We start from the raw sequence: 1,023,204 nt of genomic DNA on the forward strand, positions 1-1,023,204 counted from the left end.
TTTTTTTCATACCCTTGACTTTGAGCAGCTCCCAAGGGAATGTTAGAATTCCCAATCCACAACTTTATAAGGGACTTCATGTTGAAGCACTGGGAGACTTCCTGCATATACCAATGGATCTATCCACATTGGATTCCCTTCACAGGGTACACTCCTTTCCTGGCTTTAATGGGCCACAATTGCAATTTCAATTTCTGATTGAATCTGTTTCAAAGAGATCTTCCAGCTCCAGATCATATGCTACTACACCTTCAAGTAGGGGAAGTCATACTTTGCATAAATTTGGTTGTAAGCTATTTCAAAATATAATGCTTACCAGTCATATCATTATGGGGTAAAGATCTGGAACAATTTATTATGCTTCTACTTAAATTTAGGAGACACCTAAAATATATATCTGTTCCTGAAGTACCTAGGTAGCTGATTTGTACAATCTTTCCCACAATAACTGATCTCTAGAGCTGTTAGTCACTAGTTTTTAACTTTGTTAGTTCTACTCAATTTGTAGCATTTTTAATCATTGTAAACCGCATAGAACTTCACGGTCCTGCGGTATATAAACTGTTATTATTATTATAAACTCAACTGTGCTTCCTATATGACATTCTATTTTAAGCACTTAGTTCAACACCTGTCTCATTCAGAACAATTCATTCCTGTAAACCAACTTTTTCATTTTCAGCAAACTTCACATGATCTCCTTGAGACCAGGTCATTCATGTCAAGATCACCCTTTGATGTTTTTGCTGTCACTTCTACAGCATCATCCTTGTCTATTGCAATGAGATGGAAAGCATACCTTCATGGATTAGGTTGAAACTCGCTCTTCAGGATTGCCTTGTTAATTTCCCTTGCTCAAGAGATGAGCTCATGTTAGAAAAACTATGCAGAATATCATCAGGCAAGGTCGCAGTATGATCTCCCCCCCCTCCCCAGCCTCCAAGTTGCATGATTCTAAACAGTAGAGTGCATCCCTTAAAAGGCGCTACACTATACCATCAATGTCTTCCACAACTCTGAGAGTGTTGATTTCTAGGGCACTTTGGAGCCAAACATCTCAAACTCCTATTTCATGGAAGTTCTTTCAACTTCTTGGCATCTTACACCTAATCAATGCTCTACATCCCCCATACATATCTATTAGATGTTCACTCACCCAATACCTCTAACACTCCTCAGCCTCACTGGGAAAACTTAAGGATATACTCTATCTTTACCAGAACTCCATTCAAACAAGGAGACTTCTCTATCAATTTCTGATATCAACACTATTGAGAGGTTCCCCACTCTTTCTGAGCCAAGAAGGGGGTCATCTGCTAATCCTCATCCTCCATACTCTTCCCATCTAAAACTAATAATTAATCATTCCCCTCAATGAGCACAACCAGTACCAGTGCTCTCCAAGTCCTCTGAAAGCCATAAGCAATACCTATAATTTCTGCATAGACCATCTAACTTTAGTTTTTGGCCTGGTCTCAGCGTACAAACTGTTGCACTTCATTTGATTGTTGTGCCTTCACTGCTTCATTCTTACACAGTTAATCTTGTTCATCTACTTGAAATTCTGGTTGACAAAGGTATCGTTACTTATCGTTACTTCCACCAGTCTAATTGCCACTGAACTATTACTGGAATCTGGCCACTATTTCGTCATTCCATCCTATTCCTCATCCTATAGGAAATTGTTTGACTCAACATCATTGGACCCTAATCTCCAACTGCTGGACCTTGCCGGTTTTCATCGAGGGCTATACTTTGTCTTCGCAACATACCGCTGCACGAGCCTCCAAGAAGATTTTCTTTTAATTTTTAGCATATCTCGTTTCTTCAACAAGAACTCTCTGATCTTACTGCCATTTCGGTGCTTATGTCTGAGGGAAGCCCTGGACAGCAGCTGGGCTCCTCTGTGAGTGCTGGTGTGGGTCAGCAGCAAACTTTGGGTTGGCTCATGGGAGAAGGGAGGCTCAGGAATCCTTTTCCCCAGGATTTGTTTTGCTGCTTCACCAGGCTTATCTTAAATAGGCACAGCCTACGCTTCTTGAGTCGTCTTCTATTCTAGACAGCCTGGAGGAATTGGCTGTGAAGAAACATAGCCTCCATGAACCTCTCTAAGGGGTCTCTGAGCCTCTAATTTTGCTTGAAGCTTCAGAGGCTGCAAAATCAGTGGGGTCCATTTCTGCTTCCTTTGTTGATGTGTTGGAAGAAATGGAGATAGCAGCAGGGGAACTCCAGTGACCCATCCGTGGTTCGGGTGTTTCAGAACTCCTGACTTTCATTGTTCGGGCTTTAGAAGCCCTTAGTATTATGAACAAAGAGGCTTCAGTTTCAGCTATTTCTAACCCTAAAATGATTGGCATTAGGTGGCCACTTAGGGATTTTCTGGTTCATAAGGCCAGCAGATCACAGCTCAGTGATCCTCTTCGGACTCCATTTAAAAGGTGGTGCATGCTATGGTGCGCCTTTATTCCCTTCATGCAGAGGAACAAGAGAACTTGAGGTTGCCTAGGGTGGACTTGCTGGTGGCAGCTATCATCAAGAAAACCACTGTTCCTGTTGAAGGCAGCATTTCACTTAAAGACACTTACAATCGAAAGCTACAGAATTCTTTTAAGCTCACCTTTGAGGTGGTGGCCCTGTCTTTGCAAGTGTCAGTGTATAGTTTATATGTTGTGAGCCTATCTTTCTTGGCGGAGTCTGCTGATGCATTTGGAGACCTGACTGGTGTTCTTGGCAAATTCCTTGTTTGATCTAATTTAGGTGTTGGTCAAGCAGATGGCCTTAACGGTTATGGCATGATGGTTGCTATGGCTGTGACACTGGGCAGCAGACACGGCGTCTAAGAAACGACTTACAAAACTTCCTTTTACAGGGAAGCTCTTATTCAGCAAGGAGCAATCTGTCAAGGATCTAGAGCAGACATGAGCAACTCCAGCCCTCGAGGGCCAGAATTCAATTGGGTTTTCAGGATTTCCCCAATGAATATGCATGAGATCTATTTGCATGCACTGCTTTCAATGCATTGGGGAAATCCTGAAAACCCGATTGGATTCCGGCCCTCGAGGACCGGAGTTGCCCATGTCTGATCTAGAGGACTCTTAAGTCCCAGCACTTGCCGGAAGATCAGCCAAAAGACTCAGGGCATCAGTCACAGGCATGGGCTTGGTTTTGGGACTCGACACGCTAATGGCCAGGATGCACCCAGGGATCTCAGAGGAATTGTTTTCAGCAGTGGCAGTCCTCTCGTCCCAGCAAGCGTCCTGCCTCTCAGTCCAAGCGCACAGCACAGTACAGTCTTCCCAATGATGGTCAGCCAGTTCACTCCTAGGAGATTCGGGCAGGTGGACAATTGTCCCTATTCTTTGAGGAGTGGACCAAAATTACCACGGATCAGTGGTAACTCAACATTATTCAAAATGGATGGAGTCTCCTATCACAGAAATCTTTTTGGAATCCCCCTGCTATGCTCCCAGCAAGCAGAAGGCAGTCCTCAACACCCTACACGCGCTGCAGGCTATAGGGCAGTTCTTCCAGTACTGTCAGAAGAGGCAAGTTCGGGTAGATATTCAATCTACTTCATGGTGCCAAAAAAAGGGGTGGGGTTCCTTCCATCCTGTTTTGGAATTCAAGCACATAAATAAGCTCTTAAGGGTCATATGTTTCCTGATAGAAACTCTTAATTCATTGATCTTGCAGTCCTGCCAGGGGAGTTCCTGATATTGTTAGACTTGAAGGAGGCTTACCTGCACATTCCCATTTAGCGGCCCCATCAGTAGTTTCTCTGTTTTGTAATTCTTCAAGGTGGTTGTGGCAGTGTTCCTCCAGAGGAATACTGCCACAACCACCTTGAAGAATTACAAAACAGAGAAACTACTGATCAGAGCTGCTTAGCGAAACTACTGATCAGAGCTGCCCAAGTCACTGCCCAAGTCATCACCTTGCTTCAATCTTTGAGTTGGTGTTCAATCTGCCCAGGGTCATCTGAAGCCCTCACAGACCCTGGAATATCTGGGAGCCCTATTTGACATGGCCCAGTAGACAGGATTTGGTAATTAACAAGACACGATAGCCTTACCTCCTCTTCCCCCCCCCCCCCAAGCCTCCTGATGAAAAACAAGAAAAAAAATGGGCTTTAAAACTAAAATGATAATCAATCCATACACCTAAAAATAGCTGAATTCTTCAACAGAATTCTGACAATTTGACATGTGGAGTAGTAGTCTAATGGTTAGTGCAATGGCCTGAGGAACCGTGTTCAATTCTCATTGCCGCTTCTTGTGATTCTGGGCATCGCTCTAGGTTCAAATAAATACCTGTATTTAATATGTAAACCACTTTGATTTTAACCACAGAAAGTTGGTATATCAAATCCCACTCCCTTTTCCCTTTTAACATTTTGACTTTATAAATATAAACTGAGAATACTTTAGGGACCAAAGATACCTTCGGGGTATACACCTTAAGCAGGTTTAATAGAGTATTGACAATGAATGTGACTATGCTGCAGCCAAAATTTATACAATCACTTTTCCATGATTTATGTGGTATCGTAGCAAATTGCCAACAGCTCTATTTCCAATGTTAGAAATAGGAGGGTAACCTGCAAACTGTGGTAGGGTGTGACTCTGGCCAACTTGTTGGGCAGACTGTATGGACCATGTGAGTCATCACCTGCCATTATTTACTACGTTACTATGTGACACAGAAGCATTATTTATTTATACATTTTTCTATACTGTTCTCCCAAGGGAGCCCAGAATGGTTTACATAAATTTATTCAGGTACTGAAGCATTTTTCCCTGTCTGTACCGGCGGGGTCACAATCTATCTAATGTACCTGGGGCAATGGGGGGGATTAAATGACCTTGCCCAGGGTCACAAGGAGCAGCGTGGGTTTGAACCCACAACCCCAGGTTGCTGAGTCTGTAGCTTTAACCTCCACTGCAGCACACACTCCTCCTTCTTGCTCTTGTTAATTATTAGGGCCCCTAATATTTTAATATAACTAGTACATTGCATGACTATTGCTTTCAATGTACAGTGGTACCTTGGTTTACAAGCATAATTCATTCCAGAAGCATGCTCGGAGAGAGCGTGCATGCGCAGATGCTCAAGGCCCAGCAAAGATGAGGACGCAGATCTTCAGGCACTGGCACCAACGCACCGGACATGCAGGTGCCAGTGGCCAGATGGGGGTAAGCAGCGTGTTCAGGTGGGTCTGGGGGATTTCAGATCAGGGTGGGGGGGGGGGGTGCCGGATCGCAGGGGGCGCTGCTCGCAAATCGAGGCAAGCTCGGTTTCCGAGGTGCCGATTTTGTGAATGTTTTGCTCGTCTTGCAAAACACTCGCAAACCGGTGCACTCGTAAACCGAGGTACCACTGTATTTATTTAATTGTAGTCACTAAGGGCCTGGTTATTTGCACTCTTATTCAGAAAATGTATCATTGCCATCAGTAGTGAAGTGCTCTGCTTGTATCTTTATCGCCATGCTTATATTTGTACTGGTTTGGAAACTTGAAGTGAAAGAATTTCCAACATGAAGAGTGAATGGGTATGTGGGTGTATGCATCTTTGAGATTTAGGGAGGCCAGCCAGTCATTGGGTTTCAACAGAGGAAGTATTATAACAGAGGAAGTGAGATAACAGAGATCTGGCATTGGCCAAAGGCCTTGAGTCTTTCTGGGGGTTAGGAAAAAAATTGGAGTAGAAGCCCATATTGTGCTGTTATTCGGCCACTCTTTCTATTGCATTGTTTTGAATGAGAAGTAATAGTTCCGCTGTATGTAGCAGAATGTGATGATGAGGGGGGTATGGGAAGATTGAGATATTTAAGAAAGTTGGATTTGTGATAGAAAGTTGAGACAATATCCTTGAGGATATAATAGTCGGGCCCCATCACTCCAATGTGATGGATTGCCAGGCAGGGAGGAAATGACTGAGTTGGCCTCCTACTGGTAACTTTTCAAAAATTTGGTGAAGCTTTGCTGTTTTCTCTCTCTAACAATTTTTTTTTTTAATAGGCCTGGGGTTGTGAACGTTGATATGTGGGCTTTTTATAAGGGAAGAATCATCGTTTAGGATAGAACTGCTGAAAAAATTGTTGCTAAGGCCTGCAGGAGAAATCATTGGCAGATGCAATATTATTGCGGTTGGTCTACAGCAGCGGTCTCAAACACGCGGCCCCCCAGGGACTATTTTGCGGCCTGCAATCTGTCCTTTCCACTTCACAAGTTTTCCGATTATGGAGAGGACAATCGCGTACAGACTGTGACTGCGGTTCGCCTAAAGCAGGGGTCCCCAATCTGCTTCCCTTCCCTTCTCACTGCCCTCCCTCAAGCCACCGCAATCGGGGAACAGGCCATCGCCAAGGTCTTAGCTCTTCCTGCTTATCTTCCCCAGCTCGGAGCCAACCAATTCTCGCCACCCGACGTCAATTCTAACTTCGGGGAGGAAGTTCCGGCCCAGCCAATCTCTGTCAAAAGACAAGAAGGCCCTGGAAACATAGTTAAAAGCACAGAAAAATAAAGTCACCAGCCAACAAAGATAGGGAAAATGATTTTATTTTCAAAATAGTGATTGAAATGAGTCAGTTTTGAGAAAGGAAAGATATTAAACTTTAAATGTGAGAGCTCCAGAAAAAATAGGGTACTTGGAGGGCCACAGAAAAAATAGTTTATGACAATTTTGCATACGGTAAAACTCTTTATAGTTTATAAATCTTTCCTTTAACAGTTAAAGGAAAGATTTATAAACTATAAAAAGTTCTACCTCATGCAAAGTTGTCATTTCTTTAATAAGACATTAACTATTTTTTCTGCGGCCCTCCAAGTACCTACAAATCCAAAATGTGGCCCCACTAAGGGTTTGAGTTTGAGACCACTGGTCTACAGGGAGTGCCAAGGACTCTCTGATAGCTGTGGAGTCTTCCTTAAGTTATGAGACAATATCTTTCACCTTCTTACCAAAGAAGCTGTCTACCAGGACAGCAGCTATCGTTATTGCAACACTCAAGGCCTCAGATCTCAGAGAGGATCTCTAAATACATTTAGCAGATGCACGTTGTTTGGAAATCGTATCATATAAACATCATAGTTAGATTTAATGAGTTCCTCTTTTTCCTATAATTTTCTCACCTTCTTTTACTTGTGAGCTTATAGGGGATTTAGCTATATAATTTTGCCTAAATACGATTGTATGACTTTTGGTTGTAATATAAGTGATTGTAATAGCTTTATTCTGTTTCCTGAGGCATGTAATAAGTTCAACATAAATTGAATAAATAAAAAAAAGATTTGATGAGGTGATATGTGGATTCCTTTAAAACATCCTGGAGGGTTGCTACAATATCAGAGAATATTCAAAACTTTCAAGGCAGCTTTGAACTTCTGGATGATTGTATGCTAGAAATGGAATATTTGGAGCTGGTGGGCTGTGATTTTGGATGCAGTTATACTGTGGCACCCTGGTAAACCTTTTTACCTACTGAGTTCAAAATATGGCAGTCTTTCCCTAGCGGAGTATTGAATTGTGTTTTTGATGTTTTAGCTTTTTTAATGGCTGATTTAGAGACCATAGAATGGTGTGGTAGCTGCTGTAAGTCATGGCCAGGGGGCTTTCTGCATCTTGTATTTGAGTTCCAGGTGTTTAGATGCAGTAGAAATTGATGAGTTTTTTTTGCCAATTGGAAATTTGGAGGTCTTGAAGTATTTAATGTATAGGAAGCGTTATTAGTTCCTTAGATGGTGTTTGACAAGACTGAAGTATGGCCTGAAAGTCATTCTTATTAGCAGGCATAGCATTCTGATTGAGGCTAAGAAGGGTGGAAATTTTTTTGAAGAACTTGGGATAAGAGTGTTTCCAAATCCTCTATCTGAGTAGCTAACTGTGCAGAAGTAGTCAGATTTTGGTTTGAAGGAATATTCTCTTCAGGGTCTGACCATGCTCCTGGAGATGCTGAGGGTTGAAGAGGGGAGGAACAGAGAGATGTGGAAGGACTCATCTGGTTCCTGAAATAGACTGACTCTCAGTTTGGGATGAGAGGACTAATCTACCTACAAAGGAGTCTGTTGCGCAGAGAGAAATGGCGGCACAAATGCTAGAGTTGCCAGGGCTAGAGAAGAGCAGCACTATCCTGAATGAAGAACTGCAAGAGTGTTAAAAATGAAGCTGATTGGGGTATTTGTTGTTGAGAAAAATTTTTGTGAGTGAGGAAAGGTATAGGGGGTAGTAAGGAGGGCTGTTTTTGAGGTATAGGGTTTACTTCTTGTAGGAGCTGAGGAGCTTTCCTTTTTATTTTTTGCCTGACCCTTGGTAGGAACTGAAGAGGAAGGAGAAGGTTTTTTTTTTTTTTTTGTAAGAGTGGGAATTAGTATCTGAGTTTCTCTGATGATGCTGGTCTGTGTTGGGGGAGGACAGCGAGGCCAAAGCTGGGCCCATGGGAGCCTTCCTTCCCTTCTGCTGGCACTTAAACAACTGGATAGGCTGCGAGCCAGCAGCTTATAAAGGAGCTTTTGAAGTCGGAGGTGAGGGGGTAATGGCTCTGTGTGTCCGATAGTCTTCGGTGCTTTTCAACCTGATCCCCCAACTTTTTCTAATTCTTCGACTTTGCGGATCTGGCAGATCACTTCCACCAGCCTCTGGGAGGAAGGAGAAATCAGCAGGTTCAATTCAGACATCTCCTTGTGTAGATCGCAGAGCCATGAAGCTGAATACTGCCGTTGCTGGTGCTGGCCTCTGAAAACGGAGAGACTCTGGTGGTCTTGAGCTGCTAGTTTGTTCAGCTAATAATTTAGACATTATTCTTTTGATCTCCTCATTGGGGGGGGGGGGGTTCTGAAGGCTTGGTGAAGAGATGTTGATTGGAGTTATTTGAAATAAGGGAAAGTTGCTTTCCCTTTTTGCTGTATCTTTTTCTTATTATTGGGTTTTCTAAAATTTATTTTTGAAAAAGTGTGTGAGTAAGAGTGGAGAGCTGTGACTGTTAAGAGTGGCTAAAGAAAAAACTGACAGGGTATGGGGAGGAACCACAGAAGGCAACAGTCCCTGCACATGCCCAGTAAGCTAAAAGCTTATTTTAGCTAGGGAAGAGCACCGACGCACAGGATTAGTCTAAAACAGGGATGTCAAATTCAATCACATAAGGGGCCGAAATCTAAAATATAGGCTAAGTTGTGGGCTGAATTTTTTTATTAAGGTACGCTAACCGATTTAGCATGTTCCCTCTGCTGCGGTCCTGCCCCTCCTCTGACGTACGGGACTGCAGCAGAAGGAATATGCTGCGGAGGTCAACAGCAGCCTGCTAGGTTCGCTACAGCCAACCGGCAATCCTCTGTAGGCTGCTTTGAAGGTGAGACCGGGAAGCCGGGATGGAGGGAGGGAAGGAAGGAACAGAGAGACAAATCTAATTACCCTGCAGGCCAAATTTGACCCGCGGGCCTGAGTTTGACACCCCTGGTCTAAGAACTTCACCATTAAGTGTGCCTGCATATCCCCTGCTTGTCTCCAGGAAATTATACAGTCACTGTTCCTTGATTGTGCCAAATATAATTGGTTGATATTGTAGCAAATTGACAACTGCTCTAGTTCTGAATCCAGAAATAGGTTAACTTGCAGACAGTGGTCAGTGTGGCTTTAGCCACCTTGTTGGCAGACTGTGTGGACCATGAGGGTCACTATCTGCCATCATAGAAGCATTATTTCTTGCATCATAGAAGCATTAATTATTAGGGTCTCTAATATGTGAGTATTACTAGTACATTGCATGATTATTTATTACTTTCAATGTATTTATTTAATTGTGATCACTAAGGTCCTGGTTATGTGCACTTTTATTCAGAAAATATATCATTGCCATCGGTGGTGATGTGCTTTCCTTGTATCTTTATCACTGTGGTTATACTGTAGACAAAATTGGGGGAATAAATTCCAGAACTATCCTGTTAATAGCCTTTTGTAATTTCTGTGCTTGTATTTTTAGGTTCCAGGATACCTAGTGAACAAAGGCTGATCTCAAGATTGTAGTATGAACAGAAGCAATTGTGGATCTGTGGATAGCATCGCTATTGTTACTGGACAAGCGAGAAAGTATGACCAGGCAACTTAAATGTGGAGATGCACTCCCATTCAGGCTCATATTTTTCTAAAATACTAATAATGATGGGAATGTCTTTAAGGCAATGGAATTTAGCTTAATACGTTCTCTTCCTTATATAAGGTAATTTTGGTCCCTGTTTCAGTTAGTGCAAAATTTTGCTAAGCCACTGGACATAAGAGGTGTATTTGAAGGAAGAGAAGGCCCATGCACCATGTCAGTTAACACATTCTGTCATCCAGCTGCAGATGTTGCACCCTGATTCCTTGTCCTACTACTGCTAACCTTCCAATTATACTTCTTGGCAAATGATATGATATGGAGAAAAAGAGTATGAGAAAACTTGCACATGTGAAGTGACTTTCATATAAACCAATTTTTACCTTGTAAATTCTAGACCAGTAGTGACAATTGTATTTTTCAAATTCCATGCCACACACCATTTATAATCATCGTACCTCTCTTCTCTTCCTGCACACATACCATCCTTTCATCATTGTTTAAATCTTTCTTTCTTTTTTTTTTTCTGGCCTCCCTCTCACCTATTATAGAGTGAAATAATGTGAAAGCTCTCCTAGCACTGTGGAATTGAGTTCTTTGATACTACAGATAAGGCTAGTCCAGTTTTGCTAGTTAGAATGCTACAGCACTTGAAACAGTCTTGCTAATAATACAGTCTACACTGTCTAAAAAAAAAAATAATTAATAGATTAATTCAAGGAGTAGTTTTTGGCTGAGGCTGGCTGGAGATGAGGAAGCTTTGGCAGCAGTTCCAGTCACTTCACAGCATCGGCACATACTGACCAGTTTCAGGGTATATGCTTGTCAGCCTGGTCAAGGAACATTATGGCAATACCTGAGATAGATAAGAGAAGTAGAGGATTACAAATGAGAACAATATTCTCCAACTGTGAATGAAGCCTGATGATATTCTGGTCTTCCTCCAGGATACCAGGAAAAAAGCAGGAGGAAGCTTCAGGGTATTAAAAAAAAATGCTTTGAGTATTTTCATTACTTTAAAAAATTTTAAATATTCCAAATACCCAAATGTGAGTTTCACTTTTATCATAAGAGAGCACCAAAGGTAAAATGAAATTTCTGCGAACTTTCAAGCAACCATTTTCAGTTGTCATTGCTAATATATTTATGCTTTTCCTGACATGTTCGTTTTTTTTTTTGTTTTGTAATTTAATTTAAAATCAGTGCCATGATATCTTTGTTTTTTGGCATGCATTTGAAGAAACATTACAAGATAATATTTTCTGTAACAAATGGTTCTGTGGATGATGTGTGAGGAAATTAAGTGCCCAGCTTTACAACACGACCTTCAGTGTTATATTGTAATTAAGAATGCAAATCTTTTTAAAATTAAAAAGTACTGTTTGCAAAAAAAAAAAAAAAGGATGTGCTTGTTTTTAAACAATAGTTATTTTAAGGCCCCTTTTACAAAGCTGCAATAGCAATTCTTGGCGCAGCAAATGCGACATCTCATTCAATTCCTGCGTTTGCCATACCAGAACTCACTACTGTGCCTTTGTAAAAGGGACCCTTAATGTGATGTTTGAAAGACGAGAGAAGGTCCAATTTTTGTGAATGTAGAGCTGGTAGATACAGTTAAGGGTTACATTGATTTTTGGTAGTGTCTGAGAAAGATGGAGGGCAACATAGTATCGTATGTACTCTATATAAGCTGAGGCAGCCCTGTCTTCTAAAAACAGGAAGAAAAAGGGTTAATTCGAATATAAGCCGGGGCGGGTGTGTATGTGTTAATATTCCAGTGCCCTCCCCCCTTGTGCCCTCTCCCACCTTCCCAATGCCTTGCAGGCCTCCACCGGGCCTGCCATAAGACTGGGTTGTCTAACAGTGAGCTGGGACAAGAGGGATCCCTCCCACCTCCTGACCCAGTCAACTCTAAAATCTTTTACTTCCTCCCACATGTACTTTTTGAATTCCCTGGTGGTCTCACAGTGGGCCAGAACAGGAGGGGATCCCTCCTGTCGTGACCGACTATGATGACCTTTACTTCCCTCCCGCCTCTCTTGCATACCTTTCAATTCCTTGGTAGTCCAGCAGTGAACCAAGCAGGAGCGATCTTCCCATGCTCCTGCTTAACAAAGAGTTGCTAGCTGAATGACTGAGCTAGAGAACTCATGGTAGTCATTTAGCTATTGGCTCTGCGCCAAGCAGGAGTGCGGGAAGATTGCTCCTATTCAGTTCACCACTTGACCACCAGGGAATTGAAAGGTATGTGGGAGGGGGAGGTAGGAGGGAGGTAAAAATTGTCACAGTCAGCTGAAGCAGGAGAAATTCCTCCTGTCCCGGCCCACCGCAAGACTGCAAGGGAATTCAAAAAGTACGTGGGGGGAGACAGAGAAGTAAAAATTTTTAGAATTGGCAATGAAAGGAGGTGGGAGGGAACCCTCCTATCCTGGCCCATCGCTGGATTGGCAGAAGCCTACAACAGGTCCAGAAGGGGGTAGCTGGTGGGCACTGACCCAAATTAACAGAAACCCCCATTTTTAGGCCATTTTTTGGGTACAAAAATCTTGGCTTATATTTGAGTATACAGTATATAGTAATCTCCCCCCCCAAAAAAAAAAAAATTGGTACCAAAAATACTCGCATACAAAAATAAAAAATGTGTCAACAATCTTTCTTTAACAATAATCCACAATAATGCAGTCCTTCATATTACATATTTATTTTTCTTTTCATACAAAACACCTTAAATACAAACATTTTAGAAAAAGTTATACTTAAAATGGGTTCATTTCAAAATAGCCTCTAGTACCAAAGCGTTTCACTACTTCATACACTCAAGCTTTACTTATTTTCCACCTTATTTTTTTCAACTTTTTATTCTTAAACCAAGAGCAACAGTTGTTAACAGTAACAAATAATGCAATTATAACAGGCGCACTAACTCTTCCTATACATCACCTCTTTCTCCCCCATGTGTGTGTCTTCTATAATGATGAACAAAAATAGTGGCCATAGAGTATTCCTCCACCCACCTTTTATATCGTTAACAAATTAATATGAGGTCAAAGGATATATATTCATTCTCTCAATGAGGCATCCAGGAATTCCATTTATGAAAATCTGTCACCTAAGGAAAAGTAAACATAAATAAAACCTGAAAGTTGGTATGCATGGATTGTACATCTCACCCATGCAGTGGCGTACCTAGCATATGTGTCACCCGGGGCCCATCATTTTTTGACACCCCGGGCCCATCATTTTTTTACACCCCCCATCTGTATGAAAAACATGATTTTTAGTAACAATCCACACGTCACATAAGAGTGTACCTAGGCATCTTACATACTGCAGTGAGCAGTACAACATCAATACACCCATTGTATAACTAAACAAGCCAGACTAGTACAGATCAATCCAACACAGTTAATCCTAACAGAAAACCATGTCTTTTCGAACACACAGAACACAGAAAACACCTTTGTCTAGTATGGAATATGTAATCACAAACTAACCCCTCCCCCTTTTACAAAACTGTAGTGTGCTTTTTAGCCACAGTGGTAACAGCTCAGATGATCATAGAATTCTGAGCATCAGAGCTGTTACCACCACGGCCAATACTAAAAAACGCTCTACAGTTTTGTAAAAAGGGAGGTAAAATAGAAATATGTAGACAAAGGTTAAATTGAAGCATCAAGAAGCTGGACTCTGCATACAATGCAGACAGAAACAGCGATGCATCTCCCCTAAAGCAAAAAAAATAAGTAAATATAATTTTTTTCTACCTTATTTTCAATGGTTTCTGCTTTCCTCATCTTCTTGTCACTCTTCCTTTCATTCACTGTCTACCCTCTCTCTGCCCCTTCTATATGGCATCTTCTCTCCTTCTATTCCCCTTCCAGAAACTTTATGCCTCCCCCTTCCATCTCTTCCTTCACCCCCATTGGTCTGGCATCCATCTTCTTCCCTCCTCCAATGGTCTGGCATCTCTCTCCCCTTCTTCCCTCTCCCACACTCCCATGGTCTAGCATTTCACTCTCTCCTCTCCCTTCCCCCCACTTCCATCAGCAACTGTCCCCTTTCTTTCCCTCCAACCCAATTCCATGCAGTATCCTTCCCCCTTATATCTCTCTCCCCTTTCTCTGCACACCAATTCCATCAGCATCTGCCCCCTTTCTGACCCTTCACCACCCTTCCATACCACCCTGACCCCCTTTCTCACCCTTCACCACCCTTCCATACCATCCGGATGCCCTTTCTCACCCTTCACCAGGCTTCCATACCATCCGGACGCCCTTTCTCACCCTTCATCAGGCTTCCATATCACCCTGACCCCCTTTCTCTCCCTTTACCACCCTGTGATGACTGCTTCTGCCGCCTCTGCTCCGGAAGAGGTAAGCGACGTCGGAGGGGGGTGGGCCGGCAAATGCAGGGAGTTGTGGCAAGGTCCCGCGATGACTGGCTGCCGGTCCACCCCCTCTGACATCACTTACCTCTTCTGGAGCAGAGGCGATAGACGCAGGCATCACGGGACCTTCCTGCACTTAAGCGAGGCTGCTGACTCTGCTCCAGAGTAAGTATGGCAGCTGCGCTGAGGTGCATTTAGGGCAGCGCAGGAGGTTCCGGACCCGGCCAGCTGTGCACCTCTCCTTGGGCTGGCACCCAGGGTGGTCTGCACCCCTTCAGCCTTGGTAAGCCACTGCACCCATGTCATCTCTGTGAACAGAGGCCTAGGACAGGGTTTGGTCAACTTCCTTAATCCAATTAGCATTGAAATATATCCACATTTTCTAAACTCATGCTATTCTATATCGCCCTGCACCCCTCAGCTTAGGATATTCTCCCACTTTTTCTCAAAATATTCCTTGATGCCTTTTAATGAGCTAGAGTTTTTATCAAATCTCCTGCTTCCATTCCCAAATAATTGTCATTTATGTTGCAAGAACAAGGGTTGGGACTGTATCCAAACCCCTATACCTTAGAACATTTTTCCACCCATCATTAGACAAAATTATGTTAATTCTCATATCTTGCCTCATCTATAATTTTATTTAGTCCCATATCTTACTGCAAAATTCTTTAATTTTCCTACAGCTCTACCATATATGCTCAAATGTGTCTAATTTCCAACAGTGCCTCCCCTCAGTGCTTCTTTCCCTTTTTGTAATTCTTCTTTCTCTAAGACAGAGGTAGGGAACTCCGGTCCTCGAGAGCCGTATTCCAGTCGGGTTTTCAGGATTTCCCCAATGAATATGCATGAGATCTATTTGCATGCACTGCTTTCAATGCATATTCATTGGGGAAATCCTGAAAACCCGACTGGAATACGGCTCTCGAGGACCGGAGTTCCCTACCCCTGCTCTAAGAGGTGTCCAGTAGAGCCTGTTTACTATCATGTATTGAAGTTAGTGATAACTCATGAGAGGAGAACACCTGTGGTTGTTTGTATTTGTGCCCATAATTCTGCATCTGCACATAAAACCATCTGTTCTTATCAAGCCTCTATATCAGTGGTTCCCAAACCCTGTCCTGGGGGATCCCCAGCCAGTCGGGTTTTCAAGATATCCCTAATAAATATGCATGAGAGATATTTGCATACCTGTCACTTCCATTATATGCAAATCTCTCTCATGCATATTTATTAGGGATATCTTGAAAACCCGACTGGCTGGGGGTCCCCCAGGACAGAGTTTGGGAACCACTGCTCTATATGAGGCCTATTAGGCATTTCTTCTAATGCCAGTAGTGCTTTGTAAGCTATGGCCAAAAATTTCTGCTTAGAGGCTTCCGTCGCATCTCTAGCTAAATTGTTTCAAATCATCACTGTGTACAAAATGGCAAAGTTGGAAATACTGGAAGAAGGGAGCCCCTTTCTCCCAATAAGTCCTTAAGTGATTGCATAGAAATCATCTTTCCCTCAACAATAAGCCTTGACAGAAATAGATTCCCAGTGAGGGACTGTAATCCCTCAGGGAGCAATAGGGGATGTATGTGCATAGGCACAAAACAGCCATACTGGGTCAGACCGATGGTCCATCTAGCCCAGTATTCCAAGTCACAAGTACCTGGTAGAAACCCAAATAGTAGCACCATTCTATACTATTGATCCTAGGGCAAGCAACGTCTTCTCCCATGTTTGTCTCAATAGCAGACTAGAACATAAGAATTGCCACTGCTGGGTCAGAATTGCCACTGCTGTGTCCATCATGCCCAGCAGTCCGCTCATGCAGCGGCCCTCTGGTCTAAGACCAGCACCCTAACTGAGACTAGCCCTACCAGCACACGTTCTTGTTTAGCAGGAACTTGTCTAACTTTGTCTTGAATCCTTGGAGGGTGTTTTCTCCCATAACAACCTCTGGAAGAGCGTTCCAGCTTTCTACCACTCTCTGAGTGAAGAAGAACTTCCTTATGTTTGTACGGAATCTATCCCCTTTCAACTTTAGAGAGTGCCCTCTTGTTCTCCCTACCTTGGAGAGGGTGAACAACCAGTCCTTATCTACTAAGTCTATCCCCTTTAGTACATTGAATGATTCGATCATGTCCCCTCTCAATCTCCTCTATTCGAGGTAGAAAAGGCCCAGTTTCTCTAATCTTTCGCTGTACGGCAGCTCCTCCAGCCCCTTAACCATCTTAGTCGCTCTTCTCTGAACCCTTTCGAGTAGTACCATGTCCTTCTTCATGTACGGCGACTAGTGCTGGACGCAGTACTCCAGGTGAGGGCGTACCATGGCCTGGTACAGCGGCATGATAACCTTCTCTGATCTGTTCGTGATCTCCTTTATCATTCCTAGCATTCTGTTTGCCCTTTTTGCCGCCGCCGCACATTGTGTGGACGACTTCATCGACGTGTTGATCAGAGCTCCCAAGTCCCTTTCCTGAGAGGTCTCTCCAAGTACCGCCCTGGACATCCTGTATTCGTGCATGAGATTTGCTACCGACATGCATTACTTTACACTTATCCACATTGAACCTCATCTGCCATGTTGATACCCATTCCTCGAGCTTGATTATGTCACGTTGTAGATCTTTGCAATCCCCCTGCGTCTTTACTACTCTGAATAACTTCATATCGTCCGCAAATTTAATCATCTTGCTCGTCGTACCTATGTCCAGGTCGTTTATAAAGATGTTAAAGAGCACGGGTCCAAGCACCGAGCCCTGCGGCACCCCACTGGTGACGCTCTTCCAGTCCGAGTATTGTCCATTTACCCCCACTCTCTGTTTCCTATGGTCCAGCCAGTTTTTAATCCACGTGAGTATTTCACCCTCAATTCCATGGCTTGCAATTTTCCGAAGTAGTTGTTCATGCGGAACCTTGTCAAACGCCTTCTGAATATCCAGATATACAATGTCGACCGGATCTCCCTTGTCTATCTGTCTGTTTACTCCCTCAAAAAAGTGCAGCAAGTTCATCAAACACGATCTCACGATCTGCCTTTGCTAAAACTGTGCTGACTGGTCCTCATCAGCCTTGTCCATCAAGGTGATCAATGATGCTGTCCTTTATCAGTGACTCTACCATCTTTCCCGGTACCGAGGTCAGACTCACCGGTCTGTAGTTCCCCTGCTCTAAGAGGTGTCCAGTAGAGCCTGTTTACTATCATGTATTGAAGTTAGTGATAACTCATGAGAGGAGAACACCTGTGGTTGTTTGTATTTGTGCCCATAATTCTGCATCTGCACATAAAACCATCTGTTCTTATCAAGCCTCTATATCAGTGGTTCCCAAACCCCGATCTTTGTCATAAAAATTGACGATGATCAGGATGGTATGGAGCTAAAGTAGAAGGGGAAACTTTTTTCTTGATACAGCCTTCTGGCGTAACATGTCGGAATGACAGGTCCCTTCCCGATAATTACTGACAAAGGGAAAACTCAGAAAAAGAAAAAAAAAGATAAGTTGAAAGATTATTTTTTTATTTACTGAAGTATTGAAGCACTAAAGCACTTTATATAAAACACAACGGTCTGATGAGGAGGCTAGTGCCACATAGTATTTGGCCACTCAGATCAATTGGCTAATACTGGCACTTCTGAAGACCAATGAATAAGTAAAAAGCTATAAGTAAACATGCTGTGAAGTACTGTTTTTTGAGAACACGAATCATAATAACATAAAACATAACATAAAAATTTATGTCTAGACCACAAATACCAATAAGTTCTATGCGGTTTACAAAAGATTAACTACTCAAACATAATCATGAAGAGAAACAGCAGCTAAGAAACTTCAGAAATAAAACAGTTTTCAGTTGTCTCCTAAACTGTAAGTAAGAAGTAGACATAGATAACAACCGTTAGAAGTCTTTGTCACAAAATGCTGCCTGGAAAGAGAGAGTTCTATCGTGATATCTTTTAAGTCTACAATTCTAAACCGGCGGAAAAATGAAGAAAACTTTGGAACTGCGTGAGCAGTGTTGAGTGGAATAACAAAACAATTCTATCAAATAAAATGGAGCTTTGGCCTGCTGCCACCTTATAATAGATGCAGCCCAGTTTAAAGATGACCCATTTCATACAAAGAGCAAACTACTGTCAAACCTTGGTTTGCGAGTAACCCGGTTTGCGAGTGTTTTGCAAGACAAGCAAAACATTCTCGCAAAGCTTGTCTTGCAAACCGAGTGTTGACTCGATTTGCGATCACCCACCCCGAGACCCGGCATCGCTCCCCCCCTCGCTCGCAAAGGCCCCCTCCCCCGCTCGAATCATCACCCCCTCCTGCACGAACCGGCACCCCCGCCCGACCAACTTTAACTCACCCCCCCGGTCTGGCACCGGCATGCAGCCCACAGGACGTGCCGGTGCCATTTGAAGATCTTCTTCCTGCCTCTGCACGCTTTGAGCATGCATCTGCGCATGGTCAAGCCCTTCTAATTCTCCCTCTCGCCGAGATTCTTGGAGACGTGCTTGTGTTTTGCTGAAACGTCACCAGCCCATGCCCCTGGGCTCCCCGATGCCATTTTCACGGGAGTTGGGGCAAAAGGTGCTAGAAGACCTTCCTTGGAGATTGAAGGCACTGAATACAGGCAAGCCTCACACCTCTCACAGGCCACAGCGCACTTGGAACATGGCTGCGCATCTGAGAGACATCCAACACAAATGAGGCATTAATCCATCTCATCCTGCCCTGGGGACACCATCTATATGGTTTTCTTTCAAAAATGAAGCTTGGAAGTATAAAAAATATGTTTTAATTCAAATCAGGAAAAATCTAAGATGGCCACCATGGATGCCGATTTTCACTAAAAACAACATGGGAAAACCAAGGAGAACCCTCAAATGGTGATTTTGGGATTTCAGAGGTGGGGAGGGGGAGGGCATGCAGGGAAACCATCCAAACCCCTCTTTAAGTCCCCCCAAATCACTAATTCAGGCTGTCAGCCTGTACTGTGACATATGCTGAATAGAAAACACTGCAGACAGAGCTGAAACGGTTCACAGAGAGATCCTCTGCCTCAAAGAACTGGAAACTGGATTACAAATCTTCTGAGACCTCTGCCACCCTCGGACACACCGTACAGATGCCTGACAGAGGAACGCAGTCTGGCTCCAATATCAGTCATGCCTACACAGAACCGCTCAGCCTGTGCTCTACTCAGTAGTGGACGAACCTGGACTGAGGAAGCTCCCAAGGGAATGGTCCCTGAGCCCTGATCTGATGTGCAGGCTGTCCAGGGGGCTTACTGACAAGCAGGGAACCCCCTAGAAGCAGACTTTTCCAAAGGTCTGCAATCTCCCACAGTAAAGGATGTCCCTGCAGGGAACCGCCACAGCACGAGGGTGAAAACCCGAACGCAAAAACTGAAATTACCTGATATGAAACACGAGCAGAAAAGATAAGCTCTTACAGCCTGGCTTGTAGGAGGGAAGACCAAGGATACAGGAACAGTGATGAGGTAAGAGGGGGGAGGGATTTAAGTCTCTGAAGTTGAGGCTTCCAATAACGTCCTGGCGGTTAGATGGAAATAACCCACTGGTCCTGGAATAAAGTAGGATTGTACAAGAATGTAAATTAGTAAATGAATCTACAAATTTGATTGTCAAAACCCTAAAAATGTCACCAACTCCAATTCATTCTCAAACTTTGCTGTGGACCCAAAGTTTGATGTTTGTGAATTGCAGTTAGCCACAAGTTTTGCATATTATCTGAAAAAGGAGTTGTCACTAGGCCAGCTTATACTTTTCTGGCCTACTTGGTAGTCTGTCAGATAGTGACTGCTTATCTTTTCAAAATACTGATGCTGCAAGAAGTCTCATATCCAAAAAAAATCAGCTACAGTTTAGAATACAGGAAGTCAAGTTTCATGTGACTGATAGAATAGTATGATATGAAAGTAGGTAAGTGATAAAACATTCACATTGCACAATATATTAAAAGCACTTTATGGAGGGCCAAATTCCATATAATGTGTCCTCCATTGTCCCACTACAAAATAAATATCTATATACCACACAAAGGTATATCATATCCCATCCCTTTCATAAGCAGTTTAATGCTTTATAAGCTAAACAAATTCAAAATCTGTAAAATGGGTAAGGTAATTTAGGAGCAATAAGTGACAGGACTCTAAATGTAGAATATCCATTGCATGTTTTTCTCAGCATGACTTTCACTATTTAGGAGTTAGGGCCAGAGGCACTAAAGATTCCAACTCGATCGCTGTTGGCCGATTCTCCAGCAGCAACCAATGCGCTATGAAGTGTGCATGCAAATGCAACCAATCAATCGCTCAGTGAGCGATTGACACAAGCGCAGAGCCCTAACAGCAGTGACAGGGAAGCAGCCTCCAGTCACTGCTGTTAAGGGCTTTTTTTTAATGGTACAGATGCGTGCATGTTACACACACACACAATCTGTTCCATTAAAAAAAAAAGCCCCAGCACCAGGCACCTCCCAGCCACCGCTCCCCCCCTCCAAACCCAACAAAATAGCAGGAAGGATGTCCAATCACTCCTGTCATGCAGAACATCACTGTGCCATAGCCCCCCCCCCCCCCCTGCTAGGCACCCCGGAGCCACTGCCCACCAAATATGGGAGGAGGAATGCCCACTCCCTCCTGCCACCAGACGCCCCCCCCACCCTGAACTTCTCACATAACTTTTTAAAATGTTGGAAGCGGGAAGCCCGCTCTCAGGCTCCTGCTTCGAGCCTGCCTTCCCCTTCCCGGTACATCATGTGAAGCACGAGGAGGGGCCAAAGGTCCTGATTTGCCTTAGGTACCTCCCTCTGTATCCAATCAGGGCCTTTGGGAGGGGCATATTTGTCAGATATCATTGGGGAGGGCCGTCAACAGCAGTGGGGGACTTCTTTTCTTTATGGGACAGGTATTTTGCAAAATATTTGTGCCATTGAAAAAAACAAATCCCAAAAACCCAGGCAGATCTGTCGGTAACACAGTTACCAACAGGTCTAGACAAATTGGTTTTTACGATTGCTAAAACCTTTTTTTTTTTTGGGGGGGGGGGGGGGGAGAATAGCCAAGCAATGTTAGTGCATCAATCACTTGGCTATTTTGCATGGTTGGATTGTAAAATAGGCAATTGAGGAGAAAAACATGCGGTAGGCCGTTGGGTGTGCATTGGGTCAGTTACAGCGATCGTTGTTAAAGCTGTGAAAACAGATTTAACGATGATTGCTGACTTTAGTGCATCTAGCCCTTAGTGATATATCACAAGATTGTTGGATTGGAATGTAGAGTTAGTACCTGAATGCTATTTTTTTCCCATCTGAAAACAGTCCCAGGAAGGATGGGGTTCATGATACACATCCTGAAGTGATTTCTGTGAGCTGTTAGGGATGAAGTCTTGTCTTGGAGGCCAGGACACACGAAGGAAAAATTATGCCTTACCTGATAAATTTCCTTTTCTTTAGTCAGTGAAATCATTCTGCACAAAAGCACAGTTACTTACCGTAACAGGTGTTATCCGGGGACAGCAGGCAGATATTTTCACATGTGGGTGATGTCATCCACTGAGCCCAGTACTGACATGTGGGACTCCCTAGCTGAATATAATGGGATGGAGGGAGAGTTGGCCATTAAGAAGAAAATAAATTCTGTAATACGTTTGGCTGAAATGACCATCTTACCTAGAATAGGTATCCAGATAGTAGTGAGATGTGAATTGAGGACCAAGAAGCTGTTTTGCAAATTTCATCAATTGAAGTGGAACGTAAGAAAGCCACTGATACTGCCATAGCTTGGACCTTGTGTGGTGTAAAGTGTCCCTCGAGCTACAGCCCAGCCTGAGCATAGCAAAAGGAAATGCAGGCCGCTAACCATGTGGTTACAGGCTGGCCCAGGTTAACCATCTTGGTTACAGGCCGGCCCAGTCTTAGGAACAAAAGAGATGAACAGTTGAGGTGAAGTCCTGTGTGGCTTAGTCTGTTGTATGTAGTAAGCCAGTGTTCTCGGTCTCAAACTCAAACCCTTTGCAGGGCCATATTTTGGATTTGTAGGTACTTGGAGGGCCGCAGAAAAAATAGTTAATGTCTTAAAGAAATGACAACTTGCATGAGGTAAAACTCGTTATAGTAACTATAATGGGTTTTATGTCGTGCAAAGTTGTCATATAGTTGTAATATAGTTTATCCCAGGACAAGCAGGCAGCATATTCTTGACTGATGGGTGACGGCACCGACGGAGCCCCGGTACGGACAATTTTAGAGTGATTGCACTCTAAGAACTTGGAAAGTTCTAGCAGGCCGCACCGCGCACGCGCGAGTGCCCTCCCGCCCGACGGAGGCGCGCGGTCCCCAGTTTCTTAGTTTCCGCGGAGCTAAGAAGTCGCACTTTTCAACGGCTGTTGAAAAGATTTTTTTCTGTCGCCTTCCCGCTTGTGAAATCTTTTTGGAAATTATATTTCCTTTTTTTCTTTTATTATTTTCTTTAAAAAAAAAAAAAAAAAACCCCAGTTTTTTTCTTTTTTCTTCATTTCGTCGGTTTTGCCCCGGCAGGGCCTGCTGCCGCCATCGAGGCCTCGGCCTTCGATTTGGCAGAAGCCGTTTTTCCTTTCATGCCCTCCCAGCCAGGTTTTAAAAAGTGCCAGCGGTGTGCACGGCCTATCTCTCTTACGGACCCGCACAATTGGTGCTTATAGTGCCTGGATCCAGAGCATCAGGCTTCTACCTGCACCCGCTGTGCCACTTTGAAAAAACGTACATTAAAAAACCGACAAATCCAACAACGTTTGCTTTTCGGTGCCGATATGTCTGACCCTGCGACATCGACACCGGCACCCACTTCGTCGATGCCGCGCGACACCGCGCCGGCGTCGCAACATTCAGGTAAGCCGGCTAAGAAGCCATCTCCATTGGAGCGTCCTCCGGTCTCAGTAGCAGCGAGTCAAATCCTGCCGACCTCGAGGCGCCCACGGAAGCGCTCCGCTCCTATTGAGGTGAGCCCCTCGACATCGGGTTCCTCATCCTCGGAGCGTAGAGCGGCACCACAGGTACCGCAGAAGAAAAAGGCGGTACCGGTGCCTTCGCTTGACGAGCGGATTGCTGCTGTCCTGCAAGTGCAACTTAAGGAGCAGTTGCAACAACTCCTTCCCGCACTTTTGACACCGAGCCTTCCAGTCCCGGTCCGGTCTAAGCCACCGGTACCGACAGTGGAGCGCCCTCCTTTATCGGCATCCACTTTGTCGGTACCGGTACACACTGCTTCCTCGACTTCGATGCCAATCTTAGCACCAGAACCGAGAGCTCAACACCAGGCGGTGCAGACTTCGGTACCGACGCAGCATGTCACATCTCCTGGTACCGTGTCTATGAGGTCGGGTAAGTCGGTGCGCAAAACCCGACACCTGGAACCCTCCACTCCGGAGTCTCGAGACCGTGGCTCTCAGATTCGGGACCCTGATTTGTGGGGTGACTGAGGAGCCCTTTCTGTCTGAGGGTGAGTGTTCCTCTGATGAAGAGGATCAACTTGTTGCTGATCCCTCTTCTAAGCAGGATTCCACATCTTTTACCTCTTTCTTAAAAGAGATGTGTGAATCTCTTTCTATTCCCTTGGAGGCTGAGTCGAAGAAATCCAAGGCATTCCTTGATGCTCTGGACTTTGACCAGCCTCCAAGGGAATTTCTCAAACTCCCTCTCCATGACATCTTAAGAGAGACTTTTTATAAAAATTTAGAGACTCCCCTGACTGTACCGGGAGCTTCTCGTAAATTGGACTCCTTATACAAGGTTATCCCTATTCCTGGTTTTGACAAACCTCAGCTCCCGCATGAGTCTCTTTTGGTAGAATCCACACTTAAGAAATCAGCGGGAGCTAGTGTGTATGCCTCAGTCCCTCCTGGCAGAGAAGGAAAAGCCATGGACAAATTTGGCAAACGTTTATATCAGAATGCCATGTTAGCCAATAGGTCAGGGAACTACGCTTTTCATTTTAATTAAAGCACCTCATTCAAAACATGGCTGCTTTTGAAAAGTACCTCCCTGACCGCAAGAAATCTGCATTTCATGCCTACTCTTCCTCTCTTCTCCAGTTACGCAAGTTCCTAGTTCGGTTAATTTATGACACATTTGAATTGACTTCTAGGGCCACAGCTATGTCTGTTGCCATGCGTCGGTTGGCATGGCTCAGAGTCTCAGAGCTCGATGTAAATCATCAGGACCGCCTAGCAAATGCTCCCTGCTTGGGTGATGAGCTCTTCGGAGAGTCCATGGATTCCACTACACAAAAGCTGGCTGCCTATGAGACTCGGTGGGATACTCTCCTAAAGACTAAGAAAAAGACTCCACCTGCTCGGCCTTTTCGCCAACAATCTGCCTACCAGCGCCGCTATGCTGCCCGTCCCTTGCCACCGGCTACTCAACAGCCTAGACGTCAGCGTCAGCAACAGCGACAACCACCTAGGCCAGCCCAGCAGCAACAGGTGAAGCCTCCTCCACCACAAAAGTCTACCCAACCCTTTTGACGTGGTTCTCCAAAGCATAGCCAGTATTCCACCATCTGCCAATCTCCCTCGACCCATAGGAGGACGTCTTTCTTGTTACACCAGCCGTTGGGAGAACATCACATCGGATCAGTGGGTCCTCAACATCATCCGCCACGGCTACTCTCTCAACTTTCAGACACGTCCTGCACAAAATCTGCCAAGAGAGTCTGCTTTGAACACCTCTCAGTCTTCTCTCCTTCTTCAGGAGGTTCAATCCCTCCTCCTCCTGAACGCCATAGAGAAAGTTCCTCTAGACCAGAAGGGGCAGGGATTCTACTCCCATTATTTTCTGGTCCCCAAAAAAACAGGGGATCTCAGACCCATCCTAGATCTTCGCGATCTCAACAAATGCTTGGTCAAGAAGAAATTCAAGATGCTTTCTCTGGCAACTCTTTATCCTCTTCTCCATCAAAGCGACTGGCTATGCTCCCTCGATATCAAAGAGGCATACACTCACATTCCGGTCAATCTGGCCTCCAGACAGTACCTCCGCTTCATGATCAATCATTGTCATTACCAATACAAGGTGCTGCCCTTCGGTCTTGCCTCCTCTCCAAGAGTGTTCACCAAATGTCTGATTGTGGTGGCTGCCTTTCTACGCTCTCACCACCTTCAAGTCTTTCCTTATCTGGACGATTGGTTAATCAAGGCCAATTCATCTCAAACAGTGCTCCTGGCCACCAACCAAACCATCCTGTTTCTACAGCTTCTGGGGTTCGAGATCAATCTACCCAAATCTCATCTCATCCCCACTCAGAGACTTCAATTCATTGGAGCGGTGCTGGACACAGTCCTCATGAGAGCATTCCTGCCATCCAACCGTCTTCAAACTCTTCAATCTCTATGTCAGCAGGTGCTTCCACAACGTTCCATCTCTGCCAAGCAAATGATAATACTCTTGGGTCACATGGCCTCCACAGTTCATGTCACACCCCTCGCATGTCTTCACCTGCGCACTCCTCAATGGACCCTAGCTACCCAGTGGTCCCAAGCGACACATATCTGTGACATCATCTCTTCGTCAATCTCTACACTGGTGTTTGATATCCTCAAATCTCTCCAGAGGTCTTCTGTTTCATCTACCTCCTCATCAACTTGTCATCACCACCGACGCCTCCCCTTATGCCTGGGGAGCTCATTTGAACGAATTCCAAACTCAAGGACTTTGGACAGCCCAGGAAATGAAACATCACATCAATTTCCTGGAACTCAGAGCGATGTTTTATGCCCTCAAGGCCTTCCAACATCTTCTCTTTCCTCAGGTCCTCCTGCTGTGCACAGACAATCAAGTTGCGATGTACTACATCAACAAGCAGGGTGGGACAGGCTCTCGCCTCTTGTGCCAGGAAGCCCAGAAGATTTGGGCTTGGGCCACAGATCACCAACTATTCCTGAAAGCTATCTACATTCAGGGAGAACAGAATTCCTTAGCGGACAAGCTCAGCAGAATTCTCCAGCCTCACGAGTGGACACTCGATTCTTTAACTCTACAGTCCATCTTCGCTCAGTGGGGCACTCCTCAGATAGACCTCTTTGCAGCTCCTCACAATCACCAGCTGCCCCTATTCTGCTCCAGACTCTACTCCCCTCACCGTCTGGCAGCGGATGCTTTTCTCCTCGATTGGTCCAATCTGTTCCTGTACGCTTTCCCTCCTCTGCCTCTCATGTTACGAACCTTGTTCAAGCTCAAGAGGGAACGAGCCACCATGATTCTGATTGCTCCACGGTGGCCCAGGTTCTCCCTTCTACTTCAACTCAGTTCCAGGGAGCCTTTCCTTCTTCCACTGTTTCCTTCTCTGCTTACGCAACATCAGGAGACCCTTTTGCATCCCAACCTTCCATCTCTGCACCTGACAGCTTGGTTTCTCTCGGGCTGACTTCTCATGATACACTTTTGTCTCAGCCCGTTCGTTCCATTCTGGATGCCTCCAGGAAACCGGCCACTCTGCAATGTTACCATCAGAAGTGGACACGGTTTTCTTCCTGGTGTGTTCTTCATCATCATGATTCCACGTCCCTTGCAGTGGAGACCTTATTGGATTATCTTCTTTCTTTGTCTGACTCTGGCCTCAAGTCTACTTCCATCAGAGTCCACCTCAGTGCTATTGCTGCTTTTCATGAGCCAGTTCATGGAAAACTTCTCTCGGCTCATCCCTTGGTGTCCAGATTCATGCGGGGTCTTTTCAATGTGAAACCACCTCTCAAAGCCCTTCCGGTAATCTGGGATCACAATGTGGTTCTTTCCGCCTTAATGAAGCCTCCTTTTGAACCTTTGGCTACCGCTCCTTTCAAGTTTCTCACTTGGAAGGTACTTTTCCTTATTGCTCTTACCTCTGCCAGGAGGGTCAGTGAGCTACATGCACTAGTTGCTGATCCACCTTTTACAGTCTTTCATCATGACAAGGTGGTTCTGCGTAAACATCCAAAGTTTCTCCCTAAGGTTGTCTCGGAATTCCATCTCAACCAATCCATTGTTCTGCCTGTCTTCTTTCCGAAACCTCACTCTCATTCTGGAGAACAAGCTCTGCATACTTTGGACTGTAAGCGGGCTCTGGCTTACTATTTAGAGCGTACTAAGCCCCACAGATCAGCTCCCCAACTCTTTCTGTCCTTTGATCCGAATAAATTGGGACGTCCTGTTTCTAAATGTACGTTGTCTAATTGGCTGGCAGCGTGCATTTCTTTCTGTTATGCTCAGACTGGACTGACACTGGAAGGTTCTGTCACGGCCCATAGAGTTCGAGCTATGGCAGCATCTGTGGCTTTCCTCCGCTCCACGCCTATTGAGGAAATCTGCAAGGCTGCTACTTGGTCCTCAGTTCATACTTTTACATCTCATTATTGTCTGGATGCTTTCTCCAGACGGGATGGACACTTCGGCCAATCTGTTTTGCAAAATTTGTTTTCCTAATGGCCATCCTTCCCACCATTCCTCTTTTTGTTAGCTTGGAGGTCACCCATCAGTCAAGAATATGCTGCCTGCTTGTCCTGGGATAAAGCACAGTTACTTACCGTAACAGGTGTTATCTAGGGACAGCAGGCAGATATTCTTGCGTCCCACCCACCTCACCGGGTTGGCTTCTTAGCTGGCTTATCCTAACTGGGGACCGCGCGCCTCCGTCGGGCGGGAGGGCACTCGCGCGTGCGCGGTGCAGCCTGCTAGAACTTTCCAAGTTCTTAGAGTGCAATCACTCTAAAATTGTCCGTATCGGGGCTCCGTCGGTGCCGTCACCCATCAGTCAAGAATATCTGCCTGCTGTCCCTGGATAACACCTGTTACGGTAAGTAACTGTGCTTTATAAATCTTTCCTTAATTGATTCTGATAATTTCAGCTTTACACAGTTGAAAGCAGTGCAACATGCAGAAAGTGAAAAACGATCAACCTAGCAACTGCAAGAGACAAGATTTTGGACCAACTATTTTGAAGCTCTCAGTATTTATAAAGAATGATTCTGTATGGAAAACTTGTGCCTTAAGTGTCTGGTGGTGCATGTCAGCTCTCATCTCCTCCAGCACTGGACACACGCACAAGCTCCATTACATCCAATGGTTACCTTATGGTCTGGAACGTTGCCCGCCTCACTGCTGTAAACCTCACACAAGCGCTTTCCTGCGTCTGCACACAATTGGACTCCACCTCACAATCGCGTACAGACACAGGAAAGCGCTTGCGTGAGGTTACAGTGACCGCTGGACACTTAAGGCACAATTTTTCCCATAAACAATCATTCTTTATAATACTTAGGGCCTCAAAATAGTACCTGGCGGGCCGCAAGTTTGAGACCACTGTAGTAAGCCAAGGTATGCTTAATGTCCAATGTATGAAGAGCTGTTTCCCCAGGGTGAGAAGGAAAAATTATGTTCTTACCTGTTAATTTTCTTTCCTTTAGACGCAGCAGATGAATCCAGAGACTAGTGGGATAATACACATCTACCAGCAGGTGGAGATAGAGAACTGAATAACAGGTGGTATCCAGAAACATGGTCCATATGTAAAAAACTTCTTTCCCATAACAAAGTGCAAATAGAAAAATAGAGAATACAACTACCATCTCAAACAAAATGCTGAAACTCGCAAAATACACACAGCGATCAAAGAGCCAGAAAGGGTGGGGCTCTGGATTCATCTGCTGCATCTAAAGGAAAAAAAATTAACAAGTAAGAACATAATTTTTGCTTCTTTATCAACAGCAGCAGATGAATCCAGAGACTAGTGGGATGTAGCAAAGCAATCCTCGATCCGGGTGGGAAGCGAATGCTGCCTCCGCAATAACCGAAGCCCCAAAAGCAGATTCCGCACGCATCGCCACATCCAAACGGTAATGCTTTGAAAACGTATTCCAAGAAGACCAAGTAGACGCACAACAAATCTCCTCCAAAGAAAAACCTCTGGACTTTGCCCAAGAAGTAGACATTGCTCTAGTGGAATGAGCTTGAAGCTTGTCCGGCAACCACTTAACTGACGTCAAATAAGCAGAAACAATGGCTTCTTTGACCCATCGAGCAATGGAAGCTTTGGACACCGCCATATCCTTGTTGTGGCCCGCAAACAACACAAAGAGGTGATCGGAACATCGAAAATCGTTAGTAATCTGAAGATAATGTAAGAGAATCCTATGTATATCTAGCAAACGCAGAGAAGAGAAACGCTCCCCCCAGTCCTCCTTCCGGAAAGCCGGAAGGAAGAGAGACTGGTTCAGATGAAAGGGGGAGACTACCTTAGGAAGAAACGAAGGTACCGTTCTGACCGACACACCTGAATTCAAAATTCTCAAAAAGGGATCTCTACAAGATGACGCCTGTAACTCAGACACCTGCCTGGCTGAAGCCATTGCGACCAGAAAACCGCTTTCAACGTCACATCTTTCAGAGAAGTATTTGACAGAGGCTCAAATGGAGGCTTTTACAACTCCCCAAGGACCACCCTAAGACTCCACTCTGGACAGATCTTTTTAACAGGAGGACGAATATGTTGTACCCCTTTGAGAAATCAAATGACATCTGGTTGCGACGCTAGGGAAGAACGAGACATACGGCCTCTAAAGCAAGCAATAGCGGCCACTTGAACTTTTAGAGAATTATAAGCCAATCCCTTGGTTACTCCTTCTTGAAGAAAATAAAGAATGTTAGAGAGAGAAGCCTGGAAGGGCGACAGACCCTGAGCAACACACCAAGAATCGAAAACCCGCCAGACTCGAACATTTGAGGCAGAGGTAGATCTCTTTTTTGCCTGAAGAAGAGTGGAAATAACCTGTTCAGAATATCTCCTATGTCTCAGTCGCGACCTTTCAAGAGCCAGGCCGTAAGACCAAAGTGGGATGGATTTTCCATGTTGATTGCACCCTGAGTAAGCAAGTCCGGAGTCACAGGAAACATCAACTGATTGCCCGCTGACAGATGTATCAGGTCCACATACCATGGACGGCGCGGCCAATCCAGAGCCACCAGGATCACCATGCTGGAAAACTGAGTTATTCGATGTAACACACGACCTATCATCGGCCATGGAGGAAACACATAAAGGAGACAACTCTGAGACCAAGCAAGAGCCAACGCGTCTACCCCTTCCGACGCCTGTTCCCTGCGTCTGATGAAGAATCGAGGAAGCTTTGCATTGTTCGACGAGGCCATGAGGTCTATGTCCGGGAGACCCCACCTTTGCACTATGAGGTCGAACACCCGATCGGAGAGTTCCCATTCTCCAGGATCTAGAAGATGTCTGCTGAGGAAGTCCGCCCAAACATTTTCCTGACCCGCAATGTGAGCCGCCGACAGCAGAGGCAGATGAAGTTCTGCCCATTGAAGGAGAAGCATTGCTTCGTTTGCCAGCTGAGGACTTTGAGTACCGCCCTGCCTGTTGATGTACGCCACTGCTGTGACACTGTCCGAAAAAACCCCTCGTCGGTCGGTCCCGAATCATGGGCAGGAAGGCTTGGAGCGTGAGCCTGGTCGCTCTAAATTCCAGAAGATTGATGGGCCACTGAGCTTCCTCCGGAGACTAGACTCCCTGCGCTGAGGATTGAAAGCAATGAGCCCACCAACCCAACAGACTGGCATCCGTGGTAACTATCATCCATGCTGGAGTCGCCAGAGGCATGCCTTTGAACATATTGAAATCGCTGAGCCACCAAGCCATGCTGGGTGATGCGGGTGGCGTCCATTGCAGACGACGATTGTAATCCTGCGACACTAGGGACCACCGAGAGAGAAGAGAGTGCTGCAGTGGTCTCATGTAAAAACGCGCCCAAGGCACAACTTCCAGCGTTGCCACCATGGATCCCAGAACCTGCACATAATCCCACACTCTCGGTCTGAGCGACTGGAGAAGTATTCGAACCTGAGACTGTAACTTCTCCCCCGGTCTTTGGGAAGAAACACTTTCCCTACCTTCGTGTCGAACAGCACCCCCAGATGTTCCAACGACTGGGACGGGATAAGAGAGCTCTTTGGAAAATTGATGACCCACCCCAAGGATTGAAGAAGAGAGATCACCCTGTGGGTCATCGACAAACTGTCCTGCATGGAAGATGTCCTGATCAACCAGTCGTCCAAATAAGGATGTACTCTAATTCCTTCCTGGCGAAGGAACGCCAACACCACAACCATGACCTTTGAGAATGTCCGAGGAGCCGTGGCAAGGTAAACGGCATGGCGCGAAACTGATAGTGCTGTCCCAGGATCGCAAAACGAAGAAATTTCTGATGCAGCGGCCAGATGGGAATGTGCAGATAAGCTTCCTTGAGGTCGAGAGCTGTAAGGAATTCCCCCGGCTGAACAGCCGCTATGACCGACCTCACTGTTTCCATCTGGAAATGCCTGACTCAAAGAAAGCGGTTGACCCTCTTGAGATCCAAGACTGGTCTGACCGAATCCCCCTTTTTGGGCACAACAAAATAAATGGAGTACCATCCCTGCCCCGTTCTGCCGAGGCACTGGAACCACAGCCCCAATCTCCAAAAGAACCTGAAGAGTGCTCCGCACTGATTCTCTCTTGGCAGCCCCTGAACAAATCTTTTACCAATTTATCCAAATCATCCCCAAATAACAAGTGACCCTTAAAAGGAAGCCTCACGAGCCTAAGCTTGGAAACTGCATCCGCTGCCCAGTGACGGAGCCACAAGGATCTTCGAGAAACAACAGAAAGACATTTGCTTCCCTAAAGCACAAATAATATCATAGAGGGCATCCGTCACATATGCAAGACCCGTTTCCATATCAGGAAAGTCGGATGGAACAGAAATCCCCGTCTCCATCATTTTATCTGCCCATTACAGACAAGCCCGTGCTGAATAGGAACTGCACACCGCTGCTTGCAGGGTAACTGCCATAATATCAAAGGACAGCTTAAGTGACGATTCAATCTTCCTATCCTGAATGTCTCTGAGCGCTATACCACCCTCAACCGGCAAAGTAGTCTTTTTTGTAACTGCAGCCACTAAAGCGTCCACCTTGGGGTTCTTAAATTTGTCCAGCTCGTCCTGAGAGATGGGATATAACTGGTGCATAGCCTTCGCCACACGGAGACCAGCCTCCGGAGTGTCCCACTGAGCAGAAATAAGCTCATGCATTGCTTCGTGGACTGGAAATGCCTTAGCTGGCTTTTTGTGCCTACCATAAGAGGATAAGCAGATCCCATTGCCTGCGGATCCTGCTGTGAGATATGAAGGCCTTGCAGCGCTTTGGAAATGAAAGAAGGCAATTCCTCCCTATGAAAGACGGAGCGCTGTAGGATCATCCACCTCCCTAGCCAGCGCATCCTCAAACTCCAAATCCACCACTTCGCTATCCTCCAGAGATTCCGGAAGATCCAGAGACAAGGCGGAGCCTGACGGAGGGTCATCCGCGTCCACAGGCGCCATTCTGTGCCGTTTTGCTGTTAGAAACTCCAAAGGAGGCCTACTGGCAAAAGACACGAGAAACTGGTCCAAATTACCCTCCCGTTGTTGCGCAGGCTGAAATCTGCATTAAAAAAGCCTTATGCATCAACATAATGAACTCCGGGGGGAAACACCATCGGGTTAGATTGTGCTGGCGGCGAAATAATTTTCCCCTGCCCAGAAACCGGCCCCACAAAGGCAGGAGAAGAAGAAACACCGCCTACTGCCTGAAGCAGAACAGCAGCAGCCGCGAGTGCAGGAGAAACAGGCCAGAGTTCAATCGCGCGGGAAACTTCAGGCGCGATCTGCATTTCTTCCCCCACGGCGTTGGCACAACCCGCTGAACAGAGGCCCGATGGTGTTTGCCGCTTCCCACAGCGGGAACACCGTTTAACTGCCTCTGCCGCCATTTCCTACAGCACACACCACCAAGCAACTCAAAACTGGCAGACAACTCACAACACCGCGTGTCAGAGAAAACTCCAAATTCAAACCGGCAGACCCAATCACCAATGCACAGAAGTAAGAAAATAAGTCCTTACCCGAGTCAACCGTAGCTAAAGCTGGTAGTTGCAGACAGGAACTGCCAGGACAAAACCATCCAGCAACAGCACTCTAGCCCTTTTTTTTTTTTTTGATTAGGTTGTGGAAAGAAGAAAAATAGAGAACCAGGAAAAAAGCCTCAATCCATCGGAGAGGAGGGTGGAGCAGGGAGCTGGGGGGGGGGGGGGGCCCAGGTCTAACCCCCAAAGTTGGCACCGTTCAGCCAAACACCCCTATCTACCTGAAGAGACAAAATCTCAACAGAAGAGGAAATAACAATCCAGCCAGAATCCAGCAGCTAGTAGAAAAGCGACCATCACCTGCTGGGAGATAGAAAATACTGAAGATACAGAAAGTGTACCAACCAATGGGACCACCTGTTATTCAGTTCTCTATTTCCACCTGCTGGTAGATATGTATTATCCCACTAGTCTCTGGCTTCATCTGCTGCTGTTGATAAGGAATGAGGCTTTGGGAATAAGACTGGAAGCACAATGATGAAACATTGTGTACGGTGGCTCGGAGACTAATATTTGAAATTCACTCACTCGAGTGGAAGTGAGTGAAATCAAGAAGACCACTTTCCAAGGGAGAAACTTAAGATGAGATGCCAGTGGTTCAAATGGTAGCTTTATCAAACTGGTGAGACTGTCTTCTTTGTGATTCTGTATGTCTGGTAATGCTAGAGAAATAATAATAATAATGGTAGTAGAAACCCCTGTCCAGGACATCCAGATGGCCCTTGCAGACGCTCATGAGCTTCGTTCTGGGGTTTTGCGGCAGTGCCATGACTGTGCTTTGCCAGGGTCACACTTGCACTGCTCCCCAGCTCAAACTTAGACTTTTTCTCCTGGCTCTCACTCCAGCTGGGTATTAAGATCCCTGAGGGACTAGGGGACCCTAAGCAATTGGCTCCTATCCCTCTCATGTGCCACATGGATGATCCTCAGATGGCCATCCATCGTGAATCTAGTCTGAATCCAAGGCCATCACACCTGTTTTTAAGTAAAATCGAGGTGTTGTGAGGCAGGTAGACTTTTATTTTCAAATTGGGAAATTCAAGATGGCTGCAGCAGCAGCAATTTCTAGCTCTAAAAACGGCCTGGGGAGCTACACTGGGGGATTTTAGAGGTGGGGGAACCTAGCTCTAGCCCCAGAACCTTAAAGTTAGTTTTACAGGCCCCCTCGATGTTGTTTGCCAGGTTGTTAGCCTGTTACTGTGCTATACTGTGTGCTGAGAGATACAAGAATGGAAGATGCAAACAGCTTACAGGAAGAACCTGTTCCTCAACAAGACTGGAATCTGGACTTCTTGTGTCTTCTGACTGCCTCTCAGCCCAACAAACTGAACGGTGATCTCAACCCCCATCAGTTCACGCACATGCAAACGGTGGGGGTGGGCAGGAAAGCAGATTGGCCCTGATCCTAGAAAAACTACCACGGAGTCTGCACTCTCCCACAACCAGAGCTGTCCTACAAGAGGGATCCTCTGCAGCACCAAAAAGCCTTACAAATGGTAAGCGAAAAAGACTAAATTTAAAATGAAAAGGAACTGGAGGAAAGCCCAGGAGAATGGAGGCAGAGCAAAAGAATGCAAATGAACCTTCCTCGAAGAATTCTTACGAGAAGGGATTGACTACCTACAGGTTGAGGAATGGAGTGTCTTGTTGCACTAGAAGTGTATTAAATGATATTAGCATGTAAACATGCCATGTGGCATGTTAATACATTTTAACAAATCTAGTCCCAAATGTCTTATCCTCCTTGGGTAGCATTGAAATGTAATTTCAGAATCGTGAGTTTGAGTTTGAGTTGATGGAATGGTATGTCCCTGTATATTCTTTGTAGTGTATTTGTGTTCATGGTGGTTTATTATGGTCATTAAACAAGGAAGGGGATGTGATTAACAGATGCCAAAGTAAGAGTTGTGCACATTAAGCCACACCAGCTGTTTTAAGGTGACGATTGATATTTTATTGGGTGATAATAAAGGGGGGGGGCTTACTTAATGTTAAAGGTTCTCATTGGGACTCTGCCAAGTTAAAAATACCCTGAAATCGAACATAAAATTGTGCTACATGATAAAAGCTGTTTTAGGATTGCGTAAATATCCTAATATGGGCAGTTTTTAAGATGTATCGCTAAACTGTAAGAAGCAACAGAGGAGAAATTTTTGATGATGAAATGGTAAGATAAATACCTTGTTTTTACTTATCTATTAAATTTCGTTAATGTTCACTCATAAAATTCTTGGATCAAAATGTGGACTTGAGATTGTTAGAAGTAAAATTATTTTTGTATTTTCCTCTCCTTTTAATGTTATGTTAACAAACAATCTTTCTGTACAAAATGTTCAATTTTGATAAATGTAAAATTGATAAATAAAGGAAAAAAAAAAAAGAAATGGTAAGAAAAATTTACACTGGTACTGCCTTTTCTATTCTGTAAATATAGGACTGTATAATGGTTAGATTTAGTACTATATTTGTATCATATAGATACTGGTCTGTGTTTAAGGGCTCCTTTTATGAAGCCACGTTAGCGGCTTTAGCGCACGCGACTTTTAATCATGCGCTAACCCTTGCGCTAGCCAAAAACTACCGCTTGTTCAAGAGGAGGCGGTAGCGGCCAGTGGTTTAGCACACGATATTACATTTGTAAAACTGCAAGCGCGCCTTCGTAAAAGGAGCCCTAAATGTGTTTTATTGTATGTTTTGATTTTTTTCTTGTTTTTAATTGTACCCTGCCTATATTTTTAGATAGTGTGAGTAATAAATGTTTCACTAAACAATTTAACCAATTTATTACTATTCTAATGCATTTTACTAGGGTACGGAGGCATTTTCTCCTTCAGTCTTTCCCAAGCCATTGAATAAAAATGACACCTTTGTTTGCCTATGTGGGGCAGATGCTTCTTGATTTCCAGACTGTTATCTGCTCAGATTAATGATTTTGAATTAATTGTCTTATGCTAGTTGTGTATGCTTAGTTATTCCTCAATCAGAATAATAGCTTGAGCTTACAAGTTGTCATACTATAGCTGATGTCATCAGACAATAAGAAGGCCATTGTCTAATAGGAACAGCTGCAGAAAGAGCACAGCCTGAGCTTGCTGTTATATGACTGAAAGTGGAGAAAGGCAGTTTCAAAACAGCAAATTAAACAAATATGGTTTAAGACCCAAACAGCAGCAAAAGACAGGCCTCTCAAACGGCCTTATTTTTTGCACACAAACTTCATCAGTGGTGATACATTTTAAAGTACAGTATAACTGCATTAGTACATTGCGATTCCTTCCTGGTATACAGTACACAGTACAGCAGGGGTATCCAACCTTTTGGCTTCCCTGGGCAGCTTTGGCTGAAAAAAAATGTTTCTGGGACCGCGCAAATGCTGCAGCAAGACAGAGGAGGGAGCCGGTAAGACAATAAACACCCGTGGGCAGCAGAGGAAAACACCGCATTGCCCTCGACTGGGACTGCACAAAATACTTCACAGGGCCACATGCAGCCCTCGGGCCACAGGTTTGACACCCCTGTAGTACAGGAATAGAAAGCTTTGTGAGACTGTACACAAATATTCCCAAATTGTTTTCTTTAAACCCCATCACTGTACAAAATGCCTTTACTTCTCTGCTGACTGTAGCGACTACTAAGAAACTTTATTTAAATAATAACGAATTTAAAGTTTTCCTGCTCTTGGCATCAGGCAATACTGATCTCACTTGAAAATATATTTTTTTAATATTAAGATTCTGCTTTATATTTACTTTGTTCTGATAGCTACTGGATATAACAATCAAGGGAGACCATGGAAATGGATATGAGAGAATCCCAACACCACATAGGCAGTATCCACACTCTATTCCTGGACTAGGGGGTTATTTTCCTATTGTTCTCAGACAGCTTGTAGGGAGCTCATTGTTCAGAGTCTTGAATCTCTTCCCTCAGGACTGCCCTCCATGAATGCAGTTTGTGACAAAGCAGCCAGAAACACCTGTAGAGGACAAAGGCAAAAGAGAGAGGTACAGGGATACTCCTCGAACAATATGTCTAATCTGCTCATAACATGAAACCTGAACAATTGAAACAAGTCATTAAAAATTAGAAACCTGAATAAAAATAACTGCTATAAGTAGGCACAGCCTGTACTGATGGAAGGGGGTACTGGGACTAAGGACCCCCGAGACAAAGTACTAAACCTATACAGATGGCATGCTTAGAATAAATCAGAATACCCAGTACTTGTAAAGGCAGACAATTGGCAAACCAGCAGTTTCTAGGGCAGAGGTGGGCAACTCTGGTCCTTGAGGGCCAGAATACAGTTGGGTTTTTGGGATTTCCCCAATGAATATGCATGAGATCTATTTGCATGCACTGCTTTCAATGTATATTCATCGGGGAAAACCTGACTGGATTCTGGCCCTCGAGGACCGGAGTTGCCCAAAACTGTTCTAGGGTGAGTTCTGGGAATAGAGTGTGGAATTACAAGAAAAGATTAGCAATCCCACCCTATTCCTGGACTAGTGGGATGTAACAGAAGAGTCCCGTAGATGGCACTGATGAGCCTGCTGACAAAATGGAGGAACCAAAAGCAGAATCCTGCTTGGCCACCTCATCGATCAAGTAAAACTTGGTGAAAGTAGTCAAGGAGGACCAGATATCAGCCCTGCAAATCTTCTTCAATGAGATCACTGAGGACTCAGCCCAGGAAGAAGAAATGCCTCTAGTAGAACGAGCCCATACTGAAAGGGGGGGGGGGGGGCCTTCTCAATGGCCACTATGTAAGCCGAGGAAATATCCAAACAGATCCACCTGGAAATGGTGGCCTTGGAAGCCGGCCTGCTCTTGTGGATCCACCAGTACAAACAGATGGTCAGAGACACAAAACTCATTTGTGACCTCCAAGAATCGCAACAGGATCCTACACACAGCCAAGGACTGCAACACCTGGTCCTGCTCTCTAGAACAGAGGAAGTAAAGGAAGAAAGCTGGACCTCCTGATTAACGTGGAAGGCTGAGACCACTTTGAGAAGGAGGAAACATTGTGCAGAATCACGGCGGAATATGTGATACGCATAAAAGCAGGAAAGAAGGTAAAGCTCAGAAACCCTGCAAGCGGAGATAATGGCTACCAGAAAGACAGACTTGACTGTGAGATCCCTTCAGGATGCATGTTCCAGATGCTCATAAAGTGGACAAGCCAAAACACAAAGGACTGGGTTGAGATTCAATGACGGATAAGGCAGCCACAGGGGGAAGACAAAGCCTCTGTGCACCCATCAGAAAATGGACAATATCTGGATGAGAGGCTAAGGAACCTCTCAGAGGTTTGGGGCCTAGACAGGAAAGACCAGCAAGCTGTACCCTGAGAGAAGCCACAGCCAGGCCTTTTGCCAGGCCATCGTGGAGGACCTTCAGAATCTGGGGTGAACCGATGGAACGGATAGATCCTTGAGTTTCCGGACACACCATCCCTGATAACCTCTCCAAGATTTTGTGTAGGCTGCCACTGTGGATGACTTCTTGCTAGGGATAAGGGTGGCAATCATGGACGAGGAATATTCCCTGTGAACTAAGGCCACGCACTCAGTAGCCAGGCCGTAAGACCCAAACAGTCTGGATCCTGAAGCACAATCGGGCCCTGCATAAGGAGATGAGGATGACAGGTTAGTTTGAATGCCTGGTCAAGTTGAAGCCACACCAGGTCAACGTACCACAAGCACCTCTGCCAGTTGGGTGTGACGAGAATCACTCAACCCCTGTGGGTCGCTGCTATTCTTAACAGCTAGCATATTATGGGCCACGGAGGGAAGACATACAGAAGACCCTCCCTTGGCAAGGGTTGAACCAGAGCAGCGAGGCCCTCGCTGTCGGTCTAGTGACGGTAGCTGAAAAACTGGCCGCTTTCTTGTTGGCCACCAACGCCATGAGGTTGAACATGGGACGGCCCCAGTGTTCCACAATGCAGTCAAATGCCCTGCGGGACAGCAACCACTCTCCGGAGGCCAGAGTCTGATAACTGAGAAAGTTTGCATTGATGTTGCTCACTCTGCCCACATGCGCAGTTGAAAGCACCATGTGCGCATCAGAAAAGAAGCTGGGCCTCCATGCTCAGGGAGGCGCTTCTGGTGCCCCCTGGCGATTGCTGTAGGCCACTGCCATGGCATTATCCAAGAAGACGTGGAGGGTTCGATGCCAGAGACAAGCCTTGAAATGAAGAAGAGCCAATTGAATAGGCTGAAACTCCATGCGATTGAATGACCACTTCTGCTTGGAGAGGGCCCACTGGCCCTGAACTGGAGCGTGCATGCACACACCACGCCAGCTCTGGACTGGCATCCATTGTTAACATCACCCACTCGGTAATCTAGAGGGGGAAACCTTTGGACAGCAAAAGAGGACTCAGCCACCAGGCTAGACTGCCCCAAGCCACCGACAACCAAGATAGTGGGGAATGCAACGGATCCCTTTGCGGACTCTAGCCCCAAATCAGAGCATCCTGCAACAGGTGTAAATGCGCCCTGGCCCAAGTGACCATATGGATTAGACTTCCCCAGCTTGAGAACCCTCCACCTGAGCCCATTGAGGCCTTAGGCTCCTCCTAGTACATCATCAGCATTCACTAAGAGGAGTCTTAACCCCCCCCCCCCCCCCCCCCCCGGAAGCTGGTGATGCACTAGGAGGAATCTAAGGCCCCTCTGCTAAATCAGAACCTGAGGCCTCTTCCAGTGCATCCAGGATGCATGCACTGGGAGGGCCACCATTTTGAAGAGGGGGCCCTTCAAGGCATGCAGGACTGGCTCTCCCTCCTGCCTGCTTTTCCATGAAAGGTGGAGGGGGTCTGATCTGAACCATTCTCCCCCCAGCATGTTGTGGGAGGGGTGATCGGAAGGCAGGAGGCACGTTAAAGTACCCTCACTTTTACCAATGAACTCATTAGTCCAGGAATAGTGGGCTTGTTAATTTACCCCCTCCATTACAAAGCTGCACTAGCATTTTTAGTGCTGCCACGGTATTAACAACTCAGGCTCATTGGAATTCTATGAGCTTTGAGGTTGGAGCCGATAGTGTGGCGGCCGGCGCTAAAAACGCTAGCGCGTCTTTGTAAAGGAGTCAAGCAAATCCTGTTAAGACAAAAAAAAAAAAAAAGCCTATGAAGAACCAAAAGGTATAATTAAGGGAAAAGGGAGGACATTTATAGAAACTAACAGAATGATAAGGCGCTTTTCAAGTGCAATAAACACTGGAGCATAATATCCACAAGTATTTATTTTTCTTTAGATCGTGGCCAATCGCTTCTTTGCTGAAATAAACTGCTGCAGCTTTGAAAAATATGGAACAAGGTAAAGACAGGATCTCCCGGATTTCCGTTTTGCCCAGCTCTTTCACATCTTTGCATTAAATAATTTGGCGACAGGAAAACAGATGTGCAGCAATTCACAAACATCAAATTACATAAAACAAAATTGCTATTTATAAAAATGAAACTTTTAAAATATTATTATTTAGATACGACCTAGCAGTTATTGAGTTTGAAATATTTCGTTTATATATATATATCGGTTATTTCCAGGCACATTGAAATAGATTCGAGTATTTTGTAAAGTACTTGTTGGTTGGGGAGCAACATTGCTCGCGAATGTCTTGCCTGTCAATTAGAGAATAAAACGTTTGGGATAATCCTCCAGTAATAGCTATGAAAAGGTATTATGACAGTCAATTTCACAAGTAATCCATTTATCCATAACCCTTCCAACAATGCGACAAACTCCTTAAGCTTTCTCCAGGAAAGTCTCTACAACATCCTCTCCCCCTCTTCTTTTTTTTTTTTTTTTTTTCATAGCTCACTGTTACTTAGAATAGGAGGATTTTATTTTGAGGATAACAAATATAACCAAATAAGCCATATAAGTAGTAACCCGCATAGATCCTCACGGTTATGCGGTCTGTAAGTTGATTTTATGTTATGTAAAAACAGAATGAGAAGACATCCTAAGGAACAGTCAAAACCCAAGAGATCAAATGCATTTCCCCGTGTCCTCCCATCTCCGCTAACCTCCTCACCCCAGAACTGGGCGCTGCCTCACACAAATAGAATCGTGCATGCCTTTCAACTTTCAGCAAGCACGAACTATTTTATCAGCTTTGCGATTCACACATCTATCCTCCCGCTACTCGACATCCCTGGCTTCTATCGCTTCCAAAAGGATTACGCGGAAGGATCTGGCTAAGCGCGTGCCGAGGTGGGTGCTGAGTAGGGAAGCGTGTGGAAGGAGGAGACGAGGAGGGTGGGGGAGTGTAATGCGGCTGTGGCGACTACTGACGTTCGGAGGCCGTTACTTTTTGACGTCGTGGAGAGCCGGTGCCGCGCTCTCCGGCAGTAGCAGCCCGAGCGGCTGTTGCTGCTGAAAAAGGCGGGGCACAGCGGAGGGGGCAGGGCACAGTCGATCCCCTGTAGCGGGGCGGAAAGCAGAAGGAAAAGAAATCATTTTTTTTCTTTGTTTTACTTCTCTGTTGGAGGAACGGATTTTACAGTATACAAGCACTCAAATAGACCAACTGGTTATGGGCGGTTATTTTATAGAGGGTGATACATTTCTATCAAGTGTTGAATTTTTGATCGTAGCATCTTTTTTAAAATTTTATTTTTTAACCCGTTGAAAGCTGGCGGCGATATCCTGTGTGAGATTTTTCTAGTTGCCGTGGATGCTGCTTGTGGTTGAGTACAGTATGAGTAATTAGCCTGCGGACTTTCATTGGAATTTCTCGTCCTGTGAGCTGCAGCCAAAGCCTAGAGGCGTTTTTTTTTGTCCCCTAATTTTCTCTGCTAAACTGATGTAGAGCTGAGAATTGTGAAGAACAGGGTCTCTGAAGCCTGGACCAAAAGGAAGTGTCATGCTTTAAGACGGATCGGATGAGACTATTATGTGATCGTTGTCGCCGTCAATTTCTTGCTTTTGAAATGGGTTTATTTACAGTATTTCTTTTCATTTACTAAGCATTTGGGAAAATACTGTGTATAAAATTCAAGGATTTCTTTATTTCTAAACAGTCAGTGTGTAGAGATTTTATAAAATGGAAAGTGAGATATTTACACCCCTACTGGAACAATTTATGTGCAGTCCTCTGGTGATTTGGGTAAGTATTTCCTTGAGTTTATTCACTTTAGTGGATTGTGAAAATAATGATTGCGGGTAATGATTACGCAAAATAGTATTGTAAAATATTTCTATTCTAGGTCAAGACATTTGGTGCTATGGCAAAAGGAAATGGTACAAACCTTGATGAATATGTGGCATTGGTGGATGGCATATTCCTAAATGAGGTCATGCTTCAAATGTAAGTTTTCAGGTTGATATTTTTGCTTTTTATCTTTTGTTAAATCCTCATTTTGAGCTATTATTAGTAGGACTGTGGGGATTGATAAACAAATTTTCTTGTAAATTCTTGCTGCCCATGTGTTATAGCAAAGAGAACTGGATTAAAATATTTGACACCACAAATTTTTATTTATTTTGAAACAAAGCTATAATAAATTTATGTAACAGTTTTCCATATATGTGTTTTTTTAATGTCATGTACCTTTGTATTTCAGTCAATGAAATACAGACTTAATAACATTAGTGTGTTCTGTGGGCCTTATTTACTAAAAAAGTATTTTATATAACTAAAATGAGGTAAATTTGCATGGATTCAAACCTTCCAGAGCTTAGGCCTGTTCCCTTTCTTCATCCATCATGGTTTTGGCCTTCAAGAAGCCAGATGTCTGGTTTTCTCAGATATGTAGTTGGAAAAAGAGATGTTAGGTATCTCTTCAGGCTATTTACAAACTTTCTTAAATAATTTTAAAAAGCTTAAATGCAGATACAGGTACTCATACGACCTATGTGATTTACGACTGTTTGACTTTAGGACAGTTTTCCCTGCCAGCTGTTAGCAGCGCCAGTCTCCTGCACTCCCAAGTCTTGCTACGCAGCAGTACTAAGCAGCGTGAGAGTAAGCCGACATTAACGGCTGGTCGCCTCTTTTCTGTCGTCGTGTTCCTGCACATCGCTTGGCAGCTAGCGAGAACATTTGCCTAGACATGAAACTTTTTAAACAAATGCACGAGCTCTGCTAGCCAATGAAATGAGTGAACAGGGAAGCTGGTATCGCGCCACAGGCTGGTCTGGGAACTTCTTCTGAAGTTTAGAAGGGGCGTGAAGTAACTTGTTGCGATCACTCCCTTCAGTATTTAAAGGGCGTGCGAGCTGTCAGTTCGAATCCGTTAAACATATGTGTTGGTGATGTGAGAGCGGGAATGTGGGCCTTAGGCAGAGTCTCTTGAGTACAAGAAGAGAGGGTAACGTGCTCTCCTCCTCCATTTAACCTATATACAGTATTCATAACATAGGCCGACATATGTCCCGATCAACTTACGACCTGTCAGTTGGAACCAATTGCGGTCGTAAGTCGATGGTATACAAGAAATAAAATTATTATTATTATTATTATTTGCACCAGTAGGAGGAGCTTGAAACTGCCCTACATTTTTCACTGATAACATAGGTGCCATATGATTCAGCCCTTCTGATCTGTCTAGATCAGGGGTGGGCAACGAGGGCCGGAATCCAGAAGGGTTTTTTTGATTTCCCCAATGAATATGCATGAGATCTATTTGTATGCACTACCTCCCATTGTATGGATCTCACGCATATTCATTGAGGAAATCCTAAAAACCCAACTGGATTCCGGTCCTTGTTGCCCACACCTGATCTAAGTCCAAAGACTTCTCAGCTCTGTTGGGTGTTTTCAGCTCACAACAGTCCTAGGACTTAGGAGAGGCTTACTGGGGTTAGGCAACAGCCAGCATTTATCCTTCCCCAAAGGGTTGCCTCTCACCTAAAACCCATTATATTATATAGTTTTTATAGAGAATGACATAGGGACAAATTTGTCCCTGCCCCTGCTCCATTTCTGGAAGCTCTATCCTCATCTGCACAAGCCTTGAACACTTTAAAACCGTAAGTGTTTGAGGTTTGTATGGTTAAGACAGAGCTCCCAGGAATGGGACAGGGACAGAACTTGTGGGACAGGAAAATTGAGTTCCCGCGGGGACGGGACAAATTTGTCCCCATGTCATTCCAAACCACACTGTGAGTGGTTAAGGTAAGACAAAAATGGATTAGCACCTTAATAGGTCCAAATCACAAATAGTCATCCCATGTGATACTTAAGTCCAGCAATTCAGTAGTCCTTAGCCCCTTTTTTGGTCTTGCAAAAACTATCACATATGCAAATTAGTTCATGTGCAGATTTCCTCTTGGTTTCACCCTGAGCTATTTAGGAGTCATGTAAACCAAAGCTTTCTTCACAGAATATTGAATAACTTCATTTATTGTGACCAGGAAGGGATAATTTGTGTTGTATTTATCCACCCCAATCATTTTGAAAAGTTGGTACCTATGCACTGATGGCTGTTTATTTAATGAGATAAAGGAATCGGAGAATGTCAGTTCTATAACTGTGCATCAGTAGTTAACCATGCTTTGCATATGTAAATGAAGTAAAAAGTACCACTTACTAGCTCAAGCACCTTGAGTACTATTCTCAATGTGTGTAAATGGGATAGCATGTAGTTATAAGGAGGGGTATACACACTAGGATGTCTCACTTTAACATGCACAACTTATAAGAATACTACTGTATAAATTGCACAAACTGCTGGTCGAATTTAGTTCAGTCATTTACACCTAACATTGATTTGGCATAAGTGGGCATGCCTGTATTTGGGCACGATGATGTTGGTTTCTGCTAATATTCTACAACAGAATCTGGGAGCCCTGAAGTCATTATAGAATAGGCACTTCCCATGCTCATCTAATTGCCAATTTATAGAACTGGCCTGTAAAGTGATTCATCTTGTATAACACGTGTCAAACACAAGGCCCGTGGGCTGAATCCGGCCCACCTGGCTGTTTTATGTGGCCTGCGTGTGCTTGAAACTACACTCTCCAGGAACCTCCTTGAGTCCTGACATCCCCAGCACTGAAATTTAAACTCTTTGGGCAGCCGACGCAAAGCTGGCCTCCTACTGTCGTCCTGCCTATGCGAGAAGAGGAAGTGATGCAGAAAGAACACTTCCGGGGCAGGCAGGCAGACAGCGGGAGGCTGGTTTTGCGTCGGCTGTCTGAAGATTTTAAATTTCAGCGGCAGGGAGATGGTAGGTGGGGGAGTCGGGAACTGGGGACTGTCTTACTGTAAAATCCAGCTGAGATGGGGAGGGCTAGGGTTGGGAATGAGGGAAAGAAATGCTGCACAGGCTCCGGGGGGAGGGGGGTTGGGACAGCAAGAAGGACAGATATTGCACGGGCAGGGAGGAGGTTGGGAAGGACAGAGGTTGCATGGGCTGGGGGTTAGGAAGGGAGGGAAAGAAAGAGAGATGCTGTCGGTGGGTGTGGGAAGAAAAAAAAAAAGAAAATTATTGGACATAGGTGTGTGCAGTGGGAGGGAAAGAGAGATGGTATACCTGGGGAAGAGGGAGAATTGTTGGATATGATAGTGGTGGAGAGGAGGGAGGGAGAAATGTTACACTGGGAGAACATAAGAAGTGCTGCTGCTGGGTCAGACCAGTGGTTCATCGTGCCCAGCAGTCCGCTCTCGCGGCGGCCCTTAGATCAAAGACCAGTGCCCTAACTGAGTCTAGCTTTACCTGAGTACGTTCTGGTTTAGCAGGAACTTGTCTAACTTTGTCTTGTATCCCTGGAGATGACTCGAGAAGGGAGAGATGCCAGATTTCGGAGAAGGGTGATGGAAGGAAGGAAGAGAGAGATGTCAGACCATTGGAATGGAAGGGAAGGAGAAGAGAGAGAGATGTCAGACTGCATGGAGGAGAGGAGAGGAGAGAAGGAGAGAGATGTTAGACCTCAGGAAGAGGGAGGGAAGGAGAGAGAGATGCCAGACCATGGGAGAGTAGAGAGATTTCAGGCTATGAGAGGAAAGGGAAAAGATGCCAGACCATATGAGGGGGGAAGGGGGAAGACAGAGTTGCTTGACCATGGGAGAGGGATGAGATGGTGCACAGGGATGGAGGGGAAGGGGAGACAGAGGGAGGAGATGATGCATAGCAATAGGTGTGATAATGCAAAGATAAGAAGAAATGCTTCTTATGGATAGATGGGAATAGGGGAGAAGAAAGTGGGAGGAGATGATACACACAGATAGATGGGAAGGGAAGACGTGGAAAAGTAGATAGATTTTGAGAATAAAGTAGAAAAATGGAAGAAAGATGAATGTTAAAAGTTAATGCTAAAGAAGGATTTAATGTTAGAAAGTGAAGGAGAGAAAAACAGCAAATGGATAAGGTGGCCCTTGATACACAGTTAAGAGCACAGACAGAAGGAAGTACAGATAGAGACTGGGAAAAGGTGGTTTGAAAACCATCATCACCAGACAACAAAGGTAGGGGAAATTATTTTATTTTCAATTTAGTGATTTAATTGTGTCAGTTCTGAGAATTTACATCTGCTATCTATATTTTGCACTGTTCAGGAAGAAATGCATTTGTTTCTATTTCTTTGGGGTTGTACTGCATGCATAGTTTTGCATCTTATGGTTTTGTTTGTATATATTGGTACTTTTAGTCTGTATTTGCATAGGGGTTATCTGTGTTTTGGTAGGAATGAATGTTGAGAAGCATACAGTGTGCTTTGTGTAGTTTAATTTTGTGGTTAACCATTATGTGGTGTTAATAAGATTATATTGTGTGAATATATGAAAAATGAATGGAAAAATGGTATTACAATTAGTAATATTATGGGGGCAGGGTTTGGTGTAGAGATTGGACGGGGTCTGGGATGGAGCTTTATCCCCCCCCCCAAGAAAAAAGCATTCTACTGCCTATGCCTAGAATGACTAGTTGAATAAAGGGATTTATGTTAACATCTATGAGGTGAAAATAACCAGGTGAATCACTGAAATGGTGTCTCAGGATGAGAAAGGATCTATACCAGAAAACTACTAAGACTGAACATAAGAACATAAGCATCGCCTCTGCCGAGTCAGACCACAGGTCCATCGTGCCCAGTAGTCCGCTCTTGCGGCGGCTCCCCAGGTCAGTGACCTGTAAGTGATCCGTTATTGAAGACATTTTGTCCTGTATAGTACCCCCTTTAACTATAACCTTCAATCCCCTTTTCCTTCAGGAACTTGTCCAACCCCTTCTTGAAACCCAAAATCGTACTCTGCTCTACCACCTCCTCTGGAAGTGCATTCCAGGCATCCACCACCCTCTGAGTGAAGAAGAACTTCCTAGCATTCGTTCTTAATCTGTCTTCCTTCAATTTTCTTGAGTGCCCTCTTGTTCTTGTTTCCCTGGCCAGTCTGAAGAATCTGTCCCTCTCTATACCCTTTATGATCTTGTAAGTTTCTATCATGTCCCCTCTAAGTCTCCGTTTTTCCAGGGAAAAGAGCCCCAGTTTCTCCAGCCTCTCAGCATATGGAAGGTTTTCCATGCCCTTTATCATTTTCGCTGCTCTTCTTTGGACTCTCTTGAGTGTTGCCATATCCTTCTTAAGGTACGGCGACCAGTATTGAACGCAGTACTCCAGATGCGGGCGCACTATCGCCCGATATAGCGGCAAGATAACTTCTTTGGTTCTGGTAGTGATTCCTTTTTTGATAATGCCCAACATTCTGTTTGCCTCCTTTGAGGCCGCTGCACATTGTGCCCCCGGCTTCATTGTTTGGTCCACCAGAACCCCCAAGTCCTTTTCTAGGTTGCTTTTCCCCAATACCATCCCCCTCATGCTATAGTTGTACATCGAATTTCCTTTCCCTATGTGCAAGACTTTGCATTTCTCTACATTGAAGCACATATGCCATTTATTTGCCCATTCATTCAGTTTGTTCAGGTCCCTTTGTAGCTCTTTATATTCCTCAACAGTTCTAACCCTGCTGGAGAGTTTTGTGTCGTCTGCAAATTTTATAACCTCGCACTTCGTCCCTGCTTCTAGGTCATTAATGAATATATTGAACAGCAGTGGTCCCAGCACTGACCCCTGCGGGACACTGCTCGTAACTGCTGCCCATTCCGAGTAGTGTCCCTTTACTCCCACCCTCTGCCTCCTGTCCGCCAGCCAATTACAGATCCATCTGTGCACGTCTCCTTCCACTCCGTGGTTCCACAGTTTTCTTAGCAGGCGCTCATGGGGTACCTTGTCGAAGGCTTTTTGGAAGTCCAGATATATGATGTCTATGGGGTCACCTTGGTCCAATTGTTTGTTTATCCCCTTGAAGAAGTGCAGTAGGTTCGTTTGGCAAGATCTTCCTTTACAGAAACCATGCTGGCTGGTTCTCATCAGATTTTTTCTCTCTATATGCTCATTGACTGAAATTTAAAAATCTGTTTCCGCTCCGTCCCTGCAAACCATCTGATCCCATCCTCACAAGCCTCAGTTATGATTTTATATTGAATGTATTTTATTAAAGAATAAAAAGAAACAATATTCGGTACAATTGTAATTTTATAAATACAAATAATACAGAGCAAGGATCAACAAACCCCTGTCTCCCCTCCCCTCCCCTTCACATATATCCCCTCTACTATCAAGAAAACTGAATAAGCTAAATTATTACAGAATGCTACCCAGAAATATTATGCTAACAGAATACCGCAGTCACACATGACAGGAATAGTGTTAGGGGAATGTAACTAGGGCATCTGCCCCCTGGTCAGAGAGAGCCCTAAGCCAGCTGGAAGCTAAAGAAGCATTGCCTGGGCTTTGCAGTCTCCAGTTATGTTTAACACCAGCTCATTTCAAATCTGATATATTCTAATCGCAAAATAGAAATAAAATTCTTTTTTTTACCTTTTGTCATATCTGGTTTCTGCTTTCATCTTATTTTCACTCCCTTCCAGCGTCTACCCTCTCTCTCTCTTCAATCCAGCATCTGCCCCTTCCATCCACTGTCTGCCCTCTCCCCCTTCCATATGGCATCTGCCTTCTTTCTATGCCCCTCTCCCCTTTCCATCCAGCCTGTGCCTCCTCTCTCCTTTTTACGTGATTCATTCCAGCTTCACTACTCTCTTCATTTTTATCTCTCCTACACCAGATCTAGCATCTTTGTCTCTCTCTTCTTATTGCTCTGCTGACCCCCTTCCCAGCATCAATCTCTCTCTACTTTCTCATTCATGTCTCTCCCCTTTCCCTCATCTAATCTCTCCATTCCACCCTGACCCATTCCCCTCCTCTAATCTCCCTGCCAGCTGTTTTCTTCTTTTTAATCTCCTCCCCTGTCCAGCAGTACCCCTTTTCTCTTCCCTCCTTCCCCTTCTCTCTTCCCTTCCCTCTTCCACTTCCAGCAGCATCTCTCCTTCTCCCTCCCTCCAGGTCCAGTAGCAGCCCTCCCTTTATCCAGCAGCTTCCCAGCCTCCAATAATGGCTTCCTCTCCTTCCCTCTGCTCCCGTCTCAGCAGCTCTCAGTACTTGCCTGCAGCAGCGATTCACTTAGGCAGCCTTGGGTCCTTTGATGGGTCGCGCCGCCTTTGAGGAAAGAGGAAGTTGCATCATCAGAGACGGGCAGCATCTCAACAAAAGCCCCAAGACTGCCTAAGTGAATCGCTGCTGCAGGCAAGTACTGAGAGCTGCTAGGAGGGGAGCGAAGGGGAGGAAGCTACTGTCGGAGGCTCTCACCGGCCCTGCGTGGACTGGCAGGAATTTTCTGCAGACCGGCACCAGTCCACAGACCGGCGGTTGAAGAACACTGATCTATACTTTTAAGACTACCGTATATACTCGAATATAAGTCAATCTGAATATAAGTCGAGACCCCCATTTTCCCCCCAAAAAGGAGGAAAAATGGTTGACTTGAATATAAGACGGGGGCTTAATATTCAAGTGCCATGCCCTTCCAGGATCTGCACCCAATGCCCCTCCCTCACGGCCTCCCCTGCCTGGTTCTGCATTCAGCCCCCCTCCCTGCCAAGTTCTGCACCCAGCCCCCTTCCCTCCCTGCCCTGCAAGGCTCTGCACTCAGTCCCATTCCCTACCAGGCTCTGAACCAAGCTCCCTTCCCTGCCAGGCTCTGAACACTGTCCCCCCCCTCCCTACCAGGCTCTATACCAGGGGTGTCCAACCTTTTGGCTTTCCTGGGCCGCATTGGCCGAAAAAAATGTTTCTGGGGCCGCACAAACACACAGACATTGCAGCAAGACAGATGAGGGAGCCGGCAAGACGGTAAACACCCGGGGGCAGCAGAGGAAAACACTGCATCGCCCTCGACCGGGGCCGCACAGAATACTTCACGGGGCCGCAAGTTGGACACCCCTGCTCTATACCCTGTCCCCCCTCCCTGCCAGGCTTTGCACCCTGTCCCACCTTCCTTCCCTGTACCCTCTTCCCTCTAAAAAGAGCCATCCTCATCAGTGATGTCATAATAGCTTGATTGCCCCATACTCCCCTCTGCCCTCCAACCCAGCTAGCAGATTAACCCTTACCCTTAACTGAAACCACTTAATGGTAGGCAAGGACAAGAGGGATCCCTCCCTGCTCCTGCCCCGGCCATCACTAATAATTACCACCCTCCCTCTTGTATCTGTTCCTAGTGATCCAACGGTATATCCCTCCTGCTGATTGCGAAGGTAGTAGCCAGCGGCGCACCCAGGCCGGCACGCAGGAGCGAGCTTTTTATGTTCCTGGCCGGCTCTGCACCGCTCCTTGATAGGCTGCCACGAGAGCTGCAAGTCCCATGAGAACTCGCGGCAGCCTATCAAGGAGTGGTGCAGGGACGGCTAGGAGCACAAGAAGCTCGCTCCTGCGTGCCATCCCGGGTGCACCGCTGGCTACTACCTTCGCAATCAGCAGTACACCGCTGTACCAACAGGGAACAGGTATGCGAGGGAGGGAAGGAGGAAGGGTGATAATTATTAGTGTCGGCTGGGGCAGGAGACGGGAGGGATCCTTCCTGTCCTGGCTTAAGGCAGGCCTGCAGGAAGTCCGGGAGGGTTTCGGGTGGTCACTGGGGGATGACCAGAATATAGGACGGGACCCCCCATTTTTGGGCCCTTTTTTTGGCCTAAAAATCTTGTCCTATATTTGAGTATATACGATAAGTATCTTAATAAAACATTCAGCCCGCGACTTAGCCTGTGTTTTAGATTTTGGCCCCTTATATGATTGAGTTTGACACCCCTGTTCTATAACTTGAAATACATGAGTGTTATTTGCTTTATAGAATCCTCTATCCTTGTTGCCTTTACCTCAGATCAAGATGAATGTGTCTCTCTTCCCTTTAGCTTGAATAGCTCCCATTTATATCCACTTGAAAGAAAAGTCAGATTTATTTTTCTTTCTCCCATGGAAAAAATCACAGGAGCCAACTTGTGATGTACTGCTTTGCTATACCCTATGCAATTAGATTGAAATGGGAATTGGAAAAAAAAAGATTCAGGCAAGAGTACTTATGGTAATATTTTTAAACCATTTTTTAAAAAGAAAACCAAATGTTCAAAATAATGCCAACAATCGTCCAACTAAATATAATAATGAATTCCAATATCCTTAGTTGAACACGTATGTGTAATAAAATGAAATAATGTAATGAGAAGAGAATTCCTTAGATGTAAACAATTCACCAATGCAGTGGCATTGAACAAAAGCTAGAGGAAAAGCATCCTGTACAAATGGAGTTTTGTTGATGAGAAAATGAAAATCTCAGCAGAGTAAACCCAAGCTTCAGGAAATGGCAAGTCGCTATTTTAAAGCAGAGATACGCCAGTGCAACTCATTCAATCCCAGCTTGCTTAAGTCACTGAGAAAGCTGGTATTGCTAAACCCGCGGCATTGGGTGCTTACAAGGGAGCGACTGTATTGATTATACATTTCTGACAGGGAAGAAATTCCTCATTTGAAGACTTTATATGCCAACTAAGTATCTTTTACATATATTTTCAAGTAGCTGCTTGTTTAAGTAGCTGCTTGTTTAATATCCAGCGGTCTTAGGAACTTTATGCAAACAATTTGTAAAAAGCTTTGTAGTGGGCAATTGCACAGTCTAAATTGCACAATTTGAACCATGTTGTACTAAAAATGGTGGGAAAGAGAGATTACTCTATGAAAGATAGTTATATGTTCACCTACTTAGTGGCTTTTGGTATTTGTGCCACTGCATTAGTGAATTGTTTACATCTGAAGGATTATCCTCTCATTACATTAGTTCATTTTATTACACGACACTTTTTTAACTAAGGATACTGTTGGTGGCATTATTTTAAATTTTGGTAATCATAAAATCAAACATCAAAAAACAAAGTTTATAGCTGAGGTTTACACATATTTTTTAAAAAGCTATTTTTTTTTACTTTGGTTCAGAGGCAGCTACTCTAACCATTAGGCTCCAGCTTACAATATTTTTTAAAAGAGATAATATTGTGTTTGCAGGATGATATGGCAATTGTCTGAACAGCAATGTCAACAGACCCTACCCTTTGCAGACTATCCACATTTGTCTGACTCTTCCCACTTCGTATCTTTCTTGCAATCATTCTCTCTCTCAAGGATATGTAGGGGTAGGGAACTCCGGTCCTCGAGAGCCGTATTCCAGTCGGGTTTTCAGGATTTCCCAAATGAATATGCATTGAAAGCAATGCATGCATATTCATTGGGGAAATCCTGAAAACCCGACTGGAATACAGCTCTTGAGGACCAGAGTTCCCTACCCCTGCTATGGAGGATCAGGCCAGGATTAGCCTTTTGGTGAGCCCTTACCATAAATACCGTATTTTTCGCTCCATAAGACGCACTTTTTCCACCCCCAAAAAGCAAAGACACAAATTTAAGCCCGCCGCTGCCGTCACTGCTATATATTTTAAAACCCTCTGCTGCATATTTTTAAACCCTCCCGCTGCATATTTTTTTTTTTAAAAACCGCCGCTGCATATTTTTAAACACCGCACTGCCGCCGCCACATATTTTAAGAAACCCCCCCACAACTGCTGCAACTTTAATCTCACCAGCCCACTTGCTGCCGTCGTACCTGGTGGTCTAGCGAATTTCCCTGCCAGAAGTGCAGAGATCAAGAGCAAGCCCTCCACGCTCCTGCCTGGGCCCGCGCCAATCTCCGAATGGCTGCAGTCGGCTCTTGCGAGACTCTCAAGAACTGATTGCAGCCATTCAGAGATCGGCATGGGCCCAGGCAGGAGCGCGGAGGACTTGCTCCTGATCTCTGCGCTTCTGGCCTATGCGCCGCTGGCTTGGAAAGATGGGAGGAATTAAAAAAGGTAACGAGGGAGGATGATTAAAGGTACGGGGGGATGATTAAAAAAGGTACTGGAGGGGTATGTGGAGGATGATTTAAGGTACTGGGGCAAATGGGGGGTATGGGGGATGATTTAAGGTACATGGGGGTGATTTAAGGTACTGGGGGCATGTGGGGGTATGGGGGGATGATTTAAGGTACTGGGGAGGCATGTGGTTGTATGGGGGATGATTTAAGGTACTGGGGGCAGTGGGGATATAGGGGATGATTTAAAGTACTGGGGGGCACATGGGGGTATGATTTTTTTTAAATATTTAATATTTTTATTAAGCTTTCAAGATATACAAGATAACTGTAAAGCACATATCTACTGTACATGACAACAAACAGAACTACACAGTATCTCCACAGTAAGAGAAAAGAAAAAAAAAGGCGAAACATACCCAACCAGCAGACAAAATTGAACAAAATCCTCTGACTAGCCTGCTAAATAGCGAGCAATACAATAACATCCTTTCCCCCCTCCCCAAAGAAGAACTCCTAGCCAATCGCAGCCCCCAGCCCCCTCCTAAAGCACCGTACAGCAAAGAGAATAGGTTCACCCTATTTGCAAAGACAGCAGTTTTTCAGAAATTAAAGCCCAGGTTCCCACTGAAAGAACATAATATCCTCTGTGTCGAGCCACCATCAGCTCCCTATGTCCCAACTGTAGTAATCTCAAACACCAGGCCTCCCGGCTGGGTGACCCAGTGGTCTTCCAAGAACCAGCTATTAAACATTTAGCCGCCGCTAAACCTCATCGCAGTATCTTAGTTTGCCACTTAGAATATAATCCCAATAAACAACCCAATGAAGTAATCCCCACCTGAGCTCCCAGCAAGCGAGACAATTCCTCTATTACTAATCTCCAAAAGAGTTGCAGCACATGGCAGTCCCACCAAAATATGTAAAAAAGATCCCAAACCCTGCCAACACCTATCTGATGCTGCAAGATACATGATATGTAACCGTTCAGGTGTGTAAGAACTTTATATTGTTTATTGTTTATTGTTTAATTGTTTAATTAGTTTCTTGATTAAACGCTTTATCGATTCTGCAAAGCGTTGTACAAAGCACTTGATAAAATAACATTGTAACAAACAGAATTACCATTAAAACAGACTTTTTTTTTAAAAAAAACGAAAATACAAAATTATTAGACGAACTACAACACGTACTAGGTTAAATAAGGACGCACTAACAAACGATACATGAAGGAAAAAGGGAGGAAATACAATAATTATAGTAAATGAGAGAGACATTAAGGGAAAAAAAACAAAAGGGCAGGACTTAATGGAGAAAAAAGAATGAGAGAAAAGAGAAAAGAAAAGAAGAGAAAAAAATGAAATAACTTCAATTAAAAGCATCTTTAAAAAGGAAACATTTTAAGCTACTTTTAAACGTTTTTAAATTATTTTCTGTTTTTAGATAAAGCGGAAGAGCATTCCAAATAGTAGGAGCTGTTACAGAGAAAATAGAGGTTCGACGTGTACCGATTATTTTTAAGGAGGGGATATTTAAATTGGATTGGGTTATGGATCTTAACGATCTTGGTGGATCATAGGGAATCAATATTCGATCAATAAAAGCTGGGGAATTAGTCTGCATAGTTTTAAATGTCAAAAGGGCAATTTTGTAAGTTATCCTGTGTGAGATAGGTAACCAGTGGGCATCTTTTAACAGAGGAGTAACGTGGTCATACTTTGTTGCTCTGTAGATTAACTTAATTGCCGTATTTTGAATTAGTTGCAGACGTTTTAAATCTTTGTGAAATATACCTTTTAAAAGCGAATTGCAATAATCTATTTTTGAAATTATGAGTGAATGGATCAAAATGTTGAGAGAACTGGTTTCAAGAAAAGGGGTCAATGATCGAATCATTCTTAGTTTGTAAAAACAGTTTTTAACCAGAGCACTTATTTGCGGTCGGAAAGTAAGCTTGTTATCTATGAGGACCCCTAAGATTTTTATGGTTGAAGTTGTATGTTGTCGATGATAATTGGGGAAATTAATTTAGCTCCCTCTTTACCGGGGAACAGAAGAGTATTAGTTTTTGAGATGCTTAATGAAAGTTTATTGGAATTTAGCCAATCGTGAACTTTATTTAATTTGTTATTGATTTCCTGAATTTCAGAATGAATTGTTGATTCGATTGGGTGTAGCCCTACCCACCTCAACACAAATAGCCGTCCATTCCCTGGAAGTAAAACTCCATCCCAAATCACTCTCCCACTGAGATCGAAACTTAAAAGTGGGAAGAACACTCCCCTTCCAATATTGATACATAATAGAAATAGGCCGTGGCACTGTCTGTAAAGTAATCAACAATTTTTCCAGATGTTCCCCTCCCAATGGTGATAACTGATCCCAACCTTTAGATCCCAGAAAATGTCGCACTTGAAGATAGGCCAAATAATTACCCTCAGGGAGTCTATATTTAAGTTGCAAACTCTGAAATGCATAATTCCAGTTGGGTTGAAAAGATCTCAAAAGGTTCTCAGGCCCACTCTCTCCCAAAGCTCAAAAACTAGATTATTAGCTTCTGCAGGAAATTGAGGCTTCCCCCAAAGGGAGGCCAAAGAAGACACCACCAATCCCCCATTGAACGCTCTCCGAGCCTGATCCCATACCCTAAGTAGATGTAACAGAAAGGGGTTAGCCATCAGCTGCTGCCTGCGGCGGTCTGCCATAGAGGACCGCAAAACACTTCTAAGCGGCACACCCTTTTCATGCTCTGTTCCATATGCACTCCCCATTTCTGGGTTCCCAGCTCCCAGTCCAGTAACATGTGCAATTGGGCAGCACTGAAGTACCAAAACAAATTAGGAACCCCTCTCACCCCCACCCCCCGTCCCCTCCACAACACCCCCTGTGAGATGCGTGGCGGTCGTTTCTGCCAAATAAAGCTCCTAAACATTCCATGCAGTCTCCGAATAGTAGCAGCCGGTACCTGACCGGAAGTGTTTGAAAAAGAAATAATAATCTAAGCAATTCTCCCCCACCAGGAAAACCAGAGCCCATGCCATCTCTGGAGGTCTATTCGCACTTTACAAAGTACGGGGCTATAGTTAACAGCATACAGACAAGAAAGGTCACTCGGAATATGAATCCCCAAATAACGCAATTCCTGTCTAGCCCACTGAAAGGGAAACCACTCCCTTAAATAGCTAATTTCCTCCTCCGTCAACGTAAGGTTCAAGAGCTTCATTTTATCTAGATTGATTTTAAACCCAGATATAGCTCCATGGACCTCAAAAATAGATAACAAAAGCAGGATAGAAGATCTAGGCTCAGTAATATATAGTAAAATGTCATCAGCGAAAAGCGCAATACGATGATCATATCCTGCAAACTGAATGCCCTGCAAAGACGTATGCTGTCGAACATACTGGGCCAACAGCTCTATAGATATAGCAAAAAGTAATAGGGAAAGGGGACACCCCTGCTGAGTCCTCATTGCAATGGAAAAAAAATCAATATAACTGCCATTGATCCTGAGACACGCTCATGGAGACCGATAGATAACCCAACCACAGAAAGACCCTCCCAAGCCCATATGCTCCATAGCTGCCCATAAAAACTCCCACGAGACTCGGTCGAATGCTTTCTCCGTATCAACCGCCATCAACACTGTCGGCTCACATCTGTGCTGTATCTGCCACATCAAATGCAACTAATATTATCTCCAACTCTCCATCCTTGGATGAAACCCGCCTGATCTTGATGAATTAAACCCAGAAGCACTCTCCCCAACCGGAGAGCCAATACTTTCACAATGAGTTTAGCATTGACATTCAATAGAGAGATCGGTCTATAGGACCCACAGCACAACGGGTCCTGACCCAGCTTCAGCAACAAAGAGATGCTGGCCTCCCCCATAGATCCAGGTAACGCCTGACCCTCCCTGACACCATTCACCACTCGAACCAAAAGAGGGACCAAGAGATCTCCAAATTGCTTATAAAATTTGGCGGTGTAACCATCGATGCCAGGCGATTTGCCAGTTTTTGCCAATTTAATAACCTCCAGGATCTCAGAGAGGGATATAGACTCTTCAAGAAGTCCTCTATCCTTTGGTGTCAGAGTGGGCAATGGAGCTTCCCTGAGAAAACCCTGCATCTCCATCGAACTCCCTAACCCAGTGGTCTCAAACTAGAGGTCTGCACGGGAACGGGGATCGTGGGAATCCCCCCAACCCACGGGACTCCCATGGGGACCCCCCTCTAGCCAACGGGACTCCCACGGGGATGGAAGGCTTTGGAAGCAGGGTTCGTCTATATAATATAATGGACACTTCAGCCTTAGTAAAAGAGGGGGTTTATAAGTTAATTACCTGAACAGAAAACAAAAAAAAGGTTCCACCAAAGAGATTCCACAAGGAAAACAGCAGCGCAAACACAAAAGAAACTGTGGAATTGTTGATCCTGTCAGAAGTAATTGCTGCTTTTTATGGGGACGGGCAGGGATGGAGGTAATTCCTTGCAGGGATGGGTGGGGACAGAGAGGATCCTGATGGGGACGGGTGGGGACGGAGAGGATCCTGGCGGGGACGGGCAGGGATGGGTGGGATTTCTGTCCCCGTGCAACTCTCTATCTCAAACTCAAACCCTTTGCAGGGCCGCATTTTGGATTTGTAGGTATTTGGAGGGCCGCAGAAAAAATAGTTAATGTCTTATTAAAGAAATGACAATTTTGCATGAGGTAAAACTCCTTATAGTTTATAAATCTTCCCCCCCTCCCCCGAAGGCCTGCATGTTCCTACTTCTTTGCAGCGTCCTCCAGCTTCCCCCCTGGCCTCCCAGTCTTAGTTTCAGCTAATTACTGCAGCCTGAAGAGAGGATCACCAGTGCTGTAGCATTCCTTGCAGGCTGCCCTCGGCCTATGCAACACATTCCCGCTGCCGCAGTCCCGCCCCTCCTCTGGCGTCAGGGGAAGGATTGCGGCAGAGGGAAAATGATGCTGAGGACCACGGCAGCCTGCAAGGATTGCTGCAGCACCGGCAATCCTCTCTGCAGGCTGCGGTAATTATCTGAAGGAAAGAGTGGGAGGCCAGGGGGAAGCCAGAGGACACTGCAAAGAGCGAGCAGCACTAGTAGAGGATGCGGGCCGCGAGTTTGAGACCACTGCCCTAATCCCTCCCAACCATATGGTTAAATATATTTTATTGAGCAAGCAAGAACACAACATAGTAGCACAAAGTACAAAAACAGCTCAAAATTTTGTTTTTTTGAAACAGTCCCCAAAAGAACCACCCCCCCCCCAAACCCCCTTCCCTACCATACCCACCCCTGGGTCCTCCTTCGAGCACAAAGTAACAAAGAATTGAAGAACAAACTATACAAAAAAGCACAAAAGGGAAGTACAGACAAAGCATCAATTAAGTATCCGGCTACGAGCCAGAGGGGTCAAAGTATTCCAGAAAGGTTCCCAAGTGGTCTGGAAAAGACGACCATGTCGAGAAGCCAAGTCAGTCACATCCCGTCGCTCCCACATCAAAAGAGCGATCATGCGGCTCCTCCAAAGGGAATAGTCCGGTGCCTCAGCTTCAAGCCATTTCAGCAGGATGCATTTCAAGGCAATCAGGATAGACCACTTGAGGAAAGCTGCAACTCCCTTGAAACGTGGAAAATAGTGAGGAACAGTCCCAAATAAAAGCAAAGGGGAACTGCGAACAGTAACATGCCAAATAGACTCCACAAAAGTAAATACAGCAGTCCAAAAAAGTTGTATCTGAGGACAAGTCCAGAACATATGGCCTAAGCTGGCTTCCGGAGCCTGACAACGAAGACAGGCTGCATGGGGACGGAAGTGAGCCAAATAAGCCCTTCTAGGAGAAACATATAAACGAAAAATCAATTTAAAATGCTGCTCCCAAAAGGTAGTGTATTTACGAAAAGCAGGCAGGCGCCGGACAGCCTGAAGAAGGACATCAGAAGGCAAATCAACAGCAAGATCACCGGACCAAGCATCTCGCAGCTTAGAATGGTCAAACAAAGGGCATTCATCCTTCAAGTGGCGGTGATGAAACTTGAGAGGGACCGATTGTTGAGAACCAAGGGTAAAGGCCGTGGACAAAGTCTCATGACAAGCGGCCTTCAAGGAGCTAGAAGGTAAGGAAGAGATATAATGATGGATTTGCATGTAAGCAAAATAGTCAGTAGCAGGGAGATCAAATTCAGCTCGCAACTGAGCAAAGGATTTAATGGCACCTTCATCGTTAACCAAGTGAAATAGATAATGAATGCCCCTTGTTTCCCACCGAGCAAAACTCGGCCCATCAATCCCAGGTAAGAAAGAACCATTGAAACGAATAGGAAGGAAGGGAGAGACAGAAGGAGAAAGAGAGTGAAATTTACAGACCCAACGCCAAACCTTCCTTAAGGGTCGATGTAAAACTTTCAGAGAAAGAGATTCATGTTCTGAAGAAGAAACAGAATGAAGATATGCACTGAAATGAGTAGAAGAAAAGCAGGAAAGTTCCAGAGCTGAGTTAGTGAATGCCGAAGTACCCCGTAAAAGATCATTAATATGCCTCATTCCACAACCAACTGTCAAATAGCGGAGATTCAGTAATCCCAAGCCACCCCTATACCAGGGAGTTGCCGCCCGCTTATAAAGCAAGCGAGGCCTCTTCCCTGCCCAAAGAAATTTCTGAACCAGTCGTTCCAAGCGGCGCTCGTCCCGAAACGTCAAATAAAGGGGAAGGACCTGGAAAACATAAAGCCAACAGGGGACCAGTAGCATGTTGTACAGGTGTACTCGACCCAAAAGTGAGAAAGGAAGGGACTCCCAAAGGTGCAACCTATTCTGTAACGTCTGAAACAACGGGGCTACATTCAACCGGTACAAATTAGACAAGTCGAGTGGAATAGTAACCCCCAAGTACCGCAAAGAAGAATCTGCCCAACGAAGAGGGAATACACCCCGCCAGGAAGTACGTAAATCTAGTGGAAAAGGTAAAGCCAAGGATTTATCTAAATTAAGAGACAGCCCTGAATAAAACCCAAATTCAGAGATGAGATCCAGAGCCGCCGGAAGAGAATCTTCAGGTCGGGTAAGAATGAGAAACATATCGTCTGCGTACGCCAGGGTCTTAAGTTCGAAGTCACCGACCGAGAGACCTCGCACCTCCGCAAACCCCCGAAGAGTGCATAACAACGGTTCCAAAGAAAGAAGAAACAAAAGAGGGGAGAGAGGGCAGCCCTGTCGGGTGCCACGGAGAATAGGGAAGGAGTCAGTACAAGTCCCATTAACAAGCAATGATGCCAAGGGATTGGAATATAGGGAACGCACAGCGTCTAGAAAGAATCCCCCGAGCCCCACATACTCCAAGGTACGAAATAAGAAGGACCAGTGGATACTATCAAATGCCTTAGAAGCATCCAAGCTAACAAATAAGGTCGGAATCCGGAAAGATTGACACTGGGCAAGAGCAAGAAGTACCTTGCGAACATTATGTACAGACTGTCGGCCCCGAACAAAGCCTACTTGATCCTCATGGATAAGCTGAGGTAAATGAGGAGCAAGACGATCAGCCAACATACGAGCAAAAAGTTTAAGGTCCACATTGATCAATGAAATGGGACGATAAGATTCCGGCAAATCAGCAGTCTTACCAGGCTTCAAGAGTAAGGTAATAAGGGCCTCGTTTGCAAAACGTGGAAAAGAACCACGGGCCGAAGCAGCATCAAAATATGCCAATAAAGGTCCATAAAGTGTCGGAGAAAGAAGCCGATAGAAATCACCCGAGAACCCATCCGGACCCGGAGCCCGGTCAGAGCGGAGCGATTTAATAGCAGACTCCAATTCAACCGCCCTAAACGGACTATTAAGAGAGGCAATCGCATCCGCTGACAAACGAGGCAACCCAGAAGAGTGAAGATAGTCCGAAATCATATCCAAAGAAGCGTCTTCCGGAGCTTCATATAACTGACTAAAGAAATCAAATAAGACCCCAGAGATCTCAGAAGTCCGAGACACCACACCTCCGCCCTGGGTACGCAGAGATAAAATCGGCTTCCTGCCAGTCGTAGCGTTAACCAAACGAGCCATAAGACGGCCGGGTTTGTTACTGTAGCGAAGGAAACGATGATGATAAAAGGCTTTACATTTTTGGGAACGAGAATGGAGAAGGGAGTTCAGGGCCACCTGAGTAGACAAATAGCAGTCCCGAGTCCCCGGAGAAGGGTGAAGAGAAAAAGACCGCTTTGCCAAACGCAAAGCCCGTTCCAGGGTAACAATCCCCTGATTAATACGCCTACGACGAGCACAGAGAAAGGAAATGATATGCCCTCTAATCACCGTCTTTCCAGCCTCCCAAAACAAAATAGGATCAGCCATGTGGGAAGCATTATTTGTAGAATAATCGTCCCACTGGGTCTGCAAAAAGGCACGAAATTCCTCATCCTTAGCAAGATAAAAGGGAAACCTCCAAGACGGCGCGCGGAGGTAGGTAGGATCCAGGACAACATCAACCCAAATCGGGGCATGATCCGAAATCGACACAGGTCCAATCTCCGCCGAGTGAACAGAAGAAAACAAAGAGTTAGATAAGAAAATATAATCGAGACGGGACCAAGTACCATGGGCACGAGAGAGATGGGTATAGTCACGAACTTCAGGGTGGAGAAGACGCCACGAGTCTACAACCGAAAGTGAGTCACAGAAATCGAAAAGAAGATGACTCTTAGAACCCAAAGAAGAAGCAGAAGAGCTAGACTTATCCTGATCGGGATGCATCACCAAGTTAAAATCTCCCAAAAGAAGCAACGGGTCATCAGGAAAACGAGAACGAAGATGAAGCAATCGCTGTAGGAAGGCTGATTCTCCAGAATTAGGGCCATATACCACAAGGAGAAGATAAGAGCGACCACCCAGAGTAAGGCGAAGAAGCAAGAAGCGACCGTCTGGCGACCTATCCAGAACCTGGACACCTATTGGAGAAGACTTACGAACCAGCACTGCAATGCCCCCATGACGACCCGAAGAAGAAGCAAAAAACACCTCCCCCACCCAAGAACGACGCAACTTAAGATGTTCTGCATCAGTTAATCTAGTTTCCTGTAGACAAGCAATATCAGATCGGTAGCGTTGGAGAGCAACAAGTATTTTGGATCTCTTGACAGGCGACGTGATCCCCCCAACATTCCAAGAGGTGAGTCTAAACGGGGTACTCAGGTCCTAAATTAGAAAAAGGCACAGAAGAGAAGAAAGAAGAGACTGAAAAACCACCCCAAGGGCCCAGCCACCCCCCAGAGCAGGAACACACAATAGTAATAATCCAAGAGGAAACCCACAATAACATTCCAGACAGTAACAAAAGCAAACCCCATAGAAGGAGGACCCCCCCACCCCCCCAATCCAACCCACCCCACCCCACCCCAATACCCGTCCCATCACCCAACCCATCCCAACCCCTCCAACCCCAAGAAAGAAACCGCTCCACAGAAGTGGAACAGAAAGGAGTCACACAAAGATGGTTATGGGGCCCCAAATCCCCAAACCCACACCCAACACAAGCACCCCAAGCTCTACCACACGCATCCATTCAATCAAACAAACCTCAGCAATAGGCAGCAGACACAGGTGCCACAACTGCGACAGGGCAGAAAGCCACAGGAACAGAGAAGCCCTGGAACTGCCAATAGTACAGCACTCCCTCGCATCCCAGCAGCACGCCAGAGACCCAACAAACAAAAACGGAGAAGCGGCCCCCAAACCATGCAAAGTCCATTTAATCCAAGAAAAACAAGCAGACTCTACCCCCCAACAGACACACCAATCAAACACATTCACAGCCGGACCAAAGCCACACCAGACCCCACGAGCAGCCCAACCAGACAGGATCTGCGTTCAAACTAAAACCAACAAGAAGCCAGTACCCAGAGGCCCATCAAAAGAGGAAAGGGTGAGTAGAAGGCTCAGGAAAACATTCCAAAGCCGATCATTCCCCCAGGCAAGCCCAAGAGAGGTCACCCTCCTACGAAGGTGTCAGGAGCGAGGTATGGCAACGGCCCCCTCAGGCCCCACACCCAGGCAGCCGGCCCGCTAGATCCCCAAGCAAACCTTAGAACAGAACAGCCAACCAAGCAAGGAGAACCGGTGCTGCCAAAGTGCGGGGCCGGGTATAGTAGAAAGCGACAACATAGAAAACAGAGGGGCAAAGTAAATGTCGCAACTAAATCAAACATGGAAGTAGAATCCATCAAACACGGGCCAGCATGCCAGAGGACACGAAGGGAAGCAGGAGGCCAACCCATTCTCGAGGCCAGGACTGTTGATCTAGAAGAGAAGCGCTCCACAGATGAGTGCTAGGGAAGCTCAGCAGCCAGGACCAGAAACTCAGGGGGCCGAAGAGGGCCCCGCTTCCCCGGGTAGCGCGTCAAGATAGTGTTGCGCGGCTTCAGCAGTGGGGAACATACGCCAGCCCGAGGGAGTCCAAATCTTGAGCTGCGCCGGATAAAGAAGCTGAAATCGAACTTTCCGGTCGTAGAGAGCTGAACACACCGGTGAGAAGCGCCTCCGGCGTTCCTGGAGCGCAGGGGAGTAGTCCTGGAACAGCCGCACAGGGGAGTCCTCAAACGATAAGGTATTCCGCTTTAGCCTGTACTGTCTCATCAACTCCGCTTTAACAGCCGAGTTATGTATTTTGAAGATAGTAACCCGAGCCCGCTCCCGATCATCCGAGCGCCGACCCAGGCGGTGTGCGCGGTCCAACCGCAACGGTCCCACGCCAGTTGGGAGCGGCAGCGCCGCTTGGAGCCAGGATTCCAAAGTGGAGAGAAGTCGGGCGTCGGGGACCGTCTCCGGGAGACCCACCAGGCGCAAGTTGTCCCGCCTCGAGCGATTCTCGAGGTCCTCCAGCTTGTCGGCCTGGCGCTGGAGCTGTGCCTTCATGGAAACCAGATCGGCGGCGGAGGCCGAGCACGTGTCCTCAACTCCCGAGACACGGCTCTCCAGCTCTCCCGTGCGCCTGGTGGTCTCCCCCAGCAGAGCCTCAAGGGACGTTAACTGGCTCGAGAGATGATCAAAGCGGGAGTCCAGCGCCCGCACCACCGAAGCCGAAAGCGCCGCTATATGCGCCTCAGACAAGGGGAGCGCGGAACCCATGTCCCCCGCCGCCATTTTTGGATCCGGCCGCGCCGAACGGGTCTCCCTGTCTTTAGAGGCACGACTCGATTTGCTGCTCATGACCGGGCTAGTCGGTTGCACAAACCGGTCCATGCACGGTCCAAAAGTTCCGAAGATGCGCGGGCCGACAAAAATCAGAAATGTCAGGGTTTGAGAGATTCGGGGCCCCGGAGCACGAGCAAGGCACGTCTTGCTCGGCTCAGCACATCACGTGACCTCCCCTCCCAACCATATAATTCCCTATAGTACTGCAGAAAAGTCCTACCAATTGCGGAATCCGTAAACTGAAACTCTCCCTTAGCATCTTTCACTCTCATAATAACTGTTTTAGTTTGCTTAATACTAATATAACAAGCTAAGGAAGCACTAGCTTTATTACTATGTTCATGAATTTTAAGCCATTCTCTCACATGTTCATAAGCTGCTAATTGAAGCAGTTGCAACTCAGAATGGACCTGCTGCAATTTCCCCCATAGCCTAGAGCAGGGGTAGGCAATTCCGGTCCTCGAGAGCTGGAGTCAGACCAGGTTTTCAGGATATCCACAATGAATATGTATGAGATGGATTTGCATGCACTGCCTCCTTGAGATGCAAATCTATCTCATGCATATTTATTGTGGGTATCCTGAAAACCTGACCTGGCTCCGGCTCTCAAGGCCCGGAATTGCCTACCTCTGGCCTAGAGTCATGTGTGCGCTTATGTTCCAACTCCAAAGAGATCAGCTGTTCCCGCAATTGTAAGGACTCCCTACTGCGCCTCTTGTTAACCCTAGCCCTCCATTTAATAATTACCCTTTGCACTACGGCCTTCATAGCAACCCACAATACCCCGTCGGACACCTCCCCATTATCATTAAGGTCAAGATAATCTTTAATTGTCGTCCGAATCTCATCAATCACCTCAGTAATACCCAACAATGATTCATTAAGTCTCCAGTATCGAGTACCTCCACTCTGCAAGACTCCTACACTCTGCACCATCACCGGGGCATGATCAGACACCTGAATCCCACCTATATCCGCTTCTTTGATAGTATCCCATAAATTTCTATTAACCCAGACCCCATCGATACGGGTATATATCTTCTGAGCATGAGAATAAAAAGAGTAATTACGCTGCGTACCATGGAGCAGGCGCCAACAATCTATCATTTGGAGAGACTGCATTAAAGTTTGAAAAGCTCTAATGGAAAGCTTATGCGTCCCTCTCCCCCCTTTAGAGTGTTCCAGCTGGGCATCAGGAATAACATTGAAATTCCCTCCCACATATATTGACCCCCATAAGGAAGCCCTGAAGGTATCCCTGAAGTTGGGGGTAGAAGCGATCCTGGTCGGTGTTGGGCTTATAAATATTTACTAAGGTCACCACTCTTCCCTGAAGTAGACCCTTAAGAGCTAAACAACGTCCCTGAGAATCTCGATAAATATGGTCAATAGAGAGACCCAACCTTTTCCGTACTACTACTACTACTACTAATTATTTATTTTTATATACCGCCTAACCAGCAGTTCATAGTGGTTTATATAATAGGTACTCATATAACATCATATATAATAAAATTCTAAGTAACTAATGCAAGCATTAAAACTAATGAATAAAAAAAACACAATACAAACTAAAATAAGTATAGATAAAAAGATTAAAAGTACATTATAACTACATGATAATATGAAAATCAGTAATGTATATTATATTGTTTAAATAAGTGGATTTTAAGATCTTTTCGAAATTGATAGTAAGTAAGAAATGGAGAAACAAGAAGATTTAAACATGAATTTATTAATACTGCTTGGAATGCTAAGGTCCTATCACAAAATTTTTTGTATCGACTTGCATTTGCTGAAGGAAAATAAAACCAACCAGATCTACAAATATTTTTCTTAGAAATAAAAAAACAAAAATAAGAAACAAGGTAAGCCAGCGCTAAGCCAAATAAAACTTTAAAACAAATGCATCTAAATTTAAATAACACTCTAGCCTCAAACGGTAGCCAGTGAAGCTTTTGATAATATACACTGATATGATCATGTTTTGTCAGATTAAAAATCAAACAAATAGCTGTATTTTGTATGATTTTTAGTCGGCTAGTAGTTATTTTATACGATTTGAGATAAATTGAAAGGACTGAAGATTGAACCAGTATTTTAAATGATATAAAATCAAAATATTTCCTAAAAGTATACAGTTTCCAGAGGACAATAAAACATCTCTTAACCAGAGAATCTGTAAGGGCCTTAAAAGATAAGGACCGATCTAAAATAACCCCTAAAATTTTCAGCGGAGGAGATATTGAACAAGATTGACCATTTAAAAAAGTTGTTTCAGTAATTTTTTCATTAGGACTAGCTAGAAAGAATTTTGATTTGCCCGGATTTAATTTCAATCTAAATGTAGATGTTCAAATTTCCACTTGTGTATGAATAAAAGCTATATGTATGTTTCTATGATTTTGTACACCGCCTAGAAGGTTGATTGAGCGGTATAAGAAATTTCAAATAAACTTGAAACTATTTAATTTAGCACTTCTGAAGTGAGTTTGGTTAAAGGGATGAGTATTGAAATGTCATCTGTGTAAACATAAAATTTTACCTGTAAACTATGTAATAAATAACATAAAGGTGCTAGGTAAACATTAAATAAAGTTGGAGAAAGTGGTGAACCTTGAGGGACTCCACTTTCATTTACCCATCTGGTAGAGTATTGACCAGCATGACTACCTGGTAAGACCTATTTTTCAAAAACCCTTGAAACCAATTCCATACCCTACCTGAAATTCCAATAGAATCCAAACATGCTAGTAGTATATCATGGTCAACTAAGTCAAAAGCACTACTCAAATCCAGTTGTAAAATAATTGCGCTTGAACTCGATTTGAATAGGCTATGGATATGATCTACTATTACATTACATTAGTGATTTCTATTCCGCCTGTGCCTTGCGGTTCTAAGCGGATTACAAATTAGTATTCTGGACATTTCCAGGAGAGTTACAGAATAAAGAAACAGGTATATAGCAGGTTACAAATTAGTAGTCTGGACATTTTCAGGAGAATTACAAAACAAAGAAGTAAGTAAGTATATAGTAGGTTACGATGATGAATAATAATACATTCGGGATACAGTAGTGAGTTACACAACGTTGAAGGAAGCAGTTGAAGCTATAACTATTTCAGTGCTATATCCTGAGCAGAAGCCAGATTGAAAATTGTGTAAAATTTCAAATTTATCTAAATAATTTACTAATTGCAAATTTTCTAAACCTTCAATCACTTTTGTAAATAAGGGAATAGAAGCAACTGTGAGGCTGCCTCCTGATGTGTCCAAATCTGATCAAAATAAGGAGATCATAATAAGGCTGCATCACGAGGTCTCAAATGGGTCTCCTGGAGCAGACAAACATCTCACTTCATCCTTCTTAATTCCTGAAAGACCACACTTCGCTTACCCGGGCTATTTAACCCATTTACGTTCCAGGAACCACCCGTAGTACAGGACTCTCTGCTGCCTGATTCCCTCCTTGCTGTGACTATCTATGCCCTGCCCCCTCACCCACTTCCCACTCCCCTGGTGAACCGATCCCCCACTAGTGAGATCAGACAGAGTAAGAATGAGGTCATCCCCAGAAGGCAATTCCCTCTACCACTCCCCATATCAACATCAGAAAAGCCTAAAATAAAGCAGAAATATCCCCCACACTGGAATTCCCATATGCACAACCCAAATCAGAGCCCATACCCCTACAATCCCGTTTCCAGCTTGTCAAAATATCCCTCCCCTTCTCAATTTGCCCTCAAGTCCAAACCTCCTCTCCCCAATCAACACAGCATGGCATCACACCCTCTCCCCATCACCCAACATAACACTCGAACCATACAACCCATAACAGAGCTAGAAATCTTATCCTAACTATCCCCACATGGCTAACCATTTAGGAACTCAACAAAAGTCTGTGATCTAACTGTAAGCATTCATCAAGTGGCAGATTTGGTATGCTTCTTCCTTCCTCAGGTAATCAGCTGCCACGGAGTCAGCTTGATTGCTCCACCCGAAGAAGGACCAGAAGAGTCTTGTGTCGGTAATCCACCGCATCCTAAGTGTTTAAGCGCCAGCCACGCATCAGCCACTTCCTTCACTTTCCTTGATCTCCCATTCACTGTGATCCATAGGCCAAAGAGAAACAGCCAGCAGTAACGATGGGCTTCATGCCGGAGCACCTGCGTAACTTTGCGAAAAGCCCTCCATTTTTGCAGCGTGACTAAATCCAAGTCCTGATAGATTGTAACACCGCTCCATTCAAACTGCTGGTGACGCCTTGCCTCTTGAAAGATACGTTCCTTGAGCAAGTAATCCCCAAAACAAGCAATGATGTCTTGGGGTCCATTATATCGGGTAGGGCCAAGGCTTCTATGCACCCGTAGTAATATTATATTGGAGGGTTCCAACGGATTCTCAGTCCCTAAGAGTTTACTGCAAAGGTCTTGAACTACCTGCTTGCAATCCTTATAACAATCAGAGTCTGGGATTCCTTTAAATTTCAGATTGCAGCACCTCGATCTATTCTCTAAGTCCTCTAGTTGATTCTGCACCTCGACCAAACTAGACGCTGTTTTCTCAGCCGCTGCTGCTGTTTCTTCCACCGTGGTTGCCAATCGAGACATGTGCTCTTCTGACGCTGCAACCCAGCCACCCAGCTCCCCCACCTTCCTCCGAAGCTCGGCCAGATCTGTCTTAACATCATCTTGCAGTCCCACCATTTTAATAAAAGTCTAATTCAGGAACATCGTCTCTCCACAGTGTTTGGTTTTTTTTGTTTCTCTTGGATTTTTTTCTCTGTGGGCTTTCCAGGGTCAATTTCTTTGCATCTTGAATTTCTGCCAATTTACTCAAAAAATGTGAAAAATCTCATAAATAGGAAAGCCCTTGTGTTACAATGGGATGGAAAAAATGTCAACAAAGCTAGACAGGGGTTCAAGCAGTGAGCCTCTGCTAGAAATGATTGGACGTCCAGGAGGATTTACCAAAATTTTATGAATTTTGGGCAAAATGTAAAAAACAGAGACTCTAGGGTCCTCGGTGTTCAAATAAGCAAACTCATGTTTGGTACAACACTTCTCTAGGCTCACAGCGATAATCTCCTTGATTTCTTCAGCTAGTCAGTGGGAATTTTCAATTGTCTCAGAACTTCTTTGTCATAATCATCTATATTAAGGACCATAAGTGTCTTCAAAGCCCTATGTTCATTTGCAGATAAATTGAACAGTTGATAGACCTTTTTATGCATAAAACCCCTGAGGTCTTGCAACACCAAATCCTTAAAAACTATTAAATGAAGATTGGGAGGTGTAGCTGGAACCCATCTAGGTCTTTTATGGATCATTGAGTCGTCTCTGCTTGTCATTGGATGTTGATCAAAGTATTAATGTAAATGCAGTTAATAAAAAAAACAACTTTCAAGGTCCACTCAAGTTAAAAGAATCCCTTATCATAAAACAAATAGGTAAAAGGTATGGGACTTGATATAACGCTTTTTCTGTGTGGTTACACAATCAACGCAGTTTACATATTTTAGACAGGTACTTATTTTGTACCAGGGGCAATGAAATGTTGTCACTTCCCCAGGAGCTGCAGTGGGAATCGAGCTCATAACTTCAGAGTACTGAGGCAGCTATTCTAACCACTAAGCCATTCCTCCACACCAGGACATAGTAACATAGTAGATGACGGCAGATAAAGACCTGAATGGTCCATCCACTCTGCCCAACCTGATTCAATCTAAAAATTTGTTGGGGTTTTTTTTCTTCTTCTTAGCTATTTTTGGGCAAGAATCCAAAGCTCTGCCCGATACTGTTCTTAGGTGTGGTTCTCATTGCAGAGGAGGAAAAAGCAGATAAGAAACACCAGACCCAGTTCCTGCTGACTGGAGGGTCTTGCTCTTGGTATAGTGAGAATAAACAAGTCTCTGAGGGTGGCGGCAGCAGCAATCCTGACTCACCTCTGTTTCCCACTTATTTCTTCTGCAAAAATCTGCTTTGAGAGCCATTGAGTTGGCACATCTGAGAGGGCCCTAGGTGCTTGTCTAGTTTCTGTGACTTAATTCTGCTTCGATAGGAGCTCATATAACTAAATATGAGAAACCATGCAAGACACCAATTAAAAAAAAAAGCAAAAAGAGAAAATAAATCTATTATTCCTTCCTCCTATGAAGGAGCAGCAAAATATATCAGAGTTAAGGAATGCCTAAGGAGTAAAAGTCTTGACTTTGCTTATAGAAGGCTTGCTGCTTACAGAGGTGGAGCATGAAAAGACTGTCATATGGGATGCCTTCTAGACAAATCAACAAAGCAGCTACAAAGCAGGAAAGAAGTTAGTAGATACAACTACACCTCCATTAGGAAGCATCTGTTCCCTTAAGGCACTGGTGACATGTTTGTGTTCAGGATGCTTGGCGTTTGAAGTTGCTACATGCTTGGGGATGGTCAGAGAAAAAAAACCTCAAATATATGGAGGTTACATTTATATTAAGAAGCATGAACACACAAGTGGATCCAAGATGGCCGACGGTCCCGGACGCTGAACAGCATGCCGGAGGAGACTTTCTGAAAAAAAGTTTCTGCCGAATAGGTTTACCTACCTAGAATGCCGAAGAGGAGAGGTCGCAGCGCCGCTGGAGCCTCGTGGCGTTCGGCGGTCCCCTCGTTCGGCAACATAGAAGAACTCCTGCGTCGGATGCAGGATATCCCGGCAGCGTCGGCACCCCCGCTGGAGACGCCTCAGAGGGGCGGAAATGAGGTGATATCCCTGGGGCTAGAGACAACGCTGAGCCCCGACGCTAGGGCACCTCCCCCACCTCCTCAGGTTACCAGCTCCCCACGAGTGGAGGAGCTGCCGGGAGAAGGCAGGCATCTACCCTCGGAGGCCAGGGAGAACAGAGAGGGGAGCGTGGAGATGGACTCCCTGAGTTTTCAGGTGAGTCCAAGAAACACCGAGGACTTTGAAACATCAAGGTCTACTTCAGGCCAGCAGAAGGATTGCCAGGAACAGCTGAAAACTGGTGAGACTATTCAAACTTTTAATCCTTCATATGTTATTGAAAAACCCAGAGAAGTAACACTGGATTCAATTTGGGATTTAGTGGCTGACCTGGCCAAGTCTGTCAAGCCCCAGCTTTTGCAGCTGGAAAATAAAATTACTCTTCAAGAAACTGAGATAAAAAACATAAAAGTTGAAATTGGTGAATCTAAGAATTCTATTGAGAATATACAACAGGAGTTAAAAGTATCAAAACAGCTTAATGAAGCAATAATAAAAGATAATACAAATATGCGTAGAAAACTGGAATCTTTGGAGAATTTTTCTCGTAATAATAATCTCCGACTGATTAACTTTCCTAGGATAGCCTCGGTGACACCTAGGGATATGTTGAAACGTTATATGTTGGAGATTTTGGGTATTCCAGAGGATACATTACCACCACTTACTCAAGTATATTACCTACCAATGAAAGCTATTAAATCACCATCTAAACAACAGGAGAATAATCAACCACTTAATGTTTCAGCAATCTTGGAACTTTCGGATAGAGAGCTTGCATCTCCGGCAACATTGCTTCTTACTGTGGCTCTTGCTCCAGATAAAAATTGGTTGCGCGCTTCGGCAATGAGGAGGCCGATGACGAGGCACTCACCGAGATCGGAGTGGAGCGTTTACGGGATCTGCGGGACGCCGGAAGGACCGGTGTCGCCGCTGTGGCTGGAGGGCGCTCAAGGGAAGTGGAAGGCTTCTTAGCCGGCTTACCTGGCGCTATCGACCCCGAAGAAGGGTCAGGCGGTGTCGATGTGGTCGGTGCCGATTTAGGCGGCGCCGTCTACGTCGGGGCCGGATCCATGGCAGAACTGGTGCCGAAGAGGAGATTCTGCTGGATTTGCCGGTTTTTAAGTGTGCGTTTCTTGAGAGTAGCACAGCGGGTGCAAGTGTCAGCCCGATGCTCTGGACCCAAACACTGCAGGCACCAATTGTGTGGGCCCGTTAGGGAGATCGGGCGTGCACACCGCTGGCACTTCTTGAAGCCCGGTTGGGGGGGCATGAAGGGAAACACGGCCTCCGCAAAATCAAACCCGGAGGTCTGTATGATTACAACAGGCCCTGCCGGGGCCGGTTGAAAAAACAAAGAAAAATTAGAGAAAATTTTTTTTTTTTTTTAAGTAGAAAAAAAAAAAGAATCCGAAAGGGAAAATGAGAAAAAAGATCAAAAAAAGCGCGAGCGGGAAGGCAAAAAGAGAGTTTTCAACAGCCATTGAAAGCACACGCGTCTTCTTCGCTCCGCGGAAACGAAGAAACTGGGGACCACGCACTCCTCCGTCGGGCGGGAAGACACTCGCGCATGCGCGGTGCGGCCAACTAGAACTTTCTAGTTAAAAAGGTCCGTACCGGGGCTCCGTCGGTGATGTCACCCATACGTTAAGAATATGCTGCCTGCTGTCCCTGGATAACACCTGTTACGGTAAGTAACTGTGCTTTCTTTGAACCATTCCAGTTGACAGCCTTTTTGGCAGGAACTCGGCTGGATGAAGGAAAATCAAAATCAAAGTGAAGTACATTTGAATAATGATATCCTTTCTCAGCCAAGGGATCTTGTTTTCCTAATAGTTGAATTGATAGTTGTTAACAGTTGTTAGCATTTGTTAATATGTCCGCCTTATCCTTCTTGGATCTATTGTTGAGGACTTGAGCTGAATTTAAGCTAAACATTTATTTTATTTTATTTGATTATTATGTATTTTACCTTTGAGTATTATTTTCTTGCTTTTCTTCAACTTTCTGTACAAGTGGATACTTGATTTATAACATGTAAAAAATTTGATAAATAAATAAATTAAAAAAAAAAAAAGAAGCATGAACACACATGGAAAACAGAGAGGCTATTTACATTTGTAAACTCTGAAAGTCAAAGGCAGTGTATCGCAGACTTTGTGCCGCCCGAGATTTTAGGTGCGCCGCGAGACTCCGGGAAATAGGAGAAGCACCAGATGACTGCCTACAGCAGTGGTTCCCAACCCTGTCCTGGAGGAACACCAGGCCAATTGGGTTTTCAGGCTAGCCCTAATGAATATGCATGAAGCAAATTTGCATGCCTATCACTTCCATCATATGCAAATCTCTCTCATGCATATTCATTAGGGCTAGCCTGAAAACCCGATTGGCCTGGTGTTCCTCCAGGACAGGGTTGGGAATCACTGGCCTACAGGATGTGCCTCTCACGACGAGAGATACATCCTTTAGGTAGTCAGCTGGTGCTAGCGCCTCTTCTCTTCCAGCACCCCCCCACTGGCGGCTCAGGGCCCCAACTGGAGGGCCTTTGCGCAAGCACATGATGATGCCATGTATGTGCGTGACATCATTGTGTCCATGTCCACGCACTTCCAGATGCCCTTGAGCCATGGCCACGACGTGTAGTATGCTGTGGCTTCACAAAGTGTGCGAGACACTGGTCAAAGGCAAGTAATACTGTATGAAAGATGCTGCTTAAGGAATACACAGTCTATTCTTGCCTAAAATAATATATAGAAAAATATTTCTTCTGAGTGAAGCTGTAAAATAGCTACAATAAATAGTTGCCACATTCACTATCAAAATCAATCCAATTATTCAATTATTTGTACTTAAAAAAAATAAATATATATATATATATATTGCAGTGCATAATTTATAATGATCTCAGCGGCTACACTCAAGCATCATATTTCATGTAAAGCTTGAGTCATACCGTAGCCAGCCTTCTCATTGGTCATAATTACTGTTTTTACATATATGAACTTATTTAATTTGTAAAATTTTAAAGCCTAAAATGACTTATCTTAATAATGGAGCCCCAAGCACTTTTTCATTATTAAGATAAGTCATAGTTCATAGCTGTGATTGGCGGCTTGTGCATGCGGCCTGCTGACCCAGAAGCCTTCTCTCTGATTCAGACGTAATATTAACCCCAACACTGCATTAATGGCTAGAGAACTTGGGGGCCAGAGATTTGATTTATTTGGCCCTTCCAACTAAAAAGCTTTCTGGCTGCTGGAGCTTTGTCTCACACAGGCATCCTTAATTTTTTTGGTCTGTGTAGACCATAACACTAATGTAAAGACTGCCATTTGCATGGTGTGTGGCTAGAATCCTGTGACTGCTGTCTCTGTGGTAATTGAAGGATACAGACTGAATTCTCTGTAGGTTAGGAATATTGGACACATGTTGGCTTTATCTGCCAACAATTTTTCCTGCGTAGCATTAAGTGTTTTATGTTCTGCTATAAGAAATGTGTGTTTTCTGCATTTCTAAGTGTTGCTCTTTCCCCTGTTGTTTCCTATAGTTTTATTGTGAATAACTTTGTTTTGATGAGCATTCAGATGAGATAAAAGATCATGTTGACATTGTAGTGTTCAAAAGCTCACTGATTTCATGCCCTTTTATGTTTGTTTATAAGGGTCTGGGGTCAGCAGAGCAACTTTGCATGCCTGAAAAAGAATAATGAAGCTTATGATAGGGAAATGAGGCAATTAATACTTCCTGTGGCTGGAAGCTGAGCGGGACTGAAGTACTTTATTAAATGTCATTTGACCTCCTGAACAGTCCCTGTTCTGGGTTTGAATAGCAAATGTTATATTCACTAACTTGCCTTTATTCTTATCACCTCTGACTGCTTTCTGACAGAGAAATGGGTGAATCAACCATTATGTCTTAAGCATTAAGATTGATTTGCTGACAGTATTGTTGGGTAATTGCTTTCTTTTCCCATGTTAACTCAGAGCAAACTTAATGTAAAAGAATATCTGTTTTTAATGAAGACATTCAAATTCTCTCTGCTTTGAGATTTCTAGATTAGAATTGTTCAGCATTATGCAGGATGTACTTTTTTTGTTTCTGCTGAATAAAAATGTATTTTTCAGTTTTATTTCTCCCTACTAATGATGTCATCAATTACTCATATGTTCTGAAGTCATATCATGATCGTCGAGAACCTTGAGATCCAGAAATGGATAATCTATTCGACCAATTTGATAATAATAATAACAGTTTATATACCGCAGTACCGTGAAATTCTATGCGGTTTACAAAAGATTAAGCAAAGGTACAAATTGATTGACTTTAAGAGAGGTGGAAGAAAGAAAATTAATAGGACAGGAAATCCATTGTTGAGGAGAAAGTGATCTGGAAGTGATTTCAGTAGGTACAAAAACATGTCAAAAAATGACATTATCCCAGGACAAGCATGCAGGTATTCTCACTAGTGGGTGACGTCATCCAATGGAGCCTTGATGCGGACATCTCACAAGCATACTTGCTTGTAGAAACTTTAGAAGTTTTGAGCTGCCCGCACCGCGCATGCGCGAGTGCCTTCCCGCCCGATGCACCGGGTGCGTCTCCTCAGTTCTTACTCTTCCGCGGAGCTGAGAAGTCCGTCTTCGACTCTCTGCGCGAAGTCCCTTCACTTGTGCCTTCTGTGTCCGCAGTTTTGGGTTTTATTTGCTCATTATCGTTGGTTCACGTTGCGTTTTCTTGTTTAAAAAAAAAAAAAAAGTATTTCGTTCGTTCGACCGGGCAGGCCGCGTGGCCACGGCCCCGCGGCTTCGATCTTGCGGCGGAGCTTTTTCGACCTATGTTCCAGCCTGTCACCGGTTTTAAAAAGTGTGTCAAGTGCCAGCGCACGATTTCGTTGACAGACCCTCATCGACACTGTATTCAGTGTCTCGGGCCTCAACATCTTCCAAAATCGTTCCGGCCTTGCTCCACACTTACAGCACGTGCTTTCAAGCGTCACTGCATCTTGTGGGAGTCGCTGTTCAGCATGGAGGCGTCGCCCTAGCTGCCTTCATCGCAGAACGCTGCGCCTTCGGCTTCTGCTTCGAACTCTTCGGCCTCGAGTCTGCTCAAGCCTGCCTCGTTCGTGCCGGCTTCGACTCCGACGCATACTGCGGTGCCTTCCGCTGTCTCCTCAGGTCAGGTAACGCAGCCTCCCATTCCTCCAGTGGTGCTCAAGATGCCCAAGGCTTCTAAGCCCAAGCCCCTTGGCGGTTGAGTAAGCGATGTCCGTACAGGAGGTCCCATTGCGGATGCGGAGCCCTCTTTGCCGGCTTCGTTCCATGCCATGATGGAGAAGCGATTTATCAAGCTCTTTACTAAGATTGAGCCGACACTTCTCTCCCAAATCCAGCCTGGGCATGCAGAAGCCTCCCGCGAGGTCGAGCCGCCTCCGGTGCCTCCTCGACGCACACTCTCACTGCTGAGAGCTGAATCCCGGCGAGTGTCTGGTCTGGCTTCGGGGCATGCATCGCAAGGAGTAGAGTCTTTGCCCATGCCGCCGTCAATTCACTCGATGCATGGCGCTGAATCCTCCACCCTGCCTGGAGCGGAACCTTTCTCCTCGATGCCGAGCCTCAAGCCTTGGGGGGTGCCTCAAGGGGCTTCTTCTCAGCCTCCTCTGCTTCGATCCACTGCCTCCAGCCCCATCTACTCGCTGGATGCCTGGTCTGGGCCTCGCTCGCCTCGACGTTCGAGGCCTGCTTCTAGACACAGTTCGGGTCGTCGCTCGAGGCATTCATCGAGGCATTCTTCGAGGCATGCCTCGCCTCATCGTAAGCAGCCCTTTAGGGAGTATTCTCCGCTGGATTACTGGCCTCCTCCTCCTATGCCGGAACTCGAGGACATCGTGGGATCGTTCTCTCCCTGCCGATCCTCGGCCTCGGCGGATCAGGACGCCTCGACTTCATCGAGCCCTTCTCGAGGCCCGGCCCTGGCTGACCAATTATCTTTCTCATCTTTCCTACGTCAGATGGCGGTGGATCTGGATATTACCCTGGATACGGGTTCCAAGTTTTCTAAGGAGTATTTGGAGACGATGCATCTTCCCCAACCTCCTGCTGAGTCTCTCCGACTGCCTCTGCATAAGCTTCTGGACCAGACCGTCATGAGATGTTTAGAGACTCCTTACTCCATCCCCACTGTCCCCGGGAAGTTGGATGCCAGGTACCGCACGGTACACCATAAGGGCTTCGACGGTACACAGCTCTCTCACCAGTCCCTCTTGGTTGAATCCTCCTTGAAGCGGTCTCATCGCTCCCAGGTCTATGCCTCCACTCCTCCTGGCTGGGAGGGCAAGACTATGGACAGATTTGGCAGGCGCATCTACCAGAACTCAATGATGACCTCTCGAGTCCTGAATTATAGTTTTCACTTTGCGACCCACTTTGAATTTTTTCTTTCAATTCTCCAAAAATTTTTGCCATATTTGGACTCTCAGGCTCGTTTCGAGTACTCGGAAGTCCTAGCGTCATTGTCACAACTTCGTCTGCAGATGATGCAATCGTCTTATGATGCTTTTGAACTCTCTGTGAGAGCTGCTGCTTGTTCGGTGGCCATGTGAAGTCTGGCGTGGCTCCGAACAATTGATATGGACCCGAATCTCCAGGACAGACTGGCGAACGTTCCATGTGTGGGTGCCGACCTATTTGACGAGTTCATCGAGGCGGCGACGGAGAAGCTGTCAAAGCATGAAAAGTCATTTCAGTCTATTCTCCGCCAGAAGCCCAAGCCTGCTATTGCTCGTCCGTCTCGCCCGCCTATGATCTATCAGTGGCGCTACCCACCGAAGCAGGCGCCTACCATCTGTCAACCTGTGAAGAGGCAGCGCCAGCAGAAGCCCCCACAAAAGCCTCATCCTTCTGCTGTCCCCAAGGCCCCTCAGCTTTTTTGACTGTCTCGTAGAGAGCATAACTTCCATCGTTCTGCCCTCCTCGGTTTTTCCCATCGGAGGTCGTCCCCATTATTTTTATCATCGATGGACGACTATTACCACCGACCTCTGGGTCCTTTCCATCGTAAGAGAGGGATACTCTCTTCAGTTCCATCAAGTTCCTCCGGAACGTCCTCCAAGAGAGTATCCTTCCAACTTAACCCAGACCGCCCTTCTTCAGGAAGATCAGGCTTTGCTCCGGCTTTGTGCCGTTGAGCCGGTCCCTGTGGGCCAACAGAAGAGGTGTTTTTACTCCCGATACTTCCTTGTTCCGAAGAAGACGGGCGACCTGCGTCCTATTTTGGACCTCAGAGTGCTCAAAAAGTTTCTGGTCAGGGAGAAGTTTTGCATGTTGACCCTGGCTTCTCTCTATCCCCTCCTCGAGCAGAACGACTGGATCTCAAGGAGGCCTACACTCATATTCCCATCCATTCGGCCTCCCGTCAATACCTCAGATTTCGGGTGAGACATCTTCATCTTCAATACAGAATGCTCCCTTTCGGCCTGGCTTCATCTCCCAGTGTCTTCACCAAGTGCCTGGTTGTAGTGGCCACAGCACTCAGGAACCATGGTCTTCAGGTGTTTCCCTACCTCGACGACTGGCTCATCAAGGATTCCACGTCTCAGGGTGTCATCCAGGCGACCCACAGGACGATCTGCTTCCTGCAGAGTCTGGGATTCGAGATCAACTTTCCCAAATCCCATCTGCAACCTTCCCAGACTCTTCCCTTCATCGGAGCTGTTCTGGATAATATTCAACTCAGAGCGTTCCTTCCTCCTCAACACCTGGCGGCTCTGCTTCATCTTTGTCGCTCAGTCTCCTCTCGCCCGTCCATCTCGGCGAGACACATGATGGTGCTTCTGGACCACATAGCCTCTACAGTACACATGACTCCTTTTGCCAGACTTCACCTGCGGATTCCTCAGTGGACCCTGGCGTCTCAATGGTCGCAGATCTCCGACCCTCTGGCTCGACACATTCAGGTCACTCCTGTTCTGCTACAGTCTCTTCGCTGGTGTATGCTCTCTTCCAATCTCTCCAGAGGTTTGCTGTTTCACATGCCTCCCCATCAGAAGGTCCTCACGACCGATTCCTCGAACTATGCTTGGGGAGCTCATCTGGACGGTCTCCGCACCCAGGGCTATTGGACGAGTACGGATCGTCTGTGCCATATCAATCTACTGGAACTCAGGGTGATTTTCCATGCTCTCACTGCTTTTCAGCATCTGCTTCACAACATGGTGGTCCTCATTCGCATGAGCAATCAGGTCGCCATGTATTATGTCAACAAGCAGGGAGGCACGGGATCGGCCTCCCTTTGTCAGGAAGCTCTGAAAGTTTGGATTGGGCAATTCGCCACAACACTTTCCTCAAAGCTGTCTACATTCAGGGGGTGGACAATGCCATGGCGGACAACTTGAGTTGTCTTCTTCAGCCTCACGAATGGACTCTCCATTCCACGCCCCTTCATCACATCTTCTCTCTGTGGGAAACGCCTCAGATAGACCTCTTTGCAGTCCCCCACAACTTCAAACTGCCTCACTTCTGCTCCAGGTTCTACACTCCTCATCGTCTCGAGGCAGATGCTTTTCTTCTGGACTTGGGGAATCTCTTTCTGTATGCGTTTCCTCAGTTTCCTCTCATTCTAAAGACTCTAGTTAAGCTCAAGTCTGACCGGGCAATCATGATTCTGATTGCTCCTCGGTAGTCCAGGCAACCTTGGTACTCCCTTCTTCTGCAACTCAGCAGCAGGGAGCCCTTCCTTCTGCCAGTGTTTCCATCTCTGCTTACGCAGCATCACGGATCTCTGCTTCATCCAAACTTGCAGTCGCCACACCTGACAGCTTGGTTCCTCTCAGCGTAACTCCCCTTCAGTTTTCACAAGCTGTGCGGGATGTTTTGGAAGCTTCAAGGAAGCCTGCTACTAGACAGTGCTATTCCCAGAAATGGATTAGATTCTCTATTTGGTGTTTTTCTCATCACAAGGAGCCTCAACATACCTCCTTGTCCTCTGTTTTGGACTACCTTTTGTACCTGTCTCAATCTGGCCTCAAGTCTTCATCGATAAGAGTCCATCTTAGTGCAATTGCTGCTTTCCATCAGCCTCTTCAAGGGAAACCTCTTTCTGCACATCCTGTGGTTTCCAGATTCATGAAAGGACTTTTCCATGTCAATCCTCCCCTCAAACCGCCTCCAGTGGTTTGGGACCTCAGTGTTGTTCTTTCTCAACTTATGAAGCCTCCATTTGAACCTCTTAACAAGGCTCCTCTGAATTATCTCACTTGGAAAGTGGTGTTTCTCATTGGCCTCACTTCTGCTCGTCGAGTTAGTGAGCTTCAAGCATTGGTTGCAGATCCACCTTTACAGTGTTTCATCATGACAAGGTGGTCCTTCGCACTCATCCCAAATTCCTCCCCAAGGTTGTCTCGGAATTTCATCTGAATCAATCCATTGTTCTTCCTGTGTTTTTTCCAAAGCCTCATTCTCATCCTGGAGAATCAGCTCTTCACACTCTGGACTGTAGACGTGCTTTGACTTTCTACCTGGAATGCACCAAGCCTCACAGAACTGCTCCTCAACTTTTCATCTTCTTCGATCCGAACAAGTTGGGACGCCCTATCTCTAAGCGCGCCATCTCCAACTGGATGGTGGCTTGTATCTCTTTCTGCTATGCCCAGGCTGGATTACCTCTTCACAGTAAAGTCACAGCCCATAAAGTCAGAGCAATGGCAGCCTCTGTAGCTTTCCTCAGATCGACACCGATTGAGGAGATTTGTAAGGCTGCCACTTGGTCCTCGGTTCACACCTTCACTTCTCATTATTGTCTGGATACTTTCTCCAGACGGGATGGACAGTTTGGCCAAACAGTATTAAAAAATTTATTCTCCTAAGTTGCCAACTCTCCCACCATCCCATTGTGGTTAGCTTGGAGGTCACCCACTAGTGAGAATACCTGCCTGCTTGTCCTGGGATAAAGCAATGTTACTTACCGTAACAGTTGTTATCCAGGGACAGCAGGCAGCTATTGTCACATCCCACCCGCCTCCCCTGGGTTGGCTTCTCTGCTATCTATCTGAACTGAGGAGACGCGCCCGGTGCATCGGGCGGGAAGGCACTCGCGCATGCGTGGTGCGGGCAGCTCAAAACTTCTAAAGTTTCTACAAGCAAGTATGCTTGTGAAATGTCCACATCGGGGCTCCGTTGGATGACGTCACCCACTAGTGAGAAAAGCTGCCTGCTGTCCCTGGATAACAACTGTTACGGTAAGTAACATTGCTTTCTGTTACATCTACTCAGGAGTCCTTACATTAGGTGATCAACCCATTCCCATGAACAGGGTTTTGCAGAAGTGGGATACTTACAGCTTTCAGCATCTCCCACATTGCCATTAGAGTGTAATGACCTCTTCAGTTTTTCCTTCTGGAAGTGAACTGTGCAGAGGTGTTTCTGATCTGCTTCGCTTAGTTTTTCTTATTTTCGGCTTTGGAGGTGGGGGGGGAGGGGGTTTCCCTGAGGCTTTAGTGCCCTGAAACATAACATAAAATTTTATTTGTATACCACAATTTACTGTGAACAGAAGTTAACTGAAAAATCGTACGTAAGAGTTGATGGTACAAGTACAAGTGACGTAGTAGCAGTGGCGTACCTAGCATATATGACACCCGGAGGCCATCATTTTTTGACCCCCCCCCCATTTGTACGAAAAACATGATTTTTAGTAACAATCCACATGTCACACAAGAGTACCTAGGAAAAGGCAGCATCTTACATACTGCAGTGAGCAGTATAACATCAGTGTTCTCCTCAGAAATTTTTTCCAGCCGGGTGGCATGAAAAAGTAGCTGGGTGGGGCGGGATGGGGAAATTTGGTGGTGGGGAAAATTAACCCCCTCTTTTACTAAGGTGCGCTAACATTTTTAGCACGCGCAAACTCCCACGCTACACGGGAAAACTAACGCCAGCTCAATGCTGGCATTAGCGTCTAGTGCGTGTGGTAATTCTGCACGCGCTAAGCACATGCTAAAACCATTTTCACAACTTAGTAAAAGGATCCCTAAATGTGTACTATTTTTATTAGTTAATTATTATTATTTTCCAATGCTCAATATGACTTCCTTTTTTAAGGTTTGACACTTGTGCCAGAATATTTTTACAAAATTTAAGAAGCATCCAATGCTGGAAGGGAATAATTAGATATTTGTCCTCTTTCAAATGGTATAGAGATTTAAAAAAAGGGAAAGGCGTTAATGACGTCATTAGGTTCAATCTAGCCATTTATTTCTGCTTGAATTTAAACAACTAAAAAAAAAAAAGATAAATTTAGCTCATCCAGTCATACAAGGATGGCTGTACAGCAGGAGTGCCCACACTTTTTGGACTTGCGAGCTACTTTTAAAATGACCAAGTCAAAATGATCTACCAACAATAAAATTTAAAAAACACAAAGCACACTGTACACAGAGAAAATGTTAGTTATCATTTATATTCTGCAGGTTTTCAAAGAGGTCAAGGCAGATGACTTTATGCAATGTCACCTCAGGAACAACTATACAAAAATAGACAAATATACCCCCTCCCTTTTTACTAAACCACAATAGCGGTTTTTAGCATAGGGAGATGTGCTGAATGCCCTGCGCTGCTCTTGATGCTCACAGGCTCCCTGCACTAAAAACTGCTATTGCGGTTTAGTAAAAGTGGGCCTTAGTGCAAAATATAGACAGCAGATATAAATTCTCAAAACGGACACATTTTGATCACTAAATTGAAAATAAAATCATTTTTCCTACCTTTTTGTCTGGTGATTTCATGAGTATCTGGTTGCACTTCCTTCTTCTGACTGTAAATCCAATATTTCTTTCTTTCTGCCACTTCCCTTTTCTTTCTGTCTCTCTTTCTTTCTCCCTCCCCCCCTGACTGCCTGTTTCTCTCTCCCCTGCCCCCTCTTTATTTCTGCCTTTCTTTCTTTCGCTCTCTCTCTCCCTATGCCTGTCTTTCTTTCTCTCTCCCCTGCCCATCCAAGCCATCGCGACGATTTCTCCACTTCCCCGATTCTTTCCCTACCCTCTAAGCCACCACTCCGATTTCTCCCTGCTGCTTCCCTGAGCTAGGCCTGGTACGTACAAGCGCCGGACTCACAAGACTTCACCTCTGACGTCAATTCTAACATCGGAGAGGAAGTCCAGGCCAGCCAGGCAGCGATTGGCTGTCCCAGAACTACCTTTCCAACGTCAGAATTGACGTCAGAGGTGAAGTCTTGTGAGTCTGGCACTTGTATGCGCCTGGCCTGGCTTGGGGAGGCAGGAAGAAAAAGATTGCAAAGGCAACGCAATCGACTCACATTGCCTTTGCGATCTACTGGTCAATTGCAACCGACCATTTGGGCACTCCTGCTGTTATGGTATCCTGTCCTGACCTGAGGAAAGGGGTTTAGTCCCCAATAAACTGCCTTATTTCAATTTCCTATTTATAAACTTTAATTAATACAGTTACAATACTACTTGATTCTATCTAAAGCAACAAAAAATTTTTTTTCTACCTTTTGTCGTTTCTGCTTTAATCATCTTCTCTTCGTTGTCTTCTTTTTATTCAGCATTTGTCCTCGCTCCCTTCCATGCAACATCTGTCCTCTATTTGCCCCTTCCACCCAGCCTCTGCCCTCTCTCTCTCTACCCCTTCCATCTACTGTCCACCCTCTCTCTGCCCCTTGCATCCTCTGTCCACCCTCTCTGCCCTTTCCATCCAGTGTCCGCCCTATCTCTGTTCCATTTGGCATCTTCCCTCTTTCTATGTCCCTTCAATAAACTGTAAATCCTGTGTCCTTTCTCTCCTTTGTACATGGTTCATATCAGCTTCACCCCCTCCCCTATGCTCTGGCATCTCTCTCTTTTCCTTTCCTTCCTTTCTTCCTTCCCACTCCCCCCATACCCTGGCATCTCCCTCCTCCCCCTTTCCCATATGTGCTGACATCTCTCCCCCCTCCATGGTCTGGTAGCTCCTTTCCTTTCCCTCCCTCCCATGGTCTTGGTGTCTCTTACCTCTCCTCTCCCTTCCCTGGTCTTCCTTCTCCCCTCTCTCTCTCCAATTGGGTGCTGCTGCAGTAGCATTTTTCATTCTCCTCCCCCTCCCCAATTGGGTGCTGCTGTAAAAGGGGGGATAAAATAGAAATACATAGACAAAGGTTAGATTAAACCAGCAAGAAGCTGGACTCTGCATACAATGCAACACCACAGAAACAGTGACACATGTCTCCTAAAGCAATAAATAAATAGAAAATTTTTGTTCTACCTTTGTCTTCTTTAGTTTCTGCTTTCCTCATCTTCTTGTTACTCTCTTCCTTCCATCCACTGTCTGCCATCTCTCTGCCCCAGTATGGCATCTTCTCTCCTTCAATGCCCCTTCCAGAAACTGTATGCCTCCCCCTTCACCCTCATTGGTCTGGCATCTCTCTCCTCACCTTCCTTATCCCACACCTCTCTTCTGCAATCCCTTTCTTCCCTCATTTTCCTTTTCAATTTATTTTCTGCATCCATCTAGATTACGTTCTTACTACCCTCTCATCAATTTCCTTTTTTATTGTCTACCTACAGCTTGCCACCTCTTTCCCTCACCCCCTCCAGTATTTCCCTAACTCAATCCTTTTCCCCCCATCATGTGCCTTCCTTTTATTTATCCCCTCCTTCCATCATGTGCCCTCTTTCTCTACCCCTTCCATCTAGTACCTTCTCCGCTCTCTGTCCACTTCCATCGTCTGCTCCCCTCTTTCTCTCCTCCCATTTCCTTCCTGCATTTGCTCCCTTATCTCTCCCATCTGCACTTCCATCCAGCATAGGCTCCCCCTCTACCTGCCACACTACCATCCAATGTCTGCCCTTTCTCTCTCCATCTTTCCTTCACTCCCTCCAGTATTTCCCTAACTCAGTCCTTTTCCCCCATCATGTGCCTTCCTTTTATTTATCCCCTCCTTCCATCATGTGCCCTCTTTCTCTACCCCTTCCATCTAGTACCTTCTCCGCTCTCTGTCCACTTCCATCGTCTGCTCCCCTCTTCCTCTCCTCCCATTTCCTTCCTGCATTTTCTCCCTTATCTCTCCCATCTGCACTTCCATCCAGCATAGGCTCCCCCTCTACCCGCCACACTACCATCCAATGTCTGCCCTCTCTCTCTCCATCCACCCCTCTTCAATCAGCATCTGCCCCCTTTCTTTCCCTCCAATCCAATTCCATCCAGTATCCTTCCCCCTTATGTTTTTCTCCCCTTTCCCTGTACATCAATTTCATCAGCACCACCCTTCCATACCACCCTACCCCCTTTCTCTCCCTGCACCACTCTTTCATTTCAGCAGTTCTGCTCCTTTCCCGCGATGACTGTAGCTGCCGGTCCACCCCACTCCGATGAACTAGCTGTGGAGCAGAGTCGGCAGCCGAGTGCTGGAAGGTCCCGCAATGACTCATCTGCAGGCTTTGCTCTGTAAGAAGTAAGTTACGTCGGAGGGGGTTTGACCCGGCAGAGGAAGGGAGTTGCGGCAAGGTCCCGCAATGACTGCCTCTGCTGGGTTCACCCCCTCCGACGTAACTTACTTCTTCCGGAGCAAAGCCGGGAGACGAGTCATCGGGCGACCTTCCTGCACCTCAGCGCAGCTGCCGACTCTGCTCTGGAGCAGTGTTTTTCAACCTTTTTACACCCGTTGACCTGCAGAAATAAAAGAATTATTTTGTGGACCGGCAAACTACTAAGACTGAAATAAAAAACACACATTTCCCCCCTGTCTCTGCAAGCTCGGTCCCCGCAAACCATCTGATCCCATCCGCACAAGCCTCAGTTATGATTTTATATTGAACGTATTTTATTAAAGTATAAAAAGAAACAGTATTCTGTACAATTGTCATTTTATAAATATAAATATACAGAGCAAGGACCAACAAAACCCCTGTCTCCCCTCCCCTTCACATATATCCCCTCTACTATCAAGAAAACTGAACAAGCCAAATTATTACAGAATGAAATACAGAAATATACTAACAGAATACTGCAGTCACACATGACAGGAATAGTGTTAGGGGAGTGTCCCATGGTCCGAGAGAGCCCTAAGCCAGCTGGAAGCTATAGAATCACTGCCTGGGCTTTGCAGTCCCCAGTTATGTCTCTAGCAGGATATATATTTCAAATCTGATATATTTTAATGACAAAATAGAAATAAAATGATTTTATTCTACCTTTTCTGTATCTGGTTTCTGCTTTTATCTTCTTTTCACTCTTTTCCTTCCAGTGTCTGCCCTGTCTCTTCAATCCAGCATCTGCCCGTTCCATCCATTGTCTGCCCCTTCCAGAAACTGTCTGTTTCCCCCTGCCATCGCTCCTCTAGACCTCCCCCCTCTTTGTTCTGACATCCATCATCTTCCTTCTGTTCCCTCATGGTCTGGCATCTTTCTCCTTTCATCTCTCTTTCCCTCCCCCCCTGTGGCTTTTAGCATTTCTCTCTTCTCATTTCCCCCACTCAGATCTGATATCTCTGTCTCCTTCCCCGTTTTCTGGCATCTCTCTCTCCTCTCTCTTCCCTTTCCTTCCTTTTTTATTTTCTGCCTCCGTCTAAATTAAATTCTTTCTTACTATGCAGTCCTCAGTTTCCCTCTTTTCACTGTGTCTACCCACAGCATGCCACGCCTTTCCATCTCCCCTCCACTATCTCACTAACTCTTATCTTCTTCCCCCATCCAGCACATGTCCTTTTTCTTTATCCCTCCTTCCATCCAGTATGTGTTCTCTTTCTCCACTTCCATTCAGCATTTGCTCTTCCTGCTCCCCACTTCCATCATCTGCCCTCCTCTCTCTCCCCACTTCCATCATTTGCCCCTTCTCCTCACTTCCATCATCTGCCCTCTTCTCTCTCCCCCTTCTCCCCACTTCCATCATCTACCCCTTCTCTCTCTTTCCCCCCACTTGCATCATCTGCCCCTTCTCTCAATCTCTCCATCCACCACAGGCCCATCTCTCTCCCTTCCTCTCACCTTTCCGATTTTGGCAATAAGATTGGCAAGGCCCCCTCCCCCCCACCCACCCCCGTGATGACACTCAAGTTCGTCAACGGGCTTCCTTCTCTCCCCCGGCATCAACAGTACTTCAGATCGGCAACCGCGGTGCTCAGGCCAAAGCTTCCCTCCGACTCGAACTGCCTGGGAGGAAACAGGAAGCTGAGTCAGAGGGAAGCTTTGTATTGAGCACCGCAGTTGCCGATCTGAAGTGCTGTTGATGCCAGAGGGAGAAGGTGGCCCGTTGCCGAAATTGAGTGCCATCGCGGAAGGGGAGGAGGCCTGTTGCTGATCTTGAGTGCCAGGGGGCCCGTTGCCGATCTTAAATTGCGTTGCGGGGGTGGGGCGCCAATGCAGCCCAGATGCTGCCAATGGCCCCAATCCGATTTTGCCGGCCCTATGCGGACCGGCAGGAATTTTCTGCGGACCGGCACCGGACAACCCGGACCTGGCTGGCTGTGCACCCCCCTAAGGCGTGCACCTGGGGCGGACCGCCCTCCCCTTGCTAGTAGTACAAATAACAAAGGATCATAGTAAGGTCGGTAACCCCATATTTGGGGATTATCTGCCTGGGAAAGGATGCAGGTTCCATGGAGCCAGACTGCAGCTTGCAGGGCAGATCTTCAGGTGGACCTGTGAAACTAGCCTGCTGTGTGCTACTTGAGGGCTCGGGCTCGGGCTCGAGGTCCATTCCCCCTGGGAGCCAGCTTGTCTTTTGAATTTTTCAGTGGCTTGAGCCCAGGCTATGGGCACCCTTGGGGTATCAGGGAGCCAACTGTGTAATTGTTTGCTGCCCGGTGTCATCATCTTTCTGTGCGCTTTTAGTCTTCAGTTTTTTGGGGAATTTTTCAGTTACGCAGTTGCTGTCAAGCATTTTTCTGCCATCCTATTTGGATTTCTGTAAGTCCTTTTCACTTTTCCTAAGATGTTTTGCTTGCAAAGCTAGAGTTGCTTAGTCACTGTGACCGGGTCGCTTCTGCCTTCTGTTTCTTGCGGCATTTTTTTCTCAATCACGCAGCCTATGATGAACCTTTCTTTGCCATCTTACTGAATTTCACTAGTCCTTCCACCTTTTGCTTATGGTGTCTTTGTTTTGTATCCATAGTTATGATGGCCCTATATGGAAAGCGTGTTTGTGTTATAGATTTACATTTTCATTGTACACACTTTTATTATACATACGTACATTTCCCATCACATATTTTAGTTGATTAATTAGGAGGATGTCTTTTCATATTGCTGCATCCAATTAGCCCACTTTTTTTGCTGGCATTCTTTTGTGTATAGTTTTTATTTTTTAGGTTCAATCATAGTAGCGCTTTATGTTGGATTACACCTACACACAGAGTTTTTGATATGTGTAACTAAGGGTTTTAGCGCGCGTGCTAGACGCTATCGCCTCCATTGAGCTAGTGTTAGTTTTTCTGCGTAGCGTGGGGGGTTAGCGCGCGCTAATCTGCAGCACGCGCTAAAAACACTACTGCAGCTTAGTAAAAGGAGCCCTAAGGAAAAATTATGTTCTTACCTGTTAATTTTCTTTCCTTTAATAATAATAATAATTTTTTATTCTTGTATACCGCCATACCTGAAAGTTCTAGGTGGTTTACAACAATCGAATGCAAATACATACAATGCAATATAAACAGTACAAATGCAAACATCAGATTTGAAGTTCAGAAGGACCTACATGATAAAAGTTGACTATTTTGAGAAGTAAGAACGATTTAAGGATAGTAATAAATTAAGAAACAATATTAGGATCCTGGCTTGTTAAATAGATAGGTTTTTATCTGTTTTCTAGAGTCTAGATAGAAGAAAGTATCTAAAGTAATTTTAGCAAACCAAGTTTTCATTTTGTCCGACTGGAAAGAATAAGTTCTCTCTAGGAACCTTTTATATTAATAATAATTTTATTCTTATATACCGCCATACCCAATGAGTACTAGGCGGTTCACATCAATTAGGTTAGGATCCGCATTGACATGCAGTTGACATAGACGCAGCAGATGAATCCAGAGACTAGTGGGATAGTACACATCAACCAGCAGGTGAAGATAGAGAACTGATTAACAGGTGGTCCTATTGATTGGCATGCTCTCTGTATCTTCAGTATTGCTCCTTGGCCAAGCATCCGGATCCAGAAATATGGTTAACATGTAAAAAACTTCTTTCCCATAATAAATTGCAAATGTAATAAGAGAGAATACAACTACCAACTATAAAAAACTTCTGAAACTTGCGAAACAGAAACAATGATCAAAGAGCCAGAAAGAGAGGGGCTTTGGATTCATCTGCTGCGTCTAAAGGAAAGAAAATTAACAGGTGAGAACATAATTTTTCCTTCCTTATCAACAGCAGCAGATGAATCCAGAGACTAGTGGGATGTAGCAAAGCAATCCTCAATCTGGGTGGGAAGTGAATGCTGCCTCCGCAATAACCGAAGCACCAAAGGCAGTCTCTGCACCATCGCCACATCCAATCGGTAATGCTTAGAAAAGTATCCCTAGAAGACCAAGTAGCTGCACGACAAATCTCCAAAGAAAAACCTCTGGACTTCGCTTAAGAAGTAGACATCGCTCTAGTGGAATGAGCATGAAACTTGTCCGGCAACTGCTTACCTGACGTCAAGCGGAAGCAATGGTTTCCTTGACCCATCGAGCAATGGAAGCTTTGGACGCTGCCATACCTTTGTTACGGCCTGCAAACAACACAAAGAGGTGATCTGATCATCGAAAGTCATTAGTAAGCTGGAGATAATGTAGGAGTACCCTACATATATCTAGGAAACACAGTGAAGAGAATTTTTCCCCCTCAGTCCTCCTTCCAGAAGGCCGGAAGGGAGAATGGTTCACATGAAAGGTTGATACCACTTTAGGAAGAAACAATGGTACAGTCCTAACAGACACACCTGAATCTGAAATTCGCAAAAAAGGATCTCTACAAGATAACGCCTGCAACTTAGAGACCCTCCTGGCCGAAGCCATAGCGACAAGAAAAACCGCTTTCAACGTCACATCCCTTCAGAGTTGCTTTTGACCGGCTCAAATGGAGGCTTTTGTAACCCCCCAAGGACTGCCTTAAAACTCCACTCTGGACAGATCTTTTTAATAGGGGGATGAATATGTTGCACCCCTTTGAGAAATCGAACTACATCAGGTTGTGATGCGAGTGAACAACGAGCCACGTGGTATCTATAACAAGCAATAGCGGCCACTTGAACTTTAAGAGAATTATATGCCAGTCCCTTGGTTACTCCATCTTGAAGGAAAGAAAGAATTTTAGAGAGAGAAGCCTGGAAGGGCGACTGACCCTGAGCAGCACACCAAGAATCAAAAACCCTCCAGACTCTAGCATACGAGGCAGAAGAAAAGTAGAAATAACCTGTTCTGAATATCCCCTGACGCATCTTCCGGTTGCGTCATAGGAGAAGCTTCTTCCCACACACACGCGACTGCAGGCAGACTTGGCCGGCTTGAGCAACTAACTTTACTGACGTGCCGCAAAGGTAAGGGGGAGGGAGGGAGATTCTCGGGCCCGCGCAAGAAGGTGCTGTAGGGCGGTGAGGTGGCGAGAGGAAAGGGTTGTGGTGGGGAGAAGATGCTGGAAGGGAAATGGGGAAGACATGAATGGGGAGAAGATGCTGGAAGGGAAATGGGGAAGACAAGAGTGGACAGAAGACGCTGGAAGCGAAATGGGGAAGACAAGAGTGGGCAGAAGACGCTGGAAGGGAAATGGGGAAGACAAGAGTGCAGAAGATGCTGGAAGAGAAATGGGGAAGGCAAGAGTGGGCAGAAGACGCTGGAAGGGAAATGGGGAAGATAAGAGTGGGCAGAAGACGCTGGAAGGGAAGAAGACAGAGATGCTAGACTATGGGGGGTAGCGGAGGGAAGAAGATGGGTGTCAGACCAATTGGGGGGGTGAAGGGAGAGGCACAGTAACAGAGCAAATGGAAGACGCTGAGAGAAGACAGACAGTGGATGGAAGGAATTGAATGAGAAGATGAGGAAAGCAGAAACCAGACAACAAAGGTAGAAAATTTTTTTTTATTTATTTCCTTTTTTTTTGGCTTTAGAATAAAGTAGTATATTAGTTGGGGACACAGGGGGACTGGGTGGCATAAGGGCGAAAGCCGAGGGTAATATAGAGGTACCACAAGGCAAGGGGGATCAAACAGAGGCTCAAGGGATGACAGCCCAGGAGGGGGCCGGTAGGGCTAGAAATCCCAGAGGAAAAGCGGGAAAGTGGGGTGGCAGGAATGTGGGGAAGCTGAAAGCTAAGAGGGTAAAGGCTGAGGGTAAAGCAGAAACACAGAGAGCGGGAAAACTGCCAGAAATCCAAGGGCAAGTGGCCAGGTAAATGTAGAGGTGGGAAGAAAAACGACGGGACCTGCGGTGCTTATACGCAAATGCAAGAAGCCTCACGGCCAAGATGGGTGAACTAGAAGTCGTCGCCAAAGGGGAGGACCTAGATATAATTGGAATTGTAGAACCTGGTGGACAGAGGAAAATCATGGGATGTAGCGCTGCTGGGGTTCAAGCTCTATAGGAAGGGACAGGACCACAAAAAGGGGGGAGGCATAGCACTATAATATAAAGGGACTCTATCCACTCGGTCGGGATGGATATGGCAACGAAGGCAGAGGGGATGGAATCGCTGTGGGTCAAATTACCGGGAAACAAGGGTGCGGGCATAAAACTGGGGCTGTACTATCGACCACCTGGTACACCAGAGGGAGTCGGACACGACTTGGAAGCAGAATTGAGACAGGAGTGCAGGACTGGAAGTGTAACAGTGATGGGGGACTTCAACTACCCAGGGATAGACTGGAGTACGGGACACTCCAACTGCACTAGGGAGACAGGATTTGTAGAAGCTGTGAAGGACTGCTTCATGGAGCAACTAGTCAAAGAACCGACGCGAGGGGGTACTACTCTTGACCTCATCCTAAACGGATTAGGGGGGCCTGCAAGAGGGGTAGAAGTGGGAGGACCACTAGGCAACAGTGATCACAACACGATCAGATTCACATTAGAAAGAGGGACACCCATAGTTTGGAGGACCGCAACAACTGCGCTGAACTTCAAGAAAGGGAACTACGTTGCGATGAGGGAAATGGTGGGGAGGAAGCTCAGAAACATCTTTAGGATGGAGACTGTGGGAAGCGCCTGGACCCTATTCAGGAACACCCTGCAGGAAGCACAGAGAATGTACGTCCCCAATTTCAGGAAAGGCTGCAAGAACAAGCGATCAAAGGACCCGGTTTGGATGTCAATAGAAGTAAAGAGGGCGATAAAGGACAAAAAAGTATCTTTCCGGAGATGGAAAAAGGACCCAACAGAGGAAAATCACCAGGCGCACAGGAAATGCCAAAAGGAATGCCACCGGGAGGTTAGAAAAGCATAAGGGAAATACGAAGAGGGGCTGGCCAAGGAGGCGAAAAACTTCAAGGCATTCTTCAGTTACATTAAGGGGAAGCGACCAGCGAGAGAGGAGGTAGGGCCGTTGGACAATGGGGATAGGAAGGGAGTGATTAAGGAGGATAAAGAGGTAGCTGAGAGGTTAAACACGTTCTTCTCGTCGGTTTTCACGAGCGAAGACACATCTAATATACCAGACTCAGAGGAGCTCATGAGTGGGGAACAGGCTGAAAAATTAGAGCACATAGAGGTAAGTAGGGAGGATGTCCTCCAACAGATAGACAGGTTAAAATGCGGCAAATCACCGGGCCCGGACGGGATCCACCCAAGGGTTCTGAAGGAACTAAGACAGGAAATAGCGGGCACAATCCAACATGTTTGCAACCTATCCTTGAAAACTGGTGAGGTGCCAGAGGACTGGAAATTGGCAAATGTCACACCCATCTTCAAGAAGGGATCGAGGGGTGACCCCGGGAACTACAGGCCGGTGAGCCTGACTTCAATTATAGGGAAGATGGTGGAAGCTATGATCAAGGACGGCATTTGCGAGCACATCGAGAGGAATGGCCTACTGAGAACAAGCCAGCACGGATTCTGTAAGGGAAGGTCGTGCCTAACGAACCTTCTGTACTTCTTTGAGGGGATAAGCAGTCGGGTGGACAATGGGGAGCCCATAGACATCATTTACCTCGACTTTCAAAAGGCTTTTGACAAGGTGCCACATAAAAGGCTACTTAGGAAGCTGTGGAACCACGGGGTGGGAGGGGATGTGCACAGATGGATCAAGCACTGGCTGTCGGATAGACAGCAGAGGGTTGGAGTAAAGGGTCAGTATTCTGACTGGCGGGGAGTCACGAGCGGTGTGCCACAGGGATCGGTGCTGGGGCCTTTACTCTTTAACATATTCATCAATGACCTGGAAAAGGAGGCAAAGTGTGAGGTTATAAAATTCGCAGACGATACCAAACTGTGCGGCAGAGTTAGGACCAGGGAGGAGTGTGAGGACCTACAAAGGGACCTGGACAAGCTGGAAGACTGGGCAAACAAATGGCAAATGCGCTTCAACGTGGACAAATGTAAGGTCATGCATATAGGGAAAAAGAACCCGTTGTTCAGTTACAAATTAGGGGGGGTATTGTTGGGAGACAGCAGACTCGAGAGAGACTTGGGTGTGCTGGTGGATGCATCACTGAAGCCATCTGCACAGTGCGCAGCAGCCTCGAAAAAAGCCAACAGGATGCTGGGCATCATAAAGAAGGGCATAGCAACCAGAACACGGGAAGTCATCATGCCATTGTATCGAGCGATGGTGCGTCCACATCTGGAATACTGCGTTCAGTATTGGTCGCCGCACCTCAAGAAGGACATGGCGGTACTTGAGAGAGTCCAAAGGAGAGCAACGAAAATGGTAAGAGGGCTGGAACACTGCTCATACGCTGAGAGGCTGGATAGGCTGGGGCTCTTCTCTCTGGAGAAAAGGAGGCTCAGGGGAGATATGATAGAGACCTTCAAGATCATGAGGGGCATAGAGAGGGTGGATAGGGACAGATTCTTCAGACTGAAGGGGACAGCAAATACGAGGGGGCATTCGGAGAAACTGAAGGGAGACAGGTTCAAAACAAATGCAAGGAAGTTTTTTTTCACCCAAAGGGTCGTGGACACTTGGAATGCGCTACCGGAGGAAGTGATCAGGCAGAGTACGGTACAAGGATTCAAACAGGGATTGGATGGATTCCTGAGGGATAAAGGGATCGTGGGATACTGAGGGAGGAGCTGGGATGTAACGCAAGTATAGGAAGTTAACCAGGTAATGAGTATAAACCAACCTGGTCGTGCATGTGCAAGACCGGAGGGCTAGGACTTTGATAGGAAGGCAGGACTTAAATGAGAAACCAAGGTGGCAAGGGAGCCCCTTCTGATGATTCAGACAAGTCTTGACCTGTTTTTGGGCCGCCGCGAGAGCGGACTGCTGGGCAGGATGGACCTGTGGTCTGACCCGGCAGAGGCACTGCTTATGTTCTTATGTTCTTATGTTCTTAGTTGTGTTGATAAAAATTTACAAACAAAGCCCTGCCAGCTGAACATCTCTTTCTCTAATTCAGCAGGCAGAACTTTAATTTATAAGGAAGGAATAAGCTAAATATTGCACTACTGAGGCTTGTATGGATGCTGCGGGGATGGGGCGGTGAAGGGGATGGCGGGGACGAGGCAGTGAAGGGGACAGCGGGGACGGGGACGGGGCAGTGACGGGGACAGATTTTTTTCCCCCGGGTCATTCTCTACCTAAAACACAAGGTATATCCTGCAATATTCTCCCAAAATAACAGCTATAATGTCACACGTAAGGCAGTTACCACACTTGTAATGACAACCCATGCCTTTGTTCAGCTTTACTGATGTCAGATGGACTTAACAATTCTTTAAAGTTCTTTTGTCTAGAACAGACATGTCAGACTCTGGCCCGTGGGCCAAATCTTTCCCACAAGCCAATTTCAAATCTTCCCCAAAGCTGGCCTACTGGTGCAAGCGCTGCAACATTTGTAGGTTCATGTGGCTTGCAGAAGATCGCTGGTCGGCAGTAGCGATCCTTGCAGGCCACCGTAGCCTCAGCTGCAAGTCCCTCTAGTGCGGTCCCGCCCTTCCTCTGACATATGGGACCGCGAACGGGACCGCGCTAGAGGGAATATGCAGCTGAGGCTACAGTGGCCTGCTAGGATCGCTGCTGTCGACCAGGGATCCTCTACAGGCCGCGTGAACCTACAGATGATGCCGTGTGAACAGGTCCCAAGCAGACCTGCAGCTGAGGAAAGGTATTTGGGGGGTTTCCTAAAGGGAAAGAGAGAGATCAAGGAGGCCCACAGAGAAGCCCACATTCCATTTTCTATTCATTTATTACAATGGTGTGTCCAGGAGGCCTCATGCATTCCAGGGAACAGTTTTTATTATTTCAACACCCACCTGCCTGCATGCTTCTCAACCTTCTCTGCCCTCATCCCCCACCTCTACTCCCTTGATACCAGTTATATTATTGAATAATAATGCACAACACCCTCTCATTCACCCCCGCCTCAACAAGAGCACTCACATATACATAAAATCAGAACAGACTGCCTAATCCAAAATTTGACTCCCATGCCTGTCTAGGACCTAAAAGAGAGAGGAAAAGTCTTTTTTATTTATTTTGTTTACATTACAGAGCCGGCTTGGGGTTGGAGAGGTTGTAACCCTATACTTCTGCTAAGACTAAGGGGTCTTTTTATAAAGGTGCACATTTAGTGTGGGCTAATTCGTTTAGCGTACCTTAATAAAAGGACCCCTAAGTATCTTTAAAAAAAAATTTGGCCCGTAACATAGCCTTTTTTTCAGATTTTGGCCCCTTATGTGATTGAGTTTGACACCCCTGGTCTAGAATATACTATGCGAAAATGAGTGTCTTTAAAAGTAGAATTGTGTCCCTGCACCGGAGTGCTGCTGGGGGGAGGAAGGAGCAAGTCCGGCTCCAACAAAGTAACAGGGTCGGCTTTGGGGGTGGTACAGCAGACCAGCAGACAGGGAGGGAGGCAGAGTGGGATATGACACCTTCTTCAGCATCGGGTGGACAGGGAGGGATCCCCAGCGGAGGCCAGGCTACGTATCCCCAGCAAGCAGACCGCGTAGCCCCAAGGGTACGCATATTGCATGTTGAGAAACACTGACTTAATCCTACCATTACTCCAGGTATATTAGATAGATTATGAGCCCGCGAGGACACAGGGAAAAATTAATGTAAACAGTTCTGAACTCCCCTGGGAGAACGGTATAGAAAATTGAAAAAATGATATATTTCCATCAGCTTTGTTGAAATGTTTCTACACTTTATATTGCTGGAGAGTTATTTTGTCACTGCTTTTCTTTATAGTTGTTCCATTAGATTTTTTTGGGGGTGATTTTGTAGTTTTGTCTGTTATTTTGTTAAGATGTTTTGGAAACTGCCTATGCATAGGCAGTGTATAAGTTTTAAAATAAATTTATAAAATAAAAAAAGCTCAACTTTCAAGGTTTGTTTGTTTTTTACATCACTTGCATGCCAAATCTTATTCACATCAGCTAATATGCTACACAGCAATGAACATTTAATGCTCCCAATATTTACCAAGGTAGAAATATACTGGCCATTTAAAAAAGAATCGTACACATTCCAAGCAAGACAGCACTCACCGATTAGACGCCACACTGCCTCCTTACTCGTGTACACGCTAAGGTCGGGCCCGGATACATTGTGGTAGCCACCGCTCTTACTATACAGAGAGTAACTGACACTAGATCTCGCCTGGTCCCGCATCACGGGCAGTTGCTGACACAGCCTCAGATCGCACACGAGGAGCCGAGGAGGCCCGCAGACAACTGCAGCAAGGGAGCCGGCCAGAAAACTACCTGCTGAAGGGAGGCACAGAAGGGAGGGAGAGAAGGAGAAGCTAGGCCGCATACGGCCCATGGGCCGTGGGTTGGACACCCCTGTAAAGATAACATTGTGCGTGCCAGCTTCCTTTCTCTTCCCTTCCCCCCTCGGGACGTAACTTCCGGTTTCAGAGGGGAATAAGGGAAGCCGGCATGCACAGTGTTACCCTTAGAACCCTGCCTGATTTTTTTTTTCTTTTTAAAGTGCCAGCAGAGGCGGGAGTCAAATGTTCAACTTCCAGTGGCTCTTCAGGCTGTGCTGAGTCAGCCCGGGGAATTGTGTTTTTAAAAAATGTTTGAGCAATGGCAGCAGCAGCAGGATTCGCGACCAAGATGACAGCTGGGTAGTCATTAAATTAGCTGGGCGGAGCGCACTGTTAAAAGGCTATAGGGAGAACACTGTACTCTCTCTCAAATTACCCATGAATGGTATTTTTTCTCAAACCTTCAAAACAAATCTTGAGACTCCATATTCTGTTCCTTCTGTGCCAGCAAAGTTGGAATCTTGCTACAGGATGGTCCACTGTAAGGGATTTGAAAAGTCTCAATTATCCCATCAGTCTCTTCTCAAGGAGTCATCTTTAAAGAGAACCAATCCTGCCAAGGTTTATGCCACCGTCTCACCTGGAAGAGAGGGCAGGGCTATGGACAAGTTTGGTCATCGCCTGTATCAAAATTCAATCATGACAACCCGAGTTTTGAACTACAATTTTGTCTTCACCTCTTATCTCAAGCATTTGGTTAACACCGTGCCTGATTTTTTTCAAATATCTTCCGCAACATCGCCTTCCAGAGTTTCAACAACTGCACAATACTCTGGGTGAACTTCGCATGCATCTCGTTCAGTCAGCATATGATGCATTTGAACTTTCTTCTAGGGTCACCGCCTTTTCGGTGGCTATGCGTCACCTTGACTGGCTTCGCACTGTGGACATGGATCCGAATCTGCAAGATCGACTCGCTAACATCCCATGTCAGGGCAATGAGTTGTTTGATGACTTTATTGAGGCAGCTACTAAGCATTTATCTGAACCTGAGAAGGTCTATGCCTCCATAATTAGACTAAAGCCAAAGCCTTCTATGGCCAAGGGCTATAGACCTGTTCCATCCTACCAGAGGCGTTTTCCTCAGAAGGCGGCTCCTTAGTTTGGGATCTTAATGTGGTATTTGCTAGACTGATGAAGCCTCCATTTGAACCATCTCAAATATCTTACTTGGAAAGTGGTTTTCCTCATTTTTCTAACTTCTGCTCGCAAGGTCAGTGAACTTCAAGCATTAGTGGTGGATCCACCATTTACAGTATTCCATCATGACAAGGTGGTGCTCTGCACTCATCCAAAGTTCTTACCGAAAGTTGTCACTAAGTTTCATCTCAATCAATCTATTGTTCTTCCAGTAATTTTTCTCAAGCCTCATTCTCATCCTGGATAAACAACTCTTCATACTCTGGATTGCAAACGAGCATTGGCCTACTATTTGCAACGGACTAAATCACATAGATCATCTCCCCAGCTTTTTGTCTCCTTTGATCCTAAGTTGGGGCATCCTGTCTCCAAACAGACGATTTCCAATTGGTTGGCTGCTTGCATCTTGTTTTGTTATGTTCAGGCTGGGCTGCAACTGGAACTGTTTCATAGCCAGGAGCATTATGAAGGCTAGATGAAGAAATGAAGTTATAAGCATTATAAAGTGAAGCAGTGGAAAGTTCCAAGAATAAGATGCCTATGTATTTTGTGCCTAGAGAAGCATTTCTAGGAACTGTGCTAAGAGGATTGCAAGCTGATGTTTTAAAGGGTAGTGATTCCCTGTGAACTGTAACATTGAGGATTACCAAGTTAAGGGCTTTATCCTTTGAAGAAGCAGCGCTGGAAACGCTGAGCATTGTGTGCAACCAGAACTGTGCTTCTGTGAACTGTGTACTAGAGAATGACACAGGGGAAAAAAATTTGTCCCCGCTCCATCCCCTTGAGTCTCAGTCTTGAGTCCATCCCCGCAAACTGTCTGATCCCATCCGCACAAGCCTCGAATAGTTATGATTTTATATTGAACTTTATTTTATTAAAGTATAAAAAGAAACAATGTACTGTACTGTACAATTGTCATTTTATAAACACAAATAATACAGAGCAAGGATCAACAAAATCCCTGTCTCCCCTCCCCTTCACAAATATCCCCTACACCAGTGTTTTTCAACCTTTTTTGGGCAAAGGCACACTTGTTTCATGAAAAAAATCACGAGGCACACCACCATTAGAAAATGTTAAAAAATTTAACTCTCTGCCTATATTGACTATATATAAAGTAATTCTCTTGAATAGGAATCAAATAAACACAAAGAAAGTATTTTATAATTACTTTATTACGAAATAAAAATTATAAAATACTTTATTCAGTGCGAAACCTGGGCCTGTTTGGCTGAACACAAAGCTGATATTCTGGCTGGAATCGAAGAAAGACACACACGTAGCTCTTCGTCAACAGCTCTCAGTCTCTCTCTGTATTTGGATTTTATAGCATACAAAAATAGACAAATATACCCTCCATCCTTTTTATTAAACCACAATAGCAGTTTTTAGCGCAGGGAGCTGCGCTGAATGCCCAGCGCTGCTCTTAAGAACATAAGAACATAAGAAGTTGCCTCCGCTGAGGCAGACCAGAGGTCCATCTCGCCCAGCGGTCCGCTCCCGCGGCGGCCCATCAGGCCCATTGCCTGAGCAATGGTCCCAGACTATCCCTATAACCTACCGCTACTCTTATCTGTACCCTTCAATTCCTTTATCCTCTAGGAACCTATCCAAACCTTCTTTGAAGCCTTGTAACGTGCTCCGGCCTATCACAGCCTCCGGGAGCGCGTTCCATGTGTCCACCACCCTCTGGGTGAAAAAGAACTTTCTGGCATTTGTTTTAAACCTGTCTCCTTTTAATTTTTCCGAGTGCCCCCTTGTACTTGTGGTTCCCCGTAATCTGAAAAATCTGTCCCTGTCTACTTTTTCTATACCCTTCAGGATCTTGAAGGTTTCTATCATGTCTCCTCTAAGTCTCCGCTTTTCCAGGGAGAACAGCCCCAGCTTTTTCAGTCTGTCAGTATATGAGAGGTTTTCCATACCTCTTATCAGTTTAGTTGCTCTTCTCTGGACTCCCTCAAGTACCGCCATGTCCTTTTTGAGGTACGGCGACCAATATTGGACACAGTACTCCAGATGCGGTCGCACCATTGCACGATACAGTGGCAGGATGACCTCCTTTGTCCTGGTCGTGATACCCTTCTTAATGATACCCAACATTTTGTTTGCTTTTCTTGAGGCTGTGGCGCACTGTGCCGACGCCTTTAAAGACGTGTCCACCATCACTCCCAGGTCTCTTTCAAGGTTACTTACCCCTAGCAGTGATCCTCCCATTTTGTAGCTGAACATCGGGTTCTTTTTCCCTACATGCATGACCTTGCATTTCCCTACATTTAAGTTCATTTGCCATTTTTTGGCCCATTCTTCTAGCGTCGTTAGGTCCCTTTGCAGATCTTCGCAGTCTTCCATGGTTTCAACCCTGCGGTAGAGTTTGGTGTCATCCGCAAATTTAATAACTTCGCAATTTGTTCCCGCCTCCAGGTCATTAATAAATATATTGAACAGGAGCGGTCCCAGCACCGACCCCTGCGGAACTCCGCTCGTGACCCCATGCCAGTCTGAGTAATGGCCCTTCACTCCAACCCTCTGTTTCCTGTCTGCCAGCCAGTTTTTGATCCATCGGTGGACCTCCCCTTGCACCCCGTGTCTCCACAGTTTTTTAAGCAATCTTTCGTGCGGTACCTTGTCAAAGGCTTTTTGAAAGTCAAGGTAAATGATGTCAATGGATTCTCCTTTATCCACCTGTCTATTTACTCCCTCAAAGAAGTACAATAAGTTTGTGAGGCATGACCTACCCTTGCAGAAGCCGTGCTGGCTCGTCTTTAGCTGTCCATTGTTTTCTATGTGTTCACAGATACTGTCCTTAATCAGTGCTTCCATCATTTTTCCCGGGACCGAGGTCAAGCTCACCGGCCTGTAGTTCCCTGAGTCCCCCCTTGAACCCTTCTTGAAGATGGGCGTGACATTTGCAATTTTCCAATCCTCCGGGATCTCTCCAGTCTTTAAGGATAGGTTACATATTTGGCGAAGTGGCTCTGCTATTACGTTCCTTAGTTCCTTTAGTACCCTTGGGTGAATGCCGTCCGGACCTGGCGATTTGTCGCTCTTTAGTCTGTCTATCTGCCTGAGGACATTCTCTTGGCTTACCTCTAGTTGGACCAGCTTTTCATCCCGATCCCCATTTACGATGTCCTCCGGTTCCGGAATATTGGATGTATCCTCCCTCGTGAAGACTGACGTGAAGAACTTATTTAACCTGTCTGCTATCTCTTTTTCCTCTTTTACCACTCCTTTTTTGTCTCCATCATCCAATGGCCCCACTTCTTCCCTTGCCGGTTGCTTCCCCTTCACATATCTGAAGAACGATTTGAAGTTTGTTGCTTCCCCCGCCAGTCTCTCCTCATATTCCCTTTTAGCTTTTTTAACCACACGGTGACACTTCCTTTGGTGTTCTTTGTGTTCCATTTGGTTGTCCTTTGTTTGGTCCTTTTTCCATTTTTTGAACGATGTTTTCTTGTCACTTATCGCCTTTTTCACTGCAGTTGTTATCCACGCTGGGTTTTTTGTTCGGTTTTTTTTGCACCCCTTCCTGAATCTGGGGATGTACAGGTTCTGTGCCTCTTGCACCGTGCCCTTGAGTAGGGACCAGGCTTTTTCTACAGACTCCATCTTCCTTTCGCTACCATTGAGTTTCTTTCCCACCAGTTTCCTCATGCCATCATAATTCCCTTTTTTGAAGTTGAGTGCTGTCGCTGTGGATCTTTTCACCTTTGATGGTCCAATTTCCAGCTTGCACTGGATCATGTTGTGATCGCTGTTTCCTAGGGGTTCTAGCACCGCCACCTCCATTGCAGGTCCCCCTAGCCCATTGAGGATTAGGTCGAGAGTTGCATCCCCCCGTGTTGGTTCCGTGACCAGCTGTTCCATGAAACAGTCCCTCGTGGTTTCCAGGAATTTGGTCTCTCTTGACGCTCATAGGCTCCCTGCGCTAAAAACCACTATTGCGGTTTAGTAAAAGGTGACCATATTGTAAAATATAGACAGCAGATATAAATTCAGAACTGTGCATAGTAAGTGAAGGGAAGTTTTCATCTCTGGGAATTTACCCAGTTAACTATTAAGTTATTTGGGCAAATTCCTTTGAAAACTGTGGTAATACTGCCTCCACTTTGCTAAATTTAAAATAAAATCATTTTTCCTACCTTGTCTGGTGATTTCTGGTTGCACTTTCTTCTTCTGACTGTGCATCCAATCTTTCTTCCCTTCTATCAGCCTGTATGCTTTCTCTCCTCCACACCTCATTCCCTCCCCCAACTTTTTCTTCCTCTCTCCCTGACCTTTCTTTCTTTTTTTCTGTTTCTCTTCTTTCCTTCTGTTTCCCTGCCTGCCCCCTTTCTTTCTTTCTTTCTCCCTGCCGTTCCCCAAGCCACTGCCACTGCCGCTGCCATCGGGGAACAGGACCCACCAATGGATAACAGGCCCCAAAGCCGACGCCGACGCATGCTCTCCCTGACGTCAATTCTACAATCGGAAAGGAAGTTCCGCCCAGCCAGGCAGCGATTGGCTGGCCCGAACTTCCTCTCCGACTGTAGAATTGACGTCGGGGAGAAGAAGACTTATCGGCGAGCTACTGGCGCCCCTGCCTCGGGCCCCCTGTCAGCTCCGGGCCCGGCGGCCCTGCGGCACACCAGGCAACATCTCGCGGCACACTAGTGTGCCGCGGAACAGCGGTTGAAAAACACTGCCCTACACTATCGAGAAAACTGAATAAGCCAAATTATTACAGAATGTTACACAGAAAAATCATGCTAACAGAATACCACAGTCGCACATGACAGGAATAGTGTTAGGGGAGTGCAAATAGGGCAGCTGCCCCTGGTCAGAGAGAGCCCTAAGCCAGCTGGAAGCTAAAGAAGCACGGCCTGGGCTTTGCGGTCCCCAGCTATGTCTAACACCAGCTCTAGCATATTTTAAATCTGATATATTCTAATTGCAAAATGGAAAATAAAATTATTTGGGGGGGAAAGCACCCGACCAGCTGAGGACTCTGTGTGGCATCACCGTGAAGCAGAGGATGGCAGCAGCAGTTGTCATACTTTGCCGCTGGGACCAGCCAGTTTAAAACTCTGCTGTGTTAGTTGCCCAGCAGGAAAGCACCCGACCAGTACCACCACTGGAAGGCAGAGGGCAGTAGCAGCTGACGTCATACACTACCCCTGGAACTTAAATCTCTGCGGTGCTAGTGGAGCGCGACCAGTGGCATGCCCTAAGTTTTGTGCCACAAGGGGCATGACTGGCCCCTTGAGAGCTCCAAAGGAGCCAGGAAGAACTTGAAGAAATTTGGTGCCTGGAGCCTAAGGTACATTTCTTTTTTTTTTAGTTTTTGCCTTTCTGCTGAGCTGAAGCAGTTGTGCATAATTAATGGATTGGAAGCTACTGGCCATATCCTGCTGATGGTGATATTTTTTGTTGTTGTTGTTTAAAGAACAAAGTGAACTGTTTAAACCAAGCCTTGGACTATTCTGACAAGTTTATTTGCTATTCTGACACTTATTTTGTTTTTCCTGACTACTTGAAGCTATGGGAATCCGGTGTTGGGAGTTTATCATGTGCTCGTCCAACTTTCCTAATTCATAAGTGACCGCTAGCAGCACAATATTCAGTGTCTTGGTCCTCCTGAGCATCAAGTCAACTCTTTTACCTGCTGCTCAACACTGCAAAAGCATTCCTTAAAGGCTTTACATCTCCAACAGGAGAAGCTATTCGGTGGCTCCTCGTCGATGTCCACCATGGATACTCTGGGGCCTTCGACATCAGTACCATCAGTTCTCCAACCTAAGAAGCCAACTTCACCTTCCCATCAAACATCCATGGCCTCTTTGGCATCGAGTAAGTCGATCCATGCCAAATGTCAATGTTGGCAGTGTTCCCCATTGGTGCAGGAGCTGTTATCTTTGAGGTGTGCCTCCTCATTGAGGTCCCCAAGACCTTGACACCCTGCCGCACCGTTGGTACTGATCTCAACTTCGGTACTGGTGCCATCTAATTTATTTATTTATACTAGTCTTATAGCCCGTTACATTAACGGGTGCTAGAATATATGTGTGTGTGTCTGTCTTTATTTCTTTCTCTCTCTCTCCTTAGCCGCTTTCTTTCTTTCTGTCTTTCTTTTTCCTTGGCTGTCCATCACCACCCCTTGCCTGCTCCCCCTGTCCATTCTCCCTTCCTTTTACCTCCCCTGTGTCCACCACCACCCCTTCACTGCTCTCCTTATGCAGCAGCAGCCCTTCTCCCTTTGTTTTACCTCCCCCCTGTCCTGCAGCACCTCTTTCCTTTTCTCCCTGTCCAACATTAGGGCTCCGTTCCTTTTTCTTCAGTCCCCCTGTCCATCAGCACCTCTTTCCTTCTCCCCCTGTCCAGCAGTAGGCGACCCTTCCTTTTTCTCCCTCCCCTCCTTCTTATCCCTATGATACACTTACCTTGCTCTGCCCCTGATCAGAGGTTCCCGACAGCCGCCCAGTTGCACCCATTGGAAAAGTTCCCTCTGCCGCATTCCGCACCCCTGCTGATGCAACTCCCGCTGTCTTTCTTTCTGTCTGTCTCTGTCCCTGGTCCCCTTTGTCTTTCTGTGTATCTCCCTACCCCTGTGTCTTTCTTCTTTTCTTTCTATCTCCCTTCCTCCCTCTGTCTGTCTGTCCAAAGCAGCATTCCCTCCCCCCACACCAGTTCCCTGCAGCAGCATTAGCGTTTCCTCTACCCCCCCTTTCCCTTCCTGCGGTACAGACTACGAACCTGGCGATTCCAGCGTGTGCAGCAGTCTTCACACGCTGCTTCGGGTCCTTCTACTGGCCTGATTTACTCTGGCACGTCACTGATGACATCATCAGAGACACGGCAGAGCAAATCAGGGCAGTAGAAGGGCCCGCTGCTTGAATCGCCAAGGTAGTCGGATCCGCGGGAAGGGAAGGGGCGGGCAAAGGACTCGGGTCCCGATCCGAGGCGGAAAGTTGCTGGGCTCCTCGGTGGGGGCGCTGAGCGGCCGCGATTCCTCTCCTCCGAGACACCCCCCCCGCCCGTCCGCCCGCTCGCCCGCTGGAGGAACAGAGATCGGCGGCTGGCTGCGGTCCCGGCTTGTGAAGGCATCGGCGGCTGGTGACGTAAGCGCGCATGCGCACTCCTACCTAAGGTGCCCTACATCTCATGGAAAACGGACGCACGCAGATGGGAGTGCGCATGCGCGGCCTAGCATTTTATTATATTAGATAGCACTTATAGCCTAAGTGGTTTACATTCAGGTACTCAAGCATTTTTCCCTATCTGTCTCGGTGAGTTTACAATCTGTCTAATGTACCTGGGGCAATGGGTGATTAAGTGACTTGCACAGTTTCACCCACACAGAGCTTCAGCATAGAGAATGACATGGGGACAAATTTTTCCCCGTCTCCATTGGAACTCATTTTCCCATCCTGGCAAGTTCTTTTCCTGTCCCTGCTCCATTCCTACAAGCTCTGTCCTCATCTACACAAGTCTCAAACACTTTAAAATCATAAGCGTTTAAGGTTTTTGTGGTTAAGGCTGAGCTTACAGGAATGGGGCAGGGATAAGGACAGTGACAAAACTTGTGTGAATGGGGAAATTGAGTTACTGTGGGGTTGGGGAAAAATTTGTTCCCGTGTCATTCTCTACATCAGCATCAAATTGTCATTCACAGTGTATCCTCTGGGCACGATATTTGTAAGATTTGTACTAGCATTTTATGAAGTCACACAAGTTCTTGTGTTCCTTTATAAAATGGGCAAAAAAAAAAATATAGGCATTTTTACCTCCAAACATGGGTGCCTCATTTGTAAAATTACAGTACCTTCTAGCTGTGAAATGATTATTTTTTGAAAATTTTATGTCTTCTATTACTATTTGATGTACAGGAGACCATATTTTAATTTCTTCTGGCATATTATAGGTTAGAAAACCAGTTGTATTTAGCCATTTGTCAGTGTTTGGAAAGAAGGAAAAAGGAGAAATTGAGATGAGTTACCGTTTGACTATAATTAATTTGGAGGGGTTTTTTCTTTCTTTGTTTCAGTAACCCTAAATCGGCTAATCAGAGAATAAATAAGAAAGTCAACAATGATCCATCCCTTAGAATACAAAATTTATCTATTTTGGTGAGACAAATTAAAAATTATTATCAGGTAAGTTACTATTTAATCTTTTTTTTTTTTTTTTTTACATATATGATTTATTCTTTATTAGCTATTTTGATTTTTGAAAGTGAATTATAAATGTTTGTCCTTAAGGAGTTTCCCTTTGAAAATGTGCCTGCAGATCTTGTACTAAGGGTTTTTTAAACAAATTTTCCCATGTTTGTTTTATATTTATTTACATGCTTGATATACTGCCATTTCTGAGAGGACAGATTTATTTATTTATTTATTTATTTATTTGGATTTTTATCCCGTCCTCCCAGTAGCTCAGAACGGTCTACAAATGAACATACACAGTGGAGAGTAACTAGACATATAACATACATACATACATACAACATACATACATACATACATACATACATACAACATACATACATACAACAGGTTTAAGCGATTGGACTTATAGATTGTGGAGATAATTAAATACAGGGAGAATACAGCAGAATGAGAGAAGGGGGAAATACAGTAGTTTAGTTTAAGGAAAGTTATATGTGTTTAGGTACAATTTGTCAGTGGAGAGAGTAAGAGAGGATTATACTGGAGATTGGGGAGGAGATAGGAGAGAGGAGGGGTGGGGCGTAAGGGGGAGAGAAGACAGAGGAGATCTTTAGTTGAAGAGGAGGGTCTTTACCGATTTACGGAATGTTAATAATGAGTTCTGTTGTCTGAGTTGAGGGGGGAGTTGGTTCCAGAGGTGTGGAATGAAGTGGCTGTAGGATCGTTTGTGGGCAGTTTCTGTGAGCAGGGATCTTCCGGGGGGGGGGGGGGGGGTGCATAGGCGTATCTCTGATTTTGAGCGGAGGGTGCGAGTGGGGTTGTAGATGGGAAGCTTGGATTTTATGTAGGAGGGGGTGGTGGAATAGATTCTCTTGTGGGCAATTGCCAGGGCTTTGAAAGTACAGCGTTGGCTAATTGGGAGCCAGTGTTCAGCATGGAGTGCCGGGGAGATGGGATCGTGGTAGTTGAGGTTGTGTAGGAGGCGGATGGCTGCATTTTGGACCCGTTGGAGGCGTTTGATATTATTTTTGGTTAGTCCATTAAATAGGGAGTTACAATAATCCATTCTGGAGAGGACATATGCGTATAGGAGTTGGGCGAGGTCTGGTGTGGAGATGTAGGGTTTGATCCTTTTCAGTTGGCGAAGGTAGTAGAAGGAGGTGGAGACTACTTGGGATATGTGGGCAGATAGGGATAGGTGTCCGTCTAGGGTTACTCCCAGGCTGCGAACTTGATCTGCTGCCGTTAGTAGAGTGGAATCCCATGTTAGTGTAGGTCGCCGGTATTTGGTGTTTTTGTTTCTGATCCATAGGAGTTCGGTTTTGGAGGCGTTAAGTTGAAGTTTGTTGTTTGACATCCAAGTTTTCATGTCAGTGAGGCAGAGTTCGAGGTTAGCAATTTGGGATGGCCGGTTTTCGCCTAAGGGGAGGAGCAGCTGGATGTCATCTGCATAAGAGTGGATTTTGATGTTATATTTTTGCGCTATATCGATGACGGGTTTGATGTAGAGGTTGAATAGGAGGGGGGATAGAAGGGCGCCTTGAGGAACACCATACTTGATAGGCTTAGGGTTATATTTATGTGTCCCAAATAGGACAGTTTGGGTCCTTTGGTGGAGGAAGGAGGTGATCCATTGGAGGGCTGTGTCTTTGATTCCAAGGTCGTGGAGTCTAGATGTGAGGAGGTGGTGGTCAACTGTGTCGAAGGCAGCGCTAAGGTCAAGTAGGACTAGTAGGGCGTCACTGCCTTTGTCGAGTATTGACCAGCTGTCGTCGATGATATCAAGGAGTACTGATTCTGTGCTGTGGCCTTTACGGAAGCCGGATTGGGATGGGGATAGGGCAGCTTGTTCTTCAATGAAAGGGTGTAGACGGTGGAGCACAATTCGTTCAAGGAGTTTGGAGACAATTGGGAGGTTGGAGACTGGGCGATAGTTGCCAGGTTCGTTAGGATCAAGGGAGGGTTTTTTGAGAGTGGGCTTGATAATAGCTGATTTCCAGCTGAGGGGGACAGTTCCAGTAGTTAGAGAGGTGTTAATGATGGGGAGGATGGATTCTGCCATGGCGTCTCCGGCAGACAGCAGGAGGCTGGACGGGCAGGGGTCGAGGATGGTGTTGGAGGGTTTGAGTTCTCTCAGATGACAGCAATTTACAATAAAATTACTCATTAATTAAAACAATCGGAAAAAGAACGCCAATCAATAGGATAGCAATCACTTACGTACATCATGCATACAAGTAGTCAATCATACCAGGATACATAGCCATCATCTCCATCTGCACTTCACACCACTCCAATCAGTTGTGAGGTGAGTGTAGCCAAATATCAGTTGAAAATAACGGAGTTTAAATTAATACTTAAACTTAGGGGGTCTTTTACTATGGCGTGCTAGCCGATCTAGTGCGCGCTAAATATTAGCGTGCCCATTATATTCTATGGATGCGTTAGCATTTAGTGCCCGCTAAATCGGCTAGCAAGCCTTAGTAAAAGACCCCCTTAGTGAAGAATAAAAAGGCAGACTTTCTTCTTGACTCAGTGTGATCTGAGAACAAGCAGGACAACAATTAATATAGTTGGGTGATGTCATCTGCGGATTCTGCCCAGTATTCCTGTTTTTTAGAAGTCTTTGCAACCCCAACTGCATATGCACATGTACTTTCCCACCTGCCTCAATCATATGGGACCAGCAGTTTTTTTTTTTTTTCTGAAGAGTTAAAGGGACTTTTTTTCAGTGTGCTGACAAATGCAAATAGGGCTGGAGGTATGGTAGACCCTGATCGATTTTCAGAGGCTTGTGTTCATTAGGAGCTAGCTAAACTAAAGGTGAACAAAGCGATGGGACCAGATGGTGTACATTAGAGAGTTGTGCGGGGACAGAAATCCCACCCGTCCCCACCAAAATCCCACCTGTCCCCGCGAGGAATCCCCTCTGTCCCCGCTCATCCCCATGAGGAATCCCCTCTGTCCCTGCCCACCCCCCCATAAAAGTTACCTGTCCACATAAAAAGCAGCAATTACTTCAGAAAGTTTTGATTTTTTTTAATCCTTAGTTTATTTAAACCAACAATAAAATACAATCATTTTTTTAACACCTCCCCTCCTTTTTTTAATACCCCCTATTCTCTATAAAAAAATATTTTTAGTAATAATCCATGAGTCACAAAGCAAGGGTAAAGGGAGCATCATAAACACTGCAGTGAGCATTAGAATATTAATAGCCCATTGTTAAACTGAAGCCAGATTAATACAGATCGATCCTGCACAGTCAATGCTAAAAGAAAACAGTACTTTTCATATGAACACAACCTCCCTACCCCTCACACTGACCCACTTGCTTCCTTGTCACCATCACCACACTCTCCCTTCCCCTGATCCTGTCACCATCATCTTTGTACCCCTTATGCCTGTTCCTGTCATCAGTTTCTCTCCCTTTTCCTTCACCCCATCCAGCCTGCCACTTCACTCTCCCTACCTCTCTCTCTGCCCAAGGTGGAAGGCTTGGCTGGCCTGTCTGCCACCTGCCATGCTCTGTGTCACCATTGCCTTATTCTTCCTACCCCTCATGATGGTCGTCACCTGTCCCTTTTGCTAGTTCTCTTATTAGCCATATTGCTTGCTTACTTGTCTCTGCTATCTTGTGCCCCCCCCTCCCTGTCACCTCACTCTCTCCCTTCATGCTAGCTCTCACTCTTTCTTCTCCTCACCCTGGCCTGCCTGTCATTTCTCTCTCCCTTCCCCCTAGCTGTCCCCTACAATACCAAGCCACCCCTGCCTAACCTGTGGGCCAAATTGACTCTCCTCTCTTTTCTCCCCCACCTGTAACATGCATAGTCCAAGTCCCAGCACCCACTAAGCCTTTCCCCTTCCCACCCCCCACTAACTTACCTCAGCAGCCCAGCCAGCTCCTGCCAAGTAGTTTGGCAAGGGGAGTAGGCCCTCTCCCAGCAGCCAACCCAGTGTCCAGGAGCTGCAGCCACATTCACTACGGCAGCAGGGAGCCGTGGTAGGGGGAAGTGCATAGGTTCTGGCCTGGCCCTCCCTCCCCCCCTGAGGTCCTTCCCTTCCTCTTCAGACCCCAGTGCCCACCAACTTACCCAGCACAACTTTGGCTAGCTCAGGTGGGGGGCAAGGCAGAAGCTAGCTGGGAGCCAGAGAGCCATCCCGCTCCTCGACTCGGTCGGCGGCTGCTCAAAGGCAACGGAAAGTGAAGCACCGCAGCTTCCCAGAAGCAGCAACTCAGCTGCCAGCTCTCCCTCCTCTGGAGCTCATCACGTAGGCAGTAAGCTCAGCACAGGCACACATTGGTTCAGCTGCATGCACAAGGGCCAGTCACAAACGACCTTAGAACTCTGAGGTCATTTGTGATTGGCCCGTTGTGCTGCAGCTGAACCAATGTGTGCCTGTGCTGAGCTTACTGCCTATGTGATGAGCTCCATGCCTACGTGACATGCTACTGATTCATCGGGACTAGGAGCTCAGTGCAGCGCCAGAACGGAAATAAGGTCGGCCTTGAGTTGGGATAGGAACCCTAGTTCCATCCCATGGGCCTGGGAGGGGACCCCGTGGGAGTTTCATTGACCTTGGGGGGATCCCTGCAGGATCCATGGGATTCCCATGATCCCCGTTCCCGTGCAGACCTCTAGTGTACATCTGAGAGTACTGAAGGAATTTAAGGAAGTTCTGGTGACTACGCTGGCTGACCTTTTCAATGCTTTTCTAGAATTGGGATTGGCACCAGAGGACAGGGGAAGAATGGATGTGGTTCCTCTCCACAAAAGTGAAGTAAGGAAGAATAGGAAAACTAAGGTGAGGTGGTGTATCCTGCCAGAGCTGGTGTTAGACCGTGAACGTGAGCTAGGATTTAACAGAGAGGAAAAATCTTTTTTGTTTGGTTATTTTGTTTACACCACAGCGCCAGTGTGGGTAGGAGAGGGCAAAGGGGGTAAAGAGGCTATAAAATAAACCTGTAAAGGTCTTACTGCCGAAACTTTTATATCCGCTCCAAACGATCCCTTTATGGATCACGAATAAAGATGCACAGACCTTTGAGTCTCTCCTTATTTCCTTTCCTGTGGCGTAACAAACGGGCCCAAATCAGCTTCGCAACCCTATCCTTGGAGAAACTGCAGGGTGGACTGAATCTTCCTGATATTCGCATGTATAATGTCACTTTCCTGATGGGCTTTGTCCATGAGGGCATCTCAGGCTATTATAAATATTTCTCCCCACATGGCTGGTTCACTGAATGGTGCGCACCTCATTCCTTCGTCTCTTTGCTGCATGTGCATCCATGGTCTTCGCCAGGGGTAGATTTCCAATTTCATTTTCTGAAACCCCTTCGCCAGGCATGATGGTGGTGGCGGAGAAAACAGCAACATACTCCTCAGGCATCCCCATTCTTGCCCCTGGTGGGTAATGTAGACTTCCTCCCGGGGATGGGCACCTTGGGGTTTCAACTATGGGAGTCCCGGGTCTGTGTCAGCCTGAGGCATCTTTCTGATGAGGGCCCGGGGATTTTCTCTACCTTCACACAACTACAGTCCTATTGGGAGCTCCCTGCCACGCAATTATGGTCTTACTTGCAAGCACGGCATTATCATCTTTCCTTATCCCTCAGGTGGGGCGAGCAGTGGTCTTTCGGAAGGCTGGATGCCCATTTGGCTTTGTTACACTTTCAGATGAATACCTTAGCCACTTGGTATCGGATCCTTAAGAATGCTCTCCCCATCTCTTATTTGACCCGGATTGTGGCCCAGTTGTCCCGTGACTTGGCTCTTGATTTTACCAACGCCCAAATTTTGGACCTTTTCACTAACCTTATTCAATTAACGGGATCTACAGATCTCCGGGAGATGCAATTTAAGATCATCCACCGTGCTCATATCTCCAGGGCTCAGGGATGGGCCATGGGCCTTTGGGATGATGCAACTTGCTCCCATTGTCGGAGGGCCACGGGAACACTGGTACCTATGTTTTTGGAATGCCGCCATGCGGCTCTTTGGCTCAAGGTTCTACCTTTTCTTGATGACCTGCTTGGCCGAACAGTACCCAAGAATTATGGATTCTTGCTTTTGGGAGACCAGAGGGAGGTATTATCTGCAGAGTTTGTCCTACCATACCGGAAGTTCCTATACACTGCACTCCTAGTAGTAAAAAAGCTCTTGCTCCTGCACTGGGTGGAGTGGCTCTGGCCTCCTTCAATCAGTGGCTTTACCACATTTGAACTACAGACCTACACAGCTCCTCTGAGTAGCGACAAAAAGCTTTATGTTTCACTGTGAAGGGCGTTTCATGTTGCGGCCAACTCTGTTGTATCTGTTGCCTCGACCTAATTTTGTCTTTATACCCTATAGGACCTTAACTTACTGGCACAGCTGGTTGCTCTCGAGCTAGTGTGCTTGATGTCTGACTGTGGCATGCTTGGTGTATGTATATTGTGGTCCGCGTGTGCTGCATGGGCTGGAATGTTCTGAGGAGAGGAAGGGTGGGTGAGTGCTGTGAGCGGGGTTTATAATTTTACGAAAATGTTCTAGCAGTCTTAGTTACATTTCAGAGGTCGACTTCCTGCTACGCCTTCTAGGACCCATCTTTGGAGGTTTTCCCTTTCTCATAGACTGTTTCAGTATTTTTCTCCGGTGGGCGTTCTGTTTGCACTTCCTCTGTTGCATTGCATTTGTTCACATCTCTGCTCTATTCTTCTGCTGCACCAGTTCTGTTGTTTCACGACTGGAGTTTATTGTTTGTATTGACTGCTTTTCCAATAAAAATTATTTGCAAAAAAATAAATAAATAAATAAAAATAATCCCGTAAAAAGTGGATTTCTTGCTAGACCTCAAACACCCAAGGCACTACTTTGAATTCTATTTGTGCCCTTACTGGGGTGGTGTTTTCATCATTGGTCTTAGCAAATAGCATGTGCAATAAATATTTTTATTAATTTTCAACATGCTCTGCATAAATTATAAAGTGCATAGAGTGCCATAAAAGTGCTATAATAGTGCTCTAAAGGGAAGGCACTTATCTTTGCACCCGAAGGCTGCCCAACCATTTCACTTCTAGTTTCGTCAGGGGCTATGCCTCCTTAGTTAGAAGCATCAACATTTTTAGTTAGAAAAGCCCATTCTTTGAGCTGAAACCACCGCTACTCGTGGCACTGTGATAAAGGCTGAGTGCAGTGCCACAAGTAGCGGTGGTTTCAGCTCAAAGAATGGGCTTTTCTAACTAAAAATGTTGATGCTTGTAACTAAGGAGGCATAGCCCCTGATGAAACTAGAAGTGAAACGGTTGGGCAGCCTTCGGCGCAAAGATAAGTGCCTTTCCTTTAGAACACTATATAGCACTTTTATCCCAGGACAAGCAGGCAGCATATTCTCTACATGGGCAACGTCATCCACGGAGCCCTGACGCGGACAGCTTTTCAAGCAAACTTGATTGAAGATTTCAAGTTTGTTGGTGCTGCACCATGCATGTGTGTGCCTTCACGCTCCACTAGAGGGCGCTTCCCCTCCTCGTGGTCTTCAGTAATTAGTTTTTCGCGGAGCCAGAAAGCCCTGTCATTTTTCTCTCCGTGTTCAAGTGCCTTTCTAGTACCGCGGCTTCTTTGTTTTTTTCATCGAAGTCGCTGTGCGCCTTTTTGCCTTCTGGTTTTGTTAAAAAAAAAAAAAAAAACTTGACTTCTGTGATTTCGGCATCCGGGAGCTCCCGGTTTGCCGTGGCTGCCTGGCCTCGCTTGGCCGCGGCCAGTTTTTTCCTTATGTCCCGGCCTCTTACCGGGTTTAAGAAGTGCACCCAGTGCGGTCGGCTGTCGTCCCTCACCGACCCGCATCGATGGTGTATCCTGTGCCTGGGGGCTGACCATCCGACCGACGCATGCCCTAGGTGTGCTACTTTTCAGAATCGTGCCCTGTGACATCGTCGGGCCCGCATGGCTGAACTGTTTGCTGTGGATCCTGCCCTGGCTTCGGCTGCGGTCTCAGCGTCGACCTCGGCCCCAGCCTCGATGTCGGCCTCGAAGACCTCGGCCCCGAGTAAGACCTCGGCCTCGAAGGGCTCGATCCCGGCCTCGAAGACCTCGGCTCCGGGTAAGTCCCCTCTTTCTTCCCTTTCAGGGTCAGTGCTGGCGAGGAAGCCAACCTCGGAATCTTCGGCTGTTCATGGTGGGGGTGCCCTTCCACCGGCCTCGTCGAGACTGGCCAAGCCCTCGAAGCGTGCTTCCACCTCTAGGGAATACTCATCTTCGAGGTCGCCCTCGGTGGAATGCACTACTGCACCTGATATGCCCTCGATGCTTTCGGTGCCCGTGTTCCAGGAGATGTTATGGGCTTTGATCTCCTCGGAGCTTACCTCAGCTTTGGCCCATTTGACCCCGGCCTCGACCTCCCGTGCTCCGGACCAGCCTGAGCATCGCGTCGACGCCTCTGGGGGCAAGGTGCGTCGGTCTCGGCGCCTTTTGTCCTCGGACTCCTTGCCTCGGGGCGACCCTCGCCCTCGGGGTGCCCGAGGTCGAAACATGGGTCGGAACGTGCCTCGACCCCGTCTCGACAAAGCACCCCCGGGACTCTTCCCTGAGGTGGGGTCGGTCCCCGGGGGTTCGCACTGAAAGGGCTCTCCGGGTTCCATAGCTGTCTCTCTCCAATCCCCGGCTGTTCAAGTCGCCTTCCAGGTCCGGGGCTCCGGTCCGGGAGGCCCTGACCTCGAGGGGTTCTCCCGCTTTTTCCCGGGGCTTGTCTCCTCGGCGTCAGCGGGCCACGGTGCCTTGGACCACGGGGTCTTCACCTCAGGGGTCCTCGAAGCGCCGCCTGTCCTCGACCCCGCCGTGTTCCCTCAGCGGGGCATCCTGGGGTTCGGGTCACGGGGATACTGATCAGCTGCCACATTATTCTTGGGAGGCTTCTCCCTCCTTTTCGGCGGCACCTCGGTCTCGTTCGACCCCCCCCCGGGGGTCGGTCTGAGGGTCGCCCCTCCTCCTTCACAAGGTTTGTTCAGGATATGGGGAAGGCGCTGGACCTTGATCTCCAGGCCGACTCCAAGTATACCAAGGAGTTTCTGGCAGAGATGGACCTGCCGTGTCCTCCGCTGGAGTCTCTTCGGTTCCCGTTGAACCTGATCTTGCGCCAAGCTTTCTTCCGGAACTTGGAAACCCCCTATGCAGTTCCAGCTATTCCGTCCAAAATGGAATCTAAGTACCGGACTGTCCCCTGCCCGGAATTTCAGAAGGCTCAACTGTCTCACCAGTCTCTGTTGGTGGAGTCTTTGCTTAAGAAGTCTCATCCATCCAGGGTCTCCGCGGCGGTTCCGCCGGGATGGGAAGGGTGGACCATGGACAAATCTGGCAGGCGTCTCTACCAAAATTCTATGATGACCATCAGGGTCTTGAACTATAATTTCACCTTTACATCGTACCTTAAGGTCTTGATCAAGTCCCTGCCCGCTTTTCAGGGTGACTTACCCACCTTCCGCCAGGCGGAGTTTGGGCAATGGGTGGACTCTCTCAGCTTCGGTTGCATCTTTTCCATGCAGCTTACGATGCTTTTGCGCTTTCCTCCCGGGTTTCTGCCTTTGCGGTGGCCATCGCCGGTTGGCGTGGCTCCGCATCGTGGACATGGACCCCAACCTGCAGGACCGCTTGGCCAATCTGCCCTGTTTGGGGAATGAGCTCTTCGCTGACTCAATCGAGGCCGCCACTAAGCGCCTCTCGGAGCATGAGCGTTCCTTCGCTGCTTTGGTGCGGCCTAAGCCGAAGTCCACTCCTTCTAAGGCCTATCGGCTACTGCCAAGGCGGTACCCGCAAAAGTCTACTCCAGCTTTCTCGCGCCCGCCTCCTTGCCGACAGCAGCTGCAGCGGGCTGCTCCGAAGCCTCAGTCCCCAGCGGGGTCTAAGCCGGCGCCATCTTTTTGACGGGCTGAGCAGATGGGGGCTGGCCCCCTCCGCGATGGTTTCTGCCCTCCTTCCCATCGGAGGCTGTCTCCGGGCCTTTTACCCACTCTGGGCTCGTATTACCTCGGACGCTTGGGTCCTGACCGTGGTCAGGGAGGGGTTTTCCTTGAACTTTCGGGAGTTACAGCCGGTCAGTCCTCCCGGCATGTCTCTTTCCAATCGGACACAGCTTCCCTTGCTCCTTCTGGAGGACCGGGCGCTTCTTCGCCTTCGTGCGGTGGAGGTGGTTCCCCCCTCCCAGAGGGGGCGGGTTTTTTTATTCCAGGTACCTCCTGGTCCCCAAAAAGACTGGGGTCCTCCGGCCGATTCTGGACCTCCGGAGGCTCAACAAATTCCTCGTTCGGGAGAAGTTCCGGATGCTCTCCCTTCCCATTCTGTACCCCTTGCTCGACGAGGGGGATTGGTTGTGCTCCCTCGATCTGAAGGAAGCTTACACTCGTGTTCCGGTGCATCCATCTTGTCGCCGGTTCCTTCGTTTGCAGGAAGGAGATCTGCATCTCCAATACCGGGTCCTCCCGTTCGGGCTCGATTCATCCCCACAGGTCTTCACGAAGTGTCTCGTGGTGGTGGCGGCGGCCCTACGGTCTCGGGCCTTCAGGTCTTCCCCTACCTCGACGACTGGCTAATCAAAGCCCCGTCAAGGGAGGGGGTTATCTCAGCGACCCGACAGACTATTACATTCCTTCAGAGTCTGGGGTTCGAGGTAAACTTTCCAAAGTCTCAGCTATGCCCCTCTCAATCCCTACAGTTCATCGGGGCCGTGCTGGACACGGTTCACCGCCGATCATTCCTGCCTCCTCTTTGGCAGGCCACGATAGTCTGGCTGAGCATGCAGGTTTCACTGCGGGCTACGGTTTCGGCCAAACAGATGATGGTCCTCTTGGGTCACATGGCCTCCACCGTGCATGTCACGCCGTTCGCCCGCCTTCATCTAAGGGTCCCTCAGTGGACTCTGGCCTCTCAGTGGCGACAGGATCGGGATCCCGATTCTCATCGCATTGTGGTGACCCCTTCCTTGAAACGCTCCATTGGTGGATCAACTCTTCCAATCTTTCCAAAGGGTTGCTCTTTCTCGCTCCTCCACATCGCCGTGTCCTCACGACGGACTCCTCGGCATATGCTTGGGGGGGGGGGGGGCACATCTCGACGGTCTGCATACGCAGGGCCTTTGGTCGAGTGCAGACTGGCGTTGCCACATCAAAGAGCTTCGGGCCATTTACAATGCAGTGGTGGCCTTTCGCCATTTACTTCACGATCAGTTAGTCCTGGTACCTACGGACAACCAGGTGGCGATGTATTACGTCAACAAACAGGGAGGTACGGGTTCCCTGTCCCTCTGCAAGGAGGTTCTGCGCCTTTGGAATTGGGCGTTGCGCCACAATGTCTTTCTTCGTGTGGTTTACATCCAGGGTGAGCGAAACTGCCTTGCGGACAAGTTGAGCCGTCTTCTGCAGCACGAGTGGTCTCTTCACTCCCAGACTCTGTGCCAGGTGTTCCTTCGGTTGGGGACTCCGCAGATAGATCTATTCGCTTCTCCCCTCAATCACAAACTGCCTCTGTTCTGCTCCAGGGTTTTCTCCCAGGACCGTCTCGAGGCCGATGCGTTCCTTTTGGATTGGATGGTCAGGTTCCTGTATGCATTTCCTCCCTTCCCGTTGATTCTGAGGACGCTTGTCCATCTCAAATCGGCCCGCGCCTCCATGATTCTGATAGCTCCTCGGTGGCCTTGGCAGCCCTGGTTTTCCCCGCTCCTTCAACTCAAGTGTCAGGGATCCTCTGCTTCTGCCTGTGTTTCCTTCTCTGCTGTCTCAGAGTTGGGGTTCGCTGTTGCATCCCAATCTGCAGTCTCTACATCTGACGGCTTGGTTCCTTTCCACCTGACTCCTTCCTTTGAGTTGTCCCAGTCGGTGTGGGATGTTCTGGCAGCTTCTCGGAAAGCTTCTACTAGGCAGTGTTATGCCCAGAAGTGGACTAGATTCGCCACGTGGTGTGCTTCGAATCAGGTGGAACCTTTGTCTGCTTCTCTATCTTCGGTTTTGGATTATTTGCTTCATTTGTCTAGGTCTGGTCTCAAGACCAATTCGATTCGTGTGCATCTCAGTGCGATTGTCGCCTTCCATCGGTAGCTTGATGGGAAGTCGCTGTCTGTCCACCCCTTGGTTTCTCGTTTCATGTGGGGTCTCTTGAATGTCCATCCTCCTCTCAAGCCTCCCCCTGTGGTTTGGGATCTAAATGTGGTCCTTGCTCAATTGATGAAACCACCGTTTGAGCCCATGAACAAAGCTCATCTGAAGTTCCTTACTTGGAAGGTGATCTTTCTGCTTGCTCTCACCTCTGCTCGCAGGGTTAGTGAGCTGCAGGCTTTGGTTGCGGACCCGCCTTTTACTGTTTTTCATCATGACAAGATGGTCCTCCACACTCATCCCAAGTTCTTGCCTAAGGTGGTGTCAGATTTCCACCTTAATCAGTCTATTGTTCTTCCGGTGTTTTTTTCGAAGCCCTACTCTCATCCTGGGGAGGCGGCACTTCATACTCTTGACTGTAAGAGGGCGTTGGCGTTCTATCTCCAGCACACCCAGTCTCATCGGAGGGTTCCTCAGTTGTTCTTGTCTTTTGATCCTAATCGGTTGGGACATCCTGTTTCCAAGTGCACCTTGTCCAACTGGTTGGCTGCTTGTATTTCCTTCTGCTATGCTCAGGCTGGTCTCTCGCTGCATGGTCGGGTCACGGGACATAAAGTCCGTGCGATGGCGGCTTCTGTCGCTTTCCTCAGGTCCACGCCAATTGAGGAGATCTGCAAGGCTGCCACTTGGTCTTCAGATCATACCTTCACCTCTCACTACTGTCTGGATACTTTGTCCAGGAGCGACGGCCGGTTTGGCCAGTCGGTTTTGCGTAATCTGTTTTCCTAACTTGCCAACTTCCCTCCGTCCCTTTTCTGGTTAGCTTGGAGGTCACCCACATGCAGAGAATATGCTGCCTGCTTGTCCTGGGATAAAGCACAGTTACTTACCGTAACAGGTGTTATCCAGGGACAGCAGGCAGATATTCTCGCAACCCTCCCAACTCTCAAGGGTTGGCTTCTTTGCTGGCTATCTGAACTGAAGACCACGAGGAGGGGATGCGCCCTCTAGTGGAGCGGGAAGGCACACACATGCGTGGTGCAGCACCAGCAAACTTGAAATCTTCAATCAAGTTTGCTTGAAAAGCTGTCCCCGTCAGGGTTCCGTGGATGACGTCACCCCCATGTAGAGAATATCTGCCTGCTGTCCCTGGATAACACCTGTTATGGTAAGTAACTGTGCTTTATGGCACTCTATGCACTTTATAATTTATGCAGAGCATGTTGAAAATTAAAAAAAAATATTTATTGCACATGCTATTTGCTAAGACCAATGATGAAAACACCACCCCAGTAAGGGCACAAATAGAATTAAAAGTAGTGCCTTGGGTGTTTGAGATCTAGCAAGAAATCCACGTTTTACTGTTTTGTCTTCATTATTTGGCATTCATATTTATTGGACATTTCTTAAAGTTTCCTTATTTAGTTGATTTATAAAATAAACCCACCAGGATGTTTGAAAAAAATACCCTATTGGGCAGGAAAATCAAATCGAATTGAAAAATCTATTCAATAGGCTGAATCGAATCAAAATTTTTTTTCCTGAATTGGGCAGCACTGATCCCTATCCCCATCAGCACTCCCTAAAAACCCTAAGCTACCATAAAGTGGAACCCTTCGCTTCCCTGCCGAACCCCCACTTCTAGTACAATCTCTCTGGAAGCTGAACGGATGGGATCTTGTATCTCTATTAGCTTCAGCTGCAGAGCAACTAAAAGATGATCCCTCCCCTTTGGGCTACCTGCCCGAGAGCTTCCTATCTTGCCCATTTTGTTCCTGGTATCATATCAGTTAATTCTGCTCATGATTTGTTTTCACTCCCTAGTCTTTAAAAAATTTTATTTTATTTTTTTTTTTTGCGGGTTTGCCCACGTGCTGCAGATCAACTGTGTGTGACTGATCCTTCAGCGGGAGATTGCAGACATTTTAAATTTCGTCTGCTTCAGGAGGGTGCTCTGTAAGCCTGAAACTGCAGTAAACCCTCTGGACAGCCTGCAGATTGGATTGGGTCTCCAGGTTTGGGAGCCATCTCTTCCCTGGTTCATCCGCAAAGGGGTAGAGCGCAGGCTGCTGCGGTTCCAAGGAGGTACGCTGGGATCGGAACCGCGCCGTGTGTCTTCCCTGATTCCCTGAGAGGTCCTGGTGGTCGTGATCTGAGTTGGCAGGGAAGGTGAGGTGGTCAGAAGACCTGAAAAATCCAGTTTATTCAGCTTCTTAGGGTACTGATCTCCTTGCTTATACTGTGTATAGCAGGCTGCCATAGACTTTCATTGCAACTGCATTTACATAAATGGTCTGGATGTTGTATTGTTAATCGTGTGAATATATAATATTAGAAAGGACGCCTCAGCCCCACCACTCCACCGCAAAAAAATGTTTAAATCGCGGGAAGCCTCGTGTGGTGCTTCATCATTGGCTGTCTTTTCCAACTTTAGTGTTTTTGCTTTGCTTTTATATTTTTGATCTAGTTTTCTAATGAATACATCGTTATTCTATTGCACTTATTAATAGTAATCCAAATTTTGAATAGTACTTATCTCAGCCAAACCTGGGGAGCCAGACCCGACATGTTTCGCACATAAACCGTGCTTTCTCAAGGGTCTCCCTGGAAAATATAGAAACGGAGCCGTAAACATACAATTGTGTACAGTCCCCTCCCTATCAAAAGTTGCAACGTTAAAAACCAATGTGATAAACTGCACCTTACCGAGGTCGCCGCCGTCATCCGACTCCAAAAATTTAAATGAGCAAAAGATGGCGCCGGCGTCCTCGGAACTCAATTTAAATACTTCCTTCTCTCCTTCAAGTTCACGCCCCCCTGCAGCTTATTGGCTGAACTTGTGGGTAGTTCACATCACAGAACTCCATTCGATCATGCTGTTTAACCCGCGGGGTTCAACTGTATCAACCTTAAAAATGTACCTCTGCTCCTCTTCATTGAGCTGTCTCAGATCTCCCTCCCCCTCAGTGTCATTGATCTTATAAATAATACGCCATCTCAATTCTTCCACAGAATGTTTATGTTTAGCCCAATGTTCCACTAAGGGAGCCTGGGCTACCCTATTTACTATGCGGGACTTGTGTTCGTTGAGACGTAACTTGATCTTACGATTAGTACGACCGATGTATATAAGGTCGCAGGGGCAAATTATTGCATATACAACCCCCTGTGAGTTGCAATCAGTGTCAATTCTGGATCTTAAAATCAGATCTCTCCCTGGAACCTGCCAACTGTCGCCCTGGATGGTGAGTGGACACCACTGGCATCTTCCACAACTGCCGTGGCGTCCACCCACCATTCTCTGTCTCTTCCCATATCTTTGAAAGTTACAGCATTGACCCAGTGATCTCCCCCGAGAGTAAGCAACTAAGGGGAAATTTTCCAAAGATTTATGACTGAACTATATACCAATATTTCTTGAGCATGTCTACCAGGGCTGAAGTTGCCCTGGAAAAGGGCAAAACACAAGTCAGTTGGTTGTAATCTCCCTGGGGAGTATCTCTCGGTTCTTGCAAAAGGAGATTCCTCTGCGCATATTTCCCCCTTATATACGCCTGTCTAATTGAACCTTCAGGATAACCCCTAGTCCGCAATCTATCCCCCAATTTTTTAGCTTCCACTTTGTATTGAGAGACCGAGGAGCAAATCCTGCGAATCCGCAAGAATTGCCCAATGGGCAAATTGTACCTTAGTTTATAAGGGTGAAAACTATTGTAATGCAGCGTAGTGTTTCTAGTCGCTGGCTTTCTGTAAAGTGATGTGGAAATCAAACCCTCCTGTACCTGGACAGAAATGTCTAGAAAGTCGATCATGGTTTGATGACATACCATGGTAAATTTGATATTGGTGTCAACAGAATTCAAATGCTGATAAAACGCTTCCAATTCTTGTCTCGTACTATCACAAATAAAGAAAATATCATCTAAAAATCGGCCCCAGAATAAAATATTGGGGTACCATATAGAGGTATAAACCCAGGGCCTAATTAATATAACTTGCCAGATTGAAGTGGGAAACCAGGTAAGTGGAGGCTAAGCCAAATATTGATTTGTAACATAGACAGGAGAACTTAAACAGGATTTGCGCCTCTAGGGGCAGCCAATGGAGTTTTTGATAGTAGGGGCTTATGTGTTCCCATTTCTTCAGCCTAAAGATCAGCCGAACTGCCGAGTTTTGAATGATCCCAAGTAAATAATGTTGCAATAATCGAGCAGGCTCAGGATGGAAGATTGAACCAGTAAGCGGAAGGATGGAACATCAAAGTATTTTCTTATGGTTCTGAGTTTCCATAGTACCGAAAAGCATTTTTTAACTAATAAATCTGTGTGAGCATTTAGAGTGAGGTGGCGGTCTAGGATGACTCCCAGGATTTTAATGGAGTGGTCAATAGGGAAGACCTGACCATTCAAGGAGATCGATGGGTCACTGATTTTGTCATTGGGGCTTGCGAGGAAAAATTTAGTTTTGTCGGTGTTGAGCTTCAATTTGAAGTCGGTCATCCATAGTTCGATTTCCTTTAGAATGGATGATAAATGAATCTTAATCTTGGAGGTCAGAGTAGTAAGGGGAATAACAATGATGATATCGTCTGCATAGATGTAGAATTTAACCTTTAGGTTTTGAAGTAAGTTTGCCAATGAGGCAAGGTAGATGTTGAACAGAGTGGCGGAAAGGGGAGAGCCCTGCGATTTTTTATTGTCACTGTAGACTTGATATGACCGTTTGCTCAAAACCCCCCGAAACCTTTTTAACACGTTACCTGAAAGACAGTCAATCAGAATAGTGTGGTCAACTAGATCGAAGGCACTACTTAGGTCTAGTTGCAGAATAAGAGCGCTGGTACCCTGGCTGAATAAGGTGTGGAGGAAATCCAGTAGTGATGCTATGACAGTTTCGGTGCTGAATCCAGAGCGGAAACCAGACTGATTGTCGTGCAGTATGCTAAATTTCTCCAGATACATTACTAGTTCCTGGTTGACCAGACCTTCCATTAACTTGACGAAAAAGGGAGTGCTCGCAATTGGTCTGTAATTAGATGTCTGTTTGGTAGATTCTCTAGGATTTTTTACTATTGGGGTGATCAGAATCTGGCCTAGATCCTCAGGGAAAGTACCGGTTAGTAAGAGAGAGGAGAGCCAGTTGTATAACTTGGCTTTGAAAGAGAGTGGCGTGACTTTCATAATGTTTGGGGGGCAGCAGTCTAATCTGCAGTAGGAGACGGCGTATTACGTATAATATTTGGAGAATAGGTACAGCTATACGATGGGAGGGCTGTTATTGAGTGAGAGTTCCCAAGAAAGGGACTTGGGGGTAATAGTGGACATGACAATGAAGCCGTCGGCACAATTCACAGCGGCTGCTAAGAAAGCGAATAGAATGCTAGGTATAATCAAGAAGGGTATTACAACCAGAACGAAAGAAGTTATCTTGCCGTTGTATTGGGCGATGGTGCGTCCGCATCTGGAGTACTGCGTCCAATATTGGTCACCGTATCTTAAGAAGGATATGGCGATAATCGAAAGGGTTCAGAGGAAAGCGACACGATTGATAAAGGGTATGGAAAGTCTTTCATACACTGAGAGACTAGAGAAACTGGGGCTCTTTTCCCTGGAGAAGAGGAGAATTAGAGGGGATATGATAGAAACTTACAAGATCATGAAGGGCGTAGAGAGGGACAGGTTCTTCAAACTTTCAAAAAATACACGAACGAGAGGGCATTCGGAAAAGTTGAAAGGGGACAGATTCAAAACCAATGCTAGGAAGTTTTTCTTCACCCAACGGGTTGTGGACACCTGGAATGTGCTTCAAGAGGGCGTGATAGGACAGAGTACGGTATTAGGGTTCAAGAAGGGATTGGACAAATTTCTGAAGGAAAAGGGGATAGAGGGGTACAGATAGAAGACTACTACACAGGTCCTGGACTTGTTGGGCCGCCACGCGAGCGGACTGCTGGGCACGATGGACCTCTGGTCTGACCCAGCATAGGCACTTCTTGTTCTTATTTTAGCTAGCTCAAACACATCCCTCTGAAAATTGATCAGGGTCTATTACTCCTCCATCCCTATTCACATTTGTCTTCTACGGTCCCGCTCCCGGCGCTTCAGCCGTGAATACAGTACAGAAATATTTGTTAAGCAATTCGGCCTTTTCTTTATCAGCTTCTACATATTCCTCCCCTTCACCTTTGAGTCTCACAATGCCACTTTTGCACTTCTTCCTATCACTAAAAATGTCTTGTCTCCCTGTTTTTACCGGGTCAGCTATTTTTTCTTCCATTTGCATCTTTGCTTTCCTGACTACACGACCAGTCTCTCTTAACGTTTCCAGATATTTTTGCCTGTCTCTTTCTGCAATCTTTTGTAGTTTATCAAAACTAACCTCTTATTCCTTACCTTCTCAGCTACTACTTTTGAGAACCAAAGTGGCCTTCTTTACCTCTTACTTTTACTTACTTGCCTCACAAAAAGGTTACTTACTTGCCTCACAAAAAGGTTTGTCGCCCTTACAATCGCTCCTTTCAGTTTTGCCTACCTTATGGAGGATAAGTCCTGGAATATCTCCACCTTACAGTTTTTCCAAGAAATAGTCTCAAGCTCTCGCACCTTCTGAAGCAACCTCTTCTGCTCCTTGAAGTTATGCAAAGATGCTATGATATCTTTAGGATATTCACCGTGCTGGGGTTCTTGCATTCCCTCCTCCTCCGTCCCAAGAACGTGTATATATACTACTTTCACCACCTGCTCCACATCCTTTAAAGTAGTCACTATCAGGTATGCCCAGTAGGTGAATGTTGTTTTGTCAAGACCTATTCTCAAGATCCTCGACCCTGGTAATACAGTCCAACAAATCCTTCTGCGTGTAAGTAGTTAGAATTTGCAACTCTTGCACTAAATCCTCCTGTTCCCCAATCCTCTGTTCCGTATCCGTCACACGATGAACCAAATCCGCCAGGTCTTGTTTAATTTCCCGCACAGCATCCTTAATTTTCCCTTTAACACCCACTATTTCCTTCTTAATTTCAGCTACCTATTGCTGCAAATCTGCTTTGGTAACTGAAGCCGATGGGGACCCATATATCACATCCTGCATTGACTAGGACTCAAAGTTGCTGTCGCCCGAGTATCTTGCCGTCAGCACCAACGCCTCTCCCACATGGCACAGGGAACTTTTCTTCACTCCCTGATGCTGAGATTTAGAGCCCACAGGTTTCTTTTTCGCCAGCATCCTAGTCGCAGTACCATGTTTCCCTGAAAATAAGACCAGTATCATATATTAATTTTGGATTCAAGAAATGCACTAGGGCTTATTTGGGGGGATGTCTTATTTTTTTCATGTATAATGATCATTTCTGCCTTCCTCTCCTCCACTCCAATTCTTCCTCTTTCCTTTCTGTCCCCCACATGTGCAACATCTTTCCTCCCCTCTTACCCATCCTCTTGTGCCTTCCCTCTGCAGCATCTTTCTATCCCTCCCTCCCATCCCTCCTGTACAGCAGTACCCTTGAGCAGCATCTTTCCCTCCCATCCTCCTGTGCAGCAGAACCATGCCGACCCTCCCACCATGAGACTGACATATCTCCCGCCAAACAGCAGCGTCGTCAGCAATCTAAACAAGCTGCTGCCACTGGTGAATCCAGGGATGGAGTTGGGGAGTGTCGAGGATATTTGGGAGGAACTACGGACAGCTACTCAGGCATAGGAGGGGATGTGCACAAAGCATATAAGGAAGACAACACAGGAGCAGAAAGAAATACCGTAAAAGAACCAAGGGAGACTGCTAAGCTTAAAGAGTCCAAGAAGGTAACACACAGGGAACTCAAATGTATGTATACGAATGCAAGAAGTTTGAGAAACAAAATGGGAGAATTGGAAGCAAAAGCAAAAAACGACGAACTGGAAATCATTGGCATAACAGAAACCTAATGGAATGACGAAAACAAATGGGATACAGTACTACAGGGATACAAACTGTACAGAAGAGATAGAGTGGGGCAAAAAGGTGAAGGTATTGCCCTATATGTTCGTGAAGAAATAGAATCTGTGAGAATGACTATGACGAAAAAGAAAGAGAAGCTGGAATCCCTCTGGATAAAAATTCCCAGACACAACGGTACTGACACAAAGATTGGCCTTTACTACCGACCGCCAGGACAGGGGGAGGAAACAGACTCGGAAATGATAGAGGAAATTAAACACGAATGTAAGACGGGTAATGTTGTAATCTTGGGGGATTTCAACTTTCCAGGGATAGACTGGGACCTGGGAACCTCAAATTGTGGCAAGGAGGCAATGTTCCTGGAAGTGCTAGGGGACTACTTCCTGGAACAATTGGGAGAGCCGACAAAAGAAAATGACACCTTGGACTTGGTCCTAAGCAGCATTACGGGGCCGGCTAAGGAAGTAGAAGTCACAGTCTTGCTGGGGACGAGTGATCACAACAGGATCAACTTCAAACTCGATGTCGGGAAGGGGAAAGGTACTAAAACCTCAACCACGACTTTAAACTTTAAAAGGGAAGAAAAGATAGCATAAGAACCATGGTGAAACAACGGATCAAGAAAAAAATGGGCAAAGTCAAAACAGTAGAACAGGCATGGTCCCTACTGAAAAATACTATCACTGAAGCACAAAGCCTTTACATTCTGCGGATGTCCAAAGCAAAGAAAACCAAAAGCAAAAGAGAGCCGGCGTGGCTTACTAAAGAGGTTAAGGAAGCCATAAAAGAAAAGAAGGACTCCTTCAAAGCATGGAAATGCACGAAAACAACCGAAACTTGGAACAAACACAAGGGTGATCAGAAGAAGTGTCACAGGGCAGTGAGGGATGCCAATAAGGACAATGAGGAGAAAATAGTGCAAGAGGCCAAAAACTTCAAGCCCTTCTTCAGGTACGTGAAAGGGAGAAAACCCGCAAAAGAGGCAGTGGGACCGCTGTACGACCATGGAAGAAAAGGGTGCATCAAGGAAGACAAACAAATCGCAGACAGAATAAATTCCTTCTTTGCGACTGTCTTTATAAAGGAAGACACTGCAACAATTCCAGAAGTGGTAAAAGTGTTCAAAGGAGCAACAGAGGACAGCCTTACAACAGTAGAAGTGGACTTGGATCGGATTTACTGCCAGATTGACAAACTCAAAAGTGACACTATTGCAAAAACTTGCCAACCTGTCAATCAAAACAGGACAGATACCGGACGATTGGAAGATAGCGAATGTCACGCCGATTTTAAAAAAGGATCGAGAGGAGTACCGGGCAACTATAGACCTGTGAGTCTCACGTCAGTCCCTGGGAAGATGGTTGAGGCGCTGATCACACACGACCTGATGAAAGCCAGCCAACATGGATTCAGGAAAGGGAAGTCATGTTTGACGAACCTACTTCAATTTTTTGAGACAGTGAACAAACAAATTGATAATAGAGAACCGGTGGATATTATATACTTGGATTTTCAGAAAGCATTCAACAAGGTTCCACATGTAAGACTCCTCAGGAAACTGCAAGGTCATGGAATAGAAGGAGACATACTAAGATGAATAGGCAAATGGCTGGAAAACATAAGGCAGAGAGTGGGCATAAATGGGAAATTCTCAGACTGGGAGACTGTGACTAGTGGTGTGCCCCAGGGCTCTTTACTTGGGCCCATCTTATTTAATATCTTCATAAATGACCTGGAGGATGGAACATCCAGTGAGATCAAGTTTGCAGATGACACAAAATTACGCCGGGCAATCAAATCGCAGAAGGACAGCGAGGAACTCCAGAGCGATTTGAGCCGATTGGAAAATTGGGCTGATAAATGGCAGATGAAGTTTAATGTGGAAAAATGCAAAGTGATGCACTTAGGCAGAAAAAATAAGGAACACAAGTATAGTATGTCAGGTGCAACTTTGGGAAAAACCAAACAGTTAAAGGGACCTGGGCGTATTAATCGATAGGACCCTGAAACTGTCGGCGCAATACGCGGCGACAGCGAAGAACGCAAATAGAATGCTAGGCATGATAAAGAAGGGAATTACGAGTAGGTCGGAGAAAGTAATACTGCCGCTTTATAAAGCGATGGTCAGACCACACTTGGAATACTGCGTCCAACATTGGTCTCCATACTTAAAGAAGGATATAAAAATACTCGAGAGGGTGCAGAGACGAGCAACAAAGCTAATAAAGGGCATGGAGAACTTGGAATATGAGGAATGACTTAAGAGATTGGGATTGTTCTCCCTTGAGAAGAGGTGACTGCAAAGGGATATGATCGAGACTTTCAAAATACTGAAAGGTATCGACAAAATAGAGCAGGAAAAAAAATTATTTACATTGTCCAATGTGACACGGACAAGAGGACATGGATTGAAGCTAAGGGGGGACAAGTTCAGGACAAATATCAGGAAGTTCTGCTTCACGCAACGAGTAGTGGAAACCTGGAATGCTCTCCCAGAAGAGATAATTGCGGAATCCACCGTTCTAGGATTTAAGGGTAAGTTAGATGTACATCTCCTTATGAGTGGCATAAGGTGACGTAAGTAAAGGTAAGCTAGAGTGATATGGGGACTAAAACTATGCCAGGGTACACCTGGTGGGGCCTCCGCGTGTGCGGATCGCTGGACTTGATGGACCTAGGTCTGTTCCTGAGATGGCACTTCTTATGTTCAGGGGTGATCTAACTAGGGCTTATTTTTGGGGTAGGTCTTATTTTTGGGGAAACACATTAGGTTTTTAGCATCCAGTAACCAGCTATATATTTGTAGGAAGGTAGAAAACTTGCTCATTAAAGGGGTTTTTCAGCTCAATCAGGTCAGAGCTCAGGCTCTAATCAGCCATTCAGCTAGGTGACGTCACTGGAAGCCTCCCCACTGCTGAAAATCTTTTACACCTCATGAACCATTTCTTCGATGTACCTCTCATTCTCACTGATGCTTCTCAGTCTTGCCACCTCCTCTCTCAGTTCCTTTACTTGCTTCATGAGAGATTCAAGCTGAAGACAGCTTGCACATGGAACCATTCCCTCTGCCTGGGTAACATTTTCTGTCTGCACAGAGACAGAAGTTATAACCTGAGCAGCAGCTTTGATGATACGATGTTTCCCAGCCATACTGTGGTGCAGATCTACTTACACCTGGAAGAATAAAGAAAGGGCAGAAAAATCCTATCAAAGTAATGCCCTGTTCCTGGTTGGCTGAAGAGCCTATTAAAAGCTCTGCCTTGGGGTGGGCAAGAGGATATTAATTTAACACCAGAGCCTTTCCTCAACAACTATTTATATCCTAATCTGATATTATGCCCTGAAATGCAACCTAAAACACTAATATAGGCTAAAATACTTTTGTATTAATCCCTAATAGAGACTCTAAAGGCTACACTATTGCCTAACTGATTTTGCTGAGCTAAAAAGAGAACTACGATGATATAACCTACTGAAACCAAAGTTTACTTTTCCCAGACAGTTCTTCACAGGTTGCTGTGAAAAACTATCTTTAATGCTGAGCCTAGTCTACAACCTCTCTTTTAGAACCAGGCTTACTGAGGGCTAGGCACTAGGCCAGCATTCTTTGAGCGATGGATTGAAATTATGTATGAAATATCTGTAAGGGTTGACAGGTTGGGCTTATGGGTGGTTTTGGGGTAGTTTATTTTTAGCAGATTGAGATATTTTATGCTTTCTTTTATGGTTATTTTAAACTGCATTGACTTGATTTGTAATGTATAATAATGGCACAAATGCAGATGAAATTAAAATGTTTGATCTATTTCTACAGGAGACCTTACAACAGCTGATTATGATGCCTTTACCAAATGTTTTAATAATTGGGAAAAATCCATTTTCAGGTAAGTTACATATCAGTATATTTTTGTGTTTTATCAGTAATTGGAAATTAAGTGGAGTATAGAGAAAATGAAATCTTATGCCAGGCATTATTTGACGTATTTGTATTTAAAATTTTTAAATAGCTGTGTATGTAAGATTGTAAGCTTCATTAATTCTCATTCCAGTGCATTAGGTGAGACATTCTAGACCAGGGATGCCCAATACGTCGATCGCGATCGACCGGTAGCTCAGGAAGGCAACGTGAGTCGATCGCAGAGCCCATCCCGGGCTCCGTGATAGACTCGTGTTGCCGTCCTGATCTACCGGTCAAAGATGCCGACGCCGGGCATCCACTTTAGGCTGTTTTTGTCATTTCGGGGGGGGGGGGAGGGGAGCATGGCAGCGGCAGCAGCAGCCTGAAAAAGAAATCATCCTGGCTGGGGTCAGTGGCATGCTCAGGAGCTTCTACAACCTTCCTATCTCCCTCTCCCTTCTACCTGCTTCCGGCCACACCCCTTGCTCCGCGGCTCTCTTCGGCAACTCAGCAGCAGCGATCGACACAAGCTTCTGACGTCGGGGCCTACCCTCTGCGAGTCCCGCTTGTTTTAACTTCCTTTTTCCACAAAGGCGGGACTCGTAGAGGGAAGGCCTCGATGTCGGCAGCTTATCTTGATCACCGCTGCTGACGAGTTGCTTAAGAGAGCCGCGGAGCAGGGGGGTGTTGCCAGGTGCAAGTAGAAGGGAGAGGGCCAGATGCAGGACTCGTGGGTGAGGGAGGAGAAGAGAGAGAGAAAGAGAGAGGGGAGGGAAACAAAAGGAAATATTTCATACTGGGCTGGGCCGGAGTGGAGGGAGGGTGGAAAGATTCTGGCTACCGGGTGCAGTAACAAAGGAAAAGGGGGGACAGCTGAAAATGGAGATCGTGATACAAAGAAGAGAAAGAGTAAGCAGGATCTACTGAATAAGGATAGAGATACAGAGGGGACATGAAGAGGAGGTGAAATAGAGACATAGAAGTAATGCTGAAAAAGTGTGTGGGGGGGGGAGATAAAGACATTGAAAGGGCAAATGGTGAACATGGGGTAAAGACAAGGACAGAGACAAATGAAGATTCTGAAAAAGTGGTGAGATAGGGATATAGGTGAGATGGACACAAAGAAGGGTGATGCTGGAAAATAGGTGGAATGGTAATTCTGACAGACACAGAAGGGAAATGCTGGATCAAGGAGAGATGGGGCTCAGGCTGGATGGAATGAGGAGAAATGCCTTGTTGGCCTGGAACTTCCTCTCTTGATGTCAGGGAGCGGAATGCTGGTCAGCGCGATGCTTCTGCAGGGAAAGCTTGGGACGGCGGTGGCTTGGGGCTGTTCCCCGATGGCGGTGGCAGCAAACCGAGTGGCTTGGGGGAGGGCACGGAGAAAGAAAGAAAGGGGGCAGACAGGGAGACAGAAAGAAGGGGGAACAGGGAGACAGAAAGAAAAAGTTGGGGGAGAGAATGAGGTCTGGAGGAGAGGAAACATACAGGAGGCTGAAAGAAAGGAAGAAAGATTGGATGCACAGTCAGAAGAAGAAAGTGCAACCAGAGACTCATGAAATCACCAAACAGCAAAGGTAGGAAAAATGATTTTATTTTCAATTTAGTGATCAAAATGTGTCGGTTTTGAGAATTTATATCTGCTGTCTATATTTTGCACTATGGCTCCCTTTTACTAAACCGCAAGAGCGTTTTTAGCGCAGGGAGCCTATGAGCATTGAGAGCAGCGTGAGGCATTCAGCGTAACTCCTTGTGCTAAAACCTACTGTTGTGGTTTAGTAAAAAGGGAGGGGGTGTATTTGTCAAGTTTCAAGTTTATTAATTTTAATATACCGACCATCAAACAAATATCTGGCCGGTTAACAATAGAATTTAAAAAATAGGAAGGCTAAAAATTTAAAGGTAAAATAATTGGTATATTAAATATATAGTGTGGACATGAATAATTTTGACAGGACAAACTAGAGAGTGAGGATAAATGGGAGGGGAGGGGAAAAGTTACATATTTAAGAAGAAAAAGGAGATAGAGGGAAGGGATAAAACATATGGGGTGGGGTCGCTTTATTAAAGCGGTTGGTTGCTTAGAAAGAAAAAGGAAAGAAGATAAGTCTAATCACTGGTAAATGCGTCACAGAATAAGAAGGTTTTTAGGCCTATCTTAAATTTGTCTATTTTTTTATTTTGTTACTGAGGTGACATTGCATAGAGTCATCTGCCACCTCTTTGAAAAAACCCGGAATATGAATAATTAACATTTTCTCTGCCTTTCAGTGTGCTTTGTGGTTTTTTTTTATTTTATTGTTGGTAGATCATTTTGACTTAGTCATTATAAAAGTAGCTCGCAAGCCCATAAAGTGTGGGCACCCCTGTTCTAGACCATAGGGTGTATTCTGCTCTCTTCATTTTATTGTTTTTAATTCAATGTAGTTCCGTTACTTTCATGGATATTTTTGCATTTAAAGTGGATTTAAAGGTCTGCCTATTTGAGAATTCACAGACTTTGGTCTGTAGCTGACAGGCTGATCCCTTCAGGAGTACCTGTTATCCAGTCTGCATAGTGTTCCATGGAGCTCAGGGCTGTCCTTGACCTAGTCTCACCTTCTGTTAAGCAGGGGTTGAGCACAGACTGTTAGGCATGCTTAGGGAGCTCAGCGGTGTCCCGCATTGTGCCAGCTGCATTGTCGTGCCTCCGCTGATCCTGGTGTACATCCGGTGGTCCGAGGGGTTGGAGGCATAGTCGGACAGTAGAGTCTGACCAGCAGCCTGAAGATCAGTTTGGAGAAAGCATTTTCAGGATTGTGGCAGTGAATTCTGAACCAGCTACTGAAAAGGGCTGGGAAGCAGGTAAAGCACAAGTGTCTCTGGTCAGAGTGGGAGCTAATAGGCTCTCAGAGGGATCGAGAAAAGTTAAAATAGAGAGGTTTTCTTTGTTTCCAGGTGTTACTCTGTGGTCCCCCACCTGAAAAATCCTAAAATTGCTGTTTGTTTGTTTTTATTTTCAGGAAGGGTGTAAAATAGTGCATTTTTGGTGTGAATTTGGTGCTGGTGGCCATCTTGGATTTTTTATCAATCTTTTTTTTCTGCTTTTCCTTGCTTCTTGGAAATTGGAATTTTTGCCAGAAAAACTGCTGGGATCGAGTCCTCAGGGTCTCTTCTTGTGGATTCATGTAAAGTTGGCGCATATTTAATGCTTTTGGAGTGTCTGTGTGCCACATGCCGCATAGCGCTGTCGGGGAGGGGGGGAGGTGACGGCTAGTTCAGCTTCCCCCTTACTGAAGCAGGTTATTTCACACTCAGCTAGCCCATTACTTTTAGGGCTTGGCTCTATGGGTTCTTCGGTCAGCCAGGCAGCATACCTGCCGGAGCCTAAGAAACGCAAGTCTAAGTCATCTAAGGGTGACACTGTGCCCCAGGGAACAGACAACTTTTCTGAATTCATGCAATTTTTGTGGTTTGAATTTCAAACCAGAGGTCCGGCTGCTGGGTGCTCTTCTGGCCCCCATTCGACGTCTCTGGGCAGTGGGGTGCCCTCGGGGGTCTCATTGCCTCCGGCCATACCGACTGTTAATCCTTCCACATCTGTTCAGGGGGATCCAGTGGCTGATCCGGACCTTGTTGATCATTTGTTTGATAGTGCAGCCCATCTCAGTTTGGGGGATCCAGACTTGAGTACTGGATCCGCGGATCCTTTAGGGCAGGGGCTTTTTTAGCTTGCGAGCTACTTTTAAAATGACCAAGTCAAAATGATCTACCAACAATAAAATTTTAGAAAAAACACAAAGCACACTGAAAGGCAGAGAAAATGTTAATTATCATTCATATTCTGGGTTTTTTTCAAAGAGGTCAAGGCAGATGACTCTATGCAATGTCACCTCAGTAACAACCATACAAAAATAGACAAATATACTCCCTCCCTTTTTACTATTTCCATGATAGCAGTTTTTAGCACAGGGAGCTGCACTGAATGCCCCGCGCTGCTCTTGATGATCATAGACTCCCTGTGCTAAAAACTGCTATTGCAGTTTAGTAAAAGGGGGCCATAGTGCAAAATATAGACAGCAGATATAAATTCTCAAAACAGACACATTTTGATCACTAAATTGAAAATAAAATAATTTTTCCTACCTTTGTTGTCTAGTGATTTCATGAGTCTCTGGTTGCACTTTCTTCTTCTGACTGTGCATCCAATATTTCTTCCCTTCTTTCAGCCTCCTGTATGCTTCCTCTCCTCCAGACCTCATTCTCTCCCTAACTTTTTCTTTCTTTCTCCCTGCCCCCTTTTTTCTTTCTGTCTCCCTGCCTCCCTTTCTTTCTTTTTCTCTCTCTCTCCATGCCCCCTTTCTTTCTGTCTCCCTGTTCCCCCTTTCTTTCTTTGTCTCCCTGCCCTCCTTCTTTCTGTCTCCCTGCCTGCCCCCTTTCTTTTTCTCTCCCTGCCCTCCCCCAAGCCACTAGGTTTGCCGCCACCGCTACAATCGGGGAACAGGCCCCCAAGCCACTAGCCCCAAGCCCTCCCTGCAGAAGCGTCGCACTGACCAGCTCTTCCTCTGATGTCAGAGAGGAAGTTCTGGGCCAGCCAGGCAGCGATTGGCTGGCCCAGAACTTCCTCTCCGATGCCAAAATTGACGTCAGGGAGAGAAATGCTGGTCAGTCCAACGCTTCTGCAGGGAGAACTTGGGGCAGCGGTGGGGGACATCAGGGAGATGAAGGCTGATCGGCCCAGTAGATCAGGACAGCAACACGAGTCTATCACGGAGCCCGGGATGGGCTATCTAGATGATTGGTTGATCAGAGCTCCATCATTGGCAGAATTCGCGGGAGCCAGTAAGGATGCCTTTCAGTACCAAGCAGCAGCGCCAAATCGCGCTCCTGCTCATGTAGCTCAGCGCCAAAGGAAATCGCGGCAGCCGGTTGTCAGCAGGGCAGGAACTTGGAAAGTTTGCTCCTGCCCGCTGCACCTCCACCGCGGATCGCTAAGATGAGGTACCATATGAGGCTAGGGCAGGGAGGGAGGGTGCAGAGTCTGACGGGGAAAAGAAGGAAGGGTGCTGGGTGCAGAGTCTGACGGGAACATAAGAACATAAGAACATAAGAAGTTGCCTCCGCTGAGGCAGACCATAGGTCCATCCTGCTCAGCGGTCCGCTCCCGCGGCGGCCCATCAGGCCCATTGTCTGAGCAATGGTCTATACCTATCTATACCCCCCAATCCCTTTTTCTTCTAGGAATCTATCCAAACCTTCTTTGAAACCATTTAATGTTTTCTTGTCTACAACAGCCTCTGGAAGCGCGTTCCATGTGTCCACCACCCTCTGAGTGAAAAAGAACTTCCTAGCATTTGTTCTAAACCTATCCCCTTTCAATTTCTCCAAGTGCCCCCTTGTACTTGTGGTGCCCCTTAATTTAAAAAATCTGTCCCTGTCTACTTTTTCTATGCCCTTCAGGATCTTGAAGGTTTCTATCATGTCTCCTCTAAGTCTTCGCTTTTCCAGGGAGAAAAGTCCCAACTGCTTCAATCTGTCAGAATATGGGAGATTTTCCATTCCCTTTATCAGTTTGGTTGCTCTTCTTTGTACTCCCTCAAGTAACGCCATGTCTTTCTTGAGGTACGGCGACCAGTACTGGACACAGTACTCCAGATGCGGCCGTACCATTGCACGATACAGCGGCATGATGACTTCCTTCGTCCTGGTCGTAATACCCTTCTTAATGATACCCAGCATTCTGTTTGCTTTCCTAGAGGCTGTGGCGCATTGCGCCGATGCCTTCAGTGTTGCGTCTACCATCACTCCCAGGTCTCTCTCCAGGTTACTAACCCCTAGTGGTGTTCCCCCCATTTTGTATGTGAACATCGGGTTCTTTTTCCCCACGTGCATGACCTTGCATTTCCCCACGTTGAAGCTCATCTGCCACTTTTCGGCCCACTTTTCCAGCTGCGTTAGATCCTTTTGGAGATCTTCACAGTCTTCCTTGGTTTGAGCCCTGCTGTATAGTTTGGTGTCATCTGCAAATTTAATGACTTCACACTTAGTTCCCGCCTCTAGGTCATTTATGTAGATATTGAACAAGAGTGGTCCCAGCACCGACCCCTGCGGAACTCCGCTCGTGACCCCTTTCCAGTCTGAGTAGTGGCCCTTTACGCCAACCCTCTGCTTCCTGTTTGCCAGCCAGTTTTTGATCCATCGGTGGACCTCCCCTTGTACCCCGTGGTTCCATATCTTTTTAAGCAGTCTCTCGTGTGGCACCTTGTCGAAGGCTTTTTGGAAGTCAAGGTAAATAATGTCTATAGATTCCCCTTTATCCACCTGGCTGTTCACTCCCTCAAAGAAGTACAATAAGTTTGTGAGGCATGACCTACCCTTACAGAAGCCATGTTGACTCGGTTTTAGCTGCCCATTTTTTTCGATGTGCTCATAGATGCTGTCTTTAATCAGTGCCTCCATCATCTTTCCCGGGACTGAGGTCAGGCTCACCGGCCTGGGAAGGAGAAGGAAGGAAGGGGGCTGGTGCAGTGCCTGACAGGGAAGGGGAAAGGAAGGGGGCTGGTGCAATGCTTGACAGGGGAGGGGGAAAGGAAGGAAGGAAGGGGGCTGGTGCAGTGCCTGACAGGGGAGAAAGGGAAGGGTGCTGGGTGCACAGTCTGGCAGGAAGGGAGGGTGAAGTGCCTGACAGGGGGGGGAAGGGTGCTGGGTTCATAGCCTGACAGGGGAGGGGAGGATGGAAGGGTGCTGGTGCAGACCCTGACAGGGGAGGAAGGAAGGGGGCTGGGTGCAGAGCCTGACAGGGGAGGGGAGGATGGAAGGGTGCTGGGCGCAGAGTCTGACGGGGCAGGACATTTGAATATTAAGCTGCCCGACTTATATTCGAGTATGTACAGTATCCTCTGAGAGCTTAATTGTCATCCAATTTAACATCCAAAGAATGGAATTAAATTGGAATGAAATTAAATTAGAATCAATTGAGATAAATTTAATTAAATTAAAATGTCCCCATATAGTAAAAGAGAGCTAGAACATTTTGGAAGGCCATTCAATTTCATGGTTAAGACCTCATGGCTCCACTGTGTGCCAGCCATATATTAATTTTTGTTCTTTATAAAGCAAAGATTGAAATAAATCTCATCCATGAGGTAAAGTTACTTTTATCAGAACTGTGTATCTTAATTCATTTAAAGTATGACCAGCTGTTATCCAATGTTGAGTCAAGGGAGCCTCCATTTTGCTTGTCCTAATGGTGCTCAAATGTTCCATAATTCTCAATTTAATCTGATGTTGTGTGTGACCTGTGTAATATAGGCCACAGGGACAAACTATGGCATATACTACCCCCTGAGATTTACAGTTTGTGGAAGATCTGAATTTAAACACTTTTTGTGAATGTGGTATTGTTATTTCAGTAATGTGCATAGATGCATAACAAACTGAACATTGCCCACAAGGGACGTGTCCCGGGAAACGTTCCATACTATAAGATTGAGTTTTTAATATTTCACCCAAATTTCTAGCTCGCTTGAAAGCAAATCTTGGGCGTTCTTTTAAATTTCGATGAATGTCAAGTATATGCCAATGTTAGTGTATTGCTTTTTGTATAAGATGTGCTTTGGTAGAATAAGGTAATACACAAACCAAAGGATTTTTGTGCCTGACGCTTATTTGATTTACCCCATTGAGTATGAATATACTTAGTTCTTTTGAAAGCATTTTTTACAATGGGTAAAGGGTATCCTCGTTGGCTAAATTGAGTGGCAAAATTTAAAGCATTATGTATTGTCTCAATTCATATTTGTCTCTTGTTTTGGGATGAATAAACATCTTTGTTTTCACATTTACATAGCACACAGAGCAATGTGAACATGGATAGTGTTCCCAGACCTTGTCTTTAGTACCTGGAACAGGGAGTGATGAAGGTGCAAGATGTCTTTTAAATTCTTATTGGTAGCACTACATCGAAGGAGACAAAAACCACTGATCTGTAATCCGATCAATTTATTAGTTAATACAACAAGACTCAACACGATTCATGCTTCGGCCAAAGGCCTGCATCAGGAGTTTAAAAGAAAATATAAAAATATGCAAAAATATATATAAAAATTGAAAATTGACAAATAAAGGAATGAGACCTAATGAATGTCCATCGAAATTGAAGTGGTGAAATATACTATAAAAACAAAAACAATATATGAAATCAATAATAACTAAAAGAATATTTCATAAGTTATAATTTATGTAAGGGATAATTAAAAGTTAGTCTCTACAAGGCATGAGAATGACAATTTGTAGTCAGAACAGTAATATTGCATTGTTAAAAAATGAAAATGACCAATTTATATCTATATAGCTATATATAACTGTATATATTTGTTAAATAGATGAGCATTGTTACCTGAAGCTTGAAACTGGTGGATAGCTCAACTGGTTTGATATATAAATGTGAAAGTATCCAACTAAACATAAAGTAGTATTCATAAAATTTAAAAAAAAAAAAAAAAAAGAATGTTAAAATGAAAAAAAAAAGTTTAAAAAAATTAAACTAGAAAATATACAGTAATAAAAAAATAAAAAGAAAAAAGGAATTAAAAACCCTAAAAAAAAAAGAAGGAAAATTTAAAAAAAAAAAAAAAAATAGACAAGTGAAATGTGTAAAGTAAATAACACAAACCAAAAGGAAAATAAAATGACTGTGGAAACATACATCTGATTACAAAAAAGTAAATTATGAAATAAAATAACTTTGCAAACATGAACGAGATGGTGTCAATTTCAGTAGCGTTATATTTATATTGTCAAGTCATTGAAATAGTTGGTTTTCGCTTAGGGCTCCTTTTATGAAGTTGCATTAGCGGCTTTATTGCACGCACATTTTTAGCACACGCTAACCCCCGCGCTAGCCAAAAAACTACGGCCTGCTCAAGAGGAGGCGGTAGCGGCTATTAAGCACATTAAAATGCTAACACGGCTTTGTAAAAGAAGCCCTTAATTTATTATTTTTTTTTTGTTCATAATGTAGCCCTATCAACTACTAGCAATGTTTATTACACATTTGTGTATTTTTGTGGCTAGCATGCTCTTCCACGTAGCTTAATTTGGCTTTTTTATTTAGGCATTTTGTGTTTTGTTTTCTTTCAATGCCACATAATTAGTGTTTATCAGTTAAACAAAACTAAACCTTAAGTTTATATACCACATCCTCTCGATAAAGATAGAGCTTGGCATGTTTTACAGGAACTTTAAAATAAGGAATAAACCCTAAAATAAAATAAGGATTAGTGATTATAAAGATAGCATTGAGATTTACATTTTTGAGAATGTGAATACAAACTTTGATTCGTTAGTTTTGTTAGTTGCGAGATTTAAGCTCTTTGGCTTTTACATTTTTGAGAATGTGAATACAGATTTTGATTCGTCAGTTTTGTTAGTTGAGAGATTTAAGCTGTTTGGCTTTCACATTTAGCAATTTTTTGTATTCACTTTATCATATTGACATTATCCCTTTTTTAAAATGTATTTCATATGTTGAATTTTGACTTAGTTTTAAAGATGCAGCGTTCATGCTTCCTCTATTCATTAAATTTTTCTAGCTATTACACCATTGCTTTTTTTAGTATATTTACAATTATTTATTATTTTCTCTCAACTCTTACATGGTTCTTGGTTACTACCAGTTCTTACTATACTCTTTAGTATAGGCTGGTATTTGCTCATTTGCGCACTAATTACCTTTTGGCCATTGAATCCAGTAGCATTTTTTTTTTTTGTTCCTACACACATCTTTCATTGCATACATTTATTATACATATTCTATTTAGTATCTTGTATGGATCACTTATTACCTTCAGGTTTAACTTTGTTTTCAGATTTTATGCAGTTGCATGTTTAAATCAGGTTTGACTAGGATCAGCAATTATCCCAACCGGTCTTATGTTAATATTCATTCATCGATCACTTATTTTGATAATTTTGGCATTTTATTTATCATTGTCATTTCATATATTTGTTCCCATCAGTATAACTTCTTAATAAGTAGAGCCCTTTCATTTATTTTTAAAAAAATATTTTACACATCTTTCATTTTTGCAAAGTTATTTTATTTCATAATTGACCTTTTTGTTATCAGACTTGTATGTTCCCACATAGTCATTTTATTTTCCTTTTGGTTTGTGTTATTCGCTTTACACATTTCACTTTTCTAATTTTTTTCAGGGTTTTTTTTTTTACTTTTCCTTCTATTTTTCTGTTTTTTCCTCTTTTTGATTTTTTATTACTTTATATTTTTCAGTTTTATTTTTTAATGTTTTTTATTTTAGCATTCTTGGGTTTTTAAATTTTTTTTTCATTTTATTGATTAATACTACTTTTTTATGTTTAGTTGGATACTTTCACATTTATACATCAAACCAGTCGAGCTATCTACCAATTTCAAGCTTCAGGTAATGTTACTCATCTTTAACAAATATATACAGTTATTTATGTATAAATTGGTCATTTTCATTTTTTAACAATGCAGTATTAGAGTCCTGACTACAAATTGTCATTCTCATGCCTTGTAGAGATTAAATTTTAAATATCCCTTATATAAATTATATTATAACTTATGAAATATTCTTTAAGTTATTATTGATTTCGTATATTGTTTTTATAGTATATTTCACTACTTCAATTTCGATTGACATTCATTAGGTCTCATTCATTTATCTGTCAATTTTTAATCTTTTATATAATTTTTTATATTTTCTTTTAAACTCCTAATAGAAACATGATGGCAGATAAAGGCCAAATGGCCCATCCAGCCTGCCCTTCCACAGTAACCATTATCTCTTCCTCTCTCTAAGAGATCCCTTGTGCCTATTCCACGCTTTCTTGATATCAGACAGTCTCTGTCTCCACCACCTCTACTGGGAGACTGTTCCAGCATCTGCCACCCTTTCTGTAAAACAATATTTCCTTACATTACTCCTGAGCCTATCACCTCTTAACTTCATCCTATGCCCTCTCATTCCAGAGCTTCCTTTCAAATGAAAGAGACTGGCAAACAGAATGCTAGGCATAATCAAGAAGGGTATTACAACCAGAACGAAAGAAGTTATCCTGCCATTGTATCGGGCGATGGTGCGTCCGCATCTGGAGTACTGCGTCCAATATTGGTTGCCATACTTTAAGAAGGACAAGGCGTTACTCAAGAGGGTTCAGAGGAGAGCAACGCGTCTGATAAAGGGGATGGAAAACCTTTCATATGCTGAGAGATTGGAGAAACTGGGTCTCTTTTCCCTGGAGAAGAGGAGACTTAGAGGGGATATGATAGAGACTTATAAGATCATGAAGGGCATAGAGAGAGTAGAGAGGGACAGATTCTTCAAACTTTTGAAAAATAAAAGAACAAGAGGGCATTCAGAAAAGTTGAAAGGGGACAGATTCAAAACGAATGCTAGGAATTTCTTCTTTACCCAACGTGTGGTGGACACCTGGAATGCGCTTCCAGAGAGCATAATAGGGCAGAGTATAGTACTGGGGTTCAAGAAAGGATTGGACAATTTCCTAGTGGAAAAGGGGATAGAGGGGTATAGATAGAGGATTACTGCAGAGGTCCTGAACCTGTTGGGCCGCCGCGTGAGCGGACTGCTGGGCACGATGGACCTCAGGTCTGACCCAACAGAGGCATTGCTTATGTTCTTATGTACTAGACTCATGCACATTTACGCCACGTAAGTATTTAAACATCTCTATCATATCTCCCCTCTCCCGCCTTTCCTCCAGAGTATACATATTGAGATCTTTAAATCTGTCCCCATACTCCTTATGATGAAGACTATGCACCATTTTAGTAGCCTTCCTCTGGACTCACTATCCTTTTTATATCTTTTTGAAGGTGTGGCCTCCAGAATTGCACATAATATTCTAAATGAGGTCTCACCAAATCTTATACAGGGGCATCAATACTTCCTTTTTCCTACTAGCCCATACCTCTCCCTATGCACCCTAGCTTTTGCTGTCACCTTTTCAACCTGTTTTTGACCACCTTAAGATCATCACATACAATCACACCCAAATCCCACTCTTCTGTTGTGCACATAAGTTCTTCACCCCCTAAACTGTACTGTTCCCTCTGGTTTATGCAGCCCAAATCCATAACCTTGCATTTCTTAACATTAAATTTTAGCTGCCAAATTTCAGATTATTAGGTCTTTCTTCATATTATTCATACCATCCTGGGTATCAGATTTTGGTATCATCCGCAAAGAGGCAAATCTTATCCGACAGCCCTGCAGCAATATTGTTTATAAAAATGTTAAAAAGAACAGGCCTTTTGCTAAAACACGAATCGTGTAGACTCTCGTTGTATGAACTAATAAATTGATTGGATTACAATTCAGTGGTTTGTATCTTCCTTGCTGTGGTGTTACCAGTGTGTTTGTTGCGTAGGATTTGTGTTCTTCTGTTTTTGTCTATCCTTTCTTTTAAATTCTTAGAACATTTAAAGACAATCATCAGGCCTTTATTTGCAAAATATGGGATGTTCTGTATTATTGGCCAGTACTTTCTCAATGTTTTAATTATCAAGTTTCAAGTTTATTAAAATAATTTTTTAGACCGCTTAATCAAATATCTAAGCGGTTTACAATGTAATGTTACATAAAAACATATATCATTATAAAAACAAATAAAAACAGGGGATACTGGAAGACAATCCAAGTATTAAAAGCACAAGACGTACGGACCTACTGCAAACAATAGGAGAGTGGGGAAGAACTACAATTTTTATAGAAAAGGTGCAACATGAAAGGAAAATACGATAGGCTAGGGTCAATTTTCAAAGTTTTTTTAAAAAAATATTAAAATATTATAGTATTAAAAACATTAAAATTTTAAAATATTAAAATATGCCCTTAACAGGACAGTTGTTATCCAAAGGCATCTTGGAACATATATGACAGTCATAAAATAGAGGACAAACAACCTTATCATTATTTCATTTGCTTTTGGTACATAGTAAAGAATCCCTACCTTGTTGTGCAGTTCTTTTTAACCTTCCTTTATATATTTCTCTGGATAACTCCTATCTTCAAATCTAGAGGCCATAATACTGAGCTGATGATCTCTATCCTCCTCCCGGTTAGTGTTTGTGGGTTTTTGATGTAAAGTGGTTTCCAAACCACCATCTATATTGTGACAGGGAAAAGCCAGAAACCAACATAATGGCCAAGTTTTAGTCTGAGAATAAAGAATCATACCCTGTCACTGAGGAGAAGTCCAGGAGTAGTATTACTCAGATTAAACAAAAGGCTACATGAATCACAAATGTTCCTGTGTCAATAGCTTATTTGCCCTTGTTTGAGAATCCTGTAAACCAGATCCATTTCCATGTTTCATATCTATTGGTCCAGATAGAACTAAGAGAGGGGGTGGGGTGAAGAAAACTGCACTTGAGAACACACTGAGATAGGCTTTAATGAGAACAGGCAGGCTATCTAGCCAATGAGAGCCTCAGCTGCACCTGAGGGTGTAGTTAAACGGGTGAATCTGAAGCTAGGAGAGGTGGCTTCATTCCCAGGCAGAGCTTCATTCCCAGCATGGCACAGAGGCAGCAGAGCAGTCGCCAAATGCTCTCAAAATATCCAGCCACTGTGAGGAGAAAGACTGACCAAGGAAATCAGTCAGAGAAACTTTCTAGACCTAGTCTGGCAGATAAGTCTCTCTAGGGCAGTGGTCTCAAACTCGCGGCCCACTAGGTAATATTTTGAGGCCCTCGGTATGTTTATCATAATCACAAAAGTAAAATAAAACAGTTTCTTGATCATATGTCTCTTTATAAATTATTTATTATTATTAAGACTTAGCTAAAATGAAAGATTTACAAACTATAAAGAGTTTTACCTCATGCAAAATTGTAATTTCTTTAATAAGACATTAACTATTTTTTTTTGAGACCCTCCAAGTACCTACAAATTCAAAATGTGGCCCTTCAAAGGGTTTGAGTTTGAGACCACTGTAAGCCAAGTACCAGGAAGTCAGAAGATAGACATGCTATCTGTATCTGGGGAATGTACAGCTGAGCCAGAGTTTGTAGGTATGAGTTGAGTGAATGTGCTTCATTAAGATCTGAAGGAAGTGGAAAATGCAATGAGAGCCAGAAACTGATATATGAAGTGTGATTTTGTTAGTATGAGTGCTGTGCTGTATGTTAAGCTTTGAGGAATAAGGCTAACACATTTCAAAAGGAGTTTCAGTTACCTGAGGGAGAGCTTCACAATGGGGGAAGGGAGTCCTTAACTCTTTCCTACCTTACTTCTCTTGTGCCAGCTATAACAGCGCAAAGGCTTAAGAATACAAACCTTGATGCTTGATACAAAGCTTATTATAGGGGTTTGGGAGGGACACAAATCTTGGGAGGTTTGCCTCTTTCCCACTCAGTCCAGAAATATCCTTAAGGCTCAGTGGATAGCTGATTTATCGATGTTTGAAGTGCATGGGTGATGTTCAGCTCAGTGCATGGTGGTGAAAGAATGATTAGCAAAGCATAGAAATGTCTTGCAATTTCAGATAGTGGCAGGTTACCTTTAAGGAAGTAAAAGGAGATAAAGCCACACAACAGTCTAGAGCAGGGCACAGCCAAGCCTCGAGCCTAAAGAGGCTGAATTTAAAAGCCTACAATGAACTGTTTTGTACAGCTTGTTAGAATAAAATTTGGCAAGAAGCCACAGAGCTTAAAGAACTCAATATTTGGGGGAACTGTATTCAGTTGCTGCTTTCTGAAACCCAGGTTTACTTTGGGACTGTGTCATGAACTGTTATTTTGAAAGGAAAGGAAGGAAGTCAATGTTTTGATTTTGAAATTAATAGTTTTGAACTGAGTTGGTGCAATGTGAAGACACCTGATTGAATTTTGGTTTTGCTGAATTACCCCAAGAGTGGGTTTTGATATAAAATAAAAGTTCACATTTTTAGCAGTTGAATATTTTATTATTTTGAGTTATTCAATCCACTTGGCTGGTGCAATGCTACTCGCTGTCCTTACTCCCTGCCACAGCATAGATAATCTTAATATCTAGAAATATCATCTGGGTTCTGCTATAAGTCATCTGAAATTTCAAATTATTGTCTCTGGTGTTTAGCCATGTATAAAATTTCAATAATGTTTCTTGTTCTCCTGTCCAAATCATCAGTATGTTATCTATATAATGACTCTTTAGATACTTTTAGCTATGTAAAAGTTCACCAAGGAAGGGGCAATCATAGCTCTCATGGCTTTTCCTTTGGCTTACATATAAAAGCATCCACCAAAATAAAAATAGTTTTCCTTAAGTACTAATTTGGCAAGTTTAATTATATACTCATGGGGATCCTTAGATTGCTAGTCCTTGCTCTTAATGTGTTATGAATAATGTCTAAAACTTCAGCTTGTGAGGATTCAGCATCTAATTGACCAAAAATAATTCTGTAGATTAACCTTTAACCCATTCTGAGCTCGTTGGGGAGAACAGGATATAAAACAAATTAAATAATAAAATAAAATTCTTGAGCATGAGTTTCTGTGCTGATCATGTTTTCATTTCTTTATAGAGCTCTCATTTATGTTAGTGGGAAAGGGTGTGTGTGTGGGGGGGGAAGGTATGTTTTTTTATTATGTATGTTATTATGATATTTTATTATGTATGTTAGTACCCTCCTAGAATTGTAGGATATGCGGGCTATAAATTTTTAAATAAATGCTGGATGGGGAGGAAAGAGAGAAAAGAGGAGGAGATGCTGTATCATGAGAGGGTGGCATACTGTTCAGCAGTGTTTAGTGTGAGGGGTTGCAATGCACCCCTTTGTCTCCTCAGAATATGCCCATGTCACCAATGTCAACAATTGCAATCTGGAATGGTACTTCCAGTGCAAAAGGGATGGTATGCTGAACCATAGGGTTGTCCACGCATGCTCATGAGCAAACTTCAGAAGATGTCAATCACTGCTTTTCATCCTCTCCTCCTTCTCCCCGGTCTCTGCTGCCCCCTTCAGTTTTTCCTTCTGTAGGCGAGCATGAAGGTGTCGTTCTGATATGATTCCTGCAATGTTTTTTGATTGTTTGCAGTTTTTACACAGCTCAAGGAACTGCTGTGACTGCTTGGAGAGAAGCAGGCTTTAGTCTGCAGCTGGCAGGTGAATCCTTCAGAGACTTGTGCATCCAGTTTGCTGATTATTTGTGAAGCTCAGGGTTCCGGGCCCTCAGCTTTTGCTTGCTTCCTTGACTTGGTCAGGACCTTCAGCATAGGCTGTTAAGTATTAATAGCATCCTTTGGGATGCTCACAGTGCATTTATTGCATCTCAGGGTGTGTGTGTGTAGGCTTAGTTTGACTAAGGTCTAACTGACAGCATGAAGAGCTCAGCGTGGCAGCTGACTGGTGGCTTGAGGCAGAGAATCCCTCCAGTTCTAGCTACTAAAGAGCTTTGTTGTGCCAAAGAAAGGCTCAAAGGAGTGGAGGCCCTTCCTGGATTTCAAATATGTCAATGCGGCTCTGAGAGTAACTTGGTTTTGAATGGAGACCATTTGGTCCGTCATTGTAGAGGTGGAGCCAGGAGAGTTTTTGCCAACCTTAGATTTGACGGAAGCTTACCTTCACATCCCCATCTTCCCAGATCATAGGAAGTTCTTACATCTTAGAAAATCACTATCAATTCTCAGGGCTTCCCTTTGGGCTAGCAACAGTGCCCCAAATTTTCACCAAGATTATGGTAGTGGTGGATGCTCATCTCTGCAGAGCAGGTTGGCAGTTGCACCCATACATGAACAATTGGCTCACCAGAGTGCCATCCCAATTGGAAGGAGAAGAGGTGATAGCGGCAGTTGTGGGAACCCTGCAGAATCTGGGATGGATTGTGAACTTTTGAAAGAGCCACCTGGTTCCAACATAGTCCCTGAAATATCTGAGAGTCTTATTCAACATGGTAGAAGGCCGAGTCTTTCTTCCAGAAGCACACAAACAAAAGCTTCGTGGTCAGATTAGAGACCTGTTGACTAAGCCAGAGCCTACTGCATGGCATTATCTTCAGTTCAAGTCCTTGGATCAATGGCGGCCATGATAGAAGTAGTACCCTGGGCAAAGATACACATGTGTATCTCCAGGACGCCTTGCTGTCTCGCTGGTTGCTTCAGAAAGACTTCTGCAAGTTCTGTTCCCATGGACTGCAGCAGCCAAGCACAGCATGAGCTGGCAGCTCTGTCCACGGTCTCTGGTGAATGGGTTCCTGCCTCGGATTGATTTCTGGGCACCTAGACAACAGATGCTAACTTATTCGACTGTGGTGGCTCATTGCAACAGTCACCCAGTAAAAGGCCAGTGGATTCAATCTTAATGAAATTGGTCTATCAACAGGCTGGAAATTTAAGCAGTTCAGATGGCACTTCTCCAATTGCAGGTCTTTGCTGGAGGGCAAAGAAGTCAGTCTTCTCCGACAATGCCATGGCAGCGGCTTATCTCAACAGGCAAGAAGGCACCATAAGCATTCCACTCTGATAGGAGGCGAAGGCATTGTTCTATTGGACAGAAATACACTGTCAGTCAATCTCTGAGGTGCATGTGGCTGGAGTGGACAATGTTCAAGCAGATTATCTCATAAGACGGACATTAGACCCAGGAGAGTGAATGTTGTTTCTGATAACATTCTAGGCCATTGTGGGAAAATGGGCTCGTCTGATTTTCGACCTCATACCAATTACAAAGAAAAAGAAGGCAGATTGTTTTTTCAGTTGCAGATATGATCCCCAGGGTTAGATGCCCTGGCTAGAGACCATGCTACTATATGTGTTTCCCCCATGACCCATGACAGGCCAGATTATCCACACAGGAATGATAGTTCTTGTAGCACTAGATTGACCCAGGCACATGGATCTTGTATGTCTACAAAGGGAGTGAGGTCTAAATTGCTTCCAGACTTACTCACACACGAACTGGTTGCCACAGATGATCCAGGACGCTTTAGTCTTTTTACAGGTCTCTTGAGCGCGCAGTGCTAGTCCAAAAAGGATACTTGGAAGTGCAAAAAACTGACAACGGTTTCAGCATATGCTAAGGCACAGGAGACATTTCAGGTCTGGTGCAGCAAAGAACAGTTGGAGCCGAGCAATGTCTCCATCTCATCTGTACTGGCGTTCTGTAGAAGGGCTTTGACAAGGGAATGGCAGTAGCATCTCTTAGAGTTCAAGTAACATGACTCTCCTGTTTCCGGGGCCAAGAGAAGAGAGCTTCACTAGCAGCCCACCTGGACGTAGTCAGTTTCCTGAATGGTGCCCTGAGTCTATGGTGTCCGATTGGAGAACCATTTCCATCCTGGAACCTTAATATAGTCTTGCAGGGCCTCAGTAGTGCCCGTATGAGCCCTTTCAGGAGTCTTCCCTCATGGATCTGACAGTTAAAGCAGTCTTCTTGGTGGCAATTACTTTTGCAGAAGAGTCTCAGAATTGCAGGCCCTGTTGCTCAGAGCACCATTTCTCCAGGTCTCAGAAGTGGGTGTGACCTTGTAGACAATTCCCTCCTTTCTGCTGAAGATCGTATTGGTGTTTCATGTCAAACAAGAAGTTAGACTTCCAGCATTGCTCAAGATCATTACTGAGTCCCTTTAAGAACTGAAGATAGACCCTCCGCAAATTCCACCCTCTGTGTTCTCTTCTGAGCAGGGAACTTCTGTTCTGTGGTACTTAGACATAAGGAGAACCTAATCAGAGTTATGGGAGATCTCTGAAGGCTCCCTGAAGGTGGCTAAAACCATGACTAAACTGTATCCCATGGATCTGGAAGTCCAGCACATGTTTGCTTTATCAAAGGTGGATTCCCTAGTAGCCCAGATGACCAAACACATTTCCCTGCCAAACGAAGAAGGAGTAGTTCTAAAGGATTCGCAAGACCGCAGAGTGGATATGGTCCTCCAGAGGCAGTTTGAGTTTTTAGCCTTAGGAGAAGGCTGCAGCCATGGCCTCCTTCGTAGCACGTGCCTGTCATTCCAGGTTATGAAATCAGAACTTGGCAAAAGCTGAGGCTCTGTCACAGCTTGTGTTAGATGGAGTGGACTACGTAGCGGTTGCACTCTGATATAATCGGCCATGGGGAAAATCTTCACATTCGATCTCTGTCTAGCATATGCTATGGATTAAACAATGGGCAGGTGATTCAACCCCTAAAGTGACACTAAGCAGGCTTCCTATTCAGGGGACAATGCTATTTGGAAAAAGCCTAGTTGATCTTATAGCCAGTGTACAGGCTGGCCAAGATCTTTACCAGACAGCAGACCCCGACTGGCCAGAGCCAGGGATACTTTCATTGGTCACAGTGCTCTCACCAGTACTCAGTAGGAGCCTTTCAAGGATCCAGCTAGAAATTCTCCAGGAACTGGAGGAACCAAAGTTTAGGTTCCCACTCTACAGTGCCAACCAAAAAGGCACAATAATGCCAACCCTCAAGCCATTCCTCTGAAAATTGAAGGTCGGCTCTCAAACTATCTGGATGCCTGGGAATAGATAACTGACTGCTGGGTCCTGGAGATTATCACAGAGGGTTACAAGATAGAGTTTGTGCACCCTGTCTCCGACTTGTTCATGGATTCCCTGGTAAGCTGGCCAGAGAAGGCAGAAAAGGCCTGGGTAATGTTATGAAAGTTGCTAGATATTCAAGCTATAGAACCAGTTTCTCCAGTAGACTCGGGCTCTGGCAGACACTCCATATACTTTGTCGTGCTCAAGAAAGTTTCAGAGGAGTGGAGACATATCCTGGATCTGAAACATGTCAGTGCGGCCCTGAGAATTCCTCGGTTCTGGATGGAGACCATTCATTCTGTTATCTCAGCTTGAACGGAAATAAAGCCAGTTTTTAAGAGTGAAAAGAATCTGTTCAAGGGAGGTGGTGATGGCTGCTCATCTCCACAGAGTGGGTTGGCAAATGCACTTGTACTTGGACGAGTGGCTAGTCTGAGCACTATCCTGAATGGAAGGAGAAAAGGTGGTTGCAGCAGTTGTGGAGATGTTAGAGTCTGGGATGGATTTTGAACTTTCAAAAGGCGGCAAACAAGGAAAATCCCAAAGTTTCCACTGTCAAATAGTATAACCAAGAAACAAAAGAGGTCTGTGGAAAAGATGTTCCTGATGTAGGCTTTATTGGGTCAATCAATTGTAGCAATCAATTTACAAAGCAGAATCTATATGTGTATGAGAAGGTATGGACTCAACATGGTTCGTGTTTCGGCTAGAACGCCTGCTTCAGGGGTTCTAAAAAGTGTTAAAAGATGTATGAAAAATTGAGTCTAAAAGTAAATGATTGGATAAATGTGACTAAAAGTGAAAGAAAAAAGTGATACTCAAATGGGATACTCAAATATGTATCACATGATATGCGATTATGATAGGGTGAAGTGTCTAATGTGCACTGAATTATACTAATGGAAAAGAAGCGATGAACATGATGAGTGTGGAGCGTAAACATGATAATATTTGAATGGGGTGAAAGTATTAAATGTATTACTTTCAATTCTCACCCCGTTGAAATATTATCACGTTCATGCTCCACACTCATCATGCTCATCATCCACACTCATCATGCTCATCGCTTCTTTTCCAATAGTATAATTTAGTTCACATACTGGAGCAGCATTTCCAATTCTCCTCTGTCCTCTTTGGCCTTGCCACAGTGCCTCACATCTTTGCCAAAGTAATGGTGGTGGTAGCAGTGCATTTGTGCAAGGCAGCGATCCAAGTGCTCCCATATTTAGATGATTGGCTAATCAGGGCCCCATCCAAGGAAGAGGGCGAACTGGCAGTCTTGAGAGTGGTCCAACTCCTGCAGGACTTGGGATGGATAGTTAACTTCAAGAAGAGTCACTTAGAGCCAATTCAACACTTGGAGTACATGGGAGTTGTGTTTGACACAGCTGTAGGCTAGGTTTTTCTTTCAGAGCACACAGACAGAGGCTCCATAAGCAGATATCGGACCGACTCCTGAGTCCAGCTCTGATGGCTTGGCATTATCTGCAGATCCTGGGGTCAATGGCGGCAGCCATAGAGATGGTTCCTTGGGCCAGGGCACATATGGGACCCCTTCAAGATTCTTTCCTATCCCTCTGGCCTCCTCAGACATATTCTCTTCAGCAATTGCTTCTGTGGACACCGGAAGAAAAGAATAGCTTATGGTGATGGCTGCAGATAGCTTCCCTCTCAAAGGGCATGCCACTCTGAATATCCTCCTGGGAGATCCTAACAACCAATGGCAGCCTTTACAGTTGGGGAGTTCATTGTAATGGACACCCAGTTCAGGGTCGTTGGTCCCTGACCCAGCAAAAGTGGTCCGTAAATCACCTGGAACTCAGAGCTATTCAGCTGGTGTTGCAGACATTGGAGAAGTCCTTGGAAGGCTATGCAATAGTGGTTGCATATGTCAACTGAGAAGAAGGCACCTGGAGGACCCTGTTACGTCTAGAGCAGTGGTCTCAAACGCAAACCCTTTTGCAGGGTCACATTTTGGATTTGTAGGTACTTGGAGGGCCTCAGAAAAAAAAGTTAATATCTTATTAAAGAAATGACAATTTTGCATGAGGTACAACTCTATATTTATAAATCTTTCCTTTTGGCTAAGTCTTAATAATAATATTGTAATTTATAGCTAAAGAGACATATGATCAAGAAACTGTTTTATTTTACTTTTTTAATTATGGTAAACATACCGAGGGCCTCAAAATAGTACCTGGCGGGCCACGAGTTTGAGACAACTGGTCTAGAGGCTTAGCTAACTGATTTCACCACATTCTCCAGCAACAAATTCCACAGTTTAAATTAAGAACATAAGAATAGCCTTACTGGGTCAGAGCAAAGGTTCATCAAGCCCAATAGCCCGTTCTCACGGTGACCAATCCAGGTCACTAGTACCCAAACCCAAAGAGTAGCAACTTTCCATGCTACTGATCCAGGGCAAGCAGTGGCTTGCCCCATGTCTTTCTCAATAACAGTCTATGGACTTTTCCTCCATGAAATTGTCCAAACCCTTCTTAAAACCAGCTATGCTTTCCACTCTTACCACAACCTTTGTCATGCGTTCCAGAGCTTAACTATTTTCTGAGTGAAAATTTTTTTCCTCCTATTGGTTTTAAAAGTATCTTTCTGTAACTTCGAGTGTCACCTAGTCTTTGTAATTTTTGACTGTGTGAAAAATCAATCCACATGTTGTGTGAAGAAATATTTTCTCTGGTTTGTTTTATGTAGAAGCTTTTTCATTGAAAAAATAAAACATAATACAATGAACAAGCTGAATTATACAATACTGTACTTCAAAAAAGTTTTTCGAGTGCAATAGGCGAGACATTCTAGACAGATGGGTTATTTCCTCATAGCCATGTGCTGCTGCAGAAGGAATCCTCTCAGGATTTTTCACTCTGCCTTTGTTGTACTTCACTGGGTTCTCTAGTTCAACCTACAGTTTTTACCTTCTGCACACGTGTTTGCAGGAGTGTTCTCTGCCCAGTTAATTATTTTTAATTCAATGTAATTTCATCCCTTTTTTGGCTAATTTGGTGCTTGGAATGAATTTTAAGCTCTGCCTGCTTTTGAATTCAGTGACTTCCTTCTGTAGCTGACAGGCCAATCCCACTGGGTACCTGTTAGCCAGCCTACATTGTTTTCTCTGGAGCACAGGGCTGTCCCCGATACGGTTTTGCCTACTGTTAAGCAGGAGTCAAGTGTAGTCTGTTAGGCACCCTTAGGAGGCTCAGTAGTGTCAACTGCGTCTTTGCACCTCCGCCCATCCCGTTGATCCGTAGGGGTGGAAGTGTAGTTAGACATAAGAGTCTGACTGGCAGCCCAAATATCAGCTTTACAGAACCATTCCCAACATTGTGGCAGTTAATTTTCTCATCCAGCTACTGTGAGAGAGCTGAAAACAGGTTGCAGCACAGATCCTGTCAGGTCACAGTGAGTACACAGGGTCACAGCCTGTGAAAGGAATTGCGGGAGGTTGGAAAAGTCGGATTTTGAGTGTTTCTGAATATTTCTCTGTGTTCCCCCTCCTAAAAAATTCTAAAATCGCCATTTTTAGAGTTTGGGAAGTATGAAAAATATTGCAATTTTGGCATGAATTTTTGACAACGGCCATCTTGGATTTTTAGCAATATTTTTTTTTCTAAAGCTCCCTGCTTCTTCAAAGCTGAAACCTGCTGGGATGGAGTCCATGAGCTCTCCTCATGTGGATTCTTACCAGGATTGTGCAAATTTAGTGTTTTTAGAGCATTCTTGTGCCACATGGTGCAGTGGGGGGAGGGGGCACAGCATCCAGCTTAGCCTCTCCCCTACTGAAGCAGATGACCAAACGCTCAGCTTGCCCAATGGGGCATCCTTCATTGCTTTTTGAGCTCAGCACGGCTGGTAATTCTGTTTGCCAGGCTGCGGACCTTTTGCAGCTTAAGAAGCGCAAATTTTAGTTACCTTAGGCTTATTCTATGCCCCAAGAGCCAGACACTTTTTCTGAATTTATGAAATTTTTGTGGTCTGAATCTCAGAATCAGTGTTCTTCCCCTGCACAGTCCCAATCCGCCTCCACGATGTCTCTAAGTGGTGTTGGTCCTTTGGACATGTTTTCGATTCAGCCTGCCACTGAGTTTCTGCTGCCTGACCCTTACCTGGGGGATCCTGATGCGGATGACTAACGTGCTGACTCCTTATTTGCATGGAACAGCGCTTTCCGGAGCGGTAGATCAGGGACTGTGTGCTGGATCTGTGGATCTCTCTGGGGTTTTTGGAGCCTGGGGATGCTCTCACAGTCCTGCTCTTATTTAAGTCTGCGGCTTTGCAGGACCTTATATCTGAATCTTTGCAGGAATTCAGTGTAGTCACTCAGCTGGTTCCGTCCACTTCTTCCTCCTGGCTTTGTGGTGTCTGCTTGTAGTTTGCTACCTTTCCCTGGCACCCTGACATGAGTGTTCTGGTCTTTAAGCAGTTTGATTTTCTGGAGGATGCTCTCGAGACTACAATGGGCACTCACGGCAGCCATTTTGATGATGCTAAAATTATTTGCGATTTTCTCTATTCGCGGGCCGGCTCTGCACCTTACCCTCGCGAATACAGAGGGAGAAGTGTATGCTCTTTCATGCTTTAAGCGCCTCTAGCGAGTCCAGAACTCTGCAATTTGCTTCCTACATGACCTCGACTACCACGACTCCATCTCCCCAGCCCTCCATGCAGAACACTGGCTACTAGTTAACAAGCACTGCATATTCGAAGCCCTACAAGAGATTCTACTTCATCACATCCAAACTACTTCAATACACTTCCGCCCATCCACTCCGAAGCTGAGAGATAAATATACATCCCTGCAGAAAGATCCCTCCTAATGGAAACAACTTGTAAACTCTCATTCAGCCACTTCATCCCCCATCTTTGGAACAATTTGCCTGCCCAGATAAGATCACAAGACTCACTTATGACCTTTCTGAAAACGCTGAAGACCCTCCTCTTCAACTGTACAGTTCCAACAGCCTCCTCCTTGCTCCCCTTCCTTAACTCCTTGCTCTCCTCCTAATCTGTGCTCCCCTTCCTTGATTCCTTGTTCTCCTCCTTGCTCCCCTCCCTTTCCCTCTTAAATGTTTTTACTTCTCCTTTCTCTACTATGAATGCCTTTGTCCTGTAATTTACTGTGAATGTCAATTGTAACCCGTTCTGAGCTCCCAGGAGAACAGGATAAAAATCAAATAAATAAAACGTTAGCCACCAATACGAAGGCTTGGAAGTGCTTCCAGATCTGGTGCACACAGAGGAGTTCAGACTAGAAAGTTGCACAAAAGGACAGAAATCAAACTCATCCCTGCCGGAAATCAAATCCGCCTGTTCCCGCTGGAATCAAATCCGTCCTCACAAGTAATCTTTTCCGTCCCCTCCTGTCCCCATAAACTTCAAACATAGTTATTTTATTTAACTATGCTATTGAATTAAAGGCTTTTGTAGAGACCCATGTACAAATAAGCAAAGATACTTTATTCATTTGGAAATAGTAATTGAGAAGAATACATAGTTTACAAATGGGTTTTCCAGAGCCTCTAATGTACACATAAAATATAAATACTCCAGTTGATGAGGACCCTCAAGCTATGTCAGCTGAGGACTTCCTCTGAAGGTGGCCGAGGGTCCCATTTGCCAAGCTTGACAGGCAAAAGTAGCCGTCCCTGAGTCACAGATTCTGGCACCTCAGTGGCTCAGGAATGCTCCCAGAGGCAGCTTCATGGAGGGAAGTTATGGCCACCTTTGGAAGCAGTTCTCAGCAGGTGGTGCTTGGGGATCCGCCACAGCAAGAGTCAACAAGTACCTCAACACTGGAGAAGTAAAACCAGAAATGCATTTACATTCAAACCTCAGTTTTGCGAATAACCCAGTTTGCGAGTGTTTTGCAAGACGAGCAAAACATTCTCACAAAATGTGTCTCGCGCCGGTGCCGCTAGAAGATCTTCCTGCCTCTGCCGGGCCTTGAGCATGCATCTGCGCAGGCTCAAGGCCTTCTAATTCTCCCTCTCGCCGAGATTCTCAGAGATCTCGGCGAGAGGGAGAATTAGAAGGCCTTGAGCATGCACAGATGCATGCTCAAGGCCCGGCAGAGGCAGGAAGATCTTCTAGCGGCACCGGCACGTCCTGTGGGCTGCTTGCCGATGCCAGACCGGGGGGGGGGGGGATAAGTTCAAGTTGTTCAGGCGGGGGTTCCGGTTCACACGGAGGGGAGGGCCTTTGCGAGTAGGGGGGAGCAGAGCCACTGGCCTCTGGGGGGTGGGAACGTATCAAAGTGAGTTTCCATTATTTCCTATGGGGAAACTCGCTTTGATATATGAGTATTTTGGTTTACAAGCATGCTTCTGGAACGAATTATGCTCGTAAACCAAGGTTCCACTGTACTTTTCTGTTGAACCTGATACAAAAATATCTGCTATATACATTTTCCAAAGCTAACATATTTCAATCAATAAATTCCTTTTTTTTTTTTACCTTTTGTTGTTTGGAGATTTATTTTTCTATCAAATTGGTTCTAGTTTCTCTTTTTTTCTACTTTCCTGTCTTCTTTAAGTAGTTGCTGTCCATTTGTTCTTCCTACCATGGTCCAGCATTTCTCTCTTCCCTCCCTCCTGTTGTACAGCATCCTTCTATCTTGGATCATTCTCCTTTTTTCCCCCTTCCCTCTCCTACACAACATTTCTTCCTCTCTCCTCCACCCCTACGTACAACATGTCTTTCTCTCTCTCTCACACTGTCCAGTATCTCTCTTTCTCTTATTCCCTCCCTTGCTGCAAAGGGAGTGGGGAAAGAGAGGGGGGATCCAGGGTGCATCTATCCCACCCCCTCTACTACCACATCCAACATTTCTCCTTCTCTCATCCCTTGGATCATGTGCAGCGTCTTTCATCCCTGCTCATCAGTCCCATGCCCAACATTTCTCCTTCTCTCATCCCTCTCCAGCACCATGCCACATCTCTCCCTCCATTCCCTCCACCACTATGTCCAACATTCCTCCCTTTTCCACCCTTTCAATCTGTCCCACTGTTCTCTCTTCATCACCATATGCAACATTTCTCCCTCTCAACCTTCTCTTCCCCATGCATCTGTACCTCACTCCTCTCCCACCCTATGTCCAACAATTCTCCTTTTTCTGTTTCCCACACTCACACACTTATGCCCAGTGATTCTCCCTTTCTATTCCCTCCCCCACCTCAGCATCTCTTGCCCTCCCTCCCTCCATACTACATCCTAAATTCATGCCCCCTTTTTTTCTCCCTTCTATGTCCCAAATTTGCTCCCTCCCTCCCTTTTGTATCCCAAATTCATGCTCCTAAGTTTCCAAGTTTATTAATTTCTTGACATATCATCCATCAAAATATATCTGAACGGTTTACAATCAATAAAATAGTTTTAAAAGCAAATGTTAAAAAAAAAGGAAAAAAAATAAAAACCCATCACAAAATTTAGTAAGTGTTGGGGGTGTTACATGACTTAAAACTGACCACAGGAGGGGAAAGAACAGGAAGAGGTAAAAAAAAAAAAATGCATCAGATAAAAATAAATATAAATGAAGGAAAGGTGTGGAAAACACATTAGGGGTTAGTTTGCCTCTAGTTGAGGCGCTTGGAATTGATACCCTGAAGTGAAAATTATTTAAGGGAAAGTAGATCTGATCCTGAATTAAGTATCATAAGCATCCTTGAATAAAAAGGTTTTGAGTTTTGTCTTGAATAATGGGCGAGTGGACTCTTGCTTTATGTGCAGTGGAAGTGTGTTCAAAAGTAAGGGTGCCATGACTGAGAAGATGGAATTTCTGGTAGTATCGTAGAAGATTTCTCAGATGGAGGGGACAACATGAAGATCCTGATGGTTAGAGCCTTTGCCTAAAGTTTGTTCCCCTTCTTTTGTCTCAACTTCATGACACCTCTCTCTCCCTTCCTTGTCTCAAAGTGCTCCCTTCCCTCCATTCTGTGGCCCAAGTACTTCTGCCCCCCTCCCATGAATGTGTGACAGAGCCTCCAGGTAAGCTGCCTCCTTCCTGCCTTACTCGCAGGACTGCAGGCGGTGGTTCCTGTAGGCTGCACTTGGCCTAATCCGGAAGCCTTCCCTCTGATGTCGGAAGAAAGACTTCCGGATTGGCTGCAGGCAATGTGTAGGGAACATTGCACGTGGCTTTGTGGAGGAACAAGTACAGCTAGAGGGTAGGAAAAAGGAGGCAGTAGTGAGGTAACACTTGGCAGCCCTTTGAGGTGCCTCCATCTCCATGGGATCCCCACAAACTCAGGGGGAACCCTGCAGGATTCCCATCAGCCCTGTACCCGTGCAGCTCTCAAGTTCATACCTGGTCATGGCCCCAATCTCCATAGTGTTAGCATTTCTGCAAGAAGGGCTAGAAAAGTCCTGGCGGTCGTCTCCCTGAAAGTTCAAGTGTTTCCAACTCAATGTTAATAAAAATAGGCTGGCTGTACATCCAGATGTGTCTAAATTCCTGAATGGACCATTATGCTTGCATCCTCCAGTAAGACAGCCTTTTCCTATATGGAGTCTTAAACTGGTCCTGCGCATGCTCACCAGGGCTCCATATGAGCCTCTAGAGCAGGTCTCATTGATGGACCTCATAGTCAAGACAGTGTTTTTAGTAGCAGTCTTTTTGACTTGATGGTTGTCTGAACTGCAGGCATTGTCATGCAGAGAACCCTTTTTCAGAATATCAGAGTCAGGAGAAGTTCCCATCACAGTTCCATCTTTCTTGCTTAAGGTAGTCTCATCTTTTCACATCAACCAGGAAGTCTGGTTGCCTGCCTTCACACCCTCGGGGTCTAAGAAGAGTGACAAGGTCCTAAGATTGCACGATGTTCACAGGGTACTACTGCATTATCTGGAATTGACAAATGAGTTCCACTTATCCGATCACCGCTTTGTACTAGCATGTGCTGCCCTTAAAGGCTGCCTGGCTTCCAAAGTGACCATTTCCAGATGAATTTGTATGGCCATTTCTTCTGCCTATATCAAAAGTGGGAAGTGTCTGTCCATATCCTTGAAGGCGCAATCCACTAGAAGTGCAGCATTGCTGTGGGCAGAGTCTAAATCATTACCACCTGAAGAAATATGCAGAGTGGTGGATGTAGCAGCCAAATTGGATTCTGCATTCAGGTCATCCATGCTTTCAGCAATCTCATCTGCCCTGCCCTAGATTCCAAGGACTGCTTTGATACATCCTGAAGGTTCAGGAATTATGTGCCTGTTGAAGTAGAAGGGAATATTAAGTATATACCTCGATAATCTTTCTAGCAGATAGGCACATCATTTCTAAACCTTCAGGACATATGAAAGCAGTCCTCGAAATCTAGAGCTGGGCAAATGAGCCTGATGAAGGTGCATCCATGCTATCGGATACCTCTTAATTTTTTTCAGTTTTTATTTGCCTGTTGACATTCTGTTTTTCCTTCTTTTTTTTTTTTCTAAGACAGTCTATAGCTAAGGATTATTGTGTGGGAATATCAACAATAATGATGATGATATTGGCGGGATATAAGACTTCAAATAACATATCGTATCATAATGCTCATTTTCAAGGAAAGCAAAACTACTTACCTGTAACATGTTTTTAAAGTACAGCGGGATGCCAGTCTTCACAAACGTTGCTCACTTTCCTTAGAGTTGTTTCTCATAGTAATAATAACTTTATGCAGAATTGAGGTAGCTTTGTGCAAAAGGTGCAGACAGAGAAAATTCTGCATGTGTGTGATGCACCACTGCAGAAAGCTGTTACAACTTTATTTTCTTTTCTGTCCTCGGTTCTCTTTTTTAGTAAATCCTTTGCCTTTTATCCCCCCTTCCCTGTAGACATGATGGTAGAAGCAAGTGATGAGCTTGTGTGTATAGAAACATAGAAATGTGATGGCAGATAAAGGCCAAATGGCCCACTCAGTCTGTCCATCCGCAGTTTAGTTTCAATTTTGATAATTGTCTTGTACTGGCTCTTCTAGGCTTTTCCATGGCTGTGCTGGGTGAAGGGTGGGAAGTATGATTATAAAGTACGAAAAGTGCCTGGGTGTCATATAAGGATAGATAAGGTAAAGGAAGAGTTACCAGTCAACCAATACAGTAATGATGCTCTAATTGGTTGCAGAGAGCAGGATGGGTCATGACAATATCTGGGATCTGACTAACACATTTAGAACTTGCATTTGCACATTCATGGAGTTTGCTTCTTCATAGGACATTTCCTTTTCACAAAGCTGTTAGTGCTATGCTTTTTTATTTGAAAATTTTTTGAAGATTCTCAAGAATTGATCCCAACCCGGGCTACTTTGTTAATTACTTGTGTGAATGAAATAGATAAAACTTTAATCCTGAAGTTATATTTCCAAAATAGAGAGGCAAAATTCTGTGGAGATAAGGTTTTAATGTTTCTTGATGTGGCAAAGGCTATTCAGTATAGGAGGAAAGCCTTTTTGGCTTTACGTCCTAAAGCTCTTGAAATTGGTGCAAAGTTTTTTCTTAAATTTCCTTGCAAATGTTTGTTGCAAATTCAAGATAAAGACTATGTTTTTTGAATTTTTTTTTTAATAGCAGTAATCTGCATTTACTAAAATTATCACTTTCTTTTAAAGAACAAGGTACTGAAGAAATAAGAAAGCTGCTACTCCTGTTACTGGGCTGTGCTGTTCAGGTTTGTATAAATGTGTGTTCTTAAAATTTTGGAAGTGTCACTGTTACAGATGCATGATTAATAATAGCAATATCTATGACTTTTCCATTTTCTGTATAAATTCTTATTTATCCCAGGACAAACAGGCAGCATATCCTCACAGATGGGTGACATCATCCACAAAGCTTGGTACAGACAGTGCTAAAGTTGTCACACCCGTGCCCCTGAGATGCGCAGTGAGCCCATGGGATCATGACAAAACTTCTGGCCCGGCGTGTCCCTTACAACCAAGGGACCCTTCAGGACTTTATCTGGCTAGTTAATAGCCTAACAGGGTCATGCAAATAATGAGTCTTAGTCAGAAATGGCAAAAACAATAGCTTTATTTCAGCCACTGGCCAAATAAACCAAAATACAGGATTCAGCCTTGCAGTTTAAAAAAAACACTCATTCCATGAAATCATATATTTCTCATACAGAAACAAAGCACAAAAATCAAAGGTTCCAAGTTTGTCAATAATGGCTTAAACACAGTCCCCTGCTTCTGGGCTTTAACAGTAGAATATAACACAGTCCTCTTCACCAGAGCAGTTAGTTTATATATTTCAGGCTTGCAATATTCCCACAGATGTTTATTCAAAAGGAGCAATGCCAGTCCTTGATAAAAACCTCCCAGCAAACTGGGTTGCAAAGCATGGCTTCACTTCAGCATAACCTTTCTTTAAATAAGTTCTTTCTTTATAATCAAAACTAGTGCTCAAAAAAAAAAAAAAAAAGCACTTTAAGGAAAAACTTATAACAGCCCAGCATGTAAAGAAGTTTAATTCAGAGCTACTCTTCTGGTTTAGTGCAGAGCTTCCAAGGACGTTTCCTTCTAAATGTTGCTGTAGCAACTATATACAGCTGTGAGAGAGGAACGTAATTGCCTAGCCTGGCAGGGAAAAGCATACAAACATTTGTTTGAATAAAAACCAATGTTTTAAGGCAAAATTCAAAGTTCAGAATTCTAGGAGAGGAAACTAAACTCTCCTCAAAGAAAAACAAACACAGCTTATCTTGTAGTTCAAAGTCTGCAGGCAGAAAACAAAACTCATTGTTTCATTGCACTTCCATATCCACAGGAAAAGTTTCAGTTCCTACCAGACTCTCCTGAATGTCCATTGCTTCTCCTTGGTTCTGCTCACCAATTTCAGAAGAAGAAAACATCTCCTCTGCCTTTGCCATATGCCAATCCGTTTCACCAGCCCCCTCTGGCTGGAGAGAGAGAATCTCACTCTCTTCTTGGCTCTCTCCTGTTTGTCTCTCCCCCCTTCCTATTCTGGACTGCCTCGCTTTAAACTGTGGAGAGAGACACACCCTGAGCCTGGATGGGGGAAGGGCTCTCCATACACTATCTTGGTCTGTTTGTCTACAAACAGCTTTCTTTTCAGCCCTGGCTCTTATAGGGACAGGCTGCTGGAAAAGTAGTAATCTCCTAGCAGTGTCAGGGACAGGTTTAAACTGGGTAAAGCTTTCCTGCCTGTCCTCTTACTGCCATTCCTCATCTGATGCAATCTCTCTGTCTAAGTAGTAGTCAGTTAATTCTGCAGTCTGAGTTTCAAGTTGATCAGCTCTCCTGCATCTGGGTTTAGTGAATTTCCTCCCTATTTTTGCGAAAAAAACAGAAATGGACTTGGGTTTGTCACAAAGTGTACTGTCACTTTAAGCTTTAACAAAGCTTCAAGACTACCCGTACCACCCATGTGCGAATGCCTTCCCGCCCAACGTCGGCTCGGGGTACCTCAGTTCTTCATTTTTCGCGGAGCAAAGAAGTTATGTCTGGACTTTGTCCATGCGAGTTTGCCTTCCCGCTTTAAAATTGTTTTATTTTTTCCCTTCAGGTTTCATTTATTTCTTTCATTTTACAGTGAAAAAAAAAATTAATATATTTTCTTTTTCATTGAGTTTGTTTTTTTTGACATCTTATTCCTCCCTCATTTAGGGCCTTTTACCCCCCATAGCCTTCAGGCTCTTCGAACATTTTGAATATTTTCTGGCGGTTTTCCTACTTTTGGACTTTTGGAAAAAGAACCTAAGGACTCAATGCAGGGGACCCGGGCCAAAGATATTGAGCAAGGACACTGTAAAAGAGGGCTCAGGTCTGAGTGGGAACTTTTTGAAAAAGGACCTAAGGGAGAATTGCAGGGGTCTTGTGCACAAATAAAACTGGCAAGCAGCACTAATAGAGAACAACGGAATCCAGAGGGACAACCAAAAACAGGTGAACAGGCTGATGACGAAACAGACACACCACAGGAGGAGGATGACCGAGACGAGGCTTGGGGTCTGGCAACTCACGAGGGGGCCAGGAGCGCCAAACCACGAGGAAAAACAGCAAGAAAGGCAAACAAACGGGACTTACTTTGCCTATACACTAATGCTAGGAGCCTAAGGGCTAAAATGGGGAGAGCTGGAAATCCTAGCCAGCAAAAAGAGCCTAGACATAATTGGAGTCACAGAAACGTGGTGGGACTGATGACAATGAATTGGGATGTGGCTTTACCAGGATTCAAACTCTACAGGAGAGATAGGTCACACAAAAAGGGTGGAGGAATAGCGCTATATATAAAAGATTCCATACCTTCAACCAGAATGGAAACAACAGTAAGGGCGGACGACTTGGAATCACTATGGGTTAAGCTACCAGGAGGAACTGGAGCAGACATAAAATTGGGTTCTGTACTATCGCCCACCTGGACAAACGGAAGAAATCGACCAGGATCTGGAGGCTGAACTGAGGCAGGTATGCAAATGTGAAGTGTGGTGGTGATGGGAGACTTCAACTACCCGGGAATAAACTGGAGTATTAGGGCACTCAAACTGCATGAGGGAGACCAAATTCCTGGAGGTCACGAGGATTGTTTCATGGACACAGCTGGTCATGGAACAACACGGGGTGATGCCACTCTTGACCTAATCCTCAACGGACTAGGGGGACCTGCTAAGGAGAGGTGGCGATACTAGCCCCACTAGGAAACAGCGATCACAACATGATCCAGTACAGGCTAAAAATTGGATCATCAAAGGTGAAAAGAACTACAACGACTGCACTTAACTTCAAAAAAGGGAATTATGATGCCATGAGGAAAATGGTGGGAAAGAAACTCAACGACAGCGCAAGGAAGATGGAGTCCGTAGAAAAATGCCTGGACCATACTCAAGGGCACAGTGCATGAAGCACAGAACCCTGTGCATCCCCAAGTACAGGAAAGGGTGCAAAAAAAATAGAACAAAAAACCCAGTGTGGATAACAAATGCAGTGAAAAAGGCGATAAGTGACAAGAAAGCATCATTCAAAAAATGGAAAAAGGACAAAACAAAGGAGAACCAAAAGGAACACAAAAACCACCAAAAGGAGTGTCATCGAGTGGTTAGGAAAGCAAAAAAAGAATATGAAGAGAGACTGGCAGGGGAAGCAACAAACTTCAAATCATTCTTCAGGTATGTTAAGGGGAAGCAACCAGCAAGGGAGGAAGTGGGACCCTTGGATGATGGGGACAGAAAGGGAGTGGGAAAAGAGGAAAAGGAGATAGCTGACAGGCTAAATAAGTTCTTCACGTCAGTTTTCACGAGGGAGGACACAACCAACATTCCGGAGCCTGAGGAGATCGTAAAAGGAGAGCAGGATGAAAATCTGGTCCAGCTAGAGGTGAGCAAGGTGGATGTCCTCAGGCAGATAGACAGGCTAAAGAGCGACAAATCGCCAGGTCCGGATGGCATTCACCCAAGGGTACTCAAGGAACTAAGGAACGAAATAGCTGAGCCACTTCGACAAATATGCAACCTATCCCTAAAAACCGGAGAGATTCCGGAAGACTGGAGAATAGCAAATGTCACGCCCATGTTCAAGAAAGGCTCAAGGGGAGACCCAGGAAACTACAGGTCGGTGAGCTTGACCTCGGTCCCGGGAAAGATGATGGAAGCACTGATTAAAGACAGCATCTGGGAACACATCGACAACTATGGGCAGCTAAAGTCGAGCCAGCATGGCTTCTGCAAGGGCAGGTCAGGCCTCACGAACTTATTATACTTCTTTGAGGGGGTAACCAGCCAGGTGGATAAAGGGGAATCCATAGATATCATTTACCTTGACTTCCAAAAAGCCTTCGACAAGGTGCCACACGAAAGACTACTAAGGAAGCTATGGAACCATGGGGTGCAAGGGGAGGTCCACCGATGGATCAAAAACTGGCTGGCGGACAGGAAACAGAGGGTTGGAGTAAAGGGACATTACTCAGACTGGCAATGGGTCACGAGCGGAGTTCCACAGGGGTCGGTGCTGGGACCGCTCCTATTCAATATATTCATTAACGACCTGGAAGCAGGAACAAAATGTGAGGTTATTAAATTTGCGGATGACACCAAACTATATCACAAGGTCAATAACATGGAGGACTGCGAAGATCTCCAAAAAGATCTGACAACAATGGAAAAATGGGCCAAAAAGTGGCAAATGAGTTTCAACATAGGGAAATGCAAGGTCATGCATATAGGGAAAAAAACCCCGATGTTCACTTACAAAATGGGGGGATCAGCGCTAGGGGTGAGCGACCTTGAAAGAGACCTGGGTGTGATGGTAGACACAACATTGAAGGCGTCGGCGCAGTGTGCCACGGCCTCAAGGAAAGCAAACAGAATGTTGGGTATCATTAAGAAGGGTATCACGACCAGGACAATGGAAGTCATCCTGCCACTGTATCGTGCTATGGTGCGCCTGCACCTGGAGTACTGTGTTCAGTTCTGGTCGCCGTACCTCAAGAAGGACATGGAGGTACTTGAGAGGGTCCAGAGAAGAGCAACTAAGCTAATAAAGGGCATGGAGGACCTCTCATATACTGACAGACTGAAAAAGCTAGGGCTTTTCTCCCTGGAAAAGCGGATGGAGACTTAGAGGAGACATGATAGAAACCTTCAAGATCATGAAGGGCATAGGAAAAATAGACAAGGACAGATTTTTCAAATTAAGGGGATCAATAAGTACAAGGGGGCACTCAGAGAAATTGAAAGGGGAGAGGTTTAGAACAAACGCCAGGAAGTTCTTTTTCACACAGAGGGTGGTGGATACATGGAACGCGCTACCAGAGGATGTGATAAACAGGAGCACGCTAGAGGGGTTCAAAGAAGCTTTGGATAGGTACATGGAAGGCAAAGGGATTGAGGGGTACAGATAAGAGTAAAGGTAGATTATAGGGATGGGATTAGAGGTAAGTTGCAAAATTAATCAGGGACCACTGTTCAGGCACTAGGCCTGATGGGCCGCGGCGGGAGCGAACCGCTGAGTAAGATGGACTTCTGGTCTGACTCAGCGGGGGCAACTTCTTATGTTCTTATGTTCCACTTTGGTAAAATTGAGGCATTTCACTTTGCCACTGAAATTTTCCCTTCAATGTTGAAACTTTCTGGTGGGTTCAAGAAGTGCATTCGTAACTGGGCCATCTGTATCACTGATTCGCATAAGTGGTGCATTCAGTGTCTTGAGCCTGGAGCATCTAGTGGACTTTTGTACCCACAGTCTCATGCTGCACAAGTGTTCCCTTAAGGCTTAATGTCTGCAGCAGGAAAAACTTTTCAAGGAACCGTTGACATCCATGTCATCCAAAGACAAGACTACTCTGACGGTACTGGCAGTACTGACATCAACGCCTCCCTAGATGTCAGATTCAGTACCGGCATTGGCTAAACCTACTAAGAGGCCATCTTCACCATTGCAGCAAGAATCACAGGAATCCTTATCGAGTCATTTGATGCATGTCAAGCGTTGACACCACCACCAAGTTTCCAAGTTTATTTACATTTTAATATATCGACCATCATCATGTATCTTGCTGGTTTACAAAGCTAAAAACGTTAAAATAGATTTAAGAATGGGGATAAAAAGAAAAGGTTGAACATAAATTAGAACGCAATTTTGAGGGAGAGGGGAAAAGGAAAGTTTATATAATTGCATCATAAAATAAATGAGGGGAAGAGGGGGTGAGGAAAAGACACCAGGAGAGGAGGTTGCTTCTTAAAAGCGGTTCTTTTTGTATACTGAAGTGCTGTTGGAAAGGGGTATTGTCAAACATTATGATACGCGTCTTAGAATAAGAAAGTTTTTAGTTTAGTTTTGAATTTATCAAGAGAATTTTCTTGGCGAAGGTGAGATGGCATGGCATTCCAAAGGGTTGGGGCTGTAACAGAGAAATTAGTGTTTCTAGTGTAATAAAGTTCCTTGATTGGGGGGACAGTCGTTAAGTTATGGTCAGCTGATCTGAGGATCCATGGAGAAGAGTAAGGAATGATAAGTTTATCAAGAAAAGCTGGTGCAGGCTGTGTCACCCCTGAGGCGTATCTCTTCATTGAGGTCACCAATGCCTCGACGCCCTACTGCACCAGAGGTACCAGCTATACAGCAAATGGTATGGTGCCGTCCATTCAGTAACATAGTAACATAGTAGATGATGGCAGATAAAGACCCGAATGGTCCATTCAGTCTGCCCAACCTGATTCAATTAAAATTTTTTTTTTTTTTCTTCTTAGCTATTTCTGGGCAAGAATCCAAAGCTTTACCCGGTACTGTGCTTGGTTCCAACTGCCGAAATCTCTGTTAAGACTTACTCCAGCCCATCTACACTCTCCCAGCCATTGAAGCCCTCCCCTGCCCATCCTCCTCCAAACGGCCATGCACAGACACAGACCGTACAAGTCTGCCCAGTAACTGGCCTAGTTCAATCTTTAATATTATTTTCTGATTCTAAATCTTCTGTGTTCATCCCACGCTTCTTTGAACTCAGTCACAGTTTTACTCTCCACCACCTCTCTCGGGAGCGCATTCCAGGCATCCACCACCCTCTCCGTAAAGTAGAATTTCCTAACATTGCCCCTGAATCTACCACCCCTCAACCTCAAATTATGTCCTCTGGTTTTACCATTTTCCTTTCTCTGGAAAAGATTTTGTTCTACGTTAATACCCTTTAAGTATTTGAACGTCTGAATCATATCTCCCCTGTCTCTCCTTTCCTCTAGGGCAGGGGTGCCCACACTTTTTGGGCTTGTGAGCTACTTTTTAAATGACCAAGTCAAAATGATCTACCAACAATAAAATTAAAAAAAAAACACAAAGCACACTGTATGCATAGAAAATGTTAATCATCATTCCTATTCCAGGGTTTTTCAAAGAGGTCAAAGCAGATGACTCTAAGCACTATCACCTCGGTAACAACCATACAAAAATAGACAAATATACCCCCTCCCTTTTTACTAAACCACGATAGCAGTTTTTAGCGCAGGGAGCTGCGCTGAATGCCCAGCGCTGCTCTTGACACTCATAGGCTCCCTGCGCTAAAAACCTCTATTGCGGTTTAGTAAAAGGGGACCTTAGTGTAAAATATAGACAGCAGATATAAATTCAGACACATTTTGATCACTAAATTTAAAATAAAATCATTTTCCCTACCTTGTCTGGTGATTTCATGAGTCTCTGGTTGCACTTTCTTCTTCTGACTGTGCATACAATCTTTCTTCCCTTCTTTTAGCCTGTATGCTTCTTCTCCTCCAGACCTCATTCCTTCCCCCCAACTTTTCCTTCCTCTTCCCTGCCCTTTCTTTCTCTCTGCCTCCTTTTCATTTTTTTCTGTTTATCTTCTTTCCTTCTGTCTCCTTGCCTGCCCTTTTTCTTTCTTTCTCCCTGCCCTCCCCCAAGCCACTGCCACTGCCATTACCATCGGGACCAGGACCCAAACGCCACCAATAACAGGCCCCAAGCTCTCCCTGCTTCGGCCAACCAGCATTCCTCTCCCCGACGTCAATTCTGCCATCGGGAAGAGGAAGGCTGATCAGCCCAAGATCTTGATCAACCTATTGGGGGAAATGCTGCCTACAAAGCCCTACATGGCCTAGTTCCTAACTACCTAACTGCTCAATTTTTGTTCTCGTCACCAAACCGCTCCATACATTCCCAATAATTTTTACCTACTCTTCAGTCAAAGGCTATACTCAGAAAAGATTCATTAACTGACTCTTATCATACCAAGCCGCTTCCAGGGATCCTGAACTGGGCCAAATGGTTAGAATATAAACATATATGTATTTTAGAAAGCTATTAAAAACTCATCTGTTCTCAAAATTCTTAGAATCCCTTCAAAGCAGCATACTGATGTGAAACTATTGTTAACTTGTTGATGCCAATATTCTATCTATTGTAGCTCACTGACAATGGTAAACCAATCTCTTTTGTAAACCGCATAGAACCAAAAGACTTTTGCAGTATATAAATAAAAATTTGTTATGTCATGTTATCTTTCCCATGGTTATTTGTCCTTCAGACATGTTTCTATTGGGGTCACAAGAAGTTGAAACTTATTTTATTATTATTTATTTTAATAATTTATATTCCACATAGCCTACAATTCTATGCGGATTACAAATTATTCAGGTACTCATGCATTTTTCCCTAACTGTCCCGGAGGGCTCCCACTCTCTATAATGTACCTGAGGCATTGGGGATTAAGTGACTTTCCCAGGGTCACAAGTGCAGTGCAGGATTTGAACCCACAACTTCAGGGTGCTGAGGCTGTAGCTTTAATCACTACACCACACACACTCCCACACTTAAGTTTGCATTTCTGGTAGGCTCCTGAAGACAAGAGGGATTGGGGATTCCTCAGTTTGGGAGATATAATTTGGCCTGTTTGTTGCACCATTTGAAGCACTGGGTGCTTGCTGAAGACCAACACTCTTCTCCCCACCTTTGCCATCTGAAGGAAACCTTAGATGCCCCATACTCACTATACTCATTATTGCATGAACCTTAGGGCTCTTTCCCTTTGGAACTCCGGCAGAGTATTCTCTTGCAATTGCTTTAGGTGGCTTGGCAGAGTCTGGTTGGTTTGCTGAAGGAGATCCAGCAGTGACTGACCAATTACCTATTAGAGGGAACCTGGCTTTCGTTCCGGGGAGGGATAATGTTGCTTTTCAATATTGAGAAAGATTGGGATTGACTTTGGTAGAACGTGGTAGAAGAGTCCAGATGTTTGAAACCTCTTTCACAACTCCAGGGGATTTTGGTGTGTTCTGGGGGGGATACGTTCACATATTGCCAGATTGAACGTTATCAGCTCGCTCTCACTGAACTTTCTGGGTAAGAGCATTGGAAGGTGTGTGAGAAGTTTGGGTTTTTTTTTTTTTTAAAGGAATGGAGGCTGCAAACTATTCAATCTCATCCCTTTATAGAACTTTGGTTACTTTAGAAAGAAGTTTGGATGTGTCAAGAATTAAATCCTTGGGAGAAAGAGTTCCAATTGGATCTGGGCTCATGGGAGATTTTGAGGAATGTTAAGGGAATTCCTAGTTCGGTAGAAGGAGAGAGTTTGCGGGAATTTTACTTCCATGTCCTTTATCAGGCTTACTTGCCACAGTCCCAGCTCTTCAAGATGGGTGGAATTGATATACCACTTTGTATCAAGTGTGGTGGGGAACCCAACATGCTAGCCTACTCTTTCTGGTGCTTTAGGAATATCCAACAGTTTTGGTACCTTATAGCACATTATCTAGGTAAATTATTCAATTGCTCTATCGGGGGAACAGTGGACAAATTTGTGTTGGATATCTCAGGGGGTTTTCAGGGACTTCCTCGAGGGGGAGTTCTGGTATGTCGAAAGGTATATTTCCTGGCTCACAAGAGCATACTGCAATCTTGAACCTCCTTGGAACTGCCTTCTTATTGACAATGGGAGGCCTGAATGGTGGAGGGTTATCTAAAGAGAAGGGTAACATTTTTACGTAGTTGGAGTTCTTATCTCGATTCCTTGACCCAAGAGGTGGAGCCTCATAATGAACTCTTTGTAGAGAAGTCCTGTTGACGGTCTGTTAGGAGGAGGGCCCTATTGGGGTGGGAGTTCTCCCCTTTTCCTTTTTTTAAATTTGCTTGTTTAGTTTTTGCTTAATTCTGATGTGAGGGGGGAGGGGGAAGGCAGTCCTGGAGGCTATAAGAGTTAAAGCCTCTGGCATAGATATTAGGCTGCACAGTGCATGGGGACGGGACGGGGGACTTTTGGCTCTAGCAAAAAAAGAATATGGTCATCCATGCTACCTTGCTGTTTCACTGGAAACACTCATCTTCCTTTCCTTGGTGGCAGGGTTGGAATTTAGTAGGTAGGGGAGGAGGGAGAAGGTGGAATCTATGTGCTTCTTTGGACACCATGTGGGGACTAGTAGGATGTTGGCTTCTTTTTGTTTTTGCCCATAGCCCTGGCTTAAAGGGAGATTTGTTGTTATAACGGGGGTGGAGGGGGGTATACGGTTGGGTTATACAGTTAAAAACGATTGATGACTCTGGATGCTTTTTTTCACATATGATGTTGTACATTGTTGTATACCTTTTGTTCTGATTGTATGGATTGATTCTGGTTGTATGGATTGTCATCAATAAAAATTGTTCAAACCTAAAAAATAATGGTAATAGAGTTGCTATAAATTTCACATCAGTTCAGAGAAAAATGCTTTTTAATGTACATATGTGAAGAGAAACTTTTTGTGAGGTCTGGGGCAGCATAGAAAGGTTGGTTAAGAGGAATTGGTGTTTTAACTGTACCCTCTTTGCCCCTCCCCCCAACCCAATCACTCTTTCCAATCCTTTGCCTCTGAAACTGAGGAGAAAAAAGTTCCTGATAGTCTGGTGACCCGCTGTTTCCTCCCTCTGTGACCTGATTTAAAAAAAGACCCCCCCTTCCCTTGACTTAAAAAAAAGAAACTCTGGCTGTAGTCACCCCACTCCCTTCCCTAACCCAACCCAACTTTCCTTCCACTGCCTTAAAAGAATATTCAAATCTCTTGTGTCTAGTGTCACCAGATCCCCTCTCTGATCCCTGCCGAGTCATACCTCAGTGAGAGGTACAGCCCTTCAGTTTAATCAATTTGTGTGAAAAAATGAAATTGACCATTCTCCATTACTGTTGTCAGCTATTAATATTAGAAATGTACAATCTTGAACACACACTTCATTTGAGTGCCTAAACATGTAAACTACAAATAGATTTCTTGTATGCATACATACCTGTGAATTAACATGTGTATAATGCATGCCAGTATGTAGAAACAAACACAAAACTTTGTTTAAAAATTGAACTTTTTTTCTGAGCATGTACAACCTCAATTGACTTTATATTTATTTTACATTGCTGTCTAGGAGCCTACTTAACACAGGAAAAAATGACCTAATACAGGACACGCTAAAGTGTTCTGTTTTGTCATCTGCATGTGTTAAGCACACAGTATTTATTTAGTAAAACTTTTTAGGAGGGAGCATGTCAGGGGCGGAGAACAGGCATGGTGTGATGTTCAGCTACTGCACCACAGGCCTACCAACCTATTAGCACATCCACAGTAGACAGTAAGTACTTACATGTTGATCTTTTTTTTTCTAAATGTCACTAATGCTAATAGCACAAGGTCAGTATTTTAACAAATAGAAAAATGTCCCTTTTATGGCCGCACTAGAAATGGGCTTAGAATGTGGGAAAAACCCACATTACAGCATGCTAATCCCATTTACTAGCGCAGCTTAATAAAAGAGCCATGTAATTTTGTATTATTTTTAGTAGACATCATTCTTGCAGTTGCAGATACTTTAGTGCTATAGCGTTCTTAATAATCAGCTATTTACTAGCACCACGAAATAAAGTATATATGTTAAGATCTGTATATAATTTGTTAAATATTAATATTTTTTTTCAGTGTGAGAGAAAGGAAGACTTCATTGAAAGAATCCAAGGATTAGATTTTGACACAAAGGCATCTGTTGCAGTTCACATTCAAGAGGTAATTGTTATATTAATTTATTTTAATGGAGTGTGTGTGAACAATAAAATATTACTGTATTTTTTGCTCCATAAGACGCACTCCCCCCCCCCCCCCAAATGGATGGAAATGTCGGTGCATCTTATGCAGGAAAGATACAAATTTTTACCATCAATACCTACTCTTCATCCTTACCCCGGCAGCCTACACCGCATTACTAAACTCTTTTTCCACCTTCTTTGATGATGTTTTGCATTTTCGTCAGCTCCACTCTGTCCATTCTCTGGGTCATGCTGGACCAGCAGCATGTTGGGCCAGGGATCGGCCAGCAGTGTGAGCGGCATGCTGCAGTGGTGCACTTCTTTTTCCCGACGCAGAGATGGTACTGGAGGCTGAGCTCCTCACAGCCTTTCTCGGCGGCAGAGGCTCAGACTCGGGCTGCCCCTCTCCTCACTCGCTCCTCGCAGGTTCCTCACAGTGCAACCTGCTTGGCGCACAGCGCTAGCCGCGCCTAACTGGCACCACCCACCAAGTACTTCCCTCAGCCAGAGCATTCATACCCTGCTTCCCCTGGCTCGTGCCAATCTCCTCCTTCCTTCCTGATTGCTCCTCGCGCCAGGCTCCCCTTGCCTCCCACTTGCTGCTCGCGTCGCAATTTTCCAGACCAAAAGCTGGGTAAATAGAGGAGGTGCATACGCAAAGGGTTAGCTGCACGTGGCCAGAGCTTCCTGGTACCCCATTTTGCAAAAATGAAGGTTGAGAGTAGTACTGAGCTGCTGTGGTTAGATTTGTGCTATTTCTCCTCTTCCTCCTGCATTCCATCGGGGCGCAAGGCTTGAAGAAGATGGGACCCACCATGACATACAAGATGGATTTAAAGTCATTTAAAGTTGATATTAAAAAAAGTAGGAGCGGGCTTAATATAAAGCACTGCTTCCGTCTAGCACAGTGGTCTCAAACTCGCAGCCCTGGGGGCCACGCCAGGTACTATTTTGAGGCCCTCGGTATGTTTATCATAATCACAAAAGTAAACTAAAACAGTTTCTTAATCATATCTCTCTTTAGCTATAAATGACAATATTATTATTATTAAGACTTAGCCAAAAGGAAAGATTTATAAACTATAAAGAGATTTACCTCGTGCAAAATTGTCATTTCTTTAATAAGACATTAACTGTTTTTTCTGCGGCCCTCCAAGTACCTACAAATCCAAAATGTGGCCCTGCAAAGGGTTTACATTTGAGACCACTGGTCTAGCAGCACTATAGAAATGATAAGTAGTAGTAGGGTATGAGGGGTTTAGAGGCGATTTTCGAATTCCCTTTCCTTAATCTTCAGATGTCTAGCTACAAACTTCGGTGCACCGAGCATTCTCAAAGAGTTTTAAGAGAGAAGATGATGAGCAAACTTTCTTGCTTGAAAACCTAAATAATCTAGATACAAAACAGATAGTCGAATGGAGGCTGAGCTTCAGTTGATTTTGGATCTGGAGGATACGCTGTGGCAGGGGAAAGACATTTTAAATGAAAGAACTAGGGCTTTCTTTCAAGTAAGTTGTACTATGGGCGATATTAGTGAAGTTCAGTGTTTTGTCAACTGCCTAGAAATGTTTTAATAGGCAGGTATAAATACAAATGAATGGTACTGGGGGGGATTTAAAAAGGCACTGGGGGTGTAAAGAACTGTTAGTCAGCTGGGACTAATCAGAGGGGGGACAGGGTGCAGAACCTGGCAGGGAGAATTTGATTCAGAATGTTTTTTTTCTTGATTTTCTCCTCTAAATCTTATGGTCAGGTGCTTCTTATGGCGCGAAAAATACTGTATTTTAATGGTAAAAAGTATTGTGTCCAGATGAAAGTTAAAATATAGCTCAGTTCTCGGACCTTGGGGCATTCCTCCAACAAAAGATGGAAGGCCATTTGACCTTTGGGGGGGGGATTTTAACGATGGATCCGGCTCTGGAAAACTCGGGAGAGGTGGGGGGAGGGTGGCAGGACCGGGGCCCAATATGGGACTCTGGATAGGAAACAATTGTGGATTTTTTTTACAGCCTGGGGTCTGCAATTACATCTGACTGAAAGAGATTATACCTATTTAACCCAGGAAAAGCATATTCTCTCTCACACATGGTGATGTCACCGACAGAACCCCCGGTATGGACACTTTAAAAGTGCATTGCCACTTTAAGACTTTAGAAAGTTCACGATAGCCCGCACCATGCATGCACGAGTGTGTGGTTTAACAGTTGTTAAACTTTTTCTTGCCTTCCCCCTCTCGCGGTTTTCTGGCATTTTAGTCAGTCCCCTTTATTTCTTTAGTGTTGCTTTCTTGTCTTTGAAAAAATAAAATAAAAAAAGCAATGTTAGAAATTAGTTTAGTTAGGTCGTCTTCAGGTTTGACTCCACAGGGCCTATTTGTTCACCTCCGACTTCAATTTTGCTGGGGTGCTGTTCCCGTCCATGTCAGGCTGCTAACTTGAGTTTCTTCAAGCGACGCTGTGTTCGAGCTTCTTCGGACCTTTTGGGGCTTGTACGCTGTCTTGAATTTTGTTGCTGTTTAAAAAAAAAAAAAAAAAAAGGAAGAGGAGTCTTTATACTTTTCTTCAGCAACGAACTTCATGTCGACACTGTCTTTGGAGTTCCCCGCTTCGGATGTGTGGAGCCAAATTTTTGACACCTCAGGATCCTTTGACACCGCAGAATCTACGACACCACAGGATCCAGTGATGTCGACTTCGGTATTATAGTTTCCTTGAACTTTTTTCAACAAGGACTAATCGATGTCACTACTGACTTCAGTGCTTATACAGGTGACACTGCATATATCGACACTGGCAGTAACATCTGACCTGCCTTCAGTGTCGCACCATATTGTCTCTGAGTAAATTAGCTAGGAAGCTTTTCCTTAATCTGTTTGGGACTTGGGTCAAAATGGCATTGAGTCAAGTCATGCTGACCTGAAAAAAATCCCGTAAGTGTCCGATCCCACTCTTGAGGTGTGGCTCGACATCGGCCTCATCCTTATGGAACTTGAGCGCGACACCGTTGGTACCGGCGAAAAAGCCAACAGTACCGGTGATTGAAGAAGTTCTGTAAGTACCCGGTCCCGACCTTGAGGAGTGACTCGACATCAGCCTCATTCTTGTGGGACTGGAGCACGACTCCGATGGTACCGGCAAAAAAGCCAATGGTATAGGTGCTTTCCCTTAAGTTCAAACCACTGGGACTCAGCTCAAAGTTCATGTTATGCTAACTTGACGAGGGGTTTGACATCGGCCCCATCCTCATGGGACTGTAGCGTGATACCGATGGTACCGGTGCTCTCCCTTAAGCGAAACATTGACAATTTGCTACGGGAGGAAATGGGTGAGTGTTTTTTCAAATGTGGGTACTGACACAGTCTGTTTCTGTGTCGACACCACTCCTCTCGGTGCCGGTTCAGTCTGAGCCAGTTACGGCACCGACAGCAATCTTGAGACTTTGGCATCGATTCTCCGGCACTGTTCTCATTCAATCCAGAATTCTGACTTGGTTGGAGATTCTGAGCAGGAACCATTCTTTACTGCAGATGATGGTGATTTTTCAGCACCAGAACATTCTCTTTCTACAGTTGTTGTCCTTCTGAGTAGTCTTCTTTATCGAAACTCCTCTGTCAGATGTCCACAGAATTTTCTCAGTTGTTGTCTTCAGCATTGCCTCTTCAGACTTTAAATATAGTAAAGAGTTCATCCCAGGACAAGCAGTCAGCCTATTCTCACATGTGGGTGATGTCATCCATGGAGCCCTGATGCGGACAGCCTCGCAAGCAGATTTGCTTTTAGAAAACTCAGAAGTTTCGAGTCTGCCGCAGCGCGCATGCGTGGGTGCCTTCCTGCCCAGCACAGGGCGTGTCTCCTCAGTTCTTAGTTTTCTGCGGAGCTGAGAAGTCCATCTTTAACTCTCTGCGCTGAACTTAGTTTGCTTCATGCCTTCTCTCACCATGGCTCGTGTTTTATTTTCATATTACCGTTTCGCTGTGTTTTTTTCTTTTGATTCTTAAAAAAAAAAAAGTTTTATTTTTCGTCGACTAACTGGCGGAGCCTGCTGCACACCCTCAGTCTGCTGGCTTCGACTTTGCGGCGGCTATCTTTCCTTCTATGTCCCGGCTGGTCATGAGCTTCAAGAAGCGTGAGATCTCCCTCACTGACCCCCACACCGCTGGTGTCTTCAGTGCCTGGGGCCTGACCATTGCCCGGAGTCGTGCGTTCGCTGTGCTGCCCTTCATCCTTGAGGCCTCAAACATCATCTGAATAGCTTTGCGTCCCGCGAGAACTGACATAAACTATTCTGAGAGCAGCGCGGGACCAGGCAGGCCGCGAAAAGCTCATGCCTGCCTTCTGCCCCGCTCTGCAGCTGCCGGAACACATCAGGAGGCAGCGGTCTATGGAGAGAAGGGCAGGAGCATGGAAAGCTCTTGCCGATAAAGTGCAATTAAAAGAGGTACCCGGGGGGGCTGTATTTGCTCCATAGAACGCACCCTTTTTTCTACCTACTTTTTTGGGGGGAAAAAGTGTGTCTTTATGACCCGAAAAATATGGTACTTCCTCACTAAAAACTTGATATGTGCAGTTTTTTAAGAAGCTCTTGAACCATCTCAGAACCTAACCAGAAATTCCTATGGTGTCTAAGAATTCAAGCAAGATGTCATGATCAACCAAATCGAATGCACTGCTTAGATCGAATTGTAAAATCAGTGCATTCTTTCCTACAGTAAATAATTGAAAGGTATAGTCTACCATAGAAGCTAAGACAGTTTCAGTGCTGTAATTCGATCAAAAGCCTGTTTGAGATTCATGTAAGATATCAAATTTTTCCATGTACTCCCATCAAAACAGCATTCACCAGGCCCTCCATAAGTTTGAAGAATGGAATATTAGCTATAGGTCTGTAATTGTCCATTGCTGAGATGGATTCCTTATAGTTTTTAACAATAGGAATAATGATAATATGACCTAGTCAGTGGCGTACCAAGGGGGGGTGTGGGGGGTGGTCCGCCCCGGGTGCCAAGCCCTGAGGGGGTGCTCCCGGTCCAGTCAGGTTCCCCTCCCCTGCGCCAGGTGTCGCGTCTGGAAACAGCCTGCAGCAAGATCGCGATGTCAGCATCAGAGGAGGGGCGGGACCGCGGCGGAGGAAACAGCCGAAGCAAGCAAAGATCGCTAGCATCGCACGATCTTGCTGCAGGCTGTTTCCCCAGGGAAATGAAGCGGGGAGGCCGGGGGAATGAGCAGTGCTTCGTGGTGGTGGTGGTGTTGGGGCCGAGCGGTCCTTCAAGGTAGTGGGGGGGGGGGCAGCAGGCCTTCAGGGTGGGGCGGGCAGGCAGACCTTGTGGAGGGAGGGAGACAGGCCTTCAGGGGACAGGCCTTCATGGAGAACAGGCAGGCAAGCCTTCAAAGGGGGAACAAGCCTTCGGGGGGGGGGCAGGCATGCCTTTAGGGGGGGGTGACAGGCTGTCGGGGGGGGGGGTGCAGGCCTTCGGGGGGGGATAGGCCTTCAAGGAGGACAGGCCTTCAAGGGAGGGCACAGGCCTTCAAGGGGGGGACAGGCCTTCAAGGGGAACAGGCAGGCAGGCCTTCAAGGGGGATAGGCCTTCGAGGGGGGTGCAGGCCTTCTGGGGGAGTGCAGGCCTTCTGGGGGGGCAGGCCATCAAGGGGAACAGGCAGGCAGGCCTTCAAAGGGGGGACAGGCCTTCGAGGGGGGTGTAGGCCTTCGGGGGGGGTGCAGGCCTTCGGGGGGATGCAGGCCTTCAAGGGGTGGTGCAGGCCTTCGGGGGTGCAGGCCTTCAAGGGGGGGACAGGCCTTCGAGGGGGGTGTAGGCCTTCGGGGGGTGCAGGCCTTCAAGGGGGGGGACAGGCCTTCAGGGGGGGGCAGGCCTTCAAGGGGAACAGGCAGGCAGGCCTTCGAGGGGGGTGTAGGCCTTCGGGGAGGTGCAGGCCTTTGAGGGGGTGCAGGCCTTCGGGAGGGGTGCAGGCCTTCAGGGGGGACAGGCCTTCAGGGGGCAGGCCTTCAAGGGGAGCAGGCAGGCAGGCCTTCAAGGGGGGGACAGGCCTTCAGGGGTGGGATGCAGACCTTTAAGGGGGGGACAGGCCTTCAGGGGAGGGGGGCCCTGGTGTAGAAGTACACGGAGGGAAGGGGGAGGGTTCAAAGAGACGTGCATATGCCGGACTTTGGGTGGGAAGAAATAATGGGTCTGAAAATAGAGGAGAGAGAGAGAGATGATGGACATGGGTTTTAGGGAGGGAAGGAACAGAAAGGGAGAGAAGTTGGACACAAGGGATGGTGTAGAGGGGGGCTAGAGATACTGGATAGGAGGGTAGTTGGGAAAAGAAAGGGAGAGATGGTGGACCCTGGGGTGGTAGGGAAGGAGGGAGAGCTGCTGGATGAAAGGGTAGTTAAGAAAAGGTGGATCTGTGGAGGGAGACAAAAAAGGAAAGATGCCAGATATCCGGGGGAGAGAAGGGAAACGGAAGGGGAGGACAGAGATGGCAGATGGATGGTTAGCACGGAGAAAGAAGGAGACCCTGGCAAGCAAGCTATCAGAAGACAACCAGAGCCTTGGACCAACAAGATTTGAAAAATTACCAGACAACAAAAGGTAGAAAAACTAATTTTATTTTCTGTTTTGTGATTACAATATGTCAGATTTGAAATGTGTATCCTGCCAGAGCTGGTGCTAGACCGCAAACGTGAGCTAGGATTTAACAGAGAGAGGAAAAGTCCTTTTTGTTTCTTTATTTTATTTACACCACAGCGCCAGTGTGGTTAGGAGAAGCCAAAGGGGGGTGAAAAAGCTATAAAATAAACCCACCAGGATGTTTGAAAAAAAACACCCAATTGGGCAAGAAAATCGAATCGATAAACCAATTCAATAGGCTGAATCGAATCGAAATTTTTTTTCCTGAATCTGGCAGCACTAGTTTGCGCTACTGTCTTAGACTTTAGGACCTGGGATTGGGGAGAGATGGCATCCTCAGTACTTTATAATGCAAGTGAAACGAGGATTTGGTCAGATTTTTGAAGGGTCTGCAGAAGAAAAATATTGTATAGGCTGGGGACATGAGACAGCAGGAAATGGGAACTTTTCTTCCTTCTATTTTTGTGAATGGAAAGGCTGAGGATGTCAGAGAGTTCAGTTAAAATATGTGCTTTATAAGAAAATATAATAATGTGTTTTATAAAGTTTATAGCATTGCTGGCCTACCCGGTGAGGAGTTCCTAGTGGTGGTAGTGGCAGCGTGTCAATGTGTTGAGAGGAAGAGGTGATCTGGGAAATCCTGCTGAGCAAACTCCGGGCCCATTTCCACCCCCCAGTTAGTCCACTCCACTCAACTAGTTCACACACTGAGTGGGTCTTTGGGTGTTGTTCCTGGGTAGTTGTTTTGGGATCTCTTCCAGTGGTTTGTCAGTATCTCCTTCTGGTCCAAGGAAGGAAACTTTGTTAACCTTAGCACTGACCTACAGAATATGTTTGTAACAGCGCTGCTTGTGTAGTATTAGTCTATGTAGTGATCGAAAGAAAAAACCAGACCTTTGCACATTTTTGCACTATATGGTGGGTGTATGAGGAGATTCACATTTCCTGCACAGCTAAGTCCGTGTGAAGTTACCTTGTGCTGTATTTGACATCTAGCAAAGTCTCTGTTTGGAAGGAAAGATCTCAGCTTAAAAATGAAGTGGCCAGAAGTTATGGTAAAAGCAGATAGCGTAGCTGGTTTTAAGAAAGGTTTGGACAAATTCCTGGAGGAAAAGTCCATAGTCTGTTATTAAGACATGGGGGAAACATCTGTTTGCCCTGGATCGGTAGCATGGAATGTTGCTACTCTTTGGGTTTTGACCAGGTACTAGTGACTTGGATTGGCTTCCATGAGAATGGGTTATTGGGCATGATTGGTCTGATCCAGTTAGGTGATTGTCCTCTCCACTCCACCTCACAATCTTGTACAGATGCAGGAAAGCGCTTATGTGAGGTTACAGCAGTGAGGCAGGCAACTTTCCAGAACAATGGTAACATACCAAGGTCCTCAAAATAGTACCTGGCAGGCTGTGAGTTTGAGACCACTGGGTTAAATGGTCAATATTCTCAATAGAGAAGGATAAATAGTGGGGTTCACAAACCAATACAACCTCTCATAAATAGCATTCAAAAAAGTAAACCACAATTGTTCTAGTCCAGATCCGCTTGGGGAAATAATAACTATTCCAGTGCAATAGGTGAGACATTCTAGACAACAGGGTTATTTCCCCATACTTGCATGGACTGCAGAAGGAATGCACTTTGGATTTACACTCTGCCTCCAGTGTACTTCACAGATCAGTATAGCACCCTTTAGCAGTCTTTCCTTTTGCACGCATGGCTGCAGCTGTGTGTGTTCTGCTCTCCTCATTTTTGTTGTTTTAATTTGACACAGTTCATCCCCTTTTCGGGAATTTTTGCATTCAAGGTGATTTTGGAGGCTCTGCCTGCTTGTGAATTCACAGACTTCTGTAGCTGACAGGCCGATCCCTTTTTGGATACCCGTTAGCCAGTCTACATAGGATTCCTTGGAACTCAGGGCCGTCCCTGAAGTTGGCTCATCATCCATTAAGCGGAGGGTGAGCGTTGAAAGTTTGGCGCTCTTAGGGGGCTTTGCGATATCCCACATGTTTCTCGCCTCCGCCTGTCCTGATGCACAACCAGTGTCCGCAGGAGCGGAGACATAATCAAACAGGGGAGTCTGACTGGCAGCCTGAAGATCAGCTTTGAGAAAGCATTCCCAGCATTGTGGCAGTGAATTCAGAACCGCCCACTGAACAGAGCTGAAAGCAGGTGTCTCTGGTAACAGTGAGTATAGCAGAACTGACAGGCTCTCACAGCAATTTTCAAAAGTTAATTTTGAGAGGTTTTCTGAGATTTCAAGTGTTCCTTTCTTCCCCCACCTGAAAAATCCTAAAATCGCTGTTTTTTATTTTCGGGAAGTGTATTCTTTAGTGCGTTTTTGGCATGAATTCGGTGCTGGTGGCCATCTTGGATTTTAAGCGATCTTGTTTTTTCATCTTCTTCCTTCTTCAAAACTCAAATTTTTGCCAGGAAACTACTAAATGAGGAAGAGGTAGAGGATAAAAGGACCTACATCAAACTTTCAGTGTGAACCTGCTGACTTCAATTACTTTTCAGAAGCAATGGTGTTCACATCTCCTGACTGCTGTAAATATACCAGAATAGACAGTAAGGAAGTACTCATTCTCAGAAGGCAGTATATGACCATAAATAAATTCATTTTCAATTTGCAAGCTTTTCATTGGGGACATCTGTTTCTGTTCTAGTTATCAATGCCTAAATGTATGAAAAAAGGTAATTCTTATTTCCATAATAATAGCCACAAAGACTCAGATATTGTAGAAAACCAAATATAGTAGAAAAACACTTCTACAAAGGTTAGATGTAAAATGTCTGATGGTATAATAAAGACAGAGTGCAGGTTAAATGTTAGTTATCAATGGAGGAAAAAGCCTCAGACAAGGGCCCTCCCACCTCCACAATGGTGGAATAGCGGTGGTAAGGTGTTCACCTCACTGGCTCAAAAAAGCTCTGGAAAAAACCCCAAATACAAATGATAATTAACATTTTCTCTGCATACAGTGTGCTTTGTATTTTTTTTTAATTTTATTGTTGGTAGATCATTTTGGCTTGGTCGTTTTAAAAGTAGCTTGCAAGCCAAAAAAGTGTGGGCACCCCTGTTCTAGAGAGTATATTTTCTCTGGTCTTGTGCATTCTTTTTTTTTTTTTCCCCAAATCTTTATTCATTTTAACATATACATCAAGTGTACAATAAATATAACTCATCATATTACATTATCACTTGAAATTCTATAACAATATATTTCCCAAAAAATTTTTCCCTACCCCTTCCATATCCATACATACATATTATATTATAATTCCTATGTGTATTAATCAGTTAAAATATGCAATTATTTCTTTAGATTATCATAACCCCCCCACCCCCCCATTCCTTCAAATTATCACATAAGGAAAAAGAATAGTAAATTAACCTTAATCATTATAATATTCTATTTATGGCCTCCACACATCCTGAAACCTTTTAAAATGACCATTTTGTACTGCAAGTAGTCGTTCCATTTTGTATAGATGACATACTGAGTTCCACCAGAAGCTGTAATTCAATCTAGAACAATTCTTCCAATTAAACGTTATTTGCTGGATCCCCACACCGGTAAGGATCATCAAAAGCTTATTATTTGCTGCAGATATTTGGCATTTAGCCCTCATACACATTCCAAAAGTAACCGTATCATAGGACAGTGCCGTATCATAGGACAGGATAGCATGGCCACGCTGACTGACCAGTTCAGAGTCCTGGGACGAAAACTGAAGCGGAGTACCCGGAGGATAGCATTCTCAGAGATCCTGCCTGTTCCGAGAGCAGATGCAAAGAGGCAGGCAGACCTTCAGGCTGTGAATGCATGGTTGAGGAGATGGTGCCAGGAGGAGGGCTTCCACTTTGTGAGGAACTGGACGTCCTTCTGGGGAAAGAGTAAGCTCTACCGGCGGGACGGCCTGCACCTGAGCACGGAGGGAACTAGACTACTGGCTGCCAATATGAGGAAAGAGATCGAGAGGGCTTTAAACTGAGGAGAGGGGGAAAGCCGACAGCTGATCTGACGCTTCGGACAACAGTATCCAGAACAGATGCTGAACGGGCTGACTGCACGGAGGAAGTAGAGAGACCAGTGGATCTTATGATCAGACAGCGAGGGAAACAACAGGTAAAGGGAGCTTGCTGGGAGGAGACTAAAGGGCATGGAGACACAGGGGGACTGGGTGGCGCGAGGGCAAAAGCTGAGGGCATTATAGGGGCTACACAAGGCGAGGGGTATCGAACAGAGGCTGGGGCCCAGGAAGGGGCAAGAAAACCCAGAGGAATAGCGGGGAAGTGGGGTGGCGGAAATGTGGGGAAGATGAAAGCTACAAGGGAAAAGGCTGAGGGCAAAGCAGAAGTACAGGGAACAGGAGAGGCGGCCCAGGTGAATGCAGAGGTGGAGGAAAAACAACGGGACCTGCGGTGCTTATACGCAAATGCAAGAAGCCTCATGGCCAAGATGGGTGAACTAGAGGTCGTGGCCAGGGGGGAAGACCTGGATATAATTGGAATTACAGAAACATGGTGGACAGAGGAGAATCAATGGGATGTGGCGCTGCCGGGGTACAAGCTCTACAGGAGAGACAGGACTCACAAAAAGGGGGGAGGCATAGCACTATATATAAAGGACTCTATCTACTCAGTCGGGATGGATATGGCAACGAAGGCAGAGGGGCTGGAATCGCTATCAAATTGCCGGGAAACAGGGGTGCAGGCATAAAACTGGGGCTGTACTATCGCCCACCTGGTACGCCGGAAGGAGTCGGACACGACTTGGAAGCTGAACTGAGACAGGAGTGCAGGACTGGAAGTGTAACAGTGATGGGGGACTTCAACTACCCAGTGATAGACTGGAGTACGGGTCACTCCAACTGCACTAGGGAAACAGGATTTGTAGAAGCTGTGAGGGACTGCTTCATGGAGCAACTGGTCAGGGAACCGACACGGGGGAGTGCCACTCTTGACCTCATCCTGAACGGATTAGGAGGGCCTGCAAGAGGGGTAGAAGTGGGAGGACCACTAGGCAACAGTGACCACAATGCGATCAGATTCACATTAGAAAGGGGGACACCCATAGTAAGGAGGACCGCATCAACTGCGCTCAACTTCAAGAAAGGGAACTATGTTGCTATGAGGGAAATGGTGGGGAGGAAGCTCAGAAATATCTTTAGGATGGAGACTGTGGAAAGCGCCTGGACCCTATTTAGGGACACCGTGCAGGAAGCACAAAAAATGTACGTCCCCAGTTTCAGGAAAGGCTGCAAGAACAAGCGGTCAAGGGACCCGATTTGGATCTCAGCAGAAGTAAAGAGGGCAATAAACGACAAAAAAGTATCCTTCTGGAGATGGAAAAAGGATCCAACGGAGGAAAATCACCAGGCGCACAGGAAATACCAAAAAGAATGCCACCGAGAGGTTAGAAAAGCAAAATTTATTTATTTATTTATTTAGATTTATATCCCGTTCTCCCAGTAGCTCAGAACGGTCTACAAGTAAACATACACAGTAGAAGTAGTTAGGCAAATAAATGTGCAATAGGTTTAGATGCTTGGACATACAAGATTGTGCAGTATTTATCAGGCTACAGACAATTTTTCAGAGTACAGACAATTTATCAGAGTACAGACTAAGAGAGGACTATACTGAAATTTAGGAGAAGTTAAATAGGGGAGAGAAGAGAGAGGTGGGGTTTAAGGGGGGGTGTAGACTGAGGGAGACCTTTAGTTGAAGAGGAGGGTCTTTACCATTTTACGGAATGTCAATAAAGAGTTCTGTTGCCTGAGTTGGGGGGGGAGTTTGTTCCAGAGATGTGGGATGAAGTGGCTGTAGGATCGTTTGCGGGCAGTTTCTGAGAGGAGGGACCTTCCAGGGGGAATGCATAGGCGTATTTCCGATTTTGAGCGGAGGGTGCGAGTGGGGGTGTAGATGGGAAGCTTAGATTTTATGTAGGAGGGGGTGGTGGCATAAATTCTCTTGTGGGCTACTGCTAGGGCCTTGAAAGCACAGCGCTGGCTAAAAGGGAAATACGAAGAGGGGCTGGCCAGGGAGGCGAAAAACTTCAAGGCATTCTTCAGTTACGTAAAGGGGAAACGACCAGCGAGGGAGGAGGTGGGGCCGTTGGACGATGGGGATAGGAAGGGAGTGATTAAGGAGGATAAAGAGGTAGCTGAGAGGCTGAACACGTTCTTCTCGTCGGTTTTCACGAGAGAAGACACATCTAATATACCGGACTCAGAGGATCTCATGAGTGGGGAACAGGCTAAAAAATTGGAGCACATAGAGGTAAGTAAGGAGGATGTCCTCAAACAGATAGACAGGTTAAAATGCGGCAAATCACCGGGTCCGGACGGGATCCACCCAAGGGTTCTGAAGGAGCTAAGACAAGAAATAGCGGGCACAATCCAGCATGTTTGTAACCTATCCTTGAAAACTGGAGAGGTACCAGAGGACTGGAAATTGGCAAATGTCACAGCTATCTTCAAGAAGGGATCGAGGGGTGATCCCGGGAACTACAGGCCGGTGAGCCTGACTTCAATTATAGGGAAGATGGTGGAAGCTATGATAAAGGACGGCATTTGCGAGCACATCGAGAGGAATGGCCTACTGAGAACAAGCCAGCACGGATTCTGTAAGGGAAGGTCGTGCTTAACGAACCTTCTATACTTCTTTGAGGGAATAAGCAGTTGGGTGGACAATGGGGAACCCATCGACATCATTTACCTCGATTTTCAAAAGGCTTTCGACAAGGTGCCACATGAAAGGCTGCTTAGGAAGCTGTGGAACCACGGGGTGGGAGGGGATGTGCACAGATGGATCGAGCACTGGTTGTCGGGTAGACTGCAGAGGGTCGGAGTAAAGGGCCAATATTCTGACTGGCGGGGAGTCACGAGCGGTGTGCCAAAGGGATCGGTTCTGGGGCCGTTACTCTTCAACATATTTATCAATGACCTAGAAAAGGAGGCAAAGTGCGAGGTTATAAAATTTGCAGACGATACCAAACTGTGCGGAAGAGTTAGCTCCAGGGAGGAGTGTGAGGACCTGCAAAGGGACCTGGACAAGCTGGAAGACTGGGCAAACAAATGGCAAATGCGCTTTAACGTGGAAAAATGCAAGGTCATGCATATAGGGAAAAAGAACCCGTTGTTCAACTACAAATTGGGGGGGGCATTGTTGGGAGACAGCAGACTTGAGAGAGACTTGGGTGTGCTGGTGGATGCATCACTGAAGCCATCTGCACAGTGCGCAGCAGCCTCGAAAAAAGCCAACAGGATGCTGGGCATCATAAAGAGGGGCATAACAACCAGGACGCGGGAAGTCATCATGCCATTGTATCGAGCGATGGTGCGTCCACATCTGGAATACTGCGTTCAGTATTGGTCGCCACACCTCAAGAAGGACATGGCGATACTTGAGAGAGTCCAAAGGAGAGCAACGAAACTGGTAAAAGGGCTGGAACACTGCCCATACGCCGAGAGGTTGGATAGGCTGGGGCTCTTCTCTCTGGAAAAGAGGAGGCTCAGGGGTGATATGATAGAGACCTTCAAAATCATGAGGGGCATAGAGAGGGTGGATAGGGACAGATTCTTCAGGCTGAAGGGGACGACAGGTACGAGAGGGCATTCGGAGAAACTGAAGGGAGATAGGTTCAAAACGAATGCAAGAAAGTTTTTCTTCACCCAAAGGGTCGTGGACACTTGGAATGCGCTACCGGAGGAAGTGATCAGGCAGAGTACGGTACAAGGATTCAAACAGAGACTGGACGGATTCCTGAAGGATAAAGGGATCATGGGATATTGAGAAAGCTAACCAGAAAATAAGTATAGAAACCCAGGTCGTGCATGTGCAAGACCGGAGGGCTAGGAAGGGAAACCAAGGTGGCATGGGGGCCCCTTCTGGTGATTTAGACAGGTCGTGACCTGTTTGGGCCGCCGCGGGAGCGGACTGCTGGGCGGGATGGACCTGTGGTCTGACCCGGCGGAGGCACTGCTTATGTTCTTATGTTATGTTCTTATGATTTTCAGTCATTAGGTTAACTTGATCCCAGATTGATAACCAAAATGCCTGAATATATGGACAATAAAATAAAAGATGATCCAGAGTTCCAACTTCAATTTTACAATGCCAGCACCTATTAGACTTAGAGCAATCTAATTTTTGTAATATAGTAGGGGTCCAGAATGCTCTATGCCACAGTTCTTCAACCGCCGGTCCGCAGGAAATTTTTGCCGGTCCGCGCAAGGCCGGCAAGATTGACTTACTTCAACTTCCTGCCGGTCCGCGCAGGGCCGGCAAGATCAACATCTGACGCTTGCGCTGGACCGGAGAGATCTTGGGGAGCCTCCGACAGTGGCTTTCTCCCCTCTCTGCAGCTCTCCTTTACTTCCCAGCGCAGCGATTCACGAAGGCAGCCTCGGGGCTTTTGCTGAGTCGCGGCTGCCTCTGATGATGCAACTTCCTCTTTCCTCAGAGGTGGCGCGACCCAACAAAGGACCCGAGGCTGCCTTCGTGAATCGCTGCGCTTGAAAGTAAGAAGAGCTGCTGGGAGGGGAGAAAACCACTATCAGAGTCTGGGAAGCTGCTGGGCAGGGGAATAAAGGGACAGCTGCTACTGGAGAGGGAGAAGGAGAGATGCTGCTGGGAGGGGAGGATGGAAAGGAATCTGGGAAGCGGCTGGGCAAGGGGAAATAAAGGGACAGCTGCTACTGGAGAGGGAAAAGGAGAGATGCTGCTGGGAGGGGAGGAGGGAAAGGAATCTGGGAAGCTGCTGGGCAAGGAGAAAAAATAGACAGCTGCTACTGGAGAGGGAGAAGGAGAGATGCTGCTGGGAGGGGAGGGAAGAGAATTACTGCTGGACAGGAGGAGGACGGAAGGGAGAATGAAAAAAGGAAGGAAACAGCTGGCAGAGAGATTAGAGGAGGGGAAGGGGAGACACAGGCATGAGAAAGTAGAGAGATTGATGATAGGAAGGGGTCCGCAGGAAAATAAGCAGAGAGGGACAACGATGCTAGATCTGGTGTAGGAGAGATAAAAATGAAGAGAGCAGTGAAGCTGGAATGAATCATGTAAAAAGGAGAGAGGGGGTACAAGCTGGATGGAAAGGGGAGAGGGGCATAGAAAGAAGACAGATACCATATGGAAGGGGGAGAGGACAGACAATGGATGGAAGGGGCAGATGCTGGATTGAAGAGAGTGAAAAGAAGATTGACAGCAGAAATCAGAGACGACAAAAGGTAGAAAAAAATAATTTTATTTCTATTTTGTGATTAGAATATATCAGATTTGAAATATATATCCTGCTAGAGCTGGTGTTAGACATAACTGGGGACTGCAAAACCCAGGCAGTGCTTCTTTAGCTTCCAACTGGCTTAGGGCACTCTCTGACCAGTGGGCAGTTGCCCTAGTTGCACTCCCCTAAAACTATTCCTGTCATGTGTGACTGCAGTATTCTGTTAGCATGATATTTCTGTGTAGCATTCTGTAATAATTTGGCTTGTTCAGCTTTCTTGATAGTAGAGGGTTTATATGTGAAGGGGAGGGGAGACAGGGGTTTTGTTGATCCTGCTCTGAATTATTTGTATTTATAAAATGACAATTGTACAGAATATTGTTTCTTTTTATACTTCAATAAAATACATTCAATATAAAATCATAACTGAGGCTTGTGTGGATGGGATCAGATGATTTGTGGGGACCGACTCGCGGAGATGGGGCAGAAACGGGGTTTTTAAATTTTAGTCCTAGTAGTTTGCCAGTCCACAAAATAATTCTTTTTTTTCTGCCGGTGTAAAAAGGTTGAAGAACACTGCTCTATGCAATAAGAGGAACCATATTTACCTTTAATTCTCCAAGACCAAATACGTGGCCATTGAGATGCATTAATCTGGTGCTTAATCTCAATGCTCCAAATATCTCTTAATCCATTTTTAGGTTTCTTTTTCAAATAATTAGATAAAATTTTATACCACTTTGCGGCCTGGTGTCCCAGAAAATCTGCCTGGAAATATAGGAATTCTAAGCTATAATGATTATTTAAAGATTTCCATTCAGGGAACCCTACCTGAATAGCCTGCTTCAACTGCAACCATTTATAACTTTGTTTTTTATTTAGACCATATTTATGTTGCAATTGTGAAAAATCAAGCAGTTTACCATTATGAATAACTTCATTTAAGGATCTTATATCTGCTTTAATCCAATATTTCTAGACAACCTTAAACCCGCCTATTTGTATCTTGGAGTTTACCCAAATAGATTGATGTGTAGATTTTCCAGTAGACTCAGGAGTTAATTTGTCTACAAATCTTAATGTTTTCCAAGTATCCATTAATACTCTATTGTCTTGTGCATTCTTAAGCTTCCTTAAAGTAAATTGAAATAAATATTTGTATTTCCTGTCTCCCCTTGGCATCGTAGAGTCAGCTTTTAAAGCCAACAGTGATTACATTGTTTTAAACACTGGCTCCATCTACGAGATAGACAGTGAATGTAGTATATACTGTATATCAACCTCAAAACTATACACCAGGGGTGCCCACACTTTTTGGGCTTGCGAGCTAATTTTAAAATGACCAAGTCAAAATGATCTACCAACAATAAAATTTTTTAAAAACACAAAGCACACTGTATGCAGATAAAATATTAATTATCATTTATATTCATTTTTTTTTCAAAGAGGTCAAGGCAGATGACTTTAAAATGTGCAATTTCACCTCAGTAACAACTATACAAAAATAGACAAATACACCCCCCTCCCTTTTTACTAAACCACGATAGCGGTTTTTAGTGCAGGGAGCTGCGCTTAATGCCCCACACTGCTCTCGACGCTCATAGGCTCCTTGCACTAAAATCTGCTACTGCGGTTTAATAAATGGGGACCATAGTGCATGAAATGAAGCTAAGGGGGGGCAAGTTCAGGACTAATATCAGGAAGTTCTGCTTCACACAGAGAGTGGTTGACATCTGGAATACTCTCCCAGGGGAGATTATTGCGGAATCGACAGTCCTAGGCTTCAAAAGCAAACTAGATGCATATCTCCTTGAGAGAGGCATATAAAGATATGGTTGGATATAAAATAAGCCAGGTTGGTGTATACCTAGCAGGGCCTCCGCGTGTGCGGATCGCCGGACTTGATGGACCGAAGGTCTGATCCGGAGATGGCGCTTCTTATGTTCTTATGCAAAATATAGACAGCAGATATAAATTCTCAAAACGGACACATTTTGATCACTAAATTAAAAATAAAATCATTTTTCCTACCTTTATTTGGTGATTTCATGAGTCTCTAGTTGCATTTTCTTCTTCTGACTGTGCATCCAATATTTCTTCCCTTCTTTCTGCCCCCTGCATGCTTCACCTCCAGACCTCATTCCATTCCCCAACCTACATCTCTGCCCTTCCATGAGTCCAACTTTTTCTTCCTCTCTCCCTGCCCCCTCCCCTTTCTTTCTTTCTTTTTCTCTCTGTCTGTCTTTTTGTATCCCTGCCCCCCTTTCTTTCTTTCTGCCTCCCTGTTCTGCATTCCTGTCTGTCTCCCTGTCTTTCTGTCTTCCCTTTTTTTCTCCCCAAGCTACTGCCGGGGCTCTCGTCTGGGAACAGGCCCCCAAGCCACTGCCGACTTCTGGGCTCCCAAACCACCGCAGACACCGCCATTCCGAGTTCTTCGGTTTCCAATGCTGCAATTCTAATGTTGGAGAAGAAGTTCCAGGCCAGCCAGGCAGCGATTGGCTGACCCGGAACTTCCTCTCCGACGTCAGAATTGATGTCGGGGAGAACGCTTCTGCAGGGAGAACTTGGGGCGGCGGTGGGGAACGTCGGGGAGAGGAAGGCCGTTCGGCCCGTTAGATTGCAAAGGCAACGCGAGTCTATCACGGAGCCCGGATGGGCTCCGCGAATGACTTGCATTGCCTTCGAGATCTACCGGTCGATTGTGATCGACGTATTGGGCACCCCTGCTGTATATAATACAGTTCCTACTGCTGCTGGCTATATGGAGAGGTGTGACGCACAAGCACCATAAGAGTAATTCTGTAATTGGGCACCTCCATTTAGACTCCCCAATGCTCAGCAGTGAGAGCTTATTCTATTAATGATATTTATAAGTTGAGGCAAAAAATAATAACCTCCTAGAGATTTTTGATATTTTCTCAACTGCTTTGAATTTTACCTCGAAATTATACATATTTATTTAGTCATCCTACTTACATGTTACTACTAAACAACATATAATTATCTTAAGCTGTGTTGGTGTTACTGACATTTTAGTGTTACTATCTAGCAGTTGCATGTTAAAAATATTTGAGCTATAACACAGTAAATAGCATATGGATCAAGAGCAAGAAAGCACTTTTTTTTAAACCATAGTCATATAGTCTGTGTACAGGTCTTGCCTATCTCAGGGGAGAGGGGAAAAGCATCTTATAGTGGAACTTTACAAGTAAAATGAATAATTACTGGATTGTTTGTGTTAACATTGCCTTAAAAATGAATGGGACTGCTGGGCAGACTGGATGGAAATATAGGTAATGGAAAAGGAAAGATGATGGAACATGAAATTTACAATCAAAGTGGTTTTCATAGTAACATAGCAGATGACGGCAGATAAAGACCCGAATGGTCCATGCAGTCTGTCCAACCTGATTCAATTTTAATTTTTTCTTCTTAGCTATTTCTGGGTAAGAATCCAAAGCTCTACCCAATACTGTGCTTGGGTTCCAACTGCCGAAATCTCCATCAAAACCTGCTCCAGCCCATCTACACCCTCCCAGCCATTGAAGCCCTCTCCAGCCCATCCTCCCTCAAATGGCCATATACAGACCGTGCAAGTCTGCCCAGTACTGGCCTTAGTTTAATATTTAATATTATTTTCTGATTCTAGATCCTCTGTGTTCATCCCACGATTCTTTGAACTCCGTCACCGTTTTCTTCTCTACCATCTCTCTCGGGAGCGCATTCCAGGCATCCACCACCCTCTCCGTAAAATAGAATTTCCTAACATTGCTCTTGAATCTACCACCTCTCAACCTCAAATTATGTCCTCTGGTTTTACCATTTTCCTTTCTCTTGAAAAAATTTTGTTCTACGTTAATATCCTTCAAGTATTTGAATGTCTGAATCGTATCTCCCCTGTCCCTCCTTTCCTCTAGGATATACATATTCAGGGCTTCCAGTCTCTCCTCATACGTTTTCTGGCGCAAGCCTCCTATCATTCTCATCGCCCTCCTCTGGACCGCTTCAAGCCTTCTTACGTCCTTTGCCAGATACGGTCTCCAAAACTGAACATAATACTCCAAATAGGGCCTTACCAATAACCTGTACAGGGGCATCAACACCTTCTTCCTTCTACTGGCTACGCCTCTCTTTATACAGCCCAGTATCCTTCTGGCAGCAGCCACTGGCTTGTCACAGTTTTTTCGCCTTTAGATCTTCGGACACTATCACTCCAAGGTCCTCTCCCCATCCGTGCATATCAGCTTCTCATCTCCCAGCATATACGGTTCCTTCCAATTATTAATCCCCAAATGCATTATTCTTCATTTCTTTGCATTGAATTTTAGTTGCCAGGCATTAGACCATTCCTCTAACTTTTGCAGATCCTTTTTCATATTTTCCATTCCCTCTTCGGTGTCTATTCTGTTACAAATCTTGGTATCATCTGCAAAAAGGCACACTTTTCCTTCTAACACTTTAGCAATGTCACTCACAAACATATTGAACAGGATCGGCCCCAACACCGAACCCTGAGAGAGTCCACTAGTCACCTTTCCTTCCTTCGAGCGACTTCCATTAACCACCATCCTCTGGCGTCTGTCCGACAGCCAGTTTCTAACCCAGTTCACCACTTTGGGTCCTAACTTTAGCCCTTCAAGTTTGTTCAACAGCCTTCTATGAGGAACCGTATCAAAGGCTTTGCTGAAATCTAAGTAAATTACATCTAGCATATGTCCTCGATCCAGCTCTCTAGTCACCCAATCAAAAAATTCTTTTTTTTTTGTTTTATAAATCTTTATTCATTTTCTTATGTTACAACAAGTGTTTTACATAAACTCAATAAAAACTTGAATATACACACTTGATAAACTCATATATTATTATCACAGTTAGCATTTCTTTAGAAAAATTAATATAAAGTTATATTATTATGTCAGAAATCTAAATTTATATAATTCTTATTTAATATAGTAATCCCCTACCCCCATCCCCTTCCCTCCAATCAATAATACATAAATTCAGTTTTATTGCAAATTTCTTCTAATGTTGATATATTCATTCAAGTATTGATATATTATGTAATAATCAGAAATGTGTTCCTACCCTAATCCCCTCTAATCAAAAATCTAATCATGGGAAAATTAATCATTCTTTACAAAAATCTGTTAATGGTCCCCAGATTTTATGAAATTTACTCACATATCCTTATTGTGTTGCAATAGCAAGTTCCATTTTGTATATATGACATACAGAATTCCACCAGAAATTGTAATTTAACCTGTCATGTTTTTTCCAGTTGTATGTTATTTGTTGTATTGCTATTCCAGTTAAAATAAAAAGAAGTTTGTTATTACTTGACAAAATTTGGCTTCTTGCTCTCATAGTTGTTCCAAATAATATAGTATCATTTGACAAGGCTACCGGATTTTCTAACATCCTATTAATTTGAGGCCAAATTAATTTCCAGAATGATAAAATAAATGGACAAAAGAATAAAAGATGGTCTAATGTCCCGACTTCAACATGACAGTGCCAGCATCTATTAGACTTAGAGCTATCTATCTTTTGTAAACGAACAGTGGTCCAAAAAGCTCTATGCAGAAGAAAAAACCAAGTTTGTCTCATAGATGCTGACACCGTACATTTTAACCTCGAAGACCAAAGTCGTGGCCATTGAGATGCATTAATTTGATGCTTTATCTCAATGCTCCAAATGTCTCTAAGACCATTTTTTGGTTTTATATTTAGTAATCCAGATATTAATTTATACCACTGTGCGGCTTCATGACCTATTGAATCCATCTGGAAACACAAGAATTCCAAACTATGATAATTAGTAAGATTTTTCCATTCAGGGAACCCTACCTGAATGGATTGCTTCAATTGCAACCATCTAAAATATTGTGACTTATTAAGATCAAATTTATGTTGCAATTGTGAAAACTCCAGCAACTTACCATTTTTTATTACATCATCCAAATACGAATACCTGCTATCATCCAATGTTTCCAGATGATTTTAAAACCGCCAACTTTGATCTTGGGGTTTAACCAAATCGTTTGAGTTGTTGATTTACTTATTGGAATAGGAGTTAGATTACTTATATATCTTAAAGTTTTCCAGGTATCCATAAATATTCTATGTTCTTTATATACCCTTGGCATTTTGATACTAATTACATGACTAAGACGTAAGGGAAACATAAGTCTCCATTCTAACCAGAACCAGTCTGGAATATTATCAGTGGGCTCTGGGAGGATCCAATACATACCTTGACGTAAAATATAGGCTTTATGGTACCTATAAAAATTGGGAAAATTTACCCCACCCTCCACAATTGGCCTTTGCAACGACACTAAAGCAATTCTGGGATTTTTACCAAGCCAAATAAATTTTGTCAATACCCTATTTAATTTTGTATAAAAAGATTCTTGAAAGAAAACTGGTATCATCCCAATTTGGTAACAAACTACTGGTAAGATCATCATTTTAACAGTTTGTATTCTTCCCCACCAAGATAAATGCAAAGGATTCCATTGTTCACACATCTCTGTCACTTTTTGTAATAAATATTTTTCATTAATTTTTATTGTTTCATCCATTGTTTTTGTAATCCAAATTCCAAGATATTTAATAGCCTCCTCTTTTCAAACAAAAGAGAATGCATCAAATAAACCTTTTATACAATGTACATTTAATGGAAGAACTTCTGATTTATTCCAATTTATCTTATATCCTGAAAACTTTCCAAATTCCTCAATCAGCTCAAGTAAATATGGAATGGTAGATTCTGTATTCCTCAAATACAATAGTAAATCATCTGCATAAGCAGATACCTTATATTCTCTATCTGAGTGAGGTATACCTTGTATTTCCTTTACTTGTTGGATAGCTAATATTAAGGGTTCTAAAACAATATCAAACAGTAAAGGAGACAAGGGACAACCTTGTCTAACTCCTCTCTTTAGATTAAATTTTTCTGAAAACGTATTATTAATATATAATCTAGCAGAAGGGGAACTATACAATGTTTGTATCATTTGTATGAATCCAGGACCTATACCAAACCATTCCATTGCCTGATACATAAAGGTCCATTCTACTCTATCAAAAGCCTTTTCTGCATCCAAAGAAATAGCAAAAGTAGGCTCATTCATCTTCTTTGTTAAATATAACATATGGAATGCTAATCTGGTATTATGAGATGAATGTCTTTGAGCAACGAATCCTGTTTGATGCATACCTATAATATGGGGGAGAGCATTAGCCAATCTTAACGCTAGTATTTTTGCTAATAATTTTCCATCTACATTTATTAAAGATATTGGTCTGTAATTTGAAACCAAAGTGGGATCTTTATTTGGCTTTGGCAAAACAATAGTTAAAGATTCTGCTATAGTGCCATTAATATAACCTTTATTAAGTTGGTATTGATAAAGATTTAATAAATAGGGTAATAGAAAATTTTGAAATGTTTTATAGAACTCCACCGTATATCCATCACCACCTGGAGCGGATCCAACTCTAAGGGATTTCAAAGCTGTTCCTAATTCTTTTAGTGATATTGGCTCTTCCAAACTTCGTTTTACATGTTCAGGAACTTTTGGACCCTCTAACATTTTCAAAAATTCTAAACCATCTTTTTCTTTATCTAAATAAGTCTCGGAAGAATAAAGAGATTTATAAAATTTTAGGAATTGTTTTAAAATAGGTTCAATTTGTGTAAATGTGGCACCATTTTCATCTTTAATGGCAATTATTTTTGATTTCCTTTTTTTCGCTTTAAGAAAATTTGCCAATATTCTTCCCGCCTTATTTGAGTTACCATAATACAATGCTTGTTGGGAAAATAAATCTTTCCTTATCAATTTTGATGAAATCTCATTATATTTGCCTTTGAGTTTTAACAATTCTTGTTGAATAGAATATTCCCATTTTTCTATAAGTTTTAATTCTAAAATTTTTATCTCTTTTTCTAAATTTAAAAATTGTATTTTAGTCTGTTTTTTAAGATAAGTCGAATAAGAAATTACTTGTCCTCTTATTGATGCTTTAAAAGCATCCCATAATATTTCTCTAGAGATCTCATCTTTATCATTTATTTGAAAATAATCTTTCATTTTTGTTTGAAGATTTTCACAAAATATTGGATCAGCAAGCAATGTATTATCAAACTTCCAGATAGGTCTATTAGTATTTTGGTCTACGATCTTAATTTCAATCCATACTCCACCATGATCTGATAAAATGATTGGATCAATGGCAGCCTGTGTCACCTGATGTGCCAGATGTTTTGAGATAAAAATATAATCTATTCTTGAAAAAGAATTATGAACATGAGAACAAAAAGAAAATTCCCGTCCATCAAAATGAAGTATTCGCCAAATATCTGTCAAATCACAAGATTGTACTAAATTATCTAATCCCATAGATTTCTTAAATCTACTTGGGTTTTTATCCAATAAAGGATCCATAACAGCATTGAAATCCCTAGCCACTATTAGATTCGAAGTAGCCAGTGGTAAAATCAGTTGTTGAAGAGTCTTAAAAAATTCATTTTGATTCGAATTAGGGGCGTATATATTAAACAACGTCATGGTAGTATTTCCCATGCTCATTTCTACATTAATCCATCTTCCATGAATATCTGTTGCCTTTAATTTAAATGAAGCTGAGCATTTTTTATTCACTAGAATAGCAGCACCCGCTTTCTTCCCTATTGCTGGTGAGAAAAAACAATGTTTGACCCAACCTCCTTCCAGTTTACTAGATTCAATATTTGAAAGATGGGTCTCTTGTATAAAGTATATATCCGCATCTTGCCTCTTTAAAAATAATAATGCTTTTTTCCTTTTTATCATATGATTCAGACCATTAACATTCAAAGATAGTATTTTAAGATTCATTTGTAATTTTAAAGTACAATTTTCTCAAAATTAAATAGTAAATGATTTTTTAAAATAAATTTTCCCAATATACTAAATATTTTATAATGTCCCCACCCCCACCCTCTCCCCTCCCTACATTATATATTTCCCTCCCTTTCCCTCCCAACCACCCCCAATTAAATACGAAAACTTGGATTTGCAGATTGAGGTTAGGTATAAAGAACTCCCACAAGCTATCATCAAATTTAACTAAAATTACTACTAGAATTTCCTCATTATCAAACCTTCCTGTCTCTTTATCCGGAATCGGAATCGGAGGAATCTATATAAATTCGAGGTCTCTCTTAAAATTATAAAAGTATCTTATATAGTTTGGATGATTCAAACCATAATAAAAATTATATATAAAAATATATTAAAATACAAAGCAATGTATTACAATGTATTTAAACATATTAAAACAGTATATGAAAATTAAATAATATATAATTGAAATATATATAGTTGAAAAGATGTTTCTCACCATTTAGATTCATACGCTTTAACTCTCTATTCGGTGATATAATTTAAGATCCTGTCTATAATAGAGCTAGGTGTGTTTTTTTTGTTTTGTTTTTTAATTTAAATAGGTGACTTCAGGAGAAAAGAAATATTCTAATAAATAACAGTACTACAGCTCTGAGGCATCAGAGTAATGTACTCTTGGACCAACAAATGTAAATAATTATATGAGAAATAGGTATGAAGCATAAGAGAAACCCTAAATTAAAAACAAGGATCTTGCCAGGAGAGTCTGTAGTTTAGAATTAGATCGCCCTGCATATATTCTTTCCTAATGTAGTTGGAACGCAATCTTCACCGGAAGTACCTCTAATAGGAAATCATACAATTTGACCAATCGTATTCTGTTTTTAAACACACCCTTACGTTTCTCAACGTGATTGAAGGACCATCTCCCTTCCCTTCTAAACTCCTCCTCCAACAAACTTCTAAACCAATCAACAATCTCTTTAGTCTCAGGTTTATAAAAAATCATTATTCGTCAACATCTCATTCGGATCTCTGTCGATTCCACGAACCCAAACGTAAGTTTATTATTCTTAAAAGTTCCAGAATTGAGTCATGAAGATCATTTAAGAGATATGTTTTTTCTTTTGCTTCTTATTAAGAATGTTCCAAGCTGTTCAAATTTTAGTTCCATCCTCGTGCGAATTTTTTTTTTTCCGTTGCAGTAAAAGTTTTGAATTTGTAACCGATGTTTTCCAATATATTCTATATCAAAAGTCAATAGTCAAAAGTCAGTAGTTATATTAGAATTTATATAAAGTTTATAATAATTGAAAGTACTCTTCGAATATATTTAAGATGTCATTGGCTGATCATATTGTTCGAGAAATTCCTGTAGTTTTTTGGGGTCTGAAAAATTTTGAGTTTTATTAGCAATAGTAACTTTCATTACCGCTGGGTAAAGGAGCCCAAACCTAGCCCCTAGGGTTCTTAATTGGGGTCTCAAGTCCAGGAATTGTTTTCTTCTTGATGCCGTTTCCTTCGCAAAATCAGGGACAATGTGTATTTTTGCATCCTGACATCTAAGGTTTTTATTCTCTTTGGCTAGTTGACAGATTTCTATTGCTTGTTGATGTCTTAGGAGTTTAAATATTAAAGTCCTTGGACCCGATTGAGAGTTTTTCCTTTGAGATGGTATCCTGTGTGCCCTTTCGATTTCTAATGTAGTCTTGAATTTTAATGGCAACACTTTAGGCAGAAATTGTTCCAAAAAAGCTATAGGATTGTTTTTTCCACCCCCTCCGGTATTCCGATAATTCTTAAATTGTTCCTTCTTTCACGGTTTCGGCTATCTTCAAGGTCTCTTTTAATTTCTGCCACCTCTTTCCATATTGTTTTACTGTGTCTCATATCCATATTTAGTTGCTCTGAATTGTCTTCTAAAATAGATATTCTATTTTCTGTCATATCCACTCTTTTAGTGAGGATTGCAGCATCTTCAATTGCCTTTTGTAATTTTTTATTACTCTCTAAAACAATTTCTTTAATTTGTCGCAATTCGTCCATAACGTGTTGTCTTTCTTCTGATGGCAACGGCACTTTAGAAGGCGTATTCGGCTCCGGTTTTGATCTTTTGTTGCTTCCTGTACCAGATCCACCAGCCCCCGAATCGCTTTTGTTTTGTTTACTAGAAGCCATATTCTGTTATAATTCGGTATTTTTTCCACTTAGAAGATTAATTATTATGTAGTATTTTCTATAAATAGAGCTTGTCTGCACGGAGCTAACTCCTCACCCAACCATCAGAGTTCGCGTCCAAGCCACGCCCCCCAAAAAAATTCAATCAGGTACATTTGGCACGATTTACCTTTTGTAAAGCCATGTTGCCTCGGATCCTGTAATCTATTAGATTCAAGGAAGTACACTATCCTTTCTTTCAGCAACACTTCTATTATTTTTCCAACAACTGAAGTGAGGCTCACCGGCCTGTAGTTTCCTGCTTCATCCCTGTGACCACTTTTGTGAATAGGGACCACATCCGCTCTCCTCCAAACCCCATTCCTGTCTCCAGAGATTTGTTGAACAAGTCTTTAATAAGACTCGCCAGAACCTCTCTGAGCTCCCTTAGTATCCTGGGATGGATCCCGTCTGGTCCCATCGCTTTGTCCATCACCTTCAGTTTTTCAAGTTGCTCATAAACACTCTCCTCCATGAACAGTGCAGAATCTACTTCATATTATATACAGGTACTTAATTTGAGTCTGGGTAATGGAGGGTAAAGTCTTTATCTGCCGTCATCTACTATGTTACTATGTTATTCATACTGTGTCTGGATTCTCATTTTGTTTGCTATTTGCCTATAACTGCTGTTCCAATCTGAAATGCTTTTAAAGAAATTTATAAATTATCATATTAACAAATACATGCACTTGTTGATGGATTTGAAAATGAATAAAGAATTTAAAAAAAAAACCAAAAACCAAATACAAATTTTCAAATAATGGTAGTTTTATATTGCAAACATTTTAAAATGTGTATAAATTGCTGAATGATCACATTTAAAAGTCTGCAGCTAACCCATGTTTAAAGATAATCTTATTACACTCAGCATATAAATGTAGGTAGTAACAACACATGTAAAATGTAAAATTTCACATTGAAATTCCAAGTGGTGCTGAGAAAACAGCAGAAAAAACCCCAAAAAAACAAAAAACCCCAATCTCCAGGGGGGTTACTTTTATTTTCCTCACCATGTGTGTAACCCATTATTAGCCACCTTATATTTACATACCCGTAATTACCCTAGCCATAGACCTGGTGTCAATGAGGTAGTGTGAATGCAGCAGGAACATATATAACCTATAATATTCTGTATGTTACACATGTGAGTAGGAACCCCGCCTTCCATTAATGTGCTATGCTACTTATGAACACTTTTCTAGAATAGCACTTAGGTACTCTGCTGGAACTTCTACAAGTGAGTGTGCACTTAAGTGCTAGGGGCAGGTAAATTTGGATGCCCAGTTTTGGAATTCACATGTAATGTATAGCTAAGCATTTTAAATTAGGATTGCTTTTTTGCAGGCCAAAATTAAACCAGCTAGTTGTAAACTTCCGGTATCTTTTGCTCCATTTAACTCTACCCTGGGAACTATAGTTCTGTGACAGTTGGGTTTTTGTTGACACTAGCTGGATAATACCACTGAAAATCCACAAATAAAGGACTAATGTGTTTATTTTTGACCACTAAATATATGTCAGTTTGTATATCACAGTGTATTGCAAATTTTGTGCTACGGCAGATTCCAGGTGTGCTGTGAGACAGCGGCAAGAAGAAGAGGCGCTGGCTGACTGCTGCATGCTTCTTGCAGTGAGAGGCAGTCAGCTGGTGCCGACGACTCTCCTCCTCACCGGCATCTCTCCTCCTCTCCCCATGTTGACATCCATGCACTTCCTGATGCCTTCCGACCATGGCACCAGGTTTAGTGTGCCGCGGTGCCCAAATGTTTGCGGGGCACTGATATATCAGGTCTATTCATCTTTATACTATGTACAGTATGCTACTGCTTTAAGCATGCTAAGAAAAATGTCATAAAATGAGGTGTAGTATTCATTTTATGTAGAGAATAGTTGTTGTTTTTCTACATTTATTCTTGTTTCCTTGTCAAAATTTAATGATGTACTTAATGTTGATCACTTTGCTTTCTAAAGGTAACTCATAATCAGGAAAATGTGCTTGACCTGCAATTATTGGATGCTGCAGAATTGTCATCAGAGGATCTTGAGTCGCTTTTGAGAAATACAGTATTCCATTTAAAAAGACTTGTAGATGAGAGAGATGAACACAGAGAGGTATGAACTCATTTCAGAATTTGTTGCAGTCAAATCTTATTTATTTATTTTATATTTATATACTGGCTATAACTAGATGGTTTACATATGAACATATATAAAAAGAAAACAATAACAAATGAAAAGCTATGGGGCTCATAATCGAAAGAGAAAAACATCCAAAAACCGGCCTAAGTCGGCACTTGGACAAACATTTCTCAAAAACGTCCAAGTGCCAATAATAAAAACGGGATTTGGACGTATTTCTAAACGACCTAGGCCACAGTTCTTCAACCGCCGGTCCGCGGACCGGTGTCGGTCCGCAGGAAATTTTTGCCGGTCTGCGCAGGGCCGGCAAGATTGACTCACTTCAACTTCCTGCCGGTCCGCGCAGGGCCGGCAAGATCAACATGTGAAGCGTGCGCTGGGCCGGAGAGATCTTGGGGAGCCTCCGACAGTGGCTTTCTCCCCTCTCTGCAGCTCTCCTTTACTTCCCAGCGCAGCGATTCACGAAGGCAGCCTCGGGGCTTTTGCTGAGTCGCGGCTGCCTCTGATGATGCAACTTCCTCTTTCCTCAGAGGCGGCGCGACCCAACAAAGGATCCGAGGCTGCCTTCGTGAATCGCTGCACTGGGAAGTAAGAAGAGCTGCTGGGAGGGGAGAAAACCACTATCAGATTACAGTGTTCCCTCTAAGGTGAGCGCATGAGCGATCGCTCACTATTTTCAGTGGCGTCGCTCATGCTTCTTCTGGTGTCGCTCACTCGAGCGGAGGTGAGAGGAAGCGGCGGCGGTGGCGGTCTGCCCTGATCGCCTAAGATGCAGCAGCGGCGGCTCCTTTCATGATCCCCGTAATCAGTGGCGTATTAAGTGGGGGGCGGTCCGCCCCTTGTTCTCATTGGTGTAACGCCGGCCCTGCAGCTCCGGACTTCCCCACACCTGCCCCCCCTTCGGATCGCTATTATTTTAAATGTTATAGCGGCGGCGCTGTATCCATCAGTGGAGACGTCTAACCTCGGCCTGCCCCGGAACTCTTACTGCAACAGTGACTTCCTGTTCCTGCCTAGACGGGCGGCTGCTGCAGTAAGAGTTCAGGCCGAGGTTAGACGTCTCCACTGATGGATACAGCGCCGCCGCTATAACATTTAAAATAATAGCGATCCGGAAGGGGGGGGGAGTCCGGAGCTGCAGGGCCGGCGTTAGAGGGAGTAAGAGCTGATGGTGCCGCAGGGTCCTGCGGGGGGAGGGAGGAAGGAAAAAGAGGAACCGAAGCATGGCAATTTTGGGAGAGCAGGTGTGGGGAAGTCCAGAGCTGCAGGGGAGAGTGTTGCGGTACCCAGCTGGAGGGAGAAGGAAGATGAGGGAGGGAATGAAAGGAGATGCCAGGGCTTGGAGGGAAGGAGGAAGGTATGCCAGACTAAGGGAAAAGGAAGGGGGAGATGTGAGAGCATGGAGGGGGAGCGAAAGATGGAAGAAAAGGAAAGGAGATAGATGCCAGAGAATCAGGGAAGGGAAGATACCAGACTATGGGGTGCAAAGGAAAGAAAGGAGAAGAGAGAGATGCCAGAGCATAGGGGATGGGGTGGTGACAGAGAAAAAAATGGAGAGGTGGCAGAGCTGGCTGGCTTTGGGGGTGGGCAAAATCTGGAAGACAGTGGGGGGACATAAGAAAGAGACAGAGAGGGCAGACGCTGGAAGGAAGAGAGTGAAAAGAAGATTGAAAGCAGAAACTAGAGACGACAAAAGGTAGAAAAAAATAATTTTATTTCTATTTTGTGATTAGAATATATCAGATTTGAAATATATATCCTGCTAGAGCTGGTGTTAGACATAACTGGGGACTGCAAAGCCCAGGCAGTGCTTCTTTAGCTTCCAGCTGGCTTATGGCGCTCTCTGACCAGGGGGCAGTTGCCCTAGTTGCACTCCCCTAAAACTATTCCTGTCATGTGTGACTGCAGTATTCTGTTAGCATGATATTTCTGTGTAGCATTCTGTAATAATTTGGCTTGTTCAGTTTTCTTGATAGTAGAGGGGATATATGTGAAGGGGAGGGGAGACAGGGGTTTTGTTGATCTTGCTCTGAATTATTTGTATTTGTAAAATGACAATTGTACAGAATATTGCTTCTTTTTATACTTTAATAAAATACATTCAATATAAAATCATAACTGAGGCTTGTGTGGATGGGATCAGATGATTTGTGGGGACCGACTCGCGGAGATGGGGCGGAAACGGGGTTTTTAAATTTTAGTCCTAGTAGTTTGCCGGTCCACAAAATAATTCTTTTTTTTCTGCCGGTCCACGGGTGTAAAAAGGTTGAAGAACACTGACCTAGGCCTTCATAGTGCCGCTGAATGACCAAAGCTAAACGGGGCATTTCAGGAAGCGTGTCGAGGGCGGGAGTTGGGTGGGACATGGGCTGGCTTAGACTTGTTGTAACCAAAAGTTTTACAACAGAGCCTAGACGGAACTTGGATATTGTGACTTAGACCATGTAAAACATGGTCTAAGTCACAAAAACCCACCTAAAGTCACCAGGTGAGCACTGCAAACACATAAAACAGACCCCCACACACTACCCCAGTGATCACCAACCCCCCACCCCATAAAAATTTTAATCATAACTTTAAAATTCAGCCTCCAGACCATCATCACCTGGCCGCCTAGCATAGGAAAGCCTAGTCATCCAGCCCAGAGGCAGCTTAAGTCGTCTTGGGGGTGAGTTAGGGACTCATGGAGAGGAGGACCCTTGTCCATAAGCCCCTGTAATCACTGCATTGATACTTAAACATGTGCACTCCTCTATACACCCCCCAAAACTCTTTTGTACTGTCATATAAGTGGCTCCTGCAGCCATAAGGGCTATTGGGGTGGTAGATAAGTGGGTCTAGGGGATTGTGGAGGTGGTTTGGGGGGCTCACCCCCCAAAACTATAAGGGAGCTGTAGGGAGGAGAAGATATGGCACCCTTTTTGTGAAGTTCACAGCAGTGCCCTGAAAGGTACTCCACTGTTTAGTTGACATGTCTGGGTGTGCAGTCCATCACTTTGCAGACCCACCCCTTCCACATCCAACAGGGCTTATTCTAGGTGTTTTGGACTTGGACGGAAAGTTGGACCAAAATGTGGTATAAAAATGGACGATTTAGTGGCTTGGACGATCAGATCGGTAGGACGTATAATTAGACGATTTTCGAAACGAAAAAAAAGTTGAACGTATCTTTCGAAAATGTGTCTTAAGCTCTTATTAACTTTGGACGACTTGCGAGATGGACATAAACGGACTAGATGTCCCTTTTGATTATGCCCCTCTATAACATATTCCCCCAGATTAACCTATCACTTGAACAGGGTAAAAGTTGCCTTACAAAAATGCTGATACAAGAAAATGCGTTTTCAGTAATTTCTTCAACTTCGTCTTATCAGCACACAAATGCAGTTGACCCAACAATACAATCCACATTTTCTTCTAATACTTTCAGTGGAAAAAGTGTCTAATACAGTATTTAACTTCAACATCAGGTTTCGTAGAAATAATTTTCTATCTGTTAACCAATTCCCAACCTAGAACAGAGCATTGCATTCTATCCTTTGATTGATTCCCAGAAGTCTCTCATGAGGGACTTTGACAAAAGTGTTAAGAAAATATAGATAAACCGCATCAGCGATCTCACTTTTATCACACAATTCTTTCACAATGATTTTTACTTCAAATTAAGTTAGAATTTCATATTTACATAATGCAGAGATCTGACTTGTAACCATATAATTGAGGATGGAACCTTGCCAAGAGGCACTAAAATTACAATGATTTAACTGGAGCTAATAAAAATCTTTATACTATACCATAGTTTCTTATAGCCTGCAATTTTCTACAAGGATTCATTGCAGCTTAACGTTGGGATCAGTTAGAACAGGGGTGCCCACACTTTTTGGGTTTGGGAGCTACTTTTAAAATGACCAAGTCAAAATGATCTACCAACAATAAAAATTTAAAAAACACAAAGCACACTGTATGCAGAGAAAATGTTAATTAACATATATATTCCGTGGGTTTTCAAAGAGGTCAAGGCAGATGACTTTATGCAATGTCACCTCAGGAACAACTAGACAAAAATAGACAAATATACCCCTTCCCTTTTTACTAAATCATAATAGCGGTTTTTAGCACAGGGAGATGCGCTGAATGCCCTACGCTGCTCTCGATACTCATAGGCTCCCTGCGCTAAAAACTGCTATTGCGGTTTAGTAAAAGGGGACCATAGAGCAAAATATAGACAGCAGATATAAATTCTTAAAGCAGACACATTTTGATCACTAAACTGAAAATAAAATCATTTTTCCTACCTTTTTGTCTGGTGATTTCATGAGTCTCTGTTTGCACTTCCTTCTTCTGACTATAAATCCAATATTTTTTTCTTTCTGCCCCTCCCCTTTTCTTTCTGTCTCTCTTTCTTTCTGTATCCCCCTGCCCTCCCCAAGTCATCGCGCCAATTTCTCCACTTCCCCGATTCTTTCCTACCCCCTAAGCCACCATGCCGATTTCTCCCTGCTTCCATGAGCCAGACCAGGAATGTACAAGCGCCGGACTCACAAGACTTCACCTCTGACGTCAGAATTGACGTCGGAGGTGAAGTCTTGTGAGTCCGGCGCTTCTACGCGCCTGGCCTGGCTCAGGGAGGCAGGAAGAAAAAGATTGCCAAGGCAACGCGATCGACTCACATTGCCTTTGCGATCTACTGGTCGATCGCGCTCGACCATTTGGGCACCCCTGCTGTTATGGTATCCTGTCTGACCTGAGGAAAGGGGTTTAGTCCCCCTAAAAATGCCTTATTTCCATTTCCTATTTATAAACTTTAATCAGTAGATACAATACTACTTGATTCTACGTAAAGCAACAAAAAAAATTTTTCTACCTTTTGTCGTTTCTGCTTTAATCATCTTGTCTTCACTCTTCTTTCTTGCCAGCATCTGTCCGCTCTGTCTTCCTTGCAGCATCTGCCCCTTCCATCCACTGTCCGCGCTCTCCTCGTTCCATATGGCATCTTCCCTCTTTTTATGCTCCTTCAATACCCTTCTTTTCTCCTTTGTACATGATTGATTTCAGCTCTGCCACCTCTCCATTTTTCTCTCTCTCTGTCAACACCCCGTCCCCTATGCTCTGGCAACTTCCTTCCTTCCTTCCTTCCTTCCCTTCCCTTCCCTTCCCTTCCCTTTCCTTTCCTCCTTTCCTTCCTTTCCTCCTTTCCTCCTTTCCTTCCTTTCCTCCTTTCCTCCTTTCCTTCCTTTCCTCCTTCCTTCCTTTCCTCCTTCCTTCCCCTCTCTGCTCCCTTTCCTCCTTCTGTCACCCAAGGCCTGGCGTCATGAACTTCTTTAGGCAGCAGCATTCATAATTTGCTGCTGTTGCCAGCTTTGGCCCTTCTTCTCTGTCGGGTCCTGCCTTCATAGAAACAGAAGTAGGTAGGACCCGGCGGAGAGGAAGGCCTGAAGTTGGCAACAGCAGTGATTTGTAAATGTTGTTGCAAGCCGAAGAAGTTCATGACGCCAGGCCGAGCACCCGGGGCAGACTGCTACTCTCCCCCCCCCCACGACCCTCCTATCTCTCCCTCCCTCCCATCATGAGACTCTAAACAGCACTGCTCTACTCTAAACAGGCTGCTTCAGGGCTTTCTCCTGCCGTGATTCCCTCTGGCACGTCACTGATGAGGGAAGGAGGGAGAGATAGGAGGGTCGGATCGGGTTTGGGGGGCACCCAGAATGATGATAAGGCTGCTGCTGCTACCAGCGAATCCAGCAAGGGTGAGGCCCCAAACACAGCACTGGCGGCCCCCCCTGACCATTTCAGGCCCTAGGCCTGTGCCTATTGGGCCTATCCTTTAATCCGGCCCTGCTTCCCCCCCCCATATGCCCTGACATCTCTCTCTTCCACTCCATGGTATGGTATCTCCTTTCCCTCCCTCCCATGGTCTTTGCATCTCTTTCTTCCTTTTCCTTATCTTCCTTTTCCCTCCTTTCCTCTCTCTCCCCAATTGGGTGCAGCAGCATTTCTCTTCCCCTCCCCCCATTGGGTACAGCAGTATCATCAGCATTTCTCTTTCCGCCCCCCAATTTGGTACAGCAGAAACAGCATTTCTCTTCACCCTCCCCCCTAATTGGGTACAGCAGCATGACTCTTCCCCCTCCCCCTATTGGGTACAGCATCATCATCATCAGCATTTCTCTTAACCCCCCCCAATTGGGTACAGCAGAAGCACCAGCATTTCTCCTCCCATTCACCCCCCCACCCCCGTCTCACACACCCGGCAGATTCGCTACAGACAAAGGCAAGTTGCAAGTTTCCCTTCGTTGCTGACCTATCTCCCAAAGGTCAGCGACAGAGGGAAGCTTACAACTTGCTGCTCTTGGCAACGAGAAAGGCCCGAAGTAAGCAAGAGCAAGTAAGCTTCCCTCCGTGGCTGGCCTATCTCCCGCATGCTCCAGGGCTCTAATGGTCCGTGCCGGCTTCTCTTCCCTACCCCCCCCCCCCCGAACTAACTTCCGGTTTCGGAGGGAAGCCGGGTTCGAGTCGCTTGCTGGGTTTGGTTTTGTTTAAAATCCGGCGGGAGTTTTTCGGCGGCTCTTCAGGCTGCGCGTTAAGCAGTGGTGGCAGCAGGATTCGGCACATGACAGCCGGGCGGAAGTCTAAATTTGCTGGCCGGAGCGCCCGGCTGAAAAGCGCTGGGGAGAACACTGCATATGCTTGTATCTAACTAGAGTTACCCAGAATCATACGAAAAGCAGGCGCTTTTGTAGAAAAACTCCTCAAAATACTACACCATCATATCCTGACGTCCATTCCATTACTGTCCCATAGATATTGCCCCCTACTGGCCATGACCCACTGTTCCTCAGGATGCAACTCAAATGTTCTGCTACCCGAACTTTAATTTTACGTTTTGTGTGTCCAATATAGTATAATCCACAAGGGCATATGATGCAGTATATAACTGCTTTTGTATTGCCCATAATATTAAAGTTTTTTCCTGTTTTAGGTATTATTAAAGATTGAGCTTGATATACATTTATGCAATATTTGCATTGACCACATGCTTGATGTCCCCTAATTTCCTCATTATTATTTTGTATACTGCTTATGAATTTACTATTATTTAGCATCTCGCCTATGTTTTTCCCCCGTGTATATGCAAATTTAGGGTATTCCTGAAATTGAGGGAATACTGATAGAATTGGCCAATATTTTTGAATAATCTTACTTAATACTCTTGATTGTTTAGAATAAGATAGTACACATACCATGGCATTGTGCTGAACTTGATGTTTATTCATCGTGTACCATTCAGGATGATTGTTAGCTGCTCTTTTATATGCCGTTTTAACTACTGTCTTCGGGTATCCTCTTTGAAGGAACTTATTACTCATTATACGTGCTTGGTTTTCTGAGTAGAACAAAGTCTTTTAATTCTCAGGAATTAACCTGTAGGGATATTATTACGTAGTGGATGATAACTCGAGTAATGTAGTAGTGTATTTCTATCTGACGTTTTACGATACACAGTTGTTTCAAATGTAGCTTTATTTTTGATTATATTAATATCCAGAAAGGATATTTTGTATTTCTGAAATGAATAAGTGAATTGTATATTCTTATCAAAAGTGTTCATCTCCATCAGAAATGCCTGTAGATTTTCTTGTGTACCTTCCCAAAAGAAGAGAACATCATCTATGAACCTTTTCCATAATCTGACTTGATGATAATATATGGATTTATAGATATAGTTATCCCAGGACAAGCAGGCATGATATTCTCACATGTGGGGGTGATGTCATCTACGGAGCCCCGATGCGGAAGCATTTTCAAGCAAACTTGATTGAAGATTTAAGTTTGCTCTGCTGCTCCACGCATGCGTGCCTTCCTGCTCCACTAGGGGGTGCATCCCCTCGTGGTCTCCAGTTCAAAATTTTCCGCTGAGCCTAGAAGTCGTGTTTTTTCAGGCTCTGCCCCAACTGCCTTCTAGCACCGTGATTTTTCTTGTTTTTCATCGTTTAAGTCGCTGTGCGCGAAATTTTTTCTTCTTCAACTTGATTCCTGCTTCGTTTGACCGACCCAGAGGCTTCCGGGTCCCCCTGGTCGCGTGGCTACTCGAGCCGCGGCCACTTTCGATTCTATGTCCCGGCCTTTGACCGGCTTTAAAAAGTGCACCCGGTGCGAGCGGCTTCTTTCCATCACAGACCCGCATCGCCGGTGCATCCTCTGCCTGGGGGCCGCTCATCCAACCGACTCCTGTCCCCAGTGCGCTACTTTCCAGAACCGGGCCCTCCGTCGAAGGAAAGCCCACATGGCGGATCTTTTCGCCCCAGACCAACCTTCTACCTCGGCCTCGAGGTCGGCCCCGGCCTCGGCCCCAGCCTTGACCTCGGCCCCGAATACCTCGGCATCGCCTCGAGACTCGACTCCGAAGTCCTCGGAACAACAGAAAGCCTAGGCTCCGGGTAAGTCCCCTCTTCAGGTTCTGTACCAGCGAAGAAACCAACCTCGGGGACACCGGCGACGCATGGCGGAAGTCCCATGCTTATAGCCCCGATGAAGCCCTCCAAGCCTTCGGGCCGTGCCTCCACCACACGGGAATACTCTGATACGAGGTCGCCCCCGGTGGAGTGCACCGAGGCAGGGGACATGCCTTCGATGCTGTCCGTGCCCGTCTTCCAGGACTTACTCCGAGCAATGATCTCGTCGGAGCTGTCCGTTGCAATGGCCCATCTACAACCGGCCTCTGCCTCGACCTCGACCCCGCATGTGCCAGACCAGCCTGAGCCTCGCGTCAAGCCACCTCGGGGAAAAGTGCGCAAACTTCGCCGCATCTCATCCTCCTCGGACTCCTCGCCGAGGCACCCGAGGCGCTCTCCCTCCACAGACCGCCACAGGGCAAAACGTCAGGCTGAACCAACAGAAACCTCGAACCGCCGTACCTCTAAGAAGGCCCGGGGTTCCCCCACTCTACGAGGCCGTTCACCTACACCTCGTACGGGACCGCTTAAGGTGGCAGAGTTATCACTCTCCAACCCACGCATCCTCCGAACTCCCCCTCGGACCGGGGCTCCGATCCGAGGTTTCGGGCTTTCACCAAGGGAGTCCGGGTCGAGGTCACCGACTCGACATTGATCGGTACCCCGAACCCCGGCATCGTCTCCGAGGGGCTCCTCGAGACGTCGGAGATCCACGACCCCGGAACACTTTCACAGTACTTCCCCGGTCTCGGAGCTTGGATCGGAACAGGAACCTCGCTACTCGAGGGAAGCCTCCCCTTCCTTCTCCACCCGACGGAGGTCTTGTTCACCGACCCCCCACGGGGCCTCGGGAACATCCTGACCATCCTTCTCACGCTTTGTCCAGGACATGGGCCACGCTTTGAATTTAGTCCTCCAGTCCGACTCCAGATACTCTAAAGAGTACCTAGCGGAACTGGATATGCCATCACTACCCAGAGAGTCCCTTCGCTTACCGCCTAACCCGATACTCCAACAGGCTCTCTTCAGGAACCTGGAGACTCCCTATATGGTCACAGCCGTGCCCTCCAAAATGGAGGCCAAGTACCGTACAGTACCCTTTCCGGGATTTGAACAACCATAGCTCTCCCACCAGTCGCTGTTAGTAGAATCCTACTTAAAAAAGGCTCACCCCTCCCGGGTCTCAGCGGCGGTCCCCCCAGGCCGAACCCTAGACAAGTTCGGCAGGAGACTATATCAAAATGTGATGATGGCCTCTAGGGTGCAAAGCTACACTTTCACCTTCACATCCTACCTCAAACATCTCATTGGACTACTGAGAGCCTTTGAGACTGACCTACCGGCCTCCCGCCAAGGAGCCTTTAGACTGCTTTTGGAATCCCTCTCCAACCTACGCCTCCATCTATTCCACGCGGCCTACGATGGCTTCGAACTCTCCTCCAGAGAGGCAGCGTTTGCTATCGCCATGCGCCGACTAGCTTGGCTACGCCTGGTCGGCATGGACCCCAACTTACAGGACCGGTTGGCTAACCTTCCCTGTGTGGGAAAAGAACTGTTCGATGACACTATCGAGGCGGCTACAAAACGCCTCTCCGAACACGAACGCTCTTTTGCCTCCCTCGTCCGACAAAAGCCCAAACCGCCCGCGTCCAGGCCGTATAGGGCCCCTCCGTGCCGCTACCCACAAAAATCCACTCCTGCCTTCTCGCGGCCTCCACCCAGGCGTCCGCAAGCCCACCACCGGGCCATGCCCAAGTCCCAACCGCCTGCGACTACCAAACCATCCCCGTCCTTTTGACGGGATACGCGGAAGGGGGCGGGCCCCCTCCGCCATAGTCCCAGGCCTCCTTCCCATCGGGGGTCGCCTCAAAGCCTTTTACCCTCGCTGGGAACAAGTCACGTCGGACGCATGGGTCCTTGGCGTGATCTCATCAGGATACTCTCTCAACTTTCGGACCATTCCTCCGGAAAACCCCCCAAGGAATTGCCCTCCCAACCGGACGCAGCTACCCCTACTCCTCTCCGAAGCTCGAGACCTGCTTCGCCTGAGAGCAGTGGAGGAGGTTCCCCCCGACCAACGGGGGAAGGGCTTCTACTCCCGTTACTTCCTGGTACCGAAAAAAACGGGAGGCTTACGCCCAATACTAGACTTGAGATGCCTCAACAAATTTCTGATACGAGAAAAATTTCGTATGCTTTCCCTACCGACCCTCTACCCCCTGATCGACGAGGGCAACTGGCTCTGCTCCCTCGATCTGAAGGAGGGGTACACACATGTCCCAGTGCACCCCGCTCACCGCAAGTTCTTGCGTTTTCAGGTAGGGGACTGGCACCTACAATACCGTGTCCTTCCCTTCGGCCTAGCATCGTCACCTCGGGTCTTCACCAAGTGCCTCGTGGTGGTCGCAGCAACCTTACGCTCCCAGGGCCTCCAGGTATTCCCTTACCTGGACGACTGGCTGATCAAAGCCCCGTCCAGGGAAGCGGTTATCTCAGCGACCCAACAGACTATTACCTACCTACAAAGTCTGGGGTTCGAGATAAACTTCCCAAAATCCCAACTACGCCCCTCCCAGTCCCTACAGTTCATCGGGGCCACGCTGGACACGGTTCGCCTCCGTTCCTTCCTCCCCCCTCCGCGTCTAGAGGCGTTAGTAAGCCTGAGTCGAAGGTTTTCCCTGCTGACCTCGGTATCAGCTCGGCAGATGATGACTCTTCTGGGCCACATGGGTCCACGTCACACCCTTCGCCCGCCTCCATCTGAGAATTCCTCAATGGACCCTGGCCTCTCAATGGCGTCAAGACCGGGACCCGATCGACCGCCCTGTGACAGTGACGCCTTCTTTGCAACGATCGCTCCGCTGGTGGGCCGACTCTTCAAATCTTTCCAAAGGTTTGCTCTTCCTCACCCCACCTCACAGCAAGATACTCACCACGGACTCGTCGGAGTACGCTTGGGGAGCCCATCTGGACGGCCTACGCACTCAAGGGATGTGGTCAGCAGAAGACCGTCGCTGCCACATCAACGTGCTAGAGCTTCGGGCCATCTATCTCGCAGCTGTAGCTTTTCAACATCTGCTCCACGACCGAGTGGTTCTCATCCGAACCGACAACCAGGTAGCAATGTACTACGTAAACAAACAAGGGGGAACAGGGTCTTGGTCCCTTTGCCGGGAAGCCCTGCGCCTCTGGAATAGGGCAATCTCCAACAACACCTTCCTTCGAGCGGTGTACATACAAGGAGAACAAAACTGTCTGGCGGACAGACTCAGCCGCCTCCTCCAGCCACACGAGTGGTCACTGCACTCTCAGATCCTACGACAGGTGTTCGAAAAGTGGGGGACGCCTCAAATAGATCTATTCGCATCCCCCCACAACCACAAGCTGCCTCTCTTCTGCTCCCGGATGTACTCCCCGGACCGGCTCGAGGCCGACGCCTTCCTCCTCGACTGGGAGGGAAGGTTCCTATACGCGTTTCCGCCGTTTCCTCTGATACTGCGGACGCTTGTCCACCTGAAAACAGTACAAACCACCCTGATCCTGATTGCTCCTCGCTGGCCACGCCAGCCTTGGGTTTCCCTTCTACTTCAACTCAGTGTCAGAGATCCACTGCCTCTGCCTCTGTTTCCCTCTCTACTATCATAGGGTTAGGGTTCGCTGTTACATCCCAATCTTCAATCTCTTCATCTGAATGCTTGGTTCCTCTCCCCGTGTCTCAATCAGTCAAGGAGATATTGGAGGCCTCTAGAAAGACCTCGACGAGAACCTGCTACTCCCAAAAGTGGACCAGATTCTCAACCTGGTGCTCCTCCCACAGCCAGGACCCGGTGTCAGTCCCCGTCCCTCTGGTCCTTGACTATTTACTTCAATTATCTCATTCCGGCCTAAAGACCAACTCCATTCGAGTACACCTCAGTGCGATTGCGGCCTTTCATCAGCCCCTGGAAGGGAAAGCCCTCTCGCTCCATCCCTTAGTCTCTCGCTTCATGAAGGGTCTTCTGAATGTCCACCCTCCTCTCAAACCCCCTCCGGAGGTTTGGGACCTCAACGTGGTTCTGGCTCAACTAATGAAACCTCCATTTGAGCCCCTAGACAAATGCCATCCAAAATTCCTCACTTGGAAGGTAATTTTCCTGCTTGCGCTCACTTCCGCTCGGCGGGTTAGTGAGTTACAGGCTCTGGTAGCGGACCCACCCTTCACGGTATTCCATCACGACAAGGTGGTACTCCGCACCCATCCAAAGTTCTTGCCTAAAGTAGTGTCTGATTTTCATCTCAATCAATCCATTATCTTACCTGTGTTTTTTCCCAAGCCCCAATCTCACCCCGGAGAGGTGGCGCTCCAAACTCTTGACTGTAAGAGAGCGTTGGCCTTCTACCTCCAACGTACTCAGTCACACCGGAAAGTCCCACAATTGTTTTTGTCCTCGACTCAAACCGGTTAGGTCACCCAGTCTCCAAGCGCACCTTGTCCAACTGGTTGGCCGACTGCATCTCCTTCTGCTACGCTCAGGCTGGTCTCACGCTGCATGGTCGAGTAACAGGACACAAGGTCCGAGCGATGGCAGCCTCCGTAGCGTTCCTCAGGTCTACACCTATTGAGGAAATCTGCAAGGCTGCCACGTGGTCTTCGGTTCATACCTTCACCTCCCACTACTGTCTGGACTCACTGTCCAGGAGCGATGGCCGGTTCGGCCAATCGGTTTTACGAAATCTATTTGCTTAAATTGCCAACTTCCCTCCATCCCTTTTCAGTCAGCTTGGAGGTCACCCACATGTGAGAATATCATGCCTGCTTGTCCTGGGATAAAGCACAGTTACTTACCGTAACAGGTGTTATCCAGGGGCAGCAGGCATATATTCTCACAACCCGCCCACCTCCCCGAGGTTGGCTTCTTTGCTAATTAAGTGAACTGGAGACCACGAGGGGATGCACCCCCTAGTGGAGCAGGAAGGCACGCATGCGTGGAGCAGCAGAGCAAACTTAAATCTTCAATCAAGTTTGCTTGAAATTGCTTCCGCATCGGGGCTCCGTAGATGACGTCACCCCCACATGTGAGAATATATGCCTGCTGTCCCTGGATAACACCTGTTACGGTAAGTAACTGTGCTTTCTCTTCGAACTGTGACATATACAAGCATGCTATGGTGGGTGCTACTGTTGCACCCATCGCTACTCCTTTAACTTGGAGAAATGTCTTGTTCTCAAAATTAAAATAATTGTTATATATTACTTGTTTTGCCATTGAATTTAATAAGCTTTTTTTCTCATCAGATATAGTATTGTCTAGTAGTAGATGATAATTCACTACTTCCATGGCCTTCTCTTGAGGGATGTTAGTGTATAACGATGTGACGTCTGCTGTTGCCATAATCAATTCATCCATTCGTTCACAATTCATATTTTGTAATTGTTGAATGAAATGCATAGAGTCCCATATGTAAGATTGTACTTGAGTTACTTTGTGTTTTAAATTAAAATCCACGTATTGGGATAGCGGTTCCATAAGAGAATTTCTACCTGATACTATAGGTCTTCCCAGAGGTTACTCCTGGGACTTATGTATTTTCAGAATGAAATATATATGAGGAATAACTGGATGTTGTTGATATAATTGTTTATATTCACTGTTGGTGATAGTGTTCTCGTATTTTGCTTTGGACAGCATATCCTCTATTTCAATTTGCAAACTATGTGTTGGATCATTGTATTTCCCTATAAAAATCTTCTTTGGCTAATTGATTCATGGCTTCTCGATGATAATCTGATTGATTAAGGTTTACTATCCCTCCCCCTTTATCAGCTCTTCTTATAACCTTATTTCTATCTTGTTTGAGATTTTGCAAGATTTTATTTTGTTTAAAAGAGAGATTATAATGTGTTCGATCTTGGTTTCTTTCTTGAATCTCTAACTCTTTCATTACTACTCTTTCAAATGCTATTATGGAGGGGTCCGTTGGGCTCGGAGGGGTCCAAGTGGATATGTATTTATCATATCTAAATTTAATGTTAGTGTCTTCTGGTTGTTCTTGAAATGAGTTTTCAATCTTAAAGTACGAAAAAATTGTTGTAATTTCACCCTAGTATCATAACTAATGTGACCATTTATTTTTTTCATCAAAATGGGACATTTGTTAATATTCAGCCCCGCTCCCAATCCCGCCCTAGCCCCGCCCCCAATTTCTTCCATTAATTTTTCATGTACATACAATATCTGATTATTTCATAATGGTAACCATAAAATTTTTTTTAAAAACCACAAAGCACCCTATACACAGAGAAAATGTTAATTATTTATATTTGGGGGGTTTTCAACAATGTCACCTCAGTAACTATAGAAAAATAGACAAATATAGTGCAAAATATAGACAGCAGATATAAATTCTCAAACTCACACATTTTTATCACTAAATTGAAAATAAAATCATTTTTCCTACCTTTGCAGTCTGGTGATTTCATGAGTCTCTGGTTGCGTTTCCCTCTGACAGTGCATCCTATCTTTCATTTCTTTCTGCACTCAGGCCCAACAATTGTCCCTTTCTATTCCCTCCCTCCTTCCTTCCTATGTCCTTAGTGCCCCCAATACCTTCCTATGTCCTTAGTGTCCCCAGCGCCTCCTTCCTATCTCCTTAGTGCCCCCAGATCCAGTGTCAGTTCTCCTTTGTACCTTTGTTCCAGGTCTCCTTTTCTCTCTCTCCCTCCTCTGTTATGATCTTGCCTCTCTCTGCTCTACCTCAGGGGCTCTCCCCCTCTGTCTGCACCTCCCAAAGTCCTGCTTCTGCCTTCTGTCTTTCCCCTTTGGTCCAGGCCTTTATCTCTCTAGTCTTTCTTCTACTTACAACCCCCCCCCCTTCTCTGCTGTTTTCTCTCCTTCCTTCATCCCTCCTTCCTATGTCCCCTCACTGCTTCCAGCCTTTGTCACACCCCCTCCCAAAAAGCCTGCCAGCCTACTTCCCCCAGAGCCAGCCTTCCTGCCTCCCCTAGAGCCAGCCTGCCTGCCTCCCCCAAAGCCAGCCTGCCTGTCTCCCCCAAAGTCAGCCAGTCTGCCTGCCTACCTCTCCCAGAGCCAGCCTGCCTACCTGCCTCCCCCAGAGCCTGCCTACCTGCCTACCTCCCCCAAAGCCTGCCTACCTACCTCCCTCCCCCAGAGCTAGCCAGCCTGCCTGCCTACCTCCCCCAAAGCCTGCCTACCTCCCTCCCTCCCCCAGAGCCAGCCAGCCTGTCAACCTGCCTGCCTACCTCCCCCAAAACCTGCCTACCTCCCTCCCTCCCCCAGAGCCAACCAGCCAGCCAGCCTGCCTACCTCCTCCCCCCCCTACCGCGGAAAACGAAAGCCTCCCTCCAGGCCCGATTTAGGTCCACCACCGCTGCTCCTCTGCTACAAACTACTCAAACTCGGAAGCCTTTCCGACGTCAATTCTGACGTCGGAGAGGACGTTCCGGGCCAGCCAGGCAGCGATTGGCTGGCCCGGAACATCCTCTCCGACATCAGAATTGACGTCGGGAAGAAGGCTTCCGGGTTCGAGTAGTGGCAGTAGAGGAGCAGCGGCGGTGGACCTAAATCGGGCCTGGAGGGAGGCTTTTTAAAATTTTTTTTTTGGCGCGCAGGGGAGGGACAGGACAGGAAGCGAACGCCTGTCCTGTTGTCCCCACGCACAGCTTCCGGACGCTGTCTCTGAAAACGGGACATTTTGGGCGTCCCGAAGCTGTGTGTGGGGACAACGGGACAGGGGATCCGAAAACGGGACTGTCCCGTTCAAAACGGGATGTATGGTCACCTTAATCATAACCATCATATGCTGTAGTGAGGACAAAAGATAGTCCCAATTGTAAAACTCTCTCTTCATCTTCAGTTATCTGTCTATTGGATAAATTGAAAATACCCGTTATTTGCATGCTCCCTTCTTGATCCGAGCGTGTCTGGGCTCTTGTGGTTGTGTTAATTCTACTTGTACTGTTGATAGAGGTAAAGGAAGTCTTATAAAAGAATCTGATAATGTGTTTTCTGTTGTAATATTTTTATTGGATGTCGTCAGAGCCAATTCTTCCGTCGAAGATTCACTAGATGTTAAAGGAAAAGCCATCTTTTTTTCCTTTTAATCTATTCGGTCTGCTCTTTCGATTCTTGTCCATCCAGGGATATATATATCCTCGTGTATAATCATATTCATCCCTTTTGTATTTCTTAATTTTAATATTTCTTTGTTCTGTTCAGTATATTTCCATGTTTTTATTGTGTTCAATATGTTGTTGATTAAATTCTTCTGTTGTTTGTGTTTGTCCTAGGATCTTAAATTTCTTCTTTAGTTCTTTTTGTTGGTCTTCTATGATAAGTTTTAAAGCATTTATGGTTAATAACATAAGGTCTAAAGAACACTGAGATATGATGGTGTTCCATCTGGATACATATTCTTGATTGTCTAGAAATCTAGGTGCTCTCCTTATCCTTAACCCTCTAGGGATTCTTTCTATGTGGCAATATTCCGTTAATGCTGCTGAGTGTAGTTGCGCTCGAATGAGTGCTTTGTGTAAAGAATTTACTTCTTCCCATGTATGAGGTAGAATGGGAGTATTGTTGTCAAATAGTCTTTCCCCTGCCAAAAGTGTTTGTAATCTTTCTGCTGACAAACCCAATTTCGTCTCCCAACCTAAGGTTGCCATTACTCCTCATGTGCCATAAAACCTAATATTATAAGGAGTTTAAAATATCCTATACTGGTACTTCTGTGTAGCTAATAATAATAAAGTATTGCTCTTTGTATCGTTGTATTTGTATTGTTCTTTGTATTATATTGCTTGTATTGTTCTTTGTATTGCTGATAAATTTATTCTACACTTTCTTTTTCAATAAAAATTTATTGATACCAAAAAAAAACTTCCAGATTCAATTTAAAGATTAGTCACAGCACCAGAGCTATCTACAACTCCACGAATTGACACTTTCGATCGAGGCTGAACAAGTATGAAGAAATAACGCTAAGCATATAATTACGATTCAGTATTAAATAAAGTTGTGAATAATATTAATTAAACATGATTTTAGTTAATGCATTTGAAATCTATCAACATTTTGTGGTTTTTGAGTTTTTTTGCGGATTCTCATTGGAAAATTAGTCCAATTTGGTTCATTTCCGTACAATTCTTCCGTGGGCTGGATAAAATCATATCACGGGCTGAACTTTGAAGACCCTTGCCCTACAGTATAGTTAACCAGCTCAAGCTGTGGCTGCATTTGCCAAGTTTTCCTAGCATACTTATCAGCTATGGCCAACTTTGTCCAAGTACTTGAGAAATGCTATTTTATAGAGAGAGCTTTTGTGTTAAATTTAATTGTATTTCTATTTCATAATTAAAGTATGCAAAATATCTTAATATGTTCCTTTTTTGTTGTTTTTGTTAGACTATTATAGAACTCTCTGAAGAACGGGACTGTTTACGTTTTCAACCTTACCCCTCTGGGGGACATTCATCTGGTGATTCTCCAGGCATGAGACGTACAGAAAGCAGGCAGCATCTGTCAGTGGAACTGGCAGATGCCAAGGCAAAAATAAGACGACTTAGACAGGAATTGTAAGTACTTTTGTTACTGACAAGTAAATATAGCTAAGAGGATGTGAAAGTAAATTTTGACAGGCTTTAATGACCAACTAGCAGACATGCTCTTTATCTAGGTTTTAAAGTATACAGTAAAATAAAAGTTTATTTTTAAATTAAAATTTCACAAAAATCATGAATCAAGCACAAACTAAACTTAAAGATGTAAAGGTTTGCTTAATACACTTCTACTAGGAGGTGCTGGATTATCACTTAATACCTAATAAACAAAAAAACAACCTTAAACTACCCGGCATGATTATACTGAACTCATTGAGTCCAGCTGTATCAGCAGTTTCAACAATACAAATACAAAAAAAAGGAACAGTAGAGAAAAACTCTACCACCCAAAAAGTTGGAGAAAAGCCAATTGTTCTAACCCCCCGCCCCGCCCCGATTTCTAACAGTAAAATTTAAAGTTGTAGATATGGTCAGAGCCCTCTAAGAGTACCAAAAAAAAGTATATCCAAAGGCTATGTACAGAAAAATAACCAAAACTCATAAATCTCACCAGTGGTGACACCTGGAAATTGTTTCACCAGTGTTAACAGCTCTCAATTTATAAGTTATAAACTATAGCACTGGATGACCTTAATGGCCTGATTGAATGGGAAGCATTTTATAAGTTTTATTTTAATTTTATGCTTTTTTGCATTTATGCTTTATATAAAATAATTTTCAATGGGAATTTCCCTTTAAATATGTTTTTTTCTGCTTGGCTGTTTGGCCTGCTAGCATTTTTTTAATCCCCTCCACCATCTTGATGCTTTTACTCATTGAGAAGTTCCACCTACTGATGCAGCATCTAGTGAAACAAGTGGCTCATGTCAGGGTTTTCTATTTGAGAGATTATGATTGTTATTGTGGAGGGTTCTAAGCTTGGTTTGTTTGGTTAGTCTGGAATCAACTATAATTTTTCAAAAATGGAGTGGGTAATATATTGAATTCCTCAGTATAAGAGGACTGGTATGCTGTACCATAGGGTTGTTCATGCCAGCTCGCAAGCATTCTGCAGAAGAAGTCAATCACAGCTTTTCAGCTCCTCCTCTCTAGTCTCTGCTGCCTTCAGTTCTTCCTTCTGCAGGCAAGCATGAAGGTGTCATTCTGATCTGCTCCCTTTATTTATTTTTGCATTGTTTTTTGTCATTTTTGGTTGTTCGTGGTTTCTATGCAGCTCTAGGATCAGCTGTGGCAGCTTGGAGATAATCAGACTCTGCTATTGGCAAGTGCATCCTTCGGGGACCTGTTCAGGCAGGCTGTTGAATATTTTTAGAGCTCAGGGTTCTGGGTCCTCAGCATTTACTTGCTTCCTTAACTTGGTCAGGAATTGAGAGCAGGTGTCTTTCGGGGCACTTACAGTGCCAGCTGTGGTTTTGTCCCCTCCTTTCTCTTTTCAGTTGTCGCTATGACTTGGGGAGATGGAGATTCAATCTGACTGAGGTCAGACTGACAGCCCGAAGATCTCAGGATGAGAGCTGACTGATAGATTGAGGCAGAAAATTCCTCCAGATCCAGCTACTCTCTCAAGGAGCTGAGACAGGCTGCAGGACTTTTTTCCCTGCACATTATCTGTGAGTACAGGCTATAACAGCCTATGGAAAAAAATGGTGGTGGTGGTGGTGGTGGAGTTCTGAAAAATTGTGATTTGACTGTTTTTACAGGTAAGGCCTTTAACCCAGGACAAGCAGGCATGATATTCTCACATGTGGGTGACGTCATCTACGGAGCCCTAGCGCGGACAGCTTTTCAAGCAAACTTGATTGAAGTTTCAAGTTTGCTATGCTGCACCACGCATGTGCATGCCTTCTTGCCCACTAGAGGGCGCATCCCCACCTCGTGGTCCTCAGTTCAGTTTTTTCCGCGGAGCCAGAAGCCCTGTGGAATTTGTGCTCTCTATTTTTGCCTTCTGTCACCGCGTCTGAGTCGTTTTTCTCGGTCGCTGTGCTTGCTTTATTTTTTTATTCGTTCGTGTGTTCGGTAATCGTCAAAAAAAAAAAAAGTATTTTTTCGTTCGGCTCCGGGGGCTCCCAGTAGCCGCGGCCGCGGGACCTCGTTACGTTCCCGGCCATTTTTCGATTTCATGTCCCGTCCTTTGACGGGCTTTAAAAAGTGCACCCGGTGCGATCGGCTGCTTTCAATCACCGATCCCCACCGGTGGTGCTTACTTTGCCTGGGTCCCGAGCACCCCACCGACTCCTGCCCTCGGTGCTCGACTTTTCAGCCAAGAGCTCTCCGCCGCCGTCGTGCCAGAATGGCGGAGCTCTTTGCTGTGGATCCCGCGGCAGGGCAGGCCTCGACGTCGGCCTCGGCTTTGGCCCCGGCCTTGACCTCGGCCTCGACTCCCTCGACCTCGCCGCGACATCCTGCTTCGTCGAAGCCTGCGTCATCGACTTCGAAGTCGACGGGGGGGGTAAGTCCTCACTTCCTTCTTCAGCTCCAACCTCGAAGAAGCCATCCTCGGGATCCTCGATGGGGGCGGGTGGGTTGTCTTCGGCCCCGCCCCGAGCGTCGAAGTCGGGTGCCCCACGGGAATACTCGAGACCGAGGTCGCCCTCGAGGGAGCACCCGCCGGCCCCGGATCTACCAGCCATGATGGGGGTTCCTGTTTTTCAAGACTTGCTCCGTGCCCTCATTGCCTCGGAGCTATCCAGCGCCCTCGCGCATCTGCAGCCGGCTTCGGCCTCGAGTGCCCCGGCTTCGGCAGCCTCGGTCTCGGTGCCCTCGACTTCGGCCCCCGGGGTGGCTCTGGCCTCGACCCCGACCTTGCCCTCGACCTCGGTCGACCAGCCGGAGCGGAGTGTGCGGCCTCGGGACAAGGTGCGGAGAGTTCGGAGGATCTCTTCCACTTCTTCCTCGTCGAGGTCCTCCCGGGGCTCCTCGCCCTCGGGTCGGCCTCGGGCGAAGCGCCGGCCGAGGAAGCCCAAGCGTTCTCGGGGTTCTCCTCGGAGACGCGGTCGCTCCTCGCCGACCGGGGCTGAGACGCTGCGTGTCTCGGAGCTCTGCCTCGATAATCCGAGGCTTTTCCGTTCCTCTGAGGGAGGGTTATCGAGAGACTCCTCGCCGAAACGGAAGGGGCAGGCCTCGGTGCCTCGTTCCCAGGGGACTTCCCAAAGGGGTTCCTCGGGGCATAGGCGGTCCCCGACCCCGTCGAGGTCGCTCGGGGCGTCGTCGTGGGGTTCGGGGTCTGGTACTGGTAGGGAACCTCGGTATTCCCGTGAGGCTTCCCCTTCCTTTTTGGCGACGCGGGCCTCTCGATCTCCCTCCCCGCCTTCCAAGCCCTCCTCCTTTTCGAGATTTGTGCTTGATATGGGGAGGGCCTTGGACCTTGATCTGGTGTCCGATTCTCAATATACCAAGGAGTTTTTGGAGGAGCAGGATTTACTTTCTCCCCCGAGGGAGACTCCTCGTCTGCCTCTTAATAAAGTCCTCCAGCAGACCTTCCTGAGGAACTTGGACTCCCCTCTTACAGTCACGAGTGGTTCCATCGAAAATGGAGTCGAAGTACCGTACCATTCCATGCAAGGGCTTCGAGAAAGCACAACTGTCTCACCAGTCGTTGCTGGTGGAGTCGGCGTTAAAGAAGTCCCAGCCTTCTAGGGTCTCGGTTGCGGTCCCTCCCGGGCGGGAAGGGCGGACTCTGGACAAGTTTGGTCGCCGCCTCTACTCCAATTCCATGATGGCGGCCAGGGTCCTTAATTATGCTTTCACTTTTTCATCTTATCTGAGGCAGATGGTGAAGGCGTTACCCCGTTATCATGGGGTCATGCCGGATTCCCATAAGGGGGACTTTGGCAAATTTATGGCCAACTTGTCACAACTGCGTCTATACCTTTTTCATGCTGTTTACGACGCATTTGAGTTGGCCTCCAGAGTCTCCGCCTTTGCAGTAGCGATGCGCCGTCTCGCATGGCTCCGAACGGTTGATATTGACCCGAACTTGCAGGAGCGCCTAGCCAATCTGCCATGTGTTGGATCGGAATTGTTCGATGAGTCCTTGGAGGCGGCGACCAAACGCCTGTCCAAACATGAGCGCTCCATCGCCTCCTTGGTCCGTCCTAAGCCACGGGTACCGCCACAGAAGCCATTTAGACCTCCACCGCGGCGATACCCTCAAAAGTCTACGCCAGCATTCTCTAGACCTCCGCCCCGGCGCCCCCCGCAGCAGGGCAGAGGGGGCCAACCTAAACCTCAGGCGCAAGGGGCGTCTAAGCCGGCGCCGTCTATTTGACGTGATGAGCGGATGGGGGCGGGCCCCCTCCGCACTCTCGCCGGACCCCCTGCCCATCGGGGGCCGGCTGCGGGCCTTTCATTCGGCCTGGACTATGATCACATCAGACGCTTGGGTGCTCCGTCTCATCTCCGAGGGTTACTCGCTGAACTTCTCGGCCTCGCCACCGGAACAACTGCCAGGGACCTCTCTTTCCAGTCGAGCCCAGCTTCCTCTTCTCCTCTCGGAGGCCAGGGCCTTGTTGAGCCTTCGGGCGGTGGAGCTGGTCCCCCCAAACCAACGGGGGCGGGGGTTTTACTCCCGTTACTTTTTGATCCCAAAGAAGACCGGGGACTTACGCCCCATTTTGGACCTTCGGAAGCTCAACAAGTTCCTGGTCCGAGAGAAGTTCCGTATGTTGTCGCTTCCGGTTCTCTACCCTCTGTTGGAGGAAGGGGATTGGATGTGCTCCCTGGACTTGAAGGAAGCGTACACTCATGTTCCGGTGCATCCTGCCTTCCGCAAGTTCTTACGGTTCCAGGTGGGGGAGTTGCACCTTCAGTATCGGGTCCTCCCTTTCGGCTGGCGTCGTCGCCTCGAGTCTTCACGAAGTGCATGGTGGTAGTCGCGGCTGCCCTGAGATCTCAGGGGCTACAGGTCTTTCGTTACCTGGACGATTGGCTGATCAAGGCATCGTCCAGGGAGGGGGTTATCTCAGCGACCCAACAGACTATCACCTTCCTTCAAAGTCTGGGGTTTGAAGTGAACTTTCCCAAATCTCAGCTGTGCCCTGCTCAATCCCTTCAGTTTATCGGGGCCGTGCTGGACACGGTTCGCCTTCGTGCATTCCTCCCCCCTCCGAGGTTGGAGGCTCTGCTTCGACTGTGCCGTCAGATTTCGCTGCAGCGCTCCGTCTCAGCGCACCGTCTGATGATTCTACTTGGCCACATGGCGTCGACGGTTCATGTCACACCGTTCGTCCGATTGCACCTGAGACTTCCTCAGTGGGCCTTGGCCTCCCAGTGGTGTCAAGATCGGGACCCACTCTCCTTTCCTGTAACAGTGACTCCTTCCTTGAGACGCTCGCTCCGTTGGTGGACCAACTCTTCCAATCTTTCCGGGGGTTTGCTCTTTCTCGTCCCTCCGCATCGCAAGGTCCTGACCACGGACTCTTCGGAGTACGCGTGGGGGGCTCATCTCGACGGTCTGTGGACTCAAGGTCTATGGTCGGCGGAGGACCGTCTTTGTCACATCAATGTGTTGGAGCTTCGTGCCATTTTTCTGGCTGCTCGAGCGTTCCGCCACCTGCTGCACGATCAGGTAGTACTCGTGCGGATGGACAACCAAGTGGCAATGTATTATGTAAACAAGCAAGGGGGGACGGGCTCTTGGTCCCTGTGCCGGGAAGCCCTGCGCCTTTGGGAATGGGCGGTCTCCCAGAACATCTTCCTGCGGGCGGTTTACATTCAGGGAGAGAAGAATTGTCTGGCCGACAAACTCATTCGTCTTCTCCAGCCGCACGAGTGGTCGCTAAACTCCCGAGTTCTGCACGAGGTCTTCGACCGCTGGGGGACTCCTCAGGTGGATCTGTTTGCCTCCCCAGAGACTCACAAACTGCCCCTCTATTGTTCTCGGATGTACTCCCCGGACCGTCTCGAAGCCGATGCCTTCCTTCTCGACTGGGGAGGGAGGTTCCTTTATGCGTTTCCTCCTTTCCCTCTGATCTTGAGGGCGTTGGTTCATCTCAAGTCGTCCAGAGCCACTATGATTCTCATTGCGCCTTGTTGGCCTCGTCAGCACTGGTTCTCCCTGCTCCTTCAACTCAGTGTCAGGGAGCCTCTGCTTCTGCCTGTTTTTCCCTCTCTGCTGTCTCAGAGTCGCGGTTCGCTGTTGCATCCCAATCTTCAGTCCTTACATCTGACGGCTTGGTTCCTTTCCCCTTGACTTCGGTTTCTGTTTCTCAGTCGGTCAGGGAGGTGTTGGAAGCCTCGCGCAAGGTCTCGACTCGGCTTTGTTATTCCCAGAAGTGGACCAGATTTTCATCCTGGTGTTCCTCGCACCATCTGGATCCGAGTTCGGTTCCGGTGTCCTCGGTTCTGGAATATTTGTTGCATTTGTCCAAGTCTGGGCTGAAGATGACTTCCATTCGGGTGCATCTCAGTGCTATTGCTGCTTTCCATCGGCATCTCGAGGGGCGATCTCTCTCTCTTCATCCTCTGGTGATTCGTTTCATGAGGGGTCTAGTGAATGTTAATCCTCCTCTGAAACCTCCTCCTGTGGTTTGGGATCTTAATGTGGTCTTGGCTCAGCTGATGAAACCTCCTTTTGAGCCTATTGACAAGTCTCTTCTTAAGTTTCTCACTTGGAAGGTGATCTTTTTGCTTGCGCTCACGTCCGCTCGTCGGATTAGTGAGCTGCAGGCTTTGGTTGCGGACCCGCCCTTTACTGTGTTCCATCATGACAAGGTGGTTCTTCGCACCCATCCTAAATTTTTACCTAAGGTTGTGTCTGATTTCCACCTCAATCAGTCCATTGTTCTTCCGGTGTTTTTTCCGAAGCCCCACTCTCATCCTGGGGAGGCGGCGCTTCACACGCTTGACTGTAAGAGGGCGTTGGCTTTTTATCTTCAACGCACCAAGTCTCATCGGAAGGTTCCTCAATTATTTTTGTCCTTTGATCCTAATCGGTTGGGACGTCCTGTTTCCAAGCGCACCTTGTCCAACTGGTTGGCTGCTTGTATTTCTTTTTGCTACGCTCAGGCTGGTCTCGAGCTGCATGGTCGGGTCACGGGACATAAGGTCCGAGCGATGTTGCTTTCCTCTGGTCTACTCCGATGGAGGACATCTGCAAGGCTGTCACTTGGTCTTCGGTTCATACTTTCACCTCCCACTACTGCTTGGAGTGACGGCCGGTTTGGCCAGTCAGTTTTGCGAAATCTGTTTTCCTAAATTGCCATCCTCCCACCTGCCCTTTTTTGGTTGGCTGGGAGGTCACCCACATGTGAGAATATCATGCCTGCTTGTCCTGGGATAAAGCACAGTTACTTACCGTAACAGGTGTTATCCAGGGACAGCAGGCATATATTCTCACAACCCGCCCTCCTCCACGGGGATGGCTTCTTTGCTGGATATGGAACTGAGGACCACGAGGTGGGGATGCGCCCTCTAGTGGGCAAGAAGGCATGCACATGCGTGGTGCAGCATAGCAAACTTGAAACTTCAATCAAGTTTGCTTGAAAAGCTGTCCGCGCTGGGGCTCCGTAGATGACGTCACCCACATGTGAGAATATATGCCTGCTGTCCCTGGATAACACCTGTTACGGTAAGTAACTGTGCTTTCTCCTCCCCCCTCTAAAATCCTATTTTGAGTGAATTTTGATCAGTCCTGAGGCATTTTAAAGCCAACTTTTGGCGCCAAAACACTGCCATGGTACCCATCTTCTCAAACTTTCTTAAAACATCTAGTCAAAATTCATAGGGATGGTGTCCTCAGACCCTAATATTTCTATATCATGCCTTATTTGCACTGGATGGGCAGCTGAAGAGCGCCTGTGAGCAATTTGTCATGCAGCATGGGAAGGAGGGGGGCGGAAGCTTTAGGCTTAGCCCCTATGCAGGCCTCTAGGTCTGGAGAAAAGCAGATGGGCCCATCTTTGGGAATAAAACACTTTCCAGGGTCCCGGGATAGCACTTCTATGCACCTCAATGTCATAGAAGCTTCACAGCCCAAGAAAAGGCATCTGCTTCTCCCTAAGCACTTATCTGATTCACCTGCTTTCTTTCTTCAGTTTCATGGTCATTCTCATGGAGATGATGCGGTATATAAACTTAAGGTTTAGATTAGATTAGATTAGATCTTCCCAGTTAAGATTTTCCTGTAAATCGGACTATGGGATTATGAAGAGTCTTTGTAAATACTTAAAAGGGAGGAATGTTTGAGCTTCATAAATGTTCAAGCTGTTATGGGACAAGGAGACTTGCCCTCTGAGGCCTTTACCCCAGAGTTTATTAATCTCCTCTGACAGGCTTATGCTTCCATAACTTTTAAGTGATTTTGGTTAATCTGGCATGTTAGTTGGACCGAGCTTTATTTTATCCTAGACCTGTCATCTGTGAACATATACGCCACAGTGACGCCTGATGCAGGCGTTCCTCAGATGCCGAAACACAGTGCTGTGTCGGGTTCACAGCTTCTGCTTGTGTCCTTTTCTGAAATAAACAAGTTGGTTTTACATCAGTGATCTTCAGTGGAGTGTTCATTGTCCATTCCCACTTCCTTTTGTACTACTACAGGCTTATGCACAAGGCAGAAATCCACCGATCCAGTCTGCAAGTGAGAAGATCAGTGCCCAGACCTCACTGGAGCCTCAGAGCACTTCATCCCTAAAAGTGGAGACTATTCTGGACTATGATGACCCTTCAGACAGGGACATGGAGGATGAAGGGTCAGATCTGATCCCTTTACTATTCCAAAGTAAGGCTTTCCTTTTGGGTGACATAGCCTCCCATTCAGAGGACCAAGAGTTATTGGCTATGAATGCAGAGAGCCATTTCTCTGGATAATGGTATTTCCTCATTTTGGCATTTCATATTAACCAAGAGGTTAGATTGCAGCATTTCACCCCATAGGGTCCAAAAAAAGGACAAGACCTTAAAGATTTTGGATGTTTGAAGAGTAGTACTGTATTACCTGGAAGTAACCAATGAGTTTTGTCTCTCAAACCATCTTTCTTTTCGTGTTAACTAATCAGGTGAGACGAGGCAGACCCGCCTCCAAGGCTACCATCTCTAGATGGATTCGTAAAGCTATATCTACCACCTACATCGGTTGCAACACACAACTGCCTATCTCCTTAACCCTTTCAGGACCATAAGGATCGTAGGCCAATTTTTGTGGTTTTGACGACATTTTTATGGTAAAAAGGGCTTGCAGATGCCAAAAAATTGATTTTTTTTTGTGAAATATCATTATTTTTATTTAAAAAAATCACACTTCTGGCTTATGGACAGTGTGGCAAGTGAATCTTCTCGTCAATCTAGCAACGACGCTAATGAATGAATGTCGGAACCAGTTTGTTTACATAAAGGCAGTATCATATGGAATCCGTACATATCAAATTTAGAACTGTAGACTATCCCAATCAAAATTTATAGGATTTTAAAGTTATGGGACAAATATGTCCCTTGGTCCTGAAAGGGTTAAAGGTTCATTTGCCAAGGGGAGTGGCCATCTCTTAGGCGGAAGCTCGGGCTATTCCACCCGAGGAGATTTGTAGATCAGCATCCTGGTCTTCCCTTCATGTTTTCACCAAATACTACAGGGTGGACGTGGCAGCACAAGAGGATGCCGCTTTTGGGTCCTCAATCCTATGAGCAGACTCCTCTTTCCCACTGAGAGTTTGGGGACTGCTTATGTATATCCCTACAGTTTAGCAGGTGAGCAATTTCATTTCCCTTTTGGGTTTGTGTTTTGTGTTATAGGATAGCCTGGATTTGGTGCTAAGGCCCTGAAGCAGTGGTTACCAGCCACGGAACGATCGTCGGCCTGGCCTGTTTGAGTTCAGTGGTTTTTACCATTAATCATTTTCGGCTATTTTTTGCTCCCACCTGCTAACTTTAAACTTGTGCGAAATTTTTTTGCCTGTGATGCTTTGGTGGAAGAGTGTGGGTACACCTCTCCATTTGTCTGAGGCTTTTCTTTCGCTTAAGTAATAAGCTACAGTGGTGCCTCACACAACAAACTTAATTGGTTCCAGGAGCAAGTTTGTTATGCGAAAAGTTCGTTATGTGAAACGCGTTTTCCCATAACAATACATGTTAAAAAAAATAATTCGTTCTGTAGCATAAAATATGCTAAGATGACATAAAAAAAGATAAATTTTTTGTTATTATTTTTATTTAGATACATCTAAAAACATAATTGTTTTTTAAAACAACACACATTTTTTAAATTTAAAGACAGACTAAGTAGAGTCTACCGAATCTTGCACATCTTCATCCATTTTCTGCTTTTTGGCCGATGGTTTCATGAAAAACTTGTCCAAAGTCGTTTGTTTTTCTCTTTTCTCCAACATCTGCCGGAAATAACGGACAAGAGTATCGGAGTAAAGATCGTTGATCCTGTTTGCTTCAGCTGAATCAGGATAGTGGGCATTGGTAAACTCCTGAACTGCTTTCCATTTGACCAGGATGTTCTTGATGTCAGCAGTTGGGATTGGTTGATTGTTTGATTGTTGCTCCTCGTCATCAGATGACGCTTCCCTTTGAGCATTGTCCTGTTGCTGGACCAGAAGTGCTTGGAGCTCTTCAGTTGTCAGCTCTTCTTCGTGTTCCTCAATAAGCTCCTCTACATCCTCTTCCCCTACCTCTAATTCCAACCTTTGGGCCACTGTGATGATGTCCTTCACCACTTCTGTGTCATCAACTACTGCTTCTTCCTGGGTCCACGAAGGCACAAGCATCTTCCAAGCAGAAATTAGGGTCCTTTGTGACACTTCTTCCCAGGCCTTCTTTATAAGTCATATTGCCATAAGGACATCAAATTTCTCCTTCCAAAACTTTCGGACAGTCATATTGTCTCCACCAAACTCGCATTCTTCAAACACCTTATTAAAGAGGGCTCTAGTGTAGAGTTTTTTAAAGTTCGCAATAACTTGCTGATCCATTGGTTGAATAATGGATGTGGTGTTTGGTGGCAAATACTGCACCTTAATAAAAGGATAATTTTCCTGCAATATTTCCTCTAGGTCTTTTGGGTGAGAAGGGGCATTGTCAAGTATCAGAAGGGCTTTGAGCGGCAGTTCTTTTTCCAGCAAGAATTTCTTCACGGCAGGAGCAAAGGTTTCCAGAATCCATTCGTTGAAGATAACTTGGGTCACCAATGCTTTTTGATTGGACTTCCAATGGACGGGCAGTTTGGACTTAATAACGTTATTTTTCTTGAAAATTCTTGGATTTTCAGAGTGATAAACCAATAGAGGTTTGATCTTGAGGTCTCCGCTAGCATTAGACGAAAACATAAGGGTAAGTCTGTCCTTCATGGCTTTGTGTCCTGGCAATTTCTTCTCCTCTTTTGTAATGAAGGTTCTGCTCGGCATTCTTTTCCAGAAAAGACCCGTTTCATCGGCATTGAACACTTGTTGTGGGCAGTATCCTTCATCCTTAATACATTTTTGAAAGTTAATAGAGAACTTTTCTGCTTCTTTCTTGTCAGCACTGCCAGCCTCACCATGCATAGTAACGCTGTGGATTCCACACCTTTTCTTAAATCTAAAAAACCACCCCCTGCTGGCTTTGAATTCTTCTTCATTAGCTTGATTGCTGCTACTTCCAGGGACGTTTTTCTTTAGATCGTCATAAATTCTCTTGGCTTTGTGACAGATAATATCTTGGGTTGTTACGTCACCTTTCACCTGCCTGTCCTTAATCCAAATTGCTAATAGCCTCTCCATTTCCTCGTGGATTGAAGACCTATGTTTTTCATGAAATAGTTTTGATACTCCTTTGGCTACTTTGGCTGATTTTATTGCATCCTTATTTGTCAAAATGGTGAAAATGGTGGTTTTGCTGAGGCCAAACTCTTTGACGAGGTCACACTGTTTTACCCCACATTCACTCCTTCTAATTATTTCCCGTTTCATTTCAACAGAAATCACCTTCCTGCTTTTTTTAGAAGCCATGATATATAAAAAATATTGAGTTTATCTTAAAAGGACGACTGTATACAGTGAGAGAGGGCAGAGTCTCAGTGGCAAAAACTGGGACTTAACTGTTTATTTTTTATTTTTTTTTTGTATGAATGGGAGGGAAGGGAGAATATTTTATTATGAAATCAAATTATGAGCTCAGAAATCAAGGACAACTTTGCTGTTTCTCTCTCCCTTGTCCATGTCGTTCTGCTGTTTCTCATAATCCTCTCTCTGGTAAACAAGGCGACAGATGGAATAGTCTATCTTTTGGATGGATAAGGTTCTGCTGATTGTTCTTGTATTTAGAAGAAGCTCAAATTCTCAGGTTGTAAAGGGGTCTGGATGTTCAGTTTCCTGCCTTTACTGTCTTTGTCCACAATTTCCAGTCGCAGTGTTGGGGCTTTCTTTGATTCTAGCCCCAGAGGGAGATTGTCTTTGGTCTTCAGGAGATTTTTGTCTGAATTGTCCACAGCGATACGCAGCGTGCATCCCCAGGGCAAGAAGTTCTGCTCATAGGCTGCAGCTAACTGGTTCACAACCCGGCGTTCAACCTCATGTTTTATGGATCGGGCTCCATAGTGCAAATTGTAGCCATCTGCTAATATATCCATCACTTCCCGATCCCACACATTTTTTTTTTCCTAGCATCGGGGAAGCGGCGAGAGTAGCTCCGCTCCCCCCAACGCATCAGCAGTAGGCGCCGGGCCCCTGCGAGCCGACGGTCCGCCACTGCACAGGGAGCCAGGCGGAGAGAGGGCAGTTAAGCGCAGTGCCTGCGCGGAAGGATGCAGCTCGGGCGACTTCGTTGTGTGAAACGAAGTTCGTTGTGGGAAGCAAGACATGAAGTTCGGTGTGCGCAGCGTTCGCTGTGCGAGGCGTTCGTTATGCGAGGCACCACTGTAGTTTTCTTGGCTTGTGTGGTTCTTTTGTTTTGGAGTGATATTTTTTAATTTTTGGACTATACTTCCCTCCATTCCTCCCTGTTTTTTGTGGTTGTATCCCTACAGTTCAGCATAAATTTTTTTGCCTGTGATGCTTTGGTGGAAGAGTGTGGGTACACCTCTCCATTTGTCTGAGGCTTTTCTTTCGCTTAAGTAATAAGCTAGTTTTCTTGGCTTGTGTGGTGCTTTTGTTTTGGAGTGATATTTTTTAATTTTTGGACTATACTTCCCTCCATTCCTCCCTGTTTTTTGTGGTTGTATCCCTACAGTTCAGCATACCATTCCTATTTCACTGGAAATAAAGATTAGGTTCTTACCTTGAAAATATATTTTCCAGTATATAGGAATGGTATGCTGAACCCCCTACCCAGCACTTATCTGATTCACCTGCTTTCTTTCTTCAGTTTCATGGTCATCTTCCCAGTTAAGATTTTCCTGTAAATCGGACTATGGGATTATGAAGAATCTTTGTAAGTCTTTGTAAATACTTAAAAGGGAGGAATGTTTGAGCTTCATAAATGTTCAAGCTGTTATGGTCTTATTTGATTCTTCTCAAAGGCTTGTTAATGTTTTACTTGCATTACTGTTTATTCAGTGATTTTGGTTTACATTTATCTGAGCGAATCAAACACTTGGTTCCGGGGAGTTTCCTGTATCCCTCCTTCTCCTGTTTCTTCCTATAGGGCTATCGCTGGCTTTGGTACAAACTGAAGAGGGTAGCAGAGACTGGGAAGAAGGAGGAGGAGCTGAAAAGCTGTAATCGACATCTTCTACAGAATGCAATCAGTCCTGGCTTGGTAGTCCTAGTAGTGCCTGATTGACCTCGCAGACCATGGTATTCAGACCTAGTTTGTATTCAAAGGGGTGAATACCTCAGATCTTCTCACTCAGGGACGAATTCCTATCGAGAATCTGGAACACTCTGGGCTTACAGCATGGCTCTTGAGCTTGTGACCCTGACAAGCAAGGGTTATTCAGGTATAGTCGTTACATGTTACTCAGAGCTAAAAATCCATCCACAGTATGCTAAGGCCTGGTGTTCGGTGAAAAAAGACCAGGAAAAAACTCTACAATCCAAATCAAATAAACCAACACAGTGGAGAAGATGTTGGTGTTCAATTTTATTCAACAAATCATCAGATCTTGTGCGATGGCTCAACATGCACGTGTTTTGGCCTGTGGCCTGCCTCAGGAGCCTATAATATACATATATAAAGTAATAGTAATTAATGATACAAGTCTATGTATTCAACATGCATAATATAGCAAACCATACATAATATGATTAAATAATAAAACAACCACATGTAAAAAAAATGACTAACTCTACACAATGAATGAATACTGAGGGCACCATTATTAACCATTAAAAATTAATGAGCAAAATGTAGTAATAGGTAATAATGCAACATACTACATAATATTAATAGATAAATTGATTAAAATAACAAACATAACTTTATGATTGTTAAAGAACAGATGGCTAGATTCAAATATCACAACAATATAAGTATATAAAAAGAACAATTGAACATCTCAAAACAAATCAAACTAAGAAAAAACTAGACTACAAATAACCTTAAGTATGGCAGAGTAGAACTTTAAAAATCAATACTGCACATTACATATAAACTCTTGCAAAAGCTAAAAAACAACAATATTTCGGCCAGAAAAAAATATACCATCGCACAAGATCTGATGATTTGTTGAATAAAATTGCAAACCAACATCTTCTCCATTGTGTTGGTTTATTTAATTTTATCTGGTGTGTGGTGAAGCATGTTGAACCCTGGCAAGCTCTAATTTCGATAGTCATGGATTTTTTTGCAGGAGGCACTTCAGAAGGAGCTTTCGGTAGGTTCTCTCTAAATGCAAGTAGCAGGGCTTTCCTGTTTCCAAGCTTGAGGGGAGTGAGGCTCCTTGGCCTAGACTAACCCTGATGGCGATGATTCGTTAACATAACATAGATGATAGCAGATAAAAGACCTGTGTGGTCCATCCAGTCTACCCAACAGTCACATTTATATCTAAGGCAATATTAAACCAGCATTGCAGTAATTATTCATTTTACTTGCTGTGTTCCACTATAAGATAATTTTCCCCTCTCCCCTGAGATAGGCAAGACCTAGTAAAAATGTGCATTCTTGTTGCTGTTCCATATTGTCACACAATGGGGACAGGCCATAAAAGCTTGCCCACCATTGGCCCCACTGCCCCACTGCTGGAGTCACCATTCAAGCTAACCAGCCAAAGGGGCTCTGTGTTCCCCCTTCCCTTCCTGGAGCCTTAACATTGTGTTGCAAGGTTTCAGTACTGCTCCGTATGAGCCCAGTACCTCAAAGTTACCAACAAGTTTTGCCTTTTGGATCACCTTTTTGTTCTTACCAGTCATGCCAAGAAAGAGAGGCCGGCATCTAAAGCCTCGATTTCCAGATGGATTACAGTGGCCATTTCCTCCACATATGTGGGCTGTGGTAAACAATCACTGATCACATTGAAAGCACATTCCACTAGAGGAGTTGCTGCCTCATGGGCAGAGACTAGGGCTGTCTCACCTAAGGAGATTTGTAGAGTGGCTACATGGTTTACCCTTCATACCTTTAACAGGTTCTGGAGGGTGGACATAGCAGCCAGGAACAACGATGCTTTTGGGGCCTCCATTTTAAAGGCAGGCACAATGCCCACCCTAGACTCTGGGGTCTGCTATGGTACGTTCCTAGAATTCAGGGTCACTAGACACATTGCACTAGAAAGAAAGATTAGGTTCTTTCTTCGGTAATCTTCTTTCTTTTAGATGTGTCTAGTGGTCCTGAAGCCCCGCCTTGTGTATGGACTTTGCCTGCCTTCTATCTGAGATCAATCTGGATTGGAAGAGTTTTTTGTCTCTCAGAGGAACTAAGAAAAAAAAGAAAAGAATAATAATAATAACTTTATTTTTCTATACCGCCATAGTCAGACGACTTCTAGGCGGTTCACATCAAAAGAAGGCTGGATATTCAGCGAATTACAAATGCGTGAGGGGAATGTTACAGAAGAAAAGGGTTGAAGGGAAGGGAATGTAAGAGAGGTTGAGAGGGGAGGGGATGTGAGAGGGGTTGGGATTGCCTGAGAGATTGCTTCAGGTTTGTAGGGGGAAAATGCGTAGAGCGAAGGTGATGAATTTATCAAACAGAGTGGTTTTGATTGATTTTCGGAATGCGTTGTAGGTCTGTCTGGTTTTATTTATGTAGTTTCCCAGCCAGGATTGTTGTCTGTTAGCTTGGAACATGAAGGTTCTGTCAAGGAAGGAAAGATGATGCATATCTAAATCATCATGGCCATACAGTCTGGTTTAAGTCTGTGCTTGTGAGCAGGACATGCAAGGTAACTACGAGCTCTATACATATTTGGTGCTGGTTACACACATTTGAATGTTATAATGTTAATTCCTATGTTTGTTACAGAGCAGAATAAAATTGTAGTGTTGGGGATTTTTCCCTGTTTTCCTCTTTCTTTGTCTTTTATTACAGTGCTACTTGATTGCTTTAGTACAAATTGAGGGGGAAGGAGCAGCTCCCTGAGAAGGAGCTGGAGTTGGAAAACCAAGATGATAAAGGGGATGGAGCTCCACTCATATGAGGAAAGACTAAAAAGATTAGGGTTCTTCAACTTGGAAAAGAGACTGCTGAGGGGAGATATGATTGAAGTTTACAAAATCCTTAATGGTATAAGTGGATCGATTTTTCACTCTCAAAAATTGCAAAGACTAGGGGGCACTTGATGAAGTTACAGGGAAATACTTTTAAAACCAATAGGAGGAAATTATTTTTCACTCAGAGAATAGTTACCGTATTTTTCGCTCCATAAGATGTACTTCCCCCCCCCCCCCGAAAGTGGGTGGAAATAAGGGTGCGTCTTATGGAGCGAATACCCCCTTGCACCCCTGTATCTTTTTTTAAAATCCTGCCGTCCAGCGCTGTATGGCAAGAGCTTTCAGCGCTCCTGCCCTTCCCTCCGCTGACTCCCGAACTCTTGCGTCAGCGTCAGAGGGGAGCACTTTTTAAAATCCTGCAGTCCAGTGCAGCACGGCAGGAGCTTTCAGCGCTCCTGCCCTTCCCTCAGCTAACTCCAAAACTTTCCCGGCAACGTCAGAGCGGAGCACGAGTCAGGCGCCTGCCTGGTCCCACTCCACTCTGTGAATGGCTGCCGCCAGTTCTCGCGGGGCTGACAGCAGCCATTCACGGAGTGGAGGAGGACCAGGCAGAACACGAAAAGCTCGTGCTGAGTAAGATGCAAGGAAAGGTGCGTGAGTTTCCCCCGGCTCCTACCTCAACTTCCCTGATGAAAAATTAATGCTGCAACAGTTTTGGGCTCCTGTAATGCTATCAATCTCCCTTCCTTAATCCCCACCTATAGTGGAAGCATCAGGCAGCATGTTGCTATCTCCATTATATGCAAATTTCTCATGCATGGTCCTCCAGTATAGAGTTGGGAACCACTGCTTTAGACACTTAGATGTGCTTTAGACATATAGGATCAAAAATAAGGATTTGTTCCGATTTGGCGAGAGAAATATAGATGAGGTGCAAGGCCTTTTTGGTGCTTTGGCCCTGAATATTTGGCCATGAGTGCCAACTTTAAGATTTCCTCCTTTTTGTATTTTTGTGGGTAAAGTATTTCAATTTTTTTGAGCCTAAACAACTGGAAAATTTTCTAAGGGCTAAAGATGTTAATATTGGGCTCCTTTTACAAAGCCACGTTAGCGGTTTAACGCGCATAATAGCGCGCGCTAATTTGCCAGCCGTGCTAGCCACTACCACCTCTTCTTGAGCAGGCGGTAGTTTTTCAGCTAGTGTGGGGGTTAGCGCGCACTAAAAAGGTGCTTTGCGGCTTTGTAAAAGGAGCCCATTATTGTATGACTCATATTCAAGTTTCAAGTTTATTTACAATTTGATTAATTGCCTATTCCAAATTCTAAGCGATGTACAAATCAGCAAAATACATAGTTAAAATATACATAAAATAAACATACATAACTAACAAAGGGACTAAGTTTGCAAAACATAATAAAAAACTCATTTATGAACACAATGAAACAATAGGCAAGCCAAGGAAAGAAATACATAAGAGCATAAGCGTTGCCTCTGCCGGGTCAGACCAGGGGTCCATCGTGCCCGGCAGTCCGCTCCCGCGGCGGCCCCCCAGGTCCATGACCTGAAAGTGTTCCCTACCTAACCTAAAATATCCATACCCTATTCGCTCAATGTCCTGTAAGGTAAACCTCTATCTGTACCCTGTTATCCCCTTTGCTTCCAGGAAATCATCCAGTCCCTTTTTGAACCCCAGAATTGTACTCTGTCCTATCACCTCTCCGGGAAGCGCGTTCCAGGTGTCCACCACCCTCTGAGTGAAGAAGAACCTCCTTGCATTCGTTATGAATCTGTCTCCTCTCAGTTTTTCTGAATGACTTCTTGTTTTAGTTGTCCCTGCTAGTCTAAAGAATCTGTCCCTCTCCACCTTCTCTATGCCTTTCATGATTTTATAAGTTTCTATCATGTCCCCTCTCAGTCTCCGCTTCTCCAGGGTAAAGAGCCCCAGCCTGTCCAACCGTTTGGCATATGAAAGGTTCTCCATACCCTTTATCATCCTCGTTGCCCTCCTCTGGACCCTCTCGAGTATTGCCATGTCCTTCTTGAGGTATGGCGACCAGTATTGGACGCAGTATTCCAGATGTGGGCGCACCATTGCTCGATACAGTGGCAGGATAACTTCTTTTGTTCTGGTAGTGATACCTTTTTTGATAATGCCCAACATTCTGTTTGCTTTTTTTGAGGCCGCAGCACATTGTGCCGCCTGCTTCATTGTGTTATCCACCAATACCCCCAGATCTTTTTCTTGGCTGCTTTCCCCGAGTACCCTCCCTCCCATCGTATAGCTGTACATGGAGTTCCCCTTCCCTATGTGCAAGACCTTACATTTCTCCACATTGAAGCTCATCTGCCATTTTTTTGCCCATTCACTCAGTTTGTTCAGGTCGCTCTGCAGTTCTTTGCATTCCTCAACAGTTCTGGCCCTGCTGGAGAGTTTTGTGTCATCCGCGAACTTGATAACTTCGCACTTTGTCCCCGTTTCTAGATCATTAATAAATATATTGAACAGCAATGGTCCCAGCACTGACCCTTGCGGAACACCACTTGTGACCCCTATCCAGTCAGAGTAGTGCCCCTTTACTCCTACCCTCTGTTTCCTGTCCGCCAGCCAATTTTTGATCCATCTGTACACGTTCCCTTCCACCCCGTGACTCCACAGTTTCTTCAGTAAGCGTTCATGGGGCACCTTGTCGAAGGCTTTTTGGAAATCTAGATATATAATGTCTACTGGGTCACCTTGGTCCAATTGCTTACTTATCCCCTCAAAGAAATGCAGTAGATTTGTCTGGCATGATCGGCCTTTACAGAAACCATGCTGGCTTGATCTCATCAGATTATTTTTTTTTATATGCTCATTGATACCTTCCCTGATCATTGATTCGACCATCTTCCCCGGAACAGAGGTTAAGCTCACCGGTCTGTAGTTTCCCGGGTCGCCTCTCGATCCTTTTTTGAAGATCGGTGTAACATTCGCTATCTTCCAGTCCTCCGGGATTACCCCTGTTCTCAAGGACAGGTTGCAAATATGCTGCAGTAACTCTGCTGTTTCATCTCTGAGCTCTTTCAGTATTCTCGGGTGGATCCCGTCTGGGCCCGGAGCTTTGTCCGTTCTTAATCTATCTATCTGCCTGAGAACGTTTTCGAGGCTTACCTCCATGCATGATAATTTCCCCTCTTGGTCTCCCCTGAAGATTTTTTCCGGTTCTGGCACACTGGATGTGTCCTCTATTGTAAAGACCGACGAGAAGAACTTGTTTAGCCTACCAGCCACCTCTTTTTCCTCTTTCACCACTCCCTTCCGGTCACCCTCATCCAGGGGCCCCACCTCTTCCCTCGCTGGCTGTTTCCCTTTCACATATCGGAAAAATGGTTTGAAATTTCTTGCTTCCTTTGCTAGTCTCTCCTCATACTCTTTCTTGGCTTTCCTGACTACTCGGTGACATTCTTTTTGTTGCTTCCTGTGCTCTCTCCAGTTTCCTTCAGTTTTGTCCTTTTTCCACTTCCGAAATGATTTTTTCTTGTCTCCTATCACTTTCTTTACTTCACTGGTTATCCATGCAGGGTCCTTTGTCTGATTCTTCTTGGAACCTTTCCTAAATCTTGGTTTTGTGCCTTGTTTACTGTGTCCTTGAATAGGGACCAGGCTTGCTTCACAGTCCGAGTTTCCTTGGAGCTGTTTTTGAGCTTCTTTCTCACCATTTGTCTCATGGCATCATTGTTCCCTTTCTTGAAGTTAAATGATGTTGCCTTGGTTCTCTTTCCCATAGGTAGTCCTACTTGCACTTTGAACTGAATCATGTTGTGGTCACTGGTTCCTAGTGGTCCTATGATCTCCACATCCTTCGCGGGGCCTTTCAGCCCATTGAGGATCAGATCCAGAGTCGCTGATCCTCTCGTTGGTGCCTCGACTAGTTGTTCCATGAAGCAGTCCTGGACTGCTTCCAGGAACTCCGTTTCCCTTGCACATTTTGAATTTCCAAGACACCAGTCTATCCCAGGATAGTTGAAATCTCCCATAACTATGGTGTTTGGGTTCTTGCATTCCCTTCTCAGCTCGGCTACCATTTCTGTATCTTCAGCTTCAGTTTGCCCAGGTGGACGGTAGAACAGTCCCATCTTTATCTCGGATCCATTGCTTCCTGGTACTTTGATCCACAATGACTCCAGTTGGGCATTTGTCTCTGCTGTGTCCACAGTGGTTGAGTGGATGGTATCCCTTATGTATAGTGCTATTCCTCCCCCCTTCTGGTACGTCCTGTCTTTTCGGTAGAGTTTGTATCCTGGCAGTACTATGTCCCATTTGTTTTCCTCGTTCCACCATGTTTCCGTGATCCCTATGATGTCTAGTTTCTCCTTATTGGCCATGACTTCTAGTTCCCCCATTTTGTTCTTTAGGCTCCTTGCATTTGTATACATGCAGTTCAAGTCTTGGCATTTTCCCTTCCTTTCTATTTTACCTTGCATTTCATGCTTCATTCTGTCCCCTTCCTGGCCTGTCAACTCCTGAGTATTGTCTCTTTTGTCCTCTCTTTGTGGTAGATTCCTATTGCCTTCCCCTTGTGGCGTGTTCCTATTGTCCTCCTCTTGTTCTTTCTCATCATCCAATCCCGTTTTGACTTCCCCTTCCAGTATGTTCATCCTTTCCCCCTCTCGCTTCATCTGACTCCCTTGTTTGCTCATAGTCTGTTGCTTGCCACTTGTGTCTTCCCCAAAATCTTTCCCCTCAGTACCCTCACTGGGTACTGTTTCCCGAACCATCGATACCAGGTCAACTGTCGGCTTTCCCCTTCTACTTAGTTTAAAGCTTGCTCTATCGCTCTTCTGACGTTATTTGCTAGTTGTCTAGTTCCCGCCTTGCTCAGGTGTAGACCATCCTTCTTGAAAAGCTTGTTCTTTCCCCAGAACGTTGTCCAGTTCCTCACGAAGAGAAATCCCTCTTCCTCACACCATTTTCTCATCCATGCGTTAATTGATTGTAGCTCCGTCTGCCTCTTCGTTTCTGCCCTCGGTACTGGCAGGATCTCTGAGAAGGCTATCCTCTGGGTCCTCATCTTCAGTTTCCTTCCTAAGATCTTGAATTGTTCAGTCAGTGCATTCCTGCTGTATTCCCTCCTGGTGACATCGTTCGTCCCAACGTGGACTATCACTGCTGTCTCTTCCGTCTCTGCTCCTTCCAGGATTCTCTCAATCTTGTCAACGATGTCCTTTGTTCTTGCTCCTGGGAGACAGGTCACTAGCCGATCCTCTCTCCCTCCTGCTATGTGACTGTCAACGTGCCTCAGGATTGAGTCTCCCACCAGGATTGCAGATTTCCCTTCTTTCAGCCTCCGTGTCGGTCGCAGGTCTGTGTCCTTGGTGTTCTTTGTTTCTTCCAGCAAGGTTCCTCCGTGGGTATCCTCTACCTTGGTGTCAGATGTTTCTTGTCCTCTGCTCTGTGTGTCTTACTCATTTCCGTGCTCCTGTTCTTCCACTCTCCTGTAGGCATCCTCGATGAACCTCTCGAGCTCCCTGACTTGTTCCTCGATGCACTCCTCTCGCATGGGGTCTTCGGCTGTCTGGAAGGGGGCTTCGGAGATGTAGAGTCCCTCCAGCTCCTGGATCCTGAGCTTCAGTCGACTGACTTCGCTCTTCAAGCTTTCCAGTTCCTGGCATCGTCCGCACAATATGACTGCTGCCCGGAGGGGAGGTAGTCATACATGTGGCAGTCCGTGCAGTACACTGGGAAGCTCATCCTTCGGGTTCCTTCCGCTTCCATATTTGTCCGCTCTCTAGGAGTCCTGTTGCTCTTTGCTAGTGTGTTCACTCCTGTGCCTGGCTCTTCCTTACCTTCTTCGTCTTTCGCTTCCTTTTACTTATGCGCTTGTGCTATTTGCCCCTTGCTTACCCTCTGTGGCTGCCTTTTCCTTTAGCTCGTGTTCTCTCTTTTCTTGTCCTGCTGAGCTTGTTACTGCTGTCTCTGTGTATGTGTGTGCGCTACCTTCTTAGCTTGCTTCTACCCTGTCTTCAGTGCCTTCTTGCCTGTCGTTCCTTTGATGTGTGGTCCTTCCTGGGCCTATTCCTTCCTTCTTTTCTGTGTTTGCTTCCCTCTTACTTGTGTGTGTGCGTGTATGTGTATACTTCCTTACCTTGCTGTCTTCCTTTCTTGGAGTCCTTGGATGTAGTGACCTGGCCTGCCCTCGCCTTCGCCGCGCGCCGAACAGCTGGGCGCCGTTGGCTCCCCTCCTCTTAAGGGTGAGTCCGGCCTCTGGCTCCGCTGGTGACACGGTGCGGGTGGGCGGAGCTTACACTCGCCGCTGCCCGCCCTCGCCGCCGCTACCTTCTCTGTCTCAGCCCTCCTTCTTCCTCCTGGCTACCTCTCTCCGCCGCTGCAACAAGCCTCCACGCGGCTTGTGCTGCCTTCGCGCCGCAGCTCCCCTCCTCTTAAGGGTGAGTCCGTCCTCTGGCTCCGCTGGTGACGCGGTGCGGGTGGGCAGAGTTTACTCTAGCCGCTGCCCGCCCTCGCCGCCGCTACCTTCTCTGTCTCAGCCCTCCTTCTTCCTCCTGGCTACCTCTCTCCGCCGCTGCAACAAGCCTCCACGCGGCTTGTGCTGCCTTCGCGCCACAGCTCCCCTCCTCTTAAGGGTGAGTCCGGCCTCTGGCTCCGCTGGTGACGCGGTGCGGGTGGGCGGAGCTTACTCTCGCCGCTGCCCGCCCTCGCCGCCGCTACCTTCTCTGTCTCAGCCCTCCTTCTTCCTCCTGGCTACCTCTCTCCGCCGCTGCAACAAGCCTCCATGCGGCTTGTGCTGCCTTCGCGCCGCAGCTCCCCTCCTCTTAAGTAATGTAGGAGTCAACAATTAGAGGTTAAGCACAACAGGAAGGGAAAGACAAAACTGAATAGAAGGTTTAAAAATAAACAGAAGAGCAGTAGGCAATTCAATTAAATATTGAATGCATCTTTAAAAAGAAAACTCTTAAGTTTGCTCTTAAACTTTTCCAAGTTCTTTTCCTCTCTTAAGTAAAGTGGGAGTGAATTCCAAGTCTGAGGCGCCGTAATAGTAAAGATAAATTGCCGTCGAGTATTGATAATTTTAAGAGAGGGAATGACCAATAAATGTTGGTCATTTGATCTCAATAATCTAGAAGAATTATATGATATCAATGCTTTATAAATAAAAGCTGGAGTTTTAAATAAGAGAGATTGAATGTAAGCAAACATAATTTATATAGAATACGATGAGACACTGGAAGCCAGTGAGCTTTTTGAAGTAAAGGAGTCACATGATCAAACTTCTTTGCTTTCATAATTAGTTTAATGGAAGCATTCTGGATTATCTGCAACCGCCTAATTTCCTCTTGAGCCATTCCCTTAAATAATGCATTGCAATAATCAATTTTTGAGATAATCATTGAATGAATTAATATATTCAATTATTTTGGACATAAAAATTTGGATAATGAGCGAATTTGACGTAGTCTAAAAAATGTAGCTTTAACAACATAGCTGACGTGGTCATGGTAAGTTAATTTTTCATCAAAAATCACCCCTAAAATTCTAATTTTATTTATCTGCTTAAGGGTGACACCTTTGATGGAAATTGGAACGACGAGCTTATGATTATCTTTCCAAGGGAAGAGCATAATATTTGTTTTATTGATATTAAGGGATAGTCTATTGGTGTCAAGCCATAAGTGAATCTGTTTTAGTTTCTCATTAATAGCTGATATTTCAGAAAAACTGTTGGGGTCCAGAGGATGTAAAAGTTGTATATCATCCGCATAAGCAAATACGGAGAAGCCAATAGATTGGCAAAGAGTCATGAGAGGAGCAAGAAATATATTGAACAGAAGAGGAGAAAGAATACCTTGTGGAATACCATACGTAACTGAAAAACTAGTAGAGGTTGAATCATTAAAGGATACTATTGAAGAACGATTGTCCAAATAAGATTTTAACCAAAGCAGGACCTGATCCGTAATGCCGATAGATTGGAGTCTATGTATTAAGAGATTGTGATCAATTGTGTCAAATGCTGACGAAAGATCAATTGAAATCAAAAGAACAGATGAGTGATAATCTAGGTGGTAGAGTATAGAAGTTGACATACCAATCAATGAATGTTCAGTAGAGTGATATTGCCGGAAACCTGTTTGATTTGGATGTAAAATATTTGTTTGTTCTATAAAATATGATACTTGGTTAAATACTATTTTCTCCGTTAGTTTTGCCAGATATGGGATATTTGAAATTGGCCTATAATTTGATTTGTCTTCAGTGCTTATTTTTTGGTCTTTAACAATAGGACGAATAATGGATGTCTTCTAAGCCATAGGCATAATGCTTTGCTGTAAGCTCTCGTTGATTAGAAAAAGTATTGAAGGTCCAAAAATATCAAAATACCGCTTAAGAATAAAAGGAGGAATTGGTTCAGATTGCGTACCCTTTGTGTTAATAGTCTTAATAAGAGATTCTAATTCTTCAAGAGAAGGAAGATGAAATTGCGCACATTTTGCGGATAGTGATAGTGTAGGTTCCAATAACTCTTGATCAATCGTCGTCTGTCTATTGAAGCTTTCCTTAATGTTTCTCCATAAAGTAAGTTGCAAGTTCTTGTGCTGTAGGCAGAGGATCAGAAGATTGAACTTGTTTTTTAACAGTAGGAGCCACCGATTTTAAAATATAGTAGAGCATAGAAACATTTTTGGCTTTCATAATTTGGTCTGAATAATATTTCATTTTGGCTTGGTTTATTTTTTCTTTATAGATATTGGAGTGTTCTTTAAATTTTTCAAAATTGGACTGACTCTTATCTTTTCTCCAACAACGTTCTAGTGACTGAAGTTGTTTTTTAACTAGAAAAAGTTCTGCTGAAAACCAGGGATTAGACCATTTTTGTGCAGAAATACATTTTGTTTGTATCAGTGCTAATTTATCTAATAAGAACTTAGTGGAATCATTCCATTGAGATAGAAGGTCATTTAAAGAGTTAGGCTTTGTGTCCAAGAGATTTAACTTAAAATTTGTAGCAATTGAATCAGGTGATAAATTGTTAAAATCTCTATATTTTATAATCTTGCTGGCTGCAACTAATTTAATAGAGGAAGTCAGGTAGGTTATAGGAATTAGATAATGATCTGACCAAGGTACTGGTAGATAAGACCCTATTAAATAACTATCTATTGAAGAGGATGAAGTTATAGCCATATCAATAGTGTGACCTGCTTGATGTGTAGGATTAGTTATGAGTGGACAGAAATCCATCTGACTAATGTGAGTAAGAATGTCTTTGGTATAATTATTGTTCAAATCGTCAAAGTGTATATTGAAATCTCCTAAAATCAGGGAGTTAGTAGAAGAAGATCCAAAATCAAACAGAAGTGAAATAACTGAGAGAGATTTTCACAATTGATAGGCGGTGGAAGATAGATTAGAAGAACATCTAATTTGGGTTTAGCTCTTAAGGTGAATTGTAAAAACTCAGTGGAAGAGTTAACTGAGGAGCATTCATTACTAGATAATAAGGAATCACGCAAAATGACAGCTAATCCTCCGCCACGTTTAGTAGGACGATGGTTATAGAGAAAGGAAAATCCAGGTGGACAAGCATAGGAAAGATAAGCTTTTTCCCCTTCAATAAGTCATGTTTCCACTATGCATAAAACGTCATAGGAGAAATGAGTGATAAGATCTTTGATGAAATGATATTTAGTTTTAAAAGAACGAACATTAATTAACCCTATTTTAAAAGAGTTATTAATTAGATTCAGTGAAGTATCATTCTTTGAAGGAGTCGAATAATGAGGAACTAAAGGAATATTAAAACATTCCATAGTTTGTGAAGAGATTACCCTATTGAAAGGCTTATGAGGTCGATGACCGCAGATGACTGGAATATTTGAAGCGTGGCTCTCCATTGATAGCAGACTATTGGGATATTTCAAATGGGCTAATGGAGTTTCTAAACAAGGAAGGGCCAAAGAATCGCTCAAGTTAAGGTAGCGTATTAACAGCAAAATTGGTAAAAGTCTTTTAAAAAATTTGCTTACTGAGAAATCTTTCCTAGGGAACTTACTTGGTAAAAAGCAATTACCTCTATTTCCTGTTGATCGCGCACAAAGGAGTGCAATAAGGAGCAGGACTGGCGCGCGCCAAAGGCGTGCGCCGCAAGGAGCCTGTTTATAAAATGCATGTACCGGGCTTATGGGGGTGGAGTCCACAGCGTGCCACCGCTGTGCGGCAGCAGAGATGTCGCAAAGAAGACTGCTGGAATAAATTAAGAGCAAAATAAGAAAACAAACATATACCAAATCATTAAAAACAATAAAACCACTTAAAAAAACAGTTTCTACAAAAGGTAAAGTGCAAACAGTGCTTCGGGTGAAGATAGCATGCGCCGCAAGGAGCCTGTTTATAAAATGCATGTACTGGGCTTATGGGGATGGAGTCCACAGTGTGCCGCAGCTGCGCGGCAGCAGAGATATCACAAAGAAGACGGGCTTATGGGGGTGGAGTCCACAGCATGCCGCCGCTGTGCGGCGGCAGAGATGTCACAAAGAAGACTGCTGGAATCAATTAAGAGCAAAATAAGAAAACAAACATATACCAAATCATTAAAAACAATAAAACCACTTAAAAAAACAGTTTCTACAAAAGGTTAGAATTGCCTGCGAAGAGTACTTAAGGAGTGATCGTGTGTTGTTATAATTTCTTTTATTATTTTTAATTTAATTTAATTCTTATATACCGCTAATAACTGTGAGGTTTCTAAGCGGTTTACAAAAATGATGCATTAAAAGATACAATAAATAAAAATAAATAAGATAGGTACTTGGAAATTCCCTAACTGTCCCAAAGGCTCACAATCTAACTAAAGTACCCGAAGAAACAATTTATGAAAAGTAAAGATAAAAATATAAAGACAGAGGTAGAGATAGAGATAGAAATGAATATTCCAACAAGATGGCGGCCAATTAGGTCATCTTCTGTGCTGTCTCCCTTGTCCTGCTTTTGTTTTTGTTTTATTTTGCCTTTGTTGATTTTTCTTTTAAATTTCTTTTTTGTTGTTTTTTTGTTCTATCCCAGTCATGGTTCTCTGTGAACCATTTCTCTGTGATAGCCGCTAAATCCATCACAGCCTCTAGATCCGGAGCCTGCATTGGTATATACAGCTTTCCAGACATTGCCTCCTTTTCCCTTTTGTGTAGAGGCATTTAGTGATTTACTTACCTGAGGGCTTATACTCACCTAGGGGTTTGATCACCCTGCCCCCAATGATTCTAGTATAAAACCCTCCTCAGCAGGTTAGCCAGTCTGCTGCTGAAGAAACTTCTTCCTTTCTTTGATAGATTCACACCATCCCTCCTCTGTAGCCCTTGGAAAATCATCCCATAGACCAGGAAGCTGAAACACTCTTGACGACACCATAAAACAGCCACTCGTTAATCTCCAGGATGTGAACTTCTCTGCCTGGACCTTTACTCAGTTAGCTATCTGACTTTCTGATTTTGAAATAGAATGACAATTCAGAAGAATTAGAACAAACAAATTAATAAGCTGTCACTATCTTTTGAATCATACAAACTGCTGATGTGATACATTATCAAGTAAAGGTGGAACAGTTTCTTGATGAGATGCTCAAAAAGCTTCTGAAAGAGTAAGGATCTAAAATTTCTGCTTTTTGGTTTGCATTTAATGCTTCTGTTCTATGAGCCTTTCTAGGATATTATTTGAACAGCTGCACTTGGGAAATTTAGCTAAAAGATTGCAGTTATTATTTTGATTGGCAGTTAATAGATAGTCTAAACATTGAACACTAGTATGTTCCTTATAATTTAGTGCAATCCTTTCCAGTCTTTATTTGAAACCTATAATTAGAACACTAATGATGGCTGTGAAACATTTCAGATTTTGCCCAGTATTTGAGTACAAAAGGTTATTGTCAACCCCTTGTAGGCCTTATTTCTAAAATAATAAAAATTACAGTATATATCAGAGGTAAAATATAAACTTATATTTGTTTTTAGTGCTGTATTATGATGGTTAACCATATAAGCAATATCAAAACTGATCCCATAAACCTTAGGTATTTCTAATCATGACATCACAATAAACCAAACTCACAGGGTCTTATCCTTTTTTCATAAGTATTTGGTATGTAGATAGAGGACAATTATGAAAGGGATCTAGCCAAGCAAATAAGTGGTTACCTGGCTATATTCCCCCAATTGTGAATTATCTCTCTCGCAGCATCAAAAGTATATAACATAACAAAAATATTTGTATACTGTAAAACCATATGGATCCTTGCGGTTAATTGTCAATTAAGAATAACTGGACATCTGTCAGTGAATTATAAAAAGAATTGTCAATTATATCTACAAATAAGATTTTAATTGTTTTCTAAAATTCATATATGATATGGAAGCAAAAAATAGTCCACAGAGAACGGAGTCCCAGATACATATTAACATAGTAGATGACGGCAGATAAAGACCCAAATGGTCCATCCAGTCTATCTAACCCAGGGGTCTGCAACCTTTAAGACATAAAGAGCCACTTTGACCCGTTTTCGAAAAGAAAAAAAAACTTGGAGCCGCAAAACCATTATAAAACAAATCTAACACTGCATATATTGTTTCTTATCTTAATGCTATATACAGGATCACTAAATTGAAAATAAAATCATTTTTCCTACCTTTGCTATTTGATGATTTCATGAGTCTCTGGTTGCACTTTCTTCTTCTGACTGTGCATCCAATCTTTCTTCCTTCCTTTCAGCCTCCTGTATGTTTCCTCTCCTCCAGACCTCATTCTCTCCCCCAACTTTTTCTTTCTGTCTCCCTGTTCCCCCTTCTTTCTGTCTCCGTGCCGTCCCCCAAGCCACTCGGTTTGCTGCCACCGCAATCGGGGAACAGCCCCCAAGCCACCGCCGTCCCAAGCTTTCCCTGCAGAAGTGTTGCGCTGACCAGCATTCCGCTCCCTGACGTCAATTCTGACGTAGGAGAGGAAGTTCCGGGCCAACAAGGCATTTCTCCTCATTCCATCCAGCCTGAGCCCCATCTCTCCTTGATCCAGCATTTCCCTTCTGTGTCTGTCAGAATTACCATTCCACCTATTTTCCAGCATCACCCTTCTTTGTGTCCATCTCACCTATATCCCTATCTCACCACTTTTTCAGAATCTTCATTTGTCTCTGTCCTTATCTTTACGCCATGTTCACCATTTGCCCTTTCAATGTCTTTATCTCCCCCACACACTTTTTCAGCATTACTTCTATGTCTCTATTTCACCTCCTCTTCATGTCCCCTCTGTATCTCTATCCTTATTCAGTAGGTCCTGCTTACCCTTTCTCTTCTTTGTGTCATTATCTCCATTTTCAGCTTTCCCCCCTTTTCCTTTGTTACTGCACCCTGTAGCTAGAATCTTTCCACCCTCCCTCCACTCCGGCCCAGCCCAGTATGAAATATTTCCTTTTGTTTCCCTCCCCTCTCTCTTTCTCTCTCTCTTCTCCTCCCTCACCCACGAGTCCTGCATCTGGCCCTCTCCCTTCTACCTGCACCTGGCAACACCCCCCTGCTCCGCGGCTCTCTTCAGCAACTCGTCAGCAGCGGTGATCAAGACAAGCTGCCGACATCGAGGCCTTCCCTCTACGAGTCCCGCCTTTGTGGAAAAAGGAAGTTGAAACAAGCGGGACTCGCAGAGGGTAGGCCCCGACGTCAGAAGCTTGTGTCGATCGCTGCTGCTGAGTTGCCGAAGAGAGCCGCGGAGCAGGGGATGTGGCCGGAAGCAGGTAGAAGGGAGAGGGAGATAGGAAGGCTGTAGATCTCCGGAGCATGACAACGACCCCGGCCAGGATGATTTCTTTTTCAGGCGTGCACCTTACAAGTTCAGCGTCGCGGCGGGAAATAGCCATGCTGAGCAGTGAGCTCAGCACTACACAGATGAAAGCCTTGCTTGCTGATTGGTACGGCGGCGGGGCGGGGCCGCCGGACCAATCAGCAAGCAAGGCTTTCATCTGTGTATGTGCTGAGCTCACTGCTCAGCATGGCTATTTCCCGCCGCAACGCCGGACTTGTAAGCTGCATGCCTGCGTGACACACTACCGGAGCCGCAGCAAAGGTGGAAAAGAGCCGCATGCGGCTCTGGAGCCGCAGGTTGCCGACCCCTGATCTAACCTGATTCAGTTTAAATTTTTTTCTTGTTAGCTATTTCTGGGCAAGAATCCAAAGCTCTACCCGGTAATGTGCTTGGGTTCCAACTGCCGAAATCTCCGTCAAAACCTACTCCAGCCCATCTACACCCTCCCAGCCATTGAAGCCCTCTCCAGCCCATCCTCCCCCAAAAGGCCATATACAGACATAGATCATGCAAGTCTGCCCAGTACTGGCCTTAGTTCAATATTTTATATTATTTTCTGATTCTAGATCCTCTGTGTTCATCCCACGATTCTTTGAACTCCGTCACCGTTTTCTTCTCTACCACCTCTCTCGGGAGCGCATTCCAGGCATCCACCACCCTCTTCGTAAAGTAGAATTTCCTAACATTGCTCTTGAATCTCCCACCCCTCAACCTCAAATTATGTCCTTTGGTTTTACCATTTTCCTTTCTCTGGAAAAGATTATGTTCTACGTTAATACCCTTCAGGTATTTGAACATCTGAATCATATCTCCCCTGTCCCTCCTTTCCTCTAGGGTATACATATTCAGAGCTTCCAGTCTCTCCTCAATACTTCCTCCCATCATTTTTGTCACCTTCCTCTGGACCGCTTCAAGCTTTCTTACGTCCTTCGCCAGATACGGTCTCCATAACTAAACACAATACTCCAAGTGGGGCCTCACCAATGACCTATACAAGGGCATCAATACCTTCTTCCTTCTTCTGGCTACGCCTCTCTTTATACAGCCCAGCAACCTTCTGGCAGCAGCCACCGCCTTGTCACACAGTTTTTTCGCCTTTAGATCTACGGACACTATCGCCACAAGGTCCCTCTCCCCGTCCGTGCATATCAGCTTCTCACCTCCCAGCATATACGGTTCCTTCCGATTATTAATCCCCAAATACATTATTCTGCATTTCTTTGCATTGAATTTTAGTTGCCAGGCATTAGACCATTCCTTTAACTTTTGCAGATCCTTTTTCATATTTTCCACTCCCTCTTCAGTGTCTACTCTGTTACAGATCTTGGTGAAATTTTGTAATTGTCTGGCCGTCCAAATTTTATTATACCGTGGGCCAGAGTTTGACATGTCTGAAGTAATCTAACAGAGATGCTAGTACAGTCTCTGTGCTGTATTGAGGATGCAGTATTGAGACAAGTGCAGGTTATGTTGATCCTTTAGCTTGATGCATTACCCATCGTTGTTGGGACTGCAATAGGTATTCAAATTTTATGCCAGCTTCACTGATACTGATATCAAATGCATTGGAAAGGAAGCTTCACAGGGATGTTGATGGCTAACAAGATGTGAACATAGACTTCACTCCAGTAGAGTATTTGAATTTGAATCAAAATGATACTTAGATCATGAAGGATACATAGATGAAAATGCAGGATCCTCCCCATCCCCACTACACATCCTGTGAGCTAGAAGGTAGACTTTAGAAAGTTCCTGGGTTTGAGAAGCATCGGCTTCCTCGCCTTATGGTAAGATGAATCCACTCTCAAAAAGGACAATATTACTAGAACCTTATTTTCAATGCCCCTGACCAGTGGCATAGTGTAGGGTGAGAGGTGCTCGGGGTGTTGGCGCCCTCTTCCCCCACTCTCCCCGCTGTGTGCACCCTTCCCCCATACCTCTTTAACTTCTGGCACAAGCAGAATCACCAACTTGCTACCTGCGTCAGCTCTCCCTCTTATGTTACTTCCTAAGTACGGGATGAGGAAGTGATGTCAAAAGGAGAACCAACACTGGCGCGGACAGCAGGTTGGAGTTGCTTCTCACGCCAGTGAAGAGCTAGAGGTACAGTGGAGAGAAGTGAAGGCACACAAGCGGTGGGAGGAGTGGGAAGGAGAATGGGGGGCAGAGAGGAGGATGGATGCCAGTGTCCCCACTAAGACAGCACCTGGGACAGACTGCTCCACTTACTATGCCACTGCTCACGCTTCACATCCAACACAGGTCCAACTTTCCAAGGATATAGTTTATATTCATCCCTGAAAACAAAAATTGTGGATACAGATGTTCTGGAGATAATTTATTAAACACTGACATATAAAACCATAAAAATTCAATTAAAAAGTACAATGATAAAAAATACAGTGATAAAAATCCATCCGGACCCTACACGGTCCGTGTTTCAGCGAACACGCCTTCCTCAGGGGTCCAATGGTTTGCAAACTCACATGTAAAGAATTGGACTGAAAACAGTCTATTGTCTTTAAACCTGTGAGCAAAGAACACCGCTTGACATCTTGTTTGTCTGTCTTGCCTGTTTAGATTGTAAGCTGTTTCTAGCAGGGACTGTTTTCATACTCTTTGTGACTCTGGGTGCGTCTGGTAGCAAGGCTTGAGGGTCAGTGGCTGTGCCCATTCATACTCTTGTTTCTTCCCTCTCCTTAAAGAATGGCATGGGAATGGTTTCCCGTGGTTATCTGCAGAGACGGAGACGGTGACGAATTCTGTCACCATTTCATTCTCTACAGCTGAGCAGATCATTGATTTTCACATATCCACCCTCCTCTTAATTATTGTACTAAATTGCACTGATCCCATGCCACATATACAGGTAGTTGGGAAGATGTGTGTTTGTATGGTTCAGCTTCTTAAACCTTTTCATATTAAAACTGGGGACCATGTCCATTCTGGGCTCTATCTGATATCATCACCCACAAGTGAGAACATTTCCTGCTGTCCTTGGAGAACATCTATTACAGGTGAGTAACTTATTTGAAATTACAATTGTTGTTGTTTTGTACTTTTTAAATCATAACATTTTGAAACTTGTGTATTTTTGAGAGGGATATTGAACATTGTCCATTTTAAACTTTATTAAAAGCTATTTTTTAATCAGCTTTTAAAAATAGGTAGGTGAGATTTGGAAACCCAATTTGGCTAGAGGTCAGATAGAAATTAACCAATTGAAATTACTAAAAGTCTTTGACTTCTGGAATTTTAAACAGAAATAATTTAATGTTTATATTGTTTTTAAATAACTTTAAAGAGAGGAAAAGACGGAGCAGTTCCTAGACTGTAAACAAGAGCTTGAACAGATGGAAGTGGAACTAAAGAGGCTTCAACAAGAGGTCAGTATCCTGCATTAATCATTTTCAAAGCTACTAATCTTAAGAATTACATTACACTCTTGTGAACTGACAGACAGCAGTTGATTGAGGTTTTTTTCCGGGTCTTCTCTTTTTAAAAAGCAACTTTTCATACACAAAGGGCTCCTTTTACTAAGCTGTGATAGCGGTTTTAGCGCACGCTAGACCTTAACGCCAGCATTGAGCTGGCGTTAGTTCTAGCCTTGTAGCGCGGGTTTAGCGCATACGAAAATCCTGTGTGCACTAAAAACGCTATCACAGCTTAGTAAAAGGAGCCCAAAGTTTCTCAAACTATCACTGTTATTATCCCAGGACAAGCAGGCAGCATATTCTTGACTGATGGGTGACGGCACCGACGGAGCCCCGGTACGGACAATTTTAGAGTGATTGCACTCTAAGAACTTGGAAACTTCTAGTAGGCCGCGCACGCGCGAGTGCCCTACCGCCCAACAGAGGTGCGCGGTCCCCAGTTTCTTAGTTTCCGCGGAGCTAAGAAGACGCACTTTCAACGGCTGTTGAAAACTTTTTTCCTCTTTCGCCTTCCCGCTCGCGTAAACCTTTACGGAAATTGTATTTCTTTTTTTTATTTTCCTATTTTCTTCTTTCAAAAAAAGAATTCTCTTTTTCTTCTTTTTTTTGGTTTCGCCCCGGCGGGGCCTGCTGCCACCATCGAGGCCTCGGCCTTCGATTTGGCAGAAGCCGTTTTTATGTTCATGCCCCCCCAACCCGGGTTTAAGAAGTGCCAGCGGTGCGCGAGGCCCATTTCTCTCACCGACCCGCACAACTGGTGCTTACAGTGCCTGGGTCCTGACCATCGGGCGTCCACCTGCACCCGCTGTGCCACTCTAAAAAAGAGAACCTTAAAAAACCGCCAGATCCAACAGCGGTTATTGTTTGGTACCGATATGTCGGATTCGGCGGCACCGGTCCCGACATTGGCCCCGACGCAGTCGGCACCTACCTCATCGACACCGCGCCGGCGTCGCATCCTCCAGGTAAGCCGGCTAAGAAGCCTTCCCCGCTGGAGCGTCCTCCGGTCTCAGTAGCAGCGAGCCCAATCCTGCCGACCTCGAGGCGCCCGCGGAAGCGCTCCACACCGATTGAGGTCAGCCCCTCGACTTCGGGTTCCTCTTCGGAGTGTAGAGCGGCATCGAAGGTACCGCAGAAGAAAAAAGCGGTGCCGGTGCCTTCGCTGGACGAGCGAATTGCCGCCGTCCTGCAGGTGCAGCTCAAGGAGCAATTACAGCAGCTCCTTCCTGCTCTTTTGAAACCGAGCCTTGCAGTCCCGGTCCGGTCTGAACCACCGGTACCGACAGTGGTACCTCTTTTATCTGCATCCACGTTGTCGGTACCGGTACATTTGGCTTCGTCGGTATCCATGCCGATCTTGGCGCCGGAACCGAGGTCCTTACACCAGGCTGTACAAACTTCGGCACCGGCACAACCCATAACATCTCCCGGTACCGTTTCCCAGAGGTCGGGTAAGTCGACACACAAAACTCGACACCTGGAACCCTCCACACCGGAGTAGAGAGTTTCGCGGGGACAGAAATCCCACCCGCCCCGCCAAAGTCCCACCTGTCCCCACCCGTCCCCGTGAGGACTCCCACCCGTCCCCGCGAGGAATCCCTCCGTCCCCACCCGTCCCCGTGAGGAATCCCCGCCCGTCCCCGCGAGGAATCCCCGCCCGTCCCCGCGAGGAATCCCCGCCCGTCCCCGCGAGGAATCCCCTACATCCCCACCCGTCCCTATAAACTACAGAAATAGTTATTTCATTTAATTATGCTACTGAATTAAAGGCTCTGGTAGAAACCCATTTAACGGTTTAATAAGCAAAAAGACTTTATTAATTTGGAAATATTAATTGGGAAGAATACATACTTTGTAAACGGGTTTCTACCAGAGCCTCTAATGTTTATAAATTTTTATCAACACAACTAATATACTACTTTATCCTTAAGCAAAAAAAAAAATAATAATAATTTTTTTCCTACCTTTGTTGCCTGGTTTCTGCTTTCTTCATGTTCTCATTCAATTCCTTCCATCCACTGCCTCTCTTCTCTCTGTGTCTTCCATTTGCTCTGTTACTGTGCCTCTCCCATTCTCCCCCCTCCCAAATTGGTCTGGCACCCATCTTTTTCCCTCCGCTCCCCCCATAGTCTGGCACCTCTGTCTTCTTCCCTGCCAGCGTCTTCTCCCCATTCCCTCTTCCCCATTTCCTTTCAGTGTCCTTCTCCCCCACCATCTTCCCCATGTCCTGTCAGGCAGCATCCTTCTCCCCCCTCTGCCTTCCCCATGTCCTTTCAGCATCCTTCTCCCCCCCCTGTTTTCCCCATGTCCTTTCAGCGGCCTTCTCCACCCCTGTTTTCCCCATGTCCTTTCAGTGGCATTCTCCACCCCTTTGTCTTCCCCAGTGCTTTCAGGGTCCTTCTCCCCCCCTCTGTCTTCCCCATGTGCTTTCAGCATCCTTCCCCCCTCCTCCCGTTTACCCCATGTCCTTTCAGCGTTCTTCTCCACCCCTTTGTATTCCCCAGTACTTTCAGCGGCCTTCTCCCCCCTTAAGCGTCTTTTCTTCTCCACTCCACCTTTCCTCCCTCCCTTTGTGGCGCTTTCGCACCCGACCGACAACAGAACAGGCCCGGTAGGACAAATCTCCCTGTCCTGTAGCTGCGAATCTAAATTACCTTCTTACAGCAGCTGGAGTAGTGAAGCTGCTGTAAGAAGTAATTTAGATTCGCGGCTACAGGGCAGAGAGATTTGTCGGCCGGGCCTGTTGTCGGTCGATCGGGGTCCTGACCGGCTGTGCACATTCTCCGGGGCGGACCGCCCCCTCCCCCCTCTTTCGTACGCCATTGCCTTCTTCCTACCTGCCCTGCCGCACACAGCCGCACACCTCCGACGTCAGCGCTGACATCGGGAAGACTTCCGTTCGGCTGTGTGCTGCGACAGGGCAGGTAAGGAGGAGGAGACTACCCTCGCGGCTCGAGTGCACTGCGATCCAACCCCGCAGGAACCCCGCGACCCTCGGAGGCGTCCCCACGGGATCCCCGCGACCCTAGGGGGCGTCCCCACGGGATCCCCGCGACCCTAAGGGGCATCCCCACGGAATCCCTGTGACCCAAAGGGGGAACCCGCGGGATTCCCGTCATCCCCGTTCCCGTGCAGCTCTCTACACCGGAGTTCCGAGACCGCAGCTTTCAAGTAAGGGATCCTGATCTGTGGGGTGACTCCGAAGAGCCTCTTCTCTCTGAGGGGGAGTGTTCATCGGCAGACGAGGATCCTTCTGTTTTAGATCCGTCCTCTAAGCCTGATGCAACCTCTTTCACCTCTTTTCTCAAAGAGATGTGTGACTCTCTTTCTATTCCCTTGGAGGCTGAATCCAAAAAATCTAAGGCGTTTCTCGATGCACTGGATTTTGAACAGCCTCCAAGGGAATTTCTAAAATTGCCTCTCCATGATATATTACGAGAGACTTTTTACAAAAATCTGGAGACGCCTTTGACCATCCCAGGAGCTCCTCGCAAACTGGACTCCTTGTATAAGGTCATACCCATTCCGGGCTTTGACAAACCACAACTCCCTCATGAGTCTCTCTTGGTGGAATCCACTTTAAAGAAATCCACGGGAGCTAGTGTGTACGCCTCGGTCCCTCCTGGCAGAGAAGGTAAGGCCATGGATAAGTTTGGCAAGAGGTTGTATCAGAATGCGATGCTAGCTAATAGATCAGGGAATTATGCTTTCCATTTTTCATTCTATCTTAAGCATCTCATTCAGAATTTGTCAACTTTTGAAAAATACCTCCCTGACCTCAAAAGATCTGCCTTTCGCCAAACTTCTTCATCACTCTTACAACTTCGTAAGTTCATGGTCAGGTCGATCTATGACACCTTCGAGCTGACCTCTCGAGCCACGGCTATGTCAGTGGCCATGCGTCAACTGGCATGGGTCAGAGTTTCAGAACTTGATGTCAATCATCAAGATCGACTGGCTAATGTACCTTGCCTGGGTGATGAGCTGTTTGGAGAATCCATGGACTCCACTACCCAAAAACTCTCGGCTCATGAGACTAGGTGGGATACTCTCCTCAAAACAAAAAAGAAGACCCCACCTACCAGGCCTTTTCGGCAGCAATCGGCATACTAACGCCGATTTGTGGCTCGTCCTTTGCCACCGGCCCCTCAACAGCCCCGGCGTCAGCGGCAGTAACAGAGGCAAAACCCTAGACCAGCACAACAGCAACAACAGGTGAAGCTTCCTCCTCTACAAAAGTCCTCACAGCCCTTTTGACTTGGTTCTCCAGGACATAGCCAGTATTCTACCATCTGCCCCTCTTCCACAGCCCATAGGAGGACGCATTACTCTTTACATAAGCCGTTGGGAACTTATCACCTCGGATCAGTGGGTCCTCAACATCATCCGCCACGGCTACTTTCTCAACTTTCAGACTCTGCCTACCCAAAGTCTGCCAAAAGAGTCTGCTTTGAACACTCCTCAGTCTTCCCTCCTTCTTCAAGAGGTTCAATCCCTCCTCCTTCTGAACGCCATAGAGGAGGTTCCTCTAGATCAGCAGGGTCAGGGATTCTACTCTCGTTATTTTCTAGTCCCCAAAAAAACAGGAGATCTCAGACCCATCCTAGATCTTCGCGATCTCAACAAATGTTTAGTCAAAGAGAAATTCAGAATGCTTTCTCTGGCCACTCTTTACCCTCTTCTCAATCAGGGTGACTGTCTATGCTCCCTCGATCTCAAAGAGGCATACACTCACATACCGGTCAATCTGGCCTCCAGACAGTACCTCCGTTTCATGATCCATCATTGTCATTACCAATACAAGGTGCTGCCCTTCGGTCTTGCCTCCTCTCCAAGAGTATTCACCAAATGTCTGATTGTGGTGGCTGCCTTTCTATGCTCTCACCACCTTCAAGTTTTTCCTTACCTGGACGATTGGTTAATCAAGGCCAATTCATCTCAGACAGTACTTCTGGCCACCAACCAAACCATTCTGTTTATACAACTTCTGGGGTTCGAGATCAGTCTACCCAAATCTCATCTTATCCCCACTCAGAGACTTCAATTCATTGGAGCGGTGCTGGACACAGTCCTCATGAGAGCGTTCCTGCTGTCCATCCGTCTTCAAACCCTTCAGTCTCTATGTTAGCAGGTGCTTCCACAACGTTCCATCTCTGCCAAACAAATGATGATACTCTTGGGTCACATGGCCTCCACAGTTCATGTCACACCCTTCGCACGTCTTCACCTGCGCACTCCTCAATGGACCCTAGCTACCCAGTGGTCCCAAGCGACGGATCCCTGCTCACGACACATATCTGTGACATCGTCTCTTCGTCAGTCTCTACAATGGTGGTTGATATCCTCAAATCTCTCCAGGGGTCTTCTGTTCCATCTACCTTCTCATCACCTTATCATCACCACCGACGCCTCCCCTTACGCCTGGGGAGCTCATTTGAACGAATTCCAAACTCAAGGTCTTTGGACAGTCCAGGAAATGAAACATCACATCAATTTCCTGGAACTCAGAGCGATGTTTTATGCCCTCAAGGCCTTCCAACATCTTCTCTTTCCCCAAGACCTACTGCTTTGCACAGACAATCAAGTTGCAATGTACTACATCAACAAGCAGGGTGGGACAGGCTCTCGCCTCTTGTGCCAGGAAGCCCAGAAGATTTGGGCTTGGGCCACAGATCACCAACTATTTCTAAAGGCGATCTACATTCAGGGAGAACAGAATTCCTTGGCGGACAAACTCAGCAGAATTCTCCAGCCTCATGAATGGACTCTCGATCCTTTAACTCTACAGTCCATCTTCGCTCAGTGGGGCACTCCTCAGATAGACCTCTTTGCAGCTCCTCACAATCACCAGCTGCCCCTCTTCTGCTCCAGACTCTCCTCTCCTCACTGTCTGGCAGCGGATGCATTTCTCCTGGATTGGTCCAATCTGTTCCTGTGTGCTTTCCCTCCGCTGCCTCTCATGTTACGAACCGTGTTCAAGCTCAAGAGGGAACAGGCCACCATGATTCTCATCGCTCCACGATGGCCCAGGCAGCATTGGTTCTCCCTTCTACTTCAACTCAGTTCCAAGGAACCTATTCTTCTTCCATTGTTTCCTTCTCTGCTTAAGCAGCATCAGGAGACCCTTCTGCATCCCAACCTCCAGTCTCTGCACCTGACAGCTTGGTATCTCTCGGGCTGACTTCGAATGATACTCTTTTGTCTCAGCCCGTTCGTTCTATTCTGGATGCCTCCAGGAAATCTGCAACTCTGCAATGTTACCATCAGAAGTGGACAAGATTTTCTTCCTGGTGTCTTCTTCATCACCATAATCCTACGTCCCTTGCAGTGGAGACTTTGTTGGATTACCTTCTTTCTTTGTCTGACTCTGGTCTCAAGTCTACTTCCATCAGAGTCCACCTCAGTGCTATTGCTGCTTTTCATGAGCCAGTTCATGGGAAACTCCTTTCAGCTCATCCTTTGGTTTCCAGATTCATGCGGGGTCTTTTCAATGTGAAACCACCTCTTAAAGCTCCTCCTGTAGTCTGGGATCTTAATGTGGTTCTCTCCGCCTTGATGAAGCCCCCGTTTGAACCTTTGGCTACGACTCCTTTCAAGTTTCTCACTTGAAAAGTGGTCTTCCTTATTGCTCTAACCTCTGCCAGGAGGGTCAGTGAGCTACATGCACTGGTTGCGGATCCACCTTTTACAGTCTTTCATCATGACCAGGTGGTTCTGCATACACATCCAAAGTTTCTCCCTAAGGTTGCCTCTGAATTCCATCTCAACCAATCCATTGTTCTGCCTGTCTTCTTTCCGAAACCTCACTCTCATTCTGGAGAACAGGCTCTGCATACTTTGGACTGTAAGCGGGCTTTAGCTTACTATTTAGAGCGTACTAAGCCCCACAGATCATCTCCCCAACTCTTTCTGTCCTTTGATCCGAATAAATTGGGACGTCCTGTTTCTAAACGTACGTTGTCTAATTGGCTTGCAGCGTGCATTTCATTCTGTTATGCTCAGTCCGGACTGACACTGGGAGGTTCTGTCACGGCCCATAGAGTTCGAGCTATGGCAGCATCTGTAGCTTTCCTCCGTTCCACTCCTATTGAGGAAATCTGCAAGGCTGCTACTTGGTCCTCAGTTCATACTTTTACATCTCACTATTGTCTGGATGCATTCTCCAGATGGGATGGACACTTCAGCCAATCTGTTTTGCAAAATTTGTTTTCCTAATGGCCAACCTTCCCTCCATCCCTCTTTTTTGTTAGCTTGGAGGTCACCCATCAGTCAAGAATATGCTGCCTGCTTGTCCTGGGATAAAGCACAGTTACTTACCGTAACAGGTGTTATCCAGGGACAGCAGGCAGATATTCTTGCGTCCCACCCACCTCCCCGGGTTGGCTTCTTAGCTGGCTTATCCTAACTGGGGACCGCGCACCTCTGTCGGGCGGGAGGGCACTCGCGTGTGCGCGGTGCGGCCTACTAGAACTTTCCAAGTTCTTAGAGTGCAATCACTCTAAAATTGTCCGTACCGGGGCTCCGTCGGTGCCGTCACCCATCAGTCAAGAATATCTGCCTGCTGTCCCTGGATAACACCTGTTACGGTAAGTAACTGTGCTATATCTGAATCTAATCTAATCTGAATCTAATCTAAGTCGGTGGCAAAAAATTTCATAGATGTACAATTAAAAGCAAGTTTGACTGATAAAACAAAATAAATTATACCATTCTCTGAAAATAAGCAACTTCAGTAAGCACACAAGTGTCACAATAATCTCTATATTGTTCTTCATTGTGGGGTACTGGAGAGCTTTCCAGAAAAAATCTATTGAGCATGGGAAAGAAGAGAATTGTGTAACATGGAAGAAAGTACTTTTACCAGCACCTGTGGAGTATTATTTCAGTGGACTTCTGCTCCCTTTCATGCAGTGTTACCCTAACAAATTTCCAGTGTAGTAAGTGAGACATTCTAGACCAGGGCTGCCCAAGTCTGGTCCTCGAGATCTACTGGCAGGCCAGAATTTCAGGATATCTACAATGAATATGCATGAGAGAGATTTGCATACCAAGAAGGCAGTGCAGGCAAATCTCTCTCATGTATATTCATTGTAGATATCCTGAAAACCTGGCCTGCCAGTAGATCTTGAGGACCGGACTTGGACAGCCCTGTTCTAGACAGATGGGTAATATCCCCATAGCTGCGTGCATCTTTAGAAGGAATCCACTCCAGATTTTTCCTCTTGCTTTGGCTGTACTTCACTGGGCTCCTTAGTGCCACCTGCAGTTCTTTCATTCTGCACACATGCCTGCAGGAATGTTTTTCTGCTCTCCCTGTTTTATTATTTTATTTGGCGTATTTTTTTGTCCCTTTTTCAGGGATTCTAGTGCTTGGAGCGTTTTTTCAGCTCTGTCTGCTTTGAGAACACGCAGACTTCGGTCTTTAGCTGATAGGCTGATCCCACTGGATACCTGTTAGCCAGCCTGCATAGTTTTCTCTGGAGCTTAGGGCCATCCCTAAAGTAATCTCACCTACTGTTAAGCAGGGGTTGAGCGCAGGGTGCCAGCTGTGCCTTCTCGCCTCTGCCCATCCCAGTGTGCATTCATTGTTCCTCAGGGGGGTAGAAGTGTAGTCAGGCATAGGGTCTGACTGGCAGCCCGAAGATCAGCTTTGCAGGAGCATTCCCAGCATTGAGGCAGTGAATTTCTCATCCAACTACTGTGAGAGAATTGAGGCAGGCTACAGCACAGATTTTCAGACAGGTCACAGTGAGTACAGGCTGTCAGCCTTTGAGGTGAATCAGGGGAGGTTGGAAAAGTGGAAAATCCGCCAATTGGCATTTTTTGCATTTTTAAATTGTAAAAAATACACAAATTTATTGACTGTGGCCATCTTAGATTTTTAGCATTCTTTTTTCCTAAAGCTCCCTGCTTTCATGGCTCAGCATGGTTGTTACATAGTAACATAGTAGATGACGGCAGATAAAGACCCGAATGGTCCATCCAGTCTGCCCAACCTGATTCAATTTAAATTTTTTCTTCTTAGCTATTTCTGGGCAAGAATCCAAAGCTCTACCGAGTACTGTGCTTGGGTTCCAACTGCCAAAAAATCTGTCAAAACCTGCTCCAGCCCATCTACACTCTCCATTGAAGCCCTTTCTAGCCCATCCTCCCTCAAATGGCCTTATACAGACCGTGCAAGTCTGCCCAGTACTGGCCTTAGTTCATTATTTTATATTATTTTCTGATTCTAGATCCTCTGTGTTCATCCCACGATTCTTTGAACTCCGTCACCGTTTTCTTCTCTACCACCTCTCTCGGGAGCGCATTCCAGGCATCCACCACCCTCTCCGTAAAGTAGAATTTCCTAACATTGCTCTTGAATCTACCACCTCTCAACCTCAAATTATGTCCTCTGGTTTTACCATTTTCCTTTCTCTGGAAAAGATTATGTTCTACGTTAATATCCTTCAAGTATTTGAACATCTGAATCATATCTCCCCTGTCCCTCCTTTCCTCTAGGGCAGGGGTCTGCAACCTTTAAGACATAAAGAGCCACTTGGACCCGTTTTCGAAAAGAAAAAAAAACTTGGAGCCGCAAAACCATTATAAAACAAATCTAACACTGCATATATTGTTTCTTATCTTAATGCTATATACAGGATCACTAAATTGAAAATAAAATCATTTTTCCTACCTTTGCTATTTGGTGATTTCATGAGTCTCTGGTTGCACTTTCTTCTTCTGACTGTGCATCCAATCTTTCTTCCTTTCTTTCAGCCTCCTGTATGTTTCCTCTCCTCCAGACCTCATTCTCTCCCCCAACTTTTTCTTTCTGTCTCCGTGCCGTCCCCCAAGCCACTCGGTTTGCTGCCACCGCAATCGGGGAACAGCCCCCAAGCCACCGCCGTCCCAAGCTTTCCCTGCAGAAGTGTTGCGCTCCCTGACGTCAATTCTGATGTAGGAGAGGAAGTTCCGGGCCAACAAGGCATTTCTCCTCATTCCATCCAGCCTGAGCCCCATCTCTCCTTGATCCAGCATTTCCCTTCTGTGTCTGTCAGAATTACCATTTCACCTATTTTCCAGCATCACCCTTCTTTGTGTCCATCTCACCTATATCCCTATCTCACCACTTTTTCAGAATCTTCATTTGTCTCTGTCCTTATCTTTACGCCATGTTCACCATTTGCCCTTTCAATGTCTTTATCTCCCCCCACACACTTTTTCAGCATTACTTCTATGTCTCTATTTCACCTCCTCTTCATGTCCCCTTTGTATCTCTATCCTTATTCAGTAGGTCCTGCTTACCCTTTCTCTTCTTTGTGTCACTATCTCCATTTTCAGCTTTCCCCCTTTTCCTTTGTTACTGCACCCTGTAGCTAGAATCTTTCCACCCTCCCTCCACTCCGGCCCAGCCCAGTATGAAATATTTCCTTTTGTTTCCCTCCCCTCTCTCTTTCTCTCTCTCTCTTCTGCTCCCTCACCCACGAGTCCTGCATCTGGCCCTCTCCCTTCTACCTGCACCTGGCAACACCCCCCTGCTCCGCGGCTCTATTCAGCAACTCGTCAGCAGCGGTGATCAAGACAAGCTGCCGACATCGAGACTTCTCTCTACGAGTCCCGCCTTTGTGGAAAAAGGAAGTTGAAACAAGCGGGACTCGCAGAGGGTAGGCCCCGACGTCAGAAGCTTGTGTTGATCGCTGCTGCTGAGTTGCCGAAGAGAGCCGCGGAGCAGGGGATGTGGCCGGAAGCAGGTAGAAGGGAGAGGGAGATAGGAAGGCTGTAGATCTCCGGAGCATGACACCGACCCCGGCCAGGATGATTTCTTTTTCAGGCGTGCATCTTACAAGTCCAGCATCGCGGCGGGAAATAGCCATGCTGAGCAGTGAGCTCAGCACTACACAGATGAAAGCCTTGCTTGCTGATTGGTCCGGCGGCACGGCGGGGCGGGGCCGCCGGACCAATCAGCAAGCAAGGCTTTCATCTGTGTATGTGCTGAGCTCACTGCTCAGCATGGCTATTTCCCGCCGCGACGCCGGACTTGTAAGCTGCATGCCTGCGTGACACACTACCGGAGCCGCAGCAAAGGTGGAAAAGAGCCGCATGCGGCTCTGGAGCCGCAGGTTGCCGACCCCCGCTCTAGGGTATACATATTCAGAGCTTCCAGTCTCTCTTCAATACTTCTTCTGGCGCAAGCCTCCTATCATTCTCGTCGCCCTCTGGACCGCTTCAAGTCTTCTTACGTCCTTTGCCAGATACGGTCTCCAAAACTGAACACAATACTCCAAGTCGGGCCTCCCCAACGACCTGTACAGGGGCATCAACACCTTCTTCCTTCTACTGGCTACGCCTCTCTTTATACAGCCCAGCATCCTTCTAGCAACAGCCACCGCCTTGTCACACAGTTTTTTTGCTTTTAGATCTACGGACACTATCGCCACAAGGTCCCTCTCCCCGTCCATGCATATCAGCTTCTCACCTCCCAGCATATACGGTTCCTTCCGATTATTAATCTCCAAATGCATTATTCTGCATTTCTTTGCATTGAATTTTAGTTGCCAGGCATTAGACCATTCCTTTAACTTTTGCAGATCCTTTTTCATATTTTCCACTCCCTCTTCAGTGTCTACTCTGTTACAAATCTTGATATCATCTGCAAAAAGGCACACTTTTCCTTCTAACCTTTCAGCAATATCACTTACAAACATATTGAACAGGATCGGCCCTAGCACCGAACCCTGAGGGACTCCACTACTCACCTTTCCTTCCTCCGAGCGACTTCCATTAACCACCACCCTCTGGCGTCTGTCCAACAACCAGTTTCTATTCCAGTTCACCTCTTTGGGTCCTAACTTCAGCCCTTCAAGTTTGTTCAACAGCCTTCTATGAGGAACCGTATCAAAGGCTTTGCTGAAATCTAAGTAAATTACATCTGGCATATGTTCTCGATCCAGCTCCCTGGTCACTGAATCAAAAAATTCAATCAGGTTCGTTTGGCACAATTTACCTTTTGTAAAGCCATGTTGCCTCGGATACTGTAACCCATTAGATTCAAGGAAGTACACTATCCTTTCTTGCAGCAACACTTCCATTATTTTTCCAACAACCGAAGTGAGTTGTTAGTTCCGTCGGCCAGGCTGTGGACCCTACGTAGCCTAAGAAACACAAATTTAAGTCATCTAAGGGTGGCTCTTTGCACCAGGAGCCACGTTTTCAGACTTTAAGAAATTTTTGTGGTCTGAATTTCAGAACAGGTGTTCTCCCCCTGAGCGGTCCCAATCCACTTCTGCGGCGTCTCTTAATGGTGTCGTTCCTTTGGACATGTCCTTGCTTCAGCTTGCCGTTGCTTTGGCGGATGTTTCACTCGCTGACCCCTTGTTCGCAGGTACAGCGCTTCCCGGGGCGGGAGATCAGGGCCTGTGTGCTGGATCAGTGAATCCCTCGGGGGTTTTGGATCCTGGGAATGATACTACGGTTCTGCGCTTGTTTAAATCTGCAGCTTTGCTGGACCTTATTTCTGATTCTTTGCAGGAGTTGAATTTGGTTACTCAGCCGGCTCCGTCCACTTCTTTCTCCTGGCTTTGTGGTGTGCGCTTGCAGTCTGCTATCTTTGCCTGTCATCCTGATATGGAGCAGTTTGACTTTCCAGAGGGGCTCTTAAAATTGCTAGATCCATGTCAGGCTTGTATCCTCTGGCAGAAGAGTGTCAGCAGCTTTTGGTCAGCCAAGGGTGTATTCTTTGGTAGCACAGGTGATTAAACACACCTCTCTACCCTGTGAAGGTGGTATGGTGTTGAGGGATATGCAGGACCACCGTATGGATGTGGTCCTCTGGATAATCTTTAACACAACTGCTTTAGGCATCAAAGCTGCTTCAGTGATGTCCTTTGTCGCACACGCCTGTCTCTCTTGACTCCGCACACTGGAAAGTGAGGCAGTGGATCCTCCATAACTTCTTTTGGCTGGGACAGATTATATTGTTAATACAATATATGAACTGATGAGGGTTTGGGCATATGTGTCTGGATCAGACAATGGGTTGCTGATTCCACTTCCAAGGCTTCTTTGACTAGATTGCCTTTTAAGGGTAAGTTATTGTTTGGCAAGGGTCTGCATAACCTCATGGATTCTGTGGTGGATCGTTGTCCTAAAACTCTGTCTGATAGCAGACCAAGGACTTCTAGAGGTCCTGGTTGCTCTAATTTTTGTGGCTTACAGCAATTTTGACCATATGCAGGTGCCATGTTGCTGAGATTTTCCCAGGGCTCCCGTCAACGGTATGCTGGCTACGGTATGTTTTTGCAACCTTCCACCTCCCATTCTGCGTCCTCTTCCAGAAGCCCACAGGTAGAAACTATGTCCAGATTTCTTCCCTTCTAGAGCAGCCGGCTATCTTCAAGTTCTGAGATCCATGTTTGCCACATTGGATGTGGTTCCTTCGGTGAGTGCACACATGTGTTCTCTTCAGCATGCTTTGTTCTCTTGCTGAGCTCCATGCAGGGATGCCTTACAGGCCTATCCTCCTTGGACTCTAAATGCTCGAGTGTTCATGGACAGTCGCTCTGTAGGGTTGTACTCCTGCAAATTGCCTCTTGGATCATGGTGATGACAGATGCAAGCTTTTGGGGCTGGGGAACCCACTGCAATCGTTATCCTGTTTAGGGGTGTTGGACTCCCTTTTAAAGAAAATGTTCAATGAACCGGTTGGAGCTCAGAGCTATTTGACTGGCTCTGGTGCAATTGCAGAAGACTCTGGAGGGCCAAGTGATCCGAGTCTTCTCTGATAGTGCAATGGCAATAGCCTATGTCAAATGCCAGGGAGGGTACAAGAGCAAACAAGTTCATGTCAAGAAGGGACAAATGAAAGAATAGAGATGCTAGATTAAATTAACATTAATAAAACATTCAAAACATGCTAATTAACTCATTTCTGCAGGTAAAGGAGATAAAAATAACATTAAACCCTTGTAACCTGACTTTTGAGAGTCCTTTTTAGAGGCTTCTTTAGAAGGGAAGCCTTCCAAATGTAATGAGTTAAAGAAAATATATTACTTAGCTCCAGATGTGACCAGGCATCTACAGGGAAATTTCAGAAAAATGGCCCTCCCACAGCCAAACCCCTGGGCTTTAGCTGAAGGAAAGTTTTACGCTTCAACTGAGTTGGGTTGGCCACATTCAGAAACATAAGTATATTTTGTCCAGAAAAGGACACATGTTTTGAAGAAAATAAGACTTCAGAATCTACATATTTTGCTCAACTGAGCCTAAAGACAATAACAACATTGCTCTTTTCATTATTGCATCCTGAGAAGACACTAGGGGCTCCTTTTACAAAGCCGCACTAGCGGTTTTAGCACATGCACCGGATTAGTGTGCGCTAGCCAAAAATCTACCGCCTACTCAAAAGGATGCGGTAGCAGCTAGCGCGTGCGGCAATTTAGCACGCACTATTCCGTGCGTTAAGGCCCTAGCGCAGCTTTGTTAAAGGAGCCCTAGGATTTTGGAAGATCCAAAATATCTGGAGAGTTTACATCATCAGGAGATTTCAAAACATCATATTCCTCTTTTGGACTAATATTTATTTATTTAGCTTCCTATTCCGTTCTCCCCAAATAGCTCAGGACAAGTATACATAATATACAGTTAACTAATTACAAGTTTTCCATAACTACAGTACAAGTTTTTTCTTCTGGTACAAGTTTTTATCCTAACTTGACACATACAAGGGATCTAATACGAATATCCATAATATACAGTTTACAGGTTAAATTTGTCATAGTTACAGTGCAAGATTTTTCAATAAAAGTTTTTATCCTAGCAGGACACATATTGAAGAACTTGTATCAATATACATTTCTTTGTAATCGGTCGGCGGCGGTGGGAGTTAGGTGAACAGATTTGTTTTTATTGCTTTCCTAAAGCTGATGCATTCTTCAAGGGATCTAATCTGTGGGAGCAGTTGATTCCAGTGGGTTGGTATAAAATAGGATGTCATTTGGCCGTTTGCAGTTAAGGGGCATGACGGGGGGCGTTTTGAGGCGTATGTCATCCTGGAAATGGAGGAACCTGTTTGGCACATAAGGAGGAAGCTTGGTTGTCACATAGCCCGGTCCCATATTGTGCAAGGATTTGAATGCTAGCATCGGGCCCTTGAAGATGCAGTGTTTGGCTATGAGCAGCCAGTGAGCCAATGGGAGACAGGGTTGTGAGGATGGAGGTTTTTTAGAAGGCTGATTACCGCATTTCATACATGCTGGAGACGTTTTACATTTTCTGTGCCGTGAGATCGTTGAATAGCGTATTGCAGTAATCCATGTGACAGAGGACTAAGGCATTGAGTAGCTGGGGGAAGTCGTACTCAGAAAAGTAGTTCCTTATTTTTTGGAGTTGATTCAGGTAGTAAAATGAGGGAGATACCACCTGAGAGATGTTTTTGGAAAGCGATAGGTTGGAGTCAAGGAGTATTCCTAGACTGTGTGCTTGGTCTTTTGCATTTATGGTATTTGAGTCCCAGCAAAGAGAGGGACAGATGTAGTGGCAGTGTTCTTTGCGGATACAAAGGAGTTCCATTTTGGAGGCATTTAGTTGTAACTTGTTGATGGACATCCAGGTTTTGATTTCTGAGAGGTAGTTTAGGAGTTTTGTGATCTGGACAGTTTGATTCCATCCATGAAGGAGTAAATCCTGTGTCTAGGATAGGTCTAATATAGAGATTGAATAATAGGGGGATAATAGAACCCCCCCTGTGGAATACTGTTTTTGATCAGTTTCAGTTTTGATAGTGCATCGTTGAGCAGTACGCTTTGGGATCTGTTATTCAGGAAGGAGGTGAGCCATCATAATGCAGCGTCTTCGATACCAATTTCAGAGAGCCTTTCAAGGAGGAGAGGATGATCAAAGATCCAGCAGCACCAAAAGGACATTGTTACCCTTATTCATGAGTTTCCAGCAGTCGTCAATGATGTCAAGAAGGACAATTTCAGTACTGTGGAATTTCCTGAATCCCTATTGGAAGGCGGATAGGGCTTCTTGTTTGTCGATGAAAGAGTGTAATTGGTTTAACACTGTTTTTTCAAGGATCCTGGAGATGAAGGATCCTGGAGATTGGAGAGAGGTCTAAAGTTGTCGGGCACATTAGGGTCGAGTGTGAGTTTTTTCAAGATCAGTCTGATGAGCACTGACTTCCAGTTTGTGGGCACTTTGTTTGTGGAGAGGTGTTGATGAGAGGAAGGATGGAATCTACAAAGGCATCTTTCACAGACACTAGGAGGCATGTCAGAAAGGGTTCTAGGTTTGAGCCAGATGGGCAAATAGTCTCAAGCATCTTGGTTATGTCGTTGTGGGAGACAGTTTCAAAGTCAGTTAGGTCCCCAGTTGTAGTTTTAATGATCTGTGTGAGTCACAGAGGGACGATGTCTGTAGCGCGGTGGAGTTGAGGTGAGACCATATTTTGTCTACTTTGTCTGCAAAGTAGTCTGAGAGCGTTTCGCTGTCGAGTTCAATGTTGTTTGAGTGCAATAAGGTGCCATCACCTTTCGCAGATCCGATACTCACTGAGAATAATCTTGAAAGACCAGGATCCACTGGCCCTCATAGGAGACCCCGCCTTTTGCCCTGTAACAAGCCATAAGCTGATACTTGTCTGCAAAGTTAAGGATGCGGGCTATTACTGGCCGCGGTCTATGATCTCCTTCCTGGCGCAGTCCCAGCCGATGTACCCGCTCGATCAGTAAGGGGGTGGCTCCTGTTTCCATGCTTAATTCCTTAGGCAGCCATGTAGACACCAGGTTTCTTAAGTCCTGCTCCGTGAGCAACTCAGGCAAGCCAATGAGCCGGATATTATTGCGATGGCTCCGGTTCTCCAGATCTTCCGCCCAGTCCTCCAGCCTGCGAACTTTGTCCTCCAGGGTTTGGGCCCCTGCTTCCAACACCACTGTGCGGTCCTCCTGCGCGGACACCCTCTCCTCTACCTGCTGTAATCGCGCGGCTTGCCGCTCCAGGGTGTCTTTGATTCCATCCACGGTTGTTTGCAGACAAGTAAGATTGTCATCCAAGTAGGTAGTTAGATAGTTTTTCAGTTCCTCAATCGTGTCAGAAGGCATTGTAATTGTCGGGCTGTGCAGGGCCCACCCAGAAGATGTCGGAGCTACCATCTTAGCAGGGGCGGAAGAGCCTCTCGGAAACCTAGCAGGCTTCGAGGCTCGAGTTGGCATACCGCAAAAAACTCACTGGAAACAGAGTAGGCAGGCAGGCAGCCCACGATATGCCCCAAAAGAAAAGGTAAATGGGGGACCCGCAGATCACAGATTCAGTCAAAAAAGGGTCGATTAAACAGCATCGGGATCAGGAGAGGTGCTGAAGCACGTCTGCTTAGGTTGAGTGCATCACATGACCGGGTTCAGTGTTAAGGCATCAGTTGTCTCCTTGCTACATTATAAGTATTTTTTTTGTTAGTTTAAAAAGGTTTTTTGATCTATTGGGGGTCTTTGATAGTTGTTGGAAGTAGTATATCTTTTTAGCCTCTAGGGTGGCTTTTTTATGTTCTTCATGCAGTTTCTTCCATTTTGGCCCTGTCACTGTTTAACCTGAATTTGTACCATTTTCTTTCTGCTTTCCTTAGTTCCCTTTTCTTAGTTCTTAAATTGTCAGTAAACCAGAGGGGTGATTATTTTCAGGGATAGTATTTGATCTCATTGACTGGTGCTAACCCTTCATATAGACTTAATTATCTAGGAAGATAAGATGTTTAATTTCAAAATTTTCAGAAATAAGATGCAAGACTTCTTTAAAAAATTTCTTAACTCCAAAGGTGACAAATAATGGGTGACTGGGAAATTTAACAGTCTAAATTGCATGTTCTTGAGGCATTTTACAAAACTTTTAACTGTCTTTAATAGATGCCACCAAAAGAGACTGACAAAGGAATTTGAGTGTCAACAATCTTCCTTTCCAAATTAACCAACCTTGTATCTTGTTCTATAAGCTTAGCAGAAACTTCTTTAGTAAAAGACCTACATAATGAAAGATTATCCTACAAATTCTTATCTTTCTGAACAATAGCAGTAAAGATACCTTTCAAAGATATGTCCTGTTTATCAAGCAATGATGTTGAGTCAAAGAATGTAATGTAATTGAGGCTTCATTCAAAGTTTTATAGTTAGACACTACAGGAACGGGTATCTTAATAACAGGTTGTAATGATTCATTTTCTATAGAGGAGAGAGAAATGTTTGACCTTTGGAATTTCTTGTTTAAGAACACTATTGAGATTGTAGCTCCTGTTAAAACTAAAGTAATTAGATCTACTAAATTTAATCCTTGGTATACTGAAGAACTAAGAAAACAAAAACAATAGAGAGAATCTGGCAAAAAGACAATGCAATTCAATTGAGGACAAATTGGTGAATAATAATAATAACTTTATTCTTCTATAACGCCACAGTCGAAAGACTTCTAGGCGGTTCACATCGAAGAAGGCTGGACAATCAGCGAATTACAGAATGCAAGAAGTGAGGGTACAACTTATTACACGAGAAATAGATAAAAGGACAGCATATTACATCGAGATTGACAGAGGGAAAGTATGACTTAGTAAGTGGTGAGGCTTCTGTTTAGGAGATGAATTTGTCAAATAATACGGTTTTAATTGCTTTCCGGAATGCGCCGTAGGCCAGTCTGGTTTCATTAATGTAATTTCCCAGCTAAGACTGCTGTTTACTTGCTTGGAACATGAAGGACCTGTCCAGAAAGGATTTGCATTTGCAGCCTGTGATCTTGGGATATGTAAATATGTTACGGTTTCTGGTTAGTCGTGTGGGGTTGTGTAATATGAAATGTAGTAGTAGGTAAGAAGGCACTAATCCCCAGACCTTCTTGAAACAAATACAGGCAAACTTGAATAGTATTCGTGCCTCCATTGGTAGCCAGTGAAACTTTTTATAGTAAGGGCTAATGTGGTCGTTTTTCCTCAGTCCGAAGATCAAGCGAACTGCAGTGTTTTGCACTATTCTTAATTTTTTTACTGTTTTCTTTGGGATACCTAGATAAATGATATTGCAGTAGTCCAGAATTGATAGGATCAGGGACTGCACCAGTAATCTAAAGGATGTAGCATCAAAGTATTTTTTAATTGTCCTTAGTTTCCACAGTGTACAAAAACATTTCTTCACCACTAAGTTCGTGTGGTCAGCCATAGTTAGGTGTGTGTCTAGTGTGAATCCCATTATTTTTATGGTTTTGGAGATTGGGTATTCGTGGCCGTTTAGTCGTAACAATGTTCTGGTAATTTTGTCCTTGGGGCTTGCCAGGAAGACTTTTGTCTTTTCTGTGTTTAGTTTCAGTTTGAAGTCGGTTGGCAATTAAATCTTATAAATCACATATATCAGATGCAAAAACATCCTATTGTGCATTAGAAAAAGGGACAGGTAAATGTAACTCTAAAAAACAGTTCAAAATTATGCATAAATTAACAGATCCTCCTTTAGTTGGAAGCTCCATAACTAAATCTCAACCTTCAGCCCATATAGAAGACTAAGGCCTAGATTCACTAACCTGCCCAATCCAGGCAGGTCCGCCGAATTCTTGAAACTTAAATATGCAGATGGGGGTGATCGGAGGAAATTCCCCCCATCTGCCTACCTGGATTGCTGGTGTGCGATCTCCGCGCATGCGCAGACCATCTGCTTTCCCTGAAGATGGTCTGCGCATGTGTTTTGTGTCTTTTTTTTTTTTAACTGTTTTTTTTCCGGGCTCCAACTCTCCTGCTCCTGTTCTCCACCGGCGGCAGCCTGTTCCCAGCGGCAACCTCTTTCCTCCTTCCCTGCAGTGCGAGCCTACGGGTTCAAAGTGGAGTTGAACTGCGGCGTGCAGCCCCGTTTTAAACCCGCGGGCTTGCACTGCAGGGAAGGCAGTAGAGTAGGAACTCTGGGCCGTAATGAGGTACTTGGCTGCTGATCTTGAAATATTAGATCCAGCTTCTCTGGTTGCATATCCAGGGTGTAATAAAGTCAAATCTCCACCTGCCGGTTCCCTAAAGTCAGCTTGCCAGGGTAATTAGCACCAGCGATCAAATCACCGGGGGCTGCTACGCACTGGGGAACATCACAGCTGGTTCTAGCATCAGCATGTGTCCCATCCGTGATTGGCACCGGCGATCTCACTCTCCAGAAGTTCAGCTCCAAATAAGCATTTACAGTAGAAGTGAAGTAGAAGCTCCTGAGAGTGATACAAAGGGTTCGGTACCGAAAATGAGTTTGAAACCCTGCCAAGTCTTCAACCTTTTTCTTCATACAAAAAGGAAAGCCAACAGACACTGCTCTCCCTCCTGCCTCAGGGCTTCTGCAGCCCCAGAAACAGGTAGCAAGATCAGGGCAGTAGAGAGCAGGGCAGAGTGCAGAGTGGCAATGGAGCAGGAGAGTTGGCAGAGAGGTGTGTGACTGGTTCCCAGCAGTTGCTTTAGGAATTAATTGGCCAGCCCAGTCAGATTTAGAATTTTGTGTAGTGAATTGCTACCTTCCCTACTTTTGAATGTCCCTCCCCTCATTTGCATGCACAGATTGGAGGATGGTCAGCAGAGAGGTAAGTGAATCGGGTTGGAGGAGAATTCGGTCGCTAAGGGGTCGCAAACTGATCGGTACATGATCGGTTTGCTTTGTGAATCTAGCCTTAAATACTAGTGCTGCCCGATTTCAGAGAAAAATATTTCGATTCGATTCACCCTGTTGAATCGATTTTTTGATTCGATTCACTGTTAATGACACAGCTTTTTAAGTTTAAACATTTTATTTAACCAAGGCAATATCATATCAAAAATTCCCAGCTTCCATCCCCAGCCCCCCAGACTCACCAGCTCCCCTGCCGATTCCCAGCTTCCATCCCCAGCCCCCAGACTCAACAGCCCCCTGCCGATTCCCAGCTTCCATCCCCAGCCCCCCCAGACTCACCAGCCCCCTGCCGATTCCCAGCTTCCATCCCCAGCCCCCAAGACTCACCAGCCCCCCTGCCGATTCCCAGCTTCCATCCCCAGCCAAGACTCACCAGCCCCCCTGCCGATTCTCAGCCCTCCCTGCCAATTCTCAGCTCCCCCCTGCCGATTCTCAGCCCCCCTGCCAATTCTCAAACCCCCCTGCCGATTCTCAGCCCTCACTGCTGATTCTTAGCCCTCCCTGCTGATTCTCAGCCCCCCTGCCGATTCTCAGCCCTCCCTGCTGATTCTCACCCCCCCTGCCGATTCACAGCCTTCCCCGCTGATTCTCAACCCCCCTGCCGATTCTCAGCCCTCCCTGCCAATTCTCAGACCCCCTCACCGATTCTCAGTCCCCCTGCCGATTCTCAGCCCCCCTGCCGATTCACAGCCCTCCCTGCTGATTCTCAACCCCTCTGCCGATTCTCAGCCCCCCCTGCCGATTCACAGCCCCCCCTGCCGAATCTCAGCCCCTCTGCCGATTCACAGCCCTCCCTGCTGATTCTCAACCCCCCTGCCTATTCTCAGCCCTCCCTGCCGATTCACAGCCCTCCCTGCTGATTCTCAACCCCTCTGCCGATTCTCAGCCCCCCTGCCGATTCTCAGCCCCTCTGCCGATTCACAGCCCTCCCTGCTGATTCTCAACCCCCTGCCTATTCTCAGCCCTCCCTGCCGATTCTCAGCCCCCCTGCCGATTCTCAGCCCCCCCTGCCGATTCTCAGCCCCCCCTGCCGATTCTCAGCCCCCTTGCTGATTCTCAGCCCCCTCTGCCGATTCTCAGCCCTCCCTGCCGATTCTCAGCCCCCCCCTGCCGATTCTCAGCCCCCCCCTGCCGATTCTCAGCCCCTCCTGCCGGTTCATATACTTACTCGACTGGATGTGGAATCGTGGGGAAGAGAGGAGAAATGCGAAGAGAGAGCCAGCAAAAAATACCGTTTGTTTCTGAGGTGTGCTGCACGAGGTATGCTCGCTCCCCCCTCAACAGTCCCACATCCTTTTGTTTCTTCTGATGTAACTTCGGGTTTTGCAAAACTGGAAGTTACATTAGATGGGAACGAGTCTGGCGGCCGGCGATAAAAAAAAATAATGAACTTCAATTGGGGCTGAATCGTTGAGTCCGGTTTTTCACAAAAACGAACCAATTCGAATCGATTCACCTGATTCGCGTGAATCGGGCAGCACTACTAAATACCGTTATTTAAAAAAGCTTTCTTCTTTATCAGAAGCTTCTATACCGCTACTGTGATAGTGAAATACCCGGGCCAGCCAGTAGAGGGAGCCTGTGCCCTGGAGCTCATTGAGAGAGCCTAAGCAGTGGAGCTGATTTCCATAAGAGCTGCAAATGCTGCAGGGAGCCACTCACTCTGAGTGAACTGTGGTGCTGAAAAGGACAGTTCCCAGGCTGAGAGCTAGGGGAAACAAGAACTCCTTCAGCAGTTGGGCAACCCTTGGAAGGAGGAATGCTGGCCTCTGGCCTAACTCCCTGGAAGGGCTTAAGGCCACTGTTGAACAGTGCTGAGAGGGAACCTGGTGCAATGGAGTAGAATGACCAGGCTGACCAGATACAGGAACTAGAAGGACTTTACACCATGGAGGACCCGACCAGGACAGCTAAAGACTTCATGAGTGAGAGACACATTGAGGAGGAAGTCAGGGAACTCGAGAAATTTATTGAGGAAGCCTACAGGAGGAGGGTGAAAGAGAACGAACTTCAGATGAACGATGAAGTTACACCAACACCAACATGGAAGGGAGAACAAGAAACAGATGACCCAGAAGAAGACGCCCACAGAGGAACACCACATGAGGGGGAGGAAATGACTAGTCGATGCCCGGAAGAAGAACCAGCGAAACACACCGAGGACATAGAAGAAGAAGCAGCAAAGTACTCCAAGGACATTGACCTGAGACAGAAGGGAAAGTCTACGATCCTAGTGGGAGACTCAATCCTGAGGCATGTGGACAGCCACATAGCAGGAGGGAGAGAGGATCTACTAGTGACCTGCCTCCCAGGAGCAAGAACCAAGTACATCGTCGACAAAATTGGAAAGATCCTGGAAGGAGCAGAGATGGAAGAAACTACAGTAATGATCCACATCGGGACAAATGATGTCAGCAGGAGAGAGACTACAGAAGAAGCGCACTGATAGAACAGTTCAAGATTCTGGGAAGGAAGTTGAAGATGAGGACTCAGAAGATAGCATTCTCAGAGATCTTACCGGTACCAAGGGCAGATGTGAAAAGGCAGGAGGAACTACAATCCATAAATGCATGGATGAGGAGATGGTGCAAGGAAGAAGGGTTCCACTTCGTGAGGAACTGGACAATGTTCTGGAGCAAGAGCAAGCTCTACAGGAGAGATGGACTACACCTGAGCATGGCGGGAACTAGACTTCTAGCAAACAATGTCAAGAGAGGAATAGAAAAGGCTTTAAACTAAGAAGAAGGGGAAAGCCGACAGTCAACCAAGCGTCGACGATTCGGAAGAAGGTATCTCGCGAAGATACTAAGGGGGAAAAAGGCTGGGAAGAAATAGCGGACAATTTACAGGAGTTGTCTAACCCAGAAGAGGAGGTTAGGAGGACTGTAGCACAAGAGAAGAAGCTAAAATTCGAAGCACAGGGAAAGGAAATGAAGACAAGAAAATACTGGGATCTAAATTGTATATATACCAATGCAAGGAGCCTAAGGAACAAAATGGGGGAATTAGAAGTCATGGCTAATGCAGAGGACATAGACATCATTGGGGTCTCTGAAACATGGTGGAATGAAGAAAACAATGGGATACAGAACTGCCGGGGTACAAGCTCTATCGCCAAGATAGGTCAGGACAGAAAGGAGGTGGAATAGCCCTATACATAAAAGAAAGCATACACTCGAATAGAGTGGACACAGCAGAGACGACCAACAAGCTGGAATTGCTATGGGTTAAAATACCGGGAAGGAAAGGGCCTGAAATAAAGATGGTTATCCCAGGACAAGCAGGCAGCCTATTCTCACATATGGGTGATGTCATTGACTGAGCCCCAATGCGGAAGCCTTGCAAGCAGACTTGCTTGTAGAAACTAGAAGTTTTGAGTCAGCCACACCGTGCATGCGCGAGTGCCTTCCCGCCCAGCACAGGGCGCGCCTCTTCAGTTCTCAGTTTTCCTCAGAGCCGAGAAGTCCCTCTTTGACTCTCTGAGTTCAGCTTACTTCGTGCCTTCTCTCACCTTGGTTTGTGTTATTTTTCTTCACGAATCACTATATTTAGTTTATTTCTTTTATCGGCTGCCGGGGCAGGCCGTTCAGCTGCAGCCCAGAGGCTTCGACCTTGCAGCAGCTGTTTTTCCTCCTATGTCCTTGCCAACAACAGGCTTCAAGAAGTGTAGCCAGTGTCAGCATGTGATTTCTCTTATGGACCCACACAGTAAGTGCCTCAAGTGCCTTGGGCCAGACCATCACCCGAAGTCGTGCAAGTGCTGTTCTATTCTTCAACCTCGAGCCCTTAAACGTCATCTGCTTTCAGTGGAGAAGCTCTTCGGGATGGATTCGACCACTTCCTCGACTCTGAAGCCAACCTCGGTCTCACCTTCGAATGAGGTTCCTCCTGCCTCCACTGCTTCGACCTCGAGTCTCATCAGACCTTCTTCGTTTGCAGCGGCTCTTTCCTCGACGACGTCTGCTGTATCTTCCCCTGTATCCTCAGGTCAGATAGCTCAGCAGAAAGTTCCAGCGGTGGTGCTTAAGGTGCCTAAGACTTCCAAGTCGAAGCACATTTCCACTGCCTCTGTGGAACTTCCAGCCAAAGCAGGTGGTCCGGTTTCAGACGCGGATCCATCCTTGCCAGCTTCTTTCCAGACCATGTTAGAGCAGCAATTCATTCAGTTCCTCACTAATATGGGACCGAAGCTTGTTACTCTAATCCAGCCTGGGCATTCTGCAGACTCCCGCGAGGTCGAGCCTCTTCCTATGCCTCAGACTGAGACTACACACTCTATGCAGGGAGCAGAGTCTCTGCGAGTGTCTGGTCTGGCATCTATGCACGTAAAGCAAGGAGCAGATTCTTTGCAAGTGCCTCGACAGGAATCCTCACACTCCATACAAGGAGCAGAGTCTTTGGGGATGCATCGAGGTTCCTTCATCAAGCCTCTGGAGCTTCGATCCACAGCTTCCAACCCCATCCATTCCTTGGTGCCATCGAGTGCTTCCATCTCCGGGGCGAAGTCTCCTCGAACTTTGAGATCTGCTTCCAAGCACCATTCTCACCGACGTTCGAGGCATACTTCCAGGCATAGCTCTTCTTCCAAAGAGCGTCCTTCTTCAACTAAGCCCAACTAAGCCTTAATCTATACCTTCCAATTCTACTAAACCACTGACTCCTCGATCGAGGTCTCTACTTCTAAACCTTGAGGACTCAGTGGCTTCGATTGCTTTGTCCAAGTCTCCCTATTCTTTTGATGCCTTTTTTCCGGCCGAAACTTCATCTTTGACCCAGGCTGCCTCGACGACCTCAAGTCCTTCTCGAGGCAAGGCATTGGCGGATCAGTTCTTTTTCTCCTCTTTTCTTTGTATAGATGTAGACCTTCAATTGGATGCTGGTTCCAAATATTCTTAAGGAGTATCTCGAAGTCATGCATCTTCCTCAACCTCCGGCACAGTCACTTAAGCTTCCTCTTCACAAGCTTTTGTCTCAGACTTTTACCAGATGCCTGGTGACTCCTTATGCAATTCCAGCTAAATTGGACTCCAGATATAAAACTCTCCATTGAAAAGGATTTTAGAATTCACAGTAATCTCACCAATCCCTACTTGTGGAGTCATCCTTGAAGAGGTCCCATCCTTCCAAGGTTTATACTACTGTTCCTCCTGGAAGGGAAGGGAAAACTATGGACAAATTCGGACGTCGTATCTATCAAAATGCCATGATGTCCTCTAAAGTCCTTAATTACAATTTTCATTTTATAACTTATTTTGAGTTCCTCATTGCTCTTTTGCCTAAATTTATCAGTTATTTAGATACTGAAAAGCAGTTTGAATTTCAAAAAGTTATAGCTTTTATGTTCTTTTCGTCTGTATTTACAGAATAGGACACATCCAACATACCGCAACCTGAACAAATCTTCAATGGAGACCAAGCAGAAAAATTAACAACCATGGAGGTAAACCTTGAAGATGTACGCAGACAGATAGAAAAATTAAAAATTGGCAAATCCCCAGGTCCGGACGGAATTCACCCAAGGGTTCTGAAAGAACTAAAGGAGGAAATAGCAGAACTACTGCAGCAAATTTGCAATCTATCCGTGAAAACAGGCATGATCCCGGAGGATTGGAAGATAGCCAATGTTACGCCCATCTTTAAAAAGGGATCAAGAGGTGATCAGGGAAACTACAGACCAATGAGTCTGACCTCGGTTCCAGGGAAAATGGTGGTAGCACTGATAAAAGACAACATCGATGAGCATTTTGAAAGGAATAAACTTCTGATAACCAGCCAACATGGATTCTGCAAGGTGAGATCGTGCCTAACGAACTTATTGCACTTCTTCGAAGGAATTAACAAACGGATTGGCAAAGGAGACCCCATAGACATCGTATATCCAGATTTCCAAAAAGCCTTTGATGAGGTACCCCATGAACGCCTACTTCGTAAACTGAAGAACCATGGGGTGGAAAGAGACGTAGATAGATGGATCAGAAATTGGTTGGTGGGTAGGAAATAGAGGGTAGCAGTGAAGGGCCACTACTCGGACTGGAGGAGGGTCACAAGTGGTGTCCCGCAGGGGTCAGTGCTCGGACCGCTGCTATTTAATATATTTAGAAATAATCTAGAAACAGTGACAAAGTGCGAGATGATAAAGTTCGCAGACGACACCAAACTATTTAGTGGAGGTCGACCTAAAGAGGACTGCTAAGAATTACAAAGGGACTTGAACAAACTAGGGGAATGGGCGACGAGATGGCAGATGAAGTTCAACGTTGAGAAATGTAAAGTATTACATGTATGAAGCAGAAACCTGAGGTACAACTATACGATGGGAGGGATGTTATTGAATGAGAGTACCCAAGAAAGGGGCTTGGGGGTAAAGGTGGACATGACAATGAAGCCGACGGCACAGTGGCCGCTAAGAGAGCGAATAGAATGCTAGGTATAATCAAGAAGGGTATTACAACCAGAACAAAAGAAGTTATCCTACCATTGTATCGGGTGATGGTGCTTCCGCATCTGGAGTACTGCGTTCAATATTGGTCGCGTACCTTAAGAAGGATATGGCAATACTCGAGAGGGTTCAGAGGAGAGTGACACATCTGATAAAAGGCATGGAAAACCTTTCATACGCTGAGAGATTGGAGAAACTGGGGCTTTTTTCCCTGGAGAAGATGAGACTTAGAGGGGATGTGATAGAGACTTACAAGATCATGAAGGGCATAGAGAAAGTGGAGAGGGACAGATTCTTCAAACTTTCAACAAATAAAAGAACAAGAGGGCATTTGGAAAAGTTGAAAAGGGACAGATTCAAAACAAATGCTAGGAAGGTTTTCTTCACCCAACGTGTGGTGGACACCTGGAATGCGCTTCCAGATGGTGTGATAGAACAGAGTATGGTATTGGGGTTCAAGAAAGGATTGGACAATTTTCTGTTGGAAAAGAGGATAGAGGGGTATAGATAGAGGATTACTGCACAGATCCTGGGCCTCCACGTGAGCAGACTGCTGGGCACTGCTTATGTTCTTAATTTCTGATTTGAATCGATTTACCGATTCAAATTGATTTGTTTAAAAAAAATAAAAATTAGCCTCTCGATTTGGTGATCGACCCTCCAACCTGTGCCTTCCTAAAGCAGGAGCGGCAGCGCTGCCTCTTGCTGACTGTCTACTGCTGCTTTAGTAGGCGAGGGAGGAGGATCAGTCAGGAAGTCTTGACACCTCCTCTGATGGCCTGCATGTTCTCCCAGCTTCCCCACTCTTACCTTAACATAATACGGCAGCCTGCAGGATCGCTGGTGCTGTAGCGATCCTTGCAGCTGCTGTCATTGTCAGCGGCACATTCCCTCTGCTGCGGTCCAACCCCTACTCTGACATCAGAGGCAGGATTGCGGCAGAGGGAACGTGCCGCTGACGATGACGACAGCTGCAAGGATCCCTACAGCACTGGCGATCCTGCAGGCTGCCTTATTATGTTAAAGAAAGAGCGGAGAAGCTGGGGGATGGGGCAGGCTTTCGGAGGGGAGGGGGGGGCGGAGCAGGCTAGGCCTTCAGAATGTATATTGCATTCATCCTTAATACAAGAAAGTTTTTCTGATATACCCCATTTTGGGATATATAATCTAATATGTTCCACCTAACCAGCTCATGTACATCTGGTATCAATTAGACCATGAGGTTCAAAGCGGGAAAAACTGAACAAAGACAAAGGACAAAGACAGACAGAAAGACAGAAAACCAAAATGGAGTCATTTAACAAAATGGAGTTTCTTAATACAAGATGGAGTTCTTAATCCCTCTAGAAGTATGTCCTGATTTCCCTTATGGTCTTGCTTCACCGAACAATTCACATAAATATAAAATTCCCATTTTCCTACGCTACACATCGATTTCCTGGTCTTTTGTTAATTATCCTGACTTTTTCAAAGTTTTAAATGTGTTTGCATATATATAAGACCTTTTGATCAGGACTAGGAAGGTCCTTGTCACACCCTGCTAATGCTTCTGTGCCGTGTGCGCCAAACCAGGCCTCTTCAGGACATGACACATGAAGATGTGGAAGACATTTTAGAAGAGTGTCATAAAGCCCAGCAATGAAGACCTGGACGAGATGGCACAACAAGGAATCAGAGACACTGATGATAGAGAGGCATCAAACATTCCAAAAATTGTGCCTCTAATATTGGAATAACTGTTTAGTGATATGAAGGAATATCTGACAAGCTCTGCGTTTGCCTTTGACACTTAAGGACTTGAAAAGGAAAGCCAAGCAGACAAGGCTGACTTTGAGTCAAGTTGCAAGACTCATGCTAGAGGTTGATGTGACAGAAGTCAACTTGCCAGCCTCAGCTCATGTGCCAGATGTTGATCAGGCTGAAGTTGACCTACCAGCACTGGCATCTCCATCTTCTACAAATACTGTCATTCTGGAGATGCACACCTGTCCCTCTCCAGAAGTTGATGTGTCAGTAGTTGACCCGCCAGCCTTGACTCATGCTCCAGAGGTTAATCATGCTGAGGTTGACCTATCAGTATTGACATTTGTCTTCTACTGTCATTCTGGAACTGCAAGCCTCTGCCTCTCCAATGGTTGATCTGATAGAAATTCACTTTGAGTGATACAGTACAGTGCACTGTATTTGTGTAAAACTGATTTTTGTCAAGCAATGTTTTCATAATGGTAATGTACCATCTCTTTATATACGAGGTCTGACAAGTTTGCGAACTTGCCTCCATGCATTTTGTTGGCGGCCCTGTACAAACAACTCGGTAAGGTTTATATCAGTGTCTCACAGCTGTGTTCGTGTTGACATGTGACAGTGTCATGCTGAATGGCGTTCATTATTGTTGGTGCATGTTTTTGTGTGTCATCATGTGAAAGTCAGAGTTTGAATTAGAGCAACGAACAAACATTAAATTTCTTGTTAAACTTGGCAAGTGTGAAAATGAAATCGGGGACATGTTAGTTCAAGTTTATGGGGATAATGCCATGAAGAAAAGGCTAGCGAACAAATGGATTAAACGTTTTTCTGAGGGGAGAGAAAGTGTCACCGATGAAGAAAGGTCAGGGCTGCCAGTAACAAGCAGAACTGACAAAAACATTGCAAAAAGGAATCGAATTGTTTTATCAAAATCTTCAGCTGACTGTGAGAAGCATAGCAGATCAAGTAAACATCAATAGAGAAATAGGAAAATCTTAACTGAAAATCTTGGCATGAGAAAGGTGTGTGCAAAAATAGCCCCAAAGGAGCTCATCGATGAACAAAAGCAAAAGAGTCGAAGTTTGCCAAAACCTTTTGGAAAAGCAAGATGATGTTCTGGGCCATGTTATCACTGGTGATGAAACATGGGTGTACCAATATGATCCTGAAACAAAGTGTCAAAGTGCACAATTGAAGTCAGCCAATTATCCATGACCAAAAAAGTTCTGCCAGTCCAAATTGAGTCCAAAAGATGTTGCTAACCCTTATAGATAATTAAGGGGGTTTATTATGAATTTGTACCAACTGGACAAACAGGTAAACACATTTACTATTTGGAAGTGCTGAAAAGACTCTGTGATAAAGACAAAAATGACCTGAACTTTTTGCCAGCAATTCATGGCTCTTGCATCATGACAGTGCACCAGCTCATAGAGCACTGTCTGTGAGGGAGTTTAGCCAGAAAATAAATACTGTAACTGTATTGGAACATCCTCCCTAAATCACCTGATCTGGCCGCAGTGACTTTTTCCTTTACCCAAAGATAAAGGAAATATTGAAAGGAAGATATTTTGATGACATTCAGGACAGCAAGGGTGATATGATGACAGTTCTGTTTGGCATTCCAGAAAAAGAGTTCCAAAATTGCTTTGAAAGGTGGACTATGTGCTGGCATTGGTGCATAGCTTCCCAAGGAGAGTACTTCAAAGGTGACCATAGTGATATTCAGCAATGAGGTATGTAGCACTTTTTCTAGGATGAGTTCACAAACTTGTTAGACCTTGTATGTCTGTTTCCAGTCTGTGCTGCATTATCCTACAATTTTGTCCTAATGGTGAGTAGACTAACGGGCCCCTGTTAGAAAGCCCAATAATGTGTCCCAGTGCACCTAATGCACCAAAGTCTATTCACTTCATTTGGGCTTTGGTGCTTTTGTCATAAGAGAATCGCCATGGTGGCTTTGTAAAAGAGGCCCTAATTGCTTACTGTGGCAATACCATACAGTACATTGCTGTGTTCTTGTATTTTCCAACACTGCTGTGTGCAGTTTTTTCATTTAACAACATTATTTCTAATGTTGGGAAAACCATAGTGCATTACATTGGTTGATGAGCAGACTAATTGTTTACTGTGGTTGTGCAATACTGTACAGTATTTATTTTCCAGCACTGTTCTGTGCAATTATTTTGTTTAAAAATCTTACTTCCCTCCAAAGCAGCACATTGATGTGAAACTTTTGTTAACTTGTTAATGCCAATGTTCTATCTATTGTAGCTCACTGACAATAGTCAGCCCATCTCTTTTGTAAACCGCATAGAACTGAAAGTCTTTTGCGGTATATAAATAAAAAAAATTATGTTATGTTGTATAAGCAGTACTGCAAATAAAAAAAATATGTTTGCAACATTCTAAATGTTCTACTGTGGTTTTTGTCAAATGCTGTCCAATGCAGGAATTTAACCCTGCTTTTCCTTTAGGATCCTTTATTCACTTTACGTGGTTTAGAGGTACAAAATGTACTACTGGAACCTAACTTCTGTTTACCCATACATGCAGCATTTCATTATTCGTGATTTCATGTTTTGCAAACTTTCCGGGAACCATACTGCTGCGAATAACGAGAATGGACTTACTCCTATTTGTAAGGAGGTATACCCACGAGCAGAACAAAGGTGGGGTCCTGCTTACATGGGCAAGTTATAGAATACTGTAAGCTACATGCATCCCTGCCACATTTAGGCTCCCGTACTTTCACCAGCTGTGGGGGGGATCTTAACTCTTAGACATGCTGATAACTGGGTTACATTCATATTCTGTAATGAAACCTAGTCTCCTACCATGCGTCCTCAGGACTAAGTAATTGTTCCAATGTTTGTTCTCTGATGATAAAAGCTCAGTGGAGATGCACTGTTCTCTTTTGAATGTTGTTCTTTGTTACTTTTTACCTTTGTTAGTTGTTGTACTAAGTGGTAGATGATCTCTTATCATTTGGGTCATTTTCCATATATGATCAGGAAATATTTCTCGAAAGAGTCTTCAGTAATATTTTCTGCCCTTTCAACGTGATGTTAGCTTCTTGTATAGTCACTTAAATGCCATGCTCCAGGTATTCCTCCTATAACATGCATGATGTACATCATGTGACTAATAAAAGTGACTCTTGAGCCTCTCTTATTAAAGAACAAGCATAGGTAAATGATTCCATTTTGTTCAATTTTCTGTATGTGTATCACATTATTTTTCTTTGTCATTTATTTACTAGAATATGAATCTGCTTGCTGAGGCTCGATCTGCCAGAGTATATCGTGATGAATTAGATGCACTACGAGAAAAGGCGGTCAGAGTTGACAAACTTGACAGTGAAGTCAACCGATACAAAGAGCGAATGCATGATATTGAATTTTACAAAGCCAGAGTTGAGGTACAGTGTTGAAGAAGCTGCCTTGTCCTTATTTGCTGTTCTGGTGCAATGTGTTTAGTAGTCCTGAACACTAGGGTTATGTTTCTGAACCCACAAGTTGCTTGCAGAAAGCTGTCAGTCATCTTCCAACTCTGCCTCCTTCCCAGGGAGCTGCTCCTGCCCCCTCAGTATTTTTGTGCAAGAAAGTTGCTCAGAAGTATTTCTGCTTTGCTCTGCAGTTTTGTTACTTTCAGGTTTTTTTTTCTTAGTGTTTGGTTGCAGGCTCAATGCCCAGAGGTTTCCACTTGTTGGAACCTATGCCTAGGAGAAGACGCAGACTCACATGGTAGAAGTCTGCTGCTAGCCGCACCAGCCCTTGGAGACACATAGCTAGCCAGCATGCTTTCATATTTTTGGAGCTTGGGGGCCATCCCCTGTGTAGCTGCTCACATCCCTGATTTATCAGGAGCTTGAGCAAAGACTGTTTGCCTCTGTCCCGGCTTGACTGGGCTTAATAGTGGACTGGCTGTATGGTCCTCCCCACTTCGTGGTGTAAAGTTTTCCAGGGGTTGAGGCTCAGTACAACATCAATCCGACTGGCAGCCTGAAGACCAAATTCATCATACAGACGTGTGAGGCAGAGTTCTCCATTTGTCCAAACTGCACTCCTAAGCTGAAGCAGGCAGGCACATGGCACAGTGAGTAAGACTATTATAGCCTGTTGGGAAAATTGGGGGGGGGGGGGTTCTCCAAAAGTAAGATTTGAAGGTTTCTGTAGCCAGTGCTAGGGTCCTCCACCTCTAAATCCCCTTTCCCTGCATTTTTTGTACCTCAAGGGAGTCCCCAAGTGCTGTTTTTGGTGCAATGTTGCTGGTGGCAGCTATCTTTTTTTTTTTTCTAAAGCCTCCATCTGCCTCAAAACCCCTTGATTTTGCTTAAAATTGATAGGGATGGACCCCTCAGGCCTTTCTACCTCTGTATCATGCCAGGTTTGTGCTGAATGGCTGGCTGAGGAGCGTCCATCTTCTGCTTTAGTCTGAGCACAGGAGAGCAGTGCTCTTTCTAAGGATTAGCTGGGCGCATGCAAATTTTTTCTCATGTGAACCAAAAGTTGTAAAAAAAATTTTTGTGTGAGTAAGTTTCCAGATTTACAAGTATTGCAAGTGAGTGACCAAGTGACCTAGAATTTGAGCGATTTCTCATGTGCTCAGCTTAGAGGGAATATAGGACAGGAGCCTTGGGCTCAACTTCCTCCAAGTCCTCTAGGATTGGGGAACCACAGGACACTTAATCCCAGGAAAAGAGACCCTTTCCAGAGTCCTCTGAAGGTACAATGGCAAAATGATGACATGTGATTGCTGCAGAGCCCAGGAGGACTGGCAGGAGGTCCTTGGGACCTCGGGACCCCCAGTACAAGACTTCACCCCAGATTGAACTGCCTGGGGTCTTCAAGGTCTGCATTAGGTGCAAGGAGGTGGTGGTGGCGACACAGGGGAACAGTACTCAACATATGCCCCGGTCAGAAGAAGACACAGAGCTGGACCAAAGAGGTTCAGTCCAACATAGACTGGGAAGATGTAAAGTCCGTTTCCATGCCATTATTGTTCCATGTTGCAGTTTCTCTGACATTCTTGTTCCCTGCATGAGAACAGTGGTCAAGAAGTGGTTGTGGCCCTAGACCATGGGAAAGACCCACGGTGTGCTGGTTGTTCAAAGCCTGCACGCTTCCAGACATCATATGTACCTTGCTGTGAAAATTGAAGCTGGAAGTTCCTCCAGCACTCTTGCAGTATTCAATTATGAGTGGCTCAGCTACTTTGACCACATTCTTTCCTTTGCTTTCAGACTTCACAAAGCTAGTCACTGACCACTTGGAGTTGCTAGATGGGTACCTGCGAATGGCTAAGACTATGATCAAGCTTTACCCTATGGCTTTGGATTTCTAGCAGTTGTTTGTTCAGCCAAAGATAGATTCACTGATGGTGCAGGTCACCAAATGAACTTCCTTGCCCAGTGAAGGAGGTATGATGTTAAAGGATACTCGGGACCATAAAGTGGATGTGGTTATCAAGAGACAATTGGAAGCTTTGCCCTAGGATTTAAGGCAGCATCCGCGGCTTCCTTTGTGACACATGCTTGCCTCAGAGGAAGAAGAGGACCCTTAAATGCTCCTATCTGGGGTGAATTATATAGATGCTGTGTACGATGATATCAGAGTCATGAACAATGTGCCAGTCTATGCTGTCTCTGCACAGCGGATGCTGTGGATCAGAGAATGAGCAGGAGATTCAACCTCTAAAGCCACATTGAGTAGGCTTTCCTTTCAGAGTCAGATTCTATTTGGCAAGGGTCTGGATGGCCTCATGGCTACTGTTATGGACTGTCTCCCTAAAGCCTTGCTGAACAGCAGACCCCAGATGGCTCGGGGTTCAGGTTGTGGGAATTTGAAGCTCTTGAAGATCCCATCCTTATTCATGAGGCCAAGCAACGCAGAGGTCCTTTCAGGGGTCATGGCAGAGGTTCAGCGGGACTAGAGTCAGCAAGCCTCTGGCTCTCGCTCCTCTCCAGCTTCCAAGAAAGCAATTATGCCAGGACAAGGGACCAAGCCCCATGGATAGGGACAGGCTGTTGGCTTATTGGTTGGTTTGAGTTCAGATTGGCGCAGACATCTGGATCCTAGTGGTTGTTCAAGAAGGCTACAAAATCAAGTTCTGTGCCTCCCTTCCTGACCTTTTTGTAGATTCTCCAGCTGGCTGGCCAGAGAGAGCCCTTGGAGTTTGGGAGACAGTGCAAAGGCTACTGAATCTTCATACCATAGAGCCAGTCCAAGACAAAGACTTGGACTTGGGCAGATACTCCATATACTTCATCATGCCAAAGAAAGACTCCGATGACTGGAAGCCAATTCTGAACCTCAAATAGGTCAATGAACATAAGAACATAAGAATTTGCCTCCGCTGAGTCAAACCAGAGGTCCATCCTGCCCAGCGGTCCGCTCCCGCGGCGGCCCATCAGGCCTAATTGCCTGAACAGTGTCCCTGACTAATTTTGTAACTGCCTCTAATCCTATCCCTATTACCTACCTCTACTCCTATCTGTACCCCTCAATCCCTTTGTCCTCCAGGTACCTGTCCAGACCCTCTTTGAAGCCCTGTAGCGTGCTCCTGCTTATCACATCCTCCGGTAGCGCGTTCCATGTATCCACCACCCTCTGAGTGAAAAAGAACTTCCTGGCGTTTGTTCTAAACCTTTCCCCTTTCAATTTCTCTGAGTGCCCCCTTGTACTTGTGGTTCCCCGTAATTTGAAAAATCTGTCCCTGTCTACTCTTTCTATGCCCTGCATGATCTTGAAGGTTTCTATCATGTCTCCTCTAAGTCTCCGCTTTTCCAGGGAGAAAAGCCCCAGCTTCTTCAGTCTGTCAGTATATGAGAGGTCTTCCATACCCTTTATTAGCTTAGTTGCTCTTTTCTGGACTCTCTCAAGTACCGCCATGTCCTTCTTGAGGTACGGCGACCAGTACTGGACACAGTACTCCAGGGGCGGGCGCACCATTGCACGATACAGTGGCAGGATGACTTCCTTCGTCCTGGTCGTGATACCCTTCTTAATGATGCCCAACATTCTGTTTGCCTTCCTTGAGGCTGTGGCGCACTGCGCCGACGCCTTCAATGATGTGTCTACCATCACTCCCAGGTCTCTTTCAAGGTTACTCACCCCTAGCGGTGATCCCCCCATTTTGTAAGTGAACATCGGGTTCTTTTTCCCTACATGCATGACCTTGCATTTCCCTATGTTGAAGCTCATTTGCCACTTTTTGGCCCACTCTTCCAGCGCTGTCAGATCTTTTTGGAGATTTTTGCAGTCCTCCTTGCTTTCAACCCTGCTGTATAATTTGGTGTCATCCGCAAATTTAATAACCTCACATTTTGTTCCTGCTTCCAGGTCGTTAATAAATATATTGAACAGGAGCGGTCCCAGCACCGACCCCTGCGGAACTCCGCTTGTGACCCATTGCCAGTCTGAGTAATGGCCCTTTATTCCAACCCTCTGTTTCCTGTCCGCCAGCCAGTTTTTGATCTATCGGTGGACCTCCCCTTGCACCCCGTGGTTCCATAGCTTCCTTAGCAGTCTTTCATGTGGTACCTTGTCGAAGGCTTTTTGGAAGTCAAGGTAAATGATGTCTATAGATTTCCCTTTATCCACCTGGCTGTTCACCCCCTCAAAGAAGTATAATAAGTTAGTGAGGCATGACCTGCCCTTGCAGAAGCCATGCTGGCTCGGCTTTAGCTGCCCAGTGTTTTCGATGTGTTCCCAGATGCAGTCTTTAATCAGCGCTTCCATCATCTTTCCCGGGACCGAGGTCAAGCTCACCGGCCTGTAGTTTCTTGGGTCTCCCCTTGAGCCTTTCTTGAAGATGGGCGTGACATTTGCTATTTTCCAGTCTTCCGGAATCTCTCCAGTTTTTAAGGATAGGTTGCATATTTGTCTAAGTGGCTCAGCTATTTCATTCCTTAGTTCCTTGAGTACCCTTGGGTGAATGCCGTCCGGACCTGGCGATTTGTCGCTCTTTAGCCTGTCTATCTGCCTGAGGACATCCACTTTGCTTACCTCTAGTTGGACCAGATTTTCATCCTGATCTCCTTTTACGATCTCCTCGGGTTCCAGAATGTTGGTTGTGTCCTCCCTCGTAAAGACTGAAGTGAAGAACTCATTTAGCCTGTCAGCTATCTCCTTTTCCTCTTTTACCACTCCCTTTCTGTCTCCATCATCCAAGGGTCCCACTTCCTCCCTTGCTGGTTGCTTCCCCCTGACGTACCTGAAAAATGATTTGAAGTTTGTTGCTTCCCCCGCCAGTCTCTCTTCATATTCTCTTTTTGCTTTCCTAACCACTCGGTGACACTCCTTTTAGTGTTTTTTGTGCTCCTTTTGGTTGTCCTCTGATTTGTCCTTTTTCCATTTTTTGAATGCTGCACTGAAGTACCACATGTCCGCATGGACACCATTAGGTTGATCATAGCAGCAGTGGTGCTGAGGGAACTTTTGCCTTACTCGATTTGACAGAAGCCTATCTCCATGTTCCCATTTTTTCAGCCCACAGGAGTCACTTGTGGTTTCATGTGCTGGAGCAGCATTTCCAGTTCTCTACATTCCCCTTTGGCCCAGCAACAGCACCTCATACATTTACCAAGGTAATGGTGGTGGTAGAAGTACACCTCTGCTATGCAGGGTTCCAAGTACACTCATATTTAAACAATTAACTAATCGGAGCCCCGTCCACAGAGGAAGGTGAGCTGGCAGTTTCAAGAATGGTCCAATTCCTCCAGGACCTGAGATGGATAGTCAGTTTCAAGAAGAGTTAACTAGTGCTGACCCAGAGTCTGGAATACCTGGGGGTTTTGTTAGACACAGCCTTGGGCCAAGTTCTTCCAGAGCCACACAGACTGAAGCTCCAGAAGCAGATTTCAGGCCTGCTATAGAGTCCAAGTCCCTCGGTGTGGCATTATTTCCATGTCCTGGGGTTGATGGCAGCAGCCATAGAGATGGCTCCTTGGGTAAAAGCGCACATGAAGTCTCTCCAAGACTCTTTTTTTCTCTCACCGGTCTCCTCAGATGGACTCACTTCAGCAGCTGCTTCCATGGTTACCAGAAGTGAGGAACAGCTTGCAGTGGTGGCTATAGACAGTTTCCCTCTCGAGGTACATGCCTCTACATTTCATCCTGGGAGATACTAATGACTGATGCTAGCCTTTACGACTGGGAGAGTCATTGTAATGGACACTTGGTTCAGGGTCATTTGTCACTGGTTCAGCAAAAGTGGTCCCTTAATTGCCTACAACTCAGAGTCATTCGGCTAGCACTGCTGGCCCTGGAGAAGTTTCTGGCGGGCAAGGTGGTCGAAGTTTTCTCGGACAGTGTGACAGCGATTAACTATTTTCCACAGGCAAGGTGGCACCAGAAGTGCCCCATTATCCCTAGAAACTCAAATCCTCTTTCAGTGGGCAGAATCTCATTTACAGACTCTCTTGGCTGTGCACTTATCAGGAGCATTACATAGATTGTGAGCCTTCCAGGATAGATAAAGCTGCTTAAGTACCTAATTGTAAACCACTTAGATTACCTTGATAGGCAGTATATAAATACCTAAAATAAAAATAAAATTCTGATTTGGCCTCCGCATCAACAATTTCTTCAATTAGTTGTCCTGAGTCAGTATTTTCATTTTTAGGCCCTTCCATTTTTTTCTTGGCACAGCTCCTCACACTTTCTCCATGGTGATGGTGGTGGTACCATCCTATCTGAGACAAAAAGACATTCAGGTGCATTCCTACCTAGACGACTGGCTCATTCGGGCCCTATCGTTGCAAGAAGCTCAGTGGGCTATGGACCAGGTGATAGCTTTCCTACAGTCCTTGGTCATCAGTCACCTCCAGCTGTCTCAAACCCTGGAATATATAGGGTACAGTTTGACACGGCTTTAGGAGTGTGTTTCATCCTCGGGCAAGAAAAGAAATACTTCAAAAGCACATTTGACAGTTATTGAGGATATCATGTGTCCAAGCTTAGGATTACGTGCAAGTGTTGGGGTCCATTGTGGCTGCCATGGAAGTAGTTCAATGGGTGTAGTTTCACATGAGGCCTCTTCAGCAATCTGTTCTGAGCTAGTGGCCGCCGGTTTCTCAGGATTATGATTGGTGGTATCATTGGGGCATGATATTGGCTCCACCCAGTTGACTTCCAGTGACAACTGACACGAATCTGTCAGATTGGGGAGCCCACTGTTTAGAGCACTAAGCACCTGACCAGTGGAACGTGGAAGAGCCCCAATGATCGATCAATTGAAGGAGTTAGTGGCATTCGGCAGAGCCCTGGTGGCCTTTCAACTTTGATTGGAGAGCAAAGTGATTTGCATCTTATGCGACAATGTTATGACCAGTGGCCTATATCAACAGGCCACGGGGCAGTGTTTCACTATCTGTGGAAGTGCACAGGCTCTTGAGCTGGGTGGAATCCCACTTGCAGATGATCTTGGCTTCACACATTGTGGGGAAGTTGAATGTGCAAACTGATTTCCTCAGCTGGAATCTGTTGAATCCCAGTGAGTGGCAGTTATTGAGGACAGAATTCCAGCTGATAATCCAAACATGGGGAATGCTGGCGATGGATCTGATGGGCACAAAGAGCAATACCCAAGTGGCTCGGTTCTTCAGCAGGCACAGAGAAGAAGCATCTGAAGGGAACAGTGATAGGCAAGGTGTTGGAGCGGGTGAACTGACACCCAGGGCTAGTAATTCTGGTAGCTCCAAATTGACCTCATCAACCATGGTAAGTGAATCTTGTCTGGTTGATGGCAAGTAAACCAGTTTGATTGCCAGTAATGTGGGACCTTCTCTCTCAAGGGCCATCGACATGGAGGACCCCTCCTGCTTTGGTCTTATGGCCATTGAGAGGGCAAAGCTCAAACAGAATGGCTACTTGGATGAAGTGATAACTACTCTCTTACATGCCATGAAGTGGTCAACATCCTCAGCTTATGCTAGTGTGTGGAGCGTGTTTGACTCATGGTGTGTTCAGTGAGGCAGTTCACCCTTTCACTCCCACATATCCTGGCCTTTCTGCAGGAGGAGCAAGCGAAGGGTCTTGCATACAATTCTCTTTGAGTTCAAGTGGCAGTTATGGTATGCTATAGGGGTCGGATTTCCCATTCGTCCTTAGCTTTGCAGCCAGATGTGGTGAGGTTTCTAAGGGGAGTGAATCAGCTGAAGTCTCCACTGCCCAGAAAGAAGCCTTAATCTTGTTCTGCGAGTGCTGTAATGCAATGTTCTTCAACCACTGATCCGTGGACTGGTGCCGGTCCACAGAAATTTCCTGCCGGTCCACAGGTCCAGCACGTGCATCAGGCCCAAAACAGTGTTCTTCAACCGCCTATCCACAGTGCAATCAATTCGGCGTTATCTTCGAGCCAGCTCCCTCTTCCTCACTGATTCAGTGCACAAAGCCAAGGGCAGTGGTTCCTACGCGCATCCTGCGCCTGAACCGGAAGCCTTCCCTCTGACTTTGCAACATCAGAGGGAAGGCTTCCAGATGAGGCATGAGACGTGCAAGGAGCAGCTGCCTGCAGCTTTGTGCACTGCATCAGTGTAAGAGTGAGCCGGCCTGAAGATAACACCGGGGGCGGCATAAAATGGCCAGGCGGGAGCAGGCCAGAAGGTAAGGCATAGCATGGAGGGAGGGAGACAACAAAGGGGAGAATGATTTTATTTTTGAATTTAGTGATTGAATTATGTCAATTTTAAGAATTTACATTGGCTGTCAGTGTGCTTTGTGTAGTTTAATTTTGTGGTTAACCATTATGTGTTGTTAATAAGATTATATTGTGTATCTGTGAAAAATGAATGGAAAAATAGTGTTACAGTTAGTACTATTATGGGGGCGGGGTCTGGGGTGGAGATTGGGTAGAGATGGGCGGGGTCTGGCCCACGACTTAGCCCAGTGTTCTTCAACTGCCGGTCCACGGACCGATGCCAGTCCACAGAATAATTCTTTTATTTCTGCCGGTCCATAGGTGTAAAAAGGTTGAAAAACACTGCTGTAATGAGCTCCATTTGATCCATTAAAGGATCATAAGATATCATAAGAACATAAGTATTGCCGCTGCTGGGTCAGACCAGTGGTCCATCATGCCCAGCAGTTTGCTCATGTGGTGGCCCTCCAGTCAAAGACCAGAGCTCTACCTACATACGTCCGTGTTCAGCAGGAACTTATCTAGCTTTGCCTTGAATCCCTGGAGGGTGTTTTCCCCTATGACAGACTCCGGAAAACGTTCCAGCTCTCTACCACTCTGAGCGAAGAAGAACTTCCTTACGTTTATGCGGCATCTATCCCCTTTCAACTTTAGAGAGTGCCTTCTCGTTCTCCCTACCTTGGAGAGGGTGAACAACCTGTCCTTGTCTACTAAGCCTATCCCCTGGTCAAGATGGTGTTTTTTGTGGCAATTTCCTCAGCTCAGAAGATTTCAGAGTTGCAAGTGTTATCCTGTAGAGACCCGTTCCTCCGTTTTTCAGAAGAAGTTCCTTCCTGCCTAAGGTAATGTCAGACTTTTATGTCAATTAATCTTTATTTTTGCTTTCCTTTAAGGAGCATGCCTTTGGTCAACAAATCCACATGTTGAGGCTTTTGCATGTCTATCAGGTTATGTTTCAGTTCCTGCAAGTCACCAATGACTTCCAAAGATCTGATCATCTCTTCGTGTTATTCTCCGGCAGGAAGAAGGGGTACACAGCCTCGAAGGCAATTGTGGCATAGTGGATTTGAGAAGCAATAGCTTTGGTGTACATTTTGGCATAACGTAAGCTCCTGGCAGTATTTAAAGAGTTACGCTGGTTTTCTCTGGAAGAGATTTGCTGGTCAGCAACGTGGACATCTGAGCAAACCTCGAAGACATTAGAAAGATGTGACAACACGAGTGGATGCCATCTCCGGGAGGTCTGTTCACATGGGGGCGTGTATGGGGTCTCTCCCAATATAAAGAGTGCTTTATTACATCCCCCTAATCTCTGTATTCATCTGCTGCTGACACTAAGGAAGGAAAAATTATGTTTTACCTGATAAATTTATTTCCTTTAGATTCAGAAGATGAATCCAGGATCCCACCCTGTGGTTTCTCAGTTAGTTAGGAGGAAACGTTTAGTAGAGATGGTTTCTTGTTTGAAAGTGTTGGCAGTTCAGTTTCTCTAATAGTTTGTTATTAGTTTTCCTCAATGTATGGAAAGGAGGTGTTTTGTTTTTTTTAATTTCTTTATTCATTTTATGTCTTACAATAAGTGTACAATAAATATCGAACAAATATATTACAATACCACTTGAAAATCTACAATATCATACAACAAGATTTAACCCCCACCCCCCTCCCAAATTCAAATACAACTATATTATATCTCAAGGTTTTTTTTTTTAAGCCAGTTTTAATAGCTCATGTTTTATTACAAGCAATACTGATTGACCAGGGGGCTTACTATCCAATAAGCCAGAGTACTCTGTCTCCACCTGCTGGTAGATGGGCACAACCCACTAGTCTCTTGATTTATGCATCAAAAGGAAGGAAAATGATCAGGTAAGACATTTTTCTCTCACCTGCACTGCAGAATATCAGCTCCTTTACTATTTTAGTTGCTTAATATATTGTGCCCTATAATTCCGCATTTTGAAACTGGGATTCTTGCTATAGTCTTATCTGAACTCTTTTTAGTAATGAGATTGAAATGGAGATCTCCTTTTGACATAGGGCAATTCAATTGTAGAGCCTGCTGGTGATTCCCAGGATATGTGCAGGAATTTCTAAGAGGAGCTACTCTGATCTCTTACACTATGACACAAAATTGTGTATGTTTAGCTTTCTTAAGTTTATTTTGTTGCTTTATTGATATCCTCATATTTCATGTAGGAATTAAAAGAAGACAATCAAGTACTTTTGGAAACAAAGACAATGCTGGAAGATCAACTAGAGGGAGTCCGAGCTCGTTCTGACAAATTACATGAATTAGAAAAAGAAAATCTACAGCTAAAGGCTAAATTTCATGATATGGAGATGGTAAATATATACTATAATTTATGATGTCTTTTTATTTAATACTTTAAAATGTGCTATTTTCTGAGGAAAATGGAGATTTCTATATGGTGAAAAAATGTAGTTTTTATTTACATTACATTAGAGATTTCTGTTCCACCATTGCCTTGCGGTTCAAGGCGGATTACAAAAGAATTACAAAAAAAATGTATTACAAGAATAAGATATCTGGTAATTTCTAGAGGAGATAAAAAGTAGATGAGGTTGCTTTGGGGAATCAGGAGGTATTGGGAAGTGGGAAGGAGCTAGCGGTATTAAGTTGTTTGCAGGAATTTCTTGAAAAGTAGCATCTTCTTTTCTGAATGTTTTGTAGTCTGGGGTCATAATTAGTAGATTGGAGATTTGGTTGTCGAGTTTTGCTGCTTGTGTGGCTAGGAGACCGTCATATAGTTTTTTTCCATTTGACTTCTTTGATTGGAGGGTGCATGAATGGAGTATGGGTTTACCTGTGTCTAGTTGATGTAGTTTGGATGAGGCGGTTGTTCAGGTAGGTTGGGCTGTCGCCGTTTATGGTTTTAAATAGTAGACAGTAGAATTTGAATAGTATTCTTGCCATAATTGGAAGCCAGTGTGAGTTGAGGTATGCCTCTGTGATGTGGTAGTGTTTCCTCAATGAATATATAAGTCTCAGTGCTGTGTTTTGGATTGTTTGTAGTTGTTTTATCGTTGCTGGGCAGGGGAGGTAGAGAATGTTGCAATAGTCTAAAGACAGTGGTTCCCAATCTATCCTGGAGGACCACCAGGCCAATCGTATTTTCAGGATAGCCCTAATGAATATGCATGGAGCAGATTTGCTTGCCTGTCACTTCCATTATATGCAAATCTCTCTCATGCATATTTATTAGGACTAGCCTGAAAACCCGATTGGCCTGGTGGTCCTTCAGGACAGGGTTGGGAACCACTGGTCCAAGAGACCTAGGACTAGGGATTGTACTAAGAGCCGGAATTGTGTTCTATCGAAGAATTTTTGAACTTATCTTAAGTTTCTCATAACTGCAAATAATTTCTGTATTGTTTTATTGATTTGTGGTTACCTGGTGCAGCATCTATCTATCGTCATTTCTAGTAGTTTTAGGGTGGGTTGAATGGGGTAATTGATTGAGTTAATTTCTATATTGGTTATAGTTGGGACTTTGTTGTTTTCGAGGAGGATGAATTTTGTTTTGTCTGGGTTCAGCTTCAGTTTATGATCTTTCATCCATGTTGCTACTGTTTCTAGTGTTTGGTATAGTGTGTCTGTCATAGAGGGCTTGGGTTGATCAAAAAGTATGAGAATGGTGATGTTGTTTGCATAGCTATATAGTTTGTCCAGGCAGGCACCGAGGGATCAATTATTTAATTGATTTGCTTAGTAGGTTGATTTTGCATAATTAGTATGGCAAGATGTATAAGGTTTCAATGAACAATGACTTTTGGACAATAAGTTAACCAAAATATGAAAAAGAGTTTTGCTTATTTAGGAATATTTGTTATCCTGCTTTCTATACATGAACAGTAAGCTGAGAACTAGAGAAACCAGGTTCAGATCCCATTAATGTTCTTTGTGACCTTAAACAAGTCATTTAATTTTTTATTTCTCAAGTACAAACTTAGATTGTAAGACTTCTGGTAACAAAGAAATACCTACTGTACCTAAATGTAATAATCTTAAACTACTACTGAAAGGCAAGAGCTAAATCTAATGGTCACAACCGCTTAAAACCTTTGCTTGCTCTGTCACACTCCCAACACTTCGTTTGGTCTCCTCTCATTCTCGACTGTCGCCTGCCTTACCCTTACCCTTATCTCCACCCCCCACAGCACAAGCAGCAGAGGTAGCAGTTGAGCCTGGAAGAAGCAGTGGTGCTACTAGCATATCAAAAACCAGTAGGCTACATTGCTGGTGCAGTTCAGGCTGCTGTGGAGCAAAGCCCATTAGAATTACACCATGGCACCATTGGAAATGGTGACAGGGAAGTGCAGGATGAGTGACACACTGAACAGCAGCTTTTGTTTACCCAACCTGCCAGTGATGAGGTGATCAGCAGTAGCTATTGCCCAAGATCAGGAAGCCTCTGTCAGGGCCCCACCACCATGCACAGCACAGACTCCTCCTGCAAGCACAGATCATGCTATCGCTCTGCACTAGAGAATGACACGGTGGCGGTTTACCCGCGGCCACCGTGTTTAGCCGCGGGTAACCCGCCGAAACGGGGAACGAAAACTAGCAGTCGTTGCGGGGACGGGGACAAGGCCATTCACCGCCCCGTGGAGCCCAACTCCACCCCCAATGGCCCTTGCGGCACCTTTTCTTCTTTAAAGTCTCCTCTTCAGGGCAGCTCCGTTTGAATCGGGAGCTGCCCCAACCCTGAAACACTGCGGCAGCCACAAGGGAAGGAGTTGTTTGGGTGTGGGAGCCCAACTCCACCCCCAACGGCCCTTGCGGTGCTTCTTCTTTTTTATCTAAAGGTTTCCTCTTTTCAGAGCAACTCTGCCTGTCTGACCTGACTAAAGGAGCCACAAGGGAAGGAGTTGGCCAAGTGAGGGAGTCCAAGGTGGGGGAGAGAGACCGGGAGAGAGACCGGGTCGGCGTGGGAGGCCAACTCCACCTACCCTACTCTCCCCTCCCCCCCCCCCCCCCCCCGCAGCCTCAAACTAATTCTTTTGATTCAGGGCAGCTCCATTGCTATCGGGAGCAGCCCCCAACTAACCAGGACACAGCATCCCACGGCTGGGGAGAGCGTCCGGGCTGGCATGGGAGACCAACTCTGCCTTCCGACGCCCCCCCCCCCTGCGACCTCAAACTAATTCTTCTGCTTCTGGGCAGCTACATTGCTATCGGGAGTTGCCCTAACCAAGACAAAGCGTCCCATGGCAGGGGAGAGAAACCGGGTCAACGTGGAAAACCAGCTCCACCTCTCGACTCCCCCCCCCCCCCCCCACAATCTTTGTGCAAACGTATTATTGGTAACGACGGGAAACCAACATAACAATTAACACAGGAAGGAATCACAACAACCAGCAAACATGAAGCTCTTATTGATCCTATTGATCTATTTATTAAGCAATAACGTTAGGGACGTTATCTCACTCTATCCAAAACTTCACTCCGTTCATTACCCTGACACACCCATTAGGCTTCTAATTAACCAACAGGAAGAAAGAGTAAATCATATTAAAGTAATCACAAGTAACGGTAGACCACACCGTACCCTCAAAAAAAGGACAAGGGAAATAAAACCCATCTAAATCACCACACTCACCATACCCATCACAACTACCTCTGTTCCCTGCGCTTACTTCAACACTAGATCAGTAAGGAACAAAGCTTTCTTAATCAAAGATTGGATCATCAGCAAGCAGTTAGCCTGCCTCTTTCTAACAGAAACATGGCTACTGTCTGAAGAGGATCCAATACTAAACGACCTTATACCAGATAACTATAAAATTCACATGTTAAACCGCAAAGACAGAAGAGGGGGAGGACTGGCAGTCATCCTTAAGGAAGAACTCGAACTTGACTTAGTAGATTCCAAGATAACCAACCAATTAGAAATACTAGCATGCAAAATTAGTAACAAGGAGCTAGAAGAGTCCCTCTCCTGCATTCTATTTTATGTCCCGCCAAAAAGCTGGTCAAAGGCCAAAGAGGACTTCTACAAATTCATTCTACAAAATTCAATTACTCCGTCTTACAATATTATAGCAGAAGACGTAAACCTACATTTAAAGAATGAGGACAATCCCGACACGAAAGATTTTAAAAACTTCCTATCCTCACTCAACTACAATCTCCCTTCATCCACACAAACTCATGAAAAAGGCCATCAGTTAGATTTGGTAGCTATGTCCACAAAGGAGATCCTAAATCCTTCTATTTCTTTATCCGACGGTATCTGGTGCCACGATATCTGGTCCGATCATTTCACCTACTACTTTAACTTAATCTGGAATCAACCAAAAGCAAAAACTCACCCAATGATAAAAAAAGAACATCTCACAAGGGGCCACATCAACCCAGAGGAATACTGGGCACATTACGTATCACGTGAGGAAATAGATGAAGAGGATGATTTCTGGGAACAGTGGACGAAAACAAGCACATCCATCTGAGATAAAATTGCCCCTAAACGAAACAGAACAAACCGCTCAAATAAATATAATAAATGGTTCGACTCTGAACTATTAAAAATGAAACAATCAGTAAGACGACTAGAAAGGATCTGGAATAAAACAGGAGAAATATCAGACCGGAACAATTGGAGATCCAACATAAAGTACTACAAACAATTGATAAAAGAAAAACGAAAAGCATTCTACTCATCCAAAATTCATACATCCAATATGAGTTCAAAAGGAGTCAACACTAAAGAACTGTTCAACTTGGTTACAAATTTATTTGATACCACACGTCACAATCAATCCATGCATGACACGAAACTTCCATCAGCAGATGATCTAGCACAACACTTTGACTCAAAAATTATGAACCTAAGGAACAATTGTCCAACAAACAACATACATGCACATCAAATAGCCAACATACATGAAAATGAAATACCAGTGGATATGTTTTGGAACTCCTTTCAGGATCTAGAATGGAATAATTTCATCAAACTCTATAACAAGTATACTAAATCACACTGCATTCTAGATCCCTGTCCCCCTGACATTATGAAAGCAGCCCCATTAGACTTTAAACTAACACTGTGGAGTTATCTGACCAATAAGTTCAAAAATGGAAAATTCCTAACGAATAACGGTCACATTATAATCACCCCAATTCCAAAAAATCATAAACAATCCCTAACATCAGTAACCAACTATAGACCGGTAGCATCCATTCCATTCTTCGTAAAAATAATGGAAGGTTTAGTACATACCCAATTGATGGACTACCTTGATCAGTTCTCTCTATTACATGAAACCCAGTCTGGCTTCAGACCTCTGTTTAGCACCGAGACGGTGATTGCAGCGACCCTAGAATACTTACGCAACTTATTCAGCAAGGGCCATAATGCCTTAATCATGCAATTTGACATGAGCTCGGCCTTCGACTAATACTAAGCCATCTTGATTATTGTAACATTGCCCATCTGGCAATCTCCCTGAAGCAAATGCAGAGACTACAACTGATACAAAATGCAGCAGTCAGGTTGATCTTCGGGTTGAAGAAGTCCGATCACATAACCCCTTCCTACCGACTCCTGCACTGGCTGCCAATGGAGGCACGTGCGAAGTTCAAGCTGGGATGTCTCTGCTTCAAGGTACTATCTAGTCTAGCCCCTAAATATATAACTGACCTCTTCTCCTTCTCAACCAATAGACATAAGAGAAGAACAAGTTCAAGTTTCAAGTTCACTTTATTTTTGATGAATCGCCTATTTAAAACATTCTAAGCGATGTACAGTTAAAAACAGATTATAAGGGAACACATAGTCATATTAGTAATACATTAATAACAGCTAAATAAATATTTGTTAAATAATTACATAAAACAGAAAAGATCCCTATATATAATGTTAAAAACAAACATGAAAAGAGGGGAAAAAGTTACAAATTTTTCTCTTGATGGAGGAAAAAAAACATAAATTAGGGAAAAAACAAAGGGAGGGGAAGAAGAAAAAAAAAAAAAAAAGGATATTAATTAATCAATAAAGGCATCATTGAATAAAAAAGTTTTTAAAAGTTTTTTAAAAGAGACAAGATCTCTATCTTTTCTAATAAAAAGAGGCAGAGTAGTGTTCCAGAGTTGGGGAGCTAAAACTGAGAACATATCGTTTCTCCTTGTTCCCACACCTTGTTGAACACACCTGAAGTTTGTTTCCCCACCGGCTAGAGGATGCAAATTTAAGAGACATCATCAACAACTTCTATCGTATCAAGCAGCCTTATGGGGCAAAGACCTGGAAAAACTAATTATTATTATTATTATTATGTTCTTGTATACCGCCATACCCAAAGAGTTCTAGGCGGTTCACATCAATTAAGTTAGGATCCGATCTGAACACGGATTTACAACATTCTATCGGGATTAGAAGCAACGAGGAAGGAAATGTTTGAGTTATAGCAGGAATTTATCAAAGTTGGATTGGGAGGAAAAGGGAGAGGGAGAAGAGAAGGGTGTTGGTATATTGCGGGAGTGTTGGTTTATTGCGGGGGGAAGGAGGGTCAAGGGTCCTGTTCGCGGAATAGGTATGTTTTGAGAAGTTTTCTGAAGTCGAGGTAGGTCGGGGCCTCGAGCATCATTTGGGCTAGCCAAGGGTCCGACTTGGCCGCCTGGAAGGCAAAGGTTATTGTCGAGGAATCTTTTGAGCTGGCATAGTTTTATGGAGGGGAAGGCGAACAGCTGAATTCTGCGGGATTTCTTATTGGTGCAATACATAGTGAAGTGGGAAGAGAGGTATTTTGGTGATAGACCAAATACTGTTTTGTAGCAGATGCAGGCGAACTTGAAAAGGACTCTGGATTCGAAAGGTAGCCAATGTAGTTGGCGGTAGAAAGGGGTGATGTGTTCCCATTTGTTCAGGCTGAAAATGAGGCGGACGGCTGTGTTTTGAATCAGTTTTAGTCTTCTGGTGGTTTTCTTCGTGGAGCTCAGGTAAATGATATTACAGTAATCCAATATGCTGAGAATAGAGGATTGTACTAGTAGGCGGAATGCGGTGTTGTCAAAGTATTTTTTTATGGTGCGGTTTCCAGAGGACCGAGAGACCTTTCTTTACAGTAAGGTCGGTGTGATTTTCTAGGGATAGGTGTTTGTCCAACGTGACTCCCAGTATTTTTAATGTTTGTTCTAGTGGGAAAACTAAACCTTTCACTTGGATTGTAGTGTCTTTGATTTTGTCTTTAGGGGTGGCCAGGAAGAATTTTGTTTTGTCCGGGTTTAGTTTTAGTCTGAAGGATAGCATCCAGAGTTCTATCTGACTGAGTATGCTGGTGATGTGGGCGAGAAGTTCCTGGGATAGAGTGGATAGAGGGATGACTATTGTGATGTCATCTGCATAGATGAAGAATTTGAGCTTGAGTTTGTGTAGGAGGTTGCTGAGGGAGGCGAGGTAGATATTAAACAGGGTGGGGGACAAGGGGGAGCCCTGCGGAACACCGCAGGAGTTATCCCAGCTGTAGGAGAAGTTGTCATTTTTGCGGACCCTGTAGGATCTGTTTCATAGGAACCCTTGGAACCAGTTAAGGACCAGGTCTGAGATGCCAATGTGGGCCAGGCATTGCAGGAGAATGGTGTGGTCGACTAGGTCAAACGCACTGCTCAGGTCAAATTGCAAGATAAGGGCGCTAGAGCCCTGACTGAAGAGTGTGTGCAAGTGGTCGAGTAAGGAGGTTATAATGGTTCCTGTGCTGTGGTCCGCGCGAAAGCCCGATTGATTGTCGTTTAAGATGTTGAATTTTTCCAGTTATGCGGAGAGTTCTGCTTTTACTGCCCCTTCCGCTATTTTGGTGAATAGAGGGATGCTAGCAATTGGTCTGTAATTGGAAGGGGCGTTGGGAGGTTCCTTTGTATTTTTTATGATTGGGGTTATCAAGATATGGCCTTGCTCTAGAGGGAAGTTTCCTGCGGATAGTAGGGAGTTGACCCATGATAACATGTTGGCTTTGAAGTGGATCGGGGCAGATTTCATAACGTTTGGGGGGCAGGTATCTAGTTTGCAAAAGGAGTTAGTGTATTTGTTATAGTATTTGTTGAAGGTTTTCCAGTCTAATGTGGTAAATTGGTTCCAGTTTAGGTCAGATCTAGACCCTTGATCAGGTTTAGCTATGTCGGTGTCAGTGAGAATGGGGAAGAGCTCAAGGGGATTGGTCGTGGTAGGTAGTGTTGATCTTAGTTTTAGGATCTTGGAGTTGAAGAAATCTGCTAGGGTGTTAGCGGTTAGTGTTGATTCTTCATGGTTGTTGGTGAGTGTTTCGATGTTGTAGAGGTCATTGACCAGTTTAAAGAGGCTGCTGCTGTTGGTTGTGATGTTGCCAATTTTGTGGGAGTAGAAGTTTTTTCGTTTTTCCTTGGTAAGGTTTTTGTAAGTTTTTAGTTTGAGTCTCCAGGCAGTTCTGAGTTCCTGGGTTCCGGACTTTATCCATAATCTTTCTGATTTTCTGAGGTCCCTCTTTATCCGTAGCAGCTCTGAGTCGAACCATCCCTCCTGATTTGTGGTTCTGATGTGGTGGGTTTTTATAGGGGCAATTTCGTTTAAAATATTTGTGCTGTCGTTGATCCAGGCGGACATGAGTTGATCTGTTTCTTCGTTTTGTTTTGTGTTAGTGTCGTAGTGGGACCAGAATTCCGCTGGGTCTATCTTTCCTCTGGTAGTGTGGGTTATGATGTTTCTTGTTTTGCTGTTTTTTGAGTATTTTTGTTGGCAGCCAATGGAAAAGTCGCATAGTCTGTGATCGGACCAAAGGGAGTCTGTCCAGTTGGATTGTTTCCAGTATAATTTGGGGTTGGTCGGCTCTTTGGAGGAGAATGTCACCAAGTCTAGCTGATGGCCTTTTTGGTGAGTTTTGATTGGGGGGGGGAGGGGGGGGTTGAAGAAGCCTAGTTGGGAGGTGAGTGACCAAAAGTCAGCAATTTCTGGTTGGTCTGCTTGCTCCAGGTGGATGTTGATGTCTCCGCATAGGATGTTGTAAGGACTTGTTAGGTAGTTAGTTAGTAAGGAATCAGCGAAGTCCTCTTTGGCTAGGGACCATTTTTTTGGTGGGATATAGAATAGGGTGATAGTTAGAGAGGAGGCCAGGGATTTAGAGGTGAGGGAGATGGCTAGTATTTCAGAGTTGGGAGAGGATTTGGTGTTAAGTACAGTACAGTTAAGCTGGTCTCTAAAGATTATTGCTAGGCCTCCGCCTCTTCCCCAAGTTCTGGCCAGGGAGAGAATCTTGTAGCCTGGGGGCAGACAGTCTTTGATTATGATATCCTTGTCTGAATGCAACCAGGTTTCAGTGAGTAGGACAAAGTCGGGGTTAGTTTCTGTCAGCCAGTCTTTGATAAGAATGGCTTTGTTCCTCATTGATCTAATATTTAGGTAGAAACCTAGTAGGTTCTGGTGGCTGGGGTGGTTGGCTGGGAACAGTGGGAGTAGGACAGTTTTTTTTTAGTACTCTAGGTTTTTTTGAGCAGGGCTTGGTAGGTTTGCGGGAGGGTGGCGGGCTAGGGTACGGAATCGTATTAGGGTGAAAAAATGGCGTGTGGGATGTGAGCGTAGGTACTTTGGGTTTTAATGGGCGATATAAGGAGAAGTGGACCGGGATAGTGGTTGCGTATGATGGGTCTGCAGTGCAGATCCTAAGGGTGATGAGATAGAGTAGAAGTAGTCCTGCACATTGAGGAGTGTTTGGCCATGCCATGGTGACGTGCTCGTAGGGGAAAAGTGAGTGTCGTTTGGGAGTTGCCAAGGGGGATGCTGAGGGGGGATAAATGGGGGGGATGTGCGTATATATATATATATATATATATATATATATATAAATATATCTATATACACCCCCCCTTTTTTTTTATTGATTTTTTTTTTTTTAATTATTATTTGGTTACGGCAATGGAGTAGAGTAGTGCAAAGTAAAACAGGTTAAACAGTGCAAAGTAAAACAGGTTAAACAGATTAAGCGGGTTCAAGCAGTGCGATAAAGCAGTACAGTATAAACTTTTCTAGGTTCTAACGGGTAAGCAGGTGCAATGCAAAAAACACTATGGTCAGGTTCCGTCTTGCACGGGGTCAGATAGTATCATTAGACCAGTCGCAATAGTGTAGGGTGACCTGGCTGTGTCTGGGCCGGGCTATGAAGACAGGACCCCGCGTGGGGGGCGATAGTGATAAGAACAAATAGTGCTCTCCCGGCATGAAAAGTAATAGCAGCCCGGGTGTTTGGAGGTTGGGAGTTGCTATCTGGCTCCGGGTGATGGGACTAGGCTCACCAAGTGAATAAGTCGTTTGCAGTCGCTTCGCAAAGGCACGTGCTAAGGCGCGCACACCTTAGACGTGTGCCTTTGACGGCACGCCGAACGGCTGCCCGCCGTTGGTGCAGCGGCTAAGAAGGGTCGGGTTCGGGAGGGGGCGGAGCAGAGTTCCCATGCTCCTCTCCTGTTGGCTCCCACGAGGCTCGGCAGCCCGCTGGCAACAGTGCGGGGGCCGAGAAAAAGAGGCCGTGCTCTGCTGGTGCAGCGGCTAAGAAGGGTCGGCTCCTGTCGGGTTCGGGAGGGGGGCGGAGCAGAGCTATGGTGAATTTAGGAAACACCTAAAAACATACCTGTTCTTGAAATACCTAGGTAACGAATCTGGACAATAGACCCCATCACAATCCCACCCCCAAATCTGATCTTGTAAACTGTTAAGCACTAATCTCTAACTATGAATGTTCCATTCAATTTGTAGAATCTTTCTAATTCATTGTAAACCGCATAGAACTTCACGGTCCTGCGGTATATAAACTGTTGTTATTATTATTATTAGTAGTAGTAGTAGTAATCCCTCTACTATTTAACCTCTACATCAGACCTGCCCTAGACATAACCCACAAACATCAAATCCCAGATTCACTCCTTTACCAACAACATCCAACTATATCTACCGCTGGGAGAAATCCACGACCCCCAGATCGAGAAGCTATAAAACTGCCTCTCAGAAATAAAAAACTGGATGTTCATCAACAAACTGCAACTGAATGCCTCCAAAACAGAACTCCTTTGGATCGGCAAAGAGTACTGCAGCTGCACCTATCACTCTCTAATCTAGGAGTCAACCACCATAACTGCTAAAGACCAAGCACACAGCTTAGAGATACTCTTCAACTCTAACCTATCAATAGGGTCTAATGGGATATCATTTTTTAACAGCCAGTACCAGGTAGACAATTTATTCAATACCAATGGTACTTTCAGTATCTGGGCATTAAGGGTCCCATAATTCATGGCATCTCCCCACCTGACCTTTAGCAAATAAAAATAGCTTTGCACCTAGATGTGTGCCCAAAACTGAGAGCATGGCACCTTCCATGTGGCCTGTACCTGACTAAATGTTGGGAAGTGCCCCTCTCCCCTCATCATCGTATGATACACTGAGCAGCAAACATTCTTGCCCATTCCTGAAACCTTGACCTCCCAATTCCCAGAGAGAAATCACCATCCCCTACCAGATTCAGGAATGGAGATGCCTTCCAGGGGACTTCTATATTCTCATCCACCATTTCCAATCCATCTTAAGTGATGATATGAAATGAAACTTACAGTTGTGTTGCAGAGTGTTGCTCTTGTTCATATAGTCATATGGTCCTTGAGAGTATGGGGCACTCCAGCTTTCCATCCATCGGGCAAAAATTTAGTTTGACCATTAACAGCCTCATATATAAGCCATATTAAAGCTGAAATATTATATTACCTAATATTTAGAAGTCCCAGATCCCCCCATATGTTTATCTAGGGTTAACTTTATCCATATAAAGGCTTCCACTATGGAGTAAAACATTTAGTCATCTTTTTTTCAACAATCCAAATGAGTATAGTCTGAATACCGCAGTGCCTCTTAAACTGTGTGCTCCTAAGAGATTCTGGGTGTGTTATGAGAGATTCCAGAATTTTACTTTATTTAAAAAAAATTCCCTTCATAATTATACACTAGAATAGATGACATATACATCATATACACAAGTCTGTCAATGTCATGAGTGTCTGTGTGAGTAAGGATACAGCCACCCAGACAAGCATCATTCTTTGATGAGATTGGTCCTTGAAAACTAACAGCTAGTAATGTTATTCTTATTTTTATTGATCAACAAAGCAATCAAGGCTTTGTTACCATTTGGATCTTCTTATCTTTGCAAACTTGGATTTTCAGCTCTAACAGAAATTAAATTGAAAAAAAAATGACTGCAGATGGTGGATAATGAAATGCGTGTATTTTTATCAACTATTGAGCTATGTTTTGAGTTAATTTGCACTCAATAAACAAACATATCCATCGCATTGATTAGCAATTCTATTTACTTTAGTTTCACTATTATTACCCATACTAGATAGTATACTAGATAGAGTTTGAGTCCGACAGGACAGATAGGGAATTGTGATAAAGTACTTGAATGTAAACCACTTAGGATATAAATGGTATATAGATAAATAAATAACTCTCAAATTTAATTTTTTGTTGATTTTGCAATTTTATAATTTCAATTCTGTTATGTCACTTCCGGATTCCATACACTAGGCGGTACATAATCGAATTGAAAATACGTCTAAAACCCCGCCTAAATCGGCACTTGAACGATCAAAAAGACAGGTCATCCAAGTGCCGATAATCAAAATGGGTTTTAGACATATCTAAAAACAGCTTAGGCCTTTTCAATGCTGAATGCCTTTTCAACCCAGAGCTGAAAGGGGCATTTTTGGAGGAATGGTTAGGGCAGGAGGAAGGCAGGATGTGGGCCTACCTAGATGTAGTTGTCCTGCAGCGATAATCAAAAGTTCAACGAGACTTCCTAGATGGAACTTATACATTGTGACTTAGGCGATTTAAAAACAGGTATAAGTGCCCAGGTATCAAAAGTGATCACTGACCCCCCCCCCCACCATAAAAATAGGAATAAAAAAGTACATACCTAATCTAATCTTCCTTTGTGCGTCGCACATACCTATACAGACTCAAGGCGACAGATCAAAGAGGAAGAGGGTATAGAGAAATAGAGGGGACCCAGAAGTAGGGGGAGTTATATAGAAACCAAGACTGTTAATTGTCAAAGAGGTGAGTCTTCAGGTTTTTGCTGAATGTAGTGTAGTTTTTCTTTGTCCTGATAACTTCTGGTAGGTCATTCCGGGTTTTTACACCCAGATAAATTAGCATAGAGTGGAAAATTTGCTTGAAGTGGAGGTTTTTTGTTTTTTGGTAGATTTAGTTGGATTCTGTTAAGGATTCTTTTTGATGTCGACCAAACATTAGAGAATAATTGGATGAGAGGGGCTGCTGAGCTTCCGTATAGGATCCGGTGTAGGATACAAGACGATTTGAAAATTATTCGGGATGATATTGGGAGCCAATGTAATTGCCTGATGAAGGTTGTGATTGAGTCAAATTTCTTTAATTTGTAGATTAATCTAACTGCTGTGTTCTGGATGAGTTGTAGTTTGTGGACGAGTGAAGTGTTGATGCCAAGGTAGGCGGAGTTGCAATAATTCAGTTGAGGTAGGACCATCATCTGAACGATCAGAGCAAAGTGGTGTGGGTGGAAGTATGATCTTGTGAGTCGCAGTTGACGCATAGTGTAGATGGGCTTTTTCCGAAGGTTAGATATTTGTGGTTCCATTGTGAGATTGTCGTCTAAGATGCAGCCTAGTACCTTGGTGGATTTTTCCATTATGAGAGTAATGCCTGATGGAAGAGTTAGGTTAGGTATGACATTCTGTTGTGCGGTGCGGAAACCAATGGCTTTGGTCTTAGTGGGGTTCAGTTTCAGCTTGTTGTTCGTTGCCCAGGTTTTTGACTTAACGATCTGGACGATCAAACAGCTGGACATACAAGTAGATGATTCTCAAAAAAAAAATTGGGGGATATATTTTTTGAGAATGGACTTTGGACGTTTCTACTTTGGGCGACTAGTGACTTAGGCTCAAAACATACTTAGACTTTTTTTTTTTTTTTTTAAATTACACTGCTGTATGTGTTCAATCCCATCTCACAATCCAGCAGTTGCAGAAATCCATAAATCAGGCAATTTGCAAGCAATTGGACCTCTAAAGCAACGCTGAGCAGACTCCCTTTTAAAGTACAGATGCTGTTTGGCATGGGCCTAGATGATATTATGGCCAGTGTACAAGATTGCCGGTCCAAATCTTTACCAGACCCCTAGTACCTAGAAGCCAGGGGGTCCTTTTGCAGCTCTCGCCCATATTCCACAGGAGCCTCTACCCAGAGAGCCTTTCAAGGTTCCAGAGATTTTCCGAGATGTCGACGAACCAAGGTTCAGGTTCCCGCTCAACAATGCTAGTTAAAAAAAACATGATAACGCTAGCCCTCAAGATACTCCTCTGAAGTTTAAAATGTTTTTATTTGCTGATACACTTATTGTAAGTTTTTAAAAATGAATAAAGAATTAAAAAAATAAAAAAGATTTCCCTTTCGGTCAGACTATGAGATTATGAAAAGTCTCTGTATATACTCATATTTAAAAGGGAGGAATGTTTGATCTCCATAAATGTTCTTGCTTTTATGTTCTTGTTAAACTTCTATTTTTCTTGCATTCATGTTTCCTCTCTGAGACTTGTTAATGTTTTCCTTGCATTATTGTTCATTCAGTGATTGTGTTACATGTATCTCAGCAGATCAGACACTTGTTGGGGGAGATCCCCTTACCCTCCTGTCTCCTTCTATAGGGAAGTCACTGGCTTTGGTACGAACTGAAGGGGGCCACAGAGATCGGGGAGAAGGAGTAGGAGCTGAAAAGGTGTGATTGACATCTTCTGTAGTATGCTGGCGTGCAATCATGGATAACCCTACAGTTCAAAATACCATTCCTATCTACTGATTTTTTTTTATTTATTTTTTTTATAAAATCATTGATGTTTTTTTTATCTTAAGGAGCGAGATATGGACAGAAAGAAGATTGAGGAATTGGTGGAAGAAAACATGGCACTGGAACTGGCCCAAAAGCAAAGTATGGATGAATCATTACATCTTGGCTGGGAACTAGAGCAGCTATCCAAGACAGGTGAAATCTGTGAGGGTAAGCAATCATATCTTCACTAGTGTTTCCCATCAATATTGTCCACTGATGTGAATTTTTACAGTTCTTTTAAACTTTTATCATCCAATCATGCAGCACCACAAATGTCACTTGGGCATGAAGTGAATGAATTAACATCAAGCAGGTTGTTGAAGTTGGAAATGGAAAACCAAAGTTTACTGAGGACAGTAGAAGAGCTGCGAAATGTTATGGGTTCTGCAGAAGGCAGCATTTCAAAAATACTGAAGCTAGAAAAAGAAAACCAAAGATTAAGCAAGAAGGTATTGATTCAGTGTTACTTTCCTAAAATATATTGTATAGTAAGAAATGATTGTGGAAGTTCATTTGATGAAGATGTATATATATATTTTTTTTTACAAAATCTTTATTCATTTTTAAATCAAATCAACAAGTGCATAAAAATATATCATAAAGTAAATTTTAATATAGCACTGTAATATCTAACACATAAAAACCAATAGTGTAAGATCCCCACCCACCCACCCTTCATCACATTCTCAACAAAATAGAATATACTATTTTATACAACATATTATAACATATCTTATTGAATTACACACCAAATCCACCCTCCCCCTTGAGAACTAAGAAAAAAAAGAAAAGGAAAATAAAAGAATTGATGCCTATTCATCACAATATTTTTCCAATGGCCCCCATATCTTTGCAAAGTTACTATATGTCCCTTTTTGTACCGCTATTGCTCTTTCCATCTTAAAAATATGGCATAACGAATTCCACCAGAATGTATAATTAAGATTTGTGAAATATGAAAGCCTAAGGTAGCTAAAAAAATATTTAAATCATTCACATCTGGATTAGAATCTATTTCCAGATTGAGATTAATATCACCTAACAACAGACAGTGGGGGGCAATTAATAAATTATCAATAATAATAAAACGCTAGAGCGCACATGCGCTCTCAAAAATTTGTGAGGTGTGGCGCCGTGAGGTGTGTTTCTGTGGCAACATTCTAACCTCACGGCGCATGCGGGGGCTGAAGGCGTGCAACTGTGCTGTCTCCCTGTCCTCGACACGTCACCGCCCGCCCTCACTCGCCGCTGCCTGCCGGCGTCCTCGCCGTGTCACCTCACTCGCCGCCGCTGATCATCCTCTTCAGAGCAGCCTGCGATCGTGGCCGGCTTTAAAGAACCTCGCAGGCCGCTCTCCAACCTCAGTAGCACGCTCCCTCTGACGCACGGGATCGCGTCAAAGGGAACATGGTACCGAGTTGGAGAGCGGCCTGCTAGGTTCGCTAAAGCCGGCCACCAAGATCGCAGGCTGCTTTGAAGAGGAGCAGGCCAGAAGACGCTGGGATGGAGGGGAGGGTAAGAAGGGGATCAATACCGGGAGCCAGGGGGAGAGGGAAAGGGGGCTGCTTTGGGGGGAGGGGTGTGCTGGGGGGAGACAGAAGGGGCCATGGAGAGGGAGAGGGAAAGGGGGCTGCTTTGGGGGGAGGTGTGCTGGGGCCAGCTTTGCTCTGGGAGGAGACAGAAGGGGCCATGGAGAGATAGGGAGAGGGAAAGGGGGCTACTTTGGGGGGAGGTGTGCTGGGGACAGACAGCTTTGCTCTGGGGGGGAAGACAGAAGTGGCCATGGAGAGACAGAGGGCTGCTTTGGGGGGGAGGGGTGTGCTGGGGGGAGACAGAAGGGGCCATGGAGAGATAGGGAGAGGTGTGCTGGGGACAGACAGCTTTGCTCGGGGGAGGGAAGACAGCAGAGGGCCATGGAGAGACAGTTAGGGAGAGGGAAAGGGGGCTGCTTTGGGGGGGAGGTGTGTCCTGGGGGCAGACAGCTTTGCTCTGGGGGGGTGGGGGGGAGACAGAAAGATACAGACAGCGGCCAAGGAGAGAGAGATAAAGAAACACAGACAGACAGACACATCTATTCTAGCACCCGTTAATGTAACGGGCTTAAAGACTAGTTAAAAATAAATTCATTAAAAAACTGTTTGGTCTGGGCCCAAGATCCGGGAGGGCGATAGAACAGTATACAGTTTAAAGAGTCTAATAAATCTAATCTATTAAGAGTGCAAGAGATTATCTCTAATCCATTTTTAATCAATGAGTCTTGTATTGTAAAATTGAAAGTCTCATGTAGTATAATGGCAGTGTCGCCCCCTCTTCTATCTTTTTGACAGAGTGGAATGATTTTGTAATGAGGGGGTAACACATCATTAATGATAGGATTTTCATCGGAAAGTAGCCAGGTTTCAGAGAGAAAAACGCATGCTAGGTTCTGATCAATCAATTGGTATGCAACTTAACAGTTTTCTCATGTTTAAATTCCTACTTCTGAGGGAAGTGTCTTTGAAAACTAGACCCCCTAATTAACTACTATTTTGTCAATAAGAAGTCACTGTGGAGCTCTGTTTCTAAAGTGCTTTAAGATTTGTGGTTAACGTGGCTTAATGTGAGATTTTTCCCTTACATTAATTGCAAGACTAATGTGACACTTTTATATATTTGTTTTCCATTTTTATGTTTGCAGGTCATAAAAACACAGGAGCACTTACCATCTCTTATTTAGGAGGCAGTAAGTGGTCCCATATTAACTCTGTATTAGCCAGTTCTGGTGCAGTGTGTCCAGAAGTCCTGACTGTTGGTAATATCCCCCTTCTCGTGAATTGTGTTGCAGAAGGATGAAATTTACAGTCTTCATCTCTGCCTCCTTCTCCAGTGATTGTAGTGTCCCCTTTAGTTTTTCCTTTTCCAAGTGTGTTAAGAAGGTATTTTCAGGTTTTTGTCCAAATTCACAAGTTTTTTGGTACTTAAGAGGTTCCCAGTGACCCTGGAATAGCTCTGCCTGGGAGAGGACATAGATTCGGGGAAAGAAGTCTGCAGCTAGCAGGGAAACCCTCAGGGAACCTGTCTGGACAGCCTGTGAGCACACTTGTGGAACTTGGCAACCATTCCCTAGGTAGCTGGCTCACAACCTTATTAGGTGCTTGAGTGCAGGCTGTTTGACCTCCATGGTGGTCCGGTCGGGCTTTGATAGGTGCTGGCTGCATTTTACTCCCCCCTTGTTGCATGAATCCATGGGAGTTGAAGTCTCAGTTCAACTCTGATCTGACTGACAGCCTGAAGATCACAGCAGGTGGACTTGATTGGCTGACTGAGGCAATGTGTTCTTCACATTCTAGCTTCTGTGACAGCTGAAGCAAGCTAGCACGAGTACAAGCTTTTGTAATAGGGGGTGTGTCTAAATTTGCAAGTTTCAAGCATTTCTGGGGCTGGATTTAGGATCTCCCATCTCCCCCCCCAAAAAAAAACCTTCCCAGAATTTCTTTACTTTTAACTTGGTTTTCCCAAACCATTTTTGGTGTGTCCACGCTGTTGTGGCAGCCATCTCGGATTTCTTGATTTTTGTTTAAAAACTTTCATCTGCCTCAAAACCCTTAGATTTTACAAGAAATCACTTGGGATGGACCCCTCAGGCTGTGATACCACTATATCATGCCAGATTTGCTCTGGATAGTTGGCTGATGAGTGTCCGTGTGCTGTGGGGCTCATGAAGGAGGGGCGGGAGCCTTGGGCTTAGCCTCTCCTAGTACTTCCAGGGCTGGGGGATCACAGATGGCTCATTTGGAGAAAAAAATCCCCTCCAGAACCTCTGGATAACAATTGGGTGAAGCACAGGTGTGTGGATGCCACGGAGCACAAGAGAAGACTGTGGGATAGTAACATAGTAAATGACGGCAGATAAAGATCCGAATGGTCCATCCAGTCTGCCCAACCTGATTCAATTTTTTTTCTTTTTTTTTTCTTCTTCTTCTTAGTTATTTCTGGGCAAGAATCCAAAGCTCTGCCCAGTACTGTGCTTAGGTTTTGACTACTGAAGTCTCCGTCAAAGCTCACTCTAGCCCATCTACACCATCCCAGCCGTTGAATCCCTCCTCAGCCCATCCTCAACAAAATGGCCATATACAGACACAGACTGAGAAAGTCTGCCCAGTACTGGCCTTAGTGCTTCAATATTTACTATTATTTTCTGATTCTAGATCCTCTATGTTCATCCCATGCTTTTTTGAACTTCGTCACCATTTTCCTTTCCACCACTTCTCTCGGGAGCGCATTCCAGGCATCCGCCACCTTCTCCGTAAAGAAGAATTTCCTTACATTGCTCTTGAGTCTACCACACCTCAACCTCAAATTATGCCCTCTAGTTTTACAATTTTCCTTTCTCTGGAAAACATTTTGTTCTACGTTAATACCTTTCAAGTACTTGAATGTCTGAATCATGTCTCTCCTTTCTTCTAGTGTATAGATATTCAGGGCTTCCAGTCTCTCCTTATGTGGTTTTTGTCACAAGCCGCCTATCATCTTCGTCACCCTCCTCTAGACTGCTTCAAGTCTTCTTATGTTCTTTGCCAAATACGTTCTCCAAAATTGAACACAATACTCCAAGTGGGGTCTCGCTAACAATGTGTATAGTGGCATCAACACCTTCTTTCTTCTACTGGTTGCGCCTCTCTTTATCCAGTCCAGTATCCTTCTGGCAACAGCCACAGCCTTCTCACAATGTTTTTCGCCTTTAGATCTTCAGACACTATCACCCAAAGGTCCCGCACCCCTTCCGTGCATATCAGTCTCTCACCTCCCAGCACATACGGTTCCTTCCGATTATTAATCCCCAAATGCATTACTCTGCATTTCTTTGCATTGAATTTTAGTTGCCAGATATTAGACCATTCCTCTAACTTTTACAGATCCTTTTTCATGTTTTCCACTCCTTCCTTAGCGTCTATTCAAGTTTCAAGTTTTATTAAAATTTTGATGTATCGCAATATCATTAATTCAAAGCGATTTACAATTTAAAACAAGGTCTTAATTATTAACTAAAACCAACACAAACGGACATGATGTACCAATACATAAGGGAAGTAGGGAGAACTACAATAAGTATAGTAAAGGATACATACAAGGAAAATACAAACGGAGGGTAAGAAAATTTAAAAGTATTGATAAAAGTATAATAGAAAGTTAAGAACTTTTTTTTTTTAATTCAATTTCTCAGAGCCTAAGACAGGACTAATGAGTTTAAGCAATGAATGGGATCAATAGAGACTCCAATAATTAGGTCTCAAAAGCATCCTTGTACAACCAGCATTTTAACAGTCCTTTAAATTTACTTAGTGCTTTTTCTTCCTTAATAAATGATGGTAAGGAATTCCATATTCTGGGCGCTGTAACTGCAAAGATCGTATCTTGTCTTGTATTTATTATATTAAGTGATGGAATTACTAGGTTTTTGTCGTCTGATCCAAACTTCTAGTACAAAACTAAGTATCATCCACAAAAAGGCAAACCTTTCCTTCTAACCCTTCAGCAATGTCACAAACATATTGAACAGGATTGGCCCCAGCACCGAACCATGAGGGACTCCACTAATCACCTTTCCTTCCTCCGAGTGATTTCCATTAACCACCACCCTCTGGCATCTGTCCAAAAACCAGTTTCTAATCCTGAAGCAGTCCTCTGGGCAATCTTGTCAGGGCTTTATCCCTGATTTTGTAAGTCTAATATGGGCAGCCTACCAAAGTTGTCAGGGTTTCCAAATTCAGGTGAAAGAAGCACCATTGGCTGCACAAGGTTTTTGTCCTCTGCAAATACACATCCTCCAGTAGAAGTCTCCAGGCAAGGTCCAGAAGCCCTGTCAGATATGGACTGGGGGGGACTGGGAGTCTGCTGTCCCAATGTGAATCTTCTCTTGTGAGAGATGAGGAAGCCCAGGCAAAGACCTTGAATTTAGAGGCAGTAATAGCACTGGACCAGGAGGAGAACCCTACTGTATACCATCTGTTCAAGTCAACAACCTTATTTCTGAGACAGAGAGAATTAAAACTGGATTTTCCACAGGCTACATAGTGCTTTATTAGTGCTTCCCATGCTCAGGTTTCTTTTTTTCCCCTCACATCCTGATCTTTCTTCCTTAATTATGGAGCATTGGGAGACCCCGGAGGACTCCCTATGGATGGCTAAGACTATGACCAAGCTTTACCCTATAGCTTCTGAATTTCAGCAGTTATTTGTCCAGCCAAAGGTGGATTTGTCGATAGCGCAGGTTGCCAAGTGTACTTCACCGCTAGTGAAAGGGGAGTAAAGTTAAAGGATGCATAGGACCGCAGGGTTGATATAGTCCTTAAGTGGCAATTTGAGCCTTAGCCTTAGTTTTTAAAGTAGCATTGGTGGCCTCTTTCATGGCATGTGCCTGTCATACATCCATCAAATTCCTATCAAGGATGACAACATTTACCCCCAGCTGGTATTGGTGGGGATTAATTATATAGCAGGTGAGGCAGGCAGGGATCCTCGGCGGTGCCTGCAGGTTCTGTGGATGGGTCGGCTTTGAGGGGGGGGAAGTGCGGGTGGGCGGGGCAGGCAGGGATCCCCAGCGTGCAACTTAATTTTGGGACAAAGCTGGAAGGCAGAGAGGGGGAGGAGGCACAAACTCGAAACAGAAGGGAAAGGGCATGAACATTGTACACGTAAGGGAGGAAATAGAAAGGGAGAATTGATGGGTATGAGTGTGTGAGTGAGAGATGGTGCTCATGGGGCAAGGAAGAAAGGAAAATTGGACAAAGAGAGAGAGGAGTGAGGTAGACATGCATGGTAAATAGAAGGATGAGAGGGAGATGTTGGTTGGGGAAGTGAATGGGGTCCGGAGGGGAGGAAGCGTGCAGGAGTTAGAAAGAAAGAAATATTGGATGCACAGTCAGAAGGAAATGCTACCAGAGACTCATGAAATCACCGGACAACAAAGGTAGGAAAAATAATTTTATTTTCAATTTAGTGATCAAAATGTGTTAGTTTTGTGAATTTATATCTGCTGTCTATATTTTGCACTATATTTGACTATTTTTCTATAGTTGTTACTAATTGCATATTTTAAAGTCATCTGCCTTGACCTCTTTAAAAAAAAAAGAATATAAATGATAATTAAAATTTTCTCTGCGTACTGTGTGCTTTGTGTTTTTTTAATTTTGTGGTTATTATTAATAATAATAAAATGTTAAGCGCGCATGCGCACTCGCGCCGTGTGTTCCCTGTTCTGTCGCGACGGCACGAGTGCGCATGCGCGCTTATACGTCACAGTCTCCTTTTTTTACAGCCCGGCTCACTGAGAAGGAGAGCGTCGCTGGCACCGGGGAGGGGTGGGGGACGCCAGTTCAGCTTGGCCGCTCCATCTCTGCCGTCTCAGCAGCCCCCGAAATTCCTCAGCAGCCTGTCCCGCTCCCTCGAGAAGGGCTCCCGATGGCGGCACTGCTGCTGGTGGCGCTGCTCCCGCTGCTGTGCGCGAGCGACGCGCCAGAGCTGGACCCCGCCTGTCGGCAGCGGATTGACCACATGGCAAAAGGCAGACAGAGGTGAGGATGGATTAATGGGAGATGCTGGACTGTTGGGGATAGACAGAGGGGAGATTCTGCTTTGGTGGGGGTTGGGGAAAGGAAGGGAGGCCTACTGCTGCACAAGGGGAGCAGGAAGAGGTGCTAATGGACAGGGGGGAAAAGGAAGGGAGGCCTACTGCTGGACAGGGGGATCAGGAAGAGGTGCTGATGGACAGGGGGTGGGGGGAAAGGAAGGAAGGGAGGCCTACTGCTGGACAGGGGGATCAGGAAGAGGTGCTGATGGACAGGGGGAAAAAAGAAGGGAGGCCTACTGCTGGACAGGGGGAGCAGGAAGAGGTGCTGATGGATGGGGGGAAAAATAAAGGAGGCCTACTGATGAATGGAGGGGAAAGGAAGGGAGGCGTACTGCTGGACAGGGGGAGCAGGAAGAGGTGCTGATGGACAGGGGGGAGGTAAACAAGGGAGAAGGGCTGCTGCTGGATAAGGGAAGGTAAAAGGAAGAGAGAATGGACAGGGGGAGCACGCAAGGGGTGGTGATGGACAGCCAAAACAAAGAAAGACAGAAATACAGAAAGCGGCTAAGGAGACAGAGAAAGAAAAAAATAAAGACAGACACACACATACATTTTAGCACCCGTTAATGTAATGGGCTATAAAACTAGTGTATTAATAAGATTATATTGTGTGTATATGAAAAATGGATGGAAGAAATTGTGTTACAATTAGTACTATTATTATTATGGGGTGGAGTCAGAGGCGGAGCTTGGGCGGGGGTACTCAGTTGGTATTTGTTAGGCTTAGAGGGTACTTGGCTTGAAGAAGTTGAGAAACACTGCTGTATGTGTTTCCCCCGTAGCACATGATAGGCCAGGTCAAATGGCGGACAGTGAATCATCTGGGGTTGGTAATCCTGGTGGTGCTGGATTGGTTTCCATAGGCAGGCCCTGACCTGAACAGCAGTAGCACGTCAAAGTTTGCATTGGCGACTTCAGCCAGATTTGTAGGAAAAAGGCTTGCTTTTCTATATATCCTCTTGGGTGATCCTGATAACAGATGCCAGCCTTAATGGCTGAGAGGGGTGTCAGTGTAAGGGTCACCTAATTCAGGGCCAATGGTTGTCTTCGCAGAGGAGTTGGTTTATCAACGGCAGAAGCGCATCAAAGTTTGCATTGGTAGCTTCATCTAGAGTTGTAGGAATAAGGCTTGCTTTTCCACATATCCTCTTGGGTGATCCTGATGACAGATGCCAGCCTTAAAGGATTGGTTTCCACAGGCAGGATTGGTTTCCACAGGCAGGGCCTGACCTGGATGGCAGAAGCATGTCAAAGTTTGTATTGGCGGCTTCAGCCGGAGTTGTAGGAAAAAGGCTTGCTTTTCTATATATCCTCTTGGGTGATCCTGACAACAGATGCCAGCCTTAATGACTGGGAGGGGTGTCATTGTAAGGGTCACCTAATTTAGGGCCAATGGTTGTCCTCGCAGAGGAATTGGTCTATGAACTGCTTGGAGCTGCAATCCATTTGTCTAACTCTACAGATGTTGGAGAACTCCCTATAAGGCAAAGTGGTCCAGGTTTTCTCAGACAGTGCTACAGTGGTGGCCTACATCAACAGGAAGGGAGGCACCAAAAGTGCTCCGTTGAAACTGGAGGTACAGTTTTTGTTTCACTAGGCAGTCACCCACCTGCAAACTATATCAGCAGCTCATGTATCCGGAATGAACTATCTCAGCCAGCAGACCCTAGACCCAGGGGCGTGATCCCTAAATCAGAGGGCCTTCAAAAGCATTGTGCATTGATAGGGGTGTCTAGCATTCGAGTTGATGGCATCGGCAGTTAATAAAAGGTCTCTTGATTCTTTTGCTGAAGATTTGAGCCCAGAAGGGCTGGCTTGGACACTCTAGTACAACAGTGGCCAGAGAAAGGGCTGTTGTACATTTTTCCCCTATGGCCCATGGTAGGCTGGGTCATTCAAAGAATAGCAAACCATCCAGGATTGGTAATCCTGGTTGCTCCAACCTGCAGTCACACTTTGGCCATGGTACGCAGATCTGGTTCGTCTACAGAGGGACAAATCTCTCAAACTACCACTACATCCAAATCTGCTCTTGCAGTGTCCAATTGTTCTGGAGGATCCAGAATTCTTTGGGTTTATGGCATGGCTCTTGACCATGCAGCCTTAGCGTGAAAAAGCTACTTGGAGGTGGTTTGTAGCTACCCCCCTCAGATCTAAAAATCCAGCAACTGTCACAGCCTATGCTAAGGCTTGGATGATGTTTCAGTGCTGGTTTGCTAAGGAGAATGTAGAGCCAGTGAAGGCTTAAATATCTGTGGTTCTAGCGTTTCTCCAGGATGGTCTCGAGAAGGGTTTCGCCACTGGCTTCCTCAAAGTTTCTTTGACCTCTCATTCAGATGTTGCCAGATTTTCAAAAGGAACATTGCAGCTGCATCCTACTCTGCGACAGCTGTTCCCAACATGGAACCTTAACTTGGTTTTGTAGGTCTTAAGTAAGGCTCCATATGAGCCTTTGTAAGAGGAGTCTCTGATGGATCTTATCATTAAGGCAGTTTCTCTAGTAGTGACTGCTTCAGCAAGAAGGGTTTTGGAACATGGGCGGAGAAATGGCAGATGAAATTCAATGTGGAGAAATGCAAGGTAATGCATTTAGGCAATAAAAATAAGGAATACGAGTATACAATGTCAGGTGCAACTCTGGGGAAGAGTGAACAAGAAAAGGACCTGGGTGTGCTGATAGACAGAACCCTGAAGCCGTCGGCACAATGCGCGGCAGCGGCAAAGAAGGCAAATAGAATGTTGGGCATGATAAAGAAAGGAATCTCGAGTAGATCGGAGAAAGTTATAATGCCGCTTTATAGGGCAATGGTCAGACCACACTTGGAATACTGCGTCCAACATTGGTCTCCCTACCTAAAGAAGGATATAAAACTGCTGGAGAGGGTGCAGAGACGAGCAACAAAACTGGTGAAGGGTATGGAGAAACTGGAATACGAGGACAGACTTATAACACTAGGATTGTTCTCCCTTGAGAAAAGGAGACTGCGTGGGGATATGATCGAGACCTTCAAAATACTGAAAGGAATCGACAAAATAGAGCAGAGAAGATTATTTACATTGTCCAATTTGACACGGACTAGAGGACATGTAATGAAGCTAAGGGGGGACAGGTTCAGGACTAATGTCAGGAAGTTCTGCTTCACTCAGAGAGTGGTTGACACCTGGAATGCTCTCCCAGAGGAGATTATTGCGGAATCTACCGTCCTAGGCTTCAAGAGCAAACTAGATGCATATCTCCTTAAGAGAGGCATATAAGGATATGGTGGAATATAAATTACGCCAGGTGTACACCTGGCAGGGCCTCCGCGTGTGCGGATCGCCGGACTTGATGGACCGAAGGTCTGATCCGGAGAAGGCAGTTCTTATGTTCTTATGTTCTTAGCTACAAGCTCTGTTGTGCAGAGAGCCTTTCCTCAGGTTTACAGAGAGCGGGGTCTCCCTCCACATGGTCTCTTCCTTTTAACCAAAAGTAGTCTCGGTCTTCCATGTAGATCAGGAAGTACAACTACCCGCGTTTCATCCCACAGGTTTAAAGTAAAAATATAAATAAAAGACAAAATTTTGACGTTACTTGATGTTAGTTCTTTTGCATTGCCTTGAGGTGACAAATGAATTTCGCATCTCAAATCATCTTTTTGTGTTAATGATTCCTAGTTGCTTGGGTAAGTCGGCCTCTAAGACTTATGTTTCTAGGTGGGTTCACTTAGCTATTGCTTCAGCGTATATTGAGAGAGCACACTCTGTCAGGTGTGGCTTCTTCAGGGGTGGAGTCCCGGGCAGTGTCGCTCGAGGATATAGGTAGGGGGACTACATGGTCCACCCTTCATGCTTTCATAAAATTTTACAGAGTGCAGCATAAAAGGATGCATTTTTTGGGTCATTGATGCTCATAGCAGGCTCATCTGCCCTAGTCTCAGGGAACTACTTTGATACGTCCCATTGGTTCAGGACTTGTATGCCTTTTGCACTAGAAAGGAAGATTAGGTTCTTACCTTGATAATATTCTTTCTAGTAGAAAGGCATATGAGTCTTGAAGAACTGCCTGTCTTGCTATCTTAGATATGTATGTTTTTTTCCAAATGTTGATGTCTATTGTCAGACAGATTTGAAGAGTACTGATTGATCTCTCTGTTCCAATGAGAAGAGCAAGAGGCTTGAGAGCTACATAAGTGTTAGTGCTGGTTGCACTCAGGTAGGTGGCTTGTTTATTTCCACCTTTTTTTCCAATTATAATTATATTGGCATTACTTTCTTGTTTTTGACTTGTTGCCAATCAGAACAGAATTTCCTGCCTCCTTATCTCATAGGAATTGTCAATTGTTTTGATACAAATTGAGGAGATGGGGCACAGCCCAAAGTTGCAGGAGGCAGAACTGAGAGAAAAAGATAGATGATGCTTTCTACAAACTCGCATGTAAAGGAGAATAACCCACTAATTCAAAAATCATATTCCTTTCTACTAGAAAGAAGATTATCGAGTTAAGAACCTAATCTTCCCATCTGGGGCTAGACCTGTTTTTAGCAAAGAATAAGTGCCAAAAAGATGTTCAAACTGGCCAGATGACCCCCTCACACTCCCCCAGTGATCACTGACCCCCCCTTCCATCCCCCCCCCAAAGATGTGAATGAAACACTATACTAGCCTATATGAGGGTTTCAGATGTTATGGTGTCCTATTAGAGCAGCAAGCAGGTTCCTCAAGTAGCCTAGTGGGCGGAGTAGTCAACCATAGATATAAGGCTCACTCTAACTACTTCACCTATGGTGGAATATGTGAGCCTTTTAAAACCCACCCAAATCCTTCTGTACCTATATATAGGTAACACCTGCAGGTGTAAGAGCTGTTAGTGTGATGTACAGTTCAGTCCAGTAGCTTTTGGGTGGATTTTGGAGGGTTCACCATATACTATAAGGGAGTTATGGTGAGATGTGAAGTTCACTTAGTGCCCATTAAGATGCCCTACTGCTTTCCTGGGATGTTTGTGTGGCCAGTCTACTAACAATGCTGGCCCTTCCTATATCTCAATGGCTTGTTTTGTGCATTTTTCATTTGGACTTGGGGTGGGGGGTCCCCCCCTAAAATGGTTCAAAATGATGCATATAGCACAAAACAACTGTGGATATTGATGTTCTGAGACAAATTTATTGTACACTTTTATACTTAAAAACATTAAAACACAAATATAGTAGTCCAACAGACCCTACACGGTCCGTGTTTTCTTAGTGTTTTTGGCGTCATTTTGGCTCGTCTGCAGTGATCTTCTTTATACGTTTAAAGACAATTAAACTGTTTTCAGTCCATCTTTTTATTTGTATAATTGAGATTGATTGGACCCCTGATGAAGGTGTGTTCGCCGAAACACGGACTGTGTAGTATCCGTTGGACTACTATATTTGTGTTTTTATGTTTTTAAGTATAAAAGTGTACAATAAATTTGTCTCAGAATTTCAATATCCACAGTTGTTTTGCTTTTATCACTGGATTTTTTCTACTGTGGAACATTGGGTCTCGTCCCCCCCCCTTCTTTTTTTGTGTGCATATAGCATAAAATACATCCATTTTTTAAAAAACAAGATAGATCTTTTGCAGTTTTGAAAATAAGTTTGGTGCTGGACTTGTATGTGTGCTCCGCAAAAAATCTAAACTTGGATTTAGATGTCATATCAAAAATGGCCTTCCAAATATCTAGCATGCTCATCTTGTATTTGTATGTAGCATGCTCATCAGGGTATTTGTATGGTGCAATATGAAACATCACTAAATTTTCAAAAAGAAAGTGCCAGCATTTAGAAAATCTGTTAACCACTTCAAAGTATTTTATTGCTGAGAAGATATATAAAATTCAGTTTGAAATCATGTTGTTCATTGTGTACATCGGGCAGGACTAAGTTAGAGAAAAGAAAGTACATGGTAGATGTTTCTTTTTGAAATCCCCGAGCATGCTTTTACATACTCAACCTTTCACAAATTTTGAGTTAGATATGAAGTTCTGCATTCCTCCACCAGCCCCAATTCTCTGTTATCTTGAAGGCTTTAAAAACTCTTTTCAAACTGCATCATTATATTTTCTTGAAAAAAACCCAACTTAAACCATTCATTTAAGATTTGTAAATCAATGTTGCTTTTTCAGCTGGGAAGACTTGAGAGTGAAATAAGCCATGAGAAACAAAGCCTTCAGAATTGTCAAGCTTTGAGCAATGACTTGATGAAAGAAAAAGCACAGCTTGAAAAGACCATCGAGACACTTCAAGAAAACTCTGAGCGACAGGTTTGCCTAGTTATTCCATATTTTGGTTTGTTTTAAATATTTATTGAATTTCCAGACTACAATTGTGCACGCAATTAACATCTATGAATAATATTAAAAGAAAAGCACAATGAACTTACAGAGAATAATAAACAGTTTTCTCCCACCCTCCCACCTAACAAGTAAAATAAAACTTAGAAACGATCCATAAATTCCCTTAATCCAATTCTAATGTAAATCCCCCCCCCAACCCTGGATGTGTACATTTAAAGGTCCATAAATAAAATCTGATATTATTCCTTAGAAAATTTAGTCAACGGTTCCCAAACATCCAAAAATTTCCTATATTGCCCCTGTTGTATGGCCATCAGATGTTCCATTTTAAAAAAAAAATCTTTATTCATTTTCAAACTTACAACAAGTGCACAAAAGAACACCATGAAAGACAATCATACAACACTTGAAATTCCTTCAATAAATTCATAAATATATTAATTAATTATTTTCCCTCCCCCCACCAATATACTCATTAAAGCATATCATAAATTATATTATAAAACACATTATTAAACCAAATTTTCCCCCATCACCCTCCTCCCTCCTATATATATCCATATTATCAAAGGAAAACGATGCCTATTCATTACAATATTTAACCAATGGCCCCCAAATCTTTAGAAAATTTTTATAACTACTTTTCTGTAAAGCAATAACTCTTTCCATTTTAAAAATATGACATAAGGAATTCCACCAAAATTCATAATTAAGATTAGTATAATTTTCCCAGTTGTTAGTAATATGTTGAATGGCAACGCTCGTCATGATCATTAAAAGTTTGTTGTTATGTGCTGTTAATTGACTTTTTTTCCTCATAAAAATACCGAACAGAACAGTATCGTATGACAGAGCAACATGGTTTTCTAATAAGCAATTTATTTGAGACCAAATTGAATTCCAAAAATTCATAATGCAGGGACAATAAAAAAGTAAATGATCAAGTGTCCCTGCTTCCAGATTACAGTGCCAGCATCTATTAGATTTAGAGCTATCCAACTTCTGTAAACGAACTGGGGTTCAAAAAGCTCTATGTAATAAAAAGAACCAACTTTGTCTCATAGATGCCAACATTGTACATCTCATTCTCCAAGCCCAAATTCGTGGCCATTGAGAAGCAGAAATTTGATGCTTAATCTCAATGCTCCAAATGTCTCTAAGACCATTTTTTGGTTTTTTATTAATAAATCCAGATATTAATTTATACCACTGCGCGGCTTGATGTCCCAGGAAGTCTGCCTGGAAACATGGGAACTCTAAACTATATTGATTATTAAGAGTTTTCCATTCAGGGAACCCCACCTGAATAGCCTGCTTCAATTGCAACCATTTAAAACTTTGTGATTTATTAAGACCAAATCTATTTTGCAACTGTGAAAAATCAAGCAGTTTACCATCTGAAATAACTTAATTTAAAGTTCTTATGCCAGCAATAATCCAATGCTTCCATAAGATTTGAGATCCGCCAATTTGAATCTTGGAGTTTATCCCTAGGCAACGGCACCTTAGAAGGAGTCACCGGTTCAATCTTGGATCTTTTAGCACTCCCCAATCCTGTGCCAGCCACTTCATTTTTTGCCTGTTTGCTCGAAGCCATACCAATATATGAATCCCAAAAATTTTTTAGAAATGAACTTAAAATAGAGGCTTAAAATTGGTCATCTGGCTGCGCTCCCAAGCCACGCCCCCAGACGTTCCATTTTGAAAATATGACTAAGAGACTCCCACCAAAAGGTGTAATTTAACCTATCCCATTTCTTCAAATTCCTCAATATCAGTTGTATGGCAACCCCTGTCATTATAAAGAGAAGCTTATTATTCCGAGCCGATATTTGGCTATTAGCTCTCATTAACGTACCAAATAGAATGATATCGTACGTCAATGCCACTGGATTTTCCAATAAATTGTTCACTTAATTCCAGATGGATCTCCAAAATTTAAGTATCAAAGGTCAATAGTATAATAGATGATCCCACATCCCCGCTTCAAGATGACAATGCCAGCATCTATTAGACTTTGAACTATCTAATTTCTGTCCAAAAAGCTCTAGTTATTCCATATTAATAAAGGTTAATAAAGTGATTTGTAAAATTTATTTTTGATTGAATATTACACACTTGTTGTAAGATATGAAAACGAATAAAGATTTAAAAAAAAAAATAAAATAAATTAAGGTTGCTTTTTAATAAGAAGTCCATTTCTAATTGTATGTAGCTCTAAGTTACTAAACTTTTTCCATGAATAAGCAGAACACGATATTCCCACATATAGTTGATGTCATCAGATGGAGTCCTGTGCAAAGCACTTTCCAGCAACTTTCTGGAAATCTTTGGAAGACCGCGCTGTGCATGCATACAGCTTTGAATATCTTCTAAGCTTGTCAGAATTGGGTCACAAGACAAACTCCACTAGGATTCACCTCAATACATTTAACTCTTATTGTATAGAAAATAAACCCATCTTTGCTCAGCCTTTAGTTGATCGCTTTATGCAGGACTTGCTTTATTGAAGCCTTCCTTAAAGTCTTCTACAGTGTCATGTCATCTCAACGTCATAGTAGACCAGCTAATGAAAGCGCATTTTGAGCAACTAGATATAATCATTTATATTCCGCATATTCTACAATTCTATGCTGATTACAAATTATTCAGGTATTCAAGCATTGTTCCCTAACTGTCCCGGCAGGCTCCCACTCTTATCTAATGCACCTCTGAAGTACTTGACCTGGAAGGTCCTTTGTTTGATGGTGGTCACTTAAGCCTGCAGGATAAGTCATCTGCAGGCCCTAGTAGCTAATCCACTTTACACTAAGGTTTTCAAGAATAGTCCTTGTGTGCTTGCAGCCTATGGGCTAGATTCACTAAGCTCACTGATCGTGTCCTGACCAGTTTGAGAGCCTTCTCCTACCCTGACCCGATTCACTAACCTGCCTGATCCAATCCGCACCTGAACTGATCCACACATGCAAATGAGGAGAAATGTCATGCATAAGTAGGAAGGCAGCTATTCACTAAACAGAAGAAGGAATACTGATTGGGCTTGCCAATCCAAAAAGAAGTGACTCCTGAGGACCAGTCACTTACTGTCCCTGCCGACTCTCCTTCTATCTGCTGCCCTGAAATCTCCCTGCTCTCTGCCAGGCCATGGTTTTAACCTGCAGGTTTAAAATGTTTTCTGTTCCGTAGTCTGGCTGCAAAGCGTGTTCTGTTCCATTCTGCCTGCACAATTTCCTTTCGGGACCTGTCTGTACCTATGCCACCCCTCCCCCTTTGTTTTGACCTTGCTTGTGTGGAGAGCGCGGATCACAGCTACAGGCAAAGTAGATGGTCTGTTCATGCGTCTGGTTCGCTCTGCAGTGATCCGTGGGGTCGGTGTGGGGCGTGCATCTGATCACATAATTTGCATGAGGACTGTTTCGTGAATTGGTCACCCAGCAAGACTCGGCCATGGATCGCCCACAGATTGCCCAACAACAGTAAGCTTAGTGAATCTAGCCCTAAGTTCCCTCCTACAGCAGCATTAGAATTCTGCCTTAACCAATCAGTTGCTCTGCCATCATTTTCCCCTAGATCTTATGCCCACAAAGGTGGAAGCACACTTTGGACTACAGGAGAGCCTTGGTCTTCTATCTGAAGCGGACTAAAGCCCTTAGCCCATCCACCTTTGTGCGGGTTTGTTTGTTTTTTAATGCAAACAGGATGGGGACTGTTAATGACAAATGCAATCTGCTGGGCAATTGGAAATAATGCATCTCCTTCATTTATTCCCAGGCTTAGCTGACTCTGTTTTAAATTTTTTATTCATTTTTCATACTACAACAAGTGTATCATAGAAAATTATACGATCTCATAAAATATACACTTGATTTTCCTTCATGTATCACTGTAAATATAATATATCATTCTAAATTCATGTACAATAATATCTGAAAATGTATGTATTACATAATATGTATAACAATTGTTACTAAAATTTAAAACCCTCCCTTCCCTCCCCTCCCAATACAAATTACAATTATAATAAAAATAATGACAAATACATATATATTATGAGATAAATAAAATAAAAATAAAACCCACCCACCTCCCTTCCTAACAAATAATTTATTATGGGAAAATGATATCATTCATTACAGAAATCTGCTAATGGTCCCCAGATCTTCTGAAACTTACCAAAATAACCTCTCTGTGTTGCTTAGCTGACTCTGGAGGATAATGCCATAGCTCATAAAGTTAGACCTATGGCTTTGTCAGTAATCCACTTGAGATTGGTCTCCACAGAGTTAATTTGCAGAGGTGCAATGTGGTCCTCGGTCCATTCATTCACATCTCACTACTGTTTGGAATAGGACTCTCCACGCGGAAGTCAGTTTGGTCAAACAGTCTTTTACAATCTGTCTAGGATCTAGATTCCAACTCCACCCACCTAGGTCCTTTTCTTTCAGTTTGAGTCTGCTTTAAAAAAATAAATAGGAGACTCGTGGAATCTAATTTCAGAACTGTGTAGGTCATGTTTTTTTGTTTGTTTGTTTTTAAAGCAGCCTAGTAGCTAAGGATTTCTGATGTAAGAATATATTCTGCTTGTCATCAGTGAAAACAATGTTGTTAGCAAGTGTTCTTCAAGGATAGCAGGATAAATAGTCTAACATACCTGCCTACCTTGGAGTTGAATTTTATAAGCTACAGACTAGATTGATTAAGTCCCACATGATGGCAGCAAGTGGGAAGACTAGTGCATGCATTGTACAATGTTCTAAAAAGTTGTAGTTTACAAGCTGGTGAGCATTCTTGTACAGGCTCCGTGATACGATATCATCCAGATATAACAAAGCATAAAAATGTATTTGTATCCTGCAAAACCTTGCAGTTCTATGCAGTTGACAAGTTAAGGACTGTGAAGTGCAAAGCATCAATTATCCAGGAATTTTACAAATAAATAAGCTTTCAGTAATTTCCTAAAATGTAGTAGTAGGACTAAAAAAATCTACGTGTCTTCAAAGAATACTTGCTATAGGTAAATAACTTTGTCCTCCCTGACCTCTACCTGATATCCTATCTATATATTTGTATCCTCGCACAATTTTCCTTGGTGTCTAGTGGGAAGGGGGGCAGGAACAGTCTCCAGTCACTCTTTATCATTGATTGCCTGGGTTCAAGTTGACCCTTGGAAGAATACTGCAAGTAGGGAGTCAAGCTGCCAAATAAGGGAGCTTGCCTTTGGCAACATGGCTCTTTGCGGTATTCTTGTGAAACTAATGCTTGGGGTAGCAACCGATGACTTGCTCCTGCCCAGCTACTAGATGCCAGAGTGGGGATTGAGAGATGGGTTGTCACGGGTAGATACAGATGTATAGATGGATTTTGAATAGGGGGTGGAGGTCAGAGGTTGGATTATGGCAGATTTTGAGAATGACATGGGGACAGAATTTATCCCCGTCTCCGCAGAAAACCACGGGAAACTATCCCGTGTCATTCTTTAGTGTCTATCTCAACCTGTACACCAGCATTCTTCAAAGCAAAGCTTGAGGGTCAGTGGCTGTGTCCATTCATACTCTGATTCTTCCCTCTCTCCTTATAGAATGACACAGGGGTGGTTAGCCGTGGGGATGGGGGCAGAATAGCCTGATATCTGTATACTGCAATCTGAAAAGCATGATAATCTTGGCTATAGCAAAGCAAATCTGTTTTTACTGCAGGAGTTATTAATTTGTAGTACTGAAAGTAATACAGGTTAGTAACATCTGCGGTAAATATCACTGTTGTAAAATGTATTATTGTATTGCAGTTTGGTAACTTTCTCTCTGGCTTGGCTGAATAGTACCCTTTAGCAGGCTAAATGCAACAGTTGTTGGGTAAAAAGAAGTATTTCAGAGATGTGATGTTTGTTGAAAGAGCAAAATAGCACTTGCTTTTTTTTTTTCAAATACAATTGATGTTTTGTACTCCTCACCCCCTGACAGCCTATACAGAGAGGAGGAACAAATTAAATATATGTTGTGGCTGCTAATTTTCAAAAGAATCACCACAATTGATATTCCTTTTCAAATTATCTGCAAAGTATATGGACTAAGAATGTCCAAGTACTTTGCAAACAGCTTTCAGAATTGGTCCCTAAAGGTCTAGTTTCTTTCTAAGTACTAGAAATGGTTTTGTGCCATTTATATTATATACTGTGATTCCCTATGTATGTTCCATTACAAAAATAACTTTTTATAATAGGGATTTAATTTAAAGGAGCCTGTATTATAAGAGTAATATTATCTAAATATCTTCATCTTACTACCTCTGCCTACCTACTCTGTTCTAAAATATACACATTCTGAAAAGTTAGCCTAATTTTTGTTTTTTTGTTTTTCTATAAATTAGATTAAAGGTTTGGAACAGGAGAACGAGCATTTGAATCAAACTATAACTTCTCTGAGGCAAAGGTCACAAATCAGTGCTGAAGCAAGGGTAAAGGATATTGAAAAAGAAAATAAAATTCTCCACGAATTTATTAAAGAGACTAGTAGTAAGTTGAACAAGCTGGAATTTGAAAAGAAGCAAATCAGGAAAGAATTAGAACATTATAAAGAAAAAGGAGAAAGAGTAGAAGAGCTTGAAACAGAGCTACATCATCTTGAAAAGGAGAATGAGACATTACAAAAAAAGATCACAAGTTTAAAAATTACCTGTGAGAAGATTGAAGCCTTGGAACAAGAAAGTTCAAACTTGGAATTAGAAAACAGAAGACTGAAAAAGACTTTAGATAATCTAAAGAATGTCACTTTTCAGCTAGAGTCATTAGAAAAAGAAAATTCTCAACTTGATGAGGAAAACTTAGAGCTGAGACGAACAATTGAATCACTAAAGTGCACTAACATCAAGGTGGCACAATTGGAATTAGAAAATAAAGAGCTAGAAAATAAAAAGGAACAACTTAAAAAAAGTCTTGATCTTATGAAAGCTTCGTTCAAAAAAACCGAACGCTTAGAAGTCAGCTATCAAGGTTTAGACACAGAAAATCAACGTCTGCAGAAGGCCTTAGAAAACAGTAACAAGAAAATCCAGCAGTTAGAAACTGAACTTCAAGACCTAGAGTCTGAAAATCAAGCCATGCAAAAAAATCTAGAAGAGTTAAAAATCTCTAGCAAACGGCTAGAACAATTAGAGAAGGAAAATAAACTATTAGAGCAAGAAACCTATCAACTGGAAAAAGACAAGAAGCAGCTTGAGAAAGAGAATAAAAGGTTGCGTCAACAGGCAGAAATTAAAGATGGTACATTGGAAGATAACAATGTAAAAATCATTAACTTGGAGAAAGAAAACAAATCACTTTATAAGGAAACAAATACTTTTAAAGAATCCTGCTTAAGGCTGAAAGAGATGGAGATGGAAAACAAGGAGCTTGTAAAAAGGACCTATATTGATAAAAAAACTCTTATCACCTTGCGTGAGGTAAGTTTCCATGTGATCAGTTTTTATAAGCTAACTGTATAAAAAACAGATATCTGTTTAACTTTATGTAGATTTTCAGGGATGCTATCGGTTTAATTAATGTTAATGAAAATCCACAGATAAAATTAAGATATATGTTTAATTTCATATTTGCTATTTGTATGGCATCACTTAAAGAAATAAGAACATAACATAAGAACATAAGAAGCGCCATCTACGGAACAGACCCTAGGTCCATCAAGTCCGGCGATCTGCACATGCGGAGGCCCTGCCAGGTGTACCCTGGCATAGTTTTGGTCCCCATATCGCTCTAAGCTTCTCATAAAGAGAAGTACATCTAGCTTACCCTTACCCATGTCACTTCATGCCACTCATAAGGAGATGTACATCTAACTTACCCTTAAATCCTAGAACGGTGGATTCCGCAATCACCTCTTCTGAGAGAGCATTCCAGGTGTCCACCACTCGTTGCGTGAAGCAGAACTTCCTGACATTTGTCCTGAACTTGTTCTCCCTTAGCTTCAGCCCATGTCCTCTTGTCCATGACACATTGGACATTGTAAATAATGTTTTTTCCTGCTCTATTTTGTCGATTCCTTTCAGTATTTTGAAAGTCTGGATCATATCCCCTCGCAGTCTCCTTTTCTCAAGGGAGAACAACCCCAGTCTCTTAAGTCTTTCCTCGTAAACCAGGTTCTCCATACCTTTCACCAGCTTTGTTGCTCGTCTCTGCACCCTCTCTAGCAGTTTTATATCCTTCTTTAGGTATGGAGACCAATGGTGTGGGTTAATTGTAAAAAAATATTTATTGTGTTTAAAGCCTGTTGCACACACAGAGATTCATATACATCTGCATATGAATCTAAAAAGAATGCGCACAGAAAATGTTTACCTACTTCTATGTGATCTGCATGTACAGTAGACATGCCTAAGGTTGTTTTTTGAGCAGAACAGAGGCTGAGTTGTGATGTACACATTGGGCCTGATATTCAGACTGTGGGAGGCAGCCCAACTATCAGCAGTGAACCAGGAAATTCAATGCTAGACTGTATCCAGCAACCTGTGTTGAATTTTTTTTTTTTGGGGGGGAGGGGATAAGCTGCTTTTGATTATAGCCTGTTAAGCCAATATTCATCAGCTGACAAGCTAGGTTATAGCGGCCAAATATAGACCTGCTATTTAGTAAGTCTATCTGGCCGCTAAATTTAGATGGTCAGCCAATGAATATTGGTGCTAACTGACTATGTCGTACAACATAACTAATGTCCGGGCTAGCTGCTAAGCAGTAATATTCAGCAGCCATCTTGTGCTGAATATTAACGTTTAGCTGGTTAAGTGCTATTTAACCAACCATGAGCCATTCCTAGCTGGTTAAATACAGTAGTGCTGAATATTGGGCAGACTGATTGTTTTTTAAAGAAAATATGCACTCGCACATTTATACCTTTTCCAGAGCAGGTAAAGATTATGTTAGGCATTTGCATGCTGATAGGAGCTGATTTTTATAAAGGCATATAGGCACCTGTGTTGCCTTTATAAAATGGCTTATAACATGTGCCTTTTTGGAACTCAGGCAACCTTAGTGGCTGGATATGGCCCCGTAATTAATACTTTTTTGACCAGCCCTGGAATAGGCCTACCTACACCTGCATTTAAAATAGATAACTTTTTCTGTTCTGTGATTTAAAATGGCTAGAGTTGAAGCTGGGAGTTATCTATACTGTAGTAATTGACAACAGGGTGAATTTAGGGCTCCTTTTACAAAGCCATGCTAGGGCCTTAACGTGTGGAATAGCACGGGCTAGATTGCCGCACGCGCTAGCCGCTACCGCCTCCTTTTGAGCAGGCGGTAGATTTCTGGCTATAGCATGCGCTAATCCGATGCATGCGATAAAACAACTAGTGCGGCTTTGTAAAAAGACCCCTTAGTCTGCCTGATTTAGAGAAATTCATTTAAGCCTGCCTGCTTCATCATATGCAGGATTGACTGATGGGTGGTGAAGTCCATATAACTCCATCATATGAAAAGGTCCATTTTGCTCCTTGGCACTTAAATGTTTGTTTGTTTTACATATGCGGAGTAAAGCGTTACCTCTTTTAGTACATGGAGCATTTTATTATCCCAGGACAAGCAGGCAGCATATTCCCACACATGGGTGACGTCACCGACGGAGCCCCGCAGCGGACAGCCTCGAAAGCAAACTTACTTGAAGATCTCAAGCTTTCGAGTGCTGCACCGTGCATGCGCATGTGCCTTCCCGCCCGAATTAGGGGGCGCATCTCCTGTGAGGATCCTCAGTTCATTGTTTTCCGCAGAGCTGAGAAGACTTGTGCTTCTGGCTCTGCAGCAATTTGCCTTCTCTTCACCGCGGTTGCTATTTGTTCGTTCGCTGTGCTCAGGGTTTATTCCCTTGTTTAATTTCTTGTTTTAAAAGTTTTAAAAAAAAAGTTTGTTTCTTTTTTGTTTTCTGAGTCCGCAGGCTTGGGCCTAGGCCCTCTTCCCTTCTTTTCGACGGACTCGTGCTTTTCGCCGCTGCTGCAACAGATTCATTCATCTATTCAACATGGAGCCTGAAAAAACCTCGGCCTCGACTGTCTCGACCTCTTCGGGACCCAAGACCTCGACATCGGGGGCGATCTCGGGTGGTAAGGCCTCGCCCTCGACACCTGCTTAGGCCTCGGCCTCGAAGATCTCAGGGTCCTCGGCCTCGAAGGCCTCCTTGATCCCGGCCTCGAAGCCTGCGTCTGGGGGTAAGTCTTCTGCTTCCTTTTCAGGTACCATGCCCAAAAAGCCTCCAGAGTCTCTTTCCATGCTATCCGGGACTCCGGGTGTGCCTCTGTCCTCTAGGCCTTCAGCGAAACGTGTCTCCAAGTCTCGGGAATACTCTAAATCGAGGTCACCCTCCTTGGAGCACACGGGAGCACCTTTGACGCCAAATCCTTTGGTCTCGGTGCCAATGTTTGAAGATATGGTCAAGTCTATTTTGACTCCTCAAATTTCTTCCATTGTGGCTCAGTTAGTCCCGTCCTCTACTTTGCCTCGGGTGGACCAGCCTGAGACCCTGATCCAGCATCCACGGGGCAGGTCTCGCAAGAGATTTTCTTCTTCAGACTCTTCGTCCGAAGCATCGCTCGAGGCCGTCGAAACACCTCGCTTCGAAGAGCTCGGGGCATATCGAAACTTCCTCTAAGAAACTTTCTCGTTCTGAGCCGAAAGTCGCCGCTTCTTCTTTATCTTCGAGGCATTCGAGGTCGAGGACTCCTCCCTCGAGGTCTTTGCGTCGGGATCTCTCTCCGGTTTCGAGGCATTCTAACCCTTGAACTCCGAGGACATCCCCTTCGAGGGGTCTGAAGAGGAAGCATTCCTTCACTCCACCACAAACTGGGAGTGGGGCTTCTTCAGTGATAGTGAGAGTGGAGTTGGAACCGCTGTCTCAGTACTCACGTGAGGCTTCACCCTCTTATTCCATGGCTCCTCGTTCCAGGTCTGTCTTCCCTGAGGAACCTTCTTCTTCCAAGTCTTCCTCTTTTGCCAAGTTTGTCTATGAGATGGGTCAAGCTCTTCATTTGGACTTGCATTCAGATTCCAAATATACACCAGAATACTTGGCTGACATGGAGCTCGCACATCCTCCCAAGGAGACCTGGCGGTTGCCCATGACACTGGTGCTTAAACAGACCTTCATCCGCAATATGGAGACACCTTATTCGGTCACGGCTATTCCATCAAAGCTGGAGTCACGTTATCGCACTGTCCCCTGTAAAGTCTTCAAGAAGTCACAACTCTCTCGCCAATCCTTAGTGGTGGAGTCCTCCCTCAAGAAAGCTCATCCATCTAAAATTTCTGCAACTGTCCCTCCTGGTCGTGAAGGTTGCACTATGGACAAGTTGGGCCGTCGATTGTACCAAAATTCTATGATGGCGAACAGAATTTTGAATTACAATTATGTTTTTACATCTTATTTTTTGAAGCTATTGCCATCCTTTTTTCCAGACTTGTCTAAGCACCGTCTGTCTGAATTTAAACAGATCCTTCAGACTCTTTCTCAGTTGAGGCTTTTTATGTTGCAGGCATCTTATGATGCTTTTGAGCTTTCTTCCCTAGTGTCGGCTTTTGCAGTTGCCATGCGCCGCCTTGCCTGGCTCCGCATAATCGACATGGACCCAAATTTGCAGGACTGTCTTGCCAACTTACCCTGTCAGGGGAATAAGTTGTTCGACGACTCCATTGAAGCTGCCACCAAGAGGCTCTCTGAGCATGAGCGCTCTTTTGCTTCCCTGCTCTGGTCTAAAACCAAGCCGTCTACTGCCCGGGCATATAAGCCTCCACCTCGTCGATATCCCATGAAAACGACTCCTGCCGGACTTGATGGACCGAAGGTCTGATCCGGAGATGGCGCTTCTTATGTTCTTATGTTCGACGTCCTCAGCAGCAGCAATGCCCTCAGAAACCTCAGGCGCCTGCTGCCACCAAACCGGTTCCGTCTTTTTGAAGTTCCGGTCCTGAGCATTCCATCCTCCCTGCAAAATTCTCTTCTGCCCATTGGAGGTCGCCTTTCCCTTTTTTCATCACGTTGGGAAAGTATTACATCGGACCTCTGGGTGCTGACAACGATCTGCGAGGGATACTCTCTGCGCCTGCTTCAGGTACCCCCAGATCACCCGCCAAGAGAGTGTCATTCCAGTTCCTCGCAACTCCCCCTTCTTCAAGAAGCTCGGGTGCTTCTTCGCCTTCGAGCGGTGGAGGAGATTCCTCCTTCCCAACACAATCTAGGGTTCTACTCCAGGTACTTCCTGGTACCCAAGAAGACAGGGGATTTGCGACCCATTCTGGATCTTCGAGCCCTCAACAAATTTCTTGTCAAAGAGAAGTTTCGCATGCTCTCGCTTCCGACATTGTACTCCCTCATGGATCAGGGGGATTGGATGTGCTCACTGGATCTCAAAGAGGCTTATACTCATATCCCTGTTCATCCAACTTTTCGCAAATATCTCAGATTCAAGGTGGGGAATCTTCATCTCCAATACAGAGTTCTTCCCTTTGGCCTTGCGGCCTCTCCCAGAGTTTCACCAAGTGTCTGGTCGTAGTGGCTGGCACTGTTCCCTCTAAGCTGAGCAGGAGTCCTCCACCCACAGTCTCACCAATAGAGGGTGCTGTTTTACTGTCACATTTTTCAATTGTGAGGGACAGGCAAGTTCTGCAGGACTCCAGGGAACATACCTGTCCTTAGCGACTGAAAATATTCCACCCGTTCTCGAGGGCTCCAGGTGTTTCCTTACCTCGATGATTGGCTTATCAAAGCACCTTCTCTTCAAGAGGTTACGACAGCGACCCATCAGACTATTTCTTTTCTTCAAAGTCTGGGGTTCCATGTCAACTTTCCCAAATCTCAGTTAGTTCCAGCCCAGTCCCTTCAGTTATTGGCGCAACTCTGGACTCTGTCAGCATGAGAGCGTTCCTTCCATTAAATCGTCAAGAATCCCTCTGTCGGCTCTGCCGGCAAGTGTCTTCACTTTCAACCCTCTCTGCCCGTCAGATGATAGTTCTGCTCGGTCACATGGCATTTACGGTTCATGTGACCCCCCCCCCCCCTTGCCAGACTTCACCTTCGCATCCCTCAGTGGACCCTGGCGTCTCAATGGCAACAAGCACTGGACCCGCCTTCTCGCCATATAACGGTGACTCCTTTGTTAAAGAAATCTCTCCGCTGGTGGATGCTCTCTTCTATTCTTTCCAAAGGTTTGCAGTTCCACAATCTTCCTCATCAGAAAGTGCTCACGACAGATTCGTCCACCTACGCATGGGGAGCCCACGTAGATGGTCTCCGTACGCAAGGGTTGTGGACGTCAACAGATCGTCAGTGTCATATCAATCTGTTGGAACTCAGAGCGATTTTCCTTGCTCTCAAAGCTTTTCTGCATCTTCTTCACGACCAGGTGGTACTGGTTCGGACAGACAATCAAGTGGCCATGTATTATGTCAACAAACAGGGAGGGACGGGATCTCACTCCCTTTGTCAGGAAGCTCTGAGGTTGTGGCAATGGGCGATTTCTCACAACATCTTTCTCAGAGCTGTCTACATCCAGGGTCAACAGAACTGTCTGGCAGACAACTTGAGCCGTCTGCTGCAGCCTCACGAATGGACGCTCAATTCCCCCACGCTTCGTCAGGTGTTTGTTCGCTGGGGGACCCCTCAGTTAGACCTGTTTGCGTCGCCCAGCAACTTCAAACTGCCTCTGTTTTGCTCCTGCATTTTCTCGCCTCGTCGTCTCAAGGCGGATGCCTTCCTTCTGGACTGGAGAAATCAATTTCTTTATGCTTTCCCTCCGTTTCCTCTGATTCTCAAGACTCTTATCAAGCTGAAGTTGGAGCATGCCACTATGATTCTGATAGCTCCTCGGTGGCCCAGACAACCATGGTACTCCCTTCTACTTCAACTCAGCACCAGGGAGCCTCTACTTCTACCAGTTTTTCCTTCTCTGCTCACTCAGAGTCAAGGGTCTTTGCTTCATCCCAATCTGCAGTCTCTTCACTTGACAGCTTGGTACCTTTCTACCTAACAGACCCTTCTCAATTTTCTCGGTCTGTTCAAGATGTTTTTCTTGCTTCCAGGAAGCCGTCCACTCGTCAATGTTACGGCCAAAAGTGGACTAGATTTTCTGCTTGGTGTTCCTCTCGTCAGCTTCATCCGATGTCTTCCTCTTTACCGTCGGTTTTGGACTATTTACTTTACTTGTCCCAATCGGGCCTTCAATCTACATCTATTAGAGTCCATCTCAGTGCTATTGCTGCTTTTCATCAGCCTCTGGATGGGAAACCTCTTTATGCGCATCCCATGGTTTCCCGCTTTATGAAAGGGCTTTTTAATCTGCATCCACCTCTTAAACCGCCTCCTGTGGTTTGGGACCTTAATGTTGTTTTGGCTCAACTGATGAAACCTCCTTTTGAACCTATTGACCAAGCTCACCTCAAGTACCTCACTTGGAAAGCTGTTTTCTTAATTGCCCTCACTTCGGCTCGCCTAGTCAGTGAGTTGCAAGCATTGGTTGCGGATCCTCCTTACATGGTCTTTCATCATGATAAGGTAGTCCTTCGTACTCATCCTAAATTCCTACCTAAAGTTGTTTCGGAATTTCACATCAACCAATCTATTGTTTTGCCGGTCTTTTTTCCAAAGCCGCATTCTCATCCTGGAGAAGTGGCACTTCATACTTTGGATTGCAAACGCGCTTTGGCTTTCTACCTCCAACGTACTCAGCCTCACAGAACATCTCCTCAACTCTTCATTTCTTTTGATCCGAATAGGTTGGGACGTCCTATCTCGAAGCGTACCATCTCCAACTGGATGGCTGCTTGCATCTCGTTCTGCTATGCTCAGGCTGGTCTTCCTCTGCAAGGTCGAGTGACGGGCCACAAAGTTCGAGCTATGGCAGCGTCGGTAGCTTTCCTCAGATCAACTCCTATTGAGGAAATCTGCAAGGCTGCCACTTGGTCCTCGGATCATACTTTCACTCTCATTACTGTCTGGATACTTTATCCAGGAGGGATGGCCATTTTGGCCAATCTGTTTTGCAAAATCTTTTTTCTTGAATTGCTAACTTCCCTCCATCCCTTTTTACTTAGCTTGGAGGTCACCCATGTGTGGGAATGTAATGTAATGTAATGTAATTTATTTCTTATATACCGCTACATCCGTTAGGTTCTAAGCGGTTTACAGAAAATATACATTAAGATTAGAAATAAGAAAGGTACTTGAAAAATTCCCTTACTGTCCCGAAGGCTCACAATCTAACTAAAGTACCTGGAGGGTAATAGAGAAGTGAAAAGTAGAGTTAGAGGAAAAATAAAAATAAAATAAACATTTTAACAAGACAGCATTGATCTAAATACTTTGGAAGGGAGAAGAGAGGAGAGAAAGGAATAGAAGCAGAAGGGGGAGCCGTTGAACAGTAGAATTCTGGAGAAATTTAAATGATAGAAATAGAACAAAACAAAGACAAAAGGCAAAACAATAGATAAGATTAAAGATAAATCATAAGCTGGAAAGAAAAATAAAATAAAACTTTGTCTTCAATCTACGGTTTCAGCGTCAGTGATGAAGTGGAGCAAGTAAGTTTAGGAGGAGCGATTGACGTTTCCAGAAAGGGTTTCTTCAGGGAAGAGACTTGGCAGACAGTCCCAGGATGCCTATGTCTCCTCCTCTGTGATGTTCTCCCATCCATGCATTCCCTCCCAGACACACTGCCCGTGCCCCAGCCGCTCCAAGGAGGCTGCCCCAGATGAGGCCCACGGTGAATGCAGGATTCTCTCCTCTGCGGGAAAGCCGCCCGGAGCCGACAGTCGATCTTCTTAGCGGATTGCATGGGGGGAAGAGTTCACACTCTTGGTAGGATCGGGTCTGTGTGCTCTCGGTGGTTGTGGCTGGTCTCGTTGCTGCTTAGGTGTAAAAGCAGTTGATCTCCACTGCTGCTGATATTTAAAAGCAGGCAGATTGATCTCTCCAATGGACTGCAGGGGGAGGAGTTCACACTCCTGGCAGGATCGGGTCTGTGGGCTCTTGGTGGTTGCGGTAGGTCTCGCTGCTGCTTGTATGTAAAAGCAGTTGTTTTTCTACTGCTGCTGATATTTAAAGCAGGTAGATTGATCTCTTAAACGGGATATAGGGGGAGGAGCTCACATGCCTGGCTGGATCGGGGCAAGGGCTCCTATTATAGGCAGCTGGTCTTGCTGCTACTTAGGTGTTAAAGCAGTTGATCTTCCTAGCGGACTGCAGGAGGTGTGGAGCTCACACTCCTGTCATGATCTGGTCTATGGGCTCTTGGTAGTTGCGGTTGGTCCCAATGCTGCTTAGGTGTAAAAGCAGTTGTTCTCCCACTGCTGCTGATATTTAAAAGCAGGTAGATTGATCTATCCAATGGAATGCTGGGGGAAGATCTTATATGTCTGGCTGGATCGTGGCAAAGGGTTCCCGGTAGTGGCGGCTGGTCCTATTGCTGCTTAGGTGTAAAAACAGTTGATCTTCTTATCGAATTGTAGGGGGGGGCGGATCTCACATTCCTGGCAGGTTCGGGTCTGTGGGTTCTTGGTGGTTGCGGATGGACCCGCTGCTGCTTAGGTGTAAAAGCAGTTGTTTTCCCAATGCTGCTGATATTTAAAAGCAGGCAGATTGATCTCTCCAACAAATTGTATGGTGAAGAGCATACACGTCTGGCTGGATTGGGACAAAAGCTCTCGATAGTGGCGGCTGGTCTTGGTGCTGCTTAGGTGTAAAAGCAGTTGATCTCCTACTTCTGATAATATTTAAAAGCAAGCATATTGATTTTTCCAACGGAATGCTGGGGGAAGAGCTTACTTGTTTGGCTGGATCAGGGCAAAGGGCTCTCGGTAGTGGTGACTGGTCCTGTTGCTGCTTAGGTGTCAAAAACAGTTGATCTTCCTAGTGGACTGCAGGGGGAGGTGGAGCTCACACTCTTGGTTGGATCGGGTCTGTGGGCTCTTGGTAGTTGCAGATAGTTCCGCTGCTGCTGAGGTGTAAAAGCAGTTGATTTCCCACTGTTGCTGATATTTAAAAGCAGGTAGATTGATCTCTCCAATGGACTGCAGATGGAGGAGCTCACATGCCTGGCTGGATCGGGGCAAAGGGCTCTTGGTAGTGGTGGCTGGTCCTGCTGCTGCTTAGGTGTAAAAAACAGTTGATCTTCCTAGTGGACTGCAGGGGGAGGTGGAGCTCACACTCTTGGCTGGATCGGGTCTGTGTGCTCTTGGTAGTTGCGGATAGTTCCGCTGCTGCTGAGGTGTAAAAGCAGTTGATTTCCCACTGTTGCTGATATTTAAAAGCAGGTAGATTGATCTCTCCAATGGACTGCAGATGGAGGAGCTCACATGCCTGGCTGGATCGGGGCAAAGGGCTCTTGGTAGTGGTGGCTGGTCCTGCTGCTGCTTAGGTGTAAAAGCAGTTGATTTTCCTAGCGGACTGCAGGGAGGGTGGAGCTCATATTTTTGCAGGATCGGGACTGTGGGTTTTTGGTGGGTTGGTCCCGTTGCTGCTTAGGTGTAAAAGCAATTGATCTCCCACTGCTGCTGATATTTAAATGCAGGCAGATTGTCCAGGGAGAGGAGCTCTGCACTCAAACTGCCATCCTCCTCGCCTCCAAGTTCCGGAATGTGCTGCCTGCTTGTCCTGGGATAAAGCATAGTAACTTACCGTAACAGTTGTTATCCAGGTACAGCAGGCAGATATTCCCACAACCCTTCCACCTCCCCTGGTTGGCTTCTTGGCTTGGTATCTGAACTGAAGATCCTCACAGGAGATGCGCCCCCTAGTTCGGGTGGGAAAGCAAGCGCGCATGCGCGATGCAGCACTCGAAAGCTCGAGATCTTCAAGCAAGTTTGCTTTCGAGGCTGTCCGCTGCGGAGCTCCGTCGGTGACGTCACCCATGTGTGGGAATATCTGCCTGCTGTCCCTGGATAACAACTGTTACGGTAAGTAACTGTGCTTTGTGGCATCTGCGAGACCTGTGACAACAATTGGTAAGATGCCATATGTTGATTTGGGTGTCCCTGTTGGGGGTCCCTTAGAAGTAGAGAGTTCCTGAATTCACTACAAGGAGAACTGTTCCAGAAGTTGGTAATGGAACCCACATGAAATGGGGACATCTAGCATCGAATGATCACCGCATGGTGTGATTTAAGGCAGTTGTAGAGAGGGTTCATTCAAAAGTAAAGGTTCTAGACTTAAAAAAAAAAACTTTGTTCAGATGGGGGATTACTAAACTAAACTAAATCTTGGGTTTATATACCGCATCATCTCCGCAGATGGAGCTCGACACGGTTTACATGGTTAGGGAAGGAACGGAACTCCAGTGGAATTATATAAGTAAGAGAGAAGAGAGGTTAGGTGTGAGAGTGCCAGGAAAGGGATTGTTATCTGGATGGGAACATCTGGAAGAAACAGGAAAGCAATGGAAAAAACTGAAAGGAGATATTGTAAGGGAAACAAACCATTCTGTAAGGAAAGTAAGAAAAAGAAGAAAAGGCCGCTTTGGTTCTCAAAAGTAGTAGCTGAGAAGGTGATGAAAAAGATGTTAGCTTTCAAAAACTAAAAAAGATTGCAGAAAGAGGAAGACAGGCAAAAATATCTGGAAATGATAAGAGAGGCGATTAAGTAGTCAGGACATCAAAGAGACAAATGGAAGAAAAAATAGCCAGCAAAGTAAAATGGGGAGACAAGACAGTTTTTAGATATATTAGTGATAGGAAAAAGTGCAATGCTAGCATTGTGAGCCACAAAAGTGAAGGGAAGAAATATGTAGAAGCTAATAAAGATAAAGCTGAATTGCTTAACAAATATTTCTGTTATCCTAGGACAAGCAGGCAGCATATTCTCACATGTGGGTGACTGTCATCCATGGAGCCTGGTACGGACAGTGGTAAAAGTGTACTTGCACTTTAAGTTTTCAGAAACTTTGCGACTGCCCACACTGCACATGCATGAGTGTCTTCCCGCTTGACGTCAGCTCACGGTACCTCAGTTCTTCATTTTCTTTGGAGCAAAGTGGTATTTTTCTGGACTCTGTCCAACACATGTTGCCTTCCCATCAACGTTCTTCTATTTTTGGCCCTTTTGCCATCGTTCTTATTTTTTTTCTTTATTTCTTCTTCGGTCTCTGTAAATACTAAAATAATAATATATATTTTTCTTCGTACTCAGTCGAGCCTTTCAGCCTTCTTTTTCCTGCCTCAGCATTTTTTTCCCTATATTTTCATCATTGAGTTTAACCTCATCACCGAGATTTTTCCATCCATGTCAAAACCATCGAGCAGTTTTAAAAAGTGCTATCAGTGCCAGTGCCCTATCTCAATCACTGACCCGCACAGTTGGTGTTTGCAGTGTTTGGGCCCTGAGCATTGAGTAGATAGTCGTTCTACTTTGCAGAATTCTCATTGACGGCTCGTCGCATCCAGCAGGAGAAGCAGTTCGGCTCAACCATGGACTCTGGTGATAAGTCTGAGCCCTCGTTATCGACATCGGACATTATTCCTTCATCGGGTAAGCCTGCTAAGAAGCCATCCTCTTCCCTGCAAGCGTCACAGATCTCTACAGCATCGCGTCCCTCAATACAGGCTAAACATCAACACCATTGCTCTCTTTCAGTGCAGGCTATGTCTCCAGGGCATGCATATTCATCGAGGTCTCCCACCCCTCGACACCCTGCCACACCAATGGTACCGGCTGTTGAGCCAAGGGTACCAGTGCAAATCTTCAGGGAACAATTTGGTGAGTGTTTCCGGAGGGAGATCGGTGACATGTTCAAGTTGCACTCGACACCGGTGCTTGCATCGATTCCCATGGTACTGGCCCAGCCTAAGTATAGCAGTCCGAGGCCATATGGTACCGATTCCAGGAGTACATTGAGATGCCAGCCTCCTTCCTATTGGCGAACTTCATTTAGATGTCGCTCCCAATCAAGACATCGACGTTCTCCATCGAGGCATCGATGCTCTGTATCGAAGCATAGATGTTCTACATTGATATATCGATGTACATCACATACTTCCAGATCCAAGAGATCCTCATATCATTTGTCTTCATCAGATTAGTATTAACATCATCGAGAAAGCTCTTCTCGATGCTCTCACTTATCTCCTCCAAAATCTTCATCTTACAGAGAATCACCTGGGGTTCCCAAGTTATTCTGATCTCTCTTGTCACCATACTGGTGAAACGTTATTTAGAATATTGTGTACAATTCTGGAGACCACACCTTCAAAGAGATATGAAAAAGATGGAGTTGGTCCAGAGGCGGTTACTAAGATGGTGAGTAGTCTTCATTATAAGGTGTATGGAGACAGACTTAAAGATCTCAATATGTATACTTTAGAGGAAAGGTGGGAGAGGGGACATATGATAGACCAGGGGTGCCCACACTTTTTGGGCTTGTGAGCTACTTTTAAAATGACCAAGTCAAAATGATCTACCAACAATAAAATTTTTAAAAAACCGCAAAGCACGCTGTACGCAGAGAAAATGTTAATTATCATTTATATTCAATGGTTTTATCAAAGAGGTCAAGGCAGATGACTTTACAATATGCAATGTCACCTCAGTAACAACTATACAAAAATAGACAAATATGCCCCCTCCCTTTTTACTAAACCGAGATAGCAGTTTTTAGCGCAGGGAGCTGCGCTGAATGTCCCGCACTGCTCTCGATGCTCGTAGGCTCCTTGCACTAAAATCCAATACTGCGGTTTAGTAAAAGGGGGCCATAGTGCAAAATATAGATAGCAGATATAAATTCTCAAAATGGACACATTTTTATCACTAAATTGAAAATAAAATCATTTTTCCTACCTTTGTTGTCTGGTGATTTCATGAGTCTCTGGTTGCATTTTCTTCTTCTGACTGTACATCAAATATTTTTTCCCTTCTTTCAGCCTACTGTATGCTTCCTCTCCTCCAGACATCATTCACTCCCCCAACTTTTCTTCCTCTCTCCCTGACCCTTCCCCTTTCTTTATTTCTCCCTGCCCCCCTTTCTTTCTGTCTGTTTCCCTTCTTTTTTTCTGTCTCCCCTTTCTTTCTGTTTCCTTTCTTTCTTTCTGTCTCTCTGCCCCCCTTCTTTCTGTCTCCCTGTCTGCCCCCTTTCTTTCTTTCTCCCTGCCCTCCCACAAACCACTGCCGCTGCGATCAGGGAACAGGCTCCCAAGCCACCGCCGTCCCAAGCTCTCCCTGCTTCGTAACGCAGAAGCGTCGGGCCGACTAGCATTTCTCTCCCTGACGTCAATTCTGACATCGGAGAGGAAGCTACGGGCCAGCCGGCAGCGATTGGCTGGCCTGGAACTTCCTCTCTGACGTCAGGGAGAGGAAGGCTGATTGGCCCGGTAGATCGCGAAGGCAACGAGAGTCTATCAGGGAACCCAGGATGGGCTCCACGATCGACTCGCGTTGCCTTCTCGATCTACTAGTTGATCACGATCAACCTTTTGGGCACCCCTGTAATAGACATTTAAATACCTACACGGCGTAAATGCACACGAGTCTCTTTCATTTGAAAAGAAGCTCTGCAATGAGAGGGCATAGGATGAAGTTAAGAGGTGATAGGCTCAGGAATAATTTAAGGAAATATTTCTTTAAGGGTGGTAGGTGCATGGAACAGTCTCCCAGAGGAAGTGATGGAAACAGTGACTGTGTCTGAATTCAAGAAGGCATGTAATAGGTACGTGGGATCTCTTAGGGCTAGATGCACAAAAGATAGCGACTTGATCACTGTTGGCCGATTCTCTGACCGATTCTCCAACAGCAATCCAATGCACTATCAAGTTTGCATGCAAATGATTTGCATGGAGATGCAAATCATTTGTATGCAAACCCATCGATTCAATCGCTCAGTGAGTGATTTGACACATGCACAGAGCCCTAACAACAGTGACAGTGGAAGAAGCCTCCAGTCACTACTGTTAGGGCTTCTGTTTGTTTGTTTGTTTTTAATGGCACAGATGTGCGTGTGTTAAACATGCACAATCTGTCCCGTTATTTTTTTTTTTTTAAACCACGCGCCATGCCTTCCCATCCTGCGCCGGCACCCCAAGCCACCGTTCACCCCCTCCCTGAACACAAAAAAAATGGCAGGAGGGATGCCCACTCCCTCCTGCCATCTCGACTCAACCCTTCCCCCATGCACAATGGTAGGAGGTATGCCCACTCCCTCCTGCCATCCTGACCCACTCCTCCTACTCAACCCTCACCCGCGCAAAAAGGCAGGAGGGATCTCTACTCCCTCCTGTCACCAGAGGTCCCTCAACACTCCCTCCCCTGTACCTTTAGTTGGGAGCAGGAGGGTTGCTCAATACCTCCTGCTCTGTGGCCGCATCAACAATTCTGGGCCTTAGACCTGATGCATCATGTGATGCACGGGGAGGAGCCTAAGGCACTCATTGGCTCAGACGCCTCAAGTCTACCAGGCAAATTTCCCTATCCATCCAATATCAATTAGCAAAATGATTGATCCAACTACCATTTACACTACAATCTTGTGACCACACTATCTCAGAAGACTTATAAAAGCATTTCTGTACCAAGACAGGGAACCAACCCTGAAGTAACTGAAAATTGTAATTGTAAACTGTCTAATGCAACTCCCAGGGCAAAACAAAGAACCAACAATAACCTACTTGTACTTGTAACTATATAGTTGAAATCATGACCTAACTGTATTAATGGTTATACTGATTTACCTGTACTAGCAACCCTATTGAATGTCTATCTCAATATGGCCATTGTAACTTCTGGAGAACTGATTCAATCTCTTGTAATGTAATCAGACCTTGAACTGAATAGGTAAAGGCAGAATAGAAAACTTGATTAGCATAACATATAGTGGCTATTCTATTTCTCACATTGAATCTTAAACACACTGTCTGCTGTGAGATGCATGAGTAGAATATTGAACTGCTAAAAACATAGCTTTTAATTAAAGCAGTTTATGGAATAGTAATAAAAAGACTAAAGAAGTTAAAGTTGGACCTTGTGGCTGAAAATGACAGCAGATTTTAATTTTCATTCACATTATATGGAGACAGTACCAGCATATATATACCAGAATCACTTCCTCAAGCTGGGAATGCCTCTTCAACACTGATCTTCTGGCTGCCAGTTGGGCACGGTGCCTGACCATACCACCACCATCGCAGATTGACAGGTGCGTTCAGGAAAGGGCAGAGGTAAAAAAAAATGCAGCCAGCACTCTGCAAGACACCGCTGAGTCTCCTAAGTATGCATAACCGCTTGTGCTCGAAAAACACAGGGATGGCCCTGAGTTCCTAAGAAATCAATGCAGACTGGCTAACAGGTACCCACTGAGATTGGCCTGTCAGCTGCAAATCGGTGTATTCTCAATGCAGGCAGAGCTTAAGAGTCTTCCGAGCACAAAGAAATCCTGAAAAGGGGATGAAAACACCAAATAAAATAAGAAAAAGAGGAAAGCAGAACAAAAGCACTCCTTCATGCATGTATGCAGAAAGGAAAAACTGCAGGTGGTGCTATAGCTCCCTGTCAAGTACAGAAGAGTCACATAAAAAATCTGGAGTGGATTCCTTTTACATATGGCACATGGCCATTGGGATACAACCCCCTTGCCTTGAATGTCTCACCTATTGCACTGGAAAATAATAATATGAAAGTTTGTGCAATTACAGTTATCTGAAATTAAGTTTGATTTAGCTATGTAATCACACTGAAGGCTCTACATACTAATTGTATGTTTATTTTGATAAGGATTTGGTGAATGAAAAACTGAAGACCCAGCAAATGAATAATGACCTTGAGAAGCTTACACATGAACTTGAAAAGATTGGGTTAAATAAGGAGCGCATCTTACATGATGAGCAAAGTACTGCCGACAGGTGAGATTCTTGTTTAGTTTCTGATACCACTTTATTTTTGATTTATCTGAGGTATATAAATAAAAATTTGTTATGTTATATCAAGGCTTCAAAATTGAGTGATGATATCCAATAGAGCCTTCCAGATTAAGAGGGGTATTTTTGATATGACATATAAATCTGAGTTTAGATGTTTTGCAGAACACGCAGAAATATCCAGTACCAAACATGCCCATTTTCAAAACTGCAAAACATCTATCTTGTTTTATCGAAAATGGATGTGTTTGTGCTCAGTTCAGCTATCATTTGAACCATTTTTGAAAAAAACACATCCAAAACAAAAACACACGGAACAAGCCATTGGGTTGTAGCAGGGACCAGCATTCTTAGTAGACTGGCCACACAGACGTTCCAGCAGAGTAGTGATGCACCCTAGGGGGCACTGCTGTGAATCTCGCATAAAAAATCCTGGGTACACATGTCACCATTGCCTTTTTGTATTGTGTTTTGCCTAACTCTACAGGTAGTGACAATATTCAATCATTCTATGTATAGCTGTGTGGTTAAAGATAGCCCTTTTGGCAACCATATAGCTATTCAGATATCCCATATTCTATAATTTATCCCAGGACAAGCAGGCAGCATATTCTCACAGATGAGTGATGTCATCCTTGGAGCCCAGCATGGACCGTCTAAAAATGTAGTATCACTCTTCAGAAGTCTCAAGATAGCTCATACTGCATATGTGCAAGTCCTTTCCTGCCCGATGTCGGCTCGCGAGACTATCAGTTTTTTGTTTTCCATGGAACAAAGAAGCTGTGTTTTTGGAGATTCTCCAATAGCACTTATACTTTTTTGAGTCTTCGTGCGTTCCTGTGTGTGTTTGGAGATTTTTTTTTCTTTCTTTCTCTTCAGTTTTACTTTTCATTCAGGTGCACTTTAGTTTAGTGATTTGGTTTTCTATTTTTTGCTTTCACATTATTTTATGTTTTTGGGCCTTCAGCCCTCTTTTCTTCTGCAGGTGTCGAGTCATTTTTGGAAGAACGTCTACCTCTACCTTCGGTAAAAATAGCTTCATTTGACCTCACTTTGGCTGTTTTTCCTTTGATATTGAAGCCTTCTAGTGGCTTTAAAAGGTGCATTTGATTCAATAGGATCATTTCAGTCATTGTTCCACACAAGTGGTACCTTCAGTCTTGACCATCAAGTGGACTCTTGTACATGCTGCCTCACACTTCAAACACATTCTCTGAAGGCTCAGTGACTCCAACAGGAAAAGCTTTTTGTAACTTCCTCGATGTCTACATCTTCCACAGTGGGTCCTGCTGCTGTACCGGTACCATTGGTACCGACATCAGCATTGAACCACCCTCAACGTTGGATTCTGTCCCGCCATCAGAGAAAAAGACTGAGAAGCATTCTTCCCCTTCGTACAATGCATCGTTGATTACATCAACATCAAGTAAGGCAATGAAGTCACAGCGACAATGCAAGCAGCGCTCCCCATCAGTGCAGGCTGTGTCACCTCTGAGGCATGCCTCTTCATCGTGGTCACAAATGCCTCGACACCCTACTGCGCCATCTGTATCAATTGCTGTAGACATGGTACTGATGCCATCCATACGTACCGGACCAACTTCAGGAGCTGCTTTAGAAGGAGTTGGCTGTCATACTGCAGATGCATTTGTCACCACTGCCTGCACCTCCTTCGATACTGGCCCAGCCTGAGCATGATTTTTCAAGGCCTCATGGTACCAGATCTCATTTTCCTCATCAAAAATTGAGATCTCTACTTTCCCGGCATTGAAACTCTACATCTTCGACCGACTAGGAGTTCTTCTCGACACTCCAATCGGCATCTTATCACCATGTTTCACAGTGCCAGACTCCTTCCACTCCATGCAGATCTCCGAGGACTGGCCATTTGGAATCACATCTGTCGATGCATACTGTGTCTGAGCTAGAGTTATTTCCTTCAGACCCCTCTCCTTGTCCACCCAGAAGGTGATCTCTACCAGAGAATTTAACCTTTATGGCTTTTATTGAATAGATGGGTTGAGCTCTCCCAGTCAATCTAGAGTCTGACCCTGAACCACAAGCTTCATTACTTGATGCTTTAGATTTTGATGAGGTTTGTAGAGTCTTACTCCAACTCCCATTTCATAATCTTTTACAGGAGACTTTGTTGAAAAATTTAAAGACCCCATTTCTCATTCCAGTGGCTCCTAAACACATTGACTCACTCTACAGGGTACAATCCTGTCCTGGGTTTCATCAGCCTCAGCTTCAGCACCAGTCCTTCCTGGTGGAATCTGTGCTTAAAAAATCTTCCAGTTCCAGGACACATGCCAGTGCACCACTGGGTAGAGAAGGGAGCATTTTCCTGAAGTATTTAAGCAACTGACCCATACAATCTTACTCCAGTGAGTAAACTTATGGAAACACTAATCAAACGCCAATTGGATACAATCCTGAACGAGGAGAATCTACGAGATCTCCATCAACATGGTTTTACGAAGGGAAGGTCCTGCCAATCAAATCTGATCAGCTTCTTTGACTGGGTAACAAGAAAGCTGGATATAGGGGAGTCCCTGGACGTCGTGTACTTGGACTTCAACAAAGCATTTGATAGTGTCCCACACTGCAGGTTATTGAGCAAGATGGGTTCGATGGGACTGGGTGAAACATTAACCGCATGGTTTAGGGACTGGCTTAGAGGTAGACTTCAGAGGATAGTGGTAAACGGTACCCTCTCCGATACGACGGAGGTGATCAGCAGAGTGCCGCAGGGCTCGGTCTTGGGCCCGATCCTATTTAACATCTTCATAAGAGACTTGGCTGAGGGGCTTCGAGATAAAATTACATTATTCGCCGATGACGCCAAACTATGCAACATAGTAGGCAACCGCACAACAGATGAAAGCACAGTGCCCGACAAAAGCTCAATGCCCGACAGTATGACGCAGGACCTACTCCTGCTGGAGCATTGGTCAAAGACTTGGCAACTAAGTTTCAATGCCAAAAAAATGCAAGGTCATGCACCTTGGCGGCAAAAATCCTTGCAGGACTTACACCCTAAATGGTGAGATCCTAGCAAGGACTGTAGCAGAACGTGACTTGGGGGTGATCATTAGCGAAGATATGAAGACTGCCAATCAAGTGGAGAAAGCTTCATCCAGGGCTAGACAAATCATGGGCTGTATCCATAGAAGTTTCGTCAGCCGTAAGCCCGAGGTCATAATGCCGTTGTACAGATCCATGGTGAGACCCCCATCTGGAATACTGTGTACAATTCTGGAGGCCGCATTATCAAAAAGATGTGCGGAGAGTTGATTCGGTTCAGCGAATGGCCACCAGGATGGTCTCAGGTCTCAAGGATCTCCCATATGAGGAATGACTGGGTAAGTTGCAGCTGTACTAACTCAAGGAACGCAGAGAGAGGGGAGACATGATCAAGACGTTCAAATATGTCACAGGCCGTATCGAGGTGGAAGAGGATCTCTTTTTTCCTTAAAGGACCCACGGCAACAAGAGGGCATCTGTTGAAAATCAGGGGTGGGAAATTTCATGGCGACACCAGAAAATATTTCTTCACCGAAAGGGTAGTTGATCGCTGGAATAATCTTCCACAACAGGTAATTGAGGCCAGCAGCATGCCAGATTTTAAGAAAAGATGGGATTGGCATGTGGAATCTCTTCATGGAGGTAGTTAGGGGGTGGGCCATTAGTGTGGGCAGACTAGATGGGCCGTGGCCCTTTTCTGCCATCATGTTCTATGTTTCTATCTTATTCCACAATAACTGATCCCTAGAGCTGTTAATCACTAGCTTTTAACTATGTTAATTCCACTCAATTTGTAGCATCTTTTAATCATTGTAAACCACATAGAACTTCACGGTCCTGTGGTATATAAACTGGTTTTTTTTTGTTTTTTTTTTAACGTTCTTTATTCATTTTCAAATTAAACAAGTGTACAAAAGAATATTCTATACAAGTTATTTCACAATAGCACATTAATCTCTACCACATAATATTCTAGTGATATAATAACCCCCCCAACCACCAACCCTTTATCACCTTTTCAGTAAGAATAAACACACATATATAGCATATTTTAACATATATAATGTATAAATTATTTCCAACTCCCTCCCCCCCTTCAGTGTGCTAACAAGAAAGAAAAGGAAAAGAGAAGAATCGATGACTATTCACCACAATATGTTGCCAAAGGCCCCCATATTTTTATAAAGTTAGTATATGTCCCTCTTTGTACTGCTATTGCTCGTTCCATTTTAAATATATGGCATAATGAAATCCACCAAAATGTATAACTAAAGTTTCTGTGATTTTTCCAATTATTTGTTATATGTTGGATGGCAACCCCTGTCATATTTAATAAAAGCTTGTTGTTATATGATGATATTTGACTCTTTTTCCTCATCATCATGCCAAATAACACTGTATCGTAAGAAAGTGCAACATGATTTTCCAATAATAAGTTCACTTGAGACCAGATTGAATTCCAAAATATCTTAATATAGGGACAATAATAAAGTAGATGATCTAATGTCCCAGGTTCCAGATTACAGTGCCAGCATTTATTGGACTTAGAACTATCTAGTTTTTGTAAACGAACAGGGGTCCAAAACACTCTATGTAATAAAAAGAACCAACTTTATCTCATAGATGCTGACATCTCATTCTCCAAGACCAAATTCGTGGCCATTGAGCTGCAGAAATTTGATGCTTGATCTCAATGCTCCAAATGTCTCTCAGACCATTTTTTGGTTTTTTATTCAAGTATCCAGATAATAATTTATACCACAAAGCGGCTTGATGTCCTAGGAAGTCTGCTTGGAAGCATAGGAACTCCATACTATATTGATTGTTCAAAATCTTCCATTCAGGGAACCCTACCTGAATAGCCTGCTTCAACCGCAACCATTTAAAACTTTGTGTTTTACTAAGACCAAATCTATGCTGTAGTTGTGAAAACTCAAGCAGTTTACCATCTGAAATAACATCATTCAAAGTTCGAATACCTGCAATGATCCAGTTCTTCCAAAGGACTTGAGCTCCGCCTATTTTAATCTTGGAGTTTATCCATAAGGATTGATTAGTTGACTTTTTAATTGGGATAGGTGTTAAATTACTAGTATATCTCAATGTTTTCCAAGTATCCATCAAAATTCTATTTTCCCTATATATCCTAGGCATGTTGATACTTGGAACATGAATTAAGTTCAAGGGAAACAAAAGGCGCCATTCCAAATACAACCAATCTGGTGCATTATCTATGAGTTCTGGGAGGATCCAATTATGGGGGAATTAAGACAGATTAAACAACTGCTTAAGGAAAATGCAAGTAACATGGCGGAAATGAAGGAAGAAATAATAAATATTCATAGACAAATTGAATTGACTAATAAAAGAACTACAGAGTTGGAATCTAAAATGGAGGTTTTGGGATGTGCAGAGAGAAGATGCAAAAGTGACAGTTTGGAGTTGAGGGAGTTAAAAAATCAGCTGGAAGATTATGAAAACCGAGGCAGAAGAAAGAATGTAAAACTTTTTGGTTTACAAGAAAATTTGGAAGGAGGAAATGCCATACAGTTTTTAGAGAATCTAATACCCAAACTGTTACAGTTAGATTTTAAACAGCCTATAGAAATAGAACGTGCACACCGGATTCCAATAAAACGTTTGGATAGTCAGGGGAGACCAAGACCATTAATATTTAAGATGTTACGTTATCAACAGGCAATTGATATATTAAATGCAGCTAAATGTGACAAAAATTTAAATTACAAAGGGTCCAAAATATGGTTTTTGCTAAAAATACAGCAAATATTAGGAAACAATTCCTCACAATGAGACCTCAAATAAAGGTAAATGGGTTTAAATACGGATTATATTATCCAGCAAAAATGAGAGTCTCTTGTGGAGATAAATCTTTATATTTTGTTGACCCGGAAAAGTTAAAGATCTTTCTCTCAAAATCAGAGCCTATGGCATTTTAGAGAGGTATTTGGTGGTTTGGTTGACTGACAGGACAATAAATAAAACTTACAGAACTGATACATGGAGTCAGATTTTGACTATATAAACTGTTATTGTTATTATTAGACAGGTTTGGCCACTGCCTCTTCCAGAATGCCATGCTCACCAGCCATGTACTAAATCAATGTTTCTCAACTGGGTCCTGGAGTATCCCCTCGACAGTCAGATTTTCAACATATCCACAATGAATATGCATGAAAAACATTTGCATATAATGAAGGCAGTGCATGCAAATTCATTGTAGATATCATGAAAATCTGACTGGCAAGGGGATACTCCAGGACCGAGTTGAGAAACACTGTTCTAAACTACACCATAGGGCTAGGTAGGAAACAGAATCAGTCAAGTTATCAGCTATGCAATCAGCTCAATATATAGTACAGGCAAACCTTTACCCAACCACAAGCATCTCCCAGCCCCAGATCCAACTGAAACTCACTCTCAAGAGAGAGAATTCTTGACCACCAAGCACATTTCAACAGCCTTCAGAAGAAGACCAAAGTAGAAAAGAGGCCCAATGAATCCCACCCCCCATCCTTTACCTCCTTCCTTTTCCAACTCTCCTATCCAAACAACTATAGCTAGTGGTTATTAACAAGAAAACCCTTCTCACCCTTCACCCCTCTTAAGCACCCACCTCTACAAAATTACCCAACCCCTTCCAAAAGCTGAAGAAAATTTAGCACTGCGCTGCAAGCCCTAGGAAGCAATCCTTGAATATATGGTTCCCAGATATTTCAAAATAATCTTGTTTGTTGATATGTATGAGATGTATCTCTGACTTCTAACAGCAGAAGTGCATGCAAAGCCACCCTCCAGTGCCAATAAGATGATGGGGAATCTAAAACCCATGATTTAAACCGGTTTAAAGACTCAGAAGTCACCACGTCTCAGCAGCGAATCTTCAGTTGCATGTCAGAACAGAAATTGTTTCCACCTTGAACTTGCTATAGGAACCTGTTAAGAGTATTCATATTCGGGTCCCCTGAAGCAGGGATCGAAACGGGGCCGCGTTAGGACCCCCTGAATCCTGCTTACAAGCTAAGTAAATTGCTCAAAATTTGCCACAGGTGCAGTGACAATCACAATTTGAAATGCAGTACCTTGTTTGGACACAATCTTTTTGAAGTTTTTAGAGATGAGCTTTCATATATACCTTTGAAGGAAGTGATCAAAGATTTTTTATAAAAGGACTATGACTGGAAAGTAAACTCTTTCTCCAAGGGAGGTCTCACAACCTTCCCTTCAGAGTTTCGTATCTCTGAGCTTTTTTATGAATCTGTTTGATCACCCTTCATAGGTTAGTTACCTATACAGGCCAGTTTTCTCCGGTGTTTACCTTCTCAACCTGAGCAGACCCAACCGGGGACCTGAGATCCTGTTCCCATCTGGACGCAATCTGGTCATAACTCTGGCTGTACGTTATAGACTCCAAAAATGTATAATAATATGAGACTAAAGTCATCCAATTCTCCAGAGAAGTAAACAACTCCCCTAATTTGCACCCCACACCCATTGACATGCCCCCTCGAGTTAAGTAATGAATGTAATACTCCAACTGCATGTATGCATAGTAATCACTCCTTTGTACTGCTGGATGTTCCAGAAGGTTTTCAAACGAGAGTATCCTTCATCCTCATCTACAAATGAGAATACATGCATAAGGTTTGCGGCAGACCATCTACGATATATTCATTTATCTAAACCCAGCGGAAAGTCTACATTTCCCACAATAAGGAGCACATTAGTAGAAGTACAATCATGGTTCCACAGATTCAGCAGGGCGCACCACTCCACCTTCTTATATGTAAGAAGAGGATAATATTTCAAATGTGGGGGTTAATCTCCATCCTGCTACTTGCATGAGATAATGCTGAAAGGGCCGAAACAAAGAACTTTCCAACTGGTCTGGAGTAAAATCCGAGGTACCCAAAATCCAGTCCCTTAAATGGTGTAAGCCACAGGCTAAGTTATACAGCGCCAAATTGGGCAGTCCCATGCCCTTTTGCTTCCACGAACCAGTCATAAACTGCAAATTCAGCCTATGTTTTTTCCCCCTGCGATATAAATTTCTGTAAAGCTGATTCCAATGTACACAGGTCCTTCTTAAGAATCCATATGGAAAGTTGTTGTAAAACATAGAGCCAATGCGGTAAGAGTACCATATTAAATAAAGCATTGCGGCCACTCACCGAGAGTGGAAGGGAGCTCCAAAGATCAAACTGACGATGTGTACTAGTCAAAAGATGCGCAATATTATGGGTGTACAGTTCCCTCAGATCCCCACTAATCGTACACCCAAGTAGATAAAGTCCTCCCCCGCCCAATGTAAAGGGAAATTCCCCGGCCAATTCTCACGGATAAACTCCATAGGAGCTACTGCCTCGAATTTGTTCATATTGAGGCGGAACCCCGAAAAGTTACCATACTCCTTCATAGTTTCCAGCAAAGCCTTTAACGAATCAACAGGTTAGAAACATAGAAACATAGAAAGATGACGGCAGAAAAGGGCTATAGCCCATCAAGTATGTCCACGCTACTGACCCACCCCGATAAGTCTAGATGCTAGTGATTCGTCCTACGTAGGGATCCCACGTAAATGTCCCATTTACTTTTAAAGTCAAGCACGCCGGTGGCCTCGACCCCCTGCACCGGAAGCTTATTCCAGTGATCTACCACCCTTTCCGTGAAAAAATACTTCCTGGTGTCACTACTAAACTTCCCTCCTCTGAGTTTAAGCGGATGCCCTCTTGTGGTCGAGGGTCCCCTGGGGAAGAGGATGACATCTTCCACCTCGATGTATTTAAATGTCTCAATCATGTCCCCTCTCTCCCTGCGTTCCTCTAGAGTATAGAGCCGCAGTCTGCTCAGTCTCTCTTCGTATGAGAGACCCTTGAACCCCGCTGAACCGACTCGATTCTAATCACGTCTTTACGGTAATGTGGCCTCCAGAACTGCACACAGTACTCCAGATGAGGTCTCACCATGGTTTTGTACAGCGGCATTATGACTTCTGGTTTCCGACTGACGAAACTTCTATTGATACATCCCATCATTTGCCTTGCCTTGGATGTGGCCTTCTCTACCTGCTTAGCAGCCTTCATGTCTGCACTGATGATTACTCCCAAATCTCGTTCTGCTGTGGTCGTGGCTAATGTTTCTCCATTTAGGGTGTAAGTTCTGCACGGATTTCTGCTACCGAGGTGCATGATCTTACATTTCATAGCATTGAAGCCTAGCTGCCACGTCGAGGACCAGTTTTCCAACGTACGAAGGTCCTGTGTCATACTATCCTGTAAAAAGCTTTCACTTACTATGTTGCACAGTTTTGCATCGTCGGCGAATAACGTTACTTTACCCTGTAGCCCTCGTGTCAAGTCCCTTATGAATATGTTAAAAAGGAGAGGACCCAGGACCGAGCCCTGCGGCACTCCGCTGGTCACCTCTGATGTTTCAGAAAGGGTACCATTGACCATCACCCTCTGAAGTCTACCACTCAGCCAATCATTGACCCATGCAGTTATCGTCTCACCCAACCGCATTGATTTCATCTTATTTAGTAGCCTGCAGTGTGGGACGCTGTCAAAAGCTTTGCTGAAATCCAAGTATACTATGTCCAGAGACTCTCCTGAGTCCAACTTTCCTGTTACCCAATCAAAGAAGCTGATGAGGTTGGATTGACACAACCTACCCTTAGTGAATCCATGTTGACTAGGATCCCTAAGATTCCCCTCATCCAAGATCGTGTCCAATTTACGTTTAATTAGTGTTTCCATGATTTTCCATACTATCGATGTGAGACTCACTGGTCGGTAATTCGCAGCCTCTGCCCTGCAACCCTTTTTATGCAGAGGAACAACATTCGCTGTTTTCCAATCCAGGGGGACTCTCCCCTTCTTTAGGGAGAGATTGAAGAGCATGGCTAATGGTTCCGCCAGGACCTCGCAAAGCTCTCTGAGCACTCTTGGGTGCAATTCGTCTGGACCCATGGCTTTGCTTACCTGGAGTCTTGACAATTCGCTTTAGACATCAGCTGGTGTGAACTCAAAATTCTGAAATGGGTCTTCCGCGCTTGATATTGCTTCCAGATGTGGCCCTTTCCCTGGTGCCTCGCAGGTAAAAACCGAGCAGAAGTATTCATTCAGTAGTTTGGCTTTATCGGAATCTGTTTCCGCGTAATTCCCATCCGGTGTTCTGAGGCGTGTTATCCCGTTTGTGTTTTTTTTCCTGTCGCTAATGTACCTGAAGAAGGATTTGTCCCCTTTCTTAATGTTCTTTGCTAGAGTTTCTTCCACTGCAAGCTTGGCCTCCCTGACTGCTGTTTTGACTGCTGCAGACCTGGCCCTATATTCAATGTTAGCTTCACCTGTTCCCGTACGTTTGTATGAAAGAAATGCTCTTTTTTTCTCCTTGACGAGGTACGAGACCTCTTCAGTGAACCATTGGGGTTTTTGTTTCTTTGTTGTTTATGTACCAATTTTATGTAGCGGATAGTTGCCTCGTGTAGGTCAATTTCAGGTTTGACCACATGGCTTCCACATTATCAGTTGCTTCTTGATCCTGCAGCGTCTGCTGGATGAAATCTCCCATACGTGCGAAATCAGTGCCCCGGAAATTGAGTACCCTCGTTTTAGTTTGTGATTTAGGGAAACCTTTCCTGTGGTTGAACCATACCATGTTATGGTCACTGGTAGCTAGCGTTTCTCCCACTGAGACCTCCGAGACACTCTCGCCATTTGTAAGTACGAGGTCTAGGATGGCCTCGGCCCTAGTGGGCTCTAGTACCATTTGTTTGAGCTGTACTCCCATCATGGACGTCAAAATCCTCCTGCTACCACAAGTTGTCGCTGAGAGTGTGTTCCAGTCTACATCGGGCATGTTGAAGTCCCCTAGCAGAACAGTGTCCCCCCGTAGAATAATATTTTCAATGTCTTCAATCAATTCGTTATCCTTGTCCTCTGTTTGTCTTGGAGGTCTGTATACCACACCAAGGTACAAGCACTTTTCTCCACCTCTGGCCAGGTTGACCCAGATGGATTCCCCGGTGTACTTAACATCTGTGATTCTGGTTATCTTGATGTTCTCTTTGATGTAAATTGCTACCCCTCCTCCTAGCTTACCCTTCCTGTCTTGTCGAAGCAGGTTGTATCCTGGTATAGTTGTATCCCACCCATGGGAGTCCGTGAACCATGTTTCTGATATTGCCACCACATCTAGGTCGGCATTCACAATTTCTGTTTCCAGTTCTAGAAATTTATTCCCTAAACTATGTGCGTTGACATACATAGCTCTCCACTCTGTGCGTTTGTTAAACCCCTGTACAGAGATTCCTATCTGACTCAAAGTGTTTCCTAGTGAACCTTTAGCAGTGAGGGTACTTACCTCGGACTTAGAAGCACAGTTTTGGATCACCACATCAGGATTGTTTCTTACTGCACTGGTATATAAGTGGGTACCCTCCCCTGACTTACCTAGTTTAAAGCCCTCCGAAGTAGGCGGGCTAAACGGTGTCCGAAGACGTTCTTACCTCTGCTGGTCAGGTGAAGTCCGTCTGGTCCCCTGGAGTCCCTGTAGTGCCTCTCCATGATGTAGGAATCCGAAGTTCAATTCTCGGCACCATCGTTGTAGCCATTCGTTTGTCTTCAGGATGCGTTCGTCTCTGTCCCTTCCCTTGCCCCTAACAGGAAGAATAGAAGAGAATACTACCTGTGCTCCTGTCTGCTTCAGCTTTTCTCCCAGAGCTCCGAAGTCTCTGGCTATGTCCTCCGGCACGTTCCTGGCAGTGTCATTAGTTCCGACGTGGATGAGCAGCATGGGAAAGTGGTCCCGGGGGCTGAGAAGCCTATCAAGTCTGGCGGTCACATCCCGTATTCTGGCTCCTGGCAGGCAGCAGACCTCCCTTGACTGCATATTCGGTCTGCAAATTGGTCCCTTGGTGCCTCTCAGCATGGAATCCCCGATGACTATTACTCTGCGCTTCTTTTGGGGGGGTCGATCTGTTGTGGCCGGAGATGGGGTCGTTTGTTGAACGTCGGTAGGCTCTTCCTGCTTCACGTCGATAGTCCCTTCTTGCAAGACCTGGAATCTGTTCTTCAGGTTGAGTTGTGGAGTCGAAGTGGAGCTACCCTGGTAAGAGAAAGAATAAGAAGGTGAAGAAATTGTAGATGGGGGGGGTTCTCCTACGTTTACCTGTGGAGGAGGTCACTAACTGCCAGGAGTCAGTGTCTCCAGCCATCTCCTGGATTCCGACAGTTGGACTCAGCGTCGACGGCCCTGGTGTCTCAGTGAGAGACCTGTCACGGGTCTGTTCGGTGATGTGGGACAGCTCCTGCACTAATCCATCGATGTAGGCCTCGTCATCTCTAATGTCTCTCAGGCGTTTCACCTCCTCCCTGAGGCTCTGTAATTCCTGCATGATGACATCTTCCTGTTGGACGACCTCCTCTGTTTGTGTAGAGGCTGTATTGAACTCCCGCGGGATGGCCTCAGTCTGCACGGAGACCTCCTTCCCCGGTATTACGTTCTCCTCCGTCTGTGTGTAGGCTGAGGTCACCTCCCGGATCACCTCTGTGTAGGGAATGGCAATCTTGCTTGTAGTCTTCACACTTCTTGTGCGGCCTGCCATACTTAAACATAGAAACATAGAAGATGACGGCAGAAAAGGGCTACAGCCCATCAAGTCTGCTTACCCACCCCCTGTCTATGCCCTAATGACCCAATTTCCTTATCTTGACCCTTGTAGGGATCCCACATGGGTATCCCATTTATTCTTAAAGTCTGGCACGCTGTCTGCCTCGATCACCTGCACTGGAAGCTTGTTCCAATGATCAACCACTCTCTCTGTGAAGAAATACTTTCTGGTGTCGCCATGAAATTTTCCGCCGCTGAGTTTGAGCGGGTGCCCTCTTGTGGCCGAGGGTCCCTTGAGAAAGAAAATATCATCTTCCACTTCGACACGTCCCGTGAGGTACTTACATGTTTCGATCATGTCTCCCCTCTTCCTACGTTCCTCAAGAGTGTAGAGCTGCAATTTGTTCAGTCTCTCTTCGTACGAGAGACCCTTGAGCCCCGAGATCATCCTGGTGGCCATCCGTTAAACCGATTCAATTCTGCGCACATCTTTACTGTAATGTGGCCTCCAGAATTGCACACAGTACTCCAGATGAGGTCTCACCATGGCCCTGTACAACGGCATTATGACTTCAGGCTTTCGGCTGACGAAACTTCTATTGATACAACCCAATATCTGCCTTGCCTTAGATGAAGCCTTCTCCACTTGATTGGCAGTTTTCATGTCTGCACTGATGATTACTCCTAAATCTCGTTCTGCTGAAGTCCTAGTTAAAGTTTCTCCGTTCAAGAAGTACGTCCTGCATGGATTTCCGCTTCTGAGGTGCATGACCTTACATTTCTTAGCATTGAAGCCTAGCTGCCAGGTTGAGGACCAACTTTCCAATGTAAGCAGGTCCTGCGCCATATAATTCTGTAAACTGCATTCACTTCCTATATTACATAGTTTGGCGTCATCGGCGAATAGTGTTATTTTACCTTGAAGCCCTTGAGTCAGATCCCCTATGAATATGTTGAAAAGGAGTGGACCCAGGACCGAGCCCTGCGGCACTCCACTGGTCACCTCCGATGTTTTAGAGAGGGTACCATTAACCACCACCCTCTGAAGTCTGCCACTCAGCCAATCATTGACCCATGCAGTTAGTGTCTCTCCTAACCCCATCGATTCCATCTTGTTTAGCAGCCTGCGGTGTGGGACACTGTCAAAAGCTTTCCTGAAGTCCAGGTACACGACTTCCAAAGACTCTCCCAAGTCCAACTTTCTTGTTACCCAGTCAAAGAAGCTGATGAGATTGGATTGGCAGGACCTACCCTTGGTGAATCCATGCTGACTGGGATCCCGAAGATTCCCTTCATTCAAGATCGTGTCCAATTTGCTTTAATTAGTGTTTCCATGAGTTTGCACACTATTGATGTGAGACTCACCGGTCTATAATTCGCAGCCTCTGCCCTGCAACCCTTTTTATGCAGAGGAACGACATTAGCTAATTTCCAGTCCAGGGGAACTTTCCCCTTACTTAGGGAGAGATTGAATAGCTCAGCCAACGGTTTTGCCAGGACATCGCTCAATTCTCTGAGCATTCTTGGGTGCAAATTGTCTGGTCCTATGGCTTTGTTCACCTTGAGTCTTGCCAGTTCACTGTAAACTTCACCTGGTGTGAACTCAAAATTCTGAAACGGGTCTTCTGTGCTTTGTGTTGCCTTCAACTGGGGACCGTGTCCCGGTGCCTCACAGGTGAAGACTGAGCAGAAGTATTCATTCAGTAGTTCGGCTTTATCGGAATCTGCTTCCACGTAACTTCCGTCCGGTCTTCTAAGGCGTACTATCCCGCCTGTGTTCCTTTTTCTGTCACTAATATACCTGAAGAAGGATTTGTCCCCCTTTTTAATGTTTTTTGCCAGAATTTCTTCCACTCGAAGTTTTGCCTCCCTAACTGCCATTTTGACCGCTGTAGACCTGGTCCTATATTCTACTTTTGCCTCTCTTTTCTCCGTGCGCTTGTAGGAGAGAAACGCTTTTTTCTTCTCCTTAATGAGGTGCGAGATCTCCACGGTGAACCATTGGGGTTTATTGTTTCTTTGTCGTTTATTTACTGATTTTATGAAGCGGCTAGTTGCTTCATGTATGGTTGATTTCAGTGTTAACCACTTAGCTTCTACATCATCGGTCTCCGCTTGGTCCTGCAGCGTCTGATGGACGAAATCTCCCATGCGTGCGAAGTCTGTGCCCCGGAAATTGAGTACCTTTGTTTTCGTGTTTGATCTAGGGAAGCCTTTCCTAAGGTTGAACCATACTATATTGTGGTCGCTGGAGGCTAGCGTATCTCCTACTGAGACCTCTGAAACGCTTTCTCCGTTGGTGAGTACCAGGTCGAGGATCGCCTGGGCCCTAGTGGGCTCCGTTACCATTTGTTTGAGACATGCTCCCTTTATGGAGGTTAAGAGCCTCCTGCTACCGCTGGTTGTCGCTGAAAATGAGTTCCAGTCTGCATCAGGCATATTGAAGTCCCCTAGCAGTACAGCTTCTCCTCGTAGAGTGATATTCTCTATGTCTTCAATTAATTCTGCGTCCATGTCTTCCAGTTGTCTTGGGGGTCTGTAAACCACACCTAGATACAGGCATTTTTCTCTGCCTCTTGCCAGGTTTACCCAGAGGGACTCCCCGGTGTACTTGACATCTGTGATCCTGGTGGTTTTGATGTCCTCTTTAATGTATAACGCTACCCCCCCCTCCTAACCTGCCCTCTCTGTCCTGACGAAGTAGATTGTAGCCCGGTATAGCCATATCCCACCCATGTGAGTCCGTGAACCAAGTTTCAGATATTGCCACCACATCTAGGTCGGCATTCCTTATTTCAGCCTCCAATTCTAGAATTTTGTTACCTAAACTGTGTGCATTGACTTACATGGCCCTCCATATCTTGTGTTTGCTAAGTCCCTGTGAGGCGTATCCTACCCGAGTCTGTGTGACTCCCAAAGAACTGTTTGCAATGTGGGTACTTACCTTGGACATGGAAGCGTAGTTTCGACTCACCTCATCAGGATAATTCCTTTCTGCACTAATATGTGAATGGGTACCCTCCCCCAACTTACCTAGTTTAAAGCCCTGTGAAGCAGGCGGGCTAGTCGGTGTCCGAAGACGTTCTTACCCCTACTGGTCAGATGGAGTCCGTCTGGTCCCTGAAGTCCTTGTAGCGCTTCCCCATGGTTTAGGAATCCGAAGTTCATATCCCGGCACCATCCCTGTAGCCACTCGTTCGTCCTCAGGATACGTTCATCTCTGGCTCTTCCCTTGCCTCTAACTGGGAGGATCGATGAGAAAACCACCTGCGCTCCTGTCTGCTTCAGCCTCACATTACTTAGGTAATGTGTGTGATCTGCCTGCAAATGAGTAAATGAGAAAGATTGATTAATGTCAATGAGTATGTGAGAGAGAACAAGTGAAAGATAGTAGATGAGAGAGAGATAGAGATAGTATGTTAGGGTAGGGCGTCTGATGGATAGAGTGAAATTTAGGATGTCAGAGAGGTCTAAGCAGTAGAGTGCTTAGGGTGAATGATTTGGAGGAACGGTTAGAGGGTAAAAGATGTGTGGTGTAAGATTGTGGTGCTTGTAGGATGTAAGATGTAAGATTGGGGTTAGGGTGCCTGGAGGACCGCTAATGTCCTATTGTCCTAGAATTGGCTCTCCTTTAAGGCTTCTCCTTATGGGCTCTTCGCAAAGGCGCTCTCGCTAAGGCGAGCGCCTTTGCTGCTCGCCTTCGCTGCGCGCCGTTGGCTCGCCTCCTTTAATGGAGGAGCCCGGTCGCTGGCTGCTGACGCGGTGGTGGGGCGGAGCTACTCTCGCCGACCACGCAAGCTGCCTCGTGTCTCCTGGCGCTGCTAGCGCCTTTCTCCTCCTCTTGCCTCGCTCACCACCTCCTCTCCTGGCTGAACCTTCTCCCGGTGCCTGCTGCCCGCGATCAGTGCAGTGCAGCGCCTGTTGGCTCGCCTCCTTTAATGGAGGAGCCCGGTCGCTGGCTGCTGACGCGGTGGGGGGGCAGAGCTACTCTCGCCGACCCCGCAAGCTGCCTCGTGTCTCCTGGCGCTGCTAGCGCCTTTCTCCTCCTCCTGCCTCACTCACCACCTCCTCTCCTGGCTGAACCTTCTCCCGGTGCCTGCTGCCCGCGATCAGTACAGGTTATGTAATATGTACCAAGAGATCATCAGCGAACGCGGAAATCTTGAAGATCCTCTCCCCTAGTGCAACCCCATGAATCTCCGGATTCCACCCTATCTCCCATATCAAGTGATCTAGCGTCAAAGCAAAAAGTAATGGGGATAAGGGACAACCCTTCCTGGTTCCTCAGTTGATCTCAAAGGCTTGCAAAACCAGGCCATCAATTCGCAGTCACGCCTGAGGTCTATCATAGAGGATTCTAATAGCCGCATTAATTCTCCCCATTATCCCATACTTGTCCAAAACAGCATACAGAAATGACCAGCAAACCCTGTCAAAGGCTTTTTCTGCATCTAAATTAATTAATAACAATGGCGTATCGGTGGTACGAACCTTCACCAGAGATGCTAATATAGTTTGAATATTTTCAACAGCTCGACGGCTCTCCTGGAATATGAGTCAAGCAGCCGAATTCTGGATGGATTGGAGTGAAGTGAGATGGCTAAGGGGAAGACCTGAGAGTAGCGGGTTGCAGTAATCTAAACGCGAGGTGATGAGGGCATGGATAAATGTTTGGTAGTGTGCTCAGAGAGGAAGGGTTGGGATTTTGGTAATATAGAGGAAGAAGCGGCAGGTTTTTATGCAGTATGTTGTATCTGGGTGGTGAAGGATAGAAAGGAGGTCAAAGGTGACCCCAAGATTACAGACTCTTTGAGATTCTTCGTTCTTTCCCTTCCTATTGTTTTCAACCATAAAGTGTCTTTTCTTCTATTAAGCAAATTGTATTTCTTTCCCCATTCCTTTCCTCATATTTTATTATGTTTGTAAAGTTAGGTCTTCCAGTATGTTTTGTAAGGTTCAGTTTTTTGTTAGTTTTGTTTGTCCCCCCAATTTTGTAATTTTATTGATTTGTTCATCGCTTAGAATTTTGAATAAGCGATTAATCAAATTTTATAATAAACTTGAAACTCTGTCTGCACAGATACAAGTGACCTCGGAGGTTCGTCAAACTCTTCATTGGTGGCTCACTTCATCCAACCTCTCTAGAGGCTTCCTCTTCCAGCTACTTCTGCATCAAAAGGTGCTCACCACAGATGCTAGGCTGGGGAACTTACATCAAAAGTCTCTGTACTCATGGAGCATGATTGTCTCAGGAGCAAGCTCTCCAGATCAATTTGCTGGAACTTTGAGCAATCCACACCTTCTAGAACAGATTGCAGAATGCAATTATTTTGTTCTGCATGGACAATCAGGTGGCTGTGTTCTATATACCAAACTTTTTTGACTCACTTCAAAATGTGGAACAATAGTAGCCTCAATAATAATTGTACTCAGGATACCATATACACTCCAATGGGAATTCAGATTCCACTGTTCTCAGAACAAGTCAGTGGTGTTGGAATTCTTCACCATTCCCCTTACATGGAGAGTACTAAATATCTTTTATGAAGATATATATATTTTCTCTTCTTTTTCAATTCTACTTTTTTTCTTTTTGCATCTTTATATATTCTACACCCAAATAACTTAGTATAGCTTAAATAGCTTATAAATCGAAAAGGTATTAAAAGTGATTCACTTAGCTTAAGATCCTTATCGGTTCCCCTTCCCGACGCGTTTCGGAATTCTTTTTCAAGGTCGGGGGAACTAAAAAACAACACACATAGCAATAAGTGAACACATCTAAATAATGTTAAATACATTTAAACCATTCTAAATCTTCACTCACCAAAAGATAAGGGTAGTCCTCAACCGTACATTTTCTGCCACTGGCTATCCGACAAGATGGCCGCGGCGTTCACAGAGGGAGATATATAGTCCCTCCCCCCTCCGTATCCTAGCAACCCAGACGATCCCAAAAAAAATTCACCATAAAAGCCCCTATTTAATAACCTCAGCAATCCACTTGGGCCATCCAATCCGAGGCTTCATTTAGCCCGGTTGGAGCCATAGTTTGAAGCTGGAACATCCAGCGCAACTCCCGCAAATTTAGAGTGCGCTCAATGTTCCCTCCCTCCCACCCCACTGTGATCTTATCTAGTATTCTCCATTTCAAGTCCTTCAAACTATGTTTACATATCTTCCAATGTCTAACTAGAGGAGAAACTTCACAGCTAGTATTCACTCTAGATTTGTGCTCTGTAAGGCGGATCTTAATGGCCCTAGTGGTCCGGCCCACATACAGTTTGGGACATGGGCACTGGATTAAATATATTACATAGTCAGAATTACAATTGGTGTTGTGTCGAGCTTTGTATTTGGTACCTAAAATGGGATGAATCCAGGTCTCCCCTGCCAGTACAAACGGACACCACTGACATTGGCCACAAGGTTCATGGCTCCCCCTACTTATAAGAGGAGAATCTCTAAGGATGTAGTGCCCTAAACTTTCCCCTAGATTTTTCCCTCGGCGATACGAACATATTGGATATTCAACCAAGGTGGGGATAGCAAGTTGAACTATATGCCAGTGGTTGTGTACAAAGCGGGCAATTTCAGGAGCAATTTCAGTCTGTCACTCTTCCCTTTAGAACTTTCAGACACGTCTGGCTCTTCATAGCAACATACTTTGTACCAGCTGTTAATTCACTTCATCCCTTCTATTCCTTCCCATTACTTCACTCCCAACCTGCACTTCACTCCCAACTGTTCGCCAGGCCGAAAAGCCTTCCCCCCCCCCCCACCCGACATCAATTCTGATGTCGGAGAGGAAGTTCCGGGCCAGATCTTCCTCTACGATGTCAATCAGAATTGACGTTGGGGAGGGGAAGGCTTGTAAAGTAGGGAGAATGTAAAGGCAATGTGAGTCAATCGCGGAGCCAGGAATGGGCTCTGCGATCGACTCACGTTGCCCTTGCGATCTGGTCAATCGCGATCGACCTTTTGGGCACCCCTGCTCTACATCCACTCACTTGTCTTTTGCCATCAGTCTTTGGACTATCTCTTTCATCTTAAAGCATGGTTAGTCCAAGTTCACCTCAGAGCAATCAGTGCATTTCATTCCCCATTGACAGCAAACCTCTCTGTACATCCCTTGATTTCCAGATTCATAAAAAGCCTTTACCACACTAAACCTAATCTAAATCTACCTACTCTTCTCTGGGATCTCAGTGTGGTTCTATCCATTCTAATGAAGTCTCCTTTTGAACCAATCTCGACTTCAACTCTTAAATATCTTACCTGGAAAATAGTCTTCCTAATAACTTTTATATCTGCACGCTGAGTTAGTGAGCTTTAAGCACTAGTTTCAGATCCACCATATACCAGATTTCTACCATGATAGGGTGGTACTTCAAACTCATCAGAAATTCCTTCCAAAAGTTGTCTCGGAATTTCACCTCAACCAATCCATTGTTCTATCAGTCTTCTTTCCAAGACCACTTTTTCTCCCTGGTGAAATAGCTCTCCATATCTTGGACTGTAAACGAGCCCTTGCTTTCTACTTGGATTGCACCAAGTCTCATAGAACTACAACTCAGCTTTTTGTCTCATTTTACTCTTAACAGACTGGGTGTTTCTGTTACCAATAGAACAATATCCACATAGCTAACAGACTATATCTTCTTTGCTTATGCTTGAGCTGGACTGAAGCTTAGAAGGCTGTGTCATTGCTCATAAAGTGCGAGCTATGGCAACTTCAATTGCCCATCTTCACTCTACACCTATTGAGGACATTTGCAAAAAAGTCACTTGGTCCTCAATCCATACTTTCAGTTCTCACTACTGCTTAGATCAACACTCTAGAAGAGATAGTCATATTGGTCAGACAGTACTCAGAAATTTATTCTCTCTTTTGAAACCACCTTCCCTCCATCCCTTTGGGATTTCACCAAGCTCATGATAGTTAACTTTAACCCTCTTCCTAGAGGCATGAGCCTGGCAACTTAGAATATGTGAGAATATGCTGTGTGCTTGTCCTTGGAGAAAGCAAAATTACTCACCTGTAGCAGGTGTTCTCCAATGACAGCAGATATTTTCACAACCCTCCCACCTCCCCTAATAGAGTTCTTAGCTCTTTTATGGAACTGAGGGACACATGAGCCAGCATCAGGTGGGAAAGCACAGGTGCAGTGCTAAAGGTTTTTAAAGTAACAATAAACTTTGGTACATATCCTTATGATTGACATCAGAATATCTGCCTGCTTTCCTCAGAAAACACCTGTTACAGGTGAGTAACTTCATTATCCACTGCACTGCAGGTTGAATCATTTTTATGTTTACCAAACAAGAAATAATTAAAATTAGTTTTTCTTTTATTTTGTTGAATAGTAGGTACAAGTTTTTGGAGTCAAAATTAGAGTCAGCCTTGAAGAGGTCCCTTGAAATAAAAGAAGAAAAAATTGCATCTCTAGAAGCACGATTAGAGGAATCTACAAATTTCAATCAGCAGCTTCGCCAAGAACTAAAAACAGTAAGCCAGATGACAAGGATATATATATATATATTTAGAAATATATATTCATAATTGAGCCTCTTGCAGCATAATTCAGGGGTCACTTGGACTTGAGAGGCATTCAGGTAGGTGGATGGGACCATAGAGTTGCTCTGTTTGCTGATGATTTCTTATTATATGTCAGTGTGATGGGGTATATGTCCCATCACATGAGAGACTAGTTCCTCGAGGGAGGGATACACCAGTCTCTACCCCTCCCAAGGATTCCCTAAAGGATGGGCGATAGGTAATCAGGGTTAAACTGGGAGTAACCGGGTCAACCTTGTTCCTATTGGGGTGGTTCTAGTCATAGTAGAATACTAGGTGGGTGGTGTTAGGAACCAGCTACCCCTGTTTCCCCAGAGTATTGCGTTGCCTAATAATAAAGAAGACTGGATGACATTGCCATTGGACTTGAATAACTGATTTGCATTCTAATTTGAATACAAGTGAATTGCAGAGAAGAGGGGCGATTTATAAAGAAAAAAGGATCCTAAAGCCTTAAACTGGACTCCTAATAGGAAAGGGAGTTTTAGCTTGGACCCCCTCAGCCCTTAGGAGACATTTTGAGGGGGGATTGAGAAGGACCTTACTCTGAACTGAAAGGGGTGGGCTGATAATGGACTTCCAGCAGAAAAGAGCATAGTTTGAAAGAAACAAGAACTCGGGCAACTCTCCTAACCCTTGGTAAACCTGCAACCTTTTCTGAGCTCAGAATGGTAGGTGGTGAACAGACACTCTGCCCTACACCCTTGTGAAAGGACATTTGGCCTACATTCTCGATAGGCAGGGAAAGGACACTCAGCCTACACCCTTGAGTAGGCAGTGCCAGGGGTGTGTCAGTCAGAGATCCAAATGTATTCCTCTGTGTTTTATTAGAGAGTAGTTTTTTTTTTTTTTTAGAGAGAGTATTGGTATATATTGGGATTTAAACTCAACATGTTTAAGATAAGTTCGAGCTTTTAAATTTAACACTAACTAAAGAGGAGGAGACCTGAATCTAAGCTTCTTTCCCCTTTAAATTGGCTAAATCAAATTTTTGAAATTTGGGAATTCAAATTCCTAGAGATCTGACTGGGTTATATGAACTTAATATTCTAGAATTATACAACAGGTGAACTCTGACCTTCAGAGATGAGAAGGGGTTGTGGCTGTCTTGGTTGGGGAGGATTGCTACCTTAAAAATGAATGTTCTGAGTGGAATGTGGGATCCAAGATGGCCGCGGTACAGACGTTCTGAGAGCTACGCTTCTGACCGCTCCACTCTGCTTACCTCTTTTCTCTGTTTCGTCGGCTTTGTGGCCCGATTTCCTCTTCTAATGCCGAAGAGAAGGGGCAGGAGTGAAGCTGGCGCCTCACGGCGCTTTGATATGCCCTCCCTCGGCAATATCGATGAATTGTTGCAGCGGATGCAGGGGGCAGCATTATCCACATCGGCAGAGAGCACCCGGATATGGCGAGACCGGAGTTGTCTCTCCTGGGCTGGAAACCACCTTAAGCCCCGACGTGAGAGCTCCACCTCCGCGACCCCGGTCCACCAGTTCTCCAGGGGCAGAGGAAATCCCGGAGATGGGGGAGGTACTTTCCCCTGAGGCAGCAAGAACACCAATGGAGACTGTGGAAGCAGTGCTCTCTGTTCAGGGAGTACCTGCAGGAGAAACCGGGGTAGAACTAGCAACCTGAGGTGAAGGATCCCAACCAGAACCAAACCAGGAAAGCTTTTCTTCCTCTGATGGTGAGCATTTTTATACACAGCAAAGGTTTCCTATATGGGGAAAACCAGCACAAGTGACCCTGGATTCATTATGGGATTTGGTTGCAAATTTTACTAAGACCATTAGTCCCAATTTCCAGTATATTGAAGGTAAATTGATTCAACATACCAGAGAGCTGAAGGATTTAACTGTAGATCTGACTGTTTCAAAGGCTTCAATTCAAAAGCTGGATCAAGATATGTTTTGGGTTTTGTTTTTTTTTAATTCTTTATTCATTTTTGCATATAACAACAAGTGCATCAAAAAAAAAATCAAATGAACTTATAAATACACATTTGATTATCTTTCATATAATACATCAAATACAATGTTCCAATCCATACTTATATTCCACAATATTTTGAATATTATGTAATACATCTAATATCTAAACAATTATTATTAGAATAGAAAACCCTCCCATCCCCTCCCCTCCCAAAACTTCTCTATATTCCATCCCTTAAAGATTCTTATTATACTCGCAAAACAAACTTCGCTATAACAGCCCCTACATTATGGAACTCACTTCCACAACACCTCCGCGACGAACAACAACTAGTCAAATTCAAGATCAATCTAAAGACTTTCTTATTTCGTGATGCTTTTAATCAAACCTAAAAGCATCTTCTCTCTCTTCTTTCGGCCAGCAAGCTTCCATTATTTTAACGCTCCCCTCCTTTTTGTTCAATCCTCCCCCCCACTCTCTCCTTCTCACCTATACAATGTAACTTTTTCCCTTTCCTCACTTACTGCCCTCACACTCCAGTACGTCAAGTCTTTGTCATTTATGTTAAACTTTAGACATCTTTTTGCACATACTACTACATTTAATTCTTTTTTTTTAATTTTATTGTTAACCGGCCAGACAATTGTTTGATGGTCGGGATATTAAAAACCAATAAACTTGGAAACTCCCGTTACAGAAAATTCCATCCCAAAATAGTAAAAATAGTGATATACTCATCCACCATATAAGATTAATAATACCCACCCACACCCCCTCCTATTCAATATCTTACTTTGGGAAAATGTTATTACTCATTACAAAAGTCTGTTAATGGTCCCAAAATCTTCTGAAATTTACCAAAATATATTTTCTGTGTTGCTATTGTGCGCTCCATTTTGTAAATATGACATACAGAATTCCACCAAAGTTGTAATTTAATCTGTCATAATTTTTCCAATTGTATGTAATCTGCTGAATGGCTATACCAGTTAATATAAATAAAAGTTTATTATTATTTGACGAAATTTGATTCTGTGCTCTCATTGTCATGCCAAATAAAATAGTATCATATGTCAAGGCAACCGGATTCTCTAATATCCTATTTATTTGAGGCCAAATTGATTTCCAAAATAATAATATGAATGGACAATAGAATAAAAGATGATCTAATCTCCCAGTCTCACGATGACAGTGCCAACATCTATTAAACTTAGAGCTATCTAATTTTTGTAAACGAACAGTTGTCCAAAAAGCTCTATGCAAAAGAAAAAAACAAGTTTGTCTCATAGATGCAGACACTGTACATCTCATCCTCCAAGACCAAATCCATAGCCATTAAGATGCATTAATTTGATACTTAATCTCAATGCTCCAAATGTCCCGAAGACCAGTTTTTGGTGTTTTATTCATAAATCTAGATATTAATTTATACCACGGTGCAGCCTGGTGTCCCATGAAATCTACCTGAAAGCATAAAAATTCTAAACTACCGTATTTTCACGTAGATAACGCGCACCCGTATAAAACGCACACACAGGTATAGCGCGCGAAAAACACAAATTTCTGTACAGAAATTTTTATATACCGCGCACACCCGTATACCGCGCATGCTGCCCGACTCTCCTTTCGCCCGCCCCGACTCTCCTCTGGCCACCCCGACACTCCTTTCGCCCGCCCCGACTCTCCTCTCCCCCTTGAAATCCTGTCCCCACCCTGAAAGCCTGATGCCCCCCCAACGTCCGATTCACCCCCCCCAGCAGGACCGCTCGCACGCCCACCCCGAAGGACCGCTCGCACGCACCCCCACCCCGAAGGACCGCTCGCACGCACTCCCACCCGCACCCCCACCCTGAAGGACCGCACACACCCCTACAGCCTCCTGATCCCCCCATCATGTAGAAGCTCCTACCGGTGTCCTGCTGCTTCCTCTTGGCGGTCCCGACTCCCCGACACGATCGGGGCAAGAGGGAGCTCAAGCCCTCTTGCCCCAGCCAACCGCAGCACCCCGACACGATCGGGGCAAGAGGGAGCTCAAGCCCTCTTGCCCTAGCCAACCGCGGCACCCCAACACGATCGGGGCAAGAGGGAGCTCAAGCCCTCTTGCCCTAGCCAACCGCGGCACCCCAACACGATCGGGGCAAGAGGGAGCTCAAGCCCTCTTGCCCCCCCCCCGACTCCCCGACACGATCGGGGCAAAAGGGAGCCCAAGCCCTCTTGCCCCGCCGACTCCCTAACTCCCCGACAATATCGGGCCAGGAGGGAGCCCAAGTCCTCCTGGCCCTGCCGACCCCCCCCCCCCCCGCTAGTTGTTCGAGCCAGGAGGGAGCCCAAACCCTCCTGGCCACGGCGACCCCCTACCCCCACCCCGCACTACATTACGGGCAGGAGGGATCCCAGGCCCTCCTGCCCTCGACACAAAACCCCCCTCCTCCCAACGACCGCCCCCCCAAGAACCTCCGACCGCCCCCCCAGCCGACCCGCGACCCCCCTGGCCGACCCCCACGACACCCCCACCCCCCTTCCCCGTACCTTTGTGTAGTTGGCCGGACAGACGGGAGCCAAACCCGCCTGTCCGGCAGGCAGCCAACGACGGAATGAGGCCAGATTGGCCCATCCGTCCCAAAGCTCCACCTATTGGTGGGGCCTAAGGCGTCTGGGCCAATCAGAATAGGCCCGGGAGCCTTAGGTCCCTCCTGGGGGCGGGGCCTTGGGCACATGGTCGGCAATAAGAAAAATTCATTCAGGAAATGGAAAAAGGACAAAACTGAGGGGAACTGGAAGGAGCACAGGAAGTATCAAAAAGAATGTCACCGAGTGGTTCGAAAAGCCAAAAGAGAGTATGAAGAGAGGCTAGCCAGGGAGGCACAAAATTTCAAACCATTCTTCAGATATGTTAAAGGGAAACAGCCAGCTAGGGAGGAGGTGGGACCGCTGGATGATGGAGACAGGAAGGGGGTAGTGAAGGAGGAGAAAGAAGTCGCAGAAAGACTTAACATGTTCTTTTCGTCTGTATTTACGAACGAAGACACAACCAACATACCGGAACCTGAGCAATTCTTCAATGGAAATCAAGCAGAAAAATTAACATCCATGGAAGTGAGCCTTGAAGATGTGCGCAGGCAGATAGAAAAACTAAAAACTGACAAATCCCCGGGTCCAGACGGAATCCATCCAAGGGTTCTGAAGGAATTAAAGGAGGAGATAGCGGAACTACTGCAGCAAGTTTGCAACCTATCCCTGAAAACAGGTGTGATACCAGAGGATTGGAAGATAGCCAACGTCACGCCCATCTTCAAAAAGGGATCAAGAGGTGACCCGGGAAACTACAGACCGGTGAGTCTGACCTCGGTTCCGGGGAAAATGGCAGAAGCGCTGATAAAAGAAAACATCGATGAACATTTTGAAAGAAACGAACTTCTGATACCAAGCCAACATGGTTTCTGCAGGGGGAGATCGTGCTTAACTAACTTATTGCACTTCTTCGAAGGAATCAACAAACAGACGGACAAAGGAGACCCCATAGACATCGTATACCTAGATTTCCAAAAAGCCTTTGACAAGGTGCCTCACGAACGTCTACTCCGGAAACTGAAGAACCATGGGGTGGACGGAGATGTGCATAGATGGATCAGAAACTGGTTGGCGGGTAGGAAACAGAGGGTAGGGGTGAAGGGCCACTACTCGGACTGGAAGAGGGTCACAAGTGGTGTTCCGCAGGGCTCGGTGCTCGGGCCACTACTATTTAATATATTCATAAATGATCTAGAAATAGGGACGACGTGTGAGATAATAAAATTTGCAGTCGACACCAAACTATTCAGTGGAGCTCGGACTAAAGAGGACTGCGAAGAATTGCAAAGGGACCTGAATAAACTAGGGGAATGGGCGACGAGATGGCAGATGAAGTTCAACGTTGAGAAATGTAAAGTACTGCATGTGGGAAGCAGAAACCTGAGGTACAACTATACAATGGGAGGGATGTTATTGAATGAGAGTACCCAGGAAAGGGACTTAGGGGTAATGGTGGACATGACAATGAAGCCGACGGCACAGTGCGCAGCGGCCGCTAAGAAAGCAAATAGAATGCTAGGTATAATCAAGAAGGGTATCATAACCAGGACGAAAGAAGTTATCCTGCCGTTGTATCGGGCGATGGTGCGCCCGCATCTGGAATACTGCGTCCAATATTGGTCGCCGTACCTTAAGAAGGATATGGCGATACTCGAGAGGGTTCAGAGGAGAGCGACACGTCTGATAAAAGGGATGGAAAACCTTCCATATGCTGAGAGATTGGAGAAACTGGGTCTCTTTTCCCTGGAGAAGAGGAGACTTAGAGGGGATATGATAGAGACTTATAAGATCATGAAGGGCATAGAGAGAGTAGAGAGGGACAGATTCTTCACACTTTCAAAAAATAAAAGAACAAGAGGGCATCTGGAAAAGTTGAAAGGGGACAGATTCAAAACAAATGCTAGGAAGTTCTTCTTTACCCAACGTGTGGTGGACACCTGGAATGCGCTTCCAGAGAATGTAATAGGGCAGAGTACGGTACTGGGATTTAAGAAAGGATTGGACAGTTTCCTGCTGGAAAAGAGGATAGAAGGGTATAAATAAAGGCTTTCTGCACAGGTCCTGGACCTGTTGGGCCGCCGCGTGAGCGGACTGCTGGGCATGATGGACCTCAGGTCTGACCCAGCAGAGGCATTGCTTATGTTCTTATGGGTATGCGCGGTATGTAAAAACCACGTATAACGTGCGCGTTATATGCGAGAAAATACGGTATATTGATTATTAAGAGTTTTCCATTCAGGGAACCCCACCTGAATGGTCTGCTTCAATTGCAACCATCTAAAACTTTGTGACTTGTTAAGGCCAAATTTATGTTGCAAGCAGCTTACCATTAGATATTACATCTTCCAATGTACGTATTCCCGCCATCATCCAATGCTTCCAGATGATTTTAAAACCACCAGTTTTGATCTTGGGGTTTAACCAAATCGTTTGATTTGTTGATTTATTTATCGAAATAGGAGTTAGATTATTTACATATCGTAAAGTTTTCCATGTATCAACAAATATTCTATGATCTGTATATAATCTTATAGCCAGAATATACACTTTCTTAAGGCTATGAAAACACCTTGTTCAAGTTTTCTCGACCCTCAGTGGCACCACTCAGGACTCAAACTTCTCATCGTCCTAAGCTTTATGTGTCGATTCGTCATCGGGTCTATTACTTTTTAATAGAGCTTAATCTTATTTATATTATTTGATAAATTCTTATAAAGGTGAATACTTAGCTTAAAATATGGCTAAGTCTTCTTGGTTAGAGATGTCAGCACTATTAAGGGATATCAAAGCCGACATGTTTCGCCTAGCTTGCTTTTTCAAGGCTCAATCCATAAAGAAATAACCAACATAACCATAAATTAAAACCTGTTTCAAGTCATTTATAACTAAACCAATGCTTTTATAACCATAGATTGAACTCAAAACAAGCTCTTTCTTATTCAGCATGTTACTGAAACGTTACTCACCCTTAGCCATCTATCTCCGGTGTAACAGTCAATACTTTACAGCGGGAGCGACAGCGTTCTTTTGTTTAAATATCTTGTGAGGTCCAATCAGCCGGAAGAAGCGTAATGACGTATCATCCGACGTCCTGGAGCTCCCATTACTGTACTTTTTTCTTTCAACTTTAAACTCCTCCCATCTTTCATCTATCGTACTGGGTCAAACTAAAGACAGCCATTCGAGCTCTGTGTCAAACTAAAGACAGCCATTCGAGCTCTGTATTCAGCCCATGTGGAATAACTGTATTTAATGTGTAAATCCACCGTTGTTCTTTATAGTTGAGTTTTTCTTCTATATTCACCATTCCCTCCCCCCCTTTATTTAACTGATCTATAACCCTCCATTTTAACTGGCTTGAGTCATGTTTTTGATCTTAAAATTGGTGTAGTCGGATGACACGGGCGTTCTTGGGAGACCCTTGATACAGCACTTTTATAGTGCGAAACATGCATGTCGGGTTTCACTCCCGGACGTTGGCTGATTAAACAAGCTAAGTACAAGCTTAATAAGTTTCTTTAAAATACTATATATCTATTATAAATACGTTTTGGATGGAAAATTCTTTTGATAAAAAACACTACAGGCAGCCAATGATGAGTTCTCACATAATTCTTCCCGCAATGAAACACTAATTTAGCGGTGGAGTGGTGGGGCTGAGGCTTCCTTATAGCAAGTTTAAAGAAATGGTGAATGTGACTTTAGCCTGGGTCTATTTAAAGACAATATCTTAAGATCCATTAGGTAATATCATAAATTTTTTTGTTGTTGTTTTATAAAAAATCATACTATGAATATAGTGTAACAAATCACTTTCCCAAAAAATAAGATCTACTAGAAACCCCCATCTTTCCCCCCACCCTTCATTATATACCCCCCTCCCTTCCCCGCTCACCCATCCCAAAATAAATACGAAAACTTGGAAACGCAAGTGAGATCAGGTATAAAATAACTCCTCACAAGCTATTATCTTAGTTTTAAACAGGTACTACCAAATTTATATATGATATGAAATAGAATCACCCATAAAACCTAACAAATAAATCTAAACCCCTTCCCTCATCTCTTTATTATTTACTAAAATATCAATATATGTAATAAATAAAAGAATATCATTATCCGAACATAAAAAGGCAATTTAATCTACAACCCGATGAATAGTAGAAAATATGTAAAATGGTATATAGAGCCACATTTTGCTGTAAAATTTCATAGCGTTACAAGGGTTAAAAAGATTAAAAATCATAATATCATATAAATATCATTCTCAGCAAATATAACCCAAATATTGAAAAGTTTATGCCAGTATTTAAAGTAAAGCAAAGTTTTATTACATCCAGAAATTACATGTACCTTTATAAATTCCACCAAATTATATATAGCAGTGAACCATACATATAACCAAACCCATGTTTACTCAAATCAACCATTTCACTACATTAACATGTAATTAAAATCAAAATGAATGTAAATTTATCTCTATCTCTGCCTGTTTTTATAATATACATGAATCAACACAGCTCCAAAATTTTATGAGCACTTGAAAGCCTCCCGGAGTACAATATACCCTACCATTATATTTAAATCAATATTAGATGTTAGCTGCAAACCACTCAGAGATATATATAAACAACTACTTGATGACTACACATTTATCAATTAAGGTATCAAACATTTTCAGCACATGGGGTAGAAGACCATAGTCATCTGTTTAACTACTCTGGATCCATTTAATAAAGTAACTGCTTTACATGCAGTATATATTAAGTATTAGTGCACCCATCTCAAATATAGCAGCCCCAGTAAGATAACTCCTATAATTAGGATCACAAATGACCATCGTGTTTTTTGTTTGGGTTTTTTTTGTAAAGGCATATTACGGCTGAATACCACTGTTAGTAAATGAGGCAAAACCAGGCATCCATGAAGATCACCAACTACAACCACGCACTAACCAAAAGGAAACACATAGTCAACTATATTCATTTTCATTTAGAAACCGATCCTTCGCTTAGATGAAAAACTGAAAACATAACTCCGTGTATCGATCCATCCAAAAACCCTCTTGGCTGGCTCGTTCCCAAAATCATTTCTCCACTACTCCCGAGTATCCACATCTAACTTTCAGCATAAGTAAAGGATCTCTCTGCTGAACATAAGAATTGCTGTTGCTGGGTCAGACCAGTGGTCCATCGTGCCAAGCAGTCCGCTCCCGCAGTGGCCCTTAGGTCAAAGACCAGTGCCCTAACTGAGACTAGCCTTACATGCGTATGTTCTGGTTCAGCAGAAACTTGTCTAACTTTGTCTTGAATCTCTGGAGGGTGTTTTCCCCTATAACAGCCTCCAGAAGAGCATTCCAGTTTTTTTTATCACTTTCTGGGTGAAGAAGAACTTCCTTACGTTTGTACAGAATCTATCCCCTTTTAACTTTAGAGTGCCCTCTCGTTCTCTCTACCTTGGAGAGGGTGAACAACCTGTCTTTATCTACTAAGTCTATTCCCTTCATTATCTTGAATGTTTCAATCATGTCCCCTTCTCAGTCTACTCTTTTCAAGGGAGAAGAGGCCCAGTTTCTCTAATCTCTCACTGTACGGCAACTCCTCCAGACCTTTAACCATTTTAGTCGCTCTTCTCTTTACCCTTTCGAGTAGTACTGTGTCCTTCTTCATGTATGGCGAAAAGTGCTGGACACAGTATTTCAGGTGAGGGTGTACCATGGCCCAGGTTTCAATAGAAGAAATTCTCTACGATGCTTTTGAGTTTCTCTAGAGAGGTCAGGAAACATTTGAATTTTGCAACCAAAAAACTCTTTCTGTTTGTTTTTAAAGAAAAGTCTCAAACATATTTTATCAATTGCAAGAGCTACAGTCAAAATCATTGTAGAAAGTACTGCTATCTCTCTATCTGATGTTTCTAAAAAAAGGAAGCCAAGAGGCAATTACAAGATTTAACAGCTTATAAAGTATTGCCGGAGAATCCCACTGGCCCATTAATGAAAGAGATCTTTTCATATATTACTCAACATTATGAATTGGGCCATGTGACTTTTAAGGAATATCAATTTCTCATAGAAAAGTATCCTCGGACTCCAGTAGGCTTGCCATCAGCTGATTGTGGCAGGGGAATCCCGACTCAGCTAATCATGGATTCCCCTGCCAGGATCAGCTGAACCGGCAGGGATAATGCAATTCCTTTCTCCCTCCCTCATACCCACTGATCCCCCCAGCCCCCTCCACATAGAGACGCTGTTCTCAGAACCTTCTACACCTCCCCCCCAACATCCCAGACACCCCTCCAACAGCACCTGACATTACTTGACATCACTTGACCCCTCCCCCACATCACCCGACATCAGACAACAACAACCCCCCAACACACACACATCGGCCATCAGCCCCATACCTTCCAATGCAAAATCGGCAGGAGGGAAGCCCACTCTGTCCCACTGATAGGGCCGCATCTTCAGAATGACAGCCCTTCCCCTTCCCAATATATCTTGGGATGCAGTGGGAGGGCCCTAAGGCCCTGATTTTAAGACCTTCCATTTAGAGCCATTCAGGGCCTTAGGCCACTTCCCCTCCCAGTGGTGGCCTGCGGAGCAGGAGGGACTGGGCATCCTTCCTGCTGTCATCATGCTTTTGTCGAGGAGGGGGGAAGGTGCAGTGGCTCATCATCAGTTAGAGCGGATTGGCTCTTTTTTAATGGGGCATTTGCAATGAAGCTCTGGAATGAAAGGGCATAGGATGAAGTGAAGAGATGATAGATTCAGGAATAATCTAAGAAAATACTTTTTTATAGAAAGAGTGGTAGATGCGTGGAACAGTCTCCTGGAAGAAGTTGTGGAACATAAGAAAATAAGAATTGTCGCTCCTAGGTCAGACCAGTGGTCCATCATGCCCAGCAGTTCGCTCACGCGGCAGCCCCCAGGTCAAAGACCTGTGCTCTAACCGAGACCAGCCCTACCTGTGTTCGTTCCAGTTCAGCAGGAACTTGTCCAACCTTGTCTTGAATCCCTGGAACATGTTTTCCCTTATAACAGCCTCCGGAGGAGCATTCCAGTTCTCTACCACTCTCTGGGTGAAGAAGAACTTCCTTACATTCATACGGAATCTATCCCCTTTTAACTTCAGAGAGTGCCCTCTTGTTCTCTCTACCTTGGAGAGGGTGAACAGCCTGTCTTTATCTACTAAATCTATTCCCTTCATTATCTTGAATGTTTCAATCATGTCTCCTCTTTTCAAGAGAGAACAGGCCCATCTTCCCTAATCTCTCACTATATGGCAACTCCTGCAACCCCTTAACCATTTTAGTCGCTCTTCTCTGGACCCTTTCGAGTAGTACCATGTCCTTCTTCATGTATGTTGACCAGTGCTGGACGCAGTATTCCATGTGAGGGCGTACAATGGCCCTGTACAGCGGCATGATAACCTTCTTCGATCTATTCATGATCCCTTTCTTAATAGTTCCTAGCATTCTGTTCGCCCTTTTTGCCGCCGCCGCACATTGCGCAGACGTTTTCATTGACTTGGGGATAGGCACATGGGATCTCTTCGAGAGAGGACAAGATAGATTACTGTGGATGGGCAGACTGGAAAGGCTAAATGGCCTTTATCTGCCATCATATTACTATGTTTCTATATTGTGCGTGTGTAACACACGCACAGTATCTGTGCCCATTAAAAGTTAAAAAAAAGGTATGGTATGTTATAAATATATTGGTCTGAACTGTGGGTAGGACATATAAGTGACCAGTCACTTTTTTTGAATCACTAAAAGCGATCACTTTTTTTGTGCATCGGGAAGCCATGTTAGAGCATCAGTCTCTCTGCTAGTTTACATGACATTTCAATATTAATGGCCTTATTTACATGACTGGATCAGAGAATGAGTGATCATGCACAAAACCATGCGGTGAGCCATTTTTTGTATCAGGTCAGCAAATCTGATTGTTGCTAAACCAATCAAAACGATCAGCAGCGATCATTAGACAATTGCTAATTACTTACAGCTAATCTGGGCCAGAGTTAGCTGTAAGTATGGTGGGGGTGGAATAGGAAGGAAAGATACTGCATGCGGGTTGAGGGGACAAGAGAAGGATTGTAGGACATGGATTGAGGGGAGGAAGATGGAGATGCTGCAAAGAGGTGTAGAGGGGCAAGAAAGGAAAAATGTTACATATGGAGTAGAGGGAAGTGAGGGATACTGCAAGGAGAAAGGCAAGAGTGGGAGAAATGTTGGGGAATAGGGGTGCATGGAGATAGAGGAAGAAATGTTAAAAATTATGGTGGAAGGGGGAGATGTTTGATTTAGGGCACAAGAGAAAGGAGAGAGATGATGGATAGTGGGAGAGAGACTGAGATGTTGGACATGGCAGAGAAAGGGAGATTTCCAAAAGGTTTATTGATGATCTAGTTCACATTGTAGTGTTTGGTGCTACATTTTCCTAAGGTCCTTGTTATGTTACTCGTGGATGCTACTGCTATTATGGTATGATAGAATTGTTCTTCAGGTCCTGGATGGCATTTGTAGTGTTCTATATTACTTCACAATATGCCTTTTCCTGGATTTTGGATTTAGATCACACCTTTCTCAGTAATAGCTTAAAGCAAGTTTTATTCAGGTACGCTAGGTATTTTCATCATCCTGGAGGGCTTGCAATTTAAGTTTTGTACCTGATTCAGTGTATGTTTTGGTGACTTATCCAAGATTTCAAGGAGTAGCAGTGACATCCCTGGTTCTCAGCCTGTAGTGCTATTAGGTACAACTAGTACAGATAACATATATTCCAGTGCAATCAGTGAGACATTCTAGACCAGGGGTGGGCAACTCCGGTCCTCGAGGGCCGGAATCCAGTTGGGTTTTCAGGATTACCCCAATGAATATACATGAGATCTATTTGCATGCACTGCTTTCAATGCATATTCATTGGGGAAATTCTGAAACCCCGACTGGATTCTGGATTTGCAGTCTGAATCTCAGGACCAGTGTTCTCCCCTGCACAGTCCCAATCCACCTCTACAGCGTCTCTCAGTGGTGTTGCTCCTTTGGACACAAAATCCTCAACTCAGCCTGCTTCTGTTCTTCCACTACCAGAGGCCTTCCATCATTACATTACATAAGAATATCCTTACTAGGTCAGAACAATGGTCCATCAAGCCCAGTAGCCTGTTCTCACAGTAGCCAATCCATGTCACTAGTATCTGGACAAAACCCAAAAAGTAGCAACATTCCTTGCTGCCGATCCAGGGCAAGAAGTGGCTTGGCCCCTGTTTTTCTCAATAATAGACTATGGACTTTTCCTCCAGGAAATTGTCCAAACCCTTCTTAAAACCAGCTATACTATCCCCTCTTACCACAACCTCGGACAATGCATTCCAGGGCTTAACTATTCTCTGAATAAAAAATATTTCCTCCAATTGGTTTTAAAAGTATTTTCCTGTAACTTCATAAAGTGCCCCCTAGTTTTTGTAATTTTTGATGGAGTGAAAAATCAATCCATTTGTACCCATTCTACTCCACTCAGGATTTTGTAGACTTCAATCATATCCCCCTTAGCCATCTCTTTTCCAAGGCGAAGAGCCCTAACCTTTTTAGTCTTTCCTCATACGAGAGGAGTTCTATACCCTTTATCATCTTGATCACTCTTCTTTGAACCTTTTCTAGTATCTTTCTTGAGATAAGGAGAGCAGAATTGAACGCAGTACTCCAGGTGAGGTCGCACCATGGAGCGATACAGAGGCATTATAGCATTCTTAGTCTTGTTAACCATCCCTTTTTTAATAATTCCTAGCATCTTGTTTGCTTTTTTGGCTGCCGTTACACATTGGGCGGAAGGTTTCATTGTATTGTCTACAATGACACCCCAGATCCTTTTCTTGGGCGCTAACCCCCAAGGTGGACTCTAGCATCTGGTAACTGTAATTTGGATTATTCTTCCCAATTTGAATCACTTTGCATTTGTCCACATTAAATTTCATCTGCCACTTGGATGCCAAGTCTTCCAGTTTCCCAAGGTCTGCCTGCAATTTTTCACAATCTGCATGTGCTTTAACAACTTTGAACAGTGGTGCACCTAGGACTGGGTGGACCCTTATTCAGCTCAGATATTGCTAATTTTTGCCTTAATTCAGGCTGATTTGGATAATGGCCTCACTGTGGCTTCTCTTTGGAACCAGGTGGCCAGGCTCTATTTTTGAACATGGGAACATCGATCCTCATCGACGTCTCATCCTAATGTTGCTAGATTTCTGAAAGGGGCTCTTCATGTCAGAATGACGTTTAAGCTACTTTTCCATTCCTGGGACCTTCACCATGTGCTGTCTAGGCTTATAAAGGCTCTTTTTGAGCCCCTTCAAGATGCTTCCCTCTTGGGCTTGATGCTCAAGTCTGTTTTTCTGTTTGCCATTGCTTCGGCACAATGTGTGTGGAACCTACAGGCTCTGTCTTGCAGAGAACCATTCCTCCTGATTTTGGAGTCTGGAGATTCCCTTCGGATAGTTCCTTCCTGCACAAGGTGATTTCGGCTTTTCATGTTAATCAGGAAGTGAGTTTGCCTACCTTTCAGCCTACTGGTTCCAGGACGTGTGGTCGACTTCTGAAATAACTGGACGTGTGTAGAGTTTGTTTGTTTGTTTTATTTTATTTATAAACTGCCTTTCCCAAGGCGGCTCACAATATAAACATACATAATAAAAAAACATAAAATACATATAAAACAAACAAGTTAAGCGACCAGTGCTTTCACAAATGCAAGTTTCTTAATGCCCATATTTCATCTTACAAAATAAATGCCTCTGCAGTAATTTTTTAAACACCTTGAGATTGCTTTGCTTTCTAATGTATAAAGGTAGCCAATTCCATTTCTGGGGACCCTTACAGGAAAACATAGTTACACGTGAGGTATTCAATCTCAGTTCTCTTACAGATGGTACAAACAAGTCGCCATGAGTTCTGCATTATCTGGAGGTCATTAAACAGTTTATTCTCTCTAGCTATTTGTTTGTGCTGACTAGTTTAGTTAAGCTCCCGCTTCCAAGGCCACGATTTCCAGATGGATCTGTAGAATCATTTTGTCAGCCTATACTCTTTCTGGGAAACAATCTCCTGTTTCCGTCAAGGCACATTCATCCACGAGTGTGGCTTCTTCGTGGGCCGCAGGAGGAGGAGGAGATTTGCAGGGCGGTAACATGGTATTCTTTTCTCATGTTTGACAAGTTTTACAGAAATGGATGTCAGGGTCAGTGCAGCAAGCCCAACTTAGCTTTTTGGGGACTGTTTTTGTACGTCCTATCTGTCTAGAATATCTCATCTGTTGTCCTGGAAAAAGAGATTATATACTTACTAGACCACCGCCCAGTCCTTACTGCACTTGTCTATTGTTTTAGTATGTTTAGGCTTCTCCAGGCTTATTCTTGGATGCCCATCAGCCCTTGAGGTCTTGGAAAACTTTGTATATATGTTTTGAGTTTACATGGGAGCAGTTTCTGAGCTCATTTACAGCCTGTGTTGGCAGTTAACATTACTGTTGAGTTAATTCTTGAGCAGAACCATTGGTATAGTTGCTAATAATCTCAGGGTTTTTGGTTAGTGCTTCCGAATATCACTATTTACATAGCCAACAGAAAGATACTGGAATGACAAGCTAAGTATTAAAATACCTCCATATATTTACAGAATGCTGCAAATGTTATTCTGTTCAATATGTTGTTGTTCTGTACATTATTTTGAATTTTTTGATACATAATTCCCTGGAGTGCATACAGTGTACAGAGTAGCTATAAACTACATACAAATAAGTAGGGAAAGCATGCATAGTACGGCATTCTTTCCAACTTTTCAGCAAGTGTTTTTCTATCTATCTAAAATAAAGTTTCTGCTTTGAGCAGGGAGATGCAGGGAAGAAAATTAAGACTGTGGTGATGGAGAGGGAACGGGAATGGAAATGCGGGGACAGTGAGAGGACGGGGACAAATCTTTGTCCCCGCGTCATTCTCTAAGATTATGTAATCTGCCTAGAAATGTTGTCTGTGAACTAGTGCTGTCCGATTCACGATTCGAATTGGTTCACTGATTCACTTTGGGTGAATCGATTTGAATCAATTCAAGACAAAAAAAAAATTGGCTTCCTGATTCGGACCTTTCTCCCTTGCCCCCTAAAGCAGGAGCACCAGCGCTGCTCTTGCTGGCTGGCCGCTGCCGCATCTGCTTTACAGGGCGTGGAGGGAGGGTCAGTCAGGAAGTGCTGCTGTCTGCTTCCCCCCTGGCCTCCCCGGGGGGGCAGTCCTTCAGGGGGGAACAGGCCTTTAAGGGGGGAACAGGCCTTCAAGGGGGGGTGCAGACCTGTAAAGGGGGGGACAGGCTTTCAAAGGGGGGACAGGCCAGGTATGGTGGCACAGGCCTTTAAGGGGGGGACAAGCCTTCAAGGGGGGGACAGGCCTTCAAAAGGGATAGGCCAGGGATGGTGACATAGGCCTTCAGGGGGGACAGGCAAGCCTTCAGGGGGGATAGGCCTTCAAGGTGGGGGACAGGCCTTCAGGGAGGAACAGACCTTCAGGGGAGAGGGGCCCTGCTGTAGAAGTACACAGAGGAAGGGAGGGAAGGGGGAGTTCAAAGAGACGTGCATATGCCAGACTTTGGGGGGGGGGGAAGAAATAATGGGTCTAAAAATAGAGGAAACAATGGGATTTAGGGAGGGAAGGAACAGAAAGGGAGAGAAGTTGGACACAAGGGATGGTGTGGAGGGTAGTTGGGAAAAGAAAGGGAGAGATGGTGGACCCTGGGGTGGTAGGGAAGGAGGGAGAGATGCTGGATGAAAGGGTAGTTAAGAAAAGATGGATCTGTGGATGGAGGTGAAAAAAAAAAAGAAAGATGCCAGACCTCCGGGGGAGGGAAGAGAAATGGAAGGGGAGGGCAGAGATGGCAGATGGATGGTTAGCACGGAGAAAGAAGAAAGAAGAAGACCCTGGCAAGCAAGTTATCATAAGATAACCAGAGCCTGGGACCAACAAGATTTGAATAATGACCAGACAACGAAAGGTAGAAAAACTAATTTTATTTTCCATTTTGTGATTACACTATGTCAGATTTGAAACGTGTATCCTGTCAAAGCTGGTGTTAGACCGCAAACGTGAGCTAGGATTTAACAGAGAGAGGAAAGTCTTTTTTGTTTGTTTATTTTGTTTACACCACAGCGCCAGTGTGGTTAGGAGAAGGCAAAGGGAGTGAAGAGGCTATAAAATAAACCCACCAGGATGTTTGAAAAAAACACCCAATTGGGCAGGAAAATCGAATCGAATCGAAAAACCAATTCAATAGGCTGAATCGAATCGAATTGAATCGAAATTTTTTTTCCTGAATCGGGCAGCTCTACTGTGCACTATCAATTGACATTATTGAGAGAAGATAGAAATATTTAGGCTATTAATGGATATAAATATAGAATTATATTTAATCACACTAAGACATCCAGAATATTTCTGGACTGAATTTACATGTAATTTTTTAATTTTTTTTTTTTTTCGTTTTAAATTTTTTATTCATTTTCATATATCAACAAGTGTAACATAGAAATTTTAAAAGATCACATAAAACATACACTTGAATTTCTTTCATGTATCACTGTAAATACAATATATTATTCTGTATTTATAAACAATAATACCTAAAATATCTGTATTACCTAATATGTATAATAATTGTTGTTAAAATTTAAACCCTTCTTTTCCCTCCCCTCCCAATACACATAACAATTATAATAAAAATAATGACAAATATTTTATGAGATAAATTATGTTCAAATCTGTTTTATTATGCAAAACAACAGAAAGCACAACTGCAATAGTAAAACATGGTATACAATGTTACCCAACAACAGCCGCGGAGGACTGGACTCTGATTTCCCCCGCGAGTGAACACCACCCCCCCTCACAGAAGAAACCCCCCCTCCAGCTCCCCCCATCCCACCCCACCCCTCCAATGAACATACAACTCTCAAGTAGGGTACAGCAATGGTGTCGAGAGGAACGGACTCACAAATGGAGCCTATTCAATACGCGGCTACGACTTTCAGGGGTCAAAATGTTCAAATATGGAGTCCAAGTTTGAACAAAGTCTCTGCTCCGGCGACGAGAAGAACAGGCCAAACGGGCCTCCCAGCCCATAAGTTCGTGAAGCCGATTCCTCCAGTGCCAAAAGGAGGGGGGCTCAAGAGAAAGCCAACAACATAAAATACATTTCTTCCCCAAAATAAAACATTTACTGAGAAACAATTTGTCAGAAGAAGTATACATAGACAGGAAAGAGAATTGGGCAAACAACATAGAATTCACGGAGACAGGCACAGGTGTTTTCAACAAGCCCTGCAAAAAGGAGGCCAGCGCCTTCCAAAAAGCCTGAGTCCCCTCGCAGCTCCAAATACCATGAAAATAAGTGTTAACCTCCCCCGAGCAGCGGGTGCAAAATTGAGTACCAACACACCCCATATAGTAAGCCTGACTTTGGGAAGCATAGGCCCGCAAGTCAGTGCGATAATGACATTCTCGTAAGTCCGCACTATGTATTAAACCCGAAGTACGTTTCAGGACGTTCAACAAGAAATGGTCCCCCAAATCCCTGCCAGGCAGCCAAAACACCAGGAAAAACCCTCGGTGGGCGAAGAGCCATTATCTGACCGTGAAAAAAAGAGATAGAGACCCTAGTATCAGAGTCAGCAGTCAAAAAAGCACTAAGCTGGGTCCCAAAATCCCCTTGCAGGGAACTCCCCGGGAGAGACGCCACGTAATGGCTAAGTTGACAATAGGCAAAGGGGAGACCAAGCTTGGGAACCCCCCGTCCCACTAACTCAGCACATGAGAGGAGAGACCCATCATCCTGCAGAACATGCCTCAACTGCTCCACCCCCCGAGCCCTCCAGCGTCCAAAAACTGAGGGGCCAACCCCCGGAGGAAAAGCCAGGTTCCCCACCAATGGCAACAGGGTACTAGTATGGGAATCCTGATTCCATAACCCAAGGAGTTGATGCCACACTGTCCACAAAGATCGGAACAGAAGGCTACACTTACAAGATCTCGGCAGTTTGGACAATGGGGCATGAAGGAGATACAACAGATGAAGAGGATAGAAATGATCCCTCTCCATTGAAAGATCCGTATAAAACGAGGTGCCCATCACCCAATCACCCACATGACGTAGCAAATAAGCCTGGTTATAAACCCTGATGTCCGGCACCCCCATACCACCCCTAGAAGCGGGCCCCACCAACAAGGACCATTTCATTTTAGGTCTCCGCCCTCCTCAACAAAACCGGGACAACATGGAGTAGAGGGATCGAATATCCCTCTGTAACAAGGAAAGAGGAAGAGTCTGGAGAACGTAAAGCCACCTCGGGAACACAACCATACGAAATAAATGAATTCTACCCAACAAAGACAGCGGCAGTGCCTGCCATTTGGCCAGTAACAATTTAGTGTCGACAAGGAGTTTATCTATGTTAAGGCGATACAAGTGGGCTACCTCCAAAGTCAGCCGGATCCCCAAGTACCGAAACGAGGAATTGGCCCAGCGCAACGGAAAGCGATCCCACCAAAACCGCTGAAGATGGGTTGAGGAGGCCAAAGCCTCAGATTTTGCAAAGTTCAGAACGAAGCCGGAGAAATCCCCGTATTCCCGCAAACTCTCCAGCAATATGGGCAAGGAACGCTGCGGGTCCGTTAAAAAGACCAAGAGATCATCCGCAAACGCCGCAAGTTTAAAATGGGAATCTCCCAATACCATTCCCCTAATATCCACATTAGCCTGAATCTCCCGGAGTAATGGATCCAAAGAAAGCACGAACAATAGCGGCGACAGGGGGCAGCCCTGGCGAGTCCCCCGGTGAATATCAAAAAAGCCCGAGAGAGTCCCATTGACCGAAATCCGCGCAGCTGGATCACTGTATAACGCCTGTATGGCCCCATAAAAGAAAGGGCCCAAACCGTACGTCCGAAGTTCCGCGAAAAGGTAACCCCACCGCACCTTGTCAAAAGCCTTCTCAGCGTCAAAACTAATAAGCATGGAGGGGCCATCCCCCTGTCCCGCTCTTTCCAGAGCCAACAAGATACACCGGATATTCTTAGCTACAGGGCGATCCCGCACAAACCCCACCTGCGAGTCCGAGATCACTGAGGGCAGGACGCGCGCCAGGCGGGTAGCTAGAATTTTAGCTAAAAGCTTCGCCTCGTAATTTAACAGTGAAATAGGACGGTACGATTCAGGTAAAAGAGGGTCCTTGCCGGGTTTCGGGAGAACTATAATAGTCGCCAAATTCACGTAACGTGGTAAAAAGCCCTTAGCAACACTCAGATTATAAACTTCAGCCAACACAGGCGCTATCTCCGTCACCAACAATTTGTAGAACTCACTCCTGTACCCATCCGGGCCCGGCGCCTTTCCCAACGGACTGACCCCTATCGCCCATTCAACCTCCTCAACTGCAATGGGAAGATCCAAAGCGGCAGCATCTCGCCGAGAGATACAGGGCAAATCGAGGCTATCTAGATAAAGTTGCCCATCCAAAATCTCTGAGCCAGGATCCGCATACACCTCAGCAAAAAACTCCCGCATCAACTCACAAATCTCCACCGGCCGATGATGCAGCAACCCACAGGAGTCCCGAAGTGCGGAGACACCCTCCCGTCCGCCCCGCGGGCGCGCCATGCGGGCCAACAGTCTGCTACTCTTATTCGCAAACCGAAATAATCGAAACTTAAAGTACGCCCGCGTCCGCAGAGCCCGGAGGTGCAACAATTCGTTCAATTCCTGCGGGACCTCCAAAAGCTGCGTACGAAGCAGAAAGGAGGGTGCCCCGCTGTACTGCCTCCTCAGCGCAGTCGCCTTTCGTTCCAAAGCCAAAACCGTCCTGAACCTAAGCTTCGACTCTCGGGCCACATAAGCAATGATATCCCCCCTTAATACAGCCTTAGCCGTCTCCCAATAGAGAATGGGCTCCTCGCGATGCTGCTGATTAGTGTGGTGGAAATCTTGCCAACGCTTCACCAGGTATTCCTGAAACCGAGCCTCCCTAAACAAATAACACGGAAACCGCCAGGGCCCTCTAGGGCATGCAGAGTCGCCCCAGGTCCACCGCAATCCCACCCATGCATGGTCAGAAACTTCAATGGGCCCCAGATCCACCCCCAACACCCGGGGAAGCAGGTCGCGGAAAATAAGAATAAAATCAATTCGAGAAAGCGTCCCGTGCGCCCTGGATATGTGGGAGTAATCCCTCTCCAATGGATGGAGCACCCGCCACACATCCAACACCCCCAGGGTAGATTCCAAGAGCTGGGCCCCAGTGAAAAGTTTAGAGGTCTCTCTGCCCAAAGAAGCAGAGCGATCTAACTTAGGATCCGGCACCTCGTTAAAATCCCCGCCCACCAGCATGGGAACATCACCAAACTGCAAAAGCTGATTGCGAAGCCCCCGAAAGAACCTGCCCGATGGATTGTTAGGAGCATAGATATTACATAACAAAAGGGGCCTATTATCCAGTAACACTAAGGCAACGATGTAACGCCCACGCGGATCACGGAGCACTCTCTGGGTTTGAAGACGAAGACCCTTTCGGATCAAAATAATAACACCTCCCTTTCCCCCCACTGCGGGCGCCTCCAAATGGGAACCCACCCACCAGGTACAGAGCTTAGCATGTTCCACTGAGGATAAACGTGTCTCCTGTAAAAAGGCTATGGAGGTTTTAGAGCGATTCAAACGCTGCAAAATTTTTGAGCGTTTAATAGGTGAATGAATCCCCCCAACGTTCCAAGAAGTTAAAGTATATTCCAGAGTTGCCCACTTAGTGGAAAAAGAGAACATAGAGAAGAAACCAGTAATGCACCAGAGAAGCGTCCCAGCCACCACTTCTCCAGTATCAAGCAGCCGCCTGCCCCAAAAGGCGAGCCATACCCCCGCCGCCAATCCAGACCCAGATCAATCAGCCCCCCCCACCCACTCCCACTAGAATCTACAATTACCCCAACCACTGAATCCCCAAACCCCTGCTCAACCTCCCCCCACCCCCCAACCCCTCCCCTCCCCTCCCCTCCCTCCCCCTGCCACAACCAACCCTCACCCAACTCACATCCCAGACACCCCAAAAAGGGCATCACTTCCAGAAAACCTTGACCACCCTCCCACGGGATCACTGACCAAGAACCCCCGGGCCTCAGACCCCCACCATAAAAAGACCAAAATGCAACCCCAGGAACCAAAGCTACCCCGAGCACTCAAACACACCCCACCCCTCCCCGCTCCCTACCACCACATCTCCCACCTGCGGTCACACTCTTCCAGCAAAGACCCCAATGGATACAGCACAATATTGAACAGGCCAAACACCACTGGGAAACCTCCGGGATCTGAAAAAAAAACCAAAAACGAAGAAACACACAAACCAAGAGACCCCATCGCCGGACACCAGCAGGACCAACATGTCAGTCTCCCCTCCAACCACACTCCCACCAGCCTCATCCACGCTTAGAGGGACCCATAGGTTCCAAGCATACAAAGCGTTAAAAGAAAGGAAAGGAAAAACAGGCCACCAGTCCATACATAAACTACAGGACAGTCCACCGAAGATAGGGTTCCTCAATCCCCGACAGCTCTCTGCGCCTGTTCTTCTGGCATCATCTCCGTCAGGAACTGCTGCGCTGCCTCCAGCTTGTCAAAGTGATGTACCCTTCCCAGGTGGGTCAACCGCAAGCGAGCCGGATACTGCAGAGAAAAGGCAATGTGGCGTTGGATGAGACGGGTGCACAAAGGTGAAAACCGGCGCCGTGCTGAGAGACTTCCGCTGAGTAGTCCTGAAAGCAAAGAACGGGCCTGTTGTCATACAAGAGTTTCTTGCCCTGCCGCAACGCACGCAAAATCTCCATCTTATGATGATAATTCAGGATACGGCAGATAACCACTCGTGGCCGGTCAGCATTCTCTCGCCGCTGCCCCAAACGATGCTCCCTCTCCACCCGCAGGGGGCCCGAGGAGGAAGATAAAGATAAGGTCTCCAGCAGCCAGCGTTCCAACAGCGCTCCCAGCTCCACATCTCGCACCGACTCTGGCAAACCCACAAAACGGAGGTTATTCCTGCGGGACCGGTTCTCGAGGTCATCCACCTTGGCTCTCAATGCAGCCATAGAGGCAGCCTGGGCAGACTGCTCCTGAGTAAGCTGCTGGACAGTATCCTCGGTAGCACTCACTCTTTGCTGGGTCTCTTTCACCTCTGAGGAAAGGGAAGCAAAACGCTGATCTAAACTGTCCAACTTGTCTAGTATGCGCTGCAGCTTGTCTCCCAGGGAACTTTCAAGCGCCGCCTGGACCTACGCAGACACCGCCGACACCCAGGAGGAGTTAGGAGCCTCCGGCGACGGGGGAGCCACGTGGTCCGCCATTTTGGAGTCAGGTGGCTTGCATCTCTCCCGCTCCTTACGGACCGTCTTCGTGGCCATCTCAGCGCGCCGACCCGTGCAATCTGCTCGCACACCTCCTGGGAACACACCACCTCCGTGGGGGGACCGAGTCCGAAGATCAAAATGCGGCGAATTTGCCGAGCCGCGGTCGGGTGGTGCGGAGCTGTAGCTACTCGCGGTCTACAGCTCCATGTTTCCGCCGGAAGTTTATGAGATAAATTAAATAAAATGAAACCCACCCCCCCTCTTCTTAATAAGATTTTTTATTATGGGAAAATGATTTCATTCATTACAGAAATCTGCTAATGGTCCCCAGATCTTCTGAAACTTGCCAAAATAACCTCTCTGTGTTGCTAATGCACGCTCCATTTTATATATATGGCATACGGAATTCCACCAGAAGTTATAGTTTAACCTATCATAATTTTTCCAGTTATATGTAATTTGTTGTACTGCTACCCCAATCAATATAAATAAAAGTTTGTTATTGTTTGAAGAAATTTGACTCTTTGCTCTCATTGCTGTGCCGAATAAGATAGTATCATAAGTCAAGGCTACTGGATTTTAAAAAATGATAAATATTATCGTGTTGTATTTACATTGAATTTTAGGTGAAAAAAAACTATGAAGCTCTCAAACAGCGGCAAGAAGAGGAAAGAATGTTACAGAGTTCTCCTCCCAAAGCAGGTGAAGAAAGCCAATCTGTCAATAAATGGGAAAAAGAAAATCAGGAAGCTACAAAAGAATTATTGAAGATTAAAGACAGATTGATTGAAATAGAAAGAAATGTAAGTGTATAATATAATTGCATATTTGTGTCATTCATCTGTTTTGAGACCCTCATTTTACAGTCTTATAATGTCTGCACTGTGAGTTGCTCATCTTCAATATGTCTTTTGATTTTAAAAGTTGACAATGACATATTGTTATGTTTACTGCCATAATACCAATATCTTACAAGTAGTAGTAATGACTTTATGTGTTGTACAGCATGCCTTGTGGTCTATTTTTATGCCTTTATTAGCTCATACACCATGTACGAGGTCTGACAATTATGTTGCCAAACTGTGCTGGGTGGGAAAGGAGGGAATTGAGATGAAATTGGGGCAGGGTTAAGAGGGAAGGGAGAGATGCTAACAAGGGGGAGGGGGAAAATAGAGATGCCAAACTGTGAGAGAGAAGATAGAGGGGGGAAGTGGAGAGAATGAGAGAGAGATGTTGGGCTGAGAGAGATAATGGACCTGGGGGTAGAGGGGAGGGAGAGAGAACTAGACCTGGGACAAGAGAAAAGAAGATACTGGGCCTTTAATAAGTAGCATAGCCACTGGAAGGGCCTTGGAGAGCTAGGCCCACCACTTTGAGCTTAGGCCCCTTCCAAAGCTACAGAACCTGGTCAATGTCTGGTGGGATAGCAGAAGCCCAACCAGCTGAAGAAATCTGCTGCCTGAGTTGCCCTCTTCCTTCTCGTACTGCCTCAGTAGTGAGGAAAATAATGGCATGCCTCCAGCCACTAAAGCTTGCATTCCCAAGCATGAACTGAGCATGCTTGGGAATGGTGGCACCAGTAACTAGAGATACCCCACTGACTCCCTAGCTCCTAAGACAGAGGAAAGGGAAGGCTTTAGCAGTGGATGTCTTCAACTGGCAGAGCTTTGGCATCCCCCACCAGCAAAAGTAGGTTAGGTTCTTACCTCGAAAATCTTCTTTATCCCAGGACAAGCAGGCAGCATATTCTCACATGTGGGTGATGTCATCCATGGAGCCCAGGTACGGACACTTTAAAAGTGCATCGCAACTTTAAGAAATTTAGAAACTTTGCGATAGCCTGCACCGAGCCCGAACCAATGCTAGGAAGTTCTTCACCCAACGGGTGATGGACACCTGGAATGCACTTCCAGAGGGAGTGATAGGACAGGGTACGGTATTGGAGTTCAAGAAGGGATTGCTTTGTTAGTCACCTTTTCTCAGATAGGTTAGTTGTTTTCTTTAAGTAAATGTATAATTATATAATTTTCTCTGCCCATTCAGAGTACACATTCATTTTTTGTAATAGTAATTCATGGTATTGGTTATCAAAATATGCCATGCTATAAACATGTACCCAGGCACTGGTTTCTGGCAGTTTGAAAACTGTAGATGCCAAAGAAAGACCATGATGAAGTATTTTTGGTGTAATTATGAACTGATAATGAATGCGACTGTTGGGCAGACTGGATAGACTGTTTGAGTCTTTCCACCTGATATTCAGCGCTATTTATCTGACAGGAATGGCTCCTAGCTGGCTAAATAATGCTAAGCCATCTAATCTCCAATATTCAATGGGAAATAGATGAATATCCCAGTCACTGTTTGTGTCACATGACATAGCCAGTCAGCCAATATTCGTTGGCTGACTGGCTATGTTGAGCGGCCAGATAAACCTGCTTAAATAGCAGGTCTGTCTTTGATTGCTGTTACTTAGCCAGTCAGTAGATGAATATTTGCTTGGTTGGCTATGTCAAGCACGGCTTAATGTAGACTGGAAATTCAGTTCCAATTGCCAGATACAGCACCAGCATTGAATTTCCAGGTTCACCACTTACTGCAGGAGGTAACCGGGCTGTCTGTCACAGTCTGAAAATCAGGCCATCTATCTGCTGTTATTTACTATGTTACTATATAGAAATTCTTGCTTAAATACATTCTATTTGCATATCTAATATGTTTTATTTCTTTGTAAAGAATGCCACCCTTCAGGCTGAAAAACAAGCGTTGAAGACTCAGCTGAAGCAACTTGACTCACAGAACAACAATCTCCAAGCGCAAATTCATGCTCTTCAGAAACAAACTGTTTCTTTACAGGAGCAAAGTACAACCCTGCAAACCCAAAATGCCAAACTTCAGGTTATGTTTGAAGTTCTTTATTTCATGTTCTTAAACAGGGGTGTCGATGTCCCTCCTCGAGGGCCGCAATCCAGTTGGGTTTTCAGGATTTCCCCAATGAATATGCATGAGATCTATTAGCATACAATGAAAGCAGTGCATACAAATAGATCTCATGCATATTCATTGGGGAAATCCTGAAAACCCAACTGGATTGCGGTCCTCAAGGAGGGACTTTGACACCCCTGTTCTTAAAGATGTGATGAAATTAAAATGTTGCATTAATATGACAATGCCAAGCTAACTTCTGGATCAGCACACATACCTGAATATGCATTGCAGGGAGCTGTACATTCCCCAACATTAAAGATCCAGGATCAGTTAAGTCCACAGATAGAACAAGCCGCTTACCACCACCACTGAATATTATCCTATTAATGTGTTATATGTATCCTTTATTTGAAATCTTATTTCCAGTGCAATAGGTGTGTTATTCTGGACAAGTGGGTAATCTCCTCATGGCCGTAAGTTTTTGCAGAAGGAATCCACTCAAGAATTTTTCTATAACCCTCCTACTTCACAGAGATATCTACTGTCACCTATCTTTTTTTTTTTTTTTTTTTTGTTATTTTCTGTTCTTGGAGATTTCCATTTTCAGTCAACTCAGCCTGCGTGGAAAAGAAGCAGACTGAAGTCTGCAGCTGACAGCCAATCCCTTATGATACCTGTCAACCAGGCTGCAGAAGTGTTTCATGGAGCTCAGGGTCTTCCCCGGTTACCATTTCTTACCTACTGCTTAGACTGTCAGGCTTCCGTAGGAGGCTCAGCGGTGTCTTGCAGGGTTCCGGCTGCATTTTCACCTCCCCCCCTTCTGGATGCACATCTGTTGGTCCACAGGGGTGGGGGTTCAGTCAGACGCTGTGTCCGACTGGCAACCTGAAGATCAGCATTGGAAGAAACATTCTGGAAGAGGCAGTGATTTCTTCTCCCTTTCCAGCTACTGTTCAGAGCTGAGGCAGACTGCAGCATATTGCCAGCACAGGTCACAGTGAGTAGGGGGGTGGAATAGTTGGGGTTAGAAAATTCAGTTTTCAGTGGTTTGTGCTTGTTCCCTTATGATTCCCCCTCCCAAAAAATCCTAAATTTGCCGTAATTTTTACTTTTATCATTTCTCAGGCGATTTTTGGCGCCAAAATCCTGACAGCAGTCATTTTGGAGTTTAGCAATCTTTTTTTCAAAGGTTTCCTGCAGCCCCAAAACTTCTTGTTTTGCCTCAAAACTTGTTGGGATAGAGTCCATGGGCTCTTTTACCCCTAATCCATTCCAGGAATTTGTAAATTGTGCACCTCATGAGTGTCCTTGCGCCATGGGCCACACCGCAAATGATGGAGAGGCAAAATTGTCTGGCGTAGCCTTTCCTTTGTGCTCTCAGGCTGCAGAAAGAATGGCTAGCCTGAGAATTTGGGCATTTTCCTTTTTCTGGACCTAGGAACAGTATCCAACCTGTGTGAAAGGGCACAGAAGCTGCAGAGTCCAAGAGACACAATTAAAGTTATTGGGTGACTCTATGCTACCTGTTATGGCTTTTTCACCTGAATTCATTAATTTAATGTGGAAAGCCTTTTAGGAAGGATGTCCTTCCAGAGTGAAGGCGTGCTGCGCTTTGGACACTGCACATGAGGGCACAGCCCCTCAGAGTGCATTTGCCTCGCACACTGCCCAGGGCTTGGGAGACCCTTTTTGATGGGGACACAGTTGATGTTGAGTCCCTCACTGTTTCCTTATTGTCTCAGGATGCGGCTCCCATTTTAGGGGACACAGGTCAGCAGTCTGACGCATTGGATCCTGTTGTGGCTGTGGATCCTGAGGATGATCCCACAGTCCTGCACTTATGTGAGCCCACAGCTCTGCTGGATCTCATTTCTGAGTCCTTGCATGAGCTAAATTTAGACTCTTAGCCAGTTCCAGCTACTTCCTCCTCTGTTATGAGTGGAGTAAGGGTTCAGTCTTCTGCATTTCCCTAACATCCAGACATTAGTATTTAATCACTGAGCAGTGAGAGTCTCCAGAGGGGTCCCTCAAGGTTGCAAGAGCCATTTCTTGGCTGTATCCTATGGCATAGGAGTGCCAGCAGTCTAAAGTGGATTCCTTGGTTACACAGGTTACTAAGCATACCACTCTTCCAAGTGAGGGTGGTGTAGTGATCAAAGATATGCAGGATCACCGTAGTTCTCAAGAAGCTTTTCAAGGCTTTGACTTTGGGAGTCATATCCAGGTATGTGTGTATGACTTTGGGAGTCAAAGCGTCCTCAGCAGTGTCCTTTGTGATATGTACCTGTCTTTCTAGGCTACGTACTCTGGAGCACGAGGGTGAAGAACTCAGAGAAATTGAAAGGGGAGAAGTTTAGAACAAACGCTAGGAAGTTCTTTTTCACACAGAAGGTGGTGGATACATGGAACGCGCTACCGGAGGATATGATAAACAGGAGCACGCTACAGGGGTTCAAAGAAGCTTTGGATAGGTACTTGGAAGACAAAGGGATTGAGGGGTACAGATAAGAGTAGAGGTAGATTATAGGGATGGGATTAGAGGTAAATTATAAAATTAATCAGGGATCACTGTTCAGGCACTAGGCCTGATGGGCCGCCGCGGGAGCGGACCGCTGAGCAAGATGGACCTCTGGTCTGACTCAGCGGGGGCAACTTCTTATGTTCTTATGTACCTCAGCTCCATTTGTCTGGAGTAGATTATGTAGCAGATGCTCTCTATGATATTATTCATGTCATGAGTATTCAATCTCTGCCTGCAGAATGCTCTGGATCAGACAAAGGTCTGGTGATTCCACCTCTAAAGATATTCAGCAGACTCCCTTATAAGGAGCAGTTTTTATTCAGAAAAGGTCTGGGTGATCTTATGTCTTGTGTGGTAGACCGTCAACCCAAGACTTTACCTAACAGCAGACCCAGAGTCTCTGGAGGCTCAGGTCACTTTAATTTTTATGACTGCAGGCAGTCTCGGCAGTATTTCAACTCCACTTTCCAGAGATTCTTTCAGAATTACAGGTAGAGGTTTTCTGGACCCAGATGCAACCAGTCTTCAACACCCCGTATGTCTCCCTCCACCAAGAAGTCACAATGATGCCAGATCAGAGGTGGCCCCTCTCAGGATAGGGGGCAGACTTTCAGACTTCCTACAGTCCTCAGATTTCATCTGACCACTGAGTTCTGAAAGTCATCCAGAGTGGATACAAATTGGAATTCTCCCAATCTCTTAACAGATTGGTTTGTGAACCCTCCAGTGGGGCACCCGGATAAAGTGTCCCAAGGCAAGCCACTGTGAGAAGGTTGCTGGACGTTCCGATCATAGAGGCTGTGCTACCTAAAGACTTGGACTGGGGCAGATACTCCATATACTTCATCATACCAAAGAAAGGCTTCGACGATTGGAGACCCATTGTGAACCGTACGCAAGTAAATGCAGTATTCGGGGTCCCCCGTTTTTTGTATGGAGACAGTTTGATCTGTCATAGTGGCAGTGACTCCGGGATATTTCCTAGTCTCTCTAGATCTGACAGAGGCCTACTTGCATATTCCCATTTTCTCAGACCACAGGAGGTTCCTAAGGATTCATGTCCTGGAACATCATTTCCATTTCTTGACACTGCCTTTTGACCTGGGCATAGTTCCCTGCACATTCACCAAAGTGATAATAGTGGTGACAGCCCTTCTGTGAAAGATGGGGCTACAGGTGCATCCCTACCTGGACAACTGGCTGATCCAGGCCCCCTCATTGTCCAAGGGTCAGCGCACAGTAGATCAGATGATCTGAGTCTTGGAGGACCTAGGTTGGATTGTGAATTACTGAAAGTGCCATTTGTCTCCGACATAGTCACTGAAGTACTGGGGATCTTGTTCGATATTACCACAGGTTGAGTCTGTCTTTCAGAGGCACACAGACAGAAGTTGTGCACTCAGATAACATGCCTCCTGACCAAGGCAGCTCAGTCAGCATAGGACTATCTTCAAGTCCTAGGTTCAATGGCTGCCATGATAGATGTGGTTCCTTGGGTGAAGGCCTACACATGTCCTTTCCAACAGGTGTTACTCAGGCACTAGTCTCCACAGACAGACTTGTTACAAAAGTATTTACCTTGGATGCTGGAGGCCCAGGCCAGCATAGATTGTTGGCTGTGCACTCAGTCCTTTTCAAAGGGCCTGCCCCTTCATATAGCATCTGGGTAGTCATAAGGATGTTCAGAGTTGTTGAAATGCATGTAGACTGTGAAACATTGCAGGAAAATGGAAAACTGGGCTTCCAAATGGCAGATGAAATTTAATGTGGACGAATGCAAAGTGATGCACATTGGGGAAGAATAACCCAAATCATAGTTACCATATCTTAGGGTTCACCTTGAGGGTTAGTGTCTAAGAAAAAGATCTAGATGTCATTGTAGAGAATATGATGAAATCTTCCATCCCATATGTGGCGGTGGACAAAACAAACAAGATTCTAGGAATTATTAAAAAAGGGATGGTTAATAAGACTAAGAATGTTATAATGCCTTTGTATGGCTTCATGGTGCGACCTCACCTGGAGTATTGCATTTCTGGTTGCCTTATCTCAAGAAAAATATAGCGGAAATAGAAAAGGTTCAAATAAGAGGGCGAAGATAATGAAGTGTGTGGAACTCCTTGTATGAAGAAAGACTAAAAAGGTTAAGGTTCTTCAGCTTAGAAAAGAGACATGATTGAAATCTACTAAATCCTGAGTGGTGTCAAAAAAGCACAGTTACTTACCATAACAGGTGTTATCCAGGGACAGCAGGCAGCTATTCTCACATATGGGTGACGTCATCCGACGGAGCCCCGATGCGGACGCCTCACAAGCAGACTTGCTTGAAGAAACTAGAAGTTTTGAGTCGCCCGCACTGCGCATACGCGAGTGCCTTCCCGCCCAGCACAGGGCGCGTCTCCTCAGTTCAGATAGCTAGCAGAGAAGCCAACCAGAAGAGGTGGGTGGGTTGTGAGAATAGCTGCCTGCTGTACCTGGATGACACCTGTTACGGTAAGTAACTGTGCTTTATCCTAGGACAAGCAGGCAGGTATTCTCACATATGGGTGACCTCCAAGCTAACCATAATGGGATGGTGGGAGTGTTGGCAATTTAGGAGAATAAATTTTGTAATACTATTTGGTCAAACTGTCCATCCCGTCTGGAGAAAGTATCCAGACAATAGTGAGAAGTGAAGGTTTAAACCGAGGACCAAGTAGCAGCCCTGCAAATTTCCTCAATAGGCATAGATCTGAGGAAAGCTACAGAAGCTGCCATTGCTCTGACTTTATGGGCTGTGACTTTACTATGAAGGGGTAATCCAGCCTGGGCATAGCAGAATGAGATACAAGCCGCCATCCAGTTGGAGATGGTACGCTTTGAAATAGGATGTCCCAATTTATTTGGATCGAAGGAGACAAAAAGTTGAGGAGCAGATCTGTGTGGTTTGGTGCGTTCCAAGTAGAAGGCCAAAGCACATTTACAGTCCAGAGTATGAAGAGCTGATTCTCCAGGGTGAGAATGAGGCTTTGGAAAAAACACTGGAAGTACGATGGATTGGTTGAAATGAAATTCTGAGACCACTTTAGGTAGGAATTTCGGATGAGTACGAAGAACCACCTTATCATGATGGAACACAGTGAATGGTGGGTCAGTAACTAAAGCTTGTAGCTCACTGACTCGTCGAGCAGAAGTGAGGGCAATGAGAAATACCACTTTCCAAGTGAGATTCTTCAGATGAGCCTTATCAATTGGTTCAAATGGAGGCTTCATGAGTTGAGAAAGGACAACATTGAGGTCCCAAACCACAGGAAGCGGTTTGAGAGAAGGTTTGACATTGAAAAGTCCTTTCAGGAATCTGGAAACCACTGGATGAGCAAAGATGGGTTTCCCTTCAATAGGCTGATGAAAAGCCGCAATTGCACTGAGATGGACTCGTATAGATGTAGACTTGAGGCCAGAATTGGATAAGTGCAAAAGATAGTCCAAAACAGAAGATAATAAGGAATGCTGAGGCTCCTTATGATGAGAAAAACACCATGTAGAAAATCTAGTCCATTTTTGGTGATAGCATTATCTAGTTGTAAGCTTTCTAGAAGCTTCTAAAATGTTTCTTACAGATTGAGAAAACTGAAGAGGGGTTATGTTGAGAGGTACCAGGCTGTCAGGTGTATAGACTGCAGGTTGGGATGAAGTAGAGATCCCTGACTCTGTGTAAGCAGAAAAGGAAAAACTGGTAGAAGGTAGGGCTCCCTGCTGCTGTGTTGAAGTAGAAGGGAGTACCAGGGTTGTCTCGGCCACCGAGGAGCGATTAGAATCATGGTGGCATGATCGTTCTTCAATTTGACTAGAATCTTGAGAATGAGAGGGAATGGAGGAAATGCGTAGAGGAAAAGATTCGTCCATTCCAGAAGAAAAGCATCTGCCTCGAGGCGGTGAAGAGAGTATATCCTGGATCAGAACTGAGGCAGTTTGTAGTTGTGGGGAGCTGCAAAGAGGTCTATCTGAGGCGTTTCCCACTGTGAGAAAATGTGATGAAGAGACGAGGAATGAAGAGTCCATTTGTGAGGTTGCAGGAGACAACTCAAGTTGTCCGCCAAGCAATTCTGAGCCCCTTGAATGTAGACAGCTTTGAGGAAGGTGTTGTGACGGATTGCCCAGTCCCAAACTTCCAGAGGTTCTTGACAAAGGGAGGCAGACCCTGTCCCTCCCTGTTTGTTGATATAATACATGGCGACTTGGTTTGTGCGGACGAGGACTACTGTGTCGTGAAGGAGATGTTGAAAAGCATAGATAGCTTTGAGGATCACTCTGAGTTCCAACTGATTGATATGACACTGACGATCCCTACTGGTCCAGAGGCCTTGAATACGGAGACCATCGAGATGAGCACCCCAAGCGTAGGTCGACGAGTCTGTCGTGATGACCTTCTGATGAAGGGGCGTTTGAAAAAGCAAGCCTCTGGAAAGATTGGAAGAGAGCATCCACCAACGGAGAGACTTCTTCAAAGAAGGAATGACAGTGATGTGTCGAGAAAGAGGGTCACAAACCTGTGTCCTTTGAGATGCCAGGGTCCACTGAGGTATTCTGAGGTGAAGTCTGGCAAAAGGAGTCACGTGTACTGTGGAGGTCATGTGACCCAGAAGCACCATCATGTGTCTCGCAGAGATGGAAGAGCAGGAAGACACTATATGACAGAGGTGAAGCAGAGCTTCCAGACGTTGTTGTGGAAGGAATGCTCTGAGTTGGACAGTGTCCAGAACTGCTCCAATGAATTGTAGAGTCTGAGAGGGTTGAAGTTGAGATTTGGGAAAGTTGATTTCGAATCCCAAACTTTGTAGGAACCAGGTAGTCCGTTGGGTCATTACAAGAACCCCTTGAGATGTGGAATCTTTGATGAGCCAGCCGTCTAGGTAGGGAAATACCTGAAGACCATGATTCCGTAGAGCTGCGGCTGCTACTACCAGGCACTTTGTGAACACTCTGGGAGACGAGGCCAGGCCGAAGGGTAGAACTCTGTATTGGTAATGCAGATTCCCCACCCGAAATCTGAGGTATTGACAAGAGGCCGGATGAATGGGGATATGAATGTAGGCCTCCTTGAGATCCAGAGAGCATAACCAATCGTTCTGCTTGAGAAGGGGATAAAGGGATGCGAGGGACAACATTCAAAACTTTTCTTTGACTAGAAATTTGTTTAGAGCTCTGAGATCCAGAATGGGTCGCAGATCGCCCGTCTTCTTCAGAACAAGGAAGTAATGGGAATAAAAACCCCTGTTCTGATGGTCCAAAGGAACTGGTTCGATGGCATAGAGACGAAGCAGAACTTGAGCTTCCTGAAGAAGAAGGGCGGTCTGGGATGGATTGGAAGGATACTCTCTTGGAGGAAGTTCTGGAGGAACCTGAGTGAAATGAAGAGAGTATCCCTCCCTGATGATGGTAAGCACCCAGAGGTCGGATGTAATTATTGTCCATCTGTTGTAAAAATGATGGAGACGACCTCCTATAGGGGGAAAAGGAGACAGAGACAGGACGGTGGAGGTTATGCTCTGGTGTAAACAGTCAAAAAGGCTGAGAAGTTAGGTGCAGCAGAAGGTTGGGATTTCTGTTGCTTCTGAGGTGGCTGTTTTTTCAAAGGAGGGCGAGTATAAGGAGCCTGCTTCGGAGCAAAACGCCTTTGATAGATGACAGCAGTGCATGCAGGCTTAACAGGAGCTTGCTTTGGTTTAGGTCTAGCGATTGAAGCAAATGATTTTTCATGGTAAGATAATTTTTTAGTGGCCGCATCGATGGACTCGTCAAAGAGGTCGTTGCCTAGACAAGGAATGTTAGCCAAGCGGTCTTGAACGTTAGGGTCCATGTCAATGGTATGAAGCCATGTAAGACGACGCAAAGCCACAGAGCAAGCAGCCACTCGGGCAGATAACTCAAAGGCATCGTAAGATGATTGCAGGAGATGGAGACGTAACTGAGAAAAAGAAGCAATGACTTCTTGAAACTCAAAATGCATGTGGTTATCCATAGAAGTCAAAAACTTCGGTAGAAGGGAAAGAAGAAATTCAAAATAAGTAATGAAATAAAAATTATAATTGAGGACTTTAGAGGATATCATAGCATTCTGGTAGATGCGATGTCCAAATTTGTCCATATTTTTTCCCTCCCGTCCAGGAGGGACTATAGCATAGACCTTGGAAGGATGGGATCTCTTCAAGGATGATTCAACAAGCATGGATTGATGAGATAACTGTGAGTTGTCAAAGCCCTTGCAATGCACAGTCTTATACCTCGAGTCCAATTTTCCTGGAACTGGTATGGAAAAGGGAGTCTCCATGCATCGAGCAAAAGTCTGGTCCAAAAGCTTATGAAGTGGAAGCTTGAGAGACTCTGCTGGAGGTTGAGGAAGATGCATGACTTCGAGATATTCCTTAGAATATTTGGAGCCAGTTTCCAATTTGGCATCCAAGTCCACAGCCATCTGTCGGAGGAAAGAGGAGAAAGATAGCTGATCCGGCGATGCCTTGTCTCGAGAAGGACTCAAGGACGTCGAGGCAGCATGCGTCGAAGAAGAAGCTTCGACATGGAAAAAAGTGTCATAGGAACCCGGTGACTTGGACGAGGCAATCGAGCCTGGAATATCCTCGAGGTCCGGCATTGGAGACCTCGAACGAGGAGTCGGTGGTCTGGTCGAGGTTGGAGTAGAGTGAGGCTTTGAGGAAGATGGTTTATCCTGCGAAGAACGATGCCTGGAAGATTGCCTCAATGAAGGTCTCGAATGATGGTGAGAACTGTGTCTAGAACCAGATCTCGAGGATCGAGGAGATTTTGCCTCGGAGACGGAAGCAGTCGATGCCAATGTATGAATAGGACTAGAGGCTGTAGATCGAAGCTCCAGAGGCTTGGAAGAGGAACATTGATGCACTCGCAAAGACTCTGCTCCTTGATGAGAGTGTGAGGTGTCCTGTCGATGCACTCGCAAAGATTCTACTCCTTGCTTTTCGTGCTTGGATGGCAGACCAGACACTCGCAGAGACTCTACTCCCTGCAAAGAGTGTGACTCCGACTGGGACATAGGAAGCGGCTCGACCTCGCGGGAGTCTGCTGAATGCCCAGACAGGATAATAGGAAGCAGTTTAGGACCCATAATGGTAAGGTACTGAAGAAACTGCTTCTCTAAAATGGTCTGGAAAGAAGCCGGCAAGGTGTGATCCGCGTCTGAAACCGGACCACCTGCCTTGGCTGGAGGTTCCTTCGAGGCACTGTGAGTGTGCTTCGACTTAGTAGTCTTAGACACCTTAATTACCACCGGCGGAACCGACTGCTGAGCTATCTTACCTGAGGAAACAGGGGAAGATACAGCAGATGATGTCGAAGCAAGAGCTGCTACAAACGATGAAGGTTTGATGAGGCTCGAGTTGGAAGCAGGAGGCGTAGAAGGAGGCTCGATGGAAGTCGAGGCCGAAGATGCCATCGAAGTCGAGGGATTAGTCAAAGACTCCATCTCAAAGAGCTTGTCCACCAGAATGCAATGACGCTTAAAAGCACGAGGCTGAAGTGTTTGGCAAGGCAGGCACGACGTGTGATGATGTTTAGGCCCAAGGCACTTGAGGCAGCGTCTATGAGGGTCCATGAGAGAGATTGCGCGCTGACACTTGCTACACTTCTTAAAGCCTGTAGCAGGCTGGGACATAGGCCAAAAAATAGCCGCCGCGAAGTCGAAGCTGGTGGGCTGCGGCCAAGTGGCCCGTCCCGGAGAACGGACGTAAAAAATATATTTTTTAAATAAAACAGCGATTCGTGAAGAAAAAACACCAACCACAGTTGTAGAGAAGGCAAAAGAGAACAAAGTTGAACGCAGAGAGTCAAAGATGGACTTCTCAGCTCCACGGAAAACTAAGAACTGAGGAGACGTGCCCTGTGCTGGGCAGGAAGGCACTCGCGCATGCGCGGTGCGTGCGACTCAAAACTTCTAGTTTCTTCAAGCAAATCTGCTTGTGAGGTGTCCGCATCAGGGCTCCGTCGGATGACGTCACCCATATGTGAGAATTCCTGCCTGCTTGTCTTGAGATAATGACAGTTTAGGGAACACTGAATGAACTTACAGGAAAACACTTTTAAAACCAATAGGAAATATTTTCACTCGGATAATAGTTAAGCTCTGGAATGCATTGACAGATGTTGTGGTAAGAGTGTTTAATGTAGTTGGTTTTAAGAAGGGTTTGGACAATTTCCTGGAGGAGAGAGACATTAGGGAAGCCACTGCTTGCCCTGGATCGGTAGCATAAGAACATAAGAATTGCCACTGCTGGGTCAGACCAGTGGTCCATCGTGTCCAGCAGTCCACTCCCGTGGCAGCCCTTAGGTCAAAGACCAGTGCCCTAACTGAGTCTAGCCTTACCTGCGTACGTTCTGGTTTAGCAGGAACTTGTCTAACTTTGTCTTGAATCCCTGGAGGGTGTTTTCCCCTATAACAGCCTCCAGAAGAGCGTTCCAGTTTTCCACCACTCTCTGGGTGAAGAAAAACTTCCTTACATTTGTACAGAATCTATCCCTTTTTAACTTTAGAGAGTGCCCTCTCGTTCTCCTTACCTTGGAAACCTGTCTTTCTCCCTACCTTGGAAACCTGTCTTTCTCCCTAGCTTGGAAACCTATCTTTAACTACTAAGTCTATTCCCTTCATTATCTTGAATGTTTCGATTATGTCCCCTCTGTCTCCTCATTTCAAGCGAGAAAAGGCCCAGTTTCTGTAACCTCTCACTGTAAGGCAAATCCTCAAGCCCCTTAACCATTTTAGTCGCTCTTTGGACCCTTTTGAGTAGTACTTTGTCCTCCTCCATGTACAGCAACCAGTGCTGGACGCAGTATTCCAGGTGGGGACGTACCATGGCCCGGTTCAGCAGCATGATAACCTTCACCAATCTGTTCGTGATCCCCTTCGTAATCATTCCTAGCATTCTGTTCGCCCTTTTTTCACTGCTGCTACGCATTGCGTGGATGGCTTTATCGACTTGTCGACCACTACTTCCAAGTCTCTTTCCTGAGGGGTCTCTCTGAGTACCGCACCAGACATTCTGTATTCGTGAATAAGATTTTTGTAACCAACATTTATCACCTTACACTTAGCCACATTAAACCTCATTTGCCATGTCGCGACCCATTTCTCAAGCGTGTTTATGTCACGTTGCTGGTCTTCGCAATCCTTCTGTGTCTTCACTACTCTGAATAACTTTGTATCATCCACAAATTTTATCACCTCGCTCGTCGTACAAATTTCCAGGTTGTTTAATTATTTTATAATTCTTTATTCATTTTTGACTCTTACAACAAGTGTACAATATTCAATCATATAATTTGTACAAATCACTTGACATTCTTAACAATTATTATCCATTACATACAAAAAAGACTCCCCTCCCCCCACCCTACCCAATCATCAATAATAAATTCATTAAATCACATAACATACCTCCCCATCCCCACACTAATTATATTCCTATGTAATAACAAGGTGTGAAAAGTGTCTAATCATTAGAATATGCAATCAATGGCCCCAAAATCTTTTTGAATCTATTATAACTTCCTTGCTGAAGAGCAAGCATTCTCTCTTTGTATCGTCTGCAAATTTAATCGCCTCGCTCGTTGTACCAATTTCCAGGTTTTTTATAAATAAGTTGAAGAGCACGGGTCCAAGCACCGAACCCTTCAGCACTCCACTTGTGACACTTTTCCAGTCCGAGTATTGTCCAATTACCCCCACTCTTTGTTTCCTATCCGCCAATCAGTTTTTAATCCACGTGAGTATTTCACCCTCGATTCCATGGCTCGCAATTTTTCGAAGTAGTCGTTCATGCGTGACCTTGTCGAAAGCCTTCTGAAAATCCAGATATACGATGTCGACCGGGTCACCCTTGTCTATCTGCCTGTTTACTCCCTCGAAGAAGTGCAGCAAGTTCTTCAAGCAAGATCTTGCTTTGCTGAAGCCGTGCTGGCTGGTCCTCATCAGATTGTGTCCGTCTAGGTCAGGGGTAGGCAATTCCGGTCCTCAAGAGCCAGAGCCAGGTCAGGTTTTTAGGATATCCACAATGAATATGTATGAGTTGGATTTGCATGCACTGCCTCCTTGAGATGCAAATCTATCTCATGTATATTTATTGTGGATATCCTGAAAAACTGACCTGGCTCTGGCTCTCGAGGACCAGAATTGCCTACCCCTGGTCTAGGTGATCAGTGATGCGGTCCTTTAACAGCACCTCTACCATCTTTCCCAGTACCAATGTCAGACTCACCGGTCTGTAGTTTCCTGGATCTCCCCTCGAACCTTTCTTGAAGATCAACATAACATTCGCTACTTTCCAGTCTTCCGGAATCTTTCCCAATTTGATGTTGTTTGTGCTTTTTTCAGTTTTTGTCCATTTTTTACCTTTTCCATTCCTTAAATGAAATTTTGTCTCTAATCACTTCTTTCACTGCTACAGTGAGCCACGCTGGTTCCTTGTTCTTTTTCCTTTGGATCCCTTGTTGATACGTGGTATATATACATTCTGCACCTCGGTGACTGTGTCCTTAAAAAGGGACCATGCTTGCTCTAGCGTTTTTGCAGTTCATATTTTGTTCCCCACCATGAGTCTCGTCCCTTCGTAATTCCCTTTTCAGAAGTTCAATGCTGTGGCCGTCATTCTGGATCGATGTTTTGCCCCTGTGTCCAGGTTGAAGCAGATCATATTGTGATCACTGCTTCCCTGCGTCCCTTCTACTTCTACACTTTGTGCCAATCCTCGTAGTCCATTTAGAATTAAGTCCAGAATCGCATTTCCTTTCATATTTTATTTGACAAGTTGTTCCAGGAAGCAATCGCCTACAGCATCCAGGAACTTGGTCTCCCTACTGCAGCCGGAGTTGCCTAGGTTCCAGTCTATCCCCGGATAATTGAAGTTGCCCATGATAACTGTGTTGCCTCCCTTGCAGTTGCGTTTAATCTCGTCCGTCATTTCTCCCTCAGTTTTCTTCGGACTGCCCTAAGGGTCAGTAGTAGATGCTGATCTTCGTTTCCATTCCATTTGTTTCTGGAATTTTGGTCCATAGAGACTACCTTATTTTTCGTTTCCGGCGTGTTCTCTCCGGTAGACTCAATTCCCTCTTACTTTGATGTATAGGGCAATACCCCCACCTTTTTGACCTACTTTGTCTCTGCGGTATAGCTTGTATCCCGGTAGCACAGTGTCCGAGACATTTTCCTTGTTCCACCATGTTTCCGTGATGCCGATAATGTCAAGGTTATCTTTTTGTGCCATAGCTTCCAATTCCCCCATCTTATTCTTCAGGCTCCTTGCGTTCGAGTTTGCGGCCTGTTACTTTCTTGCATTTCCTTCCCTCTTGTGTCCCTTTCAATCCATCAGGATTTCTGCCTTGCCTATGATCTGGTGAGTCTTCCCCGCAATCTTCCTGCACTGTATCCTCTGGGTATACCAGTTCCCAAACCATCGACTCTTGGTCGGCTGTCGGCTTTCCCTTCTTCCTGTTTTTTTGGGGATTTTTTTAATTCTTTATTTGATTATTCGTTACAGTACATTAATAACAAATATTCATGAATGACCACAGCAAACTCAATATAGAGAACATTAAAACATAGGCAATTAGTCAACCGTGTCCTAGTCCACATTATCATGGTCGCCAGTATCTTTTTAAAAAAGAAAGAAAAAATTCAAATCCATCAATCTACCATCTAAGGAGAGGCAAATGTCATTTATATTTTATACATCATCCTCCAAAAATAAAAAAATCAATAATAGAAATTAAACTTTCAGCAAAGGTTTCTCTTTAATAAAGTCTTCTAACTGGACTGGATCATAAAACACATATTTATCACTTCCATACGATATAAGGCATTTACATGGAAATTTCAAAAAGAAAGTAGCTCCAACTGCCAAAACGTTGGACTTTAGCTGAAGGAACTGCTTCCTTTTAAACTGGGTTTGTCTAGAGACATCAGGGAAAATTATCACCCATTGGCCACAAAACATCTCTTGTTTTTTCACAAAGTATAATTTTAAAATAGCTTGTTTTTCCAACTCTGTCTTAAAGGTCACAAGAAGAGTTGCTCGCTTATCTATTATATCTTTAGATGATTCTAAAAACTGTGAAACATTCAAACTATCAGGTGACACCATTTTATCCATTTCACCTTCATCTGCCATCTTCTCAATTTCTCTCTTGATGTTGCTTGCAAGTAGCCTCGTTCCATCTCTGCTGAAGTAGAGTCCATCCTTCCTGTATAGCTTGCTCTTCCCTCAGAATGTTGTCCAGTTGCGCACAAAGTCCTTCTTCTTCACACCAGTGCCTCATCCACGCATTGACTGCTTGCAGCTCCATCTGCCTCTTCTCATCGGCCTTGGATACCGGCAGGATCTCTGAGAACGCTACCCTCAGAAATAGCAGGTGCAAATACCTGTGGATACTTTTTCCTTTAGAATTTTCAACATAAAAGTTCTTATTTGGTTTGACTTTGAAAGCTGTTGCAGAATCCATGGGTAAAAAGTAACTGGGAATCTTCCAACTATAGAAGCAGTATGAAACATACCACTATGGGGCTCACTTTCAAAAAAGAATAGGTAAATGAATTCCCACGGAGCAATTAAGGCATAACCCTCCCCATACTCCCCAGAGAGTTCAGAACGGGTTACAAGGTAACATATAATAATTAAAAACGAGATATAGAAAACTAAGGCAGTATGGATTATAGTTATATTCATCTAGAACAGTTGTTCATCCTAAATTAGCAGCACACAAAATGAGGGGATGAAGACCCAATGTTCCACAGTAGAATGAATCCAACGATAAAAACAAAGAAGCTGTGGATACTGATGTTCTGAGACAGATTTATTGTACACTCTACACTTTAAAACCATAAAAGTACAAAAATAATAGTCCAATCAGACCCATATACGGTCCATGCTTCGGCAAACATGCCTTCCTCAGGGGTCCTAGAGGGATTGGAGGAAAGAGTAATATGAAGAATAATAATAAACTGAAAAAGGAGTAAAGGTGACTGTAGTGCCTAAATTAGCAAACATAGAATAAGGATTTTTAACATACAGATAGTTCATCTTACATTAGCAATTCCAGAGATATGTTAGTTTCATATATAGTTAGATCATCTTGAAACATGCACAGAGAGAGTCTAGATCAACATATATGAAGAATACATTAGTTTGGGAGTTTATAATGTATGGTCACTTAAGCTGCATCATGAAGATTAGTGGGTTGAATGCTCTGGTAAATAGTTGAATAATGATGATGTGCAGAGGGTACTGTACGGATACTAGGATAAGGGAATTAGGGGAAGAGGTAGGGTTTTATTGCTTTCCTAAAGCTCAAAAGCCCTTTGAGGGATTTGATGTGGAGGCAGTTGATTCCAGTACTTTGGTAAGAAATGGGAGTAGAATCGGCATCTGGCACTTTCTAGTCAGAGGCTCCAACTAGGGGGTAATTTTGTAGACATGTTTCTCTTGGGAGCAGAGGGGCTCTTCAGGATGTAAGGTCGGAGTTTGGCTGATATGTGGTAGGGCGCCATGTTATATAAGGACTTGAACACAAGTACTAAGCCTTTGAAGATGCAGCATTTGGCTATGGATAGCCAGTGGACTTGGAATACTGGATCGTGGGTGCAAAGGTTCTTTAGAAGTCTAATCGCTGTGTTTTGTACTTGTTGTGGACACTGAAGAATTTTTGCTGTCAGTCCATTGAGTAATGTGCTGGAGTAGTACATGCATGAGAGGTCGAAAGCAGAGAAGTTGGATAAAGTTGGGTTTGGAGCAGTAGTTTCTGTTACGTCCCTTCTGGATTCCATACTCTAGGTCGGTGGTCTCAAACTCGCGGCCCACCAGGTATTATTTTCAGGCCCTCGGTATGTCTATCATAATCACAGAAGTAAAATAAAACAGTTTCTTGGTCATATATCTCTTTAGCTATAAATTACAATATTATTATTAAGACTTAGTTAAAAGGAAAGATTTATAAATTATAAAGAGTTTTACCTCATGCAAAATTGTCATTTCTTTAATAAGGCATTATCTATTTTTTTTCTGAGGCCCTCCAAGTACCTACAAATCCAAAATGTGGCCCTGCAAAGGGTTTGAGTTTGAGACCACTGCTCTAGGTCAGTGTTTTTCAACCGCTGTTCCGCGGCACACTAGTGTGCCGCGAGATGTTGCCTGGTGTGCCGCAGGGCCGCCATCAGGGCAGTACTACCAGTCCTGCATTCAGGGGCCCGGAGCTGACAGGGGGCCCGAGGCAGGGGCGCCAGTAGCTCGCCAAGGCAAAGTGAGTCGATCACCCAGGACTCACTTTGTCTTGGCGATCTAATCTATCGAGCCGATAAGTCTTCTTCTCCCCGACGTCAATTCTGCAGTCGGAGAGGAAGTTCGGGCCAGCCAATCGCTGCCTGGCTGGGCGGAACTTCCTCTCCGATTGCAGAATTGACGTCAGGGAGAGCATGCGTCGGCGTCGGCTTTTGGGGCCTGTTATCCATTGGTGGGTCCTGTTCCCCGATGGCAGCGGCAGTGGCAGTGGCTTGGGGAACGGCAGGGAGAAAGAAAGAAAGGGGGCAGGCAGGGAAATAGAAGGAAAGAAGAGAAACAGAAAAAAAGAAAGAAAGGTCAGGGAGAGAGGAAGAAAAAGTTGGGGGAGGGAATGAGGTGTGGAGGAGAGAAAGCAATACAGGCTGATAGAAGGGTAAGAAAGATTGGATGCACAGTCAGAAGAAGAAAGTGCAACCAGAAATCACCAGACAAGGTAGGAAAAATGATTTTATTTTAAATTTAGCAAAGTGGAGGCAGTATTACCACAGTTTTCAAAGGAATTTGCCCAAATAACTTAATAGTTAACTGGGTAAATTCCCAGAGATGAAAACTTCCCTTCACTTACTATGCACAGTTCTGAATTTATATCTGCTGTCTATATTTTACAATATGGTCACCCTTTTACTAAAACCACAATAGTGGTTTTTTAGCGCAGGGAGCCTATGAGCGTCAAGAGCAGCGCTGGGCATTCAGCGCAGCTCCCTGCGCTAAAAACTGCTATTGTGGTTTAATAAAAAGGATGGAGGGTATATTTGTCTATTTTTGTATGCTATAAAAACCAAATACAGAGAGAGACTGAGAGCTGTTGACGAAGAGCTACGTGTGTGTTAGAGAATGACACGGTGAAAAAATTGGTCCCCGTCACCGCCCCGTCCCCGTCTCACCATCCCCGTCACCGCTCCGTCCCCGTCTCACCATCCCCGTCACCGCCCCGTCCCCGTCTCACCATCCTCTTCACCGCCCCGTCACCGCCACTGCCACCCCATTCACCGCCCCGTCACCGCCACTGCAATCCCATTCACTTTTCTTTATTTACGTATAAAGGAAACATTCTTTAAAACTTTAAAACTTAGTTAAATATTAGTTAATTAGTTAATATTAGTTAAGGCATCTCCCTTGTTGGTAAACTTGGCTCTTCCCTCCCTTTCAGAATCACTCAGCTCTGGAACAGTCTCCCTTCCCCTCTCCGCAATTTGAGCCCCCTTCTACCATTCCGTAAGCATCTGAAGACCTGGCTCTTCTCCAGAACGTAACCCCGTCCCGCTCCTGGCACTCTCACACCAACCTCTCTTCTCTCATACTTATATAATTCCACTGGAGTTCCGTTCCTTCCCTAACCATGTAAACCGTGTCGAGCTCCATCTGCGGAGATGATGCGGTATATAAACCCAAGATTTAGATTAGATTAGATAATAACTATACAAAAACAAAACACGCAGAGAAAAAATTAATTAATATAAATTCTCAAAACTGACACATTTTGATCACTAAATTTAAAATAGTTATTTTTCATACAGTTTTTCAATCACTAATCTTCCACCACCCCTGGGGCTAGCAATGCAAAAACAAACACGACATGTACTTTAAATGCTTACAATGTTAGCCTATATGGTAAGTAGACGCGGCCGCTGTACCTAATCGCGGCAAAGATCTCCCTGCCGTGATTAGCATAGTGACCGCGGCTACGGCTGCAAGTCTCCCCTCCCCCCAGCGATCACGGCAGGAGGGCACCCAACCCCTCCTGTAGACCCCCCCAACGGCCCTCCCGACAATCGCAGCAGAAGGGTACCCAACCCCTCCTGCCGGTCCTCCAATGGCCTCCCCTAAGATCGCCGGCAGGAGGGGACCCAACCCCTCCTGCTGGACCCCCCCCCAACGAACCCTCCCACCCGGAACCCCCTTAGTCTTACTTTCCAAGTTGGACCGGACGGCTCCTCACACGTATGGCCAGCAGGCTTGCCTCCGTCCAAATGAGGCGGACCCGCCCCTACCCTGCCCAACCCACAGGATCCTAGGGCCTGATTGGTCTAGGCACCTAAAGCCACTCCCGCTATAGGAGGGGCCTTAGGTGCTTGGGCCAATCAGGCCCTAGGATCCTGTGGGTTAGGCAGGGGAGGGGAGGGGCGGGCCCGCCTCATTTGGACGGAGGCAGGCCTGCTGGCCAGACGAGCGAGGAGCTGTCCGGTCCAACTTGGAAAGTAAGACTAAGGGTGGTGTTTCGGGATGGCGGGGTTTGTTGGGGGAGGGACCGGCAGGAGGGGTTGGGCACCCTCCTATTGGCGATATAGGGGGCCGTTGGGGGTGCCAGCAGGAGGGGTTGGGCACCCTCCTACCAGTGAGGGCGATCGTCGGGGGGGGGGCGGGTTCTATTGGCAGGAAGGGTTGATCTGACAAATGAGGAGCACGGTGAAAACACAGGTAAATTGCGGTTCCTAGAGGGGGGGACATTGGCCTGCGGGGACAAATCTATTCACCGTTTTTGCGGTCGGTGAAAGGATTTGTCCCCGCGTCTGCGGCGATTTGCTAATGAGGTCACCATAACCCGCAGCCAAACCGCAGCCACGCAGCGGTTCGCTGCGGGGATCGCTCCCCGTGTCATTCTCTAGTGTGTGTCTTTCTTCGATTCCAGCCAGAATATCAGCTTTGTGTTCAGCCAAACAGGCCCAGGTTTCGCACTGAATAAAGTATTTTATAATTTTTCACTATTCTGTTTACTTAATATTTCATAATAAAGTAATTATAAAATACTTTATTTGTGTTTATTTGATTCCTATTCAAGAGAATTACTTTATATATAGTCAATATAGGCACAGAGTTAAATTTTTTAACATTTTCTAATGGTGGTGTGCCTCGTGATTTTTTTTCATGAAACAAGTGTGCCTTTGCCGAAAAAAGGTTGAAAAACACTGCTCTAGTTGTTCAATCCCAACCTGCAATCTGGGTGTTGCAGAAATCTACATCTTTTCTGAACACATGTGCCACCCCCCCTAATGTGAGAGATAGTAAACAACCTTAGTTTCAATTTCTGCAAGCAGTCTAAGCAGAAGTCTTTTGCTGGTACTTTGCTTCTGTGTCTTATTTTTCCACTTAAAGTTCGTTTAACCTTCATTTCTCAGTGGCTTCAATGCCTTGAGACCCCTCCCCGGTGGTCTGCTGTTGGAGAAAAGGATGCAGTACTGCGGTGCTAGACTGAAGCTTCACAGAGAAACTCTGGTGGATCTATGAAGCCAGCCTGTTTTCTGGAAGTACCCAGGGTCCCTTCGCATGGAGTTTGCTGGCCAGTGACCCTGTCACAGGTTTCAAGCACAGGCTGTGTGTGTCTGGACAGAAACCCACCTGGGTTTCAAGGCGCAGTCTACCTTTCCCACCCCCAACTATGTGGCAGAGAAGGCTTGAAGATCTTACATTCCAGTGCATTTGGAGATGTTTCTGAGGCAGAAAGTCCTTTTTCTCCACACAGCTGCTTTAAAAACACTGACAGGCAAAGGCACTACAGAGACTGTGAGTACCTCCATTATTTCCAATGAGAACTTCGGGGGTGGCTTGTGGATCTATTTAAACTTTGTTTTTCACAGTTTCTTTGGATAGGGTTCAGGCCCCCATCTCCCCAGACCCCAAATCGCTATTTTTTTATTTTTGGATTTTGTTTATTTTTGCTGTTTTTGGCGCGAATTCGTAATGGCAACCATCTTGGATTTTAAAATCGACCTTTTTTCTAACTTTAATTTCTGCCTCAAAAACCCCTTGATTTATATTGGGATGGACTCCCCAGCCTCTAATCTATTGAATATGGGTCATTGGTTGTGCCAAATGGGTGCCATATCAGCAATTGCTTACAGTGTGCCATAGCGAGCTGGGGGAGTGAGGGAAGCTTCAGGCTTCACCTCTTCTGTGCCCTCTTGAGCTGGGGAACTGGCTTGGATCTGTGCCTTCCAAAGAAAATCTCACCCAGACACCGTTCTGGAGTCTGGCACAGTATGCCTGCATTCTGAGTCTGAGGACTCTTTTGCCATGACGCATGTATCTCAACAAAACCCTGCCATGGTTGTGGAGTGGGCCTTTTCACCAGATTTTACTCGGCTCCTCAAAATGGCATATCCTCAGACCCCACTCATTAGATGCAGCCAGCAAGTGCGACTGGGCTTTTTTGTTCTATGGCGTCTGTGGTGAAGCTTCCTGTTCGGGAGCCAGACCTTTATTGAAGTAGTTGCAATGCAGATTTTATGCTTCTTCTGTCTCCTGTCGCTATATTTAAATTGCATCCGGCTGCTGCCTTTGCTCATTCTAGTCTCCTCAGCCGCTCTGAGCATACAGATTTGGAAATGCTGATCCTTCTCATTTTCAGCAGGCTTTTGTTCACCTCTTTGTGGCTGATGTTCTGATGGAGCTCCATTTGGATTTTCCTCCTTCTAGGCTTCTGTCCTGGACATTCTCCTGTGCCTTTTCCATTCCGTCCATAGCTCCTGGGTCTGGTTTCAGAACAATGTGATCCCCGGACAGCTTTCTCCGATCTGCTAAAGCTATGTCTACACTTTATCTCCTGAATCCTGCTTTTTGATATGTTTGAACAGCCTGGTTTTCCAGTATGTAGCTCTTCGAAGTGATGGGGGAGTGAAGTTCAGGATTTGCAGAATCGCAGGAGACTGTTAGGATGCAAAATTTTCTAGCATCTTCAGGTAGCCAAGTGGCAGTGGCCCCTTCCTTTATGGTGCGTGCCTGTCATTCCAGCCTGTGCAATGCATCCCCTGTGTAAGTGCATGCCTGTCCTTTGTTGGTGCTGGTTAGTGTGGCTGTGATGCTGGACGCCATTTATGATCTCATGTGGGTTCTTAGTACATTTTCTGCTGGTGCAGAGTCTGAGAGCTGAACTCTTTGGATTGTCTGTGGATTAGGATGTCCTTCAGTGCCCATCTTTCGAGGGCCAGATTCTTGTTAGTTTAGGTCTGGATGGCCTCTACTCGGGGGTTGCAAACAATGCCCTATGTTATTCCCTATGCACCAGTTTTGCTGGACGTCGGGAGGAGATTGTAGTTCTCTTCGTTCCTCCCGCAGGTGTCATCAGGGATCCTCAGGATTTTTTCCAGGGCTACAACCATGTTACCACAGTCCAAATTCCAGGCATCCTGAGGTTCCTGTGCAAGGGCTACATCTCACAGGATTCCACCATGGGGCATAGAGCCTGTAAGGTGGCTCTTTCCTGTTGTTTCGATACAATTATAGCATGAAATGGTGGGATCTAACGGGTGTAGAGCCTGTAAGTTAGATTCCCGCAATCTTAGAACTGTTTTATCCTTGAATCAAGATCAACCAGATTTTTTTCTTGCAACATGTCTTCCACTGTTCCAGCAATGTTTATACATTACCTTCTAGAAGACATCCACTTACTTTAAGTCTTTTTCCCTACACCTGTTACTTAAATGAATATTTGCCACACCACTTTTACTCCATCTTCTTTTTGATGCCAAAGGTTTGGACATGGCTGTAGGGGAGGATGAGGCCTCTACATCTATTTTTTTTTTTTTTTTTTTAATTATCTTTTTTAGAACCACTTTTTCTTCACTTAATCATTATGCCTCCAGATCATCCTCCAAGAGAGTCTCTTTTAAAGACGTCTCTTCTTCTACAGGAGATGGTATCTCTTCTTCTCAAAGAAAAGTTTCACCTCTGCAGAGGAACCACGGTTTTTACTTCCAGTATTTCCTCATTCCAAAAAGGAAAGGAGGTCTACGACCAATTTTAGACCTCAGGGGCCTGAACAAATTTCCACTGGGGGGAAAAGTTTCATATGTTGCCTCTGATAACTTTATATTTCCTCTCAAGTGCTGGATTGTAGTAGCAGCAGCATTACAGATGCAGGGACTCCAGGTTTTCTTTGTCTGGATGATTAGCTCATCAATGAACCAACCTCATAATGGATTCTGGCAGTGACTCAGTTCACAATTCTCTTCTTTCAACAGTTGGGATTGAAAACCATTTTTCCCAAATCCCAATTTCAACCATCTCAAAATCTACACTTTATCGGAGCTCTGCTACACACCATTTATCTCAAAGTGTTTCTCCTTCAGCAAAGACAACAAAATTTGATTCAGCTTTACGATCAGACTTATCTTCTCCCATCAATCTTGGCCAGACATCTGATGGTACTCTTTGGACACATGGCTTTCATGGTGCATGTTACTCCATTTATGAGCCTTCTTTTCAAGACTCCTCAATAGACTCTTGCATGTCAGTGGTCTCAAGCTCTCGACCCATTATCTTAACACATTACACTTTGACAATCTCTGCAATGGTGGATGAGCTCTTCCTTACTTTCCAGGGGGGTTTTGTTCCACCCACCTACACATCAGAAAGTCCTCCTACGCTTGCAGAGTTTATCGGGACAGTCTTCACACTTAAAGTTTCTAGTCTACTACAACCAGTTTTTCTATCTCAGCACATTGTAATTAAGTCCTCCTAATCTCCAAGGACGATCAGGTTGCAGTGTATTACATAAACAAGCAAGGAGGCACGGGTTCTCTCCATCTTTGTCAAGAGGCCCAGAAGACTTGGAACTGAGCGATTGCTCACAACATATTTTTGAAAGCACTATGCATTCAAGAGAAGCAGAATTCTCTCGCAGACGGATTCAGCAGGTTTCTTCAGCCATACCAGTGAACGCTCAACTCTGCAGTTCTGCATTGCATATTCTCTCTTTGGGGGACTTCTCAGATAGACCTGTTTGCGTCCTCCCGCAATCACAAGTTGCCTCAATTTTGCTCCAGACAGTATTCTCTCTAATACCTGGATCCAAATGCAATTTCTTCTGGATTGTACACACAAGTTTCTTTATGCATTTCCTCCAATCCCTCTCGTCTTCGAGACGCTTGTCAAGCTCAAGCAGGAATCGGCCATGATGATTCTGATGGCCCCTCGGAAGCCCAGACATCCCTGGTTCTCCCTTCGACTTCAGCTCAGTGTTGCAGAACCAATGCCGCTTCATACTTTTCCATCTCTTCTAATGCAGAGACATGGATATCTTCTGCATCTCAACCTACAGGCTTTACATATGACAGCTTGGTACCTCTGACAGCTTGGTACCTCTCAGACTGAGGTTCATGTTCAGTGTTCTCCCCAGCGCCTTTCAGCCGGGCGCCCCGCCCGGCTAGATTAGGTGAGCGCCCGGCTGTCATCTTGACTGCAAATTCGCCTCCGCCTGACTTTTTTTATTTTTTTTTTTTAAGCGCCAAAAAAGGGTTTTCAGCTTTACTTTTTTAAACAATTTTCCTACTGCTGGTCGATTTTTACAGTCGCAGTTGGAGGCAGGGGCTGCAGGCTCATTATGACCCAGTGCACAAACAGGAAGAACCCCGACGTCGTGTTTACTTTTGTTCTGCAGCTTATCACACAAGACGCTCCTGCACAAAGCGAAACCAATCGGAAAGAGGAGAGGCGGAAGCTTGCAGCTGCGTGCTTCAGTAACAGCTGCTGGCTAACGGAGGGAGAAGGTACCGAAGAGAAATGAAGCAGGTCCGAGAAATAGATTCGCTACAGGCTAAGGCGGGAGATAGGGCAGGGAGGAAAGCTTACAACTTGGTGTTCTTGCTTGCTTCGGGTCTTCCTCGCTACCGGGTCCTGCCTACTTTCTGTTTAAATGAAGGCAGGACCCAGCAGCGAGGAAGGGCCGAAGCAAGGAAAAGCTCCAAGTTGTAAGCTTAGCTCCGTCGCTGACCTATCTCCTGCCTTAGCCTGTAGCGAACCTGCCGACCGAGGCGGGGGGGGGGGGAGAAGAGATGGGGGAGAGAAATGCTGTTACTGCTGCACCCAATTAGGGGGGAGAGAAATGCTGCTGCTGCACCCAATGGGGGGGGAGGAAGACCAGGGAAAGGAGAGGAGAGGAAAGAGATGCCAAGTCCATAGGAGGGAAGGAAAAGAAAGGAGATACCAGACTATGGGGGGGGGGGAGAAGGAGACAGATGCCAGACCAGGGGAAAGGAAGGAAGGAGTGGAGATTACAAGATAATGGAGGGGGTAGGGAGAGGAGTGAAATGCCAGGGCATGGGGGAAGGAAAACTAAGGAGACAAATGCCAGACCAGAGGGAAAGGAAAGAAAGGTGCCAGAGCAAGGAAGCAGAGGGAGACATAGGAGAGGAGAGAGATTCCAGGGCATGAGGGGAGGGATGGGAAGAGAAATGCTGCTGCAACATCCAATTAGGGAGGGAGGGAGAGGAAGAGAAGTGCTGCTGCTGCACACAATTGGGGAGAGAGAGGGGAGAAGGAAGACCAGGGAAGGGAGAGGAGAGGAAAGAGATGCCAAGACCATAGGAGGGAGGGAAAGGAGCTACCAGACCATGGAGGGGGGAGAGATGTCAGGGCATATGGGGGGAGGGGGAGGAGACAGATGCCAGACCAGGTGAAAGGAAGGAGAAGAGATGCCAGATAATGGAGTGGAAGGGGGAGATGGAAGGAGAGGAGAGAGATGCCAGGGCATGGGGGGAGAGAAGGGGATAGAGGTGCCAGAGCATAGGGGAAGTGGTGGAGACAAAAAAAATGGAGAGGGGGTGAAGCTGAAATGGAAAGGGCACAGGAGTACAAAGGCACAAAGTACAAAGGTCACAGAGTACAAAGGAGAGAAAGGGCAAAGGATATACAGTTTATTGGGACATAGAAAGAGGGAAGATGCCATATGGAACAGAGAGAGGGCGGACACTGGATGGAAAGGGCAGAGAGGGTGGACAGTGGATGCAAGGGGGAGAGAGAGAGAGGGCAGAGGCTGGGTGGAAGGGGCAAAGAGAGAGGACAGATGTTGCATGGAAGGGAGCGAGGACAACCGCTGAATAGAAAGAAGAGAGTGAAGAGAAGATGATTAAAGCAGAAACGACAAAAGGTGGAAAAAAATTTGTTGTAGAATCAAGTAGTATTGTAACTGTATTGATTAAAGTTTATCAATAGAAAATGGAAATAAGGCAGTTTTTTGGGGACTAAACCCCTTTCCTCAGGTCAGGACAGGATACCATAACAGCAGTATACTGTACTGTCTTGAAGAAAGAATTGGCCTCTGAAAGTTAATTACTACTAGTTGAAAAATGGATTAGTCCAATAAAATGGTATTTTCTTATTTCTCTCTTCCCTGTTTTATTTATATTTGTTAATTTGTAAAATGGTGATTGTTATGTAGCAGTTTTTTCAAATTTACATCTACTGTCTTTATATTTTGCACAGTATTAGTGTACGTGTCACTGTTTCTGTGGTGTTGCATTGTATGCAGAGTCTGGTTTATTGGCGTTTCAGTTTAACTTTTGTCTACATATTTCTATTTTTAGTTTGTGATTATTCCATATTAGGCGAGGGTGTATCTCTGTTCTGTGTGTAAGAAAAGGACATGGCTTTCTGTTAGCAATGACTGTACAAGATCAATTGACTGTGCAGGATCTGGCTTGTTTAGTTTTACAATGCATGTGTTGGTGTTCCAGTGCTCGCTGCAGTGTTTAAGATGCTGCCTTTTTCTAGGTGCACCCTTGTTGTGTAACTCATGGATTATTACTAAAAATAACTTTTTTATATAGAGGAGGGGGTTATTAAAAAATGATCAGCACTGGCTGTCATATATACTAGGTACGCCACTGGATTTAATGATCCTATGCTAACTTTACTGTTGATGTAGGTGTTGTCCCCCCCACACACACTATAATGAATTAAATTAAAGCTGTATTAACATCAAACAGCTTTCAAATGACATTATAAGCAAATAAAAATAAAATATTTTTAATACATTGCTAATTATTACCTGCATTTTTACCTAAACTGTTTTGCCTAGCTCTCACTTTGATTTTTATCTGCTACTTTTTTATTTTGCTGTAGTGCGATCACACAGGTCTCCTTCAAATTATGTGGAAGAGGTTTGGAAGTGGGGATTGCATCTATTTCATATCCTCAGTGAGACCTCAGGAAGGAATATAGTGATCAAAATATTATTAGAGGTGCTGTAGAGATGTTTCTTGTATGACTGGATGAACTATATTTATCTTTTTTTTTAGTTGTTTAAATTCATGTAGAAATAAATGGCTAGATTGAACCTAATGATTTCATTAACGCATTTCCCTTTTTTAAATCTGTATACCAGCAGTCTCAAACACACGGCCGCGGGCCACATGCGGCCCCCCAGGGACTATTTTGCGGCCCGCAATCTGTCCTTGCCTAAAGCAGGGGTTCCCAATCTGCTTCCCTTCCCCACTGCCCTCCCCCAAGCCACTGCAATCGGGGAACAGGTCAGCGCCCGAGGTCTTAACTCTCCCTACATATCTTCCCCAGCTCGGAGCCGACCAATTCTCGCCACCCAACGTTCAATTCTAATGTTGGGGAAGAAGTTCTGGGCCAGCCAATTGCTGCCTGGCTGGCCTGGAAGTTCCTCCCCGACGTTAGAATTGACGTCGGGTGGCGTGAATTGGTTGGCCCGCGCTGGGGAAGATATGCAGGGAGAGTTAAGACCTCGGCACTGGCCTGTTCCCCGATTGTGGCGGCGGCGGCCTGTTCCCCGATTGCGGTGGTGGCAGCCTGTTCCCCGATTGTGGCAGTGGCAGCTTGTTCCCCGATTGCGGCGGTGGCGGCCTGTTACCTGATTGCGGCAGTGGCGGCCTGTTCTCCAATGGTGGTGGCTTGGGGGGGGACAGAGAGACAGAAAGAAAGAAGGGAAACGGGACACAGACAGAAAGGGGCATGGAGAGAGAAAGGGCGGGCATGGAGAAAGAAAGAAAGGGGGAACGGAGAGAGAGAGAAAAAGACAGACATATAGAAAGAATGGGGGCATGGATAGAGAGAGAAAGAAAGAAGGGGGGCAGGGTGAAAGAAATAAAAAGTTGGGGGAGGGAAGGAGACAGATGCCAGACCAGGGGAAAGGAAGGAAGGAGGGATGGAGAGAAAGGAAAGAAAGAGATGCAGACCATGGAAATAGGGACAGAAGAAGAGAGAGAGAGAAGGGAAGGGAAGACATGGAAACATAGATTTTGAAAAGAAAGCAGAAAAATTGAATATTAAGTTAATGCCAAAGATGGATGCAAGGCAGAAAGCGAAGATGGAGAGAAAAACAGTCAAAGGACAAGAAGACCCTGGAAACATAGTTAAATGGACAGAAAAATAAAGTCGATGCACAAAAGGGAGAAACAAAGTCCAACGTAGTCTGTAGTAAACAACAGCAACCAGAAAACAACGAACAGACTGCAGATAATGTACAAGATGCAGGCATTGTTTATTAGTAAATGCAGTAACATATACCAGTGTTTTTCAACCGCTGTTCCGCGGCACACTAGTGTGCCGCGAGATGTTGCCTGGTGTGCCGTACGGTCAGGGCCGCCATCAGGGCAGTACCACCAGTCTAGGGAGAGGGGCGGTCCGCCCCACGTGGACAGGAGAGAGCTGGACGGGGGACCCGCGGAGTTCAATACAACTCGAGCCGCGAGGCTCGTCTTCTGTTCCTGCCTGCCCTGCAGCTAACATATAGCCGATCGCAAGCGTTCCCCGATGTCAGCGCTGACGTCGGAGGGAGGGCTTAAGCAAAGCCTGCCCTCCGACGTCAGCGCTGACGTCGGAGAATACTTCCGTTCGGCTATTTGTGTGCGGCAGGGCAGACAGGAAGCAGAAGATAAGCCTCGCGGCTTGAGCTTCGTTTTGCTGAGAAAGTTGCAAAGATGGGCTGGTAGGCAAACACGGAACACAAAAGGGGGGAGGGAGTGCGTTTTGGACACAAGGCATGAACTTGGGAGAGAGGAAGGGAGGGAAAGAGATGCTGAGGTGGGGGAGGGAATGGGTTTTTTGGACACAGAAGGCATGGACTTGGGAGAGAGGAAGGGAGGGAAAGAGATGCTGAGGTGGGGGAGGGAATGCGTTTTTGGACACAGAAGAAATGGACTTGGGAGAGAGGAAGGGAGGGAGAGAGGAAGGGAGGGAAAGAGATGCTGAGGTGGGGGAGGGAATGGGTTTTTGGACACAGAAGGCATGGACTTGGGAGAGAGGAAGGGAGGGAAAGAGATGCTGAGGTGGGGGAGGGAATGCGTTTTTGGACACAGAAGAAATGGACTTGGGAGAGAGGAAGGGAGGGAAAGAGATGCTGAGGTGGGGGAGGGAATGCGTTTTTGGACACAGAAGAAATGGACTTGGGAGAGAGGAAGGGAGGGAAAGAGATGCTGAGGTGGGGGAGGGAATGAGTGTTTGGACACAGAAGGCATGGACTTTGGAGAGAGGAAGGGAGGGAAAGAGATGGTTGTGTACACGGGGAATAGAAGAAAGGAGAATTTTTGGTCATAGGGAGGGAGTGAGGTACAGATAGTGGCATACCAGGGTGGGGGGGGGGGGCAGTCTGCCCCACCCCGGGTTTACGTCCCAAGGGGGTGCACAGCTGGCCACCCTCCAGTGTTGTCCCTAGGCCGGCAAACTGCGGCTCTTTAGCCACTTGAGTGCCACCACCGCCAACGGTGTTGTTGGCGGTGGCAGCATTATAAAATACTTTCTTTGTGTTTATTTGATTCCTATTCAAGAGAATTACTTTATATATAGTCAATATAGGCACAGAGTTAAATTTTTTAACATTTTCTAATGGTGGTGTGCCTCGTGATTTTTTTCATGAAACAAGTGTGCCTTTGCCCAAAAAAGGTTGAAAAACACTGACATATACAACCTTATAGCCAACCAAGGGACCCGACACGGTCCGTGTTTCGGATAACACGCCTTCCTCAGGGGTCCATGGTGGTTAAGGTATAAAGCAAACTGCATAAAAGATAACAAACACACGCCAATCACGATCAAATGGCATTGTGTAAGACTTGCTTGACCCCATTTGATCGTGATTGGCGTGTGTTTGTTATCTTTTATGCAGTTTGCTTTATACCTTAACCATCATGGACCCTTGAGGAAGGCGTGTTATCCGAAACACGGACCGTGTCAGGTCCCTTGGTTGGCTATAAGGTTGTATATGTTACTGCATTTACTAATAAACAACGTCTGCATCTTTGTACATTATCTGCAGTCTGTGCGTTGTTTTCAGAAAAATAAAGTCATTAGACAACAAAGATAGGGAAAATGATTTTATTTTCAATATAGTGATTGAAATGTGTCAGTTTTGAGAAAGGAAAGATATTAAACTTTAAATGTGAGGGCTGCAGAAAAAATAAGGTACTTGGAGGACCACAGAAAAAATAGTTAATGACAATTTTGCATAAGGTAAAACTCTTTATAGTTTATAAATCTTTCCTTTAACTGTTAAAGAAAAGATTTATAAACTATAAAGAGTTTTACCTCATGCAAAGTTGTAATTTCTTTAATAAGACATTAACTATTTTTTCTGTGGCCCTCCAAGTACCTACAAATCCAAAATGTGGCCCCACTAAGGGTTTGAGTTTGAGACCACTGCTCTATACCATTTGAAAGAGGGCGAATATCTAATTATTCACTTCTAGAATTGGATACTTCTTAAATTTAGTAAAAATATTCTGGCACAAGTGTCAAACCTTAAAAAAAGGAAGCAATAGTGAACATTGGAAAATAATAATTAATAAAAATAGTACACATTTAGGGCTCCTTTTACAAAGGTGCGCTAGTGTTTTTAGCGCACACACCGGATTAGCGTATGCTATCTGAAAAACTACCGCCTGCTTAAGAGGCGGTAGCGGCTACATGCGCGGCAATTTAGCGCATGCTATTCCACGCATTAAGGTGCTAACGCATCTTTGTAAAAGGAGCCCTTAATTTTCCCCACCATCAAATTTCCCTGTCTCGCCCACCCCACCCAGCTACTTTTTCATGCCACCCGACTGGAAAAAATTTCTGGGGAGAACACTGATGTTTCTCATCCTGTCAGACTTATCTTAGAAGCATCATGAAAACCGTCTACGCAGCAGTGTTACCGGCAGAATTGGACACGGTTTTCCTCTTGGTGTACTTTTCATCGTCATGATGCTATATCCACCTTTATATCTGCAGTTTTGGATTTCTTCTACACTTATCCAATTTAGGCCTTAAGACCACTTTGATTCGAGTTCATCTCAGTGCTATCAATGCTTTTCACAGCTGATGGTAAACCTCTTAACTGCTCATCCTGTTGTGTCCAGATTCATTAACAGATCTTTTCAAGGTCAAACCTCCTCTCAAACCACCTCCAGTAGTTTGGGCTTTCCATGTTATTCTCTCTAGACCTATGAAGTCTTCTTTTGAACCAGTATCTTTGGCTTATTTGAAATACCTCACTTTGACAGTGAACTTCAAGCACTGGTGGCGGATCCACCATTCACTGTATTTCATCATGACAAAGTTGTGCTTCGCACCCATCCGAAGTTCCTTCCAAATGTAGTCACAGAATATCTTCTAACTTGATCTCTTGTACTTTCTCATTCTCATTCTGGAGCTCTTCATACTCTCAACTCAAACGAGCCTTGGCTTCCTACTTGCAGAGAATTCAGCCACATAGAGCATCTCCTCAACTTTTTATCTCCTTTGATCCTAATAAATTGGGACGTCCTGTATCCAAGAGAACTATATCTACACGGTTAGCGGTTATCACTTTCTCTTATGCTCAGGCTGGGCTGCAACTGGGAGTTGCGTCACAGCCCACAAAGTCCAAGCTATGACAGCTTCACTTGCTTTACTAGGCAAATCTGTACAGCTGCTCTTTGGTCCTCAGTTCATACATTCACATCTCACTACTGTCTGGAATTTAATTCCAGATGGGAGGGTCACTTCGGCCAAGCAATATTGTAAAAATTATTTTCTTAATGGCCAAAATTCTCTCCATCCCTTTCTAGTAAGATAGGGAGTCCCACATGTGAGAATATGTTGCCTGGGATAAAGCACAATTACTTACCGTAACAGGTTTTATCTAGGGACAGCAGGCAGATATTCTCACAAACCACCCATCTCCCCTGGTTGGCTTCTTAGCTTGCTTACAAAACTGAGGAGCCATGAGCCTGTGTTGGGCGGGAAGGCACTCACGCATGCACGGTGCGGGTAGTCCATGAACTTTCTTAAGTTCTTAAAGTGGCGATACACTTTTAAAGCTGTCCGTACCGGGGCTCCATAGATGATGTCACCCACATGTGAGAATATCTGCCTGCTGTCCTTGGATAACACCTGTTACGGTAAGTAACTGTGCTTTATGGGCTGTCTGACTGCTTTTTTGTTCTCACTGCTGTGCCTCACTGTGGTAGGCATCGTCGAAGTCCTTTATCGCTCGATGGATTCAAAGGACCATATCTGCAACTTACTTCGCCCGTGGCACACAGCCGCTGATTTCGCTTACAGCATTCTTGATGAGAAGTGTGGTTGTGTCATGGGCAGAATCTTGCACGATTCATCCTGATGAAATTTGCAGGGCAGCTACATGGTCCTCTCTTCATACTTTTACCTGGTTTTACTGAATGGATGTGATGGCGCGTTCTGATACCATTTTTTGGGACCTCGGTTTTGTGGGCAGGCTCTTCTGTCCCTCCCTAGCTACTGTGGCTTTGGTACGTCACTTAGTGTATGGAATCCAGAAGGGACATAACAGAATGGAAGATTAGGTTTATACTTTTGATAATCTTCTTTCTGTTAGTCCCTGGACGATTCCATACAACCTGCCCTCTCTGTATTCACTTAGTTGTTTGGAGTAGCCTGCTCCTTTCTGGCTCGATTACTCTCATTACAGTCTTGAAGATTTTCCAGCCAGTTGCCAGATCCTGTGGGGAGTTTCTGTGAGTATACACATTACCTAAGGCCTTTCTTGGGGTGCTTGTTTCACACTGCAGCTTAGTACTGCATTGTTCCTCAATGTTTTTTTGAGTTGCCTTTGTGCCTATTTCTCACTTGTTAATGTTTGCAGTGCAAGCCAGTTCATGATTTACTTGTGTTGATGGAAATTCTCTCCCGTACCCCCTTGTCCTGGATTAGCAGATATGTGCTTGGCTTTGGGACTGAACTAAGGTTGTTTACTGTCTCCCACACTAGGGGGATGAAGCATGTGTTCAGAAAAGATGTAGATTTATGCAACACCCGTACTGCAGGTTGGGATTGAACACCTAGCGTATGGAGTCCTCCAGGACTAATTGAAAGAAGATTATCAAAGGTATAAATCTAATCTTCCATTCTTATTTTCCAAAGTTGTTGGAGATAGAGAATGTCACGGGGTCAAATTTGTCCCCGTCCCTGCAAGTTTTGTCGCTATCCCTGTCCCTGCCCCATTCTTGTAAGGTCTGCCTTAACCGCACAAGCCTCGATGATTTTAAAGTGTTTGAGGCTTGTGCAGATGAAGCCAGAGCTTGGCTTCTCTTTCAAGGTCTAGCTCTGATGGAGAATCTGGAATGCTATAGTCTTACAGCATGGCTTTGAGCGTGCAGCCTTGATTCGGAAGGGTTATTCAGAGGTTGGGTTTCGACTCTCCTTATGGCCAAGAAACTGGTGACAGTTGCGGCTTTTCTAAGACCTGAATGACTTTCCAATTATGGTGTGCCAATGAGTAGATAGAACCAGAGAGAGCTCCCGTTCCAGTGATCCTTGCCTTCTTGCAAGCTGGCCTCGAAAAGGAACTTGTAGTGTCACCCCTCAAAGTGCAGATAGCCGGTATCTCGTGTTTTCAGGCCTACGGTTTGTGGCTTCTCACCCAAACGTCATTTGGATGGGGGCTCTCAGACGGAGACCTCCATTGAGCAGACCGTTCCCATCTTGGAACCTCAATGTGGTCTTGAAGGGCCTGGCTCATGCTCCATACAAATCTCTTTCGGAGGCTACCCTACTAGACCTTATGGTCAAGACTGTTTTTGGTTGCCATAGTCTCGACAAGAAGGATCTCAGAATTGCAGGTTCTCGTCTGCAAGGAACCATTTTTCCATTTCACGAAGTTGGGTTTTCTCTGCACACAGTTCCTTCCTTTCTTCTGAAGCTGATTTCTGCCTTCTTTGTCAATCGGGAAATCCATTTGCCTACCTTTCAGTCGATAGGTTCTGCCAAACAGGACAATCTTTTGCACAAGCTGGATATGTGCTTGGCCCTGCTCATCTACCTGGAGAGGACTAATGATTCCAGGCTTTCTGATCACCATACCAAACGGACTCCAACCAAAACCGGCATGCCACTGCAAGCATCACACGATCTACCAATCACTCCAAACAAAATCAAATGTACTGTATTCAAAAACAATCCTACTCCCTGCAAACTTATCAGTAACACCCATTGGACCAAAAACCCTCCATGCCTCAATGATGCACTAACCTGCAAAGCTATTCGACCTTTATGTTAGGCTATGTCCATTCGGTAAATGATGTAATTTAAACCACCATATATCTGTTGGAAAATGCTGAAACTTTAAAATATCCTTTGTCCACTAAGCCTATATCTCCAATTCTGTATGTTATGACTACAGCTGTATGTTATGATTTCAGCTTTCTGTAAAAGCTGAAATTTGTACCTCTATGTCCACCAAGTTTGTATTTCCCACCAAAGTTTGTCCTGCTTATACTGTGAGTGTACTCTTTTAACCCGTTCTGGGCTCCTTTGAGAGGATGGGCTAAATAAATCCTATATAATAAAAGGTTAGCGGCGCATGCGCTTTTAAAAAAGCGTGATTATTGCCGCCATGGTGTGTGATCCGTGGCCGTGTTCCATTTTAGAACCCGGCCAATGATCACTCTGACCACTCCCCTCCTCCCACCCTCACTCACGCTGGAAGCCAGGCAAGCTCTCTTCCTGCCGCGTCCTCGGCAGGGAACACACCTCGGCCCTCATTCGCCGCCGCTACTGCTGCTGATCCTCTTGAAGAGCAGCCTGCGATGGTGGCCGGCTTTAGCGAACCTCGCAGGCCGCTTTTCAGCCTCGGTAGCACGTTCCCTCTGACGCGATCCCATGCGTCAGAGGGAACATGCTACCGAGGCTGGAGAGCGGCCTGCGAGGTTCGCTAAAGCCGGCCACCATCGCAGGCTGCTCTTCAGGAGGGTCAGCAGCGTAAGAGGAGCCACCACCGGCACTTTTAAAACTAACCTTCGGCCGTAGCAGGCCAGCCCGTGGAAAGGGAAGGGGGAGGGGCCGAAGGGAGCAGGTCAAATCGCATAAAGAGAAGGGAGGGCCGAATGGAGCAGGACAGCTCACATAAGAGAAGGGAATTGCTTCACAGGGACCTGGAGGGGAAGGGAAATACGCTGCTGCTTCTGCAAAGGAAAGTGTGTGTGTGGGGGGGCTTCACAGGGACCTGGAGGGGAACGGAAATACCGCTGCTGCTTCTGCAAAGGAAAGTGGGGGGGGTCTTCACAGGGACCTGGAGGGGAAGGGAAATACGCTGCTGCTTCTGCAAAGGAAAGTGGGGGGGGGCCTTCACAAGGACCTGGAGGGGAACGGAAATACCGCTGCTGCTTCTGCAAAGGAAAGTGGGAGAGGGGAGGAGAGACAGAAAGAAATACAGACAGACAAAGGAGGCCAGGGAGAGACAGATAGAAATAAAGAGAGACAGACAAAGGGTGCCAGGGAGAGAGAGAGAAAAATAGCAGGAGGGAGAGAGACAGAAAGGAAGGAAGAAAGAGACGGGAACAGGGAGAGAGACATAAATAAAGAAAGACAGACAGGCATATATTCTAGCACCCGTTAATGTAACGGGCTTAAACACTAGTGAATTAATAAAATCTTTTTGTACTAACCAGTCATTCGAGATGGGGCAGGCCAGCCTCTAGCTAAAGTAACCATTGCTAGATGGATCTGTATTGTGATCTCCTCTTCCTACATTTCTGCTAGGAAACAGCTGACAATTTCCCTGGCAGCGCATTTCACCAGAGGTGTAGCGGCCTCGTCGGTGGAATCCCAGGCCGTTTCACCTGATGAGATGTGCAGAGCTGCCACTTGGGCTACTCTTCACACTTTCACAAAGTTTTACAGATGTGTCAGCTTGAGAGGATGCCACCTTTGAATCATCGGTTCTGTGGGCAGGATCTTCTGTCCCTCCCTAGATGTATGACACTGCTTTGGTATGTCAGTTCAAGTATGGACTCCTGTGTATCCACAACAGAATGACAGATTAGGTTCTTATCTCGGTAATCTGGGTTCTGTTAGGATACACAGGAGTCCACACACTGCCCTCCCTGTGTGGACCTGTTTTGATTCATCTTATTTTTGCCTCGGACATTGCCAGTGTCAGTCTCGGGACCTCAGCTGTTATACCTAAGATAAAGAACAGATGTGTTTCAGTAATTGGGGGCTTCCCTTTCTCTTTCCTCCTGGGAGAGTACCATAGCTCCTGCTTGTTACCCTTAACAGGTTGGATCTGAGTTACTCATGTGAGAGTTTGTTGTTCACTGTTTACTTATTAAATGTCTATTGATCATTGTTCTATTTTCTAAGTTTTAGAGCAGAGCAGAATATGTTTCTTGCTGAGGAAGTTCCCCATGCCTTTACTTCTCTTTTCTTATGTTTAACTGGAGTTTGATTGCTTTGGTGCCAACTGAGGTGGGTGCTATGCTCCACTGTTGAAGGGGAAGAGTTCTCAAGTTAAATTAATATCCTTCTGCAGTTTGCGGGAAGTGGGAGTCAACAGCTCAAGTATGGACTCCTGTGTATCTTAACAGATTATCAAGATGATAACCTAATCTGTCATTAAAAATATTTATATTCATTTTCATGTGGTATAAATAAGGCCATATTTCAATTAGAAATTTTAATTACAGTTAATCATGTGATTTAAAAAACTCATATTAAAAACATCCTTTTCCACCTGGACTGTCAGCATCTCATTAGCCCCTGTGCCTAGCCATCCAACATGTTAGTATTTTATTTCCTCTCCCCCCTCCCATATCAACCCTGTAAGTATACCACATTCCTTCTCCTAACACCCTCCCCCCATCAAACATGCCAGCATGTTTTAGTCCAGCAGTCTCAAACATGTGGCCCGTGGGCCACATATGGCTCTCCAGGTTTTATTTGCGGCCCGCGGTCTGGACACGATCAACAGCATTTCTCTTCCCCTTTCCCTTTTGGAGCAGCAGCGTGTCTGGCCGGCTTGTTCCGTTCAAAGCTGCAGGTTGGCGGCTCCTCGCGCTATCCACTCCTGCATCGGAAGCCTCTCTGACGTCACAACATCAGAGAGGCTTCAGATGCAGGCGCAGATCTCGCAAGGAGCCGCCACCCGCGGCTTTGAACAGAACGAGCCGGCCAGACACGCTGCTGCTCCACAAGGAAAAGAACGGAAGGGGAGGGGAAAGAGAAATGCTTCTGCTACATAGGAAAGAGGGACCCTAGGGAAATGCTGCTGCTGCTGTACAGGGAGAGGGAGGGAAAGGGGAAGAGAAATGCCTCTCTTGCACAGGAAAGGGGGAAGGGAAATGCTGCTTCTGTTGCTGCTGCACCCAATTGGGGAAAGAGAGGGAAGGAAGGAGAAGGGAGAGGAGAGGAACAAGAGAAGAAGCCAAGTTCATGGGAGGGAGGGAAGGAAAGGAGATATCAGACCATGGAGGGGGAGGGAGAGATGCCAGGGCATGGGGGAAGGGAAGGAGACAGATGCCAGACCAGGGGAAAGGAAGGAAGGAGGGAGGGAGAGAAAGGAAGGAAAGAGATGCCAGACCATGGAAATAGGACGGAAGAAGAGAGAGAGGAAGGAAAGGTAAGACATGGAAACGTAGATTTTGAAAAGAAAGCAGAAAAATTGAACATTAAGTTAATGCCAAAGATGGATGCAAGGCAGAAAGTAAAGACAGAGAGAAAAACAGTCAGAGGATAAAAAGGTCCTGGAAACATAGTTGAAAGCACAGAAAAATAAAGTCACCAGACAACAAAGGTAGGGAAAATGATTTTATTTTCAATATAGTGATTGAAATGTGCCAGTTTTGAGAAAGAAAAGATATTAAACTATAAATGTGAGGGCTGCAGAAAAAAATATAGTATTTGGAGGGCCGCAGAAAAAATAGTTAATGTCTTATTATGAAATGACAATTTTGCATGAGGTAAAGCTCTATAGTTTATATATCTTTCCTTTTAACTGTTAAAGGAAAGTTTTATAAACTATAAAGAGTTTTACCTCATGCAAAATTGTCATTTCTTTAATAAGACATTAACTATTTTTTCTGCGGCCCTCCAAGTACCTACAAATCCAAAATGTGCCCCGCAAAGGGTTTGAGTTTGAGACCACTGTTTTAGTCCATATATTTTTTATTTTTTGGGGGGGAGAAATAAGCCACTTGGAGATCCCCGTGTCCAGTCCATCAGCATCTCGCATTCCCCCATCTAGCATGCTTTGGGCCAATTTAAGCTACTCACAGACTTTCCCCCCACCCCATGCATGGTCTGGCATTTCTTCCTCCCACCTCCCTGGATGTACCTGATATCGACTCTTTTCTCGGTCTTCTCTCAGTCCCCGGCAGCAGTATTCATTCCATGCCTGTGGCCTGCTTCAGAGCTTCATCTATGACCTGCCCTACACCTGCAGAAACAGAGGTTGGAACAGGTCAAAGGGAAAGCTCTGGAGCAGGCTGTAGGTAGCATATGAGAATCATTGCTAGGGACAAAGAGAAGGCACGTTTTCAGGTGCACCTGGGGGAGAGCTAAGGAACCTCATGAGGGGCAGAAGGAAGAAAAGCTATAATGTAGCTGGGAGGGCTGGAGGAAGAAGGGTGGGAAAGAGGGGGAGATGCAAGGGCTCCTCTGCAGCATGATCAGTTTTATTAGTCATGATTAACTTTTTTTAATCATGACAAAAACGTTAGTCATAGTTACTGCCTATCATGTTCTTCTGAAATTTTGCATAATAGAGGCTACCATTTCCCTGTTCATTTAATCTTCATTTCTTGTACTAATATGTGTTCTTTTTTCCCCTTCTATTATCATTTCATAATTGTAGGTTGAAAACTCTACTGTAAACTCCCAAAGTACTTCACTTATGAATCAGAATTCACATCTGCTAATTCAACAGGCTGGCTTGGAAAATGAAAATGAATCGCTAATAAAAGAACGAGAGGAGCTGAAGTCAGTGTATGATTTATTGGTTAAAGATCATGAAAAATTAGCACATGTTCATGAAAGGCAAGCTGCCGAGTATGAATCTCTCATTGCCAAGCATGGAAGCCTCAAGTCTGCACATAAGAATCTAGAGGTGGCACACAAAGATCTTGAAGATAGGTAATTTATTTGCTTAAGTATTAGTGTGTTCTATCTGTAGTTTATAGTTAGACCTTTGTTGAATTATTATCAATCATCAAGATACTCGAGACTACTTTCAGCCATAGGAAAAAACAGAAAATATATGAAATTGTCATATTTAATTTATAAAATATAGTTATCCCAGGACAAGTAGGCAGTGTAATCTCACAGATGGGTGACATCATCCACGGAGCCCGATAGGAACAGTGCAAAAGTGTACTGTCACTTTAAACTTCTTCAAAAGCCTTAAGACTGCCCACACCATGCATGCGCCGGTGCTTTCCTGCCCAACTTTAATTTGCAGGACCATCAGTTCTTCATTTTCTGCAAAACTGAGAAGCTGTGCTTTTTCCGTTTTCTCCAAAGTGCACCAACATTTCTTTTTTGTGCCTTCCCTTTTTTATTTTCCTCAATATATCGTTCTTTTTACATTTTTTCTTTGTTTATTGAATTTTATTGAATATTATTTTTTACTTTTGAATTTTGGGGCCATCTAGCCCCATGAAGCCTGTTTTCAGGCCGGGAGAGTCAACACATTTTCAGGCTTTCACTTACTTGACCTCCCCAGGACCATTGAGTCCTTCGACTTGGCATTGGTGTTTTTTCCTTCGATGTCTAGGCCTTCTAGCAGCTTCAAGCAGTGTACCCGGTGTAGCAGGACTATCTCGGGCACTGATCCGCACAGCTGGTGCCTCCAGTGTCTGGAACCTGACCACCGGGTTGAGACCTGTAAGCACTGCTCCCAACTACAAAAAAGATATTTTATCCCAGGACAAGCAGGCAGCATATTCTTAACGCATGGGTGACGTCACCGACGGAGCCCTCGGTACGGACCTTTTTAACTAGAAGTTTCTAGTTGGCCGCACCGCGCGTGCGCGAGTGCCTTCCCGCCCGACGGAGGAGTGCGTGGTCCCCAGTTTCTTCGTTTCCGCGGAGCGAAGAAGACGCGTGTGTTTTTTCAACGGCCGTTGAAACCACTTTTTTGCCTTCCCGCTCGCGCTTTTTTCCCTATTTTTTCCTCTTTTGCCTTCGGGTTTCTTTTTCCTTTGAATTGTAAAAAAAAAAAAAAAAAACTTTGCTTTTTTCCCCTTTTTTCGATTTTGCCCCGGCGGGGCCTGTTGCCATTATACAGGCCTCGGGGTTCGATTTTGCGGAGGCTGTTTTCCCCTTCATGCCCCCGCAGGTCGGTTTTAAAAAGTGCCAGCGGTGTGCACGCCCGATCTCCCTCACTGACCCACACAATTGGTGTTTGCAGTGTTTGGGTCCGGAGCATCGGGCGGACTCCTGCACCCGCTGTGCCACTCTTAAAAAGAGAACACTTAAAAACCGACAAATTCAACAAACTCTTTTGTTCGGCACCGGGTCGGCGATGGACTCCTCGACATCGACAGCGGTACCACAGAAATCGGCACCGTCTACTTCGACACCGCCCGACCCCGCATCGGCGTCTCTGGCGCCAGGTAAGCCGGCTAAGAAGCCTTCCTCTTCCCTCGAGCGCCCTCCAACTACGGTGGCGACACCGACCTTGCCGGCCTCGCGCCGACCCCGCAAGCGCTCCGCCCCGATTTCGGTGAGTGCCTCATTATCGGCCTCCTCATCGCCGGGGCGTGGAGCGGCATCTAAGGAACCGAAGCAAAAGAAAGCGGTTCCGATGCCACCCCTAGATGACCGTATTTCGGCCATCTTAAAAGTTCAACTCCAGGAACAGTTACAGCGACAGCTCGAGCACCTGTTGCCCACTATCCTGGCACCGCTCCTTCCGGTACCAGACCGGCCCGAGCCCCGTACCGAGCCCCCGGTATCCACCCCATCGGTACCTATCAACACCTCCATGCCGATTCTTTCGGCTGAGCAACTTCATACCCATCCGGTGGTTCACTCCCATACCACGACGGATCCTCCTCGGGACCAGGCAGGGCGTCATACTTCCCGGGACCGGGATCAACGCCGGTCCTCTTCTCCTGGTACCGTTTCGGTGCGCTCTGGAAAATCTTTATCCAAGACTCGCCATACCGCACCTTCCACCCCGGTGTCTCGACATGCACCAGAGGTCCGGGACCCTGACTTATGGGAGGAGTCCCCTCCCGGTACCGAGGAGGATCCCTCCTCATCTGATGAGGACCCGTCGGCACCCGATGCCACCTCCAAACCGGAGCAGTCCTCCTTTTCGAAGTTCCTCAGGGAGATGTCTGCAGTCCTATCCCTTCCTCTGGAATCTGACTCAAAAAAATCTCAAGCCTTCCTGGAGGCTTTAGATTTTGAACAACCTCCTAAGGAGTTCCTCAAGCTTCCCGTGCATGATATCTTACGGGAGACTTTTTACAAAAATTGGGAGAACCCCCTTACGGTACCGGGGGCCCCCCGTAAACTGGACAACCTCTATCGTGTCATCCCTATCCCAGGGTTCGACAAGTCTCAATTGCCCCATGAGTCCCTTCTTGTTGAATCCACCTTAAAAAAGACTCAGGGCTCCAGTGTCTATGCCTCTACCCCTCCTGGCAGAGAGGGTAAGACCATGGACAAGTTTGGCAAGAGGCTCTACCAGAATGCCATGCTGGCCAACAGGGCGAACAACTATTCATTCCATTTTTTCTTTTTATATGAAACATTTGGTCCAACAGCTGTCCGCCCTCCAAAAGTACCTGCCGGGAGCGCAAGGTTCCACTTTTCCAACAAGCACATCTCTGGCCTTCTTCAATTGCGCAAGTTTATGGTCCGCTCGATATACGATTCCTTCAGAGCTCACCTCCCGTGCCTCTGCCATGGCCGTAGCCATGCGCCGCTTGGCCTGGCTGATGAGTCTCCGACCTGGACATCAATCACCAGGATCGTCTAGCCAACGCCCCCTGTCTCGGGGATGAACTTTTTTGGAGAGTCACTGGATTCCACCACCAGAAACTCTCCCGCCCATGAAATCCAGGTGGGACACCCTGATCAAGCCGAAGAAGAAGACTCCACCTGCCCGACCTTATCGACCTCAGTCGTCTTATCAGCGCAGGTTCTCAGCCAGGCCACTCAATCCGCCTCCTCAACAACCTCGGCGGCCCCGTCAACAACAGCACCATGCCCAGGCTCGTTCTCAGGCCAATCAACCCTCCAAGCCTCTTCAGCCTGCAAAACAGTCTCAGCCCTTTTGACTCTTCTCTCCAGGGCATAGCCAGTCTTCCACCTTCGCTACCTCTTCCACAACCAATCGGAGGTCGTCTCAGCATATTCTCCAGCCGTTGGGAGGTCATCACATCGGACCAGTGGGTCCTCAACATCATCCGCCACGGCTACTCTCTCAACTTCCAGACTCTTCCATCAGACAACCCTCCCGTAGAGTCTGCTTCACACTCATCTCAAACCCCCCTCCTCCTGAGGGAGGTTCAATCCCTCCCTCCTTCTCAATGCCATCGAAGAAAGTACCTCCGGATCAATGGGGTCAGGGATTCTACTCCCGCTACTTCCTGGTACCCAAAAAGACGGGAGACCTCCATCCCATTCTCGATCTCAGGGACCTCAACAAGTGTCTGGTCAAGGAGAAGTTCAGAATGCTCTCCCTTGCCACGCTCTACCCTCTTCTTTCTCAGCACGACTGGCTATGTTCCCTGGACCTCAAAGAGGCCTACACTCACATCTCCATCAATCCGACTTCTCGCCGCTATCTGCGGTTCCAGGTACTGCACCGCCACTACCAGTACAAGGTGCTACCGTTTGGCCTCGCTTCCTCACCCAGGGTCTTCACCAAATGCCTCATAGTAGTTGCGGCCTTCCTCAGGTCTCACACACCTCCAGGTGTTCCCTACTTGGACGATTGGTTGGTGAAAGCACCTTCATCTCAACTTGTGCTACAGGCTACTCATCACACCATCTCTCTCCTCCACCTCCTGGGGTTCGAGATCAACTACCCCACCCAGCATTTACTTCCCATCCAGCGACTTCAATTCATCGGAGCTGTTCTGGACACCACTCTAATGAGGGCTTTTCTTCCCTCCGATCGTCAGTGGACTCTGCTCCATCTCTGTCGTCAGGTGCTCACACATCCCTCCATTCCTGCTCGACAGATGATGGTCCTCCTGGGACACATGGCCTCGACAGTACATGTCCTTCCTCTAGCACTTCTCCACCTCCGCATACCTCAATGGACTCTCGCCAACCAATGGTCACAGACTACGGATCTTCTTTCTCATCCCATCTCTGTGACTCATCATCTCTTTCAGCAATCTCTCCAATGGTGGTTGAACTCCTCAAATCTTTCCAGGGGTCTGCTCTTTCATCTGCCCCCTCACTCTATGATCATCACCACGGATGCGTCCCCCCTATGCGTGGGGAGCCTCACCTAGGAGATCTGCGCACCCAGGGACTTTGGACCCCACAGGAGCGTCGACATCACATCAATTTCCTGGAACTCAGAGCCATGTTCTACGCCCCTCAAGGCTTTCCAACATCTTCTCTGCCCTCAGGTTCTCCTCCTGTGCACAGACAATCAAGTCACCATGTACTACATAAACAAGCAAGGCGGACACGGATCTCGCCCCCTTTGTTTGGAGGCTCTACGCATCTGGACCTGGGCCACAGCCCACAATCTCTTCCTCAAGGCAGTCTATATCCAGGGCGAACAGAACTCCCTAGCCCGACAATCTCAGCCGCATCCTTCAACCTCACGAGTGGACGTTTGACCCTCCAACTCTACTCTCCATCTTTGCTCGCTGGGGCACCTCCGCAGGTGGACCTCTTTGCAGCACCTCACAATCATCAGCTGCCCCAATTCTGCTCCAGACTCTTCTCTCCTCACCGTCTGGCCCCGGATGCATTCCTGCTCGATTGGAGGGATCGATTCCTGTATGCCTTCCCTCACTTCCTCTGATGTTGCGGACCTTTTCAAGCTCCGCAAGGACAAAGCCACCATGATTTCTCATCGCCCCTCGGTGGCCTCGTCACACTGGTTCTCCCTCCTGCTCCAACTCAGCTCCAGGGAGCCCATTCCTCTTCCTGTGTTTCCTACTCTACTTACACAGCAGCATCAGTCTCTACTGCATCCTAATCTGTCTTCCCTCCACCTGACAGCTGGTTTCTCTCGGGCTGACCTCTCCAGAGAATCTATCTCAACGGTCCGCCTCATATTGGACGCCTCCAGGAAACCGGCCACCCTCAATGTTACCATCAGAAGTGGACCAGATTCTCCTCGTGGTGTCTCCGGCATCATCATGAACCCACCTCTTTAGCGGTGGAACTTGTATTGGAATATTTGCTCTCGCTGTCCAATGCTGGCCTCATAGTCTACCTCCATCAGAGTCCACCTCAGTGCCATCACTGCGTTTCATGAGCCTATCCTCGGAAACCCCTTCACGGCTCATCCTCTGGGTCTCCAGATTTATGAGAGGTCTCTTCAACTATCAAGCCGCCTCTAAAGCCTCCTCCTGTCGTCTGGGACCTGAATGTGGTTTTATCAGCACTCATAGTAAACCTCCTGTTTGAGCCTCTTGCCACAATTCGCTCAGGCTTCTTACCTGGAAGGTGCTTTTCCTAATTGACATCACCTCTGCCAGGAGAGTTAGCGAACTGCATGCACTGGTTGCTGACCCACCGTTCACTGTTTTTCACCATGACAAGGTCGTTCTGCGTACCCATCCTAAATTACCTTCCCAAGGTGGTCTCGGCTTTTCACCTCAACCTAGTCCATTGTGTTGCCCGTCTTCTTCCCCTAAACCTCACTCGCATTCCTGGGGATCAGGCGTTGCACACGCTGGATTGTAAGCGCGCCCTTGCTTACTACCTTGATCGTACCAGAGCTCACCGAGCATCCCTCAGCTCTTTTTGTCTTTCGATCCTAACCGTTTAGGTCGTCCTGTCTCCAAACGGACCCTTTCTAATTGGCTTGCTGCCTGTATTGCGTTCTGCTATGCTCGGGCCGGTCTCTCACTGGAAGGAGCTGTCACGGCCCACAGAGTCCGAGCTATGGCTGCATTCTGTGGCTTTACTCCGTTCCACGGCCCATCGAGGAAATTTGCAAGGCAGCCACTTGGTCCTCATGTTCACACGTTCACTACTCACTACTGTCTGGATGCTTTCTTCCAGACGGGATGGACACTTCGGCCAATCTGTGTTACAAAATTTATTTTCATAATGGCCCAACCATCCCTCCTCCCTCTTTGTTAGCTTGGAGGTCACCCATGCGTTAAGAATATGCTGCCTGCTTGTCCTGGGTATAAAGCACAGTTACTTACCGTAACAGGTGTTATCCAGGGACAGCAGGCAGATATTCTTACGTCCCACCCACCTCCCGGGTTGGCTTCTTAGCTGGCTTATCCTAACTGGGGACCACGCACTCCTCCGTTGGGCGGGAAGGCACTCGCGCACGCGCGGTGCGGCCAACTAGAAACTTCTAGTTAAAAAGGTCCGTACCGAGGGCTCCGTCGGTGACGTCACCCATGCGTTAAGAATATCTGCCTGCTGTCCCTGGATAACACCTGTTACGGTAAGTAACTGTGCTTTACGGTTCAGGCAGCTCACAACATGAGAAACATTTTGGGTCCTCGTCTGGAGCATTGAAGATGTCCACCCTTTCTGATTCGGAAACCCATTGCATGGGTATCGGCAATGAAGCAGATACCTCCATCAATGTCAGCACTGGCATCAACAACCCTGCTTTGTCTCCATCAGGGATGCCTTCCAAGAAAGCTAAGAACAAAAGCATGCTTCCCCTACTCGACGAGCATCAGAGTCTTCAATGACTTCTACTTCATCAACGCATGCTAAGCATCGATGTCTGGAGACTCGCTCTCCTTCCTTGCAGGTGGTGTCGCCTCTGAAGCATGCCTCGTATTCAAGGTCACTAACGCCTCGACACCCCTTGGCACCTACTGCACTGATGATCACCATGGTACCAGTGTCGTCCATCCAGGACCAGATCAGGGAACTGCTACAGAGGGAGTTGGCATCTATTCTGCAAACCCAGACAGCTCATGCCACCATTGTGATACCAGCGGTACCAGTCCAGCCTGAGCATCAATCCTTAGGGGCCTCAAGGACCAGGTCATGCACTCCCCATCAACACCTGTAGAGAACCAAGACAACCAGATGCTAGAGCTCTTCTTCGCAATCGATGTCCAATCTACATATTCAATGTTCCAGGAGCATTTCCAGGTGCTCACATCATCGACACCACCAACTCTTTTCTCATTCAAGCATACCTAGGCATCAAAGTAGTTTTCATCATCTCCAGGCATCGAGGAATATTATTTGGATTTATCACATTGTATCTACTCTGTCTGCTGTAACATCTCAGCTACAGAGTCTTTTTGGATCCATCTCTACCACCAACTAGAAGGAGATCTCTACCAGCATCATTATCTTTTAACTGCTTTATTAGATAAATGGGTGAGGCTCTTCCTGTCAGAACAGAATCAGACTCTGAGCTTAGGATGGAACTCGGGTTCCTGTACAACCCCACTCTGTTCTATTCATCAAATTTATGTCACTTGCAGACACTTCAAAATTCAGTAACTCATTTCCTCTATAAAGCAAAACTGTATGATCATGTCACTCCTCTACTGATTCAATTGCACTGGCTCCCTGTCCAGTTTAGATGTCATTTTAAAATCTTTATATCTAGCGTTTAAAGCACTTCACTTTTCTCAGTCAGTTTATCTAGCATACTTCTTCCTGTGCTTTGAAGTCAATTCATGCTAATAGACTTATTCTCCCCTCTCCCAAATTGGCTCAAAAATTGGCTCAAAAATCAGCCTTCTTTTTTATTTCCCCTTTTTTATGGAATAATCTGCCTCCCCTGATTTGGCCTGTACCGAGAGCAGATGCAAAGAGGCAGGCAGACCTCCAGGCTGTGAATGCATGGTTGAGGAGATGGTGCCAGGAGGAGGGCTTCCACTTTGTGAGGAACTGGACGTCCTTCTGGGGAAAGAGTAAGCTCTACCGGCGGGACGGCCTGCACCTGAGCACAGCGGGAACTAGACTATTGGCAGCCAATGTGAGGAAGGAGATCGAGAGGGCTTTAACTGAGGAGAGGGAAGGGGAAAGCCGACAGCCGATCTGATGTTGACGCTTCGGACAACAGTATCCAGAACAGATGCTGAACGGGCTGACTGCAAGGAGGAAGTAGAGAGACCGGTGGATCTTACGATCAGACAGCGAGGGAAACACCAGGTAAGGGGAGCTTGCTGGGAGGAGACTAAGGGGCATGGAGACACAAGGGGACTGGGTGGCACGATGGGCATAAAGCTGAGGGCAATATAGAGGTGCCACAAGGCGAGGGGGATCAAACAGAGGCTCAAGGGATGATAGCCCAGGAGGGGGCCGGTAGGGCTAGAAAACCCAGAGGAAAAGCGGGGAAGTGGGGTGGCGGGGATGTGGAGAAGCTGAAAGCTAAGAGGGTAAAGGCTGAGGGCAAAGCTGAAGCACAGGGAACAGAAAAAATGCCCGAAATCCAAGAGCAAGTGGCCCAGGTAAATGCAAAGGTGGAAGAAAAACGACGGAACCTGAGGTGCTTATACGCAAACGCAAGAAGCCTCATGGCCAAGATGGGTGAATTAGAAGTCATGGCCAAGGGGGAGGACCTGGATATAATTGGAATTGTAGAAACCTGGTGGACAGAGGAAAATCAATGGGATGTGGTGCTGCCGGGGTACAAGCTTTACAGGAGGGACAGGACCCACAAGAAGGGAGGAGGCATAGCACTATATATAAAGGACTCTATCCACTCGGTCGGGATGGATATGGCAACAAAGGCAGAGGGGCTGGAATCACTATGGATCAAATTACCCGGAAACAAGGGTGCGGGCATAAAACTGGGACTGTACTATCGACTACCTGGTGCGCCAGAAGGAGTCGGACACGACTTGGAAGCAGAATTGAGACGGGAATGCAGGACTGGAAGTGTAACAGTGATGGGGGACTTCAACTACCCGGGAATAGACTGGAGTACGGGTCACTCCAACTGCACTAGGGAGACAGGATTTGTAGAAACTGTGAAGGACTGCTTCATGGAGCAACTAGTCAAAGAACCGACGCTGAGGGGGGTACTACTCTTGACCCTCCTCCTAAACGGATTAGGGGGGCCTGCTAGAGGGATAGAAGTGGGAGGACCACTAGGCAATAGTGATCACAACACGATCAGATTCACATTAGAAAGAGAGACACCCATAGTAAGGAGGACCGCAACAACTGCGCTGAATTTCCAAAAAAGGGAACTATGTTGCTATGAGGGAAATGGTGGGGAGGAAGCTCAGAAACATCTTTAGGATGGAGACTGTGGGAAGCGCCTGGACCCTATTCAGGGACACCCTGCAGGAATCACAAAGAATGTACGTCCCCAGTTTCAGGAAAGGCTGCAAGAACAAGCGATCAAAGGACCCGGTTTGGATGTCAACAGAAGTAAAGAGGGCGATAAAGGACAAAAAGGTATCCTTCCGGAGATGGAAAAAGGACCCAACGGAGGAAAATCACCAGACGCACAGGAAATGCCAAAAGGAATGCCACCGGGAGGTTAGAAAAGCAAAGGGGGAATACGAAGAGGGGCTGGCCAGAGAGGCGAAAAACTTCAAGGCATTCTTCAGTTACATTAAGGGAAAGCGACCAGCGAGAGAGGAGGTGGGGCCGTTGGACGATGGGGATAGGAAGGGAGTGATTAAGGAGGAAAAAGAGGTAGCTGAGAGGTTGAACACGTTCTTCTCGTCGGTTTTCACGAGCAAAGACACATCTAATATACCGGACTCAGAGGAGCTCATGAGTGGGGAACAGGCTGAAAAATTGGATCACATAGAGGTAAGTAAGGAGGATGTCCTCAAACAGATAGACAGGCTAAAATGCGGCAAATCACCGGGCCCGGACGGGATCCACCCAAGGGTTCTGAAGGAACTAAGACAAGAAATAGCGGGCACAATCCAACATGTTTGCAACCTATCCTTGAAAACTGGTGAGGTACCAGAGGACTAGAAATTGGCGAATGTCACACCTATCTTCAAGAAGGGATCGAGGGGTGACCCCGGGAACTACAGGCCGGTGAGCCTGACTTCAATTATAGGAAGATGGTGGAAGCTATGATCAAGGACGGCATTTGCGAGCACATCGAGAAGAATGACCTATTGAGAACAAGCCAGCACGGATTCTGTAAAGGAAGGTCGTGCCTAACGAACCTTCTGTACTTCTTTGAGGGAATAAGCAGTCGGGTGGACAATGGGAAACCCATAGACATCATTTACCTCGATTTTCAAAAGGCTTTCGACAAGGTGCCACATGAAAGGCTGCTTAAGAAGCTGTGGAACCACGGGGTGGGAGGGGATGTGCACAGATGGATCAAGCACTGGTTGTCAGGCAGACTGCAGAGGGTCGGAGTAAAGGGTCAATATTCTGACTGGCGGGGAGTCACGAGCGGTGTACCACAGGGGTCGGTGCTGGGGCCGTTACTCTTTAACATATTTATCAATGACCTGGAAAAGGAGGCAAAGTGCGAGGTTATAAAATTTGCAGACGATACCAAACTGTGCGGCAAAGTTAGGACCAGGGAGGAGTGTGAGGACCTACAAAGAGACCTGGACAAGCTAGAAGACTGGGCAAACAAATGGCAAATGCGCTTTAACGTGGACAAATGCAAGGTCATGCATATAGGGAAAAAGAACCCGTTGTTCAACTACAAATTGGGGGGGGGTATTGTTGGGAGACAGTAGACTTGAGAGAGACTTGGGTGTGCTGGTGGATGCATCACTGAAGCCATCTGCACAGTGCGCAGCAGCCTCGAAAAAAGCCAACAGGATGCTTGGCATCATAAAGAAGGGCATAACAACCAGAACACGGGAAGTCATCATGCCATTGTATCGAGCGATGGTGCGTCCACATCTGGAATACTGCGTTCAGTATTGGTCGCCGCACCTCAAGAAGGACATGGCGGTACTTGAGAGAGTCCAAAGGAGAGCAACGAAAATGGTAAAAGGGCTGGAACACTGCCCGTACGCCGAGAGGTTGGATAGGCTGGGGCTCTTCTCTCTGGAAAAGAGGAGGCTCAGGGGAGATATGATAGAGACCTTCAAGATCATGAGGGGCATAGAGAGGGTGGATAGGGACAGATTCTTCAGACTGAAGGGGACAACAGGTACGAGGGGGCATTCGGAGAAACTGAAGGGAGATAGGTTCAAAACAAATGCAAGGAAGTTTTTTTTCACCCAAAGGGTCGTGGACACTTGGAATGCGCTACCGGAGGAAGTGATCAGGCAGAGTACGGTACAGGGATTCAAACAGGGATTGGACGGATTCCTGAAGGATAAAGGGATCGTGGGATACTGAGGGAGGAGCTGGGATGTAACACAAGTATAGAAAGCTAACCAGGTAATGAGTATAGAAACCAAACCAGGTCGTGCATGTGCAAGACCGGAGGGTTAGGACTTCGATAGGAAGACAGGACTTAAATGAGAAACCAAGGTGGCAAGGGAGCCCCTTCTGGTGATACAGACATGTGACCTGTTTGGGCCGCCGCGGGAGCGGACTGCTGGGCAGGATGGACCTGTGGTCTGACCCGGCAGAGGCACTGCTTATGTTCTTATGTTCTTAATCATTTATCAAATTTAAGTCTCTTTTAAAAACATATTGTCTCCTTAGGTTGTTTTTTTTAAAGTCTAGAACCTTTGCTTTTGAGCCTTCTCTATACCGTACCATGCAGTGATCACTGGATGCCAGATGATCACCCAATGTAACATCAAAAATACTTTCTCCGTTTGTAAGGACAAAGTCCAGTATGACCCCATCCCGTGTGGGTTCCATTCCCTCTTTCCAAATTGATCCACAGTGCCTCTTCCTTGCCCTGCAGATCCTGCAATTGTGTTGCTTTATTATGATCTTTAACATTATATAATAAAGATCATATTAAAGCTACACAGTTGCAGGATCTGCAGGGCAAGGAAGAGGCACTGTGGATCAATATGGAAAGAGGGAATGGTGAATATATTTACATTGTTGTGATATACAGGCCTCCTTCACAGTCGGAAGAAGTAGATAGAGATTTAATAGTAGACATTCAGGCCCTGATTCGACAAAGTGCTCCCGATTGTAGGCAGCTGTCTAAAAAAAACAAATGCTCCCTAGGCAGGCCGCATATATTGAAGGCGCCTCCAGGGAGCCTAGAGAGGCCCGCCTAAGCTCGCCTAAGGTAGGCGATAGCCTTAAGCGAACCTAGGCGGCCCTACGCGTCTCCCTAGCAGAACGGGAGACGCTTACAATGTAGGCTAGCAAAATGCTGGCCTTCATGGTAAGTAGACGCGGCTGCTATACCTAATCGCGGCAAGGATCTCCCTGTCATGATTAGTATAGCGGCTACGGCCGCAAGTTTCACCTCCCCCAGCGATCGCAGCAGGAGGGTGCCCAACCCCTCCAGCCGACCCCTCCTAACGGCCCTCCCAACAATCGTGGCAGGAGGGTACCCAATCACTCCTGCCGACCCCCCCCAACGGCCCTCCCGACAATCGCGGCAGGAGGGTACCTCACCCCTCCTGCCGACCCCCCTAAGATCACTGGTAGGAGGGTGCCCAACCCCTTCTGCCAGCCACCCCAACGGCTCCCCCAAGATTGCCAGCAGGAGGGTGCCTAACTCCTCCTGCCGGACCCCGGCACCCCCCTTAGTCTTTTCAAGTTGGACTGGATGGCTCCTCGCATGTCCTCCTACTGCGATTGTCGGGAGGGCTTTAGACTAGGGGTGCCCAAATGATCGATCTGAGAAGGCAGAAATAATAACTTCACCATTCTTCATCTAGCTTTGAGTCACTGTGCCATAAGGAATACATTGCTACAAGGACAATGCTAGAGAAATAGCCAGATAATTTTTTTTTCACACATCCATATACACAATGAATGTACCAAATTTTGCTGAATCAAACATAAATATATTGTAATTCTTTCTTCAATTTTCTATTATAAATATGAATATAATTTATAGTCTACAGTAAAGTGGCTTATCTGTAATAGATATTCTCTGAAGGCAGCATTCAGTTTACCAGTCAAGAGAATCACATGACTTTGCTTCATGCCAAACTTGAAATCCTTCTAGAGCTTTCCTGGAAGGGTCTAAAGCAGGGGTGCCCACACTTTTTTGGCTTGTGTCTGTCTTTTTGAGAGCGCGGCCTTGTTGTCCAGGGGCTGTTCTATTGCAGTGATAGCTGTGCTGCTTCACAGCTCGTGGAAGTCCACAGAGATGGGCTACACGGAAGTTTGGCAGTGCCACCAAGTTTGGTGCACTAGCCGTCAGGAGGATTTTAATGCTCCCTCAGTTCTTCAGCTGCTGGAGTCTCAGCAGGAGGGCCTGCGTGAGGGCCTTATAGTGGCTTCCCTGAAGGGTCAGTTTGCAGGTGTCCCCTGCCTGGTCACTTTTGGCTTGAGCAGTTCTGCAACGGTTCTACAGACGTCTATTTCATATGGAACGTGGCTCGTCTGAGGTCTTTCTTGCGTCTCACTTGTCTAACATATGATCTGCATCTGGTCTCTGCTCCCTGACTTGCTTGCCTTGTGAGCTCCTAGAGCTTGTGTCCGTGTTGGATATCTCTCTCTTTTTCAAGACGGTATTGTGTTTTGCAGGTTCTGGGGTGCTCTTGCGTGAGGTTCCTTCCTTCTTCAGAAAGGAGTTGCAGTTTCTATGTGTTTTGGGTAGTTCTCCTTTTTGGAGTTTGTCCCTTCCGGTTGCGGCCAGGGACCAAGTCCTTGGATGAGAGCAAGCTCTTGTAGCGGCCCTTGGAGGTATCCTCCGGGTTTCGAGTCTCGGACCACCGGTTGGTCTGGAGGGTCCTGCCAGCAAGGGCCAGTCTGCTTTTGGGACTTCCATTTCAAGGGAGATTTGAGCAACAGTTCCTGCAGCTTATATAGTGGCAGGAAAGGAGCCTCCCCTAGGATTGTGGCCCTTTCTACCAGGGGAGATTTTTTCCCCCTCCTGGACCGAGTAGTTGGATAAGATTTACTGGGCCAATATGTAGTTCTCTCTGCATGCCTTCTCCAGGTTTTGCAGGATTGGTGTGACAAGCGGGATGCCACTTTTGGTACTTCATTGTGGGCAACGAGCTCATCAGTCCCACCCTGAATTTTTGGGAGGACTGCTCTGTTACGTCCCACTGGTCCCAGAATAAAGTGGGATTGTACAAGAACGAAAGATTAGGTTTTTACCTCTGCTAATCTTCTTTCTTGTAAATCCACACTTTATTCCGGGAACCCGCCTGGAAATACTGGTAAGCTGGATTTATGTTTCAGTCCTGCTTTTAAGGGAGTACCATCTGCTAGATGTAGCAATATATTTGGGGGTTCTCTGAGTTAGCGCCCCCCTTATGTCAGTGCATGCTATGTCTCCCTATAGCACTGTTTTGTAGTTCAGGTTCTAATGTGTGATAACCTGCTTTACAATTTTCATTGTTGCTGTTTTGCATATGTTTATATGAGCAGAATTAATCATTTAGCGGGGAGTTCCCCATTTTCCCTCTCCCTCTTGTTTCTGTAGATGTTCCCGGCTGCTTGGATACTGACTGTATGCTACTGAGCATGCCTCAGGATGTGCTGGCAGAGAGGAGGGATTATGAACTCAATTAATTGAAGTTTTCTACAGTGCCTGGCGGCTAGAGATGCATAACCCACTGGTCCCAGAATAAAGTGTGGATTTACAAGAAAGAAGATTAGCAAAGGTAAGAACCTAATTTTTCGTTAGACTTAAATACTATAAAATCAGAATAAAGCAAATCTTATTTATGTTAGTCAATGCACAAAACGTGCAATAGAGCATACCACTTTAAATGGTTTTGATGAAAGAAATCATTTTTAACATCTTCATCTTGATCTATAGACAACCCATTGCCAAAGAGGTGGTAAACACGCATTTTTTATTAACCTTGTGTACAGATACAACCAGTTACTCAAACAGAAGGTTCGGTTAGAAGAACTGGAAAAAGCCCTGACTGCAGAACAAGAGAAGATGCTACAAGAAAACAAAAAGCATGAAACATTAGCTGCAGTATACCAAAGACTTCATGATGAAAATGAGAGGTACAGTAATAAAAATACAAATATGTGCTTTTTCTGTTTTAGCAAAACAAGCAGAGTTCAGAAACAAGGTGATATGTTCTAGAAGAAACATAAGAATTGCCATACTGGGACAGACCAATGGTCCATTAAGCCCAGTATCCTGTTTCCAACAATGGCCAATCCAGGTCCTAAGCAATTAGCTAGATCCCAAGTAGCAAAACAGATTCTATGCTGCTTATCCTAGGAATAAGCAGTGGATTTCCCCAAGTCATCTCAATAATGGCCTATGGACTTCTCTTTTAGGAAATTATCCAAGCTTTCTTAAACCCCACTAAGCTAATTGATTTCACCACATTCTCTGGCAACAAATTCCAGAGTTTAATTAAACATTGTGGGAAGAAATTTTTTCTCCAGTTTGTTTAAATGTACTACTCAGTAGCTTCATCGCATGACCCCTAGTCCTAGTAGTTTTGGAAAAAGTGAACAAGTGATTCACATCTACCCTTTCCACTCCACTCAGTATTTTATAGACCTGGGGCCGATCTTGTTCAATATGTTTGTGAGTTGCTGAAGAGTTAGAAGGAAAGGTTTGCCTTTTTGCGGATGATACCAAGATTTGTAACAGAGTAAACACCGAGGACGGAGTGGGAAACATGAAAAAGGATCTGCAAAAGTTAGAGGAACGGTCTAATATCTGGCAACTAAAATTCAATGCAAAGAAGTGCAGAGTAAAGCATTTGGGAATTAATAATCGGAAGGAACCGTATATGCTGGGAGGCGAGAGGCTGATATGCACGGATGGGGAGAGGGACCTTGGGGTGATAGTGTCCGAAGATCTAAAAGTGAAAAAACAGTGCGACAAGGCGGTGGCTGCTGCCAGAAGGATGTTGGGCTATATAAAGAGAAGCTTGACCAGTAGAAGAAAGAAGGTGTTGATGCCCCAGTACAGGTTGTTGGTGAGGCCCCATTTGGAGTATTGTGTTCAGTTTTGGAGACCGTATCTGGCGAAGGACATAAGAAGACTTGAAGTGGTCCAGAGGAGGGCGATGAAAATGATAGGAGGTTTGAGCCAGAAGACGTATGAAGAGAGACTGGAAGCCCTGAATATGTATACCCTAGAGGAAAGGAAGGACAGGGACGATATGATTCAGATGTTCAAATACTTGAAAGGTATTAACATAGAACAAAATCTTTTCCAGAGAAAGGAAAATGATAAAACCAGAGGGCATAATTTGAGGTTGAGGAGTGGTAGACTCAACCTCAAATTATGCCCTCTGGTTTTATCATTTTCCTTTCTCTGGAAAAGATTTTGTTCTATGTTAATACCTTTCAAGTATTTGAACATGCTAATACCTTTCAAGTATTTGAGTGGTAGACTCAAGAGCAGTGTAAGGAAATTCTACTTCACGGAGAGGGTGGTGGATGCGTGGAATGCGCTCCCGAGAGAGGTGGTAGAAAGGAAAATGGTGACAGAGTTCAAAAAAGCGTGGAATGAACACAGAGGTTCTAGAATCAAAAAATAATAGTATATATTGAAGAACTAAGGCCAGTACTGAGCAGACTTGCACGGTCTGTGTCTGTATATGGCTGTTTGGTTGAGGATGGGCTGGGGAGGGCTTCAATGGATGGAATAGTGTAGATGGGCTGGAGTGAGCTTTGACGGAGACTTCAGTGGTTGGAACCTAAGCACAGTACCGGGCAGAGCTTTGGATTCTTGCCCAGAAATAGCTAAGAAGAAAAATAAATTATTTTTTTTTAGATTGAATCAGGTTGGGCAGACTGGATGGACCATTCGGGTCTTTATCTGCCGTCATCTACTATATTACTATGATACCCCTATATAATGCCAAATTTGCAATGGATGGTCAATTGAACAATGGCCATGTGCCATGTACCAAAGGGCACATTAGATAGGGGTGGGAGTCTGGGGCTTAGCCCCTTCTGGTACCCATAAGTCTGGGGGATCAGAGAGGACTCCTTGTTCTGGGAAGAGAACCCCTAGAGAGCCTTTGGAGGGAGATCGGGCATAGCGCTAGTAAGTGAACGCTGTGGAGCCTTGGAGAAGTCAAAGAGTAGTCATGAAGGGTATTTTGGGGACCCCTAGTCAGGGATTTTCCATGAATTTTTTCATTTTACTATGGAAAGCCTACTTAAATTATCAGGGGTCCTCTGTATCCGGCAAGGGAGCATTAGTAGCTGTGCAAAGGAAACTGTTTTCTCCAAGTGCACTGTCTCCAGCAGAGATCCCTGAACAGGAACCAGAGGACCAGTCAGATAAAGACTACGGGGACTGGAAGTCAGATTCCATGCCTTTACTGTCCCAGAATGAATCATCCCTCCCTAGGGATTTGGGATCTTAGACAGAGACTGAAGTGCAGGAAACTGTAGTCCCTCTTGACCAGGGGAAGGACTCGACAGTACACCACCTACTCAAAGTGACAGCGTTACTGCAGCTTATTCCAGGGCTACTATGGGAGTTAAACCTGGAGTATCCACAGACTGAAGCTACTCAGTGCTTGATTATGAGCGCTTCACAGGCTCAGATTGCATTTATATGCCCTTGTATTCAGATATTACAATTTTAATTATGGAGCATTGGGAGGTCCCAGAGGGCTCTGTAAGGGGACTAAGACAATGACAAAGCTGTACCCCATATCTCCTGAATTTCAGCAGTTATTTGTCTAGCGTAAGGTGAACTCACTGGTAGTGCAGGTTACCAAGCGTACTTCCCTACCTAGTGAGGAGGGGTATAGTACAGGCAGTCCCCGGCTTACAAACATCCGATTTATGTCAGACTTGTAGTTACGAATGGGGGTCCTGCTTCTCTCTTCCATGTCCCAATGCGCCCCTCTCCCTCCTTCCCTTTTGCCATTCTGTGTCCCATGTTCGTGCCTCCCTCCCACTGTGTGTACCTGTTCTGGCTGGCTCCCTCCTCCTCTTCCTTTCCAGCTACATTTCTTTCTCTTCACAAAGCCATGAGCAGCAGGTCCTACATGCAGCCCACATCTGACCTGGAAGCCTTCCCTCCGATGGAAAGGAATGCAAGAAGGGCCTCAAGGAGGTGGAGAAGGTGGGAAAAATACTGCACCCTGCTGGACCCTCCCCCATACACATTTCTGGTCGATCTCCCACCCCAGTCTACCCTCCCTCCCTCTTCGTGGGTCTGGCCTCCTGAACCCCGCTCACCGAAGCAGCTGCCCAGGCAGGGCCTTTCCTCTACCACGTTGGAAGTGATGCATCAGAGGAAAGTCACTGCTGGGGCTGCCCACTAGCAGCCTGTTTCTAGCACTGCCTTTGCTGACCGACTGCCGCTGCTGCTTCAGGTGGGGAGTTTGTGGCTCAGGACTGCTACCGCTGCTGCAGGGCTGGAGGGAGGGGTTCACGGCTCAGGACCACTGCCACTGCTTGCTTTGGGGTCGGAAGGAAGACTAGAGGGAAGGGGATTTCATGGCTCAGGACCACTGCCACTGCTTCTGTACTTGCTTCAGGGCTGGAGGGAGGGGGGGTTTGTGGCTCAGGACCACTGTTGCTGCTTCATGACTGGAGGGAGGAGGGTTCGCGGCTCAGGACCACTGCTGCTGCTTCAGGGCTGGAGGGAGGGGGGTTCGTGGCTCAGGACTGTTGTTGCTGCTTCATGGGCTGGAGGGAGGATTAATTTTTTTTGCCAGTTGAGAGTGCCAGTTGCTTGAGTACCAGTTAATTGGGATTCTACTGTATAACCACTGGGATAGAATTTGGACATGTTGCCAGCTTCAGTGTTATCACCTGCTTTCACTCTGCTTGAGTTTTCATCAAGCTATATTAAAACAGAAACTGATGTCTTAGGAGTTACTGAAATGTTATTTCTAATAAAATTCCATATTTTATGAAGAAAAGTCTCAGTAGTCTTCCATGAATTAAAATTTATATTCTTTTTCACAGAGGAATGGAGGAGGTTCCATAAGTAACTATTTTGTTTGTAAATCTTTATTCATTTTCATATCTTACAACAAGTGTATAATAATCAATCAGAAAAAATTTTAACAAATTACTTGACAATCTTACTTATAATCATTAAAATATAAAAGAATCCCTTCCCACCCACCCATCTATTAATAATAAAACAATTAGCAATTATTATATTTCCCAATCCCACCCCACCTATATCTTATATAATACCAAGGTGTTTACGGTGGCTGATCATTAGAATATGTAATCAGTGGCCCCCACAAGTAACTATTAAATTTACTGCTCTCATTTTAAAACCATCCCTCCTCACCCAAAATTTAACAAAAATCCTTAATCTAATGAATGCATGTTCTATTATTTTCTTTTGAGCTATACCAAGTGAGAAGGTCTGTAGATGCTGAAGGATCTCGCAATAACCAGGAGAGCACTGTCATTCAGGTTTTTGTGAATGAGAGATATAAGCTGGTGTAATTCCTTCAAAATAAGCGTAATATGAGTGGACTGAGAAACATTAGTTGAAAAGTTGAGCAACTGCATTTTGGACAAACTGTAAAGTATGCAATTTATAAGATTGTAAACCTAAGTATAATGAATTACAATAATCTAATAATTGTATGATTAGGCATTTGAACCATTATCCTAAAATTCAGATAAGATAACAAATCTTTTAATCATATAATCTGTTTCAGTTTGAAAAATACTTTTTGAATGGTATTTTTCAACTGTTCAGTTAATGCAATGCTTACATATACAGGTATGTAAAATGGAGCAGTATTGGAAGTGTCAGCACTTAGACTTAGAAGTTACAAAATCACCACTTCCACAATAAGTGCCATCATTTCTACATGAAAACTGCTAAGTCAATGCAATTCATTTTTTTCGATACATGCTCCATTGCATTTGCTAGCAAATGTATGTGCACTGCTGCAGGTATTTCAGAAAGGGATATTTAAGAAAAGGCTTTGCATTGGCAGATCTTTTTCTAAAATAGCACACGAAATTAGCACATCATGGCCTGGACATCTCATTTCCGAACTCTACATTCTATATAAAATGAGGCTTTCTATAACTTAAGCTTCTGTGTGCACGGTGAGAAAAATTATAGGGCAGAACTAAACAGTTGTGCGTAGGAGTGACATATTGATTAACTAACATCTGTCCTAAAATTAATTTACGTATACCTCTGTGGCTAATGATACTACTTTTAGTTACTTGTGTGTAGAAGCAGTACCTCAATGCTAAACTTTTATTTCTTAACTTTTTAATTCGTTTGCAGATTGAATCACACATACAGTCAGCTTTTACGAGAAAATGAAGGTTTGCAAATTGACCATAAGAACTTAAAAAGCTTATTAAATAATGGTAAACTAGAGCAAACAAGACTGGAAGCTGAATTTTCTAAACTAAAGGAGCAGTATCAACAACTGGACATTACATATACAAAACTGAATAACCAGTGTGAAGTAAGCTATTAATCTTTACTATCTTATAATTTTCTGTTAGAATATTAAAATCTCAGGAAACGAATGGCACAGAGCAAAATCATTTTTTGTTTATTGTGACTAGTACAAAGAAGCAGTAATTTTGAGGTCAGGCAATAGGTATAATGATTGTGGAAACTGAGATGCTGTGAAATCTGCCAATTGCTGCAACCATCTGAAGGAGGGTAGGGCTCTTATGATGACTAATTTCATGTCCTATATTGACACCACTGGTATTGGTATTTTTTGATCATACCACCATTTCCATATCATTCTTTAAGGAGAGAGGGAAGAAGCAGAGTATGAATGGGCACTACCACTGACCCTCAAGCCTTGCATTGAAGAATGCTGATGTAGAAGGACTGAGGTTGAGATAGACACTAAAGAATGACATGGGATGGTTTCCCGCAGTTATCCGCAGGGACAGTGATAAATTCTGTCACCATGTCATTCTATACCTAACAGTGTACCTTAACTGTTTATTTTTTTCTCAGTAAAATATTTGTCAAAAATTTCACTCATGTTTTTCATTTACATCTGCATCCTAGTACAATACAGTATCAGTGGCATGTCATTAGGGCTTTCAAGGGATTCAGCAAATCCCTAAGCCCACAGCTGCCTGCTCAATCAATCAAATTGTAGTAACCAAACTGGACATGTCCTCAGGGTCTTCGAGGAAGTTTGTGAATCCCTATCCCACTACCAGAACCATCTGAAGAGATTGAGACTCATCCCCATTAATGCCCCACCTCCCAGACAGTTCCTTTCTCCCTCCTCTGACATGAGGGGAAAGAGCTAGAGAGCCAGGAGGTAGCAGCATGCTACAAGTGGTTGTTGGGAGAGGGGCAGCTGCCTCCTGTCCCCATGGTCCAGGAATCTTCTCTACTTCAGTAGCAGCAGTAGCAGTCAACAACTCACTGCTTTGTCTGGCATTGGGCCTTCCTATCTGCTGAGTACTGCCTTTGTGGAAGCAGAGAGGAAGGCATGACACCAGCCAGAGCAGCGAGTTGTTGAAGGCTACCACTTCCGAAACCAACGATGAAAAGCATTTTCTGGAGGAAAGATGACATTGGAAGACCCCCAGTGCAGAGAGGGAGAGAAATATTGGACTCTTGGTGGGGAGGGGGGGCGGGGAGAAGAAGAGTGCAATGCATTGGACCCAGTGGGCAGTGAGTAGGTGGATATGGAAATTGCTGGAATCTTTGGAGGCTGGAGGAAGACAGAGACTGGACCCTGGAAGACTGGACCTAGGACCTGGAAGATTGGACCCAGGAAGACTGGAGGGAGATGGAAATTGCTGAACCCTAGGATGGGTGGGGGACTGGAGGGAGATGGCAGAACCTGGGGGGGATGGAAGGAGACAGAGACTGCTGGACCTGGGGTGTGAAGAGGGTTAGAGGGAAGGACAGGAAATGGGGGGAAGGGGTTTGCCGATCATGAGGGAATGAAGGGGGGAGGTTCTGGCTACAGGGAGGGATAAGGGTAGGGTCATAAAGGTGAGATACTGGTGGACCTGAAAAAGGGTAAGAGCAAAGAAACGGATACTAGGCACAGGAGAAGATAAGGACAAGGACACAAGAAAGATGGATGGAGAGAGAAGAAATGCCAAATGAACAGGAGATACTGGGGAAAAGAGTTAAGAAAAGATAGAGAAACACAGAAAAAGACTACAGCAATACAATTGGAAAAATAACAGACAACAAAGGTAGAAAAATGTTATTTTCTATTTAGTGATTAGAATAAGTCAGTTTTTGGAATGTATAAAGCTAATGTCAGACATGGCTGGGCCCAGAGTAGAAATCTGGGATGAGACCCCAAACCTGTGCTTTCTTCAGTTTCAGTCAGGCTATAGGCCTCCTCTGGCCTGAGGGCCCAGAACATTTGCCCCCCTTTTCCCAAAGCCCTGGCTCTGATAATCTTTTTTTTCCACAGTATAAGGAGGAATATTTTAGTTTGGTTTTGTACTGCATGCAAGAGAGGCATTTCAGATTAATTTTTTTCTACATACAGTATTTCTGTTAGTTTATGGTCACTGAGGACAGATGCACAAAACTCCAGCAACCAGGTAAAAAATACCGGGTTGGGAGCAATTCTGCTTTCCCGAGCAATTCTCAGCACAAATAGCATGCAAATTTACTGCACACTATATGTGCTGAGTAGCCCAGTAAAAGAGGGGAGGAAATATGCTTGGTCCCTGCCTGTGCAGAAGAGCTAAGTGATAGACACAGCTCTCATGTTTTGTTGAGTCTTGCCAGCAGTGCCATCTCCCCCCTGCCAGCTCAGCTGAACGCAGGCTTGTTTTTTTGTTGATCAAGAAGAGAATCACGAACAGATCAGAGAAGGTTATAATGCCGCTGTACCGGGACATGGTGCGCCCTCACCTGGAGTACTGCGTTCAGCACTGGTCGTCATACATGAAGAAGGACACGGTACTACTTGAAAGGGTCCAGAGAAGAGCGACTAAAATGGTTAAGGGGATGGAGGAGTTGCCCGTACAGTGAGAGATTGGAGAAGCTGGGCCTCTTCTCCCTTGAAAAGAGGAGAGTGCGAGGGGACATGATCGAAACATTCAAAATACTGGGGGAATAGACTTATAGAGAAAGACAGACTGTTCACCCTCTCCAAGGTAGGGAGAACGAGAGGACACTCTAAAGTTGAAAGGGGGATAGATTCCGTACAAATGTAAGGAAATTCTTCTTCATCCATAGAGTGGTAGAAAACTGGAACACTCTTCCGGTGTCTGTTATAGAGGAAAACACCCTCCAGGGTTTCAAGACAGAGTTGGACAAGTTCATGCTAAACTGGTGAGACTGACTCATTTGGAGCACTGGTCTTGACCTTGGGGCCGCTGTGTGAGCGGACTGCTGGGCAGGATGGACCATTGGTCTGACCCAGCAGCGGCAATTCTTATGTTCTTATTGTTTATCGCTGGATTTGAGCTTATTAACTCAAAAGGAAAAATCTTGGCACCCCGTTACTTCATAAGGTCAAGCATACAATGAACAGTCTTTTAGTTCTAGAATCCTGAAGTGGCTGACAGGATCCAAGACATGAATCATGTTTTGTAACTGCCAAGCCCCAAACATAGTCTTTCAACAGCTTTCTTCTGTCAGTCAACAGAGTCTGGCCCCAGCCAGACCTCAGAGCAACTCTAAGTGTTCAGCAACAAAAGGAATATTGGCTTACCGTAGCTAAACAGAGTATCTAAGGATTGTAGTCAAGTTGAATACGGGAATCAACGCTTCCTCCTCCTTTCCCTTGGGCCTTCTATGGCTAGTTCTGGCCCAGCCTCTTATACTTCCTTTTTCATTCCTCCCTGACTCCTCCTTCCCATGTTACTTCCCCCTAAGTTGGAGCTACCTATATTAAGGTGGCTCTGACATTGTGAGGGAGTTTCTATCAGGGGGAGTGGTAGTGTCTTATAGACTTCCTCACATACCCTTCCCCTCAGCATTTGCATTTTTTCGGCCTGCCCGATGTCACACCTCAAAATTGAAGATGTGGAGGCGGAGGAATCATCTTATGATGCGAGCACTGGAGTCCTTATGGCGAGTCATCCACTGAAAGGGGAGCATGGTCTGTGATCAAATATGAAGAGATGACCTAGCAAATAGTACTGGAATGTTTGCAAGGCCCATTTGACAGCTAGGGCTTATTTCTCAATTGCTGCATAGTTCTTCTCTCTAGGGAACAACTTGCAGCTAATGTAAGCTACTGGGTATTCTTTCCCATGCACGTCTTGGGTCAGAATGGCCCCAAGTTCCAGCTCTGAGATGTCCATCTGTACCTCAAAAGGCACCGACTCCGAGCAGATGTCCTTCAAAGCTTGAAATGCCTTGTCCAACTCTGGTGTCTACCACACTTTATCCTTCTGTAGCCACTCTATCCTTCTGTAGCCACACATATTCTTCTGTAGCAAGCAGGTCAGGGGCTCCATGTTGTCTGCAAACCCTGGGATGAATCCCCTATAATATCTGATGAGCCCTAAGAAGGCTCACACCTGCTTCTTGGTATGGAGTACTGGCACCCAGGTAATAGCTTCCACTTTCCAGATCCGAGGTTTCACTAGACGGTTTCCATCTGAATACCCCAGGTATTGAACCTCCTATCCTTCCAAGAAGCTTTTCTATGGATTGGCTATCAATCCAGCGGTCCGCAAACTATCTAAAACTGCTTCCATTTGGACAAGGTGGGTCCTCCAGTCCTTGCTATAAATGAGAGTGTCATCTAAGTAGGTGGCTACATAGTCCCCGTGCGGCTTGAAGAGACAATCAACCAATGTTGAAACATAGTGGGAGCTCCATGAAAGCCAAAAGTGAGCACCATAAACTGGACCAGCCTTTGGATGTGGAAAAGGCTGTTTTCTCTTTGGCTACCAGTGTAAGGGATACCTACCAATATCCCTTGGTCAGGTCTAGAGTGTAGATGAACTGGGCTTCTCCCAGCCTTTCTGTAGCAGGAATTAGATGTAATAAAACAACATAAGAACATAAGCAATGCCTCTGCTGGGTCAGACCAGAGGTCCATCGCACCCAGCAGTCCGCTCATGCGGCGGCCCAGGACCTGTATAGTAGTTCTCTCTATACCCTTCAATCCCCTTTTCCTTCAGAAAATCATCCAATCCCTTCTTGAACCCCAATATCGTACTCTGTCCTATCACACCCTCTGGAAGCGCGTTCCAGGTGTCCACCACCCTTTGGGTGAAGAAGACTTCCTAGAATTGGTTCTGAATCTGTCCCCTCTTAATTTTTCCGAATGCCCTCTCGTTCTTCTAGTTTTCGAAAGTTTGAAGAATCTGTCCCTCTCCACTTTCTCTATGCCCTTCATGATCTTGTAAGTCTCTATCATGTCCCCTCTAAGCCTCTGTTTCTCCAGGGAGAAGAGCCCCAGTCTTTCTAATCTTTCAGCATATGAAAGGTTTTCCATACCCTTTATCAGTCGTGTCACTCTCTGCACCTTCTCGAGTATCGCCATATCCTTTTTAGGTACAGCGACCAGTATTGGACGCAGTACTCCAGATGTGGACGCACCATTCCCCGATACTACAGGATAACATCCTTCGTTCTGGTTGTTATACCTTTCTTGATAATACCTAGCATTCTGTTCGCCTTCTTTGAGGTCGCTGCGCACTGTGCCGATGGTTTCATCGTTTTAACTAGTACCCCCAAATCCTTCTCTAGGCTACTTTCACTCATTACCAGCCCTCCCATTGTATAGCTGTACATCGGGATTCTGTTTCCTACATGCAAGAATTTACATTTCTCTACATTAAAATTAATCTACCACTTTTTTTGCCCACTCTCCCAGTTTGTTCAGGTCCCTTTGTAGATCCTCACAGTCCTTTGTAGTCCTAACCCCACTAAAAAGTTTTGTGTCATTTACGAATTTTATAACCACGCACTTCGTCCCTGGCTTTTTGGGTATTTTTAAACTTCTTTATTCATTTTTAAATCTTACACAAGTGTACAAGATTACTTCCGTAACAGACATTTACAGAAACACTTGAAAATACTTTCTCTTATCATCATACACAGATAAAAAATTTAAATCCCTTCCCACCCACCCCTTCTCAGTTAATTTAAAGGAACATATCATATAGCGCATATATTTAATTATACAATACTGATTCATATCCAAGCCCTCCCCCTCAAAAGAAAAATTATTGTCAGTGAGAAAATTATGTCTACTCATTACAGTAATTTGCCAATGGTCCCCAAATCTTTATAAAATTATTATAATTTCCTTTTTGCCAAGCAATTACTCTTTCCATTTTATATATGTGACACAGGGAATTCCACCAAAATGAATAATTAAGATTGGTATAATTTTTCCAGTTATTGGTAATATTTGGATGGCAACACCTGTCATTATCAATAAAAGTTTGTTATTACTTGAAGAAATTTAACTTTTAGTTCTCATTGACATGCCAAACAGAATATTATCATAAGATAAAGCTACGTGATTTTCTAGAAGACAATTTATTTGAGACCAAATAGATTTCCAAAAGTTCATAATGCAAGGACAATAAAATATTAAATGATCCAACGTCCCCGCTTCCAAGTTACAGTGCCAGCATCTATTAGACTTAGAGCTGTCTAACTTTTGTAAACAAACTGGGGTTCAAAAAGCTCTATGTAACAAAAAAAAACCAAGTTTGTCTCATAGATGCGGACACTGTACACTTCATTCTCCAAGACCAAATTCGTGGCCATTGAGACGCAGAAATATGATGCTTAATCTCAATGCTCCAAATGTCTCTAAGACCAGTTTTTGGTTTTTTATTCAGATATCCAGATAGTAATTTTTACCACTGCGCAGCCTGGTGTCCCAGGAAATCCGCCTGAAAGTACAGGAACTCCATACTATATTGATTATTAAGAGTTTTCCATTCAGGGAACCCCACCTGAATAGCCTGCTTCAGTTGCAACCACTTAAATCTCTGTGACTTATTAAAACCAAATCTATGTTGCAACTGTGAAAACTCAAGCAGCTTACCATTTGAAATAACATCATTTAGAGAACGAATACCTGTAATAATCCAGTGCTTCCATAGGATTTGAGATCCACCAATTTGAATCTTGGAGTTTATCCATAAAGACTGATTTGTAGATTTATATAATGGAATAGGTGTTAAATTACTAACGTAGCGTAATGTTTTCCAAGTATCAATTAATAGTCTGTTCTCTTTGTACTTCCTAGGCATTTTAATACTGAGAACATGAACAAGATGTAAAGGAAACAAGAGACGCCATACCAAATATAACCAATCCGGGGCATTTTCCATGAGTTCTGGGAAGACCCAATACATACCCTGGCGTAAAATATAGGCTTGATGATACCTATAAAAATTTGCCCCACCCTCCTCAATTGGCTTTTGTAAAGATACTAAAGCAATTCTAGGCATTTTACCCAGCCAAATACATTTTGTAAGAATACCATTTAACTTTTTATAAAAGGACCCCTGAAAAAAAAAAAAAAATAGGTATCATACTCATTTGGTAACAAACTACAGGCAAAACCATCATTTTAATCATTTGAACTCTTCCCCACCAAGAAAGATGTAAAGGATTCCATTGCTCACACAATTCTGTTACTTTTTTTAATAAAAGTTTTTCATTCTCTTTCAATGTCTCTTCAAGAGTTTTTTTAATCATAATACCTAAATATTTTAAACCATCTTCTTTCCATATAAACGAGAAAAAATCAAACAGCCCTTTAGTACAATGCACATTGAGAGGAAGAATTTCTGATTTGCTCCAATTAATTTTATACCCTTAAAATTTTCCAAATGTATCAATCAACTCTAACAAACATGGAATGGTGGTTTCTGGATTTCTCAAATAGAGCAGAATATCATCTGCATACACTGAAACTTTATATTCTCTATCAGAATAGAGAATACTTTGTATCCCCTTTGCTTGTTGAATAGCTAATAATAGAGGTTCTAATACAATATCAAAAAGCAAAGGAGATAATGGATAGCCTTGTCTAACCCCTCTCTGCAAGTTGAAACAATCAGATAAACTATTATTAATATATAATCTTGCAGAAGGGGAGTTATACAACGTCTGAATCATTTGAATAAATCCTGAACCTATACCAAACCAATCTAATGCCTGATACATGAACGACCATTCGACTCGATCAAAAGCTTTCTCTGCATTAAGAGAGAGAAAAAGTTGAATTTTTTAAGTACCTTCTTACTTCTCATTTATAATCTTAATGTATATTTTCTTCAAACCGCTTAGAACCTAACGGATGTAGCGGTATATAAGAAATAAATTACATTACATTACATTACATCCGCCATATCCTTGGTTAAATTGGTATTATTAGAAGAATGTCTCTTAGCAACGAATCCTGTTTGGTGCATATCAATAATAAAAGGAAGAGCCTTGGCTAATCTTAAAGCCAATATCTTAGCCAAAAGTATTCCATCAACATTTATCAACGATATAGGTCTTTAGTTTGAAACCAAAGTAGGATCTCTGTTTGGCTTTGGCAAAACAATTGTTAATGATTCAGCTATAGTACCTGTAATGCAATCCTTATTTAATTGAGTCTGATATAAATTTAACAAATGAGGTAACAGGGAATTTTGAAATGATTTATAAAATTCTACAGTAAATCCATCACCACCTGGAGCGGATCCAACTCTAAGAGATTTCAACGCTGTTTCTAATTCTTTTAGTGATATAGGCTCATTCATACTTCTTTTATATGCTCAGGAACCTTTGGACCAATAATTAAGTTTAAAAATTCTAAACCATCTTTTTCCCTACCATCATAAGATAGACAGGGACAGATTCTTCAGACTGTGGGGAACAACAAGTACAAGGGGGCACTTGGAGAAACTGAAAGGGGACAGGTTTAGAACCAATGCCAGGAAGTTCTTCTTCACCCAAAGGGTGAACGCACTCCCGGAGGTTGTGATAGGGCAGAAGACACTATAGGGATTCAAAGAAGGTTTGGATAAATTCCTGAAGGATAAGGGGATTGAGGGGTACGGACAGAAGTAGTGATAGGTTATAGGATGAGGCAGGGACCACTTGACAGGTCATGGATTTGATGGGTCGCCGCGGGTGCGGACTGCTAGACGTGATGGACCTCTGGTCTGACCCAGTGGAGGCAACTTCTTATGTTCTTATCATAAGGCTCAGAAGAATATAGGCCTTTATAAAAATTTTAAAATTGACTTAAAATATTTCCAATATGGTTATGCATACCTCCTTTCTCATCTTTTATTGCTATAATTTTTGTCCTTCTTTTCTTTGCTTTAAGATAATTCGCCAATAATCTACCAGCCTTATTCAAGTTTCCATAATACAAAGCTTGTTGAGAAAACAAATCTTTCCTTATCAACTTCAAAGATAATTCATTATATTTACCTTTTACTTTTAAAAGAGCCTGTAAAGTGTCATGCTCTCATTTATCAATCAATTTAGATTCCAAATATTTAATTTCTTTTTCCAAATCAGAATATTGTTTTTTAACTTGTTTTCTAATATAAGCAGAATAAGAAATAATATTCCCTCTCATAGTAGCCTTAAAGGCATCCCAAATATTTACCACCTGGGCAGCCAAAATCCATGCAAGACTTACACCCTTAATGGTGAGATCCTGACAAGAACTGAAGTAGAACGAGACTTAGGGGTGATCGTCAGTGAGAACATGAAGACTGCCAATCAAGTGGAACAAGCTTCATCCAAGGCAAGGCAAATCATAGGTTGCATACTGTGACAGGGAAGCTCCTGTCACCAGTTTAAACCTGGTTTTAAACCCTGCCAAGCAAAGGGCTGTCCCTATTCCTAAGCCCAGGAAGCTGCCCATTAACCCTGTTCCTATTACAAAGAGCCAACAGGCAGGGCAAGGCAGAGAGAGAAGGGCAGACACCACAATATCTGATTTAGGGCACTATAATCCCTTTTATAATTCCTTGGGCAGTTCTCCAGTAAAGCCTCTGGTAAAGAAAACTAGCCCAGGAAGGGTTAAGGAAAGGGGCGGAGCTGACAGGCAAGACGAACCCAGAGGGAGAGTGGGAACGAGCCTGCAGCATAAAACCAACACACCTGGGAACACTCAGGGGAACTCAGGAACTGCAAGAGAGAGACGTGCCGTGCAGAGCAGGAAGGAAACAGCTGGGAGTTTTCTTTCCCAGTCCAGGGCTAAAGAACAGGCTGCCCTACAGCCCTCATGAATTAACAAACTTCTGGCTCCCAGGCAGAAGCTCAAGGGAGGAGAAAGGCTTCCAGAGCAGGGCTGGCTGGTAGCTGCCCCTGAAGGGAATTCCTATCCAGCCTCAGAGAGCGGGGAGTCCCTAATGGAGATAGATATAGAGGTCTCTGAAGGAAGTGAAATGGAGTGCAGTCTGGCAGCCTGGGATCTCCTATCTAATTACAGTCAATAAGGTAATGAATGGGGGAGGGGAATGAAAGTTAACGTCTTTCTGTGCAGCGTTCTTTCTCCCTTAGGCAGGACTGTAAGGAAGTGTGAATGGGTCAATTAGAGCCCGAGAGATAGGCCTTGCAGAGAGAGTGAAGGAGGTGGGAACCCTAATTAACCTCCAAGGAAAGCCTGAATGGGAATTCAGTGACCTGACATTCCATAGCCCTGAATAGGGGAACTTTTGGGTGGGGACTTACACCAGTCAGAAAAGGGTGGATGGTTCCCCAGCCCCTACCCCTAGAGCACAAGGGTAGTGGGGGCATTATACTTCAGGTGGGTCAGATGGGAAGAGCTTCCTGAAGTATCCTCAGGCACAACTGCTGCAGCCTGAAAGAAAGCGTTTTTGTATATTTTTGCTTTATTTGCCTGAAGGGCAGTTTGGACTCTCTCACAAAGGAGAAGCATTGCTAATGAATTGTTTGTTTCAAGTCCACTCAGCCAAGAGGGACTATTTGAGACCCAGTGCCTTGAACTGGGGAAAATAAAAAGAAAAATCTGAACTTTACCAAATGAGCAGTGTATGCTAGTGAAATTTGGCTAGGAGTGGGGAGATATGGTCAGACTTGCGTTTTGCAAAGATCAACTTGGCTGCAGTATTCTGGATTAGCTGGAGTCTTTGAAGACTTTTTTTGATAGGCTTAAGTAGATGGCATTGCAGTAGTCTAACTTGGACTAAAGAAGATCCCTTCCTACCAATAAAACAACAAAGAAAGAATATAGATCAATTGAACTATAAATTCCTTATTCCTATTAAAATTAATGCTATACCTTTGAAGATTTCCATAAATTCTGTAATATTTTTATATAAATACCAATAGTTAGTTAGATAAATAATCTTATATCTATCCTTGTCTTCCTTTAAAACATAAATTAATTGAGTATATTCTATATTTAAGAATAAAATCACAGGAATTTACTATATCTGTAAGACTGGAGGAAAGTCACGAGTGGTGTTCCGCAGGGCTCGGTGCTTGGGCCTCTGCTTTTTAATATATTCATAAATGATCTAGAAACAGGAATGAAGTGTGAGATAATAAAATTTGCAGACGACCCCAAACTATTTAGTGGAGCTCGGACAAAGGAGGACTGCGAAGAATTGCAAAGGGACTTGGACAAATTAGGGGAATGGGCAGAGAGATGGCAGATGAAGTTCAATTTTGAGAAGTGTAAAGTTTTGCATGTGGGAAGCAGAAACCCGAGGTACAATTATACGATGGGAGGGATGTTATTGAATGAGAGTACCCAAGAAAGGGACTTGGGGGTAATGGTGGACATGACAATGAAGCCAACGGCACAGTGCGCAGCGGCCGCTAAGAGAGCGAATAGAATGCTAGGTATAATCAAGAAGGGTATTACAACCAGAACGAAAGAAGTTATCCTGCCGCTGTACCGGGCAATGGTGCGTCTGCATCTTGAGTACTGCGTCCAGTATTGGTCACCGTACCTTAAGAAGGATATGGCGTTACTCGAGAGAGTTCAGAGGAGAGCGACACGACTGATTAAGGGGATGGAAAGCCTTTCATACGCTGAGAGATTGGAGAAACTGGGTCTCTTTTCCCTGGAGAAGAGGAGACTTAGAGGGGATATGATAGAGACTTACAGGATCATGAAGGGCATAGTGAGAGTAGAGAGGGACAGATTCTTCAAACTTTCAGAAAATAAAAAAACAAGAGGGCATTCAGAAAAGTTGAAAGGGGACAGATTCAAAACGAATGCTAGGAAGTTCTTCTTTACCCAACGTGTGGTGGACACCTGGAATGCGCTTCAAGAGGATGTTATAGGGCAGAGTACGGTACTGGGGTTTAAGAAAGGATTGGACAATTTCCTGCTGGAAAAGGGGATAGAGGGGTATAGATAGAGGATTACTGCACAGGTCCTGGACCTGTTGGGTGGCCGCGTGAGTGGACTGCTGGATGCGATGGACCTCAGGTCTGACCCAGCGGAGGCATTGCTTATGTTCTTATATCATAAATATTGTTAATCTAAAATTTGATGCAAATCGAATTGAAAACATCACTTTAATACATCTTTGACTACATCGAAGGAGTCTTTAAAAATATTTATCCTCAAAAATAAAAATTCAATGCATCAATGCAATTCCAAATAATAAATTATTTCATCCTTTAAATAATACCTTCTAGTTGGGAAAGACATATACCCATAAGCTAAATTTTCAATACTAAATTCTGAGAAACCAATAAAATATTTTTACATCACATAACATCCTGTCATAGAAGAACCCAAGAAAGAAGATCCTTCCCTCCAAGTGAAAACCCAAGAGCACAGATGAAGCCAATAACAATAAATGAGTCTGTGTTTGAGTTTCTTCGGTGATAACTTTAACTTTTTGCAGAATCAGACCAATCTCTCCTCATCCCACTGGTGAAACGAAACCAATCAGTGAGAGTGATATTACAGTTTCTTCAGCCAGTAGAATGCAGACACGCATTCATGAAGCAAAACCTCAAAACGATGACATAGCGACATTATCTTCATCATTTCCTAGCACTCCCCTTGTAGCTCCTCCCCTATTAAACAAGGGAGGAGGAAATAGGCTTGCGTCAACATCAGCAATGCAATCAGCCGCCCCAATCTACTTCTCAAAGAGCAACCAAAGAGCTAAAACAGCATGTGTTTCCCGAGCGACATCGAATCTTCGCTCGCCATGGAGCAAAAGGCCAGCCATAGAAAAGGTTCCATTTCTACTCCTCTTCATCTCTCCCATAGAGACAGGTAACGAGACAAGGCTGCCTGCATCTGAGCTGCCATTCACCACGAGCCCAGTAGAACTAGCAAATATTTAAAGTAACTTTGCCCAGTATTTTATAATAACAGCCGTTATTGACACATCAGAGATCCAAAGAAATTCAAGATATTACCTTCACATCCAAGAATAATGATGTAATACATTCCATATTCCAGTTCCATAAGATGAAATTTCTTCAGTTCACCACATGCCATGGCAACCATCTAATATGCATAAGACTCGAGCATTTTGTGAAGATTTAAATCAAGTACCATCTGTTAGCTCCTAGATTCAAACCATTAGTACAGTTACTTCAAATAAAAAAACCATCTTTCGAATCTTTCAAATTATAAATAAAAAACCACAGCTTTGTTCATAAAAACATTAAATACTATAAAAATAATTAAAGGATATATTAGATTCCCTTTTAAATTTTCTCTAGGAAATCATCGGTTGTTCACATGTATCCAAATTTCTCCGGATCCTCAAAGCTCATAGTTTTGTTGGCATAAGTAACTTTTATTATAGCTGGATATAGCAAGCCGTATCTTGCTCCCAAACTTCTCATTTGTGGCCTCAAATCCAATAATTTTTTCCGTGGTGACCTTAGTAAAATCAGACAAAATGTGAATCTTTGAATCCTGACATTTTACATTTCTATTCTCTTTAGCAAGCTGAATTATTTCCATGACCTGCTGATGCCTTAGAAGTTTAAAAATGGATGTGGCCCCTGTGAGCTTGCAAATCTTTTTGAAGGGATCTTGTGAGCTCTCTCTATTTCTAGAGGATATTTTGACTTCAGAGGCAGGATCTTCGGTAAAAAAATTTTCAAGGAAGGAGATTGTATCTTTTTTTTCAATTCCCTCCGGGATCCCAATAATTCGTAAATTGTTCCTTTTTCCTCTATTAATAACATCTTTAAGCTCCCTTGACAGAGTATCTACTTGTGCCCTATATGACTTACAAATCTGAATTTCAAATTCATTTGCAGTAATTCTCTGATCCATATTTTCAAACTTAAGATCAAGATTATCCATTCGTTTAGTAAGCTCTTGTAGTTTTAAGGAGTTGTCAGTGACAATTTCTTTAATTATTTTCAGCTCCGCGAAGATGTCACTTGGGCGTCGGCTCAATCTTTGATCTTTTTGCACTTCCCACACTAATGCCAGCCATTTCATTTTTCATCTGCTTACTCGTTGCCATTTACTCAACAGACTCCCCGATTTTCATAAAGATACCGACAGATTAAATAGCTTATAAACAACTTTCAAAAGCCTGTAATTGAGGAGCTCAGTCTTCACCCGACCATTCCGCTGCGACTCCAAGCCACGCCCCCCTCGTCCCTGTTTCTAGGTCATTGATAAATACATTGAACAACAGCGGTCTGAGTACTGACCCCTGCATTACACCACTCGTGACCCTTCTCTAGTCCAAGTAGTGTCCCTTTGCTTCCTACCCGCAAACCAATTTTTGATCCATCTGTGTACATCTCCTTCCACCCCATGGTTCTTCAGTTTCCGTAGTAGGAGTTCATGGGGTACCTTATCAAAGGCTTTTTGGAAATCCAAGTATACGATGTCTATGGGGGCCCCTTCGTCCATTTGTTTGTTAATTCCTTCGAAGAAGTGAAGTAAGTTCGTTAGGCACGATCTTCCCTTGCAGAAGCCATGTTGGCTTGTTTTCATCAGTTTATTCCTTTCTAGATGCTCGCTGATGCTGTCTTTTATCAGCGCTTCCGCCATCTTCCCCGGAACCGAAGTCAAACTTACCGGTCTGTAGTTCCCCGGGTCACCTCTCGATCCTTTTTTGAAGATGGGCGTAACATTTGCTATCTTCCAGTGCTCCGGGATCACGCCTGTTTTCAGGGATAGATTACAAACCTGCAGTAAAAGTTCTGCTATTCCTCCTTTAGTTCTTTCAGTACCCAGGGTGAATTCCGTCCGGGCCCGGAAATTTGTCAATTTTTAATCTGCTTGAGTAAGTCTTCGAGGCTTAACTCTATGGATCTTAATTTTTCTGCTTGATCTCCTTTGAAGATTTTTTCAGGTTCCGGCACGTTAGATGTGTCCTCTCTTGTAAATAATGAGGAAAAGAACATATTTAGTTTATCCACCACTCCCTTCCTATCTCACTCATCCAGCGGTCCCACCTCCTCCCTTGCCGGCTGCTTCCCTTTAACATATCTGAAGAACGGTTTGAAATTTCGTGCTTCCCTGTCTAGCCTCTCTTCATGTTCTCTTTTTGCTCTTCTAACCACTCGGTGACATTCTTTTTGATGCTTCCTGTGCTCTTTCCAGTTTTCCCCGGTTTTGTCCTTTTTCCACATCCGAAATGATTTTTTCTTATCTCCTATCGCTTTCTTCACTTCTTTAGTTATCCACACCAGGTCTTTTGTTCGGTTCTTTTTGCATCCTTTTCTAAATCTGGGGATATACTGATTTTGCGCTTCGCTCACCGAGTCCTGCAGGCTTGTTCCACAGTCTGCGATTTGTTTGAGCTGTTTCTAAGTTTCTTTCTTACCATTACTCTCATCTCTTCGTAGTTTCCTTTCTTGAAGTTAAAAGTTGTCGCTGTGGTTCTCTTCCCCTTTGATATTCCTACTTCAACTGTAACTCGTGCCTAGGAGAATTACACCTTCAGCTGCTAACCAGGTTCACTTTATCTGCACTCTTATTAGTATAAACAGGAGGCCAGAATATCTGAAATAGATTTTATTATAAAAATAGAAAAATATATATTCTTATATAGCCAGCAGTAAATAAACTAATAATTATTCACAATATTGCTGAATACAGTATATTGGGGCTATTTGGCTGTAAAAGGGAAATATTAGATTCCAACATACAAGATTGATTGTGTTGTGAGGGCTGCCCCTCCTCCGTTGTTGTTTGGCCTAAGCAACAAAGTTCATAATCTGCAGGCCCTAATGTTAGAGGCAGATATTGTTGCTATCACAGAGACATGATTCAGTGATCCCCATGGATGGGATACTAACATACCAGGCTATAATCTTTTTAGGAAGGCCAGGGATGGCCGAAAAGGTGGAGGTGTAGCCTACTTTTCGGGTAGATTTGGATAGGTATCAGTAGGCACCTTGGTGTAGACGCCTACATGGTGTCTACCGAGTTGGGTGTCTGCCCAAATATTAATTTTATAAATTGGTTTTAAAAGGTACTGTTCAATTAACAGTATCAATTAAACCAATTAAAAAATTAAGTTAAGCATCTACATTGGCTAGGCATGCCAATCTAGGTGCCTAACGGCAGACATGTTTTATAGAATCAGACTAATAGTGCTTAAAGTTATTAGGGGAGCTACTAAGGAAGCTTTGGAAAATTTAGAAAGCACAAGGTTCTACACTATACCATATTGTCTACATTTTCATTTTTATAGTGCATTAGTATATCTTACACACAGTATGTTGATCTGAAATTTGATTGATCACCACCTCTGTTTCAGCTGTTTTTAAAAAAATAAATAAATAAATAACATTCTGTACCAACAAATTAGAAAGCCCTACAAATTTTTGAATCTGTGATTACAACACCAAAAATGTTTATGAAAAAGAATTCTCTAGTTTTGCTAGAGCTTCCCATAATATATCCAATATTGACTACAGGTTTGAAAAAAAGATTAGGTTTGCTCAGTTCCCCTGAAGTGCAGGTAAATTGGCTTCTAGTCAAAGAACTTCTTCCACTCTTTAGCCAATAGTAGCCTAATATCATCTTCACAGATGGGGGCTCCTGAGTCTCTCCAGAATAAGCAAGTTCTGTTTCAGATTCCCTTCTTTCAACCTCAGGGAGAAGACTGGATCACCTGCAAATGTTTCTATTCAGCCAGATCTGTTTGCAGGCTCTACACATCTGGGCTCAGAGTGATGTCAGCCTCAAGCGGGAGGGGTGGTTTACCTCCCAGCACCTCTTCCTTCAGCTTATCAATGGCTTTGGTATTTTCACCATACAAGACATGACAAAACAAATATCACACCACTGGCAAAGGGAGAAGTTTGCACACAAAGGTTCATGCACAATTTGCTCTCTCTTATAGGCATGTTTGATAAATTTAAGATAGTCTAGTCTAGTCTTCAGTTTATATACTAGGTCATCTCCAGACAGAGCTCGATTCGGTTCACAGATAATTAAAGACCAGAATACATAACAAGATGCAAACATGAAAAAGAGAATGTTAAAATGCTGTCAGTTCAGTAGGTAAGCCATTAGGATATTGTGTAAACAGCAGAGTTTTTAGGATTTTACAAAATTGTTGTAACTGACCTATCAATCTAACAGAGTCAGGGAGTCTGTTCCAAGTTTCTACCAGTTTGAACACAAAAAAATTGGCTAAGCTTCCCAACAGATTGATTCCCCTAAAAGAGGGGAACAATAGTTCTTTAGCACTCTCCAGACCAGTAGAGGTTAATCTTTACGAATGGGTATATATCCAATCATGACCAGCAGGTGGAGACTGAAAACAAAACTGTGGGACAGTATATACTATACTCCCTTCTCTATTTCCCTCAGTCTTCTTTCAGTCTCCAGCAGGTGTTGATGTGATCTGTACCCATCTCCCTTGGTAGGGCTGTTGGAATTTGTTTAGGGGGTTTATAGTCCCTGTTTTTGGCCGGACGGAGCTTGGGCGGACCCTGTTTGGGGGTTCGTCCGACCTCGGGGGTGTCAAACCCGGCGGGTCTCGAGCGGGGTCCCTCCCCCCATTTCCTCCACCTCCCCACATTTTTTTAGAGGAGCCTCAGCAGTAAGCCTTGCCCCCTAAATCAAGCAAGGCATATTGCTTCGAGAGCCTGTGGAGTCTGTTCTGTAAAAAAAAAAAAAAATCCTGAGGTAGTGCTGGTCTGGAGGGTTGTTTCCCTTTAAGAAAACTGTATTTTACTGTATTTTTTCATCTAACCGGCACTTTTTTATAGCTAGGTCGCGTATGGAGCAATGAGCACTTCTAAAGGGAAAAAGTGCTCATTGTGCTCCAGGCGCGAGGCACTCGCGGCCGGCCTGTGCAAGCGGTGTTCAGGCCGGTGCGGTGGAGGAGCTCCGTCGGCAGCGGCTGCAGGCGCCCAGAGCTCCCCGCCGATGGTGCCTCGCGAGTCGGCTGGGAGCAGTGGGGAAGCCCGGTCTTCACCAACCGCCCACGGAGGGATTCCCCGAGTCGCCGACGGTCGGGTTGTTGGGGATTCCCTCTCAGCTGATATTTTGACAGCTGATGCCGGCTTGCCTGTTTTAGCGGCTGGGACTTTTCAGGCTTCTCAGCCGCTACAGGCTATGGAGGAAGCATTTTTGGCGGGAAAGTCGCCATCTTCTCAGTCTGGCCCCTCCATTTTGTCTTCCACCTCAGGTGACCTTCCCCCTGTATTGGAAAAACAGGGGCAGGTTTCGGCTGGGTCCCCTGCTGTGGCAGGGAGTCCCTTGGGACCCTCGGGGGGTTTTTCTCCTGATTTATTTTTTTCCTTGTGCAGAGCCTATTTTCAGGCGGCTGGGGGTCCCGGTTGCGCTCAGGGGGTTTCGGGGAGTGGGGTTTCCTCCGCGCTCCCTGCGGCTTTGCCTCTCTCGGCTGTTGTGGCGTCCCCTCCTCCTCCTCCCTTGTCCAAGCGTCCGCGGGTGTCTTGGGATGAGGATTTATGGTCGGAGGAGCGTGTCGGTCTGGATGAGGACCTGGACCTTTCTGAGGAGTTCCAGGACCCTCTCGAGGGGACGGCCGCTGGCGGCGGGTTTGCGGGTTTCCCATCCTCTGGCGAAGAGGCGTCCGTGGTGCGCCTTTTTCAGCGAGATGAGCTGCCGGACCTGATTCAACAGGTCTCTTCGGTGTTGCGTTTTGAGGATGCGCCGCCGGAGACTCCGCGTGTGGGGGACCCTCTGCTGCGGGGGATCCGTTCCGTTTCCCGCTCTTTTCCTATGCATCAGGATATTCGGGATATTATTCTGGAACAGTGGAAGACGCCGGAGGCGCCGTTTCGTTTGGCGCGCAGCATGGCTCGTTTGTATCCCATCCCAGAGGGGGATCGGGCTACTTTAGCATCGCCAGTCGTAGACGCGGTGGTCTCGGCGATTTCTAAGCGGCATACCGTGCCTGTTGAGGGCGGTTCTGCCTTGCGGGACTCTGAGGAGCGCAAGTTGGAGAACATCCTTAAGCAAAATTTTCAGGTCTCTGCCTTTAGGGTCCAGGCGGCTATTTGTGGGGGGCTGGTCGCTCGCGCTGTGTTTCGGTGGGCTGAGCGTGTCCTGGATCGGGAGTCTGATGACTGGTCTCTGGTGGATCAGGAGGTGGCGAAGATTGAGATGGCTGCCTCGTTCCTCTCAGATGCTCTATATGACTTGGTGCGGATCTCGGCTAAGTCTATGGCCTTTGGTGTGGCCGCGCGGCGTATTTTGTGGCTGCGCGCTTGGGCGGCGGATGCTGCGTCCAAAGCTAAGCTTACTAAATTTCCCTTTCGGGGGTCCTTTTTGTTTGGGGAGGAATTGGATAAGTTGATTCAGACTCTGACGGACTCAAAGGTGCCCCGTCTGCCTGAGGACCGTGCCCGCCCTGCGTCTCGGGGTGGCGCTGCCCGGGGGCATTTGCGGGAGTTTCGCAAGTATCGCCCTGGGCGTGGGGCTGCTTCTTTCCCGGCTCCAGGTTTTTCCCGGGGTCGGTTCTTCCAGCGCATGCAGCCCTTTCGGGGGGCCCGTCGGGGGGCAGGGAATCCCTCCGCCGGTTCCCCCACTTCCCGTCCTGCACAATGACTCTTTGTCGGCGCCCCCTGTGGTTCCGGTGGGGGCCCGGCTGCGCGAATTTTTCCCCAAATGGGCCGAGATCACGTCCGATCAGTGGGTCCTGGAGGTGGTGCGGGACGGTTATGCCCTGGAGTTCGCCCGCTCTCTGCCGGACTTTTTCCTTGCTTCTCCATGTCAGACTCCTGGGAAGACGCAGGCTTTTCGCCAGACCCTTCAGCGCTTGCTAGATCTCAGGGCAGTTGTTCCAGTGCCCCCTCCGGAGTGGGGCACGGGCAGGTACTCCATTTACTTTGTGGTGCCCAAGAAAGAGGGGACTTTTCGGCCCATCCTGGATTTGAAAGGGGTCAACAGGGCTCTCAAGATTCCTTCTTTCCGCATGGAAACCCTGCGGTCTGTCATTCTGGCGGTTCAGCCGGGGGAGTTTCTCACTTCTCTCAATCTGACGGAGGCCTACTTGCATGTTCCCATTCGGGCCTCTCATCAGCGCTTCCTTCGCTTTGCGATCTTGGGTCGGCACTATCAGTTCTGTGCGCTTCCCTTTGGGCTGGCCACGGCTCCCCGGCTCCTTGCGGTCGGAGGGCATCCTGGTGCACCCCTACCTGGACGACTGGTTGATTCGGGCAAAGTCGTTGCAGGAGAGCTACCGGGTTACGGCTCGGGTGGTGGAGTTTCTCCGGTCGCTGGGCTGGGTGGTCAACCTTTCCAAGAGTCGGTTGGTCCCGGCTCAGCGTCTGCTCGACACCTCCTTGGGGAAGGTCTTCCTTCCAGAGGCCCGGGTGAGCAAATTGCAATCTCAGATTCGCCTGCTTTTGGTGTCCCGGTGTCCTCGGGCGCGAGATTTCCTCCAAGTCTTGGGGTCAATGGCGGCGTCCCTGGACGTGGTGAGGTGGGCGCGGGCCCACATGCGTCCTCTTCAGTATGCTCTGCTCCGGAGGTGGTCTCCCCAGAGGCACGGTTTGGAGGTTCCTGTTCCCCTGCGAGGCTTGGCGCGCTGCAATCTGCGCTGGTGGCTCCGGACCCCTCACCTGGTTCAGGGGGTGGGTCTGGATCTCCCGCAGTGGACGGTGCTCCTTACGGATGCGAGTCTCCTCGGTTTGGGGGCTCAGTGTTTGGGTCACTCAGCTCAGGGTACCTGGTCCACGGAGGAGGCCTCCTGGTCGATCAACGTGTTGGAGACCAGAGCGGTCCGGCTGGCGCTGTTGGCTTTCCACTCCCTTTTGTTGGGCAAGTCGGTCAGAGTCCTGTTGGACAATGCCACGGCGGTGGCTTATGTCAATCGTCAGGGGGGCACCAAGAGCACTCAGGTGGTGCAGGAGGCGGCTCGGCTCATGGTTTGGGCGGAGTCCCATCTTCTGGACCTCTCGGCCTCTCACATAGCCGGGGTAGAAAATGTTCAGGCGGACTTCCTCAGTCGTCACTTCTTGGATCCAGGAGAGTGGTGTCTCGACGCCGTGGCGTTTCAGTTGATAGTGCAGGCTTGGGGGCAGCCCCTGATGGACCTGATGGCCACGAGTGGCAACGCCAAGGTGCCCCGCTTTTTTCAGTCATCGCAGGGACGGTCTGGCCGAGGGTCTGGATGCTCTGGTTCAACCGTGGCCAACGGAGGGGCTGTTGTATGTGTTCCCTCCTTGGCATTAGTGGGCAGAGTACTGCTTCGCATTGTTCGCCATCCGGGGCTGGTGGTTCTGGTGGCTCCGGATTGGCCTCGTCGTCCGTGGTATGCGGATCTGGTGAGGCATCTGGTGGCGGATCCTCTTCCTCTGCCTCTCGTGTGCGATCTTCTGACGCAGGGTCCCATTCCCATGTTCGACCTGTCTCCCTTTTGTCTTACAGCTTGGCTCTTGAAAGGGGTCGCCTTAGTAAGAAGGGATATTCAGATAAGGTGATCTCTACACTTTTGGGGTCCCGGAGGCTTTCTACCTCTCGGGCTTATGTGCGGGTTTGGCGTCTTTTTGAGGGATGGTGCCGGGCGTGGGGAGTGGTCTCTTTTCGCGCTTCCCTGCCTAACATTCTAGAGTTCTTGCAGGATGGCCTGGATAGAGGCCTGGCTTGGTCTTCTCTCCGGGTTCAACTTGCGGCCCTGTCGGCTTTTCGGGGGTTGGTGACAGGTCAGCGTTTGTCGGCCATTCCTGATGTAATTCGCTTTCTACGGGCGGCCAAGTTGCTCAGGCCTCCCCTACGGCCCTCGATTCCCTCTTGGGATCTCAATCTGGTTCTCTCGGTTTTGGTGCGCCCGCCTTTCGAGCCGTTGGATGGCTGTTCTTTGAAGGACCTTACTCTGAAGGCGGTCTTTTTGGTGGCCATTACTTCCGCTAGGCGTGTTTCTGAGCTACAGGCTTTCTCTTGTAGGGCTCCCTTCTTGGAATTTTCGAGGGAGCGGGTTGTCTTGCGGCCTGTTCCTTCCTTTCTGCCGAAAGTAGTTTCTCCTTTTCATGTCAATCAATCGGTGGTCCTCCCGGTCTTGGGTAGTCGGGAGGGCTCTTCTGAGCAACGGCAGCTGCGCAAGTTGGATGTCGGTCGGGTCCTCCGCTCTTATGTGCAGCGGACCCGGGAATTTCGGAAATCTGATCATCTCTTTGTCCTTCTGGCGGGTCCTCGATGGGGGGGCTGGCGCTTCTAAGGCTACTATTGCGCGCTGGATCAAGGAGACGATTGCTTCCGCTTATCTTCTGAGACAGAAGCCGGTTCCGGAGTTTCTCAAGGCTCATTCCACTCGGGGTCAGGCGGCTTCTTGGGCTGAGTCGTCGCTCGTGCCTCCAGTGGATATTTGTAAGGCTGCGGTTTGGTCCTCCTTGCATTCATTTGTTAGACATTATCGGGTAGATGTTCAGGCGCGTCAGGACGCGGTGTTCGGTGAGCGTGTTCTGGTATCGGCCCTTCGGGGGTCCCGCCCGTGAGAGGGACTGCTTTGATATGTCCCATTCGTAAAGATTAACCTCTACTGGTCTGGAGAGTGCTAAAGAAGGAGAAATTAGGATCTTATCTGCTAATTTACTTTCTTTTAGCTTCTCCAGACCAGTAGAGGTCCCCACCCTGTCTGTTGTTGTTGTTGGGGCTGTTTCGCGGGCAGTTTTTGTTTTTTGCTGCGGGTTCTAGTATTTTTCTAGGGCCGGGGAGAATTAAAGAACAGCGGCTGTGGCTCGGCTGGCTTAGCTGGCGAGCTGTGGGGACATTTTCCTTCGGGTATTTCTCCTCTGCATTTTCCAAAAGCATTTGGGTATGTTACTTGTTACTCCTGTTCGGAGTATTGTTTTCTTTCTGTCTTTCCAGTTCTTGGTTCTGCTTGGCTATTCGGCAGACTGAGTGAAATAGAGAAGGGAGTATAGTATATACTGTCCCACAGTTTTGTTTTCAGTCTCCACCTGCTGGTCATGATTGGATATATACCCATTCGTAAAGATTAACCTCTACTGGTCTGGAGAAGCTAAAAGAAAGTAAATTAGCAGGTAAGAACCTAATTTCTCCTTTATATTTCTGTGTAGTCCTCGAGTGGCAAGATCTAGAAGTATTCCAATATAAGGGGACTAAAGGGTCAAATGTTCCATAGAGAAATTTAAAAATAACACATGCACACTTAAACTGGATCCTAAAACGAACTGGAAGCCAGTGAATCTTTCTCAATAAAGGAGAGACATGGTCATACTTTCTTTTCCTGAAAATGAGTTTAGCTGCCATGTTTTGTATTAACTGTAGTCGTTTTAGACTACCCTGCTCGATGCCCATATAAACAGAATTACAATAATCCAGCTGGGCAAGCACAATGGACTGTACCAACACTGAATAATGCTCTTGATGGAATAATGATCTAACTTTTTTCAGCATACGCAGAGAATTTATCTGATCATGAAATGTGAGTGATGAGTCTAGGTAAATTATTTAAAAGGAAAAGAGAAACAATAGTTTATTTGCATTTGATATACCACCATTCAAAACATTAATCAAAGCACTTACAGAGAAATTCTATAACCAGTGCCTAAACTTAGGCGTCGATAAGCACCCTGTCAATGCATAAGTTAATTGAAAAATGCTGTCAGAGAACTAGTTCAGATTCTTTATTTAGCCCAGCTGAGGGCGACTTCCGGCGGAAGTGAATGGCTGACTAGCTTGGGGCCTGACCCGGACACCCCAATAAATTCTAATATTGGATTTGCTGGCTATACCTGAGGCTGACAGGACATCTCCGGGACACTTTTTTGCCCCGAGTGTACGAAGCTCCAGCGGAGAGTGCCTTCCCGCCGACGGAATCTGGGCCGGGAAGGGGCGGGCCCGCCTCATTTCGACGAGACTGGCCTGCCGGCTAGACGGGCAAGTCCCGTCTGGCCAACAAGGAAAGGTTAGTTTAGTTGGGGGGAGGTTTGAGGGCTGTTAGCACGGGGGGGGGGAGGGGTGCGGAGGGGGTGCGTCTTCCGGCAGGAGGGATTGGGCACCCTCCTGCCAGCGATCGGTAGTGTCGGGGGGGGGGGGGGGCGGTCGGTATACTTATAGCAGGAGGGATTGGGCACCCTAGGTTCGCCTAAGGCCCTTAGGCGAGCTTAGGTGTCTTGCAGGCCTCGCCTTCAATATAGAAAGCCTGCCTGGGGAGCATTTTTTTTTTTTTAAAACGTGCATCCCGATTGGCTGATTAGACAGCTGTAGGACGCCTACAGCTGCCTAAAATCGGGACGCACTATGTAGAATCAGGGCCTAAATGTTTAAATGATAAGTTGTATTATTTCAATAAGCATTTATTTATGAAATATGTTAATTTTATTAATGTAATTCATATTATGTATTGAGATTATTGTGAGTTATATTTTTTGGTAAAAATTATTAAAATAAAGAATTTTAAAAAAGAAAAATGCTGTCAGAAACGGCAAAAAATGACATTGTTGAAGTGCCTACCGACACCTAAATAAAAGGAGGCTGACATCATGGTTAGGTAGCCGCTTTAAGCTGTGGAACACCAAAATAGGCATAGCCAATGCCAGAAGTGGCACTAGGCAGGCTAAAGCGGATACCTAGCTGCAATTCATGGCAAGATAGATGGCTGAAATGTAGGCCCGGAAAACCCTGGCCTACATTTCAGTCATCTATCTATGCTGCTGTGGGATCCTAAAGTCAGGCCGCAGCAGCCATAAGTTGATCGCAGCAGGGGAAGTTATCCCCGATCAGCTTAGCCTGCAGTGCTCCCCAAAGCCAAGGCTTCAGTAAGTCATGCCGGCTCAGCTGATAAGGTGGGAAGGAATACCCCTGTCTCAATCAGCTGAGTGGTTGCAACAGAGGACCCCCCGATATTGGCAGGAGGGATGCCCACTTCCTCCTGCCGGAACTCCCGAACCCCCATTTGACATTCCGCAGCAGGAGGGATGCCTACTCCCTCCTTCCAGAACCCCCGAAGCATACCCCCAACTGCAGAAGGCAGGAGGGATGCCCACTCCTACCCATCTGAAGACCCTCCGAACCTATGACCCGCCCCAACTACCAATACCCCAACTCCTTCGAAGTCATGACCCCTTCAAAGTCATGACCCCTTCAACCGCCGATACTCCTGACACCCTTTAAGCCCCAATCCCCCCGACCTCCCCCATACCTTTTGCTGTAAGACCGGCCAGAAGGATGCCTACACCCTCGAGCTGGCGGACTCGCCTCTTCACAATGGTGGGCCTTCCCCTTCCTGATGCATCCTGGGATGCACCAGGGAGGGGCCTAAGGTCCTGATTGGGATGCACTGGATGCAGCCTAAGACTCCGATTGGCCAGATACCTGGAGCTTTAGATATCTGGCCAATCGGAGTCTTAGACCACTCCCAGTGCATCTCAGAATGCACTAGGAAGGAGGCCTAACACTCTGGTTGGCCCAGGCACCTATGTCCCCTCCTATGGGTGGGGCCTTATATGCCTGAGTCAATCAAGGCCTTAGGCCCCTCCCCGTTGCATCCCAGGACAATCAGTTTGCTGTTGGAGTTGGAGGTGGAAGTTGCTTTGAGTACTGCTGTTTGAGAGAACCAGAAGCCAGGGAAGGAAGGAGCTGAGCCTAGGTCTGTGCCCCAGGGTTGCCATGGATCCTGGGGTCCCTTCCCAGGGAAAGGCCTAGGCTGCGAACCCTAGGAAGGATGGAAGGCAGAAGTTTGGTGTGACTATAGTTGGAGGAAGGTTCCCTGAAGGTGCAGAGAAGGCAGGTGGTAGAACCCCAGCCTGGCAGCAATTCAGCAGGCGCTGGAAGGAGCGGAAGAGGCCTGTGAAACCTGCGGCCATGGAAGTGGAAAGGGGACAGGTCAAGGTCATGGGCAGGCCTGTCCTGGAGGCTTTATCTGAGAGTGCCTGCTCTTTGGAGTCAGAAGATGAGATGTGGTCTGATGATGATCTGTTTGAGGATGTGGTGGAGGTGCCGGAGTTGGAGGTAGAAGCCCTTGAGCATGGTCCTGGGGATCCTGCTACAAGGACAGTGAAAACAGTAAAACTGGAGTAAAACTGTAAAACAGTAAAACTGGGTGAACTGGAGAGAAGGTCTCAGGAGCTGCAGAAGAAGATAAAAATGGTCAGTTATGGGCAAATTGGCGCAAAATAAAGAACAGCACAAGAAGTACACCAGAGAAGAACAATTGTTGAGAAGGCAGATGGACATTTGTATTCATAAAATGACTGCCATTACCAGGGATAAGTCATTTCATGAATACAAATGTCCATCTGCCTTCTCAACAGTTGTTCTTCTTTGGTATACTTCTTACCAATAGGTGAAATATTTAGAAACTGGGAAAGGATAGCTGCTTCAAAGAATGGAGTACAGGGGTCACCGCCCCTGTCGATGATGCCTGAATCCTTGGAATCTACTCCTTGTGAAAATCCTGCTGGAACTGTAGCAGATACAGAAGAAAGAAAAGTTAATCTACATGTGCAGGGAATGTTACCAACTGGGACAGGTGGACTTCAAGTGGAAATGTCTCCTACCATAGCTGAAGACCAGGAGCTAATCAAACTGCCAGTACCTAATAGGGAGAGCAGTGTCCCAGGGGGTCTGCAATGACCGCAAATGAAAAATCCAGTGCTGGCACCTGTTTTGAGTTTGGGCCTATCAGAGTCTCCTGTAGTAACAGACTTTAAAAAATGCACCAAGTAGGACAAGTATGGGACGCAGAAAAAAAAATATAACCCAAAGACAAAAGTATAAAAAAAGTATAAACCTTGTAGAAGAAAATACAGATTCCTTTCCATTGCCCAGCCATTTGAGTCCATAGAGTGCGTCCGAGGGAGTGGGGCGGTGTGGCGGGACAAGTGGAGCAGCATTTTGAAGAACAGATAGAAAGTCAATGGTGAGATTTTCTTTTTGGAAGCCATCTGGAGCAAGATCTGGGGACCAAGGAGACAATTCCTGCATCTGAGGGAGTGGGAAAGCAGGATGCATAATGTCATAAGCAGATGACATTTTTCTCCTTATTCCCACAACCAAAAATCAATCGGACTTATCCAACAAAATCTCACACAATATAGAAAAAATCCAAAATTGGGCAACAACCAACAAACTGAAACTACATACAACTAAAACCAAAGTTCTATACTTCCACATGGCCCAGCAAACGGCACCAACAAGCATCACCCTTCAATCAGGCAAAACCCTCTCCATAGATGAGTCCTCCAAAATCCTAGGTTGCATACTGGACTCCACTCTAACCCTGGAACCTCAAATATCTAGTCTCCGAAAGAAATCCTTCTACACTAGAGATCTCAAAGTCCCTCCTTGAGGCCGCAATCCAGTCAGGTTTTCAGGATTTCCCCAATGAATATGCATTGAAAGCAGCACATAGATCTCATGCATATTCATTGGGGAAATCCTGAAAACCCGACTGGATTGTGGTCCTCAAGGAGGAACTTTGAGACCCCTGCTCTACACCCTGAGATAATTAAGACTAATCAGGCCATTCTTTCATCAACACCACTTTGCTTAATCGTACAATTGATGATCCTACCACAACTGCAACTCCATCTACGTGGGAATCAACAATGCTCTAATTCACAAACTGCAACTCATCCAAAACACTGCCGTAAGACTTATCTTCAATCTGAGAAAATACAACTCGGTCACAACCTTCATCAAACAATTGCACTGGCTACCCATCCCATCACGAATAACATTCAAAATAACTTGCATCATTTACCGCATACTTTATGGAAACTCTGCGGCTCCACTCATCCAGCTCTTCTCAATAGCATGGTCTACTTCTTGCAGAACCCTCAACTGGATGCTACTAAATCGCCCATCCACAAAAGACCTCCACTTGTAGCGGAGCCGGTACCTGTGCCTTCAGTGATTCCGGTCTCCGCTCACCTGAACGCCACCTCGACGTGCTTCCTTTAGGTAGGAAGTCCCGCTGGAACACTCTTCATAACTCAAGAAATATAAATGATACAAAAAATGAGTTCATGGAGCAAAATCAATTGCTTTATTGTGAATTGGAATGAGGGAGTCTGTTTTCACCCACAGTCCTGACTCCACAATTATAGAGAAAATCCATAAACAAAAATGTAGCTGAATCCAAACCACAAGGCTCAGCTATCACCTTAATGCAGGTAAGTAAAGTTATCATATAGTCCAAATAAACATCCAAAATGCTGGTTCATTAAACTTCAATAGTCTTTCAACAATATAGCAAGCACTGCTGGTAGTGCTGTAATCAAGCCCTGAAGTTCAGCTGGCTTCTTCCCACTCAGCTTAACTGAACTGATGTGGGGGAGGGGAGTAAGTGAATCCACTATAAACTTTTCTGAATAACAGAATGCCACGAATGGCCCCACTAACCCTCCTTGTATGGAAAGTGGATTCTCCCCAATTATCTCCTCACTTCCCTCAGGTAATTACCACAGCCAGAAAGAAAAATAATTAAACTTCTGGTCTTCAGGTACAAAAAGAAAAACGTTTTTTTTTTCCTTTTTTTTTTTCCTCCTGCTTCCCTCAAGCAGGGCAGTCACAGCCAGCACAAGTCATTTGAAGGAATACAAGAATCAAACATTCCTTCTCACACAATGTAAACCTAACCCAGGAGGTTTATAAATCTTACAACCCTCAGCCCTGCCACTTAACTCATTTCCATTGGCACCTCTTCAGGCAGACTGAAAGTTTCTCCAAATTCCATGGGTTCCTCACTGAGTAGCTGGCTGGCCAAAGGGTCTGTGTCAGGCTCCTGCATTTCCCAGTCGGGAACACCTTCAACAGGAGAGATCCTTGCCAGGTCTGGCCCTGAGTAGACTGCCCTCCTCCTTCTCAGAGCAGCCTCTAAAGTACCCAGGGGAATCTGACCTGCCCTTGGAGGGGGAGGAGCTTTCTGCCGATTTCCCCTAGCTGTCTTTGGGAGCCTAATCATTCCCTTCAGCTGGGAGAAGCCAGGGGAAGGGAGCTCTCTCAGGGGCTGTTGTGGGTTGTCCCAACTCTCCTCTTCTCCTCCCTGGAGCTCAGCCCTGACTGAATTAAAGGGCAAGCTAGGTTTTTCCTTAGGCTTGGTCACAATCCTATCCCCGTGATTTGCCCTCTGGGTCACTGGACCAGGCTTGACAATAGCCTGCCCTGGCAAAAGCTGCACTTTAGGGATAGGATTGTGACATACCCTCACCTTTAAGGGCTGCCCATCCTGGGATCCTAAATCCCTTTCAAAAGCGTTTCCGGGGTTTATTACCCCTTCTTTCCTGACTTAGGGGAGGTGGGTCTGGGTCTTCAAAATCTTCCGGCCATCGTAATAGGGCAACCTCCCGCTGCCCTCCTGCCGCTCCACTACTATGATCTTTAGGACCCTCTAGCCCCTCCACCCTTTGGGCTAAAGCGGCGATAACCTGTGTTATCCCCCCCAAGTCCTCCTTTCCTATTTGAGCAATTTGCTCCCTTAGTTCCTCCATCTCTTGCTCCATGCCTTTGAATGTGTCTAAGACCTTCTCAAAATGCTGAGCGTGTTGTTCCAATTGTTCCCCCTGTTCTTTTTGGGTTACCCCCCAGCTTTCAGCCTTCCCTGTTCTTACGGTTAGCTGTCCGCAAGTGTTTTTTAACTCCTTAACACAATGCTGCACTCCCTTCTGTTGGGCCTGATTTTCTGCAATCTGAGTCTTCACCTGATTTATTTGGGAGTCCATCTCTGCCAATAGTCCTCTAAGATTTTTGGACTCTTGTTGGCACACTGACAGAATTTCCTCTCCCAACTTTTCCCTAGAACATTCAGGTGGCTCTTTTGAAGGGAGGGAATTAGCGTCTACCTGCAATTTCAGCTCTAGTTCCCACTTTTTCCGTGCTGCTTCTAGTTCTCCCCTAAGGGACAGTATCTCCGCCCGCAGCGTAGCTAGGGTCCCCTCCACAGGATCTCCTTGTCCCCCACCCAAGGTTTTAGGTGCTAGCGGGGTCTCCTGAGAGTTAGCTCCTGATGACCCAAATCCTTCCTGTCCTCTTTCTGTGTCCGGGAGCCTCACCCGTTGCTCCAACCTGGCGTGCCAAATTCTCTCGCACACCATCTGGGCGATGCGATCCCCGGGTTGGACACTGTATTCGGCATCCCCCTGGTTAACCAATAACACCGCTAAATTTCCTCTAAAGTCAGGGTCGATTACTCCCGCAGCCACATCTACGGAGTGCTTCAACGCTAACCCTGACCGAGGAGCTATCCTTAAATAGGAACCTGGTGGGGGAGCTACCTGGATGTCGGTCAATACTAAAGCCCTTCCCTTAGCTGGGATGTTCTGTGACTGAGCTGCATACAGGTCAAACCCTGCTGCTCCAGCATAGGCTTGAGTCGGGAATGGGCCTTGCCAGAGAGAGGAACCCAGCAAATCGTCGGGTACCACTTCTTCTGACCCGCCCCTCTGGCTTGACGCCTCCTCTCTGAAGGGAGTCTAACCTTCCCCTTTACCTTGGCTCCCAACATACATCTGCCCTGGATCCCCGGGCTGCCGTTCCTTTCACTACCCAGGCCTTCTCCTTGAGTCCATACTCCAGCCCGGCTTAACCAGTCCCTCCCCAGGATAACGGGATAAAGGGCCGAGTTTAACACCGCCACTTCAATGCGCATGCTCTCCCCTTTATATTCGATGTTTATGGGCCGGAGTGGATACTCCTTGGACACCCCATGAACACACATAATAGGGACCTTCTCCACACTCTTCCCCAAGCCCTTGACTCCCACCACCTGGGTCCAAAACTGTCGGGATACTGCAGACTGTTCGGCCCCTGTGTCAACCAGGGCTAATACCTTCCTCCCTGCCACAGAGACTGACACCCGATATACCCTAGGGTGCTTGTCCGCTAGTCCCCGGGCGTACACAAAATCTCTTTTCTTTTTACAGAATCGTTGTGTATGCCCCTCTTTCCCACAGCAGAAACAACGTAGCCCCTCCCGTGAGACCTCCCTGGGCTTGGACCGCCCCATTTTATGGGTCTGACTCGGGGATCCTATATTCTTATTCCCCCGGGCCTGTTCCTTACTTTCTTCAGGGGCCTGTAAGGAGGTAGTCCTCTCCGCTACCAGGCTCTGGGCTGGCCCACCGGCCGTACTTGTGCATGGGCGTTGTAGCAGCTGAGCTAATAGTTTGGTCTGCTCACCCATTGCCATCACAAGTTCATTGTGCTGCTGCTTAGCTTGCTTCTGGCTGTCCTCCCATAAGTCCTGAGTTGCCTTCAGTAGTGTCTGTAGGTCCTCAGACTGTTTTTGTCTCTCTGCCGTCAGAAACGCCATCAGTTGCTGCGGCTGGTCCATCTTGGCCCGCCACCTGGGAAAAGAAACAAACAGAAAGACCAACCCAAGTGCAGCACCAAAATAACTGGGTAGCCAACCCCCTCACCCACCCCTGGTCAGGTACCTTACCAGAGGGCTGGGTGAGTCTGCGCCTTTGGTTTGTAGGCCTCCTTGGCCCCCAGTCGCTCACTGCGTCTCTGTCCTCTAATACAGACGTCCGGAACTCCTGAGGTTTCTCCCCCGACTCTGGTTCCCTGCCGGTATAGCTGGATTCGTCCGGACACTTGCTTCCACTGCACCGCTGATTGGAAGACGTCTGGAACTCAGCTCCTCGCAAACAGGAACCAACACAACAAACTAAAAAAACAAGCTAAAGAAATAAATCATTCAAAAGTCCAAAACTTTTTTTTTTTTTTAACTATCAAAATTTTTTTTTTTCCCCAAAAAAAATTTCACCGCATGTCCAGCAGGAGGCGAAATATCCCACCACTGCCACCACTTGTAGCGGAGCCGGTACCTGTGCCTTCAGTGATTCCGGTCTCCGCTCACCTGAACGCCACCTCGACGTGCTTCCTTTAGGTAGGAAGTCCCGCTGGAACACTCTTCATAACTCAAGAAATATAAATGATACAAAAAATGAGTTCATGGAGCAAAATCAATTGCTTTATTGTGAATTGGAATGAGGGAGTCTGTTTTCACCCACAGTCCTGACTCCACAATTATAGAGAAAATCCATAAACAAAAATGTAGCTGAATCCAAACCACAAGGCTCAGCTATCACCTTAATGCAGGTAAGTAAAGTTATCATATAGTCCAAATAAACATCCAAAATGCTGGTTCATTAAACTTCAATAGTCTTTCAACAATATAGCAAGCACTGCTGGTAGTGCTGTAATCAAGCCCTGAAGTTCAGCTGGCTTCTTCCCACTCAGCTTAACTGAACTGATGTGGGGGAGGGGAGTAAGTGAATCCACTATAAACTTTTCTGAATAACAGAATGCCACGAATGGCCCCACTAACCCTCCTTGTATGGAAAGTGGATTCTCCCCAATTATCTCCTCACTTCCCTCAGGTAATTACCACAGCCAGAAAGAAAAATAATTAAACTTCTGGTCTTCAGGTACAAAAAGAAAAACGTTTTTTTTTTCCTTTTTTTTTTTCCTCCTGCTTCCCTCAAGCAGGGCAGTCACAGCCAGCACAAGTCATTTGAAGGAATACAAGAATCAAACATTCCTTCTCACACAATGTAAACCTAACCCAGGAGGTTTATAAATCTTACAACCCTCAGCCCTGCCACTTAACTCATTTCCATTGGCACCTCTTCAGGCAGACTGAAAGTTTCTCCAAATTCCATGGGTTCCTCACTGAGTAGCTGGCTGGCCAAAGGGTCTGTGTCAGGCTCCTGCATTTCCCAGTCGGGAACACCTTCAACAGGAGAGATCCTTTCCAGGTCTGGCCCTGAGTAGACTGCCCTCCTCCTTCTCAGAGCAGCCTCTAAAGTACCCAGGGGAATCTGACCTGCCCTTGGAGGGGGAGGAGCTTTCTGCCGATTTCCCCTAGCTGTCTTTGGGAGCCTAATCATTCCCTTCAGCTGGGAGAAGCCAGGGGAAGGGAGCTCTCTCAGGGGCTGTTGTGGGTTGTCCCAACTCTCCTCTTCTCCTCCCTGGAGCTCAGCCCTGACTGAATTAAAGGGCAAGCTAGGTTTTTCCTTAGGCTTGGTCACAATCCTATCCCCGTGATTTGCCCTCTGGGTCACTGGACCAGGCTTGACAATAGCCTGCCCTGGCAAAAGCTGCACTTTGGGATAGGATTGTGACACACTCCATGCTTACCTTTCTAGGAGTAAAAACATGGAATGGCTTTACAGAAAAGACTAGAACTGAACCTTGCCACATCATCTTCCGAAGAAAACTGAAAACCCATCTGTGCGATTCTTAATCTCCTTTACCCTCATCTCTCTTCTCTTCCCTCCCACCTACACTCTCCCCATCCTCTCCCTCCTACCTATCCACCTCCTCTCTCTCCCTCCTCTTCCTATCCCCTCTTGCCTCTCTTTACAGTCGCCTTGAGCCTGTATAGGTATGAGTGACGCACAAATAGAAGATTAGATTAGAGTTAGAAGCCATTGTTGGAGCTGAATTAGGCTCAGTGTAAAGGGGTGTTAGAAGGGAGTTGGCATTCCTCCTGCCGCATGGATGTATGGGGATGATGGGAGTGTCAGGGATGTTAGGAGGGAGTGGGCATCCATCCTGCCATGCAGATGTGGGTGTTGGGGGTCCTCTGCCACCATCTATGCCGGCTCAACTGATCACAGCTGGGGGAGTCTTGCAGGCTCAGTTGATCTGTGATCAGTTTGCCGGCAGCAGTGAAATGTTGGCCAGGATTTTGCAGGCTTACATTTCAGGTACCCATCGCGGCTCTAGGGAGACGCAAAGGGACGCTTAAACTCGCCCAAAACCATTTCCAGGTGAAACTATGCCCAGCCTTGGACGAGCTTAAGTGTTCCCTTCGCATCTCCCTAGACCTACAACAAACTCTTACAGTGTAAATCTCCTTCCTCAGGAGATTTTTTTCTAAAAATGTTCATCCCGATTGACTGCCAGACAGCGGTAGGATGCCTACCACCGCCTACAATCAGGATGCCCATTTGTAGAATCATCCCCTAAATGTTTAGTGGCTGCCACTATATGGATAAAGATGAAGATCTGGTCCTATATACAGTATCTATTTACTGCTTTCTCTTGGCTTTTTATGACACTAGCTTTAATTCTGCAAATCTAGAATAATTTCCTTTACTTATTTCTGATCTCAGGCTACATGGCTAATGCATAATTTTCAGAAGCTGTAATTTTTGTAAAAAATTTGAAAACCATGTAACACTTTAGAAAGTCTGCTATTTAATAATTCTGAATAATTTCTGCAGAGCCCTGAACTTTAGGCATGTTTTTTTAAATTTTTTGTTTAAACAGTTGTTGAGCCAGCTTAAAGGAAACCTGGAAGAAGAAAATCGACATCTACTAGATCAAATCCAGACTTTGATGTTACAGAATAGAACACTATTGGAACAAAATATGGAAAGCAAGGATCTTTTCCACGTTGAACAAAGACAATACATGTAGGCATCATAGTAGAAATTTAAGCTCTCTCTTCAATAAGTAATTGGTAAACCAATCTTTTTATCAGTTTGTGTAGTTGAATAAGTGTCAAATAAGAATTCATTATCACTGGGTTTTACTAAATCCCGGAGAGTTCCTTACCACGGGCTGGCGAGGTAAATGCTCTGATACTCATAGGAATTGAATGAACATTGGAGCATTTACCTCGCCGGCCAGTGGTAAGAAGCTCTTCAGCGGTTTAATAAAAGCAGCCCTATAATAGTAGAAATGCAGTGTACTTATATTGTATAAATATTCAAAACTTCATCTCCTAAGTTTTGTACAATATCTTTTGTTTATTGATGTTCCATACAATTTAACATTCAAAATAAACAACCAGATTATTGTGGGACCCCAGTTATGGATTGCACTCCCAAAGGAATTGAGATTGATTGAGTCTGAGTAATTTTAGAAAATTTTAAAAAATATATTAGTTTTCACAGGCATCCTTATGAGATAAAAAAATGTTTTAGATAAGTCGGGTGTAAAACATCGAATACATATGTATTTGTGAATATTATGAGAAGTATTATGTATGTATGTTGTAAACCACTTAGATTTGTTGATTTGCGGTAGATATGAAATTTTTTAGATTAAAAGTTAAAGAACCAAATCTCTCTCAAATCCCCTATGTCGCACCCTTTCTTATCCAATAAAAAAACCATAATTGGAGGGGCAAAAAAAATGAAAACAAAACTTGGAGCTCCTTTTATCAAGGCGCGCTATGGGGGTTAGCGCCTCGGACATTTCATCACGCGCTAACCCCCACGGCAGCCTAAAATCCTAACGCCTCATCAATGGAGGCATTAGGTACTAGTGCGGCAGGCGGTTTAATGCGCGGTATTCTGCGCGTTAAACTGCTACCGCGCCTTTTTGTTTGTAAATCTTTATTCATTTTCATCTCTTACAACAAGTGTATAATAATCAATCAAAATAATTTTTACAAATCACTTGACAAACTTACTTATAATCATTAAAGTATAAAAGAATCCCTTCCCACCCACCCCATCCAATAACACTAAATCAATTATCAAATATCATATTACCCAATCCCACCCCACCTATATCTTATATAATAACAAGGTGTTTAAGGTGTCTGGTCATTAGAATATGTAATCAATGGCCCCCAAATCTTTTTAAAATTATGATAATTTCCTTGCTGTATAGCAAGCACCCTCTCCATTTTATAAATATGACAAACTGAATTCCACCAAAAGGTATAATTAAGTTTAGTATTCCTTCCAATTTCCAGTAATATGTTGAATGGCAACCCCCGTCAGTATTAATAGAAGTTTATTATTATTTGCAGAAATTGGACTCTTAAATCTCATAGATGTACCAAATAATATAGTATCATATGAAAGGGCAACATGATTTTCTAACAATGAATTAATTTGGGACCAAATTAATTTCCAAAAGACATTTATATAGGGACAGAAAAAAATTAAATGATCTAAAGTCCCAGCTTCTAAACTACAATGCCAGCATCTATTAGACCTAGAGCTATCCAACTTCTGTAAACGAACTGGGGTCCAAAAAGCTCTATGCAACAAAAAGAACCAAGTCTGCCTCATAGATGCTGACCTTGTAGTTTTTATACTTCAAGACCAAAATCGTGGCCATTGAGAGGCAGAAATTTGGTGCCCAATCTCAATGCTCCAAATATCCCTAAGACCAGTTTTCCTCGTCAATGGAGGCATTAGGTACTAGTGGGCAGGTGGTTTAACACGCGGTATTCTGCGTGTTAAACCGCTACCGCGCCTTTTTAAAAGGACCCCTTAGTCTCTAAGAAACATACCACCAATATTCAAACTGCGGTAGACAGCTGACTATCTTCCGTGGTTGTCAACGAAACCAGACATTCAATACCTGCGCCATATCTATTTATCAGCATTGAATTTCCAGGGGTTTTTTTTTAGCTGGATGAGACTTACTCGTAGCTGGCTAAGCTGATATTCTTTGTCAGGCTAAGTCTTAGCAGCCAAATATAGACTGCTTTTTAACAGGTTGACTGGCTGCTAAACTTATCCAGCCAGCTAGTGAACATTGGCGGTGGTTGGCTATGTTGTGGAACATAGTTGGTCACCAGGCTACTTGCTAAACTAGATATTTAGCGGGAGATAGCAAGATAAAGTCCAGATAGTGTATATTATCTCTTAAGTAGTCTACTTTTGGCTTATACTAAAAGGGCTCCCAAACATTTTGGAACTTCATCCATTGAGATTCATTTTTACCATCCATAGCTATCCTTTCCATAGCAATTTTTACTTGTACCCTCTGTTGTTGGATTGTAGAAGCCTGTGAGGTTGTCCAGAGTAATAATATAACATTTTTGGTGCAATGTGTCTAGGAGTCCTGATGATAGGTTATTTACCCCTGGTCGCGAATTGATTACAGAAGGTTGTCATTTATATCTTTCAACTCTGCCTCTTTTCCCAGAGGGTTGTACTTCCACCTTCAGTTTTTCCTTCTGCAAATGAATTGAGAAAGTGTCTTTCTGATCTTCTGTTAATTATTTGGGGGATTTTTAAAATACATTTTTGAGGCTTCGTTGCCCAGCTCTGTCTGGAAGAGGACGCAGACTCCCTGAAAGCAGTCTGCTGCTAGGGCAACTCTCAGGTATACCTGTGTAGCCAGCCTGCACTAATGGTTTTGGAGCTCAGGGTCCATTCCCCATGGAGCTAGCTCATACCCTAATTTATCAGGAACTTGAGTGCAGGCTATTTGGCTCCGGGGTAAGTCCGTTAGGCTTAAAGGGGCCTGACTGCATTTTTTCCTCCACCCCCCATCGTGGTACACGGTTTAGTGGAGTCTGAGGTTTCAACCAGGCTTGATCTGACTGGCAGCCCGAAGAACTGGATTTTTTGGACCTGTGGAATCTTTCCTGAGGCAGAAAGTCTACTCCAATCCTTTCAGCTGCAGTGAGGGCTCACACAGGCAGCCACCATGAGAGGGAGGAAGTCTGAATTTGGCCATTTTGAGGATTCCTAGGGCCAAAGGCAGGATCCCCCACCTCCAAAATCCTTATCCCTGAACTTTTTGAAATTCATAGTAGCTCCCCCGGTGGGAAATCGCTACCACAGCTGCCAAGTTGGATTTCCCGATTTTTATTTTAAAAACCTCTCTCTACCTCAAAACTCTTCGATTTTAATTAAAATCTTAGGGATGGACTCATCTTGCTTTGCTACCCCTATATCATATGCTAGATATCAAGTGCTGGAGGAATGTTCGAATGCTGTGGGGCATGTGAAGGATGGTGGAAGCTATGTGCTTAGCCTTCTCTAAGATCTCTAGGGCTGGAGAACCCCAGGGGAGCCCAGGTGTTAGGTAAAAATTCCCTTCTGGATCCCCTAAACCAGAGGTGTCAAACTCAATCACATTAAGGGGCTGAAATCTAAACCACAGGCTAAGTTGCAGGCCAGGACTTTCCCCTAATCTCCGCCCCCAGACCTCGCCCCAATAAAAGTACTAATCATAACAACATTTTTACCATTCATTTTTCATATATACACAGAATATAATCTTAACAACACAAAATGGTTAACCACAAAATTAAACTACACAGGCGCAGGCTTGCCATAATCTTTTCTGTACTTCATTAGAATCTGTCTTCCATCACAACTACACACATGCTTCCTTAGCTCTTTACTCGGGATTAGGCTATGAGTCATGAAATCCTAGTAGCCATTGATGTTCCACGTGTTCAAACCTGGGGGAAAAGAGAGAGGGGCTTCATTAGAAAAATGAGGGTCTTCCCAAGGTACCTTTGCTCTTATGTCTTCTGTGTCAATGCAGCCTTGGGAGATGGAGTAAGTTTTGAGAGTATTGACATGGATAACCTGGACATACAGATAATTCAACTGGACATACTGGCCTCACTTGTGTATGCTGGACACTACAGACCTATATTTTCACTTGTGTATGCTGGACACTACAGACCTATATTTTCCCATAGCCAGGCCCAGCCTGTACCTTGCTGTCTGTAAACACCTGCAGCCTTTGCAATGCTAACGTTTTTGTCTCCATTCCCTGCTGGGAGGATATTTCTCCAAGGTTCTGCTGAACTGTTATCAGTGCTGTATGACTTCATATGCCAGGCACCCTGGAAAGCCATAAAAAACTTTTATAATGAGCAAGGATCCCTGCAGGACGATGTGGGTGTAGCGAGATGAGAGAACTTGGTACCAAAACATTTGCTCCCTGTCTCTGAACCAAGTTATGGGAACCAAGCAGCTGGATTGTTGAAAGGTCACCTTTGCCAACTTTCAGCATACAAGGACACTATCCCGAAGATGCACAGAATTGTAAAAAACACTAATTAACATCTACAAAGTCATCTCAGCGCTGGAGAAAGAAAGTTCACCAAGAGTTCTCTGTTTCTGCAAGGCCCCCCTACTGGGAAGGGGGGGGTGGAGGTGAGAGAGGCGTGGACTGAGAGGAGGAGGAGTTAGGTATACATTATTTTATGTACCAATAGAGAATTACATAACCAGAATTCAGGGATGTACTTTTTGGAACAAAGGAAGAATTGCTCTGTATAAAAAAAAACAAACGTGTATTTTAGGTAGAGCCAGAGAGATTCACTTACTTATGCTACGGGGATCTGCTAGCCCCCTGCTAAGCATATGGGTGCAAGTTCTTCTCTCCATTGCATATTCTGAACTGACAATATATTTTTCTGATATGTCTCTGCTGCTGTAATACTGTAAGTTTTTATACTAACAATAAACGAATATTGTCTGTTTTGGAAGATACAATGCCGCCTTGTAGTTATTCCAATGAGGTAAACAAAGCAGCCTTTACTTCAGTATCTCCAAAGGTGATCAGGCCAGCCAGAAGCTTTGTTCCCATGCAGGCTTTGACAGATTGTTGTCCTGTGCTGGAAAGTACTTCCATAGCTTTCAAACAGTATATCTTCTGGCCGGCTCCCTCCTCCTCATTTCCACTGTGTGCTCTAAGCCGCAGGCAGCTCCTAAGCACGTCCTCACCTGAACCGAAAGCCTTCTCTCCGACGTCGCAACGTCAGAGGGAATGCTTCCAGATGAGGTGCGGGACGCACAAAGAGCCACTGCCTACATCTTTGAGCACACTGCGGAAATGAGAAGGAGGGAGCCGGCCAGGTGCGGCAATGAAAATGCTGCTTCGCACCGCGGACCACATAAAACAGCCAGGCGGGCCGGATTCACACACACACGGGCCTTGTGTTTGACACCAGTGCCCTAAACAGTAAAGTTGCTAAACACAAGTGCAAGTTGCATTGCCCAAGAGAGGCCTGTCTGAGTCCCTACAATGGTCCCTTCTGTAAAGGGTTTTATCCTGGACTTTGTTAATCTCCTACTTAACTGGTCAGGGGCCCCCTGTGCCAGTGCTGCCACAAGGAGAGAGTCCCCTTTAGCGTGCCCCTACACTGGAGAGGAGCCTGCTTCTGGGCCATCAAGATCAACTGGAGAAGGACTGGGAAGATTGAAGGTCAGACTCCATGTCTTTACTATCCCAGGTATCTCCTTACCTAGTGAAGGAGGCGTGTTGCTAAAGAATGTGCTGGATCGCAAGGTAGATCTGGTCTTAAAAGGCAATATGAGGCCCTGGCTTTGGGGATCAAAACTAAAGTGGCAACTTCATTTTTGGCACATGCATGCCACAGCAAATTACATTAGACTTCACTTCCTGGTGATGACATATGTCCTCAGCTGGTGCTGGAGAGGGGTGGATTGTGTGGCAGATGCATTATATGATGATATCAGAGTCATAAGCAAAGTTTCAATTTATGCTGTTTCCGCCTGCAGAATGCTATGGATCTGGCAATGGGTGGGAGATTCAGCCTCCAAAGCTACTTTGAGCATACATCCCTTTAAAGGGCAAATGATCTTTTGTAAAGGATTGGATGAGCTTATGTCCAGTGTGGTTGATCGCCGCCCTAAGATCTTACCAGATAGCAGACCGCATGCCCCTAGAGAGGCCAGTCAGAGTAATTTTCATGGCGCTCAGCGTTCTCTGCAATGCTACAGAGGCTCCTCTGCGCAGAGATCTTTTCAGGGATCCAAGCAGAGATTTGGCAGTACCAGATGACATCAAGCCTTTGGTTCTCAAGCTGGTGCAGCCTCCAAGAAAACACAATGATGCCAAGCCAGTAGCCTCACACCCGCAGATAAGAGGGAGGCTTGAGCATAGATTTCTTCAGACTACAGGGTTCTAGATCTTATTAGGAAGGGACACCAGATAGAGTTCTATCACCTCTTCCAGATCTCTTTGTGGATTCTCCTGCTAGGAGACCAGAAAAAGTGGCCAGGGTTTGAACGATGGTTCAAAAACTTTGAATACTCAAGCCACAGAGCCCATTCCCGAGAAAGTATTGGGCTCAGGCAAGTACTCCATCTATTTTATAGTACCCAAGAAAGGCTCTCAGACAACTGGAGACCAATACTAGATCAGAAGTCTGTAAATGTGGCACTGGAGTGCCTTGCTTCAGAATGGAGATGGTTCAGTCGTTCATTGTGGCAGTTGTTCCGGGGGAATTTTTAGCCTCCCTAGAGTTGACAGAGACCTTTCTTCACATTCTCCTATTACCAGACCACTGGAAATGTTAATATTCCATGTCTTGGAGAGACATTTCCAGTTTGCCGCACTGCCCTTTGGGCTGGCAACGGTACCACACATCATCACTATGGTGATGGTGGTGGTTGCAGTGCATCTCTGCAAGGCGGGGATCCAGGTGCACCCATGCTTGGACGATTGGCTGCTCAGAGCTCCGTCCAAGCTAGAGAGAGAGCAGTTAGTGAGGCAAGTCATAGTACTCCTGCAGGTCCTGAGTTGGATTTCAACTTCAAGAAGAGTAATCTGTGGCCGACCCAATGCCTGGAAACAGCTTGACATTCCCTCCAGGTACTTGGATCAATTGCAGCAATCATAGAAATAGTTCTCTGGGCAAAGATTCATATGCGTCCTCTCCACGACTCTCTCCTGTACTGTGGGTCTACCCAAAAAGATTCAAGCTGACGTTTCCCTGGAAGGCGGAAGCGTGGAACAGTCTGTGCTAGTGGCTCCAGAGGCTGGTGGCTCTTGTCGTCCAAGAGCATGCTGCTTCGCAACCCTTCATGTTTAATACTGATGACCGTCTGTATTTACCGAAGAAGATGTACACAGCATACTGGAACCCATCAGGCTATATGCTGGAAACAAAGAAGGAAAGCTGACAGGATTGACAGTCAGTCTAGAGGAGGTGTGTAGGCAGATTGATAGGCTTGATGGCATCAGGATGGGTCATCAAGGAACTGAAAGGGACCATAGCAGAACTGCTTCAACTAATAGCCAATCTGTCGATCAAATCTGGGAAGATTCTGGAAGACTGGAAGGTGACATAGTAACATAGTAACATAGTAACATAGTAGATGACAGCAGATAAAGACCCGAATGGTCCATCCAGTCTGCCCAACCTGATTCAATTTAAATTTTTTTTTTTTTTTCTTCCTAGCTATTTCTGGGCGAGAATCCAAAGCTTTACCCGGTACTGTGCTTGGGTTCCAACTGCCGAAATCTCCGTTAAGACCCACTCCAGCCCATCTACACCCTCCCAGCCATTGAAGCCCTCCCCTGCCCATCCTCCTCCAAACGGCCATGCACAGACACAGACCGTACAAGTCTGCCCAGTAACTGGCCTAGTTCAATCTTTAATATTATTTTCTGATTCTAAATCTTCTGTGTTCATCCCACGCTTCTTTGAACTCAGTCACAGTTTTACTCTCCACCACCTCTCTCGGGAGCGCATTCTAGGCATCCACCACCCTCTCCGTAAAGTAGAATTTCCTAACATTGCCCCTGAATCTACCACCCCTCAACCTCAAATTATGTCCTCTGGTTTTACCATTTTCCTTTCTCTGGAAAAGATTTTGTTCTACGTTAATACCCTTTAAGTATTTGAACGTCTGAATCATATCTCCCCTGTCTCTCCTTTCCTCTAGGGTATACATATTCAGGGCTTCCAGTCTCTCCTCATACGTCTTCTGGAGCAAGCCTCCTATCATTTTCGTCGCCCTCCTCTGGACCGCCTCAAGTCTTCTTACGTCTTTCGCCAGATACGGTCTCCAAAACTGAACACAATACTCCAAGTGGGGCCTCACCAATGACCTGTACAGGGGCATCAACACCTTCTTCCTTCTACTGACTACGCCTTTCTTTATACAGCCCAGAATCATACAGGTGGCGAATGTTACGCCAATCTTCAAGAAAGGTTCGAGGGGAGATCCGGGAAACTACAGATCTGTGAGTCTGACCTCAGTACTGGGAAAGATGGTAGAGTCATTGATAAAGGACAGCATCATTGATCACCTTGACAGGCATGGGCTGATGAGGACCAGTCAGCATGGTTTTAGCAAAGGCAGATCGTGTTTGACGAACTCACTGCACTTCTTTGAGGGAGTAAACAGATAGACAAGGGCGATCCGGTCGACATTGTATATCTGGATTTTCAGAAGGCGTTTGACAAGGTTCCGCATGAACGGCTACTTCGGAAAATTGTGAGCCATGGAATCGAGGGTGAAATACACACTTGGATTAAAAACTGGCTGGAGCATAGGAAACAGAGAGTGGGGGTAAATGGACAATACTCGGACTGGAAGAGCGTCACCAGTGAGGTTCCGCAGGGCTTGGTGCTTGGACCCGTGCTATTTAACATCTTTATAAATGATCTGGACATAGGTACGACAAGCGAGGTGATTCAATTTGCGGACAATATGAAGTTATTCAGAGTAGTGAAGACGCAGGGGGATTGCGAAGATCTGCAACATGACAATCAGGCTCGAGGAATGGGCATCCTAAAATTCTCAAAATTAGTTGCTTTTTATGTTCTTATATTGTCACCATCACACCCCTTAGGAAAGCATGATATATATTGATTTATGATATTGTGAAACTTGACCAGTTAGCATTTCTGTAGTCTAGGACTGAGTCCTCCAGCCGTAACATAATGAATTGAAGTTACTTCTGATTGTACTAGTATCAGAATGTATCTGTGTATAAATTATTCATGTGTTATAAATATAATTAAAATACATGTATTTTAATACCTTTTTTATTTTTTACAGTGACAAGTTAAACGAACTAAGACGACAGAAGGAAAAATTAGAAGAGAAGATCATGGATCAGTACAAATTTTATGATCCATCTCCTCCAAGAAGGTACCTCTGACTATAGTACCTCATCTGAACATATGTGTAAGAATACTATAAATGTAGCAAACTTACCCCCCCCCCATTACAAAACAGCGTGGTTTTTAGCGCTGGGCATGACAGTAACAGCTGCATCGATCATAGAATTCCTATGAGCATCTCGGAGCTGTTACCACCATGGCCGATGCTAAAAACTACGCTATGTTTTATAAAAGGGGGGATTAATAGTTAAACTTTTATTTTGAGTTCAAGCAGTACTGTAAAATCCTCACAAATGGTAATGTCACTGACGAAGTCTGGTGTTGGAAACAGCACCACAGCTTTTTCCAGAAGCATTTGAGATGTCTTACCACACATGTGTGCCTGTTCCTGTCTGCCCAGTAAAATGTTATCATTGACCTTGTTTGTTTACCTTATTTGTGATATTAGGAGGGGCAATTGGATAACTTTAACAATGAGGAAACTGATAAAATCGAAGAAAGATAGTAACCGTGAACGCCTGAGGTCTCTGACTCTGCCGTCTTCCCGGTCTGAATCTAATGAAGGATTTCTTCAATTACCCCATCAAGATAGTCAAGATAGCTCTTCTGTTGGGTCAAATTCATTGGAGGATGGTCAATCACTGGGAACCAAAAAGAGCAGCAGTGAGTACTTCTGGAAACTGTTGTACTTTAATGGGTAAGATTTTGGTGATAAACATTTTAGTTTGGGTTAATAGTTCAAAATGGCATCAAAGAAAAAACTTCACTTACATTTTGATATAAATAGTCATGCCAACCTCAGCTGACTAGAATATTTTCTTATTTTGGCCCATGAGTTACTTACTTCTTTTTAGGGCTTCCTGCATAGAAATGTTCTTTATTCATACGCCTTCATTTGCTATCACCTGGTTATTTTCCCCTATTTTTCTCTCCCCCTTTCAACTCAGCCCAGCCATTGTGATGATTGAGCCCTTCCTTGGGCCACAAACCAAAGCTCCTCCTAGAAAGTTATGAATGAAAGCTTATAGTGACATAACCTAAAAAAGGCCAGTTTTTATTTAACTGGATGAGAAGTACACTACAGACTACAGGTCTTAATATTCAGTCAGCAGCATTCAGCATTTTCCTGAACGCTGCCAGTATTAAACCCAGAAATTCAGTGCTGGGCCATAATCGGGCATCAGCATTGAATGTGGTGTGGTGAACATGTAGCTGGTTAAGTGCAATATTTAGCACTTAACCAGCTATGGGTTACCACATAAAAGATAGGACTGACTTTTATGTAGTCCTGTTTATGTGGTTAATCTGTCTAGTTAAGTGCTAAACTCTGCCCCTGGAACACCCCCCAAATAGCCGTTTTTCAGTTTAGCACTAACCGGTTATTTTCAGCACCGCTAACCAGTTAAGTGCCACTGAAAATTAACAGTTAACCCCAAGTAGGTGATTTAACTAGCCAGGAAATATTTCTGACATTTTAAATCTCTTTGAATATTGACCCTTACATTGCTAGATGTGTAATTGAAGGATCAATGCAGAGAGAAGCAGAAGCTATCAGGTTTAAATATTTTAAAAAGGTACAACTTTAGGTATGACTTATTTGTGATATAAAATGTAACTTCTAGAAAAGAAGCTTCTGATAGAAAAGCAAATTCCATATTTGATGAATCCACTTTTGACACAAGTGCTTTATTGCAAGAAAAGCTCCTCTATTCCCATAGTTTTGCACAATTTTTTAAAAGCTGTACAACTAATTGATTCTCTCACCCGTGAGCTGGAAGATCTTTCTAACCGAGAAAGGAGGTGCAATTTACGTATTTTGGGTCTTCTGGAGGGGGTGGAGAAAGGGAGCCCTATTTCTTTTTTAGAAAATTTGCTGACTAAAATATTGCCTGTCAGATCGAAGTTCCCGATTGAAATAGAGAGGGCACACAGAATTCCTATCAAGCGGGATGAAAAGCAAAAAGATCCTCGCCCGTTAGTATTCAAGCTCCTGAGATATCAACAAGTTTTAGAAATTTCTCAGCTGGCAAAACAAAACAGGAACTTGAAGTGCCAAGATGCGCGGATACATATTGTTCCAGATTTTGCCAGGAGCACTGCAATCAGAAGGAAAGCTTTTTTGGAGTTAAGACCTCAATTAAGAGCTATGGGGGCAAAGTACGGCTTGCTTTATCCAGCGATAATGAAAGTCACTTTTGAGAATAAAACTACAACCTTTGACAACCCGGAAAAGCTGAATGATTTCATTAACAAGCAGGAGCAGCCAATGACATCGTAAAAGGACAAGTTGAAATAATGAATGAAATATAAAGGGAAAATGATTTAAAACTTTCCTCTAATGTTTTATTTTGTGATTTAAGTTTATAAATGGATATGCTGATTGGTGATTATCCTTCTGAATACTTTAAAATATTCTTTTTAGTGATATGGAAATCCGTTAGAATCTTCATGATTCAAACTCAAATGGATGGAATGTATATTGCGGTTGATATTCCTGGGTAATATAACTCGGTAATTAATGTTTGATAGGAATGATAGGGCTAAATGGATATGTCTGATATTCTGAACTATTGGTAAATGGAATATGCACACTGGAATACATATAGAAGATTTTGACAGTGACAGTAAATAAAGAAATTGGAGAAGGGAGGAAGTAAAAAGGAGTGAAGGCGTAGCTGCGTCATGACGTGTAGCGGTGAGGAGAGTGCTTCAATCAACGTCAGAATTTGGGGAAATAGTGGCATACAACAAGGAAGGAGAAGACTTTGAATAAACTTTGGAATGCTTAAAGGTGAACAGTTCTGCAGAGACATTTCATCTACCATTTGGTAATACAGATGTGCAAATGGATATTATGCTAGACTGCGATGGGAAGTTTGCATTCAGAAGTGACAACACATAAATATGCCGCGGAGAGGAAGAAAGCAGGATGGAAAGAAGCGCAGCTATGAAGGGTCCTTGTATAAAGATGGCAATAGCTTTAATCAACATCAGAATTATTGGAAGTATTGAAAGAGAAAAGGAAGAAGATGAGTTTATGACTGTAACTGAGTTGGTTTCATTGGAATTTCATAGTATTAATCAACAAATAGCACAGGGTTATGGTTGGAAATAATTATCTTGACTTAGATATACTTCTATGCACCAAGTTTTGTTTATTTCACAGGTTATATTTTGTTTTATTCATGGGGTAATCTTTTACAACAGATGATGATGAGCATTAATTCATAATGGGTGCTAAATCCTTAGTAAAACATCCTTTCATATAGGGAATTTTAATACAGTCATGTGATTTAGCTGATATATGGCGTATTCTTCATTTTAATGATCGAGAATTTTCATTTTGTTCACAGGTCCATAATTCCTTTTCGAGAATTGATTATATTTTTGTTTCCAATAGTATAGTTCAAAGTGAAGAAAGCAGTTATAGATCCTATAATTTTATCTGATCATGGTGGTGTGTGGATTGAGTTGCAATTTGATGAACAAGAATGTCCTAAACCAATGTGGAGATTTGATAATGGTTTGCTTGCTGATTTAAACTTTATTGAAGATTTAAAGTTAAAGATGAGTGAATTTTTCCAGATTAATACTGCTGATGATATAAGTATTGAAACGTTATGGGATGCTTTTAAAGCAACAATAAGAGGGAACATTATTTCTTATTCGGCATATATTAAAAAAACAACTTAAAAAACAATTTTATGATTTTGAAAAAGAAATTAAGATGTTGGAGAATAAATTAATTAATAAGTGGGAACAATATACTTTACAAAAATTATTAAAAGCAAAAGCCAAATATAATGAGATAGCTTCCCAATTTGTAAGAAAAGATTTGTTTTCTCAGCAAGCTCAATATTATGGTAGCTCAAATAAGGCAGGAAGATTATTAGCAAATTTTCTTAAAGGTAAAAAAAGGAAAACTAAAATTATTGCAATTAAGGATATGCGGGGAGGTTCACACACTACAAATGATCATATCTTGAAGCAATTTCTTTCTTTTTATAAGGATTTGTATTCTTCCGAGTCTTATGAAAATAAAGAAAAGGATGGTTTAGAGTTTTTAAATCTTATTAATGGGCTGTAGGTTCCTGATCATATAAAAAGAAGTTTAGAAGATCCTATATCTTTAAAAGAATTAGAAATAGCATTGAAATCTTTTAGAGTTGGATCCGCTCCAGGTGGGGATGGATATACTGTAGAGTTTTATAAATCATTTCAAAGTACTCTTATGCCTTATTTATTAAATTTATATCAATATCAACTGAGTAAAGGTTGTATTAAAGGTACTATGGCTGATTCTTTAATTATTGTTTTGCCAAAACCAAACAGAGACTCAACTTTGGTTTCAAACTACAGGCCTATCTCGTTAATAAATGTGGATGGAAAACTTATTGCAAAAGTATTGGATAAAGCTCTTCCTTTTATCATTGATACTCACCAAACAGGATTCGTTGCTAAGAGACATTCTTCAAATAATACCAGATTAGCTTTTCACTCTTTAAATTTAAGAAAAAATATGAAAGATCTGGCTTTTCTGGTATCTTTAGATGCAGAAAAGGCTTTTGATAGAGTTGAGTGGTCTTTTATGTATCAGGCTTTAGAATGGTTTGGTATAGGTTCTGGTTTTATTCAAATGATTCAGACATTGTATAGCTCTCCTGGTGCAAGATTATATATTAATAATAGTCAGATAGATTTAACTTGCTAAGGGGGGTTAGACAAGGTTGTCCTTTGTCTCCTTTGCTTTTTGATGTTGTTTTGGAACCTTTGTTAATAGCCATCAATCAGGCAAAGGGGATACGAGGGATTCCTTATTCGAATTGGGAATTTAAACTTTCTGCTTATGCGGATGATATTCTGCTTTATTTGAGAGAACCAGAAATTACCATTCCATGTCTACTTGAATTAATAGATAAATTTGGAAAATGTTCTGGTTATAAGATCAATTGGAGTAAGTCTGAAGTTCTCCCGCTTAATGTTCACTGTACCAAAGGTTTATTTGACTCATTCTCATATGGAAAGAAGAGGGTTTAAAATACTTAGGTATTACCATTAAAAACACAATTGAAGACACAGTGAAGGAGAATGAAAAACTTTTATTAAAGAAAATAACAGAGATGTGTGAGCAATGGAATCCTTTACATCTTTCTTGGTGGGGAAGAGTTCAAACGATCAAAATGATGATATTGCCTGTGGTTTGTTATCAAATGAGTATGATACCAATTTTTTTCCAGGGACCATTTTACAAAAGGTTAAATGGTATCCTTACTAAATTTGTTTGGTTGGGTAAAAGACCTAGAATTGCTTTAGTATCTCTACAAAAGACAATTATGGAGGGAGGGGTAAATTTTCCAAATTTTTATAGGTATCATCAAGCCTATATTCTAAGACAGGGTATGTATTGGATCCTCCCAGAACTCATGGAAAATGTACCAGATTGGTTATACTTGGAATGGCGGCTCCTGTTTCCTTTGCATTTGTCTCATCTTATTAGTATAAAATTGCCCATGAAATATAAAAATAATATAATTTTTTGGATACATGGAAGACCTTACGTTTTGTTAGTAATTTATCACCAGAGCCAATTTCTAAATCATTAAATCAATCCATTTGGGTAAACTCCAAGATCAAAATTGGCAGGTTTAAAATTGTCTGGAAGCATTGGATTATTGCAGGCATACGGACTTTAAATGATGTTATTATAAATGGTTCATTGCTTAGTTTTTCACAATTGCAACATAAATTTGGTTTAAATAAGTCACAAAACTTTAAATGGTTGCAATTGAAGCAGGCTATTCAGGAGGGGTTCCCTGAATGGAAAGTTCTTAATTCTCAGTATAGTTTGGAATTCCTATGCTTTCAGGCGGATTTCTTGGGTCACCAAGCCGCACAGTGGTATAAATTGTTGTATGGATATTTGAATAAAAAACAAAAACTGTCCTTAGAGATATTTGGAGCCTTGAGCTTGGGCACCAAATTTCTGCCTCTCAATGGCCACGTTTTTGGTCTTGGAGAATAAAAACTACAAGGGCAGCATCTATGAGACAGACTTGGTTTTTTATGTTGCATAGAGCTTTTGGACCCCAGTTCGTTTACAGAAGTTGGATAGCTCTAGGTCCAATAGATGCTGGCATTGTGGTTTAGAGGCTGGGACATTGGACCATTTAATATTTTTCTGTCCCTATATAAATGCCTTTTGGAAGTTAATTTGGTCCCAAATTAATTCATTGTTGGAAAATTACATTACATTACATGAGTGATTTCTATTCCGCTTGTGCCTTGCGGTTCTAAGCGGATTACATTAGAAGATGGCTGGTCATTTCCAGGCGATAACAATACAATTCTTTACATTACTTTACAAACTTTGCATACCTTACTTTACATAACTTTTCGTACATAACGTTACATAACTTTACGTGGAATTACTTTGCATTACTTTACATTATCTTTACAGTACTTGCATAACTTACATTACATTATTTTACATAGCATAACTTTACATTGAATTACATTACTTTACATAGCATAACTTTACATTGCAGAAAAGCTAGATTCTGTTTTTAAGTTGATATATCTGACGTTTTGAGATATTTGGTGGTTACAATGTTTCCGGATATGAATTGACTGTCAATTGCGACTAGATTAGATGTTGCCTGTGGAGAGGAATTGCAGGAAGTTGCAAAGGGGATAGAAGATGATGGTAGATTATATTGTTGGGATGTGTTTTTTGAATAGTATGGTTTTGATATCTTTTCGAAACGCTTTATAGTCAGTAGTTGTGATCAGCAACTTGGAGATGGTGGGGTCAATTTTCGCGGCCTGTGTAGCAAGTAGGTTGTCATATAGTTTTTTGTGTCTTGTGCCTTTGAGTGGGGGGTAGGTGAATGGGATCTGGGTTCTCCTTACTCTGGGTGAAAGGTTTCGGTGTAGGCGGCTGTTTAGGTAGAAAGGTGCTGTTCCGTTTAGTACTTTGAATAATAGACAGTATAGTTTGAATTGGGTTCTTGCTCGTATCGGTAGCCAGTGAGAGTCGAGATAGGCATTAGTGATGTGATCATATTTTCCTAGCGAATAGATGAGTCTGAGAGCTGTGTTCTGTACTGTCTGTAATTGTTTGATCATGTAAGTGGGGCATGGTAGATAAAGGCTGTTGCAGTAGTCTACAAGACCTAGCACAAGTGATTGGACTATGATCCTGTAATGAACTTTGTCAAAGAATTTTCTTATTTTCCGCAGGTTGCGCATGGTGAAGAAAGCTTTTTGGATAGTTTTGTTGGTATGAATCTGCATTGTGCAGCACCTGTCTATCGTTACTCCCAGAATTTTTTGAGCGCGGGCTGTATTGGGTATTTGATTGCATTTGCCACCAATTCAGTTAAGGTTGGTTCTTTGTCTTTTTCTAGTAGGAGGAATTTCGTTTTATCAGTGTTCAATTTCAGTTTGTGGTTCGTCATCCATGTTTCTACAGTTTCCAATGTTGTTTTCAGTCGTCCTGATGAATTGGGGTCTTGAATATTGAAGGGGAGGAGGATTGTTATGTCGTCTGCGTAGCTGAATGATACTATATTTAGGGTGTCTAGGGTTGTGTCCAGGGAGGATACGAAGAGGTTGAAGAGTTTGGGCGATAATGGAGATCCTTGCGGTACTCTGCAGGGGTTTGACTAATGGTCCGAAATGAGATCTTTTGACTTTACTTTATAAGTTCTAGTTTTAAGGAAACCTTGGAACCAGTTGAGTACCATACCTGAAATCCCTATGGCGTCTAGTATCTGGAGTAGTATGGAGTGATCTACTAGGTCGAAAGCTGCTGAGAGATCTAGTTGGATGATTAGTATCCTGTTTCCTTTACTGAGGTGTTGTCGGGCTATATCCATTAGAGATACAAGCAGTGTCTCTGTGCTGTGGTTTTTTCTGAATCCTGATTGTAATGTGTGTAGTATTCTGTGGTCTTCTAGGTAGTTGGCGAGGTATTGTGCTACAAGACCTTCTAGTAGTTTGACATATAATGGGATTGAGGCGATGGGTCTGTAGTTGGCTGGGTTATTGATTGGGGCTTTGAGGTCTTTCGGTATGGGGGTGATAATTATCTCACCTAGTTCTGATGGGAACTGACCATCTGTGAGCGTGGATTGTAACCAGTTCATGAGGCTGGCTTTGAACTTGATGGATGCGGTTGTTAGCAGGTACGATGGGCAGTTATTCAGGTCACATGATGTTTGACTGTATTTGTTGTAGAGTCGGATCATGTCGGTCCATTGTACTTTAGGGAAGTTAGTCCACGTTCTGTCTGCTACTAAGGCTTCATCTGTTGTTGGATTTAATATAATCTCATCGAGGATGGTTAATGATTTGTTGAAGGTGGTTCTGATATTGGTGATTTTGTGCTTGAAGTGGTCTGCTAATTGGTGGGCTGAAGGAAATTGGTTTCCTTGAGTGGCTAGGAAAGGTTTAGTGTCAGTGAGTTTTCTTACAAGATTGAAGAGTACTTTTGAGTCTGGAGTTTCAGTGCCAATTAGTTTGGAGTAGTAGGCTTTCCTTTTTTCCTACTACTTTCATATGACACTATATTATTTGGTACATCAATGATATTTAAAAGCCCAATTTCTGCAAATAATAATAAACTTCTATTGATATTGATAGGGGTTGCCATTCAGCAGATTACTGGAAATTGGAAAGATTACACTAAACTTAATTATACTTTTTGGTGGAATTCAGTATGCCATATATATAAAATGGAAAGGGTGCTTGCCATGCAACAAGGAAATTATAATAAGTTTTAAAAGATTTGGGGGCCATTGATTATTTATTCTAATGATCAGACATCTTAAACACCTTAGTATTAGATAAGATATAGGGGGATGGGATTGTGAAAGGTAATAATTGATAACTGTTTCTTATTAATGTATGGATGGGTGGGATGGGACTCTTTTATATTTATATATTTGGGGGAATATAAGTAAGATTGTCAAGTGATTAGTTAAAATTTTTCTGATTGTTTATTATACACTTGTTGTAATATTTGAAAATGAATAAAGATTAAAAAAAATAAATAAATAAAAGCTGTACAACTGAGCTCATCCCAGCACTCCCTTCCCTTTGAGTGTGTGTACAATCTGTGAAGTGCAGCTGATTCAAGAACTCTTGCTGGTATGCAGACCACAAACAAAAATATGTAAAAAGCAGAGTTTTGCCCGTTTCCCTCCCCCCCTCCAAAAAAGTTTCATTTGCAACACCTGAAAGTGATCATATTTTAACATGGTGGCAATTAAAACTCATGGCAACCCCAGGGTATACAGAGATTGTTATGTTAATCAAGTTTTCTATTCCACCTTTACCTATTCAGTTCAAGGTTGAATTATATTACAAGAGGTTGTGTCAGTTACCCAGGAAGTTACAATGGACAGTTTGACATGGACATTCAATAGGGTTGCTAGTACAGTTAATGACTGGGGAGTCAATTCAGAGTGGTTTGGATGAGCTTCAGTAGAGGTGTTACAATACAGAGTTACAAAGAGCTTCTGTGAGGTGTTACAATACAGTTATTAATAGGGGGAGAGTGTGGCGCAGTGGTTAAAGCTACAGCCTCTGCACCCTGAGGTTGTGGGTTCAAACCCACACTGCTCCTTGTGACCCTGGGCAAGTCACTTAATTCCCCCATTGCTCCAGGTACATTACATAGATTGTGAGCCCACCGGGACAAACATGGAAACATGCTTGAGTACCTAAATAAATTAATGTAAACCGTTCTGAGCTCCCCTGGGAGAATGGTATAGAAAATTGAATAAATAAATAAATACTAGCACAATTAAGCTATAATCAGTCATCCTACTTATATACATATGCATCCTACTTATATGCATATGTTTATACCAAATCAATTTTCCTACGTATATTTACTTATAGTATTGCATCTAAGTACACAATATTTACACACCTCCTATGGAGTTTGGCCAATTCAACTAAATATAATCAATATAATCAGTATCTGTATCATGTTTTATGTTTATCTTTGAAATATCTTCCCCAGAGTCTAGTTTTCTGGGCTTTGTCTATTTATATTCCTATTGTGTTCATCCTATCGTGTTCCTGATGGGAAGAGGGAGTGGGGGTTAACCAACTGTCTCCACTACATTGTTTTATTACCTAAAGAAGTTTATGAAAAGAATGGTCTTTATCCCTTTTTTGGACTTTTCAGGATCCTTTTCTAGTTTTAAGTTCTTTCGGGAGGGCATTCCACCACCTTGGAGCCATCACTGAGAACATTATTTTCCTGATGCTTTTGTATTTGATGTCTCTGAAGGAGGGAATTTCCAGCAGGTGATTTTGGCTCGAGCATTAGTGTGCATGTTGTGTAATCTGGCCACGAGACATTGTGATTCAGAGAGATGAATGATTTTGTGTATCAGCAATTAAGATCTTGAATTTCACCCTGCTTTCAATCAGGAGTCAGTGTAGTTCTTTCAGTAGTAGGGTGGCACTTGTCTGCCTCGATTTTCCCAGCAGAAATCTTGCTGCTGTGTTTTGTACCATTTGAATCAATTTAATCATGTATTTTGGAATGCCCAGTAGAATTGCATTGCATTAGCCGAAGAATGACAGTACCAGGGTTATTATTAAGGAGTCTATCCAAGCCATGACATTTCTTTTGAGACCCAGGGCCATGCATCTTGATTTTAGTAGAGAAGTACAAGTAGGTCATCGTTGGTCCTTCATTTTGTCCAAGGAATTGCATTAGTTTAGAAATGGGCTTTTACAATTACCATTTCAGTTATTTCAGGGTTGGCACCCTGTCTTGGTACAGAAATACTTTTAAAAATTTTCTGAACCTGAGAATAGTGGTCACAAGATCATAGTGTAAGCAGTAGTTGGTTCCAGCATTTTGCTAATTGATATTGGATGGTTAAGGTAAATTGCCTGGTAGACTTTGTATTGTTGCATGCTAGGAATTTTAAGTTTTTTAGTGATCTCTTACAGTCATGTCCCAGATGTAAGGATGGTACTTATCAGGAATTTAAACCATCAGCATGCTAATACACACACAGAAGATTCTTATAATCTTCTGAATTATACTTTATTGAATAAATATAGTGAATGTACTCACAATTAGCAGGTTTCTCAGAGGCTGGTAGTCTTTGGCACAGGTTTCTTAGTTACAGTATGATGTAGAAATAGGCAAAGGTTTGGAGAGCAGGAATGAAGAAAAAGTAGGATAGTGAGGAATTCCGGATACCAGGGAAGAAATGCAGAGTTATCCATGCATGAGGTCAGATGCTTATGCATGGTGAATAGACAGTCCTAATCAAAAGGGGGGGTGTTCAGCCCTGTGGCTGATGCAGGCAGAGGCACAAGTGTGACCCTGAACAAAGGGACAGAGAGGAGTACCCAAGACAAAGGGGGATACAAGAGTTAGACCAGTAGGAACAGAGTTTAGCACCAGGTAACAGAAGAAAGGTCACACCTTGCTAACCTTGTCAGAGCAAAGGTATAGAAATGACAAGGAAGTGAGAAGTGAGACAAAGGATTTAAGTTTAGATGAGAGAAGAAAGGAGATGGTATTAGGAGAAAGACCACTGGCAGAGAAGCTTTTACAAATAATCAGGAATGGCTGCAGCATTTGTTGCTACAGCAATAAAGTTCTGTAAAATTACTGAGTTACATAAAGCCTATCTTGGAGTCATGTCATGACCAGGGTAAGACTGCCAGGTTATAACACTCCCCGCCTGGTATCAGTAGATACTACTATTTCTAATTACATGCAATAAAACCATATATAATCCATTCAAAGTTCATAATCACTGTAGCTTGAAACTTGATAACTTCTGGCTTTTCTTGACTTCTCTGCTATGTGCAGGCAAATTCTCTCTTATTAGTCTCGCAGGACCTGAAATGAGAGACTGTTAACACAGACAAACAACACATAAGAGAGAGAGGAAAAGAGAGTGTCTGTATCTCTGGGATTGATTGTGGCCATGATATCCTTGTCTCAGCTTTCTTCTCAATGGAAGATGAAGGACTTGGCTGTTCCTTGGTGTACTGTCTTTTTTTTTAGTTCAATAATTTTATTGAATATTATAAGAAATATACATAAAGCAGTTCAAACACATAGAATCTGAATAAAAAACATTGGTGTAGAGAAGAAAAAACCGTATCTACAGTCATTTGTGTACAACCAGACTAGTAAAAAGAGTCTAGAGTATTTGGAACTGCTAGTGAAAGGAATAGAAGAGATAGAGAGGCAGGAAGAATGAAATAAAAGAAAAAGGAGAGATAAAGAAAGAGAAGGAGAAAGAGAGGCAGAAGTGTCTACGAGGTAGAATGAACATATGAATCTAAGAATGACCAAGGTGATTTATTTCGCACCAAGCTTGTGGAGAATCGGGAAATCATGTTCTTCTCATATGCATATGATTCAAATCTGTGGTACATGCTCAAAGAGTTCCACCAAAAGGTATAGTCTAGTAGCGAGGATGACTTCCAGTTTTTCAAAATATGCATAAGAGCAGTCACAAACATGGTGTCAATGAGTTTAGGAGGACAGTTTGATTGTGCAAAACAAGGGTGTTGAGAATGAAGGATTACAATGTCCATGGAAATCGCTTCTGAACACTTGGTAATAGATTTTATGGTGTCCCAGATACGAACCCAAAAGGAATGAACCAAAGTGCAGTGAAAAAGCATGTGATCAAGAGTTCCAGATTCTTTCAAACAGTTCCAGCAGGTAGAGTCTTGTTTTAGATTTCGCTTTCCACATGCGAAATGGGGTCCATACTGCATTCCACATAATAAAGAACATTGATTGCGAGACTCTTGAGGACAAAAGAGGACGATTTGTGGAAGACCAGAAAAGTTCCCAATCTATTTCAGAAAGCGTGGTTTTCAGGATAGAGTCCCAATGGTTCATGGAGTGGGGTGAAAAAGTGAAGAAGTGATCTCTCAAAATACTATAAAAAAGAGATATCGCCCTACCTTTCAGTAAAGCCAGAGTAGACCAGTGGCGAACAGTGTGAATAGAGGTCATAAAATCAGGGCGCATATGCAGATTAGACAGTATTCCAGTAAGCATAAGCCATTGAGGATATACAGAGGATGGAAGTGAGTATACAGAACAAAAAGTATCAAAAGGGACAAATGAAATGGAGGAGATCATTTGGTGAACAAACCACACACCCACCTGCTGCCATCTCTTCCATGAGAGGGATCTACCATTAGTTTGAATTTTAGAGTTATTCCAAAGGGACATGAATGGGCTTTCACCAATAGAGATTTCAGCCGCTGCATCAAGAAGTTGAAAAGCATGCTGCGTTGCACTCAATAAAGAATACTTTCTCAAGTGCCTAGGTACTGACACTGTAAGGAAGCAGGAGATATGCAGTGGTGCGCATAAAAAGCGTTCCATTTCAAGCCATGCTGGCTGATCTTGAGGATATGAATCAACGATCCAGTGAGCTCCGTATTTGGCTAAAGACGCAATATAGTAATAATAAAAATCTGGTAAATTTAAGCCACCATTAATCTTAGAGGCTTTCAGCTTGGCGAGAGCAATACGAGGTTTTTTCTTGTTCCAAATAAATTCAGAGATTTTCATATTAAGCCAATGAAAAAGCGTTTTCCGACATAGAAGGGGAAGCATAGAAGTGTAATTAATTTGTGGGCCCAGAGTCATTTTAATGGAGGCTATTCTACCCCACCAGGACAAATAGAGCGGGGACCAGCGGGATGTAGTATTTGAAACTAAATTTTTGATTTTGGAAATGTTAAGATCCTGAGCATGTACTGGATCTTTATGTATTAGGACCCCCAAATATTTTACAGCTCCCTGCGACCATGAAAAAGGGAAATGAGCCAGATCTAAGGAGGAGATATGGTCATTGAGAGGAAAGATCTCTGATTTCTCTCAATTAACAGAATATCCAGAGAGATGAGAGACGATGTGGATAAGATGAGGTATAGAGTCAAGAGGATCTCTAAGAAAGTGAAGAACATCGTCAGCGTAAGCTGCTAATTTAAACTCTCGACTGGACGAGGGAATACCTTTAATTGAGGAACATTGTCGGATGGCTGACAGGAGAGATTCCAATGCTAAATCAAATAACAATGGTGAAAGGGGACAGCCTTGACGAGTACCTCTGTGGAGGGGAAATTTATTAGAGAGGGAATTATTAATCAGGATACGAGCTGTGGGTTGTCTATATAATGTTTCTATCCAGTCTGTGAAGAAAGAACCAAAGTTGTACCATTTCAGCACTCGGAATAAAAAAGGCCACTCCACCCAGTCGAAGGCCTTCTCAGCATCAATGGCTAGACCAATCACAGGATCCGATATTGTTTTTGCATGAGCATTGATATGATGAAATAAACGTAAATTATCTCCTATGTATCTTTGTTTGATGAATCCTGTTTGATCTTTATGTACTAGGGATGGGATCACTGTGGTGAGTCTTAATGCAAGCAGTTTTGCCATAATTTTGTAGTCCAAATTGAGGAGAGAGATAGGACGAAAATTTTTTACCAAAGTGGCATCCCTTTCTGGTTTGGGAATAACTACAATAGTGGCCTCAGCGAAGTTAAATTGCTTGTCCGGAGTGGAGTGGAGGAAATTATAGTATGTAAGAGTTGAGGAGCTAAGAAAGCTCGGAAGCTTTTGAAAAACTTGTTAGTAAAGCCATCTGGGCCTGGTGCTTTCCCAGTGGGTAAGGAGGATATAGCAGTTTCGATCTCAGATGTAGTTATAGGAGCATCAAGTTTTGCTTTAATAGATTCTGATATAGTCGGATGAACTAAGGAGGCAAGAAAAGAATCTAAGTCCGATTCGGGGGCTGAAAACTGTATCAGCTTGATACAGGGCAGTATAAAATTTTTCAAATTGGGAAGAAATCAGAGATCTGGTTATGGCTAATTGTCCTGAGGAGTCTTGAACAGCTGATATATGCAAACGTTTTGATTTAGTTTTGAGATACCTAGCCAAAGGGCAACCCATAAGATTATCTCCCATGTAGTGACCGGAGGTGGAAATGAAGATGTCACGTCGGGCTGTAGATGAGACCAGAGTATTATATTCATATTTAAGGTTCTGAATATGTTGGAATATGGATGGATCATGTAAATGGGTAGACATATGTTGTAGTTCTAAGTTTTTGATAGAGATTTCCAATTCTTTTTCTTTTTGCATGGATTGTTTTTTTTTCCAGGAGGCAAGTTTAATCAATTCACCTCTGAGAGAAGCTTTATAGGCTTCCCAAACAATAGAGGGACAAATTTCTGGGTCCTTGATTTCGAAAAATTCTGTGGTGAAAGATTTGATTTTATCCACTATTACCTCATCTAAAAGGAAGGCATTGTTAAGTCGCCAGGAGGGAGAATCTTTGCGTGGGGCAGAAATAGATAGATGTAAAGAAATAGCTGCATGGTCTGTAAGAGATATTGGGTGTATGATAGTGTTTGTCACGTCTTGAATGAGAGAGGAGGAAAGAAGAAAGAAATCAATTCTCGAGTAAGTGTTGTGTGGTGATGAGAAGTGTGAATATTCTCTACCTTTTGGATGCAGTAAACGCCATGGATCTATAAGGGAAAAGGCTTCTTTCAAAGCATGCAGAGCTGTAAAAGATCTGGATTTTGAGGGTCTGCAAGATGATGACCGATCTATATAAATGTCTTGAATTTGATTGAAATCCCCGCCCAATATTAGAGAACAAGAATCATATTCAACTAGCGCCAGCTGGAGATCTTTGAAAAAATCCAGATGATCCAGAACAGGAGCGTAAATATTAAGGAACACAAAATCTACAGAGTGCAACGCAGCATGTACCAGACACCACCTTCCGTCAGAGTCTGTTTTAACAGAGTGAATAACAGGGGATAGCTTGTCACTGAGAAGTACTGATATCCCATTTTTCTTCCTGTGAGTTGCAAGGGAATACAAGTGAGTGGAATATCCCTTCAATTTAAATTTTGAGGCGGCAGCGGGCGGGAGGTGGGTCTCCTGCAAATAAATTACATCTGGATGTTTATTAGACACATAGTTAGCTATCTTTTTCCTTTTAATAGGATGGTTCAAACCATTCACATTAAAAGATAAAACATGTAAATCAGCCATAATCTACTGTATGCGGTGGTGGGACATAGTAAATATCACCTTTATGAAGAAAAAACAAATACCATATCCAGGGTACTAGGTAGACACTCATGCCAGAGAGTAGAAAAAGAAATAAAGAGAGCATAAGAATAAGAGCAAATAGACTAGCAGTGACAGCATAATGCAAGGTCAGAAAAAAGAAAGACCATACTATCATGCATAAGACAAAACAGTTTAAGGGTGCTCCTGTGAGCACGGGGAAACAACGCATATGGAACAACTTACACTACTCCACACCCACTCAATTTAAGAAACCTAAAAGTGGTGTGCTTTTCCACAAAATCAGTGAATTATATATTCATGTATGTGTAGTTTATAACAGCAGAAAACAGAGGCAAACAAAGTCATCAGCAGCTCAGCATGTCAGTGCATTTTCAAAGAATCCAAAAATGCAGCCAGCTCTTCAGGATCAGTGTAGGAAGTAGTACGATTATTGTAAGTTACTTTCATCCTGGCTGGGTACATAAGACCGTATTTGGCTCTAATATCTTTAAGCTCCTGCCGGTGGGAAAGAAATGCTTTTCTCTTCAAGGCTGTGGTTTTAGCCAAATCTGGAACAATGAAGAACTTCCTGCCTTGGTGTAATAGCTGAGGTTTAGATTTAGCTGCTGTAAGAATTTGGAGTGCATGCTGAAATCTGAGCAGTTTAGCCACTATGGGCCTGGGAGAAGAGGCATGTGAAGAGAGATGAGACGGTACGCGGTGAGCACGCTCTATTTCCAGTGGAGGTGAAAAGACAAGTCCCAGGGTAGCAGGCAGGAAAGCAGAAAGAAAGGAAATCATATCAGAGCCCTCCGATGATTCAGGCAGCCCAATAATTCTTAAATTGGATCTTCTGCTGCGATTAGAAAGATCTTCAAAGTCTCTCTGTAAAGTAGTAATAAGTTTGTCATGCTTAGTTACCGTTTCTTGCAGAGAAGGAATGGCAGACGTTTTCTCCTCCAGGGCATCCAAACGATGACGGGCATCCACAAATTGAGAGTTGATTGCCTCAATTTCCACTCTTAAAAGCTTAGTTTCTTCAACCTGCTCCTGTATTATGCCCTGAATTGATCTTATTTCTTTTAGGAGCAGGTCAAGGGAAGCCTCGTCTGTTTTCGGCGCCATTTTCTCCGGCGTGCTCGGATCGGGTTTCAGCCTCTTCCTTCCAAGTGGCGCGGGTGGAGCGGTCTCGCTTTTCGCCGGTTTTGGAGGCGACATAGGGGATTTAGAGAGCAAAATCTTGGCGAAAATCGCGAAATCGTTGTGAGAAAAGCACTTTTTAAGATTGTTTTGAGTGCGGGTGAAGAGTAGCAGCTATGCCATGCACATGTTCGCTGCGGCAGTCAGGCCACGCCCCCCTTGGTATACTGTCTTAATTTCCAGTTTGTGAACTTTTCCATCCTCACTTGGGAAGGCTTTGGTAATGAGGCCCAGAGGCCAAATGTTACATTGAGTTTGGTTGTCCTTTAGGAGTACGAGTACCTGTATCGCAGGTTTGGATGGTCATCTTGCAACTTCTTTCTTGGTTGGAGAGTAGGAAGGTATTTTCTCCTCCCAACGCTTCTAGAAAATGTCTGTAAGATGTTGCACTTGCTTTCACTGGTGTTTGTAAATATTACCACCTTGTGGAGTAGAATTGGAGTTGGTTTTCTGTGTGAGAAGCATAGCTGGTGTCGGGATCAGTGGTGATTCTAGATCTTTTTTTTTTAATAATTTCTTTATTCATTTTAAATCACACAAGTGTACAGAAATACATCATTTATAACTTCTATATAACACTTGAAATTCTTTCTAATATTATCAGAAAAACATATATCCCTTCCCTCCCACCCTTCCTTAAATATTTCAAACAAAACTTATCATAAACATATTATGAACACTTAATGATTGTATACTTCTAAAACCACCCCCCTCCCCCCAGTGTGTACATATAGTATCCAAGGAAAATGATGTCTACTCATTACAATATTTTTCCAATGGCCCCCAGATCTTTATAAAATTATTATAAATCCCTTTCTGCATAGCAATTACTCTTTCCATCTTATATATATGGCATAATGAGTTCCACCAAAATGTATAGTTAAGATTAGTATAGTTTTTCCAATTATTGGTAATATGCTGAATGGCGACCCCCGTCATGATCAATAAAAGTTTGTTATTATGCGAAGAAATTTTACTTTTTTTCCTCATAGAACAGAACAGTATCATAAGATAACGCAACATGGTTTTCTAATAGACAATTTACTTGAGTCCAAATTGAATTCCAAAATAGCATAATACAGGGACAATAAAAAAGTAAATGATCCAACGTCCCCGCTTCCAGATTACAGTGCCAGCATCTATTAGATTTAGAGCAATCTAACTTTTGTAAACGAACTGGGGTCCAAAACACTCTATGCAACAAAAAGAACCAAGTTTGCCTCATAGATGCAGACACTGTAACTCATTCTAATCTCATTAAACAGACACATAATTCCTCTTTCTCTCGTAATCTAAATAATATAACTCTTTCCGCCATTCAATCATCTTTTACTCTAAATCTCACAGATTTCTCTTCCCTTCCAATTACAGAACAATTTTCTAATTGGGAAACAGCTACGAAAACCCTATTAGACTCATTAGCTCCCTCATCTGTCAAAAAAAATAAACCCACTCTCAACACTTCCTCAAGAAAACAACAACCCTGGTTTAACGAAAACCTGATCCTCCTCCGTCGACAGGTCCGGACGGCAGAAAACAAATGGCGTAAATCTCGTTATAACAGTCACCTTCTTTCTTATAAAGAAAAAGCTTCTCACTATAAAAAGACCATTAAACAGACTAAAAAGGACTACTATTCAAAACTTATCTCTACCTCTAGTAATTCATCCACTCTTTTCAGTATTGCCCAATCTCTCTCAAAGTATTCTAAAAAAAAACTTCCTCCTCCTGCTTCTAATATACCATCTGCTAACGAACTTTCCTTATTCTTTGACAACAAAGTCACTACTATTCGTACCAATCTTGGACCTTCTCTTCCTGTTTTTACAGTTCCTACTAATAATGATCTAACTTTCCTACCTCTCAGTTCTTTCTCTAATTTCAAAGTACCTTCACTAACACAACTATCCACTGTTTTACAATCTATAAATTTACCTAATAACATTACTGAAAGTTTCCCTCCTCATCTTATCAAAAGATTTTTTTCTTTCTTTGGACCTTATATAAGGGAATTGATCTCCAAATCCTTTTCTGACTGTTGTGTCCCTACCGCATGGAAATCAGCTCTAGTTTTTCCAAAACTAAAACAATACAACACTGATCCTTCTTTACCTAACAATTATCGTCCCATTGCCAATCTGCCTTTAATTTCTAAACTTATCGAAAAAGTGATTCATTCTCAATTATCAGATTTCTTTGATCAAACACATGCCTTACATCCTTATCAGACTGGCTTTCGAACTTCTCATTCTACTGAATTATCATTACTAGGTCTCATTTCTACTATACAATACTTTCACGATCATCTAAAATCGGTTATACTAATCTCTCTTGACTTATCTGCAGCTTTTGACACCATTGACCACTCTTTACTCCTATCTAGATTAGCTGACTGCAACATCACAGGTCCCGCTCTCAACTGGTTTATATCTTACTTTCATCAACGCAACTTTAAAGTTCATATAAATAACCAAACTTCTACTCCAGTAACTCAAACTTTTGGAGTTCCTCAGGGCTCTATCTTATCCCCACTTCTTTTTAACATTTTTTTATCCCCTCTTCTTTCTCTGGCACAATCGCTAGGTTTCTCAATTTTCGCCTATGCCGATGATATTCAGCTGCTCTACCCCATCAATACTTCAAACTCTTTGGATATTAATAATCTTAACACTAAATTAGATATCCTAAGTGATTGGTTGTTCTCTAATAAACTTTCACTCAATGTCGCCAAATCTTGTGGCTTACTCCTTCCCATTAAAAAATCTGAAACCTTACCAGGAACAATCTACATCAAATCCACACCCTTACTTATGGACACTAAAATAAAATTACTGGGAGTTACTCTAGATAGAGATCTCACTTTCCATGATCACATAAGTACAGTTGTAAAAACTTGTTTCTTTAAACTTCGTATCATTCGTTCACTTATTTCCACCCTAAATACTGACTCGATCAATATCCTTATTCATTCTTTAGTTATCTCTCACCTAGACTACTGCAATTCATTATTAAATGGACTACCCCAAAAAGAAATCCGCCGTTTGCAGATTATACAAAATACCGCAATCAAACTCATTTACCAAACAGGTAAATTCAAACACGTTACCCCGCTCCTTAAGGAGGCTCATTGGCTCCCTGTTACACACCGTATAACTTATAAAATTTTACTGCTCACTTTTAAAATCAAACTTTCACATCTGCCCTTATTTCTGGACAAATTACTAATACCCCAAAGTTCTCCCCGTACCTTACGATCTACTGACCAAAAACTCCTTTTCATTCCCTCCCTAAAAGAATCTTACTATACAAGGAAATCAAATTTTGCTATAACAGCCCCTACATTATGGAATTCTCTCCCTCAATTTCTTCGGGATGAAATTCATTTACCTAAATTTAAAACTAATCTTAAAACTTTCCTATTCAAGGATGCCTTTAACAAATCCTAATCTTTTATATCCACTTACTTACTCATCCTTTTCCCAAAAGATCTCCTTCATTTCTGCGCATATCATTTATACCTTGCACCCTTGTCCTTCATGTCCTATCCCTTCCCTCTATCTCATTTCCTCTAATATTATGTAACTTTTTCCTTCCTTCCCATTTCTCCTCACGGTCATGTTTGTCAGTATATGTCTAATATGTTTTTGTTAATTTTTCTAATACACCAATAACTAGTTCTTACTAGTTACACAGCGACAGCACTCAACTTCAAAAAAGGGAATTATGATGGCATGAGGAAATTGGTGGGAAAGAAACTCAACGGTAGCGAAAGGAAGATGGAGTCTGTAGAAAAAGCCTGGTCCCTACTCAAGGGCACGGTGCAAGAGGCACAGAACCTGTACATCCCCAGATTCAGGAAGGGGTGCAAAAAAAACCGAACAAAAAACCCAGCGTGGATAACAACTGCAGTAAAAAAGGCGATAAGTGACAAGAAAGCATCGTTCAAAAAATGGAAAAAGGACCAAACAATGGACAACCAAATGGAACACAAAGAACACCAAAGGGAGTGTCACCGTGTAGTTAAAAAAGCTAAAAGGGAATATGAGGAGAGACTGGCGGGGGAAACAACAAACTTCAAATTGTTCTTCAGATATGTGAAGGGGAAGCAACCGGCAAGGGAAGAAGTGGGGCCATTGGATGATGGAGACAAAAAAGGAGTGGTAAAAGAGGAAAAAGAGATAGCAGACAGGTTAAATAAGTTCTTCACGTCAGTCTTCACGAAGGAGGACACATCCAATATTCCGGAACCGGAGGACATTGTAAATGGGGATCAGGATGAAAAGCTGGTCCAACTAGAGGTAAGCCAAGAGGATGTCCTCAGGCAGATAGACAGACTAAAGAGCGACAAATCGCCAGGTCCGGACGGCATTCACCCAAGGGTACTCAAGGAACTAAGGAACGTAATAGCAGAGCCACTTCGCCAAATATGTAACCTATCCTTAAAAACTGGAGAGATCCCGGAGGATTGGAAAATTGCGAATGTCACACCCATCTTCAACAAGGGTTCAAGGGGGGACCCGGGGAACTACAGGCCGGTGAGCTTGACCTCGGTCCCGGGAAAAATGATGGAAGCACTGATTAAGGACAGTATCTGTGAACACATAGAAAACAATGGACAGCTAAAGTCGAGCCAGCACGGCTTCTGCAAGGGTAGGTCATGCCTCACAAACTTATTGTACTTCTTTGAGGGGGTAAACAGACAGGTGGATAAAGGGGAATCCATTGACATCATTTACCTTGACTTTCAAAAAGCCTTTGACAAGGTACCGCACGAAAGACTGCTTAAAAAGCTGTGGAGACACGGAGTGCAAGGGGAGGTCCACCGATGGATCAAAAACTGGTTGGCGGACAGGAAACAGAGGGTTGGAGTGAAGGGCCATTACTCGGACTGGCATGGGGTCACGAGCGGAGTTCCGCAGGGGTCGGTGCTGGGACCGCTCCTGTTCAATATATTTATTAATGACCTGGAGGCAGGAACAAATTGCGAAGTTATTAAATTTGCGGATGACACCAAACTCTATCGCAGGGTTGATACCATGGAAGACTGCGAAGATCTGCAAAGGGACCTAACGACGCTAGAAAAATGGGCCAAAAAATGGCAAATGAACTTTAATGTAGGGAAATGCAAGGTCATGCATGTAGGGAAAAAGAACCCGATGTTCAGCTACAAAATGGGAGGATCACTGCTAGGGGTAAGTAACCTTGAAAGAGACCTGGGAGTGATGGTGGACACGTCTTTGAAGGCGTCGGCACAGTGCGCCACAGCCTCAAGAAAAGCAAACAAAATGTTGGGTATCATTAAGAAGGGTATCACGATCAGGACGAAGGAGGTCATCCTGCCACTGTATCGTGCAATGGTGCGACCGCATCTGGAGTACTGTGTCCAATATTGGTCGCCGTACCTCAAAAAGGACATGGCGGTACTTGAGGGAGTCCAGAGAAGAGCAACTAAACTGATAAGAGGTATGGAAAACCTCTCATATACTGACAGACTGAAAAAGCTGGGGCTGTTCTCCCTGGAAAAGCGGAGACTTAGAGGAGACATGATAGAAACCTTCAAGATCCTGAAGGGTATAGAAAAAGTAGACAGGGACAGATTTTTCAAATTATGGGGAACCACAAGTACAAGGGGGCACTCGGAAAAATTAAAAGGAGACAGGTTTAAAACAAATGCCAGAAAGTTCTTTTTCACCCAGAGAGTGGTGGACACATGGAACGCGCTTCCGGAGGCTGTGATAGGCCGGAGCACGTTACAAGGCTTCAAAGAAGGTTTGGATAGGTTCCTAGAGGATAAAGGAATTGAGGGGTACAGATAAGAGTAGCGGTAGGTTATAGGGATAGTCTGGGACCATTGCTCAGGCAATGGGCCTGATGGGCCGCCGCGGGAGCGGACCGCTGGGCGAGATGGACCTCTGGTCTGACTCAGCGGAGGCAACTTCTTATGTTCTTATGTTCTTACTCTCCTATTTTAAAATTTTTTTTAATTGTTAACCGGTCAGATATTTGTTTTATGATCGGGATATCAAAAATCAATAAACTTGAAACACTGTACATCTCATTCTCCAAGACCAAATTTGTGTCCATTGAGATCTGAAAACACTGGTACTAGGGATCTGGCATTCAGAATTGCTGCCATGTCTGCTAGCATGTTGATTAAAGCTTCATGCGTCAATTTCTGGTGATCAGCCTCTGACAGCATAGCATTCAAGATCCGCCAAGCTATCCCAATCATACACTCCCATGCTTCTCCCATGTGTAAAGAGTGAGGCGCTTTAAAGACCGAAGTACACTTTTGGTCGTTTAGATACCTTTGTACAGTGGATTGGTCCAACTTGACAGATGAAATGTCCAGTTATCTGCAGTCTCCTACAAAGTTGGTTCCACAATTGGAACAAATTTGTTTGACTGGAAAGAATCTTCATAAGACAGTAATGAAACCTGAAGTGCCCATTGATTCAGTGACTTTGATGCTATTGAAACAGACATGGAGAAAGCCAATGCTTGCCCTGGGATTAATAGCATTCATAGTATGCAGGTCTCTTCTGGGTATGCTCAGTTTTGTGAAAACTGATTATGTGCAGGGGTGGGGTCCTTGCATAGCTGTGGCAGCCCAGGAAAAGCACCAGGCTTTGGTTGGAAGAGGGCTTCCATTGGCTGAGCTTGGGATCCCTGCCAGCTCAGGTATGCCAGAGTAGCCAAAGGAGGGCAGATATTTCTGTTCTTCCCCCCCCCCCCAAATACTCTGGACTCAAGCCCCTCCCAAACCTGAGCTCTGGCTACACCTCTGCTAGTGAATGGGTTGGGAAGGAGAGAGATGGAGGAAGGAGTAGTGCTAGAAAGGAGATGAGAGATTTAAAAAAAAGAGACTAATAAGAGGTGAAGAGAAAGGGAGAATGAGAGTAAAATCAAATGGGCAAATATATGTTTAAATGATTTTTATTTTTCCAGCAGTAAGAAGCAAATACAAACAGTAGTACCATTCAGGAAATAACATTTTCAATAACATAATCAGTTCCCCTCCCATCCCCCCCTCCCCTCCCCAAGAATCCAAGGCCAGTCCAACAGCTGAGAGTGGGAATAAAATCTTAAAGATTCAAAAGTCTACTGCGAGCACGCGGTCTGAGGTCCTGCCAGTAGTGCTCCCACACCTGACAAAATTTGCGACCCGGGCCAAGAGTCAAGTCTCCCACCATGCGTCTCTCCAGTGTTGCGTGCACTATCATTAGGGATCCCCATTGTGCATAAGACGGGGGATCACGGGAGAGCCAGTTGGTGAGGATGGCTTTTTTTCCCATCAAAAGGGCTCTGGAGATAAATGCTGACATTCCCCTGGGTTTGGGCGAGGCTATATTATAAAATCCAAATAACGCCCTCGGTTGCGGAAGCCATCGCCGTCCCCAAAGCGATGTGGTATATAGGCCCAGATGTCTCCAAAACTGTTGGATTGCGGGGCAGGCCCAAAACATGTGACTCAAAGATGCGTGAGCCTGATTGCATTTCGGGCAAGAATGTGACTCAGTAATCCCCATCCGGGCTGCACGTTCCGGTGGAATGTAAAGTCTCAGAACAATTTTCAATTGCATTTCTCAGTGAGTAATATTGGGTGACACCTTCTGAATGTTCTTCAGGACCCATTGTAACTGTTGAGCAGTCAACTGGCAATGCAAGTCCTCAGCCCACGCTGTCGCTAATATATCCAGATTCGTACTTGGTTGGCAATCCCGGATCCCCACAATATGAAATCGTAGAGGAATCCTCTGTTGTACTGAAAGGCTAAAGAGTTCCGAAAGCGCCTCCCTGCAGACTTCAGTAAGGGCAGCCACTGGGAGGGACTGAACATAGTGACGGTTCTGGTAATAGGCGAAGAGATCATTAGCCTGTAGGTCAAAAGTCCGTTGCAGCTTGGCAAATGTGACCAGGCTCCCCTCCTCCAAAAACAGGTGAAAAAGATATTGTAGACCTTATGCTTGCCACCTAAGAAAGGTGGCATTTTGCATGCCCGGCTGGAAAGCTCCATTGCCCTGTATAGGCAAATATAAAGACACCCTAGAAGACAATTTGGCTGTTTTACAGACCCATCTCCATGTCCTTCTGGCCGGCGTAAAAATGGGGTAGTGAGACACCAAAGGATCAAATGGGCAAATATAAACACAGAGAAGAGAAAAGTGAAAAAAAATTAAAAGAAAGCCATGCAGACAGATATAAAAGAGAAAGACAAGAAGAGAGAGAAAAAATGGAAAGGCAAATGTGGAAAATAATTTAGGAGAAGGGCACAAAGAGAGTGTCAAAAAGACTGGGACTTGCCCAATTAGAAAAGTAAAATGCTTATACCACAGTTCTTCAAGCGCCGGTCCGCGGACCGGTGGCGGTCCACAAAAAAATCTTGCCGGTCCGCAAAGGATTCGATCCCCGCTGCAACGAAAGGCCGGCGTCAGCTGACTTGCAACTTCCTGTTGCAGTCGCTGTGCCGTGACTCCTGCCTTCGCCGGGACTCCTGCATTCCACCGCGTTTGCCTCCTGCCTTATCTCCGCACCTCCAGACCAGCAGCGGCAGCTCTGTGTACTTTTAACTTCGGCACAGAGCTGCCCCTAAGCAGTAGTTTAGCGCGGTTTCATGAGGAAGCCTCGGGGCCTTTGCTAGGCCGGCCCACATCGCATCATCAAAGCGGGCCGGCCTAGCAAAGGTCCCGAGGCTGCCTCATGAAACCGCGCTAAACTACTGCTTGGGGGCAGCTCTGTGCCGAAGTTAAAAGTATACAGAGCTGCCGCTGTTGGTCTGGACTCTTGGGCCGCTGAAGGAAGGCAAAGAGCAGCTTCCTGGAGGTCACCCTTCCTCTCGCCTTTGCAGGTCCCTTTTTTTTTTTTCCTTCAAATGGCAACGGGCCCCAGCATGGACATCAATCAAGTAAGTTCCACTGTTCCTTGCAAGCGGTTCTGCTCGGCCAAAGCTTCCCCTCTGACATGAGCCACCCTCAGGGGAAAGAAAGTGACCCGTAAAGGTGAGGGGAAGGGGGGCAGATGATGGAAGTTGGGGGGGAGAGAGAGAGAGAAGGGGCAGATGATGGAATGGAGGAGATGAGAGAAAGAGAAGGGGACAGATGATGGAAGTGAGAAGAAGGGAGAGAGAGCAGAAGGCAGATGGATGTCAGTTGAGAGGGGAGAGCAGATGCTGAATGGAAGTGGGGAAAGAACACATACTGGATGGAAGGAGGAGATAAATAAAGGGGGAAGAAAATAGTAAGATAATGGAGGGATGAGGGAAAGGGGTAGACACAGTGAAAAGAGGGAAACAGGACTAAATAGTAAGAAAGAATTTAATTTAGATGGAGGCAGAAAATAGAGAAGGAAGACCAGAGAAGAAAAGGGAAGAGAGAGCAGAGAACGATAACAGATCTGAGTGGAGAAAATGAGAAGAGAGAGATGCTAAAAACCACAGGGGGGAGGGAAGGACAGAGATGCCAGACCTTGAGGGGAACAGAAGGAAGATGATGGATGCCAGACCAAATTGGGGGGGGGGGGAGGAGGAGTGATGGCAGGGAAAGACAGACAGTGAATGGAAGGGGCAGATGCTGGACTGAAGAGAACAGAGAAGGTTATCATGCCACTGTACGCCCTCACCTGGAGTATTGCGTCCAGCACTGGTCACCGTACATGAAGAAGGACACGGTACTACTCGAAAGGTTCCAGAGAAGAGCGACTAAGATGGTTAAGGGGTTGGAGGAGCTGCCGTACAGCGAAAGATTAAAGAAACTGGGCCTCTTCTCCCTCGAACAGAGGAGATTAAGAGGGGACATGATCGAAACATTCAAGATACTGAAGGGAATAGACTTAGTAGAGAAAGACACTATTCACCCTCTCCAAGGTAGGGAGAACGAGAGGGCAATCTCTATAGTTGAAAGGGAATAGATTCTGTACAAACGTAAGAAAGTTCTTCTTCACCCAGAGAGTGGTAGAAAGCTGGAACGCTCTTCCAGAGGCTGTTATAGGGGAAAACACCCTCCAAGGATTCAAGACAAAGTTAGACAAGTTCCTGCTGAACAAGAACGTGTGCTGGTAGGGCTAGTCTCAGGGTGCTGATCTTAGACCAGAGGGCTGCCGCGTGAGCGGACTGCTGGGCATGATGGACCACTGGTCTTACCTAGCAGTGGCAATTCTTATGTTCTTAGGGCAGACGCTGGATGGAAGAGAGTGAAAAGGCAATGAAAGCAGAAACCAGAGACGACAAAAGGTAGAAAAAAATAATTTTATTTCTATCTTGTGATTCAAATATATCAAACTTGAAATATGTATCTTGCTAGACATAACTGGGGAGTGCAAAGCCCAGGTAGTGCTTCTTTAGCTTCCAGCTGGCTTAGGGCTCTCTCTGACCAGGGGGCAGTTGCCCTAGTTCCACTCCCCTAACACCATTCCTGTCATGTGTGACTGTGGTATTCTGTTACATGATATTTGTGTAGCATTATGTAATAATTTGGCTTATTCAGTTTTCTTGATAGCAGAGGGGATATATGTGAAGGGGAGGGGAGAAAGGGGTTTTGTTGATCTTTGCCCTGTATTATTTGTATTTATAAAAGATAATTGTATAGAATATTGTTTCTTTTTATAGTTTAATAAAATATGTTCAATATAAAATCATAACTATTTGAGGCTTGTGCGGATGGGATCAGATGGTTTGTGGGACCGACCTCGCGGGGAAGGGGAGGCGATGGTTTTTAAAAAAAATTTCAGTCTTAGTAGTTTGCCGGTCCACGAAATAATTATTTTATTTCCGCCGGTCCATAGGTGTAAAAAGGTTGAAGAACACTGGCTTATACAATAAAGGTTTAAAAAAGAAATATAGTATTTAAGGCCCTCTTTTACTAAAATGGGAGGTAAATAATTTTTAAGATTTAGAATGTACATCTCTTCTATTTTTGTGTTTTGCCAAGTTTATCTTTTTATCAGCATTGCACTGCTTATACAAAGCTTTCCAAGATGGAGGGATCTCCATTCCATTACATGTTTTTGTTGTAATCTCCCATTTTGTATCAGGTGAGGGTATGTCCTTGTTCTTCATTTGGGACTGAGGTAACATGTAGTGTCTCTGTAGGAATCTGTTAACAATACAGCTTTTTCCAGTTTCCCAATGGTAGATATATTGGTACTCTAGAGCAGGGATGTCAAAGTCCCTCCTTGAGGGCCACAATCCAGTCGGATTTTCAGGATTTCCCCAAAGAATATGCATGAGATCTAGGTGTATGCACTGCTTTCAATACATATTCATTGGGGAAATCCTGAAAACCCGACTGGATTGCGGCCCTCAAGGAGGGACTTTGACATCCCTCCTCTAGAGCCTGGTGTAATATTAATAGCACTGTCTCTTCATAGGTAGGTTGGGGCTGTTATGGCTTGGTAAGCATGCCTTTTTGCAGGGTTTTATGTTGTTTTGCAAAGTGACTAGTCCTATATGAAACTAGGCCCTTGCACACAAAATAAAAATAATCAAGACCAGCGGTCTCCACAAGCTGTAGTCACCACACAATCAAAAATCCATCTGCTTTAAACAAAGCGTCTGCCAGTGGAATGAGTGTATGCTGTTCTTGAGGTGATAACACAACTGAATATATTTTATGTAACATTGTGAGGGAGATAGCTCCATTGTTGGAGATTGTGGAATTTGTAATTAAAAAAAAAAAACTGGAGGTGCAGAATTTATATTGGGATTCTGCTCAATTTTGTAGAGAATCCAACCTTCACTCCCTGAAACTAGTTGAAAGAAAAGTGTTTCTTTATGCATAGAAGGTCCTGGTGTCTTCTATTGCTAATTTTAAAAAGGGGGGAGGAGAGATGTAATGTGGTGGTGGGCATGATGTGTGGAAATGTTGCTTTGGCTTGCTGGCTTGCTCCCTATTGCAACCTCAAATATTTCTAGTGGCCTGTTTACTAACCCTCGGCAAAATAGGCCGATACTTAGTAAACCTTCCCTCCTTTGCCTTCTTCCTACTCTTTTTGATTTGCCTACTTGATTTTCCTAATAAAGGGCCCCATGTAGACATGAAGATTCATTCATACAGCATTGTTGAAATGTTATGTTGCATGAATAGAAGTTTATACAACTACAAAGAATCTAATGCCACAGTACTAAAAAAAATGAATAAAAAAAATTCAGTATAAAGTGGAGAGAAGGAAAAGTAGTATAAAGGAGACCAGAGGCATTCAAGTGTAAAAAGTGCAAAAAGAACAGTGTAAAATTAGAACTGAATGGAAAGATGAATAAAAAGTATCAGAAGCAATCAAAATGATTGAGTGACAAGTAATAAAGTTTAAAGAACCTTCTTTATTTATTTTTTTTATATAATTCTTTATTCATTTTTGACTCTTGCAACAAGTGTACAATATTCAATCATATAATTTGTACAAATCACTTGACATTCTTAACAATTATTATCCATTACATACAAAAAAGACTCCCCTCCCCCCACCCAACCCAATCATCAATAATAAATTCATTAAATCACATAACATACCTCCCCATCCCCACACTAATTATATTCCTATGTAATAACAAGGTGTCCAAAGTGTCTAATCATTAGAATATGCAATCAATGGCCCCCTTCTTTATTTTATGAAATCTCTCATCCAGAAGATTCTTTTCTTCTATCATTAAAGAGAAAATTTATACCAGATTGTATCGTCTTAACTGGACATTATACTGTTCTTCAAAATGTTTGCCTCCTTTTGGCATTTTGCAAGTTTCTGTGAGAAAAGCTTTCATTATTTCATTACCATTCAGTAGCATGGATATATTAGTTTCTGGTTTAGTATACCTACTGAAGCTGAAACTCAAACATATTCATTTCTGTCTTTAGTTTCAGCATTTAACTTCCATCTGTTCTCTCCCTTTTTTCTTTTACTTCCTTGTTTCTGTTTTTCCTCATGCTATGACATAAAAGTGGTTGCACTGAAAAGACTGCCTTTTTTGAGGAACAGACCGAAGGATAAAGACAAAATGAAGGCCTTCTACCGTCGCTCCATGTGTAAGACTTTAAGACAGTTCAGCTTCTTTCAACTGGCTGCACTGACTACCATTACTAATTTTGTACTAACATTTCCCTGGACTGCACTATTAAACCAAGTCTACAAGGTGCAAGTCTTGCTACAATTCAGGGATGTGGAGCAATCATGAGTATTTTGGCATTAAAATTAATTGTGCATAAATATGTGAATGTAAATCATTAATACATTGTGATTAGTAAAGACACATATATATGCATACTCTATATGTTAATTATAAATGTCTGTCTACAGTACATATATAAGATGTACTGCTTTTTAATATCATATACCGTATGTTAGTATTTTTAAACTAACAGTTAACAATAATAAAAGGACACAGCCATATGTTATAGATATGACTAGCATCATTACATTTTTTATTAGAAAACAAATCCAATTTCAGTTGATGTTCATATATTTAAAATGTGTAATGTAGAGCACCATCTCTTTTGATTTTTTCATATAATCTACAAACTACAGTATTCTTGCAGTAACCTGCAGTGAACATGGACCTGTCTTTATTTCTAGAATTAATATTATATTTTCATCTTTGCACATATTAATCAGCTATTTTATTTTGTCATTCCAGTGCAACATGCCCATGCATTTCATTGGAATAGTAGCATGGCAGACATAACAAAATTAATATGGCTAAGCAAGCAAAAATAAATCATGTACTGTGTGGAAAAATCTTTAGCTTGTAATATATCCATTCATTTAGTTGAATGCATGGCCTAATCTGAATGACCTTGTGACTGTAGCTTTATTTATTCATTATGCTCCAGTGCTTGATGTAGTGTTTTAAAGCATTGTACATTTCAAAAAACAAGACTGAAAATAAAAACACTGTCCCATGCTGATTCATTTGATTTCATTTGCATCCCAGCCATGAATGACTTGCTGCAGTCCATGGTCCTAGCAGGAGGACAGTGGACAGGTAGTTCAGAGAATCTTGATTGTCCTGATGATATTCCTACTGGGAAAAGGAGAAAGGATTTGGGATCTATGGCTTTCTCTACTACCGCTATCAACTATGCAACTGTCAACCTTTCTACAAGCTTCAGATCCAAGCAGTTGCTTGTAAATAAAGGTACAAGCAATGTAGTTATTGAGTTGTGGTGTGTGTTTTGTTTTGTTTTTCAACAGCTGTCTATGTAAATTTATTCTGGTCCTTTCAGGTTTTACATATTAATAATAAATAACCTAAAGAGCTGAGAGAATTTAAAATGTGTTTTGTTGTGACAACCGTGAAACACTTTGAGAGCTAATTTTTTTTGTGTGTGTATAGGGAGTGCTGCAGTATTGGATTGAAAGTACAGTCCATTCTTGTTGTTCACAGTAGTATGGTTCCTGAAAATGTTTGTGAACTGTGAATAACGAAACATTGAGCCTGTGGAAAAATAGAGGTCAAGTTCCAGCAGTACATGTTGCACCTCAGAATCATGAAAAGTGAACAGTACATCCTTTTGAGAAAATAGGGTTAGATTCCTGCATGGGACAGCACTGTAGATGCTTGTAATTCCCTCTCTGGACACTTAGGGGCTATATCTGGAAGCGAATGCCAGATATGAAGTGAAAATGAAAACATAAAAGCTGGGTTTTTTAAGAGCAGGTCTGCAAATACGTGAACACAGTGGCACAAATGGAGAATATTGGTGACAATAGTTGCAACCGTGGAACACGAGAATAAACGAGAATAGATTGTAAAGATAAAGATTTTCAAATGACATTGCAAAATTTTATATCTCACTTTTCCCTTCTGTTTTTATACCTTGTAGATACAATATCATTTGAAGATGTGAGTCCTCAAGGACCTAATGATGACTCGAGTACAGGGTCAAGAATTCATGGTAAGTCTTAATAAGAGATTTACCAAAATAGTAATATAATTTGAACCTGAAAATGGTGGAGTTTTGTACCTTATTAAATAGCAGTTATACAAACTAATGCATCTCAATGGCCACGACTTTGATCTTGGAGGTTAAGATGTACAGCTTCAGCATCTATGAGACAAACATGGTTTTTTCTTTTGCATAGAGCTTTTTGGACCCCTGTTCGTTTACAAAAACTAGATAGTTCTAAATCTAATAGATGTTGGCACTGTCATCTTGAAGCTGGGACATTAGATCATCTTTTATTCTATTGTCCATTCATATTATTATTTTGGAAATCAATTTGGCCTCAAATAAATAGGATGTTGGATAATCCGGTAGCCTTGACATATGATAACTTAAAAGCTTTTCTTTTTAAAGACGCATTTAACCTTTAACTTTCAAGTAATGTAGCAAACATCTCTGGAAACAAAAAGGAAAAAAAAATTTTATATATATATATATATATATGAGAGGGGGCGAAAGAGGACTATCTAGACAGATCTAAAGCTGTCAAAACAGCAGTCAGAGAAGCCAAACTCCAAATGGAGGAAGAGCTAGCACGGAAAATTAAGAAAGGGGATAAATCTTTCTTCAGCTATATTAGTGACAGGAAAAGAAACAAAGATGGGATAGTACACCTGAAGCAATCGGACGGTAACTTTGCGGAATCAGATTCTGAAAAGGCAGAACTACTAAACAAATATTTCTGTTCAGTGTTCACCCGCGAAGCGCCGGGAGCTGGTTCACAGCTGCAAACGGGAGATAACCAGAAAGACCCGTTTCAAGATTTCGAATTTACGCCCAGTAGCGTCTATGACGAACTATCAAGACTCAAAGTAAACAAAGCCATGGGACCGGATAACCTACACCCCAGAATGCTCAGGGAGTTAAGGGAAATCCTGGCAGAACCATTATCTGTTCTTTTCAATCTTTCCCTAAGCACAGGAAAGGTCCCCTTGGACTGGAAAACCGCCAACGTAATCCCACTCCACAAAAAGGGCTGCAGGACAGAGACAGCAAACTATAGACCAGTGAGTTTCACGTCTATAGTGTGTAAACTCATGGAAACACTGATCAAACAGAATCTTGACACAATCCTAGACGAAGAAAAACTGCGTGATCCACACCAACACGGGTTCACCCAGGGTAGATCCTGCCAATCTAATCTGATTAGCTTTTTTGACTGGGTTACTAGACAACTGGACGCCGGAAAGTCACTGGACGTGGTATATTTGGACTTCAGTAAAGCATTTGATAGCGTCCCTCATCGAAGATTACTGAACAAGCTGAAATCAATAGGATTAGGAGACACTCTAACTACATGGGTTGGGGGATTGGCTGAGCGGTAGACTTCAGAAGGTGGTGGTGAACGATACCCCATCTGAAGCATCGGACGTGATCAGTGGAGTGCCTCAGGGCTCGGTCCTGGGCCCGATTCTATTTAACTTATTCATAAGAGATATGACGCAAGGACTTAGAGGAAGGGTATCACTGTTCGCCGACGACGCCAAACTTTGCAACATATTAAGCAAAAGCTTATTACCTGATAATATGACACATGACCTACTGTTGCTGGAACAATGGTCAACTACTTGGCAAAAATCAAAAATAAGAGACCTTAGATATAGATACAGTTTATCCCGTTTAGGACCTCAGCGGTGCTAACTGTGGGAGAGTTTCATTCACAGATTACAAGCACAGAAGTCTTCATCGGTCATAATTTTTTATATTTTTTCATATAAGTTTCGATTATAGTACTTCATTTAATAAATAAATTTTTGAAAAAAGTACTCATCTCTTTGTTAAAGAAGCATAGCAGGGGTTCTTCACCTTCTTTAACAAAGAGATGAGTACTTTTTTCAAAAATTTATTTATTAAATGAAGTACTATAATCGAAACTTATATGAAAAAATATAAAAAAATTATGACCAATGAAGACTTCTGTGCTTGTAATCTGTGAATGAAACTCTCTCACAGTTAGCACCGCTGAGGTCCTAAACGGGATAAACTGTATCTATATCTAAGGTCTCTTATTTTTGACTTTTGTAATTAACCTTAGTATAACAGATATTTACTGCCTTATAAAACTGTACAACTACTTGGCAACTAGGCTTCAATGCTAAAAAATGCAAGATAATACACCTGGGTAAGAGAAACCCGCGTAGAACTTATGTACTAAATGGTGAGATCTTGGTTAGGACCACGGCGGAACGCAACCTAGGGGTGATCATTAGTGAGGACATGAAGGTTGCCAATCAAGTGGAGAAGGCTTCCTCCAGGGCAAGACAAATGATGGGGTGTATCCGCAGAGGTTTCGTCAGCAGGAGACCTGAAGTTATGATGCCGTTGTACAGAGCCATGGTGAGGCCTCACTTGGAGTACTGTGTTCAGTTTTGGAGACCACACTACCGAAAGGACGTGCTGAGGATCGAGTCGGTTCAGCGAACGGCCACCAGGATGGTCTTGGGGCTCAAGGATCTCACGTATGAAGAAAGATTTAAAAAATTGCGGCTGTACTCACTTGAGGAAAGAAGAGAACGGGGAGATATGATTGAAACATATAAGTACATCACGGGACGCATCGAGTCAGAAGATGATATCTTCTGGCTCATGGGACCCTCGACCACCAGAGGGCATCCGCTGAAAATCAGGGGAGGGAAGTTTCATGGCGACTCCAGGAAGTACTTCTTCACCGAAAGAGTAGTGGATCATTGGAACAGACTCCCACTCCAGGTGATAAAGGCCAGCAGCGTGACGGATTTTAAGAGAAAATGGGATACTCACGTGGGATCTTTAAGGGAGTAAATTCAGGGGAGGGGATACTTGGAATGGGCAGACTTGGTGGGCTATGGCCCTTTTCTGCTGCTTTTTTTTCTATGTTTCTATGTTCTTTCCATATACGGTTTTTTTATTTATCTAGCTTAAACACCAATTCTGTAACTTTACCCCTTTTTTCCTTCTGTATCCAGGTTTGTCAGTATGTTTGTTCGTCTAACCCGGGGGTCGGCAACCTGCAGCTCCAGAGCCGCATGCGGCTCTTTTCCACCTTTGCTGCGGCTCCGGTAGTGTGTCACGCAGGCATGCACCTTACAAGTCCAGCGTCGCGGCGGGAAATAGCCATGATGAGCAGTGAGCTCAGCACATACACAGATGAAAGGCTTGCTTGCTGATTGGTCCGGCGGCCCCGCCCCGCCGTGCCGCCGGACCAATCAGCAAGCAAGGCTTTCATCTGTGTAGTGCTGAGCTCACTGCTCAGCATGGCTATTTCCCGCCGCGACGCTGGACTTGTAAGGTGCCTGAAAAAGAAATCATCCTGGCCGGGGTCGGTGTCATGCTCCGGAGATCTACAGCCTTCCTATCTCCCTCTCCCTTCTACCTGCTTCCGGCCACATCCCCTGCTCTGCGGCTCTCTTCGGCAACTCAGCAGCAGCGATCGACACAAGCTTCTGACGTCGGGGCCTACCCTCTGCGAGTCCCGCTTGTTTCAACTTCCTTTTTCCACAAAGGCGGGACTCGTAGAGGGAAGGCCTCGATGTCGGCAGCTTGTCTTGATCACTGCTGCTGACGAGTTGCTGAAGAGAGCCGCGGAGCAGGGGGGGGTGTTGCCAGGTGCAGGTAGAAGGGAGAGGGCCAGATGCAGGACTCGTGGGTGAGGGAGGAGAAGAGAGAGAGAAAGAGAGAGGGGAGGGAAACAAAAGGAAATCTTTCATACTGGGCTGGGCCGGAGTGGAGGGATGGTGGAAAGATTCTAGCTACAGGGTGCAGTAACAAAGGAAAAGGGGGGGGAAGCTGAAAATGGAGATAGTGACACAAAGAAGAGAAAGGGTAAGCAGGACCTACTGAATAAGGATAGAGATACAGAGGGGACATGAAGAGGAGGTGAAATAGAGACATAGAAGTAATGCTGAAAAAGTGGGGGGGGATAAAGACATTGAAAGGGCAAATGGTGAACATGGCGTAAAGATAAGGACAGAGACAAATGAAGATTCTGAAAAAGTGGTGAGATAGGGATATAGGTGAGATGGACACAAAGAAGGGTGATGCTAGAAAATAGGTGGAATGGTAATTCTGACAGACACAGAAGGGAAATGCTGGATCAAGGAGAGATGGGGCTCAGGCTGGATGGAATGAGGAGAAATGCCTTGTTGGCCCGGAACTTCCTCTCCTACGTCAGAATTGACGTCAGGGAGCGGAATGCTGGTCAGCGCAACACTTCTGCAGGGAAAGCTTGGGACGGCGGTGGCTTGGGGACTGTTCCCCGATTGCGGTGGCAGCAAACCGAGTGGCTTGGGGGAGGGCACGGAGACAGAAAGAAGGGGGAACAGGGAGACAGAAAGAAAAAGTTGGGGGAGAGAATGAGGTCTGGAGGAGAGGAAACATACAGGAGGCTGAAAGAAAGGAAGAAAGATTGGATGCACAGTCAGAAGAAGAAAGTGCAACCAGAGACTCATGAAATCACCAAATAGCAAAGGTAGGAAAAATGATTTTATTTTCAATTTAGTGATCCTGTATATAGCATTAAGATAAGAAACAATATATGCAGTGTTAGATTTGTTTTATAATGGTTTTGCGGCTCCAAGTTTTTTTTTCTTTTCGAAAACGGGTCCAAGTGGCTCTTTATGTCTTAAAGGTTGCAGACCCCTGGTCTAACCCATTTTAAATAGTATGTTAATTTTATGACTTACTTTATATTTTGGTTGTAACTCGCTTAGTAAATTATGGATAAGCGATTTATCAAATTCAAATAAACTTGACTTGAAAACTTGACTTGATACTATTTTATTTGGAACGGCAATGAGAGCAAAGAGTCAAATTTTGTCAAATAACAATAAACTTTTATTTATTTTGACTGGAGTAGCAATTCAACAAATAACATACAATTGGAAAAATTATGACAGATTAAATTATAACTTTTGGTGGAAATCTGTATTCCATATATATAAAATGGAACGTACAATAGCAACACAAAAGGGAAAAGGGTGGGTATTATTTTTATTTATCTCATAATGCATATGAATATATCAATAGTCTCACTATATTTGTATGAAATTCTGTTACGGAAGGGGATGGGGATAAACATAAGAACATAAGAAATGGCTTCACCGGATCAGACTCTAGGTCCATCCAGTCCGGCGACCCGCACCCGCGGAGGCCAAGCTAGGTGTTCCCTGCTGAGAAACCTTGTTTACTTGTATCCCCCCAATGTGATTTGCAAGAAGGTGTGCATCCAACTTGCTCTTGAATCCCAGAATGCTGGTCTCCATCACGACCTCCTCAGGGAGAGCGTTCCAAGCGTCCACCACTCGTTGTGCGAAACAGAACTTCCTAATATTTGTCCTGGGCCTGGTGCCCCTTAGTTTCAGTCCATGACCTCTTGTCCGAGTCACATTTGACAATGTGAATAACGATGTTTCTTGCTCTATTTTGTCAAATCCTTTTAGTATTTTAAAAGTCTCTATCATGTCTCCTCGCAGTCTTCTCTTCTCGAGGGTGAACAGTCCCAGTTTTCTGAGGCGTTCTTTGTAGCTCAAATTCTCGATACCTTTAACTAGCTTCGTGGCTCGCCTTTGCACCCTCTCCAGTAGGGTTATATCCTTCTTTAGGTAGGGAGACCAGTGTTGAACACAGTACTCCAAGTGTGGTCTGACCATTGCTCTGTAAAGCGGCATTATGATGTCCGCCGATCTACTTGTGATTCCCTTCTTAATCATGCCCAACATCCTATTTGCTTTCTTTGCCGCCGCTGCGCATTGAGACGACAGCTTCAGGGTCCTGTCTATCAGTACCCCCAGGTCCCTTTCTTGTTCGGTCTTGCCCAGTGTCACACCTAACATTTTATATTCATGTTCCTTGTTTTTCTTACCCAGGTGCATCACTTTGCATTTTTCTATGTTAAACTTCATCTGCCACTTTTCTGCCTATTTCTCTAGCTGGTTCAAATCTCTCTGAAGTTCTTCTCTGTCCTTTTGTGTCCCAACTACCCGACATAGTTTTGTGTCATCCACAAACTTGATTAAATTACTTGTTGTTTCGTCTTCTAGGTCGTTTATGTAGATATTGAACAAGATGGGCCCATGAACCGATCCCTGGGGTACACCGCTCGTTACCTCTTCCCAGTCTGAGAACTTTCCATTTATGCCCACCCTCTGCAATCTGTTTTCTAACCATTTGCCTATCCATCTTAGTATATCTCCTTCTATTCCTTGGCTTTGTAGTTTCTTCAGAAGCCTTGCGTGGGGAACCTTGTCGAACGCTTTCTGGAAGTCCAAGTATATTATATCCACCGGTTCACCGCTATCAATTTGTTTGTTCACCTCCTCAAAAAATTGAAGTAAATTAGTTCTTGTTGCGTAGAATATTCCCATTTTTCTATTAATTTTGATTCCAAAATTTTAATTTCTTTCTCTAATTCAGAAAACTGCTTTTTAACCTGTTTCTTAAGATGAGCCGAGTAAGAAATGATTTGACCTCTCATAATCGCTTTGAAAGCATCCCATAAAATTTCCATAGAAATTTCATCTGTGGCATTAAATTGAAAGTAATCCTTTATTTTTACTAAAAAAAATTCACAAAAATTTGGTTCAGTAAGCAATGTATTATCAAATCTCCATACAGGCCTATTCATATCCTGTTCATCAACTTTAAGTTTAATCCACACTCCACCATGATCTGACAAATTTTTTTTTTTTTTTTTTAATTCTTTATTCATTTTATAATAATCATCAAGAGTACAGAAAATATCAACAATTAAAATAATACATCACTTGAAATACCACAGTTTCTCCATAAATAAGGTTTATCACCACCCCCCACCAAATTGATATTATATTAAAATATACAACCTAAAATAATACATATATCCTTCCCTTCATATATAATATTGAAATTCAACCCCCCCACCCCATTATCAATATACTGTATATATTAAATAGGGAAAAATGATAATTAGTCATTACAATAGTTCATTAATGGCCTCCACACATCCTTGAGTTTATTAAAATATCCTTTTTGAACTGCTAACGCTCTTTCTATTTTATATAAGTGGCACACTGAATTCCACCAAAAACAGTAATTTAATTTTGTCCAATCCTTCCAATTATATGTTATTTGTTGGATGGCAACTCCTGTCAGAACCATTAGAAGTTTGTTATTATTGGAAGATATTTGGCTCTTAGCTCTCATAGACATGCCAAATAAAACTGTGTCATAGGACAACGCCACATGATTTTCTAACAAACAGTTTACTTGGTCCCAAATCGATTGCCAAAAGGCTATAATAAATGGACAGCAAAATAATAAATGATCTAAAGTACCAGCATCAAGATGACAATGCCAACATCTATTAGACTTAGAGCAATCTAATTTTTGTAAACGAACAGGGGTCCAGAGTGCTCTATGCAACAGGAAAAACCATGTTTGCCTCATAGATGCAGACATTGTACATCTCATCCTCCAAGACCAAATACATGGCCATTGAGATGCAGAAATTTGATGCTTAATCTCAATGCTCCAAATATCTCTTAGCCCAGTCTTTGGTTTCTTATTCAAATAATCAGGGTTGCGGCAATTCGGGTAGAGGGGAGATCGCATCGCGGTAGGGGAGATGAGGCATCACTCCTGCCGCAATGGTTGTGGGCGGTGGGTGGGTGGGTAGGTTGCCAGGCAGCTGAACTGATCGCGCCAGCCGCCATCAGCTTAGCGGCTCCTTTTTCGGCACTTAGATCTGTTTTGACTTCGTCTAAGTCAAAAAGGTATAAGTGCCAACTAGGCAACCTGCCTAAGGTTTTGGTTATACCTGCTTGCACGCCTAGGTGTAGGTCGGCCCGCCCACCCTTTCCCCTCCTCTAAACACTTTCCCCTCCTCTTTTCTCTCTGTGCGTTTAGTGACAGGGGAAAGGCCTAAGCTGGTTTTAGATACATCTAAAACCAGCTTTGGTTATGGGTACTTGGACGGGTTTTGATCATTCAAGTAGCCATTTAGGACACTTTTTAGACATTTTTTTTTATTATTATGAACCCCTTAATGTTCTTGTAACATCCATTTCAGAGATAAATCCCCCTCTCCCCTTAAAAATTACCATGTCCATACATAAAATATCTAATGTTAGTCCATATCAATATTCAAAAATTCATTAACCTATCACCCTTCCCACCTCCCCCCTCCTGGATGTGCATATTTAACGGGGAAAACACTGGCTCTCAAATCTCCTGAAACCTCTTAAAATTCCCTTTCTGAATGGCCAATATCCTTTCCATTTTATACACATGACACAATGAGTTCCACCAAAAACTATAATTTAGCCTTTTCCAATCCTTCCAATTGCTTGTAATTTGTTGTATGGCAACTCCTGTCATTATTAACAAAAGCATGTTGTTCTTAGATGATATTTGGCTTTTAGCCCTCATAATCATGCCAAATAATATAGTATCATAAGACAATGCGACTTGATTTTCCAACAAACAATTAATTTGGCCTCATATTGATTTCCAAAATGCCATAATAAAAGGACAATAGAACAATAAATGATCTAAAGCAGTGTTTTTCAACCTTTTTATACCTATGGACCGGCAGAAATAAAAGAATTATTCTGTGGACCTGCATCGGTCCGTGGACCGGTGGTTGAAGAACACTGGGCTAAGTCGTGGGCCAGACCCCACCCATCTCTACCCAATCTCCACCCTAGACCCTGCCCCCATAATATTACTAATTGCACCTTGCATGTCCCATGCCTCATCTGGAAACCTTCCCTCTGACGTTGCAATGTCAGAGAGAAGGCTTCCAGTTCAGGCGCAGGATGCTTGTAGGAGCCACTGCCCGTGGCTTTGTGCACTGAATCAGTTAGGAAGAGGGAGCTGGCTCGAAGATAACGCCGCATCGATCGCACCATGGACCAGCAGTTGAAGAACACTGTTTTGGGCCTCATGCATGTGCTGGCCCTGTGGACCGGCAGGAAATTTCTGTGGACCGGCACTGGTTCATGGACCGGTGGTTGAAGAACACTGATCTAAAGTCCCTGCTTTGAGATGACAATGCCAACATCTATTTGACTTAGAGCTATCCATCTTTTATAAACAAACCGGGGTCCAGAATGCTCTAAGTAACAGAAAAAAACACGTTTGTCTCATAGATGCCGACATTATACATCTCATCCTCCAAGTCCAAATTTGTGGCCATTGAGATGCAGAAATTTGGTGCTTAATCTCAATACTCCAGATATCCCTAAGACCAGTTTTTGGTTTCTTATTTGCAAATTCAGCTAACAATTTATATCATTGTGCGGACTGGTGTCCCAGGAAGTCCACCTGAAAACATATGAATTCTAAGCTATACTGATTATTTAAATTTTTCCATTCAGGGAACCCCACCTGAATGGCCTGCTTCAGTTGCAGCCATCTAAAGCTTTGTGATTTATTAAGTCCAAATTTATGTTGCAACTGTGAAAAGTCAAGTAGCTTACCATTAGATATAACATCCTCTAAAGTACGTATTCCTGCTATAATCCAATGTTTCCAGATGACCTTAAATCTGCCAATTTGAATCTTGTTGAGAGCGGATTACGTTTATCCAGTGAAATGGCACATGATACCAACCAAAAAAATATGTAATCAAAGTGCAGACACAATACTTTCGGACAGAATTTTATTTATTATTGTGTCTCTTTTCATGTAGCTTCCAGACCTTCCAGCCTTGATAGTGGCAGAACATCCATTAGCAATAGCAATAACAATGCTTCTATCCATGAAGTGAGAGGTATGTTATAACTTTGGCTTCTGTTTTATGAGTTTGATTTTAGATGAAGGGGTAGTTGTTGCTGAAAGTACAAATATAACAAGTGTACACTGAGAATGAATCCAGTGTTTCAAGGTTTTCCCATAGAAAAAGAATGGGAGCAATCCCTCAGTAATTTTGACTTAAGTGATGTCTCTTTTTGTGTATGTTAATATTTGTAATTTTTAGGGCTACATGTTTAATTGCAGTTTAAAAATGTAATCATGATTAATAGTTAATCACGTGCAGCTCATTTTCTGCTTCCCCTCCCCAGCAGCCCACAGACAGTGGCCTACCTTTGAATCCAGTCTTTAGCCTTGTAGGCCAGCGGCAGCTATGCAAAAAGGCTGCTTGTGGCCTGCACTGGGCCTTTCCCTCTGACCTAGCCCATCCCTTCTGACTCAACTTCCTGTTTTCAGATGGGACAGGCAGGTCAGAGAGAGAGAGGTCTGGTGCAAGACACAGACAGCCTTTCTGTGTATGACTGCCACTGGCCTGCATAGCTGGAAACTGAATTCAAAAGTGGGCCAGCTGCATGGGGAAGATGAACAGCCATGTTAGGTGTGGGGGGAGAAGAGCTGCTATTACCCCGACTCCACCGGTACTGGCCCAGCCTGAGCTCACCAGAGATGCCGGTACTGTATCATTATGACTCTAAACACAGGTCATCAGACAGTCATGCTTCCAGGCATTGGACATCCAGACACCGTTCTAGTTCGTCGAAGCATCATTCTTTTTCTTTTCCTCGATGTTATCACATTAGCAAGTGCTCCTTCAAATCTAAACATCTAGAAAATAGCAGAAGCACTGCGTCATCTTCCCCAATGGATCAACCCCGTGCAAAGCGGCAACATCGATTACTGTCACTAGTTATTGACTCTGATCTTCAAATTGACTTTAATATTGATGCCTCTCCTTCATCAACTGAAGCCTATGACTCTCCTGAGCCACAATCTCCATGTATGTTTCCTCCTAGAGAGTCATCTCCTGTGGAGACACTTTCCTTTACTCGCTTCATTAGACAATTGGGGAAAGATCTCTCCATCAAACTTGAGGCAGATCTAAGTATAGTGCTGAATTTGTGAGAACTGTGGACTATAAACATCCACCTAAGGAGTTTATCAAACTTCCCTTGCATGGAATCCTGAAAGAAACCCTGCATAAAAACTGGGAATCTCCTCTCTCGGTTCCTGTCACTCCTAGGAAGTTGGACTCTCTTTATAAGATCATTCCCAGTCCAGAATTTGACAAACCTCAACTGTCATATCAGTCTTTGGTGGTGGAATCCACATTGAAAAATTCTGCCCCGTCCAAGGTTTACGCCTCAGTCCCGCTAGGTCAAGAAGGTCATACTATGGACAAGTTTGATAGACAGCTTTACCAAAACTCCATGTTGGCAAATTGAGTCATTAATTACAACTTCTATTTCACATGTTACATGAAGCATCTAGTCAAGCAACTACCTGCTTTTCAGAAATATCTTCCATCTCATCGAAAGACTCAATTGCAGCACATAGTTTCCACCCTTACTCAAACGAGACAGCACATGGTTCAGTCTGCTTATGATGCCTTTGAATTGTCTTCCATGGCTTCTTCTATGTCTGTAGCCATGAGGAGATTAGCATGGCTCAGAATTGCTGACATGGATGTTAACCTTCAGGACAGGTTACAACATTTCGGCCCTGATTCTGAAAAGTGCCATCCCGATTTTAGGCAGCTGTAGGCGTCCTACAGTTGTCTAATCAACCAATCGGGATGCACGTTTAAAAAAAAAAATGCTCCCCAGGCAGGCCGCCTATATTGAAGGCGCCTCCAGGATCCTAGATGCCTAAGCTCGCCCGCAAGATGCCTAAGCTCGCCTAAGGGCCTTAGGCGAACCTAGGCGGCCTTACACATCTCCCTAGTAGAGGAAGAGATGCTTAAAATGTAGGCCAGCAAAATGCTGGCCTACATTGTAAGTAGACGCAGCCGCTATACTTATTGTGGCAAGGGATCTCCCTGCCGCAATAAGTATAGCGGCCGCGGCCGACTGTCCATTACAGAATCAGGGCTTTCATGTCTTGGGGATGAGCTTTTTGGAGACTCAATTGAGAATGCCACTCAAAAGCTTTCTGCCCATGAGAAGACTTGGGATTCTTTAATCGAGCTTTCTGCCCATGAGAAGTCTTGGGATTCTTTAATCAAGCCTAAACTCAAGCCATCCACTTCCAGGACCTATAAACCTTCTTCCTATCAAAGGCATCTTTCAGCAAACCAATCTGCTACTTCCAGACCACAGCAGAGGAAACAAAAGTAACAGTGCCCTGAGAAAACTCAGGCATCTGCTTCTTCTAAGTTCACTCAGTCTTTTTGACCAGTTACTCGAGAGTATAGTTTCAATTCCTTTGCATCTTTCCATCTACTAATCAGTGGTCGTCTTCAATTTTATTTTCATCGTTGGGAGTTGATCACCTCCAACTTCTGGGTTCTGAACACCATTCAAGAGGGTTACTCTCTTCTGTTTCTCGCCATCCCTCCAGATCATCCTCCAAGAGAGTCTGCTTCAAACCCTCTCCAGTCTTCCCTTCTTCAGGAGATCAGTTCCCTACTTTTCCTCAATGCCATTGAGAAGGTGCCTCTGGAACAGCGGACAGGGGGTTTTAATCCTGCTATTTCCTTGTCCTGAAGAAGACGGGAGATCTTCGACCAATATTGGTTCTCGGGGCTCTCAATAAATTCCTTGTCAAGGAAAAGTTTTGAATGTTATCCCTGGCATCTTTATATCCCGTCTTGGAACACAACGATTGGCTATGCTCTCTAGATCTCAAGGAAGCTTATACTCACATTCCAATTGATCCAGCATTAGAACATAAAAAGTTGCCTCCGCTGAGGTAGACTAGAGGTCCATCTTACCCAGCGGTCCGCTCCCGCGGCGGCCCATCAGGCCTATTGCCTGAACAGTGGTCTCTGAATAAATTTATAAATTACCTCTAATCCTATCCCTATAACCTACCTCTACTCCTATCTGTACCCCTCAATCCCTTTGTCCTCCAGGTATCTGTCCAGACCTTCTTTGAAGCCCTGTAGCGTGCTTCTGCTTATCACATCCTCCGGTAGCGCATTCCATGTATCCACCACCCTCTGGGTGAAAAAGAACTTCCTGGCGTTTATTCTAAACCTTTCCCCTTTCAATTTCTCTGAGTGCCCCCTTGAACTTGTGGTTCCCCATAATTTGAAAAATCTGTCCCTGTCCACTTTTTCTATGCCCTTCATGATCTTGAAGGTTTCTATCATGTCTCCTCTAAGTCACCGCTTTTCCAGGGAGAAAAGCCCTAGCTTTTTCAGTCTGTCAGTATATGAGAAGTCCCCCATACCCTTTATTAGCTTAGTTGCTCTTCTCTGGACTCTCTCAAGTACCGCCATGTCCTTCTTGAGGTACGGCGACCAGTATTGGACATAGTACTCCAGGTGCGGGCGCACCATTGCACGATACAGTGGCAGGATGACTTCCTTCGTCCTGGTCGTGATACCTTTCTTAATGATACCCAACATTTTGTTCGCTTTCCTTGAGGCTGTGGCGCACTGCGCCGACGCCTTCAATGCTGTGTCTACCATCACTCCCAGGTCTCTTTCAAGGTTGCTCACCGCTAGCGGTTCCCCCCATCTTGTAAGTGAACATCGGGTTCTTTTTCCCTACATGCATGACCTTGCATTTCCCTATGTTGAAGCTCATATGCCACTTTTTGGCCCACTCTTCCAGCGTTGTCAGATCTTTTTGGAGATCTTTGCAGTCCTCCATGTTTTTGACCCTGCTGTATAGTTTAGTGTCATCCGCAAATTTAATAACCTCACATTTTGTTCCTGCCTCCAGGTCATTAATAAATATATTGAACAGGAGCGGCCCCAGCACCGACCCTTGTAGAACTCCGCTCGTGACCCATTGCCAATCTGAGTAATGGCCTTTTACACCAACCCTCTATTTCCTGTCAGGAAGTTCCTCAGATTTCATGTGGCCCATCACCACTATCAATACAAAGTTCTACCTTTCAGCCTGGCATCCTCTCCCAAAGTTTTCACCAAGTGCCTGGTGATAGTAGCAGTGGCCTTGAGGTCTCAGGGCCTTCAAGTCTTTCCCTATCTAGACGACTGGCTCATCAAGGATTCTTAGTCTCAGGGTGTGCTCTTAGCAATGCAACAGAATATAGTATTCCTTCAGAATTTGAGATTCGAGATCAGCTTCCCCAAATCTCAACTTCAGCTATTTCAGAAGCTCCAGCTTATTGGAGCCCTACTTGATACCATTCAACTCAGGGTGTTTCTTCCTCAACAGCATCAGGACATCCTAATTCAACTCTGCCATCAAGTTGCCCAACTTCAGTAACATAGTAAATGATGGCAGATAAAGACCTGAACACTCCATCCAGTCTGCCAATAAATTAAACCCATTAAAAAATACATGCTTAGATTAACTTGTCTCTTCTTTGATATTTCTGGGCCCGTAGACTGTAAAGTATGGTATTGTCCTAGGTTCCAAATGCTGAAGCTGCTGTCCAAGCTCACTCCAGCCTAGCCAACCATCCCGTTGTTTGCAGGATATCTAGCGTAAAGTCTGGCCAGTAACATCCTCATGTTACATATTAGTGGAGTTCACATTGATGCTCACCCCAGCCCATCCTATACTGAATCACCATAGAGATTGAATTAAAAGGCTGCTTACTTTACCTCACTGGGGATCTGTCATGAAGGAAAAAAATCCCAAAATAAAACCCACAAGATTACATTGTATATTCCAAAGCAAATAACTTTTCATTCTAGTAATAAGTATTATAGCAGCATTTGACAAATCAGAAATAAGTTTGGACATATACAATGGAGAGGAAAAAAAATCCCTCATACAAATAGTGCCAGCATATTTCTGTAAGTATGGTGCAGCTTCTCTGAAGAAACTCTGCCAAAGCATGGGGGTTTTATACAGAAAGTGTCTTTGTCTTAGATCATTCCCCTGGCTGAATATGTATCACCCTTTTGGAGCAGACAAGCTGCCTAGCTAATTCTCTCCTAGTCCACGCCTCCATTCTTCCTTGGGGGACCCTGGACAAGCATAGCTTCTGGAACTTTCTTCTTCTTCTTCTTGAAGTTTCCATTCTTCACACGGATACATCAGTATCAGTGCATTAGACTGGCATCACTTCTTAGGTTCCCAGATGGAGTTGACTTGCATTAGCTTTCAGCACTGTCAAATAGCTCATTGTCTTTCCAGCACTGGTTGGTGTCCTTGAGAAACTCCACAGCAAGAAATCTACACACTCACATGCCACACATTAGCATCTCAGTTTGTTGAAACTAGTTTGTACAAACCCGTGACTTCAGCAACTCCAGCAAAATGCAGGAATAGGTCTCACAACCTATCATAGGCTCCTGTCATCTATCTCAAGATCCTCTATTTTTATCCCACACTTTTTTGAATTTTATCACCATTTTCCTCTCCACCACTTCCCTCGGGTGGTCATTCCAGGCATCTACCACCCTCTCTGTGAAGAAGAATTTCCTAACATTGCTCATAAGTCCACCACCCTACAACCTGAAATTATGCCCTCTGGTTTTACCATTTTCTGGAAAAGATTTTGTTCTATATTAATACCTTTAAAATATTTGAACGTCTGAATCATAGCTTCCCTTTATCCCAGGACAAGCAGGCAGGTATTCTCACTAGTGGGTGATGTCATCCAACGGAGCCCCGATGCAGACATCTAACAAGCACACTTGCTTGTAGAAACTTTTAGAAGTTTCGAGTTGGCCACACCGCGCATGTGCGAGTGCCTTCCCGCCCAATGCACCGGGCGTGTCTCCTCAGTTCTTTCTATTCCGTGGAGCTGAGAAGTTTGCCTTTGAAACTCTCTGCGCAAAGTTCCTTTTTTGTGCCTTCTGTACCCGCAGGTTTGGTTTTTTTGTGCTCATTCTTGTTGGCTCTCGTTACGTTTTGTTGTTTTTAAAAAAAAAATTTTGTTCGATCGTTCGACCGGGCAGGTCGCGTGGCCGCGGCCCCGCGGCTTCGTCCTTGCGGCGGAGCTTTTTCGGCCTATGTCCCGGCCTGTTACCGGTTTTAAAAAGTGTGTCAAGTGCCAGTGCACGATTTCGTTGATTTGACCCGCATCAACATTGTCTTCAGTGTCTCGGGCCTCAATACCTTCCGAAATCGTGCCGGCCTTGCTCCACGCTCACAGCACGTGCGTTTAAGCGTCGCTGTATTTTGTGGAAGCCGCTGTTTGGCATGGAGGCATCCCCGGTGCTGCCCTCTTCCCAGAGCGCCACGCCTTCGACTTCCGATTCTACATCTTCGGCCTCGAGTCTGCTCAAGCCTGCCTCGTTCGTGCCGGCTTCGACCTCGACGCAGGCTGCAGTGCCTTCCGATGTCTCTTCAGGTCAGATAGTGCTGCCTCCTCTCCCTCCAGTGGTGCTTAAGGTGCCCAAGGCCTCCAAATCCAAGCCCCCTGGCGGCCGAATGATCGACGTCCGTGCAGGAGGTCCCATTTCTGATGTGGATCCCTCTTTGCCGGCGTCGTTTCACGCCTTGATGGAGAAGCGATTTGTCGAGCTCTTTACCAAAATTGGGCCAACGCTTCTCTCCCAGATCCAGCCTGGGCATGCGGAAGCCTCCCGCGAGGTCGAGCCGCCTCCGGTGCCTCCTCGGCACACACTCTCGCTGCTGGGAGCAGAGTCTCGGCGAGTGTCGGGTCTGGCTCCGGGACATGTCTCGCAAGGAGCAGAGTCTTTGCCCATGCCATCGATGGAGCCGATACCCTCGATCCATGGCTTGCCAGGTCCGGACCCTTCCTCTGCGATGCCGGGCCTCGAACCTTGGGGAGCGCTTCGGGGGGCCTTGTCTCAGCCTCTGATGCTTCGATCCACGGCCTCCAGTCCCATCTATTTGGTGGCTGCCTCGTCTGGGCGTCGCTCACCTCGTTGCTTGAGGCCTGCTTCTCGACACAGCTCCGGTCGTCGAGCGAGGCACTCCTCGAGGCATTCATCGAGACATGCCTCGCCTCGTCGGAAGCAACCTTTCCGGGAGTTTTCTCTGGAATACTCGCCCCCTCCTCCCATGCCAGAACTTGAAGACTGCGGGGGTTCATTCTCTCCGTGCCGGTCCTCGGCATCGGCGGATCAGGCCGCCTCATCGTCTTCGAGCCCGCCTCGAGGGCCGACTCTGGCGGACCAGTTGTCATTCTCATCCTTCCTGAGGCAGATGGCGATGGATCTGGATATCACCCTGGATTCGGGTTCCAAGTTCTCGAAGGAGTATCTGGAGATGATGCATCTTCCTCAACCTCCAGCCGAGCCTCTACGCCTGCCTCTACACAAGCTTCTGGACCAGACTTTCATGAGATGCTTCGAGACCCCGTACTCCATCCCGGCGGTCCCGGGGAAGTTCGATGCTCGATACCGCACGATGCACCATAAGGGCTTCGACGGGGCACAGCTCTCACACCAGTCTCTCTTGGTTGAATCCTCTCTGAAGCGGTCTCATCCCTCCCAGGTCTATGCTTCCACTCCTCCTGGCCGGGAGGGCAAAACCATGGACAGATTTGGCAGGCGCATCTACCAGAACTCGATGATGGCTTCTCGAGTCCTCAATTACAGCTTTCATTTTGCAACCTACTATGAGTTTTTTCTTTCCATTCTTCAAAAGTTTTTACCCTATCTGGACTCTCAGGCTCGCTTCGAGTACTCGGAGGTGCTGGCATCATTGTCCCAACTCCGCCTGCAGATGATGCAATCGTCTTACGACGCATTTGAGCTCTCAGCCAGAGCGGCGGCCTGTTCGGTGGCCATGAGACGCTTGGCGTGGCTTCGCACCATTGATATGGACCCGAATCTCCAGGACAGGCTGGCGAACGTTCCCTGTGCGGGAGCGGACCTTTTCGAAGAATCCATCAAGGCGGCACGGAGAAGCTATCCAAGCATGAAAAATCTTTTCAGTCTATTCTCCGCCAGAAGCCCAAGCCTGCCATCTCTCGTCCGTCTCGTCCTCCTATGATTTATCAATGGCGCTACCCGCCGAAACAGGCCCCCGCCATTCGGCCGCCAGTGAAGAGGCAGCATCAGCAGAAGCCCCAACAAAAGCCTCAACCTTCTGCTGTCCCCAAGGCTCCCCAGCCTTTTTGACTGTCTCGTAGGGAGCATAACTTCCATCGTTCTGCCCTCCCCGCTTTTGCCCATCTGAGGTCGTCTCCATTATTTTTACCATCGATGGACGACTATTACTACCAACCTCTGGGTCCTTTCCATCGTAAGAGAGGGATACTCTCTTCAGTTCCATCATGTTCCTCCGGAACATCCTCCAAGAGAGTATCCTTCCAACTTAACCCAGACCGCTCTTCTTCTTCAGGAAGCTCAGGCTTTGCTCCGGCTTCGTGCCGTCGAGCCGGTCCCTGTGGACCAACAGAACAGGGGTTTTTACTCCCGGTACTTCCTTGTTCCGAAGAAGACGGGCGACCTACGTCCTATTTTGGACCTCAGGGTGCTCAAAAGTTCCTGGTCAGGGAGAAGTTTCGCATGTTGACCCTGGCTTCTCTCTATCCCCTCCGCGAGCAGAACGACTGGTTATGCTCCCTGAATCTCAAGGAGGCCTACACTCATATTCCCATTCATCCGGCCTCCCGTCAATACCTCAGATTTCGGGTGGGACACCTTCATCTTCAGTACAGAGTGCTTCCTTTCGGCCTCGCTTTGTCTCCCAGAGTCTTCACCAAGTGCCTGGTTGTGGTGGCCGCAGCACTCAGGAACCATGGTCTGCAGGTGTTTCCCTACCTCGACGACTGGCTCATCAAGGATTCCACGTCTCAGGGGGCCGTCCGGGCCACTCAGAGGACAATCTGGTTTCTACAGAGTCTGGGATTCGAGATTAACTTTCCCAAATCCCATCTTCAACCTTCACAGACTCTCCCCTTCATCGGAGCTGTTCTGGATACTATTCAACTCAGAGCGTTCCTTCCTCCTCAGCGCCTGGCGGCTCTTCTTCAGCTTTGTCACTCGGTCTCTTCTCGCCCGTCCATCTCGGCGAGACACATGATGGTGCTCCTGGGCCACATGGCCTCTACGGTTCACGTGACTCCTTTTGCCAGACTTCACCTGCGGATTTCTCAGTGGACCCTGGCTTCTCAATGGTCGCAGATCTCCGACCCTCTGACTCGTCACATTCAGGTCACTCCTGCTCTGCTGCAGTCGCTTCGCTGGTGGATGCTCTCTTCCAATCTTTCCAGAGGTTTGCTGTTTCACATGCCTACCCATCAGAAGGTCCTCACGACTGACTCCTCAACCTATGCTTGGGGGGCTCATCTGGACGGGCTCCCCACCCAGGGCTATTGGACGAGTGCGGATCGTCTGTGCCATATCAATCTCCTGGAACTCAGGGCGATTTTCAATGCTCTCACTGCTTTTCAGCATCTACTTCACGACATGGTGGTCCTCATTCGTACGGACAATCAGGTCGCCATGTATTATGTCAACAAGCAGGGAGGCACGGGATCGGCCTCCCTCTGTCAGGAAGCTCTGAAAGTTTGGGATTGGGCGATTCGCCACAACGCCTTCCTCAAAGCTGTCTGCATTCAAGGGGTGGACAATGCCTTGGCGGACAACTTGAGTCGCCTTCTGCAGCCTCACGAGTGGGCTCTCCATTCCACGCCCCTTCATCAAATCTTCTCCCTGTGGGGAACGCCTCAGATAGACCTCTTTGCAGCTCCCCACAACTTCAAACTACCTCAGTTCTGCTCCAGGATCTACACTCCTCATCGTCTCGAGGCAGATGCTTTTCTTCTGGATTGGGGGAATCTCTTTCTGTATGCGTTTCCTCTCATTCAAAAGACTCTGGTCAAGCTCAAGTCCAACCAGGCAACCATGATTCTGATTGCTCCTCAGTGGCCCAGGCAACCTTAGTACTCCCTTCTTCTGCAACTCAGCAGCAGGGAGCCCTTCCTTCTACCAGTGTTTCCATCTCTGCTTACACAGCATCAGGGATCTCGAAGTCGCTCGAAGGAAGGAAAGGTGACTAGTGGAGTCCCTCAGGGTTCGGTGCTGGGGCCAATCCTGTTCAATCCTGTTCAATATGTATGTAAGTGACATTGCTGAAGGGTTAGAAGGAAAAGTGTGCCTTTTTGCAGATGATACCAAGATTTGTAACAGAGTAGACACCGAAGAGGGAGTGGAAAATATGAAAAAGGATCTGCAAAAGTTAGAGGAATGGTCTAATGCCTGGCAACTAAAATTCAATGCAAAGAAATGCAGAGTAATGCATTTGGGGATTAATAATAGGAAGGAACCATATATGCTGGGAGGAGAGAAGCTGATATGCACGGACGGGGAGAGGGACCTTGGGGTGATAGTGTCCAAAGATCTAAAGGTGAAAAAACAGTGTGACAAGGCAGTGGCTGCTGCCAGAAGGATTCTGGGCTGTATAAAGAGAGGCGTAGTCAGTAGAAGGAAGAAGGTGTTGATGCCCCTGTACAGGTCATTGGTGAGGCCCCACTTGGAGTATTGTGTTCAGTTTTGGAGACCGTATCTGGCGAAAGACGTAAGAAGACTTGAGGCGGTCCAGAGGAGGGCGACGAAAATGATAGGAGGCTTGCGCCAGAAGACGTATGAGGAGAGACTGGAAGCCCTGAATATGTATACCCTAGAGGAAAGGAGGGACAGGGGAGATATGATTCAGACATTCAAATACTTAAAGGGTATTAACGTAGAACAAAATCTTTTCCAGAGAAAGGAAAATGGTAAAACCAGAGGACATAATTTGAGGTTGAGGGGTGGTAGATTCAGGGGCAATGTTAGGAAATTCTACTTTACGGAGAGGGTGGTGGATGCCTTGAATGCGCTCCCAAGAGAGGTGGTGGAGAGTAAAACTGTGACTAAGTTCAAAGAAGCGTGGGATGAACACAGAAGATTTAGAATCAGAAAATAATATTAAAGATTGAACTAGGCCAGTTACTGGGCAGACTTGTACGGTCTGCGTCTGTGTATGGCCATTTGGAGGAGGATGGGCAGGGGAGGGCTTCAATGGCTGGGAGGGTGTAGATGGGCTGGAGTAAGTCTTAACAGTGATTTCGGCAGTTGGAACCCAAGCACAGTACCGGGTAAAGCTTTGGATTCTCGCCCAGAAATAGCTAAGAAGAAAAAAAAAAAAAAAAAAAAATTTAAATTGAATCAGGTTGGGCAGACTGGATGGACCATTCGGGTCTTTATCTGCCGTCATCTACTATGTTACTATGTTACTATGTATGATCTCTGCTTCATCCCAACCTGCAGTCGCTACACCTGACAGTTTGGTTCCTCTCAGCGTAACTTCCCTTCAGTTTTCACCAGCTTTGCAGGATGTTTTGGAAGCTTCAAGGAAACATAGAAACATAGAAGATGACGGCAGAAAAGGGCCACAGCCCATCAAGTCTGCCCACTCCAACAACCCTACCCCCTTGAATTTACCCCCCTAGAGATCCCACATGTGTATCCCATTTCCTTTTAAAATCCTTCACGCTGCTGGCCTGAATCACCTGAGGTGGAAGTTCATTCCAACGATCGACCACCCTTTCGGTGAAGAAGAACTTCCTGGTGTCGCCATGAAATTTCCCACCCCTGATTTTCAGCGGATGGCCTCTTGTGGCAGAGGGGCCTTTAAAAAAGAAGATATCATCCTCCACCTCAATACGGCCGGTGATATATTTAAACGTCTCTATCATGTCTCCTCTCTCTCTACGTTCTTCAAGTGAATATAGCTGCAATTTATTCAGTCTTTCTTCATACGGGAGGTCTTTGAGTCCCGAGACCATTTTGGTGGCCATTCTTTGAACCGACTCAACTCTCAGCACATCCTTTTGGTAATGTGGCCTCCAGAATTGTACACAATACTCCAGATGAGGCCTCACCATGGATCTGTACAATGGCATTATAACTTCGGGCTTCCGGCTGATAAAACTTCTTCGGATGCATCCCATCATTTGTCTTGCCTTTGATGAAGCCTTCTCCACTTGATTGGCAGTCTTCATGTCTTCGCTAATGATCACCCCCAAATCACGTTCCGCCTTGGTCCTAACTAAGGTTTCACCATTTAGTGTGTAAGTTTTGCATGGATTCCTGCTGCCGAGGTGCATGACCTTACATTTTCTAGCATTGAAGTTTAGCTGCCAAGTCGAGGACCAATGTTCCAATAGAAGTAGGTCCTGCGTCATACTGTCTGGTAAAGTGTTCTCACTTACTATGTTGCATAGTTTGGCGTCATCGGCGAATAATGTGATTTTACCCTGAAGCCCCTGAGTCAGATCTCCCACAAATATGTTGAAGAGGATCGGGCCCAAGACCGAGCCCTGAGGCACTCCACTGATCACCTCCGACGTTTTTGAAGGGGCACCATTTACCACCACTCTCTGAAGTCTACTGTTTAGCCAATCACCGACCCATGTAGTTAACGTCTCTCCCAGTCCCATTGATTTCATCTTGTTCAATAGTCTGCGGTGCGGAACGCTATCAAAAGCTTTACTAAAGTCCAAGTAAACGACGTCCAGGGACTCACCCACATCCAGTTTCCTTGTTATCCAGTCAAAGAAACTAATCAGATTGGATTGGCAGGACCTGCCTCTGGTAAATCCATGTTGGCGGGGATCCCGTAGATTCTTCTCGTCTAGGATTGTATCTAATTTATGCTTAATTAGTGTTTCCATGAGTTTACTCACTATGGATGTGAGACTCACCGGTCTGTAATTCTCAGCCTCTGTCCTGCAGCCCTTTTTGTGGAGTGGGATTACATTGGCTGTTTTCCAGTCCAAGGGGACTTTTCCCGCCTTCAAGGAAAGATTGAAGATCACAGACAATGGCTCTGCCAGGACATCACACAGCTCTCTAAGCACCCTGGGGTGTAGATTGTCCGGTCCCATGGCTTTGTTCACTTTGAGTCTTGATAGTTCGCAGTAGACGCTGCTGGGTGTAAACTCGAAATTCCAGAACGGGTCATCTGAGCTATGCCTTGCTTGCAACTGTGGACCGGACCCTGGCGCCTCGCAGGTAAAGACTGAGCAGAAGTATTCGTTTAGTAGTTCGGCTTTATCGGAATCTGATTCTGCATAAGTCCCGTCTGCTTTCCTAAGGCGTACTATCCCATTTGTGTTTCTTTTCCTATCATTGATGTACCTGAAAAAGGATTTATCCCTTTTCTTAATGTCCTTTGCTAGATTCTCTTCTATCTGAAGCTTGGCCTCTCTGACTGCCGTTTTGACAGCTTTGGACTTGGCCAGATAGTCTTCTTTTGCTGCTCCTCTTCCTGAATGTTTGTAGGAAACAAATGCTTTTTTCTTTTTCTTAACGAGGTCCGAGATTTCTGTAGTGAACCACTGGGGTCTGTTATTCCTCCGTCGTTTGCTTGTTGTTTTTATATAGCGATTTATTGCTTCATGTAGGGTAGATTTCAGGTTTGCCCACATGGCCTCTACATTATTGGTTTCGGCATGGTCTTGCAGTGCCCGATGGACGAAGTCTCCCATGCGTTTGAAGTCAGTGCCACGAAAATTTAGGACCTTTGTTGTTGTGGTCGATCTGGAGAAACCCTTTCGAAGGTTGAACCAAACCATGTTATGGTCGCTGGAGGCCAGCGTATCACCTACCGAAACTTCTGATACGCTGTCTCCGTTGGTGAGTACCAGGTCTAGTAACGCCTGGTCCCTAGTGGGCTCCAATACCAATTGTTTGAGCTGTGCACCCTTTATGGAGGTTAACAACCTTCTACTGCCGCTAGTTTGTGCGGTGAGTGCATTCCAATCTGTATCGGGCATATTAAAATCCCCTAACAGTACTGTGTCCCCACGCAAGGTGATGTTTTCAATGTCCTCGATTAATTCCATATCCTTTTCTACCTGTTGTCTCGGAGGTCTGTAAATCACACCAAGATACAGGCATTTTTCATTTCCTCTAGCCAGGTTCACCCAGAGGGATTCCCCGGTATACTTAACATCTGTGATTATGGTAGTTTTGATGTCTTCTCTAGTGTATAGAGCTACCCCTCCTCCTAACTTGCCCTCCCTGTCTCGACGGAGTAAGTTGTAACCCGGTATAACCATATCCCACCCGTGTGAGTCCGTGAACCAAGTTTCGGATATCGCCACTACGTCTAGGTCGGTGTTCATTATTTCCGTCTCTAAATCTAGAATTTTATTGCCCAAACTGTGTGCATTGACGTACATAGCTCTCCATACCTTATGTTTGCTAAGTCCCTGTATAGAGTTTCCCGCCTGAGTTAGTGTGACCCCCGATGTATTGTTTACAGTGTGTGCACTTACCTCAGACTCAGAGTGGCGACTCACCTCCTCAGGATAGTTACTTACTGCTCCAGAGAATGAACGGATACCCTCCCCCAACTTACCTAGTTTAAAGCCCTTCGAAGTAGGCGGGCTAGTCGACGTCCGAAGACGTTCTTACCTCTTCTGGTCAGGTGGAGTCCGTCTGGTCCCTGAAGTCCCTGCAGTGCCTCTCCATGGTCCAGAAATCCAAAGTTCATCTCCCTGCACCATCCATGTAGCCACTCGTTAGTCCTCTGGATACGCTCCTCCCGGGCTCTACCCTTACCTCTTACCGGGAGGATTGATGAGAAGACCACCTGCGCTCCCAACTGCCTCAGCTTCTCACCCAGGGCTCCAAAGTCTTTGGGTATGGTCTCCGGGGTGTTCCTGGCAGTGTCATTCGTCCCAACGTGGATGAGAAGCATGGGGAAGTGGTCCTGTGGTTTGAGAAGTCTATCTAGACAGGTGGTGACATCTCGGATTCTGGCCCCAGGCAGACAGCAAACCTCCCTTGATTGTATATCCGGTCTGCAAATTGGTCCCTCGGTGCCCCTTAACATGGAATCCCCAATGACCACCACCCTGCGTTTCTTTGAGGGGAGCTGTTCAGTCGTCCCTGGGACTGGGGTCATGTGTTGGACGTCTTCCTGTTCCTCAACTGCAATCCCTTCCTGTAGGATATGGAATCTGTTTCTCAGGGCGATTTGTGGGGTCGATGTAAAACTGCCCTGTTTGAGAGAAAAGGAAGAAGATGAAGAAGAAACTGAGAAAGGGGGGGGTCTCCTGTGCTTGCCTGTGGAGGAGGTTACCAGCTGCCAGGAGTCGGCGTCCCCAGCCATTTCCTGTACCCCAGTCGTTGGTCTCAAGGCTGAGGGTTTGGGTGTCACGAGGATGGATTTGTCCAGTGCCTGCTCGGAGATTTGGGACAGCTCCTGGACTACGCCGTCGATGAAGGCCTCATCCTCTCTGATGCTCCTCAATCGCCTCACCTCCTCCCTTAGGCTCAATAGTTCCTGTAATATGTCTCCTTCCAGCTGTCCCATCTCCTCTGTCTGTGTAGAAACAGAGGTGTATTGCTGGGGGGGGGATGGCCTCGGTCTGCACACACGCCTCTGTCCACCGTCCAGGGTCATCCTCCGTCTGTACATAGGCCATAGCCATCCCCAGGATCCCTCCGGTGACTGGAATGCTGGTCTTGATTGCAGTCCTGGTGCTTCTTGTTCTCCCTGCCATTTCAAATTGTTATTTAGGTATGCCTGCCTGTTAGTTAGTTGAGAAAGCCTGCCTGTTAGTTAGTTTGTGAATTTGAGAGAAAAGTCTGCCTGTTTAAGAGCTTGAAAGAAAGGAAAAAGTCTGCCTGAGAGTTTGAAAGAGAAATCTGTTTGCTAGTTTGTTGGTTTGAGAGTTTGAGGGATTGGGGTGTCTGGGAAGGTCTGCCTGCTGTGTAATTAGAGAGGATGTATAATTAGAGATATGTAGTTAGAGAGGATTGCCTGCTTGTTAGCGAGTTAGAAAGAAAGGTCTGCCTATTAGGATTAAAGATAGATGGAAAGTTTTGGATGTGTTTGAGAAAGACTGTTTCTATTGGTTGTCTGTGGTTTTGCTTACTGTTTGTTGTCCCCTGAGAGTTGTGATTTTGCTGGTGCTACTGTGCGTGCGGTTGAGTGTTTGTCTAGGGAGTGTGGTGTTCCCTGAAGCTTGTCTAGGTAACTGACTGATGTATTGCGATTTGGAACCCTCTGTGGGCTGCTTAGCTCCCTGGCTCCTTCTTAAGGCTCCTTCGCAAAGGCGCCCTCGCTAAGGCGAGCGCCTTTGCCGCTCGCCTTCGCCGCGCGCCGAACGGCTGCGCGCCGTTGGCTCCCCTCCTTTTAAGGGGGAGTCCGGGCGCTCTGACTCGCTGGGGGGTGGGTGGAGCTTCCGACTCACTGGGGGTGGGCGGAGCCTCCTCTCGCCGCTACCCCGCTCTGCCTGCCTCCGCCTGCTCTTTCCCTCGCGACCACGCTCTTACCAGCGTTTCTCCTCTCCCTCTCCTGCTGGTGCCTGCTTGAGCTGCTGCCTCCCCGACTCGGCCCGAGCAAGTTCCCTTGTGCCGCGGTTCTCCTCCTTTTAAGGGGGAGTCCGGGCGCTCTGACTCGCTGGGGGGTGGGTGGAGCTTCCGACTCACTGGGGGTGGGCGGAGCCTCCTCTCGCCGCTACCCCCGCTCTGCCTGCCTCCGCCTGCTCTTTCCCTCGCGACCACGCTCTTACCAGCGTTTCTCCTCTCCCTCTCCTGCTGGTGCCTGCTTGAGCTGCTGCCTCCCCGACTCGGCCCGAGCAAGTTCCCTTGTGCCGCGGTTCTCCTCCTTTTAAGGGGGAGTCCGGGCGCTCTGACTCGCTGGGGGGTGGGTGGAGCTTCCGGACTCACTGGGGGTGGGCGGAGCCTCCTCTCGCCGCTACCCCGCTCTGCCTGCCTCCGCCTGCTCTTTCCCTCGCGACCACGCTCTTACCAGCGTTTCTCCTCTCCCTCTCCTGCTGGTGCCTGCTTGAGCTGCTGCCTCCCCGACTCGGCCCGAGCAAGTTCCCTTGTGCCGCGGTTCTCCTCCTTTTAAGGGGGAGTCCGGGCGCTCTGACTCGCTGGGGGGTGGGTGGAGCTTCCGACTCACTGGGGGTGGGCGGAGCCTCCTCTCGCCGCTACCCCGCTCTGCCTGCCTCCGCCTGCTCTTTCCCTCGCGACCACGCTCTTACCAGCGTTTTCTCCTCTCCCTCTCCTGCTGGTGCCTGCTTGAGCTGCTGCCTCCCCGACTCGGCCCGAGCAAGTTCCCTTGTGCCGCGGTTCTCCTCCTTTTAAGGGGGAGTCCGGGCGCTCTGACTCGCTGGGGGGTGGGTGGAGCTTCCGACTCACTGGGGGTGGGCGGAGCCTCCTCTCGCCGCTACCCCGCTCTGCCTGCTTCCGCCTGCTCTTTCCCTCGCGACCACGCTCTTACCAGCGTTTCTCCTCTCCCTCTCCTGCTGGTGCCTGCTTGAGCTGCTGCCTCCCCGACTCGGCCCGAGCAAGTTCCCTTGTGCCGCGGTTCTCCTCCTTTTAAGGGGGAGTCCGGGCGCTCTGACTCGCTGGGGGGTGGGTGGAGCTTCCGACTCACTGGGGGTGGGCGGAGCCTCCTCTCGCCGCTACCCTGCTCTGCCTGCCTCCGCCTGCTCTTTCCCTCGCGACCACGCTCTTACCAGCGTTTCTCCTCTCCCTCTCCTGCTGGTGCCTGCTTGAGCTGCTGCCTCCCCGACTCGGCCCGAGCAAGTTCCCTTGTGCCGCGGTTCTCCTCCTTTTAAGGGGGAGTCCGGGCGCTCTGACTCGCTGGGGGGTGGGTGGAGCTTCCGACTCACTGGGGGTGGGCGGAGCCTCCTCTCGCCGCTACCCCGCTCTGCCTGCCTCCGCCTGCTCTTTCCCTCGCGACCACGCTCTTACCAGCGTTTCTCCTCTCCCTCTCCTGCTGGTGCCTGCTTGAGCTGCTGCCTCCCCGACTCGGCTACTAGGCAATGCTATTCCCAGAAATGGACTAGATTCTCTACTTGGTGTTTTTCTCAGCACAAGGAGCCTCAACATGCCTCCTTGTCCTCTGTTTTGGACTATCTTTTGCACCTGTCTCAATCTGGCCTCAGGTCTACATCGATCAGAGTCCATCTTAGTGCAATTGCTGCTTTCCACCAGCCTCTTCAAGAGAAACTTCTTTCTGCACATCCTGTGGTTTCCAGATTCATGAAAGGTCTTTTCCACGTCAATCTTCCTTTCAAACCGCCTCCAGTGGTTTGGGATCTCAATGTGGTTCTTTCTCAACTTATGAAGCCTCCATTTGAACCTCTTAACAAAGCTTCTCTGAAATTCCTCACTTGGAAAGTGGTGCTTCTCATTGGCCTCACTTCTGCCCGTCAAGTGAGTGAACTTCAAGCGTTGGTTGCGGATCCGCCCTTTACAGTGTTTCATGATGACAAGGTGGTCCTCCACACTCATCCCAAATTCCTCCCCTAGGTGGTCTCGGAATTTCATCTGAATCAATCCATTGTTCTTCCTATGTTTTTTCCAAAGCCTCATTCTCATCCTGCAGAATCAGCTCTTCACACTCTGGACTGTAAACGTGCTTTGGCTTTCTACCTGGAACGCACCAAGCCTCACAGAACTGCTCCTCAACTTTTCATCTCCTTTGATCCGAACAAGTTGGGACGCCCTATCTCTAAGCGCACCATCTCCAACTGGATGGCGGCTTGTATCTGTTTCTGCTATGCCTAGGCTGAATTACCTCTTCACAGTAAAGTCACAGCCCATAAGGTCAGAGCAATGGCAGCCTCTGTAGCTTTCCTCAGATCGACACCGATTGAGGAGATTTGTAAAGCTGCCACTTGGTCCTTGGTTTATACCTTCACCTCACACTATTGTCTGGATACCTTCTCCAGACGAGATGGACAGTTTGGCCAAACAGTGTTGCAAAATTTATTCTCCTAAGTTGCCAACTCTCCCTCCATCCCTTTGTGGTTAGCTTGGAGGTCACCCACTAGTGAGAATACCTGCCTGCTTGTCCTGGGATAAAGAAATGTTACTTACCGTAACAGTTGTTATCCAGGGACAGCAGGCAGCTATTCTCATGTCCCACCCACCTCCCCTGGGTTGGCTTCTCTGCTAGCTATCTGAACTGAGGAGACACGCCCGGAGCATCGGGCGGGAAGGCACTCGCGCATGCGCGGTGTAGGCAACTCGAAACTTCTAAAAGTTTCTACAAGCAAGTGTGCTTGTGAGATGTCCGCATCGGGGCTCCGTTGGATGACGTCACCCACTAGTGAGAATAGCTGCCTGCTGTCCCTGGATAACAACTGTTACGGTAATTAACATTGCTGTCCCTCCTTTCCTTTAGGGTACGCATATTCAGGGCTTCCAGTCTTTTCTCATATGTCTTCTGGCGCAAACCTCCTACCATTTTTGTCACCTTGTCTTATGTCCTTTGGCAGATACAGTCTCCAAAATGGAACACAATACTCCAAGTGAGGTCTCACCATTGACCTGTACAGGGGCATCAACACCTTCTTTCTTCTACTGCTCATGCCTCTCTCTATAAAGCCTAGCATCTTTCAGGCAACATCCATCGCCTTGTCACACTGTTTCTTTGCTTTCAGATCTTCGGACACAATCACCCCATGGACCCTTTCTCCATCCATGCATATCAGCCTCTCACCTCCCAACATACACAGCTCCTTCTGATTTCTAATCCCTAAATGCATTACTCTCTACTTCTTTGCATTGAATTTTAGTTGCCAGATATTAGACCATTCCTCTAACTTTTGCAGATCCTTTTTCATGTTTTTCACTCCCTCCTTGGTGTCTACTCTGTTACGAATCTTGGTATCATCTGCAAAAAGGCAAACTTTTCCTTCTAACCCTTCAGCAATGTAGCTCACTAACATATTAAACAGTATCAGCCCCAGCACCAATCCCAGAGGGACTCCACTACTCACCTTTTCCTCCTCCAAGCGAATTCCATTAACCACCACCCTCTAGCGTCTGTCTGTCTTCCAGTTTCTAATCTAGTTCACCACTTTGGGTCCTAACTTCAACCCATAAAGTTTGTTCAAGAGCCTTCTATGAGGAACCGTGTCAAAGGCACTGCTGAAATCTAAATAAATTACATCTAGCATATGCCCTTGATCCAATTCTCTGGTCACCCAATCAAAAAATTCAATCAGATTTGTTTGGCATGATTTACCTTTAGTAAAACCATGTTACCTCAGATCCTGTAACCCATTTGATTCTAGGAATTTCATTATCCTTTTTTTCAGCAATGCTTCCATTATTTCTCCAATAACCAAAGTGAGGCTTACTGGCCTGTAGTTTCCGCTTCATCTCTACGACCACTTTTGTGAATAGGGACCACATCTGCTCTTCTCCATTCCTCAGGAACCACTCCCATCTCCAAAGATTTGTTGAACAAATATTTAATAGGACCTGCCAGAACCTCTCGGAGCTCCCTCAATATCCTGGAATGGATCTCGTCTAGTCCCATAGCTTTGTCCACCTTCAGTTTTTCAAGTTGTTAATAAACACTTTCTTCCATGAATGGTGCAGTATCCATTCTATTCTTAGGCATAACTTTGCTGACCAATTGCGGTCCTTCTCCGTGGTTTTCTTCTGTGAACACCGAACAGAAGTATTTGTTTAGTTCATTTGCTTTTTCCTCAACACTCTTCACATAGCGGTTCGTACCTTTTTTCAGTCTCGTAATTCCATTTTTTGTCTTCCTCCTAATATACCTAAAAAAAGTTTTGTCTCCCTTACTTATATTCAAATATAAGAAAATCAAGCATATACACAAGAGGGAACACAAACTTAGCTCAAATTTTGTTGTATAAAAAACCCCCCAACCAACTCCCCCCCTATGTGACCATCCCTCCCCCCAAACAAGTCCCCCCCCCCAATACCTCCCCCCCAGGTCCTCCTTCCATGTACAACACCAACATAGGCAAAGATATAATACAAAATTATACAGGCATACCAACTGTAACATCGTGATACAGATAAACAGGAAATCAACAGTTAAGCAATCGGCTGCAAGCCAAGGGAGTCATGGTAGTCCAAAAGGGTTCCCAGGTGCGTTGAAAGACGCGTCCTGGGGGAGAAGAAAAGTCTGTCACATCTCTTCGTTCCCACATCAGGAGGGTAATCATCCTGCACTGCCAGATGGAGTAATCTGGCGCCTCACTCTCAAGCCATTTCAGCAGTATATTTCAAGGCAATAAGGACTGGCCACTTGAGGAAAGCGGCAGCCCCCTTTGACGAGGGTAATAATGGGGAACAGCTCTAAATAAGAACAAAGGAGAGCGTTGAATGGTAAGGTTCCAAATGTGCTCTACAAAAAGAAAATGGCGTTCCAAAAGGATCCGAATATCAGGGCAAGTCCAGAACATATGTCTCAAGCCCGCTTCAGGGGCCATGCATCTAGGACAAGCAGCTGACTCACAAAACCCAGAAAGTTAAGTGTGGTGACCTGGGAAACTATAGACTGGTAAGTTTGACCTCGGTTCCGGGGAAAATAGCGGAAGCACTGATAAAAGAGCATTGATGAACATCTAGATAGAAACAAACTGATGAAATCAAGCCAGCATGGCTTCTGCACGGGGAGATCGTGCCTAATGAACTTATTGCACTTCGAAGGAATGAAACAAATGGACAAATGGGACCCCATAGACATCATATACTTGGATTTCCAAAAGGCCTTTGACAAGGTACCCCATGAACGCCTACTACGGAAATTGAAGAACCATGGGGTGGAAGGAGACGTTCATAGAAGGATCAAAAATTGGTTGGCAGGTAAGAAGCAAAGGGTAGGAGTGAAGGGCCACTACTCTGACTGGAGGAGGGTCACGAGCGGTGTTCCGCATGGGTCGGTACTTGGACTGCTGCTGTTCAATATATTTATAAACGATCTAGAAACAGGAACAAAGTGCGAAGTAATAAAATTTGCAGATGACACCAAACTATTTAGTGGAGTTGGAACTAAAGGGGACTGTGAGGATTTACAAAGGGACCTGAAACAAACTAGAAGAGTGGGCGACGAGATGGCAGATGAAGTTTAATGTAGAGAAATGTAAAGTCTTGCATGTAGGGAAAAGAAACCTGAAGTACAGCTATACGATGGGAGGGCTGGTAATGGGTGAAAGTACTCAAGAAAAGGACTTGGGGGTAATAGTGGAAAAGACAATGAAGCCGTCGGCACAGTATGCAGCGGCCTCTAAGAAGGCGAATAGAATGCTAGGTATTATTAAGAAAGGTAATACAACCAGAACGAAAGAGGTCATCCTGCTGTTGTATCGGACGATGGTACGCCTGCATCTGGAGTACTGCGTCCAATATTGGTCGCCGTACCTTAAGAAGGATATGGCGATACTCGAGAGGGTTCAGAAAAGAGCAACGCGATTGATAAGAGGTATGGAAAACCTTTCATATGCTGAAAGATTAGAGAAATTGGGGTTCTTTTCCCTGGAAAAGCGGAGACTCAGAGGGGACATACAAAAAAAAAGGGCCCAGCGCCCTCACCCGACACAAGCCAGCCAGATCGGGACCGGCGTGGGAGCCCTGCTCCGCCCCCCCCCCCCCAATCCAGCCAGAGGACACACAATTGAAAAGGGCCCAGCGCCCTCACCCGACACAAGCCAGCCAGATCGGGACCGGCGTGGGAGCCCTGCTCCGCTCCCCCCCCCCCGATCCAGCCAGAGGACACACAATTGAAAAGAGCCCAGCGCCCTCACCCGACACAAGCCAGTCAGATCGGGACCGGCGTGGGAGCCCTGCTCCGCCCCCCCCCCCCCCGATCCAGCCGGAGGACACACAATTGAAAAAGGGCCCAGCGCCCTCACCCGACACAAGCCAGCCAGATCGGGACCGGTGTGGGAGCCCTGCTCCGCCCCCCCCCCCCCCCCGATCCAGCCGGAGGACACTCAATTGAAAAGGGCCCAGCGCCCTCACCCGACACAAGCCAGCCAGATCGGGACCGGCGTGGGAGCCCTGCTCCGCCCCCCCCCCCCCCCCCGATCCAGCCGGAGGACACACAATTGAAAAGGGCCCAGCGCCCTCACCGACACAAGCCAGCCAGATCGGGACCGGGGTGGGAGCCCTGCTCCGCCCCCCCCCCCCCCCGATCCAGCCGGAGGACACACAATTGAAAAGGGCCCAGCGCCCTCACCCGACACAAGCCAGCCAGATCGGGACCGGCGTGGGAGCCCTGCTCCGCCCCCCCCCCCCCGATCCAGCCGGAGGACACACAATTGAAAAGGGCCCAGCGCCCTCACCCGACACAAGCCAGCCAGATCGGGACCGGCGTGGGAGCCCTGCTCCGCCCCCCCCCCGATCCAGCTGGAGGACACACAATTGAAAAGGGCCCAGCACCCTCACCCGACACAAGCCAGCCAGATCGGGACCGGCGTGGGAGTCCTGCTCCGCCCCCCCCCCCCCCGATCCAGCCGGAGGACACACAATTGAAAAGGGCCCAGCGCCCTCACCCGACTCAAGCCAGCCAGATCGGGACCGGCGTGGGAGCCCTGCTCCGCCCCCCCCCCCCTCTCGCCCCCCCCCCCCCCCCCCCCCCCCCCCCCCCCCCCCCGATCCAGCCGGAGGACACTCAATTGAAAAGGGCCCAGCGCCCTCACCCGACACAAGCCAGCCAGATCGGGACCGGCGTGGGAGCCCTGCTCGGCCCCCCCCCCCCCGATCCAGCCGGAGGACACACAATTGAAAAGGGCCCTGCGACAACAAAACCAGCAAACATGAAGCTTTTACTGATCCTACTGATCTATTTATTAAGCAATAACGTTGGGAACGTTATATCACTCCACCCAAAACTTCACTCCACTCAATACCCGGACACAACCATCAGACTCCTAACTAACCTACAGGAAGAAAGAGTAAATCATATTAAAATAATCACAAGTAACACTAGACCTCACCGTACCTTCAAAAAAAGAACAAGGGAATTAAAACCCATCAAAATCACTACACCCATCATACCCATCCCAACTACTACTGTTCCATGCGCTTACCTCAACACTAGATCAGTAAGAAACAAAGCTTTCCTAATCAAAGATTGGATCATCAACAAGAAGTTAGTCTGCCTCTTTCTAACGGAAACATGGCTACTATCTGAAGAGGATCCAATACTAAACGACCTAATACCAAATAACTACAAAATTCTCATGTTAAACCGTGAAGACAAAAGAGGGGGAGGATTGGCAGTCATCCTCAAGGAAGAACTTGAACTTAAATTAGTAGATTCCAATACAACCAACCAATTAGAAACACTAGCATGCAAAATTAGTAACAAGGATCTAGAAGAATACCTCACCTGTATTCTATTTTATGTCCCGCCAAAATGTTGGTCAAAGGCCAGAGAAGACTTCTACGAATTCATTCTACATAACTCAATCACCCTGCCCTACAATATTATAGTAGGAGACGCAAACCTACACTTAGAGAACGAGGACAATCCTGACACAAAAGATTTCAAAAACTTCCTATCCTCACTAAACTACAATCTCCCTTCATCCACACAAACTCACGAAAAAGGCCATCAGTTAGACTTGGTAGCCATGTCCTCAAAAGAAATTCTAAATCCCACTATTTCTATATCCGACGGTATCGGGCACCACGACATCTGGTCCGATCATTTCACCTACTACTTCAACCTAATCTGGAACCAACCAAAAGAAAAAATTCACCCAAAGATAATAAAAAAAGAACATCTCACAAGGGGACACATAAACCCAGAGGAATACTGGGCGCATTACGAATCGTGCGAGGAGATAAACGAAGGGGATGAGTTCTGGGAACAATGGACGAAAACTAGCACATCCATCCTAGACAAAATAGCTCCTAAACGAAACAGAACAAACCACTCAAACAAATATAATAACTGGTTCGACTCTGACCTATTAAAAATGAAACAGTCGGTAAGAAGACTAGAAAGGATCTGGAATAAAACAGGAGATATACCAGACCGGAATAATTGGAAATCAAACATAAAGGACTACAAACAACTGATAAAAGAAAAAAGAAAAACATTCTACTCATCCAAAATACATACATCCGACACGAGCTCAAAAAGAATCAACACACACGAATTGTTCAACTTGGTTAAAAATTTATTTGATACCACACGCCACATCCAATCCAAACACGACACAAAACTTCCAACAGCAGATGATCTAGCACATCACTTTAACTCAAAAATTGTGAACCTAAGAAACAACTGCCCAACAAACAACACATATGGAAATCAAATAACCAACATACATGCAAATGAAATACCAGCGGATATGTTCTGGAACTCCTTTCAGGATCTAGAATGGAGCAACTTCATAAAACTTTACAACAAATATACTAAATCAAACTGCATCCTTGATCCCTGTCCCCCCCAATATTATGAAAGCAGCGCCATTAGACTTTAAACTAACACTGTGGAATAATATGACCAATAACTTCAAAAACGGAAAATTCCTAACGAAAAACGGTCACATTATAATCACCCCAATTCCAAAAAATCATAAACAATCCCTATCATTAGTAACTAACTATAGACCGGTAGCATCCATTCCATTCTTCGTAAAAATAATGGAAGGTTTAGTACACACCCAATTGATGGACTACCTTGATCAGTTCTCGCTACTACATGAAACCCAGTCTGGCTTCAGACCTCTGTTTAGCACAGAGACGGTGATCGCAGCAACCCTAGAATACTCACGCAACTTACTCAGCAAGGGACATAATGCCTTAATCATGCAATTTGACATGAGCTCGGCCTTTGACCTGGTGGATCACAAAAAATTGCTACAATGTCTAGACGCAATCGGCATCGGAGGTGAAGTACTTGACTGGTTCCGAGGATTCCTCACATCCCGCACCTATCAAGTACGCTTCAACTGCAGCCTCTCTAAAACATGGAGAAACCCATCAGACGTTCCACAGGGGTCCCCTTTATCCCCACTACTCTTCAACGTCTATATATCTTCACTAGGCATGCAGCTGGCCCAACAGGGTATAAAAGTATTCAGCTACGCGGATGACTTCACAATCATTATCCCATTCAATACTTCTCCCTCCGATATCACCCCCACAGCAACACAAGCACTAAACCTGATGGAACAATGGACCTCAGAATTTAAACTGAAACTCAATTCAGATAAAACTAAATTCTTTATAGCCTCGCCACTCTCAAATATCACGACAAAATCATTACGCATAAACAATCTTAACTACCCCATCCAACCAACAATGAAGGTTCTGGGGGTAATACTAGTCCAAGGTCTAACTATGAAAGACCATGTGGACTCCCTAGTCAAAAAAGGGTTCTTCACTCTCTGGAAACTTAGGTCCATAAGAGCATACTTCGACTCTTCAGCATTCAGAATACTGGTACAATCCCTAATATTAAGCCACCTTGATTATTGTAACATCACCCACCTGGCAATTTCCCAGAAGCAAATGCAGAGACTACAACTGATACAAAATGCAGCAGTCAGGCTGATTTTCGGGCTGAAGAAGTCCGATCATATAACCCCTTCCTACCGACTCCTGCACTGGCTACCAATGGAGGCACGCACGAAGTTCAAGCTGGGATGTCTATGCTTCAAAGTACTATCAGGTCTAGCCCCTAAATACATAACAGACCTCTTCTCATACCCAACCAACAGACATGAGAGAAGATTACACCTGAAATTCGTCTCCCCACCAGCCAGAGGATGCAAATATAAGAGATACCATCAACAACTTCTATCCTATCAAGCAGCCTTATGGGGCAAAGACTTAGATAAACTAATTACACACACAAACAACTATGGAGAATTCAGGAAACACCTGAAAACATACCTGTTCACAAAATACCTAGGCAACGAACAAGGACAATAACCCCCTTCGTAATCACTCCCCAAATCTGTTCTTGTAAACTGTTAACCCCAATCACTAACTTCCAACCCTGTGCAAACCGCAAGGTACTTCACGACCCTACAGTACATAACTGTTGTTATTATCATTAATGCTGTTACTATCAGATGTACATTGCAATATTCTTTGCTGTAAACTGCCTAGAAGTCGCAAGATTGTTGGCGGTATATAAGAATAAAGTTATTATTATTATTATTATACAAGACCATGAAGGGTATAGAGAAAGTAGAGAGGGACAGATTCTTCAAACTTTCAGAAACTACAAGAACGAGATGGCATTCGGAAAAATTAAGAGGGGACAGATTCAGAACCAATGCTAGGAAGTTCTTCACCCAAAGGGTGGTGGATGCCTGGAATGCGCTTCCAGAGGGTGTAATAGGACAGGGTACGGTATCAGGGTTCAAGAAGGGATTGGATGAATTCCTGAAGAAAAAAGGGATAGAAGGGTATAGATAGATAGAAGAAAAAAGGGATAGAAGGGTATAGATAGAGATCATTATACAGGTCCTGAACCTGATAGGCCGCCGCTTGAACGGACTGCTGGGCAGGATGGACCCCCTAGTCTGACCCAGCAGAGGCACTGCTTATGTTCTTATATTTGTAGCCATTTGCTCTTCCGCTTGCGCTTTCGCCAGTTGTATCTCTTTCTTGACTTCTTTCAGTTTCATCCTAAATTTCTTTCTGTACTCCTCTTCTTCAGTTTTTTTTTATATTTCACAAATACTAATTCTTTTGCCTTTATTTTTTTCACCACTAGTTTGGAGAACCATATCGGTTTCCTTTTTTTCTTGTTTTTATTTTTTTTCTTCACATAAAGGTCAGTAGCTCTATTTATTGCACCTTTCAACTTGGACCACTGTTTTTCCACTTCCCTTATGTCTTCCCATCCAATCAGCTCTTTCTTCAGGTACTCTCCCATGCTACTAAAGTCTGCACGTTTGAAATCCAGGACTTTGAGTTTTGTACGGCCATCCTCCTCTTTGGCTATTATATCGAACCAAACTGTATGATGATCTCTACTTCCCAGGTGGGCCCCCACATAGATCATCTTCCCAGCTTTTTGTCTCATTCAATCCAAACAAGTTGGGACATCCTGTTTTCAAGAGAACGCTCTCCAATTGGTTGGCTGCTTGCATCTCTTTTTGTTATGCTCAGGCTGGGCTGCTACTTGAGAGTTGGATCACAGCCCATAAAGTTCAAGCTAAGGCAGCTTCAGTAGCTTTTCTCCGCTCTACTCATATTAATGAAATCTGCAAAGCTGCTACTTGGCCCTTGGTTCATACCTTCACTTCACATTATTGTCTGGAATCTGATTCCAGATGGGATGGGCGCTTCAGCCAAGCAGTATTGCAAAACTTATTTTCTTAAAGGCCAGCTCTCCCACTATTCCATTCTGGTTAGCTTGGAGATCACCCATATGTGAGAATATGCTGCCTGTTTGTCCTGGGATAAAACACAGTTACCGTAACAGATGTTATCCAGGGACAGCAGGCAGATATTCTCACAACCTACCCACCTCCCCTGGTTGGCTTCTTAGCTAGCTTACTGAACTGAGGAGCCATGCACCTACGTCGGGCGGGAAAGCACACATGCATGCGCAGTGTGGTCAGTCGGGACTTTCTACAGTTCTTAAAGTGTACGCACACTTTAGCAGCTATCTGTACCAAGGCTCCGTGGATGACGTTATATCTGCCTGCTGTCCCTAGATAACACAAAAATAGAACCACCTTCTTCAGATGAGGTATTAGAAAATATATCAATATCAAAATAAGTGGATGAGGCAAAAAAAAAAGTGACCCTCTACAGCTTTTTGCAGTTTTCTCCGCAACCACTTTGAATTTCAATGAGAAATACTGTATACGGTACTTATTAATCATCATACTTATGTATTATTATTAAACATTTAATTATCTTAAAGCTGTGTTGATATTACTGACATTTTAGCGTTACTACCTAGCGATTTTTGTGCATTAAAAATGTTGAAACTAAAACACAGTAAAATAGCATTTAAACGATAACAATTAACAGTGTGTCAGAATTTTGCAGTCACTGTGAATGCACCTACCGTTAGGCACCTAGATCAATGAGCCTAGCTGATCTAGGCACCTAATAATTTTTTTATTGGTTCAATTGGCACTATTAATTGAACAGCATCATTAAAAACCATTTAAAACATTTATTTTTGTCTAGGCACCTAACTTAGTAGGTGCCATGTAGGCATCCACATGAATGTGCCTACCCAAAAAGTACGCATGGTTAGGGACAGAGCTTGGTTGTGGATTGCCTTAGGTGCCAGCAAATTAGGCCAAGAAAACCCTGGCCTAATATACCTGCTCCTAGGCATATTGGTGCCTAAGTTGAGTTAGGCACGTTTCTACAAATGGTGCCTAGCAGTTGATTAACAAATGTGCCAAGTGGCGCCGTTTATAGAATCTGGCCCAAAGTGTCCATTCCCAGCTTTAACACAGGCCTTCAGTTGCTTTGGGAAGTTCTTAGCAGCCTTATCAATTGGTCCCTGTAGCAAGTTGTCCCAAATCATCATCAATGCTTCTTTGAATTTGATGATTGTTTGCTGCTTTGAGTAAAACTTGTGATAAGCCTCCCCAGATATGGTAACCCAAGAAGTTTAAATCTAGCAAATTAATTTACAAAAGTTTGTGTCATTGTAACATCATTAACAGTAAGCTGGTATCCCCTTTTTTCAAATGGTAGTTTCTAGTGCAACAGACACTCCATTCCTGAACGTGTGGTAGTCAATCCCTTCTTGCAAGAATTCTTGTAGGGAGCTTCACTAGTATTCTTTTGCTCCATCTCCCATTCTTCTGGGCTGTCCTCCAATTCCTCAGTTGTCTCTCAACAAGTGAGATGGTAGGAGCTTGTCTTTTCTGTTCATGTTTCTTTTCATTTAAATTGGCTCTTTTTTGCTAACCGTTTGCAAGGCTTTTCAGTACTGCAGAGGATCCCTCTTTTGGGACAGCTCTGACTGTGGGAGAGTGTACACTTTCAGGTTGAGGGCTGCATGCAAGGGGCAGACTGCTTTGCAGTGCACCTACTTGGACAGCCTGCACTAACAGTTCAGGGGCTCAGGGACCATTCCCTTGGGAGCAAAACTCACCCCAGGTTCGTCTGCAATGGGCTTGAGTGCAGGCGGAGTGGCTCCATAGTGGTTTTTCCAGGATTGGGACCAACTACTTTCCTCCCCTCCCCTCCCCCTCAGATCTCAGACAAATTTGTTGGGCCCAAGAGGCAATCAGATGACACAAGCAGTCCAGATTCAAGGCTTTTTGAGGCAAAAGTTCTCCTTGTAAGCTGTTTGCAGCTTCCACACTTGCAGCTCCCAGCACACAGTATATCACAGTGAGTAACAGGCTGACAGCCTAGAAAACACAGTTGGGGAGAAGAGGGTTCTTTAAAATCAACTTTTTAGGTTCTGGGGTTAGAGTTAGGTAACCCCATCTCTAAAATCCTAAATTTGCTAATTTTTAATCCACAGTGTAGCTTCCCCAGGCCATTTTTGGTGCTAAAATTACTGCTGCAGTGACAATCTTGGATTTCCCAATTTGAAATTAAAAGCCTCTCTGCCTCAAAATATCTCAATTTTGATCAAAAACAGGTGTGCTGGATTCCTTAGGCAAAATTCATTGGATTCATGCCCGATTTACACTAGATGGCTTTCTGAGGATCGTCTGTGTCCCAAGTGCTGCACAGCGCATAGGGGGAGGGAGGGAGACTCTGACTTAGCCTCCTCTAGTCCCTCCAGGGGGGGGGGGTGTTTGTGCTGACATGGTGCGATGGCCAGGAAAAAAGTCCAGGTTCAAGCCAGGGAGCAGTGCAAGTGCATTCCCGGTGAAGCGCAGCTATGCCGCTGCTGCAAAACCCCAGAAAGGAGCTCATGAGCGTCCATAGGGGCCGTCTGGACATCCTGGACAGGGGTTTCTTCTCCCTGAATTCATCAATATGATATTTGAAGCGTAAATGATTAACAAGGGCTGCATGAAACCATTAGGGATCATGGCCATGCAGGCGCCAGGGATTACTCCCCCGAAGAGTGCAATTCCCCAGCAACAGTGCCATATGCAGTCCAGTCTAAGGAAGACTGGGACAAAGAGGGCCCTATGTCAGTGCCTTTACTATTCCAGTTGGGGTCCTCTGTAGCAGGAGATCCTGCTTCATCTCCAGGGGGGGCCGGATCCGGATCTGATGGAGGCCCTTGATCTTGGAGAGGACCTGACAGTGCACAGGCTGTTTAAATCCTCAGCGCTTTTGGAGGTGATCATGGTATCCCTACAGGAATTAAACAGAGACTCCATAGTGCTCTCTTATGAGCAGCAGACCTTATGTTTCCTCTTTCATCAAGACATTACAATGGGAGGTCCTGGAGGGGCCCCTTTGAGTGGCTAAAGCCATGGCAAAGCAATGGATGCTGAATTTAACCTGCTCTTTGTTTCATCAAAAGTGAATTCATTGGTGGCGCAGGTTACCAAACATATCTCCTTTCCCAGTAAAGGTGGAGTGGTATTAAAGGATGCCCAGGACCACATGCTGGATTTTGTTCATAATAAACTCTTCAAAGCCATGGTCTCAGGTTTAAAAGCATCTGCAGCATTGTCTTTAGTCACCCATGCTTACCATTCTAAGTTGTGCCATGATCCAGAGGCAATGGCCAGGAGGGATCACCAGTTTCTAATGTCGGCAGTAGATTATGTAGCTGATGCTTTGTATGATCTTTTCAGAGTTGCGAGCAAAATGTCTGCTTATTCTATTTCCGCTATGAATCAGACAGTAGGCGAGGGGTGACTCCTCCTCCAAGGCAACCTTGAGTAAATTACTATTTAAGGGACATTTATTCTTTGGGAAAGATCTGGATGATCTTATGAGCAGTGTGCAGGATCGCAAGCCGAAGACCTTACCAGACAACAGACCTCAGATTCCTAGGAAGTCAGGGTTCAGTAATTTTCAGACCTCAAGACAATATCACCAGTTTTTGGGAGGGCCTTTGGGCCAGATTTCATTTTAAATCTCGAGAGAAAAATTCAGAAGGGCCAGGCACACCCAGTCTTCAGGATCCCACTCTGCAACAGCTCCCAAGAAGCAGTTATGACGCCAAAGCCATCAGCCGAGCCTCCACGCATTGAAGGGAGGTTATCAGCCTATTGGGGAGTATGGACAGAGATCACTACAGACCCTTGGGTGCTGGACATTATACAAGAGGGATACAAGCTCATATTTTTTCATCCCCACCTGGACCTCTTTCTGGAATCTTCGACTGGAATGCAGGAAAAAACATCAGAATCTGAGCAACAGTGCGAAGGCTACTGGATCTGGAAGCCATAGAGCCCATGACAGAGGAAGACTTGGGCTCCAGCAGATACTTATATACTTCATAGTGCTCAAGAGAGGCTCAGAAGACTGGAGGCCAATTCAAGTCCTCAAGGCAGTAAATGCGGCCCTCAAGATACCATGTTTCCTGATGGAGACTGTGAGGATGGTAATTGCTTCAGTGGCTCCTGGAGAATTTCTTGCCTCATTAAATTTGACAGAGGTCTATCTGCACATTCCCATTTTTCTGGAGCACAGGAATTTCTTGCATTTCCAAGTACTGGAGCAACACTTCCAGTTCACGGCATTACCCTTTGGGCTAGTCATAATGTCATGCACCTTCACCAAAGTGATGGTTGTGGTTGTGGCACACCAGCACAAAGCAGGTATATTACATATCTGGACGACTGGCTGATAAGAGCCCAGTCTGAAACTGAAGGCAGAATGGTGAGGAAAGAGTGATTCAGCTACTACAGAAGCTGGGCTGGATGGTAAACTTTAGGCAAGTCAACTTTAGGAAAAGCCACCTGGAGCCAATGCACATCTTGGAGTATTTGGGAGTCCATTTCAACACAAAGGAGAACAAGGTGTTCCTCCTAGAAGCCTGCAGAGAAGCTCCTGAGTCAGATACGGGAGTTTCAGAGTGAGTTCTGATGGCCTGGAATTATTTGCAGGTGTTTGGATCAATGGTTGCAACCATGGATGTGGTCCTCTGGGCAAGGGTGCACTTGCATCCGTTCCAGGATACACTCTATTCCCAATGGTGTCCCCAGAAGGATGGGCTGTAGCAGCAGCTACCTTGAACAGTGGAATCTCATCGCAGTCTAGTCTGGTGGTTGGAACCCCAGTCTCTCACCAGAGTTCCTTTTCGCATCTCTTCATGGGTGACTCTGACAACAGATGCCAGTCTATACAGTCAGGGGGCACATGGCGAAGGGTGTCCAGTTCAGGAACGCTGGTCCACTTCTCAGAGGAAGTGGTCGATCAACCACTTGGAACATCAAGCCATCCATCTGGTGCTTCAGGCATTCAGGAACATGCTGTAGAGCAAAGCGGTATGAATTTTCTCAAACAACGCAATGGTGGTAGCCTATGTCAGTTGCCAGGGGGGGCATCAAGAATACTCCTCTACACTTGGCAGCCCAGATGCTGTTTCGATGGCCAGAGGTCCCAACTCAAGGTGCTCTCGGCAGCACATGTGGCAGGAGTGGACAATGCAAGCAGATTTCCTCAGCCAGAAGACCCTGGATCCCGGGAAGTGTAACTGTCTCAGGAAGCCTTCACCTGCAATGAGAGTTGGTGGGGACACCCAACTTTTGATCAGCGGACAACAAGAAGGCAGCTCGGTTCTTCAGTTGAAGATAAGAGCCAGGAAATGCCCTATTGCAACTTTGGACAACGGCAGGACTTCTTTACGTCTTTCCTCCATGGCACATGATAGGCAGATTTCTACGCAGGATCATGACGCACTAAGGGCTAGTAAGTCTAGTAGCACCAGACTGGCCAAGGCAACCATGTTATGCAAACCTAGTCTGCCTGCAATGGGACCAAGTTCTCAAACTCCCATGTCATTTGTGACTGCTCACGCAGGGCACAATTGCCCTGCAGGATCCGGAACATTTTGGTCTTACAGCATGGCTCTTGAGCACCCGGCACTAGCGCAAAGGCTATTCAGACAAAGTGGTTTCCACCCTTCTAAGATGAAGAAAGAAAGCGATTATGTGAAAGCCTGGAAGTATTTACAAGTTTGGTGAGCTTAGAGTGAGGATCCAAACTCAGCCTCAATATCTGTAGTGCTTGCCTTCCTACAGGAAGGACTGGAAAAAGGCCTAGTGGTTGGCTCCCTGAAAGTTCAAATTATGTGGCTCTTGTATTTTGAGCCTAAGGTTAATAAGAGCACCATAGTCACACATCCAGATGTGGCCAGGTTTTTGAAGGGCACTTTGCGCCTCTGTCCTTCAGTGCAACAGCCTTTTTCAGCATGAAGTCTTAATCTGGTCCTACATTGCTAGCTAGAGCACCCTATGAATGTCTAGAGCAGGTGTACTCAAAAGGTCGATCGCGATCAGGTTGCCTTCGCATTCTACTTGTTTCCCAATTCAGAAACGCCGAGCCGACCAACTTCCCCCACCCCAGTGATTGGCTGGCCCGGAACGTCCTCTCCGACGTCATAATTGACGTCGGAAAGACTTCTTGTCGGCGGTGGGAGGTAAGATTGCAGCAGTGCAGACTGGGGGAAAGGAAGGGGAGAGGCGCATTTTTTTTCCGCGGCAGGGAGGGAAGGATGTAGGCAGGCAAGCTAGATGGCTTTAGCGCAACAGGGAGGGAGGGAGATAGGTAGGTAGGCAGGCTGGCTTTGGGGGTAGACAAAATCTGGAAGGTAGTGGGGGGACATAAGGAGGCACTGGGGGCACTAAGGACACGGGAAAGGGGCACTGGGGGCATTATAGACACAGGAAGGAGGCACTGGGGGCACCATGGACACGGGACGGAGGCACTGGGGGCACCATGGACACGGGACAGAGGCACTGGAGGCACCATGGACACGGGAAGGAGGCACTGGGGCACTATGGACACTGGAAGGAGGCATTGGGGGCACCATGGACACGGGACGGAGGCACTGGAGGCACCATGGACACGGGAAGGAGGCACTGGGGGCACTATGGACACGGGAAGGAGGCATTGGGGGCACCATGGACACAGGACGGAGGCACTGGGGGCACCATGGACACAGGACGGAGGCACTGGGGCACTAAGGACACAAGACAGAGGCACTGGGGACACTATGGACACAGGACGGAGTCACTAAGGACATGAGAAGGAGGCACTAAGAACACAGGACGGAGGCACTGGGGGCACTAAGGACATGGGAAGGAAGGAGGGAGGGAACAGAAAGGGACAATTGTTGGGCCTGAGTGCAGAAAGAAAGAAATGAAAGAAAGGATACACAGTCAATTAATAGACGTCCCCTTGTGATGAAAAAAATAAATGGTCACGTTACCTCTGACTTACTTTCTCTGCAGCAGAGTCGGCAGCCGCGCTGAGGTGCAGGAAGGTCCCGTGATGACTCGTCTACCGCCTCTGCTCCAGATGAAGTAAGTTACGTTGGAGGGGGTGGACCTGGCAGACGCAGTCATTACAAGACTTTGCCACAACTCCTTGCAGGTCCACCCCCTCCGACGTAACTTACTTCTTCCGGAGCAGAGCCAGCAGACGAGTCATCGCGGGACCTTCCAGCATGCGGCTGCTGAGTCTGCTCCAGAGCAAGTACGTCGGAGTGGGGTGGACTGGTAGCCAGCAGCTACAGTCATCGTGGGACCCTGCTGCATGAAGGGAGAGAAAGGAGCAGGATTGCTGGAATGGAAGAGTGGTGGAGGGAAAGAAAGGGGGCAGGGTGGTATGGAAGGGTGGTGCTGATAGAATTGATGTACAGAGAAAGGGGAGAGACATAATGGGGAAGGATATTGGAGGGAAAGAAAGGGGGCAGATGCTGATTGAAGAGGGGTGGATGGCGAGAGAAAGGGCAGACATTGGATGGTAATGGGGAGCCTATGCTGGATGGAAGTGCAAATGGGAGAGAGAAGGGAGAAAATGCAGGAAGGAAATGGGAGGAGAGAAAGAGGGGAGCAGACGCTGGATGGAAGTGGACAGAGAGAGGAGAAGGTACTAGATGGAAGGGTTGGAGAAAGAGGGTACATGATGGAAGGAGGGGATAAATAAAAGGAGGGCACATGATGGGGAGAAAAGGATTGAGTTAGGGAAACACTGGAGGGGTGAGGGAAAGAGGAGCAAGCTTTAGGTAGACAGTAAAAAAGGACATTGATGAGAGGGTAGTAAGAATGTACCGTATTTTCACGCATATAACGCGCGCGTTATACGCGTTTTTACCTACCGCGCATACCCCTCGCGCGTTATATGCGTGAGCGCGGTATACCAAAGTTTTAAAACATAGTTCCCACCCCGCCCGACGCCCGATTCACCCCCCCAGCAGGACCGCTCGCACCCCCACCCCGAACGACCGCTCGCACGCGCTCCCACCCGCACCCGCATCCACGATCGGAGCAAGAGGGAGCCCAAGCCCTCTTGCCCGGCCGACTCCCCGACGTCCGATACATCCCCCCCCCCCCGGCAGGACCACTCGCACCCCCACCCCGAACGACCGCTCGCACGCGCTCCCACCCACACCCGCATCCACGATCGGAGCAAGAGGGAGCCCAAGCCCTCTTGCCCGGCCGACTCCCCGACGTCCGATACATCCCCCCCCCCCGGCAGGACCACTCGCACCCCCACCCCGAACGACCGCCGACTTCCCGACAATATCGGGCCAGAAGGGAGCCCAAACCCTCCTGGCCACGGCGACCCCCTAACCCCACCCCCTTACTACATTACGGGCAGGAGGGATCCCAGGCCCTCCTGCCCTCGACGCAAACCCCCCCTCCCCCCCAAGAACCTCCGACCGCCCCCCAGCCGACCCGCGATCCCCCTGGCGACCCCCACGACCCCCCCACCCCCCTTCCCCGTACCTTTAGTAGTTGGCCGGACAGACGGGAGCCAAACCCGCCTGTCCGGCAGGCAGCCAACGAAGGAATGAGGCCGGATTGGCCCATCCATCCTAAAGCTCCGCCTACTGGTGGGGCCTAAGGCGCGTGGGCCAATCAGAATAGGCCCTGGAGCCTTAGGTCCCACCTGGGGGCGCGGCCTGAGGCACATGGGCCCAACCCGACCATGTGCCTCAGGCCGCGCCCCCAGGTGGGACCTAAGGCTCCAGGGCCTATTCTGATTGGCCCACGCGCCTTAGGCCCCACCAGTAGGCGGAGCTTTAGGATGGATGGGCCAATCCGGCCTCATTCCTTCGTTGGCTGCCTGCCGGACAGGCGGGTTTGGCTCCCGTCTGTCCGGCCAACTACTAAAGGTACGGGGAAGGGGGGTGGGGGGGTCGTGGGGGTCGCCAGGGGGATCGCGGGTCGGCTGGGGGGCGGTCGGAGGTTCTTGGGGGGGAGGGGGGTTTGCGTCGAGGGCAGGAGGGCCTGGGATCCCTCCTGCCCGTAATGTAGTGCGGGGTGGGGTTAGGGGGTCGCCGTGGCCAGGAGGGTTTGGGCTCCCTTCTGGCCCAACTACCAAAGGTACGGGGAAGGGGGGTGGGGGGGTCGTGGGGGTTGCCAGGGGGATCGCGGGTCGGCTGGGGGGCGGTCGGAGGTTCTTGGGGGGGAGGGGGGTTTGCGTCGAGGGCAGGAGGGCCTGGGATCCCTCCTGCCCGTAATGTAGTGCGGGGTGGGGTTAGGGGGTCGCCGTGGCCAGGAGGATTTGGGCTCCCTCCTGGCCCGATATTGTTGGGGAGTCGGCGGTCCTTCGGGGGGGGGGGGGGGGGATGTATCGGACGTCGGGGGGGGGCATCAGGCTTTCAGGATGGGGACAGACCTTCAAGGGGGGACAGTGCACGGAAGTCAGGGGGGGTTGAACGGAGAGTCGGGACAGCGCACGGAAAGTCAGGGCGGGCGAAAGGAGCGTCGGGCAGCATGCGCGGTATACCCGTGAGCGCGGTATATCAAAGTTTTTGTGCAAATCATCGTGATTTCTGCGCGCTATATCCGTGTGCGCGTTTTATACGGGTGCGTGTTATTTGCGTGAAAATACGGTAATCTAGACAGATGCAGAAAATAAATTGAAAAGGAAAAAAGGGAAAGGGATTGCAGAGGAAAGGTGTGGGAGAGGGAAGGAGAGGAGAGTGATGCCAGACCATGGGGTGAAAGGAGAGATGGAAGGGGGACGCATACAGTTTCTGGAAGGGGCATAGAAGGAGAGAAGATGCCATATAGGGGAAGAGAGATAGCAGACAGTGGATGGAAGGAAGAGAGTTACAAGAAGATGAGGAGAGCAGAAACCACAGAAGACAAAGGTAGAAAATTTTTTTCTATTTATTTATTGCTTTATTAGACATGTGTCACTGTTTTTGCTAAAATCCACACTACAGTTTTGTAAAAGAGGGAGGGGTTAGTTTGTGATTACATATTCCATACTAGGCGAAGGTGTTTTCTGTGTTCTTTGTGTTCAAAAGACATGGTTTTTTTGTTAGGACTGATCTGTACTAGTCTGGCTTGTTTAGTTTTACAATGGGTGTATTGATGTTGTACTGCTCACTGCAGTATGGAAGATGCTGCCTTTTCCTAGGTACTCATGTGTGACATGTGGCTTGTTAGGGTTTTTAGCGCACGTACAAAATTACCACGCGGTAGCCAAAAATCTACCGCCTCCTAAAAAGGAGGCAGTAGTGGCTAGTGCGCTTGGGAATTTAATGTGCGCTATTTCACGCGTTAAGGTCCTAGCACACCTTTGTAAAAGGAGCCCTAAAATATGATGACCTTGTGTGTTTAAACTTCATAGTCTGTTACCATAAAATTAAAAAATATAGATTATAATTCATAGAAAGCTATTAATTTGAAAGAAAATGGAAGATAACTCTAATTGATTTCTAACATTATTTCATCTAAATCAATGAGACAGTTGATATCATAGTGAACCTCATTATATATGGATTTCTTATAAGCATTATTATATAACGTGTACCTGATTCTCCAGATAGATTGTAAAATCATCTTTGACATTGTCTAATTTATTGCTTTTTCACCAAATTCTTAATAATTCTCTTTTTCAAAGCAGATGGAGTTAATGACAAAAGTAGGCCACAAAGCCATAGCAGCGGAGAATTTAATCTTCTTCCAGATCATGACATGTGGTCGAGTAGCAGCAGCAGCAGTCCTATCCAGTATTTTGACCAGCGTCTGAAAAGGAGCACTAAATCTAGTCCTATGCTTCCAGGGAAAATGCATGAAACAGGAGAGAGTAAAGGATACCAAAAGACAAAAGTTGGTTCACCTGGAAGTGAGGTTGTTTCTTTAAAGCAGTTTCTAGAGGAAAGCAACAAACTCACCCTAACACAGGTTACTAGACAAAAATTATTACTTTTTTAAAATTTAGAAGCATTTGTAGTAATTTACCTAGGAAGACTAGCATGGTAAGGTAAAGAGTAACCTCTGCACATTAGCAGGAATGAAAAACATAGCCTTCTTCAATAAGAAGGCCTTTAAACATCTGAAAATGTGTCTGGGGGGATTAGAAAGCAACAGGTCAAAAAACAATTCAATATGATTTACAGCAGGGGTGCCCAACTGCGGCCCTCGCCAGGTCAGGTTTTCAGGATTTCTCAAATGAATATGCATGCGATCAATTGCATACAGTGGAATCAGTGCAGGCAAATAGATCTCTTGCAAATTCACTGGAGAAATCCTGAAAACCCCAACTGGATAACGGCCCTCGAGGGCCGGAGTTGGGCACCCCTGGTTTACAGTTTATTAATATTTATTATACCACTTTACAGCACAAATTTTATACTTTAGTAAAAGCAATGATTCATCTAGGTCACATGACTGCTTCATACTGATGCAATGACTTATACTAAAGTTTTCAAATAAGAACATAAGAATTGCCATACTGGGACAGACCGAAGGTCCATCAAACCCAGTATCCTGTTTCCAACAGTGGCCAACCCAGGTCCCAAGCACCTAGCTAGATCACAAGTAGCAAGACAGATTCTATGCTGCTTTTCCTAGGAATTAGCAGTGGATTTCCCCAAGTCATCTCAATAATGGCCTATGAACTTCTCTTTTAGGAAATTATCCAAACCTTTTTTAAACCCCGCTAAGCTAACTGATTTCACCACATTCTCCAGCAATGAATTCCAGAGTTTAATTACACGTTGTGGGAAGAAATATTTTCTCCGGTTTGTTTAAATGTACTGCTCAGTAGCTTCATCGCATGCCCCCTAGTCCTAGTATTTTTGGAAAGAGTGAACAAGCGGTTCACATCTACCCTTTCCACTCCACTCATTATTTTATAGACCTCTTATCATATCACACCTGAACCATCTCTTCTCCAAGCTGAAGAGCCCTAGCTACTTTAGCCTTTTATAGGGAAGTCGTCCCATCCCTTTAATCATTTTTGCTGCCCTTCTCTGTACCTTTTGTAATTCCGCTATATCTTTTTTGAAATATGGCGATCAGAACTACACAGGCACAGGCAACGAAACTTGACCCCGCCATCTCCAAGCTGAAGATCAAAACAACAGACATTAAAATGTTCCAAAAAGAAATCAAAACACTTCTATTCAAAAAACACATCCCATCAATCTAATCCCCTCCTATCGCTCCAGCTCCCCTTTATAGTACTGTAACTTCTAAAGTACTGCAACCTTCCTCTAAAGTAATAATAATAATTTATTCTTGTATACCGCCACACCCCCAAAAAGTTCTAGGCGGTTCACATCCATTAAGTACTGTAACCTGCTGACATACATCCCCAACATCTCAAAATTTCTGAAACCTCAACCAAGTAACCACTATCTATAACCAGAAACCTATTTCCTTCAACGTTATGTAATTCTGTTTTGTAACCAGAATGTGATGTTAAGCTCCTCCTTGTTATGTAACTCTCCTGGATATGTCCAGATATCTTCTAATTGTAATCCACTTAGAACCGCAAGGCACAGGCGGAATAGAAATCACTAATGTAATGTAATGTAATTCAAGGTACAGCCATACCATAGAGCAGGGGTGTCAAAGTCCCTCCTGGAGGACAGCAATCCAGTTGGGTCCCAGAGGGACTTTGACACCCCTGCCATAGAGCGATACAAGGGCATTATAACATTTTCTTCCAGTGCAATAGGTGAGACATTCTAGACCAGGGATGGGCAACTCCAGTCCTCGAGGGCTGGAATCCAGTCGGGTTTTCAGGATTTCCCCAATGAATATGCGTGAGATCTATTTGCATGCAGTGCATGTTCATTGGGGAAATCCTGAAAACCTGACTGGATTCCGACCCTCAAGGACCAGAGTTGCCCACCCCTGTTCTAGACCGTAGGGTTATTTCCCTTTACCCGCATGGGCTGCAAAAGAAATCCATTTCAGCTTTTTCACTCTGCCTCTAGAGTACTTCACAGGCTAGCTTAGCTCCTCCCATCAGTCTTTCTCTTCTGCTTGCATCGCTGCAGTTGTCTATGTTCTGCTCTCCCACATTTATTATTTTTATTTCGACGTAGTTTCATCCCCTTTCGTGGTTCTTTCTCGTTTGAAGTCTATTTGAAGCACTGCCTGCTTCAGAATTCACAGACTTCAGTCTGTAGCTGACAGGCCAATCCTTTCGGGGTACCAGTTAGCCAGTCTGCTAGTCTTCCTTGGATCTCAGGGCCGTCCCTGACTTGGTCTCACTCCCTGTTAAGCGAGGGGTCAAGCGCAGACTGTTTGGCACGTTTTGGGGGCTCAGCAGCAGTGTTCCCTCTAAGCGGGCGGGTGTTGTGAGCAAACTTTTTTCACCGTTAGCCAAAAATATCGGGCGCCAGCAAGTTATGAGCCAACTCGCCCGATTCTCCTCTCGCCGCCCTGCCATCTGCCGTACGCCTCTTCCGATCGTGCGCTGTGACGAGAAACGTGTGTGCTGCGATGTAATATTTTGTGCGCCAGCGCACGCCAGCGCAGCTTAGCGGGAACACTGGTTCAAATGGTTTTATTTATTTCCCCAAATTTATTTTTGTTATACGCATTGAAAATATTTGATATTGCGTTTAAATCAAAATCTCAATAAACTTGAAACGAGTGCCCGTGAGATTGTGGGAGGGTTAAATACTCAAAACTTAGAAGTTTTTGCTACGCCAGCTTTCTGGTATCTTTACATACAGTGGCGTACCTAGCATATGTAACATCCGGGGCCCATCATTTTTTGGCACCCCCCCCCATCTGTAAGAAAAACATGATTTTTAGTAACAAACCACACGTCACACATGAGTACCTAGGAAAAGGCAGCATCTTACATATTGCAGTGAGCAGTACATCAATACACCCATTGTAAAACTAAACAAGCCAGACCAGCACAGATCAATCCTACACCGTCAATCCTAACAGAAAACCATGTCTTTCGAACACACAGAACACAGAAAACACCTTCGCCTAGTAAGGAATATGTAATCACAAACTAACCCCTCCCTCTTTTACAAAACTGTAGTGTGGATTTTAGCTACGGAGGTAACAGCTCTGATGCTCATAAAATTCTGAGCATCAGAGCTGCTACCACCAAGGCTGGTGCTAAAAACGCTTTACAGTTTTGTAAAAGGGGGGATAAAATAAAAATACATAGACAAAGGTTAAATTGAACCAGCAAGAAGCTGGACTCTGCATACAATGCTTCACAGAAACAGTGACACATGTCTCCTAAAGCAATAAATAAATAGAAATTTTTTTCTACCTTTGTCTTCTGTGGTTTCTCCTTTCCTCATCTTCTTGTAACTCTCTTCCTTCCATTCACTGTCTGCCGTCTCTCTTCCCCTATATGGCATCTTCTCTCCTTCTATGCCCCTTCCAGAAACTGTATGCCTCCCCCTTCCATCTCTCCTTTCACCCCATTGGTCTGGCATCTCTCTCCTCGCCTTCCCTCTCCCACACCTCTCCTCATAGTCTGGTATCTCCCCTTCCCTGATTCTCTGGCATCTCTCTCCTTTCCTTTCTTCCATCTTTCGCTCCCCCTCCATGCTCTCACATCTCCCCCTTCCTTTTCCCTTAGACTGGCATACCTTCCTCCTATGCTCCAAGCCCTGGCATCTCCTTTAATTCCCTCCCTCATCTTCCTTCTCCCTCCAGCTGGGTACCGCAACACTCTTCCCTGCAGCTCTGCACTTCCCCACAATTGCCTTGCTTCGGTTCCTCTTCTTCCTTCCTTCCTCCCCCCCCCCCCCCGCGGGACCCTGCGGCACCATCAACTCTTACTCCCTCTAATGTCGGCCCTGCAGCTCCAGACTTCCTCGCACCTTCTCCCCTCCCCCTTTGGATCGCTATTATTTTAAATGTTATAGCCGCGGAGCTGTATCCATCAGTGGAGATGTCTAACCTCGGCCTGCCCCGGAACTCTTACTGCAGCAGCCGCCCGTCTAGGCAGGAACAGGAAGTCACTGTTGCAGTAAGAGTTCCGGGGCAGGCCGAGGTTAGACATCTCCACTGATGGATACAGCTCCGCGGCTATAACATTTAAAATAATAGCGATCCAAAGGGGGAGGGGAGAAGGTGCGAGGAAGTCTGGAGCTGCAGGGCCGACATTAGAGGGAGGAAGAGTTGATGGTGCCGCAGGGTCCCGCGGGGGGGGGGGGGGGGGAAGGAAGGAAGAAGAGGAACCGAAGCATGGCAATTGTGGGGAAGTGCAATCCCCCCAATGCGTCCCCTTACCTTACCTCCCCTTACCTTTGCGACGCGTGTGTGCGCTGTGAAGAGAAACTTTGCGCTGCAATGTAATATTTTGTGCGCGAGCGCAGGCCAGCGCACCTTAGCGGGAACACTGCTCAGCAGTATTCCGCTGCACGCCGGCTGCATTTTCGTTCCTCCGCTCGTCCTGGTCCACAGTCGGTCCGCAGGGGTGGAGGCATAGTCAGACAGTGGAGTCTGACCAGCAGCCCAAAGATCAGCTTGAAGACAGCTTTTCCGGCAGTGTGGTAGTGAATTCTGACTCTGGCTCTTAATCGGGACTAGAAAGCAGGAGCAGCTTGTGTGTCCAGTGTTTGTGAGCAAGAGGAGCTGGCAGGCTCCAACAACAATTTTCTAACTTCATTTTAGAGGGGCTTTCTGGGGGTTCTCTTGATCCTCTGTGTTCCTCCACCCGAAAAATCCTATTTTTGTAATTTATTGAGTTTGGGAAGTGCCATTTTTGGTGCAAATTTGGGTCCGGTGGCCATTTTGGACTTTTAGTGTGTGTGGGGGGGGTTTCAACTTCTCCCTGCTCTTTCAAACTTCAAATTTTTGAAGTGAAAACTGCTGGAATGGAGTCCTCAGGGTCTCTTGGTGTGGATTCATGCCAAATTTGTGCAAATTTGCCACTTTTGGAGCGTCTTTGCGCCATGTGATATGTGGTGCAGTTGGGGGAGGGGCAGTAACTTCTGGGTCAGCCTCTCCTTTGAGGAAGCAGGTCCTAACATACTCAGCTAGCTTTTCGGGGCGGACGCCTTTGCTTTCAGGGCTTAGTTCTGCGGTGGTGGCCAGCCGTGAGACGGAGCCTCCGCAGCCTAAGAAATGCAAGTCTGTGTCATCTAAGGGTGACTCTATGCCCCAGGGTCCTGATACCTTCTCAGAGTTCATGAGATTTTTATGGTCTGAGTTCCAATACAGGTTGTCGGCTGCTGGGTGTTCTTCTGCGCCTTCCCCCCAATGCATTCGCAGACTGACAGGCTCTCCTCAGGGGATTTCAGTGTCTGCACCCACTCCGTCCATTCCTTCACAGTCAGTTCAGGGGGCTCCAGTGGCAGATCTGGACCTCGCTGATAATTTATTTGATGGTGCTGCACTGCCCAGTTTGGGGATCTGGGTTTGGATGCTGGATCCGCAGATCCCTTAGGGGCTCCAGAACCAAGAGAGGATCTGCTTTGTAACGCTTGTTTAAATTTGCAGCACTGCTTGATCTGTTTGCTGAGTCCTTACAGGAATTGAGCTTGGATGCCAAGCCCGCTCCTTCTACTTCTTCCACTTCGTCTCCCTGGCTTTGCAGCATGTGCTCGCAAACTGTAACCTTTCCATGGCATCTGGCTATGTGTTTCATAGTTACGGAACAGTTTGACTTTCTGGAAGGTCCTTTGCAGAATGCTGGAGCTATGTCCTGCTTGTACCCTCTGGCACAGGAGTGTAAACAGTTGTTGAGCCAAGGTGGATTCCCTAGTCGCTCAGGTGCCCCAGCGCACTTCGCTGCCTAATGCCGGTGGAATGGTCTTGAAGGATATGCAGGATCGCCAGGTGGATGTGCTTCTCTGGAAAGATTTTGAGATGGCTAATTTAGGAGTTAAAGCTGCTGTGGCGATGTTTTTTGTGGCTCGCGCCTGACTAGCTCGGCTACATACGCTAGAGACTCATGCGGTAGAACCTCCTCCTCAGCTTCTGATGGCTGGAATGGACTACATGGTAGATGGTTTGTATGACCTTTTGAAAGTACTGGCTAAAGTCTCAGCATATTCTATTTCAGCCTGCCGAATGCTTTGGGTTCGGCAGTTGGCTGGTGATACCACCTCCAAGGCAACTCTGACCCGGCTACCTTTCAAGGGGCAGTTCCTGTTTGGCAAAGGGGCTGGATGACCTCATGAATTCGGTAATGGATCAGCGTCCAAAGACCCTGCCGGGCAGTGGAGCGAGACCTAGGGGTTCTGCGTGTCCCCCTTTTTGGGACTCCTGACAGAATTTTCATGTCTATAGGCAAATTCTCCTTCCTTGTTGTGGAGATCCTTTCGAGGTTTCAGGGATTGGTTTGCGGGCTACAGGCGCTCTTGGCCTGCCTCCACCCATGCTGCACGACCTGCCCGAAAGACACAATGATGCCAGGGAGCCAATGGCTCCTCTGCAGATAGGGAGTCAGCTCTCAGAGTGTCTGCTAGCCTGGATTCACATTACGTCAGACCAGTGAGTCTTGGAAATTATTCGATCCTGCTACAAGCTAGAATTTGTCCAACCGCTGACAGACTGGTTTGTGTCTTCTCCTGCTGGGAGGCCGGACAAAACACACAAAGCCCAGGCTATAGTTCAGTGCTTGCTGGATATTCTAATAATAGAGCCGGTGACAAGTGACCTTTTGGCTCAGGCAGATACTCTGTTTACTTTATCATACCAAAAAAAAGGATCTGAAGATTGGTGACCTATTCTGGATCTGCAACATGTGAATGCAGCTCTCAAGATACTTCGGTTCTGGATGGAGACCATGAGGTCTGTCATTGCAGCAGTGACTCCTAGGGAGTTTCTGGCCTCCCTTGATTTTACAGAGGTATATTTACACATTCCCATTTTTCCAGGTCACTGCAAGTTCCTGAGGTTTCATGTGCTGGGTCAGCATTATCAGTTTTTGGCTGCCATTTGATCTGGCAACAGCACGCTGGACACTCACCATGGTGATGGCAGTCATGGTGGCTCATCTGAGGAAGATGGGGTTACAAGTTCCCTGGATCTGGATGACTGGTTGATTAGAGCACCCCTGTTGGAAAAGGGGCACACCACAGTAGAAATGGTACTCAGGGTGCTGGCAGACCTGGGCTAGATTGTCATCTTCAAGAAGAGTCATCTTGCGCCCACACAGTGTCTGGAATACCTGGGAGTTCTGTTCGATATGGCAGTGGGACGTGTTTATCTGCCCGAGGCTCACAGACAGAAGCTGTGTGCGCAGATTTTAGAGCTATTGAAAAAGTCAGTGCCTTCGGTGTGGGACTACCTGCAGGTTCTGGGCTCCATGATGGCCACACTGGATGTGATCCCTTGGACGAGAGCGTACGTGCGTCCTCTTCAGTAGACATTGCTCTCTCACTGGGCACCCCACTGAGATGCCCTGGAGATGAAACTGCCATGGACTTTGAAGCTAGAGCAAGCATGACCTGGTGGCTTTGCCCTCAGTCGCTCTGCCAGGGCATTCCGCTGCACATTGCCTCCTGAATGTGGTCACCACGGATCCAGGAATTTACAGACAAAAATAATGAAAAACATAAAAAAACAAAATTATGGAACATGGTTTAATGGGATAGAATTAGCATGGGTTCAGCCAAGGGAGGTCTTGCCCTATCAATTTGCTTCATTTCTTTAAACGTGTGAATAAAGGTGAGCTGGTAAATGCAGTATATCTAGATTTTCAGAAAGCTTTTGACAAAGTTCCTCATGAGAGATTACTGAGAAAGTTACAGAGTCATGGGATAGGAGGCAATGTTCTTTTTTGGATTAAAAAATGTTTTTGGATCAAAAAAATTAGGGAAGGGTTAAATGGCCATTTGTCCCAATGGAGCAGTGTGAATAGTGGAGTGCTGCATGGATCTGTACTGGGACCAGTGCTATTTAACGGGTTTTTTGTAATATATTTTATTGAGCCAACATAGAGAAACGCATACATGTGTTAACAAATATCAAGGTACAGTAACTGAAAGATTCAATATATTGTGACAAACCCATTGCCGGCTTTGTCCCTGGGATTAATAAAAGCAGAACACGGCCCCTGGTCAGAAGAGCTGACCAGGTTAGGGGTAATGATATAGAAATGGCTGACTATCCCTCAGACAGTGAGGCAGAACCAGGAAAGCATGAGCCTGATATTACTGTAAAAAAGGTGCCATACCAGTTTAAATATGATAAAAAGCCTGTTAGGACTTTTACTGAGAAGTAGAAACCTGGCTCTTTAAGGTCTTATCCCAGTACAAGCAAGCAGCATATTCTCACTAATGGATGATGTCACCGACGGAGCCCTGGTATGGACACTTGAAAAGTGAATCGCAACTTGAAGTTTAAAAAGTTCACAATTAGCCCACATGCATGAGTGCCTTCCCGCCCAACATAGGCACGCAGTCCCTCAGTTTTCTAGTTTCCGCAGAGCTAGAAAAAAGCGTTTTTCAACACCTGTTGAATTTTTTTCTCTCGCTTGCTTTTCCACTCTCGCGGGTTGTGACTTTTTTGTCACAGTTCTTTCGGTTTTTTTATTTTATTTTATGTATTAAGTAAAAAAAATATATATATATCTTTTTTTCTTTTTACTTTGCCATCACGGGCTTTGGCCCAGCAGGGCCTGATGGACTCTTTTCGCCATAGAATTTGTCAACAGCTGTCTTCCCGTCTGCCACTGGTTTCAAAAAGTGTAGCTGCTGTGCTCGGGCCATTTCTGGGCACCATGCCGGCTCCTGCTCCCGCTGCTCGTCCTTTCAGAAGCTCACTCTCAAAAATCGGTTGCTTCAACAAAAACAACTGTTCAGCGCCGCAATGGACACAGAGTCCAGTTCATCTCCGACACTGTCCACACCCACCAAGACCGCACCGACCAAGACGACACCGAGGGTGGATCCACCAACTTTGACTCCGATGTCACAACTCACTCTGGTTAAGCCAGCTAAGAAGCCTTCCACTACCCCTTCTGGGACACAGGTTGAAGCTGCAGTGAGTCAAGTCCTGCTAACTTCGCGTAAGTCCCTCAAACGCACGGCTCCGATATCGGTGAGTGCCTCCTCTTCTGCCTCATCTTCCCTGGACCGTGTCGACCAGCCATCCGTACCGGCCAAAAAGAAGCAAACAGTACCGGCACTTTCCCTTAAGCAGAAAATTGACAATCTGCTTCGGGAGGAGTTAAGAGAGCATTTTACCCTCTTGGCGTCAGCTCATTTTTTAGCAAGCATGGCACCGACCCTCCAGGAGCCGGTCCGGTCTGAGTTGCTCATGGCACCGACCACTCCTCTTAATGCTATTCCACCATTGTGGACATTCTCAACCCAGAACTTAAGCATTCCACTTAGGAATTGAGGAGAGCGGGGTAAATTTTCCAAATATTTTACGTCAGGGTATGTATTGGATCCTCCCAGAACTCATAGATAATGCACCAGATTGGTTGTATTTAGAATGGCGCCTCTTGTTTCCTTTGAATTTAGCTCATGTACCAAGTATTAACATGCCTAGGAGATATAGGGAGAACAAAATTTTAATGGATACTTGGAAAACGTTGAGATATACTAGTAACTTAACACCTATTCCAATTAATAAATCAACTAATCAATCCTTATGTTTGTAAATCTTTATTCATTCTCAAATATTACAACAAGTGTATAATAATCAATCAGAAAGATTTTTAACTACCGTATTTTCACCCATATACCACGCACCCGTGTAAAACGCGCACACGGGTATAGCGCGCGGGGAACACAAATTTATGTAAAAAAAATTTAATATAGCGCGCACACGCGTATACCGCGCATGCTAAAACCTCCTCCCGCCTACTCCAAACCGGCATCCTTCCCCCTGCTCGCTTACCCGAGAGAGCATTTTTTTTTCATTCGAATCCAGCATTCCCCCTGCGAACCGGCATCCTCCCCCCCCTTCCCTGCAATCCTACATCCCCCCCAGCACTGCAAAGACAACTCTTACCCGATTGGGCACCAGCACCAATGCACAGGATGTGCCAGTGCCCGAAGATCCTCCCTCGTTGGGTTGGGCTGGGCTGGGCTGGGCGGTGCGGTGCGAGAGAGATCCTCCTTCCTGCGCCGGGCTGGACTAGGCTTTGAGCATTTGCGCATTCTCAAAGCCTTCTGGTCTCGCTCTCTCCAAGATAATCTCGGAGAGAGCAAGACCAGAAGGCTTTAAGCATTTGCACAAATGCTCAAAGCCTTCTGGTCTCGCTCTCTCCGAGATTATCTTGGAGAGAGCGAGACCAGAAGGCTTTGAGCATTTGCGCATGCTCAAAGCCTAGTCCAGCCCGGTGCAGGAAGAAGGAGGATCTCTCTCGCACCGTACCGCCCAGGCCAGCCCAACGAGAGAGGATCTTCTGGCATTGGCACATCCTGTGCATTGGTGCTGGTGCTGGTGCCGGTGCCCAATCGGGTAAGAGTTGTCTTTGAGGTCCTTGGGGGGGATGTAGGATCGCGGGGGAGGGGCGGGTGATGCGAGCAGGGGGGGGGGGGGAGGATGCCGGTTCGCAGGGGGAATGCCGGATTCGAATGAAAAAAAAAAACATGTGTACAACGCGCTCACACGTATAACGCGCATGGTTATGCACGGTTTGTAAAAATCATGTATAACGCGCACGTTATATGCGTGAAAATACGGTAATCACTTGACAATCTTATTTATATTCCTCCAAATATATAAATATAAAAGAATCCCACCCCACCCATCCATATATTAATAATTAACAATTAACAATTATTATCATTCATAATCCCACTCCCCCCTATATCTTATCCAATACTAAGGTGTTTAAGATGTCTAATCATTAGAATAAATAATCAATGGTCCCCAAATCTTTTTAAACTTATGATAATTTCCTTGTTGCATAGCAAGCACCCTTTCCGTTTTATAAATATGGCATACTGAATTCCACCAAAAAGTATAATTTAGTTTAGTGTAATTTGAATTTTTTTTATTTTAATGTTTATTTCATAGAGGTAATTAATTGATAAATATTTTTTAGATGAATTGAGTTTATTTTTAGTATTTGACTTTATCTAAAATGTTGTTTTTAAGATGGTCTTTATGGGGTTTATTACTGTCTGATCTAATATGCGTGTCATCAAGTTTACACTATTATTAATTATTTGGGGGGGTGGGATTGGGAAGGGGATAGAGTTAGGGGTAAGGGGTTTGATGGAATATGGGGTAATGAATTTTTTGTAGTAGATATGGGGATATACTTATTAGGTGTGATGGTGTCTGATCATTTCATACGTATCAAATTTATAGATGGGTTTTTAAGTGATATTTTAAATGGATTTTAAGGTTTTTTCTTTAAATGTCAATGGCCTAAATCATCCAGTTAAGAAGAAGAAAATATTAAATTTTTTACAAAAACAAAATGCGGATATATATTTCATCCAAGAGACACATTTGTCATTAGTAGAACTAAGAAACTAACAGGAGGTTGGGTTTTTAAGATTATTTTAATCAATCCTTATGGATAAACTCCAAGATTAAAATCAGCGGATACCAAGTCCTCTGGAAGTACTGGATAATAGCAGGCATTCGAACTCTGAATGATGTTATTTCAGATGGTAAACTGCTTGAATTTTCACAACTGCAACATAGATTTGGTCTTAATAAATCACAAAGTTTTAAGTGGTTGCAGTTGAAGTAGGCTATTCAGGTGGGGTTCCCTGAATGGAAGACTCTTAACAATTAATATAGTCTGGAGTTCCTATGCTTCCACGCAAACTTCCTAGGACATAAAGCCGCATTGTGGTATACATTATTATCTGGATACTTGAATAAAATCCCAAAATGTGGTCTTAGAGACATTTGGAGCATTGAGATTAAGCATCAGATTTCTGCATCTCAATGGCCACGAATTTGGTCTTGGAGGATGAGATCTTGTAGCGTGGCCGGCCCTCGAGGCTTGCAGTAACCGGCCCATGCTTAAAATATTCTCCCAGGGTGCTTCCTCAAGAGGGAGGAAGACCCTGTTGTGAATAAATTATCCTATATGAATAAAACAGAATGGCCTCACACAGGTAAGTAATGAAATAAAGAAATCAAATTTATTGTTCATCTGAACAGGTCCAAGCAAAAATGCATGAAATGAAAATGGACTCAAAAGGTCTTGGTCATAATAATGAAAACAAAATAATATTGCAATTACCAGCCTGGTCTGGATAAGAACATAAACATAAGAACATAAGCACATAAGCAATGCCTCCGCTGGGTCAGACCCGGGGTCCATCCTGCCCAGCAGTCCGCTCACGCGGCGGCCCAAACAGGTCCAGGACCTGCGTAGTAATCCTCTATCTATACCCCTCTATCCCCTTTTCCAACAGGAAATTGTCCAATCCTTTCTTAAACCCCAGTACCGTACTCTGCCCTATTACATCCTCTGGAAGCGCATTCCAGGTGTCCACCACCCGCTGAGTAAAGAAAAACTTCCTAGCATTTGTTTTGAATCTATCCCCTTCCAATTTTTCCGAATGCCCTCTTGTTCTAATATGTTTTGAAAATTTGAAGAATCTATCTCTCTCTACTTTCTCTATGCCCTTCATGATCTTGTAGGTCTCTATCATGTCTCCTCTGAGTCTCCGCTTTTCCAGGGAGAAGAGCCCCAGCTTCTCCAATCTTTCAGTGTATGAAAGGTTTTCCATGCCCTTAATCATTCGTGTCGCTCTCCTCTGGACCCTCTCAAGTATTGCCACATCCTTCTTAAGGTACGGCGACCAATACTGAACACAGTACTCCAGGTGCGGGCGCACCATTGCCCGATACAACGGCAGGATGACTTCTTTTGTTCTGGTCGTAATACCATATTTAACTTTCCCAAAGTTCTTTTACCATTGTCCCAGGTATAGCAGAGTCTCTGGCAGTCCTTGACTCTCAAAGAGTCTTCTTTGTAAATTGACAAACAAACAATATTACACTGCAATGTGCAGCACTGCCCTTTCAAAAGCAGTGGCAGAAGGCTGGCGGAGTTGCCAAATCGGCTCCTTGTTACCAAGAGCAAAATAACCCGCCAACCCTTCACTAAGGTGCTGGACAAATCTTGCCCCAGCTTTCAGGATATTCACACCTTATGAAAAGAAATTGCTGAAGTTCTTTTCACAGCAGCCATCTTGGCAAAAAGAAAAAAAAAACTTCCCATCAAAGCAAACACTTTGCTAGCATACATCCCTTTAGCTAGCATGCTGAAGGAAAATCCTTTTGCCCAGCAGAAATGGAAACATTCAAAAATCAACTCAGAAAGCAAATCAAAACTAATTAACATCCATTTCCTCAATCAATCCCACCTCTGGTAAAGCACTGCAATCCATTGCTTCATACTCCGGGTTTACCAGGGTTGTTCCTACTGGCTCTGTGTCCAGCATTTCAATATCCTTTGGCTCTGGAGGAATTGGAGGCTCCTTCCACCTGCTTCTCCTGTGTCTTCCCTTCTCCTGGACAGCCAGCTCTCCAAATGCTGCAAAGCTGCTGTACCACGCCCAGTCCTACTCAGGGGCTGGATTTCTTTCAGCTGAGGCTGCCTTCTACCCTGTTTAGCCAGCCTCTTACAAAATGGAGGATTTAAAGGGGCCCTGCCAGTTTTCACCAGGCTGTGTTCTAAAGCAGGTCTGAACACAGCCTGTGCTTCCTGGTTCTGTTCCTGCCTATCAGGGACACAGTGATTAGCCCGGACTAGTTTCAGGGGATGTTTTCTCCGGGGTTTAACTGGCACAAGGCCGGCATTGGGCTCGGGTTTGTGACAATCTACAGTGTCAGCATCTATGAGGCAAACTTGGTTCTTTTTGTTGCATAGAGCGTTTTGGACCCCTGTTCGTTTACAAAAATTAGATAGCTCTAATTCCAATAAATGCTGGCACTCTAATCTGGAACCAGGGACATTAGATCATCTACTTTATTATTGTCCCTATATTAAGTTATTTTGGAATTCAATCTGGCCTCAAGTAAACTCTTTATTGGAAAACCATGTTGCACTTTCCTATGATACTGTTTTGTTTGGAATGGCTATGAGGAAGAAGAGTCAAATATCGTCATATAATAATAAACTTTTATTAGTCATGACAGGGGTTGCCATTCAACATATTACCAACAATTGGAAAAATTACAAGAATCTTAATTACACATTCTGGTGGAATTCGTTATGCCATATTTTTAAGATGGAAAGAGCAATAACGATACAAAATGGGACATATAATAACTTTGTAAAGATATGGGGGCCATTGGTAAAGTATTGTGATGAATAGACATCAATTCTTTTCTTTTCCTTTTCTTTTCTTTTTTAGATCTATTTAGCACACTCAAGGGGGAGGGTGGATATGGAGTGTAAGTTAATAAGATATGTTATCATATGTTATATAATATAGTACACTCTATTTTAGTTGAAAATGTGATGAAGGTTTTTTTTTTTTTTACACTATTAGATCTTATGTGTTAGATATTATGGTGCTATATTGGAATTACTTGTATGATATATTTTTGTGCACTTGTTGTTTGATTTGAAAATGAATAAAGATTTTTTTTTTTTTTAAAAGCATTCCACTTCGGCACCGATCCTCCTCGGCCACATCTTGAGAGGCTACTCTGGCACAGTCAGGCAAAGTCTCCAATAAATCTAAACATTTGGAGACCTTGACACCGAGCCGTCAACACCAATCCCATTATTTCAGAGATTCAGATTTATTGGGAGATACTGAGGCTGAAATGCCATCTACTACCAATGTGGGCTCTTCTGCTTCTGGGTCACCTAGACGTTCACCTACCAGAGCTTCTTCTCCTTCAGAGAAACTTTCTTTTTCCAGATTTTTGCAACAGATGGCACATGATCTGGAGGTTTCGTTGGAGGCTGATTCCAAATACAGCAAGCAGTACTTGGACACACTTGATTATGATCTCCCTCTTAAGGAACTGTTAAAGCTTCCACTCCATGCCATTCTGAAGAAAACTTTCTATAAAAACCTGGAGACTCCTCTCTCTGTGCCAGCGGCTCCTAAACATTTGGAATCTCTGTATAAGGTGATTCCCTTACCCGGCTTTGATAAGCCTCAATTGCTCCTTGAGTCTCTTGTGGTTGAATCCACTTTGAAGAAATTCTCTGGAGCAAATGTGTACTCATCTGTTCCTCCTGGTAGAGAGGGTAGGACAATGGACAAATTTGGTAGACGTCTGTACCAAAACTCAATGTTGGCAAACAGAGCATCCAATTATACCTTTTTCTTTTCTTGTTACATGAAATATCTTCTTAAATAAATTTTATCACTTCAGCAATATCTGCCATCAAGTAAAGCCAAAAAATTTCAATCTCTGGTCTCTACCTCTCTGCAATTTTGAAAGTACATGGTGAGATCTGTTTATGATACTTTCGAAATCTCATTTCGAGCAGAAGCTATGTCGCTGGCGATGAGACATCTGGCCTGGTTACGTGTTTCAGACTTTGACGTTAACCACCATGACCGTCTAGCTAATGCTCCATGCCTTGGTGATGAGCTCTTTGGAGCCTCCACTAACACTGCCACTGCCACCCAAAAGCTGTCCGCTCATGAGACCAGATGGGATGTGTTGGTTAAGCCCCAAAAGAAGCCTTCACCTGCTCGGCCTTTTAAGCCTGCTTCCTCTTACCAACGCAGATATACTGCAAAACCTACTCCTCGGACACCTATCCAGCCTCGTCGATAAAGACAACAGCCACGTCAACAACCTAAACAACCGGCTGCTCCTCAGGAACCTGCACAGCCTTTTTGACGTGCTCCTTCAGAGCATAGCCAGCATTCCTCTGCCTCAACCCATAGGGGGATGTCTTCAGATTTACATCAGTTGCTGGGAGCTCATTACATCGGATGTTTGGGTCTTCAACATCATTCGTCAAGGGTACATTCTTCATTTTCACACCCTTTGAACCATCCTCCAAAAGAGTCTGCTTTAAATCTGACGCAGTCCTCTCTACTTCTCCAGGAGGTTCAATCTCTCCTCCTCCTCATTGCCATCGAGGAAGATCCTCCGTCTCAACACGACCAAGGCTTTAACTCCTGATATTTCTTGGTCCCCAAAAAGACAGGAGGTCTGCGACCCATCCTGGATCTCCGAGCTCTCAACAGATATCATGGCAAGGAGAAGTTTTGAATGCTCTCTCTCGCCCTCCTTTATTTTGGCTCAGAACAAATGGCTATGCTCTCTAGACCTCAAGGAAGCCTACACGTCTATACCAATTCATCCGGCTTCAAGGAGACATCTTCGCTTTCAAATCAGTCATTGTCACTACCAGTACAAAGTCCTTCTGTTCAGCCTGGCATCTTCTCCCAGAGTCTTCACCAAGTGCTTGATTGTAGTAGCAGTAACCCTCCGATCCCAGGGTCTTCAGGTATTTCCTTATCTGAATGACTAGTTGATCAAGGCTTCATTGTCTCAGGAGGTGACCCTGGCGATGACTCACACCATTTCTGTCCTTCAAACCTTGGGCTTCGAAATCAATTTCCCAAAGTCCAACCTCCAACCTACTCAACATCTTCAGTTCATCGGAGCTATTCTGTATACTACTTTCATGAGGGCGTTTCTTCCTCCAGATCACCTAGCTGCCTTGCTTCATCTCTGTCAACAGATGTTTCAGCTACAAGCAATCTCTGCGAGACGCATGATGGTTCTTCTGGGCCACATGGCCTCCACAGTTCATGTCACCCCACTAGCCAGATTGCATCTTCGCATTCCTCAGTGGGCCCTAGCTTCTCAGTGGTGTCAGGCGACAGATCCGCTCTCACAGCATATCTCTGTAACCTCATCTCTTCTGCAGTCGCTCCAGTGGTGGTTGACCTCTTCCAATCTATCCAGAGGTCTTCGTTTCCATCTTCCTCCACATCACAAGGTACTCACAGTGGATGTTTCTACCTACGCCTGGGGAGCGCACATGAACGGCCTTCAAACTCAGGGTTATTGGACTTCCAAAGAATGCAAATTTCAGTTTGCTGGAGCTCAAAGTGATGTATTACGCGCTAAAAGCTTTCCAACATCACCTGACTGACCAAGTTCTCCTCCTTCGCACGGACAATCAAGTAGTGATGTACTACATCAACAAGCAAGGAAGCTCGGGCTCTCTTCCCCTTTGTCAAGAGGATCAAAAAATTTGGCTTTGGGCGACCACCCGCAATCTTTTTCTGCGAGCAATCTACATACAGGGCGAACAGAATTCCTTGGCAGACAACCTCAGCAGAATTCTCCAGCCTCACGAATGGACACTCTTCAGTCCAACTTTGCACAATGGGGCACTCCTCAGGTGGACTTATTTACAGCTCCCCACAACCACAAACTGCCCCGCTTCTGCTCCAAGCTTTACTCTTCTCACCACTTGGAAGCAGATGTGTTTTTTCTGGATTGGACGCAATTGTTCCTCTATGCGTTCCCTTCCACTCCTCTCATCCTGAAAACTCTTTTCAAACTTAAGCAGGATTCAGCCACCATGATACTCATAGCTCCTCGGTGGCCCAGACAACATTGGTTCTCCCTTCTACTTCAACTCAGCACCAGGGAACCTATACTTCTTCTAATCTAATCTAATCTAAACCTTAAGTTTATATACCGCATCATCTCCATGAGTATGGAGCTCGACACGGTTTACAAGAACTTAAAATAGTGGGTAGAGAAGAAGAAAAAGGATTACATTAACTTATGTGTAGAAGGGGGGAGAGAAAGGGGGGAAGGATAGAGTTACAATTTGCTGAAAAGCCAGGTTTTCAGTTGTTTGCGGAATAACTGAAGGGAGCTCAGGTTCCGCAATAGGGTGGTGAGGTCGTTCCAAAGACCTGTGATTTTGAAGAGAAGGGATTTTCCCAGTTTGCCTGCATAGTGGATGCCGCGTGGAGAGGGGAAGGCTAGTTTATTATGCCTTTGGGCAGTTCTAGAGGAGTCGGGACTGGAGGAGTTGAAAGACAGTGGGATAAGAGGAGGGAGGATTCCGTGAATGATCTTGAAAGCCAGGCAGGAACATTTGAAATGGATTCTGGAGATTATTGGGAGTCAGTGAAGTTTGGCAAGGAGTGGGGAGGCATGTTCAGATTTGTGTTTTGAGAAGATCAGTTTGGCTGCAGTATTCTGGATTAGCTGGAGTCTTAGAATACTTTTTTTTGATAGATTTAAGTAGATGGCGTTGCAGTAATCTAGTTTGGAGAGGATGATGGATTGGACAAGGATGGCAAAGTGTTGTTGGCTGAAGTAGGATCTAGCTTTCCTCAGCATGTGAAGGCTGAAAAAGCATGATTTTGCCAAGGAATTGAGGTGGTCATTGAGGGAGAGAGAGGAATCGATAGTGATACCAAGGACCTTGCATGGGAAACCGCTCTCGGTCCATCCGGTAGTTTCCCGTTTTATAAAGGGCCTCTTCAATGTCCATCCTCCACTCAAGGCCCCCCCCCCCCCAGTGGTTTGGGATCTTAATGTGGTTCTGGCTCAATTGATGAAACCTCCGTTTGAACCCATTGATAAGACTCATCTGAAGTATCTCACTTGAAAGGTGGTGTTTCTGATTGCCCTCACGTCTGCTCGCAGAGTCAGTGAGCTGCATGCTCTGGTTGCGGACCCGCCTTTTACTGTTTTCATCATGATAAGGTGGTCCTTTGTACTCATCCTAAGTTCTTACCAAAGGTGGTTTCGGATTTCCACCTCAACCAGTCCATTGTTCTTCTGGTGTTCTTTCCTAAGCCCCATTCTCATCTTGGTGAGGTGGCGCTTCACACTCTTGACTGTAAGAGGGCGTTGGCTTTTTACCTCCAACGCACCCAGTCTCATCGCACGGCTCCTCAACTCTTCATATCTTTTGATCCTAATCGGTTGGAGCGTCCAGTTTCCAAGCGTACCTTGTCCAACTGGTTGGCTGCTTGTATTTCCTTCTATGCTCAGGCTGGTCTCTCGCTGCAGGGTCGGGTCACGGGGCGTAAAGTCCGAGTGATGGCAGCGTCTGTCGCTTTCCTCAGGTCCATGCCTATTGAGGAGATCTGTAAGGCCGCCACTTGGTCCTCGGTTCATACATTCATCTCTCACTACTGTCTGGATACTTTCTCCAGGCGCGACGGCCAGTTTGGCCAGCCGGTTTTACGTAATCTGTTCTCCTAAATTGCCAAATCTCCCACCGTCCCATCCTGGTTAGCTTGGAGGTCACCCACATGTAGAGAATATGTTGCCTGCTTTTCCTGGGATAAAGCACAGTTACTTACCGTAACAGGTGTTATCCAGGGACAGCAGGCAGATATTCTCGCAACCCTCCCACCTCCCCGGGTTGGCTTCTTTGCTAGCTATCTGAACTGAGGACCACGTTGAGGAGACGCGCCCTCTAGCTGAGCGGGAAGGCACACGCATGCGCGGTGCATTACTAGCAAACTTTAAGATCTTCAATCAAGTTTGCTTGAAAAGCTGTCCGCGACGAGGCTCCGTGGATGACATCACTCACATGTAGACAATATCTGCCTGCTGTCCCTGGATAACACCTGTTACGGTAAGTAACTGTGCTTTACCAGCAGGGCCTCCGAAGGTGGACAGGTTTCAGCTGAGATGTCAGACTAACAATGCATCACTCATCTGGGCAGCAGCAGATGGGCAATGTTGGAGGCAGAGGATCCAATAATGCACATTTGCGTATTAGTATACCATATCATGGTAGCACACATTAATATATTTAGCTCTTAATTTCCTATATGTTTGAAAATTCATAGAGAATGTTTGGTTATCATTGGACAATTTCCTGGAGGAAAAGTCCATAGTCTGTTATTGAGAAAGACATGGGGGAAGCCACTGCTTGCCCTGGATCAATAGCATGGAATGTTGCTACTTCTTGGGTTTTGGCCAGGTATTAGTGACCTGGATTGGCCACCGTGAGACGGGCTACTGGGTTTGATGGACCATTGTTTGACCAAGTAAGGCTATTCTTATGTTCTTATGTAGTACACTGTCATTTTGAAAGGGGGAAAAAATGGCACTTTATTGTGGCTTTCTGAGAGTCTGTTAATCTATCACGCTGATTTAACAAGTATGTGCACCACTGATCTAGAATGTCCATAAAATGAGGATTGACATTTCATTCCATTGGTATCATCCATAAGTTTTTCTGTGAATAAATAGTTCATCCATCTTGAATAGTGCCTGCCAGATGTACAGAGTGCTGCTCAGATGTAGAAGGTATAGTTGTACTTTACAGTACATTGTGATAGGCTGCTTAAAGTATGTTCATTTATTGTTACAGATTCAGTCAGCAAGCCAAGAAAATCTTTTAGATGAAGTAATAAAAAGTTTGTCACATTCTGCTGAACTGATGGGACGAGACCTGCCAAAAAAATCTTCAACTGGAAAAACATTTTATGACAAAAAATCAACAAAGCCTGAACAATTAATAAAGTGTAGCCTTCTTAAAACTGAAGGAAACTGTATTCCAGACACCCCCTTGAAGTGTACGTCGAGCACTCCAGGAAAGGTTAATTTGGAAGAAGAAAAAATAGATGCCGTTCAACCTCAACGACAATCAAAAGATCATAACCCTTATGCAACCTTGCCTCGTGCAAGCAGTGTAATCTCGACAGCAGAAGGATGTACTCGGAGAACAAGCATTCATGACTTTTTGTCCAAGGACAGTAGACAGCCTGTATCAATTGATTCATCACCCACTACGCCTGATACCAGCATTCCATCAACATCTAGTGAGTACTGTGTAGACCAACAGTCATCTCTTTTCTTTGCATGTACAACTCATAGCACAGATTCCCCTTTTAAAAAAGATGCAGGTCATACTGATGATCTTGAGTATAAATGTGTACAGTTTAACAATCCAAAGACTGAAAGGCCACACTTTTCTGGTACTGCTTCCCCATGGCCTTCAGTATACAATGATTTAGTTGGAATATCCTCCAGTAACAAGATAGTGTCATACCCTGTACCCTTTGTGTCCCAACCCTTTTTATCCATGAACGCTGAACTAGTAAGTAATATAAGTGGGTTGCCACAGAGGTCTACATCAAAAGTATATGATAAAGGATATTTTGCCCCATTTAAAGATGTTAGGAAAGATCATGAAATATTTTCTGATTCCCAGATGTCTAATAACATCAGTGTAAAGCAAACTTTAACTAACAATGAATTTTCCACTGCTCCATCTGAATCCCTATTAGAGGTGTCAGAGGATAACCAAAGTGTTTGGTATGAGTATGGTTGTATTTGATAAGAATAATGTTAAAACACGTTAGAGGGATAAGTCAGTACAGGTTGCCTATAGTTAAGGACTTGGAATGCTATGTACTGTGTGAATTCTGTATCGGCCACAGGTAATTGTCGTTATAGAATACTAGCATAAGTTGGTTTTTATGTGCCAACATTTAGGTGTGGCCACATATACCATGTCAATTGCTGGTATAAATGTCCATGCCTATATGTTACAGTTGCATGTGTAATGTCAGAAAGCTATAGCTGTAGTGCTAAGTGCTGGACACACATTAATCCACCTATGTCCCTACCACTGAAGAATTTACATGCTAAGGTTATAGAATACTGACTAAGTACAGTTATGCACGTGACTGCAAGTTAGTATCAGTGCTAGTTAACTACAATTATCAATGGTATTGGGTCATCAATGCCAATTAGCAGCTAATTTGTCAACTAATTTAAGTGTGTAACTGCAGACTAAGCATAAAATTGGGCACGCAAGATTTAGAATAAAGGGGTTTGGGGTCATTTTATCAAGTTGTTCTGTGAGTAAAATAGTGTATTACCTGCAGAAGTAGACATTTAGAAAATTGCCTAGAAATAGAAGTACATAAAAATATGGCGTATAGGTGATCCCAAGGTCATAGGTGCATAATATGCATGTATGTTATAAAATATGCACATATGTATCTGCACAAACTTAGGAGGACCATTTATACTTGTCTCAGAGCAAGTATAAATGTGTGCCTAATTTTCAGTGAGCTATTTTACAAAGGCATATATGGGACTTTATAAAGTAAGAGCAATATATGTATTTATATGCCTGTTATAAAATTGCCCTTATTATTAGAAGATCTGAATGTTCTTACTTCTTTTAAATGAACTGGGTAACACATTGCTATAAAGCATGTAATGTTTTTCTGCAAGACCATCTCTGCTTTTTAGATTTATGTAGCTGTACAGTTTTAATGATGTATTGCAGATGTATAGCCATACCAAAGCTTGCATGAAATATTAATTTCACTGTATAATTCCTGCATGTTTTCAAGAGCCTTAACTACACAAACCAAGGTTATGTATATGTTTGTTGATGTGGTATAAATTTTGTTTTTATTATGGAATGCATGTCAAAACAGTAGCATGCGGTATTGCCAAAATATGCCAAAAAGCTTTGTAACTCTGCATCCGAAATTGCTTTTGCTTGCAGTTTTTTCCAGCACATTTTTTTCTGTGAATCTTCTTGTAATTAAACTTTGCAACTTAGTGTAAAAGCATTTAGAAAAAGGTTGTAATTTGAGAGGGTTTTTATTATGTTTTCTGTAAGTGATAGTACTTCTTTTCTTTTTTTTTTTTTTTTTTAATCTTTATTCCTTTTTATTTCTTTCAACAAGTGTACAGTATTATTACAATTAATTTACATAACATACTTGGCATTCTTAAACAATATTATTATACATGTTTTTATTCCCCCCCCCACCTCCCACCCTTTTCCATATCAATAAAATATTCCTTCCAAATTTATATATAATTATACATCCCTTTTTTGATAATACAATTAATCTGACATGAAATCTGTCCCTCCCCCCATCCTTCTTCCTCAAACACTTTAAACATTTTATTATACCCAGTAATGCACAACAATAAATATCTCATCCTATTACATATATCTCCTTATTTTTCATAACAACATCTTTCCAATATTTTTTCCCTCCCTATCCCTCCCATCCCATCCCATTTCTATATATTATCCCCTAAGGAAAAAGAATAAACTTTACTCGTTATAATATTCAATTAATGGCCTCCACACCTCTTGAAATCTTTTAAAATACCCCCTCTGTATCGCAAAAAATCTTTCCATCTTATACATATGACAAACTGAATTCCACCAAAAATTACAATTCAATCTAGAACAGTCTTTCCAATTAGTTGTTATCTGTTGAATTCCCACTCCCGTAAGAATCAACAATAATTTATTGTTTGCTGCAGATATTTGGCATTTGGCCCTCATACACATTCCAAAAATCACTGTGTCATAGGATAAAGCCACATGACTCTTCATCAACATATTAACTTGATCCCATATTGATCCCATATTGATATCCAAAATGCCTGAATACATGGACAATAAAATAAAAGATGGTCTAGAGTTCCAATTTCAATTTTACAATGCCAGCATCTATTAGACTTAGAGCAATCTAATTTTTGTAATCTAGTAGGGGTCCAGAATGCTCTATGCAACAAAAAGAACCATGTTTGCCTAATAGATGCTGACATCGTACCTTTAATTCTCCAAGACCAAATACGTGGCCATTGAGATGCATTAATCTGATGCTTAATCTCAATGCTCCAAATATCTCTTAATCCATTTTTAGGCTTCTTATTCAAATAATTAGATATCATTTTATACCACTTTGCGGCCTGGTGACCCAGAAAATCTGCCTGGAAACATAAGAATTCTAAGCTGTAATGATCATTTAAAGATTTCCATTCAGGGAACCCCACCTGAATAGCCTGCTTCAATTGCAACCACTTATAACTTTGTTTTTTATTCAGACCATATTTATGTTGCAATTGTGAAAATTCAAGCATCTTATCATTATCAATTACTTCCATTAATGATCTTATACCTGCTTTAATCCAATCTTTCCAGACAACCTTAAACCCGCCTATTTGTATCTTGGAGTTTACCCAAATAGTCTGTTGTTTCGATTTTAAAATAGAATCAGTAGTTAATTTGTCTACAAACCTTAATGTTTTCCAAGTATCCATTAATACTCTATTGTCTTTACGTATTCTAGGCACCTTTATACCAAGCAAAAGATCAAGCCTAAGTGGAAAGATAAGTGATCTCTCCACCCTTAACCACTCTGGTAATTGTTCCAAAAGCTCTGGGAGGACCCAATACATACCTTTGCGCATGATATAGGCCTGATGATACCTATAAAAATTGGGAAAATTTACCCCACCCTCCTTAATTGGTCTTTGCAAAGACACTAAAGCCACTCTTGCAATTTTACCCAGCCAAATAAATTTAATCAGAATACTATTTAATTTTTTATAGAAAGACCCCTGAAAAAACACTGGTATCATTCCCAATTGATAGCAAACCACAGGCAAAATCATCATTTTAACAGTTTGTACTCTTCCCCACCAGGACAAATGTAAAGGATTCCATTGTACTCTTCCCCACCAGGACAAATGTAAAGGATTCCATTGCTCACACAATTCTGTAACTTTTTATAATAAAATTTTTTCATTTATTCTTATTGTCTCTTCAAGTGTTTTATTCAGCCAAATACCTAAGTATTTTATTCCATCCTCTTTCCATATAAAAGGGAAAGTATCAAGTATACCTTTTGTACAATGCACATTTAAAGGTAAAATCTCTGATTTAGTCCAATTTATTTTGTATCCTGAGAATTTTCCAAATGTATCTATGACCTTCAGTAGACATGGGATTGTTGTTTCCGGATTCCTCAAATGAAGCAAGATGTCATCTGCATAAGCAGATACTTTATATTCCACTCCAGCACATGGAATACCCTGTATGTCCTTTGCCTGTCGAATAGCTAATAATAAGGGTTCAAGAACTATATCAAAGAGCAAAGGAGATAATGGACAACCTTGTCTAACTCCCCTCTGCAATTTAAAAGCATCCGAAAAATTATTATTTATATATAAGCGAGCAGTTGGGGAGCTGTACAATGCTTGTATCATTTTTATAAATCCGGATCCAATACCAAACCATTCCATAGCTTGATACATGAAACTCCATTCTACACGATCAAAAGCCTTCTCAGCATCTAGTGAAACCGAAAAAGCCGGATCATTAATTTGTTTTGTTAAATAATACATCTGAAATGCCAGTCTAGTATTATTAGAAGAGTGTCTTTGAGCAACAAATCCAGTTTGATTCATTCCTATTATATGCGGAAGAGATTTAGCCAATCTTAATGCTAAAATCTTAGCTAATAATTTACCATCTACATTTATTAAAGATATAGGCCTGTAGTTTGAAACCAATGTTGGATCTTTATTTGGCTTTGGCAAAACAATAGTTAAAGATTCTGCCATAGTGCCTGATATACAACCTTTATTCAGTTGATCCTGATATAATTTTAATAAATACGGTAATAGGGAAATTTGAAATTCTTTATAAAACTCTACTGTAAATCCATCTCCACCTGGAGCGGTCCCAACTCTAAGGGATTTCAATGCCATTTGTAACTCTTTTAATGATATAGGTTTATCTAAACTTCTTTTTATATGATCAGGAACCTTAGGACCTTCAACTAAACTCAAAAAATCCATCCCATCTTTCTCTTTATTTAAATAAGACTCCGAAGAATACAATGATTTATAATATTTTAAAAATTGTTTTAATATATTTCCAATTTGAGAATGAGAATTTCCTAACTCATCTTTAATTATGCTTTTTTTCTCCTTCCTTTTCTTTGCTTTTAAATAATTTGCCAATAATCTTCCAGCCTTATTTGCACTACCATAATACACCACCTGCTGAGCAAAAATATCTTTCCTTACTAACCCAGAGGAAATTTCATTATATTCACATTTTTTTTTAACAATATTTGAAATGTCTCCTGTTCCCATTTATTAACCAATTTTAATTCCAAATTCTTAATTTCTTTTTCCAAATTCACATATTGTTTTCTTAACAGTTTCTTTTTATATGCAGAATATGATATAATTTGTCCTCTCATAGTTGCTTTGAAAGCATCCCATAAAATTCCAATCGAAATTTCCTCTAAATCATTAAGTCTAAAATATTCATTTATTTTATTTTGAAATTCTGTGCAAAATTTAGAATCAGCAAGCAATGTATTATCAAACCTCCATACAGGTTTGGAATTATCTGGATCTACTAAATTAACTTCTATCCATATACCACCATGATCAGATATTACTATTGGTTCTATGTCAGCTTTTATAACTTGCTGTACCATCTGATCTGAAACAAAAATATAATCAATTCTTGAGAACGATTGATGAACATGTGAACAAAATGTAAATTCCCGATCATTAAAATGAAGAATACGCCATATATCTTTTAAATTACATACTTGTACCAAATTATCTAATCCCATTGATTTCATTATTCTACTAGGCTTTTTATCCATTATTGGATCTATAACAGCATTGAAATCCCCAGCCACCACTAAATTAGTAGTAGCCAGTGGTAAAACTAATTGTTGTAGAGATTTAAAGAATTCACTTTGATTCGAATTAGGTGCATATATATTTAGTAACGCCATTGTATTACTGCCCATGCTCATGTCAACAAGTAACCACCTTCCTTGAGGATCTGCCTTAACCATATTAAATGTTGCTGGACATTTTTTATTAATCAATATTGCAACTCCTGCCTTCTTTTTTACCGCTGGTGCAAATAAACATTGTTTTATCCACTTATCTGTCAGCTTCATAGACTCTGTTCCAGACAAATGTGTCTCTTGCAAGAAACATATATCTATATTTTGTTGTTTAATATATTCCAATACCTTTTTCCTTTTTATAGGGTGATTAAGGCCATTTACATTCAAAGAAAAAATTTTAAAACCCATTTTACAAACAAAATATAAAATACATATATAATCCACTCAAACATAAAATATACATTTTTTCTTTTTCCTTAAACCAATATGTGAGTCTCCCCCCTCCCCTCTTTCCCCATCCCCCCTATTCCCATCCCCCACCCTCCCCTCCCCTAACACAAATGCAAACTTCGAAACGCACATATTACTGAGCAAAAATAAACTCCCCACAGGCAATAACATACTCATTTTTCTTTCTCTAATCTTTCAAACAACCAACACTAAATTCTCCTGCAGTCAATCCATTCTTCAATACCCTAAATACCCATATTTACTATAATTCTTTATTATATACTTCCCCTCTCATTCAAATTTCCAAACATTCTTCCATCCTATACCTCTAATATATTTATAAAAGTATATACCCAATATTTCGGAAACCATTTCTTACAATATATATCCCCCCAAGATTAATATTATTATTTTATTTTATTTTATTTTTTTGTATAACCTAAGTTTCTCACAACTTCAATGGAACATACATCACTCCATCCTATAATATTCATTTTTTTTTTTTTATCCTTACATCAAAAGAAGGATCAAACATTTCAACCAAGCAGACCTCATATTTTTTAAAACTCTCATTAATTTTCATTGCATCTTCAATCTATTACAGTCTATTCTCCATTCTGCACAACTGTAACACTTGTACATCTTCATCCTGCTGTTTCAGTCTCTTATTCCATCTTCTTGCAGATTGCTATTTCATCTTTCTCCAATAAAGTATTTTTGCAACATCATCCTTATATCTCAGTCAATTTCAGATGCAAATTGTAAATCTAAATAATGCTCAATTCATTTCCATCAGTCTATCTTCACATCTTCTTCTCTTTACATCAATAGTCTTTTGTATTTTTCATCTTATTATATTCTAAGTTCCCACATTTCTCCAATGCAGCATTTATGTGTCCTCATATTATTATCTCAGTCACGCTCAAATGCAAATTATAAACTCACATTAAGAAACCATCCAAATCTTATAATTGTTCCTCATATTTTTTTCTCTTCCTATATGCTCCATCCCTCTTCTTACCTTGTCAAAATCTTCTTTTCTTATTGTCTCTTTAAAATTTTCATTTCTATTCTTTAAATCTTGTTTGAAATGTTGATCCCCCTTTAATCTAACCTCAACAATTTTCTAGAAAATATTTTTCTCCTTTTCTATTTTTTTTTTTCCACTTTTACCTTCTTTATAAAATATCTTTCAATTTTCACTCAAAAATATAAACCAAAAATAATCTAAGTATATTATTTATTACATTTTCTAAATACTTTCATGAAACCATAGGCAAATTATATTGATCTAGAAATTCCTGTAATTTGCCTGCTTCTTCAAAATTATAAGTTTTATTCTCATAAGTTACCCTCATAATAGCAGGGTATATCAATCCATATCTTGCTCCCATTGCTCTCAGTTTAGGTCTTAAATCCAAAAGCTGTTTTCTTCTGTAGGCAGTAGCTTTTGCAAAGTCAGGTACTATAAAGATCTTAGAATCCTGGCATTTAAGATCCTTATTTGTTTAGCCAGCTTTATAATCTCTACCACCTGCTGATGTCTTAGCAGCTTAAAGATTATTGGACGGGGACCCTTCTGACTATTTGATCTTTTCATCGGTATCCGATGTGCTCTTTCTATCTCCAAAGGAAAAGAACTTTTAAATGGCAAGATCTTTGGGATAAAATTAGTCACAAATTGAATAGGATCATTCTGCTCAATCCCCTCAGGTATCCCAATCAGACGCAAATTATTCCTTCTTTCACGATTTGATAAGTCTTCAAAATCCTTTTTCAACGCCTCTATTTCTCTGTGATCTTTTTTACACACCAGCATCTCTGCCTCAGATTTCTCAGCATGCTTTTCTAACTGCTCAATTTTGAAGTCAACTGTCTGCATTCTATTTGTCAGACTCTCTATTTCCTTCTTCACATCTTTTATATTTTTAGCGTTATCACTTACTATTTCTTTAATTTTCTGAAGTTCATTCATCAAATCACTGTTATCAATTTCTTCCTGAGGCAACGGGACTGCTGTCGAGGATACCGAATCAATTTTTGTTCTTTTTTTATTTCCTGCTCCTGAATTCACCGGATTATTTTTACTAGTTTTACCCGAAGCCATTTCTTACTTCAATTCTCTCTTTTCCTTCACTTTTCTTTAATTTTAACTGCCAAAATCTTAATAAAATTTGCCTGTCACAACAGAGCTAATCCTCTACCCAGCCATCTTCGTGCGCTGCAAAGTTCTAGAATCTACTTCTTTTCTTTTACAGTGCATCTGTAGTGCAGATAAGTTAGTGGGTAGCTGACTGTAGTTGACATATTACATGGGGACCACCTTTAAATGAATTAAAATTAACACTTAAGTCTGTTTTCAAAGTCATTTATCCAGGTAAATATACTTATCTGAAAATTTCCACCCTCTCACTGGCTAGTAGCATGCACAGATTTAATAGCAAGTATAAACATGGTCATGGTGAAGTTATAAAACAGTACACAAATATGATTTTCAAATAGACCTGTGACATTTTGCCCAATCCAAGCTCCTGCACAAATTGCAGGTGCAGATTACAGGTGTGCTTTAGATTGTCTACTCTGTGGCTGATCATTTTGAAGAGAAGAAGCTGGTGGTGGTTTCCCATTCAAAATTGGCTGTAGTATATACAGGCTTTAAAAGTAACTACATGCATCATATACAATGTGCTATTCAGAATTACTCCCCTAAATATTAATAAGACTTGTTTCCGCACACAGTTCCTTTTCGGTACTTTGTGCCTGTGAAATCTGCTATACTTACATGATCATGGACATCTGTTGCTTAGAGCCTTGAGATAATGATTAAAATAAGTATGCTAATGGTGGTTTAAAGTGTTTCTTTTTAATTGATTGACTTTACTAATTAAATTATTCAGAATGAAAATGAACTGTTTCTTAAAAGCAATTTCTATTATTTTATTTTATTTTTTCTTAAATTTTATTAGTTTTTGAATAAGTAAAAACATAACAGTATGAACAGATTATTTTATTTAATATTTTATTCTTCTTACATATCTTTAAAAAAATCACACGTGTTTGAATATACCTTTGCCTGCCTACTTCTCTAGATACAAGTTCGCCCAAATTGTTAGATTCTGTACATACCCACAAACTATAATGTTTTTAGCTATGAATCGGGGAGGGGGGGGGTTAATTGTGAAAGCCTACTAGCTTTAAACGTGTTTAGCAATATATTTGAGACACAAAGAGGGAAAAGTTCTAAAACCTGGTAGGGTACTTTATATTAACTTAAAAAAATAGTTCTGGTAATTTTTTTTTTAAATTAAAATATGCATATTAAAAGCAGCAGTCAGACTATATTTAAACAAAAAATCACAGCATCACTTAGAAGTATCCATGTATCAATACTGGCACATAAGTGGCAATTTCACAACTTCTTCATATAAGTGCCATCAACTATGCATATAGGACCCCATTTCAGAATGATATAAGCGGGGCCAATTAAGGAGAGAAGCCATAAAGGTTTTTTCCCCTCTTCAAAGGTATTAATGCTCTCAATCTCTCATGTTAAACTCTAGCCAAAATATGGACTTTTTTGAGGAAAGGTTGGAGAGGGGAGATATGATAGAGAAATTTAAATACCTATGTGGTGCAAATGTGTATGAGTAGAATCTCTTTCATTTGAAAGGAAGCTCTGGAATGAGAGGTTATAGGATGACGTTAAGAGGTGATAGGCTCAGGAGTAATCTAAGGAAATACTTTTTTTACAGAAAGGGTGGTAGATGCATGGAAGTGTCTCCCGGAAGAGGTGGTGAAGACTGAGACTGTGTCTGAATTCAAGAAAGTATGGGATAGGCACATGGGATCTCTTAGAGAGAGGAAGAGATAATGGTTACTGTGGATGGGCAGACTGGATGGGCCATTTGGCCTTTATCTGCCATCATATTTCTGTGTTTCTATGATAGCTGTGCTCGCTTCAGAGAAGGTACAGAAACTGACGAGAAATGTTGTTGTTTGTACATGTATTCTAATTGTATATATTTTATTTGGTTTGCTTAGACCATGCCTATGACACACCCTTTTCAAATCTTGTGGCATCTACACTTGTAAATAAGCTACTTTCTGAAATAACTATTTACTCTTGTAAATGCTACTAAAATGCCTTTCTAAAGGTATTAAGAACTGAAAATATGCATACAGTATTAATATACAGTGTTTGCAAAATTACATGATTTCTTTCATGTAAAACCTTGGCTTATAAACACTGTGTCCTGGATTCTGTAACTCGCACCATTGTCGGTGGCTGCCGATCATGTGTCAATCACATAAAAGCGCCAGTTAGAGAATTATAATTGTGTCTGGCAAAGAAATGTAGACACTTACCTTTGATATGAATCACGCCTCTGTAGATACTTTACAGCACCTAACGCCACTTCCAGTGTTAGCCATGCCTATAGTGGTGTTAGGTGCCGTAAAGCACCTATAGAGGTGCGCTTTAAAAATCAGTGAAAAATGTAATTTAAACGGCGTTTTTCATTGAATTAGGGAGCCTACCAGCGCTTAAAAAACTGTTTAGAGATTCCGGGCCTGTATACTCTAACTTAAAAGGTGAAAAATATGGCTAAAACCCTTTCTTGACTAGCTTATATAGTACTCACACATTTATGCACCCATACATTCAAAGAACCTAGAGTACAGAAAAGTTAATAACCTGTCCAGGCATAAGCACAACCCCACCTGAGCCTGTAGGAAGGAATCTAGCTCTAAATGTTCATGGTAATGTCCTCATCTTTTTGCCGTTACATTATAAATTTTCAATAAAGAGGGCCTTCTAATTTTTTAATCAAAATAAATTCCAGTGTTATATGTAACACTTGCCTTTGGAAAAGCATTGTTTGGCCAACTTTTAACTACCTCATCTACAACATGCACACCAAACTCTTACCCTAATCCTAATCTGTATTTCTGGTGCAAAGGGTAACTAGTGGGTTATGCATCCCCACCCGCAAGTTTGTGTAGGAGGAGTTAAATTTTCTTTGGCTCCACCTCCTGCTCTTTGCTGTGCTTCAGCAAATCCTCAGCTCCTTCTATATGCAAGTTGGAAGGTGGTTTTCTGATCTGCTCTGATATCATTTTTATTATTTTGGGGTATTTTATCCAGATTTATTTATTTTGTTTTATATCCCTTCCTCCTAGGGGAGCTCAGAACGGGTTAAAAGTTTACATATTAAAATGTTTTTATACAAGGTGTTGGCAAACATGGCAAGGCAGGACATTGTCTGACAGGGATGGCAAAACACAACATAACACGATATGGTGAGACATAGTATGACAAGCATTGTATGACAAAATATAGCATGGTATACATAGCATGGCAAACCTAGTATTAGATATACAAAACATAACAATTGCAAATGTTGTGTCATTTAAAACCGATTTTGGATTTAGAAAATCTTACAGTTGATATAACTTGTAGGTCAGACTATTGGAACACCCTTTTTCTTGGTTCAAGTCAGGCCAATGTGCATTGGCTGCAGTTGATCCAAAATATTGCTGCCTGACTTTTGACTGTCAGCAAAAGAACAGATCATATCACTTTTGTATTGCACAAATTACACTAGTTGCCTATGGACCAGCATATAAAGTTTAAAGTGTTGTGCATATTATTTAAAGCTTGCCAGGCAAAATCTCCAGTGTACTTGGCAAACAAATTAACTAGATATTGCCCACAAAGATCTCTGCGCTCTTCTCAAAAGATGCAATATTTGTTGCCTGGTCTTAGTCAAATTAAACTATCTCAACAATAAGTTGAACCTTTTTTGTATGTGGGCCCTGCTTTGCGGAATTCCTTATTTAACAAGTTTTTAATGGCATGTCATATTTATCTTTCAGGAATTATTGAAAACAGTACTGTTTCAACAGCACTATAGTATTATAATGGTGAAACAGTATAAAAAAGGGGTTTTGTAATCAGTGAATCTACTATTTATTGAATGATATAGCTTGCAATGATATGTTTTTAATTGTACACTGAATAATTATGTCAATAACAGTAAATCAAGAATAATAAATCCAATCCAATCTTATACAGTGGCATTAATACCTCTTTTTCCTACTGGCCATACCTCTCCCTACGCACTTTAGCAACCTTTTTTTTAAAAAAAATTTTTTATTCATTTTCACTCGAAAAACAGTGCATACAAGAATTCATACAAGTTATTTGAAAAAAAAAAGCACTTGCATCTATCAATAAAATAAATGAGAATCATTTTCACCCCCCTGATTTCAGTGTATAAAGAAAGCCATACAATATTACTTTCAGATCATCAATACACCAGTCCCTATATACTATCCCTCCCACCCACCCCCTCCCATGGATGTGTAACTTATAACCAGAAGTAAAGGAAAAAAGCATTCAAGTAGAATCAATAAAATTGGTCAATGGACCACACATTGGTTTAAACCATTTGTTACCCCCTTGCTCAGAAACCATTTTTTCATATCTATAATATAAGCATAGCAAATTCCACCAAAAAGTGAAATTTAATTGGTCACAATTCTTCCAATTTCTCATAATAATTTAGATGGCTACCCCAGTCATTATACACAATAACCTGTTTTTATGTCTGTTTACTGAAGATGTAGGAGATAACAACGTCCCACATATTACTGCTTCATATGATAGCGGAACCACAGTCTCCAGAATCGGAGTAATATGTCCCCATATAGATCTCCAAAAGTTCAGTATCAAAGGAAGATAGAACAACAGATGTTCCAGTGTCCCTATGTCTAGATGACCATGCCAGCATCTATTAGATTTTGAACTATCTAACTTTTGTAATCTAACAGGTGTCCAAAAACTTCTATGCAACAAAAAAAACCATGTTTGTCTCACAGATTCTGATGCTGTACATCTGATCTTCCAAGACCAAATCCGTGGCCATTGAGTGGCAGAAACCTGCTGCTTAACCTCAATGCTCCAAATGTCTCTCAACTTGTTTTTGGTTTCTTATTCATATAGCAAGATATTAATTTATACCACTTGGCTGCCTGATGCCATAGCAAATTGTCTGAAAGCATAGGCCTGCAAGCTATTATTTTTAAGATTTTGCCAATCAGGGAACCCCTTCTGAATGGCTTGCTTCAACTGCAACCACTTATATATTTGAAATTTTGAAATACCGGATGATTGTTGCAGTCGTGGAAAATCAAGCATTTTCCCATTAGATATCACATCATCTAGCGTACGTATGCCTGCCTGCATCCAGTGCTTCCAGAGGATCTTAGACTCGCCAATTTGAATCTTGGAGTTCAACCATAAGGATTGACCCTTGGATTTTTCTACTGGAATATCTGTTAATTTATTAAGAAATTTTAAGGTGTTCCATGTGGCAAATAAGATACTATTGTCCTTATAAATTCTAGGCAATTTTATACTCACCATATGACATAGTAGCCTGTTCTGTTTGAGCAGTTTGGATGGGTCCATCATTGGAGGCTGTTTCTAGATAATCCCTTCCTGAGGAAGCACAAGACGAAACTCGAGTAGAAGGGAAGATAGATGTATTTTTTGGCTTCCAGAAATTATTATTAGTTGCACAAGCACTTTTTGACACCAGCTGCCCATCATGTGACCATCGGAGAAGTATCAACCACTACAAAAGATAAGTTAACTTTATAGTAAATGGAGGTTAGATTGTTGTATGGTGGTACAGACATCAATAGTGCCATGATGGTCTGACGGCAGCCGGTGTTGTGTGTTTTTATACTTGAATACTAAGGTTGTGGAGTCTGAGCACTATTTAAATTATTAAATTATAAAAATTGTGATATAAATATAGTTATTATAATCTTTTTTTATTCTTTATTCATTTTCAACATTTTCAATAAGTGCAATACAAATTAAATACATTTTATATTTAAGACATCACTTAATACTCTTTCAAGAAACAAATCAATCTATATCCCTCCCCCCACCCTATCCCAAAACTATTATAATCAAATCTTCAAAAAGCTCATTATGATATACATTTCATATCCATAAGAGATAATAAGCACTAATAAAGAAACCCATACATTAATTTTACAAGAATTCAGAGAATCATTTCAAAATAAATCTACCCTCCCTCCCCCTGGATGTGCACATAATATATCAATAAAAATCAAATCTACAATAAATCAACAAAAGACGTCAATGGACCCCATATTAACTTGAAAATTTTTATATTTCCTAACGATTCTGCAATCATTTTTTCATATTTGTATATCAAGCATAAATTTGCCCACCAGAATGTAAAGTTAAGACGATCCCAATTTTTCCAATTACGCATGATCAACTGTACAGCAGTACCTGTCATAATTGGGAACAGTCGACCTTTATATTTATCTAACAGATCCTTAATATGCAACACAGTTCCACAAATAACTACTTCATAAAATAAAGGGATTTTAGATTCTAAGATATTATTAATATGTCCCCAAATCAACTTCCAAAAAATCAGTATCCTAGGACAATAAAATAGTAAATGATCCAATGTACCTATATCTAGATGACAGTGCCAACATCTATTAGACTTAGAGTTATCCAACCTATTTAATCTAACCGGGGTTCAAAAAGAACGATGCAACAAAAAGAAAACATGTTTGTCTCATAGATGCTGACATTGTACACCTCATCCTCCAAGACCAAATACGTGGCCATCGAGACGCAGAAATATACTGTCCAATCTCGATGCTCCAAATATCTCTAAGAGCATTTTTAGGTTTCTTATTCATAAAATCAGATTTCAATTTATACCACCTGGCGGCCTGATGACCCATCATATCTGCCTGAAAACAAAGGAACTGCAAGGTATAATAATTTTTAAAAATTTGCCATTCAGGGAACTCTCTCCGAATGGCCTGCCTCAATTGCACCCAATTATAAAACTGAAATTTAGAAATACCAAAAGATTGTTGTAACCTTGAAAATTCAATAAATTTACCATTTGATATTACATCTTCTAATGTTCTTATACCCGCCTGCATCCATTCTTTCCAAGCAATTTTAGATCTGCCTATTTATATCTTGGAGTTCAGCCATAAGGATTGACATAAAGACTGTTCTATAGGAATTTCTGTTAACTTATTTATACATCTTAAAGTCTTCCAAGTATCCAAAATAATAGTATTATTTTTAACATAACTAGGAAGCTTTATATCCAATACATGAGACAACCGCATTGGGGACATAATTTTCCATTCCAAAAACAACCAGTCCGGAAGATGTTCCATGAGCTCAGGTAGGATCCAATACATAGCCTGACACAGAATATAGGCCTGATGATACCTATAAAAATTTGGGAAATTAACCCCTCCCTCCACAATCAGTTTTTGTAAAGACAGTAAGGCGATTCTAGGAATTTTGCCCATCCAAACAAACTTTATAAGGATACTATTCAATTTCTTATAAAAAGACCCTTGAAAATAAATTGGCAGCATTCCCATTTGGTAACAAACCACATTTTAACAGTTTGGATTCTCCCCCACCAAGACAAATGCTCACACATTTCTGTAATCTTCTGTACTCTCATTGTCTCTTCTTTTATAAATCCAAATTCCTAAATATTTTATACCCTCTTCTTTCCATAGAAAAGGGAATGAATCAAATAGGCCTTTTTGACAATGTACATTGAACGGAAGAATTTCCGATTTACTCCAATTTATTCTGTTTCCTGAGAATTTTCCAAATTTTTCAATCAAAACCAGCAAATGTGGAATGGTATTTTCAGGATTCCTTAAATGAAGTAAAATATCATCTGCATATGCAGATACTTTGTATTCCCGACCTCTATGAGGAATATCTTGAATCTCCTCTACTTGTTAAATAGCCAATAACAAGGGTTCCAGTACAATATCAAACAGTAGAAGAGATAAAGGACAGCCCTGTCTAACTCCCCTCTCCAGACGAAAAACTTCTGAAAATGTATTATTTATATATAATCTAGCAGAAGAGGAGCTTTGATCATTTGAATAAATCCAGAACCCATACCAAACCAATCCATTGCTTGATACATAAAGGTCCATTCTACCCGATCAAATGCCTTCTCTGCATCCAAAGATAAAGAGCAGGCAGGGTCATCCATTGATTTTGTTAAATTCAACATATGAAGAGCCAACCTGGTATTATTTGAGGAATGTCTTTGAGCAACGAACCCTGTTTGGTGCATGCCTATGATATAAGGGAGAGCCCTAGCCAAGCGTATAGCTAACAACTTAGTCAGAAGTTTTCCATCAACATTAATCAAAAAAATTGGCCTGTAATTTGAAACAACAAAGGATTTTTATTTGGTTTGAGCAAAACTATCGTTAAAGCCTCTGCCATAGTGCCTGAAATAGAACCTTTAAGCAATTGAACTTGATACAAATTTAATAGATAAGGCAATAAAGTATTTTGAAATGTTTTATAGAATTCCACCTCCTGGAGCGGATCCAACTCTAAGGGATTTCAATGCTGTCTTAATCTCTGTCAGTGTAATAGGAGCGTCAAGAGATATTTTTACATGCTCGGGAATTTTAGGACCCTTAATTAATTTCAAAAATTCTAAACCATCAAGTTCTTTAGTTGAATAAAGCTCAGAAGAATACAAGGTCTTATAATATTTCAAAAATTGTTTTAATGTATTATCAATTTGAGAATGAGTAACACCTATTTCATCTGTAATAGCCACAATCTTTGTTTTTCTCTTTTTTGCTTTTAAATAATTAGCCAATATTTTTCCCGCTTTATTCGAGTTTCCATAATACAAAGCCTGTAGAGTGAACATCTCTTTGATAGCCAATTTAAAAGAGATCTCATTGTACTTATACTTAGCTTTTAGGAGATCCTGAAATGTGTTTTGTTCCCATTTTACAATTAATTTTGATTCTAAATCATTAATCTTTTGTTCCAAATCTGAAAAATCCTTTTTAAACTGAGTATTTACATATGTCGAATATGAAATTATATGCCCTCTCATAGTAGCTTTAAAAGCTACAATGTTCCCAATGAGATCTCTTCTGATGTGTTGATTTGAAAATATTCCTCCATTTTAAACTGAAATTCTTCAATAAATTTTGTGTCTCCAAGCAATGCATTATTGAACCTCCAGACAGGTCTATTACACTCTTGTTTCGTCATTTCAAATTCAATCCAGACACCCTCCATGATCCGATAAAATAATTGGATCTATGTTAGCTTTCTTGAAATGCTGCACAAGATTATCTGAAACAAAAACATAATCAATCCTAGAAAATGACTTATGAACATGTGAACAAAATGAAAACTCCCGAGCATCAAAATGTAGAATTCTCCAGATATCTTTTAATCCACATACTTGAACCAAATTATCCAATCCTAACGATTTTAAGATTCTGCTAGGATTTTTATCTAACGGGATCCATGACAGCATTAAAATCTCCCGCCACTATTAATTTAGAGGTAGCCAGAGGTAAGATAAGATGTTGGAGTGTTTTAAAAAATTCTAATTGATTCGAATTAGGACCATAAATGTTAAACAGCGTCAGACTATCTTTACCTAAGTTCATGTCCACATGTACCCATCTGCCCATAGGATCAGCAGAAACCAAATTAAATATTGCATTAAATTTCCTATTCACTAATATAGCTACACCCACTTTCTTACCTATAGCAGGAGCATAGAAACAATGTCTAACCCAATCCCCTTCAAATTTAGCAGATTCTATAGCGGACAGATGTGTTTCCTGGAGATAATATATATTGGCATTTTGTTTTTTAAGAAAATTAAGCATTTTTTTCTTTTTTATAGGGTGATTAAGCCCATTGACTTTTAATGTGTACAACTTCAAATACATTCTTAAATTTTAGTTAAACATACCTACCATATAAACATAAAACATATTTATCATCTTAAATCTTGTATTATATCTTAAGCACATCCAGAGCCCTCCCATCCCAATTCTCTCCCCTCAACCCCTCCCCCCACCCAATTAAATAACACGAATACTTGAAAGCACTCATTAAGACTAATGAAAGAACAATTCCCCCCCAGGCACATTCTCTTAAACTCCCTCAAAACTTAGACTGAGAAAATTGAGAATCAATAAAGTTAAAACCAAATTCAGAAAATAATTGAACTTTTAAATAAATAAAAATTAAGTATAAAAAAACTTGAATGAAGCAGATTAATTAGGCATGAATTTACCACCCTTCACCCCTTTCATTTGATATAACATTAACCAATTTTAATACTACAATCAATTATAACAGATCAAAACATTTTTAATTCCTTTTTTATTTTAACCATCCTATCTATTTAATCAGTTTTAATTTTAATATACCTTCTACATACATTTAGTCATACATGTTAATCAAATAAAGTAAAATTAACAACATATATCCTATAAATATTATTCAAGGACCCAATTTTTCCCCTTTTTTTCTTTTTTTTCCCTCTTTCCCCCTTTCCCTCTTTTCATTTCTCTCTCTTTTTTTCCCTTATTTTCTCTTTTTTCTCTTTTCCTCCCCTTTTTCCCCACAGAGAAGTATTCATGGTATAGCGGTATACAAGAAATAAAATTATTATTATTATTATTAATTCCTTTTATTATGATATACTAAAATATGAGTAAAATCTTTAATAATATTCATAAAACAATAACTTAGTTAATTATATCTGACTGACCAAAAACAGTTATCAAATAATATCTAATTATTGATAATAACAATATACAGTTACACAGATATAAAATAACTTATATATAAGTTAATACTTTCATGAGAGAAAAACATTCAAAACTATATCATTGAATATAAATTTCAGGTATATTAGTAAATAATAAATCTTTATAAATAGAAAAGTTTTCCTTTTCTTTCTTTTTTCCCCTTTCCTCTTTAAAAAAAAAAAAAACTCCACAATTAATTTATTCTAGTTCATCATCAGTAAAATGATAAAAACCCAATTCAACATACCCCTTTCATAAAAGAAATTATGGGTAAAAGCAGAATTAATAAATTTAAGTATATTTGTATATATTGCAATCTTCTCCTGTAGTTTGGGTTATAACAGACAGTTTAAATATTATCTATTTAGATACATGACTATGACATCTTTAATAACCTGTAAAATCAATGGTATTTTGAGGGACTGTGAAATGTCATCCAAACCAAAGAAGAAAAGGGAGAGAACAAATTTATATTAAACCATTCCTATATAAAACGCAGAGACTCATTTCAATTCTTAAGTTTCTTTCTAAATCCATAAGCCACTGCGTCATTTCTCACATAAATATATATTAGTTATCGTTCAAGAATCTATCAAAGATCTTACACATCTATTATTATAATCTTAATGGGGACATAAGTTAACATTCTAAGTAAAGCCAATCTGTGAGATGTTCCATGAGCTCAGGAAGGATCCAATACATACCCTGAAGCAGTATATAGGCTTGATGGTACCTATAAAAATTTGGGAAATTTACCCCACCCGCTACAATTGTTTTTTGTAAAGATACTAAAGCAATTCTGGCAGTTTTAACCCAGCCAAATAAATTTACTAAGAATACTATTGAATTTTTTATAGAAGGACCCTTGAAAAAAAAACTGGCAACATACTCATTTGGTAACAAACTACAGGCAAAATCATCATCTTGACAGTTTGAACTCTCTCCCACCAAGAAAGATGTAATGGGTTCCATTGCTCACACATTTCTGTGACCTTCAGCAATAAAGATTTTTCATTTACTCTCATTGTATCTTCCAGCGTTTTTTGAATCCAAATACCTAAATATTTTATACCCTCTTTCTTCCAAAGGAAAGGGAAAGGGTCAAATAATCCTTTTACACGATTTACATTTAGCAGAAGAACCTCCGATTTACTCCAATTTATTTTATATCCAGAAAATTTTCCAAATCGGTCAATCAAATCTAGTAAATGCGGAATGATATATTCAGGATTCTTCAAATGAAGCAAAATACCATCTGCATACACAGAGACCTGCATAAGGAATACCCTGTATCTCCTTTGCCTGTTGAATAGCCAATAACAAGAGTTCCAATACAGTATCAAATAGTAAAGGGTAAGAATTTTAAAAGTATAATAAAAAAAAATAAAAGGAAACTAAAAGAATTTTCGTTTCTCAAGGCTTGGGATAAAGGAAACGAAAATTTCTGCAAATAGCAGGGTTAGTAGAGAATCACTTCCGATGCAGCAGAGGAAAGGCCCTGCCAGGGCTGGCTGGAAGCAGCTTGTTTACGGTGCTGCCTCTACTCACCGGCTGCCATTACTGCTTCAGGTGAGAGTGGGGTTGTCAGGATCAGCTCTGCTGCTTTGGGGGCCAGAGGGAGGGATGAGGGGTTGTCAGAACCAGTTGTCTGCTGCTGCTTCAGGAGCCGGAGGGAGAGGGTGTTGTCAGGACTGATTGCCACTGCTGCTTCAGGGGCTGGAGGGAGGGAGATTTGTGGCTGCCGATGATGCTTTGGGAGCTGGAGAGAGGGAGATTTGTGGCTGTTGCTGCCACTTCGGCTTTTTCTGCATCAAAACTAACTAATAAATATGGCATTTGGCGAAAAGCCACATATTCCAATGATGTTAAGATTTGGCGAATGTTGCGAGATACCCGTCAACCACGGACAAACCCCACTGAGAAGCAGCGATGAGGTCAGGAAGAATACTAGCCATGCAATTAGCCGAAATCATAGCAAAGAGTTTAGTTTCAACATTAAGAAGAGAAATCGGCTGATAAGTGCTCGGCAAGGTGGGATCCCAATCCGGTTTCAAAAGCACAATAATATGAGCCTCCCGCAAGGACGAAGGCAAGGACCCCCTGGCGACATAGGTATTAAAGGTGGAAGTCAGGACAGGGACAGTTTCCATCGAAAGCAGTTGATAGAACTTAGAATGAAAACCATCCGGTCCAGGTGCTTTCCAAAGTGGTCTAGATTGGATTACCAAAGTGACCTCATCCACCGTAATAGGGGCATTGAGCATCTGAAGCTGAGAGGCAGACACGCGAGGAGTATGAATATTATCCAGGTACAGCTCACTCGGTAGGTCAGGGGTCACAGAACTCATATACAATTGCTGATAGAAGGAGCGGAAAACTCTGTGCTGTCCCCCACCACCCAAAGCACTCGCCAAGAACTATCCGAAATGTGCACCAAATTAGCCAAAAGCCTCCCACCCTTATTATCATGTAAATAAAATTGATGTATAAATATTGAAGAGAACGGGCAGTACGGGCTTGCAAAAGTTCATTCAAGGAGGCCTGGGAGGCCAGCAAGTTGCTTCTACGTTGAGAATCAGGGTGGCAAGCATACCAAATTACCCTCCAGGTACTTTAGTTAGATTGTGAGCCTTCGGGACAGTAAGGGAATTTTTCAAGTACCTTTCTTATTTCTAATCTTAATGTATATTTTCTGTAAACCGCTTAGAACCTAACGGATGTAGCAGTATATAAGAAATAAATTACAATTACAATTACCAAATGCGATCCGCCTACACCTTTCTTTTTAAACGAAGGATGGCTCAATCCTGAGCTTTCTTTTTAAAACTAGCGTAGGCAATAATTTCCCCCTTAACACTGCCTTGGCCGCCACCCAGTATAAGATCGGATCCTCCAGATGACCCACATTATGGACCTAATAGTCCTTCCACTTGGTATGTAAATGATCAGGGAATCACCACCTTCGGGGACCCTTACACCCCCACCTCCAAAGTACACCAAATGAACGCGTGATCAGAGACACAATAAGGCCCTATCCCCACAGATCCCGTAGAGGAAAAGAGGACAGTAGGCAAAAGCCAATAGTCAATCCAAGATTGTGTACCATGGGCATGTGAAAGGTGGTATAGTCCCGTTCTCCGGGATGTAGAGTGCACCAAATGTCCAGGAGGTCTAATGGAGAGCACAGATAAGGAATACCCTTGTGTTGTATACAGACCACCTAGACGTGTTGTATACAGACCACCTAGACAAAAGGAGCAAGCAGACGATGAGCTAATGGAAGACATTGAGACCATCACACTGCATGGAGATACAGTGCTAGTGGGAGACTTCAATATGCTCGATGTGGACTGGAACAAACCTTCCGCTACAACCAGCGGCAGCAAGAGGATACTAGCCTCCATGCGAAGAGCATACCTCAAGCAGATGGTATTGGAACCCACTAGGGGTCAGGCAATCCTGGACCTATTGCTCACCAATGGTGACAGTGTCACAGAGGTATCGGTGGGAGACACCTTGACATCCAGCGATCACAACATGGTGTGGTTCCACCTCAAGAAAGGAATCACTAGGTCAAATACGTTGACTAAGGTACTAAATTTTAAAGGAACTAACTTTCAGGGCATGGGGGACTACATCTACAACGTGCTGCAAAATCAAAGCACGACAGACAATGTAGAGCAGTGTCTCAAACTCAAACCCTTTGCAGGGCCACATTTTGGATTTGTAGGTACTTGGTGGGCCTCAGAAAAAAATAGTTAATGTCTTATTAAAGAAATAACAATTTTGCATGAGTTAAAACTCTTTATAGTTTATAAATCTTTCCTTTTGGCTAAGTTTTAATAATAATATTGTAATTTATAGCTAAAGAGACATACGATCAAGAAACTCTTTTATTTTACTTTTGTGATTATGATAAACATACAGAGGGCCTCAAAATAGTACTGTTTTGAGGCCCTCAGTATGTTTATCATAATCACAAAGCTCACTGGCTTCCAGTTATTCACAGAATAACTTTTAAACTTTGTATAATCATCTTCAAAATTCTATATAATATGACCCCCGCTTTTTTATTTAAATTATTAATTCCATATTCTGCAAGGAGAATTTTAAGATCCAACGAACAAAACTTATTGTCTATTCCTTCATTAAAAAGTATAAATACGAGAAGGCAATTTATTTTTTCATGTACTGCACCTCAGACTTGGAATGTCCTCCCTATTTTTTTAAGGGAGGAGAAGGAATTCGGAAAATTTAAAAGTAACTTAAAAACTTTTCTTTTTAAAGATGCCTTTGCAAACTGATTTTTTTATGTTACTACTCCATTGTATTTTATTATATATATTTTTTTTAACTATTACCCTTGTGTTTTTTCCCTGAATGTCTCTTCTTTACTTTAATGAATTGTATTTCACCCCTCCTTACCTAATGTTAAGAGTATGTTAAACAGTGTAATTTTTTTTTTTTTTTATATATTTGTATGTATTGTACAGTTACCTAACAAATGTAAATTTTAATGTGTACATCGCTTTGAAGTTTGATTAAGCGATTCATCAAGATACCTAATAAACTTGAAACTTGATCCATGGTGTCCAATTTTGGAGGCCACATTATCAAAAGGATGTGAAAAGAATGGAGTCGATACAGAGAATGGCCACTAGGATGGTCTTAGGACTTAAAGACATCCCATATGAAGAACTGATCAGACTCTCGAGGAGCGCAGAGAAAGGGGGGACATGATAGAAACATTTAAATACATCATGGGTCACATCAAAGTGGAGGAGGAAATCTTTTTACTAAAGGGTCCCACGGCGACAAGAGGGCATCCACTAAAACTTAAGGGAGGAAGATTTCATGGTGACACCAGGAAATACTTCTTCACCGAACGGGTGATTGATGGAATGATCTTCCCTGCCAGGTGGTCGAGGCCAGTAGTGTGCTCGACTTCAAGAGTCAATGGGACAAACAGGTGGGAGTACTACAGAGTTATGCTCAAACGATAGATACTCTAGGGAAGAAGGGTTCTTGAGTAGGCAGACTAGTTGGGAGGAAGGGTTCTTGAATGGGCAGACTTGTTGGGCTATAGGCCCTTTTCTGCCGTCATATTCTATGTTTCTGTGTCTAATGGAGAGCACAGATAAAGAATACCCTTGGTGGAGTCCATGCGTTCCTGCAGGCAGGTTATAGATTTGTCCAGGCAAGGGTCATGAACCATATTAAAGTCCCCCCCTATCGTCAGAGGGATACCCAGAAACTGACTCAGAGCCGTAAATAAACCACTATAGAAAGCTTTCTCATAAACATTGGGTGCATAAATATTGCAGAGGAGCAGCACCATCCTATCCAAAATAATGTGAGCTAACACAAACCTACCAGAAGGGTCTGCATAAACCTCTTTCACTTGTCCATCCAAAGATTTCCGAATGAGAATCAAAACTCCCATCTTTCGATTCACTGCTTCAGCGCCAATTGCCCAGCCCACCCACCACCGATTGAATTTCTCGTGTTCTAGAGAGGTCAGGTGCGTCTCCTGTAAAAAAAAAAAAAAAAGCAATATCTGTTTTGTGATGATTCAATGTCTGCAATATCTTTTGTCGTTTAACAGAGGAGGTGACCCCCATTAACATTCCAAGACAAAAATTTTACCATGGAGGTCTGTGGTAGACCAATAAAAAAAAGAAAGCCAACAGTAGAGACAGAAAGGCGGTGGTTCCGTCCCAGCCTACAGAACCACCAGCCCAGCAGACAGCTCAAAATATAATTCAAAAAGATCCAAAGTCGAGAGAGAAGGCAGCCAACCCCAAGCGAACACTCCCCCGGCCACTCCTCACTCCAAGAACACAATCCATAAGAGAAACTACAAAAAACTTTAGAGACCCCCCTGTGTTAAGAGGAAAAAAACAAAGACCAAAAAAAGAAAGCAACCTAAGACAAGCACCCAATCCTCTCCCCCCTCTTCCCTCCCGCATCCCATGCCCCATATGCACCAGAGGACAAATCAAGGCAGCCCGTAGCTGCCCAAAACCCCTCTCAACAAAGCAAATATAGGGAAATGCCCCACAAGGAGCAACAGGAAGCAAACAAAAGAATGTCCAGCCTACAATCCTATGCCCATCTCCCAACCAGGAAGGGAGCGCTGACCAACTCCCACAAACCTTTCCACCAGAACCCGACTGAACCCAAAGCCCCCCACCACCCTCTCAAAGAACACCAGAAAACCCCACCAACCCATCCAATCCTCCAGCACAAGCATCCTCTCCACTAACTCAAACTAATATAGAAATATAAACAAAAACTTAAACCACCACTCAGCAACACAGCCATAACCCATTCCACACAGGCAATAACATAGCAATAGTCAGTCCCCCGCATAACCAAAAGAACTCTTACCCCAGCCCCATCATATATATATTCGAAAAAGTACATATAAATATGGTCCAACACATGGTGGAGAACCCGTGAGGGTCCAAAAGGCCTGTCCAGGTAGAACTAAAATAGGGTGAGTATGGGTGAGGTAACCTGCAGAGCATCAGCATCCCAGTGTAGAAAGCAGGTTCCAGGGAGCGTCCAAAAAACTCCAGCTACGCAGAGTGTCAGGCTCGACCACCACAGAAGCCAAAGCTAAGGAATCGAGGTGGGAGCCACCGCACCACTCCACAGAGCCAGGGAGTAGTCAGAAGATTCCAGTGGAGGGTCTAGAACAGAGAGTTGAAAGATCCAGCAGTCAGGCAGCGAGGTAAGCCGCTGCAAAGAAAGTGAAAAAACATGCAGGAACCGCCGTGCCAAAATTCTGGGATGGGCCCAAAAGGAGAAACCCAACCAAACTGCAAGGCCGGGGCAAAGACTAGATGTCTGAGCTGGTAGAGGGAACAGCCATCTGTGCCACAAAGCGGGTCGCATTTGCCAATGTGTCAAAAAAATGAGGTTTGCCCTCATAGAAGATCTTCCGTTTGGCGGGATATAGTAAGGCAAACTGGACATGTTTGCGATGAAGGTCCGCACATAAAGCAGCGTAGGTGCGACATTGAGTGGACACCCGAGGAGAGTAGTCCTGGAAACACAAAACATTCAGGTTCTCATATTTGAGGGGCTCCTTCCGCCAGATCACTCTCAAAATTTCCATCTTATGGACGTAGTTTAACAGCTTCAAGATGAAGCTCTCCTCTGGAGAGCATTTTACGCCAAGCCGGTGCATGCGTTCAATGCATACAGCGCTGGCCTCAGAACGCAGATCTAATGCATCTACCAACCAGCGCTCCAAGAACCTGCAAAGCTCAGCTCCCAAAATAGTCTCCAGCAAGCCCACCAGCCGGAAATTGCCCCGTCGGGACCGGTTTTCGATGTCATCCAATTTGTCCTCAAGGGTTCTGATCCGGGTCTGCATCTCGGCCTGTGTGCTGGTCACCTGGATCATGTTATCCTCCAGCACCGACACACACTGGCAAAACACCATAAACTCTCCCTTTAGAGATTCAAGACATCTGTCCATGACATCGAGTTTGTCAGTAATAGTTTGCAGCCGCTGGTCCAAAGAAGTTTTGATCGCTTCCTTTACTTCCGGGACCACCTCCTGTAACCAGACAGAGCTCACCGCAGGGCCCTCTGGGCTTTCCCCATCCACCATTTTAGGCTCCACAAGCTTCCCCCTATCTTTTTCCTTTCGCAAGGTTTTGGAAGCCAAAACCACAGAGCAGACCAGAAAATTAGTGGGGCACCCGATGCACTTTCCCAAGGTAGCAAGCGCAGCAAAGTTTTCCCCGAATTCAAGCAGGTAAAGTGCTAATAGAGAGAGAGGGGTTCTGGAATTCGAGGCACACACGTCTGCTCTCTAGCTCAGCATCACGTGACCCCCCTGGTTAACTGGGATTTTATTGTATCTTGTTGCCTGCTATCTTCTACTACTACTTATCACTTATATAACGCTGAATGGTCTACGCAGTGCTGTACATTTTGACATTTATAGATGGTCCCTGCTGGGAAGCAAAACATGACATAGAGGGTAGGAGATGCAGAACCCAAGGTCATAGGAGTTAGGAGTCGAAAGCACTCTCAAAGAGGTAGGCTTTCAAACGGGCCTTGAACACTACCAGAGACAGAACCCGCCATAGGGATACGGGCAGCTTGTTCCAAGCATAGGGCGCAGCAAGGCAGAAGGGATGGAGTCTGGAGTTGGCAGTTGAAGAGAAGGGCACAGATAGGATGGACTTACCAGCTGAGCGGAGCTCATGGGAGGGAGGGGGAGATCATAGGGGCAGATAAATGAAGAGAGATAGTAAGGGGCAGCTGAGTGAGTGTATTTGTAGGTCAGTAAGAGGAGTTTCAATTGTATTCGGAAATGGATGGAAAGCCAATGAAGTGACTTTAGGAGAGAAGTAATGTGAGTAAAGCAACTCTCCTGGAATATGAATCATGCAGCCAAATTATGGACAGATTGGAGGGGAGCAAGATGGCTAAGCGGAAGGCCTGAGAGTAGCAAGTTGCAGTAGTCTTAAGCACAAGGTGATGAGGGCATGGATAAGTGTTTTGGTAGTGTGCTTAGAGAGGAAGGGTCGGATTTTGGTGGTAATATAGAGGAAGAAGCAGCAGGTTTTAGCGATATGTTGTATCGGGGTGGTGAAGGAAAGAGGAGTCAAAGATGACTCCGAGATTACGAGCAGAAAAAACTGGAAGAGTAAGAGTGTTGTCCACATAGAGGGAGAATGAGAGAAGCGGAGAGTTCCGCAGTTTATATATGTCCTTTTATTGGAATAAACAAGACTTTTACATCAGTGATCCTACGTGGAGTGTTCATTGTCTGTTCCCACTGTTTCTTGCATATGTAAAGATGAAGCTATACAGACTTCATCAAAGCAGAACTGATGGAAATTGCTTTGAGGGAATTTTGAGTTATTGCTTTGAACTACTGCTATTTAGGGGGTGGATGTTAGTAGTCTTGCCTGGCACTAGATAGTTGGGAAACTATTTTGCTAGAACTTAGACACAGATATTTTTCTTATTTCTGTTATTCCAGTTCTTAAATCTCCATTATTTGTGCTGTGGCTATCTTTGATCATAAATAAGGGGCTACTCCCTATTATGTCTATCCACCCTAGGATAGCCAGTCAAGAGCCCCTTTAGAATGGTGGAAACCCTTAGTCAGTCCTCAGTATGATAACACTCCTCTTATGAATAGAAACTGGATAGCTCAAGTACTGTGTTACAAGCCTATCACTTCTAGGTCAACAGCTTAAATCTGAATAAGAAGGTTTGCTCAGGATGGGTTCTGCCTTCTTGTCATCCTTAGGTTCTGTTGCATCCAACACCATAAGAACATAAGCAATGCCTCCGCTGGGTCAGACCTGAGGTCCATCATGCCCAGCAGTCCGCTCACGTAGCGGCCCAACAGGTCCAGGACCTGTGCAGTAAACCTCTATCTATACCCTTCTATCCCCTTTTCCAGCAGGAAATTGTCCAATCCTTTCTTAAACCCAAGTACTGTACTCTGCCCTATAACGTCCTCTGGAAGCGCATTCCAGGTGTCCACCACACGTTGGGTAAAGAAGAACTTCCTAGCATTAGTTTTGAATCTGTCCCCTTTCAACTTTTCCGAATGCTCTCTTGTTTTTTTATTTTCTGAAAGTTTGAAGAATCTGTCCCTCTCTACTCTCTCTATGCCCTTCATGATCTTATAAGTCTCTATCATATCCCCTCTAAGTCTCCTCTTCTCCAGGGAAAAGAGACCCAGTTTCTCCAATCTCTCAGCGTATGAGAGGTTTTCCATCCCTTTTATCAAACGTGTCGCTCTCCTCTGAACCCTCTCGAGTAACGCCATATCCTTCTTAAGGTACGGAGACCAATATTGGACGCAGTATTCCAGATGCGGGCGCACCATCGCCCGATACAATGGCAGGATAACTTCTTTCGTCCTTGTTGTAATACCCTTCTTGATTATGCCTAGCATTCTATTTGCTTTCTTAGCGGCCGCTGCGCACTGTGCCGTCGGCTTCATTGTCATGTCCACCATTACCCCCAAGTCCCTTTCTTGGTTACTCTCATTCAATAATATCCCTCCCATCGTATAGTTGTACCTCGGGTTTCCGCTTCCCACATGCAATACCACCTGCCTAACAGCTATGTCTCCAAGTTGGAACATGCACAATCCCTTCATCCCTCTTCCCTCCCCATTTGTCTAAGAATACTGGAGAGTCTGCCATTAAGAAGAGAACTAAGAAGATTATACCTGCTTTTTTCCTGAGGGGGGAAGCATGCTTTAGAGAATGGCATGGGAACAAATTTTTCCCCAACCTCGTGAGAACTCATTTTCCCATCCCGCCCCTGCCCCATTCCTACAAACTCTGTCCTCATCTGCACAAGCCTCAAACATGTTAAAATCATAAGTGTTTGAGGTTTGTGCGGTTAAGGCTGAGCTTACAGGAATGGAGCTTGGACAGTGACAAAATTTGTGGAGATGGGCCGGGGAAATTGAGTTCCTGCGGGGAAGGGAAAAATTTATTCTCTTGCCATTCTCTATTTTGGAGCTTTTATTTAGTGGTTTGGAATTTACTTTAAAAATTATTGAGTAGTTTAGCATTTCTCAGTATTGCCCTAAATACCTTCTATAGTTTTATCCATTACAGTCTGCACATTCTCTAGTCCAGTGGTTCCCAACCCTGTCCTGGAGGAACACCAGGCCAATTGGGTTTTCAGGCTAGCCCTAATGAATATGCATGAAGCAAATTTGCATGCCTATCACTTCCATCATATGCAAATCTCTCTCATGCATATTCATTAGGGCTAGCCTGAAAACCCGATTGGCCTGGTGTTCCTCCAGGACAGGGTTGGGAATCACTGCTCTAGTCTATCATTCAGAGATCTTTTCTCATTCTCTGACCTGCATTGTATTGGTTCTCCCTACAATTCATGCAGATATCACTCCTAGCCATCTTTCTGCTCTATTGTTTCTTCTTTGAGAGAGATAAACAGCACTCTTGAGAAAATCAAATATTATCTGTTACCCTTCAGTTGGTACAGGATACCTTAGTACTGCATACAAACATCTTTCTTTAGATAATCCTTTCCCTCTGAAGAGCAAGATGGAAGGATGTTATTTCTGACTGACACCTCAACTCAAGGGAATACGGTGTTCCCACAGGAAACATAGATGGGGGTGGCTGTGGTGAAACTGGATTAGCAATTGAAGTCCTACAAACTCTTTCAATCTTCAAGTACTATCTGTCAGACATACCATGCTATTGTTTTGACTCTAAAGACAGGCCTCCACTGTGCTTCAGAAACCACTAGCTACTGCAGAATAATGCACAGAGAACCTGTAGCAGAAGGAAACCTGAGTGAAGCAGATATTATGGTTGTAGTAAGAGCGGATAGCATAGCTGGTTTTAAGAAAGGTTTGGACAATTTCCTGGAGGAAAAGTCCATAGTCTGTTATGGAGAAAGACATGGGGCAAGCCACTGCTTGCCTTGGAGTCTTGCTACTCTTTGGGTTTTGGCCAGGTATTAGTGACCTGAATTGGCCATCTTGAGAACGGTCTGACCCAGTAAGGCTATTCTTATGTTCTCATGGTCTCTTTCTGAGAAGACTAGCTTCTGAGCAACACTTTATCATATGTGTTAGAGACAGACAGAAATGCAACACAATTTTAAAAATCCACCTCTTACCCCCTCCTTTACTAACGCTTAGCGTGGGTTTTAGCATCGGCAGTGGTGGTAACTGCTCCAACGCTCATAGGAATTCAATGAGAAAGTTGCGATGGATCCAAGATGGTGACTATGACGGATGTGTAGCGCTGAGCTCCGCACTACCGCTGTCTGAATCTTACCCTCGCTGCAGTTTTCCAGCAGTTTGTGTTTCATCTTTGGAGGCGTGCTGTGTTTGCTGTACAGCCCAAATTCCCAAAAGGAAGGGAACAATGCAACCAGGACCTGCGGTGGTCGCAAGCTGCAGGCCGATGATTCAGATGATGCTGGATGTCAGATCGATGTGCCAGCCAATGAAGGCTCCCCAGACTCAGCAGACCTTAGTGTAAATCGGGCTTTTCCCAGCCTGGGAGCAGGAATTCTACACCGGAGGAGGTGGACCAGCTGTCCCAGAAGAGTGTGCAGCTGCTAAGCCCCAGAGGAAATGGAGCAGAGGAGAAGGGAAGACAAGCTCCCACCGTATCAGGATCAACAACGCCCAATGTAGAAATGAGTGAGATCTTACCTGCTTCATTTGAACAGTTTGGAGAGATTATTAAGCCTGATAAAGTCAGTATGGATGATCTGTGGAAGGCCATAGACACTATGGATTCCAACCTTAGAAAAGCTGTTAATATTGTTTGTTCTGACTGTGCTACTATTAGCTCCCAGGTTAATGTACAAGGAATAATTCCGAGGGAACAATCTGTAACTATTAAAAACATGAGGAGCATAATCAAAGGGCTAAAACCAATAGTTAATCTTTACAAAATTTTGTCAATGGATCCCAAACATCCTTAAATTATGCCTTTAAAATATTATTTGATTGTAATTTGTTGGTCTTGATCATTTGTATTATTCTTGCTTATCTTTATATTGTATGAAAGGATGGGTGGGTGGGGGGAAAGGATATGTATTTATTATATCATTTAATGGAATTAAGTGCTTTTTATTTTGTACATTGTTTGATAATATGTTGCACTTGATGTTGGTTTTTAAAAAGAGATGGAAAAAACCCAAAAACATGAGGAGCAAATTTCTCAAATAAAATCATTGGAGATTGAGATTATTAAAGAAAGGATTGTTATCCAGAAAAAGTTAGAGTATATGGAGAACAAACAGAGAAGAAACAATCTGTGATTATGTTTAAATCATTTTTATTAAAGCACAAGCATAGCAAAGAACAAAGCATGGCACAATTTTCAAATAGCACACAAAGCCAATCCCCAACCAGCCAACCCCCCTCCCACCCTCCCACCCACCCTGGCAGCAGCGGTAACAAAGCAATAAAGAGAAAGCAAAAAGGGGAAAGAAAAAGAAGTCAATTAAGTACCCCAAAGTTGGTTCTGAATGTAGGGTGTAAAAGTCAAGCTAAAAGGGTACCAGCACTGAGTGTACAATCGTCCAGCTTTAGTCGACATATCCATCACTTCACGTCGTTCCAGTAACATTTGGTGTAACATTAATGCTCTCCATTGAGGGACGGTCGGAGGTTGTGGTGAAAGCCATTGCAACAAGATACATTTCCGTCCCAGCAATACAGTTTTCCGTAAGAATGCTGCACAACCTGGTCTTGGTGGATGAAATCGAATCTGCATCGTGAAAAGGAAGTTTGGGTGTAATCTCCAGGAGCAATGCCAAAGTCGTGCCACCAAAGACACTAACTGTAGCCAAAAGGAAGATATCATGGGGCAAGACCAAAACATATGTCCAAACGATGCCAGAGGACCAGCACATTTCCGGCAGCAGTGGTCCGCACTGATCCCTATCACATGTGCTCTCTTGGGCGTACAGAAGGCTCTCAATATAAATTTATAATGTCGTTCCCTCTCAATCGAGGACACAGTCGTGACCTTTCCCAAGCGAATGCCTCTGTGAATCACATCCGCTGCAATGGGCAATTGGAGATCATCAGACCACCTCCGAGCCAAGGCGATAAAGTCTAATTCACCCGCCCGTTTCTGTAGCCACTTGTGAAAGAATCGGAGGGACATTGACTCATGAGCTGTGAGTGCAATCGCTTCTTGCAATCTGTCTTGCACATCCTCCTGCAACCTCACCGGAGTCAAGCACTGTAAATAATGTTTAAGCTGTTGATACGCAAACCAGTCCGTAGATGACAGCCGAAACTGTAGTTGTAGATCACTGAAGGAGATCGGTGAACCATTATCTTGTACAGTCTGTGACACATATTGTAGGCCCACACGAGACCACCGTTGGAACACTGCAGAATCCATGCCAGGTAGGAAGTCTCCATTGCCAACTAATGGAAGGCAAGGTGTATGATGTGGAGAAATCTGCAAGCCCTTGCACAACAACTTCCATGCTGTTCGCATTGCAGGCAAGAGTGGATGGGACTTCAGCTGAGGTAAATCTGGCAACTGAGGAGCATGGAGAAGATAACTAAAATGATATGGCTGTAAGGAAAAACATTCAAACACAGGCATAGAAAAATCAGAAGTGTTACAAAACCAGTCATGGATATGATGTAATTGACATGCAAGGTTAAACCGAGAGACACATAGAAGTCCCAGTCCCCCTCGATCCACAGGAAGCATTAACTTAGCCAAAGAAATCCTCGCTCTTTTACCCTGCCATAAATATTTAGAGAGATGGGAGCTATGAAGTGCAGTGTGAGCTGCGGTTAACATGAGAGGGAGCATTTGCAAGACATATGTCCATTGAGGCACTACCATCATGTTATAGAGAGCTATTCGGCCAGACAGGGAAATAGGGAATGTCCGCCAGCCATGCAATGTACTAGCTGTTCGATGTAGCAAGGGTATGATATTTGCTGAATAAAGTCTATTCAAATTTTGGGGAATAATTACTCCCAAATATGTCAACGAAGAAGTTGCCCATTGTAGTGGAAAATCACCCGGCCAAGTGTGTCTCACCTCTAAAAGAGTGGGGAGTGCTAAAGATTTTTGCTTATTCAACTCCAGGCCAGAATAAATGTGAAACTCATCCAATAGTTCTAACGCTCTTGGAAGTGAGCTGTGAGGGTTATCCAATGCAAGTAAGAGGTCATCCGCAAAGGCCAGCACCCGTAATTGCGACGTGCCCTCAGGCAAACCCAAAAGTATATCATCCCTTTGGATAGTGCGCAGTAATGGGTCTAAATATAGCAGAAAAAGCAAGGAAGAGAGAGGGCAACCCTGTCTTGTCCCCCTACCTATGGCAAATGGAGAAGATCTCACTCCATTAACCAAAACTGAGGCCGTCGGACTATTGTAAAGTGCTTGTACCGATGATAAGAAGCCCGCGGTGATCCCTATATAGTTTAAGACCTGAAACAAGTAGTGCCAGTTTACTTTATCAAAGGCTTTTGCTGCATCTAACCCGACAAGCAATCCAGGACGGCGTTCTAATTGTGCGTGGGAAAAAGCTAAAAGTATGCGCCTGACATTAATGGTGGAATGTCTGTTGCGAACAAATCCCACTTGTTCAGGCACTATTATGGAGGGCAGAACCAGGGCCAATCTATCCGCCAAAACTCTAGCTAATATTTTAACATCAACATTCAGTAAAGATATCGGTCGATATGATTCAATGTCGTCTGGGGGTTTAGATGGTTTTGGAATCAAGGTAATCAGGGCGTCATTACTATGGCGGGGGAAAACCCCTTGTTCCTGTATAGCTAGGTAATAATCCAAAAGAGGGTTACTTATACAGGGGGATAAGATCTTATAAAACTCGGGTGAATAGCCATCCGGACCCGGTGCTGTACAAGATCTCAGTTTTTGAATTGCCAGGGCCACCTCCTGAACATGTAACGGCCTGTCTAGTCGGGACGTCTGGGCCACTGTCAGTCGAGGCAATCCCGCATCCGCCAAATAGTCCCGTACTTCAGGACCTGTGTACAAACCAGGGGATGCATAAAATGCCTCAAAATATTTCTGAAAACCAGCCGCGATATACACCGACGAGGTCAAGAACCTCCCTGAGCTCTCCCGTATCATGGGTATGTATCTGGACCCCTTCCAACTTTTTGTTATAGCCGCGAGCAATTTCCCCGCCTTGTTACCATATTTATGAAATTGAAATTTACGGTAAAATAAAAGTTTCTTGGTGCGTTCGTGAATTAGGGAATTAAGCTCCACCAACACCGCCCTATATGCCTCGGTATTAGCCTCCGATGGATCACGCAATAAGTCCTGTTTCAACATTGTCACCCGTCGTTCAAGATATATTATGCGATGTGCTATTCTACGGGTTCTAGTAGTGACATAAGCAATAATATCCCCGCGCAATACCGCCTTGGCTGTATCCCAAAATAAAGTGGTTTGGGCAACATGTTGGGCATTGTGTGTACAGTAAGCCTCCCATTTTTCTTTTAAGAATTCCTGAAAGTGAGCATCTTTGTGTAAATAGGAGGGAAATCGCCATCCAGCCCCCGGACCCCGTTGACCCCCCAGTGCCACATCAATCCAGATCATATTGTGGTCCGATATCTCCAGAGGGCCTATCGTGGCCTCCGATACCTTAGGAAACAAGGTCTCAGAGAGTAAAATGTAGTCTAGTCTAGAAAAAGAGCCGTGTGCTCTAGACTGGTGCGTATAATCCCGTTCAGAGGGATGTAATAGTCTCCATGGGTCCACCAACCCCAGGGCTCTACACAAATAAGGAATGCCCTTCGTTTGTTTCACTCTGGCCATACACGTCGACCCAGAGCGGTCCATAGTGGGATTATGTACCTGATTTAGGTCACCCACCAAAATTAGAGGGCAGCCCAGATCCTGCACACAAATATTCACCAGATTCTGAAAAAATGCATGTTGATAGCTATTTGGACCATAGCCCACCAATAGTCTGAATTTCCCACCAGGTCCCTCCACCCTTACCAATAGATACCGGCCCTGAGGGTCACGTCGCAATACCTGTACTGTACCTAAGAAGCCCTTGCGAATCAATATGGCCACCCCAGCTCTCCTCCCTGGTGCAGAAGCAAAGTGTAGATCTCCGACCCATCCTCTCTGAAGTTTCCGGTGTTCACTATCAGTAAGCCTAGTCTCCTGTAAGCAAGCTATATCTGCAGAGTGGTGTTTCAATTGGGAAAGTATTTTAGTGCGTTTTACAGGGGACGTTATTCCTGAAACATTCCAGGAAAGAATACGTAATTTACGATCACCCTTGAGGGTCCCTGTCCCTCCCGGCAATGACACCACTTCCAGTAGTATTAAGAGTCCCGGGACGCCCATCCTCGCCCCGAGACCACACAATCCACTCCCGAGCAGACCACCCTCTCCGCTGGAAACCATTCAATAAAACAGAAAAGGCAATATACATACAAACATCCCCAAACCATACCGCTGCTGCCTCCAGTAAATCCCCAACCCCATCATCCCCGTTAACTAATCCCAGAACCCCCATCTGGAGGAACTAGAGGCACAGAAATTGTCACCCCCCAGGGCCTCCCTGACCTTCAATTATCTGTCTTCAACCATAAGACATAGAGAACACTGTCCCTGCAAACAACAGTTAGCACAAAAGTCTTATGCAGGCACCAACCCCACCCAGCCTGTATCCAAACACAGTTCAATCCGCTCCCGGCTTCGGGGCGCCCAGTTGCTTCATGTAGACATCTGCCTCCTCTGGGGTCTGAAAAGTTTTCCAGACTCCGTTGCAGTGAATCCGCAGCGTAGCTGGATAGTTGAATTGAAAGCGCTGTTTCAGATCCGCCAGGCGTGCACATAAAGGGTAGTAAGGTCTCCGCCGTTCCTGCAAAGCTACTGAGAAGTCCTGGCTCAGACGGACTGGCTGACCATCATAGTTCAGGTCATCCTTCTTAGCTCTGTACTGGCGCAACAACTCAATTTTATGTTGGAAATTTAACAATTTCAGGATCACAACACGCGGGCGCGTGTCTAGGCCAGGTCGGGGGCCCAGCCGATGCGCCCGTTCTATGCGTAAGGGCCCCAGTGAAGGTCGCAAAGTGAACTCGTCCCGCAACCAGGTCTCCAGTAATTCGGGTAAGGCTCTCTCCGCCAACGTCTCCGGAATGCTCATCAGACGCAGGTTAGAGCGACGAGATCTGTTCTCTAAATCATCAATCTTATCATTCTGAGCTCTAACCTGCGCCTGCAGCGTGCTAATGTCCATGTCCTGCGCCGTCGAGGAATCCTCCAAGTCAGACACTCTGCTTTCCAGCTCCGCTGTGCGAGCCGCCGCCGTAGCCAGCAAAGTCTCTATATTCGCTATTTGAGTGGTGAGTGCCTCCATTTGTGGCCCCAATACTTGCGAGAGCGCTGTTTTAATATCGCTCAGAGCCGACTCAGTCAAGCTGGAGACCGCCGCCGCGGGACTCGCCGCCATCTTGGGCTCCCCCGGTCTTGCACGTGGTCCGGTTTTTTTCGCTGATTTCGGCTGCATTAACTCTTGGGAGCGGGTAAGGTAACGGTCCATATATAGAGGGATCGTACCAGGCGTCTCTCGCGGCGATAAAGTCGGCAGGGTGTCAGCAATTTAGGTCAATTCGGCAGGGCTGCCCCGGAGTGAACGAGGAGACGTCCTCACTCGCTCATGACATCACGTGACTCTCCCCAATCTGTGATTATTAAATTTTCCCAAATCGGTGATTTCTCCTTTGGAAATGGTGAGGAAATACCTGAAGGAGATTTTGTTAATCTCGGAAGAAGGTTTATCACCAATAACAAGAGTCCAGAGTATTTCCATGGGTATTCAGAGCCAAACAGCTTCCACTCCACAAGAGAATAAATTAGATCTGCCAAATTTTCTGGAAAGCTCCTTGGATGTAATAACAGAGAGTGACATTTGCCCTGGAGTTTGATAGGGATTTAGTCTTTTGTTCTTACTTTCAGCACATGAAGGACACTTTCCTTGGTTCAACAGTAAGAATTTTTCCTGATATATATCTAAAGAGACACAGAAGTAAAGAAAAGATTTCTTCTCTTACCGCCCAAGGGTAATTGATTTGGGGGCAACATTTATTTTGAAGTTTCTCATTAAATGCTGTGTTTCATTTCAAGGGGAAAAAATTTCTATTTTATGAACCAAAGCAATTGCTAGAATTTATAGTAGCTAGAGAAGGGGGAGGGGTGACTATTGGTTCAATGGCTATGTCTGCAGTATAACGAACCGGCTATCTGGGGGAAAGATCATGTCTTCTAATCTGTCTAATTGAGATTTATAATTTTCCTTATTTATTTTTTGTATAGTTTTCCTTGTTCTTGGAACTTATTTGTGGACTAAATAGTTTGATTTTTCTTATCTTCTTTAATATGTTTCAACCTGGAATATTCTTCAAGATTAATAAGTAGACAAAGACTAATTCACAATACACACTAACCAAAATCCAGTGAGGTGGATTCTATTGACTGCGGGGTGTCAGATTGACCATATCAGCAGGTCTGTCAATTCCTCATTCATCCCCTTCAGACAGTATTTTTTATATCTTTTTTATATGCTTTTTATATGAGTATATTTTTGAACTTTCATTTTTAGCGTTTTTTCATAATAAATAGTGATAAGAACAATATTAAAGGTGACTTAGCTTATTTCTGTGAGTATATAAGTCATACTGGTTTGAAGTTTTTTTCTCCGATGTTATACATAGAACACTCCCCTCTGCCAACGCGTTTCGCCAGTCTTTCTCAAGGCATGGGGTTCTAAGGAGAAATTATGAGATATATTTTGAAAACCAATCATTTAAATGAAACAAAAAAGCTAAGCTTAAAAAGAAAACTACGGCACATACCTGATGCATAAAATGTACCTAGTTTGCGTATCAGCGGCATCGAAAAGATGGCCGCGGCATTATTTTCTCACTGAAATAGAGGTTATTTCTGACGTCAAGAATGACGTTAGTAATTGAGGTCAACTTGAGCAAGCCAGTCAGCTGTTTCATTTAACCCTATTGGAGCCATGGAGTTTAACATAAACATCCATCTGAGTTCTTTTAAATTAAGGTTCTTTTCTATATTACCTCCCTCCCACCCTGCTATGATACAGTCCAACACTCGCCACTTAAGATCTTTTAAAGTGTGATTGCACAGTTTCCATTTGCTCCAGAGAAAACTATATTGGTGAAGCTCAACGTCAATTAAATCAAACTCAATTCTATGAAAAACTTGAAGAGGATCCAGTCGTGGAACTTAAACAATCTATATCCAAGTTAATATCCAAGGCATATAAAGCTAAGATGCTCACTTTAAGAGAAGCTAATTTTTTAAATCCGAAATGGTATGTTACCCCCAAGCTGTACTTTCTTCCGAAAATACATAAAAATTTGACAAACCCCCCAGGTCGACCCATAGTATCGATGAAAAATTCTCCCCTGGAGCCTTTGTCAAAGTTTTTAGATATTTTTCTTCAACCAGAAATACAGAAAGTCAAATCGTATATTAAAGACACTACTCACATGTTGAGAATACTTACTGAAATCCAAGATGTACAAGATCAATGGCTGTTGGCTTCGTTTGATGTCACGGCCTTATATACGATGATTCCGACTGACCAAGCCCTCACGCTGCTTAATGAAATATTCAACTGTCAGACTATACGTCCGCACCTATCCACTGATATTCTAATGGAAATGGCAACCTTAGTTTTGACAAAGAGCTACTTTTGGTTCCATGAGGAGTTCTATCTACAACGACACGGCATTGCTATGGGGGCCTCTTTGGCTCCTTCTTTAGCTACCCTCTTCATGGCTCGTATGGAGGAAGAGAAAATCTATTGCATGCCACTGTTCAAACATGTGGTGGTTTGGAAACGATATCTGGATGATATCTTTTGCATCTGGTCATCGTCTGTAACTAATTTTCATAAGTTCGTGGAGGACCTCAATGTATTAGATGTCAACATTCAATTTACAGTTACCCATGACCTCCATGAGCTTGCTTTTTTAGATCTTCGAATCATCAAAGATCAAGGGAAATTAACTACTACCCTCCATCGAAAAAATACTGACCGCAACAGCTTGCTTCGGTTTCACAGCTTCCACCCCATTGGACTGCGGAGAAGCTTGCCTATTAGCCAATTTTTACGGTTACGAAGGATTTGCCACTCTATAGAAGAATTTCGCATACAAGCCAAAATCATGAAGAAACGCTTTTACCAACGCGGTTACCCTCATGATGTGGTCAAAAGAGCCTACACTCGGGCAAAGTATGCCCATCGTGAATGGCTGCTTCAAGAGAAGAGTGATTTGCCCATTTCTGATATGACGAATGGAATGTCTTGCCCTGAAGAGAACATTGCTTTCATCCAACAATATTCTACTTTGGCTTCTAAGATTTCTCATATTATTAAAAAACACTGGCACGTTGTTAAATTAGCTAATCCTCTGTTGAAAAATCATCCGATCTGCTCTTACAAGAGACAAAAAAACATAGGGGAATATGTGAATCACAGCATCATCAGAAACCCGACACCCAGGATTGAGGGTTGTCATCTCCCATGCGGTCGGTGCCAATGGTGCCCGTTCACGATTCCGGGAGAATCGTGGGTTCACCCTATTACAGGGGAGATGTATCATTCTAGGTTTTCAACCAACTGTAACTCCAGTCAGGTTATCTATTGCATTCAGTGCCCGTGCCCTAAACTTTATGTTGGTCGGACTTCAAGGCCTATAAAAGTAAGGTTGACGGAACATAAGTCCAGGGTTCATACTCGAAATGAAACGTCTCCTTTGGTTCATCATTGGAAACTGTGCAATCACACTTTAAAAGATCTTAAGTGGCGAGTGTTGGACTGTATCATAGCAGGGTGGGAGGGAGGTAATATAGAAAAGAACCTTAATTTAAAAGAACTCAGATGGATGTTTATGTTAAACTCCATGGCTCCAATAGGGTTAAATGAAACAGCTGACTGGCTTGCTCAAGTTGACCTCAATTACTAACGTCATTCTTGACGTCAGAAATAACCTCTATTTCAGTGAGAAAATAATGCCGCGGCCATCTTTTCGATGCCGCTGATACGCAAACTAGGTACATTTTATGCATCAGGTATGTGCCGTAGTTTTCTTTTTAAGCTTAGCTTTTTTGTTTCATTTAAATGATTGGTTTTCAAAATATATCTCATAATTTCTCCTCAGAACCCCATGCCTTGAGAAAGACTGGCGAAACGCGTTGGCAGAGGGGAGTGTTCTATGTATAACATCGGAGAAAAAAACTTCAAACCAGTATGACTTATATACTCACAGAAATAAGCTAAGTCACCTTTAATATTGTTCTTATCACTATTTATTATGAAAAAACGCTAAAAATGAAAGTTCAAAAATATACTCATATAAAAAGCATATAAAAAAGATATATAAAAAATACTGTCTGAAGGGGATGAATGAGGAATTGACAGACCTGCTGATATGGTCAATCTGACACCCCGCAGTCAATAGAATCCACCTCACTGGATTTTGGTTAGTGTGTATTGTCAACCTGGAATAGTCATTGTGACTTAGGGTGTTAATTTTCCAATCCTGTTTTAAGTTTATTTTGCTTGTTTGTTGTATTTAAAGTTTCAATAAAAATAAAGGGGGAAAAAAAAGGAATTCTATGAGCATAGGAGCAGTTACCACTGCTGCTGGCACTAAAACCCGCGCGACGCATTAGTAAATGCTTGTAAATTGTATAAAATTTTAGAATCAAATTTGACAGGAACAGAACCTGTTCAATCTTGTTAAAAGCAGATCTTTTATTCTGTCATTGAAACAAGTATATTTTTTTTATAAAACATATTCAGAGACAGATGGGAAGGTTTTCTAGCTTATTCATTTTAAATTACAATTTTTTAGTTTGCTTGAAGATTCATTATAACTTGATGTAGAAACCAGATCTTGCATTTTGCATGTTCTGCTGCATGCTGCAATCAATTCCACTCCAGCGAACAAAATGCTATACTCCAGTTTCTTTTAATAGTATCAGAGATTAATTAAATTAAGCTACATATACCAGTATACAATCTCTTATCCTGAAATTCTGAAAATCAAAAGGTTTTTCGTTAAGGTTGTTTATACACCAAAGATCACATTTGGTGCCAAACATGCCCCAACAATGACACACATTCAACCCTAAAGTGCTGCAGATTCTCCTATGGGTAACAGTAAGTAGTAGAAAATGACTAATGTTCACCAATTAATACTGATAAGCTGTGCAATACTTTCACTAAGCTCCTAATCCCTAATCATCCTGCCTACCATTCCAAAATCTGAAAAATTCCAAAATGCATCTGGTTCCAAGGATTTCAGATAAAGGATTGTGTACCTGTATTTTAGATATAATTTTGGTAAACAATTACATTTTTGGAGTTATTGTTTTTGTGATCTTATATAACTGAGCATATCTCTCAACGTTTCCTAAATTTTACTCCCAAATTTATACTTTAAATATTAGACTGTTTACCACCAAAGCTAATCATGTCAGAATTGGTGAAATTCTAAAACTGTTTATTGAAAACATTATGGGAAGGAAATTTGTATATTTCTGCAATGTTCTCCCCAGGACCTTTTGAATGGGCATATCACCTGACTGATTTTTACTGACCATCCAGCTAACCTAACAGAAAATTTTATAATACTGTGCAGTAATACCCCACCCCCATCTGGCAGGCAAAAATTTCTGGAGAGAACAGTTTTCCAGTGTCCTCTTGTTTTACATGAATTTGTATTTTCCAAATTTATCTCTTGACAGGTTGAGAGTTGTGCACATAAGCAGAAAGGATCACTTGTGTTAGAAACTTCACTCATTAAAAGAGCCAATAAAATAACCCAAATGACAAAATGTTTGTCTCCTGCAGATGTGGAAGCTACACAAGAAATGAGAAATTCAAAAGGCAGGTCTAGGGAGCAGCAAAGCTCCTAATTCTAGTCATTTCACAACATGTGATGTGAGCAGAGTGGTGAGTTTCCTGCCCAAAGTGTAAATGAGATTTCTGTAATCTCATTTAACAAAAACTAACAGCATTACATGGGAAAAATATTGCCTTGTTGCATTAACAGATGATTTACTTGCTTAATTGACTTTTCTGCCTTGTTTTCTAGTAAAGCTAGATTCATTTCTTATATATTTGCCTGCCTGGGCAGAGAATTTTGAGTCATCTTTTCTTTTCTTTTTTTTAATAGTTAAGACGCTTTTCTGTTGGATAAGACAATTTGTTTTAATCTTTAATATTCCTACAGTTTTCTTTCTAACTGTATGTTTTAGTGAAAAATCTGAATTTAACTTTGAGCACAAGTAAGAAGAACTTCCCTCAATTATACGTTAATACATTTTAACAAATGTTTCCATTCATTAGAATTTATTTTGTGGGAAAAAAAATGTTAAAATTATAGTGAAACTACTAATGGAGTTAGGCAATTACTAACAAGCGTAACATATGAGTTTTGCTATTTAACATGCTAAATAACAAAAGATGTGCATTATTTGTCATTGTATCTAGGCAGTGCAACACGAGCAAAATAATTGTGAAATGAAAAACACTTCATTATTATGCAAATCAGATAATGCATCCTGTATTTAATTTTGCAAGCTGGGGCCACAACAATCCCTAATCACTTTTGACCTGATTAAAAAAATGGCACTGGTCAAAAATTAAGTCCATTTATTGATTACCTGGGAGGCATATGAAGTTGCTGGCTACCCCAGAAAGAGGAAACAATTTTTATTAATTTAGGATGCTTATTTAAACTCATTGAGCCCTAGAGGCTATACTTACGGTACTTTTGAATAATTTATAAGAATGGAGCTGACTTTGATTTTTGTCAAGATTGGTGGTATTTCATTATGTTAGTGGGGGGAGGGGAGAATGCGGTTGATATGTACCTTGGGAAATTATAAGAATCCAGATCCTCTAAGGAAATTGAAGGTATTGTTAGGAGGGGGTGGATATTAGAGAATGACACGGTGAAAAAATTGGTCCCCGTCACCGCCCCGTCCCCGTCTCACCATCCCCGTCACCGCCCCGTTCCCGTCTCACCATCCCCGTCACCGCCCCGTCCCCGTCTCACCATCCTCTTCACCGCCCCGTCACCGCCACTGCCACCCCACTCACCGCCCCGTCACCGCCACTGCAATCCCATTCACTTTTCTTTATTTACGTATAAAGGAAACATTCTTTAAAACTTTAAAACTTAGTTAAATATTAGTTAATAACTATACAAAAACAAAACACGCAGAGAAAAAATTAATTAATATAAATTCTCAAAACTGACACATTTTGATCACTAAATTTAAAATAGTTATTTTTCATACAGTTTTTCAATCACTAATCTTCCACCACCCCTGGGGCTAGCAATGCAAAAACAAACACGACATGTACTTTAAATGCTTACAATGTTAGCCTATATGGTAAGTAGACGCGGCCGCTGTACCTAATCGCGGCAAAGATCTCCCTGCCGTGATTAGCATAGTGACCGCGGCTACGGCTGCAAGTCTCCCCTCCCCCCAGCGATCACGGCAGGAGGGCACCCAACCCCTCCTGTAGACCCCCCCAATGGCCCTCCCGACAATCGCAGCAGAAGGGTACCCAACCCCTCCTGCCGGTCCTCCCAATGGCCTCCCCTAAGATCGCCGGCAGGAGGGTACCCAACCCTTCCTGCTGGACCCCCCCTCAACGAACCCTCCCACCCCGGAACCCTCTTAGTCTTACTTTCCAAGTTGGACCGGACGGCTCCTCACACGTATGGCCAGCAGGCTTGCCTCCGTCCAAATGAGGCGGGCCCGCCCCTACCCTGCCCAACCCACAGGATCCTAGGGCCTGATTGGTCTAGGCACCTAAAGCCACTCCCGCTATAGGAGGGGCCTTAGGTGCTTGGGCCAATCAGGCCCTAGGATCCTGTGGGTTGGGCAGGGTAGGGGCGGGCCTCATTTGGACGGAGGCAGGCCTGCTGGCCAGACGAGCGAGGAGCTGTCCGGTCCAACTTGGAAAGTAAGACTAAGGGTGGTGTTTCGGAATGGCGGGGTTTGTTGGGGGAGGGTCCGGCAGGAGGGGTTGGGCACCCTCCTATTGGCGATATAGGGGGCCGTTGGGGGGGCCGGCAGGAGGGGTTGGGCACCCTCCTACCAGTGAGGGCGATCGTCGGAGGGGGGGGGCGGGTTCTATTGGCAGGAAGGGTTGATCTGACAAATGAGGAGCACGGTGAAAACACAGGTAAATTGCGGTTCCTAGAGGGGGGGACATTGGCCTGCGGGGACAAATCTATTCACCGTTTTTGCGGTCGGTGAAAGGATTTGTCCCCGCGTCTGCGGCGATTTGCTAATGAGGTCACCATAACCCGCAGCCAAACCGCAGCCACGCAGCGGTTCGCTGCGGGGATCGCTCCCCGTGTCATTCTCTAGTGGATATCTCTGATGTTTGGTTTGTTGGTAAGAAGGAGAGATTTGGCATTGTGCTAGGTGAGGGGGTGTGGGGGGCTTTGGAGAAGGAAAGGAGAAATATTTTAAATCTTTTGATGACTTGTTAACCGTTCTCCTTGTAATATTGGGGCAACAATGTTATTTGGCTTAGGTACCTTCCTTTGTCATCAATAAAAAGGTTTGAACTAAAACATGGCACTGGTTGAAACTTTACAGTAGTCTTTCAGGGTTGAAGCTGCTTGGCCCGAGACTCTGCTAGGCGTCAACTGATTCTATTTTGAACCCAGGCAGTTGATGAGACAGGAAGGACTAGGGATTGCCCTGGGATCCCCTATAGTCACTGGGTAGAGGATTCTGAAGGGGATCAGGAGATAGAATTTGACTTTGAGAAGGTGGGGTGTGTGGTTTGGGTTACTGTATTCCACAACTGGCCCAAGTTAGTAGACTTGACTTAGGACTTTTTTTCCTTTTTGTTTTTGTTTTTTTGCATTACTGAAGTCAGGAATAACCAGTGTTCTTAGCAGCAACATAAATTTATATTTAGCACAGGAGTCACTGTCCTGAAGCAGTGGCATAGCCATGGGTGGGCAGGAGTCCACCCACTTTAGGCTCAGATCCCACTCAGCAGTGGCGTACCACATCTGTGTAGCTGCCAGGGATCCCTAAGCCCTGCCAGCTGAAGATTTTCACTGGAACCCTTAGGCCATCTGAACACTCTGATAGTGAGTGGCCATGCACAGAACACCTGCCTTCACCTCTACACCTGTTCAGTCCATGTATGAAAACTGAGCATGTATAAGAGTGTGCTAGCATTGGCGGCTGAGGGAACCATTGCAGACCGCCATAGTGTTCAGATGACCCTGGTCAAGTCACTTAATCCTCCATAGCCCCAGGTACGTTAGATAGATTGTGAGCCCACCGGGACAGACAGGGAAAACGCTTAAGTACCTGATTGTAAAACCGCTTAGATAATCTTGATAGGCGGTATATAAAAACCTAATAAACTTAAACTTAAAAAAAAAAAAAAAATGCCCCAGAGATTTTAGTGAATGAAGTCTATAGCTGATAGGGCTTGGGGAAACTCACCAGCCAAGAAATTAATTTTTAATGTTTGGTACACAGGCAACAACTAGGGTGTGAAGAGGAAATGCATGGGCCTGTCCAGAAATTACCTTCTGGCTTATACCACTGTCCTAAGGGTACCAAAGGTTAGTGACACCTTTGGTAAAAGTCACTGTGGCAAAACGAGCTATTTTACTGAAGCTTAGTAACCATCCCTTTTAATATTTAGCATTTTGTTCATCTAAAAAATGTGTTGCATGTCATTAATTGAAGGGCTTATTTCTAAAACCTGCTAAGTCCACATAATTTGCATTCACCTTAGAGGATTTTAGAAATAAGCCATTCCTCCTTTCCAGTGTAATAGGGATGGTATACTGAACAAAAGGGTTGTCCATGCCTGCTCATAAGCATTCTGCAGAAGATGTCAATCGCAGCTTTTCATCTCCTTCTCCTCCTTCCTGGTCTCTGCTGCCCCTTCAGTTCTACCTTCAGGCAGGCAAGCATGAAGGTGTCGTTATGATCTACTCCATTTATTTCTTTATTATTTTTGTGGTGGTTTTTTTTTTCGGTTATTCACAGTTTTACACAGTTCAAGGAACTGCTGTGCCTGCTTGGAAAGGAGCATACTTTAGTCTGCAGCTGGCAGATGAATTGTTCAGAGACCTATGCAGCCAGCCTGCTGAAAATTTGTAGAGTTCAGGGTTCAGGCCCTCAGCATTTGCTTGCTTCCTTGACTTGCTCAGGAGCTTGAGTGCAGGCTGTTAGGCATCAATAGCGGTCCTTCACGGTGTTCATGGTGCCAGCTGCAGCTTCGCTTATGCATCATGTGTCATGGCCTGAGGAGGTAAAGGCTCAGTCTGCCTAAGGTCTGACTGGTAGCCCAAAGATCTCGGTGTGGCAGCTGATTGGTGGTTTGAGGCAGAGAATCCCTCCAGCTACTCTTTCAAGGAGCTGAAGCAGACTGCAGCATCATGCTGTGACAGTCTATGGGAAAATCCTGTGTTTTGACTGTTTCTTCAGCTAGGGCTTTGTTCCCCCCTAAAATCCTATTTTTATGTTGTTATTGGTCAACCCTGAAGCATTTTAAGTCGTTTTTTTTGGTGCAAAAACATTGCTGCCTCAGCCATCTTGGATTTCCCAATAATTTTTTTTTAAAGTTCTCAAACTTCTTTTAAACACCTCATTTTGCCTCAAAATTGGTAGGGATGGAGTCCTCAGACCCTAACATCCCTTTATCATGCCTTATTTGGGCTGAATGGGCAGCTGAAGAGTGGCCTTGCACTATGTGCCATGCGGTACAGGGGGGGGCGGGAGCTTTGGGCTTAGCCCTCCACAGGCCTCTAGGGCTGGAAAAAGGCAGATGGTCCCATCAAGTGGAATGAAACATCTTCTAGAACCCTGGGACAGTAGCTCTACACACCGTAAGGGCGTAAATGCTTCGCAGCCCAAGAAAAGTTATTTGCTCCACCCTAAGGGACAAGGAGACTTACCCTCTCAGGCCTTTACTACAGAATTCATTAATCTCCTCTGGCAGGCTTATATACAAAGCAGAAATCTGCCGGTCAGGGCCACAGGCAAGCGGACGAGTGTGCAGACCTCGCTGGAGACTCAGAGCACTTCCTCCCTGAAAGCGGAAGCTATGCTGGACTATGATGGTCCATCAGACAGGGATTCTGAGGACTTCTCAAATGTTTGCTATGCCAAAGGTGGACAACCTAGTAGCCCAGGAGTTTTAAAGAATCTGAAAGACCGTAGCTCCTCCAGAGGCAGTTTTAGGCTTTAACCTTTGGGATTAAGGCTGCAGCCATGGCCTCCTCTGTGGCATGTGCCTGTCATTCTAGGCTAAGAAATCAGAACCTGACGGACTCTGAGCCCCCTCCTCAGTTTGTGCTGGTGGGAATAGACTACGTAACAAATGAATGTTATGACGTTATCAGAGTCATGGGGAAAGTCTCAGTATATGCTTTGTATCAGGCAATGGGCAGGTGATTCAACCTCTAAAGTGATGCTGAGCAGGCTCCCTTTCAGGGGACAAATGCTGTTTGGCAAGAACCTGGATTATCTTATGGCTAGTATACAAGATTGCCGGCCAACATCTTTACCAGACAGCAGATACTGAGCAGTTAGAGGCCAGAGCTGGGAGTCCTTTCATGATTCCCAGCACTCTCGCTAGTATTCCACAGGATCCTCTACCCAGAGAACCTTTCAAGGCTCCAGATAGAAATTCTCTGGGAACTGGAAAAAACAAGGTTCAGGTTCCCACTCTGCAGTGCCAGCCAAAAAGCCACAATGTCACCAGCCCTCACACTGCACCTTTGAAGATTGTAGGTCAGCTCTCAGACTATCTAGATGCTTTGAAATAGATAACATCCAACCACTGGGCCCTGGACATTATCAGAGAGGGCTTCAAGATAGAGTTTGTGCACCCTCTCTCTGACTGGTTTATGGATTTGCCAGCAGGCCGGCCAGAGAAAGCAAAAAGGGTCTGACCAATGCTGTGGAGGTTACTAGAAATCCAAACTATAGATCCAGTTCTTCCTGATGTCTCAGGCTCTGGCTACTCCATATACTTTGTCATTCCAAAGAAAGGCTCAGAGAGTAGAGGCCATCCTGGATCTCAAACATGTCAACACAGCCCTGAGAGTTTTTGGTCACCTTAGATTTGACAGAAGCTTCACATTTTCATGCCTTCACATCTTCATCTTCCTGGAACACAGAAAGTACCTCAGATTCCATGTGCTTGAAAATCACTTCAATTCTCAGCGCTTCTCTTTGGGCTAGCAACAGTACCCCAAACTTTCACCAAAGTTATAGTGGTGAAGACAGCTCATCTCCGCAAAGTGGGTTGGTAGGTGCATCCGTACTTGGGCGCCATCCCAACCGGAAGAAGAAAAGACGGTAGTGACAATTGTGATGCTGCAGAGTCTGGGAAGGATTGTGAACTTTTGAAGGAACCACCTGATTCTGACACAGTCCCTGGAATATCTGGGAGTTTTGTTCAACACGGCAGAAGGCTGAGTTTTGTTCAACACGGCAGAAGGCACGCAAACAGAAGCTTCATGGTCAGATTACAGACCTGTTGACCAAGCCAGAGCCTACTGCATAGCATTGCTTTCAAGTCCTTGGGTCAGTTGCTGCCATGGTAGAGGTGGTACCCTGGGCAGAGGTACATATGCACCCCATCCAGGAGACATTGCTGTCTCGCTGGTCACCTCAGAGAGACTCCCTGCAAGTTCTGCGTACTAGACAGTGGCTGCCAAGTACAGTATGAGCTTGTGGCTCTGTCCACAGTCTCTGGTGAAAGGGATCCAGTTTCAGATTCATTCATGGGTCACCTTAACAATGGATGCCAGCTTGTTCGGCAGGGGGGCTTATTGCAATGGTCACCCAGTACAAGGCCAATGGACTCTGTCTTAATGGAAGTAGTCTATCAATAGACTGGAACTTTGTGTAGTTCAGATGGCACTGCTCCGACTGCAGTCTTTGCTGGAGGGCAAAGCAGTCAGAATCTTCTCTGACAATTCTACAACAGTGGCTTATGTTAACAGGTAGGGAGGCACCAGGAGCACTCCGCTCCAACAGGAGTTGAAGGCATTGTTCTCTTGGGCAAAAATACACCTGCAGGCAATCTATGCGGCACATGTGGTTGGAATGGACAGTGTTCAAGTGGATTATCTCAGCAGATGGACATTAGATCCAAGAGAGTGGACATTGTCTCTGAAAGTGTTCTAGGTCACTATGGGATCATCTGATGTTCAACCTCATGCCAACTGCAAAGAACAAGAAGGCAGATCAGTTCTTCAGTCTCAGAAATGAGCTTAGAAGTGTGAGGCTAGATGCCCTGGTTCAACCGCGACTAGAGACTGGGCTACTGACGGGTTTCCCCCTTGGCCCATGATAGGCCAGGTGATCCAATGAATAGCTCATCTTATATGAACAGTAGTTCTTGTAGCACCAGATTGGCCCAGGCGTTCTTGGTAGTGGATTTCATATAACTACACAAAGAGCAAAGTTTCAGACTCAACTGCATCCAGACTTACTCTCGCAGAGGGCCCTAGAAGATCCGGGACGCTTTAATCTTACAGCATGGCTCTTAAGCACATAGTGCTAGTCCAAAAAGGATACCCAGAAGTAGTCATTGCTACTCTACTTAAAGCCAAAAAGTCGATGATGGTTTCAGTGTATACTAAGGCATGGGAGACGTTTCAGCGCTGTTGCAGCAAAGAAAAGTTAGAGCCTGTCAATGCCCCCATCTCATCTGTACTGGCATTCCTGCAGGTAGGTTTTGACAAGGGACTAGCAGTGGCATCCCATAGAGTTCAAGTAGTAGGGCTCTCCTGTTTCTGCGGTCAAGAGAAGAGAACTTTGCTGGTGGCCCATCTGGACATAGGTCCCTGCCCTGAGACTAAGGCCTCTGATTCGAGAACAGTTTCTATCCTGGAACCTTACTATAGTCTTAGAGGGACTCAGCAGAGCCCTGAATGAGCTCTTATAGGAAGTACTCCTCATGTATCTGATGGTTAAAGCACTCATCTTGGTGGCAATTGCAAGCCCTGTCATGCAGAGAGCCGTGTCTCCAGATCACGAAAGCAGGAATGACCTTGCAGATGGTTCCCTCCTTTCTGCTGAAGGTTGTTTCAGCATTTCATGTCAACCAAGAAGTTAGACTGTCAGCATTTCACCCCACAGGGTCTATTAAAAAAGACAAGGCCTTAAGTTTTGGACGTCAGAAGAGTCCTATTGTGTTACCAATAAGTTCCATCTCTCAGATCATCTTTTTATGTTAATCAATCAGGCAAGACAAGGAAGACCCGCTTCCAAAGCTATCATCTACAGATGGATTCGTAGAGCTATCTCCTCTAAATTCATCGGATGTGGCTAACAGTCACCTATCTCGTTGAAGGCGTATTCAACAAGAGGAGTGGCCTCCTCTTGGGCAAAAGCAAGGGTGATTCCTCCTCAGGAGATTTGTAGGTCAGCAACTTGGTCTTCCCTTCATACTTTCACCAAGTTCTACAAGGTGGACATAGCAGCACAGGAGGATGCCGCTTTTGGGTCCTCAGAACTATGTGCAGGCTCATCTCTCTCACCCTAAATCTTTGGGACTGCTTAGGTACGTCTCTATGGTTCAACATACCATCCCTATTACACTGGAAAAAGAGATTAGGTTCTTACCTTGATAATATCTTTTCCAGTAGATAGGGATGGTATGCTGACACACACCCTGCCCGCCTGTCGTGGCTTTGGTACGAACTGAAGGCGGCAACAGAGAGACCAGTGAGAAAGAGGAGGAGCTGAAAAGCTGTGATTCACAGCTTCTGCAGAATTCTTGCAAGCACAAATGGACAACCCTATGGTTCAGCATACTATCCCTATCTACTGGAAAAGATATTTTCAAGATAAAAACCTAATCTCTTTTTTACTAACTTTACTCTGCTTTATACATCTCCAGCTCTTTATACTTTTCTCATGTTTCTTTCTTCTCTTTCTACCTTTAAACTAAAAACAGAGAGAAAAGTGTCCTTCAGTATCACAGGGAGAAGCCTTTATTTCTGAAGTAACAAGACACTCAACAATAGAAACGTTAAAAACATTGAGACTTTTAACAAATTGCCAAGAATAGAGCAGGCAAGAAATCCAAACCGTCATTCCTTGAATCAAGGAGCTCTACTGGAATCTGCTGCAGAAACATTTAGAGGGGCGTTTGCACATTGTGAATACAGGACAGTTCTACTTTTTACGAGGATTATGCATTTAAAAGTACCATAGACAACTCCAAGAATAAACATCTTTTTTCATTTGTACTTGAGAATAGTTGATTGTGTACTTTTTCTGCTAATGATTAACACTTTTTTAGCACTCTGTATTTAATTCTGTAAATTTAAATACATGCTGTTGTATTTATGGAACTTCATGTAAAGGACACAAGCTTACTAGCATGTTCACTGCCTTAAATGGTTACCATATGCCAAACGATCATGCTCTTTTAAAAGGACTATACTAATTAAGACTGTACTACAATTCAATGGGATTAATTTAAAAAGTACAAAATTTGTCTTAATTCCAGTAGAGAAATGTTTGTCTGCCCTCCAGTTCAGCTACATCCTTAATAGTAGCAGTTTTCAAACTCTGAATGAAGGATGAAAAGTGAGACCCATTGAGCATACAGATGGGTCTCATGGGAAAAAATCATTATGGTCACAACCAGAATATCAGCAGCACCAAACAGGACAGCAATTTGTAAATTACTTTAAACATACATTTCAGTTTATATTTTCATGACCTTATCTTGTAATAAGCCCTGCAAATTTATTAATGCTCAAAAGTGGATCCTTTATTAGAAAATGTGGAAACCACCATGGGTGAAATGTTTTTTTTTAATGTGACTGCATCTCTAGAATTATTTCTAAGGTGGTTTTCCTCAGAATATTAAGGGACATTCCCAAAATAGAGAAAAGTGATATATTTAAACATTTATGTTGTAACTTAATTTACAGTGCTTTTCTTGGTTTATGTTGCCTTCATGTTTCCTTCTGTAAGAGAACAATGTAAACAAGGTTGAAAAGTCTGCATCTTACCAAGCAATTATTTACCATTATAGCTGCTATTACGGTTATCATTTATTAATTATGTTTTGTTCTTTACACTTACATTAAAGTTGATAAATCTTACTAGCTTGTGCTAATTTATGATGTACAGGGTTTTACAAGGAGCATATTTAAAACAGTAAAATTTTAATACAAGATTCTTCTAGAATTATGCACTAGGACCTAAATTCTATATATGGCACTTAATGTTATGCACATATATCAGTGTGCATAGCCAATGTATGCACATAACTTAATTGATTAATAGGCCTAATTGATGCTAATAGTTGGCAATTAAGACCTCATAATTTATGCTAATTGGAGTTAATTAAAACTTATGCATACAATCTGGTAGGCGCACTTTCCAACATGTTATGCGACAAACTAGTACATGAATCTGGAAGAGGCGACAAACTAGTACATGAATCTGGAAGAGGCAGATTGTGGGTGTTCTTTTAAGTTATGTGCAAGTTTTGTGGTTATGCACCGATGTGCGCAGAACTAGACACAGGCATTTGGGCCAAGAAAAAACCTGGCCTAAATGAGTGCACCTAAAAGTTATGATGAATAACAGTGGCACTAAGCATGATTCTTGTACAATCCTATTTTATTCCAGGACCAGTGGGTTATTTCTGTCTACCCGCCAGGACTTTGTAGAAAGCCTCAAACTTCAGAGACTTAAACCCCACCCACTCTTTCCTCATCACTGTCCCTGTAAGAATCAGTTTTCCTTCCTACAAGCCAGACTATAGGAGTTTATATTTTTTGCTTGTGTTTTATTTCGATCTCATGGCAACTGCGGCCAACAAGAAAGCAGATCAGTTCTTCAGTCGCCATCACAAGGCCGGCAGAAAAGGCCTGAACGCTCTGATTCCAAATTGGTTCAGCTCCAGCAGGATTGGGGGCTCCAGCTACCTTGTCATCCTCTCCTTCTCAAGCAGGGTCTGATTGCACTGCAAGATCAGACCATTTTGGTCTTACGGCTCTTAAGCGTTCGGCCTTAACTAGCTGGGTCTATTCGGCTGTGACTGCCAAGTTGCTTCACAGCAAAAGGAAATCAACAGTGGCTGTCTATGTGAAGGCTTGTTATCAGGCCTGGTGTGTCTGAGCCAGGTGGACCTGTCTGTTCCGTCGGTTCCTTGTGTTCTGGAGTTTCTACAGGATGGCCTGTAGAAGGGCCTAGCGGTGGTTTATCTCAGGGTGCAGATTGTCAGGCTCTTGTGTATAGACCCTCCTTCTCTGAGGGTCTCTTTGGAAGCTCATCTGGATGTAGCCCGCTTTCTGTGGGGCACTCGGAGGCTTCAGCCTCCACTGTGCCTTGTGCTGAGCAGCCTATGCCTGCTAGTAGTGGCACAGTAGCAACAAGGCATTTAGGAGCTCACAGAACATTAGCCCCACATTTAAAAGCACATAGTGACCAGTTTGATGCTGTTCATGTCCAGAATACTAGAGGGAGCAGCTTTACTCCTTCACCTAGGTCACACACAGCACACTGCAGGTACTCTGCTGATTGCCAGAACACACTGCAGGAATTGCCTGCACCTGGAGCTTCGGGGCAGGGCTGCAGGTCCTTAAGAGAGGCAGGCAGGGAGACCGATGAGGAAGCAAGGAGGTTGGAGAAGGAAGTAACCCCGAGAATAGGCCAGAGGGCGGGTTACAGGTATGGGACTGACAGAGATGCAGCAACAGAGAGAGCTACACAATCAGACGCCAGGAAGGTAACTCATGACAGAGCTCTCTCACGGCTGAGGAGTCAGGCTGGCACAGATTCGCCTGCGCCTATGAAAGTACAAAAAGTGAGTACAGAAGCTACAACTTCTGAGAATCTACAGTTCTCACCTATGGAAGTGGAATCTTCCTGGGAGTCCACAGAGCAGCAGCCAGAAGCTATGGACATGTGTTGCTTTATTAAAGCGAGGTAGAAGCTGTTGTAACCATTTGAAACTTAAGAAAAGTTTTGCTATTGTTTTCTTACTTTTACTGGTAACTGATGTGAACAGTGTTTGTCTTAAGAAGCTAATTTTCTGTCAAGGCTGGGAATTGCTATTTTGTGCCTAAGAACTGTTTGCATGTTTCTCACGGACTTTGTTTTTCTCTTTTATCTTGGCGTGCTGGTGGGGGGAGGTGCACTAGTGTATATGGTGCTACCCCAGCACTCAGAACTGAATGTTTTGTGTTTGAATCTTTTGCTTTACTGCCTGTTTGAACTGACACTGATGCAGCCCACAGAGTTCCAGGGAAACTTAAACCTTTGTGCAGAACTTACCATTTTTGTATATTGAATTTTGAACTTTGTGTTTTCTTCTTTATTCTCTGTGCTGAGCGCACAAAGGGGCAAAGCACTGAGCCATTTGCTAGAAGCCTGAAGAAAAGTTCAGCAACGTGTTTTCCTTATGTTTGCTAAACTAAAGCTTAATGCCATTCTGACACACTGAAATTTATCACCATTCTGACTAACCATTTGAAGCAATTTTGATTAACTATGTTTTAAGAGAAACAGACTTTTGGAATTTTCACTTTGTGAACTGTTTTTTGTTTGTTTGATATTTTTGCACTGTTTGATTGCTACCTGAAAAGCCATATATTATCCTGAAGTTTGAATAAACTTGATTTTGTTTTGCTTGATGAACTTTTGTCACCGTGGTTTTACAACTGAACAAGCTCGGTGTCCTGATACCTGGTGTGCCTCTAGAGGTCACCAGGAAAATTGCCACTTGCCGCCCTAAGCAGTCTTCACCTTAGGGTGCTAGTGACAGCCTTCCCTGTCCGACTTGGAATCTTAACCTGGTTCTCCGCTCTCTTGCTCGACCTCTGGAGCAGATGTCCCTTATGGATCTTACGATCAAGACCATATTTCTGGTGGTCATTATGTCAGCCAATAGAGTTTTGGAGCTTTAGACTCTCTCCTGTCAGGATCCTTTTCTGCATATTACGGATTCTAGTGTGGTGCTGTGCATTTCTCCTGCTTTTGCCTCCACCAGCTCGAGGGATCAGGACTAGAGAATGACATGGGGAAAAATCTGTCCCCGTCACTGCACCGTCCCCGGCCCACCGTCCCCTTCACAGCCCCGTCATTGCCATCCCCTTCACCACCCTGTCCCATCACTGCCATCCCATTCTATGCCCCGTCCCCACAGCATCCATACAAGCCTCAGTACTGCAATATTTAGCTTATTCCTTCCTTATAAATCAAAGTTCTGGCTGCTGAACTGGAGAAAGAGACGTTCAGCTGGCAGGGCTTTGTTTATACATTTTTATTAACACAGCTAATATACTACTTTATCCTAAAGCAAAAAAAAAAGAAAATAAATAGAATTTTTTTCTACCTTTGTTGTCTGGTTTCTGCTTTCCTCATCTTCTCATTCAATTCCTTCCATCCACTGTCTGTCTTCTCTCTGCGCCTTCCATTTGCTCTGTTACTGTGCTTCTCTCTTCACCCCCTCCCCAATTGGTCTGGCATCCATCTTCCTCCCTCCACTCCCCCATAGTCTGGCATCTTTGTCATCTTCCCTTCCAGCGTTTTCTCCCCACTCTCTCTTCCCCATTCCCTTCAGCGTCTTCTCCCCCACTCTCTGTTCCCCATTTCACTTCAGCGTCTTCTGCCCACTTTCTGTTCCCCATTTCCCTTCAGCGTCTTCTCCCCACTCTCTCTTCACCATTTCTCAGCATCTTCTCCCCACTTCTTCCACCCCACCTTCCCCAGGTCCCTTCAGTGTCTGTTTTTCTCCACCTCACCTTTCTTCCCTTCCTCCCTGCTCCTTACCTTTGCTGCAGGCATTTTCTAAATATGTTTCCTATCAGCAGCTGGAGTGTTGAAATCGCGTGTGGCTACAGGAAAGGTCATCTCTGATGCAACTTCCGGTTGCGTCAGAGATGACCTTTACAGCAGCCACACGTGATTTCAATGCTCCAGCTGCTGGTAAAGAAGCACGTTTAGAGAAATTCCCTGCCGCAAAAGTAAGGCACGGATGGATATGCGATCAGGCTCAGGTGGCAGCGGCGATCAGGATGGAGGGAGGGAGATGCTTGGTGGCGATTGGGCTCAGGCGGCGGCGATCAGGAGGGAGGGAGGGAGCGCGATCGGTGACCGCGCACATTCCCTCCCTTCACTGCGGAGACAAGGCCATTCACCACTCCATGGGGCGGTGAATGGTCTTCCTGTACCTGCGGCGGGCACTTCCTTTCTCTCCCCCATTTTGGCAGGTTACCTACGGCTAGCTGCGGGTAACAACCACTGTGTCATTCTCTAATCAGGACCAAGCATTGTGGTCCTTGGACGAGGGTGAAATACTCACGTGGATTCAAAAATGGCTGGAGCATAGGAAACAGAGAGTGGGGATAAATGGACAATACTCGGACTGGAAGAGCGTCACCAGTGGAGTGCCGCAGGGCTCGGTGCTTGGACCCGTGCTCTTCAACATCTTTATAAACGATCTGGACATACGTACGATGAGTGAGGTGATTAAATTTGCGGACGATACGAAGTTATTCAGAGTAGTGAAGACACAGGAGGATTGCGAAATCTGCAACGTGACATAATCAGACTCGAGGAATGGGCATCAATATGGCAGATGAGGTTCAATGTGGATAAGTGTAAAGTGATGCATAACGGTAACAAAAATCTCATGCACAAATACAGGATATCTGGGGTGGTATTTGGAGAGACCTCCCAGGAAAGAGACTTAGGAGTTCTGATTGACAAGTCAATGGAGCCATCCGTGCAATGTGCGGTGGCGGCGAAAAGGGCAAACAGAATGCTAGGAATGAGAAAGATGGGGATAACGAACAGATCGGAGAAGATTATCATGCCGGGCCATGGTGCGCCCTCACCTGGAGTACTGCATCTAGCACTGGTCGCCGTACATGAAGAAGGACATGGCCATGGGTCTGGACAATATACACCCCAGAGTACTCAGGGAGTTGTGTGATGTCCTGGCGGAACCGCTATCCGTTCTCTTCAATCTCTCCTTCAGTACGGGGAGAGTACCCATGGACTGGAAAACGGCTAACGTCGTTCCACTGCACAAAAAAGGTTGCAGAGCGGAAGCTGCGAATTACAGACCGGTGAGTCTAACATCAATAGTGTGTAAACTCATGGAAACACTAATCAAACGTAAAATAGACACGATCCTGAATGAGGAGAATCTACGGGATCCCAGTCAACATGGATTCACCAAGGGTAGATCCTGTCAATCCAATCTCATCAGCTTCTTTGACTGGGTATCAAGAAAGCTGGACTTGGGAGAATCCCTAGATGTAGTGTACCTAGACTTCAGTAAAGCTTTCGATAGCGTCCCTCACCGTAGGCTGTTGAGCAAGATGAAATTGATGGGGTTGGGACTGCATGGGTCAAGGATTGGCTAAGTGGTAGACTTCAGCGGGTGGTGGTAAACGATACCCTCTCTAAAACGTCAGAAGTGACAAGTGGAGTACCGCAGGGCTCAGTCTTGGGCCCGCTCCTTTTCAACTTATTCATAGGGGACCTGACTCAGGGGCTTCAAGGTAAAATAGCCGACGACGCCAAACTATGTAACATAGTGAGCGACTCTGATTTACACGATAGTATGACGCATGACCTTTTTTTGTTGGAACGTTGGTCATCTACCTGGCAGCTGGGCTTCAACGCCAAGAAATGCAAGGTCATGCACCTCGGCAGTAAGAATCCGTGCAGAACTTACACCTTAAATGGTGAGACCTTGGCTAGGACTGTAACAAAACGAGACTTGGGAGTGATCATCAGTGCAGATATGAAAGCTGCCAATCAAGTGGAGAAGGCTTCATCTAAGGCAAGACAAATGTTAGGTTGTATCCGCAGAAGTTTCGTCAGCCGGAAGCCTGAGGTCATCATGCCATTATACAGAACCATGGTGAGACCACATCTGGAATACTGTGTGCAATTCTGGAGGCCACATTACCGTAAAGATGTGCTAAGAGCAGTCAGTTCAGCGGATGGCCACTAGGATGGTCTCGGGGCTCAAGGATCTCTCATACGAAGAGAGGCTGAACAAACTGTGGTTCTACTCTCTCGAGGAACGTAGAGAGAGGGGAGACATGATTGAGACATTTAAATACATCACTGGACGTATCGAGGTGGAAGAAGATATTTTACTTCTCCAAGGACCCTCAGCCACAAGAGGGCATCCGCTTAAACTCAGGGGCGGGAAATTTCATGGGGACACCAGAAAGTATTTCTTCACCGAAAGAGTGGTTGATCATTGGAACAAACTTCCAATACAGGTAATCGAGGCCAACAGCGTGCCAGATTTTAAAGGTAAATGGGATGCCCATGTGGGATCCTTAAGAGGGTGGAGTTAAGAATGGGTCATTAGGAGAGGGATCTCCAGGAGAGCAGACTCGGGGGGGGGTCTGTGGAGTGGGCAGACTTGATGGGCTATGGCCCTTATCTGCCGTCATTTTTCTATGTTTCTACTACTCAAAAGGGTCCAGAGAAGAGCGACTAAGATGGTTAAGGGGTTGGAGCCATACAGTGAAAGATTAGAGAAACTGGGCCTCTTCTCTCTCAAGCAGAGGAGATTGAGGGGACATGATTGAAACATTCAAGGTACTGAAGGGAATAGACTTAGTAGATAAAGACAGGTTGTTCACCCTCTCCAAGGTAGGGAGAACGAGAGGGCACTCTCTAAAATTGAAAGGGGATAGATTCCATACGAACATAAAGAAGTTCTTCTTCACTCAGACAGTGGTAGAAAACTGGAACGCTCTTCCGGAGTCTGTCATAGGGGAAAACACCCTCCAGGGATTCAAGACAAAGTTAGGCAAGTTCCTGCTGAACTGGAACGTACTCAGGTAGGGCTAGACTCAGTTAGGGCACTGGTCTTTGACCAGAGGGCCGCCACGTGAGCAGACTGCTGGGCACGATGGACCACTGGTCTGACCCAGCAGTGGCAATTATGTTCTTATGTTGCGGTACCTGGAGATCACAAACGAGTTTCGCCTCTAACCATCTGTTCGTTCTGGCGGGTAGGCCGGCTTCTAAGGCCACCATTTCCAGATGAATATATATGGCCATTTCTGCAGCATATATGATTGATGAGAAGAAGCCCCCCTCACCCCATGGTGCAGGTTCATTCTATCAGAGGTGTTTCATTCTCTTGGGCAGAGTAATCAGCTGTTTTCTTTGGACAAGTTATGCAGGCTACTACCTGGTCCTCCTTACATATGTTCACTAAGTTTTACAGGATCGATGTGGCAGCCAAGCTTGCTTATCAATTGTACCTTGATTCTCGTTACGTCCCACTGGTCCTGGAATAAAGTGGGATTGTACAAGAACGAAAGATTAGGTTCATACATTTGCTAATCTGTTTTGCAAATCCACACTTTATTCCGGGAACCTTGCTGATTCGCTGATTGTCTGCCTTTCCAAATACTGGTAAGCTGGATTTTTGTTGTCTGACCAGCCTTTCTAAGAGTGCCGTCAGAATGGGTTAGCAATTGATTTGGGGGGAGGGGTCCTAGTTCAGGTGCCCTCTTCTGTCAGCGCAGGCTGTGTCTCCTTATAATACAGTTTTTGTCATTCAGGTTTGTAATGTTTAATATCCTGGTTCTCTTGGTTTTCATTGATGCTGTTTTGCAATTGTTGATATGAGCAGAATAGACTTACTTCTCGGGGAGTATCCCCATTTCCCTCTCTCTCTTGTTCTTATTCTCTACAGATGTTCCTGGCTGCTTTAAAACTAACTGATTCTTACATAGTAACATAGTAGATGACGGCAGATAAAGACCCGACTGGTCCATCTAGTCTGCCCAACCTGATTCAGTTTTAAAATTTGTTGGTTTTTTCCTTCTTCTTAGCTATTTTTGGGCAAGAATCTAAAGCTCTATCAGTACTGTTCTTAGGGTCCAACTACTGAAGTCTCCGTCAAAGCTCACTCCACTCCATCTACACCCTCCCAGCCATTGAAGCCCTCTCCAGCCCATCCTCCACCAAACAGCCATATATAGACACAGACTGTGCATGTCTGACCAGTACTGGTTTTAGTTCTTCAATATTTACTATTATTTTCTGATTCTAGATCCTCTGTGTTTATCCCACGCTTTTTTGAACTCCGTCACCGCTTTTATCTCCACCACCTCTCTCGGGAGTGTATTCCAGTCATCTACCACCCTCTCCGTAAAGAATTTCCTTACATTGCTCTTGAGTCTACCACCCCTCAACCTCAGGGACAGTGATAAGGTAAGAGAGGGTGGGGTTTAAGTCTCTGAAGTTTGAGGCTTCCTACAAAGTCCTGGCGGGTAGATGGAAATAACCCACTGGTCCCAGAATAAAGTGTGGATTTACAAGAAAGAAGATTAGCAAAGGTAAGAACCTAATCTTTCGTTCTATAAGTTGTGCATAGTTTTTATGGAATAGTGCTAAGCACTGTACTAGTCGGCTAAGCACTGTACTAGTCGGCACCAATTTTTTATGTGCTATATATAGAACCAGGGTCGCATATATAACTATTTTACATTCTCTGAAACTGAGAATGCAGGTAATATCATCAAGTTTGTTGAGTTCATCATGTTACTTTGTAGTTTAGGATAGGGGTCTCCAAATTATGCCTCCTTACTGGATGCCATATTGCTCATGTTTCCATTCTGCCATGCACTTTTCACAACTGTCCAGCTGTGGAGGAATGGAGGAGGTTTCAATAAGGGTAAAACTGACTGGATTTCCCAGGCTCTGCCAATGGAAGAAGAGGCAGCTGGATTCATATATTGAAGAAAACCATGTTTGAAGGCCCTGCTAGCAGAAGATCAGATGATATTGAGCTAGAACGAGTGATGGGAAGGGAAGAGTGAAAGGGGGGGAAGGGAAGAAAAGCAAAAGGAAATGGAATAAATGGAAAGGCATGGTGAAAATTAGGGAAGGGTTGAGAGAGAGGGGTAAAGGAAGAGTGCCCACACATACCTTTACAATTCAGGGAGTAGAAACAGGGAAGAGGAAAGTTAGATGGCAGGGTTTCCAACTAATAAGAATTCATATGATTTGATGTCTTCCCTATTGCAGGGAACCCTACCTCTCCCCTCTTTCCTTTCTCAGCATTTGAAGTCATTAAATAGGCTAGACACGTTCTCCTCTCTTTCAGCAAACTTCAAGGGAGAGTTTAGCCAGGCAAAATTTAACCTGCTTTAAATGGACTGCTGGATACCTGGATACTTACTGCTATCTAGATAGTTAACTAGTTGAGTCTGGTCAGAAAAGTCATAGTCCTAAAATTAACTAGATGGCATTATATTAGTTCTAGGGAAATAATCACCCAGACAGTTCCAGCTGGATAGTTATCATCCACTAATTGCCATCTGGAAAATTACCACCTAGGTCGATTCCCACCAGTTTCCACCCACCCATGATGGACAATTCTCCTCCATGACCAGACATATACCCAATAATTTAAAAAAAAAAACAACAACAAACAAACCCCCCCAACACACCCATTCCACAAAAATTCCTTATCCTAACACTTGGGGGCTGCACATGCTCAGAGTTTCTCCCTAACACTCGGCTGCACATACTTAGGGTCTCCCCCTAACACTCAGGGGCTGCAAACAGCGCAGTCATGTCCAGAGCAAAACATGAGCTTTTTTTTTAAGGTAATACCAGAGGGGGGAAATTATCCTGGTGGGGGGTAGGGGCGAGTGTGTTCAGGTTGGAATTGACCTAGATGGTAATTTTCCAGGTGGGAACTCTCTGGGTTGTTACTGACTTGATACCCATTATACGGTTACCTAAAGGTGAGTATATTGTGCAAACCAACTTAACTGGATATGAACATCCAGTTAAACTTTAGCAAAATATTTTCCCACTGAATACCGGTCTGTAGATTTTCATGGTTATGTTTACATTTCTCAAATGTTCATCATCAGTACTTCTGAATTTTTTAGATCCTCTGTGTCATAAACATTAACTGTTAATAAGTTGTGTTTTTGCTAAATTATAACCAAAAACCCTCAGTGTCATGCTTGAAATAAAGAATAGATGAAATACAGTGCTGCATCTTCTCTTTCCAAGAATTCCTGCTCTTAAAACAGAACTTCAGAGAAGTACAACGTCTCAAAAATGTAGACTACCTTCTGAAGTGCTCTCATATTTTGGATCTTTTAAATTGGAGCTTCCCAAGCCTGTCCTACTACAAGCACGGAGAAAATTCTACTACGATATAGTTGTCCCCTGAGGAAGGCAACCATGTTTGCCAAAACCTGGATCCTGTTGGGACTTTCATAGGATTCCACTTCTTGGGACTTCAAATGGTCTTTTTAAAGACTTAGGACTTAATATTGCTTTTAATTAATACTGCTTTGAAATAAATGTGAATGTTGGTTGGTTTAGACATCTCTCTTGCCTCTTTTTTTTTTTTTTTTTTTTTGTTCCTGTGTTATAATCGAGGCCAGCCCCATTCTTTGTTCTATTGTCTATATATTCCACAATTTTATTTTTTATAATTGTTTTCACTATTTTGCCCGGCACCAAAGTCAGGCTTACCAGTCTATAATTTCCTGGATTTCCCCAGGAACCATTTTTAAAAATTGGCAAAACATTGGCCACCCTGCAATCTACAGATGTGTCACTGCTGACAATAATACCGTATATACTGAAATATAAACTGGGATTTTTGGGCCCAAAAATGGGGGTCCCAGTTTATATTCGGGTCATCCCCCAGTGACCACCCGAAACCCTCCCGGACTTCCTGCAGGCCTGCCTTAGGCCGGGACAGAAGGGAACCCTCCCATCTCCTGCCCCGGCCGACAATAATAATTACCAGCCTCCCTCCTTCCCTCCCTCATGTACCTGTACCCTGGTGGTCCAGCGTTTATCCTGTTCTGAAATACTCCTGAAGATTGTAAATGTATTAGCTAGCGGTGCACCCAGGCCGGCACGCAGGAACGAGCTTTTCATGCTCCCGGCAGGCCCTGCACTGCTCCTTGATAGGCTGCCGCAAGTTCTTGTGGGATTTGCGGTTCTCGCAGCAGCCTATCGAGAGGTGCAGGGCTGGCTGGGAGCACGAAAAGCTCATTCCTGCGTGCCGGCCCGGGTGCGCCACTGGCTACTACATTTACAATCTTCAGAAGGATTCAGCGCGGGATACACGCTGGACCACCAGGGATAAGGGAGGGAAGGTGGTAATTGTTAGTGTCGGCCGGGGCAGAAGACGGGAGATATCCCTCCTGTCCCGGCCTACCACTAGGTGGTTTAAGTTAATGGAAATGGTTAATCTGCTGGCTGGGTTAGAGGGCAGAGGGGAGTACAGGACAATCAAGCCATTGTGACATCACTGATGAGGTTGGCTCTTTTTAGGGGGAAGAGGGTGCAAAGAAGGAAGGTGGGACAGTGTTCAGAGCCTGGTAGGGAGGAGGGCTTGGTTCACAGCCTGGTAGGGAATGGAACTGAGTGCAGAACATGGCAGGGAGGGGGACTGAGTGCAGAACCTGGCAGGGGAGGGCATGACAGGGGGGACTCTGGGTGCAGATCCTGGAAGGACATGGCACTTGAATATTAAGCCCCCATCTTATATTCAAGTCAATCATTTTCCCTTCTTTTTGGGGGGAAAATGGGGGGTCTTGACTTATATTCAAGTATATAAGCAGAATATGCAATCTGTTTTCAAATACTCTAGCTGGCATATGATGTACAAGAAGTTAATGTTCTGTTTCACAAATTACATATTATCACCTAGCTATGAACATTATGATCTACTCAAGAGTATAAGCTGCCAGCTGCTCCTTACACATGAGAGGGAGGGGGGGATTGCTTAAACATCTGATAAAAAAGCAGGTAAAATCTCTTTCTACTTAGCAACTTCAAGCATTGTTAAGTGAGTAAATAACTGTTTACCCATGTAAAAACAACTGCTGAAAATCGCTCCCCTAGAATATTATTGAAATTTAGCTCATATCTTTCTGTAATAGCACAAGATGAGTTGTAATTTGGTGCAGTAGGTATTCCTCTGTTCCTGGAGGGCATAGTCTGTACCTTGAGGAAGGGATGGGTTAAGTGACTTAGCCAAGGTCACAAAAAGTATCAGTGGAATCTAAACTCTGTTTCGCATGCAACTGCTCTAACCACTAAAGGTCCGATTCTAAAATAGCACCAGAAGTTAGGCATCTCCAAAAGGCCGCCGTTATCCCGCCTAAGGAGGCTCCTTACAATGCCTAATGCAACCGTAACCATGGTTTAACACCGGTGTTAGGCATCGTAAGGTGCCTCCATTGGCACTATTCTCATGAGAGGTAGGCGCCAGAAATGTAGGCCTTTAAAAACCTGACTTACATTTCTGGAATCTACCTTTTACATATTTGGGTTCTTTAAATTTCACCGTTGCATGTTTGACAAGCATTCGGCGCCATTTTTAAGGTAACTGCCAATAACAGTGCCGTTTATAGAATTCTGGGCTTTAGCTATTACTCCATCATGTGTTAAAAGCGTGGGTGCTTTTTAGCAGCAGCAAAGAGGGAAGTATGTATGGGGCTTTCCCTTCCTTTGTGCACTGTCAGCCAATTTTAAAAAATCAACTTGCAGCCTAAGGCAGGGAGTCTCTTGTTCACAGTATTATTTTTTGTCTTACTAAACAAAGATTCTATTTTGGAACTGAAGGAAATTGTGTCAATTCTCCAAAGCTATTCAAGAAATAGTTACTCCAATTAAAAGGTTTCACCTTCCATATGTATTGTTAGGTAACTTTTATTTTCATCTATGAAAATAACATTTGCACAGATTGGAATCACTCTGTATGATGGATCTAAAAGTTTTAATCAAATTTTAATATTATAGGTTCATGCCCAGTTTTCTTCACAAAGGTCAGGAAGTCATCTGGCTTCAAGCCCATGGTTGCAGAATTGTCATTGGGTGGAAATAGACTTTTTCATGGCCACCCTCAAAAACCCAGAATCAAGTACAAATTTCACACTTCCCTTATCACAGAACAGGGCAAGGGGGTGTTACACAGCCTTGGGCAACTTGGAGCTTTTCTAGCATGTGCAGCTTCATACGGCAAACCTCAGGTTTCCACTTCCTACATTCAACTTCTTCGCAAGATCCCCCATGATTAACTTGTCTGTCATGAAGAACTGTTACCAACCAGAAATCTTTCTTCTTCTTATCTTTTAAAAATAGGTTTTTACTGTGAGCCCCTTTCAAGTGTTCAACATAAGGCATCATTTCTTCAACTGTGAAAACCTTAAAAAAAAAAAGATTATGACCTTAACTAATTTTATTAAGATCATAGTACACACAAGCACAGAGAAAAATACAAGGTTAATAGACAAGAATTGTCACCTATTTAGGCAAAATCACAAGCACGTGGATCATATGGGGCTGCTTAATGACAGTGAGCACATGATCAGATATGAAATAATCCCTGGAATAAGTTCTCACATGAAAACCCAATACAACAGCACTTAACTTTAGGTGAGTATGATAACATGATGAGAATGGTATAAAGAAACTAAAAGTGCAGCTGCAAAGGTCAAAATATACTTCAGTTATGAATATTATTCAAAAATACTATCCTGGAAGCCCAGACTAGATATATTCCATGTTTTTAAAAAGAAAGAAGGAAGATCAACGGCTGCTGGTGTGGTTAAAAAGTGAGGTGAAGGAAGCTATGAGTTAAAAGAGAATCTTTCAGAAAGTGGAAGAAGGATCTGACTGAAAATAATTGTAAACAGCACAAGGAATGACAAGCCAAATGCAAGGCGCTAATAAGGTAAAGACAGAACTTGAAAAGAAGATTGTGCTGTAAGCAAAAACACACAGTAAAAACTTTATTAGGTATATTTAAAAGCAAGAAGCCTCGAAAAGAATCAGACCGCTAGGCGACCGAGGGATAAAGGGGCTCTCAGGGAAGACAAGGCCATAGCGGAGTGATTAACTTAATTCTTTGCCTCAGTCCTCATCAAGGAAGATGTGAGGAAGTTACCCAGTGCCAGAAATTATATTCATTTCTGATGAATTTGGAGAAACTCAAACAAATCTCTGTAACGCTGGATAATGTAATGGGTCACTTTGACAACTTGAACAGAAGCAAATCACTATGAACCAGACAGTATACATACCAGAGTGCTGATAGAATAGAAAAATGAACTTGCAGGGGGGAGGGGGGAACATGGCTTGGCTGCAGGATGGAATGGAAGGATAGTCTCTGAGCTCCTCCATGAAGTGCCCTTTATAGTGTATTTTCAGTATTTAAAACCTTTAAAGTGGTTTTATTTCTTGCTGATTGAATGGCATCTGGAAGACAGACAAAATTAGATACGGCATTTGCTGCGAAAAGGACAAAACATGATCTGCCTACTCTTATCAAAGATCCCACTGCCTCAGGCTGCCAGTGAACATTTTGATCTGCTAATGGCAGAACTTAGATCAATAAAGGATACGTTACAAGAAAATCGGACTGAATTAAAGGCAGTTCAGGTGGAAGTGGCTAATATGTCCTTACTGCTGCAGATCTGTAACACCCGAACTGAGCAGTTGGAGAAGAAAGTATTGGAATCTGTAAAGTGGTGCACAAGACTGGTAACAGATTGGAGAAGGAAATTGAAGACCTGAATAATAGGAGCAGAAGGTACAATGTTCGGGTACTGGGATTGCCAGAAGGGTCAGAGGGAATTAATTTAATTAAATTCCTAGAAGAAAATGTACCCAAGCTGCTTTCCCTCAAATTACATTACATTACATTGATGTCTTCTTATCCCGCAGTTTACAACAAGAAATTAGCCTGGGCATTCCCAGGGAGATTACAAGGTTGATAGCTATAGTATGCGTCGGGATCTGGGAATGGTCGATGCGGTTTGGTTAGATCATTTGACAAATTTCTTGAATAGTATGGTTTTCAGTTCTTTCCTGAATGTTTTGTAGCTGGGCGTCGTGGTCAGCAGATTTGAGAGGTGGTGGCCTATTTTTGCTGCTTTGATGCCTAGTAGACCATCAAATATTTTTTTGCTTTGCATACCTTTGATTGGGGGGTGGGTAAAGTGTGCTTGAGTTCTCCTTGGTCTGAATGTGTTTTTTCCAGATTAGGCGGTTGTTCAGATAGCTTGGTCCATTTCCATTTAGGGCTTTGAATAGGGTGCAGTAGAATTTGTGTTGTATGCGTGCTTGTACTGGGAGCCAGTGTGAGTCTTGGAAAGCTGAGGTAATGTTGTATTTTTTCAGCGAGTATATTAGTTTTAGGGCTGTATTTTGGACTGTTTGTAACTGTTTTAGCATGTTGGCGGGGCATGACAGGTAAAGTATGTTACAGTAGTCCAGGAAGTCCTAGGATTGGCGCTTGAACTATGAGTTTGAATTGTTTGTTGTTGAATGTATTTTCGGACTTGTCATAAGTTGCGCATGATTGTGAATGCCTTCTGAACCATTTTGCTGATTTTGAAGTTGCATGGTGCAGTCTGTTGTCTATCATTATTCCCAGCAGTTTTAGGTTGGTGTTGTCATGTTGAAATAGAGAGAGCTCACTGTATTTCATCTAGAGCTAGGACTGCTCGTTGGGCCAAGACCAGTAATTTTAAATTACTTAGATTTCAACAGGCTTTGGAAGTCTTAATGCGGCCAAGCAAATGAAAACTATATTATCCCAGGACAAGCAGGCAGCCTATTCTCAACATGTGGGTGATGTCATCCACGGAGCCCTGAAGCGGACAGCTTACAGAACTCAGTGCCTTCCCGCCCACGCAAGGGTGTGCATCTCCTCAGTTCTCAGTTTTCCGCGGAGCCAAAAAGTCGTGTTTTCGATGCTCTGCGCTAGACTCAGTTCTAAAACATCGTGTCTTTTCTCACTGTGGCTCGTGTTTCAGGGTCGCTGTGTTTTTTGCCTGTTTTCATTTTAAAAAAAACAACTTTAATTTTATTTCTTTTGCCGGCAGGTTTCGATTTTGCTGAGGCCATCTTTCTGCCTATGTCCAGGCCGGTCACAGGTCCAGTGGAGAAATCTTCTGCAGTATGGATCCACTAGCCCTGGTCTCGACCTCAACCTCAGCTCTGGTCAAGTCTTCTGTGGGGTTTCCGCCTTCTACCTCACCTTCATCAAACCTTTCTCGTTTGGGAAGTCCTCGTCCTCGATCAAATCTGTCACGTCTTCTCATCGCTGTCTTCCTCAGGTCAGTAGCGCAGCAGTCTGTTCCAGCAGTGGTTCTGAAGCTGCCAAGAAGCATGTCTCCAAATCGAGGTATCATTCTTCCTCGGAGATTATAGCCATAGCAAATGTACCAGATCAAGTCTCGACCAGCACTCCCAAGTCTCTTTCCGGAGGGGTCTCTCCAAGTACCTAAACCGACATACTGTATTCGTGTATAAGATTTTTGTTACCGACATGTATCACCTTACACTTATCCACATTAAATCTCATTTGCATGTCGCGGTCCATTTCTCGAGCGTGTTTAGTCACGTTGCAGGTCTCCACAATCATTCTGTGTCTTCACTACTCTGAATAACTCATGATTGTAAATTTGAAATGTTAGGAAAAAATATATATAGCAGAATTAGAAAAGGTACAGAGAAGGGCAACAAAAATGATAAAAGGGATGGGATTACTTCCCTATGAGGAAAGGCTAAAATAGCTAGGTCTTTTCAGCCTGGAGAAGAGACGGCTCGGGGGGGGGGGGATATGATAGAGGTCTATAAAATAATGAGTGGCGTGGAAAGGGTAGATGTGAATCACTTGTTCACTGTTTCCAAAAATACTAGGACTAGAGGACATGCGATGAACCTACTAAGTAGTAAATTTAAAACAAACCAGAGAAAATATTTCTTCATACAGTGAGTAATTAAACTCTGGGATTCGTTGCCAGAGAGTGTGGTGAAATCAGTTAGCTTAGCTAGATTTAAAAAAAGGTTTGGAAAATTCCTAAGAGAAAAGGCCATAGGCCATTATTGAGATGGCTTGGGAAAATTCACTCTTTATTCCTAGGTTAAGCAGCATAAAATCTGTTTTACTACTTGGGATCTAGTTAGCTACTTGGGACCTGGGTTGGTCACTTTTGGAAACAGGAATCTAGGCTTGATGGACCTTTGGTCTGTCCCAGTATAGCAATTCTTATGTTCTTACCACTGTTAAAATATCAGCAAATCAAACATTTTATTATTCCACCCATGTATATCTGCAAACCAGACTGAGGGGTGGAGGCAAGTAGGGATGTTTTTTACCCCAGGCCAGTTTGGGCTAAAAAATATAGTAGATCTAAGGCAAACCACTTTGGGGTCTGTTTTATGAGCTTAGCAGAATCAGCTGAAGTTGGGGTTTGGATGGATGACTTTCTTTTTAATAGGCTACAAAAATTTTTAATTGTTAGGGGTTTTCTTTTTCAGAGGCTACAAAATTTTTTGATTATTAGGGATTTTTCTTTTTTTTGTATCAGATTTTTTTTTTTAATTGAGACCTGAACGGGGTGGAAGGGGGAAGAAGGGCCTTATTCTTTGGGTGATGGAAGGGAAAAAGGGGGCTTGTTTTTAGAGAGGGAGGGAAGAAGAGGACCTTATTTGGTTTTTAAACTTTAGGTTTTTATTTAGATTCAGGTAGTCCCCAAGATACGAATGTCTGACTCGCATACAACCCATACTTATGAACCAAACATGTTAACATAAGAACATAAGATTAGTCTTACTGGGTCAAACCAATAGTCCATCAAGCCCAGTAGCCTATTCTCCCGGTGGCCAATCTAGGTCCCTAGTACCTGGCCAAAACACAAGGAGTAGCAACTTTCTTTGCAACCGATCCAGGGTAAGCAGTGGCTTCCCCATGTCTTTCTCAGTAACACTATGGAAGATGTACTAAGCCAAATCGACAAGTTAAAAAGTGACAAATCACCTGGACTGGATGGTATATATCCCAGGGTACTAAAAGAACTCAAGCATTAAGTTGTTGACTTGCTGTTAGTGACCTGTAACCTGTCGCTAAAATTGTTTGTAGTACTTGAAAGATTGGAGGGTGGCCAGTGTTACACCAATTTTTAAAAAAGGGTTTAGGGGAGATCTGGGAAATTACAGACCAGTAAGCCTGACTTCAGTGCTGGGCAAAATGGTGGAAACAATTATAAAAAATAAAATTGTGGAACACGTAGACAAGCATGATTTATTGAAACAGAGTCAGCATGGGTTTAACCAAGAGAGATCTTGCTTCACCAATTTGTTTGACTTCTTTGAAGGTGTGAATAAACGTGGATAAAGGTGAGCCGGTTGATGTGGTGTATCTAGATTTTCAGAAAGCTTTTGATAAAGTTCCTCCTGAGAGGCTCCTGATACAGAATCATGGGCTAGGTGGAAAAGTTCAGTTGTGGATTAGGAATTGGTTATTGGATAGAAAACAGAGGGTAGGGTCATTATTCTCAATGGATAAAAGTAAACAGTGGGGTTCTGCTGGGAACTGTACTACAGAGTTGCGCGGGGACAGAAACCCCACCCGTCCCCGCCAAAGTCCCACCCGTCCCCACGAGGAATCCCCTCCGTCCCTATAAACTACAGAAATAGTTATTTCATTTAATTATGCTACTGAATTAAAGGCTCTGGTAGAAACCCATTTACAAATAAGCAAAAAGACTTTATTAATTTGGAAATATTAATTGGGAAGAATACATACTTTGTAAACGTGTTTCTACCAGAGCCTCTAATGTTTATAAATTTTTATCAACACAACTAATATACTACTTTATCCTAAAGCAAAAAAAAAAAAATAGAACTTTTTTCCTACCTTTTGTTGCCTGGTTTCTGCTTTCCTCATGTTCTCATTCAATTCCTTCCATCCACTATCTCTCTTCTCTCTGCGTTTTCCATTTGCTCTGTTACTGTGCCTCTCCCTTTCTCCCCCCTTCCAAATTGGTTTGGCACCCATCTTCTTCCCTCCGCTCCCCCCATAGTCTGGCATCTCTGTCTTCTTCCCTGCCAGTGTCTTCTCTCCACTCTCTCTTCTCCATTTCCTGTCAGCGTCCTTCTCCCCCTCCGTCTTCCCCATGTCTTTTCAGCGTCCTCCCCCCCGTCTTCCCCATGTCCTTTCAGCGTCCTTCTCCACCCCTCTGTCTTCCCCATGTCTTTTCAGTGTCCTTCTCCACCCCTCTGTCTTCCCCATGTTCTTTCAGCGTCCTTCTCCACCCCTTTGTCTTCCCCAGTGCTTTCAACGTCCTTCTCACCCCTCAGTTTTACCGTAAGCGTCTTTTCCTCTCCACTCCACCTTTCCTCCCTTTCTCCCTCCCTGCCCCTTACCTTTGTGGCGCTTCCCCTCCCGACTGACAACAGAACAGGCCTGGTCCGACAAACCTCCCTGCCCTGTAGCCGCAAATCTAAATTACCTTCTTACAGCAGCTGGAGTATTGAAGCTGCTGTAAGAAAGTAATTTAGATTCGCGGCTACAGGGCAGGGAGGTTTGTCAGACCAGGCCTTTTGTCGGTCGGTCGGAGGAAGCGCCACAAAGATAAGGGGACCTGGCCGGTTGTGCATCCCCCCTATGGCTGCACTGGGGGCGGACCGCCCTCCCTGCCCCCCTTGGTACGCCACTGCTGTTCGCAGCACACAGCCGATCGGAACGGAAGTTTTCCCGATGTCAGCGCTGATGTCGGAGGGAGGGAGGGCTTTGCTTAAGCCCTCCCTCTGACGTCAGCGCTGATATCGTGGAAGACTTCCGTTCCAATCGGCTGTGTGCTGCGGCAGGGCAGGTAGGGAGAAGACGAGCCTGCATCCAACCCCGCAACCCTCGGAGGCGTCCCCACGGGATCCCCGCGACCTGAAGGGGGAACCCGCGGGATTCCCGTCGTCCCCATGCAGCTCTCTAATCTGTACAGGGACTGGTGCTATTTAACTTATTTATAAGTGATCTGCAAATTGTAACAATGAGTGAGGTGATTAAATTTGCAGGCACTAAACTGTTCAAAGTTGTTAAAACACATGTGGATTGTGAAAAATTGCAAGCAGACCTTAGGAAATTGGAAGACCTGGCGTCCAAGTGGCAGATGAAATTTAATGAGGACAAATGCAAAGGATGAGCCCCCACCCAAAATGTAAGGTTTTGGAGGGGTAATGTTGAAGCAAACAAGCCCCAATTACATAATGTGGCGGCCTTACACTGTGCCTGGTCCTGGATTCAATACCCTTATAGAAGATTCAGTAGGAAGTGAAATCAGTGACAAGGACAGCCAAGATTGATCGCATAAAGAATATATTGTGTAGAAATAGGCTTAATATTACAGAAAGGCAATGTTTTGAAAGATACATCAAGCATATGCTGGGTTACAGATGTACAGAAAGAAACTGGAATAAGCTTTACAGAGTGGATTCAGAGACTGCTGGTGTGTTTGAGAGAGAGAGAGAACAGTTTATCTGCATTAATGTGTGTCTGTGAGAAGACCAGGAGATGAGCCAGAGGAAAAAGGATTTCATCTCGTATTTATAAGTTTGAGACCTGTTCTAAAAAGCACAGTTACTTACCGTAACAGGTGTTATCCAGGGACAGCAGGCATATATTCTCACATGTGGGTGACGTTGTCTACGGAGCCCCGATGCGGAAGCATTTTCAAGCAAACTTGATTGAAGATTTTAAGTTTGCTCTGCTGCTCCACGCATGCGTGCCTTCCTGCTCCACTAGGGGGTGCATCCCCTCGTGGTCTCCAGTTCACTTAACTAGCCAAGAAGCCAACCTTGGGGAGGTGGGCGGGTTGTGAGAATATATGCCTGCTGTCCCTGGATAACACCTGTTACGGTAAGTAACTGTGCTTTATCCCAGGACAAGCAGGCATGATATTCTCACATGTGGGTGACCTCCAAGCTTACTGAAGAGGGATGGAGGGAAGTTGGCAATTTAAGCAAATAGATTTCGCAATACCGATTGGCCGAACCGGCCATCGCTTCTGGACAGGGAGTCCAGACAGTAGTGGGAGGTGAAGGTATGAACCGAAGACCACGTGGCAGCCTTGCAGATTTCCTCGATAGGTGTGGACCTGAGGAACGCTACGGAGGCTGCCATCGCTCGGACTTTGTGTCCCGTTACTCGACCATGCAGCGCGAGACCAGCCTGAGCGTAGCAAAAGGAGATGCAATCGGCCAACCAGTTGGACAAGGTGCGTTTGGAAACTGGGTGGCCTAACCGGTTTGGGTCGAAGGACAGAAACAGTTGTGGGACTTTCCGGTGTGGCTGAGTGCGTTGGAGGTAAAAGGCCAACGCTCTTTTGCAGTCAAGAGTGTGGAGCGCCACTTCTCCGGGGTGAGAGTGGGGCTTGGGAAAAAACACGGGTAGGACGATGGACTGATTGAGATGGAAATCAGACACTACTTTAGGTAGGAACTTTGGATGGGTGCGGAGTACCACCTTGTCGTGATGGAATACTGTGAAGGGTGGGTCCGCTACCAGCGCTTGTAGCTCACTAATCCGCCATGCGGACGTGAGCGCGAGTAAGAAAATTACCTTCCAAGTGAGGAATTTTGGATGGCATTTGTCTAGTGGCTCAAATGGGGGTTTCATTAGTTGAGCCAGAACCACGTTAAGGTCCCAAACCACCGGGGGAGGTTTGAGAGGGGGGTGGACGTTCAGCAGACCCTTCATGAAGCGAGTGACTAAGGGATGGAGCGAGAGGGCTTTCCCTTCCAGGGACTGATGAAAGGCCACAATCGCACTGAGGTGTACTCGAATGGAGTTGGTCTTTAGGCCGGAGTGAGATAGTTGAAGTAGATAGTCAAGGACCAGGGGGACGGGGGCCGACACCGGGTCCTGGCTGTGGGAGGAGCACCAGGTTGAGAATCTGGTCCACTTTTGGGAGTAGCAGGTTCTCGTCGAGGTTTTTCTAGAGGCCTCCAATATCTCCTTGACTGATTGAGACACGGGGAGAGCAGTCAGGGGGAGAGAAACCAAGCATTCAGATGAAGAGATTGAAGATTGGGATGTAACAGTGAACCCTGACCCTGTGATAGTAGAGAGGGAAACAGAGGCAGAGGCAGTGGATCTCTGACACTGAGTTGAAGTAGAAGGGAAAACCACGGCTGGCGAGGCCAGCGAGGGGCAATCAGGATCAGGGTGGCTTGTACTGTTTTCAGGTGGACAAGCGTCCGCAGTATTAGAGGAAACGGCGGGAACGCGTACAGGAACCTTCCCTCCCAGTCGAGGAGGAAGGCGTCGGCCTCGAGCCGGTCCGGGGAGTATATCCGGGAGCAGAAGAGAGGCAGCTTGTGGTTGTGAGGGGACGCGAACAGGTCTATTTGAGGTGTCCCCCACTGTTCGAACACCCCTCGTAGGGTCTGAGAGTGTAGTGACCACTCGTGTGGCTGGAGGAGGCGGCTGAGTCTGTCCGCCAGGCAGTTTTGTTCTCCTTGTATGTACACCGCTCGGAGGAAGGTGTTGTTGGAGATTGCCCATTTCCAGAGGCGCAGGGCTTCCCGACAGAGGGGCCAAGACCCTGTCCCCCCTTGTTTGTTTACGTAGTACATCGCTACCTGGTTGTCGGTTCGGATGAGAACCACTCGGTCGTGGAGCAGATGTTGGAAGGCTACAGCTGCGAGATAGATGGCCCGAAGTTCTAGCACGTTGATGTGGCAGCGACGGTCTTGTGCTGACCACATTCCTTGGGTGCGTAGGCCGTCCAGATGGGCTCCCCAAGCGTACTCCGACGAGTCCGTGGAGAGTACCTTGCTGTGGGGTGGGGTGAGGAAGAGCAAACCTTTGGAAAGATTTGAAGAGTCGCCCCACCAGCGGAGCGATCGTTGCAATGAAGGAGTCACTGTCACGGAGCGGTCGATCGGGTCCCGGTCTTGACGCCATTGAGACGCCAGGGTCCATTGAGGGATTCTCAGATGGAGGCGGGCGAAGGGTGTGACATGGACGGTGGAGGCCATGTTGCCCAGGAGGGTCATCATCTGTCGAGCTGATACCGAGGTCAGCAGGGAGATCCTTCGGCTCAGACTTACTAGCGCCTCCCGGCGCGGAGGGGGGAGGAAGGAACGGAGGCGAACCGTGTCCAGCGTGGCCCCGATGAACTGTAGGGACTGCGAGGGGCGTAGTTGAGATTTTGGGAAGTTTATTTCGAACCCCAGACTTTGTAGGTAGGTAATAGTCTGTTGGGTCGCTGAGATAGCCCCTTCCCTGGACGGGGCTTTGATTAGCCAGTCGTCCAGGTAGGGGAATACCTGGAGGCCCTGGGAACGTAAGGTTGCTGCTACCACCACGAGGCACTTGGTGAAGACCCGAGGTGATGATGCTAGTCCGAAGGGGAGGACTCGGTATTGTAGGTGCCAGTCCCCTACCTGGAAGCGCAAGAACTTGCGGTGAGCGGGGTGCACTGGGACATGTGTGTACGCCTCCTTGAGATCGAGGGAGCAGAGCCAGTCGCCCTCGTCGATCAGGGGGTAAAGTGTCGGTAGTGAGAGCATCCGAAACTTTTCCCGTACCAGGAATTTGTTGAGGCGTCTCAAGTCTAGTATTGGGCGTAGGTCTCCCGTTTTTTTCGGTACCAGGAAGTAACGGGAGTAGAAGCCCTTCCCCCGTTGGTCGGGGGGAACCTTCTCCACTGCTCTCAGGCGAAGCAGGTCTCGAGCTTCGGAGAGGAGTAGGGATAGCTGAGTCCGGTTGGGAGGGCAATTCCTTGGGGGGTTGTCCGGGGGAATGGCCCGAAAGTTGAGAGAGTACCCTGATGAGATCACGCCAAGGACCCATGCGTCCGACGTGACTTGTTCCCAGCGAGGGTAAAAGGCTTTGAGTCGACCCCCGATGGGAAGGAGGCCTGGGACTATGGCGGAGGGGGCCCACCCCCTTCCGCATGCCCCGTCAAAATGACGGGGATGGTTTAGTGGTCGCAGGCGGTTGGGACTTGGGCATGGCCCTGTGGTGGGCTTGCGGACGCCTGGGTGGGGGCCGCGAGAAAGCAGGGGTGGACTTTTGTGGGTAGCGGCGCGGAGGGGCCCTATACGGCCTGGCCGCTGGCGGTTTGGGCTTTTGCCGGACAAGGGAGGCAAACGAGCGTTCATGTTCGGAGAGGCGTTTTGTAGCCGCCTCGATAGTGTCATCGAACAATTCCTTTCCCACGCAGGGGAGGTTAGCCAACCGGTCCTGTAAGTTGGGGTCCATATCGACCAGGCGCAGCCAAGCTAGTCGGCGCATGGCGATAGCGAAGGCTGCTTCTCTGGAGGAGAGTTCGAAGCCATCGTAGGCCGCATGGAATAGATGAAGGCGCAGGTTGGAGAGGGACTCTAAAAGCAGGCCGAACATTCCTTGCCGGGAGGCCGGTAGGTCAGTCTCAAAGGCTCTCAGTAGTCCAATGAGGTGTTTGAGGTAGGATGTGAAGGTGAAAGTGTAGCTTTGCACCCTAGAGGCCATCATTGCGTTTTGGTATAGTCTCCTGCCGAACTTGTCCAGGGTTCGGCCTTCTCGGCCTGGGGGGACCGCTGCTGAGACCCGGGACGGGTGAGCCTTTTTCAAGGAGGATTCTACTAGCAGCGATTGGTGGGAGAGCTGTGGTTGCTCGAATCCCGGGTAAGGTACTGTGCGGTACTTGGCCTCCATTTTGGAGGGTACGGCCGTGACCATGTAGGGGGTCTCCAGGTTCCTGAAGAAGGCCTGTTGGAGTACCGGGTTAGGTGGTAAGCGGAGGGACTCTCTGGGCAGTGATGGCATATCCAGCTCCGCCAGGTACTCCTTAGAGTATCTGGAGTCGGACTGGAGGTCTAAGTCCAATGCGTGGCCCATGTCTTGGACGAAGCGAGTGAAGGATGGACGGGATGTCCCCGGGGCCCCGTGCGGGGTCGGGGAACGAGACCTTCGTCGGGTGGAGAAGGATAGGGAGGCTTCCCTCGAGTATCGAGGTTCATGTTCCGATCCATGCTCCGAGACTGGGGAAGCACTGTGAGAGTGTTCCGGGGTTGTCGATCTTCGGCGTCTCGAGGGGCCCCTCGGAGACGATGCCGGAGTTAGGGGTACCAATCGATATTGGATCGGTGACCTCGATCCGGATTCCCTCGGAGAATACGTCCAAGGGGGAGTTCGGAGGATGCGCGGGTTGGAGAGTGATAACTCAGCCACCCTTAGTGGTCCCGTACGAGGTGTGGGAGAACGGCCTCGTAGAGTTGGTGAACCTCGGGCCTTCTTGGAGGTACGGCGGTTCGAGGTTTCTGTCGTTTTAGCCCGACGTTTTGCCCCTCGGCGGTCTGCGGAGGGGGAACGTCTCGGGCGCCTCGGCGAGGAGTCTGAGGAGGATGGGATGCGGCGAGGATTGCGCACCTTTCCTCGAGGTTGATCGGTGCGAGGCTCAGGCTGGTCTGGCACGTTCGAGGTCGAGGCCGATTGAAACTGGGCCATTGCAGTGGACAGCTCCGACGTGATCATCGCTCGGAGTAGGTCCTGGAAGACGGGCACGGACAGCATCGAAGGCATGTCCACTGCCTCGGTGCACTCCACCTGGGGCGACCTCGTATCAGAGTATTCCCGTGTGCTGGAGGCACGGCCCGAAGGCTTGGAGGGCTTAGTCGCTGTAAGCATGGGGCTTCCGCCATGCGTCGACGTTGTCCCCGAGGTTGGCTTCTTCGCTGTTACAGAACCTGAAGAGGGGACTTACCCGGGGCCGAGGCTTTCTGTTGTCCCGAGGACTTCGGGGTCGAGTCTCGAGGCGATGCCGAGGTATCAGGGGTCGAGGTCAAGGCCGGGGCCGAGGCCGACCTCGAGGCCGAGGTGGAGGGTTGGTCCGGAGTGAAGAGGTCCGCCATGCGGGCTTTTCTTCGGCGGAGGGCCCTGTTTTGGAAATTAGCGCACTGGGGGCAGGAGTCGGTTGGATGAGCTGCCCCCAGACAGAGGATGCACCGGCGATGCGGATCTGTGAGAGAAAGAAGCCGCTCGCACCGGGTGCACTTTTTAAAGCCGGTCAAAGGCCGGGACATTAAATCGAAAGTGGCCGCGGCTCGATTAGCCACGCGGCCACGGGGACCCGGAAGCCTCCGGGTCGTCGAAAACGAAGCAGGAATCAAGTAAAGTTGTAAGGAATTCGCGCACAGCGACTTAATCGAGAAAAAACAAGAAAAAAATTGCGGTGCTAGAAGGCAGTTGGGGCAGAGCCTGAGAAACACGGCTTCTAGGCTCGCGGAAAATTTTGAACTGGAGACCACGAGGGGATGCACCCCCTAGTGGAGCAGGAAGGCACGCATGCGTGGAGCAGCAGAGCAAACTTAAATCTTCAATCAAGTTTGCTTGAAAATGCTTCCGCATCGGGGCTCCGTAGACGACGTCACCCACATGTGAGAATATCATGCCTGCTTGTCCTGGGATAAATAGAATCTATTGATGTTAAGTACCCCTTTTGTAAACTGTTTGAAACAATGGTAAATAAAGTGAGTGGGGCATGAGAGACTGGAGAAGAAAAGAGGGAGAAACTGTCCCTCATAAACTGGAGTTACTGTTAAATTCCAGTATCACTCTGACAATGGTTTCTGATTAACCCTATCTGTGCCAGATCATGCAGCTGGGGCTAGTATGTATCTTAAGCACAGACATTAACACATCTTAGCTCAAGGTCTTTTGTTACTTTTAATCACTGATGCTTTATATGTAAATTAGGCATTCTGAGGCTGTCTGCACTGACATACCCCAAGATCAGATATAACTGATATGATCTCCCATAGGCCTTTGCTGACATTGGTAAGGCCAACAGAAAATGCTGACCGCTAGCAATGTACGGCTGGGCTAACAATGCACATTGGGAAGAACAACCCAAATCACAGATACCAGATGCTAGGGTCCACCTTGGGGATTAGCACCCAAGAAAAGGATCTGGGTGTCATCGTAGACAATACAATAAAACCTTTCATCCAATGTGCAGTGGTGGCCAAAAAACCAAACAGGATGCTAGGAATTATTTTTAAAAATGTATGGTTAACAAGAGAATGTTATAATGCCCCTGTATCGCTCCATGGTGTGACCGCATCTGGAGTATTGCGTTCAATTCTGGTCTCCTTATTGCAAGAAAGATATAGCAACAATACTAAAGGTTCAAAGAAAAGCGACCAAGATGATATAGGTTATGGAATTCATCTCGTATGAAGAACGACTAAAAAGGTTAGGGCTCTTCAGCTTGAAAAAGAGACAGCTGAGGGGAGATATGATTAAAGTCTACAAAATCCTGAGTGGAGTAGAACAGGTATAAGTAGATCGGTTTTTTTGTCAAAAATTACAAAGACTAGTGGATACTCAATGAAGTTACAGGGAAATACTTTTAAAACCAATAAGAGGAAATATTTTTCACTCAGAGAATAGTTAAGCTCTGGAATGCATTGCCAGAGGTTGTGGTAAGAGCGAATAGCATAGCTGGTTTTAAGAAAGGGTTGAACAATTTCCTGGAGGAAAAGTCCATAGTCTGTTATTGAGAAAGACATGGGGGAAGCCACTGCTTGCCCTGGATCGGTAGCATGGAATGTTGCTACTCCTTGGGTTTTGGCCAGGTATTAGGGCCTCCGTGAGAATGGGCTACTGGGCTTGATGGACCATTGGTCTGACCCAGTAAGGCTATTCTTATGTTCTTTCTTAAAACCTGCTACGCTATCCGCTCTACTACAATCTCTGGCAATGCGGTCCAGAGCTTAACTATTCTTTGAGTGAGAAAAATATTTCCTCCCATTATTTTAAAAAGTATTTCCCTTTCACTTCATCGAGTGTCACCTAGTTTTTGTAATTTTTCATGGCGTGAAAAATTAATCCACTTCTACCCATCCTCACCACTTAGGATTTTGTAGATTTCAATCATTTCTCCCCCTCAGCAGTCTATTTTCTAAGCTGAAGAACCCTAACTTTTTTAGTCTTTCCTCATATAAAAAGAGTTCCAATACTTCCTCTGACTAAAGACAACATTGGAGAAACAGCTGCCCCCCCCTTCCCCTGGAGAGCTGCCGCTGCCCGCACACAGAGAACGGCTGTTGACAAGGCCCCCCCCCTTGAGAATAGAGGTGGCCACTGCTGCCCACTTCCCAGAGAGCTGGCAATGCTGCTACTGCCCATGCCCCTGGAGGGTTGCTGCTGCTGTCCACCCTCCCCAACGAAAGCTGCCACTGCCCAACCCCTTCCCCCCCCCACACACACACAGCTACTATTGCTGCGCCCCTCCCCCTGAGAGATGCAGAAGGAGGAAGTTCTGGCACAGGTGAGGGTGAAACAGATTGGGAAAAATTGGTGGTTGCAGAGAGTGTTTGGGGAGTGAGATTGGGAAAGATTGGTCTGTGCAATCCTCCCTTGATGCTTTAGTTTAAAAATCAAATCCAGTAAACCCTGATTCTCCAGCAAGCTCATCTTCAACAGTAGCCATCTATCCATCATCATCCAACGAATACCCCTTCTGGTATGCAAGACGTCAATGGGACGAAAGTAAGTGTAAACCTCCTATTTAAACTATTTTAAGGGAAATCCGTTTCTCTACTAGATTACACCTATTGGTAAAAGCAGTATATTTTTGAAAAACTTTATCTTTCATCCGGATCTAGTCGCCTTATATGGTCTCCCATTGACACTTGAATGAAACTCAAGTAACCTCTTGAAGGATCTTCAATTTGGACATATTTAACTTCTTTTTTTAATATAAATCTTTATTGATTTTTAAACTTTGACAATGCAATACAATTATCTGAACATAAATATTTCATAAAATGCATTATTAAACATACAATTTATACTTAGAACAATCATTTTCTCCCCCCTTACCAAATTACTACAATAAGACAAATTATGTAATTATAATTAATTATTTTAATAAACAAAATATCTTTCCCTCCCCTGGATGTGTAAGGAATTCTACCAACCTCAAAAAAAAAATATATATATATATATATACCGGTATATAAATATTTAACTTCTGATGATCATCCTGTTTATTCTGTTTATTGTTACTTGTTATTCTTATAAATAAATCAATAAAAATATTGAACTAAACTATTTTAAGGACTGTTTCTTTATAATTTTTACAGACTATATTGAACATACACATTCTCACACATACATACAGATTCTCTCATAAGTCATATTCCAACTTACATACAAATCTAGCTTAAGAACAGCTTTTAAAATGTACCACGTTCGTAACCCAGGAACTGCCTGTTTTTTGTTTTTTTTCCAATCAGAAAACAGAATACAACTCATTTGAGAAACACCAAGACATATCCAGTGAAAAGTAATATTGAAACAATCGTCTAGGTAGGGAAACACATACACTCTCAATCTGTGTAGCGACGCTGCAACTACTGCAAGCAGGGCAGGATTAATTCGTCGAGGGCCCCTAGGCACACAAGTACACTGGGCCCCCCTGCCCCGCCCCACCATGCGTCCAGGCGTAAACAGGAAGCTGCGTCAGAGGGAAGCTTTGGGTAAGTAGCACCGCTTGCATAATTAGTTCCCATTGCCTTTCTTACTCGCATTGCTTGCTTGTCTTACTTTCCGTCGATGGGGGGGGGGGGCCCGCATTGCCGATCGGGTGGGGCCCACATTGCCAATCGGGGGGGCCCATTGCTGTTTGGAAAAAACAATGTTGATGCCCTCCTTCATTGGGACCCCCTGACCATTTCAGGCCCTAGGCACGTGCCTACTTGGCCTATTGGTTAATCCTACCCTGACTGCAAGACATTTTGTAAATACCCTCGGTGCGGACACAAGGCCAAATGGCAGGATGCAGTATTTGCAATGCTTTCCTACTAAGAATCTGAGGTTCTCCAGTAGCAGGGAAGTATCTGGATGTAGGTATATGCATCCTTTAAGTCTCGAGAGCATAGCCAATCATTTTCCTGAATTATGGGATGAAGAGTAGTCAGGGAAATCATCCTGAACTTTACTTTGATCAGATACAATATTTGTTTGGGGCCCTTAGGTCTATGGTGAGACAAAAATCCCCCATCTTCTTGATTACAAGAAAGTACCTGGAATAGAATTCCTGCCCTAATAGGACAGGCTTGACCACACAGGCTGAAAGAACTTGTTCCTTCCAGACACTGAGAAATTACACCCATGGAGGATAATTTTGAGGTCTTAGTTACCAATTAAGAGTGGATCCTAAGTGGACTATTTGCAAAACTCATTGGTTGGGGTTACATTGAGCCATCTTTCTTAGAAAACATTCAGCCTCCCCTATACTAGCAGGTTGTCCAGGACAGATAGCTTGATAGTGATTCTAGTGTCTGGATCCTGCACGTGTTTCCATGCCCCTTAACTCCCTTCCCGAGCTCTGCAGTTGGTAGACACAACCACCACTGACAGGAAGCTGCACCGACAAAGCAAGGGCATTAGCCTCAGTGCACTTATCGCAGGACAACAGAGCCGACCCCCCCCCCCCCTGTTTCTTGCGCGCAGCCTTGCCAGAAAGAATCATGACCTGGAAGGCTCCTCTGAATGCAGCCGAGGGATGGCATCAGAGCCAGAGGCTTTATCTTATTAGGGTCGGGGAGGAGGTAAAATGTGGAGACCTTATTTATTTACTTATTTCTCTTGCTTTGGAAATTGGGATAATACAGACAACATCCCCGAGAAAGAAAAGCATCCGGGGTTTACCCACATCTGCCGGGTCAGAAGATAATCGCGGACACTGTGCTGCTCAGGATTTTCCTTTCCGGCGTCGGAAAGCACCACGTGGACAAGTCTCACTCTACTTCTGCTACTATTATTTCTAGAGCGCTGCCAGAGATATGCAACGCTAAAGAGCGTAGAGCCTGAGCCTTCGGCTATGCTCTCCCCGCCCCGCCCCTTACCTCAGGGTGCTCCACACACACGACGGGAATATTCATAGCTTGCAGATACTCCTCTAGCTCCTGTCGTAGTTCCCTGTTCGCCATGCTGCCGCCTGCACTTTTCTTTCCGCCCCTTCCTCTACGCCAGTTTCTCCACTAGCAGCTGTTCCTCCCCTCCTCTGAAGACCTTGTTTGTTGTTGTTCTCTTCCCTGTCCAAGTAGGAAGTGGTAGCTTGGCCGGAGGCGCAATCCTGGCTTCCTGCTCAAGAAGAACATCACTGTCTATCTGCATTGTAAAGCTGTAATTTCAGTGACTTGCAGATTAGCCCTGCGAAAAGCAGAAAAGCTTAACCCTTATAGTTTGCCATGTTTAATGATAATCTCACATCTCTCCTATCACTGCCACAACTCATTCCCTTCCCACCCCTGTACCTCTTTAAATCTTTGCTAGCACGAGCAGCTTTTCCGGCTTGCTGCTCGCTCCAGCATTGGCTTTCCCTCTGGCATCACTTCCTGGCCCTGCGACCCAGAAGTGATCTCAGAGGGAGCCAGGCCTTAGTTGCGCTGATGAAGATTTTAAAAGGTATGAGGGTGGGGAACGGGGAAAGGAGGTTGCGAGGTGCCTACCAAGACACTGCACTGGGCGGACTGCACTCCCCCCTCCCCCTTGCTACATCATTGGCCCCTACCTTTAGCTGATAGCATCCCCTACTGCATCTGAAGTCTACTTTAAGCAGACTGCCCTTTTAATGGTCAGATGCTATTTGGAAAAGGCTTAGACAACCTCATGGCCAGTGTGGCAGATTGCCAGCATAAGTCTACCAGACAACAGACCTCACCAACCCACCAGGGGAGGCAGAGGCAATTTTTGTCCTTCACAACATTTCCACCATTACTACGCAGGCTTCTCCGAGATCTTTGGAATCCAGGCAGAGATTTGGAAACTCCAAACACCAGCAGCCCTCCGGGTCTCGCAGCAACACTGCCTCCAAGAAAACCAATGACACAAGAACAGCAACCGCACTCCTGCAGATTGGCAGGAGACTGTCGGCATTCTGAGAGGCATGGGCTCTAGACCTTATCCAAGAGGGTCACAAGATCAAGTTCTATCACCCCCCCACACACTTTTTTTTGAAGCTACATTAAGTCCTAACCCAACCAACTTGTAATTAGAGAATGACACAGGGATAAGTTTTTCCCCGTCCCTGCAGGAACTCAAATTCCCTATCCCGTACCTGTGAGTTTTGTTGCAATCCCTGCTCCATTCCTGTAAGCTGTGCCTTAACCACATGAGCCTTGAACACTTTATGATTTTAAAGTGTTAGAGGCTTGTGCAGATGAGAACAGAGCTTGCAGAGTCAGGAAAAAAAAAACCTCATAGGAACGGGAAAATGAGTTTCCGTGGGTAGGGGAAAAATTTGTCCCCGTGTCATTCTCTACTTGTAATGCACCCATATCTGCTTGTCATTCCCTGTATAGTTCCCTTCTAATTCCCTACCTGAGCAGTGTGTATAGATTTACCCTTTCTGTCCTGTGTGTCTGTTATAATCGTAGATTGTAAGTTCTTTCAAGCAGGGACAGTCTCTTGTGTGTTTAATGTACAGGACTGCATGCATCTGGTAGCACTATAGATATAATAAATAAGGGGAGAGTGTGGCACAGTGGTTAAAGCTATAGCCTCAGCACCCTAAGGTTGTGGGTTCAAATCCCCGCTGCTCCTTGTAATCCTGGGCAAGTCACTTAATCCCCCCATTGCCCCAAGTACATTAGATAGATTGTGAGCATGCCAGGACAGATGGAAAAAATGCTTGAGTGCCTGAATAAATTTGTGTAAACCATTCTCAGCTCCCTTGGGAGAATGGTCTAGAAAATTAAATAAATAAATAGGACTCAGCAAAAATATGTTCAGCAACATCTGTTTCTGTAGAGATCCCTTGGGGTGCGGTCACTGTGGTCTCCATGGCCTCCTTGTCCTAGTGCAGTGGTCGGCAAACTGCAGCTCTTTAGCCACTTGAGTGCGGCTTGCGGCTCAGCTAGTTATTGCAGGGGTGCCCAACCTGCTTCCCTTCCCCATAAAGAGGATGCTGAAGTACCGGGCCGACCAACCTTCGCCACCCGATGTCAGTTCTGACGTCGGAGAGAAAGTTCTGGGCCAGTAAGGATGCCTCCCAGTACAGAGCAACAGTGCCAAATCGCGCTCCTGCTCGTGTCGCTCAGTGGCCAAAGGAACTCGCGGCAGCCAGTTAGCAGCAGGGCAGGAACTTGGAAAGTTTGCTCCTGCCTGCTGCACCTCCATCGCGGATTGCCACGATGAGGTACCATATGAGGCTAGGGCAGGAAAGGAGGCGGGGGCAGAGCCTGGTGGTGGCGGCCATAAAAAAAAATTCTGGGAGGGGGCATTGACCCGAATATAAACCGGGACCCTCATTTTTGGGCCAATTGAAATTATAAAATTGGGAAACCAACAAAAAATTAAATTTGAGGGTAGTAAAATGGGCTCATTAATATTAAAACGAGCAGTCTGGGTGATTCTCTGTCATCGCCGGGTGATTCCTTAACCTCATTGTGATTACATTTGTGGGCAAAATTTTCCGGCAGGGTCTGAGCTTACTTTACGGTCAGTGCCAAAGCACTGATTGGCTGAGGCACTGACAGTAAAGAAAGGCTTGACAGCTCAGACCCCCCCTGATTAAAATGACCCCCGCTTCTTTGTTCTCTCCTACTGATTTTCTCTCCCCCCCCCATGGTCCTGTGATGCCCCCTTTCAGCAGGAGGGATGCCCACTCCCTCCTGTCGCCGGTGTCTCCTGCCCCTTTAAATTGAAGGACGACAGGAGGGATGTCCACTTCTTCCTGCTGCTGGGGTCCCACGCCCCCCAAACCCCTCGCTTCCCCATACTTTTAAAACAAAGGCTGGCAGGAGGGATGCATACTCTCGGCTGGCAGGCCTCTGTTCAAAATGGTGGGCCTTCCCCTTCCATCTTGGGATGAACCGAGGAGGGACCTAGATTGTCTCAGACACCTAAGCGTTGGATCATTTAGCGTTCGAGGCTGTGGTAGAAACTTCTACTGCGGTTTAGTAAAAGAGGGCTTATATTTTCAGACATTGTGTAATGAATCCTTTCTTGTTTATGTTCTAGTTTCCTTTACTCCATTGTTTGTTATTTATATACAAATATTTGTCAATAAAAATACCATGACCTAAAAAAAACATTTTTATATTTTAAATATTATGGGTGCGCATGCGCGATCGTAACACATGGTTGTTTACTTCAGAAGATCCCCCCTAACACTCCTTGCCGGTTTACTCTAATCAGCCTTTAAAACAAATATTTTATTGAATTTTTGTAATAAAATATAACAAAAGCATACGAAATTAATAAAATTAACTGACACTCGTTTTCAATTAAATAATGTTATCATTTGGTGACTTCTCTCCGCTCCAGAGCAACCCCGGATCTGTCGGGTCTCCTGCGGCTTTCAACGCATGCGCGCGAGACGTAAACGATGACGCCAGTGGCATGTTCCCGGCTCGGCCTAATGTAATGCCTAAACAAAGCCTAGGCTTTTCCTTCTGGGGCTAGAAGCTGCTGTTGGCTTTTATTTATTTATAGGTGATACGGAACGCTGTGAATCGCACTGCCGAGATCCATGCGAATTGTCTCCAGGAAGCCCCATAGGACTCGGGGATGCAGGTATATAAACTAACCTCTGGCCTATACCCCTCCTCTCTTCCTTCTCCAGCCCACTTTGCACTGGGCGGGCCTTAAGAACGTACGAATTGCCATATGTTTCCAATTGTGGCCAACCCAGGTCCCAAATAGCTAGCTAGATCCCAAGTAGTAAAACAGATTTTTTGCTGCTTATCCTAGGAATAAGCAGTGGATTTCCCCAAGCCATCTGTCACCTCTTCCCGTTTTCTACTGTAAGTCTGCTTAGAGTTGCAGCAAGAAAAAGCAGCGTTTGAGTGCGGGCGTGTACAGCCCTCAATCTTTTAAAACGTAACTACTGGTGCTGGTGTGTTAGAATGTAGGGGCGGCAGCCGCAGACCTGGTGGGAGCTGGTTCTTGCAAATCTGACAGACAGCCCTGACCCAACGCAGCAAAGGAATAAAAATCTGCACTAAAGACACAAATGCACCTTGCACCAAATTTTTGTGTAGTGTTTTACTTTCCTCTTGGCACTGTCACTTTACTACAGCCCTTGAACTGAGTAAAATGGTTGTTAAAGGGTCATCTGAGGTGAAGTGTGGCACTTTTTCTCAGATGACCCTGGTTGAAGATAAAAATTCCTGTTTTCCCCAGTGGGTCCCAAAGCATGTTTTCCTCCTTCTTAAATAAATTAATGATGATCCAAATGAGCCTGAATCACACTCTCCCTAGAAACAATCTATGGTGGTCCAGGTGGCCCTGAACATCCCTACCCTTCCCAAAACAAACACTGAAGATGCCCTCAACCTTCCAGAGACATCTGATCCCATCAACACAAGCCTCGAATAGTTTTATACTGAACTTATTATATTAAAGTATAAAAAGAAACAATATTCTGTACAATTGTTAATTTATAAATCAACGTCTTCTCCTCACTTTCTCTTCCCCATTTCACTTCAGCGTCCTCAGCCCACTCTCTCTCCATTTCCCTTCAGCGCACGCACAAAATCAAGCAAGCAATTTTATATCATTTTCATTCTATTCACTCATAGAAATTAAAGTCTAAATGCCAGTCACATAACAAAACATGATTTTACAAAAATAATTCCCTGCATAGTCAAGCCTGCAAGGATTACTAGATGTTTTTCAGCAGCTCCCCTCCCCTCCCTCCCCCTTACCTTCGTAGCCAAGTCAAAATGATCTACCAACAATAAAATTTTAAAAAAACACAAAGCACACTGTACACAGAAAAAATGTTAATTATCATTTATATTCTGCAGGTTTTCAAAAAGGTCAAGGCAGATGACTTTATGCAATGTCACCTCAGTAACAACTATACAAAAATAGACAAATATACTCCCTCCCTTTTTACTAAACCACGATAGTGTTTTTTTAGTGCAGGGAGCTGCTCTCGATGCTCATAGGCTCCCCTGCGCTAAAAACCGCTATTGCGGTTTAGTAAAAAGGGGCCATATTGCAAAATATAGACTGCCCCCCATCTTTCTTTCTTTCTCCCTGCTCTCCTCCAAGCCACCACCATTGGGGAACAGGGCGGCGGGGAATAGGCTACCGCCGAAATCAGGGAACAGGCCGCCACCGAGTTCTGAGCTCTCTCTGCTTCCCTTCACCGTAAAGAGGACGCTGAAGTGCCAAGCCGACCAACCTTCGCCACCCGACATCAATTCTAACATCGGAGAGGAAGTTCCGAGCCAGGCAGGCAGCGATTGGCTGGCCCAGAATTTCCTCTCCGACATCAGAATTGACGTCAGGTGGCGAAAGTTGATTGGCCCAGAGCTTCAGCGTCCTCTTTAAGGGGAAGGGAAGCAGATTGGGCACCCATGCTCTAGCTAGCTGAGCCACGAGCCGCACTCAAGTGGCTAAAGAGCCGCGGTTTGCTGACCACTGGGCTAGGAGTCTTCTGGATCTGAAGAGCTGGGAGGAGCTAGCTATGTATGTACGTACAAGATATGTTAGTTATTTTACTTTCCTGTCAGTGCATGAGCTAGTCCCTGTTCAGTATTCAATGTGAGGATTGGCTGATGCGCTGATGGGACATAGTGAATTTCCACACAATACAGAAAATTCTGGCATTTAACTGCAGTAGTGTTTGCTTTTTTTCTATCTGTGTGTATTTTTTAATGCTGCAATAATTGCATGCTATTAGTTGCATCAGGAATAAAACTATTTTAACATGTGTATTAGGAAACAGCTAAAGCTCAGTGCACAATTCTGACACATGGCTTGTTACTTTGGCCCTTTGGAGTGACAGTCCAGAAAATAAAGGGCTCTATGAGCGTCTGCGCTAATACTACTGTGGCTGGTGATAAAAAAAGCCTAATGCGGCTTTATAAAAGGTGTGGGAGGGAGTAATGTTGTATTATTGCACTTGAATGTACAGAAACAGAGTTAAATATAAGGACTGACTTTTGGTAGCTAACATCCTTTTCCTCAGCTCTAGACAGAATGAACTGAATATTTGACATATTTTCTAGAATTTTCATTGCACTGCAGGCAGCCACAAACGCTGGTTCTCCGAGCAACAGTCAGCAGTACACTCCAGTTCAAAAAGGAGTGGTGCTTTCATAGGATGTATAAAAAGATTCTGTGGATTATGTATGTCTTATCATGATTTGACCACAAGACTCCTGAAGCAGGCTCTAGTGGGCCGACACAGGATCATGTCCAGTCTATCATAATAAAAGAGATTGAGCACTAATTGGTCACCTTTTTTGTTTTGTTTGCTATTCACTGGTATTTTCTAGAATTGCCATAATGAAAAGCATTCACATACACTTCTCCCTCCGTATTCGCGGTTTCTGTGTCCATGGTTTCATTTATTCGCGATTTTTCGTCAGCTGACTTCACCCCCAAAAATTACATCACTCTGAAAATCGTTGCTTCCATGCTCTGCCTTCTTTCTTCCTTGCACTGAGAATTTCGTGTTTTGTGTGTTTGTTATTTTTTCGGAAGGTAGTGTGTGTGTGTGGGGGGGAGCGAGAAGGGTAGAGTGAAACAATTACCCCTCAGAGGACACCCCCCCTCTGTATACTGCGAGATGATTGGCTGGATTTTGATAGGTGTGGGCCGCCCATTGCTGCAGTCGCAGGGCTTCGGTGCTCCGGGTCACTGTCAGTGCCTCCCGATCCTTGCCGGAGGCATGTGCACGTGTCCCCCCACCTCTTTGTCCTGTGTGTAAAATCAGAGCGGACAGTGAATGGAGCCGGCCGCGGAGCACGGATTGGGGGTTCCCACCGCCGGCCTGGAGGAGAGAATGGAGAGCAAAGCCGTCCCTTTCCAGTGCATTCATGTGCAGCTGAAAGGGGGAGCACCGTGGGGTGTCATGTTGAAAGAAGGCCTGGAGCACGGGGAGCTGTTAATCGTGTCCAAGGTAAGGAAGGGGTGGGGAAGCCCGCCATGCACTCAACAGTGTGTACTTTCCCCCTGCTCAGGAGCTCTTTTAAATCCCCGTAGTACACTATTGCATTCGCGGTTTTAATGGTAAAAACGCTGAATTTTACAGAAAACTGCGAATAACATATTGAAAAGTTATTAGCGTTTTTCCATATTCGCGCCTATGTCCGGAACGCATCCACCACGAATACGGAGGGAGAAGTGTATACTGTATATAGCAACAGAAACAAAAAGAGGGGAGTCCAACCTTGTCTGCAGTGAACAAACCAACCAGGAAAAAACAAGCCAAAACTGCAGATGTGTACAACAATGTAGGCAAAATTTATTGTAAAAATAATTTTTACTATTCACAGTGACTCTCGGCGTTACATAACATCAGTTTGGCTTTATTATATACATTTGTTGTGACATATGTTTTTTCCTTTTTCTACCATGGACCCCTGACGAAGGTTGTCCGAAACACGGACCGTGTTGGGTCCCCTGTTTGGTAAAAAGGTTTTAATATATAGTTTGGTTGTCACAATAAATTTTGCCTACATCGTTGTACACAGCTGCAGTTTTGGCTTGTTTTTTCCGTGTATACTGTATATTCCAGTATTAACATCGTTGATCATTCTGTCCTGACCTGAGGAAGGGGTTTTAGCTCCAAAAAGCTAGTCATAAATATTTAGTCCAATAAAAAATGATTGATGCATAATCAGCATTGCTTATATATTTTTTCCTTTTATTTTTTAAAATTTATTACCTTTTATTTCTTTGCATTCACTCTGACAACCATTTGTGTTATTTTGTGTTGTTTGGAGATGGGTAGAATATTGTGTGCATCAGTGGTGTTCCATTAGGAGAGGTTTGAAAACGGATAGATAAGTGAATAAAAAGTGTGTGGGAGGTAGTGGGTACTAGGAGATCATGGATAAAATGAGATACTTCTAGGTTGTTGGATCAAGAGCTGGCATGAGAATCTTGTGCCAGATGTTTCCTATAAGTTGTGGACTTGATGCATAGCCATCAGACCCATGATAGATTGGGTGCAGACAGTGATAAATGCCTCTTTGTGTGAAGATGTGTACCTAGCAAGATTAAAGGAGCTGATTGCAACGGAGAGTTCCAGACCAGTCTTGTATTTGTCTTTTATGAGTGATATAGTAGAAAATAGGGTGGTCTTACAGCTTGAATAGGGCACTGGTCTTTGACCTAAGGGCTGCTGTGTGAGCGGACTGCTGGGCACGATGGACCACTGGTCTGACCCAGCAGCAGCAAATCTTACGGCAAGCTGTACTTGACTAGTTTGCATAATTTCTGGTGGCAAAAGCAATGTTGAGAATTGTCTTCTTTTTGTGCTTGGCATCCTACAAAGATCGCTTAACACCAGTACTATTGAATGTGATGATATTCAGATTCCACCCCCCACCTCCCCCCCACGCACATACACACTTTTATTAAGCCGCAGTATAGGTTTCTACCACAGCCCGGAATGCTAAATGCTCCAATGCTCATAGAATTCCTATGAGCAATGGAGCATTTAGTACCCTGGGCCATGGTTGAAACCTCTACTGCGGCTTAGTAAAAGAGGGCCTTATTTCCTGATAAACCAGCTGTTAATGAGGCAAACATATGCTTTGAGGCAGTGACTGGTCTAGTTGAGGGTGACAGGACAAAAGCGCGCGAGACATCAGCGTGCCGACATTGCAGCGCAGACAATTTGGTGCAAGACACCAGCGCGCCGGTGAAAAACTTACTTTTAAAGAGCTCCGACATGGGGTGTGAGTGGGGACCCCCCCCACACACTTTACTTCATACTCTTCGTGCTGCTGTTGGGAGGGGTGGGGGGGTGAAACCTCCCACATTATAGAGAAAACTTAACTTTTTCCCCCCAAAGTTTGCTCTATAATTGAGGGTTCTAACCCCCCCAAAACCCCGCCCCCCAACGGCAGCGTGAAGAGTATGAAGTAAACTGGGGGGGGTTCCCCACTCACACCCCGCGTCGGAGCTCTTTAAAAGTAAGTTTTTCGCTGGCACACTGGTATCTTGCGCCGAATTGTCTGCACTGCAATGTCGGCGCGCTGATGTCTCACACGCGAATGACTATGAACCCTAGTTGAGGAAAAATGACCTTAAATTGAATATCAATAAGGGCTTATTTTCAAAGCACTTAGTCATACAACATACCATAGGTTGTATGTCTATGTGCTTTGAAAATGAGACCCTGTATCAATTGATATAGGTAAACGGCAGATTGGTACAAGATTTCATGTGAGTAGTAAAAGTCTTGGAAGAATTTATTTTCTGTGTTGGTTTTAAACATTTTTTTCTGATACCTATTTACTCATTTATGTTTGAGTTGTGAATTGCCTAGGACTAATACACAGCTTACAATTTTAAATAAATGTGTCTGGTTCTTAAAACCTTATTAGTCATTCACACTACTCCCTCTTAACCATAGAACTTCTTGAGATTTGAGACTCCAAGTAGTAACATACAGCCTGTTTTACAAAGCCGCACAGCAACAGCCCCGAAGCCCTTTAAATCTCTATGGGCTTCGGGGCCGTTACCGTGCGGCTTTGTAAAACAGGCCCATAGTTTATTCAAAGATCCAGAATTGCTGGAAGATAGTAATTTGGTGGGCTTTTATCCAGGGCAGTGGGCTCGGTCAGTAAAAATGTACCAACTCCAGCTTCAAGATAAAAATTTACAGGATTAGACTATATGGTACAGTATACCTTTTGTTCAGGTTCTTTGTTCAGATTTCAAATAAATATGTATCATAGTCTATTAGTCCTAATTTTGTACATAAATATCTACTACTAATCATTTCTATAGTACCATATATACTCGAATATAAACCGAGATTTTTGGCCCAAAAATGGGTTCTCAATTTATATTTGGCCCAGTGCTCACCCACCCCCCTCCCGGAATTGTTGGCCTCCCCTGGGCTGCCAGGCTGTACCTTGTCCATTGTACCTCTTTTCTGCTGATATCCTGCATGCTGCCTTGCCTTCCGTGTGACCCGCATTCCTGGAATCCCTAGTGGTCCAGAGGTATAGCAGGCAGGAGCAAGCTTTCCGTGCTCCTACCCCGCTGCTGTGAGTTCTGGTGGTTAGGTGTACCAAGCAGGAGCGCACTTCCTGAATGGCTATGGCGAATCTCACGAGAATTTGTGGGAGCAATTCAGGAAGCCTCTCAGCGCTAGGCAGCAGCACGGCAAGTGTGCTCCTGCTCAGTACAGCTGAACTGCCAGAACTCGCAGCAGCAGGGCAGGAGCACAGAAAGCTTACTTCTGCCCACTACACCTCTGAACCACCAGGAATTCCATGTATGTGGGTCATACGGAAGGTGCGGCGGCATGCAGGATATGGGCAGGGAGGGAAGGGGGCTGGGTGCAGTGCCTGGCAGGGAGGGGGCTGGATGTAGAGCCTGGTAGGACACTTGAATATTAAACTGCCCATCTTATATTCAAGTCAACCATTTTTCCTCCTTTTAGGGGGGGGGGAATGGGGGTCCCGACTTATATTCGAGTATGGTATATGGTATTACTGGATGTATGCGCAGCACTGTACACATATATTCAGGTACTTTTTCTATCCCTAGTGGACTCGTACAATTTAAGTTTTTGTACATTGGGCAATGGAAGATTAAACTTACCTAGGGTCACAAGGAGCTGCAGTGGGAATTGTTCCTCAGGATTGCATTCTGCTGCACTAACCATTGGAATACTCTTCCATGCCTTCTTTTTTTTTTTTACAATTAAGGGCTCCTTTTACAAAGCCACAGTAGTGATTCTTGCTTGGCAAGTTCAGCATGTCCATTCAATTCCTATGGGCTTCATCGCATTTGCTGAGCTGGGAATCGCTACTGTAGCTTTATAAAAGCAGCCCTTTATTTTATTTTATTATTCAATTTTCTATACCGTTCTCTCAGGGGAACTTAGCCCTAAATTTCTCTACATAGTAAGGAAAGGGAAAAAGAATGGGATTTGATATACCGCCTTTCTGTGGTTACAATCAAAGTGATTTACTATTATATACAGGTATTTATTTTGTATCTAGGACATAGAGGGTTAAGTGACTTGCCGAGAATCACAAGCGACTGCAGTGGAAATTCAGCCCAGGAGTCAGAATTGAACAATAAAAAAATAGAAGAGTTGAAGGTTGGTAGGGTTACTATATTCTCCCAAATAAAAAAGAGAACGCATGGCCTTGCCCCCACCCCCCCCCCCAAACTGAGCCACACAACCTCGTCTTCTGTCCTCTCCCCTCCTCTCTCCCTCTCCCCGTGGAATGGGTACCTTGTGGCAGCAGGAATCACCCAAAGGAGGGAGCCATGTCAGTCACAGTCCCGCCATGGGTACTGGTGGTCCAGGGGCAGGAACTCCTGTTGAGAACCGCTCAGGGAAGAGAAGAAAAGAACCTAGAAAAATTTAAATCAAAACTAAAAAGTTTCTTGTCTAGAGACGCCTTTAATTAATTAGCCTTTTAAACTGAGTTACTATTCCCATTTGAAGTAGGCAAGTACTGATCTAATATAACATAACTCCTATTGTTTTATCCCTATTTGTTCTCTTTCCTATATGAAATTGTAGTTCTTCCCCGATTTTCCGATGAAATGTACCTGTCTATCCCTATACTGTATGTCTCCCTCTTTTAAAAATGTTTATTGTTCATCGCTTTGCAATCTTTGAAAAAAGCAATTTTATCAAATACGAAATAAACTTGAAACTTGACAGGAAAGACCCCGACTGCCTGAGTTCGCGGCAACATCAGGAGGGCCTCTGACAATGCACAAACGCAATGACATCACACTAGGGTTGTCCAGAAAAACCTAAAGTTGGAAAAAACTGTGCGATTTGAAGTTTTTCCCCATGAATTTGATTGTGCTTAATCAGAAAAAAAAAATTTAAGCCCATTTTGGGGTCGCTCAAAGCCATTGATTACATATAGCTCCATTTCTCTTAAAATTTGCTATTATTTTTGCTTAATGGAGCAAATTTCTTGGTATTATAGCTTGAGAGGCTCACAATCCAACTATGGTACCTGGGGCAATAGAGGGTTAGTTGACTTGCCTAGGGTCACAAGGAGTGAGTGGCAATGGGCTTGAACCACTCTTATTTTAAAAAATTGAAATAGTGCCAATTTGGTATCTTAAGAAGCAAGCACAACACACTATCATTCTGAAGGACCCACTTTGATTTCCAAGTTGCATCTTCCATTCCCTGAGTCAGCTAGGGCTGAGGATGCTGTGAAGGCAGTGTTTATAGTACCCAAGAGGGAGGGAGTTATGGTCATTGAAGGCTGACATGATTGAATTCGGAGCTTTTGATTGCAAGAGTCTAGTAGGATTCCTGGTGCACTGCTCCTAGCCCAGCACAGTTCTGCAGTGACCAGACTAGGTAAAATAGGAGACGAGTCAGATATAAATTAGCGAATTGCTATTTAATTGGTATTACTACTCCTATCATCATTGGCAGAAAATTTTAAACAGTGAGGCCCAAAACAGGGAGCAGACAGGAATAGACTTAGTAAATAAAGACAGGTTGTTCATCCTCTCCAAGGTAGAGAGAACGAGAGGGCACTCTCTAAAGTTAAAAGGGGATAGATTCCGTACAAATGTAAGGAAGTTCTTCACCCAGAGAGTGGTAGAAATCTGGAATGCTCTTCCGGAGGTTGTTATAGGGGAAAACACCCTCCAGGGATTCATGACAAAGTTAGGCAAGTTCCTGCTGAACCAGAACGTACGCAGGTAAAGCTAGACTCAGTTAGGGCACTGATCTTTGACCTAAGGGCTGCTGCGTGAGTGGACTGCTGGGCACAATGGACCACTGGTCTGTCCCAGCAGCGGCAATTCTTATGTTCTTATAGACAATGCCCTACAAGGAAACAAAGCTACAGCATTGTCTATGTGAAAGTGTTATTTATTTTGCTATTTGATTTTTACTATATATGTTATTTTAGAGAAGAGATAAGAGCCAGATAGGCCACCCACTGTGCCCAGCTATTCCCTTCTCTGCTGCTGTAGCTCAGGCTATCTCTTAGCTGCTAGCCATTCAAGCTTGACCACTCGCACCGCTCTAGGTCTGACCCTTCATTGCCCTTATTGCTTCCTATTTAATAATGGTATCTCTAAACTGTTATCCATACAAACCTGATGCTTTGATAGATGTCATGCTGCGTCAAACTCTGGGGTTGATTGTGTTCTGCTTTTTCCTGTGCAGAGGAGCATGCAATTCTCTGTACTCTGTTAATCCCCATTTCTTTTACCATGTCTTGAACCCATTCCATCGCTGTCTTCTTTTGCAGGCCATTCCAAGCATCTACTGGCATCCCCATGAAGAAATATTTCCATGTATTTTTTTCTGAGCCTTCCCCAGCCCAGCTTTGTATCATGATACCTAATTCTTGAATTTGATGTGGAAAATTGTATCTTCCTGTACTTTACTGAAGCCCATCTTAGTTCCTTTTTCCTTCCATTATGTCTGTAATTTATGTATGAAACAGTTTTCATAAATACAAGGATCTCCTTTGGTATCTAATCATATAAATCTCTCTGCTGTTTCATGTATTTTCCACAGTTAATTAAAAAAATGAACTTCAGAAACATTCCTCGGTTGGAGAACCTGGTCCAATTCCACAGTGCATGTTGCCAGTTTCACAGGCCCTGCTGCAGTAAAGCCCCCAGGACACAGGGAAAGCTTTTGCCCTCATCTTCGTACTCCAGAAGAGCTGCTCAATTGGGCCTGTTGCATTGGCAACGGGACACATTCATCAGTGCAGCGCTCTTACAGTATCGGCTGCTGGCCACAAAACAGGTACTCGCCAACTGTACAAAGAACTGCAGTGTACCAGGTAGAGCTGGGTTCTTGCCCAGAAATAGCTAAGAAGAAGAAAAAAAAAATTAAATTGAATCAGTTTGGGCAGACAGGATGGACCATTCAGGTCTTTATCTGCTGTCATCTACTATGTGCTCTCTGCCATCAGTCGGGACAGGCATTGCTGGGTAAAGTTGCCTGTGACTGAGATGGACTTTTTGGAAATGTGGAGAGGAATTATTTTGGTTTGTTAAAGGTTTACACAAATATAAATGAGAGCCTGTAGGGCTTATTAGAAAGAGCAGGGGTGAACATCCGCAGTCCTTGAAGGCCACAACTCAATTGGGTTTTCAAGATTTGCACAATGAATATGCATGAGATGATTTGCTTCCATTGTATGCAAATAGATCACATTCATATTCATTGTGGCAATCTTGAAAATCTGACTAGGTTGTGGCGTAACCTTAAAGACATTGTTGCCGACCCCTGACATTTTGGTCCCGATTCTGCAAAATGCGTCTAAAGTTAGGCACCGTTTAATAATAATAAATTTATTCTTTTATACTGCCATTACCCAAGAGTTCTAGGTAGGTACCTACGTTAGGTGTCCTTTGTAGAATTGCGCTCAGCAGAGTTCAGCACTGTTTAGGCTTCTAACTTTTTAGGTGTCCTTTAGAGCAGTGTTTTTCAACCTTTTTTTGGGCAAAGGCACACTTGTTTCATGAAAAAAATCACGAGGCACACCACCATTAGAAAATGTTAAAAAATTTAACTCTGTGCCTATATTGACTATATATAAAGTAATTCTCTTGAATAGGAATCAAGTAAACACAAAGAAAGTATTTTATAATTACTTTATTATGAAATATTAAGTAAACAGAATAGTGAAAAATTATAAAATACTTTATTCAGTGCGAAACCTGGGCCTGTTTGGCTGAATACAAAGCTGATATTCTGGCTGGAATCAAAGAAAGACACACACGTAGCTCTTCGTCAACAGTCTCTCTCTGTATTTGGTTTTTATAGCACACAAAAATAGACAAATATACCCTCCATCCTTTTTACTAAACCACAATAGCAGTTTTTAGCGCAGGGAGCTGCGCTGAATGCCCAGCTCTGCTCTTGACGCTCATAGGCTCCCTGCACTAAAAACCACTATTGCGGTTTAGTAAAAGGTGACCATATTGTAAAATATAGACAGCAGATATAAATTCAGAACTGTGCATAGTAAGTGAAGGGAAGTTTTCATCTCTGGGAATTTACCCAGTTAACTATTAAGTTATTTGGGCAAATTCCTTTGAAAACTGTGGTAATACTGCCTCCACTTTGCTAAATTTAAAATAAAATCATTTTTTCTACCTTGTCTGGTGATTTCTGGTTGCACTTTCTTCTTCTGACTGTGCATCCAATCTTTCTTCCCTTCTATCAGCCTGTATGCTTTCTCTCCTCCACACCTCATTCCCTCCCCCAACTTTTTCTTCCTCTCTCCCTGACCTTTCTTTCTTTTTTTCTGTTTCTCTTCTTTCCTTCTGTTTCCCTGCCTGCCCCCTTTCTTTCTTTCTCCCTGCCGTTCCCCAAGCCACTGCCACTGCCATCGGGGAACAGGACCCACCAATGGATAACAGGCCCCAAAGCCGACGCCGACGCATGCTCTCCCTGACGTCAATTCTGCAATCGGAGAGGAAGTTCCGCCCAGCCAGGCAGCGATTGGCTGGCCCGAACTTCCTCTCCGTCTGCAGAATTGACGTTGGGGAGAAGAAGACTTATCGGCTCGATAGATTAGATCGCCAAGACAAAGTGAGTCCTGGGTGATCGACTCACTTTGCCTTGGCGAGCTACTGGCGCCCCTGCCTCGGGCCCCCTGTCAGCTCCGGGCCCCTGAATGCAGGACTGGTAGTACTGCCCTGATGGCGGCCCTGCGGCACACCAGGCAACATCTCGCGGCACACTAGTGTGCCGCGGAACAGCGGTTGAAAAACACTGCTTTAGAGAATCAGGTTTTAGGTGAAATTTAGACGTCCAAACAATGTCCTTAATGTTATAATATTTCATTATTATGTTATTAGAATGGCGATTTTATGCTGTTTTTCATTATAATTGTAATACTAAGATTTGGATCTGTTTAATGCTTTTATTTATTTCTCTTCCATCAGACAGAGTAACTGGGGTTCAAATCAGCAACATTAGGATAGAAGGGTATAGGTTTAACCAGTGTGCTACAGAGTGAGCTTGCACACTGCATAGCAATTGTAAAACTGGGTCTTATAGGCATTGTAAGGAAGTCTGCTTTTGAGCACAGTTTAGGCTTCAGATAGACCTGAGTTCTATGGACGGAACTTAGGCACTCTTTGGACGTTCTTCCAGAACTTAGGCACAGTTTGGTTATCCTTAATGCGATCTGCTAAATAGCTCTCTGGGTTTTCAGTTTTGCTTTATTAAGCTCAAAATACATTTAATAAGGCACCACATAAACGGGGCACATCAAAACAGATATATTGCATGTAAAACCTATTTTTGTGGACAAACAGCAATGCTATTTGCTAATTAGAAAAAAAGATCCATTAACTGAAGCACAGCACATGAAAACTCTGCTTTAGTTTTCTTGCTAAAAAGCTACCCTTTCTTTTCTGACTAAACAGTGCTCTAATCAGCTCATGCTTAAAAGCAAAGAAAGAACATGACACAAATATATAGATTGCATGCGTAAGTTCATTTGCAAAAGCTTAAGAACAGAAAAAAACAGATACGGCTTCTACTTCATTGCAAATGGAGGTTTGCAGCTGTACAGTGGTGACCTCATTGTGAGATCATAAGAACATAAGAACTGCCATCTCCGGATCAGACCTTCGGTCCATCAAGTCCGGCAATCCGCACACGCGGAGGCCCTGCCAGGTGTACACCTGTCGTAATTTATGGTCCACCATATCCTTATATGCCTCTCTTAAGGAGATATGTATCTAGTTTGCTCTTGAAGCCTAGGACGGTCGATTCCGCAATAATCTCATCTGGGAGGGCATTCCAGGTGTCAACCACTCTCTGAGTGAAGCAGAACTTCCTGAACCTGTCCCTCCTTAGCTTCATTACATGTCCTCTAGTCCGTGTCAAATTGGACAATGTAAATAATCTTCTCTGCTCTATTTTGTCGATTCCTTTCAGTATTTTGAAGGTCTCGATCATATCCCCACGCAGTCTCCTTTTCTCAAGGGAGAACAATCCTAGTGTTATAAGTCTGTCCTCGTATTCCAGTTTCTCCATACCCTTCACCAGTTTTGTTGCTCATCTCTGCACTCTCTCCAGCAGTTTTATATCCTTCTTTAGGTAGGGAGACCAATGTTGGATGCAGTATTCCAAGTGTGGTCTGACCATTGCCCTATAAAGCGGCATTATAACTTCTCCGATCTACTCGAGATTCCTTTCTTTATCATGCCCAACATTCTATTTGCCTTCTTTGCCGTTGCCGCGCATTGTGCCGACGGCTTCAGGGTCCTATCTATCAGTACACCCAGGTCCTTTTCTTGTTCACTCTTCCCCAGAGTTGCACCTGACATTGTATACTCGTTTTCCTTATTCTTATTGCCTAAATGCATTACCTTGCATTTCTCCACATTGAACTTCATCTACCATTTCTCCGCCCATGTTTCTAACCGACACAAGTCGCTCTGGAGTTTCTCTCTATCCTCCTGCGATCTGATCACCCGGCATAGTTTTGTATTGTCTGCAAACTTGATGATCTCACTGGATGTTCCTTCCTCCAGGTCATTGATATAAATATTAAAAAGGATCGGCCCAAGTACCGAGCCCTGGGGTACACCACTAGTCACTTTCTCCCAGTCGGAGAACTTCCCATTTATGCCCACTCTCTGCTTTCGGTTTTCCAGCCATTTGCCTATCCATCTTTGTATATCCCCCTCTATGCCATGGCTTTGTAGTTTCCTGAGAAGTCTTTCGTGTGGAACTTTGTCGAATGCTTTCTGGAAGTCCAAGTATATTATGTCCACCGGCTTCCCACTATCAATTTGCTCATTCACGGTCTCAAAAAATTGGAGTAAATTCGTCAAACATGATTTCCCTTTCCTGAATCCATGTTGACTGGGTTTCATCAAGTCGTGTGCATCCAAGTGCTGGACCATGCTATCCTTGATCAGTGCTTCAACCATCTTGCCGGGGACAGACGTAAGACTCACAGGTCTATAGTTGCCCGGTTCCCCTCTCGATCCTTTTTTGAAAATTGGGGTGACGTTCGCTATCCTCCAGTCGTCCGGTATATGTCCAGTTCCGATTGTCAGGTTTGCAAGTTTTTGCAATAACTCTCCGATTTCAACCTTCAATTCCTTTAAGACTCTCGGGTGAATTCCATCTGGTCCAGGGGATTTGTCACTTTTAAGTTTGTCGATCTGATAGTATATCTGGTCTAAGTCCACTTCAACTGTGGTGAGGCTGTCTTCTATTTCTCCTGCAAACACTTTCTCCGCTTCAGGTATTGTTGAGGTGTCCTCCTTCGTAAAGACGGACGCAAAGAAGGAATTTAGTTTGTCTGCGATTTGTTTATCTTCCTTGATGTACCCTTTTCTTCCCTGGTCGTCCAAGGGTCCCACTGCCTCTTTTGCAGGTTTTTTCCCTTTCACGTATCTAAAGAAGGGCTTGAAGTTTTTGGCCTCCTGGGCTATTTTTTCCTCATATTCCTGTTTTGCATCCCTCACCGCCTTGTGACATTTCTTTTGATCATCTTTATGTTTGTTCCAGGCTTCGGTTGTCTTTATGTATTTCCATTTTTTGAAAGAGTCCTTCTTTTCTTTTATGGCTTCCTTCACCTGTTGGGTAAGCCATGCCTGTTCTCTTTTGCTCTTTGATCTCCGATCTTTGGAAATCCTCGGAATGTAGAGATCTTGTGCTTCTGTGATAGTATTTTTCAGTAGGGACCATGCCTGATCTACCGTTTCAAGTTTGTCCACCTTCTTTTCGAGTCGTTTTTCTACCATGGCTCTCATGCGATCGTATTTACCCTTTTTAAAGTTCAAGGTGGTGGTTAAGGTTTTGGCATGTTTCCCTTTCCCGATGTCAAGTTTAAAGTTGATTACATTGTGATCACTCGTTCCCAGTGGAACCATGACGTCCACTTCTGTTATCGGTCCCGTGAGGCCATTTAGGACCAAGTCCAAGGTGGCGTTGCCTCTTGTCGGCTCAAGGTGCATCTGCAAGGTAGAATGCCACAATTAAAATATGTGCTGGGGAGCTGGTTGGGATTTGAACTTATGACCTGTGGAAGAGGAGCACAGGACTTTTACTTATTGAGCAATAGCAGCTTCCAGGCAAGTGTCTCTGACTGCCCTGTGATATGATTGCTTAGCAGATCTCTAAGCTATCATATCACAGGGCAGACACCTACTTGGAAGCTGCTATAGCTCAATAAGTAAAAGTACTAGTCATGTTTTGCTTACTAGGCCTTGATTTACGTTTTCTGTAGTCTTATTTTACGCAGCCCTGGGGAGAGGGGGATACCATGTATTTGCACTGATTTCATCTTGTACCGGTTGGAAACTCTTGTTCTTCTGCTAGTTTTGCTTTGGTACAAAATTGTTGCACTTGTTTGTATTTTTTGACAAAATTTAATAAATATGATTTAAAAAGAAAACCCCAAAAAACAGAACAGGTAGATTTTAAAGGACACCTGGTCTACTGCGGTCTATACAGCAATTTTGCTATCTCAATGCCTGTCTCTCCTGTTTTGATGATCTCTTTTAAAGATATCTTGTTCCGAACCATGCTTTTTTGAAAGACTGTTAGCATTCCTCCATTTCTAGTTTAAAAGCTGCTCTAGCTCCTTTTTAAATGTTGACACTTACAGTCTGGTTCCACCATGCTTAAAGTAGATCCCATTTTTGTGGAACAGTCTTCCCCTTCCACAGAATATTGCCCAGTTTCTACTAAATCTAAAACCCTCCTCCCTGCACCATTGCTTTATTCATACATTGAGATTTCTGGAGCTCTTCCTGTCTCTTGGGTCCTGCGTGTAGAACGGGAAAGCACTTCTCAAAATGTTATCTTGGAGATTCTGGATTTTAGCTTCCTCCCTAAAGCCTAAATTTGACTTCCAGGAAACTTCTACATTTTCCTATGCCATTTGTACCCACATGTACCAAGACAGAGAAGGTTCCTCCCCATTACTGTCTAAAATCGTATCTAGGGTGACACATGAAGTCCCACCACCTTCTCACCAGTGTATGTTCATAAAATCATGTTTTTGAGTGAGATTCTTTAAAATGTCCTTTCCAGGTTATTCAGTAGTCAAGCTTTGCTCTTTTCAGAGTGATGCCTTACTAGAGCTCCTGAAGGGAATCAGTGCTGATATATTTAGATTTGTGGGGATCTGGTTTGCCTCTTACCACAGCAGTGGAACTGGAGACAACTTTTCCTTGGAAGACTAAGTGGCGCAGCTTTCAAGAACTGGAAACACAAATACGGAAATCAGATTAAAAAAAGAACATTCCTATTTTTTTTTCTTTTTTTACCTACAGAATTCTCTAAACGTGTTTGGTTGCTAGCTCTGCTGCTTTCTTAACTTCTTCCTGCAATGGCAGTGAATGGTACGGCCAGAGTATTGTTACTGACTGTTTTCCAATGTCGCCATATGCTTCCATTTTGTTTCAGGAACTGCAGCTCTGGCATTCTGTACAGTAATATTCAACAAAAGAAGATTAATATTTTCTACCTATTTTGTCATCACATTTCCTATTTTGATTCTCTGCATTGTGTGTTTTGACTTTTTACAGGGAAAAGGACCAAAGACCCAGAAATTATCTCCAATAAAACCTAAGCAGGAAAAACAGGAAGTAGAAATATGGCACAAAATGACAGTGGCAGACCTTGCAAATGCTATGGATAAGGGACCGTAGGTAGGTAGGTCCTGTTGCTTCCTAGCCGCACCTATCACTGGATTAACTTGGATACTCCATTGAAGGCAGAAGGCATTTTCCTTCGTTTATCATGTGGATTCACCACCCCAGCAAAAAACTGCACTGCTTCAGCCAGGCAAGTTGCTGAGGCAGAATTCTTTGTTGGTCGGAGTTACAGGGACCCTGATAAGAATCCTGAAACCTTCCTAATTCAGGTTTCTGTCACTTCTCCTGGGGTATCTTGCTAATCAGAGACTGTGCTACTTCACCTGTACTGATAATGGGTCTGGGCAGGGGACTTTGTCACTTTTTTCACTAATAGGCTGGTTACACAGAAGATGTAAATGCGTGAAATTTGCAGGCCTGGGAAGAAGTACAGTGGTACCTTGGATTACGAGCATAATCCGTTCCAGGGAGCATGCTCGTAATCCAAAATGCTCATTTATCAAAGCAAAGTTCCCCATAGAAAATAGTGGCAATACCGACGATTCATTCCAGAACCCTGGGGTCTGTACCTGTCGGGTGTGCCAGGTGCTGCAGCGCCGTCTCCTCCGTCCATCATCCGAAGAAGAAACCCCACAGTGCCACTTTGGGGGGAATGCCTCTAATGTCTGCCAGCCACCGGAAAAACCCCGCAGTGCCACTTCAGAGGGCTGCCTTCTCCATCTGCCGGCCAGCCCTCCACATCGGATTGCTCCCGGATGCTGGAGAGCCCCCACCCGAGCCCACACAGCCGAGCGCCGCCCCCCCCCCCACACGACACGCCACAACGCCGATGATTGACGCTGTGCGTATCAACACGCAAAGCGCAGGCGGGACGGCAAGCCCGGCCGCGCAGGCCCCAGACAGGTCCTCCAACCTGCGGAAGACACCCGACGTGGAAGGCTGGACGGAAGAGGAATCCCCACAAAGCGGCGCTTTCCTGGGCTGTAAGTGCTCGTTTATCGGGGCAGTGCTCGTTTGCGAGTCAAAAGTTTGCTGAGTGTTTTGCTCGTCTTGCAAAACACTTGCAAACCGGGTTACTCGCAAACCGAGGTTCCACTGTATATTCTGCACATAGTTATATTCTGCAGGAAGCTTTGGATTTTTCTTCCAAACTTTTGTGCTCATATAAACAGAACAAATGGGCTACCTTGCAGGGAATTGTCTTTTTTTTCAGTTTGCTAGTCATCTCTTTCATCCATAACTGTATGTCCTATTTTCATTATAATTGAGCCATGAAGATGGGTCATGATCCTTGTCCCCCCAGCATAAGTGCGTACTTGAGCAGGGCTCCTATACTACTTAGATCTTGGGTCACATTTTGCCACTTAATAGAAATGTCCTTATTCTGCAGTGCACTCTTTTTCGTTGTCCCTATGTCTCCTTGCTGCTCTTTTGACTTCATTTTTTAGCTTGTCCAGGAGCATAAATACAGCTACCTATTTGGCCTTCTTCCTTTCCTAAGAGTGCATAGCTCACTACACCCATGATAGTTTGCAATTATTCAAAGACGGGACCGTTCACTGTACTTTCCTTCTTGGTTCTGATCTGAATCTGAACTGCTTGAGGTGAAATTGTGATAGATCAAGAGGACCAGACTCCTGAATAAGAGCTGCACGGGAACGGGGACGACGGGAAATCCCCCTTCGGGGTCGCAGGGATCCCGTGGGGGACGCCCCTTAGGGTCGTGGGGAGATCCCGTGGGGGACACCCCCTAGGGGTCGCGGGGATCCCGTGGGGGACGCCTATCGAGGGTCACGGGGTTGGATGCGAGGCTCATCTTCTCCCTACCTGCCCTGCTGCAGCACATAGCCGATCGGAATGGAAGTCTTCCATGATGTCAGCGCTGACGTCAGAGGGAGGGGCTTAAGCAAAGCCCTCCCTCCAACGTCAGCGCTGACATCATGGAAGACATCCGTTCCAATCGCTGTGTGCTGCGAGTCCACAGTGGTGTACCAAGGGTGGGGGGCGGGGAGGGGCTGTCCACTCCCGGGTGCAGCCATAGGGGGGGGGGTGCATAGCCCGGCCAGGTCCCCTTACCTTTGTGGTGCTTCCTCCGACTGACCAACAACAGGGCCCGGTCCGACAAACCTCCCTGCCCTGGTAGCCGCGAATCTAAATTACTTTCTTACAGCAGCTTCAATATTCCAGCTGCTGTAAGAAGGTAATTTAGATTCGCAGCTACAGGACAGGGAGGTTTGTCGGACCGGGCCTGTTCTGTTGTCAGTCAGGGCGGGGAAGCGCCACAAAGGTAAGGGGGCAGGGAGGGAGGAAAGGTGGAGTGGAGAGGAAAAGACGCTTAAGGTAAAACTGAGGGGGGAGAAGGATGCTGAAAAGCACTGGGGAAGACAAAGGGGTGGGAGAAGGAACGCTGAAAGGACATGGGGAAAGATGGGGGGGGAGAAGGACGCTGAAAGGACATGGGGGAAGACAGGGATGGAGAAGGACGCTGAAAGCACATGGGGACGACAAAGGGGTGGAGAAGGATGCTGAAAGGACATGGGGAAGACGGGGGGAGGGATGCTGAAAGGACATGGGGGAAGACGGGGGTGGAGAAGGACGCTGAAGGGACATGGGGAAGTACGGGGGGGGAGAAGGACGCTGAAGAGGACATGGGGAAGACAGAGGGGGAGAAGGACGCTGAAAGCACATGGGGAAGACAAAGGGGTGAAGAAGGACACTGAAAGGGACATGGAGAAGACAGAGGGTGGAGAAGGACACTGAAAGCACATGGGGAAGACAGGGATGGAGAAGGACGCTGAAAGCACATGGGGAAGACAAAGGGGTGGAGAAGGATGCTGAAAGGACATGGGGGAAGACGGGGGGAGGATGCTGAAAGGACATGGGGAAGACGGGGGGGAGAAGGACGCTGAAAGGGACATGGGGGAAGAGACGGGGGGGAGAAGGACGCTGAATAGGACATGGGGAAAGACAGAGGGGGAGAAGGACGCTGAAAGGACATGGGGAAGACGGAGGGGGGGAGAAGGACGCTGAAAGGACAATGGGGATGTACGGAGGGGAGAAGGGATTGCTGAAATGACATGGGGAAGACGGGGGGGAGAAGGATGCTGAAAGCACATGGGGAAGACAGGGGGGGAGAAGGACACTGAAAGCACATGGGGAAGGACAGAGGGGGGGAGAAGGACACTGAAAGCACATGGGGGAAGACAGAGGGGGGGGAGAAGGACACTGAAAGGACATGGGGAAGACAGGGATGGAGAAGGACGCTGAAAGCACATGGGGAAGACAAAGGGGTGGAGAAGGATGCTGAAAGGACATGGGGAAGACGGGGGGAGGATGCTGAAAGGACATGGGGAAGACGGGGGGGGGAGAAGGACGCTGAAGGGACATGGGGAAGACGGGGGGGAGAAGGACGCTGAAGGGACATGGGGAAGACAGAGGGGGAGAAGGACGCTGAAAGGACATGGGGAAGACGGAGGGGGAGAAGGACGCTGAAGGGACATGGGGAGGACGGAGGGGGAGAAGGATGCTGAAATGACATGGGGAAGACGGGGGAAGAAGGATGCTGAAAGCACATGGGGAAGACAGGGGGGGAGAAGGACACTGAAAGCACATGGGGAAGACAGAGGGGGGGAGAATGACACTGAAAGCACATGGGGAAGACAGAGGGGGGGAGAAGGACACTGAAAGCACATGGGGAAGATGGAGGGGAGAAGGACGCTGAAAGGAAATGGGGAAGAGAGAGTGGGGAGAAGACACTGGCAGGAAAGAAGACAGAGATGCCAGACTATGGGAGGAGCGGAGGGAAGAAGATGGGTGCCAGACCAATTTAGAAGGGGGGAGAAAGGGAAAGGCACAGTAACAGAGCAAATGGAAGATGCGGAGAAAAGAGAGATAGTGGATGGAAGGAATTGAATGAGAACATGAGGAAAGCAGAAACCAGGCATCAAAGGTAGGAAAAATATTCTATTTCTTTTTTTTTTTTGCTTTAGGATAAAGTAGTTGTTGATAAAAATTTATAAACATTAGAGGCTCTGGTAGAAACCCATTTACAAAGTATGTATTCTTCCCAATTAATATTTCCAAATTAATAAAGTCTTTTTGCTTATTTGTAAATGGGTTTCTACCAGAGCCTTTAATTCAGTAGCATAATTAAATGAAATAACTATTTCTGTAGTTTATAGGGACGGGTGGGGACGGAGGGGATTCCTCACAGGATTGGGTGGGGATGGAGGGATTCCTCGCGGGGATGGGTGGGATTCCTCACGGGGACGGGTGGGACTTTGGCGGGGACGGGTGGGATTTCTGTCCCCGCGCAAATCTCTACTCCTGAACCCTTACTTAATGCCACAGTCTCACTTTCATTTACCATTACCTTTCTTTCCTTGGTACATCTCATCTCTCTTTTTTTTTTTTTCTTTTCACACTTTGCCTTTTTCTCCCCATCAGGACCAATACTTCCTTTAAGGACTTGGAAGGTAAATGCAAATTTTTTTTCATGTGAGCAACAAGTTCTAATTCTTTTTTTGTGTGTGTGAGCAACAGGTTCTAAAACCCAACAATTTTCCAGATTTGCAAGTATTTTTGTGAGCGACCATATAAAATCTGTAAGTGACACTCATAGAATGTATGAGCAATTGCTCATATGCTCAACATGACAAAGAAGGTGGGAGAATGTGACTAGCGGTGTGCCCCAGGGCTCAGTACTTGGGCCCATCTTATTTAATATTTTTATCAACGACCTAGAGGATGGAACATCCAGTGAGATCATCAAGTTTGTAGATGACACAAAGCTATGCCGGGCAGAAAGACAGTGAGGAACTCCAGAGCGACTTGAGCCGATTGGAGCAATGGGCAGACAAATGGCAGATGAAGTTTAATGTGGAAAAATGCAAAGTGATGCACTTAGGCAGAAAAAATAAGGAACACAAGTATAGTATGTCAGGTGCGACTCTGGGAAGAACCGAAAATCCAAGTATATAATATCCATCGGTTCTCCATTATCAATTTGTCTGTTCACTGTCTCAAAAAATTGAAGTCGTGTGTGTCTAAGTGCTGGGTTATGCTATCCTTGATCAGCGCCTCCACCATCTTCCCAGGGACCGACATGAGACTTACAGGTATATAGTTGCCCGGTACTCCTCTCGATCCTTTTTTAAATATCGGCGTGACGTTCGCTATTTTCCAGTCATCTGGTATCTGTCCTATTTTTATTGACAGGTTGTCTAGTTTTTGCAATAGTTCTCTGAGACCTCTCTCAGTATTCCTTCCCCACTTATCCAATACTGTCCACAGTGATATTTTTGGAGGGAGGAGGTGTGAAATTCCCTCCCAGACCAGAAATAGATCTTTTAGAAACTAATTTATTAAGTCTCTTTTCCAATTCTATGTCTGTGAGTAAAGAAACTTCAGTAAATCAGTCCCTGAAGCTACTAGTTCCCCTTCCCAGAGCATGCTATTATGTTTAAAACAATTTTGTTGACATTTTTACATCAACAAAACTATACAAACTTATACAACAGCAAAAAGGCAGGTAACAACCCCAATCCCACATCCCCGCTACAAAAAATAGCATTTCTAGTACAATGTGTCTAGTGGTCCTGAACATCAGTCTTGTATATGAACTAGCAAGTTGCTTGCAGAAAACTATTAATAGATGTTTTACAACATCCATCTCCTTCCCAGGGAGCTGCTTCTGCCTCCTCAGTTTGTTTTCTGCTGGCAAGTTGTTCAGAAGTGTTTTTGTTCTGCTCTGCGGTTTTATTATTTTTGGGTATATTTTTTCTTAGTGTTCTTTGGAGGTATAGTCCGAAGAGCCTGGGAGAAGACAGACTTGCACGGCAGAAATCTGCTTCTAGCAGGATCAACCCCTTTGGGGACACCTAACTAGCCAGCCTACTGCTATTTTTAAAGCTCAGGGGCTGTTTCCCTGAGTAACTGCTTGCATCCCTGATCAGAAAGGAGCAGGAACATAGACTGGTTTGCTTTTTGCCACCTTGACTGGTAATAACAGTGGGCTGGCTGCATGGTCCTCTTCCCTATTGCAGAGGGTTTGAGATTCAATCTGACTGACAGCCAGAAGACCTGGTTCGTCCAGCGAATCTGTGAGGCAGATTTATTTTCATTTTGATTTCCAGTTAAAATCCCATGCTGAAGTAGGCAGGTACCACATGGCATAGTGAGTAAGGCTATTGAAGCCTTTGGATAAAATTGTGTGTGTGTTGGGGGGGGGGAAAGGGGGCAGCTAAAGTTGAATTTGAGGGCTTCAGATCCTAGGTTACCCCTCCTCTAAAACTCCTTTCCATGTGATATTTTTTCCTTCAGGGAGGTCTCACAAGGGCTTTTTTTGGGCAATGGCCGTTTTGAATTTTAAATACTCTATATTTTTTTTTTCCAAACTTTTGCCTCTGTCAGTTTTTGTTAGTGGCCCCCACAATATATGGTGGTAGGGGTTAAGTGAAAGGTGTACTGACAAACGCTGGTACCCAGATTCAGTTCCCTCACATGAAGTTTCACCCAGGAAGTAGAATCAAATAATAGGCACAGCCAGAGGTGATTGCATAAAGAATATATTATAGAAATAGGCTTACAGAAAAGCAATATTTATAATCAATACAATTAAGCATTAACAATTAAATAGAGAGCAAAGCAGTTTCCCTGCCTTACATAGTCTAGAAACAAAGAGAGACATAGAAGCTTGCAGTTCTAGGAAGAGCCAGAGAGAGAGAAAAGGGGGATGGTCTAAGCTTCGTGTTCCATAGATAAAGGGAAAGGATAGACAGAGATAGGGAGAGCCAAGAGAGAACCAGAGTGCCAAAGCCAAGAGATAGCTATATAGAAAGAGAGATAGATGTGTGTTGCAGAGAGGAGGCTTTTATACCTTGGAATCTTATTCTGAATAAAGAAATTATTGTATGTCCCAGTATCTTTCTGTTTAGAATTTGTAAACTGTTTGAAACAATGGTTAATTTAATTGCTAAGGAGGGATGTGATACTTGCAAGCAATGGAAGATGGGATTAAGTCTCTGGCTTCTTTGTTTCTTGATCTGTGCACCTGGACCATTGTCCTAAGCACCCTCTTAATCAGACATTAACACCTTTTAGCTAGTCATGATTCAATCAGGGATACTTGAAACAGTTTCCCTGCTCTCAGGGTCTATCTGCATTCCATGCCAGAGTCAGATTGATATAATTTCCATAGGCTTCGCTGACATAAATAATGCCAACTAAAAAATGCTGAGTGGTAGCGATAGTTAGGCTGACAGCCTCCATCTGCCTCATAACCCCTTGATTTTGCTCAAAATCGACTGAGATGGACTCCAGTCTTTTTACCCCTATATAATACCAAGTTTGTGCTGGAGGATAGCTGAGAACGTGCCTGTGTCCCCACATGCAGAGGAGGGGCGGAAGCTTTGGGCTCAGCCTCCTCTGAGTTCTCCAGGGATGGGGATCCACAGGATGTGTGTTCCTAGGGAAGAGACCCTTCTCAGGACCCCCCTGAATCTGTATTGGCCAAGCAGAGATGTGTGGGTCCATGGAGCCCAGGAGGACCAGCAGGGGGGTCCCTTCTGGGGGTCAGAGATGCTCCCAGTACAAGGCTTCAAACCCAGATTTTGTGAGCCTTATGTGGAATGCTTATTTGAACTGCTTATGGTCCTCAGCAATCTGTTAGCAGCATACCAATGGCAGCGGCGCAGGGGTTTCTCCCATCCACAGGCACCCCGACGAGGCTAGGACGCAAACTTGGACCAAGGACGTTCAATCGGTCATGGACTGGGATGATTGCAAATCAGATTCCATGCCACTTTTATCCCAGGATGAAATCTCCCTGTTGGAGTCTGCTTCCATGCAGGAGAACAGCGGTCAAGAGGTGGTGGTGACACTGGATCAGGAGGGAAGACCTCACAGTACACCAGCTGTTCAGAGCCTCTGTGCTTTTGTGTGCTATTTCCACCTCTCAGCAAGCGTTAAAAGCTGAACGCCCCCGCCAGCTTCTTCTCAATGCTCAGTTTATGAGCAGTTCTGTGTTATGACCACAATTTTTTTCCCCTCACGGACATCACTAAGCTGGTCATAGACCACTAGGATTATGCCAAAGGGATTCCTTCAAGTAGGCTAAAACTATGGCAAAGCTATATCCGATGGTACCAGATTTCCAGCATCTGTTTGTTCAGCCCGAAAGTGGATTCACTAGTGGCACAGGTCACTAAAAAACATAAACATAAAATTGTATGTATATATCACAATATACTTGAACCGGGAGCAGAGGCAGAGCAGGAGCAGTGCAGAAGGCACTCAGGGTGTGGGAGCGTGCTCCACCCCTCCCCCTCGACTTTGCACCGTCAGGTTTCGCTTGATCTGTTAATTACTAACTCTCCCACCTCCCGACTTGAACTGGGAGCAGCAGAGGCAGTGCGGGAGCAGTGCAGAAGGCACTCAGGGTGTGGGAGCGTGCTCCACCCCTCCCCCTCGACTTTGCAACCGTCAGGTTTCGCTTGATCTGTTAATTACTACTCTCCACCTCCCGACTTGAACTGGGAGCAGCAGAGGCAGTGCGGGAGCAGTGCAGAAGGCACTCAGGGTGTGGGAGCGTGCTCCACCCCCTCCCCCCTCGACTTTGCACCGTCGGGTTTCGCTTGATCTGTTTAATTACTACTCTCCACCTCCTGACTTGAACCGGGAGCAGCAGAGGCAGTGCGGGAGCAGTGGCAGAAGGCACTCAGGGTGTGGGGAGCGTGCTCCACCCCTCCCCCTCGACTTTGCACCGTCGGGTTTCGCTTTGATCTGTTAATTACTACTCTCCACCTCCTGACTTGAACCGGGAGCAGCGAGGCAGAGCGGGAGCAGTGCAGAAGGCACTCAGGGTGTGGGAGCGTGCTCCACCCCTCCCCCTTGACTTTGCACCGTCAGGTTTCGCTTGATCTGTTAACTACTACTCTCCACCTCCCGACTTGAACCGGGAGCAGCAGAGGCAGAGCGGGAGCAGTGCAGAAGGCACTCAGGGTATGGGGAGCATGCTCCACCCCTCCCCCTCGACTTTTGGCACCGTCGGGTTTTGCTCAACTACTACTCTCAACCACAGCTTTCATTCACAACTGTTATGCCCAATCACAGTTCACTCCCCAACATATACTCACACCACCACCAAGGCTCTCTACAGCATCTACACTAAAGTAATTCTTACTCCTACCCATCCAGGTACAACACAAGAAGAACAACTTTCGCACAGCCAACTAGTCGTCTCCCCCCCTCCAAAATGAAGCTAATCCCACAAACACACACCCTAGCCACCCTACTGATAATCCTCCTCATTACCAGTTGGAAAGCAGTAGCCAAACAACTTATCAGCCCCACCCACATGCTCACACTGCAAACAAAATCCAACACCACAACCGGAGAACCCCAATAGTTAGAAGCTCAAACCACCAAACCAGCGCTCAAACATCCCATCACCTTAGCCTGGAGAAGAAGACCACTTCCCAAGACCAAACCTGAAACCTCCTCCTAAAACACTCATCTACCCTGAAACAACTCACAATTTCCAAACAGATATCACCACCCTAACATGTGCCTACTTAAACATCAGAGCCTTTAGGACCTAATACAGAACACATAAAAAAACTGGAATAAAAACCGAAATACCTAGACTGCCTTTTCCTCACAGAAACCTGGTAACCTCAGACGCAGATCCTAGAATAACAGAAGTTTGCCCTCAGGGATACAAAATAACAGTGAACCTGCAGAAGAGAAAAAAAAGAGGAGGAGACTAGCAATCTTAATCAAGGAGCTCCCTAACCCTAAATATACTTGAAAAAACTATCCACCCCACAAATGGACTTCCTTGCCTGCCATCTCTCAAGCACCACTCTAAAAAACTCACTAAACTGCATGCTCTGCTACATAACACAGGAAACTGGACACCAGTAAGACTTGAATTTGAAAACTTCATATACCAAAAACTCATTAACAGCAGAATTACATACCTCATCCTAGGAGACCTTAACATACCTACCTTGAAGACCAAGCAATCCAAACCAGCCGAAAACTGACTATCATTTCTCAATGTCTTACCTTCCAAATCCTAAACCCACTAACCATGCATGAAAAAGGACACCAATACTTGTCATTGCAGCCTTCATGACCCATCAACCATACATCCCAGAAATTCAAACAGCTAATGGAACCTGGTCCCCATCCCTCTGGTCAGACCACTACATATACACATTCAACATCAACTGGACCAAGAACGAAACCATACCTAAACCCAAAAAATAACTTACACTTCACACAAACACATCGACCCCCCCCCCCAAATTCTGGACAAAAATAGATGAAAACAATCCAGGGCTGTGACCCCAAGGATTTCATCTCACAGTGGAACAATCTGACTACCAACATCCCTTGATGAACTAGCCCCACTACAAACCAAACTAGAATCAGCAGAAGATCAGATCAATGGTTTGACAATGAACTACTCCTACTTAAAAGACAATGCAGACGACTAGAAAGAAAATGGAGAAAAACTAATCTAGATCACACGAAAACCGCCTGAAAAAAAACTAACAAACAATACAAAATACTACTAAAGGACAAGAGAAAAACACATTACACTAATCTAATAATAATAATAATAATAACAGTTTATATACCGCAATACCGTTAAGTTCTATGCGGTTTACAAAAGATTATTGGGGTACAAGTTGAGTTGACGTACAAGTTGAATTAACTTAAGGGATGTGGGGAAACAATTGGGAGAAAGAGCAAGAGAGGGGAAAGAGGGAAGTGGGTCAGCTGTCTAGGTATTTCGGGAATAGGTGGGTTTTTGATCGTTTCCTGAATATCTCATAAGTGGTGAGCAATAGGAGTTGTTCTAGGTTCTTTACCCCATAGAGCAGCTGATGTGAGAGAAGATGCTCATGGTGTTTTTAGTTTGCATCCTCTAGGCACAGAAACCCAAGATACCAAAAAACTATTCCAAATATTAAAAAGACCTAACAGACCACCAAATCCTACATGACCACTATAATACCCACCCCCCGTACAGCCACCCTCTTAGCAGAACACTTCAAGAACAAAATTACAAATGCCAGAGCCACCATCAATTGTACCCCATCCCACCTAACGAACTCACAATTCTTCCCACAGATAAGGAATCAATTGCAGCTGACAGAACATGGTCTTAATTCACCAACATACAATGGTCTGAATTCAAAAAATCTACAAAAAGTACAGCCATGCATCCTGTGACCTTAACCACTGCCCATCATTTCTCCTACAACCTCCAGCACAAAATTCCATACTCTGCTTCTGCAATGGATACAAACCATACTCACTGACGGCCTTTTCCCAACTGACCTCAGCAAAATCATCATCACCCCAATCCAAAAAGATCCAAAAGGACCAATAGACCAACCATCCAACTACAGACCCATTGCCTCAATACTTCTATATGTCAAACTGACAGAAGGACTAGTAGCCAAACACCTCACCAACTATCTAGAATGACCATAATATACTTCACCCCATGCAGTCCTGGCTTCAGATCCAACTTCAGTACAGAGACATTACTAGGCTCCCTCATTGACACAGCCAGACAACACCTCAGCAAAGGAAAAAAAAATGCTTCTCATACAACTAGACCTTACCGCAGCATTTGACCTGGTAGACCATAACATCCTACTGCAAATTTTGAATGCAATAGGCATCTCAGATAAAGTATACTCTTGGTTTGAAGGCTTCCTAAAATCCAGAACATATAGAGTAAAAATCAGATAAAAAAAATCTGAACCTTGGTTCAATCTTATGCGGCGTACCACAAGGATCCCTGCTATCCCCGCCTCTCTCAACCTATACCACTGCATCTCTCGGAATATACCTAGATAATCTAGGCATCACCACCTACAGTTATGCAGATGACATTACCATTCTCATACCTTTTGATGAACCAAAAGACCCGCCATGACGAACACTAGAAACAGTAGCAACCTGGATAAAAGATCACAAACTGAAACTCAACACAGACAAAACTAAATTCATCCTCCTCGAAATTGACAAAGTCCCAACCATAACCAATATAGAAATTAACACAATCATCTATCCCATTCAAACTACCATAAAACTACTAGGAATGGACTATAGACTGATGCTGCACCATGCAACCAGCAAATAAATAAAACTAATACAGAAATCCTTCGCAGTGATGAGAAACCTAAGACAAGTCAGGAAATTCTTTGAAAAAACACAATTCCAGCTTATAGTACAATCCCTAATCCTAAATCTACTAGATTACTGCAACATCCTCTACCTCCCCTGCCCTGCTACAATGACTAAACAACTACAAACAATCCAAAATACAACTTTGAGACTCATCTACTCATTGAGGAAAACACGACCATATTACAGAAGGCATACATCAACTCACATTGGCTACCAATCCAAGAAAGAATACTATTTAAATTCTACTGTATGTTATTTAAAGCCTTAAACGGAGACAGCCCAACCTACCTGAACAACCGCCTCATCCAAACCACTTCAATCAGACATAGAAAAACACACACCCCATTCACACACCCCTCGATCAAAGGAAGTAAAATGGAAAAAACTATACGATGGCCTCTTGGCCACTCAAGCAGCTAAACTAGATAACCAAATCTCTCCAAACTACTGATAACGACACCAGACTACAAGACGTCAGAAAAGAAATAAAAACTATACTCTTCAAGAAATTCCTGAAAACAGCCATAACTTCAGAAAATAAATAAAAACTACATTCTTCAAGAAATTCCTGAAACAGCCCTAACTTCAAACATTACCGTCCTTCCCCCCGCCTACATGAAACTACATAGCCATACTCTTTACCTCTCCAGAAAGGACAAATGTTCTTCCATTGTAACCCTCTGTTTTTTATTTCTTTTGTAATCCGCCTTGAACCGCAAGTTAATGGCAGAATAGAAATCTCTAATGTAATGTAATGTAAGTTTGACGTGTTTAACAGGAGTTAAATAGAAGACCATACATGAGAGATGAAGATACAAGTACAAATAACATAGGATCATGACAAGGTCAGAGTCAAATACAGTAATGGTAAGGTAATAGAAGAACAGCTTTTTAATATCTGTATGGCTATAGATATGGAGACCCAAAAGAAAGGAAGCGAGAAGAAGTTGATGGGGGGGGGCCCAATGGTAAGAGCTGAATGAGTCTATGCATAGAGCTTTTTTCCATCATTTTGAGGAGCGTGGGAGACACGCAGGGAGGGCACAGGGTTTAGTGCTCCTACTAGGAATTTAGTTGAACAAGTAGTAGGTTTTTAATCCTTGCCTGAAATATACAAATGACAAAGACAACCTTATAATGGTGAGTAGTTTCCTGACTGACGTGATCTGCTTGATTAGGATAGTAATTTTGTCAGGTAAGCTTTTTTAGGTTTTCCTTGCAAGGATGGGTAGGCGAAGATGGAGTTAGAGTGAAGGAGGGTGAGCTTAAAGGATGCTGTGGATCGCAAAGTGGACTGGCTCCTCAAGCGTCAAGTTGAAGCTTTTGGCCCTAGGAATTAAGGCGGCAGCCGTGTTTTCCTTTGTTGCACATGTTTGTCACATTTGCTTATCTCAGGCCTCGGACCTGATAGATGGAGAAGATCCCCAAATGCTCCTCTCTGGGGTGAATTATATTGTGGATGCTCTGTATGATCTTATCAGAATTATGTGCAAGGTCTAGGCCTATGCTATCTCCTCCTGATGGATGCTCTGGATCAGACAGTGGGACAGGAGATGCTACCTCTAAAGTTATGCTAAACAGACTCCCCTTTCAGGGGCCTATGCTATTTGGCAAGGGCCTAGAAGACCTGATGGCCAGTGTGATGGACCATTGCCCAGACAGCAGACCCTGGACGGCCCAGAATTCGAGTCAGGGCAATTTTTGAGACTTCCAAAGATTTTGTATGTAATTCAGGAGGCAGAATGACGTAAAGACCCTTTCAAGGATTGTGTTAGAGATTCAGTGGGGGCAGGAGAACAAGCCACGGGCTGTCGCTTCTCACCAGCCACTAGGAAAGTACTGTGACGCCAGGCTGGAGGCTGAGCTTGCCCAGATAGGAGGCAGACTGTCGGTCCTTTTGGTCTCAGATTGGCACAGATCACTGAGTTCTAGATGTAATCTGGGAGGGGTACAAAACTGAGTTACTGTGCCCAGGACCCTGTCTGACTGCTATGTAACTTCTCAAGGCTGGCTGGCTGAGAGAGAGCCCTCAAAGTTCGGGCTATGATAGAAAGGCTACTAGCTCTTCGGGCCATAGAGCATGCTCCTGGACGCAGACTTGCGCTTGGCAGATACTCCATATACTTCACTGTGCCAAAGAAAGGCTCAGATGACTGCAGACCGATTCTAGACCTACAAGTTGGTTACTGTGGCTCTGAAATACTGCACCTTCTGCATGGAGACGTTTCGGTTGGTCATAGTGGCAGTGGCACGGGGGAATTTGTCGCCTCCCTCATATCTGATGGAGGCCTATCTTTCCATTTTCCCCGGCCCACAGGAGGTATTTGTGATTTCACGGCTGGAGTAAACTCTGGATGTTGTGAGTTCCCTGTGAGTCTTGAAGCTTCTGTAGCAGCTTTTCTTGCTTCAAATTCTTCTCTTTTTTAAGCACCTCTTCCAGTTCCCCTGTATCCCCAGCTCTACCAGGCATATTGTGGCATATATACAACTCTACAAAAAAAAGTCACTCGGATCACAGAGCACATCTACCATGCTGCAATAACTTCCAAAACAAGGAACCCACCTATGAAAAGGCAGTGTTATAACTATTACAGAGGGCCCTAAAACATCAATAGGGTGGTAGATGCATGGAATAGTTTCCCGGTAGAGGTGGTGGAGACAAAGATTGTGTCTGAATTCAAAAAAGCGTGAGACAGGCTTGCGGGATCTCTTGGGGAGAGGAAGAGATAGTGGATTGGCCATTTGACCTTTATCCACCATCATGTTTCTTTATTTCTATATTTAATATTAATATACCGTATAATATAAACCGAGATTTTTGGTCAAAAAAATGACCCAAAATGAGGGTCTGCGGTTTATATTCAGGTCAGCTTCCCCCTCCCCCCTGGACCTATTGCAGGCCCTCCACTAGGCCTGCCATAAGACCTGGTGGTCCAGCATTGGGTTAGGACAGGAAGGATCACTCCCACTTCCTGTCTCAGATGACTCTTAACAACTCTTACCTCCCTCCTGCCTCCCCAATTAGTAAAAAGCATACCTTTAAAATCCCTGGTGGTCAAGCGGTGAACTGGGAAAGGAGTGATCTTCCTATGGTTCCTGCCCCATGCAGAGCCACTGTCTGAATGGCTGCCACGAGTTTGCAGTGGTCTCGCAAGAACTCGTGGCAGCCATTCAGATAGCGGGCTCTGCATGGGGCAGGAGCATAACGTATTGCCTATAGGGTATGCACACAGAATACAAATAACTAAATACAGAATAAGTGATTGTAGGGTTATACTAGATATACAAATATGTAGACATAAATTAAACTGAAACCTCAAGAAGTCAGACCTTGCATTTAGACAGCACCAGAGAAATAGAAAGAAGTGAATTTTCTTCCTGCACTCTTCAAAATATAACGATACCAGATGCAATTGCTGTGATTCTTTGCCTAGAGGGAGCCCAAAGCCTCCCTGAACTTAAGAGAGCATAGCCTGGTACTGAGCTTTAGGGTCCCCTCCCAAATTTCTGCCGTGGACCTCGGCCATATCCGACACCAGCTCTGGCAGTTGTACATTCCAAAAACTAATATTTTCTAATTACTATATAAGAAATAAAATTATTTTTCTACTTAGTTGTCTGGTCATTTGATATTTTTTTTTTCCCCCAGGGTCTTCTGTCCATAAGACATTTCTTTTTTCTCCATATCAGTTGGCCATCTTCCTTGTCCCTATACTATCTCCATGTTTAGCATCTCCCTTCCCTAATATCATTATCCCTGCCTCCCCATCTTCATAATCACATCCCTTTGTCCTTATCCCCCATGTCCAGCATTACCCTTCTTCCTGCCCCCTATCATTCGCCGAGTTCAGGTTCTTTTATTACTCTCTACCCTCCATGTCTAAATGGCCCAGCATCTCTTCTGTTCTTCCCACATAGGTCAGTATCTCAACTTCTCTCTCTTTTTTACCCTCCATACAGTATCTCTTTCTCTTCTATTCCCTCTCATCCTCCCAATTCCCAGTACAGCATGGTCCCTACCTCTGTACATCCAGCATCCCTGCCCCTCTTCCCTTCATCTCCCATAGTCCAGCTTCTCCCCTCCTTCCCAGCAGGTTCAGATTGTTTTTTGTCCCCTCCCCTACAAGTCTAGCAATCTCTCCTAACTCCTGGATCTAAAGTACTGGTAAATATAAAAGATCAGAAGAAAGATATTCATATCCTCTATAATAAAACCCTAAGCGCGCATGCACACTTAGGGTTTTTGTGATCCCTGACAGCATGCTGTGTCCTTCCGTGGCCGTATTCTATTTATGGCGCATGCCAGCTTGCGGTGCATGGGACAGCTTGCGACAGCAATTTCAGCGGCGGTTTGATACCTGCGTTGCTGGAACACGTCTTCTCACCCCCCAACCAGAAAATGCAGCAGCCGCAGGGCAATTTGCTAGGCCAGCCCACTTTGATTATGCGAGGTGGGCTGGCCTAGCAAAAGCCCTGAGGCTGCCCGGGCTAGCGGATGCTGGACAGGGGCAGCAGGGAAAGGAGAAGGGGTACTACTGGACAGGAGGATCAGGTAAGGGGTGCTGCTGGATAGGGGGGGAGGTAAAAGGAAGGGAGATGGCCTACTGCTGGACAGTGGGAGCAGGGAAGAGGTGCTGCTGGACAGGGGGTAAAAGGAAGGGAGAAGGCCCTACTGCTGGACAGGGGGAGCAGGGAAGAGATAATGCTGGACAGGAGGGAGGTAAAAGGAAGGTGAGAAGGGCTGCTGCTGGACAGGGGGAGCAGGGAAGAGATGCCTGCTGGACAGGGGGAGAGGTAAAAGGGCTGCTGCTGGACAGGGGGGAGCGGGCAAGGGTGGTGGTGGACAGCCGAGGAAAGAGAGAGAGAAAAATAAATTAAAGACAGACAGACAGAAAGCGTCCAAGGAGAGAGAGAGAGAGAAAGACAGACAGACACACACATCTATTCTAGCACCCATTAATGTAATGGGCTTAAAGATTAGTATAAGTATAAAATGATAAATTTACCATATGTTATATACATTTTTTATTTTGTAGCTAGAGTTGGAGTCATAGTTATATTGTCTGTAACTGCCCTCAAACTTGCTTCCGAATCTTGACTTCATAGCCTTAGTAACTGGGATGAATAGTGAAAAGGAATGGAATCTGTGCAGTGATAAAAACCATTGTATACATTATGGCTAAAAATAGAAAAGGTATTCAGCAAAATCAGAAAATGAAATTCAAAAAAGAAGGCTTACTCTCTAAACTTTCCCTTGTTTCTTGCTAGATCATGTGTATGAAGCGTTGCTGAACACAGATGTTGACCTTGATTCACTGAAGCCAGATCAGTCTTGGGTGAAGCATCTGTCAAGGACATTGTAAAAAAGTCTGGAATGAAGTTCAAGTGGGCAAAATTGAAAGAAGAGAAAGTCCGAGAAAATAAAGGATGCTGTTAATAAGGTACACAGCTCCCTTCTGTTCTTAGGGAGCAGAAGGGCAATCATAAATATGCAGAATGTGTGCTTTAAAAAGATTTATATTTGTTATGGAAATCTTGGCATTCTTTTTAATATCTTTATTCATTTTAAAGCCAAAAAATAAGTGCAACATATTATAGGGACAGTTTACACTTTAACAGCACTTAATTCTATCAAATTATATATTATGACAAATACATATATCATCCCCCCTTTCTACATATCCAACAATTGCACTCAAAAGTATCTCCCTACCCACCCACCCTGGATGTGTATGATCAAAGGGCAAAATCAAAAATTACTCCTTACAGAATTTTGTCAATGGCTCCCAAACATCCATAAATTTCCTATAATGCTCCTGTTCAATATCTACATAAACGACCTAGAGGCGGGAACCAAGTGTGAGGTCATTTGCAGATGACACCAAACTATACAGCAGGGCTCAAACCAGGGAAGACTGCGAAGATCTTCAAAAGGATCTAACACAGCTGGAAAAGTGGGCCGAAAAATGGCAGATGAGCTTCAACGTGGGGAAATGCAAGGTAATGCACGTGGGGAAAAAAGAACCCCGATGTTCACATACAAAATGGGGGGAACGCCACTAGGGGTCAGCAACCTGGAGAGAGACCTGGGAGTGATGGTAGATGCAACACTGAAGGCATCGGCGCAATGCGCCACGGCCTCAAGGAAAGCAAACAGAATGTTGGGTATCATTAAGAAGGGTATTACAACCAGGGACGAAAGAAGTCAATCATGCCGCTGTATCGTGCAATGGTGCGGCCGCATCTGGAGTACATGCGTCCAGTACTGGTCCCGTACCTCAAGAAAGACATGGCGGGTACTTGAGGGAGTACAAAGAAGAGCAACTAGACTGATAAAGGGAATGGAAAATCTCCTATACCGAAAGATTGAAGCAGTTGGGACTTTTCTCCCTGGAGAAAGCGAAGACTTAGAGGAGACATGATAGAAACCTTCAAGTATCCTGAAGGGCATAGAAAAAGTAGACAGGGGCAGATTTTTCAAATTAAGGGGCGCCACAAGTACAAGGGGGCACTCGGAGAAATTGAAAGGGGACAGGTTTAGAACAAACGCTAGGAAGTTCTTTTTCACTCAGAGGGTGGTGGATACATGGAACGCGCTTCCAGAGGCTGTTGTAGACAAGAAAACATTAAATGGTTTCAAAGAAGGTTTGGATAGATTCCTAGAAGAAAAAGGGATTGAGGGGTATAGATAGGTATTGACCATTGCTCAGGCAATGGGCCTGATGGGCCGCCGCGGGAGCGGACTGCTGAGTAGGATGGACCTGGGTCTGACTCAGCGGAGGCAACTTCTTATGTTCTTATGTCCCTGTTGTATGCCCATCATACGTTCCATTTTAAAAGTGTGGCATAGAGATTTCCACCAGAAAGTATAATTTAACCGATTCCAATTTTTCCAATTCCTCAAAATAAGCTGTATGGCAATCCCTGTCATAATAAAGAGAAGTTTATTATTATGGGAAGATATTTGACTTTTAGCCCTCATTAATATGCCAAATAGCATGGTATCGTACATCAATGCCACTGGATTTTCCAATAAATTATTATGCAGAATGTGTGGCTTTAAAAAGATTCATATTTGTTATGGAAATCTTGGCATTCTATACTGAGCCACGAGCCTAAGGCACATTAATTGGAGTAATTCTCAACAATTTTAGTTGAGCAGGAAGATTTGACAGGGCTATCCTCTTACAATTTTCACAATCTCCCCTGCTTTAAGTACCAGTGATGGAACCCTATTGACAAGTGTTGTTTGCAACAAAACAGGGACGAAGACCAATGTGTAACACAAAATTACAAGAAATACAAAAACAAAACCAGTGGAACCAGTGAATCTGGATTAAACAAATTTATTCAAACTGTGAGCAGTCACAAATGTTACAATTCCAAATGGAATATAATGTAGTTCCAATGGGAAACCCTATGATGAATACCAAAAGGACCCAATCAACCATATGAACAATCTAAGGTGAAATAAGGTAGGGTAATTCCATGTCAAGTGGTCCAATTTTGAAATATATCTCCAACATCTCAGAATTCCATGAAATTTTATGTATGAGCCACTTAAGGTCTTAAACTAAGACCCAATATGTATTTGTATATTACATTACATTACATTAGTGATTTCTATTCCGCCGTTACCTTGCGGTTCAAGGCGGATTAACAAAAAAGATCTATCTGGCCATTTCCAGAGGAATTATAGAATAGTTAGGGAGTAGTCAACTTGGTTCATAGAGATGAGGTGGTTCTTGTGGTGTTAGGTTGTTTTAGAGAGAAGGGAGGCGTTAGGTTGGTTTCGATTTTTGGGTATCAGGGGATTTTTTAAATAGTATGGTTTTTATTTCTTTTCTAAATGTTGTGTAGTCAGGGGGTCGTTATCAGCAAAGAAGAGTTGGGCGGTCTAATCTCGCTGCTTGTGTAGCCAGGAGGCCATTATACGTTTTTTTTTCCGTTTGACTTCTCTGATTGGAGAATATGTGAATGGAGCGTGGGTTCTCCTTTGTCTGGTTGAGGTGGTTCAGATTAGACAGTTGTTAGGTATATTGGGCTGTTGCCGTTCATGGATTTAAATAGGAGACAGTAGAACTTGAATTGTATTCTTGCTTGAATTGGTAGCCAGTGTGAGTGGAGGTACGCCTCGGTGATGTGGTCATGTTTCCTCAGAAAGTAGATGAGTCTCAGGGCTGTGTTCTGGATTGTCTGCAGTTGCTTAATCATGGTCGCGGGGCAGGGGAGATAGAGAATGTTACAATAATCTAGGAGACCCAGCATTAGGGTTTGGACTAGGATCCGGAATTGAGTTTTGTCGAAGAATTTTCGCACTTATCTTAGGTTTTTCATGATGGCGAAAGATTTCTGTATTATTTTATTGATTTGTGGTTGCATGGTACAGCATCTGTCAATCATCATTCCCAGTAGTTTTAGAGTGGATTGCATGGGGAATGTGGTAGAGTTGATTACTAGGTTTGTAATGGATGGTGTCTTATCATTTTCTAGGAGAATGAATTTTGTTTTTTCTGAGTTTAGTTTCAGTTTGTGGTCTTTCATCCAAGATGTTATTGTTTCTAATGTTTTATGTATAGTGTCTGTCATGGAGGGTTTTAGTTGATCAAAAGGGAGAAGAATGGTGATGTCATCTGCGTAGCTGTAGGAGATTATGTTTGATTTATCTAGACAGGTGCCGAGGGATATATTTGTTCCTGAATTAGAGCACCCAGTGTGAGGGGTACTCTGGTTCCGGATGCACACAGATTGACAAAAGTGGCTACTTTCGGTATCTACAGTGCATAAACCAAAACTGGTAGAAAGCTCAAATTTAGCTTATCTATACAGTTTTTGACACTGAATTCAGATATACTGATAAAATTACCCAAATGAGTTTAATTTTTTCATTATTGCCCAGCAAAATAGGTCAAACATTTAATTGCACAAAACGACTCACACTTTGGTCATCAATAACTTTGCAAATGTTTTATCAAATGCATCATAACTTTATAAGAATATTAGTAATGCAAAGGCTTAGTCTAGAAAAGGCCTTTTTCTACCAGTCAGGGGTTCTCTCTTTTGAGCCTCCTCATGCTTCCCTTTGTGCTTTTGAGGAAAAATAAGCTTATCTGGGCAAGGAATGTAGGACATTGGTGGGCTTTATCCCAAGGGACTGGGGTCTTGGACACCTTTGCACTACCCCTTTTGTGAAATACCCCTACCCTAAAAGACTTACTATTAGTTGACTTAGACTGTGGGGTAACTTGTTCATGTAGCCGTGACAAGGCATCTACATTAGTGTGGAGTTGGCCTGTGCAGTGTGCGGAATCTATAGCTTTGGAGAAGTATATACCATCGGATCAAATGAACATTATTGTTGCACATGCTGTCGAGTTATTTTAGCACAGCATGGTCAATTATCAGAGTGAATTTCTTTCCCTGTTGAGTAATGGCTCAACATGCCCACAGCCTACTTGACATTCCAGCTCCACTGTGGCATAGTGCCTCTCATTGGGATGGCGTTTTCTACTTAGGTAGAGCACTGGGTGTTCTTCTTCCCCATATTTCAGAGATAGAATAGCCCCCCAACACTGTTGCCGATGGATCCGTCTGCAGGATAAAATGGTTTTGGAGATCTATCCCCACTAGGATGGGGTCCGAACACAGACTCGACTTCAAATCCTGTAACACCTATTCCTGACCCTCATTTCCACTGCAATAAATTGGATTCAACTGCTGTGAGCATGTCCATTAAAAGGCAGGCACACCTCTTGCTGACCCATCACACATTTCTTGGTAAGTCCTCCTGCCTGCAAGGCCTCCAATACCTCCCTTAAATGACCAAGATGGTCTTGCCATGACTGGGAGTAGATTATAATATCATCCATATATGCAGATGCATGGTCCTGCTGACATCTTAAGACCTCGTTCAGGACTCTTTTGCAGGAAGCAGCAGCTCCATGCAGTCCTAATCTAATCTAATCTAAACCTTAAGTTTATATACCGCATCATCTCCACGAATATGGAGCTCGACACGGTTTACAAGAACTTAAATAATAGGTAGAGAAGGGTAAAGGTTTACATGGAACTTATGTGTAGAAGGGAGGAGGAAAAGGGGGGAGGATAGAGTTACAATTTGGTAAAAAAGCCAAGTTTTCAGTTGTTTGCGGAATAATTGGAGGGAGCCCAGGTTCCGCAACGGGAATGGTGAGGTCGTTCCAAAGTCCTGTGATTTTGAAAAGAAGGGATTTTCTCAGTTTGCCTGCATAGTGAATGCCGCGTAGAGAGGGGAAGGCTAGTTTATACCTTTGGGCGGTTCTGGAAGAGTCGGGACTGGAGGAGTTGAAAGATAGTGGGATAAGGGGAGGAAGAATGCCTTGAATGATCTTAAAGGGAGCCAGTGTAGTTTGGCAAGGAGTGGGGAGGCATGGTCAGATTTGCATTTTGAAAAGATCAACTTGGCTGCAGTATTCTGGATTAGTTGGAGTCTTTGAAGACTTTTTTTTGATAGATTTAAGTAGATGGCATTGCAGTAATCTAGTTTGGATAAGATGATGGATTGGACAAGGATGGCAAAATGTTGTTGGCTGAAGTAGGATCTTACTTTTCTCAGCATGTGGAGGCTGAAAAAGCATGATTTTGCCAAGGAATTGAGGTGGTCATTGAGGGAGAGAGAGGAATCGATAATGATGCCAAGGACTTTGGATGAGAATTCAAGCTGCAGTGTATCACCTGTGGGTAGTGCGAAAAGGGTGGGCAGGTGTTCGAATTTTGGGCCGAGCCAGAGTAATTTTGTTTTTGATTCGTTTAGTTTTCATCTGTACCGAGAAGGACCAGGAGCGGAGTCTCATTATGCAAGCTGTAATGTTCTCGTGGAGGTTGGTGAGGTTCTGGTCTGACTCAAGGAGGACAAGGATGTCATCCGCGTATGTGTAGATTGTTTCAAGGGGGGATAGTTGAAGGAGTTTCAGGGGGGATAGTTGAAGGAGTTTCAGGGAGGACATGTAGATGTTAAAGAGAATAGGGGAAAGGGGTGATCCCTGAGGGACACCGCAAGGATGGTGTCCAAGGAGTGGACATGGTGCCATTTGTATTGACGGTGTAGGAGCGGGAGCGTAAGAAGTTTGAGAACCACTTTAGGACGGTGGAGTCGATTCCGATCTCAGAAAGTCGGTAAAGTAGTATGTCGTGTTGGACGACATCGAAAGCAGCAGAAAGATCAAATTGTAGTAGGACAGCAAATTTGTTACGTGAATGTAGTTGTTGCACCTTTGAAATTAGGGAAACTAGGAGGGATTCGGTGTTGAAGCTGGGTCTGAAGCCATATTGGTAGGGATGGAGAATGGAGAATCTCTCGAGATAGGAAGAGAGCTGGGTAGCAACTATGGTTTCTAGGAGTTTGGTAAGTAGAGGGATATTTGCTATGGGATGGTAGTTTGACGGTAAGGAGGGGTCGAGATCGGCTTTTTTTCAGAATAGGTGACAAGGCAATGTGACCCATTTTAGTGGAGAACAGGCCTGATAGTATAGCAGAGTTAATAAGTCTCGTAAGGGAGGAGATGGCCTGTGCAGGAATGTTTTCATAAAGGTGGGAGGGGAAAGATGCATTTGCAGGATTTCAGTCTGAGACAGAGTTTAGAGATCTGGGGTTCAGATACGGGTTCAAAAGTCGTCCAGGATCTATCAGCCGGGATAGGATTTGAGTAGGGTAGAGAGTTGTAAGAGACTACTGGGGGGAAAGAGCTCCTTATGGTGGAAATCTTTTCATTGAAGAATTTGGCTAAGTCGTTTGCGGATGGGGGGATAGAGGAGAGGTGGAGTCAGTTTTTGAGGTTAGGTTTCACCAGATGTAGAACAGAGTACTATTTTGATTTTTTTATTATCTCCATAGAAATTCTTCCTTGCTTTTATTAATACTGTGTTATAGAACTTGATGTTGTCTCGCCAGGATTGTCTGTCTGAGGGGGATTTTGATTTTTTCCATTTCCTTTCCAGGGCTCGACATTTCTGTTTTAATTCCCTGTGGTATGGAAGGGCATTCTGTAGAATTGGTATAATCCCTGAGGGTTTGGAAGGCTGTTTTAGGGTAAGCATCAATTGTTAAAGAAATTTGACAATACCTCTTTTTCAAATTAAGAATAGTTAGAAACTGGGCTGTACCCAGACGATCTAGCAACTCTTCAATTCAAGGCATGGGAAAGCATCAAAAGTTGAGATCTCGTTTCTTTACAATAATCAATGCAACACCTAGGGGATCCATCTGCCTTTGGGACAATTATGAAAGGGCTACACCAAGGGCTCTTAGATTCTTTTATCACCTCCAGCTTGAGCATGTCCTCCACTAGAATTTGTAACAACAGTCCTTGTTCTTCGGAGATCCTATAAGGATGGACCTGCACTATTTTGCCTGGAGTGGTCTGGATGTCATGCTCTACCAGGCGAGTAACATAGAAACATAGAATATGACGGCAGAAAAGGGCTATAGCCCATCAAGTCTGCCCACTCTAATGACCCACCCCCCTGACTTTACTCCCTTAGAGATCACACGTGAATGTCCCATTTTCTCTTAAAATCTGACACGCTGCTGGCCTCAATCACCTGCAGAGGTAGACTGTTCCAATGATCGACCACCCTTTCTGTGAAGAAGTATTTCCTGGAATCACCACGAAATTTCCTTCCCCTGATTTTCAGCGGATGCCCTCTGGTGGTCAAAGGACCTATAGGACAGAAGATATCATCTTCCACCTCGATACGGCCCGTAACATATTTGAACGTCTCAATCATGTCCCCCCCTCTCTCTTTGTTCCTCTAGTGAGTACAGCTGCAATTTATTTAGCCTTTCTTCATACGTGAGATCCCTGAGCCCCGAGACCATCCTGGTGGCCATTCGCTGAACCGACTCAATTCGCCGCACATCTTTCCGGTAGTGTGGTCTCCAGAATTGAACACAATACTCCAAATGAGGTCTCACCATGGATCTGTACAGTGGCATTATCACTTCAGGTCTCCTGCTGACAAAACCCCTACGGATACAACCCATCATTTGCCTTGCCTTGGAGGAAGCCTTCTCCACTTGATTGGCAGCCTTCATGTCATCACTAATGATCACCCCTAAATTACGTTCCGCCGTGGTCCTAGCCAAGGTCTCACCATTTAGTGTGTAAGTTCTACATGGATTTCTCTTACCCAGGTGCATTACTTTACACTTTTTAGCATTAAAGCATAGCTGCCAAGTCGATGACCACTGTTACAGTAGTAGTAGGTCCTGCGTCATACTGTCAGGCAAAATGCTTTTGCCTACTATGTTGCATAGTTTGGCGTCGTCGGCAAACAAAGATACTTTTCCTCTAAGCCCTTGGGTCATATCACCTATGAATAAGTTGAATAGAATCGGGCCCAAGACCGAGCACTGTGGTACTCCACTGGTCACGTCTGACGTTTTGGAGGGGGAACCGTTAACCACTACCTTTTGAAGTCTACCGTGTAGCCAGTCCCTAACCCATGCAGTTAATGTGTCCCCTAATCCCAGCGATTTCAGCTTGTTCAATAACCTGCGGTGTGGGACGCTATCAAAAGCTTTGCTGAAGTCCAAATATATCATGTCCAGAGACTCCCCGGCATCCAGTTGTCTAGTTACCCAGTCAAAGAAGCCAATCAGATTAGATTTGCAAGACCTGCCCTTGGTAAATCCGTGTTGGTGGGGATCATGTAGGTTTTCTTCGTCCAGGATTGTGTCAAGTTTCTGCTTGATCAGTGTTTCCATAAGCTTGCTCACTATGGATGTGAGACTCACTGGTCTGTAATTTGCCGTCTCTGTCCTGCAGCCTTTTTTGTGAAGTGAAATAACGTTGGCTGTTTTCCAGTCCAAGGAAACTCTTCCAGTACGTAGGGAAAGATTGAAGAGTACGGCTAACGGTTCTGCCAGGACTTGGCTCAACTCTCTGAGTACCCTGGGGTGTATGTTGTCTGGTCCCATGGCTTTGTTTACTTGGAGTCTTGAAAGTTCGTAGTAGATGCTGCTGGGCGTAAACTCGAAATCTTGAAATGGATCTTTCTGGTTGTCTCTTGTCCGTAAACTGCGGACCGGCTCCCGGCGCTTCACAGGTGAAGACTGAGCAGAAGTATTCGTTTAGTAGTTCTGCCTTGGCAGAATCCAATTCTGCATAGTTTCCGTCCGTTTTCCTAAGGCATTCTATCCCATCTTTATTTCTTTTCCTGTCACTAATATACCTGAAGAAGGATTTATCCCCTTTCTTAATGTTCCGTGCTAGATCTTCTTCTGTTCGAGTTTGGCCTCTCTGACTGCCTTTTTGACTGCTCTAGATCTGACTAGATAGTCTTCTTTCGCACCGCTTTCCGAAATGTTTGTAGGCAATAAATGCTTCTTTTTTCTCTTTAATGAGGTTTGAAATTTCGGAGCTGAACCACTGGGGTCTTTTGTTTCTCCAGCGCTTGCTAACTGTTTTTATGTAGCGGTTTGTAGATTCGTGTAAGGTGACTTTCAGAGTTGACCACATAGTCTCCACATTGTCAGTTTCTGCTTGGTTATACAGCTCCTGATGGACAAAATCTCCTATGAGGTCGAAGTCTGTGCCTCTAAAGTTGAGGACCCTCGTCGCTGTGTTTGATCTAGAGAAGCCTTTCTTGAGGTTGAGCCATACCATGTTATGGTCGCTGGAGGCCAGCTTATCTCCTACTGAAACCTCCGAAACGCTGTCTCCGTTGGTGAGTACCAGGTCCAGTATTGCGTGGTCCCTGGTGGGCTCCAATACCATTTGTTTGAGTCGTGCACCCTTTATGGAGGTTAATATTCTTCTGCTGCCACAGGTAGTCGCGGAGAGTGTGTTCCAATCTGCATCGGGCATGTTGAAGTCCCCTAGCAGAACTGTGTCCCCACGCAAAGTAATGTTCTCTATTTCTTCGATCAGTTCTATATCTTTGTCTTCCTGTTGTCTTGGAGGTCTATATACCACACCAAGGTATAGGCATTTTTCATTTCCTCTGGCCAGGTTCACTCAGAGGGATTCCCCATTGTATCTAACATCTGTGATTCTGGTAGTTTTGATGTTTTCCTTAGTATATAGTGCGACCCCTCCTCCTAACTTGCCCTCTCTGTACACCCTGGTCGACTGGAAATAACATCCAGAAATTCACCTATTAACTCTTCTACTTCTCAACATTGCCAGGCATCTACATCGGGATTTAGGCATACTTTTTCCATCTTGGTCAGATCCGCCACTTGCAGCCCACAATGTTAAGGCTTGCCTCTCATTCCAGGGTTTTCTCCCGTTGCTGTCACGTACCAGATAATCGACAGCATTCAACTGCTGTACCTCCTCAAAGGTCCCTTCCATTGGGCTAGGAACTTAGGGGAGGTCATCAGGTACTAAGACTAGTGTCCTATTTCCAACTGCCTTTCCTTCATCCCTCTGTCAGTAATACTTCTGACCTTCTTGACTTCACTGTAAGTTCTCATAACCCTCCTTCCATACAGTGGCGAGCTGCTGTTTTAATGTGGCTAAATATGAAATTATATTAGTTGGTGACCCTTCAGGAGGGTCCCATGTATCTTTTAAGACATCAAGCAAGCCCCAAAGTACTCCCCCAAACATTTCAAAGGGGCTAGCCCATAAGGACGCCTGAACCTTTCCCAGGCAGAGTATAAACAAAGGTTAATAGGAGGTCCCAATTGATCAAGTTGTCCTTCCTCCCCCTTCTGGAACATTTTCTTTAAAGTTTGGCTAAAGTTTTCAACCATGCTGTTACATTGAGGGTGGTAAGCCGAGGTCTGAATGTGCCAAATCCCAAAGGCTTCCCACAGGACCTTCATGTCCTTGGCTAGGAAATTACTTCCCTGGTCAGTAAGTATCTCCTGAGGAAACACTACCAAACAAAACAACTTAATCAGCTCTGGAATGATTGCTTTAGTACTAATTTGCTGTAGGGGAAAGGCTCAGGGAAAGCGTGTTGCAAAATCCATTACAACCAGGATGTAGCAGTACCCTCTAGGCGTATGAACTAACGGACCCACAATATCCATGCCCAATCTATTCAGTGGTTTGTACACGGAAGGTAGGGGTATTAAGGGTGCCTTTCCTGGTTGAGTGGTCAATTTTGGCATAAGATGTAAATTTTGAAAAATTCTTCCACATCTTGCCCCACACCAGGCCAGGAAAACCTAGTCACCTGTACCCATGTGCCTTTTGCCGCTGCCTGGTTCTTTAGATAAATGTGTCCTTTTTTTCCCATCTCCTGGGAAACTACTACCAAGGACTTAGTCTGCAGAAAAGGCTTTTATCCCAGGACAAGCAGGCAGGTATTCTCACATATGGGTGACGTCATCGACGGAGCCCGGATATGGGCACAATCAGACTTGCTTGAAGAAACTAGAAGTTTTGAGTCGCCCGCACCGTGCATGTGCGAGTGCCTTCCCGCCCAGCGCAGGGCGCATCTCCTCAGTTCTCAGTTTTCTGCGGAGCCGAGAAGTCCGTCTTTGACTCTCTGCGTTTAACTTTGTTCACTTTGTGCCTTCTCTCAACCGCGGTTTGTGTTTTTTTTCTTCACGAATCGCTGTTTTATCTTATTTCTTTTATTTTTAGTTTTTTTTAAAAAATTTTTCTTCTTCCGTTCGTTTTCCGGGACAAGCCGCTCGGCCGCAGCCTGAGGGCTTCGACATTGCGGCGGCTATTTTTCCGTCTATGTCCCAGCCTGCTACAGGCTTCAAGAGGTGTAGCAAGTGTCAGCGCGCGATCTCTCTTGCGGACCCTCACGGACGCTGCTTCAAGTACCTAGGGCCGAAACATCATCTTAGGTCGTGCCTGCCTTGCCAAACATTTCAGCCTCGTGCTTTTAAGCGTTGTTGCATTCTGGTGGACAAGCTTTTTGAGATGGATTCTCCTACTGATCCCTCGACTTCGAAGGCGTCTTCGGCTTCGACTTCCACCGAGGCTCCTTCTGCGCCTACTGCTTCCACCTCGAGCCTCATCAGACCTTCGTCGTTTGCAGCGGCTCTTGCTTCAATGTCATCTGCTGTATCTTCCCCTGTTTTCTCAGGTCAGATAGCTCAGCAGTTGGTTCCGCCGGTAATGATTAAACTGTCCAAGACTCCTAAGTCAAAACACACTCACACTACCTCGAAGGAATCTCTAGCCAAAGCAGGTAGTCCGGTTTCAGATGCGGATCCATCCTTGCCGGCTTCTTTCCAGACCATGTTAGAGAAGCAGTTATTCAGTTCCTTACTAACATGTGACCCAAACTGCTTGTCCAGCCTGGGCATTCAGCAGACTCCCGCGAGGTCGAGCCACTTCCTTTGCCCCAGTCTGAACTTATACACTCTTTGCAGGAAGCAGAGTCTCTGCGAGTGTCTGGTCTGCCATCCAAGCACAGAAAGCAAGGAGCAGATTCTTTGCGAGTGCCACTAAGCCTCTGGAGCTTCGATCTACAGCCTCTAGTCCTATTCATGCATCGGCTGCCTACGTCTCCGAGGCGAAATCTCCTCGATCCTCGAGATCTGGTTCCATTCACAGTTCTCACCGACATTCGAGGCCTTCATCGAGGCATCCTTCCAGGTATCATTCTTCTTCTCAAGACAGACCATCTTCCTCAAAGCCTCGATCTACTCCAACCTCGACCAGACCACTGACTCCTCGTTCGAGGTCTCCGATGCTGGACCTCGAGGATGTTCCGGTCTCGATTGCCTCGTCCAAGTCACCAGGTTCCTTTGATGCCTTTTTCCCTGCCGAAGCTTCTTCTTCGACACAGGCAGCCTCGACGTCCTCGAGTCCTTCTCGAGGCAAAGCATTGGCAGATCAGCTATCTTTCTCGTCTTTCCTGCGACAGATGGCTGTAGACTTGGATATTCAATTGGATACTGGCTCCAAGTATTCTAAGGAGTATCTAGAAGTCATGCATCTTCCTCAACCTCCAGCAGTGTCTTAAGCTTCCATTTCATAAGCTTTTGAATCAGACTTTTGGTCGATGCATGGAAATACCTTTTTCCATACCAGCTGTTCCAGGAAAATTGGACTCTGGGTATAAAACTGTGCATTGCAAAGGGTTTGACAACTTACAGGTATCTCATCAATCCCTGCTTGTTGAATCCTCCTTGAAGAGGTCCCATCCTTCCAAGGTTTATGCCACAGTTCCTCCTGGAAGGGAGGGGAAAACTATGGACAAATTCGGACATCGCATCTACCAGAATGCTATGATGTCCTCTAAAGTCCTCAATTATAATTTTTATTTCATCACTTACTTTGAATTTCTTCTTTCTCTTCTACCAAAGTTTTTGGATTATTTGGATAACCAAATGCATTTTGAGTTTCAGGAAGTCATTAGTTCTTTCTCTCAATTACGTCTGCATCTCCTCCAATCATCTTATGATGCCTTCGAGTTATCTGCCGAGCGGCTGCTTGCTCTGTAGCTATGCGTCATCTTGCCTGGCTTCGTATATTGACATGGACTCTAACCTTTAAGACCTTTAAGACCACTTGGCTAACATTCCTTGTGAGGGTAATGACCTCTTTGATGAATTCATCGAGGCAGCCACCAAGAAATTATCTGACCATGAGAAATCATTTGCTTCTATCGTCAGACCTAAGCCAAAGCCAGCTCCTGCCAAGCCTGCACACCCTGCTCTTATCTATCAAAGGCGTTTTGCTCCAAAGCCGGCTCCTATACTTGCCCTCCTCTGAAAAAAACAGCAACCTCAGAAGCAACAGAAACCCCAACCTTCTGCTGCACCTAAGGCTTCTCAGCCTTTTTGACTGTTTACAACAGAGCATAACCTCCACCGTTCTGTCTCTGTCCCCTTTTTCCCCTATAGGAGGTCGTCTCCATCATTTTTACAATCGATGGACGATAATTACATCCAACCTCTGGGTGCTTACCATCATCAGAGAAGGATACTCTCTTCATTTCACTCAGGTTCCACTTGAGCTTCCTCCAAGAGAGCATCCTTCCAATTCATCCCAGACCGCCCTTCTTCTTCAGGAAGCTCAAGCTCTGCTTTCTCTCCATGCCATCGAACCAGCAGAACAGGGGGTTTTACTCCCGTTACTTCCTTGTTCCAAAGAAGACGGGCGATCTGCGGCCCATTCTGGATTTCCGGGCTCTCAACAAATTTTTAGTCAAAGAAAAGTTTTGAATGTTGTCCCTGGCATCTCTTTATCCCCTTCTCGAGCAGAACGACTGGTTATGTTCTCTGGCTCTCAAGGAGGCCTACACTCATATCCCCATTCATCCTGCCTCCTGTCAATACCTCAGATTTCGGGTGGGGAATCTGCATTAACAATAGAGTACCACTCTTCTGCCTGGCCTCATCTCCCAGAGTGTTCACCAAGTGCCTGGTAATGGTAGCGGCAGCTCTCCGGAATCATGGTCTTCAGGTATTTCCCTACCTCGATGACTAGCTCATCAAAGATTCCACGTCTCAAGGGGTTTTTGTAGCGACCCAACGGACTACCTGGTTCCTACAAAGTTTGGGATTCAAAATCAACTTTCCCAAATCTCAACTTCAGCCCTCACAGACTCTACAATTCATTGGAGCTGTTCTGGACACTGTCCAACTCAGAGCATTCCTTCCACAACAACGTCTGGAAGCTCTTCTTCAACTCTGTCATAGTGTCTACCCGCACTTCCATCTCAGCGAGACACATGATGGTACTTCTGGGTCACATGGCCTCCACAGTACACGTGACTCCTTTTGCCAGACTTCACCTCAGAATTCCTCAGTGGACCTGGCATCTCAATGGACGCAAGTTTGTGACCCTCCTTTTCGAAACATTTCAGTCACTCCTTCCTTGAAGCAGTCTCTCCGTTGGTGGATGCTCTCTTCCAATCTTTCCAGAGGCTTGCCTTTTCAAACACCCCTTCATCAGAAGGTCCTCACGACAGACTCTTCGACCTACGCTTGGGGCGCTCATCTCGATGGTCTCCGTACTCAAGGCCACTGGACCAGTACGGATCGTCAATGTCACATCAATCTGTTGGAACTCGGAGCGATTTTTAAAGCTCTCAATGCTTTTCAACATCTTCGCAACCAGGTAGTCCTTATCCGGACGGACAACCAAGTCTCCATGTATTATGTCAACAAACAGGGAGGGACGGGATCTGCCTCCCTTTGTCAAGAAGCTCTGAAGGTTTGGGACTGGGCAATCCGCCACAACACTTTCCTCAAAGCTGTCTACATTCAAGGGGTGAAGAATTGCTTGGCAGACAACTTGAGCGTCTTCTGCAACCTCGTCTCTTCATCACATTTTTTCACAGTGGGGAACCCCTCAGATAGACCTCTTTGCGGCTCCCCACAACTTCAAACTGATATACTCTCACCGCCTCAAGGCAGATGCTTTTCTTCTGGAATGGACGAATCTCTTCCTCTACGCATTCCCTCCTTTTCCTCTCATTCTCAAGACTCTAGTCAAGTTGAAGAACGATCATGCCACAATGATTCTTTTTTTTTTTTTTTTATAATTTTGAATACATTACAATATCCAATGATTCCAAAGGAAAATCACATAAAACAATACATAATCAAACCATATATACATAATTCCTTTTAAGCCCACATTAATGGGGAGCACATATTACTATTTCTAACCAAATAAATTCAAGAAAATAAAGGACAATAATTCTCGGTTCGCACTATTATTATTATGTTCTTGTATACCGCCATACCCAGTGAGTTCTAGGCGGTTCACATCAATTAATTAGGATCCGATCTGCACACGGATTTACATCATTTTGTCGGAGTTACAAGCAACGAGGAAGGGAATGTAGGTACATTTTAGCAGAAATTTATCCAAGTTACAGGCAGCGACAGGTTGGATTGGCCGGGAAGAGGGAGGGAAGAGAGAAGCACAGGGGGGGAGGAGAGTGGGGGGGGAAGGGAGGGAGTTGGCTTATAGCAGGGGAGTGAGGGTTAAGGGTCCTGTTCGCGGAAAAGGTATGTTTTGAGGAGTTTTCTAAAGTCGAGGTAGGTCGAGGCCTCGAGAATCAATTGGGCTAACCAAGGGTTCAGCTTAGCAGCCTGGAAGGCGAAGGTTTTGTCGAGGAATCTTGTGAGCTGACATAGTTTTAAGGAGGGGAAGGCGAACAGCTGAATTCTGCGGGATTTCTTATTGGTGCAAATCATAGCGAAGTGGGGAGAGAGGTATTTTGGTGATAATCCAGATACTGTTTTGTAACAGAAGCAGGCGAACTTGAAAAGGACTCTGGATTCGAACGGAAGCCAATGTAATTGGTGGTAGAAAGGGGCGATGTGTTCCCATTTGTTCAGGCCGAAAATAAGACGGACGGCTGTGTTTTGAATCAATTTTAGTCTTCTGGTGGTTTTCTTTGTGGCGCTCAGGTAAATGATATTGCAATAATCCAGAATGCTAAGAATAGAGGATTGTACTAGTAGGCGGAAAGCGGTGTCATCAAAGTATTTTTTTATGGTGCGAAGTTTCCAAAGCACCGAGAGACTTTTCTTAACAGTGAGATCGGTGTGATTTTCTAGGGATAGGTGTTTGTCTAGCGTGACTCCCAGTATTTTTAGTGTTTGTTCGAGTGGGAAAACCAATCCATTCACTTGGATTGTGGTGTCTTTGATTTTATCTTTGGGGGTGGCCAGGAAGAATTTTGTTTTGTCCGGGTTTAGTTTTAGTCTGAAGGAAAGCATCCAGAGTTCTATCTGAATGAGTATGCTTGTGATGTAGGCAAGAAGTTCCTGGGATAGACTGGTTAGAGGGATGTTAGTGTATTGTGATGTCATCTGCATAGATGAAAAATTTGAGCTTGAGTTTGTGTAGAAGGTTACTGAGGGAGGCGAGGTAGATATTGAACAGGGTGGGGGACAGGGGGGAGCCCTGCAGAACGCCGCAGGGATTGTCCCAGCTGTAAGAGAGAGAATCATTTTTGCATACCCTGTAGGATCTGTTTTGTAGGAAACCTTGGAACCAGTTGAGGACCAGGTCGGATATGCCAATGTGGGCAAGGCATTCCAGGAGAATGGTGTGGTCGACCAGATCAAACGCGCTGCTCAGGTCAAAATGCAAGATCAGGGCGCTAGTGCCTTGACTGAAGAGTGTGTGCAAGTGGTCGAGTAAGGAGGCTATAATGGTTTCTGTGCTGTGGTCCACGCGGAAGCCCGATTGATTGTCGCTTAGGATGTTGAATTTTTCCAGGTATTCGGAGAGTTCTGCTTTGACTACCCCTTCCGCTATTTTGGTGAATAGAGGGATGCTGGTGATTGGTCTGTAATTGGAAGGGGCGTTGGGAGGTTTCTTCATGTTTTTTATAATTGGGGTTATCAAGATATGGCCTTGCTCTGGAGGGAAGTTTCCTGAGGATAGTAGGGAGTTAACCCATGAAAGCATGTTGGCTTTGAAATGGATCGGAGCAGTTTTCATAACGTTTGGGAGGCAGGTATCTAGTTTGCAGAAGGAGTTAGAGTATTTGTTATAATATTTGTTGAAGGTTTTCCAGTCGATTGAAGTAAATTGATTCCAGTTTAAGTCAGATCTAGACCCTGGGTCTGGTTTAGCAATGTCGATGTCAGGAAGAATGGGAAAGAGCTCAAGGGGATTGGTCAGGGTAGGTAATGTTGACCTTAGTTTTTGGATCTTGGAGTTAAAGAAATCCGCTAGGGTGTTAGCGGTTAGTGTGGAATCTTCATGGTTGTTAGTGAGAGTCTCGATGTTGTAGAGGTCATTAACCAGTTTAAAGAGGTTGCTGCTGTTAGTTGTAATGTTGCCAATTTTGTGGGAGTAGAAATTTTTCCGTTTTTCCTTGGTAAGGTTTTTGTAAAATTTTAGTTTGAGTCTCCAGGCAATTCTGTGTTCTTGGGTTCCGGACTTTAGCCATAGTCGTTCTGATTTTCTGAGGTCCCTCTTAGTCAGTAGCAGCTCTGAGTCGAACCATCCCTCCTGATTTGTGGTTCTGATGTGGCGGGTTTTTATCGGGGCAATTTCATTTAAGATGTATGTGCTGTCATTGATCCAGGCGGACATGAGTTGGTCTGTATCTTCGTTTTGTTTTGTGTTAGTGTTAGTGTGTTTGAATCATTCCTTAAAATGGGATATTAATTGAGTTAATTCTCCTCATATTCTCAGCTAGATGAAACAAATCTCATTTCTATTCTCTTGCAACTAAAAATTGTTGTAGTTGTATAGGATCCCAAAAAGCGTACTCAATATCTTGTAACTTAACCAAACATTTACAGAGAAATTTCAGGTAAAAGGATGCCTCCAGGGCCAAAACTCTATCCTTCAATTTCAGAAATTCTTTCTTCCTCAATTGAGTGGTCCTAGATACATCCGGAAAAATCCTAACCAAATCCCCACAAAATTTCATTAACCTGTTTTTTCATTATCAACATCTTGTCCATCTCACTCATACATGTTATTACCAGGGTGGACCGACTCTGAATCACTTCCTGTGTATCTTCCAAAAATTCAGTCAAATTTACCTCTGGTGTGGTCAAATGGTCCACCTCCTGGGCAGATTCAACTTTTTTTGGAGGAATATAATAATAATTATTTATTGGAAAATTCTCCGCATTGGCCATTCCCAATACTTCTTTAAAAAACTTCCTTAATAAAATTTCAGGTGACAATAAATGAGTTACTGGAAAATTGACCAAGCGAAGATTTTTCACTCTATTCATATTCTCCATAGATTCAATTTTAGAATGTATCACTGTAGAATCTTTAACAGCTGATACCGAGACAGCTTGTAAATTATTACATTGAGTTTCAATAATGCCACAATGATTCTAATCGCTCCTCGGTGGCCAAGACAACCTTGGTACTCCCTTCAACTCAGCACCAGGGAGCTATACCTTCTACCAGTTTTTCCTTCTCTGCTTACACAGAGTCAAGGATCTCTGCTTCATCCCAACCTGCAGTCTCTACACCTGATAGCTTGGTACCTTTCTTCAGTTTTCTCAATCTGTAAGAGATGTTTTAGAAGCTTCTAGGAAGCCTACCACTAGACAATGATATCAAAAGTGGACTAGATTTTCTACGTGGTGTTTTTCTCATCATAAGGAACCTCAGCATTCCTCCTTATCTTCTGTTTTAGACTACCTGTTGCACTTATCCAATTCTGGCCTCAAGTCTACATCTATACGAGTCCATCTCAGTGCAATTGCGGCTTTCCATCAGCCTATTGAAGGAAAACCCCTCTCTGCTCATCCGGTGGTTTCCAAATTCATGAAAGAACTCTTCAAAGTTAAACCTCCTCTCAAACCGCCTCCTGTGGTTTGGGACCTCAATGTTGTCCTTACTCAACTCATGAAGCCTCCATTTGAACCAATTGATAAGGCTCATCTGAAGTATCTCACTTGGAAAGTGGTGTTTCTCATAGTCCTCACTTCCGCTCGTAGAGTCAGAGAACTGCAAGCTTTAGTTACTTACCCACCATTCACTGTGTTCCATCATGACAAGGTGGTTCTTCGTACTCATCCTGAATTCCTACCTAAAGTGGTCTCGGAATTTCATCTCAACCAATCCATCGTACTTCCAGTGTTTTTTCCAAAGCCTTATTCTCATCCTGGAGAATCAGCTCTTCATACTCTGGACTGTAAACGTGCTTTGGCCTTCTACTTGGAACACATCAAACCACACAGAACTGCTCCTCAACTTTTTATTTCCTCTGATCCAAATAAGTTGGGCCATCCTATTTCTAAGTGTACCATCTCCAACTGGATAGCGGCTTGTATCTCTTTCAGCTATGCCCAGGCTGGATTACCCCTTCACAGTAAAGTCACAGCCCATAAAATCAGAGCAATGGCAGCTTCAGTAGCTTTCCTCAGATCTACACCTATTGAGGAAATTTGTAGAGCTGCTACTTGGTCCTCGGTTCATACCTTCACTTCTCACTATTGTCTGGATACTTTCTCCAGACGGGATGGACAATTTGGCCAAACAGTATTACAAAATTTATTCTCCTAAATTGTCAACACTCCCACCATCCCATTCTGGTTAGCTTGGAGGTCACCCATATGTGAGAATACCTGCCTGCTTGTCCTGGGATAAAGCACAGTTACTTACCGTAACAGGTGTTACCCAGGGACAGCAGGCAGTTATTCTCACAACCCACCCACCTCCCCTGGTTGGCTTCTTTGCTAGCTATCTGAACTGAGGAAACGTGCCCTGCGCTGGGCGGGAAAGCACTCGTGCATGTGTGGTGCGGGCAACTCGAAACTTTGAGTTTCTTCAAGCAAGTCTGCTTGCAAGGCGTCCGCATCCGGGCTCCGTCGATGACGTCACCCATATGTGAGAATAGCTGCCTGCTGTCCCTGGATAACACCTGTTACAGTAAGTAACTGTGCTTTTCCTACCAGTCCTTACGCTTCCCTTTGTGCTTTTGGTGAAAAATAAGCTTATCTGGGCAAGGAATGTAGGTCATCGGCTGGGCTTTATCCCGAGGGACTTGGGGGTCTCAGACACTTTTGTACTATTCCCCTTTTGTGACAATATATATTACTACTATCTATTCAGTCGTGTCTAACCCTTGGCTACTCTATAGACCAGTCCTCACCATGCTTCCCTGTTTTCCGCAGCTTCTTTCAATTGCTTGATGTTTATTCCCATGTCATTCTTGATGGTATCCAGCCAACTGGCCTTTGGTCTCTCCTGCTTCCTTTTACCACTGACTATTCCAAGTAGCACCTCCTTTTCTAAGGAATGGTCAGTGGTAAAAGGAATAGATAGATAGATAGATATAAAATTAGGGGTTCCTGTTTGGGCCTTTATGTGCCAAGTTTCCAAGTTTATTTACTATTTGATATACCGACCATCGACAAGTATCTGGTCGGTTTACAATGCTAAAAAAATAAAGGAAATAAAAAGGGGGCAATATGTAAATTACATAGATGTTGGACAACACATGGACGATTTGATACAAAAGGGACTGGGGTACGGGTAAGATTCTAAATTATATTGAAGAAAAATAAAATTTAAAGGGAGGTAAGGAGGGGAAGGGGATGAATAAGAGAAAGGGGAAGTTGCTTCTTAAAAGCAGTTAGTGTTCATCGTTAATGTAAACGGGGAAGGGATTTTATCTTGTATTTTGGTAAGCATCTTGAAATAGGAAGGTTTTGAGTTTGATTTTAAATTTGTCAAGGGATTCTTCAAGGCGGAGGTGAGATGGCAGGGCATTCCAGAGGGCAGGGGCTGTGGCGGAGAAGATGGTGTTACGGGTATAGAAAAGTTCCTTGATTGGGAGAACAGTCAGAAGATTCAGATTGGTGGATCGCAGAACCTGTGAGGATGTGTTAGGGATGAGGTATTTGTCTAAGAAGGCTGGGGAGTGAGTGAATTTAATTTTAATGGCAAATAGAAGTATTTTATATGTTTGGTGGGAAACTGGTAACCAATGAGCTTCACTTATTACTGGAGTAATGTGGTCATATTTTTTTGCTTTGTAAATAAGTTTCATGGCAGTGTTTTGGATAAGTTGTAATCAGCGGATTTCTTTTCGAGCTATACTATGATATGAATTGCAGTAATCATATGTGAAATACAATAATTGGATGTCTTCTCTTTAGAAGGTGTCTTTTTTTTTTCTTCTTCTTCTTCTTTTTCCTCACTGCCAATATCCTAGAGAGCAGGCTGAGGTGGTACTGAGAGTCCTTACCATCTTGAGGGCTGGAGATGCATCTTCCTGAAGATGATGTCTCAGTGCTATGCTTTATGGCTGGAAGAGACAGTGACACATTCTCTCCTCCCTCTCTTTAAATGGAGCATGTTGTCTCTGCAGTACATCCTTCCCCTGCCAAACCTAATGGATTGGTTTTCTCTACCCAGGCCTCCTGATATATGCTGTATAGCTTGAGCAAGAAGCCTTAGCACTTCAGAGGCCTAATCTTGAGGTTTAAAAAAAAAAATATTCTATAATTTTAGGCCGCCGGCAGATTCAGCCTCATTGATTCCACGACCTCCAGTTGTTACAATAATGGGTCATGTGGATCATGGGAAAACCACGTTACTGGACCGGCTGAGAGAGACCCAGGTGGCTGCAATGGAAGCAGGAGGCATCACTCAACACATAGGAGCCTTCCATGGTATGGCAGGTCTTATGTCTCTCATTCTGTTTATTATAGTGCTTTTATAAAAATGTTACAGCTCAGGAAGTTTGACCAAATTATTTGTTTTCATTATGAAGACCTGAATACTGTACTTGGTGCTGTTTCACTTGCTGATGTTTATGCATGTATTGAAAAAAAAGTTTCTCATAAACTGTTCTTACTTTGTTGAGTTTAAACATTCTTGTTTGACCAATTCACAATTCTTACATCCTTCATGCATCGAATGGAGGTTATCGACCTATTGGAGAGTGTGGGCAGAGATCACTACAGACCACTGGGTGCTGGGCATTATACAGGAGTGGTATAATCTCGAGTTCTTTCATCCCCTCATGGACCTTTTTTTTTTTTTGACTGCTGGATCTGGAAGCCATAGAGCCCATATCCCACAACAACAAAAAAAAAAAAAAACAACCCCAGGTGTATCTTTATTTTTAATTTAATTATTATTTTTTTAATATCATCATTTTAATTAATATTTTGGTTTTGTACATACAATCAATACAACAACAGCAAACAGGAGAAAATAGCAGGAACAATCATGTCTTTTGTGTTATTCCTACACGAAGACCCACAGAAACTGAACCCCACCCCCACCAGGAAACCCCCCCCTCCTGAAAGGCTCCAGGGCTAAAATAAATAATAAAGGGGAGAGAGGACAACCCCGACGTGTGCCACGCTCCACCGTAAAATAACCAGAAACCATACCATTAACCAATACCACCGAGCTAGGAAGATGATACAAAAGACAAACTATGGTCAGGAAAGGACCTCCCAACCGTAGCCCTCGGAACACCACAAACAAGTACTCCCAATCCACACAATAAAACGCTTTACTGGCATCAAGACTAATCAGGAGACCCGGGAGGGAATAAGTAGCACAATGACCCAAAGCTGCCATTACCTTCCTAACATTCCAAACCGCCTGTCTACCCCGAACAAACCCCACCTGGTCTGCATGAATCAAATCCGGCAGAAAAACAGCCAAACGATTAGCCAGAATTTTAGCCAATAGTTTAAGCTCGAAATTATTCAATGAAATGGGACAATAGGAATCCACAAAAGCTGGGTTCTTATCAGGCTTGGGAATCAATATAATATGTGTCCAATTAACATGAGCAGGGAAGGCCCCCGAAGATGCCACCCTGGCAAAGTAAGCCTCCAAAGAACCAACTATACGATCCTGTAAAACACAGTTCTTCAACCGCCGTTCCGCAGGAAATTTTTGCCGGTCCGCGCAGGGCCGGCAAGATTGACTCACTTCAACTTTTTGCCGGTCCGCGCAAGGCCGGCAAGATCAACATGTGAAACGTGCGCTGGGCCGGAGAGATCTTGGGGAGCCTCCGACAGTGGCTTTCTCCCCTCTCTGCAGCTCTCCTTTACTTCCCAGCGCAGCGATTAACGAAGGCAGCCTCGGGGCTTTTGCTAAGTCGCGGCTGCCTCTGATGATGCAACTTCCTCTTTCCTCAGAGGCGGCACGACCCAACAAAGGACCCGAGGCTGCCTTCGTTAATCGCTGTGTTGGGAAGTAAGAAGAGCTGCTGGGAGGGGAGAAAACCACTATCAGAGTTTGGGAAGCTGCTGGGCAGGGGAAAAAAGGGACAGCTACTACTGGAGAGGGAGAAGGAGAGATGCTGCTGGGTGGGGAGGAAGGAAATGAATCTGGGAAGCTACTGGGCAAGGAAAAAAAAGGGACAGATGCTACTGGAGAGGGAGAAGGAGAGATGCTTCTGGGAGGGGAGGAGGGAAAGGAATCTGGGAAGCTGCTGGGCAAGGAAAAAAGGGACAGCTGCTACTGGAGAGGGAGAAGGAGAGATGCTTCTGGGAGGGGAGGAGGGAAATGAATCTGGGAAGCTGCTGGGCAAGGAAAAAAAGGGACAGCTGCTACTGGAGAGGGAGAAGGAGAGATGCTGCTGGGAGGGGAGGGAAGAGAATTACTGCTGGACAAGAAGAGGAGGGAAGGGAGAATGAAAAAAGGAAGGAAACAGCTGGCAGAGAGATTAGAGGAGGGGAAGGGGAGACACAGGCATGAGAAAGTAGAGAGATTGATGATAGGAAGGGGTCAGCAGAAAAATAAGCAGAGAGGGACAACGATGATAGATCTGGTGTAGGAGAGATAAAAATGAAGAGAGCAGTGAAGCTGGAATGAATCATGTAAAAAGGAGAGAGGAGGCACAAGCAGGATGGAAAGGGGAGAGGGGCATAGAAAGAAGACAGATACCATATGGAAGGGGGAGAGGACAGACAGTGGATGGAAGGGGCAGATGCTGGATTGAAAAGACAGAGAGGGCAGACGCTGGAAGGAAGAGAGTGAAAAGAAGATTGAAAGCAGAAACCAGAGACAACAAAAGGTAGAAAAAAATAATTTTATTTCTATTTTGTGATTAGAATATATCAGATTTGAAATATATATCCTGCTAGAGCTGGTGTTAGACATAACTGGGGACTGCAAAGCCCAGGCAGTGCTTCTTTAGCTTCCAGCTGGCTTAGGGCGCTCTCTGACCAGGGGGCAGTTGCCCTAGTTGCACTCCCCTAAAACTATTCCTGTCATGTGTGACTGCAGTATTCTGTTAGCATGATATTTCTGTGTAGCATTCTGTAATAATTTGGCTTGTTCAGTTTTCTTGATAGTAGAGGGGATATATGTGAAGGGGAGGGGAGACGGGTTTTTTTTTGATCCTGCTCTGAATTATTTGTATTTATAAAATGACAATTGTACAGAATATTGTTTCTTTTTATACTTTAATAAAATACATTCAATATAAAATCATAACTGAGGCTTGTGTGGATGGGATCAGATGATTTGTGGGGACCGACTCGCGGAGATGGGGCGGAAACGGGGTTTTTAAATTTTAGTCCTAGTATTTTGCCGGTCCACAAAATAATTCTTTTTTTTCTGCCGGCCCACGGGTGTAAAAAGGTTGAAGAACACTGCTGTAAAACATTATAAAATTCAGAGGATAAACCATTGGGTCCTGGGGCCTTGGAAAGCGGTGAGTCCCGAATGACCTGCTGGATCTCCAAAGCCGTAATGGGAGCATGCAAAGCTGAAATCTGGCCCCCGAAACCCGAGGTAACTGTAATGAATCCAAATAGGAAGCCACTGCACCCAGAGATGAAGTTCTTCCAGTGAAAAAATATCAGTGAGATGATCCCTATCTGTGACCAAGGAATTAATTATGCTTCAATAGCCCTGTACAAAAGTGGGGGCCCTGCCAAGGATGAAACATACGAGCCAATAATTTTTTAATTCATTTTTTATGTATGACTTATATGTATGTGTATATACATTTTTGCTGCTCTGTTTTATAAGCTTCAGTCATATACCCCTGAGGAAGACTGTTCAAGCCAAAACACAGACTGTGTTGGGGTCCAGGACAAAAAGGATAAAAGGACTCTGTTAGATTTACTATACAGTGGTGCCTCACACAACGAACTTAATTCGTTCCAGGAGCAAGTTTGTTATGCGAAAAGTTCGTTATGTGAAACGCGTTTTCCCATAACAATACATGTTAAAAAAAATAATTCGTTCTGCAGCATAAAATATGCTAAGATGACATAAAAAAAGATAAATTTGTCAAAATGGTGAAAATGGTGGTCTTGCTGAGGCCAAACTCTTTGACGAGGTCACACTGTTTTACCCCACATTCACTCCTTCTAATTATTTCCCGTTTCATTTCAACAGAAATCACCTTCCTGCTTTTTTTAGAAGCCATGATATATAAAAAATATTGAGTTTATCTTAAAAGGACGACTGTATACAGTGAAAGAGGGCAGTTAAGCGCAGTGACTAACGACTGCCTGCAGTGCCTGCGCGGAAGGATGCAATACATCGGCAGCTCGGGCGACTTCGTTGTGTGAAACGAAGTTCGTTGTGTGAAACGAAGTTCGTTGTGTGAAACGAAGTTCGTTGTGTGAAGTTCGTTGTGTGAAACGAAGTTCGTTGTGTGAATCAAGACATGAAGTTCGTTGTGTGCAGCGTTCGTTGTGCGAGGCGTTCGTTATGCGAGGCACCACTGTATATATTTTTGTATATGTTATATGTGTTGTATTTTCAATAAATTGGTTGTCCACAGTTGGTTGATTGTGTCCCTTCCCTACTTCTATTTTTATAGCATAGAGTCCATACCAGAGGAAAACTCGGGCTCCGGCAGATACTCGATATACTTCATAATGCCCAAGAGAGGCTCAGAAGACTGGAGAGCAGATTCTAGACCTGAAGGCACTAAATGCAGCCCTCAAGATACCCCATTTCTGGATGAAAATGGTGAGGTCTGTAATTGCTTCAGTGGCACCAGGGGAATTTTTTCCTTGCTGGATTTGACGGAGGCTTATTGGCACATTCCCATTTTTCCAGATTTCAGGAAGTTCTTGCATTTCCACGTGCTGGAGCAGCACTTCATTCTTGGCCTTACACTTTGGGCTGGCCGTGGCACCATGGACCTTCACCAAGGTGATGATGGTTGTATTACATAGTAACATAGTAGATGACGGCAGATAAAGACCTGAATGGTCCATCCAGTCTGCCCAACCTGATTCAATTTAAATTTTTTTTTTTCTTCTTAGCTATTTCTGGGCAAGAATCCAAAGCTCTACCTGGTACACTGCAGTTCTTTGTACAGTTGGTGAGTGCCTGTTTTGTGGCCAGCAGCCGATACCGTAAGAGTGCTGCACTGATGAATGTATCCCTTTGCCAATGCAACAGACCCAATTGAGCAGCTCTTCTGGAGTACGAAGATGAGGGCAAAAGCTTTTCGTGTCCTGGGGGCTTTACTGCAGTAGGGCCATTGCAACTGACAACATGCACTGTGGAACTGGACCAGGTTCTCCAACCGAGGAATGTTTCTGAAGTTCATTTTTTTAATTAACTGTGGAAAATACATGAAACAGCAGAGAGATTAATGTGATTAGAAACTAAAGGAGATCCTTGTATTTATGAAAACTGTTTCATACATACATTACAGATATAATGAAAGGAAAAAGGAACTAAGATGAGCTTCAGTAAAGTACAGGAAGATACAATTTTCCACATCAAATTCAAGAATTAGGTATCATGATACAAAGCTGGGTTGGGGAAGGCTCGGAGAAAATACAAGGAAATATTTCTTCATGGGGATGCCAGTAGATCCTTGGAATGGCCTGCAAAGATTGGCAGCACACCTGTGCTAGAGAATGACACGGGGAGCGATCCCCGCAGGGAGCCGCGGTGTGCCTGCGGTTTGGCTGCGGGTTATGGAGACTCCAAAGCCAAATCGCCGCAGACACGGGGACAAAAGTTTTCACCGCCCACAAAAACGGTGAAAAGATTTGTCCCCGCAGGCCAATGTACCCCCTTCTAGGAACCGCTATTTACCTGTGTTTCACCGTGTTCGTGACCGGGTGTTTGATGTCTCCGCCATGTTGTCTGTCTCCTCCAACTCTCGATCCAACTTGCACGTTGCCGCATTGACTCCGCCCCCCAATATACTGGCTCCTCATTTGTCAGATCAAAGTAGGGGACCAATCGCTACTGCCGCACATGATATTTAATGGCTTGTAGTGCAGCAGTAGCGATTGTGATTTCGGAGCCGAGCAGAGGATTTGGATTTCGCAGCTTCTTGAAAACCTGAAAACTTCGTCGGTTACAAGCTGAGGTAAGGAAAGGAATGTTTGTGTAAAAAAAAAAAACCAGCTCTGTGCTGAGGTCTGGCTGAGCTACTCTTTCCAATAGCATACACATTCTCATGCTGAAATTTTCATTTGCTCTGATGCAGGTGAGATTATTTGCTTTTAGGGTCTCTTTTACTAAGCCACATTAGAGACACACAGCTCAGCCCCCATTACCTTAATGAAGTGCAGAAGCCTAGTCTGTCTTCTCAGAACAATGGGATATTTACAAGTTTAAAGCAGAGGGCTGGTCTTTTGCACACCAAAGCAAGTAGTATTAGTTAGAGAACCTGTAGTCACTGTTGCACCAAGAAATCTGAGCAAGGAAAGAGTGACAAAATGAATGCATAACCAAGCAACCAAAAATAAAAAATGTTATTGATTTATTAGGATTTATTAACCTTTATGAAGAGATTGGATTGGATTTATTATTTTGGATTAACTTTACAAATCAGCAATAGAACAATTCCAAAGCAAATAACTAAAAAAAAAGTCATCCAATGATTTATCTAATTACATCAGACTAATAAACCAGTTGTCCATGCTGTGAAAGGGGTCCTAACCGATAGTGCTTGCATTAAATTGGTTAATAAAAGGACCCCAAAGTTGTTTTAAGTAATTTACACAAGTACAATTCAACATGAAACTTACAAACACAGGACCCCGGCTATGCTAGAACGATTCAAAAGCAAATTGAAATGCTATTTATTTAAGGATGCTACGTCCTTTCTTTTTCTAACTCTTTCCTTTTCCCCTACCATGTTGTTTTTACCTTAAGTGTTTTTCTTTCCTTCCTTTTGGTTCTTGTTGATTATTTTACATTTTTATGATGTTGTTGTCTGCAAGTTTATTTAATATTGTATATTCCTATTTTATCTTTTGTACATCGATTGCGACTTATCAAATTTTAAGAAAAACTTGAAACTTGAATAAGAATATTTAACTAAGTTTTACAGTTTTAAAGTTTTAAAGAATGTTTCCTTTATACGTAAATAAAGAAAAGTATATAAAATCGTACCCGTTTGAGGCTTTTATGTATGCAGCGGTGACGGTGACGGGGCGGTGAATGGGGTCGCAGTGGTGGTGACGGGGCGGTGAATGGGGTGGCAGTGGCGGTGACGGGGCGGTGAAGGGAATGGCGGTGACGGGGCGGTGCAGAGGATGGTGAGACGGGGACGGGGCGGTGACGGGGACCAATTTTTTCACCGTGTCATTCTCTAACCTGTGCAAGAGTGGGTTTACAATTACATCCTTACCTAGACGATTGGCTGATAAGTGCCCAGTCCGAATCCAAAGGCAGGCTGGCTGTTCGAAAAGTGATTCAGCTGCTGCAGAAGCTGGGCTAAGTGGTCACCTAGAGACGACACAAATCTTGGAGTACCAGGGAGTCCTGTTCAACACAAGGGAAAACAAGGTATTCCTCCTGGAAGCTCGCAGAGAGAAACTTCTATGTCAAATACTGAAGTTTTGGAGTGAGACAGCTCTGACAGCAGGTGCTGGGATCAATGGCTGAGACCACTGATGTGGTCTCCTTGGCATAAGTGCACTTGTGTCCGCCCCAGAAAGTACTCCTCTCCCGCTGGTTCTTCCTTGGATAGCAGAAATACGTTGCAGTCTGGCCTGATAGTTGGAGCTTCAGTCTCTAACCAGAGGAGTTCCCCTTTGCATCTCCACATGAGTGATCCTGATGGTTCCTGCTTAAGAATTTCAGATTCATGTGTGGTCTTGGATACAGTTCCATCTTTCTTACTGAAAGTAGTTTCCAATCGTCATATCAATCAAGAAGTGTGACATGTCTTCCTTCACTCCCTCGGGATCGAGGAAGAGTGATAAGGTGCTGAAATTGTTGGATGTGCATAGGGTATTACTTCAGTATCTGGAGGTTACAAGCGAATTTCGCTTTTTGTACTGGCAGGTGCTGCCCGTAAAGGCCGACCAGTCTCGAAATCAACCAAATCAAGATGGTGTGGTCATTTCTTCAGCCTATACAGGATGCAGAAAGCATCCACCTATATCCGTAAAGGCGCACTCCACTAGAAATGTGGCTTCCTCATGGACGGAATTTTTAACGGTGTCTCTGGAAGAAATCTGTAGAGCAGCCACATGATCCTTTCTCCATATATTCACACAAAGTTTTACAGGGTAGATGTAGCAGCCAAAATGGACTCTGCATTCAGATCATCTGTACTGTCAGTAGGCTCATATGCCCTCTACTCTGATGACTGCTTTGATATGTCTCAAAGGTTCAGGAATAATGTGTCTGTCACACTAGAAGAAAAGATTAGGTTCTTACCTCAGTAATCTTCTTTCTAATAGACAGACATATTATTCCTAAAGCCTGCTCTATTCCTTTATTCAGCCTTAACATGGATAAAAGATCCGACTACCGTGTTGAAGAATCTAGGAGGTATCTGTAGAATCTCTCACACTCTTAGTACAGGTTGCACTTAGGTTGGTGACTTGTTTGTTTTCAACTTGTTATGTAATGCAAAGGGTTCAGTTTTTATTTCATTTGTTATATGTTAATGATATGAGCAGATAAGTACAAAGAGGTCAACTTTTATAAACTACAAAAGATCGCAGAAAGAGGAAGACAGGCTAAAATATCTAGAAAAATTAAGAGAAGCTGGTCGAGTAGTCAGGAAAGCAGATACAAATGGAAGAAAAAATAGTTGACACAATAAAACCTGGGGACAAGACTTTTTTTAGGTATATTACTGATAGCAAGATGTGCAAAAGTGGTATTGTGAGACTCAAAGGTGAAGGGGAGAAATATGTAGAAGCTGATAAAATATAAGGCTGAATTGCTTAACAAATATTTCTATTTTGTGTTCATGGCTGAAGCGCTGGGAGCAGGACCGCAGAAGACAAACACAAATAGTAATAGAATTGTGACTGTGGTAGACTCTGATCGAATTTCAGAGGATTGTTTTCATGAGACGCTAGCTAAACTAAAAGTGGACAAAGCGATGGGTCTGGCTGGTGTACATCTAAGGGTACTGAAGGAACTTAGGGAAGTTCTGGTGGCTCTGCTGGCTGACCTTTTCAGTGCTTCTCTAGAATTGGAAGTGGTACTGGAGAACTGCAGGAGGGCAGATGTAGTCCCTCTCCACAAAAGTGGAAGTGAGGAAGAAGTAGGGAACTACAAGCCTAACTTATGTGGTAAGTAAATTAACGGAAATGCTTTTAAAACAGAATAGTGACATTTCTGGAATCCAGTGGATTACAGGACCTGAGGCAATATGGATTCATTAGAAGCAGTTCTTGTTGGACAAATCTGATCAATTTTTTTGACTGGGTGACCAGAGAATTAGATACAGGCAGAGAGCTAGATTTGGTGAATTTAGATTTTAGCAAAGCCTTTGACAGTATTCCACACAGGTGTTTAATAAAAAACTATAGAGAGTAGAGGTCAGTGGAGATCTCTCTGAGGAAAGGGATGTTCGGTTCTTGGGTCTGTTCTTTTTAACATTTTGTAAGTGATATTGCTGAAGGATTGTCAGGTAAGATTTGCCTCTTTGTGGATGATACCAAAATCTGCAATAGAGCACACATCCCTAATAATGTGAATAACATGAGGAAAGATCTAATGAAGCTTGAAGAATGGTCTGAAATTTGGCAGCTCAGAAATGCAAGGTCATACATTTGGGCTGCAGAAACCTGAGGGAACAGTACAGTTTAGGGCAGTGTCTCACAAACTTTCCGGCTGGCAGCACACTAAATCCAGTGCCCCGGCCAGAAGGCACCCGGAAGTGTGTGGACGTCGACGCGTCAATGTCTGTGCATGTGCGGAGGCCCATCTGGCTGCAACTTACTTTGGTGGAGGGATCTGGGAGGTGTAGGGAAAGGAGGAGAGACACTGGCCAGGAGGAGAGTTGTCTACACCAGCTGACTTCCTATAGGACGTGCCTCTCAGTCATCGTGGACGACTCTCCTCCTCGCCAGTGTGTCGTGGCACACCTGAAATCTCAGGAGGCACAGTGGTGTGCACTGGTTTAGGGGGTGAAGAATGAAAGAGGAGCAGGACTTGGGTGGTGGTCAAAACAGATTGAAAAGGTGACGGAAAAAGCTAGAAGGATGCTAGGGTGCATAGGGAGAGGTATAGCCAGTTGGAAAAAGAAGGCATTGATGCACCTGTGTAAGACTCTGGTGAGACCTCATTTAGTATATTGTGTACAATTCTGGAGACCACACCTTCCAAAAACATATTATCAGGATGGAGTTGTTCCAGAGGAAGGCTACTAAAATGGTCAGTGGCCTTCATCATAAGGTGTATGGGAACAGACTTAAGATCTCAATATGTATACTTTGGAGGAAAGGTAGGAGAGGGTAGATATGATAGAGACATTTAAATACCTAAGTGGCATAAATGCGCATGAGGGAAATCTCTTATTTGAAAGGAAGCTTCAAAACGAGAGGGCATAAGATGAAGTTAAGAGGTGATAAGCCCAGAAGTAATCTAAGGAAATTCTTTTTTTTTTTTTTTTTTTTACAGAAAAGGTGGTAGATGCATGGAATAGGCTCCCGGTAGAGGTGGTGGAAATAAAGACTGTGTCTGAGTTCAAGAAAGCATGGGACAGATGCATGGGATCTCTTAGGAAGAGGAGGAGATAGTGGATGCTGTGGATGGGCTATTTGGCCTTTATCTGCCATCATATTTCTATGTTTCTGCTGCATTATATCTCTTCATTTGTGGACAGTCTCCCGCTTGTTTCCACTTCAGGCTGGGATCCCTGAAAGTTAGACAGCTGATTTTTAATATGGCCCATTTTGTTCAGTATTTCCATGTTGGAGTTGTAGATCTTGCAGAGTATTGTGCTTATTGCCACTTCTGCCTCTTGTGCTGTGACCACACCAGCATCAGCTACCGTCTTCCTGCAGCTGCTGTTCATTGCGTTCCAACCCAGCTGGAGAAGAGCCTACCATGTTTGCCTTTGAATTTGAGTCTGGACTTCTACTGGCCTTCCCAGATTTCCTCTGGTGCACCACAGCATGCCCAACCATGCAATTTCAGGTTTGGGGGCCCCTGATCAGTGTTTGTATCTTAGCGTCTTTATTCAGGGAGCTGCATGAGCTCTCTCTTCATCTCTCACATCCTCCTAGTGGCCACATGTCCATCTGTTTCTGTTTTCTAAATGCTGGTGGTTGTTGTTTTGTTTTTCCTTTTGCTCTTGCTTTTTCTCCCACTTCTTTGATGAGCCACAGCCATCTCTTCTCTTCCTTTTCCAATTCTCAAAAAGCCAGTGCCCCAGGTAGATGCTTTGTGTGGTCACAGACAAAGAGGAAAGTCATAGTGCAGAAATATTCTCTGTGCCGACTTCCTCCCTTTCAGAATGTATTTGGTTGATGACTTCAACTACATTTACAGCCAAAGGTGAAACACTATTGTGTTTCTGTTCCCTTTCATTTATGGTACTGGGTAGTACAGTCTTTATTAGTAGTTTGCCCCTTCCTCTTTTGGTATCTGTGGTAATGACAATATTTAATGCAAAGAACTAGATAATACTGTATATTATCGCAGTTAAATATCAAAAATAGCACAGGGGTTTGGTGTTTGGGTATTTTAAATAAATGAGGTTTTTTTTTTGTTCTCTGTTCACAGTACATTTGCCATCTGGAGAAAAGATAACATTTCTTGATACTCCAGGACATGCTGCCTTTTCTGCTATACGGGCAAGAGGAGCACACGTTACTGATATTGTAATATTGGTTGTAGCAGCAGAAGATGGAGTGATGAAGCAAACAATAGAATCTATTCATCATGCCAAAAATGCCAAAGGTGATTTTTATCTTTTTAATTAAAAGAAGTATGGTTGCAAACCATTATTTCTGCAATTCTTTCTGTTTTGCTCAGTAACAGGCATTTTTCTAAGCTTGCAAGCAGCTATATTATGCAGGTGTACTTTTAACCATTGCAGCAGCCATCAAATGGAAATAGACACTCTGATGCAATTCCTGTTTCCTGAGATGCCTCCCATGTGATAATCCCCTCCAGGTCCCCCTCCCACACACACATACACACACTGTGGAACTGGGCTGGTGGGATCCAGAAACATAAAGATTGGCTGTGTGAAGTAGGATCTATACTTTAGAGGTTGCTCTAGGAGTTACACTGGAGCTCAATTACTGACTCTCAACAGAGTAGTTATGGTTCTTGCATCAGACCAGATGGTGCCACTTCTGAGTTGCTTGACCGATATGTCAGTCATCTTCAATGTGATAATGCATCAGTCTAGCAAACTTGGATATGAAACCTTTCAGTTGCAAGAACCATGATGCCAGCCACAGAAACCTAAGAGAAGAGATTTGTTTTCTTAAATGCAAATTGGGAAATCATTAAAAACAAAGTGGAAAACTGTGTTCTTGCCTTCCCTTTAAATTTTTTTAAAGAAAATATCGAAATGGTCAGGTAGAGCTATTTTCAGAGCCTTGCTTTTAATGTTCATGAAGGACTAGAAGTTACCTACTTGGTGCAGTAGTGAGACAAATTTTAGTTTTCCAGTGATACCTAGTGATCATCTAAAAAATTACAAAAAGTATTTCTGGATGCATCCATACTACTCAAACACACAAAACATCACTTCAGAGCTTCCTTTAGAAAAATGAAAACATTTCAGCAAGCTGGTTCACTGAACATACGAATAGTCCTACTGAGACAGACCAGTGATCTCTCTAGCCCAGTATTTGTTTCAGCAATGGCAGAAACTCAAATAGGAGCAGTATTCCAGGTTACCAATCCCAGAGCAAGCAGTAATTTCCCCCATACATAATTTCAATAACAGACATGGACTTTTCCTCCAGGAACTTGTCCAAACTTTTTCTTAAACCTAGATACGCTAACCGCTGTTACCATTTCCTCTGGCAATGAGTTCCAGAGCTTAATTATTCATCGAGTGTGAAAATATATTTCCTTCTATTTCTTTTAAAAGTATTTCCATTAAAGAATAATATGGGAATGGGTACCCATGATTAACCGAGGGGCAGGAACGGGAACAGTGCCCACAGGATGGGGACGGAGACGGAGACAGAGCCTGTGAGGACAGGGACAAACTTTGTCCCCATGTCATTCTCTAAAAACTTGAGACTAGTATCAATCAGTGCTCCCTCTAAGGATTGGCCAGGTGAGTGCAAATTTTTTCTCATGTGAGCAACAAGTTCTAAAAACCAAAAATTTTCCAGATTTACAAGTATGAGCGATTGCTCATGTGCTCAGCTTAGAGGGAACGCAGACCAATATGTAAAAACTTAACACATCTTAAGACAACTGGCAACTGAATTCAGTGATTAAAAATACTGCAGGAGTTGCTTTTGGATTTAAATGAGCTAGGAGAAGAAAAAAGCATTCATCTCTTACAAACAATCAGGGAAGCAGGACTCTAGAGCAGACTACCTGGCCAAATCAAAAGCCGTCAAAACAGCAGTCAGGGAGGCTAAATTCCTCATGGAGGAGTCTCTAGCAAAGAACATCCAGAAGGGAGATAAATCCTTCTTCAGGTATATCAGTGATAGAAAAAAAAACTCAGGCGGGATTGTACGTCTTAGGAATCCAGACGGAGACTATGTGGAAAAGGATTCGGAAAAAGCCCAACTATTAAATGAATACTTCTGCTCAGTCTTCACCCGAGAAGCGCCAGGGCTCGGCCCTCAGCTACAGACAAGGGTTGGCTCAGTTGACCCATTTAGTAACTTTGAGTTTACGCCCAGGAGTGTCTACGGTGAGCTGTCAAAGCTCAAGGTTAACAAAGCAATGGGGCCGGACAACCTGCACCCCAGGGTGCTTAGGGAGCTGAGTGATGTCTTGGCGGAGCCACTGTCCGCGCTCTTCAACCTCTCCCTTAGTACAGGCAGCGTCCCGTTGGACTGGAGGACGGCTAACGTCATTCCACTCCACAAGAAAGGCTCAAAGATGGACACAGCAAACTACAGACCAGTGAGTCTAACATCGATAGTGAGCAAACTAATGGAAACTCTAATCAAACACCAATTAGATAAGATCCTGGATGAGGAGAATCTACGGGATCCCCGACAACATGGATTTACTAAGGGGAGATCCTGCCAATCCAACCTGATCAGCTTCTTTGATTGGGTGACAGGGAAGCTGGATATTGGGGAGTCCCTGGACATCGTGTACCTGGACTTTAGCAAAGCATTCGATAGCGTACCACACCGCATTACTGAGCAAGATGAGTTCTATAGGATTAGGTAACACATTGACCAAATGGGTTGGGAGCTGGCTTGGAGGTAGGCTCCAAAGGGTGGTGGTGAACGGCACCCCCTCCGAAATGACGGAGGTGATTAGTGGAGTACCACAGGGCTCAGTCTTGGGCCCAATCCTATTCAACATCTTTATAAGAGACTTGGCAGAAGGGCTTCGAGGTAAAATAACATTATTCGCCGATGACGCCAAACTAAGTAATGTAGTGGGCAAATGCACAACAGACGAAGATTCAATGCCCAACAACATGATGCACGACCTACTCCTACTGGAGCGATGGTCTAGGACATGGCAACTCAACTTCAATGCCAAAAAATGCAAAGTTATGCACCTGGGCAGCCAGAATCCATGCAAGTCTTATACCCTTAATGGCGAGATCCTAGCAAAAACGGTAGCAGAACGAGACTTGGGGGTAATCATCAGTGAGGACATGAAGTCTGCCAATCAAGTGGAGCAGGCTTCGTCCAAGGCAAGACAAATCATGGGCTGCATACGAAGGGGTTTCGTCAGTCGTAAGGCGGAAGTCATTATGCCATTGTATAGATCCATGGTGAGGCCCCACCTGGAATACTGTGTGCAATTCTGGAGGCCGCATTATCGCAAGGATGTGCAGAGACTGGAGTCGGTGCAAAGAATGGCCACCCGGATGGTCTCGGGACTCAAGGATCAACCATACGAAAAACGGCTTGACAAATTACAGCTATACTCGCTCGAGGAGTGCAGAGAGAGGGGAGACATGATCGAGACGTTCAAGTATCTTACGGGCCGCATCGAGGCGGAGGAAGATATCTTCTTTTTCAAGGGTCCCACGACAACAAGAGGGCATCCGTTGAAAATCAGGGGCGGGAAACTACGAGGTGACACCAGGAAGTTCTTTTTCACTGAAAGAGTGGTTGATCGTTGGAATAGTCTTCCACTACAGGTGATTGAGGCCAGCAGCGTGCCTGATTTTAAGGCCAAATGGGATCGGCACATGGGATCTATTCACAGGGCAAAGGTAGGGGAGGGACATTAAGGTGGGCAGACTAGATGGGCCGTGGGCCCTTATCTGCCGTCTATTTCTATGTTTCTATGTTTCTACTGTTAAATGACATAATTTGTGTCTTGTCTGCTGATCAAACTCCTACCATCTGAAGTGTCCTTCCATCATGTCGCCAGATGCTTAAGCATCTTACTTTTACTGTTACAGATTTATCCATTGTTGCTGGTATCAAGGAGCATTTCCAATATTTAATAAGACACGTATTTTCCTATTTATCCACTATACAGTTAGGGTTCTCTTCTACACCCTTGTCTGAAAAACAATCCAATTACCATCCCAGATGATATAAAAACATAAGCAACTGAATCTTTGGGAATATGTTACCAAAATCAGATGAAAGTGGAAGGCTGTATTTGTGATTTATAAACAGTTATAAAGAATATTATTCATTTTTGTACTTTAATAAAAAGATTTAAATATAAAATCATAAGTGTTGAAGGCTTACGCAAATGAGGACGGAGTCCGTGGGGATGTGGACAGATCTCGTGGGAATGGGGTGGAGGCGGAGCCTGCGGGGATGGGGATGGGGACAGGGGACAATCTTTGTTCCCATGTCATTCTCTAATTTATTTTCATTATCCCCTAGTCTTTATACTTTTAAATCTAACTGAAGTCCATTAGAAAGGAGGAAGGAGAAGAGGCTTGGAAGAGAAGGAAGCCCAAAAGAAAGTTAAAGAATTTTGTTACAATAGTGCATTGCAGTACACGTACAGGTATATGTGTGAATTTCTGCAATCCATTTGAGCACCCAGAAAATACAGGACAAAGGATGGGCCATACCTATATATGGGTAGCACTGAGCTTAGATCTATACTTGCCAAAATCAGGGTCAGTTATGAAGGAATTTTGCTACAATAGATAGATTCAAAGGATCCAGTAGGCAGGCAAAATAAAAATGTTGTATAAAATAGTTTTTATTGGGTTTAGCTCACACCTTTTCAATAATAGCTTGAGGTGAGTTACATTCAGTTACCCCTTGGAGGGATTACAGTAGTCTGCACCTTAGGCAATGGAAGGTAGAGCATGACACAGGGACAAATTTTTCTCCGTCCCTGCGGGAACTCATTGTCCTGTCCCTGCAAGCTCTTTCCTCATCTGCACAAGCCTCAAATGCTTTAAAATCATAAGTGTTTGAGGCTTGTGTTGTTATGGAAGAGCTTACAGAGACAAAACAGGCAGGGATGGGGACAAATTTGTCCCCGTGTCATTTTGTAATCGAAGGTTACATGGATTTGCCCATGGTTTTGGTGAGAATTGTAACTTAAATGATGGATAATTGACCCAAAGCAAATTTCTTTCTTGCATTGTTCTTGCCCACAGTTCCCATCATTCTGGCAATAAACAAGTGTGATAAACCCAAAGCTGACCCAGATCGGGTGAAGAGAGAATTACTGGCCCATGATGTGATCTGTGAAGAATATGGGGGTGATGTTCAATCTGTAAAAATCTCTGCGCTTAAGGTAAAATGGCCATGGCTGAGAGGCAATCTTTACAATATGTAGCATAAATGGAGTGCTGGGAGCTCCTACTGGGATTTCCTTTGACTCAGGTGCAGCAAAAAGCTTCTTTCCTATCTCCCATAGATTTGTAACTTGTACTGTGACTATAAACAGTGCTCACTTTGGTAGGCTGGTTAATTCCAAGGCTAATTCATGTCTACTTCCTTTTACTTATCACCCCTGTACTTGTAAAGTATTTATAGTACCTGTTGGAAAAGAGTCATTGTACAATAGACACCTAGTGCCCTTATTAAGGCCTGTAATTACTGGGTTCCATAAGTTTTAAGCCTCTGGCAGAAGACTGTTACGGCAATGACTGGGATGTTGGTTGGAGATAAAACAGAATAACCAAAACCTATGAATGAAAGTTCATGGTGCTGTAGCTCAGCAGAGAATAGCTGTTAGAAACCCAAATGAACAGAAGGAAATGTCCAGGCCACAAAAAATAAAGTTACTATTTGTAATACAAGCTTGCATTTACTCAGAGTTCATGGACAGTACAGAACCTCTTCACTGTACATTTCTGGGATTTGGGACTGAAATATACTGTGAGCCTGTGCTACATATAGTGCCATTGCAAAAAGGGTGATCACCCTGGATATTGTGCCAAAGGGGAGCATTAAATTACTCTTGAGTCAGTTGATATGTTAGTCCAAAAAAGGAAGGAGGGTCTCAGAATGTTGCATTTGCCTTTGTGCCATTTGTCCAGGAAGAAGGAGTGGCCTAGTGGTTAGAGCTACAACCTCAGTACCCTGAGGGTTGTGGGTTCTAATCCTGCACTGCTCCTTATGACTCTGGGCAGGTCACTCAATCTTCTGTTGCCCCAGGTACATTAGATAGGGAAAATGCTTGAGTACCTGATTGTAAACTGCCTAGATAACCTTAATAGGCGGTATATAAATACCTAAATAATAAATAACAGTTGCAAATATATGCAAATCTCTTTATGATCACAATATTTCCTGTGAAACTGAAAAGTACAAGAACCTAATTGATTTATCTTCTATAAAAAGTGTTCACAATGCCATAATTTCATTAGATATTTCAACATAATTAATTCATTTTTCTCTTTTGCCCTTCTTTTATAGGGAGATAACCTGATGGGGTTAGCTGAGGCAACAGTGACTCTGGCAGAGGTGATGGAGCTAAAGGCAGACCCCAAGGGCCTCGTAGAAGGGACAGTCATAGAGTCTCGCACTGATAAAGGAAAAGGGTACAACCAAGAATTCACTACTCGTATTTCAGAAAATAGATTCTTTTTCTTAGTTTAGATGTTTCTATTGAATTTCAGAAACAAATTGAAGATGAACGTTACAATTAATCCATCCAACAGTGCTGAACACCAGTCAGTAAGTCTGTAAAGAATAGTGGAACTCACATGATCTCTATCAGAGACCAAATGCATTCATGTTGCTTTAACGTCCCTCTTTGTTCTGCTATGTTTTTTTCATATTTATGAGTTAAACAAACAAGGTTCCACCATTATTTACAGATACACTGGTATTATTCTTCTTCCAGTGACACAAAGCTATAGGGTAAATATATTAATATATCTAAATATTTCAGGGCTTCTCAAACTGTGGGTCATGACTCCAAATGGGGTTGCAAAGCCTGTGTTTGAGGTTGCATCCTATATGAACCCTCCATAAAGACTTTATTGGCCTGCACTTCCAGGGGTCATATGCGTTCTGTGGCCAGGTGAATGGGGTCATGCACAGAAATGATTGATAAGTGCTGACTTAGAGTATTTCTAGTTAAAGGGAAGCTGAGGTGATAATTGAAATCTTTGTTCATTTTAAAGCCAAAAATAAGTGCAACATATTATACAGTTATCTTACACTTTAACAGCACTTAAATTCAATCAGAATTATATTCCATGACAAATACATATATCATCCCCCCTTCTACTTATCCTAAAATTTGCACTCAAAATTAAAAATATCTTCCCAGCCCCCATCTCACCCACCCTGGACAGAATTTTGTCAATGGCTCCCAAATGTCCATAAACTTCCTATATTGTCCCTGTTGTACGTTCCATTTTAAAAGTGGGACATAGAGATTCCCACCAAAAAGTATAATTTAACCCATCCCAGTTTTTCCAGTTCCTCAAATTAAGTTGTATGGAAGCCCCTGTCATTATAAAGAGAAGTTTGTTATTCCGAGCAGATATTTGGCTTTTAGCCCTCATTAACGTACCAAATAGGATGGTATCATATGTCAGTGCCATTGGATTTTCCAATATTTTGTTCACTTGATCCCAGATGAATCTCCAAAATTTAAGTATCAAGGGACAATAGTACAATAGACGATCCAACGTCCAATTTCGAGACGACAGTGCCAGCATCTATTAAATTTGGAACTATCTAATTTCTGTAATCGAACAGGGGTCCAAAATGCTCTTTTTTTTTTTCCATTATATTTTTATTTTCAAATTTCATAAAAAGTGTACATAATAATAAAATATATTTGATACATGCATGTTATCACTTTTATATCTATCACAATATTTGTCTGAATTTGATTTTCCCCTTCACCCTCCCCCCACCCCTTCACCACTTTAATATAATATTTTCAAATTTTGTAAAAGTATATAACATGTTTGAATACAAATGATAATTATTCAATATCATATTTATGTCTATTACAATATATTCTAGATAAATTTTATTCATTTTCCCTCCCCCCACCCTTCTATTATCCCTTAATCATTTGTTACATTTTGTATCATATATTATAATATATTATATCTAAATTGTTTTTCTTACCCTCCCTATATGTGTGTCATAAGAAGATCTCTAAAAGAAGAAAAGAAGAAAAAGTATTCTATTATTTAATCATTATAGTATTTTGTCAATGGCCCCCATATTTTTATAAATTTATTATATGTCCCCTTTTGTATTGATATTGTTCTTTCCATTTTAAAAACATGGCATATTGTATTCCACCAAAATGTATAATTTAGGTTGTTGTAATTTTTCCAATTGTTAGTTATATGTTGAATGGCAACCCCTGTCATAATTAATAAAAGTTTATTATTTTCTGGTGAAATTTGACTTTTTTTTCTCATCATTGTTCCAAATAAAATTGTATCATATGATATTGCAATATGATTTTCCATTAATTTATTAATTTGTGGCCAAATTGAATTCCAAAATATTTTAATATAAGGACAATGATATAATAAATGATCTAATGTCCCTGGTTCTAGATTACAGTGCCAGCATCTATTAGATTTAGAACTATCTAATTTTTGTAAACGAGTAGGGGTCCAAAAAGCTCTATGTAATAAAAAGAACCATGTTTGTCTCATAGACGCTGACACTGTACATCCCATTCTCCAAGACCAAATTAGTGGCCATTGAGATGCATTAATTTGATGTCCAATCTCAATGCTCCAAATGTCTCTTAGACCGTTTTTTGGTTTTTTATTCAAATATCCAGATATTAATTTATACCACAATGCGGCTTGATGTCCTAGGAAGTCTGCTTTAAAGCATAAGAACTTTAAACTATATTGATTGTTTAATGATTTCCATTCAGGGAACCCAACCTGAATGGCCTGCTTCAATTGCAACCATTTAAAACTTTGTGTTTTATTAAGACCAAATCTATGTTGCAATTGTGAAAAATCCAGCAGTTTACCTTCTGAAATAATATCATCTAAAGATCTAATTCCTGCAATAATCCAGTTCTTCCACAGGATTTGAGCTCCGCCAATTTTGATCTTGGAGTTTATCCATATGGATTGATTAGTTGATTTATATATTGGGTTGGGTGTTAATTTATCAATAAATCTCAATGTTTTCCAAGTATCCATTATTATTTTATTTTCTCTGTATCTTTTGGGTATATTAATACTTGGTAAATGTACTAAATTTAGGGGAAACATAAGGCGCCATTCCAAATATAACCAATCTGGTGCATTATCCATAAGTTCTGGGAGGATCCAATACATACCCTGACGTAGAATATAGGCTTGATGGTACCTATAGAAATTTGGAAAATTTACCCCTCCCTCCTTAATTGATTTTTGTAAGGTTACTAAAGCTATTCTAGATGTTTTACCAAGCCAAAGAAATTTTGTTAAAATTCTATTAATATTCTTATAAAAGGACCCCTGAAAATAAATAGGTATCATACTCATTTGGTAGCAAACCACAGGCAAGATCATCATTTTAATAGTTTGAACTCTCCCCCACCAAGATATATGTAGTGGGTTCCATTGTTCACATAACTCCGTTACTTTTTTTAATACATATTTTTCATTTTCTTTTACAGTATCTTCAATTGTTTTTTTAACTTGAATGCCTAGATATTTAAATCCTTCTTCTTTCCATATGAATGGAAAAGTATCAAATAATCCTTTTACACAGTGAACATTCAAGGGTATAATTTCAGATTTATTCCAATTAATTTTATAACCTGAAAATTTGCCAAACTTATCAATTAATTTCAATAAAGAAGATAAGGTAGATTCTGGATTTCTCAAATAAAGCAAAATATCGTCAGCATAAGCCGAAATTTTATATTCCATATCTGAATATGGAATTCCTTGTATCTCCTTCGTTTGCTGTATTGCTAACAATAAGGGTTCTAATACAATATCAAATAACAAAGGAGATAAAGGACAACCTTGTCTAACTCCCCTCTGCAATTGAAAACCATCAGATATCTTATTATTAATATTTAATCTTGCAATCGGGAAGCTATACAATGTTTTTACCATTTGTATAAATCCAGAACCTATACCAAACCATTCTAAAGCCTGATACATAAAATTCCATTCTACCCTATCAAATGCTTTCTCGGCATCTAATGAAACTGTAAATGCCGGTTCATCCATTTTTTTTGACAAGTTTAGCATGTGAAATAATAGTCTAGAGTTATTGGAGGAATGTCTTTTAGCAACGAAACCCGTTTGATGCATATCTATAATATGTGGGAGAGCTTTGGCCAATCTCAAAGCCAAAATTTTCGCCAAAAGTTTATTATCAACGTTTATCAAAGATATAGGCCTGTAGTTCGAAACCAAAGTAGGATCTTTATTTGGCTTAGGCAAAACAATTATTATTGATTCAGCCATAGTACCTTTTATATTACCTTTTATAAGTTGTGTCTGATATAATTTTAATAATTGTGGGGAGAGGATATTTTGAAATGTTTTATAAAATTCTACTGTGTAACCATCACCACCTGGAGCGGATCCAACTCTAAGAGATCTCAATGCTGTTTCTAATTCTTTTAATGATATAGGCTCTTCTAAACTTCGTTTTATATGATCAGGAATCTTAGGTCCATTTATTAGATCTAAAAATTTTTTTCCATCTTTTTGTTTCTCCAAATAAGGTTCAGAAGAATATAGATCCTTATAAAAATTTAAAAATTGTTTTAATATTATATTTGTTTGATTTGTTATTATACCATTATCATCTTTAATTCCATTAATATTAGTTCTCCTTTTTTTTTGCCTTAAGATAATTTGCTAATAATTTTCCCGCCTTATTAGAATTTCCATAATACATTGTTTGCTTGGAAAACAAATCTTTTCTTATCATTTTTGAAGTTAATTCGTTATATTTACCTTTTACTTTCAAAAGAGCTTGCAAAACTTCATATTCCCATTTGCTTATCAATTTAGCTTCTAATATTTTTATTTCTTTTTCTAATTCTATATGTTGTTTTTTAATTTGTTTCCTAATAAAAGCTGAATATGATATGATATTACCCCTCATAGTTGCTTTAAATGCATCCCATACATTTTCTATAGATGTATCTTCCACTAAATTTATTTGAAAGAATTCATTAATTTGTGTTTTAAAATTTTCCAAAAATTTGTCATCTACAAGCAATGCATTATCAAATCTCCAAAGAGGTCTATTATTTTCTAATTGATCTAATTGTAATTCTATCCATATTCCTGCATGATCCGAAATGATAATAGGATCAATGGAGGCTTTACTCACTTGTTGCACTTTATTTGTTGAAACAAAAATATAATCTATTCTTGAAAATGATTTATGAACCTGTGAACAAAATGAATACTCCTGATCATTAAAATGAAGAATACGCCATATATCTTTCAAATCACATGATCGAACTAAATTATCTAAACCTAAAGATTTAATATTTTTACCTGGTTTTTTATCCAATAATGGATCCATTACAGCATTAAAATCTCCAGCCACCACTAAATTAGAGGCAGCCAGTGGTAATAACATATTTTGTAGCTTTTTGAAAAATTCTGATTGATTCGAATTAGGGGCATATATATTAAATAACGTCAGGGTATCATTTCCCATACTTATATCGATATGTATCCATCTTCCATGTGGATCTGAATTTTTTATCTTTATATTGGCCATACATTTTTTATTTATAAGGATTGCAACCCCTGCTTTTTTACCCACTGCTGGAGCAAAAAAACATTCTTTTATCCATCCACCTGATAATTTTTGTGATTCCTTCATATTAAGATGGGTCTCTTGCAGACAGTAAATATCTGCATTTTGTTTTTTTAAATATGTTAATATTTTTTCCCTTTTAATTACATGATTCAGGCCATTGACATTAATAGAATATATTTTAAAAGACATTATATATTTTAATACTTTTCATTATCTTATTCTTCCTCTCCTCTTTCATATTTAATAACCAAAAAATTTTCTTCATGACACACATATTAAACCCTAATGTATCTCCCTTAATTATTCTAATAAATATTCTTCTTATCCCTCCCTTTCCCACCCAATACATTGGCTGCTTAAGGATACACATTGGAAATATAATCCTAACATTCTCCCCATTCCAGGCAATCAATATTCAATTGTTTAAACAAATTTCCCTTCTATCTATCTATATTGATCTTTTATATTTATTTAATCATTTTCCATAACATTTTATTAATGTATCATTTTCCATTTAACAATGTGTTAATTTGTATTTCCTTAGTGTTTTGATTTCAACATATAATTATTTTAAACTTGTATGCAGTGTATTATTTAATAATTTTCATATATTCTGTTCTTTCTTTCATATAATTATTATTGTCTTTTCTTTGTATTGTTTTCCTCCATTTCTTCAATATTTCGATATGTTGTATTTCCTAATTTTTCATAGAGTCTTCAAAACCTTTTTAATATATTTTGTTAATATATCATAGGTTCTGGTTTAGATAGAAACTCTTTTAGTTTTTCGGGATCCTCAAAATATAACGACTTGTCTCCAGATGACACTCTCATTTTCGCTGGATAGTATAGTCCATATTTAAATCCTTTTTCTTTGAGTAGTGGTCTCATATCTAGTAGTCTTTTCCTTTTAGATGCTGTGTTTTTGGCGAAATCTGGTAAAAACCATAATCTTGATCCTTTATAGTTTAAGTTTTTATCTTTTTTTGCAGCATTTAGTATCTCTAGTGCTTGCTGGTATCTCAACATTTTGAAAATGATTGGTCTTGGTCTGTTTTTATTTTCTGAATTTTTTATTGGGATTCTATGTGCCCTTTCGATTTCAATTGTTTGTTTCAAGTCTAATTGTAGAATTTTTGGAATTAAATTTTCAAGGAAAAGGATAGTATTTTTCCCCTCTAGATTTTCTTGTATTCCAAAGAGTTTGATGTTCTTTCTTCTTCCTCTATTCTCGTAATCCTCCAGTTGATCTTTTAATTTGTTTAATTCCAGGTTGTCGTTTTTACATCTTTTTGATTCACATTCTATAATTTCCATTTTTGATTCTAATTCAGTTGTTCTTTTGTTGTTAACTTCCATTTGTCTATGTATATTTAAAATTTCTTCTTTCATATCAGACATATTAGTAATAGTTTCTTTCAGCATTTGTTTGATTTGTTTTAATTCTTCCATGACTTCAGCTTTGCTTAATGTGTCTGATTCTTCGATAGGAAGTGGTATCTTGCTTGGTGTTATTTGTTCTTGTTTCTGTCTTTTTGCAGATGTACCTGTCTCATTTTTGTTTTGTCTGGTACTTGCCATTTTATTGTTCACTTTTCCTTGGTTATTATTATTTCTTGTATTTAAATCTTTTATATTTGGTATTCTTAGGTTTTTAATCTCTTTTCTTCCAAGATTTTGTTATATCTTTGAATTAGAAAGTTTTCTTTTTAAGTTCTTTTCTTTTCCTTTACCTATGTTATTTTGAAAATTCTTTTCTCACTTTCACTTTTTCAATGTTGTAGGGGAACTTTTTCCTCTCCTCTTACAAGCCCAATCGCAGCTCTGATTAAGGAGAGCAACCCTTTATTAGAGTTATTTTTTCTATTTTGATCAGCTTTAAGCAATTTTCTTCTGTTTTTTCTCAGCGTCTTTCAAATTCCTCAATATCTTGCTGTTTCAGTTTTTTAGAGTTCCGTTGAATATTTTTTTCGTGTCTCCTCTCTCACAAGCCCAATCGCAGCTTTGCAAGAGGAAATTGATATTGAATTCAGTATTTGTTTTTTATTAGTAAGCTGACATTTATTTGTCTTCAGTGCTAAGGCACCCAATTTTTAAGAGAAATGTAAGTCCTCCTCTCTCTCAATTTTTTTTAAATCCCCTTTTTTATCAAAGAATAATTTTTTTTTTCAATATAATTGGTCAGAACACAAATTCCTTTTTTATATTTTTTCCAATCAATACTGATCTTTCACTTGTAATTTGCTAGTTTCAACACTGCATTCAATTTCAATGAAACCGCCAAAATCACAAATGGTTTTCTGTCTTCCCTTTTATTGTCAGCACTTATCCCACTTCAACTGCCGCAATTCAGGTTATATTTTTTTTTTTGGATATATTTGATCAGATCACCTTTTGGTTTTTCACATTCAACTGTATCAGTATTGCTGCTCGCGCTAAGCTGTAAAGTCTCTTAAATCAGTTGAAATACAGGCAGTTCTCAACTTTCCTGAATTTTAACAGCTTCCTTTTTATGTTTCAGTATATATTTGTTCAGAATATAAACTTTTCTCCTCTATTTCGCCAAACTGTTCAATCACGTATATCACGCGGTTTCAGCGCTGCATTTAAACTTCAATAAACTGTCAGCACAAACGGTTCTATGTCTTCCCAACTCTCATCCGCACAAATCCCGCTTTAAATATAGCAATTCGGCTTTTTTTTTTTTTTTTTTCTTTAGTTATATTTTGTCAGAATATATTCATTCTTTACTTTTCTCAATTTAACATATATCTCAAAGTCTATTGAAAACGCCGACACTGACAGCTCTCTGCTTACCGATTCCCTTCAGCCTTTTTTTTTTTTCCGTTTACTTTCGTCTCTCCGTCTCAGCGCTGCTTTCAAGCCTCTCCAAACATCCGGAATCACAGACTACTTTCCCGATTCCCCTCAGCTTTTTTATTATATTTGATCAGAATATAAACACATACTTCGGTACTGTATTCAGTTCTATGTAACCGTCAGTTCAAACGGCTTTCCGTTTTTCCGTCTCCTGTCTGCACATACCCTTCTTCAAATATCGCTATTTAGGATTTTGTTTTGTATCTTTTACTCAGCTTTCCGTATATATATTTATATATAATTATTTTGAAGGAAAATAAATTTTTTTCTTTATTTCATTGCCCGATGGAGAGGAGCTTCAGGATCACACCTCCATCCGTGCTCGCGCTAAGCCACGCCCCCCATAATTTCAATTATAGTGTCGGGTCCAAAATGCTCTGTGTAACAAGAAAAACCATGTTTGTCTCACAGATGCCAACGTCATACATCTCATCCTCCAAGTCCAAGCTCATATTTAGAAACAATTGAAAATCAGCATTATAGGCTGGAATACTTGTTTGTAACCAGTAGGCAGATAAATGAATACAATGAACCAGCATTTGAGATTATGAGCCTCAAAGTATCAGAGCAGCTTGACGCCTAGTAATTAGAAGTGGCAGTTTTATCCGCATTATACACTTTAATAGGGGTCTAGAGAATGTGATATACAACAACGATCATAGATTCAATGATAAAAGCGGATAGGTTCATAACCATCTGGCCCCAGAATTTGTTCCAGCTTGGTACGAATTACTTTCTACTGTTTATTTGTCCATATCAGTTCCATACCTGTAAATCAGTACTAATTGAATAAGATAACAGAATTGAGAGAGAGAATGGCCTAACGTATCTAATTTAAGGCAGAGTTTCCAATTCTTATTTTGCCTCTAGAAGTTTGGGATTAGGAATTCTAGTTTTTGAGCTATAAGCCAATTGGAAGGCCTGAAAGAAAAACCTCTGGGAAATATTATGCTCCAAAGTTTTTCTCAAGCTGTTATGAACTTTTTGAAACTGGGGGAGGAAGGCCGGCTAACTCCCATGGTTGGCACAGACCTCTAGTATTCAGTATTGGGCTGTTTTTGGTAACTGGCATTGAATATCTGGTTTATCTTTGGCTGGCTCAAACTTAGCCAGCCAAGTCAATTTTAAGCATTGACTGGCTAAGATATAAAGGCCAAAGATAGACCTGCTGGCGCAGCCCGACTTGGCAACTATTGCGTGATATAGCTGGCCAAGTTTAAGCTGCTAATTCAGGGGAAATATCTGGCTATCTCCCACTGAATATTAGTGATTACCTGGCCAAGCACTATTTAACTGGCCAGGAGCCATTCGTGACCAGTTAAATAGTGCTGAATTTTGGGCAGATTAACCAATTGATTCAAGGACCAGATGCCTTTCTTCTAACAGGGTTTCTAAGAAATTGTTTTTTATTCATCTTAACCATACAGGAATTCCAGATGGGCATTTTTGTGAAACCTAAGCCAATGCTGAGGGATTAGTAAACAGGGAAGGGGAAGAGATTTCTAGGGCCAGATGAATAAAAATAGGATTTGTTATATCTGCTTCCATTTGCAAGCAGATTGGCTGATCTAGATCTCCCTGCTTGAAAACGATGGCTACCCTAAGCAAAGTATAAAGCTAGGTGATATTGGTAAAAGTCGGTAAAATTAACACCTTCCCCCAGTCCCCTCCCCCCAAAAAAGACTTTGAAATCTTTATGTATTGCAATCCTGGGCAATCCAGGGTCATGTGCTGTAAAAATCCAGGAGAACGGTATAGTATAGGAGGTGAAGTACTTCTGTGCACAGTAGAGCAGGACTTGGGAGTGATTGTGTCTGATGATTTCAGGGTGGCAAAACAGGTAGAAAAGGTGATGGTCAAAACTAGGAAGATGCTTGGGTGAATAAGGAGAGGAGTGGCCAGTTGTAAAAGTCTCTGGTGAGGCCCCATTTGGAATATTGTGTGCAGTTTTGGAGACTGCACCTTCAAAAAGATATAAATAGGATGGAGTCGGTCCAGAGGGCTGCTACAAAATTTGTTAGTGGTCTTTGTTATATATCATATGGGGGCCGATTTAGAGACCTTAATATGTATACTCTGGAGGAAAGATGGGAGAGAGGGGATATGATAGAGGAGGTGTTTAAAAAATCTCCTTGGTATTAATGTACAGGAGTGAGTCTTTTTCAAATGAAGGAAAAACTCTGGAAGGAGAGGGCATATTTTTGTTATATTTATTTATCCTCATCCTTACCCAGGGCGAGTTACATACAAAATATAAAGTTACATATAACAAACAAGTCGCAATGGTGACAGACAACTCTACAAACATTAAAACAGTCCAGACCATAGAATACAACAGTGACCAGCACCCTGCAATCAACAGTCTCCACTATTCCTCAATTAAATATGAAGTTAAGGGGTGATAGGCACAGATAGATGCTGAAAAAGCTCTCAACAGGGGCCCGTGGCCATTCTGGTTCAAGATGCTAAAGCAGGGGTGCCCTAAAGGTTGATTGCTTTTCACCAGTAGATCACAAAGGCAAAGTGAGTCGATGGGCTCCATGATAGACTCTCATTGCATACAAGCACTGGGCCCACAGCCTTGCCCCCCCATCAACTGACGTCAATTCTGACGTCAGAGAGGATGTTCTGGGCCAGCCAATCGCTGCCTGGCTGGCCCGGAACTTCCTCTCCAAAGTCAGAATTGACGTCAGGGAGGAGGGAAGGCTTGTGGGACCGGTGCTTGTACATGCCTGGCATCAGGGAAGCAGGGAGAAATTGGGGGCGGTGGCTTGAGGGGGGCAGGGAGAGAGAAACACAGAAAGAAAGGGGGCAGGGAGAGAAAAAGAAAGAAAAAGGGGGCAGGGAGAGAGAAAGAAAGGGGGATAGGGGAAATTTTGTGTTGGATAGTATTGCCTTATATTGAAGAGTACCAGTATGGCTGTTTATGTTTTGGGGTGGGGATTTGGCTATCTGGTGTATTTGCCATTGTGAAAATGCAATAAAACTTGTTAAAATAAAAATTAAAAAAATGAAAGAAAGGAGAGGGGGCAGGTAGAGAGGAAGAAAAAGTTGGACTCATGGAAGGACAGAGAGAGATGTTGGTTGGGGAATAGAATGAGGTCTGGAGGAGAGGAAGCATGCAAGAGGAAGAAAGAAAGGCAGAAATAAATAAATATTGGATTTACAGTCAGAAAAAGGAAGTGCAACCAGACTCATGAAATCACCAGACAGCAAAAGTAGGAAAAATGATTTTATTTTAAATTTAGTGATCAAAATGTGTCCAAATTTACATATGCTGTCTATATTTTGCACTATGGCCCCTTTTGCTAAACCGCTATAGCAGTTTTTAGTGCAGGGAGCGTCAGGAGCAGTGCAGGGCATTCAGCGCAGCTTCCTGTGCTAAAAAATGCTATCACAGTTTACAGTGGCGTACCTAGGGTATGTGGCACCCGGGGCCCATCATTTTTTGACACCCCCCCATGTAAAAAAATATTTTTTGTAATGACCATGAAACGGAATAAATGGTCAGAATAGAAACAGGCAGTGAAAATTTTCTTATATTCCAAACATAACATAACATAAATTATGTCTGAATTGTCATGACATCAGAAGTACATATGGAGTAGTTGCAGGTGATGCTTGAGACAGTTCTGATTGTGTTAGTTCGGTTTTATGTGTTTTTTGAATAGAAGGGTTTCTATTTCTCTTTGAAGGTTTTGCAGTATGTGGTCGATGTCAATTGGTTGTAGGGTTGGGGGTCGAGTGTTGCAGCTCGAATGGCTAGGAGGTTGTCGAACAGTTTTTTTCTTTCGACGTTTTTGGTTGGAGGGTGTGTGAATGGTGCGTGAGTTCTCCTATGTCTGTTTGAAGTGGATTGAATTATTTAGCTGAAGAAATTAGTTACCCCCTCATCCCATACACATTAATTCTCTTCCATTTTTGTTCCCATTATAAAAAACACTGATAAGTTCCCAGAAAAAAAATACATTAAAATAAGAAGTGAAAACAAAGGCCCCTACAGATGAGAACATAACATAAGAATAGCCTAACTGGATCAGACCAATGGTCCATCATGCCCAGTAGCCCATTCTCATGGTAGCCAATCCAGGATACTAATACCTGGTCAAAACCCAAAGAGTAGCAACATTCCATGCTACCGATCCAGGGCAAGCAGACACTTCCCCCATGTCTTAATAACAGATTATGGACTTTTCCTCCAGGAATTTGTCCAAATCTTTCTTAAAACCAGCTACACTATCTGCTTTTACCATAACTTCTGGCCACTTCATTTTTAAGTTTAGATCTTTCCTTTCAAACAAAGACCTTGCTAGATGTCAAATACAGCACAAGGTAACTTCACATGGACTTAGCTGTGCAGGAAATGTGAATCTCCTCATACACCCACCATATAGTGCAAAAATGTGCAAAGGTCTGTTTTTTTCTTTCGATCACTACATAGCCTAATGCCACACAAGCAGCGCTGTTACAAACATATTCTGTAGGTCAATGCTAAGGATAACAAAGTTTCCTTCCTTGGACCAGAAGGAGATACTGATAAACCACTGGAAGAGATCCCAACACAACACCCAAAGACCCACTCAGTGTGTGAACCAGTTGAGTGGAGTGGACTAACTGGGGGGTGGAAATGGGCCCGAAGTTTGCTCAGCAGAATTTCCCAGACCACCTCTTCCTCTCAACACATTGACACGCTGCCACCACCACCACTAGAAACACCTCACTGGGTAGGCCAGCTATGCTATAAACTTTATAAAACACATTATTATATTTTCTTATAAAGCACATATTTTAACTGAACTCTCTGACATCCTCAGCCTTTCCATTCACAAAAATAGAAGGAAGAAAAGTTCCCATTTCCTGCTGTTTCATGTCCCCGGCCCATACAATATTTTTTTCTGCAGACCCTTCAAAAGTCTGACCAAATCCTCGTTTCACTTGCATTATAAAGTACTGAGGATGCCATCTCTCCCCAATCCCAGGTCCTAAAGTCTAAGACAGTAGCGCAAACTAATGCTGCCAGATTCAGGAAAAAAAATTTCGATTCAATTCAGCCTATTGAATTGGTTTTTCAATTTGATTTTCCTGCCCAGTTGGGTGATTTTTTTCAAAACTCCTGGTGGGTTTTATAGCTTTATCACCCCCTTTGGCTTCTCCTAACCACACTGGCGCTGTGGTGTAAATAAAATAAAGAAACAAAAAGGACTTTTCCTCTCTCTGTTAAATCCTAGCTCACGTTTGCAGTCCAACACCAGCTCTGGCAGGATACACATTTCAAATCTGACATATTATAATCACAAAACAGAAAATAAAATTAATTTTTCTACCTTTTGTTGTCTGGTTATATTTCAAATCTTGTTGGTCCAAGGCTCTGGTTTTCTTCTGATAACTTGCTTGCCAGGGTCTCCTTCTTTCTTCTTTCTGCGTGCTAACCATCCATCTGCCAACTCTGTCCTCCCTTTCCATTTCCCTTCCCTCCCCAGGAAGTCTGGTATCTTTCCTTTTTTTCATCTCCCTCCACAGATCCACCTTTTCTTAACTACCCTTTCATCTGGCATCTCTCCCTCCTTCCCCACCACCCCAGAGTCCACCATCTCTTCCTTTCTTTTCCCAATTACCCTCCTATCCAGTATCTCTATCCCTCCTCCACACCATCCCTTGTGTCCAATTTCTCTCCCTTTCAGTTCCTTCCCTCCCTAAATCTCATGGTCCATCATTTCTCTCCCTCTCCTCTATTTTCAGACCCATTATTTCTTCATCCCCCCCCCCAAAGTTTGGCATATGCACATCTCTTTGAACACCCCCTTCCCTCCGTGTACTTCTAAACCAGGGTCCCCCCCAAAGGCCTGTCCCCCCTTAAAGGTCTGCCTGTCCCCCCTTGAAGGCCTGTCCCACTCCCTTGTAGGCCTGTCCCCCCCTTGAAGGCCTGTCCCTCCCCCTTGTAGGCCTGTCCCCCCCACCTTGAAGACCTGCCTGCCTGTCCCCCCCTTGAAGGCTTGTCCCCCCCCTGAAGGCCTTTCCCCCCCCCTTGAAGGCCTGTCCCACCCCCTTGTAGGCCTGTCCCCCCCTTGTAGGCCTGTCCCCCCCTTGAAGGCCTGCCTGCCTGTCCCCCCCTTGAAGGCCTGTCCCCCCCTTGAAGGCCTGTCCCCCCTTGAAGGCCTGCATCCCCCCCCCCGAAGGCCTGCACCCTCCCTGAAGGCCTGTCCCACCCCCTTGTAGGCCTGCCCACCCCCTTGTAGACCTGTCCTCCCTTGAAGGCCTGCCTGTCCCCCCTTGAAGGCCTGTCCCTCCCCCTTGAAGGTCTGCACCCCCCCCCGAAGGCCTGTCCCCCCCCCCTTGAAGGCCTGCCTGCCTGTCACCCCCCCTCCCCCTTGAATGCCTGCCTGCCTGCCCACCCGCCCCACCCCGAAGGACCGCTCGCCCCCCTGGTCTCCCCGCACCACCTATGAAGCAGCACTACCTATGCTCCCGGCCTTGCCGTTCAGTCCCCACCACCACCACCACCCCCGAAGAACCGCTCGCCCCACTGACCTTCCTGCACCACCTATGAAGCAGCCGCAGCAGGGTCGCGACGTCAGCTATCCCTGTGCTGCTTAGGCGCTGCTTCCTGCGCCGCGTTCCCGCCCCTCCTCTGACGTCAGAGGAGGGGCGGGACCGCGGCGCAGGAAGCAGCGCCCAAGCAGCGCAGGGATAGCTGACCTCGCAATCCTGCTGCTGGCTGCTTCACAGGTGGTGCAGGAAGGTCAGTAGGGCGAGCGGTCCTTCGGGGGTGTGGGGGGACTGAACGGCAAGGCCGGGAGCACCCCTTCAGGGCTGGCACCCGGGGCGGACCGCCCCTCCCGCCCCCCCCCCCCTTGGTACGCCACTGACAGTTTAGTAAAAGGGGAGGGGGTATATTTGTCTATTTTTGTATAGTTGTTATTGAGGTGACATTGTGTATTTTAAAGTCATCTGTCTTGATCTCTTGGAAAACCCCCCAAATATAAATGATAATTAACATTTTCTCTGCGTACAGTGTGCTTTGTGTTTTTTAAAAATTTTATTGTTGGTATATCATTTTGATTTGGTCATTTTAAAAGTGGCTCGCAAGCCAAGAAAGTGTGGGCACCCCTCTGCTAGAGTGTATTGGACTGGGGCCTAGAATGCAAGAGTGGATTCAGGTTTTATACTCTAGTCCGTTGGGGTAGCTGCTCAACTACATTCTTGCTGTCACGAGGAACCAGACAGGGGTGCCCCCTCGCGCTCTCTTATATTGTTTGCATTAGCAGTTGAGCCACTGGTGCAGTGAGTTTCAGAGCATATGTATTAGAGGGGTCTGGACCCAGACTAGAGAGTACAAATTGAGCCTCTTTGCAGATGACTTATTGCTTATTGTATAGGACACAGCAAACTCTTTGGCACTGATAATGAGGGAGTTAGATTATTACAGTGGTTTCTCGGGGTTTAAGGTCAATCTTAGTAAATCTGAGTTACTGAATGTAAATTTGTTGGAGGATACTGTTGAGGAATTTAGAGAGCGTTTTCCATTCTGGTGGGTATGATCCACCATGATGTACTTGGGAGTCTACTTCAGCCCTTTGGGTGCTAATTTATAGGACTTGAACTATACTCCCTTATTCCATAAAGACTTGGATAGATGCTGTTCAGCTGAAGAAACTGGATCTGTGCAGCTGGTTGGCAGTGGGGCAGGCGTTCGGAAAGCTTGCTCCTGCCCACTGCACCTCCACCAGGGATCGGCAGAGGTATGAGGATAGGACAGGGAGAAGGAGGGGGGCAGAGCCTGGCGGTGACGACGACGACCTAAAAAATTCTGGGAGGGGGCGTTGGCCCAAATATCCCGGTTTATATTTGAGTATATATGGTAAGTCTGGTAGAAATTATATATATATATATTTTTTATTTGTTTTGTTTTTTAAATATAATCTCATTGGCTCTTCTTTTGATGTCTGTATTTATTTGTTTTGAGGCTTATTTTGTACATTGTGTTTAATTGGAATATTTTTGAAACTTAAGTCCTGGTAATAACAGATCACCAGGAATGACTGCTTTAGGAATTAATTCTGCATTATATGGTAAATCGGTTTCATCTTATCAAATATACCCCTCCTTTTACTAAGCTGTGATAAAGGTTTCTACCACGGCCCAGAGCGCTAAATGCTCCAGCACTGCTTTGCCACTCATAGGAATTATATGAGTGTCAGTGCAGCGTTGGGAGCATTTAGTGCTCTGGGTCACAATAGAAACCTTTATTGTGGCTTAGTAAAAAGGGGGGGGGGGTAGCTTTTTCGACAAATTCAGATATGCGTGAACAAAATCAGCATCTTATTTTGTGACACCAACAATTGGGCAGTGGGAGTTTCTTAAATGCATTCCACCCACCTGCCCCATACCAGGATTTCCTACCCACTGCTCACACCAGCTGAGCCTACCCTCTGATGTCACTTCCTGGTCCAGTAAACAGTAAGTGATGACAGAGGGAGAATTGAAGCCAGTGCAAGCAGCAGGTGGGACAGGGAGAGAGAATGCATTTTTAAGAGACACCCCGTATCGGGGGAGAAGAGATGCCAACATTGCTGCCAAGTTAGCACCGGGGGAGTTCCACCCCCTCCTCCTGTATTGAGGTATGATGGGAACTTTTTGCTATAGGGATCTTCTCGTATAAAGAGAAATCCTGTAGAAGTAGCCAGTCAGTGTCCATGTTTTAATGGAGAGTTACTGGTCGGGGGAGATTTTACTACTAACTTGGATTTGTATAGCAGTCGGATAAAACTACAACCCAAGGGAACGTGGCTTGCATTCAGGTTGTGTGTAGCTGTGTGCTGTGGAACTGCATGCACTTGGCTTGCCACCTCATGCTGCGGTGTGTTTCTTATATTCCGGATGCAGATTGGTGAGAGAGAGGAGAACTTTTCATGATACTGTCTCTCTCCTTACTCAGGCCTGTTCTGTGAAATTTGGAAGGGTGCAAAAAATTAGGCATAGAGTACATACATGCAGCATAGAACCAAATGGACCAGAAATGTACAGCATGACAATAACATGCCTTGTGCTGAATTTCTATAGGCAGTTGTTTGTTTATATGTCTGAAACTAATTTAAAGCTGTCTATAATACCTACTTTTCTTATTTAGGGGGGAAAGAGCACAACAGCAGTATTAATAACTTTAAAGAATGGGGGATGGTTAACATCTACTATGTTACTATAATTTCCTTTTAGGTTCAAGATTTTTCAGCTGACTCTTTCTACCTCTGAAACTACCCTCCTTAGTTTACTGTTTGTTTCCCTCCTCCAGCCCTGTGACTACAGCTATTATCCAACGCGGCACTCTGAAGAATGGCTGTGTGCTGGTCGCAGGCAAGTGTTGGGCCAAAGTACGGCTGATGTTTGATGAGAATGAGAGAGCACTGAAGGCTGCCGCTCCAAGCATGCCTGTACAAATCGTAGGATGGAAAGAACTTCCCTCAGCCGGGGATGAAATCCTGGAGGTAGAATCTGAGGTATGGTGCTGCTCTTGGTGTTTTATGCTAGGGGATGAAACAAAGAGAGTAATAAGAACAGTCGTATGAAGTAAATAAGATGATTTTAAGAATAGCATTTAAAACCCCCCAGTAAAATTTAATCTTATTTATTGACTCATAGAAAGAAAGAGGTGTGTATTAGTGTGGAATGGGAGAGCTTGGTTTATGTCTTTCTTCTCCATTACCGTATTTTTCATACCATAAGATGCACCTGACCATAAGACGCACCCACCTCTAGAGGAGGAAAACCCAAGAAAAAAAATTCTGAACCAAATGAGTGTGCCCTATACCATGTCCCCCCCCCCTCTGGTGGTCTAGTGGTAGGCTGGGACAGGGCACATCTAGTGGTGGGCACATCTAATGGTAGGCAGCCCCACGCCAGCCTGCCCCCAGCCAGCCTGCCAGCCGCAAACCAGCCCCAAAAAGGTGCGGCAATGGGGGGTGTTTTGAAAAAGGTAAGGCAGTGGTTGTTTGCGGGGGAGATGTTTTAAAAATGTGCGGCGGCAGGCATGTGGGGAATGTTTTAAAAAAGGGCGTGCAGCGGGGGGATTTTTTAAACGGTACGGAGACGCGCGCACACAACTTGCCGAACCTGTGCACAAAAAAATAAATTTTTGCCTAAAATGATTTTCACTGCTAAAATGAAATGTTGCAGAAGACCAGCTGTTCCGATTTCCCATTTATCACATTTATTGAAGCGCTATAATATAAATTTTAAGTCATTCACGTGATTCCCTTATCTTTGGCAGTTGAACTTGACACGTCACATGCCCCATAGGGCCATAACCTATTGCCCATAGGATATGAAACACTTCCGATTCTTTGACTTCCATATTGTTTATTTCGTGGAATCGTAGTGTGCAGCGTGGTACTGCGGTTGTATAACTGTATTCATTTATTAAATTGCAACCAGATATAACTCTTAAAATGTCTAAACCGCAAATGGTGAAAAGTGTAAAACGCAAGAGAGCAGCAACAGCTTTTAGGTCTGAATGGCTTGAAGAAATTGTTGAAACGGAGACACTGGAATCTCGAAATACAATGCGTGTTCAACTGTGTGAAATATTTACCTATGAGGAAGATGATGGAGTTGTGTGTTGTTATTGTCAAGATGCCAAAGCAACTGGAAAATTCTCTACTGGAAAAATATTGGATGATGTTTGGAAACTGAACTTTCTGAAACTCAATCTATCAAGTAAATCTCATACCGACGGTATTAGGAAACTCAGAAGTAAAAATCCGAATTTAAGAGGGGGACTGGTTAACATGTTGCTTGAAAGCCCAACCAAAAAAGAAAACAGGCAAATTAGTAATGAACGGAAGCGTTCCAGTCCTGATGAAATTAAGGTTCTTGTTGACAGTGTTGTGCTGGCCATTAAGATGAATATCTCAATGCTCTCTGTTCAAGATATCAATGAGCACATGGCGAAGTATGTTAGTATACCTGATAGCTGGAGAAGCAAAAACTATGCGTTTGAATTTCTTGGAATTATCAATGGCATCGTGCAAGATGATCGTATGGCAGACATTAAATTAGCAACGTATCGTATGTTAACTGTTGATGAAAGCACAGACATTTCTGTCAACAAGTACTAATACTCTATTTTAAGTATCAGCCAGTCAATTCAAATGAGTATAGGACATCATTTGGTGGGATGCTAAAGTTGGAAGCATGTGATGCTACATCAATAGTAACACAAAAATGGAACCCAAAAATGTATAGGGAGGAAAAATATATAACTGCTGCAAAACCTCCCCAACCCCAAGAGAACCAACTGACAAGGGGGAGAGACAAGAAGAAACCTCAATCTAAGTTAATCAGCAAATTACACATAGTGTGAAACAGGAGAACCCTCAGTAACACAGCCGCCCACTAAGGGAAAGGCTGTCACCGGCTGACACTCAGAAAGAGTGTAAACTGTGAAACATCCCCGGGTTCTTCCTGTAAGTGAGAATAAATCAAGTGCACCCCCAAAAAGTGCTACGTGTGAAAAAAGATTCTAAAAATCAAAAAAACACACTATAAGGTTAAGAAATTCTTGTCTCTACTCCTTGCCAGGGGGGCCAAACAAGGAAGGAAAGTGTCCAAATCTGTCCAAATCAGAACCAAGCCAGTCAATGAGTGGAAGTACTTAGCTTCTTTAAACTGTAGAACAGCCAGCCGATGTGTGACATCATCCGTCCAACAGGACTCCGTTTCGGGGGTGCACACCCCCTTCCTGAGGAACAACTGGACTGTAATGAGACTGGTGATTCCTCCGGCGTGGCTTGGAAGCTTCCAAGCCACGCCGGAGGAATCACCAGTCTCATTACAGTCCAGTTGTTCCTGAGGAAGGGGGTGTGCACCCCCGAAACGGAGTCCTGTTGGACGGATGATGTCACACATCGGCTGGCTGTTCTACAGTTTAAAGAAGCTAAGTACTTCCACTCATTGACTGGCTTGGTTCTGATTTGGACACTTTCCTTCCTTGTTTGGCCCCCCTGGCAAGGAGTAGAGACAAGAATTTCTTAACCTTATAGTGTGTTTTTTTGATTTTTAGAATCTTTTTTCACACGTAGCACTTTTTGGGGGTGCACTTGATTTATTCTCACTTACAGGAAGAACCCGGGGATGTTTCACAGTTTACACTCTTTCTGAGTGTCAGCCGGTGACAGCCTTTCCCTTAGTGGGCGGCTGTGTTACTGAGGGTTCTCCTGTTTCACACTATGTGTAATTTGCTGATTAACTTAGATTGAGGTTTCTTCTTGTCTCTCCCCCTTGTCAGTTGGTTCTCTTGGGGTTGGGGAGGTTTTGCAGCAGACATCAATAGTAACAGCAATTAGGGAATTCTATAGGAAACATGAACTTGACCTGAATAAAATGGTTATGTTCACCTCTGATGGTGCCTCTGTTATGTTGGGCAAAATAGATGGTGTTGCAGCACAGCTGAGAAAAGACATTCCACATTTAGTGCAGCAACATTGTGTTGCACATCGGGAAGATTTGGGACTTTTTGATTCATGGAAAGAAGTAAAATTGATGAAAGAAGTAGAAACTGTAATGAGAACTGTGTACACGGTGTTCTGTCGGTCTTCTACTAAACGATGCAAATTTCAAGAAATAGCAGATGCATCTGAATGTGAATCAATTGCTTTCAGACCTCTGAATGAAGTGCGCTGGTTATCTAGACACTTTGCACTTAAAGCAATTATTCGAAATTATGATCCCCTGTTAAAATATTTTGAAGAAGACAAAGATAATGATCCTATTGCAAAGTACTGCTATAAGAAGCTGAACAGTGAACAATTTCATATTACACTTGAAGTTTTGAATGATGTCTTATCAGAACTGGCTTCCTTAACCATGGCATTTCAAAAACATGGTTTGACACCATTGGAAGCTTATCATCTTGCACAGGGTAAATTGAACAAACTTTGAATGCAATACTTAGGCGACAAGGTTAAGTGGAGTGATAAAGTCAACAGTCTTCTTGACAACAGGATGAGGTCTGGAGAAAAAGTTTCAGTGGATACTAATTCCATATTAACCTTCATCAACATCCTATGTTTGCATCTGGGTGAAAGATTTCCTGAAAATGAAGTTGAGGAATGGTCTGCTTTTGACTGTACAGCAATATCACAATGCGACTTTGACTTCGGAAATGGACATATCAGATCTCTTTGTTTAAAGTACATTAAAATCTATGGAGTGGTCACATCGTGGGAAACCAATTCTAGTTGAGGGATCCTAACCCTGATGAAACCCATGATGGGTGAAACATGTTGGTGACAGTATCCCTTAGAATGGACCACCTAAGCTAAGCTAAGTATTAGCTTTATATTTAAAAATAAGTTTTACCTTTGCACTTTTGCACTTTATGAAACATTAATATATTCACGAATTTGAAAAAATGATCAAAGTGACCCGGTGAGGATGTAATGTATAAATCCAACCACTATGAAACACATTTGAGTGGCTGGTGGCATTTCTGAGGGTCAGTTACACTTAACAGAACGTTGGGAAAATCACGAGGGGGTCTTATTTGTGACCTTCTTTTGCATTCTTCGTTGATTCTTTCTTTCCCATCTTAATAGACCTTTTCAACAGCATAGTCTATATTAATTGTACATAAAGTGTAACTAACATAAAGTGTAACTAAAATTACATTGTGTTTTTGTTAATTCAGACTAAACTCAAAGACCTGCCCATAAATGCCCATAACTGAACTCCGGGCCCTCTGGCAATCATTTTTATAGCGCACACAAATTTAGTTTTTCTTTAAAATGCGCACAAATGAAATTTTTTGTACACACAGCCTATGAAAAATTAGAGGGAACATTGTACGGAAGGGGGTTAAAAATTGTACCTTCACTCCATAAGACGCACCAATATTTCCACCCACTTTTGGGTGGAAAAAAAGTGCGTCTTATGGAGCGAAAAATACGGTACTTTTTTAGTTCATGTTTATGTTACACTAAAGATTACACAAAACATTTATGGAGGCCCAGACTTACTCCATACATCCCTTTTTTTGTGCTTCTCTCTTCCTATGTTATCTGTATGTGCCAATAGACCCATTCTTACCATTTGCTCCATGCAGCAGCTCATGCAGGCAACTTTCCTGTTCAGTGGGACAGCAGGAGGCACTGTCATGCACATATGCACCTAGCTAGTTACCAACAGACACTTTATTATACAGGCCTTAAATAAATACTGTATATATCAGTTATTAAACTTTGATTTAATGTGCATTAGTTTTGAAATATCAAAGGCAAGAATGAACTGATTTGAGAATGGAAAGGCTCTTTTGAGACAGAATTTGTGGATACTTCTTTACATGCAGGCATTTCACTAGTTCTGGAAGAGTGCATGCATGTGTGCAACATTTGAAACTTGCCTGGTTTTGTTTGCAGGTATATTTGCTATGGAAAATTGACTCGTATAGATTTGGAAATACAGTTACACCAAATGTACTTTTAGCCACACTCAAAGAGAGAGAAATTTTCAAGTAGTTAACTTGTGTAATTTAATTTTAATTTAATAGAGTATGTATTAACCACTTATCTCAGTAAATCGCCATGCTGGGACATACCAAGGGTCCATCAAACCCAGTATCCTGTTTCCAGCAGTGGCCAATCGAGGTCACAAGTACCTTGCAAAATCTTAAGAGTAAAACAGATTCTATGCTATCCCAGTGATAAGCATGGATTTTCACAAGCCCATCTTATGGCACCATTCACTTGGGATACTTACCCTATAGAAATTTATCAAGACTTGGCAACTACCAAATAACAGACAATATTTAGATGCATTTGAGCTCTTTAGGGGACCTCGACAGGGCTGTGTCCTGTCACCATTGTTATTTACATTGTCAGTGGAGCCCTTAGCAAGCCTTATTTGTACGTCTACAGAGTTGCAGGGTATTTCCTTGCCCTCTGCGGAAAATCACATTATATTATTTATAGATGATATTCTCTTATTTTTGAGTGACCCAAAACTCTTGAAAAATGTACAACCCTTCCTATATAAGGGGTTGCTTCTAATTCCTTTGGCTCACAATTAGTGTGTTAAATTGAAAAAAATGTGTTTTTTTTATTAAGATTTAGCTCAGCTGGTTTCAGTTGGGATTGATGGTGAAGGGTTTTTGGAGGATTTTTTGTTTTGTTTTTTGGATATCACATGTTTGCTGATGATTTGTTGATTTAGTTTGTACAACTCCCCTTCTCCTTATATTGTAGGGGATACTCTAGCTTGCTATGATGTGTGTTTCTGGGTAAAAAATAAAAAATAAAACATAAAAAAAGTCCCTCACCATCAATAACGGCCCTCCCAATGATGCCTAAGGCCCCTCCCCTTGGGCCTTAGGCATCTGAGCCAATCAGGACCTTAGGCTCCTCACTGTGCATCACATGGTGTTACGGGGAGGGGAAGGCCATCATTTTCGACAGGCCAACCTCAAATCTAGAGGGACTGTGCTTCCCTCTAGCTCCCAGCATCTACCAAAGGTACGGAGGGTTCGGAGAGTGGGGGTGGGGTTCGGGGGAGCATCCGGTGGCAGGAGGGAGGGGCATGCCTTCTGCATTTTTTTTTTCTCGGGAGGAAGGGGGGGATGGTTCGGATGGGGGCCTCCTGCTTTTTTTCAGGAGGAAAAGAGGAGGGTAGGGAATGTTTGGGGGGGAGGTCAGTGGCGCAGCAGTCCAGGCGCAGGGGTCCAGGACCAGGTGGGGGCATGGTGCAGGGGTATTCAGCCAGGTAGGAGGGAGTAGGCTTTCCTCCTGCCATTTTAGCTGCCATGGGGGGGGGGTCATTGGGGAGGGCCATCAGCGTGGAGGGGCTTTTTTCCTTTTTTTAATGGAGCAGATTGTGCGTGTGTAACACATACGCAACATCTGTACCATTTTTTTAAATAAAGAAGCCCTAACAACAGTGACAGGAGGCTGCTTCCCCTGTCACTGCTTTTAGGGCTCTGCGCATGTGTCAATGCTCACTGAGCAATTGATCTGTTGGGTTTGCATGCAAACTTGGCAGTGCATCGATTGCTGTTCCACAATCAGGCAGAGAATCAGCCAACTGCGATTCAATTGATATTACCGACTGACTTTAGTGCATCTTCCTAAGTTAGGCTTATAGTTCAGCTAGGTGCCTAACTTTAAACAAATCTGGGCCAAAATACCTCCGTTTTAAGTCAGTGTAACACTCTGTCTTTCTATTAAGGAGAGCCTTCCAGTTGCTAGAAATTACACAACATTGCAGAGGTCAGTTACTTGTGTACTAAAGCGTGAGCAATGCAAAAGAGTTCTCAGGCCTAGGGCAAAGCAAGCAATCATAGTACATAGAAAGATCATTTTTCCACAATAGGTAATTGAAGCTTTCTTTCTTTGCAGCAAAGGGCACGAGAAGTTGTTGAATGGCGGAGGTACACAGAGCAGCAGCAGAAGCTAGAACAGGATGCAGAAGTTATTGAAACCAAGCAGAAGGAACACAGAGAGAGCTACAAGAAGAGGTTGGAAGGCCTAGAAGGTCTAACATGGAAACAAAGAAAACGTGCACTGTACCAAGCAAACAAACATCTGATGGTCACCAGGCCCAAGGAGAACGTGGAGAGTGACTCCCTGACCTACCCAGTAATTATTAAAGGTGTTCTCTTCTCTTTTTGTTTAATGTTATGTTTTTGGTTTTGCAAATTATTTGAAGCAGTACTGGTAGGAATTTGGAAATCATTGACATTTGGTGGTAGCAGTGCTGCAAAGCAGACATGCAAATTGAAATTTATTATATTCAGATTCATATTTTACAAGTGCTCAGTACCCCTTATGGAATGGAATTTAATTCTATAACTGGACTATGATTTGTGGAACATTTAGAACAAATCATTTTTGTTAATAATGTTACCGTTATTAAAGGCATGCATATCCAAGCAAATACTTTGTACAGAAAGATACTGCTTCATTAAAATGTGAAAATGCATTTTTACCTTTTAGTCTGATTATGGGAAGATTAGGTTCTTAGCTCGATAATCTTCTTTCCAGTGCAATAGGTGAGACATTCTAGACAGATGAGATAAGTAGTGTCCCCCATGGCTGTATTTATTTATATTTATTTATTTATTTGCATTTTATAATACATTCAAAGATAAACCTTGAAGGAAATACAGAATTTCAAATAAAGAAGATTAAATAGAATCATTAACATTAACAATACAGTCCACTTAAAGAGAGGAAAGAAACAGCACTGTCTATGAGAAGATAGATTCAAATAGGAAACAACAGGAAAGACAGAGTAAACTGTTAATCAGATTCAATGACCATTTAGATATTATTAAGCGGCTGTATTTATTTATTTAAAAGATGTTTCAACTGCCTATTCCTAGGCAGCTTTACAAATAGTAACATACATAAAATAAAGCAAACAAGACTAACCATCAGTGAAACAAAACATATTAATACTAATAAAAACAAGGTGGGAAAAAACTAGCCATTAACAATTATGGAGATCTCACACTCTTCCTCTGTAGTTTGCAATGAAATATCTCATCACTCGTCAATCTACAAAAACCTGGCAACCACATACATGTCCAAAACAATAAGTAGGCTAATTAACATCTAACAGGACATGCTGTCAAGATTACTGTACCCTTCTACCAAAAAGATTATCAAGGTAAGACCCTAATCTTCCCTCCTGGTGCAAAGGGTACAGTAGTCTTGAATGCTTGGGACATACCAGAGCAATCCCCCGAGTCTAGGGCAGGGCAGATGAGCCTGCTGCTAGGACTGAGGACCCAAAAGTGGCATCCAGTCAAGCCGCTACATCCACCCTGTAAAACTTTGTGAAAGTTTGAGGGTAGACCATGTAGCCGACCTACAAATCTCTTTGGACGACACCACTCGAGACACTGCCCATGAAGAGGCCACACTCCTAGGAGAGTGTGCCCTCAAAGAAATCAGGAAGGTTTCCCACACCCAATATATGCTGAAGAAAACACTATGCGAATCCATCATGAAACTTATTCATCACTTTGAGATAACGGAGAAGTACTCTCCTAACATCCAGCCACTTAATCTTATCTTTTTTCTTCGCACTGAACTGAAAATGTGGGCAATCGAACTTCCTGATTTACGAGGAAGGCCGAAACCAGTTTTGGCAGAAAAGAAGGTACTGTGCGCAGTGATACCCCAGCCTCTATAAATATAAAGAATCTTTGTAGGACAAAGCCTGCAGCTCCGACACTCTTCTTGCTGAAGCGATAGTGACCGGGAACACTGTCTTAACTATAAGATCTATAAGTGATGCCCCCTGCAAAGAAGCCTCACTGAGGGCCTGCAACACAATATTGAAGTTCCATGCCAGAAAGGGTTGGTGCACCGGAGGATGCAGCTTCATTTTTCCCTTCAAAAATCTGGAGATGTCCGGATGCAATGCCAAGGACATTTTCCACGCGCATTCTAAAATAAGAAAGGCCTGCTACTTGAACTTTAAGAGAGCTGACTGCTAAGCCCTGGAGGAATGCGAACACCATGGATAAAGGAGCCCAAAAAGGCACACCAGCTCTGAAACATCTTCCTAGCTTTCACTTAAGAAGCGACTGTCACCAGTTTCATAGACCAGAGAGTAGCTGTGATCAAATCCAAGTAGCCCTTTCGCACTAAGGCTGCGCACTCAAGAGCCTTGCCGTAAACCCATTTACCCTCAGCTACTCTGTCCTTCTCTCTCAGAGAACTTGTTGATTTTGTTCTTGCACCTCAACACATCAGTTACTGCAAACTATATTAAGTTTTGAGTAGGCCAAACTACAATCCTGCCACTGGAAAACACTATGCACCAACTTGTGCAAAAGATTTGGAACCTTACCATATAACTGTACTAACTCCCAGAACTCAAAGAACAACAACTTTATGTGTGAAAAAATGCACTGTAAATATCAGTAAAACAGTAATACAACACTAGCAGGCTGATGTTCAGAACCTAACTCTGGAGCTAGAGGCAATTTAATGCTGGACTAGCACTAGGGCAACAGCGCAGGGCACAGCATGGGCATTGAAGATCAACACAACTAACGTGCAAATGTCTGGTCAAGCAGATGTAAATAAGGCACGCAGTATTCCCCCCTGATGCTCAGAAACAGTGCACCACTCAAACTCTGTCCTTAACGGTTTGAAACCCTAACACAAGCTCAGAGCTGGCATTAGGATAGGATTTCTGTTGTTTGTCTGCACTCCTTCCTGATTGCTCTGCTCCTACCTGTCCTTTTTGCTGGGGCTGCCCTGAAGCTTGTTATGTGGCGCTCCCCAGACAATTGTCTCTCTGTAGTCTGACCAGATCCGCGTACCATGTCTAACATAGCCAATCTGAAGCCACCAGGATTACAAACCTTGGATGGGTCTCTATTCTGTGAAGAACTTGGCATATCATTGGCCATGGAAGAAACAAAATATAACAGCCCTGTTTCTAGCCAAGGATGTATCAGAGTGTCCATGCTGGTGCTTTCATGTTCGAATCTTCAGCTGAAGAACTGAGAGACTTCCTTGTTTTCTGCCGATTTATTGTTAATGTGATTGAATATATATATATATATATATTCAATCACATTAACAATAAATATATCATTTTTACATTCTATCATTTGTACAGTACATACATTTTTATCCCTCTCCCTTCCCACCCCTCCCTACCATATATTCCATAATCATATAAAAAACATATTAATAAAATATCCCTCACCCTACCCAAATTAATTGATATATTAAAGGGAAACATTTTCAACTAATCTTTATAAAATTTTGCTAATGGTTTCCACACATCCTGAAATTTCTTGAAATACCCTCTTTGTACTGCAATAAATCTTTCCATTTTATAGATATGGCACAAAGAGTTCCACCAAAAACTGTAATTTAGTCTCCTCCAATCCTTCCAATTATATGTAATTTGTTGAATGGCAACCCCAGTCATTATAAGTAACTATTGTTGTTCGCAGAAATCTGACTTTTTGCTCTCATTTCCATACCAAAAATCACAGTATCATAGGATAATGCTACTGGGTTATCTAATAAATTATTGAGATCTAATGAACAGCACTTGCTGTCGATCCCCTCTCTCAAAATTATCAATACAAGATGGCAATTTATTTTTTCTATCACAGCCCCCCAAACATGGAAATCGCTTCCTATCTACTTGAGGGAAGAACACAACTTGGAAAGATTCAAGAGTAAATTAAAGAGCTTTCTTTTTAAAGACGCCTTTGATAATTAGCTAGCTAGTTTCCTAGCCAATTTTAACCCCACTGTATAATCTTATTGAAGTATTTTAAATTCCCCTTCCCTCATGTACTCCCCTTGAATGTCTTGTTTACTTTCAAATAGCTTGTAGTTCTTTTCCCTTCCTTTCCTTATGTTTTTAGTTTTGTCAAGTTTGTCAACAGTCCTGTAGGACTTAGCTTTTGTTATGCATCGTATTGTTTCCCAAATTTTATAATTTTACTATTGTAAATATTGCTTAGAATTAAGATTAAGCGATTAATCAAAACCTCATTAAACTTGAAACTTGAAGGAGGGTAAATACCTGTTGGTCAAGACTGATATTCCTGTTTACAAGATAGAAGAACCTAATTTTTCATTCGTCTAGAACAGGGGTATTAAACTCTAGCCTGCGGGCCAATCTGGCCCTCAGTGTAATAATATTTGGCCCGCGAGACAATAACAAATGTGTACTTAAGCTGGCCCGCCAGTAGACATTTTTTTTACGCAATTGGCTCCCGGTACACACTTTTTTTACCCAATCGGCTCACGTACGTCATCATACTTTACAAGTACCGCATCAGCACCACGGGCTGTAGGTTCATGCGCAGGATTCATTGCGCCTCTCGTCTCGTGGCCACCATGCTCTACTCTGACGAGACATCTTTCATGCGGATGGTGGGGAAGCTTGTGAGGGGGGGCACTCTACAGATCTCCTCCAGGGTCTTGCCCAGATGCAGGAACGGGGACAGGGGCTCAGCCAGACCTCCAGGGAGGGAAGGGACACAGAAGGGGATTACAGAGATGGAAGATTAATGGTTAGCACGGAGAAAGAAGGAAACGACAAATGGGCAGGAGACCCTGGCAAGCGAGTTATCAGAAGACAACCAGAGCCTAGTACCAACATAATTTGAATAATGACCAGACAACAAAAGGTAGAAAAAATAATTTGACTTTCTGTTTTGTGATTACAGTGTCAGATTTGAAATGTGTATCCTGCCAGAGTTGGTGTTAGACAGCAAGCGTGAACTAGGACCTAAAAGAGAGAGGAAAAGTCTTTTTTATTTATTTTGTTTACATCACAGAGCCAGTGTGGGGTTGGAGAAGTTGTAACCCTATGCTTCTACCAAGACTAAGGGGTCCTTTTATTAAGGTATGCATTTAGCGTTTGTTAATCTTTAGCGCGTACTAAATCAGTTAGAGTATCTTAATAAAAGGACCCCTAAATATCTTTAAAAATTCAGCCCGTGACTTAGCCTATGTTTTAGATTTCGGCCCCTTATGTGATTGAGTGTGATACCCCTGGTCTAAAAAGAGGACAAGCACTTTAGGGTGAGGCAAATCAGAAGAATTGTGTCAAAAAAGGAAATTTTTCCTTTGACTATTATAAAATCAGAATATACTGGTATTACCTTTATATTGAGCTGAATGTAGTCTGAGTGTTCTCTGTTATCACTCATGTAATTTTGGGATATTTCCAGGTGATGTGGATGGTTCAGTGGAGGCTATTCTAAGCGTTATTGACACTTATGATGCAGACAATCAGTGTGAACTCGACTTAATCCACTTTGGTGTTGGAGATGTTTCTGAAAATGATGTCAATCTTGCAGAGACATTCAAAGGTAAAGAATAAATTAGATATAAGTTAATCAAAATGATCTGACAAACTACATGTACTGCCCTGCTAACCAAAAATACTGAACCTGCAGTAAATCATATTTCAAGGAAGCTGAATTTAACAAATGAATGTTTAGAAAAGTTCACTTTCAGATATAGTTTACTGAACATATGGTGTTCTTACTTAGTAGAGCAGTATAAATTGTAATGTCTGTTTGACAGTTTGGTTTGTTTATTATTGCTGTTTATGTTATTGCTTGTACCCTGCCTAGAATTCTTGAGAGTACCTGCTATAAAATTTGTAGTATAAATAAATGAAGTGCCTGGATTTGGTGGAAGAGATTTGTTCATCAAGTAGTTAAATTCCTTCTTATGACAGTCATCTACAGCAGAGGTCCCCAACCCTCGGTCTACGGCTCACTAGCAGTTCGTGGCCATCTGACAGCCGGGCTGCGTGAAAACTGCCAGCAACTGGCATCTCTTCCCCTCATCTTATCATCTCCCTCCCTTCCCCTTAACTTCACAGGTGCTCCAGAGTTTTCTGTTTCTGAATATCTGGACGCCTCAACATTGTCACAAGGCACGCGCGATTGCCCCAAAGCTTCTCCTCTGATGCACTTCCTGTTTCCGCCTGGACAGCTTGCGTCAGAAGAGAAGCTTGGGGTAGTCGCGCGGGCCTTGTGAAAATGTTGCCGCGTCCGGACACTGAGAAACAGAAAACTCTGGATCGCCCGCAAAGTTGAGGGGAAGGGAGAAAGGTGGCCTGACGAAGGGAAGAGGTTCAGTGGTGGTTCAATGGCACTGAAGGGAAGTGGAGGGAGAGGAGGAAGGGTAACAGACACTGAGAGGGAGAGAGAGGAGAGCAAATTCTGAATAGAAGTGGAGAGATGGAGGAGCAGATGCTAGAAGGAAGTGGGGAGAATGGGGAGTAGACGCTGGTTGGAAGGGGAGAGCAAGAGGGGAACAGATGCTGAAAGTGGATAGAGAGGGAGCAGACACTAGAAGGAAGTGGGGAGGAGAGAAAGGGGAGCAAAAGCTGGAGGGGAGAGAGGGGAACAGACACTGGAGGGGAGCAGACTCTGGAAGAAAGTGGAGAGGAGAGAGCGAACACATACTGGATGGAAGGAGGGGATAAAGAAAGAGCACATGCTGGATTGGGGGGAAGAGGATAGATTTAGTGAGATACTGGAAGGGGTGAGGGAAAGAGGTGGCAAGCTGTAGTTAGACACAATGAAAGGGAAAATGAGGACTGGAAAGTAAATAGACAAGAGGTAGAAAACAAATTGATAAGGAAGAAAAGAAAAGGAAGGGAGAGGAGAGATACTGGAGCATTGGGGGATGGGGAGGAGAAAGATATGAGATCTGAAGGGAGCAAAGGAGACGAGAGATGCTAAAAACCAGCTGAGTGAGAGATGGAAGGGAAAAATACAGAGATGTCAGACCATGGGGGGAGCGGAGGGAAGGTGCCAGACCAATTGGGGGAGGGGGGTGGAGGGAGAGACAGTTTCTGGTAGAGGCATAGAAATAAAGCAGATGCCCTATGGAAGAGGCAGAGAGAAGGCAGACAGTGGATGGAAGGAAGAGAATGGCAAGAAGATGAGGAAAGCAGAAACAAAGGTAGAAATTTCTATTTCTTTTTTGCTAGAAATGTAATATATATTATGTATAAAACTGCCATACGAACCTGCCCCGAATCATCCCCCCGCCCCTCCACCGGAAAAATGTGCTTCTATAAAAGCAGTCCTTGGTGTCAAAAAGGTCGGGGGACCACTGATCTACAGGCTATAAGAGGTTCATCAAGTGGTTAAATTCCTTCTTACAACAGAATCATCTACAGGTATCTGTAAAACTGACCACTTTTTTAAATAAGCTACTCAATATAACAGGTTCATCCCCAATCTATCTATCTCATCATTTCGACTTTCTAGGCACAACTTGTACACATAGTGCCTACTTGTTCACTTTCCCATCCTTGAAGGGCTATATCTACAACAGATTCCTCGATAGAGCACTATCATTCCAAACAGGCAAATGGAATAAATGTTTAACCAACTTTATCTGAAACGCTCTTTCTTACCAAACATTTAGGAAATCAATCAAAACTTATCTCTTTGACAAATTTCTCTCACTCCATTTCTACCATGATGTACTTCTAAAACACTTCCAGGAAAAATTGATTAATCTTACCATATTAATGTAATTTTGAAAGTTTTTTTTTGTTTTTTTTATATAATATCGCTGTCTGTATATAATCTCTTCCTCTGTAAACCGCTCTGAACTGTTTGTGGTATTGCGGTATATAAAAATAAAGTTATTATTATTATATGTGGTAGCATGGATTTTATCACACTTTTAGGGGATACACTAAAATATTTGATGGCAGAAAAAAACCCAGTTGCCTCATCCAGTCTGTCCATTTATTCTTAACTGCTCATAGAAGACGCTTGTTGAAAAAGAGCTATTTTAGAATTTTGTTCCTTAGTAAAGATGCATTCTGTTTTGATTATGATCCAAGACTTTATTCCAGCTTATGACTTTAAGGTTGACTGGGTTAATGTTCTTGTGACTTGATCTACAGCTGCTGATTTGCATGCTCTTAATAATGAATTTTTTACATTTAAAACATTTGCTTAAAAACTGAAACAGAATGTATCAACAGTATAACCCTTTGGACTGAGAAAGGCAGTGTTAATTGCATGTTATTGTAAGGTATCGTTGTGGGTCTGTTGAGGTACTAGATCCAGAACTTTTGCTACTCAATTCACTAACAGATTGGGTTTTCTGCACTAGGCACTGTCTATGGCTTTAATGTGCATACAAACAAAGTTATCCATCAATTGGCTGCAAAGAAAGGCATTGAAATTAAATTACACAATATCATCTATCGACTCATTGATGACTTGAAGGATGGACTTAGCAGCAAGCTCCCCCCAGCTGTGGAAGAAAATGTAATAGGTAAGTATGCACTTTGTAAACAAGTCAGATGAATAATTTTTCTTGAAAGCAGATCAGAATAGAGAAGATCTCAAAGAGCCTTGACTCTTCATCTTTTTGCCAAGTAGTACATGTGCTTTAAATTCAGAAAGGAGGCTTACTGTATACCATCCTGCACCTCCATTATAGCTAGCTGACTGTGGTACAATACACATGGAGGCATTTTGGAAGAAAGTCCAAGTTAGAATTGGGATGTCCTGCTCATAATGTCTGGGGGAAAAAAGTCCATCTCACAGCCATTTTTGAACAGGAAATATGGGATCTCTCTGCCGTTATAAGTATAGCGGGCCACGGCCTGTCCGATCGCTGGGAGGAGGGTGGCCAATCCCTCCTGCCCGAAGACGCACCCTCCCGACACTACCGACCGCCCCCCCCCCCGACACTACCGACCGCCCCCCCCCCCCCGACAATATCGGTTGCTGGCAGGAGGGTGCCCAATCCCTCCTGCCCAAAGACGCACCCCCCCCCCGGCGCTAACAACCCCCACTCCACCAAACCTGTTCTTACAGATGGGTCTTGCACGTCGAGCAAGCAGGCACGCCTCGTCGAAATGAGGCGGGCCCACCCCTTCCCGGCCCATCCCGCCGAAGCCTAAGGCCTAATTGGCCCAGGCTCTAGAAGCCTGGACCAATCAGGCCTTAGGCATAGCGGGTCCGCCCATCCCCACTTAATCTAAGGCCTGATTGGTCTAAATCTAAGGCCTTAGACTTAGTAGGGATGGGCGGACCCTCTATGCCTAAGGCCTGATTGGTCCAGGCTTCTAGAGCCTGGGCCAATCAGGCCTTAGGCTTCGGCGGGATGGGCCAGGAAGGGGCGGGCCGACGAGGCGGGCCTGCTTGCTCGACGTGCAAGACCTATCTGTAAGAACAGGTTTGGTGGAGTGGGGGTTGTTAGCGCCGGGGGGGGTACGTCTTCGGGCAGGAGGGATTGGGCACCCTCCTGCCAGCAACCGATATTGTCGGGGGGGGGAGATCGGTAATGTCGGGGGGGCGGTCGGTAGTGTCGGGGAGGGGGGTGCGTCTTCGGGCAGCGATCGGTCAGGGGGCCACGGCCCGCTATACTTGTAGTGGCAGAGAGATCCCTTGCCGCGATAAGTGTAGCGGGCCGTGTCTAATCTAACCCGATTCTCTAACCCGCGTCTGTAACATGGACGCCGGTTACAGAATTGGGGTTTAGTTTAGGCCGATTCTGAATAGGACGCCTCTCCCGGGCGTACTATACAGAATCAGGGCCTAGGTGTCTTTCGGGACTCGCCTTCAATATAGGCGGCCTGCCTGTGGAGCATTTTTTTTTTTTTAAACGTGCATCCCGATTGGCTGATTAGACAGCTGTAGGACGCCTACAGCTGCCTAAAATCGGGACGCACTTTTAGAGAATCAGGCCCTAATAGCCTTCAGGCTTGAAGGTGTCATGAATATTTAGATGCAGTAGATATAATATATCTGCCTGTTTCTATACTCTATGGAAACTAAGAACTATTAGAGCATATTTTGACATTAATTCCTTTCAACTGTTAGTCCACTCATTGGTCCTTAGTCAGCTTGATTGTAACAACGTCCATCTTACTGGAGCTCAAAAAAAATCTTCAAAGACTTTGCATAATACAGAATACAGCAGTTAGATTGATTTTTGATCTAAAGAAGTATGATCATGTTACAGATTTCTATCGTCAACTGCATTGGCTTCCGGTTGAAGCACGGATTAAATTTAAGTTTGGCTGCATTTGTTTTAATGATAATAATAATAATAGTTTATTTTTATATACCGCCATAACCGGGAGTTCTAGGCGGTTCACATCAATCAATCATTATACATTCAGTATAAATAGATATTTAAAATTGAAATCATCTAAAATTTCGGTAAAGTTAAAAGCTTATAATGGGAAGATACAAACAATTTAAAATGAGATAAAAATTATAAGTAAGTATTAAGATACATTAGGTTGCCAGTCTATTGAATAATTGAGTTTTTATCTGTTTTCTAAAATCAAGATAAGAGGAAGCTTCTAACGGAATTTTGGCAAGCCATGTATTCAGTGTGACAGCCTGAAAAGAAAAGGTTCTGTCGAGGAACCTTTTGTAATGACAGGATTTTATTGAGTGATATGCAAACAAGAGCTCTTACTAATATAACTCAGGGTAAAATGAGGGGTAAGATAGCCTGGTAGCATGCCAAATACTGCTTTGTAGCAGATACATGAGAACTTAAATAAGACTCTGGGTTCCAATGGCAGCTAATTAAGTTTTTGATAGAATGGAGTAATATGCTCCCATTTTTTTAAACCAAAAATAAGATGAACAGCCATATTCTGAACTACTCTCACCTTTTTGAGAATTTTCTTAAAAACACCCAAATATATGATGTTACAGTAGTCAAGATGATATATTACTTCATTTGAGAAATCCAGGAATTGATAGAAAAATTTGGAAAATTCTCAGGATATAAGATAAATTGAAGTAAATCTGAAATTCTTCCACTTAATTTACATTGTACAAGGAGTTTGTTTGATACATTCTCATTTGTATGGAAGGAAGATGGACTAAAATATTTAGGTATTTGGATTAAAAACACACTAGAAGATACGGTGAAAGAGAATGAAAAATTTATATTAAAAAAGGTAACAGAAATGTGTGAGCAGTGGAATCCTTTGCATTTATCTTGGTGGGGGAGAGTTCAAACTGTTAAAATGATGATATTGCCTGTAGTTTGTTATCCAGTGGGAATGATACCAGTTTATTTTCAGGGGTCTCTTTATAAAAAATTGAATTCTATTCTTACAAAATTTGTTTGGCTAGGTAAAACTCCTAGGATCGCTCTAGTATCTTTACAAAAACCAATTAAGGAGGGCGGGGTAAATTTTCCAAACTTTTATAGGTACCATCAAGCCTATATTTTACGCCAAGGTATGTATTGGATCCTCCCTAAGCTCATTGATTACACCCCGGATTGGTTGTATCTGGAATGGCGACTCATGTTTCCTTTACATCTTTTAATGGTAAGAAATGGGACTAGATACCAAAATGTTTTCCAGAGAGTAATAGTTGATTAAATGCAAAAGCGGGAAGAAATTACGTGGTGACTTTACGTGGTAGCTGTGAAATTATGTGGTAGCTGCGATTGAAAGTCACAACGTAATTTCTTCCCGCAGTTCAGAATCCTAACAGCGGTGGAGTGGTGGGACTGAGGCTTTTGCATTTAATCAACTATTACTCTATGGAAAAAATTTTCGTATCTAGTCCCATTTCTTACCATTAAATCATTGCAGTATATGGACGGATATTAAGGTTGGAATAACACAACTAACATAGCCATTATTCAAGTCCTTTACATCTTTGTCATGTCCTTAGTATCAAGATGCCTAGACTGTATAAAGATAACAGAATTTTATTGGACACATTTGTCAGCAATCTAACAAATATTCCTATTAGTAAATCAACAAATCAAACCATATGGCTAAACCCCAAGATTCAAATTGGCGGATTTAAAATCATCTGGAAGCATTGGATAATTGCAGGTATAAGGACTTTAAATGGTAAACTGCTTGATTTTTCACAGTTGCAGCATAAATATGGTCTTAATAAATCACAAAGTTTTAGGTGGCTGCAACTGAAGCAGGCCATTCAGGTAGGGTTCCCTGAATGGAAAAATCTGAATACGCAATATAGTCTGGAACTTCTATGCTTTCAGGCGGACTTTCTGGGACACCAGGCCGCACAGTGGTATAAAATTATAAGTGAATATGTTAAAAAGAAACCCAAAAATGATCTTAGAGATATTTGGAGCATTGAGATGAAGCATCAAATTTCAGCATCTCAATGGCCACAAATTTGGTCTTGGAGGATGAGATGTACAGTGTCTGCATCTATGAGACAAACTTGGTTTTTTCTTCTGCATAGAGCGTTTTGGACCCCAGTTAGACTACAAAAGTTAAATAGTTCAAAGTCTAATAGATGTTGGCACTGTAATCTTGAAGTAGGGACTTTAGATCATCTTTTGTTTTATTGTCCCTTTATCTTAGCCTTTTGGAACTCAATTTGGGATCAAGTAATTTGTTTATTGGAAAAGCATGTGGCATTATCTTATGATACAGTACTATTTAGTATGTCTATGAGGAAAAAGAGCCAAATATCATCACATAACAAACTTTTATTGATAATGACAGGAGTCGCCATTCAGCATATCACAAGTAATTGGAAAAATTACAGTAGACTCAATTACAATTTCTGGTGGAACTCATTATGTCACATATATAAAATGGAAAGAGCAATAGCTATACAACAAGGAAGCTATAAGAAATTTAATAAAATTTCATTAACTTCTTATTGTAATGAGTAAACACCATTTTCTATTGTAATATACATTAATGATTGGAAGGAGGGGGAGGTATATTACATTTTTCTTATTGGGGAAATAATAGAGCAGTGTTTTTCAACCGCTGTTCCGCGGCACACTAGTGTGCCGCGAGATGTTGCCTGGTGTGCCGTAAGGTGCAGACACTGATTAGGCCTCAGGCCGGGTCCCGCACGCGCTCCCATGAGACTCCCCCGGTCCCCGCTGCTGTTCAGTTTCGATCTTCTGCTCTGACTCAACCGGAAACAGGAAGTTGCAGCAGAGCAGAAGATTGAACACTGAGCAGCCGCGCGTGCGCGGCTCTTTGGGAAAGCGTGCATGTCGCCGAAAAACAAAACCTACAAACTAAGGTGAGGCGAAGGGAGAGAGCTGGCTAAACAGTAGGATCGATTGGGCAGGCGAGTGGTGGCTGCGGGGACCGTGCGATCGCTCGTGTTCCCGGCTCAAATTGGAAGGAGGGAGTGAAAGGGAAAAGGATTCTGGGCCAAGGGGATGAAGACGGAAAGAAAAACCCACAGCAGGAAAGAAAGGGAAGGACAGGCAGGTGAGCCAGATGCTAGAAGCAGGGGGGGGGGAAGAAAGAGGGAAAAAAGCTAGATGGGGTTGAAAAGAAGAGACACACTGGTATGGAAGAGGAAGATAGGGGAAATCTGGACACAGGAAGGTAACAGAAAGAGGGGAAATTATGTGCATGGGGCATAGGGACAGAGACATAAAGGGGACATGCCATGGGGATGGTATATGGACACAGGGGGGGGGGGGCAATGACAGATACATAGGGGAGATATTAGAAATGGAGAAAATAGGAGCACAGAAGCGAGATGGTTTGTGGGGATGGGACAGGGACCGAGCTCGCAGGCTCCAGTGGCTTGCACAAATTACATTGTAACGTGCCATGAAAATAAGAGGGAGGAAGGTAGATAGATAAGCCACGTGAGAGGAGCTGAAGGGTAGTAGAAAGGAACAGATGGTAAAGGAGGGAGGGAAGGGTGGTGGTGGAAAGGAATAGGACAGACATTGAAGGAGGGTGGAGAGGAACAGACCCCGAAGGGAAATGTGGAAGACAGAGTGGGAAGAAGACAGATGCCAGACTATGGGGGAGCGGAGGGAAGAAGATGGGTGCTAGACCAATTGGGGGGGGTGAAGGGAGAGGCACAGTAACAGCAAATGGAAGACGTAGAGAGAAGACACACAGTGGATGGAAGGAATTGAATGAGAAGATGTGGAAAGCAGAAACCAGACAACAAAGGTAGAAAAAAAAATTATATTTATTTTTTGCTTTAGGATAAAATAGTATATTAGTTGTGTTGATAAAAATTTATAAACAAAGCCCTGCCAGCTGAACATCTCTTTCTCTAGTTCAGCAGCAGGAACTTTGATTTATAAGAAAGGAATAAGCTAAATATTACAGTACTAAGGCTTATATGGATGCAGCGGGGACGGTGACGGGGTGGTGAATGGGATGGCAGTGGCGGTGACGGGGCGGTGAAAGGGATGGCGGTGACGGTGATGGGGCGGTGAAGGGAACGGCTGTTGACGAAGAGCTACGTGTGTGTCTTTCTTTGATTCCAGCCAGAATATCAGCTTTGTGTTCAGCCAAACAGGCCCAGGTTTCGCACTGAATAAAGTATTTTATAATTTTTCACTATTGTTTACTTAATATTTCATAATAAAGTAATTATAAAATACTTTCTTTGTGTTTATTTGATTCCTATTCAAGAGAATTACTTTATATATAGTCAATATAGGCACAGAGTTAAATTTTTTAACATTTTCTAATGGTGGTGTGCCTCGTGATTTTTTTCATGAAACAAGTGTGCCTTTGCCCAAAAAAGGTTGAAAAACACTGTAATAGAGGAATGATGGGAGGGAAGGTTGGAATTTTTCTGTATTGTAAGGTAAATCAGAAAAATTGTCAAGTGATGTGTTTAAATGTATTGTTTGTGCACTTGATGTAAAATTGAAAACAAATAAAGAATTAAAAAAAAAAAAAAGAATCTGTAAAAAAAAAAAAAAAATGGAAGATTGAGTTAACAAGCGAAAAGAGGCTTCATCAAAGTACTTCTTGATGGTGCGGAGCTTCCAAAGCACTGAAATGCTTTTTTTAAATATTAAATCAGAATGTTTTTCCAATGTGAGGTGTTTATCCAAAGTTACTCCCAATATTTTTAAAGATTGTTTAGTAATGTTAAGGCATTAATAGGTCTAATCCCAGAGTATCTTATGGAATCTTTCATCATTACAAATTCTTTAAAAAAAACATAAGAACATTCTAGAAAATCTCACTATTTTCGTTTCCTTCTGCAAAAGGATGCAAATATATGAAATTCCAGGAACAACTGTTGTCCTTCCAGGCAGCCTCATGGATTAGGGATCTGACTCGCATATTCACACTTTCAAATTCGTATCAACAATTTTTACATGCTTTAAAGAAGCATCTTTTTACAGAATCTTTTGGAAGTTAGATACTAGTTGTTTATTCATTTGTATTGTTAATCTCTGTGAACTGCATAGAACTTAATGGTATTTGCGGTATACAAGTGAGTTTTTATGTTATGTTTCTGGAGGGTTCACAATTTAAAGGAACAAAAAAAGAGCTGAAGTGGGATTTATACATGGGTCCTCTACTTTAAATCCATTGCACTCGCCAGTGGGCTATTCCTCAGACCTTTCTGTTTTGTTGAGAAGGCCCAATACCTGAAGCTGTCTCAAAGCCTGGTATTCCTTTCTGGTTTCACTTTCAGGGGAGAGGGCGAGAGATAGCAAGCACTGAGGCATTTATGAAGTGTCATGCCTCAATCCCTCCAGTGGTCAGCTGCGCAACCAGAGCACTCTTTTTGTACCTTGTATATGACTGAAATGGGTCTAAAGTAAAAACATCCTTGGATGTTTTAGACTTAGATGTTTCTTCTCATTAAATTGACCCTATTGTCCATGTTTGAGGACGCTTACATTGTCTAAGAGAATTTAACCATCATTAGCAAACAAGCAACATTTGGTTTACTCCCTCCTGGTTTGAGGGTTTTTTTTTAAATTGTACTTTTCTCCATCCTCCCCTCTGTATCGTCATTGTTTTTATGTACTTCATTTGTGTCACTGTTTTTACCCGTTTATTATATACTTATATTAAATTTATTGTAAACCTAGACATAGCGATAGGCAATATATTAAATTAAAAGAAACTTGAAACTTGTTCATTCTAATTTTAGGCCCTCCCTAGTTCCATCCACAACACGCCACCTTGCTATTTGGAGGTACTACAATGTATGATGTCCAAATGCTTTCATTCCAAAATCACAGTGTGGGTGTTTTTGCCCTTTATTATCATATTCTGCTGCTTCTAGGCATAAAAGCTCCTGAACCATCACTTGCATTTGATTATTTTGAATTTGTCAGATTTTATTAGAATGTTTCAGATAGTATGCTGCTTTTCATTTTTTAAAACACTTTTAAAAACTTCATTTTTAAAAGCCATACTTAGTGCTGACCTCTCTCTGCCTTTTATCAATCATTTGTGTCTATACCTTTTTCCTGCAGGAGAGGCCACAGTAATGGCTACGTTTGATGTGACCATAGGAAAAAAGAAGGTTCCAGTTGCTGGCTGCAGGGTGCAAAAGGGGCAGTTAGACAAAAGGATGAAATTTAAATTACGCCGTCATGAAGATTTTATTTGGGAAGGTACATAGGACTTAAAAATTAAAGAATCAGTTTTGGTCAGGACTGAATGTGATATACAGTGATCCCATACCTCTTTGGCATAGTAATCTTGCCAATACATTTATTCCCAGAATAGGTGTTAGCTATTTATAAAATAAATCTCGAGGTTCGATTTTAAATGTGGCCATCAAGGACAGCATGGCTCAGGTTTTTATCTTTAATATTCAAAACTGATCTGTATGACTGAAGAACTAGGATATAGAGAGTTGTCCAAGGATGCGGCAAGAAAGTTGGAGAGCTGCAAAAGAAAAGGCACTGCATCCCTAGATCCTAGATCTGCTTTTTGTGATTATTGGGTAATTTTGCTGTTGGTCTTCAATTTTTCTGCTTCGTTTCGATGTTCATTGGACCTCTTCTTGGGCTTACTCTGTTGGGGAACAGACACAGTCCCGTGTGGGTGGACTGCTGCTCCCAGGCCAAGTTCTGTTGCAGTGGAGTTTGATTTCTTTGGTGCTAACAAAAGAGAGGGAGCTGTTCTCCACTGCAGCAGGGGAGGAGTTCAAAGTTTTAAAGTGACACCCTTCTGCAGATTCAGAACTAATGTACAGAATCCTATATCTTATGGCTGAAAGATTAGCAAGGTAAAAACCTAATCTTTCAATACAGGCACTAGTGATGACAAAAGACAGATTAACAACATTTATAATATGTCTCTGGCAGCCACAACTACTTTTAATTAGCATAAGTTATATACATAGTATAGAAAGCTGAGCAAATGTTTGTATTGGCCTGTTTGTAACTTTGCTCCATTTTAACCAAGAAAACATGTCTTTTCTTCTGTAGGATTTCTAACTTCTCTGAAACACCTTAAGAATGATGTTCAGACGGTGAAAACAGGGGTGGAGTGTGGACTCAGTTTAGATAAAGAAATAGAGTTTAAGGTTGGAGATGAAATAATTTGCTATGAAGAAAGAAAAATTTCACAGAAGATCTCCTGGGATCCTGGATTTTAATGAAGAATACTTTCTGCTGTAATACTGTGGACTAAGCAAGGTCCTTCTGTGGCTTATATCTTGCTCCCTGTACCACCATGTATGCTTTCTGTAATATATAAAGATCTATATATTAACAAGTGTATGTGTGAACATTACTTAGGACACGTCCTAATGTACTGGAAAACAGAGAAACGGAAGTTTCAAGCAAAAATGATGGACACAGTAAAAGGAATATGCAACAGCTGTTACAGGAGCTTCTTTATAATTGAGGACCATGTTGTGCCTTTAGCATCTTGCAATGTTGTGGGCCACACAAAAACAGATATTAAGCTTAGGAATGGAAAAATACCTTCTCTAAGGCATAGGAGGGAGAAGTATTGAGCACAGTCATGGGATTCCTTTGCCAGTTCATGGGACTGGAGCTGAGTTTGAGATAATTTTCCTGAGCAGCAGGGCAAAGTGAGCAAAGGCAGGAATAATCCCTTTCTTGGAGTAGACCCATTCATGTAATATTGTTTTGCTATTTTTCTACATGTGAAACATATATTTTAGTGTAATAGGTACATTATTCTGGAACATGTGGGTTGTAAACCTCTGATCGCCTGAGATACTGAATAGAGTTTTATTTACATTTTTTTTTGCTCCACCTCCCCTCACTGTGGACTGTCCTGTAACAGTTTTACTTTACATGCGAGATGGTAGGAGACCTTCCTGCTCATGTTTATTTTTTATTTAATCTCGGGGGTTTTTTTTCTGGTTGTGAGGATTTTGGGGATCAGCTCTGGCTTCAGAGGAGAACAGACAGTAGTCTGTAGCCAGGAGGCAGCTGGCCAACCTAACAATCTGGAAGCTTAGAGACTGTTCCCTTGGGAGCAAGGCTCGTTTCAGGTTTTGTCTCCAAAGAGTTTGTGCAAGGCTGAATGGCCCCATGGCAGTTTTTCACCAGGATTGGGTTGGGTGCTTTGTTTCTTCCCCCTGACTTCATGCGCAGATTCCAGTTGAGGTCTCAGTCAGCTGGTTGGACTGAGGGGCAGTCTGAAGAAACAAGCTATCTGGGTTTCCAGGCTTATCTGAGGCACTGCTGTTTCAGTCCTTTGCAGTTCCCAGCATCAGCATGGCACAGTGAGTAAGGCTGTGACAACCTCTGAGAAAAATTGGGGAGGGGGGAGGGGAGAGGCTCCAAAAGTGAATTTTAAAGGTTTCTGGGGGACAGTCCCCCACCTCTAAAGTCCTATTTCCCCTTATTTAGCTCCCATGGGCTGTTTTTGGTACTAAGGGCCAGAATCACTACCCTTCCAATCCGTGGGCAATTGGAGGCAGGCCGACCGATTCACCAACTATCTTCATGCAAATGGGGGAGATCGGAGGCATGCCCCCCCCCAACCAACTGCATGGATCGCTAGAGCCCTGACAGTAGCGACAGAAGAAGCAGCCTCCTGTCACTGCTGTCAGGACTTCTGCCAGCTTTTTAGTGTTGAAAGTTTTTTTTATTGAAAATGCTCAAGGCAAAAATAGATACAGAAAGAACAACACTAATATCCCCAGAACTCCCTGACCCCAAGCCCCCTCACAAGCAGCACACCAAAAATTCTCACGCACAAGGAGCAAAACCACCCACCCACCCCCCATCCTTCTATACACCATATACAATTCCCAACCCACAGACCACCCCTCAGAACTGGGGAGGAAAAAAAAACCAAACCCACCCCTATCAAAACCTGCACTAGCCCACCATGCCCCCTTAGACACCCTAGCCTCCCTTCCCCACCCCCCAAACCTCTCTGCCCTCCTCACTTCTGCTGGCTTTTAAAAAATGTATTAATCGGGCATATATTTTGCGTATTTTACACATGCAAATTACCTGATTTTTTTTTTTTTAATTACTCCTCCCAAGTGCCCCTTCTCCCTCCCATCCCAAACAAAAAAAAAAAAGTGTGCCCTGCTTTTAAAATTATTGCAGGAGGGTTCCTTATCCTCCCCCCAAAAAAAACAAATGGAAGAAGGATGCCGATGCCCTCTTGCCACCCAAGGGACGACCTCTCCTGATGCCCGACTGGACCTATCCCCCCTCCCCATATCTTTAAAAACGTTGGGAGCAGGAGGCGTGCCCAGTTCCTCCTGCTCCTTAGGCCTCCCGTGATCTTCAGGAGCAGGAAGCGCAAAGTCCTCCTGCTGCTGGCTGCGACACAATACCAGCCTTAGGCTATGCCCTGGTACATCATGTGATGCATGGGGAGGGGCCTCAGGCTCCTCAGCCAATCAGGGACTTCCTTAGGGAGGAGTCTAAGGAAGTCCAAAACTCCACCTCACTCCATTAGAGAAGGAGATGTATGGCTGAATCTACCAATTTAGAACAGCCACCTCCAATACATAGAAATTTTTAGGTAAACAGTCCTCTTCAAATCATATCAGAAGTAAGACAAACCAAATACATAGGATAATTCATTCATTTATTTTTCTTCCATACAGCAGAGATACTAGCATGTCCCCGACGGGACCCGTTTCGCCCAAGTAGGGCTTTTTCAAGGGTCCTCTTCAAATCATATCAGAAGTAAGACTCCCGGCAGATCTAGCGTTTGAGAAGTGAGGACACTGAAGAAAGAGCGCCCACTGTGAACCCTTGAAAAACATGAACACGAAGGCATCATCATCAGAAACAAAGTTCCATGTGAATGAAGTGTCACAGCAGTGTATTATAGTGATTTTTTTGCAAAATATGCGCAGAAAAATGCACAAAACTGACCTTAGTTGCTCTTGACTGGGCCATTCATTTTTCATGACAACGCTCGCCCGCACACAGGGACTGTAATTGAAAAACTACACGAATATAGCTGGGCGGTGTTACCTCATGCTCCCTACAGTCCAGACATGAGACCACTAGACTTTGACCTTTTTCCAAAGTTGAAACAACTTATTGTGGATATCGTTTTGCATTTCTGGAAGAGCCAAGCCATTCGGCAACTGATCTAAAACAGTATCTTGGCTGGAATAATGAAGCTTCCTGGACACTGGGACCCTGTCATTGCAAAGCAAGACTATATTGAAGGATTGTAAAGATATACTTGAAAAAAACATGTAAATTTTTTTAAAAGTGTGCATTATTTATGATATTACCCTCCTAGTTTATAAATCTTTCCTTTTGGCTGTCTTAATAATAATATTGTAATTTATAGCCAGAGACATATGATCAAGAAACTGTTTTATTTTACTTTTGTGATTATGATAAACATACCAAAGGCCTCAAAATAGTACCTGGCGGACTGCAAGGTTGAGACCACTGCTCTAGTCCCTCTGGTGGTATGCAGTCCCAGATGTCTCAAGTTCCAGGTCAAAAGCTGGAGGTGAGAAATGGTAAAAGTGTGTCCCTGATAAAGCACAACTGTGAATCTAGTGTTAAACCCAGCGTGGAACATGGGAGTACCTGCAAGGGCCCTCCTTGACCAGCTTTTGCTCTAGAATTTGTAAGTATGATGTACGACACATACCTAAATTAGAGTGATTGCAGCAACTCCTCAGAGGTCAGGATAGAGAGAGAAACCTCTGACACTACCAAGGGTGTATTTTTCCCACAGCAGAGCCATGCACAATCAGAAGAGGACTGGGATGAAGCTAACAGACCATTGTTTGACATTACTATAAGGACACTTTATAACTGTCCTACTTCAGATGATCTCATGCCTAGAAACAAATACCATTAACGTCCAGAATGGAAAAATTATCCCTTTCAAGAGATGCTGTGGATAGGCACACTGGATGGACCATTTAGCACAGCTACTTACCGTAACAGGTGTTATCCAGGGACAGCAGGCAGATATTCTCTGGATGGAGCCCCCTAGCGGACGTTTTCGCAAGCAGGCTTGCTCGAAGAACTTCAGGCTTGCGATTGGCCCGCGCGTGCACCTCCTACCCTTCCTAGGGCATGGGTCTCCAGCGTGTCCTCAGTTCAGATAGCAAGCAAAGAAGCCAACCACGGGGAGGTGGGTGGGTTGCGAGAATATCTGCCTTCTGTCCCTGGATAACACCTGTTATGGTAAGTAACTGTGCTTTATCCCAGGACAAGCAGGCAGCATATTCTCTACATGTGGGAGACCTCCAAGCTAACTAAAAAGGGGATGGAGGGAGAGTTGGCAACTTAGGAGAAGAGATGCTGCAAAACAGATTGGCTGAAACGGCCATCACGCCTGGAGAAAGCATCCAGACCGTAATGTGAGGTGAACATATGAACCGAGGACCAAGTGGCAGCCTTACAGATTTCCTCAATGGGAGTGGAGCTGAGGAAAGCAACAGATGCCACCATCGCCCTGTTCTTTTGGCCTGTGACTCGACCCGGGAGGGAAAGACAAGCCTGAGCATAACAGAAAGAAATAAGGTTGTATAATCACTGCAATCCTTTTTTGGTATAATAAATATTGCCTGCATCTTGTACACAGTCTGCAGTTTCCCTTTTGTTTTCCACTTCTGATAGTAACATTGACGAGTGGACTTCTTCCGAGACGCCTCCAGAACATCCAGCACAGACTGGGAGAACTGGAACGAGGGCATTAAGTCTCGAGGAACCAAGCAGTTAAGTGTAGAGACTGGAGGTTGGGATGAAGCAGAAAACCCTGATTCTGCGTAAGCAGAGAAGGAAAAGCAGGCAGAGGAAGAGGCTCCCTGGAACTAAGTTGCAACAGAAGGGAGAACCAAGGTTGACGGGGCCACCGAGGAGCTGTCAGAATCATGGTGGCACGCGAAGACTTGAGCTTGACGAGAGTCTTCAGAATCAGAGGGAACGCATACAGGAACTCGTTCGTCCAATCCAGAAGGAAGGCATCCGCCTCGATCCTGAGAGGTGTAAATCCTGGAGCAGAAGCGGGGCAACTTGTGATTGAGGGGGGAACGCGAACAGATCGATGTCCGGGGTCCCCAATGAGCAAACACCAGACGCAGGGTCCCGGAGTGGAGCGACCACTCGTGAGGCTGCAGCAGACGACTCAACCTGTCCACCAGACAGTTCCAGTGGTCCTGAATGTAGACAGCTCGAAGGAATATGTTGTGGCGGATAGCCCAATCCCAGAGCGGCACCACCTCCAGGCACAGGGACCTGGACCCCATGCCCCCCCTGTTTGTTGATATAATACATGGCCACCTGATTGTCCGTGCGAACCAGCACCACCCGGTCGCGAAGCAGGTGACAAAATGCCCTCAGAGCGAGGAAAATTGCTCAAAGCTCCAGAAGATTGATGTGATAAAGGCAGTCCGTAAGGTACCAAAGACCCTAGGTGCGCAGACCGTCCAGATGAGCTCCCCAAGCATAGGTTGGCGAGTCCGTTGTGAGGACTTTAAGCAGAGGAGGAGCCTGAAACAGAAACAGAAAACCTCTGGAAAGATTGGAAGAGAGCATCCACCAACGGAGAGACCTCTTCAACAAAGGAGTCACAACAATGCGTCGAGAGAGAGGAGCTCGAGCCTGGTTCCATTGGGATGCCAGAGTCCATTGAGGAATATGTAGGTGAAGTCTGGCAAAAGGATTCACGTGAACCGTGGAGGCCATGTGACCTAGGAGGACCATCATGAGTCGAGCAGGCGCCGCGGGCAGATGGGTCACCATTCGACACAAACGGATAAGGGCCTCCTAACGAGGCCAAGGCAAGAAGGAGCGGAGATGAACCATGTCCAAGACCACTCCGATAAACTCGAGACTGAGATGGGCAGAGGTGAGACTTGGGAAAGTTCACCTCGAAGCAGAGACTCTGAAGGAGTATGATGGTTTGATTCGTTGCTCGCAGTGCTTCGTCGCGAGAGGACGCTTTGATTTACCAGTCGTTGAGGTAGGGTAACACCTGCAGGCTGCGGAGATGCAGGGCCGCAGCTACCACAACCAGACATTTCATGAAAACCCTCGGAGAGGCCGCCAAGCTGAAGGGGAGAACACGATACTGGAGATGGAGATCCCCCACCCCGTAATCTCAAATATCAGCGAGAGGCTGGGTGCATCGGAATGTGCATGTACACCTCCTTGAGGTCCAGTGAGCACAGCCAATCCCCCTCGTCCAAGAGGAGATACAACGTGGGAAGGGTGAGCATTCTGAATCATTCCCGGACCAGAAACTTGTTCAGAGCACGGAGGTCCAGGATCAGACGTAGATCCCCCGTCTTCATAGGTACCAGAAAGTATCAGGAATAAAATCCGGAGTTCCACTGATCCGGGGGAACCTCCTTGACCGCCCAAAGGCAAAGCAGGGCCCTGCAGAAGGAGAGGGAGCTGAGAATGAGCAGAAGGAAACTCTCTTAGAGGCATATCCAGGGGTACGCAACTGAAGTGGAGGGAGTACCCCTCCCGGATGATAGTACCCAACTGTCAGTGGTAAGACTCTCCCACTGGGCACAGAAATAGTGGAGACGACCCCCGATGGGGAAGGGGGAAGACTCCAGAAGGGGAGCCTGAAGGCTCAGACTGGAATTGTCAAAAGGACGCCAGGGGCCGGCGGCTGAGTCTTAGCTTGATGGGGCTGCTGCTGCATGGGTCGTTTTGCAGGAGGCCTTGAGACAGCAGGGTCATTTTGCAGGAGGCCTCGAGACAGCAGGGTCGTTTTGCAGGAGGCCTCGAGACAGTAGGAATGGATTTTTGCAGGTACCTCCGGAGAGGAATTTTATACTGGCGAGCCGGAGGAGCTTTTGGCTTAAGTTTCACCAAAGACGTGAAGGACCACTCGTGGTCTGAGAGGCACTTAGTGGCAGCTTCGATGGAATCATCGAAAAGCTCATGACCCACACATGGGAGATTGGCAAAGCGATCCTGCAGATTCGGATCCATGTCCACAATCCGGAGCCAAGCGAGGCGACACATGTCTCGAGGACAATTCAAAGGCGTCGAAAGAGGCCTGGAACATATAAAGACGGAGTTGGGAGAGGGTCTCCTCGAGGAGACGAAACTCCCAACGCCGAGGTTCTGGAATGACCTCCCGGAACAAGTGGAGGACAGAAACACAGAACCGTGAGGGAGGAAGTGAAGAAGTTATAATTAAGGACACGATTCGCCATCATCGAATTCTGATAAAGATGACGACCAAATTTGTCCATCGTGCGGCCCTCCCTGCCCAGAGGGATAGCAGCGTAAACCCTCGAGGGGTTCGATTTCTTCAAGGAAGACTCAACCACCAAGGACTGGTGGGAAAACTGAGCACCCTCAAACCCTTTGACCGGGACAGTCCGGTAATGGGACTCCAACTTAAAGGGAATAGCCGTAACAGCATATGGTGTTTCCAGGTTCCGGAGCAACGTCTGCTGGAGAACCTGATGTAACGGGAGGCGTGTTGTCAACTCCCAATTCTGCCAGGTATTCCTGAGTAAAGCGAGAGTCAGATTGAAGATCAAGGTTCAGAGCTCTGCCCATGCCAGAGATGAAATGAGAAAAGGAAGAGGTCCGAGAAGAAGACTCATCCTCTGGGGAGACTCCGACCGAGATCAGGGAGCAGCCAAGAACGAGGGAGAAACCTCCCTGGAATAGTAAGCCGGGGCCTCGGAGTCCCGTAAACAGGAGACCGAAGAGGTTCGACTAAGGCATGTAGGGGGCGTCGAGGAACGGCCCCGTGCCAGATGGAAGACCCCGGAGTTTGAGGAAACCGTGGGAAGCCTCGGAGAAGACGGGGTATAGGTAAATTCCCCACCTGGCTTCAAGGAGGTCCTTGAGAAGCCGGTAAACACCTCAAAGGGGTACAGACACTAGTGTCCAATTTGAGGACAAGCGTGTGTCGAGAGGGTCTCGAGGGCAGAGACCTGCCCCGACAGGACGGAGAAGCCAGGGACTTTTTAGAAGAGGCGAGCCTCGCTGCAGTAGCAGGGGAAAATGTTGCCCCCGTCCTGGATCCCCGAAAAGTCACCGGTGACTCAGGGGAAGATGACTCGCTCGAGGGAACCCGACTGGTCTTACGAGGAAGGCCTCGAGAGACGAGAAGATGCTCAGGCTGTTCAGACCGCGACTGGGTCAAGACCGATGTCAAAGGCGCCAAGGTCGGGACTAGTTGGCTGACCACCGAGGAAAACTGTGTGGTAATAATAGCCTTTAGCATGTCCTCGAACATAGGCACCGAGACCAAAGGCAGGTGAGTCGGAGGTGCAGCAGTGCGCTCCTTCAGGGGCGACCTCGAAGAAGAGTATTCCCTATGTGAGGAGGCATGCTTAGAGTGATGTCTCGAAGACGCCGACGAGGCGGCACTGACATGAGACTCCGAGGAAGGCTTCTTTGCCGGCACACCTGAGGAGGAAAGTGGAGACTTACCCGAGGCTGGGGTAGGAGAGGCCGAGGCACCCACCAAGGACGCCGAGGCCGAGCTCGAGGCCTGTCCCGCAGGATCCATGGGGCCAAAGAGTTGGAGAATCTTGGCCACCCTCCGACGAACAGCCCACGGTTGCAAGGTCGCACAACGGGGACACGACTCAGCGCGGTGCTCTGCTCCCAGGCACTCCACACACCAACGATGAGGATCGGTGATGGAGATAACCCGGTTGCACTTAGTGCAGTTTTTAAAGCCGGAATGAGGCAGGGACATAAGGAAAAGAAAGCTGCAGCCCTGCAAGGCCTGAGGAAGACCGGGAACCCGGTCAAAATTATACGAACGGAAAAAAAAGAAAATAAAAAACGTGAGCACAGCGACTCAAATGAAACAAACGAAATAAGCCGTGGTGCAAGAGGGACAAAGAGAACGCGTGAAGTAAGGGAGCAGTGCTTCTGGCTCTGCGGAAAACATTGAACTGAGGACACGCTGAGGAGACGCATGCCCTAGGCAGAGCGGGAGGAGCACGTGCGCATGTGCGGGCCAATTGCAAGCCTGAAATTCTTTGAGCAAGCCTGCTTGCGAAAAAGTCTGCTAGGGGGCTCTGTCGGTGACATCCCCCACATGCAGAGAATATTCTGACTGCTTGTCATGGGATAAAGCCTTTATCTGCCATCATGTTTCTATATGAAAAGGCATAAAACCAAATCTATGCCCCTGTTTTTTATATTTTGAAGGTGGCAGTTTATTATTTAAAGGTGAAGATGTTTCTCCAAATAGCTATTAATTAAAATAGTAAGGCCTGGATTCTCTAAACCAGTTTTCTTCAACCGCCGGTCCATGATTCGATTGATGCAGCTTTATTTTCTGGCCAGCTCCCTCTTCCTCATTGCTGTAGTGCACAAAGCCTAGGGTAGCGGCTCCTATGCGCGACCTGCAGCTGAACTGGAAGCCTTCTCTCTGACATTGCAACGAAGAGGAAAGGGCTTCTAGATGAGGCGCGGGACGCTGCCCGCGGCTTTGTGCACTGCGGCAGTGAGGAAGAGGGAGCCAGCCAGAAGATAACATCGAGGCGGCACAAAACGGCCAGGCAGGAGCAGGGAGGGAGGGAAACGACAAAGGTAGGGGGAATGATTTTATTTTTGAATTTAGTGATTGAATTGTGTCAGTTTTGAGAATTTACATCTGCTGTCTGTATTTTGCACTGTTCAGGAAGAAATGCATTTGTTTCTATTTCTCTGGGGTTGTGCTGCAAGTAGTCTTGCGTCTTAGGGTTTGTTTGTATATATTAGTACTTTTAGTTTTTGGTTCCATATTTGCATGAGGTTATCTGTGTTCTGGTAGGAATGAATGTTGAGAAGCATACAGTGTGCTTTGTGAGTTTAATTTTGTGGTTAACCATTATGTGTTGTTAATCTATAATAATAAAATGTTAGTCGCACATGCGCACTCTAAAGTCGTGTTCCCTGATCCGTCGCGGACATGAGAGTGCGCATGTGCGCTTATCACGCATCGGGCTTACCACCGCTGCAGCCAGCTGAGGTCTATTACGCAGCTCAGCCTCTTCAGACACTGCCGCTCCTCCTCTTCGGGCAGCAGGCTCCTCTCACGCGCTCAGCGCTGCCGCTCGGAGGCCGCCGGGACAGAGCTGCGGCGCCGATCGCCTCCACCAGTCGGGCAGCCAGCCGCCGATCTCCAGCGGGCAGGGTATTGGAGGAGAGGGATCGCAGCCGCTCAGCGCCCCCACCGAGGAGCCCAGCAACTTTCCGCCCGGGCTCTTTAACTGACCCCGCCGCCCGGTGGCGATTCCAGCAGTGTGTGCAACAGTCTTCACACGCTGCTTCGGGCCCTTCTACTGCCCTGATTTGCTCTGCCGCGTTTCTGATGATGTCATCAGAGACGCGGCGGCAGAGCAAATCAGGGCAGTAGAAGGACCCGAAGCAGCGTGTGGAGACTGCTGCACATACTGCTGGAATCACCAGGTTTGTAGTTGGGCCCGCGAGAAGGGAAAGTAGGGTAGAGGAAACGCTAATGCTGCTGCACAGGGAACTGGTGTGGAGGGAGGGAAATGGAGGGGGAGAGAATGCTGCTTTGGACAGACAGACAGAGGGAGGAAGACAGAAAGAAAAGAAGAAAGACACAGGGGCATGGAGATACACAGAAAGACAGACAGACAAAGGGGGCCAGGGACAGAGACAGAAACAAAGACAGCGGGAGTCGCGTCAGGGGGGGCCCGGGATGTGGCAGAGGGAACTTTTCCAATGGGTGCAACTGGGCGGCTGTCGGGAACCTCTGATCAGGGGCAGAGCAAGGTAAGTGTATCATAGGGATAAGAAGGAGGAGGGGGGAGATAAGGAAAGGGATGCCTACTGCTGGACAGGGGGAGAAGGAAAGAGGTGCTGCTTGACAGGGGAGGTAAAACAAAGGGAGAAGGGCTGCTGCTGCATAAGGAAAGCAGTGAAGGGGTAGTGGTGGACACAGGGGAGGTAAAAAGAAGGGAGAATGGACAGGGGGAGCAGGCAAGGGGTGGTGATGGGCAGCCAAGGAAAAAGAAAGCGGCTAAGGAGAGAGAGAGAAAGAAATAAATATAGACACACACATATATTCTAGCACCCGTTAATGTAACGGGCTATAAGACTAGTAAGATTATATTGTGTATATATAAAAAAAGGAATTGAAAAAATTGTTACAATTAGTACAACTATGGAGGGGGTGTCTGGCCCACGACTTAGCCTGTGTTTTGGATTTCAGCCCCTTAATGTGATTGAGTTTGACACCCCTGCAATAGACCTTACCAAAGTGGAGAAGCTATGTCTGTGCAATACCAGAAGCAAGCAAGCCAGTAAGCAGAACAGTGTCTCAGGGAGATTAAAAGCGATTTTGTAGAATAAGAGATTTGGTTGGTTTTGTTGTAATAAACTCCATAATTACTTTCAAATTTAAGTCTACAAAGCAGGACTATGACAAGAGTTACGCTATATACCAGTGTTCTTCAACCACCAGTTCACAAAATAATTTTTTTATTTCCACCGGTCCATAGATGTAAAAAGGTTGAAGAACACTGCTCTAAACAGCGCCACTTTTTAGGCACCAGTATGCACTCAAGCTCAGTGAAAGTACCATTTAAACGTTTTTCAAGGCACCGGCGCATAAAAAAAGTCAGTGCCAGAATTGCGCCTCCATAGGTGCAATTCACATCAAAAGTAGGCACTGGCAATATAGGCCTGGAAAACCCTAGCCTATATTTTCAGCGCCTATCTTTGCCAGAGGCATAATTCTTTAACCAGCATAATTGCATGATTGACTTGCAATTGGCAGCCATCGATAACAGCACCAGTTACAGAATCTGGGTCTAAATAGAAACAGACGGCAGATAAGGGCCACGGCCCATCAAATCTGCCCACCCCAATAACCCTCCCCTACCTTTCTCTGTGAAGAGATCCCACATGACAATCCCATTTTGTCTTAAAATCAGGCACGCTGCTGGCCTCGATTATCTGTAGTGGAAGATTATTCCAGCGATCAACCACCCTTTCGGTGAAGAAGTATTTCCTGGTGTCACCGTGTAGTTTCCTGCCCCTGATTTTCCACGGATGCCCTCTTGTTGCCGTGGGGCCTTTGAAAAAGAAGATATCCTCTTCCACCTCGATACGGCCCATGAGATATTTGAACGTCTCGATCATGTCTCCCCTCTCTCTGCGTTCCTCGAGTGAGTATAGCTGCAATTTTTTCAGCCGTTCCTCATACAGGAGATCCTTGAGTCCCGAGACCATCCGAGTGGCCATTCGCTGGACTGACTCAAGTCTCCGCACATCTTTGTGGTAATGCGGCCTCCAGAATTGTACACAGTATTCCAGATGAGGTCTCACCATGGATCTATACAATGGCATAATGACGTCAGGCTTACGGCTGACGAAACTCCTACGTATACAACCTATGATTTGTCTAGCCTTGGATGAAGCTTTCTCCACTTGCTTGGCAGTCTTCATGTCCTCACTGATGGATCACCCCTAAGTCACGTTCTGCTACAGTCCTCGCTAGGATCTCACTATTAAGGGTGTAAGTCTTGCATGGATTTTGGCTGCCAAGGTGCATGACTTTACATTTTTCAGTATTGAAACTTAGTTGCCAGGTCCTGGACCAGCGCTCCAGTAGGAATAGGTCGTGCACCATACTGTCGGGCATTGATTTTCCGTCCGGCACTGTGCTTTGTTTGTTGTGTTCTTGCCTACTACATTGCATAGTTTGGCGTCATCGGCGAACAGCGCTATTTAACCTCAAAGCCCCTCAGTCAAGTCCCTTATGAAGTTGTTGAATAGGATCGGGCCCAAGACCGAGCCCTGCAGCACTCCACTGATCACCTCCGTTGTTTCGGAGGGGGTGCCATTCACCACCACCCTCTGAAGCCTACCTCCAAGCCAGTCCCCAACCCATGCTGTCAATGTGTCTCCCAATCCTATAGAGCTCATTTTGATCAACAACCTAAGGTGTGGGACGCTATCAAAAGCTTTACTGAAGTCCAAGTACACGACGTCCAAGGACTCTTCCATATCCAGCTTTCTTGTTGCCCAGTCAAAGAAGCTGATTAGGTTGGATTGGCAGGACCTCCCCTTGGTAAATCCATGTTGACGGGTATCTCGTAGATTCTTCTCATTCAGGATCGTATCCAATTGGCATTTGATTAGAGTTCCATTAGCTTGCTCACTAGCAGCCTCCGTCCTGCATCCTTTTTTGTGAAGTGGAATGACGTTAGCCATTTTCCAGTCCAACGGGACTCTACCTGTAGTAAGAGAGAGATTGAAGAGCGCGGATAGCGGTTCTGCCAAGATGTCACTTAGCTCCCTGAGTACCCCGAGGTGTAGGTTGTCTGGCCCCATTGCTTTGTTAACCTTGAGATTAGACAGCTCACAGTGGACAGTGCTGGGCTTAAACTCGAAATTTCAAAATGGGTCTACCGAGCTATCCCTTGTCTGCATCTGAGGGCCGGATCCCGGTGCCTCACGGGTGAAGACTGAGCAGAAGTATTCATTTAAAAGTTCAGCTTTTTCGGAGTCCGATTCTACATAGAAACATAGAAAGATGACGGCAGAAAAGGGCTACAGCCCATCAAGTCTGCCCACTCTATTGACCCACCCCATTAAGTCTGAATGCTAATGACCTAGTTCCTTAACTCAACCCTCGTAGGGATCCCACATGGATGTCCCATTTAGTCTTAAAGTCGAGCACGCTGGTGGCCTTTATCACCTGCACCGGAAGTCTGTTCCAGTGATCTACCACCCTTTCTGTGAAGAAATACTTTCTGGTGTCACCACTAAATTTCCCTCCTCTGAGTTTGAGCGGGTGCCCTCTTGTGACCGAGGGTCCCCTGGGAAAGAATATATCGTTTTCCACCTCGACACGACCCGTGACGTACTTAAATGTCTCAATCATGTCACCCCTTTCCCTGCGCTCCTCTAGGGTATAGAGCTGCAGTTTGCCCAGTCTTTCTTCGTATGAGAGACCTTTGAGCCCCGCGACCATCATAGTGGCCATCCGCTGGACCGACTCAGCTCGAAGCACATCTTTCCGGTAATGTGGCCTCCAGAATTGCACACAGTATTCCAGATGGGGTCTCACCATGGTTCTGTAGAGTGGTATTATGACTTCAGGTTTACGGCTGACGAAGCTTCTATTGATACATCCCATCATTTGTCTTGCCTTTGATAAGGCCTTCTTTACTTGTTTGGCAGCCTTCATGTCTGCACTGATGATTACCCCCAAGTCCCGTTCCTCTGAAGTCCTAGCTAGCGTTTCTCCATTCAAGGAGTATGTTCTGCATGGAGTTCCGCTGCCGAGATGCATGACCTTACATTTTTTAGCGTTGAAGCCTAGCTGCCATGTCGAGGACCAGTTTTCCAACATGATCAGATCTTGTGTCATACTATCCTGGAGGTTGCTTTCACTTACTATGTTACACAGTTTGGCATTGTCGGCGAACAGTGCTACTTTACCTGAAGCCCCCGGGTCAAGTCCCCTATGAATATGTTGAAAAGGGATGGTCCCAGGACTGAGCCCTGCGGCACTCCGCTAGTCACCTCCGATGTCTCAGAGAGGGTGCCGTTGACCACCACCCTCTGAAGTCTTCCACTCAGCCAATTACTGACCCATGCAGTTAGTTTCTCACCCAAACCCAGCGATTTCATCTTGTTTAATAGTCTACGGTGTGGGACACTGTCGAAAGCTTTACTGAAATCCAAGTACACTATGTCCAGAGACTCTCCCGAGTCTAGCTTTCCTGTCACCCAATCGAAGCAGCTTATAAGATTGGATTGGCATGACCTGCCTCTGGTGAATCCATATTGACAGGGATCCCTTAGATTTCCTTCATCCATTATCGTGTCTAATTTACCTTTAAGTAGAGTTTCCATGAGTTTACACACTATTGATGTGAGACTCACTGGTCTATAATTTGCAGCCTCTGCTCTGCAACCCTTTTTGTGCAGAGGAACGACGTTGGCTGTTTTCCAGTCCAGGGGGACTCTCCCCGTACTTAGGTAGAGATTGAAGAGCATGGCTAACGGTTCCGCCAGAACATCGCACAGCTCTCTGAGCACTCTTGGGTGCAAATTGTCCGGTCCCATGGCTTTATTCACCTTGAGTCTTGAAAGTTCTCTGTAAACATCAGCTGGTGTGAACTCAAAATTCAGAAATGGGTCTTCCTTGCTTTCTTTTGTTTCCAGCTGTGGCCCGTGCCCTGGTGCCTCGCAGGTAAAGACTGAGCAGAAGTAATCGTTCAGTAGTTTGGCTTTTTCAGAATCTGTTTCCACATAATTCCCGTCTGGCGTTCTAAGGCGTACTATCCCGTCTGCGTTCTTTTTCCTGTCGCTAATGTACCTGAAGAAGGATTTGTCCCCTTTTTTAATGTTCTTCGCTAGAGTTTCTTCCATTTGAAGTTTGGTCTCCCTGACTGCTGTTTTGACCGCTGCAGACTTTGTCCTGTATTCAATGTTTGCTTCTTTTTCCCCCGTGCGTTTGTACAAAAGAAACGCTCTTTTCTTATCCTTGACGAGGTACGAGACCTCATCAGTGAACCATTGGGGTTTCTTTTTTCTTTGTTGTTTAGTTACTGATTTTATGTAGCGGATAGTTGCCTCATGAAGGGTCGATTTCAAGGTTGACCACATAACCTCCACATTATCCGTTACTTCTTGAACCTGAAGCGTCTGATGGACGAAGTCTCCCATGCGTGTGAAGTCAGTGCCCCGGAAATTGAGTACCCTTGTTTTTGTTTGTGATCTAGGGAAGCCTTTCCTAAGGTTGAACCATACCATGTTATGGTCACTGGTGGCTAGCGGTTCTCCCACCGAGATCTCTGAGACGCTTTCCCCGTTCGTAAGTACCAGGTCCAGGATGGCCTGGGCCCTAGTGGGTTCTAATACCAATTGTTTGAGCTGTACTCCCTTCATGGACGTTAATATAAGAACATAAGAACTGCCATCTCCGGATCAGACCCATGGTCCATCGAGTCCGGCGATCCGCACACGCGGAGGCCCAGTCAGGTATACACCTGATGTAGTTTTACCACCCATATCCCTCTATGCCTCTCATAAGGAGATGTGCATCTAATTTGCCTTTGAATCCTAGCACAGTGGATTCCTTAATAACCTCCTGTGGAAGAGCATTCCAGGCGTTCACCACTCGCTGCGTAAAGCAGAACCTCCTGACATTTGTCCTGGACTTGTCCCCCCTTAGCTTTAAACCATGTCCTCTTGTCCGTGTCACGTTGGACAGTGTAAATAATTTGTTTTTCTGCTCTATTTTATCGATGTCTTTCAGTATTTTGAACGTCTCTATCATGTCCCCTCGCAGCCTCCTCTTCTCAAGGGAGAACAGTCCTAGTTTCTTGAGTCGTTCCTCATATTCCAAGTTCTCCATACCTCTTATTAGCTTCGTTGCTCGTCTCTGCACCCTCTCCAGCAGTTTTATATCCCTCTTTAGTTTGGGAGACCAATGTTGGACACAGTATTCCAAGTGTGGTCTGACCATTGCTCTATAAAGCGGCATTATGACTTTCTCCGATCTGCTCGTGATTCCTTTCTTTATCATTCCTAACATTCTGTTCGCTTTCTTTGCCGCTGCCGCACATTGTGCCGACGGCTTCAGGGTCCTATCTATCAGTACACCCAGGTCCCTTTCTTGTTCGCTCTTACCCAGAGTTGCTCCTGACATTCTATACTCGTGTTCCTTATTCTTACTGCCTAAATGCATTACTTTGCATTTCTCCACGTTGAACTTCATCTGCCATTGCTCTGCCCATTTCTCTAACTGATACAAGTCGCTCTGGAGTTCTTCGCTATCTTTCTGCGTTCTGATTGTCCGGCATAGCTTTGTGTCGTCTGCAAACTTAATGATCTCACTGGATATTCCGTCTTCAAGGTCATTGATATAAATGTTAAATAGGATCGGCCCAAGTACCGAGCCCTGGGGCACACCACTAGTCACTTTCTCCCAGTCTGAGAACTTCCCATTTATGCCCACTCTCTGCTTCCTGTTTTCCAGCCATTTGCCTATCCACCTGTGTATATCTCCCTCTATTCCATGGCATTGTAGTTTCCTGAGAAGTCTTTCATGCGGAACTTTGTCGAATGCCTTCTGGAAGTCCAAATATATTATGTCCACCGGCATTCCACTATCAATTTGCTTGTTCACGGTCTCAAAAAATTGAAGCAAATTCGTTAAACATGATTTCCCTTTCCTGAACCCATGTTGACTGGGTTTCAGCAATTCGTGTATATCTAAGTGCCGGACTATGCTATCCTTGATCAATGCTTCAACCATCTTTCCAGGGACAGACGTAAGGCTCACAGGTCTGTAGTTGCCCGGTTCTCCTCTTGATCCCTTTTTGAAAATTGGCGTGACGTTCGCTATCTTCCAGTCATCTGGTATCTGTCCAGTTCTGATTGTCAGATTGGCGAGTTTTTGCAATAACTCTCCGATTTCAACCTTCAATTCCTTTAAGACTCTCGGGTGAATTCCATCCGGTCCAGGGGATTTGTCACTTTTAAGTTTGTCGATCTGGTAGTATATCTGGTCCAAATCTACTTCAACTGTGGTGAGGATGTCTTCCATTACTCCACTAAACACTTTCACAGTTTCTGGTATTTTTGCGGTATCCTCCTCCTCCGTAAAGTCGCTGAGAGTGTGTTCCAATCTACATCAGGCATGTTAAAGTCTCCTAACAGAACGTCTCCCCTTAAGGTGATATTCTCAATGTCTTCAATTAATTCAATGTCCTTGTCCTCTGATTGTCTTGGGAGGTCTGTACACCACACCAAGATACAGGCATTTTTCTCCGCCTCTGGCCAGGTTTACCCAGATGGATTCCCCAGTATACTTGATATCCGTGATTCTGGTTGTCTTGATGTTTTCTTTGATGTAAAGTTCTACCCCTCCTCCTAACTTACCCTCTCTGTCTTGGCGAAGCAGGTTGTATCCTGGTATAGTTATATCCCACCCATGAGAGTCTGTGAACCATGTCTCTGAAATTGCTACTACGTCTAGGTCTGCATTAACTATTTCTGTTTCCAGTTCTAGAAATTTATTCCCTAGGTTGTGTGCGTTAACATACATAGCTCTCCACTCTTTTTGTTTACTAAGCTCATGCAGAGAGCCACCCATTTGAGTTAAAGTGACTCCTAGCAATTCTTTTGCAGTAAGGGTACTTACCTTAGACTTAGAAGTGGAGTTTTGGTTCGCCACATCAGGATTGTTACTTACTGCTCTGGTGTAAAAGTGGGTACCCACCCCCGACTTACCTAGTTTAAAGCCTTTCGAAGTAGGTGGGCTAGTCGGTGTCCGAAGACGTTCTTACCTCTGTTGGTCAAGTGGAGTCCGTCTGGTCCCTGTAGTGTCTCTCCGTGATTCAGGAATCCGAAGTTCATCTCCCGGCACCATCGTTGTAGCCACTCATAGTTCCCATCTGGTTTCCTAAGGCGTACTATCCCGCCTGTGTTTCTGTCACTAATATACCTGAAGAAGGATCCCTGCCATCTTATGTGCCATCTTATGTGCTCCCATGATTATGAATATACAGTAAGTAAACTAGGCAGTACTGTAGTAAGAGTGGGCTTAAAGTATTTGAATATCATACAAGTTGTGAAGTAAATATTGGAGCAAATATGTAACTCATTTTGGCTCAATGAATGAAACCTTCCTCAAACATGTAAGGAATATGTCTCTCCCAGCTTTTCTCTGCTTTTCATAAAAAGTAATGAAAATCAGTTTTTGAATTGCTATTGCATCAAGAATTTAGTGTTGACAGTGAAATGTTACAAGATAAAGTGAAGCCTGCTTAGAACAGAAACTTTCAAAGAGCTGGCTACAATTTTATAAAGTTGCTTTATTACATATACATTTACTTGTCTTCTGGTTTATTGAAGCAGTATGTCAGACAGCATTTGCCACAGTAATGCCTGTCAAAGTGGCTGGCCATGAAGACTCCAGCACCACACTCCTCAGAAGGGCACTCACGGCGCAGCCGATGGATCTTCCCATTCTCATCAACCTAAGACAGAACATATATTACAGTCCAACAATACATCTATATGCAAAGCCATTAACATTGCCTTTTGTGGAGAAACCAGTAGAATAACATAATACAAAACACACCATACCACAATTAAACAGTTGAAGAGGGCAAACGGTAAAGCATAAGGAGACAATATTTCATATTTTGGTAATCTGCTCTTGCCCTTTTCTTTCCTGTCCAAATAATTCACTTTGATTTAACATTTAACACTAATCCAAAATTTAAAAAGCCTCCCACCAATGTTTGCCCTAGTCTACGGGCAGAGCTGTGCTTAAATCAATTGGCAGTGATATTCACACCCCTAACTAAAGTAAGTAGCTCAAGTTAGAACAGCAAAAAGGCAGTCCTGACATTAAACAAACAGCAAAAAGTGGAGTAATAATAATTTCAAAAAATATATAAATGACAAAAAATGTTTGAATAATGTCTATTCACAATCAAACTACTTTAGATGTTACTTGTATACTAATATACTTTCCATGTTATAAATGCAGACTAATTTCCAATAAAGGAGGAAAAAAGACCTGACTCCCTTCAAACATTCATAGGCCATCCAGGCAAGCCAGTTAAAATCAGTCATTAAAAAACCCTCCATACAATCTGCATTTTAATGTAATTTTAATATGTTTTATAAAAAACAGCCTCACTTATCTGAGAGTAATGCCACCAATCAAATCAGGCACTAGTACTGAATAGCAGATGATGCCTGGTATGGCTTGAGGTGTTTGATAGTTCTCTATCCTGCAGCCTCATATCTACTTTCTCCCTTCTCCTCAAAGGGATAATGAGTCCCCAGCTAGACTCCCCCCCACCCCGTTACCCTATCCAGATCTACCATTAGTTCAGTCAGTGGGTCCAATAGGCAGAAGCGATGCCCACTCATTCCTTCCCCTCTTAGCCCTGGCCTGAAAATGGCTGCTGCAACCTTTAACAGCAATCTCACCTTACACGACCACTGATACTAAAGGTAGACCCAAGGGTGGATAATATTAGACATGCTTCCTCTTATGTGGATTCTGGCTGGCTATCAGCTAGGGTCTACATCAGTGTCCTGCAATCTTTTTTACTCAGCGGCACAGTAAGCTTCGGGCTGGAGGGCACCTGGAAACGTGCAGACAATGTGATGTCACATGCATGCACATCTGCATATGTGCGAAGGCCCTCCAGACAGGGCCATGAACTACCAGTTTGGGGGGGGGGGATGCAACAGGAGAGGCCCAGAGAAGAGGCACAGGTGCTGACTGTCTGCTTGCAGATGTGCCTCTCACCTGTAGGCAGTGCTGGTGCCAGCGCCTTGTGGCACACCCAGAATCCCACAGCAGCACAGTTTGCGATACACTGGTCTACATAAAGCAAACTCAGCCCCAGATACTGAAATGCTAGTGCTCGGAATTGGTTCAGCATTGAATATCGGGGGCTAATTCTGCTCATAGCAGACATCACTTTGGAAAAGCAGCTTTCAAGCTTTTTTTTTTACCTTGTAATACTTGAGTACAGCAAGCTTCACCTTCTTTCTCTTATGCTTATTCTTCTTGGGAGTGGTATAAGACTTCTTCTTCCTCTTCTTAGCACCACCACGAAGTCTCAGCACAAGGTGGAGAGTGGACTCCTGCATAGAATGGCCAAGCAGTCAAACACCAAAATATTACACACTCAACCAGGAAACATTACCACATTCATATGTCTTAAGCTGCTGTCAAGAGTGCCATCTCATCACTTGGGAGAGGGTAGGGGGCACGACTTGCTGATATATGAAGGCTAAGATACAGAAAGGCACAACATAGCCTCCAGTGGATAAGACATTAACATTGCTCTGTTAGAAAAATATTGGGAACAGCACCTCAACTGACTTGTAGAAAAAGACAGGAATGTAACCAAGTGACCCTATTCCTACTGATAAAACAACATGACAACATTAAAAAGGAGAGAAACTAAAACTGAGGGAAAAAGCAGAAAATTACTAATAAAAACTGACAATACTACATGAGGAGTAAGTACCTGAAAAGTAACCAAAGATCAAAACAATGTAACAGAAAAAGTCTCAATAGGATTGAGTGCCACCAATCTGATTTTAAAAATTTGCAAAACAAAATGATGTGCACTAATGAAAGTGTCCTCCAACTCATCTGATAATATAAGAATCTTTATTGATCCAATAGCACAATGATACATCCAACGACTCAATGACTCAACATGTACATGTTTCGGCCAACAGGCCTGCTTCAGGAGTCTTAAGAGCCACCAATGATAATATCTGGGATGTGCTTCCACTCAAATAGATTTTGCCAAACTTCAAATAAAAAGGGATATCATATAGAAACTCTCAGGAAATGAGTGACTAGCGTCCTGCTGCAGGGAGCCACTGAAGTAGGAAGTACACCACAGAAATAATAAAAATTAAGTAGATTTGCTACAAATCAGGAAGGCCATAAAGATTTTGCTATTTTTATGCTACAGATCTTACTTAATAAAGGATGCACAAAGAGCATGTCAAAAAATGGAAGAGGTAAATCACAGAAAAGCTAACTTTTGGCAGTTGGTGTTTACATGAACTCTGAGCAAAAACAAAAAAATATCTGTTTAACAATTGGGGAGTTCAACCCCACCCCCTCCACTCCCCCAAAATAAATGAATAGTTTCTACTGCTACTATTATTACTTATTTCTATAATGTTGCACATTAAAAACATTCAAGAGACAGTCCTTGATCAGTAGAGTTTACAATCTAAATCAAACAAACAGGACAAGTAGGGGTTAGGAGTTAAAAGCAACTTTGAAAAAGTGGGCTTTTAGTCTGGATTTGAATACTGCCAGGGACAGAGCTTGACATACTGATTCTGGCAGTCTGTTCCAGGTGTACGGTGCAAGGAACATAGTTTGGAATTGGCAGTAGAGGAGAAGGGTGCAGATAAGAAAGACTTGCCTGATGAAGAGTTCTCGGGGAGGAGTATACAGAGAGATATAGAGGAACTGCAGAGTGAATGCACTTGAAAGTCAATAGGAGCAATTTGAATTGTATAGGGAGCCAATGAAATGACTTGAGGAAAGGGGTGATGTGAGCATGGCAACTCTAGTGGAATATAAGTCGTGCAGCAAAAATTTGAATGCATTGAAGGGGGGGGAGGAGAGATTTGTTACCTAGAAGACCTGTGAGAAGCAAGTTGTAGTATTCTAGGGAAAAGGTGATAAGTGTGTAGACTAGAGGTCTGCACGGGAACGGGGATCCCGTGGGTTCCCCCCCTGGCCCACGGGACTCCCACGGGGACGCCCCCTAGCCCACGGGACTCCCACAGGGATGAAAACAGCCTTCCTAAATTCTGGCGATGCAGGCATGCAGCTTACAAGTCCGGCGTCGCAGCGGGAAATAGCCATGCTGAGCAGTAAGCTCAGCACGTACACAGATGAAAGCCTTGCTTGCTGATTGGTCCGGCGGCCCCGGGCTCCATGATAGACTCGTGTTGCCGTCCCGATCTACTGGGCCTATCAGCCTTCCTCTCCCCGACGTCAAAGACGCCGACGCGGGCATTAGGCTGTTTTTGTCATTTCGGGTGGGGGGTGGCAGCGGCAGCAGCAGCCTGAAAAAGAAATCATCCTGGCCGGGGTCGGTGTCATGCTCCGGAGCTTCTACAGCCTTCCTATCTCCCTTCTACCTGCTTCCGGCCACACCCCCTGCTCCGCGGCTCTCTTCGGCAACTCAGCAGCAGCGATCGACACAAGCTTCTGACGTCGGGGCCTACCCTCTGCGAGTCCCGCTTGTTTCAACTTCCTTTTTCCACAAAGGCGGGACTCGTAGAGGGAAGGCCTCGATGTCGGCAGCTTGTCTTGATCACCGCTGCTGACGAGTTGCTGAAGAGAGCCGCGGAGCAGGGGGGTGTTGCCAGGTGCAGGTAGAAGAGAGGGCCAGATGCAGGACTCGTGGGTGAGGGAGGAGAAGAGAGAGGGGAGGGAAACAAAAGGAAATATTTCATACTGAGCTGTGCCGGAGTGGAGGGAGGTTGGAAAGATTCTGGCTACCGGGTGCAGTATCAAAGGAAAAGGGGGGAAAGCTGAAAATGGAGATAGTGATACAAAGAAGAGAAAGAGTAAGCAGGATCTACTGAATAAGGATAGAGATACAGAGGGGACATGAAGAGGAGGTGAAATAGAGACATAGAAGTAATGCTGAAAAAGTGGGGGGGGGAGATAAAGACATTGAAAGGGCAAATGGTGAACATGGGGTAAAGACAAGGACAGAGACAAATGAAGATTCTGAAAAAGTGGTGAGATAGGGATATAGGTGAGATGGACACAAAGAAGGGTGATGCTGGAAAATAGGTGGAATGGTAATTCTGACAAACACAGAAGGGAAATGCTGGATCAAGGAGAGATGGGGCTCAGCCTGGATGGAATGAGGAGAAATGCCTTGTTGGCCCGGAACTTCCTCTCCTACGTCAGAATTGACGTCAGGGAGCGGAATGCTGGTCAGCGCGACGCTTCTACAGGGAAAGCTTGGGACAACGGTGGCTTGGGGGCTATTCCCCGATGGCGGTGGCAGCAAACCGAGTGGCTTGGGGGAGGGCACGGAGAAAGAAAGAAAGGGGGCAGACAGGGAGACAGAAAGAAGGGGGAACAGGGAGACAGAAAGAAAAAGTTGGGGGAGAGAATGAGGTCTGGAGGAGAGGAAACATACAGGAGGCTGAAAGAAAGGAAGAAAGATTGGATGCACAGTCAGAAGAAGAAAGTGCAACCAGAGACTCATGAAATCTCCAAACAGCAAAGGTAGGACAAATGATTTTATTTTCAATTTAGTGATCAAAATGTGTCTGTTTTCAGAATTTATATCTGCTGTCTATATTTTGCACTATGGCTCCCTTTTACTAAACCGTAATATCATTTTTTAGCGCAGGGAGCCTATGAGCATTGAGAGCAGCGCGAGGCATTCAGCGTAACTCCCTGTGCTAAAACCTACTATTGTGGTTTAGTAAAAAGGGAGGGGGTGTATTTGTCTATTTTTGTATTTTGTTACCGAGGTGACATTGCATAGAGTCATCTGCCTTGGGAAATGTATATGGCAGATATCTTTGTTTTGTGTTCAAAAGAAAAGGAAATGCATTTCTGGTTTTATTTCTACAGTGTTGAAGTACTTGTTGGCCCTTGCTGTGACTGGTGGGGATCCCCAAGCATGCCAGCAGAGGACCTCCTCTAGAGATGGTCAGAATTCCCCTCCACCAAGCGCAGCAGTCGCTGGCAGCATCCATGAGCCACTGAGGTGCCAGCATCTGTGACTCAGGGACGCTACTGCTGCCTGCCAAGCTTGGCACAGTTTGTGGGTTCTCATCAGCTGAGTATTTATATTTACATTAGAGGTTCTGGTAGAAACCCGGTAGAAACCCATTTACAAAGTATGTATTCTTCCCAATTAATATTTCCAAATTAATAAAGTCTCTTTGCTTATTTGTAAATGGGTCTCTACCAGAGCCTTTAATTCAGTAGCATAATTAAATAAAATAACTATTTCTGAAGTTTATAGGGAAGGATGGTGACGGAGGGGATTCCTCGTGGGGACGGGTGGGATTTCTGTCCCCGCGCAACTCTCTAGTGTAGACTGAACGTTTGGATTCTTACCATTGATAATCTTATTTCTTGTAAACAGGAATATCAGTCTTGACCAATGGCTATTTACCCTTCTTTACTGTGAAGTCTGTAGAGAGCATAATTTACATATTCTTCAGCTCCTTCTACTCTGGGCTGGGCTAGATTTCCTCAGTCTGTATCAAAGAAGTAAGTCAGCTCTAGAGTGTGTACAAAAAGAGAGGGGATGTGGAGAGTCTTCTGAGATAACACAAATCTATTCTGTTAAAACTAAAACAGCACGCCTGTAGAAGGGAAAACTGCAGGTGGAGCTAGATCTCCCAGTGAAGTAGAGCAGAGTCTCAGAAAAGTATCTGGAATGGATTCCTTCTGCATATGGCACGCAGCCATTGAAACAACCCACTTGTCTAGAATGTCTCACTATTACACTGGAAACAGCATTAATTAAAACATTTTGCAATGAATAACGAGGTGAAATGAAACTTGTGTACAACCTGAAAAAGTCGCTCTATTTGTAAATTTTACACTACTGTAATAAATTCATCACCTCCCTGACCATAAGGGACAATGAAAGTAAATAAGACATCCGACCCTCCAGACATGTCTGAGACAGAAAGCATAAGAACATAAGAGATGCCGCTGCTGGGTCAGACCAGTGGTCCATTATGCCCAGCAGTCCGCTCACGCGGCGGCCCTTTTGGTCAAAGACCAGTGCCCTAACTGAGACTAGCCCTACCAGCGTATGTCCTTGTTCAGTAGGAACTTGTCTAACTTTGTCTTGAATCCCTGGAGGCTAATGAATTGTCAGGGTGGGCATAAAGACTGATTCCCGTTTACAAGAAAGAAGATTATCAAAGGTAAGAACCTAATCTTCCACTCTAGTACAAAAGGAACATCAGTCTTGATCAATGAGAGGTACCAAAGCAGTCCCTAGTGCCTAGGGAGGGATTAAGTGAGCCTGCTGCTAGTACCACAGAACCAAATGCTGTATCCCTTCTGGATGCTGCTACATCCACCCTGTAAAACTTGGTAAAAGTGTGGAGGAGAGACTACGTGACTGCCCTACAAAGCAAGAACTCGCAGCAACCATGCATGAGGGCAGGATCATAGGACGATTCCTCCTGCCCTGGTTCACCGCTGGATCACCAGGGAGGTGGGAGGGAGGTAAGAGTTATCAGAGTCAGCCAGGACAGGCAATGGGAGGGATCACGCTTGTCCAAGCCCACCACAGAATGGGACAGGCAATGGGAGGAGTCGCGCCTGTCCCAGCCCACCAATGGACCACCAGGTCTTAAGGCAGGTCCAGTGGAGACCTACAACAGGTCCAGGAGTGGGGTAGGCAGGCGCTAACCCGAATATAAACTGAGATCCCCAGTTTTGGGCTATTTTTTGGGGCCCAGAAATCTTGGTTTATTATTCCAATATATATGATACTTGCCCCTTGTGGGTCCTTATCCTTCGGAGGACTCTTGCTACCATCAATCACAGGGGAAATATACACTGTACAGAAGCTCTGCTGGAGACCAGTGCTGGACCATAGCGGCCACACCATCGCTTGCAGGCTCAAATCTTTGACTGAAGAACCGAGCGGCCTTCTTGTTGCTGGCTGATGCCATGAGATCAAACGCCAATCGACCCCAGCGCTGTACAAATGTCAAAGGCCTCTTGAGACAGAGACCACTCTTGAATCCAGTGTCTGACAACTCAGAAAATCTTTTTGCACATTGTCAACTCCTGCTACATGTGCCACTGCTGCCGCTTTTAGGCCTACCACCGCAGCCTCAAATTGTCCACTCCACCTTCACTAGGAAGGAAGGTATAGAAACATGATGGCAGACAAAGGCCAAATGGCCCATTAAGTCTGCCCATCCGCAGTAACAATTATCTCTCTCTCAGAGATCCCACATGCCTATCCCAGGCCCTCTTGAATTCAGACACAGTCTCCTTCACCACCTCTTCCAAAAGACTGTTCCAAGCACCCTTTCTGTAATAGTATCTTACACCACTAGGGAATTCACCTTTGATGTTATTAAACAGCTGCTGGAACTCGGCATTTTTTTTTAGCTATGTCTTGGACTTGGCTTCCCCTAGGGAGCCCCTAAGGAACCTCCCAGTGGTCAGTTAGCATCCTGGTAATATCAGGATATAAGGGAAAGCATGTCACCTGTGCTTCTGTGCTGCTCATGACCGAACCCTGCATGGTAGAGGTCTGGGCTGGTTCTAGCTTTAGTTCCTGTAGGGATCCTGTAATGATTCCCTGCAGAGTGAATGGTTTGAAAAGCCTGCACACAGTCTGGTCCTCTCCAAGGTCCAGTGCTGTCATCTGATTGTGGTCTAGCCTACCAAGCTGAGATGCTGAATCTCTTAAGCACAGAGGACCCCCAAATGAGAAAGCAGAGGCATGGACTCTAAACAATCTTCGTCAAAACCTGTTCAGTTTGAGTCCCCAAACACTTGAGCATGGCTTAGACCAGGGGACCCAATGCCATTCGTGAGAAGCCCAGACACCATTCTTGCCAAGATTCCCAAGGGGCCAGGCTGACTTCTGTAGCTTAAAAAAGCCTTATACATATGTATGAATTCAGGAGGAAAGCATTGCCCAGAGGGACATGGTGGCACCTCCAGTGGTGCCTGCTGAGTAATTGTCCTCGGCACGTGGCTGTGCTTCACTGCGGACACAAGCTCTTCATTTTCTGGCTCCAGCTAAACTTTCTGGCCCAGGAAATGTTCCACCCTTCCCCCCCATGAGGAATGAGAATGGGTGAAGAGCGAAGCTCCTGCCCCCCCCCCCCCCACCTCATCTGACGTGCCACATGTGGAACAATGACCCCCCCCTCAGACAAGCATCCGCCACAAATCTGGCAGAAATTCAAAGTATCTCCTGATTATATGCCACATCACATTAAATTTTCTAATAATCCATCTTTGAATCTAAGAAACAATGATACTTTTCAGTATTCTAGATACAACTAATATTAACCAGCAGTCTAATTTTAAATGTTTCAAAAAAGACCTATTTCATGAATTTGTTACTAATAATTCCTAAATATTGTTACACTAGTTTTTAATTTGTACCACCATAATTACTTATGTAAACCGCTGTGAACTTCATGGAGATACTGGTAGTATACAAATAAAAATTGTATTGATGAGTCCATCTATGCCCTTTTTAATCATAAAATAGGGATTTTGAGATAGAGACATTTAAAATCAAGTTGGGAAATCCAAGATGTCCACCAGAATAGATTTTAGCAACAAAAATGGCCCATGAAGGCAAAAATTAAACACCAAAAATTCAGGTAAGGGGTTTTTGGAGGTGGGGGACCCTGTCTCTAGCCTCAGAAATTTTAAACTTTTAAGAAACCCCCCTTCCCTACACACAGACACAATTTTCCCATAGGGTGTGTAACAGCCTTACTCACTGTGCCATGCTATATGCTGGGAGCCACTAACAGAGAACCTCTAGTCAGAGGTATGAGAAGATTTCTGCCTCAGACAAGCCTGACAAAGGAAAACAGACTTGTTTCTTTGGACTGTTGTCCTGAAAGATTGGACCCTCAGATAGAGAATGACACGGTGGCGGTTTACCCGCGGCTACTGCGTTTAGCCGCGGGTAACCCGCCAAAAACGGGGAATGAAAATTAGCAGCCTCTGCGGGGACAAGGCCATCACCGCCCCGTGGAGCGGTGAATGGTCTTGTCACTGCAGTGAGGCATAAAGGATCGTGCGGTCCCTGCAGCCCCCACCCGCTGGCTCGATCGTTTAACCAGCTTCCTCTCTCCACCTCACCTTAGTTTGCCGGCTTTCTTTTTCGGCGACTGGAACACTTTCAAAAGAGCCGCGCACGCGCGGCTGCTCAATATTCAATCTTCTGCTCTGACCCAACCGGAAACAGGAAGTTGCAGCAGAGCAGAAGATTGAACTTTGAGCAGCCGCGCATGCGCGGCTCTTTGAAAGCGTGCCGGTCGCCGAAAAAGAAAACCGGCAAACTAAGGAGAGCTGGAGAGCAGTAGCGTACCAAGGGGGGGGGGGGGGCGAAAAAGGTAATGGCGCCAGGCCTTGGAGCACCGAGGCAGACCGCTTCTCCCCCCTCCCAGCCGAACCCCCAATGACCCTCCTATCTCTCCCCCCCCAAGTGAACCTTTCCAACCCTCCCAGCGAAAGCAGCAAACCTCCCTCCAGTAGCGTCGGCTTTCTCCTCCCTCTGCCGCATCACTGATGACGTCATCAGTGATGACGTCATCAGTGATGCGGCAGAGGGAGGAGAAAGCCGCGAAGGAGGTTTGCTGCTCTCGCTGGGAGGGTCGGAAAGGTTCACGGCGGGGGGGGAGATGGGAGGGTCAGCGGGGGTTCGGCTGGGAGGGGGGAGAAGCGGTCTGCCTCGGTGCTCCATTACCTTCTTCGGCCAGCAGCAGCGTTTACAATTCGCTGCTGTTGCCGGCTTCAGGCCTTGTTCTCTGCCGGGTCCTGCCTACTTCCTATTTTCATGAAGACAGGACCCGACAGAGAGGAAGGCCTGAAGCGGGCAACAGCAGTGAATTGTGAATGCTGCTGCTGCCCGATGAAGTTCAGGACATCAGGACATCGGGGAAGGAGCAGGGAGAAATCGGCTGCTGGCTTGGGGGTGAGGGTAGGGAAAGAATCGTGGAAGTGGAGAAATTGGCACGATGGCTTTGTGGGGGCTAGAGGGAGAGAGAAAGAAAGGCAGAAATAAAGAGGGGTCAGGGGGAGAGAGAAAGAAAGGCAGAAAGAAAGAGGGGGACCAAGGGAAGAGAGAAAGAAAGGCAGAAATAAAGAGGGAGTCAAGAGGGAGAGAAAGAAAGGCAGAAAGAAAGAGGGGGACCAGAGAGAGAGAGAAAGAAAGGCAGGAATAAAGAGGGGGGGGTCAAGGGGGAGAGAAAGAAAGAGGAGGGCCAGGGGGGGAGAGAGAAATAAAGAGGGAGGCCAGGGGGAGATAGAAAGAAAGGCAGAAATAAAGAGGGGGGCCAGAGGGAGAGAGAAAGAAAGGCAGAAATAAAGAGGGGAGCCAGGGGGAGAGAGAAAGAAAGAGGGGGGGGGGGCAGGAGAAGAAAGAAGAAGAACCAGAAGAAGGACCAGAGACTCATGAAATCACCAGACAAAAAGGTAGGAAAAATGATTTTATTTTCAACTTAGTGATCAAAATGTGTCCGTTTTGAGAATTTATATCTGCTGTCTATATTTTGCACTATGGCCCCCTTTTACTAAAACCGCTATCGCAGTTTAGTAAAAAGGGAGGGGGAATATTTGTCTATTTTTGTATAGTTGTTACTGAGGTGACATTGCATAAAGTCATCTGCCTTGACCTCTTTGAAAACCCGCAGAATATAAATGATAATTAACATTTTCTCTGCGTACAGCGTGCTTTGTGTTTTTAAAATTTTATTGTTGGTAGATCATTTTGACTTGGTCACAAAGGTAAGGGGGAGGGAGGGAGGGGAGCTGCTGAAAGACATCTAGTAATCCTTGCAGGCTTGACTGTGCAGGGAATTATTTTTGTAAAATCATGTTTTGTTATGTGACTGGCATTATCTAGACTTTAATTTCTATGAATGAATAGAATGAAAATGATATAAAATTACTTGCTTGCGGGGACCGCGTGTTCCGGCTCACACAAGGAAGGAGGGGGTGAAAGGGAAAAAGTTTCTCTTCCTTGGAAATAGATTCTGAAGTGACCTCATCAAAGAAGACCAGCACCAAATGTACAAGAAATCCCTTAAACAATGTCAAAAGAGCCCAAAATAGAAAACTGCTACTGCCTTGAGACTCCATTATTGAAGGAATCAACTTGAAATCACAGAAGAGACAGGAAAAGGTTAAATGCCTCATGGAATCCTCAGGTACAAAACACAAACCAAATTGTGCATGAAATCAGAGCAGACAGTAAGAATTATAAAATTGATATCATTATCCATCTGGAAAAAAAGGCGTACTAGAAATAATGCCTCAGCAATACAATTTTCAGAAGTTCTATTTGCTCATGGTAAGGGAGAAGAGAGACTGCTAGTGATGGTAGGGGGGACTGATAGAAGATATGAAAGAAGGGTAGTAGAAAGGAACAGATGGTAAAGGAGGGAGGGAAGGGTGGTGGTGGAAAGGAATAGAACAGACATTGAAAGAGGGTAGAGAGGAACAGACCCTGAAAGGAAATGTGGAAGGCAGAGTGGGGAGAAGACGCTGGAAGGGAAGAAGACAGATGCCAGACTATGGGGGAGCGGAGGGAAGAAGATGGGTGCTAGACGGGGACGGGGCAGTAAATGGGATGGCAGTGGCGGTGACGGGGCGGTGAAAGGGATGGTGGTGACGGTGACGGGGCGGTGAAGGGAACGGCGGTGACGGGGCAGTGCAGAGGATGGTGGGCCGGGGATGGTGCAGTGACGGGGACAGATTTTTTCCCCGTGTCATTCTCTACCCTCAGACCCCCACCGGAGTCTGCATGACTTTGTGGGGGAAGGAATGCATTCAGCCCTGATCCTGTTACAAAACCGTCTTGGAAGCCGCACAGCCTGTGCTCAAGCTCACTGCAGACAGAACCTGGGGCGAGCCTGCTTTCAAGGGAATGGTCCCAGAGTCTCGTTAATGCAGGCAATCCACACAGGAATCATGCAAAGTATTTGCCTGCGGGCTACAGACCTCTGCCCTGACAGTCTGTATCTTCTTGCAGCCAAAGATGTCTCGGGGGAACCAAGAGCCTCTACAGCATCAAAAGCCTCAATTACAATAGAAAACCCCAAAAATAAACGTGAGCTGAACAGAGAAGCTCCTACAACTTTGCTGAAAAGAGTAAGACTGAGGAAATCTAGCACATCCCAGAGTGAGAGGAGGAAGAGCTGAAGAATATGTAAATTAGACTCTCTATAGACTTCACAGTAAAGGAGGGTAAATACCTATTGGTCAAGACTGATATTCCTATTGCACGAGAAAAGGGTTTTGGTAGTGTACTCAGAGGAAGGGTCAGATTTTGGAGACATTACAGAGAAAAACTGGCGAGACAGGAGGATGAGAGTAGGTTTAGGAAGAAGGACAAGTAACTCAGTTTTAGTCATGTTCAGTTTTAAGAGCAATGGGACATCCAGGCAGCAGTCTCAGACAGGCAGGCTGAGACCTGGGCCTAGATTCCTGTAGAAATTTCTGGTGTAGAGGTAGATCTGGGAATCATCAGTGATACTGAAAACCATAAAAGGAGATCAGAGCACCTAGGGAATGAGTATAAATGGAGAGAAGAGGAGGTCCCAGGAAAGAGCCCTTGGGTACCCCAACTGATAGTAGGATAGCAGTGGAGAAGGATCCACCAATGCATACATTAAAAGTGCAATGTGAGAAATAAATTTCCCTCTCTTCCCCCCTCTTTTACAAAGCAAGATAGTGCAGCGACCCATGCTAATTGCCAAAGCCCACAGGGATTTAAATGGCTTCAGGGCTTTTGCCACACGGCCTAAATAGAAACAATTCCATTTAAAGCATGGCTTTAATGTAATGAGGAAACTCAAAAATCAAGCAGCTCCCATTTGAAAAAATCTAAAGTCCTGCTTTGAAAACTCCTTATCCTACCACTTGACAGTTATTAAAAATGGCCCTCCAGATGTGCCAAAAAGCAAAACAAAACAAACCCCAAAAACAATTAATCCCACAAAGTATGTTCAAGACTTAAGCTACTCTTGTAAAAACTAAATAGAAAATTAATGTTAACAGCTAGTATATGTTAAGAAAATAATTTCTTATTATTACACTAGTCTTTAAGCCCGTTACATTAACGGGTGCTAGAATAGTTGTGTGTGTGTGTCTTTCTTTCTCTCTCTCTGTCTCCTTGGCTGCTGTCTGTCTTTCTTTCTGTCTCTCTCTTTCCTCGGCTGTCCACCACCATCCCTTGCCTGCTCCCCCTTGTCCAGCAGTAGCCCTTTTCCCTTCCTTTTACCTCCACCATGTCCAGCAGCAGCCCTTCTCCCTTCATTTAACCTCCCCCCTGTCCAGCAGCACCTCTTCCCTGCTCCCCCTGTCCATCCATACCTGTCCAGCAGCACCCATTCACTGCTCCCCCTGTCCAGCTGCAGGCCTTCTCCCTTCCTTTTACCTACCCCATGTCCAGCAGCAGGCCTTCTCCCTTCCTTTTACCTCCCCCCCTGTCCAGCAGCAGGTCTTCTCCCTTCCTTTTACCTTCTCCTCCTGTCCAGCAGCAGGTCTTCTCCCTTCCTTTTACCTCCCCCCTGTCCAGCAGCACCCTTTCCCTGCTTCCCCTGTCCAGTAGTACCCCTTCTCCTTTCCCTGCTCCCCCTGTCCAGCATCCGCTAGCCCGGGCAGCCTTAGGGCTTTTGCTAGGCCGGCCCACTTTGCATTATCTAAGTGGGATGGCCCAGCAAATGCCCCGCGGCTGCAAGATGAAACCGCGGCTGCTGCGTTTGCTGGTCAGGGGGTGAGAAGAGGCATTGCGGCAGCGCAGGAAGTCAGCCGGCATCGGAGATCGGGGCAGAAGGCAGGCAGTGCGCATGTGCAGCACGGAAGCATACATCATGGTGGCAGGGATCACGGCATTGTAAGTGCGCATGCGCGCTTAGGGTTTTATTATAGAGGATAAGACTATCACTATACAATCCTCAAATTCTCCTTCTTTCCCTTTGGTCTCCTTCCACCCTCACAGCACGCTTTTTTTTTTTGTTTACTGCCTTAGGCCTAGTATCATGCAGATTACAATAAAAAGTTTGCAGGCTGAAAAGATTGAGAGAAAACAGCAATCCCATGGAACGCAAAACTGGTATTTTGGGTATGAAAATTCTGTCATGCTGCGACTGCTTTTGTTATGCATTTAGCAACCATCTAAATGCTTTAGGTTTTGAGAAAGATCAGTCAAATGCATTAAAATTGTGTTAGTCAAAAGGACAATGCACTTATACAGTATTTGTGATCAACTTACTATACTTTTTAATATATATAAGTGGAACAAAAACAGTTTGCAATCCTGTCCATAATCTAATATTTACTTCTGGTAAGGTTTACAGTCAAATTCTTCAACTCTAATGAAATCTAATTCAGAGTGCCTGGCATATTCCTTTCTTTCCTAGTATTATTCAGAAGTTAGCTAGAAGGTACTCTAACAAACTCACCACCCTACAGCAAATAGTAAATGAGACTACAGGAGAAATTGTACACTGCTAAAAAATGCTATAAGTTGTCCTGAGTGTATGAACATACCTTCTGAATGTTGTAGTCTGACAGAGTGCGACCATCTTCTAGCTGTTTGCCAGCAAAAATCAGTCGCTGCTGATCAGGAGGAATGCCTAAAGTAGGGAGGGAAAAAAAAAAGTTATATATTGCAAAAAGGTTGGCTGCAACGCGGAACATTTTTATTCCATCATAGCTTTAGCCTATCCAAGAGGTTTAGAATGAAAAAAAAAAAAATCAGTACTGCACTGCGTTCCAAATACACACATTAACATTAAAACAAGTTATTAAATATAGTTAATGACTGTATAAAAGCATGTTAGTTACAAGGAAATTAAGGATAAGTAGCATATTTTTAAATAATGCAATGAGAACTAGACAGCTCAGGGGCATAGTTACATATCCTTCAACCTCTAGGCAACCATCTAAAGTCCTAGCTAAAACACTAAATTCTTCTTTACGGAGAGGATGGTTGATGTGTAGAATGCGCTCCTCCCTCAGTAGCGCATTCCACGCATCAACTACCCTCTCCATAAAGAATTTCCTAACATTACTCTTGAGTCTACCAACCCTCAACCTCAAATTATGCCCTCTGATTTTACCATTTTCCTTTCTCTGGAATAGATTTTGTTCTAAGTTAATACCTTTCAAGTATTTGAACGTCTGAATCATATCTCCCTGTCCCTTCTTTCCTCTAGGTTATACATATTCAGGGCTTCCAGTCTCTCCTCATAGGTCTTCTGGCGCAAACCTCCTACCATTTTCATCGCCTTCCTCTGGGCCGCTTCAAGTCTTCTTATGTCCTTCACCAGATACTGTCTCCAAAATTGAACACAATACAGTACTCCCCCGATATTTGCGGGGGTTCCGTTCCAGAAACCCCCGCGAATACGGTTTTTCATAGGGGAGACTGAAGAGGGCAGCGCTCCTGATTAGATAAGGCCTGACTTAGTGCTGGAAGAGGCGGTTGGAGCATACCAAGAGTGATTTCCTGCATGCGTGGCGCTCCGGCTGCTCTCTCCTGCCTCTCCCGCTGCCCTTTCCTTGTCGACGGTTCGCGGTCGGAAAATACCGCGAACGACCGGGACCGCTGACCGCAGGAACACTGTACTCCAAGTGTGGCCTCACCATCAACCTGTACAGGGGCATCAACACTTTCTTTCTTCTACTGGTCACGCCTCTCTCTATACAGTCTAGCATCCTTCTGACAACAGCCACCGCCTCGTCACACTGTTTCTTCACCTTTAGATCTTCAGACATTATCACCTCAAGGTCCTTCTCCCCATCCATGCATATCAGACTCACCTCCCAGCACAGATGATAAAACACAAAATAAGTATCTCCCCATTCCAGTTCTCATAGAGATAGAAGGAATTCATACAAAACTCCTTCTAGGGTTTCCAAGTTTATTGTAAATTTGATTAAATGCTTATCAAAATATTAAGCGTATTACAGCAATAAAATAGGGGTAAGAACAGAAATAAAACCAGAATTAAAAACAACAGTATTAAACAGACAAAATATACTCAGATAAACAAGACACAAAATAAATTAATAAGAACAAAAGGATAGGGGGGAGAACTACAATAAATACAGAAAAGAAAACATATATGGGAAATAAACAAAAGGACTAAGGGGTTCAATAAGAAAATAATAGTAGCATAGTTAGCCCAAAGCATCAATGAATAAGAAGCTTTTTAAAGCTCCTTTAAATTTATCTAAGTTCTGCTCTGCCCTAAGATAAGTGGGTAATGCATTCCAGAGTGTGGGTGCGGTAACTGAGAATATTGTTGTTCTACGGGTATTTATTATTTTTAAAGAAGAAACCCAAAGTAGATGCTGTCCAGAGGATCTTAAGGATCTATTAGATTTTTTATCAATGAATGCTGGTTCTTTGGTTTTGAATATTAAAGGGGCAATCTTATAAGTTATCCTTGTTTATATTTCTATAAATCTCAGTCCTGCTGCACACCTGCCACAGACTTGTAAAAGAGAACATTGCAGTACAGTGTTCCCCTGGTCGTTCGTGGTCAGCAATTCGCGGTCCCGGTCATTTGCGGTATTTTCTCACCGTGAACCACCAACAAGGAGAGGGAAGCAGCAGAGGCAGGATAGAGCAGCCGGAGTGCCAGCGAGTGCAGGAAATCACTCGCTGTAAGCTCCGACCGCCTCTTCCTGCACTAAGTCGGGCCTTATCCAATCAGGAGCTGCTTTGACACAAAGCATATAAGAACAAGACTGGAATGTTTTCATAGATTTAAAAAATTATCTTATTAAATCTAATAGATGCTGGCATTGTCGTCTTGATATAGGGACACTGGATCATCTGCTGTTCTATTGTCCTTCGATACTCAATTTTTGGAAATCGATATGGGGACAGACTAATGCTATACTTGAGTCATCAATTCCATTGACATATGAGGTAATCATATGTGGGATTATATTACATCTGAAGCCCTCATTGGACAGATATAAAGGTTGGCTTTTCCTTATTATGACCAGGATAGCCATGCAAATGGTTACTTGCAATTGGAAGAACTAGGATCGCCTTAACTTTACTTTTTGGTGGGCAAATTTATGTTTAAGTTATAGGTATGAAAAGGTGAATGCGGATATGCTGGGGCATACTAAGAGATTCAAGTTAATTTAGGGCCCATTGACGTCTTTTATGGATTCATTATAGTTGTCTTTTCCTTTATTTCTGTTGGTATAATACACCCAAACCCAGGGGGAGGGAGAGCGGTTCTATTCCCTTATGAAAATGTTGGTTGGGTGGGGGGTTTTTAATGTATGGATTTTGATTGATTATAAGTGCATATATGATTAATATTATTTGTATAGATACTATATTGCATTTATGTTAGCTTTAGAAACTCAATAAAGATTTTAAAAAAAAATTTATGTTACTGCCAAGTTTATTGGGTTGACAAACTTACTTAGTTTGCCATGTGTTTAACCACTGGCTCAATGAAATACAAACATTTTCATCAAAGACCACATTTGCCACCATGAATCTGTTGGGGAGACGGGGTTATTTTGCTATTCTCATTTCTTCAGATTTTGCTTATCTTTCTTTTTCTGCTGCTTTATTTCTTTTCACCCATCACATGTATCCCCTCCATGTTCACATCACACTTCCAAGGTTCAACCCCAAAGAATCCAAGTAATGTACAGGAGCAGTTAGCAAATCAAAGCTCCCCTGCCCACCCACTCCATGCCACTTCTTTCATCGTAATTATAAGAATCTGTCTCTTTCTCTACAATCCATAAGAAACAGAGCAAATTGTTTCCTGGAAAGAACAAGAAGAGCTCCCACCACTGTCATCTGTTTCTAAGTGGGGAAGTAACCACTTATGGGACAGAGAGGATTGATGCCCATGCCCCAGGTTTCCAACTCCTTCCTTAGAATCTTTTAACAGCCTGCTATATAAGTGGGCATCAATTCACCATCAATTCACCTTGATTAGGCAGCATTCCCTAATCAAGTCATATGTTATAGAGCTATAATGTCTTGAACAATAGAGAAGAAATATTGTTTCATTTATCTTCAATCTCTTAATGTCTTTAGTGACCCCATATTCTGAACTATAATCACCCTTAAGCAAGAGCATTATACAACTTATAACATTTGTATCAGTCTTTAAAAGAAAGATTGAAAAACAAGCATTCATGATCTGAACAGTCATTCACTGCCTTAAAATTTAGTCTCGTATACTTATTGAGCAAAGATTTAAACAGCATTGATACAATCACTTAGGCAAAGGAACTTGCCTTCTTTATCCTGAATCTTAGCTTTGACATTTTCAATAGTATCTGAGCATTCAACCTGAAAGAGTCAAAAGAAAAGGCTTAATATAAACCCATTGGAAAACTTTCCTACTCTAAAATGTTTTCAACAGTGGAACAAAATGTAAATATCTTGGCTTGCCTTCTGTTGTATACCATAAATTAAATCAACATTAACATGCCCAAACTAAGGCTACAATAAAATGTCCAGAGCCCAAAATACAAAAGCATTGTCAATTCTATTTGCTACTAGCTAGATAATGACACAGAGACAAATTTTTCCCCGTCCCTGCGGAAACTCATTTTCAGGTCCTGGCAAGTTCTTTTCCTGCCACTTTTCCTGAAAGCTCCATCTTCATCTGCAGAAACCTCAAACACTAAAATCATAAGTGTTTGAGGCTTGGGGATTTAAGGCAGAGCTTACAGGAATGGGGCTGGGACAGTGCCAAAACTTGCGGGGACGGTGAAAAATTTGTCCCCGTGTCATTCTCTACTACTGGTATGGTACATTAGTTAATAATATTTACTACTCAATAATAGAGCATCGCTATAGGAAAGCATGCAATCAAAAAGTTTGAAAATGAACTGAAAAAGGCTTTGTTATGTACTTTGAAATTAAAGTTTAATCGAACAGATGCAAAACTTCAGCTGATTGTTAGCCGCTCTCCAGACACAAATATATTTTAAACCCACAAACTACATGACTTCGTTGCCAAAGAATAGGGTAAAAGCAGCTTAGAAAGGTTAAAAAAAACCGGATTGCATAATTTTCTAAAAGAGAAGTCCATTAGCCAAGGAGGGCCTTTGAGATCCCTGGTCTAGCCTACAGTATGTCAATTTCTATGTTCTAACAATTTTTTTTTTAAATGGAAAGCATAGTCATAACCAATGTGGTGGTGTTTTGTTTTTAACACGGCCACAGAAAGCTTTATTTTTTTTTGTAAAAATTTTATTATTTTAAAAACTACAACAGTGTAGTACATTTGATTGAAAACAGAAAAATATTACAGAGATTACACCATTTTATACAATTAGTATATAGAACCATAACTTTACCCACCATCTATCAATTATTAATAATACAAGACAACTTTATTTATTACATTGATATGAAGAATTAATATCAATTTCTCAATGACCTCTTCCCTCCCCCACCCCGGATATGTAAGCTTTAGCATGAGTCTAAATAAGGCTAGCGTGCGGTCTGTCCTCAGCGACTGGGGCCGACCAAGCTCCGGAAGCCGCGAAACAAGGCCCGAAGCCACGTGGCCACCGGGCAGTAGCAACACGCCGGGAAGCGGCCCTCACAGTCGCCGTACAGCAACAGCGAGTTGGAAGCACTCCCGGCCCCATGCAAAAGCCAGAGGCCGCCGCCTCTCCCTTCCTCTGCTCACCTCGAGGGTGATGGTCTTGCCCGTGAGGGTCTTCACAAAGATCTGCATTCTGCAGCCGAATCCACCTGCGGGGGCACGAGACAGAGAACACACGTTACAGCCAGAACGAGGCCATAAAATCGAAAGGCGAACTAGGAGCGCGCCGCTGCACTCACCTCCAGCTATGGCGGACCGGGAGAAGAGGTCTTTCCTTCCGCCGCACGGGGTTTTCCCATCACTTACCCAAGGGCTCAGGGGTGCCTTACTTCCTGCCGGTCTGCGGAGTACACGTTTCGTCGCGTTTAAAGTTTGCACTAAGCTACTTTTACATGTATGAAATTGTGTAAATGCTGCAATAGCATTATTATAATGTTAAAATACATACATAATATTGGTTAGTCCTGTTGCTAATTAGAAATGTGCATTATGGGACTCGTGGTTTATTGGCTAATTTCTTGGGGGGGGGTTCTATCATTCAATTTTTTAAATTTATTTAGGTATTTCCGTAGATACTGTATCTCTTTGCAACTTTTAATCAACTAGCATTACACTATACTCTGCCCAGTGGATCTCACTTTTATTCCAGCAGAAAGAAACTTGCAGGAAGGGGAATCGAACTACGTTTCCCAAAATGCAACCTGCTTCCGATAGGTGGAGAGTCATTTCCTTAGCGACCGCTGTAGTAACCATTAACAATTATTATAAAACCTGCATGCGGAAAAATGTAACAGACTAAAAAAAAAAAAACAACACTGGTACGTAGTTTTGTTTTGGGGTTTTTATTTTTTTACATCCGAAGGTGCTCAAACTAATTGAAATTTCAATCTGTCAGACTATCAGGTAAGTGTGAACGAAGGCGACTAACGTCACTTACTCCGACTATGGAAGGAAATGCAGGGAGGGGGTCGTTCAAAAAATTTAAGTAGTTGCATTTACAAAAGATACATAAACAGAAAGATAACAATGAACGTATACACATGTTGACTGCTTTTCGGATTCTTCATTATTTGTAATGAATAATAATAAAACAGAAGATGATATCCTTATTGTAAGCTCTTCCAAGCAGGGACTGTCTGTAAATATCAAAATGTACAGCACTGCGTACTCTTATCAGCACTATATGTATTGAGGAGTAGTAATACCCTTTTTATTAGACTAACAATACATGCTAAATTATCTCTTGGACAATAACTATTTTTCCCTGTGTATGGGACATAGCTCTTACTTCTTTGTTGAAAGGCGCTGACTTGAATCCAACTGTCCCGTCGAATTACCTTCCGATAGCTAACATTCAAATATTAACAAAGATGATCAAGACCATTATTTCCAAAGAACTTTCCAACTATATAGATACATTTTCTATCCTTTTACTATCTCAGCATGGCTTTTGTCCCAATTTCAGCACTGAAACTCTATTAGTATCACTGATTTCTAAGATTTAAAGTTTACTATCTCTGAACCGATATGCCATCTTATTACAATTCGACCTTTCTGCGGCTCTTGATGTTAACCATGATATCCTGATTCAATTACTCTCTGATATAGGACTAGAGGAAAAAGTTCTAAAATGTTTTATAGGTTTTCTTACATTACACTCGTATGAGGTAAACTTTGAGGGTAAGAACATAAGAATTGCCACTGCTGGGTAAGACAAGTGGTCCATCGTGCCCAGCAGACCGCTCACGCGGTGGCCCTTAGGTCAAAGACCAGTGCCTTACTTGCATATGTTCTGTTCCAGTAGCAACTTATCCAACCTTGTCTTGAATCCCTGAAGGGTGCTTTCCTCTACAACAGCCTCCGGAAGAGCGTTCCAGATTTCTACCACTCTCTGGGTGAAGAAGAACTTCCTTATGTTTGTACGGAATCTTTTCCCTTCCAACTTTAGCGAGTGCCCTCTCGTTCTCTTTCCCTTGGAGAGGGTGAACAGTAGTGCTGCCGATTCACGATTCGAATCGAGTCACCGATTCATTTCGGGTGAATCAGTTCGAATCGATTCAAAACCAAAAAAAAAATCAGCCTCCCGATTCGTTGACTGACCCTCCCCCCTCACCCCCTAAAGCAGGATTGGCAGTGCTGCCTCTTGCTGGCCGGCCACTGCCGTTCCTGCTTTAGAGGGCGAGGGGAGAGGGTCATTTGGAAAGTGCTGCGGTGTTTGGCTTCCCCCCTGGCCTCCCGCGCATCCCTTTACCTAATTCTAGCAGGGAGCAGCCTGCAGAAAGGATCGCAGGTACTTTAGCGATCCTTGCAGGTTGCCATAGGCCTCAGGAGCTGTCTTCCCTGCTCTGATGTCAGATGAGGGGCGGGACTGCAGCAGAGTGACGACAGCTCCTGAGGCCTATGGCAACCTGCAAGGATCACTAAAGTATCCACGATCCTTTCTGCAGGCTGCTCCCTGCTGGAATTAAGTAAAGGGATGTTTGGGCGGTCAGGGAGGAACACGCATGCCTTCTGGGGGGACGACAGGCCTTAGGGGGAGGTGCAGTCCTTCGGGGGGGGACAGGCCTTCAGGGGTGGGGTGCAGGCCTTCAGGTGTGGTGGTACAGGCTTCCAGGGGGGTGCAGTCGTTCAGGGGGGGACAGACCTTCAGGGAAGAAGGGCCCTGGTGTAGAAGTACACAGAGGGAGGGAGGGAAGGGGGGTTCAAAGAGACGTGCATATGCCGGACTTTAGGGGAGAAGAAATAATGGGTCTAAAAACAGAGGAGAGGGAGAGAGATGGTGGACAATGGGATTTAGGGAGGGAAAGAACAGAAAGGGAGAGAAGTTGGACACAAGGGATGGTATGGGGGGGATAGAGATACTGGATAAGAGGGTAGTTGGGAAAAGAAAGGGAAATATGGTGGACCCTGGGGTGGTGAGAAAGGAGGGAGAGATGCTGGATGAAAGGGTAGTTGAGAAAAGGTGGATCTGTGGATGGAGATGAAAAAAAGGAAAGATGCCAGACCTCCGGGGGAGAGAAGGGAAATGGAAGGGGAGGACAGAGATAGAAGATGGATGGTTAGCACGGAGAAAGAAGAAAGAAGGAGACCCTGGCAAGCAAGTTATCAGAAGACAACCAGAGCCGGGGACCAACAAGATTTGAATAATGACCAGACAACAAAAGGTAGAAAAAATAATTTTATTTTCTGTTCTGTGATTACAATATGTCAGATTTGAAATGTGTATCCTGCCAGAGCTGGTGTTAGATCGCAAATGTGAGCTAGGATTTAACAGAGAGAGGAAAAGTCTTTTTTGTTTGTTTATTTTGTTTACACCACAGCACCAGTATGGTTAGGAGAAGGCAAAGGGGGTGAAGAGGCTATAAAATAAACCCACCAGGATGTTTGAAAAAAACACCCAATTGGGCAGGAAAATCGAATCAAATTTTTTTTCCTGAATCGGGCAGCACTAATAAACAGTCTCTCTTTCTTTACTAAGTCAATTCCTTTCAATATCTTGAATGTTTTGATCATGACCCCTCTCAGTCTTCTCTTCTCAAGAGAGAAGAAGCCCAGTTTCTCTAGCCTCTCATACAACATCTACTGCATAGACACCAGATTGTGGGGTCTCACAGGGCTCTTTGTTGTCTCTGATTTCAATATTTACATAACCACATTAAAAAATTATAAAGTAAGCTCTATCAAGATGATGTTCACTTACGCTGACAACATTTTTATCTTGTTAGAAGTTGATCCTAATCTGAGTAACTTCAAAGTCACCGAATCACTACTGACCTCCTTAATCTCAAAGGTCCAACTACTCCACTCTCGAAATAAGTTTGCCGTCCTCCTTCAATTCGACCTTTCCGCTGCTTTTGACGTTGTTCACCATGACATCTTAGTCTACCAACTCTCCGAGATAGGCATCAACTCCACAGTCCTAGACTGGTTCTCAAAATTCTTATGTTCTCGTTCTTACACCGTCAACATGAATGGCACCTCATCCGCCCCTGGAAACCAACGTGTGGAGTCCCGCAAGGCTCTCCTCTTTCTCCTATTCTGTTTAACATCTATATGTCCTCCCTTAAACTCCCAATATAAATGACTGGGTTAGGTCAAAAAAGCCTAGTTCCAAAAAACGGAATCACAAATAAACAGATAGAGGAACCAGTTCAAAAAATACTTTCCACTTTCAACGGTGCTCAGAATCCAAGATGGAATGTAAGAACTCAGAGTGGGGGATTAACCCCTACCAGAACTCTTGTGGTATCTATCATTGCACCATGACTGCTGTGAAAAGTTGTTTTGAAACATTGAATAAAATAAGTGATACTTTGTAACTTGCACACTTTCAAATTGCTTATAATGTATGAATGGTTCAAAGGTTAAGTAACTTAGCTGAAGATTGCTGCTAGCGTTAGTTTGGCTGGGTCCTGACGCGTTTCGCCTTACTGGCTTCCTCAGAGAACCCGCATACAATCTTGCATATTGTTATTTATCCTAAGAAAGACAGAAAAGTATGGTACATGTAAAAATGGATGTAAAAAAACTCAAATTCATACCAAACTCTCGGCGCAGGAGGCAATGTACCTGGTTTGAAATCAGTCAAATTTTCTTTTCCTGTCACATGAGCGCTCAGCTGAGCACCCAATATTTATGCTTGAGAAGAGATGTCAATCAACTAGTGGAGAAACGCCCACCACTCCACTTCTTTATTCAGTCCCAAAGGAGTCACTGTCTGCCAGTGAAAGATCCAGCTCTGTTCATGCTTCCAAAGCCCCTTAAACTCCTCCATCTATCCCCTCTAGAAACAATTTACACTTATGCTGACGATATCCTAGTCCTCCTCGAGACCGACCCAAACCTTACCAACCTCTCGGAGAACATATACTCCTGTATAACGAACCTTCAGTCCTGGGCCCATACTGTCAAAATGAAACTGAACGAGTCCAAAACTAAACTACTTTGGCTCGGCCCTAAACTAGACCAACTTCCCACCTCCATCCCTCTGTCCTCTGGCTCCACTCTGCAGCTGGAGTCCTCGAGCAATGTTCTGGGCATCATCATCGACTCCACTTTGTCTTTCAACGACCACCTCAATTCCTTGGCAAAAAAATGCTTTTTCAGCCTTCACATGCTGAGGAAAGTAAGATCCTATTTCCATCAAAATCACTTTACCATTTTCGTCCAATCTATCATCCTGTCCAGATTGGACTATTGCAACTCAATCTACCTAAGCCTTATCAAGAAAAACCTTCATAGACTTCAGCGGATCCAGAATGCCGCAGCCAAGCTCATCTTCACAAAAAGTAAATTTGACCATGTCTCACCGCTCCTGTCCAAGCTTCACTGGCTTCCGATTATCACCAGGATCCACTTTAAATGCGCCTGTCTAACTTTCAAAATCCTTCACGGCATCCTCCCTCCCTTTATCCCACTTTCCTGGAACTCCTTAAATCTCAATACCACCAGACCCACTCACAAACTAAAACTATCCTTTCCTTCATTAAAAGGTATTTCCCGTGCAGGAAAACTAGGGACCTCCCTCCCCTTCAGATTCACTGAGCTCTGGAACAACCTTACCTCCCCCCTTCAGATCCTGAGCTCTCTCCAACTCTTCCGCAAACATCTGAAAACCTGGCTGTTTTCAAAAATGTAATACTTACCCCATCTTTGGCATCCTAAGCCCCCCAAATATCCTTCTCACTATACCCATTAACCGTCTTTGGAGTTCTTTTCTCTCTCAACTCTTGTAAACTGTGCCGAGCTCAACGATTGTGGAGAGGATGCGGTATATAAACCTAAACTACAGACCGGTGAGTCTCACGTCTATAGTGTGTAAACTCATGGAAACACTCATCAAACGGAACCTTGACATAATCCTGGACGAAGAAAACTTACGAGACCCCCACCAGCACGGGTTCACCCAGGGTAGATCCTGCCAATCTAATCTGATTAGCTTTTTCGACTGGGTTACTAGACAACTGGATGCAGGAGAGTCACTGGACGTGGTATATTTGGACTTCAGTAAAGCATTTGATAGCGTCCCACACAGAAGGCTATTGAACAAATTGAAATCGATAGGATTAGGAAGCACTCTAACTGCATGGGTTGGAGATTGGCTAAACGATAGACTTCAGAGGGTGGTGGTGAACGGTACCCCATCCAAGGCGTCAAGAGTGACCAGTGGGGTGCCGCAGGGCTCGGTTCTGGGCCCAATTCTATTCAATTTATTCATAAGAGATATGACACAAGGACTTAAAGGAAAGGTAGCACTATTCGCTGACGACGCCAAACTTTGCAACATAATAGGCAAAAGCTTATTACCTGATAATATGACACACGATCTACGACTGCTGGAAAGATGGTCAACTACTTGGCAGCTAAGCTTCAATGCTAAAAAATGCAAGGTGATGCACCTGGGAAAGAAAAATCCGCACAAAAATTATGTACTGAATGGTGAGACCTTAGTTGAGACCAAGGCAGAACGCGATCTAGGGTGATTATTAGTGAGGACATGAAGGCTGCCAATCAAGTGGAGAAGGCTTCCTCCAGGGCAAGACAGATGATAGGTTGTATCCGTAGAGGATTTGTCAGCAGGAGACCTGAAGTCATGATGCCGCTGTACAGATCCATGGTGAGGCCTCACTTGGAGTACTGTGTTCAGTTCTGGAGACCACACTACCGTAAGGACATACTGAGGATCGAGTCAGTCCAGCGAATGGCGACCAGGATGGTCCTGGGGCTCAAGGATCTCACGTATGAAGAAAGACTAAAAAAATTGTGGCTGTACTCACTTGAAGAAAGAAGAGAACGGGGAGACATGATTGAAACGTACAAATACATCACGGGACATATCGAGTCAGAAGATAAAATCTTCTGTCTCATGGGACCCTCAACAACCAGAGGGCATCCGCTGAAAATCAGAGGAGGGAAATTTCATAGCGACTCCAGGAAGTACTTTTTCACCGAGAGAGTGGTGGAGAGTTGGAATGGACTCCCACTGCAGGTGATTGAGGCCAGCAGCGTGACTGATTTTAAGAAGAAATGGGATACTCATGTGGGATCTCTAAGGGAATGAACTCTGGGGGGAGGCTAATTGCAATGGGCAGACTTGGTGGGCTATAGCCCTTTTCTGCCGTCATTTTCTATGTTTCTATGTTTCTTAAGGTTTAGTTTAGTTTAGTATTTCTTATAATCATAGTCATTTCAGGTTCAAATGAAGCTCAAAGCAACAAAGACGAAACTATTATGGTTTGGCCCAGAAATTGTAAATTTTCCATCTTCAGTCACGCTTAATTCCGGTGATATTTTGCATACTGAATAATCTTCTAGAGTTTTTGTGGTTGTTTTGGATTCCTCTCTCTCTTTCCAATGTCAGGTAAATCATCTCATCAAAAAATTCTTCAGTCTTCGTACATTGAGAAAAGTTCATCATCTGCTCCATCAAGATCATTTCACAGTGTTGGTTCATACTATCATTTTGGCACAGCTGGATTACTGTAATTCCATTTAAGTGTGATTAAAGGAAATGAAAAACGGCTGCAATTGGTTCAAAAAAAAAAAAAAAGGTTGTTCATGTGTCACCTTTGTTGAGGAAGCTAAATTGGCATCCTTTTCAATTGAGAGTTCAGTTTAAAATTATACATGGACTCTTTGTTCCGTTGATTTCTTTTTCTCTAAACAACATGAGATTTTCAGGCACAAGAACAACTCATATGCACAAGCTCGCTTTTCCGTCTTTAAAAGGAATAAAGGCCGTTAGTAAAATCTCTCTTTTCATATTTGCTAACTGCGATATGGAATGGACTGCCTTCTCATATGAGATCGTTTATCCCTTCAGATCTTTCGTAAAACCTTGAAAACCACTTTGTTCCATAGGTATTGGAATAGAGGGGGGGCACAGGGACCATGGCCTCCCCTAAAATTGCCACTTTTAAATTGCCACTTAATCCCTGGTGGTCCAGAAGTGCAGCGGGCTTTCCAGCTCTTGCTCCGCTGCTCACCCGGTCCATTGCGGCTGCTTTCTTCTGCCACTGAGTGGCAATGAGCGGTAGTGCGCTTTGGCGCTCCTGCTCAGCCCTCAGCGGCTTCTTTGAATGGCTCCCGTAAATTCTCATGAGAATTTACAGGAGCCAATCAAATAAGCTGCTGAGGGCCGAGCAGGAGCACCAAAGTGCGCTCCCGCTCATTGCCACTCAGCGGAAGAAGAAAGCAGCCGCGACCAGGCCAGAGGAGGTAAGATGATGAAGCAGGGTACACAGCGAGCGAGAGTGAGAGGTGCAATCGGACGGATGGGGGAGGGAGCAGAGTCTGACAGAGAGTTGGCTGTCTGGGTGCAGAGTCTGGGGTGGTGGCTGGCTGGCTGGGTGGGTACAGTCTGTTGGGGGGGTGGCTGGCTGGGTGCAGAGTCTGTAAAAACTACTCTATTTGCCAAACATTTTGAAAATTCATTCTTTTGAAATTTTGCTATTATCTTCTATTTATCATTTGTAAATCATTCCCTGTTTATTTAATTGCTGTAAACCGAGTCGAGCCTTCTCAGAATGATGACTCGGTATACAAAGTTAAGCTTTAGTTTAGTTTAAATATACAAATTTTTAAACATACAAATATAAACCAGTACAAACCAAACTGTTGTTACATGACTCTGAAACAAGGCCAACAAAGTGCAAGAAAAAAAAGAGTACTAGGTCCTGGATGCAAAGCAAGAAAAATGTGCAAAGAAATACAATCAACAACCCCTCCAGGCAGTCCAGTCAATATATGGCTTCCACCATAGCAAGAACAGGCCCAATCTATGATGCTTAAAGGCAGTCAATTTGGACATACGAAAAACATAGTCCATTTTATTGACCACTTGTGCTTGCAAATGGAATCGTATCCTGATGCCATGCAGCTGTCAATACCAGATGTGCCGCCGTGACCACTGTCGCAATAATAAGAGAGAACTTGGAAGGGACTCCAGTCAGAGTCAAATTCAAAAGGGCACATCCTAACTCTTTAACCATGATCACTCCACATATATCTGATATAGAGAGCGAACACCATATTACCAAAAGTGCCTCACCTTTGGGCAAGACCACCAAATATGTTCAAATATGCCCCGAACCCCACACTTTCTCCAACACTCATCAGGGATATTAGGATTAATTCTATGAAGTCTGTCAAGTGTATAATACCAGCGGTACAAGACCTTGTACCCATTTTCCACCAGATTACTGGCAATGGATGTCTTAAGTAAGGAGTGCAATATAGACTTCCACTGCGCCGCCGTATAGGTTTGACGCAATAAGGTATTCCAATAGGCAAAGTATTGCACCGGTGGAACTTCATGCAAGATGAGCAACCCATAAAGTCTGGAAATACACCCCCGCCCACTGGAAGCCTCCCACACCTTATCCCAGGCTGAATTAACCAAAAGAAGATTTCGCATAGCCTTTCATTTAAGAAAATCCACCACCTGATTATATTGTAAAAGGTCCGACCCCTTGAGACCAAATTCCTCCTGGATACGAGAAGTTGGGACCAAAGCTCTCTCCATAACAAACTGTCCCAAGGAAACCAACCCTCCTGCCTCCCATACCTTAAATCGATAATCAGATTGACCTGGGAGAAAACCCTCAGCCACCCTCACTGGGGTTTGATGGAATTAGACCCATTCTAGAAACAATTTTTCCCGAAATAACGCCCATAGGCGGAGAAAGACCCCCAACACTGGTGTAGCCCTTTTAGCAATAGCTCAAATCCAGCCCAGGTCAAACCACGGGATATGTTGAATAGAGACATCTCCCAGAAGCCAAGCATCCATTTGTACCCAAGACTTATGAGACTCCTGTTGCCAGGCTAGCAAAAAGCGCACCTGAGCAGCAATATAATAGTAGTAAAAAATCTGGGACAGCCATCCCCCCCCCCCCGGTCTCTCGGCTGAAACAACATATTGCAACTGACTTGCGGAGGCTTTTGCCTCCAAATATAGGAAAAAATAGTACAATGCAGAGATTCAAAGAATGCCTTAGGAAGTAAAATCGGAAAGGCTGTAAAGAGATAAAGAAATTGGGGTAAAACCATCATTTTAATCACATTCACTCTCACTAACTATGAAATGTGGAGCCGCTCCCATCTAGTCAAGTCCTCCCTCAGCTGTTGTAATAAGAGGAGGTAATTGGCATCATATAAAGAGGCTCTGACTAAGCTCTATCCAATGGCAGATACCTTTAATCAGCTTTTTGTTCGCCCAAAGGTGGATTCATTGGTAGTGCAGACTACTAAGTGCACTTCACAGTGAAGATGGTGTGGTGTTGAAGGATGGCCAAGACCACAGAGTCAGTTTTGTGTTCAAAAGGCTTTTTGATTCCATGGCCTTGGGTTTGAAAGTCGCCGCAGAAGAGATTTGTAGAGCTGTCACTTGGCCCTTCTTACATACCTTTCTTTAAATCCACACTCTATTCCTGAAGCCCATCCTGGGAGTTGCTGATTCGCTGATTGCCTCAATAAGATCCGGTTAATTTGACTTCTGAATCTTTGGCCAGCCTTTCCACAATTAACATCTGCAAATATTTACTCCAAGGGATCTCTCGCTGATGTGCTCCACATTGTTAGTGCAGGCTGAGTCTTCTTTGTTTTTTCAGGTTTATTATGTTTGCAAAACCTGTTTGATTGTTAATTGTTGCTATGTAGTTTATCAATATAAGCAGATTAAACTTGTTTCTTGGGGAGCTTCCCTGTACCCCTCTCTTTTCCATTTTCTCTACAGGAATGAATGGCTGTCTGCTTTGTTACACACTGAAAGTTGGAGGTCAGCCTGGAGGTAAGAGAGGAGGAGCAAAAAGCTATGCTAATGAGGCTTCCTACGAGAAATTTCACAAGATGGGATTGACTACCCTCTTGTTCAGGAATAGAGTGTGGATTTACAAGAAAGAAGATTAGCAAAGGTAAAAACCTATCTCCCTCCTCTACTATGAGCGTCAGACCAGTTTCTGCCACTTTTGGTGCTAAAACCCGCGCTATGCGTTGGTAAAGGAGGGGTCTAATCTTTCCTAATACATTAAAATTTGCATAGATAGAAGGCTATCCTAAGTAATTAATATAAATTATTCCAGCTTCATTTGGGGTCCCATGTGGGGACCGTCCTTCTTTCTTCATTTTGCCTTTTGGCAACATTTGGTTCCAGCCTTTCAGGAACAGAGAAATTTAAGCTTTTATGGTATCAATTCAGGCTGGCCTGGCTTAATTGGGGATTTGGAATTGGAAGCTAACTGAGACTGTGAGAATTACTGGGGTTTGTTTTCTTTTATTTTAAATTTTTCCTGTTGCTTTAATTTTTGTTGGGTTTGTTTAATTTTGTTGTTTTTTCTGCTTTTATTTATTTATTTTTTTAGGATCTTTCTTTGGGGGGGGGTCATATTGAAGTTTGGTAATTTACCCTTCTGTTATGCCTTATTGCCCCCCTTTACTAAACCGCGATAGCGGTTATTAGCACAGGGAGCCGTGCTGAATGCTCTGCGCTGCTTCTGACGCTCATAGGAACTCTATCGTGGTTTAGTAAAAGGGGAGGGGGGTGTATTATCTCTATATATATCTCTGGCATGTGAGTACATATTTCTTTCAAAGGTAAACTATAGTTAGATTATGAGCCCGTTGGAACAGTGAGGGAAATTCAAAGTACCTGATTAGATTTTTGGCCATTTAATTGTTTTGTAAACCGCTTCTAATCCTTTGGGAGATTTAGCGGTATATAAGACACTAAATTAAATTAAATAACAGACTGAATATTGACACTATCCAGATAAATTCCAACACTGACTGCCTTACATGAATATTCAGTTCCAGCCACTATCTAGTTAGTGGTGCTAAATATCCAAATATTTTTTGACTGCTGCAGCTAATGTGTAAAAAATCACTGGCTGTGACAGCTGAATATTGATCCGAACATTTTTCTGCAAATTTTAATGAATAATTATTTAATTGCTGATTTTAATAGAAATTAACGTAATGACAACATGAGTATAGGGGGTACTAAAAGGTTCAGGGACTCTTTCTAGGGCCCACAGATGTTAAATGGGCTAAGATGTAAAATGGGCTAAGCAGCATTTAGGGCCTTTTCTATTAAACTGCGCTAGCAGTTTTTAGCGCAGAGAGCTGCGCTAAATGGCCCATGCTGCTCCTGACGCTCATAGGAACTCTATGAATGTTGGGAGCAGCGCAGGCCATTCAGCACGGCTCCCCACACTAGAAACTGTTAGGGCAGTTTAATAGAAGAGGCCCTTAGTGTGTGCTAAGCTTTAGTAAACGAGATCCTTATTGATTCATTAGGCCTTCAGTTAGTTAGGTGAAGACAATTCCAACGTTGAATATACTCTGACCTGACTAACTTCTCAGCTAGTGATTGTTTTTCTGTCTACTTTCAACAGCCTTGGGCACCTCTAAGCAGCTGTGTAAGATTTTGAAAATGAAGATAATATATTCATAAAAATGAGGGAAAAGCTATAAAAATCTCTAAATGCTTCCAGCTAGCAATTTCAACTGCCAAACATTATTAAGAAATGGAAGATGAAGAGATTGTAGGATCCAAGATGGCCGACGGTCCCGGACGCTGAGCAGCACGCCGGAGATTTTCTGAAAACTTTTCAGAAAGGAAAGAGTTACTTACTCAGAATGCCGAAGAGGAGAGGCCGCAGCGCCGCTGGAGCCTCGCGGCGTTCGGCGGTCCCCTCGTTCGGCAATATTGAAGAGCTCCTGCGTCGGATGCAGGATATCCCGGCAGCGTCGGCACCCCCCCCCCGCTGGAGACGCCTCAGAGAGGCGGAAACGAGGTGATCTCCTTGGGGCTAGAGACTACGCTCAGCCCCGACGCTAGGGCACCTCCCCCACCTCCTCAGGTTACCAGCTCCCCACGAGTGGAGGAGCTCCCGGAAGGAAGCAAGCACCTACCCTCGGAGGCCAGGAAAAACAGAGAGGGGAGCGTGGAGATGGACTCCCTGAGTTTTCAGGTGAGTCCAAGAAGTACAGAGGATTTGGAAACATCAGGGATCATTTCAGCCCAGCAGAAGGATTGCCAGAATCAACTGATAACCGGTGAGACTATTCAAATTCCCAATCTTTTATATGTTATTGAAAAACCCAGAGAAGTAACACTGGACTCAATCTGGGATTTAGTTGCTGACCTAGCCAAGTCTGTTAAGCCCAGCTTTTGCAGCTGGAAAATAAAATTACTCTTCAAGATAAATGATATAAAAAATATAAAAGTTGAAGTTGATGAATCCAAGAACTCAATTCTGAATATACAACAGGAGTTAAAGCATCAAAACAGCTTAATGAAGCAATGGTAAAAGATAACACAAGTTTGCGCAGAAAATTGGAAAATTTGGAGAACTTTTCTCGTAATAATAATCTCCGTTTGAATTAATTTTCCTAAGATAGCCTCTGTGACACCTAGAGATATGATGAAACGTTATATGGTAGAGATTTTGGGTATTCCAGAGGATACATTACCACCACTTACTCAAGTATATTACTTACCAATGAAAACTACTAAATTACCACCTAAACAACAGGAGGATAATCAACCACTTAATGTTTCTGCAATCTTGGAACTTTCGGACAGAGAGCTTAGCATCTCCGGCAACATTGCTTCTCACGGTGGCCCTTGCACCAGATAAAAACTGGTTGCTTAGAATGTACTTTAGGAATAAAATGAAAGAATTTTCTTGGACATAAAATATTAATGTTCCCAGATTTGGCACGGGAAACCCAGAGAAGAAGGCGAGAGTTTCTTTTGATGAAGCCAGGTGTTATATCTCTTGGAGGGACCTTTTTCCTACGACACCCTTGCAAATGTGTAATACAGTACCATATGAAGAAATATGTATTCTTTGAGCCATTCCAGTTGACAGCTTTTCTGGCAGGAACTCGACTGGATTGAAGGGAAATCAAGAGAGGTCCAATTGAATAAATGATATCCTTCCTCAGCTAAGGGACTTTGTTTTCCTAATATTTGATTTGATTTTCGTCAGCATCTGTTAATATGTCCGCCTCATCCATCTTGGATCTAATTTTGAGGACTTGAGCTGAATTTAAGCTAAACATTTATTTTATTTAGTTGATTATTATGTATTTTAACTATGAGTATTATTTTTTCTGCTTTTCTTCAACTTTCTGTACAAGTGGATACTTGATTTATAAAATGTAAAATTTGATAAATATAAAATAAAAAAAAAAAAGAAATGGAAGATACATGGAACTGTTGAAGTCACAAGATCTGTAAGACTAAGAAAAATCTGTAATAGAACTACCTGAAAACTGGTCAGATCTGCAAACACAATCCACAGATCACTGCAAACAACTTGCTAAAAAGTTAAGCTGACACAGTTGTGCACAGGTCCACAGTAAAGCTTTGCTTATATATATTTGCTTATATATGAATGGTCTGCAGGGAAAAGCAGTCAGAAGCAGGGCTGGCCCAAAGGTATCTGACACATAGGCAAATCTTCAAGTTAACCCCCCACTCCATGGTGTCCCACATCTCTCTTCTTCCCTACCCTAACTTCCCTCATTGTTTCAGCATCTCTTTTTCATTATCCCCAGGAAAGAATGATGAAGATTTAAGAATGGTCTTCATTTGAAGGGAAATCACAAATATACAGAACATATAAGGCAATCTAAGAATATTTTGAGCTACAAGAGCCTTGTAAGACAGAGTAAGAAAAAAATTACATCAGTAAGATTGGGAAGACTCTTAGTGGCCTACAAAAAATGTTTGGAGACTGTTGTTTTCACCCAAAGATGTATTACAAAGCACTTAATGAAGTGGCATCCAAACTTTTCCCTTATTCAGTATTTTCTAATTATGAATCTGAAAAAAAAATGTAATTAAAGAGTAATTATGTATTAAAATTGCAATGAAAGATGTGATAATTTAATTTTCATACCATGTAGATATGTGTGTAACTATAAGTTTCAGCTTCAAGTCACTTAGGAATTAATCAAAACATGCAATTTGACCAGAGTTGCCTAAACTGTTACCCACAGCTATAAGTGAAATACTATTATTTAACCAGTTTTTTTACAAATAGTTAAAGGATACTAGGAGAAGTGCATATTCTGAGAATACTTAGACTGGAAGTTATCAATATACTGTATAGAAAAATGTCTAATCAGCTGTAAAAAATTTCAGAAGGAAAACATCATAGATGCACCAATAATTTATTGTGAAGAGGCTTTTGCCAGCTATGCTTCACTTTGCGATATCTTTGTTTTGATGAAGTAATTTAAAAGGTGCTTGAAAGACCCAGGAACCTCTTCCAGCACCACCACTAAAAACACTCTCTTTCATAATAATCTAATATATACTGGAAGACAGAAGAAGAATGAGATTTTTTCATAATTTTTGTCTTAAGTAATCTACACTGTTTTAACAACCCCCCCCCTTTTTTTTTTCTTTTAGGCTTTAACAGCATAAGAAATGAAAGTGTTGCCCATCCATGATGTCTTCCATTACTTCTGGATTAAATAAACATCAAGTTCTTCCTCCTATTTCTAATATTCGTGACAAACAATTTTTTTGACTGCATTCAGAACTATATAGAAACAGAACCCAACGATTGAGTTCTGCTGATGGTATGGATCCTGAGCAGAATTATGTGCTGTATAGAAATATATTTGACAAGGTAACAAATTAATATAGAAAGAAAGACTAATTTAAAGAAGATTTCCTCCCATTTGTGCTCATAAAACATCTTGCATATACATGTTTGCCAGTTAATCATAATGATGCCCAGTAAAACTCCTGTGCTTCTTTGCCTTGCAAAGGGCCAGCAAGCAAGAGAAGAAGAATGCTTTATTTGGCATTCACCTTTCCATGTTGAGTTGCCTGAAAAGGATAGCCAAGAGATGGCATGAGAACCTGGATCTCCTTGACTCAGGATATTGTGGTGTGAAGGGTATCAGGCTGTCCAGGACCTCATTGGAAGTATCAAGAGGCATAGAGACCTCATTGAATGGATTTGAATCTGGAGGGGCTTATATCTTGATTTTGGAGTTGGTTGTGGGAAGATAGTAGGGAGAGAGTTCCACTAAGAGGCAGATGTAATAAAGCACAGGAGATTTAACAGTTCAGAGCAGAAAGAATTGTGTAAGCATCAAAACCAGAACACTGTTCATTTAAATCCAGTGGTTATGAAGTCATTAGCTATTAAACCCTGATGCAGAGAAGTATACAAAAAAACAGGCTTAATGCCTTAGTTTTGTAATGCTGGGGATTTCACACAGGGTCTGAGAAGTAAAAGGCTACCTCACTTTTTTGTGATTGTACCAGTTTCTTTTCTTATGTCAGTTTGACCTACCTGTATCTTTTTCTTGAGTGAAATGGGTGGATATTCTAGTGAATAAAACAACCCAAAAAAAATAGGCAGGATTAATGGGAGGTGCTGTAGCTATGAAATTTGATGGGCAGAAATTTTACATATCATACCAATGATATTTATGCATGGAATATAAATTTGGCCTTTCCAGGTATGCACATCTAATACATATAAACTTAGTATTCACAATATTGTGGTATATGTGAATTCGGTGCTTAGACATATAAGAATACACCAATATTTTGGATGCCTGGAGGGCATTTATATGACACATAAGCTGTAAAGGAAAATAGGCCTTTCCTTTATGGAATTACTGTCATGATAGGTAGATTATGCACATATACTGTATTTTTCGCTCCATAAGATGCACCCTAGATTTTAGAGGAGGAAAACAAGGAAAAAACCCCATTCTGAACCAAATTCTCCCTGCCAGGCTCTGCACCCAACCCCACACTCCTTGCCAGGCTAATCTAATCTAATCTAATCTAAATCTTGGGTTTATATACCGCATCATCTCCGCAGATGGAGCTCGACACGGTTTACATGGTTAGGGAAGGACGGAACTCCAGTGGAATTATATAAGTATGAGAGAAGAGAGGTTGGTGTGAGAGTGCCAGGAGCGGGACGGGGTTACGTTCTGGAGAAGAGCCAGGTCTGCACCCTGTCGCCCCTCCCTGCCAGGCTCTGTACCCTGTCCTCCCTCTTGTGGTCTAGTGGTAGGCCGGGACAGGGCAGTGCCTAGTGGCAGGGCAGGCAGGGAAGTCTTTCTGTTTCCTGCCTCAGCTTTGGATAAATGCACCTCTCTAAGATCTTTACATATATATCCTCTTTTAAAATTTTTTTTTTAAGTAATTCTCATGTCCAGCACAAGGTCTCTTGCCTCAGCTGTATATTTTGTTTATAAATTTAAATTAGTGATTAATTTACTGCAATTCAGGAAGCCTCCTGATTAATTTTAATTCTTGAAGGAGGTCCCCCCTTCCCCGGTACCTTTCTGCAGGACCCTTCCTCCCTGTACCTTTCTAAGAATCCCCCCCGGTACCTTTCTGCATGGACCCTCCCCCTGGTACCTTCCTACAGGTCCCCCCCCGTACCTTTCTGCAGGTACCCTCCCCCAGTACCTTGATGCATAATCCTGGTGGTCCAATGCTGCATCAGCAGCCTCCCCTACTGAGACAGCCGCCCAAGTCCCCATCTGCTGTGGCAGTGAGAGGCAGGCGCGAGCCCTGACCGCACCTGCCTGGTCTCATGCCAACTGCCCGAATGGTGTCAGTTCGGTCCAGCGCTGCATCGGCAGGCTCCCCATCTGCGCCGGAAGTGAAAGGCAGACGCCAAGCCCCGAGCACGCCTGCCTGGTCCCGTGTCGCTGCTCGAATGGTGCCCCGTGAGTCTCGCAAGAACCAACAGCACCATTTAGGGCGTGGGACCAGGCAGGCGCGCTCGGTGCTCGCGTCTGACTTTCACTTCCGCGGCAGATGGGAGAGCCTGACGATGCAGCGCTGGGCCGAGCTGACACCATTCGGGCAGCGGCACAGGACCAGGCAGGCGCGTTCGGGGCTCGCACCTGCCTGGCAGATGGGAACTTGGGTGGCCGTCCAGCAGGGGACCTGCCGATGCAGCGCTGGACCGCTAGGATTACATCAAGGCACTGGGGATGGGAGCATGTGGTATTCACTGCATAAGACGTACCCTTATTTCCACCCCCTTTTTGGGGTGGAAAAAGTGCATCTTATGGAGCGAAAAATACGGTAATTTAGAGCTGATGTAAATGCTCACGCCTAAATTCTAGAGTATGTGTGTAACTATAAATTACACATATAAGTGTGAGATCCAATTCACATTCTGCACATTATCCTGTGCATTATCCTGCTCAAACTCCGCCTATGTGTACACCCACCTATCATATAAACTATGGGGCTTATAATCAAAAAGCTAAAATGTCCAAAAAAACTGCCTAAGTCGGCACTTGGACATCCTAATTGCTGGGACGTTCAAATGCCAATAATCAAAACCCTTTTCCTGGGTGCCTACTGAGATGTTTCTCCCACTGTGTGTCCAGAGTACCAGGGGGCATGCTGGGAGGTGTGTTTTAGGTGGGCTTAACTTGGACATCTTGTGGCAATAATCAAATTTTTTCCAAGATGTCCTGGACAGAACTTAGATGTTTGGAGCTAGACCTGCTTTAGAAGTGTCTAAGTGCCACAAAGGTACCCAAAATGACCAGATGACTACTAAATACATTAAGGTATGACCCTCTACACTACCCCACTGCTCACTATCCTCCTCCCACTTCCCAAAAACCTGAATGAAAGAACAGCAGCACTTGGTGTCATAAGTAACCTGGTAGATGGGCTAGTGAACCATAGCGAGGAGGACCCAGGCCCATAAACCACTTTAATCACTATATTTATCCCAGAACAAGCAGGCAGCCTATTCTCACATGTGGGTGACGTAATCCATGGAGCCCAGATGCGGACAGCCTCGCAAGCAGACTTGCTTGAAGAAACTCAGAAGTTTCGAGTCTGCCGCACCGCACATGCGCAAGTACCTTCCCATCCAGCACAGGGCGCGTCTCCTCAGTTCTCATTTTTCCGCAGAGCTGAGAAGTACGTTTTTGACACACTGCGCTGAACTTAGTTCGCTTCGTGCCTTCTCTCACTGCGGCTCGTGTTTTATTTTCTTATTACCATGTCGCTGTGCTTTTCTTTCGGTCATTGTTAAAAAAATAAAAAAGTTGAATTTTTTTGTCGAATGACTGTGGGGCCTGTCGCATGCCCTCAGCCTGTGAGCTTCGACTTTGCGGCGGCTATCTTTCCTTCTGTGTCCCGGCCGGTCATGGGCTTCAAGAAGTGTAGCCAGTGCCAGCATGCGATCTCCCTCACTGACCCACACCGCTGGTGCCTTCAGTGTCTGGGGCCTGACCATTGCCCGGAGTTGTGCGTTCGCTATGCTACCCTTCAACCTTGAGCCCTCAAATGTCATTGAGTTCAAGTAGAGAAGATTTTTGGTATGGAAACCCCTGCTACACCCTCAACCTCTAATTCAATCAGGCCTGCTACAGGTTGTCCTCCTGCCTCTACGACTTCAACCTCAACTCTCATCAGACCTTCCTCGTTTGGAACATCCTCAACTTCGAGTAAATCTGCCAAATCTTCTCCTGAGCTTCCCTCAGGTCAGATACCTTAGCAGACAGTTACAGTGGTGGTCCTCAAGCTACCTAAACATTATTCCTCCAAGTCGAAACATTCTTCCTCTTCATCCTCGGAGCCTTTAGCCTCAGCAAGTGGACCAGTTTCAGACTCGAATCCATAATTGCAGGCTACCATCCAGACCATTTTAGAGCGGTAATTTGTTCAATTACTAACCAAATATAGTTCTGCCTCGACTCTGCTTCCTGCAGTCCAGCCTGGGCACTCAGCAGTCTCACAAGAGGTTGAGTCCTTGCCTGTGCCTCGAGCTGAATCTACACACTCTATGCAAGGAGTCCAGTCTTTGCGAGTGTCTGCTCTGGAATCTTCACACTCTATGCAAGGAGTTGAGTCTTTGCGAGTGTCTCGTCTGGAATCCTCACACTCCATACAAGAAGCCGAGTCTTTGGGAGTGCTTTGAGATACCTCGATCCAGACCACAGAGTCTATGGGACTTCAATCTACAGCTTCCAGCCCTATATCCTCACATAAGGCATTGCCCGTTTTGAGGCATAGAGCGAAGTCTCCTCGACCTTGCACAAGACCTGCTTCCAGGCAGCACTCTCATCGCCAGTCAAGGCCCTCATTGAGGCCCTCATCGAGGCGCAGGTCCTCCTCCAGAGATAAGCCTTCCTTGTCCAGGCCTTCCAGCTCTTCAAAGCCTCCAACTCTTCGATCCAGGACACCAATAGCAGAATCTGAGGGCTCCGCTTCTCCCAGTGCCTTGTCCCAGTCTGCTTATTCGCTGGGATATCAATACTCCAGAGAGGCCTCGCCTTCGTTTTCCACTCGAGGTGCCTTGAAGTCATCAAGTCCCTCTCGAGGCCATCCTCTTGCGGATCAATTGTCATTTTCCTCCTTCCTCCATCAAATGGCTGAGGACCTGGATCTTAAATTGGACTCTGGTTCTAAGTACTCTAAGGAGTATTTAGAAGAAATGAGTTTGCTTCAGCCTCTTGCAGAGTCTCTCAAACTTCCTCTTAACAGGCTTCTTTCTCAAACTATCAAACAAAACCTGGAAACTCCATATGCCATCTCTGCTGTTGCAGGCAAGTTGGAATCGAGGTATAGAACTGTACATTGCAAGGGCTTTGAGAACTCTCAACTATCTCATCAGTCCCTTCTTGTAGAATCTTCCTTAAAGAGGAGTCATCCTACTGTACCTCCTGGCAGTTAATAATACTTTCATTTGTCAAATGATTCATAATTATTGTAAAACATTGTATATAAATTCACAAGACGTTCCTTTGCCTGCCAAGGATTTCTTTCAGTATATAAATTTGCCAACCTTAACAGAAGAACATTTGGACTTACTGAATGCTCCTATATATCCTGGGGAAATACAGTATGTAATAGGGGTGTAGCAATGGGTGGGCCTATGCCCACCCAGCAGCAGTGGACCTGGACAAGGCCAGCGTGGGAAGAGTAAGCTTGGATCCCGCTATCCTGCCTCTCCCTTCCTAAATGGTCCCCTGACAGCAGCTCCCACATGCTGCCCGGTCACTAACCCAGAAGCCTCTCTTCTGTTGCATCCCACCCCCTTCACAATTTCCTGCTTCTGCTGGAGCAGGATGCTGCCAGTGACCTGTTGAAATGAGAGAGAAGTGGGAGTGGAAAGGAAAGGAAGGAAATATGCTGCTTAAGGGAGGAGAGGGGTGAGAGAGGGAGAATTGTTGAACATAGGGGAGAAGAGATGGAGAGATGATGCATGGAGAGAAGCGAGGGATGAGAAAGGGAGAAATGTTGGCACATAGGGGTGGAGTGGAGAGAGAGATGGTGCAAGGCGAGAGGGATAAAGGGGTGGAGTGGAGGGAAAGAAGTTGGGACATAGAGGTTGAAGGGAGGGAGAGATGGTGCAAGAGGAGAGGGAAAGAAATGGATTTAGGGGTGGAGAGGAGGGATAGATGTTAAACATGATGGTGGAAGGTAGGAAGGGCGAGATGCTGCTTGGAAGGAAAGATGTTTGACCTAGGGCACAAGGGAGGTGTAGAGAGATAGTGGATAGTGGAAAGAGGCAGAAATGTTGGGCATGGCATTAGAAGGGAGAAAACTGCATGGGGTAGAGGGAAGAAAGATGTTGGATCCAGGGCACAAGGGAGGGGGAGAGAGAGAAATGTTAGTCATGGGAGTGGATAAGAGGGAGGGAGAGATGCACAGGAGGTAAAGAGGAAAGAAAGCGAGAGATATTGGATCAAGGAGGAAAAGGGAGTGATGGAGAGATACCAGAAAATGGGAGTGAGATGAGAAGAAAAAATGCTGAACCATAGAGGAGAGGGCAGGAGGGAAGAGTAAAGGAACAGGGTGGGGTGGGGTGGGGAGGGGAGGAAGAGAGAGCAGATGGTAGACTAGAAATATGAAGGGAGGAATATGCTGAGAATAGTTGGAATCCTATTGGAGAGGCCAGGAGGGGGAGGAAAGGAGTGGCAAGGAAATGAATGAGATGATAGTGATTATAGAGAGTAGAAATATGGTAATGAGGAGTAGATTAAAGATGAAAGGGAATGGGAGAGTTAATTGGTGAAGGAAGAAGATGGAAATTTGCTAGGTAGCTGAAAAGTGAAAAGGAGGAGAAGGGTGAGAAAAAGACAGAAAAGAGCTAAAAATGAATGATCAATATGTCAGAGGCAGGTATAGTGAGGTAATAGACAGGAGAAAGGGAAAAAGACACATAGCAGCTGGTTGAAGAAGAATTAATAGATGACAGACAGAATCGCAGAAAAGAGAAACTGGAATTAACATGGAAAAATTAATCCAGACAACAAAGTTAGAAAAAGAGCATTTTATTTTGAATGTTTTAAATGGAATATGTTCGCTTTGAGGAATGCAAAAAACAAGAAATCCCCAATGGTGAGACCACTAGGAATGGGTGAAAAACAAAAAAGTGGAACCAATGATCTGGATGTATAGTACAGTACTTTATTTATAATCTTTACTCTGAATGAAAATCCACAAATGTCTATATCTCTGGATCCTACAGGATCCATGTTTTGGCCACAAATCCTTCTGTTGGATCCTTAAACATGGAAATAAATGTAAAAATTGGACATAAGAAGCTGGACAAGAGTTTTGAATATAATGAAATTTTTAGCAGGTGAAGATAAAAAGCATGTGATAAGTGGATTTGGGCCAGGTGACTGGAAATAGTGAAAAGAAAACTTATGAAACATATAAGGCAGATGATTTCTGAGTGAGAAAGTAGAGATATTATAATTTGTTGGTTCTGTAAGTGATAGCCAGTGAAGCAAGAACAGAAAAATTGTGAAGTGAACTATGTGAGAAGCTTTGGGAAATGTGCATAGCAAATGTCTTTGTATTGTATTCAGTAGAAAAGGAAATGCATTTCTATTTTTATGTCTTCAGTGTTAGACTACATGGTAAGTTAACTTCTTGGGGTTCCCAATTCAAATTTTGTATAAATATTTTTGGGCCCCTTTTACAAAGCTGTGGCATTCAATTTCTGTGGACTTTGGTCCATTTGCCAAGGAAGAATCACTATTGCGGCTTTGTAAAAGGGGCCCTTTATTTCTAATTTGTGACCTTTTTCTCTCTATTTGGTGAGGGTCTGTTAGTGTGATAGTAATGGCAGGTGGTGAAGTTGGAAGGGAGGCAGGGATGAGAAGTGATTTGGGAGGGAAACTCTCCTTTATTTTCTGACCTGGGCACTAGCAGGTCCTAACCCTTTCTGTATAGCTAATGGGGATCCCCAAGCATTCCCAGCTGAGGACCTCCTCCAAAGATGGCCATAACTCCTTTCTACCATGCTCTGCAATCGGTGACAACATTTTTAGCCACTGACAACTAAGCATGCATGGAGTGCTGGCACTGGCATCAGTGGCCTAAGGACATTGCTACTTTCTGCAAAGCTTAGTAAAAGGGAGTTCTGGTCACCTTCAGAGAAAGTCTTCAGCTGACAGAGTTCTAAGGTTACCATATGGCTCCAGAAAAAGAGGATGGATTGAGACATCCAGATTTTACTTCCATTTAAAGCAATGGAAGTAAAACCCAGATATCTCAATCCATCCTCCTTTTTCTGGAGCCATATGGTAACCATAAGCTTGGGGATCCTCATTAGCTGAAGTATTTATATTTTGAAGTGGGAGTAGGGCAGAGCTCAGGCCCACCCAAAATTGGCTGCTGTCTGGCTACACCACTGGGGCTCAGTATAGTTCTTACTGTTTGGAGGTGACCCAAAGTGACTGAATCCCCTTTTTGGTCCTTGCAAATTCATTCCTTTCTCACTTTTGGCCTCAGGGGTTCTTGCCTGCCCTAGCTCTTCCTCTCTTTCCCTCCTCCTCATTCCCTTCCCCCTTCTGAAGTGTGTCCGGGTGGGCAACAGGAGCTCAGAGAATCTGCCGGTCATGTCCCCAGGTGGTGGCTTAATCTGTAAGGATGACTCACTAGAGCTAGGACCTTCCACTCCATGGAGATGGTCCTGAAAACCCTTGGGTCAGTCATTTGCAATAGCGAATGACACGGGGTTAAATTTGTCCCCGTCACCATAGGAACTCAATTTCCCTGTCCCGTCTCCTTGAGTTTTGTCACTGTCTCTGACCCTGCACCTTTCCTGTAAACTCTGCCTTAACTGCACAAGCCTTCAACACTTATGATTTTAAAGTGTTTGAGGCTTGTGTAGATGAGGATGGAGCTTGCAGGAATGGGGCAGGGACATGAAAAGAACTCGCGGGGACGGGATGGGATAATTAGTTCCCGCAGAGACGGGGGAAAATTTGTCCCATGTCATTCTCTAATTTGCAGGCACAGGCTGATGGGCTGGCCAACTTCTCTTCTAGGAAGACAATGAGCAGCTTTTGCTTCTACTTACACTGGATTCACTTATAACAGTGATGAAAAAGATCACTGTCTCAGTGGGGGGGGGGGCAGTACTTCCTTTAAGGACTCCTATGAATGAAAGATGGAACTGTTAATTAAGCAAATTTTAAGCTCTGTGGCTCCTTGAGATGCAGCTGTCTATCTGTGGGGGTTATATGGCTTGGGTGATGATGCAGTGGGTGCAGCAGCTCCTGCCATTGCCAGAAATGGCTTGATTGAAGTCCAGAATGCTCTACCTGGTTCATTTGCTCTACAACATGGTTCGTATGTACTCCAATTCAGTCACTTTAGCTATGGGGGCTCATTGCAGGCTTTAACATAGGAATTGGGTGGCAGATAAAGCATTCAAGGACTACCTCAGCCAATGGCCCTTTAAGAGCTGCTTGGTGAGGGATAGGCCCTGACATCATGGAGCCAGAACCAGATGCATGACTTGGGCCTCAGAATGTGGCAGTGGCCTAGAGTAGACCAAAAGGTTCCAAGGGCCAACCCTTTGAGGGGGGCCTCCATTTCCTCTGCCTCATCTCAGAAAATGGCATAGCGAAGGTCAGCAGTTCCATCCTGGACTTGTGCAAGTGGGAGGTCATTTCAGCCTCATTGTATGGGAATGAACCCTCGTCTCCTCTGAGTCTTGGAGGGGTTCACAACAGTTACACTTTTTAAATTGCATCTCTCATTTCAGTCATCTTTATGGTCTCTCCTTGCATATCCACTCTCAAGTGTCAGGCAGTGCAGGAGACCTTAGCTTATTTCATCCAGCAGAGCAGGGGTAGGGTTGCTATTCCATTTGCTTCATGGCTCCTAAGAAGGGGGTATAGTTTCAGTCCATTCTGGACTTCAAGTAAATCAATGTGTCCTCACTAGCCCTTCAGTTTTGAATGAAGATGCTCTGAGGCTTATTTTCACATCCTTATTTGACCAGAGCACAGACTTTTTCTGCGTTTCTGTGTATTGGGTGACCATTATCAATTCCACATTCTTTCATTTGGTTTAGTCATGACACACAGGGATTTTCCCAACATGGTGGTAGTTGCAATCTCCTGCCAATCTGGATTATTGGCTGATTTAAGCCAGTTTGGAGGAAGACTTGTGGCAATAAAATTGCAAAGGATAGGAGACACTCCATGAAATTACAGAGAAATATTTTTCACTCAGAGAATAGTTAAGCTCTGGAAAGCATTGTTAGAGAATGTGGTAAGAGCGGTTAATGTAGCTGGTTTAAAAAAAAGTTTGGACAGTTCCTGGAGAAAAAGGCTATAGTCTGCTATTGAGACAGTCATGGGGGAAGCCACTGCTTGCCCTGGATCGGTAGCATGGAATGTTACTACTATTTGGATTTTTGCCAGGTATTTGTGACCTGGAATGGCCACTGTGAAGACAGGATACTGGGCTAGGTGGACCATTCGTCTAACCCAGTGTTCTGCCCACCTAGTTATCTAGCAAGGGTACATAGAAGTCACCTCCACCAAAGCTCCAGAGTAATATGATACTTTATTGCATACACATCAAATAATACATCAGATAATACCAAGCAATGAGGATAGACATAGACACTAAACAAAATACTTCACCATGTTTGGCATGCCCCCTTCCAATATTGATCGGGAATCTGTTCGATCAAGGAAAGAGACCCAACCCACGGCTCCCGAGGCTGCAACAAGATTCAAAGTCCAATCTGTGACTCTCAGTCTTTTATAGCACAGAAAATGCTGAATTCCTCACACACACAGACACTGCTGTTTCTGCAGTAACAACAGGTGTCTCCCTTATCTCTTAACTCTTATAGATGGAATGTTCACTGCTGCTCAAACCCTCCCTTATCCCTGTAGCCTGAGAGCCCTTCCTCAGCAAGACTTCCACGGCAAGACATGAAACAGTATAAGATATATAACACAAGCTGATAACAGCTTATGGAAGTAAATTGTAAGGCTACCTAATTGTCTGGCACAGATGTAAAGCAAGGATTGCTTTACACCTGTACAGCAAGAAGTGCAGCTAAAATGCAAGCAGACATGAAGATTCACACCTAATAGCCAAAGTGACTACTTGCCATGCCCTGGCCAGCCATGGGCATAACACCCAAGTAAGGCTATTTTTATGATAGTATCTTATGGCAAGTGTGAGTTAGGAGTTGAAAGCAGCCTCAAAGAAGTTGGCTTTTAGCTTGGATTTGAATACTGCTATAGAGATGGAGCCTGACATAATGACTCAGGCAGTTGAATGGAGACCCATCTGCCAGAAGTTTTGGCCATGCACATAGCCAGCATAGAGAACATTCAGGCAGTCTTCCTCAGTTGTCGGGATCTGATCTTAGGTGAGTGGGCCCCGGGAAAAGAGACTTTCCAGTTCATTATAAATTGATATGGGTCTCTGGAGTTTGATCTGATGGTGTCCCTAGACAAACAACATAAAGAGGCTGATATTTGGCTCCCAGCTGTTTAAATAGCACATAGCTAGCTATCTGCAGATATTCAGTGGGGAGATGCCAGACCCATGGTGCGGGAGAGATTCCAAACTTGCAATGAGGGGGGGATGAAGGGAAAGATGCCAGATTTGTAATGGAGAAGAGGAGAAAGAGATGCCAGAACCACAGTGTGGGTTGGGGGGGGAGGGAGGGCTGCCAGACCCAAGATAGGGAGGGGTAGGGAAGGAGAAATACCAACCTGTAGTTGGGAGAGGAGAGATGCCAAACTTGTAGTAAGGGAGAAGGAGAGATGCCAGACCCATGATTGGGAAAGAGATGCCAGATGTGCAGGAGGAGAGAAAGGGAGATATGCTGGACCAACAGAACAAGAGAGGGAAGGAGAGAGAGATGTCAGACTATGGGGGCAGGAAGAAATGCAAAACCTGGGGGGGGGGGGAGAGAGAGATTTGGAGTCACATTATCTGACATTTTGTAAAAAAAAAAAAAAACCCCAAAAAAACAACTAAAATTTTGTTTATTTTCTAAAATAAATTCTTAATTCTATTTTGACTTATAATTTTCTCAGTAATTGCGGATAACAGCTTAAGAAGCTAGTCAATCTGATTTTTGCAGTACAAGTGCACAGACATGCTTAAATACTAATATTCTGCCAACATAGTCTGCCTGATATCCAGTGCTATTTAGCTAGCCAGGAATGGCTCCTGGCCAGCTAAATAGCACTAAGCCGACTAACCCCTTATATTCAGTGGGAGATAGTCGACTATCTCCTGAAGAATATCTCTGTCAGTGACTGTCGCGTGACTAAGAGGGTCAGTGGCAATATTCATTGGCTGATTGTCTAAGTTTAGCGGCCAGATAGACCTGCCTAAATAACAGGTCTCTCTATGTCGCTATGACATAGCTGGTCAGTTGATGAATATCAGCTTGGCTGACTATGTCAAACACAGCTAAATATAGACCAGATAACAGCCCCAAAATTGAATTTCTGGGTTTGCCACCGACTGCGGGAGGTAGCCAGGCTGTCTCTCTCGCAGTCTGAAAATTGTCCCTGTTGTCCCTAAGTGTGAAGGCGCTTAGGATTAAAGGTGGACATACTCATATGTGGAGTCTGAGTGGAGTTTGAGCAAGAAGCACAGTTAAGTATGTAAATTATAGAATAATTCACCTGCATTTTTTAGCAATATAGGTGCTATATTTCTGTGCACCTAATTCTGATGCATGTTTATTCCTCTGCAATTTATAATAGCTATTTTCACATGTGAAACATCTGTTACATATAAAACAGAAGATAATTTTTGTTTAGGTCATGTAGGTAGGCAATTAGATGCCTAAGTCCACTATTTAAAATTTCCCAGTGCAGTACAAATTTTTTAAAATAAAAAACAAAGCCAATTTCAAATGCCAAATGAGCCTATAGATGCTTATTTGATATCGAAAGCATTATATTTTGAAATAGGTACAAAGGATTAATTGTCCATGTTTAATATAATTAATGTTTTGATAGACTGAATACAGTTTAAGGACAGTTTTAACCATTTGAGGCAATAATGTTAGGTAAGAAACCTTTCCACTGGCTTCCAAGATGGGATTGTTAGGTATAAACAGTTGATAAAGTTTAATACATTTTATACCTCTAGGTTTGTAGTCACATATTCCCAGCTTTTGTGTGGTGTGGAAAACATGAAGAAGGACATAGTGAAGCTTGAAGAATAGTCTGAAATTTGGCAGCTAAGATTTAATGTTAAGAAATGCAAGGCCATGCATTTGGGCTGCAGAAACCAGAGGGAACAATACAGTTTAGAGGATGAAGAACTTTTGTGCATAAAAGAGGAGTGGGACTTGAGTGTGATAGTATAGGTGGTCAAATAGGTTGAAAAGTGACAACGAAATCTAGAAGGATGCTTGTGGGCATAGGGAGAGAATGGCCAGTGGGAAAAAGGAGGCATTGTTGCTCCTGTATAAGACTCTGGTGAGACATAATTTAGAATATTGTATACAATTTTGGAGACCATACCATCAAAAAGATATAAATAGATGGAGTAGGTCCATAGGAAGGCTACTAAAATGGTTGGTGTCATGTGATGAAGTGTCTTGGTGATGAAGTGTCTATATACTGTTGAAATACCATTCTAAATAGCTATTGATGCATTTCATTCTACAATCTTTATTTAATTTCTAACAATGCACACGCTTTGTTATATGGAGATTATATACTGACAAAACTTATTTTCACAGGTTATAGAATATGTTACTTCTTACAAGAATATTCTTACTACCATTAAACAAGAATATGACAAGTTCATTGAGGCACTCAAGAGGGGTCAGAAGGAATCGTTTTATCTTCAGGGAAAGCTAAAAACCCTGACATTTGAGCCAACAACATTTGTTTATTACAGACAACGAGCAGACCAACTCAAAGAAAAGTAAGGCAAGAATATTATATCCATGATCCAGGAGGAAGTTGTTTATCTTAATTTTTATACCATAAATTGGTACTGGAATGAATATCCGTTGTCAAAAAGATGCTTTTTTACATATTATTACTTAGTTGAACTATTTGTACTCACAAACCTTGTACCATCACATAGAAGAAGGAATAATTAAATAAGGGTCACCTACATTTAGGCACAAAGGAGTAAATTCTCTATTAGTACGTTTAACTTAGGCGTGCTTTGGACGTCCGGTAAACGTAAATACCAATTAACTATATTTAGGCGTGAGATAGACGTCCCGCAAAATAGACGTGCGCAAAATAGACGTCCCTCGTCGCGCAAAATAGACGTGCGCAAAATAGACGTGCGCAAAATAGATGCAGGTTTCTGAAACGTCTCCAATGGACCCGTGATAGACGTGAGTGTACGGGTTTGTTTTTTGTTATTTGTTTTTTTTTTTAATTATACTTTATATATACTCTTTATTATCACACATTCAGCATTGATAAGTATAGGATGATGAAAAACATAACTAAAACACAGTATCAGAATTGTACAGTTTACCATTAATACAAGGAAAAAAAATATGTTATGTTTCAAAGGAAAACTAGAAAATGAAACGTACCGAGTGGGTGTTGAACTTACATTATCAGTATGGAAGGTGGGAACCGGTAGATGTGTGCTACACAAAAAGCTGTACAGGAATGTCATACTCACCTCCTATTAGAAGTGGAAAGGATAGGACTTTGAACACCATATAGACTTTTTATAAACTTCGTTTAACTTCCACAAAGACTGGCAGGAAAGGCACCCTAAGTCATCCAATAAGCTTTCTCTCGATTTCCCAGAGACATTATTTCAGAGAGGATAGTTTAGAAGTGATATCTTGCTCGAAAGAACACTCTCCTGGTCTTAAAACATTGCAACAATCAGCTCATTCTTTACAACAAGAAACAGAATCAAAACACAGATTAAACCTGAATGTGGCTTCCAGTTCACAGGAAGAGGAAGTAGCAAGCAGCACAATGCTGATCTCATTGTGACATCATCAAGGTGCACCTGGAAGGTAGATATGCCACAAGTAAAAGACAAGCTGGGAGTTGAACTCACAACCTACAGATGATCGATATAGTGCTTTTACTCACTGACCTACACCTGGGTCTCTGGTTCCCCTGTCATAGCATACCTTAGTGATGTGCTAAAGTTACTTACTTAGCTATCATATCACAGTCAGTTGAGGCAAAAGACTGGTAGCTCAATGGTGTAAAGCACTGTTGTCACGGATGCAACACCCATATTCTTACGTATGGTTCAATAAATGTAATACAGAGTCAAATTTATGCTGTTTATTTTATCAAAACCCAAGCTCAACTTTGTAATGTATTGTGTATAGTCTCGCTAATGTGTTTATGATGAAAATGAGATGCGATAGGTGTATATCCATATATAATAAAAACCCTAGCCACGCATGCACACATACCTGCGTGCTTCTGTGATCTCTGCTCTGTGATCAGTAGGTCTGTGGCCAGCAGGAGTGCAGATGCAGCAGCCAGGTGAATCCCCCTCCCGCCCTCACTCACCACCAAAACCACCACCGCCAAAACCTCCTCCTTCTGCCCAGCCGGGAGGAGGGCTCCGAGTCGCTGAAGACTGTCCCAGATCAGCTTACACCAGTCCCTAAAAAATGAACCTTTCATCTGAGGCGCGAGGCTGCGGTGACCTCCCTCCCCGGCTCACTAAGGGTTTCGTCTTAAGAAATTCAAATGCGTTGTTGAAAACGCAAGTGACTATTCTCTGTCATCCTAGACACCCCTGCAATACCCCAACAACACACTCCTGCAGCATAAACCCCTCATGTTATAATCAAGTAAAAGACAAGCCGGGAGTTGAACTCACAACCTATGGATTACCTATGGTACACGCGTGTTTTATTCACTGAGCTACTTAACATCTAGCCCATAACCCTAACCATAAAGTAGCATTCTGACGTCATAGCTTGTACATAAAGCCATTCTGGAGACTCCCATTCCCAAATCCCTAACATAGCTCAGTGCTTAAAAGCACTACATGTATCTTCCAAAGGTCAGGGGTCAAGTCCTGACTGCGGTTACCAAAGACATAATATTGTTTTTTTTTTCCACCCACTCAAACATGCATAGGCTAAGCTAAACTTGTCATTGTGTTTGGGGGAGGTTGAAGTTTCATTAGGTTTACATGGTAAGTTTCGAAGCGTTCTGCTATACTTATTTGTATAACAGCGATATCGGCGTGGTTTAGGATGTAATCCACAGTGTTGATGTAGCGCGGGTTCGGCTGCTGCAAGCACGCCCAAGCGGCACAAAAACGTCATCACGTTGTTTTTGCGTTGTGACAATCATAGAATCACCCATTCTTCATACGCAAATTATTTCTCCTAAAATGGCTGCCAGGAGACAGCCCAACTTCAGCACTGCTGACAGTAAACTCCTGGCAAGGCTGTTTTTAGGGCATGAGCACCACTATTTAGAGTGGCAGGCCATCGCAGGTCATACCTGCAGTTCAGGGACTTCCTGGACCCGCCTGACCCGGCGGTTCAAGTCGTAGAGCCTCCTGTCCCAGGGAAGTAAGTATTCCAAGTCAGGCCCTCACAAATAATCATGTAAAATGTAATGATGGAAACCTGTCTCAATCAAATTGTTCATGTTTTTTGTGGGTAAATATTTGATTCCTTCTAAAAACTACAATTGTGCATAATAAATCTTTTTACATTGAATACTGAAATTAAAGCACATCCCAAAGAAGCAGTAGTAGGATTTCAAATGACAAATTAAGCTCCTAGAAGGCATCTATTCCATTCACAACATGCACACAACTAATTTTTGGGTCACAAGCTTCGCATTTGTAATAGAAACATCTTGAAATCAACTTTGCCAAGGAAAACAAATACCTTCACCTTTCCTGTATCAATCTGCTGGTCTAGGGAGATAGTGGCATGACGTTTAAAGTGACAGCATCAGTACCCCTGACATCAGGGGTTTCAAGCCACGCTGCTCCTTCTGACCAAACTATTTTATTGCCCCTGCTGCATGATTGTAAGCTCACCAGGACATGCTGTAATGTGGGGCAGTGCTGATAGGCTACAGCCTCAGCACCCTGGGGTTGTGAGTTCAATCCCACACTCCTCCTTGTGATGCTGTCCATGTCACCTCACCCCCCCCCCCCCCCACTGTCCCAGGTACAGTAGAGAGATAGCGATGCCTCCAGCACAGAAAGGTGAAAATGCTGGAGTACGTGAATACATTCATGTAAAACATGTGGCAGAAGGGGGTGGAGGCAGACAGCAAAGCGGATAGGGGCTCTTGGAGGGCAGCGTACTCCATTTTTATGTGCTTATAGAGGTCAAGACTTAAATAAACATGTTATGCCACAGTGCTAGATGGCACTCCATCATATCCCTCCCTCTCTGTACTTTCTCTCTCTCTCTCTATTATCCAGGTTGAGGATCTCAGGAAAAGGGGGCGGCTGCTGAGGCGCCAGGAGCGGGCCTTCCTTGAGGGGGTGAGGGAGGAATTGCGCGCTGAAGCCGGTGAGTAATGAGTCCAGCGTGTGTTTCTTTGTGATCAGCCTACCAGAATAAATAGATGAAAATGCTTGAGTAGCTGTCAACCATTCTTAATCATAAAATCTGCAGTAAAGCTGCTATTGTGATATCATGTCACAATGGCGTTATGGTGTTCTACTTGCCTCACTTACTTACGCTACATTTTGATGTTTACAGTGGAGTAGGTGTTTTGCATCCTGTTATTAGCATTTGAAGAAAATAACGTAGTAAATAATGTCATGTTCAAAAGTGTTGTGGACATATCTGACTGTATCCTATTTCTCTCTTGTCAAGCAGCAGCGCAGGCACCCCCTCAGGAGGCCCCGCATGGTGATGGAGGGAGCCCCACCCTGGTCCTCAGCAGAGGAGGAAGAAGAGAGGGAAGAGGAGGAGGAGGCCTGGCAGCCCTCAGGACCGCCCACACCACCACTGCCCCCTGGACCTCCACCACTGCCCCCTGGACCTCCACCACTGCCCCCTGGACTGCCTGCCCCACCACTGCCCCCTGGACCTCCCACCACCTGCCCCCCCACTACCTCCAGGACTACCACCACCATCCCCTGTTGGACCTTCCCCTTCCCCCACCCATAGCCCTTCCCCTCACTCTCCTGCCCTTCCTGTTCCCATCCCACCCCCTTTCCTTGCTGTTCCCCCCCAGGAGCAGCCCGACCAGCCTCAGGAGGGGGCGGCCAGTGAGATGGCGGCCTACTCTGCCATCTTGGAGGAGGTGCAGGTAATGAGAAGGTGTGTGGAGAGGATGGAACATGCCCTCTTGCGGCTGGTAGCCGAAAGAGGGCATGGTGCCAGCAGCCATACACCCTCTCAATGACTGCACCTCTTCCGCCCCCCTCGCCTGAGGTAGCTCAAGCTGCTCTTGGGGGGCACCCACCCTCTTTCCCTGCGTTGTGTGTTATGTAAATAGTTATTTTTTTCTAAAGTTTACATTTAAAAAAAAGTTTTCTATTAGAATAAACATTTTTTTTATAGTTTAAACTTTCCTGTGTGGTTTTAACCTTGTAGCATCAGCTAGTTTAGTGGACAGAAGTCCAAGGTAGATAGGGGTTCAGGAGGGACTGCTGAATGGGCCCTTTTCAATATAACAACAAGGTGACATATAGATAAGTTTGACAATCTTTATTGGGGTCTGTCATTCATTCTATTACACTGCTAGCCACTCTGATGTCAAATCATTGCAGAATCTAGGAAAAAGTAAGTGAATGCAAGGGTATATGCAACTGTAGGTAGATGACGACATCTCAGCTATGATGTGCAAAGTAAGGCAGTCCCTGTTCCAAAGTAAATGGCTACATAAGGAAGAGAATATAAGTCACTGTGGTAGATTTGTTGTTAAGAATAGGGTTACTGCTACTAAGAGTTGGCTCCACACCAGGAGAATCCAAATGAGACATGTGGGTTTTTCTTCTTTTCACTGAAGGTGATGAAGTAAAGGCCACATACCTCAATCTATCCTCCTGGTTCTTGAGGCTGCACTATTTTGGTTAAGCAGGTGTGGAAACCACAAAGATGCTCACAGCTGCAATGCTCTCAGTAATACAAAAACTCCATCTGACAATACTGCAGTTTGCCTGTCTAAGACACCTGAAAACAGAAAAGAGGAGAAGCGCTGGTTTACACAAGGTTCACAAACAGGGGGTTCAACCCCCAAGGTCCATATCTGTCCTCCCTTCCCTGAAGCAATGTGTTAACCTCATTTATGTTGAGCTGCTTAGATGTCACCGTGGTAGAGTTGTTAAAGCAATAGCCTTAACTCGCTGATGGTGTGGGTTAATATCACCTGTAATCCTCCACTGCTACTGTTTAGAACTCATGTGAGGGAATAGACTAACTGAAAACAAAAAGTTTGTGTGCATATAACAGCAGGAATGCGTGCCATGGTGTTCTATGAGGCCAACATTATCATTTACTATTGTTCCTGAAAGTCATCAAGGATACCTGTGTGACGAGAACAATAGAAGTGTGAAACATTTATTTCACTCATCAGAAGAGTGACTCAAGTGAAGAATAGTAGAGTATCATTCTCACCTACAACTGTTTGGCTAGGTGCAAGCTGGTGTGCTGAGCTGATGAGCATAGTTAACCTGAAATGAAGAATAGAGAAACTGTTAACAAAGACCTATGTCTCCAAAATGAAACACTGAAGTTGTGGCAGAACACACACCTGGAAGTAACAGAGGTGCTAACATACCTTTAGACTCCTTATTAAAAATGGCAGCCATTAGCCACTCATTAGGAATTTTCCACCTGAACCATGTACACTGATTGGATGTCCACTGAATGGCAGTGTTTCCCCCCCCTCCCCCCCCCAACACACCCAACCTATTCTTATCAATGAGTTAGTACACAGAACCATTCCTCACCTGATTTTAACTTGCCTGTAATTTGATTCTACAAAGAATTAACTTTAGCTCTATGAGTAAACCCTCTCAGATGTGTGAACACATCCATTTTACTTACATATCCATATTTCTACCAGTAAAATATCTACCAGCATGGTCTTTATCAGTCTTCTCAGTCATTTTTGTCAGCCCTGTGGAATGGAGAGTAAGAGATATCAGAAATAAAATAACTATTATTATCGTTGCACACAACGAAAGCCCATAAAGAGAAGTCAGTTGTTGCTGGTTGGTTTCTTTAGTTCTATCATAAGGACACCTAAGTAGCTTACAAATTATCATTCTCACCTGGACTTACTATCTGAGCTGCTTCTAGAAAATGATAAAAAAAACATATTAGAATGACATGTAGCTTGTTAATGGCTCTGTAGAATAGAAGAGAAATGGGAGGCAGAGATAGGAAAAAAAAAGTAAAAGACTAAGGACAGAGTAAAGTCTCAAACATCTGCATAAGGAATAGGACAGAATAGAAAAGAAACACTGCTCACCTGGACCTTCTTATACCCATGCACGCCTACTTAGCGTCTGACGTCAGTAGGACGGAGGAAAAGTTTCTCAATGCCTATTGGGCACCGTTCGGGTGCGGTTCCTTGGCCCGCTTCCTAACCACGCCCATCACACTCTCATTGGCTATCCTATGGGTGGGTGTTTGAACGTGTTCTACAAGTAGCCTGAAAAGATATCTTCACCTTACAACATGGCTTCCAAAACGGAAATCGAATTTCTTGCATGGAGAGTTGCAGATATGGAAAATGGAAGTGGGGCAGACATTATGAAAGCTGGGAGAGTGGTGGGTGTAGGCATCTGTGTGTAACCTGGCCTGGCCCTTTCTTTTCCCTAACAATTGATTCCCCTCCACACTTAACACAAAACCTAAGTCCTCAACAATCCCTCACACCAACACCCAGAAAAATCCATAAACTAAAGAAATACAGATAATGGGGGTGGGGAGGAGTGTCAAAGGCAGAAGGGAGTATAAAGGAGAACAGGCAAGTCATAGCACAAAGTTTCATCATTAAGGAAACGGAACACCACAAACACCAACTCACATGAGGGGGTCTTACATAGGAAAAATGGCTGTGCCAAAGCTTTCTATATACTAAGCACGCCTAATTAGCGACTGACGTCATAGGAACCGTTAGGATTCAAATCTAATTGGATGTGCATTGGATGTGGTTTTGCAATATACAGCTGTAGTGACATTGTAGTAATTTCCTTCACATCTCTAAGCTCTATGTTCTAAACAATGTTACCTCTATAGCTCTATGCCTTAATGCATTGCTTTTCATCTTCCATACATCAGGGGGTTCAAGTCTTGAGTAAGGTTAGCAAATAGTTTATATTCATTTCTCAGCCAGGACACCTGGTAACTCTTTAGCCTTGCCTTTACATATCAATATTTTGCTTCAGCTTTTATTATGTGCAGCCCATTGTCTAATATTTAATGCAACCTGTTCTCTCTCATGCTGAACACCCCCCCCCCCCCCCCCTAACTGGATCATTCTTCAACACCTGTCCAAGCCCTCTGAAGTTTGATTTAACTCATAGCTGTTGCCCAATGCCTATATTGCATCAAAAGAAACACATTCCTACTAGAATGGCTTGCAGTTAGGAGCAAATGAAAATATCTCATGCACCTGTGGCTGCAGAATGCTGAGGAGAAACAGCAAATTCCACCACTTCTGAGAACTGTTAGGATGCCAGGAAACAAAAATGAACAACAAACAGCAGTGCAATCGGCTCTCTTTTGAAAGCAAAGAAAAACCAGCACACATTATCAGCACTTAAAAAGAGAATAAACAGATACACACCTTAACATTCCAGCTTCCCTCATTGCAAAATGGAGGTGTTCAGTTGCACAAAACTGACCTCATTGTGACCCTCATCAATCTGCATTTTCCAAAGTAATATGACACAATTAAAAGATGTGCCGGGTGTAGAACCCACAACCTCTGGATCTTAGGAGCACAGGTTGGTTCCTAAGCCACAGAGCTACAGCTGCTTGACTGAGCTGTCTGTGCTTCATTAGGAATCATATCAGGATGAACTCAAATAAGTTTAAGCAAAGGAATGCCTAAAGATTTGGAAAGTTTTCAAGTAGAAAACAAATATGAAATATGTATTAAAGAATTGCAGCACAAAGAACGCCTAATACGGAACAGATTATTTACAGTCCCTATATATGCATTAGTACAGTGCTTAAAATGAAGATTAGCGTGTGAGAAAAACAGAGCTCCACCTCACATGCATTCAAGCACACTTGGGAATATGGGTTTGGGGCTCAAGGAAAGCAGCGCTTTTAACCATTGAGCTACCACTTGTTTTGTCTCAGCCTACTATGACATTATAGCTAAACTCCTTTTCCCTTAGCACTTCACTAAGATATGATATGACAAGGGAGCCAGAGGCATTGTAGCTGTGGGTCAGTGAGGAAAAGGCACTCTCTACCATATCTTCCGGGCTTTGAGGGTTCAAATCCCAGCCTGTATTTTTACTTGTGGCGTATTCTGCCTTCCAGGTGCACTTTGATGATGCTTTCCACTTCTTATAGGAGTTGAATATAACATTTCTCCTTTTAAACATGGCATACTTTGTTAGTTTTTATCGTGGTAAAGTATACATTTTCTGAAATGGTGAAGAAACAATAAGCGGTATAAGCAATATCCAAACTGCTGTAAGCACAAGAAAGCATTTGTAGCTTAACATGCTAATGCTCCTCTTCTGAGCTCTGACCTCTGAAACTCCCCGGTTTGACTCCCACCTTTGCTCATTTTAATAAGGTCCTAGTTTTTTCCTGTTAGCTCTTATAACATTTCCCTTTGCAGGCAAACCTATTTTCAACTTACCATGGCTCGGACATCCTACGCAGTTGATGAGAGCACATTAACCAGGCGATCCACAATGTCATCTTGCTGTCAGAGGAAAGGTTTCTCTCATCACTGCGTAGGATGTCCGAGCCATGGTAAAGTTGAAAATAGGTTTGCCTGCAAAGGGAAATGTTATAAGATCTAATAGGAAAAAACTAGGACCTTATTAAAATGAGCAAAGGTGGGAGTCGAACCGGGGAGTTTTAAATGGCAAAGCTCAGAAAAGGAACATTAGCGTGTTGAGCTACAAATGCTTTCTTGTGCTTATAGCAGTTTGGATTTGCTTATACCGCTTACTGCCGTTGTATATTATTGTTTCTTCACCATTTCAGAAATGTATACTTTACCACGATAAAAACTAACAACGTATGCCATTGTTTAAATGGAGAAATGTTATATTCAACTCCTATAAGAAGTGGAAAGCATCATCAAAGTGCACCTGGAAGGCAGCAGATACGCCACAAGTAAATACAGGCTGGGATTTGAACCCTCAAAGCCCGGAAGATTGGTAGAGAGTGCCTTTCCTCACTGACCCACAGCTACAATGCCTCTGGCTCCCTTGTCCATATCATATCTTAGTGATAGTGCTAAGGGAAAAGGAGTTTAGCTATAATGTCATAGTAGGCTGAGACAAAACAAGTGGTAGCTCAATGGTTAAAAGCGCTGCTTTCCTTGAGCCCCAAACCCATATTCCCAAGTGTGCTTGAATGCATGTGAGGTGGAGCTCTGTTTTTCTCACACGCTAATCTTCATTTTAAGCACTGTACTAATGCATATATAGGACTGTAAATAATCTGTTCCGTTTAGGCGTTCTTTGTGCTGCCAATTCTTTAATACATATTTCATATTTGTTTTCTACTTGAAAACTTTCCAAATCTTTAGGCATTCCTTTGCTAAAACTTATTTGAGTTCATCCTGATATGATTCCTAATGAAGCACAGACAGCTCAGTCAAGCAGCTGTAGCTCTGTGGCTTTAGGAACCAACCTGTGCTCCTAAGATCCAGAGGTTGTGGGTTCTACACCCGGCACATCTTTTAATTGTGTCATATTACTTTGGAAAAATGCAGATTGATGAGGTCACAATGAGGTCAGTTTTGTGCAACTGAACACCTCCATTTGCAATGAGGGAAGCTGGAATGTTAAGGTGTGTATCTGTTTATTCTCTTTTTAAGTGCTGATAATGTGTGCTGGTTTTTCTTTGCTTTCAAAAGAGAGCCGATTGCAGTGCTGTTTGTTGAGACAAAAAAGGGGGTTGTAAAAGCCATGTGAAAATTATATTATGGTTTGGGCTGAAATGTGGTTTGTTATCCATGCAATATAATGTGTTCCATTGTTATGGTGTCATTATATTTATTAGGACAGAGAAAATATGAAAACTACCTATTGAAATTCACTATTGGAATTATTGATGAAAAAACACAGTGACGTCTGCCTCGCGTGTAACAAAGAGCCGCAATTACGATAGTTGACACGGCATTGAAATCCAAGTTAGACCAGGGTTTCTTACGTCTACATAATTCACGAGATTTAGACGCACAGGTATTCGCCCAGGTAGCGCCTATCCAGCGTCCCCACGTGGCACGCCCACGGAACGCCCACGGAACGCCCACGTCCCAGTAGCTGCAGACGGGACTATGCTTTCGATAGACGTTAGTTCGTTATGGTACTACCTAGGGACGTCTATGTGTCGTTCATTTACCCAATTAACATTAATTAAGACCCTTAACTCCGTGATTATTCAATTATATCCGACGTCCAAAGCACGCCTAAGTTAAACGCAGTAATAGAGAATTTAGGCCAAAATTATTTAATGTTTATTGCCATTATAGAATACCATCCTAAATCAGTATTTTACTGGCATATGCTTTGTTGCAAGCATTTTATTCCAGCTTTAAGGCAGGCTGTGTGTGTGTGTGTGACAAAATGCAGCATTAACACATATAACTTACAGTATTCTATAAGTGACACTTGTAAATTTGGGGACCCACCCAGACCCCTCCTATGTCAGTGTCCCCTTGCAATTTAGCACAACATACAGACTATCACCTAAGTGCTGTCATGTATGTAACATTTCACCACAGTTTTGGTGAGTAACTACTATTTTAGTACAAAAGCTATATTCCAAATTGGTGCCTAGCTTTTGGTGCACTATTTAGGATGAGAAAAATAGGAGATAACACTGAAAATACATGTCTAATCTGTGTCATCCTTATGTACCTACATTAGAATTATAGGCGCATATATTGGGTGCATATATGTACATCATATATATTTGGGCTATGAGCACCAGGTTATACCTGATGTTGGAATGTCCAGTCCAAATGTATACAATAGACATGTAGGCACTCAATATCTGCTCCTATGCATGGTTGTCCTTGTCCATGGAACACCCTTTCCATATCTATTTTTCTGCATATACAAAAAAGGCATATACCAGAGTTCATGCTTCATTTCCGTAGAAAAAGCCTGGACTCTACTCATAGAGCACAGTGCACGAAGCACTGAACCTGTGCGTTTTCCAGGTTCAGGAAAGGTGCAAAAAAATAGAACAAAAAATTCCAGTGTGGATAACAAATGCAGTAACAAAGGCGATAAGTGACAAGAAAGCATCATTCAAAAAATGGAAAAAAGGACAAAACTGAGGACAACCAAAAGGAACATAAAATACACCAAAAGGAGTGTCACCGAGTGGTTAGGGAAAGCAAAAAGAGAATATGAAGAGAGACTTGCGGGGGAAGCAACAAACTTCAAATCGTTCTTCAGGTACATTAAGGGGAAGCAACCAGCAAGGGAGGAAGTGGGACCCTTGGATGATGGGGACAGAAAGGGAGCGGTAAAAAGAGGAAAAACAGATAGCTGACAGGTTAAATGAGTTTCTTCATGTCAGTTTTCACGAGGGAGGACACAACCAACATTCCGAAACCCGAGGAGATCGTAAAAGGAGAGCAGGATGAAAATCTGGACCAACTAGAGGTGAGCAAGGAGGATGTCCTCAGGCAGATAGACAGGCTAAGGAGCGACAAATCACCAGGTCCGGACGGCTTTCACTCAAGGGTACTCAAGGAACTAAGAAATTAAATAGCTGAGACACTTCGACAAATATGCAACCTATCCTTAAAAACTGGAGAGATTCCGGGGGACTGGAAAATAGCAAATGTCACGCCCATCTTCAAAAAAGGCTCAAGGGGAGACCCGGGAAACTACAGGCCGGTGAGCTTGACCTCGGTCCCGGGAAAGATGATGGAAGCGCTGATTAAAGACAGCATCTGGGAACACATCGAAAAGAATTGGCAGCTAAAGTCGAGCCAGCATGGCTTCTGCAAGGGCAGGTCATGCCTCACGAACTTATTATACTTCTTTGAGGGGGTAACAAGACAGGTGGATAAAGGGGAATCCATAGACATCATTTACCTTGACTTCCAAAAAGCCTTCGACAAGGTGCCACACGAAAGACTGCTAAGGAAGCTATGGAACCACGGGGTGCAAGGGGAGGTCCACCGATGGATCAAAAACTGGCTGGTGGACAGGAAGCAGAGGGTTGGAGTAAAGGGCCATTACTCAGACTGGCAATGGGTCACGAGCGGAGTTCCGCAGGGGTCGGTACTGGGACCGCTCCTGTTCAATATATTTATTAACGACCTGGAGACAGGAACAAAATGTGAGGTTATTAAATTTGCGGACGACACTAAGCTATATAGCAAGGTCAATAACATGGAGGACTGCGAAGATCTCCAAAAAGATCTGACAACACTGGAAAAAATGGGCCGAAAAAGTGACAAATGAGCTTCAACATAGGGAAATGCAAGGTATAGGGAAAAAGAACCCGATGTTCACTTACAAAATGGGGGGTTCACCGCTAGGGGTAAGCAACCTTGAAAGAGACCTGGGAGTGATGGTGGACACAACATTAAAGGCGTCGGCGCAGTGCGCCTCAGCCTCAAGGAAAGCTAACAAAATGTTGGGTATCATTAAAAAGGGTATCACGACCAGGACGAAGGAAGTCATCTTGCCACTGTATCGTGCAATGGTGCGACCGCACCTTGAGTACTGTGTTCAGTACTGGTCGCCGCACCTCAAGAAGGACATGGCAGTACTTGAGAAAGTCCAGAGAAGAGCAACTAAACTAATAAAGGGCATGGAGGACCTCTCATATACTGACAGACTAAAAAAGTTGGGGCTTTTCTCCCTGGAAAAGCAGAGACTTAGAGGAGACATGATAGAAACCTTCAAGATCATGAAGGGTAGAGAAAAAATAGACAGGGACAGACTTTTCAAATTAAGGGGAACCACACGTACAAGGGGGCACTCAGAGAAATTGAAAGGGGAGAGGTTTAGATCAAACACCAGGAATGCGCTGCCAGAAGATGTAGTAAGCACAAGCACGCTACAGGGCTTCAAAAAAGCTTTGGATAGGTACTTGGAGGACAAAGGGATAGAAGGGTACAGATAAGAATAGAGGTAGAGGTAAGTTAAAAAATTAGTCAGGGACCACTGTTTCAGGCAAAAGGCCTGATGGGCCGCCGCGGGTGCGGACCGCTGGGCAAGATGGACCTATGGTCTGCCTCAGCGGAGGCAACTCTTATGTTCTTATGTTCTGTGAGGACAAGCAGATATATAATATTCTCAAATGTGGGTAATCCTTATGGTTGAACTCCAAGATTCAAATTGGCAAGTGTAAGATCCTCTGAAAACAATGGTTGCGGCAGGCATACTATGCACATTAGATGATGTACTATCAAATGGAAAAATGCTTGATTTTGATTTTTCACGACTGCAACAATCATTCGGTATTTCAAAATCTCAAGCATATAAATGGTTGCAGTTGAAGCAGGCCATTCAGAAGGGGTTCCCTGAGTGGTGAAATTTAAAAACTCAGTATAGCTTTCAGGGCCTATGCTTCCAGACAGATTTGCTAGGGCATCAGGCAACCAAGTGGTATAAATTAATATCTGAATATTTAAACAAGAAACCTAAAACTAGTCTAAAAGACATTTGGAGCATTGAGATTAAGCAGCAGATTTCTGCTACTCAATGGCCACGGATTTGGTCTTGGAGGATGAGGTGCACAGTGTCAAACTTCTTTTTTTTTGTTACATAGAACTTTCTGGATCCCAGTTTGTTTGCAGAAGTTAAAAAGTTCTAAATCTAATAGATGCTGGCACTGTCATCTTGAAATGGGGACACTGGATCATCTGTTGTTCTATTGTCCCTTGATACTCAATTTTTAGAGGTTGATATGAGGACATATTAATACCATACTGGAGTCATCGATCCCATTAACATATGATGTAGTCATCTGTGGGACGATATTGCATATTAAACCACCGTTGGATCAGTATAAATGCTGGCTTTTCCTTATCATAACCAGGATAGCCATGCAAATAGTTACTCATAATTGGAAAAATTGGGATCGTCTTAGTTTTACTTTTTGGTGGGTGAATTTATGCTTATGCTATACATATGAGAAGATGAACGCTGACATGCTGGGGCATAATAAGTTATTCAGATTAGTTTGGGGTCCGTTGACAACTTTTGTTACCTCGTTATAGTTGTCTCATATTTTTATTTTTATTTTGATTACACACACATCCAGGAAAAGGTGGGAGGGTGGGTAGGAAGGGATATTTCTTTTATCTTGTTTTATTCCTTGATTGAATGTATTGGAAGGAAGTGGGGTGGGGGGGAGGGTGTTATTCTTTCTGTATTGTTATTGATTGATTATAAGTGCTTAATCTGATTGTTAATGTATGTATAATGTTCTGTACTTTTTATTAGCCTTGAAAACTTAATAAAGATTTTTTTTAAAAAATGTGGGTAACGTTATCCATAGAACCCAGTACGGACAGGTAACAAGTCTACTGTCACTTTAAATTTTAAGCATTTCCTGTACCATGCGCTTACTGGTGACTTCCTGCCCAACATGGGCTCATGGGAACTGCTGCATTTCAGAGTTCTTAGTGCGTTACACTTTGTCCTTTTTCAGGTGCCTTTCCTTTGGTTTTTCCTTGAGTTTTTCTCTTTATTTTTGTTGTTTCTTTTCATATTCTTCCCTTTTCAGTTGAGTTTTTCAATTTTATTCAACTTTTAATTTTTGGGCCTTCAAGCCCCTTAAGCCTTTTCTCATTCAGAAAGCATTGAGTGATTTCCAGCTTTAGTTTTACTCAAGCCCCCTAGGCCACTGAGCCCTTTGACTCCACATCAGCAGTTTTCCCTTCAATATCCAAGGTGCTTAGCAGCTTCAAGAGGTGCAGTAGGTGCAACAAAACCATCTCAGGCATTGACTCAGACAACAGATGTGTTCAGTATCTTTGTCCTGAACATTGAGACATTTCTTGTGCCCTCTGTTCTCGTATGCAGAAGAGATCGCTGAATGTCCGTAAACTTCAATTTGAAAAGTACTTTTGTACTGCATTGGGGAAATCAAGCATAGCCAGGGATTCCAAACCTGACTCTCAACTTCAGCTTGCATTTACATCGACTCCTGCACTGACTGTGTCAACATCATATCACACTGAATTGATGCAGCGGAAAGACTCCAGTTCTTCATTATTGGTACTACCTCCATTGGGGAACCATGTAAGAAAGCTAAAAAGCGCAAACATGTATGCCTTGGCATCTTCCCAAGCTTCATCAGCCTCAATGCATACTTAAGTGTTGATACACGGAGGATTGATCATTTTACCTCCAACTGGTATCTTCTCAGAGACATGCCTCAACCGAGTATCACAGGTGCCTTTGCCTACATCAGTGCCATCCATTCAAGAGCAGTTTTAAGCATTACTTCAGCAAGAGCTTGTAGGGCTATCCATGCTCCTGCAGCCTCCACACTGTCCTCAGCCTAGCCGAGGATGTATCAGCACATCAGTCCAGGCAAAACTTCAGGATTCCTTTATGATGTTGAGCATCATCCTTGAGGGAGTGTCATTCAACTGTTTCACCTTCATGCTCCTCAATGAATTCTCGATGCTCAGCTTCAGAGACATCTTGACGAGAATACTTCGATGAATCTGATTCTGACCTATCACCATATTCCAGAGGTGACCTCCCTGACAATTCTACAGATGAATCTTAAGGTATTCCATCTGATCCTTCTCCACCATTTCCATGTCGCAGATCTCTTCCTGAGAGCTTATTCTTTACCAGCTTCGTTCGCCAGATGGGCCTGACTCTCCCTATTAAGATGGAATCTAAGAAGGAGCCTAGTGTAGAATTCATGGAGCTCCTGGATTATAAGGAGTGGCCCAAAGAGTGCATCAAAGTTCCACTCCACACTTCCTCTATTCCCACACTCTCTTGCTTCCTCCACTTTTCTTTCCCTTCTATAGCCAAATATCTTTCTTCCTACCCTCACCATATACTCTCTTGTGTCCTGATCTTCTCTCACTTAGTTCACCACCCCTTCTTTTACCCCACCCTTTTTTCCATCCTGTCCCCATCCTAACCCATTTCTCTTCCCCTCTTGCCACTCTAAATTCTGAATCCCAACCCATCCCCTCTGTACCCCTTTTTGTCCAATTACTTTTTGCTAACCCTTCCAAAAACCAACCCAACCCTGCACTCACCTCTTTGTGCCCCACTGGCTCCCTTCTCTTGTTCCACTCTTGCTCCCTAAACTCCTCTCTATCCATCACATTTAACAAAGACCAAAATAAGGCATTGAACCTAGAATGTCCATACTCACTCTACTTCCATGACAATGATGACTCAACCTCTCTTTCTTCCTTCAATGACTTGTGGAGATATTGTAGCTGTAAAAGTGAGGTTGGGGAAGGAAGTAGAGGAGACAGAAAGCTATAATGGAAATGCTGCTTCCTGCTGCTTCTCAGGGTTCAGTTTACTTAGGGTAGCCAATGTTTTGAAAGACAAAAAAAGCCCCCCACTACCTGCCATACTTGTGCTCTACTCCTTCCCCATCCCCCATTCTATCCCCTACCAAGCCCTCCAAAATACCTGCAGCTAGAGAAGCAGTACAGGATTCAGGCTGGAGGAGGGGGGGAGTACAAGAGGTTGCCCTCTTTAGATCTATTGAACTATAGTCTCCCAAAACACATATGCTTCCTCCATCTGCAGGGACGGATTAAAGGGTAGGCCCAGTAGGCACGTGCCTTGGGTCCAAAAAAGTCAGGGGGGACCCACCGCCGATGTGGTGCTTTGACCAGGGCCATTGTTAGGGGAGGGCAAACAGGGCAGCTTCCCTGGGACTCGCAGCTCCAGGGCGCCCTCCGTGATCCAGGCATTTCTTCCCCCAGTTGGCCCTCCCTCCCTTCCCCTCACCTTCATGGTTGCCTTTCCATTTCAAACTCAACGTTTTCTTTTTCAGATGGGCCCGGCATTGGCAATTGTTGCAAATGACTGCTTGGCCCAAAGGTTCCCCTCTAACACAGCTTGCTGTTTCCTCCTGGGCAGCTCATGTCAAAGGGGAAGCTTTGGGCTGAGCAGCCATTTGCAATAGAAACAGTCGCCAACACCAGGGCACATCTGAAAAAGAAAATGTTTTGATTTTGAAATGGAAATGCAATCGCAAAGGTGAGGGGAAGGGAGGGAGATAGGCCAACAAGGGGAAGAGATTAAGTGGTACATGAAGTTTGTCTTGAGCTGTCAAGAGCATGTGGGAAAGCAGCAGCAGTGGTGGGGAGGTGAGGGGGCAGGATAACACGATGGAATTGGGCTGGAGGAAGAGAGAGAGAAGGGGGCCGGATATTCAATGGAAATGGGTTGGAGGGAGAGAAAGAGAGAAGGGGGCAGATGATGAAAGTTGGGTGAAGGGAGAGAGAGAGAAGAGGGCAGACGTTAGATGTCAGTTGGGAGGGGAGAGAGAGAGAAGCAAATGCTGAATGGAAGTGGAGAAAGAAAACATACTGGATGGAAGGAGGGGATAAAGAAAAAGGGCATATGCTGGATGGGGGAAGAGGATAGAATTAGTGAGATACTGGAGGGAGAGAAGGAAAGGGGTGGCAAACTGTGGGTAAACACAATGAAAAGAGGGAAATGGAGGACTGGATAGTAAGAAAGAATTTAATTTAGACAGAGCAGAAAATAGAGAAGGATAGACCAGGGAAGAAAGGAAAGGGAAAAGAGAGGAGAGAGAGAAAGATGCCAGAGCATGGGGGGGGAGGAGACAGATATCAGATCTGAGTGGAGGAAATAAGAAGAGAGAGATGTTAAAAACCACAGGGAGAGGGAAGGAGAGAAGAAAGGAGAGAGATGCCAGACTATAAGGGGAACAGAGGGAAGAAGATGAATGCCAGACCAATTGGGGGGGGGGCAGGAGGAGAGATAGAAGGGAGAGGCAGACAGTTTCTGAAATAGGCAGACTGGATGGAAGGAAGAGAATGACAAGATGAGGAAGGCAGAAACTAGATGACAAAGGTAGAAAAAAAAATCTATTTTATTGCTTTAGGATAAAGTTGTATTGTAGCTGTGTTGAATAAATGCTTATAAATAGAAAATGGAAATAAGACTATCCTTTTATTGGACTACCGTATTTTTTGCTCCATAAGACGCACTTGACCATAAGACGCACCCTAGATTTAGAGGAGGAAAAACCAAGAAAAATATATTCTGAACCCAATTGTGCCTCTGAACCCAGCCCCCTAGAAAAATAGACAAATATACTGCAGCAGACAGATTTTGATCACTAAATTGAAATCCTACTTTGTTGTCTGGTGATTTCTGGTTGCACTAGATAGTTCTCTCTTTCTTTCGTTCTTTCCTTACTTCCTCAGGCCCATCAGTTGTCTCTTTCTATTCCCTCCCTCCCTCCTTCCTTTGTCCCGAGTTCATGCCCCCTCCCTGCCTTCCAGCCTTTGTCCTTCCCCCTCCTGCACCGAAGCCTGCCTGCTTTCTCCCCTTCCGCACCAAAGCCTGCCTTCCTCCCTCCCTACCTGCCGCACTGACGTCTGCCTCCCTCCTGCACCAAAGCTTGCCAGCCTTCCTCCCTGCTGTGCCAATTCTTCCTCCTTGGTCTACTGCTCGCCTACTGCTGCCGCAACTCCACAAATGGAAGGGCCGGCGGCGTGCAATTGGGCCCACAAGCCTTCCCCCGACATCAATTCTGACAACGGAGATAAGGTCCGGGCTAGACTTAGTAGATAAAGACAGGTTGTTCACCCTCTCCAAGGTAGAGAGAATGAGAGAGCACTTTCTAAAAGTTAAAAGGTTCGAGGGGAGAACCAGGAAACTACAGACTGGTGAGTCTGACCTCGGTACCAGGAAAGATGGTAGAGAAGCTGATCATTGATCACCTTGACGAACATGGTTTGATGAGGACCAGCCAGCATGGCTTCAGCAAAGGAAGATCTTGCTTGATGAACTTGCTGCACTTCTTTGAGGGAATAAACAGGCAGATAGACAAGGGTGACCCGGTCGACATTGTATATCTGGATTTTCAGAAGGCATTCGACAAGGTCCCGCATGAACGACTACTTTGAAAAATTGCAAGCCATGGAAATGAGGTTGAAATACTCAGGTGGATTAAAAACTGGTTGGTGGAGAGGAAACAGAGAGTGGGGGTAAATGGACAATACTCGGACTGGAAGAGCGTCGTGAGTGGAGTGCTGCAGGGTTCGGTGCTTGGACCCGTGCTCTTCAACGACCGGGAAATTGGTACGACGAGTGAGGTGATTAAATTTGCAGACGATACAAAGTAGTGAGGATGCAGAAGGATTGCGAAGACCTACAACGTGACATAAACACACTCAAGAAATGGGCTGCGACATGGCAAATGAGGTTTAACGTGGATAAGTGTAAGGCGATGCATGTCGGTAACAAAAATATTATACACGAATACAGGATGTCCAGTGCAGTACTTGGAGAGACCCCCCATGGGAAAGAGACTTGGGAGTACTGGTCGACAAGTCAATGAAGCCGTCTGTACAATGCGCAGCGGCGGCGAAAAGGGCGAACAGGATGCTAGGAATGATTAAGAAGGGGATCACAAATAGATCAGAGAAGGTTATCATGCCGCTGTACCGTGCCATGGTATGCCCCCACCTGGAATACTGCATCCAGCACTGGTCGCCGTACATGAAGAAGGACACAGTACTACTCAAGAGGGTCCAGAGAAGAGCGACTAAAATGGTTAAGGGGCTGGAGGATTTGCCTTACAGTGAGAGATTAGAGAAACTGGGCCTCTTCTTCCTTGAAAAGAAGAGACAGAGAGGGGACATGATCAAAACATTCAAGATAATGAAGGGAATAGACTTAGTAGATAAAGACAGGTTGTTCACCCTCTCCAAGGTAGAGAGAACGAGAGGGCACTCTTTAAAGTTAAAATGGGATAGAGTCCGTACAAATGTAAGGAAGTTCTTCTTCACCCAGAGAGTGGTAGAAAACTGGAACGCTCTTCCGGAGGCTGTTATAAGGGAAAACATCCTCCAGGGATTCAAGACAAAGTTAGACAAGTTCCTGTTGAACCAGAACGTACACAGGTAAGGCTTGACACTGGTCTTTGACCTAAGGGCCTCCGCGTGAGTGGACTGCTGGGCACGATAGACCACTGGTCTGACCCAGCAGCGGCAATTCTTATGTTTTCCACCCCCTTTTTGGGGGTAGGAAAAGTGCATCTTATGGAGCAAAAAATATGGTAATTTTAATACATTTCTGATTAACTTTCAGAGACCAAATTCTCCTTCCTCAGGTCAGGCCAGGATACTCTAATAGCAGTATACTTTACTGACCTGAGGAAAGAGGTTTTGACCTCTGTAAACTAATTAAAAAATGTCTTTTCAATTTTTTGTTTTATTTTTATTTTGTTAATTTGTAAAGTGTTTTGATATTTATCTTTTTTCAAATTTACATCTGCTGTCTTTATTTTTATACAGTATTAGGGGACATGCACCACTGTTTCTAGGGTGTTGCATTGTATACAGAGCCTGGCTTCTTTATGGTTCAGTTTTTGTATACATATTTCTATTTTTAACCCCCCCCCCTCCTTTTACAAAAGAGCAGAAGAGGTTTGTAGCAAAGGCCAGCGCGCTGAATGCTCTGCACTGCTCCGATAGTCAGAGTTCATATGAGCTTCGGAGAAGTGTAAAACATTCAGCACGCCAGCCAGCGCTAAAAACTTCTTCCGTGCTTTTGTAAAAGGGGTGGGGAGGGGAGTAGTTTGTGATTACTTATTTCATACTGGGCAAGGGTGTTTCTGTGTTCTGTGTGTATGAATGACCTAGGCCTCTTTTTATGAAACTGCGATAGCAGTTTCTAGCACAGGGAGCCACGCTGAATGGCCTGCGCTGCTTCCAACGCTCATTGAGTTCCTATGAGCATCGGGAGCAGTGCAGGCCATTCAATGTGGCTCCCCGCGCTAGAAACTGCTATCGCAGTTTCATAAAAGAGGAGGATAGTTTTCTGTTAGTGTTGACCAGCCTTATTTGGCAAAACACATCGGGCATGGTTCTAGAGAGCACCTTAAATAAACCTTATTTGACTCTCCTTAAGGGAACATCATCAAGTTTTCGTGGCAGAATACAGAAGTAGATTGCCGGGCCTTCTGCGCAGTATAAATTTGATGTTGTTTCCTCAAATGCAATCATCCGCCTCCAACACTGCCCACTTGCTGCTGTCCACCAGATGGGTGGTACATCGTTAGTCTGACATCTCCACTGAAACCTGTCTGCTTTGGGAGGCCTTGTTGGTAGTGAAACTACCAAACTATACAAAGTAGGGTAAATATAATCAATTACTGATATTCAATTCATTAAAGTGCTATACCAAGATTACCAAAACATAAAGGGCTCCTTTTACGAAGCCGCGTTAGCGGCTTTATCACACGTGACTTTTTATCACGCACTAACCCCCGCGCTAGCTGAAAAACTACTGCCTGCTCAAGAGGAGGCGGTAGCGGCTAGCGCAGCCGGCGGTTTAGCACGTTAAACCGCTAATGCGGCTTCGTAAAAGGAGCCCAAAATTAATTAAATATTTAATTTATTAATTTCTTTAATTCAATTCATATCCTAAAAACTAAAAAATTTATTTCATCTACATTTAAAATTTACAATAACAAGTAATACAAAGTGCAGAGTGCTACTAATGGCAAAATCATAGGCTGGGAAAAGCTACAGGTACAATCTAAAGGCTCTTAATGATGTTAAGTTTTGAAGTCATTCAGTCCCAATAAAGTTCACTTAACTTGATGATGAATCAATTAAAGTCCCAATATCTCCTTGAGTTGTATTCCGTAGACTTGACCAAGCCAGTTGTTCCTTATATTCATGATCCAATAAGAAATACTTAATCAGTTCTTAGGTTCTCTCTTCTTAATCCTTATTGTTTTCCAGTTTTAGCTACTCATAATGCTCAATCAGCATAAGCCTTCCATTCCAGCTGAGTTTCAGTTGAGTCCATCATCAGAGAGGTTGAAGATATAAGTACTAAGACAATAAGAAGAGTTTTCTAAATACTACAACCAGTACATTTACTATAATCAAATACATTCCAGTAACCATTAATCCTCAGTTACTAGTTATGAATACCTATCTTACATCTGTTTAAACTATTTAAAATTATAACTTTTACCTGAAATTACTTCTGATACAGATCTCCGGCTGAAAGTTCCTGCTGGGAAACATCAAGTGAGGGAACTACTACCTAGAGCGGGTAACCCGCTGAAACGATGAGGGGGGGAAAGTGCTCACTACGGGTATGGGAATAGCCTTGTCCCCGCAGTTAAGGGAGGGAATGCGCGCGGTCACCTCCTTCCTTCCTACCTACCCGAATCTATCTCCCTCCCTCCCCCTTACCTTCGCGGCGAATAGCCTTGTCCCCGCAGTTGAGGGAGGGAATGCGCGTGGTCACCAATCGTGCGCGGCCCCCTCCTTCCTTCCTACCTACCCAAATCTATCTCCCTCCCTCTCCCTTACCTTCGCAGCGTGTTTTCAGTAACTTCTTCACAAAGTCATCGGAGCCTGCAAGCAGTAGCATGCGTGTGTGGGCGGAAGCTTCTCCTCTGATGCAACTTCCAGTTCTACGTTAATACCTTTCAAGTATTTGAATGTCTGAATCATATCTCCCCTGTCCCTCCTTTCCTTTAGGGCAGGAGGTGTCAAAGTCCCTCCTCAAGGGCCGCAATCCAGTCGGGGTTTCAGGATTTCTCCAATGAATATGCATGAGATCTATTATCATACAATGTGTATGCAAATAGATCTCATGCATATTCACTGGGGAAATCCTAAAAACCCGACTGGATTTCGGCCCTTGAGGAGGGACTTTGACACCCCTGCTCTAGAGTATACATATTTAGGGCTTCCAGTCTCCCCTCATACATCTTATGGCGCAAACCTCCTACCATTTTCATTGCCTTCCTCTGGACTACTTCAAGTCTTTTTATGTCCTTCGCCAGATACAGTCTCCAAAATTGAACATAAAACTCCAAGTGGGGCCTCACCATCGATCTGTACAGGGGCATCAACACTTTCTTTCTTCTATTGGTAACGCCTCTCTCTATACAGCTTAGCATCCTTCTGGCAACAGCCACCGCCTTGTCACACTGGTTTTTTGCCTTTAGATCTTCAGACACTATCACCCCAAGATCTCTTTCCCCGTCCATACATATCAGCCTCTCACCTCCCAGCACATACGGCTCCTTCCGATTTCTAATCCCCAAATGCATTACTCTGCATTTCTTTGCATTGAATTTTAGTTGCCAGATATTAGACCATTTTTGTAACTTTTGCATATCCTTTCATATTTTCTACTCCCTTCTTGGTGTCTACTCTGTTACAAATCTTGGTATCATCCGCAAAAAGGCAAACTTTTCAAAGGCTTTGCTGAAATCTGTGTAAATTACATCTAGCATATGATCCAATTCTCTAGTCACCCAATCAAAAAATTCAATCAGATTCGTCTGGCACGATTTGCCTTTAATAAAACCATGTTGCCTCGGATTCTGTAACCCATTTGATTCTAGGAATTTCTCTATCCTTTCTGAAGTGTTATCTTTTTAAAGATGCCTTTAATCTTTAGTTATGTTCAAAGTTTATTTTATTCTTACTCTACTTTTACTTTACCTCCCTACTGTTCTGTCCATTTATGTCTTCTCCTATACTCTAATATGAACAATTGTAGTTCTTCCCTTTTTTACCTTGTGTATCTGTTCAGTCTGTAAGTCTGTTTGTCTAACCTATTATATTTAAAGATTAAACTGGAATAAGCCTATATCTTTTAAATTTGTAAATCGCTTAGTAATGTAAATAAGCAATTCATCAAGTCAAAATAAAATCTTGAAATCTTCAGCAACGCTTCCTTTATTTTTCCAATAACTGAAGTGAGGCTTACTAACCTGTAGTTTCCCGTTCATCTCTATGACCACTTTTGTGAATAGTGACCACATCTGCTCTTCTCCAATCCCCAGGAACCACTCCCATCTCCAAAGATTTGTTGAACAAATCTTTAATATGACCCGCCAGAACCTCTCTGAGCTCCCTCAATATCCTAGGATGGATCCCATCCAGCACCATCGCTTTGTCCACCTTCATTTTTTCCAAGTTGTTCATAAACACTTTCTTCCATGAATAGCACAGTATTTACTCCATTCTCGTGTGTAACTTTGCCAGACAATTTTAGTCCTTCTGTCCTTCTTTAGGATCTTCTTCCATGATCGGTCGGTGCTGGGACCGCTCCTGTTCAATATCTACATAAACGACCTAGAAGCGGGAACCAAGTGTGAGGTCATAAAATTTGCAGATGACACCAAACTATACAGCAGGGCTCAAACGAGGGAATACTGCGAAGATCTCCAAAAGGATCTAACGCTGCTGGAAAAGTGGGCCGAAAAATGGCAAATGAGCTTCAACGTAGGGAAATGCAAGGTCATGCACGTGGGGAAAAAGAACCCGATGTTCACTTACAAAATGGGGGGAACACCACTAGGGGTCAGTAACCTGGAGAGCGACCTGGGAGTGATGGTAGACGCAACACTGAAGGCATCGGCGCAGTGCGCCACGGCCTCAAGGAAAGCTAACAGAATGTTGGGTATCATTAAGAAGGGTATCACGACCAGGACGAGGGAAGTCATCATGCCGCTGTATCGTGCAATGGTGCGGCCGCATCTGGAGTACTGTGTCCAGTACTGGTCGCCGCACCTCAAGGAGGACATGGCGGTACTAGAGGGAGTACAGAGAAGAGCGACTAAACTGATAAAGGGAATGGAAAATCTCCCATATACCGACAGATTAAAGCAGCTAGGACTTTTCTCCCTGGAAAAGTGGAGACTTAGAGGAGACATGATAGAAACCTTCAAGATCCTGAAAGGCATAGAAAAAGTAGACAGGGACAGATTTTTCAAATTAAGGGGCACCACAAGTACAAGGGGGCACTCGGAGAAACTGAAAGGGGACAGGTTTAGAACAAACGCTAGGAAGTTCTTCTTCACTCAGAGGGTGGTGGATACATGGAACGCGCTTCCAGAGGCTGTGATAGACAGGAACACATTAAATGGTTTCAAAGAAGGTTTGGATAGATTCCTAGAAGAAAAAGGGATTGAAGGGTATAGATAGATATAGACCACTGCTCAGGCAATGGGCTTGATGGGCCACCGCGGGAGCGGACCGCTGAGCAGGATGGACCTCTGGTCTGCCTCAGCGGAGGCAACTTCTTATGTTCTTATGAACACAGAACAGAAGTATTTGTTTAACATGTTTGCTTTTTCCTCATCCACATATCAATACATATCATCTTTTAGTCTCGCAATTCCATTTTTCATCTTCCTTTCACTAATATATCTGAAAAAAATTTTGTCTCCCTTTTTTACATTCCTAGCCATTTGCTCTTCCGCTTTCCCTAGACGTATCTCTCTCTTAGGATTCTTTCAGTTTCACCCGGTAGTCCTTTCTGTATTCCTCTTCTTGGGTATTTTTATATTTCACGAACGCCAGCTCTTTTGCCTTTATTTTCTCCGCAACAAGTTTAGAGAACCATTTTGGTTTCATTTTTCTCTTGTTTTTATTTATTTTCCTCACATAAGGTCAGCAGCTATTTTTATTGTCCCTTGTAGCTTAGACCACTGTTTTCCCCACTTCCTAACAGCTCTTTCTTCAGGTACGCTCCCATTTTACTAACGTCCGTGCGTTTGAAATCTGGGACTTTGAGTTTTGTGTGGCCGCCCTTCACTTTAGCTGTTATATCAAACCAAACCGTTTGATGATCGCTATTTCCCAGGTGGGCACCCACTCGAACATAGAGATACTCTCCCCATTTGTGAGGACCAGATCTAGTATCACTTTTTCCCTCGTAGGTTCTGTCACCATTTGTTTGCGCAGAGCCTCTTGAAAGGCATCCATAATCTCCCTACTTCTTTCCGTACCCGCAGACGGAACATTCCAGTCTGCATCCACCCCTTCTCTCAACCAGCCCTTCTAACTCTTCCGCAGACCAGGCATTATTTTTGCCAGACCTAAATGTGCCTAATACCTTTTTTTTTTTTTTTTAGCATGCCATGTGCTGCTTAATGACTGCATTTAAATGTGGCCTGCAGTAATGGTTTCAGCATCCATGCTGAAACTATTAAATCACTGAGTAGCACACTAACGCCATTGCCAATCGCCTTTAATGTAGGTGTTAGTTTTTGAGCATCGACTAAGGTTGTCAAATTTTACAATTAGAAAATCTGGACCCCTGGAACTGCTCCCAGGCCCACCCATCCCTACCCTAATCCTGCCCCCAGTCCTACCCTAGCCCCGCCCCTGCCTGCTTTTGTTGGGTAGGGAAAAAGTCCTCACATGCGTGGACTTCCTTCCTGCTCAATGCGATTTCGGGAGGACATATCTGGGGAAATCCGGATGTCTGGTAACCCTAGCATTGACCCACTGGTGAGGATGGTAGGGAAGAGAAATGGTAGGGAGATGGTATGTGTGGGGGAGGAGCAGCATAAAATCTATTTTACTTTTTGGAATCTTGCCAGGTACGTGTGACCTGAATTGGCCACTGTTGGAAATAGGCTACTGGACTTGATTGACATTCGATCTGTCCCAGTATGGCAACACTTATGTTCTTATAATAGAGCCTTGAATCATCCTAAGTGAGAGGGATATAGGGTCCTGAGCTGCCCTGAGTGTCAGATCTCTTGGGACAGGCCTGGGAAGACAGCCAGCAATCAAACCCAGGTCTTTCCATATGGCAGACTGCTACTAAACTGCTCCCATGCCACATTTTTGAATAGGAGAATAGCATAACTTGCCTGACTACTGTCAGATTTCAGGTTTATTAAAAATTTGATAAACCCCCTTATCAAATATCAAGCTTGTTTTGCTACTTGTATTATTTGTGAGCTGCATACCATAGAAAGGTAACAATCATATTAGAAGATAAGAAAATGTATGAAACATAATTACACCACTTATATCTATTCCTTTTTCAGAATAAAGATTATTGAAAAGGATTCCAGTAAGATACAAAAAGAGTTGCAGGATATACGTGATGTGAAGGTTTGGAAATCTAAAAGAGAAGAGAAAGTATTATTAAAAAAGAAAACGGTAAATCTTAAAAGACCTATCCCAGGTAGTCTATTCAAATTTGCCAATATCACATTTTAATTTAGTTTTTTCTTTTTAATTAAAATTTCTTAAATCTTGAGCATTCCAGTAACTAAACACAAATGGTATAAAGAATTGTTTTCTTTTATACTGGTCAACAATTGACTATTAACACATGCAGCTTCTCTGAGAATCTCCCTTCTGTTTTCCATCTGCATTAAAATAATGTTCATTCAGTTTTCACTAGTAGGGGATTCTCTCATTTCCTTGTGACCTCCTGAAATCAGAATTGCACTAGTATTGCTTGGTCTAATTCATGTCTAACCTCTTGTTCTCCATTACAGGTACAGTGTTAGGATCTTCTATAGCAAGACCAATGTACCTTTATGTTTTACTAGACCTCTATTTATGATATCTTGTACATCTTCAGTTTTAGCTATAACTTGTGTGCCAGCTGTATAAGTGGATAAGTAATGTGTGCAGCAAACCTTTGTACTGTTATACTATCACTCGTGTTCTCCAAAAACAGTACTTCACAGCATGTTTACTTATAGCTTTTTACTTATTCATTGGTCTTCAGAAGTGCCAGTATTAGCCAATTGATTTGAGTGGCCAAATATTATGTGGCACTAGCCTCCTCATCAGACCGTTGTGTCTTTCAACTTATCTTTTTTTCTTTTTCTGAGTTTTCCCTTTGTCAGTAATTATCGGGAAGGGACCTGTCATTCCGACATGTTTTGCCCGAAGGCTGTATCAAGAAAAAAGTCCCCCCTTCTACTTTAGCTCCATACCATTCCTGATCATCGGCAATTTTTATGACAAAGATCAGGAAGGTGTGGAGCTAAAGTAGAAGGGGGGACTTTTTTCTTGATACAGCCTTCTGGCGTAACATGTCGGAATGACAGGTCCCTTCCCGATAATTACTGACAAAGGGAAAACTCAGAAAAAGAAAAAAAAAGATAAGTTGAAAGATTATTTTTTTATTTACTGAAGTATTGAAGCACTAAAGCACTTTATATAAAACACAACGGTCTGATGAGGAGACTAGTGCCACATAATATTTGGCCACTCAAATCAATTGGCTAATACTGGCACTTCTGAAGACCAATGAATAAGTAAAAAGCTATAAGTAAACATGCTGTGAAGTACTGTTTTTGGAGAACACGAGCTGTATAAGTGGGACATTAGTTGCCTCAAAGGGTATTTAAAGGAAATTATCCTGAATAAGTTTTGTGCAACTGTTCAGTTGGCTACACAGGGATCAGCAAGTCAGGATTCTTAAGAGTGCTTTAATCAAGTAAGCATTCAGCAAATATAATTAGATCTTGATTTACATTATGCAGAAAAGCAACAAGACAATATATCTTATATACTGTACCTGATTCTAAACCAGTGGTCTCAAACTCTCGGCCCTCCAGATACTATTTTGAGGCCCTCAGTATGTTACCATTGTTCTGGAACATTGCCCTCACTGCTGTAACCTCATGCAAGCGTTTTCCTGCGTCTGTATGCAATTGTGAGGTGAAGTGGAGAGGCTAAAAAGAAACAATATTCTGTACAATTGTCATTTTATAAATACAAATACTACAGAGCAAGGATCAGCAAAACCCCTGTCTCCCCTCCCTTTCACATATATCCCCTCTACTATCAAGAAAACTGAATAAGCCAAATTATTACAGAATGCTACACAGAAATATCATGCTAACAGAATACTGCAGTCACACATGACAGGAATAGTGTTAGAGGAGTGCAACTAGGGCAACTGCCCCCTGGTCAGAGAGAACCCTAAGTCAGCTGGAAGCTAAAGAAGCACTGCCTGGGCTTTGCAGTCCCCAGTTATGTCTAACACCAGCTCTAGCAGGATATATATTTCAAATCTGATATATTCTAATCACAAAATAGAAATACAATTATTTTCTCTACCTTTTGTTGTTTCTGGTTTCTGCTTTCATTTTCTTTTCACTCTCTTCCTTCCAGCATCTGCCCCTTCCATCCACTGTCTGCCCTCTCCCCCTTCCATATGGTATCTGTCTTCTTTCTATGCCCCTCTCCCCTTTCCAGCCAGCCTGCGCCCCTCTCTCTCCTTTTTACATGATTCATTCCAGCTTCACTGCTCTCTTCATTTTTATCTCTCCTACACCATATCTAGTATCTTTGTCCCTCTCTGCTTATTTCTCTGCTGACTCCCTTCACAACATCAGTCTCTCTACTTTCTCATTCCTGTCTCTCCCCTTTCCCTCATCTGATCTCTCCATTCCACCCTGACCCCTTCCCCTTCTATAATCTCCCTGCCAGCTGTTTCCTTCTTTTTTTCCTTCTCCCTTTCCTCCTCCCCCTGTCCAGCAGTAACTCTCTTCCCTTCCCTTCCTCCCCTTCCAGCAGCATCTCTCCTTCTCCTTCCCTCCAGGTCCAGTAGCAGCTGTCCCTTTATTTTCCCTTGTCCAGCAACTTCCCAGCTTCCTTTTCCTCCTCCCCTCCCAGCAGCATCTCTCCTTCTCCCTCCCTCCAGGTCCAGTAGCAGGTGTCTCTTTATTTTCCCTTGTCTAGCAGCTTCCCAGCCTCCAACAGTGGCTTCCTCCCCTCCCAGTAGCTCTCAGTACATGCCAGTGCTGCGATTCACTAAGGCAGCCTTGGGTCCTTTGATGGGTTACGCCACCTCTGAGGAAAGAGAAAGTTGCATCATCAGAGGCGGGCTGCGACTCGGCAAAAGCCCCAAGGCTGCCAAAGTGAATTGCTGCACTGGCAAGTACTGAGAGCTGCTGGGAGGGAAGAAAGCCACTGTCGGAGGCTCCCCGTGATCTCGCCAGCCCTGTGCGGACCGGCAGGAAATTTCAGCTTGATCTCGCCGGCCCTGCGTGGACCGGAAGGAATTTTCTGCATACTGACACCGGTCCACGGACCAGCGGTTGAAGAACACTGGCCTAGAGGACTACACCAAAATCTTGTCTCTTGCAATTGATACTTTAGATTAGAATCTAAATCACAATTTTGCATGAGGTAAAACTCTTTATCCCAGGACAAGCAGGCAGCATATTCTTGACTGATGGGTGACGGCACCGACGGAGCCCCGGTACGGACAATTTTAGAGTGATTGCACTCTAAGAACTTTAGAAAGTTCTAGCTAGGCCGCACCGCGCGTGCGCGAGTGCCTTCCCGCCCGACAGAGGCGCGCGGTCCCCAGTTTTCTTAATTCCGCGGAGCTAAGAAGACGCGTGTTTCCAACGGCTGTTGGAAGTTTTTCTACTATTTCACTTGCCTTCCCGCTCGCGCGTATTTTTCTCTTCATATTTTCTTTCTTTCTTTCTTTTTTTACCCTATTGTGTAAAAAAAAAAAAAAAAAATTATTTTAATTTCATTTTTTTATCGAACTGACCCGGCGGGGCCTGTTGGCACCATCGAAGCCTCGGGCTTCGATTTTGCTACAGCAGTATTTCCCTTCATGCCCCCGTCACCGGGTTTCAAAAAGTGTCAGCGGTGTGCGCGCCCTATCTCCCTTTCCGACCCACACAAGTGGTGCCTCCAGTGTCTGGGTCCGGACCATAGGGCTGAAACCTGCACCCGCTGTAGTTCTTTACAAAAAAGAACTTTAAAAAATCGACAAATTCAGCAGCGGATCCTTTTCGGTACCGCTATGGAAAGTGCACCGGTATCGACGTCGACGACTTCTTCCAAGTCGACTCCGACTACCTCGGCACCGCCAGATCCATCGTCGGTGTCGACTCCTGTAGGTAAGCCGGCTAAGAAGCCTTCCCCTACTGTTCTAGGCCCGCCAGTCGAGCATGCAGTGAGCCAAGTCCTGCAGACTGAGCGCCGGCCCCGTAAACGCTCCGCTCCCATTGAAGTCTCTGCATCGTCATCGGCATCGACTTCACCCGAGCGTCGAGCGGCACCGAAGGTACCGAGCAAGAAAAAACCGGTACCGGTGCCATCGGGACCAACGTTGGATGAGCGCATTGCCTCTATCCTCCAGGTCCAGCTTAAGCAGCAACTACAACAGTTGCTCCCGGCTCTCTTGTCTCCGAACCTTCCAGTGTCGGTACCGACTGAGCCTTCGGTGCCGTCTGTCGAACAGCCTCTGTTATCGGCATCGACTGTTTCGGCACCGCAAAAATCTTTGTCCATGCCTGTTCTATCAGCAGAACCAAAACGGCGTGCTACTCATACGGTGTCGGAACCGGTACTTGTCTCCGAACCCCGTACCGTACTACATTCCCCAGGTACCGTCTCCACTCGGTCTGGTAAATCGGTACACAAGACTAAACATACTGATACATCGACTCCACTTTCCCAGGGCCGTTTACAATCGGTACGGGACCCTGACTTGTGGGATGATTCAGATGATCCCCTCGGTACCGAGGAGGATTATACATCTGATGAGGAGGAACCATCGGTGCAGGATACTACTGCTAAGCCAGAGCACTCCTCCTTCACAAAATTTTTAAAGGAGATGTCAGACACCTTGTCTATTCCTTTAGAGTCTGACTCTAAAAAATCCAAGGCATTTTTGGATGCTTTGGATTTTGACCAACCTCCTAAAGAGTTTTTAAAGTTACCCCTCCATGACATCTTGAGGGAAACTTTTTATAAGAATCTGGAAACTCCTTTGACAATCCCAGGAGCCCCAAGAAAACTTGAATCTCTATATAAAGTGATTCCAATACCTGGATTTGACAAACCCCAACTTTCTCATGAATCCCTGTTGGTAGAGTCAACTCTAAAGAAGACTACAGGAGCCAGTATGTATGCCTCTGTCCCTCCTGGTAGAGAAGGAAAGGCCATGGACAAATTTGGAAAGCGTCTTTACCAAAATGCAATGCTGGCCAACCGTTCAAGTAATTACGCTTTCCATTTCTCGTTTTACCTGAAGCACCTCATTCAACAGGTAACCTCTTTTCAAAAGTATATTCCGGACCGTAAACTTCCTGCTTTTCAGCAATGTACCTCTAGTCTTCTGCAACTCAGGAAGTTTATGGTCCGTTCTATTTATGATACTTTTGAACTGACGTCTCGTGCTACTGCTATCTCTGTAGCAATGAGAAGATTGGCATGGCTACGGACCTCAGAACTGGACGTAAACCATCAGGACAGACTTGCCAATGCTCCTTGCCTAGGGGATGAGCTGTTTGGGGAGTCCATGGATACCACCACCCAAAAGCTCTCCGCCCATGAAACTAGGTGGGACACCTTGTTGAAAAACAAAAAGAAACCTCCTCCTCCTCGTCCATTCAGGCAACAACCTTCATATCAAAGGAGGTTTTCTGCTCGACCGGCGCAGTCCCATCCTCCTCAACCTCGCAGACAGCGTCAGCAGCAACAACAGACTCGTCAACAGCAGCCTGCTGTCAAACCGGCTATTCAACCTAAGTCGACACAGCCCTTTTGACTCCTTTCTCCAGGACATTGCCAGTCTTCCTCCCTCGTGTCCTCTACCTCAGCCCATAGGAGGTCGACTACAAGTTTTTCTAACTCGCTGGGAAGCAATCACCTCCGACCAGTGGGTTCTTGCTATCATCGCCCACGGCTACTCCCTAAATTTTCAGACTCCTCCACCTCTAAGTCTGCCAAAAGAGTCTGCTTCCAACAAGGCTCAATCCCTCCTCCTCGCTCAGGAGGTTCACTCCCTCCTGCTTCTCAATGCCATCGAACCAGTTCCTCTGGACCAGCAAGGCCTGGGATTTTACTCCCGGTATTTTCTTGTACCCAAAAAGACCGGAGATCTCAGACCAATATTAGATCTCAGGGATCTCAACAAATGTCTGGTCAAGGAGAAGTTCAAGATGTTATCTCTTGCCACCCTCTATCCTCTTCTTTCTCAGGAAGACTGGCTATGTTCCCTCGATCTCAAGGAGGCGTATACTCACATTCCAATTCATCTGATGTCCAGACAATATCTGCGCTTTCTTGTCAATCAACATCATTACCAATACAAGGTGCTACCCTTCGGCCTAGCCTCCTCGCCCAGAGTATTCACCAAATGTCTGATTGTGGTCGCAGCTTATCTCCGCTCCCACAACTTTCAAGTCTTCCCTTACCTGGACGACTGGCTCATCAAGGCTCCTTCTCCTCAGTCCGTTCACAAAGCAACGGATCAGACCATTTACTTCCTCCGACTGTTGGGGTTCGAAATCAATCTACCCAAGTCGCACCTCATTCCGACTCAGCGGCTTCAATTCATTGGAGCCATTCTGGATACTGTTCAGATGAGGGCTTTTCTTCCTCTAAACCGCCTTCACACCATCCTTCATCTCTGTCAGCAGGTGTTCCAGCAACCTTCCATCTCTGCGAATCACATGATGGTGCTCTTGGGACACATGGCCTCCACAGTACATGTCACTCCCTTCGCACGTCTCCACCTGCGTACTCCTCAATGGACCCTAGCGACTCAGTGGTCACAAGCGACGGATCCTTGTTCACGACACATATCTGTGACCTCGTCTCTTCGACAGTCGCTTCTTTGGTGGTTGAAATCATCAAATCTATCCAGAGGTCTACTGTTTCATCTACCTCCTCATCAACTGGTCATCACCACGGATTCCTCCCCCTATGCATGGGGAGCTCACTTGAACGAGTTTCAAACTCAGGGGTTTTGGACCACCCAGGAAAAGAAACACCACATCAATTTCCTGGAACTCAGAGCGATATTTTACGCTCTCAAAGCTTTCCAACATCTTCTTTTTCCTCAGGTTCTCCTCATTTGCACCGACAACCAAGTTGCAATGTATTACATCAACAAACAAGGAGGGACAGGATCCCGTCCCTTATGTCAGGAAGCTCAAAGGATTTGGACCTGGGCGACTGCTCGTCACCTATTCCTGAAAGCAGTCTACATCCAAGGGGAACAGAATTGCTTAGCAGACAATCTCAGCAGAATTCTTCAACCTCACGAATGGACTCTCGACCCTTCGACTCTCCAGTCCATTTTCTCTCAATGGGGCACACCTCAAGTGGATCTTTTTGCAGCTCCCCACAACCATCAACTGCCCCTGTTTTGCTCCAGACTTTACTCTCCTCACCGTCTGGAACCCGATGCATTTCTCCTAGATTGGACCAATCTCTTCCTTTATGCATTCCCTCCTCTTCCGCTCATGCTGCGCACCTTATTCAAGCTCAAGAGGGAACAGGCCACCATGATTCTCATCGCTCCACGGTGGCCCAGACAGCATTGGTTTTCCCTTCTACTTCAGCTCAGTTCCAGGGAACCCATACCTCTTCCTCTGTTTCCTTCACTGCTTACACAGCATCAGCAAACACTGCTTCACCCCAACTTACAGTCTCTGCACCTGACAGCTTGGTATCTCTCGGGCTGACTCCAGCTCATGCTCTCCTGTCTCAGCCTGTTCGTTCTATTATTGATGCTTCCAGGAAACCGTCCACTCTTCAATGTTACCAACATAAGTGGTCTCGCTTCTCTTCCTGGTGCCAGTTACATCACCACAATCCCATATCTACAGCAGTGGGACTGGTGTTGGACTATTTATTGTCCTTATCTGACTCTGGTCTGAAATCCTCTTCGATAAGGGTCCACCTTAGTGCCATTGCAGCTTTTCATGAGCCGATTCATGGGAAACCCCTCTCAGCTCATCCCTTAGTTTCAAGGTTCATGAAGGGCCTCTTCAATGTGAAACCACCTCTTAAAGCCCCTCCTGTTGTTTGGGATCTCAATGTGGTTCTTTCTGCGTTGATGAAGCCTCCTTTCGAGCCGTTGGCCTCAACACATTTTAAATTTCTCACTTGGAAAGTGGTCTTTCTAATAGCTCTCACTTCTGCCAGGAGGATCAGTGAGCTTCATGCGCTAGTGGCGGATCCACCTTTCACGGTTTTTCACCATGATAAGGTCGTCCTCCGCACACATCCCAAATTCCTTCCTAAGGTTGTGTCTGAATTTCATCTTAACCAATCCATAGTTCTACCTGTTTTTTTCCCAAAGCCTCATTCTAATCCAGGTGAACAGGCTTTGCATACCTTGGATTGTAAACGTGCTCTGGCTTACTATCTTGATCGCACCAAACCTCACAGATCTTCTCCTCAACTATTTTTGTCATTTGATCCTAACAAGTTGGGTCATCCTGTCTCTAAACGCACTCTATCCAATTGGCTGGCTGCTTGCGTTTCTTTTTGTTATGCTCAGTCCGGCCTGACACTGGAAGGTTCGGTCACAGGCCACAAAATTAGAGCTATGGCAGCGTCTGTAGCTTTCCTCCGTTCCACTCCTATTGAGGAAATCTGCAAGGCTGCCACTTGGTCCTCAGTCCATACTTTTACATCTCATTATTGTCTGGATGCATTCTCCAGACGGGATGGACACTTCGGCCAATCGGTTTTGCAAAATTTGTTTTCCTAATGGCCAACCTTCCCTCCATCCCTCTTTTTGTTAGCTTGGAGGTCACCCATCAGTCAAGAATATGCTGCCTGCTTGTCCTGGGATAAAGCACAGTTACTTACCGTAACAGGTGTTATCCAGGGACAGCAGGCAGATATTCTTGCGTCCCTCCCTCCTCCCCGGGTTGGCTTCTTAGCTGGCTTATCCTAACTGGGGACCGCGCGCCTCTGTCGGGCGGGAAGGCACTCGCGCACGCGCGGTGCGGCCTAGCTAGAACTTTCTAAAGTTCTTAGAGTGCAATCACTCTAAAATTGTCCGTACCGGGGCTCCGTCGGTGCCGTCACCCATCAGTCAAGAATATCTGCCTGCTGTCCCTGGATAACACCTGTTACGGTAAGTAACTGTGCTTTATAGTTTATAAATCTTTCCTTAATTGCTTCTGATAATTTCAGCTATACACAGCTGAAAGCAGTGCAACATGCAGAAAGTGGAAAACTAAGTAAACTTCACTTCCTGCTGTGTATAGCTGAAATTATCAGAAGCAATTAAGGAAAGATTTATAAACTATATAAATTATAACAAGTTTTACCTCATGCAAAGTTGTCATTTCTTTAATAAGACATTCCCTAGCAACAGCAGCAGATGAATCCAGAGACCAATGGGATAGCACACATCTACCAGCAGGCGGAAATAGAGAAACTGATTAACAGGTGGTCCTATTGGCTGGCACTCCTCCTGTATCTCCAGTATTCTCTATCTCCCAGCAGGAAATGGTCGCTATTCAACTAGCTCTTGAATTCTGGCTGTGACTGGAACTTTATTTTCTCCTGTTGAGGTTTCTCTTCAGCGAGACTGCCATTCTGTTTCTCCTGTTGAGGTTTCTCTTCAGTGAGCTGGCAATGCCATTTCTCCTGTTTTGTTTTTGTTTTTAAAATCTTTATTCATTTTCTTATGTTACAACAAGTGTTTCAATAAACTCATTAGAAATTTGAATATATACACTTGATTAACTCATATATTAATATCAAATTTAACATTTCATTAGAAATTTAATATTATATAAAGTTATAATATTATGCAAGAAATCAAAATTTATATAATTCTTATTAGATATAATAATCCCCTTTCCCTCCCTCCCTCCCAATCATTAATATATAAATCAATTTTTTAATTGTAATTCATTCATATATTAATTATTATATAATAATCAGAATTAAAAGCCCACCCCATTCCCTTCTATTCAAATGTTTTATCATGGGAAAAGTTAATCATCCATTAAAGAAATCTGTTAACGGTCTTCAGATTTTTCCAAATTTTATTCATGGGAAAGTTTATCATTCTTTGCAAAAATCTTTTAATGGTCCCCATATTTTTTGAAATTTATTCATATATCCTTTATGTGTTGCAATAGCGAGTTCCATTTTATATATATGGCATACAGAATTCCACCAGAACATATAATTCAATCTATCATGTTGTTTCCAATTAAATGTAATTTGTTGTATTGCTATTCCAGTTAGGATAAATAAAAGTTTGTTATTACTTGATGAGATTTGGCTCTTTGCTCTCATGGTTGTTCCAAATAATATAGTATCATATGTCAAGGCTACTGGATTTTCTAATATTCTATTAATTTGGGGCCAAATTGATTTCCAGAATGATAAGATAAATGGACAAAAGAATAAAAGATGATCTAATGTCCCAATTTCAACATGACAGTGCCAGCATCTATTGGATTTAGAGCTATCTATTCTATGTAAACGTGTAGGGGTCCAAAATGCTCTGTGAAGAAGAAAAAAACCAAGTTTGTCTCATAGATGCTGATACCGTACATTTTAGCCTCCAAGACCAAAGTCGTGGCCATTGAGATGCACTAATTTGGTGTTTTATCTCAATGCTCCAAATGTCTCTAAGAGCATTTTTTGGTTTTTTATTTATAAATCCAGATATTAATTTATACCACTGTGCGGCTTTATGTCCTATTGAGTCCATCTAGAAACATAAGAATTCTAAACTGTGATATTTAGCAAGGTTTTTCCATTCAGGGAACCCTTCCTGAATAGATTGCTTCAATTGCAACCATTTAAAATATTGTGTTTTATTAAGACCAAATTTATGTTGCAATTGTGAAAACTCCAGCAATTTGTCATTTTTTATCACATCATCCAAAATACGAATACCTGCTATCATCCAATGTTTCCAGATGACTTTAAAACCGCCAATTTTGATCTTGGGGTTTAGCCATATTGTTTGAGTAGTTGATTTATTAATTGGAATTTGAGTTAGATTACTTATGTATCTTAGAGTTTTCCAGGTATCCATAAATATTTTATGATCTTTGTATACCTTTGGCATTTTGATACTAATTACATGACTAAGACGTAATGGAAATATAAGTCTCCATTCCAGCCAAAACCAGTCTGGAATATTATCAGTGGGTTCTGGGAGGATCCAATACATACCATGTTGTAAAATATAGGCTTGATGATACCTATAAAAGTTGGGAAAATTTACCCCTCCCTCCTTAATTGGTTTTTGCAGCGACACTAAAGCAATTCTTGGTTTTTTATTAAGCCAAATAAATTTTGTCAAAATTCTATTTAATTTTGTATAAAAAGGTTCTTGAAAGAAAATTGGTATCATTCCCATTTGGTAGCAAACTATAGGCAAAATCATCATTTTAACTGTTTGTACTCTTCCCCACCAAGATAAATGTAAAGGATTCCATTGCTCACAGAATTCTGTCACTTTCTGTATTAGACATTTTTCATTAATTTTCATTGTTTCATCTACTGTTTTTGTTATCCAAATTCCAAGATATTTAATAGATTCTTCTTTCCAAACAAAAGAAAATGTATCAAATAAACCTTTTGTACAATATACATTTAGAGGAAGAACTTCTGATTTATTCCAATTAATTTTATATCCTGAAAAAGTTCCAAATTTCTCAATTAATTCAAGTAGATATGGAATGGTAGATTCTGGATTTCTCAAATATAATAATAAATCGTCTGCATAAGCAGATATTTTATATTCTCTGTCTGAGTGAGGTATACCCTGTATCTCCTTTGCTTGTTGGATAGCTAATATTAAGGGTTCTAAAACAATATCAAACAGTAAAGGAGACAAGGGACATCCTTGTCTAACTCCTCTCTGTAGATTAAATTTTTCTGAAAAAGTATTATTGATATATAATCTTGCAGAAGGGGAGCTATACAATGTTTTTATCATTTGTGTGAATCCAGGACCTATACCAAACCATTCCATTGCCTGGTAGATAAAAGGCCATTCTACTCTATCGAAAGCCTTTTCTGCATCCAATGAAATAGCAAAAGTAGGTTCATTCATTTTCTTTGTTAAATATAGCATATGGAATGCTAATCTGGTATTGTGAGATGAATGTCTTTGAGCAACGAATCCTGTTTGATGCATACCTATAATGTGGGGGAGAGCATTAGCCAGTCTTAACGCAAGTATTTTTGCTAATATTTTTCCGTCTACATTTATTAAAGATATTGGCCTATAGTTTGAGACCAAAGTGGGATCTTTATTAGGTTTTGGTAAAACAATAGTTAAAGATTCTGATATAGTGCCTTTAATACAACCTTTATTAAGTTGATATTGATAAAGATTTAGTAGATAGGGTAGTAAAAAATTTTGAAATGTTTTATAAAATTCAACTGTATATCCATCACCACCTGGAGCGGATCCAACTCTAAGGGATTTCAAAGCTGTTCCTAATTCTTTTATTGATATTGGTTCTTCTAATCTTCGTTTTATATGTTCAGGAACTTTTGGACCCTCTAACATTTTCAAAAATTCTAAACCATCTTTTTCTTTATTTTTATAAGTCTCGGAAGAATAAAGAGATTTATAAAATTTTAGGAATTGTTTTAATATAGGTTCAATTTGTGTAAATGTGTCTCCATTTTCATTTTTTATAGCTATTAATTTTGTTTTTCTTTTTTTTGTTTTAAGATAGTTTGCTAATATTCTTCCCGACTTATTTGAGTTACCATAATACAATGTTTGCTGAGAAAATAATTCTTTTCTAATCATTTTAGATGAGATTTCATTATATTTAATTTTTAATTTTAATAATTCTTGTTGAATTGAATATTCCCATTTTTCTATTAATTTTGTTTCCAAATTTTTAATCTCTTTTTCTAAAATTAAAAATTGTTTTTTATTTTGTTTTTTGAGAAAAGCCGAATAGGAAATTATTTGTCCTCTAATTGATGCTTTAAAAGCATCCCATAAAATTTCTCTATTAATCTCATCTTTATCATTAATTTGAAAAAATTCTTTCATTTTTATTAAAAGATTTTCACAAAAAATTGGATCAGCCAACAATGTATTATCGAACTTCCAAATTGGTCTATTATTATTTTGATCAATAATTTTAATTTTTATCCATACTCCACCATGATCAGATAAAATAATAGGATCAATGGCTGCTTGTGTCACTTGCTGTGCTAGATGATTTGAAATAAATATATAATCTATTCTTGAAAAAGAATTGTGAACATGAGAACAAAAGGAAAATTCCCGATCATTAAAATGAAGTATTCTCCAAATATCTGTTAAATCACAAGATTTTGTCAAATTTTCTAATCCCATAGATTTCATAACTCTACTTGGGTTTTTATCTAATAAAGGATCCATTACAGCATTGAAATCCCCTGCTACTATTAGATTTGAAGTAGCTAGTGGTAAGATCAGTTGTTGAAGGGTTTTAAAAAATTCATTTTGGTTCAAATTAGGGGCGTATATATTAATCAACATCATGGTAGTATTTCCCATATTCATTTCCACTATTACCCATCTTCCATGAGTATCTGAAGCTTTTAATTTGAATGAAGCAGAACATTTTTTACTAACTAGAATAGCAACACCTGCCTTTTTCCCTATAGCTGGTGAGAAAAAACAGTGTTTGACCCAACCTCCTTCCAGCTTATTAGATTCAATATGTGAAAGGTGGGTCTCTTGTATAAAGCATATATCTGAATTTTGCCTCTTTAAAAATGATAAAGCTTTTTTCCTTTTTATCATATGATTTAGACCATTAACATTTAAGGACATTATTTTAAAATCCATTTATTTTTTTTTTAATTTTCTGATAGTAAACAATAAATGATTTTAAGAAAAAATTTTCCCAGTAATTTAAATATTTTATATCCTTTCCCCTCCCCTTATCCATCCATTTCTTATATATCCCCCCTTTATTCCCTCCCATCCCTCCCTTCCCTCCCCTTTTTATTACGAAAACTTGGATACGCAGATTGAGGTTAGATTTAAGTAACTCCCCCAAGCTATTAATAAATTATCTAAATTACTACCAATTTTTTTTTTTTTTTTATATAACAATATATTTTTTTTAAATCTAATTAATATATAAAAATTAATATCAAAAGAAATTCATTTTCCCATTACTGTTTTCCATAGTATCAGAGTTTGTTATTTTAAATTTATCTACTATAAATATTTTGTAGGTATGGTACTGTCCACACAGCATGATGCCAGGAATTGAAGTCTGTGGTAAAGGGACGGACACACAGATATACTTTCATGGCACCAGAGTACATCATTTTTAATTTCAGGCTATTAAAATGCTACCAGTTTTGTATTTCACATTTCTTACAATGTCGCAAACCACAGTGAGGCAGGGTATATCGCACGGAATAAAAGCCCTCAGCTAAGAGGGTGCTCTGGAGCAACCCTGTGGTGGTGCTTTTGGCAGTAACTGTTTGTCATATGCCATTGTCCAGCACTGGCAGCCACAGGTCATCATTCAGTTTAAAAGTGCTTTCCTGTAATGTATATAAATATATTTATATGAGGAATATTTATGAGGTATAAGAGAATCCATAAAGTAAAATCAAAAACTTATCCGGTAAACTTTCGTTTCAGATTGAGATTTTTTTTGTATATATTTTCTATTGAAACGCAATCTATTGTATTTGAAACGCAAGCTTAGCCGGAAGTACCGCCTCTTACAGGAAATCACCCGATTAAACCAATCATGTTATGATTGAAGGATGGCTCTGTTTTCTTTCTATACTCCGCCCCTAATAGTTTCTAACCAATCAGCACATCCCTTATTCTTTTGTCAAAGAGAAAATCTTCCTTCGTCACCATTTCAAGATGGATCTCTGTCCAGTTAAGAGTTTTACATGTAAGTCTATTCTTGTTTAAAAGTTCTAGAATTGAATCATGTGGATTTCTTTAGATTTTTATTTCTTCTTTGCTTCTTATTGAGAACGTTGTATGTTGTTCAAATTTTTAATTCGGTCCTCGTGCAAAATTTCCGTTGTCTTGAGAGTTTTAAATCTTTAACCGATGTTTTCAATTTTCTTCTTTATTGAAAGATTTATTTACTATATGAGTATACATAAGTAAATAAATATTAAAAGTAGCCATCAATTGTTTTTAAGTTGTCATTGGTTGATCAAGTTGGTCCATAAATTCTTGTAGTTTTTTGGGTTCCATAAAGTTTTGGGTTTTGTTAGCGATAGTAACTTTCATTATCGCTGGATAAAGGAGACCAAACCTAGCTCCTAAGGATCTCAGTTGGGGTCTCATGTCCAGGAATTGTTTTCTTTTTGATGCTGTTTCTTTTGCGAAGTCTGGTACAATATGTATTTTTGAGTCTTGACATTTTAGATTTTTGTTTTCCTTGGCTAGTTGACATATTTCTATTGCTTGTTGATGTCTTAAAAGTTTAAATATTAAAGTCCTTGGTCCCGTTTGAGTATTGTTTCTTTGTGTTGGAATCCTATGTGCTCTTTCGATTTCCAATTCTGTTTTAAATTTTAATGGTAATATTTTAGGTAAAAATTTTTCCAGAAAGGCTATCGGATCGTTTTTTTCCACTCCTTCCGGTAGTCCAATAATTCTTAAATTGTTCCTTCGCTCACGATTCCGGCTATCTTCAAGATTTCTTTTAATTTCTGTCACCTCTTTCCAAATGGTTTTGCTGTATCTCATATCTATGTTTAGTTGTTCTGAATTATCCTCCAATGTAGAAATTCTGTTTTCTGTCATGTCTACTCTTTTTGTAAGGATTGCAGCTTCTTCAATCGCTTTTTGTAATTTTTTATTACTATCTAAGACAATCTCTTTTATTTGTCTCAGTTCTTCCATAACGTCGAGATTTTTTTCTGATGGCAGCGGTACTTTAGAGGGTGTACCCGGTTCTGGTTTCGACCTCTTGTTGCTACCTGTTCCAGATACTCCGGCTCCCAAGTCAGATTTATTTTGTTTGTTTGAAGCCATATTCTGATATATTTCAGTTATTTTCTTTTTAAAATATATATTTTTTTTGGTAGTATTCTTATATATATAGCTTGTTTATGCGGAGCTACTCTCTCATCCAACCGTCAGAGTTCGCGTCCAAGCCACGCCCCCATTTCTCCTGTTGAGATTTTCTCTTCAGTGAGACAGGGGTGTCCGGCTGAACGGTGCCGGCTTTAGGGGTTACACCTGGGCCCCCCCAGGTCCCTGCCTCACCCTCCCTCCATTGCTAGAGGGTCTGACTGGGTCTCAATTATTTCTTCTTTCCCTTCTCTGTTTAAAAAAAAAAAAAGAGACCACAGTTGCTACATTCTGCCCTGTTATTGCTGCACTACTAGCTCTAACTGGCTTCAACCGGCCCTAACAATAAGCTTGTGAGTATGTCTAGTTTTTACTGTTTGAACTTCAGGTTCTGTTTGGGAGTCTTAGTACTGTGGGTTAGGTCATCGTACATTTAAGGAATGGATATTTTGTTGAGGCTAAGTTTTATGACTAGAAATCCATTGAGGGAGCTGGGACTTTCCCGCTCTTTGCATGCATGCGCTTGGTTTCCTTATTGGTTACAGCGCGGCAGTAGCGGTGCGATTTCATGCTCGCACTTGTTCTCCTTGTTGGGTTTCAGTGCAGCAGTAGTAGTCCTGTTTATTCTGAGGCTCTCTTTCGTCGGTGTTTTTCACGGCCATGTGCAGCTGATTGTACAGGTGCCGGTTTATAGCAGCGCGCATGAGATGGGACATGTTTTTTCTGGCGCTGTGGGCAGCACCGCACCATTCTTCTGGTTATTCCCCAAGTCTGATTTTCTTTCTATGCAGGCCGCGGCAGGGTAAATTTTGTGGGGCTTGAATCCAACTATGTTTCTAGGAGCGTTGATGCAGCGGCCATGTGTCAGCGAGAATCAGGCATGCGCTTGGGTCTCCGGCGATGGCAGGAGAGCTGCAGCGTTCCAGTAGTTTATTTACAGCTGACTTTGGTCAGGGTATGCCGCGGCTTCTCTCCTTTCCGGTTCAGACAAGTTGTTCGTGTTTCACCAGCTTTGGGACAAGCTTAGGCAGATTTATATGTCTATGGCTTTGTTCCTGCTGTATTCCCTTGAAGGAAGCTGCTAGTTTAATCGGACTCTGGGGTTAGCACTCAAGGGGATTACCAGAGAGACTCTGACCTGTGCTAGGTCACCCAGTCTCGGTTTGTCTCCGGACTGGGTCGACATACGGCACCTCACGGCACAGTGAGATCAGCAGTAAGATAGTGCCCTGTATTTCACACGGGTATCTCATTGTCTCTCTTGGGGTCCCTGCAGATTGAGCCTTTGTCTATTGGTAACTGTCCTTCTTATTTGGGCCTCTGTGCTGCGCTGCATGTGTCTAGTAGTGGCATAGGATATATATGCCTAAAGGTAGTACTAACAGTTTCCAAGTTCGGGCTGTCTCTATGGGCATAATGATACTTCTCATCTTCCTGCGGCGAGGACTCTCTTTCTCTATTTCTGAGAGGGCCTGGACTTCAGATTTCCATTCTTATCACGCTGGTTTCTCCCATCGCCATCTTCTCATGGCACATGGTAGACGGACCCCCCGACCAGACGGAAGGGCTGTGCAGCTCCTTCTAACCAGGAGCCTGTTACCTATTCTATCAAACCCGTGGAGGAACGCGCGCTATGTGGCTGTTAGCCTCATCCCTGAAGCTCTCATTAGCGATGTGAGCTTTGTCTGATATCTGTTAGGATACTGTTGTTTTCCACGGGGTGATAGATGCAGCATCTTGATTGCGTCTAGTACGTATTCACTTTAACGGACATACGTATTTCACTCACTTTGCATGGAGTTCGTACTGTTTTCATGGTTCCAGTATACTCCTCTTTACATTGCAAAACTTGATTTTTCCTAGGAGAATTTCTTTCTTCTTACAGATCCTACAGTTCTATTCCTGCCATTCCCTGATCTTCTGCACTTCATTCTGAGGGGATGACTTCTTTCAATGACTCTTCAGGCTTTCTCGTGAGGGAGAAGACGCTATAATGTCAGGTCAGGGGCCTGTGAACATTTTTCAGGATGCTTGCAACTTTGCATCCTCCTCAGGTTTCCAGTTCTTTCTTGAAGTCTCTATGTGTTTCCCTTTTAAGTGTTACTGGTCCTCAGGGCAGTTCTTGTAGTTCTTTGGGAACTAAGGGACGTTGTTCCACTTACTGCATGGTGCCCAAGATGGGGGCATTGGGCAGGCTAGATCCCATTCTGCTGAATTAGTTTCTCAGGGTTACACATTTCTGCAGAAAAACCATGGACTCCGAATCGGCACTAGGTTTGCTTGCCTCTCTTGGAGCAGCACTTTTGGTTTTGGCATATGCCATTTTGCCTACCCAAGGCTTCACGAACATTTTAGAAAATGTGGGCAGTGGTACTGTTTTGGCGCTACTAGGCGATTCACCTTATTTCTTCTTGACTGACTGCTTGATTTGGACGTCTTCCAGTCGGGCCATTTGACTAACACGAAAAGGGTGGTTTCTTTTCCTCAGTTCTATGGACGTGAATCTTCAAATTTGCACAGCGCTCTTTTCTCCTGTAGAACTCCCTGGGTATGGCGGTATGCAAAATAAATTATTATTATTACCATTTATAGGTATATCGGGGAGATGTTTTTATTCATATAGGAGAGAAATGTGTTTCTTCCCAGAGACTAGGGCGATGAGTCACAGTCTCAGGTTTGCATTCTTCTTCAGTCACCATGACCAAGAGTATGGGATTCTGTACAGGTTCTAGGATCCATGTTGCTGACTCCACTGGGAACTTCGGCTTGCTTTCCCATTAAAACGCTACAGCAGTCGCTTTTGTTCCGGTGGTTCCCGGTATCTCAGGGCTCCAATTATTTGGTAGGCTCCTCATGCATCGCTCTGTATGATTTGGTGGCTCAGCGAGATTTCTCTTTTCAAAGGCATGCCTCGGTCTTTGCTGGACTAGCTCATGGTCACCAAACATCCCGGGCTGTTGGATTGGGAGGCTCGGTGCCTTCCATCCTCAGCTCCAGGAGTCTGGTCTTAAGAGGCGACTCAGTACTTGTTCATTCTTCTACTCTGGAGCATGGTCGGGCTACCATTTCTGGAGCTTCAGACCATTCTTCCAGAATGACGCTGAAGGTCTTTTCAGTCAGTATTATGATGGGGGTATTTCTCTACAGCCTGGGCAGTAGGTGATGTACTCAATTGGCAGGTATAGTTGTGGTTCTACTTCAATGGGTGGACCCTGATCTTCCTCTTCTGTTGGCAGATCATTTTATGGTCAGGAAAAGAGTTTGGATAGACTTTCTCTCCGTGAAATCTGAGCATGGCCCATTTATTGTATATTACAGTGTACAGCGCCGTGTACGCTCTAGAAAGTGTAAATGTTAGTAATAGTGAAATCTTCTACATCCTGGATATTGAAAATTTTGGCTCAGGCGTTCCAGCTCTTTTTATGGAAGTGAGATCTCCTGGAACTAGACCTCATGGCTTCGTCTCAAAATTCTAAGCTTCCTAGCTTCTTCGGCGGGCACAGGGAGTGGGAGTCGGAGGGGGTAGCAGCGTGGCTTCTTTCTCGCCTCTGGTTTTTTCTTTTTCTTTTTTTTCAGTGTTTTCCCCTGCCTGATGATGGCTTGGATTTGCCATCTCAAGCTTGCTTTCATGACACAGTATTTGTAGAATCTATGGATTGGCTGCGCCATCCTTGCTATGCGGTTCTGTTGAGTCTTTTGACAGCCGGACTCTTGAATTTCCTGGTATCTCAGGATTTGATCACCTAGGGTCCGATCAACATGGATATTCGTACTACTTTGGTATTGCGACTTAGCTTTTGAAAAGTCATGGCTGACATGTAAGGGTTATGCGAAGCAGGTTGTTTCTTCTCTTGTCCAAGCGATGCAGACGTCTTCACCGGTGGCTTCTTCTTCCTTTTGGAGGTTTTTCCTTTCTTGGGTACTTCTCCACATTTGCACCCTTACAGAGTTCTTTTTTGGCACAAGTGTATTGCCGAGGGCTTAGCGTTCAATTCCCTTCAGCTTCAAGTGCCATTCTTAGCTTGTTACAAGGGCTAGGTATATTGCTCTTCACTTCCTTCTCAGCTTCATGTAGTTCAGTTCCTAAACGGAGTACAGTATATTCGTATACCTCTAAGAAAGCCCAGTCAAATAGGCAAATAAGAGGCACTGGCTGGCTGGACTCGGAGAGGATCTTAAGGAGGGAGCTGATATGTTGGGGGAGGGGGAGGTGGAAGGGTTTGATAAATGATGATGCTGATCATCAAAGTGACCAGTTTGGGTGGGGGAGGGGTGCAAACATGTCAATTACCCTCAGTTCCCATGCTAGAAGGGATGGGCCCCCCCCTCCACCAGCCTTCCTGAAGATGAAGAAGATACAGCCTGTTGTTGGGCCTGGGAGAGAGGGTCCCACCCCAATTTCTGCCCTAAGAGAGAAGGCTAGGAGTAAGACTTCATTTAATGTCCTGGGTTCTAAGGGCTACCTACATCTATAGGGGTGGAGAGACACTAATTACCATAAATTGTCTAGCTTTTAGCTCTCCAGCTTTTTTATTTTTGTGTGGTTTGTGGTAAAATGATGCATGAATACCTTTTTGCATTTTGAACAATTAGTGATAGATAAGGCAGGCAGGGGTGGTAAAATGAGAAGCAGCACATGGGCTCGCTGCAATTGTAGTATTGTATCATGATCGCAGAGGATGACTTGTGCCATTTGCTGTGATTAAAAATTTCTAGCAATGAAGCCTTTCCATAACTCAGCTTTGTTTTCTACACTAGCACCCTGATGGTAATCTTTGTTGTTTGTTTTGAATTTTAAAATAAAAGAAATAAAGTAGAAATAAAGAAGTAAATGGGTAAATACATGGGGGTGGGGCATGGTGGGCAGAGGGCCCAGTGTACTTGTGTGCCTAGGGGTCCTTGACGAATTAATCCTGCCCTGCTTGTGTGTGCATATTTGCATGCTAGTCACAAATTTTGGTGCACAACATTCTAGAATTAGGAGATATAGTGTACTTTTAGTTGCATTGAGTAAATGCTTGTAAATAGCATTTTAACTTTATTTTAATGAATTTGTACTGCTGAAATGTCTTATGCATAGCTCCTAACTTTAAGTGTATGGTGTTATGCAGGTGACAGTGCCTGTTGTGGAGGGCCCATTCATCTGTTTATTTATCTACTTACTTAGGTGTGTTTGTACTTGTTCAAACAATATGTTCCAATGAAGGAAATCTCATACCCAAGAGAAGGTCAGCAAAAGAAGCCATAGGGGACCCTAAGGGCTCCTTTTACAAAGCCGCGCTATGGTTTTAGCGCACGTACCGGATTAGCGCGCACTAGCTGAAAATCTACCGCCTGCTCAAAAGGAGGCAGTAGCAGCTAGCGCGTGCGGCAATTTAGTGCGGCTTTGTAAAAGGACCCCTAAATCCCTACAACAGGGAAAAAGAGAAAGGCCATATAATGGTTAAAAGCAGTTGCAGTGATTAGCAGGAATGCTAAGTCCCACCTGCGGAGGAATGCCTTAAGACCATAACTGTAGAGCAATCCAACAAAACCACAACCAGGCAAAAAAATTTCAAAATTCTGTGCACAAAATTTACAAATTCTGCAAGTTTATTTTCAAAATTTAAACAATATTTTTGCTAATTACTATCCATATTCCATTTAAAACATTTAAAATGTTTTTCTTCTACCATTGTCTGGATGTTTTATTTTTTCATCATGTTGGTTTCAGTTTCTTTTTTTCTGCTTTCCTGTCATCTGCTAATTCTCCTTCAAGAGGCTGCTATCCATTTGTCTTTTCTACTCTCTTCTGTCTATTCCCTCACTACACCTGGCTTATTCCTTTTTAGTTCTTTTCTTCCTATTACCCTTCTCCTCTTTTCAGCTACCTTTCAAATTTCCATCTTCTCTCCCATTCCCCATCTCATTTCTTCCTCAGCCCTCCATTCCCTTTCATCTTCAATATACCACTATTACCATTTTCTACCCTCTGTTATACCTATCCTCTCATCTGTTTCCTTGCCTCCCTCTCAGGGTTCTACCATTCTCAGAATTTTCCTTTCTCCACCCTTATAGCCCAGCATCTGCTCTCTGTTCCTTCCCTCCCCACCCTCGTAGCCTGATTCTTCCCCATGGTCCAGCATTTCTCCCATGCTCTTCCCTTACTCCCATTTCCAGGCATCTCTCCATTACTCCATTCTGCTCCTGGATCCAACATCTCCCTCCTTTTCCCCCTTCACCTCTTGTGTATCATTCACCCCCATGTCCAAAACCTCTTTCTCTCCCTTCCTTGTGCCTTGTGTCAAATCTATCTATCCCCCTCCATGCACCATCTCTCCCTTTCTTCCCTCCATTATGTGCAATTTCATCCTCTTCCCTCACCATGCATATCTCCCCCTGTGCCAGCATCTCTCCTTCCTCTCACCCCTCCCCTCATACCAGTATCTTTCCTTCCTCTCACCCCTCCCCTCCTCCTGTGCCACCAGCTTTCCTTCCTTTCCTCCTCTGTACTCTAAGGCTTGCTTCTTTGGGTCGCGGTATTGGCAGTGACTCTCATATGCTGCATGACGTTAACCTGGAAGTCTCCCTTTTGCCATGGAGAGACTTCTGGGTTAGCGGCAGGCAGCATGTGGAAATTGTTGCCGATACTGCAATCCCGAAGATGCTAACATGGTTGAAATTCTGCACGGAAAAAGGGAATTCTGCTTGACTGTGCAATTCTGTGGAAATTCTGCATTTCGCAGTCACACAGAATTCCCCCTGGTGCAGCCATGCTGGTCTCAGCGTGGCTGCACTTTTCAAGTTTGGCTGCACTTTTCAAGGCTGTATTGTTTGTTCCCCTGATGAGCCAAACATTGGTGAAACAAGGTCGCTTGTTGGGAAGATTGGAGAAGACATGATAGCATTGGAGCTCAAGTCGTTTTTTGTCAGCTAAGTCCTTGAACGTGCCTCAGGGTGACTTTGCCCTTTTCTAAACCTGAGCTGTTCTGTGAGTGAGTTTTTTTGCCAGTGAAAGTATTTAAAGCAGTTTTAATTTGTACCTTTTGGTTCTATACTGTTACATTAGTCAGAGGCTTTTTCTCCCTCTTTTTGGGTGCATGCTGGGTTTGAAGAGGGAGTACCTCGGTGCCACGATCACACAATATTTTGACTCATACTTTTTAACTTGCAATTTATCCTTTTTATTTTTGCTATGAAGCATTAAGAAATGTTGTAAAATAGCAAATCTAATGAAACTGTATGTTCTTCTTCAACAGGTATGACTTTGGAACAGTGTTTTGATATGAATGCACTTGATAAACGGAAGAAACTGTTGGAAAAGCAAGTGTTACGGCTGAAAACAGAGCTGAAATTAAGATATGTCTCTATTATAGTCAAGCCAGACTATGAAGAGAAAATGAAACTTGTGTTGAATCAGATCAGCAAAGCAGAATCAATGAACAAGGAACTGCTCGTTGGGTATAGTGGCTGACGAGACCTTATTTTTATGGGAATTACATAGAATTTAGTAGTCTATTACTAGGGCATTTTTCCTTCTATACATTGATTTTTAATGAAGATTTTGTTTTTATCCCCATAATTTTATTTAGATATCAGAAAAGGCGATTGGTTTTAGATGCTATTACTGCTTGGACAAAAACTGATAGACGTGTCAAGCTGTCAGAATTCATTTCTGAAATGATTATGAAACATGATAATTTACAAGATGCAAGCCGCTTATATGGTAATGTTTCCTTATGGCTTTGAGTACAAATTTCACATTTAAGTAGTATTTAACTGACATTGATAGATACTGGCACATGGACAGTGTAAACAAATTACTGTATTTCCCTTTCCTATCAGATTTAATGGAGCCCTTTTAACTATTTTATTTATTTTAATGTTATTGTAAACTATGTAGATATTCCTTTGATATGTGGTATATCATGTAAAATAAACCTGAAATTTGAACTTGATAATTTTAGCATAGAAATCAAATACACATTGAAGAACCATTACATTTTGGTGGTTATTTTTGAAGCTCTACATTTGTTTTGGATGTCTGAAAACTGGCATTTAGATGTCCATATTGTCCAATTTTACAAAGGCAGGGTATGGACATCTAACACTGCAGTATATCCATAGGGAAAGGGGTATGTGGGAGGGCCTGCCAAGACAGGAACAAAAACACTGTGGAGATGACGACGTCCAAGATGCAGGTCTTTATTAGAAACACAGTTAGTTAATCCACATGACGCAATGTCTAGGACCCAAGAAATGGGGACTAAGGACCCAACACGGTCCGTGTTTCGACAGCCCTGCCTTCCTAAGGAGTCCCTGACAGTCCTAATACAAAAAATGGATCAAATTCTAAAACCTAAAGTGGTCAAAAATGGGAATAGACCGGTCCAAGTAGAAAACTCTTGCTATTGATGATTTCTCAGTTGCAAGAGTTTTCTACTTTATCGGTCTATTCCCATTTTTGACCACTTTAAGTTTTAGAATTTGATCCATGTTTTTGCATTAGGACTTTCAGGGACCCCTGAGGAAGACAGGGCTGTCAAAATACGGACTGTTTTGGTCCTTAGTCCCCAGTTCTGGCGGCCTAGAAATCTAAGTAGATGATTTTCAAAAAAATTATATTTGGACATTCAGCAGTTTGCCATTTGAAAATGGCTATTTCTGTTCCTCCAATTGTGGAGGTCCAGCTGGAAATGTACAAGTTGGACTTAGATGTTTATTTTTTTTAAATGCCCTCCCACATATGTAAAGAGGAGAAATCCAGAATTCCAAATGCATCAAATAGCTTGGAATAAAAAAATGACACCTAGATATTGGAAGGAATTGGTAGGGTACAGGTAAATTGATAGTTGTGGAACAAGAGTTGATTTGAGATGAAATCCAATAAAGACCTGGCAGAATAGAGCTAAGTAAAATGACATTGCTAATTGTACCATGCACTGGAATCCAAGCAAGGCGTTCTTCAGTATTTCAAGTGATAAAATAAGTTTAATTGCAGAATTAATATTTTCTCAGTGACTTATGAATATTAGACCTTTTAATTTTTGTTAATAATGGTATTGTTAATTTGTCTCTAATTCGTTCTGTATTATAGGTGATCAGATCACTGCAGAGTGGGACTATTTGGAAGATGATTCCGGCACTATGAAAGAGGGCACGGTTTTACTGCAGTGTGTCGAAAGGTGACATCCAATAACACTTGAATTCATATGATGTGTGAATTGTATGGCTCTGTGAAGGAAAATAGCTACTATAAACAATAGGCTCTAACTGTGGCAAATTCTATTGGCTCTTGTTACTCATTTTAAACGAAGCTTGTTATTTCTTGTGATAGTTATTCACTGAACAAGAGAACAGTAGTGGGCAGGAGTAGTGTGGGCAGGGCCTGGGTGGGGCTTAGGCAAAAGTAAGTGTGGGTGAGGCATGGGCAGGGTTTGGGTGAAAGTGGGCAGGGCTTAACCCAGAAGTGACCACCAATTGGTCGATCCTTATCTTTGACTGCTGTCAATCATTTTGACATGAGGCATACCCATTATACTACTAACAGTTACCTCTCTGTAACTTTGAATTCTGATGAATCTTTGAAAATTGAATTTTCTTGTAGAGCTCTGAGAATAATATTGGACTCTTCTTTATCATTTCAATGTCTAATCACCTTTTCAAGAAATGTTTTTTTCAGTTTATGAATGTTAAGGAAAGTTAGACATCTGTTTCACCAGCAACATTTTGCGGTACTGGTGCAAGCTATTATCCTAGCATGATTAGATTACTGTAATTCAATCTACTCGTATATAGGCCTGAGTAAGGGTAATCTAAAATGGTTACAACTAATCCAAAATACAGCAACAAAGCTTATATTTGGGAAGAGAAAATATGATCATGTCTCCTCTTTTGAGAGAACTTCATTGGCTCCCTGTCTATCTTAGAGTACAGTTTAAATGCACTTCTATGGTTTTATAAATCATACATGGGCTACTTACGTCCGATTCCTCTATCTTTGAATAATCAGAGATCTTCTGATTCAAGAAACTTTCAGAAATTTTTTTTTTTTTTAATTTTTATTTATTAATTTCCATTTTTACAATAATTTATTCACAAGTATTATAATTAATTATTATATATCATTGTATCTATCATTAATATAAACAGAAGTTATAAATCCCTCCCCATTTTTACAAATAGTAATTTCAAAAATTATACATATCCCACCCCATTCCTATATAAGTATTGCAATTGTGCTAAGAAGTCTAATCATTAGAATAATTAGTCAATGGTTGCCAAATTTTCTTGAAATTATGAAGATTCCCATGTTGTAATGCTAGTACTTTTTCCATTTTGTAGATATAACAGACAGAGTTCCACCAGAACGTATAATTTAATTTGGTATAGTCTTTCCAATTTTGAGTGATTTGTTGCATGGCGACTCCTGTCAATATTAATAGTAGCTTGTTATTATTTGCTGAGATCGGACTCTGAGTTCTCATTGCAGTGCCAAACAGTATGGTATCATATGAGAGTCCTACATGATTTTCTAATAATTTATTAATTTGGGGCCAAATCATATTCCAAAAGGCATTTACACAGGGACAAAAAAAAATTAAGTGATCTAACGTCCCTATTTCTATTTTACAATGCCAGCATCTATTGGATCTAGTATTATCTATCTTTTGCAAGCGCGTAGGGGTCCATAACACTCTATGTAATAAAAACATCCATGTTTGACTCATAGATGCTGACTTTGTAGATCTTAATCTCCAGGACCAAAATCGTGGCCATTGAGACGCAGAAATTGTCTGTCCAATCTCAATACTCCAAATATCCCTAAGACCAGTTTTCTTTTTTTTATTTAAAAATCCATATATCAATTTGTACCATTTTGCGGCTTGGTGACCCAAGAAATCCGCCTGGAAACATAAAACCTGCAGACTATATTGAGTATTAAGATTTTTCCATTCAGGGAACCCTACCTGAATGGCCTGCTTCAATTGCATCCATTTAAAATATTGTGATTTATTTAAGCCAAATTTATTTTGCAATTGTGAAAAACTAAGCAGTGAACCTTCTGAAATGACATCATTTAATGTTCGTATACCTGCACTTATCCATTGTTTCCAGACGATCTTAAATCCGCCAATTTTGATCCTGGAGTTTACCCAAATAGATTGATTTAGTGATTTACAAATTGGATCTGGTGATAGGTTACTTATATATTTTAATGTTTTCCAAGTGTCTAATAATATTCTGTTATCTTTGTATCTTCTAGGCATTGTTATACTAATTAAATGATCTAAATGTAATGGGAACAGGAGCCGCCATTCTAAATATAGCCAATCTGGTACATTCTCCATGAGATCTGGGAGGATCCAATACATACCCTGTCTTAGAATATAGGCTTGATGGTACCTATAAAAATTTGGAAAATTTACCCCTCCCTCCATAATTGGTCTTTGTAAAGATACTAAAGCAATTCTGGGTCTTTTCCCAAACCAAACAAATTTTGTAATAATATTGTTTAATTTTTTATAAAAGGACCCCTGAAAGAATATTGGTATCATACTCATTTGATAACAAACCACAGGCAATATCATCATTTTAATTGTTTGAACTCTTCCCCACCATGAAAGATGTAAAGGATTCCATTGTTCACACATTTCTGTAATTTTTTTCAATAAAAGTTTTTCATTTTCTTTGACTGTATCATCAATTGTATTTTTGATCATAATTCCTAAATATTTTAATCCTTCCTCTTTCCAAATAAATGAATATGAATCAAATAATCCTTTGGTGCAGTGAACATTAATTGGAAGAATTTCTGATTTACTCCAATTAATTTTATATCCAGAAAATTTTCCAAATTCCTCTAGAAGATTAAGTAAATTTGGAATAGTAATCCCCGGTTCTCTCAAATATAATAGGATATCATCTGCATATGCAGAAAGTTTATATTCCCAGTAAGAAAATGGGATTCCCCTTATCTCCTTAGTTTGATTAATTGCAATTAACAAGGGTTCTAATACAATATCAAAAAGTAAGGGAGACAAAGGACATCCTTGTCTAACTCCCCTTTGCAAATTAAATTTATCTGATAAATTGTTATTTATATATAATCTTGCACCAGGAGAGCTATACAATGTCTGAATCATTTTAATAAAACCGGGTCCTATTCCAAACCATTCTAGAGCTTGATACATAAATTTCCATTCTACTCTATCAAATGCTTTTTCTGCATCTAAAGATAGCATAAAAGTTGGATCATTCATATTTTTTGCTAAATTTAAAGAGTGAAATGCTAATCTGGTGTTGTGTGATGAATGTCTTTTAGCAATAAATCCTGTTTGATGTACATCAATAATGAAAGGAAGAGCTTTTGCCAATCTTATTGCTAGTACTTTAGAAATTAATTTACCATCTACATTTAATAAGGAAATAGGCCTGTAATTTGAAACCAAGGTAGGATCTTTGTTTGGTTTTGATAAGACAATAATTAGTGAATCAGCCATAGTACCTGATATATTTCCATTATTCATTTGATATTGATACAATTTTAATAGATATGGTAAAATAATGTTTTGAAATGATTTATAAAATTCAACCGTATAACCATCACCACCCGGAGCGGATCCAACTCTAAGAGACTTCAATGCTGATTCTATTTCTTTTAAAGATATAGGTTCTTCTAAACTTCTTTTTATATGATCTGGAACATTTGGTCCAATAAATGAATTTAAAAATTTTTGTCCATCTTGTTCTTTATTTTCATAAGATTCAGAAGAATATAAATCTTTATAAAAATCAAGAAACTGTATTAAAATGTCTTTATTGTTAGTGTGTGTATTACCTTGTATATCTTTAATTGCAATAATCTTGGATTTTCTTTTTTTTGCTTTAAGGAAATTTGCTAATAATTTTCCAGCTTTATTTGAATTTCCGTAAAATTGAACTTGTCTATTAAATAAATCTTTTCTCACAAATTGAGAAGAAATCTCATTATATTTAACTTTTAGTTTTAATAAATCTTGTAATGTATTATTTTCCCACTTTTCAATTAATTTATTTTCTAATAACTTAATTTGTTTTCCTAATTCAAGAAACTGTTTTTTATGTTGTTTATTAATATATGCTGAATATGAAATAATATTCCCTCTCATTGTTGCTTTAAAAGCGTCCCATAAAATCTCAGCATTAATATTATCCGAATCATTAATTTGAAAAAATTCTTGTATTTTTAATTTAAATTCTTCGAGAAAATTTGAATCCGCTAAAAAAGTATTATTAAATCTCCAAATTGAATTTAAATGTTCAATATCATAATTTTGAAGATTAATCCACACACCAGCATGATCCGAAATTATAATAGGATCTATAACTGCTTTTAACACACGCTGCGCTAGGTTATTAGAAACAAATATATAATCAATTCGTGAAAAGGATTTGTGGACCTGAGAACAAAAAGAAAATTCCTGATCATTAAAATGAAGAATACGCCATATATCTACTAAATCACAAGATTGAATCAAATTATAGAATTATGATTTCATAATTCTACTTGGTTTTTTATCCAAAATTGGATCCATTACAGCATTGAAATCTCCTGCTACTATTAAATTAGATGTAGCCAGTGGTAAAAGTAATTGTTGAATTTGTTTGAAAAACTCCATTTGATTCGTATTAGGAGCATATAAATTGAATAAATTCATGGTTGTATTTCCCAGATCCATTTCGACATGCACCCATCTACCTAAGGGGTCATAATTTATTAATTTGAAATTTGCATTACATTTTTTGTTTATCAGAATAGCCACTCCAGCTTTTTTCTTTAAAGCCGGTGCAAATAAACACTTAGAAATCCAACCCCCAGATAATTTTTTAGATTCAATTTCAGAAAGATGGGTCTCTTGAATGAAGTAGATATCCGCATTTTGATTTTTAAGGAACGATAATATTTTCTTCTTCTTAATAGGATGATTTAAACCATTGACATTCATAGAATAAATTTTTATATCCATCTTATTTATCATTAAATTTTAACCAATATTCTATGATAATATACATGATTAGATCTCAGCACAATTAATATATATTGATTCCCATTCCCACCCTCTATTTTCCCTCCCCACCCTCCCACTATCAATGTTTGACCTGGAACACACATTGGTCATGCAAAACCTAAATCCCCTCCCCCAGGCAACTAATCATTCATAAAAAATTCTCTAATTCAATACATTTCATATTTCTTTACCCACCTTATTATTCATTTAAACCTTCATTAAATCCCCTTGTATATTATAATTCATATCAAATATAATTTGATAAATCATATTAATCTTTTCAAGTCTTAGACATAAATAATATATTACCCCTTCAATAAATTAAATATATTTCAAATATAGTTCTAATTTCATATATATAAATTAGATATATCTATTCCTATATATATAATAGTAAATATTTTAGTAAATCTTTTTATATATTTGAAAATCATCATTTATAGTATTGTAATATGTATAGGTAAATATTTATATCAAAAAGATTTTATAATTAATACCTATGTTATAATAATTTCCCATTCATTTAACCAAATCCAAAAAATTTTTCAATTAATATTAGCAGTATTAAATATAGATGCAGTAATTCATATAAATTATAATTGGATAAATCATATTAATATTTTCAAGTCTTAGATAAAACTAATATATTATCCCTACAATAAATTCAATATATTTTAAATATAGCTCTAATTCCATATATCATATTGTAATAATAACATTTTTAAACATCATCATTTATAATAACCTAATATGTATAGGAATTAAATATCTATGTTATAATAATTTCCATACTCATTTAATCAATTCTAAAAAATTTTTCTTTTTTTTTTTTTTTCCAATTAATATTAGCATTATTAAATATATATGCAATAATTCTATAAATAGTATTCAATTCTATTATAATGTAAATTTATCATAACATCCAATATATTAATAATAATTGAATCAAAAATTATAAAATGTTTTTTTTTTTTTTTAAATGGATGGAATAAATCAATAATTAATTTAAATCATAATATTCAATATATTGTAATAAAATTTGAACCAAAAATTGTCATTCTTATTTTATCTTGCATTTTATATATCCTTTCTTCAGATGAAACTTCCATTTTATTCTGATTATATGTAGACATTAGTTCCTCTTCTTTTTTCCTTCTTTATTTCCATCTATTTTCTTTAGATAGAAATTTGCTTTATTCTGCTTTATTATGTAGACATTGGTTCTTCTTGTGTCAAAAATTCTTTCAGTTTGGCAGGATCTTGAAAATACATAGATTTATTTCCTGTAGAAATTCTCATTGTAGACGGATAGTAAAGACCATACATGTAGCCCTTTTCTTTTAATTGTTGTCTGAATGTAAGGAATTGTTTCCTTATATTTGCAGTATCTTTAGCAAAGTCAGGAACGAAAATCAATTTAGATCCTTTATAGTTTAGGTTTTTATTTGCTTTTGCCACTTTTAAGATCTCAAATGCTTGTTGGTATCTTAATACTTTGAAGATCAGAGGTCTAGGAGCTGCCTGGTTTGTTGGTTTTCTTGTGGGGATTCTGTGGGCACGTTCTATCTCCAACGGCCATTTAGAATTTAGCTGCAGCAGTTTAGGCAAAATATTTTCCAAGAATTGTATAGGGTTTTCTCCTTCAATATTTTCTGCTAAGCCAAGGATTCTAATATTCTTTCTTTTTCCTCGATTCTCCATGTCAATTAGTTGTTTTTTTAAGGCTGTAACATCTTTCTTTTCCTCTTCACAGTTTTGTGTGATAGTTTCCAACTGGCAGATTCTTTCCTCTATCACAGACATTCTCTGCCTGTCAGTTTGGATTTCCTGTTTCAGATTGATCAGCTCCTCCTTTACTTCTGATATTTTGTTGGCATTATCAGTCAACATTATTTTGATTTTAAATAATTCCGCCATGATATCAGATTTTTCATTAATTTCATCAGCTTCAAGCGGAATTGGTACACTCGACGGCGATACGGGAGTGACCTTCGACCTTTTCGCCGAAACTCCCGATGTACATGGTTTTTCATTTTTTCCTTGCCTTATCGCCGCCATCTCCGACGTTGATTTTTATTATTTTCAAGTCGGGTGAGCTGAATAAACAGTTTCTTTTTATTCAGTTTGTTGCCTGGGACTGAGGAGCGCCGCGGTTAAGCTGCCATATCGTGCGCGCTCCAAGCCACGCCCAACTTTCAGAAATTTAAACTGTCCTTTCCATCTATAAAAGGAATAAAATCTATTGGTAATATTACTTTATGTTTCTCATATACTTTTACAATGATTTGGAATGGGATTCCCTCTTGTGTTAGAGCTCTTCTTTCCTTCCAGATTTTCCATAAATCTATGAAAACACCGTTATTTCTCTGAAATGTCAGATGAGGGTCTTCATTTTTTTTCCAATTCTTTATTCTTTTTAAAACTTACAATAAGTGTAAAAGTAAATACAACATTTTATACTCAAATACCACACTTAAAATTCTATTAATATCCATATCAGAATTTATCCCCCTCCCCCTAATCAATCACAATTTCTAACACCTAAAATATCTATCATGAATCCCATACCTATATACCAAAATTCATTATCGTACCAAATCCCCCCTCCTCCCCCCTCCCAGATGTGCATTTTTATTTATTTATTTATTTTTAAATAATCTTTATTCATTTTAAAATAATTTCAATAAGTGAAGAACAATAGATAAAACATTTACACTATAGACATCACTTAAAATATTACAAGATTCTTACAGATCAATAACCCCCCCATTCAAAATATTCTTTATCATTCATGTATCTATAAATTTAACCTAATTCCTTAATTCACTACATATTTTAAACATAAAATTACAATTTACCCACTTAGACATATTTTAAACTTTATATAACCACCTTTTCCCCATCCATATTAATAATTGATGTGCATTTTTAAAGGAAAAAAAAAAGTTATTTTCTCTCTAATCTAACTACTTTCACTTCGATTATTGATTTTTATGTGAACCGAGTTGAGCTTCTTGTGAGGAGATGACACGGTATATAAATCCAAGATTTAGATTAGATAGATATCCTAATACAGTATGGGGCTCATAATTCAAAGAAAAAATATGTCTTAAAAACCCGCCCAAGTCGGCACTTGGATGACCTAAAAGACAGGTTGTCCAAGTGCTGATAATCAAAACGGGTTTTTAGACATATCCAGAGACTTTTTAGGCCTCTGAATGCTGCTGTGTGCCCATAACTGAAAGGAGTGTTTTTGAAGGAGTGGTGAGGGCTGAATTTGGGCGGGATGTGGGCCAACCTAGTTGTACTGCAGGGATAATCAAAAGTTTTACAAGGCTGCCTAGATGGAACTTATATGTTGTGACTTAGATGATGTAAAACCAGGTCTAAGGGCCAGATTCTATATAGGTCGGGTTGCCGCTGAGCTGATCGTGGCAAGGGAGAAAGGCGGAAATATAGAAAGCATGCAGGAGGCAGAAAGTGTTGGACTCATGGAGAGAGGAAGAAATGGACGGGGAGGGCAGAAAGAAGGGAAGGAGAAATGTCACACTCAGGGGGAGAGGGCAGAGAGTAAAAGGTTTGGACTCGTGGAGGGGGAGGGAATGAAGAGTGCAAGAGGCAGAGAGAAAGAAATGTTGGACTGGTGGAAAGGAGGGAGAAATGTTGGATGTGGCCGTAGAGGGAGTGGGAGAGATGCACCCTGAATTTTTCCCCACTCCCTTTTGCAGCAAAGGAGGGAATGAGAGCAGGACAGTGAGAGAGAGAGAGGGAGACATGTTGCCAATGGGAGTTGAGGAGAGAGGAAGAAAAGTTGGACTCATGGAGGGACAGAGAGAAATGTTGGTTGGGGAAGGAAATGAGGTCTGGAGGAGAAGAAGCATGCAGGAGGCAGAAAGAAATAAATAAATATTGGATGCATAGTCAGAAGGAAGGAAGTGCAACCAGAGACTCATGAAATCACTAGACAACAAAGGTAGGAAAAATGATTTTATTTTCAATTTAGTGATCAAAATGTGTCATTTTTGAGAATTTATATCTGCTGTCTATATTTTGCACTATATTTGTCTATTTTTCTATAGTTGTTACTGAGGTGACATTGCATATTTTAAAGTCATCTGCCTTGACCTCTTTGAAAAAAACCCCAAATATAAATAATAATTAAGATTTTCTCTACATATAGTGTGCTTTGTGTTTTTTTAATTTTGTGGTTACCATTATGAATTAATAAGATTATATTGTGTGTATATGAAAATGGATAGAATAAATTGCATTTCAATTAGTACTATTATGGGGGTGGGGTCAGGGGTGGAGCTTGGGGGGTTACTTGGTTGATATTTGTTAGACTTATGGGGTACTTGGCTTGAAGAAGTTGAGAAACACTGCCATAGAACAATACAAGGACATAACATTTTCATCTTTTTCCATTCCTTTCCTGATAATTCCTAACATTCTATTTGCTTTCTTAGCTGCCACCACACATTGAGATGAGGGTTTTAACATATCGTCAACCCTGACACTTAGATTCTTTTCCTGGGCAGCGTCACCCTGTATCACGTAGCTATAGTTTGGTTACGCGCAGTGGTTGGATCTACAGCCTCAGCACCCTGGGGTTGTGGGTTCAAACCCCGCGCTGCTCCTTGTGACCCTGGGCAAGTCATTCAGTCCTCTATAGCCCCAGGTACGTCAGATAGATTGTGAGCCTACCGGGACAGATAGGGAAAATGCTTGAGTACCTGATTGTAAAAACCGCTTAGATAACCTTGATAGGCGGTATATAAAATCCTAATAAACTTGAACTTGAAACTTGCTTCTATGGCATTAATTGTGCACAGGCTTCTCTGTGCAGGCTTTACTTTAGCTGGAGGAATGCCACAGCATATAACTTTTAAATCAGGTTTCCATACATTCCTCTGGCACACTTAACTCTGCTTCAGACTCACTGCACTACCCCCACCCTGTGTCACTTGTGCTATAATCGTGGTCTTCAGTCTCCATGCAGTCCCCTGCTTCACTCTTCACCTCCCATCCCCCTCTCTGGGTATTTGGGAAAGTTTCCTGGCCAGGTTCTTCTCTGTCTGAAAGAACCTCTAGCTCTACCCCTTCAGGCTCCCCTGGGAATTCACAATATCTAGCTGGCTGTTGGATTCCTCTCCCTGCTTGTTGGCCTGGGGTAATCACATGTTCCTGGTGGTTTGCAAAGGACGTTGGGCTGCTCTCAGTGTGCTGCGTTCTGCCTGCCCTGTTAGAATCAGCTGAGCTTAATTTATTCACCTCCCTTCCTCCTGCTTGAGGCTTACATGACTGCAGAGCCTCCTAGCAAACTCCACCCCCTTCTGTGGTGTCTCTGTTTCTCCTTAGAGCAGGGAAAGGAATAATAGGGGATAGATAGTGTTTTGTGTGCCCTCCTTGCTGGAATTCCTAGTTGTGACATCACCTGCTTTTTTTCCCTTCTGTCTCTGTCATAAACTAGGGCTTTTAGCAGGGTGTACAGGCTTTATTTTAGGGATTGCAGGTTTGAGGGCTGTATTTTTGACTGGGCTAGCAGTTTTTTTAGCCATGACAGGAGCTTCCCTATCACAATACTTATGTATATATTTTGTCTTTTTGTTGTTTATAATAGTCTCTACTATTTTGTCCAGCACTGCCAGCACTGACATCAGACTCACCAGTCTATAATTTCCTGGATCACCTCTGGAACTCTTTTTAAAAAATTGGCATCACGTTGGCTGCCCTCCAGTCTTCCAGTACTATGCTGAATTTTTTAAAAAAGACAAATTACTAACAATAGCTCTGCAAGTTAATTTTCAATTCTGTCAGTACTCTGGGATGTATACCATTTGGTCCAGGTGATTTGCTACTGTTTAATTTGCCAATTTGACCCATTAAATCTTCCAGTGTTAGAGATTTGTTTGAATTTCTCTCATTGGTACCCGAAAATGTCAGCATCACAAGGATGACTTCTACTCTATAGAAGTGGTGCACATTTGCAAGTCTCCCTGAAGCCAAGGCCCACTTTCAGTTCAGATCTGACATCTTCAGAAACTGGCCCTGCCTTTTCTGATGCTTGCCCTTGAGCAGCTCCGAGTCATGTTAAAGAAGGAGATGAAGCAATTCTTGGCTTGGCATGATGCTGAGGCTTCAAGGGCACAAGTGCCACTCCAGCCATTCTGGAGACCCATGCTCTACCTATTGGCTGTTTGTCAACAGTAGTGCCTTGCTAGGCATGAAAGCCAGCACCGATCAGTGCAGGGCTCCTTTCCAGCCCATCTGGGGAGGAAGCAACCCTGGAGTCCAAAAGGTGACCTGTACCTTGCTGCTTTCACCCAAAACCTTGTTGTATGCTAAGGCAGGTTGCAGACTCAGACATTCCATGAGGAATATTTTGCTGAGATGGCATTGGACCAATCTTGGGGATCTGAGGAAGAACCAGGTAACCTATCAGAGGAGAGGTCCCTTGACCTACATTCAGACTCCTCCTCACCACAGGAAAGGAAAATGTATCTCCTAGAGGAGCTCTCTTTTGTTATTGTTGGTTTGTTTGGGATTTTTTATTTTTTTTGGGGGGGGGGGGCGGGGATGGTGGAGGCCATTTACATTTAAGTGGGAAATCGAGGGCAAGCAGAGGGCTGAGATTTTGGATGTTATTAACTATGACTTCCCTCCTAAGGAAACTGTGACAGTGCCCATTGTCTCAACATCCTTAAGACTGCACAGATGAAGAATTGGGAGACTCCACTCTGTGAAGGTTGTTTCAAAGAAGGCGAACTTTATGTATAGAGTTCAGAAAGCTCCTGGATTTAAGAAGCCACAGCTTCTGCACTATTCTATGGTGGATGAATTCAGTCTCAGAAATTTGAGGATCCATGCCTTGGCTTACCCAGATAGGGATACCACAGTCTGTAATCTTTTGGTAGGGAAATTTTTCAAAGCTCGATGCTCATTTCTTGCATACAGTCTTACTAGTTCTACATGAGCATTTACTTGAAGAACTTAGTGGGCAGTGTACAATACAATAGATTGTCTTACATACTACAATTCTCAACAAGAAATCTACTCAAGTTTGCGGATACTTTCACATTTTGCCAGATAGTTACTAAACAGAAGGAGTATCGGAAGCATATTGCTCGGCCATTTTTGATATGTTGTGGCAGCCAGATTTTCTGCTATAGGTATAAGTATGCGCAGACTCTCATGGCTGCATGTCTTGGACATGGAACCAGCAGCTCAGGGAAAGTTATTGGATATCAAGTTTCAAGATCAAGTTTTATTGTCAAACTAGTGTTTAAGACCGTTACATTAACGGGTGCTAGAGTACATGTCTGTCTGTCTGGTTTTTTAAAATTTGTCTCTCTCCCCTTGGATGCTGTCTGTCTGTCCCTGGCCCCCTGTCTGTCTATCTTTATTTCTAACTCTATCCTCTTCCCTCAATCCTGCATGTGCCCTTTTTTCTTTCTCCTCCCCACTTCCTTCCAACATCTGCTCCCCCTGTCCCTCAGACTTCCATTCAGCGGCTGTCCCTCCTCTCCCCCACACTTCCATTCAGAGTCTGTCTCCCTCTCTCTACCCCTTCTATCTACTGTTTACCCTCTGTCTTGCCCCTTCCATTCACTGCCCTCTCTTCTCTTTCCATCCAGTGTCCACCCTCTCTCTTTCTGTTCCATATGGCATCTCCTCCTTCCTTTCCCCCTTCCTTTTCCCTTGGTCTGGCATACATTCCTCCTTCCTTCCATGCCCTGCCATCTCTTCTTCCCTCCAAGCCATTCTCTCCCCCTCTGCTCCCTTTCATCCTTGAACTTCATTGGGCAGCAGCAGCATTCACAATTCATTGCTGTTGCCAGCTTCAGGTCTTCCTCTCTGTCGAGTCGGGTCTTCATGAAAACAGAAAGTAGGCAGGACCCGCCAGAGAGGAAGGCCTGAAGCCGGCAACAGCAGCAAATTGTAAATGCTGCTGCTGCCCGAAGAAGCCAGACCTTGAAGCACCCGAGGCAGACCGCTTCTCTCCCCTCCCAGCCCAACCCCCGCTGACTCGTTTCTGGCCGGCTCCCTTACCCTTTCCGATCCCCGCTTGCGTCGCACGACACCCTCCTTCGCCACCACTGACATGCCTGCATGCGCCGGAAGCCTGAAGACTTCGGAAGCAGTTTCACCCTGAGCGCAGCGGTGTCCACCGCTGCCGGAAATTGAGGTGGCGAGGTCGTGGCTCAGGAGACTGTGAAGGTGTTGGTGGGTGGCAGCGCTCCACGAAGCCCTTCTCCCGGCAGCCGCCGCCAGCACCAATAGGGGTGGCAAGGATGTGGACAGGGAGAGAGCTTGCCTCCAGTGGTTGGTGAGTGAGGGCGGGAGGAGGGGAGTGGCTAGAGTGATCCCTGCCGCCGCGTTCTAAAATGGAACACGGCTACGGATCAGAAATCACAGCGGCAGGGATCATGCAGTTTTAAAAGCGCATGCGCGGGTAAGGTTTTATTATTGTCAAATAATTTTTATTGAGCTCAGCACAGGAAAAATACCAACAATACAACCTGATAAAGACAAGCTCAAATTTTCAAAACAACCGAATAACACCACCAACTCCCACCCCCAACATCCCCCCCTGCCCTCCCTCCCACCCCACCCCCGTCTTCCGTCAGATCAATATTATGGGATGATGAAATCCAGTAGTCATAGTAATTCAAGTAGTACAAGCAAATACACACAAAACACATGGTTCAGCAGTTCAATGGGCAACTCCGCGCTAGGGGAGTCATAGTGCTCTGAAACGGTTCTCAAGTTCGTTGAAAGGACCACCGCAACATAGATGAAAAGTCAGGAATATCTCTCCTCTCCCACATCAAGAGGGTAATCAAGCAGCACCTCCAGAGGGAAAAATCAGGAGCGTCTGTTTCCAACCACTCGAGCAGGATACATTTCAAAGCGACCAATACAGTCCACTTAAGGAAAGTAGTTGTTCCCATCTGGTGAGGACAGTAGTGTGGAGGAACACCAAACAGAAAGAGAGGAGAACGTTCCAAATGTGCTCCACAAAAGTGAAGATCTGATCCTAGTAGGCTCGAATGAGGGGGCAGGTCCAAACATATGACCCAAGCCCGCTTCTGAAGCGTGACAATGAAAACATTCATCAGAGGGCCGGATTCGAGAGAGATAAGCCCTTTTAGGAGAAATGTACAATCTCAAAGTCAGTTTATAGTGCTGTTCCCAAAAAGTTGTGGATTTTCTAAAAGTAGATAATTTTTTAATAGCTGTCAAGATCACATCCTCAGGCAAGTCTATACCAAGGTCGCGAGACCAAGTGTCCCACAATCTAGCATGACCAAGCAAGGGGGATTCATACTTTAAATGGCGATGGTGAAATTTAAGAGGAACTGGAAGCTGGGAACCAATCGTATAAGCTGTGGATAACAACTCTTGGCAAGAGGCGGTTAAGTGAAGAGGCTGCAAAGAATGCAAATAATGATGAATCTGCATATAAGCAAACCCATCTGTGGGAGGAAGATTACATTACATTACATTACATTAGTGACTTCTATTCCGCCCGTACCTTGCAGTTCTAGGCGGATTACAAAAGAAGCTAACTGGACATTTCCAGGAAAATTACAATTTAGGATTTAGGATTACAAAAAAGATAACTGGACATTTCCAGGAGAATTACAATTTAGGGAGCTGTTTACATGGTTGAGACTTTGAAGAGAAAAATTGCAAGAGTGGAAGAGACTTTGAGGGGGAATTTGCAAGGGAGGGGAAGAGTTAAGATATCTGGATAAATTTTTTGAACAGCAGGGTTTTGATTTATTTTCAAAATGATTTGAAGTCGCTCGTTGTTGTCAGCAAGTTGGAGATGGAGTGGTCAAGTTTTGCAGCTTGCATCACTAGTAGGTTGTCAAACATCTTGCGTTGAGTGCCTTTGAATGGGGGGTAGGTAAATGGGGTCTGAGTTCTCCTTTGTCTAGTACGGGGGTCGGCAACCTGCGGCTCCAGAGCCGCATGCGGCTCTTTTCCACCTTTGCTGCGGCTCCGGTAGTGTGTCACGCAGGCATGTACCTTACAAGTCCAGCTGTCGCGGCGGGAAATAGCCATGCTGAGCAGTGAGCTCAGCACATACACAGATGAAAGCCTTGCTTGCTGATTGGTCCGGCGGCCCCGCCCCGCCGTGCCGCCGGACCAATCAGCAAGCAAGGCTTTCATCTGTGTAGTGCTGAGCTCACTGCTCAGCATGGCTATTTTCCGCCGCGACGCTGGACTTGTAAGGTGCCTGAAAAAGAAATCATCCTGGCCGGGGTCGGTGTCATGCTCCGGAGATCTACAGCCTTCCTATCTCCCTCTCCCTTCTACCTGCTTCCGGCCACATCCCCTGCTCCGCGGCTCTCTTCGGCAACTCAGCAGCAGCTTCTGACGTCGGGGCCTACCCTCTGCGAGTCCCGCTTGTTTCAACTTCCTTTTTCCACAAAGGCGGGACTCGTAGAGGGAAGGCCTCGATGTCGGCAGCTTGTCTTGATCACTGCTGCTGACGAGTTGCTGAAGAGAGCCGCGGAGCAGGGGGGTGTTGCCAGGTGCAGGTAGAAGGGAGAGGGCCAGATGCAGGACTCGTGGGTGAGGGAGGAGAAGAGAGAGAGAAAGAGAGAGGGGAGGGAAACAAAAGGAAATCTTTCATACTGGGCTGGGCCGGAGTGGAGGGAGGGTGGAAAGATTCTAGCTACAGGGTGCAGTAACAAAGGAAAAGGGGGGGAAAGCTGAAAATGGAGATAGTGACACAAAGAAGAGAAAGGGTAAGCAGGACCTACTGAATAAGGATAGAGATACAGAGGGGACATGAAGAGGAGGTGAAATAGAGACATAGAAGTAATGCTGAAAAAGTGGGGGGGGGGCAGATAAAGACATTGAAAGGGCAAATGGTGAACATGGCGTAAAGATAAGAACAGAGACAAATGAAGATTCTGAAAAAGTGGTGAGATAGGGATATAGGTGAGATGGACACAAAGAAGGGTGATGCTGGAAAATAGGTGGAATGGTAATTCTGACAGACACAGAAGGGAAATGCTGGATCAAGGAGAGATGGGGCTCAGGCTGGATGGAATGAGGAGAAATGCCTTGTTGGCCCGGAACTTCCTCTCCTACGTCAGAATTGACGTCAGGGAGCGGAATGCTGGTCAGCGCAACACTTCTGCAGGGAAAGCTTGGGACGGCGGTGGCTTGGGGGCTGTTCCCCGATTGCGGTGGCAGCAAACCGAGTGGCTTGGGGGAGGGCACGGAGACAGAAAGAAGGGGGAACAGGGAGACAGAAAGAAAAAGTTGGGGGAGAGAATGAGGTCTGGAGGAGAGGAAACATACAGGAGGCTGAAAGAAAGGAAGAAAGATTGGATGCACAGTCAGAAGAAGAAAGTGCAACCAGAGACTCATGAAATCACCAAATAGCAAAGGTAGGAAAAATGTATATAGCATTAAGATAAGAAACAATATATGCAGTGTTAGATTTGTTTTATAATGATTTTGCGGCTCCAAGTTTTTTTTTCTTTTCGAAAACGGGTCCAAGTGGCTCTTTATGTCTTAAAGGTTGCAGACCCCTGGTCTAGTAGTAAGGTTCCGATTTAGGCGGTTGTTTAGGTAAGTGGAGGCAGTGACATTTATTGCTTTAAATAATAGACAGTATAATTTGAATTGAATTCGTGCTTGGCAGTGGTGATGTGGTCAAATTTACTTAGCGAGTAGATCAATCTGAGAGCTGTGTTTTGTACAGTCTGTAATTGTTTTATCATGTTTGCAGGGCATGGTAGATAGAGGATGTTGCAATAGTCCACTAGACCCAGGACTAGGGATTGGACTATGAGCCTATATTGCTCTTTGTCGAAGAATTTTCTTATTTTTCGTAAATTGCGCATGATTAAAAATGCTTTCTGGGTAGTCTTGTTGATTTGGATCTGCATTTTGCAGCATCTATCTATCATCACTCCTAGGAGTTTAAGAGCGGACTGTATAGGGTATTTGGTGGCATTTATTTCTAATTCTATAATGGATGGGGTTTTGGCCTTTTCGCACAATAGAAATTTTGTTTTGTCCGAGTTCAGTTTCAATTTGTGGTCTATCATCCATTTTTCCACTGCATCTAGTGTTTTTTTCAGTTTTTCTGTTGAAGTGGGATCTGGTGAATTGAAAGGGAGGAGTATGGTGATGTCGTCTGCGTAGCTGAATAATGTTACATCAAGGTTATCTAGAGTGGTCCCAAGGAAGGATATAAAGAGGTTGAAGAGCGTAGGTGACAATGGTGACCCTTGTGGAACTCCACAGGGGTCAGACCAGGGTTCTGATTTGAGATCGTTTGTCTTTACTCTGTATGTTCTTGATTTAAGGAATCCTTGGAACCAGTTGTATACCCTGCCTGAGATCCCTATGGCTTCAAGTATCTGTAGTAGTATAGAGTGGTCAACCAGGTCAAATGCAGCAGAGAAATCAAGTTGAATTATCAACATCCTTCTGCCTTTGCTAAGGTGCTGTCGGGCTATGTCTAGTAGGGTTACTGGTAGTGTCTCCGTGCTATGGTTGGTTCTGAACCCTGATTGAGAGAGGTGAAATAGGTTGTGGTCTTCCAGTTAGTTAGTGAGGTATTGTGCAACTAGTCCTTCTATTAGTTTAACGTATATTGGTATTGAAGCGATGGGTCTATAGTTGGAGGGGATATCTATAGGGCCTTTATGATCTTTCACAATTGGGGTGATTATGATCTCTCCTAGGTCCTGTGGGAATTGACCTTCCATGAGTGTGGTTTGTATCCATTGCATGAGGCTAACTCTAAGTTTGGGGGAGGCATTTGTTATCAGATATGTGGATCATATTCCTATTGCTGGTGGGCAAGAGATTTTATTCTCCCATCCTCCTCAACCAGATGAAACAAATAATGAATCCCCCTTGCTTCCCATTGAACAAAAATAGTATTGTCCACACCAGGGGGAAAGAGATGATTAAAACATAAAGATAGAAAAGGAGATACAGTAGGGCTAACAGCATGAAACTTTGCATACCCACTTCCAGACCTGCCTCAAAGGCTGGTACAAGACCCTATGAGAGAGGAGGCCAGTCTGAGAAGAAGGAACAGAGTGTAAGTAAGCATTGAAGTGGGGATCTCTAAAACATGAGAGCTGCAAAAGAGTATTAGTAAAGTCAGAGGTGCCCTGGAAAAAATCATTAATGTGCCGCAAGCCACAACCAAGTTCAAGTTTTATTTGAGCTTGATATACCTCTTTTACCATTCCTAAGCGGTTTACATAATACAGTACTAAAAGTAAACAGGGAGGTTTGACATATACAATTAAAATATAAAACGGAATATATAATATAACTTCACAGGTTACAAAAGGGAGACGGATAGGATTACATTGCTAAAAAAAAAAAAAAAGGAGACTTTCTTTTAAAGCAGATCTAAATCTGGCCATGTTTCAAGATGCACAAACAAATCCTTTTGCTATCCACTATTACATCAAGATGCACATCCCCTGACACCATCCATGTCAGCCTCCGTCATGCCCACTGAACTCCCATTTTGCAGATGTCTTGATTTTGGCAACTAGCATTGTACAGCACTTTATTAGTTGTTTCTTTGATTATATGCTTTGGATGTTTTACAACTATGACTCTACTATTTATTACTATTATCGTATTTCTATAGTGCTACCAGATGCATGTAGCACTGTACATTAAACATGCAAGAGAAAGTCCCCTGCTCGAAAGATCTTACAATCTAAGTTATGACAGACATACAGAACATAGGTTGGATCAATATATGGTGCTCATGAAGGGAAAAACAAGGGAAGAGGAGCAGTGTTCCCTCTAAGCGGGCGGGTGTTGTGAGCAAACTTTTTTCACTGTGAGCTAAAAATATCGGGCGCCAGCAAGTTATGAGCCAAATAAATATGTTGCTTTCTACCACAGAACTTCCTTACGTTTGTATGGAATCTATCCCCTTTCAACTTTAGAGAGTGCCCTCTCGTTCTCCCTGCCTTAGCTACTAAGTCTATTCCCTTCAGTACCTTGAATGTTTCTATCATGTCCCCTCTCAATCTCCTCTGCTCAAGGGAGAAGAGGCCCAGTTTCTCTAATCTTTCGCTGTACGGCAACTCCTCCAGCCCCTTAACCATTTTAGTTGCTCTTCTCTGGATCCTTTCGAGTAGTACCGTGTCCTTCTTAAAGTACCAGTGCTGGACGCAGTACTCCAGGTGAGGGCGTACCATGGCCCGGTACAGCAGCATGATAACCTTCTCTGTCTCTTCAGTCCAGCATCTGCCCCTTCCATTCACTGTCTGTCTTTCCCTGCCATCTCTCCTCCTGCCCCCCCCCCCCCCCCCCCAATTTGGTCTAGCATCCATCATCTTCCTTCTGTTCCCCTCATGGTCTGGCATCTCTATCCTTCCCTCCCCCCTGTGGTTTTTTAGCATATCTCTCTTCTCATTTCCTCCACTCAGATCTGATCATTCTCTGCTCTCTCTTCCCTTTTCTTCTCTGGTCTTCCTTCTCTATTTTCTGCCTCCATCTAAATTAAATTCTTTCTTACTATTTAGTCCCGTTTACCTCTTTTCACTGTGTCTACACACAGCTTGTCACCCCTTTCCCTCACCCCTCCATTATCTTACTATTTTCTTCCCCCTTTATTTATCTCCTCCTTCCATCCAGTATGTGTTCTTTCCCCACTTCCATTCAGCATCTGCTCTCCCTTCTCAACTGACATCCATCTGCCTTCTGCTCTCTCTCCCTTCTTCTCACTTCCATCATCTGTCCCCTTCTCTCTCTCTCTCATCTCCTCCATTCCATCATCTGCCCCTTCTCTCTCTCTCTCTCTCTCCCCCCCCCCAACTTCCATCATCTGCCCCCCTTCCCCTCACCTTTGTGGGTCACTTTCTTTCCCCTGAGGGTGGCTCATGTCACAGGGGAAGCTTTGGCCGAGCAGAACCGCTTGATTGACAGTGGAACTTACTTGATTGATGTCGATGTTGGGGCCCGTTGCCGTTTGAAGGAAAAAAAAAAAGGTGGAAAAAAGGAACCTGTAAAGGCGAGAGGAAGGGAAACCTCCAGGACAGCTGCTTTTGCCCTCCTTCAGCGGCCCAAGAGTTCAGACCAGCAGCGGCAGCTCTGTATGCTTTTAACTTCGGCACAGAGCTGCCCCTAATCAATAGTTTAGCGCGGTTTCATGAGGCAGCCTCGGGGCCTTTGATAGCCGGCCCGCTTCGATGATGCGATGTGGGCCGGCCTAGCAAAGGCCCCGAGGCTGCCTTATGAAACCGCGCTAAACTATTGATTAGGGGCAGCTCTGTGCCGAAGTTAAAAGCATACACAGCTGCCGCTGCTGGTCTGGAGGTGCGGAGACAAGGCAGGAGGCAAACGCGGTGGAAGGCAGGAGTCCCGGCGAAGGCAGGAGTCCCGGCACAGCGACTGCAACAGGAAGTTGCAAGTCAGCTGACGCCGGCCTTTCGTTGCGGCGGGGACCGAATCCTTCGCGGACCGGCAAGATTTTGTTTGCGGACCGGCGGTTGAAGAACTGTGCTCTACACTGTGTGCGCTGTGACGAGAAACTTGTGCGCTGCGAGGTAATATTTTGTGCGCCAGCGCACCCCAGCGCAGCTTAGCAGGAACACTGAAGAGGAGGTAGGGTAGGGGCTACAGAGGGAATGAGAACAGATAGTGTTGCAAGCTGCAAGAGTTAGGACCTAAACACAGGGTCGAAAAAGTGGGTTTTGAGCCTGGATTTGAATACCACCAGGAATGGAGCCTGGCATACTGATTCAGGCAAGTTGTTCCAGGCATATGGTACAGTAATGCAGAAGGGGTAGAGAGTCAGGAGTTGACAGTAGAGGAGATGGGTACAGACAAGAGAAACATTGGCTGTATAATTCCATTTGCATCTTTGCTTTCCTGACTAACTCATACTCTTTCAGCTTCTCTTAACTTTTCCAGATATTTTTGCCTGCTTTCCTCTTTCTGCAATCTTTTGTAGTTTATGAAGGCAAACTTCTTTTTCCTTATCTTTTCAGTTACTACTTTTGAGAACCAAAATGGCCTTTTTTTCCCTCTTACTTTTACTTCCTTTATAAAATAGTTTTTAGCCCTTACAGTAACATAGAAACATAGAAAGATGACGGCAGATAAGGGCTATAGCACATCAAGTCTGCCCACACTATTTACCCACCCTCTTAAGTCTACTGACCCCCTAAAGTATAATTGTAATTATACTGTCACTCTACTGACCCGCTCATTCAAGTCCTAGTGACCCTATCCCTTAGCATGACCTTGTAGGGATCCCCACATAGGTATCCCATTTGTTCTTGAAGTCTAGGATGCTGTGTGCCTCGACCACCTGCACTGGAGCTTGTTCCAATGCTCAATCACTCTCTTCCGTGAAGAAGTACTTCCTGGCGTCTCCACGAAACTTCCCTCCCTTGAGTTTGAGTGGATGTCCTCTTGTGGTCGAGGGTCCCTTGAGAAGAAAGATATCATCTTCCACCTCGATCCGTCCCGTGATGTACTTAAATGTCTCAATCATGTCTCCCCTCTCCCTACGCTCTTCGAGAGTGTAGAGCTGCAGTTTGCTCAGTCTTTCTTCGTACGGGAGTCCCTTTAGCCCTGAGACCATCCTGGTGGCCATCCGCTGAACCGATTCAATTCTGAGCACATCCTTACGGTAATGTGGCCTCCAGAATTGCACACAGTATTCCAGGTGAGGTCTCACCATGGCTCTGTACAATGGCATCATGACTTCAGGTTTCCTGTTGACGAAGCTTCTCTTGATACAACCTATCATCTGCCGTGCTTTAGATGAAGCCTTCTCCACTTGAGTGGCTGCTTTCATGTCAGCACTAATGATTACTCCTAAGTCTCGTTCTGCCGTAGTCCTGGTTAAAGTTTCTCCATTCAGGGTGTAAGTTCTGCAAGGATTTCCGTTACCGAGATGCATGACCTTACATTTCTTGGCGTTGAAGCCCAGCTGCCAGTTCAAGGACCAACTTTCTAAAGTATGCAGGTCTTGCTCCATAGCATCCTGTAGATTATAACCATTTACTATATTGCATAGTTTGGCGTCATCAGCGAATAAGGTTACTTTGCCTTGATGCCCTTGAGTCAGATCCCCAATGAATATGTTGAAGAGGAGTGGGCCCAGGACTGAACCCTGTGGCACTCCGCTAGTCACCTCCGACATTTTAGAGAGGGTACCGTTAACCACCACCCTCTGAAGTCTGCCACTAAGCCAATCTTTAACCCATGCAGTTAGAGTCTCTCCTAATCCCATCGATTTCATCTTGTTCAGCAGCCTGCGGTGTGGGACGCTGTCAAACGCTTTGCTGAAGTCCAGGTACACGACGTCCAAGGACTCTCCTGAGTCCAGTCTTCTTGTTACCCAGTCAAAGAAGCTGATTAGATTGGACTGGCATGACCTACCCTTGGTGAATCCATGTTGGCTGAGATCCCGGAGATCTTCCTCGTTCAGGATCATATCTAATTTATACTTAATTAGTGTTTCCATGAGTTTACACACTATTGAGGTGAGGCTTACCGGTCTATAGTTCGCAGCCTCAGCCTTGCAACCCTTTTTATGTAGAGGAACGACGTTGGCTGTTTTCCAGTCTAACGGAACTTTCCCCGTACTTAGTGAGAGATTGAAGAGCACTGCCAACGGTTCCGCCAGAACATCTCTCAATTCTCTGAGCACTCTTGGGTGTAAATTGTCCGGTCCCATGGCCTTGTTTACCTTTAGCCTTGCCAGTTCATTGTAGACGTCCCCAGGTGTGAACACAAAATTCTGAAATGGGTCATCCACGTCTTGTTTTATCATCAACTGTGGTCCGTGTCCCGGTGCTTTGCAGGTGAAGACTGAGCAGAAATATTCATTTAGTAGTTCTGCTTTTTCTGAATCCGCCATCGCGTAGTTTCCGTCCGGTTGTCTAAGGCGTACTATACCATCTGTGTTCCTTTTCCTATCGCTGATATACCTAAAGAAGGATTTGTCCCCTTTTTTAATGTTTTTTGCCAGAGTTTCTTCCACTCGAAGTTTGGCCTCCCTAACTGCTGTTTTAACCGCTGCAGATCTGGTCTTATATTCTACTTTAGTTTCTCTACTCTGCGTACGTTTGTAGGAAAGAAATGCTTTTTTCTTCTCCTTAATGAGGTGCGAGATCTCTTCAGTGAACCATTGGGGTTTGTTGTTTCTTTGTCGTTTATCTACTGATTTTATGTAGCGATTAGTTGCTTCGTGTATGGATGATTTCAGGTACGACCACATAGTTTCCACATTGCCGGTCTCTGCTTGGTCCTGCAGCGTCTGATGAACGAAATCTCCCATGCGTGCGAAGTCGGTGCCCCGGAATTTGAGCACCTTTGTTTTTGTAATTGATTTAGGGGACCCTTTCCCAAGGTTGAACCATACCATGTTATGGTCGCTGGAGGCTAGCGTATCTCCTACTGAGACCTCTGAGACGCTTTCCCCGTTGGTGAGTACCAGGTCTAGGATCGCCTGGGCCCTAGTGGGCTCCTTTACCATCTGTCTGAGATGTAGCTCATTTGTTTTGCCTACTGCTTTCTTACTTCTTCCAGATATTCCCATCTAGACAACTCCTTGATGTAATCTCCCATCAAAACAAAGTTAGTTTTTTTTAAAGTCTAGAACCTTAACTTTTGAATGAACCCTTTCCACACCAGTCGTAATACTAAATCACAATGTCTGGTGATTTCTGAATGCCAGATGTTTACCCACTATAGCATCAGAAACTCTTTCTCCATTCATAAGCACTAAGGGCTCCTTTTACAAAGGTGCGCTAGCGTTTTTAGCGCGCGCTAACCCCACGCTAGTCGGAAAATACTAATGCCAGCTCTATGGAGACATTAGCATCTAGCACGCGTGGCATTGTAGCGTGCACTAAAACCGCTATCACACCTTCGTAAAAGGAGCCCTAAGTCTAATATGGTCTCATCCCACATGGGTTTTGTTGGAATAGTTCCCACTGTAGAAGAAACAAACTGTTAAGTGTCCATTCTGAAAATATTTGCAAAATGCTGTAATTAAAATCATTAGAACACTGGTTAATGATGTCTGGCTGCATTTAACCTGTGGGCTACAGGTTGCCTGCCTCTGAGCCAGATCATTATTATAATTATAGAGTGTTGCCCTTTTAATTAATAATATGACCAAATATAAAGTGATTGTGGATATAAGCAGGTTTTTTCCTAGCTTCCCTTGCAAGCAAAAAAACTCAATACAAAGTCAGGCTTGGGAACTGTATTTAAGACTCATTAATGGGCAGTTCTACAGTCGTTCATATCAGCTCCAGTAAGTGTGGCTGTAATTGCTGTTGATTGTTTTGCCAATTTTTGAATTAATGATCACTTTGAGTTCATATGCACATCTGGAGAAAAAGCTGAATACTTCAGGCTGATATTCAAAAGATTTGGGTGCTTAGATTTGACTAATTGAAATGTTTCCCTATCTAAGCACCTAAATTTAGTTGTCTAATTTTCTAAATTTGGGCACTTTAGAAAAGCATGACCAGAAGAGGGATCAGTTCAGGGAACACAGTATGGCACTCATCATTGATTTTCAGTGTTAGAAACATACTTTTGGCATCTAAGTTAGATGAGCAATTGCTACTACTATTATCCATTCAGTCATGTCGAACCCTTGAATACTCTGTAGGCCAGTCCTCACCATGCTTTCCTGTTTTCTACGGCTTCATTCTTGATGGTATCCAGCCAATGGGCCTTTGGTCTCCCTTATTGCCTTTTACCTCTAGCCATTCCGATTAGCACCTCCTTTTCTAGTGAATTTGCCCTCATCACATGTCCAAAATAAGTTAGTTTCTGTCTGGTAATCTTACCTTCCAAGGACAACTCTGGGTTTATATGATCAAGAACATCTTTGTTGGTGATCCTAGCTGTCCATAGGATTTATAGTCTTCTCCAGAACCACAGCTTGAAGACATCAATTTTTCTTCTATTTGTTTTCATGAGTGTCCATGTCTTTCAGCCATATGTCATGATTGAAAGCACAATGGCAATGATTAGTCTTTGTTTGATGGAGATTGAAACGTCCTTGTACTTCTATATTTGGTCCATGCTCACCATGGCTGCATGCCCCAATGCTAATCGATGCTTATCTCTGCTGTCGAACTGCCACTGTGATCAATGAGGGACCCAAGGAAAACGAAGCTGTCAACCACTTCTATTTCTTCACTGTTGATCTTTATGTGGAATTTCTTGTTGGTAGTGGTTTTGGACTTCTTGATGTTCAGGTAAAGTTCCATCTTTTCGCCTTCTTCTTTCAGCTTCAGGATTAACTTCTTGAGGTCCTTCTCATGCTCTGCCAGCAGAGTAATATCATCTGTGTATCTCAGATTGCTGATTGTTCTTCTGCCTATTTTTACTCCAACACTCGAGTGACTATCAGGCTTTAGTTCAGGTGCTTTGGTTTTCAAAAACCTTTGAATTCTATGTTTTTTTTTTCTGGATTACCACATTGAGAACTGATATAATCATTAGGCAGACTAGGTCACTCCTAGAGCAACTCTTCTGGGGGCTGGAGGTGGGGCCAGTAAAGAGCAGATGCAGTCAGATCAAAACAGTAGTAATTTTGAAAGTTTTTTTATAATATCACTGTCTGTATACAGTCTCTTCCTCTGTAAACCACTCTGAACTGTTTATGGTATTGCGGTATATAAAATTAAAGTTATTATTATTAGTAGTAGTACCTAATAGTCCCACAAACTCAACCAACCATCAATGGTTACCTTATACCAAGAGGAATAATGGACAGTTTTCAAATAGTTCAATTACCCTGGACTTTTGAAAATCCCCCTTATTATATAAGAACATAAGCAGTGCCTCTGCTGGGTCAGACCAGAGGTCCATCATGCCCAGCAGTCCGCTCCCGCGGCGGCCCCTCAGGTCCATGACCTGTAAGTGATCATATATATCCTTCCATCCCTTCCTTATCCATATCCTTCTACTGTATCCTTCTTTATCCTATATCTTCCCTACCTATATCCCTCAATAACTTTTTCTTTCAAGAATTTATCTAATTTCTCTTTGAATCCCTGTAAGGTACTCTGTCTTTTCACTCCCTCCGGAAGCGCATTCTAGGTATCCACCACCCTCTGAGTGAAGAAGTACTTCCTGGCATTGGTTCTAAACCTGTCCCCTTTTAGTTTCTCTGAGTGCTCTCTTGTTCTTGTAGTTCCCCACAGACTGAAGAATCTTTCCCTCTCCATATTCTCAATGCCCTTCATGATCTTATATGTCTCTATCATGTCCCCTCTGAGTCTCCGCTTCTCCAGGGAGAAGAGCCCCAGTCTCTCTAGCCTGTCTGCATATGAAAGGTTATCCATACCCTTTATCATACGTGTAGCTCTTCTCTGGACCCTCTCAAGTATCGCCATATCCTTCTTCAGGTACAGCGACCAGTTCTGGTCACAGTACTCCAGATGCGGATGCACCATCGCTCGATACAGCAGCATGATAACTTCCCTCGTTCTGGTTGTAATACCCTTCTTGATGATACCCAACATTCTGTTTGCTTTCCTTGAGGCCGCTGCGCATTGTGCTGTTGGCTTCATTGTCGTGTCCACCAGCACTCCCAAGTCCTTTTCAAGGTTACTTTCCCCTAGTACCAACCCTCCCATTATGTAGCTGAACCTCGGGTTCTTCTTCCCTACATGCATGACCTTGCATTTCTCCACATTGAAGCTCATCTGCCATTTATTTGTCCACTCCTCCAGCTTGTTCAGATCCCTTTGTAATTCTTCACATTCCTCTACTGTCCTAACCCTGCTACAGAGTTTGGTGTCATCTGTAAATTTTAGAACTTCACACTTCGTCCCTGTTTCTAGGTCATTAATAAATACATTGAACAGCAGCGGTCCGAGTACAAAACAAAGTTCAATATTTTAAAAGTATGATATCCAAATATTCATTTTATAGGATTTTTCTAGGGAGGATGGTATTGAGATTACAGCCACGCCTATCTGGAGCTGATAGTATTGAGATGTTGAGTTTAATTATCAAAATCTTGGAGGAGGGAGGAAGCAAGCAAGGATATCTATTAATTAAGAGGAGGCATAAAGCAGCAGTTTTCCTTAAGGATTCTAATATTGTATTGGCCATAATCACCACTACTTTGAGATATAAGAAAACAATTTCTTTTATATGTTGCATATAAGTATTCGGCCACACCTTTTTATATGAGGGGCTGCTGAAAGTTCTCAGCCCAACCAAGAAAAGAATGATGTGGAGCAATGAAACTTATGTACAAGTTATTCCACACTTTTCTTGACATTATTTTTTTTTTAATTCTTTATTCATTTTTACATCTTATAACAAGTGTATCAGAAAATATCAATTGAACTTATACAATATCACTTGATGAACTTTCATATACAACTTATATTATAATATTTAAACCCACCCTTCCATCCCTGCTATTTCATATGTAATTATATATATCATATAATATATTATATAATCTTTTCTATTAATCTAAACATTTAATATCAGATCAGAAATCCCTCCCCCCCATCCCTCACTTTACAATTGTACCAATAAGGGAAAAATTATATTTACTCATCACAATATTCTATTAATGGACCCCAAACCTCTTGAAATTTATTAAAATTTCCTTTTTGTGTGGCTAATGTTCTTTCCATCTTATATATATACTAGTCTTTAAGCCCGTTACATTAACGGGTGCTAGAAAGCAGCCCCCTTTCCCTCTCCCCCTCCAGTTCCTCCCTGTCTCTCCGTAGCCCCCCTTCTGTCTTCCCCCCATAAGCAAAATGATCTGCCTCCCAGCACACCCCTCCCCCCCGAAGCAGCTCCCTTTCCCTCTACCCTGCCAATTCCTCCCTGACAGTGTCTCCGTGGTCCCCCTTCTGTCTCCCCTCCCAAGCAAAGCTGTCTGCCTCCCAGCACACCCCTCCCCCCAAAGCAGACCCCTTTCCCTCTACCCCTCCAATTCCTCCCTGACTGTCTCTCCGTGGCCCCCCATTTTTTCTCCCCCCCAAGCAAAGCTATCTACCTCACAGCACACCCCTCCCCCAAAGCAGACCCCTTTCCCTCTGGCCCTCCAGTTCCTCCCTGACTGTGTCTCCGTGGCCCCCCCCTTCTGTCTCCCCCCCAAGCAAACCTGTCTGCCTCCAAGCACAGCCCTTCCCCAAAGCAGGCCCCTTTCCCTCTCCAGCTCCAGTTCCTCCCTGTCTCTCCGTGGCCCCCTTCTGTCTCCCCCCCAAGCAAAGCTGTGTGCCTCCAAGCACACCCTTACCCCAAAGCAGGCCCCTTTCCCTCTTCCTTCTTCCCAGTTCCTCCTTGTCTCTTCGTGGCCCACGCGATTTTCTCTTCTCGCGGTCTGGCCAGCTCCCCTAGTCCCTTGCCACCGCCGCCACCCCCCTTCCTTTCCCGCGGTCGACAAACCTCTTGCCTCCAGCAGCCGCTGCAGCACTGTAAACATGTTGCTTCGCGGCCTCTACTGCCCCGATTTGCTCTTCCATGTCCCTGATGACGTCATCAGAGAAACGGAAGAGCAAATGAAGGCAGTAGAGGCCACGAAGCAGCGTGTTTACAGTGCTGCGGCGGCTGCTGGAGGCAAGAGTTTTGTCGACCGCGGGTAGGGAAGGGAAGGGGGTGGCGGCGGCGGCAAAGGACTAAAGTAGCCGGCCAGACCGCGAGAAGGGTAGGCTGAGAGGAACCCGGGACCGTGGCAGAGGCTCGTTGCACAGTGTAAATACAGTTGCTCAGTGTGAGGCTTCCTTCGCTCTTCCGGGTCTGCATTTCGACTCCTCAACGCGCCAGCCTGAGCCGGCATAGGCGGTTGAGGGTGGAAGGTTGTGGTCGGAGTTGCTAGGCTGCAGCGGATGTGTGAGTTGCGAGTGTGGGGCCTGCAGCGGCGCGAGGTGGAGACGGAGAGCGGGCTGTGGTGACGTTGTAGGCGCGCATGCGCACTCGTATTTTCGGGACATCTCAGGGAACACGTTTTTTTTAGTGCGCATGCGCGCTTAGCATTTTATTATTATAGATGACACAGAGAATTCCACCAGAAACTGTAGTTAACTCTACTCCAATTTTTCCAATTAAATGTAATTTGTTGAATGACTACTCCTGTCATAATAAGTAATAACTTATTATTTTTTGAAGAAATTTGACTTTTTTCCTCATTGACATTCCAAATAATATAGTATCATATGATATAGCCACCGGATTTTCTTTTTTTTTTCCAATTCTGTATTCCTTTTGTTTTTCCCTTTTTTAACCGCACCCAACATTGTAACTTTTTAATTCCTTTCCTTACCCCTTATGTATGTTTTTACAGTAATTATATTGTTAATGTGTTAATTTCTTCATTTTCTTTATTTAGACCATGTACATCGCCTAGAAATTTTAATAGGCGATTTATCAAATGCTGAATAAACTTGAAACTTGAAACTTCATCTTAAATCAAGTGCACAAATATTATTTCAATTGAACTTATACATATCACTTGAAAATCTTAATATTATCATCTTACATACATAAATTTATTTCCTCCACCCCCCACCCTTTCCACAGATATTAGTCAAAATATCATATAAATATTACATTCATAATTATTAATTAAATATTTAATAGAACTAAAAACCCGCCCTCCCTTCCCCTAATTATAAATATACTTTCAGTGTAAAAAGGCATCTAATCATTACAATAGTTTATCAATGGCCCCCAAATCTTTTTAAAATTATTATAATTTCTTTTTTGCATGGCAATTGTTCTTTCCATTTTGTATATATGACACAACGAATTCCACCAGAAAGTGTAATTAAGTCTAGAATAATTTTTCCAATTCATGGTAATATGTTGAATGGCAACTCCTGTAATTATCAATAAAAGTTTATTATTATTTGATGAAATTTGACTTTTTATTCTCATTGACGTCCCAAATAGAATAGTGTCATATGATAGAGCTACATGGTTTTCTAATAAAGAATTAATTTCCAAAATGATTGATTTCCAAAATGCCATGATACAGGGACAATAAAATATTAAGTGATCTAAAGTCCCTACTTCCAGATTACAATGCCAGCATCTATTAGACTTAGAGCTATCCAACTTTTGTAATCTAACTGGGGTCCAAAATGTTCTATGTAACAAAAAGAACCAAGTTTGTCTCATAGATGCTGACACTGTACATCTCATTCTCCAAGACCAAATTCGTGGCCATTGAGACACAAAAATTTGATGCTTACCGTATTTTCACGTAGATACCGCGCACCCGTGTAAAATGCGCACACGGGTATAGCAAGCGAAAAACACAAATTTATGTACAGAAATTTTTATATATCGCGCACACCCATATATCGCGCATGCTGCCCGACTCTCCTTTCGCCCGCCCCGACTCTCCTCTGGCCACCCTGACTCTCCTTTCGCCCGCCCCGACTCTCCTCTCCCCCTTGAAGTCCTGTCCCCACCATGAAAGCCTGATGCCCCCCCCGACGTCCGATTCACCCCCCCCCCCCGCAGGACCGCTCGCACCCCCACCCCGAAGGACCGCTCGCACGCACCCGCACCCCCACCCCCACCCCGAAGGACCGCTCGCACGCACTCCCACCCGCACTCGCACCCCCACCCTGAAGGACCGCTCGCACCCCCACAGCCTCCCGATCCTCCCATCATGTAGAAGCTCCTACCGGTGTCCTGCTGCTTCCTCTTGGCGGTCCCGACTCCCCTACACGATCGGGGCAAGAGGGAGCTCAAGCCCTCTTGCCCCAGCCAACAGCGGCACCCCCGATACGATCAGGGCAAGAGGGAGCTCAAGCCCTCTTGCCCCAGCCAACCGCGGCACCCCCGACACGATCGGGGCAAGAGGGAGCTTGACTCCCCGACACGATCGGGGCAAAAGGGAGCCCAAGCCCTCTTGCCCCGCCGACTCCCCAACTCCCCGACAATATCGGGCCAGGGGGGAACCCAAGTCCTCCTGGCCCTGGCGACCCCCCCCCCCACTAGTTGTTCGGGCCAGGAGGGAGCCCAAACCCTCCTGGCCACGGCGACCCCCTACCCCCACCCCGCACTACATTACGGGAAGGAGGGATCCCAGGCCCTCCTGCCCTCGACGCAAACCCCCCTCCCCCCAACGACCGCCCCCTCCAAGAACCTCCAATCGCCCCCCCAGCCGACCCGCGACCCCCATGGCCGACCCCCACGACACCCCCACCCCCCTTCCCCATACCTTTGTGTAGTTGGCCGGACAGACGGGAGCCAAACCCGCCTGTCCGGCAGGCAGCCAACAATGGAATGAGGCCGGATTGGCCCATCCGTCCCAAAGCTCCGCCTACTGGTGGGGCCTAAGGCGCCTGGGCCAATCAGAATAGGCCCGGGAGCCTTAGGTCCCTCCTGGAGGCGGGGCCTTGGGCACATGGTCGGGTTGGGCCCATGTGCCTCAGGCCCCGCCCCCAGGTGGGACCTAAGGCTCCAGGGCCTATTCTGATTGGCCCAGGCGCCTTAGGCCCCACCAGTAGGCGGAGCTTTGGGACGGATGGGCCAATCCGGCCTCATTCCGTCGTTGGCTGCCTGCCGGACAGACGAGTTTGACTCCCGTTTGTCCAGCCAACTACACAAAGGTACAGGGAAGGGGGGTGGGGGTGTTGTGGGGGTCGGCCAGGGGGGTCACGGGTCGTCTGGGGGGGCGGTCGGAGGTTCTTGGGGGGGGCGGTCATTGGGGGGAGGGGGGTTTGCGTTGAGGGCAGGAGGGCCTGGGATCTCTCCTGCCCGTAATGTAGTGCGGGGTGGGGATAGGGGGTCGCCGTGGCCAGGAGGGTTTGGGCTCCCTCCTGGCCCGAACAACTAGCGGGGGGGGGGGGGTCACCAGGGCCTGGCCCGATATTGTCGGGGAGTCGGGGGGCAAGAGGGTTTGAGCTCCCTCATGCCCCGATCGTGACGGGGGTGCCGCGGTTGGCTGGGGCAAGAGGGCTTGAGCTCCATCTTGCCCCGATCGTGTCGGGTGTCGGGACCGCCAAGAGAAAGCAGCAGGACACTGGTAGGAGCTTCTACGTGATGGGGGGGGGGTCGGGAGGCTGTGGGGGTGCGAGCTGTCCTTCAGGGTGCGGGTGCGGGTGGGAGTGCGTGCGAGCGGTCCTGCGGAGGGGGGTGAATCGGACGTCGGTGGGAACTATATAAAAAAAATTTTGTACAATGCGCTCACGCGTATAACACGCAAGGGTATGCGCGGTACGTAAAAACCACGTATAATGCGCGCGTTATATGCGAGAAAATACGGTAATCTCAATGCTCCAAATGTCTCTAAGACTATTCTTTGGTTTTTTATTCATATATCCAGATATTAATTTGTACCACTGTGCAGCCTGATGCCCCAAGAAATCCGCTTGAAAGCATAAGAATTCCAGACTATACTGCTTATTAAGATTTTTTCCATTCAGGGAACCCCTCCTGAATAGCCTGCTTCAGCTGCAACCATTTAAAACTTTGTGATTTGTTAAGACCATATTTATGTTGCAACTGTGAAAAATCAAGTAGTTTACCATTTAAAATAACATCTTCTAAGGTCCATATACCTGCAATAATCCAATGCTTCCAAACGATTTTAAATCCACCAATTTGAATCTTGGAGTTTAGCCTTAAAGATTGATTTGTTGATTTGTGTATTGGGTCAGGTGTTAAATTGCTGATACATAATGCAATGTTTTCCATGTATATTCTGTTCTCTTTATATATTCTAGGCATCTTTACACTGAGAACATGAGATAAGTGTAAAGGAAACATGAGTTGCCATTCCAAATACAACCAATCTGGGGTATTTTCCATGAGCTCTGGGAGGACCCAATACATACCCTGGTGTAAAATATAGGCTTGATGATACCTATAAAAGTTTGGAAAATTTACCCCACCCTCCGCAATTGTTTTTTGTAAAGATACTAAAGCAATTCTAGGCATTTTACCCAACCAAACAAATTTTGTAAGAATACCATTTAACTTTTTATAAAAGGACCCTTGAAAAAAACTGGTATCATACTCATTTGATAACAAACCACAGGCAATATCATCATTTTAATAGTTTGGACTCTCCCCAACCAAGAAAGATGTAAAGGATTCCATTGCTCACACATTTCTGTAACTTTGTTTAATAAAAATTTTTCATTCTCTTTCATTGTGACTTCCAGTGTATTTTTTTATCCTAATACCTAAATATTTTAATCCATCTTCCTTCCATACAAATGAGAATGAATCAAATAAGCCTTTAGTACAATGGACATTAAGTGGAAGAATTTCTGACTTGCTCCAATTTATCTTATAGTCTGAAAATTTTCCAAATTTCTCTATTAACTCTAGTAAGCATGGAATGGTAGTTTCTGGATTTAAAGCAGTATATCATCTGCATATGCAGAGACTTTATATTCCAAATCTGCACGAGAAATATCCTTTATCCCCTTTGCTTGTTGAATGGCTTTTTTTTTTTTTTTTTATAAATCTTTATTCATTTTCTTATGTTACAGCAAGTGGATTACATAAGCTCAATTAAAACTTGGATATACACACTTGATAAACTCATAATAAATATCAATGAAACATTTTTTTTTTTTCTTTTGAAGCAAAGTATAAAATACAGATTAATATATAAGAATTTTAAATTATATAATACATATTGAATATAATAATTTCCCATCCCCTCCCCCCTCCCTTCCAGTCAGTAGTAATACATATTTTTATTGTATTCTCTTATGTTATTGGTATAATAATTTAAATTATTGAAATATTTTGTAATAACCAGAAATATGCTCCCCTCCCTTTTCCCTTCCTATCATATATTTTAATTATGGGAAAATTTATCATTCTTTACAAAAATCTGTTAATGGTCCCCATATTTTTTGAAATTTATTCATATATCCTTTTTGTGTTGCAATAGCGAGTTTCATTTTGTATATGTGGCATACCGAATTCCACCAGAAAATATAGTTTAATCTGTCATGTTGTTTCCAATTAAATGTGATTTGTTGTATTGCTATTCCAGTTAAAATAAATAGAAGTTTGTTATTACTTGATGAAATTTGACTTCTTGCTCTCATGGTTGTTCCAAATAATATAGTATCATATGTCAAGGCTACCGGATTTTCTAACATCCTATTAATTTGGGGCCAAATTGATTTCCAGAATGATAAGATAAATGGACAAAAGAATAAAAGATGATCTAATGTCCCAATTTCAGTATGACAGTGCCAGCATCTATTAGATCTTGAGCTATCTATTTTTTGTAAACGAACAGGGGTCCAAAAAGCTCTATGTAGAAGAAAAAACCAAGTTTGTCTCATAGATGCTGACACTGTACATTTTAACCTCCAAGACCAAAGCCGTGGCCATTGAGATGCACTAATCTGATGCTTTATCTCAATGCTCCAAATGTCTCTAAGACCATTTTTTGTTTTTTTATTTATAAATCCGGATATTATTTTATACCACTGTGCGGCTTTATGTCCTATTGAGTCCATCTGGAAACACAAGAATTCCAAACTGTGATATTTAGTAAGGTTTTTCCATTCAGGGAACCCTACCTGAATAGACTGCTTCAATTGCAACCATTTAAAATATTGTGTTTTATTAAGACCAAAATTATGTTGCAATTGTGAAAACTCCAGCAACTTTCCATTTTTTATTACATCATCCAAAATACGAATACCTGCTATCATCCAGTGTTTCCAGATGACTTTAAAACCGCCAATCTTGATCTTGGGGTTTAGCCATATCGTTTGAGTAGTTGATTTACTAATTGGAATATGAGTTAGATTACTTATGTATCTTAGAGTTTTCCAGGTATCCATAAATATTTTATGATCTTTGTATAACCTTGGCATTTTGATACTAATTACATGACTAAGACGTAATGGAAACATAAGCCTCCATTCCAGCCAGAACCAGTCTGGAATATTATCAGTGGGCTCTGGGAGGATCCAATACATACCATGATGTAAAATATAGGCTTGATGATACCTATAAAAGTTGGGAAAATTTACCCCTCCCTCCTTGATTGGTTTTTGCAACGACACTAGAGCAATTCTTGGTTTTTTATCAAGCCAAATAAATTTTGTCAAAATCCTATTTAATTTTGTGTAAAATGATTCTTGAAAGAAAACTGGTATCATCCCCGTTTGGTAGCAAACTACAGGCAAAATCATCATTTTAACTGTTTGTATTCTTCCCCACCAAGATAAATGTAAAGGATTCCATTGCTCACACATTTCTATCACTTTTTGTAATAAACATTTTTCATTAATTTTCATTGTTTCATCTACTGTTTTTGTTATCAAAATTCCAAGGTATTTAATAGACTCTTCCTTCCAAACAAAAGAGAATGTATCAAATAGACCTTTTGTACAGTGTATATTTAGTGGAAGAACCTCTGATTTATTCCAGTTAATTTTATATCCTGAAAAATTTCCAAATTTCTCAATCAGTTCAAGTAGATATGGAATGGTGGATTCTGGATTCCTCAAATATAGTAGTAAATCGTCTGCATAAGCAGATATCTTATATTCTTTGTCTGAATGAGGTATACCTTGTATCTCCTTTGCTTGTTGGATAGCTAATATTAAGGGTTCTAAAACAATATCAAACAGCAAAGGAGATAAGGGACATCCTTGTCTAACTCCTCTCTGTAGATTAAATTTTTCTGAAAACGTGTTATTAATATATAATCTAGCAGAAGGGGAGCTGTACAATGTTTGTATCATTTGTATGAATCCAGGACCTATACCAAACCATTCCATTGCCTGATACATAAAAGGCCATTCTACTCTATCAAAAGCCTTTTCTGCATCCAATGAAACAGCAAAAGTAGGCTCATTCATTTTCTTTGTTAAATATAACATATGGAATGTTAATCTGGTATTATGAGATGAATGTAATGTAATGTAATGTAATTTATTTCTTATATACCGCTACATCCGTTAGGTTCTAAGCGGTTTACAGAAAATATACATTAAGATTAGAAATAAGAAAGAAATGTCTCTGAGCAACGAATCCTGTTTGATGCATACCTATAATATGGGGGAGAGCATTAGCCAATCTTAACGCAAGTATTTTTGCTAATAATTTTCCATCTACATTTATTAAAGATATTGGTCTATAGTTTGAGACCAAAGTGGGATCTTTATTAGATTTTGGCAAAACAATAGTTAAAGATTCTGATATAGTGCCGTTAATACAACCTTTATTAAGTTGATATTGATAAAGATTTAATAAATAGGGTAATAAAAAATTTTGAAATGTTTTATAGAACTCAACTGTATATCCATCACCACCTGGAGCGGATCCAACTCTAAGGGATTTCAAAGCTGTTCCTAATTCTTTTAGTGATATTGGTTCTTCTAAACTTCGTTTTATATGTTCAGGAATTTTTGAACCCTCTAACATTTTTAAAAATTCCAAACCATCTTTTTCTTTATTTAAATAAGTCTCGGAAGAATAAAGAGATCTATAAAATTTTAGGAATTGTTTTAAAATAGGTTCAATTTGTGTAAATGTGTCACCATTTTCATCTTTTATAGCAATTAATTTTGTTTTTCTTTTTTTTGCTTTAAGATAGTTTGCCAATATTCTTCCCGACTTATTTGAGTTACCATAATACAACGTTTGCTGAGAGAATAAATCTTTCCTAATCATTTTAGATGAGATTTCATTATATTTACCTTTTAGTTTTAGTAATTCTTGTTGAATAGAATATTCCCATTTTTCTATAAGTTTTGATTCTAAATTTTTAATCTCTTTTTCTAAGATCAAAAATTGTTTTTTAATCTGTTTTTTAAGAAAAGCCGAATAAGAAATTATTTGTCCTCTAATTGATGCCTTAAAAGCATCCCATAGTTTCTCTATTAATCTCATCTTTGTCATTTATTTGAAAAAATTCTTTCATTTTTGTTAGAAGATTTTCACAAAAAATTGGATCAGCTAACAATGTATTATCCAACTTCCAAATTGATCTATTATTGTTTTGATCTATAATTTTAATTTTGATCCATACTCCACTATGATCAGATAAAATAATAGGATCGATAGCAGCCTGTGTCACCTGATGTGCTAGATGATTTGAAATAAAAATATAATCTATTCTTGAAAAAGAATTATGAACATGAGAACAGAAAGAAAATTCCCGACCATCAAAATGAAGTATTCGCCATATATCTGCTAAATCGCAAGATTGAATCAAATTTTCTAATCCCATAGATTTCATAACTCTACTTGGGTTTTTATCTAATAAAGGATCCATTACAGCATTGAAATCCCCTGCTACTATAAGATTTGAAGTAGCCAGTGGTAAAATCAGTTGTTGAAGAGTTTTAAAGAATTCATTTTGGTTCAAATTAGGGGCGTATATATTAAACAACGTCATGGTAGTATTTCCCATATTCATTTCTACAATTACCCATCTTCCATGAATATCTGAAGCTTTTAATTTGAATGTAGCAGAGCATTTTTTATTTACTAGAATAGCAACACCCGCTTTTTTCCCTACAGCTGGTGAGAAAAAACAATGTTTGACCCAACCTCCTTCTAGCTTAGTAGATTCTATATGTGAAAGGTGGGTCTCTTGTATAAAGCATATATCTGTATTTTGCCTCTTTAAAAATAATAGTGCTTTTTTCCTTTTTATCATATGATTTAGACCATTAACATTTAAGGACATTATTTTAAGATCCATTTATTTTATTTTTTTTTTAATTTTTAGATAATAAACAATAAATGATTTTAAGATAAAAATTTTCCCAATAATTTAAATATTTTGTATCTTTCCCCCCCCCCTCACCTATCCTTTTCTTATATATCTCCCTTCTATTCCCTCCTATCCCTCCCATCCCTCCCTTTTTAATTACGAAAACTTGGATACGCAGATTGAGGTTAGATTTAAATAACTCCCCCAAGCTATTAATAAATTTATCTAAATTACTACCAAAAAAAAAATTTTTTTATTTTTTTTTAATCAAAGTAATATATGAAAATCTTGGTCATAAAACATTTTCATTAATTTGGTCATTCATAAAATATAAAATTTTTTATCCATTTTTGTATATTTTTAAGTTTATAAGGATAACTCATTTCAAATGAAATAAAATATAAAAATATATAATCATATTATATAAAAAAATTTTATATAATATTTTAAATATGATAACCAATTTATAAAACTTAAGTAATTAAGTAATTAATATATTCATCTTCTATTTTCATGTGCATTATTTTATACAATAATATGTTTTTTAGGAACATTTCTTATAGATAGATGAAGTGTTTCTATTTTATAATAACAAGGATTCTAATACAATATCAAAAAGCAAAGGAGATAATGGACAGCCTTGTCTAACCCCCCTCTGCAAAGTAAAACACTGAAAAATTATTATTAATATACAATCTTGCAGCAGGGGAGCTATACAATGTCTGAATCATTCGTATAAATCCACCACCAGATTTTCTAATAAACAATTTATTTGGCCCCCATATCGATTTCCAAAAAGCCAAAATGGACAATAGAATAATAAATGATCTAGAGTCCTTGCCTCAAGATGACAATGCCAATATCTATTAGACTTAGAGCTATCTAATTTTTGTAAACAAACAGGGGTCCAGAATGCTCTATGTAACAGAAAAAACCAAGTTTGTCTCATAGACATTGTACATCTCATCCTCCTAGACCAAATTCGTGGCATTGAGATGCAGTAATTTGATGCTTTATCTCAATGTTCCAAATGTCCCTCAAACCAGTTTTTGGTTTCTTATTCATAAATCCAGATATCAATTTATACCACTGTGCAGTCTGGTGTCCCAGGAAGTCCACCTGAAAGCATAAGAACTCCAAACTATATTGGATTATTAAAATTTTTCCATTCAGGAAACCCCACCTGAATGGCCTGCTTAAGTTGCAACCATCTATAACTCTGTGATTTTTCAAGACCAAATTTATGTTGCAACTGTGAAAAATCAAGCAGTTTACCATTATATATAACATCATCTAGAATCCATATACCTGCCATCATCCAATGCTTCCAGATGACCTTAACACATTGTTTAATTTCATATCATTGAAATGAAAAGTGTCAAGAAAAGTATGGAATAACTTGTACATAAGTTTCATTGCTCCACATCATTCTCTTCTTGGTTGGGCTGAGAAGCCCCTCATATGCTGCTTTTCATCTTTGGGAGAGTGTGTGATATTTCTTGGACTAGATGACTTCTAGAGGTCTTTTCTAGCTTTTATTCTTTCATGGTTCTGTAGAAAACAAATGTAAATGCTACAAACAAATGCACATGGATTTGTTATGTCTTTTTACTATTTCAGATACAGATCAAGGAGGTAAACTGCTTCCTTGTGAGAGGAGTTTTAGCATGAAAACCTGAATTCATTGTGGAATGTTCACTCTTTTTTTGTTGTCTTAGATTCAATGAGTTATTTGATCATGGCCAGTATGAGGTTGCAGCTGTCTTTGCTGCAAATTGTCCTCGAGGGATTCTGCGAACTGCTGCAACTATGGAGAAGTTTAAGGGTATGTTCTTTTTAGACACGGAACTTCCTATTAAATCTATGAAGAGAAGGAGATAGATGTGAACCTGTTTTACATGGTAGTAGATAATTACTAATTAGCTGACAGCTATGTATATTCTCTAGAATCTTGTAGATTCTCTTTCTGTCCATCCCCCCTCCTTGTAAGTCCAATCCCAGCAGACCAGTCCTGAGCATTTCTGTACATTCTCCAGGCTCCCATCTCACCTAGCATTGTCATTGCATTCCTCTTCACCTAACTCAGCTTAAGTAGCTTCCATTTTCCTTCCTCACATACGAGTATGTGTGTAATTATATGGAACCCATTCTGTAAAGAAAAATAGGTGCCTACTTTTCTTTTACAGAATACTAGTATAACCAGGTATTTAAGTACACATGTGTTTAAGTATGAGCAATTATGTCAGCCATAGAAAGGTGTAAATACTCACACAGATTTGGGAGATATGCATGTACCTTATATAATCTATAAGTTATACACATAAATGTGCACCCCACTTATATGAATACTGTGACCGGGCAGGGCCGAGCTGACCACAGCAAGTGACCAAGCCTGGATCACACAAACCTCAGCCGAGCGTGAGCAAGGTAAGTTTCGTAGCTTGAGTAACCACAATGGAAAGAGTTCTGGACTCAAACAGTTAAACTTGTATTTTATTCAACTATTCATATAGGCAGTAAACCCAACACAAAACAATAAGGCTTAGTCCCAGCAAATATCACAGGCACTAAAACAAAATGGCTCCAGTTATATTACTTTAAGCAGAAAAAATGGCAATATTTTGAATATCTCAATCAGGAGCTGTATCAAAATATCTGTCTCTAACTCAAAGCTCCAAATGTAATCTTATCACCACTAGTAATATCCAATATCTCACTATGAGAAGACCTCAGCCCCACCACTGCACCGCTGTAGATCATTCAAAAGCGGGAAGAATCACGTGGTGCCTTTCATCATTGGTCTCAACATGTAAATATAGCTTTGTTGTTTAGGTCATTTATAGAGTATAAATAGTATGAAATAGTATAACAAAATATACTTATATTGATAAATATTAATATAAAGCACTTAGCTCAGCCTTAGAACGGGAGTTGTGTCCCAGCAAGTTTCGCACACATAGCGCTTTGTCAAGGGGCTCCCGGGGCTGTATCTGTCATCTGACTCCCAAAAATCATGTGAAAGGAGAGGGGCGGAGGTGGGTCCAAGCAGACCGAAAAGTTATTTGCGGTTTTTCACACTTCGCAGTCCGGCTCTGTACCTAACCTCCGTGGATACGGAGGGAGAAGTATAGTAGCTAAAGTGAGTTGCATTCATGTACAACATTTTCCTGTCCCTGGAGGCTTACAGTCTTAAGTTTGTGCTGGAGACAATGGAGAGTTAAGTGACTTGCTCAAGCGCCCAAGAAGCAGCTCTGGGATTTGATCCCTGACTTCTGTGGTTCTCAGCCCATTTCTCTAATCATTAGATACAGATAATATAGATAATAGTTTTTCCAACATGGTTGCCTGTAGCCTCACGATTTCTGACAGCGCTGCTGAACATCTCTGTTCATGTGACCACCAGGAAGATGCTGGACTGGGGAGCTAGGGCTGACTGGAAGCCAAGTGTTAAAGTATCTGCATATATTTTGAGAATATTGCAAATACTATTCTGTTTAATAATTTGTATTTTGTAGTACATTATTTGTATGTTTTTGGCACATAATTCTCTGGAGTATATTCAGTGTGCATAATACCATCAGTAGTAGAGATACTAGGGGGAAATAGCTGGTGCAAATGCACCAGAGACACAGTGAAGGGATTCACTGCTGTGTTCAAAAGTGCCTCTACTGTCCCTTTATTGCTGACATGGATGTTGTGCCTGCCCTAAGGATTTTAACTAGCTCCACCCCAACCCCACCCTACCTTAGCCTCCCCAAACACTTGAGTCACCAATTGCATATGCCTATGCAGATTTTAACTCTCCTCTCCTGGCCCTTCAGCCTTATATTGGCGAGTCTATTTTACAAAGGTCTGCTATCCCTGATGTCAAAACCTGGCTATGCCTCTGAGCTAGCTTACTTTTGATTACTTAAAAAACCTGAGGCCCTTGGAAGTAATTGTAAACCAGATTTGAAAATCATTGAATAAAGGGATTGCCTGAAAATCTGGTCCAGGATTTTCTGCACCCTGTATACTAGAATATCACAGCTCCTCTTAATTAGAATTACCATATAGCTCCAGAAAAAGGAGGATGGATTAAGTCATCTGGGTTGTACTTCCATTGCTTTCAATAGTAGTAAAACCCAGGTGTCTCAAACCGTCCTGTTTCTGAAGCCTTATGATAACCCTACTCTTAAGAACATAAGAACATAAGCAGTGCCTCCGCCGGGTCAGACCATAAGTCCATCCTGCCCGGCAGTCCGCTCCTGCGGCGGCCCAAACAGGTCACAACCTGTCTGAATCACCAGAAGGGGCTCCCTTGCCACCTTGGTTTCTCATTGAAGTCCTATCTTCCCATCGAAGTCCTAACCCTCCGGTCTTGCACATGCACGACCTGGTTGGGTTTCTATACTTATTACCTGGTTAGCTTTCTATACTTGTGTTACATCCCAGCTCCTCCCTCAGTATCCCACGATCCCTTTATCCCTCAGGAATCCGTCCAATCCCTGTTTGAATCCCTGTACCGTACTCTGCCTGATCACTTCCTCCGGTAGTGCATTCCAAGTGTCCACGACCCTTTGGGTGAAGAAAAACTTCCTTGCATTTGTTTTGAACCTATCTCCCTTCAGTTTCTCCGAATGCCCCCTCGTACCTGTTGTCCCCCTCAGTCTGAAGAATCTGTCCCTATCCAACCTCTCTATGCCCCTCATGATCTTGAAGGTCTCTATCATATCTCCCCTGAGCCTCCTTTTTTCCAGAGAGAAGAGCCCCAGCCTATCCAACCTCTCGGCGTATGGGCAGTGTTCCAGCCCTTTTACCAGTTTCGTTGCTCTCCTTTGGACTCTCTCAAGTACCGCCATGTCCTTCTTGAGGTGCGGCGACCAATACTGAACGCAGTATTCTAGATGTGGACGCACCATCGCTCGATACAATGGCATGATGACTTCCCGCATCCTGGTTGTTATGCCCCTCTTTATGATGCCCAGCATCCTGTTGGCTTTTTTCGAGGCTGCTGCACACTGTGCAGATGGCTTCAGTGATGCATCCACCAGCACACCCAAGTCTCTCTCAAGTCTGCTGTCTCCCAACAATGCCCCCCCCAATTTGTAGTTGAACAACGGGTTATTTTTCCCTATATGCATGACCTTGCATTTTTCCACGTTAAAGCGCATTTGCTATTTGTTTGCCCAGTCTTCCAGCTTGTCCAGGTCCCTTTGCAGGTCCTCACACTCCTCCCTGGACCTAACTCTGCCACACAGTTTGGTATCGTCTGCAAATTTTATAACCTCGCACTTTGCCTCCTTTTCCAGGTCATTGATAAATATGTTGAAGAGTAACGGCCCCAGCACCGATCCCTGTGGCACACCGCTTGTGACTCCCCGCCAGTCAGAATATTGGCCCTTCACTCCGACCCTCTGCAGTCTACCCGACAACCAGTGCTTGATCCATCTGTGCACATCCCCTCCCACCCCGTGGTTCCACAGCTTCCTAAGCAGCCTTTCATGTGGCACCTTGTCGAAAGCCTTTTGAAAATCGAGGTAAATGATGTCTATGGGTTCCCCATTGTCCACCCGACTGCTTATTCCCTCAAAGAAGTACAGAAGGTTCGTTAGGCATGACCTTCCCTTACAGAATCCGTGCTGGCTTGTTCTCAGTAGGCCATTCCTCTCGATGTGCTCGCAAATGCCGTCCTTGATCATAGCTTCCACCATCTTCCCTATAATTGAAGTCAGGCTCACCGGCCTGTAGTTCCCGGGGTCACCCCTCGATCCCTTCTTGAAGATAGGTGTGACATTCGCCAATTTCCAGTCCTCTGGTACCTCACCAGTTTTCAAGGATAGGTTGCAAACATGCTGGATTGTGCCCGCTATTTCTTGTCTTAGTTCCTTCAGAACCCTTGGGTGGATCCCGTCCGGGCCCGGTAATTTACCGCATTTTAACCTGTCTATTTGTTTGAGGACATCCTCCTTACTTACCTCTATGTGCTCCAATTTTTCGACCTGTTCCCCACTCGTGAGCTCCTCTGAGTCCGGTATATTAGATGTGTCTTCGCTCGTGAAAACCGACGAGAAGAACGTGTTCAACCTCTCAGCTACCTCTTTATCCTCCTTAATCACTCCCTTCCTATCACCATCGTCCAACGGCCCCACCTCCTCTCTCGCTGGTCGCTTCCCCTTTACTTAACTGAAGAATGCCTTGAAGTTTTTCGCCTTCCTGGCCAGCCCCTCTTCGTATTCCCCTTTCGCTTTTCTAACCTCTCGGTGGCATTCCTTTTGGCATTTCCTGTGCGCCTGGTGATTTTCCTCTGTTGGGTCCTTTTTCCATCTCCGGAAGGATACTTTTTTGTCATTTATTGCCCTCTTTAAGAACATAAGAACATAAGAAGTTGCCTCCGCTGAGGCAGACCATAGGTCCATCCTGCTCAGCGGTCCGCACCCGCGGCGGCCCATCAGGCCCATTGCCTGAGCAATGGTCTATACCTATCTATACCCCCCAATCCCTTTTTCTTCTAGGAATCTATCCAAACCTTCTTTGAAACCATTTAATGTTTTCTTGTCTACAACAGCCTCTGGAAGCGCGTTCCATGTATCCACCACCCTCTGAGTGAAAAAGAACTTCCTAGCGTTTGTTCTAAACCTGTCCCCTTTCAATTTCTCCGAGTGCCCCCTTGTACTTGTGGCGCCCCTTAATTTGAAAAATCTGCCCCTGTCTATTTTTTCTATGCCCTTCAGGATCTTGAAGGTTTCTATCATGTCTCCTCTAAGTCTTCGCTTCAGACTCCAGGGAGAAAAGTCCCAACTGCTTCAATCTGTCGGTATATGGGAGATTTTCCATTCCCTTTATCAGTTTGGTTGCTCTTCTTTGTACTCCCTCAAGTACCGCCATGTCTTTCTTGAGGTACGGCGACCAGTACTGGACACAGTACTCCAGATGCGGCCGTACCATTGCACGATACAGCGGCATGATGACTTCCTTCGTCCTGGTCGTAATACCCTTCTTAATGATACCCAGCATTCTGTTTGCTTTCTTAGAGGCTGTGGCGCATTGCTTTACTTCAGTTGACATCCAAACCGGGTCCTTTGATCGCTTGTTCTTGCAGCCTTTCCTGAAACTGGGGACGTACATTCTTTGTGCTTCCTGCAGGGTGTCCCTGAAAAGGGTCCAGGCGCTTCCCACAGTCTCCATCCTAAAGATGTTTCTGAGCTTCCTCCCCACCATTTCCCTCATAGCAACATAGTTCCCTTTCTTGAAGTTGAGCGCAGTTGTTGCGGTCCTCCTTACTATGGATGTCCCCCTTTCTAATGTGAATGTGATCACTGTTGCCTAGTGGTCCTCCCACTTCTACCCCTCTTGCAGGCCCCCCTAATCCGTTTAGGATGAGGTCAAGAGTAGAACCCCCTCGCGTCGGTTCTTTGACTAGTTGCATGAAGCAGTCCCTCACAGCTTCTACAAATCCTGTTTCCCTAGTGCAGTTGGAGTGACCCGTACTCCAGTCTATTCCCGGGTAGTTGAAGTCCCCCATCACTGTTACACTTCCAGTCCTGCATTCCTGTCTCAGTTCCGCTTCCAAGTCGTGTCCGACTCCTTCTGGCGTACCAGGTGGGCGATAGTACAGCCCCAATTTTATGCCTGCAACCTTGTTTCCCGGCAATTTGACCCATAGCGATTCCAGCCCCTCTGCCTTCGTTGCCATATCCATCCCGACCGAGTGGATAGAGTCCTTTATATATAGTGCTATGCCTCCCCCCTTCTTGTGGGTCCTGTCCCTCCTATAGAGCTTGTACCCCGGCAGCGCCACATCCCATTGATTTTCCTCTGTCCACCAGGTTTCTGCAATTCCAATTATATCTAGGTCCTCCCCCTTGGCCACGACTTCTAGTTCACCCATCTTGGCCATGAGGCTTCTTGCATTTGCGTATAAGCACCGCAGGTCCCGTAGGTCCCGTCGTTTTTCCTCCACCTCTGCATTTACCTGGGCCGCCTGCCCTTGGATTTCGGACAGTTCTCCCGTTCCCTGTGCTTCTGCTTTGCCCTCAGCCTTTACCCTCTTAGCTTTCAGCTTCCCCACATTTCTGCCACCCCACTTCCCTGCTTTTCCTCTGGATTTTCTAGCCCTACCGGCCCCCTCCTGGGCTATCATCCCTTGAGCCTCTGTTTGATCCCCCTCGCCTTGTGGTACCTCTATATTGCCCTCAGCTTTCACCCTCGTGCCACCCAGTCCCCCTGTGTCTCCATGCCCCTTAGTCTTCTCCCAGCAAGCTCCCTTTACCTGATGTTTCCCTCGCTGTCTGATCATAAGATCCTCCGGTCCCTCTGCTTCCTCCCTGCAGTCAGCCCGTTCAGCATCTGTTCTGGATACTGTTGTCCGAAGCGTCAACATCAGATCAGCTGTCGGCTTTCCCCCTCTCCTCAGTTTAAAGCCCTCTCGATCTCCTTCCTCACATTGGCTGCCAGTAGTCTAGTTCCCGCTGTGCTCAAGTGCAGGCCGTCCCGCCGGTAGAGCTTGCTCTTTCCCCAGAAGGACGTCCAGTTCCTCACAAAGTGGAAGCCCTCCTCCTGGCACCATCTCCTCAACCATGCATTCACAGCCTGCAGGTCTGCCTGCCTCTTTGCATCTGCTCTCGGTACAGGCAGGATCTCCGAGAATGCTATCCTCCGTGTGCTCCGCTTCAGCTTTCGTCCCAGGACCCTGAACTGGTCAGTCAGTGTGGCCATGCTGAAGTTCCTCCGGCTCACATCATTCGTTCCGACGTGGATTATTACCGCAGTCTCCTCTGTCTCTGCTCCGTCCAGGATCCTCTCGATCCTATCAGTGATGTCTCGTGTCTTGGCCCCTGGGAGACAAGTCACTAGCCGGTCCTCCCTTCCTCCAGCTATGTGACTATCTACCTCTCTCAAGATTGAGTCTCCCACCACAATAGCAGACTTCCATTTCCTCAGCAACCTCCTCTGCCTCAGGTCCGTGTCCTTGGTGTAGTGCGGTGTCTCTCCCTCGGGGTCCCGGTGAGTCACGGTCTCCTCCTCTTGCGTGGTTCCTCTTAATGATCATGATTATTTTAAGGTCTCTCTACAGAAGTCTGTTTATTTTTCTTAGTCATAACATTGAATTTCTACCATGTATATGAATATTCCAAAAGGTTGTGAAGGATAATAATTTAATCAAATGTCTAAAATACTGAAATATTATATCTATAGTGTTTACTCAGTGAATCTTTCTTCTTAGCTGCTGCTGTTGTTAAAGAGAAGAGTCCACCTTTGCTGCTATATTTTGAAGCTATCATTAATTCAAGTACAGCTGTCAAACACCCTCTTAATGCTGCCATGACTTTGGAAGGAATACAATGTGCATTATCCCATAAACGGTTAGACCTAGTCATGCACTGGATCACACAACAAAGGTACAGTACTGCTCAATTTTGTATTCACAGAGACTGCTTCTCACTATACTATACTCATTGCTAGTTTACCTTAGCCCTAGGGCAAATGAGGACTATCCCTGGGACTAGGCTGGCTAGGCCTCTGCCTAGAGCAGCAGAATTTGGGGAGCAGGGACTTGGCTCCAGTGCAGGTCAGAGCTTCTCTCCTTTCTTCTGCTAGGCCTGCCTCTGCTGTGCTACATCCTCCCAGGCTGGGCCTGAAGCTGTGAGAGTGAGTGTTACTACATAGGCCCTTTAAGCATAGGCCCACATTCCAGAATTCCTGTGTACTGCTTGCTTCCTCTGACACAGACTTCTTATTGGAAGTGGGTAAACAGAGCAGCACTGAGCATCAGCCTCTGCTGAAAGGCAATGAACGACATTCAGTACTCTCATAGTTTCAGGCCTGGTCTGAGATGAGGATGGCAGCAGAGGCAGAAGATCCAGAAGGGAAGGAAAAGGAAAGAGAAGGGAGATGCTAAACTGGGAGGTAAGGATATGGTAGAAGAGATAAGATGTTGGTCACCTTTGGGGAGGATGGAAGGGAAGAAGCTGATCACCTGGTGGGGGAGGGGGGGAAGCTAAGGTAAAGAGGAGGAGGGGAGATACTGGATACATGGGGAGTGGGTAGAGAGAAGCATAGATGCTAGCCATTTGGGGTGGAGGAACAGAGGAGAAGGGAAGATGCTGGCTACCTGAGGTACAGAATAGAGAGACAAACGTGAGATGCTGGTCACCTGGAGAAGGATAGAGAAGGCAAAGGAAGATGCTGAATTTGGGATTGGATATAATGCATTGAGCTACTTTAAAGGGGGGCACACAGCTGAAGGTTTGCCTATGGTATCAGATACATTGTTGCAGTATTAGGTTAAACTTTTTTTTTGCCAATAAAAGATTGACTGCTTTCATTTTGTTTAAATAAGCATGATATTGCTGTAGTACAATTTATTTAGGGGAAACATTGTATATAAAATCACCAAGATCATCTGATATTTGCTTAAAACCAATAAGAACATAAGAATAACCTCACTGGATCAGACCAATGGTCCATCAAGCTCAGTAGCCCGTTCCCACGGTGGCCAGTCCAGGTCACCAGTACCTGGCCAAAACCCAAGGTGTAGCAATATTCCATGCTACCGATACAGGGCAAGCAGTGGCTTCCCCCGTGTCTCAATAACAGACTATGGACTTTTCAATAGTTAATCCAAGGCTTCAGAACTGACTTCCTGATGATATTTGATACTAAATTAGACTATTTATGCTTTCAAATGAATCTGAAAACGTATTTATTTTTGTTAGGCTTTCCTATCTAATGATATTTGTAATATTGTTTGTTTTTAATGTTTGCTATACATTTGTTTTTGCTGCTATCAACCCTGATCTTGATTTTGTTGGAAGGGCAGTTTAATTAATATTTATGTTTTATAAATCTTTATTCATTTTCTTATGTTACAACAAGTGTTTCAAATAAATTCATTATAAACTTGAATAATCACACTTGATTAACTTACAGATTAATATCAAATTTAAAATTTCTTTAGAAAATCAATATTTTATAAAGTTATAATATTATGTAAGAAATCTAAATTAATATAATTATTATTGAATATAATAATCTCCCCTCCCTCTCTCCCTCCCTATCAATATTGAATGAGAAATCTTTATTCATTTTCATATGTTACATCAACAATATAAATTCATACTAATATTTCAGAAAACTAAATTTATATAATTCTTAGTTAATATAATAATATCCCATCCCCTCCCCCCTCCCTTCTATTCAGTAATACATGAATAAAATTTTTAAATGTTATTTTATCCATATTTCATATTATAAATCTAGTATTAATATATTATATAATATTTAGAGATATGATCTCTTTTTCTTCTAATCAAATTCTATACATGGGAAAATTAATCATTCTTTACAATATTCAGTTAATGGTCTCCATATTTTTTGAAATTTATCTACATGTCCTTTTTGTGTTGCTATAGTGAGCTCCATTTTGTATATATGACATACAGAATTCCACCAGAATGTATAATTTAATCTGTCATGTTTTTTCCAATTGAATGTGATTTGTTGTATTGCTATTCCAGTTAAAATAAAAAGAAGTTTGTTATTACTTGATGATATTTGACTTTTTGCTCTCATAGTTGTTCCAAATAATATGGTATCATATGTCAAGGCTACCGGATTTTCTAACATCCTATTTATTTGGGGCCAGATTGATTTCCAGAATGTTAAGATGAATGGACAAAAGAATAAAAGATGATCTAATGTCCCAATTTCAACATGACAGTGCCAGCATCTATTTGACCTAGAGCTATCTATTTTTTGTAATCGAACAGGGGTCCAGAAAGCTCTATGTAAAAGAAAAAACCAAGTTTGTCTCATAGATGCTGATACCGTACATTTTAGCCTCCAAGACCAAAGTCGTGGCCATTGAGATGCACTAATTTGGTGCTTTATCTCAATGCTCCAAATGTCTCTAAGACCATTTTTTGGTTTTTTATTTATATATTCGGATATTAATTTATACCACTGTGCAGCTTCAGGACCTGTTGAATTAATCTGGAAACACAGGAATTCCAAACTGTGATAATTAGTAAGATTTTTCCATTCAGGGAACCCTACCTGAATGGATTGCTTCAATTGCAACCATTTAAAATATTGTGTTTTTTTAAGATCAAATTTATGTTGCAATTGTGAAAACTCCAGCAACTTTCCATTTTTTATTATATCATCTAAAATACGAATACCTGCTGTCATCCAGTTTTTCCAGATTATTTTGAAACCGCCTATTTTGATCTTGGGGTTTAACCAAATCGTTTGAGTTGTTGATTTACTAATTGGAATAGGAGTTAGATTACTTATATATCTTAAAGTTTTCCATGTATCCATGAATATTTTATGTTCTTTGTATAGCCTTGGCATTTTGATACTAACTACATGACTGAGACATAAAGGAAACATGAGTCTCCATTCAAGCCAGAACCAATCTGGAATATTATCAGTGGGCTCTGGGAGGATCCAATACATACCTTGACGTAAAATATAGGCTTGATGATACCTATAGAAGTTGGGAAAATTTACCCCTCCCTCCGCAATTGGTCTTTGTAATGTCACTAAAGCAATTCTGGGATTTTTCCCAAGCCAAATAAATTTTGTCAATACCTTATTTAACTTTGTATAAAAAGAATCTTGAAAGAAAACTGGTATCATTCCCATTTGGTAACAAACTACAGGTAAGATCATCATTTTAACTGTTTGTACTCTTCCCCACCAAGATAAATGTAAAGGATTCCATTGTTCACACATCTCTGTCACTTTTTGTAATAAACATTTTTCATTAATTTTCATTGTGTCTTCTAAATCTTTTGAAATCCAAATTCCAAGATATTTAATAGTATCCTCCTTCCAAACAAAAGAGAATGTATTAAATAAACCTTTTGTACAGTGTACATTTAATGGAAGTATTTCTGATTTATTCCAATTTATCTTATATCCTGAAAACTTTCCGAATTTATCAATTAGTTCAAGCAATTGTGGAATGGTGGATTCTGGATTCCTCAAATATAATAATAAATCATCAGCATAAGCTGATATTTTGTATTCTCTATCTGAATGAGGTATACCTTGTATTTCCTTTACTTGTTGGATTGCTAATATTAAGGGTTCTAAAACTATATCAAACAGTAAAGGAGACAAGGGACATCCTTGTCTAACTCCTCTCTGTAGATTAAATTTTTCTGAAAATGTATTATTTATAGCAGAGGGGGAGCTATATAATGTTTGTATCATTTGTATGAATCCAGGACTTATACCAAACCATTCCATAGCCTGATACATAAATGTCCATTCTATTCTATCAAAGGCCTTTTCTGCATCTAAAGAAACAGCAAAAGTAGGCTCATTCATTTTCTTTGTTAAGTATAACATATGGAATGCTAATCTGGTATTATGAGATGAATGTCTTTGAGCAACGAATCCTGTTTGAGGCATACCTATAATATGGGGAAGAGCATTAGCCAATCTTAATGCAAGTATTTTTGCTAATATTTTTCCATCTACATTTATTAAAGATATGGGAGCTTACAGTTTAGCTGTAAGCTGATAACAGTGGCTGAGCGAATCCTTATAACATAATTTCAGTGGGTGGGGGATGGAGGGGGGGGTTGGAATGTGAGGGTTGGTAGTGGGAGCTAGAGGTTGGAAGGGATTGGTGGTTGGGGTGCTAGGGCAGGAGGATTGGTTGTGAGAAAGGGTGAGGGGTGATTGGTGGAGGACTTGTGAGGATTAAGGGTGAATTTGGCGGGCAAAATCAGTTTGGGAAGGTGTGGGTGTGTGGGAAGAGGTGGGTAGGCAGGGTTAAATTTGTTAAACTTTTAGGGTGGTTTGTGTTACCTTGTTGTGGTGCTTTTGCTTCGGGTGTCGAGGTTTGTGCTGAGGACGACAGCTGGGTCCAGGTAATTGAGTTGTCCTTTCCTTTAATTGGTGCTGCTTTTCGGTTTGTGTTGCTAGTTTTTCTGGGGCCTAGCATCGTTTAGCCAGAGCAGCGTGTGTGCGCGGAGCCGGCACTGCCTTACGGACGCCTCCGGCGGTGCGAGGGTGCTTTCCGGCATTGTGGTGCCGCGCGTGTGTGGGAGCTGCCGGATAGGCCTCTGTGAAGCATATTCTCTCCGCGCGTCTTTTCTTGCTCCTTCGGTCGGCTGCGGAGGTGTCGGGAGCTGGCAGTTTTCAGCACAAGACCGGCGGTTTTCTGCACAGCACAGCAAGGTTCGTTTTTCTTTTGGAGTGTGCCTGCTTGCTTGCTGTGCGGTTGGGGGGTGCTGCGTGTTTGTAGGGAAATAGCTGGGAAGGCAGTCTAGCAGGCCAGGCTGTATTGGATCCGGTGGGGTGTGTCTTCAGTTGTGCTGGGGACTTTGGGGCGCGTGTCTGCTTCCTTGGCTGTTTGCCTTATTTCTGCCTGAACCGTGTGTGGGATCCTTGGTGGGGGACGTGAGGGGGGGGAAAAGTTGGCTAGTGCTTGGGGTGGGGGGGGTTTGGGTTTAGAGTATTGGGGTGTGGGTTGCTGGGTTTCTGGGGTTGGGGGTGGTGTGCTTGGTCTCAATTTTATAGCTTGTTCAGGTGCTCTTGTTATGGCTCCTAGGAAGCAGCAATCTGCTAGGGGGGGCTCTTCAGCTAGAGGGGCTCGTAGGGGACGCTCTACCTCTCTTGCAGGTGCGGTTCCCAGTGGTGCTGCTGGGAGGCAGCGGCGAGGTTCCCGTGCAGCTGTTCCACGGGGTTCTGGGCCTCGCAGAGGAGGAGCCCCTGGTGTTCGGATCTCTGGAACCCGGGTTGCTGGGATGTCAGCTGCTTCTCAGCCTGGTACATCTGCAGTGGATCCTGCTCCTGTTGATCATTCTGGTGAGTCTTTTGGGGCTTTGATGGATGTTTTGGCTGGGGTGGATGCTGTTGAGTCTGGGAGTGGGGCGCGTCCGGTGGCGCACTCAGTGGCGAAGCGTTTGCGGGATAAAAAATTTTTGAAGCGACTTCAGCATGTTGTTAAGCGTTTAGATGTGGACAAGAGGCGGCGTCGGGGGGTTCCTGCGGATCCGATGGCTGTTTGGCAGTCGTCGGATTCGTGGGATTCCTCGGAGGTTTCTTCTGGTGCCTCTTCCTCTTCGGAGAGTGGTGTTGCCGCTGGACCTTCAGCCCAGTCTGTGAGTTTGGGAGCGGGTGTTCCGCCGTCCACGTCTGTGCCGAGTGGTTCGTCTGGTGCGGCTGCTCAGCTGATGCGTCGTGGTCATACTTTATGTGAAATTGCACCTTTAGACTGTAGTATTTCTAAAAAATTGCGGGACAAAATATTGAAGGGCAAGTATGTGGATGTGTTTTCTTTGTTGGAAAAGGAGCAGGATAGGCTGGAAAAGAAGAAAGATGCTGGTAAGGCTGATGGGCAGCGTAGTCGTTTTCGTGTGCCTAGAACCATTATGAATTGGTTGCTGGGTTTTAATATCTATGCTTCTGTGGTTGGGGCTGCTCGGCCAGGTTTGTATGCAGGCTTGTTGAAATATTCTGATCTCATTTTGAGGGCGTTTCGGATTTATGGTGGGTGGTCATGGCTAAACTATGACGAGCAATTTCGGAAAAGTTTGGCTACTGATAAATCATGGGTGTGGGGGTATAGGGATGTTGATTTATGGCTTGCTGAGATGACGCAGGCTCGTGCTGGCTCCTTTCGTTTCGGAAGGGGGGCGGGCTCTGCTGTCACGGGAGGGCCCTCAGTTAGTGGGGTCTCTTCCTCCTTCGGTACCCGGGTGCCCCTTGGTAATTCCGGACGCGGTGAGACTTTTGGGTTGCCCGGGTCCCGAGTCGCCATGGGTACCTTCTGTTTCCAGTTTAATGCCGGGCGTTGTGACCGAGCGGTTTGTAAATTCCAGCATCGATGTAGTCAGTGTTCTGGTGCCCACCCAGCCTTTCGCTGTTTCAGTGCTGGAGCCAGCGGTCGAGGGGCAGGAGTTCGGAATGCCGGGTCCTTTGGTGGGAGTTTGCCTGGTCAAGGCAGAGTCCCCAATTAATTTGCCCATGCTTGATTTATGGTTGGGTTTGTACCCTCTGGAGGATGTTGCTCAGCTGCTTGGGGAAGGTTTTCATTTTGGTTTTGTGATTCCTTTTGCTGGGCCACCCCTTGCTCATCATTGTCGTAATTCTCCTTCGGTAGCTCGGCATGTGGAGGTGGTTCGTGCTAAGTTGCTGAAGGAGTTGGAGTTGGGGAGGATTGCTGGCCCATTTTCTTTTCCGCCTTTTCCCGATTTGGTACTATCACCTTTGGGTGTTGTGCCTAAAAAGGAGCCGGGCAAGTTCCGGCTCATTCATAATTTATCATTTCCTTTGGGCTGTAGTGTGAATTCTTTTATTGACCCCCTGTTTTGTTCCGTGCAGTATACTTCATTTGATGTGGCCATTGCTATGCTGCGTACTCTGGGTGCGGGTGCGCTTTTGGCTAAGGCCGATATCGAGTCCGCATTTCGTTTACTTCCTGTACATCCAGATTCTTTTTATTTGCTTGGTTTTCAATTTGAGCATCAATTTTATTTTGACAAATGTATGCCAATGGGCTGCTCTGTTTCTTGTTCTTATTTTGAGGCATTTTCTACTTTTATTCATTGGGTTACTCAATGTGTTTCTGGCTGTGTGACTATTGTACATTATCTGGATGATTTTTTGTTTGGGGGTCCGGCTGGTTCTTCTCAGTGTGCTGAATTGGTGGGGGCTTTTCATGCAGTCACTCAGAATTTGGGGGTTCCCTTAGCATTGGATAAATCTGAAGGGCCAGCTACTTCTTTAGTTTTTCTGGGGGTTGAATTGGACTCTGTGCGTATGGAGTCTCGTTTGCCTGCTGTAAAGGTTGCTGCCTTGAGAGAGGCTATTCAGGCAGCTTTGCTGAAATCCAAATTGACATTGCGGGAAATTCAGTCTTTGGTGGGACACTTTAATTTTGCTTCTCGGGTGATCCCGATGGGTCGGGTATTTTGCCGTCGTTTGGCAATTTTGTCTCGGGGCTTGCGGAAACCGCATTTCCGTGTGCGCATTACACGGGGTGTGCGGGAAGATCTTCGGTTGTGGTCTCATTTTTTGTCTTGCTTTAATGGGGTTTGTGTGTGGCAGCAGGAGGAAGTTACATCAGTGGATTTACGTCTTTTTACTGATGCTGCAGCGGGCTTTGGTTTTGGCATTTATTTTGGGGGGTCATGGTGTGCAGAAAGGTGGCCTGAGTGGTGGCGAGATCGGGGTTGGTGTGATAATATTGCTTTGTTAGAACTTTTCCCGGTCTTTGTGGCTACGGTTCTTTGGGGGCCCAAGTTGGCTAACCGGAGAGTGGTGGTTTTTTCTGATAACACTGCTGTTGTGCAGGCACTTAATGCTCAATCTGCTCATTGTCCATTATTGGTTGAGCTTTTGAGGCTCATTGTTTTGCGTTGTTTACAGCTTAATACCACACTCTCTGCTAAGCATGTTCCTGGTTTTTTGAATGAGATTGCTGATTCATTATCTCGGTTTCAGTGGGCCCGTTTTCGGGCTTTGGTACCTGCAGCGGAAGAAGAACCCGTGGTCATGCCTGTCACACTGTGGACCTGTTTGCTGGATCGTTGGGAGAGTTACTGAGGAAGTCTTTGGCTGAGAATACATGGAATTCTTATCGGTCTGGCTGGAACCGTTACCTGAGGTTTTTGGAAGCCACATCTGCATTGGGTGTTCCGCCCTTTTCGGTATTTCTCCTGGTACACTTCTTGCTTTTTTCTCAGCAACGGGGCTGGTCTGTTGGGATGGTTCGTGCCTCTTTGGCCAGTATTGCCTTTTTGGCTCAGCTGCTCGGCTATCCGAATCCTTGTGCCTCATTTTTAGTGAAGAAATTGTGGGTTGGCTTTCAGCGCTCTATTCTTATTAGGCCTGTTAGGCCTGAGCGTTTGCCTATTTTACCACTTTTATTGCAGCAGTTGTGTGCTGTTTTGCCTGGCATTTGTACGGATGGCTTTGAAGTGTTGTTGTTCCAGGTGGCTTTTAGTGTTGCCTTTTTTGCAGCTTTGCGAGTCGGTGAGCTGGTAGCTCCAGCTAAGTCTGCGGTTGGTAGCACTGGCCTCCTGGTATCTGATGTGTTTTTGGACAGGCGCTACTTGCGTTTGCATATACGGCGTTCAAAGACTGATCCTTTTGGGAGAGGGTCCTCTGTTTATTTGCGGCCTTTGGCAGATGGTCCCTTGTGTCCTGTGCAGTGTGCCTTGTCTTATGCTGCGGTGCGTCCGATGGGGGGTCTCTATTGGCTGATTCATGCTGATGGCACACCACTGACTCGTTTTCAATTTTCTGCCATCTTGAAGAGGTGTCTGGTGGCAGTTGGATGTGACCCGCAGTCTTTTGGGACACATTCCTTCCGTATTGGGGCTGCTTCTTATGCGGCTGAACGGGGGGCTTCTCCTTCCATGTTATGTAAAATTGGGCGTTGGCGTTCTACCTGTTATAAACGCTATGTGAGGCCTGGTTGTATGTCATTTTGTTCATGATTTTCTTGCTGCTTCAGTTTTTTCTTGCAGGTCCTTTGCCGCCTGATAACTGTGTGTGGTTATGTGGCCATTCTTACATCTTTTGGGCTCAGAAACGTGCAGTGGAATCTCGCTGGGGATCGAATCTGGGCCTTGTGCATCATGGAGTTCGAATTCGTTGGCTGGGACTCCGAGGCATGTGCTGGGACCAAGTTCTTCCGACCTTGTTGCAAGCCAGAAGATTTTCCTGTCCTCAATTGATTGTTTTTCATGTTGGAGGGAATGATCTCTGCAAGGTAAAAGGGGTGGATTTGATTCGCTGTATAAAGCGGGACTTATTGTTGGTGGCCAGTTATTTTCCTGGCACCCGCTTAGTCTGGTCTCGCATTATTCCTCGGATCATTTGGAGGGATGCGCTCAAGGTTGAAGGTATTGAGCGTTTGAGAAAACGGGTGAATTCTGAAATTTCTAGGTTCATTGTTTCTCTTGGTGGGTTTGTTTTAAGCCATGATTTGATTGCAGTTGATTGTCCTGGTTTATACAGACCAGACGGTGTGCATTTATCTGATATTGGTCTTGATATTTTTTTGAGTTCTATCCAAGACCTGTTGGAAGCTTGTTATAATAGGCAGCATGGTCGCAGCTTTGGGGGGGAGCGGTGACTTGCAAGGCAGTCACCGCTTGTGGCGGAAATGTGTTATGGGGTGAATTGTGCACAGTGTGGCTTATGAAGTTATATCTTTTATGTGCTTATTCTGCTCATGTGCGGAACCGCCATGGGTGGCCGGCATGATTCTGCGATACCGCGAGTCTTGCTGGGGGAAGTGGGGTTTCATGGAATGTGATGAATTGTTGAGCTGTGCTAATTCGACACCGATTAGCATCAAGGGGTTTGAGTTTTGTGAGTTAAGCTAGTTCGACACCGAATAGCTCCAAGGTTTATGGTTATGCTACACTGAATTATTTATATATATATGTTATGTTTTACAAATTCATTGATGAATAATTTTAATAAAGCTGCGGCCCATGCTTTGCCATTATTAAGTGTTATGTGTCTTTATTCAGTGATGTGAGTATAAGGAGTGATGCGAATGCCAGTGTTAGGGAGCTTACAGTTTAGCTGTAAGCTGATAACAGTGGCTGAGCGAATCCTTATAACATAATTTCAGTGGGTGGGGGATGGAGGGGGGGGTTGGAATGTGAGGGTTGGTAGTGGGAGCTAGAGGTTGGAAGGGATTGGTGGTTGGGGTGCTAGGGCAGGAGGATTGGTTGTGAGAAAGGGTGAGGGGTGATTGGTGGAGGACTTGTGAGGATTAAGGGTGAATTTGGCGGGCAAAATCAGTTTGGGAAGGTGTGGGTGTGTGGGAAGAGGTGGGTAGGCAGGGTTAAATTTGTTCCCTTCCCGCCCTCCCAGTTTTTTGGGTGGTTTGGTTTTGGTGGGTGGTGGTTGGGTTGGTCGCAGCTTTTGCGGAAATGTGTTATGGGGTGAATTGTGCACAGTGTGGCTTATGAAGTTATATCTTTTATGTGCTTATTCTGCTCATGTGCGGAACCGCCATGGGTGGCCGGCATGATTCTGCGATACCGCGAGTCTTGCTGGGGGAAGTGGGGTTTCATGGAATGTGATGAATTGTTGAGCTGTGCTAATTCGACACCGATTAGCATCAAGGGGTTTGAGTTTTGTGAGTTAAGCTAGTTCGACACCGAATAGCTCCAAGGTTTATGGTTATGCTACACTGAATTATTTATATATATATGTTATGTTTTACAAATTCATTGATGAATAATTTTAATAAAGCTGCGGCCCATGCTTTGCCATTATTAAGTGTTATGTGTCTTTATTCAGTGATGTGAGTATAAGGAGTGATGCGAATGCCAGTGTTATGGCCTATAGTTTGAAACCAATGTGGAATCTTTATTTGGCTTTGGTAAAACAATAATTAAAGATTCTGCTATAGTGCCATTTATACTTCCTTTATTAAGTTGATATTGAAAAAGATTTAATAAATAGGGTAATAATAAATTTTGAAATGTTTTATAAAATTCCACTGTATATCCATCACCACCTGGAGCGGATCCAACTCTAAGGGATTTCAAAGCTGTTTCTAATTCTTTTAATGATATTGGGTCTTCCATACTTCGTTTTATATGTTCAGGAACTTTTGGACCCTCTAACATTTTCAGAAATTCTAAACCATCTTTTTCTTTATTTAAATAAGTCTCGGAAGTATAAAGAGATTTATAAAATTTTAGAAATTGTTTTAAGATAGGTTCAATTTGTGTTAATGTGTCACCTTTTTCATCTTTTATAGCAATTATTTTTGATTTCTTTTTTTTCGCTTTGAGATAATTTGCCAATATTCTTCCCGACTTATTTGAGTTTCCATAATACAATGCCTGCTGGGAGAATAAATCTTTTCTTATCATCTTTGATGAGAATTCATTGTATTTTACTTTAAGTTTTAATAATTCTTGTATAGAATATTCCCATTTTTCTATTAATTTTGATTCTAAAATTTTTATTTCTGTTTCCAAATTAGAAAATTGTTTTCTATTTTGTTTATTAAGATAAGCCGAATAAGAAATAATTTGTCCTCTTATTGATACCTTAAAAGCATCCCATAATATTTCCCTAGAGATCTCATCTTTATCATTCATTTGAAAATAATCTTTCATTTTTGTTTGAAAATTCTCACAGAATATTGGATCAGCAAGCAATGTATTATCAAATTTCCATATTGGTCTATTTGTATTTTGATCTGTGATTTTAATTTCAATCCACACTCCACCATGATCAGATAATATGATTGGATCAATGGCAGCTTGTGTTACTTGATGTGCTAGGTGTTTTGATATAAATATATAATCTATTCTTGAAAAAGAATTATGAACATGAGAACAGAAAGAAAATTCCCGTCCATTAAAATGAAGTATTCGCCAAATATCTGTCAAATTACAAGTTTGTACCAAATTATCTAGTCCCATCGATTTCATATATCTACTTGGGTTTTTGTCTAATAAAGGATCCATAACAGCATTAAAATCCCCAGCTACTATTAGATTTGAAGTAGCCAGTGGTAAGATCAGTTGTTGAAGAGTCTTAAAAAATTCATTTTGTTTTGAATTAGGGGCATATATATTAAACAACGTCATGGTTGTATTTCCCATGCATATTTCCACTTTTACCCATCTACCATGAACATCTGATTCTTTTAATTTAAATAAAGCTGAGCATTTTTTATTCACTAGAATAGCAACACCTGCTTTTTTCCCTATGGCTGGTGAATAAAAACAATGCTTTATCCAACCACCTGTCAACTTATTAGATTCAATGTTTGAAAGGTGGGTCTCTTGTATGCAACATATATCTGCATTTTGCCTTTTTAAGAACAGTAATGCTTTTTTCCTTTTTATAACATGATTTAGACCATTAACATTCAAAGATATTATTTTAAGAGACATTTATAATTATAATTTTTATAATATATTTTCTATATAATGATATATAATGTTTTTTATTAATATATTTTCCCAATATACTAAATAAGTTATAATTTCCTTTTATTATTTCTATATCTCCTTTATATCTTTCTTTCCCATTCCCTCCCTTATCCCTATTTCCCTCCCTCCCCTCCCCTCTCTTATTAAATACGATTACTTGGGTACGCAAGATGAGGTTAGGTTAAAATAACTCCCCTAAGCTAAGTTAAAATATTCTTTATTTACTACTAATAATTTATCTCCCTTTATCTAATATATTTCCTATATATCTAGCAAATATATATTTTTCTTATATAAATTTTATATAAAAAGTTAATGTATTTAAATCTATATAAGAAAATATTATCTTATCTTTTGATAAATCTATATAAGATTTATCAATGAGATTTACAATCTTGCATATATTTATCAAGAATCAACTTTACATTCATTATATTGATATCTAATATTATTATTATTTTAATAATACTATGTGGATCATGAAGTGGAGTCTGTGTGTCTTAAAATGTCTTTATATAGGTATGTTTGTTGCAATCAGTCTATTTTCAACCTTTATTCCAATTTGTGTTGTGAGGAAGAGATTTAGGTAAAATTCCCAGTTGTAAGACTCCTAGATTCTTTTCTTTTCTCCAATTTCTGTCCCCAAAAACGTTTTTGTGTTGTCTATTCAATTCAACCTTGTAGGATTCAGTATTCCTCTTTCATTGTTTCTGCTAAATATTCCAAGATATTCATCATTCCCTTAAGAGAGCAAGTAATGAAGATGTTTCCTGACTAGGGAATTGATTTTATTTTTGTCAGTATTGAGGACAGCTCGTCAGTCAAAGTGCCAGAGAAATAAAAGCGCTGAATAACTTCGAAGCTAGTTCAGTATTCGAGAAGGAGAAAATCAGTTACACCTTACATACAGCACAGTCTTTTTGGATTTATTCTGTGTTATTCCATACTGAATCTCCTCTTTTTCATAACAAACTTAGCAGCATTTTAGAATCAGAGAGGAGTTATTAATTAGTTTTTATGAACTCCTATCATTACATATTTAGCTCGTCGTGAAAAGGTTGTCCGTGGAAGGTGACGCTTCTCCCTGGGACTCTTTTAATTTACAAAAGTACAACGTCCCCTGTCACCTCTATGTTCTCCAAATCTATCTAAAGAGAGTGAGCGGTCTGCCTCAATAGTAAGCATCACTCGATATATATAATTCACTGTTTCTTACATATAAGGAGAAGGTGGGGTGTAGGAATTAATTAAAGTTTGAAATATAATCTGCAGAGAGACTTTTAAGAGATAGAATCAAAACGGAAGCACTTCCTTTTACAGGATATTCTCTCTGTCAACCAATCTCTTTTTGTTTTGTATTTTGTAACTCCCCAGCAGCGTGATTGGAGATTTTTCCTGTCCATCAATCACATTTCCTGTTTGTATATAACCACTCCCATATTTAGTTACCATATTTACTTCTCTGTAAATTTTTCATTCGGATCTCCATTTAATCCACGTTTTCTTCTGTAAGTATATTTTCTTCAAAATGTTTATAAAACTTTCCTTTAAAAAGTATAAGTTTATGTACTTTTATAAAGTTTGTTTTATTTCTTTTATTTCCTTCATAGAATGTTGGTTTTGTATAGTTCCATGTGTGTGCTGCAGCACATGTAGTTTCAGTCCATTGTTTTTTGAATCCACTTCAAAGTTCTAGATTTTAACTGTAAGTCATATTATTAATAAAATCAATTCTTATATGGTGAATATTTTAGTAAAGTATTAACAGATTTATACATACTCATTTTTCTCATTAGGTTTTCTATTAAGATGTTTAGGATGTCATGGGTTGTTCATATTGGTCCAGAAATTCTTGTAGTTTTGTTGGATCTGTAAAATTCTGAGTTTTATTTGCAATAGTGATCTTCATTATTGCTGGATAAAGGAGCCCATATCTAGCCCCTAAAGATTTCAGTTGTGGTCTCATATCTAAAAATTTTTTCCTTTTTAATGCAGTTTCCCTCGCAAAATCAGGGACAATATGTATTTTTGAATCTTGACATTTGAGATTTTTATTTTCTTTAGCTAATTGACAAATTTCCAGCGCTTGTTGATGTCTCAGTAGTTTGAATATTAATATCCTTGGTCCAGTTTGTGAAGTTTTCCTTTGTGTTGGTATCCGGTGTGCCCTTTCGATTTCCAGTGGTGTTTTAAATTTTAATGGTAGCACTTTAGGTAGAAAGTGTTCCAAAAAAGTAATAGGATTATTTTTTTCTACCCCTTCCGGTATTCCTATTATTCTTAAATTATTTCTTCTTTCACGGTTCCGGCTGTCTTCAAGGTCTTTTTTAATTTCTTCTACCTCTTTCCATATGATTTTGTTTTGTCTTGCGTTCAGATTAAGTTGTTCAAAGTTATCCTCTATTAGGTTTATTCTGTTTTCCGTCACTTCCACTCTTTTAGTTAATGCTGCTGCATCTTCAATAGCTTTTTGTAGTTTTTTGTTGCTGTCCAGAACTATTTCTTTAATTTGTCTTAATTCTTCCATTACATCGAGGTTGTTATCTGATGGCAGTGGAGCTTTTGAAGGAGTGATGCTTGGCTCCGGTTTTGATCGTTTATTACTTCCTGTACCGGATCCTCCTGCTCCTAAATCGCTTTTGTTCTGTTTGCTAGACGTCATTGTCTTTCAATATTTAGATATTTTTCTTTTGAATTTTGATTTTTTTTTGTAGTAATTTCAAAATTATAGCTTTTGAGTATGGAGCTATTCGTTTACCCGACCATCGGAATGCGCGTCCAAGCCACGCCCCTCTGTTTAATTAATATTTAGACAATTAATTTATTTATTTCAAGCTATTATTTTTCCAATAATGTTTCAAATAGAACTGTTAAGTAACAGACAAAGGGGCTCATTTTTTAAAAAGTGCATCCAAAAAGTAGCATAAAGGGACAGATGGACGTTTTTCTTGCCAAACCCTTCCAATTCGCTATTTTAAAAACTAATTTTCTAGATGGATTTCTATGGTGGTTGTCTGCAGTGTGTCTAAATCTGAAAGGGCCATGTTGGAGACATGGTTTGGGCGAAACTAGGATATTCTTATGATTTGGGCATTTGTCTGCAAAATCAAACATTTTAGAAAACATTCAGGGCACAATTTGGACATTAGGGACTAGACCTGTTTTAACAAGAAATAAGTGCCAAAAAAGTGCCCAAATTGAACAGATGACCATGGAAAGGATGAAGGCATGACTCTCCCCCTACACTCCCTAGTCACTGACCCGCCTCCCACCCTTTATTGATGTGAATGAAATAGTACATACCTTCTTTGTATGATAGCTTCAGATGTTATGGCCAATCCTGGTACAGCAGCAAGCAGGTTCCTGGAGTAGCCTTGTGGGCAGGGCTGGTTTTAGACATGCTGGCACTAAGGGCAGAAATTAAGAAGGGAGCCCCTGATCCCTTCTCCTCTCTGCGCCTTCCCTATGATTTCCCTACCTCCCCCCCCCCATTACTACCACATATAAAACAACTTTAAATTACTTCTTTACACACAAAACACAGACATTGGTCTGGCATCCATCTTCTTTCCTACGCTCACCCCTTGGTCTGGCATCTCTGTCTCCTTCCCTCTCTCCCCCCCCCCCCCCGTGGTTTTTAGAATCTCTCTCTTCTCATTTTCTCCCCTCAGATATGGTATCTCTGTCTCCTTCCCCCTTTTCTCCCCTCCCTCCAGTTCTGGTATCTCTGTCTCCTCCCCCTTCTCCCATGCTCTGGCATCTCACTCTCCTCTCCTCTTTCCTCTGGTCTTCCTTCTCAATTTATTTTCTACCTCTGTCTAGATTAAATTATTTCATACTATCCAGTCCTCAATTTTCCTCTTTTCACTGTATCTACCTGTAGCTTGCCACCCCTTTCCTTCACCCCTCCAGTATTTCACTAACTCTTTCCTCTTCCCCCCATCCAGCATGTGCACTTTTTTCTTTATCCTCTCCTTCCATCCAGTATGTGCCATTTCTCCACTTCCATTCAGTATCTGCTCCCCCTTTTCTCCCCTTTCCACTAACATCCAATGTCTACCCTCTTCTCTCTCGCTCTCCTTTTACTCCACTTCCACCATCTGTCCCCTCTCTCTCCTTCCACCCCAGTTCAATCAAATATCCTGCCCCCTTTCTCTCCCTCCCTCCACCTCAGTGCCATTGGGTATCCTGCCCCCTTCTTTCTCCCCCTCCCTCCACCCCAATTCCATCAAATATCCTGCCCCCCTCTCCCTGTACCACCGAAAGAATGGTTGATCGCTGGAATAATCTTCCACAACATGTAATTGAGGCCAGCAACGTGCCAGATTTTAAGAAAAGATGGGATTGGCATGTGGGATCTCTTCATGGAGGTAGTTAGGGGGTGGGCCTTTAGTGTGGGCAGACTAGATGGGCCATGGCCCTTTTCTGCCGTCATATTCTATGTTTCTGTGTTCTATGTATCCTGTCCCCTCATCTCCCCACCACTGCTGCTGCTTTCCCACATGCTCCTGAGGGCACACAATAGTTTCAAGTTTCAAGTTTATTAAAATTTTGATATAAACGCAGTATCAAATATATTCAATGCGTATAACAATAATAAATTGAGGGGACCAATAAAACCATTTAAAACAATGAACATACAATCATATCCATAATTAATTAATGATACATAAGGAAGGGAGGGATAAACTACAATTGTTAAAAAAAAAGGATTTAGAAAAACATTTAGGGAAGGACAACATCTGATGGGTAATTAGAAATTTTAAGATGAGACTTGGTCTAAAAAGAAAATTATCTAATCTGAGACTCATATGCATCCTTGAAGAGGTAACTTTTTAGTTTGCTTTTAAATTTATCTAAAGTTCAAGTGCCACTCAACCTCTTCCCCTTGTTGGCTCATCTCCCTCCCTTCCCCTCACCTTTGCGGTTGCCTTTCCAAATCAAAGATTTCTTTTTCAGTGGAGCCCCAGCACGGCAGCCATTTTCATAAGCTGCAGGTGGCTGCCCAGCCCGAAGCTTCCCCTCTGACGCAACTTCCTGTTTCTGCCTGGGCGGATTGTGGCAGATGGGAAACTTCAGGCGGGCAGCCACCTGCAACTTATTAAAATGGCTGCCACAATGGGGCCCCACTGAAAAAGAAAACTGATTAGGAAAGGTGACTGCAAAGGTGAGGGGAAGGGAGGGAGATGGGCCAACAAGGGCAATAGATGCCTGGACCATGGGGCCCCCTGGAGCTGTGGGGCCCAGAGCAGCTACTCTTTTTGCCCTCCCCTAACGCCGGCCCTGCTAGTGGGCTGTGTAGTCAACCATAGAGATAGGGATTCATACCCATATTCTGCTTTAACTACTAATGGTGGATTATGTGAGCCTTCCAAAACCCACCCAAATCCTACTGTATCTACATATAGGTGACACCTACAGGCACCTCACCACACACACACACACACACACACACACACACACACATACACACACACAAACACATGATTGTGCTTCAAAAAGTTAGACAAATCTTGATTTTTGCTTGGGGTTTGTATGGCCCAGTTACTTTGCAACATCTCTGTGTGATGGAGCCATCTAGTAGTAGAAAAATTTCAGTTTTCCATCCAGTATAGTGAACCATTGCACCAAGGAGAAAAAATAAGTGCAATCCCATAACTAAAAGAAGAGGAGAAATAACCGTTGGGGGTGGGGCAGGAAGAGAGGAAATCCAGGAGGATGGAGGTGTAGAGAAAGTTAAAAGTAGCAAGAGTGTAAATGGAAAGGGAATTCAAGATCTGATCTGAAGAAGAAGGTATTGCCTTCAAAAGCTAGTTAAATAAATGTTTTAAGTTAGTCTAATTAAAAAAAGATATCATTATATTTTCTTTTTATGTTTTGTTTTATTTCTATGTATAAGTAGACTAACCCAGCTACCACAGCATTCTATTAAAGAGAAAAGGTTACAGAAGAAGGGCAGGATGAAGGAAGATGGAAAAATGTTATGAAGAAAAAGTCAGTTGCAGAGAGTGAAGAGAGAAATTCAGAGAATAAGTAGAGGTGAAAGAAACAAAGACTGCAAATGAAAGGGTTCCTATCCCACACATTCTTGAATTCTAGTAATGGAATTCAAGAATGTGTGGGATAAGCACAAAGGATCCCTATATGGAAAGAGAATGAAATCAAAACAATTTAGCTATGCTTAAGCAGCAAGTCCAGTAGTTGAGAAGTAAGGCCAGTGCCTGGCAGACTTCTATGTTCGGTGTCCCAATCATAGCTAGAATGATCTTGTTGGACTGGAGCAGTCTTCAATGGAAACTCCAATATTTGAGTCCTCCCAAAAGACCTGCTCCCAAGTTTCAGTATAGCTCATAGCACTTTACTTTAATATACAATAATACTTGACAATAAACAAGGGTTTCTGGGGAACAACCTTTTAAGTTTCTCTTAGGTTTTTACCTGGGTATATCCCATAGACAGCGTGCACCCTAAAGCGCACTGTGGGCATTACCCAAAAACATTATATATTTTTACCAACTTTTTTTTTTTTTTTTTTTTTCGTTTTTGTGCAAATATATATAAATTATTCAAAAGTGCTCTGTGCAATACAAGACTTTTTACCATTCAATTAAGCACTCAGGTAAGGCACCCTTCATTATATGGATAGCTGCGATCATTTCCAGATAAGTTAAAGCACCCTTTGATTGCGGGTGGCAACTTTTTAAATTGATTTTCCTTGTTGAGAAAACACAGTGACATTTATATTACATTGAATGTTAAAAAGTCGGCACAGAGCTTTCTGTTTTAGAAGTCAAAAGATCACATAGTTTATACTAGTGGTCTCAAACTCGTAGCCTGGGGACCACATGCGGCCCTCCATGTACTATTTTGAGGCCCTTGGTATGTTTATCACAATCACAAAAGTAAAATAAAACAGTTTCTTGATCATATGTCTCTTTAGTTATAAATTACAATATTATTATTAAGACTTAGCCAAAAGGAAAGATTTATAAACTATAAAGATTTTACCTCATGCAAAATTGTCATTTCTTTAATAAGACATTAATTATTTTTTTCTGAGGCCCTCCAGTACCTACAAATCCAAAATGTAGCCCTGCAAAGGGTTTGAGTTTGAGACCACTGGTTTATACTGATAGTGTTAGAGCAGGGGTGCCCACACTTTTTGGGCTTGCGAGCTACTTTTTAAATGACCAAGTCAAAATGATCTACCAACAATAAAATTAAAAAAAAAACACAAAGCACACTGTATGCATAGAAAATGTTAATCATCATTCTTATTCCAGGGTTTTTCAAAGAGGTCAAAGCAGATGACTCTAAGCACTATCACCTCAGTAACAACCATACAAAAATAGACAAATATACCCCCTCCCTTTTTACTAAACCACGATAGCAGTTTTTAGCGCAGGGAGCTGCGCTGAATGCACAGCGCTGCTCTCGACACTCATAGGCTCCCTGCGCTAAAAACCTCTATTGCGGTTTAGTAAAAGGGGACCTTAGTGTAAAATATAGACAGCAGATATAAATTCAGACACATTTTGATCACTAAATTTAAAATAAAATCATTTTCCCTACCTTGTCTAGTGATTTCATGAGTCTCTGGTTGCACTTTCTTCTTCTGACTGTGCATACAATCTTTCTTCCCTTCTTTTAGCCTGTATGCTTCTTCTCCAGACCTCATTCCTTCCCCCCAACTTTTCCTTCCTCTTCCCTGCCCTTTCTTTCTCTCTGCCTCCCTTTCATTTTTTTCTGTTTCTCTTCTTTCCTTCTGTATCCCTGCCTGCCCTTTTTCTTTCTTTCTCCCTGCCCTCCCCCAAGCCACTGCCACTGCCATTACCATCGGGGACCAGGACCCAAACACCACCAATAACAGGCCCCAAGCTCTCCCTGCTTCGGCCAACCAGCATTCCTCTTCCCGACGTCAATTCTGCCGTCGGGAAGAGGAAGGCTGATCAGCCCAAGATCGTGATCAACCTATTGGGGGAAATGCTGCCGGGTCCTGCCTTCGCGGAAACAGAAAGTAGGCAGGACCCGGCAGGAACAAGAACAAATGCTTCACTAACCTGTCTCCCGCATTAGCCCGTAGCGAACACTTGCTTCAGGGCTCTCAACATGTGCGTGCCGGCTTCCCTTCTCTCCCCCCCCTCCCCGGACATAACTTCCGGTTTCGGAGGGAAGAGAAGAGAAGAGAAGCCTGCACGCACACGTTAGAGCCCGGAGCATAAGTTCGCTAGGGGCTGAAATCTCCAAGCCGGTTTTTTTTGGGGATTTTTTAATGTTCAGCAGCGGCAGATGACAGCTGGGCGGACCGCCCGGCTAAAAGGCCCTAGGGCAGTGATGGCTAACCTTTTTGAGCCCGAGTGCCCAAACTGCCGCACAAAACCAAAGAATTTCCTCAAAGTGCCAGCACGTCAATTAAACCTTAATAACAAGATTTTAGTATCTAAAAATTCTTTATAAAGTTGCCTGAACTATGTAACATCATTTTTAAAGGTTGGAATCTTTGTATTGTCAGAGAATCAATTTGATTCACAATCCTTTGGTTTTCATTTCAATTTATTGGCAATTTATAATGTTTTAATGATTTCATTCAATTTAATGAATTTAGGAAGAATTTGATTCAGTTACACAATATATTTTAAATGTATTATTCACATAACATGTCAAATGTATCCTGAGTAAAAAAAAAGATAAAACTTCTTAAAACTGTTAACTGTGTCAAGACTCGGTGTGCATTCCCAAAGAGTCTATACATGTTTTTTTGTAAAATTTACAATCAAATTAGAAAATAGTTAAATCATTACATTTCTAATAATATGATGTAAAGAAAACAAAAGAGTTTTCAATTAAACCAACCGTTTTTATTGGAAATTCCAGATTGGAATACAACAGGGCCATGTAAAGTCCCTTTTTTAAATAACATCTTTAAATAATATTTAAATAACTTAGAAAGTGTCTTAACTGAAAACACTGCTTCATGTAAACATATGCATTGGGCACGCTCTGAAAAAAATTAATGTGATTTTTGTTGTTGCATGCATGCTGATAATTTGTCAATCCTTGGCTCATAGTGCGTTAATTTCAGAGCAACACATGCAGCACTCATGTCATCCGTTAATCTGTTTCTAGCATCAGATTTTATATGATTCAAAGCCGAAAACAGCTGCTCACAAGCATAGGATGACCCAAACAAAGTAAGAAGAGCAATCCCAAGTGCTTTCATGGACTTAAAATTGTCTGGCAGAGAATTCCACGCTTTTAGGATTTCATTTTCAGAACTGCTAGCAGTGATTTCATTTGTCACCCTTTCACACTCAATACGTTCAAGAGCCGCACGCAGGTCATTGAATTTACTTTTCCAGATAGAGCTTTCTTGAAATTCCAGTAGCTCCATTTCCAAATTTTGAATATCCAACCACTGTAAGCAGGAAAGATCAAGATCTTCAATGTGGACTTTTCTGGGGAAGTTATAAATGAAAGGGTTGTAACCATCTTACGGAACTGAGAAAATCTTTTACTAAAATTCTCCTTTGCTTCGGCTACAATGGTGGAATATGCTTTGTGGATTTCCTGGTGTTTTTTATGACTGTCCACAAATGTTGTAGAATTATCCAAATGTATTTTTAGGTTGGGAAAATATTTTAGCTGTCCACTCTCAAGGTCTTTTTCAAAAACATGCAATTTTCTCTCAAAAGCTTTAATGTCACTAAACATGCTTTCAGCTGTTTTTCCCATGCCTTGTAATTTTTTGTTTAGTACATTAAAGTGGTTAGTAAAATCTGTAAAGAACATGAGGTTGTGTGGTTTTGCAGCATTTACAGACTTGGAGCAATGGTATGATTGTTTCACTTTTGACCATTTGCCATTTAAAGACTACTTGCTACCCAAAGACTTCTAAGACTCCTGATGCAGGCCGGATGGCCGAAACGTGATCATGTCGAGTCATTGAGTTGCTTTGGATGTACGATTTTGTTTTGGATTAATAAAGACCATTGGATTTATCAGATGAGTTGAAAGACACTGTTTTTGTGCACCATCTTGATTGGACATTTCCACTTTGCCCTTGCTTCTAGTGTATGAGTGGGGTATTTGCACAATTATTCCTATTGCCTATGTTTGACTTATTCTTGCTGTGCATCATCTTGAGTGAATTTCTTCAAAAAGGTGGTAAATAAATACAAAAATACCCATACGTGATCTTGAGCTGTCCTTGCAATTTTCAGGGCACATTCCATAGAAGTCTGCCGAGCACTGGCTTAATGTTCAACTATTGGAGTTCCAAATAGCACAGTTACTTACCGTTACAGGTGTTATCCAGGGACAGCAGGTAGATATTCTCACACATGGGTAACATCACCGATGGAGCCCTTGTACGGACACTTCAGGGAAAGGGTGGTAAATTCATGGAATGGCCTCCCAGTGGAGGTGCTGGAGATGAAAACTGTATCTGAATTCAAGAAAGCTTGGGACAAGTACATAGGATCTCTAAGAAAGTGAAAGGGAGGGTAGATAATGTGTGGGCAGACTAGATAGGCCATATATTCTTTATCTGCCTTCATTTTCTATGTTTCTACATGTGCAAAGGGTAAGTAAATGCAGGCATCTGGATTATAGAACTGCCCTTTTACGGTTTTTAGTACTTTGCTAAATGTACTTTGCTAAATGTCTTTCACAGCTTTATTCTCTCTGGACCTCTCTGAGTCTTCAGGTACCAAGTCCTTGGATGACGCAGGTATCAAGTCCTTGGATGGGCAGCGCAACCGAGGCCGACACTATGAGGCAGGACCTACTTTACTGGAACAATGGTCTAATACTTGGCAACTGAATTTTAATGCCAAAAAGTGTAAGGTTATGCATCTTGGTAGAGGTAACCCCTGCAGAACATACACCCTGAATGGTGAAAACTTAACAAGAACTGTCGCAGAACAGGTCCTGGGTGTAATCATTAGTGAAGATATGAAAACTGCCAATCAGATGGAGAAAGCTTCAGCCAAGGCTAGACAAATGCTGAGTTTCATCCGAAGAAGTTTTATCAGCCGAAAGCCTGAAGTTATAATGCTGTTGTACAGGTCCATGGTGAGACCTCATCTGGAGTACTGTGTTCAGTTTTGGAGGCCACATTATCAAAAGGATATGAAGAGAATGGAGTTGGTTCAACGTATGGCCACCAAGATGGTCTCAGGACTTAATGATCTCCCATATGAAGAATGTCTAAGCAGGCTGCAGTTATATTCTCTCGAAGAACGCAGAGAAAGGGGAGACATGATAGAGACATTCAAATATCTCACGGGCCATATTGAGGTGGAGGAAGATATATTTTTCCTTACGGGTCCCACGGCAACAAGAGGGCATCCGCTCAAACTCAAGGGTGAGAGATTTCATGATGACATCAGAAAATACTTCTTCATTGAAAGGGTGGTTGATCGATGGAATGGTCTTCCATGTCAGGTAGTTGAGGCCAGTAACGCGCTCGACTTCAAGAGACAATAGGATAAACATGTGGGTTCGCTCCGGGGAAATGCTTAGAAGGAGGGTTCTTGTTGAGGGAGGGTTCTTTGAGTGGGCAGACTTGTTGGGCTGACGGCCCTTTTCTGCCATCATACTCTATGTTTCTATGTTTTGTAGATCAGTGGTCTCAAACTCGCGGCCCGCTAGGTACTATTTTGAGGCCCTCAGTATGTTTATCATAATCACAAAAGTAAAATAAAACAGTTTCTTGATCATAGTAACATAGTAGATGACGGCAGCTAACGACCTGAATGGCCATTCAGTCTGCCCAACCTGATTCAATTTCAATTTTTTTAATTTTTTCTTCTTAGCTATTTCTGGGCAAGAATCCAAAGCTCTACCTGATACTGTGCTTGGATTCCAACTGCCGAAATCTCCGTCAAAACCTACTCCATCCCATCTACACCTTCTCAGCCATTGAAGCAGTGGCGTACCAAGGGGGGGAGGGAGGTCCGCCCCAGGTGCAGCCTTAGGGGGGGAGGGGGGTGCACAGCCGACCAGGTCCAGAAAATGGTCGATCGCCAAGGCAGATGAGTCGATCGCCCTTGGCGATTGACCATTTTCAAGACCTGGCCGGCTGTGCACCCCCCTAAGCTGCTGTCGGAGAGGAAGTTCGGGCCAGCCAATCGCTGCCTGGCTGGGCGGAACTCCCTCTCCGATGGCAGAATTGACGTCGGGGAGAGAAATGCTGGTCGGCCCGACGCAGGGAAGCAGAGAGAGCTTGGGGCAGCTACGGTGGCGGCTTTGGGGCCTGTTCCCCGATGGTGGCAGCAGTGGCTTGGTGGAGGGCAGGGAGAAAGAAAGAAAGGGGGCAGGCAGGGAGACAGAAGGGAAACAGAAAAAAAGAAAGGGGGCATGAAGAGAGAAAAAAAGAAAGGGAGGCAGGGAGAAAGAAAGGGCATGGAGAGAGGAAGAAAAAGTTGGTGGAGGGAATGAGGTCTGGAGGAGAGGAGGCATACAGGCTGAAAGAAGGGAAGAAAGATTAGATGCACAGTCAGAAGAAGAAAGTGCAACCAGAGACTCATGAAATAATCAGACAACAAAGGTAGGAAAAATGATTTTATTTTCAATTTAGTGATCAAAATGTGTCTGAATTTATATCTGCTGTCTATATTTTGCACTATGGCTCCCCTTTTACTAAACCACAATAGCGTTTTTTAGCACAGGGAACCTATGAGCGTCGAGAGCTGGGCTGGGCATTCAGCGCAGCTCCCTGCGCTAAAAACTGCTATCATGGTTTAGTAAAAAGGGAGGGGGTATATTTGTCTATTTTTGTATGGTTGTTACTGAGGTGACAGTGCATAGAGTCATCTGCTTTGACCTCTTTGAAAAACCCCCAGAATAGGAATGATAATTAACATTTTCTCTGCGTAAAGTGTGCTTTGTGTTTTTTTAAATTTTATTGTTGGTAGATCATTTTGACTTGGTCATTTTAAAAGTAGCTCGCAAGCCCAAAAAGTGTGGACACCCCTGAGCTACAGCATTGAAGCTGCGTGTGGCTGCCGTAAAGGTCATCTCTGACACAACTGGAAGTTGCATCAGAGACGACCTTTACGGCAGCCATATGCAACTACAACGCTCCGGCTGCTGTAAGAAGGCAGTTTAGACATCGCCGGCCACAGGGCAGGGAGGTTTGTTGGACCGGGCCTGTTGTTTGGGGGGGGGATGCAGATCTTGTTGCCAAAATCGGAAAGGTGAGGAAGGGATGGTGGATGGAGAGATTGAGAGAAGGGGGCAGATGATGGAAGTGGGTAGAAAGGGGAGCGAGAAGAGGTCAGATGATGGAAATGGGGAGAAGAGAGAGCAAATGCTGAATGAAAGAGAACACATACTGGATGGAAGGAGGGATAAAGAAAAAGGACATATGCTGGATGGGGGAAGAAGATAGAGTTAGTGAGATAGTGGAGGGGTGAAGGAAAGGGGTGGCATGCTGTGGGTAGACAGAGTGAAAAGAGGGAAACTGAGGACTGCATAGTAAGAAAGAATTTAATTTAAACGGAGCAGAAAATAAAGAAGGAAGACCAGAGAAGGAAAGGGAAGAAAGAGAGGAGAGAGAGATGCCAGAGAACGGGGAAGGAGACAGAGATATCAGATCTGAGTGGAGGAAATGAGAAGAGAGAGATGCTAAAAAACACAAGGGGGGGGGAAAGAGATGAAAGGAGAAAGATGCCAGACCATGAGGGAACAGAGGGAAGATGATGGATGCCAGACCAAAGGGGGGGGGGGCATACAGTTTCTGGAAGGGGCATAGAAGGAGAGAAGATGCCATATAGGGAGGGGCAGAGAGATGGCAGACAGTGAATGGAAGGAAGACAGTAACAAGAAGATGAGGAAAGAGAAACCAGAGAAGACAAAGGTAGAACAAAAATTTTCTATTTATTTATTGCTTTAGGAGACATAGGGGAGATTGTGGCGCAGTGGTTAAAGCTACAGCCTCCGCACCCTGAGGTTGTGGGTTCAAACCCACGTTACTCCTTGTGACCCTGGGCAAGTCACTTAATCCCCCCATTGCTCCAGGTACATTAGCTAGATTGTGAGCCCACCGGGACAGACAGGGAAAAATGCTTGAGTACCTGAATAAATTCATGTAAACCATTCTGAGCTCCCCTGGGAGAACGGTATAGAAAATTAAATAAATAAATAAAATAAATAAAATGTCACTGTTTCTGTGTGTTGCATTTTATGTAGAGTCCAGCTTCTTGCTGGTTCAATTTAACCTTTGTCTATGTATTTCTATTTTATCCCCCCTTTTACAAAACTGTAGAGCGTTTTTTAGCGCCAGCCGTGGGGGTAGCAGCTCTGATGCTCAGAATTCTATGAGCGTCAGAGCTGTTACCACCGTGGCTAAAATCCACACTACAGTTTTGTAAAAGGGGGAAGTGTAAGTTTGTGATGACATATTCCATAAGTGAAGGTGTTTTCTGTGTTCTGTGTGTTCAAAAGACATGGTTTTCTGTTAGGATTGACGGTGTAGGATTGATCTGTACTGGTCTGGCTTGTTTAGTTTTATAATGGGTGTATTGATGTACTGCTCACTGCAATATGTAAGATGCTGCCTTTTCCTAGGTACTCATGTGTGACATGTGGCTTGTTACTAAAAATCATGTTTTTTTGTACAGATGGGGGGGGGAAAAATGATGGACCCCGGGTGTCGCATATGCTAGGTATGCCACTGCATTGAAGCCCTCTCCAGCCATCCTCCCCCAAATGGCCATATACAGACTGTGCAAGTCTGCCCACTACTGGCCTTAGTTTAATATTTAATATTATTTTCTGATTCTAGATCCTCTGTGTTCATCCCATGCTTCTTTGAACTCGGTCACCGTTTTCTTCTCCACCACCTCTCTCGGGAGCACATTCCAGGCATCCACCTCCCTCTCCATAAAGTAGAATTTCCTAACATTGCTTTTGAATCTACTACCCCTCAACCTCAAATTATGTCCTCTGGTTTTACCATTTTCCTTTCTCTGGAAAATATTTTGTTCTACGTTAATACCCTTCAAGTTTTTGAACGTCTGAATCATATCCCCCCTGATTCTCCTTTCCTCTAGGGCAGCGATGGCGAACCTATGGCACGCGTGCCAGCTGTGGCACGCGAAGGCCTTGCAGCTGGCACGCGGGAAGGTCCGCAATTAAGATATGCGGCGCGGCGGGAGGCGAGTGTGCCGGTGTCTGCTTTGCAGCTCACCTGGCAACAGGGCCGGACTGGCCATTGGGAGGACCGGGCATTGTCCCGGTGTGCCGCGGCCCATCCTCCTGTGCTGGCTGCAGTCCTGTGAGTGGATGTTTAGCCTGCCTGTCTTCCCCTTAGTATCCTATGAGCCAGGCAGTGTGTGAGGGGGAAGTGGGGGGAGGAAGAGAAGCTTCACACTGAGTCTGTCACAGGAACTCAGTGAGGCTGTAGTGTGACTCCACATGTGACATCTGTAATCAGGAACAGTTCCTAGTGCTCCCATGCTAGAGAGGTGAGGATATGGGGGGATGTTAATGTGTCTAATAATGTGCTCCTCTGTAAAAACCTCTGTATCTTCCATGGGGGACATGCTAAATTCGAGGAAATAAAAAAGCTGCTTATGATGATTGCATAGAGAAGTTCAGTAAGCTGAGAGGAGGGCTGGGCTCTCTGTGAACAACCAACACACTAATCCTCTGTGCTGTACCTTATGGAAAACTCAATATAGCAAAAAACAGTAAAGTGTATATGTGGCCCTTCACAGTGCTTTTGTAAACATCATAATAAAATAACAAAGGCTCCAATAATGAAAAATAAAAGTCCTTTTCCCATACACTCAGGTTGCACAAGTCCGGTTTTCACCCGGACAGTATATTTTTTGACCAAAACGGATGTCTACAATTAGTAAAATTCCCCAATCACATATTTTTTTATGGGGACGGATTTGTATACAGCACTTCATTAGATTTTTTTTATTATACAAATTTTATCTTTTTGTAGACTTGAAGTCTTGAAAAAAGAAAATGAGTACAGCAAAAACAGATAGTGGAAGACCATTCCAAGAGGCCTGGACAGAGACATATGGAGTGATTGAACGCAGTGGGAAAGCATTGTGTATTATGTGTAATGAAAGTGTTGTGTCTCGCACATCAAGTGTCAAACGTCACTTTGAGACAAACCATAACAGTGTTGCTGAACTTGGTTTAGCTCAAAGAAAAGAGTTCCTTGTAGGAAAATTAAAGAAATATCACTCCCAGTCTCTTAGTTTTAGCAACTATCTTTCAAAAACTAATCATCTTACAGTTGCCAGCTTTCAAATTTCACTGTGCATGGCAAAACATGTTAAGCCCCTCTCTGATGGAGATTTTATCAAAAAGGCAATTTTGGCTGGGAGTAATTCACTCTTCCATGATTTCCAAAACAAGGATAAAATTGTGCAGCGCATCTCTGAGATGCCGCTAAGCAGAAATACTGCAAAAGATAGGGTTCTGCGAATGGCTGCTGATGTTAGTCAACAGCTTACTTGCGACTTACAAAAAGCACCCTTCTACTCCATGTGCTTGGATGAAAGTACAGATATTACTAACCATGCAAGACTAGCGCTCATTTTGCGTTATGCTACTGGTGACATCATGAGAGAAGAGCTGGTAAAAATGCTGTCTTTGCCTGGAAGAACACAAGGGATAGATATCCACAATGCTGTGATGGAGGCTTTTTCATCACTAGACATAAGTCCAGAAAAAGTGGTTTCAGTTACTAGCGATGGAGCACCTAGCATGGTGGGGACAACATCAGGATTCATTCATTTCTTTGCTAAGGAAGCAAAACATCCACTGATTCAATTTCACTGCATAATACATCAAGAGGCTCTCTGCGCCAAAGAAAGCAGCAAAAAACTTGACGATGTCCTCAAAGATGTAACAAAAATGGTGAACTTCATCATGGCGCGTGCTCTTAATTTTCGACAATTTCAAGCCCTTCTTGATGAGGTTCAGGCACAATATAACACTTTACTGATGTACAATAATGTCCGGTGGCTGAGCAGAGGACGAGTGTTAGAGAGATTTGTGGCCTGCTTGGAAGAAGTTAGGCTATTTATGAACGAAAAGGGGGAAGACTATCCTCAACTCACCAACATGGCCTGGCTTACCAACCTCATCTTTTTTACAGATTTTACTAACCACTTTAATGTACTAAACAAAAAATTACAAGGCATGGGAAAAACAGCAGAAAGCATGTTTAGTGACATCAAAGCTTTTGAGAGAAAATTGCATGTTTTTGAAAAAGTCCTTGAGAGTGGACAGCTAAAATATTTTCCCAACCTAAAAATACATTTGGATAATTCTACAACATTTGTGGACAGTCATAAAAAACTCCAGGAAATCCACAAAGCATATTCCACCATTGTAGCCGAAGCAAAGGAGAATTTTAGTAAAAGATTTTCTCAGTTCCGTAAGATGGAGACAACCCTTTCATTTATAACTTCCCCAGAAAAGTCCACATTTGAAGATCTTGATCTTTCCTGCTTACAGTGGTTGGATATTCAAAATTTGGAAATGGAGCTACTGGAATTTCAAGAAAGCTCTATCTGGAAAAGTAAATTCAATGACCTGCGTGCGGCTCTTGAACGTATTGAGTGTGAAAGGGTGACAAATGAAATCACTGCTAGCAGTTCTGAAAATGAAATCCTAAAAGCGTGGAATTCTCTGCCAGACAATTTTAAGTCCATGAAAGCACTTGGGATTGCTCTTCTTACTTTGTTTGGGTCATCCTATGCTTGTGAGCAGCTGTTTTCGGCTTTGAATCATATAAAATCTGATGCTAGAAACAGATTAACGGATGACATGAGTGCTGCATGTGTTGCTCTGAAATTAACGCACTATGAGCCAAGGATTGACAAGTTATCAGCATGCATGCAACAACAAAAATCACATTAATTTTTTTCAGAGCATGCCCAATGCATATGTTTACATGAAGCAGTGTTTTCAGTTTGCAGTTAAGACACTTTCTAAGTTATTTAAATATTATTTAAAGATGTTATTTAAAAAAGGGACTTTACATGGCCCTGTTGTATTCCAATCTGGAATTTCCAATAAAAACGGTTGGTTTAATTGAAAGCTCTTTTGTTTTCTTTACATCATATTATTAGAAATGTAATGATTTAACTATTTTCTAATTTGATTGTAAATTTTACAAAAAAACATGTATAGACTCTTTGGGAATACACACCGAGTCTTGACACAGTTAACAGTTTTAAGAAGTTTATCTTTTTTTTTACTCAGGATACATTTGACATGTTATGTGAATAATACATTTAAAATATATTGTGTAACTGAATCAAATTCTTCCTAAATTCATTAAATTGAATGAAATCATTAAAACATTATAAATTGCCAATAAATTGAAATGAAAACCAAAGGATTGTGAATCAAATTGATTCTCTGACAATACAAAGATTCCAACCTTTAAAAATGATGTTACATAGTTCAGGCAACTTTATAAAGAGTTTTTAGATACTAAAATCTTGTTATTAAGGTTTAATTGACGTGCTGGCACTTTGAGGAAATTCTTTGGTTTTGTGCGGCAGTTTGGGCACTCGGGCTCAAAAAGGTTAGCCATCACTGCTCTAGGGCAGTGATTCCCAACCCTGTCCTGGAGGAACACCAGGCCAATCGGGTTTTCAGGCTAGCCCTAATGAATATGCATGAGAGAGATTTGCATATGATGGAAGTGATAGGCATGCAAATTTGCTTCATGCATATTCATTAGGGCTAGCCTGAAAACCCAATTGGCCTGGTGTTCCTCCAGGACAGGGTTGGGAACCACTGCTCTAGGGTATACATATTTAGGGCTTCTAGTCTCTCCTCATACATCTTCTAGTGCAAGCCTCCTATCATTTTCATCGCCCTCCTCTGGACCGCTTCAAGTCTTCTATGTCTCTTTAGCTATAAATTACAATATTATTATTAAGACTTAGCCAAAAGGAAAGATTTATAAACTATAAAGAGTATTACCTCATGCAAAATTGTCATTTCTTTAATTAAACATTAACTATTTTTTCTGAGGCCCTCCAAGTACCTACAAATCCAAAATGTGGCCCTGCAAAGGGTTTGAGTTTGAGACCACTGCTCTAGATAGAAGGATATTTGAAACATATTCTTCTCTTATGAATCTCTTTGTGAATAAGATGATGAGTTCTTAGAATGCACTAATCAATCTTAAACTAGTTAATATATTCATATCCCAATATTGTTAAGAAGCAGCCAGTCTGCTGAATATTGATCTCTAGAAAAATCACAAAACCCGAAAATGGCTGGGAGGTAAAAAATCACAAAAAAAAAAAAAAAAAAGCAAAAACCTCCCAGACCCCAAGAGGTAAAACCAGATAAGGGGGAGAGACAAGAGCAGGAATGGGCAAGCTACACAACACAATCTGCAAATAATTTTTATATATACACGGGAGAGCCCTCAGTCACACAGCCACCCACTGGAAACTCCCAGTGGTACAGGCTGTCACTTGGCTTACACCCAGAAGAGTGTTAACTGTGAAACATCCCCGGGCTCTACTCCGTGTTTTTTAGTGATAAAGTGCACCCAACAGTGCTAAGTGTGAAAAAAGATATAAATAAATCAAAAAAACACACTCTACCATTCACTGCAATTGTCTCTACTCCCGTATATATATAAAAATTATTTGCAGATTGTGTTGTGTAGCTTGCCCATTCCTGCTCTTGTCTCTCCCCCTTATCTGGTTTTACCTCTTGGGGTCTGGGAGGTTTTTGCTTTTTTTTTTTTTTTTTTGTGAATATTGATCTCTAACATTGAAAAAGTAAGCCGATCCTAAAATGTGTGTGCAGTTTGAAAACTACTAGTACTATATATTTTCAAAAGTTAGATTCATATTTTGTCATCTATATTTTTTTAGGTTGACCTTTTCTGAGGCACTTGGAGATGTGATACTGGATTATGGCGAGAAGGAGCCACGCAGCAGGGCCAAATGCCTGGCTTTGGCTCAGATTATCTACATGTATTGTAATGTTCACAGGAAAGCTGGTTTCTGTATGTGTTTACAAGGTCAAATTTATGGTGTAATGGAGTATATAAACATGTGCAAACAGTTTTCTTTAGGTAATTATCTGCATAATTTTCTTTATGTTCACAAAAATAAGCAAATCATAAGGATATGGTTGTAGATTAGAACAGATTTTTAAATTATAGTAATAAAAAAACATAATAAGGAATGTCTGTTTGTTATATTCAAAACACAGCGTGAAAAATATGAAAAGAGCTGGGTTTTTTCTGTTCTTAGAAGGACAGCATGAAAGTATGAATATAGGACTATAGGAATAAGTTGTAAGCAAAGTATTCCTATTTACTGTATGCTGACAGTGATTTTATCCTGAATACTGGTTAAAATGCTTCTTTGCTATCAATTTAGAGTGGATTGAAATGTAGCAATGTGCAGCTTCAGAAAACATACAAAGGTATTTTCACTGATGATAAGCAATATAGCAGATCTTATACAAGAGCAACATCATCAGACCATGTATGGAAGGAGCTTGACTTCAAAGCTTCTAGAACTTTCCCTTCTTGTGGTTTGCCATGTTTATTTGCTGAAAACTGAGTATCTGATGAGCCTCCATAAGTTTCAGTATTTTTTCTGTCCCTCTATTCTTCTAGAAAACAGGTCCAAGCAGGAAATGTATGGCAAAAACTGCTTTATTGATATAACATCTTATATACAGAAAGATGTTTTATCAATAAAGCTTGAAAGGCAGTATATTAAGTACCTGTAAATAAATAAATAGGTAAATAAAGTGTTTTATTGTGCAATACTGATAGTCACTTCTATTTCTTGCCTGGACCTGCTTTCTTCAGCCCTGTTCATCTCAAGTGCTACCTGCTTCTTGGGACTTTCCTTTAGTCTACGAGTAAGGTTTTTCATCTAAATTCAAAGTTTTAGTACTTTTTCCACAGTTGCAGTATTGCATTGGTATCAGATGCATTGGCCAGTATTGATTTTGCCCTAGTGGCTGCAAAAAAATGTAAGAGCATAATATCAGTCAGTGTTACTTATGATGTATTTTCTGTATAGGTGCTAGGCACATCATAATGGATGAAAACAGGTTACACCTCTGGAGGACATCTTCAAGTTTCAAGTTTATTAGGTTTTTATATACCGCCTATCAAAATTATCTAAGCGGTTTTACAATCAGATACTCAAGTATTTTCCCTATCTGTCCTGGTGGGCTCACAATCTAGCTAACGTACCTGAGGCTATGGAGGACTGAGTGACTTGCCCAGGGTCACAAGGAGTAGTGCGGGGTTTGAACCCACAACCCCAGAGAGCCGAGGCTGTAGCTCCAACCAATGCGCCACACACTCCTCTTCTGACTAATATTCACCTGACTAAGTCTGATCCTCCTAAATTGGCACTAAGAACCCAGGAATTGCACCAGATAGACCAGTGGAGGGGCATAATCAAAAACGTTCAAGTCCGATTTAGGTGTAAGCTGCTAGTCGCCCAAAGTCGGCAGCCTCAAAATGTCTATTCTCAAAAAGTACGTCCAAAAGATATATTTTTCGGAAATCATCTACTTCTACGTCCTGCTAGTACGTATATCTTTAGACCACAGTCACATCAAAAAAATTGTCCAAGACCAAAACACCTAAAACAAGACCTTTTGGACGAGGGAGGGGCCACAAAGTGATGGACTGGCCACCCAGACATGGCAACACAGCAATGGGGCAACTTAGGGCACTGCTGTGAACTTCAGAAAAAGGGTACCACATAAACACCTCACCAGAACTCTCCTGTAGGTCATGGTGAGCCCCTCAAAACCCACTATATTCACCTATCTACAACCCCGATAGCCCTTATGGCTGCAGGTGGCACCTATATGGCAGTAGAGTAGGGTTTGGGGGAGCGCACATTTTCCACCATGAATGTAGTGGTTAGAGTGGCTTATGGGCCTGGGTCCTCCTCTTTATGGTTCACTACAGGGGGTAAAGAGTTGGGAAGGCAGGGAGGACAGATGTTCAGGGAGTTGGGAAAGACAGACACTGCACGTACTGGGAAAGGGTTGGGAAGGACAAATGCACGGGCTGGGGGGTTAGGAAAGGAGGAAAAGTGAGATGCTGCACAGGTGGAGTAGTGGGAAGGGAGAGAAAGAAAAGCTGCCGGTGGGGGAGGGAAAAGGAATGGAGAAGCCAGTATACACACATCACATCATTACAGCTGAGCCGATGGTTCTTCTCTCTCTCTCTCTCTCTCTGACACTGCAGGAGTGTAGTGACTGTTCTAAACAAGCAAAGTCTTGCAATACGAGTACATACAGTATTTTGTATTAAATTTTTTGGGTTAAATAAAAACATAGAGAAACATGATGGCAGATAAAGGCCAAATGGCCCATCTAGTCTGCCCATCCACAGTAACTATTATCTCTTTCTATCTCTGAGAGATCCCATGTGCCTATCCCAGGCCCTCTTGAATTCAGACACAGTCTCTGTTTCCACCATCTCTTCCGGGAGACTGTTCAACGCATCTACCACCCTTTCCGTAAAAAAGTATTTCCTCAGATTACTCCGGAGCCTATTACTCTTAACTTCATCCTATGCCCTATCATTGCAGAGTTTCCTTTCAAATGAAAGAGACTCGACTCATGCACATTTATATTATGTAGGTATTTAAATGACTTTATCATATCTCCCCTCTTCCACCTTTCCTCCAAAGTATACAGATTGAGATCTTTAAGTCTGTCCCCATACACCTTAATAAGTAGACCACACACCATTTTAATAGCCTTCCTCCTTGTTTTGTATTTGTTGCTGCATCAGAAGCTCACCTCTGTTCCAACTGCTGCATCAAAAATGAGAGTGGCATCTTTCTTCAAAAAACCGATATGATGACATCACTCTGGTGCGAAAATTCAAAGCTCAAAAATGTAAAGAGAAGACCACATTTTCAATAAAGAGAGCACCCCAGAGTGACATAATCAGCAATGTTCCCTCTAAGCTGTGCGCTTGTGCACGCGCTCACAACTTGCCGAACCCGTACACACAAATTAAAATAGCGCACACAAAAAAATAAATTTTTGCCTAAAATGATTTTCACTGCTAAAATGAAATGTTGCAGAAGATCAGCTGTTCCGATTTCCCTTTTATCACATTTATTGAAGCGCTATAATATAAATTTTAAGTCATTCACATGATTCCGTTATCTTTGGCAGTTGAACTTGACACATCACGTGCCCCATAGGGCCATAGCCTATGGCCCATAGGATATGAAACACTTCCGATTCTTTGACTTCCTGAAGTTCTGCCATATTGTTTATTTCGTGGAATCGTAGTGTGCAGCGTGGTATTGCGGTTGTATAACTGTATTCATTTATTAAATTGCAACCAGATATAACTCTTAAAATGTCTAAACCGCAAATGGTGAAAAGTGTAAAACGCAAGAGAGCTACAACAGCTTTTAGGTCTGAATGGCTTGAAGAAATTGTTGAAACGGAGACACTGGAATCTTGAAATACAATGCGTGTTCGACTGTGTGAAATATTTACCTATGACGAAGACGATGGAGTTGTGTGTTGTTATTGTCAAGATGCCAAAGCAACTGGAAAATTCTCTACTGGAAAAATATAGGATGATGTTTGGAAACTGGACTTTCTGAAACGCCATCTATCAAGAAAATCTCATACCGACAGTATTAGGAAACTCAGAAGTAAAAATCTGAATTTAAGAGGTGGACTGGTAAACATGTTGCTTGAAAGCCCATCCAAAAAAGAAAACAGGCAAATTAGTAATGAACGGAAGCGTTCCAGTCCTGATGAAATTAAGGTTCTTGTCGACAGTTTTGTGCTGGCCATTAAGATGAATATCTCAATGCTCTCTGTTCAAGATATCAATGAGCACATGGTGAAGTATGTTAGTATACCTGATAGCTGGAGAAGCAAAAACTATGCGTTTGAATTTCTTGGAATTATCAATGGCATCATGCAAGATGATTGTATGGCAGACATTAAATTAGCAACATATCGTACGTTAACTGTTGATGAAGCACAGACATTTCTGTCAACAAGTACTTAATACTCTATTTTAAGTATCGACCAGTCAATTCAATGAGGACATCAGTTGGTGGGATGCTAAAGTTGGAAGCATGTGATGCTACATCAATAGTAACAGCAATTAGGGAATTCTATAGGAAACATGAACTTGACCTGAATAAATGGTTATGTTCACCTCTGATGGTGCCTCTGTTATGTTGGGCAAAATAGATGGTGTTGCAGCATAGCTGAGAAAAGACATTCCACATTTAGTGCAGCAACATTGTGTTGCACATCGGGAAGATTTGGGACTTTCTGATTCATGGAAAGAAGTAAAATTGATGAAAGAAGTAGAAACTGTAATGAGAACTGTGTACACGGTGTTCTGTTGGTCTTCTACTAAATGATGCAAATTTCAAGAAGTAGCAGATGCATCTGAATGTGAATCAATTGCTTTCAGACCTCTGAATGAAGTGTGCTGGTTAAAGCAATTATTTGAAATTATGATCCCCTGTTAAAATATTTTGAAGAAGACAAAGATAATGATCCTATTGCAAAGTACTGCTATAAGAAGCTGAACAGTGAACAATTTCATATTACACTTGAAGTTTTGAATGATGTCTTATCAGAACTGGCTTCCTTAACCATGGCATTTCAAAAATGTGGTTTGACACCATTGGAAGCTTATCATCTTGCACAGGGTAAATTGAACAAACTTCGAATGCAATACTTAGGCGATAAGGTTAAGTGGAGTGATAAAGTCAACAGTCTTCATGACAATAGGATGAGGTCTGGAGAAAAAGTTTCAGTGGATACTAATTCCATATTAACCTTCATCAACATCCTATGTTTGCATCTGGGTGAAAGATTTCCTGAAAATGAAGTTGAGGAATGGTCTGCTTTTGACTGTACAGCAATATCACAATGTGACTTTGACTTCGGAAATGGACATATCAGATCTCTTTGTTTAAAGTATAAACAATTTCTTCTGGAGGAAAGTGTTATTATTCAGCAATACAATGGCTTTAAATTCCTTGTTGCAGAAAAAAATCAAAAGCAATCTGATAAACAGCTTTCCAGATATGACAAAATTTGCATTTCAGAATGATCAATTTGCAGATTTAGCAAAATTGATGGACATTGGTGCTACATTCTTAGCATCTAGGTCAGATTGTGAGTGTGATTTTTGTCTAATGAACAATTTGAAGACTAAACAAAGGAATCGTTTACATTTAGAGCATTTGGAAATGCTGATGCGTGTTAAGAGTCACCTTCAAGATGTAGGCTCAACAGATCTTGACAGAATTTATTCGGACTGGATAAATATGAAAGATCGCAGGGAAAAACTTTGAAAACTAAATTGCTGTTATTTTCTAAATTTTAAGTATAAAGTACAATGATACCTTATTTATAGGTAGCGCTCAATGAAACATTTCAATGAAACATAATTTATATTTATTGAAATGAGACTTTATGTTACATAAAGTGTAACTAACGGGCTGGAAAAGAGTCTGGCCATTAGCTCTCTGAGAGTTCAGATCGCTGGTCTTTCTTGTTTTGGTCCTAAGTCTCTGAGAGCTCTTTGGCCGCTCATATGGATGTTGTCAGGTTCCTTAGGGACACATTTCAGCTTCATCCTCCCCTACAGCTACCCTGCCCGACTTGGAATTTCAATCTGGTTCTCCAGTTGCTTGCTCATCCACCCTATGAGCCTCTGGAACAGGTGTCCTTAATGGATCTCACTGTTAAGACAGTTTTCATTGTGTCTATAACTTCAGCCTGCAGGGTTTCTGAACTTTAGGCTTTATCCTGCAGAGATCCTTTTCTTCAGATTCCAGCGTGTTTCTGCACACTGTTCTCTCCTTTCTTCTGAAAGTGGTCTCTAGTTTCCACAACAACCAGAAGATCCAGTTGCCTACCTTTTCTCCCTCGGGATAGAGAAAGCATGACCAGGTGCTGAGATCACCGGATGTGTACAGACTTTTGTTGTGGTATTTGGAGGACACAAATAAGTTTTGGGTATCAGACCACCTGTTCGTACTGGTGCAGGCTGGCTTCGAAAGCTACCATTTCAAGATGGATCCAAATAGCTATTTCACCTGCCTACATTGCTGCTGGAAAGAAGTCCCTGCTTTCTGTGAGGGCTCATTCTACTAAAGGCTTTCCTCCTCATGGGCAGAGTTGTCAGTGATTTCCCTTGAGATTTGCAGAGCTGCTACCTGGTCCTCCTTGCATACTTTTATGAAGTTTTACAGGATTGATGTGGCCAATGCTTTTTTCAGTTCTTCAGTTCTGGCAGCAGACTCATCAGTCCCACCCTGATTCTACGGGACTGTTCTGTTACATCCCACTTGTCCAGGAATAGAGTGGGATTGTACAAGAATGAAAGATTAGGTTCTTACCTTTGCTAATCTTCTTTCTTGTAAATCCACACTCTATTCCTGGAACCCATCCTCGGAGTTGCTGATTTCCCAATTGTCTCGATAAGTGTTCGTAAGCTGAACTTATGGTTTCTTGACCAGACTTTCTAAGAGTACCCTCCAAGCATGTTATGCACTTTACCTCGGGGTCCCTAACAGTGGCATTTCCTTCTGTTAGTGCAGGCTGCATCTCCTTATAACATAGTTTCTTTCAGGTTTATACTGTTTGTTGACCTGTTTCAATTGTTCACGATTGTTATGAAATTTCATGTTTTGAGTAGATTAGACTTGTTTGCAGGGAGTTTCTCCATACCCCTTCCTCTACAGGTATCACTGTCTGCTTTTGCACAGACTGAAGACCAGAGGACAGTCCTGAGATAAGAGGGGAGAGTCAGAAAAATGATATAAATGAGGCTTCCTATAAGCAGTCTCACAATATGGGATGCATAACCCACTTGACCAGGAACAGAGTATGGATTTACAAGAAAGAAGATTAGCAAAGGTAAGAAACTAATCTTTTGATGCAATGGGGTCCTTTTACTAAGGCATGCTAGCCGGTTTAGCGCATGCTAAACGCTAATGCCTCCATTATATTCTATGGATGCGTTAGCATTTAGCGCACTAAATTGACTAGCGCGCCTTAGTAAAAGGACCCCTATATTATTTTGAATCTAAGAATATATGCAGAAACTGGGAATAAGTGCATCTCTGGGTAGTAAGAAGGAAAAAAATTATTATATAAAAAGAGTTTCTTTATTGATAGAAAGATGTTACATGCATAGTACATTTTGTATTTGTTTTTAATTTTTAGATGACCTATTGTTTTTAATGAAGAACTGTCCTAGTGCAGATCTAATTCACCGTCTAGTGCAAGAATGGAATGGAAAGCCCCCAGCATTATCCATGGGGCTCACTGTTCTTTCCCTTATCTTTGATGATCACAAGGAGGAAGGATTTCAGTTGTTAGAACAAATACACACACTGGGAGAAGGTAAAATATTTCTGAGTAATTTTTCTAAACTTTAGCCTTGACTTAGGGACATGCTTAATGCCTTAATTCAAGTGCCTTAGCCCTATGCACTGTAGGGGCCCCCAGAAGTCACACCCAAGACCCCTAAGGTAACTTCACGCCATAGCCACTACAACTTCCTTCACAATGCCCAAGAAATATTCACTCAATCACATCTGGGCCCAGACAATAACCCAATACCTCTTCTCTCTGAAATAGCCCTTTATTTCAGAAGCACAAAAGTATCACATACATATAACGAAAGAAATATCTGGTAGCATATATGAGAATACACAAGCAAGAAAAATCTTATAATCTAATATACATATATATTCCAAACCATAGAATAACTACAAGTTATGCATGCATGTATCAGAGGGGCAGTACGAATAGGTCTTCATGAGGTGATAACTTCGAAGGCTGTTTGTCATTAAAGTTAGTACCGGTGCCAGGCCTTGTATGGACTCTGGACACCAATGCAGGCAGCGTGAGGGCAGAAGGTGGAAGGCCATCCCGAGCCTGATGGAACTTGGGAGAAGAGGAAGAGTTGCCCAGAACGTAGGGCCCCCTGGAGCTCTAGGCCCAAGGGCAGCTGCCCTATTAGCCTATGCCCCTCCCCCCCCCGCCCCCAATGCAGGCCCTGGTCACTGCATGCCACTAAGTCAGTCACATTTACACCTACTCTGAAGAAGGTTTAAATGTGTGCATGTGTTCTATGCATTTGCATATTATAAAATATATATTTGTCGCAACTTGGACTCAGTTTTACCAAAATTACATCCAGGCAATGCCTACGCACAATCTTATATGCACATATATGGCCATGAAGTTTTGTGAAATTCTGAGCACCCTTTATACTATAGAATAGCCCTTAGAGTGGATTTCCATGTCAACCTTTGGCGTGAGGACTTTCACTAGCTGAAACCTGGTGTAAATCCTGGCATGCATGTTGGACATATAACCCCAGTATCCATAACCTAACTATTTGGAACACATCTGACCCATTCATGCCCCTCCCATGGTCTCGCCCTTTTATGGGTTATGTGTGAGACATTTTGGGTGTGCAGTATTATAGAACAGTGTATATGCAGATGCAAATCCAAATTCGTGCCAATTAAGGTCCACTCAACTCCAATTAATGTTAATAATTGGTTGTTAGCACCCAATTGATAAATTAGTTTGCACATGCATCTGGGCTCTGTGTCCAAATTGGGTGCCCAGCTGTGGGCAACCTATATAGAATCTGTGGGCAAATGTTAGTACTTATTCATAGTATACATGCATAACCTGGAAGACAGAGACATATGCCTGCTTCAGAGTAAGTATATATTAAGGACTTGATTCTGTGTGCATCCCAATTTTAGGCTGTGGTAGTTCTGGCAGCCAATTGGTATGCACGTTTTCTAAAAAAAAAAACCCACAAACTCAGGTGAGGAAGGACACCTACATTGTAGGCGTCTGTTGTGTGTTTACAGAGATACTTAGGGGTGCTTACAGATACCCAAGGCATGGTGTGGGTGTGGTTTCCCCTAGACCAGTGTTCACCTTTTGACACCTATGGACCGGCATAAATAAAATAATTATTTTGTGGACCGGCAGTTGAAGAACACTGGGCTAAGTCGTGGGTCAGACTCCACCCATCTCCACCCCAGACCCCACCCCCATAATAGTACTAATTGTAACACCATTTTTTCCATTCATTTTTCTTATATACACACACACAATATAATCGTATTAACAACACATAATGGTTAACCACAAAATTAAACTACACAAAGCACACTGTATACTTCTCAATATTCCTTCCTAGCACAATACAGATGCAAATATGGGACCAAAAACTAAAAGTACTAATATACAAACAAATTCTAAGGTGCAAAACTCTGCATACAGTACAACCCCAGAGGAAAAGAAACAAATGCATTTCTTCCTAAACAGACAGCAGATGTAAATCAATCACTAAATTAAAAAATAAATTCATTTCCCCTACCATTGTTGTCTCCCTCCCTCCATGCTGTGCCTTGCCTTCTAGCCTGCCTCCCGGTGTTATCTTCGGGCCAGCTCCCTCATCCTCAGTGCTGCAGTGCACAAAGCTGTGGGAAGTAGCTTCTCACACGTCCCGCGCTTCATCTGGAAACCTTCCCTCTGACAACGTGACGTCAGAGAGAAGGCTTCCGGTTCAGGCGCAGAACGCACATAGGAGCCTCTGCCCACGGCTTTGTGCACTGCAGCATGGAGGAAGAGGGAGCTGGCCCGAAGACAACGCCGCAACAATCGCACCATGGACCAGTGGCTGAAGAGCACTGTCCAGGGCCCAATGCACATGCTGGCCCTGCGGACCGGCAGGAAATTTCTTCGGACCAGCACCAGTCCACAGACCGGTGGTTGAAGAACACTGCCCTAGATGGTGTCTGTCAGGAAAACTAGCTGTGATTCTGCAAAGGTTGCTGATGCATGATTGACATGTGATCAGCAGCCGCTTCTTAGGTGGCTGCCGAGAATGATGTCCTAAAATTAGACCCTAAATATCCATGTGTGTCTGCTACTGCTGGTTGCACATGCTTTTAGAAGGAAAAGTATACATGCACTTTTCCTTTCCAAAATTGCTGCTTTTTATATGTATTCCAGAACACGTGACTGCCTCTAAAAACACCTCCTTGGATCTAAAAGGTTAATTTGTAATGCCTATTAAAAAGCAATATAACACAAAACATCTCATCCAAACAACAACAGTAATTGATTGTATTATTTTTTGTATTTCTTCATCAGATGTATTGGAAAATGTTATTCTAAGTGATGTTATCTGTACCCTAGAAGGATGGACAGAGATCGCAAAGGAGTGTTCAGACCATAAGCACATTGACTTATCTGAAAAGATCATTTCAATCCTCAAATCACAAGATGAAGTGTGGGAAATCCTTTCAAGTGAAGAGGATGCAAAATTAATGGAGCATGTTTTCTTGTAATTTTCCCTCCGAAGCAATAGAGGGAGCTCTTGACATGTTTAAACTAAGAAAACTTACTCATACAATAGCTGTAGGAGCAGAATAATTCCATGCATTTACAATGAAATAAAGAGCACTATAAACCCAATCAAATATAGTATGCATTTATATTTTCATTTTCTGTCACTAAATATACAGCATATATAGAAAATGAAGGCAGATAACAATAGCAGTGGTCTTCAATATGTAGCCTGCAGGCATATGTAGCTCCAGCACTTCATTTTTGCAGCCCTATGATTCCTGTGGGAGACTGAGTATACGGTATACTAAGTAATTTCTTATACTGCTTTTACTTCTGGTTTGCTCCACCAGACGTGAAAGCAGTGTAAGTGACATGCTTGACGCCATACTCTGCCTTTTTGCAATCCCAGCAGTGTTAGTATAGTGGGAAGGGTAATTTTATTAATGCTAATGCCTTCTGTGCATGCCTACTTGCTGTGCTGATTTCCTGGACAGCTGGGAGGAAGACAAATACAGGAACCGTTTTTATTTACAACCCACATCGCTTCTTCTCTTTCTTACCTCCTCTTGTCCAGCATCATTCCTTCCTTTTTCTCAAGTGTCCATCTCCATTTTCTTACCCTAACCACCCCCCTGAATCCAGCATTACCCCTTTCCTTCCCTACCCCTCTCCCATGTTCAGCATTCTTTGTATACAAATTCTGTCCTTAGATCCTGAAAATATGGATGTAATGATAAAATATGTTGATATGGAATTTTGAGCATTTATTTTAGTATATAATTTAAAACATTATAGGCACTTTGATAGATGACATGCTTAGACTTAAATAATCGCTCTCTATTGTTGTACAAGGTCCTCATATAGGCTCCCTATACTACCTCATGGGGATACCCATGTTAATTAAAATATGAAGATAACCTTTTAAAATAAAGTTGATAGCTCATACTGCATGGCTTTCTCTACCTATGAAATTCTGAAAATGGAAGATGTCTTTCAAATATGTTGGATGGAAACTGCCATAATTAATATAAGACTATTACAATCTGTTAGTAATCCTCTTTCCACCAGGTCTCTAAGATACCAATAATGTCTATGTCATCCTCTAGTGGCAAAATCTACTACCCAAAATGTTCAAAAGAATCAATAATGACCAAAACAAACTAAATAAATAATCTATTCACCCACTTATAAAAAAATGGAGGAAAAAACTGTAGCATATGAACTGAGAATAACAGCACCATTTAAGAAATCTAAAGAAATTGGGGTGGTCAGCTCCCGACGAAGCGATGATGTGAAATGGAGAAACTCTGTAGAGAATATAGAAGTTTGCCCAGATTGAATTGTTGAAGATCGGATTACTGCGGTGTTTGAGCTGGAACATGAATCCACTTGGACTTAAGCTAAGTAAACTATTTAAAGAATTCTTTTCAATATATTTTGCTTTATATGTATTGGATTGTGCAAAGAAAAAAAAGGACAAAATAGACAATTTTGGAGGTTTTTCTGAATAATTATAGCTCCTATTAAAAAATCCAAGGTATGAAAACATTTTCTTAACCTTGTTTCTAGGAGTGCTTGAAGTCTTTGTGAGAATACTAGGAGCTTAAAAATACTCCTGAGATATTTGACTTTTTTTTTTATTAGCCACAGCTTGCTATTAGCAAATACAGTAAAACCTTGGATTGCAAGTAACTTGGTATGCAAGTGTTTTGCAAGCAAAACATTTTATTAAATTTTAACTTAATGTACAAGCAAGGTCTTGCAATACAAGTACATACAGTATACATAAATCACAACTGAGTTGATGGTTCTTCTGTCTCTGATGCCGCAAGAGTGTAATGACTGTTCTAAATGAGCGAGGTCTTACAATACAAGTATGTATAGTATTTTGAATTAAAGTTTTTTGGTTGTGGAATGAATTGTCTGAGTTTTCATTATTTCCTATGGGGAAATTCATTTTGATATACGAGTGCTTTGGATTACAAGCATGCTTCTGGAACGAATTATGCTCACAAACCAAGGTTTTACTGTAATGCAATTTGAAGTTGTTCACATCTGTGTGGGGTTTTTTTTGTTGTTTTTTTTTATTTCTTTTTTCATTTTAAAGCCATAAGTAAGTGCACAATATAATACAATCATATAACTCTATAAAAGCACTTAAATACAATTAAAATTATAATCTATGACAAAAAGATATATCACCCCCCATAATTATATCCAAAAACTACACTCAAATTGAGAAATTGAAAAATACATTCCAACCCACCCTGGACATGTATGACCAAAGGGCATAATCACCAATCACTCTTTGCAAAATTTTGTCAATGGCTCCCAAATCTTCAGAAACTTCTTATGTCACTGATGTATGGCCATGTTACGTTCCATCTTAAAAACGTGACAGAGAGACTCCCACCAAAAGGAATAGTTCATTCACATCTGTGTGTTCTTAATTTAAATCCATCTGGGCTGTATCTGCCTTTGGCACACTCTCTCTTTTGGAATATTCTGACTTTCTTGTTTTGCAAATGTCCTTAAAAGACCTCTCTCTCCAAATTATATGTGGTTGTTATATGGCCTTTGCTTTTGCACTGGAAGCATCATCATTTCCTTCACATCATTCTAATTATGTTTATCAACTGCAAACACTCAAACTGTACCATGACTAATATTGTATACATGAATACAAGTGTCCTTGCCCTTGTATTATATTGGGAAAAGTCCACAGTTATGAACATCAAAGTATTCTTCACCGCCAACAGGAAGCTCCACTTGTGTCTCATTGGACAAAATCACAACACAACAAACAAAACCTTCCTTTTTTAAGTTACCACCATGAGAGGTAGTAAACTATCACACCAACATGAACAAAAATGGTTAGTACATGCTAGACATTATTTCCTGTTGGGTTAAATCAGGAAATTGGTCAGCTTTTCTATAAAAAATGTTTTTTCCCATTTAGGTGGGTGAAAATGAAGCTATTGGATTGGGGTGATTGGTTGTACATAACAGTCTCCTATTGGAAACTATCTCAGGTGGTCTCTTGAAATGTTCACAACAAACAGGAATGCTGTTGCTTATACCAAAAGAAATGTATTGCTTGACCATTATCCCATCCCATTTTTTTTGCATGAACATTTTGTAGTATGAGGGGGTGCTGAAAAGTTCTCAGCCCAACCAACTTCCTAAATTCTTAGCATTATTTTGCCATGTTAGCTGAAACGAGTATTATCTTGTTTCTTTAAATGCCAATTTGCAGCAACAAAATTCTGTGTTTTTTTAAACATTGTTTGAGATCACTGATTGAAACATATCCACGTCAATCTCTTGGTTGGGCTGAGAATTTTTTCAGCACCCCCTCATAATAGCTGTTTAAACAAGGTTGTTTTTCTTTTGTGGTTTGATACACCACACTCCTCTCCATGATGCAGCCTGGTATGGTTAAACACGGTCTGCATCAGAGATAATTGGGACTCTGAAGTAGTCTTACTGTATTTTGTGTGTGATATTCATCTAATGAAGGGGTAGGGAACTCTGGTCCTCGAGACCCATATTCCAGTCAGGTTTTCAGGATTTCTCCAATGAATATGCATGAGATCTATTTGCATGCACTGCTTTCAATGCATATTCATTGGGGAAATCCTGAAAACCCGACTGGAATACGGCTCTCCCTACCTCTGATCTAATGGATTTTAAATCAATATGTGCCAAAGAGAGCACTGTATTCATTATATGGTGTGACCTTCTCATCAGTTGTTTGTTTTATGGTTGTTTTTTAAAATATTTTTGTTTTAGTTGAGTTGTTTTTGTTAATTAAGGAAGAGACAAGTTGAGTATAACTTATGGGCAGACTGGATGGACTGTTCAGGTCTTTATCTGCTGTCATTTACTATGTTACTATGTTTATTGAAAGCTTCTATACCTCTACTAATATCTGGGGAGTAAATTCAGAGCGGTTTACATGAGCTTCTGTAAAGGTGTTACAATATGTTTTCTGAGATGGTTTTCAATAAAGACATTATTATATTCAATAAGTAAACAGTTAAAATTAATGGATCAGTATTCAAAGGCATTGTACTAGGATGCTTGGCTTGAAATTGGATCCCACTTTGCTACAGTATTAATAATAATAATAACTTTATTTTAAAACATTCTACGCTATTAAGAGATGTGTTTAGGATGACCCTTGACATATGATGTAGACATGAATTGTTCGTTTACCCTTTCCAAAAATACTAGGACTAGGGGGAGCACAATGAAACTACTAACCCCCTCTTCTACAAAGACACGCAGTAACGGCCCCGAAGCCCATAGAGATTAAAAGGGGCTGTTGCTGCTCGGCTTTGTAGAAGAGGGGGTAAGTAACATAGTAAATGACGGCAGATAAAGACCCAAGTGGTCCATCCAGTCTGCCCAACCATACATGCTCCATAAACTAATTTAGCTTAAATGGTCCTTTTTCTTAAATATTTCTGGGCCAGAAACCCAGAGCCCTGCCCAGTAGTGTGCTTAGGTTCCATCTACTGGAATCTCCATCAAAGCTCACTCCAGCCCATCTTAACCATCCCAGCCATTGAAACCCTTCCTAGCCCATCCTCAACTGAACGTCCATATAAGGGACACAGGCCATGTAAGCCTGCCCAGTACTCGCCTTAGTTCCTTCAATGTATACCCATTACTTTCTGATTAGAGATCCTCTGAGTTCATCCCAAGCTTGTTTGAACTCTGTCACCGTTTTCTTCTCCACCACCTCCCTCGGGTGCGCATTCCACGCATCAACCACCCTCTCCATAAAGAAGAATTTCCTAACCTTACTCTTGAATCTCCACCCTCAACCTCAAATTATACCCTAAGGGGGTAATAATTAAAAAAAAAACATCTAAAAAGTATCCTAAATGGCTACTTGGACGATCAAAAAGCCTGATCGTCCAAGTACCCATTATCAAAGCTGGTTTTTAGACGTATCTAAAAACAGCTTAGGCCTTTCTCCTGCCTCTAGACGCACAGAGAGAAAAGAGGTGTGTTTAGAGGAGGGTTAAGGGCGGGCAGTGGGTGGGAGGTGGGCCGACCTACACCTAGGCGTACAACAGGTATAACCAAAACATTTACAGGTTGCCTAATCGGCACTTAGACCTTTTTGACTTAGACGTAGTCAAACCAGGTCTAAGTGTTGAAAAAGACCCCGCTGAGCTGATGGCCGCTGGCGCCATCAGTTCAGCGGCCCGGCAACCTACCCACCGCAACCATCGCGGCAGGAGAGATGCCTCATTTCTCCTACCGCGATGCCATCACTCCTCTACCGGAACTGCCGGGACATGCGGCAGTTCCGGTAGAGGAGTGATGGCATCGCGGTAGAGGAGATGAGGCATCTCTCCTGCCACGATCCATCACCCCCCCCTTGCAATTAACATCGAGCCAGGAGAGAGCCCAAGCTCTCCAGGCCCCAGCAACCCCCCCCCCCGCGATTCGTTCGGGCCAGGAGGGAGCCCAAGCCCTCCTGGCCTAGGCGACCCCCTACCCCGCGACACGTTCGGGCCAGGAGGGAGCCCAAGCCCTCCTGGCACAGGTGACCCCCTACCCCCACCCTGCACTACATTACAGGCATGAGGGATCCCAGGCCCTCCTGCCCTCGATGCAACACCCCCTCCCCCCAACGACTGCCCCCACCAGAACCCCTGATCATCCCCCCGAGCCGACCCCATGACCCCGCCACCCCCACCCCCCTTCCCCGTACCTGTTTTCCAGTTGGCCAGACAGACGGGTGCCCAAACCCGCCTGTCTGGCAGGCAGCCACCAGCAGAATGGGGCCGGATTGGCCCAGCCTTCCCAAAGGCCCGCCCACAGATGGGGCCTAAGGCGCCTGGGCCAATCAGAATAGGCCCGGAAGCCTTAGGCCCCTCCTGGGGGCGGAGCCTGAGGTACATGGGCCCAACCCGTCCCATGTGCCTTACTACACAATTAATTTGGACCTCAAATGATAAATCCCGATCCAAGTTAACCTCCAAGATTTTAATACTTGAAAGAATAGGGTATGCTGTCCCATTCAAATCTAATGTGATCTCTTTAAGCTTATTAGATGATGAAGCTAAAAATATTTTGGTTTTAAGAATTCAGTTTCAAATTAAATTCTTTCATCCAGGATTCTACTGTCTGGATGAAGGAGAATATAAATTGTAAGGTATCCGTTGTAAAATTTGTGACAGCCACAATTGTTATGTCATCTACATAACTTTAAAGTTTGATTCCAAAAGAGGATAGCCTATTTCCCAAGGAGGTTAAATAGAGATTAAAGAGTGTGGAGCCCTGAGGAACTCCACTTGAATTATTCAATTTTACTGAGTACTGTTCTCCTAAACGAACTTGATAAGTCCTTATGCCTACAGGTGTCACCTATGTAATGGTACAGTAGGTTCTAGGTGTGTTTTGGAGAGCTCATACTTTCTACCACGTGTACCAGTTAGGATGGATATAGGCCTGGGTCTCCTTTGTAGTCCACTGCAGTGCCTACCAGGTAACACTTGAAACTGGCATACAGGCAGATATGTACTGTTTCATTTTGATTTGATTTTAATACTTGATATACCGCTAAAAACTGTAGTGTTATAGTAGTTTACAACTCTTATGCATCTCATCATGCATAGTAAAAAATTAAAAATTCTAATAACATCTCATTATACAATAATTGTCATTACATCAAAAGAATCCTTTCATCTAGACACACACACACAACTAAAAATCATATAATTCCAGCCCTCATTGTAATTAGGGCAAGATTAATTCTTCAAGCGCCCCTAGGCACACAAGTACACTGGGCCCCCCTGTCCCACCCTGCCCCATTTATCTGTTTTCTTATTCACTTCTATTTCTTTCTTTTTTTTAAAATTCAAAACAAAGAAAGATTAGCATACCAGTGCACAGTTTTCTTCTATGCAACCCCTAAACATCTCTGAACAAATCCTCCTTCCTTCCCTTCCACCTACTTACCCATATGTCTATATTAATAACCAAGCTTACAACGCCTCTCAACTAACTCACTCTACATCAACCAACTGTAACCCATATGTATGTATAAACAGCCAAATCTGTAACTCTTCTGGTACGTTCCACTCTATGTATGTTAATTTGTAACGAAACAACAAGGCAAGCAATCCAACATGAAACATAATAAGATCGGAAGAAAATAAGGAAATTCAAATCAGGTTTATTCAAGGTGCTCCCAAGAACCATGCCTGATGCATTTCGTCAAACAAGGCTAGTCAACGCTAACAGAAAACCATGTCTTTCATACACCCAGAACACAGAAAACACCTTTGCCTAGTATGGAATATGTAATCAAAAAACTAACCTCTCCCCCTTTTACAAAACTGTAGTGTAGTTTTTAGCCACGGTGGTAACAGCTCAGATGCTCATAGAATTCTGAGCTGTTACCACCACAGCCGGCACTAAAAAATGCTATACAGTTTTGTAAAAGGGGGGATAAAATAGAAATACGTAGACAAAGGTTAAATTGAACCACCAAGAAGCTGGACTCTGCATACAATGCAACACCACAGAAATAGCAATGCATGTCCCCTAAAGCAAAAAAATAAATAAATAGAAATTTTTTTCTACCTTTGCCTTCTCTGGCTTCTGCTTTCCTCATCTTCTTGTCACTCTCTTCCTTTCATCCACTGTCTACTCTCTCTCTGCCCCTTCTATATGGCATATTCTCTCCTATGCCCCTTCCAGAAACTGTATGCCTCCCCCTTCCATTACTCCCTTCACCCCCATTGGTCTGGCATCCATCTTCTTCCCTTCCCTCCTCCAGTGGTCTGTCATCTCTCCCCTTCTTCCCTCTCCCACACCCCCATGGTCTGGCATTTCACTCTCTCCTCTCCTTTCCCACTTCCATCAGCATTTGCCCCTTCTTTCCCACCAACTTAATTCCATCCAGTATCCTTCCCCCTTATATCTCTCTCCCCTTTCCCTGCACATCAATTCCATCAGCATATGCCCCCTTTCACTCCTTCCAACCAAATTCCAGTATCCTCCCCCCTTATATCTCTCCCCTTTCCCTGAAAACCAATTTCATCAGCATCTACTCCCTTTCTCTCCCTCCACCACCCGCGACAACTGCAACTGCTGGCTCTGTTCAGGAAGAAGTGACGTCAGAGGGGGGTGGGCCGGCAGATGCAGTAAGCTCCCACGATGACTGTGGCTGCAGGTCCACTGCCTCCGACATTTCTTCCAGAGCAGAGCCGGCAGACGCAGTCATCGCAGGACCTTCCTGCACTTCAGTGCAGCTGCTGACTCTGCTCCGAAATAAGTACAGCAACTATGCTGAGGTACAGGTCTCGTTGTAGAGTAGGGCGGGAGGTTTTGGACCCGGCCAGCTGTGCACCTGTCATGTCCACCACTACCTCCAGTAGCAGCACTGCTGGAGGGAGGTTTGTCTGTCTGCCAGGACGCTGCTGCTGGTTGATGGGGGGGGGGGCATGCTGCTGCCAGTCGTGGGGGGGCTGGAACAATGCTGATGCTGGTGAATCCAGTGAGGGTGAGCCCAAACGGCCCTATAGCACTGCACCAGCGGGCCCCCTGACCATTTTGGGCCCTAGGCCAGTGCCTACTGGGCCTACCCTTTAATCCATTCCTGATTGTAATCCACTTAATATAAAATATTTCAATAAAAAGGAACTATTAAACATAGCCTTTTAAATTCACATGACTTTCCATAATATGTCACTTCAGAGTACCAAAATATTCCTTGAAAAGTGATGTTTTCAATAACATAGGAAATTCCAAATTACTTTCCACAGAGTAGCACAAAACACCAGAATAGGCACTCAACTTTTAGGTGCGAGTGTGGTGCACCCTGAGGTTGTGGATTCAAAGCCTGCGCTGCTCCCTGTGACTCTGGGCAAGTCACTTAATCCTCCACTGCCCCAGGTGCATTAGATAATGAGCCCACTGGGACAGATAAGGAAAATGCTTGAAGTACCTGTATGTAAACCATTCTGAGTATACAAGCAGTGGTGAAGCGAGGGTGAATGGCACCTGGGGTGCTGGTGCCCCTCCCCCACCCTTCTCTCCCTTCCCCTGTGCTGCTTTAATATTCCAGGCACGAGCAGCATCACGAACTTACTGCCCGCATTGTGTCAGCTCTCCCTCTGACACCACTTTCCAGGCGCGGGACCCGGAAGTGATGTCAGAGAGAGCAAACACACGATGCAGGTAGCACGTTTGTGATACTGCTCGTGACAGGAAAATGAAAGAGGTACAGGGGAAGGGAAAGGGCACACATGCATGACAGGGGGGTCAGGAAGGAAATTGGTGGGGGGGGCAGAGAGGAGGACGGGTGCCGGTGCCCCCACCAAGATGGTACCTCCTCCCAATCCTTTTCCCTATTTGTCCAGGAAGTGTCTCCCTGTCTGGTAAATGCCCCTTTCATTTACTGCACTCTTTGCACTAACCA

The 1,023,204-nt window shown here is 44.0% G+C and overlaps 5 protein-coding genes and 1 pseudogene across 15 annotated transcripts in view; 4 read left to right on the plus strand and 2 right to left on the minus strand.

Annotated features, from left to right (window-relative positions):
- The window catches only part of GNPAT (glyceronephosphate O-acyltransferase), a 169,316-nt gene extending 158,482 nt beyond the window's left edge, over positions 1–10,834 (plus strand). For all 3 annotated transcript variants that reach the window (XM_033936353.1, XM_033936355.1, XM_033936354.1), the window contains one exon: positions 9,975–10,834. In XM_033936353.1, coding sequence (XP_033792244.1) covers positions 9,975–10,018 — 44 coding nt within the window. In that variant the 3' untranslated portion in view covers positions 10,019–10,834. The remainder of the gene's footprint in view (positions 1–9,974) is intronic.
- Positions 10,835–41,768: 30,934 nt separating this feature from the next.
- Positions 41,769–653,826, plus strand: CCDC88A (coiled-coil domain containing 88A). Of its 4 annotated transcripts, XM_033936822.1 has the most exons (33): positions 41,770–42,568; positions 42,669–42,769; positions 106,700–106,808; positions 130,631–130,700; positions 160,806–160,864; positions 172,595–172,678; positions 201,648–201,788; positions 219,670–219,839; positions 253,466–253,547; positions 285,685–285,843; positions 296,265–296,411; positions 310,991–311,135; positions 311,232–311,416; positions 324,708–324,845; positions 331,245–332,315; positions 348,593–348,720; positions 369,757–369,898; positions 394,521–394,697; positions 396,631–396,792; positions 435,482–435,759; positions 450,637–450,780; positions 455,984–456,170; positions 490,248–490,393; positions 499,514–499,606; positions 500,027–500,241; positions 529,825–529,908; positions 530,814–531,017; positions 531,706–531,777; positions 541,472–541,552; positions 580,280–580,563; positions 600,830–601,280; positions 643,536–643,637; positions 652,665–653,826. In XM_033936822.1, the coding sequence occupies exons 1-32, from the start codon at positions 42,506–42,508 to the stop codon at positions 643,598–643,600; spliced, it is 5,637 nt and encodes a 1,878-aa protein (XP_033792713.1). In that variant the 5' UTR covers positions 41,770–42,505; the 3' UTR covers positions 643,601–643,637; positions 652,665–653,826. The 4 variants fall into 4 exon arrangements, with proteins under 4 accessions (XP_033792709.1, XP_033792710.1, XP_033792713.1 ...); XM_033936818.1 differs by lacking the exons at positions 643,536–643,637; positions 652,665–653,826 and having other exon boundaries at positions 41,769–42,568; positions 600,830–602,993; XM_033936819.1 differs by lacking the exons at positions 643,536–643,637; positions 652,665–653,826 and having other exon boundaries at positions 41,769–42,568; positions 580,283–580,563; positions 600,830–602,993.
- A 12,577-nt stretch (positions 653,827–666,403) lies between these two features.
- On the minus strand, positions 666,404–684,808 carry LOC117356758 (annotated as a pseudogene).
- Positions 684,809–686,834: 2,026 nt separating this feature from the next.
- MTIF2 (mitochondrial translational initiation factor 2) lies at positions 686,835–804,251 on the plus strand. Its single transcript, XM_033936395.1, is given in 16 exon segments — positions 686,835–688,076; positions 698,008–698,244; positions 705,015–705,141; positions 722,565–722,615; positions 722,618–722,728; positions 738,971–738,977; positions 744,161–744,321; positions 755,591–755,767; positions 760,566–760,705; positions 761,833–761,957; positions 779,318–779,522; positions 786,408–786,660; positions 791,735–791,875; positions 794,661–794,825; positions 802,752–802,892; positions 803,715–804,251. Coding segments are annotated over 16 exon segments (2,217 nt in total). The 5' UTR covers positions 686,835–688,070; the 3' UTR covers positions 803,885–804,251.
- An 18,228-nt stretch (positions 804,252–822,479) lies between these two features.
- RPS27A (ribosomal protein S27a) lies at positions 822,480–842,801 on the minus strand. The gene is made up of 6 exons (XM_033937455.1): positions 842,768–842,801; positions 842,613–842,677; positions 841,204–841,258; positions 837,463–837,548; positions 824,166–824,297; positions 822,480–822,664 (listed from the first exon to the last, which is right to left on the minus strand). Exons 2-6 carry the CDS (start codon positions 842,658–842,660, stop codon positions 822,515–822,517), a joined length of 471 nt encoding a protein of 156 aa, XP_033793346.1. The 5' UTR covers positions 842,661–842,677; positions 842,768–842,801; the 3' UTR covers positions 822,480–822,514.
- On the plus strand, positions 842,787–1,015,314 carry CLHC1 (clathrin heavy chain linker domain containing 1). Of its 6 annotated transcripts, none has more exons than XM_033937453.1 (13): positions 842,802–842,922; positions 843,178–843,431; positions 857,953–858,175; positions 871,547–871,734; positions 898,958–899,097; positions 921,945–922,146; positions 922,278–922,411; positions 923,783–923,870; positions 963,150–963,256; positions 970,637–970,811; positions 1,003,241–1,003,374; positions 1,010,592–1,010,771; positions 1,013,559–1,015,314. In XM_033937453.1, the coding sequence occupies exons 3-13, from the start codon at positions 858,128–858,130 to the stop codon at positions 1,013,753–1,013,755; spliced, it is 1,593 nt and encodes a 530-aa protein (XP_033793344.1). In that variant the 5' UTR covers positions 842,802–842,922; positions 843,178–843,431; positions 857,953–858,127; the 3' UTR covers positions 1,013,756–1,015,314. The 6 variants fall into 6 exon arrangements, with proteins under 6 accessions (XP_033793341.1, XP_033793344.1, XP_033793339.1 ...); XM_033937448.1 differs by having other exon boundaries at positions 1,003,241–1,003,443; positions 1,013,559–1,015,310; XM_033937451.1 differs by having other exon boundaries at positions 843,178–843,346; positions 1,003,241–1,003,443; positions 1,013,559–1,015,310.
- Positions 1,015,315–1,023,204: the final 7,890 nt, after the last annotated feature.

This window comes from Geotrypetes seraphini, chromosome 3 (genome assembly GCF_902459505.1).
Source record: "Geotrypetes seraphini chromosome 3, aGeoSer1.1, whole genome shotgun sequence".
Lineage (NCBI taxonomy): Eukaryota > Metazoa > Chordata > Amphibia > Gymnophiona > Dermophiidae > Geotrypetes > Geotrypetes seraphini.

What these genes read in the sequence shown, in the direction of transcription:
- CCDC88A (XM_033936818.1), top strand. Translation starts at nt 42,506, where the DNA reads ATGGAAAGTGAGATATTTACACCCCTACTGGAACAATTTATGTGCAGT. An exon ending in AATGAGGTCATGCTTCAAAT is followed by an intron (nt 42,770 to 106,699) that starts GTAAGTTTTCAG and finishes TCTTTGTTTCAG; the next exon opens with TAACCCTAAATCGGCTAATC. An exon ending in AAATTAAAAATTATTATCAG is followed by an intron (nt 106,809 to 130,630) that starts GTAAGTTACTAT and finishes CTATTTCTACAG; the next exon opens with GAGACCTTACAACAGCTGAT.
- RPS27A (XM_033937455.1), bottom strand. Translation starts at nt 842,660, where the DNA reads ATGCAGATCTTTGTGAAGACCCTCACGGGCAAGACCATCACCCTCGAG. An exon ending in TAAGATTCAGGATAAAGAAG is followed by an intron (nt 837,549 to 841,203) that starts GCAAGTTCCTTT and finishes TCCCTACTTTAG; the next exon opens with GCATTCCTCCTGATCAGCAG. An exon ending in CTGTACTCAAGTATTACAAG is followed by an intron (nt 822,665 to 824,165) that starts GTAAAAAAAAAA and finishes GTTCTGTCTTAG; the next exon opens with GTTGATGAGAATGGGAAGAT.
- CLHC1 (XM_033937450.1), top strand. Translation starts at nt 858,128, where the DNA reads ATGGATCCTGAGCAGAATTATGTGCTGTATAGAAATATATTTGACAAG. An exon ending in TTACTGCAGTGTGTCGAAAG is followed by an intron (nt 923,871 to 963,149) that starts GTGACATCCAAT and finishes TTGTTGTCTTAG; the next exon opens with ATTCAATGAGTTATTTGATC. An exon ending in AATACACACACTGGGAGAAG is followed by an intron (nt 1,010,772 to 1,013,558) that starts GTAAAATATTTC and finishes TTTCTTCATCAG; the next exon opens with ATGTATTGGAAAATGTTATT.